The sequence below is a fragment of the Capricornis sumatraensis genome, chromosome 1, assembly GCF_032405125.1.
Source record: "Capricornis sumatraensis isolate serow.1 chromosome 1, serow.2, whole genome shotgun sequence".
NCBI lineage: Eukaryota > Metazoa > Chordata > Mammalia > Artiodactyla > Bovidae > Capricornis > Capricornis sumatraensis.
In genome coordinates this window covers 100,827,704-101,944,195 of record NC_091069.1, presented here as the reverse complement: position 1 = coordinate 101,944,195, position 1,116,492 = coordinate 100,827,704, and the positions used below count along the sequence as shown (strand labels likewise).

The window sequence follows — 1,116,492 nt, the reverse complement described above, 5'->3', positions numbered from 1 at the left end:
CTGCCACTGTGGGTGGGTGGACTTGTTACTGCTGTAGGGTGGTCAAGGTTCTGACTCTGCATTGGGTCACCTGTGCTATCACCCCGGCAAACAGAAAAAGGAAGCTTCTCTTACTACCAAGTGGCAGTGGACTTCCTGGCTCCCCACATGGCCTCTGCTGACAATGTGGGGTTGGGGACTTCCTTACTGCCTGCTGGATGCTGAAGCCTTAGTTCCCCACTCAGCCTTCTTTGATACAACACTGGTGGGATGGGGGCCTTGGGGGACAGGGTGGCAGGGGATGAGGCAAGGTGGGCTCCTTGTTGTAGTATGAGAAGGGTGGACATCTAGGCTCCTTATTCATTCAGCCTTTGCTGGCAGGAATGGGGCTAGATTTCTCCTTGGTATTTGCTAAGAGTGGGCAGTTCTTATCTAAGAGTAATCTGCCTTCCTAGACTGCCCATTTCCTAGTCCTTTGGCTAGGAGGCATGGCTTTTCTGACACCTTTTTAAATCTGCATCCCTTATTTCTGGTTGCCAGTTTTTCCAGTACTCTGCCTGGGATACCTGGAACACAAAGAAAAACCAGAAACTTCCTACCACGTCCTAACAGTCACTGTGAGCTGAGATCCCTAGCAAGTCTTCCTTCTGCTCACCTGTCAAAGTGTTTTTAGGTTTGCATCACACATAATATTCAGGGTTTTGGCTGTACTGAGTGGGAAGAGTAAGGAAAAGCCAAGTCTACTCCATTTTCCTAGAAGAGGAAGTTTCTTTTAACAGCCTTGTTGGCTCGGAAAAATGGTAAGGAATCTATCTGCAATGCAGGAGAACCAGGTTCAATCTCTGGGTCAGGAAGATCCCTTGCAGAAGGAAATGGCAACCCAGCCCAGTTTCCTGTCTGGAGAATTCCAAATACAGAGGGGCCTGGTGGGCCACAGTCCAGGGGGTTGCAAAGAGTTGGCCACGACTCAGTGACTAACTTTTCACTTCATTAATAGCTATTCCACAGGTCAGACACCAGGAGACCAGAAACAGTACTGAACTTGGGAGTTCACAGAACTGGAATCAAATTCTAGCTAAACTGGGAGTTCAGGGAAATCCGAGCTCTGTCGCTCATTAGCCAAAATATAATAATTCTTTAACCTCTTGGAACTTTAGCTTCCACATCTGTAAAATGGGAATGACACCACAGTCTTACAAGGTCAGGATGATGAAGTAAGATTATAACTTAAAAGCATCTGATCCGATACCTGGCACATAGTCTGTACTCACTCACTCTGAACCTGTGTGTTTTCAAGATGGTTAAGATAAAAATGGAATGATTTTAGACCCATACAATTTAAATGAGTACTGAATGAGAATTTATTCACTATCTTATTTTAATATAGGCCCCCATCCCAAATTAACTTAGGGACATATGCACAGAAACTAAGTGTAACCTGTAATTTCAGTGTAGAGATGAATTTGTCTTGATTTCTCACTTCTTGCTCTAGCTGGAGAATATTCTGATATTTTTCAGCTTCAGAAACTGGAGCCCCTAGACCAAAATCATGTTCTTTGGTGGTAACCTGGTGGAAAGAATGAGAATAATATTGAGACATTTAGGTTTAAAACAGCCATGTGATTTCCCACAACAATTAAAATTTTGAAAATTTAGTAACATTCAATTAAAAAAATGTTTTTAACCTTGTTCTACCAGGTAAAAGGACTTCATCGAGTTTTAGTTTCTTAAAACTTTATATTACAAAACTTTTTCCATGTGTTTCCTATATATGGAACTACAATCTTGAACACAATTTTAAAGAAAGACATACCCCACCTTATCTAAGGAAACAGGCTGCTGCTGCTAACTCACGTCAGTCGTGTTTGACTCTGTGCGACCCCATAGACGGCAGCCCACCAGACTCCCCCGTCCCTGGGATTCTCCAGGCAAGAACACTGGAGTGGGTTGCCATTTCCTTACAGTCAGCAGCAAATTATATGGTCAACTTCCAGGCCTATGATATTCAATACAGCAGCCACTAACTATCTATTCATTGCTGTTTGTTTTTGTGTATTAACAAAAAGAATTGCTACCCATATCACAAAGGGCTAACTTCCCTAATATATAAATAATTACTATAAATAAAAAAAAAGAAATACTCTAACATAAAACTGGCCAAGAATAAGGGGCTTCCCAGGTGGCTCAGTGGTAAAGAATCTACCTGCAATGCAGGAGACCCTGGTTCGATCCCTGTGTTGGGAAGATCCCCTGGAGGAAGAAATGGCATCCCACTCCAGTATTCTTACCTGGGAAATCCCATGGACAGAGGAGCCTGGCAGGCTACAGTTCATGGCGTCGAAAAGAGTTGGGCACGACTGAGCAAGCACCCATGCACCAGGATATTTCACAGAAATGACTTTTAAATACATTTCAAGATATTTAATCTCACCATTTAGAGGGATACAAATTAAGACAACACTGAAATACCATTTTTTAACCACCGCATTGGCAAAGATCATAAAGTTGGCTATATAACTTAGCATTCTTAAATATCACTAGTAGCAGTGTAAATAGATACAATATTTATGGAAACAACTGGGTAAAATCTAGCAACATTACAAATGCACATAGCTTCTGTACAAATAATTCCATTTCTAGGAATTTTTCTACATACATAAATATGTATGTAGAAGATCCCTCCAGGAGATCTTCCCAACACATGGGGAAAATAACAAGTGTTAAAGATTTTCCACTTTAGCATACTACACATGGGATTTCCCACGTGGCACTAGTGGTAAAGAATCCGCCTGCCAATACAGGAGACGTAAGAGATGTGGGTTCGATCCCTGGGTCAGAAAGATCCCCTGGAGGAGGGCATGGCAACCCACTCCAGTATTCTTGCCTGGAGAATCCCACGGGCAGAGAAGCCTGGCAGGCCACAGTCCATAGGGTCGCAGAGAGTCAGGCAGCCAGCACTGAAGCTTGGAACGCACGCATGCATACTACTCTTCACGTGCTTTTTTTCACTTGACTACGTATCTTAGAACCTGTATCATTTATGGAAATAATCTGTTCCATAAGGCTGCCATTATGTTCAGAGAGAATTTGCTACAAGCAAAGCAACACAGATGCTGTGCTCCAGAATCCAATTCTTGGGAAATTACAGGATCAGTATCCCCAGTCACTGACCTTGTGTCACACCCTCTGCAAACCAGTCTGTAGCAGTCTGATAAGTTTTTTCTTTTTCCCTTTCTCTAACCAAGACACAAATTTGCTTTTTCTGTTCTCCAGTCCAGCAGTTCCTGCCTGTCCTAGAACGTAAGCATTAGATTTCACACACCATTTCTAATTATGAATCATTTTAGGCCTTTCTGGGCTAGGCTGAAATCCTAACCACCATTTCTTACATAGAATTGTAAGAAATGTGTTTTCTGTTGAAAAACATATTCCTAGTTATAAACATGCAACTTAGTATAACAATCAAATGACTCCTCACTACTTTTCAAATTTTAGTAAACATGAATAATTTGGGAATCTTGTTAAAAATGCAGATTTTTTTTTCTTAATTGACAGTCGATCTGAAATATTGCATTTCAAGAAACTGCTCAGCGGGAATTCTCTGGTGATCCAGTGGTTAGGACTGCTTATTTCCAAGCAGGGGGCTGGGATTCAATCCCTGTTCAGGGAACTAAGATTCTGCAAGCCTAAGAGACGTAAGAGACCTGGGTTCTATCCCTAGGTTGGGAAGATCCCCTGGAGAAGAAAATGGCAACCCACTCCAGTATTCTTGCCTGGAAAATCCTATGGACAGAGGAGCCTGGCGGGCTACAGGCCATGGGGTCATGAGAGTCGGACACGACTTAGCAAGGAAACCGTACACACACTATTGATCCTATGAATAAGATAGATAACTAATAAGAAGCTATTCTATAGGAACCTACTGTATACCTACTGTAAAGCACAGGGAACTCTATTCAGTGACAAAGAGGAGATATATATACATTTGGCTGATTCACATCGCTGTACAGCAGAAACTAACAGAACACTGTAAAGCAAGTCTACTCCGATAAACACTAAAAAAAAGAGTGGCTGAGAACTCTTAGTCGCGCTAAGTGAGATTTAATTCCCTGACCAGGGATCGAACCTCTGCATTAGAAGCATTAAGTCTTAGCCACAGGACCGTCAGGGAAGCCCTCATATTATCTTCTGTTCATGAGCCCTGCCCTCACCCTTTTCTCCACCGAAGTAAAAGAAACTTTTAAGGCTTGAATTCCAAATTCACCAGGAGGTTTTCTCTGTCTTCTCTATCAAACAGTGATCACCTCTTCCTTGAGACATCCAAGATACTGGATAGGTCTTTATGGGTTAGGCTACATAAATTCAATTTATGTAGCTATGCATTTTCTGTGGTCTTCCTCACATAGTTATTAGTATATTTCTGTTCGTTTAGTTCAGTTGCTCATTCGTGTCCAACTCTTTGTGACCCCATGGACTGCAGCACGCCAGGCCTCCCTGTCCATCACCAACTCCTGAAGTTTACTCAAACTCATGTTCATTGAGTTGGTGATGCCATCCAACCACCTCATTCTCTGCCGTTCCCTTCTCCTCCTGTCTTCAATCTTTCCCAGCATCAGGGTCTTCTCTAGGGAGTCAGTTCTTCACATCACGTGGCCAAAGTATTGGAGTTTCAGCTTCAACATCAGTCCTTCCATGAATATTCAGGACTGATTTGCTTGAGGATGCACTAGTTGGATCTCCTTGCACTCCAAGGGACTCTCAAGAGTCTTCTCCAACACCATAGTTCAAAAGCATCAATTCTTCAGTGCTCAGCTTTCATTATAGTCCAACCCTCACATCCATACATGATTACTGGAAAAACCACAGCCTTGACTAGACTGACCTTTGTTGCCAAAGTAGTATCTCTGCTTTTTAATATGCTGTCTAGGTTGGTCATAACTTTTCTTCCAATGAGTAAGCGTCTTTTAATTTCATGGCTGCAGTCACCATCTGCAGTGATTTTGGAGCCAAAAAAATAAAGTCTGTCACTGTTTCCATTGTTTCTCCATCTATTTGCCATGAAGTGATGGGACTGGATGCCATGATCTTAATTTTCTGAATGCTGAGTTTTAAGCCAACTTTGTCACTCTCCTCTTTCACTTTCATCAAGAGGCTCTTTAGTTTTTCTTCACTTTCTGCCATAAGGGTGGTGTCATCTGCATATCTGAGATTATTATTTCTCCCAGCAATCCTGATCCCAGTTTGTGCTCCATCCAGCCCAGCATTTCTTATGATGCATATAAGTTAAATAAGCAAGGTGACAATATACAGCTTTGACATATTCCTTTTCCTATTTGGAACTAGTCTGTTGTTCCATGTCCAGTTCTAACTGTTGCTTCTTGACCTGCATATAGATTTCTCAGGAAGCAGGTAAGGTGGTCTAGTTATTCCCATCTCTTCCAGAATTTTCCACAGTTTATTGTGATCCACACAATCAAAGGCTTTGGCCTAGTCAATAAAACAGAAATAAATGTTTTTCTGTAACTCTCTTGCTTTTTCGATGATCTAGCGGATGTTGCCAATTTGATCTCTGGTTCCTCTGCCCTTTTCTAAAACCAGCTTGAACATCTGAAAGTTCATGGTTCAAATATTGTTGAAGCCTGGTTTGGAGAATTTTGAGCCATTATCTTATCTCTCCTTGCCATTCTTTGGAACTCCGCATTCAAATGGGTATATCTTTCCTTTTCTCCTTTGCTTTTCACTTCTCTTCTTTTCTCACCTATTTGTAAGGCCTCCTCAGACAGCCATTTTGCTTTTCTGCATTTCTTTTTCTTGGGGACAGTCTTGATCCCTGTCTTCTGTACAATGTCACAAACCTCCGTCCATAGTTCATCAGGCACTCTGTCTATCAGATCTAGTCCCTTAAATCTATTTCTCACTTCCACTGTGTAATCATAAGGGATTTGATTAGTATCTTAAGAGCAAGCAATATGCTAGAGCTCTCTGTATGCCCACAAAATCTGCACTGAGTTCTTTGGATAACAGGAAGGTGTCAATACAAATTTGTAGAGCTTGATAATGAAGCAGTGTACTAAAGCAGACAAAAGGGAACTTTCCCAGGGTGGAAGGGCAGAATTGGGAGTTGGGACTGACATATATACATAACTATGTACAAAATATCTATGCCGACTAAGGTCGGTCTAGTCAAGGCTATGGTTTTTCGTGTGGTCATGTATGGATGTGAGAGTTGGACTGTGAAGAAGGCTGAGCGCCAAAGAATTGATGCTTTTGAACTGTGGTGTTGGAGAAGACTCTTGAGAGTCCCTTGGACTGCAAGGAGATCCAACCAGTCCATTCTAAAGGAGATCAGCCCTGGGATTTCTTTGGAAGGACTGATGCTAAAGCTGAAACTCCAGTAATTTGGCCACCTCATGCGAAGAGTTGACTCATCGGAAAAGACTCTGATGCTGGGAGGGATTGGGGGCAGGAGGAGAAGGGGACAACAGAGGATGAGATGGCTGGATGGCATCACTGACTGGATGGACGTGAGTCTGAGTGAACTCCGGGAGATGGTGATGGACAGGGAGGCCTGGCATGCTGCGATTCACGGGGTCGCAAAGAGTCGGACACAACAGAGGGACTGAACTGAACTGATGTACAAAATATCAATAGATAACTAATGAGAACCAACTGTACAGCACAGGGAACTCTACTCAGTGCTCTGTGGTGGCCTAAATGGGAAGGAAATCTAAAAAAGAGGGGATATGTGTATACATGTGACTGATTCACTTTGCTGCACAGCAAGAAACACAACACTGTAAAGCAACTATACTCCAGTAAAAATTAATTTAAAAAAAGGAAGCTTCCCTCTTCTTTTGGTAAGATGGACAGTCAAGTTTACTGTCAGTCAGGTCTAGAAATTAAAAGTATAGAGACCGAGAGTTTACCTGACAATTGTGAGCCATCATATTACAGTTACTGCTTTCCCTGCACTAGCTTTGGAAGCAATAAAGAGGGAGAGAAATCAGTCTACCTGAAATGGCCATGCCTGGCCTGCCAGTTTTTCCACCTTGGGCCACCTGAATCTCTTCCACCTTCCCACGACCTCTGGATGGAACAGAGGTCAGAGAAGGCATGTAAGTAAAGTACAGAGTACTTTTCGAGCAGCAGTTGTCACCCAAGCTAGAATCACAATCCTTCTCACTGGGGAAGCAACACAGCATGGTCGTTAAAAGCATGCTCTGTAGCATCAGTCTGCTTCGGTTCATAATGTCAGTTTTGCCCCTTGTCAGCTGCATGACCATGGGCAAATTACTACTCTGGCCCCAGCTTCCTCATCTCTAAAATAGGGATGACACTGACTTCCCTGCTGGTTCAGAGGCTAACACTCTGTGTTCCCAATGCAGGGGGAGTGGGTTCAATCCCTGATGAGGGAACTAGATCCCACATGCCGCAACTAAGAGTTCACATGTTGCACCGGAAGATTCCGCACCCCGCAACCAAGACCCAGAGCAGCCAAATAAACAAATAAATATCTAAAGAATAAAAATAGCAATGATAACAGTACTTGCTTCACAGAGTTGTTGTGAGGATTTATTTTATGTAAAGCACTTAGAATAGGGCTTGGCAATAAATAATAACTACTAAATATTACTGTTATTTACAATTGTTATATAGACTGTTATTTACAATTACTATTATTAATAATTTCTCTCACCACTCAACTTATTTAATTGGCCATCATTTCCTACTGATCTCTTCACCAAAATCTCTCTCAAACACCTGCCTTCCATCATGACCATCACCGTTTCAGTTCATACGATCAGACTGTGACCTTTACTCACTTATCAAACAAATTTATAAACAGCCTTGTGGCTCAGCTGGTAAAGAATCCATCTGCAATGTGGGAGACCTGGGTTTGATCCCTGGGTTGGAAAGATTCCCTGGAGATGGGACAGGCTACTCACTCCAGTATTCTGGCCTGGAGAATTCGATGGACTGTATGGTCCATGGGGCTGCAAAAAGTTGGACACGACTGAGCGACTTTCACTTTCAGGAAACGATGAACTATATTAGATTTGGGGGCTAGACAGATGGAAAGCAAAAACTTAAAATTTCAACCCATAGTGAATCCAGAGAATCCAGAACAAATAAACTGGAAATGACAGTACAGCATAATTAGTATCATCTGAGAGAAATGCAAAGACATGTACACAAGGGAATGAAAAGTGAAAGTGAAGTTGTTCAGTTGTGTCTGACTGTTTTTGACCCCATGGACTATACAGTTCATAGAATTCTCCAGGCTAGAATACTAGAGTGGGTAGCCTTTCCCTTCTCCAGGGGATCTTCCCAACCCAGGGATCGAACCCAGGTCTCCTGCATTGCAGGTGGATTCTTTACCAACTGAGCTAACTGGGAAGCCTATGCAAGGCAATACAGGACTACAAAAAAAAGTGTTTCTGACTCCTGGTGGTTCAGACAGTAAAGAATCTGCCTGCAGTGGAGGAGACCCAGGTTCGATCCCTGGATGGTGATGATCCCGTGGAGAAGGAAATGGCTACTCACTCCAGTATTCTTCCCTGGAGAATTCAATGGACAGAGGAACGTGGGTTGCAGAATCGGACACGACTGAATGACTAACACTTTCACTTTTTCACTTCCCCCCCAAAAGACTCAGCACATATTTTCCACTTTCCCTCCAACTGTGAACGCATTCCTACCGAAGCTCTTAACACTGTTGGGTTTATTGGAAGTCCACCGTCATCCCAACTTCAGCATGTTAAACAGACCTTTTAATTTCCCCACCTGCACTCCTGCTCTCAACCCTGCCTCCACCATGTTCCTTCCTGGTCTTTCCTGTGTCAAATGGCACTGTCATTTGTGCAGCGACTGAGGTAAAAAACCGAGGAGTTGTCCTTGTTTCCTTTTTCCCTGAACCTCATCAAACCCATCAACAAGCCCTTTTGGATGTATCTCCAAAATATATCCTCAATCCATCCACTTCAGCACATTTTAATTATTGCCTTCTTATTGGTTCAAATCAGCATCATCTCCCACATGGATGACTGAAGTAGTCTCCTAAGCGATCTTTTTGCTTCTACTGTTGATCCCTGCGACATGTTTTCCAAACTAAAATCAAAACAATCACTTTAAAATAATGAGATCCTGTGCAAAAACACCCCAATGGCTCCCCACTGTAATCAGAATAAAACGCAAACTTTTTAAAGTCTGACTGATCTGGCCACTGCCTTCACATGCCAGAGGTAGAGCTCTACTCTCCTGTTCACCCACCAGCTTTATTGGTTTCCTCCTGTTCCTCTACCATGCCAATCTCTTTCCACTTCGGGGCCTCCTCCCTTGATTTCCCTCTGTGGAGAGCATTTTCTTCCCCAGCCCTTTGCATGAATGGCTACTTCTTACCCTCAGCTCTTCAGCTCAAATATTCAAAGGGCCTTTCCTGATTTTTTTTTACCTAAAGTACCCTCTCTCCTATCTCCCATTAGGTTATTCATACTTAACACGATTTGAAATTATATCATTTACGCCTTCATTCGTTTACTGTCTGTCACGCTCTACCAGAATGAAGCTCCAGGTATTCTAGGCACTTGTCTGGTCACTGCTACGTCCCTAATGTCTAGAGGAATGCCTAGCACAAAGTTGGCACTCAAAAAAAACCATTCCCAAATAATCAATTTTGACGATTCAAATAAAGTAGTTTCAACGGTAGGAGGACTAACAAATGAAGGAGCAGTAAAGAAAAAGAGATAGGAAATGTAGACTTCTTCTACAAAGCGTGACTGTGAGAGAAGAGGTAGAGAAAGGTTGAAGGGCCAACGCAAGGGGAGAAAAACTTGTTTCTTTATTTCCTGTATGTCAAGGACCCCTTTCAGGAATAAGCAAAGCCCTGGGTCCTAGGACTTCCCATGTGGCGTGAGTGGTAAAGAATCTGCCTGCCACTGAAGGAGACTTAAGAGATGCAGGTTTGAGCCCTGGATTGGGAAGATCCCCTGGAGAAGGGCATGGTAACCTACTTCAGTATTCTTGCCTGGAAAATCCCATGGACAGAGGACCCTGGCAGGCTATAGTCCATGCGGTCGCAGAGTTGGACATGACTGAAGCAACTCAGCATGCACCTGAGTCCTGATCTCAGGAAAATGCAAACACATAGAAAAGTTTACAAACTATTCCAGGGGGTTCAAGAATTCCCCAAAATTCTTGTACTCCAGGATAAGAATTCTTACAGTATAAACACAACGAAGACTCCTAAGATATGGGTTGTTGAAGAAAGGCCAGAGTTAATAAGAGGAAACCAGGTAAGGGGTGTGCACTGTCCTTTGAGACAAAACAGAAAAAAGCAAGGTCAAATGAAGATTTAAATAAGAAGGTGTAGAAATTTGAAGTTCCTGCCTGGCAGAGTTTTAATTTTTCAGTGTTACAGGAGTTAAGATCATGTGTTAAAAAGTATCATCAGGGGCTTTGCTGGCGACTCCGTAGTAAAGAATCCACCTGGCAATGCAGGAGACATGGGTTCAATCCCTGGTCTGGAAAGAGTCCCACGTGCCACGAAGCCGCTAAGCCTGTGCACCACCACTACTGAGCCTGTGCTCTAGAGCCCAGGAACCACAACTGCTGAGGCCATGTCTGCAACTACTGAAGCCAGTGCACCCTAGAGCCTGTGCTCCATACAAAGAGAAGCTGCTACAAAGAGAAGCCCTCACACAACTAAAGAGCAGCCCCTAATCGCAGCAACTAGAGGAAAGCCCACAAAGCAACAAAGACCCAGCACAGCCAAAAGTAAATTTAAAAATAAATAAAATTTTAAAATAAATAAATAAAATCAGTTGCATTTAAAATGTATTCATCAGCATTGAGCAAAATATCAGGCATATAACGTGTTCAACAAAAGCCTATTAAATATTTGATTGAATATTTAATTGAAATAATTGAATATTATTTGATTGAATAATTGAAAACACTGGAGTTATCCTATATGGGATTCTAAAGTCTGGTTCCACAAAAGGTCAACTCGCTTTCTTTGAAGAAAATTGTCTCCAAAAGTTTAGGCTGAAAGACACTTTGAGTTAAGAAAGAATAGCTTCACTAACAGAGAAGGACATAGAAAACCACATAAAATTTTATGAATAATTTTGAGATAGATTCTGTATAATAAAAATAAGTGAATAAATGTTTTAGGCATTCACTTCAAACGAAACAGTAAGGTCAGTTGATAACTTTTCTTAAAAAGAAATAATCTCTCCAGTCATTCCATCCAAGCCCAAGCTCCTCATTTCTCTCCAATCCAGACCTTACTGTAAAGAAATAACCTGCTTTTTTTAAGGAGCTTAAAACAGTGGCCTTAAGAGAAGTATCACTTATCATTTCCTCTTGCTGTCAAGAGGCTTTTCTGAACCAAAAGCATTTAATAATGTAACTTGATGTTAACAACAGAACTAAGACAAACAGAACCACCTTACTCTGTTTGCTCTTCAGTTGCTAAGTCATGTCTGACTCTGCGACCCATGCACTGTGACCAGCCAGGTGCCTCTGCCCATGGGATTTCCCAGGCCAGAATACTGGAGTGCATTACCATTTCCTTCTCCAGGGGACCTTTCCAACCCAGGGAGCAAACCCACATCTTCTGCATTGGCAGGCAGGTTCTTTACCACTGAGCCACCAGGGAAGCCCACCTTACTAACTAGCTCACTTCAAAAGATTATCATGGGTACATGTTTAGGAAAATTCACAGCAGTGCTGCTCGTATTTACCAAAAACTGTAGAAACTGTAGCGTTCACCAACAGCACAGTAGATAAACTGTGGTATACCCTTACAATGGAACAACAAGCAACAAACTAATTACAAGCGATAACTAGGATCAACCTTAAAAACAATGTTGAGTAATGAAGCTAAATACAACTTAGTACAATTCCATGTACGCAAAATTCAAAACGAGCCAAGCTAGAAAGTGCAACTTCATATACAATGACAGTGAAAATCTAAGGAAAAGCAAGAAGTGGCCACCACAGAAGTCATGACAGGGGCTCCATCTGGGGATGTGGAGGCATGCATGCTGGGAAAAGGGAATGAATAATAACACACCTGCACCAGGACTTCCCTGGTGGTCCAGTGACTAAGAGTGCACACTCCCAATGGAGGAGACGTGGGTTCCATCCCTGGTAGGGGAACTATATTGCATATGGTGCAACTAAAACCCGTCAAAGCCAAGTAAATAAATAATAAACAAACAAATCAATATTTTAATCAAAACACCTGCTCTAACCGCTTCTAACTGGAGTACTTTAAAAGCAAATTATCCTGAAACAAACTGAAAAAGAAAGAGACTGAGAATGTCTACCTCAGAGGAGTCACAAGCAGTGACTTTTTTCAGAAGGATGGAGGTGAGTCTGAGTGAACTCCGGGAGTTGGTGATGGACAGGGAGGCCTGGCGTGCTGTGATTCATGGGGTTGCAAAGAGTCGGACATGACTGAGCAACTGAACTGAACTGAAATAAGATTTATTTTGGAAGCTGCTATTAAATAATACTAAAGCATATATTGTTTAAAATAAGTATTTCATGAATGTACCTTCCTAGTTATTACCCACTAATTAAGACTAAATAGTTACTTGATCAATTCAAATAGGAACAAAAAATCAGTTTTATCCTGGAGGCAGATTTCAATAATGGACACTTTCCTTTCATAGTTATGTTGTTCTTCAGTTGCTCATTCGTGTCCCACTCTTTGAGACCCCATGAACAGTAGCACAACAGGCATCCCTGTCCTAAACTATAATACATTAGTTATGTCCTAAAGGGTACCTCATGCGAAGAGTTGACTCATTGGAAAAAACTCTGATGCTGGGAGGGATTGGGGGCAGGAGGAGAAGGGGACGACAGAGGATGAGATGGCTGGATGGCATCACCGACTCGATGGACATGAGTTTGGGTGGACTTTGGGAGTTGGTGATGGACAGTGAGGCCTGGCGTGCTGCAATTCACGGGGTCGCAAAGAGTCGGACACAACTGAGCGACTGAACTGAACCGAACCGAAACTGTAATAGATTCGTTATAACTATTAGTTCATAGTTACAATTAATCTGTTTTCTTATAATTTCAACTCTATTATTATTCTATTTATTTCCTTACGGGTTAAAGAAAAAAGTTTATTTGAAATTCTGAAAACCACTAGAGGAAATTTAAAACAACGAATATCCTGAGATATAATGACTTAGACTGGAAGAAGGAAAACAAACACAGAGATACTGTCATCTACGCAATGTTTTCTGAAATCGCTCTCCTTGACTTTACTTACAGAATAAAAAAAGTGTATTCCTTTGCGTGTTTGGGTATCATGTCCATGATCTCAGCAAAGCTATTCAGTTTAAATCTCAAACACTTTTTCAAAGGAAAGGCAGCTTACCCTGCCTTTCTTGTGTATAATTTCTACTGTAATTATACGAGATTTTTCGTGCAAATGCCTACGTAATCTCGGCCCTTTACTTCCCAAAGTCTATAAAGTGGCTCAGAAATGAGAAGCTGGGAAATCACGCAGACCCTGGTTGAACCCCCAAATCTCTGACTTCCAAATTCCTCAGCGCCACTCCAGAGCGCTTCTAAACAGAAGAGTCCCCCAACAACCAAGCCGAAAGCTGCGGCGGGAAGCGAAGCGGTCACCATAGGAACATAAACTCAACCCTAAGCTCCCGAGAAACGACAACACGCGCAAAGTTTGTTCCAGGAGAGTTTCCCTGGACCGCAACTCTGCCCGCTACAGCCCCTCACGGGGGCGCCAGCAGCCGAAATCCACCTCAGGGGTCGCCCACAGACCCTAATCCCCGCCATAGCCGCCTCCTGCAGCTGCCCTCTCAAAGGCCTGCTGACCCAGGAGATGCTTTACCCCAACCCGGCGCATCCCCGTGCTTCTACCTGGGGCGGTGGGTCCCTCCCCGGGCTTTTTGGCCCGCCGTCCTCCCCGGAGATCATCCCGGCGACTACCAGGACTCGGCCTCCTCCTGGGATCCAGAATCCCTCAAGGTCTCCATCCTCCGCCCCCTCCTCCCTTCCCGCCCCAAATCGACTTGGCCCCTCCCCGCGGGGGCGGTGGGAGGCGGGACCGGACAGGAAAGAGGCGGGACCGGGCAGGAGGGAGGCGGGACCCGGCGGGAAGGAGGCGGGGGCGGTTAGCACAGGCCGGCGTCGCCGTCGGCCCCGCCCTCACGCTCTGTACCTGAGGGGGCTCGTCCTCCACCTCCCCGGCGCCTTCACTCCGCTTCCGTCCCGCGCGCCCCAAGTCCCTGTGCGCACGCGTACCTGGCTCGACCTTCCCTCTCGCAGGGACTACAAGCCGTGCGCGCGCACACACGCACGTAGCGTCGCGTACGTCCGCCTGTCTGCCTTACAGGGCGCCCTGGAAAGGCTTCTTCCTGGTCCATCCGCGCCGCGCAGGCGCAAGCCCACGCAGCGCCTAGACGACCCTCCAGAGCATCCCGTCTCCTAGTAACCAGCCTCCACCCACTTTTCCAAGACTTTTTCCCTACTTCCTGCGGGTGACCGCCTTAACTGAGTAGAGTGCGCATGCGCAGAGCTCTTTTTTTCCTCTGGCTGTCTTCCCCTTAACTTTGGGATACCTGCTGCTTTACTGCCGCTTTTGTGTGCTATTTTCCCAGGGACCGGTCGCCATTCTGGACAGATCAGTGAATTCGTTACTCCGCAGAGTTACTTTTGGGCGCTGGGAGGGTGGTGCGGTCTCCAGCCACGGTGAGGGGCTGCTGTGCGGGGAGCCTCCTTTGATGAGGTTCTGCTGCTGCAGCCCCGCGAGACAGAGCCGGCCTGTTGGGGTGAGCGCCCGCAGCCTGCACAGTCTGGGGAGCCCTGACCGCCCTGTACCATCCAGTCTGAGTTGAAAATGGGAATGACAGGGAGAGAAAAGTGACAGTGCAGATTCCTGACCTGTATACCTTCTCCACAAGCCAGGCCTTCTCCAAGTCCCCCCAAAAAACTGATCACGGTTAACAAACAAACAAAAACCGAAAGGATACAGTATCTCACTTGATATTTAATACTGTATCGATTCTTTTCCTATTTAATACAGTTTAAACTTGTCTTCTCTCTATTAGGAGCTTTCAGTCTTGGAACACTCATTTAACTCAACCAGGTATAATATTATTTTTGGCCATCCAACTATGTTAATGTTGACCATAATAGCTAAAAGTGAAGAAAGGAGCTTTTTAGTGAAAAAGAATGAAAATTGCATTATTCTGCCAACTGGAAAAGAAATGTTTAGTCTTCTTAGCATTTCTTAATGTTTAACATCTTTGGTGGCAAAGAATATAATAATCTGATTTCGGTGCTGACCATCTGGTGATGTCCATATGTAGAGTGTTCTCTTGTGTTGTTGGAAGAGGGTGTTTGCTATAACCAGTGCATTCTCTTGGCAAAACTCTGTTAGCCTTTGCCCTGCTTCATTCCGTATTCCATGGCCAAATTTGCCTCCAGGTGTTTTTTGACTTCTACTTTTGCATTCCAGTCCCCTATAATGAAAAGGACATCTTTTTTGGGTGTTAGTTCTAAAAAGTCTTGTAGGTCTTCATAGAACCATTCAACTTCAGCTTCTTCAGCGTTACTGGTTGAGTCATAGGCTTGGATTACCATGATATTGAATGGTTTGCCTTGGAAACGAACAGAGATCATTCTGTCGTTTTTGAGATTGCATCCAAGTGCTGCATTTCAGGCTCTTCTGTCGACCATGATGACTACTCCATTTCTCCTGAGGGATTCCTGCCCACAGTAGTAGATATAATGGTCATCTGAGTTAAATTCACCCATTCCAGTCCATCTTAGTTCACTGATTCCTAGAATGTCGATGTTTCTTGCTGTCTCCTGTTTGACCACTTCCAGTTTGCCTTGATTCGTGGACCTAACATTCCAGGTTCCTATGCAATATTGCTCTTTACAGCTTCAGACCTGCTTCTATCACCAGTCCCATCCACAACTGGGTGTTGTTTTTGCTTTGGCTCCATCCCTTCATTCTTTCTGGAGTTATTTCTCCACTGATCTCCAGTAGCATATAGGGTACCTACCGACCTGGGGAGTTGCTCTTTCAGTATCCTATCATTTTGCCTTTTCATACTGTTCATGGGGTTCTCAAGGCAAGAATACTGAAGTGGTTTGCCATTCCCTTCTCCAGTGGACCACATTCTGTCAGACCTCTCCACCATGATCCGTCTGTCTTGGGTGGCCCCACACGGCATGGGTTAGTTTCATTGAGTTAGACAAGGCTGTGGTCTGTGTGATCAGATTGCCTAGTTTTCTGTGATTATGATTTCAGTGCGTCTGCCCTCTGATGCCCTCTCGCAACACCTACCATCTTACTTGGGTTTCTCTTACCTTGGTTGTGGGTAGCTCTATACAGTCAGCAAAAACAAGACTGGGAGCTGACTGTGGCTCAGATCATGAACTCCTTATTGCAAAATTTAGACAAATTGAAGAAAGTAGGGAAAACCACTAGACCATTCAGGTATGACCTAAATCAAATCCCTTATGATTATACAGTGGAAGTGAGAAATAGATTTAAGGGAATAGATCTGATAGACAGAGTGCCTGATAAACTATGGACGGAGGTTTGTGACACTGTACAGAAGACAGGGATCAAGACCATCCCCATGGAAAAGAAATGCAAAAAACCAAAATGGCTGTCTGGGGAGGCCTTACAAATAGCTGTGAAAAGAAGAGAAGCGAAAAACAAAGAAGAAAAGGAAAGATATAAGCATCTGAGTGCAGAGTTCCAAAGAATAGCAAGGAGAGATAAGAAAGCCTCAGCGATCAATGCAAAGAAATAGAGGAAAACAACAGAATGGGAAAGATGATATCTCTTCAAGAAAATTAGAGAACCCAGGGGAACATTTCATGCAAAGATGGGCTCAATAAAGGACAGAAATGGTATGGACCTAACAGAAGCAGAAGATAATAAGAGGTGGCAAGAATACACGGAAGAACTGTACAAAAAAGGTCTTCGTGACCAAGATAATCACGTTGGTATGATCACTCACCTAGCACCAGACATCCTGGAGTGTGAAGTCAAGTGGGCCTTAGAAAGCATCACTATGAACAAAGCTAGTGGAGGTGATGGCATTCCAGTGGAGCTATTTCAAATTCTAAAAGATGATGCCGTGAAAGTGCTGCACTCAATATGCCAGCAAATTTGGAAAACTCAGCAGTGGCCACAGTGCTGGAAAAGGTCAGTTTTCATTCCAATCCCAAAGAAAGGCAATGCCAAAGAATGCTCAAACTACCGCACAATTGCACTCATCTCACATGCTAGTAAAGTAATGCTCAAAATTCTCCAAGCCAGGCTTTAGCAATACGTGAACTTCCAGATGTTCAAGCTGGTTTTAGAAAAGGCAGAGGAACTAGAGATCAAATTGCCAACATCTGCTGGATCATCGAAAAAGCAAGACAGTTCCAGAAAAACATCTATTTCTGCTTTATTGACTATGCCAAAGCCTTTGACTGTGTGGATCACAATACACTGTGGAAAATTCTGAAAGAGATGGGAATACCAGACCACCTGACCTGCCTCTTGAGAAACCTGTATGCAGATCAGGAAGCAACAGTTAGAACTGGACATGGAACAGCAGACTGGTTCCAAATAGGAAAAGGAGTACGTCAAGGCTGTATATTGCCACCCTGCTTATTTAACTTATATGCAGAGGACATCATGAGAAATGCTGGGCTGGAAGAAGCACAAGCTGGAATCAGGATTGCCGGGAGAAATATCAATAACCTCAGATATGCAGATGACACCACCTTTATGCCAGAAAGTGAAGAGGAACTAAAGAGCCTCTTGATGAAAGTGAAAGAGGAGAGTGAAAAAGTTGGCCTAAAAAGCTCAGCATTCAGAAAATGAAGATCATGGCATCTGGTCCCATCACTTCATGGGAAATATATAGAGAAACAGTGGAAACAATGTCAGACTTTATCTTTTTGGGCTCCAAAATCGCTGCAGATGGTGATTGCAGCCATGAAATTAAAAGACACTTACTCCTTGGAAGGAAAGTTATGACCAAGCTAGATAGCATATTCAAAAGCAGAGACGTTACTTTGCCAACAAAGGTCTGTCTAGTCAAGGCTATGCTTTTTCCGGTAGTCATGTATGGATGTGAGAGTTGGACTGTGAAGAAGGCTGAGCGCCAAAGAATTGATGCTTTTCAACTGTGGTATTGGAGAAGACTCCTGAGAGTCCCTTGGACTGCAAGGAGGTTCAAGCAGTCCATTCTAAAGGAGATCAATCCTGGGTGTTCATTGGAAGGACTGATGCTGAAGCTGAAACTCCAATACTTTGGCCACCTCGTGCGAAGAGTTAACTCACTGGAAAAGACTCTGATGCTGGGAGGGATTGGGGGCAGGAGAAGGGGACAACAGAGGATGAGACAGCTGGATGGCATCACTGACTCGATGGACATGAGTTTGATTAAATTCCGGGAGTTACTGATGGACAGGAAGGCCTGGCATGCTGCGATTCACGGGGTCGCAAAGAGTCAGACACGATTGAGCGAATGAACTGAATGAATGTTTAACATATTCCACTTTTCTTATATAACCCAAGGGTTCTGAACTCTAATATTGGCTTTATCTCCCTGTCTTTTCCACAGATGAAATAGATAAACTAGGTTTTTATAGCTGTTCTCTGATGATCTTGATATAGTATTCGCCTGTGCATTTCAAATGTAATCTCATATTTGAAGAGACAAACTATTCTTGTTTTTGCCAAGTGAGTACTCATTTTTTTGCCCACAATGTATTATTGACAGACATAAATCAATTTTGTGTTAGAACAAATTTCATAAAAATGCATTTAATATGTGCCTTATGTTTTTCCCATCTCTGCTTTGATTTTTTATCATTATTTGTGCCAGTACATTTTCTCATTTTGTTGCATATCATAACTTTATAAGTATAGCTAGATACTAACAAATTAAATCATGTCCCAGTTGTTTTAGATAAAAGCAGAAGTCTCAGGAGATACATTTTCTGTGAAATATAATTGTACCTAACTGATAAAATAAGTTACTAGAAGCATGAGCTCTCAAAGACCATCCTAAAATGTTATTTTAGGGAAAACAAAGTATTCTCATTTCCTCTTAAGATACTAAGATTATTGTGAATAAAATGTTCTCATGATCTATCTAGCATTAAATTGAAAAAAATAGAGAAAAATGCACAAACTTCAAAACTTTCTGATGATGTTGAAGGCTTGTGGGTGAAGGTGATCATTATCACAGGAGATAGGAAGGTGCCTCCTCTAGGGAAAAAAGTTGAAGAGTTTGAGGATTTACATACGCTACCTTTGTTTTCCTTGTAGTCGCTAAGTCGTGTCCTACTCTTTGCGTCCTATGGACTGTGGCCCGCCAGGCTCCTCTGTCCGTGCGTTTTCCCATGCAGGAATACTGGAGTGGGTTGCCATTTCCTCCTCCAGGGGATCTTCCCATCCCAGGGATCAAACCCATGTCTTCTGTATTAGCAGGTGGATTCTTTACTGCTGAGCCATCAGGGAAATCCCTGTGGGATTGTTTCTACTAACCTATTTTTTCCTCCTAGTTATTATGAGTCACATTCTTCTGCTTCTTTTCATGCCTGGTAAGTTCATGGGGTCACAAGGAGTCAGACACAACTTAGCGACCAAACAACAACAAGTTTTTATTGAGCTTTCCAGGTGGCTCAGAGTGAAGAATCTGCCTGCCAGTGCAAGAGATGCAGGAGACAAGGGTTACATCCCTGGATCAGGAAGATCCCCTAGAAGAGGGCATGGCAACCCACTCCAATATTTGTGCCTGGAGAATCCCATGGACAGAGGAGACTGGCAGGCTACAGTCCACTGTCCAAAAATCAGACACAACTTAGCAACTGAGCACACACAAATTTTTCTTGGCTGCCAGATGTTGCAGATTTGACATTGTTGGTGCTGGAGGTTTTGGTTTTCCTCTAAATATGTGTAGGTTTTATTCTGAAATGCAGTGAGTTTACTTGAAAACAATTTAATCCTTTAGAACTGCCCTGTTGAAGATAGTAACCACTAGCTTCATGTGGCCATTTGAATTTATGTTATTAAAATGAAATAAAATTTTAAATTTAGTCCCTCATTTGTGCTTTGTACATTTCAAATTCCGATATCTAGCTTTCATTGGTGGTTCAGTAAAATTCTCACCTGCCAACATCCACAGTTGTCTACTGACTTGTGACTAGTGGCCACTATACTAGACAACACATAAAGGATATTTCTATCACTATAGAAAGCCTATTGGACAGACCTGCTCTAGAAGCTTAAGCTTTATTAGGTCCAAAGTGGTCTTTGCTGCTGCTAAGTCGCTTCAGTCGTGTTCGACTCTGTGCGACCCCATAGGCGGCAGCCACCAGCCTCCGCCGTCCCCGTGATTCTCCAGGCAAGAACACTGGAGTGGGTTGCCGTTTCCTTCTCCAATGCATGAAAGTGAAAAGTGAAAGTGAAGTTGCCCGGTCGTGTCTGAGTCTTAGCGTTCCCATGGACTGCAGCCTACCAGGCTCCTCTGTCCATGGAATTTTCCAGGCAAAAGTACTGGAGTGGGTTGCCATTGCCATCTCTGAAAGTGGTCTTTATTTAGGGCTAATTTGACTCCATTATTGAGGCAATACCTCAGTGGACCCCCCCTCCTTTTACAACCTTTTTAAGCTCTTTCCTTTACATTGCATGACCATCTCTCTTCAGTTGGGCATTCATAATAAAAAGTACTGTATCTTTCTTGGAGGCTTTTCTCATTTACTTTTTTGTATTATGGTAGAATACACATGACAAAATGTAGCATCTTGGCCATTCTTAGGTGTATAGTTCAGTGTATTAAATACATTCGTAATGCTGTGCTATCATCACCACCATTCATCTCCAGAACTCTCTTCATCTTGTAAAATTGAAACGCTATACCCCTTAAACAACTCCCCATGGCAACCACTATTCTACTTTCTGTTTCTTTGATTCGATATCTAGATACTTCACATAAGTGGAGTCAAACAGCGTTTGCCTTTTTGTGACCGAATTATTTCATCTAGAATAATCTGCTCAAGATTCATCATACTTTAGCATATTGCAGAATTTCTTCCTTTTTTAATGCTGAGTATCTTACCACACATATATATATATACACATACATATATATATATACTATATCTTGCTTACCCATGATCTATCAATGGACACTTGAGTTGCTTCCACTTTTTAGCTATTTTGAATAATGCTGTATTGAACATAGGTGTACAAATACTTCTTAAAGGCCCAGAAGTTGGTTTGCCAGATCATATGGTAATTCTGTTTTTAATTTTTTGAGGAACTGTCAAACTTTTCCACAGCAGCTGTACTAATTGTACATTCCTACCATTAGTGCATAAAGACTGAAATTTCTCCACATCCTCAACAACACTTGTTATTTTCTTTTTTTTTTTTAAATAGTAACCTAATAGGTATGAGGCAGTATCTAACTGGTAATTGTGATTTGCATTTCCCTAATTATTAGTGATGGTGAACATCTTTTCATGTTATCATTGGCCATTTTGGCCATTCATCTATCGTCTCTGGAGAAATGTCTATTTTAGTCCTTTGCTCAGCTTTGAGTTGGGTTATTTTGTTGTTGCTGAGTTTTAGTCCTCTATATAGTCTGGGTTTTAGTCTTTTATCATATATATGATTTGCAAATATTTTCTCCCATTGATTTGCCCTTCTACTCTCTTAAGTGTTTTATTAACACACAAAATTTGTAAATTTTCATAAGATCCATTGTTCAGCATCTTTAATTCTTTTTCAGCAGAGTGTTTTGCCTTCAGTAATAATTTCTTTAATCCAATAATAATAAATTAAAAGTTCTTTGTAACAAGAATGATAGGACTAAGTAGAGAAGTTCTGTAATTTTTCTGCCAGGAGATACAACAGAGCATCTGGTGAATTCCTTAAAAAAAAAAAAAAAGTCTCAGAGAACCTATAGAGCCTGCAAACCTCCCACAAAGAAAACGGAAACACTGAGGGACAGAAGGCGATTTTACTGTGTATTTTTGGCAGCGTCACCATGACATTCCATTACAACAAACATTGCCTGAAGTTAGTTGAAATTCCCATTGTATTCACTTGTTACAGTTTTTCCCTCAAGCAATCAAGGAAGAAATGTGTCCACTGATTTAAGAGGTGCCAGCAATCTTATTCAGCTGTCCCAATGGGGTTTTCCCTAAGTAAATCCGCTACTCAGGTTTCTGCTTTGCATACGGATTCAAAAGTGGGTGATCAATTAATGCAAAGGACAGAGAAAAGCAGATTGGAGCCCGTGACTCAGTTATTTCAAAACACCAAGAAAATAAGATTAGAAGACACAAATCAAGAAGCCTTTACAAGGAGCAAAGACACTGGCACAGGATATCTTTCAGAGAAAGCCTTGGGTCCAGTGATGTGTGTTAAAGAAAGTGATGGGATAGAAACGACAGATGTTGAATGAAGTTATTTTGTATGTTACTAAAGAACCCAAAAATGGCTTTTGACTAAGAAGGCCTGATGAATGAGAGCCTTACCTTATTAGGAAAACCTAACAAAATGAAGGAAGATGATCACTTATTTTTTACTGTTTAAGAATCAATGTAGATTGCAGCTTTTGATGATACATATTCAAAAAAAGTTGCTTTAGAGAAGAAACATTCCAAAATTCAAATTCAAGATTTCTCTCATATTACTCTCTATCCTTGTCAAAAATCAGAGGTTTTCTCTAAGGGTATTTAAATGTCACCAAAACATTTTAATTCTAGTGTATTTCTCTAACAAGTGATCAAAACTCAAAAAACAGTGCCCAGTTTAATATCAGTATTTCCCATTATTTCTGGTGTATTGCTTTTATATGTTGGATTTCCAGCTGGAGATTTTGCTTTAGAGTACTTTATCTTCCTGCATTTTTGCATTTCTGTTCTGTTAAAAATCACTGGTAGCTAAAGAGGCATTTCACATTTCACATCATCCTTTTAAACTTTTTTTTTAACCCACACAGAATTCATTTCAGAGTTCACAAAACAGTTTTTCTAAATGTAATAATTTATCTTGCAGATGTTACCATTTTATGCCACCAATATTTAATATAAGAAAACAGCCTAGGTGTTTAAAAAACTATATATATGTTTTTATATAAACATATATACATATATATGTATAATACTGCTGTTTCAAACTTTCATGCATTGGAGAAGGCAATGGCAACCCACTCAAGTACTCTTGCCTGGAAAATCCCATGGATGGAGGAGCCTGGTGGGCTACAGTCCATGGGGTCGCTAAGAGTCGGACTCGACTGAGCGACTTCACTTTCACTTTTCACTTTCATGCATTGGAGAAGGAAATGGCAACCCACTCCAGTGTTCTTGCCTAGAGAATCCCAGGGATGGCGGAGCCTGGTGGGCTGCCGTCTGTGGGGTCACACAGAGTCGGCCACAACTGAAGTGACTTAGCAGCAGCAGCAGTTGTTTCAAACTACTAGATGTTTCAGTAAGGATGACGAACATATATATATATGTTTATATATACATATACATAAATATTGGAGAAGGAAATGGCAATCCACTCCAGTACTACTGCCTGGAAAATCCCATGGACAGAGGAGCCTGGTAGGCTACAGTCCATGGGGTCGAAAAGAGTCGGACACGACTGAGCGACTTCACTTTCACTATACATAAATATGTTTATATATACATTTATTGTCCCAAATAATGTTAGCTGAAATTAAAAACCACTTGTGTCTGGACAGATAGTGACCTGTAAATATTTCTACTATGTATGTTTTAAACATTTTCCTATACTTTAATATTTAATGGTGATCTCTAATGTCCAGTTGAGTAATATCCTTAATATTGATAAAGCAAAAAGGCATACTAAAGAGGAAAAGTAATCTTTTAGGGGAAAAAATATTCTGTTAATCAGAGAAAAACTAAACAGATGTTTTTGTAGTTTAAAACCATTGAAAAGGATGTAAGCCAATAAGATGACACTCTTTATCATTTATAGAACATAATTCTTTGGGAGACACAAAAATACACAAATCATTTGTTCACCTAACCTGCCACTGTGCTTGGTACTTGGGATAGAATTGTGAATAAAACAGCAACTGCCTTCTTTGGTGGGATTCCCTGGTGACTCAGATGGTATTGAATCCATCTGCCAATGCAGGAATTGCAGGTTCGATCCCTGAGTCATGAACATCCCCTGGAGGAGGAAATGGCAACCTACTCCAGTATTCTTGCCTGAAGAATTCCATGGACAGAGGAGCCTGATGGGCTACAGTCCATAGGGTTGCAAAGAGTTGGACATGAATGAATGACTGAAACAATAATAACACCTTTGTAATGCTGTCTACCAGGAGAACATCAGACTAATTATATAAGATACAAATTGTGATGTGTCATGAAGAAAAAGTTAAACGGTCAAACTGACAGGAGACATAACATACACTTGATTTTTATTTTTTTAAACTTGATTTTTAACTGTGGGGGCTAGGAAAGATTCTCTGAACAGGTGACATTTACAGTTTTTGCAAGGACACGATTGTCCAAGTGAGATGATGGCCAAGGGGACAGAGTTTAGGTGAAGTTTGGCAGGACATCATGATGGTCTGAAAGTGGAGGAAAGAAAGGGTTTCTAGTTTTAAAAAAAATGGCTAGATGCTTGAAGGTTCTCTAGGAGAAAGAGTGAGCTGAGGAGCACGGGTTTTGGGCATACCAGTTTCCAAGGCAGGCAGTTCTATGTGTACGGAATGAAAAATACCAATTTGAAAGTTGTATACAGAGTGGTGTCTAAAGTTATGGGAATGAATGAGGTTGCTTAGGGTGAATGTAGAGTGTGAGATAAAGCAACTACAACATTCAGAAGCTGGCCAGTGCTGGGGGAGCTCGCAGAGGGGATGGAAGAGTTGACAGGCTGGTGGAAAACCAAGACAGGATAATATCAAGACTGCCCACCAGTCTTTAAGGTGGGGGCAGCCAACTGAAAGGGTAAATGCAGACTGAAAGTTCACTGGATCTAGCAACATGAATTGAGATCATGGGTTGAGAAGATCCCCTAGAGAAGGAAATGGTAACCTACTCCAGTATTCTTGCCTGGGAAATCCCAGGGACAGAGAAGCCTGGTGGGATAGTCTATAAGGTTCCAAAGAGTTGGACATGACTTAGCAACTAAACAACAACAATATAAGCAAAGGGCAACACAATTGTGTGGCTATCTTTAATGATAACTAGGAAGACTTCTACTGAGACTAACTTTGCACAGAATCCATTCTCACCTGCATAATCCAAGAAAGACTAATTACTCAGACTAACTTCAATCAAAAGGGTAACATAAATGAGGAGCCATTGTGTCTTTATTGTAGCTTTAAATGAAGCCCTGGTCGGGGTATCTGCACCACCTAACTGTGAATTCTGGATGATTCTCACTCCAAAATTCAAGTCTCAATGGTTTCTATTCGAAGGAGAGACTGATGATTTCTGTCCAAGACTGAAAAAGGACGACAAATTCTTTGGGCTCCTCTCATCAAGAGGAGGGGTCCATTACTCCACCTCTTAACTCTGGGTTGTCTTTGCTGGTGCTTTGGCCAACAGAATGTGGCCGACATACTACATCGAAGGCTATGCCTGAATGGAAGTGCACCAGCAGCCAGCAAGCACCAGCTGCCGAGGATGTGAATAAGACGTGTGAATAAGGGTGTGGAGCTCTCGGCTCAGCCAACCTGTGCCGAATGCTCACTGAAGCCACCCAAGCAAGCCTTGCCCATATAAATGTTCAGTTCAGTTCAGTTCAGTCGCTCAGTCCTGTCCTTGCAACCCCATGAATCGCAGCACGCCAGGCCTCCCTGTCCATCACCAACTCCCGGAGTTTACTCAAACTCATGTCCATCCAGTCGGTGATGCCATCCAGCCATCTCATCCTCTTGTCGTCCCCTTCTCCTCCTGCCCCTAATCCCTCCCAGCATCAGAGTCTTTTCCAATGAGTCAACTCTTCGCATGATAGAAATAATAAATCGTCGCGTTAAGCCACTGGCGTTTGAGGCAGTTTAATGCCGCTATAGTTACCTAGAACTTTACCTGCTGGGGGAATTCCCCATCTGCCTAAGCCCCACAAGGATGTTCTTGCCAACTGCATTGAGGGATATCCTGAATGGGGACGTTCATGGCCCTCGGTGTGTTTGTTTTCCGGCTCTCTCCTTCCTATCTGTTACCATCTCTGTATTGGGAATAGTAGCGTTTATTTCTTTAAATGCCATTTGTCTTTTAAAACGGATTTTAGTTTCGTCCCCTTCCAACTGGAGTTGCTTGCCTGCCCTGTGGACTATGAGACGCGCAAAGCTCAGCACAATGTTGGATAAATGTTCATTGAAGAGCATGCGACCCGACTACTCTGGGTACCTGGCCGGCCCCCTCCAGCCTGACTCGGCCCCGCGCCTACCTGCGTCCTGCTGACACCCCCTCCACCCCCTGGGCCGGCTCTGGGCTGTCCCGCGGGGAGCCTCCATCTGGCCTGGGGCTCTAGGACTTTCGATACTACTATAATGACTGCTATTATTAGAAAGGGAGTGGCGTCCCTGTTTCCGATGGGGTTTGCCGTCAAGGACGGGGCACGGCAGGATTCCGCCCCCCCACCGGAAATCCTCAGCCACGCCCCCTCCCGGCGCTTCCGGTGCTCAGCCCCACGCTGGCCTGGGCGGCTGGCAGAGCGGCCGCATGCGCGGCTGGCTGGTCTTCGGGTCGCGCGCGTACCTCGCACACGGTCCTGCGCGCGGCGTGGACGCGACCGGAAGTAGCAGGTGTGTGAAGCCGGAGGCGCGGCGGGTGCAGGATGGCAGCGTGGGCCCCGGGCACTGGCAGCGGTCGGGCACCTTCGATCCCGCGGTGCAGCAGGCACCACGGTGTCCGCTTAGAGTTTGGGAGGACCTGGCTCTACGGTTAGGACCGGTTCATCCTCAACACAGGAGTGTCCCAAGTTAGGCATGTTGGGTGCCAGCCCTTGGCGCGCCCTTCGAGAGCCAAAAAGCCGAAATCAGACAGGCACACGGCCGTCCGGAGACTCTGGGTAAGTTAAGTGCTAAGAGATGGGATCGTGTCAGCATAGCCACAGATTTCAGTGGAGCTGCAAGACTGGTAGTGGAACTCCATGGGGAGAGTCCCCAAGGCCCTCTTACTGTTGGAGGACTCTCTGTTTGCGTGGAATATGCTACTCCCTTCAACGTGGTAGAAAGCATCAGATGTGGAGACTCAGTTCAGGTATCCCTTCCTCTGTTAAACCTCTCCTAACCTTTCTAGATAGAGTGTACATTGGTTCCGCTTTCTGTAGTATCAAGGTATAGCAAGAGTGATGAAAATATGAAGACTCTACTATAGAACTTATTCCTCCAGGATGTAACTACAAAATAATTTGGCCTAGTTATGGATTTTAGTACCCCAGTCCATCCCAGGCCTTTAACCTAGAAGAAAATTATAACCATTCTAAGGAATGGAATTAAATGATTTCTTTACAATCATAGCTAGTCAGAATACTTCATTATTATAGCTAGTATTTTCACTCTTTTCATCAGCACTCCTAACAAATAATGTGTGGAGTGTCGAAACATAATAAAATTGTTCATAACCTTTCTACATAACCTTCTTACTCTGACCTCTCCTCTGACCTCAGAAGGATCCATCCTAATTTAATATTGATCAAAGTAAAACAGACTGCCAGTAAATCATGTATCTCACAGTCAAATAGAAATTACATTTCAAGTATTATAAGGACATAAATCTTTCTACACTGATGTTCATTGTTGATAACACAGAACTAGAAACAACCTAAACTTACAAACTAAGAGATTGGTTGAGTAAAAGGTGGTGGTATTTGACAATGAAATATTACACATTAAGACTGATGTAAAAGTTGGTTTAACACTGAATTAAATAACAGTTTGGTTGCACTTCTGGTGGGGAAGTGTGTGTGGATTTACACATGCACAGAAAAACGGAGAAGGCAATGGCACCCCACTCCAGTACTCTTGCCTGGAAAATCCCATGGATGGAGGAGCCTGGTGGGCTGCAGTCCATGGGGTCGCTAAGAGTTGGACACGACTGAGCGACTTCCCCTTCACTTTTCACTTTCATGCATTGGAGAAGGAAATGGCAACCCACTCCAGTGTTCTTGCCTGGAGAATCCCAGGGACAAGGGAACCTGGTGGGCTGCCGTCTATGGGGTCACACAGAGTCGGACACGACTGAAGTGACTTAGCAGCAGCAGCAGCAGCACAGAAAAAAATGGGTACACACCAACATGTTAGTTGTAGTTATCTCCCAGTGGTGGTATTATGGATTTTTTTTTTCTTGCCTGTCTGTATTTTCTCATTTTTCTCAATGAATGTGTATTACCTGTGAATTAAAAATAATGTTTTGGCTTTGAAGTATATTACATAATTATTTTCAGCTTTATTATTTGAATAATCTCTGCCCTTATTCCACTTCAGCTAAAACAGTTTGAGGTTTGTATGATTTATTTCCTTTGAGTACTCCGTTGGAGAAGTTTTATTAAAGACTAATGGTAAAGCCAAAAGGCAAGAAAAGGGACTAGACTGGATACTTAGATAAGTTTGGATCAAATAACCAAGAAGCGATAGCTACAAAATAGAATTTAATTTTCTTTTTCTCGATCATTAATTTGTCTTCCATTTTTGACAGCATGTTAATCCCATTCTTCATGAAGAATTGCTTCCAGTTACTTTGTAATTTCAAGGTCCCAGCAGCTGGCTTTAAAAACACAGTTAAAAGTGGACTCATTTTACAGTCAATTTCCAATGACGTTTACCACAATCTGGCTGTGGAAGACTGGATCCACGACCATATGAATTTAGAAGGTAAGCCAGTCCTTTTCTTGTGGAGGAATTCTCCCACTGTGGTAATTGGTCGGCATCAGAACCCTTGGCAGGAATGTAACCTGAATCTGATGAGAGAAGAAGGTGTGAAACTGGCTCGGAGGAGAAGTGGAGGAGGCACAGTCTACCATGATATGGGTAACATCAACTTGACTTTTTTTACAACCAAGAAAAAGTATGATAGGATGGAGAATCTAAAATTAGTTGTGAGAGCCCTGAAGGCTGTCCAGCCATACCTGGACGTGCAGGCTACTGAAAGATTTGACCTTTTACTTGACGGACAGTTTAAAATCTCAGGAACAGCTTCCAAGATTGGCCGCAATGCAGCTTATCACCATTGCACTTTGCTGTGCAGCACTGACGGGACCTTCTTATCATCTTTGCTGAAGAGCCCTTACCAAGGGATCAGGAGCAATGCCACTGCCAGCACACCTGCCTTAGTGAAAAACCTTATGGAAAAAGATCCCACTCTGACCTGTGAAGTAGTGATAAACGCTGTTGCCACAGAGTATGCTGCTTCTCATCAAATCGATAACCACATTCACCTAATAAACCCAACAGACGAGACAGTGTTTCCTGGAATAAACAGCAAAGCCAGAGAACTACAGACCTGGGAATGGATATATGGCAAAACTCCGAAGTTCAGTGTGGATACTTCCTTCACTGTGTTACATGAACAGTCACACTTGGAAATTAAAGTATTCATAGACGTCAAGAATGGGAGAATTGAAGTCTGTAATATTGAAGCACCTGATCATTGGTTGCCGCTGGAAATATGCGACCAGTTAAATGCAAGTCTTATTGGTAATAAGTTTTGCCCAATTGAAACGACAGTGCTAACAAGTATATTACATAGAACATATCCAGGGGATGATGAACTACACAGTAAATGGAATATTCTGTGTGAAAAAATTAAGGGAATAATGTGATTCCAGGTAAATTTCTTAATGACGGTTTTGATGAGAAAATTAAAATGTGACAGTGCATTGTTTTTTCAAATTTTATTCTTGGCTGTGAATGGGCTTTCTCTCGTTGCAACGCGTGGGCTTCTCATTGTTGCAGAGCTCAGGCTCTAGCCTCGAAGGCATCGGTAGTTGTGACTCACAGGCTGTAGAGCACAGGCTCAGTAGTTACAGCACACAGGCCTAGTCACCCTGGGGCGCGTGAAGTCTTCCCGGACCAAGGATCAACCCTGTGTCCCCTGCATTGGCAGGTGGATTCTTAACCTCTGGACCACCAGGGGAATCCCTGTCTGTCTTCATTGCTTTTAATACTGAGCTGGCTAAAGGGTTCATTCAGGATTTTCCATAAGATGTTAATGCAAAAACCGGAACAAACTTTTTGGCCAACCCTGTATTTCACTGCATTTGTATTTCAGCTTTCTTTTGTTACCATCTTGGGGTTGGATACCATATTGAACACTCTGACCTCACCGTTCTTTTTCTTTCCACTAGGGAATATAACCCTGGCTTCTTGATACTATAAATTTCTCCCTTTTAATTACATTTCCTTATCCTTTAATTCTCTCCCACTAAACCAAGCTTACTGCACTTTTCTAAGCCAATGACTTTTCTCCAGTCTTTTCTAAGCCAGTAACTTTTCTCCAGTCTCTTGCTTCATCTCCATTTCTTACCAGCATTCTCACATTTCTCTTGACCTATCGTAGCCACTTTTTTCTTTCAACAATTGATTTTCTACTCCTATAACTAGATGGTGGGCAATGCTAGAAGAAAATTCACAGAATCATGTGTCTTCTCAGGTGGCGCTAGTGGTAAGGAATCCGCCTACAATGCAGGAGATGAAAGAGACATGAGTTTGTCCCCTGGGTGGAGAACATCACCTGGAGTAGGAAATGGCAACCTGCTCCAGTATTCTTGTGTGGAAAATTCCATGGACAGAGGAGCCTCGCAGGCTACAGTCCTTGGGGTTGCAAAGAGTCAGACACAACTGAGCTCACGCACGCGCATGTTCACACACAGATTTGCCCAATTTCCTATTTATAGTTTTTCACTTGTTTTTGTTCTGTAGGTGTCAGATTCAACTCACCTCTCTTGACTGCCTCTCACATTCACCAGAGGCCTTACTCCTAAATGCTCCCACTCTTCATAAGCTGAGAATTCTGCTACTCTTAATCTGGTCACAAACCTTCATTTATAATTTGTGGGTAGAGGCTTTCAGAAATGAGCTCCTTCAGCTGCTTGTTTTCTACTTCAACTTTTCTCATTTCATTCAATCTCAGAAAAAGAAATACCTTCTCTTCCTTAAAGCTGAGCCCCCTACTTGTACTGTGGATTTTTCTTCTCCAGCTTTTTTTAAAAAAATACTTAAGCTACATATGGTGTTAGTTGCATCACTGAGATCTGTTGCAGAGCAGATTCTCTAATTGCGGCTCTGGGGCTTAGTTGCTCTATGCATGTGAGCTTTACTTCCCCGACCAGGAATTAAACCCATGTCCTCTGTATCTCAAGGCAGATTTTCTACCACTGGACTACCAGGGACATCTGTTTGTGTTTTGTACTATCAATTATTTATCTCCTTTATCTTGCATAAGTCTGTCTCAACTTTTACTGAATCATTAGTACTCTTGCCTGGGAAATCCTATGGGCGGAGGAGCCTGGTAGGCTTCAGTCCATGGGATCACTAAGAGTCAGACACGACTGAGCACACTTTTCAGTTTCATGCATTGGAGAAGGAAATGGCAACCCATTCCCCTGTTCTTGCCTGGAGAATCCCAGGGACAGGGGAACCTGGTGGGCTGCCCCGTATGGGGTCACACAGTCGGACACGACTGAAGCGACTTAGCAGCAGCAACAGCAGCCTTAGTGAACGGACATGTGAATGTCTCCCCCTTCTCAAAGACTGCTGCTCAAGGGTTTACTGTTTCTTTCCATTGCATGGTTGCCAAACTGCTTCAAAGAGTAGCACTCCTGCCAACTGTTTAATGTCTCTCTAGTTTATTCACATGGTGATTCCTACAGTAGTTCCTGTCTACCGAGTGCCTACTCTGCGCCAGGTACTTTGCTAGTTGTTGGATGTTCCTGGTAAAAGAGACATGGTCACCGACCTTCAGTTCATTTCCATTCAGTTTGGCCGCTCAGTCATGTCCAACTCTGTGACCCCATGAACCGTAGCACGCCAGGCCTCCCTGTCCAACACCAACTCCTGGAGCCCATCAAAACTCATGTCCATTGAGTTGGTGATGGCATCCAACCATCTCATCCTCTGTCGTCCCCTTCTCCTCCTGCCCTCAACCTTTCCCAGCATCAGGGTCTTTTCAAATGAGTCAGCTCTTTGCATCAGGTGGCCAAAGTACTGGAGTTTCAGCTTCAACATCAGACCTTCCAGAGAACACCCAGGACTGATCTCCTTTAGAATGGACTCCTTTAGAATGGACTGGTGGGATCTCCTTGCAGTCCAAAGAGGCAATGGCACCCCACTCCAGTACTCTTGCCTGGAAAATCTCATGGATGGAGGAGCCTGGTGGGCTGCAGTCCATGGGGTCGCGAAGAGTCAGACACGACTGAGTGACTTCACTTTCACTTTCATGCATTGGAGAAGGAAATGGCAACCCACTCCAGTGTTCTTGCCTTGAGAATCCCAGGGATCGGGGAGCCTAGTGGGCTGCCGTCTATGGGGTCACACAGTCGGACACGACTGAAGCGACTCAGCAGCAGCAGCAGCACAGACAGAACTTATTTCTTTGAAGACCTTATTTCCAAATATGGTTACATTCCAAGGTACCAGGGGTTGGGATTTAAACATGTGAATTTCTGAAGGTTATGTGTGTGCACAATCAACCCTTAACAGAGGGCTTTCAGGGTCCCCCCCAACCCCAGACTACTCTGCCCAACTCTGTTCCTATGACCTCTACCTGGCTTTGTCCCTCCACACTATTCACTCTTGATTTGAAATCTTCAAGCTTTTCCAGATGTGATGTTCAGAAGGGCACTCTCCAACACCAGGACTTCTCTTTCCCTCTACAGACTTTGGCTTAGCTTATTCTTCACGCTTCTGGTCTGCCCACTGCCTCCAGCAGTATCCCCTCTCCCAGCTGATCCCCATGGGACCTAGTCTGTCCCCAGCCAGTCAACTGGCATCTCGATGGATAGGCTTTCCCAGGACAATTGATGCTAAGCTGCAGAGCTTTACAGATGTTCCAGTCAAGGTTAAGTGAGCTGCAAAATGCATCTGGTATTACTAAAAGGCTTGATTTGCCTTTATAAGGAGTTAAGTAATAGAGGATAACTAAATTTAGGTAAATATCTGCTGCTGCTAAGTCACTTCAGTCGTGTCCGACTCTGTGCGATCCCATAGACAGCAGCCCACCAGGCTCCCCGTCCCTGGGATTCTCAAGGCAAGAACACTGGAGTGGGTTGCCATTTCCTTCTCCAATGTATGAAAGTGAAAAGTGAAAGGGAAGTTGCTCAGTCGTGTCCGACTCTTCGCGACCCTATGGACTGCAGCCTACCAGGCTCCTCCGTCCATGGGATTTTCCAGTAAAGAGTACTGGAGTGGGGTGCCATTGCCTTCAAAGACACATAATTGTAGGGACTTCCTGGGTGGCCCAGTGGCTAAGGTCTTGATTCATTCATCAACATCCAAATAAGAGAAAATCTGGGGAAATGTTTCAACCAACTATACTTGAAACACTAAGTACTCTGAGTAACCTATTGATAAAAGTATTCAGGATTGGTCACACAACTGAACAAGGAATCCATACATTAGTAGAAATATAAAAATTTATTGTTAAATTCATACATTATAGGAATGATCTGTCCAAAGTTTAAAAAAAAAACCAACATTCATTTAAAGTAGAAATATATATGTAAATTAGGCTACTATCTATCATATTTTTTTCGTGTGCTTATTATGAAAAATGTCCACTGTTGTTTCATGACATGGTCTTAAATCAAAATCACAATATCCAAGGGAAAAACGACTCTAAGAAGAGAAGAGAAGAGTTTTTTTTAACAAAAAGGATCAAAGCCATTTTGTTAAAGAATGCTACACAGTCACACATGAGACTATATCCTACCTGTGGTTTCTTAAAATAATCAAGTCCCCTTCCAATCTTAATTATCCATCCATTGTTGAACCTATTGAAATTAGTAATATAGTATTATACTCCAGACATTTAGGTCAGACAATGATCAAAGTTGTATGAAGTGTCAGCTAAATCTCCCCCTAACAAATAAAATCACTTCTTTCAGTGGCAAGAGTTGACCCAAACCTGAGTTTACCTATGGGCTGTGTCTACAATGAGACAAAGCAACCATTAGCTGATAAAAGATTTTAACAGTTCAATTAAACCTTCCTCATGAATTTCATCTTCCTGAGAAAGCTTCCCTGTTCTGCTAACAAGTGGCTTCCAAGCGTACTCAGGCAGACTGGTGATGTTTCAGGGACTCCCCTGCCTAGAGGTGGGGATCTACCAGGGCAGAGGAATCAGCATCCTGTCATGCCTACTAGAAAACTTAATAAACTATAAGAAGTAAAGCCAAATTAAATAAATACCACTATCACCCCAAAAGGAAATCATCCCAATGTCATAATACTGTATGTATAATTGGATATTAAAGTACTTTGCTCAGATGACACAGAACATGTAAATTTTATTCCTTAGAAAATAGGAAACTCACACAGAGGACACAATTAGCCAGATTTTTTTTCTTCAAAAGTGAAAAATACTAAAATTAAGCTTTATTTAAAATTTTAATACTTAAGTGGAATAGTATATGTAATTATATATAATTTGTGAGAAATAAAAAGTATTTTTCAACTGCATAAAAATTAAAGTGTTACTATATACTAACCTAATTTCTCGGTCATGTATTGAAGAAGAATATTCTAATTCCAAACACACGCCGTGATTCCTGAGCGACTGTTTTATTTCTTCCAGGCCACTACTCTGCTGCCGTTTCCCAGTGCCCTGTTAATAGGAAAAAGAAAACCCCAATTTTTTGACTCAGTTGTTAATATTTTAAATTATCCCTCAGCTATGCAGTGTGTGTGTTCAGTTGCACAGTTGTGCCACTGGCAGGTAGATTCTTCACCTCTGAGCCACCTAGGAAGCCCATGCAATGTATATCTTAGGTGAATTAAAATGTAAATATCCTACCCTAGTTTCACTGTCCATTACTGCAAAGAAGCAGCCAAAGAAGATGAAGTCATTTAAGAGCAACTGTTTTTATCAAAATAATCATTTTTTTTCCTAATGTGAACATAACCCAATTTGGTGCCATCTCCTAAGATGTATTCTAATGGTGCTGTTTATTCAGATGAGGCTTTCTTCTCAAATTGATCCTGGAAATATGAATTGTTTAGAATTATCCCTATTTAAATCAAAATCAAGACAGAGATGATAGAAACTATCAATACTGAAGACAGAGTGATTGACTCATAGATCATCCAAGAAACTAACTTGAACAACTATTTGAATAAGAGAGCTCAGCTAAGTGGCCAAATGCAAGGTACAACATACTAAAATCAACAGCATTTTCTCCAGTGTGTTTTGTGCCTATTCCCAGATGGCTCAGGAGTAAAGAATCCACCTGCCAATGCAGGAGATACAAGAGACGCGGGTTTGACCCCTGGGTCGGGAAGACCTGGAGGGGGAAATGGCAACCCACTCTCAGTATTCTTGCCTGGAGAATCCCATGGACAGAGGACTGTCCTACAGTCCTACAACTACATCCTACAACTGAGTAAAGTTCATGATGTTAAGAAACAGAAAATGCTTTCAGGTACCTACTTCATCCAGAGAGGTGAGAAGATGAATAGTTTTTACTTTACATGGTCTCTTAACCAGCATCTCACAAAATCGAAGGAAGTTATACAGCTGAAAGACATTAGGATAGGTTATTACTCATACATGTTAAACAATAACTATTTCATCCTATGTGAGTACATTTCACCTACCTGATGTGTGTGTCTAATATAAGGATCTTCTATCCAAACTTCTGTAACTGTTTCACTCAGGTATTCTTGAAAAAGGGACTCATAACTGAAACCTGTTGCATTCTCTTCTATTTTAATTTGCTTGTGATATTTTCCGGCTACAAAACAGAAGTTTCTGTGATAAAACCAGTGACTACTTGTTTTCTTTTTATACATACTATATTTAGAAACAGTGAAAAATCAGGAGCACATACAAGTTAATGTTTTTAAACTCATGCACTGAAAAAATAAAAAATAAATAAACTCATGCACTCAGCGAGCATTGTCAAATGCTTAATCTATACCAGACACATTGCAAGATGCTACACACACACAGGTAAATAAGGTTAACTATCCAATGAGTTTTGCCTTCATGGAAGCCAGGCAAGTGGGAAAGTCCAGAGATTTCTTGGAATAGGTTCTTGAGCTAAATCCTATAGAACCAGACAGTTTATTCAAGAGAGAACCATACTGTATATAAAGATATCTAATATTTTTATCACCATGAGTAGAATCATAAGCTATGATCCAGTGGGCAACTAGTCTTTTTCTTCAGATTTAAGTCTTTTTATGTCTTGCAATTTAATAGCTGAGGTATTACATATATGGTTTTCCCAACGGCTCAGCAGTAAAGAATCCACCTGCAATGCAGGAGACTTAGGTTTGATCCTTGCGTTGGGAAGATTCCCTAGAGAACTCCAGTATTCAACTCACTCCAGTATTCTTGCCTGAAAAATCCCATGGACAGAGGAGCCTGGTGGGCTACAGTCCAAAGGGTCACAAAGAGTCAGACATGAGTGAGTTACTAAGCACACATTAAATATATAAATGCAATATAATATGGAGTCTAGGAGTCTTAGAACTTGTAGAGTGTGTTAAGCAGAAACTTATAGTACTTCTTAATAATCCAAGCCAAAGACTAGAATGCCATAGGGTCAGCAGGGGAGTTCTATTGTTTTTGTTCATTCAAAATGAATAATTATTGAATAAGTTATCAAAGACCTTTAAGGTTTTTTTTTTTTTTTTAATATGATCCTTAACGGCAGTTCCTGATTTATACGGCGGTTGCACTTTTAAACTTTGTTTGAAAATCAGTGGTTTGGATTCTGTTCCTAATATTTCAAAACATAAAATGTTATAAACTGTGCATCAGTTTTCAAGTCAAGTCACATAGGTTAGTTTAAGCCAGTGTATTTAAGCCACAAAGTTGATGGTACTCTATTTCCTTCAGATTTCAGAGGGAAACTGCATTGCAGGTTTCAATTTGGGATGAAGTAAACAATTTTATTACTCCTCAACAAAGTAGCCAGCTAGCCAGGTTAATCAGGGTAGCCAGGATTTGCGATAGTACAGAATACCAGGAAGAGGTGTGCAGAGGGCAGGAGTAAACAGGAGCTGAGGGCTGGGGGACACTGATATTTTTTTTTTTTGAGGACAGCAGTTCCTTTGACTTAGAATGCAGCAGCTGTGAATGTCAGGTGGCAACGGCCGTGTGTGTCTATATGTCCGTAAACTGGATGCTCAAAAAGTAGTGAACTAACCATACCTCCCACATCTCTCATCACTGTGAGTCTCAGTCATGTCTGACTCTATGACCCCATGGACTACAGCCTACCAGGCTCCTCTGTCCATGGGATTTCCCAGGCAAGAATACTGGAGTGGGTTGTCATCTCCTCCTCCAGGGGATCTTCCCCACCTAGGGATCAAACCCATGTCTCCTGTATTGGTAGGCTGATTCTTTACCACTGCGCCACCTGGGGAGCCCCCAGAGAACCAGTTATAAATAGGGAACCATACCTTCTGCATCTCTGATCATTAAGAATACCTAACTCCTCAAACGTTCTGAATCAAGACAAAAATCTCAAAGAAGCCCTGGGCATTTCTTGAGCTACTTTAATATTTTGGTCATTTTATAAAGGGAGATACAAATGAGATATAGGCTTTACGTTCAGTATTGTTCTGCTTCATGGGGATCATGAATTCCTTAAAATGGCATGCAAAGTTCTGCAGTATGTAGAGCTGTCCTCAGATTCTCAGGAGGGTATCTGACTGCCACCTTCCCCTGAGCAGAAAACAAAACAACAGGGCAAAGGGCCTTCCCTTGTGGTCTAGTGGCTAAGACTCTGAGCTCCCAGAGCAGGGGTCTGGGTTTGACCCCTGGTTAGGGAACTAGATCCCATACACTGCAACTGAAAAAAAAAAAACAAAAAAAAGACCCTGTCCTTTTTTTAGTGATGCAACTAAGACCCAATGTAGCCAAATAAATAAATATTTTTTTAAAAGTTAAGAATTGGAAATGCAGAGGAGACCTGTAAGCTCCCAAGGGTAAACAGTCCAGACCACACAGAGCTCCAAAGGGCACAGCCAGAAACACTGGATGAAACACGCTTTGTCACAAGAGCTCAGGCACATACTCTCCAAAATAGCCTTCTTACCTTCTTTTTCTTGTTCCAAGCGTTTCTTTAAGTGTTCTGCTCTATCCATGTAGTCAGAAATTATTTTTCTGAGATTATGCTTCTTTGTTTCATCTGTGGTGCCTACAAATTAAAAAATAGACTCTCAAGATTCCAAACAGGCTTTCTCTTTGGTACAGGCAGTGTTTCCTAAGTTTTCCATGGATTTCCTGTCCTTTGGCATGGTTCACCTTCGTGCTAAAATACACAAATAATAGGCCCCAATTTAGCTTGATCCTGTACGACCTTCACCTTTGCACTGAGCATTGGAAGCCACTTTATTTTAGGAGTGGGGACTCTGACACTGTGACTGACAGATGGGGACACTCAATCCGGTGCGGAGACAAAGGTGGCTTATTACATGTCACTGACTATGAGCACTATTTTGTTCCAATTACCCACAAGTTTGAAATCTTAGCACAATCAAAAGATTGCAAACAGCTTTCTTCCACAAACCAGTCTCTATTCCAGACTTCCCCTTTACAGCTTACATTGACTCATTTTCCCAGCCATCCCCAAAATCAAAGGTATTTTTGAGTATACATTATCAATAAAAGCTTATTCCAAGTCCCACCTCCAACCAGTTAACAAATTACTTCTGGTCCCTTCCTTCCTCCTTTTTAACACTGCTTTCATTTTTTTACTTTAATTTCATTTTTAAACTCTGTTTTTAAAAACATTATATTTTGAATTAATTACATATTTATGGAAAAGCTAGGAACATGGCAGAGACCCCCTTCATCCAGATTCCCCTATATTAACATATTACACAACTAGAGTACAATTATCGGAGCAAGCATATGAACATTCATACAACACTATTAGCTCATCTACATACCTTACTGGTATTTCACTAATCATCCCACTTCACTGTCCTTTATTGTGCCCATCTTTGGGTGAAGTATTCCCTTGATATTTCCAATTTCCCTGAGATCTCCAGTCTTTCCCTTTTGTTGTTTTCTTCTAGTTTTATGTACTGCTCATTGAAGAAGGCCTTGTTGTCTCTCTGCGCTATTCTCTGGAACTCTGCGTCTAGTTGGATGTAAAATTGGAAATATCAAGAGAAGACTTCACCCAAAGACAGGCACAATAAAGTACAGAAACAGTAAAGACCTAGTAGACGCTGAAGATATCAAGACGTGGAAAGAATACACAGAAGAACTGTACAATAAAGGTCTTAATGAACCAGATTACTCTGATGATGTGGTCAGTCACCCAGAGCCAGACATTCTGGAGTTTGAAGTCAAGTGGGCTTTAGGACTCACTGCTGTTAATAGAGCTAGTGGATGTGATGGAATTCCAGTGCTCACTCACTTCAGCTGTGTACGACTCTGTGAGACTCCATGACTGCAGCCCGCCAGGCTCCTCTGTCTATGGGATTCTCCAGGCAAGAATACTGGAGTGGGTTGCCATTCCCTTCTCCAGGAGATCTTCCAGACCCAGGAATCAAACCTACATTTCTTACATTTCCTGCACTGGCAGGTGGCTTCTTTACCACTGGCACCACCTGGAATTACAGTAGAGCTATTCAAACAAAACCTCAAAGGATGAGGCCCTCAAGGTGTTGCAGTCAGTATCTCAGCAAATCTCGAAGACTCAGCAGTGGCCACAGGACTGGAAAAGGTCAATCCTCATCCCAATTCCCAAGAAGGGTAGTACTAAAGAATGAGCTAACAGTTGGATAACAGTTAGATAACTGCACTCATCTCCCATACTAGTAAGGTCATGCTTAAAATCTTGTATACTAGGCTTCAGCATTATGTGAACCAAGAAGTTCCAGATGTCCAAGCTGGGTCTAGAAAACGAAGAGGAACCAGAGATCAAATTGCCAACGTTTGCTGGATCTTAGAGAAAGCAAAGGAATTCCAGAAAAACATCTACCTCTGTTTCATCACCTATGCTAAAGCCTTTGACTGTGTGGATCATAACAAACTATGGAAAGCTCTTAAAGAGATGGGAATATGAGACCATCTCACCTGTCTCCTGAGAAACCTGTGTGCAGGTCAAGAAGCAACAGTTAGAAGCCTGTATGGAACAACTGATTGGTTCAAGACTGAGAAAGGAGTATGACAGGGCTGTCTGCTGTTACCCTGTTTGTTTAACCTATACACTGCTGAGCACATCAGGAGAAATGCTGGGTTGGATGAGCTACAAGCTGGAATCAAGATAGGCAGGAAAAACATCAACAACCTTAGATATGTGGATGATACCACTCTAATGGCAGAAAGCAAAGAGGAACTAGAGAGCCTCTTGATGAGGGTGAAGGAGGAGAGTAACTACTGAAAAAACTAAGATCATGGCATCTGGCCCCATTACTTCATGACAAATGGAAGGGCAAAAGGAAGTAGTGACAGATTTCCTCTTCTTGAGCTCTAAAATCACTGCATATGGTAACTGCAGTCATGAAGTCAAAAGACAACTGTTTTTTGACAGGAAAGCTATGACGAACCTATACAGTGTGCTGAAAAGCAGAGACATTACTTGGTTGACAAAGGTCTGTATAGTCAAGGCTATGGTCTTCCCAGTGGTCATGTATGGATGTGAGAGCTGGACTGTAAAGAAGACAGAACGCCAAAGAACTGATGCCTTTGAACTGTGGTGCTGGAGAAAACTCCTCAAAGTCCCCTGGACAGCAAGGAAATCAAATCAGTCAATCTTAAGGGAAATCAACCCTGAATATTCATTGGAAGGACTGATGCTGAAGCTCTAGTATGTTGGTCATCTGATGCAAACAGCCAATTCATTGGAAAAGTCCCTGATGCTAGGAAAGATTGAGAGGGCAGGAGGAAAAGAGGGCATCAGAGGATGAGATGGATGGATGGCATGACTGATGCAATGGACATTAACTTGGGCAAATTTTGGGAGATGGTGAGGAACAGGGAGGCCTGGCATGCTGCAGTCAATGGGGTTGCAGAGTCCGACATAACTGGGTGACTGAATATCAACAATTATCCCACTAAAGAAAGTTTTCTGGTCTAGGGTCCCACATAGCATTTAGGGGTTATGCCTCTTTAGTCTTCTCCAGTCTGTAATAGTTCCTTTAGTATGTTTCTGCCTTTTATGACCTTGACATTTAGGAAAAGTAAGCACTCACTTATTTTGTAGAATGTGTCTCATTTTGGGCTGCCCCTGTTTTCTGAGGATAAGATTGAGGTTATACACATTTTTAGCAAGAAAATCACAGAAGTGTTGTGCCCTTCTTGGTGGGTACATGAGGTCAATATGTCTTATTACTGGAGATGTCAACTTTGATGACTTGGTTAAGGTGGAGTTTACAGATTTCTCCACTAGAAAGTCACTAATTTCTATTTTGTATGAAAAGCTATCTTGTGGGTAAATATCCTGTCTCTCTTCACTCTTCATCCACTAATTTTAGGATCCACTGATGGGTTTTTTGTTTTTGTTTTTGTTTTTTTTGGCCATGGCATGCAGCATGTAGGATCTTAGCTGCCCGACCAGGGATTGAACTTGAGCCCCCTGCATTGGAAGGCGAAGTCTTAACCATTGGACTGCCAAGGAAGTCCCATTGATGGCCTTTCCCTGTAACAATTACTACTACTGCCGCTGCTGCTGCTAAGTTGCTTCAGTCGTGTCCGACTCTGTGCGACCTGAGATGGCAGCCCACCAGGCTCCCCCGTCCCTGGGATTCTCCAGGCAAGAGTACTGGAGTGGGTTGCCATTTCCTTCTCCAATGCATGAAAGTGAAAAGTGAAAATGAAGTCGCTGAGTCGTGTCCAACTCTCAGCAACCCCATGGACCGCAGCCCACGAAGCTCCTCCGTCCATGGGAGTCTCCAGACTAGAGTACTGGAGTGGGGTGCCATTGCCTTCTCCGAATTACTACTGCAGTATTTGCCAAATGGTGATTTTCTATTTCCATCATTTCTACTTAATGTATTAACTGGAATTCCAGTGTAAGGAAAAGCTGTCCCTTCTCGCTCATCTACTTATTTATTCTACTAATAATTTATATCAATATGGACTCACGGATATTTTACTTTATGGGTTGTAATTGAAAACTATCAATTTTTTAAATTTATTTCTTAATTGAAGGATAATTGCTTTACAGAATTTTGTTGTTTTCTGTCAAACCTCAACATGAATCAGCCATAGGTATACATATGTCCCCTCCCTTTTGAAACTCCCTCCCATCTCCCGCCCCATCCCTCCCCTCTAGATTGATAGAGAGCCCCTGTCTGAGTTTCCTGAGCCATACAGCAAATTTCCATTGGCTATCTATTTCATACATGGTAAGGTAAGTTGCCATGTTACTCTTTCCATAGATCTCACCCTCTACTCCCCTCTCCCCATGTCCGTAAGTCTATTCTGTTTCTCCACTGCTGCCCTGTGAATAAATTCTTCAGTGCCATTTTCCTAGATTCTGTATATATGCCTTAGAATATGATATTTCTCTTTCTCTTTCTGACTCACTTCACTCGGTATAATAGGTTCTAGGTTCATCCACCTCATCAGAACTTACTCAAATGTGTTCCTTTTTATGGTGTAATATAAAAATGTAGTAATATTCCATTGTGTATATGTACCACAGCTTCTTTATCCAATCATGTCGATGGACATCTAGGTTGCTTCCATGTTCTAGCTATTTTAAATAGTGCTGCAATGAACATTAGGGTACATGTGTCTTTTTCAATTTTGGTTTCCTCAGGGTATAAGCCTGCTAGTGGGATTGCTGGGTCATATAGTGGTTTTATTCCTAGTATTTTAAGGAATCTCCATACTGTCTTCCACACTGGCTGTATCAATTTACATTCCCACCAACAGTGCAAGAGCATTCCCTTTTCTCCACATGCTCTCCAGCATTTATTGTTTGTAGACTTTCCACTGGATCATGAAAAAAGCAAGAGAGTTCCAGAAAAACATCTATTTCTGCTTTATTGACTATGCCAAAGCCTTTGACTGTGTGGATCACAATAAACTGTGGAAAATTCTGAGAGAGATGGGAATACCAGACCACCTGACCTGCCTCTTGAGAAACCTGTATGCAGGTCAGAAAGCAACAGTTAGAACTGGACATGGAACAACAGACTGGTTCCAAATAGGAAAAGGAGTACATCAAGGCTGTATATTGTCACCCTGCTTATTTAACTTATATGCAGAATACATCATGAGAAACACTGGACTGGAAGAAACACAAGCTGGAGTCAAGATTGCCAGGAGAAATATCAATAACCTCAGATATGCAGATGACACCACCCTTATGGCAGAAAGTGAAGAGGAACTCAAAAGCCTCTTGATGAAAGTGAAAGAGGAGAGTAAAAAAGTTGGCTTAAAGCTCAACATTCAGAAAACGAAGATCATGGCATCCAGTCCCATCACTTCATAGGAAATAGATGGAGAAACAATGGAAACAGTGACAGACTTTATTTTTTTTGGCTCCAAAATCACTGCAGATGGTGACTGCAGCCATGAAATTAAAAGACGCTTACTCCTTGGAAGGAAAGTTATGATCAACCTAGATAGCATATTGAAAAGCAGAGACATTACTTTGCCGACTAAGGTCCAACTAGTCAAGGCTGTGGTTTTTCCAGTAGTCATGTATGGATGTGAGAGTTGGACTGTGAAGAAGGCTGAGTGCCGAAGAATTGATGCTTTTGAACTGTGGTGTTGGAGAAGACTCTTGAGAGTCCCTTGGACTGCTAGGAGACCCACCCAGTCCATTCTGAAGGAGATCAGCCCTGGGATTTCTTTGGAAGGAATGATGCTAAAGCTGATACTCCAGTACTTTGGCCACCTCATGCGAAGAGTTGACTCATTGGAAAAGACTCTGACGCTGGGAGGGATTGGGGGCAGGAGGAGAAGGGGACGACAGAGGATGAGATGGCTGGATGGCATCACTGACTGGACGGACGTGAGTCTGAGTGAACTCCTGGAGATGGTGATGGACAAGGAGGCCTGGCATGCTGCAATTCATGGGGTCGCAAAGAGTCAGACACGACTGAGCGACTGAACTGAACTGAACTGAACTGATTCTGACTGGTGTGAGGTGATATCTCATTGTAGTTTTGATTTGCATTTCCCTAACAATGAGTGGTGTTGAGCATCTTTTCATGAGCTTGTTAGCCATCTGTATGTCTTCTTTGGAGAAATGTCTGTTTAGGTCTTTTTCCCTCTTTTTTGATTGGGTTGTTTTTCTGGCATTGGTTTGTATGAGCTGCTTTTTTTGGAAATTAATCCTTTGTCAGTTGTTTCATTTGCTATTATTTTCTCCCATTCTGAGGGTTGTCTTTTCACCTTGCTTATAGTTTCCTTTGCTGTGCAAAAGCTTTTAAGTTTAATCAGGTCCTACTTATTTTTATTTCCACTACTCCAGGAGGTGAGTCATAGGGGATCTTGCTTTATGTCATCGAGTGTTCTACCTATGTTTTCCTCTAAGAGTTTTATAGTTTCTGGTCTTACATTTAGGTCTTTAATTCATTTTGAGTTTATCTTTGTGTATGGTGTTAGGAAGTGTTCTAATTTCATTCTTTTACCTATAGCTGTCGTTTTCCCAGCACCATTTGTTGAAGAGCCTGTCTTTGCCCCATTGTATATTCTTGCCTCCTTTGTCAAAAATAAGGTACCCACAAGTGCATGGGTTTATTTCTGGGCTTTTGATCTTGCTCCATTAGTCTGTATTTCTGTTTTTGTGCCAGTACCATACTGTCTTGATGATTCTAGCTTTGTAGTATAATCTGAAGTCAGGAAGGTTGATTCTCCCAGCTCCACTCTTCTTTCTCAAGACAACTTTGGCTGTTTGGGTTTTTTTGTGTTTCCATATGAATTGCGAAATTTTTTTGTTCTCGTTCTGTGAAAAATGCCATTGGTAATTTGATAGGGACTGCACTGAATCTGCAGATTGCATTTGGTAGTATAGTCATTTTCACAATCTTGATTTTTCTTACCCAGGAACATGGAATATTTCTCCATCTGTTTATGTAGTCTTTTGATTTCTTTCCTTAGTGTTTTATAATTTTCTGTGTACAGTTCTTTTGTCTCCTTAGGTAAGTTTATTCCTATTTAATTCTTTTTGTTGCAATGGTGAATGGGATTGATTCTTTAATTTCTCTTTCTGATTTTTCATTGTTAGTATATTAGTATGTAGAAATGCAAGTGATTTCTGTGTATTGATTTTGTATCCTGCATCTTTATTAAATTCACTGATTAGCTCTAGTAATTTTCTGAACTATCTTTAGGGATTTTTATGTACAGTATCATGTCATCTGCAAACAGTGAGAGCTTTACTTCTTCTTTTCCAATCTGGATTGCTTTTATTTCTTTTTCTTCTCTGATTAGTGTAACTATGTTAAATAATAGTGGTGAAAGTGGACACCCTTGTCTTGTTCCTGATCTTAGGGGGAATGCTTTCAGTTTTTTACCATTGAGAATAATGTTTACTATAGGCTTATCATATATGGCCTTTACTATGTTGAGGTAGGCTCCTTCCATGCCCATTTTTGAAGAGTTTTAATCATAAATGGGTGCTGAATTTTGTCAAAGGCTTTTTCTGCACCTATTGAGATTATCATATGCTTTTTATCTTTCAATTTGTTAATACGGTATACCACATTGATTGATTTGCGTATGTTGAAAAATCCTTGCATTCTTGGAATAAACCCAACTTGATGATGGTGTATGGACTATTTGATGTGTTGCTGAATTGTGTTTGCTAAAATTTTGTTGAAGCTTTTTGCATCTATGTTCATCAGTGATATTGGCCTGTAGTTTTCTTTTTGTGTGTTGTCTTCGTCTGGTTTTGGTGTCAGGATGAGAGTGGCCTTATAAAATGACTTTGGAACTGTTCCTTCCTCTGCAAGCATTTTTTGGAAGAGTTTTAGAAGGACAGGCATTAGCTCTTCTCTAAATGTTTGATAGGATTCTCCTGCGAAGTCATCTGGTCCCGGGCTTCTGGGAAACTATCATCATTTTCTTGCTGAAATATTCTCAGCATTGGCTTTGAGAGCTCCTTGTGCTGGCTCCCGTGTTCTTCTGACGCACCCCATTATTTTCTGACTGCTTCCTTACATTTTGGTGCAGAACGTTGTAGTTTTCTTGCTCCAGCCCCAAAATCAATCACTTCTCCCAGAGACTGTGGTTTGTTTTATTGAAGAATGGTATCAAGAGATCATATCCTGAGTGCTAAGTGTGCTCATTGTGGCTTGGGGAAAGTCTAGACTCTTTCTGTCAATACAGGCAGAAAGTCTATGGAGGTTTACCAATACATACATCTCTATTGCTGTATCTGTCCATCTGCATCAAATCCCACAAATTCATGCTAACTTTGATCCGACAGGGTTTATTCTAGCCTTCCTCCTTTCCTTACCTGTAACTTCTTTCATTATCCACAATATATTTACTAGCTTGTTCCTGTTTAGATCCCTGCATAGGGAAGATCCCTTGGGGAAGGAGATGGCTTCCCACTCCAGTATTCTTGCCTGGAGAATCCCATGGACAGAGGAGCCTGGTAGGCCACAGTTCATGGGGTTGCAAAGAGTCAGACATGACTGAGCAACTAATACTTTCACTTTCAAGTTCAGTATAGACATCAAGCAGTTTCAGAATTCTTAACCCATACTGTTGTGAGGAAAAAAAAAAAAAATTAACCAACTAAAATATAATGTTTGGGACTTCCTTGGTGGTCCAGAGGTTAAGATTACGCCTTCCAACGCAGTGGACTCGGGTTCAATCCCTGGTCAGGGAACTAAGATTCCACATGCCACAGGGCAACTAAGCCCATCTGCCTCAACTAGAGAACCCGTGCTGCAACGAAGACCCAGCACAATCAAAAAAGAATTAAAAAACAAAACCTGCTTTGCCACTTTTAGCTGTGTGACCTTCGCCAGTTATTCAACCTCTTTTTATCTTCTTGTCTAACACAGAAAGAGTAGCAGCACCCTAGAAAATTGTGGAGAGGACTAATTATGAAAAACTAATTGCAAAGAGTTGACATGACTTAGCATCCGAACAACAACAAATTATGATACTGGCATGCAGAAAATACTCAGTGTTGTCAGTATCATTATCATCTACTTAATTTCTTTATACACTGCCCTCTCGGCTTCCTTTAGAATTAGATTTTATCTAACACCTGTTTTCTTAACTCTACTGTTACTTTGCTACTGCCTATGCTGCTGCTGCTGTTGCTAAGTCGCTTTAAATATATGCTATTTCCCCTGTCCTCTTTCTTAATCATTATCCTCGATCACAGTTTGACCCATCCTTCAAACATGACTTTGTCTTCCAGGTTTCATCAGATAGCCATCTCCAAGTCCCACTGGAAACTCACTCCCACATCTAATCTATGAGCCAATGCCAGTAATTCAATGTCCACTCTGTCCTCTCCCTAATCAGTGGTGTCATTCAGGTCATGGTTCATTCAGGCCCTCATCTCCTCTCATCTTGACTCCTGCAGGAGTTCATTAATTGATCTGCTTGACTTCAGTCTCTTCAGGTTCATGTTTCTCCTACACTCTTGACCTGTTCACTCATTTATTCAAGAAATATTTACTGAGAACTTACCACATGCCAGGCATTATTCTAAGCACTGGAGACACAGCAGTTAATAAAGCAAAACAGGATTCCCCACTATCATTCAAATGGGAGGAAAGACAACAACAGAGATAAATTGGTAAAACACATATGTTAGACTGTGATAAAGTGCCATTAAATAAAGCAAGGAAGAAGGATAAGCGAGTCCTGGGATAGCGGTTGTAATTTCACATTGGGGGTCAGGGAATGGCTTCACAAATAAGGTGGTTATTTGTATAAATACCTGAAAGAGGAGAGAGAATAGGTCATGCAAATATTTGGGAGAAAAACATATGCCTAAGAGAGGCAACTTTAATTATGTCACTCCTTTGCAGAAACTTTAGTTTCTCCTTGTCAATGGAATGAGCTAAAATTTCCTGGCAGTCAAGGCCATCCACAGCATGCTCCAACCATCAGTCTATCTTTAAACTTCTCCTCTTCCTCTATAGGTATATGCTAAAGTGAACTGAACCACTCATTTAGTAAAACAGCACGGACAGAACTAGTACACTTTTAGCTGAGTTTCTGAAATTCTACTTACCCTTCCAAAACCCCTATTGAAAGCAACCCCCACCTTTCCATCCCCAAATGACCACTGGCTGTTTAAATCCTCATTGCATTTGTTTCCATGGCTCTTGGCACTTATTCCCTGCAGTACAGTTATTGCATTTATATCTTAACCTTCAAGATCATGTCACCATCTCTTTAACCACCACAGGATCAGAGGAGCACACAGGAGCAGAACTCCTGGGATTCTGCTGCTTCAGGGTCCAGCACTGTATGCCATGTCCCTTTCTGGGAGTCAGCATAGCAGAGTTGCTAAAGCCTTGGGTTCCAGTTGTGACTCTACCAATGGTAGCAGAACTGGAAAGTGAACTTTGCTTTTTATGCTGTTAAAATGAGGGTAACATCACCTCATACTTCACAGGGCAACCATAAGGACGAACTGGGATCATGCTTCTAATGTGCTCTGCACACTGCCTACCACTTAAGACTTACAAATGATATTACTCTTATTATCACCATCATCAAATGGTCCCTGCCCAAGGTAGGGTTTTAGAGTTCTAAGAAAAGCACTGTACACTGAAGAGCAGCCTCTGCTGTCTCAAAGCTTCTGAAACATATCAGAAATATGCAGGCAAAAAGGCATAGAGGGGAGATCTTGGGCCAGACGGGGAACCCAAGAGGATGGGGAGCAGGGGCTTGTTTTAAGTCAATTAATACATAATTACATGTTTATTACTTGCAAGGGATTGTGCTCGGTGTTAAGGTTATTTGGGTACTTCTAGGGGCTTCCCTGGTGGCTCAGAGGTTAAAGTATCTGCCTGCAATGTGGGAGACCCTGGTTTGATCCCTGGGTTGGGAAGATCCCCTGGAGAAGGAAATGGCAACCCACTCCAGTACTCTTGCCTGGAGAATCCCATGGAGGGAGGAGCCTGGTAGGCTACAGTTCACAGGGTCGCAAAGAGTTGGACACGACTGAGCTACTTCACAACACTGAATTGGTCATCTGATGCAAACAGCCAACTCATTGGAAAAGTCCCTGATGCTGGGAAAGATTGAGGGCAGAAGGAGAAGAGGGCATCAGAGGATGAGATGGCCGGATAGCATCAACTGATGGAATGGACATGAACTTCAGCAAACTTTGGGAGATGGTGAGGGACAGGGAGGCCTGGCATGCTGCAGTCCATGGGGTCACAAACAGTCGGACACAACTGGATGACTGAACGACTGAACAACAACAACAACACTGAATAACCATGTAACAGAGTCTTAACTCTCACAATCCTATACATTTCTCACACCAAATTTCAGTATATCCATTTCTAATGAAAAAACTTAAAGTGTAGTATAGTTGGGCTTCGCAGGTGGCGCTAGTGATAAAGAATTCACCTGCCAATGCAGGAGACATGGGAAACACTGACTCAATCCCTGGGTTAGGAAGACCCACTCCAGTATTCTTGCTTGAAAAATCCCATAGACAGAGGAGCCTGGCAGGGCACCGTCCATGGGGTCACAAAGAATCCCCACATGACTGAGCAACTAATACTTTTATAGTTGATTTACACTGTCGTGGTGGTTTCATGGGTACAGCAAAGTGAATCAGTTACACACACACATATATCCACTCTTTTTAAAATTCTTCTCCCATGTAAGTCAGTAGAGAGTACGGAGTAGAGGTCCCCGTGCTATACAGTAGGCCCTTATTAGTTTTTTTAACTTATAATGAAAATGTTTAATGAGAAAAATAAGGAAAAGGGTGTAACGAACACCCTTATTATTTATCACCTAGATTTAAAAATTGTTAGCATTTTGTCATATTTGCTTCAACGTTCAAATTCAGACATCATGACAATTCCTTCCCAAACATGTTAGTCTGCACCCCTAAAATTAAGAATAGAGTTTGAAAAATACCATACTACCTAACAAAGTTAATAATTTTATTGCTACTTGTTCCATATAAAATCTTCCTAAATTGATCCCCAAATATTTTATACAGTTCGTTCAAACCCAAGTCCCTTCAAGGCAACTACTACATCTGCTGCTGCTGCTGCTGCTGCTAAGTTGCTTCAGTCGTGTCCGACTCTGTGCGACCCCACAGACGGCAGCCCACCAGGCTCCCCGGTTCCTGGGATTCTCCAGGCAAGAATACTGGAGTGGGTTGCCATTTCCTTCTCCGACGCATGAAAGTGAAAAGTGAAAGGGAAGTCGCTCGGTCGTGTCCGACTCTTAGCGACCCCACAGACTGCAGCCTACCAGGCTCCTCCGTCCATGGGATTTTCCAGGCAAGAGTACTGGAGTGGGGTGCCATCGCCTTCTCCGAACTATTAAGTCTAGCTACCTCTTAAAATTTTAGAACAGTAACCTCTCTTTCATTGACGACATCATTCTAATAAAGATACAAAAGAAACCAGTCCACCTGTCCTGTAGAATACCCCATCTTCGGTATTTCACTGCTGTCTCGCGGCGAAAGGAATCGTTTTAACTCTTTCACTGCCACTCAGGCAAGACGGACGGCAACTCCATTTCCTCCAGTCTCTGCTCCCCGGCTCAGTGCTCACCTTTCAGAACCTGCAGGAGCATATCGATTCCCTCCTGGTAACACACCAGAGCCTGCGGGTTCCGGGACTCGGACTCCAGATCTAACGCCCGCTTTAACACCGTCAGTGCAGCTGTTCTCCTAGTTTCCTGCTGCAAGCCGGACCTCGCCATAATCTCGGAAATTAGTTGTTCCTGTTCCTTGGTGGGTGGGTCAGCGGCGCGCCAGCATGCGGTCACGTGAACATATGCCTCCGCGCTCTCTTTTTGTGGTGCCGGAGTGGGAGGGAGTCGTCTGGAACTAAAGTGCTGCACTGTGTATGCACTGTTACGGCCGAGTTTGAGTGTGGCACTCTGGGTCCTTCCTCGGCTCCTGTTCTCCTCGGTGGTTAACTTAAGGCTGAGAGACTTCTAGCAACTGCTGGTGAGTGGGGAATGAGTGGCTGAAGGTATTGCATTTTTGCTAGGAGCATGTATCTGTGAACCTTATGCGGATGAGGATTGATTTTGTCTATTCAGTTCTGGGTTTACGAGTCACAGTAAGCTGTATGGGCCTGCGTCCAGGGTTGGCCCTTGGTCTCCCGAAAAGCCGCTTACCGGCTGGATCCCGTCTCCCGGTTTGAGGGTTCCCGGGATGCGGCCTGAGGAGCCCCGCCTCCTGGAGCTCGAGGACTGAGCGTCCCCGGCCGGGCAGTCTGGCGGGAAAGGGTGTTTTAGCATTTTCTGTGCTTCTGTTTTACTCGTAACTTTGGCTTTCTGCTGGGGTCAGCCTAACGAATTGTTAATAGTGACACAAAATTGTATAATTTTAAAATTGCTGCATTTTAGAACGCAAACCCTCCGGAGTTGGCTTATTTTACCTTTTGGGATTTCCCTGAGGTCCCGTGGTTAAGACTCCGCGCTTGTGCTGGAGGAGGCGTGGGTTCTATCCCTGGTAGAGAAACTTAAGGTCCCGCTTGCTGTGGGATTCAGCCAAAAAAAAAAAAAAAAAAAAATTACCGTTTTACCGAAAGTCGTGATTTTGCAACCGTGTCTTGATCGCTACCTACTCAAAGCTACTTGTTTTGTATTTTCCCAAGAGGGCTGCCTAGTAGGCATTAGAGTTCAAAAAAGAGGCATTTCTTGCCCTCAGAGATGTCAGTTTGCTCAAAGGGAGGTTCTACGTTCTGTGTTCCTTCCCGACCCCCATTTACTATTAAATAGATGTCTTGCCTCTGGACTTCCCTGGTGGCTCAGATGGTAAAGTATCTGTCTACAATGCAGGAGACCCAGGTTCGGTCCCTGGGTTGGGAAGATCCCCTGGAGAAGGAAATGGCAATCCACTCCAGTACTATTGCCTGGAAAATCCCATGTACCTTGCCTCTTTAGAAAAGGAATTAGTTTTCTCTTTTTAAGAACAGTTACATGTACGGTCATTGTAAAAGAACAACAGCAGCAGACCTATCAGACAATATCAGGGGTGGAAGTTAGGGAAAATAGCTCTGGTAGCCTGCCCTTCTCTCCCCAGATATGCTAACGTCTCTCTGATAGGCTTCTAGAGTTTCACAGACAGCGCTCTCTCTTTTTAATGGGATGGAAGTGGGATCATACTCCTCAAGTGTGTGTGTGTGCTCAGGCTTGTCCAACTCTTTGTGACCCCATGGACTGTAGCTCAATAGCTGCTGTCCATTGGATTTTCCAGGCAAGAATACTGGAGTGAATTGCCATTTCCTACTGCTCCAAGGGATCTTCCTGACCCAGGGATCGCACCCACATCTCTTGCCTCTCCTGCATTGGCTGGCGGATTCTTTACCTCTGCACCACCTGGGAAGCCCTGCATTTATTTCCCTGGCCTTTTATCTGTCCAAGAGAAAGGTAGTTGTACAGTGAAAGACAGTATCATTGCTTCAAGGTCCAAGAGTTATGTGCCTAATTATTAAGAACAACTTTTACTTTATTAAAAGTTAATGACTTTTGACTGTCACACCTTCTGAAGTCTGGAAGTGAAACTTCATTCAGCGAAAATTGATTGAGTGGCTGCTACAAGGCTGTGCTGCTTAGGTAGATGCTTGCAATATATCTGTGAATAGACAGAGCAAATCAAAAACAAAATTTTAAAATCTTTGTCCTTGTGGAACTCACATGCTATTGGGTGGAAACAGACAGTAAATGACAAATCTAACAAGTAATTAAATTATGTTAGAAGATGTGAAGTGCTATGGAAAGAAAGTCAAATAGAGTAAAAGACATTGGGAGTGCTGACAATTGTCCTCTGGGTCAAAATGTTAAATAATGGAATCAGGGTAGACCTCATTGAGAAGATGAGATTGGAGCCAGAAATTGAAGGATGTGAGAGAATTAACTATTTGGATATCAGGGACATTCCAGGAGAGGGAATAGTCAGGGGAGTATGCCTGCCTGGCAGGGTACAGGGCTTTCTTGCAGCGGATGTGTATAGCAACTGAGCAAGAGAATAATTGGAGATGAAATCCTCAGGCTGGAAAGGTAAGGACTGGCCGCCACTCTAAAATGAAAAGGTGTTAAGTTAGAAGTTTTCAGTCTAGAAATAAATAAACTTTAATTTTGGAGTAATTTTAGATTTACAGAAAAGTTATGCAGATATTAATATTTCCTATATACCCTGCCCACACAAAATTTCCCTTTATTAGCATCATACGTTAATGTGGTGTATTTGTTATAATTGATAAGCCAATATGAATACATTGTTAACTAAAGGTCATACTTCATTCAGATTTTTTTAGTTTTTACCTGATGTCCTTTTGCTCTTTCAAAATTCCATCCAAAATACGACATTATGTTTAGTTGTCAAGTGTTCCTCTTGACTATGACAGTTTCTCAGACTTACCTTGGTTTTGATGACCGTGACAGTTTGAGGCAGTCAGGTATTTGAGGAAATACTGGTCAAGTATTGTGTACAATGTCCTTCAATTGGAGTCTGTCTGATATTTTTCTGTTAGAGTGATGAAAGGGGTTTTTGGAAGGAAGACCTAGAGGTGAAGTGCTGTTCTCATTCTCTCATTCCGTATGCTATTAGCTTGGCTTTTATCACAGTTGATGTTAATTCTGATCACTTTGAAGATGTAGCGTTGGTTAGATTTCTCTAGTGTAACATTATTCCCTCCTCCCCGCCCACCCCGACTTCTTTCCTGACTCTGGCAGAAAGTCTTTAAGCATACCCCATGCTTAAGTGTTGACAGCTTTTCTCCGCCTCTTTGAGAGGGGAGTATCTACATAAATTATTTGAAATTCTTCTGTAAGAGAGGTTTTTTTTTTTCCTTTCTCTCATTATTCATCTGTTTATATCAGTATGGATTCATGGTTAGTTTATGTTTTGGGTTATATACCAGTACTGTATTACTTACCTTGTTGCTCATATTATTTCAGCTGTAGCCACTGGGAGCTCTTTCAGTTGGGTTCTCGTCCCTTTGACATACCCCCGTCATTTTTGACTCTTTTGAGTAGTTCCTTTCTAGCACTACAAGATGCTCCAGACTTATCTTTATATATTCTTTATATATTCCTTGCTACAGCCATGTAATCAGCCTTTTCTCCAAGGAGTCCTGGCTCTTTATCAGAGAATGCTATTAGGAACCAAGATCTTAGCACTGGGTGTCCTCATCCCTATTGGGATGCCATTGTTTTTAGGTCCTCTCAGCTAAGAGGGCCAACCCATGTATGTATATGTATCTATATTTATTTCTATATCTATCACATCTTTATTTAGCTAAATATTAGTTCCACCACTAATCCTGTGTCATCAGATGACATAGATATTCTACCCTTCCTCTCTGGCTTGCATGTAACCACCTACTCTAACAATGAGAAACCTGGCTCTTTGGAAGGTTTTGAGCAGAGGTGTTGGTATTACCTGATTTCAGATTTAGTGAGATGATTGCTGCTGTGGGGAAAAGACCTTGGGGGAATTAGAATACAAGCAGGAAGGCAAATTAGGAGGCTTTGCTTGGAATCTAAATGATAAGAGAAAGATTTAACAAAGAGCGAAGCTAAATAAATTGGATTAGTACCTGACTTTGTGCTTAGGTACCTATCTTTGTTAGTACCTAAGAAAATGCTTAACTTTGGAGGAAGAAGTATGGTAGGGAAAATAATTTAGATTGTTTGATTGGAGGGCTGGCGGATTAAGCATCTCTTCTAAAGAAGCCTTGATACAAAGGATCTAAACAGCCAGCCAAGCAAACTGGATAATTTGAAGTAGCAAGTGCTATGCTGTATTGTAATGCTTGAAGTATAAAATCTGAATGACTGTTATGAAATTCTGATTTACTTCTGAATGCTCGGTGGAGTGGACCATGGATGTAACCCATTAATTAATTCAGACATGCATCAACAAACACTGGGTGCCTGCTGTCTATCAGATAGTATGCTAGATGCCACAGGTATAGAATATGAATAAAGCAAAATTTTTGCTTTGGGGGCACTAAGAATATAGTAGTTAGCTCTTCTAAAACTGATATAGAATTTTGAAATACTGGTTCAGTTGCTGATAATTTTTCTGAAGTCAGGCCCTTTTAGGGGGACATCTTGCATTGATTCCCCAACTTCATTGCTTTTTCCACACCACAGGAAAAACTGCAGAGCTTGAGTGAGCCAGAATCTGGTAGACACTGAAATACAGCACTTACCTTATTTTGGCATGTTAGGGTACTCTTATTATAGCTTTGTAATAACTTAATGATCTTATAATAGTATAAGTTACCATCTATTAAGGGCTACTTATGTGCCAAGTACTGTTTTAGATGTTTTTAGAATAATTCATTTGCAAGATAGGTGTTGTTTTCTTTCTGATCTTGGAGTGTGGGGGCAGGGAGGGAATTGAAACATATGAATTAAGTCACATATCCAAAATATATTAATGCATGTAGTTCATGAACTTAATCTTTCTACATTCCGTTTAAGTCAGTGTGTGTGTGTGTGTGTGTGTGTGTGTGTGTGTGTGTGTGTGTTAGTCAGTCACTCAGTCATGTCCGACTCTTTGTGACCCCATGGACTTTAGCTCACCAGGCTCCTCTGTCCATGGAATTCTCCAGGGAAGAATACTGGAGTGGGTAGCCATTTCCTTCCCCAGGGTATCTTCCCAGCCCAGGGGTCAAACCCAGGTCTCCTGTATTGCACGTAGATTCTTTGCCCTTTGAGCCACGAGGGAAGCCCTTAAGTCAGTATAGTAGGCTATAATTGTTCTGTGTCTAAATAAATGTGACTTTTACTTTATAAAAACAATGCATGTTCATTAAGAATAGTTTAAAATGCAAATAAGCAAAAAAGAGCATCCTACTGTTCTTAACAGAAGGGTATTAGGATTTAATGAAAATGTGATAGAAGAATTATGTTCCAGACCATAACTCTCTTAAAAGCTGGAGGCTCTTGGGTAAAATGACTGAACTCTCTGGGATTCATTTTCCATATAAATAAAGTAAGAAGGTCATCAGTTCCAATTAGGGGTTGGGATTTCTTCAGCCCTTTCCAGCTCTTTCTTTTATTGTGGTACTAGAGGAAAGCATTCTTCATCTGCCCTCCCTGTTGAAGATTCCCAGTGGTCACGTATGGATGTGAGAGTTGGACTGTGAAGAAAGCTGAGCACTGAAGAATTGATGCTTTTGAAGTGTGGTGTTGGAGAAGACTCTTGAGAGTCCCTTGGACTGCAAGGAGATCCAACCAGTCCATTCTGAAGGAGATCAGCCCTGGGATTTCTTTGGAAGGAAGGCTGCTAAAGCTGATACTCCAGTATTTTGGCCAACTCATGCGAAGAGTTGACCCATTGGAAAAGACTTTGATGCTGGGAGGGATTGGGGGCAGGAGGAAAAGGGGACGACAGAGGATGAGATGGCTGGATGGCATCACTGACTCGATGGACGTGAATCTGAGTGAACTCCGGGAGTTGGTGATGGGCAGGAAGGCCTGGCGTGCTGCGATTCATGGGGTTGCAAAGAGTCGGACACGACTGAGTGACTGAACTGAACTGAACCTCCACTGAAATAGCTCAACTGGAATTCCATCACCTCCACTAGCTTTGTTCGTAGTGATGCTTTCTAAGGTCCACTTGACTTCACATTCCAGGATGTCTGGCTCTAGGTGAGTGATCACACCATCATGATTATCTTGGTCATGAAGATCTCTTTTGTACAGTTCTTTGTATTCTTGCCATGGAAAATGTCAGTTTTCATTCCAATCCCAAAGAAAGGCAATGCCAAAGAATGCTCAAACTACCGCACAGTTGCACTCATCACACACGCTAGTAAAGTAATGCTCAAAATTCTCCAAGCCAGGCTTCAGCAATACGTGAACTGTGAACTTCCAGATGTTCAAGCTGGTTTTAGAAAAGGCAGAGGAACTAGAGATAAAATTGCCAACATCTGCTGGATCATTCAAAAAGCAAGAGAGTTCGAGAAAAACATCTATTTCTGCTTTATTGACTATGCCAAAGCCTTTGACTATGTGGATCACAATAAACTGTGGAAAATTCTGAAAGAGATGGGAATACCAGACCACCTGACCTGCCTCTTGAGAAATCTGTATGCAGGTCAGGAGGCAACAGTTAGAACTGGACATGGAACAACAGACTGGTTCCAAATAGGAAAAGGAGTACGTCAAGGCTGTATATTGCCACCCTGCTTATTTAACTTCTGTGCAGAGGACATCATGAGAAACGCTGGGCTGGAAGAAGCACAAGCTGGAATCAAGATTGCCGGGACAAATATCAATAACCTCAGATATGCAGATGACACCACTCTTATGGCAGAAAGTGAAGAAGAACTGAAAAGCCTCTTGATGAAAGTGAAAGTGGAGAGCGAAAAAGTTGGCTTAAAGCTCAACATTCAGAAAACTAAGATCATGGCATCTGGTCCCATCACTTCATGGGAAATAGATGGGGAAACAGTGTCAGACTTTTATTTTAGGGGGCTCCAAAATCACTGCAGATGGTGACTGCAGCCATGAAATTAAAAGACGCTTACTCCTTGGAAGAAAAGTTATGACCAACCTAGATAGCATGTTGAAAAGCAGAGACATTACTTTGCCAACAAAGGTCCGTCTAGTCAAGGCTATGGTTTTTCCAGTAGTCATGTATGGATGTGAGAGTTGGACTGTGAAGAAAGCTGAGCGCTGAAGAATTGATGGTTTTGAACTGTGGTGTTGGAGAAGACTCTGGAGAGTCCCTTGGACTGCAAGGAGATCCAACCAGTCCATTCTGAAGGAGATCAGCCCTGGGATTTCTTTGGAAGGAATGATGCTAAAGCTGAAACTCCAGTACTTTGGCCACCTCATGCGAAGAGTTGACCCATTATAAAAGACTCTGATGCTGGGAGGGATTAAGGGCAGGAGGAAAAGGGGACGACAGAGGATGAGATGGCTGGATGGCATCACTGACTCGATGGACGTGAGTCTGAGTGAACTCCAGGAGTTAGTGATGGACAGGGAGGCCTGACGTGCTGCGATTCATGGGATTGCAAAGAGTCGGACACAACTGAGTGACTGAACTGAACTGAACCTCCACTGCCCATTTTTGTTGTTGAAATCAACTTAGGGTTTAACTCTTTGGTGAAAATGGTACATGGTTAATGTATAATTACTGCTTATGGTTTTCTTGAACTCTGACTAAAACATTTATTATAACTTAATTCTTGTCTTTATTGTATTAAAACAACCAAGATTGTACTGTTAAACTTCATTCAGTTTTTCAATTTGCTCAGCTTTTTGTTACTACAGAAATGGTAGAGCTATCTGTTTCCAAAACATACGTGACCCACAGATCTATTTTTCACTTCTCATAGCCTCTAAGGAGAACACCCATCACATCCATGGCAGGGATTTTGCGCTCAATAGTTCAGAGGCCCCCAGGGAGACTACAAGTAAGTGTTTCTTTTCAGTAATTATCTTTTCCAGTTGTCTTGCTTTTCTATTCCTTAAGAACTTTTAATCTCTTTTCTAATTAAAACATACAGGCAAGTTACATTTTTAAGTTTCTTTATATATTTTTTCTTTTTTTTAATGTTGAGAGTTGATTTTATTTGGTTTATTTGCTGTTTTATTCCTAAAGAATTGAAATCACAAAAGACCTTTTCCTGGAGAACATGCTGGTAAAAAATGACTAGTGTTGATTCCCCTTTGTTCACCTTAATCTTTTTAGATTTTTTTCCCTTCAATTTTAAAAAGAGTCCATTTTCAATCTTAGAAAATTAGAAAAATGTAGAAAAGTAGAAAGAAAAGAAACAATTTCTCAGAGATCATTTATGTTTGTACTTCCGTGTGTTTTCTTCTAGTCTTTTAGAAATTGGAGTGGTGTAGCCTAGTCTACTCATGAGGGCCAGAGTCCAGGTAGGACCTGCAATTAGGTGATAATAATGTCAGGTGCTGAGAGTCTTACCTTAGCCTCAGATTACTCTTGAGTGGTCAGTATTATTTCCTGGTGGATCAGAGCCTGTGTCCATCACTTCCCCCCTCCCCCCACCCCCATTCCCTCCTGCTGCTTCTCCCAGTGCTCTCTGCTGTCCAGGGAAGGCATAGAGAGGAGGATTACCGCCTACCCAGAGGAGTTCCCTGGTATGAAGGATTGGCAGTGAATCCTTTTTCTTTTGCAGCCCGGGAGAAATACTACTGCAGGCTTGTAGAAAGAGAACAGGAGACAGGAACCCAGAGTTGATGGCACTGTTGGGACTAGAAAGAAAACTGGAAACTCACTTTGACTTTCTTTTACATTGTGTTGTTGAAGGGTAAATTACCGTATGTTGTCTTGATCGCATTGATGAACTATAACCTACAGGCCAGGTTCAGCCAACCATCTGTTTTTGAAAAAGTTTTATTAGAACATAGCCACAACGATTTGTTTACATATTGTTGATGGCTGCTTTGGTCCTGCGGCGACAGAGCTGAGACTTGGCTCTGGGAACCATGTAGCCCAGAGCTGGAAATATTTATTGTCTACTCCTTTACAGAAAATTATTGCCAATTGCTGGCTTAAATGTTTATATTAATATTTAATGTTAGTGGTAAGATAAGATGTATTCATTCAGCTAGGTGGTTGAGATAAATGTTTAATAATTACAGGTTAGGTAAGAATAGGGCTTCCCTGATGGCTCAGACAGTAAAGAATCTGCCTGCAATGCAGGAGACCCAGGTTCGATCCCTGCATTGGGAAGATCCCCTGGAGAAGGAAATGGCAACCCACTCCAATATTCTTGCCTGGAGAACTCCATGGACAGAGGAACCTGGCAAGCTAGAGTCCAGGGGGCTGCAAAGAGTCAGACAAGACTGAGCAATTAACACGAGAACAAAAAGAGTAGACTTTCATCACCTAAAAATAGTAGGTTCGGATTTCTGCACTAGATAGAGTGCTAAAAATCAAATGTTTTATGTCATATTTTAGACGGCAACAAAAGGTGTGGAACCTCTTGTTTGTACAGACTGGATTCGTCACAAATTTACGAGGTCAAGAATTCCAGATGAAGTAAGAACAAGGTTTTGTTTTCCTGTTACTGTTTTTGAAAAACATGTTGTGTTTTGAAAGGCACTGGGTTTTGCAATATTGGAAACTTTCACGTTAAATTATTTGTCGATATAGGTAGAAGGGTAGAGTTTTAAACATAGTGTGATTTAGGTAAATAATTATTAAAAATAAAATTGTGTTACTGGCCTTTTAAGTAGTGGATTTTTTATCATCTCAGAACCTGTTTATTCCTGATTATGGTTTTTTCCCTTAATATTTTGTGTTTTCATATCACCGTTGTCCTGAGAAAACAAACTGTCTTCCTCCTGCTCAGACTGTCCCTGTGGCTCTTGGTTTTCACTCTCTATCAACTGTTAATAATTTGGATCTTCTCTGCTAAACTTGTGTGTACCTATCATTCTTTCGAAAAACTCTGGCTAAGCCCTTAGTAGATTTTTGTTTTGTTTTCTCCAAATTTTCAGTGTTATGGTAAAATGCATAAGATATGAACTTTAGTATCTTAACTCTTTTTTTAAGTGTACACTTCAGTGATACTATAGGCTTCCCTGGTGGCTCAGGTGGTAAAGAATCTGCCTGCAATGCAGGAGACCCTGGTTCAGTCCCTGGGTGGGGAAGATCCCCCAGAGAAGGGAATGGCAACCCACTTTAGTATTCTTTCTTGGAGAGTTCCATGGACAGAGGAGCCTGGTGAGCTACAGTCTAGGAGGTCGGAAAGAATTGGACACAGCTGAACGACTAACACTTTCTCTCAGTGATATTAAGTACTTTCATATTATTGTGTGACCGTCACAACCATCCCTCTCCAGAACTCTTCATCTTACAAAATTGGAACAACTCTGTTCCCATTAGACAGTAACTCCTCATACCTTCTTTCCCCAGTCTCTGGCAACCACCATTCTCTACTGATTGTTTAAAAGCTAAAATAGTATTACCATCAATTATTTTGATACCTTTAACATGCTTGATGTTCTTTTATCAGAACTCTCTTTTTTTCCAAGTCATGGTCTGCAACTACATTGTCATATCTTTCCATGTTTCTTAGACTGTAAACTTCTGGAAGAAAAGGATAGATACAGATGTTAACATTTGTTTAAAATGTGGAAAGCAGTGATTTTGATCGCCAGCTGTAGTGAGTATGAAAACTTTCCAGCCTCATAGAAATGACTCTGAAGTGTACATCTATCTGTAGCCCGTTGCCCATCTTCCAGACTTATTCCTGTTTTCTCAAATAATTTCTAAACCTTGCTGCTTGGATAACCCATAGGTATTTCAAGTTATCCAAAATTGAACTCATTGTCTTAATTTCCCTCCAAATAACCAAACTAAAAGAACATGCTTGTATTAGTTGTATTACTAATACATCACTTGTATTAGTGATGGCAGTTGATCCTCTGTCTGATTTCACAGACTGAAAACCTTTGAGTCAATCTCAACCCCATCTGCTCCCTCACCTACCACAAATCCATCTATTTTACTGGCCAAAGTCCCCAGATCAGTCCTTTTCTGTTACAGCTGCTGTAATTCAGACCCTTAAACCATGTCCTTAAGTCCTTCCTGAGTTTTTTTGTATCAGTCTCCACCTCCAGTTCTTTTGAAAGAGTTTTCTTTCCGAACCTGTCTTTGAAATGTCATATTGTTTCAAACCTCCAATAGCTTTATATGCCTTCTGGAAATTTCTACAGACTCAGCATAGTTGAGCTTGGTTTAACTCCCCTTGCATTGCTTCTCATGTTTTTTTTCCTGCCTTATTCTCATGGAACCACTGACTTTTCCTGAATATTTCATACTCCTCACACCGTTTCTTCATGTCATCTCTCCTTTTCTTTGATGCGCCTACCCCATCCTCTTTCTGCCACCATTCTTCTCACCAACATTTCATCAAAAGCTCTAAAAAAATACCCTTCATCTCACCTGTTTGGAGACAGCCAGTGCGCACACCCTCCATGTACTTCTCTTTTACGTATTTTTAAAGATGTGCATCATGTTGGCTATAATGCTTCTCCGGCGGCTTTCATCATTTACAATGTAACCTGATCCCTCCGTGGAGAAGTTAATGATTGAATAATATTCTTGGTGATTAAAGTAACATCTTTTTTTGTCCTTCCTCAGTCTGTTTCCCCAGAGGTATGACTCTCGACCTAATGTTTTTGAGACCTTTCTACATTTAAGGGTGTGTGTGTGTGTATGTGTGTGTGTATACATGTATACACACACTTATATGGGTTCCCTGGTGGCTCAGTGGTAAAGAATCTGCCTGCAATTCAGAGAGCTGGGTTTGATCTCTGGGTTAGGAAGAACCCCTGCCCACTCCAGTATTCTTGCCTGGAGAATTCCATGGACAGAGGAGCCTGATAGGCTATAGTCCATGAGGTAGCAGAGAGTGAGACACGACTGAACGGCTAACACACACACATATGTATAGAATTGTTAGACTTATGTTTAGAATTTAAGGTCATATTCTTAGAATCAGTATTTATAGAATACATCATATGTACACACTCATCATGGTATCAGTTCAGTTCACTCGCTCAGCCATGTCCGACTCTGCGACCCATGAACTGCAGCACGCCAGATCTCCCTGTCCGTCACCAACTCCCGGAGTTCATGCAAACTCACGTCCCTCCAGTCGGTGATGGCATCCAGCCATCTCATCCTCAGTCGTTCCCCGTCTCCTCCTGCCCCCAATCCCTCCCAGCATCAGAGTCTTTTATAATGGGTCAACTCTTCACGTGAGGTGGCCAAAGTACTGGAGTTTCAGCTTTAGCATCATTCCTTCCAAAGAAATCCCAGGGCTGATCTCCTTCAAAATGGACTGGTTGGATCTCCTTGCAGTCCAAGGGACTCTCCAGAGTCTCCTCCAACACCACAGTTCAAAAGCATCAATTCTTCGGCACTCAGCTTTCTTCACAGTCCAACTCTCACATCCATACATGACTACTGGAAAAACCATAGCCTTGACTAGACGGACCTTTGTTGGCAAAATAATGTCTCTGCCTTTCAACATGCTATCTAGGTTGGTTATAACTTTTCTTCCAAGGAGTAAGCGTCTTTTAATTTCATGGCTGCAGTCACCATCTGCAGTGATTTTGGAGCCCCCTAAAATAAAAGTCTGACACTGTTTCCACTGTTTCCCCATCTATTTCCCATGAAGTGATGGGACCGGATGCCATGATCTTCGTTTTCTGAATGTTGAGCTTTAAGCCAACTTTTTCGCTCTCCACTTTCACTTTCATCAAGAGGCTTTTCAGTTCTTCTTCACTTTCTGCCATAAGGGTGTCATCTGCATATCTGAGGTTATTGATATTTCTCCTGGCAATCTTGATTCCAGCTTGTGCTTCTTCCAGCCCAGCGTTTCTCATGATGTCCTCTGAGTAGAAGTTAAATAAGCAGGGTGACAATATACAGCCTTGACATACTCCTTTTCCTATCTGGAACCAGTCTGTTGTTCCATGTCCAGTTCTAACTGTTGCCTCCTGACCTGCATACAGATTTCTCAAGAGGCAGGTCAGGTGGTCTGGTATTCCCATCTCTCTCAGAATTTTCCACAGTTTATTGTGATCCACACAGTCAAAGGCTTTGGCATAGTCAATAAAGCAGAAATAGATGTTTTACTGGCACTCTCTTGCTTTTTCCATGATCCAGCGGATGTTGGCAGTTTGATCTCTAGTTCCTCTGCCTTTTCTAAAACCAGCTTGAACATCTGGAAGTTCACGGTTCACGTATTGCTGAAGCCTGGCTTGGAGAATTTTGAGCATTACTTTACTAGCATGTGTGATGAGTGCAACTGTGCGGTAGTTTGAGCATTCTTTGGCATTGCCTTTCTTAGGGATTGGAATGAAAACTGACCTTTTCCAGTCCTGTGGCCACTGCTGAGTTTTCCCAATTTGCTGGCATATTGAGTACAGCACTTTCACAGCATCATCTTTCAGGATTTGAAATAGCTCCACTGGAATTCTTCACCTCCACTAGCTTTGTTCCTAGTGATGCTTTCTAAGGCCCACTTGACTTCACATTCCAGGAAGTCTGGCTCTAGGTGAGTGATCACACCATCGTGATTGTCTTGGTCATGAAGATCTTTTTTGTACAGTTCTTCTGTGTATTCTTGCCACCTCTTCTTAATATCTTCTGGTTCTGTTAGGTCCATACCATTTCTGTCCTTTATCGAGCCCATCTTTGCATGAAATGTTCCCTTGGTATCTCTAATTTTCTTGAAGAGATCTCTAGTCTTTCCCATTGTATTGTTTTCCTCTATTTCTTTGCATTGATCGCTGAGGAAGGCTTTCTTATCTCTTCTTGCTATTCTTTGGAACTCTGCTTTCAGATGCTTATATCTTTCCTTTTCTCCTTTGCTTTTGGCTTCTCTTCTTTTCACAGCTATTTGTAAGGCCTCCCCAGACAGCCATTTTGCTGGTTTTCATTTCTTTTCCATGAGGATGGTCTTGATCCCTGTCTCCTGTACAATGTCATGAACTTCCATCATGGTATAGATGAAGCAACACAGAATCCTACTACACATAGTGGTGTGGAAATTTGTTTTTTTGTGGTGTGGAAATTTGGTTGTTTTTGCTCAAGAGTATATTGTGACCATCCTTCAAAGTTAGTACCTACAAAAATGGTAAATGATAAGCCTTATTCATTTTAAAAGCAGCATTAAATCCAGTAGAATACAGTGGAATTTATTTGCATCACATCTGATTTAGTTATATTATTACTAGTTTTATTTAGAATGTAATAATTATGACTATGCAATAATCATAATTTTTTAGCTGTTCTCTTGAGGAATATGGATATGACCTTTAAATGTTTCTGTATTATGAATAGTGTTACACATATATCCTTATTTGGGAATGTAGCCCAGTACACACTTCTGTTTGATAATACTCACGTGTTACTGTAAGTTTACATTTATCCGCTCCTTGAATGGGGTAGGGGATGCGGTTCAAGGCCCATCCACTACAGTGCAGTGCCTTCTCCTGGCATTTGTCATCCGGTTCCTCCTGCTTTGTTCTTTATCAAAACAAAACGAAATCCCTGGCCGTGTGATGTTTTTCTTAGTGCATGAACTCCTTCGATTTCTTCTGAGTAGTTGGACTGGTAGAAATGTTCGATTTGAGGATGAGGATTGTAGAATGATTAGATATGAAATCATTATGTAGTTGTTTGAAGTTTGTTGTTTTTTTTAAGAGAAAAAAAGGTGGGGAGATACATTGAAGCTATGTTGAAAATTTATCACTTGTAGTTCTTCTTTCTAGGTTTTTCAGCCTTCACCTGAAGATCATGAAAAATACGGTGGGGATCCACAGCAGCCTCATAAACTGCATATTGTTACCAGAATAAAAAGTGCGAAAAGACGTCCATATTGGGAGAAAGATATAATAAAGATGCTTGGGTTACAAAAAGTATGTACCTATTTTAGTCATCTTTAGTGTTGTTTAAATTTGCTGTAAATTTTTCACCTTTAAAACTTTTAACCTACTTATTTAATATTTCTTTTGTTTAAACGTATTATTTCATGTAATATATTAGAAAGTTTGATTTAGATAGAAGGAGACTTCACCTTAACCTCTTCCTGACACGTGGGACCATCTGCACTGTTGAAATTGATCCCTAATGTTGTTTCCTTTGTTTGTAGGCACACACTCCTCAAGTTCACAAGAATATCCCTTCCGTGAATGCAAAGCTGAAAGTGGTTAAACATTTGATAAGGTTTGTTATTTGTTATTCTAGTAGTTTCTTAAAATATATTACCTGATATGACACTAACAGCATCCTCTCATGTCACAGAATCAAGCCCCTGAAGCTGCCCCAGGGTCTCCCAACAGAGGAGGACATGTCCAACACGTGCCTGAAAAGCACTGGCGAGCTGGTTGTGAGGTGGCTTCTGAACCCCACGGACCAGGAAGCGAAGAAGTGCTGACAGCAACAGCCCAGCAGCTTCAGAGTAAAAAGTGGAAGTCATTTCTATTTAAAGATGGTGAGAAAGTGTTCTCATTAAAATATTGAAAAAATTCTAATCCTTTTCACTGGCTAAACATGGTGTGATTCTTCCTTGGTGTAGACTTGGAGGTTTTAGTGCTATTCATTGCTTTAATTTACTCCCCACCCCACCCTCAGTAGTTTATCTCCCCTCCCCACCCCCACCCCCCAGTAGTGTAACTGGAAAATGGGTAAGAATAGCCATGTTTAAACACGTGGGTTCAGGTGACACGTTAGCAATCGTTAACTTTTTTAAAAACTGGTTTTCTCATTTGGATTCAGCACACTCTATGAGTGGTCCTTTAAAATTGTTTTTTTAATTTTAAATTGAAGGATAGTTGCTTTACAGTGTTGTGTTGGTTTCTGCCAAACATCAACATGAATCAACCATAGTTATATTTAAGTCCCCTCCCTCTTGAACCTCCCTCCCCATCCCATCCCTCTAGGTGGTTACAGAGCCTATAAGTGGCCCTTTGAGTGAAGAGTGTATTATGTGTTGGGGAAATCCAGAGCTGACCAGATGTGGTTCCTGCCCTAAAGGAGCTTAGTCTGCTCTGCTGGGGAACAGAGATTCAGCCAGAGGCGTTAGACACCGGGTATAGCTTGACGGATGGCTGTGTGCTGTTGTGTCTGTACGTACATATGTGGACTTGGCTTCATTCTATTCTTTAACACCCAGTAGTATCTATATTCTAGTTATAAATCTCATTTGGCTTAAACTTTATTGATATTCCTTTAACTCCTAGAAACCTCTGCCAACAATTGAGGTTTATTATTTAAAAGAAGTAAATGAGAAGGGAAAAATTCTTTAGGGAAAATTATTTTCTTTCGTTTCCTTTTCAGATACTTGTAGGGGTGGGGAGAATTTTAGGAGAGGTTCAGTACTGGGAGATCCTGTGGCAGCTGATAACTAAAGATGATGCTGAAGACTCGGAATTCTAGTTGCCCTTTATTTTCTTTTATTTGCCCTTTATTCTCCTAAAACCTGGCTCAGGCAGCAGTAACATTAGTATACTCGCTGCCCGTGGTCCTGTGTCTGTCCTGTCAAAATCTGGGCATCAAGCAGAAATGCTGCCTGAAGTGAAGCCAGATCCATGAATTAATAAGCTTCAAGGCAGTCACAGTTTCAGTTCTACAATTACTGAACATCGGTACGTATGTAGCCTGGAGAGGATATAAAGCGGAAGGATACTAACTTTGTTCCAGTTAGAACAAAGCTAACTGGAGAGATAGCTATTTGCCACAACAGAAGGTGTCCATGCTTTAGTTAGCTTGAGGCCGGTTGTGGATATGAAAGTTGCCCCTGCTGATGTTTTCCCATCTTTTACAGGGCTAATATTGTTTAACATGGGGAGAGGACCATTGGTTAATTTTTACCCAAAGAGTCTAACAAATTTTGGATAAGTCATTTTAACTTTAGCTGTGCCTGACTAAAGGAAAATATCTAAATCTTCATTTGGATGTTTAGAAATGAAATCGTCCAGAAGAGTAAAAGCCTGTCGGGAGAGGAGCACAGGCTAGAGCGTTTGTTTTCTGTTGTAATGTGACACAGTACCACAGTCTCAGCCGCTTAAAACCACATGTGCTCATTACCCCACTGTTTGTCTGGGTCAGGCATCTGGGCATGGCTTAGCTTGCTAGTCCACCTAGGGTCTGACAAGGTTACAAAAAAGGTATCAGCCAAAACTGGCCTCTTTTCAGAGCCTTGACAGAACAGATATCTGCTTCTAAGCTCTCCCAGGTTGTTGGCAGAATTCATTTCCTTGTGGCTATAAAACTGAAGGCAAGTTGCTTCTTTAAAAGCAGCATTAGAGTGAGAGACTCCAGCAAGATGGGTGCTACCTCTTAGGTAACCATGTAAATGCAGTCATCTGGATTCCATCTCCTTTGTTGCATTCCACTGGTTAGAAGCAAGTCACGGGTCCAGCCCACATTCAGGGAGGAGGGAAGTTCCACAAAGGCATGACCACCAGGGGCCGGGATCCTGGGGGCCTCCATGAAGTTGATATGCCAAGCCTGGTCAAGTCCATCCTCAGGCTGGACAAGGGGAATCCCGAGATTCATACTCCTTTGCCTCCCATCATTTCAAATCTTTTAGGGACTTCTTCTCTCCTGTCTTTGTGTCTCTGAGAATTGCTTTATATTTCAGAAGGTTTGTCTGGCCACTCCTTGGTGAAACCATTAGCCCTTTGGTCAGGCTCAGGGGAGATAAAGTTACCGAAGTACTATCTTTTTAAGAGCCTCTCCAGTTCCCAGGGTCTTCTCAATCTAAATGGTGCCTCTTTCAGTCCAAACACCTGTTTTCTTCATCTTTTCTTGTTAACAGTACTAACTGTTAATAGTATGCTTATCATTCTATCACAATTTCACCAAAGTTTGGAATTGCACTGGCCATTTTAGGAAGCTTTTGGCATGAGCAAGACTGTGTGTTTGGGAGGTACTTTAGAACAAAAAGTAAAGAAATCTCGATGAAGACATTATTTGTCTGGCATTGAAACATGTATAATATCATATAAGAAACGAATTGCCAGTCTAGGTTCAATGCAGGGTGCAGGATGCTTGGGGCTGGTGCACTGGGATGACCCGGAGGGATGGTGTTGGCGGGGGAGGAGGGAGGGGTGTTCGGGATTGGGAACATGTGTACACCCGTGGCAGATTCATGTTGATGTGTGGCAAAACCAATACAATATTGTAAAGTAAAAAAAAATAATAATAAATTAATAATAAAGAAAAAAAGACATTATTTGTCTTGTTTTTCTTTAAAAAATTTTTTTAAAGATTTTTTTAATGTAGGTGGTATTTTTCCCTTCTTATATTTTGAGGAGTATTAAGTATTGACTTTCGAGCACACAGCTTGATAAAAATATCAAGGGTCTAAATTACTATCTAAACCATCTGTCACCTTTTTTAAAGTATACATGTCACAATCTGTTTTATACATTTAAACTTTTCTCAACTTTAATATCTTAGGTAAATAATTAATTAAGACTGGGGGACTTCCTGGCAGTCCAGTGGTTAAGATTCCACACTTCCACTTCAGGGGGCACAGGGAGGTAAGCTCCCCCATGCCGTGCAGCCCAGCCAAAAAAAAAAAAAGACTGGAAGTCTGGACAGTTTCCAAATAAGAAACAGACACAAAACGGTAATCACTAAATAAAAATTTTACCCTTATTTCTTAGAATGGCAGTCTAGTGACAAATGATAAAATGCCTTTGGATAAGATTACTTATATTTCTTTTTCCCTCAAAAGTAGTAAGATGATAGGAAATGATTCGAGAAAAAAATAGCTAAACAATATTTCATTTTCTGTCCTCTAATTTTCTCCATTGTCTGGAGAAAAAATTATTGATCACTTTAGTTAACGATAACGCGGTTAATTATGCATGTGTGCCTGCTTAGTCAGTCAGTCGTGTCTGACTCTTTTGACCCAGCGAACTGTAGCCCACCAGGCTCCTCTGTCCAGGAGATTTCCCAGGCAAGAATACTGGAGTGGATTGCCATTTCCTCCTCCAGGGGATTTTCCCAAACCAGGGATGGAACCCAAGTCTCCTGCATTGGCAGGCATGTTCTTTACCACTGAGCTACCTGGGAAACCCAGAGGGAACATATCTCAACATAATAAGGGCCATATATGACAAACTCACAGTAAACATCATTCTCAATGGTGGAAAACCTGGAAGCATTTCCTCTTAAGATCAGGAACAAGACAAGGATGTCCACTCTCTCCACTATTATTCGACATAGTTTTGGAAGTCCTAGCCATGATAATCAAAGAAGAAAAAGGAATAAAAGAAATCCAAATTGGAAAAGAAGTATGCATAGAAAATCCTAAAGATTCCAGCAGAAAACTACTGGAGCTCATCAATAAATTTGGTAAAGTTGCAGGATACAGAATTACTACACAGAAATCTCTTGCAATCCTATACACTAAGACAAAAGATCAGAAAGAGAAATTAAGGAAACAATCCCATTCACCATCAGATCAAAAAGAAAAAAATTCCTAGGATTAAATGTACCTTCAGTTCAGCTCAGTCGCTCAGTCATGTCCAATTCTTTGTAACCCCATGAATCGCAGCACGCCAGGCCTCCCTGTCCATCACCAACTCCCGGAGTCCACCCAAACCCATGTCCATCGAGTTGGTGATGCCATCCAACCATCTCATCCTCTGTCGTCCCCTTCTCCTCCCACCTTCAATCTTTCCCAGCATCAGGATCTTTTCAAATGAGTCAGTTCTTCACATCAAAGTGGCAAAAGTATTGGAGTTTCAGCTTCAGCATCAGTCCTTCCAGTGAACACTCAGGACTGATCTCCTTTAGGATGGACTGGTTGGATCTCCTTGCAGTCCAAGGGATTCTCAAGAGTCTTCTCCAACACCACAGTTCAAAAACATCAGTTCTTTGGCACTCAGCTTTCTTTATAGTCCAACTCTCCCATCCATACATGACTACTGGAAAAAACCATAGCCTTGCCTAGACGGACCTTTGTTGGCAAAGTAATGTCTCTGCTTTTTAATATGCTGTCTAGGTTGGTCATAACTTTCCTTCCAAGGAGTAAGTGTCTTTTAATTTTATGGCTGCAATCACCATCTGCAGATTTTGGAGCCAAAAAAAAAAAAGTCTGCCTCTGTGTCCACTGTTTCTCCAACTATTTCCCATGAAGTGATGGGACCGGATGCCATGATTTTAGTTTTCTGAATGTTGAGCTTTAAGCCAACTTTTTCACTCTCCTCTTTCACTTTCATCAAGAGGCTCTTTAGTTCCTCTTTACTTTCTGCCATAAGGGTGGTGTCATCTGCAGATCTCAGGTTATTGATAGTTCTCCTGGCAATCTTGATTCCAGCTTATACTTCATCCAGCCCAGCATTTCTCATGATGTACTCTGCATATAAGTTAAATAAGCAGGGTGACAATATACAGCCTTGACATACTCCTTTTCCTATCTGGAACCAGTCTGTTGTGCCATGTCCAGTTCTAACTGTTGCTTCCTGACCTGCAAACAGGTTTCTCAAGAGGCAGGTCAGGTGGTCTGGTATTCCCATCTCTTTCAGAATTTTCCACAGTTCATTGTGATGCACACAGTCAAAGGCTTTGGCATAGTCAATAAAGCAGAAATAGATATTTTTCTGGAACTCTCTTGCTTTTTTGATCCTCTGCCTTTTCTAAATCCAGCTTGAACATCTGGAAGTTCACGGTTCACATATCATTGAAGCCTGGCTTGGAGAATTTTGAGCATTACTTTACTAGTGTGTGAGATGAGTGCAATTGTGCGGTAGTTTGAGCATTCTTTGGCATTGCCTTTCTTTGGGATTGGAATGAAAACTGACCTTTTCCAGTCCTGTGGTCACTGCTGAGTTTTCCAAATTTGCTGGCATATTGAGTGCAGCACTTTCACAGCATCATCTTTCAGGATTTGAAATAGCTCCACTGGAATTCCATCACCTCCACTAGCTTTGTTCATAGTCATGCTTCCTAAGGCCCACTTGACTTCACATTCCAGGATGTCTGGCTCTAGGTGAGTGATCACACCATCGTGATTATCTGGCTCGTGAAGATCTTTTTTGTACTGTTCTTTTGTGTATTCTTGCCACCTCTTCTTAATATCTTCTGCTTCTGTTAGGTCCATACCATTTCTGTCCTTTATGGAGCCCATCTTTGCATGAAATGTTCCCTTGGTATCTCTAATTTTCTTGAAGAGATCTCTAGTGTTTCCCATTCTATTGTTTTCCTCTATTTCTTTTCACTGATCACTGAGGATGGCTTTCTTATCTCTCCTTGCCATTCTTTGGAATTCTGCATTCAAATGGGTATATCTTTCCTTTTCTCCTTTGTTTTTCTCTTCTCTTTTTCACAGCTATTTGTAAGGCCTCCTCAGACAGCCATTTTGCTTTTTTGCATTTCTTTTTCTTGGGGATGGTCTTGATCCCTGTCTCCTGTACAATAAATCTACCTATGGGGACAAAATTACTTATAAAAAGTAATAAATTCGTATCAGCAAAAAATGAAAAATGAAGGGAATTGATCTTCCTAGGTTAGTTATATGTCTATTAAATACATTTCAGTGAATATATTTTTAATGTTAAAACATAGTCCTTGGACACAAAGACTGGTACCATAAAACTATCTTCTAGAAGTTTTCTCCATTGTTATGAAATTAAAAATTCTCTCCTTGCCCCCACTTCCTTTCTTTTCATTATGAATCTGAACAGGCACTAGGGAACAGCTTCAGTTAAATGGAAATCACCAGAGGCTCTTGGCTTATTTCAGTCTTTCTTTATCTCCAGTAGCCAAGATGTGTATCCGCCTTGAGTAAGAACCACAGCAGCAATAATAAAAGTATGAAAACTTCAGTTGATTTGGTTCCTGGGTCTCCATTAATCTTAATGGCTCCCCATGCTGTGCTATATAGACTTCCACTGACGGTAAACCCTTGGCATCTTTCAGGTAATCACCTAACCTGTGGTAAACGGGTGCTGTTCCTTCACACATCGCTGTCCAATATTGTCACTCTAAACCCAGCTACCTCCTTCCCTCTCCCACAAAGGGACAGCCCACAGTTGCTTGCCTCAGGGAACTAGCCATACCCTAAATTGACCTTTTAAAGACTCCCCGGAATAATTCTGATTTAATTGTGTGTGTAGATTATACATACTTAGTAAAATTAAAAATTACTAAGCAGGCTGGGTCATCAGACTCAAATTTGCCCTTGAAATATAAGCTTTCCTCAAAAGTTATATCCATTTGGATTTCCTTGGTCCAGAGATTAAGACTCTGCCAGACAATGCAAGGGATATGGATTGGATCCCTGGCCCAAGAAGATCCCACTTGCCACGGAGCAAGTAAGCCTGAGCACCCTAGAGCCCAAGCTCCACAAGAGAAGCCACCACAGTGAAAAACCTGAGCACCACAATGAAGAGCAGCCCGCCACTCACCACAACTAGAGAACGCCCAAGGGCAGCAACAGAGACCCAGTGCATCCGTAAATAAATATTTTTTTAATATTTAAAAAATTAGATCCATTCAATGCCCTCTCCCAGATCTGCCCAGTAACAAAACTATTTATACTGATGGGCTAGGTAGCTGATTTGGAGTTATTCCGTGACATTGAAATGCTTTAGAATTAAATGTGCTGATCATCACAGGAGCCCTACAAAACTGAGAAAGAATTAAAGAGCCTTGAAGTGATTTTCTATATGTAAGGAGGTGGACATAATAAAAAGTGAAACTTGGCAAGTATGTTTTGTGATATTACCCACAAAGTAAAAGTGAAAGTGAAGTTGCTCAGTCGTGTCTGACTCTTTGCAACCCCGTGGACTGTAGCCCACCAAGCTCCTCTGTCCATGGCATTCTCCAGGCAAGAATACTGGAGTGGGTTGCCATTTCCTTCTCCAGGGGATCTTCCCAACCCAGGGATTGAACCCAGGTCTCCTGCATTGCAGGCAGACGCTTTAACCTCTGAGCCACCAGGAAAGTCCATTACCCACAAAGCAGAGGAAAATCAGCAGCAACATTGGGCCAGCATTGGTAGGGTAATTTTAAAGATACCACTGAGAGTTTTTCCACTGCACGTCCTACCTGCCAGCAATGCAATTCTGACAAGACTAGACAGGATGTTCAAAGCCCCTTTGAACACCTTGATTTCCTCTCAACTGGTGGTGGTTGGGGGTGAGGCGGTGTATTTCTGATTGTATTTACATACTACAGGGCAAGCACAACTGTGGATATAAGGATAAATAAAACACCTGATTCTCTAAAGGACCCTGCTGGATTCTGGGATGTTTTCAGTGTGTTCATTGCTTGAGTTTTATAATCTGGGACTCTGGCTTTGTAAGACTTGTCACGAGACTCACTATCCTTTGGTTTCTGGTACTTGCCTGTGTTATGGTTGGTCATTGTTTTTATTGTTCAGCTGCTAAGTCATGTCCAACTTTTTGCAACCCCATGAACTGCAGCATGCCAGGCTTCCCTGTCCTTGACTATCTCCTGGAGTTTGTCCAAACTCATGCCCATTGAGTTGGTGATGCCATCTAACCATCTCATCCTCTGTCATCCCCTTCTCCTGCCTTCTATCTTTTCTCATTGTATCCTGTCCAAAATCTTAAATGCTGCTGTGCAGTCATTGTCACATCAGATGACTCAGCAACTCATCCTATGACAGAAGAGGGGGCATTAGCTCTGGTCCAATAAAGACTATGCCCTCTGGACATCTTCCTGGTCTCACCTGGCAAACTTTCCTGTTTTGTTTTTCTTTTTTTCCACACCCCACGGCACTCGGGATCTTAGTTCCCCAACCAGGGATGGAACCCATGCCCCCTCCAGTGGTCCTAACCACTGGACCCCCAGGGAATTCCCTGAATCAGCAAACTCTTAACAAGTGAAAAATCTGGCTGTCTTGGATTCATATTTGTGGTCTGATTTTGTCTTTGGCCAAGGAGGATCATTAGAGAAAAACGACTCTGACAGTCAGGAGGTGGCTTGGAACCATCACACCTTGGTGTGTCTAGGAGCTGGAGCGATTTCACAGATCACCAACATCAGATAAAGCCGCTGTGTGACTGATGATGGTTTAGTTGCTAAGTTGTGTTCAACTCTTGCAACCCATGGACTGTAGCCCACCAGGCTCCTCTGTCCATGGGCTTCTCCAGGCAAGGATACTGGAGTAGGTTGACATTTCCTTCTCCATCTGTGACTGACGGATCAAGACAAAAACACGCTCATTATGTAATCATGTCTGAGAATAGTTGAAAACACCAATATTGTTCAAGCCAGAAAAATGACTGAACATTTCCCTCTTCTGGGTAACGTGGGGGCTGCTGCTCCTTGTCACACAGCTTCAGCCTCACTTCTTCCCTCTCACCTTCTAGATGAGATTAATGAAGACACCAGTCATAGAGCCATCTCTTTTTCCTGACAGCGTCCAATCCTGAGCAATCCCTGCTTCTGTGAACACTCATCAAAATCATCTAATAAAAGCCCAAATCCTGTAAAGTCCTTCCCAAAGAACTGTTTCTGAGATGCAATAAAGGGAACTTACCAAGCTCCAGATATGTCTTTTGGTCTGCGGCAAGCCAGCACTCTCGATGTTTTTTTTTTTTTTTTTTTGCTGCGTCAGGTCTTAGTTGGGGCCCTTTGTTGTGTCATGAAGTTTCTTTCATTGCATTGCACAGGCTCAAGAGTTGCAGCGTGGGCTTAGTTGCCCCATGGCATGTGGGATCTTAGTTCCCTGACCAGTGGTTGAACCCAAGTCGCCTGCATTGCAAGGTGGATTCCACTGGACCACCAGGGAAGTCCCCTGATGCTAATTCTTGTTGCTCTCATGGTCTAAGCTGCTAGGATCTCTCCTGAAGATCATTCCACTCAGCCTCCACCTCTTTAGAGTATCTCTGTGCTCCTAGCTTCACCACAGGTAACCTAGTCTGCTGGTCCCCCTGCTTGGAGAACTTGCCAGAAAGAAACTCAAGTGGTCCAAGTCTTCCTTTTTCTTCTGTGCAGGGGGATCCATCACTTCCCTGCTTTCTGTATTCCGTTTCCCAGCATGGCTGGTGCAATTCCAGGCCCTCAGGATGGCTTGGCATGACATGTGAGGGGAATCTCCAGGGAAGAGAATATGAGGTCAAGCCATGGGGGTGAGGAACAGGGTGCAGGGAACAGGGTGGGAGTAACCATCAGGTGCCGCTGCCCCCACCAGGACACCCTGCCCCTGTTCCTCCCTGTCTAATGCTTGTGCCCTTTAATGCACATTCCCAAGGACATCCCTGATAAAGGCCACTGTCAACAACTGCATGTCATTAACTGGCTGTGAGGTGTCTTCATACATGTACATATATGGAACCTCCCAGAGCTGGCATTCTGCTGTTTGAGGAGCCTGGAGAAGATGCTGCTTCCACTGTCCCCACTTCAGTGTCCACAGCCTTCTTGCAGAGCCTCCCTGACACCAGCCTCCACCTTCTCAGTGGGCCCTACAAGGTCTCCCAGCCTCTGCTGGAGTGCCTTCCACAGGCCCATTTTCCCTCACTGCACCTGTCCAGGCTCCCCTCATTGTCTCCCTTCTCACTGATGGGTCCTGCCCCACCACACTTTCCCACCTCATCACTGGCTTTTGTTTGGCCCCTCCCTTCTCACTGGCATTTCCTGCTCCCACGGCTGGCCTCACCACTTTGCTCCAGAATGCCCTAGCCACTGTGTCCTCCTAATCATCACTCATCCTCATCACTCCACCTCATCCCCTCTGGCTTCCTTATCTTGGCCACCAAGGTCTTCTCTGCCATTAGTCCCACCTCTTTCCCACTAGAGCCCTTTGTGCCCCTGAACTACAGTCTTTTTGGACCATCCTCCAGCCCCCACCAGAGCACACTCAGATATACACTCTTGTTCCCCAACTAGACTCCCTCTTTGTCTCTGGGGGTCTCTTCTGTACCCCCATGTTCATAGCAGCATTATTTACAATAGCCAAGACATGGAAATAACCTAAGGGTCCATCAATGGCTGAATGGATAAACAATGTGGCTGCATAATGAGCATTGCATGCTAAATTACTGCAGTCGTGTCTGACTTTTTGTGATCCTTTGGACTGTAGCCCTCCAGGTTCCTCTGTCCATGGGATTCTCCAGGCAAGAATGCTGGAGTGGGTTGCCATGCCCTCCTCCAGGAGATCTTGACTCTGGGACTGAACCATTGTCTCTTAAGTCTCCAATTGGCAGGCCACTTCTTTACCACTGCACCGCCTGGGAAGCCCCATATTATTCAGCCATAGAAAGAAGGAAATCCTATCGTTTGCAACAATAGGAATGGACCTTGACAGCATTATGCTAAATGAAATAAGTCAGACAGAGAAAGACTTAATGGTGTATGATATCACTAATATGGGGACTCTTAAAAAAAAGAAACAACTCATAGGAAGAGAGATCAGGTTTGTGGTTACCATAGGCAAAGGTCCAAACTTCCAGTTATAAGCAAATAAATCCTGGGAGGTAATGTACCTTGTGATAACTTGTTAACACTGCTGTATGTTGTATTTGAAAGTTTGTAAAAGAGTAGATCCTAAGAGTTCTCTTCACAAGTTAAGTTTTTTTTTCTTTTTAATGTGTCATCATGAGATGATGGACATGAACTAAATTCATTGTGATCATCATTTCATAAAATGTGTAAATCACGTCATTGTGCTGTATACCTTAAACTTACACAGTATTATGTGTCAATTATGGGGGCTTCCCTGGTGGCTCAGTGATAAAGAATATGCCTGCTAATGCAGGAGACATGGATTCAAGGAAGATTCCCTGAGTCAGGAAGATTCCCTGGAGGAGGAAATGGCAACCCACTCCAGTATTCTTGCCTGGAGAATCCCATGGACAGGGGAGCCTGGCAGGCTGCAGTTTGCGGTCAAAAAGAGTCAAACACCACTGAGCGACTTTCACATACACAGTACATTCATTAGAGAATAAGATTAATTTGCCATCACTGATCAGTATTCAATGAGTAATACCGTTACTAATAGGGGTACTAATGTACGCTTTGCATACAAAGCTGCTATTGAAACACACTCTCAGGTGAACATTCACCCCTTTGCTCTTTGAGCAGCCTTCTCTCCTCTCAGATTGCATCTTCCATACTCTGAAGATACCCATGACTCTCACAACTTCCCCCTCCAACTCTCCTCTCACTGAGGGTACTAGACCTCAGGACTTTTCAGAAGTCTTCCCTGGTGATGATAGTTAAGGCCTCCACAGCTCTCCATAGTGTGGACACTCTCCCCAGATCCCCCTGAAAAGACCCCAAGGCCCAGAACCATCCATAGAGCCTCATGCTCTTCACCTGTCTTCAAAGAATGCCGAGTATATGAGACAACATGGTGATAGACCCTATCTCTTAGCACTGCTCTGTAAATAAGAGCATAGACAGATGCTAGAAAGATAGGTAACAGAAACAAAAACAACCCATGTACTGCACGTATAGGAAAGTCTTCGCAAGCACCACAATGTTGAGCAACTGTGAGGAAAACTGTGTTTTGTGCCCTCATAAACCCTACAACAATACCTTCAAAACTGTACTGCACTTAAGATGTATCTTTTTTCCCTAAGATACTCTTGTCAAAACATTCCAGAACCCAGGACAATCCTAAGATCCGTTCATTATATTTTTGCAAGAAAATGAAGCTAAAAATGTGCGTGCATAATCCAGTTTAACCTAATTAGTATGCTTTCTATAACTTTAATAAAGGATAGGAACACACATTGGAACAAAATTTTTATCTGATCATTTTATTTTAGATCCATGGGCACAAAGCTCAAAGGATACCTGAGCAGGGAACTCTTTTTCTTTAGAGAGGACTCCAAAAAACCTCCTCAAACCTGTAAGCGATAAGGAATTTTTGTTCTTTACCTGTGAAAAGGCTAATCCAGATTCTCTGGCTCCAGTTCCTTAAGTCAGAAATACCTTGACCGAGAGTTCACTTTGTAACCTGTCTTTATCTTAATTTTAGAATTCAGTATGGGAAAAAGGCAGGAAGTAGTGATGGAAGGCTGGGGAAGAGAGGCAGCAGGAGGGGACGCCAAGCCCATGGGAGAGCCTTAGGAAATGGAGAGGTTTGTGTAGACCTAAGAGTTCCGAAGGGGCAGACAGCCTGGGGAACAGGTGGAGGAGCACAGACCCTGCAGAGGGAGGACCATGAGCGTGAGCGACTGAGTGAAGGACATAGTGGGAGCGAGAATTAGGTAGGCTAGGAGAAGACACGGTTAGGAGCAGAGCCACACGGAGAATTAGGGAAGCCAAACCTGTTGATTTTCACAACATTGACTTGGGATGTGCAAACAGATAAGATGGGATGCTCACAGTCACGGCTCCATATGGTTTTGCTAGTTTCAAATTACAGTGAACAGCCTCCAGCAACTAATTTCATTCTTTAAAAAATGAGAAAAGCTGTTTTTCCTCAATGATAATTACACTCAAACTGGATTTGACAAAGCCAAGCACTGGAGTGGTGTTGCTACTCTTTGCTGCTGTTAAATCTGAGCTTGTCAATCAAATAGGAATTCAACCCCAGGCAACCAGCCAAAAAAGATAAACAAGTGAAGCAGAAATGAGAAGCAATTCACACCCAGATTCCGGTGGCTGCTGGTGTGCAGCCCTTCTCGGGATGCCAGAGCCTGCAGATTCGTGTAAAACAGTGGTCCCTAATCTTTTTGGCACCGGGGACCAGTTTCCTGGAAGAAAATGCTTCCACGGACTGGGGGTGGGGATGTGGTTTCAGGATGATTCGAGTGCATTGCATTTATTGTGCACTTTATTTCTATTATTACATCAGCTCCACTTCACCAGGCATTAGATCCTGGAGGCTGGGGACCCTGTTGTCAAGTGTTCAGGCTCTTTAACCTCAGAAGGCACAATGAGAAACCGTGCCTCCCCATCCCTTTCTGCCCTTCACATTTTTAAAGCTTCAGCCATGTTTTAACCTGTCATCTTCTTAAAGATAAACAGCATAGCTTTTCTGAGGAACGTATTGAGTGAACCCAAGCAATAGGAATGTCCACATGGCATAATTCCTTTCACACTTTAATCTGTGTTTTGTTCTTTGTGTTTTCTCCCCCTCATTGGCCAGGCCTTCCTTTGTGTTCCTCTGACTAAAGCCAGCCTCTGTTCCAGGTATTTGTGAGGTTTGTTTTGGGGTCGGGGAGATGGTCAGGATCTTAGTTCCCTGACCAGTGACTGAACACACAGGAGAAATAAGAGACACGAGTTCGATCCCTGGGTCGGGAAGATCCCCTGAAGGAGGGCATGGCAACCCACTCCAGTATTCTTGCCTGGAGAATCCATAGACAGAGGAACCTGGCGGGCTACAGTGCATAGGATAACAGAGTTGAACACGACTGAAGCAACAGCACACGCTAGAGGGAGGAAAGAGAGGTTTTCTGGAGAGTGCCCTATACACAAGCAAGGGCCTTCCTATGTCCCTAGACATTGCAGGATCCTCAGCTGATTTACAACTGCCAGGATCTGCATGTCGGCATCTACGGCCTCCTTCTCTTGGAAGTGCAGGTAAGTACGCCGCCTAGCTGCACGGCAGACCAGAAGAGCAAAGAATTAACGTGCTCTCCCCTCAACAGGCAGATACTCAGTCAATGGCTCTTAGAAGTTGATGCATAAATACCCCAGCTCCTTGGCCCTAGAGTGTAATATTAATAATTCTGCAGTGTGTGTTTTGTACAATTCCTTGATGTTTGCTTGGAGGACCAGACTCCAATGCCCACTGTGGTAGCCAGCTTGATGATATGTTTTATGAGTTGTCTTCCCTTCCCTGTATCCCTGAGCCACTTCACACCAGCATCCCCTGCACCGCTCAAATAAACCACCTGCACCTGAGGGTCAGAGTCAGGGTCTACTTCTATGGTAACCAAACTATGACACCTTAAATATGGGCTCTCGTCTACAACATCTGGTGTCTCAGTCATAAGTCATCATACTGTTTCTTGTTTTTTAATTATTTTGAAATGATCTCACCTGGGTGTACTTTATTGTTTCAGTGGTGACATTGAAGGAGTTTGCATTTAAATGGAGAACATGTTTGACAGAAGAAATCATTCTTGAGCAAAGTGAATGTCTAAAGAATGTCCTGGATTGCCTATATGCAGAGAAAGTAATCAAAATATTTAACAGCTGATACGGCATGGTCCTCATCTGATCATAGAAGATGCTGGCCTGTATACTGCAGGCTGTCACACTATGGGCTCTGCCCCAGTGAAACACAGGGGTCCCAGCTCTGCCTGGGTCACATCTTCAGGCAGGGTTGAGAGGTCATTGAGCAGAGAAGGATTTACCTGGCTTTCTCCAGGGGGGCTCAGATGTAGGCAGTTATGATTTTTTTTTTTTTTTTTTTTGGCTGTGCTGAGCCTTGGTTGCTGCTCGAGGGCTTTCTCTAGTCTCCGTGAGTGGGGCTACTCTTTGTTGCCATGCAAGGGGTTCTCATCACGGTGACTTCTCTCTCTGTGGAGCACAGGCTGTAAGGCACAAGGGCCCAGCAGTTGGAGCACACAGACTCAGTAGTCTCAGAGCAGGTGGAATCTTCCCAGACCAGGGATCGAACCCCTGTCCCCTATGTTGACAGGCAGATTCTTATGCACTGGACCAGGGAAGTCAGGTGGGTATGATTTTGATTCCTCCTCAGAAAAAGAAGTTATGCATAGAAACATTCATCAACTATCTCTGAAGGAAGCTAAAGGCCCAGCAAGGACCACATCGGCAGGGACTTTGAGAACTTTACAATCCAACATGTTACTGGTGTTTTTCTCCTAAGTACGGAAGTAAAAGCCGCACTCTACCTGAGGCTTCAGGAGGAATGTCTCTTCCCCATGGTAGGTGGTCTGGGCAAGACCAAAAGGCAAAGCAGCCAGCCCATGGGAATGTGTATGATCCAAGATAATCCATCAGACTCTCTCCCATGGGACGATAAAAGTGAAGCAGAATGGTGAAAGGATGGGAGAAAAAGGCACTGGAGTTCATTTATGCAGTGAGCGCACTAGTTGATTCATGCAGTAGGGTGCTACAAAGCATGGTCAGCTGGTTCCTGCTACCCAGAGTCCAGAGTTGCCTGGTTTTTCTTCTTGTCCTCGATCTTCTCATTGGCTCTGTGAGCCTTTTGACAGCCTTTCAGTAATTTCCTTTTATTGCTTAAAATTTCGAGGATTGGCTTTTACTTGCACCTAAAGAACCACAACAAAGTCAGGCCCAATATGCTTATCTTCAGCCACATTTTGTGGAGAATGGACCCCTTGAAAGAGCATGTGGCAGCAACTACTGACTAAAAAGGGAAGAAGAGAAGCCAGTCCCTGTATCTTCATCAAAGAAGAGGAAGAAGACATAGGAGGCAGGGGTGGGCCTGAGGGATGCAGTCCTTGAGGAGGATTAGCTTTGCCGAGATTGGCTCTCAGGTGCCCAGGGAGCTCAAATTCCACCCTGGGAATCTGACGGTTTCTCTACCGTCTCCCAGGCTGGCTTATGAGTCAGGCATCCCTCAAAAGCAAAGCTCCAGGGGCTTGAGCAGATGCTGGGAGGAGGTCCAAGGCTCAGGTCAGGCTCTCTTCTTTTTAGTAATTCTGGTAAGACAGGGAGTATGTGGGCATTAAGATCATGAACTAGGACTTCCTGGTGTTCCAGTGGTTAAGACTCTGTGCTTCTACTGCAGGGGGCACAGGTTCGATCCCTGGTCAGGGAACTAAGATCCCACATGCCGTGTGGTGTAGTCAGGAAAAGAAAAATCATGGGCTAAAATGAGGCCCTGCTGGAATAGGCAGACTTATTCCTAAGAATATGGTAAGAATACATAATTTACTGTGATATCCACTTTACTGCACAGTAATTATGCATTCATCTATATATATCTCACAGAAAACATAATGTGAACTGGAAGGATTTTCCTTTTTTTATGCTTATTTGCATGAAGAAGAGTAGGAAATGAATTTTTTGTCTTAAGTGCAACCATTCTTTGCCAGCATTGGGCACAACACAACCTTATCAAATCCTCAAAGAGGGGTCATATGAGCACCTACCAACCTGGCCCGCCCATGGAGCTTTGTCTAGAAGCCATGTTTCTTATAGAACTTAGCTCGGGCTAAAACATCATTTACATAGTCAGCCTGTATGTCTGCAGAGGTGGCAATGGCTTCAGTTCCTGACTTGAAGGCTGAGAGACCACCTGAAATGAAACCAGAGGTTCAGGTTGAAAAATTAACTTTCAGCAGAAGTAAGCTATGAGCAAATCTCCAAAAGCACAGTCCCAGATCTTCTTTCCCCCTTCCTCCCCTCCTCAGAGGATCTACTTCCTCAAGAGTCACTGAGAAAATTCCAGATTGCTTTCCTTCTGTCTCTCTTTTTCTAGAGGCTTTTGTTTTCTTGCTGCAAAAGTCAGATTTGCTTCTCATTTCTTTACCAATCTTCACTCTGAGAATACTTGTAACATTGTCTCAGTCGTTCAGTAACTCATTTATTCACTCACTCATCCATTCAGTAAATGTTTTTAAGCAACTACTGTGCACCAGGATGGGGGCCACACTGGCTTGCACACTGCACAGTGATGCACGAGACATACTCATTTCTTTGTGGGGGTATGTGCGCAGTGTGCACGTGCGTGTTATACCCTAGAAGGTTAATCTTCAGTAGTTCCTCATGTGTTTAACATAACCGTGCTCTGCTTGGATGTCTAGAGAAAAAGACCCCTGGTCCTGATCCCTGCCTCCTAGGACCTTGAAACAGAATATAGAAACTGTTTATTCAAAAATCAGGCTGTAAAGTATGGAAGGAGAGAGGTACTTGCATATGATGGGTCCGTAGGAGGTGTGGTTGAATGTAAAAGGAGAAGGAACCAGGAAACCTCAGAAAACAATCTGGTTGTTCTGGCCAGGATGACTGGGTATATTATGGTGCCTAGAAACTGTTTATTCAAAAATCAGGCTGTAAAGTGTGAAAGGAGAGAGGTACTTGCATATGATGGGTCCGTAGGAGGTGTGGTTGAATGTAAAAGAAGGAACCAGGGAACCTCAGAAAACAATTGTTTGTTCAGGCCAGGATGACTGGGCATATTATGGTGCCTTCCACAGAGACAGAAAATACGAAGAAAAAGCAAATGTATAATGGGAGGCTAGTGAGTTAATTCGCTTCCCCGTGGCTCAGCTGGTAAAGAACCCACCTGCCAATGCAGGAGATGCAAGAGATGTGGGATCCCTGGGTTGGGAAGATTCCCTGGAGAAGGAAATGGCAACCTTCTCCAGTATTCCTGCCTGGGAAAGCGCGTGGACAGAGGAGCCTGGTGGGCTACAGTCCGTGGGGTCGAAAAGAGTCAGGTACAACTGAGCGAGCAGGCAACGTGAGTTGATTCGGTCTGGGAGATGCTGAACCTGAGGTGGTCTGTGATCAGCTTAGAAGGCATCTTTCCCTGGACACATCATGGTACTTAAAGCCCTGCTGTCACTGAGGATGCTCACGGGGTGAACATTCATTCCAACAATTCAGAAAGTGGGCAACAGTTTCTTGCACCAGGGGAAAAAAACCCATCAGAGAAAGGCAAACATACTCTTTTAAACGATCACACTAGCTCTCAGGGCATCACTCAAGGACCAATGATTGGCTCAAGGACCAATGAGAAGTCTTCCCTGGTGGTTCAGTGGTTAGAAATCCCCTGCCAAGCCAGGGGACTTGGGTTTGATCCCTGGTCCTGGAAGATCCCACATGCCATGGGGGCAACTAAGCCTGTGAACCACCACTACCGAGCCTGTGCTCTGGAGCTCCCGAGCCGCAACTGCCGAGCCCACGTGCTGCAGCTGCTGAAGCCCGCATGCCTGGAGCCCGTGCCACCCTGCCTCCACAGTGAGAAGCCTCTGCACTGCAACTCGAGAGTAGCCTCCAGTTGCCACAACTGTAGAAAACCCTGCGTGCAGCAACAAAGACCCAGCGCAGCCATAAATAAGTAAATGCGTTTTAAAAAAGGAGAACCAAGGAGAGATGTAAAAGGAACCCCAACGTCTGGCAGAAGGGGAATGGAAGCAGAAAAGAAGACCACTCCAGGGAGCTCAGCGCTTCAGAGAGCGTTCAGGTCCTCCCAGGTCCAGGGCTGCCCTGGTGGGCATGGGCCCAGGAATACCCAGGGCACACCCGGCCTTCAGGGCTCCCTCACTCACCGCTCTTCTAAACAAAGCGCTACACATCTGGCCTACCTTTGAGGTGCTGAGCCACACTCCAGCTGGGGAATTTTTTCTGGATTGCCTTAATTCTGTCTGTGAGAATCCCAACAGCCTGCAAAAGGTGTTCTTTGCCATCCCAGGTACCAACAGGACGATGAATGTTTTTATCAAGCTAGAAAATTCAGATAAGAATGTCAGCATCTGAATGGAACAAGACAGGTTTCTGTTGTCCTGATTTCTATTCCTTATGTTCAAGGTCATGGGCACCGCCTTGCCCCTTTTCTCTGTTTCCACAGAATCAATTCTAAATGCCCTTTCTTTCATAGGAAAGAGAGTCTGAAAAACAAAGTAAGATTTGGGAGAACTGGGTGTGGCATAGTTTTAGTTAAGCACTCTAATATTAACAAATAAATAAAGGAAAAAGTTGTTTTAAAACAAATAATGAGCACCCAAAGTCTAGATATTTGCAGTCAAAAATATCTTTTTTCTAAGTGGGGAGGCTGGAAGTCTGGGTTTCTCAGACAATTCAAAATAAAGCCTGGTGGAATTCCCTGGTGGTCCAGTGGTTGGAATTTGGTGACTTTGCTTCCGGGGCCCAGGTTCAATCCCTAGTCAGGGAACAAAGATCCTACAAGCTGTGTGACACAGCCAAAAAATAATTGAATATGAATTTTAAAATAAATAAATAATAAAAGCCTGGAAGCAAATATTCTGAAAATTTGAGTCCCCTTCCTCCAAATTGCCTAATGAAAAATTTGGTTCAAGTAGGACTTTATTATAATGTTTTGATCTACATGGATGAAGTTTACTATTTCATGAACCTCAAGTGGATACTGGTAATAGTGCCCTTTTTTTTACATAAGATTTTCTCAATTTAAGTATATTGCATAGTATTCATTGCAAATTGTAGTTATAACACCTGTAAGATACTCTTTTTAAAACATATCAAATAACTGGTATATCTTGATGTGTTACAGAATTACCAGCAAAAGCCATGCAAATACCAGTATTTTAAAGCCTAGGATAAATGCAAATAGTTGCAAATAATCTATCAGGAAGGATGGAGTGGGGCTGATGAAAAGCTTCTGGTTGAGTACCTGCATCAGGCCAAATTTAAGTCCTGTGTGGTCCCAGCCATCCAGCAGGATAGTTCCACCGTGGCTTTCTCTAGAGATGATGGCTGCAATGAGAGCGGGGTCCACGCAGTGCCGCAGTCCAATTTCTTTGATCAGAATTTGGTAAGACTGTAAGGCCTTCAAATCCATCTCAGCAAACATCTCAGAACCACGGATGCCTGCGTCAATAGAAAATAAACAGTGTTCTCCACTTCATAACAGAACTCTTTTTCAGTTTAATAAGTAAGCCACAGCTCCTGACTGTAGCCCCTCAGGCTTGGGACAACCATTTTAGGACATTTTTGATCTCTCATTGCATAAACCCAGAAAGGTCCACAGCCCAGATGGATACCACTTCCACTTTCTTTATTGTTCTTCTGTTTTCAGCCACATTTGGTGCAAGAGGGGAGGTCTTGGACATGAAGTCAGCCAACCTAAGTTTGAGTCTGGTTCTGCTGCTACCTAGCCCTGGAACCTTGGGAAGTCCTTCCTCCTTGCTAAGTCTCAGTTGTCTGATCTGTAAATTGGGAAGGTAGGATTAGATTGACCTTGCAGTTGCTTCAAACTCTGACATGCTAATACTGAGACAACATGAAGAGTCTTCAGAACAGAAGACCAGGAGAGGACATACAGGGAGCCTTGCCCAAGATGCTAATGTTGTAACGTGAACCAAACCCAGCAACAGACGGAAAACAGAGCCAGAAACGGACGTTTTCCTATGTAGAAGTAAACACATCTTGGTCAGGTTTGGAAAGGATGAAGGGAAAACAGAAGAAGTTTGTTAGATGGGTCGGGATTCTGTTTTCCTCTAGTTTTTAATTTTGATAATGCAGCTATAAAAATGAACTTCTCAAAATTAAGCTACTTCCTAAGAAAGACTCTGAAAACAATGAAAGGAGGCCAGCTAGACGCTTGCATGGCCTTACACTCACCGCAGGCAATCATCCTGGTGTTATCACAGGGGACACCAGGGGTCTCCATGGTCATGATGTCACCGTAGCAGCCATGGTACAGGCGGAAGTGCAGACGAGGACTCATTGTGTGAGTGAAGGAGTGTGAGCCCCAGGAAGCGCCTGTAGGGCACAATGATAATTCGCCTGAAACCTTCGAGGAAATACTGCTCGAGTTGCTCTTATGAGTATTACTAAACCGATGGCAAAGCCCCAGGCTTAATCCTCCCAAACGCCTCTCCAAGACCCCAGAATGGCTCACTAGACAGAACAGAACAGAAGATTCCCTCTTCCCACTCTAGTCCAACCTTAAAAAAATTGAATACTACCCTTAATTCTAAACTTTGTTCAAAGTATTATGACAATCAGTTCTTATAGGTCTCAAAAACATTTGCGGCAATCTTCATCAGAATGAAAACTACTGGTAGAGTTTTAAGTAAAAACTTGGAGAAAATTTTTAAGACACCTCCGACACAAGTGCTTCTGGAAATGTAAACATCTGAATTCATAACAGCTTTTGTTTAGGAAGATAAGAAAGAAGAGTATCATTCGCTTAAAAAAGAAGGTTATCATTCACTTAAAATGGTAATTTGATATCATCTTTCTGTGAAGTTGAGTTTCTATCTAAGTCTAATTAAGAAAATTGGAAATAAAATTTAACTTACCATGAAATTTAAGTTAAATCTATTCTTATTTTTTATTTTGTTATTATGAAGTGAGTTTCTATTTACTGAAGGCGATAAGAAGCTTGTCTATAAGTTGAAAAGTCTCTTCTAGTAGTTGTTAGGATGCCTGCATTGTGCCTTAAGACCACAAATTTTTGTTGTAACAAATTATATTTGTTAAAACATTTGCTGTGAAAACCTGTGTTTCACTTAGTGTTGTGAATGGTGTTTTTAACTAGAGAGGTAGATTTTACCCTTTTCTCATAAATCAGTTCTGGTTAACTAGACAGTATAAATTCTAGAGACTTTCTTAGGATTAGGCACAAAGTCGATGGAACTCTTCCTTGCAAATGTTTAGTCGCTGAATCATGCCTGGCTCTTTTGTGATCCCATGGACTGTAGCCCACCAGGCTCCTCTGTCAATGGGATTTCCCCAGCAAGAATACGGGAGCAGACTGCCATTTCCTTTTCCAGGGGATCTTTCCAACCCAGGGATCAAACCCACGTCTCCTGCATTGGTAGGCAGATAGGTTAGGTAATATTTATCTTCAAAGGAAAGCAAAGCAACTCGAAAGATTGACTCTTCACAAGTATGTGATTTTTAAAAAGCAAAACTCATCAAAGCCAATAAAAAATGCAGACATAATCTTCTCTCTCCCATATACAAACAGGCAAAAAAAGAATTAAAAAATGAACCAAAAGGGCAGAGAGTGAAACCATCAAGTAAACTCGGGATGCTGAGAAAGCCTATCTAGATTATAGAAGCAGCATAAACCAGCAAAGCCCTTACATTTCTTTAAGCTGTGTGGATTCCCATGTGAGGCAGAGAACAGGAGCATCGCCTTGACTCCCCTCTTGGCCCTTGGTGTCTGATAGTGTTCGTGCCTACAGGGTGTGTGTGAAATACATATGAGTGAATGAATGGACGGAGTCCCACGACACAGATCACATGTAAAACTGAAGCATGGGTTGTAAAGTAATTGGCCTCCAATTAAAATAAATTAATTAATTTTAAAAACTGAAGCATGGGGTTTGAGAGTGAGGGTGCATACAGAAAACATACATCCAGAATCTGACCACTTCTCATCACATCTGCTACCACATAGCCAAACCAGCATCGTGGCTGGTCTGGTTTAATGTTCAGCCTCTTAACTGACCTCCCCACTCCACTCTTGAAGTCTATTTTGATCTTATGAATATTTCTATAATAAAATAAATTACATCAAATAGAGAAAAAGACATTCTAAAAAAATGAAAAGCAAAAACTCTATGCGTGCATGCTAAGTCATTTAAGTTATGTCCGACTCTTTGCAACGCTATGGACTATCGCCCGCCAGGGTCCTCTGTCCATGGGATTCTCCAGGCAAGAGCACTGGAGTGGACTGCCATGCCCTCCTCTGAGCATCTTCCCCACCCAGGGATGGAACCTGCATCTCTCGTCCCCTGCATCGGCAGGAGACTTCCACTGGCATATATCTCCCCAAATGCCTTTTTGGGTGCCTTTTAGGCACCATCATACTGACTGAAAGTGAACTCTTTCTGCTAAACTCCTCCCAGAAAAGAATTTTTTTCTATTCGCTCATAGAACTCTTATTTACTGTCTGGAATTGACAGTTTTCTCTTCCTATGTCTTGCCTCACAAAGCACTGTTCCGGAATTTCCCACTGATAACACCTCCACTTGCTTGGCAAGAAAACACTGTTAATTATAGAAATAAGCAGCTGATTCATGGCTGGGCCTGTCAGGAGAGCCCACCCCCAACCCCACGACATATAATCACTACCATTTCTGATTTATGACTGGGCTGGACGGGGCTAGATGTTTTTGTGGACACCTTGGAAACAGTGCTACATGTCAGTCAAGGACTTACCAATGAGGACAAAAAGGCCCCCAAACAGGGCAAAAGATAGCATGGTAGGCAGTGACGCGTATCTTACAGCACCTGTGCTGATTCAAAAGAGAAACTGGTTAATTTTAAAACTTGAAAGTTTCCCAAAGAAACTAGTTTTGATTTTCTTAAAAAAGTTTCTCTTCAATTCAGTGCCCTTTTTTGTGTCCAAGATATTATTCTCATAGACTCAGTTCATTGGATCAACTCATTTTAACCAGATTTCATACTGGCATGAGCCCATGAACATCTTTTTAAAATTTATTTTTAAATTGGGGTATAATTGCTTTACATTGTTGTTTTGGTTTCTTCTATACAGTGGCCTGAATCAACCATGTTGTTGCTGTTTAACCGCCAACTCTTGCAGCCCCATGGATTGTAGCCCCGCCAGGCTCCTCTGTCTGTGGCATTTCCTCTTCCAAGGGATCTTCCTGACTCAGGGATCTAACCTACTTCTCCTGCTTTGGTAGGCAGGTTCTTGACCTCTGAGCACCAAGGAAGCCCAAATCAGTCATCAGGTCAGTTCAATTCAGTCGGTCAGTCATGTCCAACTCTGTGACTCCGTGGACTGCAGCACACCAGGCCTCCCTGTCCATCAACAACTCCCAGAGCTTACTCAAACTCATGTCCATTGAGTCAGTGATGCCATCCAACCATCTCATCCTCTGTCATCCCCTTCTCTTCCCACCTTCAATCTCTCCCAGAATCAGAGTCTTTTCAAATGAGTCAGTTCTTTGCATCAGGTGGCCAAAGTACTGGAGTTTTAGCTTCAGCATCAGTCCTTCCAATGAATATTCAGGACTGATTCCTTTAGGATGGACTGGTTGGATCTCCATGCAGTCCAAGGGACTCTCAAGAGTCTTCTCCAACACCACAGTTCAAAAGCACCAATTCTTTGGTGCTCAGCTTTCTTTATAGTCCAACTCTCACATCCGTACATGACTATTGGAAAAACCACAGCCTTGACTAGATGGACCTTTGTTGGCAAAGTAATGTCTCTGCTTTTTAATATGCTGTCTAGGTTGGTCATAACTTTTCTTCCAAGGCTGCAGTCACCATCTGCATAGGTATACATATATTCCCTTCCCTCTTCAGCCTCCCTCCCACCCTCCTGTTCCACCCCTCTTGATCAGCACAGGAGTCTATGAACAACTACTCACATATGTTACCTACACACACACTCCCATCCATCTCCAAACAAGGGCACACCACAATTTTGTTCCTATTCTTGTACTAGTCTCCTGAGAAAGTCAAAAGAAACCACTTTTGATAAGAGGAACCTTTGAGATCATGACTCAGAAGAGGTTTGCTGTGCTCCATTTCTTCCTCCGTGGGCTCTATTCTTGGCTTCATTCAAAAAGCAGCTTATGCGTTTTACAAGCTATAACAAGGCTAGGACTCCAAACTGTTCTCCATACTGGCTACATTGGGAGATTAGGACTGACGTATATACACTGCCATGTGTAACACAGATAGCTAGTGGAAACCTGCTATAGAGCACAAGGAGCTCACTGGCGCTCTGTGACCTACAGGAGTGGGAGAGGGGTGGGGGTAGTTGGGGAGGGAGGCTTAACAGGGAGGGGATATATGTATACTTATAGCTGATATACTTCATTGTACAGCAGAAACTAACACAAGATTGTAAAGCAATTATACTCCAATTAAAAAACAAAAAACACAGTAAAGCTAGGACTAACCTGGTTTGGGACTTTGCAGAAAAAAAATCTCTTGTTTCTCTCTGAGAAGGTCTTCTGAACTCGGCGGCAACCTGTCAGGACTTTACACAGTGGTGACCTTGGTCCTGTAACAGGTTGGTTTAAGTTCGAAAATCCATTAGCAAATTTCCGTCTTCCTGGTTTCAATCCACTGCCTTCAGTGAAGCTCTTGTGCTGTAGAGGAGATTTTAAACACCAGCATGCGTACTTGCCTGCCTCTCTCACCTTCATCCTGTACCTCCAGTCTGGGAGGAGCTTTATATATGCTTTAAAGCCCTCTCTATAAACCACTGACCTCATTAGGCCTGGTTATAATGGTACTCGGGGCTTAGGTGGCCCTTTTAATAAAAGGATTTAAAAGTATATATTAACCACTATTAATCAATTAATCTAATGAACCCCCAAGTTGTACTGGAGGTATATATTTGGTGGACAGTTTCTGGGTTTCTAAAGTTGTGCTAGGCAAACACCTTCTGAGTGTGAGAACAAGAAACAGATAATTAGCCTTAAAAAGATAAATAAATAGGAAATGCTAGCAGCTGCCACTCTTGGATTGTTTACCTGAAATGCTAAGCCTCCTGCTCTTTGGTCTCCATCCCACGGTCACACGGTCCTTTTGGCTCTTCGCTCCGATTCTGCCTGACAAGCAGATCTAAGAGTGTCTGCCTGCTCCTGAGATGTCAGTGAAAAGCCGGGGACTAGAAACATGGGTACTGGTTTCCCAAACTTCTGAAGAAATGTGAAAACAAAATTTGGCCAGGGATGAACATTTCTTCGAGGATGGACTCTTTTCATACTGATTTGCAGGAAAAGATGGAGCCCATTGTGCAGTTCCAGAAACAGGAAGTGGAAGGGATGTTCTTTTTTTGCGTCTGTCTGCACTGGGTCTTTGTTGTGGCACTCAAGCCTCTGTTTGGTTTTGGTACAGGGGCTTAGTCGCCCCATAGTTTGTGGGATCTTAGTTCCCTGACCAGGGATGGAACTCACATCCCTTGCCTTGGAAGGCAGATTCTTAACCAATGGACCACCAGGGAAGTCCTGGGCAAAGTACTTCCCAGAGGGGAGGAGAGTCTGACATGGGTCTTGCCTCCAGTGTGAGAAGTTTCTAAGACTGTACACATTCTTTCATTCATCCCCCAGGTGAACAGAGGTGTGAGGGAGACTGGGCAGGAGACAGGGAAGACAGAGGCCCTGAGTCTAGCGTCTTCCAGGCTCCCTGGCAGTGAGCAACCACACCTCCTGGGAAAGCTGATCTCTGTTCAGCCCACTGCACTAGCTGCTGCCCGGATCCATCTCTGGTTTGTAGAATAGTCTGCCCTTCACATGGCCTCCAGCCTTGCATTCCAGGGAAGAAGGGTGGGGCTGTCCTGACTGATGATGCTCCTGCCTCAGCCATTAGGAAAATGACTCGTGCAGGCCCTGCTCCACCACTCCTGTCAACGTCACGGTCAGGGCCACTCTTTACAAAGTGGTTTGGCGTGGGTCCAGCTGCTCCCAGATGGCCCTCGGGAGACCGTGGCACCAGCTCATAGCCTTCCCAGTGCCAGGGCTTCTGTGGGGCTTACCAGCTAGGAGTGAGCAGAAAGATCAAGGAAGGGAGAAGAACAAGTAGAGAAGAGTTAAATTAGGTAAGAGATACTGGGTAGAGACGGAAGCTGTCTCTAGAGAATAAAAGAAATCATAAAACACAGAAAGGACTGTTGACTGTGGAGCTGAGTTTGTTCTTCTCCCTGTTTTCAGAGAAGGGGCCGCCAGTCCTTCCAGGTATGAAGGTCTTAATGTCCAAGCCCTCTGCAGTTTAAAAAATGGCTTTCAAACTCACATGGATTATGAAGCTTTGCCCAAGTTATGAGACTACAAATGAGCATTTATTTGACACCCATTGTCCATTAGGACTGAAGCGACTTAGCAGCAGCAGCAGCAGCAGTCCCTTAGGTTGCTGTGGACATTGTATCGTTTGATCCTCCCAACGACCTTGTGAGGTAGGTATTATCCTTTATTTTAGAGATGAGGAAAATGAGACTCAGAGAAGTTAAGCAACTTATCAAAGGTTACACATGTAGGACATGGCAAAGCTGGGATGTGAACCCAGGACTGTAAAACTCCAAAATCCACGTTCTTCTACTGCATCAGAGGTACTGGCTCCATGGTCCAATGATCCCAGGGAGTGATTTACCCTAACAGGCTCAAATCAACCAGTTTGCACACAAAGCATTATCTGTGGTCTGAGTAAATAGTTCCAGTCACAGATATTTACCAGTCATTCAGGTAGATGCTGTTCTACTTTTAAAATACAAATGAGTATGAGTCAACTGTATCCTCAGTGTCCGCTTGTCACTGTCTCTTTTCTGCATCAACAGCAACTGCAGCTAACATGCATTGAGCTTGTACAGCAAGCCTAGTAGAATGGTAGTAAGGGGTACAGCCTAGGCCTGAACCCAGATTGGTTGCACTCTAAAGCCTAACTCTTTAAAAAAAACAATTATTTTATTGAAGTATAGTTGATTTATACTGTCATGTTAATTCTGCCATATAGCAAAATGATTCTGTTATACATACATACATTCTTTTTCATATTCTTTTCCATTACAGTTTATCACAGGATACTGAATATAATCCCTTGTTCCATACAGTAGGACCTTGTTGTTTACCCATTTTACATATAATAGTTTGTATCTGTTAACCCCAAACTCCCTACTGCCTGCTTGGCAACCACAAGTTTGCTTTCTATGTCTGTGAAGTCTGTTTCTGTTTCACAGATAAATTTGTATCATTTATTTTATAATTTTTATTACTTTTGGCTACACAGCTTGTGGAATCTTAGTTCCCCAACCAGGGATTGGACCCACACCGTCAGAAGTGAAAGCTTGGAATCCTAACCACCAGGGAATTCCCTGCGTCATGTTTTAGATTCTATCCATCAGTGATGTATGATGATCTGTCTTTCTCCATCTGACTTTACTTAGTCTGACAATCTCTAGGCTCATCTGTGTTTCTGCACATGGCATCATTTCATTCTTTTCATGGCTGAGTAGTATTCCATTGTACGTATGTACCACATCTGCCTTTCCATTCATGTGTCAATGGACATTTAGGTTGTCTACACGTCATAGCTATTGTAAACAGTGCTACTATGCACACTGGGGTGCGTGTATCTTTTCAAATTAGTTTTCTCTGGCTCTATCCCCGGAAGTGGAATTGCTGGATCATATGGCAACTCTATTTTTAGTTTTTTGAGGAACCTCCATACTGTTTTCCATAGCAGCTGCACCAATTTACATTCCCTAAAACCTAATTTTTTTTAATTCATTCATTTATTTATTTTGGGTTGTGCTAGGTCTTCATTGCTGCATAGGCTGTCTCTAGTTGTGGCAAGTGGGGGCTACTCTCTGTTGTGGGGCACGGGCTTCTCGTTGCTGTGGTTTCTCTTGCTGCAGAGCACAGGCTTCAGGAACACAGGCTTCAGTAGTTGTGGCTCACGGGCTTAGCCGCTCTGCAGCACGTGAAATCTTCCAGACCGTGGATCAGACCCGTGTACTCGGCACTGACAGGCCGATCCTTATTCACTGTACCACCAGGGAAGTCCTAAAGCCTAATTCTTACCATTGCAATCTACTGACCCAATGGATGATTAAACCCAAGTGCTATCATATGAGGATCATAGTTGTTGTTCAGTCACTCAGTCGTGTCTGACTCTGTGACCCTGTGAACTGCAGCATGCCAGGCTTCCCTTTCCTCTGCTATCTCCAGGAATCTGCCTAAACTCATGTTCATTGAGTCAGTGATGCCATCCGGCTATCTCATCCTCTGTCGTCCCCTTCTCCTCCCTCAATCTTTCCCAGCATCAGGGTCTTTTTCAATGAGTCAGCTCTTCACATCAAGTAACCAAAGTATTGGAGCTTCTTAGTAATTTTTGGATGATCTTAGTAATTTTTGATATTTTGAAAGGAATTTACTGAATTTACTAAATGATTCTCCATCTCTTCCCAGGGATGCCAAAAATGGCTCTCCACGTGAGTTGTGTTCATGCTGCCAGAAGGGGCTTGCGGGGACCTTGTCACCTGCTATAACCTCCCTCAGTCCCCAGGCTTTCCAAAATAAAAATACACTCTACATGCATGCAAGGTCCTTGCGGTGCAAATGGAACTCTATGACCAGTCCCCTGACCTCATGGCTCTTCCAATCAGTTGTCTGCCTCTCAGACTTCACACGATAGCAATTCTCTGGTAGCCTCTGGCAGAAAGATCCCCAGCCTGGATGTCTAGAGACCCAGCTCCCAGTCTCTGATACTCCACTAACCAGCTGAGGGGAGCCAACAGGGGAGACTCTGCTTTCCCATTTGTAGAGTCAAAAAGTTGGATGAAGCCAGATGATCAATGAGATCTCCTCTGGCTCCCACCATCTTCTGGAGTTGGTGAGTCAAGTGAGTCTGGATCTAGGAGAGGGAATAAACATGGGAGGTTGAGGAGAAAGTAAGTTGTAATTTTGGAGTTCTTGCAGGAGAAGATAAGCACACATCCTTTTACTTTGCCATCTTGTGGGCCTTTGACTGTGTGGATCACAACAAACTGGAAATTTCTCAAAGAGATGGGAATACCAGACCACCTGAGACCTCCTGAGAAATCTGTATGCAGGTTAAGAAGCAACAGTTAGAACTGGACATGAAACAGCAGACTGCTTCCAAATAGGAAAAGGAGTACGTCAAGGCTGTATATTGTCACCCTGCTTATTTAACTTCTATGCAGAGTACATCATGTGAAATGCCAGACTGGATGAAGCACAAGCTGGAATCAAGATTGCCGGGAGAAATAGCAATAACCTCAGACATGCAAATAACACCACCTTTATGTCAGAAAGAGAAGAAGAACTAAAGAGCCTCTTGATGAAAGTGAAAGAAGAGAGTGAAAAAGCTGGCTTAACACTCAACATTCAGAAAACTAAGATCATGGCATCCAGTCCTATAACTTCATGACAAATAGATAGGGAAACAATGGAAACAGTGAGAGACTTTATTTTCTTGGGCTCCAAAATCACTGCAGATGGTGACTTCAGCCATGAAATTAAAAGACGCTTGCTCCTTGGAAGAAAAGTTATGACCAACCTAGATGGCATTTTAAAAAGCAGAGACATTATTTTGCCAACAAAGATCCGTCTAGTCAAGGCTATGGTTTTTCCAGTAGTCATGTATGGATGTGAGAGCTGGACTATCAAGAAAGCTGAGTGCCAAAGAATTGATGCTTTTGAACTGTGGTGTTGGAGAAGACTCTTGAGAGTCCCTTGGACTGCATGGAGATCCAACCAGTCCATCCTAAAGGAAATCAGTCCTGAATGTTCATTGGAAGGATGATGCTGAAGCTGAAACTCCAGTACTTTGGCCACCTCATGCGAAGAACTGACTCATTGGAAAAGACCCTGATGCTGGGAAAGATAGAAGGGGATGACAGAGGATGAGGTGGTTGGATGGCATCACCAACTCGATGGCCATGAGTTTGAGCAAGCTCGGGGAATGGGTGATGGACAGGGAAGCCTGGCGTGCTGCAGTCCATGGAGTCGCAGAGAGTCGGACACGACTGAGTGACTGAGCAAGTGAACTGAACTGAACTGAGGAGAAAGGTATGGAAACGTGGACTGCATTTCTGTTCTCATCAAAATAACAAGTGCCATGCAACTCATCCTGTCTAAGGTGGCTTTCAAAGTGAATTTTCTCTGATTTTCCTCTCTACCTTGCAGTTAGTCAATAGTAGAAGGTGTTGCAATGGTAAAGAATCTTCCTGCCAATGGAGGAGACAAGGGTTCAACCCCTGGGTCAGGAAGATCCCCTGGAGGAAGAAATGGCAACCCACTCCAGAATTCTTGCCTGGAAAATTCCATGGACAGAGGAGCCTGGTGGTCCACAGTGTCACAAAGAGTCAGACACGAACAAGCAACTGGGCACACACACACAAAGACCTTTATCATATATAAATCCAGAACTTAAATTTAAGACCCTGTTCATCAACCATTTTCATATGGACAAGGAAAATATAAAAAGAAGTGTCGTTTGCTGGCTTCCTTGTTAGTCTCAGCCATAATTATGGATTTCCCTGTCAGGCTGGGTGACTCAGAGCAGGTATGAGCACTGCTAATGAGGTTTTTAAACTGCATGTGTCGGGTGGCTCAAAATTTCCCAAATAATGTAAATAGCTGACAAATACAGTAAATTGAAAAATCAAGCTTCTCTTTTAAAAGATCATAATTGTCAGGAGACTTCAATCCAGGTTCTGGTCACTGTCTCTCACAGTGTGGGGCTCAGTGGAGGCCGCAGTCTGTCATAGTGCCTGTCACTGTGATGTCCGGGTCTGAGACAAGAGTCAGAGGCCTCGAGCAAGTCCATTGAATTTTCCAATTTTCTTTCCTGCTGCGTCTCTCCTTCCTGACCCCAGTTTCCTCCTTCTCCTTGGGCTAATCTGATAACGGAATTGTAGTCACGATGACAGCAAGTATATAGTCATAGCATTTTCAGGTATGATTTAATTTTTAACCAGGGCTCTTAATACCTAAATTTTGTTTTCTCAAAATGAAAAATGACCCAGTCTGAGGTGGGTCCCCCACCTCCAGGATCTAATGCCTGATGATCTGAGGGGTAGCTGATATAATAGTAATAGAAATAAAGTGTATAATAAACGTAATGCACTTGAATCATCCTGAAGTCCATCCATACCCCCCACCCCATCCTAGTCCTTGGGAAAAAATGTCTTCCATGAAACCCGTCCTTGGCGCCAAAGGTTGGGGACTGCAGTGCTAGGGGACACCAGAGCACAGAGGTGACATGCATCGTTGTAAAGGGGGTATTATTTTTATAGTAAAGCACATACATTTAAAAATCCACACCTTTATTGTGGAGAAAAAAGTGCAACCTTCATGAATGTTTAAGATGGAGCATCAGATTAAAATCTTTCTCTTTCTGCTCCTTCTTGTGACTCTGCTCAGACTCTCCCCCAGGGCGGCCTCTGTGTGCCTCTGCCATTGACAGACCTTCAAGGGAAAAGCTTAAGGAGTATGTCCTCCTAGTTAGGAGAAGGAGATGAATGATGCTGGGATGTGAAGCACTGTGTGTGTCCAGAAGTCAGTACTGGTGGGTGTTCCTTGAGGGAGTCCTCAAGTCACACCCGGGAAAGAAAGAGCCATGTCGCATCCTTGGGAGTTAAAGCAGGCCAGCATCGCACGCTGCCCTGGTTCCCTCTGCCTCTTCATCCCCACTCACCTCCCTCCCAGAGCCGGTCTGTAGTTATAGACACAGGTTTGATTCCACCGTGCTGCCATTTGTGAATGCCAGCCATGGTCCTCCATTCTTTGTTGTTTTTAATAATTGCATTTATTTGTTTATTTTTGGCCGTGCTGGGTCTTGTTGCCATATGGGCTTTCACTGGTTTCAGCGAGCGGGGGCTGCTCTTTGTTGTAGTGCGCGGGCTTTTCATTGCAGTGGCTTTTCTTGTTGTGGAGTGTGGGTTCTAGGGCAGGCTTCAGTAGTGGCAGCTCCCAGGCTCTGGAGCACAGGCTCCATAGTTGTGGCTCACTGGCTTAGTTGCTCCCTGGCATGTGGGGTCTTCCCAGCACAGGACTTGAACCCATGTCTCCTACATCGGCGGGTGGAGTTTTTATCCCTGAGCCACCAGGGAAGCCCCACAGTGCTCCATCCTTAAGAACAGCCAAGGTTGATTATCATGTGTCACTCCTTTAACCTCTATGGGCCTTAGTTGGCCTCATCTGTAAAATGGGCATGATAATGATGCCCTATAACTTTGTTTTGAAGATAAAAATAAATTATATATGTGAAAACATCTTGTAAACTGCAACGCTTCCCACAGATTCCAGTTATTATGATGGGGTTGTCCTCACATCCTGATGGGTTAGCTGGTTGTTGATTTATTCATTTGCTCGTTTATTTATCCATGAAGCTTCAGGAGCAATAGTGAAGAATTGGCTTATAGGACAGGAAGTAACAAATAAAGCCTTTTTTTCCTCCAGGAAGGAATTATGGCAGGACAAGCAAGGGCTATTGCTGGGACTCTGCAGCCTGCCTAGTGAGACGGGAGGAGAAGAGAAATAGCCAGGCCTCTACTACATGGCTTCAAAACCTATGGAATGAAGGGACTGCCGGAACACCCATGGCAAAGGCACTTTGGTAACAGAAGCTGGGGGGAAGGCAGAAGTGGAGCCTTTCGATCCCATTTTATTAAAAAGTTCAATTTAATCTCAAGATATTTTCATGCCTGGCTTGAGCTGCTGAATGTTTTTCTTGCTTGAGGTTTAATCCACTATATGCTGGGGCTTCCCAGTTAGCACTAGTGTTAAAGAACCCACCTGCTAATATAAGAAACATAAGGGACTCAGGTTCGATCCCTGGTTTGGGAAGATCCTCTGGAGGAGGACATGGTAACCCACTCCAGTATTCTTGCCTGGAGAATCCCACGGACAGAGGAGCCTGGCAGGCTCCATGGGGTCGCAAAGAGTCTGACACGACTGAAGCAACTGAGCAGGAATGCACCACGATATGGTAGGTAAACTGCCATATCCTTCTAAAGACACACTTACATGGCTTTCCGGGGTCAGATATGTGACCAACATTTCGGAAAGGAAGATATACAAATGGTCAAGAAGCTCATGAAGAAGGGGCTCAACATCACTGGACATCAGGAAATTATTACAAATTAAAACCACAATGAGAAAGCATTTCAGACTCTCTGAAAAGACTAAAATCAAGCCCTGGCTGTGTCCGATGTTGGTGACAACATAAAGCAAATAGAATTTCATACATTTGGACTGTAAAATGGTATCATTTCTTTGGAGAGTTGTGTAGCAGTTTTTAATGAAATTAAACACGCATCTGCTCCATGACCCAGCCATTTCATTCTGCAGTGTTGATTCAAGAGAAATGAAAACAAATGTCTCCCGAAGACTTGTACAAGAATGTTCATTGTAGTTTGATTTATAATAGACCAATACTCCAAACGTTCATCAACAGGGGAATGGATCAGCAGTTGCGGTATATGCAGATTTTCCTGGTGGTCCTGTGGTTGAGACCACTTGCTTTCACTGCGAGGGGCATGGGTTCCATCACTGGTTGGGGAACAAAGATCCCATATACCATGCAGTGTGACCAAAAGAAAAAAAGAAACCAAAGGGCTTCCCTGGTGGCTCAGTGATCAAGAATCTGCCTGCCAATGCAGGAGACACAAGTCTGACCCCTGATTGAGAAGATTCCACATGCCATTGAGCTTGTGCTCCGGAGACCAGAAGCTGCAACGACTGAGCCCGTGAACTGCAGCTGCTGAAGTCCGAGCACCCTGGAGCCCCTGCTCCACCACGAGAGAGGCCACCACATTAGGAAGCCCCTGCACTGCAACTAAAGTAGCCCCTGCTCTCCCAACCAGAGAAAACCCCGGGCAACAGCGAAGACCCAGTGCAACCAGAAACAAACAAGTAAATTATGAAAAAGGAAGAAAAGGAAAACCAACTGTGGTATAGCCGTATTATGGAATAATACTCAGATAAACACGCAAACAAGTGGAGGTAGAACTCCCACCCCTTGGCTGGGTCAGGTGCCCACATTCAACTTCATCTAGAAACAGATTTGTTTGAAAAGAAGCTTCCTTGTGGTTTAAAAAGGAGAAAGGAGAAGTCTGAATTTTTAAGATATGTGCCAGGATTGTTCACTCTGCCTGTGATGGAGACAAGAGCTGGGGTGGCATCTGGAGGAAGACTTGGGTGGGGCCGTTTTCTTAGGGCTGATGCTTCAAGTGACTCCGAATATTTACATACTGTAGAAGGTATTGAGGATGTTGGGAGTGGAAGCATTATGTCATCAAGTAATGTTAAAGGCATGAGTTTAAAAGCATAGAGACTGGCCTGGGGCAGGGATGGGAACCCCTGTTCCACTGCAACAGGAAGAAGAGAGGAAGAAGTCAGATAGCAATGCAGTTCAATTTATAGAATTTTATTTGTTATTAGCTAATTAATCAATATTTTGACGGTGCTGGGGCTTCAGTGCAGCGTGTGGGCTCTTCACTGTGGTGCGAGGGGGTTTCCCTTGTTTCAGTGCTTGGACTCAGTAAGTTGCCACACACTGGCTCTCTAGTGGCATTCAGGTTTTAGTTGTCCTGAAGCATGTGGGATCTTAGTTTCTCAACCAGGGACTGAACCCATGTCCCCTGCATTGGAAGGCAGATTCTTAACCACTGGACCACCAGGGAAGTCCCCAGTTTATAGAATTGATGGGAGAAAATGGAGAGAGCTCTCTAACGATTCCTAATCCCTCTGTGAAATAGGAGTTCAAGTCGTGTGCTGAGAGTGAAAAATATGTGGAATTAGAGGCCTAAGGAAATGGAGAAAATGTGGGAAAGTCAATCTGGAGACTCAGAACTGACAAGCGAGCCTAAAGGATTGTTGTTCTGCCTCTAAGTCACGTCCGACTCTTTACAGCCCGGTGGACTATAGTTCACCAGGTTCCTCTGTCCTCCACTCTATCTTGCAGAGTTCAAATTCATGTCTTTTAAGTCAGTGACGCTATCTAACCATTTCATCCTCCTCTGCCCCCTTCTTCTTTTGCCTTCAATCTTTCTCAGCAAATTAAAAATTAAATTGTGCCTGGAAATGATAGGACTTGAATCTTTCCCAGCCAAAAAGATTACTGGGCTCCAGACACAAATGAGCTGAGGTTGGAGCCCATCGATGTTCAGAGGCCCCAAAATGCTAGATTTGGGGCTTAGTAACCTCAACATGGACAGGGAGAAAGCAGAGAGCTTGCCTCTGTCCCACGTGACCCTCTCTCCCTGTCACTTCTGACTCCACCCACAGCTGCAGCTTATAGCAACACAAAAGATTCCACCTGCTTTGCCTGGCCCTTCTCTACTGCCATTCACTCCCTCTTCCTGCCTCCTGCAGTTTTCATTTCCAGGAGAACTGGAAACCCCTAGCATTTCCCCCTCAGTCACAGGAGCAAAATCAGGACAGAAGGACAATTTGGGGGTGGGCAGTGGATCAATGATAGGAACAGGTCAAGCATGCAGCGTCTTCACTGGCAGTGGGGGGCCTTCAAGCGTGGTGTGTGCAAAGGCCTCTGGTGACCTTTCATCAGGCCAGAGGCCCCTTGAGGTCCAGAGAGAGGAAGCACAGGTTAGGCCTCAGCTGGAGGCTTTTAATAATGTGTTCTTGTTTATCAAGAAGAAATATTCATGACATTGTTAAGCACTTTATGTAAGCAGGTTATTAAAGGGCGCTAATGAATATTACCAATTTTGTTTTAAGCAGGTGTATATATAGTTATAGAAAACAAGCAGAGTTACATCTTCAGCTGTACCAGATCTTATAAGGTCATGCTTCAAAGCAGCCATACTACAGTTACCCTCTGGGGGTGAGGGGAACATCTGCACAAATATTGTCTATTATCATACTTTAAATTGGGTGAGAAAAGTTTCATTTCCCCAATTGAGGTTGGTTGTCTTTTTCTCATTTTTAAAAATAGGATTCTTTATTACACTGTTGTCTGGGTCTGAGTCTTTTGTTAATCACATGAAAACTAAAGAAAAGAATCACTTCTCTGCAGAGATATATAAAAAAGGCAGAGACATCACTTTGCCGACAAAGGTCCGTGTAGTCAAAGCTATGGTTTTTCCGATAATCATATACGGGTGTGAGAGTTGGAGCTGAGCACCGAATAATTGATGTTTTCAAATTATGGTCCTGGAGAAGATTCTTGAGAGCCCCTTGGACTGCAAGGAGGTCAAACCAGTCCATCCTAAAGGCAGTCAACCCTGAATATTCATTGGAAGGACTGATGCTGAAACGCCAATAGTCTGGCCACCTGATTGGCCATTGGACTTATTGGAAAAGATCCTGATGCTGGGAAAGATTGAAGGCAGAAGGAGAAGGGTGATGCAGGGGATGATACGGTTAAATAGTATCACAGACTCAGTGGACATGAATCTGAGCCAACTCTGGGAAATAGCAGAGGACAGAGGAGCCTGGCGTGCTGCAGTCCATGGGGTCACAAAGAGTTGGCCACGACTGAAGTGATTTAGCATGCATGCACACACATGTGACATCCTTAATGTTTATTTGTCTTAGAATGGAAGTTTGTACCTTTTGACTGCCTTCATCCTGGCCCCCTTCCCCACTGCTCCCCCACCTATGGTAACCACAGATCTGGAAATCTCTCTTCTGAATTTATTTGTTTTTGAAGTATAACTAACCTACAACACTATGTTAGTTCCTGTTACACAATATAGTGATCCAATATTTTTATGCATTTCATACTGATCAATGCAATCATTCTAGTTGTGATATATCACCACACAAAGACAGTATATAGTTACTGACTATATTCCCCACACAGTACATTTCATACTCACAACTCATTTATTTTGCACCTGGAAGTTTGTACCTCTGACTCCACTTCATCTATTTCTTTTCACCCACTACCCCTTCCCGCTCTGGAACACATATCTGTTATCTGTTTCTATAACTCTATGGGCTTTACAAAATTTTTTATTAAGTTTTTTATTGGGGGCATAGTTGATTTACAATGTTGTGTTAGTATAACTGTTCTGTTGTGTTTTTCATTTGTTTATCTTTTTAGATTCCACATATAAGCAAAATAATGCAGTATTTGTCTTTCTATGTCTGATGTAATTCACTTAACATAATACCCTCTGGGCTTCCCAGGTGGTGCTAGCACTAGAGAATCCAGCTGCCAATGCAGGAGACATTAAGAGACACAGGTTCAATCCCTGGGTCAGGAAGATCCCCTGGAGGAAGGCATGGCAACCTACTCCAGTACACTTGCCTGGAGAATCTCAAGGACACAAAGAGGCTTACAAAGAGTTGGAATCAACTGAGGCAACTTAGCACAGCACAGCACATTATCCTCTCAGTTCAGTTGCTCAGTCGTGTCTGACTCTTTGTGACCCCATGGACTGCAGCACGCCAGGCTTCCTTGTCCATCACCAACTCCTGGAGCTTACTCAAACTCATGTCCATCAAGTCAGTGATGCCATCCAACCATCTCATCCTCATCGTCCCCTTCTCTTCCCACCTTCAATCTTTCCCAGAATCAGGGTCTTTTCCAAGGAGTCAGTTCTTCGTATCAGGTGGCCAAAGTATTGGAGTTTCAGCTTCAGCATCAGTCCTTCCACAGAACTCCCAGGACTGATCTTCTTTATGATGGACTAGTTGGATCTCCTTGCAGTCCAAGTGACTCTCCAGAGTCTTCTCCAACACGACAGTTCAAAGGCATCAATTCTTCAGTGCTCAGCTTTCCTTATAGGCCAACTCTCCAATCCATACATGACTACTGGAAAAACTATAGTTTTGACTAGATGGACCTTTGAAGGCAAAGTAATGTCTCTGCTTTTTAATATTCTGTCTAGATTGGTCATAACTTTCCTTCCAAGGAGCAAGTGTCTTTTAATTTCATGGCTGAAGTCACCATCTGCAGTGATTTTGGAGTCTAAGAAAATAAAATCTGTCACTGTTTCCATTGATTCCCCATCTATTTGCCATGAAGTGATGGGACCAGATGCCATGATCTTAGTTTTCTGAATGTTGAGGGTTTTTTTTTTTTTTATGTTGGGGTTTAAGCCAACATTTTCATTCTCTTCTTTCACTTTCAACAAGAGGCTCTTTAATTTTTCTTCTCTTTCTGCCATAAGGGTGGTGTCATCTGCATATCTGAGGTTATTGCTATTTCTCCCGGCAATCTTGATTCCAGCTTGTGCTTCTTCCAGCCCAGCGTCTCTCATGATGTCCTCTGCATAGAAGTTAAATAAGCAGGGTGACAGTAAACAGCCTTGATGTACTCCTTTTCCTATTTGGAACCAGTCTGTTGTTCCATGTCCAATTCTAACTATTGCTTCCTGACCTGCATACAGATTTCTTAAGAGGCAGGTTAGGTGGTCTGGTATTCCCATCTCTTTCAGAATGTTCCACAGTTTGTGATCCACACAGTCAAAGGCTTTGGCATAATCAATAAAACAGAAGTAGGTTTTTTTTACGGAACTCTCTTGCTTTTTCCATGATCCAGCCAATGTTGGCAATTTGATCTCTGGTTTCTTTGCCTTTTCTCAATCCAGCTTGAACAGCTGGAAGTTCATAGTTCACCTACTGTTGAAGCCTGGCTTGGAGAATTTTGAGCATTACTTTACTAGCGTGTGAGATGAGTGCAACTGTGCAGTAGTTTGAACATTCTTTGGCATTGCCTTTCTTTGGGATTGGAATGAAAACTGACATTTTCCAGTACTGTGGCCACTGCTTAGTTTTCCAAATTGGCTGGCATATGGAGTGCAGCACTTTCATAGCATCATCTTTTAGGATTTGAGATAGCTAAACTGGAATTCCATCACTTTCACTAGTTTTGTTCATAGTCATGCTTCCTAAGACCCACTTGACTTCACGTTCCAGGCTGTCTTGCTCTAGGTGAGTGATCACACCATCAGGGTTATCTGGGTCATGAAGATCTTTTTTGACTAGTTCTTCTGTGTATTCTTGCCACCTCTTCTTAGGTCCATCCCTATGGTCATAAGCGGCCCCAGGGAACGGGGTCGTCTCAGAAAATAAGAGTGGCCCTGGGAGAAATACGCCATACAGACAGAGTGTGGGCCATCTCAGGAGACAAGAGGCCCTGAAATGTGGGGTGGTTAGTTTTTACAGGTTGGGTAACTTCATAGGCTAACAAGTAAGGGGATTATTCCAACCATTTTGGAGAAGAGGCAGAGATTTCCAGAAATCGGGCCAATGCCCACTTTTTGTCCTTTTATTGTCAGCCTCAGAACTGTCATGTCACCTGTGAGTGTGTCGTTCTGCTGACGCAGTTCAGTGAGCGCATAATGAGGTTCAAAGTCTACCGGAAGTTGGTTTTCTGCCATCTCGGACCTCACTGGTCCTGATCAGATTATGTCACATTCTCAATGCCTCTTCCATTCTTTTAAAGATTGTGCCCTGCACTCTTCCCTCCTGTTTCAGAGTCTTGTTCTTTTCTTCTGGGGACACCCTACCCAATCTGCCTACACGAGCTACCCTGGTGTGATTTCAGGACTTTATTCACCCAACTAATTCTCATCTGGGCTTGCAACCAGTGTCTCCCAGTTCACCTCCCTAGTGCCAGGGAAATGGAAATCTTCAAAGCTGTTTCCTGAGGGCTTCTCCGTCTTCCTGTCCTGAGTGAGAACCCCTTCACTGGGTTCAGGCTTCAGCGTGGTCTTGAAAGGCAGAGGGTTGGGAGACAAGAAGGAGGTAGCCCTGCAGGAGTTCAAGGACACTAATGGTCACGAGTAGTTTCTGCATACCGCTTAGCACAGAACGTAAGCACTTGCACAATCACCCGGTGTCTGCCCTGCATCTGTGCCTTGTGAGCACGTGTGGCTGGCTGCTATTCTCAACTCAGTTGTGTGATTTAACAGTTCCTGAGGGCAGAACCTCTGATACAGTGCTTCATATATGCTGACAAAGTTGTTGTTTTAAAAAAATATTTTTGGTTGAAATGATGACAGTTGTTCTAGAATGACCCTCTGTAAAGTGTTGATAGATAGTTTCATAGTGTGCAACCATGAGACTAAATTTAGCAGTGTAGTGTGTTGTCAGTGTCCTTGAGGGCAGCTCCAACTGTGGAATCACTGCGTGTGTGTTCTAAGTTGCTTCAGTCGCGTCCAACTCTTCGTGACTCCATGGACTGTAGCACGCCAGGCTCCTCTGTCCATGGGATTCTCCAAGCAAGAATACTAGAGTGGGTTGCCAAGTTCTCCTCCAGGGGATCTTCCTGACCAAGGATAGAAGCTGCATCTCCTGTGGCTCCTACCTTGCAGGCAGATACTTTACTGCTGAGCCACAGGGAAAGCCTGAGACACTGTTTGGTGTACTAAACAAGGGGAGAGCTTAACTGAGTTGGGGGAAATTGGATGTAGAAGACTCTGTGGTCCAGCAGAGGAGAGGAAGAGGTGAACTTACATGTAAAAAAGACCTAGGATTAAGATAATGTTGCAAAGTTTAAAAGTGACCCTCCTGAAACTGAAACTGCACATCAGAGATTGGGTCTTGAACCCACTGTTTTTAGAGTTGCCCAAAAAAGTTCATTTGGGCTTTTCCACAAAATGTAAAGGAAAAATCCCCACAAACTTTTTGGCCTACCCAGTAATTGAGATCACACACCTGGTCTCAGGACTTAATGAAGTTCAGGTTCTTTATGTCTCATCACAGAAAGAATTCATTGAGAGATGAGGTGGTGCCAGGGTCCAGCCCCTGCAGGATCTAGGGGAACCTGAAGGAGAAATGGCATTGGAGATGAATGAATGAATGAATGAATGAGAGAGGAAAGAATAGAAGCTGATATTCCTTGGTTTACACAGAAAGCCAATAAAACCCCAAGACAAGGGACTTGTTCTGTTCACTGAGGCCGCAGGCGCCCTCCCGGTCTCCTGAGGGAGTGAAGATGCAGAGCGCCTTCCTGTTCAGGTCTTAGAAGCCCAGGCAGGAAAGTGAACGCAGAGAGCCTCTATGCTTCAAGGGATCAGCCTGAAAAAGAGAGTAAGAGAGAGAAAGAAGGAAAGAAAGACACGGGGGAACCAGTCTTTCGTGGAACCGGTCCTGGTCCGTCACTTTATTTTTCAGGGAAGCTTTTATACCTTAACTTGTACATAGAGAGAAATGAAAGATGCAAAGTCATACAGAGTCAGCCCAAACACTACATCTATTTTGTCTTTATCGAAACCAGGATTTTTTTCTGCATATCTTTCCCATAAACAATGTTGTGTACATTATCTTCTGGCCTTGGAGACCTGTGAACATTTTATGGCCCTCTTTTGATAAAGGCTGCTCAACCAGAAAACTTATTTTCCCTTGAAATGTTTTTTCTTTATATTTCTAATCTATGTCAGCCTCAGAAAGTATTAAACAGGGTTACATTTCTCACGGAGCAAAGGTGCAGTGAGTCACAAGAAAGAACCAATTAGCTCAAAGGTCTGATGTGGTTAATTTCAAGGCTACACTTGTTTTTCTTCCATTCCAACTATGTTAACTAATGCACTCCCAGGTGCACAGTGGATAAGAGATAGGGGAACTTGGCAGCAAGCATTGGCTCAACAGTGAAATCCTACACCAGCACTACTCTAGTAGTTTTTAACTCTTTGAAGGGCTCTATGTTTTAGGCTTCCTGTGCCTCTCACAGTTGGGAGGCTGTGAACAATCACATGCGTAGCTGCAAGAGTCTGGATAAACCTGTCAGACAAGCTAGAATGCCAACAGAGGGGGTTTGATTTTAAACACTCCTATCATGTCTAACAGACTTATTAGCTAGAGCCCTAAGTTGATTTTTTCCAGAAAAAGGTGGTCGGGGATAGCCCCCTGTTAATGTCAGAAGAGTTGGTGAAAGACATAAAATAGTAAGACAGACAGATTCTGGTTTTGGGGTAGATGCTCGAGCAGGTCCAGGGAGCCCCTCGAATCCTGATCCGCCTTTGCCTATCAGGTCTTCTCTGCATGACCTTTGTCGTGGATGGGATCTCCCGTGGTGGCTCCCAGCAAGGTGGTAGCTAACAAGTAGATTAATTTAGAGAAACACACATTCCATAAACAGAATGCAAACTGTATCAGAAAGGAAGAGCCACCCCAGTGCATGGGTTGTCTCAGGAAGGGAGAGAGGCCCTGGGAGAAACACCTCACAGACAGACTATGGGCCATCTCCGAAAGTGAGAGGCCCTGAAATAGGGGGTGATCAGCTTTTATGGGCTGTGTAATTTCACAAGGTAATGAGTGAGAGGAGTATAACAACTATTTTGAAGAAGAGGCAAAGATTTCTAGAAATTGGGCCACTGCCCACTTTTTGGCCCTTCACGGTGGACCTCCGAACTGTCATTGGTACCTGGGGGTATGTAATTTAGCTAATATATTTGAATGGGCATAAACTGAGACTCAGGGTCTTTGTTGTTCAGTCACTAAGTCATATATGACTCTTTGTGCCCCCATGAACTGCAGCATGCCAGGCTCCTCTGTCCTGCACTATCTCCCAGAGTTTGCTGAAATTCATGTCCATAAGTTAGTGATGCTATCTAACCATCTCATCCTCTGCTGCTCCCTTCTCCTTTTGCCTTCAATCTTTTCCAATATCAGGGTGTACCGGAAGTAAAATGTTCATACTCTTGGACCTAGTTGGTTCTAACTAGTTTTGGTTATATCCTCAATGACTTTTTTTTTTTTTAAAGATTGTGCCTTGCCACCTTCCCTACTGTTTCAAAGCTATTCCCCCCAGCAGATGGGTCTGGCCACCTTCTTACCCTTTTTCTCATTAAAAGTTTTCAATAAAAATTTGAAACTATGAATTTTTTCAAAGAAATCAGTGATAGGGTTGCCAGACACAATAACCAAATGTCCAGTTATATTTGAATTTCAGAGAGACAACAACTGTTGTTCAGTCACCAAGTCATGCCCAGTTCTTTGCAGCCTCATGGACTGCAGCACCTCAGGCCTTCCTGTCCCTCACCATCTCCTGGAGTTTGCCCAAGTTCATGTCCATTGAATCGGTGATGCCATTCAACCATCTCATCCTCTGTTGCCCTCTTCTCCTTTTGTCTTCAATCTTTCCCAGCATCAGGGTCTTTTCCAGTGAATCAGCTCTTCGCCTCAGGTGGCCAAAGCACTGGAGTTTCAGCTTCAGCATTAGTCCTTTCAGTGAGTATTAAGGGTTGATTTCCTTTAGGATTGACTGGTTTGATCTCCAAGGGACTCTCAAGACTCTTCTCCAGTACCACAGTTTGAAAGCATCAATTCTTTGGTGATTGGCTCTCTGCCTTCTTTGTGGTCCAATTCTCACATCCATACATGACTACTGGAAAGACCATAGCCTTGACTATATGGACCTTTCTGGGAAAAGTGATATCTTTGCTTTTTAGTACACTGTCTAGGTTGTGTTCCAAATATTGCGTGGGACTTGGACTAAAAAAAAATCATTTATCTGGAATTCAAATTTAACTGGAATCTAGTATTTTTATTTCCTAATCCAGCAATGCAGGCCAATGAGGTACTGGAAGCATTTCATGGAAATCCACAGTACAACTCATGCATATACACATGTATATGCATGTGTATATGCTCAGTCATGTGCAACTCTTTGCAACCCCATGGACCGTAGCCTGCCAGACTCCTCTGTCCATGAGAATTCCCAGGCAAGAATACTAGAGTGGATTGCCATTTCCTTCTTCAGGGGATCTTCCCAATCCAAGGACCAAACCCATGTCTCCTGTGTCTTGGCAGGTAGATTCTTTCCCACTGAGCCACCTGGGAAGCCCAATAAAAATACCTTTAAAGAGACACAGCCCTTTATTTACACACACATCAGACCACAAAATGCAGGTAATAATTCTTTAATGTGATTCACGTTATTTTGACGACATTCAGGCAAACTCAGATTCACAGTTATTGGCCTCATTGGCTACTTTTATTTATGTAACAACTGAGGCCGGCTGCATGATAGGGATCTTAACTTTGAGCTGAAGTTTTAGAAGCCTTGTCTCTTGAACTACTTGGCTTGTGCAAGGACATCATTGCAGAAGTCACAGCTCAGGTCCTGGCTGCTTCGGATGTAGCCAGCACCTCCCGTATAAGCACAGAGTCCACCTAGAATTTGTGACGTTGGTTAATGCTGACCCCACAGCCCCTCACGTGGCAGGGTGCTCAGCAGTTAACTCAGATTCTCTTTCTGAGTTGCTTTTCAGGAGGCAACTGAGTTTGGGGGAATCGGATGCAACATATTACATTGCATTCCTGTTAATTTCACTCTGGGAAACTGACCCATGGGGAACACGCACCTCTCAGGTACTGGTCAGGGGTCTAGGTTGGGAACCTCCTCTGGGTTTCTTTGATTCTTACAGTCTGGACTTCAGTCACTCGGGAAACCTGGGCCTCACTGAACCAGGATGTGGGGCATAAAGACCAGGGTCCTGCAAGAAGAGAGGCAGTGAGTCTCGGGGCTTCCTGGGATCAAGGCTACTTTTTCATTTCCCTTCTTCTTCTCTCCTCCTCCTTTGGCAGAACCATTGCCACCTTCAATCTCCCCAAGGGTAAATAGTAAAGCTACAAGTCGGGGCAAGGGTTTCAGGGGTAATGGTGACGGACGCAGCTGGAAATCAGAGGTGACACAGTGTAGGGACCAGTCTGATGCCCTCCTCCCATGCTGCAAACACAACCCCCCGCCCCCAGAAAAGGTTAGAAAGGGGCTTTTCTATCTGTACTCATAACTCTTCTTCCAGATACCTGAATGTCTGAAGCTATTTCTGACTTTTCTTAGACACCATGTGCATCCCGGGAGAAGGCAATGGCACCCCACTCCAGTACTCTTGCCTGGAAAATCCCATGGATGGAGGAGCCTGGTAGGCTGCAGTCCATGGGGTCGCTAAGAATCGGACACGACTGAGCGACTTCACTTTTCACTTTCATGCACTGGAGAAGGAAATGGCAACCCACTCCGGTGTTCTTGCCTGGAGAATCCCAGGGATGGGGGTAGCCTGGTGGGCTGCTGTCTATGGGGTCGCACAGAGTCGGACACAACTGAAGCGACTTAGCAGCAGCAGCAGCAGCATGTGCGTCTCACCATACGTGGGAGAAATGTCTGACTCTGGGGAGATGGCTAGTCCTTTCCCCAAGAATGAGATTTTAGAAAGAAGGCAGAACAGGGCAGGAGAAATGACGCTGGTGACAACATCACTAATGCTGTCCTCAGTCCCAGTTCTGCATTTTCCAGCTGCCAGGTGACTTTGCAGCAATGACTCTGTCCTTGCAAATCCACTTGCTAACTTGTACAGGATGGATGACTTGTCTTCCCCGACCCCCTCCAACCCCATCTGGGTGAGTCCCCAGATCTTTCTTCAAAAGAAGATAAAGTTTTTGAAAGTACCTTTAAATTGTCAAGTGTCACATACTTTGGGTAGCCTGTTTAAAGATCATTGAGGAATATGTTTTCCTGAAAGCTTAAATTATGACTGCAATACTTAAAGGTTTCTCAACAACTAAAACAATAATGTGAAATACAGAGGAAAAAGCCTCATTGTCATCTTTGTCATCTCAGTTCCCCCAGCACAGAGTTAATTTAACAGTGGAATTCAACACTTCCCTTAAAGGTTCTATCTGGTTGTAAGTGATACTGGCCAGAATTAGCACAAAAATAAAACCGATCTTCACAACTAAGAATTGTGTAGACAGGAGACAAGGGAAAGACAAATTCAGTATTTGTTGAGAATCCACCAAATACCAACTACTTTTTCACATTGTTTCATTGAATCTTCATAATGATTCTCTGAGATTGCATTTTGTCGATGAGGAAACTGAGATCCAGGGAGAGTAAGTGATTTATCCAAGGTCACATGGTTACAACAGAGCAAGAACTCAGTCTGTGATCTCTCTGATGCACCATCACCTTGTTGGAAATCCAGAATAGGGTATGGTTGAAGAAATTATGGCTCTAAGCAAGGCAGAAGTGCTGGTCCCATCTCTCAGGCCGAGCTGGGCTCTTCCAGCTCCGGGGAGCACCTTTCACTCTGTATCCTGTGAAACTGCTCCAGGGAAGCCATCAGCAACAATATATGTGAAGGACATAAAAAGAGGGGAGGGCTTCCCTGGTGATCTTGTTGTTCAGTCACTAAGTCATATCTTTGTGACCCCATGGAGCAGCACGCCAGGCTTTCCTCTCCTTCACCATGTCCCAGAGCTTGCTCAAACTCATGTCCATTGAGTCAGTGATATCATCCAACCATCTCATCCTCTGCTGCCCCCTTCTCCTTCTCTTCTCGGTCTTTCCCAGCATCAGTCTTTCCCAATGAGTTGGCTCTTCGAATTAGGTGGCCAAAGTATTGGAGCTCCAGCTTCAGCATCAGTCCTTCCAATGAGAGTGTGAGTTGCTTGTTCTTTGTGGTCCCATGGACTGTAGCCCACCAGGCTCCTCTGTCCATGGACTTCTCCAGGGAAGAGTACTGGAGCGTGTTGCCACTTCCTTCTCCAGGGAATCTTCCTGATCGAGGGATCGAACCCAGGTCTCTGCATTGCAGGCAGATTCTTTACTATCTGAGCTACAGGAAAGTCCCATTGAATATTCAGGGTTAATTTCCTTTACGAAAGACTGGTTTGATCTCTTTGCTATCCAAGGGACTCTTAAGAGTCTTCTCCAGAACCACAGTTTGAAAGCATCAATTCTTTGGCTCTCTGCATTCTTTATGGTCCAGCTCTCACATCCATCCATGACTACTGGAAAAACCGTAGCTTTGACTATACAGACCTTTGTCGGTAAAGTGATGCCTCTGCTTTTTAATATGCCATCTAGGTTTGTCATAGCTTTTCTTTCAGGGAGCAAGCATCTTTTAATTTCATGGCTACAGTCATCATCTGCATTGATTTTGCAGCCCAAGGGAATAAAGTCTTTCACTGTTTCCATTGTTTCCCCATCTATTTGCCATGAAGTGATTGGACCAGATACCATGATCTTAGTTTTTTGAATGTTGAGTTTTTTTTTGAACGTGGCATTCCCTGGTGATTCAGTGGCTAAGACTCCATGCTCTCAATGCAAGGAACCCAGATTCAATCCCTGGTCAGGGAACTAGATCCCACATGCTGCAACTAAGACCCAGGGCAGCCAAATAAATAAATATAATTTTCTTTAAAAATTAACAAATGTGAAGGAACCCCTTGGGTTGTAAGAAGTGACATATGAGATATCATGACTGATGGCAGGTTACCTGTACCACCCTGACCCCATCACCCACACCGTCCACGTTGGCCAGGACGTTGCTGCCATGAGACTGCCTGGACAAGACACCAGTGATCACAGCAGGGTCCAGGCAGTACTTCTGGCCAACAGTATGTATGATAGGTCGATATCTCAGGAGGGACGGCATGTCTATTTCAGCCAGTCTTTCAGAAGCACAAACTCCTACAGCAAGCATAGAAGGAAGGAGGAAGGTTCAGGAGATTTGTGCTGAAACAGGAACTCAAGAGGAGAGAGAAAATGCACTCCAGGGGCCTGGGCAGTGGTCCAGGACTGAAAAGTCCAAGTTTGGGTCTGAAATCCCTGATGGCCATTCCTAGACCTGAGATTGTAATTCTCTTCCTTTGAACTTGAGTCACTATGCCCAGAGAAGTGGCCTTTGTGCTCCTCAGCTGGGCTCTCAGGGGCTGCTCTGGCCAACCTGGGAAATTCCACAGGCACCATTGGCCCCTAAGCATCCCAGAGGGACCCAGGAAAACCAGCTCCCATACACACAGAATGTGGGAGAAAAGTTTTCCCAACCCTTCAAGGAGTCCTCAGAGAGTTTCCCTGACAGGTATGCTCACCCCTGCCCACCTTTCTACCCTAAAATGACACCCAGAAAGCATGTGAGTTTAAACTTTTAAGAAACAATGAGAAATAACAAAAAAAGAAGATCAATACTAGTTTACCTGGCTAGTCTATTTCACTGGTTTCGCAAGCACTCTCAGCCACCTTACAGTAGGTGCTATACTTCCAGTGGACACTCAGGAGAACTGAGTGACTTGCTGAAGCCCCAGAACCAAGACACTCAGACAAGCTCTGTGGACCCCACGTCTAGTACCCCCTTCACCACTCCACCAGGTGGGGCTGTGGGAGGCAGTGGGGACCTGAAGGATATGCCGGAAGGATCAAAACTGTGGGAAAGGACAGAGAGGCGAAGGGTGGCCTCCTGAGGGAAGCGTCAGAGCCCTGTGGAAGACACCTTTGCTGAAAGGAGTCACCTTCTGAGAGGAAGAGGGAGAAGAGGAGGAAGGCAGGGTGGACAGAAAGATGATGAATACCGCAGTAGCTCAGGCCTTGACGCCTTCCGATGCCACAAGACGCCCCAGGGGTGTGGAGGGTCCGGATGTCTCCACGGCAGCCCCAACTGCTGCTTTCTGATGAACCTACAAATGGAGGAAGTGCCAGTCTGAGACACTGAACTAGGAGTTCTAATCCTACTCTGTCCATTACGAAGTGATATTAAGACAAAAGTCAATGACAGCGGCAATCACGCAGCCATGGAAAGCATTCTGAAATTTATAGTATGGCGACTAAGTGATTACAGAAACTCGTGTCTCACCTCCTCTTCCATGGACTTGAGGAACAGTTGGAGTTACAAGCCTTGCACGCCTCTGGAGCTGAACAGTGCTGCTGGGTGGGCATCTTGGAATCAGAGTGGAGATCCTGCGCTCCCGTAAGCCAGTCTGCATCTTGTGTCTTAGGCGAGCTTCTCCTTCACACTCCTCACTCTGTAGTCTGGGGAGACACTTGTGCTTGCTCGGGAGAAACACACAGTGTGAAGCCTGATCTCCCTGAGAGCTCAACCCAGAGTTAAAGTGAAGGCACAGCTGGTAAACTGGACTCAGAGTTGGCTTCCCCTGCTCTAGGGCACACTTCTAGGTGGGAGCCTAAGACAGCAAAGAGGGGAGCATGCACTGTGAGGTCCAGGACCAGGTCTCTGCAGCAGGCTCCCTCTTCCCTCTTCTTCCCTTTCCCCTCTTGCCCTTCTGTCTCTCTCTCTAACTCCCATTCTAGTCACTGCAGGGGCGAGCATTCCCTAGAATTTATAGTTCACATCAGGAGGGCACACGAGCCAGCAACAGAGCGCAGGAGACTGCCCCTTGACAGAATCATCTCACTGCTCTCAGCTTGTAAGCACTTCCCACTAGATTACTCTTTTTTATTTATTTCATCTTTGACTAAATCGGATTGTCTTCAAATCTTCATGATATGCAGATTTTGGGAAGTATATCTGCTGCACATCATCATCTGTGTACTGTAGGTTTGTGTGCTAAGTCACTCAGTCATGTAGTCAGGCCTGTAGCCTGCCAGGCTCCTCTGTCCATGGGATTCTCCAGGCAAGAATACTGGGGTGGCTTGAAGATCTTCCTCCAGGGGATCTTCCCAACCCAGGGATTGAACCTGTGCCTCTTACGTCTCCTGCACTAGCTGTCGGGTTCTTTACCACTAGCACCACCTGGGAAACCCACTGTAGGTTTATGTAAATGCATTTTAAAGTTCTGTTTTCTTATTAAGAATTTCATGGGGCTGACATCTGAAAATACAGGTATTTTAGAATAAATGCTACTTTTGAAACTTTCAATGAGTAACCTAAGAGAAATGAGGAAATGAAGTGACTTGATGTTTTATGAGTGTACTAAAAATTAAACAAGCAACATTTTCTTGTTAATTTTTTAATCAGTGCACTCTTATCTTTATAATTGGTGACAAATACCCTGAACAGTAGTTGGTTGTGCTACTCATTATCCCTTGCCCTGTAGCCTCTTCCTAGTCACCTTATATGATACGCTCCCCGAAGTTCCTTTTGTTTCTCTTGTAACAGTCTTTATTTTGAAGTCTATTTTGTCTGATGTGATTATTGCTACTCCAGCTTTCTTTCGATTTTCATTTGTCTGGAATGCCTTTTTCCATCCTCTCAGTTTGTCTGTATGTTTTCCTAGATCTGAAGCGGATCACTTGTAGATAACATCTGTACGGATCTTGTGTTTGGATTCATTCACCCGGTCTGTGCCTTTTGGTTGGAGCATTTAATCTATTTATGTTAAAGGTAATTATCAATATGTAGGGCTTCTCTGGTCGCTCAGTGATAAAATAATCCGCCTGCAATGCAGGAGATGCTTGTCTGTGGGTTCGATCCTGGGTCAGGAAGATCCCCTGGAGAAGGAAATGGTGACTCACTCCAGTAGTCTTGCCTGGAGAATCCCAGGCTGCACCCGATGGGGTTGCAAGAGTTGGACACGACTTGCTGAACCACCACCACCACTGGGTTCTTGCTACCATTTTGTTAACTGTTTTGGATTTGTTTTTGTAGCTCCTTTCTGTTCCCTTCCTCTTTTGTCCCCTTCTACTGTGATTTTTCTGACTAACTTTAGTGTTATGTTTGGATTCCTTTTTCTTTTTTGTGTGTGTACCTACTGTAGATTTTTGGTTTGCAGTTACCATGAGATTTTGATATAGCAGTATATAAACAAGGTTGTTTTAAGCTGCTGTCTTCTAATTTCAGATGCATTTCCAGCATCCTGCATTTGTGCACTCCTTTTCTCACACTTGCTGGTTCTGATATCACATTTGTGTACAGATGATTTCCTACCTTTACTGTATGTTTGCCTTTACAGGTGGACTTTTCAATTTGTAATTTTTTTTTCTAGTTGTGGCCTTCTCTTCTCCACCTAGAGAAGTTCTTTTAGGATCAGTTGCAAAGTTGGTCTGATGGTGCCAAATTCTCTTGTCTGTAAAGCTTTTGGTTTCTTTGTTTGAGCTGAATGAGAGCCTTGCTGGGTAGAGTATTCTTGGTTGTAGTTTCTTCCCTTTCATCATTTTAAATGTATCATGCCTTTCTAGCCTGCAGAGTTTCTGCTGAGAAATCAGCTGATAATCTTATGCAAGTTCCCTTCTACATTATTTGTTACTATTCCCTTGTTGCTTTTAGTATTTTTTCTTTGTCTTTTATTTTTGTCAGTTTGATTACTATATGTCAGTAGCATATTCCTCCATAGATGCTGCTATTTCCGGACTTGGGTTACTGCTTATCTCTTTAAATATTTTCTCAGGTCCTTTCTCTTGCTCTGTCTTCTCTTTTTAGGACCCCAATAGTGTGAATGTTGGTGCATTAAATGTTTTCACAGAGATCTCTTAGGCAGTTCTCATTTCTTTTCATTCTTTTTTCTGTATTCTGTTCTGCAGCCATTCTGCCTTCCAGCTCACTTATCTGTTCTTCTGCCTCAGTTATTCTGCTATTGATTCCTTCTGGTGTATTTTTCATTTTGGCTGTTGTATTATTCATTTCTGTTCGCTCTTTATTTCTTCTTTGTCTTTATTAAACATTTCTTGTATCTTCTTGATCTGTGCCTCCATTGTTTTTCCAAGGTCTTGGGTCATCTTTCTTATCATTTCTGTGAATTCCTTTTCAGGTAGATTGCCTATTTCTACTCACTCCACTTCAGTTGTTCTTCTGGGGTTTTATCTTGTTCCTTCATCTGGAATATATTCCTCTGCTGTCTGGTTTTGTCTAACTTTCTGTGATTGCAGTTTCTGATTTGCAGGCTGCAGGAATATAGTTCTTGCTGTCTGCCCCCTGGTGGAGGAGGCTAAGAGGCTTGTGCAGGCTTCCTGGTGGGAGGGACTAGACCCTGCCCACTGGTGGGTGGAATTGGGTCTTGTCTTTCTGGTGGTAGACAGGGATGTGTCAGGGAGTATAGTTTGTCAGACAGCTGTGTGCTCAGGACAACTTTAAGCAGCCTGTCTGCTGATGGGTGGAGCTGTGTTCCCACTCTGTTGGTTGTTTGGCTTGAGACATCCCAGAATTCGAGCTGACCACCTGTTGGGTGGGGCCAGGTCCAAGAGGGCTCATGCCAAGGACTGCAGCCACCAGTGTCCTTGTCTTCACGGTGAGCCGCTCCCCCTACCTCCACAAGAGACCGTCAGATATTAGCAGGTGAGTCTGACCCCATCTCTGATGAAGTCACTGCATTTTACCCCGATTCTTGGTGTGCACGAGACCCTATGTACACCCTCCAAGAGTGGAGTTTCAGTTTCCCCCAGTCCTATGGAATTCCTGCAATCAAACCCCACTGACCTTCAAAGGCAAATTCACCGGGGGTTCCTCCTCCCATTGCCAGACTCCCAAGCTGGGGACCCTGACATGGGCTCAGAATTTTCATTCCGGGTGAGAGAACTTTGGTGGCGTGATTATTTTCCAGTTTGTGGGTCACCCACCTGGCATGTATGGGATTTGATTTTATCAGATTATGGTCCCCCCACCATCTCATTGTGGCTCCTTCTTCGTCTTTGGATGTAGGATATCTTTTTTGATAGGTCCTAGCATATTTTTGTTGATGCTTGTTCAGCAATTAGTTGAGATTTTGGTGTTTCCGTAAGAAGAGGTGAGCTCACATCCTTCTATTCCACCATCTTTCTCCTCTTCCCTACTTTGTTCTAGTCCCAAAATTCCTTGTAAAATTTAAAAAAATATATTTCTTGAATTGGTGGGTCAAGAAAGAAATGTAAAGCTGGCCCCATTTGAGAAATTCTTAAGACACTATGCTTCCTCTTTTTCTTTGTCAAAAAACATGACCTTTTCCTCTTTGCCCCAATTGCAAGGAACCTTAGGACCAAATCTGAAATTCAAGCATGGCAACAATGTCAGCCTCAGCGGTTAACTGAGTCACTTCTCCTTGACCCCCAAAATGCTAGTTTTCTATTGAACTACATTAGTTTTACAGTAGTAAATCACCTTAATCCTTCTGTAGAAATATATGGCCTATTAATAAATTCAGTAAGCACTTTTGGTGAAAGAATTTTTATAGAGGAACAATGAGCATTGTTCAATGGAATAGACTTAAAGTCTGGCTTCAAGCAATGCTGTTGTAAGCCCCCCCTCATTCTGGAGAACTCCCTGCTTTTCTGAGGCATCTGGGAAGAGATTGCGGATGGCTGTTACCAAACCCAGGATTTGTTGAACAGCTTGGGGAAAAAAACTGCAGGTTTTTTTTTTTCCACTGCAGTTTCAAGTATCAGAAATACCACTGTATTCCCATGCTTATCTTTCCCATCTCCAAGGTCATTTGGGAAAATGAAGCACACTCTCCTGTAAGGACAAGGAGGCCTAGAAGCAGCCACAGCACAGACATATCAGTGACTTGGCACCACAGATCCTGAAATGATTTTTAAATAGAAATTAGCTTGAAGATGTGAAAATATCAGTTGTCATCATAACACTATGTACTGTTTCTATGGAAAGGCGTGAAAAGAATGAAGTGTCCCTTCAGACCGTGTCCCTATGTCTGAATAAGAAAATTAATTATTGGAATCAGAATGAAATAAGTTGAACTGGGACATGTGCTCCATCTGTCCTTTTAATTAAAAGTGATGAGACTCCTGCTCAGCCCACAGAGACTCAACATACTGTCAAGCTACAGAATACTGATTCTTTCAAGAAACCAAGATACTCTGATTCTCAACATGGAGAAGCATGGTGACCAGACTACAGATCTTGAAAAGGAAATTTCTGATGTTTGTACCTCATCCTAGTAGTCTCCTTATTATCAAAATATAATTACCAAAAGGAGAATTTTATATTAGTATTTCACTTACTTGGGGTCTTTTTCCTTAGGTTAGAGGAAAGGTTACACTTTCCTCAGTGCCTTGCCATAGTCTTTGCTATAAGAAGGATCTGAGTGTTCATTGTAGCACTGTTTAGAATAACTAGGACATGGAAGCAACCTAGATGTGCATTGACAGATGGATGGATAAAGGTGTGGTACGTATACACAATGCAATCTTACTGAGCTATAAAAAGGGATGCATTTGAGTCAGTTCTGATGAGGTGGATGAACCTAGAGCCTATTACACAGAGTGAAGTCAGAAAGAGAAAAACAATATTTTATGTTAATGCACATATATGGAATCTAGAAAGACAGCACTGATGACCCTACTTTCAGGGCAGCAAAGGAGACACACACGTAAAGAACAGACTTTTGGAAACAGTGGGAGAAGGTGAGGGTGGAATGATTTGAGAGAATAGCATTGAAACATATGCATTACCATATGTAAAATAGACAGCCAGTGGGAATTTGCTGTATGATGCAGGGAACCCAAAGCCAGTGCTCTGTAACAACCTAGAGGGGTGGGATGGACAGGAAGGTGGGAGGGATGTTCAAGAAGGAAGAGCATATGTATACCTATGGCTGATTCATGTTGATGTATGGCAAAAACCATAATAATATTGTAAAGTAATTATCCTCTAATTAAAAAAGAAAAATAAAGAAGGAGTTGGAAGACATTCCCACTCCTCTAAGCCCCTAGCCTGGGCATCTCAGACCCTTTTGGTCACCTTGAGTCATGTTCCCTGTTCTCCATCTGCCTAGGCGAGAACAGACCTGGGCCAGAGCCTGGGAATACCAATAAACAGGCTACTTCTGCCAGCAAAGTTAAACCCCTATGAAGTCAGGTCATGGTCGGGGTCCAGGAGTGAACTCATAAGAGATCAGACAACTGGTCACCATCAAGCACTTGCTCTCAAGTTCATTCTCATCCCAACCATTTCTCTAATCATCTTCCTCATGTATAAAGAGCCCTGGTTCCCCTAGTAGTTACTAAATGAATACACAAATGCCACCCAGGACAACTTGCTGTTGACCCCAGGGAATGCCTGAAGAGCCAGCCACCTGCCCCAAAGCCTCCACCTTCACCTGCCCCAAAGCCTCCACCTCCAACCCCTCCCACTGCAGCTCCTCCCAGCATCTCCTTTGGTCAGCTGAGCTTGGCTACCATCATTTTGAATTATTACTATCATTACTAGTACAGCGTGAGTATAAATATGTGCTCAGCAATTTTGTAATGCTCTTTTAATCTTTTTTGTTTGAAAGTTAGTCTCTTGGGCGGTTCTTTCTAAACACCCAGGAAGAGAATATGTCCCAAGATGAAGAAGAGGTATTAAGAAAGTTATTTGAACAAACAAAAAGCCATGCTTTTCATTTTTCTCCCCTACAGTATCAAGATGGTCTATTTGATTTCCCTTAGATGAGCAGAAAATGTTGTGCTCAGTCCAAAACACCAGAAAGATACAGGAACTTGGAATCTTAGCTGTGTCTGCAGGCACTCTCAGATTCAGTCACCTAACAGGAATCAGTCACTGAGCCCCCAGTACTGAATGAAAGAGGACACTCTGGCCCAGGAAAAATAATAAAGAGCCATGTAGGTGCAGGAAAAGCTCATAGTTTCATGAAAGTGTATCTTTACAGAGGCTTCTCACTGGCTTTCTGGAAAGGACCCATCAGAAAAAAAGCACTGCTTGCATCCAATTGCTAAAGCCAGAGTATTTCACTGTTTTTACTGCTTTTCCAAGGAGCAAAAATACTTCTTCTTGGAAACCAAAGTAGAAGAACTTAGCTTTTATTGCAATATGAAAGCTTGTCTCATTTCCCAGCCATGGAACTAAATGTGTTGAGTACGCTCTTGAATGCAAAGAGACTATGTAAACACACATGCCAGTGACTTAGGAACACAGAGTCACTTTCTTCTTTTTTTATTCCAATTATATCAGGAAGGAGCAAGAAGTGACAATAAGATGTCAACACAGCATAATGAAGCAACCTAAACTCTGTGAGCCAACTTTCCAGGTGCCAAAAAGTAGTCTATGTTCAGAAGAGAGTGTTGAGGCGTCACTGGAGTGTATGTGAGGACTGTCCACAGGCCACCCAGGACTGATCTGGTCACACCCCGTGGCTTCCACCACTTGGAACTACTATCAAAGTGTCAGGTCATTTGTGATGCCAAGCATGGCAACCCTCTTCTCCCTTCCTGAAAGCAGAACAGTGACAGACAGCATGAGGTTGTCAAACTGGGGAGTGCCCTGGAAACTGACAACCTCAACAACCCCAGGGGTCCGCTGGGGTCCAGCCCCCGCAGGATCCAGGGGAACCTGAAGGAAAAACCGGCGTCAACGATTGATTTAGAGAGAGATAAGGAAAGAATGTTGTAGATAAGAAAATAGAGGAGAGAAAGAGGCTGATATTCCTTGGTTTACATAGAAAGCCAGTAAAACTTCCAGACAAGAAGTTTCCCTGTTCACGGAGGCCACTGGTGCCCTCCCGGTCTCCTGAGGGAGTGAAGACACAGAACGTCTTCCTGTTCAGGTCTTAGAAACCCGGGCAGATAAGTGAACGCAGGGAGCCTCTATGCTCCAAGGGATCAGCCTGAAAAAGAGAGTAAAAAAAAAGAAAAAAAGAAAAACACGGGGTGACCAAGCTTCTTCGAGCGAGGCCCATTTTTTTTTATTTTCAAAGGGACTTTTATACCTTTACTTGTACACAGAGGGAAATGAAAGATGCAAAGTCATACAGAGTCAGCCCAAACATTACATCTGTTTTGTCTTTATCAAAACCAGGATTTGTTCTGCAAACCTTTCCCATAGACAATGATGTGTACATTATCTTCTGGCCTTGGAGGCCTGTGGACATTTTATGACCGTCTTTTGATAAAGGCTGCTCAACCAGAAAACTTATTTTCCCTTGAAATGTTTTTTCTTTATATTTTTAATCTATGTCAGCCTCAGAAAGTATTAAACAAGTTACATTTCTCACAGAGCAAAGGTGCAGTGAGTTACAAGAAAGAACCGATTAGCTCAAAGGTCTGATGTGGTTAATTTCAAGGCTACACTTGTTTTTTTTACATTCCAACTATGTTAACTAATGCACTCCCAGGGGCACAGTGGATAAGAGATATGGGAACTTAGCAACAAGCATTGGCCCAACAATGAAATCCTACACCAGCGTTACTCTAATAACTTTTAACTCTTTAAAAGGCTCTATGTTTTAGGCTTTCCATGCCTCTCACAGTTGGGAGGCTGTGAATAATCACATGTGTAGCTGCAAGAGTCTGGATAAACCTGCCAAGCAAGCTAGAATGCTAACAGAGGGGGTTTGATTTGAAATATTCCTCTCACGTCCAGGAGACTTATTAGCTATAGCCCTAAGTTGATTTTCCCCAGAGAAAGGTGGTTGGGGTTAGCCCCCTGTTAATGTCAGAGGAGTTGGTGAAAGTCATGAAATAGTAAAACAGACAGATTCTGGTTTTGAGGTAGATGCTCGAGAAAGCCTAGGGAGCCCTTGAGTCCTGAAGCCTTGCTTAACAGTTCTCTTCCACATGACCTTGTCATGGGTGGGATCTCCCGTGGTGGCTCCCCGCAGGGGTCAGTTTAGGTCCTGGTGGCCTCCGCTCACCCTCCCTCCACTGAGCACTTTGTAATTCTTAAAGCAGGTTTAGATCTGTAAGGCATAGTAGACCATTTCCTCCTCAGTTAAACAATGTTTCTTGAAAAAGTGGAAATAAAGGCCTTTGTACTTCTCTCACCAGAGAGCCCCCATCTGTTTTCCGCCAATGTTCTCCCAGATTTTCCCCATAAATCTTAAACCACAGGCATCCCAGGTCTTTGGGGCCTTCCAACCTGCCTGGAAAAGGTGCCATGTTAACACTCTAAGGTCCTGGGAGATGGAGGTGGCCCTGCCCCATCGTGCCCCACCCCATTTGGTCCTGAAGGGATTGAGAACTTCTCTGTACACCCTCACCCTGGCTTTAATGCTGGCTCGGGTCTCTTGCTTGCCCCTGTGGACTAACAGGCCTTTCTACTGAGAGCAGCATCATGTCTTGCCATCTCCTCTCTTTCTCTCCCTCCTCGCACACTCCCTTGCATTTCCCACAGGCTGCTATGCACCAACAGGCCTTAAAACTAAGATAGCAGCAATGACAGTCACACATAGGGAATGTTTCTGCCATTAAGACCACGTTTTCTCGAGTCAAACATAAGCTGCCTTCTAAGCTCATTTTTTGCAGAGTTGCATTTTGGCATGCTCTGTGAAAATATGTATTTAGTGAATTTGGACTAGTAAGCAAGGAACCAACCTGGAAGGCTCAAGCTCTTCTTTTCACTCTCTGCAGGCAAATCCTTTCCTGGTCGATAGAAATCTAGGAGGGAGTTCTTTCTCTCCCTTTGGCCCTTGTGCCTGCTTTCCTCATTTTTCCTATCTGGGATTTCCAGAGTTGAGAACTCCATGAAGTTTCTCTCCCAGTGCTGAGGATTGTCCCAGGAATATCCCATTCTTTTTTTTTTTTTTTTCGCTACACCACATAGCATGCAGGATCTTAGTTCCCCAACCAGGGGTCAAATCCACTTCCCCTGCAGTGGAAGCATGAAGTCTTAACCACTGGACCACCAGGGAAGTCTTAAGGAATATCCTATTCTGAACAATAATCAAGTCCAATAGACTGTGGTCTCTCTTCCACCCAAGACTCTTGAAGCCTGTCCAGTCTTTGACTCTTGGACATTGCCAAGTTTATGCTGTTAGACTTGTTGGCCTTCAATCTTTCACAGCCTCCAGAGAAGACAGGAGTTTGTTATAGCAGCCTCACTTAAGGTGGGTGGGGTTACATCTGGAAAAATACAAACATCTCTGTCTTTTGGCTTTGAATCCACAAAAGAAGACATCCCATTTGGCCCATCACAGTTCCTGTTAAATGCACACATATTTCTGTTCTCCATTTTTTTCTCTTGCCCATGGTCCCTTCCCTAGTGGCTCCGCAGTAAGGAATCCGCCTGCCAATACAGGAGATGCAGGTTTGATCTCTGGAATGGAAAGATCCCCTGGAGTAGGAAATGGCACCCCACTCCAGTATTCTTGCCTGGGAGATCCCATGGACAGAAAATCCTGGTGGACTACAGTCATGGGGTTGCAAAAGAGTTGGACATAACTTAGCGACTAAACAACAACAAATCCAAAAGTAACTATTCATACATTTTTTAATTAAAAGAAGTCTAAACATGTGTAGGTATTATTATAAAAATCATTCTATCATCTATATAATCTTTTACAACTTGAGTTTTCCTTGCAAGTTTCTTGAGTTTTCTCTGACTCCAGTTTTTCTTATTTACTTAGCAGCAGACTCACAATCATTGTCAGTTTATCAGTTTTTCATACAAAATAGGCCTGAGCAGGGTTCCACCACTCACCTGTCTTCACTGAGCTCTTGTTCCTAGAGCCCATCAGCCCATCTCCCCTTATATAGAGTCCCTGGCCTGCTTCCTCTTTCAAAAAGTGTTGACTTTATCCTCTTGGGAAGAGAGTTATGGCTAAGTCTTACAAATTATAGTAATCATCAAAATAATTATAAAGACTTTGAACTTATACAGGGCCTTTTATTCAGGAATGTTCTGACATTTTGTAAACATTAGTCAATTAGATCCTGACCACACCTAAGAGGGCAGATCCTACTTCTATTCACTTTGACACTTTCAGGTCCTACATGAGTGGGTGCTCAGTATGTCTGACTCTTTTGTGACCCTATGGACTTTAGCCCACCAGACTCCTCTGTCCACGGAATTCTGCAGGCAAGAATACTGGAGTGGGCTGCCTTTCTTTCTCCGGGGGATCTTCCTAACCCAGGGATCAAGCCCATGCCTCCCATGTCTCCTGCATTACAGGAGGATGCTTTACTGCTGAGCTTTATCTATCAGGAAAGCCCCTTCAGATCCTACACTTGTTTTTATTTTCACCAATTTCTAGGAATGGGGTCAGGTAAGAGAAGGAAGTTAGGAAGGAAAGAAGGAAGAAGGAAGAAAGGGAGGGAGGAATTGAACTGAATTTGGAGTATTAGAAACTCTTATTTTTGGTTTGTATTTTAGGCAACAAGAGCCACGCCTTAGATTGAATGATGCTCTTTTGTACCCATTCGATACCTACAGTTTGTTCCTAAATGTCTACCCCAATAAATGCTACAAGACGGTTTATATGAAGTTTCAAGGAAAGACTCTTTGCCCCAGATTGCCCAAAAGACGAATTTTGTAATTAAAAGAGGGCGCCTCCTGCATCGCCATGCCCTATGTCCCATTTCTACTGAATGGCTTGATTGCCACCAAACAGCCCCACTGTTTGCTCTGCGCCTATGGACAGGCTCCTTCCTCTGGTGGAAACGCCCTTGGGGACCGGATCGGCGTCTCCTTAGTCTACAACCCCAGCACCTGACATCCTGCCCAGCACCTATGAGATGCTCGACCCATGGAATAAGGGCTTGCTCACTGGCTGACCTGCTGATAATCTATCTCCCCTGCATCCCCTGCCTTTTCCCAGCCCCCTGCTCTGCCGCAGCTGGAATGTTGGCTCCATGAGAGCAGTGAACTTGGCAGCTTCATTCACGGCTGCATCCTCAGATTCCAGATCAGAGTCTGGCACATTGTGTGTATTCAGTAAATACTTGCTGAATCAGTCAACGCAGAAAGAGTTCCTTCAGTCTCACCCAGTCTCCAACCCCACATCCTATCTTGGGTTCCATTTTGCCTGGAGGATATTTCAGCCTGAAAACAACTTGAGAGCAAAGCCTGGGTCTTTTTCCCTGTATTGTCTAAATGGCACCTGAGAGGTATTTGGCAGATGTTGCTGGAATGAATAAAAGGACCAATGGATATTTATGACTTGGGGAAGTCACTGATTCTGTATCTATGACCCAGACTTTGGAGACTGGGATTTCCTGGTTCTCTCCCCAGGGCAGAGATGGTGGGGCTACAAGAAGGCAGGGTTTTCTGAGCAAGCTTCCAGACCCAAAGAGTTCCTGATTTTCACATTTGTGGAGAGGGTGTGAGAATGCTGATCTCCTCTCTGTTGTTGGCAGAGTTGGGATGAAAGCAGGTAAATAGGGACTTCCCTAGTGATCCAGGGGTTAATACTTCACTTTCCAATGCAAGAAGTGCGATTTCAATCCTGATCTGGGAGCTGAGATCCCACATGCCTCATGGCCAAAAAAACCAAAACGTAAGACAGAAGCAATATTGTAATAAATTCAATAAAGACTTTAAAAATGGTCCACATCAAGAAAAAACGTTTTTTTAAAAAAAGGAGATAAACCACATACCCTATTATAAACCATATCCCTACCAAACCATGGAATCCTCTCTCTTTATTTTGTCTACAAAGTTCTAGCACACACCCATGACAACTCAAATTCATTAGAATGTGTGGAAATTTGGAAAAGCCCTGGGCTCATCTGTGAAGGCATCATGTCCCCAAGGCCCATCTAACCCAGTACTGAAGGCACATATCAGCGTCTTGGAAGGCTCTCCCCTGGTTGGCAGCCTGCATGTTGCCTGGCAACAGCTCCACATAAATGATGCCCACTAATGCCCTCAGGCTTTGTTCAGTCTTCAGCAAGTCTCTATGGACAAACTTCCTTTCAAAGGCCTGGCGGACACCCCATGGGGAAGCTGGGAGAAGTATTGAAAAAATAGCTTGTTGAACTTGCTTTTAAGTGAGAGTAAAGAGAAACAGCTCAAGATATTCCCTGCCACACTTCTGTAATTCTGACACCAATTTCAATGTGTTTTGTCCTATTCAAGTAGTTCTGTGACACCAGCTGAGTCTTACAATTTAACTCAATTCTGATACTATCTACCTGGAAATCAGATCCCACAGATTAAGCTCTCAGTCCTATAAGACTGCCCTCTGCTCCCACCTCCGACTTCAGAAGCCAGTTGTAAGTTCAGGTTGCACCTGGGCTTCTGCCATATTGCTGTAGATCAGAAGCGCCAATGAGCTCTCCATGGATTCCATTAATTTGCTAGAAGGGTATAGAACTCAAGAACTTTTTACTTACAAGATCATCCGTTTGTTATAAAAGGTGCATCTCAGGAACAGCCCAATGGGCAAGATGCCCTAGGGCAAGGGGTGGGGAAGGGATGGAGAGCGCCCCTTGTGCTGGGAACACTCTGAACTCCACATGCTCACCAGCCCAGAAGCTCTATGACTCCTCTCCTTCTGGGTTTTATGGAGGCTTCATTGTAGAGGCAGGATTGATTAAATCACTGGTTACTGGTGACTGAATTCAATCTTCAACCCCTCTCCCTTCGGTAGGATTGGAAGTTCCAGTCCTCTGATCACTTGATGGATTCCCTGGCAACCAGCCCCCATCCTTGGGGTCTTTCATTAAAATAACAAAAGACAACTTTATGGTTCTCATCACTGAGGAAATTCTAAAGGCTTTAGGGGCTCTGTGTCCAGAAGGGGACAAATGGAGGGGCGGAGCTTGGAACCCAGGTTTAGGCTAAGAGCCTAACCTGTTTTGCCTTCGATGCTGCTCCAGGTGGCATTCAATTCTTCTTCTTTTTAAATATTTATGCTTATTTATTTGGCTGCACTGTGTCCTCGATCTTCAATCCTCGCTGCAGCTTGCAAACTTAGATTTGGCATGCAGGATCTAGTTCCCTGACCTGAGTCTTAGCCACTGGACCACAAGAGAAGTCCCTTGGCAGCCCTTCTTTCCCTCCCCTGAGGCTGGTCCCAGACACACGCTTGGGGTGCAGTCTCACAGAATGTACCCCGTGGATCCTGGGTGTGACGTACTCACTCTGTGGGTAAGCTGAAGACGGCTTTCCTGTTTCCATATCCTGAAAGGATCTTTTTTGCTTTTCTAAGAACAAGGAAGAAACTGATCTGGTCTGATGTGCATCTGTAGAATCTTTTTATTCATTTGAAGAGATCCTACGGTCGTATAAACCTTATTATCGCTTTTTCATGTATGCATGCATGCCCAGTCGCTTCAGTCGTGTCCGACTCTTTGAGACCCCATGGACTGTAGCCTGTGAGGCTTCTCTGTCCGTGAGATCCTCCAGGCGAGAATACCTAAGGGGGTTGTCATGCCCTCCTCCAGGGGATCTTCCTGACCCAGGGACTGAACCTACATCTCCTGCGTCTCCTGAATTGCAGGCGGATTCTTTACCACTGAGCCACTGGGGAAGCCTGTTCTTTAATCAAAGATTAGTCAAAACCCCAGGAACAATAAAATCTATGCAACCTTTTCTTCATACATTGAACACAGAATTTATGGATGATTTTTTTCCTGTTTCTTTTCACAGTGTAGGATGCCATCCTCAGAAAGAAAGGTCTACGCTCTCATTTTAAAAGTCCATATCTTCCAGTTTTCAATGAAGTCAATGTGAAGGAAAGCTATGATTGAAATTTCAGTCTAAGAAAAATTTGACTACCAAAAACTGTCGGATGGGAAAAGGTATCATGTCTAAATATGCTGCTGGTTGCTGCAAGGAAAATTTGAAACCTAACTGCTTTTCTTGTCAGTGATTGCTGGCAGAAGAGAGATATTTTGATCAATCTTGCTCACAAGAAGCCTCCTGTCAGCTCTGGGGTTCAGAGAATTGTCTTGTTCTTAGTAGTCAAGCCCCAGTTCATTGAGAGGTTCTTCCATGCTTGTTTTTCTCTGGGGGAAAATCTTCTATTTTGCAAGACTACTTTTAAAATCTTTGGCTTGACACATCCCTAAATTATGAAGTCCTCTTGTGTGTTAAGAGCAATGATTTCTTACCAGTTTACATGGGAGGTGGGAGGGGGGTTCAGGATTGGGAACTCATGTACACCCGTGGCAGATTCATGTCAATGTATGGCAAAACCAATACAGTATTGTAAAGTAAAATAAAGTAAAAATAAAAATTAAAAAAAACCCCAGTTTACAAACATGTGAGTGTCTATATAAATTCAGACATGTAAACACATCTTTTATTGGCTTTACTCTTATACATAATAAAATATCCAAGAAAAATACTTCTCAATTGTCAAAAACTTCCATTACATGGACCAGAAAAATTATTTTGCCTGAAAGCATTAGGGAGATTGCCTATGAATGAAGGCTGGATCTTTAATTTGTTCTGATTACTTCTAGTTTATATAAAGAAAAAGAATAATTTGGCATTTGAATTATGAACCTGACATAGGCATTTTTGTGTATTTTATATTTATAGCCATATGATGCTTTTTCTCCAATAAGGGTGAAATAAAATATTGACCTTGTGTTAACAAAAAAAATACAAAAACAAGGCAAATAAAAAATGCCTAGTCTGATTATGCTGCTGCTGCTAAGTCGCTTCAGTCGTGTCCGACTCTGTGAGACCGCATAGACGGCAGCCCACCAGGCTCCCCGATCCTTGGGATTCTCCAGGCAAGAACACTGGAGTGGGTTGCCATTTCCTTCTCTAATGCATGAAAGTGAAAAGTGAAAGTGAAGTCACTCAGTCGTGTCTGACTCCTCGCGACCCCATGGACTGCAGCCTACCAGGCTCCTCTGTCCATAGGATTTTCCAGGCAAGAGTACTGGAGTGGGGTGCCATTGCCTTCTCCAGGGGATCTTCCCGACCCAGGGATCAAACTCAGGCTGACTATAGAGAAAAGCAATTCCAGGAAGCAAGTAACAATAATATCCCTTTCAAAGTATTTCTGTCCATCCATTAAATGAGTATTTACTTAGTACCTGCAAAATGCCAACCAGTGAATTTATGCCAGGAATAAAATATTTAATAAGACACAGCCTCTGCCCTCAAGAAGTTCACTGCCATTTATTTACTGATGATTTTCTGACCTCTGTTGGGCTAAGGGGCTAAACTGCTGGCTCCTTCTGGAGCCAACATCCAGCCTTTCATGTACAGGTCATAAAACTCCATAGAATTTATTAGCCAGCCTATAACACACTGATGAAGTAACTCTGAATTCTTTGTCCACAGGCATGAAAGTGTGAGACCAATAAAACTGTCGTATTCAGTAACCAATAAAGTTCCTGCGATTTAGTCACTAAGCAGACATATCATTATCCTTATTTTATGGTTGAGGAGACTAATATAATACTCAATAATGAAACAGTTTATTCAGATGACCACATTAGCATGGGGGCAGAGGTCGGGTAAGGTGGACTTGTTTGCCTTCAACCTTATATCCTATAACTCCACAGAGAGGATAGAGATCCTTTTTTAAATTTAATGGCATCTCTGAGAACTACTGTGATTTGGGAAACTGCATCAGTCAAGGCCACAGAAAGTTGCTTTTTATGTGGAGAACGCTGGCCCACTGTGGTTGTATAGCGGTGACATCCTCCAGTGATGGCTGCAATCCAGGGGTATGATGCGTCCCTAGCAATTCCGGGGAGGTTGTCTTTGATCAGGGAATGCCATTGATCAGGTCTGGGAATGGAGCTCTGTGTCCCATACCTCGGGGATTTGCATTCAGGAATGGAGGACATTAGATGCTCTGAGCATGGAGCTCCCAGGGGTTACTATCCAAAATCAGATCCTGAGGGGAAGCCTGGATCATGGAGTCACCAATGTCAAGTTCAGGGTGACCCTGGAAAATCTGAGATGGAGATTGATCTAGGTAGTAGGATATGTTGCCTTCAGAATATAGAGACCAGTCTCGGGAGCTCCTCATTTACAGCCAGTAATTCCAAACCATCTATGGCCTCTGTAATAGTGGCCAGTTGAGTAACCAGAGGGAATAAGAAAGTTCTTATGGTTTGTAGATATTCCCTTGAGAATAACTGCCTCATATCTGCATCAAAAGGAGTGTGCCAGAAGCTGGCTAGGGCTTCCCGTCCACTGGTTCTGAATTAACTTTAACTTGGGCTGAGACTCATCAGTTGGCTATTCTGTCTTGTGATTCCTTCAAATAATAATTAATTCTGGGATCCACTAGACTTGTGGACGTGAATGTGTAATTGTGTTGTTTAATTCTAAGATTTCTATTTGCTTTTTGTACCTTTAAAAGTTATTTTCTTTTGCTGAGACTGTCTACTTATCTGCTGAGACTTTTTTATTCCTTTGTTTCAAGCAAGCATGTTTGTTGAAGGATGTAGAAATCTTTGTCAGACACATCTAGCATCTCTGTCCTTTGGGTATGGGCATCTACTGACTCTCATTCATTTGGAGATCTCACTAGTTCTTGGTATGATGAGTGATTTTTAGTTAAATCTGGACATTTGAGGTATTATGTTATGAGACTCTGGATCTTATTTAAACCTATTTTAACCAGGGGGCTTCCCAAGTAGGCAGTGGTAAAGAATCTGCCTGTCAATGCAGGAGATGCAAGTTTGATCCCTGGGTCAGGAAGATCCCCTGGAGTAGGAAATGGCAACCCACTCCAGTATTCTTGCCTGGAAATATTCCATGGACAGAGGAGCCTGGTGAGCGAAATCCATGGTGTCACAAGGAGTCAGACACAACTGAGCTACTGAGCACACGTGTTAACAGCTCCCTCGGACACTGGCTCAACAGGGAAAGGGAAAGGGGCCGTGTCTTTACTGCCAGGTGGGGTTGGAAGTTCAGGATCCCCACTCAGTCTCCACTGACACCCTGTGAGGAGCAGATCCTTATTACTGTTGTGCAGGGGTTTGGGGGGGGCGTGGTTCCCAAGCAGGCCTCTGCTGACATCTCCCCAGCTGGGAAGAGGCCCTGCTGCGACTCTCACACTGGGTGGGGTGACCTCATTACCTCTGCATGGTAAAGCCCTGAGTTTTCATTAGACCCACAGGATCAACTCCACTGGAGAGAAGGTGCTCATTACTGTCAGCTGATGGCGGAAGTCTCCAGTGACACCATGGTGAGAACAGGACATTCATGAGCTCCGTTGGGGTTAAAGTCCCAGCTTCCTTCCTGACGCCACAACTTGAGGAGCAATTGAGCCCCTTGTTACAGCCTGGCCTGTGGGGAAGATCTAAGCTCCCTGTTCAGCCTGTGCTGCTAGGGATGGGGCTAGAGTTTGATCTCTGTTTTTGCCTGGAGTAGAGCAGTAATTGTCAGAAGTTGTCTGTTCTGCCAGGTTGCTCCTTTCTTGGTCCTCTGGTTAGACACAGCAGATTTTGTCGAGGTCTTTTGTGGGAGGGAAGGGAGTTTTTCTGGGATCATGGGTGTTTCCAGGTTGCTGGTTTCTTCCACAACTCTGGCACATATAGAGCAAAACCAAACAAAAAACAAAGCAAAAGAAAACAAACAAAACCCAGGGAACTCACTGCCATGTCATTCTTCAGGTCATGAGCCAGTCTGCCTTCTTGACCTTTCAGTTTTTTAATGGTTTTTTTTTTTTTGGTTGGTTGGTTTTGGTTTTGTGATTTTATTTTACTGAAGTATGGTGGTGCTAGTGGTAAAGAATCCACCTGCCAATGCAGGAGACATAAGAAATGTGGGTTCCATCCCTGGATCGGGAAGATTCCCTGGAGGAAGGCATGGCAACCTACTCCAGTATTCTTGCCTGGACAGGGGAGCCTGGTGGGCTATGGTTCAAGCGGTCAAAAAGAGTTGGACATGACTTAGCAGCTAAACAGCAGTAGTGTCACTTATACGGAGCAGTGGAAAGTCTTTGAGCAGGTAAGGTAACTTGTGCTGAGCAGGCAAGCTCTGATTGGTTGACCTGACCCTTCCTTTAATGGGAGAGCTGGAGGTAGAAAACAGCATGAACAACTCCATGCAAGGCTTAATCTGGTTCTTTTAACAGTGGTTTAGTAAAAATAGGTTGTCAGCAAGGTTAAATGGTATATAAAGATGGCATCACGGACTCGATGGACGTGAGTCTGAGTGAACTCCAGGAGATGGTGATGGACAGGGAGGCCTGCCGTGCTGCGACTCATGGGGTCGCAAAGAGTCGGACACAACTGAGCGACTGAACTGAACTGAACTGAACTGAAATAATATTAAGCATCTAGGACAGTACTAGATACATAGGTATGTTCTATTTCTTTACAGCAGTGGTTTTCAGTGGCTAATCATTACAGCCACATGGAGAGCTTTAAAAAACATCGAGATGCCCGTGCCATGTTCCAGGCCAATTACCTTGGAATCTCTTGGGGTTGGGCCCAGGCATGGGTACTGTTTGAAGCTCAAAGAAGACCATGTTTTAATCCCCAGAAACTGTGACTTGTTTTCTGGATGTATGTTACCAGAAGGGAATCAAGGCAGTGGGTGGAATTAAGGTTGCTAACTAAGCAACTGACCTTAAAATAGGTAGACTATTTTGGATTATCCACGTGGGTCCAGTGTATTTTCAGGGATCTTTGACTGTGGAAGTGGGAGGCGGAGGAGTCAGTGTCAGAGATGCTATCAGGCGTCAATCCTTATGAAGATGGAGTAAAGGGCCCCTAGCCAAGGAATGCGGAGAAGGCAATGGCACCCCACTCCAGTACTCTTGCCTGGAAAAATCCCATGGACGGAGGAGCCTGGTGGGCTGCAGTCCATGGGGTCACTAAGAGTCGGACACGACTGCGCGACTTCACTTTCACTTTTCACTTTCATGCATTGGAGAAGGAAATGGCAACCCACTCCAGTGTTCTTGCCTGGAGAATCCCAGGGACGGGGGGGCCTGGTGGGCTGCTGTCCATAGGGTTGCACAGAATCAGACACGACTGAAGCAACTTAGCAGCAGCAGCAGCAGCCAAGAAATGATGCAGGCTTTAGGTGGAAAAGACAAGAAAATGGATTCTCTATACTCTTGCCTGGAAAATCCCATGGACGGAGGAGCCTGGTAGGCTGCAGTCCATGGGGTCGCTAAGTCGGACATGACTGAGCAACTTCACTTTCACTTTTCACTTTCATGCATTGGAGAAGGAAATGGCAACCCACTCCAGTGTTCTTGCCTGGAGAATCCCAGGGATGGGGGAGCCTGGTGGGCTGCCGTCTATGGGGTTGCACAGAGTCGGACATGACTGAAGCATTTAGCAGCAGCAGCAGCAGCAGCATGGAGCATCCAGAAAGAAGCCAACCTTGCTGACCCTTAGGCTCGAGCCCAGTGAGTGCCTCAGACTTCTGACCTCCAGAACTGTCTCCGGTTTTTGGCCACTGTGTTGGCAGTAGTTTTTACGACAGCAACAAGAAACTGAGATGTTGAACCAAGGTTAAGAACCACTATAAAAAAAAAATAAATAAACCAAAACCCTCTCTGCTGACGAGTTTCTGTGGGTCTCAGCCATCATTTGTCAAAATCTTTTCTTGAAATCTTTTGAGGAATGTGGCTTTGCCTGAGAGGAAGTGAGTTGCTGTGGCTGTTTCACTGTTTCCAGTTCTTTTTTGTTTATTTCTAAATTTTAAAAATTGAGATAAAATTTACATATAACATGTAAGTTTAAGGTATATGCGTTGATTTGATACAACTACATATAGAAATTTGGTTACCCCCATAGTTTTATTTTTTATTATTTATTTTTAAAATATGTAAGTATATATTTATTTATTTGGCTGTGTCAGGTCTTGATTGTGGCAGGCAGGGTCCTCAGCTGGGGCATGGCAACTCTTAGTTGCAGCATGTGGGATTGAGTTCTCTGACCAGGGATCGAACCCCAGTCCCCTGAATTGGAAATTTGGAGTTTTAGCCACTGAACCCCCAGGGAAGTCCCACCACCATGGTTTTAGCTAATGTGTGTATCATTACATATGTTTTGCATTTCTTTTTTGTGATAAGAACAATTAAGATCTAGTCTCTTACCAATTTAGATGTAATACAGTATTGTTGACTGACTTCCCTGGTGGTGCAGATGGTAAAGTATCTGCCTACAATGCGGGGGACCTGGGCTCGATCCCTGGGTCAGGAAGATCCCCTGGAGAAGGAAATGGCAACCCACTCCAGTACTCTTGCCTGGAAAATCCCATGGACAGAGGAGCATGGTGGGCTACAGTCCATGGGGTAGCAAAGAGTCGGACACGACTGAGTGACTTCACTTTCACTTTCTACTGTTGACTATGATCAGTCTATCATTTACTGGATCACCAGAGCTTATTCATCTTCTAGTTGCAGGACTGTGCCCTTTAACAACATCTCCCAAATTCCCCCACCCACCAGCCCTTGGCAATCATCATTCTACTCTTTAAAAAAAAAAGTTTGGTGTTTTTATTTATCTGGCCATGGTGCGGCATGTGGGATCATAGCTGGCTAATGAGGAAGCAACCCTGAATTGGGAGTGTTAACCACTGGACCCCCAGGGAAGTCCTGAGTGGGCATTTTCAGATTGCAAATATGAAAGATATCACAGTTTAGCTCACTCAGCATAATGCCTTCAAGATCCATCCATGTTATTGAAATGACAGGATTTCCTTTTTTTTTAATTTAATTTTCTTAACACCAAAAACATTTAGTATTGGGGTACAGCCAATTAGCAATGTTGTGATAGTTTCAGGTGAACAGTGGAGGGACTCAGCCATAAATATACATGTGTCCATTCTCCCCTAAACCCCTCTCCCATCCAGGCTGGCACATAACATTGAGCAGAGTTCCTTGTGCTATACAATAGGTCTTTGTTGGTTATCCATTTTAAATATAGCAGTGTGTACATGATCTTCCCAAAGTCCTTAACTATCCCTTCCCCGCCAGCAATCATGAGTTCATTTTCTAAGTCTGTGAGTCTCTTTCTGTTTTGTAAGTTCATTTGTTGCCGGGGTCCAGCCCCGGTGGATCCAGGGAATTCGAAGGGTGGACGGCGTTGGCGTGGAAAGACTTGTTTATTTATTAATATAAGATTAGATTAAGAAACTATAGTGCAGTAAGAAGATTAAATGGAGGAAGAGGGCTGAATAGCTTGGTTTACGCGGAAGACCAATAAAATTCCAGACAAGGAATTTGCACCATCTACGTTGGGCCACCGGCGCCCGCTTGAATATCTAAGGGTGCCTCGCCTTAAGCTCCCTTTCGCGTGGGCCTTAACAGCCAGGGCAAATAAGTAGACCTGGCGAGCCTCCGCGCCCCAGATGGAAATTCAGCCTGAAATTAGTAAAGAGCAGAGGGAGGGAAAGGGAGAGAAAAAGAGAGAGAGAGAGACACGGGGGGAGCCAGATTCCCAAGAAACCAGGCCAAGAGACTAGTCCGAGAAACTGGTCCGAGAAGCTGGTCCCATCCTTTATTGTTCAGAAGGCCTTTTATACTTTTGATAAAACATGGAGATCAATGGGTAACACAAAGTTATGCAGCATTAGCAGTTCAGACTCTTTCTATACATCATTTTGTATACAAAAGGTCTCAGGTGATTTACATTATCTTCTGGCCAAGAGGCTTGTTAACACTTTTTGGCTCTCTTCCTTAATGAATGGTAATTTTGTTTCCCCTGAAGTGTTTTTCTTTAATCTGCATCTCCTTAAAAGCGCTAAAGTTACATCTCTATAGAACAAAGGCACAGTGGGTTATAACAAAGAAGGTACTTAACTCAAAGATCTAATGTTGCTAATACAAGGTCTACTACTTGTTTTTCTATATACCAACTATATCTAAAAACAAAGGATATGAAAATTTGGCAGCAAGCATTGACTCAACAAATGAAACTTTTAATCAGTCCTATTCTAAAGATTTTGACTCTTCGGAAGCCCCTACATTCCTAGGATATTTTAAGCTTCCTGTGCCTCCTGCGGTCAGGAGGCCTCAAACAATCACATGCGCAGCTGTACGAGTCCTGCAGGCAGGCTAGAAAGCCATTAGAGGGGTTTTTTGGATTGAAACACTCTTTCAAATGTAGAAGACTAAAGCCCTGAATTGACTTTTTCCAGAAAATGTCAGAAGAGTGGAAAAGCAGAGCACAAAAGCCGGCAGATTTTTGTTGGGGTACATGCTTAGGAATTTCCAGAGGGGCCCCTGAAGTCTGAGCACGCCTTGCGTATGTCAGCTTCCTTCCTCATGACCTTGTCATGGGCGGGATTCCTCACACTGGCTCCCGGCAATTTGTATCATTTCGTTTTCGATTCCACATATAAGGGATGTCATGATTCATATGGTATTTCTCCTTCTCTGACTTTACCCAGTATGACACTCTTTATGTCCATCCATGTTGCAGCAAATGGGCTTGTTTCATTCTTTTTAATGGCTGAGTAAAATTCCATTGTGTGTGTGTATATATAATATTATATATGTATGTACACCACATCTTCTTTATCCATTCCTCTGTCAATAGACATGTAGGTTGCTTCCAGGTCTTGGCTATTGTGAATAGTGCTGCAGTGAACATTGGGCTGCACGCGTTCTTTGGGGCCCTGTCTTTCTTTGGATACATGCCCAGGACTACAAGGTCGTATGGTAGTTCTAGTTCTAGTTTTTTAAGGAACCTCCACACTGTTCTCCATAGTGCCTGCCCCAATTTACATTCCCACCAACAGTGCAGGAGGGTTCCCTTCTCTCCACACCATCTCCAGCATTTGTTGTTTGTGGATTTTTTTGATGGTAATCATTCTGACTGGTATGAAGTGATATCTCATTGTAGTTTTGACCTGCATTTCTCTAATAACTAGTGATTTGAACATCTTTCCATGTGCCTATTGGTCATCTGTATGTCCTCTTTAGAGAAATGTCTGTTCAGGTCTTCTGCCCATTTTGAGTGGATTGTTTGTTTTGATGCTATTAAGTGTCATGAGCTATAAATTTTGGAGACTAATCCCTTATCAATGACATGATTTGCAAATATTTTCTCCCAATCTGTGGGTTCTTTTTGTTTTGCTTATTGTTTCCTTTGCTGTGCCAAAGCTTTTGAGTTTAAGTAGGTCCCATTTGTTTATTTTTGCTTTTATTTCCATTATTCTGGGAGATGGATTTAAAAAGATTTTTGCTGTGATTTATGTCAGAGAGTGTTCTGCCTAGGGATTTCCTTCTTTCTCCTGGCTGAATAATATTTCATTGTGTATATATGTATATATACATACATGCATGTATATACACACACATCTTCTTTATCCACTGACAGACAGGTTGTTTCCATATCCTGGTTATTGTGAATATTGCTGCAATAATCTTGAGAATGCAGATATGTTTTTGATATCCTGTTTTCATTTCCTTTGGATATACACCTAGAGGTGGGATGTCTGGTTCATATGGGTTTTTTTTTTTTTTTTTTTGACCATGCTGTGCAGCATGCAGAATCCTAATTCCCTGACCAGGGATCAAACCTGCACCTGTTGCATTGGAAACATAGAGTCTTAGCCACTGGACTGCCAGTGAAGTCCTCATATGTTCTGTGTAATTTTTTGAGGAAATTCCATACTGTTTTTCACTGTGGCTTCACCAATTTACATTCCTGCCAAGAGTCTAAGAAAATAAAAGTGTCAGTTGCTCAGTTTTGTCCGACTCTCTGCTATCCCATGGACTGTAACCCACCAGGCTCCTTTGTCCATGGGGATTCGCTGGGCAAGATTACTGGAGTGGCTTGCCATGCCCTTCTTCAGGGGATCTTTCTGACCCAGGGATCAAACCCAGGTCTCCTGCATTGCAGGCAGATTCTTTACCATCTGAGCCATCAGGGATGAACATCTTTTCATGTGCCTGTTGGCCACTCAGATGTCTTCTTTGGACATTTGGGGAAAAGTCTATTCAGCTCTTCTGTCCATTTTTCAAACTGGATTGTTTGTTTTCATGTTATTGAGTTATACGAGTTTATAAAATATATTTTGGACATTAACCTCTTATCTGATACATGGTTTGCAAATATTTTCTCCTATTCCATAGGTTGGTTTTGCATCTTGTTGGTGATTTCTTTTGCTGTGCAGAAGCTTTTTAGTTTGATATAGTCCCACTTGTTGATTTTTGGGTTTGTTGTTTGTGCTTTTGGTGTCCTAGCCAAAAAAATCCTTGCCAAGGCTAATGTTAAAGAGCTTCTTCCTTGTGTTTTCTTGGAGTTTTACAGTATTGGGTCTTATGTTTAAATCTTTAATCTACTTCAAGTTTATTTTGGTGAGTAGTGTAAGATAAGGATCCAATTTCATTTTTGTTTTGCATATGGTTATACAGTTTTCCAAACACTATTTATTGATTATCCTTTTCCCATTGAATGTTCTTGGTCCTCTTGTCAAATAGTTGACCATATATGCATGGGGTTTATTTCTGAGGGATTCCCTAATAGCTCAGTTTGTAAAGAATCTGCCTGCAATGCAGGAGGCTCTGGTTCAGTTCCTGGGTCAGAAAGATCTGCTGGAGAAGGGATAGGCTACCCACTCCACTACTCTTGGGCTTCCCTTGTGGCTCAGCTGGTAAAGAATCTGCCTGCAATGTGGGAGACCTGGGTTCGATCCCTGGGTTGGGAAAATCCCCTGGAGAAGGGAAAGGCTACCCACTCCAGTATTCTGGCCTGGAGAATTGCATGAATTGTAAAGTCCATGCGGTCTCAAACAGTCAGACACGACTGAGCGATTTTCACTTTCACTTTATTTCACTTTATTTCTGAGCTCCCTATTTAATTCCATTGGTCTATGTATCTAGCACCATGCTGATGTAATTATTAGTGGTTTGTAGTATAGTTGAAATAAGGAAGTGTGATGCTTCCAGTTTTCTTCTTTCTTGGGGTGCTTTGGCTATTCAGAGTCTTCCATGATTCCTTACAAATTTCAAGATTGTTTTTTCTATTTTTGTGAAATATGCCATTGGGAATTTTGATAGAATTGCATTAAATCTATAAATGACTTTGGATGGTATGGACCAAACACAAAATTAAATCAACTATAATAAATAAAATTTTGAAAGAGATCAGTTATGTTTCTATACACTAACAATGAAATATGTCCCAATTACAATAGTATAAAAAACAATACTTAGGAGTAAATTTAATCAAGGGAGTGAAAGATCAGGAAAATGAAAACCACAAGACTTTGAGAAAAGAAATTTAAGACAATGTAAACAGATGGAATTAATGTGTTCATGTATCACGTATCTCCTGTGTTCATGTATCAGAAGAATTAATATTGTTAAAGAGACCTAGTTTCTATCCCTGGGTTGGGAAGATCCCCTGGAGGAGGGCATGACAGCCCAATCCAGTATTCTTGCCTGGAAAATCCCTATGGACAGAGTAGCCTGGTGGGCTACAGTCCATGAGGTCCCAAAGAGTTGGACACGACTGAGTGACTAAGCACAGCATATAAGTGATATCATGTAATATTTGTCTGTTTCTTCCTGACGTATTTTACTTATTATGACAAACTCTGGATCCATCCATGTGGCTGCAAATGGCATTTCAGTCTTTATGGCTGAGTAATATTCCATTACACACATAAACCATACCACACACACACATATACTGTGTCTTCTCTATCCATTCATCTGTTGATGGACACTTAGGTTTCTTCCATGTCCTGGCTATTAGAAATAGTGCTGCTTTGAACACTGAGATGCAAGTAATTTTTCAAATGAAAGTTTTCATCTCTTCTGGATATATGCTCAGGAGTGGGATCTGGATCATGTGGTAACTATTATTAATCTTAGTTTTTTAAGGAGATTCCGTACTGTTGTCCATGGTGGTTAGACCATTTTACATACCTACCAATAGAGTGGGAAAGTTCTTTTTCCTCTAACATTTACTATTTGTAGACTTCATAATGATGGCCATTCAGACTGGTACGAGGTAATACTGTTATTTTGGTTTCCATTTCTATAATAATTAGAGATATTGATCATCTTTTCATGTGCCTATTGCCCATCTGTATGTCTTCTTTGGAAAAATGGCTATTTAGGTCTTCTGTCTATTTTTTGATTGAGTTGTTTGGTATTTTGATACTGAGTTGTATGAGACAGCATTTGTCTGAGACAGCATTTGTGTATTTTGGAAATCAAGCCCTTGTTGGTTGCACTGATTGCAAATTGTTACTCCCAGTTCTTAGGTTGTCTGTTCGTTTGTTTCCTTTGCTGTGCAAAACCTTCTAAATTTGATTAGGTCCCATTGGTTTATTTTTTCTTTTATTTCTTTTGCCTTGGGAGATTGACTTAAGAAAATATTGCTATGATTTACAAAACATTTCAGAGAATGTTTTACTTGTGTTCTCTTCTAGGAGTTTTATGGCATCATGTCTTCTATTTAAGCCATTTTTAGTTTATTTTTTGTGTATGATGTGAAGGAGTGTTCTAATTTCATTGATTTACATGCAGCTATCCAGCCTTCTTAACACCACTTGCTGAAGAGACTATCTTTTTTCCATTGTATATTCTTGTCTCCCTTATTGGAGATTAATTGACCATAGGTGTTTGAACTTATTTATGGGTTCTCTATTCTGTTCCATTGATGTATATGTCTATTCTTGTGGCAGTACCATGCTGTTTCGATTACTGTAGCTTTGTATTATTGTCTGAAGTCTGGAAGGGTTATACCTCCAGCTTTCATCTCTTTCCTCAAGATTGCTTTGACATTTTGGTCTTTTGTAGTTTCGTATAAATTTGGGACTATTTGATCTAGTCCTGTGAAATATCATGGGGAATTTGATAGGAATCACATTAAATCTGTAGATTGCTTTGGATAGTATGGCCATGTTAACTATATTAATTCTTCCACTTCAAGAGCATAGGATATCTTTTTATTTCTTAGGATCATCTTGATTTTCTTTATCAATGGAAACATAATTGATTTCTGTATGTTGATTTTTATATTCTACAATGTACTAAATTTATATAGTTTCAATAGTTTTTTTATTGACTCTTTAGGATTTTCTTTATAAGAGATCATGTGTGCATGCTCAGTCATATCTGATTCTTTGCAACCCCACAGACTGTAGCCCACCAGGCTCCTCTGTCCATGGGATTTACCAGGTAAGAATACTAGCGTGGGTTGCCATTTCTTGCATCTCCTGCATTGCAGGTGGATTCTTTACTGCTTGAGTCATTGGGGAAACCCACAAGAGATCATATTCTCTATGCTATGCTAGTGTGTTCATTTGCTTCAGTTGTGTCCAACTCTTTATGGCCCCATAGACTGTAGCCCACCAGGCTCCTTTGTCCATGGAATTTTCCAGGCAAGAATGTTGGATTGGGTTGTCTTTTCTTTCTCTGGGGGGATCTTTCCAACCCAGGGATTGAACTCGCATCTCTTATATCTCCTGCATTGGCAGGTGGATTCTTTACCACTAATGCCTCCTGGTAAGCCCCATATTATCTATGAAAGTGAAAGTGAAGTCGCTCAGTCGTGTCTGACTCTTTGTGACCCCATTGGACTGTAGTCTACCAGGCTCGTCCGTCCATGGGATTTTCCAAGCAAGAGTACTGGAGTGGGTTGCCACTTCCTTCTCCAAGAGATCTTCCCAACCCAGGGACTGAACCCTGGTCTCCTGGAATGTAGGCAGACACTTTACTGTCTGAACCACCAGGGAAGTCCTGGTATATATATTATCTATAAATAATGACAATTTTACTTCTTCCTTTCTGAATGAATGCCTTTCATTTCTCGCCTAATTGATCTAGCTAGGACTTCTAGTACTATGTTGAATAAGAGTGGTGAATGTGGGCACTTGTCTTGTTCCTAATGTTATAGGAAAAGCTTTCAGTCTTCCATCACTGATAATGATGTTAGTGGTGGGCTTGTCATATATGGCCTTTATGTTGAGGCACATTCCTTCTATACATCATTTGTTGAGCTTTTATCATATGATTTTTATCTTTCATTCTATTAAAGTGTTGTATCTCATTTATTGATTTACATATGTCAAACCAGCCTTGCATCCCAGGTATAAATTCCACTTGGTCACAGTGTATGATCCTTTTTATGTGTTATTGAATTAGATTTCTTAATACTTTGAGAACTTTCGAATCTATACCCATCAGGGATATTGGTCTGTAGTTCTTTCTTATAGTGTCCTTATCTGGCTTTGGTATCGGGGTAATTAATGCTAGCTCATAAAATGAGTTTGGAAGTGATTCCTCTTTGATTTTTTGTAAAAGTTTGAGAAGGACTGGCACTAATTATCCTTTATATGTTTGGTAGAATTTGCCAGTAAAGCTTTTTTCCCTCTGGCTGTTTTTAAGATTCTCTTTGATATACGACATTTTCATTCTATCTTAGAGAAGTGGTTAGGGGAGCACAAAGAAAAAATAATGAGGATAGATAATCAGACTTTCTTCACTCTGTTCTCTTTGCTCTCCACTAATTGTGCTATTTCTGAGTTCCAATCCTCTGGCTCACTTTTCCTGTCTTCCCTTAGGTCCACTTTGCTGGACATGGTTTATATTGCATTTTTCATTTTATTCATTGAATTCGTCACCTCCAGAATTTGTCTGGTACTTTTTTTTTTTTAATGATTTCTGTCTCTTTGTTAAATTTCTCATTTTTCATGTATTTTCCTGATTTCATTGAATTGTCTACGTTTTCTAGTAGCATACTGGATTTTCCTCAGAACTGCTGTTTCAAACTCTTTATCAGCCTGATCTCAAAATTCCATGTCATTGAGTTCAGTTATTGGAGGATTACTGTTTTCTTTTGGTGATGATATTTTTCATGTTCCTTGGAGTTTTGCAGCTTTTGCATTGAAGTAGTTGTTGTTCAGTGGCTAAGTCATGTCCGACTCTTTACAGTTCACAGCTTATGGTGAACAGTGAATGGTGCCGCCAGATTCGTGGTCTCCAAAGGAGAACATTTAACTCTGGGACCAAAGAGAGTCTCAGTCACTCAGAGCATTGTGTAGATTTAAAGTGAAAGTGACAGAAAAAGCTTCTGACACAGACATCAGAAAGGGGCAGGAGAGTACATGCCTCACTAGTTTAAGTGGGACTTTATATACTTCTCAACTAGCTGCTGAGAATAGATTAAAAAATACCTAAAGACTGTGAGAATTTTGCCCAGACCCATTCCTGTAACATACATCCTGGGACGACATCAGCACGAGATTAGCCAGAAGGAACGGGTTAACCCAGAGCTCAAAGGTGTGGAAGTTTTTACCCAGACCTTCTCCCATGACATACATCCGAAGCGCAAAAAAAGTAATGTCCTTGAACAAGAGATACTGTTGCCTACGAGGCCTGCTTGTCTAAAGCAAACGAATGTGAAAAGAAAGAATGTTTACCTCCTCCTTAAAGGGGCCTTAAGCTTGGACTCCTTATCAACCTGCCTAAGTTAACTTTCTCATGACCCCATGAACTGCAGCATGCCAGGCTCTTCTGTCCTCCACTATCTCCTGGTGTTTACTCAGATTCATGTCCATTGGGTATCTCACCCTCTGCCTTCCCCTTCACCTTTTGCCTTCAGTATTTTCCAGCGTCTTTTCCAATGAGTCAGCTCCTCTCCTCAAATCTTTACCAGTCACCTTCAGGTGGGATATACTGTTCATTGTCCTGTTACATATGGATTTTCTCTGACCCTGTATGGGTACACCTGCTCCACACTTTCTCCCTTTTGTGATGGAATTTTTAAGCTTTTATGCCTTCTCTGGTTCTTACAGAATGGACTTCCCTGGTGGCTCAGACGGTAAAGCGTCTGCCTACAGTGCGGGAGACCCAGGTTCAATTCCTGGGTCAGGAAGATCTCCTGGAGAAGGAAATGGCAACCCACTCCAGTATTGTTGCCTGGAGAATCCCATGGACGGAGAAGCCTGGTGGGCTACAGTCCACGGGGTCACAAAGAGCCGGACATGACTGAGTGACTTCATCTACACCTTCACCTGGTTCTTACAACTCATCAGGTTGACCTCTGGAAACCTTTCTTCATTTGCCAGAAGGTGGCACTACAGCACAAGATTGAGGTTTCTTGTCCACAGACTGGTCAGATTTTTCTGAAAATACTCTGGCCACTGCAGTCAGTAGCACACACAGTGTCCACTGCAGAGTAGGGGTCGGGAGGGGGAGAGATGTGGCTTTAGCACTCAGGGCTTTGGGGGTACCTGCAGGTCCAGTGGGGAGATCTTCTAGTGAGCTTCCCAGAGGCTCATGAGCAGACTTCTTGCCGGAATCCTGAGCACAGTCAGTGGGAACCATGTCCCTTTAATGCCCTTTGATACTCTTAAAATTTTTTTATTGGTGAATAGTTGATTTACAATGCTGTGTTAGTTTTGAGTGTACAGCAAAATGAATCAGTTCTACATATACATAGACCACTCATTTGAAGATTCTTTTCCCATATAGGTCATTACAGAGTATTGAGTAGAGTTCCCTGTGCTATATGTGCGTGCGTGCTAAGTTGCTTCAGTCGTGTCCAACTCTTTGTGACGATTTGGACTGTAGCCTGCCAAGTTTCTCTGTCCCTGGGATTCTCCAAGAAAGAATACAGGAGTAGGTTGCCATGCCCTCCTCCAGTGGATCTTCCTGACCCAGGCATCGAACCTGCATCTCTTATGTCTCCTGCATTGGCAGGTGGGTTCTTCACCACGAGCCCCACAGTAGGTCCTTATTAGTTATCTATTTCTGTCTAATATTCTTATCTCCCTCTTTTCTGATTTTCTCCATCTCTCAAGTCCTGGAGGCCCTGCCTCAGTACTCGAAGTGCTGCTGGAGAGAAATGGGTTTGTCCAGCAGTGTCCTGCATAGCCAGGACACCCAGGTACTCACGCACTGCTCTCCTTTCCCCAGGGAGAGAGGTTGTTGCTGGTTAGTTCAGCCCTGCAGGGCACTGCTTTGGGAGGGGCAGCACTGGAAAAATTCTTACCCCCTCCGATGCATCCAAATCCATACTTCTTTTCTTTTTTCCCTCCAGTAGTGTGTTGGACTCTCTGCTCTGGAAGGTTGGACATCCGTGGGTGTCTGCCCAGGTCAGCACTGGGCCCAGGTCAGCAGGTCTTACCTGACCGTGGCTGGGAGGGGTTGGGGCAGGTTCCCCAACTCTGTTGGCTCCACAGCCTGTACCAAGGTCTGCTTATTACCAGATGCATGGGCAGTGAGACTCCTCCTGGATCCCTTGGCTTTTGGTAGTGGATCCCGCAGCTCCCACTGAGGCACTTTTGTTTGTGGATGGATGGGTGATTGGCTGTTGTCGTTGTTTCAAAGGTTTTTTTTAAGGTTTATTTATTTGGCGGTGCTGGGTCTCTGTGGTTGCTCAGGCCACTCTGGCTGTGGTGCCTAGGCCTCTCATTGCACTGGCCCCTCTCATGGAGCACAGGCTCTGGGGCGTTCAGACGTCAGTGGCTGCAGCATGCGAACTCAGTAACTGCGGCTCTCAGGCTCTAGAGCACAGGCCCAGCAGGCACAGCACATGGGCTTAGCTGCTCCACGGTATGCAGGGTCTTCCCAGACTAGGGATTTGAACCTGTGTCCCCTGCACTGGCAGGTGAATCCTCTACCACTGAGCCACCAAGGAAACCCAGTTGTTGTTTTATAAAGGGACAAAAAGGAGGGACATCTGACACCACGGACTGCTGAGGTCATTTCCCATTTCCAGTTTTCACAATCAGGACTTCTCCCTTACAAGATTCAGCCTGCTTTAGTTTTATTTGTCTTTCTGAAGGGTCACACTCTTCTTTTTCCTGGGCAATTTGAAACACACAGTTAGAAAAACATAGTTGTAAATAATGGGTTTCTTTACAAGGATGGTAATGACTAGCACAAAATTATTTAAGTCAGATAGCTTAAAAATACATGAAACAAGAATTTATATCATATGTAAGAAAAAGGGCATGCCCCACATTACACTTAATGGAAGAAAGATTAGAAAAGTCTAAGAGAGTCTCATGAAGGGGGAATGTATTAACTTGTTTGCTTGGAGGGATCAGGAAAGAGGACACTGAGGAAGCCGGGCCACTCACAGAAGTGGTGCAAAGTGGAGAGGAAAGATCTTGGCAGTGATCTGAGGGAAGGGAAGTCTTCTAACAGACCTGCACTGTCCAAGAAACCCAGACAGCATGTGTCCTCTCCTACCTCACCAACCCCCTCTCCCCAAACCAATGCAAATCCCTTACTCTGTCAACTGTTTTCCCAATCACTTGAAACACGACACTTTAAAATTGGAAGTACTTTTCTCCATTGTATATTCTTGCCTCCTTTGTCAAAGATAAGGTGCGTGGATTTATCTCTGGGCTTTCTATTTTGTTCCATTGATGTATGTTTCTGTCTTTGTGCCAGTACCATACTGTCTTGATGACTGTAGATTTGTTGTATAGCCTGAAGCCAGACAGGTTGATTCCTCCAGTTCCATTCTTCTTTCTCAAGATTGTTTTGGCTATTTGAGTTTTTTTGTATTTCCATATAAATTGTGAAATTATTTATTCTAGTTCTGTGAAAAATACCATTGGTAGCTTGATAGGGATTGCATTGAATCTATAAAATGCTTTGGGTAGTATATTCATTTTCACTATATTGATTCTTCCAATCCATGAACATGGTATATTTCTCCATCTATTTGTGTCCTCTTTGATTGCCTTTATCAGTGTTTTATAGTTTTCTATATATAGGTCATTTGTTTCTTTAGGTAGATATATTTCTAAGTATTTTATTCTTTTTGTTGCGATGGTGAATGGAATTGTTTCCTTAATTTCTCTTTCTGTTTTCTCATTGTTAGTGTATAGGAACACTTTCTAACACCACACACAAAAATAAACTCAAAGTGGATTAAAGATTTAAATGTAAGACCAGAAACTATACAACTCCTAGAGGAAAACATAGGCAAAACACTCTCTGACATAAATCACAGCAGGATCCTCTATGACCCACCTGCCAGAATATTGGAAATAAAAGCAAAAATAAACAAATGGGACCTAATTAAACTTAAAAGCTTTTGCACAACGAAGGAAACTATAAGCAAGGTGAAAAGACAACCTTCAGAATGGGAGAAAATAATAGCAAATGAAGCAACTGACAAAGAATTAATCTCAAAAATATACAAGCAACTTCTGCAGCTCAATTCCAGAAAAATAAATGACCCAATCAAAAAATGGGGCAAAGAACTAAACAGACATTTCTCCAAAGAAGACATACAGATGGCTAACAAATACATGAAAAGATGCTCAACATCACTCATTATCAGAGAAATGCAAATCAAAACCACAATGAGGTACCATTTCACGCCAGTCAGAATGGCTGCTATCCAAAAGTCTACAAGCAATAAATGCTGGCGAGGGTGTGGAGAAAAGGGAACTCTCTTACACTGTTGGTGGAAATGCAAACTAGTACAGTCACTATGGAGAACAGTGTAGAGATTCCTTAAAAAACTGGAAATAGAACTGCCATATGACCCAGCAATCCCATTGCTGGGCATACACACCGAGGAAACCAGAATTGAAAGAGACACGTGTACCCCAATGTTCATCACAGCACTGTTTATAATAGCCAGGACATGGAAGCAACCTAGATGTCCATCAGCAGATGAATGGAAAAGAAAGCTGTGGTACATATACACAATGGAATATCACTCAGCCATTAAAAATAATACATTTGAATCAGTTCTAATGAGGTGGATGAAACTGGAGCCAATTACACAGAGTGAAGTAAGCCAGAAAGAAAAACACCAATACAGTATACTAATGCATATACATGGAATTTAGAAAGATGGTAACGATGACCTTATATGGGAGACAGCAAAAGAGACACAGATGTATAGAACAGTCTTTTGGACTCTGTGGGAGAAGGTGAGGGTGGGACGATTTGAGAGAATAGCACTGAAACATGTATATTATTATATGTGAAACAGATCACCAGTCCAGGTTCGATGCATGATATTGGCTGCTTGGGGCTGGTGCACTGGGATGACCCAGAGGGATAGGATGGGGAAGGAGGTGCGAGGGGGGTTCAGGATGGGGAACACATGTACACCCGTGGCTGATTCATGTCAATGTATGGCAAAACCACTATAGTATTGTAAAGTAATTAGCCTCTAATTAAAATAAATAAATTTAAATTTAAAAATAAAAAAAAAAGAAAATCGAGTGAGAGAAAAAAAATTAAAACACGAGACACATTCAACAAAATAATAATAAAATTGGAAATACTGGAGAGCTTTCTTTCTCAGTCTCAACTTTCTTAGTAGGAAAAGTAACAGTAATGCTTCTATCAACAATTAAAAACTTAAGATAATCTCTCAAGACTATTTCATAACGTATAATATGTGCTTTACTTTTTTATGAGCATACAAAACCTGGTACTTTTCTCAAGACAGTTTTTACATGGAGATCTCATTTAGAGATTTGGTTTCCTCTTCCTTAAAAATAATTTTTAAAATTTATTTATTTTTGGCTGTGCTGTGTCTTCATTGCTGCAAGTTTTTCTCTGGTTGTGGCAAGTGGGGGCTACTCTCTAGTTGTGGTGGGGGGCTGCTCATTGTGGTGGTTTCTCTTGTTGTGGAGCACAGACTCTAGGGTGTGCAGCCTTCAGTAGCTGTGGCACATGGGTTTGGTAGTTGCGGCTCCCAGGCTCTAGAGCAGAGGCTCCATAATTGTAGTGAGTTGTGCACAAGCTTAGTTGCTCTAAGGCATGTGGGATCTTCCTGGACCAGGGATCGAACACGTGTCTCCTGCATTGGCAGGTGTATTCTTTACCACTGAGCCACCAGGGAAGCCCTCCTCTTGTTTTATGAAAAAGAAAAAAGAACAAGGTTGTTGAGGTTTCTGGCCCAGAGCAGTCCACATTTTATTTCCTATAAAGGACTTCTCCTGTGCCATTAGTTTCACAAGATGAGAATTTGCAGGGGGTGTTAAAAAGAAAGGGGGGGGGTTCTCATTCACATTTGCCTGATTAGGAACCATTTTCATATGCAGCTTCTGTACAATAGAAGACTTTGCATTCATTAGAGAGACAGGTAGCTCTGTATGTATCACTACGTGACAATGTTCAAGCTATGTAGCTGAGTGTGTGTTTGGGGATGGGGGGAAGAAGAGTCCATGTTATAGGAGACTGTCCTGACCTCAGATTCTTATCACCGAGAACAGTGCAGTTTGCTTGCTAGTGACAACCTAGAGTAGCTTTTCTGTCCCTTCTCAGTTCAGTTCAGTCGCTCAGTCATGTCTGACTCTTTGCGACCCCATGAATTGCAGCACGCCAGGCCTCCCTGTCCATCACCAACTCCTGGAATTCACTCAGACTCATGTTCATCGAGTTGGTGATGCCATCCAGCCATCTCATCCTCTGTCATCCCCTTCTCCTCCTGCCCCCAATCCCTCCCAGCATCAGAGTCTTTTCCAATGAGGCAACACTTCGCATGAGTTGGCCAAAGTACTGGAGTTTCAACTTTAGCATCATTCCTTCCAAAGAACACCTAGGACTGATCTCCTTTAGAATGGACTGGTTGGATCTCCTTGCAGTTCAAGGGACTCTCAAAAGAGTCTTCTCCAACACCACAGTTCAAAATTATTCACATCCCTTACCTTTCCCTTCTGTCTCATTTGATTCCTATGTGTGAGTGGATGTGCTTGTTGCGCAGTTGTGTCCAACTCTTTGTGACCCCATGGACTGTAGCCCATCAGGCTCTTCTGTCCGCAGGGTTTTTCAGCCAAGAATACTGGAGTGGGTTGCCATTGCCTCCTCCAGGGGATTTTCCTGACCTAGGGATGAACCTATGTCTCCTTTGTCTCCTGCACTGCAGGCAGATTCTTTACTCACTGAACCATCAGGGAAGCCCCATTTCATTCCTAAATTCCCCAGTATTTGGCTCTGTCCGGATCACAATGGTGACAATACAAAACGGGGTTTTACACTTAGGAGTTCGATTGCTGAGTCATATGGTATTTCTGTTTAACTCTTTGAGGAACCCAGAAAGTGTTTTCCATGGCAGATACACTATTTTATGTTTCACTGTTGAGTTACAAGTGTTTCACTTTGTATCTATCCCAGCACCTGTTCTCTTTGAATTTTGATTAGTCATTTTAGTGGATAATGAAGTGGTATCTCATTGCAATTTTGATTTGCATTTCCTTGATGAGTTACGATGGTGAACATTTAATCTGCTTGTTGACTATTTGTATATCTTTTTTTGAGGAAATATCTATTCAAGTTCTTTGCCCATTTTTAGATGGTTTGCCTTGGCAAATTTACTTGGCTATGCCAGGTCTTTGTTGCTTCACATGGGATATTTAGTTATGACATGGGAACTCTTAGTTGCCGCATGTGGGATCTAGTTCCCTCACCAGGAATTGGATCTGAGTTCCCTGTATTGGGAGTGCAGAGTCTTAGCCACTGGACCACCAGGGACCTTCCTGCCTTTTTGTTGTTGAGTTGTAATTTAATGTGAATTTGAACCAGTCTTTCCATTTTTGGAAAAAAGGCCATTGGAATTTTCATGGGCATTGTATTGAACTTCTAGATTGCTTTTGATACTATTGCTATCTTAACAATATTGTGTAACTCATGAACCTGAGATATACTTGAATTTTTAAAATAAATATTAATTTACTTCAGTGATGTGTGGTTTTCAGTGTACAGGTACTTCATTTCCTTGGATAAATTTATTTCTGATATTTCATTCTTTGGGTGCTATTGTGTGTGTGTGTGTGTGCTTGCTCAGTTGTGTCCTATTCTTTGCAACCTCATGGACTGTAGCCTGCCAAGCTCCACTGTCCATGGAACTCTCCAGGCCAGAATACTGGAGTGGGTTGCCATCTCCTACTACGGGGGATTTTTCCGACCTGGGAATCAAATCGGTCTCTCATGCATCTTCTGCACTGGTGGATTCTTTACCACTGCGCCCCCTGGGAAGCCCCAGATGCTATTGTAAATGGCATTATTTTCTCAACTGTTTTACTGCTTGCTCCTTGCTAGTGTATTGTCAACACGAAACTGATCTTGTGTGTTCATTTTGCACACTGCATCTTTGGAGTGTGCAAACTGAAATTCATTCATTCTAGTAGTACGTTTTTTTCCCCTCTGTGTGTTCTTTGGGGTTTTCCACTTACAGGAGCATATCATCTGCAAGTAGAGGTAGACTGATTCTTCCTCTCCAGTTTGGAGGCCCTTCCTTTTTCTCACTAAATTGCTCTGGCAAGAACTTCCAGTACAGTGCTGAATACCAGTGATGAAAGTGGGCTTCCTTGTCTTGTTCCTGCTCTAAAGGAAGAAACTGTTACTGAATATGAAGATAGCTTTGTGGTTTTACACGAATCATAATGAGGAAGTTATCTTCTATTCCTAGTTTTCTGAGTGTTCTTATCCTGCAAGGATGTTAGATATTTTCAAAAGTTTTTTCTGCATCTGCGATGATGATTATGCGGGTTTTTCCTTGGTTCTATTACCTTAGTCTATTATATTGATTTTTCTTATTTTGAACCATCCTTGCATCCTGGAATAAATCCTATTTGGTCATAGTGTATAATCCTTTTGATATGTTGTCTGATTCCATGTTCTAGTATTTAATGAGGATTTTGCAATTATAAGTGATACTGTTCTTTAGGTACCTTTGTATGGCTTTCTGTTCTTTAGGTACCTTTGTATGGCTTTGGTATTAGGGTAATATGACCTCATAGAATACATAAGAAATTGCTTCCTCTTCTTTTTTTTGGAAGAGTTTGAAGGATTAGTGTTACTTATTTAGACATTTGGTGGAATTCACCAGTGAAGCCATACAGTTTGATTTCCTTTCCTGGGTGGCGGCTTCTTCTTTTTTAAAAACTAAATCAACCCCTTTATTCAGTATAGATCTTTCAGATTTTCTATTCCTTCTTGAGTCAGTTTTAGTAAGTTGTGCACTTTCTAAGAATTTGTCTATTTCTTCCAGGTTATCTAATTTAGTATACAGTTGTCCACAACATTCTTTTATAATCCTTTCTAATTCTGTAATGTCAATAGTAACATCCCAGTTTCATTTCTGATATTAGTTGTTTGCGTGTTTTCTCTTTCTCAATCTAACAGTTTGCCATATTGGCTAACCATCTCAAAGAACCAATCATCTATTATATTTTTAAAAAATTTCGATTTCATTTGTCTCTGCTTTAATCTTTATTAGTTTGTTCTGCTATATTTGGGTTTAGCTTGTCTGTCTTCCTTAAGATACAAAGCTAGCTTATTGAGATTTTTCCCTTTTAAAAAATATACATTTTTAAGAGCTGTTTTCAGTTCAGTTCGGTTGCTTAGTTGTGTCCAGCTCTTTGTGACCCCATGGACTGCAGAATACCAGGATTCCCTGTCGATCACCAACTCCCAGAGCTTGCTCAAACTCATGTCCATCTAGTTGGTGATGCCAACCAACCATCTCATCCTCTGTCATCGTCTCCTCCTCCTGGCTTCAATCTTTCTAAGCATCAGGGTCTTTTCCAATGATTTATTTCTTCACATCAGGTGGCCAAAGTATTGAAGCTTTAGCTTCAGCATCAATCCTTCCAATGAATATTTGGGACTGATTTCCTTTAGGATTGACTGGTTTGATCTTCTTGCCATCCAAGGGACTCTCGAGTCTTCTCCAGCACCACAGTTCAAAAGCATCATTCTTCGGCACTCAGCTTTCTTTATGGTTCAACTCTCACATCCATACATGACTACTAGAAAAACCATGGCTTTTGCTGTTTTAGGTTCACAGGAAAATTGAGTGCAAAGTGCAGAGATTTCTCATGTATTAAATGCTCCCACTCATGCATGGTCTCCCCCTTTCTCAACACTCCCAACCAGAGTGGCACACTTGTGGCAACTGATCACCTACCTACCCTGATGCATCATTATCACTCAAAGCCCTTAGTTTCCGGTTCATTCTTCTTGTTGCTGTTTTGGATGTGGACAAATGTCTAATGTAAACATGTATAATGACATGTATCTGCTATTACAGTATGATTCAGAGTACAGATGTCCCTGACCTGTGATGACTCAACTTAAAAGACTGTTTGACTTTATAATGGTGAGAATGCAAATAAGCATTCAGTAGGAACTGAACTTTGAATTCTGACCTTTTCCTGAGCTAGTGCCCTGTTGGACAGAACTCTGGCAATGCCAAGCAGCAGCAGGGAACCACAGCTCCAGTTAGCACATGATTACCAGGGTAAACAACTGACACAATTATAACCATCTGTACCTGGACAACCAGCCTGGGTTTTTTTCTCACTTTCAGTACAGTATTTAAACTACATGAGATAGTCAGCACTTTATACAATAGGCTTTGTGTTGCATGATTTTGCCCAACTGAAAACTAATGTGTGCCCTAAGCACGTTTAAGGTAGGCTAGGCTAACCTATGGTGCTTGGATAGGTTAGATGTATTAAATGCATTTTTAAGTTATGGTATCTTCAATTTATGGTGGGTTTATCAGGCTGTAACCCTGTCATGAAGTCCAGAAAGATCTGTAGTTTCACTGCCCTAAAAATCCTATGTGCTTCAGCTTTTCATACCTCACTTCACTTTAACCCCTGGCAACCACTCATCTTTTCACTGCCTCCAATATTTTTTAAGATTTATTTTTGGCTGCACTGGGTCTTCACTGCTGCGTGCAGGCCTTCTCTAGCTGCAGTGAGCAGAGGCTACTCTCTGTTGCAGTGCACAGACTCTAGGGTGTGTGGGCGTCAGTTGTTATAGCACACAAACTCAGTACTTGTTGCTTGCAGGCTCTAGAGCGCTGGCTCAGTACTTGCGGTGCATGGGCTGAGGTGCTCTGCTGTGTGTGGGATTGTCTTGGACCAGGGATTGAACCCGAGTCTCCTGGCAGGTGGATTCTTAACCATCGGACTAGCAGGGAAGTCCACTGCCTCCAATGTTAATGTTCCTAGAAATATCATGTAGTTGAAACCATACAGTATGCAACCTTTCAGATTGGTATCTTTCAGTTTGTACCATGCATTTAAGTTTCCTCCATGTCTTTTCAAGTCTTAATAGCTCATTTATGTTGAACACTGGATACTATTCCATTGTCTGAATGTACCACAGTTTATCATTTCATCTACTGAGACATCTTGGTTGCTACCAAGTTTAGCAATTATGAATAAAGCTGTTGTAGGCGTTCATGTATAGGTTTTTGTATAGAAATACATTTTCAACTTATTTAGGTAAATATCAGGACTGCAATTTCTGGATCATCTGGTAAGAGTGTTTTGTAAGTAAGAAACTGCCCAACTGTCCTCCAAGGTGGCTGTACCATTATTACCAGCAATGAATGAGAGTTCCTCTTGCTCTGCACCCATACCAGCATTTGGTGCTGTGGTTTGCCTTTCTGGTCATTCTAACAGGTGTGTAGTGGTATCTCATTGTTTTAATTTGCATTTCCCTAATGACATACAATGTGGGGCATATTTTCATGTGCTTCTTTATCTTCTGCATATCTTCTTGGGTGAAGTGTCTGTTCAGGTGTTTGGCCCATCCTTTGAGTTGTTTCCTTATGGGTTGTTGTCTTGTTAAGTTTTAAGTTCTTTTTATATTTCAGGAGTCTCTTATTATTATCTTTTGCAAATATTTCCTCTCAGTCTATGACCTGTCTGTCTTCCAATTTTCTTTATATTTGTTTTCACAGAGCACAATTTTTATTTAATAAAGTCCATCTTAGCCATTCTTTCATTCAGGGATTGTGCTTTTGGTGTTGCACCTAAAATGTCATCACCATACATACCCAAGATCATCTAGGTTTTCTCCTAGGTTCAGTTCAGTTCAGTAGCTCAGTCGTGCCCGACTCTTTGCGACCCCATGAATCACAGCACGCCAGGCCTCCTTGTCCATCACCAACTCCCAGAATTCACTCAGACTCACGTCCATCAAGTCAGTGATGCCATCCAGCCATCTCATCCTCTGTCGTCCCCTTCTCCTCCTGCCCCCAATCCCTCCCAGCAACAGAGTCTTTTCCAATGAGGCAACTCTTCGCATGAGGTGGCCAAAGTACTGGAGTTTCAGCTTTAGCATCAGTCCTTCCAAAGAAATCCCAGGGCTGATCTCCTTCAGAATGGACTGGTTGGATCTCCTTGCAGTCCAAGGGACTCTCAAGAGTCTTCTCCAACACCACAGTTCAAAAGCATCAATTCTTCGGCGCTCAACTTATCTGCTAGGAATTTTAGTTTTGTGACTTTACACTTAGTTCTAAAATCTATTTTGAGTTAATGTCTGTGAATGGCATAAAACTTGTCTGAATTCTTTTTTGGGAGAAGGGCATGTGAAGATCTAGCTGTTGTAGCACCATTATTGAAAGGTTATCTTCGCTTGCCTCTGCTTTTCTGTCAAAGACCAGCTGACTATACATACAATACGGGTTTGTATCTGGGCTCTCTATTCTATTCCACTGATTTGTCCATTCTTCTGCCAACACCACACTGTCATTGCTGTTGTTGATCAGTCACTAAGTCATGTCCAACTCTTTGTGACTCCATGGACTGCAGCATGCCAGGCTTCCCTGTCCTTTACTAACTCCTGGTGTTTGCTCAAACTCATGTCCAATGAGTCAGTGATGCCATCCAACCATCTCATCCTTTGTCACCCCCTTCTCCTCCTGCCCGCAATCTTCCCCTGCATTAGGGTCTTTTCCAATGAGTCAACTCTTTGCATCAGGCCAAAGTATTGGAGCTTCAGCTTCAGTCCTTCCAATGAACATTCAGGGTTGATTTCCTTTAGGATTGAGTTGTTTGATCTCCTTGCTATCCAAGTGACCCTCAAGAGTTTTCTCCAGCACCACAGTTTGAAAGCATCTATTCAGTGCTCAGCCTTCTTTATGGCCCAACTCTCATATCCATACACTGCTAATGGAAAACCCATAGCTTTCACTATATAAATCTTTCCCAGCAAAGTGATGTCTCTGCTTTTAATATTCTGTCTAGGTTTGTCATAACTTTTCTTCCAAGGAGTAAGCATCTTTTAATTTCATGGCTGCATTATCATGTCTTTTTGTGTGTGTGAAATCTGAAGAAAATATGTATTTTCATTAATACTGTATCACATTAATTTCCTATTTTTTTGCAACATATCTCTTTATATTCTCAGAATTGGATTAGAAGGGTCAAATATTAAATTCTTTTAAAAAATCATTAAGGTAATAAAATTTCTAGACTTTTAGCAGTAATACCAGATGCCAAAATACACAGAAGTATATCAAAGTTCTGAGTGAATATAAATTAGAAATCTAGCATTCTATTCATCCTAAGTCAAACAAGTGGAATCACAATGCCATAAATTTTTTACCTAGGCAAAAATTCTTACATTTTCTAAAATATATATTACACTATCAGTTCAGTTCAGTTGCTCAGTCGTGTTTAGCTCTTTGCAACTCCATGGATTGCAGCATGCCAGGCTTCCCTGTCCATGACCAATTCCCAGAGCTTGCTCAAACTCATGTCCATTAAGTCAGTGATGCCATCCAACCATCTCATCCACTGTCATCCTCTTCTCCTCCTGCCTTCAATCTTTCCCAGCATCAGGTCTTTTCCAATGAGTCAGCCCTTTGCATCAGGTGGCCAAAGTATTGGAGCTTCAGCATCAGTCCTTCCAATGAATATTCAGGATTGATTTCCTTTAGGATTGACTGGTTTGATCTCCTTGCAGTCCAAGGGATTCTCAAGTCTTCTCCAACACCATAGTTCAAAAGTACCAATTTTTCGGTGCTCAGTTTTCTTTGGGAGAAGGCAATGGCAACCCACTCCAGTACTCTTGCCTGGGAAATCCCATGGATGGAGGAGCCTGGTAGGCTACAGTCCATGGGGTCACTAAGAGTTGGACAGGACTGAGCGACTTTTCACTTTCACGCACTGGAGAAGGAAATGGCAACCCACTCCAGTATTCTTGCCTGGAGAACCCCAGGGAGGGGAGCCTGGTGGGCTGCCGCTTATGTGGTTGTAGAGTCGGACATGACTGCCGTGACTTAGCAGCAGCAGCAGCTTTCTTTATGGTCCAACGGTCACCACCACATGCCTACTGGAGAAACCATAGCTTTGACTATATGAACCTTTTGTTGGCAAAGTAACGTCTCTTTTAATATGCTGTCTAGGTTGGTCATGGGCTTCCCTTGTGGCTCAGCTGGTAGAGAATCTGCCTGCAATACAAGAGACCTGGGTTTGATCCCTGGGTTGGGAAGATTCCCCCAGAGAAGGGAAAGGATACCCACTCCAGTATTCTGGCTTGGAGAATTCCATGGACTGTATAGTCCATGGGGTCACAGAGTCAGACACGACTGAGCAACTTTCACTTTAGGTTTGTCATAGCTTTTCTTCCAAGGAGCAAGCGTCCTTTAATTTCATGGCTGCACTCACCATCTGCAGTGACTGTGGAGCCCAAGAAAATAACGTTTGTCATTGTTTCCACTGTTTCCTCATGTATTTGCCATATTACATTATACCTACTATATATATATATATATATATATATGTACAAAAAAGCTCTTCTACTACTTTTGATAAAGAACAAGAAAAAAAAGATGGAGAAATTGGAAAACATAAACTAAATGAAATGAGAACACTGAATATGAAATAGAAGTGAAACAAACTAGATAAGATTTACCAGAAGTATGTTGGAATTTTTTGAAAAATAGAAATGCCCAAGTATTGCTTTCTTTCCTCTAAAGTTCTAGATATGTTTCTAATTAGCACTCGCTCATGTTTAAAAAAGTGTTTTTTAAAAGGTATGATAAAAAGATATGATGATCTTCTATCGTTAAGTCTTAAAGTTGGCTAATGTCTTCCAACTTTGTTGTTCTCTTTCCATACTGTGTTGGCTGTTCTGAGCCTTTTTCTTTTTCATATAAACTTGAGAATTGTTTGTCAGTATCCATAAAATAAGTTTCAGGGATTTTGACTGGGATTGCATTGAATCTATGAGTTAAATTTATGAACCTATGAATCAAGTTGAATGTAATAATTAACTGACATCTTAAATACTGAATCACCCTATCCCTGAACATGGACTGTATCTCCATTTATTTATTCCTTAATATCTTTCATCTGTTTTGTTGTTTCCCCTCATTTAGTGCTAATGGTAGCATCTTTTAATTGTAAATTTCAGTTGTTCATTGTTGCTGGTATAGCAAGACAGTAGACTTTTGTATATTAACCTTGTATTCTACAACTTTGCTCTATCTTTCATTAGTTCCAGGAGGGTTGTTTGCTTGTTTTTGTAAATTCTGCTGGACTTTCTATTAATACATAATCATGTCATCTACAAGCTATCACAAGTTTACTTCTGTCTTTTCAATATTTTTTCTTTCCTTGTTGTACTAGCTAAGACTTCCACTATGATACTGAAAAGCAGAGGTGAGCTGGTAAAGACATTTTACCTTGTGTGTGATCTTAATGGGAAAACTTCAAACTTCTTCCATTATGTGTGATATTAGCTGTAGGTATATTAGTTTTAGGTTTTTATAGGTATTTTCAAAAAGTGAAGTTGAGTACATTCCCTTCTATTGTTTACTGAGTTTTTAATCATGAATAGTATCGGATTTTGTCAAATGCTTTTTCTACTGATAAGGTTAAAGTGAAGTCACGCATTTGTGTCCGACTCTTTGCAACCCCGTGGACTATGGCCCACTATGCTCCTCTGTCCATGGGATTTTCCAGGCAAGAGTACTGGAGTGGGTTGCCATTTCCTTCTCCAGAGGATCTTCCTGACCCAGGGATCAAACCCAGGTCTCCTGCATTGTAAGCAAAGTCTCCCGCTTTACTGTCTGAGCCACCAGGGAAGTCACTGATAAGGTTATGTGATTCTAATTTTTTAGACAGTGACTACGTTAATTGATTTTTCAAGTATTGAAACAGCTTTGCATACCTGGGATAAATCTCATTTGGTTGTGGTGCCTGGTTGTTTTTTATATACTGTTGGACTGATCTGCTAATATTTTAAGGATCTTTGCTTCTGTTCAAGACAGATGTCTTTGTTTTTGCCATTAGAGTAAAGCTGGTCTCATGAGTTAGGAACGAGACCTAACTCTTTCTGCTTCCATCTTTTGAAAGGGAATGTAGAGAATTTATAAAACCTCTTCATTAATTAATGTTCACTAGAATTCACCAGTGAACCCACATGGGTCTGGTGCTTTGTTTTAGAAAGTTAGTAGCTGTTGATTATATAAAAGAGGCCTATTCAGATTGTCTATTTCTTGTGTGAGTTTTAGTAGGATCATGGTTCAAGTACCACAGAGACTCACTATTCTTCCCAAGACTGAGTATTTTCTTGAATAAGTATTTTTGTTTGCTGTATGCTCTTATGACAATTTCCAGAGACTTTAATTTTTAGAAAAATATTTACCAGTTACGGTTGTTTCACTGATGGGTCTGTAGATCATGCTGCCATTCCCAAAGTGCTTCTTGATTTTTTAACGCACATCTTAAAATATAAGCAATCAGGACTCTTTAAATAAGGCAGTATGTTCACAACCTGAAAAAGCTTTCTGATGCCATCAGTTGATTCAACACCACCATGCAGCTTACAGAATAAATAAACAGTTCTTTAATCATTACTTAAATATATTCCAGAAGTGAAGAGTGTTTCTAATTCATTTACCAGTGCTATCTGTTACACCAGTAAATGTTACTTGACCTCTTTATAAAGTAAATAATGCTGCGTAAGAATTAGTCCTGGAATAGTGTGCTGAATTTCTATTTTCAATCCAGTAGATTAAAAACACAATTGTGAATGGTATAAAAACGTAAGAATCATTGTGATAAAACCAATCTCAAAAATAGAGAATCCAGACTCTCCTCAGATCATTTTAGAACTCAGAAGTTTTCCTCTACTTAAACACAAGCTCCACATAGAAAATATTAAGGATGTTTTTCACTATGATGCCACTGCATAAAACTCTAGAATGTGACCATCAGGAGATGAATATACTGAAATCAATAGAGTTTAGAAAACACATCTAATTGTGAAGTAAGGATAAATAAAAAGACAATTTACAAAGAATTATAACTAATTTCTAATCATCATCAGAGTCTGAATCATATTTCTTTCCTCGAATAGTTTTCTTTTCCAGCTTTGTAAAGTTTGTTCCAAATTTCTTTTGGCTCTGAAATGGTGGCTCCATTAAATTTCCACTAAAAAGAAACAAATATGAAAAACACTTAATTCTCTATGATTTAGTACAGCTGGTATATTAAACTACACAAAAATCTATCCTCACTGGAACACATGGAACAGGGTAAAATTTTCTTTATAATGCTAGTGTTGAGGAAGGGGTACCAAAAATTAATACTGATAGTTAATAGTTAATAATGAAAATTCACAGTTTTAAACCTTACTTTGTACTACTAAATGCTTCTGACTAGCATTTTATTTTCTTATCATTAATTACTGATTAGCATTTCATGGAATGTACCAACAAAATCTCTGATTGAAAACCATACAAGGAAATCAGTTATTGTCATGTTTTGGGTATGCTGAATCTGTATTAGACTCCTATCCCTGTGAAAATGACACAGGAAAATGACACTATTTTTGATAGCCTGTTACGACCAGTTTGATCCTATTTAACATCTTTTAATGTTTACATCACTATAGACAATAAACTCATGGAACTCATTATCATTAACCCTAAATTAGTATAGAATGCTTTTCATGATACCTGAAAAATAAGATCTTGGTTTTGAAATATCATTTGCCACCAAAGGGAATCATGGCTTCTTAGAGATAAAGTCAATTCCTATGGAGAATACAACACAGGTCCCCCTAAAAGATCTTACCTGCACCAGAAAGAAAGTGCTCAAAGGATTACGGGGACGTGTCAAGAACACACAAAAGCCAGAATGCAAGGCTCTCACAGGGCAAATGTGAGGCAATCTGAGCTTCAAAGTAAATAATAACAGTAATACTCCATAATATATCCCATTGAATAAAATAATCCATAGCCCATTCTAATACAAATAAATGAAAAAGTAAACGAATGTGGGGTCTGCAGAAGGTCTTCCTTAAATTACCAGTTAGCTTGGTAGACAACTGATGAGCCAGTGCTCAGATAAGACTGCCAGCAATGAGACAAACCACCCTATGTCTCCCGATACGGTACACTGAGAAAGAAGAACACATCACTTCCATATTACACCTGGGGAAAATATGCAAAACCCAAAATCTTACTGTGAAACATTAGGTGAACCCAAACTGGGAGACGCTCTATGAAATAACTAGTTGTACTGGTCAAAATTGTTAAACTATTGGAAAACGAGGGGAACACATTGCTGTAGGTTAAAGGAAACTATAAATGCACAGTAAGTACTCGGGACTCATTTCTTTAGTATGGAGGATATTATTGGGACAATGATGGACTTTGAATAAGGTCTGTAAACTATGTATTTTGTATTTTAATAATTTTTACTGTGGATGTGTAAGAATGTCCCTGTTCTTAGGAAATGCAAACAGAAATATTTAGGAGTAAAGGGACAATACAGCTACAATATTCAGTCAGATGGTTCTGAAAAAAGTTTATATATACCCCAAAACAGAATGATAAAGCAAATATAAAATATTGAAAATTGACAGATACGGGTGAATGATATATGAGAATTCTTTGCACTAGTTTCCAACTTATTTAAAATTGGAAATCACGATTTAATATTAACGTTTTACTTAAGAAGACAAAACCTGAACTTCAAAATCAATTTCTACAATATAGGAATGACTTATACTCATGTAGGAGAGATTCACAGAAAAAGGAGGAAGGAAAATAAAAAGATGAGGGAATTTTCTACTTATTGAAAGGTATTCTGACTGGAATAACTGGAAAATTTAACCTATTATTTTTGAAGATAAAAAACAGATACATAAGATGTGCTCTAATCTGCGAAATTAGATAAACTGTCTGGTGAAGTGAACAAAGAGATGAGTGGAAAATGGAAGCTGGATTTTAGATCATTTTCTACTGAGATTGTTCTTTATAGATAAGTAATTTAAGCTAAACAGAGAAATGAGATGTTATGTAGTTTACCAGAGTCGACAAGTGATACAGGAGTAACTACATTAAAAATCTAATGTTTGAAAATAAGTCATTATCAATTTGAGTAATCTGGGTTAAAGCAGGAAGGAGTCAATTCTTCTCGAGTGTCATCCTGGGTTTCCAGATGAATACTGAATTAGATTTCATAGGATCTGTTTGAAAACTTTTAGAGTTAGGTGGACTCTAAAACCCAAGATCAACTTTATTTGGAACTATGATTTTGCTGTAAGATCATACTAAGGTACACTTTAAGAGATAAGCTTTTCCTTTGTGGCAGTTTTTCTTCATCCCCAGGTTCAAGATAAAGCTTATGGAAATATTTATTTCCATAAAATATTACCATAAAAATGAATAATAATATATTTATTTTATGAAAATAAAGGACAGAAATGGTATGGACTTAACAGAAGCAGAAGATATTAATAAGAGGTGACAAAAATACACAAAAGAACTATACAAAAAAGATCTTCATGACCCAGATAATCATGACAGTGTGATCACTCACCTAGAGCCAGACATCCTGGAATGTGAAGTCAAGTGGGCCTCAGAAAGCATCACTAGGAACAAAGCTAGTGGAGATGATGGAATTCCAGTTGAGCTATTTCAAATTCTGAAAGATGATGCTGTGAAAGTGCTGCACTCAATATGCCAGCAAATTTGGAAAACTCAGCAGTGGCCACAGGACTGGAAAAGGTCAGTTTCCATTCCAATCCCAAAGAAAGGCAATGCCAAAGAATGCTGAAACTACCACACAATTGCACTCATCTCACACACTAGTAAAGTAATGCTCTAAATTCTCCAAGCCAGGCTTCAGCAATACGTGAACCGTGAACTTCCAGATGTTCAAGCTGGTTTTAGAAAACGCAGAGGAACCAGAGATCAAACTGCCAACATCCGCTGGACCATCAAAAAAGCAAGAGAGTTTCAGAAAAACATCTATTTCTGCTTTAGTGACTATGCCAAAGCCTTTAACTGTGTAGATCACAATAAACTGTAGAAAATTCTGAAAGAGATGGGAATACCAGACCACCTGACCTGCCTCTTGAGAAACCTATATGCAGGTCAAGAAGCAGCAGTTAGAACTGGACATGGAACAACAGACTGGTTCCAAACAGGAAAAGGAGAACGTCAAGGCTGTATACTGTCACCCTGCTTATTTAACTTATATGCAGAGTACATCATGAGAAACGCTGGTCTGGAGGAAGCACAAGCTGGAATCAAGATTGCCAGGAGAAATATCAATAACCTCAGATATGCAGATGACACCACCCTTATGGCAGAAAGTGAAGAGGAACTAAAAAGCCTCTTGATGAAAGTGAAAGAGGAGAGTGAAAAAGTTGGCTTAAAGCTCAACATTAAGAAAACGAAGATCACAGCATCCGGTCCCATCACTTCATGGGAAATAGATGGGGAAACAGTGGAAACAGTGTCAGACTTTATTTTGGGGGGCTCCAAAATGACTGCAGATGGTGACTACAGTCATTAAATTAAAAGATGCTTACTCCTTGGATGGAAGGTTATGACCAACCTAGATAGCATATTAAAAAGTGGAGACATTACTTTGCCAACAAAGGTCCATCTAGTCAAGGCTATGATTTTTCCATTGGTCATGTATGGATGTGAGAGTTGGACTGTGAAAAAACTGAGTGCTGAAAACTGATGCTTTCGAACTGTGGTGTTGGAGAAGACTCTTGAGAGTCCCTTGGACTGCAAGGAGATCCAACCAGTCCATTCTAAAGGAGATAAGCCCTGGGATTTCTTTGGAAGGAATGATGCTAAAGCTGAAACTCCAGTACTTTGGCCAACTCATGTGAAGAGTTGACTCATTGGAAAAGACTCTGATGCTGGGAGGGATTGGGGGCAGGAGAAGGGGACAACAGAGGATGAGATGGCTGGATGGCTTTATCGATGGACGTGAGTCTGAGTGAACTCCGGGAGTTGGTGATGGATAGGGAGATCTGGTGTGCTGTGCAAAGAGTTGGACACAACTGAGTGACTGAACTGAACTAAACTGAACATAAATATTACCTAAAAACTTCCAACTGAATATGGGAATTAAAATAAATTGCTGGTTTGCTGCAAGTTACCTGTAATTGAGAATATCAGAACACCCCAGCCTCCACTCTAAGGTCTCTGTGGTGAAGTCATCTGTATTTCCTAGGTCAGAAAATCCAACAACAAAATCCTGTGTTTTTCCATCTTTCACCAGTGCTAGTGTGGGAATGACTTTGATACGCAGTCTCTCACAAAGGAAAGGTGCTTTTTCCACATTCAGTTTCAAAAATTTGGTCTCAAGATGTTTCTTGGACAGTATCACCAAATGTCTGTCTAGTATTTTACACCTGTAAATAACAACACATAGAAAACCAAAAGCTAAAAATGACAATTTATCAAAATAAATATTAAGGCACACCTAAGTTTTTACTTTTCCTGAATCGCATAATCTGCCAGTCAACTTATGTATCTACCAGATAACCTCATTTCCATTTCATAGGGTAGGTACCTCTTTCTCTACCGCTTATGATACTGTAGTCCAGAAGGCTGGATCTGCCTTAATGATATACATAAAGAACAAAGTACTCAACATATGACTTAGGTGGCTCACAAAGCTGTCATGTTCATGGCTAAGAATAAAAAAATAGTCGTTTTCCTTATGCATGTTTCCTGGCATTTCATAAAAGAGACAAACCTGAACTTGACAGAGCTCAGAAGACACCGCTCAGAATTAGAAATGTACAGGTGGTGTTGTATTTGGAAGTCACTAAGAAAGACTGAGTATGTCACTGAGAAGGAACCTTTCCAACCGTACAAATTCTGTTAGTGTGAAGTCTATCAAGGTTAAAGCTACAAATATATGGTCATGATGGTTCTAAAGAAGTGCAAAATACCAGCAGTATTTTTATTGAGCCACCTGAAAAGGAAAAGTGGCATTTTCTTTAAATTACACTTTAAACTGGCCAACCCTTTGGTGTATCTGAGAGAGAACTATAAAAACCTCTGTGAGCAGTTGTTCTTACCCAGAGGTAATTAGTACAATCAACTTTTTAAAACATACAGATGAATCAAAAGTCTCTGGGACTTGAGCTGAGAAACATGCAAGGGACTCCTAAGCTCAGCGAAGTTTGATCACTACTCTGCTTTCGATAATTAATACACCAGCACCACAGGTGACTTTACTAGCAGGTTTCTGGGGTACTTCTTGGTAGTTGTGCCTGAGTTAAGTTCAGGTCCACTGAGTTTCTAATAACCCTGATGCCTCATCACCTCTGAGTGATTCTTTTCATATATCACTCATGCAGTGAAGCAATGGGATTTTATTAATAGTGAAAATTGTCAGGAGAGAATAAGTGGTTTCTGAATGAAGTGCCAAAGAAGTGACAGATCATTTGGAGAAATACATTCTCGAGGGTTTCTACAGAAATCAACTCCACGGTTTTATTGGAATAATATGGAATCTATTTTAAATAAGTATGTCCCATTGGCCAATTAATCCATTTTTAAAATTGAATTTTTAGTCCAATTTAAACCCAGAGGGAGCAGTCATGATGTAGTTAAAATAGCATTAAGCTGGGCTCAAATCTGCTTTTATCATTTAGCAACTGAGTGACATCAGGCAGGTCACTTAATTTCTCCAAGTCTTGGTGTCCACACACAAAAAAGCATGGGGATTATAAAGTACTTACCTCAAGGGGGACTGTGAATGTTCCAGGATCTTATACTTCCTGAAATGTCTAGCATTACCACATACTAAAAATTTTGGTATCTGTCTATATTTATATCAATTCATTCAACCTTGACTTTATTTTCTTTCGTTTGTATTCTATTAGTTAAATCCCAGCCACTAATAACCATGTTGTTGGGTGAAGAGGCAAAGACAAGGGCCAGGCAGACTATGGAGATGAGAGAAGAGGGCAGGGCTGGGGCCACAGTGAGCAAGGGAGACTCTGGGTTGAAGTGTGAGTTTCCGCAGGAGCTGCTCAGCATCAGCAAATTGCTTTCATACAATTCTAGGTCTGTTATCACATCATCTGATGTTGGCAACTATTCAAACTTTGCCGCTAGGGAGAAAAAACAGGCTTAAGCCATCTGGTTTAAGATATAACCTCTTCTGGGGCTATTTTTACTTTGAGGGATCAGCCTCCAAAGAGAGGTTGGCAGACCTGGGCTCGTCTAAGAGAAATCACTTTCTCCATCTTCCATCCAAACCTGAAGTCCCAACTCTGTTTCTGGGGAAAGGCCTTGTCAAGCCATCATCTCTCTGTGAATTGCCAGTTTAGAAGTGACTGAATTCGAACTTGGTGTTCAGGTGTTGGCCCCATTTCCAACACTGTGGCTGGATTGTAATAGTAGGGACAAAAGCGGAATTCTTGGAATTGATATTAAAAAAAAAAATTTAAGTGCTCATTGCTAAGATGTTTTTAAAATTAGCTAGCGGAAATATCATTCAGAAAATAGCCACTTCTATGAAAATACTGAAATCCAATAATTTATACTCTTTTATGTCACTGGTTTTTAAGTTAATCTTTGCTGACTGCTTAATTTTAATATACAGACTTCCAGTACAAAGGACAACTTAGGAATTAGTTCCTTTCACATTTTTCTTAACTTCTCTATTAAGTCAGGGTATCTATTCAACAATCTCTTCATATGTAAAAACAGTCACTGAGGGGAAACCAAGTTACCTGAATGTGGAGTCTCTGTAGAAATGGCAAACCACTTTTTTACTCTCCTTGACCTCTTGAAAAAAGTCTCTCTCACTAGGGATTTCTCTGTATTCCCCATGTCCTTTTGAAAGCCATTCCTAATTTGAAGAAAAGAGAAATATCACACATTTGAAATCTCTTTCAATGTCACTTTATATCTTATATCCAAATCACTATATTACAGTTGAGTTTATCTTAGAAATGAATTCCTTTTGGTGACGTACTTTCCTATGTTTCTAGTGTCAGTGCAGAAATAGTCTGTGGCCCAGGACTATCTCCACAGCATAGCTTGGAATTATCTGTCTTGGTAACTTGAAATGCGTTTTCTTAGAACTTTGAAAATAAAAATTAGGCTATAAAGATTGAGAATGTAAACATCTATTTAATTTCTTTGCACTTAAACTACTAAAATCAAAAGAATCTGATCCAAGTTACTACAAAGCTTTAAAAAAAAACAGCTGTGAGATAAAGCCAACTGGTGTTTGGGGAGGGGGCGGGTACTACAGCTCTGAAGCTGAGGGGCCCTGTGTACTTTTGGTGACCACCTCAGAGACAGCACTCTTCTAGCCTGGCCACCCACAGATAGCATCCAGTGAAGAAAAAGCTGTTTTCTCATGTGGTGTCCAGAAAAAGGGACCCACAAGTCCAGCTAATCCAATTCTCCAAATCACTACCTCGACCCTTATCATCCATGTTGGACAGGTATTTCAGGGCTTTCCCGTAGCAGGAAGCTGACTGCCTCAAGTGGAAACTTGTTTCCTTTCTCAAGACTTCTACTGTCTTTTAACCTTTTTCCCCTCTACTCCTTTGTCTTACTGCCTGTGTTGGTTGCTCAGTCGTGTCCGGCTCTTTGTGACCCACGGGCTGTATGCAGCCTGCCAGGCTCCTCTGTCCATGGAATTTTACAGGCAAGAATACTCGAGTGGCTTGCCATACCCTCCTCCAGGGGATCTTCCCAATCCAGGGACTGCACCTGGGTCTCCTACATTGTAGGCAGATTCTGCACCATGTGAGCCGTTAGGGAAGCCCTTCTCAAGACTTGGTTTTAGTAAAAAGGCGGACTGGACTTGCAGACAGGAGGACTCAAACCACCGCGCGAGCACTCATTAGGCTGCGAGTTCTCATAAGCTCTGAGCCTCACGTTCCTCATTTGTAATGTGGAGATCATAAGACAACTATCTCACTGAGCTACTGTGACAAGACAACATGAGAATAACAGGGTGGTGGGAAAACACAGGTGCCTGAAAAACATTAATACATGTATTCTCTAGTTCTCAGAGAAGTCTTCTCCCACTGACTGCAATATATCCTGAACTTTGGTCTGTGGATCCCAGCCTGGACCTCAGATGACAGAAGTTCTAATCTATCTTTCAGGGCAGCCCTTCAAATATCGCACGATTGCCCTGTTCCACAGTGAACATTTCTGCCTGCTTTTGACTTTCCCATATGAAATGACTTCTAGACACCCTCATCCTCTGAATGTACTAGAAAGGGGCAGAAGCCCAGACTGTATCACCAGTTTTGTTATCTGTTTCATGTTGGCTTATGCTGAGCTACAGGAGGCCCTGGTATTTTTACCTTACTTCTTTGGTAGAGCTTCCATAAAGAGTTTAAACTCTCACATGGAAAAAGTTTAAACTTCTTAATGACACACTTGCTTTGAGCACAGACAAATCATGATAGGCTTTCTCATAACTCTACCTGAAAGGGAACCTGCAGACCCCTATTTCTCCCACTGTTCTTCCTCATCCATACTCTCCTCAACTACACAAATCTGAGCTCAGAAAATTATCCTGGACCAGGTGTTTCTTGGACTTGACTATGAATTAACACTGATTGGGCTAACTCAGAATGTGTCTTTAAAAACTATCTTTCCAACCCCCAGGGAAAATTTTTAATGGCATTAGGTACTTTTGAGGTCAAACAACCCTAAAGACTGAGAACTTTAGGCACGTGTATATAGAAGTGGTTAGAAGCATACTGTGAGAGCAATTTCAGAAAGCAGTGCAGAGAGGTTACTTGTTTCTGCTGTTGAGCTTTCTTCAGAGCCTCGAGTCTCTTTTCTTTGAGGCGTTCTAATTCATCCTCATCCATCTGATCTAGTTTCTGAATTTCCGAATCCAAATGTTCTTCCACTAGTTTGGTGGTTTGAAGCAACTGATTCTCCAGGACTTTTGAAAACATGTCAACAGATGCGTTTGCTTCCATTCTTCTAAATGGCACGGTTCAGCCTTGATGCAGGAGAGAAGGTTTACAAAGTTGGAGAAAAATATAAGACAAGAAACTTCTCTCTTAGTTCCCAAAATGCTAGCAAATATACAATTTGGAGTTCACAAAGTGTTCTGCTGACAACCAACCATGTCATGTTAAGAATTTTTACTTAAATATTTTAAAATTTAATTTTCAACAGGTTATAGTCACTCTTGTGTGTTGTTGCTTCAGTTGTGTCTGACTGTAGCCTGCCAGGCTCCTCTGTCCATGGGATTCTCCAGGCAAGAATACTGCAGTGGGTTGCCACGTCCTCCCCTAGGGGATCTTCCCGACCCAGGGATCAAACCCTGTCTCTTACGTCTCCTGCACTGGCAGGTGGGTTCTGTACCACCGGGGAAGTCACACTAGTCAAAAATAATTTAGACCAAAGGTTAGAGTGCTTTTGACTTTGTTTACTATTCTAAAGCAAAGAAATCTTTAAGACCATCACCAGACCAGAAAGAAATGAGTAGTTGAAACTAAACCTAGTGTTGTATACTGACAGTATTCTTTACCAAAGGAAAAGAGAAGCAAAGCAGAAATGACTGCAAACATGATAAAGTTTAACTGTAGCAAGGTTTTACACATATGTGTACACACCAAATTTTGCTTTTAAGATAGAGCACATTTGAGCAAAAAAATTATTTTTCATCTCTGCCTAAATGATTTTAACTCTGAAGAGAGCTCATTACAACTTGTGTAAAGAACTCTGCCTGGTGTCCCTAAGCTCTAGTTTCCAATTCTGTTCTCTCAGTAACCAATAAAGTCTAAGAGGCCACAAAGATTGATACTAGTATTGATTTAGTGACACTCAGTGCTCATAACTTTGATGTCAAACAACACTCCAAATACTAAAAGCATATTGATTTTACCATCACTCCTCTATGTAAGATAGTTTAAAAACAGACTCTAATTCAGATCTCAATGACATAGTCTATTTATTTAAAATTTTTATTTTATATTGGCATATAGTTGATTTACAATGTTGTATTTCAGGTATACAGCAAAGTGATTAATTTATACATACTCAATTCCCTTTTTCAAATTCTTTTCCCATTTAAGTTACTACAGATTACTGAATAGAGTTCCTTGTGCTATACAGTGTCTTTGTTGGTTATCTATTTCAACTGCGTATTTTAAAATAAGTTATTTTCTACCAGCAACAGTTAGATGGTGATTTTATGTACTTCTGGGTTATTACCACAGAAATTTATAATTTGTCAAAGCAGGAGACTGTTGATCTCAACTAACTATGATATGTTTTCAACTACTACTGAAGCACTTTTAAATAATCTTAAATTTGTGAGCTCATTTGCCCAGCTTCTGACCCAGAGACTGGCCCACCAGACCCTCTATTAACTGTTGAACTGAATTGAAATAGTTTTCCTGCAAAATTCTCCTCTGATTCCTTTTTTTTTTTCCCCACATGAAAAGCAGTCTAAAAGCATCCTGGATTTTATCTTTGTATTCCTGGAGCTAGCAGTGTGGGGAACACTGCAGGTGCGCAAAAAATATTTGTCAATGGTTGAAGTAGCATGTGTCTAGCTATTGTTCAAATTATGGTTATGTTTTAAAAGTATTTTTGTGTTTTAAAAACCAAAATGTAAGTTCCTCACATGCGATAAACTTTTAAAGGACCTGCATTTCAAATACAGGAAATGAATTTCACACTCCCTACTTCTCAAGAAAAACTTAAGGCTATGACTCTCAGGATCAGGGCGGATGAGACAGAAAAGTAGTCTTTGTTAAACACAGACTTGCTTGTCAGACCTTGTTCTTTACAAGGGGCGTAGCGGATGCTTGTCCCTAGAGTTTTACACGCTGAGCTCAGAATTTAATTCTGGATAATTGGGAGGAGAAGCGATTAACAAGAGCTGTTCTAGGGGGCAGGTTGTGCTGGTCATCGCCTTCAGAAAGGGGGAAAGGAGATGGTGCAGAGATAACTTCATTCTCCAAACCAAAAGCTTCCGATTGTTTTTTCAGTTCAACTGAATGGTGGGGAGGGACGTGTCCTGAAGTTACCTAACCATTCCCGCGATTCCCCTGTATGCACCCGCCAAAACAACCAGGGGGCCTCACCGTTAACCGCACGCCAGCCGCTTCCCAAAAGTACCCTCGCCACGCCCCGCACCCCGGGAACAGACGAGGGCAGAGGCGAGGTGGCCCCAGCTTCAAAGCCTCCCCGGCGCATGCGCCAAAGCCTCCCCCGTGGCGGGGACTCCCGGGCCCGAGCCGCGCCCCTCCCTCGCCTAGGTAGGATGCGGAGCAGTCGGGCGTCCGTTAGCACCAGGATGTATGGCCGGTTTTTTCACGCCACTCTCTGCCTCACCTGAGCTCTCGGCGATACCTGAGGTATGAAGAACCAGCTTCTCCAGAAGAGCAATCCTCTCTGGCTCCAGCCTCCAAGCAGCGGCGGGTAGCTGCGAAGCGGCCGTCACTTCCGCCTCCTCATTGGCCGCGGATCTCACGCGATAGCCACTGCGACGTCCCAGGAAGTGGAGGTAGTGCGGGGGAGGGGGGAGGGGAGTGCGCGCGGCGAGCGCTTCTGCGCGTGCGCCCTTCTCCACCTTTCCTCTGCTCCGGCTCTCCGAACTCTTGGCGTTGGAACGAACCTTTCCCTCCCTCCGAGTGAACAGCCCAGAGGGCTGGGGAGCCGAAGTACGCCGGAGATTGTAGTTTCTTAAGTGTTTAGCCTGGAGTCGACGTTCTTAGGCTCTGACACATCAACAGTGTTACAGCAGAAAGGAAATAGCAATGACCCTGCTCTGGAGTGGCACTCCAATTTTGTTTCCATTCGGTTTATTGAAAAATTCCCCCCTTGAAAAAACAAAGTATAACTTACGTGTAAGTTTTTACATAGTTAATACATAGAGTCGTTGTCCAGATCCGGATATAAAACACTTTTACAACCCTAGTATGCTCCCTCGCGACTTCCCTGACATAAATTTTTAGTTTGTTCTCGGTTTGAATGTAAAGATCATGATCTATTTAGGAGAATTAATGGGTGTGTCCTTTTTTTTTATGGTTTATTTGTTTTGGTAATTCATGGACATGACTACGAGGCTCAATATTGTGGATTTCTGTCTCCCTTTGGAACACCCAGACGGCTCACCCGTGGTTCACTATGCTTCTTTATTGAACTTCACGCGGCTGAGTACAGAGGGACAGAGGTTAAAGGTGGAAGGGAAGCCCAAAGTCTGCTTTTGAACTGAGATCCAATTCCCCAACTCTGCGTCCCCCAGCAGGGACAGGGCCGACCGCGGAAATTTTCAACCTCATTGTCCACCTCCAGGTTCTAGAATCTTGAAACCCCGCGGACCTCGGAGCGCCGCGGACGCTTGCCGGAAGAGGGCGCTCGGGTTCCCGCCTGACGGACGGGTAACTAGAGACGCTCTACCCGCGGCGCAGCTCTCGATGAGCCGCGCCCTGCGTCCCCACGCCGAGGCGGCGGGGCGATGCGCTTGCGCACTCGCAGCTCACACCATATGTGCCCTGTCCCAGTGCGCGGGTCTGTGGAGAGCCGGGTGCGAGAGGCGGCAGCGCGAGGGGCACGGAGCCGAGCGGAGACCGAAGTCAGCCGAGGGACAGCGGGTCTGTGAGAGACCGGGTAGAGGGGCTGGGGCTGCGAGCGCCGCTGACACACGATGGGGAAGAAGCAGAAAAACAAGAGCGAAGACAGGTACTAGTGGCGGGGTCCTCACGGCGGCGGCCGGCGAGGCTCAGGGGGTCTCGCGGCTCCCGCGGGCGCGGGGCGGACCCGGGTCGAGGCTCGAGAGCGGCCCCGCGAGGCACAGGCCGGGACCCAGAGTGGGCAGCGCGGGCCCGAGACCCCAGTTCCGGGCGGGCGAGGAGGGCCTCGGCGGCGAGCGGGATCCCAGCGGAGACTCCGTCCCCTCGCCCGCCTCGGGAGAAGGTCTCTGGCTGAGGAGCCGGGAGTCGTTCTGGGGTTCGCGGTGCCGTGGGGCACGGCTCGGGCGGCCTCACGGAGCCGGGGGCCGCTTGGCCACCGTGGCACGGGCGGGTGGGAGTTGTTGTTGCGGCGCTGCTCTTGGCGGAGGTCTGGAAGAGTTCTTTTCTTTTGCCTGTGTGCCTATGAATTCTTGGAGAGAGAAGGGTTTGGAATGCGACGTGACTCCAGCCAGGTGTTCTCCCCCTCGGAGCCTCTCAGGCACGTTAGAGACAACGCGAGGAGCGTAGCAGGTTGCTCTGTCTTAACTTCAGTTAATTTGGTTCAGCTTTCAATTACTTACGGGCTGATTGTCCAGACTCCATGCTTCTCGCGTTCCTTCTTCCGGCCTTTTGGTCATTTCTTTACTCGCTAGCACCTCCCCTAAGAAAGGAGGAGATGAAACAAACCAACCAGGGTCGCTCTTTTCTAACCACTTAAAAAGGCTTTGGGGGCGAGGGAGCTTAAGGGTGTATGTAGAGTTGAGTACCCCGAGATGATTGTAACATTCCTGGGTGTCATATTCGGTGGAGTTCTTTACCCCTCTTCATGGAAAGGGCTTACTTCCTGGGAGTGAACAACATATGTTATTTTTCACCTTTGTAAACTACTCACCAAAGTTAGTTCAAATACTGGGCATAATAAGAGAAATTCGAAAAACAAAAACACCACCCTGTGATAGTTCATTTTGACTCAAAACGTATATTTGCTCTTGAAGTTTGAATACGATTACTAGTTGTGATTTGGAATCCTGGGTCGTATCCTGACCTGGCCCTCACCTAGCTGTTGAATGGAGTTAAAAAGACACCAAGTGTCTTGTATTTCAGTTAGAGGTCTATTGGAGGAAGTTGGTTGGTTTGAAGAGTAGCCAGATAAATAAGAAAGAGTAAGCAGAATTCTGGGGTGATCTAGTGGGGCAAAAATTTCTATGCTTTTGACAGGATGTTTTGGTGCCTGAGATACTTCTTTTTCCTCAGCCTTACACAAGAAATGGAGAGATGAGTGTAATAAAGCTTCCTGTACCAGTTACCCAGCTTCAGCCATTGTTGTCACGTGACTGGTCCTGTTTCATCTACCTGCTGGATATTTTAAAGCAACTCTGAAAATCGTTTCATGTGTAAATCCTTTAAGTGTATCTGAAAGGTGAATACCTGAGGGGGAAAAAAAAACACAGAAACACAGCCTAAAGCACAAACACAATGTCATTAAACCCAAGGAATACTATCAGTGGTTTCTTAAATACAGTCAGTTGTCAGTTTTCTAATTTCACTGATCCTTATTTTAAGAAATCTTTGTTTAACAATTGGTTTGTTTGGATCAGGATTACAGAACTCTGTTATTTAGATTAAAAAACATATGTATGTGTTATCTTACTTTTCAAGCTCTTTTACATTAGAAAAAAGCTATTGAGAAGAGAAATATTTATTCTTGTGTGTGTATTTTTTAGAGAAAAGTGTTACTGATTCATAACATTGTTTATGGATGACATAAAGTTTAAATTGCAAACACTGGAACCTGTTAAACGATTGGTTTGATAGGATAGAAAGAAGGCTATTGGATTTTTTTCCCCCTCACACTAAATCTGCAGCCTTTATTTTTTGGCTCATGTTGAAGGAAAAATGGTGGCAGTGTCAGTGAAAAACGCATTTTCTCATAAGCCAATACCAAGTTTCTTTGTTTTTTAATGCTTTGTGGATTCCTCCCACCTTCCCTTCCCTTTCCAGTTGTCTTAAGCCAGACATGTTTCTGCTCCGAAAGAACTGGGTGAGAAATGAGCACCTACTTATTAGCGATCAAGTTAAGGCATTGGGCCACTTTTCAGTTACTGGAAAGAACATAAAATATGTGACTATTTTAATCTTTATATTATTATTTTAAATTTTTAGCCACTCACTCAGTGTTCATTTGGAATTCGATTTTACTGTCTAATCTGAGGGCTTCCAGGTGGTAAAGAACCCACCTGCCAGTGCAGGAGACACAAGAGATGTGGGTTGGGTTGGGAAGATCCCCAGAAGAAGGAAATGGCAACCCACTCCAGTATTCTAGCCTGGAAAATTCCGTTGACAGAGGAGCCTGGTGGGCTACAGTCCATGTGGTCACAAAAGAGTTGGACATGACTGAGTGCAAACATGCGCTCACATACACACACACACACACACAACACACACACACACACACATCTAATCTGAGGGATCTTATTTGGATTACCTATGTTATGTTATATCAGTGACTGACCTTTAACATAGAGTTCCAGAATTTTGTTTTAGCTTATGAAATTTTGAGTGAGATTTTGATAGGTGTTAAGCAGGTTTCCTTTTTCAGTTGACTGGGGTAAGATTCAGTATTCACAGATCATACAGACAAAATACATGGCCAATATTTTCGTTTCTTCCTGGGCTTCCCTGGTGGCTCAGATGGTAAAGAATCTGCTTGCAATGCAGGAGGCCCACTTGATCCCTAGGTTGGGAAAATCCTCTGGAGAAGGGAATGGCAGCCCACTCCAGTATTCTTGCCTGGAGAATCCCATGGACAGAGGAGCCTGGCAGGCTGCAGTCCATGGGGTCACAAAGAATTGGACATGACTGAGTGACTGTGGTGTTGGAGAAGACTCTTGAGAGTCCCTTGGACTGCAAGGAGACCCAACCAGTCCATTCTGAAGGAAATCAGTCCTGGGATTTCTTTGGAAGGAATGATGCTAAAGCTGAAACTCCAGTACTTTGGCCACCTCATGCGAAGAGTTGACTCATTGGAAAAGACTGATGCTGGGAGGGATTGGGGGCAGGAGGAGAAGGGGACGACAGAGGATGAGATGGCTGGATGGCATCACTGACTCGATGGACGTGAGTCTGAGTGAACTCCTGGAGTTGGTGATGGACAGGGAGGCCTGGCGTGTTGCGATTCCTGGGGTCGCAAAGAGTCGGGCACGACTGAGCGACTGAACTGAACTGAGTGACTAACACAAAACACATGGAACCTTTCTGGCCATCAGTTTGTGTAATTGGGCCATACCTCACAGTACCTGGTGTGCTTTAGCAGTGCCCTACTGTTTCCATTTGCACAGCACGATGGATGTTCATTAGTATGTGCAGAGAAAAAATGATCCTGATTATCTAATTTTTCACAGTTAACCTCCAATTCATCATTTTAATCCTTTTTTTTAAATCCCCCAAGTGTGGTAGTTGTATTTTTCACATTGTAAGGAATGTGTTCTGTTGACTTATTTGGAAAGGTTAATACATTTCCATTCCATCACAAAGGCTGTAGAGGGAAGAAAGATCATTATTTCACTGATCTCACAGTCAGACATAAAGATGGGGATGTCATTCAGGAATTAGAGTTGTTTCAGGATTGAGTGGGCTTCCCTTGTGGCTCAGCTGGTAAAGAATCCGCCTGCAATGTGGGAGACCTGGGTTCGATACCTGGGTTGGGAAGATCCCCTGGAGAAGGGAAAGTCTACCCACCCACTCCAGTATTCTGGCTTGAAGAATTCCATGGACTGTGTAGTCCATGGGGTCGCAAAGACATGACCGAGTGACTTTCACTTCACTTCAGGATTGAGTGTGGTTCTGGGCCATCTTCAGCTCTGACTTTTCGCTGGTGGTGAGCTAGTTATTGTTGTTCAGTCACTAAGTCGTGTCCAGCTTTTTTCGACCCCATGAACTGAATGTGCCAGCCTTCCCTGTCCTCCACCATCGCCTGAAGTTTGTGTAAATTCACTTCCATTGAGTCAGTGATGCCATTCAACCATCTCATCCTCTGTTGCCCTATTCTCCTCCTGCCTTCAGTCTTTCCCAGCATCAGGGTCTTTTCCTGAGTGAGTTGGCTCTTCACACTAGAAAGCCAAAGTATTGGAGCTTCAGCATCAGTCCTTCCAATGAATATTCAGGGTTGATTTCCTTTAGGATTGACTGGTTTGATCTTCTTGCAGTTCAAGGGACTTTTCCAGCACCACTGTTCAAACGCATCAATTCTTTGACTGTCAGCCTTCTTTATAGTCCGACTCTCACATCCATACATGAGTACTGGAAAAACCATAGCTTTGACTGGAAGGACCTTTGTTGGCAAAGTGATGTCTCTGCTTTTTAATAGGCAGTCTAGGTTTGTCATAGTTTTTCTTCCAAAAGCAAGCGTCTTTTAATTTTGTGGCTGCAGTCATTGTCCACAGTGATTTTGGAACCCAAGAAAATAAAAGTCTGTCACTGTTTTCACTTTTCCCATATGTATTTCCATGAAGTGATGGGACTGGATGCCATGATCTTCGTGTTTTGAATGTTCACACTCCTCTCACCCTATCAAGAGGCTCTCTAGTTCCTCTTCATTTTCTGTAGGGCTATCATCTGCAAGTCTCAGGTTGTTGATATTTCGCCTGGCAATCTTGATTCCAGCTCGTGATTCATCCAGCCTGGCGTTTTGCATTATGTACTCTGCGTGCAAGTTAAATAAGCAGGTGAACTAGTACAGTCGCTCTTCGCTTTTAATGACATATAATGCTGCTGTCATTCCTGGCAAGATTCCTGCCTTTAGAGGAGTTCTGGCTGTCTCACAGACAACTGTCTGTGTTCTAGACTTTCGTCTTGGTTTCACACATTCACCTTACTCAGGTAAGATCATGGTCGCGGGTCCCTCCCCTGAGATAGGAACATGGTGATCTGCTTAAGGGACCTGTGTGAGCATAGCAGGTACTCCAGAGCTTCCCAGAGGAAGTAGTCCAGGTGGCAAATGTGTCAGGTAGTCCAGTTCAGCAAAGAAATTTAGTTCTCATTTGCTTAATTTTTGAATTAAGAATAAACTATTTGCGTACGTTAGATCAAAAAAGAAAAAAAGATGTATAATCTGACCATTCCCTTGGCTTACCTTGTTCCTGCGCTGATACTTCAGGTGATTGATACCTAAAAGTAGGGGAAGATGTCCTAGTTTGTCATAAATGGGTAAAAAAACAGATGATAAACTTGTGAGCTGCTAGTAACCTCTTCAGCCTTCTATACTGGTGATCTCTGAGGAGCTTATGTAGGTATTTTTGATATTGCTTACCAGCTAGTCGGACTTTACTTTCCTTCTAAATTTATTCCAGTCTGGCAGTTGGTCTATACGTTGGGCAAAGCTTTGTTTAACTGAGGACCAGAGTGCCTAGTTAAGTTAGAAAAGCAGTTCTCAAACTTTCTGGTCGTAGGACCTCTTTACACTCTTAAATTACTAGGGAACCCAAAAGGCTTTTCTTCATGTGGGTTATATTAGTCAATGTCTCTGTGTGTGTTAAGTCACTCAGTCATGTCCAACTCTTTGTGACCTTATGGACTGTAGCCTGCCAGGCCCCTCTGTCCATGGGATTTTCCAGTGGACAGGAATACTGGAGTAGGTTGTTATTTCCTCCTCCAGGGGATCTTCCCTACCTGGGGATCAAACCAGCATATCTTGCATTGGCAGGCAGATTCTTTACCACTGAGCCACCTGGGAAGCACATATTAATTGATACCACATTACAAATTAAAACTGAAAGATTCTTTAAATATATTGATTTAAAAATAAAAACAATAAGCATCACATATGAACATACATAACTGCTAAATAATCACTTTCAAAAATTAATGAAAGTAACGGTGTTAAATGGCTTGTAAACCTCTACAGTCTTGTTTAGTAGAAGATAACTTGATTCTTAACCTGCTTGTGCATTCAGTATGTAGCAAATCACACACCGTGTGGCCTCTGGAAAACACCTCATAGTTATGAGGAAATGAGAATGAAAAAGGCCTCCAAGTATTATGTGGAAAGTAGTTATGACCTCTTGATTTAGTTTAGATGCCCTGAATAAGTCTTGAGGGGAAACTATCTTGAGAACTGTTTATTTAGGGATTCCTAAACTTAAGAGCTAGACATTTGTGAGACATTCTCCAAGCTTTTTAACTTTCATTAATGTTTGTCCAACAGGTGCTTAGAATGCTTGAGTATCACTCAGAGGAAAACTTAAGATATATGTGGGCATGTTCATGCTCTTGAAGTTTACCCACTCATAATTTTATTCTTTTATGTAATAAGTGAGTTTATCAAGGTCTATTAAAAATCTCTTGGGACTGATTTTAATTAGGAATCCTATTAAGTTTTTAGATTATTTGGTACACTTTTATCTTTATGGTATTGAATCATTCCGTTCGAGAAATACATTGAGTGTCTGTTTAAGTTTTTAAGTGCCTAATATAGTGCTGAAATGTAGTGATAAACAAATTAGTAACGACATACTTCTCTGGTTAATTATCAGTAATATTTTATTATTTTCTTCATTTGCACCTTTAGGATATTTCTTGTTTGGTTTATTTCTAGGTATCTTGCAGTTTTGGTTGCTATTAGTATAGGAAAGCTTACTTTTGAGATGATCTGACCATCTTACTGAATTTTCTATTATTAAAAGTGGCTTTGTGAAGGATGAGGCCTTAGTTGCGATTCACTTCTTAGTTTGTGATAATATGTGATAGAGGGAAGAGCAGGGAGAAAACATTGACATAACAGCATTCGAATGTTTTAGTGACACACAAATGACTCCTTTCCCCTCCCTTTCTAACTCTTGTTGTTCAGTGGCTAGGTCGTGTCCTGCACTTCCCACCCCGTGGATCCCTCTGCTCTTCGCTGTCTGCCAGGGTCTGCTGGAATCCATGCCCGTTGGTCGCTGATGCTGTCCCGCCATCACAGCCTCTGCCTCACCCTTCTCTGGCCTTCAGTGTTTCCCAGCATCAGGGTCTTTTCCAGTGAGTTGGCTCTTTGCATCAGGTGGCCAGAGTATTGGAGCTTAAGCATCAGTCCTTCCAGTGATTCAGGGTCGATTTCCTTTGGGATTGATGGTTCGATTTCCCTGCAGTCAAAGCGACTTTCTAAAGTCTTCTCTAGCACCACAATTCTAAAGCATCAGTTTTTCTGTGTTCAGCCGCCTTTATGGTCCAACTCTCACATCCATATCTGACTCCTGGAAAAACTATAGCTTTGACTATATGGACCTTGTTAGCAAAGTGATGTCTCAGCTTTTTAATATGCTGTTTGGGTTTGTCATAGCTTTCCTTCCTTTTGTTAAATATGTACTGTTAAGAAATTTTAAATCAAGTAATTTGAACTGTTATTAAACAATATTGAAATAAACACAGTATAGTACTTGCCCTAGCAGTAATCACAGAATTTACATAATTTCAATAATGAGAACACTTAATGTAGAGGCAGTAAGTATGCTGTAACTAGTTTAAGAATCTAGAGAAAGGGAAAGGTACAAGGAGATAAGAACTACTCTATAACAAGTAGTGGGGGAAACAGATTTAGCACAATAATGTGCTTGAGGCTTACAGCCTCTCAGCTGATAAGCCAAATGGGACTCCAGAACCTGTGGTTAAGTGTGCCAGATTTCTTTCTTCCTTTAATTGAATAACTACCTGTCTCATAGCCTATTTACCATGAAAGCAATGACGATTTGACATTTCATTCCTTCCCATTTCAGACATGATATAGAAACTTTCACGTGTGTTCTTTCAGAGGAATCCCTGCTTTTCACCCAGCTAGCAGTTCTTTGTTTAGAATCATTGGTTTTCAGACCTCCCTTTGGTGATGGAAAGGTACTTTTATTGAGATACAAAATATTATTTGGTTTTTCTGTTTTTGAAACTTGTTTCATTCCATAAACTTCATATGAGCAGTCTCCAAAAACACAGTAAGTACTGTTTTAATGAAATTAAATTTGTTTTCATTAGGTTTTAGGTACCGAGCTCTGATGAAACCAGTAGATGTCGTTGATGATACCGTAGTAGTTGGAATTCAAGTCTAGAATCACATGCCCTCAGAATTCATTGTATGAATGTGCCACATTTGATTAACTCATCCATACATCAGTTAGAGGAGATAGGGGTTTTTTGGCTCTTTTGAATAATACTGTTACAAGTTTTAAGTATAAACTTATACCTTGTAAGTGTATAAGTTTTTGTGTGGGTATATGCCTAAGAGTGAAATTGCTTGGTCACTCTAGATTTAACTTTTTTAGAAACTGTTGAGTAGGTTAGCTTGTTTTCCAGGAACTGTCAAAGCTGCTGCTCCGTTTTATATTCCAACCAACAATATATTAGAGTTTCAGTTTCTCTGCATCTTTGTCAACACTTATTATCATCTGACTTTCTGATGATAGCCATTCTAGTTGGTGTGAAGTGGTATCTTATTGTGACTTTTGGTTTGCACTTCTTGATGACTTAAGGTGTTGAGTATCTTATGTTTATTAGACTTGTATTTGTATATCTTGTTTGGAGAACTATCTGTTCAGATCCTTTGCTCATTTTAAAATTGAGTTCTTTATTATTGAGGAATAAGAGTTCTTTTTATATTCTAGAAAAGCCACTTTATCACATATGGTTTGCAAATATTTTCTCTCATTCTGTGCATTATCCTTATTTTTCTCTCATAGGAAGTTGTTTCAGTCTCTTGGTGGTGGTGTTTGTAGCACAAAAGTTTCTAATTTTGATGAATTCTAATCTATTTGTTTTTTTTCTTTAGTTGCTTGTGCTTTTGGTGTCAGATCTAAGAGATTATCACCAAATCTAAGGTCATGAAATTTTAGATCTTTGCGCCTTCTGGGGTTAATTTTTTTTCTGTTGTCTGAAATCAGTGGTAAAGAATTTCAATGCAGGAGACCTGGGTTCAATCCCTGGATTGGGAAAATCCCCTGGAGGAGGAAATGACAACCCACTGCAGTATTCTTGCCTGGGAAATCCCATGGACAGAAGAGCCTGGTGGGCTACAGTCCATAGAGCTGCAAAGAGTTGAACATGACTGAAGCGACTTAACAGCAGCAACAGGGAACCAGGTTCATTCTTCGCATGTGGACATTCAGTTGTCACAGCCCTGTTTTTTTTTTTTAAAGATCATTCTCTAATTCCTTGTTCAAATCAGTTGACTGTGTATGTAGTGTTTTATTTCTGGACTCAGTTCTGTTTGATTGATCCATAGGTCTGTCCTTAGGGCAGTATCACACTGTTTTGATTACTACAGCTTTAGTTTTAAGTTTTGAATTTGGAGAGTGTGATTTCTCTTTGTTCCTTTTGGAGCTGGTTTTGGCTATTCTGGGTTCCTTGCATTTCTATACAGATTTTATGGTTAGATTCTCAATTACTGCCCTCCCCACCACCCCCCAACCCCCACCACCCCCCTTAGCCCCCTGCAAGAAAAAGAAAAGGCAGCTGGGATTTCTATTGAGATCGGATTTCTTCTGTAGATTGATTTTAGGAGTATTGCCAATGTTATTGGAGAAGGCAATGGCACCCCACTCCAGTACCCTTGGCTGGAAAATCCCATGGACGGAGGAGCCTGGTAGGCTGCAGTTGCTAAGAGTTGGACACAACTGAGTGACTTCACTTTCACTTTTCACTTTCATGCACTGGAGAGGGAAATGGCAGTCCACTCCAGTGTTCTTGCCTGGAGAATCCCAGGGACAGAGAAGCCTGGTAGGAGGCCGTCTATGGGGTTGCACAGAGTCAGACATGACTGAAGCGACTTAGCAGCAGCAGCAGCAGCAGCAGACAATCTTATGCCTTCAAATCCATGAACATGGAATGTATTTCCATTTATTTAAGTCTTCAGGTTTTTTCCAGTGATTTTTTTTTTAAGTTTTCAGTGTATAACAATTGCAACTCTTTTTTAAAAATTATTGAGACATTTAATTTTTTTGCTATCATAAATGGGATTATTTTTTATTTCATTTCCAGATTGTTTATTGCACAGTTTAAGTACAGTTGATTTTTCTATGTCGATCTCTTGTTCTTACTGAACTCCTGTATTATTAATAGTTTGAATGTTTCTTGTGTATGCGGATTTCCCTGGTGGCTCAGTGGTAAGGAATCCACCTGCCAATGCAGGAGACCCAGGTTTGATCCCTGGGTGGGGAAGATCTCCTGGAGAAGGGGATGACATTCCTTCCAGTATTCTTGTCTGGAAAATCCCATGGACCAAGGAGCCTGGCGGGCTATAGTCCAAAGAGTTGGACACTGCTGAGCAAGTAAATAATCATTGTGGATTCCTCTGTATTTTCTATGTACGTGGTCGTGTCGGCTACAAGTCCAGACAGTTTTCTCTTTGTTTTCCATTCTTTTCCTGTCTAAATGGTTTATAGTTCTCTGGCTAGATCCTGCTGTCCAGTGTTGGGTAGAATGGGAAGAATGGACATCCTTGTCTTGTTTCTGATCTTGGGGGGAGGGGAACGCTTTCAGTTTTTCCAATGAATGGCTGTTGGATTTTGTAAAATGATATTTCTTCATCTGTGAGATGATTATGTGATTTTGGTCTATTACCCTATTTATACATGATGGATTACATTAATCAGGTTTCATGTGTTGAACCAACTTGCAGTCCTGGGATAGTTGGTCATGGTGTGCAATCCTTTTTATATGTTTTAAAATTTGGTTGCTAGTGTTTTATTGAGAATTTATTTTTTTTTCTTTTTTTTACTTTTAACCTTTCTATGTACTTGTTTGAGTTCTTTGGATAAACTTCATAGAATTGAATTTTTATTAATACAATTTGATAATATCTCTGAGTTACTTATACTTTGCTTGTGATTATACATCCGTGTTAGTGGCTCGGTCATGTTCAACTCTTTGGAACCCCCTGCCAGGCTACTCTGTCCATGGAATGTTCCAGGCAAGAATACTGGAGTGGGTAGCCATTCCCTTCTCCAGGGGATCTTCCTGACCCAGAGATTGAAAATGGGTCTCCTGCATTGCAGGCAGATTTTGTACTATCTGAGCCACAAGGGAAGCCCGATTAATGATATATTTGATCTTATTTCAGCCATCCTGGTTTGTTTTTTGTTTGTGCCAGGTCTGCAGTTCTTTGTTCCTATTTTTACCCCCTTTTATCTTGGATTAGAATTTAAACATGCTGTTTCTATTTTTTTTTAAGTGATTTGACTTAAAATTTTGCCTTGCGTATGTATCGAAAGCCCTGTAAACCTGTGAAAAGGTAGATTGTTTCCACCTTTTGGCTGTTGAGGGTTTCCCTGGTAGCTCAGTTGGTAAAGAATCCACCTGCAATGCAGGAGAGCCCGGTTCAATTCCTAGATTGGGAAGAAAAGGGCTGCTCTGAACATTTGTATGTAGTTTTTTTTGAGTCCCGGTTTTCCGTTCTTTTGAGTGTGGTATACACCAGGGAGTGGAGTTGGTAGGTTGCTCAGTGCTTACCTTCTTGAGGAGCCACCACACTTTCCCACCGCAGCTGCATTGTGCTGCATCACCACCAGAATGCACAAGGGTTGTGACCTCATTTCGTTGCCAACAGTTGTGTTCCTTTTTTGTGATTAATAGCCATCCTAGCAGTTGTCAAGCGGTGTCCCGTTGTGGTGTAATTGGCATTTCTGTGGTTACTAATGGTGTGGAACATCTTTTATATATTCATTGGTCATTTGTATTGTTGTTGTTGTTGGTTAATCACTAAGTTGTGTCCAACTGTTTGCGACCCCATGAACTTTAGCTCGCTAGGCTCCTCTGTCCGTGGGATTTCTGAGGCAAGAATACTGGAGTGGGTTGCCATTTCCTTTTTCAGGGGATCTTCCTGACCCAGGGATCAAACCCAGGTCTCCTGCTTTGGCAGGTAGATTGTTTACTGCCAAGCCACCAGGGAAGCCCGGTCATTTGTATATCTTTGGACAAACGTCTGTGCAAGTCCTTTACTCATTTTTCTAAAAAAGATTTATTTGGCTGTCATTCCATCTTAGTTGTGCGGCGTGGGCATCTCCAGGATGAGGCATGTGGGCATAGTTGCCCCGGGGCATATGGGAATCTTAGTTCTCAGACTAGGACTCAAACCTGCATCCCCTGAATTGCAAGGTGGATTCCTAATCCCTGGATCATCAGGGAAGTCCCTACTCATTTTTAAACTGGCTTGTTTCTCTCAGGCTGTGAGTTCTTTCAGGATGCTTGATCTTTAACAGGTTTGTAAATACTTCTCCCATTGTGTGCATTGTCTTTTGACTGTCTTGATAGAGTGTCATTTTCACAAAAATTTTAAAATTTTTAATAAAATCTAGTTTTTGTTGCTTGTGCTTTGGGTATTCCTTGTGTATCAAGGAATCTGCTGCTGAGTCATGCCAGGTCATGAAGAACCTATACGTTGTTTCCTAGGAGTTTTGTTATTTCAGCACTAACATTTAGGTTACAACCCATTTTGAGTTACTTTTTCTGTGTAGTGTGAGGTGGGGCTCCAGCTTCATTCTTTAATGTGCAGGAATCTAGGCCCAGCACCGTTTGTGGAAGAGACTGACTCCTCCCCTGGTTACTGATTTTGATGTCACATCAGTTGACCATGGATAAATGGGTTTATTTCTGGACTAATGGTTTCATACTTTTGTTTTTATGTTTATCCTAATGACCAGTACCATATTGTTTTGGTTGCTGTAAGGTAAGGTAAATTTTCTTAAATCAAACATTTCAGTTGTATACAGAAGTAGAACAGTTTAATGAACACATCTGTCCACCACTCACATTCAAATATTATTGATTCACAGATTACCTTGTTTCCTCTACATTCTACTCATTCTCCCTGTCCCCATTATATTGAAATAACCCCAGATGTGTAAATATTTCAGTAGGTTATATAAGAAATTATATACTTATAAGAAAGAAAGCTTTACATCTTAAATATAATTTTTAAAGAATGGTATGTTTTCATTCATGTGAAAAATTCACATACAGAGAGTCCTTGTGTGTTAGATAAATGAAATATTGTGGTTTTCTCTCAGTGGGATTTTTAAACTTGTTTGAATCCGTTGTCTCAGAAAATTCAATTTCGAAGTTTTACAATGATCAAAGTATAGTAATTGTTACGGTAGTAGACAAGGTTTTTATTAAGCTGAAGTGATGAAACTGGTGAGGCTTGCCTGTGGTATGCAAATTGTGGTTGCCATTCCAGAATAGGGTTTTTTTCTTTAATATTGTGTCTGTTAGGAATACCTTACAGTCCCTGCTGGTTGCTGGTTGTAAAAGGTAGGGAGATGAATTGAGCATACAAAAAGACATTTTTTGTTCTCAGAGAAGCTTACATTGTAATATAGCAAATAGGCGTAATACAATGAGGAGATCTTGAGTTGCTTCGCTGTTGCTTGTACTCAGGTGCAGCCAAACCATTCTGATGGTGGTGGTGTTCGGCACGTGAGAAGTTCTGTCTCCTGAAAGTAGTTATCTGCATCGAAATTTTATTAGTATTTGACTTTGCCAGGTGAGAATAATCTTTTAACAGTGATTAAGAACTAGAGTTCTTTTACAAAGAGATTGAGTTTGCTATCTGTGAATGCTGAAAGTATTCAATTCAGTCAATTAATTTTGAACATGAGTTGTGTCCTTAAGGTGTTAATTGAGAATGTCGACTTAAATTATCAACATTGCTTTTATATATATATATGTATATATATATATATATTTACCTTCAAGCCCAAAACTAAGTATAAACTCTGATGCAGTTTGAAATTGTAAATACTGTTATCAAATAGAAACAAAGATAAGAATTTTTGACATTCAGATTTTGCAGCATCAGTGTGAAGAATGATACTTTTGTTTATTCTAAACCAGTGTGTCTCATGTTTTAATGTGCATGTGATTCACCTGTAGGTCTTGTTAAAATGGAGATTTTGATTCAGTAAGTCCTGAGTGAGACCTGAGATTTGGCATTTCCAAAAAGCTGATGCTAATGCTGCTTATCCTGGATTTGTTCTTTGAGTGGCAGGATCTGAATGACCATTTTATTGCGAATGTATTGCTTCCTATGATGGCAAAACTTCAAAACCTAAACTTGAGTTCAGCATGCCTATGCTAGTAAAGGCTCAATTTTTCTGATATCTTTATCAGTATGAAATAATGACTTTCAGCTTTGCTTTATAGCACTGTCTTGGGGAAAATGTTTAATTTCCACATTAAGTTTGCATCTGATCTTTTACATTAATGTGAAACAACTTAGTGGAGATTTGTAAACAAAAACCTTGGCTGATGTTTTGTGACAGTAAACTGTGATAAAGTGGCAATCCATATATTTCATGGAGGCTTCAATTAAACAAGTAAAGGTCACTAGGGAGAATTTTCAGATTTCTGAAATTATCCACAACCCTGCATTTCCCCTTCCTAACCCATCCCACCCAACCCTCCTTTGAGGGTACTCACTTCAGATTGAAAAAGCTGCCCTAAACTGATTTTATAGTTGGACACATTGGAATCCATAATAATGTGTGAACTTAGATATGTATATTTGGAAGGCTACAAGATGTTTCCTTGCTTTTGCTTTTGTATTCTTACTACTTCAGTTATGAGGCATTTAGGAAGTGGAAAATTAGGCTGCATTTTGTGAAAGGTGGCAAGATGCATTCTGGTTGCTTGCCTTGTGTGATGCAGTGTGGTTTCGTAGCCCTTTGAAGGGCATCAAGACTCAGTTCTTAAGGGAACTTTAAGGTTTGGAGGGGCTTTTCGTTTTCCTCTAAGACATGGTTCGGTACTTCTGACTTTATTAATGAGTTGTACCTGAGATGGAACTCCATTGAGGAAGTGGAGAGTGTTGGGTTCTGTGGTTGTGCAAGTGGCGAGAGCTAGTGAGGAGCAATGACTGCTGGACTTTTTCTTGTTTTATCTTTGTGTTTCCTGTTTGTATATGTAACTGTTGGAAAGGAGTGCTTGACAGGTGTTGAGATAAGAAGAGATGGAAGTTGGAGGAAAAGAAATGCTGAAAGGTGTCTTATGGAGAAGGCAGGACTAGATTTCCCTGTTTCCCTTATTGGTACTGGCACTGGTGAGATAGTTAGGAGTGAAGAAGGGAGTCCTTACGGTTTCTGTCTTGTTTGCTCTTGCCCTCAGTGCTTACAGATTATGAACTTTTTTTTTCTTTCCACCTGGGTTGGGGAGGGTCAGGTTGTGGGTAGGGAGAGGAGGCCTGGTGTGGTTTGGATTTTACCTTCTTCCATCACTCTACTTTCTACTTATAGGTCCTGGTATCCTATTAGGAACAGAAAGAAACACGTGAGTGCTTCGCTTATTATCGTATCCTAACAAGTCATTCCCATACTTAGTGATTTAAAACACTGAAAATAATCATCTCTCTTGGTTTTGAGGGTTGATGGGGCTCAAATGGGTCTTGATCGGAGGTCTCCATGTGGTTGGTAAATGATGACTGAGATGGAGTTATCGGACAGTCCCCTCACTGGCCATCACTCACTTCTGGTAGTTGATGGTAACTGTTGGTTGGACTGTCAGCCTGAACACCCATCCTTGACCTCTCTATGTGGTCTGGACATCCTCACTAGCTTGGCAGTGAATATCTCAAGAGCCAGGAAGTAGAAGGCCTGGGCTCAGAAATTATAGCATCATTTCTGCCATATTCAGTTGAGCAAACATATAATCTTGTATTAAAAGGGAGGAGCATAGACCGCCACCTCTTAGAATGTCAGAGAAATCATGGGTCAGGTTGTAAGACCTCCACAGAGGGTAAAATAAAGAGGTGCTGGAGAAAAGGGATTGTAGTAGGAGAGACTCCTTGGGAGCTGGGAGATACTGAATTGTGGACTGATTTGGGAAGGGATTGGATTTCCTGTGTTCTTATCTAATGCAGACAACTTTTTACTGGAACATGCCTGTCATTAATAAATGGAATTTGCCAAGTTCAAAATTGAGAGATTTGTACATAAGTTAATTTTACTTCTTCACAGGGAACTTTTTTGGTTGGGGTTATATTGTATGTAATTAAAAGGCTTTGGTGTATTGATCTCAAAGATAAGTGTCTCATTTTAAATTTTTATATGTATCTTTTGATTATTCCAAAAAGCCAAGCACCGAAGTTGATCACCTGCTTTTACATACACTTAATAAATGAACCGTGTTTTTAAAAGACTCCCTCACAGTAATATCATTTCGGTTACATATTACATTGTGTTAGTAGAGATTAAGGTACTATAAAAATATCATATGTTGATTCTTATTTTCATAACTTATAAAAATGAATAAAATGACATACTAGATATATATAATTTTAACTTCACTGTTTTCAGTAAATTGATAAATCCATTCTTTAACCTCTCAACTGCTTTTATAGTATCCCTAGAGATTTAAATTCTCCTCTTTGAGGTATGATTGACACAAAATATGCAAATTTCAAGTGTGGAGTCAGTAAGCTTTGGCACATTATGCAGTTTTGCTTCTTTCACCAGGGCTTCCCTGTGGCTCAGACAGTCAAGAATCTGCCTGCCGTGTGGGAGACCTGGGTTCAGTCCCAGGGTGGGGAAGATTCCCTGGATGATATTTTATATTTCCATTAGCTCTAGAAGTTTATGACCCTTTGTAGGCAATGCTTTCAGGCCAAAAACAACTAGCTTTTCTAGAAATTCGTGTAAATAGAATCATAGAGGATGTAGCCTTTATTGACTGGCTGGGTTTCTTTTAAAGTAATATTTTCAAGATTCATCTATGTTGGTGTGTATAATATGAATTCTTTATTTTTATTATTGAGTAGTATTCTATTTTGTGGGTGCCATGCCATGCCTAGTTGCTCAGTCGTGTCTGACTCTGGACCCCATGAACTCTAGCCCAGCAGGCTCCTTTGTTCATGGGAATTCTCCAGGCAAGAATACTTGAGTGGGTTTGCTATGCCCTCCTCAAGGGGATCTTCCCAACCCAGGGATTGAACCCAGGTCTCTCGAATAGTAGGCAGATTCTTTACCATCTGAGCCACCAGGGAAGGGTAGCTGGATATTTAGTTTTTATTCCAGCTTCTTGTGATTATGACTAAAGCTGCTATGGACATTTGAGGACAAGTCCTTGTGTGGACGTATGTTTTCATTTCTCTTAGGTAAATACCTAGGAGTGGGATTGCTGGGTCATATGGTAAGTGTGTATGTTTAACTTGAAGCTGCCAAATTCTTTTCCAAAGTGACTGTGCCATTTTTCATTCCCTCTAGGGGTGTGTTCCAGTTGCTCCACATCTTCTCTCAACACAGTATTATAAGTCCTTTTAATCATTCTGTGGTTAGACTTACATTTAGTTAATGGTACTGACCATCTTGTCATGTGTTTGTCATTGTTATATCTCATTTGGTTAAGTGTTGAAATCATTTGCCTATTTAAAAATTGTGTTCTTTAATGTTGAGCCGTAGAAATTTAATACTTATAGACAAATCTTCCATTAGATATATTATTGCATAATCTTTTTCTCAGTATAAGGTTTGCCTTCTTATTTAAACAGTGTTTAGTTTTGCTAGTTAAACTTTTAAGATTATTGTCGATTCACATGTGGTTGTAAGAATTAATAGATTCCTATATCTTTTAATCAGTTTCCTCTAATAACATCTTGCAAAACTGTACAGTATCACAACCTGAATATTGACACTGATACAGTTCACTGATCATATTCAAATTTGCCCAGTTTCACTTGTACTAGCACACGTGTGTATGCTTGTGTTTAGTGTTATACAGTATTATCACATTGGCAGATTTGTATATTCACTGCCATAGTCAAAATACAGAACATTACTGCAAGGATCCTTCATGTTTTTCATTTGTAACCATAATCATCTCCTTTCTGTGCACCTCCCCCTACTAACCCCTAGTAACAATGAATCTATTCTATACTTGAATAAAATCTTTTATTTTCAAAAATTCATGTAAGTGGAGTCATATATGTATATAACCTTTGGGAATTAGCTTCTTTCCAGTCAGTCTGATTTTCTTGAGATCCATCCAAGTTGTTGCATGTATCAGTGAGTGAAGTGAAAGTCGCTCAGTCATGTCCAGCTCTTTGCGACCCCATGGACTATACAGGCCATGGAATTCTCCAGGCTAGAATACTGGAGTGAGTAGCCCTCCCCTTCTCCAGGCATCTTCCCAACCCAGGGGTCAAACCCAGGTCTCCTGCGTTGCAGGCTGTTACAGGCTGATCTTTACCAGCTGAGCCACAGAGGAAGCTCACACGGGTCAGTGGTTCATTCCGTTTTGTTGCTGAATAGTATTTCATGGAATGGGGATGAACCATGGTTTATTGAGCCATTCACCCACTGAAGGACGTACAGGTTATTGCCAGTTTTTGCTTATGCAACAAACATTTGTCTACAAGTTTCTGCATGAGATATATATTTTCTGTTACTCTGGGATAGATGAGCATGAGTGCAGTAGCTGGATCATATGGTACATGCATTTTTAGTTTTACGGGAGAATGATAGACTGTTTTCCAGAGTGGCTGTACCAGTTTGCCTTTCCACCAGCAGTGTGTGAGTGATCCAGGTCCTCTGTGTCCTCAACCACCACGGTTATTATCACTGTTGTTTGGAGAGAGGACATTCTGATGGTGTGTAGTGATAGCACATCGTGGTTTTAGTTTCCATTTCCCAAACAGCTCATGATGTGAAACATCCTTTATTTGTCATCCGTAAATGTTCTAGTGAAATATCTTTTCAGGCCCTTTGTCCATTTTCTAATTGGATTGTTTGGATTTTTACTGATGTGTTTGGAAATTTCTTTGTATAGTTTAGATACTAATTCCCCTCTCTCCCCCCTGGCCCAGATATGTACTTTGCTAATACTTTCTTCTACTTTGTAGCTTGTTTTTTTACATTCCCTTCACATGGTCTCTTGCACAGAGATATTTTAAATTTTGATGAAGTCCAGTTTTTTTTTTTTTCTAAATTGTAATTTTAACTTCAAATCATAACTCCTTGCTTAGTGCAAAGAACTAATAAGTGAATTCAGTATTTTGGTGGTTGCAGTATACCAGATCAGCATAAAAAATTCAGTCACATTTTTGTGTATTAGGAATGAGTATGTGGAAACATATACTGTGTGGATAAACATATAAACACGTAAACATATACTGTGTGGATCACAACAAACTGTGGAAAATTCTTAAAGATGGAAATACTAGACCATTTTACCTGCCTCCTGAGAAATCTGTATGCAGGTCAAGAAGCAACAGTTAGAACTGAACATGGAACAACAGACTGGTTCCAGTTTGGGAAAGGAGTACATCAAGGCACTGTATATTATCACCCCGCTTATTTAACTTATATGCATAGTACATCATGAGAAATGCTGGACTGGATAAGCACAAGCTGCAATCAAGATTGCTGGGAGAAATATCAATAACCTCAGATATGCAGGTGACACCACCCTTATGGCAGAAAGTGAAGAGGAACTAAAAAGCCTCTTGTTGAAAGTGAAAGAGGAGAGTGAAAAAGTTGGCTTAAAACTCAACACTCAAAAAACTAAGATCTGGTCCCATCACTTCATGGGAAATAGATGGGGAAGCAGTGGAAACAGTGAGAGACTTTATTTCTGGGGCCTCTAAAATCACTGCAGATGGTGACTGCAGCCATGAAATTAAAAGACACTTGCTCCTTGGAAGAAAAGCTATGATCAACCTAGACAGCATATTCAAAAGCAGGGACATTACTTTGCCAACAACGGTCCATCTAGTCAAAGTTATGGTTTTTCCAGTAGTCAGGTATGGATGTGAGAGTTGGACTATAAAGAAGGCTGAGCGCCGAAGACTCGATGCTTTTGAACTGTGGTGTTGGAGAAGACTCTTGAGAGTCCCTTGGACTGCAAGGATATCCAACCAGTCAATCCTAAAGGAAATCGGTCCTGAATATTCATTGGAAGGACTGATGCTGAAGCTGAAACTCCAATACTTTGGCCACCTGATGCAAAGAACTGACTCACTGGAAAGACCCTGATGCTGGGAAAGATTGAAGGCAGGAGGAGAAGGGGACGACAGAGGATGAGATGGTTGGATGGTATCACTGATTCGATGGACATGAGTTTGAGCATGCTCTGGGAGTTGGTGATGGAAAAGGTCATCCTGGAGTGCTGCTGTCCATGGAGTCGTAAAAAGTCAGACACAACTGAGTGACTGAACTGAACTGATGTGGAAACAAATTAAAAATACCAGTTCAGATTACTTTAAAAATTAAATACATACTCTGACGGAAAAAATCAAAGAAGATTTAAATACATTGAGACATACTGTGTTCACAGATTGGAAACTCAACATAGTAAAGATGTCAGTTTTCTTTAAATTCATGTACAGTTAATGCAGTTGCTATTAAAATTATAGCAATAGTTATTTGGTAAACTTGCCCAATAATATTCTAAAATTTATTTTACAAGTCAAAGGAATTAAGAATAGAGAAAGCAATTCTGATAATGAAAGGAATCATTCCATTTCATTTCAAGATTTATAGCCACATTAATCATGAAAGTTCAGTAGTGTCAGAGAAGGACACATCGGTCAATAGAGCAGAATGGAGGACTTAGAAATAGCCCCATACGAGCACAGCTGAGTGGTTTCTGACAGAGGTGCAAAGGCAATTCCGTGTTGAATGGATAGTTGAAATGTTGCTGGAGCTGTTGGCTACCCAAAGGCAAAAGATCAATTAAACATTGAAATACCCAATGTTTGGAACACAACACAGTTAAAAATCTTCAGGACCTAGGAGCTGGTGAAAACTTCTTTTTCATGACATCAAAAGCATAAAGAACAGACTTGATAAATGGTACCTCATGAAAATTCAAAATTTTTGCTCTGGTTAAAAACCCTGTGAAGTGGATGGAAAGACAAGCTACAAATTGGAAGGAAGTATATATAAACAAACCATATGTAAAAGAGTTCTGAAAACTCAACATTAAAAGAAAACGATTCCAACTAGAAAATGGGTAAAAGAAATGGAGAGACATTTCACTGAATATATGTGAATGACAAATACATGAAAAAATGTTGAACTTCTCTAGCCTTCAAGGAATTGAAAAGGACTTTATCACCACACATCTATTAGAACAACTTAAAGGAACAGTAGACATAATACTAAATAATAGGCTGGAGTGTGGGAGAAAATGCATATCTCCATGGAGATACTGCAGATGTTGGTATATATATGGAGATACATCAATATTGTTGGTGTGAATATTAAATGGGAAACCAGAAAGTGGTTCAGCTGTTTCTTGAATTGCACATGCAATATTTTTAATAGCTTCATTTTTTAAAGGCCATTCAGTTATAACATTTTTTCTGTCTTGACAGAGGAGTGTGGCCTCTGAAAACACTGCATTGATTGAGTACCATGGAAAATTGCCTTTTATTTCTGGAAGTTTGCAATAAGTTTGGAATAAAGGATTAAGAGCTATAAGGGGAAATATTAGTAGGAATATTGTAGCTTTGATAAAGGAAAAAGTGGTCTGCAGAAAGATATACCTTTGAAAAAGCGTTCATTATCAGCATGACTGGATTTTAGATTTGACTCTTAGTTCATTAAAATGTTCAAGCTGTAGTGTGTACGGATAGGTAGAAAAGTAGGACTGAAATGTAGATGGTAGATAGAATATGATTTAAAGTTTCAAGTTAAATCACTGACACTATATATCACTTTCATGTCCTGTTGTAATATTGTTGACATTTTAGAACATTCCTTTGAATCAAGGGCAGGAGTTTCTGTACACATTGAAAGAATGCTTTGAAAACCACGGTAATCAAGACTGTTAAGCATTGCTATATCATTGATATATTTTGTAGTTGTATTTGGATTTCTCAAATAATTTTCAGAAACTTGATTACTGAATTTCCCATTTTCTAGGAAGTCCCTACAGTTTTCGTGTCAGATTTGGGCTTGAGCTCCTGGTGTATGAGTTTCTAGCAGGATGCCTTTTATAAACTATCATCTTGAAGCTTACTTTAATAGAGTTGTTAAGGAGGATTAAATGGCATAATAAATAGTGTGTCTGGTGATTGGTCAGCACAACGCCTGAGACACAGAAAGCACTAAGAAACTGTTAACTTCTCTTACTATCCAGAAGCAGCTTTTCAAACTCAGTGGCATGCAGATGTAGTTCCCTGTTTTGTTATTCTAGAGCTATTTGCTAATGAATATTGTGGCAGTATAGCCAACCATAGCTGTTTTGATTAGATGAGTATAGTTAGGTGAGGGCTGACAAGGTTTTGGAGGTGAGGTGCCAAGTTTCAGTATTAACCACCTTCACCTTCCCTTCGCACCCGGTCAAACTTCTGTTTTGTGAAATGTTGGCAGGGCTGCCTTTGGAGATAGTGCTGGTTGATCTCAAGCTGGGCCAGATGGCTGATGCTGGGCCAGGCTTTGGTTCCTTTTGGCTGATGAGACCTGAGATTTGGCCTTGATTCTTCCCTTCCCCTTTCTGTATACATTCAGTTAGTCACCAGTGTTGCTGATTGATCCCTTAGTATTTACCTGACTCATATGTCTTCATCTTGTCTGCCACTGCTGCAAGTCAGGAGTTTGTCATCCCAATTAACTGTAAAAGCTTCCTACCTTTTCTTGCTTCCTAACTAGTTGAGATTCTGCCCTGTCATTTATACCAGAGGCAGCTTTCTAAAATGCAAATTTGATTATGTCAGCAGGGTTAAGATCTTCAACTTCAGAATCAGAGCTTCCTGGGTTCAAATCCCATGTCTACCTTGTCTGATTCTGGACAAGTTCTCTGTGCTTCAATTTCTTCATTTATTAAAAAAAGAAAAACAGTTCAAATCTGACTTGCAGTTATCTGGGGAGATAGCTAAACGTACATTGCCTAGCTCTCATCCCAAATTCTGGTTCTCTATATCTTGAGTGGGATTAAGAAATCAATAGCCTGTAGAAAACCTTCTCAGTTGGTTCAGATACCCTTTTTTTGAGTCTTCCCAAGGCCCTGTGCATGTTATTACCTTTAGGTTTTTGTGCTCATTGTGTCTGATACATGGGCCTCCTTTGCCTGGTTCAGAAACTCGGGTCAGAGTTTCCCTGACCTGTGAAGTGTCTGACTTTCTCTTTCTTGATTTGGTGCTTTGGAAAGTTACCACCAGTACAGCAGTTCTGTGTTCTATAATCTCCCTCAACTACACTGTCTAAAATACAGGACAGAAGGGAACACATTCAGTTCTAATGTGTCACTTAAAGGGATTAAATTCCGTTATTTTGTGGCTTTTAGCATTTTGCAGTTCCTCTCTCTCTCTCTCCTTGAAGCTTCTTGAGTATAAATTCTGTGCCCTCAGTGTCTTGTTACCTAATCTTAAAATTTGTTGTTGTTGTTTAGTTGCTAATTGTACTTGACTCTTTGTGATCTCATGGACTGTAGCTCACCAGGCTCCTTCTTTCCATGGGATTTCCTAGGCAGGAATACTGGAGTGAGTTGTCATTTCCTTCTCCAGATCTTAATATTACATATTTCATATTAGGAATTGTTTTTGTTGAAGTGAAGCATCTTTGCAACCAGGTACCCACCAGTGGAGGCCATGTTGCATGAGGTCCTTGTTTTCTTATTGCATCACTATTTGAATTCATATACCTTTTCTACCTGTGTGTCTCAGAGTGACCTCCTTTGTTTTCTGTAGGTTTTAACGGAATTTAGTTTGTTTTGTTCTAAATAAAATAATATTGGTAGATGAGGATATAGGGGGATGGAACCAGAAACGAAACCAGGGATGTAAAAGATGGTGAGCAGGTTTGGTTCTGGATTTGGGGGCTGTTCTATGTGTTTTATTTACTCAGTCATTCCTAATTTATTTAGATTTGGATGTGTGGTCATGAGTTGCTGAAAGCAGTCACACTTTTTGCATCTTTGTTTCCCCTCGATGAAAGTTCCTTTCAACTCTAAAATTCATACTTTTCCAAGTAAAGCTGCAAAGATTTCCAAAGATTTAGGTTTTACTGATAATCAAGTAATAATATTCTTCTCTTTTAAGTTCTTTTCATTTTATAAGTAACTCCATTTAGATATTCACACAAACAAAAGAAACTTTGGTATCGGCAAAAGTGAATTTCCTGTTCTTCTTTAGGGTTACTTGAACACAAGCATGAATTTCCTTTTCTTGATTACCTAGATTTTCTCCCTGGAGCTCTTCATTGCAACTCTTTCTGGGTTTGAGTGTAACTCACACTTTATTGAAGTAGATGCAGAGAGTCTGAATAAATATAACCCAAGTGTTGTCATGAAAGAACTTGTCAAGTGATTTTTTTTTCAGTGGGCTGCCAATGCATGAAAAATGCTAAAATGAAAAGAAAAAAATTTTTTCTGTAAGTGTATGTGGTAGATTTATTATTTTGCTCTTGAGTAACACTTGGGTCTCCTTTGTTTGCATTTAAGTGCCAAGGATGACATTGATCTTGATGCCTTGGCTGCAGAAATAGAAGGAGCTGGTGCTGCCAAGGAGCAAGAACCTCAAAAGGCAAAGGGGAAAAAGAAAAAGGAGAAAAAAAGACAAGACTTTGAGTAAGTAGATTTTAAATATATTTGATTTTTCTCAGCTTTGGTGCTAGATTTACTTATTAAACTGATTCAGTATCTCAAACTGTATTTTAACCCATTTCCAGTGAAGATGATATCCTGAAGGAACTGGAAGAATTGTCTTGGGAAGCTCAAGGCATCAAAGGTGACAGAGACCCTGCTGCGGTAAAGGTGAAATACAGATCACTGTTACTTGTTCATGCTTCTTGGTAGCTCCATTTTTAGGTACTGCCTTTGGAAATTTTTGAGCAATGTATGTATGTTGGTTAGAAGTGTCTAGCTGATACCAAAGGGGGAAAACAGTTTTTAGGAAAGCAATAATAAATTTTGAAGTCTTTCACAGATATAAAGATACTTTATTTGGGAATCTAAAGCTGTTTCACTTTATATTGCCAGTTTATAAAATTGGTAATTTGGAAATACAGCATTTCACAACTCTACCTCCATTTTCCATATTATTTCCTTTCCATCCTTTGAAATTGGATAAGCCTCAGAGTAATGAGACAGGGGTAGATATTTTTTCTTTGAATTTTCCCTGTAGGTTTTTTATGCCATGTGAGGAAGGTAGTGAGGTGGACTAGTGATTAATGTCTGCTTCAGAGTGCCTGGGTTCTGAAACTTACAGTGACTGTGAGATGTGCTTGAGTCCTAGGCCAGCTGCTGGTACTTGGTCGAGTTTTATATTCTTGCAAAAGAACCATATTTTAAAATTCTTTTGATAGTTTTTTCCACGTGTACTTAATGAAGTACATGACTTTGAACAGCCTCAGTTATTAAAAGAAAGAAAATATAATGCTGTTAATATTTCTAACAGTGGACATGTTTTAGCCAACAGAAAATAATGAAGATGAACCCATCTCAAAACAAGATAAGAAAAAGAAAGGACAGAAAGGCAAAAAACAGAGTTTTGAAGATAATGATAGTGAAGAATTGGATGAAAAAGATTCAAAGTCAAAAAAGACTGCAAAACCCAAAGTGGAAATGTACTCTGGGAGTGATGATGATGATGATTTTAATAAAATATCCAAAAAAGTGAAGGGGAAAGCTCAGAAATCAAATAAGAAGCGTGATGCATCAGAAGAGGATGAGGATAACAGTAAAAGAATTAAAGAGCGTATGAGAGCACATTCTTCTGGTGAAAGTGGTGATGAATCAGATGAATTTTTGCAATCCAGGAAAGGACAGAAAAAAAATCAGAAAAACAAACCAGGTCCTACTGTTGAGAGCGGAAATGAAGATGACGACTCCTCCTTCAAAATTAAGACAGTGGCTCAAAAGAAGGCAGAAAAGAAAGAGCGTGAGAGAAAAAAACGGGATGAAGAAAAGGCAAAACTGCGGAAGCTGAAAGAAAAAGAAGAGCTGGAGTCTGGTAAAAAGGATCAGAGTAAACCAAAAGAATCTCAGAGGAAACCTGAGGAGGAAGCTCTGAAATGCAAAGTGACACTTGACTCTGGAGCAGCTCCTGCCTCTGAAGAGAAAGGAGAGGGTCCCGCAGGCGCAGAAGGTTGGTAATAATATTGACAGAAGGGCCAGAGGCTTGGATTCATAATTAGTTCCTTTGTTTATTTGCTGCGCTGGGTTTTCTTTGCTACGCACAGACTTTCTGTAGTTGCGACGAGCCGGGGATACTCCATTCTGGTGGCTTCTCTTGTTGCAGAGCACAGGGGGTCCTAGGAGCTTGGGCTCAGTGGTGGTGGAGCATGGGCTCAGTTGCCTTGCAGCATGTGGGATCTTCCTGGGCCAGGGATTGAACCCTGTCCCCTGCATTGGAAGAAGATTCTTAAACACTGGACCACTGGGGAAGTCTCCAGTTAATCTAAATTTTGATTGTTATGCTCCAAAGTCATTTTGTTATTTGTCCTTGGTTATAAAGGTACTGAGTTGTAAGATACTTTAAAAAAAAAATTAGTCTAAGTACTCGTTTTAAATTGATTTTTGTTGCTAAACATGTATGTAGCATAAAATCTTTCAAATGAATTGTACACAAACTAGGATTTTCGTGGAATTTCATTTTGGAAAACAATTTTTTGCTGCTGATGAATACTGGAAGTTGCTTAATGAAAAATATATTGTTCCTTTTGATAACTCAGTGTGAGATGATACCTGAATTCTCTCCTGTTATTAAAAACCTAATTCAGGTTTTTAAATGAAAATGAAATGGATAAGCAATATACTAAAATTAGTGAATATCTTTTAAGCAATAGTGAGCCATGTTTTTGTACCAGAACCAATTGACAAAAAAAAGCTATCTAGTTAAACTTCCCCCTCTTATTCAGAATGAAAACAAAGATCAAATGATTTACATAATTTTTCTTTTAGACTGGAAAGTTTTTAATGGGAAAATTGGCATAGCTTTTTAACCTCTCAAATTCTTATTGTCTGGACATCTTTGAGGAGAACCATCATGTATGTAACTTCAGAATCTTTAATTCTCCAGTATAATGCTAAAGAGTTCTTGGGACGTATTTGTATTTTTGTGTTTTATCCTAATATCTGTCCCCTTAAGGTAGGCTTCTTATCATCTCCACCTTACAGAAGCATTAGGTACAGTGTATCTTCTCCCTTCTGACAGCATCCTCCTGTCTTCTCGAATCCCTTAGGATAACTCAGAGTAACACCAACATCATAGGCGTCTAAGGAAGCCAGCTGGGTTGTTCTGAGATGCACTGGCTACTCCCAAGTGCTCAGGAGGCCTTGATGCCTAAAGACCTTAGTCTGCTGCTGGCCCATTGTAGTCCCTGGATTCTAGGGTTTGCTCACCCCTGTTGTAGGAAATACTTTTAAAAAAATACTCTGCCTCTTTTTTTGGTAGATGACAATGAAGGAGACAAAAAGAAAAAAGATAAGAAGAAAAAGAAAGGAGAAAAGGAAGAAAAGGAGAAAGAAAAGAAGAAAGGACCTAGCAAAGCCACAGTTAAGGCTATGCAGGAAGCTCTGGCTAAGCTTAAAGAAGAGGAGGAAAGACAGAAGAGAGAGGAGGAGGAACGGATAAAACGGCTGGAAGAGTTAGAAGCCAAGCGTAAAGAAGAGGTGTGTTTTTGTGAAGTTGCTGACATTGATATTGTTTTACTTAAATCCTCTTCTCATAACACATCTCTAGCTTTCTAATTGTAAAACTTTCTTAGTTGCGTGGTAGTTCAGTTCCATTATTGTTCAGATATAGACAATTAGATAAGTACAGAAAATCCTGCCTTATTTCCTCGGGTACGGACAGGAGTTGCTTTTGCATCATTACCACACATAGTCTACCCTCGTGTGATACTAATTCTACTCATTATGTACATTTAAAATACTTTCATTTGGAAGTTTCTAACATAATACTCTGCATGTATCTCAAGAGCTTTGTTAGAAATTTGGGGTGTTTGCTTTTAAATTTTGTAGTTTGTTAAGCTAATACAATTTTGTCTGCTATGTTTTCTTTTATAGGAAAGATTGGAACAAGAAAAAAGAGAAAGGAAAAAGCAAAAAGAAAAGGAAAGGAAAGAACGCTTGAAAAAAGAGGGGAAACTTTTAACTAAATCCCAGAGAGAAGCCAGAGCCAGAGCCGAAGCGACCCTTAAACTTCTACAAGCTCAGGGTAGGTGGTGTTTTTAATTAACCGAACAGTCCAGAGAGTTCTCTCAAGCAGTCATCTCTGTAGTGGTCAAAAGGAGAATTGAATTGAGACAGAAGGAGAATTTCTGTGAACAGGCTATGAAAAAGTCCAATAGTGTAAGTAGGTGAGATAATTTCATTATTTCAGGAGATGAACTCTGTACTGTGATAAATTTGCATGTAAATGATAGTATGTCTGTAAATGAAAATACAGAATAGTGAAATGAGTCCCCATGTATGCATCACTGAGTTTTAACACTTAACATTCTTGTTTTGGTCCCCTCCCACTCCACCACCACCATCCCAGAGTATTTTAAAGTGAATTCCAGAAGTCAGTATTATTCTACTCACAGTTTACTTTAATATGTGTCTTTAACAGAGAAGGAGATTTTCCTTTTTAACATAGTATAGTATGTATTATTATATTTTAAAAAATTCCTTAATTTCTTGATTTTATCCATGTGTGTTTTTTTTTCACTTGTCTCCAAAACATTGGTTATAATTGATTTGTTCAAATCAGGATCCAGATTAGATTCAAGTATTGCATTTGGTTGATGTGATTTGGTTGATTTGCTTGATACTACTTCCACCCCCTGTTTTTGGCATGGATTTATTTATTTGTTCAAGATACTGGATTTTTCTTTCTAGAATTTCCCCTGTTCTGAATTTGTCTAATTACGTCTGCTGGTGTTGGCTGATTTATTTCTCTACACCTTATACTTTTTTAGATCTAGCAGTTTGGCTGCTACTTAGCAGTGCTGTGTAGCACCCAGTGCCTCATGTGAGTAGGCATATCATCTGGTTGTCTTGCTTCTAATGATGTCAGGATTGATCAGTGAGTTTAACCTTTGGTAGCCTTGTCCATTACAGAAACATCTAATAATCTAAATTCCAATTGGTGATCATTGCCTGTATCCTGTATTACGAATTGCAGAATTGTGATAGGAAAACCAGGAAATATGCTTAATTCTTTCCCTTTCTTTACTGATTTACAAAATAATACTTTGTTGTCTCCACAACCTCCAAAGCTAACCAATGAGTTTAATTTTGTTTTGTATGTAGAACACTTCATCTTAATGGAATTTTATATAATTGATGTTTTCATCTCCTGAAGTTATTTACATTTTGGATGTTCTAATAGACGCTATTTTGGCTAGGAGGAGATCAGTCACGTTGGTCCCTATGACTTTTTTGTTTGACTGCAGTGTTCTTGGGCCCTTCCTTGCTTTCTGACACCACGAGGTAGCTCAGGCTCACCTTGTACATTTTCTTCTCTAGACCTTGAAATCAGCCGTTTACCCAAGGAAACTGGTTCCTTTTAGTTTAGATTTCATAATACGAACATTTCATTAATTGTGTCTTTGGCAGGTAAGATGATTTAAAATAGTGTCTTTGCTCCATTGAGAAGAATGTTTTGGGATTTCTCTTTATGTCCTGTCCCTGCATTCTACAGGTTTTATAGCAATTTTGGTGGTTATGCTATAATTAAAATAATAGCTATCATTTATTAATGTATTTAGTATATAACTGATGCTATTTTTGACATTATTTCTTCATAAAAGTCTACATTTCCATCATATAGATGAAAAAATGGAGACTCAGGAAACTTTAACAGCTTGCCTGAGGTCCTGGAGCTGAGATTTAACTTTTCTGTGGGACTTCCTCTGTGTTATGTTCAGGTGGAAGCAGTAAATTTAGAGAAATACAGGACTGAGATTTCAGAAAGTTTTATTTTTAACTAGGGATATAGCTTTTTAAAAAATGAAACTAAAGAACAGATTCGAGTACAACTAGCAAATCCAAATATTGGATTTGACCAATGGTAGTTTGATAGATCGGAAGCTCTCATGGAGAAGTTAGGATGGGGCCATACAGAGAGTAGTATGCTGGTCTCAGAAATGCTGTTTTATGGAGTAGTTTGACTTGCATTTTATAAGATGAAAATTAAAATTATGAACTTGGCATCAGTCTTTAGGACAGGCTTGGAAGAGGTGGTGTCTCTTGTGGCATCTCTAGCCTCAGCCTCCTTTATTCTTCATAATGTTGCCCAGTGTTTGCCCTCTTACAGGCTCCGTATTGTCTGTTAATTAAAAAAATCCAAACTTCCTAGCCGGGCATTAAAGGTCCTCCACAAGTCTGCTCATTGAGTCACTTCAAGGAAGAAGTACTACATGTTATGTCTGACCATATCTTTTGAAGCCACCTTGTTAGATAAATATTATTTACTATGTTCATTACCTAGAATAATATATATAACTTATTCATTGAGCTAAAAAGTGTGTTCTTAGTGTATCTGCAGATATTTTCAGATAATGACATGAATTGTGTAGCAGGTTACCTTTTTGGTCTTTCATAGCCTTTAGCCTGTAACTACTGAGCATATAGCAAGTACACATTCCTTAAAACACACAAACTACCAAAACCCAGATACATAACCTGGATAGTCCTGTATCAATTTAAAAATAGACTCATATCTATTTACATTTTAGCTCAGTTAAGAATTTCCAATAAAGGAAACTTTATGCCTCTATGATTTCACTTGGGGATTCTAACAAATATTTAGGGAAGAAATATTGCCAGTTATGAACATTATCTTCCAGAATCACCCAACTCATGAGGACAGCATTATCCTTATGTCATAATGAGACAAAGACATTACAAGAAAGATCAATATCCCTCATGGACAGAGATGCAGATTTCTCAACAGAGTATTAGCACTGTGATTCCAGCAATGCAGTTGTCCTCTGTGCAATCTAGGAGTCGGGGGCAGCTCTCCATGCAGTCACCAGTTTGAGGACATGTTAGTTGGCCTTCTGCATCCATGGTCTGTGTCCACATACTGAACCAGCAGTGGATCTTGTGGTACTGTAGTGTTTAGGGAAAAAAGTGAGTCCAAGTGTCCGTGTAGTTCAAACCTGTGTTATTCAAGGGCCAACTATATAAACATACTTACGTGCACATATTTATGTGTATATTTAGGGACGGTCTGTTATGACCAAGTCGATTTTATCCTGGTAGTGCAGAGGTGTTCAGTATTTTAAAATCAAGAAATAGTTCACCATATTAATAGACTAAAGAAAATCTATATGATCGTCTCTATACAGAAGAATCATTTCAAAAAATTCAGTATTCATATATAATAAGGATCCACAAACTGGGGATAGAAGAGAACTTCCTTCCCTGATATAAGATATTTACCAAAAAAAAATGCAATTATTACACTTACTTTCAAATGACTGAATACTAATAAACTCTAATATTGTGATTAAGGCAAGGGTATGCGCTCTCATCACAGTCATTCCACATTGGTCTGGAATGTCGCGATTCAGGCAGTTAGGCAAAAAATAAGGCCTGCAGATTGGAAAGAAATAAATTGTTTATTCACAGATGCCAGTTGTCTTTATAGAAAATTCCATGGAATCTATCCCCCACAAAATGCTATAGCTAGTAAGTGAGGTTAAGAAGATTATAGATAGGCCAGTATGCAAATATCAACTGTATTTCTATTTGCTAGCAGTTAGCCTCGGAGAAGGCAATGGCATCCCACTCCAGTATTCTTGCCTGGAAAATCCCATGGATGGAGGAGCCTGGTGGGCTGCAGTCCATGGGGTCACTGAGGGTCGGACACAACTGAGCAACTTCACTTTCACTTTTCACTTTCATGCATTGGAGAAGGAAATGGCAATCCAGTCCAGTGTTCTTGCCTGGAGAATCCCAGGGATCGGGGACCCTGGTGGGCTGCCGTCTATGGGGTCGTACAGAGTCGGACACGACTGAAGTGACTTAGCAGCAGTGGCAGCAGCAGCAATTAGTCTATAAATACTAACATATAAAATTAACAGTACTATTTATAGTGGTACCCCCATAAAAGAAAGTGAAATAGTTAGAATTCTAGTATTTGTGGAATCTGAATGCTGAAAACTGTAATTTACAAACGCTGATGAAAATAATCAAAGGCCTATGTAAATAGAGAGATGCTGCTTTTGTGGAGTCAAAGGTGTGATATTGTTAAGATACCAGTTCTCCCAAACTGATTCTAAAATGTATGTGAAAAGATAAAGGAATTAGAACAACGAAAGTATTTTTGAAAGAACCTTGGAAGACTCAATATCCAATTTCAAGACTGACTGTAAAAATACAACAATCACAGTGTGATACTGGTTACAGGGTAAACGAATAGGTCAGCAGAACAGTACAGTCTCTCTGGTCAGGTTTTCTTTGTGTCATCAGTTCAGTTCAGTCGCTCAGTAGTGTCCCGACTATTTGTGACCCCATGGATTGCAGGACGCCAGGCCTCACTGTCCATCACCAACTCCTGGAGTCTACTCAGAATTATGTCCATTGAGTTCGTGATGCCATCCAACCACCTCATCCTGTCATCCCCTCTCCCGCCTTCAATCTTTGCCAGCATCAGGATCTTTTCAAATGAGTCAGCTCTTTGTATCAGGTGGCCAAAGTATTGGGAGTTTCAGCTTCAACGTCAGTCCTTCCAGTGAATATTCAGGACTGATATCCTTTAGGATGGACTGTTTGGATCTCCTTGCAGTCCAAGGAACTCTCAAGAGTCTCCAGCACCACAGTTCAAAAGCATCAATTCTTCAGTGCTCAGTTTTCTTTATACTCCAACTCTCACATCCATACATGACTCTAGAAAAACCATAGCTTTGACTAGATGGGCTATTGTTGGCAAAGTAATGTCTCTGCTTTTTAATATGCTGTCTAGGTTGGTCATAACTTTTCTTCCAAGGAGCGGGCGTTTTTTAACTTCATGGCTGCAGTCACCATCTGCAGTGATTTTGGAGCCCCCGAAAATAAAGTCTCTCACTGTTTACCCTGTTTCCCCATCTATTTGCCATGAAATGGTGGGACCAGATGCCATGATCTTAGTTTTCTGAATGTTGAGCTTTAAGCCAACTTTTTCACTCTCCTCTCTCACTTTCATCAAGAGGCTTTTTAGTTCTTTGCTTCTGCCATAAGGATGGTGTCATCTGCATACCTGAGGTTATTGCTGTTTCTCCTGGCAAACTTGATTCCAGCTTATGCTTCTTCCAGCCCAGTGTTTCTCATGATGTCCTCAGCATATAAGTTAAATAAGCAGGGTGACAGTATACAGCCTTGATGTATTCCTTTTCCTATATGGAACCAGTCTGTTGTTCCATGTCCAGTTCTGACTGTTGCTTCCTGACCTGCATACAGGTTTCTCAAGAGATAGGTCACGTGGTCTGGTATTCCCATCTCTTTAAGAGTTTTCCAGAGTTTGTGGTGGTCCACACAGTCAAAGGCTTTAGTGTAATTAATAAAGCAGAAATAGATGGTTTTTTTGGAACTCTCGCTTTTTTGATGATCCAGTGGATGTTGGCAATTTGATCTCTGGTTCCTCTGCCTGGAACTGTGAACCTTTGTTCACGGTTCACATACTGTTGAAGCCTGGCTTGGAGAATTTTGAGCATTACTTTACTAGCATGTGAGATGAATGCAATTGTGTGAGAGTTTCAGCATTCTTTGGCATTGCCTTTCCTCGGGATTGAAATGAAAACTGCCCTTTTCCAGTCCTGTGGGCACTGCTGAGTTTTCCAAATTTGCTGGCATTTTGAGTGGTACTTTCACAGCACCATCTTTTAGGATTTGAGATAGCTCAACTGGAATTCCATCACCTCCACTAGCTTTGCTTGTAGTGATGCTTCCTAAGGCCCACTTGACTTCACATTCCCGGATGTCTGGCTCTAGATGAGTGATCATACATGATTATCTGGGTCGTGAAGATCTTGTTCGTATAGTTCTTCTGTGTATTCTTGCCATCTATTCTTAATATCGTCTGCTTCTTTTAGGTCTGTACCATTTTTGTCCTTCATTGTGCCCGTCTTTGCGTGATTTGTTCCCTTGATATCTAATTTTCCTGAAGAGATCTCTAGTCTTTCCCATTCTGTTGTTTTCCTCTATTTCTTTGCACTGATCACTGAGGAAGGCTTTCTTAATCTCTCCTTGCTATTCTTTGCAATTCTACATTCAAATGGATATATCTTTCCTTTTTTCCTTTGCTTTTCCCTTCTCTTCTTTTCACAGCTATTTGTAAGGCCTCCTCAGACAGTCATTTTGCTTTTTTTCATTTCTTTGTGTCATAGGAAAAGACAATTCAGTAGATGAAATATGGTGTTTGCTACAAGTGATAGTGGAATAATTAGACATTTATGTGCAAAAAATAAAACGAAAAACCTAGCCCTCAATCCCACTCATTATATAGAATTTAACTTGTAATGGATTGTAGATCTAAATGTGAAGAACTTTCAGAGGAAAACAGAGAAGCTCTTTATGAGTTTGTGCTAGGCAGGGAGTGCTTAGGTTCAACTTCATAAGCATAATCCATGAAAGGGAAAAAAATGGTAAAATTGAGGAAGTCCAGTTAACAAATTCTGCCGTTCAGAAGACACCATTGAGAGAATATCAAAGATAATACCTAAAAATCACACATCTGAAATGTGTGTGTGTATATAAAGATAACTCAGAATTCAACAAGAAAAACAATCCTATTTGAAAAGTGGCAAACGGTTGAAGAGACCCTTCACTGAGATACTGTAAGCACGTGGAAGGAATGCTCGGCACCATGGTGGTGGTTCAGTCGCTCAGTCGTGTCCGACCCGTGAGACCCCGTGGGCTGTAGCCTGCCAGGCTCCTCTGTGTATGGAATTCTCCAGGCAAGAGTACTGAGGTCAGTTGCCATTTTCTTCCGTGGGATCTTCCCGACCCAGGAATCCAACCCTGGTCTCCTGCATTGCAGGCAGATTCTTTCCTGACTGAGCTACGAGGGAAGCCATTAGGAAATTCAAATTAAGTCCACTGTGAGGTATCACTACATATTTATTAGAATATGTAAATTTTAAAAACCCAGCATTTTTCTTTACCAAATGCTGGCAAGAGCAGTTGAAACTCTCTTGTGCTACTGGTGAGAATGCAGAATTGTAAAGCCACTACAGTTGGCAGTTTCTTACAAATTTAAATACAGTTTACCTCTGAACAGCATGGATTTGAATTATGAGGGTTCTTTTCAATAATAAATACTATAGCACACGATTTGTGATTGGTTAAATCCAATAATTTGGAAACTATGCATATGGAGGGCTGACTATAGGTTATATGCAGATTTTCAGCTACATGGAGGTTTGGCAGCCCAGAACTACATGTTTTTCAAGGGTCAGCTGTGCGTATTTAATGTCCCATCCACTCCGCAATGTGTATCCCAGAGAAACGTTCACACAAAAATCTGCGTGCAAATGTTGAGAGCAGCTTTATTCATAATGTCAAAAACTAGAAATAACTCAGATGTCCTTTAGCTGTCTATTGAATAAACGGACTGTGGTCTGTCCATACACTGGACTACTGTTCACCGTAAGAAGAAACGAAGTATTGATACATATAGTAACGAGGATGATTCAGATCCATTATGATGATAGCCAGACTGTAAAGTTTTATTTCTGTGGCTTTTTGGAAAGAGAACATCTTAAGGGATGGAGAACAGATCAGTGGTTGCCAGGGACTTAAGAATGTGAACAGGGTTTAACCTCCCCGAGCAGCCCGGGGTGATGGAACTGTTAGGCATCTTCATTATGATGGTAATTGTGTAACTGCAAGCAATTGTCAAGAGTCAAAGAGCTAGACACCAAAATGATGGATTTTTAATGAATGTTTAAAATACCTTGTGTTGAAAAGAAGGTTTTCCATGAATGTTCTTTATATTTTAGGGTATGTATCTCTGAGGTGAATAAAATGTTACCTTCTTAAATAGTATATCTTAGGTGACAAGCAAGTAGTATAAACCCTGAAATTTTCCAATTTTATCCCTCAGGTGTTGAAGTGCCATCAAAAGACTCTTTGCCAAAGAAGAGGCCAATTTATGAAGATAAAAAGAAGAAAAAACCACCACAGCAGATGGAAAATAAAGGTTTGCATACAAAACCTGTGATTTAGAAACAGTTTTGGTTGCCTTTTCCCCTATAACCTTAAAAGCTGAAGTCTTTTAAAAAGAAGTCAAACCAGAATTGCATATTGAAACCAACTTCCGGTACCTTGTTTCATATTAATATCATTCTCCACTGATTCAAATGACAGGTTAATGGAAAAATACATCTGTTTGTAAAATCTGGGTGCTATGCTATGAATAACTGTTCTTGACTGAAAAAGCATGACTATCTTTTTTTTTTTTTTGCTGTTTCATTCTCAACCTTCTGTAATTTTGTATTCTAGTCTTGTCGGAAAGAAAAACTAGTTTCCTGTTTGTAAAAAACCATAGCTGGTATTAAATGTTTTGTAAACCTACTTAAGAATTTAGATTGTACTACTGGTGTTTATTCAGTAGTTAACGGAGTATCCTAACAGGAAATGCACTGGAAAGGATTGTTAAGTTGGTTTCTGTTTCTTTGATCAGTTTCTGAACCGGTGGAGTTAAGTGCTGCTGTAGAAGCTGTGGAGCAAGGAGTACCCGAAAAAGAAGAGACACCGCCTCCTGTTGAACCAGGCCAGTAGTGCTCATGTGTCTTCAATTGTCTTGGTCGTCACTAGTTTGGGGATACCAGATGTCTGGCAGAATGGCCTTCTAACTTTGTAGTTCTTTCTTTAAATTGTTTCATTTTCTCTGAAAAAATTGTAGAGGCGAGACTTGAATCACTTTTGTTCTTTACAGTAGTGTTGGAAGTGGTATTTGGATTTTCTCTAATGTTTTTATTTGTGGGTCAGAATTCTTAGGTGGTGCCAAAAAGACCTAAAGTTCTTTGTTTAAATCCTTTGGAAGCACTTTTGATTAGAGCTTTTATTAAGAATTATAAGAATTGACATTTTAAAATCTTTAGAGGTCAGCTTCTGTTTACTAAATTAGTAAGAGGATCCAGTTTACTCATTCTGTGTGTGTATTTTGAGATTGGAGAACATCTCTGGGTTGTTTTTTTTTTTCTTTAAACATTGTTCTAATTCGTGAAACTAGGTGTTGCTAGGAGAGCCAGAGGCTGGCTAAATTGTATGATAGGTAAAATCAGGAGAATCTCCGGTGTTTACAGATAGGAGTAGGAGTTGCTTTAGAGAATGTTAAGACTGACCCAGACTGAGGAGAGTTTGGGGGAGAATGGATTCATGTATATGTATGGCCGAGTTCTTTTGCTGTCCTCTTGAAACTGTCACAACATCATTAATTGGCTGTACCCCAATACAAAACAAATTTTTTTTTTTTCAAGATTGACCCACATTTGTGAATACTGGGTTGGCCAATAAATTCATTCAGGGTTTGTTTTAAGATGGTATAGAAAACCCCAAATGAACCTTTTGGCTAACCCAGTATTACTGATCCTTTTTTTCTTCCCCTCCTATACTCAATGTAAAAAGGATCGTTTTCCTCAGCCTGCCTCAGCTTAACCTGATGAGATCAAAGACATTCATGTTGATAGACTTAATGGGAACTCGCTACTTTAGGTGGTAATTTGTAGCAGTAGAAAGAGTTACTAATTTAGAAGGAGTTTAGGGTTCATGTTTCTGACCCATTTCCTCCTCCTCAGGAAAATGTATCCAGGCTTGTTGGCAAATAGTAATTATGACAGGGAAACAAATACCCCATGTTCCACCCTCATCTTCCTTTCATTTGAGAATGATTTTGCTTGATTAGATGTAAGTAAAAAGAGTCATTTTTGTTAATAAGGAGAGTTTATAGTCTTTGAATTCAAAATTAAACCTTTCTGGCCGTTTTTGGGTTGGAAGCACAACATGCTGTTCTTACTTTCAGCTGGAATAGAAGTGTAGATTTGTACCTCCAACTATGTAATTTAAGTAGTATTTGTAGTATTTGTATGTATTTGAAGAGGTTAAAGCTAAATAAACAATATATTCTTATGTATATAGTTTGAAGATCAAAAAGAAGATATATGTGAAATTCCATTTGTCCTCAAGAACTGAATGCCATCATGTACCCTTTTCAAGATCTAAAGGAATATTTCAATGAGTTGCTAATATTTTGGACATGACTTAGCGACTGAACAGCAATATTTTACCTCAGATATGAAATCTGGGTTAAGTGTAATATATTGTATGCAAAACATGAGGAAATTGTGAAGCATTTAGTGACAGTAAAGGATTTAACCTGCTAGATATGTTGAAAAATAGTTGCAAAGAATGAAATGATATACATACTTCTTTTTATAACTGAAGCATTTTTTAAATGTCAATATAGTTTTCTACATTTTTTTTTCTAAAAGCAATTTAAAATGTCTAGATCTAATTTTTATGTCCTTAATGAAAACTTTAATCCACAGAAGAGGAAGAAGAAACAGAGGATGCTGGGTTGGATGACTGGGAAGCTATGGCTAGTGATGAGGAGAGAGAAACAGGTGAGTAGCTCGTAAGCACGCACTGATAAGTCCATTGGCTATTGGTGATGTGTCTGTGTTTAAAGGAGTAGTCTCTTGATCATGAAAGCTGCACGAGCATTCCTGGAGATAGAGGACAGTCTGGCTCTTTCCATTGCCATGATCCCTGAATCCTCCTGTGGATCCTGATTTTATTGATAAATGGTTTTTCAGAAAGTGATTTGTAAGGTAGTTGCCTAGGATTTAGAATGCATTTTTTCCCAGAATGGTGATTTTTACAAATGAGAATAGGTTATTAAAGCTCTTTAACTTAGAATAAATACAAAGATAATACAAACAAGATAGTAGAGTTCCTCCTAATCACTATGAATAAAAGATGATTTTGCTAGTCATTTCTTCCTGGCGTCTTTTTTAGGGTTTTATTTGCTGGCTTTCTCCTAACTTTTTGAAGTGAATATTTGGCTCTTTGTTTTTTCAGTCTTTTTTTAAAATGATGTATTTTTCTCTAAGCCTGGCTTTAGCCAAATTCTCTAAGTTCTGATATATTGATATTTTAGAATTTCTATTTTGATATTTTAGCCTGTAATTTATTTAGAAGTTTATTTCTTAATTTATGAAAATGAGGACTTTACATATCTTTGTTATTTCATTGTGATCAGGAAAACACGTGTTTCTATCCTTTGAATTGTGTTGACTTAATTTACAACCCAACAAATGGTTGGTTATTTTACATATTTCATGTGACTGGAAAGAGTTTATATTCAGCATTTGTTGAGTGCTTTGCTATCTATATTTAGGTTGCTGATTATTTTGTTCAGCTTCTGAGTTTTTTTTTTTTTCTGGTGTACTTTTCTCTCTTTTGCTGAGAGTGGTATACTTAAATCTCCCATTGTTCTTATAGATTGTCTTTTTCTCTGAGAGTTATATTAATTTTTGCTCTATGTATTTTTGTGCTGTATTATTAAATGAATGTAATCTTACATCTTTCTGATGAATTGACCGTTTTATCTCTTATTTCTAGTAATGTCTTTTTCCTTAAAGTCCACTTTATCTGTTGTTAATATAGCTATACCAGCTTTAATTTACTTGATTTTTTTCTGTCTGTATTACACTTTCTATATCCTTACACAGCATATAGTTGAGGTTTTCAAATCTAGTTTGTCACTTAGCCCATTACATCTAGAATTTAATACAGTTATTGAAGTTTAGTGATTTTATATTTATCATCTTACTCTTATTTGTTCTATTTCTTTTTCTCTCCTTTCTAACTATCTTTTGGATTATTTGATTTTTTTTTAAATTCCATTTTATGCCCTTTCACGAGCTTGGATGTTTTGTACTTTTCTCCTTACTTTTGGTGGTTACTCTAGACAGTTTTAACGTTGACTTCTGAACTATCAATGTCTGTTACCTTCTTTCCAGGCAAGATAACAGAACATAGAATACATAAATTACATTTGAACAGTTCTCAGCTTATATATACCATTGTTCTCATTTACTTTAATTCTCTCTCTTAAACCCCAGAAGCTTTAAAACACACACATACAACAATGGGTATACATTGACATTTACTCACATTCTTAGCTTTTGTGGTGCTTCTTTGCTTCCTCAATCTGTTACCTTCTATTGGGGTCATTTCTTCCAGCCTGAAGAGTATCTTTTAGAATTCCCTTCAGTGTGAATCTGCTACAGAGACTGTCCATATTTGCTTTTCTGCAACAGCTTTATCTCATCTTCATTCTTTTTTAAAAAAATTTATTTAGTTGTGGCTGTGCTGGGTTTCCATTGCTAAGTGGGCTTTTCTCTAGTTACCGTAAGTAGGGGCTAACTCTCTAGTTGGTGGTACACAGGCTTCTCATCGTGGTGCCTTCTGTTGCAGAACATGGGCTCCAGGGCATGGGGGCTTTAGTACTTGGGGCTTCTGGTCTTTAGAGCACAGGCTTGATAGTTGTAGCACACAGGCTTGGTTGCTCTGCCGCATGTGAGATCTTCCTCAACCAGGGATCGAACTTATGTCTCCTGCTTTGGCAGGCAAATTCTTCATCACTGAGCCACCAGGGAATCCCTCATCTTCATTCTTGAAGGTGACATACTAAATGAGAAATTCTTTGTTGTAATTTGATTAATGCTTTGATGATCCTAGTCCCCGGTCTTGGCTTTTATTGTTTCTGTTTAAAAGTCAGGTATCACCCTGAAGTTTCCATATGTCTTTGTTTTCATCAGTTTTATTATGATACAACCCAGTTTGTTTTTATTTTCTCCTGAGTTGTTTGAAACTGTAGAAATAATTTGATGGCAAAGTTGGTGTTTTCTTACTCCAGAGAGAATTTATATGTACATCTACCAGGAGTCTGAGTGAACTAGCAATATAGAATCATCTTATTCCCCATTTGGAATTTAGAGAACCTGGAGGTGATCTGCCAGTAATGGGGAGATCCTGTTTATCCTGTTACTTCCACAGTTTTTCAGTATTTCACCCCACAGTAAGAGCACTACTCAGTGTCTGTCTACCTTGCCCCCCTGAAATCCTTGGTAGGCCTGAACTCCCAGTGCCTGGACCCTTGAGCATTGAGGGGCCTTTAAGAGCACTGCATAGCCTTTCAGCTGCTTCCTCCAGGGTCCGCAGATGACCCTGGTGGGGAGGAAGTACTGAACATTGTGCTCCCCTCCCTGGGTTCTGTCCTCTCTGGGACAGTGTATCCTGGCCAGTGATGTTTTCCTTTATTTATTAGCTTAAGTATGGTTAATGCATTAAGTTTTTACTGTTAAAAGGCAATCTTTACTGTAGTATGTAGACAAAACTTTGCATTTATGATGTATGAAAACATTAATTTTGAATTATATAGTAAAATGTTACTGCCTTATTTAGTACCCTTTCAATATTATTTTGCCTTTAAGGTCTCTGTCTTGATAGAAATCTCATTTTTATCTTTGGTTTATTTCAAAATGTCTTTTCCTAAAAGAAGAAAACACAGTGCATATAGAAGTAAAGGAAAACCCTGAAGAGGAGGAGGAGGAGGAAGAGGAGGAGGAGGAGGAGGAAGAAGAGAGTGAAGACGAAGAGGAGGAGGAAGGAGACAGTGAAGGCAGCGAAGGTGAAGAAGATGATGGAAAGGTGTCAGATGAGAAGGACGCTGGGAAGACATTGGATAAAAAGCCGAGCAAAGACGCGAGCTCAGAATCTGAGGATGACTCTGACGACGATCGAACTAAAGAAGAACGGGCTTATGACAAAGCAAAACGGAGGATTGAGGTATTCCATTTTTCCTCTTCTCTACTCCTTTCCTCCCCCTTCCTCTGTGATCATTAGAACTTTACAACAAAGGCTTCTATTGAGGAGCAATTTAAAAAACAGTCTTGGATTGGTATCTGTTCAGTTTTTGTGATGCTGAGACAGAATAGGTCCTTGACACTGGTCTAACCCAAGGACCTCACTGTTTGCGAAGATGGAATTGTGACTGCCTTATCAGTTTTTTCTTTTTTTAATCCAAATTTTAGTGTGCTCTTTGAGAGGTTTTTTTATAGGTTTACAGAGGTATTCTGAGCTTATGCGCTCTAATTGACTGTTTGCCTTATGTGTTCAGTCATTCTGACCCATGTGGTCCCTCTAGTTTAAATCAGGTGGGTTAATGAGGCTTCTGTTTGGTCAAGTTCACATACCCTGCCTCTTCCTGTTTTCCCTTCTTAATGCAGTAGACCTCTACTGCTACTTCTCCTAGACTTTAGGAGGTAGTTTTCTCTAGTTAAGTCAGCTTAGCATAAATAATGCACTAAAAACTAATTTGCTTTGAGGAGGCTAAACTGTTTTAAAACTAAAAATTGTTTTTAGCTTTCTTTAATTTTTTCATGTGCAATTCTAGCTTTCAGTTTGTGAATACCTCTGTGTCAGTATTTCCCTTTTCCTTCTGTAAAGTTTAGTTAGGAATACATTTTCCAAATTTCTAAAGGACTAAAAAGTCTGTTACTGTAAATTGGGGTTTCTTAGCCTCAGCAGTATTGATGTTTTTGGGCCTAAGAATTGTCTGCTGTGGGGGACTGTCCTCTTCATTTTAGGATGTTGAGCAGTATCTCTGATCACCCTCTAAATCCCCTCCCTTCTCCTGCTTGTGTCTCTGCTTTTTCCCACAGCACCTGCTTCAGCTAGACATTGTGTGCTGTGCTTGATGATTTATAGACAGAATGGGTATAATCAGAAAGTAAGGGTTCCCTATTATCTCATTCCCTAGTGAGATAGAAGAACTACCCTTGGCAGTGAATCTGGTTATGAACCTCATGATTTAAAAAAAAAATTTAATGAAAATTAAGTAATAAATTTAGTGGATGCATTTCTTCCCGCCCGCCCCCCCGCCATTTAACAATATGCAGTGGTCTTTAGCTCAACAATTTAAAAAAAGTCTTTTGGCTGCACTGGGTATTCGTTGCTGTGCTCGGGCTATCTCTAGTTGCAGTTCATGTGCTCATCAGTTGTAGCTCATGGGCTTAGTTGCTTTGTGCCATGTGGGATCATCCCGGACCTGGGACCTAACCTGTGTCTCCTGCACTGTATGGCAGATTCTTAACCACTAGACCAGCAGGGAAGTCCTAGCTCAACAATTTTTAAACAGCTTGGTTGAGATGTGATTTACATACTGTAAAATTGACCCATTTTAAGTTTACAATTCAGTGACATTTTGTAAATTTACAGAGTTGTGCAGCCACTCCCACAACTCAACTTTTAGAATATGTTCATCACCCCAGAAAGATCCTTGTGCCAATCTGCAGTCATTACCCATTCCTGCCCCCAAGCAACTGCTCATCTGTTTCCTGTCTCAGGAAAGCATCTTCTCCAGAAACTTCATCATAAATGCAGCTTTATATTTTGTGGTCTTTTGTGTCTGGCTTCTTTCACTTAAGCCTATTCATCTGTGTTGCTGTTCTGTCAGTACTATGTTGCTTTTAACTGAGAGTAGTGTTCTGTTATATATAGATATGCCACATTTATGTGTGTCCATTCACAGGTAAAGAACATTAGAATTGTTTCCACTTTTTGTCATTTGTATTTCTGTTACAAAACGGTCTCATATGAGTCTGTGCATGGAAATATATTTTTACTACTTTTGAATAAAAACAATTTTTAGGAGTGAATTTTTTTTAATCGTAGAAATTTAGCAGTGTCTAAGAGTGAGATACCAAGACCCAGTTGTAGATGTGACTGGTGATAGAAGCAACGTCTGATGCTGTAAAGAGCAATATTGCATAGGAACCTGGAATGTCAGGTCCATGAATCGAGGCAAATTGGAAGTGGTCAGATCGGAGATGGCAAGAGTGAATGTCAATATTCTAGGAATCAGCGAACTAAAATGGACTGGAAAGGGTGAATTTAACTCAGTTGACCATTATATCTACTATTGTGGACAGGAATCCCTTAGAAGAACTGGAATAGCCATCATGGTCAACAAAAGAGCCTGAAATGCAGTACTTGGATGCAATCTCAAAAATGACAGAATGATCTCTGTTCGTTTCCAAGGCAAACAATTCAGTATCACGATAATCCAAGCCTATGTCCCAACCAGTAACACTGAAGAAGCTGAATTTGAACAGTTCTATGAAGACCTACAAGACCTTCTAGAACTAACACCCCAAAAAGATGTCCTTTTCATTGTAGGGGACTGGAATGCAAAAGTAGGAAGTCAAGAAACACCTGGGGTAGCAGGCAAATTTGGCCTTGGAGTACAGAATAAAGGAGGGCAAAGGTTAATAGAGTTTTGCCAAGAGAATGCACTGGTCATAGCAAACACCCTCTTCCAACAACACAAGAAAAGACTCTACACATGGACATCACCAGATGGTCAACACTGATCAGATTGATTATATTCTTCGCAGCCAAAGATGGAGAAGCTCTATACAGTCAGCAAAAACAAGACTGGGAGCTGACTGTGGCTCAGATCATGAACTCCTTATTGCCCAATTCAGACTTAAATTGAAGAAAGTAGGGAAAACCACTAGACCATTCAGGTATGACCTAAATCAAATCCCTTATGATTATACAGTGGAAGTGAGAAACAGATTTAAGGGACTAGATCTGATAGAGTGCCTGATGAACTGTAGAATGAGGTTTGTGACATTGTACAGGAGACAGGGATCAAGACCATCCTCATGGAAAAGAAATGCAAAAAAGCAAAATGGCTGTCTGAGGAGGCCTTACAAATAGCTGTGAAAAGAAGAGAAGCAAAAAGCAAAGGAGAAAAGGAAAGATATAAACATCTGAATGCAGACTTCCAGAGAATAGCAAGGAGAGATAAGAAAGCCTTCCTCAGCGATCAATGCAAAGAAATAGAGGAAAACAACAGAATGGGAAAGACTAGAGATCTCTTGAAGAAAATCAGAGATACCAAGGTGCCGGGGTCCAGCCCTGGTGGATCCAGGGAATTCAAAGGGTGGACGATTGATTTAGAGAGAGAGAGAAGGAAAGAATGTTGTAGATAAGAAAATAGAGGAGAGAAGAAAAGAGGCTGATGTTCCTTTGTTTATACAGAAAATCAATAAAGTCTCAAGACCAGAGACTTGCACCGTCTACATAAGGCCACAGGTGCCCTCCCAGTCTCCCAAGGGAGTGAAGGCATAGGGCGCCTTCCTTTTCAGGTCTTAGAAACCCAGGCAAATAAGTAGACACGGCGGACCTCTGTATTCCAGATGGGAACTAGCCTGAAAGAGAGAGTAAGAGAGGAGAGAGTGATTGACACAGGGAGAGACCAAGCTGTTTTGGTGAGCGAGGCCCCAATAACTTTATTTTTTAAAAGGACTTTTATACCTTTCCCATGAATGATGTTGTGTACATTATCTTCTGGCCTTGGAGGCCTGTGAAACATTTTAAGACCCTCTTTTGATAAAGACTGCTCAACCAGAAAACTTATTTTCCCTTGAAATGTTTTTTCTTTATATTTCTAATCTATGTCAGCCTCAGAGTATCAAACAAAGTTACATTTTCCAGAAGCAAAGGTGCAGTAAGTTACAACAAAGAGAACCAATTAGCTCAAAAGTCTGATGTGGTCAGTTTCAAGGCTACACTTGTTTTTTCTTACATTCTAACTATGTTAAGGAATGTGCTCCCAGGTGCACAGTGGATAAGAGATATGGGAACTTAGCAACAAGCATTGGCTCAACAGTGAAATCCTACACCAGCACTACTCTAATAAGTTTGAACTCTTTGAAAGGCTTTATGTTTTTAGGCTTCCCGTGCCTCTCACAGTTGAGGGGCTGTAAACAATCACATGTGTAGTTGTAAAAGTCCAGGTAAGGCAAATTAGAGAGCCATCAGAGGGGTTTGAGCTGAAACACTCCTTAAGTTAACTTTTTCCAGAGAGTGTCAGAAGAGTGGAAAAGCACAGTACAATAAAATCAGGCTGGCTCCGGATTTTTGTGTATTTTTGTGGGGGGGGGGGGTGAGGGGTAGATGTTCAGGAAAACTCAGGGGGAACCCCTGAAGCCAGATCACGCTTTTGCGTTTTGTCAGGCTTCCTTCCTCATGACCTTTGCCATGGGCGGGATTCCTCACGCTGGCTCCCGGCACCAAGGGAACATTTCATGCAAAGATGGGCTCGATAAAGGACAGAAATGGTATGGACCTAACAGAAGCAGACGATATTAAGAAGAGGTGGCAAGAATACACAAAAGAACTGTACAGAAAAGAGCTTCATGACCCAGATAATCATGATGGTGTGTTCACTCACCTGGAGCCAGACATCCTGGAATGTGAAGTCAGGTGGGCTTTAGAAAGCATTACTGCGAACAAAGCTAGTGGAGGTGATGGAATTCCAGTTGAGCTCTTTCAAATCCTGAAAGATGATGCTGTGAAAGTGCTGCACTCAATATGCCAGCGAATTTGGAAAACTCAGCAGTGGCCGTAGGACTGGAAAAGGTCAGTTTTCATTCCAATCCCAAAGAAAGGCAATGTCAAAGAATGCTCAAACTACCGCACAATTGCACTCATTTCACACACTAGTAAAGTAATGCTCAAAATTCTCCAAGCCAGGCTTCAGCAATATGTGAACTGTGAACTTCCAGATGTTCAAGCTGGTTTTAGAAAAGGCAGAGGAACCAGAGATCAAATTGCCAACATCCGCTGGATCATCGAAAAAGCAAGAGAGTTCCAGAAAAACATCTATTTCTGCTTTATTAACTACACCAAAGCCTTTGACTTTGTGGATCACAATAAACTGGAAAATTCTGAAAGATGGGAATACCAGACCAGCTGACCTGCCTCTTGAGAAACCTATATGCAGGTCAGGAAGCAACAGTTAGAACCGGTCATGGAACAACAGACTGGTTCCAAATAGGAAAAGGAGTACATCAAGGCTGTATAGTGTCACCCTGCTTATTTAACTTATATGCAGAGTACATCATGAGAAATGCTGGGCTGGAAGAACCGCGGGCTGGAAGAACCGCAAGCTGGAATCAGGATTGCTGGGAGAAATATCAATTACCTCAGATTTGCAGATGACACCATCCTTATGGCAGAAAGTGAAGAGGAACTAAAGAGTCTCTTGATGAAAGTGAAAGAGGGGAGTGAAAAAATTGGCTTAAAGCTCAACATTCAGAAAACTAAGATCATGGCATCTGGTCCCATTACTTCATGGGAAATAGATGGGGAAACTGGAAAGAGTGTCAGACTTTATTTTTTTGGGCTCAGAAATCACTGCAGATGGTGATGGTAGCCATGAAATTAAAAGACGCTTACTCCTTGGAAGGAAGGTTATGACCAACCTAGATAGCACATTGAAAAGCAGAGATATTACTTTGGCAACAAAGGTCTGTCTAGTCAAGGCTATGGTGTTTCCAGTGGTCACCTATGGATGTGAGAGTTGGAGTGTGAAGAAAGCTGAGCGCCGAAGAATTGATGATTTTGAACTGTGGTGTTGGGGAAGACTCTTGAGAATCCCTTGGACTGCAAGGAGATCCAACCAGTCCATCCTAAAGGAGATCAGTCCAGAGTGTTCATTGGAAGGACTGATGCTGAAGCTGAAACTCTAGTACTTTGGCCACCTCATGCGAAGAGTTGACTCATTGGCAAAGACCCTGATGCTGGGAGGAATTGGGGGCAGGAGGAGAAGGGGAGTTTGAGTGAAATGCGGGAGTTGGTGTTGGACAGGGAGCCCTGGCGTGCTGCAATTCATGGGGTCGCAAAGAGTCGGACATGACTGAGCAACTGAATTGAACTGAAGAGTGAAATTGCTAACTCATGTAACTGCATTTTCAATGTGGCTCTACAATTAAAGATTTTAACCACTTGAGGGTTCTAGTTCCTCTACATCCTAATACTTGTCATTGCCTGCTTTCCCATTATAACCATTCTCGAGGAATGTGAAGCAGTGTGTCTAACTATGGTTTTAATTTGCATTTCCATGATGTTAAATCATTTCTTTGTATGCTGTTTGGCCGTTCCTATAGTCTTAATTGTTGAAGTATCTATTCAAACGTTTGTTCATTTTTAAATTTTGGAATTTGTCTTTTTATTATTGTGTCGTAAGAGTAGTTCTTTTCATTTTTAGCAGTTTCTTTTTGAAATGCATACTTTTAAAAGTTTGATAACATCTAATTTATTAAGTTTTTCTTTTACTAGAGCATAAATTATTCTTCTTGTGTTGTATTGAAATCTTTGTTGAAACCACGATCATGAATAGTTTGTTCTGTGATTTTCTTTTACAGATTTATACTTTTTGTTCCTTGTATCGTTATGATCTATTTTAAGTTAATTTTTATGTAGGGTGTAATGTAAGGATTTAGGTCATTTTTTAAATGATAACCAGCACCGTTGGTTTAAAAGACGACTCTTCCCCTCTTTGTGTTGCTTTCTCATCTTTGACAAATCAAATGGCCAGAATTGTGAGGGTTTGCTTTTGGACTTTCAGTTCTGTTTCATTCATCTGTACGTCTTTTCTTATGTCAGTACCACACTTTCTTGGTGACTGTAGTTTTCATCATAAGTTTTGAAGTTGGGTAATGTAAGTCTTCCAACATTGTTCCTCCTTTTTTAGATTGTTTCAATTTCCTAGGTCACTTGTTTTTCCATATAGTGTTTAGAATCAGCTTATTAGTTTTTGCAAAAGTCTTCTCACACTTTTGATAGGGACTGCATTGAATCTGTAGATCAGTTTTAGGGAGAATTAGGAAATGGCAATCCACTCCAGTACTATTGCCTGGAAAATCCCCTGGACAGAGAAGCGTGGTAGGCTATAGTCCATGGGGTCGCAAAGAGTCGGACATGACTGAGCGACTTCACTCACTCACTCACCATCTTATTAATACTGAATTTGCCCATCCATGGAAATAGCTGTCTTTGGCTGTGCTGGGTCTTCACTGCTGCACACACAGTTTCTCTAGTTGCAGCCAGCAGGGGCTGCTCTCTTGTTGCAGTGCACAGGCTTGTCCTTGCAGTGGCTTCTTCTCGTGGAGCAGGAGCTCTGGGCACATGGGCCCAGTAGTTGTGGCATGTGGGCTCTCGAGCCCCAGCTCAGTAGTTGTGGGGCATGGTCTTAGTTGCTGTACAATACGTGGAATCTTCCTGGACCAAGGATCGAACCCTTGTCCCCTGCATCGACTGGTGGATTCTTAATCACTAGACCACCAAGGAAAGTATGAGTCATAAATACTGTAAAGCTGTTGTGTACTGCTCTTTGCTAGTAAACAACTGCATCTCTCTTTTGGCATTCCAAAATGTTTTTTCATTACAGTTTGTATAGAAAGATTCAGTGTCTGATGCTAGAAATGAGAGCATTCTTACAAAAATGGTTTTTAGATGGAAAATAGTTTTGTAAGTGACACTACTTCAGACTTTTTGTGGAAGTCCTCCTTCATTTGCATGCCAGCTTTACTTGAAAGGCTATCATTTTGAAGAGGGACTGCTGCCTTGTGTTTTTGTTTGGTTCTCAGAAACTGACGTATTTAGAATTAAATGCTTCAGTAAACACATTGTGGTTCAAAAGGCTTTCTCTTGCTTAGATTTACCTTAGGAAGGTGAGAAGTGTCATCTGGGTGTCTTAGGCTGAAGCTTGCAGTAGCTGTGTACATTTGTACACTGGATACAGTTTTGAAATATTTTGCTTTAAAATTTTTAACAATTTGAAGTGAAATTTTTTTGAATGCTAGTGTATACTTCTTTTTATATAAACTTCCCCCCCACAGGGCTTCGCTGGTGGGTCAGCAGTAAAGAAGCCACCTGCACTGCAGGAGACATAGGTTCAATCTCTGGTTTGGGAAGATCCCCTGGAGAAGGAAATGGATATTCACTCCAGTATTCCTGCATGGGAAATCCCATGGACAGAGGAGCCTGGTGGGCTACAGTCCACGGGGTCATAAAGAGTTGGACATGACTTAGCAACTAGACAACAGAAAAACAACATAAGTTAGAAGTTTTACTATATAGTAAGTGTGAACAAAATATTCATTATACTCCATTAAATTAACCATGTACAAAAGAGTTCAGAAAGTTTGAGCAAATATTTTACATCATTCTAATCCATATTAGCAGTGCTGCTCTGAAATCTAAACAGGTGTCTCCTTGCTCAAAAGTTGTAAAGTTCACATTGTAAAATGCAGTTACATGTAGTTAAATCAGCAAACAGCTTGTATGCAGATTGTGGCATTCTCTTGCAAAGGCAAACTAATTTAAAGGAAAATGGTAGTGAAGGTTTGAAATATTTAATTTTGTGTGTGTGTTTTTTGTTGTTGTTGTTCCTAGAAACGGCGACTTGAACACAGTAAAAATGTAAATACAGAGAAGCTGAGAGCTCCTGTTATTTGTGTACTTGGACATGTGGATACAGGGAAGACAAAAATTCTGGATAAGGTAAGAGAATGTTGTGTGCATTGATATATAACTCTTTGAATAAGTGAATGATACCTTATGAAAAGCTAATAGAAACTATAGCACACATGGGCAGTTCTGTTTAAGTAAGCTGTTGTTTTCTTACTGCTTTTGCTTCTTTATGCATTTTGAAATTTGACTTGGAATCTGCTCTCTCATCCCAGCTCCGTCACACACATGTACAAGATGGTGAAGCAGGTGGTATCACGCAGCAAATTGGTGCCACCAATGTCCCTCTTGAAGCTATTAATGAACAAACTAAGATGATTAAAAATGTAAGTGCCCTGTATTTCGTGTGTCTTAATCTCTGACAAAAATTGTTATAAATTATTTTACATATAGAAAAAAGAACAGAATAGTATCAGAGACCCATACACTTACTGTTCATAAATAACAAACGCCACGTTGCCCTTCAGATTTCTCTTTTAAAGACATAAAGCATTAAATATTGTAGGAGCCTTCCTTCCCTCTTGCTCCAAGAGGCAGTTGGTTTTCTGTGTTAAAAGTATGCCATTTCCTTGTTTTAAAACTTTTTATCATGGATCCCCATGTTTAAACATTCTGTTTCCTCCCCAACTCTTTTGATTTTATTTTATCTCCTATTTCTCAACTTTGGAAATACTCAGTTTTTATTTATGTTAAATATAGCACGAGAGAAAATCACATAAGATTAATGTAAAGCTTAGTGAATCAAACACCGTTTGTGTTACTCGGCTTCTGGGTAGAACCTTGCCAGTTTCTTCAGAAGCCTTGTGTCCCTTTCAGTCTGAGTCTCCTCTTCCACCCAGGATTAGCTTTTAAAGTCATCTCTAAATGTTGATGTTCCGATCCCGTTATCTGATGACTTCTGCAGAGTCCTCATCTACTGTTTGGTCTCAGAGTGATGGGATGCAGGAGAAAGGCCTGATCCTTCACCTTTATGCACCAGCTTTTCAAACAAAGAGTGGTTTGGTTTTATATTATTATAAACTCATGGATTTCAGCCTATCTATACTGTGCTTTAATCCATTTCCATCTTTACTATGCCGAGATAGTTCCATCTTTGCAGGAGCTATTGGCTTCGGAGTATTTGACACTGTTCAGGTAGTCTTGCTTGTCTTCGGTGGCGTCCACGCGCTCTGATGTGACACGCAGCATATTGTCACAGGCTGGTGTCTCTTTTCAGCCTCAGCTCTGTGTTTAGAAAGGCTCTGTGAGTGTGTCACTCCAGTTTTTGTTTGTTGGAAGTTGTTTTATGAAGCTTGTTTTCTGGTAGATTCCTGAAGGAGTAATGGGAGTAATAGTCCTTGAGTTCTTTGAGCATTGAAGCATTACTTTGTGGCTTTCATCCTGGAAAATCAGTTGGCTGCATGTAAATCCTTGGTTTACTTTTTGTCTCCTAAAGTGTATTGACTGTTGTTCCAGTTTCTTCTAACATAAAGCTTCACCTTTCGAGTTTTAATACAAGCTGGCTTTCACCCTCTTACAAGCTATGTGGTCTTTTGCATCTTGGTATTGGTTGTCCTGGGTTAATTTTCTAGTTATATGGTGTTCCATTTTAGTATGTAGTTTAAAATCTTTATTTTAGGATAGTTTTCTTGAATTGCAGTTTTCTGAATTTGTAAGTTAAATTTGATTCTGGTGGTTTTTATTGTTTGTATTCCAGACAGTGAACTGAAAGTAATTATGGCAGATTTTTATTTAAGACCACCAGAATGCAATATTGAAATGTTTTGCATTTGAATCATTTTGACCTAGATCACTAGATAAGATTTTGGAAAATCGAATTTCAAGATTGACAAAAGTATAGATAAGCAAAGTGAAAGAAGTTCTGTGTGTGTATGCGTGAGAGAGATTTGTTGGCCAGTGCTACTGTTCAGGTTAAAAGAGGATGTCCATGTCTCAGTTCAGTTCAGTCACCTAGTCATGTCCGACTGTTTGAGACCCCATGGACTGTATGTATCACACCAGGCTTTGCTGTCCATCACCAACTCCTGGAGCTTGCTCAAACTCATGTCCATCAAGTTGGTGATATCATCCAACCATCTCATCCTCTGTTGTCTCCTTCTCCTCCTGCCTTTAATCTTTCTCAGCATCAGGGTCTTTTCTAATGAGACAGTTCTTCACATTAGGTAGCCAAAACATTGGAGCTTCAGCTTCAGCATCAGTCCTTCCAATGGATGGATACTCAGATGTAATGCTGTTTCCATTCGTTCATGGACGTTTGTCCAGAAAACCAAGTCTTTATAATCACATTTGAATAAAGCAGGTTATGAGCTTAATTCTTTAATATTTTAATATGTTAATTTTCTTTTAAAACATACTTTGGGGTATTTTTCAGAGTTTAGAATTGCTCTAAAATTTGACCAAATAAGTTTTCCAAACACTGAGAGCCTCTTCTGTGTCAGCTTTTTATAGATCCTCTGTCATTTGTCCCTTACGAGTAATCTGTTCTGTTTTAGACTACATCATAGTTAACTTAACAAGGGGAATTTTTCTCATTTCATTTTTTTTCTGCCGAACTCCTTTTAATATTAATGAAAATGTTAACTGTTGTGCTTTGCTGGTTGACTCACTATTTTAAAGCAGTTCATTTGGAAAAGGAAGTGCTGTTATTTCGAAGTTTTCCTGGCAGAATAATTGTCTTGTAAAGACACTTTTGTTGTTTTGGTTCTTTGTTAAGTCAGCTCTCCACTTTTCCTGCTTTCTCTAGTTTGATCGAGAGAACGTCCGGATTCCAGGAATGCTGATCATTGACACTCCGGGGCATGAGTCTTTCAGGTAAGAGGGATTTGTGTCTTGTCTGCAGGTACACTGCTTGAAACCGTAAGTCTCAGCGTTCAGTGAGTTAGGACTTCTGACTAGTCACTAATCTTTGTGTACCATTTTGATATCTGTGGTCCCTGTAACTACCAGCCCTCACCTGTGCCTCACTGACTTGTTAGTAGGACTTTATTTGGGGACTTGTTTTTTTTGTAGAGAGAAGTCTTTTCCACTTTGAAAGAGCAAATCCTAATACATGCCTGGTCTATCCCCTATGAAACTGTTACAGGTGGAGTTTTATTCTGTTGCCTCTTGACCATGTTCCTTAGTGCAAAAAACTTGGTCAGTAAAACTGGCAGAAATAATGGAGGAATTTCTTTAACTAAGTCATTGCAGCTGATGCCAGTTCACTGTCAGATACGCATTTGGCAAGTTAAGGGCTAATGCCACTTGAATTTAATGCATGTACTTCATTTTGTTCTTTTTGTGTAGGTTTTAGAAAGAAATGAAAAATTTAAGTTTCTTTGAGTAAAAGTATTTAATTTCAAGATTCCTATTTATGTGTCCTTTTCCAACAGTAATCTGAGAAACAGAGGAAGCTCTCTTTGTGACATTGCCATTTTAGTTGTTGATATTATGCATGGTTTGGAGCCCCAGACAATTGAATCTATCAACCTTTTGAAATCTAAAAAATGTCCCTTCATTGTTGCCCTCAATAAGGTAAGCTCCTCTTCTGAGAAATTAAGTCGTGAAAATGTGCTTATTTTTTTATGGTTAAGATAGCATAACTTTCATATAAGAAAATACACTCATGTTAAGTGTACAGTTCATTGTATGTGGACAGAATCACACATACATACAGCCACCATCATTTAGAATATAGACTTAATGTCCATATTCCCAGAATGTTCCCTCATGTTCTTTTTGGTTTTTTTTCCCCCTCATGTTCTTTTAAGTCAGTGTGCCCCTTCTACCCCCCTAAGTACCAGCCTTCTTTCTGCCATCATAGACTAGTTTTGTCTGTTTTATAGTTTCATATTAATGGAACTACACAGTGTGTGACCTCTTTATCCATGTTGCTACATAGGTCATAGATTGTTCTTTTTATTGTTCAGTAAGATTTCATTATCTGGCTAATGCGTCTTTCACCATACTTCATCCATGTATCTGTTGAAGGATTCTTGGATTGATTATAGTTTTAGGTTATTAACGAAGCAGCTATGAACATTTTTACACAAGTCTTTGTGTAGACATTTATTTTCGTTTACTTGTAGTAAATATTTAGGAATAGAATTGCTGGGTCATATGGTAGGAATATATTCAGCCTTATGAGAAAATGACACATTTTCCCAAAGAAATGGTACCATTTTACATTTTTTAACCAGCAATTAGGAAGAGTTCATTTCTGCACATTCTTGCCAACACTTAACCTCTGCCTGCTGCCACTAAAGTGTGCAGTGCAAAGTGTACCATTTCCATTTGCATTTTCATGATGACTAATGGGATCAAAAATCTTTTTGTATACTTACTTGATTTCTCGAGTATCTATTCAAAATCCTTTGCTCGTTTTTTATTGGATTGTTGTCTTACTCAGTTTTAAATCTTTATATTGTTGATAGAAGTCCTTTGTCAGTTGTGTGTGTTGCAGATATATTCTTAGAGTCAGACTTGGTTTTTCATTTTTTTAATGATATTTTTTGAAGAGAAGAAATTTGTAATTTTAGCAAAATTTATTTATGAGAAATTTTTTAATAATTTGTTGTTTGTATTCTGTACAAGTAACCTTTTCCCACCCCAAGTTCATGAAAATTTTTTTCCAGTGTTGCTAGATACTTAGCATTTAGATCTGTGATTCTAATTTTGCATGGTATAAAGTAGAATCCAAAGTTCACTTTTTTCAAAATGTATATCCACCTCAAAAACCCCTTGTGAGGTTATTCTTCCGCCATTGAATTACTTTGCAGTCTTTGTTAAAAATGACCATGTACATACGTTTGTTCTTAGTATTTCTCTTCTCTCCCACTGACCTGTGTCCAGCCTCAGGCCACTGCTTCCCTGTCTTGATTGTGGTTTCATAGTGATGTCGTGAAAGCAGATGGTGGTTAAGTTCTTCAACTTTTTATTTCTCAGATTTGTTTTGGTTATTTCATGGTCCTTGAATTTCCTTATAAAGTTTAAAATCAGTTTGTTATTTTCTGCAAAAAACCTTCTGGGATTTTAATTGAGGTTGTGTTTGTAGATAAATTCTGGGAGAATGGATATTTTAACAAAGTTGAGTCTTCCCGTCAGGGAGCATGGTGTCTGTCCCTACATTCACTTTCTCTTGACAGTGTGCTGTAGTTTTTAATTGTCCATGTGTTGGTCATATCTTACTAAATTTTTCCTAATGTTTCATGCTTTTGATGTAAATAGCTGTTCAGATTTTTCATGCTTTTGGTGTAATATTTCATGCTTTTGATGTAAATAGCTGTTAAAATTTTGGATTTCTAATCATCAATTTTAAATTAAAATACAATTGATTTTTATATATTGACCTTTATCCTGTGACCTTTTAAATTCTCTAGATTAGACCTAGGGGCTTCTTTTGTAGTTCATGTCAGATTTTCTGTAGTTTGCCAAAAAGTTCATTTAGGTTTTCCAGGTTTGGGAAAAACCCAAATGAACTTTTTGGTCAAATCAATACATGATGGTGTAGTCTGCTGATGAAAATTTTTATACTTTTCCCTTTATCTGTACCCTTTATAAATTTTTTCTCCTGTACGGCACTGACTGGATCTTGTAGAATAGTGCTAAATAACAGTGGTTCTCCGTCTCTTGATATGCTCATGTGGCTTTTCTCCTTTATTCAGTAACGGTGAGAATTCCTGTTGATGTGGGGACTAGGGGGCTTGACTTACTTCTTGTTATTAAAACTTTATTGTTTTTAGAGCACTTTTAGATTCACACATACAAAGCCTCCCCCATTATTGACATCCTGCAGGAAGAGGTACCTTTGTTACAACTGATGAGCCTCCATTGATGCATCATTATCACTCAGAATTCTTAGTTCCCTCTTGGTGGTGTTATACTCTCTGGGTTTGGACAGAGCTGGAGGAGACTGACCACTAAGCCTTCTTCACAGTCCCAGCTTCACGAGGTGACCTTGGAAAACTGAATTCTTTCCAAGTTCATCACTTTTTTAGGAGAGAGATGAAGATTCTCATTAAGCTCTGATCAGTACCAGTTGTAAGATGGAGTTGTTTCCTATTTTTTCTAAGTCATAAATCCTGTTAAATAGTAACAATAAGAATTTACTGAGTGCCTACTGCATACTTACCCCTTACCATATATTCTAACTGCTGTGTTAATTTTGGAGAAAGACTGTTTTGTGGGTTGCTCAGTTCAGTTTGAACCTATAATGGTTTCCATGTCTTTTACTATACAATGTGCACACCTGGTAGACCATTTCTTTCCACTTCATTTTGTTAAATTTTTTCCTTCTAGGAGTTTAACTGTGTTTAATCCAATTTCCTTAATTTATTAAGGTCATTTGAATGTTGCTTTGTTCAAATGCAGACAGATCCTCCCTTAGGAGTTTTCTCCCAGACAGTACAAGCCCATGCTTTTGACTTCTCACCAGAACGTGGTTTGGCCAGTGGTGGGCAAATCTGAATGAAGCAAGCACAGTGACCCTGCCACACTGTGGTCTTGTGTCCTGGAAATCTCTTATTTGCTCCTTACTCCTAGAACTTTCCTAGAAAAACTGACAATCTTAACAGGACCTCAGCCTGCTCTTCTCCTGTAGGCACCGCCTCAGTCAACTGACTGAGTTTTGCTGTTTCTGGAGAAGCAGCATCCTGAGAGCTGAGTTAGCAGCAGAGTGGGACAGTGGTTAAGGCCTTGGTGTCCTTGGGTTTGAATCCTGGGTTCCTATCCTGGCTTTGCCACTTCAGACTTACAAAAACGGGCCTTAATTAGCCTCTTTTTTGCCTGCAAAATAGAGCATTATTAAATTTTTGTAAGAATTAGTGGTGATAAAATATGTCAGGTCTTAAGACTAGTGTTTGATCAGAGTAAGGTTCAGATAGGTTCATTATTATCAAGTGGAAAAGCTGTGGCATAAATATTTTTATTCTTACTATAGATTTGCTTTTTCCTTATTTTAAAGTGTTAGTCGATTAGTTGTGTCCCACCTTTTCAACACCGTGGACTATAGCCCGCCAGGCTCCTCTGTCCATGGAATTTCTCAGGCAAGAATACTGGAATGGGTTGCCATTCCCTTCTCCAGGGGATCTTTCCAACCCAGGGAGCAAACTCCCGTCTCTTATATTGCAGGAGGTTTCTTCATTGAGCTATCAGGGAGGATTGAGGTAAAATTTATATACAGTGTGAAACTGAGTTGATAAATGTGTTCATAGATGCTTGTCTATTTTTTTCTAGTCACTAAGTTTTGTCCAACTCTTTGCGACCCCATGGACTGTAGCTCACCAGGCTCCTCTGTCCATGGGATTCTCCAGGCAAGAATACTGGAGTGGGTGGCCATTCCCTTCTCCAGGGATCTTCCCAACCCAGGGATTGAGCCCAGGTCTCCTGCATTGGTGTGTGGTTTCTTTACTGCTGAGCCACCAAGGAAGCCCACATCCTTGTTAAATAGCCCAAATTAAGCCATAAAACTTTCCATCACCTCAAAAGTACTAGCATGCTCCATTCTGTTCAATTCCCAGCCCCTTATAGCAATCACTGTTCCAAATTCTATGTCCATGGATTAGTTTTGCTTGTTCTTGAATTTTACGTAAGTCAAATTTGACAAAATACACTCTTTTGTGTCTGGCTTTTTACATTTAACATTATGCTTCTGTGAATTCATCCGTGTTTTTTGAGGGTGTGAGAAGTTTATTACTATTTTTTAAATAAGTCAATTTTTTAGAACAGTTTTACTTTCACAGCAAAATTGAGGGGAAAGTAGAGATTTGTGATACACTCCCTGCCCCCACACATGCATAGCTTTTCCCATAGTTGTTCCCATGATCAACATACCCCCCCCCCCACTAAGTGCTACCTTTGTTGTAACTGATGAACCTACACTGACACACTCAGAGTCCATGCTGCTGCTGCTGAGTCCTTCAGCCGTGTCCGACTCTGCACCCCCACAGATGGCAGCCCACCAGGGTCCCCCAATCCTGGGATTCTCCAGGCAGAAACACTGGAGTGGGTTGCCATTTCCTTCTCCAGTGCATGAAAGTGAAAAGTGAAAGTGAAGTCGCTCGGTTCGTGCCCAACTCTCAGCGACCCCATGGACTGCTGCCTACCAGCTCCCCCATCCATGGGATTTTCCAGGCAAGAGTACTGGAGTGGGGTGCCATTGCCTTCTCCATCAGAGTCCATAGTTTACCTTAAAATTTACTCTTGGTGTGGCACCTGCTCTGGGTTTGCACAGATGTGTCATGTATCCACCAGTATAGAATCACACATGGTTTTCACTGCCCTAAATATCCTCTGTGCTCCACCTGTTCATCCCTCTCCCTCCTACTCACTGTCAACCACTGATCTTCTTACTGTCTTCCTAGTTTTACCCTTTCCAGAGTAGTCATATAGTTGGAACTCTATAGAATGTATGTAGTCTTTTCAGATTGTCTTCTCTCCATTAGTAATGTGTTAAAAGTTTCTTCCATGTCTTTTTTCCGTGGCTTGATAGTTCTTTTCTTTTAGCACTGAGTGATACCCCATTGTCTAGATGACCCATAGTTTGTTTATACATTTACCCACCAAAGGACATCTCAGTTTTGATAATTGTGAATAAAGCTGCTGTAGACATTTTGTGTGCGTGTAAGTTTTCAACTCCTGGGTAAATAACAGTGGAGCATGATGGCTGGGCTGTTTGGTCATCGTGTTTAGTTTTTGTAGGAAGCTGCCTAACTGTCTTCCAGAGTATCTGTAGCATGTTGTATTTCCACCAGCAGTGAAGGAGAGTTCCCATTGCTCCTCATCCTCACCAGCATTTGGTGTTGTGTTTTGAAATTTGGCTGTTTTGATGGGTGTATGCTGGGCTTAGTCATGTCCAAGTCTTTGTGACCCCATGGACTGTAGCCCACTAGGCTCCTCTGTCTATGGGATTCTCCAGGCAAGAATACTGGAGTGGGTTGCCATGCCCTCCTCCAAGGGATCTTCCCAACCCAGGGATTGAAGCCAGGTCTCCTGTATTGCAGGCAGATTCATTAGCGTCTGAGCCACCAGGGAACCCCATGAATACTGGAGTGGGTTGCCATGCCCTTCTCCAGGGGACCTTCCTGACCCAGGAATCAAACTGGGTTCTCCTGCACTGCAGGCGGATTCTTTACAGCTGAGCCACCAGGGAAGCCCAATAGGTGTGTAGTAGTATCTTGTTTTGATTTGTATTTCACTGGTGACAGATAAGATGACATCTTTTCATGTACCTGTTTGCCATCTGTATATCTTTTTTGGTGAAGTGTTTGTTAAGCATTTTGGCCCATTTTAAACATAGGATTCTTTGTTTACTTACTGTTGAATTTTAAAAGTTGTTTGTATATTTTAGATATTGTTCCTTCATCCACATGTTACCTTGCCAAAATTCTCTTCTAGTCTGTGCTTTGTTATCTCACTCTCTTGCCTCTGTTTCACAGAACAAAAGTTTTTAATTTAATTAAGCCTAGTTTATCAGTCCTGTTTTTCATGGATGATGCCTTTGGTGTTGTATCTAGTCATCACCAAGGCCAAGGTCATCTGGGTTTTCTCCTGTTTAAAGAGTTTTAGAGTTAGGTGTTTTACATTTAGATGACCCCTTCTGAGTTAATTTTTTTGTGAAGGGTGTAAGATTTGTGTGTCTCTTAAGTGTTTTGCCTGTGGACATCCAGTTGGTCCAGCACCATTTGTTCTTTACCATTGCCTTTTAAAAACATTTAACCAACTTTTCATTACTGGAACAACACCCACTTGGTCATAGTATATTTTTTATGTTTTGCTGGATTTGATGAGCTTTTTTATTTGGGAAGATTTTTGTGTCTATCCATGAGTGATTTGGGTGTTTAGTTTTCTTTTAATATCTGTTGTCTGGTTTTCAGAATAATGACCTTATAAGATGAGAAGTATTTCCTCCTCTATTTTCTGAAAGGGTTTGTGTAGAAACATTATTCTTTAGGTATTTGATAGGATTCATTAGTAAAGCCACATCAGCATGGAGTTTAAGTAAGCTGAGTTAATTTATTTTTTTACTTTCCTTTTGTTAGTACAGAAATCTGTGTCTTTCAAAGAACCAGCTTTTGGTTTTATTGATACTCTGTACTGTTTGTCTCTTTTGTATTTCATTGATTTCAAGGGTAATTTTTATCTGTTTTTTTTCTTTCTACTTACATTTGTATTCATTGTTCTTTTTCTGGTTTCTTAAAATGGAAACTTTCAGATATTTTGTTTCTTTTCTAACACAAGCATTTAAAGGTATGCTTAGCACTGTTAAAAACATTGCTTAGACATACTGTGTTTTTATTATCACAGGTAAAAATATTTTCTAAATAGTTTTATTGATACAGAATTCTAGGTTAAAAAATTCTTTTTTCCTTCATTGTCTTCACTTTCTGACTTTTATCTCTACTCATTCTTTGTTCAACAGTATGTAATATGGGATTTTTTGGATTGCTTTTAAAAAGACTTTTTCTTTAAGAATTTTGTCAGTGAGATTATGTAATAGTTTTCTTTATATTTATCCTGCTTCAGTTTGATTTCCTTAGAAAGTTCTTGGTTATTATTTCTGCAGTTATTTTTCTGCTCTCTTTTCTTATTCTTCTTTAAGTATTTGATAGAATTCTAGAGCTTTTCTAGACCCTGAGTTACTTCTATTAATATTGTTTTATAGAAGTTACTGAAGGTTTCTTTTTCCCCATGGTTTTTTCCTACATGCCTCAGTTGGGGTAGTTTGTATTTGATTTATCTTATTTGCTGATCTTCAGCATTGTGTCATCTGCTTCAGTTCAATCAGTGATTTTTTTTTTTAGTTCAGATTTTATACATGTATATATACACTTTTTAGCTCTACGAGTTACATGCTTTTCCTTTAAAGTCATTTATATAAATTTATATATATAACAACTGTATATTTCTAACAACTGTTTTAAGGCCCTTGGATGCTAACTGGTGGGCTTCCCTGGTGGCTCAGAGGTGATGCTAATCATATTTCATCGTTGTCATTTCTGGGTCTGTTTCTACTGATTTTCCTTCTTGATAGCATTCAGTTTGGTCTGCTACTTTGTATTATCACCCTAGACTGAGCCAACATATTATGATTTTTTTGTTTTTACTATTAAATAATCTTCCTCTTTATACCCATTTATCACTCTTGAAAAGTGAAAGAAAATAGATTATTTAATTAAACAGATTCAACCCTAATTTGAGCAATAAAACAGTTAATGATGGGGTGTTCTCTGAGATAGGAAATAATTATTTTCTTCTCTATTTTTCATACGTCATTTTCCTGGTGATGGTACTTGGCTGTAATCAATCCTTTTTTCTACTTAACCGTTTTGGAATTCCAGCATATGTTAATGTTCCTAGGATATTTTGGAATAAATGGCAGCCTCTCATGAACTGGTTGGAAGCCAGTGGGCAGTGTGGGACTTCAGTTTCTAATTAAAAGGGGATGCAGCTGAGCATATGATCGGGACTTTGGGTTCTGTGAAACGTCTGAGTAGTGCACACTCTTCCACATGTGTGTGATACACATTTAGATTTCCTAGAGCTTTTACATTAACTTTAGTTATTAACTTGCTGAGCTTTGTGAGTGCTTTAGAGATGTTTCTTACATAAAAACATTTCTAGATTGATAGGTTGTATGATTGGAAAAAGAGCCCTGACTCTGACGTGGCCGCTACTCTGAAGAAGCAGAAGAAGAACACCAGAGATGAATTCGAGGAGCGGGCCAAGGCAATCATCGTGGAGTTTGCACAGCAGGTCAGAAAGCTTCCCTTCTTTACAAGAGGCCGCATCATGGGAGACTCTTTCTTTTGCCTTGTCCTTATTATTAAGCCAATACTTTGATTGGTGCTGGTTCTGCTTCCCTATGAGTGGCATTAAGAATTTTTCATTCTTTTCTCTTCTCCATTTTCCTTTTAAATTCTTTACTTCAAAGACCTCTCTTTGCAGTCTGAATTTTTAACACTTGAACAAATGTTAAACACCAAGCTGACTTGGAAGGGAACTGCTTTTCTGTACTGTGATCACTGCCTCCAGGGTACATGTGGTCTCGCTGCTGGTGAGGCGTTTTCCGAATGAAGAGCTGCTGTTCCTCCAGCCTCCAGCTAGTGGTTTCTGTTCTGGAGGCCTTCCTCCCCAGCTTGGCCTATACCAGTCACTTTGCTTTTTATGTCTCTAGGGGCTGAACGCAGCTTTGTTTTATGAGAATAAGGATCCCCGCACTTTTGTGTCCTTGGTACCTACCTCTGCACACACTGGCGATGGCATGGGAAGTCTGATCTGCCTTCTTGTTGAGTTGACTCAGACCATGTTGAGTAAGAGGCTTGCCCAGTGTGAGGAGCTGAGAGCCCAGGTGATGGAGGTAATGCCAGCTATTCAGTTTAATCCACCCTGCACCGCCCCCCCCCCCCCAGGGTTTTCAGGTGGGGCCATAGATTGCTCTCAATTCAATCAGTGTGGTTCATTGTAGCCTGTGTTTCACCCCCTTTGCAACAATGTGTCTTAGGTTAAGGCTCTCCCGGGAATGGGCACAACTATTGATGTAATACTGATCAACGGGCGTCTGAAGGAAGGAGACACGATTATTGTTCCAGGAGTAGAAGGCCCTATCGTCACGCAGATCCGAGGCCTCCTGTTACCTCCCCCTATGAAGGAGTTAAGGGTGAAGGTGAGTGAGCACTGTTGCACCCTGTTGAGAAGTTCTGCTGGGGTGGTTCCTCCCTTTGAGAGCCACCTGCTTTAATACAGACACGCACCCCTCACTGGTTTAATTCCAGGTGTCTTCATACAGAAAGGACCTTCTATTAGAGATTTGAGAAATTTCTTACTTACCAGCAGAGTTCCTCATAAAACTCAAAAGCACACTGTTTTGGCTCCACACAGCTGTCTAGTTACTAGCAGTAACGGTGTGTGTATTGTGGCATCTTCTGCTGTGACTCGTTTGTTTGCTCATTCTGTGGTATCTTGGGAGTCAAAGTTACTTAGCTTTAATGTTGAATTTATCAGTCTTTGATTTGTATTTATTGCTTTTTGCATGTACTTTAGAGAACTCTTCCTGTCCCAAAGTCATGACAGTATCATCTATCATCCTTGTCCCCTGCTAGCCACCTTTCTCGTAAATGTAGTAACAACTGTTTCGATCTCTGTAGAACCAGTATGAGAAGCATAAAGAGGTAGAAGCAGCTCAGGGGGTAAAGATTCTTGGAAAGGACCTGGAAAAAACATTGGCTGGTTTACCCCTCCTCGTGGCTTATAAAGAAGATGAAATCCCAGTTCTTAAAGTAAGTTCACTTATTTCTTCCTCCAGTGATGTTTTGCGTTGTGTCTTGTGTGAGGAGGGTACTGCTGGGAGTGAAGAATAAAACAGGCACCTTTGTCTTCGTGGAGACTTACCTGGGGCCCTGAACAAATGGTTGATGGTTTAGAATTACTTCTGTTTGTATAACCACAAATTGGCATAAATGATCATTTATATACATTAAAGTTAGAACGTTTTATTTAAAAAATGAACCAGGGACTTTCCTGGTGGTCCAGTGGTGAAGACTTTGCTGCAGGTTCAATCCCTGGTTGGGGGACTAAGGTCCCACATGCCTCATGGCCAAAAAACCAAACATAAACCAGAAACAGTGTTGTAGCAAATTCAGTACAGATTTAAAAAATGGTCCACATCCAAAAAAAAAAAAAGAACTAGAAGTTCTCCATTCGTGATTTGTTTCTTTAAGATACTTAGTTATATAGACTGGCTTCCCTGGTGGCTCAAATGGTAAAGAATCTACGTGCAATGCAAGAGACCTGGGTTCAATCCTTGGGTTGGGAAGATCCCCTAGAGAAGGGAATGACAACCGACTCCACTATTCTGGCCTAGAGAATTCCATCGACAGAGGAGCCTGGCAGGCTACAGTCCATGGGGTCGCAAAGATCGGACACGACTGAGCCGCTTTAACTCAGTCATACAGACAGAAAGAACGAATCTCGTACTGGATTCTAGAGGTCATTGTAAAGCCCGTCTGCCTGTCTTCAGGAGCAGGTGGCACACACGAGCCCAGCGGAGCTTCACAAAAGCAAACACTGAGACATGACTGTTTTTTCTCTTGCAAAGAGAATACACTCCTGTTGCCAGCATGGGGCGCCCATGTGCTGGGGCCACTGCTCTGGAGGCAGCACCCAGTCACTGCTCAGGGAGTCGGCCAGCGAGGGCAGGCTGCCCCTCTAGCCAGTCTTCAGGAGGCCGTGGACTTGTGTGTCTTTCATGGCAACGACAGGGTGGTTTTATTGACCTCTGATCAAAATCTCTCCACCTTGTAAGGAACAGTGATAAAGTAAAGGACTGTTGAGATGAGGTGGTTTGACCATCAAACCTGCTGGGCTTAGGACTCTTGTACCACATTACATCAGGACTTCTATCTCCCAGAAGATAATTTATTATATCATTCCTTTCATCCATCTGCTTTATATCTACTTTGCCAGGTGGCGCAGAGGCCTCACATGTTCCAACATTAGTCAGCCTAACTCAAGTGAGGTGGGCACAGCTCAGGTCTGCACCCACGCCTCTTCTTCCCTTCCTGCACAAGTTTACCATGCCTTGCCCGCACTCAGCCTTGGGTTCATATTTTCAGATGAACACGTAATCAAAAAGAGAAACAGTTTAATTCTAGGCTGCTGAGATAGTGGTGTATTTATAACCTTGTCAAATGTCATTTCTTTTCAAGGATGAGCTGATCCACGAGTTAAAGCAGACACTGAATGCTATCAAATTAGAAGAGAAAGGCGTCTATGTCCAGGCCTCGACCCTGGGATCTCTGGAAGCTCTCCTTGAATTTCTGAAGACATCAGAAGTGCCCGTAAGTCATGGGGCCGACTCCCCAGGACTCAGTGGGGGGTGCTGTCTAGGGGGCTGTCCTGTCACCTGGCACAGGAATCTGACCCAGGAAACCCCTTTTATAGTATGCAGGGATCAACATTGGGCCTGTCCACAAAAAAGATGTCATGAAGGCTTCGGTGATGCTGGAGCACGACCCTCAGTAAGTTATTTCTCCTCTGCGCTGAAGGCTTGCATGCTGCCTCTTTGATTGTAGGACTGTTAAGACATGGTCTGTATTTCATCCAATAATCCTTGATGTGTTTTAACCTTTCAGGTATGCAGTGATTTTGGCCTTCGATGTGAGAATTGAACGGGATGCCCAAGAAATGGCTGATAGTTTAGGAGTTAGAATTTTTAGTGCAGAAATTATTTATCATTTATTTGATGCCTTTACGAAATACAGACAAGACTACAAGAAACAGAAACAAGAAGAATTTAAGTAAGTTGGTAATTTTACCTACTTTGGACCCGTGGTAATTTTACCTACTTTGGATCCGTGCTAACACAGCTGGTGATGTGCAGACAGGTGTGTGTGTAACAAAAGCATGGCACTTGATGTCCCGCAGTGACGTGTTGCCACAGATCAGGCCCACCTGAGACGCAGTGTGCGAACCCACGCTCTCTGTAACGTTTCTGTTCAGCATTTTATTTTCCAGTCGGCAGACCTAGGTTGCATTAATGGGTTGGGGATGCATCTTGCTGAGAGTCCTCATCTGGGGTCACATGGACCAGTGTGAGTTGGGGAATTAGAAAGTGAAGGGCCCTGTATAAGGAGCCCCACCTCTTCCAGCAACACTCCAAGGGCGACCCTGGCAGGTCCCTTCTCTTGGAGCTTAGGGGTGGGATGAACAGAGAACACAGGAGAAGCTGGGAGACTCCAGGTAAAGCAGGGAAAGGCCTCAGGGAGGCGAGCTGAGCTTGACAGTGTGGCTGGGGAGGCAGCTGATCTGAGAATGGAGGGCACGGCCCACATGCCTGGGGTGAGGGTGGGAGGTGAGAAAAGCCCTGGTCAGGATGGTACGTGTTGCAAGAGGGCATCAGAGGGCAGACTGAAGCCATACTCACAGAAAACTAGTCAATCTAATCACACTAGGACCACAGCCTTGTCTAACTCAGTGAAACTAAGCCATGCCCGTGGGGCAACCCAAGATGGGCAGGTCATAGTGGAGAGGTCTGACAGAATGTGGTCCACTGGAGAAGGGAATGGCAAACCACTTCAGTATTCTTGCCTTGAGAACCCCATGAACAGTATGAAAAGGCAAAATGATAGGATACTGAAAGAGGGACTCCCTAGGTCAGTAGGTGCCCAGTATGCTACAGGAGATCAGTGGAGAAATAACTCTAGAAAGAATGAAGGGATGGAGCCAAAGAAAACAATACCCAGCTGTGGATGTGACTGGTGATAGAAGCAAGGTCTGATGCTGTAAAGAGCAGTATTGCATAGGAACCTGGAATGTCAGGTCCATGAATCAAGGCAAATTGGAAGTGGTCAAACAAGAGATGGCAAGAGTGAACGTCGACATTCTAGGAATCACCGAACTAAAATGGACTGGAATGGGTGAATTTAACTCAGATGACCATTATATCTACTACTGTGGGCAGGAATCCCTCAGAAGAAATGGAGTAGCCATCATGGTCAACAAAAGAGTCTGAAATGCAGTACTTGGGTGCAATCTCAAAAACGACAGAATGATCTCTGTTCGTCTCCAAGGCAAACCATTCAATATCACAGTAATCCAAGTCTGTGCCCCAACCAGTAACGCTGAAGAAGCTGAAGTTGAATGGTTCTATGAAGACCTACAAGACCTTCTAGAACTAACACCCCAAAAAGACATCCTTTTCATTACAGGGGACTGGAATGCAAAAGTAGGAAGTCAAGAAATACCTGAAGTAACAGGCAAATTTGGCCTTGGAATGCAGAATGAAGCAGGGCAAAGACTAAGAGTTTTGCCAAGAAAATGCATTGGTCATAGCAAACACCCTCTTCCAACAACACAAGAGAAGACTCGGCACATGGACATCACCAGATGGTCAACACCAAAATCAGATTGATTGATTATATTCTTTGCAGCCAAAGATGGAGAAGCTCTATACAGTCAGCAAAAACAAGACAGGGAGCTGACTGTGGCTCAGATCATGAACTCCTTGTTGCCAAATTCAGACTTAAATTGAAGAAAGTAGGGAAAATCGCTAGACCATTCAGGTATGACCTAAATCAAATCTCTTATATAGTGGAAGTGAGAAATAGATTTAAGGGCCTAGATCTGATGGATAGAGTGCCTGATGAACTATGGAATGAGGTTTGTGACATTGTACAGGAGACAGGGATCAAGACCATCCCCATGGAAAAGAAATGAAAAAAGAAAAATGGCTGTCTGGGGAGGTCTTACAAATAGCTGTGAAAAGAAGAGAAGCAAAAAGCAAAGGAGAAAAGGAAAGATATAAACATCTGAATGCTGAGTTCCAAAGAATAGCAAGAAGAGATAAGAAAGCCTTCTTAAGCGATCAATGCAAAGAAATAGAGGACAAGAAGAGAATGGGAAAGACTAGAGATCTCTTCAAGAAAATTAGAGATACCAAGGGAACATTTCATGCAAAGATGGGCTCGATAAAGGACAGGAATGGTCTGGACCTAACAGAAGCAGAAGCTATTAAGAGGTGGCAAGAATACACAGAAGAACTGTACAAAAAAGATCTTCACGACCCAGATAATCACAATGGTGTGATCACTCACCTGGAGCCAGACATCCTGGAATGTGAAATCAAATGGGCCTTAGAAAGCATCACTATGAACAAAGCTAGTGGAGGTGATGGAATTCCAGTGGAGCTATTTCAAATCCTGAAAGATCATGCTGTCAAAGTGCTGTACTCAGTATGCCAGCAAATTTGGAAAACTCAGCAGTGGCCATAGGACTGGAAAAGGTCAGTTTTCATTCCAATCCCTAAGAAAGTCAGTGCCAAAGAATGCTCAAACTACTGCACAATTGCACTCATTTCACATGCTACTAAAGTAATGGTCAAAATTCTCCAAGCCAGGCTTCAGCAATACGTGAACCATGAACTCCCTTATGTTCAAGCTGGTTTTAGAAAAGGCAGAGGAACCAGAGATCAAATTGCCAACATCCGCTGGATCATGGAAAAAGCAAGAGAGTTCCAGAAAAACATCGATTTCTGCTTTATTGACTATGCCAAAGCCTTTGTGTGGATCACAGTAAACTGTGGAAAATTCTGAAAGAGATGGGAATACCAGACCACCTGACCTGCCTCTTGAGAAATCTGTATGCCGGTCAGGAAGCAACAGTTAGAACTAGACATGGAACAACAGACTGGTTCCAGATAGGAAAAGGAATACGTCAAGGCTGTATATTGTCACCCTGCTTATTTAACTTATATGCAGAGTACATCATGAGAAACCCTGGGCTGGAAGAAACACAAGCTGGAATCAAGATTCCCAGGAGAAATATCAATAACCTCAGATATGCAAATGACACCACCCTTATGGCAGAAAGTGAAGAGGAACTCAAAAGCCTCTTGATGAAAGTGAAAGAGGAGAGTAAAAAAGTTGGCTTAAAGCTCAACATTCAGAAAACGAAGATCATGGCATCTGGTCCCATTACTTCATGGGAAATAGATGGGGAAACAGTGTCAGACTTTATTGTTTTGGGCTCCAAAATCACTGCAGATGGTGATTGCAGCCATGAAATTAAAAGACGCTTAGTCCTTGGAAGAAAAGTTATGACCAACCTAGATAGCATATTCAAAAGCAGAGACGTTAGTTTGCTGACTAAGGTCCGTCTAGTCAAGGCTGTGGTTTTTCCAGTGGTCATGTATGGATGTGAGAGCTGGACTCTGAAGAAAGCTGAGAGCCGAAGAATTGATGCTTTAGAACTGTTGTGTTGGAGAAGACTCTTGAGATTCCCTTGGACTGCAAGGAGATCCAACCAGTCCATTCTAAAGGAGATCAGCCCTGGGATTTCTTTGGAAGGAATGATGCTAAAGCTGAAACTCCAGTACTTTGGCCATCTCCTGCAATGAGTTGCCTCATTGGAAACGACTCTGATGCTGGGAGGGATTGGGGACAGGAGAAGGGGACGACAGAGGATGAGATGGCTGGATGGCATCACTGACTGGATGGACGTGAATCTGAGTGAACTCCGGGAGTCGGTGATGGACAGGGAGGCCTGGCGTGCTGCAGTTCATGGGGTCGCAAAGAGTCAGACACGACTGAGCGACTGAGCCGATGGGTGCTGAGGTGGAGGTACCGGTGACCTGGAGAGAATGCGGGAAGCACCTGGTAGGCCGTGGGCAGGGCTTTAGGGGTTGGCAGTAAGAGCCCTTCACCAGCCCCCCAGGTCCAGGCAGGATGTGGGTGGGGCTCTGGCCAGCAGGACCTGTGGGAGGGCCAGCCTCAGTCACCGGTGTTTGCTTTCTCATGCATCTTAAGGGATTCTGTAAGCTGAAAAATCCTTAGTTGTATTTTTTCCTTGCAGGCACATAGCAGTATTCCCCTGCAAGATAAAGATCCTCCCTCAGTTTATCTTCAATTCTCGGGATCCGATAGTGATGGGCGTGACTGTGGAAGCAGGGCAGGTGAAGCAGGGGACACCCATGTGCGTGCCCAGCAAAAATGTAAGTTCTGGGTGTACTTAGGAATGTCTTCTCTTAAAGCAGTTCTGGTAGTTCAGGAGTGAACAAAAACCTGGCAGAGCTTGTCCTTCCCTGTACTTGATTCCTTGGTGGCAGCTGCTTATCAGTGTGGATTCTCAGCGCCTGGTGTCAGTGCTTGAAGTCATGAAAGCTGCAGAATTATTGACCTTCACACCTCTGAGTCTGGGAGAAAATTCAGACTAGAATAATGAGCACTCATTCGTCTTTCCTCTGGATTAGCATCATGGCCAGGGAAAAGTAACATTGAGTAGAGTCCTGGGATGCAGAGTTCTCACTCACACATCACTGATAGTGCCCCACATTTTCAGTCATGTTGTTTGCTCATCCGGCCCAGGGCTCCGTCCAGGTATGTGGAGCCTGGTTATTAGCGCTTTGGTCTCGATCAGGAACAGCCCTCCATCCTTTCTGAAGAGTCCAGACCAGCAGTTTCACAGAGGGCTCCTCAGCCTGGCTTTGTCTGGTGGTTTCCATGTGTCTTCTTTGGGGACAGTTTGCCCCGTTCAACCACTCACTGTCCTCCCCTGGGCACTGGTTATACCTTCTCCCCCACCCTGGACTTCCCTTCAGGCATCTTGTACACAAGGGTTCGTCTCTCTTGGTACCCAGTTATCCGGGGTTTGGTCCGCGGGAGCCCATTCAGGCTGGGTCCTCGTGTCCTTGCTGCGTGGCACTTGGGGCCCTAAGGTGCCCCAGGAGGCCTGGCTCCCGTGTGGGTGGGGGCGCTGCCGTCCTCTGCGCACCGTGACTCCGCTGCCCCCTAGGGCTCATCACTCCTCCACCAGCTCCATGGGCTGAGTTGGACATTTCCTGGCAGCAGGCGTCCCTGGTGTGGCTTCAGCCAAACTAGATTCCATTTTCACTCGTCTTCTGGATAGGGGTCCAGGCAGCAGAGCGGTGCTGCGGCCCCTCACTCTGGCCCAGGGTGGGTAGCTCACAGCGCCCACCCCAGGTGGGCTCCCTGCCTCTCCACGCGCCCCCTTGTTTTCCATGCCGCTCACCCCAGGCTCATTTCTGACCCAGGGCTTCTGGGCCTGCTGTCCCTCCTCCTCCGGCAGCTGTCACGCAGAGGGCAGGGTAGAAACAACTCAGAGTGCCTCCGCTCACACTGCAGTTTCTGTTTACAGTTTGTTGACATTGGAATAGTAACGAGTATTGAAGTAAACCATAAACAAGTGGATGTTGCGAAAAAAGGACAAGAAGTCTGTGTCAAAATAGAACCCATCCCGGGTGAATCTCCCAAAATGTACGGACGCCATTTTGAAGCTACAGACATTCTTGTCAGTAAGGTAAGTCACTCACTCAGCAGTTAAGAGAGGGGGCTGTCAGCTCTTCTGATGACTTTACTCGGGAGCGGAGGGCTGATGTTTAGAACCCGAAGGGACTGGATTCTTCATTAAGGCTTGGCCTGGCTTCCACCTCCTCAGAGCACCCACTAAAACATCTAGGTTGGGCCCCCTCCCGACTCACCGAGCAGAGCGGGCCCTAGGCCTCTGCTTCCTAACACAGACAGGTGGGCGCTGCCTTGCTAAGTTCCACCTGAGTTGTCTTGGTGGTGACAGCACCTGGCACTCGTTTGTTGCATGGTTTTGTTTACTGTCTGTGCCTCGCGCCTTGCAGATCAGCCGGCAGTCCATCGATGCTCTCAAAGACTGGTTCAGAGACGAGATGCAGAAGAGTGACTGGCAGCTTATTGTGGAGCTGAAGAAAGTATTTGAAATCATCTAATTTTTCCACCCGGGGCAGGAATTGGAGTCAATGCAATATTATGTGGTAATATCACCAAGAAAAACAAGGAATGGACCTGTCTGAACACTGATTGACCTTAAGTATAGAAGGAAAAAACTAGGTGTATAAAATGTTTTCCATGAGAAACCAAGAAACTACACTGGTTTGACAGTGGTCAATACACGTCCCCACAGCTCCGACGTGCCTGTTCACTCGCCCATGCCCTCCCCTACTGGCTGCTGTTTTAAAGTTTGCCCTTCCTTCCCCAAATTTGGATTTTTATTACAGATCTAAAGCTCTTTCAATTTTATACTGATTAAATCAGTACTGCAGTATTTGATTAACCAAGCTTCTGCAGATTTTGTGATTCTTGGGACTTTTTTGAGGTAAGAAACACGTCTTTATTTATGCATATCCTTCCAGTGATTCTTCTCCCAGCGTTCTTCTGCGATATGCCCGTAGGAATTTTTTAAAATAGAAAATTCGGCTTTCTTGATCTTTCTTTATCTGCTTTGTGTGGAACCATGGTGTCGAGCATCGCCGGCTGCCCTTTACCGCTTGTGTGGTCGTGAGCGTCCACAGTTCTCAGCACCGTCCTCCAGCCCAATAAAGAACCCAGATGCGCCCACAGGCGCCGCTGGGCTTCCCTTCCTGTCAGCAGAGCTGCTCTCCGAGTCTCCTCCCAGCACAGCGCCTTCTCTCAAGGACAGGAAGGGTCTGATCACCCTGGGTCCCAGCACACGTTGACATCAGGGGTTTATACATCGGTCTGGGTCTGCTTGTCCTAGCAGGTTCTACGATGCACGCGTTTTCTGACGAGACAATCAGTAGGGTGTTGATTAACTGTCTGGACTTACATAACAGCTTCTTCATATTAGTAATTTGGTGGTAGCTTGTTCCCTAAGGTTTTCCTGAAGAATATGGGAAGTGGGTCCCTGAGAGAAGCATCAGACTAGTACCTGCCTACCTTCTATAGCACAGTGTTGAGTAAAGTCAGTGGGGGTGTTGGATAGCAGGTGTCCCCAAGTATTCACTGGCATAGAGTTATAAACTATATTTTTAAAGTCTTAGAGCATATAGCATAGACAAATACTTTTATATACATTTGAAAATCTGTACCATTCTTCATTATTACTAAAGTTTCTCAAGGGCCAGTAGAGGCAAAGACAAAACCTCTAAACCATCTGGGGGACATACTCTTCCCAGGAAAAAACTTAGTCGTCACTGTGTGTGTGTTCTGATTCAAAATATGTAAACTCCTCCACTTGGAAGAAGTAAAGAAGACTTTGTTAACATGGCCCTGTGTCGGTGCTTTGGGTTAGGAGTGAGTGCGTGCACGCTTTCTTTACCCTTGCTTGGTTGGCACAAGTAGAACACCAGTCAGGGCTCTCAGGAAAGTCAGAGCTTAGCACGGAGCCTGTAACCGTCCGGCTTGGAGGGTTTTCAGCCTCTTTAAGTAGAATAGTTCAGGATTTGCTTCCTAAAGGATTCACAAAAAGGAGCCTGTACAAAATATACATACAGTTCTTTATTAAACAACTGTAAACACTTCACTGTAAAAATCCATAAAACTTTATAAACAAACATTTTGTAAATAGAATCTATGCTACAGTAAAAGAACACAATTATTTACATGCAATACTGACAAATTTGGCACTTACTGAAAAGAAATGTACAAAACACTTTGCTTAAAAAGAAATTTAAAATTATAAAACTCAGAGCATTACTATCATGCACTTTGCAAATACCTCACAAGCACTTATGGCACAGCTAGTGGAGAGCGCCAGGCTCCCTGGTGATTCATCTTCACGTGACTTTTAATGTGCTTCCATACGTTTGCTGTAAAACCACCTGAACATTGTCGAGAATGAAGTCAAACGCCATATTCCAAACCGACTCCACCGACTGCTGCATCAGCCTGCAAGCGAGGAGAGGGGGTTAGCATGTAGTAAGGAAAGGTGAAGGGTCTGAACATCTTCAGTACAAACACTCAGAAAGGCACTTTTATGGTTTGACTTTAAGAGGAGGAACAATCTTGTTTTGACCCCTTTTGACTCCCCAGTCGATACTAGCTGGTATTCACAATGAAGGCCATCGCTCTGGCATAGGTAACTGAGGAGCACAGGTAACCTAAGTGATGCGCAGAACGCCCCCAGCCACCCTCCCCTGCCCCACAAGCTGTGCTGACAGACACACTTTTCCCTTTTGGTAAAAGGCACTGAATAGTTTACCTTTTCATGTATTTTATAACGAGGTCCAATTTTTCCAAATCCTTCTCTTCTATTAGATCAGTGCAGTATTTTACAACTTGCAGAATGTCTTCCTCCATCGGATCTAGAGTGGGGAGAGCGCGTGTGAGGGCCAGCTCATCCTTCTGAAGGGGAAGGCTGCGCTCTGTGGGGACACCTCACCCCAGGGGGCTGTAGTGAGCGAGGCTGCAGAGCCAAGCCCACAGTGCAGGGGCTGCTTTCTCAGACCTCGGAAACAAGCTCCTCCCTCTAGCTGAGTTCATGCTTTACACCCAGGCTGTCACACCTCTGCACCGACACCAGCGCCCCCGACCTGAGATGGTGGTGATCCACTCTCTGAGCAGGGTCTTCACGTCACTGAACTCCACGGCTCCAGCCAGGTTGGGCGCTGGGGGCCTGACACTTGTGGACACGTCAGGCTGCAACCCACAAAGGCCAGCAACACCTGAAGTGGAAGCAGAGAGTTCTCCCTGTTAAGGAAACAAATGATGACAAGTGCTGGATTTACATAACATCCGGTACAGGAGGATCTGATGAAGGAAGGGGTCAGAGTTTAAAAAGTGTAGAAGAGTTACCAGAGGTTTCTCTGACGTGGGACCTTCGTGTTTTAGAAACCCATCAATGAGCTTCTGGGGGCTTGTGCAGGCCCCTGGCAGGGTCTTCGCCGGGCTGTTCACCAGTGTGGTTTTCAGAGGGCTCTGACTCTTTCTTTGGGGGCTGAGAGGACTTTTTTTCTTGTTTCTTTTCTTGTCTTTCACCGCTGCTGGTTTTAGCTGCAGTAACGGGTTCTTTGGCACTAGAGGAAGATGGATGTAAGATCCTCAACATACATGCCGAGGGGGTGAGGGGGAGAGTGCACAGGCCCCCTTTCCTGCCATGTGCACGCCTGCACGCGGGCACCCGCTGGCCCCACAGCTGCTAGGGTTTGCTCAGCCGCACGGCCTCTGCATGTCTATCTGGGGGGCTCACAGGGGTCGATGGGAACTTCTGGCAGGGGAACCGCTTGCGACAGTTCAGCAGCACTGTTGCCCTGTTGTCATTTTAACGGCTGCTTCTTCCTTTTTTTTTTTTAGCTTTAATTTTTTTTATTAAAAAAAATTTTTTTAAGCTTCTTGTTAAAATGCCTTCCGACCAGAGACATGAATGTCTTTTGTTATCGAAACAGAACGTTACTGGCGAGAGGTATTTCAGTGTTCACTTATATAACAAACAAATCACTTATTGCAAAAATCCCCGGGTCAGTGATGTGTTAAATGTGGTGTTTGTGACGCATGTTGAGAAAACCTTCAGACTCTGTGCTTTGAAACTACATCCTTTGAAGGAGCAGGCTCAAAGGACAGCAGACTTGACAGACAATCAGATCTCTGGGTGGCGTCCTGTTCGGATGTAAGGAGTTCAGGCACGGATCCGCCTGGGACTCGGACAGCCTCCCCTCTGCCACGAGCTAGTCTGTCTGAGGTGACGGGCACTAACAGGACAGAGCTTGACCCGGGCCGTCACACACGACAACCACCCAACCACACGCTCCTTCCTCACAGCTCCACTGCTGGTCCGAGGCCTGCACAGCTTACCGGGGGCGCCGGCCAGCTGCTGGGGAGGGCTGTGTTCTCCCTGACGCTGTCTCTGATCGTAGGCTGCTCTCAGCTCCTTCTGAAGCTCCACAGGGAGAGCCGCAAACACCTCTGGGTCCACCTGGTGGACAGGAGCAAGTTCCAAGTCAAGCCTGGGCTGGCTCTATATATAGGCAGCTGGTTGATGTTTTTCACAAAGCATTTCAAATCATACTCTTCTGATCTGTATGAATTCTTAATAGATCCTCAGTGTCAAAGCTCATTAAATTCTCACAAGGTTTTAGGCTGAGAATAAGGAATACAACTTTGAATATGAATTGATGAACAAAAACCACCAGGGCAAGAAGCACTAGTGGAAAATGGGGAGCAAAATGCAAGAAAACAGGTGTGTGTGTGTGTAATTCGCCTGAAACCTCAAACTGTTGTCCTGGTGCTGAGGGGGGCCCAGGGAACAGCTGTAGGCACCCCCACACCACAGCCTCCCTCTTTGCCCTGGTGTCCTGGCTGCTGTCAGCTTCTGCCCCGCGGGTGATGTGGAGACAGGCCACCCTCCTCCCACGAGGGCTGAGGTCAGCTTTGGGAGGGGCAGAGGAGAAGAGAAGTGCTAGGAGCTGGACAGCCGAGGATACTTACCTGGGAAAACGCTGGAAGAGCTATTAAATTAATTCCCGTGTCGCTGGTAGGGTCCTGAGGTGCTGGTATTTGTAGCAGCACAGTCCCCACGGGTTGGGGCAGGATCCCTGCGCTGCAGCCGTTGACAGGCTCTCTCCTCCGGTCGCCCGGTGGCTCCGCCTGCTGCACAGCACATGCCTGCTCCACCTGCTCCCGTAGGTCGGGCGGGAGAGCCTCCAGGACGGAGCGATCGAGCTGCGAGGGCAGACAGATGTTTGGAGACCACATGTCTCCACCAGACACTGGGGGCAACAAAGCGAGCTACAGGGGCCCGGCTAGCAAGGCCACCCCCAGACAGACCAGCTTCTGCAATGGCTGGGGTTTTGCCCATTGACGCCCGGCTGGTCCAATGTGGATTCTCGAGATGACCAGTGCAGGCCCCTGGCTGGTTCCCAGGGCCAGCTCTGTTCACCTCCTCACTGGACCTCCTGCTCAGGGGCAGTCCTAGACCTTGTCCTGGAAGCAGCCAGAGCCCAAGGCACATACCCATTTCTGGGGTGGGTCCAGAGTCAGAGGTTTGCTTTTCAGACAGGAGACTGCCTGCCTCAGATCTATTTGTCTGAGAGCAGCAATCCAGAAAAAAGGGATTCTAGAAGCTTCACTCCAGCCTACACACCAGAACCCCCTGCCCACCGTGACATCAGGAACATGACTGCAGACACTGGGCAGGCCAGGCTGCCTTGCTGGGAGCCACCCCTCGGGGAACTCACCAGAAACCCGTGCCCTCCCCTGGCCCAGTCACACCCACCCCTTTCCCTTGCCTTACAGCCCCCACCGCTCAGGGGCACAGAAAAAGTGGATTTTCCCAACAGAGCTTCCAAACAGCAAACACAATAGCATACCACGGTTACAGCCCACATCAGCTGAGTGAATAGCTCGTGTTAGGAAAATCATTCATCCTACAGAGCGAGCTGCTTGCCAAGGCTGCAAGAAAAACCTCTGATGTAAGGGCTCTGGAGCAAAGCTGTGCTGTTGACCAGGTAAGTCACCACAACTACATCTGGTGGCTGCTGATGGCAATAGTTCAGGAACTGGCTTTCATCCATGCTGCACGACCTGCAAGAGCGGCAGGCCTCCACGGAAGCACTCTGGCCTCTCGGTCGCTTCCCACCAGAATGAACACCTGGATCCTCCGACAGGTAGCCCTTTTTCCCGTTCTTGGCTGTTATTGGTGAAGAAAAATCGCATTCCTGCTGTAGAGCTACTCTTGGGCTGACCTCATGCCTACAACCGTGAACACACACCTGGGAAGGTGATGGGACCTCTATGCTCAGGTTGAGTCTTGGCTTTAAGCTGACGGGAGAATGTAGCCCGTTCCATTTGCTGGCACACTCGGCTTTGCTGGTAGTGACAGGTGCGACACCCGGCGTCAGGTGTGGAGACAGAGAGGGCACAGTGCCAGATCGAGGGGCAGGTGGCATTTCCAGATCCACCGCAGCCAGAAATACTGGAAATACAGGAGATGTCATAAACAGTTCCTTCATGCAAAGAAGGCCTCGTTACTCATTCAGTGTAACTCAGAACGTCAGGCTGCTGCGAGCGTCCGGCAGAGCCCCCCCCCCGCCCCCCGCCGACCACGGAGCCTGGAACTGGAGCCCACGGCAGCACTGACCTCCTGCGGGCTCCTCTTCCGGGGGCTGCCTCGCCCTCTGGGCCTGCAGGAGTTCCAGGACGGACGGGGCCCCGCCCGTACCGTGGCTGGGCTGGGCTGCTGGGCGGCTGAGGCACGCAGGCGGGTTTGGATTTGCTGGAACCAACTGATTCACATGAATCCCAACCTGCAACCAGAGTGAAACAGGTTTCTATGAAGAAAGGTTCGGTGGAAAGTATTCAAACAGCCTTTTATATCATTTATTCCAAAACTACTTCTGCAGTAGCTGGTGAGCAGTTAATTTACCTCAACCTTCAGTATCTAATTCTACCCAATTTCTTCAAAATCAGAAACTCCAGAAAAGTAGAATACTGTGCCCATTGACGTTCTCATCAATTAAGCTTTTATTTATTTTTGGCTGCAGCTTGTGGGATCTTAGCTTCCCAACCAAGGACCGAACCCCAGCCCACAGCACTGAAAGTGCTGAGTCCTCCCAACTGGACTATCAGGAAATATCAATTAAGTTTTAAGACTTCAGCAAAATGTAACTAGGGGGCAGTCTACTTGCAGCCCTACCTCATCTCCATTTTGGGGGTGGGGTGGGGAGTGGGTGCGCTGCAGGGAAGCACAGGTAAGCAGGCCCACCCCGGGGAGCACTCTAAATCACTCCAGTGCTCAGGTGTGTGCGTGTGTCGGGGAGTCTTATCACCACTACGGACACTTCAATCCTTCCACAAAACCCACACCATGCCACTAACTACCCTTTACTCATACATGTGTGCACATACAACCTACAAAGGTTAATCTGTAAGAAAATTGAGATTTTTACATCTAGATGCCCTCTCACCATCTCTTCCACAGGTATCTTGACGTGCCTGGGGTAAAGTCTCCCTGCTAGGTCATGAGACCTCAGAGCAAATTTCTGACAAAAAAGGACCTCAGAGGTCAGAACATTTGCAGCCTCACAGTCCCCCTGGCCCTGCCCATTGCAGGGACCAGAGCAGGGATCCCTGACTGTTTAACAGAAAAATGCTTTGAAAATTCAAGACCATGAGTGGATGAAACCCTGCACCGCACCATGAGCGCCCTCAGATGAACCCAAAGTGTCACAGTTCAGGGTTTTCCCTAGTCACCCCTCACATGTCAGCTATCCTGAGCTCCAGCGCATGGAACATGTTCAGGGTTTTCCCTACTCACCCCTCGCATGTCAGCTATGCTGAGCTTCATCGCGTGAAACATGTTCAGCGTGGCCGTGCCAATGAGTTTCGCACTGTCTGTTGCCTGGTCAAGAGTCACAGTCCTGCAAGTGATAGAATCAACTTTTTTAAAGAACAAAAGCTACATTCCATATGTATTCCCTAGACTGTAAGCGGCACAGAACTGTTTACAAGGATTAAAGTTGGAAAGAGAGTTATCAAAAGCTTTAAGTAAGTGGGATCCTTAGAAAGGAAGGAGGGCCTCCCTTCAGTGCAGCTACTAATGTGAAGTCCACTATGCGGGCAACAAGGGGGAAAAGAAAATCAAGACCACTGGGACTTTCAGAGACCTGGTCAGCTAAAGAGACGCTGAAAAATGCCTCAGAAAATGTATTTTAATGTCTATTTAACATCAGCATCTCGTGCTGCTCCTCAGCCATGAGTGTGAGCATGATGACGCAGACTGCAGCAGAGCTTTTAGGCTGCACGGTGATCTGTGCTGAGTTACACTTCCTGCTCGCAAGAGAAAGATGACTCCTGGATTCTCCTGACACTGTTTTCAACACGTGAACACGCCCAACCTAACTGTCCTTTCCTCCCAGAGGGTCTTTTAAGTGGACACAGAATGTGTGGACAGCAAGAGTGGTGGCACCCTGTTTGAAACCCAGACTAGATTACACAGGTCTTACATCTAAAGACTCCTCAAGGAGGACCAGAGAATGTGCCAGCACTGATGGTGGTGGTTTAGTTGCTAAGTCGTGTGACTCTTGCAACCCCATAGCCCGCCAGGCTCCTCTGCCATGGGATTCTCCAGGCAATACTGGGATGGGTTACCATTTCCTTCTCCAGGGGATCTTCCCAACACAGGGACTGAACCCAGGTCTCCTGAATTGAAGGCAGATTCTTTACCAACTGAGCTTTAGGTGCCCCAAACTACATTTACTCTTGATTTTTTCCATACCATGAACATATCATGTTCTTATTTTGGAAAAGTCCCTATTTCTTTAAGGAAGCCCATTTGCAAAAAATTTCCACTGATAACCTAATGGTTATCTTAAGTGTGTTTCACACACATCAACAGAGAATAACTTAAAAGCAAGATTTGTAGTGGACCGTGGTGGTTTAAGCATGTTTACTTTCTTTCCAAAACAACACTAAAAAGGACTTGAAACTCTTTCCGAATGGTATAAACTCTTGAATACTGAAAGCAAATCAGTAAATGGTAAGTTAGCAAATGCCTGTTAAATGTGTAAAGCAAGGCACCAACTCTGAGATAAGCCAGTTTACAGTACAGAACCTCTAAAGGGCTCAGCGGTCAGAGGTGTCGGGTATGTGTGTGGGGGGGTGCCTCCTTCCCTGACAGCTTCCCAGAGACGGGGATGGTGACACAGAAGCTACAGACTGGGGGGCAGAGCAAGGAGGAGCAAGGCCCCTCTGCAGCACAGGACACCCTCCGCCCCCAGAACCCCTCCTGAGTACCCAGAACACCAGCTGCATGGCCCATCTTCTCGCCCACCCAGGGCTGCACATCTCATAGGAAGGATGGCAGATACTGCCCCACCTGGTGAGTGACCAAAGGCCACAGCCCCCCATCGGCTCTCCCTGGCCTGCATGTCCTACTAAGAGTCTGGAGGCGCCCACGTTTCAGCAGTTCACGTACAGTCAAAGCTATCAGGTAAATGCTTGAAGAAAATCTCACGACAGCAACCGAAACTGGCATAAAAGGAGCTTAGAGACCCAGACTGACACTGGGACTATGAAACCTTCAGGAGGCAAGAGAGAAACCCTCTCTGTGAAGGGACACTATAAATACTTAAGGGCCAAAGAGTAAATTTAGAAACTCAAAGTGCTAGTAGAAATGAACAATTTAGTTAATAGAGATGAAAGACTTAAAAAAATTCACTGACAAAATATCCAGCACAAAGACAAATTAAGACCACTCCAGAACACTTGTGATACAGAGCTGATTTCCTCTGAAGAGGCGATCAGAACAACAGGAACCCTGAGAAGATGATGGCAACGGAGCCTTTCTTTATCTGAGGAAGGACAATTGCTAAGTTACGTTTATACTTTAGGTCAGCAAACCAGTGAGTATGAGCAGAGATGGGTTTACACCCGTGAATTCTTGCTCATGCTCTGAGCAGATCAGGGACCCAGGGAAACAGATCCACACAGAAAAAGGCCATCTCACAACTCCAACTTTTCAGCAACTCTTAAAACGAACTCCAACTGGAGCAGCAGGCTGGGTGGCCCCAAGAGACAGGGCTCTAAGAAAAGATGTCAAAACCAGTTAACGGACCTGCAGATGTGCTGGAACACAGTCACACTGGAAGGGAGTTTGGGGGTAAACTGAGTGGTAAATTCACAAAACAGCAAAACCGGATGCTCAGTAACTCGAGGAGAAACGCAATCAAAAGGCAAGGAAAGGTTAGCCTAGTGGACAGCATGGGGTATGTAGATACACGCGCGTCCTAACAGGGGCACACTGGATGGACCGAACCAAAACCCACCAACTCTACTGGGGCAAACGAAACATGTGGACGAACAGCAACAGAGCAAAGCGGTAAACCAGCTGCTACTGCAGACTGTTGACATTTTGGAAAACTATGGGAAACCACGGAAGAACAACGGTGCTCGGAACCAGGGAGAGGGGAGGGGCAAGGGGCTAGAAGCTGTTATTTGACCTTTTCAATTAATCACTTTAAACAATACATATACAATTCAAAATAAAAACATATACAAAGGAACCCCAAGAAGGAAAACTGTTATGAGAAAAACTTCCCTAAGTGGTAATGAAGCCACAGATCTCAATCTCCACGCGGCTCTCTGACTTACGAAACTTGTCATTGCAATCGCAGTCTCCTAACACGTCTGTGAGTCACGTGACTGCAAGGGGCTCTGAAGTCACAAAGTGACCACACGCTGAGTTTACGCAGGCACACCGGACTCCCAACTACAGCGCTTCTGGGAGCTTGCACTCAGTCGCCTCTTTCAGATGACCTCTATTTTACACAACCTTTCATATAAACCTCATTCTTAGTTACCACTAATCACGTAAAAACAGGCCACAGGCCGGATGTGGGCCACAGGGAGTAGTTTATCACCCCCTAAGTTAGAGGAAATACAGGATCAGTGTTATAATATTTTAGAAGCTCTTACCCAAAGCTTCTCTTAGGCAGTTATAATACCCCCAAAATGTTAGGCTGAAATTAATGGCTTACAATTGATCAGCATCTTATATTTATAAAATGACACTACTCTCAGTTTAAAAAGTGTAATTATCATGCATTATCATGTCTTACACAAAGGTAAGGGCCAAGTGAAGCCCCTGGCCTACGTGTCCTACTAAGAATCCAGAGGCGCCCAGGTGTCAGCAGTTCACGTACAGTCAACAGCTATCAAGTAAATGCTCGAAGAAACGCATGTCTTACCCAAAGGTAAAGGGCATGGCGAAACGAGCACTTTACTGCCAGCGATGCAGGCAGCTTTCGAGCTGTCCTGTGTTCACTAAAGCAGTCTTGTCAGAGATAAACACCTGGAAACCCATGACGGTTCGGTCTCTGAGAGCCACCCCACAACAGCTGGGGGCCGGGGGGGCGGTGGTGGCGCAGGGCCCAGCAGCAACCGTGGGACTCGGGGTGAGGGCTTCAGGACACTGTTCTCTGCTTACATGTGTACGGTTTTCAAAATAAAACTTTTTAAGTTAAACAGGACAAAAATGAACAAATACCAGTAACAGCAAGCAGATAGGTGTATACAAAAACGCTGAACGAATATTATTGTTGAATTGGGGGGAGATAGAGTATAGTTAAAAAATCTCAATTTTTAATGTTGTGCTGGTGACTAGATTTTTTGGAATATCTGGATTTTTCAAAAAGGCTTAAATGAAGGCAGATTTTCTTACTGAGATTAGACAGACTCAGCTCCTAGGTACTGCTGAATGCACCAAATTCTAAGAAACTGTTGAGTAGACAGCAAGAAGAAACTACTACACTGTATTTTAATTTACCTGTCAGTCAACCAAAGCTTTACAATACAGTGTCCTGTAGAGTATAAATGGCACACAAAACTAGGTATTTTCATATTGGCCTTACATATGAGGCCAGATCTTATATCAGTCTTATATTAGTGGCCCTCACATTAAAAAAAATAGGGTTTCAAAGTGCTTTCTACCAATTTCCAGAGATTACCATAATTAATCTTTGCACAAGAAGGAAATCACACCTCCCTAAATGAAGTCAAGTCCTCACTGCAATCATTTTCTGAGTGACTGCACTGATGCTTCCCCACGGGACCTTCCCACCAAGCCCACAAGCACCTCCTTCCTGTCCCTGCACTGAAGGCACGGCCTGCAGACCCCAAGGACAGGACAGCCTGCCCTGTCAGGACACGCCGAGAGGCTGGGGCGACCTGGCCCAGCAGGGCCGCTCCACAGCCGGGGGCTGAGGCCTGGCTCTGCACGACACCTAGGAGCATCAGTGTCTGCAGCTCTTTGGGCACGCTTTTCCTTGTTTTGTTTTTTTTCCCATTTTCCATTCATTACAATTACCTGTAATGAAATATCAATATCTAATGTCCTTTTTATTAATAAGCTTACCTGGTGGTGACGTCACAGATGCCATGGCCTCCATATTTGGCCGTTTCTACAGGGGCCCCCGGCTTCCGCACCATGACTTTGAGAGTCAGGCGTTTACCCTTCATGCCCACAGCTTCAAGGCGCCGCTGAATTTCTTCTGAAAGATTCAGAAGAAAAGCTTCTGCTTCTTTTGGCTACAGAAAGACAAAAAATCCCATGTTATTTTCCTTCGTGCCTAATGGAGCTTCTCAAGTATAGTAACTTCCGATATTTAACATGTGACGATTCACTGCACTGTCTGCTCTGTTTAAGAACATATGTTCTGCCAGCTCTGGGACAGCAAGGGTTTTAAGGCTTCGCTTCAAGTGTCAACAGTCTGTGGTCTAGCTGGGGAGACAGGACTATGTGCAAATGTAAGAAACAGAAGCTAAAACCTGTGAGGAGATCAGTACCTGGGAAAACCTTATTCCATAGTTGATCTCAGCTGAAACAGACTTTCTTTCCTTCTCAGTGCGAACCGGTCTGTCGTCCAAGCCTCGGCAGAACCTGTAAAGCATCTGGCCGGTCTTGGGGCCAAATTCCTTCTGGAGTTTCGCCATGGTCAGGTACTGCAGGTCTCCGCACGTCCTGATCCCCAGAGACATCAGCTTGGACTCCATTGAACGCCCAACTCCTAGGAAAAGGACAGGTCCTTAATTCCACACATAGACTGTTAAAAGCAACGCAGCGACGCAAAGTAACTGCTCATGCACAGACAGCTAGTTTAAGAAACCTCCCTTAAAGTTCTCAAGTGACATCGCTGAAGCATCTCATACATTTAGAATTGTTTTAGTGCAAATCATACTAGTAAAGTTATTTCCAGACACTGCTTCTCAATTTGGACTCCACCTACAGGTGAGCCAGAACTTCTCAAATGGGTATTAGTCAGTTAGTTTTCCAAAAAAAGTGATTTTTATTTATTACTGAGTAATAAAGTTTCTATCTTAGTCACAAAATCAACTAAGTTACACATTGGCTTAAGCCGGTCTACAGCATGACTACATTCTAGGAGGCCCGGGAATGTGAGGGACTCTACCATGATTTCGGCGATGACCACACTTCTCAGTGGCTTCAGCCACGTCTTCTTTGAATGGGAACTAGAACCAGAAGTCATGACAGGCGCATGCCCACATGCTCTCATACCCAACAAGGTGGCACAAGTGATGTGGGATGATGCTTCCTGAGCCAAGTGGCAGTGAGCGGAGGACAGGCAGAAGTCTTCTACAAATGAGGCCTATCTCCCTAGAAAGGCAGTGAGTTCCTGCAGCCAGGCCGGCACCCAGCAGGTCCCCTCGTCACCGTCTGCAAGGTGGGGCCTCATCCGAAGGGTGCTGAACTCTTACGAACATGGTCTCCACATGACGAGGTCAGTGAGTCCCTCAGCGAGGCAGACTGAGGTTCTGGTCTCCTTCAGGGTCCTGGCCCACCCTCCACTACTTCTGGCTCCAGTTCTCTGAGTGGCCTCGTGGGACAAGCAGTCCGTCCAGGTTCTGCCAGGGGAACCTTATAGCCGTTATGCGGACACATGGTGAGGAGGGAGGTGGACAACCGTATAAAAGGTATACAGCCACGGAAGGGGGAGGAGGGACACGTTTAACTCAAGAAAACCTGCCCCTGATGGAGTCAGATGAGAGGCGCTAAGGGCGCTGCATCACGTCTGTGCCACCTTAAAGTTCAAGTCAGAAGAGAGGCCAAGCGCGAACGGCAGGGGCTCAGTCACCACGAGAGGAGGGACACCGCGCACAGAAAGATGAGGGTTTACGTGAGACCCAACTGAGTATCAGGGGAGGCTGCCGTCCCCTTCTCCAGGAGATCTTCCCGACCCAGGGATGGAACCCTCGTCTCCTGCACTCAGGAAGGCTCCTCAGTGATGAGACACCGGCAAGCGCTAAAGAGAGACTGACCGGGCAGCAGCAGACGGCGCGCACGCGCGTGCTGAGGCGCTCCCGTTGTGCCGCCCTCAGCTCCTCTGTCCACGGGACTCTCCAGGCAAGGACACTGGAGTTGCCAGGCCCTCCTCCAGGGGATCTTCCCCACCCAGGGATCGAACCTGCGTCTCTCATGTCTCCTGCATCGGCAGGCGGGTTCTTTACCACTAGTGCCACCTGGGAAATTACTACTGTTTAACAAGATAAACAGCTGCTTCCTTGTAAGAATTCTCAGGAACTTTTACTGCCTAGTCCCCTGTACATATGTGAAACCCGTTTCCAAAGGAACAGCTCGTATTTTAGATGAGTTACCAGCTCAGGGCAGGGATAACAACTGAAAATCTGACATTTTACATACTAACAAGTTCTCAAACCGGTCCAGTAATAAATTTAAGAACTTAAAGTGAGTAGTGTTACATGTAAAAATCTCATGGACAATCCTGGGTGGCCACAGCTGGCCACAGGCTGGTTCTGAAGGAGAGAGGAGCGGTGTGAGAAGGTGGTTTGCGGGAGAAAGTCCATCCTGGCTGTCCCGCTTCCCCCACATCTCATCTGTCTCAGGAAACTCAAGCTGTGCCCAAGGATTCAGCAGGACACATAACCACACACTTGCCCTTCAAAACGTCAAGTCCTTTCGACCATGAAGCAAGCAAAGGTGAAAGGTAAACTCTCTATTTCTGTGTTAAAAAAAAACCCCAAACCCAACAAATAAACCTTACAAAAATGATGCAGTCTGAAGATGGTGCTATGGATGGAAGTGCATCCAGAATCTCAAGATTCCGTTGCTGAAATCCTAATTCCCAGCATCTCAGAACACAACTAAGTGGAGAAAGGTCCCTCAGAAAGGTAACTACAGTAACAGCCCGTCATATACGCGGGCCCTACTCCAGCAACCCTGGTATGCCTGTAAGAAGCGATCAGGACCCAGATGCACAAAGAGAGAACACCACGTTGAGAAGACAGCCACCTACAAGCCCACAGGAGAGACCTCAGAAGAAATCCGACCTGCTGACAATTCAGTTGTAGACTTCTAGTCTCCAAGAGGGAGAAGGCGATGGCACCCCACTCCAGCACTCTTGCCTGGAAAATCCCATGGACGGAGGAGCCTGGTGGGCTGCAGTCCATGGGGTCGCTAAGGGGTGGACACGACTGAGCGACTTCACTTTCACTTTTCACTTTCATGCACTGGAGAAGGAAATGGCAACCCACTCCAGTATTCTTGCCTGGAGAATCCCAGGGACGGGGAGCCTGGTGGGCTGCCGTCTATGGGGTCGCACAGAGTCGGACATGACTGAAGTGACTTAGCAGCAGCAGCAGTCTCCAAGATCTTGAGGGAATAAATATCTGTTGTTTAAGTCATGCAATCTGTGGTATTTTCTTATGGCTGTTTTAGCAAACTAATAGACACAACCAGTATCATAATCTTGAACTCAGATTTCTCATGTACTTTAAATATACTGGTTCCTTCTTATAAAACTGCAATAAGATGTGTTATAAAACTGCTACTCTGTGTTGTCTAATAAGGTAGTTGGCTAGCATGATTTTTATAAGGTTACTCTTCAAATTTAACCTCAAACTGACTGACAAAATGTTGTATTTCACGTTTCTGATACTAACACATTCAGTCACTCAGTCATGTCCGACTCTTTGTGACCCCATGGACTGCAGCACGCCAGGCCTCCCTGCCCACCACCAACTCCTGGAGCTTACTCAAACTCATGTCCATCGAGTCAGTAATGCCATCCAACCATCTCATCCTCTGTCATCCTCTTCTCTTCCCACTTTCAATCTTTCCCAGCATCAGGTTCTCTTCTAGTCAGTTCTTCCCTTCAGGTGGCCAAAGTATTAGAGTTTCAGCTTCAGCATCAGTCCTTCCAGTGAATATTCAGGACTGATTTCCTTTAGGATAGACTGGTTAGATCTCCTTGCAGTCCAAGGGACTCTCAAGAGTCTTCTCCAACACCAGTTCAAAAGCATCAATTCTTTGGCACTCCGCTTTCTTTATAATGCAACTCTCACATCCATACATGACCACTGGAAAAACCATAGCCTTGACTACATGGACTGTTTAGGCAACGTAATGTCTGTTTTTTAATATGCTGTCTAGGTTGATCATGGCTTTTCTTCCATGGAGCGACTGTTTTTTAATTTCATGGCTGCAGTCACCACCTGTAGTGATTCTGGAGTCCAAAAACACAAGGTCTCTCACTGTTTCCCTATTTATTTGCCATGAAGAGATTGGACTGGATGCCATGATATTAGTTTTCTGAATGTTGAGTTTTAAGCCAACTTTTTCACTCTCCTCTTATACTTTCATCAAGAGGCTCTTCAGTTCTTCACTTTCTGCCATAAGGGTGGTGTCATCTGCATATCTGAGGTGATTGATATTTCTCCCAGCAATCTTGACTCCCGTCTGTGCTTCATTTAGCCTGGCGTTTCTCATGATGTACTCTGCGTGTAAGTTAAATAAGCAGAGTGACAATATGCAGCCTTGACATACTCCTTTCCCGATTTGGAACCAGTCTGTTGTTCCATGTCCAATTCTAACTGTTGCTTCTTGACCTGCATATAGGTTTCTCAAGAGGCAGGTCAGGTGGTCTGGTGTTTCCATCTCTTGAAAAATTTTCCATAGTTATGATCCACACAGTCAAAGGCTTTGGCATAGTCAATAAAGCAGAAGTAAACGTTTTTCTGGCACTCTCTTGCTTTCTCAATGATCCAGTGGATGTTGGCAATTTGATCTTTGGTTCCTCTGCCTTTTCTAAAACCAGCTTGAACATCTGGAAGCTCACAGTTCACGAACTATTGAAGCCTGGCTTGGAGAATTTTGAGCATTACTTTACTAGAGGGTGAGATGAGTGCAACTGTGCAGTAGTTTGAGCATTCCCTGACAATGTCTTTCCTTGGGATTGGAATAAAAACTGACCTTTTCCAGTCCTGTGGCCATTGCTGAGTTTTCCAAATTTGCTGGCATGTTGAGTGCAATACTTTCACATCATCTTTTATGATTTGAAATAGCTCAACTGGAATGCCATCACCTCCACTAGCTTTGTTCACAGTCATGCTTCCTAAGGCCCACTTGACTTTGCATTCCAGGATGTCTGGCTCTAGGTGAGTGATCACACCACTGTGATTATCTGGGTCGTGAAGATCTTTTTTGTATAGTTCTTGTGTGTATTCTTGCCACCTCTTCTTAGTATCTTCTGCTTCTGTTAGGTACATACCATTTCTGTCCTTTATCGAGCCCATCTTTGCAAGAAAAGTTCCCTTGGTATCTCTAGTTTTCTTGACGCGATCTCTAATCTTTCCCATTCTGTTGTTTTCCTCTATTTCTTTGCATTGATCGCTGAGGAAGGCTTTCTTATCTCTTCTTGCTATTCTTTGGAACTCTGCATTCAAATTGGTATATCTTCCCTTTTCTCCTTTGCCTTTCATGTCACTTCTTTTCTCAGCTATTTTTAAGGCCTCCTCAGACAACCATTTTGTCCTTTTGCATTTCTTTTTCTTGGGGATGGTCTTGATCCCTGCCTCCTGTACAATGTCATGAACCTCTATCCATAGTTCTTCAGGCACTCTGTCTATCAGATCTAATCCCTTGAATCTAATGTCACTTCCACTGTATAACTGTAAGAGATCTATCTGATGTAGCTCACACCTGAATGGTCTAGTGGTTTTCCCTAACTTTCTTCAATTTAAGTCTGAATTTGGCAATAAGGAGTTCATGATCTGAGCCACAGTCAGCTCCTGGTCTTTTTTTTGCTGACTGTATAGAGCTTCTCCACCTTTGGCTGCAAATAATATAATCAATCCGATTTCAGTGTTGACCATCTGGTGATGTCCACATGTAGAGCCTTCTCTTGTGTTGTTGGAAGAGGGTGTTTGCCATGACCAGTGCGTTGTCTATTTGACCAGACTCTATTTGCCTTTTCCCTGCTTTGTTTTATACTCCAAGGCCAAATTTGCCTGTCACTCCAGGTATTTCTTGACTTCTTACTTTTGCATTTCAGTTCCCTATAATGAAAAGGATGTCTTTTTGGGGTGTTAGTTCTATAAAGTCTGGTAGGTTTTCATAGAACCATTCAACTTCAGCTTCTTCAGCGTTACTGGTTGGGGCATAGACTTGGATTACTGTGATACTGAATGGTTTGCCTTAGAAATGAACAGAGATCATTCTGTCGTTTTTGAGACTGCATCCAAGTACTGCATTTCGGACTCTTCTGTTGACTATGATGGCTACTTCATTTCTTCTAAGGAATCCTTACCCATAGTAGTAGATATAATGGTTATCTAGGTTAAATTCACCCATTCCAGTCCATTTTAGTTCACTGATTCCTAAATGTTGATGTTCACTCTTGTCATCTCCTGTTTGACCACTTCCAATTTGCCTTGATTCATGGACCTAACATTCCAGGTTCCTATGCAATATTGCTCTTTACAGCATCGGACCTCACTTCTATCACCAGTTACATGCGCAGCTGGGTATTATTTTTGCTTTGGCTCCATCCCTTCATTCTTTTTGGAGTTATTTCTCCACTGATCTCCAGTAGCATACTGGGCACCTACCAACCTGGGGAGTTCATCTTTCAGTGTCCTATCTTTTTGCATTTTGACCTGTTTATGGGGTTCTCAGCCATGAAATTAAAAGATGCTTACTCCTTGGAAGAAAAGTTATGACCAACCTAGATAGCATATTCAAAAGCAGAGACATCACTTTGCCAATAAAGGTCTGTCTAGTCAAGGCTATGGTTTTTCCAGTGGTCATGTATGGATGTGAGAGTTGGACTGTGAAGAAAGCTGAGTGCTGAAGAATTGATGCTTTTGAACTGTGGTGTTGCAGAAGACTCTTGAGAGTCCCTTGGACTGCAAGGAGATCCAACCAGTCCATTCTGAAGGAGATCAGCCCTGGGTGTTCTTTGGAAGGAATGATGCTAAAGCTAAAACTCCAGTACTTTAGCCACCTCATGTGAAGAGTTGACTCACTGGAGGGATTGGGGGCAGGAGGAAAAGGGGACGACAGAGGATGAGATGGCTGGATGACATCACCGACTCAATGGACGTTGAGTCTGAGTGAACTCTGGGAGTTGGTGATGGACAGGGAGGCCTAGTGTGCTGCAATTCATGGGGTTGCAAAGAGTCGGACACGACTGAACAACTGAACTGAACTGATGGGGTTCTCAAGGCAAGAATACTGAAATCGTTTGCCATTCCCTTCTCCAGTGGACTATGTTTTGTCAGACCTCTCCACCACGACCCGTCCATCTTGGGTGGCCCGACAAGGCATGGCTTATAGTTTCATTAAGCACATTCTTAGATTTATTTACTAGGGAGTCAAGTGGCTTTAGAACTAACCCATCATAAAATGGTATTTGGGTCCTGTAATAACTTTGGCCTATAACAGATACTTCTTAGGCTTAAGAACATGGATTCAAAAATACCACTGAATCTACTTTTTGATAAACAAACTTTCACTAAAAATATACTGTCTTGAATGTTCCCACCACAAATACACAGGAATTTTGTGAAACTAACACAAGCTGTTTTACTAAAACCGGACGGATTATCTGAAATGGTATCATGGATTACTATAAGCTTCAGAGAAATTTCTTTTTAAAATTTATTTTTTAATTGAAGGATAACTGCTTTACAGAAAGAACTTTCTTAGAAAGAGGCATCACCATAGAAAGCATGTCTAAATATTTAATAAAAGTGAAGTGAATTCCCTAGACACAAAATTTACACCTGTTCAAGGGCCTCAAAGGGCAATGATTTTCCCATTATAGTTGGTTACATTTGATGATTTTTCCATAGAGAAAGAGCTCTACATGCTCGGTCAGCTAGCCACAAAAGAGTAAAATAACTAGCCGTGCTGCCTAGTAGGGGAGAAAGGTATGCCCTTCTAGACATTTTGCTCCTACCTGAGTTAACAGAACATAATAGTTCATTTTAGGTTTTCTTCTTCCTGATATGGTTCAAATATTTTCTTCTTTTAAAACTACTTGCTTACTAGACTCAGAAACATATCGCTAGCTTGGCAGGACAATTTTGTAAACAAGGGAATCAACTGTCAAAACTATCTTGGGCCTATATGTACACTAACTATTTCAGTTATGATTTATTTAAAGGATCAAAAGTCAGTTTCATCATGTTCTTTTAAATATGACTTCTTAGAATTCCTTGACCTTGGTACTTTAGAAATACTTAAATACTTCAAGTAAAACACATGAGCAGCAAAACTAAAATATTATATTAAGGTTCTGATAAATCAATTGCAGGGATATTTACTGTGGTGTTATAAATTTTGTTTACCATGGCACGCAATAAAGATTAAAACAATTAAATTATATTTTGGAAAAGAGATACATTATACATCTATACAAAGCACCAATGAATATTTACAACAAAGAAAAATTTAAAAAAAGCTCTATATTTACCTGGTAGGTTAGTAACTAGCTGACCTCTGATGAAATCGTCCACTTCTTCTGGTTTTAAGTGGTACTGGCCATCTGGTTTCGCTTTTCTAGTTGCCATTCTAGCCAGCAGAATATTAGAACCTATAAAAAATTTTTTTTAAAAAAGAAAGAAGTCATTTAAGAAATAGTCACAATTATTTTCAAAATTTCCTAACAAAGACATCTACAGATAGGTTATCTATCAAGTTTCTAAAAAGAATGAAAATAATCTGCAACTGTGGTAACTGAGTTGCTAAGTCATGTCTGACTCTTTTGCAACCCTATGGACTGCAGCCCTCCAGGCTCCTCTATCCATAGGAGTTTGCAGACAAGAACAGTGGAGTGGGTTGCCATTTCCTTCTCCAGGAGTATCTTCCCAACCCAGGAATCAAACCCACATCTCCTCTACATGCCTCCTGCATTCCAGGTGAATACTGTACCACTGATCCATCAGGGAAACTCAAATATTTAAAGTATGTATTTGTCTGTGCCCAGGTCTTAGATGCAGCATGAGGGACCTTTAGTTGTAGCACACGGGATAGGTTCCTGACCAGGGTCAGAACCCCGGCCTCCTGCTTTGGGAGCACAGGGTCTTGGCCGCTAGACCACCAGGAAGTGGTCATTTTAAGCATAATACAAAACTGGCAGAATTCTGTTCAGTATTACAGATTGTAACCACCATGTTTCCTGGACAGAGGCTTCCTTTTGTTCCCAAACATGGACATTTCAGCATCTCCCACTCAGGTAAAGGAGCAGAGAAAACAATCCTAATCAAAGACTAGAGGTTTATAGGCAGGCAGCCATCAGCAATCAGCTCATTTTACCAAACAATCTTTGTGTTTCTGGCCACACCGTGCAGCTTGCAGGATCTTAGTTCCCCAACCAGGGAGTGAACCGGGCCCATGGCAGTGAACGTTCAGAGTCCTAACCACTGGGCCGCAGGGAAGCCCCTCAATTTACCAACCAGTGGATCCACACCAGGGAGAAATAGGGCCAAAGAAATGCCACTGGACTGGGGGGAGCCCCCAAAACCAGATGTCTCACTATATGGTCAGAATACGGGCACAGAACTGCAGGTATGAGTGTCTTAGAAAAGAAGGCAGACAGACAGGGAGGTCCAAGGTGTGTGAGTGGACACAGACATCAACGCAGGGCAGAGAGAAGGCTACCGGGGCCAGAGAAGGCGTCAGATGGCTGAGAAACATCTCAGTGGGGGGTCAGATGAACTTCTATGTAAATAAAAAAATCTCTACAAACTACAGAAGACTTCTATAAAAGACATATTTTAGTTTCATGGGAAACTTATTTAAAAACAATGTGTTTTCCTAGGGTTAATGTAAAAACATTCATGAAGAGAAAAAGTACTGCAAAGTCACACCAAAATGATAAAAGTGGTGACTTGTGAAGAAAAAGAGGGCTGAGAAGTAGAAACATCATTTGGGACTTTTGTCTTAATTATGTGCTTGAACTGAAAAGAACATATTCATATCATCCCACTTGTAAGTTTAAAATAAATACAATTAAAAACAAAGAATTAACCCTGTGCCTGATAGCTGACTCCAGGAGGCAAGTCCTATCTGCAGGCCACACCCAGGAGCCCCAGGGCAGGCCTGCTGGAAATCGGAGGGATGCTGTTAACCTGCTTTGCATTGGGCGGGCCAAAAAGTCTCTTCAGGGTTTCCTGTTACATCTTATGGAAAAACCCAAACAAACTTTCTGGCCAACCCAGTATTTTCTGGGGCTCATGATGTTCTGACTTCTTAAAAGCCCCGCCTGATGGGGAGCACCTACCCTCCCAGGGCTGGCTCACTCCTGAAGATGGCAAGCCACTTCCGGTTCCTGGGAGCTCGCCTCACACACCCCGCCAGGAGCGCAGCCGCCTAACCACACTCACACAGCGCAGCAGAGGCGCCAGCCGAGGAGCCCCTTCCCTCCCACTCCCGCCTCCAGATCGAGACCTGGTGCTCGCTCAGGTCGCCCTGCGAGGGCCGCACAAGCAATCAAGGTCGTCAGTCAGCAGGGCACCGCGTGTGCTCAGAGAGGGGCAGGCAGGCAAGCCGAGGGCGACGTGGGGGACTCCGGAGCACAGCGCGCGAGAGCCCAGATGACAGGGGCGCACGTGTCAACACTGGTGACTTCCGCAGAGGCAGGAAGACGGGGCCGGCCGAGGGGCCCGGGGAGCTTCAGAGAGTAATCGAGTTCCTACAAGACTCGGCAACACGGAACTCCAAACCCAGCCCCACTGCACGGCTTTAAACACAGCCTCTGTTCACCTGAGAAAAATAAGTGTTGACAAATACTGAATTCAATTCTCCCCATTTTTGAGGGAAAAGAAATATTCCAACTTGTGTTGGACTATAACTCTAAAGATGTTACCAACCATTTACTAACACTTCCAACAGTTTGACCTCAGGCTTCGCCTGTGAGCCACACTAAGTACTGTCTCAGAAGTGGAGGCCTAAACATGAAAGTGATAAAAACAGCACCTAAAAGCTACTCCTAAAGTTAACTGGGGTTCAGTGCTCCGAGAGCGAGGCTCCGACTACACTGAGCAGAACGAGAGTCACCGGCTACTCACCGATCCCCACAGAGGCTGCACATTTAGTCTGGTCCTTAATTTCCATGCGGACAGCGTTCGCAAACTCGTCAGGCGTGAGTCTGGTCTCGGCGAGGATCTCGGTGATGTCTACCAGGGCTTCATCACAGCTGACGGCTTCGATGTTGTGTGTGTAGCTGCCAACACAGAGCAGAGGCGCCGAGGCGCAGCCATGCTTAACACATGCCCGGCCACACAGGCTTCCCACGGCCGCCTTCTCCAGCATTCCCTTAGGAGACTTCAGATGCTGAAAGTGTTAGCATTTTAACTGAACTGGCTCAAGTCACTTAACCTCTAACTGCAAAGTTCATCAGTATTTTTTTCCATATTAACTACCAAAAATACAACAGAAATGATCATTTCAATTTCTCTACACTGAGAACACCTCCATGAACCTTTGAATATCTGGAAAGTATTGAGTCAATTAGAGCTGTCACAACATTTAATTTTAAACATATTCGAACATGTTTTACCACAATCCCTGAGGAAGAGAAAAACCACACAAATCAAGCCGCTGATTGTCTCCTGGACACAAATGCCCAGAATAGAGCAGGACATGACGGCCAGCCAGCCACATGCCCGTCTGGAAGGACACCAGTGGCAGTCTCTTCAGATGGAAACCCTGCGGGCTGTGGTTTCGGCTGTTGCTGTTTTCGGTCAGGACCTACCTACACAGAGCACTGTTTCGGTTCACCAGAGGAAAGGAAGAGGGAGAGAAAAGTTGTTGTGTGGCTCTGATGTTCATTAAATACGTGGACCACAGGCCAGCAGAGGCCTCAGGACGAGCAACAGATCTTCAATAATCCACCTGGTGAAGTACCAGGGGGCCAGCCCTCACCTCTCACCACAACTCACTGCAGGTTGTGAATCAGACTAATTACTATCAACAACCATTTAAGAGATGAGTGGTCTGCCTTGGATTAACTCCAAGGAGCAAACTGTCAGAGCAGACGGTGTCCTGATACGAAAGCTGCCCTGAGGCGGGATGTCCAAAGGTGGCAGGAGAACAACAGGGAATCTCTGGCTCAAAGAACAGCCACAAGGCCACTGAAAACGTCTCCACCGACCCAAACTACATGACAGTGTCTGCGAAGTCCCCGCCCAGCGGTTCAGGCTGCGGGCCAGTCCGGCTCCGTAACCACAGGCGGCAGCACCAGCTCAGACCTGCCTCCAGCCCTCGCGGGCCGCTGCGCCCAACCACAGCCCTGGGAGGACCCAACAAGTGCAGGCTCCACCTGCTCACAGGGCGGCCCCATCTTTGGGGTCTTAGGACAGCTGTGTGAGAACTGGCTTCCCCCAGCCCTAAGTCCACACGCCGACAGCAGAGAGCTTCCCTGGCCCTCGGAGGTCCGCGCTCCGTTAAAGGCAGCCCCCTAAAGGCGGGGCCCGGCTCTGACTCCCCTCCCGCGGGAGTGGCGGCATCGGGTCATCGGCACGTGGCAGATGCTCCGCATCAGGAGGGGAAGCAGTGACGAGAGAGGTGAGCAGCCCCCTCAGAACAGCAGCACAGCCGAAGGGCTGACCGGCGTCCACCCGCACCTCGCCCGTGGCTGTGCCCGCCGCCCTCGGCGGAGCTCAGCAGCTGGGACCGTGACCTTATCTGGCCTTTTACAAAGAAAATATGCTACCTTTAGAGCATACAGGGCTTGCCATATACTTATTTAAAAGTTTGAGTTCTGAATTAACATTAAATATATGTATACTGTAAATATTCAAAAAACAAAATCTCTTTTTCTCAAGCCATCTAATCACCTATCTTGAGACTATGGCCGACCCTTGAACAACAGTGGTATGAACCCTGAGGGATGGCTCATACATGGATTTGTTTCAGTAGTGAATACGAGGAGTGCTACGGAGAAGCCGTGGGTACGGACGGCTGGCTGTGGGCTACACGCAATTCTGCACCTAGTGGAGGACAGCACCCCGCTACCACCAAGTCGTTCGAGGGCCAGCTGTATCACTAAACATTTTTATAAAAGCTAACATTTGGCACGCCTAATGATTTCAGAGGACAAAGGGTTCGAAAGAGTCTCTACTTGTGAACCTATAGTTCTAATTTTCAACAAAACTATAACTCACATTTAATAAAAGAGAATAGCCAGGTTAAAAACGCCCATCTTTCATCTGTCTGGCTCCATGAAGGGAAAACTGGAACCACTGAGCCAGCATCACGTGGCCAGAAGATCGGACCCCTAGCAGCACCGTTGAGCAGCTCAGGCCCAGCCACACAGAAGTGTCCCGTGGCCTGAGTCTCGCCCTGGAGGTGCTTCCGGAAGGAGGGGGCCGGATGCTAGGGGGCGGAAGAGTGGGCTTCCAACAGGCCTGAGGCAGCTGGTCCCTCCTCAGTATTAGGCATGAGCAGTCAAGGGACGGGAGAGTGAGCATGGGGCACACACCTGGCCAGCGTCTCGTACATCGTCCGTGCAACCTCTTTATACGCATGGAAGTCGTAAGGGACCGCCTGGAGACTGGGACAGAGCTGTTTGGCTTGCCCGAAAAACATTCCATTCCTAATGCCAACTTGTCTAGAGAGAGAACAGAATACAGAGGAGGTTAGACCTGGAATGTCTAAAAGCCAAATCAACTATCAAATATTGCTATCTCCCCAAGCCATCTACACATGAGTTTCGTTTAACTCCCCTCTCAGGAGAGGTAAAAACCAGGCAGTGAGAAAGCTTACAGGTTTGTTTCCCCACAAAGGAGAATCCCACAACTGTCAGATAAGTGTAAGTGACACAGCAGACATGCCCAAACGTGTTATTCAAAGACATCTCCTGGGCCTTGTACCTCTGACCCTCTGCAGACGCCAGAGCATCCCCTGGCAGCAATGTCACAACCAACACAGAGCAGGACCGTGCTATGGAGGTCTGCTGCCCCAGAAGAGGGCCTGGCTCAGCCACAGTTCATCCCCCAAAGACAGAGAGCCACACAGAACGGTGAGTGCTGCGCGACAGACAGACAGGATGCACTCGCCCTGTCACCACCCGGCTCCCCCACGCCCGGCTCCAAGCGCCTGCGTGGGTTCCACGCGGCTGAGATGCCAGCGGTGGTGGCCACGGCGGGACGTCACTCTGGAAGGAGCCAGGGGTCTGCAACTCTGAGAGGCCTGACTGAAAACGGAGCATCTCAAGTCTACGTGTCTCTGTGCCCCATATCGCCTTTGATATTCAGGGCATTCAGCACAAAACTAACTATGGGATCACACACAATGAGTGAAGCTCCATGTCACTACTCTGCAATGAATCAAGAAAAAAGTCTTACAGTAAAAACACAAGCAGACACCAAGAAGCAGTGCTTCCCGAGATTACATGCTTCCAGATAAACGCATCACATGGTTACTTCACGTTCCACTCAGTAAACACGCACTCACTCAGTACTCAGTACTTAGTACACAGGTGTCCCTATTTTTAAGAAACATGGTTTTCAATATGCAGAGGCCTCAGCTCCCTGACCATCCCAGACCACCAGTGAGCACCAAGGAGGAAAAGAATCCTCCACGCTACTGAGATAAAATGGTACATTTTTAAAATGTATATAAAACAGTAATGGATGATCAGACTGCAAAGCCCAGAGAAGATGAGAAACATCTAATAGGAGGGGAAAACGACAGGAAAGGAAGAGGTTGCTAACAAATCACAGTAAAGAAAACAATGCTCTCACTCATTTAACAAAAATCAATGTCTCAGGCGCCATGTGACGCATGGGCAGAAGACAGGGAACAAAGCAGACCCTGTGGCGTCCACCAGGATGACCCGCACAGGCGGGGGGACGGGCTCCAGCCCATGGGCCTCACTGTGAGGCAGGGGAGTGCCTGCATCACAGTCTACAAGGCCACAGAGAAGTACACAAATGGTTTAAAACATGACATGCAGGTTCAACATGTAAAAGCTAAACTTACCAATTAAAGGAATGTGTTACATAATTCCTGTGAGTACTATATTCTTATATTTACCATACTTTCATTTTCAAATTTTTGACCTTCACAAAAAATTTCACAGGCATATTACTTAGAAAAATATAATAAATCAACTTAACATACTCAGGTGTACCAATATCCCAGAAAGAAATGCTTGGGGATCACTAGACACTGTAAGGAAGTTACGACCAAAAAAGGAAAAACCTAAGAGGCCTCCCACAACTAAGAGAAGTGAAACACTCCTAGTCGGTGGTTGGGAAAGGAGGCTTGTTTCACATAAAACAAATGAAGCAGGACTTCCCTGACGGTCCAGTGGTTCGGATTCAGCGCTCTCACTGCCAAGGGCCTGGGTTCAACCCCTGGTTGGGTAACTAAGATCCCACAAGCCATGCAGCGTGGTCAGAAATAATAATAATAAACAGGTAAAGACAATTACAAAACAGTCTGCAGTGATTTCACTATGATGACATCTACGCCCATCAACTGACACGGCGAGCAGGGCCAGCCGGCAGGGCTGCGCAGGCGCTCGCGGCCGGCCTACAGGGAGAGCGGCGTACACCTTCCTCTCTGCGCTGCGCGCTCACACAAGCGTCCTTGGTGCCGCAGTAGACAATGTTAAAAACTCAACCATCAACTCACTGTCATTGCCAATTCAATATTCTGAAGGACAGCCACATCACAAATTCAGGATTGTAAAGAGTGAAAACTGAGGTTTAGAAATTATCTGCTTCTTAAAATCGATAATTGTAGGATATTCGCATATCATTACCTATCCATCCACATATCTGCCTTCTAACTCAGTTGTGGATAAAGCTATTACGAGTTCTCTATGGTGCTTTAGTCACTAAGTGGTGTCCAACTCTTGAGACCCCATGGACTACAGCCTGCCAGGTTCTCTACAGTAAATATAAGTAAAGATAACAGGCATGCAAATCCTGACTTGTGGGATTAGATTCTACCTTCCTATGGCTTCCATGGTCACTTTCCACACTTAGCTGACCCATCATTATTATAAAGTCCATGTCTACTGAAAACTCTCCAGTGCCTAAAACTGGGATGACCGTCCCTACAACCTAGTCTCCAGTCCAAGCCCAGAAACATTTCTCTGATGCAACTCTGAATATATTCATTAAAAAAAACTCACTGAAGGAAAATATAACTGTTAGATAACCTTAAAAAATAGGGTAGCCAAGAGACCCTCATTAGGGGTAGCCTAGAAAATGAAAAGTTACAATTAAAGGACCAAAACCCAACTGTTGTAGGTTTCATGTTTTTCTTTCCCCCCAACTTACACTCAAATTCATTTTCACCACTTTTCGCATCTCCTTAAAACAAACATTTGCCATCTAAGTGACACTTAAATGGCTTGCTGCACAGCATTTGGCCTTCATATATCATCACTCCAATTATTCTCAACATATTCAGCTTGACAATCGCCATCTGTGGTACAATACAAATGCCCTATCCAAACACCAACAGAGGCCTGGAGTCCAAAACCTCCAGGAGCTGGCAACACTCCTGACTCTGGGGTGACCTTGGCACTCACTCCCCAACCAGCATCCAGCAGGGGACGCAGGACACGGGCAGCACAGGAAGGCGGCTTTCACATCACCGACAGCCAAGCCCAGAGACTGGGCAAGCATTCCTCACAGCTTCGCTACACGACGCCCGGTCCCCAGAAGCATGCCGTCTGTCACCACCCCGAAACTCAGCAGGGGGAGGAGACTAGCCCACTGCACACAGCACAGAATCAGCTCTAAACTTCCTGCACCAATGAAAACACAGTAATATACAATGCATTCAGATCTAATTATCTTTTTCATTAAAGAAAGTTTCAATTCCTTGGTGACATTATCAACCAAAAAATAAAGAAGATTAAAACATAATTCTGTTACTGAGAAAAGCAAAGTCAGTCTGGGAGTAAAAGCTTGACGTGTCATAAAGGATTTGAATATAATCCTTTTTTCTTAAATATCCTTTTAATAAAATAATTGATTTTAAGCAAACTATTCTGGTTAGATGATGATGTATCAAGATCCTTTTTTGATCAGATGAGACTTGCTTGAGTAACTCCAACTTTAAATCAAGAAAACTGTTATATATATCAAGTCGTTGTTATATACTATTAATGTTACATGTCAATTATATCTCATTTTTTAAAAAGTATGAATGACAAAACCATTAAGACACTACCAAACAAAAAAAGGACTAAAAGCTGTATCCGCTGTGACTCCAGCCTGCTGCTGTAACTGGTGAATGCTTCCACACTGGCCAGTGACGTGCAAACAAACGCTCTGCTGCTGCTGTTCAGTCGCTCAGTCGTGTCCGACTTGTCGTGACCCCGGGAGCCATGACTCACAAGGCTCCCCCGCCCCTCGGCACCTCCTGGAGCTTGCCCAAGCTCGTGTCCCTTGAGTCGGTGACGCCACCCAGCCACCTCACCCTCTGCCACCCTTTTTCTGTCTTCAGCTTTCTCTCCCAGCCTGAGGGTCTTTTCCAATGATTCACCTGCTCCCATCAGGTGGCCAAAGTACTGGAGCTTCAGCTTCAGCATCAGTCCTTCCGAAGAGTATTTTGGATTGATTTTCTTTAAGACTGACTAGTTTGCTCTCTGTGCAGTCCAAGGGACTCTCAAGAGCCTTCTCCAGTTTGGAAGCATCGATTCTCTGGCGCTCAGCCTTCTTTATAGTCCAACTCTCACATCCATAAACATCTAGTGGGAAGTCCACAGCCTTAACTATGCGAGTCTTTGTCAGCAAAGTGATGGCTTTGCTTTTTAACACACAGTCTAAATGCTTGCTGTGTTATAAAGTGTCTGTGTTCACTTAACAAGGAAGAAAAAAATAATGAATGCTCTTTTAATTAATCACTTAATCATTACTCCATTTTTACAACCCGAATAATCGATTTCTAAAAACATCTTTCTAAACTATGAGGAACATGTGATATGTGCGTTTCCCCTGGAGCTGACACAGCTGGCTGTAATCGGGGTTCGCTGGCAGGCTGGCAGCACTGCAGCTTGAAGTGAGTGGGTGACCAGGCATGCCAGGGCGGAACTGCTGCGCTGTGACCTAACAGGCAATCAAGTTTTAGCATAACTTAAAAAAATACTGAGTACCAGGTTTAAATAACAAGGGATTTTTCCTGGCAGAAAGAAATAACAATCAGAGCAGATGACCCTAAGGCCCTCTTCCACCCAAAAATATATAATTCTTTAATCTTATGCTTCCAAAGACGACGACTGAAAAATGACAATGTTCAGCTTCTTTTGGTTTTCATCACAGAACCTACTGCTTCAGCAGAACACTAAAGTATTTATTTAAAGTTACCAAGCATTTTTGAAGGCAAAAAAAAAACAAGGAAACGGAAGGGATTAAGGTTAGAAAGACTTCTTTCCATATTTGTTGCATTTAAGTCACAGGCTTGACTAACCCATCTAAATCCACTTCAAAAGATTATATAAGAAATGAAGTAACTTAATTATTCATTAAGCATTACAACATCTTTAATGCCTACATACCTGGCTTCATAACTACAAGATGCGATTTCAGCCTTTGACAAAACAGAATCAATTCCATTTATCTGTGCAGAATCTTGACTCTCCCACGTTGACAGATCTGGTATTTCTGCTTCAAAAATAAAATTGAATGATATGTTAAAAACTGATTTTCCTTAACTTTCATTCAATAAGTTTGTTTACCATTCATTTCATATACAAACGTTCAATAAATTCCAAATAAACTGACATTTACCCCCTAATTATTTAACAAAAGAAAATCTAAAACTCTAAAATAAGCTTACTTCCAGTATATCCTTTACCAGCAATCAAGAACTTATCACAATACATACAGTTCTATCTTAAGAACAGTTTGAAGAGACATATACCAAAGGATAAATATAAACCATCCCTTTAGGTCTCTGGAGAAGCACAAGAATAATGAACCCCCTCCTACAGCCGCAAAAGGATGACACAGCTCTCCCAACTTCCAGCTTCACACAAGAACACCAAAGCACACAGTCCAGACAGCATACAATCTGAGCTATGATTTCTGATACAGCACGTCCTGTGATATGACCAGCAAGTGAGAAATGGATTAAAACACAACTTCAGTTACGTCTCTTGGGACACCACCAAATTCCCAAAAAGAATATGCTCTAAAAAAATCTATTCTCATAGTTGTACTCTTCTGAACAAAAAATACCATGAGTCAGTAAAATAAGACTGAGTGCTTGGGCTAATTCCAGACAAACACCGAGAGCACAATGTTAACAGCACATCACTAACAAGCTCAGGATCTCGTTTCTATTTATTTCAGAGACATAACATTCCATGAAAAACCAGCCAAGTGAAAAGCACTGCCAGGTAAACAAAGGTTTACAAACAACTCCTCCTGGTCTGACTTCAGTGATCAACACATTTCACCCAACTATGCAACACAGACAAGCAAGTCTGGGTTCCAGCACCCACATACATGAAGCATAAATGCAAATCAAAGTCTGAGGGCTGGCATATTCATGGGGTCAAATTCCACTTGCATCCAAATCAAAATCAGCACAGCACACAATCTGAGCCATGATTACCGATACAGCATGACTAACATATGCTATACTAGGGCAAATTAAAGACAGAATGCAGAGCAGTTGACCCAGTGTCCTGAAGGGGTTTAGAAGGCTAAACATCAGCTTTAATAGTCCATTATTCTAAGCTGAAGATCTGTAAGGATTTCAGGGTTGTTAGTATGACAGTTTAATAGTAGCTGCTGCTAACCCAAAAAAGAAGAGCTGAAGCCTGAACAGCCACAACCAGCTGCCTTTCAAAGCAGCACCCATGAGTTATGCCTTAAGAGCTGGGGAGTCAGGGGACTTCTATTCGAAGGGCTAATTAACCCACCTAAGGGAAAAGTGACGCTGCTGGTGAGAACACTGTCCGTGGTCCCTGCTCCCAGCAGCCTGCCTGGGGAGCCTTGCAAAATTCTCTGCTCTGGGTGGACTGACCCAGTCCACAGTGCAGCAGGGCATAATGCCTCCATGAGCGGAGTGAGCTGCTTCATGGGAGGTTCGGGAGAAATGCAGGGACACACTGGAGGGCAAAGGAGAAGGCTGCTCGTCAAATCCTGACAAACCAGATGGGCACATGGAGTATGTGCAGGGACAGCTGGAGAAATCAGAGGACCCACACCTGTGAAAAAGAAACCGCTGAGAATAAATCTATGCTAATACAATTTAAAACTTTGGTCGCTCTTTAGAATGAATGCTGAAGTTGCTGAAGGGATAGGGAACACCTGCCTTCTGGAATCTGGGAAGGAAGAATTTCCAAATTCGAGATGGTCAGCGAAAAGGCTCACTGCTGAGTATGGCTCAGGAGCAGCTGCAAAGCAGCCAGGGGTGGAGCGCCTTCACGCTGGTCTGATCAGACAGAGTCCCTGAATATAGCAAGTAAGAGACTGAGGTCCTATAAAAGGCTAATGATGCTGTTGGTTCTAATACCTTGCCTAGATGTATAAAATAAAACATTAGAACTGAATTTTTTCAAGTTATGGTACAGAAGGCAAAGATTCTAATTCCTAAACTGATCCTCAATGTTTTAAAATTTGGTGTCATATCTAATTATAGGACCCAGGGAAAGAAAGATCAAAGAACAACAAGGAAAGAGGAACAGAAGCACTGGAAAAACAAGTTCCAGGTGTGAGCTTAACTGCAACCAAACTGTAACAAAGGACATCTATTCACATTATATGCAGCAAATATTGTTAAGACACTAACAGGTCAAAAGTTTAGGACACACGTAAAAGTGAATGATGTCAAGTCAGAGAGAGTATAAAATGTAAAGTACCGTATTCTCTTTTTCTAGTGACAGGAAAATCTAGTTTTGACAGTTTTCAATGGCAAGTGCAACAACAATACTTCTAATATTTACCTTCTGGTTTACCACTCATACTTAAAGAGCCAGAGAGAATGTGAGCTATACAAGCTTATGAAAATCCAGCAGCTACACAGAGGAAGACAATTAAGTTATTACCAAGGTCAGAATTCTGCTTACAAACTGCTTATGGTCAGATCATTGGTGACAGGAGGAAAGACCTGAGAGGACCAGCTCTCCACTCTGAGGAAGGCTGCTTGCCAAGACCAAACCTCCGGACGTACACTGAGTAACAGGGGCAGACACAAGATTCTACCCACAGGAGCAGCTCTGAGCATCGGGGTACCAAGAGATGCTATGAGCAGTGTGCACAGATGTCTTCCCTGTTTTAAAGCTCATTCAGAATTTCTTGAGTGCCCAGCGTGATGAGTGCCGTGCATTCTCTTAAGCTACCTGTTTACCAGAATGTTAGATTTCATTTTTAATACCACACAGAAAAGACAAAAAGGAAAACCAACCTACCACAAAACCAAGCTACCAATACTTCAACTACCCATCTCATCAAATATCACAATACAACTAACTCTCAACAAGTTCAGAATGCCAACGTGAAATTCTACTCACTTCACACGAAACACTAGAATCTCAAAAACTCTCTTATTTAATGACCAGGAAAAGTTTCAGCAAATCTGGAGAATCCAAGTACACATGAAGCATCAGAACGTAGCTGTAATTATTCTCTTTTGTCTCCATGGCATGTAAACAGATGATCACAACCAGCAAGAAAAATTAATCCCAAGAAGGTCCTCCAAGACATCTACTGGCGTTCCTTTCACCTTAATTTCATCAAGGTCATTTCTAAAAGAAGCCCCAATTTTTGTAACTGAAAACTAAGAACCGGAAATAACTGGGACGTAATTTAACTACTTCCAGACTACTACATATCTAATCTCTATTTGCTGATTAACACTTTTCTGAAAAATTAATTTAAAAAAATTGTATTTGCAGACATCCATGAGAAAACTGACCAATGTCAAATAATTACTTAGTAATTACTAAGCAAACATTTCTCAGGGAAAACTGTGGGGTGGGGGAGGGAGGAGGAGGGGAGAGAAATGAAAATCTTAACAGTACTGTGATTAGTGTAATTTATTTAATTTTTGCTTATTAACAGCCAAAATTTAAAAGCCAAAGAGGCAAGAAAAGAGTTTCTCATATGAAACAGGTACCACAAAGATGTGGGGGGTGACTGCTGGCATTTATCTTCTCACTCCAGTAAACCAAACCCTGAGCTGCTCTTCAGTCCACTGATGCGTACACGTCTTCAGAAAACAAACTTCAGGCTCCTTACTGGGATCAGAGCCCAAAACAACAGGTAATTAGTTAACCTCTAGACCTTTCAAGTCTAGAGGTTCCTACAAAATGATGTCCATGATTTTCCTCCCCAAACTAAATCTATACAAAGCAAGCTAATCATGCCTTTTAAACATTCTTCACTCTCCTTCCCAGGACAATTCAACAAAGCCTAACTATAAAGCACTCATTTGTGTTATGTTCAGATTTTGCTTTCATATGTGAGACTGACACCCTTAAAACCCTTGAATGAAGAAGCTAATTGTTTCAACTCTGCTTTTATTTCTGTAACAACAGAACCAAAGCAAAATGCAGAAGTCTTCAACAGGTGCACGAGGACTTCACAGCCTGCTATCTGTACCTGCTTTGCCTCTCAGGATCTTATTCTGATAATACTGCCACTCCAACTGGGGGTTAGCGCCCGGACGCAGAGGGGCCCTGCCGGTGCCCCTGTTACTTGTAACAGCCACTGGTTTTCCTGTAAGAAGAGTACAGTTAGTTTTAAATCTAAGTACAGGAACGTTAACAACACTAAAAAACATGTAATGGAAAATTTTTCAAAAGACATAAAAAAATAGCTTTATTCAGGCATTAGTCCCTAATGGAGCCAGGAGCTTTAAAGTTTATCAACTGCTATGCAAAAGTCATCTAAGTATCTCTGTACCCCCCCAAAGTAAACTATTCATGACAATTTTGATGCATTTATTCAACTTAAAAGCAACACTATCATAGCTTCTCGTTGTCTCTCTGGTTTCTTAAAGTAGAAAACAGGCAACACAGAACCTCAGTTCAGAGTGGCAGGGTGAGGAGAGAAAGAAAAACTGTATCTAGGCTTTTCATAATTCTGATATCAAAAAAGTAAGGTAACATCTAATCTTTATTTTTACAGCAAGAAATAAACTAATCAAATATATATGCAGAGGAATCACAACCTGACCTACTACACAATCAAAAGTGAGTATATAAAGTCATGAAATTTTTGGTTTAGTTACAAAATCTTTCACACACCATCTCCTTGTATGCATATGTGTCAGAAGACAGCTCTAACTATAAACCATCAGCATGGATAATTCATGGGTTTTTTTTGCGTGTGTGTGTATAAAAATATATTTCACTAAATGCATTTGTAGTGAGGACAAAGAAAAAAATGCATCAAAAAGCCACTCATGGGCTAAAATCAACTCTTTACGATCTGAACACCCCTATCAGAGCTGAAGCAGCAACTACTTGTGATAAAAATAAAGCCCTATTATTATTCCCAGAAGCTTCTGTGCTTCCCTTAGAGGAAAAATACTCATTCTTGGAAGAAAAGGCTAATAGTTATCTCTTTCAGATCTAAACTTCTGAAAAATCCAGAATAAATATTTCCAAAAGTATTCACAGGTCACAAACACCTAAAATTTCCATTAAAACAAAGACTGCACAAAGGACAACATATTTTAACAATGTTCAATAATACAAAATTATTCTACAACCAAAAACTTAGAATGCCCCCAACAGAAGGATAGTTAAATGATTCATTCAAGAGAAAGTATAGTGACCCAAGTTGCAAAGACATATGCTGCCATAAAATTTCCATTTATTGACAAAAAATAATAAATATAGATAAAAACATAGAAAATGCCTAAAGCAGGTCCCTAATCTTAGATGATAGCTCCTTCAACTGAAGAGGAGTATTCTTCCCTAAAGGCCTGATCTCTACAGGGAGGAAAAATTTTTTTTCTAATTTCCTTCAATCTTTGTTAATTATGGAGTCCAGAAAAATTGGAAGCAGTAACTGATTTTGCCAAGGAAAATCAGAATAAACATTTCTTAAAGAGTATTTTGTGATCCCTTAGAATATATATTTGTAACAATATATCAATTTTCTTAATACATAAACAAGAATACAGACCTTTGAGATCTGGTCTATTTCGTATACCCACTGATACAAAGAAGCAATCCATATCAACATGCATTATACAGCTCTGATGTCTGGGTGAACTCAATACTGACATATTTCCTAGAAGGAAAAAAAGAACGTTCAAACCCCAAACTAATCAATACTTAAAAAAAATCAGGTCTAGTTAACTTTAGAAATTATATTCTCAAATGCTTACAAACAGAATGAAGTTTTAAAAAAATACAGATTCTATAATAGATTATTTATATCACCTCAAGAGAAATCAAAGTTCAGTTTCTTTGGCTCTAAAAATAATCCAGAGACACAATTTAAAATCAGCCATGGAGACATCATGTCTAGTCTACATTCTGACAAATCTCTCAATCTGTCTAAATGCTTATCTCAAAGTTATTTCTGTGTGCTGAATGGTATATAAAAATGTATAAAGGTGTGTTCAGACACTTAGTCCCAGGGAGCTAAGTAACATTAGAGGACCACTACTCCATGTGGTAACAACATTCCTTGACGGGATAGCCATAAACACTACTACTGTTGTCCAGTGCCTGGAAGTAGGGGTCAGGCATTGCTTTAAGAGGTTTACATGTATTAATTTAAATCTTCACAACAACACTATGAAAGAGGTAATAAGCTTATTATCCCCATTTTGCAGACTAATCACTTCAGTCACACAGCCAGTAGGAGGCTGAGCTGGTATTTAATCCCAGGGCGTCTGATTTCAGAGCCCACAGGCCACCACCCTTATAAAAAGCGATGATCTCACAAAGGAATTTTCCTCTGATAGATTTAAGAACAACAGTACTGAGGTTAGTCTTCCTAACAGGATTCTAAGAACTTACAGTTACTACCCAAAAGGTTGAGACAACTCTATTTACCGGACTGTGACTATGAGCACCTTTCCCTTGTTCCCACTAAGGGCATAGCGCTGGGTCCTGCTCCTACCACCTCCTGGACCATCACTCGTCAGCCAACAGGAGACAGACGGAGAGGGAACTCGCACGCTGCTTCCTGAGAATGGCGCAGCCAGGCTACACGCCACTACCTGACTCCAAAGCCATGGGCTTCCCTGCTGCTCTCCCTGTTACCTCAGAAATAACTTATAGATCTTAACTATAATCCTGCTGTATAAAACTATTATATAAACATAATGTAAACAACTCAAAATAATGGTTTTAAAGATTCAAGTCATATGGAAGGCATATACGAAATGCCCACTGAATGCTTTCATACAATATAAAAATCTCTCATCTTGGAAAATTCCCACTCATGGAAATGATTCATAATTACTCTTTGAAGCTTTCTAAATTAAATGACCTTTAGGTAACAAGACCAAGGCATGATATAAGGAAAATCTAATACCTATAACCATTATTTTGAACTATTTTATAAATAACAAAAAGCATTTGGAATAACTAAACACAGCGAAACATAACAAGAAATCCACATGTAGAGGCTCTACCAGTCTGGGAGATGTGAGCTTCTCTGTGCACCTGTTTCCACAGCTATAACCCGAAGGGTAATAGCAGCTCATCTTCAGGGAGGAACCATGTGAGCCACAAAAAGCAACGAAAGCCTCAAACTAGATACCAATTTATACTGACAGGCACACAAATACAGCCTGCTATTGTTGGGTTTGTTTTTGATGACAAGAGAAATACTGAAATACAAAATACAATTAGCCAATCTACTTATGTGAAAATACTTAACCTCACTAAAAGTGTACCACTATAATTACAATAGCTATTATGTCAAAGTTAACTTAATGACTTAAAAATCATTATGACGCAAGCTTTTAGAAATTAACAGTTACTCTTACCAAACCATTTTTACAGGAGATTAAGCACTGCATATAAACTATGCTATATTTTACAGTTCAAAATGTCAACTGATAAAGTCTACAGGAAGAATGAATGCTCAGAACCCCAACCTTGGGCCTACTCAAATTACTTAAAAGATTTTCAGTGAGCCACACTCAAAACTAGTTTTGTAAAAAAATACTTTAGTAAGAAAGCTTTTTATCATCTGTTCTACTTACTGTTACTTACATACCCCGATACTCCTCAAGACTTTCATGTTACAAGAGCTTAGCACTGACCACACCACCAGTGACAGATTAAGAACAAAACGGTAAGCACGACTGTTTCTTAAGAAAACGAGTGTAGTTGAGTATCTACCTGTGTCAGCTACAACAAGTGCGGACCTGCCTGCTTTCATTTTTTTTAACTTTTCCCTTCCTGGGAAGATACCACTACTCTGCCTCTGCAGCGCATTGACAAACTCAGTCAGTTCGCACTTCCACGTGGATATGTGGTGCAGTCTCGACCGGGAGTAGAAGTCCGAGATGAAGTTGCAGTCCGAGGGTCTGGGCGGCCCCGAGGGCCCCGCCCTGCTTGGGGAAGGTACTGACGAAGTGCTCTTTGTGCTTGAAGGCCCCTGAACGGTGGAGTGGTGAGCACCGTTGACTCGAGGGTTACTGTGCAAAGGCGGCGAGGGGAAGGGCTTAGTTCTGTGTGGATCCCGCAGAGCGTCCGCGCCGCAGGTGCTCTGCTGGGCCAGCTGCATGGCGCAGTCTCTGAAGGCGCCGCGGCTCCTCCCGGCCCCCGCGGCCTCCTCCCGGGCGGGCTCTGGGGACAGCCTGCTGGCGACACCGCTGCCGGGGGGCGCCAGGCAGTCCAAGCTCTTTAAGGCACCGTGAGAGCTGTGGGCGTGCCCATTACAAAGGGCACGGCCACCTCTGGGATGCGGAATTCCGTTCTGTTTTCTTCCTGGGAAGACAGGCTCCAGCCCCACAAAATCAAAGTCATTATCTGCAGCTTCTTCATTCCAGTTGTTCACTCCATTAACTCTGACTTCACTTTCCGTCTCAATTTTCTTAATTATGTGATTTCTAAAGCAGGAAAAGAAAAAATTTTTGTTTAAATGAATAGTGTCTGACTTTCAAGCTAAAACAATTTTTCATGTAAACTCTCTTACTGATATACACTTTAATATCTCCCCGCCGAAACCTGAAAGATTAAACCATGACTTGAATTACTGCTCTTCCAACAGAAGATAATTCTTTTCTAAACTGAAGGAGCAAGGTACTAGGAAAATTCTAGCACATTAACAGCCTTTCAGGTTTTGTTTCCTTTTTAAAAATTTCAGATACTCCCAAAGAGGAAATAGAATGGGATCTTCTTAGATTGAAGAAAAAAAACAAAAAACAATTTTCAATTATTTTCCCATTAAAAATTGTCATCTATTGATATAAGCTTTAAATACTCAGTCTGAGTCACAGTGCCTGGCATAAACTAGTAGTCAAGCATTTGCTCAATTAATACAACATGAATAATTCCTGTAAAAATGGGTAAGAAACCTCATGTGAATTCTTACTGCTATGTTTATTTTCAGTTTTTTATGTAAGGTACTGTTCAACACATTAAATCCAATACTGCTGCCCTCCTGAGGCTGGTTACTTTCCCTCAGGAAACAACCAACAGACTATATTCATTAATCCATTAATACGGTCAACTGGTGTACATAAAAAGTAAGAAAAGAAAAAGTCAAGGTGTAAGGTTAATTCAATGAAATTTATATCTAGAAAAATGAGGATGTTGGCCCTGTTGACAGGGAATTAGTGTTTCCTTTCTAAGAAATGGATTATTTAGATGCCAGGGTGGTAGGTCCAAGGCAGTCTGGACCCAGTGTCCTGATGACAGGTTTATAAAGGCAGGAACTATGACAAACGCTACACTAAATCCCATCATCCTCTAATGATTCCCGGTGACGCTCTGTAATAAAGAAAAAATTCATTCGTATTCAAAAGAATCATCTAGTAACAAAAACAAGAGTCTGAACTACAAAGCCGTAATTCACTCTACTTAGGAGAGCCCACAGCATTAGCCCAGTCACATACAGTCCAGGCTCCAGACGAGGGCACGCACTGCATCAAGGCACAGGTTAGACTACCACCCCGTCAACAGGCTTCATCTCAAGCTCCTCCTCCTAATACCAACTGGGTCTATTACTAATGACAGTCTGACTACACAGGAAAGCCACACATGAGCTGGATCCAAACATCACCTCCCATTTCTGGGCTGGCTCTGGCTGATCATCTTGTGGAATCTGACTGCCAACTCTGAGCAGGTCAAAGCCTCACAAGTGAGCACACCAAAGAGAGAAACAGAAAACCAACCAGAAACGATTAAGAGAGGAAGGGAAAAAACCCTAATGCGATGCAAGACAGAGAAAGTCTGGCCCGTAAGACAAAGAGCAAGGGAGCAAAAAGCGACATGAAAGAGCCTCAAAAAACTTTATAAAATGCACTGAACATGCCAGAAAATAAAGATCAAGAAACAAAAGTGCAATCAGAAAAGCCTTAGATCTAGTTTTCTGTTATAAATCCTAAGACTTTAAATGAGTACTAGCAACATATGCAATAGAAATGCACACACTGGGAATAAAACACTGCTCACGGCCCTCTTTCTGCCCTGCGGTGTTCCAGCCTAGGCGATCGGACACCTAAAGTGGCTGGACTGGAAATACACCATAAGTGGGTAATACATTCACTCGGCAACAACATAGATGGATCGGGAATTAAAATCTAATAGGCAAATTCTTCCTAAAATCGACACAGGGAAGAATTTCAAAACACACACACATAAATATTTTCCTTTATTAGTGGAGTAAGAAAAAAAAGATGAAGTTGTGCATTCAGAAAGTTTTCTGATATTGCCTGTACACATTGACGGTACTAAAAAAACAAAATTAGAAGTTTTAGGTAACATGAAAAACAACTTATGTAAGTGAATACAAGTTGAAGAACAAACGCCAACGAAACTACCAAAGGTAGTGACACTGGATCCCCCATGCAATTAAGACTCCTGGTCTTTTGGAAAAAACATATCCAACTCCCAAAGCAAGCAATTTAATAAATAAGGAGAAGACTCATGACAATGAATCATGACGATAAACCACTTGATATACAAGTTAAGGCAACATACCAATTAACTGTGGAGCCAATTTACCTAGGGTTACTGCAATTAAAGCTTAAAATCAAAATATTTTAAAAAAACAGACACATGGAATAAGGCCTAGATTCATTTCTAATTCTATAACCTTGAGGGTCATCAACTAAATTTTCACCAACATAAAATATTTATGTTTCTATATTGTTACTGACTTAGAATTTTTCAAAAATAACCTAGAAATGTTAACATTTCATCATCTATCTTTCTGTGTAACAGCACACAACAAACATACAGGTGGCGTAGTTTGAGAAGGTAATACTCTACAGCAAAGTACTCGTGTCAAAAATTATCACTGCCATGAAAATTCATGAAAAGTTTTACTTCTAGTAACTTAACAGCCATTGGTTTAACATGGAAATCTAATGTGAGTGGAAAAGTTTTGTTTACATTTTATTTATGAAACTGTCATGATAAAAATAATTTTTAGGTAAGACACCCACCCCTATACTTCAACAGGATTAATATAGATGAATAACCAAGTTTTATGTCTGTTTCTATCTTGAGTAGAGCAGGGGCCATGCGCACTGCTAAACCCCAGCTCTGCAGTCGCCCCAACCCAGACGCACTTACACCCTGTCGTTGAGCTGCTTGGTGATGTTGCTGGGACCGGGGAGGGGATCCTCAGGTTTGCACACAGGATTAAAGTTGAGACTTTTCTGTACAGAGGACTGCTTGCTGTACAGCTGATACGGAATGCAGGACAGGAGTCGTCCAGCTTTGATGCTAAAACAAAAAAGTCAGACCAATTTAAAAGTTTAATACTTGGGGTACACGAGCTTCACAAAAAATGAATGTTCTCAGTAACAGGAGTATTCCACCAACAACATGCCATTGCTCTTTCTAGTTTATTCGTTCCTCCTTTGTTTTAGTGGTCCTAATACAAATCAAATCCCTTATGATTATACAGTGGAAGCGAGAAATAGATTTAAGGGACTAGATCTGATAGAGTGCCTGATGAACTATGGAATGAGGTTTGTGACACTGTACAGGAGACAGGGATCAAGACCATCCCCATGGAAAAGAAATGCAAAAAAGCAAAATGGCTGTCTGGGGAGGCCTTACAAATAGTTGTGAAAAGAAGAGAGGCAAAAAGCAAAGGAGAAGAGGAAAGATATAAGCATCTGAATGCAGAGTTCCAAAGAATAGCAAGGAGAGATAAGAAAGCCTTCCTCACCGATCAATGCAAAGAAATAGAGGAAAACAACAGAATGGGAAACACTAGAGAACTCTTCAAGAAAATTAGAGATACCAAGGGAACATTTCATGCAAAGATGGGCTCAATAAAGGACAGAAATGGTATGGACCTAACAGAAGCAGAAGATACTAAGAAGAGGTGGCAAGAATACACAGAAGAACTGTACAAAAAAGATCTTCACGACCAAGATAATCACAATGGTGTGATCACTCACCTAGAGCCAGATATTCAGGAATGTGAAGTCAAGTGGGCCTTACAAAGCATCACTACAAACAAAGCTAGTGGATGTGATGGAATTCCAGTGGAGCTGTTTCAAATCCTGAAAGATCATGCTGTCAAAGTGCTGTACTCAATATGCCAGCAAATTTGGAAAACTCAGCAGTGGCCACAGGGCTGGAAAAGGTCAGTTTTCATTCCAATCCCAAAGAATGCTCAAACTACCGCACAATTGTACTCATTTCAAACGCTAGTAAAGTAATGCTCAAAATTCTCCAAGCCAGTCTTCAGCAATAAGTGAACCATGAACTTCCAGATGATCAAGCTGGTTTTACAAAAGGCAGAGCAACCAGAGATCAAATTGCCAACATCCGCTGGATCATGGAAAAAGTAAGAGAGTTCCAGAAAAACATCTATTTCTGCCTTATTAACTATGCCAAAGCCTTTGACTGTGTGGATCACAATAAACTGTGGAAAATTCTGAAAGAGATGGGAATACCAGACCACCTGACCTGCCTCTTGAGACATCTGTATGCAGGTCAGGAAGCAACAGTTAGAACTGCACATGGAACAACAGACTGGTTTCAAACAGGAAAAGGAGTACGTCAAGGCTGTATACTGTCACCCTGCTTATTTAACTTTTATGCAGAGTACATCATGAGAAACGCTGGACTGGAAGAAGCACAGGCTGGAATCAAGATTGCCGGGAGAAATATCAATAACCTCAGACATGCAGAAGACACCACCCTTATGATAGAAAAGTGATGAGGAACTAAAAAGCCTCTTGATGAAAGTGAAAGAGGAGAGTGAAAAGGCTGGCTTAAAGCTCCACATTCAGAAAACGAAGATCGTGGCATCTGGTCCCATCACTTCATGGGAAATAGATGGGGAAACAGTGGAAACAGTGTCAGACTTTATTTTTGGGGGCTCCAAAATCACTGTAGATGGTGACTGCAGCCATGAAATTAAAAGACGCTTACTCCTTGGAAGGAAAGTTATGACCAACCTAGACAGCATATTGAAAAGCAGAGACATTACTTTGCCAACAAAGGTCCAGCTAGTCAAGGCTATGGTTTTTCCAGTGGTCATGTATCGATGTGAGAGTTGGACTGTGAAGAAGGCTGAGCGCCAAAGAATTGATGCTTTTGAACTGTGATATTGGAAAAGACTCTTGAGAGTCCCTTGGACTGCAAGGAGAGCCAACCAGTCCATTCTAAAGGAGATCAGCCCTGGGTGTTCTTTGGAAGGAATGATGCTAAAGCTGACACTCCAGTACTTTGGCCACCTCATGCGAAGAGTTGACTCATTGGAAAAGACCGTGATGCTGGGAGGGATTGGGGGCAGGAGGAGAAGGGGACGACAGAGGATGAGATGGCTGGATGGCATCACCGACTCGATGGATGTTAAGCATGAGTGAATTCCGGGTGCTGGTGATGGACAGGGAGGCCTGGGGGTGCTGCGACTCATGGGGTCGCAAAGAGTCGGACATGACTGAGCGACTGAACTGAACACAATATAATTTTAATTAAACATGAAGAGACGTGTCTGAAATTTTAAAAACTAGTGGCCAATAATCTCACATTGAGGAGGGGAAAACTAGAGAATAGGATGAGAAAAGTTTAAATACAGAGCTGGACTAGTCAATATTTTAATCATCATGACTTTAATATTAACCACAATCTTTCCCCGAAATCGCTACAGATGGTGACTGCAGCCATGAAATTAAAAGATGCCTGCTCCTTGGAAGGAACGTTTTGACAAACCTAGACTGCATATTAAAAAACAGAGACATTACTTCACTGACAAAGTTTCATATAGTAAAAGCTATGGTTTTTCTAGTAGTCAGGTATGGATGTGAGAGATGAACCATAAAGAAGGCTGAATGCCAATGAACTGATGCTTTTGAGCTGTGGTGTTGCAGAAGACTCTTGAGAGTCTCTTGGACTACAAGATCAAACCAGTCAGCCCTAAAGGAAATCAATCCTGAATATTCATTAGAAGGACTGATGCTGACGCTCCAATACTTTGGCCACCTGATGAGAAGAGCCGACTCATTAGAAAAGACCCTGCTATCAGCTGGGAAAGAGTGATGGCAGGAGAAGGGGACAACAGAGAATGAGATGGCTGGATGGCATCACCAACTCAATGGACATGAGTTTGAGCAAACGCCAGGAGATGGTGGAGGGCAGGGAAGCCTGACATGATGCAGTCCATGGGGTCGCAAGGAGTCGAACACGACTAAGCAACTGAACAACAACAACTACAACAATCTTTCTCCAGTTCACACACAATCATCGAGGTTTTCTCAACCCATCTCACATGTCAAGTTTCCCCAGAATAACGGGACTGGATGAGGATCTCCCATTTCTAAGATTCACGTCAGGTCTATTACATGTGAAAGCCTGTAATACGAAGCACAAAAGAAAGAACCTCAACTTTGAGAGAAGTAATTTATACTACTTTATATGTATAAATGTGACAGAGACAAGGCCACTGGAAGACAGGAACTAAGCCAAGTTATTATATACACCTGTGTATCCGCTTCCAAACAGTCACTACCTACATACCAAACATCACTGGGGTGAATCAGGGGGCATGAGCAGTATAATGCCAGACAGCCCTGGCCCATTAACAGACAATCCCAAACACCTACTATAACTACGAACTAAAACCAAGTTCATTAAACTAATACTTGCTTTCTAATAAACTGAGTTACATATGGTTACTGTGTCTTTAAATATATCATTTTCAATTCAAAATTGAAACACTTGAAAGCATGTGTGGCTTTAAACCTAAACTACATATTAAGAAAGCCACCATTCAATTATTTAGGAAAAAACAAATAAAGAGTAAAATACTTTTCTTATTATCTGACAAATTCAAAAGTTTTGACGTTTTCCTCAAAGGGCACGCCACAAATCTTAAAAAAAAGTGTAAGAAATTACTGAACTGGCTTAAACAAACAAACCAATTCAAAATATTGAGTCAACAATTGTGACTACTGAAAAACATATGATGATATCCTAAAAATGGAAATGTATCATGTTACAAACTAAGTCCTTTTTGTAATTATATCAGTATATAATTCCCCCCAAAACACCTTCAACTTTAGGTAGCATTACTAAATATGCTGAAGTATTAAATTACGACAGTGGAAAACATTACTACTGACAACACACTTCAATTCTCATTTACCTAAATAAATTTACCATCAGGCTAAAGTTAGTTTTTTGGAGAAGGCAATGGCACCCTACTCCAGTACTCTTGCCTGGAAAATCCCATGGATGGAGGAGCCTGGTGGGTTGCAGTCCATGGGGTCACGAAGAGTCGGACACAACTGAGCGACTTCCCTTTCACTTTTCACTTTCATGCATTGGAGAAGGAAATGGCAACCCACTCCAGTGTTCTTGCCTGGAGAATCCCAGGGATGGGGGGAGCCTGGTGGGCTTCTGTCTATGGGGTCGCACAGAGTTGGACATGACTGAAGCGACTTAGCAGCAGCAGCAGCAAAGTTAGTTTTTATCAAGATGACAGACTCCATTCAAATAAGAGAATGAAAATCCTAAAACAGGACTATTTATTAATCTCCTTTATTCTTTATCAGACTAACTTTGCTTCCTTTAACCACCGGCCTCTGCTGCCTGGCCACAGATCTTTGTCTTCTTAGCATCTCCTATCCCACCTGCTCCCCCAGCCCCAGCAGCAGAGGGACTTGGCCCTACCCTGAGCGTCTGCCTGCTTCATCACACTCAGCACAGCTGGGACTAGGGGGTGAGCGGAGATTGAAACGGTGCCCGATGTGCCAAGGGCACACCAGAAGGAAGACCCAAGGGCAGCAAAGCCAGGACATGCTCCACTGTCGTGCTGGCTTCTCCCAGCCTCCTGACAGTTTGCTGGCTGACCAGACTCTGGAGGTGCTCTCTGTGGTCAACACTGATCGCACACGACCCCTGTGAAGACTGAGGCCACCTGGCGGAACCTAAGGCTTATGTAACTCAGCCCATGGAGACTGGTAAGAGAGCCAATTCTAATACTGCAGGTTTCGACATCCTCAGAGATGCCCAGCAAAAGCAACTAAAGCTCAGTACATCATCATCATGTTAGACAAGGGATTTTTAAAATTTCAAACCCAAACCACTATACACACATTGTACATTCCTAACTGTCATGACTTATCCATCTGTCCAACTACAGACATGGCAAAAGCATTATCTGAAGGCATGTTTCTCAAAGATCTTCTTTTAAGACACCTCTCAGGGATTAACTTGTAACATTTTCTAATTTCACTGCTTATCCTAAGCACAAAGGAACTGTATATTTTCTACTATTTTTAAGAAAAAAAAGCTGAATACCAAATATCAAAATTCAAATTTCAAGATCAAAAGGAGTTTCACTTTACCAAAAGATACTACTACATGAGTTCTTTAAACAGTGGAGTTCCTTCATACACTGAAAATACCCTGGTATATATGAAAGATGTATATATATATATATATATAATAAATATATTCTATTCAGTGTATCAGATGCATATTCAATGATGTGAAATATTTACTTACTTTGTCCTCTAGCCCCAATAAACTTGTCTCTAAAGTAGAACTTTGCTTCTAACAGTCCTCTAAATCATTTCCTATGCTGACACAATGAATTTACACTGACAGTTATAACCAGAATCTGGAAAATTTTGTAGAAATCGAGATATGAACTTCACTACGTTGATTTCTATTCCAAACTCTGTAGTATCACTGTAGCAATACCAACTTCTTTGAGTGAAGTGAGTGAAGCCGCTCAGTCGTGTCCGACTCTTTGCGACCCTGTGGACTGTAGCCTGCCAGGCTCCTCTGACCATGGGATTCTCCAGGTAAGAATACTGGAGTGGGCTGCCATTTCCTTCTCCAGGGGATCTTCCCAACCCAGGGCTCGAACCCGGGTCTCCCGCATTGCGGGCAGATGCTTTATCCTCTGAGCCACCAGGGAATCCCTTACTATCTTCTTTAGATGACAGCAATTTTGCTCATCAAATGTCGTATGGTTCCAGCCAACGTCCCAGTCATTCTCTATTAGAAAACCCCTGTCTAACACCGTATATTCACCTGCCCATCTAATTCAGGCATCTGTCTTCTTCCTCATTCAAAAGTGAATTTAAAGCAAGAAAGGAATGAATTATGTGCTGAGGAAAAACTGTTTTTGCCTTATATTCTACCACTAAACAAAAATTCTTCATTCATTCAACATTAAAATTCCCTTTGTCCCCACCACCCTGATCACCTAAGCTTTCCAACCACTCACCAAGATTGTACAAGCTCAGAAAAGGAAATAACAGGTAAGAACACATATATATAACTTGTTGTCCTTTATCCTACAGGGCCCAAACTGCTTTTTACTTTTCACTACAAATATAAACTATTCACAGTCATTCTTTAGCTCCTGAAAACCAGGAATATATTTTCTTATAAATATTATCTACAACGTGGGGGGGGGGGACTGAAATGTGTGTACTGAGTAGTTGGCCAAGTAAAAATAATCTGAGAAGAATTCTGCAGTGTTGTGAGAGAAAAAAGTAAATACTCAAGATAATTTAAAAAAAAAAAGATGCAAATATAGACCAGAAATGAGAATCATGCATATTTTCTATTAAGAATTGAGGCAAGACACAGAAACAAAGGGGAAAGTCACGAGATAAAATCGCAGCCAACTTATGCTCGATCTGAATAAGCACTCTAATAATTACGTAGAGCGTAATTAGAAACAGTTTTACTCCATATGAAGTGTGAGGCTTCACGGCACCGCAATTATGTGACAGACACGAGCATGCGCAACTCAGGAAGGAAGGGCGCACTGACTGGGAGCCAGCAGTCCCTCCCACGAGAAGACCCTGTGGGCTGGCGTGAACAGGAACCTCTCTCCTCGGGGCCCAGCCCGGGAGAACCAGGCTCTCTTGCCATGGGAGACTCAATGCAAAACGGACGACGAGAACAAAACAGACTTGGAGTAACACAGCCCCATGGTTTCTACTGTGCTCTGCCCTGAGGAGCCAGAGGGGTGACCAGAGCGGCTTCCTAACTACTTCACACTTCAAATTTCCACATCAAATTGTCTGCAGAAAGGGATTAACAAAAATGTGAAAATCACAAACTCATACTATACCATATACAACCGTAAGATTCACACGACAAAGCCTTCAGTAACGTAACTCAGAACTTGAACTAATGCACACAGGCTTCTCATGAAAGGACTCGCCTGCCTCTTGGAAGTCGTGACCTCGTAATCATGCCTGTATTAACTCGGGTTTAATGGCACCTTCACAGGCATCAGGGAATGTGAATCAAAGCAATCAACCCGCACACTTAGAAGAGTTAGTCACTTTTCAAACTGCTCAAACCAAAAACAGGAAAACCAATTATAGAAGAGAATACCATATATCATCCTTTAAATAGCTAATATAATGTTCAAATTTTTAAGTATAATAAACTCATTAAAGCACTGCAATGGAGAAGAGATGAACAAGACTGGGATTAGAGCATGGAAGCAAACAGCTCTGATTTCCCCTGCAGAAGCCCATGCTTATGATGGCACGGACACCAGGCATTTATGTCATGTATCAGGGCACAGCGCTGACTGATCCATTTCTAGAGAGATGAACGAGGCAGTTCTCCTGTAACAACTTAATTCAGTGCAACGAGCAGACCCAATGTCGAGTCAGAAGCCTGGACTCTGGATTCTGCCACTCAGGCAAATCAGCTACCCTTATCAGCCCTGCCTTCTCCTCCACCACATAAAGCAGATACATCACATAGTCATGACTCCAAAGTCACTTCAGTTATTTAAAAACAGATCATTAGGTCTAAAGGTGTATTTTATAACTTGTCACTGCCTCAGCTGCGATTATTACTGAATTACCCCTCTAGCTGCATTCAGCAAAAAAGAGCCAGTATAAAGAGCTGTCATGAAGACCACCATTTTCTAAACACGTTAACTTACACCCAGCCAGGGCCCTCCTCACCCCTCTTTCCTATCATCCACGATCTCCCTTATTCTCCCCAAAGCCAAACAGCCCCAGACCGCAATCCCAGCCCTAGCAAAATGAAAGGACTGTGTAAGTGCCCACACATGGCAGAACTCTGACATAATACTAACCTCTTATACGAAACTTCACAACTCCTTTTTAAGAAGACACGCCACTAAAAGCCATGTGGATAAGTCCTATATAACGAACAGTGACTGGGTCCTCGGAACACAGCACAAACATGTTCCAGGGATGAGTCTTCAACTTAATACACCAAGACTTAAATTAAAAAAACCCTTGTCTATATGAATAATTTGGCTTTCTGGAAGCCAAATGCACTTTTCCCCTAAAGGTACCTTTGACTCTCTGGAACTGATTTTTCTAATACTTGGTCATGTTTATAGAATAAAAATAAAATAGCAGAGCAGCAGCAGCTTCTTTCGTATTACGTCTCTACAAGACGCGAAGCACCGTGCCAGGCAGTCTGCGTGAATTATTTCTAGCTTTCACATAATCCTAACAGGTAGACAGTGATCTTCTTTTACAAACGAGGAGGAAGGTTCAGAATGGCTGCACCCCTGCTCCTGTTACAATCCAAGACGACAGGGACCCTGAGCAGCAGAGCTGGCACATGAACCCAGCTTTGTTTCCAGAGCCCAGGCACAGCCTTTCCACAACATGCTGCCTCTCACAAATCCATGCTGCTGTATCTGCGACACAGAAGGCCTGAACAAGTCTAAATCTACCGAATAAATTAATTTAAGGTGTCAGAATTAATGAAATTTAGGGTAAGAATAAAAGCTTTGGCGGCTGACCTAAGTAATTTCTAAGTTTGTGTCATTAACACTCCACTATACAATCTGACCATTCTCTCATATACTGATTACAATCCATTCATGCATAAATCATGATTTTAATACTTTCACTTTTAACTTTCACTCACTCATATAAATTATATGTGAATCACTTAAGTTCTAGCTCATCCTCAAATTTCAGATGATGTATTTTATGTTAGAAAGTTACAAAGAATGGCCACCACTGATTTACAACACACCAGTTCCAAACCAACAGCCAAAAAACTAGAACAACTGAGCAATAGGTATTAACAGTGCTGCAAGCTGCCCTCCTCGCCAAGAGCGTCAGGCCCACATCCTCCTCATCTCCCCCCAGCATGTACTACACTGTTAACATATGATACGAGCTTACTCAGTTCAGTTGCTTAGTCGTCTCCAACTTACTCACATATTGTTCATTATCTGTTTCCCCTAGTAGAATGGAAGCTCCCAGAAGCAGGGGAGGGGCTCTGCTTTGCTCGATGATGTATTCCCCAAGTACAAAGAGCACTGTCTACTGATAAGAGGTGCACAAACATTTGCTAAATGAGTAACAGGCTTAGTCAAGCCCTTCCATCCCTGCCTCTTACTGTCACTTGAGTCACCTTCCCAAGTTCTGGGAGCTGAGGGTGCAGGAACACGAGCATCAGACCACAGGCTCCGGAACTATGACGCAAGGCTAAGCAGTACAGCTGCTGCTGAGCTGCCACGTCGTGTCCGACTCTTTCGCGACCCCATGGACTGTAGCCCGTCAGGCTCCTCTGTCCATGGGGTTCCCCAGGAAAGAATACTAAAGTGGGCTGCCATTTTCTTCTCCAGGGGATCGACCTGACCCAGGGATAGAACCTGTGTCTCTTGCATTGGCAGGTGGGTTCTTTACCTCTGAGCCACCCAAGGAGCAGAGCAGTGTTGTTTAAGATACTGATTACTCTTCACCCTTAAGTTAAAAGGTACTGCAGGTTAGGTAAGGGTTTATAATACAAATAAGCATTCCAATTTCCAAAACCGCTTTAAAAATTAAACTTACCTTTCCACAATCCATTCTGGTCGAATTACTTTTTCTCCCTTTAACTCTTTGATTTTGGCATTAGGAAGATTTGTGGCAATGATGTGTGTTGTTTTGGATCTGGAATAATACACGTGATACTGGCCTCCATGCAACATCATTAGCTTCCTCAATTCCTCAGCAGATGGATCTGTAAAATTAATAATAAAACACGCTGAAAGTTTTACATATAAGAAAGTAGAAGTAGAGCACTAGCTGAACGATCCCTTCAACTGGATGATCTAACGAACACATCACTGGTTCACTTTCTCCTTGGCTGTGCTGTCAGCAAACAAAGCTGGGAGGAAAACCACAAAGTGATAGTGCTATTCTGCCTTAAGCAGCACAGCCGATTCTCCTGGCCGCTAATAGTCAACCAACACAGAAACACCTCAGCACAGCCGATCCTCCTGGCCACTAATAGCTGACCAACATAGAAACACCTCCTGCCGGCGTCCTTGGTGGCTCAGGGATAAAGAAGCCATCTGCCAACGCAGCAGACTTGGGTTCGCTCCCTGGTCTGGGAAGATCCCATATGTCATGGAGCAACTAAGCCCGTGCGCCACAACTACTCAGTCTACTGAGTCCCCCGGCTCTAGAGCCCGGGAGCCGCAACTACTGAAGCCCACTCCCCCTGGACTCCGTGCTCCACACAGGAGAAGTCTCCACAGTGAGAATGCCGTGCACCACAGCGAGAGAGCAGCCCCCATTCCCTGCAACTAGAGAAAAGCCCACGTACCAACAAAGACCAATGCAACCGAAATAAGTAAAATTACTTCTTAAAAACTCATCCACATAAAAAAAAAAATCTTAGAAAAGCAAAAAACAAAAACAGCTACTGACAAGCGAGGCCTCGAAGAGCAGACAGGCACCTCAAGTAATGGATCTGGTGCTGGCAGCAGTTCAGTGTTAGAAACGGCGAGGATCTCCCCACCGCTTAAAGCCACTGTGAGCAGACTTGCCGGAGGGCTGGTTAGACTTCACTCCTATGAAGCTATCTAAACTTGTACTTAAGAAAATATAAGAAAAGTTAAAATAATCTTATTTGGTTTCCTAATACGAACTTGCATCAAAGCCAAAACGTAAACCAAAATAAAAAAAAGAATTGCCAACCAAGAAGCACCGTTTTATCCCCAATTCTGTTTCAAATTATTTTATTCTTAATAAAACTCAGAAGAATATCTTCAATATGAATCAATGTGGTTTATGCTTTCCCATAAAAATGTCTGACTCACTAAAGTTATGTTATGATTGGCATTACTAGTATCACATTAAATTAATTAGTTTCAATAGCTCTGTATTTCTTTTCATTTTTATCCTAGGAAAAGGAAAGGAAAGTGAAAGTCACTCAGTCATGTCTGACTCTTTGCGACCGCATGGGTCCATGCAATTCTCCAGGCCAGAATGCTGGAGTGGGTAGCCTTTCCCTCCTCCAGGGGATCTTTCCAACGCAGGGATTGAACCCAGGTCTCCCACATCGCAGGTGCATTCTTTACCAGCTGAGCCGCAGGGAAAACTGCATCACACCTCACACAGCAACAGCTACTGGGGGGTGATATCCACCGGAAGCTTGTGTATCTTCTTGGCTATTCAAGCAACAGATTGTCTTTAAGCACAAATAATACAAATCCAAGCATTTAAATGAGTACTTTTATTAGAATAACTAACTCGGTGAGTCTGGGTCTTTAGAAGAAACATGCCCTTAACAGGAATTTTGGTAAGGGTTTTATCATGAACAACCTAACCTTACATCTAAAGTAACGAGAGAAAGAAGAACAAACAGAACTCAAAGTTAGTAGAAAGAAAGAAATCATAAAGACAAATAATACCAGAAATGAAAAAAGTTAAAATGGACACCAGGGAAAGACAGACTCCAAAAAGACTCCTGTGAGCAGCTATATATGAGAAGAAATGGACAAATTCTCAGACAGGAATAATCTCCCAAGACTGAGCCAGGAAGAAATAGAAAGCATGAACAGACCAATTACTAGTACTGAAATCGAATCAGTAATTTAAAACCCCCAATAAAGGTTTCTCTGGTGGTCCAGTGGCTAAGAAGCCACCTTGCAGTGCAGGGGACACTGGTTTGATCCTTGGTCTAGGAAGGTCCCACATGCCGAGGAGCAACTAAGCTGGTGTGCCACGATTACTGAGTCCAGGAGCTGCAACCGCTGAAGCCTGCACACCTAGAGCCTGTGCTCTGCTACAAGAGAGGCCGCTGCACCACAAGCAGAGAGCAGCCTCCACTTGCTGCACCTAGAGAAAGCCCACGCAGCAACGGCCAAGAAACAAAAAAAACCCAATAGGCAAAAGGCCAGGACCAGATGGCCTCACAGGTGAAGTCCACCAAACAATTACAAAACTTGGGTGTTTTGTTCTCTAGCCAAAACGCTCTGAAATGTATATACTACGGACCAGCTTAGGGAAGGAGGCAAATCTAATGAATGAATGAATGTGACTCCAGTTTACAGAAGTGAGGCAAGGAGCTGCTCACCACAGTGAGAGCACGAAGAGCAGCAGAGGAGCGGCAACGCGTGAAGGCCAGACTAGACATCAGGACAGTCCTGCCGACCAGAATCAGAGAACGCCAAGGTGGACATGCAGGCGAGCCACCCCACCAAGAGCAGAACAGGGGACGACCAAGGGGAAGCGGTTCACGGAGACCTTAAAAACAAGGGGCTGACAGCCAACTAAGAAATGGACGGGAAAAGTGGGCTCCTGGATGGCCGGTACAACAGGAAGCTGATGGTTGACACTGTAAATTAAAATTCTCAATCTCCTCTCCAACTCACAGAGAAAAACCATCCTGTCCCTTCCAGACACTGGACTCAGTGACAACAGGCACGGCAGGAGGAGAGGAGGGACGCAGAAGGGGAAAAATACAGGAGAGTAAATGAGACTCTGCTTCCTCAACAGTGAGAACTGGGCCCTCAGCTTTCCTGCAGGCAGCCAGATGCCAGCTGCTGGGCTTACACTTGACTCAAGGCCACACGCTCAGAACCTAACGCCCGGTCCTCCCACCCCCAGCCCCAAAGGGCCTCTGGACAATTACAGCTGAAGAGTCACCAGGGGAGGGTCCCTACAAGGTCCCCCTCTTCGAGGCTCACAGTTTACAAAGCCCCACATGTGTGATGAGCTGTTTAAACAGGACTACAACTTTTCATTTTAAACTTCATCTGACTTTAAAAAAAAACACATACTTTGATAAAAATTAAAATAAGACCATGGCAAGCAGAGACGAGATGGAAAGGAAGCGTGAGGAAGGAGTATCTAAGCAGAGGGTCTTACTTCTATCTTTTTTATATGCAAGATAAATAATTAAAAACAGAATTTAAAACAAGTCACTCCAATCCTTAAAAAAGGTACACGTAAAATGAGATAAAAAGTTTAAGATGCAGTCAACCTGTATATCCATTAACATAGATGGCGACTCCACTAAAAATTGATGAAGTTCCGTCCTTCTGGATAGCAGCATCTGATCGAAACTGTTGCTCCAATTTCTGGACCTTGGCGGCCATATACCCACCCTAGAATTCAAGAAAAGGTACACTAATCATAAAAGTTTTATTTCCTTCCCATCTCCCCATTTTAAAAAGGAAAAAACAAAAGCCCTTACTCTGTGATGTGATCAACATACAAAGATGACGTACAGCATAATTCAAGGTGATACAACAGGCAGGTCAAAGTTTTCCTGTTAACTCAATTTTTAATAATTCTGCCCATAACATTGTAAAGCAGTTACCCTCCAATTAAAGAAAAACCCTATCACATTCTTACAACAGTAAGTGCTATGTTAAAAGAGGGAAAAGGTAAGTCTGGAATAAGTGTAATATCACAGAATATTGCTCTTATCTACGAAAGTTATGCCAAAGTTTAAACCAATTAAAAATTTGACAAGTATATTTTAGACTGGCTTCCACTATCTTCTCTGTTCAAACCAGCAGTTACCCATACGTGTGGATAACAATACAATAAACAATTCTGTGGTTAAATTCTGGATCTAATCAATCTGATAGTAGTACTAAAGTTCATAACAACCACCTAAAAACAGAATGTAAAAACATTATTACGTCTGCTAAAGACTTTTAGAAATCTATGAATTCAGCTATACCTTTCCTGAACACTGAAATAATTAAGCAAAATCTATTAAGACTTATCAATCTTACTTTATTTATAAAGTCTTCAAAGTAAAACTGTAGATGTCTAGAAGTGGTATAGATTTTCCCCAAAATGGAAATGACTTTAATACTGTTTTTGATTATTCAAATATCACATGCCATTAAACATTTTTTTTTCTTTTCCCAGAAAAGAAGAAAATTTAAATTAGCTGTGCTCCATTCACTGCTAACATTATGGGATCTTACTTTCAAAGCTTATTTCTGTGCCTAAGAACACAAGAAGTTTTACACACACAGGATCACATGTAATATTCCTTTATACCACAAGACCATCCTGCCAGGTTAGCACACAGCTAAATGATGGGTACATACTCTTCTATGCTACAGAAGATAACTTACTTGACCAATCCCGTAACTGGATGTCTATGTTTTCCTGTTTTCTAGGATTATTAGCACATCTGTGATAAAATGATGATATAACAAATTCTGTGCACTAGAACATTTATTTCCTCAGGACAAAATTTCTCACAGTTTAAGCTTTCAATATACTGTGAATACACACAAAGAGTTGGTGTGTAAAGTGATTTACAATTTAGAAAAGACCTTAAACCACATCATAAACTAAAAGAAGAATGAAGAATACCTAGACAGTTCAACATAATTATTTTTATTCTTTTAAAACACACCCATTTTTCCCAGTCATCTTCAGCTCTCTTCCTCCATCCACCTCGTCTCATGGTGGAGCTTCTGTATTGGGGGGAAGAAAAAAGAAGTGCTTCAATTTCTTAACAAACTGTACTACTAATTGATACTATACTTCAATATCAAGAAAAATGAGAAAGTAAAATAAATTCAAATGTTCGATTCATTAAAGCTGAAAGTATAATACTGAGGAAATTTTTCCAAAGCATATCATTCTCCTACTTCACCCCAAACTCCTTGCAGATATATCAGGTTGAAATATCAGACTTTAATTACAACTAATTTTTATTTTTGGCCATGCCATGCACATGTGGGATCTTAGTTTCCTGATCAAGGAATGAGCTTGTATCTTCTGCATTGGAAGCACGGAGTCTTAACCACTGGACCACCAGGGAAATCCCTTCAATTTTAACAGGAAAAACTTTTATGCATTTCTGAGCATCAATCCTAACACCCACTTACATAAAGCATCACCAAATCCAACTAACATACTGTGCTTACTTGTTAACATTAATTAGTGTTGAAAGAACCTAAAATATTTCCCTCCATAAACTGTCCTAATATATGGCTTTTGAATTCTGCATTTAAAAAAAATTTATTATTTTATTTTTTGGCTACACCACACGGCATGCAGGATCTTAGTTCCCCAACCAGGAACTGAACCTGCACCCCTACAACGGGAATGCAGAGTCTCACCACTGGACCATCGGGGAACTCCCTCGATTTCTGTCTTTGCTATTGCATACTGCATACTTCAGAGTGCAGTCATACGACTAAGCACACACACATGAAAGAGTGCAGGCCCAGTGTAATTCATCTGCTATGCAAAAATCCTAAAAGAAGTCAATCAAAGCAGTGTAGTTAACGGACATGACACAGAAAGATTATCACTGGTAATAAATTAGTAAATCTGGCATTCTCCTGTAGGGAACACGTGACCAACTATACCATAAAGCCATCAAACTGGCTAATCTCAAGCGTCAACTGGCTTAGCAGTGATAAACATATAAATCAAAGCAGACATTACATGAAGCTCCTTGTAAAGTCAAATTCTTCTAATTCAAACAGCTACATCCTGGGTGGGACACGACTGCATTATCCTTCACAAAATTAATATGAGCTCCATTTTTTTCTTTTAGTAACTATATAGGTTAATACCAAATCGTTACCATATACCACTGGAGAAGTCTTATACATTATCCAAGTTAAACTGGTTCTGATTTGGTTTAGAGCAATCTTTTACCGAATAACATTTTAAAATAGCCACACTTTATCAACATATATCACCTGATGTTTTCCTTCAAATATTTCTTTCTTAGTATATATAGGATTTAGAATATCCACTTGCTACATTAACTGTGAATTCTTACTGCCTACTCTTAAAAGGGGCCTGAAAGACATGCAGAGATGGCCTCAGTGAACTCCAACAGGGAGACAAGGGGCAGGGGCTCTGAGGACAGGCGGCCACGTGGGAGCCCTGGCCAGGTGCTGTGGGTGCAGCAGGGGAGGGTGGCTGGCTGTCTCTGACAAGGAAGGGCGTGTGTTCGCCCTGAGTCCCAGGACAGCCATCAGTGCTACTTAATACTTCTTCTGGTCTCAACAGGCTCACTGTCCAGTCTGCTCCCCCAAGACCTCTCTCTGATCTTAGAGGAGTCTGGGAAATGTGACCACATGGTTCTTGACTCTGACTCCACACATCTGCTCTGACAAGTGAAGTGTGGGCGTTCTGGTCATTGTACATTAAGAATGAATACTAACAAAAATCATACCAAACCATTTATCTGCTAAATGAAGGTAAGTTTAAGAAAGTAACACATTTTAAAAGTTTAATTCAGCTGACCATTTAAGAGCCTCATTGTAAGAGGTCAATACGGAAATCCTTATTGATGGCTTAATGAGGGAGATCTCACTGACACAAAATTTCTTCAAAGAAAAGTTTTAAAGGTTCTCTCTCTTCCCAAATAAAGCCATCCCAGACCAAGTTTTGAAAACAAAAAGCAATGAAGGGCTGAAAAGGTAATTTCATCAAATTTCAAAAAGGTAATTTGACCCATGTACAGCAAACTCCTGTTGGCCCAGGAGTCAATAAAAACCAAGAAGAGGGAAAAGCAAACAAGAAACACACTTCATTTTACACATTCAAACCCTATTTTGGAAAAAATCCATGACAAACAGTAAACCTGGTTATTTGGACAGACTCTCCTGCTGAGGAAGAGGAAAACTAGACAAAACATTGTTTAAAAAGATAGCCTCAAGGCACAGGAGGCCAGGCAAATAGTGAAAAATTACTGGGCCAAGACTCGGCAGCTGATAGAGGAGTCGGGGGACCTTCCCCTTTGGCTGAGGATACACAGTGAGCGCTAAGGGAGTGACCGCTGGGGGTCAGGGTTGGCCTGGGACAAAGCTCTTCACATCTGGGTGGACGGCCCCAGGGTCAGAGTCAACTGGAGGCCTGGGGTGCTGCAATTCATGGGGTCGCAAAGAGTTGGACACGACTGAGAGACTGAACTGAACTGAACCAACAAGGACCTACTGTGTAGCACAGGGAACTCTGCTCAATGTTAAGTGGCAGCTGGATGGGAGGAGAGTTGGGGGAGAATGGAGACATGTGTATGAATGGCTGAGGGGAGTCCCTTTGCTGTGAAATGATACTGTTTCTGCTACCAATAAGGATCATGGAAAGAATCTCTGCCTCTGCTCAGAAGCCATATCAGGAAAGGCTCTTTCACAGTAGAGGACTGATCTGCTTCTTCAAACAGGATTTTCCCTAGAATGCGAACCTCAGCTTGACAGAGAGAGCAGCCCTCAGATGTAACACATCCTCTAGGTTCCGAGCAACCTTCTGAATTGCAGTACACTCTTTAACAACAAGCCATTCAGTCATCAAGCCAGACTTGTATATAAAAACTGCCTTCTAGTTTTCAGATGAAACTCTTGCAGACTGGGTTCCCAATCTAGTTCCATAGCACACAGTGGCCTTGAGGAAAGTGTTACACATTGCTGAGACTAGTGCACAACCTAGAATAACCAACTAACAATTAACGTAGAAGCTAATTTCTGGGTTTTAAAAACTTAGTTTAAAAAATGGATAAAGAATGAAGTTATGTATGCAAAAGTACCCTGATCTCTAACACTGAGGGGGTGTGTGCTTAGTCATGTCTGACTCTGTGACCGTATGGACTGTAGCCCCCCACGCTCCTCTGTCCATGGGGATTCTCCAGGCAAGAATAGTGGAGTGGGTTGCCATTTCTTCCTCCAGGGGACCTTCTGGACCCAAGGATCCAGACCCGGGTCTCCTGCATTCAGGCGGAGGATTCTTTACCACTGAGCCCTAGCTATTATTATACAAATCTACTGTACCCAGGCCACAGTGTGAAAATCAAATGAGACCACATATGTGGAAACCCCTTAAAGAGCATAAGATACAAACGTCTTTACTTCAGTTAAGCTATCCATGGTCTACACAGAGCACAGTAGACTTAGCGACACAAGACCTGAGCTCTAACCCCGCCCCTGCATCTCCTGCACTGCAGGAAGATTCTTTACCAAGAAAGACCAAATTCATCTATTAGACTTCAAGTAATGAAATCAGAAAGACAACCACATGGGAGGCAGCGTGCAGCCCCGCCCAGGGGGGTCTACATTGGCCAGCAGCTGCCAGATGAGGCAAGTGTGAGGCCAACAGGAGAGCAGCTCCAGGAGCCCAGGAGCCCTGGGTGCCCACGATGCAAGAGTTCCCAACTCTCTCATGCTCTTACCAGAGATACTCAAACCACTGTCAAGAGTGTCGGCACAGTCCTGCTTACCAGAACCATACTGAAATTACTGACACACTGTTTCACATCTGCTGGAGCACACTGTCATCAGTTCACTCAGGACTTCCAACGTGTGTCTCACAAGGCTAGTCAAGTTACCACTGCAAAGAACTTCATTCTCTCTTCTTTACCAGGATTATTGGTGGATTTCAGTATCTCCCCACAGAGTGATATTCATCACCAGGAGCAACTGTTTTCAAGCAAAACTGGTATTTATCTATTTGTTAAAGAATCATTTAGGTTCCAGATAGTTCAGCACACGCCAGCAAAATTCCTACTACGTATCTAGAAAATGTCCAAATACATATTCATTAGTGTTACTCTACTGGTTACATGTTTGTAACCCCCGAGTATATTGACTATTAAGTCATAAAACTGACCTTGAGTGGGTTTTATTCAGTCTCATTACTCTAGCCCCTGGTGGCTCATACGATAAAGAATCCTCCTGCAATGCAGGAGACCTGGGTTTGATCCCTAGGTTTGGAAGACCCCTGGAGAAGCACATGGCAACCTACTCCAGGACTCCCGCCTGGAGAATCCCATGGACAGAGGAACTTGGTGGGGTCGATGGGGTTGCAAAGACTCAGACACGACTGAGCAACTAAGCACGGCACACACATACATGGATGGGTTTATCTTATCTTCATTTAATAGTTTCCTAAGAAATAATTGATAAATGAACTAGAATATACAAATATACAAATGAATACACAATGGATGGATGAATATGCAAATTACGGCAGCATAATAATCCAGACTGTGGCAAATGCAGAGAGCAGCCTGTGGCCCCCCAGACCATCAGCAGGCAATGTCAAAATAAAGCGGGTTTCCCTGTGCCTCTCACCACGCCACTGTGCAATGCCTCTTCTTCTTCAGGCCTCTTTCTTTACCTTAGTTCGCTATCAATTTTCTGCTGACAATTAACAAGCTGCTTAATAAATGGCCTAAAGTACAACCACCCCAGGGACCTGTGTATTTAAAATGACTTCCCTGTGACCACTCAGAGGGGGAAAGCACATCTTACTGACACGTGGAGTTGGGATATTCAGACATCCGCATGCAAAGAATGGAGCTGGACCCTTACCTTACACTATATACAAAATTAATGGACAATGGATCAGACTTTAATGGAAGGCCTAAAACTATGAAGCTCTTGGGAGAAAACAGAAGAAAAGTTACATGATGCTGGATTTGGCAATGATTTCTTGGATATGACATCAAAGCACAGGTAACAAACGAAAAAATAAACTGGACTAAAGCAAAATTTTAAAATCTGCATCAAAAGGATAAATCAAATGAGTAAAAGGCAACTCACAGGATGCGAGAAAATAGTTTAAAGTCATCTATCTGCAGAGGGACTAGGAACCAGAGCATTCAAAGAACTGCTACAACTTCGCAAAAAACACGGTTAAAAAACGGGCAAAAAATTTAAACAGACATCTCTTTATAAAGAAAATATACAAATGGTCATTAAGCCCATGAAAATATATTTAACATCACTAACCATTAGAGAAATGCAAATTGAAACCACAATGAGAACCATCTCATACCCATTAGGATGGCTACTATCAAAAACACAGAAAGTGTTGACAAGCATGTTAAAAAACAGGAACACTTGTGCACCGTTGGTGGGAAATGGTACAAATGGTGTAAAATGGTGTAGCCATTATGAAAAATACTATGGTGGTTCCTCAAAAAATTAGATGCAGCACCGCCACATGATCCAATTCCACTTCTGGGTACAAAGCCAAAAGGATTGAGCTATTTGTACACCCATGTCCACAGCAGCATTATTCTCAAAACCCAAAAGAAAGAAAGCAACCCAAGAGTCCACTGACAGATGAATGGATAAACAAAGCACGATATACATAACGTGGAGCAGTATTCTGCCTTCATAACGAAGGTGGGCTTCCATGGGGGTCCACTGGTTTAGAATCGCCTTGTGAGGCAGGGGAACCAGTTTGATCCCTGGTCCAGGAAGATGCCATGTGCCTCGGGGCCACGACTACCCTAGAACCTGGGAGCCCCGAGTACTGAAGCCCGCACCCAGAGCCTGTGTCCACGAGAAGCCGCCACAATGAAAAAAGCCCTCACACAGCAACTGGAAGCCCCTGCTTGCCGCAACTGGAGCAAAGACCACGTATAACAACAAAAACCCAGCGCAGCTAAAAATAAAAATAAATATTTTTTTTAAAAGAAGGTAATTCCAACATATGCTGAAAACAGGTGAACCTCGAGGGTGTTATGCGAAGTGAAATGAGCCAGCACAAACAGACAAATACCATACGATTTATATAAGATATCCAGAGTGCTCAGACCCACAGACACAGAAAGCAGAACGGGGCGGAGGGGGAACAGGGGGCTACTGTTTACTGGGTAGTCTGAGTTATCCAAGGTGAGAACCACTCTGGGAAGACGGATGGTGGAAATGGTTACACAACAATGGGAAGGTGCTTAATGCTGCTGAACGAACGGCACACTTAAAAATGTTTAAGATGGTAAATTTCATATGTATTTTACTACAATTAAAACTTTTTAAAATTAAAAAAATTTTAATATAAATTTATTTTGGAGGCTAATTACTTTATAATATTGTATTGGTTTTGCCATACATCAACATGAATCCGCCACAGGTATACACGTGTTCCCCATCCTGAACCTGCCTCGTTCTTCCCTCCCCATCCCATCCCTCTGGGTCATCCCAGTGCACCAGCCCTGAGCATCCTGTATCATGCATCGAACCTGGACTGGCGATTCGTTTCACATATGATATTATACATGTTTCAATGCCATGCTCCCAAATCATCCCATCCTCGCCCTCTCCCACAGAGTCCAAGAGACTGTTCTATACATCTGTGTCTCTTTTGCTGTCTCGCATACAGGGTTAGCGTTACCATCTTTCTAAATTCCATATATATGTGTTAGTATACTGTATTGGTGTTTTTCTTTCTGGCTTACTTCACTCTGTATAATAGGCTCCAGTTTCATCCACCTCATTAGAACTGATTCAAATATATTCTTTAAAATAAATTTTTAAAAATAAGACCATAAAACTGGAACTACTCCGCAGGCAGTTGGGTTCTCAGGGACTGGGAAGTTGCAGCGAAGGGTAACAGAATGTCTGCTGAGAATACAAAGTTTGGGAAGTAGCTTTTCTCCTCTGGGAAATCTGTAGAGCATACCTGGGATTTTTTACCTCAGGAGGGCAGTGGGCAGAACTAATTGACTAGGGCCACGTAGATTTAAATTGAAGAAAGTAGGGAAAACCACTGGGCCATTAAGGTATGACCTAAATCAAATCCCTTACAATTATACAGCAAAAGTGCCAAAAAGATTCAAGGGATTAGATCTGATAGACAGAGTGCCTGAAGAACTATGGACAGAAGTTTGTAACACTGCACAGGAGGTGGTGATCAAAACCATCTCGAAGAAAAAGAAATGCAAAAAGGCAAAATAGTTGTCTGAGGAGGCCTTACAAATAGCTGAGACAAGAAGAGAAGTGAAAGGCAGAGAAGAAAAGGAAAGAGATACCCATCTGAATGCAGAGTTCCAAAGAATAGGAACAAGGAGAGATAAGAAAGCCTTCCTCAGTGATCAATGGTAAGAAACACAGGAAAACAACAGAATGGGAAAGACTAGAGATCTCTCCAAGAAAATGAGAGATACCAAGGGAACATTTCATGCAAAGATGGACACAATAAAGGACAGAAACGGTATGGACCCAACAGAAGCTGAAGATAATAAGAGGTGGCAAGAATACACAGAACTACACAAAAAAGATCTTAATGACCCAGACAACCACAACGGTGTGATCACTCACCTAGGGCCAGACATCCTGGAGTGCGAAGTCAAGTAGGCCTTAGGAAGCATCACATGAACAAAGCTAGTGGAGGTGATGGAATTCCAGCTGAGCTATTTCAAATCCTAAAAGATGATGCTGCGTAAATGCTGCATTCAATATGCTAGCAAAGTTGGAAAATTCAGCAGTGGCCACAGGACTGGAAAAGGTCAATTTTCATTCCAGTCCCAAAGAAGGGCAATGCCAAAGAATGTTCAAACTACTGCACCACTGCCCTCATTTCATATGCTAGTAAAGTAATGCTCGAAGCTCTCCAAACTAGGCTTTAACAGTATGTGAACCAAGTACTCCCAGATGTTCAAGCTGGATTTAGAAAAGTCAGAGGAAGCAGAGATCAAATTGCCAATATCCATTGGATCATAGAAAAAGCAACAAAATTCATAGAAAAAGCAACATAGGAAAACATCTACTTCTGCTTCACTGACTACACTAAAACCTTTGACTATGTGGATCACCTTAAAGAGATGGGAATACCAGACCACCTTACCTGCCTCCTGAGAAACCTGTATGCCTATCAAGAAGCAAGTTAGAACTGGACACAGAACAACAGACATGTTCAAAATTGGGAGAGGAATACGCCAAGGCTGTATATTGTCATCCTGCTATTTAATTTACGTGGAGAGTACATCATGAGAAATGCCAGACTGGATGAAGCACAAACTGGAATCAAGATTGCCGGGAGAAATATCAATAACCTCAGATATACAGATGCTGCTGCTGCTGCTACTGCTGCTAAGTCGCTTCAGTCGTGTCCGACTCTGTGCGACCCCATTGACGGAAGCCCACCAGGCTCCCCTGTCCCTGGGATTCTCCAGGCAAGAACACTGGAGTGGGCTGCCATTTCCTTCTCCAAAGCATGAAAGTGAAAAGTGAAAGGGAAGTCGCTCAGTCGTGTCCGACTCTTCGCGATCCCATGGACTGCAGCCTACCAGGCTCCTCCATCCATGGGATTTTCCAGGCAAGAGTACTGGAGTGGGGTGCCATTGCCTTCTCCACAGATATACAGATGACACCATCCTTATAGCAGAAAGCAAAGAGGGACTAAAGAGCCTGTTGATGAAGGTGAAAGAGCAGAGTGAAAAAGCTGGTCTAAAACTTGACATTCAAAAATCTAAGATCACGGCATCCAGTCCCATCACTTCATGGCAAACAGACGGGCAAACAATGAAACTAGTAACAGATTTTATCTTCTTGGGCTCCAAAATCACTGCAGATAGTGGTGATTGCAGCCATGAAATTAGCTTGCTCCTTGTAAGAAAAGCTATGACAAACCTAGACAGCATATTAAGCGGCAGAGACATCACTTTGATAAGAAAGGTCCATCTAGTCAAAGCTATTGTTTTTCCAGTAGTCATGTATGGATGTGAGAGTTGGACCATAAGGAAGGCTAAGTGCTGAAGAATTAGTGCTTTTGAACTGTGGTGCTGGAGAAAACCCTTGAGAGTCCGTTGGACTGCAAGGAGATCCAACCAGTCCATCCTAAAGGAGATCAGTCCTGGGTGTTCACTGGAAGGACTGATGCTGAAGCTGAAACCCCAACACTCTGGCCACCTGATGTGAAGAGTTGACTCATTAGAAAAGCCCCTGATGCTCAGAAAGATTGAAGGCAGGAGGAGAAAGGGACGACAGAGGATGAGATGGCTGGATGGCATCACTGACTCAATGGACATGAGTTTGAGCAAGCTCTGGGAGATAGTGAAGGACAGGGAATCCTGGTGTGCTGCAGTCCACGGGTCGCAAAGACTTGGACACAACTAAGCAACTGAACACCACCACCACCACCACCACCACCGAGCACTGTCCTCACAATACGAGAAGATGGGACAGTCACTACGAAGTTTAACTAGCAGCTCCAACGGGTTCTTACTTGGGAGAGTCCGACTCTGCGCGATCCCACAGATGGGAGCCCACCAGGATCCCCCATCCCTGGGACTCTCCAGGCAAGAACACTGGAGTGGGTTGCCATTTCCTTCTCCAATGCATGAAAGTGAAAAGTGAAAGGGAAGTCGCTCAGTCGTGTCCAACTTAGCGATCTCATGGACTGCAGTCCACCAGACTCCTCCCTCCATGGGATTTTCCAGGCAAGAGTACTGGAGTGGGTTGCCATTGCCTTCAGTATTCGTTAAATTTTTAACACTGAAATTTAAATGTTATGTTAAACAATGTTAAATGTTATGCTAAATTGTTATTTAAATTTAAATGTTAAAAATTTAAACATACCACTTTATCTTAGCACTGCATTTCCACAGTGTCTTACTTTTCCCAAGGAGGTCTATACATCTCCTATTTATCTCGACAATACATCTATGGAATAGGGAGGTCAAATACTGATTATTTCACACACAGGTGCCCTCTAGGTAAAAGGGATAAAATGTTTGATAAGGCTGCATGGCCGGTTTGTGGTGCAAAACCACACTCATCTTGTACAAACGTATGTCTCCCAATCTCCAATGGAGAAATGAACAATGCTATTAGCGTAACAAACTTCTGAAAACAACACTCCCACTGAACTGAACCAGCCTAACACGGTTCCGCAACACAAGATGCTTCGACTCTGGCGCCGTCCGGGTCAGAAACGGTAGCTGCCGGACACATGACAGAGGACTGCAGCGGGAAACGGGCCCCACGAACAGCCTGCGTGCAGACCCCACTGTGTGTCCGCAGCCACGAGAGGCAGAGGCCCAGGAAGCTGGTTCTCTGGCCTCAAGCCGCCAGCAGCTCCTGCATCTGTGGAGAGAGCCTGACAAACTCTAGTCTCTTACAGTTTTTAAAAATTATGATTCTATACATCTATCCATTTATGAAAAAGGCTTTTACGATCAAAGCACATGTATTATGCTACTCTGTTTATACGTCCAGGAAACAAAGGCTATGCAGAGATGTGGCTCTAACAGTAAGTAATGAACCCTGCTCAGAGAGAGGTCTGGCCTTTGCCCCTGGCTTGCCCTGCTGATAAATGTCTCCTTTTACCTGAGGGTTAACAACCACTTCAGGTAGTCTAACAATAAGATTTATGGTGGAGGCTTCAGGCCATGCACCACTAACCTTCTGAGGAGCTGGAGACAGAAGGTCAACCTCATCTATCTGACCAAACTCCAATAAAAACCCTGGCCACTAGGTGAGCTGCCCTGGTTGGCAATACTTCTTGGGTATTGTCAAGTGTCATTAACAGAAGTCACCCCCACCTCAGACTCCAGCGGTGCAGCCAAAGTTCCACGTGGAACTCCCCTGTGTGGCCCATGCCGCTGGCCGGCTTTCACCTGCATCTGTTCACTGCAATAAGTCACCACCACCACAACAGTTCCCAAGAGCTCTGAGTCCTTCCGGTGAGCTACTGCCCCTGAGGGTGGTTCTGGGGACCTCCAAACTCTGTTGCCAGAATGACAACAGTCTCTCAGTATTCATTCTTTCCTTTAGTAAAAGAACACCTCTTCCAACCCATCTTAGCAGTGAGCAGGCCTGCAAAGGGAGGCTCCATTTCCTCAGCTCCTTTGAATCAGGACTGGCCATGTGACTAAGCTCTGGCCAGTGAGATGAGAGCAGAGTAATGAATACAAAACTCTGTGCCGTTTGTTCCGAAAAGAAGTTGTTTACTCTTTTTTGGAATGCAGCTTTGAGGTGACTGAGCTTCAACAAACAGAACAAAGACAGGGGATGGCTAAGAAAACAGAAGGAACCTGGGCCCTCAATGACCTAAAACAAGCAGCCGCCCATCAGCTGTGCCCTGCCGCCATCACAGGGCAGAGAGCTGTTAATCCTCTGTCACCGCCCACATCACTGTGCTCTAATTCTCGGCCACACCCTCGCACCCCGGTCCCTTGCTACCCTGCACCCTAAGGAATGGACCTACATTTCATTGTTTGGGTATTAGGACTCAGAATCAAACTCTGGGAGTTGGTGATGGACAGAGAGGCCTGGCATGCTGCGATTCATGGGGTCGCAAAGAGTCGGACACGACTGAGCAACTGAACTGAACTGAACACAGAAATAAAGAGAGACAAGCAATAAGATAGAGAATTAAAATTTATGGATATACAGGTTTTGCCCCCTTTTTTCAAAAGTTTACTTTGCACCACCTTACTCTTATGAAAAACCTACATCGGTACATGCTTTTGCTAACCAAAAGAAACCCCAAGAGGATTTTCACTTTTACAAAAAAATGGGAAAGCAAAAGCAGCATTTGGCTCACTTTGCAGCAGCCTGTTACCAAGGGAGCGTGCACCCGCCCGGCTCCTTCTCCAGGGACCACGCTCAGTATCACGGCATCAAGCCCCCATTGTGGTGGACTGAGCCACTGGGTCTGTGAGCATCTCTACTTCATCTCAGTTTATATTTTGCACCCGTTGGCAAGATGATCCTACAGTAACTGTTGCTTTGCTTTTGGCCATTTCAGCTTAAGAAAGGTTTCACAGGAACACTCTACTCAGCCAGCAGGGAAAATCTGTATTCAAACTGAAAATGGGTAACAGATACTTGTAATGTCCTGTTTGAGGCTGATCTTGCTAAAAGCAAATTTTCTATCTCAAACCATTCAATATAACAAATTTCTCTCTTATCCTCTTGGTTAGTCACAACAATGAAAACGTATTTCTCTCCCCCCGCAAATGACTGATCTAACAAAATCAGTCATTTGAAAGCAAAGTGTTCTAAAAGAATCACTAATAATTTTCTTCCCTGTCATTACAGATTTCCATAGAAGGAAAAGGAAACGAAGACACAGCTGTAATAAAGTGCAAAGAACTGCCTCCTCTGGTTTTCAAGGGTGCAGCAACCCTCTCCTTGGTGAACTCCAACTGCTCACTCGAGTGTCTCCACCAGGAGGTCCCACCTGCTTCTCAAAGTCAGCATGTCCAAAAGCAGGGATCAAGCTGCAAAGGAAAAGAATGTTCTGGAGATGATATGATTAAAATCATATCATCAAAATAGAGTCAGCAAGGAGTGATTTCACTAAGGAGAAGCTCCAGTCTCACAGGAAAGCCAAACAGACACCTGGAGGAAGTTCAAGGTTGCAGGAAATCAAGGACTCCCAGGGCCACGGCAGAAGGCAGGGGCAGAACTCAGCCCGAGAACAAAGGGAGTCCCGCCAGAGAAGAGGGCGGGGCTGTGCCCATCAGAGAAGAGGGCGGCGCCCATGAGAGAAGAGGGCGGCCTGTACCCCCACCGGAGCTTCACCAGCAGCTCCTGGAGGGCATGTGGAAACACACGCTGGGCCCCAACTGCAAGCTCCTCACTTTGCAGGTAGGTCAGGAGTGGGGCCAGGCACCTGAATTTCTAAAAAGCTCCCGGGGAAAGGTGATGCTGCTGGTGTGAGGCACGGGATTTGAAAAGCACCAGCTTCGCCTACAGTGCACCTCGAGTGGTCACGGGACAGAGACGACTGCAGCCAAGTTTAGAGGTACTGAGACAGTACACCAAGGAGGAAGAATGCCGTGACGACGCGCACCAGCACAAAGAACTCACAACAGAGTAGATGCAGCTCAGCAAGAGGCGGTCTGGATTAGATTACGGGTAACAAGATCTTTCCTGTCCTTCGCCTTCCCCTCCCTCTCCCCCCAGATTCCAGGACTGAGCCAATAGTTTACTCCACGTCCACTCAATATCTACTGTAATTTGCAGTTTTCAAGATGAATAAAGTGTAAACCACAATTCAAAATTATCTTTTAGAGAAGAAAGATTTGCACAGACCTGCAATACTGGAGCCAACATTAGCAGCACCAACAGAAAGCAACGGACCCCCAGGAAGACAGCAGTAGGTAGCTCTCTTGCTGGGGACTAGATCCAAGATTTCACCGAAAAGGCGGATCTGAGCTGAGGGCAACAAGTAAGATTTTAACACGCAGAGGGGAATGAAAGAGCGATTTCAAGAAGAAGAAGAAGAAAAAAAAAAAGCTGTTCAAGGCAACATTCTGGGGCTGACACATGGACAGAGCCAGTGATAGATGAACTAACAAGGCAGGTAAGGGAATAAAACAGTGGGCCCTCAAAATCATTAGAAGTCTGAACCTTCCTTTGTGAAAGTGAGGGAAAGAAAAAAGTCGCTCAGTCGTGTCAAACTCTTTGTGACCGCATGAACTGTAGCCAGCCAGGCTCCTCTGTCCATGGGATTCTCCAGGCGAGAATGCTGGAGTGGGTTGCCATTCCCTTCTCCAGGGCATCTTCCTGACCCAGGGATCGAACCCTAGTGTCCTGCACTGGTAGGCAGGTTCTTTACTATCTGAACCACTGAACCTGTGAGTATCAATGATGGGGGTGGGGGGGCGGGTAATGGCTGCACACAAGGGCGAGGTGCTGGCTCCTGAGCCTCCTCCAGACCAAGAGCTCACGTTTGCCATCCACACAAAGCGTTACAGCTCCGCACTCACAAGGCGGACATGGCGACACACACTAGAAACAAGCCCTTCTGAGTGACCGCAATTCAAAAGTAAGGCAAACCCACTCTAGTCTAGATCTGCCATCAGCTCCATCTGCACAAACCTCTTCTCTCACAAATCCTTATGTTAACGCAACTGCAAGTGAAAACAGAGTGTTTTAGAAACAGCCACTGCGTTACTTTCTGGCCTCTTTTCTCTTGCTTTGTGACAAGAATTCCCTATGTTAAAAACAACCACAAACAACTCCACTACTTTCTAGGATGACAGGACATTTTATCAAGCTACTATGTTCATCGTAAGACACTAGAAGTCTTCCTCAAGACAGTTTATTTAGGTTCTATGCCTGCATTAACAGATTTTATTTCTGAGAAACCTTCCAGTGAGCTCCAAGAAGATATAATAACCTTTAAGGGACAATCAGAAACAAGATGTTCTATTGGGCATAAATAATATGCCAAAAAATTAACCTTCAACACTGTAAACCTAGCAACTTTAACTCAAGACCTAAAATTCAAAGTTCCAACCAAGTGGCTACAAGATTTTACAACTCTAACAATACCACCTCCCCTCAGTAACAAGAATCCCATGTCATAGATTTAGGTCTCTTTTCAGCTAACAATGGACTTCCCTGGTGGCTCAGATGGTAAAGCGTCTGCCTACAATGTGGGAGACCCGGGTTCAATCCCTGGGTCAGGAAGATCTCCTGGAGAAGGAAATGGTAACCCACTCCAGTATTCTTGCCCGGAAAATCCCATGGATGGAGGAGCCTGGAAGGCTACAGACCACGGGGTCACAAAGAGTTGGACACGACTGAGTGACTTCACTTTCACTTTCAGCTAACAATAGTAATAACCTAAGTTTAAAATTACAAATTCAAAAAGAAACCAAGAGTAAACTTTTTAGAGTCAAAATTACCGTGCTTTTAAAATACCAAAAGGCATGTAGTTTATAACCCTACCTACAACACAATTTGTATAAATAAAGTATTTATCTCAAATGAACTCAGGTTTCAAATGTCATTATTTCCGTAAGAGAAAATGCTATTTTTCAACAGAAGGCAATCTTTGTACATACATAAATATATTCAAATGCAGCCTACTCTAATTTTTAGTATACTGGAGATCTCCAAGTTACTACTGCAGAGCTGTATAGAGACTGAACTATAACAGCAGCGCATCTGTTCGCACTTCTTTAGCTACTGTTCCTTAAGAAAGAATCTGGCTGGCCTTTGTCCCAGGTTCCCAGGAGACTATAAACCCTGGAATTTCACAACTGACAGCAGTCTCTGTTACCCACAGTGGACCTCCAGGACCTCGTCTTTTATATAAACAGGTGACTCCCAGGTGGCCCCTTATTCCAAGCTGGGGAGGCCATGCTGGAAAGGCTAACCAAGTGATTAAGAGGCTTGGCCCTGAGCCACATCCCATCAGCCTGACCTCCTGGAAGAAGAGAGGTCTATAGATGAAATTCGACCTTGTGGTCCATGATTCAATCAATCGTGCCAATGTAATAAAAACCCAATAAAACCTCTGGACTCTGAGATGCAGGTAAGCTTCCCTGGTAATCACAAAAGGAAGGGGTAGGAGGATGAGCCCTGAGGACACGGGAACACTGGGTCTGGGACCCTCTCAGACCTCTCTCCACGTCTCTCTCCATTTGGCAGATCCTGGTTTGTATCCTTCATAATAAAATGTTAATTCTAAGTACAGCACCTTCCTGAGTGCTGAGTCATTTTAACAAATGATTAAATCTGAGGGGGCAATGGAACTCCCAAATATGGGGCCAGGTGGTCACAAGTGCAGCGGACCTGCAAGCCCCAAAGCCTGCAGCTGGCATCTGAAAAAAGGGAAATTGATGCCCTTAACCTGTGGCGCCAGGTTGGCTGCCCCAGCGCTGGGCTGTTAAGAGCCAAAACCACACGGTGCATATAAAACAGGACATACAGCCCTGCCCCTCATCTCAGGACTTAACAGAGGCTAAATGAGAAAAAGTCTAGTGAAAGCACTTTTTAAGGCCTGTGCTTAGTCGCTTAGTCGTGTCCGACTCTTTGTGACCCCTTGGACTGTAACCCACCAGGCTCCTCTGTTCATGGGGACTCTCCAGGATAGATTACTGGAGTGGGTTGCCGGGCTCCTCCAAGGGATCTTCCCAACCCAGGGATCAAACCCAGGTCTTCCGTCTTGAGCCACTAGGGAGCCCTTTTAAGGCTTAAAGCATTAAAAAAAGGGACTTTTTGGTTACGTGCTCAAAAATATTTAGGAAGAAATTATTAAAATATTTTTAAAGTTCACGATTGTTCAGCTTAAATTTATGAAAGGCTTAAAATATCAATAAATAGCCAGTAAGTCATATAAAAATAAAGTTTACTATAAGATAAAACTGAGAAATTCAATGAAAAGCATTTTAAATCTCAAGTGTAGAAACGATGGAGTTTCAGTTCAGTTTAGTCGTTCAGTCGTGTCCGACTCTTTGCGACCCCATGAATCGCAGCATGCCAGGCCTCCCTGTCCATCACCAACTCCCGCAGTTCACCCAAACTCACGTCCATCGAGTCAGTGATGCCATCCAGCCATCTCATCCACAGTCGTCCCCTTCTCCTCCTGCCCCCAATCCCTCCCAGCATCAGAGTCTCTTCCAATGAGTCAACTCTTCGCATGAGGTGGCCAAAGTATTAGAGTTTTAGCTTTAGCATCAGTCCTTCCAATGAACACCCAGGACTGATCTCCTTTAGGATGGACTGGTTGGATCTCCTTGCAGTCCAAGGGACTCTCAAGAGTCTTCTCCAACACCACAGTTTAAAAGCAGCAATTCTTCGGCGCTCAGCTTCCTTCACAGTCCAACTCTCACATCCATACATGACCACTGGAAAAACCATAACCTTGACTAGCTGGACCTTTGTTGGCAAAGTAATGTCTCTGCTTTTCAATACGCTATCTAGGTTGGTCATAACGTTCCTTCCAAGGAGTAAGCGTCTTTTAATTTCATGGTTGCAATCACCATCTGCAGTGATTTTGGAGCCCCAAAAAATAAAGTCTGACACTGTTTCCACTGTTTCCCCATCTATTTCCCAAGAAGTGTGATGGGACCAGATGCCATGATCTTAGTTCTCTGAATGTTGAGCTTTAAGCCAACTTTTTCATTCTCCTCTTTCACTTTCATCAAGAGGCTTTTGAGTTCCTCTTCACTTTCTGCCATAAGGGTGGTGTCATCTGCATATCTGAGGTTATTGATATTTCTCCTGGCAATCTTGATTCCAGCTTGTGCTTCTTCTAGCCCAGTGTTTCTCATGATGTACTCTGCATATAAATTAAATAAGCAGGGTGACAACATACAGCCTTGACGTACTCCTTTTCCTATTTGGAACCAGTCTGTTCTTCCATGATGGAGTTTAGAAAATGTGAAATTCAGCTATTATATTCTGATTAAACCTCCCAAGAGCTCATTTTAGCCTTGATTGAGGCTAAATAATTGAGAACAATAAGCAACATTTTGCCTACTCAGATACTGGGCTCAAGCAAAAACTATTTACATCATAACCAACTTTATGCCCATCTCTAACTAACCTTTTAATTTAAGGATAAGACCACACTGGTCTTTAAAAAGTTTCTCAAACCATCCCAGACGCATATGGCAGAGTATACCATTCAACTCTACCCTCTTGAACCTAAGATACTAAGCATACAGTGGTCTTTCTCTCAGTGATGAAGGGGGAAATTTAGAGTACCAGAGAGAAAATGCCTTTAGAGTTTAAATACACACACAAAAAAAATCCCAACAAAACCCTAGATTCTAGTTCTATTTCTCCTCTCAATCATCAAATAACTCTCTGGGTCTCATTTTTTCTCCAGGAAAATACAGGGCCATGGCCTACAGAACCATCAGGGTTCATTCTAGCACTGGTGTTCTCAATCTACTTAAGTGTTGACAAGTCAGCAATTTAGAATTTAGACACTCTTCAGATTTTAAAAATGCCACAAGGTGATGTCAAAAATCATTAAAGCTTACCATGGTGTAAAAACGTTCTACACCAATGTATCCCGCCTTACTAAAAACAAAAATAACAAAAGTCTGCACCCCAATCAACAGAAACACATGTATTTACCTGCCACCTGAAAATCTATTTTAGCCTTAAGCAATTTTAAAGCTAGTCACGTTTTCCTAAATCTGATGCTTCACATCTACAACATGCAAAGCCTTTTCAAACTAACTACAGAGCTGACCTACCGGGACACATATGATGCTTTGACTTATTTTTAATGAGTTAATAATTCTGCATATCGTCACCCTGTTAAAACGTTTCACACTTATAAAACACAGACATTGAAGTATAGTGCAGATGGTCCCTAACTTAGAATGCTCTCGTTTACAATTTTTCGACTTTATGGTGATGCCAACGTGACACACACTCAACAGAAGCCACACTTGCCCTTCTGACCTCTCCTGGAGCCACAGACATCAGTGGGATACTCTCTGGTGATGCAGGGTGGGGCTCCACCTTTCCCAATTGGCCACCCAGTCCTGAGGATGGACCACCGATACACTCACAACCCCTCTGTTTTTCACTTTCAGTATAGTACTGAGGCTTCCCAAGTGGCTCAATGGTAAAGAATCCACCTGCCAATGCAGGAGATGCAAGAGATACAGGTTTAATCCCTGGGTCAGTAAGATCCTCTGGAGGGAATGACTACCTGCTCCAGTATTCCTGCCTGGAGAATTCCAGGGACAGAGGAGCCTAGAGGTTGTAAAGTCCATACAGTGCATGGGGATGCAAAGAGACAGACATGACTGAGCACGCTATAAGCTCTACTTAAGAACCAAACACATTTTTCAGGTGTGGAACCCATCATGAAAGAAGGGAGAAATTAAACACACTAAAGATGGTGAAACATCTCCTCTTTCCCAACTACAAGACTTGTACTTCAACTGGATCTCAAGGATTTTCCTGTCTTCAGACTCCAGTAAGTCCTTTCATCACCACAATCACATCTCCAGCTGAACTTCAAAGGAAAAGATATAAAAGCCACTCCAGTGGACGACTGTTGAGATAATCACTCTTAGCATCTTCCACAGATCTAGGAATAAAGCTGACTTACACCTAAAGACCAAATACCTGTCACTGTTCTCAGGAATTTATTTTTTAAATCTGTTCTAGAGATCCACAAAATGTATTTATTTTAAAAGGGAGTTCCATAAATATAACTTTGGTAGCCAGAAAAATTCAGCAAAATAAAGATAAAACTGGATGAACTGCATTTTTATCTCATGCAAAAACACAAAAGTCCTAAGTGAATACTCAAAGCTAATTTCAAGTACTGGCGTTCAAAACTGTGAAACAGCCCATTCTAAGCACTTTATATGTATTAACTTCTTACCACAATCCTATAAAGTAGGTATTACTGTCCATCTTACAAGGAAGGCAAACTAAGGCACCAAAAGATATTCACTTGCCCAAAGCCACACAATCAGTAAATGGAGGACCCAGGCTGTCTGACTCCAGAACTAATGTTTACATCAACTATATATCATTCATTTAACATTCAGTTAACAGGTTTAACTGAGAGCCTACTGTATGCCAAGCACCATTCTAAGCATCGGGGACAGAGCCACGAACAAGTCAGACAAGGCCTCTGCCCTCCAATGGAGAAGAGGTCTTGGAACAAACAAGTCTTATGGGGGAAATGGATACATGAAGAGCGTTCAGTTCAGTTCAGTCGCTCAGTTATGTCTGACTCTTTGTGACTCCGTGAATCGCAGCACCCCAGGCCTTCCTGTCCATCACCAACTCCTGGAGTTCACTCAGACTCATGTCCATCGAGTCAGTGATGCCATCCAGCCATCTCATCCTCTGTCGTCCCCTTCTCCTCCTGCCCCAAATCCCTCCCAGCATCAGAGTCTTTTCCAATGAGTCAACTTTTCGCATGAGGTGGCCAAAGTATTGGAGTTTCAGCTTTAGCATCATTCCTTCCGAAGAAATCCCAGGGCTGATCTCCTTGCAGTCCAAGGGACTCTCAAGAGTCTTCTCCAACACCACAGTTCAAAAGCATCAATTCTTCGGCACTCAGCCTACTTCACAGTCCAACTCTCACATCCATACATGACCACAGGAAAACCCATAGCCTTGACTAGACGGATCTTACCTCGTAATACATGCCAGGAAGAGAAAACAAACAAAATAAATCGAAAGTGACAGAGACAGGGGCTGGCTTCATCTTAGGGGTAAGAGAAGGGATCATTCTGATGTGATGACATGTAAGCAGCAAACGGAAGACATCTGTCAAGGCAAGATCACCACCAGGAGGAAGGGGCAGGCCAACTTAAAGAACAGCAGGGATAACATCCCTAAGACAGGAACAGCGTGATTTGTTCAAGAAACGGCAAAAAGTTCTGATTCAATTCTAAGGGTGACAGGAAGCTTTTTGCAGGATTTTGATCAAGAAGAGTGAGGGTGTAATTTATGTTTTTAAAAAGACCACCACTCTGTTGCTTTGGGATCAGTCAGTAAGACTAAGAGAAACAGGGTCGGGGGGAAGGCACTGTCACAACTGAGATGCCTCAACTAGGACAAGGATCCATGTATTAATTATCAGTAGACACTAAAAGAACAGCATGCAAGCTAACTGTCCCTGAGAAAGACTCTAAAATATTCCTCCTTCCTCATCCCTCATTCCTGATTTGATTTTGAAAAAAAATCAGTTTTTTAAAATATCCATGTTAATGCTTTAGTGGGTACTGTTATAGGAGGAAAAAAGGTTAAAAAGTATTTCCTTCACTTACAAACATACTCTTATGATTTATCATATGCCACACAAACCCATACATTCTTGAGAAGCAGAAAGCTTTACTGCTCTTTAGTTCAGGGCTTGTTCATTTACTTGGAGACAAAAAGTGGTAGCTCTTGTGATGAGCTTTCTTCTCACACTCCGTCTCAGCACATCCCAGCTCATACTATTAACAGGTTGTGGACTGCAATAAAGTACACCAAAGGGAATAACATGGATTGAGGGAGCACCACAATGTACCAGGGACTCACCAGATGCCCTACATTCAAGAACTCATTTAATCCTCAGATACCCAAGGTACCAAGTGAAGTCTTCATTACACAAATGAGAGAAAAAAACATCAGAGAAATCAGTAACTTACATTGTCCACGATAACAACAGAGCCAGGATTTAAGCCTACATCTAACCCTGAAGTTCTTGTCTTTCTACTACAGCAGCTATCAAAGACAGGACTCTAAAATATGTATTACATGGACTCTTTCTGGCTTCTTATTACTGACTACCTTGTTGTTGGTGGGGCTGGGTTTCTTTTATGAAGAATCTGAGTTTTGAAGTTGGGAGTGCAGAAGATGAAGTGATCTTACATTTTCAAATACATTACTTTGAAAAAGTATTTTCTGCTTGAGATTCCAAAGAAATTAATCATAAAGATTCCCACCTTTAAAAAAAAAATCTTAAATATCAATCGTTTACCATGAAGTAGGAGTAATGTTCTCTGAAAGTCTGGTACAGATTCTGTCCTCAAAAGACCTACAGATAAAGACAGGATGCAAATAAAAAGAAAATCATCAATAATATCTGAGAAGTGGCAAACAGCCTAAGGAGTGAATGAAGAGCCTTCTAGATCAGGGAAGGGTTGCTGGAAAGAGAGGGACTCTAGGTGAGCTTTCCTGGAGAAAGGAATGGCAACCCACTTCAGTGTTCTTGCCTGGAGAATTCCATGGACAGAGGAGCCTGGCGGGCTACAGTCCATGGAGTCGCAAAGAGTCAGACAGGACTGAGCCAGTAACACCCACAGGTGAGCTTCCCAGAGTCTAGGAAGTAAAGCGAGGGGGAAAGACTCCAGCAGCTTCTGCTCCGGCTGAGACGAGCCTACATGCAAAAGCAGAGATGGAAGTTTGGAAAGCAGGTAGACGGTACCCAAGGTTACCTACGTTCCACACTAAAGAGGAAAAGGCTAATTCTCGCAGACTATAGTGGACAGGCTAAGCAGACAGAATTAATCAGAATTACATAAAGTCCTTACCAGGTAGTTTCAAGCTCTTTTATGGTACGTGCTAGTCTAGTTATTCTCATTTAAATGATACCATCTCTACGCTGGACGTGACCTGAAAAGATGCGGAAGGCAGAAATAGTAGACTCAACACCTGCAATCCTTTTTTTTTAATCACAGGAGGGTTGCGGGGGGGGTGGGGTGGGGAACGTCAACTAAGGAGTGATACACTAACGTTAATTCTTTCCCAACTGAGTTTCGGCAGTAAGAGCAAGGAAACATGTAGGGAAATGCCCCTCTCCGTCCACTCAAGTGCTGAATCATTTCACAAGGAGTGCAGTGGGCGAGGGACGCTTGTCAGGACAGTTGGGGACAGGTGCCCGCGTATTAAGGCAACAGATAAGTAACCAGGAAAAACAAGTGAGTAAAAACTGCCTTCGGAGAGTCCGACGCCGATTCCCGGGTCCGCGGGGCGGAGGGGAGACGCCACGGCGGGAGGCCGGGCGGAGCGTCCGGCGCGGGGCCCCGGCCGCCAGCCCGCGACGCTTGGAGCCCGGCCGCCCGCGCGCACGAATGAATGGCGCGGGGCTGAAGAGCCGGCGCGGCGCCGGCGCAGCAGCCGGGAGTTTGCGGCGCGGTCCGAGCGGGGCCGGAGCGGGGCGCGGCGGAGAGGGCCGCGGGCGCGGGTCGTCGGCGAGGCGCCTCCGCGGGCGGCCGAGCGCGGGCGGCGGCGCCGGGCCGGCCGCGCCATGGCGGAGGGGGAAGGGGAGGTCACGCGTTACATAACCCGGCAGCTGCCGCGCTTCGGGCGCCGCGGGCCGCCCAGGCCGCGAGACCAACGGCCGCGGGGCCCGGGCCGGCGCGCCCGCCCCCGCCCCGCCTCAGGCCGCCGCGCCGGGCGACGCGGGGCCGCTCCCACCCCGCCCCCACCCCCGCCGCCGGCCCGGGGTCGCTCACCTTCAGCCCTGTCCCAGACCACCATGCCCGGGCGCGGCCGCCTCCTCCGGCCTCGCGGGCCCCGGCGCCGCCGCACACGGTGCCCTCGCCGGGGGCGGGGAGGAGGGCCGGCGAAGGAGTCGCACCGCCGCGCCGCGGTCCACGCTCGCCCCACGCTCGCGGCGGCCGGCCTGCGCGCGCTCGGCGCCCGCTCCGCCCCTCCCCCCGGCGGGCGCGCGCGCCGCGGCTCCGCCCCGCCCCGCCCCGCCCCCTCCGGCGGCCGGCGCGCTCCCAGGCCCCGCCCCGCCCCGCCCCGCCCGCGGCTGCTTGCGCTCCGCCCGGCGCGGCGCCCGCGCCCGCATGGAGCCCTGCCCTGGGCCATGGCGAACCGCGGACGCCAAGCCCCTGCCCTCCCCGGCCGGCCCGCAGCGGGCCGCGCCTCCGTGGCACCTGACCATCTCGCTCGCGGGGGCGGAGAGGAGCGCGGCGCCGGTCCGCCTTCCGCATCGCGCCGCCAGCCTTGCACCCCGAGCCCGTCGCGCCTTCCGCTTGGGTCGCGGAGCCGTCCCGGCCTCCGGGAGGCCCCGCCCGGCTCTGCGCTCCCGGGTTTGGGAGGGCACAAGTACAGGGACTGACCATGCTGGAAACCCTGGAAGATCCGTAAAACACCGGGGTCCCCCGCCACTAGCCGTTGACTCACAGTGACATCTAGTGACGGAAGGGACATTCGCGAACTGACACTTTGCTGTGTCAGGGGGCGACCGGGAATCAGGGCCCACGGAGATTAGTGGGAACGAACGCTGCGCCGCCGAGGGTGAGCGTTGCCAGCTCCTTTGGGGGCTCGAACACTGGTCCCTGCGCGACCAGGCTCGCCCTGCATTGCACCTGGATATTTGTAAACCTGCGGCAGGTGGCCCATCCCACATGCAGCACTGGGGTTACACGTGAAAGCAATTTGATACTACTGTCCAAAAAATAATCATATATTATCTATGTCTAAATACAATTATAATTGAGGACCTTCTGGCAAAAGACAGGTTGTTGCATAAGGACCGTTTTCCCTGTCTTGGCAGTTTTGGTTTGCCAGGTCATCCCGTATCTCCATTACAATAGTCTTTGTTGTTGCAATGCACGAGCATGAAGCGAACCCCCCAGCAAAGGCTCAACACTGTCCATTTATTCCCTTACCTGAAAGACTTGAAGAGTTTGCAAGTGCTTAGGAAACAGTTAGTACTCTTTTCAAAACTGATTTTGCAGAGCAGAGACTTTTTTCTGGTGACTCAGCCCACTGGAGTGTGTTGCCATTGCCTTCTCCAGTATTCAACTGGTTTCTTTTTTCCAGTCCCTTCTTTTTTACTGCTTTATAGCTGAGGAGCCTGGTAGGCTGCGGTCCATGGGGTCGCGAAGAGTCGGACACTTCACTTTCACTTTTCACTTTCATGCACTGGAGAAGGAAATGGCAACCCACTCCAGTGTTCTTGCCTGGAGAATCCCAGGGACGGGGGAGCCTAGTGGGCTGCCGTCTATGGGGTTGCACAGAGTCGGACACGACTGAAGCGACTTAGCAGCAGCAGCAGCAGCAGCAGCAGACTTCTATAAATGCACTTCAACTTGAGTACTGAAAAATGTACTGAAAATGTTCTTCTGAGATGTCATAATTTAATACAAAAGGCATCGTTTCAACAGGACCACAAACAGGTACTGGCGGCAACATCAAGGTATCACCTGATTTTTTTTTTAATGTAAATCTATAAATGTCAGTATTCTATTAACATGAAATGGTAAAACTCGGTTTTCAAATTGAAGACTGACCTGTGAACTCTACAGGAAAAATACTCTTATATTTTCATTTTCTTTCCCACTCTCTCCTATCCAAGCCAAAGATTTTTTTTCCCCTCTATTTTCTCAAGAAAGAAACACAGACATTGAGATAACTGACCTCAGCAACACCTTTATAGAATATAGTTAAATGGTATTAGCTGCATTTTAGTGCAAACTGGTAGGCAGTCTCCAATAACAAGGTAGAAAAATCAGTGTGCTCTCTAGATGAAACAGGCTAAAAAGAGAGATAAAGAATAGATAAATGTATGTTTTATACCTACACATTTTGTATGCAGATATACACAAACCACAGAATCCTTTGGTACAATTTTGCCAAAGTTTTCTTTTGCCCATTCTAGAATATTCTGTTATGTTATAATATTCCAATAATATATTACACAGTGCCTAAAGACCCTTCTATTTCAATTTTATCCAGTCACCTACACTCATTCATTCATTTATTTACTTCCATTTATTCTCATGAGGACTAGCTTTCCCAGTCTAAGGAGAGCTGGCCTCACCTTTGGGTAAAAGTAGCTGAAAAGGCCACTCAGGACTCTCTTACAGAGGGGAGCCCTTTGGGGGCACTGCACCTTACTCCTCTTTTCTGAACTTTATTAAAAATCATTTTTTAAAAGTCTAATATTAATGCCATCTCAAGATCCTATGAAAGTGCAGACCCCTGACACCTGTAGGGACAGCCCTGGATAAGGACATGACCCTGCTATCTTTTAACCTCCATATCCAGCAGCAAACTCTTCTTGGAAACATCTAGTCTTCTCACATTCCTCTAGTTTTCTCACATGCCAACAACAGAAAATAAATACATGGAACCATTGAAAAACATACATCTGTACTCAAGTCCCTTGGGTGAAATACACACTGTAACTCATGTATTTGCTCTTAGGAAGGAGTGATCTTGCTAATTGTTATAAGGCAGTATATGCTTTTATGTTATAAGGCAATTTATGCCAAAAGACAAAATAATAAGAAGGAGCACAAGCCCACAGAAATTTTGAGAGGAAAATGGAACCAGAATTGGCTTACCAAGACTTAATTCTTCTAAACACAGAACCTGTTTTTACAGAGTAAAGACACACCATGGGCAGATACGTATAATATCAGCCCTTCTTAAGGGCAGAATTCCATCTGTAACTGGGCTTCCCAGGTGGCGCTAGGAGTAAAGAACCCATCTGCCAATGTAGGAGACTCAAGAGATATAAATTCAATCCCTGGGTCAGGAAGATCCCCTGGAGCAGGAAATAGCAATCCACTCCAATATTCTTGCCTGGAAAAGTCCATTGATAGAGGAGCCTGGTGGGCTAAAGTCCATGGGGTCACAGAGTCGGACACGACTTAGCACACACAGTGCCATCTGTAACTGACTGAATCCATCAGATTTGGAACTGTGGAAACAGCGGCCTGACTGTACCACATTGTGTTATATAAGGGGCTTGAGCCTCTGGGGATGTTGCTATCTGAGGGGTTCTGGAATAAATCCAATATACTTAAATAACATAGTTCACAAAATTCTAGATGATTCAATAATTACTTATGACGAGCATTCTGAATGCCAGTCATCGTTGTGTGAATAGTGAACATAACGCATGTCCTGCCCTTGAAAAGTTCCCAGTGTAGCAAGGGAAGCAAATAGACACCACATACCTGCTGTACAGGCTCAGAGCTGCTGCCAGAGAGTAGTCCATGAAGCACACAGGAAGGATGTCTGGGAGGTTTCCTAGAGAGAATGACATCCCAGAAGAACTGAGAGACAAGTGGGATACCACTGCCCATGGAGGGAGCAACATGTGTAAAGGCAGAGGAGGGAGGGAGAACAAAGAACATTCCAGAAACTGCCAAGTGTGAAGTACAGAGGGGCATGGGTGGGGGTGGGGGTGTGCTGAAAAAGGAGGCTGGAGAGGCAAGCAGGGGTCAGGGCAGGGTAGGGCCCCATACGACTGGGTTTTGACTCTATCCTAAAGGCTTTAAGGGATAGCGTGGCTTTAGAAAGTCACTTTGTTTGCTGCATGGAAAATAGGTTTGGGAGGCAGTCAGGAGGACTTGTAATAGCCTAGGTGTTCAGGTACAGGCTTAGAGGAGGCAGGGGGTTGCATCTGGCCTGGGTAGGGATTTTGCAAAGCAAGTATAATGAAGAAAAGGGCAAATGCAAATCAAAACTACAGTGAGGTACCACCTCACATGGGTCAGAATGGCCATCATAAAACATCTACAGACAGTACATTCTGGAGAGGGTGTGGAGAAAAGGGAACCCTCCTACACTGTTGGTGGGAATGTAAATTGGTGCAGCCACTATGGAGAACAGTATGGAGGTTCCTTAAAAAACTAAAAATAGAGCTATGATATGATGGAGCAATCCCATTCCTGGGCATATACCTGGAGAAAACCTTAATTTGAAAAGATACATGCACCCCAATATTCATGGCAGCACTATTTACGATAGCCAGGACATGGAAACAAAGGGATGGATAAAGAAATGTGGTACACATATACAGTGGAATATTACTCAGCCATGAAAAGAATGAAATAATGCCACTGCAGCACCATGGATGGACCTAGAGATTGTCACACTTCAGTTCAGTCCCTCAGTCATGTCCGACTCTTTGCGACCCCATGAATCGCAGCATGCCAGGCCTCCCTGTCCATCACCAACTCCTGGAGTTCACCCAAACTCATGTGCATTGAGTCAATGATGCCATCCAGGCATCTCATCCTCTGTCGTCCCCTTCTCCTCCTGCCCCCAGTCCCTCCCAGCATCAGAGTCTTTTCCAATGAGTCAACTCTTCGCATCGGCCTCAGCATCAGTCCTTCCAATGAACACCCAGGACCAACCAGTCCATCCTAAAGGAGACCAGTCCTGGGTGTTCATTGTCACACTTAAGTCAGAGAAAGATTAAAATCACATGTTATCGCTGGTATGTGGAGTTTAAAATGATACAATTCACAGACAGAAAACAAACTTATGGTTACCAAAGAAGAAAGGCAAGGGAGGGATAAATTAGGAGGCTGGAATTAACAGATACACATTACTATATATAAAATAGATAACCAACAAGGACCTACTGTATAGTACAGGAAGCTTTACTCAATATCTTGTAACAACCTATAATGGTTAACATATGATATTGCTTATATGTGGAATCTACAAAAAAAGATACAAATGAACTTATTTACATGACAGAAACAGACTCACAGACATAGAAAACAATCCTCTGGTTACCAAAGGGTAAAAGGTGGGGAAGGATGAATTAGGAATTTGGGACTAACAGATACACACCACTATATATAAAATAGACACATGAGAAAGTCCTACTGTGTGGAACAAGGAAAGATATTCAATATCCTATAGTAATCTTTAATAGAAAAGAAATTGAAAAAGAATATTGAGATATAACTGAATCACTTTGCTGTACATGTGAAATTAACACAACATTGTAAATCAACTGTACTTCAATTTAAAAAAAAATCTATTTATGGTCATTTTTTGTGAGATTTGGAAGAAATAATGTGTGCTCAAACCAGAAAGTCACATTGAATTATTTTTAAAATTAATGAATGATTATTTTTCTGGTTTGCTTAGGTCAGTTGTTCCTTCCTGATGTTTGTATCAGATGTTTCAGAGCCTGTGTTTTCTATCTGGGATCGATCAATAATCTGAGTGATAGATTTTCCTCCTGCTTTCTTCCTTTCCCTTTCTCTAAATCTCCTCGTGCACGAAGCAATGTATTTTATTTATGAATTGCCTGGGAATACTACCACTGGATATCAGCCAGGAAAAAAAAAAAAGCATGTAAAGAATCTGACTGCAATGCAGGAGCTGCAGGAGACGTGGGTTCAATCCCTGGGATGGGAAGGTCCCCTGAAGGATGAAATGGCAACCCACTCCAGTATTCTTGGCTAGAGAATCCCATGGACAAAGAAGCCTGGCAGGCTACAGTCCAGGGGGTCACAGAGAGTCAGACACAACTGAGCAACTGAACTGACAACATTTAAAACTACAAGGAGTGTTTCCTTAGACAATGTGTATGAGTGTTTGTGGGTCTTTGTGCATGTTTGAAATTGAGGGTGGGCCCTTATGAACATTTATTCTCAGGTTAGAGTTACAAAGAACCAAGCAAATATAATTGTACCCCACCTCCATTTATCCTGGGCCCCGGCTAGAGAGTTTGGAATCAGAACAGAGAAAGGGTATCCCCAGGTGACACACAGCCTCTGGGGAATTTCTGGGCTGGGTGCCAGGAAGCCTCTTGTGGATTCCCAGAGCAGATTCCCAGAGCAAAGCAGCTGCAGTGGACAAAACTCCTCCTGGGCTCCCTCTCAGGGCTTTTCCAGGCCTTGTCAGCCCCGGCTCTGTGATAGGCCTGTGTCCTTGAAGCTGATTTCTCTGTCAAGTGTGAGTTGACTCAAGTTGGTTTCAATAAACCTAGCAGCCAAGGTTACTAAGGGCTTCTCTGGTGGCTCAGACAGTAAAGAATCTGCCTGCAATGCAGGAGACCCAGGTTCGATCCCTGAGTTGGGAAGATCCCCAGAGAGGGAATGGCAATCCACTCCAGTATTCTTGCCTGGAGAATCCCATGGACAGAGGAGCCTGGTGGGCTGTAGTCCATGGGTCACAAAGAGTCAGATACAACTGAGAGACTAACACTTTCACTTTCAAGGATACTAAGATTAAAATCTGTGTTTCACTCATCTGAAAGGTTGATCAGATTGTCTTTGGAGAGTTAAAGCATTTCTCCCTATTAACATCACAAAGAACCAAGGTCAGGGCTTAGACCAACAGCTCTCAGCTCAACTTTCCTGGGGACCAGCAAATTCCCATGATTTTGGACTTTAGCAGAACTTGATCTCAGGGACTCGCTATGCGCCACCATAAGGAGAAAACAACATAAGCACACAGGCTAATTGATCAGCCCTCCACTTTCGCTAGAACAGTAAGCAAACCCAAGGGACATTCCAAACTGCCATGAGTCTTGGACTTAGTGGGAGAGGATGAGAAATGTACTCAATTAGCAAGAGAGGTGGGAAGATCACATTTTTGGAGGAAAAATAAGTGCACTTACCCAAAGTGACTGTCCTAAATGATGCCGTATATCTGGTTTTCAGACTGTCCTAGATAAGGTTTTCCTTAGGGTCTGTCTGTAACCGGAATCTATCACATTAGGAAAGCCCAAAGGGAAAATACAACTGAAGTTATGTACCATATCGGCAGAAAAGCTGAAAATAAAGCACAGAGACTTCCACTGCCCACTCTGTCAACAATGAGTCCAGGGACCTGCAGGGACCTTGAAGGATGGAGTCTGTGTCTGAACTTTATTGGATGATTTCCAATAAAGTGTTTGTAGGTGTTAAATACTGGAGGAAAAACGATTAATCCACAAGTTGTGAAAATGATGACTTAGGCCGATGCTATTCAAACATAGATGCCACTTTAAATGGAGACTTGGTTCTGTTATAGAAACATCACTGGACCAGGGGATAGGGACCAGGTGTCTGGTTCTGACACCAGCACCAATGAGCCACTTAATTTTGGACAAATAGTTCAGCTTCTCCAAACCTCAAATTCCTGGTTTGTTCAATGAGTGGACTGTGATAAATGATGTTTTCCCTCGTTCTAACACCCTGTGAAAACCCTAATATTTTAAAAAGTTTTATTTTATATTGGAGTATAGTTGATTGTGTTAGTTTCAGGTGTACAGCAAAGTGATTCAGTTATATATATACATATATCCATTTTTTTCAGGTTCTTTTCCTATATAGGTTAGTATAGCGTATTGAGCATAGTTCCCTATGCTGTACAGGAGGTCCTTGTTGGTTATCTATTTTAGATATTGTAGTGTGTATATGTCAATCCCAACTCCCAGTTTCTCCCTCCAGTCTTCCTCCTTTGGTAAATAAATTTAGAAAACATTCATTTTAAAGTTTTAAAAACTGAAAAAAGTGATTTGGAGTGATGGTTGTATTATGAAGTCCAAAATATTCAAAAGAATGCAATTCATTGAATATGATTTTTAAAAGCTAAAATGGTTAAGAAATATATTCAATTAAGGATACAAAGAACAACAGAGAGGCTTTTGCTTCTCTTTTTTTTTTTTAAGGACAAGAGGAAGTCAGAATAGAGATAAGAGGATTATAAAAGAAAAGCAGAATTCATCATTACATGAATTTAATCAGAGAAAGATTTTTTAAAAACTAAGAGGCTCAATATTGCAAGCGGCATTCATAATCATTGGCTTTTAAGCCACATATACGAGACATCAAATGTTTTTGCATGCGGGGAAGAGCGGCTCAGAGTACAAAAGAAATAACTTTTTAAAAAGACAGTTTCATGACTCACAGAGGAAGAGTGAAGAATAGCCAAAATCGCCAAAATCTGGGAACAACAGTTGATGTTCAGGAGGAGACTGAGCGAAAGGGCATTGGCAGAAGTGGTTATTAACAGGCGGAGTGCACTTCAGCCAGGCAAAGCGCCAAGCTCAGACAGTATTGTCTCAAAGGTGTCCAGCAAAGAAACAGAGACATAGATAAAAGTTGAAAACAAAATCCAACCAATGTGAAGATTCTAGAGTAGGAAGAAGCACAGTTACCTTGAAGGAAAAACAACAAAAAGACAACTGAAAGACAAAGTCACAACAGACAATAGTTTGCGTGCACGCATGTTAAGTCGCTTCAGTCGTGTCCGACTGTGCAGCTCTACGGACTGTAGCCCACCAGGCTCCTCTGTCCATGGGGATTCTCCAGGCAAGAATACTGGAGTGGGCTGCCATGCCCTCTTCTAGAAGATCTTCCTGACACAGGGATCAAACCCACTTCTCTTACGTCTCCTGCATTGGCAGGCGGGTTCTTTACCACTAGTGCCACCTGGGAAGCCCAGAGAATAGTTTAAGTGAAAGTGAAAGTGAAGTCGCTCAGTCATGTCCAACTCTTGCCACCCCATGAACTGTAGCCCACCAGGCTCCTCCGTCCATGGGATTCTCCAGGCAAGAATACTGGAGTGGGTTGCCATTTCCTTCTCCAGGGGATCTTCCCAACCCAGGAATCGAACCCGGGTCTCCTGCATTCCAGGCAGACCCTTTATCCTCTGAGCCACCAGGGAAGCCCCCAGACAATAGTTTAGGCAAATGCAAAATCTACTGTGGGAAAATGGCCAAGAAGAAAGCTATAGAGGGACTTCCCTGGTGGTCCAATGGCTGAGACTCCAAGCTCCCAATGCAGGCGTCATGGGTTCGGTTCCTGGTCAGGGAACTAAATCCCACATGCTGTAGCTAAAGATCTGGTATGCCCCAACTAAGAGTTCTCATGCTGCAACTGAAGATCCTACATGTTGCAACAAAGACCCAGAACAGGCAAACCAATGAACTAATTAAAAGAAAGCTATGGAAAAGCAACTTGAATTTTGAAAAGCACCATTTGGTCTCATTCTCAGACACGAGCTTAACCATCCATCACCAAACTTTGGGCATTTCTGGAGGTTACTTCTGTAATGATGAAGTAAAGCTGAGGGTTGGCTCTGTGCACAGTGATTTTTAGTAGGGAGTGTTTGAAATTCCTGCAGGGGAGATCATTGCAAATGCTGAGCCAGAGGCTAGCAAATTGCCCCCCTTATGAGCCAGGAAGAGGTGGGAATATGGCTCATCAGTGTCCTGGAGCTAGAACACCACTGCTCAGAGAGCCCAGATCCTCAGAAGGAAATGAGAAGGGCAGCAGGAAAGAAGAAATGGGCGAGGAAAGGGGCTCTAGGGGCGAGCAGCGTCTGTGCAGTTTTCCACTCTGCAGTGGAAGTCTTCTCTTGGCCTCTAGGTCACTGCCCTGCTTCCTCAGCAGCGTCACTCTGGGGCACTCTCTCCTTCACCCACCACTCTGCAATCAAACTTTGTGCCTTTCCTCAACTCTGCCTCTGGCTCTTCCGCCTTACCTGTCCCTCTGTCCAAAATACTCCTTCCAAGCTCCCTGTGTGACCAGCTCCTGCCTCCTCTTCAGGCCCCAGTTCATCCCTCACCTTGGCAGAGCGACCTTCCCAATGACCAGCCTGCCCAAGGTGTTGCCACCATGCTTTCTGTCCACTTTCCATCACATCCCCGGCTCTGTTGTCCATCTCCTTTCTTATTTTGTGCCCGAATGGTCTCCATCTCACTGCCCTCACTGGAGTATGAGCTCTCTGAGAAGAGAGATTTGGTTGTCTTCATCAGCACTGTGTCCTGCAGGCATTGGTTGCCTGGATAAAAGAATGATAATTGCTCAGTTCCCACCAACTTTTCTTCCAAGCGTCCCTTGTCTCTTTGTCTTTATTCCGACGACTGTAGTTTTAGCTCATTCCTTTCTTTTCAGGCTCACACAGTTGCTTCCTAAAAAAAATCACCCTGCCCTTTTCTCTGGCCCCTCCCACATGTTAGTTTCAGATGAATCTCCCCAAGATATCATCTTTGTTATGACTCCTCCTATGATGAATTTGTCAATACTTGCCAGGCAAAGACCACTGGGGACACACCTGTAGTTAGCAATCTAGTTAATTACTCACTGGGCTCTGGTGGCTCAGTGGTAAAGAATCTGTCTGTTGATGCAAGAAATGCGGGTTTGATCCCTGGGTTGGGAAGATCCCCTGGAAAAGGAAATGGTGACCCACTCCAATATTCTTGCCTAGGAAATTCCTTGGACAGAGGAGCCTGGCAGGCTACAGTATGTGGGATCATAAAGAGTCAGACACTATTTAGCAACTAAACAACTACAACAACAGTTATCACTAGCAATGGAGGACACACAGTATGTGTGTGTGTGTTGGGGGGACTCTCTCAGGCAGAGTGAGAGGAAGCATCTACTGTAAGATTTGTCTTTGGGTGGGTGATTTGGAAGCAGGTTTAAGGAAGTGGGGGTACACTCTAGATTGGATGTCAGAAAGCAGGGATAATTCTATGATTGCTTGTCTTAATAACTCTTACCTGTGGGGAGAGAAGATCAGAAGGAAGATAAAGTTGTAATTAGTTGAGATAGGAGCTATTTGGTAGTTTTGAGTGGCAGAGTGACCTTGGTTTTTCCATATTTAAGCAAAACTATGAAGTGACCTTGCTAGGTCTCATTTCATCCAGGTCTCAGAGTGACCTTGTCTGAGAATGGGAAGCTGTGAGATTGTTTCTTTCTACTAGGAGACTTACACACCTCGCTGTGACAGGCCAGTTTCACAGGCTGCTCTATTTTTTTTTCCTTTTTTTCTTTCTCATTCACTTTGGTCAAGGGCAGATGAAGTCAGGCCATGAGACATCAATCATGATATCCAGATTGCTACTGTTGCCAGGTTTTTGTTGATTATGATCAGAAAAGTGTCCTTTGAATATAGTCTGTGGTTAATCGAAGGTTAATCTTTCCTTCTTCTATTGTAGGAGGAGTTGTTGAAATTCTTATGTGACAGTGGCTTTGCAGAAGCTTTTAAGACTCTGGACAGGCTACATCAGCCAACTGCAACACAGACAATTATCAGAAGTAGAATACTGTTAGCCTTTGGCATTGGGTTGGGGCCAAGTCTAGAGGATGAGACCCAGGCAATGAAGGTGTATCCTGTAGTCCACCAGAGGTTCTTCAAGAAAGCCAGATGGATTTTTCTTCTAGCTTACTCAAAGCTGTTATATGTACACTTGTGTTTATACAGGTGCAACCAAAGTATTTGCTATGGCACAAACTTCCCCTTGGCTGGTTAAGAGGAAATCAAGGGCTACATGGCGGTCCATGACAACTCTAGATGCGAAATTAGACTGGCTTTTGGGATTCTGATATATATATATATATATATATATATATATATATATATATATATATATATATATCCTTCGAGCTGGAAAACATAAAGCTAAGATACAATACCTTGGGGGTTTTACTGCTATTAACTGACATGGTCCTGTCACTAAATCTCCAGGTCATAGACCTTGCAGGGACTGTTTGTTGTCGTTTAGTCGCTAAGTCATCTCCAACTCTTTAGTGACCCCAGGTTCCTGTGTCCATGGGATTCTCCAGGCAAGAATACTGGAGTGGGTTGCTATGCTCTCCTCCAAGGGATCTTCCTGACCCAGAGATCAAACCTTTGTCCCTGAGGTCTCCTGCTTAGACATTGCAGTTAATGATAATACTTTAGGCTATGGGAGTTAAGGGTTTCTGAGAGCTTTGCTAATTTTCTTTTAGAACTCCTCTAGTTCTATTTTTTGTTGTTGATTTTTTTTTTTTTGCGAGATTTCTGGATGATTAGTTTTACAGTAGAAGACAAAACTTTATGAAGTTATTTAATAAAAATACGAGTAAAATACATGTCCCTCTCGTTAGAGAAATAGGTGAAAACAAGTTGGGAACACAAAAGCAGGCAAATTTCTTTTTCCTTTTTAGTTCAGTTCAGTCACTCAGTCGAGTCCGACTCTGCGACCCCATGGACTGCAGCACGCCAGGCCTCCTTGTCCAACACCAACTCCTGGAGTTTACTCAGACTCATGTCCACTGAGTCAGTGAGGCCATCCAACCATCTCATCCTCTGTCGTCCCCTTCTCCTCCCACCTTCAATCTTTCCCAGCATCAGGGTTTTTTCAAATGAGTCAGTTCTTCACATCAGGTGGCCAAAGTATTGGAGTTTCAGCTTCAGCATCGGTCCTTCCAAAGATTTTCAGGACTGATTGCCCTTAGGATGGAATGCTTAGATCTCCTTGCTGTCCAAGGGACTCTCAAGAGTCTTCTCCAACACCACAGTTCAAAAGCTTCAATTCTTCAGCGCTCAGCTTTCTTTATAGTCCAACTCTCATATCCATTCATGACTACTGGAAAAAGCATAGCTTTGACTAGATGGACCTTTGTTGGGAAAGTAATGTCTTTGCTTTTTAATATGTTCTCTAGGTTGGTCATAACTTTTCTTCCAAGGAGCAAGTGTTTTTTAATTTCATGGCTGCAGTCACCACCTGCAGTGATTTTGGAGCCCAATATAATAAAGTCATCACTGTTTCCCCATCTATTTGCCATGAAGTAATGGGACCTGATGCTCTGATCTTAGTGTTCTGAATGTTGAGTTTTAAGCCAACTCTCACTTTCAACAAGAGGCTCTTTAGTTCTTCACTTTCTGCCATAAGGGTGGTGTCATTTGCATATCTGAGGTTACCGATATTTCTCCCGGGAATCTTGATTCCAGCTTGTGTTTCTTCCAGTCCAGCATTTCTCATGATGTATTCTGCATATAAGTTAAGTAAGTAGGGTGACAATATACAGCCTTGATGTACTCCTTTTCCTATTTGGAACCAGTCGGCTGTTCCATGTCCAGTTCTAACTGGGGCTTCTTGACCTGCATACAGATTTCTCAAGAGGCAGGTCAGGTGGTCTGGTATTCCCATCTCTTTCAGAATTTTCCACAGTTTGTGGTGATCCACACAGTCAAAGGCTTTGGTGTAGTTAATAAAGCAGAAGTAGATGTTTTTCTGGCACTCTCTTGCTTTTTCAATGGTCCAACAGATGTTGGCAATCTGATTTCTGGTTCCTCTGCCTTTTCTAAATCCAGCCTGAACATCTGGAAGTTCACGGATCACATATTGTTGAAACCTGGCTTGGAGAATTTTGAGCATTACTTTACTAGCATGTGAGATGAGTGCAATTGTGTGGTAGTTTGAGCATTCTTTGACATTGCCTTTCTTTGGATGAAAGGCAGAAATGAAAACTGACCTTTTCCAGTCCTGTGGCCACTGCTGAGTTTTCCAAATTCGCTGGCATATTGAGTGCAGCACTTTCACAGCATCATCTTTCAGGATTTGAAGCAGCTCAACTGGAATTCCATCACCTCCACATCATAGTGATGCTTCCTAAAGCCCTCTTGACTTTGCATTCCAGGATGTCTAGCTTTAGGTGAGTATCACACCATTGTGATTATCTGGGTCGTGAAGATCTCTTTTGTATAGTTCTGTGCATTCTTGCCACCTCTTCTTAATGTCATCTGCTTCTGTTAGGTCCATACCATTTCTGTCCTTTATTGTGCCCGTGTTTGCATGAAATGTTCTCTTGGTATCTCTAATTTTCTTGATGAGATCTCTAGTCTTTCCCATTCTATTGTTTTCCTCTATTTCTTTGCATTGATCACTGAGGAAGGCTTTCTTATCTCTCTTTGCTATTCTTTGGAACTCTGCATTCAAATGGCTATATCTTTCCTTTTCTCCTTTGCCTTTCGCTTCTCTTATTTTCTCAGCTATTTGTAAGGCCTCTTCAGACAGCTCTTTTGCCTTTTTGCACTTCTTTCTCTTGGGGATGGTCTTGATCCCTGCCTCCTACACAATGTCACAAACCTCTGTCCATAGTTCTACAGGCACTCTGTCTGTCAGATCTTATCCCTTGAATCTATTTGTGACTTCCACTTTATAATTATTAGGAATTGATTTAGGTCCTACCTGAATGGTCTAGTGGTTTTCCCTACTTTCTTCAATTTAAGTCTGAATTTGGCAATAAGGAATTCATGATCTGAGCCACAGTCAGCTCCCAGTCTTGTTTTTGCTGACTGTATAGAGCTTCTCTGAGAGGAGCAACCCCACATCCAAGGAGCGGCGGCTGCACGGGCACGGGAGGGCTGAGAGGAGCTATTCCACATTCAAGGTCAGGAGGGGCGACCTCATCCAAGGTAAGGAGCAGTGGCTATGCTTTGCTGGAGCAGACGTGACGAGATACCCCACATCCAAGATAAGAGAAACCCAAGTGAGACGGTAGGTGTTGTGAGAGGGCATCAGAGGGCTGACAAACTGAAACCATAATCACAGAAAACTAGTCTATCTAATCACACGGACCACAACCTGGTCTAACTCAATGAAACTAAGCCATGCTGTGTGGGGCCACCCAAGACGGACGGGTCATGGTGGAGAGGTCTGACAGAAGGGAATGGCAAACCACTTCAGTATTCTTGCGTTGAGAACCCCATGAACAGTATGAAAAGGCAAATTAGGATACTGAAAGAGGAACTCCCCAGGTCGGTAGGTGCCCAATATGCTACGGGAGATCAGTGGAGAAATAAATCCAGAAAGAATGAAGGAATGGAGCCAAAGCAAAAACAATACCCAGTTGTGGATGTGACTGGTGATAGAAGCAAGGTCTGATGCTGTAAAGAGCAATATTGCATAGGAACCTGGAATGTCAGGTCCATGAATCAAGGCAAATTGGAAGTGGTCAAACAGGAGATGGCAAGAGTGAACATCCACATTCTAGGAATCAGTGAACTAAAATGGACTGGAATGGGTGAATTTAATTCAGATGACCATTATATCTACTACTGTGTGCAGGAATCCCTTAGAAGAAATGGAGTAGCCATCATAGTCAACAAGAGTCCAAAATGCAGTACTTGGATGCAATCTCAAAAATGATAGAATGATCTCTGTTTGTTTCCAAGGCAAACCATTCAATATCACGGTGATCTAAGTCTATGCCCCAACCAGTAATGCTGAAGAAGCTGAAGTTGAACAGTTCTATGAAGATCTATAAGACCTTTTAGAACTAATACCCCAAACAGATGTCCTTTTCATTATAGGCGACTGGAATGCAAAAGTAGGAAGTCAAGAAATACCTAGAGTAACAGGCAAATTTGGCCTTGGAGTACAGAATGAAGCAGGGCAAAGGTTAATAGAGTTTTGCCAAGAGAATGCACTGATCATAGCAAACACCCTCTTCCAGCAACACAAGAGAAGACTCTACACATGGACATCATCAGATGGTCAACACCAAAATCAGATTGATTATATTCTTTGCAGCCAAAGTTGGAGAAGCTCTACACAGTCAGCAAAAACAAGACAGGGAGCTGACTGTGGCTCAGATCATGAACTCCTTGTTGCCAAATTCAGACTTAAATTGAAGAAAGTAGGGAAAACCACTAGACCATTCAGGTAGGACCTAAATTAAATCCCTTATGACTATACAGTGGAAGTGAGAAATAGATTTAAGGGACTAGATCTGATAGACAGAGTGCCTGATGAACTATGGATGGAGGTTCGTGACACTGTACAGGAGACAGGGATCAAGACCATTCCCATGGAAAAGCAAAATGGCTGTCTGAGGAGGCCTTACAAATAGTTATGAAAAGAAGAGAAGTGAAAAGCAAAGGAGAAAAGGAAAGATATAGCCATTTGAATGCAGAGTTCCAAAGAATAGCAAGGAGAGATAAGAAAGCCTTCCTCAGTGATCAATGCAAACGAATAGAGGAAAAGAACAGAATGGGAAAGACTAGAGATCTCTTCAAGAACATTAGAGATACCAAGGAAACATTTCATGCAAAGATGGGCTCGACAAAGGACAGAAATGGTATGGACCTAACAGAAGCAGAAGATATTAAGAAAAGGTGGCAAGAATACACAGAAGAACTGTACAAAAAAGATCTTCATGACCCAGATAATCAAAATGGTGTGATCACTCACCTAGAGCCAGACATCCTGGAATGTGAAGTCAAGTGGGCCTTAGAAAGCATCACTAGGAACAAAGCTAGTGGAGGTGATGGAATTCCAGTGGAGCTATTTCAAATCCTGAAAGATGCTGCTGTGAAAGTGCTGCACTCAATATCCCAGCGAATTTGGAAAACTCAGCAGTGGCCACAGGACTGGAAAAGGTCAGTTTTCATTCCAATCCCAAAGAACGACAATGCCAAAGAATGCTCAAACTACTGCACAATTGCACTCATCTCACATGCTCATAAAGTAATTTTCAAAATTTTCCAAGCCAGGCTTCAGCAATATGTGAACCATGAACTTCCAGATGTTCAAGCTGGTTTCAGAAAAGGCAGAGGAACCAGAGATCAAATTGCCAACATCCGATGGATCATTGAAAAAGCAAGAGAGTTCCAAAAAATCATCTATTCCTGTTTTATTGACTATGCCAAAGCCTTTGACTGTGTGGATCACCACAAACTGTGGAAAATTCTGAAAGAGATGGGAATACCAGACCACCTGACCTGCCTCTTGAGAAATCTGTATGCAGGTCACGAAGCCCCAGTTAGAACTGGACGTGGAACAACAGACTGGTTCCAAATAGGAAAAGGAGAACGTCAAGGCTGTATATTGTCACCCTGCTTATTTAACTTATATGCAGAGTACATCATGAGAAACGCCGGGCTGGAAGAAACACAAGCTGGAATCAAGATTCCCGGGAGAAATATCAGTAACCTCAGATATGCAGATGACACCACCCTTATGGCAGAAAGTGAAGAGGAACTAAAAAGCCTCTTGATGAAAGTGAAAGAGGAGAGTGAAAATGTTGGCTTAAAGCTCAACATTCAGAAAACGAAGATCATGGCATCTGGTCCCATCACTTCATGGGAAATAGATGGGGAAACAGTGGAAACAGTGTCAGAATTTATTTTTTTGGGCTCCAAAATCAGTGCAGATGGTGACTGCAGCCATGAAATTTAAAGACGCTTACCCCTGGTAGGAACTTTATGACCAACCTAGTTAGCATATTCAAAAGCAGAGATATTACTTTGCCAACAAAGGTCCGTCTAGTCAAGGCTATGGTTTTTCCAGTAGTCATGTATGGATGTGAGAGTTGGACTGTGAAGGAAGCTGAGCACTGAAGAACTGATGCTTTGAACTGTGGTGCTGGAGAAGACTCTTGCGAGATCTTGGACTGCAATGAGATCCAACCAGTCCATCCTAAAGGAGACCAGTCCTGGGTGTTCATTGGAAGGACTGATGGTGAGGCTAAAACTCCAGTACTTTGGCCACCTCATGTGAAGAGTTGACTCATTGGAAAAGACCTTGATGCTGGGAGGGATTGGGGGCAGGAGGAAAAGGGGACGACAGAGGATGAGATGGCTGGATGGCATCACTGACTTGATGCACTTCAGTTTGCATAAACTCCAGGAGTTGGTGATGGACAGGGAGGGCTGGTGTGCTGTGATTCATGGCGTTGCAAAGAGTCGGACATGACTGAGTGACTGAACTGAACTGATAGAGCTTCTCCATCCTTGGCTGCGAAGAATATAATCAATCTGATTTCAGTGTCAACCATCTGAGTGGAGTCTTCTCTTGTGTTGTTGGAAGAGGGTGTTTGCTGACCAGTGCGTTTTCTTGGCAAAACTCTATTAGCCTTTGCCCTGCTTCATTCTGTACTCCAAGGCCAAATTTGCCTGTTACTCTAGGTATTTCTTGACTTCCTACTTTTGCATTCCAGTCGCCTATAATGAAAAGGACATCTGTTTGGGGTATTAGTTCTAAAAGGTCTTGTAGGTCTTCATAGAACCGTTCAACTTCAGTTTCTTCAGCAATACTGGTTGGGGCATAGACTTGGATCACTGTGATATTGAATGGTTTGCCTTGGAAATGAACACAGATCATTCTGTCATTTTTGAGAGTGCATCCAAGTAGTGCCTGTTACCGGAGAAGGCAATGGCAACCCACTCCAGTACTCTTGCCTGGCAAACCCAATTGATGGAGGAGCCTGGTGGGCTGTAGTCCAGGGAGTCGTTAAGAGTTGGACACGACTGAGCAACTTCACGTTCACTTTTCCCTTTCATGCACTGGAGAAGGAAATGGCAACCCACTCCAGTGTTCTTGCCTGGAGAATCCCAGGGACAGGGGAGCCTGGTGGGCTGCCGTCTCTGGGGTCGCACAGAGTTGGACACGACTGAAGCGACTTAGCAGCAGCAGCATGCCTGTTTGGACCTTTTTCGTCTATGACGGCTACTCCATTTCTTCTAAGGGATTCTTGTCCACAGTAGTAGATGTATTGGTCATCTGAGTTAAATTCACCCATTCCAGTCCATTTTAGTTCGCTGATTAATAAAATGTTTTTTCTTTACTTATCTTCTTTTCTTTCTCTTCTCTCTTTCCTCCCTTCCTTCTTCTCTTTCTCTCCTTCTTTTTCTCTGCCTCGCCCTACCATGGTTAGAGCAGCAGCTCTCAGAGAAGAAGCATCAATCTTTTCTGAGAACAAACAGGCAGTAACCAGAATATATTCATAACCCAGGCAGGAGGCTTTGACAGGAAGTCCATAAGGAGAGTTTAAGGATTCCTGAAATTTGGTTCCTATCCACATCTGGTCTCCAGAGTTTTTCCAGGATTGTGTCACTAGCTGGTGGGATGTATTTTGGAAACATCCTCATTATACCTATAAAATTACCCCACTAATGTTAGTCTTACACCCCTGCCAATTGATTTTTGCTATTATGTATAATACCATAGGCCTTCCCTGGTGGCTCAGCAGTAAAGAACTTGCCTGCCAAAGAAGGAGATATGGGTTCAATCTTTGGGTTGGGAAGATCTCCTGGAGAAGGAAATGGTATCCCCCTCCAGTATTCTTGTCTGGGAAACCCCTTGGACAAAGGAGCCTGGTGGGCTACAGTCCATGGGGTTGCAAAGAGCTGGACATGGCTTAGTGACTAAACAACAACATGATGTAATAAAACCTTTTTGCTAAACTTCATGAAAATTTTCTTTGGCACAACCAGAGAGGGTGCCAATTTTTTTTTTTTTTTTGATCATCCTGAGAGTCCCAAGTATTATCTAATTAGTTAGCATCCTAATTTTTTCCACTTACACTTTCTGAATCAGGGGCTGGTCTCTCATAGCCTAATCACCTTTTTGAATTCCTCCAACACCTGTGTTTCCTGTGTGAGCACATGAGCAATTCTCTTGGATAATGCTGCCCTTTTTCTGAGCATAGTGGTCAGCTAGAGCACTACCGGAAGATTCAAAGTCTTTGCATTTTGAGTGACCTTCCTCTTTTATTATAGCTATTTTCTTCAGTGAAAGCAGGGCATTAAAAGTTCTTTAATTTGTTGCCTAGTTTTTATATGGGATCCTGCCGATGTAAGAAAGTCTTTCTGAAATATTCTGAAGTCATAGACTAGTCTTAAACATATGTCCATTATCAGCATAACTATTTGCTCTTTTATTCTTTTCCAGCTGGTAGAGCCAGGTAAGGGCAATTATATCTGAGCTGATTTGATCAGGGGAGTCGCTTCTCTTCCAAAGGTGAATTTGGGTTTGTGGTAACATAACCTGCTTGACAATTTCAGGTTTCTGTTTTTAAATAAGAGCCACCCACCAATAAAATCAGCTTAGGGTTATCCAGAGAATCTGTAATAAACTGATAGGAGACATAGAAAATAATAAAGTTCATAAATAATCATAAAGTTCTTCTTAGGCAAAGGAAGGGGAGCGGTTGGGTTTCCTGTGTTGTAGCAATAGATAGTAATGTTGAAAGAAAAAGAGTAATGTTTCATTGGATGTGAGGCAACGAGTTGAGAAACACTGGCTACTTTCCATATGTCAAGGAGCCTATTCACGGAGAGCCATTAAGTTTAGTGGACTCCCTACAACTAGGCCAGCTGAGGCTTCCAAAGCTGCGATGCTGCTGCTTAGTTCTTGTGTGTGCATATGTGTGCCTAGTTGCTCAGTCGTGTCTGACTCTTGGCGACCCCATGGACTGTAGCCAGCCAGGCTTCTCTGTCCATGGGATTCTCCAGGGAAGAATGCTGGAGTGGGCAGCCATTCCCTTCTCCAGGGGATCTTCCCAACCCAGGGATCAACCTGGGTCTCCTGCATTGCAGGTGGATTCTTTACTGTCTGAGCCACCAGGAAAGCCCACTTAGTTCTTAGATGAGGTAACTATGTCTTAGCGGCCAGGTCTAAATGATGATTGAAATAAGCTATGGGCCTCTAATGACTCCCAGGTAATCGAGTCAACATTTATGGTTTATGACAACTAGGCAACCCAGGTTTGGGGCTGTTGCAGACCTGTTCTTAGGTTTCAGAAAGTTTGTCCATCTTCCAAGTATATGTTCAAGGTCTGAAGATTTAGTTCTGAAAAGGACAAGCTTGGCACGCAGTGTCTGCAAGATACAGTCTTCCCTGTTTGTTGTTCAGTCCCTAAGTCGTGTCTGACTCTTTGTGATCCCATAGACTGCAGCATGCCCAGCTCCTCTGTCCTTAGCTATCTCCTGGAGTTTGCTCAGATTCATGTGCATGGAACCTGTGATGCCATCCAACCAGCTCATCCTCTGTGCCCCCTTCTCTTTTTGCCTTCAATCTTTCACAGCATCAGGGTCATCCTAGGAGTCCTCAAAGTTGTATTTTAAAAAGTTGGTCTTGGAAAATTCTGAATAGTTTGTCATTTTCAGCGTAGTGAGAGAGTTATCTTCTTGTGATATTGTCTGCCATAAATAATGGACTTGTTGTTGCAAAACTGAATTTCTTTGAAGGATGTAAGTCTCTTCTGGACTAAGGTCTTTAACAAATACACAAAAATCAATCTTAAAATTTTGCTCATTTTTTGAATGTAGTAAAAGATATCTACATATTAGATTAGAAGAGAATCACAAGGAAATCTCAGATCTTTAGGGTCTCAGTTAATCTAAGAGAAAAAAGAGGAGAGCTTCAGCAAATTTCTGAGACAAAATACTTCAGGTGTATTGTTTATTTTCCCATGAGAAAGAAAATAAATATTGACTGTCTGGACCTAATAGGATGCTAAAGAATGAACATAAGTCCATCAGACTGAAGTGGGTGGTTTCGAGTAGTGGTGAAGACAAAATGGAATTGCGGTTAAAGACTACCGGGAAAAGAGGAATCACCATTTTATTTACGGTGGCACAGTCTTGCATAAATCGATATCTTTGCCCATGAGGCTTCTTACCAGGCAATCCTGGAGTTTTATAAAAGCTGATGCAAGGAATAATGAATCCCCGATTTATAAAATCTTCTGTACTGGGTCTTAATCCTTCCTTAGCTTCAGGCTTTATAGAGTATTGAACAAGAACAGGGAAGGGTTTAGAAGAGTCCATTTCTATTTTGATGGGTTTGGTCTTCAGAATTCTTTAGTAAGTCTGTTGGCCCAGAGAAAATTAGGGCTCACATAATTGCTCAAACTGTGTGTGATTCAGCTGGATTTTTAGGTATAGCAAAGGTGCCATCTAAATTGCACTATTAAAGGATTATGCATGGGAGAGACTTTGGGTGTTTCCAGCATAGTCTGAGGAACATTTGAATGGGTAGTTTCATTTACATAAAACATCCTTGCCAATAAAACTTACTGGTGCGGTGTCAAAAAGAAGAAAAGCATGCTGACTAGTGAAGGGTCAAGAGTTACAGTCACAGGCTGGGTAATGGGAAGAGTTTGAGCACTGTTTGAAATTCCTAAATGGTTTAATGATAGACATTGTGGTAGAATTTACATTAACAGAGTAGCACACATATCTATCAAAAAGATTTGCTTTTGTTTTTTATTGTTAAAGATAATTCTCCTGGTTGATTTAGAGGAATCATTAGAAATTGGGAACTACAATAGCCCTCAGAGTCCCTTCATTATTCCTGTTTGGAATAACAAGGGGGCAGTGGAGTTCTGTTTCATTTTGTTCTTTTTTTTTTCTTGACCATGCTTTGATGCTGGGAGGGATTGGGGGCAGGAGGAGCAGGGGACGACAGAGGATGAGACGGCTGGATGGCATCACTGACTCAATGGACGCGACTCTGAGTGAACTCCGGGAGTTGGTGATGGACAGGGAGGCCTGGCGTGCTGTGATTCATGGGGTCGCAAAGAGTCAGACATGACTGAGCGACTGAACTGAACTGAACTGAGGCATATGGAAATCTCAGTTCCCCAACCAGGGATTGAATCCCAGGCCCCCTGCTTTGGAAGCACTGACTGGACCACCAGCGAAGTCTCAATTCTGTTTCATTTTAGTTCAGATGGGGTAGATATTTTTTTCAGGGCTCCCCTCTCGCCCTCTACTCCTTTATTTTACAGTATTGGCAAGTAGTCTTTGTCAAGAGAAAGTTTTTATTGTCTCTTGAGGGAGAGCAGGGTAGATTTAATTGCTTTAATCAGAACGTTATGTGCTTTGTTTGCTTACTGGTGTATTTTTCTTTTGGGTACCTAGAGCCTTTTCAAAATGTTCAGCCAAATGTTGAAGTTTATGGAAAGGGGTGATCTGCAAATCAACTTTTTTTATGAACCAAATCTGCAATTTCTGCCTTTAAATTGCCAACAAAGAAAGGTGGACAGGGCATTAGAAATGATATCAGGAGCTGAACCAGGATATTGTCTAAGTATGCTGATTAGTCTGCTGATGAAGACCCTTTGGACTCGTTCTTTTGCTATTTGCAAGATGGAATCAAGGTCCACGGTTTTTTGTTTTGTTTCTTTTGTTTTTGTTTTAATAAGTAGGTCTTGTGTTACAGTTTCCAAAAGGTTCTTATCCATTTGCTGTACTTTAAGATGTCCTGACTAAGTAAAATGTATCTCATTATTTTTATTAAAGTTTTTTTTCTAATAAAAGTATAGATCCTTATGCACTTATAAGAAGTCATACAGAGAGATCCCTTGTATCCTTTATTTTTTTTTCTTTTTTTTCCTTGTATCCTTTATCTAGTTTCCCAAAATATCTTGTAAACTGATGTACAATTTTACAAGGATACTGACGATTCACCAACTTGTTCAGATAGCCCCAGTATTACTTGTAAACATTTGAGTGGACATGTGTACAATTTTATACTTGGTTAGGTTGATGTACTCACCACCAACAGTCAAGATATAGAACAGTTCCACATTGCAACAGCCCCTCCTATTGTCCCTTAAACACCACATCTACCTCCCTCAAGCTCCTACATCCTTGGAAACCAATAATCTCTTTTTAAAATTGTGTTTTAGATGTTATAGAAATGTTATATAAATGGAATCATGCAAGCTTTTGAGATGTTTTTTTTTCCATTTAGCACAGGCCTCTGGAGATTCAGTTGTAGCAGTTATCCATAATTCATTCACTTTTAATGGCTGAATAGTATTCCATTTTCCTCATTCACCCCCTGAAGGACACCTGTGTTGGGCTTGTCCCAGTTTTTTGGCTACTACAAAGAAAGCTGGTATGAGCATTCATGGACAGGTTTTTGTATAAACACAAGATTTCATTTATGTTGAATAAACATAAGATGCATACTAATTGCATGTTTAGTTTTATAATAAACTGCCAGTTTCCAGAGTGACTATACCATTTTACATCACCACAAACAACTCACTTTGTCCACATCCTTGCCCACATATGATGCTGTCTTTATTTAGGTACTTCTGGGTTGGGTACAATTTTGGCCATTCTGACAGGTATGTAGAAGTATATCATTGTGATTTTAATTTGCATTTCTTTGATGGCTAATGATAAAGTTTTCATGTTCTTATTTGCTATGTATTTGCCTTCAGTGAAATATTTGTGTTTCTTGCCCATTGTTTGATTGGATTTTTTTAACTGTTAAGTTTCAGGATCTTTATATATTATAAATACTAATCCACTGTCAGATGTGTCATTTGCAAATATTTTGCTCCCAGTTTGTAGCCTGTCTTTTTCATCCTTTTATCAGAGTCCTTCACAGAGAAAAACTTTTAAATTTTGATGAGGTCCAATTTTTCAGTTTTTCCCTTTATGGACTGTGTTTTTGGTGTCAAATACAACAACTCTTTACAAAGGTCTAGATCCCAAAGATTTTCTCCAATGTCAGATGCAGAAAGATTTCTAGTTTTTCATTTTACATTTAAGTCCATAATTTATTTTGAGTTAATTTTTGTATAAAGAGTAAGGTTTAGGTTGAGGGTTATTTTCTTTATTTTGCCTGTGGATATCCAATTACTCCAATACTGTTGGTTGAAAAGGCCATCCTTCCTCTATTGAATTGCTAAAACTCAGTTGAGTGTATTTGTATGGGAATATTTCTGCATTCTCAATTTTAATCCATTGTTCTATATGTATTTCCCTTGTTAGTACCACACTGTGTTATTTACTCTAGCTGTAAATTAAGCCTTCATGTTAGGCTGATTTCTCCCACTGCATTTTTCTTTGTCAAGATTATTTTAGCTATTCTATAGTCTTACCTTGGTGGCACTAGTGGTAATAACCTGTCTGCCAACGCAGAAGACATAAGAGATATGGGTTTAATCCCTGGGTTGGGAATATCCCCTGGAGGAAAGTGTGGCAACCCACTCCAGTATTCTTGCCTGGAGAATCCCATGGACAGAGAAGACTGGCAGGCTACAGTCTATGGGATCGCAAGAGTCAGACAAAACTGAAGTTTTCTGAGGAATTTCCAGACTATTTTCCCTAGTGACTGCACCAATTTACATTCCCACCAACAGTGTAGGAGGGTTCCCTTTTCTCTGCACCTTCTCTAGCAGGACATTGCATAAAAAAAAAAAAAATTAGAATATACATTCTTTTCAAGTGCACAGGGAACATTCTCTAGGATTGACCACATACTAGGGCACAAAACTAACCTTAACAAATTTAAGAGTACAGAAATTATTTCAAGCATCTTCCCTGACCACAATAGCATGAAACTAGTCAGTCCATGGGGTCGCTAGGAGTCAGACAGGACTGAGCGACTTCACTTTCACGCATTGGAGAAGGAACTGGCAACACACCCCAGTGTTCTTGCCTGGAGAATCCCAGGGATGGGGGAGCCTGATGGGCTGCCGTCTATGGGGTCACACAGAGTTGGACACGACTGAAGTGACTTAGCAGCAGCAGCAGATATCAACCACAGGAAAAGAAATGAGAAAAAAAAAAACCACAAACAACGACATGAAGATTAAACAAGATGCTGGGAAGTCAATGAGTCAACAAAAAGGAAATTTAAAACATATCTTGAGACAAATGACAATGAAAAAAAAACTATAAAAAAATCGATGAGATATAGCAAAGGACACTCTTAGAGAGAAGTTCATAGTGATACAGGCCTTCCTAAAAAAACCCAGAAAAATCTCAAATAAACAACCCAACATACCACTTAAAAGAATTAGAAAAAGAATAAACAAAATCTAAAGTCCACAGAAGGAAGGAAATACTTAAAATAGAGATTAAAAAAATGATAGAAAAAGTCAATAAAACCAAGATCTGGTTCTTTGAAAGGGTAAACAAAATTGACAAACCTCTGGCCAAGCTCACCAAGAAGAAAAGAGAGTGAACTCAAATAAAATAAGAAATCTCAACTGATACCACAGAAATGTAAAAAAACATAAAAGAATACTGTGAACAATTATATGCCAACCAATTGGAAACCTAGAAGAAATAGACAAATTTCTAGAAACACACAGCCCACCAAAATTGAATCAAGAAGAAACAGATAATTTGAACAGACTGAATACTAAAAATGACATAGACTCTATAGTAATCATAATAATAAACCCTTACAAACAAGAGTCCAGGACCAGATGGCTTCACAGGAAAATTCTACCAAATATCAAAGAAGTTATATTGATCATTCTTAAACTTTTCTAAAAAGATTGAAGACGAAGAAACACTCCCCAAGAAAAGTCACATAGTCATGTCCAACTCTTTAGAACCCCATGGACTGTAGCCCACCAGACTCCCCTGTCCATGGGATTCTCCAGGCAAGAATACTGGAGTAGGGTGCCATGCCCTTCTCCAGGGGATCTCTCCAACCCAGGGATCGAACCCAAGTCTCCCACATCGCAGGCGGATTCTTTACCATCTGAGCCACCAGGGAAGCCCTCTATGAAGCCACCATCACTCTGATACCAAAACCAAAGAGAGCACTAAAAAAGAAAGTTATAGGCCAATATCTTTGATGAATACAGATGCAAAACTTGTCAACAGAACACTTGCAAACTGAATCCAACAACACATAAAAAAGACCACACACCAGGACCACTGGGATTCATCCCAACTTCATAAGTATGGTTCAACATATGCAAATCAATCAACGTGATACACAAAATAAACAAAAGACAAAAACCACATGATCATTTCCATAGATGCAGAAGAAGCATTTGACAAAATTCAACATCCATTCATGGTTAAAAAAACCCTCACATATATAATTTTTCTAGAAATTTTCCACATTTAAAAAGTAAAAAGCAGCTGAAATTAGTTTCAATAATAGTCTAACCTAAGGTATCAAAATATTATTTCAACATATGAGCAATAAAACTTTGTGAATTGGATAGTGTGGTTTTTTTTTTTTTTTTAATGCTAAACCTTCAAAATCTTGAGGGTATTTTTTACTTACACACATCTCAGTCCAGGCTAACCTCATTTCAAATCTTCAGTACCACCCCTTCGCTCCTGCTTTTTTGCTTGACAAGTTTTTCCTTTGAGACAATGAACACAGAATAGCTTTGAATGCTTGAATTCTAAGGACCAGGAGGTGATAAGTTAGAAACTGGGGAAACAACTGGCAAATATCTCAGAAAGTATTATTCCAGGAAGAAAAGGAAGTCTTCCATTCATCTGAGAACCTTGGCTAATTTTCCGTATACTCTCAGATTTTTAAGATTTGTTCATCCATGGTGACTTTCCCTCCCAAATACAGGGCTTAGCTTCCCTGGTGGCTCAGATGATAAATAATCTGCCTGTAATACAGGAGACCCACATTTGATCCCTAGGTTGGGAAGATCCCCTGGAGAAGGGAATGGCAACCCATTCCAGTACTCTTGCCTGAAGAACCCCATGGACAGAGGAACCTGGGGGGCTACAGTCCACAGAGTCGCTAAGAGTTGGACACACCTGAGTGACTAACACACATTTTTTTTACATTATATTTTCAAAGGAAGATGACCCCCAGCTCTAGGGAAGCCAGGAGATTAAGAGCTAGTTTTCTGCTCAGAAATGCATCAGCTCAGCCTCCTGCGCAGTTCCTCCTTTAGGATCTAATGGGCAGGGAAGGGGAACTACATTTGCAGCCTTCAAAGGGATGTCTAACCCTTCAATGACAGAGCCAGCAGAGGACCAGAACAGCTCAGAATGGAATGAGTGAACTGAATGGTCAGAGGGCAAAGGGTGAATCAGGGGTCAGGGCGACCTCAACACCATCAGCAAGGAGGGACATCCAAGAAGGGCCAGTGTTTGAACAAGGACCATCTGGGATAAGCAGTAATCATTGGAAAGAGGGTAAAGTACTTTGCCTGAGATTAAAAAAAAAGATAATAGCCCAGCAACTGATGTATGTGCTAAGGGCCTCCCTTTATTGATATACATATATATGGTTTTTATGAGGGACCAGCATTTACTTTTATGGCTGAGTTAATGGACTTCTAGAAATAAAAATTGAATGCAGAAAGCAACATTTACTACTCCTGTAACATTAGAAAAATCTCCAGCAGCCTTTCTCCTTTCTGTCCTTCCTTCTCCCCCTTCCCTGCTTCCCTTCATCTCCCCCTGCATCCCTCTCTCCTCTCACGCTCATTTACTCAGCATCAAGCCAGGTACTGCGGACAAGGAGAGGAAAGACAGGATCCCACCCGAACCAAGCAGACTAGCTCACATTCTGAGGCCAAAAAAGTCTGCACCACGTAGTACACGAAGGGGCTGCATGGAGCTCTGAGCAAGGTGATTCCAGGGTCCGAAGCTGGCCCCTTTCTCGGATGTCAGGAGGCAGAGAAGTAAATGAAGGTTGTATCTAGGTGGGGGAGGGGGGTGGTCTGGATGATGCCTGTCTGAGGTTTGAAGGCTAATAAGGGATTGGCTGAGTGAATTTGGAGAAAGAACATCTAGGAAGTGGGAGGAGCTGTACAAAGGCATGGAGGTGCTGGGTTGGGACTTGAGTCCAAAGACCTCAAGTGGGCTCAGCATGACTGGAGCCCTCAATGGGGACACGTGAGAGGGCTGAGGTAAGACAGGCCAAGGCCAGATCACTGAGGGTCTTTATATATCAAAGATGCTGGATTATCTTCCAAAGCAGTGGTTCTCAATGTGTGGAGATTTTTTTCCCCTCAAGAGACTGCTGGTAACGTCTGGAGACAATGTACATGGTCACCACTTGGAGAGGGGTGCAACTGGTATCATTTAGTGGGTAAAGGTCAAGGATATCACTAAACATCCCATAATTCACCAGACAGCTCCCCAGGGCTGACTCCTCACTTTGCAAGGTCCAAACGAGAAGATGACTTTTGATCTAACACGCACTGGTCAGGGGTCCCTTTGACCATGGTATACAAATACTCAACTAGTTGTGCCTTTGTTTGCTTCCCCTGTGGCCTTCCCTGGTGGATCAGACAGTAAAGAATCTGCCTGCAATGCAGGAGACCTGGCTTCATTCCCTAGGGAATGGCACCCCACTCCAGTATTCTTGCCTGGAGAATCCCATGGACAGAGGAGCCTGGTGGGCTACAGTCATGGCGTCATGAAGAGTCAGACACAACTGAGATACTTTTACTTTCTTTGCTTTCCCATTTAAAATGTTTGGAGTGAATACATTCTGTTGGAAAGTCTTACTTTTGGTGGGGGGGCAGCAGGCTCGTTCCATGAATTAACAAACTCATCAGAGTAAGAAAGAAATATTATTTTTCTAGACAGTAAGTATGTGGACTGGAATGGGTGAATTTAACTCAGATGACCATTACATCTACTACTGTGGACAACAATCCCTTAGAAGAAAAGGAGTAGCTGTCATGGTCAACAAGAGTCCAACAGGCAGTACTTGGATGCAATCAAAAAATGACAGAATGATCTCTGTTGGTTTCCAAGGCAAACCATTCAATATCACAGTAATCCAAGTCTATGCCCCGACCAGTAATGCTGAAGAAGCTGAAGTTGAACAGTTCTATGAAGACCTATGAGATCTTCTAGAACTAACAACCAAAAAAGGTGTCCTTTTCATTATAGGGGACTGGGATGCAAAAGTAGGAAGTCAAGAAATACCTGGAGTAACAGGCAAATTTGGCCTTGGAATACAGAATGAAGCAGGGCAAAGGTTAACAGGGTTTTGCCAAGAGAATGCACTGGTCATAGCAAACACCCTCTTCCAGCAACACAAGAGAAGACTCTACACATGGACATCACCAGATGGTCGACACCGAAATCAGATTGATTATATTCTTCGCAGCCAAAGATGGAGAAGCTCTATACAGTCAGCAAAAACAAGATTGGGAGCTGACCGTGGCTCAGATCATGAACTCCTTATTGCCAAATTCAGACTTAAATTGAAGAAAGTAGGGAAAACCACTAGAACATTTTTGTATCAGTTCAGTTCAGTTAAGTCGCTCAGTCGTGTCCGACTCTTTGCGACTCCATGAATTGCAGCACGCCAGGCCTCCCTGTCTATCACCAACTCCTGGAGCTCACTCAAACTCATGTCTGTTGAGTCGGTGATGCCATCCAGCCATCTCATCCTCTGTCGTCCCCTTCTCCTCCTGCCCCCAATCCCTCCCAGCATCAGAGTCTTTTCCAATGAGTCAACTCTTCGCATGAGATGGCCAAAGTACTGGAGTTTCAGCTTCAGCATCAGTCCTTCCAAAGAAATCCCAGGGCTGATCTCCTTCAGAATGGACTGGTTGGATCTCCTTGCAGTCTAAGGGACTCTCAAGAGTCTTCTCCAACACCACAGTTCAAAAGCATCAATTCTTCGGCGCTCAGCCTTCTTCACAGTCCAACTCTCACATCCATACATGACTACTGGAAAAACCATAGCCTTGACTAGATGGTCCTTTGTTGGCAAAGTAATGTCCCTGCTTTTGAATATGCTATCTAGGTTGGTCATAACTTTCCTTCCAAGGAGTAAGTGTCTTTTAATTTCATGGCTGCAGTTACCATCTGCAGTGATTTTGGAACCCAAAAAATAAAGTCTGGCACTGTTTCCACTGTTTCCCCATCTATTTCCCATGAAGTGATGGGACCAGATGCCATGATCTTCATTTTCTGAATGTTGAGCTTTAAGCCAACTTTTTCACTCTCCTCTTTCACTTTCATGAAGAGGCTTTTTAGTTCCTCTTCACTTTCTGCCATAAGGGTGGTGTCATCTGCATATCTGAGGTTACTGATATTTCTCCCAGCAATCTTGATTCCAGCTTGTGCTTCTTCCAGCTGAGTGTTTCTCATGATGTACTCTGCATGTAAGTTAAATAAGCAGGGTGACAATATACAGCCTTGATGTTCTCCTTTTCCTATTTGGAACCAGTCTGTTGTTCCATGTCCAGTTCTAACTGTTGCTTCCTGACCTGCATATAGGTTTCTCAAGAGGCAAGTCAGGTGGTCTGGTATTCCCATATCTTCCAGAATTTTCCACAGTTTATTGTGATCCACACAGTCAAAGGCTTTGCCATAGTCAATTAAGCAGAAATAGATGTTTTTCTGGAACTCTCTTGCTTTTTTGATGATCCAGCAGATGACCTAAATCAAATCCCTAATGATTACAAAGTGGAAGTGACAAATATATTCAAGGGATAAGATCTGATAGACAGAGTGCCTGAAGAACTATGGACAGAGGTTTGTGACATTGTATAGGAGGCAGGGATCAAGACCAAGAGAAAGAAATGCAAAAAGGAAAAATGGCTGTCTGAGGAGGCCTTACAAATAGCTGTGAAAAGAAGAGAAGCAAAAGCAAAGGAGAAAAGGCAAGGGATACCTGTTTGAATGCAGAGTTCCAAAGAATAGCAAGGAGAGACAAGAAAGCCTTCCTCAGGGATCAATGCAAAAAAATAAAGGAAAACAATAGAATGTGAAAGACTAGAGATCTTATCAAGAAAATTAGAGATACCAAGGGAACATTTCATGCAAAGATGGGCTCGACAATGGACAGAAATGGTATGGACCTAACAGAAGCAGACGATATTAAGAAGAGGTGGCAAGAATACATAGAAGGACTGTACAAAAAAGAGCTTCATGACCCAAAGAATCACAATGGTGTGATCACTCACCTAGAGCCAGACATCCTGGCATGTGAAGTCAAGTGGGCTTTAGGAAGCATTACTATGAACAAAGTTAGTGGAGATGATGGAATTCTAGTTGAGCTATTTCAAATCCTGCAAAATGATGCTGTGAAAGTGCTGCACTCAATATGCCAGCGAATTTGGAAAACTCAGCAGTGTCCACAGGACTGGCTAAGGTCAGTTTTCATTCCAATCCCAAAGAAAGGCAATGCCAAAGAATGCTCAAACTACCGCACAATTACACTCATCTCACACGCTAGTAAAGTAATGCTCAAAATTCTCCAAGCCAGGCTTCAACAATATGTGAACCGTGAACTTCCAGATGTATAAGCTGGATTCAGAAAAGGCAGAGGAACCAGAAATCAGATTGCCAACATCTGTTGGACCATTGAAAAAGCATGAGAGCTCCAGAAAAACATCTACTTCTGCTTTATTGACTACGCCAAAGTCTTTGACTGTATGGATCACAATACACTGTGGAAAATTCTGAAAGAGATGGGAATACCAGTGCACCTGACCTGCTTCTTGAGAAACCTGTATGCAGGTCAGGAAGGAACAGTTAGAACTGGACATGGAACAACAGACTGGTTCCAAATAGGAAAAGGAGTGCCTCAAGGCTGTATATTGTCACCCTGCTTATTTAACTTATATGCAGAATACATCATGAGAAACGCTGGGTTGGAAGAAGCACAAGCTGGAATCAAGATTGCCAGGAGAAATATCAGTAACCTCAGATATGCAGATGACACCACCCTTATGGCAGAAAGTGAGAAAGAACTAAAGAGCCTCCTGATGAAAGTGAAAGAGGAGAATGAAAAAGTTGGCTTAAAGCTCAACATTCAGAAAATGAAGATCATGGCATCTGGTCCCATCACTTCATGGAAAATAGATGGGGAAACAATGGAAACAGTGGAAAACTTTATTTTTTGGGGCCCCAAAATCAGTGCAGATGGTGACTGCAGCCATGAAATTAAAAGATGCTTGCTCCTTGAAGGAAAGTTATGACCAACCTAGACAGCATATTAAAAAGCAGAGACATCACTTTGCCAACAAAGGTCCGTCTAGTCAAGGTTATGGTTTTTCCAGTGGTCATGTATGGATGTGAGAGTTGGAGTGTGAAGAAAGCTGAGCACTGAAGAATTGATGCTTTTGAACTGTGGTGTTGGAGAAGACTCTTGAGAGTCCCTTGGACAGCAACAAGAGCCAACCAGTCCATCCTAAAGGAAATCAGTCCTGAATATTCATGGAAGGACTGATGCTGAAGCTGAAACTCTAATACTTTGGCCACCTGATGGGAAGAACTGACTCATTTGAAAGATCCTGATGCTGGGAAAGATTGAAGGTGGGAGGAGAAGGGGATGATAATGGATGAGATGGCTGGATGGCATCACTGATTCAATGGACATGAGTTTGAGTAAACTCTGGGAGTTGGTGATGGACAGGGAGGCCTGGCGTGCTGCAGTCCATCGGGTTGCAAAGAGTCAGACACAACTGAGTGACTGAACTGAACTGAACTAAAGTATGTGGAGGGTAGGCATTATCTACAAATTCATTCATTCACTCACTCAACAATGAAGGCCAGGCTCTCTGCACACTTTGCAGACATCTGCACAGTTCACCATTGCCCTTTATGTTGGTTGTGAAGATCAGGATGGTCCACAGAACTTCCCAAAATCTGGGAAGGTCCGGGGTCACCATTCCTCATGCAAAACCCACATCTGTGAGTTTTGTTCCCGGAATCCACTTCCCATTCAGGGTCCTCCCTGCATCATAACTTACACACGCTCTTGGTTACAGACGTCACCTCTTCTACTTCCCAGTCGTTCACCTCAGATGTGGAATTTTTCAGTTTACAGAAATGATTTAGAGATTTTTCAGAGCCAACCTGTATATTTTCAGAATGAGTCTCTCATGGAAAGATAGACATAAAGTGTTAGTCCCGTGGGCAAGGATGGACGGGCATAGATTCAGACCTTCCTCTCTGTCAGACTATCAGGGTGGTATCACTGATGGGAGGGACTTCCTTGGAAGTGGGGAAGTTTTGTTTTGACTTCTGACAGACACTCATCTGAGCATAGCCTGTGGCCTACCCCCCCCCCCCCAAATCTTAATGGATCCATATGACTTATAAGAAGGTAGACAGATAGACAGATACACAGCATTTATCCAGCCATGTATGCCTTTTCTTCCCACCTTTCCCCTCCCTCTAGGAATCAGGTGTATGACAGTCAGCAGGTCTCCTCTCTGAGCCTGTGTAGGAGGGAAAGAGGCTGGGACCATAAAGAGGAGGAAATGGGAAAAGAATTGATGAAAATCTCCAGTAGCTCTTAAGCTTCCCTGGTGGCTCAGTTGGAAAGGTTCCATTCCTGGGTCGGGAAGATCCCCTGGAGTTAGAAAATGGCAACCCACTCCGGTGTTCTTGCCTGGAGAATCCCATGGACAGAGGAGCCTGGTGGGCTACAGTCCATGGGGTCGCAAAGAGTTGGACATGACTGAGCAACTAACATTTTCACTTTCCAGCACCTCAGTTTGAGGTTGGGTTACGTGGCTACAGAAGGGAAATGAGAGCAAACAGAGCCTGTAACTGCCTTCCTTTATGCTTTGTCTTTGCGTCTGGGAGCCATGTGGAAGCAACGTGAGCAGAGGGGAGGAGAGTGGCTGTGAGCACTGCCCTTTTGTTGTGTGACCTGGACAGGTTGATGGCTCTGGTTTCAGACAGGGTACGGAGACCTTAGCACCATGTCCCATGTGTCAGGAGGGTCAGTCAATGGCAGGCATGTACACATAGATGTATCACACAAAATGCCAACAAGGGAGCAGAGGGATCATTTATCCAACTGGTCAACCTCCCAGTTGTGGCGGCCATGGCCCAGAGAAGTTAACGCACTTTTTGAGGGTCACAGGCAGTAGGATCCCTGGAGCCAGCCTCTGGGCCTCGGATTACTTGGCTGGAATTCTTAATGCCAATCACACCCTGGGAGTGAATGAAGAAAAACCTGTGTTCTGTCTTGCACGTGTTCTTCAGCATCTGTATCGGCTGTTGCTGAACTTAGCGTTTGAAGCTATCATTTTCATACAAAAGCAAAACGGAATAAAAGAACAACCCATTCACCATGATTTACAAATCGAAGACACCGAATAATACTACCTTGCATTTCCAGAGAGCTTTTTTATCTACAGAGCTCTTCCTAGACAATAAGTAATGAATTCTCCAACTCCCCTTAGGAATAGAGACACACATCCCCACATGCACCAGCAACTTAATTTACATGAAACGAAGGAAAAGACATTCCGAAGCCATGTTCCGCTAAATCATAATTACAAGCCTGAGCCCAAGATAAACATGTTGAACTCTCCCAGGAAGGCAGCGATGCTTACCCACAGGGGATATCCTCTTAGACTCTGCCCTGCCCGTGAGGAGAGGACAGTTTAGGAGGTCCACATAAAGCTGGCCTCCCTAGGGTCACGGTCTCCTTGTAAAGGCAAACAACCTCGGGCAAATGGCCTGCTGGGGGCATGTGCTGGTGCAGTGGTCGGGTTTGACTTTGGGCCTTCCTCCTCCACTGGGCAGCCCCCTCTCCTCTGCTGGGCGTCTGGCCCTCCCTAGCACCCCCGCCTCTTCATCGTCTCCTAGTGTGGAAAGGTGTCACGGTGAGTCAGGGACTTCCTGTGAGACACTTCATGGGAAAACAGGCATTTTACAAAGAAGACCCTGGAAGTGGATGCCCAGGAGCTGTCAGTCATCAAGGGAGGTAGAGTTGCCTTCCCAGCGCTCCATGAATCACACTATCTGGCTGTCACCTGCCTCCACCTCCCCAAGGAGAGGGGCCTGTGTCCAGGCTCAGGTGTCCACCTGTGCGTTCAACCCGCTGGACCTTTTCCACAGTCTAGCCTTACTTACCTTGCTTACTTACTTGCTTTGAGATGACACCAGCCTCCACAGAGATGTCCCCAAGTCCTGTGTTAGAAATGTCCAGGCTAAATGACTCCTGTAGGGGTGCAGTGGCTGAGTGCAAACTGCTGCCCTCTAGGTCAGCGGGCTCTGTTAGAGTCATTCCGGTGGAAAGCATGGAATCCCTTTACTTGTCTCTACCCCTCGTCCTCTCCCTCCCCATGGCTGAGGCCATGAGGCATCCAACTGAAGGCCACCCACTTCACTCTCTGAGCTGCCCTGAGTCAGGGGCCGTATCTCACTGTCCAGGCAGCTCACGGGCAAGTTCCCCTGGTGCTGGTCCAGCTCTCCCATCCCGGCACTATACCTGATCTCTACTATTTTTCCTGGGATGGGTCCCTGGTTTACACTCAGGGTAGAAGGTGCTGTGTTGACCAGCAGTGGATTAGAACTGCCTGGTTTCTGGGTGTGGCTCTCTGAAGGCCAGGGTAGAAATGGTCTCCACATGGTCTGTGATGGAGAAGACATCTCTGCTCTGCCTCCAGGGAGCATTTTTAAGGCCAAATTAGGGGTAGGAAACAAAAAGCACCCCATACTAGACTGATGTATGTGGCAGAAGCAACAAAGGCCAGAAACAGCCAGTAGGGAGGAGGGACCTGCCAGGGGTCCTGCAGGATGTGCTGATAAGAGATGTGGAGAAGCAGCCGCAGGACTGAATGGCAAAGAGGTTCCTCAGGGGAGGCCTGAGCAGTGACTGAGCCACAAAGGCCAGGGTAACCAGAGCTGGCTTGCCAAGGAGGTGGCTGCTGGTGGGGCTGCAGCCTCCGTGAGCTCCTAGCAACATGGAGTCTAGATGTCCAAGGCAATCTCAGAAAGTGAGGTAGATGGAAGAGGGAAGAATGCAGACCACCACCATGCAGAACCACTGGTAAGGAAGCCTGAGGTGCATCAAGCCTGTATGGAATGCTCCTGTATGAAATGATCACAGTATGGAAATGCTCCTGCCACTGGGAAACACTCAGGCTTGGTTTTATTAAAGGAGAGAAAGGATCAAGATGGCCAGAGAGATATAATCATCATCACCACCACCACCACCGTCACCACCACCATCATAATCACCACCATCACCACCACCACCACCATGACCACCGCTACCATCACCACCACCATCATCATTATCACTACCACCACCATAATCACCACCACCACCATCACCACCACCACCATCATCATCAAAATCATCATTATCATAATCATCTTCAAAATCATTATCATAATCATCTTCAAAATCATCACCACCACCACCACCACGACCACCGCTACCATCACCACCACCACCATCATTATCACCATCACCACCATTACCACCACTGCCACCATCACCACTGCCATCATCCCCACCACCACCATCATCATTATCACCACCACCACCACCATCATCAAAATCATCAGTCATAATCATCTTCATCATCACCACCATCATCACCATCACCACCACCACCATGACCACCGCTACCATCACCACTACCATCATCATTTTCACCATCACCACCATCATCACCACCATCATCACTGCCACCATCACCAATGCCATCATCCTCACCACCACTGCCATCATCATCACCGCCATCATCACTGCCACCACCATCATCACCATCACCACCATGACCACCACTACCATCACCACCGCCACCACCACCACCACCACCACCACCACCACCGTCACCACCATGACCACAGCTACCCTCACCATCACCATCATCATCACCACCACCACCATCATCACCACCGCCATCATCACTGCCACCACCATCATCACCATCACCACCATGACCACCACTACCATCACCACCGCCACCATCACCACCACCACCACCGTCACCACCATGACCACAGCTACCCTCGCCATCACCATCATCATCACCACCACCACCACCATCACCGCCACCACCACCACCACCACCACCACCACCACCGTCACCACCATGACCACAGCTACCCTCGCCATCACCATCATCACCACCACCACCACCATCATCACCACCGCCATCATCACCACCACCACCATCACTGCCACCATCACCACCACCACCACCATCAAAATCATTATCACAATCATCTTCATCATCACCACCATCATCACCATCACCACCACCATCACCATCACAGTCATCACCATCATCATCACCACCACCATCATCCACAAACTGCACTAAAAAACTAGAAGCAGTGCCTTAAAAGTTCCTGGAACTATGAAGCATCTCAGGATGAAAGGATCCTCATGAAGAGGAAACCACAGTTCTGAGGTTGTGCAGAACTAAAAAGATAGAGGGCTGCTCTAGGATGTGATGAGCTTGGAGATCAAGAACATTGGGAGGATCCAGGGAGGACCGTCACTTTGTTCACCATAGAGGAGCTGCCACCTCTCCACCCTGAAGGTTGAGAAGCTGGCAGTAGAGGTCTCAGTCCCCCAGTATGGAGCACTGGGTTCAGACAGTCATGATGGGGAGGCCAAGTGAGGCCCTGGCAACACCCAGGTGGGACGGGACGCTCCCTAGATGCAGTGAATAGGAATTGGCAGAGAGGCTGAAAACCAGATGTGAAGTGGAGCAGGCAGCCAATGACCCCTGAACGTTTGAAAAAGCCATGAAAGAGAGGTTACAGCCCCAACAAATGGAAAAGTTTACACCCAAAGAGCAGAGTTAATAGAGCGAACAGAACAAGAATTTGGCACATATATAATTAGAATCCTCAGAGAGAAATAAAATGATATTGCACCCATAAAAAGGAATGTTTTAGAGATCTTGGAAATGAAAAATTTGATGATTGAAATAAAATTCTCAGTAAATGGGCAGAAGCACTGAAGCTGATAAGAGAGTAAGTTGAAAGGCTGAGTGTAGGAATGCTCTCTGAATAGCAAAAATGGACAAGGCTACAGAAAGGATAAACACCGGTTAAGAGAATGGGAGGACAAACCCCACAGCGGCCAACATTCATTTAGCCGGTCTTCAGCAGATGAGAACAGAGAACATGGAGGGGAGAGGTCACTCAGGCAGGAACGGAAGGCAGGGTCCCAGACGGAGGACAGGTATGGGTCCTGGAGGCAGCTGAGCAGAATCAAGGTCAAACAGAAGGAAAGACTCTTATCAGCAATTTCACAGTGACATTTCTGAGCTCAAGCACAAAGAGAAAACCCTGAAGGCTTCTGGGAGTAGGAGGGGGAGGGTAGAGAAGGGAGCGACTACATAACTACAAAAATAACACTGGATACGAGGAGAAACTGGGGAAATAGCTTCAAACTTCTGAGGAAAATCCTTGGGAATCATTATTCCACAAGTGTAACAACAACACAAGTGTGAGGACCCAAAATGAGATGTTTTTCAGACATGCAAGGATTCAAATATTTGACATCTCAGACCTGATCTGAAAGAAGAATTAACTCAAGGACTATGATACAAGAAGCCACAAAACAAGGACTTCCCCGGCAGTCCAGTTGTTAAGACTCCGAGTTGCAAATACAGGTGGGGGTGGGGGTTCAATCCCCGGTCAGGGAACTAGGATCTCACATGCTGGAAAAAAAAAAAACAAAACTACAAAACAAATGGGGAGTCAGTACCTTAAACATAGAGCTATAATTCACATACCACAAGATTTATCCTTTTAAGGTATGATTCAGGAGACTTTAGTGTTTCCACAATGCCATTCAACTGTCCCCAGTGTCTAAGCCCAGGACACTCAGCGCCCAGATAGAAACTCTGTGCCCGTCAGTGGTCTTGCCCCGGGTCTTCATCCTAATTTAACAGGACATTGAAATAGGGTTCCTTTTCTCTCTTTTCTGAGGAGTCCTTCAGACAGTAGGAAAAAGGAAGATAAATATAACTTGATCCATCCAACAACAGACAGAAGAGAGAAACTACAGAAAACTGTGGCAAATGAACTCACAGTGAGATGGCAGGTAAACTGAAGCAGGTCAGTAAGTCACAACCAATCTGACTCTGTTAAATTCATCTATTAAAAATGTGGAGGTGCTCACAGTGGGTAAACCCTACATTCAACCATATGCTGTTGTAACCATAGGTGAGGGACAAACCTAAAGCAAAACCACACAGGATAATAAGAGATCCTGGGATGGAAAAAGATACCTGCAAATTATCATAAATGATGCATTTCCATATATAATATATGGTGCTGTAGAAATGTAACATGGGGCAAAAGAGAATTTGAAGCAGAAGCTTAAGAAGACCATGAAGGATATTTCATGTAGATAAAAGGAATACACTGTCAAGATCTATCAGCCATGGGTGTTTAAACATCTAAAATATAGATTCAAAATCTGTTCTGTTCTATGTCCCCATATACTAGCCATGAAGCAAAACCCACACCCTCAATGATCACAGGAGAATCTGTTAGACTCGAGAGATCAGGAAAAGTGACCAGAAAGACATAAAACATGTATGATGCAAAAGTCCCAGAGAGGCACGGGGGTCAGGCCTGCCTGTCAAGCACTGGGAAGTCGGTGACCTCGGGCAGCCAGCCCAGGTGGTATCTTTGGAGTGGACAGCACGGCCAAGGTGCCAGGCCCACACTGGCTGCTGGGGTGTCTGAGCAGAGAGCACTGGGGCAGAAAGGGGCTGCAGGACTCTGGAGGCACGGAATTTCTGGAACAACTTTATACTTCTACTGTACCCTCAGAAACACTATTACATATATCAAATGCTCCAGCTTGGAGCAGGATACCCAAATGCCAGCCCAAGAACCCCAATATGGGCTGCATCTCTTGGAGAACGGGGACTGAGAGTGAGCGGGGTGTGGCTGGCTCAAGAGCGCATTCTGCACTTTCCTGCTGTTCCTTCAGCCAGGAGACTAAGGCGCACATTGTTTGTTTTTAAACTGGGCAAGATGTTGCCTGATTGAAACAAGTGCATTTGCAGGAAATTTAATTCATAACTGATGGTTAAATAAGAGGCCACTTTTAGCCCATAACAACTTACAAGAGAAGAACAAAGTTGGAGGACTCAGGGTTTCCAATTTTAAAAATTACTACAAAGTTACAGTAATTGAGACAGTGAAGTGCTGCCATAGGAAAGACACAGAGGAATTAGAGACCAGAAATAAACCTTCTAGTGCGTGGTCACTTGATTTCAGACAAGGATGGCAAGACAATTTAATGAGGGTGAGAACAGTCTTTTAAACAAAGAGTACCAAGACAATTGGATATCCACATGCAAAAGAAAGAAGCTGGATCCCTTTCTCATGCTATATACAAAAACCACCCAAAAGTGGGTCCTATATCTAAATTTTAGAGCTAAAATTTTAAAATTACTTGAGGAAAATATGAGTAAATCTTGATAACCTTGGGTTAGGCAAACCCTTCTTATATATGCTATGATGAAAAAGCACAAGAGACAAATTTCAAATAGATAGCTTGTACCTCATCAAAATTAAACACTTCTGTACCCAAAAGGATATTACAAGAAAGTGAAAAAATGACCACAGAATGAAAATATTTGCAGATCTTACATCTGATCAGGGACTCATATCCAGAACACAAAAGAGATCCTTATCAACTCAACAAGGCAAAAGACAAATAACCTGTTAAAAGTGGCTAACTTAATAGGTGTTTCTCCAAGGAAGATTTTAAAACGGCCAATAAGCACCTCAGTATCAGTCACTGGATTCTCCTTGGTAGCTCAGACGAATCTGCCTGAAATGCAGGTGACCTGGGTTCCATCCTTGGGTTGGGAAGAGTCGCTGCAGAAGGGAACAGCTGCCCACTCCAGTATTCTTGCCTGGTGAATCCCCATGGACAGAGGAGCCTGGCGGGTTACAGTCCATGGGGTTGCAAAGAGTCGGGTAGGACTGAGCGACTAATTCTTTGACACACATACATCAGTAGTCATTACGGAAATGCAAGTGAAACCCACAATCTAACACTTGGTAGAACAGTCATTACGAAAAGGGACGGTAACGTGTGTTGAGGGTGTCGAGAAGCTGGAACTCACATATACTGCTGGTGGGAACCTATAACAATGCTGCTTCTGTGGAGAATGGTTCAAAAGTTCCTTAAAAAGTCAGACACAAAAAAGAAAAGGGAAACAGAAATGTAGGCTTACGTTAGCTGTAGTATGGACCATTTTCAATGTCCATCTGCTGTTTGTGTCCGAACTAAGTCACATAACAGCTAATAAACAAAGCTCGGATATATAAACAAACAATAAACGACAATCAAAAACTCTCTTAGCAAGGTGATTCCAGGCTCTGTCACAGGTTGCTTTATTTTTCACTTCAAACTAACACTGAACTTCTTCTGCCAAAAGCATTATTAGATCAGTGCCCCTTTCTTTAAAATGCTTTTATCCATTCTTCCAGTTCAGAGGCCTTCAGACTTTTGTAGAGGAAAAGACAGCCTGTGACAAGAGGATGACATTTAACACAAAATCCTGTAACACAAGAGAAAGGACATTTTACTCGGAAGAGGTTCTAGGAAGAGACAGTAGGATGTTTGTGAGACAGAGTGATGTGGATTTCAAGGTTTAATGAGATATTAAAAAAAGTACTTTTCACTGATGCATCAGTTTTTACTGTCAAATATAAAAGTGCTTAGTCTCACAAATCCTTAATGCTCATTCTGTTACAGTACAGAAAGACGCTTCCCCGTTCCAGAACTGTGCCTCACGCGTTTCATGCGACTTACAGACACAGCAAAACCTCCATACAGTTAAATAAATGGCCAGTGATGCCATCATCCTTGCTTGTACTCGTCGATTTAAACTCGGACCAAACATAAAATCCTCCCAGACAAATCCTTAATATTAGTTGTTCTCTACTCCTTCCTAATATCTTGCCCAAATAATTCATGATTTGAATGTGTACTTCTGTTTATTTGCAATATGATAAAATACAGCTGCGGGGGAGCAACTTTTTTTTTTTTTTTTTAATACAAGAGGGAGATAATTTGCACTTCTGTAAGCAGATCCGAGCAACCAGCAAAGGAGAGAAACTTTACCCTCCCTCCAGGACTGTAGGCGTCTTTGAAGCAGCTGGGAGATGAGACCCCTCTGGAAGAGGAAGAGCTCTTGGTAACTTAGGGAGGGTCCACTGGAATTTCCTTGGAAAAAATGTTCACGAATTTCAACAAAACCTGGAAGAAGAGTTCCTTGCTAAAGCCATCATTCTTTGTTAATTTCTTGGGTTAAGATTTTTTTAAAAAAATCACATTATTAAAGATGTAGCTGAAAGCACTCCTAAATTTCATCAGGAGTAGGGCGTGTCATGGTGATTCTTAACAGACCATTATGACTACTTGGATTAAAATAGTGATGATCAACACAGATCCTATGCTTTTTACCCTTATCAAATGCTCTCACAAGAAGTCTCAAATGAATATCACATAACAAAAATGAACTTAAGCTCTTTTAATAGTGAACAGCTAGACAAAAATGAAAATGGTATTGGATGTTAATAAATATAGTTTATAATCAATGCTACAATATGTATATTTTTACAGCATAAATTACTGTATAGAACTATCTGACTTAAAATCCTCTTCAATTGTTGAAATAATCCTAAGACCAATTCCTGTAAGAGGAGATGAAGGCCCTTTATTTTGGTTTGATGGCTGCTTCAGCTGCATGCCTGGCGATGTCTCACGGGGGATGAGCAGGTTTCTAAATGGCTGGCAGCTTTCCCAAGACCAAGATGCAGAATTTGAAAAGGTGTTTAGCGTGACACATGGGGCCTCTGATATCCCCACACTGAAATCTTGAATTAGAATTGCCAGCTCCATGAATAGACATCCAAGATGACACAGCAAAAGGAAAATGGTGGGATTAAAATTCCTGCTCTGGCTGAGGCAAACTGTGTGAGAGTGACTTTGAACTTGATTTCACAGAACCGTGGCGGTAGCCCGCTGTCGCGCTGTAGTAGGCGTGTCTGTTCCTTCACATCCTGCCTGAGATGAAATCTGAGTGTCTAGCTGGCGAATCTCCACCTCCTCATGCTAATATTAATCTGAATACCTGATGAGTTCACCCAGGTGTTGTGCTGCTATGAAAAGGGTACTGGTATTATTTGGGCTTAAATCAGGCTGGAATTTTCATGACTGTTAGTTGTTACTCTTTCGTCCTAGGGAAAGACTAGGAAAGGGGTTTCCAGTGAGTATGACAAGAAGGGGCCCTTCTGAATGAGCGTTTCATGATTGTTTCGGCTAAGCTCAAAGCACTGATGGTGGGGCACAAGGACGCCCCCATGTCTAAATAATAGAAATATTAGGTAGAAGCTGAAAACCTCAACTGAACATTATTGCTTGACCTCGGTGATGACAGTCAGGTCAGTGGTCAGATTTCCGGGCTCTGTCTTGCTGCCTGGAGGGAGAACGGTCATTCTCACAAAGTCACTGAGTTCTCGGTTGGCTTTCCCTCTCCAGGGAGCCTGAGTAAGGGTTAGCCTACAATTAAGCAGTAACATTGAGGCAATTATCTAGCCCACTAGAGGGAAAACCCCCCCTTTCCTCAGGAGGGGTCTCTGCTTTCCTGAAGCTTGTGACATACCCGTGTGACAAGTCCCCTTTCTCAGGGACAAACCTCCCAGAGCAGCTGTCCTCCACCCCACCAGCCCCCCAAAACAAAAACAGTCACCACCAGAGGGGCAAGATTCTCATGAAGAGAACTGGCATCAAAGGAAAGCCAGGAGAGAATGGGTAGTGAGAAGACAGTGCCGTGGGCCATCTGGCCAGACCAGGATGTTCAGAGCCTGGTGGTCCAGAGGCAGGCTGTGTTCTCACTGAAGAGGCACCCAAGGGGAGCAGCACCCCATGTCCCTCCTTCCCCTGTTTCTTAAGGCCAGGACTGGACGAGGAAAGGAATGGTGGGATTATACCACCACCTGCAGGGGACCTGGCAAGGACAGACCCCTCCACCCCTGCCCCCTCACTGGTCTATTAGAGCCCTGCCTACTAGCAGGTTGGACTCAAAAGTGGTAACAGCAATAGCTCGGGGGTCCCATGGAGACCCCACTGTCATCCTCTTGGTTCCAGAGAACTGGGTCGGAGCTGGGACCTTGCTCATCACACACCTTTGCATCACGGTACGTAGAAGAGACTGGGCTGCCTCTGTTGTCACAGTGATGCTTAACTCCAGCTGCCGGCGACAACTGGGGTCTCCAGCCGCTGCTCTAACCTGGTGGTCCGCAATTGGATCTTTGGCGCGGCAGCTAATTGGGTTACATTTCACACAGAGGAAATGGACTCGTGGAGAGGGGCTTTATCCAAGAACTGGGGGCAGCAAGCAAAGGAGGAGTGTCTAGGCAGCCTGATTTACCCCTGACCCTTCAAACCTCAACGTCATCAAGTTCTCATATTGAATCTGTTTGCTTAAAGTTCCCACTGTCTCTAGTGACTGTTCTTCTAAACAGTTCAGATACAGAATCTGACTGATTAGAAGGAAAAAAAAAGAACCCAAAGGAATGAAAAAAAATCAAGCCAGTTCACAGAGAAGGAAATTTTGGGTTGAGTTGGCAGCCCTGGGGACCTCAGGGGATTCATAATCAGTTTGCAAATTACTCAAAGGAAAGTGTTAATACTGGTTTTTTTGCCCTACAAATAGATCCCAGAGATAGCTGGTAAGGCTAAGGAAGTGCCTATCACTAAAGATGAGTGTGTTACATGCTTAGGATTTTTGACACCTGAACTATGAGGTCATACTTCAGCTTTGGTGATCATTCACGCTGCAGATGAAGGTAACAGAGGAGACTCAAAGAATGTTCTTTAAAAAGCCACATACATTTGGCTACTGTGGATAGACTCTGCCCAGTCAAGTAACGCACATTCCTCAGTGGTAAGTATTTTCTTTGCTCATTTGGGCATCTAGAAATAAGAAGATCAATACTGGAGGAAAAAAAAATCAGTCCTGTTTTATGAAAAACTGAAAAAGCATTGGAAACCAATACAGAAGTAAGATAATTGGGATTATTTTTTATAAACAAAGAGCACTCTTGGATAATTCAAAACATTGGCATTATCTTACACCATAGCTGGATATAAGCATTTTCTGATGAGCTTTTCCTATGTTAGAAATGAGTCTGCGATCTGGCTTTTCAGGTCTCAACATTATTTCTTGATGCTTAAAGACAAACGCTGATCCTCGTGTTGACTGGCAATTAATTAGTACCTTGAATTCATCCCTCAGAGCAATGTGTTCACAATTGGCCATAAGAGGTGGCTTTTCAAAGTAATGTAGAGGGATTTAATCCCTTGATCCCCATTACTACGAGTAAGAGTTGTGAGCCTATATCCCCTTTCAACTGACCCCAAATTCACCCCCTGCTGCCTCAGAGCACCAATTAAATAATAAAACCCAAACCAAACCATGGTCAGATGTATTTCATTTGAGAACAGAGTTTTATAATTTCCCTTATGCCAAGCAAACAAACCCATCTGATGATATATACAGAAGGATTCGGTTTGAACAAAGAGAACACGCATCTCAAAAGTCTGAACATTTCTTGTGCTATTTGTCAGGAAGTTTGTAATGTCAAAACACTGTGTTCTTCTGGGAATGGGAAGACAAGGAAATAAACTCTGGCTCCAGATTGCTGGAAATGCAGTTTACGTTGTTGGGTTGTTTTTTTCCTTTCATTAAAAAAAAAAGATCTTTTAAGACTCCAGTTGATTCAGTGAAATGTCAGTTGTTCAGTTATGTCCGACTCTGTGACCCCATGGATTGTAGCCCATCAGGCTCCTCTGTCCATGGGATTTTCCAGGCAAGAATACTGGAGTGGGTTGCCATTTCCTTCTCCAGGGGATCTTCCCAACCCAGGAGTCAAACCTGGTTCCCTGCATTGCAGGTAGATTCTTTACCGTCTGGGCCACCACTTCTTAAAAATAGGATTCTGGTGGGAATAGACTTCAGCTGAATAGTAGGCTAAACTGCATGAGGGGAAGATAGCTCTTGAAAGATTATTGGATATTTCTTAGCCCAAACCACCTCTGAAAGAGTGCCAAGTTCAGTGGTCTCTGGAGCAAGCAAAGCCAAGGACCCCATTCTGGTCGTCTTTGAGATGAGGTGGTCTTCATGGTGACCGGAGCTAGGGTTCTCGTGTTGTATTTGAATATAAAGATACAGGCTGGACAAAATGAAGCAACGGTTTTACTTCTGTTCCTGTTTCTACTTCTTCTTAGTTTAATTTGAGGAGGAAAGGAATGAAAAGGGGAAGAAAGAAGAGTAAAAAAATATGAGAGTAATAAAAAACGCTCTCACATGGAGGAGATATATATCATGGAAAGCCACTGGTCTAATATCTCTATCTTCAGTAGTTCAAAATTCTCTCATTTTACTCAAGAAAATATTGCTGACATTACTCCACCACGTTGGTTAGAGTTGGAAAAACCTGGTAGACACAAGTGAGGGAATTAACTTCTGTCATTATGGAATGTTGAGTAAAACAGTGTCCTGGGGCTGCTGGCTGGACAGGCATCAGTGTAGCTATCAAAATAACCCCCTTAAGCTCCCTATTCAGCATTTTCTGGGACAGTGTGGGTGTGTTCTCACACACATGTGTGTAAATATGCTGGGAAATGGGAAAGACAAGTAGCAAACTATACTTCCAATAATGAAAACATTACTTTTTTCCCCCATGAAAAAATCAGACTTGGTAATGATAATCTGTTGGAAGCATCATTTAAAAAATTTTATGAAACTACAAGGTCCATTCTAAAGAGATTATGAACTAGGGACCAGAATGCTTATTTGAATATATTTTGAGTCTGAAGTTTCCTTGTAAAAATATTCACAGAAATTGGTGGACATTTTTTCATATTTTTACGTACAACTCGATGGCTCTCATTTACAACATAAATCATTTAATGTAACATTTGCAACCTTAGAAAGGCAGACATAGTTAATCCAAGTCAGTTTATAAATTCCAATTTCACATGGATTAAAAACTGCAGATAAATTAAGTCACAATAATATCCTGTACATGCATTAAGGCTGGTGACTGCTAAAGTGTCTTGGGTATCTACAAACAGGAAATCACACACAGATTACTGGGTTTGGAGAGTGTCTACATCATTAAAAAAAATCTTGCTTTTTTTTTTTTTTTGGTGATACAGATTTCAACAGTAACTCTGGAAAACTGTGAAAAATGTTATTTAAAAATATATATGTATATACTACTGCACAGTTTCAAAGATGTGGTTCATAAATAAGGTTGGCTGCACTGATTAATTTGATAACAATTACTGCACTTCCGAGGTGATTTAAACACGCAGTGACTTATACTCAACATTAGGCACTGGTCATATCCTTCAAGCATACTACAGTTTTATGGTAGCTGTACTGTACATATATATTTTTAAATGTATGTATTTATACAAACTGTGTATATTATGTATGGGATGTCAGAAATGTACACATCACTGTTATGTAATACACACATCTTTGTTGTAGATAAGAGGGTACATTTTAGTGCAGAAAAGCTCACTGCGTTGATTCTACATGTTCAATCCAATACACAGTTTGTCAACTTTTCAGATTTTTTTTTCCAGTACATTTCTCTTTAGATAGTGGGTCCGACTTTCCATTTGCAATTTGAAAGTTTCCAGAAATAACGTTTTAACAGAACCTCTCTTCCCAAACACAATTCTGCATGTGAGTCTGATCTGTGTCGAATGGTAACAAATCCCACATTTTAATCATGAATATATTTGGGTTCCTCTCTTTCAAAGATATTTCTAACAATTGTGATCCAGGTCCATTCAGGTCATGGAGGGATAAGGCCAGTTGAACTTGTACTGAACTTCTGAAGAAATAATGTCTTCAAATAGAAGGGAATGATGATAGACATTCCACATTTAAATGGGAGACTCTCCCAAAGGATATACAGGGAAGGGTGAGCAGTGCTGTCTCTGGGGGGTGGGACAGCGTACTTCCTACTTCACACTTGTCTGCATTGTTTGAATTTTCACCATGAGTGTCTATTAGTTTCATAACCAGAAAACACAAGAGAGCTATTTGTACTTTGAACAAAACTAAAGAAAAGGAATCAGCAATGATCAGAAGATGCTTCCTTACCAAAAGCACTGATGCCAAGGCAAGGGACAACCACTGCCCCAGCATGCTCCACCAATGCAATGCGACTGTGAGAGCAACGGCACGCTGTGACTGCCCCCAGTCCACTGGTTTCACGTTTTGTTGGAAATGACTGCAGCTCACGGCGTCCTGATGTAGGGCTGCTGGCACAACCAGCTGGAGGCAGCCTGTGCCTTGACTTGTGAGCACACTATGTGGATACCACCATGTGGCCTGGGGCTTAAAGGTGAATAGATCAGAAAGGCACCCCAGGGATGCGCAAGGGACAGTGGGGGGCCATCCTTTTATGTGAAAGTCTGAACATTTCATCAGAATTCAGCAACAGCGAGTAGAACTAAGCCTCAGTCCTCCAAAAAATAAATAAAAATTTCTTAAGTTAGATCCCAATGGGAAGGGGAGATCTAGTAATAATTAGTGAAAGGAATGTCAGAAGCACCTCGGTTGGATAAATGTGAAAAAAGAAGTATTGTTAATATTTCCAGCTGCTTAAAGGCCAACACCAAATGCAAATTTCACAAAGCCTTCACTCGTTCATTGAAATGAATTTCAAATCACCAAAGCTGTTCAATCACTTGCACAGTTTTGAATCAGTGCTTAGAGCTAGGGAATTACAGCAATCTGATTTCCCACCCACAGATCAGGCTGACGAAAATGTTAATATTACAACCAAACCAGTGAGACCATTAGCATCTGATATACATGTTTTACGTTACCATCATGTTGAAAAATGGATTATTCCATGTACCCCATCACTTATCTTTCTCAGGCTGTCTTAGGGTAATTTTGTCAAGTGAGAGGCATCAAGGTCATTATTTTTGTTTTTAAAGCATGGCAAGGTATATCCTCCTTTCCAGGAGTTTTTCTTTTTTTCTTTTTCTTTTTTTTTTTTACCAATATCTTTGTATTCAAATATATTTAACAAGAACACTAAATCTAGGATATGACAAGAGACAATAAAAGAAATAAATTTCAGCCGATAAAAGAAATTTCAGACAAACATTGTAAACAAAATGTTGAAAAAACTAAAATGTAAACTTAATTAAAAAAAAGCAAAACAAAGAATCGGGGGAAGACATACGCGTACTGGATGCACGGGGGCTTAAGCATGGTGTTCGGGTCACTGCCACCCCAGACAAACTGCAATCGCTATAGGGATCCCCTGCTCTGTGGTGAGCAACCTGCTTATCAGACCCTGAAATACATCCCCCAGGTCAAAAATGCATTCAAGGTCCGCACGGCACTTTCTCCAAAGACAGGGAGGATTAGACAGAATCACGGCAGCAAACAGTTCTCGGCCTGACAAAGCAACAGACACAGATTCCGATGGAAGGGACACCCTAGACAATGTCCTCATTTGGCCAAGAACATGGGAAAGAAAGCTCTCAGAGAAAGAAAAGGCTTGTTGAAAAGTATCGGCTGACAAACCCACGGGGCTCCACAGCCCCTGGGGTCACAGTGGCGAGAGGAAGAAACACACGTGCCGGCTGGGCTCTTGGCAGGTGCAGAGGGTTGTTTCTCACCGAGCCCGGGGACACAGCTGCTGCTGCTTTCTTCTGGGTGAGTTTTCAAAGACATGGAGGTTTGTTTTTTTTTCCCACCAAATCTCAGGGTCAGGGTCATGGTCGTACTATTTTGGGGGGCAGGGCAGGGAAGGCCCATGGGAGTCGATTCATTCGCGTCTAACACGTTCAGTTGATAGTAGAGTTAGATGGAGAATTGGATGGAGGAGGGGAGGGACTAGACAAAAGGCAGGGTATTTGGTAACATGCAATCTAGTAAACGTCCAGCACAAAAATAACTGACTTATTTTCATTATTCAAATACCCATTAATACAGACAATAAAAAAATAATGGGAGAAAAGTATATTAATACTGAAAGTAATCAACAGTATAAGAACTGGGTTCATCTTAACTGGCAGTCAAGCTTTTGGTGTGCTATATTGCACCTGGTTCACTAACCCATGAGATTTTGGTTGAATATTCTAAGAAGTCACGGTTTAGCTTGAACTAGAAAGTGTGTGTGTGTGTGTGTGTGTGTGTGTGTGTGAGTGTGTGTTTTCTCTGATCAGAAACGTCAGATCACTTTGTCTAACCCGGGATTCTGGAAACTAGACAAAGACGTGTTCTAGAGAACTGTTGTGTCCTACACACCTCCACAGGCAGCTTATTCCACACCCACACACACAAACACACATGCCCTGGGAGAAAAGACTGCTGTTCGATGCTGAAAAATATTCACCGCCTTTCGAGAAATGCTGTGGCCGGGAACGTGGGGAGCACAGTGTCCAGAAACGCTGGGCGATCCGTGGAGACGCGCGCACGCCGCAGCCAGGGGGCAGGCGTCTAGGCCAGGTGGGCGCTGTTTCGCAGCCAGTGCAGGCCCTGCTGGGAGTACTGCACCAGGTGCTCCATGCTGCTGTGCAGGGTGACCGGCCCCATGAGCAGGTCCAGGTCGTTGAAGAATTCTGGTGAAACAGAGAGGGTCGTCAGGGGGATACATGCTCAGCTCCCGGTCCCATCACATGACGTGAGCCCCCCAGCAGAGAGCTCACCTACGTCCAGAGAAGCCCTAGACTGGCGACTTCTAATTCAAACCAATGACATCTATTCAGCCAGAAAGCAAGGAAAACTGACTTCCCCGGGCGGCATTCTCCTTTGCGCAGTGACACCTGTTACCCTGAACTTGGCCTGAACTTGGCCTGAAGCTCTGTCAGCCTTTCCACTGTACTCAACTGCGTTAGGTGCTGAGCCCCTGGGGCAGTCTGAGGCTCCTGGAGGCAGATCAGGGATGGGTGTTTGTTTTTCTCTTTTGGCTTTTGGAACAATCAGCTTGTATACACTGTCTTTTATTTTTATTATATTGGAGAAGAGTTAATTTCCAACGTTGTGTTAGTTTCAGGTGTACAGCATAGGTTCAGTCATATGTTAAATATGAGTCAGCTTCTTTTCCCTTATAGGTTATTGCAAAATGCTGAGTAGAGTTCCCTGTGCTCAGTGTAGGTCCTTGTTCACAGATGGGTTCTGAGGCATCTCTACTGAGGTTGCCAGCCAGTCTGTGAACCTTCTCTGGGTTTGTCCTTGCTTTCAACATGTATCACTGCCAAGGCGCTATGCTAGGGGCCCAAGGGTGGAGTCAGAGAGGGCACCAAGATGAAGAATGCATAGGCTCTGCCATCTCAGAGACTGCAGTTTAGCGGCTGACAGAGACAAATCAATTCACGTGGCTGCCACGCTGCACCGACCAGGGCCGCTGAAGAGCACTCTCTGGAAGCAAGAATCTGGGGAAAGTGTCTGTCGCTCAGTCGTGTCTGACTCACGCGACCCCAGGGACTGCAGCCTGCCAGGCTCCTCTGTCCATGGGATTCTCCAGGCAAGAATACTGGGGTGAGTTGCCATTCCCTTCTCCAGGGGATCTTCCTGACCCAGGGATTGAACCCTGGTCTTCTGCACTGCAGGCAGATTCTTTACTGTCTGAGCCACCTGGGAGGAGGTTTTGAAAGGTGCTCCTGGATGTGCTGAATGAGGTCCGCTAGGGAGGCTCAGAGAAGAGCCAGGGTCCAGGTGGCAGGGAGGACAGCATGGCAGGAAGCCAGGAGCAGAGCCGGGGAGGAGGGGCAGGTTGGGGGAAGCCAGGTGGACTTCAGACTGGAAGCGTGGCTCTGCTGAGGGACAGGTGGCAGCTGGTGACACCATCTGGAGCCTGGCCTGCTCAGGTTCTCCCAAACCGGCCATAGAAACCTTTGTGCATTTGTCCCTGCTCTTTTATTCACCTGGGACACCCACCCCGACTCCATCTCAGCTACTCGACTATCTGCTTTTCAAAATCCTGTTCTGTGCCAGCGCCTCTAGGGGGCCTGTCCTGCTGGTCTTGGCGCCTGGCACTGACCTCCTTGGCTTCCCCTCTGGGTTTTCTGGGTACACCATCCCTGAGCTGCTGTCATGTCCCATCTGGTTACACGATCAGTTTCATGTACTCAGGGCCCAGCTGCCTATCTGTGCCACTGGTTCTCATCTCATCATGAACTCCTCCGTCTTAGCCTCAGAAGCACGTTACCATGGGAACAAAACTCTCACTCAGTACTGGAGAAAGAGCAGGAACTTGGTAGGGAGAACATTAATAACATATATACCAGTCAGGGCTTCCCTGGTGGCTCAGACAATAAAGAATCTGCCTGCAAAGCAGGAGCCTTGGGTTCGATGCCTGGGTCAGGAAGAACCGCTGGAGGAGGAAATGGCTACCTATTCCAGTATTCTTGCCTGGAGAATCCTGTGGACAGAGGAGCCTGGCACACTATAGTCCATGGGGTGGAAAGAGTTAGACATGACTAAGCGACTATCACTTCATTTTCTTTCATAACAATGCATGTCTTAAAAGAATCTATACCTGTTGATCTCAGCATTCTATTTCTACAACTTCCTCCTATCAGAAGATAATCAGAAATATGAACAATGATTTAGTTGCTAAGTTCTGTCCGATTCTTTTGTGACCCCAGGGACTGCAGCCCACCAGACTCCTCTGTCCTCGGAATTTCCAGGCAAGAATACTGGAGTGAGTTGCCATTTCCTTCTCCAGGGGATCTTTCTGACCCAGGGATCGAACCCAGGTCTCTTTCATGGCAAGTGGGTTCTTTACCACTGTGCCACCAGGGAAGCCGGTGATAAGATTACTGATAATTAAAAATTTTTTTCTCTATTTTCTGTACTTTGCAAATTTAGCCATAGTTACATACATACCAGTTTAAACATGCTTTTATGAGTAAAAACAAACATTATTTAAAAGAAATAGAGCTACTGTATAGCTCAGGGGACTCTACTAGGCTCTCTGGTGACCTAAATGGGAAGGAAACCAGATAAACAGGGATATATATATCCACACAGCAGAAACTAACACAACATTGTAAAGCAACTATACTCCAATAAAAATTAATTAAAAAGAAAGAAATACAACTTACCCATAAAAACCTTTTTTTTTTTTCAGTTGTAACCAGCTATCATTTGAATAGGCAATAACATTCATGTGTGTGTGTGTGAAGTCACTTCAGTCGTGCCCAACTCTTTGAGACCGTATGGACTGCAGCCCACCAGGCTCCTCTGTCCAGGGATTCTCCAGGCAAAAACACTGGAGTGGGTTGCCATGCCCTCCTCCAGGGGAGCTTTCTGACCCAGGGATGGAGCCTGTGTCTCTTGTGCCTCCTGCATTGGCAGGCGGGTTCTTTCCACTAGCGCCACCTGGGAAGCCCAGGAACATTCATACTCGTCAGCTAATTCATTCATGCGGCATTTCAGATCCCCAGCTATGTTCTAGGCACTGTGCAGGTCTTAGGGTTACAAAGTTGAATAAAATGTCATCCCTACCTTCAAGGACCTCACTGTCTAAAGGAAAAACATACGTGTGCCCATCTATATAACCTGTATCTATATCATTGGTTCCTGTATCATCTCTAGCCCCGTCTCTATCTCTATCTTTCCCGCAGGAACGATCAAGATAGGCAGAGGCACTGGAAGTGCTGAGTAGGGGGAGAAGTACAGCTTCTATTTGGGTGCATGATGCAGTCTCGCCCAGCGACGCCCAAGGATCAGGCTGTCTCCCCAAGCTGTGGCTGACCCACGCACAGCTCCCCCAAGGTGCAGGCACCTCTGTTTTCCTTGGCTAGGTTGTCCGCCATCTCCCAGTAGTCGTAGCTGTGGAGGATGCTGTTGGTGATGCTCACGTGGTTGGCCGCCATCTGGTGGATGCGCTGCGGGATGCTGACGATGGTTGATGGGGACAGGGCGTTGCTGTTGGACAGGCTCCCCTGAGAGCCCACGGAGCCGGTGGGGGATGGGTTGGGAGACATGGGGGATGGGGTCCCAGTACTCCTGGAAGGGGAGAGCATGGAAAAACAAGAGTGGAGAGGTTAGTACCTGGTGAGGCAGGGCGGCCCCTCAGGGCACTGTAAACAGTACGCGTTGCCCAGCTTCGTGTGTGTGTGTGTGTGTGTGTGTGTGTGTGTGTGTGTGTCTTTGGGGTGGGAGGACTCAGCTGTGTCCAATTCTTTGTGACCCCATGGACTGTAGCCCATCAGGCTCCTCTGTCCACGGGATTTTCCAGGCAAGGATATTGGAGTGGGTTGCCATTTCCTCCTCCATGGGATCTTCCCGACCCAGAGCTCCAACCCGTCTCTTGCATATCCTGCATTGGCAGGCAGGTTATTTACCACTGAGCCATGGGAAAGCATTTGCTCAGCTTCATGCAACATCTCATTTATCACCTTCACTTTGCAAAAATGAACTTACTTTCCACTGGCCCCCCATGGAGATGGGGCTTGGGAAGCTTTAGATGAATTCTGCAAGAAAACAAAAATGTTGACAGTGAGTACCATCTGCTTGAGTTTAAACAGCCCACAATAACATGTTCTTAGTTGACCACTGAGAGAAGCAATGGCAGACTCTGTAGATAAAATGCAGGGTCACAGAAACTGGATCTGGGAAGTCATAGTTACTAGGCTATTGGCTTCCTCTCTGCAGGACAGTAAGGTGGCAGGCAACCCCCCTCCCACACATACACTGAGAACATCTTATATTTAAATGTAGGGCATATTTGCAGAACTGTTGACATAACATTTAATGCCTGAAAATATATGAGACCATCAACTGTTACTGTTTTAACTTAGGAAGCTTTAAAGTATTTCTCTTAAAGGACGTTGCTCTTGAACATGTCTAAAAGAATAGATTAAATGTATTTCCTTAACAGAGACTGAATTCAAAAATTCTGATTTATTTAAATATCCTGATTTAGGATTTGTTGCCTGAGCCAGTTGTTTGCATCAGGCATTTAAAAGACACTTTGCCTGCGGCAAGGGAAGTTTCTAAATGTACAGAGAGATTTCCTCCCTGAGAGTCCAGTGAAGCTTTCTTGGACACAAATCTGTGAGATTGTTTAGGAAAAAAATGGTCTTTATAATACGGATGTCAATGTTCCCTTCCAGAAACAAGAAAATATAATAGCCTCAGCTTGGTTCCCCAGAGACAAAATGCTTCTTTTGGTTAAAAAGAATTTTATGAAGTGGTGACTGAGTTTTAGTTTTTAGTGGAGGTGTTATCAAAATGGTAAGAAATGGCCTTACACATGGGAATTGTGCAACATTGCCTTCAGGCCTCTTTCACTACAACTGAGGTCCCGTGACTGTAAAAAACACAGGTAGGGGCAAAGTCCTGTTTTTCAGAGCCAGTTGTACTGATGAAACTTATTTTTTATGAACCAACTGTTTCCTGGTGGCTCAGAAGGTAAAGAATCTGCCTGCAATAATGGAGACCTGGGTTCGATCCCTGGGTTGGGAAGATCCCCTGGAGAAGGCAATGGCTATCCACTGCAGTATTCTTGCCTGGAAAATTCCATGGACAGAGGAGCCTGGAGGGCTACAGTCTAAGCCATCACAGAGTCAGACATGACTGAGCAACTAACACCAATCATTGTTTCCTAAAGTTTTCATAATCTCTGAACTTAAGTAGTATTGAAGTAGCTTTGATTTAGGGTATCTACCAGGAACTTCTGGAGGGGGAGTTCTGATTCTGAAGTTATGATCTTTGTTCATTCTGTACAGTTTCACGGACAATCCACATACATTAAGAACTTGGATCTCTTGAAAGTTCTGTGTCTTAGAGTTCAGATTCCTTCTTTATACAAGTGCTTTGCTTTACTATAATAACTCTTAAGTAATAGCTCTTCAGTCAGTTCAGTTCAGTCACTCAGTTGTGTCTAACACGTTGCAACCCCATGGACTGCAGCACACCAGGCTTCCCTGTCCATCACTTTGAGCCTGCTTAAACTCATGTCCATTGAGTCAGTGACGCCATCCAACCATCTCATCCTCTATCGTCCCCTTCTCCTCCTGCCCTCAATCTTTCCCAGCATCAGGGTCTTTTCCAGTGAGTCAGTTCTTCACATCAGGTGGCCAAAGTACTGAAGTTTCAGCTTCAGCATCAGTCATTCCAATGAACACCCAGGACTGATTTCCTTTAGGATGGACTGGTTGGATCTCCTTGCAGTCCAAGGGATTCTCAACAGTCTTCTCCAACACCACAGTTCAAAAGCATCAATTCTTCCATGCTCAGCTTCTTTATAGTCCAAGTCTCACATCCATACATGACCACTGGAAAAACCATAGCTTTGACTAGATGGACCTTTGTTGGTAAAGTAACGTCTCTTCTTTTTAATATGGTCTAGGTTGGTCATAGCTTTTCTTCCAAGGAGCAAGTGTCTTTTAATTTCATGGCTGCAGCCACTATCTGCAGTGATTTTGGAGCCCAAAATAGCTCTTAGATTCTAAATTTTTGAAAACGACTTAAACTTAGGCACCCAAAGTAAAGAGAGACTCTTAAGTGTCAGTACTTGTCATTATAACCCACGACTGTCAGTGGACTAAGACAGTTACCTTTTTGGCTTAGCACCTGGATACTCTACATGCACGGCCCGGCTATCTGATGGACATGGACCTCCAACACAGCCGGGTCACCAGAAATCATCTCCAAGAAGTGGAGGTTGGGGATTAAAGATCTAAAATGATGACTCTGGGGACTTCCCTGGTGGTACAGTGGACAAGAATCTTCCTGCCAGTGCGGGGGGGGGGGGGGGGCGACACGGTCTGGGAAGATTCCTGCCCCGGGCGTGGAGCAACGAAAAACCTGTGCACGGCAATTTCTGAGCCCACGAGCCGCAACTACTGACGCCTAGGCGCCTAGACACTGTGCTTTGCAACAAGAGAAGCCACCGCAGTGAGAAGCCTGGGCACCTCAAGGAAGAGTAGCCCCCGCTCGCTGCAACTAGAGGAAAATCCACTCAGGAACGAAGACCTAGTGCAGCCAAAAACAAATGTAAAATGATGGCTGTGTATCTGATAAAGAGTTGGTGGAGGCAGAGATGGTATAATTTCTTGTTTCTACAGTCAAATGGACAGCAAAGAGGCCAGAAGTCTCAAATAAATTATGTCAGGTACACTTCACAGCAGAACATCAGGGGTTTTTTTTTGTCTCCCGTCCTCTTTCTTCATTCTCCCAATGAAAATGATTTCATTCCATAAAAAAGCGCAGTTTCCAATTCTATCCTTTTATGTGCACAGTGCTATTCCAGTGCCTCTGGGTTCTACCAAGCCATTTCTTATCATTTAAAATAACACCTTTATTAAAAATTAAATTAGTGACTGGAGATAGCAAAGAGGAGTTACTTCTAAGGAGCTACTTCTAAGAGGAAGAAACTCTGCATGAACACGAGGAATTTATGTTAGCTATAAAGATGGACCTCCTAGGATGCTGGGATGGGTAACAGGATCTTCTTTCTCTAGGGGCACTAGAGGGGATAAATTAGATGGGTTCTCAGGCTATTCTCTAAGCCCTGAATGCCATGAGTAGGTCGTAAATGGGGGTTAGTGCAGATACCAGACGGCTCCTGTGTTAGCCCCAAATCAGTGGACTCTGCATTGAACATGTCCTTGACAGGGAGACAGCTGGGTACAACATTCTGCCCGTTAGCCAGACAGTACCTTGAAATAGTCGATAAGTGCTTTTGAATACTTGACAGCGTGATCCCTTTTGAGTCGAAACATCCTCCAGTACAGGAGAGCCAGGCATCGGTAACTGCAGCAGGGAGAGACAAATGAGCGGCCCCCGTACCAACAATCTTGTTCCAATGCACTCAATGTTCCTAGCATGATCATATATATATTAAACATTTCTATACATAGGTATCTGACCTTCCTATTGGTTCGATATGATTCAAAATTTTGGTAACTCCATCAAAAACATCCCTTCATATAAATAATATGTATAAACAACATATATATTAAACAATATAAGTATAAATATGAATCAATAAACTGTGTATATATAAATAAAGAATATAAGTACAAATGAATAGCTTTATTGCTTCTCCGTTGGGACTAAGCAGCTGGCATTGCCTTCTTCCACCACGAGAGGGCAGTCGCTCTCCACTAGAGAAGTGAGAAGCTCTAGCTCAGCGCGCTCTCTGCTTTCTGGGTGAACTTCAGGGCAGAACTACCTTACTCTAATTTTCCTCGGACATCTTGAACTTCTGGCCGTGGGTCGTGGCTTTGTTGAAAGCACAGCCCTTCTACCTGTTTTTGTCACCTTCACTTTTAAGCTAGTTTACTGAGGGAGAGTGGATACATGTATATGTATGGCTGAGTCCCTTTACTGTCCATCTAAAACTATCACATCACTCACTGTTAATTGGCTATACTCCAATATAAAATAAAAAGTAAAAAAACCCTACTTTACTGGACTATAATTAGTTCATATAAAGTAACAGATATGAATGTGTTTTATAAATAATTAAAAATTATGCTGGGAGCAGTTATTATTTTATTTTATAGTTTATATCTTTGTTATTTACATAGCAGTAATCCCTCTTATATAATACGAACTAATCATAGTTAATTTATTAATCCTAGCATGAAAGTTAAAGTTTGAAAAGAGCATAGGAAGCATTTCCCGAGCCATATCAACTACTTCTTGGTGCTTTTCACTCGTAATTATTGGCTAACTCAGATATGGTATTGACAGAGTAGAATACCAACCTAGAAAATACAACTTAATGGTCTCAAATTTAATTTTTTTATTTAAATTTTAAAATTTATTTTTATTTTAATACAATTTTTAAAGGTTACTTTCTATTTACAGTTATTACAGAATATTGGCTGCACTCATTCCCTGCATTGTATTAATACAACATATCCCTGAGTAATAGCACGTCAAACTCTACATGAAGTGGTGATGGAAAACTATCAGAGACCCTCTCTTTTGTGTCACTATTGTTATTATTACTATTACTATTTTGAGATTCAGTTCTACGACTTGCAAATCAGGGTCTAGGGTGGAGTATGAACCGTCAGAGATAGAGACATTTTGGTTCCTTATCACAGCAGGCGCTAACAGTGAAGTGCCCTGAGGAAATGTCATGGGGAAAATTATTGTTATTATAATCACATAATCATTACCATTTCTGTTATTATAGAAAAAAACCTGTTACATGTTGATTAACATTTATAAAGTCTTTGACTATCAAAGCGGAAGGAATGGCTCCTCAGTTTAACGTGTTGAGAACCTGAACACGCTGTTTTGACTCAGCCCTACTAATCCCACACGCAAAGAGACAGATGAATCATTCTGATTGCATCCAAAATGTTAAATATGAGAGATTACATCGGGCACAGTTCCCATTCAAATGATTAAAATACAAACTTACCTGATTTTAGAACACACAGACACACACACACAGACACACACAGACACACAGACACACAGACACACACACACACACACACACACACAGAGGAAAGCGAGTCCTTGTGTCGCGGACCTGCTCACTTTTAGTCATGAATTCACCTCATGCGTAGGGCAGCAGGGTGCAGGCTCTCCATGACTACCTCGAGAAATGCCTTCAGTTTGGTGTGTTAGAAGCATTGTGAACACATCACGCATTTTGGCACCAGGTTACCAGCTTCGCCAGCGCAGAGGCTGGGGAGGCTCTTCTAAGCTGATATGATGCGCTTACCATAATGCAGCCAGCTGTTTATCCTCTGGTGTGGCATTGGGGCCTGAGTGGGTTTTCAGTCTCATGGCATACCTTAAAAGAGAAAAAAAAGGAAAGGAAAACAAAGAAATAAAGCTTTCTTACTAACCCATGGACCATCTTCGGGGATGGCAGTTCTGTTAGCTCTTCATGGTGCTTGCTGATTTTATTGTTACGTAGTCCACTGACGCACATCCGACTCTGTGACCCTGTGAACTTCAGCCCACCAGGCTCCTCTGTCCGTGTGACTTCCCGGGCAAGAATGCTGCAGTGGGTTGCTGTTTCCTTCTCCAGGGGATCTTCCTGACCCAGGGACTGAAGCCCTGTCTCCTGCATTGGAGCCACGCGGAAGGCCTGACAGTTCTTTCTTGAAAGCCAGCTGAGGTTGCCCCATTTCCCCTAACCATGACATTACTGTCATGACTAGAACAAAATGACTTTGATGACCATCTAGCTACTTTCTGCTTTATAACATTACAAGTCCAAATTCTACAGATGGTCAAGAGTGTTATCCATTCAAGCATTACCCACATATATGGTGATGCATCCATTTTTACAAATTCTGATCTATGGCTGTGTGGCTGAGAAGATGTTGGTAAAGTTCAACCCTTTCAGACCAATCTCCAGAAAAATGTTTACTCTTTGTCTTCAGATGAATACGTGGGTTTACCTTTTTTTTTTTTTTTTTGATTGTTACAAAACTCTTATTTTGACAGCAGTATAACTGTCCTGGATGCATGACTAGCAGATTTTATGAACTTTACTCAATCTCACTTTTTCTCTGAACCAGCTGTCTATGGTCATTCCTTTCTCCAATAATACACCAGGTTATTTGCAGATCCTTGGAGAGACCTGAGGCAGGCTGGGGAATGGTCAGGGAGTCCTGGGTTCAAATCCCAGGTTAGTCACTTGTTAGTCATGGGAGCTTACACAAATTAACATCTTTAAGCCTCCTTTCCCTTCTTTATAAAGTAAGATGAGTACTTTACTGCTGATCGCATAGCATCGCTGTAGAGATTAAGTGAAACAGTATCTGTAAAGCTCTCAGCATAGTGGGCTGGCTTGTTGCAAGTTGCTCAAGAAATGGAACTGTTATTACATTGTCTCCAACACACGTAGATTGGTAGTGCTTTTAAAAAGTTTATTTTTGATAGGTAAGAAATGGATGTATTCAGAGTCACAGAAAAGCACACTCCACAGACAGTGTGGGCCATCGCAGAGGGCGAGTGTGTAAAAATCTATTTATTTTTAATTAGAAGATGATTGCTTGACAATATTGGTTTGGTTTCTGCCATACATCAGCGTGAATCACCCATAGGTATACTAACGTTCCCTCCCTCTTGAACCTCCCTCCTTTTTCGAGTGTATCCCCTTTGTTTAGTTTTCATAGGGTTATTTCTCACAGTTTATTGGTATCAACATTTTCTACTCTGCATGAAGAGCGGAAACCTTACTTCCATGTTTATGCCGTTAAATAACATTGCCTTGAGCATCAGACAGGCTTCCCTGGTAGCTCAGGTGGTAAAGAATCTTCCTACAATGTGGGAGACCTGCTGGGTTTGACCCCTGGGTCAGGAAGATCCCCTGGAGAAGGGAATGGCAACCCACTCCAGCATTTTTGCCTGGGAAATCCGTGGACAGTGGATCCTGGTGGGCTACAGTCCACGGGGTCGCAAAGAGTTGGACACGACTGAGCAAGTAACAGTGTGCATTGATCATCAGATGGCGGTATATTTTTTGTTTCAATCACTGAGCACTCTGGTTTATATAGCTCACGAGGAGGGTGGTTTATCGCACGTGCCCACAGTTCTTCGCTTCTGTTGCTTTTCCTTTCCTCCTATTGGTCCAAGATTCCTTCTTCTGCCGCTTCCTTTCTGTTTGAGAAACTTCCCTTAGCCAGCCTTCAAAGGTAGGTCTGTTAGATACAAGCTTTTCATCTTCCTTAGTCTGAGAATATTTTTATTTCCTCTTTATGCCTGAAGAACGAGGCCTCCCTGAATCTACGTGCATGGTTAGCCAGGTTTCCCTCCTTCAGCGCTGGAGACACGGCATGCCACTTCCGGCTTCCGTGGTGCTGGGCCGCACGCCGCTGCGCCGGAACCGGCGTCCCCCGTGGGTGCTGTGCCACTCCTCTCTCATTGCTTTCAGGACTTTCTGCTTGTTTTCTGTTTTCAGAGACGTAGTTTTGATGGTGTAGTGACATGCAGTGCTCTGGCTTTGGGCTGTTTGGAGTTTTCTCTGCTTCCGGAACCCGTAGGGTTATGTCTTTTGCCAAATTTGGCAAGTTTCAGTCATTACTTCTTTAAAAAAAATACAGTTCTATTTATTTGCTGATTTTGGCTCTTGCTGCGTGGGCTTTTCTCGAGCTGTGGTGAGCGGGGGCTACTCTCGAGCTGGAGTGGGAGGGCTTCTCCCGCTGCAGCTCCTGGGCTCAGTTTCTCTGGAGCACGTGGCATCTTCCTGCACCAGGGACTGAAGCCATGTCTCCTGCACGGGCAGGGGGATTCTTCGCCACGGAAGCCCTAGCCATTACTTCTTTCACGTATCTTTCAGCTCCATTCTCTCCTTCGGGGACCCCAAGGACGACCTGGAGGGTCTATTGTCATTGTGCTTGAAGCTCTCCACTTCTTTTTCAGTCTGGTTTCTTGGTTGCTTAGGTTGGGGGTAGGTTCTATTTCTTGGTCTCAAGTTCACTGATTCTATTCTCCGACATGGCTTCTCTGCTACTGTGCCCCCTCCAGTGAGGTTTATATTTCCGTTACATTTCTCAGTTCCATAATTTCCATTTGGTTCTTTTCCAAAATAACGTCTTCTTCTTTGTTGAGACTTCAATTTTTTTTGTTTGTTTGTTTCAAGAGAATTTGTAATTGCTTGTTGAAGCATTTTTCTGATAGTTGCTTTAAAATCCTTGTCAGATAATTCTAACACCTGGTTCGTCCTGGTTACTGGTGCCAACCAGTTGTCCTTTCTCATCTTGGCTGTGATTTTCTTGTTTCTTGGTATGACGAGTGAATTTCTACTGTATGTTAGACATTCTGCCTATCATGTTAGAAGACCCTGGGTCCTGTTTAAATATTTTCTTTTAAAAGCAAGTCATCCTGTTTAGGTTTAGCAGGCAAGTCCTAGCCTCCTTCTGTGGGATGTGGTTCCAATTACAATTTAATTTTCAGAGCCTTTGTGCTATAATTTTTTCCTAAAATTTTGGCATGTGGGATCTTTGTTTCCTGAAAAGGGACTGAACCCATGTCCCGCTGAAATGAAAGCATGGAGTCTTAACCACTGGACCTCCAAGGAAGTCTACATGGTGGAATTTTTGATTTGAGGAGGTGGGGTTCCACGTGCCAGTGTGCCCCAGGCACTTTCTCCTTGGTGGAGAGAGGAATTCTCTCACATCCTTAGCTGGGCACCTGAGGCAGGACCCCACCTCCCCAAAGAAAGTGCTCTTGGCTCCCCAGAGTCTCTCAGTGGGGGAAGGGAGTCTCAGACCTGGTGGGCAACATGCAGTTTCAGGCAGTAAATTAATGTTATCTTCCAACTCAGATAAGAAGAGCTCTTATTTTGGTTTTCAGAGCAGCTTAAGGGACTCTACTCAATCATCTAAAAAATGGACTGTATTTTCCACCCATGCAAAGTCCCATCCCTGGTGCAGAGTGGGTGTGCATGTCAGCACCTCCAGTGGTATCTGATGGAAACAGGCAATTACTGCTGCTTGGGTTTGTTTGTTTGTTCTTAAAGTGTGAATGCCTTAAGCAGACGGTGTACACTCCAGGTCACCACAGGCCCTGTGCCCCGCTGATCTGCACTGTTGACTGAGTACATACCATGTTGTAGGAGCTCCCCCAGGGGCTATGAGGACATTAACGAACAGATCCGCAACCCCCCCACACCCCTGTGCTCAAGGCACTTGCATCCTAGGACACCTTACAGCCCTGTGCCTGTCTGCTTCCTCCCACTTTCTCCCCTGCCTGCCTGTGGGCATCCACGTCTGTGCCTTATTCAGAGGATGAACCATGAGAAACTAAGATCATGGACGTGAGTTTAAGCAAACTCCTGGAGATGGTGAAGGGCGAGGGAGCCTGGCATGGTGCAGTCCATGGGGTTGCAAACAGTCGGACAAAACATAGCAACTGAACAGCAACAAGATCTCTTAAAGTAATTTTAAGTTTTTCTCTTTTACTATGGCAATTTCTTTTCTTCACAGTCCAAAATACTGTACCAAATAAGAAGACAGTATGAAGGAATCACCAGCGCATTGGTGTAGTAGAAATATTTTAATAAGAAAAAGGGCTGGACAGCGTTGACTTCCGAAACATTCTTGAAAAGTGCGTTTTGCAGATGATGTGTTCTTGATGTTGGGATGACAATTTCAAAGGCCGTCATCCTTTCCTGAATCCCGAAGAAGAGTGATGGAAAACACCGTTGACTTGGGTCAATGCATACCAAGAAGATTAAATTTAGGATAATTAGAAATCTTCCAGGGCTTCCCTGGAGGTCCAGTGGTTAAGAATCTGCTTGTCAATGAAGGGGACATGGGTTCCAGCCCTGGTCTGGGAGGAGCCCACATGTAGCAGAGCAACTAAGGCCGTGCTCTGAGATAAGAGGAGCCACGGTGAGGAGAGGCCCCACACCCCATAACGAAGAGCAGGCCCTGCTTTCCACAGCGAGAGAAAGCCCGTGCCCAGCGACGAATACCCAGCCCAGCCACGAGGAAATGAGAAACTGTCCATCTGGAATAGTGAGGCATGGTGAGACACAGTTACTCTCAGGTGGTCTAGAATCCCAGAACTAGAAAAATCTCTTGAAGTTAATTTTGGGAAGGGTTATTTCATATAGTGCATATTAGATGCTATTCCAAGCAGCTGAGCCAGCTACAGACATAAAACATGACACGGGCTCTCTCAGAACGATTAATGGGTGACATTCCCTTAATGGTTCATTAGCAGCATGAAGGATGTGCCTTTCCACGCAACCACCGTGGAAGGTAGGCGTCTCCCGCCTGTGGCCCTGCTGTGCCCCTGGCACAAAGCCTGAGTCTGTTTGCACCGTGGCCCGAACTCAGGCTGGGGGATGGTGCTCAGGTCCAAGCCTTAGACCAGAGCAAGGCCAGTACCTTTTCAGACAGAGCATCATAGGATGGGTTTCCTTTCCTAAAATCCCCTTGCGCCTTCTTTCCTGTTATTAAATACTCATGAATCATTTATTGATTGGAGTTAGAATTTGGATTATACAAGTCTAAATAATATTGAATCAGATAATAATAATAAAACCACAGCACAGAGGTGAAAAGAGTTCAAATTCTGCCACTTCCCAGCAGGTGAAGTCGGCAACTCATGTCTCCATCAGACAAAGCTTCCTTCCTGCTAGTGGGGTTGGAGGAGCCGCCCTCCCAACCCTCACTCACACAGAGATCAAAGGGGGCAGGTGATGCCAAAACACATTGCAAGCTCGTCCATCTTATTTGGGGGATGAACACTGGCTCTTGGTAGCTGACAGTGTGATCTTTTTTTGTCTCCCAAGAATAAATATAATAGATATTTATTTATAGCACAGATAGTTCTACATTGTACATTTCCGGTTTGAAAGTGAAAGCATTCATCATTCCATTGTGTCCAACTCTTTGCGACCCCATGGACGGGAGCTTGCCAGGCTCCTCTGTCCGTGGGATTCTCCAGGCAAGAATACTGCAGTGGGTTGCCATTCCCTTCTCCAGAGGTCCTTCTCGATCCAGGGGTCAAAACTGCATTTCCTGCATTGCAGGCAGGTTCTTTACTGTTGAGCCACCAGGGAAGCCCACATTTCAGGTTTAACCAACTTCATAAAGATACTTGAGGGCAGCCACATCCACAGGTTTAGACGCATGACTGTTTCATGATGAATTCTCCTCTCTTTTCTTTCCCGAATACCCTCTTTCAGGGCACGGTTCAAGGTAGAATTTATCCTCCTCATATTTTGTCCACTGCTCTAGAGGCAAGACCTGTTTCCTCATGCTCAGGTGCAGCGCTCTCTTAATATGTACCCCCCCGTCATTACAAAAGCTCTCAGGAAGCCTCCTTGTGGCTTCTCTTACATTGTCACTCTCATATACCGCATCTGCTCACAGTAAGCCCAGTGTACGGAATCCGACAGCATCGGAAACCATTTTCGAATACCCTCCAGTCGCCTGCTTGCTGTTGCAGTGGCAGGCCTGCTCACTGTTTCGACCCAGATGGTGTGATTGTTTCTGTGTTCATGGTACTTATACACACATATTCTTCCCTCCAGCTGCCTGCCCCACCCGCTTGCAAGGAAATGCAGTGCTTACCTGATGAGCTCAACTGTCTCTGAATACATGGTGTAAGGAGACTTGGACTCCATGGGGCCCTGTTCCATAGCATTTCCACACTCGATGAATGACAAGGCTGCTTCTGCGTAGTTCAGAGCCTTCCCAAACTTTTCCACCTGATCAAGAGAGTGAACACAGTGCCTTCCTCAAGAAGAGTTTTTCAAACAGCGTTGTCACAAAATCTATAGACTTTATTTGAGAAACTCGACTTTAAAGTTCCAAATGCTTGCGAATGGAACCCAGAAAAAAATAGAAATAAGGTAATTCCTTCTCTAGTTATTTTCACAGATCCCTGCTGGTTTAGGGCAAGTGCGTGAATGGTTAAACAGAGTTACGCCAAATCCATATCACAATCAGAATTGCACAGAACTTCATAGCTGCTCTAATTTCTCTTGTTCTCTTTCTTAACTCCTAATGGTCAAATCAGCTTCACTCCTTGGTCCTTGCTGTTGTGCTAAATATTGATATATGTGTGTACTCTGACTCTATGCGAGAGTTTTCACATTTTTATGGTATACTCCCACTTGGACAATTTAAGGCCTTGGTTATTATCTTTTACACTGTTTGTGACACCTATTAGGATGGTCAAAAAGTGCACTTGGGTTTTTCTGTAACATCGAACAACAACAACAACAAAACAAACAACCCAAAGCAAACTTTGTGGCCACACCAATACATCTCCACACCTCTGCGTAGTCATGTAGTTTTCAGTTGTTTCATGAATAGGACCTCGCCCCAAGGGAGAGGAAAGACAGGGAGGGGAGGCACAGCCCAAGGAACGGCATCAATGCTCATTGGATACAATGCTGAGCATCAGCAGAACTGATTTGGGAGCATTTGTTGCTGTTGTTTAGTTGCTAAGTCCTGTCCAACTCTTTTGTGACCCCATGGACTACAGTCCTCCAGGCTCCTCCGTCCATGGGATTCTCCAGGCAAGGATACTAGAGTGGGTAGCCAATCCCTTCTCCAGGGGATCTTCCTGACCCAGGAGCTGAACCTGTGTCTCCTGTGTTCTTTACCATTTGAGCCACAGGGGAAGCCTTTGTGGGGGACTGTAGACCCTCTAAACTTACGTTAATCTTTCCCTATATCAGCTTTACATTCTTAAGTTCTCATAAATCTAAATGTACACGTCAGATTCGTGTTTCTGTACATTCTCACTCTTGATGGATAGCACATTCTAAATTGGGATTGGATAATCTCCCAGGTTTTCAAACATTCATTCATGAAACAAAACAGAATTACAGAGAGTCTTAACTACTGATCTAAGTCTTGCCTCTAAAAAAAAAACAAAAAACCCTCTCATTATTCATGACACCTTAGGAAATGGAAATGTAAGGTGAAACTCTCCTGTGTTAGCAAATCAAACATTTAAACAGCTTTAACCCTAAGAGGAGTATTTCTTGGCAGTGCTTTTAGATTAAGGAAGTCATTTCTTTCAACAAGTATTTCCTGAAGTACCCGATTCTGTGTGATTTGCACTTGACACACAAAAGCTCCTTCTAGGAACATGTATTTAGAGAGAAAAAAAATGTGCACTCATGAGATAGCTCAAAGTGGAAAGGAGTCCATGATTAACTAGTGGAATGCAAAGGAGTCCAATGCCAAAGGGAGGGCAGGAAGGAGCAAGTGACAGGGCTACAGGGAGGCCGAGTGGCCTCCAGGAGGAGACCTGAAGGGACTCAGAAGGTGACCCAGGAAGGGAAAGTATGGTCTGGTGGAATCTGGGGAGGACATTGAAGGTGTGAGTATGCACAACAGTGAGAGTGTGTGTCTATGAGATACGACAGTGAGAGTGTGTGTCTATGAGATACTGTCAGTGTGCCCTCTGCAGGTGCAAAGCCCACTGGCTGGCACAAGGCAGGTGTGCTTAGAGGCGGCAGGGGGCCAGTGTGGTTGTAGCACAGTGTCACTGGGAAAGGCCAGGCTGGGCAAGGTGACACGGAATGAAGAATCCTGGTAAACCTTGGATGATTCAGGCAGGAAGCCTCCTGCTTTAAAATTCAGTGTGACCATGCACTGGCTTCTACTGGCAACCAGGCCTCCCCATCACGGAGGTCCCCAAACTTTTTGGCACCAGGGACCAGTTTTGTGGAAGGCAATCTTTCCAGACTGGAGTCGGGGCATGGTTTGGGGATGATTTTCATAAGGAGTGCACAACCTAGATCCCCTGAACTTGCAGTTCACAGTAGGGTTCACACTCCTAAGAGAATAGAATGTTGCTGCTGACCTGCAGGAGGCAGAGCTCAGGCAGTAAAGTGAGCGATGGGGAGCAGCTGAAATACAGATGAAGCTTTGCTTGCCCACCACTCACCTCCTGCTATGCAGTCTGGTTCCTAACGAATCAAAGACCCGTAGTGGTCTGTGGCACAGGGGTTGGGGACCCGTGCTCTATCAGACTGTGGGATTGTGAGGATAAGAACTCTACCTCCTACTTCCCTTCTGTATTTTCTGATACGCTGTGATTATTTCCCCTGTATACCAGTGGACCCAGGCAGTGAGCTTCATGCTAATAAATGCTTGGCGGGCAACCTCAGTAGCATTGGGGAGGGTGAGGTTACAGTTTATGCATCTGCAACCCTGGAAGAATAATACTCTGAAGGTCATTTGAGAGTCCGTTGGACTGCAAGGAGATCCAACCAGTCCATCCTAAAGGAGATCAGTCCTGAGCGTTCACTGGAAGGACTGATGTTGAAGCTGAAACTCCAATACTTTGGCCACTTCATGCGAAGAACTGACTCATTGGAAGAGACCCTGATGCTGGGCAAGATTGAGGGCAGGAGGAGAAGGGGATGACAGAGGATGAGATGGCTGGATGGCATCACCAACTCAATGGACATGAGTTTGGGTAAACTCTAGGAGGTGGTGATGGACAGGGAGGCCTGGCGTGTTGCAGTCCATCGGGTCACAGAGTTGGACGCGACTGAGCGACTGAACTGAACTGAAGGTCATTTGAGATACCTTACTCATCTCTAGTGCCCTGATTTCAGTTATGAATGCTGGAGGAGAGCAGAACTGAAATGACCAGGGAAGAAGGGGTCCTTTAGGATGAGATTTTCAGATGGGACAACCATATGTCTCTTACAGAAAAAAATCAGAAGTTTTCTATCTCTTGCCTGAAGGCATTAAACTTTCCCAAATAAGAAAACTTACTCTTTGAAAACATCAAATCATAGTAACTTTACGGTCTTGTGTGTGTGTAATAGTTTCTTGGTTGTCCAGTTTCAGAGGAAGTATTTACTTTGGCAGGTACACATGAAGAACAAAAGTCTTTTTGAAAAGGGATTTGATCCTGGGACCAAGCCAAGGATTGGCCAGGCTAACAAGGGAGAAAAATGCAAACCTTTTTTTTTTTTAAGGAAAAACAAAACAAAACAAAAAACTACCACCCACTGATTCCATTGCCTCTGGTTCCCATTCAAACTTTAGGCCTAAATTGAAATATTTGTTTATCCAGGGCTTCCTCCAAGTCAGACATTATTAGTTGAGGTCATAATTTATTGGGCCATGAGCACTGGATTATATAAACAATTCTGCATTTAACAGACCCAGCCATCCTTGTAATAGATTTTATAATTACTCTGGCTATGCTGCCCTAGCAATGAAGCTGCGGTACAAACGTAATTTGGAGGAACAGATCTGGAGAGAAAAGGTCTTACCATCGCATCTGCTTTATGCTTCATTCGCTTAGCTTCTTGCATAAAATAATCTGCACTGCGTGGCCTACAAGGAGAGAGTGACACGAAACATCATTACTGTGCAAGTGTAAGATCTTTACCAAATATTCTTTCCTTTGCTCAAACTTGAACCACAATTTCAAGACTCTGCTTAAGATGGAATCAAGTATATATTTTTTTGCATTTCCAAACTACTGCCTATATGTAAAAGACCACCACTATATTGCTCTTAAGTTAGCAATTCAAAAGATGCTCAATATATGTAGATAAATATATACATTTGCAGTGATTTTTTAACATGGATCCCCAATGCCTAATTTGTAAGTCAGATTTTTTTATCTCATGGCTAAGAAAATGCAAAATCTTATTTCACATGACATTTACATAAAACAATCCACTTTTGATATAAAGATGGCAAAGATATAATAATTGTATAGATGTGCATAGGTGTGTGTATTTGTCTAGCCTTATAAAAATCGGTGTTGTTTGTTTGCATAACTGGTACCTAAAGTTGTATGTGTCTCTATAATTATTTTAAAGCTTTGCAGTGAGAAATGAAAAGAGGTGATACTGGAATGGTTACATTCCAGTTGTAATGAAACTAATTGCAAAATGATGTCTACCTTGTCACAATGCAAACACGGCTTGTATTCTCTTGAGTTCTGATTAGCTGGCTGGTAAACATTTAACTCCAGGCCTGGGCATTATTAAAGCAATAACCCGACTCTGCTGCAAGATGAAGGTAATTCATCCAGAGACGAATCTGAGACTGTGAAATGACCCCAAGTTACACTAAACCACTCATCAGACAGCACCTTAAAGTACTTCATCAGGTGGATTTTAAAAAATCTACATAGTTTAAGTACCATCAGTATAAACTTTTTGTGTATTATGGGTCTTTATGTAATCAATAAACTTGACCTATTCATGAATACTCAACATAGGGCACCACGCCCTGAATGAGAGATAAGATGTTAGTAGTGATATTAATCATACACTGTGTAGTCTATTTAACATACTTACTTTGAACTGCCTTCTTTCAGATTCTAACGGGTCTTTTTCCATACTACAATATTAGGTAGCCAGAGCATCCTTTTATTCTAAGGGGTCAAAATGCTTAAAAAAAATCACACAGATCGTGTCAATGACATTACCATCCAAAGCTGTGATCCTCATTTGAATGGTTTAATCAATCAAACAAAGGGACAAACCAGGATCAAAGCAAATACTTAATCTTGGGTCACAAATCACAGAAGCAAGAGAAAGACCTTGGTTTTCTGTCTCTTCTTGCCCATAAAATATCATCAGCCCTTGTGGTAACACGCTGGGAATATTTAACTTTCCCAACAAGGAAATAGGAATGTGGCTGCAGGGCCCCCCTTATGTGTATGATGAAACTCCTGTCTCTGGGTCATGATCCCTTCATGTTTTCCCTGCCACACAGGCCTGAGCCCTTCCTTTCATCCTGACGGATCTGCACTGGTAGGTGAAGGCTGTGGGTTCCTTCAAAGGAGGGCCCAGCTTCGACCACCTCTTCTTTCTCCAATTTATTTCCTCTGTGTTTATTCCATTTGAATGACGTTTTGGTTGCTTTTCATGGTGGTTTATTCTTCTTTGTCCACAGATTGAACACATATTGGCTATCTGTTGGGTCTTTGATGCCAACTCTGGCAATTTACATTATTTTTGTTCTTGTTTTTTTAATAGACTGTCAAGTTTTCTGAGCAGTTTTAGGCTCAGAGCAAAATGAAGTGGAAAATACAGAGTCCCCATAAACCACTTGGTACACGTGCACAGCCTGCCTTACAACTAAACCCCCTCAATTGAGCAGCCCATTTGTTACAATTGATAAACCTAAACTGAGTGACCTCCTTGATGGTCCAGTGGCTAAGACTCAAAGCTCCCACTGCAGGGGGCCCCGGTTTGGTCCCTGGTTGGTGAACTAGATTCCCACATGCCATAACCAAGAGTTTTCATGCTCCACGAAAAGATCCCACATGCCGGCACAGCCAGATTAAAAACCCTAAACTAACATGTCATTATCACCTGAAGTCTGTAGTTGACATTTGGATGCACTCTTGGTGGGGCACATTCTATGGGTTTTGAAAACTGTAGGATGCCACACAGCCACCATAATAGCGCCATACAGAGTAGGCTCACATCTTAAAATCCTCTGCAATATTTTTTGTCTTTTTGCTGAATGCCCCAGAACAGAAGACCAGATCTACCGCTAGCTAGAAGCCAGGTCTGACTCCTGAGTTCAGATGGGGTCCTGCAGCCTACCTGTTCAGGAAAGGAGCTGCCGTACCTCCATCCATTTCCTCCCTGCTGCTATCACATGCTATGAACGCTTCCTTGTCACTATCCCCTTCTTTCCTCAAGGACCACATCCACCCAGGTCCAGGCTTTCATCACCTCTCCCGGCCTCGAGTTTCACTCCTGTCCCATCTCTCCTGAGCTTTAACTCTTGAGCAACGTTTGTAAAACATGGCTTTCGTTATATATCACCACCCTACTCATAGATCTAAAATCAAACTCCAGAGCCTCTGAAACTGAATCTCAGTCCTGGTCCTTAGTAAGCTTGCCTGACCCTCTTCACTGCATTACTTACTCACCAAGTCCCTCAACCACAGTGGGTGGTGTCCTCACTGGCTGGTCAACATTTCAGCGCTGTTTTAGAAGCCCTGCTCATCCCTCCTCTCCTCCCTAGAACACCCTCCTCTCTGCTCCTTCATGAAATGCTTACAGTGAGCCAGATGTTGCTCGTCTCTCAAATTCTCAGGCCCTAAGGCCTTTTTGCTGGGAAAGATTGAAGGCAGGAGGAGAAGGCAGCAACAGGATGAGATGGTTGGATGGCATGACTGACTCAACGGACATGAGTGTGAGCACACTCTGGGAGACGGTGAAGGACAGGGAGGCCTGGCGTGCTGCAGTCCATGGGGTCACAAAGAGTTGGACATGACTTAGTGACTGAACAACAACAAAAATCCTTCTTGGTAATTCTGGTTCATGCTCAGCTATGTCTTTCCTGATTTCAGATACCGCTTCTTGTTCGCACTTCGCTTCCAGGCATTTAATTACCTTCTGAGCTGTCCCGGGCTGCAGTCATTGCATGTGTGCAAATTGGCAGCTGGAATATTTTCAGCGTGGGCTCTGCTGTAGACCTCTTTGATCTTTCCACCTTGTTGTTGTAGGTACATGGTAGAAGAGAAATGAGTCCCCCGTGCATTCACATTTCGAGTTTAGAAGAGAAAGAGTGTGTTGGCTTCTGATGGGGTGCAGCCTCGAAGCCAACGAGCCAGAGAACATCTCCATGGCAACCTGATATTCTCTGCATCATTATCTGTCCCACACTCAAATAGAGGAGTTTGGTCATTTTTCTCTTGCCCTCTTTTTTTGTAGACCTTGTCACTGACAGATCATCATTTTTTCAAACGCATTTTGTTTTCATGAAAGAATTCTGGTAATAAGCCAAGGCATCTTCGTTTTTACTAGCCTTTTAAGTTATCCCCAGGGCAGCAGTGGCCTCGAATTCCCCATATGGATGCCGCCATCAGTGCTGTTTTTATCTGTAGTGTGTAAATGTATTCTTTAAACCTGAGATGGAGTCTGAGTCACAGACTCTCACAATAGTGTATGTGGATAAGTAACACATCCATTTTCTGACTGTATCACCGGAGTGACAACATTGACCTGAGATGCTGAAGAAATGTACTATCAGGGCCTATCTAGGCGCACATGAGAATTCTCATCTTTGCATCTTACTGCACTGACTCACTGAAGACTGCCTGCCGATTGGCCCTTTTTCTTCCTCTCAGGTGATTTCTAGAGTGTTGGTTCCAGGTCAGATCATTATAAAGGCAACTGGATGATGGGACGTCACCCAGATTGCCCGGCAACGCCATAGACACGTGCTGTCAGGAAGGCGTCACTCTGGTGGTGACCTTCAAGTCAGCAGGAAGATAAAACGGTTGTCACCATTGTGGCAGCTACAGAATATAAGACTGCAGAGGCCCTAAAACGAAACCCAGTTATCTCAGCGTTCAAACCGAGTTTTCCTCGAGTCTTCTTTTCTCTTTTTTTTTTAATGTGGAAAACCTAGAGTTTGGCTTTTTATTGTGATAACAACATTCTTCACATTGTTTCTCAGGGTAATGGTATGTGATGTTAATCTGTGAGAAAGCCTAAGAAAAGTACAGTTAAACATCACGCATGTGACTGACCACATCTCCAGGGCTCTTCAGAACCCGGGCTTGGAGCATCTGAAAACCTAGGCTGAGCCACACGTATCTCTGTTATAAGAGCTCTTGGCACCAAAAGTAATGTGACCACAGGATCCAGACAGCAACGTCCTCCTCTCCTCCCAGCGGCCCCACCAGCACACACGTGGCCTTAGTTCTAAGCAGCAGTAGGTCTGAGCCACCCTCTCGTTTCTGCTGGCCTGGGAGTATCACAGCGCCCTGACGCTTTGTTCTCCTGCGTGACTGACATGGAACCAAATGCTCTCCCACGGACAGGCTGGCAGGCAGCTTTCTGGGACTCCTACCTCTGTGAAACGCCCGTACCCACCCCCCTCCAACCCGGCAGAGCCAGCCTGTTTTGTGAAAACTGGCAGAGACGGAGAGCCTGACGTGTCTGAACAAACAGGTTCCCTGGCACCGCACAAGTCGAGATAATTTTCTTAGGGAGTTGGAATCCAAATCAGACAACGAGGCAACTGCACACCCAATGAATTCATCATCTGAGAGCCTGTCAGCCTGTCATCTGATAAGTCCTGCAGGTGTTACCATGGCCCAAGCTGTGAGGTTCTTTCTTCCCTAAGAAGAATGCGTATGAAGTGGAGGAACTGTTTTCCATGAATGCTGTGGCTGAGGGCACTTCATAGCCAGGGGCCCCGGTGCTGCCGTTGGCTTTATGAGCGCTTCCAGAAAGAAGTGAGAAGGCTGCTTACAGCTTCCCTAGTGATTCAGACAGTAAAGAATCTGCCTGCAATGCAGGAGACATGGGTTCGATCCCTGGGTCAGGAAGATCCTCTGGAGAAGGGAATGGCAACCCACTCCAGTATCCTTGCCTGGAGAATTTCATGGACAGAAGAACTTGGTGGGCTATAGTCCATGGGGTGGCAAAAAGTCGGACATGACCGAGCAACTAAGCACATTAGCTTTTAAGTACAAGGATTCAAATGCAGCTTTTGTTTCTATGCTCTTGATGTTGGCTGGGACCCCTAAATCCCTGGCTTCTCAGAAACATGAGCGATGACTCGTCGTGTCTCCTACAGGTCGCAGGCTCTCCCAGGAGGCTCCTCTCCTGGCCACACTTAGAAAATAACACGTGCTTTCTGGGACACGCAGGCTAAACGTGGCCGGCTGTTGTCACCCTATCATAAGCAACTTCCTGTTTAAGTGGAAACTCATCAATTTGATTGCTGTTCTTCTCCAGGTGTTACAGGTAAGATAAAATCATTTTACAAAGCCCTTCAAAGGATCAGAGGGCTCAGATTTCAATCAGAATGATCTGAAAGGCCTTGTCCACCATTCTTGCCCTCCCAACCTCTGGCCAAATCCTTTTGTTCCTTCTCTCTCTCTGTTTTGACTAAAAACAAACAAAAAAACCTTGGCTGAGAGGGACTTCATAAGGGAAAAAATTCCATATGAAGAAAGAAAGGCACAGGAATGGTATTATCAGAAAGGGTGGGGTCCAGCTTTGAAGCGATGGGAAGCGGGGGGGGGGGCCGCTCGGGAGGGGAATGGTCACAGCCAGCCCACCACAGGAGTGCCTTGCCTTGATCTAATATCACCTACATAAGGATTTCAGTTGGGGTCCTTTGAATAAATCACCTGACCTTTCACTTACGGGAGTCTTCCATCATCTATAAAATTAAAATCCTTTCAGCTATAAGAATGCTAAGTATCATGACATCATAAGTGCCAATTTCATCTTCCTGACCTGCCAGCCACATGGCACAGGCCGCGGCTTCAGCATCGCGTGGCAAGGGAGTCTTTTCTTGGCGTCTGGAGGTTTCAGTAGCTGGGCTCCTGTAATCGATGCCATGGGGACAGATGGGGCGTTTGGAGGTTTGGCTGAATGTGATGATCGTGACTGACTCTTCCTTGTGAAATGTGGGCAACAGTCGGCACATCCTTCTGGAAGCGGCAGGCACGTTGGCACCTGGGGTTCTCTGGCTCCCTGGCACAGCAATATGGCATGGGGGAACGGAGGCCAAGCGCTTCACCATCAGCTGTGCTCAGACGTCTGCACCGAGGCCTTCATGACACAGCTGTTCCCTAGATTTTCCACCGCCAATAACTCTCCCGTCACTAGTGATGACACCAAGCGATTTCTAGCTCATGGCTTTGCACTAATAAGATCGGTTTCTAGGCTTTGGGTTGAATGAAGTGCTGTCACTCATGGACATAAATTCCTAACAGATTTTTGAAACAAAAGTTTGGTAATCACACCAGTGTCACCTTAAAACCAGAGCTGCCCATTAAAATGAATGAAATAATGCCATTTGCAGCAACATGGATGGCCCTAGACATTGTCATACGGAGTGAAGATAGTCAGACAGAGAAGGAGGAATATCGGATGCCATCCCTTACATGTGGAATCTAAAAAGAAGTGCTACAAACGCACTTACTTATAAAACAGAGACTCATGGACTTACAGAATGGACTTACGGTTGCCAAAGGGAAGGCTGTGGGGAGGGATGATTAGGGAGCTTGGGATCCATATGTATACACTGCTATATTTAAAATGTCGTGTGGGTGCCTAGTTGCTCAGTCCTGTCTGACTCTTTTGGGCTTCCCAGGTGGCACTAGTGGTAAAGAACCCGCCTGCCAATGCAGGAGACAAAAGAGACCTGGGTTTGATCCCTGGGTTGGGAAGATGCCCTGGAGGAGGGCCTGGCAACCCACTCCAGTATTCTTGTCTGGAGAATCCCATGGACAGAGGCGCCTGGTGGGCTGCAGTCCATGGGGCCGCAAAGAGTCGGACATGACTGAAGAGACAGCACGCACGCACACGTCTGACTCTCTGCAACCACATGAACTGGAGCCCACCAGGCTCCTCTGTCCATGCGATTTTCCAGGCAAGGATACTGGAGTGGGCTGACATCTCCCTCTCCAGGGGATCTTCCCAGCCTAGGGACCACACCCTCATCTCATGTGTCTTCTGCACTGCAGGTACGTCCTTTACCCACTGAGCCACTGGAGAAGCCCCATCATATTTAAAACGGATAACCAGCAAGGATTATAGCACAGGGGATTCTGCTCAGGGTTATGTGGCAGCCTGGATGGGAGGGGAGTTTGGGGGAGAATGGACACAGGTCTATGGATGGCTGCCTCCCTTTGCTATTCACCTGAAGCTATTACAACATTGTGAATCAGCTATTCCCTAATACAAAATAAGAAGCTTAAAAAAAAAAAACCAACCCTGCTGAGGAGTGAAAGTGGCACACGGCTAAACGGCTAAACGTCAGGGGAGGAGGAGGTGCAGTCATTACTGCCTCCCATCTGAGCCTGCAGGATAGGCTGATCTGGATCACATTTTAAAAATAAGTTATTCTGGTCAGTTCTATCTCCATTCTGAAGGCACCACCTGGTACCTGCTGAATTGGTAAGTAACCTAGGAAAAGGGGCTGGAAGCCTATGAATTTAAATTGACTTGCCTGTAGTAATTCCTTACATTCACGGGAAAAATAAAAAGAAAAAAAAGATGCAGGCACTACCCCTTGCCCCCGCCAGACAGGCTTCCCTGGTGGCTCAGATGGTGAAGAATCTGCCTGCAGTGCAGAAGACCTGGGTTTGATCCCTGGGTTGGGAAGATCCCCTGGAGGAGGGCATGGCGACCCACTCCAGTATTTTTGCCTGGAGAATTCCATGGACAGAGAAGCCTGGCAGGCTACAGTCCATGGGGTTGCAAGAGACGAACGTGACTAAGCAACTAACATTTTCACCCCCGCTCCCCCAGAATGTGATTCCACTTAGGGTGACTCAACAGTTGTTACTGGAGTGCCTGCTGAATTCTGGCTGTTGTCTGAAATGCACGTGTATTCAACCATTAACGAGTATTTATAATACAAAAGGATGAGTTTACTATTTTTTTTTTTTTAAAGCTACAGGATGTAGCTCTGAAAGTGAAATGGCACGATGGCAACTGTTACTTTTGGGAATGCAGTAACTGGATTTCTAGCAGCTCTAAATCATTTTGGTGCCAATTCTCTAGTTCTTTCTTTCCTTCGGGTGGTCTCTCTTTGTTCATGTCACTGCCTGTTGACACCTCCAGTGAGGAGAAGTCAAGGAAAGTGACAGGAGCCAGGTCATGGTCCTTGAAACCGGTGCAGAGTGGAGAGAAAGCAGGAGGCTGAAAATCGCAGAGGAGCTTCCTAGAGAGGCCGCCCATGTACCGCCATCTTCCCTGAATTAATAACTGAAGGAATGAAGCAGACACCCCCACTCCCGCTCCTGGACCTCAGCACATACCAGCTCAACACTTCACACACTTTTAGGGGACTTCCTAGCCCAGTGATCTCTTAAGACCCATATTTTTATTGTTCCGAGGAACAGACAGTGCCTGCTGTTGCTTTTCAAGCCTGAAGAATTTCCCCGCGATTTTCTCAGTTCAGTGGTTGAGTGGCTGTTTGAGCCGCGTGTTTCTTTTATTGTCACGGATTTCAAATCAATTGGGACACATGGCAATTGGAAGATGTCTCTCTCTCCGTATGATGGATATGTAAGAGGGCTTTTAAAAAATTCTATCTATATCCATAAAAGGAGAAACAGTTTTTTTGTAGCTGTCAGCCAGAAAAATCACAGTTTGCTAATGGGAAGAATGCATGATAACAGCCTCTTGGTTTGATACAGATAGGGACAAAATTATATTAGCCACCGTCTCAGCAGATTGAGAGACATTTCCTCTTGTAAACAGTCCAAGGAGCTGCAGGTCCAAGTAGGACCATTTAGCTGTTGCTGTTTTAGACTTAGTTTTCTGGTCTATGCTTTGGAAAATGCCTTACATGTTAATTTCCCATATGTGTGTGTTTAAACACCACGCCCTTGATATGTTTGATGCTCTGGGTACCTTACTGTTGAATGTGTGTGTATGCTCACTTTGTTAGACTATGACAAAGTCTTAGTCTTTCTCTTCTTTTTTTGTTCCCTATCATCAGATCTTTCATCATATCTGCAGTATTCTTTAATTTATTTTTCGTTGAACATAGCTGATTTACAATGTTAATTTCTGCTGCCCAGCAAAGCGACTCAGTTATGCACATACGTATATTCTTCTTTGTACTCCTTTCCACTATGGTTTATCCCAGGATAGAGAATATGCTATACAGAAAGATCTTGCTGTTTATCCATCCTATATACACTAGTTTGCGTCTCCTAACCCCAAATTCCTAGTCTATCCCTCCTCCTCAGCAAGCTTCTTGAGATGAATAGGGGAGGTTTGGGACCCAAAACCTCAGCAAGCTTGGTTTGAATGATGTACAGAGGCACATTTCCATTCTTATAAAGACTAGACCTATAAGACAAGTATAATCGTTTTTCATTCCTTTAGGAACTGAGTTTCAAGCTAAAGGATACAGAGGCTGAACCATCTGTATAGTAACTACTTTATCTTCAATTTGTTTCTTAATATTAGGGAGAGCATCCTTAATTAAGATGAAAATCAAAAGATTCTTACATCTTCCAAATGTAAATTTCCATACTGTCATTAAGCACAATTCCAACTGCCTGTTTTTATTAACGGTTAAAGCTCCCTTTGAACAATTTACACCCCCAAACACTAATTATATATGGAGTTGACTGTCGGATTGGATTACACGCCCTTCACCCTGGGGATTAATTACCACTTCTCTGGCTGCCCAGGGCAGTGAGATGAGGGAAAGGGGAGCTGGTGAGGGTCAGGGGAGAATGTGTGTGGGGTTGAGTGCAGGTGCGATCACAGGAAGAAGAGAAAAACACACGTCCTCCTGGGCCACCCTTACACTTTACTAAACTCAGTCATCTGGGAGTGTGTCCACGAAGGAACAAAGACTCTGGATTTGGCTCTCAGTCCTCGAAGTCTATCTCCTTGTTAGCTTAATGAGGTCCACGCAGGGCCTGAGGAAGACAACTTAGTATTCCTGTTTCTTGGACATGAAGAAACAGACCTTGTCTACACTCTTGGTAAAGACAGGATGGGAGAGAAGGCTGGGAGGAAGATGAGGGTGGAAGAGACAGCTTCCGCCTCTCCAGGTGGTCACTCTGAGAAGAGGCCATCTCACTGGGTCTCAGGGGACCCGCCAGGAGACCAGTGTCATGACTCACTTTTTCTGATTAGGAAGCAGGGACTCAAAGACATTTAGCACCATTTTGGTTTCCGACTGTGGGTGGGGCGCGTGGTTTACAGTCTGTCCCCTCCGCTGGACGGTCAGCAGTCAGAGGGCAGGGGGGTCTCTCACTGTTGTCTGTTGGTCCCCGCTGGGGATTTAAGGGCGTGCCTCCCACAGATACACAATTGTGTGCTTGCTGAACAGCAGAAGTTGAAAATGGGATTCAAGCCAAACTCTTGAAACCATATCTCCTGCCCTCGAGGCTTGTCCTTGACACATATTTTTTCCCTAAGAGCCTAAATAATTTTCTCATGTGTCATTTTCAGCATCTCCCGAGCATTCCAGGATGCTATATTTATTCATGTTCTTCTTTTGTTTCTCCTCCTAAGTTGATGCTGGGAATGAAATACTTGGGTTTTGGCACTATGATGGGGGGATGGATGACAGGATATTTTTCCTGTATAAGAATTATTTACACTTTTATAAAGACTATAGCACTTTAGAGAACAGAAAGCTTTCAGGAGTGAATCACTATTTTTCTTTGCCTGTTACAGTTTACAAAGACAGAAATGCCTCTTTCTGGTAGCATACAGCCCCAAATGCAGGTGCTCAGAAATATAAGACTCCTTGATGCCATTTGCCTTAGATTTCTGGCATCCTGGATACAACTGTGATAGCACTGGCTGTCCCATTCATTCAAACCACTCCCCACCAAGGGCTCGGGGGTGCACTCAGCAATTTCCTTTGAGAGGGTGACATTTAACTGACTGGGTCACATGACAGAAATGGCCACACTAGGGTTTATATGTGTCTAATCTGTAGACACATATAAACCATCTCCCCGGTCCCACTTATCTGGCCTTCCCCATATCGACAAGACCCCACACTTACATATCATCAAAGATGAGTTTCTGCCTCTTGCAGTCCCGGTGGCCGTTGGAGCCTGGAGACCAGGGCTCGGTCTGTGGCCGTGACTTGTGGAGGATGTTTTCAGAATTGGTGTGAGCTGCTTTCTGGACAACAAACAAACACAGCCGCCTTTGAGAAACTGGCCCTCTGGCTGAAGGAGTAACCAGTTAGAATTGCTGGGGTTCTAGGTTAGACGTGATAGTGCTTTTTGTTTCGATTAAGAAAGAGAAACGCGTGCATTTCAGGTCTCAAGCTGGAAGCTTTCATGTGTGTGGTCAGATGCCATCCGCATGGCAACACTACCAGGGAGGCCTTAGTCTTGCTCTCGCGCATCCAGATCCTGAACCTGCCGAAGCACGGACGGCTACTGCGGGTGCAGGCTGGGAGCTTAGGACTCAGGCTCCTACTCTTCCCGGTTGCTAGGCCCATGGTTCTCCAAACTGACTGCATCAGAGTCACCATTAACACACAGACAGCTGAGTGCCACCACCAGCATCTCCGTCCCAGTAGGTCTGGGGGAGGGCCTGAGAACATGCATTCTGCACAAGTTTCAGAGTGCTGGTCTAGGACCGGAGCTCTCAGAACCACTGAGCTGTGTTTATCCTTCACGAGAGGTTCAGGTCATAGACTGACTGGTTCTCATCAGCTGTCTGTGACGAACAGGAAGAGCCGAGGGGTATCGCAAGAAATTATTTAAGATGTGTTTTAAAAAGGAACACTCTCTATCTGGGGAAAAATTTAAACATCCTTTTTTTTTTCCTCCCCCTGGAGATACAGATATATAAAGAGCAGCTACTGTGTGTGCTGATCATTTGGATCATAAAACACCCTGTCTTTGGTTAGGAGATTCAAATGGATTCTTCTGAAGTAATTAAAGTGGAGTGGATACCAGTGCTTCTTTAAATACGGGCTGATTTTATGTGCAGATCAAGCCTCTTTGTTATGAAAGGCTCTAGGACTCTGGGCATTTCCTTTTTGGCACACAGAGTAGTAAATTACGGATGTATGTGAACCCTGGTCTAAGTGGCTCTCCTCAGCTCGACTGTAAGCTTCCTGCAGGCAGAGACCGAATCTGTTAGGTTAGCAATGCACCTCAATTGCTTAGCAGAGTGCCTAGGACACAATAAGTAGTTCCTTGATAAACACCTGTTCAGTGAAAGAGGGTCGAAATAAAGTCTATAATTGGTTAAAGATTCTCTGCACATCATAGTTGCTTGTGATAGAAGGCTCTAGAGGCAAAGAGAAGTTGTGCTTGGTTTAAAATCTGAATTGCTTGCTTTTTATTTCCGATTTTCCTAATATGACCTTCTCAGATTCTTGTATCCTAGAACTAAAGAGAACTGCTCTCAAATGAGGGTGCCTAAGAGGCTTAGTTTCCTGATGGTTCAGTAAGACTGTGGCTCTTGTTGAACCTTAACAACTTTTTTTTGCCTCTTTGAGTCACTGGATAAAGCATGAAATGCTGCCTCTCCTGTTTGTTTGCAGAGTCCTATTGCCAAGTCTCATTTCTCCTTGCCTCATAAAGCCCTGCTGGATTTGAGAAGCACAATGGGGAGAGTTTGAAATTAAATAAAGTACTTCGAGGATGCACAGTTCAGGGATGCCCACTCTTAGAGTATCCGTAAAGAGGGACTCACATGCAGTATGAGTGTCCACAGGGGTGGAGCCGGGTCCATGTGGGCCCATGGGGAACGTGGGGCTATTTCTTTTCAGAATGGAAAATGAGGTCCTCCAAAGAGGTTCCTAAGCAGAAGAGGCTTAAAATACCGCCTCTTTTTCTTCTGCCACAGCCTGTGCAAGATGCAAAGGGCAGCTCTTGCTGGGTCTTCCCAGAGCAGCACTCAGGGCTGCCTTGAGGGGCCTTGAGCTGGAGTTTAGACTGAGCTGGGTTACAGGCAGAGTAAGGGCTGTGCTCGGTTTCATTTCTGTTTCAACTGGGACAGGAGGGCATCAACCTACCGTGAGGTCCGCGGCATGGCTCTGCAGCTGGCTCTCCGCCTTATGCTTTTTGTTGGAGGAGGTGGAAGTGAACAGGCCGTTGCTGTTGGATTTGCTGGAGGAAGTTAAGTCCTCGCCGGAGAATTTGTGTTTAGATGCGTCAGAGAGGGGTGAGATGGGCGACCGGAGCATTTTTTCATTTTTATTTATTGGTATTGCCAAGCTGAGAAAGGAAGTCACAGTAATGGAATGTCACACACTCAGCACAGGGGAAGAAAAATGTTTTATATATGACCCAAACCTCCCATTTAAAACCTGCTGGTAGGAAGATGTTTACTGGGAATTCTTGTGCCAGGAAACAATTTTATGGCATTAGGACCGTAACAAACAACAAGCACATTTTCTTCATTGTTTCTTTACTTATTCTCCCAGAATTAAGAGTAATTCTGGAGCGAAACGACTAAGAATACTACTCTCACTTCCCAAGTTTTTCATCCAAGGATCTCAAAATACACAGCAAACCACTTACTGTTTTCCTAACAAGTGCAAGCAGCAGGTAATGGGAAACTCAATTAAATGATACATGAGATCTCTACTTCCAAAAGGACTTTAGCTAACACCTGCTGCTGCTGCTGCTGCTGCTGCAAGCCACTTCAGTCGTGTCTGACTCTGTGCGACCCCGTAGACGGCTGCCCACCAGGCTTCCTTGTCCCTGGGATTCTCCAGGGAAGAATAGTGGAGTGGGTTGCCATTTCATTCTCCAATGCATGAAAGTGAAAAGTGAAAGTGAAGTAGCTCAGTCGTGTCCTACTTTTGACGACCCCATGGACTGCAGCCTACCAGGCTCCTCTGCTGTGGGATTTTCCAGGCAAGAGTACTGGAGTGGGTTGCCATTGCCTTCTCCCTAATTATCACACAGAGAATAACACAATCACAGAACAATCAAGCATGAAGCTACCTTCCAACTGTTAGGCAACCAGGCATTGATAAGAATACAAAGAACTGAAACAGTCATTAGAAATGACATTTTCTGATTTCTAGTTCCTTATTTTACCTTCAAAACTATTGTCTATGCCTGAATATACATCCCAGTGGACCGTCACAGAAGGGAGTCACTTATATCTGGGTCTTTACAATGTATGTAATGTGGATAGGGCTCTCTCTATGACTTCACGAGGAAACAAAAAGAGTAGGAAGACACATTAGCCCAAAATGAACTCAATCATTGCTAACTTGGGATGATTCTCCACCTGGTGGAGTCAGGCAATGTAAGGTTAATTCATTGGACAAAGAGTTAGTCATTTTTCCTCCATTTATGACTTCTTAATTGCATGTGTTGGCTATCACTGCAAACAAGCCATTAAAGTCACTTCTTATTTTTTAAGCAATATCCTTAGTTGGTGGTCACAGTGCAGAAATTACAAATGTAGGCCTCTAGAACAAATGAGAAACCAAGATGCTTAATGCTACGCAAACACATTTGTGTAGGGAGAGAATTTCTGATGACAGCTTTCTGGTTTAAAAAGCACTGTGCATCCAACGACTTAGAAGTGAGAAGCTGTGTTCTAGAAAACTGCCTTGGGCGAATCAGAAGTAGCTCAGCCAGTGAGGATGAAACACTGAAGCTGAAGATGGATGTTAATTGTCTGAATGTAATGGTTTCTCGACACATGAGTAAAGAAACCCTATTTCGAAGTCCCTATTATTTTACATACAGTACTCAGGTGGTGCTACAGTGGTAAAGAACCCACTTGCCAATGCTGGAGACACAAGAGACGCTGGTTTGATCCCTAGCTTGGGAAGATCCCCTTGAGGATAAAACGGCAACCCACTCCAGTATTACTGCCTGGAGATTTCCGTGGACAGAGGGGACTGGTGGGCTACAGTCCATAGGGTTGCAAAGAGTTGGACCCGACTGAATTGATTTAGCACGCATGCACTCAGTTCAGTCCAGTCGCTCAGCTGTGTCCGACTATTTGCAACCCCATGGACTGCAGCAAGTCAGGCTTCCCTGTCTACCACCAACTCCCAGAGCTTGCTCAGACTCATGTCCACTGAGTCAGTGATGCCATCCAACCATATCATTCTCTGTTGTCCCCTTGTCCTCCTGCCTTCAATCTTTCCCAGCATCAGGGTCTTTTCCAGTGAGTCAGTTCTTTACATCAGGTGGCCAAAGTATTGGAGCTTCAGCTTCAGTATCAGTCCTTCCAATGAATATTCAGGACTGATTTCCTTTAGGATTGACTGGTTTGATTTCCTTGCAGTCCAAGGGACTCTCAAGAGTCTTCTCCAACACCACAGTTCAAAAGTACCAATTCTTCGGTGCTTAGCTTTCTTTACGGTCCAACTCTCACATCTATACATGACTACTGAAAAAACCACAGCTTTGGCTATATGGACCTTTGCTGGCAAAGTAATTTCTCTGCTTTTTAATATGCCATTTAGGTTGGTTATACTTTTCTTCCAAGGAGCAAATGTCTTTTAATTTCATGGCTGCAGTCACCATCTGCAGTGATTTTGGAGCCCAGGAAAATAAAATCTGTCACTGTTTCCATTGTTAAACCATCTATTTGCCATGAAGTGATGGGACTGGATGCCATGCTCTTAGTTTCTTGAATGTTGAGTTTTAAGGCATGTACTACATGATTTTATTTTATTTTTTAAAAGACTTTTTGATGTGGACCATTTTAAAAGTCTTTATTGAAGTCATTACAGTATTGCTTCTGTTTTATGTGGTTTTTTTTCCTGCCACAAAGCATGTGGGGTCTTAGCTCCCCAACCAGGGAAGGAACCCGCACCCCCTGCATTGGGAAAGTGAAGTCTTAACTACTGGACTACCAGGGTTTTAAACATGATTTTAAACACTTGTAGGAAAGGAAATTATTACACTAAATATTGTCAAGCACATACAATCTTTTCTTCTTCATCATAAGTGTATCTATTGAAATTGACCAAAGTAATTTTGAAACATTCTTGGGATCATGTCTTTGGGACATGCGATTACCATATATATAGAATTGTCTTATTACACTGGTACAGCTTGACAGAGGTAACCACAATTTCAGAAATACACAGACCACTTTTCCTAGAAAAATTCAAAGCTCTTTCATAGCGGCATTGAGTCCCTACTTAACATAAGTGAAACTATCAGAGCCAGCAGTCTCTGCCAAGCAAAGGGTCTGGACCAGGAGTCCCTAACCTTTTTGGCATCGGGCCAGTTTCATGGAAGACTATTTTTTCATGGGCCAGGACCCAGAGCGGAAATGGTTTGGGGATGATTCAAGTGCATTACATTTAACTGTGCACTTTATTTCTATTATTATTACATCAACTCCATCTCAGATCTTCAGGCATTCAACCCTGAAGATTGAGGACCTCTGCTTTTATCCTGGGGTCCCTGAACTTGCATGGAAAAGAAATTACATCTTCATTTTCATTAACCTCTCACTGAAACGGAACATTTCCTTTAATGATGAATGAAGGCAGGAAACCAGAGGAGTGGTTAGCAGGTGTATTGCTTGCAATATCTGTGACTGCGTCACCAGTGGAAATCACAGATATTTTCATGTCATATCGGTTGCTGCAGACATCTTCAAATATTATTTAGACTCATCACTACCAGCAATTATAGCAGTTACTAGAGCCAGCAGACAGGTTATTCAATCACACATTTAAAAGACACTTTGGAGCCGCATTTTCTCCTTTCACATGTCCCCAGTGTTTTGGGACACCATCTGCTGGGCACAGAGGACTGCGGGTTTGGCCAGCTTGTCTTTGCTGCTCCTCCTCACTCAGACCTTCCAGAGCCCTAGTCCTCCTTTCCCAAGGTGATTCTAACACTGCAGCCGCCTGTGCTCGGGTGCCCGGGCTCTCTAATTTCCTCTCCGGGTTTTAGTACTGCTCTACATCTTCTCCTAACCTTTCAGTTTACATTTTTATGTGTTGCACTGAAACATTAATCTCCCCTTAAAAATTCTATGTACACAGTCGGGGAGAGTGAAGAGTGTCTGAGCAGAGGGAAAGTGGTTTCTGAGCTGTGCTGTTTCTAAATGGAAAGAGCTTCTGTGACTGATGATGAGCTCCTCGCTTGTAATAAATATCAGGGGCCCTGCTTTGCCAGGAAGCCGTTTGTCATGGAGGGGAGTCAGCGCCATGCAGGTCCCCCTGGAACCCCTTTGAGGAGGGGCTGTTTCCCCTTGGAGACCCCGATCTTGTCTATCACCACAAATTCAGTCCATAGCCAGGATCTTTAGGTGTGTTTTATGACGAGTCTGCTTATTACATCTGTGTGATAAGCTTAGTGTTCTCATGACTCTTAATTCAGTTTTTTGGGTCTCCCAGGTGGCGCTAGTGGTAAAGAACCTGCCAACCAACTCAGGAGACGTAAGAGACCTAGGTTCGATCCCTGAGTTGGGAAGATCCCCTGGAGGAGGGCATGACAATTCACTCCAGTATTCTTGCCTAGAAAATCCCATGGACAGAGGAGCCTGGTGGGCTACAGTCCATGGGGTCACACAGAGTCGGATACTGCTGAAGTGACTTAGCACACAGGTGGAATTCGGTTTTTAAATTTTCAGAGTGGAGGGTGTGCTTTTGAAAGGATAGAATGTGCTATAGCTGGTAACTGGTCTTCTGTTACAAAGACGCACTGCTGGTGCACCCGGAACTGTGACAAGCAGCCCACGCCCAGGGTCCTGGTGAACCGTCTGTGTGCACTTAGTCACTCAGTCGTGTCTGACTCTTTGCGATCCCATGGACTGTAGCCCACCAGGCTCCTCTGTCCATGGGATTCTCCAGGCAAGAATAGTGGAGCAGGTTTCCATGCCCTCCTCCAGGGGATCTTCCCAGTTCAGGGATCAAACCCAGGTCTCCCTCACTGCAGGCGGATTTTATACTGTCTGAGTTACTAGGGAAGCTCAAGAATACTGGAGTGGGTATTAGCTATCCCTTCTCCAGGGGATCTTCCCAACCCAGGAATTGAACCAGGGTCTCCTGCAAGGCAGGAGGATTCTTTACCAGCTGAGCTACCAGGGAAGCCCTGTGTTAAACCAAGGGAATCAGGTCTGCAAGAGACAGTCTGGGACCCTGGGATCCTCTGCTTAAGCGCTTGCACCTGGACACATGTCTCCTATAGCAACAAAATACAAAGCAATCCTAAAGGACTCAGGGCTTCCCTGGTGGCTCAGACGGTAAAGGCATTGCAGAACCAGGGTTCGATCCCTGGGTTGGGAAGATCCTCTGGAGGAGGGCATGGCAACACATTTTAGTATTCTTGCCTGGAGAATCTCCATGGTCAGAGATCTTGGTGGGCTACAGTCCATGGGGTCGCAAAGAGTTGGACTCGACTAAGCAACTAAGCACAGCCTAAGGGACTAAAAACAACTGTGAAAGTGTGCAGTTGGAGCAAATTATGAACAAGATACAAAAAGACCAAAAACCCAACTGCCAATTTTGAGGAACTGGGAGCAAAAGTGCACACAAGACCAACAAAGGGCATGGGCAGGCCAAGTCCCCCTCCACCAGACCCCTGGACCCACAACTTCCTCCCTCACATTTAAGCAATCGGCTTGCCCCCATCAGAGAGTGAGCAAGAGAAACTGTTACTTTTTCCTCACTCCTTCAAGCTGCAGCCTGAGCCCCAGCAAAGCCTTGGCTGAATTTCTCCTCTGGCCTCTTATCAATTTCTATTGATTAAGGAGTCCAAGAACCCTGGTCTGGACACCCAGAGCAGAGAAATCGTTAAAAATAAATCTACTCTCCCCCTGCAAACACGTGCCTCTCAGACCCAGGCATGCCTCCACCAACCCTTGCCTTTGCAGGAGCGCACGTACCTGTTGATGTTCATGCTGCAGTGATTTGCGGACAAAGTACTGCTGGCAGGGGCGGTCAGTCGCGAGGCGCTCTCCCTCTCTCCCGGGGCCTTCTTGGTCTCCCTGTAGTCGTCTTCGTTGTCGCACTGCATGGAAAGAAGCGAAAACCAATCAGCTTCGGACTTCGACGGATCACAGTGAGCTCCCATCCCACCAGCGCAAGGGCTTCTTTGGACAAGGTCCTGAGCACCAACAGGATGGCAGCACTCTCGGCCCCGGCCTCGGTTCCCCGTCAGCTCCTCCTCGAACAAGGATGAAATCTGTCGTTTTGACTACTGACAGCTTACGAAAAGGTGTGACACCGGGATCAAACTGCAGGAGGGAATATTTTAAATGATGCAAACTGCTCAACCAATGGGCTGGATTCTACCCTCCAAAGAAGATCTGCTCTGGAGTCTCACTGGAGTTCAGCATCCCTTTCTTTGGCATTTCTTGGTACCCAAACAAGGTATAGCAAGCCATCTGTCCTGGGCTTAATGCTGTAGGAGCAGTGACAAGCTCAGGCTTTTCTTCTGAAATTCATGGCCTTGAAGGATCTTTTTATAAAACAGCAGTTCGACTGGATTGTTTCCACAGTTGTATTTAACTTTAGACGTGTAACAGGTGTGATGCAGGCCTCCCAGGTGGCACTAGTGGTAAAGAACCCGCCTGCCAATGCAGGAGACACAGGAGACTCAGGTTCGATCCCTGGGTTGGGGAGATCGCCTGGAGGAAGGCCTGGCAACCCACTCCAGGATTCTTGCCTGGAGAATCCCATGGACAGAGGAGCCTGGCGGGCTACAGTCCACAGGGTCGCAAAGAGATGCGACTGAAGCAACTTAGCACAGCACACACGCAGGGGTAATGCACGTGCACTCAACCAACTTCTATTTTTGCTGAGATTGCAGCAACACAGCAGAGAGACATTCAGGATTCTCAGCGGTGTTTCCAGGAGACAGGCACTGGTACTGAAGATAGAAAGACTGTGACCTTCTCTTTCTAGCTGGGATGTCACACAGCCTCTGGAGGAAGGACCACAGATGCTCACGTTGAAACTATGCCCCATGGAGGGTCCGAGCCAAACCTCTGAACCCCCTAGTTTTGGCCCCCAGGCCTCTGGCAGGGCTAGACTCTGCACCCTGGGCAGCCAGGTCTGCGATGTCCCACCTCCTGCACCCAAAACTAGTGGTTTCACACCCCAGATGATGAGTAAAGAGCGCTGTGCAAATGTTCTTCCCCTTCTTTATGCATGTTCACCTATGTTTCAGTAGATTTCATGAGGAGAGCTGAGTGTCAGGCTTAGTATAAATGAAGTTTCATAAGTTAAACTTAAAAAGTCCATGAATAGTAAAATTACTTAAATACAGATTATGAATTATACACGTCTCTGTTTTTGCACATCTCTACTGACATATGCCTGTATAGCTATATGTATTTCCAATCTCTATATGTTTATCAATTTCTATCTCTGAAACACCTCTCTCTTTATATCAGCCTGTCCATTTATCCATCAGTCTCCAGATGATGGATTGATTTACTCGTTAATCAATTAATCACCTGGGAGTTGATGGATAAATGCATCTGACAAGTAATGAGGAGGGCAGGATATGCAGAGGAAAACAGAAGGAAAAGAGGGGCAGGTATGTAGCGAGCTGACCCGTATTCCTAAATTATATCATTTTAACCTAACAACATCCCTGTAAAGATGTCACCAGTTTACAGATGAAGAAACTGAAGTACACAGAAGGGAAGGTCACCTGATTAAGGTCACCTAGGAGGTCAGAGCTGAGTGCATGATTTGTGGGCTTCAGTGCAAAATGAAAAGGCTAGGCCCCATGTTCAAAAAGCTGGAGAAGATGCTTGATGTCAGCCGTGGTGATGATTTTCTTGAATTTAACACCAAAAGCAAAAGTAAGAATAAACAAGTGGGACTATGTTAAACAAAAAAGCTTCTGCAAAACAAAGTGTAAGTCGCTCAGTCACATCTGACTCTTTGTGACCCCGTGGACTATAAAGTCCATGGAATTCTCCAGGCCAGAATACTGGAGTGGGTAGCCATTCCCTTCTCCAGAGAATATTCTCAACTCAGGGATTGAACCCAAGTCTTCAGCACTGCAGGTAGATTCTTTACCAGCTGAGCCACCAGGGAAGCCTGCACAGCAAAGGAAACCATCAGTAAAATGAAAAGGCAATCTACTGAATGTAAAAAAATATTTTCAAATAATATATCCGAGAAGGGGTTAATATTCAAAACACATAAAGAACACTTGCAATTCAGCAACAAAGAAACAAACAAAAAAATCTGATTGAAAAACAGGCGGAGGATTTGATTAAATATTTTTTCTAAAGAAGACATACAGATGGTCAACAGGCACATGAAAAGATGCTCAGCATCACTAACCATCAGGGAAATGCAAATCAAAACCACAATGAGATATCACCTCACACCTCTTAGAATGGCTGTCATAAAAAGACTAGAAATAGTACACGTGTGAGGATGTAGAGAAAAAGGAACCCTAGTGCACTGTTGGTGCAGCCGCCAAACAGTATGGAGGTTGCTCAAAAAATTAAAATCCAGCGATCTCACTTCTGGGTATTAATCCAAAGAAAACTGAAACACTGATTTCAAAAGACCCCCACGTTCACTGCAGCATTATTTACAATGGCCAAGACAAGGAAACAGCGTAAATGGCTGTGGATGGATAAGGAAATTGTGGCATAGGTATGTATACAACGGAAGAAGGGAGTCTTGCCATTTGCAACTACACGGATGGGCCTGGAGGGTGCTATGCGAAGTGAAATGAGTGGGATGTGTGTGTGCCAGTCACTCGGTCTCGTCCGATTCTTTGTGATGACAAAGATGACAAAGACCTTAGGATCTCACTTAAATGTAGAATCTGAAAACCAAAACCAAACCACTCTGGGGTGGAGAGAGGGGTATAAAATGAAGGGGTGAAGGAAATTAAAAAAGTACAAATCTCCAGTTATAAAATGAGTAAGTCACGTGGATGTAGGGCAACACTAATAAACAGCATGGTGAATATAGCTAAAAATACCCTGGCACACATTTGAAAGTAGCTAGGAGATCTTGACAGTTCTCACCAGAAGAAGAGATTTGTAATTATGTATAGTGATGATGTTAGCTGGACTGATTGTGGTCATCATTTTGCAACACATGTAAACCAATACTGAATCATTATATTGTATAACTGAAAATAATATAATGTTATGTCAATTATACCTCAAAAAAAAAAGCGGTTAAAGAGTAACATTATAAAGTGCTAAAGTCAGGAGCATTTTCCTGTCTTGAAACTGGTCTCTTAACCTGTCAGAGAAGTGTGTTTACTTGCTGCTTTACACTGTGCTCCTGGAAGCACGGGGATGCTTGGCACGTGCTGACTCTCCCAAACGCCAGGAGTACTGGCCTGAGACAGGGCATGCGCACGCAGCACAGCAAACGTCTTCTGCCACCTGCCAGCTGTGGGTCACGGGGTGAGGAAGTGCAGTCAGGCACCACCCCTTCCCTAAGGCCAACTGGCAGTCTCTCCTGGGGGACCCCGCAGTACCTGGATTGAGGGCGTGGAGGTGCTGATCCTGACCCCAACCCTCACTATGCCGGTGCCTTGGCCGGTGGATGGGGATGCAGAGAGGGGAGGCTGCTCCCGGCCAGGAATGCAAAGGGGCCACGGGGCAGGCAGAACCCATCCTGGGGAAATGTAGGGGGTGGGACCAAGCATGCTCTGTTGTCCCATCACCTTCACTTACAAAAGACAGATTCAAAGAGAAAAGGAGGACTTCCAAGATGGCAGCCACAGGCATTAAATTCCGAGCATGGAGTCTTCTGAGCGGGGGCCGTGAGGCGAAAGGACTACACAAATCTCCAGCTGGTTTATTACTGGGAGACCCTATAGCCAGAGACCTGACTTCATTCCCAGCTCTGTCCTTTCTCACCTACATGACCCTAGGGCAAGTCACTTTAGGCTCTGGGAGCCTCAGTTTCCTCATCTGTAAAAGGGGTATGACAAGAACATTTGCCTCAAAAGTTGTAAGGATTTTATAAATGATTGGGGCTTCCCTGGTGGCTCAGAGGTTAAAGCGTCTGACTGCAATGCGGGAGACCTGGGTTCGATCCCTGGGTCGGGAAGATCCTTGGAGAAGGAAATGGCAACCCACTCCAGTATTCTTGCCTGGAGAACCCCCATGGACAGAGGAGCCTAGTGGGTCAGACACGACTGAGCAACTTCACTTCACTTCAGCATCCCTCGTGGGGACATATACATGTGTTAACAGTTGTGAATGGTTTTGTCCCAAATCTGGGGCCGTCCATGAGGACTATAATCTTTCGTTTGTCGCCCACTGTGTTTTTCGCTGTGGTCCTAGTTACTTTTGAAGATGTAGTAACAGGAGGGGGTAAGATTCTCAGAACTGGTTTTAAATTATGATTAAGTGATTCCTGTGCTCAAAAATTCTTCAAAAACATCTGAATGGCCAAGTGTGTGGGCCTACTTCTGGATCCGCATCCAGCTCTCCCTGCACTTAAGTCCCGGCCCGCCTCACTCTGTTCAATCCCCCTCTGTCCAGCTGGCTTCCCAGCTTTGGCAGCGAATCCTCTGATTACTCAAAAGTCCCTGCTTAGGGCCCTGTTCCCAGCTCCTCTCCACCACAAAGTCCTTCTGCTCAATACCATGGGGAGCACCAGCCTATGGCTCCCATGCCACAGGCTGGTGGGTCCTGTTGCCCACGATCCCCACTGGTCACTTCCATATTCACGCCTCACCCTAGTCACAGCCTTACTCAACTCTATGAGGCAGCTAACTTCTGAAGTCAAGGAATGACCCCACCTTTTCCAGCAAAGAATGGGGTTCACCTGTGTTTAGTTTCCTCACTGGTCCAGCCTCTAGCTCATTCCCTGAAGACACTCAGTGAAGATTTCCCAATTGCCTACTTCCACATGCAGTGGGACAGGCCTTAAGTATCTATCACATGGGAATGATAGCTAGTCTTCCCACAGTGGGCAGTTCTAAGGATGTTGAGTTAATATGTGTCAAGTACTTACACTGGGCTTCCCTGGTGGCTTAGATGGTAAAGAATCTGCCTGCAATGCAGGAGACACGGGTTGGATCCCAGATTGGGAAGATGCCCTGGAGAAGGGCATGGCAACTCACTCCAGTATTCTTGCCTGGAGAATCCCACGGACAGAGGAGCCTGGCAGCCCACAGTCCATAGCGTTGCAGAATGTCACACTTAGCGACTCAGGAGGCTCCTATGCACTTATGTAAGGTGCTCTATGAACGTTTGCTGAAGAAGGACACATGAATTCCTGCTCCTGGAACCTTCCAGACCAGTGGACCTGCCCACAAGTTCGGGGAGGGCCCTCCCTCCCACTGCGCCTTCAGCCCCTCGGGTTTCCAGGCCTACCTTGCGTTTCCTCTTGGATTTTGGCAAGGTCTTTTCCACCGGCGCCTCGGATGCATGGGTCGTCGGGGGCGCGCTCTCAGAGTCCTTGGCCGCGGGAGCACTCAAGACCCCCGGCTCCTGGGGCAGGTGTTCCGGAATCCTGGACAGAAGTGTCAGGTCGATTTTGACCCAGAGTGACCGAACCTCGTCACTGTCTTTCAACGGGGAGAGAAGCTCGTTGCGGCCGAAGGGGACCAGTGTGTAGAACTGCTCCTCCAGCTCCTTGGCAATGTCGCTGGTGGTCCTGGCGTTGATGGAGCCCACGGGAGCGCGGGGGCCGCCGCCGCTGATGCTGGTGGGGGCCTCCTTCAGCCTCGGGTCGTTCCCGGAGGCGGCGGCGGCGGCGGCGGCCGCAGCGGCCACGGCCTTGGACAGAGGGTAGTCCTCCTGCTCCGACTCCAGGTCCGAGTCCGAGGAGGAGGAGGAAGAGGACGACTCCGTCTCGATGAACTCCTTGGATTTGGGGACGATCCGGCTCAGCCCCCGCGTGCGGCGCTTCTCGCAGGTCACGGCCGAGCGCAGCTCCTTGCGGTGGTTGGTCCTGCTGTTGCCGCAAGGCCTGGGCTTGGGCGGCTCCGCGGGAGCCCCCGCGCCCGCCCCCGGCGCCTCGGCAGCTACGGGCTCCTCGGGCCGGTGGCCGCCGTCGCCGGCCGAGGTCCTCTCGGTGCGCCGGGTGGGCTTCTTGCCCGCGGACCTCCGGGCAGGCGCGGGCGCGCTCTCGGCGGGCGCGCCAGGCACCGCGGGCGGCGGGGCGGCAGCGGCGGCCACGGCCACGGCCACGGCCGCGGGCGGGGACTTCTGCTTCACCCCTTTGCTCCCCGGGGCCTTGCTCGCGGTCCTCGGCCTCTGCTCCTCCTTGCAGGCGCCCTTGAGGTCCTTGTCTCTCAGGCCGGGCGGGCAGACGTCGGGGAGCTTCCCGCAGTCCTGCGTGTCCTCCTTCACTGGGGTGTAGTACTGACTGCTCTCCGGCCCGTGGTGGCTTTCATTTTGGATCAGGACAGGGGGCTTGTGGTGATTCACTTTGTTTAGCCATTTATCCAGCTGCCACTTGTTAGAGGACGCTGGTTCCGCCTAAAAGCAGAAAACCGGCAAAAAACAAAACATCGCTTAGGACAGACTCACTTAGATGCGCCTGGCTGTTTTTCTCTTGACTTGTTGCTCTAGGCGTGTGAGCAGAAACCTGATGGGCTGGAAACTCAAGGAACGTGGAAGCAGGCGGTGTGTGTAGCCTCAACAGGCACACAGGGTGGCCAGCCACAGGGCTTCCCAGGTGGCCCAAAGCATAAAGAACCTACCTGCCGGTGCAGGAGACCCGGGTTTGATCCCTGGGTTGGAAGATCCCCTGGAGAACGGAATGGTTACCCACTCCAGTATTCTTGCCTGGAGAACTCCATGGACAGAGGAGCCTGGCAGGCTACAGTCCATGGGGTCATAAAGAGACAGACATGACTGAGCGACTGACACTTTCCTGGACCCCCACACTGAAATGCCAGTGCAGCAGTTTGAGAAATGAGAGGACACACTATTCCTCATTAGGACCCATTTCCAGCACTTTTGAGTGTTATACAGTGTATATTTTTTGTGTTTATACAGACATGCATAAACTTGAGAGCCCATGAAAGTTAACTGGGGTGTAGTTCGGAGACCTTGAGTGTTGAAGCGCACATTTTTTTTGGTGAGACTTGTAATTTGGGGAGAAAATAAAACGGGGCCGAGTGGACCCTGCTGGACTTGGTTCGTCCATCCTCAACCCGCTTCCATCACACTTTGCCCGAAATGTTTCAGATGAGGAGGTGACAATGAACACCTCTCCTGTAAACAGTTTTGCTAAATTAGAGCAAACCCTGGGCATTCCAGGTGTTAAACTCTGACCCATGGATTGGCTCTGGGGGAGAGGGGAGGCCAGCGAATGCCCTGTAACAGAATGTCAAAGGTCGTGTAGACACATTTTGGGGAAAGAATAGTTTGCACAGTTCGCACTTACCTCTCTGGGGATCTATGTCTTATCGAAAGGCTAAGAACTGCTTCTCTTACAGGGAGTAAATGTTGTTGATTTTTAATAAAAGTCCATTTATCCAGCCTCTCTGATTACTAGTAGAAAAGAGGTAAATTGAGAAGTGCAGAACTTTGTTGTTGCTATTTAGTTGCAAAGTCATGTTTGACTTTTTGGCAACCCCATGGTTCTCTGCCCATTGGATTTCCCAGGCAAGAATACCACAGTGGGTTGCCATGTCCATCTCCAGGGGATTTTCCTGACCCAGGGATTGAACCCACGTCCCCTGTATTGCAGGTGGATTCCTGACCGCTGAGCTACCATAGACCTTTAGCTAGAATGTTTTTAGTTTGTGAGATGGGGGACAATTTTGGCGTGATTAAGGTGATGTATGTTTCCTTCCCTACGTCCTCCACTCTATAAATTCATGGCTTCTGATGACTGGATGAGGTGGGGGTGGGGTGGAGTGGTGGAACTAGATACCGCCCAGAATAAAGAAGAATGGCTTAGCTTTGCATTTCATATTGGTTTGTTAAAGCCTCGAGCAAGTCAGGCTCCCTTGCAGGAGAAAAACACTGTTCTTTAAGATCATAATTTCTGAATGCTTGCTTTCAGGTGTTAAGATTTGGTTTTCAACAAAGAGGTTGGTCTTTAGAGCAGAACTTGGGGCACCGCCTTGTGCAGAAAGGGTCCTGCGGCAGGGTGGCGAGGCGTGAGGAGGGCAGGCGGTGCTCTAGACCCAGGGGTCCTGGCTGAGTCTGGGGCACAGCTCAGGGAGACGGGAAGCTTTAGTGGGCCAGCAGGGCCTGGGACCACAGAGTGTGGACAGTGAGCACTGCGGCAGCGGCAGGGACTGTGGACAGTCTACTGGCTCCCTCCAAACAGACGAGACCAGCTACAGTTCAGGGGACCGCAGCACAGGGTGTTGAGGGACTGGGAGCGACAAGTGACCGTAAGCAGAAGATGACCCTGCAGCGCATCAGTGATCGCTCCAGTGATGAAATCCTCCCTCTGCTATGAAGGCGCCCTCCGGGAAATCTTCATGGGAGTCTCCTTGTGAGGCATCTCACACGGGGATCCCAGGCCCTGCTCCTGGGGCCACGAGGATGGGGGAAGCATCCCCATGGGATACAAGTGTGGAAGGGCCTCTCTCATGACCCTGATAGGGAGTCTGGACTCTGACTTGATGTTCTGCTTCGTTTGTTTTCATGCCACCCATAGGGCCGGGACTCCTGAATAAGAGGCAGAAAAACAAAATGGTAAAATCTTTTTTGTGCCTCTGAGTTTTATTTTGTAAATTCTGACCTCGCTTTAATGTGGCACCTCCAGAGACAGGGAACAACGGAGCCTGCAGAGCCCACCTGACCTGGTCCATCCTGCGACAGTGAAGTGACCGAGGAAGCAGGGTGGCAGGACATAGAATGGCTTATTTGCCGAAGGGGAGCTCTCATCTGCTCTGAGGTGAGCTGAGTGTGACTAAAGGCTACTTTAATTAAAAAAAATTTATTTACTTGTCCATTTTGGCTGCACCAGGTCTTAGCTGCAGCATTCGGGAGCTTCGATTTTTGTTGCGGCACGTGGGATCTTCAGCTGGGGCATTCAAATGCTCAGTTGCGGCACGCGGGATCTAGTTCCATGACCAGGGATTGAACCCGGGCTCCCTGCATTGGGAGCTTGGAGTCTTAGCCACTGGACCGCCAGGGAAGTCCCCTGAAGGCTAACTGGTGGCAAACACGTTTATGGCTTTGAGGCTGTCTCCTCCCCAGCCCCGTTTCTCTCTGACCCCTGGCTGGGTCAATGTCTTCTGTGCCTCAGCTTCCCCAGATAGACGGAGGCCCAGTAATGTGAGTGGATGCTGAAGGCGCCTTGCAGAAGGGGACACACACTGGACCGGGTGGACACATTTATGGCAGCATCCGCCACTTGCTGTTGCCCCCACACCCCCCCCCCCCCTCCACCCCCGCCCCAGTCATCCTCGTCCCCGCCGTCCTGAGCCTTCCACACCTCACATCTCTTACATGTGAGGACATAGATGCCTGCCTGGAGCCAAAACACAGCGGCTCACAGGGAGACTCCCACTAAAACTCCCAGAGGAAGTCTTCACAGCGAGGGGAGGATTTAATCAATGGAGTAAGGGCCCGCTGCCCCATGTGCCGCAGAGTCGTTTTTTCTGCTCTTCACAGCCAAAGAAATCAGGACCATTTTCAGTACATTGCTAAATCACGTTCCCTTTCTCAAGGATCTGCAATGACCTCCTCTTGCCTCTCGAACAAAATCCACACTCCTCAGGCAGCCGTCATCTTACAGGCATCTTTCATTGCTGGAACACCCACAGTGTGCTCCCACATCACATGTATCATCTAGTTTAACCCATAGATAAGAGATACTATCACCCTTAGTTTTTAGATGAGGCTCAGAGAAGTTAAGTAACATGTCCAAAGCTGCAGAGCTACCAGGCACCAGCAAGACTAAACCCACGCTTGTCACAGTTGAGAGTCAGATTCCCTTCCCTGTTGTGTTGCCTAAGCTCCCATTACTCTCTGGGGAAGCCTCATGAAAAGGGGACCTTGCTTCACTTGAGAAATGTTAGGTCTTCAAATGATAGAATTTGATGTGACTTTTGGAGAAGATACCACTAACTCTCCAGATAATACCTGTTGCCCTCCATTATCCTTAATGGCATCATCTTTTGATATCCACGTCTGTTTCATGTATATGAATCTTGTGTTTTCAACAAAGCCAAACACTGCTTTCCGCCAGAGGCCAGGTTTCTGCTTCTTTGTATCCCTCGCAGGACCCGTAACAGGTTAAAGCGGCAGCTTGCTCTGACCCTGTTGCTACTAACGACTCACAATGAGCTGTTGCTCCCTGCTTGTCACTTACTCCTCAGAAAAACCTCACAGATTAGACAGTGTGAGATTATCTGCCATTTGGGGGATAAAACTGTGGCCAAGCAAGCTTAAACAGCCAAGAATTAGGTGGCAGGGGAGGAGGGCAGACTTGGGGCTTGGAGCTCCTTGCCTGGCAGGCTGCTGCCTCTGGTTTACTGTCTGAGACATCCACTGGGGTTCTGCCCAGCGCTTTTGCTTGTTTGCTGGCTTGCAGTGTGTATTTCCAGCCAGGACTCTCCTCTCTGATCAATCTTCCCTCTGATTCATGCACAAGCCCTCCAGGGCATACTCTAGTCTCTATTTCATCTACAACCTCAGGGCACCCACTGCCACATACCCCATAGATGCCTAATTAAGGAGAAGCTTGTTGAATCCATGAATAACTTGTATTTTTGAAGATTTTCAAGAATGATCTAGGGCAGCATTTTCCAAAATGTGCTTTTAGCCCATGAAGAAAGCGTACCATGGTTGGATATATTTGGGAAACACCACAATGGAGAACACTGTTTACATGAGTGATGTTGAGGGCTGAGTGATGCCCTGCAGTTGAGAAATGGGTGAAACCTACTTTATCCTGGCTCTTCTCAAAATCCTGTGACCAGCGACTGCCCTGGTGGCCCAGTGGATAAGACTCTGTGCTCCCAATGCAGGGGGACTAGGTTTGATCCCTGGTCAGAGAACTAGGTCCTACATGCTACAACTAAGAGCTCCCATGCCACAGCTAAAGATCCCATGTGCCTCAACTATGACCCCGTGCAGTCAAATAAAACTAAAGTCCTGCAACCAGACTCTTTCTTGTTCACATAGCAAGCTGTCCCTTTACTTGGAACACTGGTCTAAGGAGCTCTGTGTGCAGCTGTATATGTGCTAATGGAGGGCCAAAACGCACCCCCCACCCCTTCCTGCTCCCTGGTCAAGCTCTGGCATGAAAGGATGTCCCAGACCAAGAAAGAAGAAAGAACTCAATGAAAAAAATGAGTCTGATGACAAGCAACCAAACTTCAGGCCACAGAGAGGGGATCTGCAGCAATGGAAACGCTGAATCCAGTGTCTCTTCCATGCCCACTTGCAGACTAGGGGTTATATTCCATGGTGATGCGTATGAAAGGCAGTGGTTTTCTACAACCAGGGCCAGAAACACAGCTTGGATGAGACGAAGGCGAGCCAAGCAGGTGCCCAGTGCTGGCACGCTGCGGGGCAGGGTGGGGCGATGCAGGTGTCTTGGGACATCATGAGGATCTCCTGCTCTCATATCAGGACATTTCTGGAAGGGGAAAGGAGGGCCAGGTATGTTTTGCTGCAAAGCAGCACGAACAGGTCTTTGCAATGGAATGGGAGGGGTGTGGCTATAAAGAGCTGGGTGGTCCTGTGGGTGACAGGGAAACGGGTCTCACTGCTCTCTGTCAGGGGACCTGGGCCAGCTCAGCGCAGAGGACAGCAGGGCTGCCATAGAGTCGGCCCTTAATGCTTCTTTCCCCTCTTTTCAATGTTCATTCTGCAAAATCATTGTAATTCTTTTTTTTTTTAATAAAATTTTTGGCCATGCCACATGGCTTGTGGGATCTTAGTTCCCTAATGAGACACCAAACCCATAATGTCCTTGGCAGTGAAAGCATGGAGTCCTAACCACTGGACCACCGGGGAGTTCCCTCCCTGTATTTCTGAAGGGTGTGTGTCTGTAGTCGTCTTGGGAAAAAAATGTTAAAAAAAAAAAAAGCCAAAAATCCCTTACTTTTATTCCAAGGAATACATTTCTTTCCAGCAGAGAGAAGTCACATGTTCTGTGGCTACACCTGTCACTTCTGCACTCCCTCTGCAAGGAGAAGCCAGAAGTTGAAACCTACCCGTGGCCTCAGGCAACTTAAACTCTAAGGCCTGTGTTAGCAGATTCCCCTCCTCCTCCTCCTCCTCCTCGGCTGGGGGCTCTGGTTGCTGCTGGAAGAAATGACAAGTGCTTCCTTTCATCACCAAGGAGTTCAGGTCTTCGTAATTATTTCAGTGACATTTAGAGGGAGTCTGCTCAAAGCCCTTTATAACCGTGCTTCTCTGAGGCTGGTTTCAGCCTCATCTAGAAACTCCAGGAGTCACATTTCAACATGCAAATAATATTCAACATTCCTGAATTTAACCTTCAAAGTCACGAAGAGCCCGGGATGGGGGCTCTCATTCACAGACCCTAAGGCTTTTAATCCACCGCCACTATCCCCCTTGGCCCTTGCAATGTCCCTGGAACACAGTTCTTTCTACTATATATTCTGGGGTTTTTCAACAAATTAGATCACAAAGCTGGCTCTGAAGAAGCTTGGTTAATGCCTCTGTTTTGTTTTAATTTTTTTTTTTTGCTTGTTTGTTTCAAATTATTCTCATTAGAATATCAAGTCTGTGAAGACAGGAATCTTCTTTGTCAGCTCATTGCTGTCTCCCAGGGCCAAGCGTATCTGTGGCAGAGACTCAATATTTGTTGAAAAACCATAAGTAAGTGAATAAACATGAATGAATGAAATGATGGAGAAGGAATCATTTAGCTTCTGGGGAAAGTCAGGGTTATATCAACATACAGCTTTTACAGGTTAATATTGCTAAGGGCCTTTCCCTTACTTATACAGGGAGATAGAGATAGACAGATAGACAGATCAAGAGAGATAGAGGGGGAGAGAGACACAGGCACACAAACTGGAAATGTGAGGCTGGTTGGCCTTTAAAGGTGCTCGCCTCTCAGCACCAAGGTTTGGACATGTGGGTTTGGTTCATTTTAGAGCTTATTTAGAAATTTGGGCCCCAGAGTGGTACAGAGGATTGCAGGTAAAAAAAAAATCCTATGATCCTCAGTAACGTGAAATGTCTATACACTTAAGAAGAAGCCTTTTTATTCCTTCTTTAGAAATCAAAGTCTACCCTTACCAATCCAGAAACTGGATAAGTGTGTTCTCAGTCCTCTCTCAAGGATCCATGCTCTGAATTACTATTTAATTTCCCCCTTTAATGTAGAAATAGCAATGGGTTTCATCGGGACCATATCATGTTTTTATATGAGGCACCTAAATCTTCCACATAGATATTCATCATAACTATAAAAGCTTTCATTATTATTTTCAGGTTCATGCTAATTTTTCTCTATTTTCACAAAGAAAACACAGTTAAAAAGGTTTTATTTATACTTATAGCCCGTGTTCTTCTAATCTGTGACAAACTGCAAAAAGGTAAGATTCTAGCCATGTCTAATCCACAAAACTCCTTTCTCCATGATTTACAGGAGCTCACACTTCAGGTTGGAGCTGCCCTATCTGCTTATTGCCTTGCTGACCCCAATCCTCAGGTTATTTCCAGTCAGCGATGTTTACAGCACATTTGGAAAGTTCTGGAAGTCAAGACAGAGATTTTTGGACTGTAAGAGATGAAGTTTTTAGATCTCAAAGGAAGCTCTGTAGCTAGGAGCACTTTGAGGAGGAGGTTGGGGGGAATGAGCCCAAATCAATCCTGGCAGGCTGACTGGGAGTGGTGGCCTGTATGGGTCACGGCAGCTTGCAGGCCACGGAGACTGGGGGAGTGGGAGGTGTGAGAACCACACTGGGAGGAGGACCGACTGTGCTCCCCGGGGTAGAAGGAGGCAGGGGAGGCCCCTGGAGGCCCGCAGGTACTCACCTCGGGACTGGAGTAGTGGGGAGGCTTGCTGCCCTCGCTCTCGCTGGAACTGCTCTCTGTCTCCGAGTCGGACCCCGAGCTGCTCTCCGAGTCACTGGAGGAACTGCTCCCGCTGCTGCTGCTGCCGCTGCTGCTGCCCTTGCTCGAGGGAGCGGAGGCCCTGCAGTCGGCCGGCTGGAGTCCGGCACTGCCCACCCGCGAGGAAAGAGAGGGAAGGGAAGCCGAGTGAGCAAACACGGAAGCGCCGCTGAGCGGGCTGGCGGGCACCGGAGGCGCACAGCCCGCACATCTGCCAGCCGTCACCTGGACGGAGCTGGCAGAGCCACCGGCAAGGTCACAGCAGCCTCCTGGTTAAGACAACGGAGGCACAGAAATAAAACTGGGAGCGAAGGCTGGAGCCCCCTGGCCGTCGGGCACCGGCTGGCGTGACTGCTCTGTGTGACCATTTCAGAAAAGGAGGTGACGTCGCTGCAGGAGGACTGTCCCTGTTTCGCTGCTGTTTCTGGGAATGGCTTTTCAAATGCATCCCCGATTCCAATCATTGACCATAAAAGCCAGGAAATCCAAAATGCTTGAAATATTTTGCAAAGAACGAAAAGGTCTGTTTGCTTTATTTTAGGAAGTGGGCTGTGAGGAAGGGCACAGTGTCCTGCTCTGTGCTTGCACGGCCTTCTGGAAGGTTCCAGACACAGAGGGACGGACCAAGTTGTCTGGCTTCCTACCTCTCCCCACCAGTAGCATCCAGTGCCGTCGTCTTTACAGGAGCTGGGCTGCTGTCTAAACAGTACTTTTCCTTTGAGCCTTTTATTAGAGAACTGGAGATCCCTCACTCACACAGTTTTTATTTATTCTGACTTTAAAATTCAACTCCAGTTCACTGGCATACAGCAATACCATTTCAAATTATACTCGATGTTCATATCCACGCTGAAATCTGCCAGGAAGGTCTATACTCAAATTAGAAACTCAAAGAGAACAGCAAACATGGATCCTCCTCATGGCAATTAATTAACCACAAAAATGCAAATAACACACATCCGCCCAAACAGTGAGCCATAAAGTTCTGGTACTCACAAAATAGCCAACATCTTCAGTGTCCGTTATTAATTGCATTGAAACACACCTGACTCTGTCCTTTTCGAGGTCAAACACTAAACCCAGAAAATGCAGTGACTACTTCTTAAATGTTGAGTCAGCACATATTGGCTTGCTTCTTCCTCTTGTGACCATCAAATCAACAGGACTGCATGCAAGTGAGCTTGTCAGAGATTATGGTCTCAAGCGCAAAAGCAGCCAGGGCAAGGTAAAGGACCCTTCTCACCCGCCCCTTAGATCTTTGACAAATGCTTTGCCAGGGGACAGATTTCCTATAAATCCTCAGTGTAGGGGCCGGGGGGAGGGGGCTAAAATGCACTGGGATCTTGCTTTTCAGAAGAAGGATAAGACAAGAAATGATCTTGCCGGATGGACCTACAAATCAAAGCACTGCTTTGAATTGGAGGTTTAAGGAAAAGTGGAGTTTGAACATAATCTTCCCCAGTGGTTTTTGTTTCTTCTGCCAGTGTCACGGTCTGTACCCAAACAGTCCGACAAAATTCTTCACCATCAGGCAGCATCTGCAGCTCGACACCTTGCCTGAACTAAAATGATTCCTTTCCCAGCCTGCGGTTTGTTCTGGTGTTGAGTGAGGACTCCTGGATCTTTAGACAGAGGCTGGGAAGGGGCGGTTAGTGATCAAAGGGTTATAATATTTCTTTCTTCCCTTATGAACTAAAATCCATTTTTCCTAGGGGCCGAGTCAAATTGACCACTATCAATGGAATCATAAAGAAAAGGCTGTTAGATCCTGAACTGAACATGAACGTTTGGGATCCATGTTAACGGTTTGTCAGCAGGTCCCCAAAACACTGGGGAAAAACTGCAAAAAACCAAAAACCTTCCCAAACCCAACCAACACAAACCCAAACCTAAAAACTCCCCAAAGCCAGAGAACACACGTTGGAGGAAAGAGATCTGTCTGCCTGCCACACTCTGGAATGACATCTGCTGAAGTCCAGGAAATTGAGAGAAATAAAGAACATTTTGATTGGTTTTATATGATGGTCAAAGGCTTTGATCACCAAGCGGTACATTCTCTGGCTTTCATCCCCACAACAAAGGACGCATGAGGCTGGCGCTGGGTGTACCTGGTTGCTGTGTCTGCAGCAGAGGCAGCAACGTGTGTGCAGTTCCCTGGGGCCTGCACCACAAGCTGACTGTCTTTTGAAGAGTGGCCCTTTAATTTCTGGGAAAATGTCCATTAAACAGTTACTGTGCCGCCTTTCTTTTATGACCGCTGTCCTGTCGTAATGAGACCCACTAGCCCAGGGAGACGGAGTCTCTGATCTGAATCAGATTGGCAGAAAAGCCTTAAGAGTTTTATGTTTTCCTTCCTTATATTAGGAAATTCACTTAAAATGACAGCTTTGCTGGCATAACTATTATTTGCTTTTGAAACAGTTGGGAGAGCCAAGAATTTTAGGTTTTCTTCCTGCCTTGCTTTGAAGGGCTGTGAGGCTCTTGTTGCCTCTGGGGTCAGGACTGAATACATCCGTGTTTCCATGGTCTGGGTAGAGACTGTGTGGCTTTTGATATGACGATCCATATCAAGGATGGAGGCAGGCCTGTCTGCAAGGGCTCTGGAGGCTTCGGTTTTTGGATTAAGGTAACTGCCCTGACCTCCATAAAACCTGCTCCATTAAATAGCCTTCTTGGGGGTCACTGGGGAACGCTGGTCATTTCGGACTCAGTGTAGTGACCATCTTTGCCACGAGTGGAAGCCGCTGTGGCAGAATAAAGAAGCCAGGGATGGTCATCACAGCAGATGAGAACAGAGAGAAGGATGGTGGTGGTTTAGTTGCCAAGCCATGTTTAACTCTTGTGACCCCATGGACTGTAGCCTGCTAGGCTCTTCTGTCCTTGGGATTCTCCAGGCAAGAATACTGGAGTGCGTTGCCATTTCCTTCTCCAGGGGATCTTTCGGATCCAGGAATCAAACCCGGGTCCCCTGCATTGCAGGCAGATGCAAGAGAAGGATGGGCTCGCTTAAACCAGAGAAGCTCTTTGAGGTAGTGGAATTAAGATGATGGAAAAAGACATATTGAGCATACCCTCCTACAAGAAGATTTCAGGCTTTATATATTTAAAACTGCAAACTGCGAGTTTTAGTGTGCTGACTAGTTGTCATGTTTCCATACCAAAGACATTAACAATTTTTTTCAACTTAAGTTAAAAAGTAACTTTTTCCTGAAATGATACCATGGATCGAACTGTCATGATGACACAGCATTGAGCAATTTTTAGGAGAGTTCTTGGACCCTATGCCATTTCCGGATCATGGTGTCCTTGAAAATATGTGGACATGAAGATATTACTGAGATCATGGAATAAAAGCCTTTGTGTCAACGAACTTCGCACAGTGCCTGGGACATAATAGGTGATCACATGTGATTAGTTTTTTGGGCTCCAAAATCACTGCAGATGGTGATTGCAGCCATGAAATTAAAAGACGCTTACTCCTTGGAAGGAAAGTTATGACCAACCTAGATAGCACATTAAAAAGCAGAGACATTACTTTGCCAACAAAGGTCCATCTAGTCACGGCTATGGTTTTCCCAGTGGTCATGTATGGATGTGAGAGTTGGACTGTGAAGAAAGCTGAGCACCGAAGAATTGATGCTTTTGAACTGCGGTGTTGGAGAAGACTCTTGAGAGTCCCTTGGACTGCAAGCAGATCCAACCAGGCCATCTAAAGGAGACCAGTCCTGGGTGTTCATTGGAAGGACTGATGCTGAAGCTGAAACTCCAATACTTTGGCCACCTCATTGGAAGAGTTGACTCATTGGAAAAGACCCTGATGTTGCAAGGGATTGGGGGCAGGAGGAGAAGGGGACGACAGAGGATGAGATGGCTGGATGGCATCACCGACTTGATGGACATGAGTTTGGGTAAACTCTGGGAGTTGGTGATGGACAGGAGGGCTGGTGTGCTGCAATTCATGGGGTCACAAAGAGTCGGACATGACTGCGCGACTGAACTGAACTGATCTGTGATTACTGAATGAAAAAATCAATAGAAAAAATAAGGATTTAACCTTTCAAAACGGTTACAAACTCATTGGAAAATACCCTGATACTGGGAAAGACTGAGGCAAAGGAGAAGGGGGTGAAGGATGAGATGGTTGGATAGGATCACCAACTCAATGGACATGAATCTGATCGAACTCTGGGAGATAGGGAGGGACAGAAGAGCCTGGCATGCTGTAGTCCATGGGGTCACAAAGAGTCAGACATGACTTAGCAACCAAACAAGAAAAACAATCTTTCTTCTCTATTTTAAAAAAACAACACCACCAAAAACAAGTAAGGGGATTTCAGTCCCTCCTGTACTTTTCCAGTGTTAATACCTCTCCTTGAAAAGAATGTCTTTAAACGTACTCAAAATTTCATGTGCTATGTAATGTAAGCCCAGTTCTCCCCTGGATGGTTTATTTCCTTTTGGTATTTTTATTTCAACAAATGTTTTGCCTGTTTTGTGAAGTGGCCAAGACCAAATACCCATTTGGGAGTGTCTTAGCTTCACTCTAAACAAATTGCTTGCCTTGCCCCTTCCATTGGCTGCAGCGACTGAAATCTGGCCTGGGCTGAGTCTGAGCACCAATGGTCAGAGAAGAGACCTAGACCCCAGATGCCTAGATCTCACAGCACAGGCCCTCCTGCCAAGTGTATTGTGGGACCTGGATAAATACCCAAAGTCCTTCATGAGCTGTGAACTAACAAGGAACGTGGAGGCTGGCTCTGTGCCTGGCGGGCACTGTGTGGGTAACTGTGATGCCCAGCGTGCTGTTGAGATGGATTGAAGGATAATAGTTTAGGAGAGGTCCCGCTCCTTCTCACTCAGCACTCTGTATGAACTAACACAGGCTTGCTCTCTAAACCATGATCACTGCCCTGGCGTCGGTCCTCTTTCCTGATGCTGTCTCTGTGGACACCAACTGATCTAAAACTATAGCCACACTGTTGTTTGGTTGCTCGGTTGTACCTGACTCTTTTGCGACACCATGGACTGTAGCCTGCCCAGCACCTCTGTCCCTGGGATTTCCGAGGCAAGAATACTGGAGTGCGTTGTCATTTCCTTCTCCAGGGGAATCTTCCTGACCCAGGGATGGAACCCGATTCTCCTTCATTGGCAGGTGGACTCTTTACCGCTGAGCCACCAGGGAGGCTCCAATAACCACATTAGGAGATGTGACCATGGAAAAGCTGGCACAAGGAGGTTTGCTGTTGCTGGAATTATCCCTCCAAATATAAAACTGGCAGGACTGTTGGTCTTGGACTAAAAGTTTTTGTTAGCTCTGATGCTGGGAAAGATTGAAGGCAGGAGGAGAAGGGGATGACAGAGGATGAGGTGGTTGGATGGCATCACCAACTTGATGGACATGAGTTTGAGCAAGCTCTGGGAGCTGGTGAAGGGCAGGGAAACCTGGCGTGCTGCAGTCCATGGGGTCGCAAAGAGTCAGACACGACTGAACGACCGAACACCACCACCAAAACTCTGTAATACCTCTAGGAACAAGTCTTGTATTAAACATGGCTTTTGAAGCTCTTCATGGTCTGGCCTTGATTACATTTCTGGCAGTTCCTCCATGGGTCCACCCCCAAACCTTAGCTGTAATAAATCTCATCACTTTGACAACCTGGGTACATTTGCATATGTTATTTTCTGTGTCAGAAAGCCCCTTTCTCCCTTTCTTCCTCTGGTTACCTCGCACTCACTCTCCAGGAATGAGTTGCAACATCTCAAAGTTCCAGGTTGCCAGCTTCTCCAGCTAGTCCAGGCTATATGAGGAAATCCCACGGACAGAGGAGCCTGGTGGCCCACCGTCCATGGGGTCACAAAGAGTTGGACAGGACTGAGCATGCGCGCAGGCACACACATGCAGGGAGCCCACGGCCGTGTCTTTCCTCAGGCCCAGAGTTCTTGGCTGGTACGTCTTCTCTCCATCTTTCAGTCTTATGATTTTTTAATACATACTACCTGAAGATTTTAGCTGTGCTCTACAAGGGGAATAGAGAGAAGTATATCTGCATCTTATTCCCGAATAGGAACCGCTCAATATTTGTCAAGTGGAAGCCAAGACATGGACACAACCTAAATGCCCACTAACAAAGGAGCGGATAAAGACGTATACGCACGCAATGGGATGCTGCTCAGCCATAAGAAGAATGAAATAATGCCATGTGCTGCAGCCTGGATGGACCCAGAGATCGTCATACTGAGCGGAGCAAGTCAGACAAAGACAGACAAATATCATATGACATTGCCTATATGTAGAATCCCAAAAAAAGTACCTGTGAACTTATTTACGATGACAAACAGAGTCACAACTGTCGAGAACAAAGGCGGAAGTTCCCTCCTATGGTTACCAAGGAGGAATAAATTGGGAGATGGGGACTGACATATCCACACTACTACAAACAAAAGAGATCACTAATAAGGACCTACTGTGCAGTACAAGGCACTCTACTCAATACTCCGGGAAAACATGGGCAAAGAATCTAAGAAAAGAGTGGATATACGTGGATGTATAACTGATTCACTTTACTGTACACCGGAAACTGACTCAGCGTTGTACATCAACTATACTCGAATAAAAATTAAAAACAGTATTTATCAAGTCAGAAGGAACCCTCCCTCAGTACTTCCAAACTCCAGCACTGTTTGACTGTGTTAAAAGCCGATGTAGGAGACCACCGGGCAGGTCTCCTCTATAGTCACTGCCCATTCTGTCACCCAGGCAAAGTAGGCATTCCTTAGTGTAGTCAAAAGACATTTACTGTGGAAATTAAGCTCTGATTTTAAAACTCTGCGTACTAAAGCTAGAAAGAACACCTACATGGATAGTCTTGTGAGAAAAATGACTTGAACTGGGATTGTAGAAATGTTAAGGATAAAAAGGAGGGCGTGTCTTTAAATTTATGTTCAGAGTAAATGGCATGGGGTAAAGGATGATCCTGTGTGACCTTTGTTGAGAATTCACTTGGTGCCAGGTGCTGCAGAGCTATAGCGTGTGTGTGCGTGTGCGTGTGCGTGTGCGTGTGCGTGTAGTACGTGTGCGGTTTGCGGAGGAGGGAGCGGATAGGCACTTAGCCAGGCAGAGAGCCTGCCACAGAGGAGTTGGTTTCTTTCAGCTTCTCCAGGGAAAGAAGTGAACCATCAGAAACCGGGCATGCATGCGTGCCTGCCTCATTGCTCAGTCACGTCTAACTATTTGCAACTCCACGGACTACAGCCCACCAAGCTCCTCAGTCCGTGGAATTCTCCAGGCAAGAATACTGGAGTGAGTTACTGTGCCCTCCTCCAGGGGATCTTTCTAACCCAGGGATCAAACCTACATCGCCTGTGTCTCCTGCATTGCAGGCGGATTCTTTACCCGGTGAGCCATCAGAGCCGTATAGAATCATAAAGTACGTGAAGTCAGCTATAGAAAAAACTAACACAAGTCTTGATACCACTTGTTGACAATGCAAAAACTGCATATTTTTCACTAATATACAAAATCAAACAAAGGAAAGTTCTATAAATAAATCAGAATGGAGCATGCAGACCCCAGGGGAGGACAACAGCCATAACCCCTAACAGGAACTCAGGTCTTAAGACCTGAGACCCTGGGGTTTTCTGTTACTTTATGCCTCTGTCTCTTTCTTAGAGGGTGCGCAATATCCTGTCTCTTTCTAGGTAGGGACAACAAAGTTCCTAATAAGGGACAGAGCTGAGATTCTATTTCCAGAAAGCTATCCCATGAAAACAATCAGGGATGTGTAAAACCTGTATCTACAAGGATATATGCTCTTATGTTATTTGCAATGGGCTTCCCTACTGGCTCAAATGGTAAAGAATATGTCTGTAATGCAAGAGACCTAGGTTCAATCCCTGGGCCGGCAAGATCCCCTGGAGAAGGAAATGGCAACCCACTCCAGTATTCTTGCCTGGAGAATTCCATGGACAGAGGAGCCTGTCAGGCTACAATCCATAGGAAAGGATTGGTAAACAACCAAAATGCCCATAAACGGGAGACCAGTTAAATAAATAACTATACATTCTTATGAGGGAAGGTAGTACTATGCAGTTATTATAAACATATTAGGGCAGAATATTTACTGCCATGAAAAATTCTCACTCTGCATTTGTGAGGCAATGGGCTTTTCAGTATGTCTGTCTTCTGAGGGCAGAGAAATGGACCAGGAATACCTACGTGCTAATCCCGCTTCTTCCCCTGGAAGAGAGAATAGGGTTTTACTGACTCAGGGTTTTGAAGCTTAAGAATCAGAGGGTCCCACTTGTCTATAAACAGGTTCTGACATGCGAGTATTAAGAACACAGATTGTGTAAGTCTTTTTGACGGGGTTTGTGAGACCCAAGTGCAGAAGCACTGAGATGTAAGTACTTTGCTACAACCTCCAAGGGCAGCTGGGGTGCACTTGTGCTAGCTATGGGGCAGCGCTTTCTCTGCTGTGTTGCTGAACTCTTTGTCAAATTAGTGAAGGCCGTCATCTAACCTCACGTGATATATGTGCCTGGTCTTTCCTGGACAATCTGCTGGCTACAAAGTAGCATGACCGGAAGTACATAAAATATTACACATACAGAGCAAAACACTGGAAGGATACATATTCAAATATTAACTGTGGATATTTTCAGAAGGTGGAATGATGAGGATAACTATTTTTCAAACATTCCTATTTTTCCCAGTTCTTCATTTTTTCACCAATATAACATGCTTCCTTTTAAATGTCCATTACATTGTGGAACATTATTCTACTACTATATTATTGAATTTAGCTTGCTAGTATTTTAGTTAGGATTTGGGGAGGACCTATATTTATAGGTGAACTTGACATATATCTACATTTATCCATTTCATGTTTTGTGTTCCCTGGTAAAAAACCCGCCTGCAATGCGGGAGACCTGGGTTTGATCCCTGGGTTAGAAGATCCCTTGGAGGAGGGCATGGCAACTCAAGTATTCTTTCCTGGAGAATCTCCATGGACAGAGGAGCCTGGAAGGCTACAGTCCATGGGGTCGCAGAGTCAGACACAACTGAGTGACTAAGCACAGCACAGAGCATTTCATATTTTGGGAACAATTTTTGGCAGATTTTGCAACATGGTGGTTTTAGCTTAAAAGAATATATTGGATGTCGTTTCACCTTTTATAGTCTCCTATCTATAGTAAAGCTTATATAGTATGAGAATTATTTGTTCCTTGAAATTTTAGAACTTATCACTTGAAACATACCACTCTTGTAATAACAAAAGTCTAAAAGTCTAAAAGGGGGTGCAGGCAGGTCTGTAAATATCACTGGGAAGTCGAGAAATATCTGCACCTCTTGTTTGAGTAACAGACAGGATTTAAGCTGGGAGACCTGGTGAGTTAGGGTCTTAGAGGACACTGGGCTCGCACCCTTGTGGAATGCTTCTCCAAAAGCCTGTTGGCTGGGCTAGACCATCTCTGAACCTTACAGCCAAGCAAAACCAGCCTGCAGCTGCATTATCGTGCAGCCCTTGGCAGCGTTTAAGAGACTTGCCCAGAAACTGCTGCCTTCTGGTGATGCAAACTTGCTTCCCTTTGAGTCAGGTGGGTGGTCCTGCCAGTGAAGCTGAGTTGAAAAACCTTTCTTGGCTCAGAGAGCATTTCAAAGCCAGGAACTCAACATCCTTCTCTTCACAATTGGGACTGGAGCTGCAATGCAGCAACAGCTCACTTTATGGGAAGCCAGAAAGACCCCCAAGCACAATGCCTCCCCTGGCAGAGCTACTATCTGGATAAAAGTCCCATTTACATGTTATTAATTTTATTATTAATGTGAGTATATTATATTAATAAAATTAACATAATTTTATTACTATCTGGATAAAAGTCAGATACACAATGTGAAAATATTTTCCCCTCTGTGTGGGTACTCTTTTCCCTTTCTTGATGATGTCGCTTGCAGCAAAACACTTTTAATTTGGATGTAGTTGATTAGCCTATTTTTTATCTTTACTTGACTATTTTTAATAATAGATGCTTCAATGTATATGGTTTATTAAAATTTTTCAAAGCATTTTCTTTTCAGATCCCTCCTCTGAGCCACACGATAATCCTACATAATAAGAGAATCATCACATCCACTTCACAGCACAGGTGCACGCTTGGTGGAGAAAGAAGGCTGCACCACAGATCCATCCCAGGCTCCTCAGGCTAACTTGTACTCTCTGAGTTCCCAGACTTTCTCAGTGACTGGGTTAAATTATCAGCCTTTCTGGCCTCAGGCACATTGGGCACATCTAGAGAATTTTTACCATGTGAGGCAGAATACAGTGTAAACTTTAGAACTGGACAGACCCAGACAGACATCTGACCTCCTCTGCTTGCTCGCTGTGTGACCTTGGGGAAGTTGCTGACCCTCTCTGAGCCTCTCAGCTGCCTCCCTGGATTAAGGGGGTAATAACAGTGTCGGCCTCATGGGGTTGCTAGGTGGACTAGATGAGAACATGCTTATAATGTTCTTAGCACAGTGCCAAGTATATAGTAAGTGCCCAATACCTAAGGTTAACAGTAGTCTCCTTTAATTTTTAATAACTCTCATACTTCTTCCAACATGGCAGCCCAAACAGATAGGAATTCCTCCAGTTTACTGGCATTCTTAGCTCATATTACCCATCTCTGGTCACTTCACGGGATTGTCAGATGTGTGATCAGGAAGGAACCTGGGAGATTAGCTACTCTGTCTCTCCAGAAAAAAGACTGTCGAAGGTGACACAGCAAATGAGCTTTCCAACACTACTTCTTAGAGGTCTCCTATTTCCATAGACTTTGCTGTTTTAGTGCAGAGCTCCAGACAGCTGGGACCTTGAACAAGGTCAAAGGCAGGTCCCAAGGGAGGCTGGTGGGGCCCAGAGAGACTGGCAGCGCCCAGCTGGAATCAAGAATGTCTCCTGAAAACCCTCCTCCTACCCTCATCTCTGTCTGAATACATCAATCCCATTTCTCTCCTGTGTTTAAAGCAAATAAACCAAGCTTCTTCATGTCAGCATGACGTGGTGTTTAATTTGCATCTCACCAAGGAATACAAGACTTAAGAATGACAAGCACAAGCGATTTTTATGGAAACCAAATGACAGTATGTGAACCCAGACTTGTGGCCGTGCCCACTCAAGCTGTGATCTCGTGAGCCGTTGTCAACCAGGCTGGATTTGCTCCCCGGATGAGGACTCTCAGGGCAAACGTGTCAAGTATTATTCAGGTGTTTCTGCAGGAAGCGCTCTTCAGAAGGGCCTTTTGAAAGGCTGTGTAACAGAGCAGAGCTGACGGACCGTGTCTGGTGACAGGGAACATGGGCAGCAGTTAAAATAAGCAGAAACCCAGCAAGGAAGGACATGCGGGCCTCACAGTAAGAAGCCCCCAGAGAGGGGAGTTTCCAGGACCGGCAAACTCAGCGACTCCGGGGCCCCAGCAGGGACCCAGTTTCTTTCCATGTCCTCTCACTGCCATCCTTGACTTGTCTGCAGGCTGATGCTCCTCACTGCTCTCAGATGGCTGCGACAGTTATCACACAGAGCTGCCCACGTCCAGGAAAAGGGATGGTCCTATCTTATTTCCCTCATTGCACAGACTACCCCTCATGTCAAGCTGGCTTGAACTGCATCATGTGACCAGGGCTAAACTAGTTCCACAGTAAGAGTGATAAGACCACAAATATTGGGTTGGACCAATCAACAGACATTTCTTAGGGTTGGCGCCTAACCAACTTCCCCTGAAGAACCTGCAGCTCAGTGTAAGATGAACTGAATAGAGGGTTCTCTTTGTAAGGAAGTGAAGACCATCATCCAGAATGCCTGCACTATCTATGTGATCCTAACTTCCCAAATCCTTGCCACATCTCCATCAAGGTGAGCTTGGTGAATCAGTCCAGCTGAGGTTCAGCCTGGAAACCTGCAATCCTGGGTCATAGTCATTCCCTGGAGGTCTCCACCTCCCCATCAATTAAGACATGGGCTTGGATCAGATGATTTCTAAAGTTCCTCTCACTACTAATATTCTCTGATAAATATATAATTAATCAAAAATCCAATGATCCTCATTTTAGCTACTTATCCTGAGAAATGCCTAATAGAATTCTAATGAGATGACAGGCTCCTTTCTGGGCTTCCTAGGTGTCGTTAATGGTAAAGAAGCCACTTGCCAATGCAAGAGATGAAAGAGATGCAGGTTGGATCCCTGGGTGGGAAAGATCCCCTGGAGTAGGAAATGGCAACCCACTCCAGTATTCTTGCCTGGAAAATTCCATGGGCAGAGGAGCATGGCTGGCTACAGTCCATGGACCCACAGTCAGAGATGACTGAGCAACTGAGCACACACATGTTCATTTCTATGGAATTCTTTTTCTTTCCCTCATTCAGGATGATGTGCCATGGGAGGTGTGAACAAGGGCCCCCACAGCCACGATGACTTATTACAGGTAGTTAGTCCTGAGTGGACTCTAATATGCTGTCCCTGTGTTTTCTTCCTGAACGTGCATGGAGGTGTCTATATAACGGTCGAGCACATGTGAAACAAACACCTACCTCTACAAGCCCAGGTGATCACAGGCACTCTCTTGACAACTATGTACTGAGCCTCTGTTACGTTAGATGCTGTGCTGGGGACTAGAGATTTCTTAGCTTGCTGTGTGTCGACTTCCAAGATGAGCTGAAGGCATCACCTGCCTAAATCCAGCCACATCCAGAGCTGGACTTCCTTTTGTCTTAGGTCAGTAGGGTTCCTCTGCCATGTAGAATTTGCCAGGCTCCTTCCTCGCACTGTGGGTCTGCACCCACACCTGTCTGGCATTGTTCTGAGCATGGTGGGGGAGAAATGCACCATGCAAATCCACACCCTCTGATTTGGAGGGTCCAGAACAAGGTTCCAAACAAGACAGTGTATGTCAAGTGTTGAACTGTGTAATAAAATCCTTAGAGCTGACAGTTGAGGGGCCAGGGGAATAGGGGGGACCAGGGGAATAGGGAGGGCCAGAGTTATCCAGTGCGGGGGGAGGGGGGGTCCACAGAGAAGTGGGAGCTAGGCTGAGTGCTGAACACAAGGTGCGATTTATCTTCTAGAGTAGAGATGGGGCAAGCCTTGGGCAAGGGGGTCGAAGAATGGGTGCGAAGCCAAGGCCGGACAGACCCATCAGGGCGGGTATGCAGGGTGAAGTGAAACAGGCTCAGACCGGAGGCGGTACTATTTATCCTTCCTCCTAGTCTCCAGAGTCTGGTATCAAGTAGCCCTTTAATTAATTACTTAATTTACTTTGGTCCCAGGGGCCCGCGCCTGTGATCCTGCGTCTTTCTTGATAATTGGGACCAGTGAGCAGGTTCCTGCGAACGCAGGAGCAGGGGCCCTGTGGCCTGCGCATGCGCAGTTCGCTCGCGCGCGCCTTTCCTCAGGTATCTGGGTTCTCTAGCACCACGTGGACAAGATGCGCTCCTCCCCTCAAGCCTAGTTCTGCAGATCCCCGCACTCTAGCCCTTCTTTTTGGGCACAAGAATGATGAACAGAGCTGGAAAAACAGACAGGGACTGACGGATTTCCTGGACTGCGTGAGATGAAATTCTATAAGCAAGTGTTCTATGTCATTTAAAACAGCAAGGCTATTCTGAGTGGGATGTTCTTGAGAAAAACGCTGGACCAGGGCTCTCCAGCCTCACTCCGGTGCAGCCGCAGCTGGAGGAGGGGGCATATCAATAGGGAGGCAGGCTCCTCTCCAACCACCTTTACAGTGTGGCCCTACAGAAACACTCTTCAGAGGCTGTGTCCACAAGAGAACACTGAGGGAGACCTCATGGCAGAAAGCAACCCCCACGGACAGAGGCAGAGAATGAGAGAAACCCAGCTAGGGGCAACACCACAATGACATTCCAGTCGAGGAAAGACATGTACGCATTGGTATATCTAAAACGGATAACCAAAAAGGACCCACTATAGAACGGGACCCCGTATAGCACGGGGAGCTCTGCTCAATATTCTGTAATGAACTAAGTGAGAAAAGCATCTGAAAAAGAATAGATACATGTATATGTATAACTGCATTACTAACTGTTCATCGGAAACTAACACAACGGTGTTAATCAACTATGCTCTGACACAAAATACAAATTAAAAGAAAATACAATTTTAAAATAGCCAAAACCAACAAAGATGTTCAGGCCATGCCTTTGTCTCTTTAAGCTTAGCTTAACAATGAAAGGCACTTTCACTGCCACGTTGATCAAAGAGGGAGGACAGTGGAGAGGGGTAGGTAAGAAAAGGAAAGGGGAATGAAATAAATGAGAATGTGGGAAATATATTATAACTTTATTTGTTTTATCATTCCCGAGCATGGCTTCCCAGACAGTGCAGTGGTAAAGAACCCCCCTGCCAACGCGGGAAACATGGGTTTGATCCCTGGGTTGGGAAGATGCCCTGGAGGAGGGCATGGCAACCCACTCCTGCATTTTTGCCTGGAGAATCCCATGGACAGAGGAGCCTGGTGGGCTACAGTCTGTGGGGTCACAAAAGAATTGGACACAAGTGAACGACTGAGCATGCATGCACGCATGCACAGTGCCAAGTAAGTCCTGTGACTCTCCAGCGCCATCCTGGGGGAGAAACTGAGCAGTCCCTCTCCCTGGATGTGCAGCCCGCTGACAGGAAGAGCATCCCCAAACATCGCACCACAGGCCAATCAAACTTTCTCGTCCCTGCCCGATGAGATGATTTGTTCTGGGAGGGCCTGAATTGGCCTGTGCATCAGCCATGGACGAGCCAGGCCTGCAGGGCCGCAGCGTGTCCTTTCCCCGGACACCAGGATGAAGGCCGGAAGTGCAGTCCGGGCCCCAGCTCAGCTCTGGTGAAAGGCAGAGAGCCTGTCGCTTGTCCAGGGGAACGGCTCCTGCCAGCAGGGAGCTCCCGCTTCAGACCCGTGTGTCCCCTTGATCAGACCCACTCTGCCTCAAAGGCTGTTTCACTTTCCTTTTCCCAGTGAAGGAAAAAGGAGCAAGGGGGATCACAGGAGGCAGGAGGGAGGTCTGATGTTAGGGCACAGCTGGCAGTGCGCACCTTGGGCGAGTCCAAGGAGCAGAGTGCATTTGGAACCTCAGAGTGTCACCTGAAAGAACACTCCCCATGAGGATCTTAAGTTAAAAGATGGGACTTGCCTTATGCTCCATAAGGCCAGTGACCTGGCGTCCCTAGGCCCTGGAGCCAGGACTGTCACTTAATTTGAAGGGGCTCACTGCAAAACGAGTAAGTGAGCCTCTGATTCAGGAGGCAGGGAAATTAGTGTCATTACACCACTAAGATACAGCGCCCCTCTTTTCTTCTGTGGCCTTTCAATGGGCCACAGCATTTTTTCTTTGCTATTTCACACCATGCTCTCTGAGCCCTGGGGCACTTGTGGGGTGAATATAAGCCCAGGCAGTCAAAGATATGGTTTATCCAGTGGTCATGTATGGATGTGAGAGTTGGACTGTGAAGAAGGCTGAGTGCCGAAGAATTGATGCTTTTGAACTGTGGTGTTGGAGAAGACTCTTGAGAGTCCCTTGGACTGCAAGGAGATCCAACCAGTCCATTTTGAAGGAGATCAACCCTGGGATTTCTTTGGAAGGAATGATGCTAAAGCTGAAACTCTAGTACTTTGGCCACCTCATGCGAAGAGTTGACTCATTGGAAAAAACTTTGATGTTGGGAGGGATTGGGGGCAGGAGGAGAAAGGGACGACAGAGGATGAGATGGCTGGATGGCATCACTGACTCAATGGACATGAATCTGGGTGAACTCCGGGAGTTGGTGATGGACAGGGAGGCCTGGCGTGCTGCAATTCATGGGGTCACAAAGACTTGGGCACGACTGAGCGACTGAACTGAACTGAACTGGAGGTCTCATCAGGTGGTGCCCTGGCTTGGGGGTTGTGACATTGAGCCAGGCACCTCCCCTCCCCATACGCTCACAACCCCAACCAACACGGGCAGGGGGTGACCTCTAAAGTATTGTGGCCTTTGCACCAGGACACATGAGGCACTGGCGTCAGGTTGGGGGAGAGGCTTGACCCTGAACAGCTGCCCATTGGACAGACCCCAGTCCTGCCAGCTCGGGGTGGAAAGGGCTTTGCAGTGCCCCAGGTGTGCTGCCCTCCCGACCCAGCTGTGTCCATGCCCTGCTAGGGGGTACGAGATGGCACCAGGAACTGCAGAGTGGAGAGGGGAGCCCTAGGTGGGACCAAGGGAGGCAGACTCTGAGAGCCCATCACAGGGAGGTGGTCTACCCAGAGCCAAGGGCTCCAAGCCCCTGCTGCATGCCCCATGGTCCCACTGGACTTTGCTTACAAAACACAGATGCAAGGAACAAACTCTTAAGAATTTTAGGAGGACAACTGCAGAGCATTAAACCAAGCGTGGGCAGTCTGAGCATGGGGCTGTATGACACTGCACGGTCAGTGGCCCATGAAGCTGGTCCTGCTTAGAATGCAGGTTTCCTCCACCTCTGTCCTCCTCTGAAACACAGTGCTCAATGCACAGGCTGTCTTCCAGGCTCCTGTTGGCGGGTAGGGGCAGATCCTGCCTGTAATTTACTGGTAACTGATCTGCTCGAATGCCCTTACTTAGCTTACTGCTGTAAAGGTGCAAGAAAATTCTGCAGACTATTTCCAGGTAACCAAGGTGGTGACAGCTTTGGAAGCTCAGAGGAGGCTCCGCAGAGAAAGGATTTTAAATAAGTTGGACTCCCATGTAACTAAAATAATCTCGAATTAAAATTGCCACTTCAGTAATTGCTTTTATATTATAATATTTACTACCATTGCCGTGTGTAACTTATCTCATTAATTACCTCTGGAAGAAAGTTAGGCAATGAATAATTAATGAGATGTGATAACCGAGGGAGTAATAGGGCTCAAGACACAGAGCTCGGAAGTGCCATCTGCACGTGGTCCCATTAATGAGAACCTCACAGCCCGAAGGCCACATGCTGGCAGGGCATGCTGTGCCCATCCCCCGTAGCTCTTACAGGTCAGCACAGAAATCTCTGTGGCTTCCTCCCAGACGTGGAAACAGGTCAGGAATTCTCCTCAGTGGCAGCAAGAGAAAGCTTCTGCTTTACTGAAAACAGACAGGCCTTGGCACAGATAACTCAGCAAAAGCAGAAATGGCACCAAAGGGTCAGCAGAGTGCTGAGGCAGCGGTCCGTGCCTCCTGTAAAGGGGAGCCTGATGTTTTCCATCAGGACATGGATGGTGGGCAGGGGATGCGGAGGGAGGGGTAGGAGTGCAGTCAGGTCCCTTTGATCTGCAAATGGTACCCACCTCCCCCCAACGTGGATTTCCAAATAGGCCAACACTTGTTCCAAGGATGACACTCTCTGCAGGCACAAAGACACACAATCGTCTGGAAAATCAAACAGAATCCTTGTGCACTGTCCTACTGGGAGTGAGGTGCTTATTCTATTGTCTGAAAAAAGAGAAAATTAGTTTTCAAAAAAGCACTCTTGGAGAGTGAGACAGAATTGTGATTTAAGCTGCACGGATAGTTTGTATACACATGGCCCTCCAAGATCTGGACATTTTCTGATGTAATTTCCCATGATGATCAGATAGTTTCACAGATTACTTTTTAAATAGACTTTCGATCAAGATATGTTGTCTGTAGCGTTCCCAGATAAAATACAGGGCACCCTCTGAAATTTGAATTTCAGATAAACAATGGATAATATGCAATATTAGGGATATGCTTATCCCAAAGTTATTCCTGTATCTTTATTTGCTAAATCTGGCAGCCTAAGGTTTGTGATCTTTCTAATCCATCCATTGTAGAAAACGTGTGGTGCCAAGCATGGAGGAAACACTCCTGGGATGTTTGTGAATGAAATGTATAGTCTGGCATGTCTGGCAAACAGCATCACCATTAAGTAACATGTAGGGACTTCCTGCTCGAAGTTGTGCACAGTGTCTTCTGGGTTATTTGACAGGATCCGAGATGGAATAACATGTGAGAAGATTAACTACAGTTAATCACAGATGGGGAAGTCTGAGGATCTGGGAGTTCATATTTCAGGTTGCCTACACTGTATTTTAAGATCAATGTAATACAACAGACATTTTCATGGAAGCATACTATCAGTGAAAAAAAATGTTGCCGTATCAGTAAACAAAGGGACATTAGAGCTGTTTCAACCACCCAGAGAGTGCCCCACAAGGAGACTCAGGATGAGAAAATGCAGGATACTGGCTCCAGTTTGCTGAGGTGCACATCAAAGGAATGATTTCAATGAGCCCCTGACTCTTGTATTTTGCCAAGAATACAAAAGTGCTAAGATCTTTAACTTGAGATATCTGGTTTTCTTTAGTTAAAACAGTAATCTCGTGAAGTTCTGACTACCTGGTCTTTGTTGCAAACATTCCTATATATCCTGGCTCCTCCCTTCGCCCTCTGGAGCAGTCCCTCAGGGCTATCTGAGATGCTTTGTCCCGGGCTTAAGTCCTCAGTTTTGTCTACCGAATAAAACATAATTCTCAACTTTTAGCTTGGGCGTTGGTTTTCAGTTGACCATAGTTTCAGTAGACCATAGTCACAAAATAAAAGGATGATACCATCTGTGTCTATTTCAAACTCATAAAATTCAGGGTTAAAATGTTGCCTTTTAAAGCTTTTGAATGAGCTGAAAGGGATGAAAGTAAGCCTTATGTAACCACTTTCCCAGTGAAACAAAATTTGTTTACATCTCCACAACTGCAACACTGCCAGCTAATGTAGAAACCTAATGTGGCCATAGTTAGAGATGAGAATTTCTATAAAATGTATTGAACTGGTTTCCAGAGCAGGTGTAGAGAGTGTCCACACCAAAGGGCCTTTAGCACCTCCTGAGTGGCAGAGCTCCACCTGCCCTTAGCTGTGTGCTGCCGCAGTTGCACAGCAGACAGTGGAAAATGTTATTTTGTGCAACACAACAGGCTTGGGGATAATGTTGGAGTTAATAAGTACCTGCCCTCCTTGGGGTGTTTCACAGAAACAAAGTGGGATCTTTACAGCTAGAGGTGACTTTCCAAGCTTGTGCTCACTGTTGTTTCCACTTTTAATCTCATTCCACAGGCAAGGTAGAAAAGTGCCTCGGAAAGGAATTCTACTCCTGCAGCCCTTATTGGATCTTCCTACTGCCCTGGAGGGGCTTCCCTGTTGGCTCAGACAATAAAGAATCTGCCTGGCATGCAGGAGACCGGGGTTCAGTTCCTGGGTTGGGAAGATTCCCTGGAGAAGGGAATGGCTATTCACTCTAATATTCTTGCTTGGAAGAATTCCATGGACAGAGGAGCCTGGTGGGCTACAGTTCATGGGGGGTCGCAAAGAGTCGGACATGACTGAGTGACTAACACCGTCCTGGATGCAGCTTACCCTTTTTAGAACATGTAGGGAGGATGGAGAGGGAGGTGAGGTCTTCAGCACACATCAAGTTTCATTTCAGATTCCTCTTAGGGAGCTGCTCATGGGGCCAAGTGACCCAGCCCCTCAGAAACTCTACCCTTATGAGGGGTGAACTCATTAAGACCTGAGTTTCCTGGAGAAGCCTGCCTTGACTAGGGTTCTAGCATTAAGACTGCCAACAGGGACTTCCCTGGTGGTCTGGTGGTAAAGACTCCACATTCCCAATGCAGGGGACTTGGGTTGGATCCTTGGTCCGGGAACTAGATCCCGCATGCCAAAACTAAAGATCCTGCACGCTGTAATGAAGGTTCCACTTGCCACAACTGAGGCCCGGTACGGCCAAATTAAAAAACAAAAACGAAAACTTCCAACAGGTGATCTTCCTCAGAAAGCTAACGCCGGAGCTACCATGAGGATGCACTGCACGAAGCCTGAAAGGAGAAGGTTAACGAGGAACACGCTAAATAGTAACTGAAGTCACAGCACGGTGACAGCAAATGGAAAATAAGCTACAGTGACCACCCACTGCTGGTGGTCAAACACCTGTCACGGAACCAGAGAGATTTCAGACACCATCGTCATACCTCCCTCCAGAAGTTTATCAGCTAATGAGGAGATGAGGCCAGTGGAGGATGGTGGCCTGGGGAGAATCAGTGGGGCACTCTCACACAGGAGCGACACAGCAGAGGGACCCAGACCTTGAAGGAGCACCGGTCCTGGGCTCCCCTCATGGGAGGGCCGACTTTTTAGGGGACCCAGGGTTTCTTCTTTAAATTTTAATTTGCCTGCTTCTTGGAAGAAAAGTTATGACCAACCTAGACAGCATATTGAAAAGCAGAGACATCACTTTGCCAACAAAGGTCCACATAGTCAAAGCTATGGTTTTTCCAGTAGTCATGAATAGATGTGTGAGTTACACTAGAAAGAAGGCAGAATGCCGAAGAATTGATGCTTTCGAACTGTGGTGCTGGAGAAGACTCTTGAGAGTCCCTTGGACTGCAAGGAGATCCAAATAGTTAATCCTAAAGGAAATCAACCCTGAATATTCCTTGGAAAGACTGATGATGAAGCTAAAGCTCTAACACTTTGGTCACTTGATTGGAAGAGCTATCATTGGGAAGGACCCTGATGCTGGGAAAGGTTGATGGCAGGTGGAGAAGGGGGCGGCAGAGGATGAGGTGGTTGGATGGCACCACTGACTCAATGGGCATGAGTTTCAGCAATCTCCAGGAGATGGTGGAAGACAGGGAAGCCTGGTGTGCTGCAGTTCATGGGGTCACAAGGAGGAGGACATGACTGAGTGGGCAACAACCACAGCAGCATTGCATCAGGGACGGTAGAGCGGAAATGGAGGAGGGCATTTCAGAAGGAAGCAGTCACAGCTAAGTCTGGAGGACAGGGGAGGCCTGCGGGGTGATGTAGGCCTTGGAGGAGGGCTCAGTCCAGGGGCGAAGGCTCCTGGGGGTGGCCTGGTTGTCTGAGCCTCTTCCTTGGCCCCCTGATTAGCATTCTAGAAACTGCAGGGAGCCTTCTTTCCCAAAGAACTGCAGCCTCGAGTCAATGAAAGGATGAAGTTAGATTTCCCCTCACTGGTGGCCGATTCTCATGTGAACTGCTGCCTGTCACCACCCATTCCAAACAAATGTCCTTTCAACTCTTCCCCATCTGCCTTCATAACCAGAGCTCTTATTCCATAGTTGGAAATGAATGGTTTATGTCAAAAATGTTTCCTAACACTGACACATATTCAGAATTAGTTATAATTAGTGTGGCTATATAGTTTATGGTTTAAACCAGGATAATTTGCTTTAAAAAAAAATTGGTAAAATATACATAAAAATAAAATTCACCATCCTAGTCATTTTAAAATGTACAGTTCAGTGGCAGTAAGTATATATGTATTGCCTTCCATCTACTAAACTCTTTTCATCTTACAAAACTGAACCTCCATTCCTGTTAAACACTAACTTCCCATCTCCCCCTCTTGCATCCCCTGGCAACCACCATTCTGCTTTCTGTATGGATTTGACCACTCTAGATACTTCATACGAGTGGAATGACAGAGGTTTTTTTTTTTTTTTTGGAACTTGTTTCACTTAGCATAGTGTCCTCAAAGTACATAATATCCTCAAGGGACACATTAGAATTTCTTATTCTTTTTTTTGAAACTTTTTGGCCACGCCATGCAATATGTGGGATCCTAGATCCTGGACCAGGGATTGAACCCACACCCCCTGCATTGGAAGCAAGGAGTCTTAACCACTGGACTGCCAGGAAAGTCCAGAATTTCCTTCTTTTTAAAGGCTGATTAATATCCCATTGTGTTATGCAGAGACCACATCCTGTTCATCCATTCATCCATCTATGGATATCTGAGTTGGACATAGCAGTTGGATATATCTGATCTGGATATATCATAGAAGATATCTATAGATATCTTCTGCAGCTTGGCTATCATGAAGAATGCTGCTATGAACATGGGTCTGCAAATACCTCTTGGAGGTCCTGCTTTTGATTCTTTGGGATACATATCCAAAAGTGGAATTGCTGGATCATGTGGTAATTCTTTTTTCATTTTTTGAGTTGTCATTTTTCTTTTTCTATAATGGCTGTGCCATTTTACATTCCCACCAACAGTGTACACGTGTTCCAATTTCTCCACATCCTTGACAACACTTGCTGTTTTGTTTTTTTCATAGTAGAGTAGTGGTAACTCATTGTGGTTTAAACTGGGACTCTTGCACCAGTAAGGGAAACACAGCTCTTCATTACCCTGGGGTGCATGGTGACTGCAGCTATATTCAGCCTGGGGAATGACACAGGAAGTGCTGCTCCGGTGACCTCAGATCTGGGGACAGGGAAGCCAGGGTGCAGCACTCTGCAGAAGAGCACATGCCAGTCTTCAGAGGGGGCCCTGTTCCTCCCTGTCATCTATCTGCTGGCATTCCCAACTTGCATAGGTAGAGGACAATTTTGCAGATTACTGCCAGGTAACCAAGATGGTGACAGTTTTACAAGCTGAAAAAGGCTCTGTACAGACAGGATTTTAAATAAGGTGGTGCCCCTGAGCACTGTTATTGATTGCATAGTAAACATAAAGAAAATTTAGGCTTGTCGAAACATTCTGGTTAGAAGAGTGGGCATTTGGACCTGGCTGGGCTGATAAAAAAGGGCAATGAAGTTAACTGCTATGTTATACTCAGACAGCTAGTTAGCTATGTGCTTCAAATAATCCACATCTCTTAACTAGATTTATGTATATCCCTGGTCATTTCACTATAGATTAGAGCATTTTATATGATAATTTTTGTTTGTGACAAGTCTCCATTTATGTGTAAAGATTTATTATGTAGGCCAATATTGATTATGAGTAAAGCTTTAGAGATCCTAATAAACTATAGATGCATCGAACAGAGAACAAATTAGTGGTTACCAGAGGGGGCAGGGAAGGTGGAATGCAGGGGCAGGCAGAATTTATAAAAAGGGTTATTGTGGGATCACATGAAATCATATGTGTAAAGCTTTTGAAAACTGTAGAGCACTACAGAATTGAAAAAACTTTCAATAAAAACTAAAATAATAAAGGCAGATGTAATTACTGAGAAATTAAACAGATGAGTCAGTTCTTAATATTGATAAGACTCTTTGCTTTAACAACAACAACAAAAAATATAGATCCATAGATTGGTATCCGATGTGAAGAACCAACTCACTGGAAAAGACCCTGATGCTGGGAAAATTTGAGAGCAGGAGGAGAACGGGACAACAGAGGATGACACGGTTGGATGGCATCACGGACTAAATGGACATGAGTTTGAGCAAGCTCCGGAAGTTGGTGATGGTCAGGGAAGCCTGGCGTGCTGCAGTCCATGGGGTCTCAGAGTCAGACACAACTGAGCAACTGAACTGAACTGATAGACTGCTACAGGAAACCACCTCATGGGAAAGCTGGATTTACTGAACACAGAAATGGCTCAGGATTAGGTGGCAACATGGTGATCTTGGTGATCCAGGATATTCATGGGAAGAGAGGTTATATCAGAGATTTACAAAGACTGTGTTCTTTATCCTGAGTATCGAATATTCCAGGTTTCCCATATCTAGTCTACTAAGTGCCTCAAGTAAAGAAATAAAATTGCCAATCATACAATTTTAATCTTTCCTAAGGAGATGCAAGAGACGTGGGTTCAATGCCTGGGCTAGGAAGATCCCCTGGAGGGGGAAATGGCAACCCATTCCAGTATTCTTGCCTGAGAATTCCATGGACAGAAGTCTAGAGGGCTATCATCCACAGGGTCGCAAAGAGTTGAACATGACTGAGCGACTGAGCATGCACCCACAGCTTACGTATTATTTTAGAACTTTAACCAAATCTGCACAAATGAAAACATTCTCAAGGCTTTACAGGGGATAGTATTCAGATTCTATTCCAAGTACAGAAAAGGAGGAAAGTACTATTAAGGCATTTTTCAGCCGACACCATCCTATTAAGAGACCTGAGTTCTATGAGGAAAGATTCTAGTTGTGACATAGCCAGTGGTGCTTCGCGACATCACAGCTAAGTCTTAACCACTGGACTTCCAGGGAAATCCCCCCAATAGTATTTTAGTAACAGATTATAACCATTACTGTAATAACTTGATGACTTTAGTAACTGGAACCACTCAAACTTTTCCAGAAAAGCAACTGGATATCAACAGCATCTCTGTATTGGCTTTGGATATATTTAGTTTATGATATACATTTAAAATCGTTATATTTGATGCCATGTTTGCTGTAAACCACTTGAAGTAATTCTGTCTCTATTTCAGGTGATGGACAGGGAAGCCTGGCATGCTACAGTCCATGGGGGCGCAAACAGTCAGACACGACTAAGTGACTGAAATGAACTGATTCAACAAAAAAGGAGAAAAGGGAACAATATAAGGGCAGGTTCACATTTTAAAGACTCACGCGAGGGCACAGAGTTGCTGTCAGGATGTGAGCAAAATTTTGCCTGTATTTTGAAATGTTAGTGAATAGCTAATATTTCTCCAGCCAGGTGGAAGGGAAAAAAATCTTCAAGAAATATAAGCCTTAGGCAATCAGGCTGGCTTGGCTCTCCTTTACTCATCATATAACTCCGTCAAAGCACGACCACAGCGCTTTTCAAGTTTTCCATCATCTTCTATTTTAAGTGCAGAACACAGCAGGAGGTCTGAAATCCCTAGAAGTGCTTGCCTGGAGAAAACGGAAGTGGATTGAGGTCTGTCCTACCACGCAAGCCCCCAGCGGGATCCTTCGTGGCCGTGTGTTCATTCCCGTCTTACGTTCAAATGTGGAGTGGACAGAGACGAAGCGTGACTAAACCTGCCTCTGCTCTGACACGCGGGCAGGGGCAAGGGCAGCCTGTGGCCCTGCACGAGGCACTCAGGCCTGTGCCAGGACCGTGAGGCCAGGGGTTTTGTCCTTTTGGGGATTCTGTAGGCAGAGCAAGGATGAGGCCCTTTGCCACCAATGAGGTCTGCCAGGCCCTCCCCGCCCTAGGCTATGCTGCCTTCCCAAAACTTGGGCTCCACCCTCCTTGGGCACCTGACTCCACCCTCCAGTCCTGTTTCCCCATGTGGAAAGTGGGGACAGTGATACCTATCCCAGGGGACAGTCGGGGGGATGAAATGGGGTGACAACATCAGGTCCCAGCAGAGGACTTGGTGTGGCAGCCACGAGGCTCCCAGAGGCCTGGGGGTGGCCTGAAGACCACGAGCCTTTCTCATTCAGCGTTCTGCGCATCCTCCAACAACAGCAAAGGCCCATCTGGCCGTCTTTTTAGAATTCCACTGAATAGCTCAGTGGCTGGGCAATGACACAAAGCAAACAGGGCCTCCTTCACCTAGTCCTGCAGAAACTAATAAACACCCCAATTCTCTGTGCCTGCGCAGCGTGCGTGGCCGAAAGGGCCTCTACACACCCCATCTGCCTTCCCTCCCCCGGACCAGGATTCACCTGGTTCAACAGGGGTCTGTTGCTGTGCAGTCGCTCAGTCGTGTCTGACTCTCTGCGACCCCATGGACTGCAGCACGCCAGGCTTCCCTGTCCTTCACCGTCTCCCGGAGCTTGCTCAAACTCATGTCCATTGAGTCAGTGATGCCATCCAACCATCTCATCCTGTCACCCCCTTCTCCTCCTGCCCTTAATCTTTTTCAGCATCACAGCCTTTTCCAATGAGTTGGCTCTTTGCATCAGGTGGCCAAAGTATTGGAGCTTCAGTTTAGCATTAGTCCTTCCAATGAATATTTAGGGTTGATTTCCTTTAGGATGAACGGGGATTATATCTTCATTTTAAGAAGAGGAACCGTGGCCTAAAGAGGCTTGCTGGCTCCCTGATGGTGAACAGGGCAAATGGGGCCACTGCGAGGCCAACTGGGGCCTCTGGACTTCAGGTCTGGGCTAGGCTTCTCGAGTCTCCGTCCAGTTAGCAGCAGGGAGCCAGCAAGCCGGTGGACCTGGTCTGCAAGAACGAAAAAAGGGCCACAGCCTTTCCCTTCCCGAGTAGTTGGTTTGGTATCAACATTTAACCCAACTGAATGTACTTAATGAATGAGCATGGACATTCCAAATGCTGCCTGCCAGGATGGGAGGAGCCGTGGATACAGGGCAGCATGGAAAGGGAAACTCAAGGCCAGAGAGCGCTCCAGGGAGGGGGAGGAAAGGCTCAGGAACCCGCGCAGAGTTTGGCAGCAGGTTAGATGGTTGTCCTCGAATAACAGGGATGCAGATGGCCAGGCTCTGATGCCAGCTGAGGAGAGCAGAGCTGGGCACCATGTTCTGCTGGCCAACAGGAGGACCCGGTATGACAGCTGGCCGGCCAGCACCTGGCCTGGGAGCCAGCACGGGAAAGGCCAACCTGCTCCCCTCCAGGGGGGCACGTTAACCTTTCAACACCAGCAGGGGAGCTCATCGGGCCCCCAAACACAGTCAGCAGAGCCAGCAGGCCAGCCTGCCAATGCTGGCCCAAGGCTGCCTTTGGAGGACGTCGGAGGCAGGAGTCAGAGGAGGCGAGTGGCAGAGAGGGGCCGAGAGTGGTGGAGGGACAGGCCCGGTGCCCAGAGTTAGCAGCTGGCTGGGCAGCTTGCTCCAGCTGGCTCAGCATCCTAGGAGTGAACAGTGAACTGCCTGGGTGGGGCTGCCTGGCTGTGGGTGGGGGAAGCAAGGAGAGGAGGGGATGGGAGGTGCTGGCCTGAAAGGCTCTGGGAGCAGAGAATGAAGACTCCAGGCCTTTGGCTAGTTTTCTCCACTAAGAGGAGATTAAAAAGAAAACAAAACAAAAGAACAATTGTGGTGTCACAATTTAAATAAGCTTTCATCAAAAGAAGCTAAGTAGTTTGGTTTTAAATAAAACAAAACCCCACCAATCTACTAGTTTTAAAACTACCCACCCACTGCAAATGTTTCTCCAGCTGGACTCCCATTTATTAAGGGCACAGACACAAGTGAATGAGTTATAAAGACACGGTGGCCTCGGTGCACTAAGAAATATACATGGGAGATTTTGCTGGTGGTCCAGTGGCTAAGGGCTTCCCAGGTGGCTCTGTAAAGAATCTGCCTGCCAATGCAAGAGACGTAGGTTCGATCCTTGGATTAGGAAGATCCTCTGGAGGAGGGCATGGCAACCCGCTCCAGTATTCTTGCCTGGGAAATCCTATGGACAGAGGAACCTGGTGGGCTACAGTCCTTGGGGTCGCAAAGAGTCAGACAAGGCTGAGCACGCACAAGCAAGAGTAGTGATTTAAGAATCCGCCCACCACTTCAGGGAGCTCAATCCCTGGTCCGGGAGGATTCCACATGCCTGGGGGCAACTGAGCCCGTGTGCCATAATTGCTGACCGCGAGAGCCTGGAGCCTGAACGCTCCCAACTCCTGAGCTGGCGCGCTGCAGCCACTGTACCCTGTGCGCCCAGAGCCTGTGCGCAACTAGAGAAGCCCGTGCTCATTGCAACTAGAGAGGAGGCCCAGCTCACTGCAACTAGAGAAGAGCCCCAGCTCACTGCATCTAGAGAGGAGCCCCAGCTCACTGCAACTAGAGAGGAGCCCCAGCTCACTGCAACTAGAGAGGAGCCCCAGCTCACTGCAACTAGAGAAGAGCCCCAGCTCACTGCAACTAGAGAGGAGGCCCAGCTCACTGCAACTAGAGAGGAGGCTCAGCTCACTGCAGCTAGAGAGGAGCCCCAGCTCACTGCAACTAGAGAGGAGGCCCAGCTCACTGCAACTAGAGAAAGCCCCAGCTCACTGCAACTAGAGAAAGCCCCGGTGCAGCAGTGTAGGAGCCCGTGTGCCACAGGGAAGACCTAGCACAGCCATAAATAATAAATACGCAGATTAAATTGTTCTAAAAGTTCACTTAAAAAACTTCCTGTTACCAGAGGCCCCTCCGGATGCATCCTCCTGGCTCAGACCTCAGGCGGTGGGTCTGCAGGAATCCGCAGGCACCCCCCAAGTCACTAAACCATCTTAATGAGTAATTAGTGGTTTCAAACAGCTTGTTATTTATTTACTCGAAAGACCGTTAACAGCTTCTTTCAGGCTGCTCTGTTCTGTTGCGTAAAATACATGTTTGGGGCCTTTAAAAATATGCCTTATTTACCTGGTAGGACTCATTGTCTTCTCTGGAGCTGTTACATTTTATGATGGAAATTAGCACTGGGGGGCTTTTTAAAAGCTGGTTTTCAGACTCGATAGCCTGCGTTTGCTTATGACACTGATGCAGACAGCTGTGCTGACGGTCACCGAGGGCAGTCAGAGAGACTGCCGCTGAGACGGCGGCTGAGAAGCGGCAGCAAGGCAAGTGCGTCCATGTCGGTGAGTGTCCACGGGCACCACTGACCCCGGGGGAGAAGAGGCCCCACAAAGAGGCTCAGTGAGCGTTTTCTCTCTTTCCATGGCCCCCAAACAGATCTCTACCAGGATCCCCCAGGTTACCTGAGAGTCACTGCTTTTGAAATAAGGATGATTTACTTTAAAAATAATAAAATGAATCAAATTATTTAGAAATCGACTGGAAAAGGTGTCAGGAAATGACCCAGGGTGACTTTTCTAGGTGAGTGAAGTAGGATATTGACATAGGAGAGACAGGTGGCAGGCTCCTCAGGGGCCGGGGTGAACTCACCCAGGGACCCACAGTTTGGCTTTTTTTTTAAAATGGGAGAATAGGCTAGATTAGAACCTATTACAAAGTTGGGAGGAAATAAGCAATAGTAAGGGATAGTTCTTGGGCTTTGTTGATATTTATTTTTCTATACTGTCAAGGTAAAAACATGCTCCACACTGTGATTTGTTCATGGTTCCATAAATTAAATCCACTCTGTCATATTTTCCTGTCTTCCTGTTCAAGCTTCTCGGCATGACTTAGAGAATATCTCGTGGTACTCTGATTAGTGGGCTTTCTTAGTGATGCAATAGGGTAATTACTATCTTATGGATAGACTAACAAAGCATTTTTTCTATTTATCACCTCATTTAATCTGACCGTAAACCTAACAAGGAGGGTATAATTACCACCCTGTTTATGCAACTGAGAAAGTTCAGACTCAGATGAATAAACACTTTTCCCAAATTCCAGCCCAAGTTCAAGGATTCAAAATCCGATGCTTGCTTCATGACGTCTTACAAAAGAAGAGAGGAGATTAGGGAAAGCCGGGCCAGATACACGGTATTTTTCCTCCTCCTTATGTGTAGCATAATTTGAACTCACGGCCTTTCATGTTTGAAAGGCATTAAGTTATTATTGAGCAGCCGTTCTTTTTTTCTCTAAATAACTTTATTTCTTTATATTTATTTTTGGCTGTGCTGGGCCTTTGTTGCTGCGAGGGCTTTCTCTAGTTGTGGCAAGTAGGGGCTGCTCTCTAGGTGCCGTGCACAGGCTTCGCATTGCAGTGGCCTCTCTTGCGGAGTACAAGCTCTAGCTCTCTTTATAACTTGGTGGGGTGGGAGGATGTTACTGAAGCTGCAAAGAGCATCAGCTGTAGCATCAGCTGGAGTCAGATAGGCCACACTGCGGCTTTTCAGCCACTAGACTGTGGGTCAGTGACACATCTCTGGAAACCCAGGTTCCCTAGGATTTCAGAGAGGATATGTGGAAAAGGCCCTAATGTTGAATTCCTCCTTCTTGGCTGAGTGGGCTATCGTGAGGAATAACGACAAGTGATGCATGTGAGATGCTTGGTGGTGTACTTACACGTGACTGCTGTACTAACAAGGCCCAGGACCATACAAGCACACGCCCACATTCAATACACGCAGCAGATCTGCATGTGTCTAAGTTTCCTCTGAAAGTGAAAGTGTTAGTCACTCAGCAGTGTCCAATTCTTTGGGACCCCATGGACTGACTGCAGCCTGGCAGACTCCTCTGTTCATAGAATTCTCCAGGACAGAATGCTGGAGTGGGTAGCCATTCCCTTCTCCAGGGGAATCTTCCTGACCCAGGAATCGAACCCAGGTCTCCTGCACTGTGGGCGGATTGTGTACTGTCTGAGCCACCAACTTTCCTCTACCACCCTGTAAACTCCCAGAGAGTGGGATACATGGGGTTTTTTGTGTCTTGCGTAGAGACTGGCTTGACACCTTACTCACTGTGCGGTCTCTATCCTGCAAATGTGCGTTGAATGAAGAAAGGAAAATAGAAATGAATAATTGGTAGAGATTGTATGGGAGGGCATTGTACGATGTGCCCATAGTGGGAAGCCTGGCAATGAGGAGAGGGGAGGAAGAGACAGGGAGCAGCCAGAGGTCATGTCTAGGTATTAGCAGAACTATGGCATCCTACAGTTCTCTCTGGTCACTGATTTCTAATTTAACTCCACTCTAATTGAATTGCTCTGGATGGTTTCAATTTTTTGAAGGTTTTTTTCCCAAGACTTTCTTCCTACTTTTGGATTGTTTAAAAAAAAAATCACTCCATTTCCCTGTCCCGGGTGGCAGTTGATAGTGCATCTCAATTCTACAGCATCTTTTAGGCGTGGACTCCTCAGTAATGAGCCCCTGACCGTTAAGCTCTGCTTCCGGCGGTGGTCTGCTGCCATGGTGAACAGGCATCATTTCAGCAAGCTATTTTCTATTTTAAGCCCAGAGTTGCCATTTGTTGCTGTCATTAAGTCACTAAGTCGTGTCCGACTCTCTGCAACCCCGTGGACTGTAGCTTTCCAGTCCTTCACTGTCTCCTGGAGTTTGCTCAGATTCATGTCCATTGAGTCGGTGATGCTATCTAACCATCTCATAGCGTATCAGACACCTTCTGACCTGGGGGTCTCATTTTCCAGTGTTGCCTTTTCATACTGTCCATGGGGTTCTCCAGCTAAGAATACTGGAGTAGGTTGCTATTTCCCTCTCCAGTGGACCACGTTTTGTCCGAACTCTTTATTATGACCCGTCCATGTTGGGTAGCCCTGCACAGCATAGCTCATGGTTTCATTGAGTTAGGCACCATCCTTTGCCACAACAATGCTGTGATCCATGAAAGGGGAAGAGTTGCCATTGCTTAACCACAAAACACGGGACCTAATTCACTCATTCATTTGTTCATCATTTTCTTCATTCATCAGATGACTTCTGTGTCTCCTAATTGCCAGGAACTGTGCTAGGTGCTAGGGATAAAAAAAAAGCTAGGCCAGAAATGTAAGGATTATTATAATTATTAGTAGAGACAAAGGATCTACCAATGCTATTCTCTACTAAACAAAGTGCAGATAGAGTAAGCTATTAACATTTGTTAGACTATAAAACATGGCATGAACCGCCAGCCCCTGACCCCATCCAAGCCTGCCTGCTTCCTTGCTGCGTGATGGGGATGAGAGAATTCTACTCCTCATGAATCAGAGAACCTGGAGTACAGTCTCAGCTCTACCACTTGCTGTCTTGTGACCTTGCGTGACTCCATCGCCTGTCTCAGGTTCAGTTTTCTTACCTGTAAAATGGGTCCCTTCTATCTCATGGGGCTGCTGTGGGATCATAAAATTAGACAGTCAATGAGATGGGCTTTCTAAATTCTAGAGCTCTTTAAAGACGTTTTGCATGGTATCCCAAAGTGACTTTATCATAAGAAGCTGTTGCGTTGGAGAGACTGGGGACCACTGTGTGGCTCGAGGGCGAGGCTGATACTTCCCCTCCTGCTACTTTGTCATTTTACAAGTTGGAAATCTGAAACTTTCTCACAAGCCTCTCCGGCTCCCTGTTTGGACCCTTTGAGAAGAGCCCAATCGTCACCAGTGCCTGGCAACTGTGACTTTCTTCTCCAGATTTCAGGGACAGTGTGTAAAATGAGACCCGGAAAGTCACCCTGCGGTTCTGGTGGCCACGCCCAGTACACTCCCCTCTGCCTGACCAAGGTTGGTGCACTTGGCGACGGGTCAGGAAGGTGAGGCTGAATGCAAAGTGCACACCCTCGCGCCCCCGGCTGTTAGCACCTGCCCTCCCCTGCCCCGTGGCACCATGTCCAGCCTTGCTTCCAGACGTGATCACACTCAAACAGAGGTGAGCCCTTCATTCTAGATGAGTCCTCACTTACTTAATTTCATTATATTCTCCCTAATGGAAAGAGGAGAGTTGATGGGTGAGATTTATTTGAGGAAGGGCAAGACTGAGGCGAGCAGATGCACGAGGCTAATGGGGGCTTTCTCTTCACAAAGTCAGCACCTCTGGACTCTGGACCGGGAGGCGCCGAGCGCAGGTGACAGGCTGCTTCTCCCCATGGCCCGCCGGCACCAGCCCAGGGCCCGCTGTGCACACAAGGTACTTCAGTAGAGCCTCATGGTACCAGTGAATAAATCAACGGCAGTTGTTTAGATTCCAGTATAAATGGATCTTGGACCTGAGATACTGCCAGATGGGCAGACCAGGTTACAGTCTGGTGATGCATCTCCAAGGCTGTAAAAATGGAGCCATTTCTGGAGTCGCAGGCTGACATTTCAGAAGATGATTACATGCGCAATTTAACCATACGGCCATTCATGTCCTCCTAGCCCCACGGCCTTAACAACTGTTTTCATGTTGGCTTTCTTGCTTGTTCCTTTTTTTTTCTTCCCAAAGTTAAGCACAATCTTTCCCCTGCCCCCAACCGCCCAGCTTCTCATCTTTCTAGCTGAATGTGATTTATTCATATGAAATTATGCTCCATTTTTATAAAACCCAAGTTACTGCAAATGAAGCTGGAGGTTTCACAGAAAATATTAATTCCTGATCTACAGCTATAAAGCATCCTGGCTCACTCTGCAGCGGCTCTGTTGCTCCGAGACGGATGGAAGCGGTCCAAGGGGATGATTAACTTCTCAGCCCTGCCAGCTGCCTAGTACCCCTCTTGCCCTGGATTTCCAGATTGACCCCCAGCTTCTCTGCCAACGTGCAGTTGCTCAGCTTGATAAATAAGACAAATCCTTTTTCTGATCACAGTTATCTACGATTCACTAGTTAGGAAGGGAAGCTAATAGTATTCAGAGGCACTTTCCATACCGCACACACACCCTGTTTTCTCCTGATAGCATTCTGCATATTCTCCACGCTACCAGTGACACGGCACCTAAGACGTGCCTTTAGAAATGACCCACTGGCCAATTAATCCCAATTCTTCTCTGCCTCTTTTCGAGAGGCACATTATAAGAAGTGGGCAAGTAAGAAGGAGCATGTCTCTTTGCAAAGGGTGGTTTTCTTGTCATTGACTGGTTTATCTTGTTGAGAACTTTGCCACCTCTTCCTGGTCTTTGCTTTTCCGTTATTTGGGGGCACTGGCAGGCCTCTGTGGTAAGCCAGCTGCTTCTCAACAGCATAAAACTGACAGATGAAAAATTCTGTAGCCATCAGGAGAAAAGAACAAAACCCACCTACCCCATCTTCACTCACCCTTCCCATCACTGCAGGTGGCACGGATGAATTGGGCCAAAGCCTGTTTGGACTTGGAGTGCTTGGGGTATTTTCGTTGAGCCATAAATTAAGCCCATAGCTCAAGCAAAACCAAAGAAGGTGACAGGTTTTTCTTGGATTTTTTTTAATTTTAGTAATGGCAATATTACAGTTGTTTTTTTTTTTTAAATATATTTTTGGCCACACAGTGTGTCATTTAGGTTCCTAGTTCCCTGACCAGGGATCAAACCTGCTCCCTGTTGCACTGGAAGTTCAGAGTCCTAACCACTGGACCACCAGGGAGGCCCTGGCAAGATCAGAGATTTAATTGATCAACGTGTATTTATTGGCTTTCCCGGTGACTCTGCAGTAAAGAATCCACCTGCAATGCAGAAACTGCAGCCGAAACAGGTTCTATCCCTGGGTTAGGAAGATTTCCTGGAGGAGGGCATGGCAATCCACTCAAGTATTCTTGCCTGGAGACTTCCATGGACAGAGGAGCCTGGTGGGCTACAGTCCATAGGGTTGCAAAAAGTCGGACACGAATGAAGTGACTTAGCACGCATGCCCATGTACTGATTACGGAGAACTCGCTGAACTTTAAAGCATTACGGTCTCAACTGTCAGATGTTGGGTTTCTGCTAAAATGTCCCTGGAAACCAGGAAGCTGGAACAACGAAAAGACAGACAAGACCGAACTTCAGAAAACATCCGGATGTCCTCCACACTCTGACATTCCATGTGGATGAGATTTCTACCTGACCTTAGAAAGGAAAGAGCAAAGCCTGTCCTGTGAAGGGAGACTTTCTTACGGGGAAGCAGAGGACAACTGGCTTCCTACAGTGTAGCCTCACACCCCTCCAACAACCCACAGCAAGTAAGTTACATTTCATCAGCAGGCTGTTCATCTCGAGGCAAAACGACCCTGCTCCTGGATCAGATGTCCTGTGTTCACCAGCTAAATGGGATGGACATGGGATCACAAAGGGGCAAGTGAGCCAGACACCTCAGGGTCACTTGGTGGTGAGACACCAACCAGCCCGGGCTCTCAGTGCAACTCCTAATCCCAGCATTCAGGGAGCAGCCGCAAAGGCCCCAAAGTGCTTCTTCTAGAACAGAAACACAAGTGCCTAATCACTATGGAATTTATATCAAGAGGTGATAACAGGCTGAAAAAAAAATTTTAGGAAACCAGAATAGTTTGTGTGAATGGATGCAGAAATGATTACCACCAGGCCGTAGGGAGTCTGAGGTGTGGGGGTTAGACCTCTGCTTTGGGAAGGTCACACGTTGTGGGGGGATTTTTACTCAATTCCATTCCCACCCTGAGGCAGTTCCTGCAACAAAAGAATTCTGGGCAAGTCATACAGCGGTTGGACCCAGAGTCACATTTCTCATTTTCTAGAAAAGGCTGGTTTACTCCACAGAATACGCAGCGTGACAGAAAATGGTATCTGTCATGTGATAAGCTAGCATTCTCTAATTTAAGAAGCTGGAAAACACGAGTCCAGTTAATTCAGTAGGTCTTACAAGTCCTTATTTTGAAGAAGGGTTTTTTAACTGTATCTCCCAACAATGACAGATATTTCTCACTCATGGAAATACTCGTGTGGCCCTGAATTAAGAGAAAACATAGAACAGGAGGTGACGTCAACTCATTGCTTTGAAAGGCACTGGGTTCCTCGCACTTTGAGCAGGAAAACTGCTAGATGCAGAAGGAGGTGCTCAGTTACATTTGAAGACAGAGAAATTTGTAAGATGAGCAGTGAGAATGGGAACCTCTGTTTCCGGGCAATGGACTTTTTTCCATACAGTTTCTGCACTTAGTGGTTATATAACAACAAGGGCTAAGATCCTAACTTACGAGCCAATGATTTGGCTTCAGGGTAAGTTTTTGAGAAGATCAGAAAATGTCAAAGGTAATAGTGCTGCTCATCATGAAAGTCCGTGCCCATCTTCTACCCAGGACAGAGTCATGTGTCTTTGGGGGAGAAGCCTTAGAATACACCAGTCCTAGTTTCTGATGACTTGTCTTTGTATCCACAGCCATATCTTCAAAGGGAGTCCATATTTTTAAAAAATAGTCCTTGATTCATTCTACCAAAGGCCATAAAGAGATTCTGTGTCTCTATAGTCGTTTTATTGAAATGTAATTGATATACCATAAAGTTCACCCATTTAAAGCTTGCAATTTAGTTGTTTTTATTATATTTACTGGGTTGTGAAATCATCACCACAATCTAACTTCACATAATTTTTATCATCCCATAAAGAAACCTTGTCACCACTGGCAATGGCATAACATTGTAAACTGTGGGCTTTCTCTTGCTTCTCAATGTGTTTTGTTGAAGGACTCACTTAAGAAGAAGAGTCAAAGAGAAAAAAGAAACACGTTGAGAAAAGGAATTAATGTGTTAGATTTTAAATGTGTTTTGATCCAGTCCCTCTCCTCCTCCTCCCAACAGACTCAGAGGTGGTACTGCTGCTGCTGCTGCTGCTGCTGAGTCGCTTCAGTCGTGTCCGACTCTGTGCGACCCCATAGACGGCAGCCCACCAGGCTCCCCCGTCCCTGGGATTCTCCAGGCAAGAACACTGGAGTGGGTTGCCATTTCCTTCTCCACAGAGGTGGTACAGTTACCAGCTTTTGCGAAAGTCACAGAAGCAACCCCAGAAGATGACGTGGCAGCCACTTTGAGAGCACACAGGCTGGTGTGGGGAAGGCTTTTCAGCTGAAATCACAACGCTACAGCTCAGCCTGCCACCACCGAGAAAATGCTTTTCATCTATGTGCATGGATAATTCACCTCAGGGACAGATTTTTCCTTGGAGAGGCACTGAACTGAGCTGGTTTACACAGGCAATTACTGCTCATTCCACAGAAAAAAAGAACTGGGAAGGAAAGGAGTGGGGGTGATGGTAGCTAGCCAATGCCAAGGTGTCTGCTAGCTTGCTGAGTGGGACGTCTCCTCCAGGTCTTTCTAACTTTGTAAGAACATCACTTGTGGAAGGAAAGAAAACAAGGCTTCGTCTTTACCACCTGGTAGTCTTTAAAATACACACAAACACACACCCCTTGGCAAGTGAGAAATAAAAAAACCAACCCAAACCAGTAAATGGTCAAGTCTACTCTAGGAAGTAACTTATTATATATCCCCACTCAACTATCTTTATACAGCCTTATAGGCAGAGCAAGATGTGAAATACAGCTTGAGTATGTTTACTGATTAGGTTTCCATATCTCGTTCAATCACACAAGTCAGAAAAGACAAGCCAGAGTGAGAAGGAAAAAGTCAGGCACACAGGACTGGGAACTGGGTTCTGCGCATTAAGTATTTCGAGAGAGAATCTCATCAGAAGCCAGACAGCTCTTGGGGAAGTGTTTGAAGAGAACACCCCAGAATAAATGAAGTACTTATTGTTGAAAAATGAGCTCAGATCTCAACCAATCCCAAAGTTCAGAATTTACTGCACCATTCAGGACGTTCCTTCCAAGTTTCTTGTCTCCCGTTTCATCACACAACGAGGGATTCTCCGTACTTTCTATGAAATACAGCACGGCGAGTTTTGCAGTAATAAACTCCACACATGCATGACGAATCGAAGCATGCAAAATGTTTAACATCCCAGTTCACAGATACTTTAGGGACAAAATCCGATTATGAATTATATGCCACAATAAATAGGGCTCAATGTTTCATAAAGCAATTTATAGTTCATAAAAATGACAAAACGTACCTGTCAGACAGAGTGTGGAGGGCTGTTCTCTGGGCTGCCTGCTGGAAGAAAGGGCAGAGATGTTTGTTTAATATTCTGGCTTTTAAATTATGTGCTCAATCAATACTTAAAAAAAAAAACGACCCTGTGTCACCCACATTTTTTGCCAGGTAGTCAAATATGAAACTACTAGTAACATAGTAGAGAACCCTTTTGTATTATTAGGAATATTAGAAAATGAACATTTCTGAAGTTAACGGAAGTCCCTCACCGGGCACACCTGCCACCAGGGGGCGGCCTTGAGGAGGTTGGACATGGCACCAGTCAGATCTATTTCATTTTTACTTCCTGAAATCATTTTTCAACACTATTTTATTCTAGTTTCCTGTAAGAAAAGGATCTGTTTTGGTTCCTTTGCAGTTATGTTCCCAACAAAGGTATAATTTTACTCCAAGTTTTCAGATTTATTGATAAAGTCACAACTGGATATTGGGACATTGACTGGCTTTGAGATGATATTAGGTGATTATTGATATGTTTTAGACACAGTTAACATACTTTCTAAAGAGTCTTTTAGAGATTCACATTGAAATATCTATGAATGCAATTACATGATGTTGGAATTTAAAAGAATATACCCGGATGGGAGAGAGAGCACATAAATGAAATGAGACAGCCTTGGGTGGATGGCTCTTGAAGCTAGGTGATGAGCACATTGGGGGAATATTACAGTATTCTGGGAAATTTTGTGTTTTAAAATTTCCATGATAAAAAAAGAAAAAAGAAAATAAGGAGGCCTCCACTGCTCCTTCAGATTCTCCCACTTTCCCACTCACTTTCCCTTTCCTGTTCTTTTTTTTTCTTTGCCCACTTGCCTTCCCCTGAATCTGCGAAAGGCAGAGAGCACACTCTCTTCTCTGATGAGAAGTCACACGAGGAGGGGATCGAAGTGTGGCCTCGAAGATCAAGGCCTCCTCAGGGTCCACACAGGAGACAAGGAGAGTATATGGTCCGTCTTCACTCTTGACCCAACAGGTGTCAAAGTTTACTGTTTATCAGAGACAATAATGTCTCCCGTGCTCTTCTTCTTCACAGGAAGCAGACAAAATAGAATCTTCAGATTAGGAAAAAGGACACATCAGTACCATTATCCCTATTACAGAAACGAAAGATACCCTCGGTGATAGTAGCATGTCCTTGGATCAGGCAGTCAGACCAACACTTCCTGAATTCCTACTACACAGAAGATGACTGCCCTGGGCGCTACGGGGCACAAAGGCAAAAGCAGAAAAAGTGGCCACCGTCCTGGACAAGCTGCGTCTCCAGGGAGTTAGAATGGAGGTCCAGGGATGACTTGCAGACATTGATGAGATAACATGGAAATAGAACAGTGAAGGTTGTTGCCTGGCAGAAGCCAGTCCAATACTGTAAAGTAATTATTCTCCACTTTAAAGTATTTTTTTTTAAAAAGGTGAAGGTAGGACAGAGCTAAGAAGGGGCGGACACGAGGGATGACTAACGGCTGGCGCATCTTTAGTCACGCAGTCGTGTCCGACTCTTTGTGACCCACCGACTGTAGCCCACCAGGACTCTCTGCTAAGAACACTATTTCCTTCTCCAGGGGATCTTCCTGGCCCAGGGATTGAACCTGGGCCTTGTGCACTGCAGGCAGATTCTTTACCGTCTGAGCCACCAGGGTTCTACAGTGTGTGGAGCTGTCAACAGGTGCTCCGGGAATATCTGCAGAGTGAACGCCAACAAAGACGTCACTTAGGGGGTCCTTCCCACGGAACTGTGGCCCGGGGGGAGCGGGCACTGCTGGTCCTGGGCTAGATGGCAGAGAAAGGGCCTGTTGGAGCCCCCAGCAGTGCTTCTCACCTGGGCTCCCCTCGCCCCAGTGCCAAGAGTGTCTGGGTTTGAGGTGGGCGTGTTTCTGTGTGTCGCACTCACGCGGGGCTCACTACTGCCGTTTAGTGCCTGCCCCGAGGGTGCGAACGACTTTTAAAAGTCAGGGGCATCCCTGGTAGAATCAGAAACTCTCCCCTTAAAATGACAAGGGTGTCTCCGTGGAGACACTGCGGCAAAGTAGGAATGAAAGGCAGGTTTGAAAGCAAGAACCCAGGGAACATGAGCTCCGGGGCTGAGCACCAGGAACGGAAAATGATATGAGGAACTTGGATAAGTCTACAAGTGACACAGCCGCAGTGAGTTAGACAAAAACGTAGCATCTGTTGAACTGGGAATGGAGAGTCTCATGCCCTGGGACAGGCTCTGCCTGTCATTTATATTATGGACCTGTATTCCGGTCCTCAACCCAGACCTTGGTTTCCAAATGGCCCTTTCCCTCCCGCTATGGACGCTGAGGGAGCCGGTCGAGGTCCAGGTCCTGGGGACAATCCGAGGGGCAGCTGCCGCTTCCTCCCTTCCTGGATTCCAGGTAGTGAAAGCCCGAGTGTCCTGGCATTCTAAGGTCACGCCATCCATTCAAGACAGGGAGCAAGGATGTGCGCTGTGCTTTCTCTTCATGGGGACATGTGAGGGAGTGGAATGAGGCAGGGGAAGAGGCGAGAGGCTGGTGGGAGGTCTGGAGTGCAGGCTCCCCCGGGACACCTCAGAGGAGGCACATCCTTCTCTCTCCTCTCTCTGCTTCCTCTGTGAGGGCCGCCCCAGGGGCACATTCACAGGACACCCCGCCGGTGCCGGGCAGCCACTGCTGTTCCCTGGTCCCCTCCTAAGGGGGTCTCTCCTCACTCAGCAAGATGGCCTTCAGGTTGGAAGGTATCCCTGAAAAGAACTTCAGTCTCTACTCCTGTTTGGCTAAGTATACAAAAAAGCATCTGGGACTCCCCAGAGGAAAGACGGCATATATTATTAGCACAGTCTCTCCACATCGTCTCAGTAGGAGGCATTGGAGACGCATCTGAATTTTCCCCCAGCCCTGGATGTCAATTTTTTAAAAATGTCTATTGATTCCTTTCTCTCCTGCCTGCAAATACTTCCCACTGGCTTTTGTGATTTAAGGAAAACAGCGCTGGTTGATGTGCAGTCTACAGAAGACGACTTAAGCAGCAAAAGCAAAGCAAAACAAACCCTCAACAGAAAACTCAGATGCCCATCACTAGAATACCTATGAGTGGATGCTTCCCAGGCGGCAGTACCTGCTGAGAATAACTCCATAGGACTGATGTGGGCGAGGCCCCTAATGCAAGCTGAGCTGAAGCTGGGAGCTGCAGACAGACATGACCCTGGGACCAACAGGTCCTTCCAGGCTTAGACATCCTGCACCTAACCCAGTCACTCTGCAGTCCGTCCACACAACTGCCTGCACTGCTATTTTTAATGCCTACTTTTGATTGTGCGATTTAATTTGTAGTTACTCTCCATCATTAAAAACTTAACAGAAGATGGCTCATCATCCATCAAGAAAGGAGATGAGAATATATTAAATGTTTTAAATAACTTCTTGAGAAAAAAAACCTTATGGCATTAAAACTCTATGTTATATGCCAGAGCAAAGACCACCAACTTCATTTTTTTTTACTGCCTTAAACTTTGGCAGTTGTATACTATTATATGTCACTGTTGGAAAATAAGAAAATAAATACACATTGGAATTAAACAGCAGAGAAAAATTACTTAGGTGGCTCATGATTGAAGGCTGAAAAACTACTCATAGTAAACTAGATGAATTGCCCACTTTCCTTTTCTTAAGACTTGTACATTACAGCAACCGTATTTCTCTCTTCCTAAATCATCATCTTCTCTTGTAACTTTCTTTTTATTCAGCTCTCAGCAGAATAGATTGAGAGGGTTAAGAGCATGCATCATTGATCTTTCCTGAGTTCATTACTCATTCATGAATGACTCTGAAGGGTAAGTCTATGAGTCAAAACAAGTTTTCTGCCAGAAATAATCATTTTCCAGGTTCTCTTCAAGAGATGACATCTTTTCTCTGTCTTTACTATAGGAAGCTGGTGCTTGGGAGCCTAATCAGTAGACTCACAGGTTTCAATGCACACTAGATGAGTTACCAGTCACAATCTGTTATCGACGGGAAGTTAAAGAGGAAATTAACTGCTCTTACTGTAACTGGGTCGAGTGGTGAACAAGTTCACGGGTACTGGAGTGGGGAGAAAAGACTGGAATTCAGAGAGTTCTCAGCATGATCCAGTTTCTTTCTTACTGACAGAAACAGAACCAACATGTGAGTAGAACCGTAAAGCAATCGGATGTACCTGTTATGTGCAGGTGCTGGGCTTGGCTTGGGTGACAGTCAAAATAGGCAAAGCTTTCTCAGCACTGTACTTGGAATCTCCAGGTGAGCCAGACGCAAACGGTTAGACACACAGAAGCATTCTAGATGGCGAGGGCTATGACCAAAGGGGACAGGAGCTGTGAACCCGAATGTGAAGGGTCCTTGTTTGGGATGAATGTACAGGGAAGGCTCTCTAAGGAGGGGTAAGAGTATTGAATAAGAAAAGTATGAATGCAGAAGAGGACGGGACAACTCTTTAGTAGCAGAGGCCCGAGGCAGGCCTGGATCCCTGCTTAGTTGAAGAGCTACAGGAAGGTTGCTGTCAGGCACGTTAGTGAGCGGTGGGAACAGTGGCAGGTTGTGGAGGTCAGGTTAAGGATTTTGGACATTATCCACAGCAATATGAAGTCACTGAAAGGTTTACATGAGGGGAAGCTGAGAGGAGGATGTATGGCACCTGCCTGTACATTCTTTGCAACTTTTGGTGAATCTATAATTTAAAGAAAAAAAGAGTAAGGAGAAAGGCAATATGACTTACACTTTTCAAATACCCCTCTGTCTTTTGTGTGGCAAATGGATTGGGACGGGAAGGGACAAAGTTGAAGGTCACTTGCAGTGATCTAGGTAAGGGAAGTGCGTGAGAGCAGTGGAGATGGAGAGAGTTCATGGCACATTTTGGAGGTAGGCTTGAGGGAACTAGTGACCGACTGAATGTTGGGGGGGGTGGCGTCAGGAATGAGTCCCAGGTTCCTGGCGTGAGCACGTGGCATGGATGGAGAACCACTGACTTGGACAGGCAAGATGGGGCAGAAGCAGGACAAAGGCAGAGTTTAGGTCTGGGTGTGTAAAAAACTCTAATTCGAAAAGATACACGCAGCCCAGTGTTCACGGCAGCACTGTTCACAATAGTCAAGACATGGAAACAGCCTAAATGTCCATTAACGGATGAATGGATAAAGAAGAAATGGTACGCGTACATGACAGAATATTATTCAGCCATCAAAAAGAATGGAACTTGGCCATTGGCAGTAACATGGATGGACTTGAAAGTCACTATGCTTAGTGAAGTTATGTCAGAGAGAGAAAGACAAATATTGTATGCTGTCACTTACACATGGGCTCTAAAAAATTCAAGAAACTAGTGAATAACAGAAAGGAAAAATACTCAGATATAGAGAACAAACTAGTGGTTACCAGTGGGAGGGAGGTGGGGGAGGTATAAATGACTGGGTATAAGATAGGCTCAAGGAGGTACTGTACCACATGGGGAACAGAGCCAGTATTTGGCAGTAACTGCAAATGGAAAGTAACTTTTAAAACTGCATTTAAAAAATGCTAAGATCTCCCCACTGCCCCTCCAAAAGTTTGGGTGTGCAAAGTTCCAGTTGCTTATGGGATGTCAAGAGGAGATGCTGAGTAGACAATTGGATTTGTGAGACAAAACTGTTAAATGCCAGTTAAGAACACAACATCAATATGTTTTCGGCAAGTGACAATCACAAGGAGACAGACAGTTTGATCTTCTGGATCTGCATTTTGGTATTGGTCTAAGAGAAGCAGATATAGACTCCAGCTGGGGAGGACACACTTCCGTCTCTGCACTTCACGTGGGCATGACCTCCACCTGCTACACAGCATCAGGTTTATGACCAGGACAGCCAAGGAGGTGTCACCGCAGCAGTAATCACAATCCCATCACGTCATTGTGTGAGGCTTGTTTCCACATTTAATTACTCGAATAAACACGACCGCAGCTAATCTTAGTTCATCTGCGTTTGGCTGTTATTGAAGCAGGCTATGAAATTTACATGGACGCTCACCTCTTTCTAGGAATTCTGGCTGGTAAGGGCTTAGTATTTTCTTGCCATCCTTCTTCAAGTTGAAACTTGCATTTATTAACTTATTTCCCTGTTTAATTTCCTTCTACCTCTATTAGCACATTTTATGTTTCATTAACTTAATTTTTATGCTGTTGTTTTTCATTTTGGTCCTAGTTGATGACTGTCTTTAACTTTATGTTGCGAGTTTCCATTTTGGTTTTTTCCAATCCGTTTAGCAATATTTGCAAGACAAAGGAAAGAGTCTCTTTTCTTTTCAAGTAATAATAAGTACTTTACATTTTTAGAATTCTAGAAATGCTGTCTAGGAAGCATTTTGCTCAGTGGACTTTGACCTTATCCTGTACCCTACAGGGGTCAGGCAGGGTCAGGCGTGACACTATGATTTAGCATCCAAATAAGAACAGTTTTGAGAGTGAAATGGGATGCTAACCAGATGAGTATCAGGGACAAGAGGAGAAAATCCTGCTTTCTTGGGGCACAACATACGGTCACTTGAATAAAGATGACTCTACATATATAAACATGATCAGAATGAGCAGCATAGAATTTCAGGAGCTAAGGAACTTGCCAAAAAAACAAAAGCAAACACCTCAATCTGGTCATTTCTGGACAAACCACCCCAACTCTTGGTGTCTCTTTAAATCAAGTCGGTGCTTCTCCTGCTCTTCCTCCAGCTTGTGCTCTGTTTAGAGTCTGCCTACAACCTGAGGTCCTTTTTATGAAGACTGCCTTGACCACTCAGGCTCCTGTTGACCCTCCAACTATCAGAGCTCCTGGTCAGAACATGGCTTAGCGCTGGGTTCTATTCTTTCCTGGGGAACTTGCCATCTGCTTCACAGGAATTTTAGTCTTCGCTAAAACTCAAGTCCCCTGAAGATCACTAAAGGCAGAGATCTCAGCTCATCCTCACTCCACTGGAGAGAGCCTCCCGCGGATGGACAGCGCCTGCAGCGGGATTCGAGATCGGATGTGAGTAGTAACTTCTAGTGATAACAAACGCTACTATGTGCCACGGCTCCAATGTCAGAGCTTTGCTGAAGTACACTTTTTCCTCTTAGCTGTATAGTCTTTCTCTATTTTACTATCTTGAAATCTAGGATACACTTTTCTTTAGAGAAATTTTGACTGGTTGTTTTAACTGCATAGCTTTGATTTGCATATGTCTACCAGGGATTACTTTGCCAACAAAGGTCCGTCTAGTCAAGGCTATGGTTTTCCCAGTGGTCATGTATGGATGTGAGAGTTGGACTGTGAAGAAAGCTGAGCACTGAAGAACTGATGCTTCTGAACTGTGATGTTGGAGAAGACTCTTGAGAGTCCCTTGGACTGCAAGGAGATTCAACCAGTCCATCCTAAAGGAGATCAGTCCTAGGTGTTCATTGGGAGGACTTATGCTAAAGCTGAAACTCCAATACTTAGGTCACCTCATGCAAAGAGTTGACTCATTGGAAAAGACCCTGATGCTGGGAGGGATTGGGGGCAGGGGGAGAAGGGGACGAAAGAGGATGAGATGGCTGGATGGTATCACCTATTCAATGGACATGAGCTTGAGTAAACTCCGGGAGTTGGTGATGGACAGGGAGGCCTGGCATGTTGTAATTCGTGGGGTTGCAAAGAGTCGGACACTACTGAGCGACTAAACTGAACTGAACTGAACCAGGGATTTGATAAAGATAGCAACTGACACTTATTGGTACTTGTTATATCCTATGGGAAGTGCTGATTAGAGATGATGATACCAGATGGTTTGCTGGATAACATTATCTTAAAATTTGGATTCTGTTACCGACACACTGATCTGGGGGCCTGTTTAAGGTTGGTGGCCATCCTAACTTGGCAATTCAAACCTTCTGAGAGGGATTAAGAGGCACTCTTGTCTTCACTGAGCATTTCCAGGACATTTTGCTCTAGAGACAACTCTAGGAACAATGGTGACATTTGCCATGCGGCCCCTTCTGCACCCAGGAGGGGTTTGCCATCACAAGAGAAGAGTTGGGGGCAGCTGCTAAGGGTTAGGAGAAAGAAGGGAAGGTGTGGGGATAGTGTGAGCACATGCCCCAGGGGCTGTCCTCCAACCACAGTGACTGATGTCAGATTCCTCCCAGGAGGCGAGGGCCCCAGGGAGGACCTGGACGATACAGGCACCTAGAGTGATGGGCCATACAGACCACCATGAGGGCAACACTACGGGTCAGAGAGTCCTGGTGGATTCCTGGGGGAGGTCTACGTGGTAGAGCGGGTGGTATATGGTGCTAAGAGGTCAGTCTGCAGTGGGTGGGTGATGGCAGGAAGACCCACAGCCATGCATTAGGTTATTAGTGTGGCAAGGGTGGGGGTGGGGGGCGGCAGAAGCAAGCTGGGTGACACTCAGCTCCTTGCCAGGTCTTGGGGAGCAACTTGTGCTTCAAGAGCTGTGGCATCACTGTCCTCGGGCAAGTAGCCACTTCTACCTGGGCTTCTAGGAACTCACTCTATAAAGGACCAGACTGAGGGAGGCTAGAAACCAGCTCCTTAAGGACAGGAAGTGGGTACCAGGTACACAACTGAACAACTCTTGGTACAGTACAAGGTCTATGAATAGCACAGGGCACACAGATACTTGACACATATAATATCCCTAGGTGACCAAGACAGGATGGTGCCTCTGTCAAAGCCCTGACGGAGGATGCATTAACTTTCTCTCATTCATTCATTCACTCAATTTGACTTCATTGCTAAAAAGATTTGTGTCAGCAGAGGATGAGAACTCAAAATCAGCAACAGATTTAAAAGTCTCTCACAGATTTTAAAGTTTATTCAAGCTTTTGTTAGTATAATTACAAACCAAAGAGGGTTTTTTTTTTCCTTAATTTTAAAAGAATGAGAAAGTCAGTCTTCTGTGTTGAAACAGGCATTTATTACCCTCCAATTGCCAGTCACTCTTTTAGGTAAGTTGTTGCTGTTGTTTCGTCTGTTAAGCCATGTCCAACTCTTTTGTGACCCCATGGACTGCAGCTGGCCAGGTAAGAAGATGTGAAAAATCTTTGCTGAACTATTATTTTGTTAAAAATCAAAACAGCATGCTCTGTGTACCTGCTTTCTTACAAGAAATTCATTTTGGGGTCTCCCTGCTGGCTCAGTAGTTCAGAATCTGCCTGCCAATGCAGGAAGCATGGGTTCCATCCCTGGACCCCGGAAGATCCCACATGTATGTGCATGTGTGTACACGCTCAGTCAGTCATGTCCAATTCTTTGCGGCCCAATGGACTGCAGCCTGCCAGGCTGCTCTGTCCATGAGATTTCTGAGGCAAGAATACTGGAATGGGTTGCCATTTCCTTCCCTGGGAATCTTTTCCACCCAGGGATAGAACCCAAGTCTCTTACGTCTCCTGCAGTGGCAGGTGGGTTCTTTACCAGTAGCACCACCAGGGAAGATCCCACGTGCCATGGAGCCACTGGGACCGTGTGCCACAACCACTGAGCCTGAGTTCTAGAGCCTAGGAACGGCAACTAATGAGCCCATGTGCAGCAACTCTGAGGCTTGCAAGCCCTAGAGCCCGTGTTGTGCGACAAGAGAAACCACTGCAATAAGAAGCCTGCACACTGCAAATACAGAGCGGCCCCCACTCGGCTCAACTGGAAAAAAGCCTGCCTGCAGCAACAAGGACCCTGCACAGCCAAATAATAGCTTAATTAAATCTAAAAAATCTTGCAAATTGACCTTGGAATGAATTAGAATGCTGTAAGAAAATGTATAAATGAGCAACATAAAGAAAGTCTGTTCCTCCCCCTTCTTCTTAAAAAAAAAAAACTCATTATTTTTCCTTGTGGCATTTTTCAGTAAAAGCTTCTATCAAGGTCCTAAATAAGAGATTGCTTTACTCTATGTGACTGCCCATCTCTGGACAGGTGGAAAACCAGCGGCCTCTCTCTCTGCCTCTCTCTCTGTTGCCCTCTCTCTGCCTCTCTCCCCTAAATCGCCAGCTCACTATTCTCACCTCCTCCTCTGATTTTAGATCTATTCTTCTATCATTAGCCGCTTGCCTTTACTTAGATAAATCAATTTTCTGGCTCCTTCCTGTACGCCTCTCCTTTTATTATCTAAATAAGCCTAAAAAATTCCAGCAATTTAGATGCAAACTTGGAGACTGGGGGAGAGGGGTCAGCTCCGAGAGCATAGGAGTCCTGCACACTTACCCCAGGCCTCACTCTGCGCCTTGCTTCCACTGGACTATTACTCTTTAAAACAAAGAGATCAAGCCCTGAGCCTTTGGAGTAGGAGCACTGACTCCAAGACCCTAGACTACCAGAGAGCTAACCCTAGGGAGCATCAAATAGTGAGAACTCACACAAAGGAAACCACTCGAGTACAAAACCCGGTATCACCCAACCACCAGTATCACCCTGTGAAGGATGCTTCATATGAATGACAAATAAAACAAAAATACAAACCTAATTATCAGCAGACGTTGAATGAGACACCACCTCACTCAGCCTTGCCCATCAGAGGAAAAACAAGCCAACAAGAACAAACTCAGCACAAACCTCCCCCTACACAAAGCTTACACAAACCACTGGACCAAGCTTAGGAGGGCAGAAACCAAAAGGAAGACAGAATTCAACCTTGAAGCCTGGGAAAAGGAGACCTCAAACACAATATGTTTAAAAAAATAATGAAAAGGCAGAGAAATACTATACAAATGAAGGAACAAACTGGAAACACACAAGTCCAAATAAATGAAGAGGAAATAGGCAAACTCCCCAAAAAGGAATTCAGAATAATGATAGCAAAGATGACCCAAAGCCTTAACAATAGAAAGGAGAAAATGCAAGAATCAATTAACAAAGACCTAGAAGAATTAAAGAATAAACACACAGAGACATACAACACAATTACTGAAATTAAAAATACTCTGGAAAGAGTCAATAGCAGAATATCTGACGCAGAAGCACGAATCAGTGAGCTGGAAGATAAAATGGTGGAAACAACTTCTGAAGAGCAGAACAGCCTCTGGAACAGTATCAAATGCACCAACATTCGAATTACAGGGGTCCCAGAAGAAGAGAAAAAGAAAGGGTATGAGAAAATTTTTGAAGAGATTATAGTTGAAAATTTCCCCAACATGGAAAAGGAAATAGTCAGTCAAGTGCAAGAGGCACAACGAGTCCCATACAGGATAAACCCAAGGAGAAACATGCCAAGACACATACTAATCAAACTAATAAAGACTAAACACAAAGAAAGAATATTAAAAGCAGCAAGGGAAAAGCAACAAGTAACATACAAGGGAAACCCCATACGCTTAACAGCTGATCTTTCAGCAGAAACTCTGCAGGCAAGAAGGGAATGGCAGGATATATTTAAAGTACTGAAAGGGAAAAAATCTACAACCAAGATGACTGTACTTAGCAAGGATCTCATTCAAAAAAAATTTTTTTTTAATTTTTATTTTTACTTTATTTCACTTTACAATACTGTATTGGTTTTGCCATACATTGACATGAATCCACCACGGGTGTACATGAGTTCCCAAACATGAACCCCCCTCCCCCCTCCCACCCCATATTCAGACAAGCAAAAGTTAAGAGAATTCAGTACCATCAAACCAGCTTTACAACAAATGTTAAAAGGACTTATATAGTCAAGAAATACAAGAGAAGAAAAAGATCTATAAAATCAACCCCAAACAATTAAGAAAATGGCAATAGGAACATATATATCAATAATTACTTTAAATGTAAATAGATTAAATGCTTCATCCAAAAGACACAGACTGGCTGAATGAATACAAAAACAAGACCCATACATATATGCTGTCTACAAAAAACCCACTTCAGACCTAAAGACACATATAGACAGAAAATGAGAGGATGGAAAAATATATTTCAAGCAAATGGGAAGCAAAAGAAAGCTGGAGTAGCAATCCTCATATCAGACAAAATAGACCTTAAAATAAAGAATATTACAAGAGATAAGGAAGGACACTATATAATGATCAAGGGATCAATCCAAGAGGAAGACGGAGCAATTGTAAATATCTATGCTCCCATCATAGAAGCACCTCAATACATGAGACAAACACTAATAGACATAAAAGGAGAAATTGACAGTAACACAATAACTGTAGGAGACTTTAACACCCTACTCACACCAATGGACAGATCATTAAAACAAAATTAATAAGGCAACACAAGTCTTAAATGATACATTAGATGAGATGGATTTCATTGATATCTTCAGGACAGTCCATTCAAACGCAGAAGAATACACCTTCTTCTCAAGTGCACATGGAACATTCTCCAGGATAGACCATTCTCCAGGATAGACCACATCTTGGGTCACAAATCAAACCTCAGTAAATTTAAGAAAACTGAAATTGTATCAAGCATCTTCTCTGACCACAGTGCCATAAGACTTAGATATCAATTTCAAGAAAAAAACCAGAAGAAACACAAACACATGGAGATTAAATAATACATTTCTAAACAACCAGTAGGTTATTGAAGAAATCAAAAGGGAAATTAAAAATTTCTAGAAACAAATGACAATGAAAACACAACAACTCAAAACCCATGGAATGCAGCAAGAGCAGTTCTAAGAGGGAAGTTTATAGCAATACAATCCTACCTCAAGAAACAAGAAAAACACAGAATAGACAACCTAACTTTACACCTAAAACACCTGGAAAAAGAACAAAAACCTCCCAAAATTAGCAGAAGGAAAGAACTCATAAAGATCTGAGCAGAAATAAATGAAAAAGAAATGAGAGAAACAACGGTAAAGATTAGTAAAACTAAGAGCTAGCTCTTGGAGAAGATAAACAAAAGTCACAAACCTTTAGCCAGACTCATCAAGAAAAAAAGAGAGAAGAATCTAATCAACAAAATTAGAAATGAAAAAGGAGAGGTTACAACAGACAGTGCAGAAATACAAAGGATTATAAGAGACTATTATGAACCCCCTTCCCACCTCCCTCCCCATAACATCTCTGTGGGTCAGTTTGGGAACGCATGTAATAATTAAAGATTTTAAAATGAAAAAAATAAAAAACTAATAAAAAAAAGTTAAAAAAAAAAAAGAGAGAGACTATTATGAACAACTATATGGCAATAAAATGGATGATCTGGAAGAAATGGACAGATTCCTAGAAAAGTTCAATCTTCCAAGACTGAACCAGGAAGAAATAGGAATTATGAACAACCCAATTACAAGCACTGAAACTGAAGCTGTGATTTAAAAATTTCCAAAAAAAAACAAAAGCCTGGGACCAGATGGCTTCACAGTAGAATTCTATCAAACATTTAGAGAAGAGCGAATGCCTATACTTCTATAACTTAAAAAAAATCTCAGAGGAAGGAACACTTCCAAACTCATTTTACGAGTTCACCACCACCCTGATACCAAAACCAACACAACACCGAAAAAAGAAAACTACAGGCCAATATCACTGATGAACATAGATGCAAAAATCTTCAACAAAATTTTAGCAATCAGAATTCAGCAACACATTAAAAAGCTTGTACAACATGACTGAGTTTGGTTTATTCCAGGGATGCAAGGATTCTTCAATACATGCAAATCAATCAATGTGATATATATTAGTGGAGCGAAGTTGTGAAGTTGCTCAGTCGTGTCCGACTCTTTGCGACCCCGTGGAATGCAGTCTACCAGGCTCCTCTGTCCATGGGATTTTCCAGGCAATAATCCTGGAGTGGGTTGCCATTTCCTTCTCCAGGGGATCTTCCCAACCCAGGGCTTGAACCCGGGTCTCCCGCATTGTAGACAGACACTTTACCATCTGAGCCAATAATCTAAACAGATGCAGAAAAAGCCTTTGACAAAATACAGCACCCATTTATGATTAAAACTTTTCAAAAAATGGGCATAGAAGGAACCTACTCAATATAGTAAAGGCCATATATGATAAACTGACAGCAAACATTATTCTCAACGGTGAAAAACTGACAGCCTTCCCCCTAAGATCAGGAACAAGACAAGGGTGTCCACTTTCACCACTATTATTCAACAAAGTTCTGGAAGTCCTAGCTATAGCAAACAGAGAAGAAAAAGAAATAAAAGGAATCCAGATCAGAAAAGAAGTAAAGCTCTCACTGTTTGCAGATGACATGATACTGTACATAGAAAACCCTGAAGATAGAATCAGAAAATTACTAGAGCTAATCAGTGAATTTAGCAAAGTTGCAGGACACAAAATCAATACGTTGAAATTGCTTGCATTTCTATATACTAACAATGAAAAACCAGAAAGAGAAATTAAGGAATCAATCCCATTCACCATTGCAACAAAAAGAATTAAATATCTAGGAATAAACTTACCTAAGGAGACAAAAGAACTGCACACAGAAAATTGTAGACTATGCCAAAGCCTTTGACTGTGTGGATCATAATAAACTGTGGAAAATTCTGAAAGAGATGGGAATACCAGACCACCTGACCTGCCTCTGGAGAAACCTATATGCAGGTCAGGAAGCAACAGTTAGAACTGGACATGGAACAACAGACTGGGTCCAAATAGGAAAAGGAGTACGTCAAGGCTGTATACTGTCACCCTGCTTATTTAACTTACATGCAGAGTACATCATGAGAAACGCTGGGCTGGAAGAAGCACAAGCTGGAATCAAGATTCCCGGGAGAAATATCAATAACCTCAGATATGCAGATGACACCACCCTTATGGCAGAAAGTGAAGGGGAACTAAAGAGCCTCTTGATGCAAGTGAAAGAGGAGGGTGAAAAGGTTGGCTTAAAGCTCAACATTCAGAAAACGAAGATCATGGCATCTGGTCCCATCACTTCATGGGAAACAGATGGGGAAACAGTGGAAACAGTGGCAGACTTTATTTTGGGTGGCTCCAAAATCACTGCAGATGGTGATTGCAGCCATGAAATTAAAAGACGCTTACTCCTTGGAAGGAAAGTTATGACCCACCTAGATAGCATATTTAAAAGCAGAGACATTACTTTGCCGACTAAGGTCCAACTAGTCAAGGCTATGGTTTTTCCAGTGGTCATGTATGCATGTGAGAGTTGGACTGTGAAGAAAGCTGAGCGTCAAAGAATTGATGCTTTTGAACTGTGGTGTTGGAGAAGAGTCTTGAGAGTTCCTTGGACTGCAAGGAGATCTAACCAGTCCATTCTTAAGGAGATCAGTTCCTGGGTGTTCTTTGGAAGGAATGATCCTAAAGCTGAAACTCCAGTACTTTGGCCATCTCATGCGAAGAGTTGACTCATTGGAAAAGACTCTGATGGTGGGAGGGATTGGGGGCAGGAGGAGAGAAGGGGACGACAGAGGATGAGATGGCTGGATGGCATCACCGACTCGATGGACGTGAGTTTGAGTGAGCTCCGGGAGTTCGTGATGGACAGGGAGGCCTGGTGTGCTGTGATTCATGGGGTCGCAAAAAGTCGGACACGACTGAGCGACTGAACTGAACTGAACTGAACTGAACTGAACTGAAGTGAGGTTGCTTCTGTGTCCTGGCTACTACAAATAGTGCTGCTCTGAACAGTAGGGTGCATGTGTCTTTTTCAATTAGTGTTAAATATTTTTCAGATATATGCCTAGGAGTGGAATTGTTGGAGCATATGGTTAATTCTATTTTTAGTTTTTAAAGGACTCTCCTTACTGTTGTCCACAGTTGCTGTACTAGTTTGCTGCTGCTAAGTGGCTTCAGTCGTGTCCAACTCTGTGCGACCCCATAGACGGCAGCCCACCAGGCTGCCCCGTCCCTGGGATTCTCCAGGCAAGAACACTGGAGTGGGTTGCCATTTCCTTCTCCAGTTCATGAAAGTGAAAAGTGAAAGTGAAGTCGCTCAGTTGTGTCCGACTCTTAGCGACCCCATGGACTGCAGCCCACCACACTCCTCTGTCCGTGGGATTTTCCAGGCAAGAGTACTGGAGTGGGGCGCCATTGCCTTCTCCAGATATATGCCTAGGAGTGGGATTGTTGGATCATATGGTTATTTCTGTTTTTAGTTTTTAAAGGACTCTCCTTACTGATCTTCACAGTTGCTGCACTAGTTTACATTCCCATTAATAGTGTAGGAGGGTTCCCTTTTCTATACACCCTCTCCAGCATTATCTGCAGACTGTTTGATGATGGCCATTCTGACTGGTGTGAGGCAATACCTCACTGTAGTTTTTGATTTGCATTTCTCTAATAATTAGCAATGCTGAGCATTTATTCATGTGTCTGTTGGCCATCTGTATGCCTTCTTTGAAGACGTGTTTATTTAGGTCTGCCCATTTTTTTTTTTAGGTTCTTTGTTTAAAAAATATTTTTTTAAAATCTACTTTAGCTGACATTAAGATACTGAAGCAGAGGTTCGCTAAAGTTGGCTTGCTTGTGGTCACAGAGCCAGAGAGTAAGACAACTGGACACGCACAGTGCCAGAGAGCACCCTGGCCCTGCCTTTGCTGACCTGTGGACTGTTCGGGCCAGAGACTGAAGGGAAGGGGCTCAGATGCAAGAAACTCCCCAGGGAAGCCTTTTTTTTTTTTCAATCTCCAGGGCTCACTGTGACAGGACTGCATATGTAAAGTGCCCACCCAGGTCAGGTCTGGTGCTGTTGGTCGAAGGTGAAAGAGCCAAGCTCAGTGGTCAGTTCTCAGGTCAGTGAGAGCGGCAGAAGCGTTTAGATTCTGGGACAATGTTGGCAAGGCAATAGCACCTTCCACATGAGTGAGTCTGTGTGTGTGCGTGCACGTTTGTCAACTTCAAAGTGAATGCAAATAAGATCAACAACTATTGATGGCTGAGCTGCCCTCGGACCCTCTCTGAGCAGTGCGTGAATTGCAGTTTCTGGTTCTTGGGAGTGGGAGGCTAAATTGGGAGTGTGCAGGGTGATGCAGTCCAGACCTTGCAGGTTCTACGTGGCTGCCTGGCTTTCTGGCCTGCTCTTCAGGGCTTCGGTCAATCATAACTCCTCGAATCTTCGCACAGGGCAATTTCAGCACAGGCCAGACCTTGAGCGCAGCCAGGATGACGACGGCCCATTAATAACCCTCATCTTTGGCAGAGCGGGCAGACACTGGGATTGCTCACTCCCTGCTTTGGCGGGTTTGCCACATGCCTCTTGGCGCTTTTAACAGAGTCCTTATGGTACCTTCATTCTATGCTTTGGTGGAGCCCCATTCACTTCCCCTTGCTGCCGTACGTGATTCGTTACTATGAATGCAACCCAGACCCAGGGGTGGGAGAGACATGTTACTTTGTTCTTGTCGGAAGACAAGATGAAAGGAACATACATATTTTGATAGTTTTGTTAAAAATGCAACCTGTGCTTGAAGAACCAAAATCTAAGTCTGGCTTTTTGTTTCACAGCACATCCTGTTGAATTAGACAAAGTAGAAGGCCATGGCACCCCACTCCAGTACTCTTGCCTGGAAAGTCCCTTGGATGGAGGAGCCTGGTAGGCTGCAGTCCATGGGGTTGCGAAGAGTCGGACACGACTGAGCAACTTCCCTTTCACTTTTGACTTTCATCCATTGGAGAAGGAAATGGCAACCCACTCCAGTGTTCTTGCCTGGAGAATCCCAGGGACGGGGGAGCCTGGTGGGCTGCCGTCTATGGGGTCGCACAGAGTCGGACACGACTGAAGTGACTTAGCAGCAGCAGCAATATTTGAATGTAAAAATGGGTTTGTCAAGGTTAGGAAAGAGCCTCATAATTTCACTTTGCAAGCCAATTAGATAACATAAGAGAAGCTGAAGTACTTCTGATTGTTTTACTATTGGCATTAGGATTTTCATCTCTCAACTGACCACTGCCTGATGGTTTATACTTGAAAGTCTTTTCACACATAACATGTGTGCTGCTGCTGCTGCTAAGTCACTTCAGTCGTGTTCGACTCTATGTGACCCCATAGATGGCAGTCCACCAGGCTCCCCCGTCCCTGGGATTCTCCAGGCCAGAACACTGGAGTGGGTTGCCATTTCCTTCTCCAATGCATGAAAGTGAAAAGTGAAAGTAAAGTCGCTTAGTCATGTCTGACTCTCAGCAACCCCATGGACTGCAGCCCACCAGGCTCCTCCACCCATGGGATTTTCCAGGCAAGAGTATTGGAGTGGGGTGCCATTGCTTTCTCCACATAACATGTGTAATCACGTCTTTTTCCTTCAACTGCCTTGGACTTTTTTAAGAATGAAGTCCAGTTAGAGACAAACTTGTTTGCAAAGCAGAAACAGAGATACAGATGTAGAGAACAAACTTTTGGATACCAAAGGGGAAGCGAAGGTGGGATGAATTGGGATACTGAGATTCACATATACATGTATACACTATTGAGACTATGTGTAAAATAGATAGGGCTTCCCAGGTGGCGCTAGTGGTAAAGAATCAGCCTGCCAATGCAGGACACATAAGAGATTCAGGTTCGATCCCTGGGATGGGAAGATTCCCCTGGAGGAGGAAATGGCAACCCATTCCAGTATTCTTGCCTGAAAAATCCAATGGATAGAGGAGCCTGGCAAGCTACAGTCTGTGGGGTTGCAAAGAGTCAGACACGACTGAGTGTCTGAACACCATAAAATAGATAACTGATGAGAACTTACTAGAACAGAGAACTCCACTCAGTGCTCTACGGTGACCTAAATGGGGAGGAAATCTAAAAATGAGTGGATATATATGTATCAGGGATTCACTCTGTTGTACAGCAGAAATGAATACAACATGGTAAAGCAATAATGCTCCAATAAAAATTGATTTAAAAAAGGAACAAAGTCCAGGTAGAAAGGAGAGGTACCCAGAGACGTCCCCAGAGACAGATTCCGGCAGCCTCATACTCTAGCGCTTTTCTATGAGAAGAGGACCGTGTCTGATGACATTTCAGAAACTGTCTGGTCTGCTGCTTCTTTTTTTTTTTTTTCTCCTTGGCCAGGCTCTGTGGAATGCGGCATCTTAGTTCCCTGGTCAGGGATAGAAACTGTGACCCCCGCTGGGGAAGCATAGAGTCTTAACCACTGGACCACCTGGTAAGTCCTTGATCTGTTCCTTAAAGATCGTCTTGTTTTACTCAGCACAATCTTTCAGCTACAGATCTGCCCAGGATGGAACTGCAAGTGCCCAGGGGCACTGAATTCCCATGAATGATTTTGTTCCCCATATTACAGAAACAAGAGCCTAAGATAGGTCTCCTGAGGAACGCTGTGCTTCTGAGATAACCGGCCCCACTTGGAGAAGACTTGGAAAAACACAAACACGAATAAAACTTTCCAAGTGCATACCTGGACCAGAAACGTGAATGACTGTAGGGAGAGCCTCTCCCACGTGAAGGCCCTCAAGGCTGGGTATGAGTGATAGCACAGACTCCAGGCAGCACCCACTCTTGAAGGGCTGAACCTCTGCAAATGCTACTGAAGGGAAAACCCCATAAAAGTCACAGGACAAAGCTCTCTTATCAGAGTCCTTCGGAGGCAGATTTCCACTTCCTCTGCCAACCTGTGCACGGCTAGCAGCTTCATTTGAGAAGAGCATGCCTATCTTCTGCTGTTTTCTGAATGGAGTCTCTTTTGGTGGTTCTGATATCCATTAAAAGAGCCTGGCTTAGTTTCCAAAATGTAGCTTCCTCTGAGTTCTTCAGCTTAACAAAGCCATGAGTCTCCATTTTTGTGTTAACTGTGTGTTTGCCCAAATTTAATGGATCACCTTTTAATTTCTACATAATTTTGCTCATTTTCCAGATACCCACTGAGGATCCTCAGACTGAAATTAGTCACATCCCATGGTCCAAGCTGAGTGGACACAACTAAGCTTCCATCAATCTCAGGTACCCAGAGGAGATTTGAGAAAAAAGAGTTAGAAGACAAGGTTGTGGGCCTTGGTATATCTGAGCTCCATGACATTTAGGTTGGCTGACTGTTTCAGTTTTGGAAATGCCTGTTGATTAACATAAAAAAGATTTAACTACATTCTTGTGTATCCCCATCTATGCTTATGCTTCTCACAAATTATGTTTATAAAGACTGGCATCATGTAAACCATCAAGGACCTACTATAAAGCACAGGGGATTTTGCTTGATGTTATGTGACAGCCTCGATGGGAGGGGGGTTTTGGGGAGAATGGACATATGTATATGTATGGCTGAGTCCCTTCACTGTTTACTTGAAACTGTCACAACATTGTTTGTTAATTGGCTATACTCTGATATAAAACAAAAAGTTAAAAAAAAGAGTGGTATCATGTAATAAAACTGGCCATCTTAAAATAATTTTGCATTTGCTTCTGGTGATAGTAACATTTTTATGTATAAAATATTACCTAACTAAACTTTAGGGCCATTAAACAAAGAAACAGACAAAAACCTCCTGGTGAACACTGGTGTTTCACTGACTGTGACTGAAGTTTGAATTATGATTACTTCATATGACAAAGATCTGATCATTTTCAAAGACAGTTGCTGTTCTGTTTCCATATTAACAAGAGACCAGTCAGTATAATTAAACTGGATAGGGAGCTTAGGTACAACGCTAATGAAAGATAGGACAACACTAAAAATAAAAACAAACATAAATGACTCCTTTTTTTCTATTTTTGCTATTAGCTTTAATATGTGTAATATATTACATACATTCCCTGGTGGCTCAGACGGTAAAGAATTTGCTTGCAATACGGGGGACCTGGGTTTGATCCCTGGGTTGGGAAGATGCCGTGGAGAAGGGAACAGCTAACCACTCCAGTATTCTGGCCTGGAGAATTCCATGGACGGAGGAACCTGGCAGACGACAGTCCATGGGCTCGCAAAGAGTCAGACATGACTGAGTGACTCTCATTTAATATATGTAATGCATACTTTTTTTGTACAGTCATTGAGAACAGGGCATTTCCCAGCATTTAAAAAGTATTTTGGATTTTTGAGGCTAAATGATCGTAATGAAGATTACAAATGTGTAATTCATCAAGACTGACAGGCCAGCATCTTGCACGATATCTGACATTTAGTAGGCATTCAAGATTGTTCTGAGAATGACTTTTATGGAAAAATGTTTTAGTTCTTGTTGGCTACAAATCCCATCTATGATAGAGGTCATTTCTAATGTAGCAGAAACTTGATTTTGGAGCCTCAGCCCTCAAACCTGGTCCTGATTACTGCTTCAACTCCTGTTTATATAATTCTACACAATTTTGGCAGGAATCAAGAGCACATACCAGGGTGTTGGCTTTTATGAATCTCCTGAGATGTGAATGTCAAGTTGACTGGATGAACTCTGGCCACAAATCCCAGACAAGCACAATGACTCTATTTATTCAGACTTGGCCGCCTGAATGCAGATTGACTCTGCGGGTAATAAATTTTCACAGGCAAAGAACTTCAGCATCCACCAAGCTGATCCCGAGAAGAAAAATGCACTCAGGGACATGGAGCTGGGCTGCAAAAACCTCCTGTATTTTTACTTCACATCTGCATGTCATTCAGCTGATTCATCTGGTGACTGATGGGCATGCCCTGCTGATGGTTTCAGAGGTTCTGAAAAGCTCTGCTTTCTGTTACGCAATTGTCATATTAAAAAGGAACAAGGGAGAAAATGAACAGCGGCCATTACAATTGGCAATCTGCTTTTAATATTACACCCAGAGCTGATGTTACTTACCCAGCAACCTCTACAGTAAAGAGCAGAAAATTGAGATGGGAATGTTCTGCACGCTTCTTCATAAGAAACCAACATTAACAAAAAGCAGTTAGAACTGCAATTCGGCACTCAGAGCAGCCTCACCTATAATCCCGACACCTTGATGAGCGAAGCTTTAGAATTTTTCTCAGACAACTAGATTCTTTTTGAGAGAGATTATTAGCACTCTATGCATTAAGAAGAAGCAAAGAACTGGCTCTTTAACTTGCAGATTTGTGTTAACTATGTGGACATCTATTAAATTAATTGTGTGCTCTCCAAATATTGATTGGGGATTAAAAGGTAACTTTTCTTCATTGTGAGAAGCAAATGATGCCAGTAGGAAAATTTCCCTCTGCAGATTATATCCCATGATCACTGCCTGTAAAATTAAAACTGTCAGTTTAAGTGGATAAACCATGCTCATTTAAAGAGAAAAATGCAGTTATATAATTAAAATGAAAAGACTGCCTAATATGTGTGGATAATGTAATTACTGGAAGCTGCAGGCACACACACAGCCATTCAATTTGGATCCCTGCGCCTTACTTCCCTGAGTTAATGTATTTGTCGTCTCTGAAACGCTGTCTGCAGTTGACACCATCTCAGCTGCTCCTTGTTGAATGTTTTAATCATGTGGCCTTGTCCTTACACCTTAGCTATAATAATTTCAACCAAGTACTTGCTGTGTCCAACCACCCAAGCTCGCCCTCCTCACTTGACAGGCAGAACTCATTTCTTAAACTTGCCTTTTATTTGTTTACTTTTATTTTATTTTTGGCTTCAGTGAGTGGCATGCCAGATCTTAGTTCCCCAACCAGGGATTGAACCTGTGCCCCCTGCAGTGGAAGCATGGAGTTTTAACCACTGGATTTCCAGCGAAGTCCCAGAACTCATTTTTTCACTGAATGGGAAGATATGCAATATAATTCATCTCTCCCTTTTGGATCCACCAAAAAATTCCTTTAGTACTTTCAGGAAGCACTTTGTCTTAAATCTTGTAACTCCATCACTTTCTTCCAAAGAAATACTGGTGTCCAGAAATGTTAAAACCAAGGGTCACAGGCAAGGAGGTGCCACACATATTTTGTGTCCTTCCTTAATTTACCCAAACAAGAACTCTGACTCTCAAATCATCTGTCATATTTCTAGTCAAAGGTATAAAAATTATAAGAATAAACATGAGACTGAACATCCATTTTCCTTAAACCTCCAAATTCATTAAACCTGGTCACAATTCCAGTTCTAGAGATTACAGTCAGAATTCTACCATGAGTGAAAGGGGAGGCTGTGAAGAAATCCATTCTCTTGGTTTTGGAGACTTCTCAAAGTTATAACCTCAGTATGCCCTGGCATGAAGCTGCAGGCTTCCCAGGTGGCTCAGACAGTAAAGCATCTGCCCCCAGGGCAGGAGACCTGGGTTCAGTCCTTGGGTTGGGAAGATCCCCTGGAGAAAGGCATGACAACCCACCCCAGTATTCTTGCCTGGAGAATTCCATGGACAGAGGAGCTCAGCAGGCTACTGTCCATGGGGCCACAAGGAGTTGAACACAACTGAGCATAAAGCAGTTGTTGACATTTCTACAGAGACTGGAGAAATGTTTTTCTCCTAAATAGGTAGGTGAATTGTGTATTCATCTACAACTTTTGACCTTGGGTCTGTGTTTTTCGTCTTCTTTGTCAACACTTTTGATCTTCTTTTAAGACTAATTTGAAAAATCGCAGTGTTTAATAAAAGAAATAGACTGAAAGTCATCTTTGATACTGAACAATAGACAGCAGGAAGTACTCTTAATTCAACTTAACATTACGCATCATTCACATGTCCGTTCAGCAAGTACACAGCACCTCTGCTGTGCCAAATACAGTCCCTTCCCCTCAGGAAACTTCCAATCTGGTTGGCAGAGATATTTTATAAAAATAAATATAACGCATAACTGAAATTATAATGAGACCTAAGAAGAAAGGTTAGGTTATCAGGAAAAGGACCAACAAGGGGCCCAAGTTAGATTCCTGAAGGCTCCCTGGTGAAGTGGAATTTATGCTGCACCTCCAAGATGAGTAGGTATTAGCAGGGCAAAAAATGAGGGAGGGGAGGCCTATGGAGGCCCTAAGCCACCTGAGCTCAGCTTCCTGGAGGAGCTGAAAAAAGACCCATGGAGTGGAAATACCATGACCCATCTCAATGTGAAGCGAAGCGGAAGCCCTGAGTGAAGCCAGCCTGTGGAGGGTGCGGTCAGCTACCCTATGGGCTTTGGATTGTACCCCAAGCGGAATAGGAGCCCATTTAAGATTTTAAATTTAGGAATGACTGGATCTGATGTTGATGATCTGACTTGATCTTTTTAAAAAGATCCCTGTGTATTATAGAGGGGTAAGAAGAGAGATACGCTGGTTCCTACTGAACTGGTTTAGACCAGCCAGGATGGAAAGAGGTGAGATGGATGGACTAACAGCTGTGAATTTATAGGACTTGGAGATAAAACTAACATTGGAGTGCAGAACGGGGGCGTCATCAAGGATGAGTCCGATGTTTCCAGACTTGAACAACTGGGTGTCTGGCAGTTCTAGGTTCGAAATGGAAACAATCACAAGGGGAACATATTTGTGTGTGGGTAGGGAGAGGGGTGGCAAAAACCAGAACTCCAGTTTAGCACAAACTGGATCTGAAATGCCTGTGAGACATCCAAGTGGAAAAATCAAGCAGGCCTGTGGTTCAGAAGAGAGCTCTGAGCTGAGGATATAACTTTAGAAATTGTGAGCATATAAAAACTGAAGGTTGTGGGAATTGATGAGATCACCCTGAGAGAGAGAGACAGACAGAGGAAGTGGGGAAGATAAATCAGGAATAAATGATGAAAGACTCCAACATTCAAGTCTGGCTGGAGGAGGAGCAGTCAGCAAAGGAGTCTGAGAAGAGGACAGGCAAGAAACAAGGAGCATCTGACGCTCGAAACCTCCAGGAAAGTGGGATAAGCAACAGCTTTCAATGCTGTAAGTCTTCTGAAAAGAGACTTCAGAAGGAAAACGCCTGAAAAGAGCCCAGCCCACGTGGCTCTGCAGACCCACTGCAGACACTGTGACCCAGTGAGTAGTTCTGGTAGAGAGGAGGGGCAGAAAAGAGTTCAAGGAGTGAGTCCCCAAGTAACTGAGAGGAAACTCTTGAGAAGAGGAAGGCAGTGTCCTCCTGTGATAGGGAGAAGGGAGAAGATAAGTGAAGGAAAAGGTAGTTGTGTCCATCTGGTTACAGGAAGATGACGCTTTTGCTAGACGCCAGTCAGCATGGTATGCAGCAGGGAAGTAAAGGTGAATGAGGCACAGAATAAGATTCAGGTCATTCACTCAAGAAGTCAGGAAGATGGACAACTAAATCTCATATTATCAGTTCTGTGATGGAGGTAGTTACAGGATCCTAAGGGAGAAAACTTAAAAATCCCATCACCAGTGAACTGTTATGCGTATATAATGTAATACCTAGAACAGGCACTAAAAAAGCTATATGAAGAGGCACACTCAAAACTACTGTACATAAACAGAAATGGAATTCCACAAAATGTTCAAGGAACCTATAGGGATCCAGGAAAAAGAAAACAGAAAAACGAAAAAATAAAGAGAACAAACAGAAGACAAAAACTAAAATGATAGATTAAGTCCTAACATAATTAATTATCATTAATGTAACATTATGTTACATTAATTTATATTGATTAGTTACCTTAATTTTCAACCAATATTACATTAAATGTAAATGGTCCAAATACATTTAATTAAAAGACAGAAATTGCAAAGAGGATAAAAGATAGACAACCATATGTTGTCTGTAAGAAACCAATTTCAAAGATAACAATATAGGTAGGTTGTAAGTAAAAGAATGGGAAAAGTTATATCATGCAAACATCAATTAAAAGAAACCAACAGCTGCCACACTGACATCAAGTAAAGTAGACGTCAGTACAAAGAAAGTTAGGAGAGCTAGAGTGGAACACCGGAGAAGGCAATGGCACCCCACTCCAGCATTCTTGCCTGGAAAATCCCATGGACAGAAGAGCCTGGTGGGCTACAGTTCATGGGTTCACGAAGAGTCAGACACGACTGAGCAACTTCACTTTTACTTTTCACCTTCATGCATTGGAGAAGGAAATGGCAACCCACTCCAGTGTTCTTGCCTGGAGAATCCCAGGGATGGGTGAGCCTGGTGGGCTGCCGTCTATGGGGTCGCACAGAGCTGGACACGACTGAAGCGACTTAGCAGCAGCAGCAACAGCAGCAGCAGAGTGGACGATGTGTACCAAGTTAGTTGTGTCCAACTCTTTGCAACCCTCTGGCTGTAGCCTGCCAGGCTCCTCTGTCCTTGGGATTCTTCAGGTAAGAATACTAGAGTGGGCTTGCCATGCCCTCCTCCAGGGGATCCTCCTGACCCAGGGATCGAACCTAGGTCTCTTATGTCTCCTGCATTGGCAGGCAGGTTCTTTACCACTAGTGCCACCTGGGAAGCCCAGAGTGGCACATACATAATGATAAAAGGTCAATCCACCAAGAAGACGTAGCAATCCCAAATGTGTGCACAAAGTAACAGCAGTAAAACATGTGAAGCAAAAACACTGATGGAATAGAAAGGAGAAATAGACAAATCCACAGTTGCAGCTGGAGGCTTCAACACTCCTCTCCCAACAACTGATGGAGCAACTAGACAGAAAGTCAGCAAGGATATAGAATAACGCAAGGACGACATCAACCAACAGGTTCTAACTGACATTTATGGAACACTCCACCCAACATCAGCAGAATATACATTCTTTCAAGTGCCCATAAAACATATACCAATGTAGACCATATCTTGGGTCATAAAAAGTACTCAATATACTTATAAAAACTGAAATCATACAGGATGTATTCTTAGACCACAATAGAACCAAACTAGAAATCAATACAAGGAAGATCACAGGAAATCTCCAAACACTTGGAAATAAAACAACACACTTCTAAAAGCATCAAAGAGGATGTCTCTCTGAACTCAATCACAGTGAAAGTACAAACATAGAGAAATTTATGAGATGTATCGCTGAGAGTGAGATGCATAGCGCTGAATGATTATTCTTAAAACAGGACAATCGCAAATCAATAATCTAGCCTCCCTCAAGAAAGCAGAGAAAGAAGAGCAAAATAATCCAAAGCAAGTGCAAGGAGGGAGATCATAAAGGCAAGAAATCAATGAAATCGAAAGCAGAAAAACTGACAGAGAATATCAGTGAAACAAAAAGCTAGCTCTTTGGGAAGAACAATGAAATTGATACAGCTCTAGTAAGACTGACAAAGAAAAAAATAAAGATCAGTGTTAAGAATGAAACAGGGGCATGGATAAAGACGTTGTGGTACATGTATACAAAGGAATATTACTCAGCCATAAAAAGAACACATTCGAGTCAGTCCTAATGAGGTGGATGAACCTAGAGCCTGCTATACAGAGTGAAGTAAGTCAGAAAAAGAAAAACAAATATGGTATGCTAATGCATTTGTAGGGGCCTCCCTGAGAGCTCAGTTGGTAAAGAATCCACCTGCAATGCAGGAGGCCCCAGTTCAATCCCTGGGTCGGGAAGATCCTCTGAAGAAGGCATAGGCTACCCCCTCCAGTATTCTTGGGCTTCCCTTGTGGCTCAGATGGTAAAGAATCCACCAGCAATGTAGGAGACCTGGGTTTGATCCCTGGGTTGGGAAGATCCCCTGGAGAAGGGAAAGGCTACCCACTCCAGTATTCTGGCCTAGAGAATTCCATGGACAGTCCATGGGGTCGCAAAGAGTTGGACGGACACAACTGAGTGACTTTCACTTTCATGGAATCTAGAAAGACGGTACTGATGAACCTATGTGCAGGACAGCAACGGAGATGCAGACACAGAAAACAAACTTGTGGACACAGTGGAGGGAAGAAAGGGTGGGATGAATCGAGAGAGCAGCATGGAAACACATACATGACCATATGTAAAATACATAGCCAGTAGGAATGTGCTGAACGGTGCAAGAAGCTCAAATCAGGTGCTCTGTGACAACCTAGAGGGGTGGGATGGGGTGGGAGGTGAGTGAGGTCGGGGGGGGGGACATGCGTATGCCTATGGCTGATTCATACATGACAGAGACTAATGCAATATTGTAAAGCAGTTATTCTCCAATTAAAAATAAACAAATTAAAATTTTTTAAAAGACTTTTAAAAAAAGAATGAAGCAGGGGCTATCACTATAGATTCAGACTTCAAATGGACAATGAAGTAATACAACTCTGCTGCTGCTGCTAAGTCGCTTCAGTCATGTCTGACTCTGTGCGACCCCATAGATGGCAGCCCACCAGGTTCCCCCGTCCCTGGGACTCTCCAGGCAAGAACACTGGAGTGGGTTGCCATTTCCTTCTCCAATGCATGAAAGTGAAAAGTGAAAGTGAAGTCGCTCAGTCGTGTCTGACTCTTGGCGACTCCATGGACTGCAGCCCGCCAGGCTCCTCCATCCATGGGACCCTCCAGGCAAGAGTGCTGGAGTGGGGTGCCACTGCCTTCTCTGAATACAACTCTACACACATAAATATGACAATTTAAATGACATCGTGGACGCTACTTCCCTAGCAGTCCAGTGGTTAAGACTTCACCTTCCAACCCAAGGGATGTAGGTTCAATCCCTAGTTGGGGAACTAAGATCCCACATAACTTGGGGTCAAAATCCAAAAGATAAAACAGAAACACTGTGTAAAATAGATGACCAGGGTGAATTTGATGCGTGAAGAAGGGCACCCAAACCCGGTGCTCTGAGACAACCCAGAGGGATGGGGGGAGGGAGGCAGAGGCGGGGGACACATGTATACACAGGCTCCCCGATTCATGTTGCTGTATGGCAAAAACCACCACAGTATTGTAAAGTAATTATCCTCCAATTCAAATAAATACATTAATTTTTAAAAAATGGTCCATGTCAAAAAATCTTAAAAAAAAATGACACAATGGATTAATTACTTGAAAAGCACATACCACCATAACCTACCCAATGTGAAATGATCTGAGTAGCCCTTTAACTATCAAGAAAATAGTTTCTAAAAGTTTCAAAAAGTCTCCAAGCCCACATGGTTTCCCTGGAGAATTCTGACAAACATTTAAAGAAGAATTAACATTAATCTTATACAATTGCTTCAAGCAAAAGAAGAGCAGAAAACACTTAGCAATTCATGTTATAAGCCAGCATTACCCTTATGTCAAAACCAGACACAGACAATACAGAAAAAGAAACCTTTGGACCAGTATTTCTCATGAATATAAAAAGACAAGCACATGAGGAAATGTAGAGCAAAAGGAATTCTCTAACACTGCTGGGGGCAGAGTCAGAAGGTACAACCATTTTGGGAAAATCTACTCAAACTGAACATCCTACAGCATTTTTACTCTTGGGGACAGACCCACAAGAATGTTCCCACGTGCTCCCCAAAGACTTGTACAAGAACGTTAGTAACAACACTATCCCAATAGCCCTAAATGCCCTTGTGCCTGTCGGTAGTAGGTTGGGTAAGCAAATGATAGCATATGCACACGATGGATTAGGATCCAGCAATGGAAATGAGGGAACTTCACTTACATGCAATATCATGCGTGAGTCTTACAAACAAAATGCCGAGTGACTGAAGCCAGACACAACAGCATGCAGTCAGAATCCTACTGATGTCAACGTGAAAGACAAAGACAGTTATGATATGGTGTTAGAAAGCAGTAGTTACTCTGGAAAGAGATGGGGGAGACCCGAGAGACTGGTCATGTGTGTATCTTGATTTGGGTGCTGGTTACATGGGTGTGGTTTACAGATACTCATCGAGTCATACTCTGAGGTTACGTGTAACTTTTATTGTGCGTGAGTGCTAAGCCACTTCACTTGTGGCCGGCTCTTTGTGACCCCATGACCTTTGCCCGCCAGGCTCCTCTGTCCATGGAATTCTCCAGGCAAGAATACTGGAGTGTGTTGTCATGCCCTCCAGGGGATCTTTCTGACTCAGAGATCAAACCCACATCTCTTAAGTCTCATGGACTGGCAGGCAGGTTCTTTACCACTAGCGCCACCTGGGAAGTCCAACTTTTCATCTGGTCTATTCAACTGTGGTGGTTTAGTTGCTAAGTTGTGTCCAACTCTTGCAACCCTATGGACTGTAGCCTGCTGGGCTCCTCTGTCCGTGGGATTCTCCAGGCAGTTGATGTAAAAAGAAGGGAAAAGCCTGTTGGATGTGGTGATATGAAGATTACAGGTGAGCACAAGCTGTGAGGAGGTGGCGGGCTGCAGGGATCTCATGTAAATTCCAGTTCTAATGAGCAGCTCTGGAGCACAGAGCAGTTCGGGGACTGGGGCAAGGCTGCAGAGCTACCGGGGAGCAGAGCAGGGAGCTGAAGCCAGGGCTGCCGAGCCCACGCTCACTCAGTAAACTGGCCTGTCTCTGATTTTGAGGCTGTGAGGGTAAAGGAACATTAGACAGGAATATGCAAATACATCTGAGTCTGAGGCTACTTTCTGGAAAACACACAGGCGGAGCAACTCTATGCTCTTGCGGAAGTCCCTTGATCACAGCAGCTACACAGGCTGGTGACCAACCGTCACAAGGACGACCTGGTGTCATGTAAGAGAAGGCCAAGGGTTTCAGGGCACTGCATTTACCAGGGCAGGGAAAAGTCCTTGAAAGATTTGGGGCTAAGGGACAGACTCTGATCATGTCTGAAAAACTCATTTATGTAAGATGCTTAATTATCTCTCCATACCAGAGAAAGGCAATTGTGTATATGTGCTGTGTGTGTGCAGAGCCTCCACTCTCTTGGGGGCACAACCATATTTTGGTCTTGAAGAGAAAACAAAATTCTGTATCATCAGTCTTTATTTATCTACTTCCCTTTTTTTCTTTCGAAAAACTTTATTATTCATTTATTTGGCTGTGCCAGGTTTTAGTTGCTGGTTTAGGATCTTCAGCTGCTGCCTGCGGGATCAGATTTGGGTCCCCTGATTGGAAGTGTGGAGTCTTGGTCACTGAACCACCAGGCAAGTGCCATTAGTCTTTTTTTTAAAGCATGAGAATTATAATTTTGTGATTATATAAAGGCCAAGCTACACAGCCAAACACACACATAAAGGATAACACATATTCAGTGTTAGGACAATCATTAAACTGCCATATACAAAACCACTGTCTGGAGTCTTAATTACAAGGGAGGATTAGGGTATGAAAACCGTTCATTCTTTCATTGCAAATGACAGGAAGATGTACAAATGCAGGGGCCAAAAGCAAGAAGAAAGACCTGACCAGTATATTCACAGAACAGTATTTCCCATGGCTACAGGGTGGGAAGGAGTAGCTAATAGAGCAAGATGGGTAAACTGAAAGTTTCCACTGCCTTAGACTATTTGTCTGGTCCATCCTTGAATTTTTTAACTGTGTTTTCAGTAGAAATATTTTCTGGCAATAGTCCAGGAAATTCTTTCCAAATTAACACTTGCTGAATGAAATAGTCTGTAAACCACTTTTCCAATATGAAGGGTACACAATCTACACGTTTGCCGTACATTCCACACTAAGTACACTGCAGAATGTACTTAATCTGAACGTCCACTGGGTAAAGAGACACAAGAGATGAGATCCTTTGCTTATAGATACAAAGATGATGACCAACATGACCGACTCATTCCCTAGTTCTGCCAAGATCATCTGGCCTGCTGGGTGCACCCAGAAACAGATGGGTCCACCTCTAAACAACCAAAAGCCTGAGTGGTCCTCCTTGCTCAAAACTCCTTCGCTTGGGCCTTTCTTTGCTGGCCCATCTAGTTTCAAATGGCAGTGAGCTCTGTCCTGTACTCAGTCTGTTCTTCGATGCCTCACCTTCTCTTATGGGGTGGGAGGCTCTTCTGTGACCCCACAGCTCAGGTACTCTTCCTGGATATTTCCTTTGACTTTGATCTCCCCTTGGTACACTCTCTCGGTACCTTATTTGCGTTTGGATGTCTAGACGGCTGCGTGACCTGAGTGGCATTCCCTGATACCTCTGCATAAAATCCACTATTCCAAGATCAACTGAACAGTGCACGTGTCTCATATCACATGTAAAAATGACACAGAAAACCTCTCTGAATTGTCTTTATACCGATCACATTTATCCCAACTTGACACAATACAAAATAGGTGATGAGGAAAAGGAAACAGATGCGGAGGAAAATCTGCCTTTCAAGTTTTCAAACTTGCTTTAAAATACAAACATTTCCTGAAATGCAGAAGTGAAAGTGATGAATGTTAAATGGGTATTTTTTCATCTTAACTGACTGATCAGAAGAGTATTTATAAACCCCTGACTGATGTCTGGAGCTGATAAATCAACACCAGAGGAGAAGGTTTCAAGCACATTTATCACTTAAGACAAACAGGCTATTCTGAGTGTGATTATTTTTTATTCATCACTTTAGCTTACCTCTGCATTCGCTCCTGCTCAGTGTTAATAGTATCTGTGGAAGACTTCTCAATATTTAATGCTATAGCATGCTTACTGCATGCTGATGAGGTGAAACTCACACGTTTGATCTCCAGAAAGCCAGTAACCTTTCCAAAAAAAGTTTCTATCTCACACTGAAGCCTGATCCCAGGCGGCTTCCATGTAAATAGCTGCTGTTGGCTTCAATGCCATGAAGATACAGAATTACAGCTTTAAGCGAAATTAAAGGCCAAGATATTTATATTTGAACAGGCTGGCTGAACGGCACAGAATCCTGTCATCAGCCGAGAACACCCAGCAGCCAAGGGTATTGCAATCTAGCATCCATACGGCTCAACACCCAGGACCGTCTACTGGGTCAGCATTACCATGTCACAAAGAACTGCAACATGAAAGAAAATCTTACCTGTTCATTTTCCTCTTCATCGCTGCTTAGCTTAAGGTCATCTTCTAGCATTCTGAAAGAGGGAACACAAAGGTACAGATACTTAGCAAATTCAAGAGACTTCAGCACCAAAATACGTGTGTTAGAGCAACGCTTCAGTAAGGAGTGCAGTTTTTGTTGTTCAGTCACTGAGTTGTCTCTGACTCTTTGCAACTCTATGGGCTGGAGATCAAACCAGTCAATGCTAAAGGAAATCAACCCTGAATATTCATTGGAAGGACTGATGTTAAAGATGAAACTCCAAAACTTTGGCCACCTGATGTGAAGAGCTAACTCATTGGAAAAGACCCTGTTGCTAGGAAGGATTGAGAGGAGAAGGGAGCGATAAAGGATGAGATGGTTGGATATCATCATCAACTCGATGGACGTGAGCTTGAGCAAACTCTAGGAGATAGTGAAGGACAGGGAATGAGTGCATTAGATTTCCTTATTGAAAAAATGTTTCCTTTTGAGCCCTTTTCCTCCAATGCCACATTATGAAAATGAACCCTCAGGACAGCCATAGGACACGACAGGATGCTTCAAGAATATGAAATTTTAAATAAACAGAATCAAACGGGTGCTTTTCCTTGTGAAATTTTAATTCCATAATTTTTTGGTCATTGTTTCCCATGTGGCAGGGGCTTGACCGTATCTCTATTATTATTGGCAGGAAACAGAGGAGGAGAATGGGCAGAACCTTGCCAAGAGCTAGAAAATAGTAAACTTGAGTTCTCGGCGCAGCTGTTTGGTGTTCCCCATCAAAGACCTGGAGAAAAACCACTGTCTGACCATCCTCCTGGATGGGGAAAAATCAAGTAGCAGGAAACTTTCTGAAACATCTTGTCCCTCAGGTGGCGTCATGACAGACCCAGTGGGAAAGCATATTTTTGGGCCCATGAAAGTTAAATCCATGCTTTCAAACTATGGTGCTGGAGAAGACTCTTGAGAGTGCCTCGGACTGCAAGAAGATCAAACTAGTCAACTGTAAAGGAAATCAACCCTGGATATTCATTGGAAGGACTGATGCTGAAGCTGAAGCTCCAATAATTTGGCCACCTGATGCGAAGAGCTGACTCATTGGAAACGACCTTGATGCTGGGTAAGATTGAGAGCAGGAGGAGAAGGGGATGACAGAGGATGAGATGGTTGGATGGCATCATTGACTCAATGGACGTGAGTTTGAGCAAACTCTGGGAGACAGTGAAGGACAGGAAAGCCTGGTGCACTGCAGTCCACACAGTCACAAAGAGTCGGACACATCTTAGTGACTGAACAACAAAAACTTAAAAGTCAAAAATTAAAAAGAAATCTGAAAAAGAATAGATACATGTACATGTATAACTGAATCACTTTGCTGTACACCTGAAACTAACACAATATTGTAAATCAACTATACTCAAATATAAAATAAAAATACAGGACGATGATAGATATATAAACAATTAAATTTTAAAAAGAAACAAAATTCAAATGTTATTATTTCTGATGATGACGAAACTGTATTCTCATCAGCACTGCTGATTTATTTCTTTATAGAATAATTATTTTCACAGGACGTCATTCAAAAGAAATCTCACTAAGAAGCACATCTACACACAGATGAGTGCAAAACTGCTCTGCCTGAAGCAAGGGGAAGAGTCCATTTGGGGACGGACACCGGGGCTCCAGGGGTCAGTCTGGAGGCACTGAGGGCCTGTGCTCGAAAGGCCTCACTGTCCTCTCTGAAGTTACCTTCACAGTCCAAAGCCTGGGACTCCCCTGGTGGTCCAGGGGCTAAGGCTCTGTGCCCCCCATGCGGAGGGGAACTGGATCCACGAGACACAACTAAGGGTTCAGACGCTGCAGCTAAAATCCAGCGCAGCCAAATAAATAGCTTATTAAAAGTCCAAAGCCTGACCCCTAAAATGTGTTGTTTCCTTTAAAAGTTAATTATAGGCCTATTGTTGATAAATTCTTCTGATTATTTAAAGATTTCTTTTTTGATAGAAACCATTTTAAAAGTCTTTATTGAATCTGTTACAATATTGCTTTTGTTTCACGCTTTGGTGTTTTTTTTTTTTTTTTTGGCCAGAGGCATGTGGCAGCTTAGCTCCCTGACCAGGAATTGAACCTCCACCCTCTTGCCTTGGAAGGCAGAGTCTTAACCACTAGAAATGGAAGTCCCTTGTGAATAGTTTTAGTAATTTCAGTGACTTTTGGGATAAGCTTGGGGTAAAGGTCTGCCAGGGCAGGGTGTGGGCTCAGTTCTGCCCCAAACAGCCCCTCACCAGCCCCATTTCCCTTTTTGTGAAGTGAAGGGTTATAAAGCTGGGCATCTGCAAGGTCCAGTCCTGTTTTAGAGTCTTTGAGTCCACAAAATATATTTGCCCCTCATTTCCTAAAGTAGAAAAACTCTTGCATTTGTTCTAAAGAGCACGACTGTGAAATTTCCAAGCAATTTTCCTGTACCATTTAAGCCGTAACCATCAGGGTACCAAATCCCCCCTGCAGCTGCAGCCATTCTACCAGTAGCAAGTGGTACCCTTCTTTATTACTTAAGCCAGAAGCAAACAAGCCAAGCGCCAGCAAAGACTGCACAGTTGCACTTAACTGCCTTTACATCCGTGTGGCTTATCACTCATTTCCCCCAACCTCATGAATTCGTACGTGGGCTTCACAGAGAAGAGACACCATTAGGATTTATTAGAGCATTGCTGGGAAAGAACCTAGGAGGGCACTGTGTGTCCTTTGTCCCGGGACCCTAGTGACCAGCAGGGTGGTGGCACCGAGTACAATACCCGTTGGTTGCCTGGGCACCTATCACAAGATGACTTTCCTACCTAAAGGCATAATTCCTTTCTGATGAAAAGGACAGCTTCTGTTCCCCTACTGCCTGTCTTGGGGTCATGTGTCAACTGAAATTTTGTTTTAATCTCGAGGACTGCTCTGTAAGCATTGGATGTTCAAAGTGTGGGTGGGAAGGTGGAGGGAAGGACAACATCATGGTTAAGAAGCCCTTGTTAGATGGAAGTTATGTCAAGGGTGACTGAGGAGTTCATCTCTGTGTGGACAACACTGTGTACAGATTTGAAGACCACTGTCAACCAGAGGAAGACACCCTGATATGCCCCAGAGCCAGGGTTTATAGCTTGATTGCACACCAGTCTTCTGTGACCTGGTCCCTGGGAGCTGTGCAGAGAAGAGTATGTGGCCGTTTGCCTCTGAGGATCCAATTAAAGTCCAGAATGTCTTGAAATCGGAGGAACTGGCAGTGGGAACACCGAGTTCGACAGCTTATTCACGTTGCACAGCACCCCGGGAAGCTGGCTGCCAGCAGCACCCGGACCGCAGTTATGAAGACAGTCACCACCACCCGGAGCTCAGATGCCAACAGGCACATGCGGAGGCGACTCAGGCTCAAAGCCCCCCGAGAACACGCCCGGCCCTTCTGCTTTGTTCTGGCCACAGCAGAGTCCCTCTGACTCAACTTCCAAAGCACAGTGCATGTCCCTTTCAATGCTGGGAACGTCAACGTGGCTTCTTAGAGAGCCTGAGGAGGACCTGAAGAGTATCTGAGGTTACAGAGGGAAAGAGAAAAGCTGGGACCACTTAAGACCCTCAGAACTGTCCCCACTGGGTGCAGACTGTGGCTGGAGGCCACCCTACACCCACATCCACATGCACCATCAGAGCAGTCCCACCCACTGACAACATATTTATCATCTATTTTCTAAAGGAAATAGATGAGCTTAAGTAAGTTAAACAACAATAAATAACAACAAAAGCTTTAAACCAAGAGTGAAAGAAAACGCAGGCTAAGTGTTGGTGAGGACTCAGGGCAGGGGTTGAAGGCCAACTCCAACACTCTGAAGCACTGAGCTTGGTGACTGGGGCGGAAGAGGAGGGCTTGTGCTACAGCACCACTGGCTTGCAGGGCACGCCTGCATCTCTAAACCCCTCCAGCTGGGCCCCCCCAGGCTCCCCCCTTCCAGGTCCCTCGGCCCCTCCCCTATACATCCCTGCGGTGCCCTCCTAGGTATCCCAGCCCCTGTCCAACAGTAGCAGCTCCCAAGGTGGCAGGCCTGCTGAGCACTTTCTAGACGTGAGCTCATTCAATCCCACAGCATCTCCTTGAGGTGGATGCTGCCGGGGCAGCGGTCCTCAGGGGTCAGACCATGGGCTCTGAAGTCAGACCACCCTGGGAGGAATCCTGGCTTTGCATTCAGCAGGTCCTTTCTCAGTGGGTTTCCTGAGAAATCATTACAGAATCCTTGGAAAGTGCTTAGTGCAGAAGCTGGTCCAGAACCAACATTCAACACACGTTCATTTTTCATGAATATTCCTCTTTTACCTCTGAGGATAAAGCCTTGGAGCTTTTAGGAAACTTGCATGTGTCAACAATTTGGGACAGAAGATGTTTCTGTAATAATGCCTTAAAAGTAAGCCATTTGCTCTATTTTCAGGCCATCCTGAGAAGAAAAGATGACATTTTCTGGAGACTGTGGAGGGGGAACATATTTCAGGATATAATTGCTGCCATGGTTGATGGATCTGATGTGACTTTATGTCTACAGAGGGCAAAAAGCACAGCCATCAGTCCGAGTGCACAGGAGATGTGTCCTGGAGCCTGGGGTTGGTCACATGACACAGAGTCCCTTAGCAGGGCTCACAGTCTGATGAAAATAGGGATGCTGAGATAAAACAGTTGGTAAAACTCTGCGAATGAAGGCCAGAGAGCAGAGGTGCAGCCAGAGGTGCAGCGAAACCTGGCCTTCACGTCCTGAGTGCCCGAGGAACGGTCCCACTCTGTCTGGACCACTTCTGGCCAGCACCTGGTGGTGACTTCACGGTGGAGTCTGGTCGGACAGCTGAGAACCAGGACTCTGACAGGACTGAGGCGGGACTTCATTTTAAACACGCATCTAGGTGATTCAGATTCTATTCATTTCTCACTGGCACAACGTGTAAACAGTTTCTTAACATTACTGTCCCAGGAAGGTTACAACATGCCCCCTGAGCAGCTGGTGTGTGTGCACGCTCAGTTGTGTCTGACTCTTTAGCGATCCCATGGACTATAGCGCACCAGGCTCCTCTGCCCATGGGATTTCCCGGGCAAGAATACTGGAGTGTTTTTCCTACTCTAGGGGATTTTCTCCACCCTGCGATTGAATCTGTGTCTCCTGCACTGTTTTATTGCTATACCACCTGTGCAAAGGGTCCACTGGGAGCTGTGCAGAGAAAAGGGTGTGTGGTCGTTTGCCTCTCAGTTCTGAGGGGGAACCCAGTACAAACACTTCTCTTCACAGTTTGCCAAGTCCCACCTCGGGTGGACCACTCTGTTTCTGGAAGTGAAGGATGAATGAAAACACTGCCTCACCACTGACAGCAGGATTACCATCCAAACTCCCAATCACTTACTCATTCCATCTTCTGCATTCTTTCATGGTGGGCACCTGTCTTTGGAAAGCATTCTGTCTTCCAGGGCTGGTTCTTCTCACACATTACATTCAAACCAGTACCAGCATTTTTAAGGGCCTTAACATTTTGAAGGTCTGACGTAACTAATTCTCATGGAACTCAATTGCCTCATCTGAAGGTAAGGCTCTCAGAAAAGTGAGGATTTCAATACAACCCTTGCAATTTGGACAGAGGAGCCTGGCGGGTCACAGTCTAGAGGGTTGCAGAGTCAGACATGACTGAAGTAACTTAGTATGAAGCATGCACTTGCAACTTTAATATTTGAAGACGGTAGCTCTGGCTCAGTGGGAAAGAATCTGCCAGGCAGACCCCTTGGTGGGGAAGATCCCCTGGAGGAGGAAATGGCAACCCACTCCAGTATTCTTGCCTGGGAAATCCCATGGACAGGGGAGACTGGCGGGCTACAGTTTGTGGGGTTGTAAAGATTTGTACACGACTGAGCTCTCACACACACACGACTTTATGTTGTGGCTGCTGCTTATATTTTTGATGTCCACAATTCCTCAGGAAGCAGAAATAGTAGCCTACCCTTCACAGATGGCCAGCTGCTCCTAGGGCTCATCTTTTTACACAGGTATTGCAAACAGCCACATTAACTACCTTCAAATATGACGGCAGTCATTTCACACAGCAGTGGTTTTTAATTAATAGTATTTCCCTGGAATTGCTTGTCATTTGGGGCCTTTATCAGATCTGAATCCTGTAGTCCTTTAACGTTCATTTCATGTTCTTAATGGCTTCTTAAAAATCAGATTTTTAATTGGGCTGTTTGGTTTGCATATTTGTTTCTATAGCTGGTGCTTCTACGATCTCCACCTGTTTGAGATTTAAAGCCAAAGACAAATGCTTATGACTCCCTATTAAACATATTCATATATGCAAATATCTGTTCTAACAATGTGGCATGTTTAACCTACCTGTCACGCAAGTTCATCCCTCTGAAGGAATTCCCCGAGCCTTCCTCTCTGCTGCTTGGAACACAGGAGGGGAACTTATAAATCTCATCTCCTTGTTTCTGAAGTCCACTGCTCTGTCAAGGTTAGCGCCACCATCTGCCTGGGCTTATTTTCACTAACAGGTGACACCCTTCCTCTCTGCGTTTGTTCAGAAGAATTCAGCTTGTGCTCTTCCCCAGCTAACTGAGAACCCAGGTGGCCTAGGGCAGGCTCAGCCAGAGTTGGGGATGTAGTGTATCCAGGTGACAAGCGAGGGAACGTAGCCTGGAAGCCAATGCAGAGATCAGGAACAAGACAAAGGTGGTCTATACAGACGGCTTGAGACGCCTCCAACTTTGAGCCTCTCCTACCGGGTGTCACATTGACACCTTTCGAAGCAGTGCTGGTTCATGGGAAGATGGCATCTGCTCACACAAGTCTTTCTGGATCCGCTCTTGCCAGGATTGGTTCCAGCTGTTCATGAAATCGCAAACTGTCTTCTGAACTCTTTCATCCATGTTCACTCCGGGGTGAAAGAGTCCTGTAGCTTTTCTGTGTGTGGCCTCAGTTTTTCTTAAGGACATTAAGTTCCAATGGTCCTTTTCTTCTACTGAGTCTACCTGCCGTTTTGATACAGGCCTGTCTTCCCTAGGGGACAGCATCTCCTAGCATTTCCTACCACTTAAGACCCTCACAAAAGCCAGCCCCATTAGGAATCCTGCAGACCCTGGTGAGAAAATCAAGCAGATAGTCTCACGCGTGTGTGTGCTTAGCCGTTCAGTCGTGTCCGACTCTTTGCAGTCCACAGACTGTAACCCGTCAGGTCCTTGGTCCATCGGATTCACCAGGCAAGAGTATGGAGCGGGTTGCCATACCCTTCTCCAGGGGATCTTCCTGTCCCAGGGACTGAACCCAGATATCCTGCATTGCAGGCAGATTCTTTACCATCTGAGCTCCAGGGAAGCCTGGGTAGTCTAAAATCTAGTATCAATACATTAATATAGAATAAGCGGAAATCAAAGGAAGGTGAAAATCAACACTAATAAAAGGACACAGCCTGTGGCCCTGGAGTGTGGGTGGTGGGATGGGGTTGGCCAGCACTGAGTCTGAGTTCTGTCCCTAACCAGCTCTGTGAACTTGGGCAAATCATTCACTCATTCTGGACATGGTTTCCTCAGCTCTAAAATTAAGCTGGGATAAAATGAACTCTACAAACTCTTGTGGCTCTAAATTCTGACTCTCTGCCTCTACCAACAGGTGGAAAGTCCAGTTAGACTGTTGGGAGTTTAGAGAGTTCCCTGGATCTGAGTTGACATGACTCATTTAAAAGTAAAACTGCCAGGTTGATTAAAGGGTCCAAGTTCCACAGTGGAGCCAGGAGCCTGGAGTGAAGTCCAGTTATTTCTTTGAATGCCTACTTCCTCACATGTCAGGTGAAACATTTCACATGGTTTTTCTTAAATTTACATAAAAATGAACACGGCAGTGCTTTTAGATGGTAGAGTGCTACAGAGTGTTTGACTATTTCTAGAAACATCTCAGATATGCAGATGACACCACCCTAATGGCAGAAAGCAAAGAGGAACTAAAAGCCTTTTGATGAAGGTGAAAAAGGAGAGTGAAAAAGTTGGCTTAAAATTCAACATTCAAAAAACTAAGATCATGGCATCCAGTCTCATTGCTTCATGACAAGTAGATGGGGAAAAAATGGAGACAGTGACAGATTTTATTTTCTTGGGCTACAAAATCACTGTGGATGGTGACTGCAGCCACAAAATTAAAAGACGCTTACTCCTTGGGAGAAAAGCTCTGACATACCTAGACAGCGTATTAAAAATCAGAGACATCACTTTGCTGACATAGGTCTGTATAGTCAAAGCTATGGTTTTTCCAATAGTACGTTCAGATGTGAGAGTTGGATCATAAAGAAGGCTTAGCTCCAAAGAATTGACGCTTTCAAATTGCGGTGCTGGAGAAGACTCTTGAGAGTCCTTTGGACAGCAAGGAGATCAAACCAGACAATCATAAAGGAAATGAACCCTAAATATTCACTGGAAGGATTGATGTTATAGCTGAAGCTCCAATATTTTAGCCACCTGATGCCAATATTTTGGGATCACCCTTTCCTCATTGGAAAAGCCCCTGATGCTGGGAAAGACTGAGGGCAGGAAGAGAAGGGGGCAGCAGAGGATGAGATGGTTGGATGCCATCATTGACTCAATGGACATGAGTTGGAGGAAATTCTGGGAGATGGTGAAGGACAGGAAAGCCTGGTGTGCTTCAGTCCACGGGGTCGCAAAGAGTCAGACACAACTTATCAACTGAACAACAATAAGAAACAGGTCTTGTGTGATACGGTGTGAAGGACGGAGCCTTGCCGGCAAGCACCACCTGCACTGAGTCTACAGTAACCGAGCACCTTCCCAGGAACAAAGGCTCTTGTGCGAGGTGGTCATGAGAACTGGACCGGGAGGCAGAGGCAGCGCCCCACCTGGCTCGAGACCAGGGAAGTGTTCCTTCTTCTGTTACAAACTAACCCGTTGTCTCTAGATATTTTCTAGATTCTTCCTTATTATAGTGGAATGTGATCCCAAACACACATCTATCGGCTTTGGGGCAGTTACAAAAAACTAGACTCATATTTTTCTTTTCTCCTAAGAGCATCTACAAATAAAATCAGACAGCACATACGCTTAATGATGAGCCGAGCAGCTCAGCAATTTGCCGAGAACCCCCAACAAGCCTTCGCCAAGTGCTCTGGGCTCTGTTTCGCGCAGCACTGGAAGCATATGTCCTCTTAAACACTCTGTGTCTGCAGGAGCCTTCATTCTTTCTAAGGAACAATGTGTCCCCAAGCTCCACTGCAAAGGCACATTTAGAAAAGCACGTAGTCACAGGACATTCTTCCACGTAACTGAAACAAGGAGCTGGCGGCCAAGTATACTGAGCAGTTCCTCACCAGATCAGTCTTCCAGGGCAGTAAGGACCCCGAGGTGCTGTGGCAGAATGTTTACAGAGGAAAGCGAACTTGGCAGGCCCGCTGCTCTGACCTCCAGCGCCTAGGGCAGCAGGAAGCTCCCTGAACAGGAGGCTTGGGACTCAAAGCTGGGCCAGCGATTCTTAGACAGCTGAGGGCTTGTTAACACACAGGAGGCTGGGCCCGCCTCCAAGTGTGGGAATGCCCCCCCATATTTGCATTTATAAGTCCCCGGGTGATGCAGAGGCTGCTGGCCAGAGGCCACACTTTCAGAAGCACTGGGCTAGGCCGTAACCTCCTGCCCACAAAGGTTTATTACATCCCGAGTCAGCCACCGAGAGCAGAGAGCCTGTGGGATGGTCCCTCGAGTCTCCTCTGAGGACTTACTGGGGCCTGTGGTCTGGGTCAGGGGGCCTGCAGCCCTGACACTCAGACACACCCCAGTGTTTCCTCCCCAGATCTCTCCCAGCTTGACCTGGGCCAAAGGGTGGGATGATACCACCCTTATGGCAGAAAGTGAAGAGGAACCAAAAAGCCTCTTGATGAAAGTGAAAGAGGAGAGTGAAAAAGTTGGCTTAAAGCTCAACATTCAGAAAACTAAGATCATGGCATCTGGTCCCATCACTTCATGGGAAATAGATGGGGAAACAGTGGAAACAGTGTCAGACTTTATTTTTGGGGGGCTCCAAAATCACTGCAGATGGTGATTGCAGCCATGAAATTAAAAGACGCTTACTCCTTGAAAGGAAAGTTATGACCAACCTAGATAGCATATTCAAAAGCAGAGACATTACTTTGCCAACAAAGGTCCGTCTAGTCAAGGCTATGGTTTTTCCAGTGGTCATGTATGGATGTTAGAGTTGGACTACGAAGAAAGCTGAGTGCCGAAGAATTGATGCTCTTGAACTGTAGTGTTGGAGAAGACTCTTGAGAGTCCCTTGGACTGCAAGGAGATCCAACCAGTCCATTCTAAAGGAGATCAGTTCCTGGGTGTTCTTTGTAAGGATTGATGCTAAAGATGAAACTCCAATACTTTGGCCATCTCATGCGAAGAGTTGACTCATTGGAAAAGACTCTGATGCTGGGAGGGATTTGGGGCAGGAGGAGAAGGGGACGACAGAGGATGAGATGGATGGATGGCATCACCGACTCGATGGACAAGAGTTTGGGTAAACTCCGGGAGTTGGTGAAGGACAGGGAGGCCTGCTGCTGCTGCTAAGTCACTTCAGTCGTGTCCGATTGTGTGTGACCCCATAGACGGCAGCCCACCAGGCTCCCCTGTCCCTGGGATTCCGCAGGCAAGAACACTGGAGTGGGTTGCCATTTCCTTCTCCAATGCATGAAAGTGAAGTCGCTCAGTTGTGTCCAACCCTCAGCGACCTGGCGTGCTGCAATTCATGGGGTAGCAAAGAGTTGGACACGACTGAGCGACTGAACTGAACTGAAAGGGTGAGATCCCAGAGAGAACCAGGGAGAACTCCTCTCACTCACTCCCACATCTGCTAAGGGAAAGAGCTCATTCACCCGGCCAGCTGAGCCTGACTCACTGGATACAAGCTCCCAAGGCTCGCACCTGCCCTCAGAATGTGGCAGTAGCCGGGCCTGGAGACCAGCGACCCAGTGAGCCCCTGAGCAGAGCACTGGAGGAGGAGGGCTGTGCTGGCTTCAGGCTCCTGCAGGGGTCAGATGGAGTCGAGGAAGGTGACCCTCAGGCATGGTGGGCCAGGGGATGGAGGGAGATTATATCCTGCACTCCCATGGTGTTCTTTTTGAAAAGTGACACACACACACGGTTCAAAACTCCCACTAAAGATAAACTATCCAGGGGAATGTCTCCCTCCTTCCCGTCCCTACCTACTTACTTCCCAGTCTTGCCCCCGAAGTCACCACTGTCTGCAGTTCCTTATGTATGACTTCAGAGTTTATGCATTAACCAGCAAATATGAATGCAGCACCGTGGGCCCCTTGGAGTTGTGCTCAGTCGTGTTCGACTCTTTGCCATCCCGTGGACTGTAGCCCACCAGGCTCCTCTGTCCATGGGATTTTCCAGGCAGGAATACTGGAGTGGGTTGCCATTTCCTCCTCCAGAGGATCTTCCTGACCCAGGGATCGAACCTGCGTCTCCTGTATCTCCTACATTGGCAGGCAGATTTTTTTTTTACAACTTGAGCCACCTAGGATGTCCCAGTTCAAGCCTAACAGGTCATTAAAATGTTCTAATAGCCATGTGAAAAAAAGTAAAAACAGGTAAAATTAATTTTACAACATCTTCAACATATATAAATCACCATTATCATTTCAATGGGATAACATACACATTTTCAGGGCTCAACAGTCACGTCTGGCCAGTGGCTGCCAGACTGCGCAAGACAGGCTCAGAGCTTCTGCAGACGGTGAGGACTGTTTGTATCTCGAGGAAGTTTCACGTCCCTGCCCCCCCAACCTTCAGCCCCTCTTTGCCTCTTTTAGGGGTCACTCTTCTCTACATTTCCTTCCCCACGGGGTACACTGGACAAGCCTGTGAAGGTAAAGACCCTGATAACTCAAGAGCGTGGAGGAGTTGAGCAGGAGAAAGGCAAGGCTCTGGTCAGAACAGATATAAATGTGTCCCCCTGTTGACAATTCCTGGTGGGGACAGAGACTCCAAAGGCCAGTTAAATATGTCAGTGACCCACCTTGCTCCCAATTCTGAGGACACTATCTGCTCGGGACCTGACACACCACAGTGTCTTATAGAAGAGCTGTGCGGAGAAACCAGTGCACAGCTGCAGGCGGTTCACAGAAGGATGTGCATTCAGGAGCCACAGCCTTGGAAAATGGAGCAGGGGCAGCTTGGCAAATACGCTGTGTAAAATGCTGACCACTTGGCAAAGGAAGTCTGTCTACTCACTTCTCTCACTGATCATGTCCCCGCTTCTCTTAGATGTAGTATGGACCCATCTTACCAAAGTTATTTGAAATATCCCAGTTTTTTTTTTTTTTAGTTACCTATTTTTAAAAGTGTGCTGGCTGTTCTTTTTATTTGGAATTGCAGTTCTAGTGAGGGGATCTGGGCAGCTGTGCCCAGTTTCCTTGAACAGTTCAGGCCTCTTTCCACCCAAAAAGCTGTAAGCACAACACGCAGTTGGGATGATTGTGAAAACAAGAAAATGCTCCCTCTTTTCCCTTCAGGGCACTGTAGATTATAAAGTAGCTTTCTCAGAACTATCAGACTCGAAAATTGCTTCCTCCTGAAAGAATAAGAGGGAAAGAGGGCTGGCTGGACTCGATCATCTCTATGAAAAACAAGTCGGACTTCAGAAAGAGTACTTTAATAGGGAAGGCTTGCTCCTCAAAGCTGGTTTTAAAATTCCCATCTTTGTCTGTTACAAGGACTTTTAGAAAATCAGCTTCTGAACTAATGTTTTTGGTATTAGAGGATTCTAATACCTCTAATTCTAATTAGAAGTTTCTAAGGCGTGATGAATTCAAGTTCTGCAGACCTGGGAGAGAGGTCAGGAGACCTTGACTGGGAACTTGGAGTTTCCTATGCTGCCCAGACTTGACCATGGGCATTTCTTTACATGAACCTCTTAGAAGGGGATTGTGTACCTACCCCGAGGGGAATGAGAAATGAGATCTGCACCGATTGGGCTCCAGTCGGTGATGCCAAATGTTGATGGTCAGTAAACTGGAAACCTGGTTGGCTATTTCTGTTTCCTAACTAGTGGCTTGCTTATTTCATTCATAACTTTTGACAGGAAGGACGTATTGAATCTGGAAGGGTCATACATAGGGCGGGCAGGTTAAGATGCGTTCTTTTGTTCACAATACTAGTTTTTGCATTGTTGCGGCGATTGCTATTGACAAGCTGACTGCGGAGACAGCCTCTAATTAACAGATTTATTTGAATAGATACCCTGTGACGGTTAGGAAACAGAGTCGAGCATAATGTCCTAATAAGTGAAGGCAGGCATGCTGAACTACACTCACATCACATGTTCCCTGAGTATGGCCTAACACAGTGGTTTCTAGACTTTATTACACAATGGAATCACTTGGGATCTTTAAAAAAATATCAATGCCAGGCTCCCGCTCCACCCCCACATTCTGACGTAATAGATCTGGGATGTGATCTGGGCATCCAGAATTTTAAAAGCTCCCAGGATGATTCTCATTTATAGCCAAACATAGGAACCACCGTATAACACAGCAAACTGGATGGTCTGCAGAGGGGAATATCCTGAATAGCTCGGGTCCTTGGAAAAAGTCCCAAACTCTGAGTTTTAGTCTGTCTGCTAATAAAAAGGCATGAAAGTCAAGACACAAATGAGACGATAAAAGTGAAAGCACACTGGAAACTCGAAAGCCTCCTAGGGGTTTCTTATTCATGAGGTCAGCATCACCTGGGTGTTGAAACACTGACTCATGGGCCTCTTTCCCAGAGATGCTAATTTAATTGGTCCTAGACTGGGCACCAGCGTCAGTGTTTTGTCCCACCGCACAGTATATGGCATCTCAGGTCTCTGACCAAGGATTGAAACTGCACCCCTGCATTGGAAGCATGCTCTTAAGCCCTGGACTGCCAGGGAAGTCCCAATACTGATATTTTTGGCAAGCATCCCAGATGAATGTAGTGTTCAGCCAGGGTTGAAAACCAATGCCTAATTCCAAACAAATGCTCACCTTTTCATTAAAGCCATCTTGAATCTCCACATCTTATCTGACTTTGTACAGAACTAGAGCTCTGTATTAAGACCATGTATCAACTCAACTGCCTTCACCTTTCCCCCAACTTCCATTTGAATATGAACGTTTCCAGGGAGGTGGGCACTTCCTGAATGCCTAAGGTAAGGCACAACTCACCCTTGCTAATGAGTTAATGGATTAGAATTCTTAGTGGTTGTTTTCAGCAACCATGGGAAATTCTAGGGCATCTGAGATCATCTTCTGGCTTGTTCTTCAGCCTCTGGGATGAAATGGAGATGCTTCCATAGGTTATCCTGTCTTTCAAGGTCTCTGAAGAAATCCCCCAACTTTCTTCAAGACAGTACAGCACCGTTGTTGCTCTTGTTCAGTTAAGTCACGTCTGACTCTCTGTGAGCCCATGGACTGCAGCACACCAGGCTTCCCTCTCCTCCACCATCTCCTGGAGTTTGCTCAAACTCATGTCCATTGAGTTGACAATGCCATCCAGCCATCTCATCCTCTGCCTGCCTGTAGGGTTTTGAGTTAGATGTCACAAGTGAGAGGTGCCTGCATAGGATCTGAAAGGTGGAAGGGTAACAGAAGGTTTGCACTAGGGCAGTGGAAGCAGGCATATAAGCACCAGCAGGTGGTAGATGTGAGGCTCTTTGAGAGGCTTCCAGGATCCTTCTGGGAATAACACCTGCAGACGCCAAGACATCTGAGATGACTGTCGGCAGTTTTCATCCATGGTTTTCCAGAACTGATCACTGATTTCCAGCTGGCCCTTGACCTAGCTTACCTAACCCTCCTGATGGACTTGGAGGTCACTCATGTCTTGTGTTAAGTGTCTTCCTATTTGAAACACCTCAAGTGGCTTCTCTTTTCCAGATCAAATTCTAACTGGTATGTATAGTAATTAAGAGCTTGAACCCTGCAGGCAGAAAGCCTGATTGATGGATCCATATGCCTGTTTTGCTACATACGCGCTGTGCATCCTCGTGCAAAGAACTGAGTTGCTCTCTCAGTTTCCTCATCTTTAAAATGGACAAACAATGGACTTCCCTGGTGGCCCAGGTGTTAAAACTCTGTGCTTCCCATTGCAGGGGGCATGGGTTCAATCCCTGGGTCCCTGGTCCAGAAAGTTGTGCATGCCATGCCGGTGTGCCCTCCAAAAAGGTACTAGACTGAGTAGTCTGTAGACACAGCGAAGGGGTGGAGCTGCAATGTGTCTCCATGCTAGCTACAGGCACAAATCAAAGGCTTGTCATTATCTGTGCAAAGTAATGAAATTCTGGCCAAATAGTCATCTTAAGTCCTCACAAAGCATTCATGCTCTTGACCAGCAAGAGAAGAACTTTTTCCAGATAACAGAGGTCTGCATATGCAGGCATAAGCCGTTAAGGGTGTAGGGGACACGCTTGTTTCTTGGTCCTGCTTCGTCACGCGGACTTATGTGACATTTGCGTGATGCTCTTTCTTAGAGATGCTCCGTGCACGGCTCTCTGGCCTCTTGAGGGCCTCTTTACCTTCGAACCTCTTTCATGGATCCACCTCTTCTGGCCACTCCTCAGAAGCTGATGCAATCCTAGAATCCTGCCCCAACTCTCCGATCTTCTGCACCCTCTCATCTCTTCATCTGCTCCCAAGGATGACCACTGTGACCTTATCCTCCACTGTGATATGCCCCAAACCAGATCCACTATCTCCTCACCTAAAATCCAGCATTCACTGCTGAATCCCATGTCTGCCTGCTCATCTGTACACAGGGTTTGGCTTCCCCTCTCTCCTCCTTACAGCTTCTTCAGCTTTCTCTTGAACCCATTTCTGTCTCCACCCCTTCTCACACTCCAGGTCTCTCTGTAATCACTTACTCCCTCCCTCCTGTCATTCCTCTAGATTCTATTTCCCATCTTGCTTCAGTCCATCTCAAATCTACATTGTTCCTGCTGCTTCTAAAGTACACAGACCTCCTCATGGCCTGGCCGCAGCTCACGGCAGTTGCTCCCCTGTACTCACTTTGCACTGACCTTGACTGTGGCTTCGAGGACCAGGCCCTCAGAAAGCTGAGGCTGAGCAGATACCTTCCAGCCCTGTCAGGCCCCCTCACCACCCTTTTTCCCTCCCCATCGGACCATCTGAATCAGAATTCCCTCCCTCCCACGTGCACGGGACTCCCTGTTCCAGGGAAATCACAGGCTGCCTGGTTCCCAAGGCTGGTCTCCAACCCAGGACGCTCCCCATCACAGCTCTGTCCCCTCAGCTGAGTGTGAGTTTCAGGAAATCTTAGAGTTTCAGGGGTACTCTGAGAGCTCTATGAGGGATCTTGCAATATATCTGTGCCCAAATTATCTTCATGAAAGATGCAGACACCGTCACGAAACTCCACCTAAGATACATGTAGAGGCCGAACTTCTGCAGCCTGTGGTCCAGGGCAGGGTTTTATTTTGGAGCATCTGGTGACACAGTGCCCTTTTGTCCTTTCTCCCTACACCCCTGCCCTGGACTATTTCTCTGCTTCCTCTGACCTGCCTTCCCCAAAGACATTTACCTCAGGCCACTGTCAGGGGACTGAGGCCGTGAATGAACTTGTGCACTAGAGAAATCCTCTGCAAAGGGACTTGAGAGGCATTGGTCACAGTGGAGACTAGTGGTTGATAAACTGCGTGGTCACTGGTAGCCCAACCCTTTTAGCAGGGGAGAGCCTGTGCTGGAGGGCAGGGCCCTCAAACGTCTCCTCAGCCACCTTAGCCCCCCAGAGGGAAGCAGGCTGTGACAGTGCATGCAGACAGCCTTGCAGGGTCAGGAGAAAACTGGACTTAAGGGAAAGCTCCCTAGGACGAGGGCTGTTAGATAAAAGGTAGAAATTCATTCTGAGGGAGGTTGTGTTTCAGGAGGATGTTTACTTAGTGATTAGGAACCAGGGGTGGCTCAGAGGGTGAAGATCCCACCTTCAATGCAGGAGATGCATGTTTGATCCCTGGGTCAGGAAGACCCCCTGGAGGAGGAAATGGCAACCCACTCCAGTATTCTTGCCTGGTGAATCTCCATGGGCAGAGGAGCCTGGTGGGCTATAGTCCATGGGGTCACAAAGAGTTGGACATGACTGAGCAACTAACACTTTCTCACTTTCAGGAACCAGGGAAAGGCTAAGTTCATTCAATTAACTTAGTGTTTAACATGGGGTTAATGTTATCTAGAATTCAGAAGCCTTTAAGGACTTTTCAGCAGAGCCTTCTTCCCTTCTCTTTGGGAACTTCTGGAAACAGTGACTGGTCATCAGTCCCCAAGGCTTGGCTGAGCTGGCTGGAGTGCAAGGTCAGAACAGCTCTGCTGAAACCTAGGGAGGGTGTGGCCATCGGTGCAGGGCCCACAACCTACCTCTCTGGGCCGAGGCTGCCTCTTGCAAATCTCAAGCACTGTTAACTCTTTCCCCTGCAGAACTGAGTCCCAAGGCACGAAAATTCCCCAGCTGTTAAATCCAATGGTGGCCTCTGCAGAGGTCTCCCATCAGCCCAGAGGGCCCCTCTGGTCAGGGGACAGGACAGTGAATTCTGTTGATCCCTTGGTCTTGATCCCTTCTTCAGCAGCACTGTTCCTTATTCTTGCTCTTATGTGTCATCAGCCACAGCAGATCTTACCCCACTGATCTGGCGACTCAGATGCTAAGGCTTATCAGTTTGTGGTGGTCAGAGGTGGGGACTGTGCCTGGGAGGTGCAGGGAGCATAAGGAGGATGGGCTGATGAAGGTCCCGGAGGAGTTTTCGAGGAGAGGGGAGGAGGAGCAGCAAGTCATATCCTACAATCTCTGGGTGCTGCGTCCTCACTCGCAGCCTGCCCCTTCCTCTGTCGTTTGAACTGTACACACCTTTGGGGGTCCAGCTCAGATATGCTCCTCTAGGAAGCCACCAGACTGTCCACCTGCTCTGGTCTCCCATCTTTGAGCACCAGCATGGACCCCTGTCCTGGCTGGGCACTAGGGGTTCCTGCCTCCTTGGCTCTGAAGGGCCAAGATGATGTATGTAACTCCTCGCATCCTGTGGACCAGTCAGGTGGCCAGTACCAGGTGAAACGCGGTGCAAGGGGGCTCCACGTCAAAGCTTTCTGAGGCTGGAGCTGCTGCAGCTTTGTGGGGGCTCTGAGCCCATCCGGATACAGCCCTCTCTCAGGGCCCCTGACACCTTGTACAGAAATGCTCTCTCTCCATTTCACCCCATAGCCCTGCAGGGCCAGCGTCATTTGAGCAGGGGCTGAGAATGTCATATTCCCGTGGTCCCTGTCATTCCAGGGCTGAGCATGGGGCCCCTGACAGAGCAGGAACTTAACTGAAGAGATTCTCAACCGAACCAAATGACCAGAAATAGACCACTGAGGTTACAGGGGAATAGCTGGGCAGTAGAACAGGAGAAAAGGGCTACCACGATGTCACGATGAGAATTCCGTTCTAACTGCAACTCAAGTCTCTTAATTGATAGGAACGTTGCCATTTCTCCAGATGGGTACCTCTAAATGTGATTGTGCGAGAAAATTTTATTTTTCTCTGTGTATATTTCAGTCATATTCTTGGAAAGAAACCTTCTTCCTGCTCTTAGATAGCGCAAAAACCAGATGTGCTCAAATCTAATTTTCATATTGAAAGAGTTTACATACCATTAGGATTTCTTACCTGAGATCATCATTTACAGTAATTCTAAGCTTTTTCTATTAAGGAAAAATACTTAACGCTTTTCCTGTCTTTTAGAAGCCAGGGTGATTTCCACCAAAGAAAAATGAAAGCATTAGTGGATATTACAGAAATGGCATTGCCTCCTAGATCCTGCAGTTTGTAAGTCCTATGTTTATTGCTGGTTCCTTGACAAGTGGGAAATGACTTTTTAAAAACTTATGACACCAAGTAAATACTTCCTTCTAGCTGTCCCTTATTACTCAAAAATAAAGTCATTAATTTTTTTTTTTTTAAAGAATGAACACGAAAGCCAGTAATTTTTGGTGCCTTATTTACATTTAGGTTGGTAATAAGTAAAGCACTCACAATACCTCTTTCTTTTCCCATCATTATTTCTAATGTTACGGTATCTTACATACATAAACCCCAGCCTTTTCACTGTGTAAACATGTGCTTTTCAGAACTCTGCAGGCGAGGACTTCCCTGGTAGTACAGTGGATAAGAATCCTCCTGCCAGTGCAGGAGACAGGGTTCTACCCCTGATATGAGAAGACTCCACGAGCCTCAGAGCAGCCAGCCCGTGAGCCACACTACTGAGCCCACACTCTAGGGCCTGGGAGTGGCAACTACTGTGCCCAAGTACTGAACTACCAAGCCCAATTACCAAACTACTGCACCCAAGTACCAAACTACCAAGCCCAAGTACCACAGCTACTGAAGCCTAGAGCCTCTGCCCTGCAAGAAGAGGGGCCGCTGCGATGAGAAACCTGCACCATCTCAACAAAAGCAGCCCCAGCTCTCTACAACCAGAGACAGCAACTAGGTTCCAGCATAACCAAAATCAGACAAACAAACCAACCCTCCAGTCAAGAAACTGGAGATGGGTGCTTTAAACACTCAAAGGATTTTGTGGGCTCAAGGTCAAATTCTGAAGGATGACCCATTTGGCTGTTCTTACCCCACTGATCTGGTGGCTCAGACGCTAAAGAGTCTGCCTTTAATGTGGGACATCCGGGTTGAATTCTTGGGTTGGGAAGTCCCCCTGGAGAAGGGGATGGCTAGAATCCCATGGACAGAAGAGCTTCTTTCTCACCCCACTGATCAGGCGGCAGGTGTAAACACAGGGTGCTTATGGTCAGAGTGGGCCCTGGGTGGTCAGTCTCACTGGCAGCCCAAAGGAGGCTTGGGCCTGGTGTGTAAGGGATGCGATTTCTGGCTCTCCTTCCTAGCGCTCTTTACCAGCTTGGTGATCTGGTGGCCATACTGGCTGTCCATTTCCAGCTCTATAAATGGTAACACAAACACTCTCTCAGAATGGCATATTTGAAAGAAAATACGGTGAACAAAGGCTTTTGTATTCCCAGGAATGAAACATTATCAAAAGTTTATCACTTGTTATGAGAATTACTGCAGCTTCTGATCTAGGGGATTTGTCTTCTAAATACTTACACATAACTGCCCGCCCCACAATTCCCCACAAGAGGGCATCTCCCTTCATGAGCCAGCACCCTGGGTCATTCTTGCTGCTCGCAATGTATTTTCAGCCTCCCCTGATCCACTCTGCCATTTCACATGGTTGGGTCCACCTTTCCTTCACAAATTTGGGGTACTATTTTGATTTTCAGCCTAACTTAAGATACATTAGAGAAAGAGGCTAAAGGTTGTCAACATTGTTTAAAGAAGTAATAAGAACAGTCGCATTTCTGGATCAGTTGTGAGCAGGCCTCCACACCTCCTCAATGACCTTCGAATGTTCAACTCATCTACTTAAAAGAAAGCTTTGAATCCCTCAAGTTATGTATGATATGAATAGGAAGTGGCTGACACCTATACAGAAAACAGTGCTGGGTCTGGAGTTAATTTTTGACTTTTAACGTTGTCACTTACTTACTAGCTCTATGGCCCCGAGTAATTTAACCTTTTCAGGTCTCCATTTCTGAATATACATTGAGAATAAATAATACATATCCCTTCAACTTTAAAGGGTTGAGTAAGATAACGTAGATGAAAGTATTCTGTAGATTTTAAATCATAGAATAAATGAGGGTTTATATCAGTGTAGGCTCAGAGCCTCATAGAGAGTAGGATCTCAATAAATGGAAACTGAATTGCAGGGCATGAAAGAGTCACCACTAATTCCTCTGGCAACTTGACGAGTAATCCAGGGGTGAGGGAGGGTGGGAAATCCCGTTGGCAGATTATACTTGGGTTTAGCATGCTCCAATCTGCTTTCTTAACTGACACCAGGATGGAAGTAATGAACTTCAACATCTGGTTATATGGCTCTAAGGAATCAGTTCAAATGACCAAACACAGGGAATTCATTTAATTCTCGATGGCATGGGCCCCCTGGAAAGGCAGGCAATAGGCCTGGCCTCAGTAAGTATCTGGAGAAGGCAGACGTCCAGCTGAGGGACTGGGGAACTGCACCCCTTTCCTTCCCTCTCCTGTCCCCTCACCGCCATCCTGCACCTGCCTGCCTGCCTCCTCCCCAAGCCCGGGACCTGGGAGCCCAGGCTGGGTGCTTCTGGCCTCTTCCTTCTCTTATTCTGCTTGTACCTGTGGCTGGTTTCATTCACTTAGGCACTTACTTCTACTGTTCACTGTGGTTCCTGGAGCTTTACCTGTCTGCTTTGAGGTCAGAGATGGTATTTCAAGGGTCTTTTGAGTCCCCCACCCCTGTCTGAGGACCAAGTCTGCAGCAGGTGATAGCTGATGAGGAGCCCGGACACCTGTGAAGGTGCTGGGCTCTGGTCCTGCAGGCTGCGGGCATCCGCCAAAGGACTGGAAGCAGGACAAGGACCTGCTTAGCCCCGTCTTTCAGAAAGACGGTCTTTAGGGCGGACTTGATGGGAGACTGGGAGAGAGCGAAGCCAGATTTTCAGGGAGGGAAAAACAGGTCCACAATCCTTATCTGAAACCCTCAGGTCTGGATGTGTTTTGGGTTCAGAACATCTTTGTATTTTAGGAAAGCAAACCAATGCCTACACCGCACAGCCTATACCATCCCAGGCAGGGTCTGGGTGCTCTGATGACTAGACAGTCACAGCGAGTGGGATAAAAGCTGCACATCACTTTCAATCGGTTCTGCCAGAGGAAGTTTTTAAAACCTCAGGTGTTCAGAGCTTTTAAAGTTAATGGATTGAGAGAGAGACTGTGGGCTGGTATTTAAAGGAAAGCCTTCTAAGAAGGATGGGGCTTGCTGAGCAAAGACTCTTGTGTTTTGCTGAGTGCCTGGAGTGGAGTAAGTGCAGGTCAGGGAGAAGAACCGCTCAGCCCCATAGAAGGCAGGGCGTCTGGACTGTGGGCAGAGACGGGCAGAGGGCAAAGAGAGGGGCCGGCAGGCTGGTGCGGGATGGATGCTGAAGCTACCCCAGGAAGCCAGGCAGAAGAAGCTGGTGGGGCAGACAAGGGCTCTTAAGAAGAGAAATGCCTCAGTTTGAAATCATCTGCGTTGTTTTCTCTAAGTCCCCTCCCCGTCCACCCTCACATACCTGATGACTGCCTACAATAGGACCGTCTAACAGAAGGATCAAGTGGCCACCTAGGTGATTTTAAAATTTCTAGTAATAGTGCTAAAAAAATAAAAACAAATGGCGTAATTTTAATAATATATTTTATTTGACCCAATACATTCTAAATCGTGTCATGTAATCAATAAAAGGGTTTCCCTGGTGGCTTAGATGGTCAAGAATCTGCCTGCAATGCGGGAGACCTGGGTTCAGTCTCTGGGTTGCGAAGATCCCTTGGAGAAGTAAATAGCTACCCACTCCAGTATTTTTGCCTGGAGAATTCCGTGGACAGAGGACCCTGGCAGGCTACAGTCCATGGGGTCACAAAGAGTTGGACACGACTGAGGGACTAACACTAACAATCAAGAAAAAATTACTGAGACCTTTCACTTTTTTTTTGTACCAAGTATTTGGAATTTGGAGTGTATTTTACACTAACAACCTTCTCAGTCCAGACTCTCCACAACCCAACAGCCAGCTGTGCCTGGCGGCTCCTGGACTGGGCAGTGCAGCCCTACATTCCCCAGGGGCCTCAGGGTTGGGCGGCGGCGGCGGGGAGAGTGGAGGGCAGGCCCTACTCCCAGCTCTGTGCTGGGTGAGTCTCCCTGGTGGGGCTCCCACAGACTCAATGCTTCTAGCCCTGGACAATCTGACTCCAGTAATTCATCAGCTTCCCAACAACCAGGGGATTTAGGCCAGGTGCCCCATCTATGAGCACAAACATGTTCTTCTCTAGTTAGATCTTTTGAGAAAGGCTGGAAGTGAGCCCTGAAACCGCAAGGGAAAATCTGGAGTACGAGTTTCTCCATAAAAACTCTGATTTTACATACGTGCCCGTGGCTTCAAGGCATGGAGCAGGTGGGATTATCCCTGCCCCCACTCTTTTCATTACAAATGAACATGTTTAGTTTCGACAACCGTAATAAAGAGATTTCTCACACTAACAACACATCCCTACATTTTCACTTGATTTTATTGGTCAGAGATTGGATTTCATTTGTAATGATTAATCCTGAGACTCTGTGAGCACTTATACACACTTGAATGCCATAAAAATAAGGGACCTGATGAAGAAGCCGAAATAAAATATATGCAAAAATAAACATCACAGGGTCATTTTTCTCTGGCTAAAGAATTCTCCAGAATCTCTGAAAAGATGACTTATGTGTGTGGGGACAGCCCAAACCATGCCAACAAGGCACTTAGTAAACATGAGTCATCCAGAACTTGGCCCCGCTGTGGAGGCACCCACTCCTCATAGCCTGGTGCCCCCCGCCCCCACCCCAGCAGTTAGCCATCCAAGCCTACTGAAACAAAACTGATTGTTTTTGTAGTGAGGGGTGAGGATAAAATTCTCAAATGAATTGCCTGAGAAGTCAATTTGACATATGATCAACTAAAATCTTGGCTTCTCAGAAGAACTATAAAAAATTTCATTAACATCACACCAATCTCCAGTGTGCTCCTACCAGCATCCCGTCATTTAACAGCATCAAGTCTCAGGTGGGTTATGCACAAGAAGCTAAAATGACTGCATCTCAGCCAAATAGCAAGCAACTGTAAGCCAAGTTTATCATGCGCTGCTGTCATTTACACTTTAAGTTGCATTCCATAGAGAAGGTATTATGCATTTCATAATCCTGGGGAATGCCAGCAACACGCACAGCTATATCTGTCCCACTTTGTTTTCTACGAAAGAAAGAGAATCAAGCTTGCTTGTTACTGTTCTACACTGTTCTCCCTTTATGCACCACACACGTGGTCTCTGGAAGCCCAGAGCTTGAACTAACGAAAGGTCTGCACATGGTATGACACAGCGTGTAATTTCTATGTTCTGGAGGGATTACTGATGGCCACAGAGAGGGAGGCAGCCAGCCTCTCTGCTCTCTTTGCCTTTTTCTTCCACCATCTATTTCTTCTGAGATCCCTGCCCTGCCAGGGAGATTTGAAGGTGTTAGGTCTCTCAACTCAATTTTTCTTCCCACCTCCAGGAAATAAAGCCCACCTGGCTCTATCGAAGTAGAGACTGGAAGAAGGGGGGGAAAGCAGGTGAGGGGTACGTTTCACAAGAGTTCAGGTCCGGTTCCTGCAGATCTGCGAATTCTCAGTGCCACGTGGGGTCCTGCCACACATGCAGCTGAGCAGACCTGTCTGTGGCATGAGATGGCCTTCTGCCCATCCCTGACCTGCGTGTGGGGTGTGTGTGTGTGTGCATGTGCGCGTGTGTGTGTGTGTTTGGAATTGTGGACAGTCTACCTTGAAATAGACTCTCCAACTCAAAGACCAACTGTTAAGAGCCCAGAGTTTTTACAGAGAAAGAAAATATGGAAATTTCAGGTCTACAAGGAAAATGTGGTAAGAAAGAGCAATGAATAAGAGGATGACTTATGCTTCCAGACATACCTTCTACTGTAAAGGCTACTTTTGTTTTAAACAAGCAAGGCATTCTGTTCTGAAAGAAAGGTCCTTGGGGTGAATATGAGAAAAAATTGGTCCTAGTAAGGATCCAAGTCCTGATAACTGTTTTCAGGGTTTGGCAGCTCTGCCACATGTTCAGAGCTGATGACTGGCACATGTGAGGATCTGAATTCTCCTCCTGGCTCTGATGTTAACTATTTAGCCATAACCTTTCTTGTGGCTTCTTTACACTGTGAATAAAGAACCCAATTCCCAATCTTCTTTATAGGTTGTTGTTGAAGAAGATGTGATAAAGTGCTTTGAAAGTCATTATTTTATTAACATAAATGCAGTAGTAAACAAATTCCTGACTATGAATTTGCATGCCATCAATATATCTACTGCCTGTGTGACAAGGTCTCATCTCTAACATTCTATGTATGTTTTTTTTTCCTCTAAAACTTCTTTGTATATTCCCAGCCTGTTCAAAATAGAATTCTAAGTGGGTAGCATCTGTAGGACTGGGCAATGCTATGTTGTTTCTGGACCTAACCCAAAGTTCCAAGAACCAGACCATCTCTAAACTTCTTCCCAGTTTGAAAACTCATCTAATCTAAGCAACAACAATCTCTAGCCAGGAACCTCTCCTCTTTGCCTTTGGACTATTATTTTAGCAGCTTATTATTATTATTATTTTTTTTAAAGCTCATTTCCCCATCCCATAGCTACGTGTCTCCTGACACCACTAATGATGGAGTGCTGGGTCCAACCTGGGCATCTCGTCCCTGCTGACTGTCCAAGAGTCAGCCTGTGACTCACGCCTTGGGCTATCCAGCACTGGGGTGCTGGGTGGCTGTCACCATGATGTTTACAGGATTTGGAAATTCCACCTCAAGCTCTGCTCCAAGGGTGTTGATCCTGGCTAGCTGCTTTCATGAAAAAAAATCCAAGCACCCTGGCTCACTTGGGGAATCTGGCATTCTTGAGCTTTTGATACTGAGACAGTGGAAAACTTTATCAGTATCCATGCTGCCAGTAATTTTTATCCATTTGAGCACTTAATCTTTTACACATTTACCCAGCAATTTCCAAAGCTTGCTACAGATCAGAGTTAGCACTCTTCTGCTAGAAGAGAATACCTCATGGTTCTGATAGACATGTTAGTAGACAACGTGTGAGAACGTTTTAGACATTTAGGCATCAGCATTTTATAATGTCCATCATAGAGCCCTTTGTACATGTTTTGTTGGAATTACACTTAGCATTTCATTTTCTTTGAAGCATCTGTAAATAGTACTGTGTATTTTAATTTGGTTTCTACTTGTTGTCAGCATATAGAAACTTAACTGATTTTTGCGTGTTGATCTTCTATCCTGTAATATTATAGAGCTTGTTCGTTAGTTCTATTTGATAGGTTCTTTGGGATTTTCTATATAGACAAGCATGTTGTCTTCAAATAGACACAGTTTTCCCTCTTCTTTGGCAATATATGTCTAATACTTATTTTTCTTGCCATATTTCAGTGGCTAGAGTTTCCAGTATGACACTGAATCAGAGTGGTGACAGTGAGCATCCTTATCTTGCTTTCAATCTTAGAGGGACAGCATCCACTCTTTCACTATTAAGTAGGATGTTAGCTGTGGTTTGCAAATGTTCTTTGCAAGGCTGAGGAAGTTCCCCTAGAGTACTGAGAATTTTTATAATGCACGAGTGTTAAATTTCGTCAAATGTTTTTTCTACATGAAGTGACATGATCATGTGGTTTTTCTTCTTTAGCCTGTTGCTATAGTTGATTACACTGGTTGGTTTTTGAATACTGAATCAGCCTTGCATACTTGGAATAAATCCCACCTGGTCATGAGCATGGTCTTTTTATACAATGTAAGATTTAAGTTAACATTTTCTTAAACCTTTTTTTAAATGTTTAGTTCATGGGAGATATTGGTCTGTCGGAGAAGGCAATGGCAACCCACCCCAGTACTCTTGCCTGGAAAATCCCATGGGCGGAGGAGCCTGGTAGGCTGCAGTCCATGGGATAGCTAGGAGTCGGACATGACTGAGTGACTTCACTTTCACTTTTCACTTTCATGCATTGGAGAAGGAAACGGCAACCCACTCCAGTGTTCTTGCCTGGAGAATCCCAAGGACGGGGGAGCCTGGTGGGCTGCCATCTATGGGGTCGCAGAGAGTCGGACACGACTGAAGTGACTTAGCAGCAGCATTTTCATTTTTGTTTTGTCTTTGCCTGGCTTTGGCATCAGGGAAATGGACTCATGTGATTTGGGAAGTCATCCCTCCTTTTTCTTTTTCTGGGAGAATATATAAAATTAATGTTAACTCTTCTTTAAATATATGGTAACATTTTGCAGTGTAACCATCAGAGCCTGGAGATTTTTTTTTTTTCAGGGGGGAAGCAAATTTTAAACAACAAATTTCTTCAATAGTTACAGGGCTCTTCTGTTCAATCCCTGGGTTGGGAAGATCCCCTGGAGAAGGGAAAGGCTACCCACTCCAGTATTCTGGCCTAGAGAATTCCATGGTTTATGTCCAAGGGGTTGCAAAGTTTGGACATGACTGAATGACTTTCACTTCACTTCATTCTGGTTGAGTATTTCAACTTGGCTGAGTTTTGATAATCTGTTGTTTCTAAGAATTGGTCCATTTCACATAAATCATCAGATTTATGTGTGTAGAGTGTTCATAGGATTATCTTATCCTTTTGACATCTGTAGGGTCTATAGTGATACTCCCAATTCACTCTTGATATTGGTTATTTGCATTTTCTCTCTTCTCTTCAATCATGCTAGAATTTTTAAAATTTATTCAAAGAACCAGCTTTTGGCTTATTTTCTGTATTGTTTTCCTGTTTTCGATTTCATTGATTTCTGCTCTTAGCTGCATTATTTCCATTCTTCTCCTTGCCTTGGCTTTTTGAGTTTCTCAAAGTAGGATTTAGATAATCGATTTCAGATCTTTACTCCACTCTAACATAAGCATTTAGTGAAGTGAAAGTGAAACTTGCTCAGTTATGTCCAATTTTTTTGCGACCCCATGGACTATACAGTCCATGCAGTTCTCCAGGGCAGAATACTGGAGTGGGCAGCCTTCCCCTTCTCTAGGGGATCTTCCCAACCCAGGGATCAGATCCAGGTCTTCTGCCCTGGAGGAGGATTCTTCACCAGCTGAACCACAAGGGAAGTCCATTCAATGCTGTAAATTTACATATTGGTGTTGTTTTAGCTGTATCCTACAAATTGTGATATGCTGTCTTTTTTTGGTGTATGTTGTAATTTTTCTTTCTATCTATATTATAAATTTCCTTTGAAATTTCCTTTTTGACCTATGGGTTATTTAGAAGTGTGCTGTTTAATTTCCAAGTGTTTGGAAATTTTCCTGTTGTCTTTCCATGACTGACTTTTAGTTTGACTGTTATGGTGAGAGAACACACTATGATTTCAATTCTTTTAAACTTGTTAAGGATTTTTTCTATGTACCAGAATAAGGCTTATCTTCATGGATGTTCCATGGGAGACTGTGTGTCCTTCTGTTGCTGGGTGAAATGTTCTATCAATATCGATTAGATCCTGTTGTTTGATGGTTTGGTTCAGCTCATCTGTATCCTGTCTAGTAGTCTATTAATTGCTTAAAGGAGGGTTAAATCCTTAACTATAATTGTGGATTTGTCTATCTATCTTTTCAATTCTATCAATTTTTGCTTCATGTATCTTGAAGTGCTGTCATTTCTCCATACACATTTCTAGTTGGTGTATCTTCTTAGTGGGTTGACCCTTTTTTCTTTGTGTAATTTCCCTATTTGTCCCTAGTAATTTTATTTGCTATAAAATCTACTTTTTAATATTAATATAGCCACTCTTGATTTTTTAAATTAATTTTTACATGATGTATTTTCTGATATTTTTACTTTCAATCTACCTACGTCATTAAGTTTGATGTTAGTTTCTTGTGGACAGTAAATAGGTGGGTCATTAAAAAAATCAACTCTACCAATCTCTACTATTTAGTTTCTGTATTTAGGCCACTCACATCTAATGCGATTACTGATAATGTTACGGCACAATTCTGCCATATTGTCCATTGTACACCGTTTTTTCCTTTTGCTTCCTATTCTTTTTTTCCTCTTCATATGGCTTACTAGTACATTTCTCAGATCATTTTGATTTGTTCATAATGTTTTTTTAATATGGTACTTTGTATAGTTTCCTTAGGGATTGCTTTAGGTAGTGCCATACACACAGATAACTTATCAGTCTACCGGTATCCACTTTGAAGTATAGAAATTTTACCTCCATTTTAAGTCCCTTTATCCTACAGTTTACCCTGGGACCAGCATACAGCTTTAGCAGTCTGGGTCCAAAATACGAGGCCCTGTCATTCCTGAACTTGAGGTGTGATCTTGAGGTCTCAAGCCATTCCTGTACCAATAACATCTGTATAGGCACTGGGCTTGCAGTTTAAAGAAACATAAGAATATAACCATCCACTATAGCTCAGATCTCAGATGTATGATAAAAGCTCTAGGCAGATGGTCAGAATCAGTATATAGTATCATACCTGTGGCTATAACTGGGTAAAATAAAGTACTGGTCTCAGAAGTTGTGGACCCCACCATGAACAGCCACTCCACTTTTAGGATCTGTTTTTATGCTAAGTCGCTTCAGTTGTTTCCGACTCTGTGAGACGCCATGGACTGCCACCTTAAAACCAACAAGCGACTAAGCATGTTTCTTGCCCTTTATTGCTTTTCGAGCCCCTAAATCATCCAGTTAGTAGAACAAAGTACACAGTTCCAGACCATGGAATGTATTATGTTCCCAGGTCAGTGTGCTAACCCCTGGCTAAGTCACATTTTGGCATGATCAGAAATGTACTTTAGATAAATTAATCATATAGTTGGAATGAACAAACTGGTAGCAGGAAGATCAGGCTTCTGTAGAGGGCTGGGAACGAAGCAGGGAAGGCCTGAACAAAGGTATGGCTACAGAGACGTAAAGGAATAGAATTATTATACTCAGGAGAAGCTACGGGGTTAGAACGTGAAAGGATACAGCAAGTGACTGGGTTCTGGAGCTAAGGAAGGAGATAGAGCCCGTGGTTTTGATTCTGGGTGGCAGCACTAATGAAAGAGAAAGATCTGGGGGTGGGGTGGAATGGAGAGGAATGTGAGGTTCTGAACACATAAGAGTTTGAGGTCTTGGTGACTGGCTGGAAAGACTGGTTAGGAGCTCGAGGAAGACATGAGAGTTAGGGATCTTGATTTGGGAGGCTCCTGGACAGACGTGAGAGTAAAAGATGTGGGAATGGATGACATCACCATTAGGAGGCTGCTGAGAAAAAGAAACAGATCAAAGATTGAACGTTGGTAAGAACAGCAACAACAACAAAACAAATCGAGCGAGTGCAGCTGGACAGCAAAGAGTAGACGGTTCAAAGCAGGCACGAGCTACAGGTCATAGACTGCAAAGACGTCAGGAAAGTTAGGGGCTGGGAAAGGGCCACTGGTCCGGCCCAGGACAAAGAGGTCATGCTGGCACACAAGTCCAGATGCCAGAAACCAGACGCAGAGGACAGGAAGTCAGAAAGGAGGGCCCACGGGAGGTCCAAGGATGGGAGAGAAAGCACAAGCATGAGAGCCCGGCAGTCACAACGCTTGATGGGTGTGGCTATTTGGTCTGGTTTGGGAAAATACCAGAATGTTGCAGGCTGGGAGAAAGAGTACCTAAGGAAAGGATGAACTGGCCTGTGGAAGGACAGAGGGAGGAGACCAGGTCAGGGAATTGGAAGGAAAATGGGTCAGGAGGAAGCAGAGAGGCGCAAAGCTAGGGGGAAATTTCAGGTGGAGACAAAGCAAGTACAGGACACTGCCCCAAAGCCTCTGAACGCATGATCACTTTTCTTTTTAACCTACAATGCTTCCCTTGTTGAAATTTGTGTGATTCCGTTGGGGCCTAGGGGATTCCCAAATCTGACTAATCAGCAACATTAATTGGGAAACTTAAAAAATACAGATTCCTAGGCCCAAACCCAGCCCCAATGAATAACAATTTCTGGTGGAGGGGGCCTAGGAATCTGCACTGTAAAGCCTCCTCAGTGATTCCTATGGTGATCTGGGTTTGAGACCTCCAAGGATGTTTTAAACCAAAGACGTGTATCAGAATGACAGGGGTAGGCGCTAAGTCCTCAGAGCACAGCTACTAACATTTCCAAAAGCTCCCCAGGAGATCTGGTGTGCACCCTGGTTAAGAATCACAGTGAGGAGATGGGACTGAAAAAGCAACCTGGTCAGGAAGGATACTGACGTCACCATACAGACTATTTCTCTGTTGCTGACATCACCTGACAATTTCCTCTGGACATTTTTCCTATCAAAACAGCGCCTACTCCCAGCCTGGCTGCTGCAGGTGGACCGATGTGATTCCTTGCCACTTGTCAGCGCATTTCCAAGGCAGCCAGGCCGGTGGGGAGGTCAGCTCTGCCCGTTGGGGAGAGACTGGCTTTGGAACTGTTTTTGCAGCTTCTTTAAGGGAAAGCATATAGAATAACATTGCTCTTTCTCTGAACTAACCACACACTGAACCTTATGAAAGAAACAGTAAGATGCAGAACAGAGACAAGGTGGGAGAAAAAGCCACATTTCACTAGTTCAAGAGAAAATCTGATCAAGTAGATTCAGAATTAATTTGGTCTGAAAATTCCCTGCTCTCTTCTGTTGATTTTTTTTTAAAGCAGCAGCAACAATACAAAAGCTACAAAAATGAGAGCCTGACACATACTTGTCTGGCTTTGACAGAGGCTGCAAGCCCAGCCCTTTTTATACCTCCCAGAGAAACATTTTCTTTTATCCAAAATGGTGGTGTGATCCAGTCCCTGCTCCAACAGCCCCAATGCCTCATCTGTTGGAGTCTTTTAAGTTTACGGCACAGACGGAAGCTGTCAGTTTCTCTCTCTTTTTATAGGATATTCACATTTGCATTCTCAACAGACAGTACACGCCTCAAAGGCCATATTCCCCCCAACATAATAATCCTACGCTTGAAATATGAACAAGATAATAGCAGCATGAAAATATTCTTACCCCGATGAAGGCTGGCTCCAGCTGTGGCTTAGTAAGTCAAAAACTAGTAAACTTGCTTGTAATAACATCCTAAAAATTCCAAAGGTTATTTTCCCTCATCCACAGTTAAAAAGCCATCTCCTACAGAACAGTGTCATGCCTGTGACGTGTCCAGGATTAAGGCAAGAGAGTTCTTGGTTATAGTAATTTGTCTGGTTAGAGATTAAAGAAAAAAAAAAAAACAAACTTGACTTGAGCTGTCAGTTAATATTTTTCACTTAACAACAACAACAAAAAAGCCATTTTCATGCTTCACAGCAGAACTGTGAGATTTTTAAACAGGTAAATTCTCCTCCGTGTCTGGCATCTGATAATTTTTTTGCATGTCAGCGTAAGCAAGCAAGCAAAACACGACCGATGAAGTTTCAAATGCGTCTTAGTTACATAAACGGAAGTTAGCTTTCTTTGATATAGAATTACTGAAGCATCTCACTGAAAAAGCAAAATCCTCCTTGCAATTAATAAAGAATTGGGGTATTCTAACCAAGCTGAAAACTAAGAACCTTCAAATTCCAAGTGTTTCCATTCCTGGATGAGCTTTGGTATTCACATGTTAATAGGATGCCTGCTTTTTTTTTTTTTTTCCTTCTTCTTTTGGCCAATGTTCAGGCCAAAGAGTCTGTGAAACAGACTTTTTCCATCTTATGACCTGCTTTAGAATTTCTTTCTTGCAAAATGTTAGTTATTTTGCTTGGCAGATTGCCTGAACTCATTCTTATTTTCTCTCTCTCCTACTACTTTACCTCTCTCCCGTCTCTCTTCTCTCCCATCTTTCCCCTCTTTTTCTTCTATTCTTTGATAAATTATATATTTAAATTAGAGTTCACTTGGACCTACAGTCTATGTGTGACTTGGCAGGGTTGCTAGAGTTAGCAAATAAAAATACATAATCCCCAGCGAAATCTGAATTTCAGGTAAAAAAATATGCCCCCCACCCGGCTTTTTTTTTTAAGTGTAAATATGTCTCAAATGGTGCTTTCCTGATAGCTCAGCTGGTAGAAAATCCGCCTGCATTGCTGGAGACCCTGGTTCGATTCCTGGGTCGGGAAGGTACTCTGGAGAAAGGATAGGCTATCGACTCCAGTATTCTTGGGCTTTCCTGGTGGCTCAGATGGTAAAGAATCTGCTGCAATGCAGGAGACCTGGGTTCAGTCTCTAGGTTGGGAGGATCTGCTGGAGAAGGGAATGGCAATCCACTGCAGTATTCTTGCCTGGAGAATCCCCATGGACAGAGGAGCCTGGTGGGCTACAGTCCATGGGGTCACAAAGAGTTGGACACAACTGAGCGACTAAGTACGTGGTACACATGTCTCAAATACTGCATGAGACATACTTACACTCATAAACTATCCCTTATTCAGCTGATACTCAAAGGGAACTGGGTGTCTTGTATTTTATCTGGCAATCCTAGTTTCGAGGTTAAACAGAGGGAGGTGAAACAACAAAGACTTCCATTGACAACTCCTGGCAGAAGAGGCATTTCCACTTCTGTCCTTCTGAATGTCTCTGATCTAGGGACAGCATTCTCCATGGCATTGCTTCAGTTTATTTTTGATCAATCCAGCTTGAATAAAAGATCCACAGAGGGTACTACATCCTGATACTGAAGGAGTCCACTCAGTTCCAGGGCTGACCCACTATCACCTGAATCCAGAACCTGTGCAACTGGTCCCTCAGGCAACATGCGATCTTAGTCCAAGCAACAGACACGATAGAAATACTTGAGTTTTAATGGCTCACTTTTCTTCCAAATTTGATCCTTGAATTTAATGCTTTCAAAGGCACTGAATTCTGCTGTTCTGACTCTAAGGCTGTACAGCATGATTGGTAATGGTATGATTAAAAAAAGAAGAAGAAGAATTCACACGCACTTCAAAATATAATGAAATGGTCACCTCTTGGACATTCTCAAGGGAAGATAAAAATAATGATATGCTACAGACATTTAAAGATAAGATAAACACCTTAATTATGCTAATTCTTAATTCAAGTGTATTCTCCAACATCTAAGTACTCCCAGGGGTATAACACAATTTAGAAGTGCTGTTCTGCAGTTTACAGACACAGTCATATTTAGTATCTGGAAATAATCTGCAGTCTAATAGCAGAAATGAAGGCTGTAGCGAAGTGCAGTTGAAAGCATGGGCTCAGGCGGCAAAATGAGTTGAAATCCCAGCTCTGTCACACAATAGCTGTGTGGCTCTGGGCAAATTACTTACCCTCTCAGTGCATCATTTCCCTTAGCTGTAAATGGGGATAACCATCCCAGAGAGCTGTGAGAATAATATGAGTAAAATCTTAGAACAGTGCCTAGCACATAGTAAATGCTCAGTAAATTGAAGGGATGAAAGTCATACGACCCAGCCAAAACTGTCCGCAGGAAAACAAAACTCACAAAATTAAGAGACTACCTCCATTTTCACAAGTGACTCATGAGAAAAAAAGATTTTTTGTTTTTGTTTTTGTGGTCGGATGGGTAACATCTATTTTTTCAAAATTAAAAATAAAGATATTTTATGTATTTACGCATTAAAAATCCTCTGTTTTTAGAGTAATCTGCTTCTGAAAGTAGCATCACCCTGTTTCAAGAAGTAAGGCTGTAGGGTCACCAGTTCTACCCAACTACTGGTTGTTTTTCTTGTCTCACCCTGCTTATTCATTCTCCTTACTTGCCAAAACTCCGAAAGCAAATGAATAATACTCTCTCCCCCATCCCTACAATCCAATTAATCTCACTCAATCCTCTCAATTTAGTGTTAAACAGACTTTCAAATGAAACAGTCCCCGGTCGCCGGGTTTCCCGCCATCTGGTGACGCAGAGCTTCATTTGTTTGTGTTTGGAAGCAGCTGCTGAGCCCGGCAGCGCTTAGGTCTACAGTGCAGCCCACGTTTCTGCAGTCTGAGGCGGTGTCAAAGAAAGGGTGCTTTCAAGTCCAGCGCTTGGAGGGGAATTTCCTTGCTGGGACACGCTACCTATGTGAGCTCTCCGAGCCTGGGTTCTTTATCTATAAAAAGGGAGATTCTAATGCTGTCGATGTTTTCGAGGAGCTATGAGGATTCAAAGAACTGACTCACCTACAGGGTGATCCTGTGTTCAGTTTATGCCAGCTGTCCCTGCATCACTGTTATATATTGTACAACCCTCCGAGTTTAGAAAGCATTAGCACACAGTCTGGTCTACAGTTAGAATTCAGTATTTGTAACCTCTTCGTCATGATACATATAACCCCACGGTACTATTTGAAAGAAATGCTTTACATCCCACAGATCCATCATTTTTAAAGCAGGAATGACCTTCTTCACACAGAAGGATGAGTGCATATGTGTGAATGTTTTGTCACCTGTCCATTATTCCTACAGTCCCTGTCCCTTCCTGTGTGTGTGTGTGTGTGTCTGTGTATGCATGCTCAGTTGTACCTGACTCTTTACGACCCTATGGACTGTAGCCTGCCAGGCTCCTCTGTCCATGGGATTTTCCAGGCAAGAATACTGGAGTGGGTTGCCATTTCCTCCTCCAGGAGATCTTCCCAACCCAGGGACTGAACCTGTGTCTCTTGCATCTCCCACGCCGACAAGTGGATTCTTTACCACTAGCGCCACCTGGGAAGACTGTTCAGTCATTTAAGAAGCTCAAAGTGGAGATGGAATTCTCTGTGGCAGAAACTTGAGGCTTAAATACTTCACATGCTTCAGGGGGATCACGTGAACACTGCTTTACCAAGACACACTCTGCCAACAGCAGAAGGCCCTTTGAGGTGAGCAGGTGGGCCAGGGCTGGGGAACTGTCCTTTGATTTCTGCCAGCTTCTTGGACTGTCAGATGAATTCCAGACTCCAGCCCCTGCTACTTCCAAGACCTCCATCACTGTGCAGAAATACCACCTTGACTCATGGCCTGTAACCAGGCTTCCTCCTGACTCTTCCCGCAAGCCTCCTCCCGGGCTCTGTGGGCTACAGCTCTCTAAACTTTATGGTGGGAAAGCAGAGGATCAGGGCTTTTAGGGAGATGCCAGCCTTTTGCTCAGAAACAAGATTTCTTCCTTCCTATCCTACTTCATGAGCTCTCTGCAGCAGACCTAAAGCAGTGCCTCCAACAGGGATGTCAGGTCTGTCACTGCCAGCTTGGGAGGTCTCACTCGCTGAGACCTTGCCTTTCCCGTCTGTAATATGAGATGCAGTAACGTCACCGGACTGTGGTGAGACAGAAATCAGACAACGTGTCTGGCAGAGTGCTTGGCACAAAGTAGACATTGAATGCATGGGGAGTATGCATTTTGGTACCAGGCTGCCTGAGAAGAGACCAGCATTAGAGAGAGGCATGGGAGTGCAAAGAGAATCTGTGATCTGGGGGTGGGAGGGATGGGGGAAACTCAGTTTGTAAATATACAAGCTCTGCATTTTACAGATTTACATTTAATTAAAATCCACAGAAAAGAAAGAGCAAATCAAGCTAATAGTATTTCTGAAAGAAGATATACGAAATACACAGCGGATGCATTCAAACCAGCCTCTCTGTTACCCTGCATTCATTCATTTACTCACACTAATAATCTTTTACTGAGTAAGTATTATGCTCTAAATGCTGGGCCAGGCTTCAAGACAAGAATGTGAAGCAGCTTTATGAAAGAAAACATTTGGATGAAGCATAATCAGTCTGTTAATGTCAGGCAATATTTATTGATTACATACTGCCATCAATACATATGGTAATATTTATTGATTTACCGCAGTCTCCCTTGGCCAGAGTGACTCAGAAAAATATTGCCATCTGCTACAACCACACTGAATACAGAGGAGCTCCAGTTTACTAATGAATGTCTCTTTGGACTGAAAGAGCTCATTGCAAAGGTGCCAAGCTCACTTCCACAGACTGTCCACCTTAATCATCAAGTGAGAGAAGTGGTTGCTTCTCTGGCTGAGTCAGAGGTTGGTGCAAAATAACCCTTCCTGTACAGCAGTCACTCCAAATACATGTTCCTGAATGGGTCCTGGAATTTTCCGAGTTGTCACTCCCTTGAGTCAAAGCTTTCTTTGGCTCTAATATAATGCCTTGGGTTCTCTGAGGGGAGTCCTGCAGGGCTCCCTATAAACTAGCCTGTCGGGCAGGGTGGGCCAGAGAGAGGCCGCACAGCAGACAGACTCCTTGGAGGCAGATCTTTAGACAAGCCCTGGTTTCCTCGCCTGTAAAAAGGGAAGGAAGAACTTCCTCTCCAGGCTGTGAGGAGGCTGGAAGAGGCCATCCTCATCAGTGACCAAGCCTGGGCCACAAACGTGGCAGGGCCCCTGCACGTCATTTCCTTTTCTTCCCTCACTTCCTTGGCACAAGTTATTAATAATATCTCGTTTGTTGGTCAGTAACCTTTACTATGTTTCGTGAACCTGGGTTGACAAAAATGAATTTGTGTGGTTTGTCTTGCACTAAAAAAAAAAAAAAAAAAATACTAAGAATAGAAAACATCAGTGTCATGGCGGGTAATGTTTTGTGACACTTTCGTTTGAAACATACACTCTCACAGGATGTGCTGTATGGCTGACTGAGTAGGTTATATTCGAAAATTTGAGATGTGTGTGTACTCCAAAGAATGAAAGCAGGAGGGGATATTTGTATACTCATGTTCATAGCAGTGTAATTCACAACAGCTAAAAGGGTAGGTGTACTTTAAATGATTATTGATGGATAACTGGATAAATAAAATGTCTATACACATGATGGAATATTATTCATGTGTTTTAAAGGGAAAGAAAATGCCTTTTTAAAGAGGAAGGAAATTCTGACACATAGTATAACATGGATGAACCTTGAAGACATTACGCAAAGTGAAATAAGTCAGACATGAAAGGACAAATACTGTCTGATTCCACTTCTATGAGGTCCCTAGAGTAGTCAAAATTATAGAGACAGCAAGTGGAGTAGTGGTTTCTATGGGTTAGAGGGAAGAGGAAACAGAGAGACATTGGCTATGACAATTTATTAATTTGGTATTAATGAGAACAGAATTTCAGCTTGGGAAGATGAAGACCTCTGGGAATACTTGGTGGTGATGGTAGCCACAGAAATGTGAATGTACTAAATGCTTCTGGATTGTACACTTCAAGATGCTTAAAGTGGTAAATTTTATGTTATGTGTATTTTATCACAATTAAATTACAAACCCTTTATATAATAAAAAAATTAAAAAAGCTTGAGATACCCTGACCTAGCTGACACCTTGAGAGATATGCTTGGATGGAATCCAGGTATAGAGAAAACAGAAAACATGAGTCCAGGGGCACCAAACAGGAGATGCGATTGGACTTCCTAGTTTGGTCAAAGAATTTTCTTTTATGATCTCTGGGACGATGGGCCTTTCCGTCTGGTGTATGGATATGGAAGTTAAGGTTCGCAGCCTTGTTCTGGAATGGCATAAGTTCCAATCTACATTTCTGGATTCATTTAGTATTTTAACCTGAGAGTACAATTAACACAAAGTGAAAGTGTTAGTCACTCAGTCATGTCTGAGTCTTTGCCACCCCGTGGAGCCCACCAGGCTCCTCTGTCCATGCAATTCTCCAGGCAAGAATACTGGAGTGGGGAGCCAGTCCCTTCTCTTCCCGACATTCTCTGGGGTCACAGATTTGGGCAAGACCGAATGACTGACAACCAGCACAGAGCGACATCTAATTTCCGCCTCAGGTGAAACAACTTCCTGCCCCCTCCTCCCTTTCAGCAACGTTGCCCATTCCCGGTTGGACCAGTTGGTTCCTGAAGGCTGGGTCAAAGTCTTCCCTCCATATCCACTGGACACACCACACCTCTCGAAGGCCTTCAATCTCATTGCATCTACGTAAGGAGGGAGTCCGAGGAGCCCGAAAGAGCCTTCCACGGTTATTTTTTATTCTGTGCCTAAGAATTGGAGAAACGGGATCTGGCCACTTTTCTCTAGACAAAGGGCCTACACTAGATTTCTCATTTTCCTAGCAGACAGGATCCTGGCAAATGACTTAAACAGATACGGAAAGGCAGTCTCTCGGGAAGGTACCTCACGGGCTAAAAGAACAGTCACAGTTCATCATTTTAGACACCGATTGCTATGGCCAAAATAAATATCAGGAAGGTTTCAGATTTCTCTAAAAAGAAAATAACCTCTTTTGGTAACAGTTCTCAAATCGACTTTGATCTCTCAAATTCCAAAACCTATTATATGATTAGTTTCTATAATCTTATTATTAAAAGCACATGCATAAGTGAGAGATTTCTTTATATGTTTAGCACATAACTGTTCCTTTGTATATTTTCCCTCCATATTTAACATTTTCTAAGGTAATTCTACAATGGGCATAAGATATGTTTAATAAATAACTATGGGCTGTGTCCCCTCTCCCAAACTTATATGTTGAAATCCTAACCCTTAATGTAATGGTATTAGGAGGCAGGCCTTTGGGAGGTATGAGGTCATGAAGGTAGCATCGGCACGAATGGGATTAATGCCTCCTTACAAGAAGAGACACAGCAGAATTTGCTTCCTGTGTCTCCATTCTTTGCAGTGTGAAGACACGGCAAGAAGATAGCCGCCTGCAAGCCAGGAAGTTTTTGGTTTTGGCACTGAGCCGGCCGGCAACTTGATCCTAGATTTGCTAGCCTCCAAAGCTATGAGAAATAACTTTCTGCTGTTTATATGCCACTGAGTCTATGGTAGTTTATTATACAGTGGCCTGAATTGATGGAGTTGATATAAACTCATTGATATAACATGGATCACCTTTCACCTTTATAAATGACTCACAGGCACACATCAGACACCTGGAAAGGAGCTTTGGACATCATTTAGACCCACTTTGTTCCACTAGTCAGTGATATCCAAGTCTTCCAAGATGTTTAAGGTCAGCAGCGGTGGAGGTGAATTCTCCAGCCACCTCTGGGGACAGGTAAAGCCATGAACTGCTGGCCTCTGGTCCTACAGTCTGCAGGCCGGGAGAAGAGCACTTCCGGCTGACATCTCTGGAGAAAAACTGACCACTCAGCCTTTTTCTTCACAGCCCCAGCTTCTCTAGACTTTGTAAACTTCCTGCTGCTGTCCAGTCACTAAGTCATATCAAACATTTCACAACGCCATGGACTGCTTTCCTGTCCTTCGCTATCTCCCAGAAATTTAACAGTGATACATCTAACCATCTCATCCTCTGTCACCCTGCTTCTTCTTTTGCCTTCAATCTTTCCCAGCACCAGGGTCTTTTCCAGTGAGTCTTTGCATCAGGTGGCCAAAGTAGTAGACATTCAGCATCAGTCCTTCCAGTGGATATTCAGGGTTGATTTCCTTTAGGATTGACTGGTTTCATCTTGCTGTCCAAGGGACTCTCAAGAGTCTTTGTAAACTTAACCGTTTCTAATGGTGTTATCTTTTTAAAAGGAGAGATGAAAATTCTCATTAAGCTCTGATCTGTACCAACTGCAGAGACAGGGTTGCTTTCCCTCTTCCTCTCTTTTCACTTTCTCTCTATGTCACATATTATTACTGTTAAATAGTAATAATAAGAATTTACTGAGTGCCTACTAGGTTCTCCTGGGTTCTCTTACCCTACTGCTCTCCACCCAGGTGCCCTTTCCCAATAAAATCTCTTGCTTTGTCAGCACATGTGTCTCCTCGGACAATTCATTTCCGAGTGTTAGACAAGAGCCCAGTTTCGGGCCCTGGAAGGGGTCCCTCTTCCTCCAACAAATGGCGACTCTGGCGGAGACTCTTCTTCACTGAGACTGACATCCTGACCACTCGGGGTACTCAGGGGCCAGCTTGCCTGCCAATGGACCAGACCCAGAGGCCGCAACTGGGACCCTTTTGTCCCTGGTCTCCTCCTGACGCGGACAACTGGCCAGAGTGCCCCGACCAGTAAGGAACAAGAGACTTTATTGACCTCTCTCCTCTTCCCTCTCTCTTTCCTCTCCTTAACTTTCTTTCCTTCCCTGTTTTTCTAGTCCCCCGGTCCTGGATGCAGGAATCTGGTTGAAGGGCCCTCAGCCTGAGCTGAGGATTGGAGACTGATCACCTCCTCTTGGCAGAGAACTCGAATTCTGCTTCTGGTCTGGGCTGATTTCTGGTAGGGCCGAGTTCCAGTCCTCCCTTCTCTGGAGGCCCAGTGAAAAGTCCCATAACGCCTGGGTATCTGTAGGTGGCAGGAGACGTCTGTAAGGCCACCCCTTTCGCCCCCCTCTCCCGCCTCCTTCCCCTTCTTCTTTCAACCTGGCTTCCTTTCCTCCCTTGAAATCTTCGATGTTAGTACTTGGATCTGAAGTTCTGTGTCTCTATAGGAAGTTTTCTGAGAGACTCTATTCTTGTATTTAAGGGCTTCCCTGGTGGTGCAGAGGTTAAAGCATCTGCCTGCAATGTGGGAGACCTGGGTTCGATCCCTGGGTCGGGAAGATCCCCTGGAGAAGGAAATGGCAACCCACTCCAGTATTCTTGCCTGGAGAATCCCATGGACAGAGGAGCTTGTGGGCTACAGTCCACGGGTCGCAAAGAGTTGGACACGACTGAGCGACTTCAGTTTCTACTAGGTAATGGGCCCTTACCATATATTCCAACTACTGTATTAACTTTGGAGAAAGAAGGTTTTGTGGGTTGCTCTAGTTCAGTCTGAGCTCATAATAGTTTCCCAGTCTTTTATTGTACAATGTGCACGCCGGGCAGACCATTTCCTTCCACTACATTTTGTTATTTCTTTTTGTAAAAATTTAACTGTTTGTGTTTAATCCAGTTTCCTTAATTTATGAAGGTCATTTTGAATCCTCATTTATTCTTTAAAGTTATCGCTATTTTGTTCAAATGCCGACGGGTGCTGCCTTAGGAGTTTTCTACAAGCCTATGCTTTCCACCTCAGACTTGAGCATTGGTTGGCCAGTGGTGGGCAAATCTGGATTAAGCAAGCACAGTGACCCTGCCAAATTGCAGTCTTCCCTGTGTCTGGGAGATCTCCATGTGCTCCTTATTCCTAGAACTTTTCTAGTAAAGATGTTAAATCTAAAAGGATTTCAGTCTGCCTTAGTCACTTGCTCTAAAAGGTCATCACCATAGTCAAGGTCATGGAGGTGTTTTTTTTTTTTTTCTTTTCTTTTGGCTGTGCCATGCAGCGTGCGGGATCTTAGTTCCCTGACCAGGGATCAAACCCGTGTCCTCTGCACTGGGAGCATGGTGGAGTCTTAACCACTGGACCGTCAGGGAAGTCCCCATGTAGGTTTTCTTCTGTGCGATCTTCCAGGAGTTTTACGGTGCTGTGTTTTACACTTAGGTCTGCGATCCACTGTGGGTTAATTTTAGTGAGGAGTGTAAGGCTGTGTCTGGATTCAGTTTTTGAATATGTGGATATACAGTGTTCCACCACCATTTGTTGAAAAGACCATCTGTGTCCATCGGATTGTCTTTAATTGCTTTTCTGAGACCGGCTGACTATATTTAGGTGGGTCTGTTTCTGGGCTCTCTATTGTGTTCCATCATTACTTAGCTACTTTTTTGCTAAGTACTGTAGCTTTATAGTAAGCCTTGAAGCTGGGTAGTTTGGGCCCTCCAACTTTGTTCTTCTTTCTTCTTCTTTCTTCTTGTATTGGCTATTCGACGTCTTTGCCTTTTCCCTTACAGACTTTAGAATCAGTTTGTTGATATCCACAAAATAACTTGCTGGAATTTTGATTCAGATTGCACTGGATCTAAAGATGATGTTGGGGAATTTGTTAATTTTTTATTAGAAGTATTCCATTATGTTTCCAGTACATTGGAAAGTGTTCCAGTATTCCAATATGCCAGAATTGTTTATCCATTTACCAGCTGATGTATATTGGGGTTGTTTCCAGTTTCTGACTATCAAGAGTAAAACCACTATTAAAATCCTTGTACTAATCTTTTAATGACATATGTTTTTCATTTTTCCCATGTTAATAGTTTCAAATGGAACTGTGTACCTAATTGCTGGGGAATGCAATAAATGTGTGTATAAGAAACAGTTTTTTAAAATGGTTATGTGAGTTTTACACTCACAACAGCAATACACTAGCGTTTCAGTTGCTTCATAACCCATGATTGTTTGGTGGTGTTGGTCTTTTCAGTTTTAATCATTCTAGTGGGTATATAGTAGTATTTCATTGAGGCTTTAATTTGCATTTCCCTGAAGAGGAATATTATCAGTAAAATGAATGTTTTCAATTCCTTATTGGCCACTTATATATCTTCTTTTGTTTTGTTCAAGGCTTTGCCCATTTAAAAATATCTGTGTTTTCATCATTTTGTTATTGAATTGTCAGAATTCCTTATATATTCTGGACACAAAGTATTTGTCAGGTATATGTACTGTAAATATATTCTCCCAGTTTGGGTCTCGTCTTGTCATTTCAATGACCATAGATTTAGAATTTTGATGAAGTCCAATTCATCAGGGCTTTCTTTTCTCTGGTTTTGTGGTTTCTGTAAGAAATCATTGCAGGTTATAAAGAAATTGTCCTATGCTTTCTTTTAGAAGCTTTGCAGTTTTGGCTTTGTTGAGGTCTGTGATCCATCTCCATTGTGTCTGGCGTGAGATTCATATGTTTCCCCAGCAGCTGCTCAAGCACCATTTGTTGAAGACTTGGCTTTCTCCACTCAACAGCTTAATGTCTTTATCAAAAATCAGGTGACCATATATTTGTGGGTCTATTTCCAGACTCTATTTTATCTGTCTTAGGTCAGTGCCACACTATCTTAATTACTTTAGTTTTACAGTAAGCCTTGAAATCAGGTACTGTATGGCCTCCAAATTTGCTCTTCTTCAACACTTTTTTGGCTACCAAGGTCCCTTGCTTGTCTATAAAAATTTGCAAGGCAACTTGTCATTTTCTATCAGTGTCCTACTGCCCTTTGATTAACATTACGTCATAGTTGTATAAGAACTGACATATTAACATTCAATTAGCCTTCCAATTTCGGAGAAGGCAATGGCACCCCATTCCAGTACTCTTGCCTGGAAAATCCCATGGACGGAGGAGCCTGGTGGGCTGCAGTCCATGGGTTGCGAAGAGTCGGACACGACTGAGCGATTTCACTTTCACTTTTCACTTTCATGCATTGGAGAAGGAAATGGCAACCCACTCCAGTGTTTTTGCCTGGAGAATCCCAAGGACGGGGGAGCCTGGTGGGCTGCCGTCTATGGGGTCGCACAGAGTCAGACACAACTGAAGCAACTTAGCAGCAGCAGCAGCCGCCTTCCAATTTATGAACTTCTCTCCATCTAAGTATAAAATTTCTCTCCTCAAGGTTTAATGTCTTTTGCTAAATTTATTCAGCATTTTATGTCATTGTAAACAGGGTGGCTTTTATTTCATTTTGCAACTGTTCACTGTTTATTGCTATTAGAAACACAGTTGAGCTTTGTAAACTGACCCTGCTGAATTCATTTACTGGTTCTAGCAGCATGTGTGCTAAGTTGCTTCTGTCATGTCCAACTCTTTGGACTCTGTAGACGGTAGCCCACAGGCTCCTCTGTCCATGGGATTCTCCGGGCAAGAATACTGGAGTGGGTTGCCGCGCTCTCCTCCAGGAGATCTTCCTGACCTAGGGATTGAACCTGTGCCTTTTATGTCTCCTGCATTGGCAGGGGGGTTCCTTACCACTAGCACCACCTGGAAAGCCCTAGTAGTTGTTTATTAAATTTCTTAGGATTTTCTCTATAAGCAATCATTCATAAAGATTTTTCCAAAAGATTTTTCAATCTTTATGTCTATTATTTCCTTTTCTTGCCTTATTGCACTGATTAGAACTTCAGAGAAGGGGATGACAGAGGATGAGATGGTTGGACGGCATCACCGACACAATGGACATGGGTTTGGGTGGACTCCGGGAGTTGGTGATGAACAGGGAGGCCTGGCGTGCTGCGGTTCATGGGGTTGCAAAGAGTCGGACACAACTGAGCGACTGAACTGAAGTGAACTGAGAACTTCCAGTGCAATGCTAAATAGAGGAGATAATGCAGACATTAATGCTATGTTCTTGATCTCAGGAGGAAAGTGTTTGGTATTTCGCCATTAAATATGGTGTTAGCAGGAGGTGTGGGGGCAGATTCCCTTTGTCAGATAAAGTAAGATCTCTTCTTGTCCTAGTTTGCTGAGTTTTAAAAGTCATAGATGGGTGCTGAATCATGTCAAATGCCTTTCCTTCATTGATTTAGAGGATCATATGGTTTTCTCCATTATTTTATTAATATGGTAGATTATATTGATTATGTTTTCTAATGTTAAGTCAACTATCCATTCCTGTGATAAACCCTATTTGGTTATAATGAATCATATCCTCGTGTATCATTGGATCATATATACTAATGGTTTGTTAAGACGTTTAAGTTTTTAATGTTTATAAGAAATATTGGGTGATAACTTTCTTATTGGTGATAACTTTCTTTCTTACAATCCTATGTCATATTTTGGTATCAAGGTTACACTACTTTATAACAATAAATTCAGTAGTTTTTTTTCCTTTCCTATTTTCTGAAGGAGTTTGTGTAAGACTAGTAGATCATTTTTGGTGTTTCATTGGTAGAAATATTTCTTACTTAAGTTTTGATGGAATTTGCCAGTGAAACCATCTGGCTCTGGAGGAATTTTCTTTGTGGAAAAGTTTTGAATACAAATTCAAATTCTTTAATAGTAATAGGGTCATTCAGATATTCTATTTTTTTCTCATGGCAGTTATGATAAATTACATTTTCTGAGGAAACTATTTCATCTAAGCTGTCAAATTAATTAGCAGAAATTAATTCATAATATCCAGTTATTACTGTTTAAATTTCTGTAGGACATGCAGTTATGACGACTTTTTCTTTGCTGACGTTGGTAATTTATATTTTTCCTCTTTTCTTCCTTGATTAGTTCCGTCAGTGTTTTGCTAATTTTACTAAATTTTTAAAAGAAACAAATTTTGGCTTTCTTAATTTTTTTCTATTGTCTTACAATTTCTACTCCTATTGTTATATGTATTTCTTCCTAATTATTTCGGTTTAATTTATTCTTCCTTTTCTAGCTTCTTAAAGTGGAAGCATAAATTACAGTTGTTCACCTTTGTTCTCTTCTCATCTAGCCATGTAAAGTTATATATTTGTTTCTGTTGTGCATATCGTTTTAGTGAATCCAATAAAAGCTCATAAATTGTACATGCATTTTCATTCAGTTAAAATTATTTTCTAATTTCCTTTTTGATTATTCTATTTAGGAATGCGATTTAACTTTTAAATATTAGAGGTTTCCTGGAATTCCATTGCTATTGACTTATAATGGAATCATGCTGTGATCATAGAACATATTCTTTAAGATTTCAATCCTACAGAATTTATTGATATGCCTTTTACTGTGCACAATAAGGTCTATCTTGGTGAGCGAATCATGTGTGCTTGATTACATTATATCTTACACTTTTTGGGTAGCGTTTTATAAATTTCAGTTAGGACAAAGTGGTTGTTGATGTTCAAATCTTCTATGTGCTTCCTAATATTTTGCTTGATTTTTTTTAATTGATTACTGAAGAAAGGGATTTAAAAGATTTCTATTGTTGTTCTCTCAGCTTTTGTTTCACATATTTTGATGATCTATTAGCAAACACACACATATTATGACTGTTATGGTTTCTTCATTAACTAACCTTTTTAGAATGAGAAAATGTTCTTTTTACCTCTCCTAATACTTTCCATCTAGACCTCTATTTGGTAGTTTAATAGTATCACCCTAGCTTTCTTATACTTACTATTTACACAGTCTACCTTTCCCTCTTTTGGCTTCAACCTGCTGTTTTTTGTATTTAAACTGTATATCTTAAAGACAGTAGGCAGTCTTTTCAGTCTAACCTATTTTGGTATTCTATTTTAATGCCTCCAATGGCATTTATGCTCTTTTGGATATTTTTAGTGTTTTGCTAGGTATTTCACCATGCATCCTTAACTTACTGCCAGCCTACCTGCATTTAATATTATTATATATAACTTCACATAAAATGTAAGAATCTTGTAGTCATGCAATTCCACTTACCCTCTCTTATCCTTTGAGCTATTTTATCATATAGTTTATATTTGCATACATCATAAATTCCATAAAACAGTATCTTATTTTTAGCATTAAATAATCTTTTATATTTACACATATATTTTTCATGTCCTGTAAATACTTCCTTCATGTAGGTTTGAACGTCCACCTGATATTACTACCCTTCAGTCTGACAAATTTCCTTTATCATTTATTGTAGTGCAAGCCTCCTGGAGACAAATTCTCTCAGATTATATAACATCAAAAATAACTTTATTTCACTTTATTTTGAAGGATATTTTAGCTAGATTTATAATTCTAACTTGACACTTATCTTCTTTTTTTTTTTTTTTTTTGTCTTTCAGCACTTTAATGATGTCTTTGCTTGTATTCCAGCCTCTGTACTCTGTGGTAGGAATCTTTTGGTTAACTGCATCACTGATACCTTAAACATAATATGTTATTTTTCTCTACCAATGTTTAAGATTTTCAAGATCTCTTTAATTTAGGTTTCAGCAATTTTACTATAATCTTTTAAGGTGTGGTTTTACTTTTCTTTATCCTGTTTAGGATTTGTTGGGAGAAGGAAAATGGCAACCCACTCCAATGTTCTTGCCTAGAGAATCCCGTGGACAGAGGAGCCTGGTAGGTTGCTGTCCATAGGGTCGCAGAGTCAGACATGACTGAAGTGACTTAGCATGCATACATGCACTGGAGAAGGAAATGGCAACCCACTCCAGTGTTCTTGCCTGGAGAAGCCCAGGGACAGAGGAGCCTGGTGGGCTGCCGTCTATGGGGTCGCACAGAGTGGGACACGACGGAAGCGACTTAGCAACAGCAGCACGATTTGCTGAGCTTCATGTAAGTTCATGTTTTCAGCCAGTTTAGGAAGGTTTCAGCTATTAGTTCTTCAAATGTTGTTTCTGATCTACTTCTCTGTCCTCTCCTCTGGGACCCCAATTACATGTATATTATATTGCTTGACACTGTCCTATAATTCACTGAGGTTCTGCTCATTGTTTTTAATCTTCATTCTCATTGTTCTTCATATTAGATAATGCTTACTGATCTGAAGTTTATTCCCCCGTTATCTCATCATTTCCATTTTTCACTTAAGATTATCCAATGACATTTTCATTTTAAACATGTTGCTTTTCAGTTGCAGAATTTTTATTTGGTTTGTCTGAATCATTTTCATTTCCCTGCTGAGAGTCCTCTTCTTTTGCTTACTATGACCATGTTTTTGTTTATGTTCTTGAACATATTTTATTTTATTTTTTTACATTTTTTTATTTTATTTTTTTAATTTTTATTTTTACTTTATTTTACTTTACAATACTGTATTCATTTTGCCATACATTGACATGAATCCACCACGGGTGTACATGCGTTCCCAAACATGAACCCCCCTCCCACCTCCCTCCCCATAACATCTCTCTGGGTCATCCCCGTGCACCAGCCCCAAGCATCCTGTATCCTGCATTGGACATAGACTGGCAATTCGTTTCTTACATGATAGTATACATGTTTCAATGCTATTCTCCCAAATCATCCCACCCTCTCCCTCTCCCTCTGATTCCAAAAGTCCGCTCTACACATCTGTGTCTCTTTTGCTGTCTCGCATACAGGGTCATCATTGCCGTCTTTCTAAATTCCATATATATGTGTTAGTATACTGTTTTGGTGTTTTTCTTTCTGGCTTACTTCACTCTGTATAATCGGCTCCAGTTTCATCCATCTCATCAGAACTGATTCAAATGTATTCTTTTTAATGGCTGAGTAATACTCCATTGTGTATATGTACCACCGCTTTCTTATCCATTCATCTGCTGATGGACATCTTGAACATATTTTAACATCTACTTTAAAGTTATTGTCTGAAAATCCCAACATTTAGGTTACTTTTTTTCTTGATTATGGATAACAATTTCCTATTCCTACACATATTCTTTAATTTTGGGTTAGGCAATAAATATTTTGCATGGTATGTTATAGAGGCTTTAGATTCTGTTTTATACCTTTAGAGTATTAATATTTTTGTTCTTTCAGACAAATCACTAGCTGAACTTGTGAATACTTAGGATTACATTTTGTTATGATCTACTTTGGTTTTGCTCTTAAGTTTTAGGGTGAATCTTTATTCTTAAAGGCAAGGCCTTTCTGAGGTTTCAGGCAAAAACCCAAGTATTTGTAATGATTTACATTAGATTCCCTATAACTTGGGTGAGATTCAAATTCCATACTCTATAGGCAGTCGTAGGCAGTAGATGTTGACATCTCTGCTCAGCTTTTCAGTGGTTCAGTTATTGTTTTCCACTGGGCCCATTGGCCTTTCCCCATACATATGCAGTTTAGAAGTCATTCAAGCATGACAGGGAATTTAAATATAGAAGTGGAACTCTCTTCTGTATGGCTGCCTTCTCTCTGGAATTTCCTCCCTTAAATCCCAGCCACCCTGGCAGCCTTGAACTCCATCTTCAGACACTTCAAGATTATATGATTATGGCCTTGCATCGCAGTTGTTCTTTGTGGAATGTGGAGTGCCCTCAGAGGAGAAGCTGCCTAACTGTAGATCTCATGCATTCCAGTTTCTTTCTTTCAAGGGTCAAACTGCCAACGTTTTCTGCCTTTTCTCGATCAGACTCTAGTGTCTTCAAATTCTAAGTTTTGTTTTTATAAGAATATTTCATCTGGAGTTTTCAATAGTTATCAGCAGGAGAGTTAATCCAACATAAGCTTCTCTATCACTGAGAACACTGGCATTCTATCACAAAAATTTTAATTTGTGTGTGTGCTAAGAATAAACTGTAAAAAGATCTAAAAAAACTCTCATCTTTATGAATACTCAGAAAACCATTCAATAACATATCCTGAAGGGATCCTCAGGTGTTATCCAGGCTACTCTGTCCTATAAGGCAGCCCCTATGCAGTGACGTATCATGTGTTATGATTAACCTCCTGCTCTTACTTGTTTCAGGAGGTAATGTTTACTGAAGTAACGTTAATTACCAATGTTTCAGTAATGACTCCATACAAGTATATACTGCAAAATGATCATCACAGTAACTCTAGTTGACATCTATTACCACACATAGATACATTTTTGTGTGTGTGTGATGAGAGCTTTTAAGATTTACTCTTAGCAACTTGCATATATTTAATACAGGATTATTAACTATAGTCACCATGATTTACATTACATTCCCAGGGCTTTTAAATTTTATAGCTAGAAGTTTGTATGTTTTGACCACCTTCACCCATTTTGTCCACTGCTCGCCCCCAGTCTCTGGAGGCTACTAATCTGTTCTTCGTATCTATGAGCACTCTCTCTTTTTTAAAGATTCTACATCAAGTGAGGTTATATGGTATTCGTCTTTCTGTTGGACTTATTTCACCTAGCATGATGCCCTCAAGGTCCGTCTGTATTGTCACAAGTAGCAGGATATCCCTCTGTTTAAAGCTGAATAATATTCCATTGTGTACATAGACCACATTTTCTTTATCCATTCATCTGTCAGTGAACACTTAGGTTGCTTCCATGTCTTGGCCATCACAAAAATGCTAATCTCCAGCTAGGTTGGTAAAGAATCTGCCTGCAATGCAGGAGACCTCGCTTCGATTCCTGGGTCAGGAAGATCCCCTGGAGAAGCAAACGGCAACCCACTCCAGTATGCTTGCCTGGAGAATCCCATGGACAGAGGAGTCTGGCGGTGTACATACAGTCCATGGGGTTATAAGAGTCAGATATGACTTCGCAACTAAACCGCCTCACTTTTAAAAGAGGCCAGTGAGGAAAGATGCTTCCTTGGAAAATGAGCTGTACGGAGACTCAATTTTATACTACAATTTAAATCCATAAAATGCCTTTAAATAACTCACAGTTCATGGAACTCTACAGACAAAGGAATGTAGAGGCATCTTGGAAGTTGACATTTTCCCACCAAACCACAAATGCGGAACATGCATCTTTCCCAGTGCCTGTGTGCGTGTTAGTGACAGTTTCCTCTGCTCTGCTTCACCCCTTCAGTTCCCACGGAGTTCATAATTTTGGTCTGCTTTATCAGGTTATCTCGGGCTTCCCTGGTGGCTCAGATGGTAAAGAATCTCCCTGTAATGCAGGAGACCTGGGTTCAATCCCTGGGTGGGGAAGATCCCCTGGAGGAGGGGATGGCAACTCACTCTAGTATTCTTACCTAGAAAATTCCATGAACAGAGGAGCCTGGTGGGTGTCACATAGGGTCAGACATGACTAAAGTGACTTAGCAGATACCCATCAGGTCTTCTCAGCTTGCTCCACCTTCTGGCATCCGTACAGTCTGATTCTGCTGAACTGGCTTCTGAATCATTATGATTATCCTGACCCTTAATGTTGAGTATCCTCTCAAAATCCACATGTTGAAGTCCTAACTTCTAGTACTCCAGAAGGTGATTTTATGTGGATACAGGGTCTTCACCAGGGTAATGATGTTAAAATGAAATCATTAGGGTGGGCCAAAATCCAACATAACTAGTATTTTTATAAAAAGGGGAAATATGGGCACAGAGACATGCATAGGAGGAAGATGATGTGAAGAAACTCAGAGAGATGTTTATTCACAGAACAATGAACAAGACCTAGAAAAAGATCCTTCCTTCATAGTAGAAACAAACCCTAATGATAATATTGGGTTTCTAGCTTCCAGAACTTAGATAATAAATTTCTCTTGTTCACGGGACCCAGTTTGTGCTACGTTGTTACAGAGGCCCTAGCAAACTAATATGCTTACCATTTAACAAATAAATAAATTCCCATTTTTCTACTTGGTTTGACTTACGACTTTGTTTTGTCTCCTAAGATCCACTCACCCCCTCATCATGGTAAATGGCCCAAAAAGCAAAATATCCTAAGATTTGTGTTCTAGTTTTATCACTCAAATTGAATGACTTTTCTGATCCTTAGATTCCTTATATGAAAAATAAGGGTACTATCCCTGCCCTACTTATCTGTCTGTATAGATAAAGCTCAGATAGGGTATCACATAGAGACGGTAAATCTCTGCCCAAGTCTAAGGCAGCCTGAGTTCCTGCTCTTTATTTGTAATAAGCTATTCCTCTTGCCTAATCATAACAGAACCACTGCTAGAGGGCTCTATGAGAAGATCAAGCTCAGAAGTCTCCACTTTTAACACAGGACCAACCTCAGACTTTATTTCTGCTATTTCTAGTTCAAGAGGCAGGATGTGAGCAGATGAATAAGGAACTGCTTTGTCCAGGAATGTGGGGTCACGCTTCAAGCTTTCACTATTCACAAATCTCTGGAGGGTTTAAAAGTAATTTCTCAGACAACATATTGATTTTGTTAAGGTAATGAGTTATAGAAACTAAGACTTTTCAGAAATGTATAAGGGAAGGAGAGCTTTAGTGGCACATGAAACTGCATTAACAAAATTTGAGTCTATTGAACGTGATTTTTCTTTTTCGGTTGTTCTGTGAGGTTTGTGGGATCTTAGTTGCCCAACCAGGAGCTGAACCTGGGCTCTGGGCAGTGAAAGTATGGAGTCTTAACCACTGGACAGCCAGGGAATTCCCACTGTATGTGATTTTAAATTTGAAAAAATTAAACGTAGGATGCTAGCTGCTTTCTAACATATTTTGTATGTATCTTTGTCTGCTTTTAAAATGATTTTGTTGAAAAATGGTTGACTCTATAATAATTAACACTTTTATAAAATTAATTATAAAAATAAAATTACTCTCAAATAGTTTACATTTTAGTTGCATAACTTTTTACCTAGTCTCAAACGCTGCTCAAAAGAACCAAATTTTCAAAAGTGACTCTACCCTTTTCAGTTCTCTAGAATGCCTCCAGATGGCATTAAAACCCTTTTCTTATTTTATATAGTAAAAAATTTAAAAATTAGTACTATTTTAATAATTAAAAACCAGACACATTCATTATATCATTAGAAATCATGATAACAGAACCACTTATAATTTTTAGGATATCTTATATCTTAGGATATAACTTTAGGATATATCTTAAGAAAAACCAGCAAATAGTCAGAATCTTTATGAAATAAATAGTCATCCTATGCAAGCCAAAGACTCTTCCTAGACTGAGAAACACATCTTGGACAAATACACTCAATAATGTTCTATCACAAGCTGTCATTTCTAATGGCTAGAAAGCACTTTAAATGCTTAGTAAGAAGAGCACTGGTCCAAATACAGATATATTCACAAAACTGTCTTATAATAAGAAATCACATTTAACTCCTCAGAAATGATAAAAAATAATGATTTTTAAGAAAAAGAAAAACTTGTTACTAATTCCTATTCAGCCAAAATAATTTGTTAGCTCATGAGTTATGTAAACTTTGGCACATAAATTTGGCATCAAATTAATCATCCAAACATTTTTTCGATTGCTTGAGTATTGAGAGGAGAAAGACGAAATGTGGAATGTGTTTTAAAAGAGCCCTTTCTTATCTCTTTACAACTGCGTTTGTTAACTCAAAAACATGAATAATCCTTCCTGGTCCAGGGATGTCTATAACTGTACATTTCACATAATTCAGAGGTGAGGTTGCAAAGGGCAGGCTTTAAAATGACACAGGTACTTCCCAGGTGTGTAGGACAGACGATCTCCCAGTATGTGAGAAACATTCTCCAATTATTTATGACAGTGATAGACGTTGCTGAACAAGTTCCAAAAGCTCTCCTCCCTCCCTCCGCCCCATAATACCATCAAATCTCATTACATCTATCTGTACATTATAAAGAGGAGCCTTGTGTTTTCAAGATTGCTCTTACTGGGCTAAAGCATTAGAAAGACCTCAAAATGCAACTGTATCCAAAAGCATGTAAGCAGGCATTATCATGAGAAAGAGAACCACAGACTTCCTTCCATTATTATTATTACTATAACAAGATATTTGCGCTATTTTGTATTATAAGCTTATTAAAGAACTCGGGATAGAAACAGGAAAGAGACTTACGATGTATTCGATGTGCCATTGTCTGGACTCTCTGGCTCGGCATCACCTTTCTCTTAAAAAAAGAAGCAGAAAAAAAAATACCAACATGTGAGTGTTACAGCCTTTAAGATTTAAGAGAGATTCAATATTAACAATCATTCAAAATGTGCAGCAGGAGGCTTTTAAAACATCTTTTTATTCTCCAAGAACTGGCTTTACAAAATAGTTTCTTCTCTGTAATACAATTGCCTGGGCATGGATCTATGAATAGGTACGAAGGAGCTGTTTGCAAACAACCAGAGGCTCAGAGTGGAGACCCTGGCAAGAGATAAATATCTTACAGATGGAACCTGTTTTCTTCCCCTTCATTTTACAGAAAATTTAAGGAAATAAACCCCATTAGCATTCTAGATGCAAGGCACTTTGACACTTTCTGCCATGTGTATGCTCAGTCACTTCAATTGTGTCCAACTCTTCGTGACCCTATGGCTCCTCTGTCCATGGGATTCTCCAGACAAGAACACTGGAGTGGGTTGCCATGCCCTCCTCTGGGGGATCTTCCTAAACCAGGGATTAAACCTCAGTCTCTTATGTCTCCTGCACAGGCAGGTGGGTTCTGTACCACCAGTGCCACGCGGGATGGTGGTGCCTAGCTTGGGTTTAGCCCTGCTGCTGCTGCTGCTAAGTCGCTTCAGTGGTGTCCGACTGTGCGACCCTATAGACGGCCTCCTACCAGGCTTCTCTGTCCCTGGGATTCTCCAGGCAAGAACACTGGAGTGGGTTGCCATTTCCTTCTCCAATGCATGAAAGTGAAAAGTGAAAGTGAAGTCACTCAGTCGTGTCCGACTCTTAGCGACCTCATGGACTGCAGCCTACCAGGCTCCTCCGTCCACGGGATTTTCCAGGCAAGAGTACTGGAGTGGGGTGCCATTGCCTTCTCCAGTGTTTAGCCCTAACACAAACTAAACCAGGTGGGCAGCATCAGAGCTTGGACAAGAGGATTGTACACAATACTGAGGCTGCACCCCAGCTTACAAGATCCCTAAGAATGACACTCCACAGAGAGCCCTGGCAGCAGATTCTGGGGTCACCCTGTTAGCACAGAATAAGATGCAAATCAGAAATCCTTCCTGACCACCTGAGAGGCTAGTTAAGCAACGTTTCTGCCGTATGTGGTCAAGGATTGGATGGGTCCATTTTTTGGAGTTTTAAAGGGCAAATTCCTCTCACAGTAGATATAATTCTTAGATCCTCAACCACTGATGGTTTGAAACTATACATCCTCATATTATAGGGTGCTTCTTTTTATTTCCTTGAGGCTAGGAGATCGAAGAAGGGCCACCTGGGAGGTGGCTCAGTGGTAAAGAATCCACTTGCTAAGCAGGAGACATGGATTCGATACCGGGGTTAAGAAGATCCCCTGGAGCAGAAAATGGCAACCCACTCCAGTATTCTTGCCTGGTAAATTTCACGGACAGAGGAACCTGGTGGGCTACAGTCCATGGGGTCAGAGTTGGACACAACTGAGTGACTAAGCAGCAACAGAGGAGACAGGAGGGTCGTGACTGCCACGTGAGCTAGCTCTGGTTATGCCAGCTATGCACTGCTAATAGCTTAACAAACCCCAGAGAAGACTATGAGTTGCAAGGGATGGGACTGAAATGGCAACTTGCTTCATTTTGCTATTTCAAGTCAGGCCTGGAGACCTCGTAGAATCCCTCAGTCTATCATTAAGGGTCTCAGGTTTATGCTCTGTACCAAACCCCTTTTAGACACGTAGGCTCAGGAATGACCTCCTAAATCACATGATGAACACATTGCAAAGATGCTGTCCAAGCTTCTTTTTTCCTTATAGGAAATGAAACAGTTGTGAGAGAAAGAAGACCATTCTATATGGCCCACACACCTATCTCAGACGTGACTGTGCTAATGAGTGCCCACATAGTGCTTGGAGCGCCCATGAAGGGCAGCCGCCTTGTAAAAAAGTCACAACACCTGTTTTAACTGCCTCAGCAGCAAACACTGATCAGACAGAGCCCCTAAACATAGGAAATCATGGTGAAGTAAAAGTAGAGACAGCAAATTAATAGACTTTTAAGCTCATATTTCCATATCATATTTTGTCTTCCAGGCCAGACCTGTTGTGAACTCATTGAGAGACAGGCAAGACCTTGTCAGCTACTTTAATGCTAGACAATAACCTAATTTAGTAGTTTCCAGAATTATTTTCCAATAAGTAACCACAATTCCTGCCAGAATCCCCAAATACAGAGTTACCTAAGACAGGTAAAGACAACTGGCTGCTGCTGTGGTTCAGGTGTGTCCGACTCTTTGTGACCCCCATAGACTGCAGCCCACCAGACTCCTCTGTCCTTATCAAGATTGCTCAGTGAAACATCAACAACCTCAGATATGCAGATGATACCAGTTTAATGACAGAAAGTGAAGAGGAACCGAAGAGCCTCTGGATGAGGGTAAAAGAGGAGAGTGAAAAAACTGGCTTAAAACCCAACGTGAGAAAGACAACTAGATGGAGGTTTGATTTTTCTTAAACACAGTGACTTTTCCCCCTTTCATTTGGAGAAACTGGTTATGTTTCCTGGTCTGCAGCCACCAGAAGTCACCCCATATCTCATCATCATCAGGAATGTAAACAGCAGGCAACCGTAAACATTTCTGAACAACTTATGTCAAAAAAAAAAATCAATACGCATTACGAAGACATTATTTGGATGCTTGAATAAATATGTTTTACCTTGATCAGCAATGCTGCCAGATAACCCGCAGGCTGGGGGACAGAGGCCTTACTGCACCTGGGGTCTGGGGGCTGCGGGGAGGGCTGGATCAGTGCAGGCGCAAAGCTGCAGCTGATTACCTCTGCTCTTAGCAGCACTTATGTTGTGGCAACGGGGAAAACAGAACAGATTCTGGCAAACAGGAAGGATGCAACAGGGCCAAATGAGGCATTTGTGAACAGTCTGGGAGTGAATGCTCTCAGCTGATCATGAATTAACCTTTCTGGGGGAAAAGTGAGCTCAGGATAAGGTCAGGAATTAAAACTATGTCTGTTCATCAGAAAGAACTAAACGCAAAATTCTCCCCAAATATCTGGAAATTTTAGGTGATGCAATTTCTGAAGTTAACTTGAAATGTCTGAGTGTACAAGCCAGGAAGAATCATAGGCTCTTTATCAGGACCCAAGGGAAAAATGATGAATGTAAGCCAGAAAAAGTGCTCAGGAAGAGACTTTCCAGTTGGGTGCTCAGGAGATGTTTCCTTGCTACCACCAAACAGGACTATTGGGGGTCGTTCTGACTATTTCAGCTGATTTCACAATAGATTCCACATTGCTGTCCTTTGGAAGGGATCTGAATTGATCTTTTGAGGAAATATAATTACAGATAGGAAGAGAGAAAAAATGAGCCATAGAAAGAAAAATTATATATACACACACACGTATGTACTCACACATGTAAATAGATATGTACATGTATATCTATATTATTTGTGTTTTTTCTTTTTAAATTTCTTTTTAACTTTTTGTTTTATGTTGGAGTATAGTTGATTAACAACGTTGTGTCAGTTTCAGGTGTATAGCAAAGTGATTCAATTATACAGATACATGTATCTGAAGCTGAAACTCTGGCCACCTGATGAGAAGAGCTGACTCATTGGAAAAGACCCGGATGCTGGGAAAGATTGAGGGCAGGAAGAGAAGCGAGTGACAGAGGATGAGATGCTTGGATAGTATCACCAACTCAACAGACATGAATTTGAGCAAACTCTGGGAGACACTGAAGGACAGGGAAGCCTGGCATAATGCAGTCCATGGTATGGCAAAGAGTCGAGCATGACTTAGCGAGTGAAAAACAGCCTTCTTTTCCAGATTCTTTTCCTGTTTAGGTTGTTACCTAATGTTGAGTACAGGGTTCCCTGTGCTGTACAGCAGGCTCTTGCTGGTTATCCGTTTTAAATGTAGCAATGTGTCCATGTTCATCTCATGTGTTCTTTCAGCTTGACGCTCTGTATTTGTCTCCCTGAGCCTTCCACAGGACCAAGCACATATACACACTCAGTATATGTCTGCTGTCTGATGACCTTTCATTACCGCAGAATCCCACGCGATAGTGGGAAAGAGGAGAATGGCGTATGTGCACATTCCACTGAGAAGGATACCGACTTTGACGTATGAAAGTTTTGAGGCTCCAATAGGCCACTTAAAAAGGTCCAGTAGCTACATGTTTAATCCAATAAATGTACCAAGGGCTTATATAGTGTGTACTCTGTCTGGAAAGATAGATAATGTCTAATTTAACTGAAAATGACTGCACTACTGGAGTACTACTGCACTCTACATAAGTGGTACTATGAAAAGGAAATCAAAGTAGACCTGGGCTGCATTCTGCTGGGAAGGAAACTGATGCTATACTACAGCATTTCTTTATAGTAAAAGTAATCTGTGCTCATGGTAACAACCATTATGCGAAATAATACACTTATTTTTAGAGAAGTCAACTTCAGAGACTACATAATAATTTCTAATATGAAAAATGAGAGAAGGTATTTAATATACTTATATGACCACTTCCCTTCTTACAATTGTTGCCAGTTCTTTAACTATCTTTCATGTCTATGCTGTGCTTAGTCACTCAGTCGTGTCCGACTTTTTGTGACCCCATGGACTGTAGCTCCCCAGGCTCCTATGTCCATGGGGATTCTCCAGGCAAGAATACTGGAGTGGATTGCCATGACCTCCTCCAGGGGATCTTCTCAACCCAGGGATCAAACCCAGGTCTCCTGTACTGCTTTACCATCTGAGCCACCAGGGAAGCCCTTTTAATGTCTAGTGGGTATTTTAACTTTAAACAAATTAAATCCTCTATTTTTTGATTAATCAACTTCTGACAGTACCTTTTCTTTTATACTATGTAAAGTGAAGAAGCCCCCCCATTTATTCTTCCTTCCTGCTCCCCCCTCCATCACATCCTACTCTGCACAGCTATACCTTTCTTCTTGCATAGTCGAGATTTAAAATATTTATACTCTGTTCAGTAATTACTGAGCCATCTTATTAATATTAATCTGATGAATAATTTAATTTTGGGAAGTGCCTATAGGCCAATGAGAAAAATTATATATGAATAATGGAATTTATAATATTGTAGCAATATAAATATTAATCTCTAAGAAACAGTAGAAAGACTGGACCTGTGCAGAGGGACTGTCACTAAACTTGGTTCCCAGCATTTACTTCAAATGGATTTTCATTCTTACATCTCACTGTGGCATAGATTAATTTGTCTCAGACAAAGGCTATGTTTTTTCTAAAAAGAAGTTCAATAGAGCATGCATGTAATGTGTGTAAAAATGTGTGTGTGTATATATATATATATATAGGCTTCCCAGGTGGTGCTAGTGGTAAAGAACAAACCTGCCAATGCAGGAGACACAAGAGACTGATCCCTGAGCTGGGAAGATCCCCTGGAGGAGGGCATGGCAACCCACTCCAGTATTCCTGCCTGGGAAATCCCATGGACAGAGGAGCCTGGTGGGCTACAGTCCATAGAAACACACATTTTTTAAGAAGTAAATTAGGTTAATTGTGAAAACACCTTGCAAGCCAAGAAATGGGACACTGACAATAAATAACCCAGAATCCTCTTAGGCCTGCGTCCTATTGAGTTCCAGTTAGCGAGTAATGGAATCTTGTGTTAATCTTCCAACTTTTCTTGATAGTTTTGGTTGTCCTGTATTTATTTGTAAACAAAATAGTCTTCAGTTTTTCCTGATTTTAAATTTCCCATGAATGGACTTGTACTGTATGCATTCTTCTGGAACTTACTTCCGTCACTCAATAGTATGATTTTTAGATTCGGCCAACATGACGCACCTAGCTTCGGTTCATTCATCCTACTGCTGTGCAGCATCCCCTTATTTAGTTCAGTTCAGTCGCTCAGTCGTGTCCGACTCTTTGCGACCCCATGGACTGCAGCATGCCAGGCTTCCCTGTCCATCACCAACTCCTGGAGCTTGCTCAAACTCATGTCCATCGAGTTGGTGACGCCATCCAACCATCTGATCCTCTGTCATCCCCTTCTCCTCCTGCCTTCAATCTTTCCCAGCATCAGGGTCTTTTCCAGTGAGTCAGTTCTTCACATCAGGTGGCCAACGTATTGGAGTTTCAACTTCAGCACTAGTCCTTCCAATGAATATTTGGGACATCCTTTAGGATGTACTGGTTGGATCTCCTTGCAGTCCAAGGGACCCTCAAGAGTCTTCTCCAATACCACAGTTCAAAAGCATCAATAAAAACCTGCTATTTTCCTTTATTTGACACTTTCTTTTGGTGTTTTATTTAAGAAATACACCAGAAAGATGTTCTCTATACCCTTTTGAAAGTGTATAATTTTACTTGTCCCATTTAGGTCTTTTGCAAATACCTGGAATAGTTTCTGTATGTGATGTGAGGTAGGAGTTAACTTCCTTTTTCTCCCTGTAGATTACCAGTTATTTGGGCACGATCTATTAAGAAGCCCGTTCTTTCTCCACTGATCTGCACTGTTAGCTCTGACATGAATCTGGTTTTCATACATCTGTGGGTCTGTTTCCCCTATACTGTTTCACTGCCCAATTTGTCTATTATTATCTTCATTACTTAGTTTTGGTGTTGTTTAGTTGCCAAGTCGTGTCCTACTCTTTGCAAGCCCATGGACTGCAGCACGCCAGGCCTCCCTGTCCCTTACCATCTTATTACTTAGCCAAAATAGTCACTCATTCATTCATAATATTGGTAACACAAGCCTTCAGCCTCGCTCTTCTTCAAGAGTATGAGCTATGTATTTTTGCCTCTCTGTAATATCAAATAAATGTGAGAATCAACCTTGTCAGTTTCCACAGACAGAAAAATGAAGTTATAATTTCATTGTCTGCTGGTTCCCACAGCTGCTGTCAAAAGCCAACCGGAAGTTTAACTGTTGCTTCCTTATTAAATGGTATTTTAAGAATTTTTTCTTTATTTATGTGGTTTGCAGTTTAACTATTATGTGTCTAGTGTGGACTTGTTTTTCTTTATCCTGCTTAATATTCATTGGATTTCTTGAATCTGCAAGGTAGGGTCTTTCAATTGTGGAAAAATCTCAGCCGTCATCTCCTTGAACATTCCCTCTCTCACCTTATCTTTCTCTGGAATTCTAGTTAAATGTATGTTAAACCTTCTTGCTTTATATCCCAGGTTTTTAAACATCCTTTCTCGACTGCAGTCTAGGTAATTTCTTAAGTTCAGTTTCCTGATTCATTACTTTGTCTTCACCTATATCTAAACTACAGTTAAACCTAACCAAAGAAATTTTAATTTCTGTAGAGGTTCTGATTAGTAGACTTTCAAATACTTTTGCTACCATATTTTCAATTCTCTCATTTTTGAAAATTAACATTTACTTTATGTTCTGAGCTTGGTAATTCCAGTATCTGAAGTCCTTGGAGGTCTCTTTAATTCTTGGCTGTCTGTTGTTTTTCTTTGCTTTTGTTCAAGGTCTCTTGTTTTATTGCATGTAAATATTTTGATAATCAGTGCTCATTTCCCTAGGGATTCTCATTCTATTATTATTTGTTCTTCTCTAGTTTCTTTGTGTGGTATATTCTAAATAGCCAGATTTGATCTTTCTGTAATGACGAATCTTCATGTGCTTTAATTTCCTTTCATTTTTTTTATTGCTTTTGCTTTAAATTAGGAAAAAAATGTTTTCGACCTTATATTCTGGACTTCAGCTATTATCCATCATTTCTATTAAGTTTAAAAATTTTGTCAACTCTATCTTTGATTCTCAAGTACTCATTTGATCTATAACTGCTTCTTTTTCATACCAATCTGTTCTTTTTATTTGATGCAAATAATTTCAATTGCTTCTGAAGACTGCAGTCACATTTGAAAATGTTTTCTTCTGTTTCTTGAATTAAGTAGATTTCCTCTGGGTCAGTGTTTTTCTTTGTTGCTCATGGTTATGTATTCACCTCTTTGAATGTGAATTCAAACTGGTTAAAAAGCTACTGGTGTGGATTTTCTGTATTAGTATATTGATCTATCTTGCTAACATGTTTCCCTTGTAGGGAAGAGGCTGATTTACAGCTTTTTCTAAGTGGACAGAGTATGTTAATTAGAGTTCAGGAGAGAAAAACTCTCAAGACAAGCTGGGAGTCCTGACTGTCCTCTGAACCCCCAGCAAAAATAGGACGTAGTTTAGTCTGGGTGTACAGCATTTTGGTTTATTTCCCTCTTGAGAAAAACTGATTTTTCTTCCACCAACCTTAGATGTTGGAGAGGAGTCTTGAGAGTCCCTTGGACTGCAAGGAGATCAAACCAGTCAATCCTAAAGGAAATCAGTCCCGAATATTCATTGGAAGAACTGATGCTGAAGCTGAAACTCCAATACTTTGGCCACCTGATGTGAAGAACTGACTCATTTGAAAAGACCCTGATGCTGGGAAAGATTGAAGGCGGGAGGAGAAGGGGACGGCAGAGGATGAGATGGTTGGATGGCGTCAGCTACGTGATGGACATGAGTTTGAGCAAGCTCCAGGAGTTGGTGATGGACAGGGAAGCCTGGAGTGCTGCAGTTCATGGGGTCGCAAAGAGTCAGACACGACTGAGCGACTGAACTGAACTGAACTGAACCATAGATGTATGTTTTCAAGGTTTGGTATTATCTCAGAATCTACTCTGCTTCTCTCTTAGGTGCATGTATGTGCCTGTGCTTAGTCACTCAGTTGTGACCAACTTTTTGTGACCCTACGAACTCTAGCCTGCCAGACGACTCTGTCCATGGGATTCTCCAGGCAAGAATACTGGGGTGGATTGCCATGCCCTCCTCCAGGGAATCTTCCCAACCCAGGGATCGAACCTAGGTCTCCTGCATTGCAGGCGGATTCTTTACTGTCTGCGCAGGCAGATTCTTTATTGTCTGAGCCACCAGGGAAGCCCAAGAATCCCTTCTGCGGGGGATCTTCCTGACCCAGGAATTGAACCAGAGGCTCTTGCATTGCAGGCAGATTCTTTACCAGCTGAGCTACCAAGAAAGTCCCTCTCTCTTAGGTACCAGCTCCCAGCTAGAAGTTCTAGATAACTGTTAATTTTCTTGGCAAATGTTACTATTTATTTTTTTTTTGTACGTTGGTTTCTGGGGGAGGAAAACCACACTGAAAGCTCCATATGAAAACCTGCCAAGATGGGAGTGGAGGCATAAAGGCTGGAAGAACAGCCATGTTCCCATCACTGTCTACAGTCCACACCTCTTCTCTGTTGGGGTTGAGAGGGAATTGAGCCTCTCCTGGAGTGAGCTCTGAAGGACATTCCCACCACCACTATGGCTTGTTTCTGTTTGTTTCATTATTTTCTTTTTTCTGAGCCATCACCTTCCCTGCCCAGGATTATCTAACAGCACAGTCCCATCCACTCTCCATTTTCCAGAAACTCGGCTGAATTTCTGGTTTGCTAATGAAATTCTTTCCTGTTTTCAGGGCTATTATGGATTTCTTTCCTTCACTGCCGCTTTTGGTTATTTTAATGCAGATTCAGAAGGAGGGAAAGAAGTGCTTATGCTCAGTCTGACACAAGAATGGGACATTCTCACACCTTTAAGAAACTATAAACATGCATCACCTATTTTAATGTTTAAGTTTCTCAACACTTAATAAGCTGCCATTTTATAATATTAAATTAATTGGTAATCAGCAGTCAAGGCTATGGTTTTTCCTGTGGTCATGTATGGATGTGAGAGTTGGACTGTGAAGAAGGCTGAGTACCGAAGAATTGATGCTTTTGAACTGTGGTGTTGGAGAAGACTCTTGAGAGTCCCTTGGACTGCAAGGAGAACCAACCAGTCCATTCTGAAGGAGATCAGCCCTGGGATTTCTTTGGAAGGAATGATGCTAAAGCTGAAACTCCAGTACTTTGGCCACCTCATGCGAAGAGTTGACTCATTGAAAAAGACTCTGATGCTGGGAGGGATTGGGGGCAGGAGGAGAAGGGGACGACCCAGGATGAGATGGCTGGATGGCATCACGGACTCGATGGACGTGAGTCTGAGTGAACTCCGGGAACTGATGATGGACAGGGAGGCCTGGCGTGCTGCAATTCATGGGGTCGCAAAGAGCTGGACACGACTGAGCGACTGCACTGAACTGAACTGAAGCTTGCTAAAGTAGCTCTCTTTTAAAAGATTTGGATTAAAAAATAATTTTCTGTTTAATTTATACACTCTTTTCTCTTAGTATCTACATAACATAGTTTTCTAATTTCAAAAATAAAAAAGCACTGACCTAGAGCGGGGAAGATCAGTCCATCAAGATACACTTTGTTTCTCTGAAATTCAGTGTTTTCCTCTTTTCTACATACTTAGTGGAGTCATGATTCCCCAAACTGTAATTATTCCAAACTAAATGCAAGAAACAGCACAGGAGACGCTGGTAGGACCCGCTCTGTAAAGTTTCCAGGGTGCTATAATCGACAGAGGACACTCGGATTTTTATTTTTTTCCATTAGGATTTCTTACAGGATTTTGAATATAGTTCCCTGTGCTATCCAGTAGGATCTTGCTGTTTGTCTATTTTATATACATAATTGTATCTGCTCACCCCAACTTCTAATTTGTTCCCCCACTTTCCCCTTTGGTAACCGTAAGTTTGCTTTCTGTCTCTGTAACTGTGGCTCTGTTTTGTAAATGCGTTCATTTGTGTCACAGTTTATATCTACCCATGAGTGATATCATGGTCTCTCTCCTCTGCCTGACTCATGCCACTCAGCATGACAGTCTCTAGGTTCGCCCACGTTGCTGCAAATGGCATTTCATTCTGCTAGGTAGTCAGAAGAGGGAAAAGGAATCCAGAACAGCGGTGGCTAAAAGGCGAGGAAGAGAGAAGCCCGCGAAAATAGAACAAAGGAAGATCCAAGGACCGGAGTGAGGACCTCGGGTAGAACAATCAATACTCCTGGCTGGCCCAGTTTACACAGGACAGGCCCAGGAAAAAAACAAACAACAAAAAAACACGTATAAAAAGAGGAGCCAAAGCCAGCTCTCTCTCTCTCTCACGCGCGCTGAGGCGCTCTTCTCTTCGTGTCTTTGGATCGACGCGCCCTGATGCCTTGAAGATGGATTTTCCTGCTATCTTCTAAATAAAAGAGAGCTGTAACACTGATTTGTCTAAGAGCTATAACACGGTCCGTTCGAGACCTGAGAGCTATAACACGGTCTATCCAAAAGCCGAAAGCTGTTACACGCCAAGGGGGCTTTAATGTCCATCACTCCAAATCTTTGTTGTGATGAGACAAAAACCGAGGAGCATACACTCGCCTGACAATTATTTTTTTTTCTTTTTGCTGCATAGCATTCCATTTTGGGTGTGTGTGTATGCACACACTTGTATACACAAACATACCACATCACTGATTAAATAATAATATTATCTTTTGTTTTTAATGGGAGAAGCTTTATTTGGAAAAAAAAAAGAAAAAAACCCTTACCCCTAGAAAAGAGAAAGTCAATGACAAATATCCTTAAATGATGAATTGCCAGAATGTGGTTTATGCCATATCATGTAGGTGCCACTCACAATTCCAAAGAAGGTAGGCATGCTTACATTATCTCAATGGTAGAATCAGAAAGAAAATGTCATGCCGTGCCAAAAAAAATAGGCCAGATGCAAACAAGAATCTTGGACAGGAATTTAATCTCACACGGAAGGGATGGAAGCAACTTTTTTGGGGTCAAGGTTATGGGACGGAAAGCCTATTGTCTTTGGGACAGAGATCCCTGAATTTAAATCCTGTCACCTTTTTTAAGCCATGTGACCATGGTCTAGGTATTAACTGCAGAATCTCATTTTCATCCTGTGCAGAATGGGGCTGCAATGCCTACTTCATACAGCTACTGTGAGGATTAAATGAAAGAGCAGACATGAAGAAGAGCCTGAACACAGAAGGGACTGAACAGCTATTTCCTTTGTTCTTCTTTATGTCAAAGACTCCAAGCTGAGAGGAAGTACATTTATTCTATTATATCTATTATCTCCTCCCTTTACCCTGAGCTGTTTAAGTTGAAATGGAAAGAAATGGTGAGGAAAGCAAAGGCCATTCTTCTGTATGCTCTCGTCTTTGGCATATGATGCCGATGCCTGCACACCTCATGAACTTAACCATGCATCTCCTGATTCCTTTCCTTACTATTATACTTATTAATTTCTATAGATTTCAAGTCCCTTGGAATTTCACCTCTTCCCTGGTGCTTGCGCTCACAGCACATTCCAACAAAGGGGGGGATAATTAATGAGACTGCCTATGCACTATTACGCCATCATCCCCCTCCCCTGACTTTCCTCTAGCTGTGCACTAAAAGTCTAGGGCTTTCTAATGCATTTGTCCCGATGTCTTTTCTCCATAATCTTTCTGCCCTCACAGATGCTCAGTGGGTGAGCCCCAGACACATCTACTGGCTCAGAGTGATTTTCACGTTCAAACACAGCCTTGAAATTTGCAAGCAATGCTCTTTAGCCAACTGGCTGGTCAAGAGACGAACAAAGCCCAGTCTCTGTGGGTGTGATTACATGACATGGATGGGGTGGCTTATGCATTTTTAATGCTCAAGAAAATATTAATACCAATTAGCACTGCTGAAGAAGAGAATTAAAACAATACTTCATGGAATGATATTCTCTGATGATGAAGCCCCAGTGTTTTATTATACACTGGGTTCAACAACGAAATTCCTTCTAGGACACTTTAGTCTTTTTCTCCCCAGAAGAGGGCATGGTTTCTTCATGGATTCTAAGAACATTTATCATGAGATATTCTGATTGTTCTCTTTGCCCACCTATTTTCTTTTAATTTAGGTAACTCATTAGTTGCCTTTAAAAATATTTTCCCCTCATACACACCAGAGGCCAACTGTAAGAAAGGATGGTATTACTTCCTCCTAGGGCTACTTTGAAATTCACCATTTTATACTGTGGCCCCAAGTAAAAAGTGTTAGTTGCTCAGTCGTTTCCAACTCTTTGCGACCCCATGGACTGTAGCCCACCAGGCTCCTCTGTCCATGGAATTCTGCAGGCAAGAATACTTGAGTAGGTTGCCAATCCCTTCTCCAAGGGATCTTCCTGACCCAGGGATCGAACCTGGGTCTCTTGTATCGCAGGCAGCTTCTTTACCATCTGAGCCACCAGGGAAGTGATATTTTGTCCCTATTTCCCTTGAATAAAGATAGAACATTCAAGGTCACGATGTACCTTATCCATGTGGGCAGCACTTTAACAAATGGCCCTCATATTCCCCACTTGATTTTGTCTTAGTGAAGTTCTTTTAAACCTATTATATATTGCATGCATCCCCACTCTTCACCCACTTCCACCCCTACATATGAAGCTACAGAAAGAAGCATTTCTTACTTGGATTATTGTGTCCAGAGGAGGCAAGCTGAGAGTCCTAAAATAAAACAAGAATTATCAATTAATTTTCTTATTTTTTTCATTAGACTTTGTTCTTCATTTCACTAACATTTTAATATTGATTATGTATTGAAACAATACTATTTTGTTTATATGAGATTATAAAAATTACATGATAAAATTATGTTCACACCTTTATTCTTACAGTTTCAATGTGGCTACTATGAAATTAAAAATTTTATGTGTTTATATTATATATCTGCAGGACAGCACTGCTTTTAAGGAATAACAGAATGACTGGATATCTAATGGAAAAAAATAACCCTGACCTTTATATGAATTAATCTTAAAATCACTCTAATTAAATCATAGATCCAAGCATAAATACCCAAACTATAAGAGGTCTAGAAAAGTAATCTTTTTATTTTGACTTTCAAAATGAGATATATTATCGGTCGTTCAGAACCTAATCACTGATCATAATCTCTACCAGCTACCATAAGTAGAAACATTTTCGCGTTCCTTAAGCAGTTCTGGTATACAGCTCACAATCACTTCTATGTTGTATTGTGGACTTCTTGTTTTGCTCACTGAAGTGAAATTCCTATAACATAAAATTTACCACTTTAACCTGAACAGTTCAGTGGCATTTCGTACAGTCCCCATGTACTAAACCACCACCTCTAATTGCAAAATATTTCTACCATTCCGAAGTCAAATTCCTTACCCATTCATCATCTTCCCTATTTCCTCATCTCCTCAGTACTTGGTAACCACCAGTCTACATCCTGTCTTTATGGCTTCTTCTATTCTGGGTATTTCATATTAATAGAATGGTACAATATGTCACCTTTTTTGTCTGGCTTCTTTCATTTAGCATAATGTTTCAGAGGTTCACCCATGCCATAGCGTATGTCAATGTGTCATTCCTTTTTATGGCTGAATAATACTCTATTATACATGTATACACACACACACACACACACACACACACACACACACACCAATCTGTTTATCCATTCATCTGTTACTGGACGCGTGGGCTGCTCCCACCTTTTGACAGTTGTGAGTAGTGCTGCTACAAACACATATGCACGTGTACTTTTTGAACCCTTCTTCAATCCTGTGAGTATACATCTAGGAGTGGAGTTGCAGGGTCATATGCTAATTTTACATTAAACTTTCTGAACAACCACCAGACTTTTCCACAGTGGCTGAAACGTTTTGAGTTTCTACCAGCAATGTATGAGAGTTTCAATTTCTCCACATCCTCACCAAAGCTTGCTATTTTCTTTTAATCAAAAAAAATTTATTATAGGCATTTAAGTGGGTATGTAGCAGTTTCTCATTGTGGTTTTGACTTGCATTTCCCTAATGACTATGATGCCGAACATCTTTTCATATGTTTTTTGGCCATTTGTATACCTCTTTGGATAAATGTGTATTCAAATACTTTGTCCATTTTCTTGTTTTCAATAGTATCAAAATTATCTTTATTTTTTCATTGAAGTATAGTTGATTTACAATATTGTATTAGTTTCTGGTGCACAGCAAAATGATTCAGTTATATACACACATACACATATGCACATATTCTTTTTTATATTACATTGTCCATTTTTCAATCGGGTTGTTTGCCTTTTTGTTGCGTAGTCAAAAGAGTACTTCATATATTCTGGATACCAGACTTTTATTACATGAGTGATCTGCAAATATTTCCTCTTATTCTGTCAGTTGTCTTTTCACTTTATTGATAATGTCCTTTAACACACACAAGGTTTTAATTTTTAGTTTGACTTTCAAAATGAGATATATTATCGGTCATTCAGAACCTAATCACTGATCATAATCCAATAAGTCCAATTTATCTATTTTTTTCTTTTGTTACCCGTGCTTTGGGGGTCATATCTGAGACTTCACCATTAAATCCAAGGTTGGAAATACTAGTCTCTGTGTCTTCTGTGAAGTTCATGGCTCTAGTTCTTATATTTGGGATCTCTGTCTTACTGACTGTTAACCTAACGCTTCACTCCCACCCTTTCTGTGGATGAGCAGCCATCCCACCAGGGACACTCCACTGAGCGACTGCTGCCACTCTCGCGGCGGTGGACAGGAGATCATCATGGCTTTCCACACGCCTGGGATGGCAGAAAGCCAGGACTGCGCAGTATTCGAGTTCAGTCACTGATCAGGTAAACAGTGATTGAGCCTGATTTTATCTCCACTAAAGTGAAATGCTAAATTCTGTTTGGGAATTCACATCCTCTTTCCTTTGGCTCTTTCCTGTGGCTCAGTGGTAAAGAATCTGCTTGCCAATGCAGGAAACTCAGGTTCAATCCCTGGGTTGGGAAGATTCCCTGGGGGAGGAAATGGCAACCCACTCCGGTACTCTTGCTTGGGAAATCCCATGGACAGAGGAGCCTGGTGGGCTACAGTTCATGGGGTAGCAAAGAGTCAGACACGACTGAAAGACTGAGTACCTTCCTTGCAAAATTCCTATTTAATATGAATAAAGAGAGTTATAAAACAATGTATTGAGATGGTAGGAATGTAAAAAACCCATAAAGTCCAGTGAAACTCATTTACAATTTCAGTGTATGGGACAAAAATCCAGTGAAATGAAGTCAACTTCTATTTTATGGCTTTTTAAATTATTTTAAAAAGCAGTGAATATTTTATTTATTCTTTATTATTTTAATTTTACTCAGATTGGTGGGTAAGGGTTGGGTAAGAAATTTGGCTTTCCACTCTAGTAAGCAGACTAAGTCATACACAGATGTCTTTAATGTTAATGTTGGTAGAAATGAGCTGTTTATCTGAAGAAAAATAAGCTTAACTCTCAACCCAAGCTTCAGCTTTTGGAAACAGTGTATTAAAGATAAAATATGGTTCCTGAGATGATGGGCTAAAATCTAATCCTCAGAAATGATTTTGGCCAATTTGCATGGTTGCTGTTACAAAGAGGACATCCATAGTTAACTTCCCCAAACGGACTGGGATATTTCTCACTCCTTCTAACCAATGTAGAGTTTACGTCTGAACATGAATTAGAGTGAGCTCTTATACATGAAACACACTTTGAGTCTCATGTAGTTGAGTCCCTTGAGCCATCTGCAGATTTTGGTATTTCGGAGATGTCTTGTACCAGAGCAGTGAAGACTCATTTACCGTCAGATGAAGAAGAATGGTAACGGAGATAGTTTTCAACATTATGACCATTCTTGGGGAAAAAAATTTTGGTACAAATTTTTGTGACATTGTTTGCTGTTGTTATTGGGACATAGATCATTTTACAGCTTGACGCACTGCAGACATCTTGAAACCCAGATGATGACTACTGACCACAGGCTCTTGAGACCTGAAAATGAGCTATCATTCAGAGAACCTGAATGATAATTACACATTGCAAGACCATGTGTTTCATAAGCAGTAAATTTCAAAATTTAATGAACACATCTGTGTCATTAATGATGATAATTTCTGTTTTGGATGGCGGAGTGAAAAGGGACAGAAAATGGTTAAAGTCATTGGTTTAAAAAAAAAAATCACCATCAAAGTCTGCTCTCTGGAGGGAAAGAGACTTTGGAGAGACGCAATAAAGACTGCCCCTAATGCGTCATCCCACGTCTCTAGCTGACATCCTCTGGATGGTGCACTGACCACAAATGGAGCCCACGTGCCTGGACTGGCCCACTCTGTGGGTACAGATGATGCCCCAGTATCCTTCTTAACTGATCTGGAGAGTGCATCACTTGTCTGCTGGTGGAAGGTGTAATGAGGCTCCACCCAAGTTTGAGTGCATTCTTATTAGCTCTCTGCTGCCAACGACAGGGCCCATGGTTGCTACCTCTTGAAGCAGTACTGCCCTGCCCAGCCGGCTGCAAGACTGGCGGGCGGAGGCGGGGGAGGAGGGCACAGACCATGCAGATCCCTTATCCCTCACTGAGCCAGAGCCTGGCTGGGCTCAGAGGGAAACAAGCTCCAGACGCTGAAGTCCTTTCCATTTTCGTGTCTCCTGCTGCCCAAGTCAGACACTCAGATGCTCTTACAGCTATAGCTTCTGTCTCAAAGGCTTTTTCTCTCTCTGTGAACACCATCCCTGGGTAGCTGCCTGGAGAGTGGCTGGCCCCATCTGGGCACTGTCATTTCAGCCTCCTCTGGGAACATTCCACCAGACCTGCAAGGCTCCCTGTTGGGTCCTCAGGGGTTACAGAAGTGAGTGTACAAAGCCCCTGCCTTCCCCGCCTGGCAGCCCAGGGAGTCAGCAGAGGAGATGATGTGTATATAAGTTCTGATAACCCAGGGCGGAGAGGCATGTCACGACTGCTGTGCAGGAGCGCTTTGAGCCTTTGGAACCTGTCCTCATTCTTGGATGCATGTCCCGCCATCTTCTGTGTTCTGCCTGGAAACTTCATTCTCCCCTCAAGGCTCAGAACAAAGAAGCTCAAGGGTATCCATTCTTTGAAATACTCCTGCATCTCAGAAGGACTTATTTGGTTTATGTTTTCACTGCTGCTGCTAAGTCGCTTCAGTCTTGTCCAACTCTGTACAATGTCAAACTTCCATTATAAGAATTGTCTTTTGACTATGACTCCTGTTTTAAAAATAAACCTTTATCAAAGTATAAATGATATAATATAAACTGTACATATTTAAGGTATTCAGTTAGATAATAAATATATAATAAAAGAATGTTACTATTGTCTTGACCCAAGGATGGCTCCATCTTATTAAATAGCATTTCCTATTTAAACAACAGCAGTTTCCTAAAGGAAATCAACCCTAAATTTTCACTGGAAGGGCTGAAGCTCCAATACTTTGTCCACCTGATGCAAAGAGCTGATTCACTGGAAAAGACTAAGGGAAGGAGGAGAAGGGGGTGACCGAGGACGAGATGATGGGATGGCATCACCAACTCAATGGACATGAGTTTGAGCAACTTCCGGGAGATGGTGAAGGACAGGGAAGCCTGGTGTGCTGCAGTCCATGGGGTCACAGAAAGTCGGACATGACTGAGCGACTGAACAGCAGTGAAAGTAACATTAAAGAAAACTCAGGAAAATAGGAAAGTGTAAGGAAGAGTTGTGGGTGTTCCTGTAGCAGGACATTTCTGAGGTTACTCTAGGGCTCTTAGTTTTCCACATTCATTCATGACGCATGTATCACTCTGACGACAGTGTGCACAAACGGGAGAACCACCTCTGGTTACTTAGAATATCTACAGCTGGAAACTTAGGCTTTTCTATCTTTAAATCCCGAATTCCCAACACCTAAACTATTGTTGGGTACACAGAAATCCCAGAACTTCTTTAAAAGCAGTAATGAGTTGGGAAGTAAAGTTTGTACAAATCATTTTGCTGAAGACAGAAATAAACTGAGCAATCTAGTGGCTGAGAAAACCATTCAAGGAAGCATTATAATAAATACTATATTTCATCAAAGGTAGTTCACTTCAGTTGCTCAGTCGTGTCTGACTCTTTGCAACCCCGTGAATCGCAGCATGCCAGGCCTCCCTGTCCATCACCAACTCCTGGAGTTCACTCAAACTCAAGTCCATCAAGTCAGTAATGCCATCCAGCCATCTCATCCTCTGTCGTCCCCTTCTCCTCCTGTCTCCAATCCCTCCCAGCATCAGGGTCTTTTCAATGAGTCAACTCTTCACATGAGGTGGCCAAAGCTGGAGTTTCAGCTTTAGCATCAGTCCTTCCAATGAACACCCAGGACTGATCTCCTTTAGGATGGACTGGTTGGATCTCCTTGCAGTACAATGGACTCTCAAGAGTCTTCCCCAACACCAGTTCAAAAGCATCAATTCTTTGACGCTCAGCTTTCTTCACAGTCCAAATCTCACATCCATACATGACCACTGGAAAAACCATAACCTTGGCTAGACAGACCTTAGTTGGCAAAGTAATGTCTCTGCTTTTGAATATGCTATCTAGGTTGCTCATAACTTCCCTTCCCAGGAGTAAGTGTCTTTTAATTTCATGGCTGCAGTCACCATCTGCAGTGATTTTGGAGCCCCAAAATAAAGTCTGACACTGTTTCCACTGTTTCCCCATCTATTTCCCATGAAGTGATGGGACCAGATGCCAAACTGTGTAAGGCTGCATTACCTCATGCATTACTATTCAAGACAATTGCTGCCAATTAATTGTAAAATGCCATCAATGTAAAACAGATCCTGATACTAGGATCTTAAAATGTTAAAAAAAAAAAGGCACCTTAGACCAATAAAATATAGTGGCTCTTAAGCTATGTTGCTGATGGAAAAGAGCCCTTACCATGTGAAGACACTACTGGAAAGTGGTTTTTTGTCTTTATTCCTGTCCTGAAAATAGGTTTCTCTGTACCATTTTTCTAGGTTTCATATTATATTCGTGTTTTTTTTCTGATTTACTTTACTCTGTATGATGGTCTCTAAGTCCATCCACATCTCTCCCAATGATTCCATTTCATTCTTTTATGGCTAAATATATATTCCATTGCATATGTGCACCACATCTTCTTTATCCGTCCATCTTTTGTTAGCCATTAAGGCTGTTTCTGCGTCCTGGCTATTGTAAATAGTGCTGCAGTGAACAGTGGGGTACATGTGTCGTTTTGAATTATGGTTTTCTCTGAGTACATGCTCAGCAGTGGGAATAACAGCAGAAACTAACACAACATTGTGAAGCAATTATACTCCAATTCTTTAAAAAATGGCTTTTTGGAACCATCTGAAGAGTGCTGTAAGTCATACATCCTCTTGCTTGTCTGTCAATCCATCATAGGAATTATAAAGACAAGAAATGGAAATACAGCTTCTTTGCTTTTCAGACCCCCACATAAAGCTAGTTACTATAGGAAAAAGAACACTTGCTGTGGTTTGGCTTTCCTTCTTTCCCACCAATCACGTTCTTTTCTATGAAGCTCAGAACAACTAAAATAATGCAAATTAAAATCAGTTTAACTGTTTACTTTGAGGCAATGAAGTAAAAGTGAAGTTTTAGCCTAAACATTTTGTGGTCATTTCTAAAGCATGCCAAGGAACCCAAAGAGAGATATAGATCATAAACTTTTCAACTTCAAAGTGCTTTCCTTCATGCTTGCTGGCTTTCATTCTCCTTGTACTGCATAGAGAGAAAGGCAATAGGGCTCTCATTTCTCTAATCATGCTAGAACTCTTCTGCCTAATGCTTTAGAAACTTATCAGCAAGAACAGTTTCAAACCAGATCTGATCCCATCAGTTTCAGCATTCATTGCCATGTGAAATGTTTGCAAAGTGCCATTAGATTTGCACAGATGCCTTCTGGGGATGAAAAAAGTTCTACTTTTAGTTCCCGGTTTGTGTTTCAAAACTTACGAGACTGCTCTGGAAATCAAGGGAAAAAGACAAAGCAGATTCTTTTTTTTTTTTTTTTTTTCTTGGTTGAAATACCTGCTAATTGCATGCATTCTTTACCAAATTCAATTACTTTTGAGATTTGAAGAATAAGGCAGACACGTCTGGTAGTGTTTGTCCAGGGAACTGTGACTCGAAGTTAAATCTTCAGAGAACAGAAAAAAACATCCAAGTTCAGTATCTATTGGCATTATTATATGTTATGTCCTTCAATACCCGGACAAATTGGGGAAATTCTCGGAAGTATGTAGCTAATTAATTTAGCGCTACTGGTAATTCAGAAAGCACATTTAAATCGACTTTCCTTTGAGGTCAAATTGCTCCTTTAATCTCAATAAGGGCTTAATTTCATTATTTATTAGTCATTTTGGAGATTTTGCCCTGCAAGTTCCATAAACAATTCTAGCTCCTACACACTAGCAATCTTGATAATCCCAAACATTAATAATCTAATTAATGAACTGCAAGCCTCCAGCTGTCAGAATACTAATTAGTGGAGATACAGGTTAAAAGAGAACTAGTAAGGTCTTTGCAGTAAGCAGGACAAGGGCTCCTCCAAAGACGTCTGCATCTTAATTCCCAGGCCCTGTGAGTACGCTACTTCACATGGCAAAAGGGACTTTGCAGAAATGATTAAGTATTTTGAGACGGGAGATCATCCTACTCTCCAGGAGGGCCCAACATCATCACAAAGGGAAGGGAGGTGGCAGGAGAGTCAGGGAAGATGTGACAAGGAGGTTAGAGGTCAGAATGACGCGAGCCATGAGCTAAGTAACAGGGGCAGCCTCTTGGAGCCGAGAAAGACAAGACAGCAAATTCTCCCTTAAAACATTCAGAAGAAACAAAGCTCTGCCAACACCTGGATTTCAGCTCTGTGACTCCGACTTCCAGTGTTGTGAGATAATAAATTTGCGTTGTCTTAAGTCACTAAGTTTATGGCGATTTGTTATAGTAGAAATGACACTAATGCAGTCTTATTTCATTGGGACAAGATAAATCACCAATACTCATTGTGAAATGTTTGAAAGAAAGGCATTATTAAAATCACGCAATGTTCCTACACGTTACTTATTTATTTAATTTTGGGGCTGTGCTGGGTCTCTATCGCTACGCACGGGCTTTCTCTAGTTGCAGCGATAACGGCTCCTCTCCAGTTGCGGTGAGCAGGCTTCCTGCTCTGGCTTCTCTTGCTGCGGAGCATGGACTCTAGGGCGTGCGGGCTTCTGTAGTTGTGGCACATGGGCAAGGGAGCTTTGGCCCACGGGCTTAGCTGCTCTGAAGCGTGTGGCACCTTCCCCAACCTGGGATGTGTGTCCCCTGCCTTGGCAGGTGGATTCTTAACCACTGGACCATCAGGGAAGTCCAATGTTCCTACACTTTGTAAAGTCACCTATTCTTTCTTGAGAAAAAAACAAAAGATCTAGAGCTGAAATAGCTCCCCACAAATTCTATAGTAATCCTGGAGAAGACAGGATTTTTTTCCTATTTAAACTTCAAGGTCTGTGCCCTCTATGATGCAATGGTGGGGAGAAACATTTAGATTCTAGACATATTTTGAAGGTAGGGTAGATATGATCTAATGATGGGTTGGATGCATGTCATGAGGGAAAGAGAAGAATCAAGGATGGTGTTGAAGAGCGTCCCCCCAGAAGCTCGTGTCTACTCACAACCTGTGAATTTGACCTTATGTGGATATAGAGTCTCTGCAGGTAAACTCAAGTTCAGATGGTTGCTGAGGGTGGGCCCTAAATCTCGCGACTGCCATCCTTGGAAGAGGACGGAGACTTGGGGAGATGGCCCCACAAGTGCAGAGACAGACATCAGAGTGATGTGCCCACAAGCCAAGGGGTGTGACCTGCCGTCAGCATTCCCCGGGAGCTGGAAGAGGCAAGGAAAGATTCCTCCCTCAAGCCTTCAGTGGGAGCAGGAACCTGCTGACACTTTGATTTCAGACTTCTAGCCTCCAGAACTGTGAGAAAAACACATTTTTTTCCTATTTTAAGCCACATGGTATGTGTACTTCGTTATTGCTGTTGTTAAGTCACTAAGTCGTGTTCTACACTCTGTGACCCCATGGATCGCAGCATGCCAGGCTCGTCTGTCCTCCCGGAGTTTGCTTGAACTCATGTCCATCAACTCAGTGATGCCATTCAACCATCTCATCCTCTGTCGTCCCCTTCTCCTCCCACCTTCAATCTTTCTCAGCATCAGGGTCTTTTCCAGTGAGTCAGCTCTATGCATCAGGTGGCCAAAGTATTGGAGTTTCAGCTTCAGCATCAGTCCTTCCAATGAATACTCAGGACCGATTTCCTTTAGGATTAACTGGTTTGATCTCCTTGCAGTCCAACGGACTCTCAAGAGTCCTTTTCAACACCACAATTTGAAAGCATCAATTCTTTAGCACTCAGCTTTCTTTATGGTCCAACTCCCACATCTGTACATGACTACTGGGAAAACCATAGCTTTTATAGGTACCTTAGAAAAGAAACAGAGATGGCTCCAAGACTTTGGCCTGTGCCAACTGCAAAAATGAGGAGACCACTTACTGCAAAACACAGGATAGAAGGTTAGTGGGAAGACTAAAGGCTCAGTTTTTGATACGTCAAGCTTGAGATGTTTGTTAGATCCCCAAGTGGGGATGTTGAGTAAGTAAACAGAAACACAAGTATGGAGCTTGGGGGATGGAGAAGGGGATTGAGATACAGATTTAGATGTTAGCCAGCTGAGCATACAGGGTATTTAAAACAAAAGACCAAGACAAGAGCGCTAGGAGAGCGAACCAGGAGAAAGGAGGGAAGATGAAGGACCAAAGGGAAGTACAGAGTGACAATCAGAGACTCTGGATCCAGACTGGACTGCAAACCTGAGAGAAGATGCACCCCAGCAACACAGTCAGCACATCGTAGCAAGCAGAAGATTGGAAACACGAGAAACCTCGACGAATTAAGAGACTGACAAGTCACTGTGAAGGCATAATGCTAAAAAATAGTTACAAAAATGATTGCTTGAAATACTGCCCACTTTCTGCTACTGTTAAGAAAAAAAAAAAATCTCTATATACTCACTTGGAAAGACTTCTAAATATACCTTATTAGGAGAAATAAAAATCAACTTTTAGGACAGAGTTTACCATTGTGATAATTGTAATGAACAATTATTTCGATAATTTACTTTAGAAAGTTGTGATTTAACATTTAGCAATGACATTTGCGCATTGTGTGTATCTGGAAAAAAATCAATTCTTAGAAAAAAGTACCATTTAGGACTCTTAAAAAAAACTGCATATGCACAAATGTGTATATAACACACAAGAAAAAGAACTGAAATGGTATACACCAAACTCTTGATGGTAATCTCTGGGTAGGAAAATAAAATCTGGACAAGAGTATGACAGACTTCATCTTTTGCTTCTTCTATTTGTATAATTACATCTTTATAATGAGTGTATAACTATGTGTTGGTTGTATGATTAAAAACCTAAAACTGATTACACTCATGTAAGACTGAAATACATTTTGTGACGTTTTGTGTTTGCTAGTTCTCAGAAAATCTTTTTTATTAAGTCCTAGAAAATATTTTCAGCTTTATAAAAGATAACTAAGAAATTATATACTTCATGTCCTTAATTCTAAGACACTGATTTTAAGATACATCATTAATCTAATAACAGCTTTTCAGAAAGAAAAACAAGGCATACAATTACACTGAATGCATGAAATGACTATAAGATGCATTTCAACGTCACAAATGTTTCTAGATAAAATAATAATTACAATATTCATCACGTTTTGTAGGAAGTAGGAAAGTGGAGGTAAGTGTAAAAGGACTGTAAGCTTGATATTATCCCTTGGATGAATAGACCCACACTTGCAAATTGTTGAAAATCAGATCCATGTGCCCCGGCCAGGAATATTTACAGGGAAAGACAATAAGGGAAAACCCACTGTCCACTGGAAATCTTGTGCGAGTAAAGTACACTCATCCTGAGTGATGCAGGATCTCACCTTATTTGGAAATGGAAATTTGCTTGGTTCCACTTTGCCAGGTGGTTGAATAGCAGCAAGCGGTGGAGGCCAGGTCATCTCCTAAACGGAGGGAGGAAAAAACAATGCTGTATACATTTGAAGCATTTGAAGTAGCACATAACACAGTTTCATACGCCAGTCTTAGGAAGGCATGGAAGAGATAAGGAATGAACAGAGACAAATAATAAACGAAAGGAACTTTTTAAAAAAAGATCTGAAACCCACTTTTATGATTTCTTTTCTTCATCTACCAATTCCTGGTTCCATGGCTATCTCCATCAATGCTTTCCACCTTAGAAAGATCTACTAGGCTATCCCATTTTCATTTCATTTAAGCTCCTAAGTAAAGGGATGACCCAGTGGTAAAAGTTCCACGGAAAATACCACACAAAGGGGGCTGCTTCCTACAAAGTTCACAGGGTGTTTCTGAAGGAATGCACACAGCATGGGGATCATTATTTAGAGGGGCTATTTATTTTATTATGAGCAGTATAAGTTTCCAGTAAGTCCCAAACATCATTTTGGTCTTCACAGAAATGTCATTCATGGAGAAATGAAAAAACAAAGAATACAACTTTAGCTCAACATGTAATAATACTTTATCTGCTTTTTGACATACACTCTCACTAAACTGTGAGAGAGAGAGAGTGCAAGGTGGCAGGGGGACGGTATTTGTTTCATTCATATCTGGTATTTTTCTCCAGTTCCATCTCCTGGAAAATATTTGCATTCACTAAATGATTGTAGAATTAAACTGAATCCATTTCTGATTACCAAGAATCTGACTTGGAATTTACAAATCAGTTCAGAACCCTATTTCTTGATTCCTTCCACTTCCAAACCTAAGTGACAAGCACTGAGGCAAGAGGTGATTTATTTTGAGAAATAAACTCAACATTGAGAAAACTAAGATCATGGCAGCCGGTCCCATCACTCCATGGCAAATAGATGGGGAAACAATGGAAATAGTGGCTGACTTTATTTTTCTGGGCTCCAAAATCACTGCAGATTGTGACTGCAGCCATGAAATTAAAAGACACTTGCTCACTGGAATAAAGGCTATGACCAACCTAGACAGCATATTAAAAAGCAGAGACATTACTTTGCCAACAAAGGTCCATCTAGTGAAAGCTATGGTTTTTCCAGTAGTCATGTGTGGATGTGAGAGTTGGACCATAAAGAAAGCTGAGTGCCGAAGAATTGATGCTTTTGAGCTGTGGTGTTGGAGAACACTCTTGAGAGTCCCTTGGACTGCAAGGAGATCCAACCAGTCCATCCTAAAGGAAATCGGTCCTGAATATTCATTGGAAGGACTGATGCTGAAGCTGCAACTCCGATGCTGTGGAAACCTGATGGGAAGAACTGACTCACTGAAAAAGACCCTGATGCTGGGAAAGATTGAAGGTGGGAGGAGAAGGGACGACAGAGGATGAGATGGTTGGATGGCATCACCGACTCGATGGACATGAGTCTGAGTTAGCTCCAGGAGTTGGTGATGAACGGGGAAGCCTGGTGTGCTGCAGTCCATGGGGTCACAAAGAGTCAGACATGACTGAGTGACTGAACTGAACTGATTTTGAGAAAAGCAAGAAATTCTCTGTTTACGTGAAGACATTTTCTGGAAGTCCACCCTGGAAGGACTTACGGGGGACCAACCTTGTGCACTTAAGGTGTCCCTTCTCTATCCTGCTGTTACCAAGGTTTCTCTAATGAAGAGCAAAAGAAGATCCAATGTCCCCTTATTACCGTCTCTCCTCTGCTCCCCAAGCACCTGCCTATTCTATCGTGTATCAAACCATGTTATCTCTTTTAAAGAGGCTGCAAAGCAACACTGCTGAATTTGTGTCCAGGGACAGAGTCAGTTCAGTGCATTTCTTAATTAGCATTCTTGCAACATATCCTTGCAACGTCTCTACCTTTCCACTCACCTGAACTACCATTCTAATCACACCTTCATTATTTTTAACCTGAAGGACGTTAATGCTTTCTGATGGTTCTCTTTCTACTTTTATTATTAATCGTTCCCACACATCTCTGCTGAATTAATTTTCCTAAAGTGAAGATCCAAAGGAAGAGCTTCCCTGGCTCCACCATCTTCATATACCATCACATACACAGCCATAAGGGCTTCCCAGGTGGAACCTTTGGTAAAGAACCCACCAGGAGACACAAGTGACTCAGGTGCAATACCTGGATTGGGAGGATTCCCTGGAGGAGGAAATGGCACCCCATTCCAGTATTCTGAGCTAGGGAATCCCATGGACAGAGGAACCTGGCAGGCTGCAGTCCATGGAGTTGCAGAGTGAGACAGTAATAAAGGCTGATGGTGCCACTGGTTGTGCTTTATGGTTTTCAGAGTACTAGTTCCATTCAAGTTTACACTCAACACTTAATGTAATTATTAGCATCTCCATGTTACAGGTGAGGAAGTCAAAGTTCAAAAAGATTAATTGCTTTGCTCAAGTTCAAAAATGCCACCGCTGAAATGCGCACATCTATCCCCTTAGTACAAACCCAGTATTTATTTTTCACTTTACTGCGTTTATTAAGACATCATCTAGCATTCAAACCTTCTACAAAAAGATTCTGATTTTCAGCCTTGTGTCTTTTTGTTAAACCACGCACCCTAAAGATAGGACAAACTACTGTTTCTGCTTTTACTTACAACATTCTCTTCGTGTGTGAATGCCCCAGCGCCACATGCTTTTTGGACTTCTAGCCATTCATGAAGGCTCGTCTTAAACATCACCTCTGTCTTGAGGCCTTTGCTGACTCCCCTTCTATTCCAATATGATAAGAGAGCGCCCTTCTCATCCTCCTCCAAGGCACTTTTCCCCTGTCTCTTTTTCATAGTAACTGTTACGTTCCTTTTCGTGGTGTAGTTTTGTGAGTAAACACCTCAGTCTGCATTCAATCACTTTTCCCTCTTCTGATACCCTTCTCCCAATGTGGAATAAAAATCACGCTTAGGAAACCTAATGTCTTTCAAGAACAGAACTCTGAAGAAGGACTGAACATTTCTTTCAATAGGGATACTGTCTACTCATCTTTGTGTGGACTAAATAAAGCACCTCGCTCAAAATTACCTTGTTGAATTGAAAGGAGCACCTATATGTCAATGCAAAATTGCTTGCTAACATTAATTATAGCTAAATATTTCCATGTGATTTTTCCATCTAACGAGTACCACTAAATTTACGAAGGAATAGTAAAGATAGTAAGTCCATCCGACTCTTTGCCACCCCATGGACTGTAGCCCGCCAGGCTCCTCTGTCCATGGGATTCTCCAGGGAAGAATACTGGAGTGGGTTGCCATTCCCTTCTCCAGGGTATCTTTCCAACCCAGGGACAGAACCCAGGTCTCCTGCCTTGTAGACAGATTCTTTACTATCTGAGCCAAAAGAGAAGTCCCAAACAGTTTATTAGAATTTCCCCAAACACTTACATATACTTGTTTTTAATTAATGTGCAATGACTTTCTAAGACCGATTCATTAAAGTTCTCTATTAGGGTTTCATGTTTTTTTTTTTTTTAAATTATTTATTTATTATTTATTTATTTATTTTTTAATTTTAAAATCTTTAATTCTTACATGTGTTCCCAAACATGAACCCCCCTCCCACCTCCCTCCCCATAACATCTCTCTGGGTTTGTGAAAATTAAGTGCAAACAGACTATTTTTATTTCCTCTTCTGTCACTTACTAGCTCAGTGAGCTTAGGTAAGTCACATCTTCAGCCAGTTGTAGTGATTTCAAACCATCAGCTTTGGAAGCAACCAGATCTCAGCTTGTGGCATCTTTGAAACACAGGGAATAGAGATGCTAACTATCTCATGGCTTACTCATGAGGATTGAATGAGATTTTACAGATATAATATGTGTATATATATAATCCCTAACTCTATATGTGTGTGTATATACACATATATGAGCATGGTTCCCTAATGATTAATCATTCAATAAAAAGCAGATCTGATGCTGATTAGTACCAAGCTCCTGAGTTTCAGAATTCTCTCTGAAATGAGAGGTAGAATTTCTCTCTGTTTTAGATGTCAGAAATCTGAGATGACAGAATATCTGGGAAAGTGTTTTTATAAAAGAATGAAGTATTGTGCAAATGTAATCCATAATTAAGTTAGCAATGATTAATAGGAACTACATAGTGCTAAAACAGAAACTTATTTAAAGAGATTATTATGATTCCTGAGTATGATCTGTACTTTATACTGGAGAAAAACTCCTTAAGCTTTCTCATCAGAATAGATCTCTGACATAGTAGTAACAGCCAGTGAAGAAAGATGTGACTTTAAAAAAGTGTTTCATTGGTACCTTATTTCTGGGAGTGATTTAGATGTAAGCAGAGGTAAATTTTTTCATAACTGCTAAACCCTCGCTTAGTTTGCCTCAGATTATTTTCTCTACAAGGAAAGGATGCTGTGTCCCATTGCCAGACCATGGACCCCACGCCATTGCATTCAGCACTCACCTCTGCCCTGCTCAGACCTCCTAACCTCAACCAGCCCTCATCACTGCTTTGCTCTTCTTCCCATCCTCACCCCCACTCAGCTGTTCCTTACCCACTTCCTGAGCCACAGATAAAGAGAGGAAGAGAAATACAAAGCTTGAAGCCAATTACTCCAAACTCTAGGTAGGTACTTTCTGATAAACTTTTCTGCTAGGGCTTGCATCTGTCTACCTTCTTTCCTTTCTGATTTTCTTGTCACTCAGGAATGACATCATACCCTGTTCCCCAGCAGCTGGGAGGTCCTCAGTTAAGAGCCTATGCTTCTTAGCCAACTGATGGGATTAAAACTCTAAAAAAAATGATACAAATGAATTTATTTACAAAACAGAAGTAGACTCACTGACATAGAAAGCACACTTGTGGTTACCAAAGGGGAGGGATACATTAGGAGTCTGAGATGAGCAGATATTCACTACTATAAATAAAGTGGATAAACAGTAGAGAACGACTGCATAGCACAGGGAGCTATATTCAATGTCTTGTAATAATCTAGCACGGAGAAGAGTCTGAGAAATTATTGCATATGTGTATATATAACTGAATCATTTTGTGGTACACCTGAAACACAACATTGTAAATCAAATATAGGTCAAAAAAATTTTTTTTGAAGTCAATCTGCTTTACTTTTTAAATGTTTTAATGTTTACAATGTTGTCTTTGTTTCCGCTGTACAACAATGCAAATCAGCCATAATTATACATATATCCCCTCCCTCTTGGACCCTCCTCCCCACCTCTCCCCTATCCCAGAGTGACAGGGGAGTCATCACAGAGTGCCAGTCTGGACCCCAGGTGTCATACAGTGACTTCTCATCAGCTATTTCTTCGTATTTTACACATGATAGTGTAATATGTTGATGCCACTTTCTCCATTCGTCCTGTTCTCTCCTTCCCCTACAGTGTCCACAAGCCCCTTCTCCATGTCTGTGCCTCCATTCCTTCTTTGCAGATAGGTTCATCAACACCACTTTTCTAGATTCCATAGATATGTGTTAATATCCCAACGTTCACTGCAGCACTGTTTACAGTAGCCAGGATGTGGAAGCAACCTGAATGTTCATCAACAGATGAACGGATAAAGAAGATATGGTGTATATACACAGTGGAATATTACTCAGCCATAAAAAGAACGAATTTGAGCCAGTTCTAGTGAGGTGGATGAACCTAGAGCCTGTGATATAAGAAGTAAGTTGGAAACAGAAAAGCAAAAGAAATTTTAAGTATATATATAAAAAAACAATCAATGTATCTGTGTTCCCACAGCCTGAACAGTCCCATCTCCCAAGGAAAGATGTCTAGTTATGCAAGGGATATATATCAGAGTATCTTATTTCCTAGACAGACTTTACATGCCAAGTCTCTATATAGCAAATATACTCAATTCTGTCCTAAATGAATGAACAGATAAGGTTAAATAATAGGAGTATAGAAGATTGTCTTTCATGAACTGTCCAGCCCTTTCTCTCTCCTCCACATACCAGTCTTCAGAAGCCAGGGGTCACATAGGCCAGTCTCCATGTTCCTGCCTTGTTAGACAGCAAGACTGACCATGGGTCCCAGGATTCTTCAGCGTCAAGGTGAGAAGATGCTCATACACTCATTTTGCACCCCTGCCCCCCGCCCCCCGTCATGTAGCTTCCACTTGCACTGAGATCACCTGTATCAGCCCATCTCAGGACAAACGGCGGGAGACTTAAAGCGGCCATTCAACAAGTAGCACAGCTCTTTATTATCAAAAGAGGGAAGAAACAAAAATTTGCATGTTACGCTGAGGTCTAATAATCTTAGTTCAAAACATGCAGTTAGGAAAGATCTGCAAAGTGTACTGAGCTTGCAAAAAGATGAAACTAGAAAAAATGTAAACTGAATCTTATTCCCACTAGATGCACCAAATAGAAAAACGACTTTCCCTGGTCTCTGTCCCTGGGTACTGCTTCCCTCTTGGCCACAGCCACAGCGGTGTTTTATCTAAAACTGACCATGCCACGCGGCTTCGGCGACCTTGCTCCACACACTCAGGATGCCCCACCACAGGATGCTATCAAGGTACACCGCAGAGTTACTCTCTGTTACCTTCCTACGTTGTCCCCTCTAAGGCTGATGGACTTCCTTCCTGTCCTGTCCGAGCTTTTCTTGCCCTGAGTTCTTTCGATTTTCATTTCATGTTATTCCAACTTTACTTACTGCTTCATTCTCTCTCACTCCCACCTCTTTGAATCAGGTCACTGACCAGTGCGGTCCTCAGCAAGGGATGCCCAGCCCTCTCTCTCTCACCCATGATTTGTGTCGCTTCTTTATGGTTTACAGGCTACCTGGGGCTGTGAGTTTTCCTGTTATGGGTTATCACTGTCAGACTGTAAACGTTTTATTCCCTACCAGATGATAACCTCTTGGGGGAAGGGATCATGTCTGGTAACTCCTTCAATATCTACATAATGGGTAAAATAATAGGAATCCATTTAACCTCTCTGAGATTCTTTTCTGCCTTCTTTGTTGTTGTAAAATAACAATAATAAATTATACTTGTCCTACCAAACACATATGACTGCTGCCAGGATTGCTGTTCAATTGCTAAGTCGTGTCTGACTCTTTGCGAACCCAAGGACTGCAGCATGCCAGGTTTCCCCGTCCTTTACCATCTCCTGGAGTTTGCTCAAATTCATGTCTGTTGAGTTGAAGATGCCATCAAACCATCTCATCCTCTGTCAACCCTTACTCCTCCTGCCTTCAATTTTTCCCAGCATCAGGGTTTTTCCCAATGAGTCGGCTCTTCGCAACAGGTGGCCAAAGTACTGGAGTTTCAGCTTCAGCATCAGTCCTTCCAATGAATATTCAGGGTTGATTTCCCTTAGGATTGACTAGTTGGATCTCCTTGCTGTTCAGGGGACTCTCAAAAGTCTTCTCCAGCACCATAGTTCAAAAGCATCAATTCTTCGGCCCTCAGCCTTCTTAATGGTCCAACTCTCACATCCAAACATGGATGAGAGAGATTAAATCACATTAAATTAAATTACTTCTTTCTCTCTCTCAGCAGTGTCTCCATGTTTGCTCCCACCAGAGGGTCCGCCTCCACAGGCCTGGCCAGTGACCACAGTGAACTCCAGAATGCTTTGTGCTCAGCAATTGACTCTTTTTTTTTTTTTAAATTTTAAAATCTTTAATTCTTACATGCATACAAAATAAAACACTGGGTTAATCCCGTCAAATGCAAAACGCCAGAGTCGATTTTTATCTGTGGCAGGGGCTGCTGCAGATCAGAGCATGATTTTATTTTCAGTTTCCATATCAGAATCATCACTCAGCAGTTGTTTCACACATATTATTCATGTTATTGCACTCTTATCAGTTAAGTGCCACCAGCAGTGGAACCTGGTAATTTTGATTACACTTGCATATGCTTTTATTGCTGGAAGCCAACAGGAGCACTGTATCTGGTGAAAGGGAGGCATTACAGCTGGCCTGTGCGCAGGAGACAGGGCACGAGACTGGAGTGAGATAAAGCAGGAAAACCATGCTCCTTCCTGGACAGAACCAGAAAGAGCTTTCTAGTTGACAACGCATCCCTGGACTGTAAACACAGACTCTAGGTCAGACTTGAAGCCTGGGCAGGCCTGAGCTTAGAACAAGGAGGTCACTGTCAAAATCACTAATTTGGGCTTCCCTGGTGGCTCAGACAGTAAAGAATCTGCTTGCAATGCAGGAGACCTGGGTTCGATCCCTGGGTTGGGAAGAACCCCTGGAGAAGGGAATGGCTACCCACTCCAGTATTCCTGCCTAACTGAAGAATTCCACGGAGAGAGGAGCCTGGCAGGCTAGAGTGCATGGGATTGCAAAGAGTCAGACATGACTGAGCGACTAACACAACAACAACTCGACAGATCTACAAAAAAGCCAAAAAACCTTCATTCTGTTCCTACAGTAGAGAGACCTATAGTTTGAAAAATAATAGGAAGTACAGTGTGTTCATAACAACTGATGGAAAGCTTTTGGAAAAGCAGTAGCTGCTGAAAAATAAAAATACTTTTCTTATTAAGATTTTTTACACCTATTTTTCTTTTTTAAAAAATGTATTTATTGAAGTATAGTTGATTTACAATGCTAATTTCTGCTGTACTGCAAAGTGATTCATATATATATATATATATATATATATATATATATATATATACACACACACACACATATATATGCATTCTTTTTCATATTCTTTTCCATTAGGGTTTATCACAGGATATTGGATTTAGTTTCCTGTGCTATACAGTGGGAACTTGTTGTTTATCTATTATATATATGTATATATTCTATATATTTATGGATAGTAGTTTGCATCTGCTAATCCCAAACTCCCAGTCCACCCCTCCTCTACCCTTCTCTCCCCCTGGCGACCACAAGTCTGTACTCTAGATCTGTCAGTTTGTAAAAACCTATTTTTCTTAGTACAACTCAGGCTGCTAAAATTAAAAATGTGCAAATAACCAATGGAAATCTATAAAAATAGGGTTACCAAAATCATAATGAAATCTTGTTCTTTTAAACTGAAAACCCAGGCATATGTCCAATATAAACTAAAACTGGCCTGAGAAGGGGATTCCCAGTTGCTGTATGTGTATTATCTGGTCTCACACACCCTCCCCTACCAGGGGGTGGGTGGGAGACGCTCTGACTGGAACACTGACTAATTCACTGCAATGCCAGAGCTTCTAAACTTGTTGCTGTCCTCTGTTCTCAATGAAGTTAATCACCAGTGGATGCAACAGAAGGTACACCATGTAGGTAAAGATTAATGGAATCAATTCGAGAAGCAGCTTTTAATTCAGGTTTCACAGACTGGAGAACATGTGCATGAGAGGACAATATAATCCCATGGGCTTTCGGCAGGAAGGCAGGCATTGGGCGCTGACATCAGAAGGAAACCTTCCCAATTGGAAATTCCAAGGGTGCCTAAGACCTGAGCCACACACTCACTTCTGTAAATCGACCATATGACTTCCAGGTCTCACAAAGCTAAGCCCATGTGGTGTATGGCCTTTCCTTATTGCCTTCACACTGCAAAAAGAGTCTTATTTGCTGTAAGGAAATCAGTCCCATTTGCTGGAGACTCGGACCCCTCATCTCTCTGATTTCAGCTGTCCTTGAAAACTCTGGACTCCTTGTGGAAAGGATAAGCGCCTTGACTGAAGTTTATATAACTAACTGTCACTCTTGAAAAAATTATCTCATGCTGGAAAGTGAAAGTGTTAGTTGCTCAGTTGTGTCCAACTCTTTGTAACCCCATGGGCTGTAGCCTGCCAGGCTCTTCCAACCATGGAATTCTCCAGGCAAGAATACTGAAGTGGTTGCCATTCCCTTCTCCAGGGGCTCTTCTTGATCCAGGGATTGAACCTGGGTCTTCTGCATTGCAGGCAGATTCTTTACCATCTGAGCCACCAGGCATATAACTACCACTCTTGAAAAAATTATCTCATGCTAGATCCCTGCATTTTGGACTTTTCTGAATATTTCTTGTTCTAGCTGCAGTTTTGTTGTTTTCTTGTTTTATTTTGGAACAGGAAGAGGGACATGATCTGTCTTATTCCCGTCCCTTTCTGTTAAGTGCATTCCCCATTCTCTCTGTGTATTATCTGGGACCTTCCAGAACAATAAAAACGAGACACTTCTAAGGTTCACTTTAAACGAAATCTATTCACTTAAGATGAATATATTTCAAGCTTACTGTCATTCCCATTCTTTGGTTTGGGGATAGCATCTAGGACCTAAGAGTGTGTTAAAATGTTCCAAGTAGTGAAATCTACGTCAGGTTCTCAGAATGTAAAGGCGATGGTTTGATGTTCAGTGCACACCTGCAGGAACTTCATGGTTCTTGTTAAACCTGGGTGACAGTTTCACCCCTGAATTCCTGCTGGCAACACGCAAGTAAGTACCTGCTAGCTTCCTGCATTCTTAAAAACCCTGTGCTCCCAAAGAGACGCACTCACAAGTTTAATCATAAATTTAAAAGATGCTTTCAAGGAGAGACTGAAGCATGTGAGGAGCATTAAGAGGATTTCCCACATTTGGAATCTTGGGCTGGTATTTTCCTGTATCCTTTCTGAGAATAAATCATATTAAATCTAGGTTTAGAAGAAGAGAGCCAAATTTCCGACTAGCTCATGAGAAAGGTCGTGTTATTAATGATGCCACTGTTATCCTACTTCTGATCTCCATTATACCTCTTAGTGGAGATGCAGACACTCAGAAATTAGCCCTGTGAAGGACATATAAATTATAATTAATCTCTGAAATAACTGTGGTTTGTACTAATCAAACTTCTCTTTCCTAGTGGCTCAGTGGTAAAGAATCCACCTGCAGTGAAAGAGACGTGGGTTCGTTCCCTGGGTCAGGAAGATCCCCTGCAAAAGGAAATGGCAACCCGCTCCAGTATTCTTGCCTGAAAAATTCCATAGACAGAGGAGCTTGGCAGGCTACAGTCCACAGGGTCACAGAAGAGTTGGACGTGACTGAGCGACTAAACAGCAACAAGGGAAAAGATGAGGAGGGTGGTGGAGGTTAGGAGGAGAGGAGGGTCATAATTACGTTCTTGGCCATGTTTTTCACTTTATATGTTCCGAACCACTTTCCACAGACAGATAATTGTGAAACGTGCTTTTGATGAAGCCCGTGTCTCAGTCATAGAGGAACAGAATGGTGGAACAGAACAGGCTCCGAGTTGGCATTTAATATTTGCCACGGGGTCGCTAAGAGTCGGCACGACTGAGCGGCTTCACTTCCACGTTTCATGTTCATGCTTTGGAGAAGGCAATGGCACCCCACTCCAGTACTCTTGCCTGGAAAAATCCCGTGGACGGAGGAGCCTAGTGGGCTACAGTCCATGGGGTCGCTAAGAGTCGCACACGACTGAGCGACTTCACTTTCACTTTTCACTTTCATGCACTGGAGAAGGAAATGGCACCCCACTCCAGTGTTCTTGCCTGGAGAATCCCAGGGACGGGGGAGCCTGGTGGGCTGACGTCTATGGGGTCGCACAGGGTCGGACACGACTGAAGCGACTTGGCAGCAGCAGCAGCAACCTCGCCTGATACTTGCCCTGCCATGGACCAGCAGGATGACACTGAGCAACTTTCCTGTTTTGATTATTGGTGTCCTCATCCACAAATGGGTGTTAATAACCTTCTCTCACAGGATTACTGAAAGGATTAGCAATAGACACACAAAGTACCTAGCGCAGGATCTGGCCCAAAGTCGCTGCTCCCTGGAAGGTAATCATTGATGTGTTGCTAACTTTAGGATGCGTGTTCCAGCTTTTGGCATAGACTTTGTGAAGGGATGGGATGAACACAGGGGAAAACATTTATGAGTTGTTTTTTTTTAAATCTATCTCACTTTGTTAATTACTTAATATTTAACTGGTTAATTATTCATAGTCAAATAGAAGGCATAATGAACATGTGCTTATTAAATAATAATTTGCTTCTCTAACTCCCTTTGCCACTAAAGCACCACGCACATGGGGGATGGGGGGGTAGGCTATGTCAGTGACTGGTATTTTTCCTAAATGGGCCAATTATGAGTAACCAGGATGTGTCCTGTTTCCAAAAGTTGATTTTGAGTTCCAAAGAGCTCAGATGCTTTGCCCTTGTGCCTACAGATTCCTCCCAGGACAGCAGGGAGGGCTGTCCAGCTGGCATGCCGGCCTGAGAGCTCATCTCAGACGGGCCGGAGGATGCAGCAGGAAAGGGGTCTTACAGGAGGAAAGCTTCTGTGGGATGGGCGGCAGGGCTTAGCATCCAGGCAGGGCACATGCAAAGCGGGCCAGCCTGGACAGGAGCAGACCCTGAAAGGCACTGCGGTTAAGATAAAAAGTCTCTGGTGTGGCAGGATTTCTGGTTCACCAGAGGGAAAGCAAGTCTCACTGCTTCACTGCTGTGAACCTGACCCTGTTGAAGGCATGCGTCTTTCTCTCCTTCAGGCCCTTTCCCAGCTAACTTCCTACCAGACACCAGGCTCCTGTCTATGAACTTCACTCAAATATCTCTTCTCAGGTTGAAAGGTGATTTATAAATCACTGGTTGGCATTGCCCAAGTCCAGCCAGATGTTCCTGGACTTAAGTATGAGAAAAGCAAGATGACTTCATCGGAGACAATGTCTACTGCAGTGCTCCATATACGGACAGTCAAATCCAGAGACTGGGAGAAAGCTGCTTAGCTCCAGAGAAACTTTTATTTTTTTTACCATGAGGTTAAAATATCCTTAAAAAAAGGAGAAGCAAAAGATTAAAATGTTTTCCTTCAGAAGTTCACAGGTCTTCAAGAAGAGGAGAAGTTGGGGTCAAAAGAAAAATCGGAGAACAGTTACCCTTATTAGAAGAAAGAAACAACAAAAAAGGCTGAGTTTAGTATAGACTAAGACGCTTACCCTTTGGGGAAAAATACTCTGTGAAAACAGAGAAATAAAGATAAAAGAGGAAGACACCAAATTAATGATGTCCAAAAAAGATAAGATTCAGAACTCAGTTGTTAAATGTGTCTTTACATGAGGAACGGAAGAAAAGAACTTTAGGAGGAAATTAGAAAGCAAAGATGATCTTGCAGCAGTCTCTCAGGAGGGGGAGAAAGTGAGAAGGAAGGTTCGGAATATACAGGGCAAATGGATAATTTACAAATTTCAGACAGATGTTTCTCTTCTTTGATCCTCGCTGACAACACACAGCTCCATGTCAGGAGAAGGGGTCTCCAATCACGCGGAGGAGTTTATGACTCAGTAAAGCCAGTCGGGTCAGGGTCTCCTAGTGCGCCCAGATGTGCACTCCCCCAGACACATATTTCAGTTTCCACTACATGCCAGGTGCTACTTCAGGTCCTGGGAATACAATGTAACAGACATGGCCCCACCGGCTCTTAGGAAACATGAGCATCCCTGGGAGAGCCAAGTAATGAACAACGAGCAAGAAATTTAACTACAACAGGCCCATACTCCTCATGGTTGCTGAGTTTTGTTTTCTGATAGGGCCACCCCAGCCACCAAAGCTCATCCTGCTTTAATGGGTGCTGGTTGAGAAGCCATAGTCCTCAAACTTGCTACATTGATCTGATGTGTCTAATTAAAGAAAAGCATGAGAGGGGACTGGGTTGCAGTTATCAGACATGTGAGGGGCGGCCTTGTGGGAAAAACATTTTGTGTGTCCTATGGAGACAAGAAGCACCATTAGAATTAAAGCTATAGGAAAGAGGCTTTTTTTGTTTTTTGTTTTTTGTTTTAATGAACTCTCTAATGAATCTGTCTCTGGTGCTAAATATTCCACAGGTGCTTTTTGTTAATAAGCCCTGCTTTAGGAGCGGGAAATAAAGCTGAAAATAAAGTCAACGTCCTCATGGAGGTCACCTTCTGGCCAAAATGAGACAACACTTTGCAACACCATGTAATAAAACATAGTGTAACTTAGCATAAAGTAATATGATATAGCATAATAATGAAACACAAAAACTACTCAATAATAGCTGGCCATCTTAAAATGGCGAGCTGCTTATCTTGGAAGTTTCAGGACCATATAGAGTGAGAGCTCTCTGGGAATTCAAAGTCTGGAGCATCTGCTCTGTTCTGACTTTGGTGGGACCACAGCGGGGTTTGGGGCAACCCCTGCCCCCTCCATTTGTCTCTGATTCTGGACTCAATGAATTCTGGACTATCCATGTGATCCCTGAAAGGCTGGGGATACATGATTCCTTTTTAATTTTTGATTTAACTGAGAAGTTTCCTCACTACATCTTTTGGATTCCATAAATAGTACATGATTTTTGTTAAAAAGTTAAACACTGCAAAAATACAAAATGCAGGAAAATGAAAGCCAGCCAGAATCCTAAGATGTAGAGATAATGCCCACAGTAAACAGTTTTAAGCCCTAGCTACTTATCCAGTTCTTATATACATATACTAACATGGGGATTATATGTATACTTCTAATAAGGTCACACTGTCTAGTAACTTAATCTTTTTCATTTTTCATTTCTTCTTTCCCCAAAGAACATATAAACTTGCCATCTTTTTAAAGGCTGCATAGACCATTGCATTGCCTGGAAGTACTATAGTTTATTTAATCAAATGATGTAGAGTTAAATTGTGGCGAGTTTTCATTGCTACAACCATGCTTTAGCAAAAATCCTTGTATATTGATTTTTTTCATGGTTCTATATTTCTTAAATAGGATTAATTCCTGGTATAGATTTTCTAAGTCAAATGGCATAAATATTTAAAATTTTCATATATTGTCAAATTGTTCTCCAAAAAACGGCCTATTAATTTACATTTCTCCAACAGTATTCTGTTCCTGTTCCTTTACTAATATTCTTTTTAAAAATAAGATTTGAAGTGGCTTCTGACCAAGATGATGACAGAGGGGGCTCCTGAATTTCTGTTCTCTCACAGACTCACTGAACATACACAACACACGGAAGTAAAACCCTCTGAGGGAAATTCAGAAACCAGACGAGTGACTCCTACACATCAGACAACAGAGAAAATGCCGGTATCAAAATAGGTGAGAAAGGCTGAGACACACTGCTGCCATGAAGCCTACCCCTAGCACGGCACCATACACTTGGAGGGAACTCCCTAACTTCCAGCTTGTCCTTGAGGAGTAAACCGTCTGGACCACAGACCACACACCCAGCACTCCAGTTTTTAAGCATGCGACCTGAATGACAGGCCCTCCCAATCACCCAGCTCTGATAATCAGTGGGGCTTGCGTTCATGAGTCCCATGGGACTATAGGAAACAGGACCACAGAGGCAGTTGTTAAGAAGCATGGCAACACTCCCATGGCTATGTACCTGGCTCAGGCAGGGGAGAAGTGAAAACACCCCGCTTCACGTTCTTCCTGGAAGGGGTTCAACCGCACACTTTACCAGTTGTTGCCAGGGAGTCCAGCTTCTGATCAGTCTGCGTCTAGGTACTACAAATCTCCCCTTTGGGACACTGACAGGTGTCTCTCTCTGAGAGAGGTGATTCTTTTATCTAGTATGCAGAAACCAACAGAATGTATCATAAGATGAAGAAACAAAGAGATATATTCCAAACAAAAGAACAAGATAAACTTCCAAAACCAATATTAATGAAATAGAAAAAAAAGACGCAATAGAGAGTTCAATAGATAGTTTCAGATAATCACGATGGTGTGATCACTCATCTAGAGCCAGACATCCTGGAATGTGAAGTCAAGTGGGCCTTAGGGAGCATTACTACAAACAAAGCTAATGGAGGTAATGGAATTCCAGTGGAGCTACTTCAAATCCTAAAAGATGATGCTGTGAAAGTGCTGCACTCAATATGCCAGCAAATTTGGAAAACTCAGCAGTGGCCACAGGACTGGAAAAGGTCAGTTTTCATTCCAATCCCAAAGAAAGACAATGCCAAAGAATGTTCAAACTATCTCATAATTCCACATATCTCACACGCTAACAGAGTAATGCTCAAAATTCTCCAAGCCAGGTTTCAGCAATATGTGAACCATGAACTTCCAGGTGTTCAAGCTGGTTTTAGAAAAGGCAAAGGAACCAGAGATCAAACTGCCAACATCTGCTAGATCATCGAAAAAGCAAAAGAGTTCCAGAAAAACATCTGCTTTATTCACTATGCCAAAGCCTTTGACTGTGTGGATCACAATAAACTGTGGAAAATTCTGAAAGAGATGGGAATACCAGACCACTTGACCTGCCTCTTGAGAAATCTGTATGCAGGTCAGGAAGCAACAGTTAGAACTAGACATGGCACAACAGACTGGTTTTAAATAGGAAAAGGAATACGTCAAGGCTGTATATTGTCACCCTGCTTATTTAACTTAAATGCAGAGTACATCATGAGAAATGCTGGCCTGGAAGAAGCACAAGCTGGAATCAAGATTGTTGGGAGAAATATCAATAACCTCCGATATGCATATGACACCACCCTTATGGCAGAAAGAGAAGAATTAAAGAGTCTCTTGACAAAAGCGAAAGAGGAGAGTAAAAAAGTTGGCTTAAAGTTCAACAATCAGAAAACTAAGACCATGGCATCCAGTCCTATTCAGTTCAGTTCAGTTCAGTCACTCAGGTGTGTCTGACTCTTTGTGACCCCCATGAATTGCTGGATGCCAGGCCTCCCTGTCCATCACCAACTCCTGGAGTCCACTCAAACTCACATCCATCGAGGCAGTGATGCCATCCAGCCATCTCATCCTCTGTCGTCCCCTTCTCCTCCTGCCCCCAATCCCTCCCAGCATCAGAGTCTTTTCCAATGAGTCAACTCTTCATATGAGGTGGCCAAAGTACTGGAGTTTCAGCTTTAGCATCAGTCGTTCCAATGAACACCCAGGACTGATCTCTGGTCTCCTTTAGAATGAACTGGTTGGATCTCCTTGCAGTCCAAGGGACTCTCAAGAGTCTTCTCCAACACCACACTTCAAAAGCATCAATTCTTCAGCGCTCAGCCTTCTTCACAGTCCACCTCTCACTTCCATACATGACCACTGGAAAAACCATAGCCTTGACTAGATGGAACTTTGTTGACAAAGTGATGTCTCTGCTTTTGAATATGCTATCTAGGTTGGTCATAACTTTCTTTCCAAGGAGTAAGCGTCTTTTAATTTCATGGCTGCAGTCACCATCTGCAGTGATCTTGGAGCCCCCAGAAATAAAGTCTGACACTGTTTCCACTGTTTCCCCATCTATTTCCCATGAAGTGATGGGACCAGATGCCATGATCTTCGTTTTCTGAATATTGAGCTTTAAGCCAACTTTTTCCCTCTCCTCTTTCACTTTCATCAAGAGGCTTTTTAGTTCCTCTTCACTTTCTGCCATAAGGGTGGTATCATGCATATCAGAGGTTATTGATATTTCTCCCAGCAATCTTGATTCCAGCTTGTGTTTCTTCCAGTCCAGTGTTTCTCATGATTTACTCTGCATATAAGTTAAATAAGCAAGGTGACAATATAAAGCCTTGACATACTCCTTTTCCTATTTGGAACCAGCCTGTTGTTCCATGTCCAGTTCTAACTGTTGCTTCCTGACCTGCCTACAGGTTTCTCAAGAGGCAGGTCAAGTGGTCTGGTATTCCCATCTCTTTCAGAATTTTCCACAGTTTATTGTGATCCACACAGTCAAAGGCTTTGGCATAGTCAATAAAGCAGAAATATATGTTTTTCTGGAACTCTCTTGCTTTTTTGATGATCTAGCAGATGTTGGCAATTTGATCTGTGGTTCCTCTGCCTTTTCTAAAACCAGTCCCATTACTTCATGACAAATAGTTTGAAGAAGAGAAACAGTGGAAACAGTGGCAGACTTTTTGGGCTCCAAAATCACTGCAGATGGTGACTGCAGCCGTGAAAATAAAAGACGCTTACTGCTTGGAAGAAAAGTTATGACCAACCTAGACAGCATATTAAAAAGCAGAGACATTACTTTGCCAACAAAGGTCTGTCTATAAAGAAACCTGAGCGCTGAAGAATTGATGCTTTTGAACTGTGGTGTTGGAGAAGACTCTTGAGAGTCCCTTGGCCTGCAAGGAGATCCAACCAGTCCATTCTAAAGGAGATCAGTCCTGTGTGTTCATTGGTAGGACTGATGTTGAAGCTGGAACTCCAATACTTTGGCCACCTCATGCGAAGAGCTGACTCATTGGAAAAGACCCTGATGCTGGGAAAGCTTGAGGGCGGGAGAAGAAGGGGATGACAGAAGATGAGATGGTTGGATGGCATCGCCGACTCAATGGACATTGGTTTGAGTGGACTCCAGGAGTTGGTGGTGGACAGGGAGGCCTGGCATGCTGCATTCCATGGGGTCACAAAGAGTTGGACATGACTGAGTGACTGAACTGAAATGAGATAGGTCAGAATAACAGTCATAAAGATGCACACCAAGGTGAGGGGATCAATGTGTGAACACAGTGAAAAAGGTGAGGAGATCAATGCGTGAACAAAGGGAAAATCACAACAAAGAGAAAATATTAAGAAGTATGAAAGAGAACTCACAAGCCTGAAGAACATAATAAATACAGTAACACGGACTGCAGCCTACCGGGCTCCTCTGTCCAAGAGGTTCTCAAGGTAAGAACACTGGAGTGGGTTGCCATTCCTTTCTCCAGGGGACCTTCCCAATGCAGGGACTGAACCTGAGTCTCCTGCATTGCAGGCATTCTTTACCATCTGAGCCACCATGGAAGTCCGAAAACGTTCAACAGAGAGATTCAAAAGCAGACTAGATGAAGCGGAAGAGAGGGTCAGTGAACCAGAAGATCGGCCCGTGGAGTTCATCCAGTAAGAGGAGGAAAAAAGAAAAGACTGAGAACGAGTGAAGAGAGCTTAAGACGCTTAGGGGACACGGTCAAACAGAACAGCATAAGCATGTGGGGATCCCGAGAGGAGAAGAGAGAGAGAAAGAGGCAGAAAGCTTTTCAGAGAACCTGGGGAAAGAAACAGACATTCGGATCTAGGAATCTCCGAAAGCACCAAAGGAGATGAATTTAAAGAGACTCATACCGAGATCTGAGATGTATTACAATTAAATTGTCAAAAGTTGAAGACAGGGAGAGAATCTTAAAAGAAGTAAGAGAAATGCAACTTGTTTATGCACAAGGGAACCCCTCTAGGACTATGAGCAGATTTTTCAGCAGAAAACTTGCAGGCTAGAAGGTAGTGTGGGATTATGCCCAAGAACACAATACTCAGCAAAGCTGCCCTTCAGAATTGAAAGAAATACAAGAAGTTTTCCAGTTAAACAAAAGCTGAAGGAGTTTATTACCATTAGACCAGCCTTACTATAAACGTTAAATGGACTTCAATGAGCTGAATTCAAATTAGTAACAAAAAATACATGAACGTGTAAAAGTCACTGGTAAGGGTAAATGTATAAATTTGTAATACTCTAATATTATAATGATGGTGAGTATTTACAAGGGAGGTGATAAATCACTTATAACTCTAATATACAGGTAAAAATAAATTATTTACAATAACTATAATTATAATAATTTGTTAATGAATATACAATATAAAAAGATTTAAATTGTGGCATCAGATACAAAATGTGGGAAAGGGAGTGTAAAAATAAGCAAGCAGGACATCAGCCTAAAACACCTCTGCACAGCAAAGGAAGCATCAACAAAATGAAAAGGTAACCATGGAATTGGAGCTCTGCAAACCACACATCTGATGAAGGGATAGCATCCAAAACAGACAAGGAACTTATACAACTCAATAGTAAAAAGCCAAACAACCCAATTAAAAAATGGGCAATGGACCTGAAGACATTTTTTCCAGAGATGACACACAAATGGCCAACAGGTACATGGAAAGGTACTCAATATCACTAAAGGGTAAGGGAAATGCAAATCAAAACCACATACACCTCGGAACTCGCCCCGGTGGTCCAGTGGTTACGAATCTGCCTTCCAATGCAGGAGACGTGGGCAGGGAGCTAAGGTCAACAAGTACCCATCAGGTTAATTCCCAGCTTAAAACAATTGCCTTTCATTGAGAAGAGCCCCACCCACAGAGGTGGACCTGAAGTAATGACGTGCAAGGTCCTTGCAACTTAACCCTGACCTCTGGCCACCTCCTAGGGGTGGACAACTGACCTATGCTGGATTGAGATTTGAAACTTAAAGAGAGAGACTGGAGCTGGCTGAAGCTGGTACCTGAATGGCAGTGTCCACGTACTCCAGTTGCTGAGGCCTCCATAGTCCGCTACCCATGAAGACCACAGCTGCCATTAGGTTGCGGAGGCAGGGGTGGGGAAGGGGTTCCCATTGTCTCAAGGCCTGGGACCGGCTAGCTGGCGGCTGTGATGAGGGCTCTGGAGCCCTGCAGGACACGGCCCTCAGCCTGTCCCCAGCCCACAGCTGGGCCCTGAGGTTGGAGGGCCCGTAGGGTCCCAGGGAGCAGGCTGCCATCCACCTCCCACAGCACCCTCTGTCACGAGGCTGACCACGAGGCTGACCATTGGCAGAGAGGGACCTCTAACTGCCGCACTCAGTCTCGCAATAACTGTCCTGTGCTAACAACTGTGCTCTGACCTGCCCCTATTCCAGAACTGCGATCCAATCCAGCAATCCCACTTCTGGGTATATATCCAAAAGAAACGAATCATCATCCCAAAGAGATATGGGCACTCCAAGTTCACTGGAGCATTATCCATAACAGCAAAGGTACGCAAAGAACCAACGTGTCCACTGGCAGATAATGGAGAAGCAAACTGTGATATATGTGAACGTTATTTAGCCTTAAAAAGGAGTGCCACTTTCAACAAATGGGTTGACCTTGAGGACACTATGCTAAGTGGAATAGGTCAGACAGTCAAGACAGATACTGTGTGGCATCACTTTATGTGGAGAAAGAAAGTAGAATGGTGACTGCCTGGGACTGAGGGGTGGGGTAAACAGGGAGAGATTGGTAAAAGGATGCAAGTGAAAGTCATCCAGTTGTGTCCAACTCTTTGGGATCCCATGGACTATACAGTCCATGGAATTCTCCAAGCCAGAATCCTGGAGTTGGTAGGCTTTCCCTTCTCTAGCAGATCTTCCCAACCCAGGAATCGAACGGGGGTCTCCTACATTGCAGGTGGATTCTTTACCAACTGAGTTATCAGGGAAGCCCTCTTATGAGGACCTAAATATAGCTGATAATAAAATACTTACAGTTGTAATGATTATACTGTACTGTATGATTGAAATTTGACAGAGGAGCCTGGCAGGCTACAATCCATGGGGTCACAAAGAGTCAGACACAACTTAGTGACTAAACCACAACCATAACTGAAACTTACTGAGCAGAATTTAAGTGTGCTTACCAAAATAAGGAAGATAAATATGTGAGGCAATGGATGTGCTAATTATCTTGATGGTGGGAATCCTTTCACAATGTATATCATATCATCATGTATACTTTAAATGTATTGCAATTTTATTTCATTATACACAATTCATTATACTTCAATTAAAAATATTTTTTAACTCATTGCCAATTTCATAGGAGAAATGAACTGTTGCTTTTAATTGCATCTCTATTAGGATAGCATATTTATTAGATGCATTTTTTTCCTATTTCTAGAACACCTGTTTATATTTTTGCTCACTCTTATATGAGAATATATATTTTTATTATTGTTTAAACAGTGCTTTGGTTATCTGGGAAATTAGCTCTCTGTCTCACCTCTTAGGTTGTCCCACAAATATATTTACCATATCACATCTCTGTGGGTAGAATTCCTGAAATAAATATGAACAAGAAAACTGGAAGGAAAAGCAACTTTTGAGAAGAAAAGGTGAGCCATAAAATTTTATCTTTGAAGAGTATTCCATATAGTCATTAAAGTATATGGCAGGCAAGTTTTATTATATAGCAGCAAACTTTTCTAAATGTTGAAACCTGATTGCTAAAAGTATGTTGTTGTTTAATTGCTAAGTCATGTCGGACTCTTTGCAACCCCATGGACTGTAGCCCACTAGGCTCCTCTGTCCAACAGATTCTCCAAGCAAGAATACTGGAGTGGGTTGCCATTTCCTTCTCCAGGGATCTTCCTGATCCAGGGATTGAACTGGTGTCTCCTTCATGGCAGGCAGAGTCTTTACCAGTTCCCCGTTAAAAATATGTGTTGCACTAAAAGCTTAAATAGGGCAGGACATCAATATTCCAGTTGAACCATCCAGGGTATAAGAGTGTGTGTGTATGTGTGTGAATGTTTCCATATAATGGGTATGAGGGATCTTATTGGGTTGATGCAATCTTCTAAAACTATATTATGATGATGGTTGCTCAAATCTATAAATTTACTATGTATCATTGAATTGCATACTTGAAATGGGTTAGTTTTCTGATATGCAAATTATGCCTCAATACAGCTGTAAAAAAAGAAGACCTAGAGATTGCTCAACTGTGTGTGCAGATGGTGAGTGGCAGAGGGGTTCTGAGACAATGAATACCCTCTAGACTCAGGGAAGGAGTAGCAAGTTTTTGATGAAGGGTCCAGAGCCTCCTCAGCATGGCCCTGAGGACCCCAGCTAAATGTTCTCATCATTCTTTGACAAACTGAAGGGATACTGAAGGACACAGAAGCTCTGGTTTCACATTCCAGCTGAGCCCCAGAATGACCATTGGCTTTGGGCAGATAACTTCTCCAGGTCAAGACCTCTCATTTGAAAAGCAGTAACATGACTCCCTGCGGTGGCCTCTGTCCCCGGATTCCAGGGTTCCCTGTGGCCCTGGGACCCGACTCACCACCTCCTCATTCCAAGTCCAGGGCTATTCCCACTTCCTTCTGCACAGTTATTCTCCCTTTGGGGGGCCTGAAAGAGTGGGGAAGGCATATTTTCAAATGCCAGGTGCCTCTGGGCCTAACAGCACATGTCCTGATGCCTCTCCCAGGAGCGTCTCCCTGGGGTTCAGGCAAGCCGGGTTCCCACCGCTCCCACATGCAGGAGGCTCATGCACTCACCCCCCCCGAGGCTGCCCGGACGTCTGCCCTCTGCCGGCATGGCTCTGTCCACACCCTACCCTTTCATCACATACTAGTTCATGACCCTAGTGGTTCAGGAACATCTCACAGCCTCCTTTAACTTCCCCTTTCTCTGAGAGTCTAGAGCACTAACAGTTTATAACTCAGGCGACACTGATTGAGACCACAGGTAAGCTCTCTGAAGGCAGAGAGCCCTCTTTGTTCACGACTCCATCCCCAGGGTCTATCTCAGTACAGTGCCCACGCTGGGTACTCAGATGACGGTTGCTCAACAAGTGAGGTGTGATGCTGTCCTGAAGCTGTTATGACCTTGCTAGATCAACACTCATTCATATTGTTTGTTGTCACTGTTCGGCAGGTGGGTCTTTCTTGCCACCAGGGCTGGGGCAGCTCAAGATCGTTCTGAAATTCGTCTTTGGGAACTAATGCCTCTACATCATGGGCCTCTGAATTCCTGGGGGATGAAGGGTTGGGCATAACAGCATTAACAGTGGATTTGAATTCAGAGAGAGTCAGAAGTGGTTCAGAGTCAAGCTTCAAGAAAGTGAATGAGTAAGCTAAGGAGAGCCGTTCTGGGTCGTAACCCAACTCAGAGCTCATCCACTTCGTTCTCAAGAAGAAAGTAGTTCTAGGAATGCTTGCGAGATGACATCATTAGAACGAGTTATTTAGTGTCTCAAAATGACTTTTTGAGGGACAATGAATAATCCCTTTGAATGCATTAAAAATACTCCAGATGTGAGTATTCCTTTTAAAAACAAACCTAGCAACTAAACACACAGTAGGAGTGAATTTGACACCCACTGATCTCATCTTATTTACAGTTGTGGCAGAACACTAGTTTGGTTCTGAGCAAATATGAACTTTGAAATAAATTTGATGCTGAACAAAAACCCAGCATCTCCAGTAGAACAATAAAATAATGGAACAGTAGGAGACACAGAAAAATACATAATGACCTCTCAGAAGGAAGGAAAGCGTGCAGAACTTGCAAATTATGATTCTCAGAGGGGTTTCAAATAACACCGGGCAAAAAAAGAACACTCTAGTTGTTTCTGGAGTTCCTTATAATTGTGTCTTTTTGGCACCTAATAAAGAATCGGCAGCAGAGTAGGGATTATTCTAGACAAATTTCAAAAACTTAAAGCAAAAGTTTAAAAAAATAGTAAGAAGAATAGAGGTCAGTCTGTTTACCTAGCACAGACAGATGGCTGTATTTATGTAGTTAGAGGAGTAAGAAAGAGAGACTTCCAAAGTTCCATGAAGCGCATTTGCCAAGAAAATGCTTCAGGTTGGCAGAAGGTAGAAACCCAGTATTGGGTAAATATTTAGCAACACTGACGGATTTTTAACACTAATATCTCTTGTGCAGCAGAACGTGCTTTATGGTCTGAAATCGCTCTCTCCATTCTGTTTTGCCAGTGATGATACAAATCAAAACACAGTCACCTGTCGAGGATGAATCCTGCACCTGTGAAACAGTACTTCAAACACGCCAGCTTCCCAATTACAATGCAGAGGACCTGGCAGCATGCGCGCTCCCTGCTCCTGCAGTGGGCTCCTTGCTCTCACACAGAAGGGCTGTCGGTGCCACCATGAACAAACCACGGAAATTCCCCTTTATTACTGCTGTCTGCACAACCGATGTTCTGTCTGGGCTTCGTGGCAGATTCTGGTCCAAACCCGAGAGGGCTCCGCTCTGAGGCGTCCTCAGTGGCTCTGACTCTGGTAGAGACCAGACTTCTGGGAACACCATGAGAGCAGCCTCCAGCCTGGCTTCAGGGCGAGGGAGGGACCCTGCGCTGTGCCTGTCAGTGGGGCACAGAGAACAGGGACCATGGAAGGGAGCTCACAGGGCAGCTGGGGAGACAGGAATCCGCGAGAAAACAGCCCTTCAGGCACGGGTTGCAGTTGCTGTTGCTTAGTCACTAAGTTGTCATGTCCAGCTCTTTGCAACCCAGTGGACTACTGTCCCGCCAGGCTCCTTTGCCCAAGGGGTTTCCCAGGCAAGAATACCGGAGCTGGTTACCATTTCCTTCTCCGAGGATCTTCCCCACTCAGGGACTGAACCCGGGTCTCCTGCATTGGCAGGTGGAGTCTTTACCACTGAGCCACCTGGGAAGCCCTCAGACATGGGCAGCAGATTCCAAATTCAGGGCCAGGCAGTGATGCGGGGCTCGCCATACGCTGGCATGGCCAGGGCTGCGTGAATCTACTGTCCAGAATTTATAACAGAAGGTGAGAGTTGGGTGACCCCAGGAACAGGCTGGTGGGATAGTCTGAGCTGGGTCAAGGGGATGAGTAGGGAGCAGAGGAGGGTACTGGGCAAGGTCTGCAAGGGAATTTGAATGTGACCTCGAGGCATGGAGGGTAGGGGCTGGCAGTGGCTGGGCACTGAGGGTCTAAACGTGGAAGGTCACACATACCTGGTGCTGCTTTAGAGTGACTTGGCAACAGTGGGCCAGACAATCTGGATGAGGGGACAGTGGAAAAGAAGGTGAGCTTTTAAAGTGATGAGAAAGACAATTACAGGAAGGAGGAAACGGCAGGCTCTAGGAAAAATCAGGTATTTCGGCATCAGAGTAAGGAACTGCTTTTAGAGGACAGAGTCTGCAGGGCCAGCTTCTGATCTCAGAACAGGTCTCTTTGGAGGTGGTTGGAGCACCAAAGTGTCCCAGGCCCAGAAGGATGACTTGGGGGCAGCCATGCTCCACCTCAACTCCTGGACCACTTCCGTGCCCTGCCCTGTCCAGCCGAGGCACCCTCAGGACACAGGGAACCTCCTTCACTCTTCTGGATTCTGCTTCACTACAGCAGAGAGAAGCGGACCTGGTCAGCGTGCCCTCAAGTTAAACAAACAAAAACTGTGGATCGACCCACCTGATTTATCCAACTCAACACAGAGTCTTCATACAGTCTTTGCTCAGCTTCTGACTATACAGAAGACCTCAAAACCACTGTCCTTCCCCTCAGGAGAATCACCATTAGAAGTGAAGATGTGGGACTTCTATGGTGATCCGGTGGCTAAGACTCTGAGCTCCCAAAGCTGGGGACCTGGGTTCAATCCCTGGTCGGGTAACTAGATCCCACATGCTGCAACTAAGACCCAGAACAGCCAAAAAAAAAAAAAAAGGTGGAGGCACAATGCACGCATGCTCAGTCATGTCCTCTCTTTGCGACCCTATGGACTGCAGCCTGCCAGGGTACTCTGTCCATGGGGTTTTTCCAGGCAAGAACACTGGAGTGCGTTGCCATTTCCTCCTCCAGGGGATCTTCCTGACCAGGAGATCGAACCTGCACATCTTGTGTCTCCTGCATTGCAGGCAGATTCTTTACCACTGAGCCATTGTACAAGCCCATGATGAACACATATTAATTAGTGAGCATCACAGAATGGCATGTAATTCACATTTTTAGAATGGCAACACTATGCATTTTAGATCACAAGGGTTAGACGAGTTGAGAGGCATTTAGAATCAATGACCAAATAATTTCAAAAAAGCATAAGAGCCTGAAATGAGCAGAGCAGCCTTGCTTTAAAGGACTCTTGCTCTTCCTTACTGAGGATAAGACTTTAAGACAGAACGAACCTTGGGCTTTGAGAAAGAGGGAAAATACTGGAATGGATGTATGAAAATTAAACAATGACCAGCGTAATCACTGAGTCACCTTTAACTGGAAATTTCACATTTAAAATCTCAGTTCAAGTGTGAGACTAGCCGATTCAGTTCCTTGGGCTATTGCTGATCAGAGCATGGACAACTAATACGTTTTCAAAGGTGTTCAGTACAGAACACTCGCTCAGCTCTCCTTCTGCACGGCTCTTGCAGTCCTTAGAATAGTGCGAGGTAAGCACTACTGACCCATTTTACAGATGAGGAAACTGAGGACTTGCAAAGTTAAAGAACCTGCCCAAGGTCACACAGCCAGTAGGTGAAGGAGCCACATCTCCACCTGCCTCTGAGCCACCCTGTCTCTGTGCTCACCTCCGTGGAGAAGGGGCTGCTTGGTTCCCACCCAGAGGCACTGGCTGCCAGAAGCACTCCCACTGCCCTCAACAGGCACCTTCTGCTACTGACCAAGCCCTGGACACAGCAGTAGGGCAAAGCAAGGCTCTCTGAGGTTCCCTGAGAAATGCTTCCAGAGCGGATGCAGGCCCTGAGCTGCTGCTCACTCTCTGAAACACGGGTAGTTTGACACCGCAGGGGAAATCTGGTTTGCACTAGTATACTTTTATAGGCATAACTAGTTGCTGAGAACTGGGTATTTCCAGATAGACTGTTTGTTGGGGTGGCGGGTGTGATGGTAAAGGGGGAGTCCTGGCCATAAAGTAATCTTTGGCCCAGAGCAATGGGTCTATGCTTTTCTTAAAAACAAACACACACACCAACAATAATAAACAAACAAAAAGCATACCATTCAGGCTTTCAAGTCAGTTGTGGCGTAGGCGATTGGTTTTAAACAAGCATCTACGGAGAGCCTCCTGCGTCCATGCAGAGTTCTTACACAGGTCCTCTCGCTGACCTGCTTCCTTCCCAGGTGTGTCTGAGGAAACTGCACCAGGCATCTGCAGTGCTTTCTGCACAGAGGAGGCCTCTATTCCTCCAAAAGCCTTGTCCTGGTCCTACCTGACCCCAGCCCCATCCCTCGCAGGCCTTAAACCAGCTGACGGCAGATGGTGGCTGGAATGAGCCCAAGGGCCAACTGTGCACAGCAGTGGGCCCCAGACCGTGGGTGTTGGTGGGCAGACCACGTGGGGTCCCTGGCTTGAACTCCGAGCCTTAGGGATGTTCGGCCAGGGAAGACACCGTTCTGGCGGCCAGGGCCTCTGCTTCCTGTGCCGGTTTAAGCATCCCACTGCCTGGCCTTCTCTGCTTCTCTCGCAGATTTACGTACATAGCTCCTCATTACGACTCTCTCAAACCTCCTCATTATAACTCATCAGGATGCTAGCTCGACAACTCCAGCACCTGGCAGGCTCTCTACTCTGTTCCTGTCCTTTCTGAGAACATGAAACTGCCCTGGAGAGCTGGTCTCTGCCAGGCTACCTCCCTGGAGGCAGAAGTCAGCTCCCCTCAGTAGCTCCCCAGGCTGCCCAGAGGAGAGGCCCAGCGCTCCCACAGCAGGCCCCCGGGGTTACTCTACAAAACCCAAATCTGGGAGAATTAGTTCCAGCACTGCTGGTTCAAACAGGAAGCTGGTATGTCACTGTGACCTGGTCCCTACAGGCTTGTGGAATAAGGACAGGTTGGCTTGTCCCAGGCTTGAGGGTTTCTGCAACCCGTGTGCCTGCCCTGTGTCCTTGGGCAGAGTGGCCTGGTGCTCCCGTGGCTTGGAGCTCACTTCCCCTTCCCTGGCTTCTGGCCTCCTCTTCTAGTTCCTCCTGCAGGTTTAAGAGGCCTGCACCTCACACAGCACTGGCACTGAGCTTGAATAAAAGGATGGAGCATGGATCTAAGGAAGGGGTGAAGCCGTGGGTGTCTCAGACAGACAGTGACTGGGATGGGAGGTGGAGGAAACAGGTGGCTAGGAGCAGATCAGGAAGCAGGAGAAGTATTGGGCACACATACACATTCCAGCACGGTTCCCGGACATGTGTGCCAAGTCACTTCAGTCGTGTCCAGCTCTTTGTGGCCTGATTGACTGCAGCCCGCCAAGCTCCTCCATCCACGGAATTCTCCAGTCAAGAATACTGGAGTGGGTAGCCATCTCCTTCTCCAGGGGGTCTTCCCAAGATAGGGATCAAACCCGTATCTCCTATGTCTCCTGCACTGGCAGGCGGGTCCTTTACCACCAGCGCCACCTGGAAGCCCCGTGGCTCTCCTACTCTTAACCAGCTCGGGCAGGATCAAAGTCAGTCTCCTCTGCTCCCACATCCATTTCCCTTTCATGTGAGCATCACTGGGATCCACATGGAAGCCCCTCTGTCTAGGTATCTATGCATCCATCTGTCCAGTGTTTTATGAGGGCATCTCTGTGTATACTGTACATGCGTGTGCTGACCACCCCCCCCCACCACCACACATATGAACATGGAAAGAAGGAGCTCAGGAAAGTCATCTAGTGGACCCTCCACAAAAATTTCAATATAAGGACACCTTTTGGAAGTCAGAATTTGGTAGACTTGTAGTTTTTAGGGTATAGTGACCGTGAAATGACTAAAAAAGTTATCCTAAATTCAGTATCACCTATAAATGAACACACCACATTTAATAATCAGGAAACAATGGCATTTTAAAAAGAGTATAGCCCCTCCTCGGGCTTCCCAGGTGGCTCTCTGGGTAAAGAATCCACCTGACAATGCAAGAGAAGTGAGAGACTCGGGTTGGATCCCTGGGTCGGGAAGATCCCCTGGAGAAGAGCACGGCAGAACCACTTCAGTGTTCTTGCCTGGAGAATCCCACGGACAGAGAAGCCTGGCGGGCTATAAGTCCATGGGGTTGCACAGAGTCAGACACGACGGAAGCAACAGCAGAGCACACACAGTCTCTCCTTGGGGATCATCATAAATGTAATGATGAGAAAAAGGGAGGAGAAAAATTCTCACTGGACTCCCACTGATGGGAAGGTGAGATGAATTATAGACCCTACTGGTGGATCTTCAGATATTCAACTATGATGATATTAAGATTTTCAGTTATTTTCACTTCTAATGGCCAGAAAAACATGTTGATTCATGGTTCCCAGAAATGGAGATAGGCTTTGGAGAAGGAAGAAGATAACGGGGCTTTCACACTACACTGACTACATGTGTTAGGGTGATAGGCATGTATCACAGAACTTCACTATATTTTCTATATGGAAGCTCTTTTTGTTAGTATTCTTATTTTTTAATCTAAACTTTCTACTTTCACAATTAAAAAAAAATCTTTTCCTTTTAAAGATTTTTTTTCCTGTGAACCATTTTTAAGTCTTTATTTATTTATTTAAGTCTTTATTTGATTTGTTACAATATTGCTTCTGTTTTACGTTTTGGTTTTTTGGCCTCGAGACATGTGGGACCTACCAGGGATCAAATCCATATCCCTTGCATTGGAAGGCAAAGTCTTAACCATTAGGCTGCCAGGGAAGTCCCTTACCTTCATGATTAAAGAAAAAAAATAGTAGGAAAGGGAAGACATTTGAGTTTGTGTGTGTGTGTGTGTGGATGAGTGTGTATGTGCTAAGGAGATGCCTCTCATGGAGAACCTGGCCACTTTCCAATAAAGCACATACTACAGGTGTATTTTTCTGGCACCTCAGAGCCTAAAATCACCATTGCATTATTTTTACTAGGAACTACAAAATCACTTTCTAAAAACTGACATAAAATTCACATTCTATAAAATGCACCATCTTAGCCATTTTAACACGCACAGTTGAGTGGTTTATTAGTTATTCACAATGCTGTACAATTGCCATCCATTTCTAATTCTAAACCATTTCCACCATACTCAAAAGAAACCTTGTACCTTCCAATCCCAGGCTCCTCCCACCCTCTGGCAACCACTGTCTACTTTCTGTCGCTATGGACTTACCTATTCTGGACATTTCACAAAAATGGAATCATATAGTGTTTGGCCTTTTGTGTCTTGCTTCTTTCACTTAGCATAATGTTTCCAGGGTTCATCCATGTTGCAATCTACGTCAGTACTTCATCCTTATTTTGGGCCAAAAAAGACTTCATTGTACCGTAATTTGTTTCTCTACTCATCAGTTGATAAACATTGGGGGTGGTTTCAACTTTTTGGCTATTTCGGATAATGCTGCTACAAACATTCATGTAAAAGTTTTTGTGTGAACATGTGTTCTTAATTTTCTTGGATATATACTTCAGAGGGGAACTGCTGGGTCACTGGTCACTTTATGTTTAATTTTTTGAGAAATTGCCAACAGTTCTCCACAGCCCCTGCACCATTTTACACTCCCATAGCAACATATGAGGTTTCTGATTTCTAAACATTGTTGCCAATACTTCTTTTATTTTTTGTTACCCTCATGGGGTATGACAGAGAAGGCAATGGCACTCTACTCCAGTGTTGTTGCCTAGAAAATCCCATGGACGGAGGAGCCTGGTAGGCTGCAGTCCATGGGGTTGCTAAGAGTTGTGCATGACTGAAGAGACACAGCAGCAGCAGCAGCAGCAGCAACAGTTCTTTACAATTCTGGATAACAGATCCTTTTTAAACATGCTGCTGCTGCTGCTGCTGCTAAGTCGCTTCAGTCGTGTCCGACTCTGCAACCCCAGAGACGGCAGCCCACCAGGCTCCCCCGTCCCTGAGATTCTCCAGGCAAGAACACTGGAGTGGGTTGCCATTTCCTTCTCCAATGCATGAAGGTGAAAAGTGAAAGTGAAGTCGCTCAGTCGTGTCCGACTCTTAGCGACCCCATGGACTGCAGCCTACCAGGCTCCTCCGTCCATGGGATTTTCGAGGCAAGAGTACTGGAGTGGGGTGCCATTGCCTTCTCCGTTTTTAGACATATAATTTGCAAATACTTTCTTCCATTCTGTGAGTTGTCTTCTCAATTTCTTCATAGTGTCCTTTAAGGTACAAAATGTTCAGATTTTGATAAGAGCTAACGTAGTTATACTTCATGGGAAATAGATGGGAAAACAGTGGAAAGTGTCAGACTTTATTTTTGGGGGCTCCAAAATCACTGCAGATGGTGACTGCAGCCATGAAATTAAAAGACACTTACTCCTTGGAAGGAAAGTTATGACCAACCTAGATAGCATATTCAAAAGCAGAGACATTACTTTGCCGACTAAGGTCCGTCTAGTCAAGGCTGTGGTTTTTCCAGTAGTCATGTATGGACGTGAAAGTTGGACTGTGAAGAAAGCTGAGTGCCGAAGAATCGCTGCTTTTGAACTGTGGTGTTGGAGAAGACTCTTGGGAGTCTGTTGTATTGCAAGGAGATCCAACCAGTCCATTCTAAAGGAGACCAGTCCTGGGTGTTCTTTGGAAGAACTGATGCTGAAGCTTGAACTCCAATACTTTGGCCACCTCATGAGAAGAGTTGACTCATTGGAAAAGACTCTGATGCTGGGAGGGATTGGGGGCAGGAGGAGAAGGGGACGACAGAGGACGAGATGGCTGGATGGCATCACTGCCTCAATGGACGTGAGTCTGAGTGAACTCCGGGTGTTGGTGATGGACAGGGAGGCCTGGCGTGCTGCAATTCATGGGGTCGCAAAGAGTCGGACACGACTGAGTGACTGAACTGAACTGAATGTAGCTATTTTTCCTTTTGTTTCTTGGGCTTTTCATGTAATAGTTAATAAGTAACTGTCTAATCAGAGGTCACAAAGATTTGGGCTTATATTTTCTTCTAAGATTTTTATAATTTTAGCTCTGTAATGTAGATCTTCAATCCATCTGGAGTTAATTTTTACTTAAAAAATGATTTACTTTTGGCTGCACTGGGTCTTCACGGCTGTACTCAGGCTTTCTCTAGCTGCAGCAAGCAGGGCTGTTTCTCTTGCTGCGGTGTGCAGGCTTCTGAGTGTGGTGGTGTCCCTTGTTGTGGAGCATGGGCTCAGGAGTTGTGGCCCATGGGTTTAGCTGCCCTGTGGTGTATGGAATCTTCCTGGATCAGGGATTGAACCTGTGTCCCCTGAATTGGCAGGTGGATTCTGGAGCATCAGGGAAGTCTGAATTAATGTTTATATATGGTGTGAGGTAGCTGACTTCAGTCTTTTACATGAGGTTGTTCAGTTGTCCCAGTGCCATTTACTGAACGAGCTCTTCTTCTCTCATTGAATGGACCTGGCATCCTCGTCAAAGACCAACTGACCATAAACTCATGGGTTTAGTTTTGAACTCTCAGTTCTATTCCATTGATCTATATGTCTATCCTAATCTCATCACCACAACATCTTGATTAAGTATGACTATTTTGCAGTAAGCGTTGAAATCATCAAGTGTGAGCCTTTCAACTTTGTTCAATGTTTTCTTTAGGCTTTGGAGGTCTCTTGATTTCCATATGAATTTTAAGATCGGCTTGTCCATTTTTGTAAAAAGGGCAGTTGGAATTTTGACGGGGATTGCACTGAAATCTGTGAGTCAGTTTGGGGGGGGCACTGCCATCTTAATATTATTCTTCCAGTCCATGAACACAGGATATCTTTACATTTATTTAGGCCTTGACCTTCTTTCAACACTGCCTTCTAGTTTTCCATGGACAAGTACTGCATTTCCTTGGTTAATTTTACTCCTAGTTTTATTCTTTTCATGCCATTGCAAACGGACTTCTTTTCCTGGCACTTCCAGATTGTCCATTACTAGTATAGAGAAATATTTATTTTTGTATATTGATCTTATATCCTGTAACACGGCTACTTGTTTATTAATTATAATAGTTTTGTGTACATATATGGGGGCTCTTTAGGACTTTCCATATAGAAGATGATGTTACCAGTAAATGGAGATGGTTTTACCTATTCCTTTCCAATCTGCATGCCTTTTATTTTCTTTCCTAATTGCCTTAGATAGTACTTCCAACACCATGTTGAATGAAGCAGTGACTGCGGACATTCCGGTACAGTTCCTGATCTGAGCAGAAAGTTTTCAGTCTTGCACTATTAAATATGATACTAGTTGTAGGTTTTCCATGGATACTCTTCCTGGTTGAAGAAGTTCACCTCTATTTCTAGCTTGTTGAGAGTTTTTAATCGTGAAAGGGTGTTAGATTTTTGTCAAAAGCTTTACTTTTTAATTTATTAGATGATAATAGGTTTTTAAAGATCATTTATTCTATAGTTATTATATTACTTGATTTTCATTTGTTGAATTGATTTTGAATTCTTGGGACAAATTCCTAAACAACAATTTAAAAACAGCAGGAATATGATCATTATGCTTATAGTATCATATACCAGTGTGGTAATTCACATTTTCATGGGATTTTCACAAACAGAAAATCCTGGGAAAGTGACCACACAGTTATTATTTTTAATCTTCATTTTACAAGTGAAGAAACTGAAGCTTAGAGACTTGTCTAGAAGACCATGCTGGCATATGATACAGACATTAAACAAACTTGTTCAAATGAATGAATGAATGCATGAAAGAGAAAAAGAAAAAGCAAGGAAATGGGGTGAAGAAATATATCAAAAGGGTATTTGCATTTCTTAGCAACTTAATCAAGTCTAGCAGAATACAGAGAGGGATTTGAACTTAACAAAATCCAAACATATGTAACATATATTTTATAATTCTCTTTCCTGTAAGCTGGAAATACAATGCATTTTCTTTGATGTGAGGAGACAGAAATGCTGAGAGGGATAGTGGGGGCCAACATGTCATTTAAGCTCATGGAGAACTTTATTACTTTGGAGACTTCATTCCAAATAATCAAACACACACACACAAACACACACACACACACACCAAAAACTACTGCTTCAGAAACCTAAAAGGAAAGTTTTTTTCCTTTCTCTTCTTTAAATTATTCTGGCCAATGTTTTGATTTTCCATTTCCCTTTAGGCACAAAGACAGTTGTCTTTAGAATTTAAGGTCTTCACATTGTAATAACTGTAAACAGAGTACACTTGAAAGGCTTAATGTACACGTTACCAAAAGCCCTGTATCCCAAACATCTGTAAATGCTAGTGAACATTATAAAATAAAGACACAGAATTCCAGGTTTATGACACTATTTTTTCAAGACACTAATTCTGAGAGAAAGAGGGAGGAAGGGAGGGAGAGATGAAGGAATACAACCTAAGAGATTGAGGTAAGCATTAGAATTTTAAAAGGCAATACAATGTCTCCACTGAACGCTCACAGGACATCCTGCCGTAGGCCTGCCACTGACCCTGCAAGGTTTTCTGAGGTGATCTATTTGAAGCTGCTCCTGAAACTTTTCATTTATTTATTTTTTATGAGTAGCATATTTTAATTCATTCCCTTCAGTTCATTAAACCGAGTGGATTAAAAGACATATAAACAGAGAAAATCTTAATAATATGATGTAGATAGCATATCTAATTAACATGCACTGAGCCCTAAAATTTTTAACATTTATTTATTTTAATTGGAGACTAATTACTTTACAATATTGTAGTGGTTTTGCCATACATTGACATGAATCCGCCACGGGTGTAGGTATGTTCTCCATCTCGAACCCCCCTCCCACCTCCCTCCCCATCCCATCCCTCAGGGTCGTCCCAGTGCACCAGCCCTGAGCACCCTGTCTCATGCATCGAACCTGGACTGGTGATCTGTTTCACATATGATAATATACATGTTTCAATGCTGTTCTCTCAAATCGTCCTACCCTCGCCTTCTCCCGCAGAGTCCAAAAGTCTGTTCTTTACATCTGTGTCTCTTTTGCTGTCTCATATATAGGGTCATCATTACCATCTTTCTAAATTCCATATATATGTGTTAGTATACTGTATTCGTGTTTTTCTTTCTGACTTACTTCACTCTGGGTAATAGGCTCCAGTTTCATCCAGCTCATTAGAACTGATTCAAATGTGTTCTTTTTAATAGCTAAGTAATATTCCATAGAAGATACCCTTCATCCCTGTTCCAGCGGCTGCGCTTTGCTGGAGCAGCCGTGAAGAGATACCTCATGCCCAAGGTAAGAGAAACCCAAGTAAGATGGTAGGTGTTGCAAGAGGGCATCAGAGGGCAGATGCTGGGGGGCAGATGCTGGGAGCCAGCACGGGCCATCCCACCGATGACAAGGTCATGTGGAAGAGATCTGATAAGCAAGGCTTCAGGACTCAACAGACCCCCTGGACCTGCCCAAGCATCTACCCCAAAAACCAGAATCTGTCTGTCTTACTATTTTATATCTTTCACCAACTCTTCTGACATTAACAGGGGGCTATCCCCGACCACCTTTCTCTGGAAAAATCAACTTAGGGCTCTAGCTAATAAGTCTCCTGGACATGATAGGAGTATTTCAATTCAAACCCCTCTGATGGCTTTCTAGCTTGCTTGGCAGGTTTATCCAGACTCTTGCAGCTACGCATATGATTGTTCACAGCCTCCCAACTCTGAGAGGCATGGGAAGCCTAAAACATAGAGCCTTTCAAAGAGTTAAAAGCTATTAGAATAGTGCTGGTGTAGGATTTCACTGTTGAGCCAATGCTTGCTGCCAAGTTCCCATATCTCTTATCCACTGTGCACCTGGGAGTGCATTAGTTAACATAGTTGGAATGTAAGAAAAACAAGTGTAGCCTTGAAATTAACCACATCAGACCTTTGAGCTAATTGTTTCTTTCTTGTAACTCACTGCACCTTTGCTCCATGAGAAATGTAACTTTGGCATTTTCTGAGGCTGACATAGATTAGAAATATAAAGATAAAACACTTTGAGGGAAAGTAAGTTTTCTGGTTGAGCAGCCTTTATCAAAAGAGGGCCATAAAATGTTCACAGGCCTCCAAGGCCAGAAGATAATGGACACAACATTGTTTATGGGAAAGGTATGCAGAAAAAATCCTGGCTTCGATAAGGGCAAAACTGCTGGAGTGTTTGGGCTGACTCTGTATGACCTTGCATCTTTCATTTCCCTCTAGGTACAAGTCAAGGCATAAAAGTCCCTTTTGAAAATAAAGTTATGGGCCTTGCTCACCGAAGAAGCTTGGTCTCCCCATGTTTTTCTTTCTTTCTCTCTTTCTTTCTTTCTCTCTCTTACTCTCTTACGGGAAGGCGCTCTGCATCTTCACTCCCCCGGGAGACCAGGAGGGTGCCTGTGGCCTCTGTAAACAGAGCAAGTCCCTTGTCTCGGGGCTTTATTAGCTTTCTGTGTAAACCAAGGAATGTCAGCTTCTATTCTTTCCTCTCTCATTCATTCATTCATCAATGCCATTTCTCCTGAGGGTTCCCATGGATCCTGTGGGGGCTGGAACCTAGCAGGCAGATACACTGAAACCATACTCACAGAAAACTAGTCAATCTATTCACACTAGAACCAGAGCCTTGTCTGTCTCAATTAAACTAAGCCATGCCCGCAGGGCAACCCAAGATGGGCAGGTCATGGTGGAGAGGTCTGATAGAATGTGGTCCACTGGAGAAGGGAATGGCAAACCACTTCAGTATTCTTGCCTTGAGAACCCCATGAACAATATGAAAAGGCAAAATGATAGGATACTGAAAGAGGAACTACCTAGGTCAGTAGATGTCCAACACGCTACTGGAGATCAGTGGAGAAGTAACTCTAGAAAGAATGAAGGGATGGAGCCAAAGCAAAAACAATACCCAGTTGTGGATGTGACTGGTGATAGAAGCAAGGTCCAATGCTGTAAAGAGCAATATTGCATAGGAACCTGGAATGTCAGGTCCATGAATCAAGGCAAATTGGAAGTGGTCAAACAAGAGATGGTAAGAGTGAACATCCACATTCTAGGAATCAGTGAACTAAAATGGACTGGAATGGGTGGATTTAACTCAGATGACCGTTATATCTACTACTGTGGGCAGGAATCCCTCAGAAGAAGTGGAGTAGCCATCATGGTCAACAAAAGAGTCTGAAATGCAGTACTTGGATGCAATCTCAAAAATGACAGAAGGATCTCTGTTTCCAAGGCAAACCATTCAATATCACAGTAATCCAAGTCTATGCCCCAACCAGTAATGCTGAAGAAGCTGAAGTTGAACGGTTCTATGAAGACCTACAAGACCTCTTAGAACTAACACCCTAAAAAGATATCCTTTTCATTATAGGGGACTGGAATGCAAAAGTAGGAAGTCAAGAAACACCTGGAGTAACAGGCAAATTTGGCCTTGGAACGCAGAATGAAGCAGGGCAAAGACTAATAGAGTTTTGCCAAGAAAATGCACTGGTCATAGCAAACACCCTCTTCCAACAACACAAGAGAAGACTCGGCACATGGACATCACCAGATGGTCAACACCAAAATCAGATTGATTATATTCTTTGCAGCCAAAAATGGAGAAGCTCTATACAGTCAACAAAAACAAGACCAGGAGCTGACTGTAGCTCAGATCATGAACTCCTTATTACCAAATTCAGACTTAAATTGAAGAAAGTAGGGAAAACCGCTAGACCACTCAGGTATGACCTAAATCAAATCCCTTATGATTATACAGTGGAAGTGAGAAATAGATTTAAGGCCCTAGATCTGACAGATAGAGTGCCTGATGAACTATGGAATGAGGTTCGTGACATTGTACAGGAGACAGGGATCAAGATCATCCCCATGGAAAAGAAATGCAAAAAAGCAAAATGGCTGTCTGGGGAGGCCTTACAAATAGCTGTGAAAGGAAGAGAGGCGAAAAACAAAGGAGAAAAGGAAAGATATAAGCATCTGAATGCAGAGTTCCAAAGAAGAGCAAGAAGAGATAAGAGAGCCTTCTTCAGCGATCAGTGCAAAGAAATAGAGGAAAAGAACAGAATGGGAAAGACTAGAGATCTCTTCAAGAAAATTAGAGATACCAAGGGAACATTTCATGCAAAGATGGGCTTGATAAAGGACAGAAATGGTATGGACCTAACAGAAGCAGAAGATATCAAGAAGAGGTGGCAAGAATACACAGAAGAAATGTACAAAAAGATCTTCATGACCAAGATAATCACGATGGTGTGATCACTCATTTAGAGCCAGACATCCTGGAATGTGAAGTCAAATGGGCCTTAGAAAGCATCACTACAAACAAAGCTAGTGGAGGTGATGGAATTCCAGTTGAGCTGTTTCAGATCCTGAAAGATGATGCTGTGAAAGTGCTGCACTCAATATGCCAGCAAATTTGGAAAACTCAGCAGTGGCCACAGGACTGGAAAAGGTCAGTTTTCATTCCAATCCCAAAGAAAGGCAATGCCAAAGAATGCTCAAATTACCGAACAATTGCAGTCATCTCACATGCTAGTAAAGTAATGCTCAAAATTCTCCAAGCCAGGCTTCAGCAATACATGAACCGTGAACTTCCTGATGTTCAAGGTGCTGGTTTTAGAAAAGGCAGAGGAACCAGAGATCAAATTGTCAACATCTGCTGGATCATCGAAAAAGCAAGAGAGTTCCAGAAAAACATCTATTTCTGCTTTATTGACTATGCCAAAGCCTTGACTGTGTGGATCACAATAAACTATGGAAAATTCTGAAAGAGATGGGAATACCAGACCACCTGATCTGTCTCTTGAGAAATCTGTATGCAGGTCAGGAAGCAACAATTAGAACTGGACATGGAACAACAGACTGGTTCCAAATAGAAAAAGGAGTATGTCAAGGCTATATATTGTCACCCTGCTTATTTAACTTATATGCAGAGTACATCATGAGATACGTTGGACTGGAAGAAACACAAGCTGGAATCAAGACTGCCAGGAGAAATAGCAATAACATCAGATATGCAGTTGACACCACCCTTATGGCAGAAAGTGAAGAGGAACTAAAAAGCCTCTTGATGAAAGTGAAAGAGGAGAGTGAAAAAGTTGGCTTAAATACTCAACATTCAGAAAACGAAGATCATGGCATCTGGTCCCATCACTCCATGGAAATAGATGGGGAAACAGTGGAAACAGTGTCAGACTTTATTTTTTTGTGTTCCAAAACCACTGCAGATGGTGACTGCAGCCATGAAATTAAAAGGCACTTACTCCTTGGAAGAAAAGTTATGACCAACCTAGATAGCATATTCAAAAGCAGAGACATTAGTTTGCTGAGTAAGGTCCGTCTAGTCAAGGCTATGGTTTTTCCTGTGGTCATGTCTGGATGTGAGAGTTGGACTGTGAAGAAGGCCGAGTGCCGAAGAATCGATGCTTTTGAACTGTGTTGTTGAAGAAGACTCTTTAGAGTCCCTTGGACTGCAAGGAGATCCAACCAGTCCATTCTGAAAGAAATCAGCCCTGGGATTTCTTTGGAAGGAATGATGCTAAAGCTGAAACTCCAGTACTTTGGCCACCTCATGCAAAGAGTTGACTCATTGGAAAAGACTCTGATGCTGGGGGGGATTGGGGGCAGGAGGAGAAGGGGACGACAGAGGATGAGATGGCTGGATGGCATCACTGACTCGATGGACGTGAGTCTGAGTGAACTCCGGGAGTTGGTGATGGACAGGGAGGCCTGGTGTGCTGTGATTCATGGGGTCGCAAAGAATCAGACATGACTGAGCAACTGAACTGACTAATATTCCATAGTGTATATGTACCACAGCTTTCTTATCCATTCGTCTGCTGATGGACATCTAGGTTGCTTCCATGTCCTGGCTATTATAATCAGTGCTGCAATGAACATTGGGGTCACGTGTCTCTTTCAATTCTGGTTTCCTCGGTGTGTATGCCCAGCAGTGGGATTGCTGGGTCATAAGGCAGTTCTATTCCCAGTTTTTTAAGGAAACTCCACACTGTTCTCCATAGTGGCTGTACTAGTTTGCATTCCCACCAACAGTGAAGAGGGTTCCCTTTTCTCCACACCCTTTCCAGCATTTATTGCTTGTAGACTTTTGGATCGCAGCCATTCTGACTGGCGTGAGATGGTACCTCATTGTGGTTTTGATTTGCATTTGTCTGATAATGAATGATGTTGAGCATCTTTTCATGTGTTTGTTAGCCATCTGTATGTCTTCTTTGGAGAAATGTCTGTTCAGTTCTTTGGCCCATTGTTTGATTGGGTCATTTATTTTTCTGGAATTGAGCTGCATGAGCTGCTTGTATATTTTTGAGATTAATTCTTTGTCAGTTGCTTCATTTGCTATTATTTTCTCCCATTGTGATGGCTTTCTTTTCACCTTGCTTATTGTTTCCTTCGTTGTGCAAAAGCTTTTAAGTTTAATTAGGTCCCATTTGTTTACTTTTGCTTTTATTTCCATTACTCTGAGAGGTGGGTCATAGAGGATCCTGCTGTGATTTATGTCGGAGAGTGTTTTGCCTATGTTCTCCTCTAGGAGTTTTACAGTTTCTGGTCTTACATTTAGATCTTTAATCCATTTTGAGTTTATTTTTGTTTATGGTGTTAGAAAGTGCTCTAGTTTCATTCTTTTACAAGTGGTTGACCAGTTTTCCCAGCACCACTTGTTAAAGAGATTGTCTTTTCTCTATTGTATATTCTTGCCTCCGTTGTCAAAGATTCCTGAAACTTTTTAAACCTTGACCTGCAGTGATTGTTCTCAGAAGCTCCAACTTCAAATGCATTCGCTCTGGGCTTTACTTTTGGTGTCAGCATCCAAAGACTGATCAGGCCACGCCCCACGTTTGTTTAAATGGATGGTTAGGTTTGGGGACAAATACTCCTGCTCCAATGTGCACCCACGCGTGCGTGCGCACATACACACACCACCACCACCACCACACACACACACACACACACCACCACACACACACACACACACACACACACGACCACCACCACCCACCCACACACACCCCACCACCACCACCACTACCACACACACACACATCACCACCACACACACACACACCCACCACCACCACTACCACACACACACACCACCACCACACACATACACACACACACACACCACCACCACCACCACATACATACACACACCACCACAACAACCACACACACACACCACCACCACACACACACACACCACCACACACACACACACACCACCACCACCACCACCACCACACACATACACACACCACCACCACACACATACACACACCACCACCACACACACACACACACACACACACACACACCCCCACCACCACCACCACACACACACCCACACCCACACACACCCACACACACACACCACCACCACGCACACCCATTAACGGCAAAATCAGAGACAAGGCTTCTGAAGGTAAAATTAGTGCTTCAAAGTCCCATAAAAGACTCAAAATATTTTAAACTCATGACATTTAGGTATCCAGAAGTGAAAAAGACATAAATGCTTATTCTGGCCCACCAGTGTATAGAGGGTCCATTTTCTTAAGTTTGAATATTTGCCACAGAAATAATTTTCAGCATCCAAATGTTTGTTCTGCTTTGCTGTTTTTAGGCAAGTGCCTCGAGTTGCAGAGAGTTACGTGGCGGGCAGAGATGGTGAATGGCTGCCTAGAACTTGGGGCCCAACCTGGCTTTCTTTTCTCTAGGTACTTCTCTTGCAGAAGACAGTGATGGCTAAAATCATCCCTCACAGGAGGAAAATGGACAATGAGCAGAGATTTCCATGAGAAAACTTCACTATCTACCCAACTTCAAAATAGACAGAAAGCTTTGGCTCTATCTCCAAGTTTTTCACAGCTGCCATTTGTTGCCAGTTCCACCTCGTAAACCACCTCCTCGTAATACCCTCCTTCAAACTTTCAGGATGGACGTTCCCTCCATGCTTGGCCCCAAGCGTGGGAATCCTGACACACTGGTGCCTCTAAGCTGGACTCTGGGTGCTCTGAGGGGGCTGGTGTATTCTCTGTGCCCAGGGCTGCCAGGGGAAGGTGTAAGTGTCAACTCTGCAATTTCATGCCAGTAGCCAAGCTGCCCTGCATCGTGAGAGAAGCCACACACCCTCAGAAGGTGTCACTCAGGCCTCTGCTTCCCAGGCCACTCAGTACCTACTCAGCAAAGATGCCATGTGACAGCAAATATTAGACGACCTGAGAGGGTTCCTGTCAACCCCACACTGTCCTAAGGATGGAGTCCAGCTTGGTCGCTGAAAAAATGTGTGTTCTTTTTGAAACCAAAACATTATCTGTCATAAAGCATTTAGCCTGGCTGTCTTTCTAGAATCTAGGCATACTCTATGATATGGAAGGCTGTCATTAGCAGGAACTTTCCTCCAGAAAAGAAAAAAGATGGTTGAGAGATCTCCCTGATGATTTAACACCAGCCACTTTTCTAAGGTATTCTGTTTTTGCTTCAGTTGCACCAGATAGGGAGCCCCCATGGCGAGGGAAAGTGACTGGGGAGGGTCTAATGTGTCTGATTAGGGGACCCACTCTGTACTAAGCTCAGAGACTGTACTCTGTCAGCCAGACATCACTCATTGCAAGAACCCAGGGCAGCTGCATTCACTCGGATCTACTTTCTGGGTGCACCCGGGCATCCCCTATAGCACCAAAGAAAACACTCGAGGAAACCTCCTCGTATGCCTGGCTGAGAAGCAAGGACTTACCTCACCAGCTGCTCTGGCCTGAATGATTAGCGAGGGATTTATTTAAGCCCTCAGCCCCTTAGGGAACTGGATTCAGTCCAGAGAATCTGGAGGCAGTATGTGTGGATCAGAACCAGGCCTGCACAGCTCGCGTTTCCAGGACCCTGTCCTCTCCAACACCTCCCTGACTGGAAGCAAGACTTCACTGGGGAGCTGCCCCTGGTCTGCAGTTTGGGACCATGTGTGTGTGTATGTGATAGGGTGTGTGTGTGTGTGTGTGTGTGTGTGTGAGTGTATGTGTGTGTGTGATGAGGTGTGTGGTGTGTGTGCGATGAGGTGTGTGTGTATGTGTGTGGTGTATGTGATGGTCTGTATGTGTGTGTGTAATGGTGTGTGTGTGAGATGGTGTGTGTGTGTGTGTGTGTGTGATGGGGTGTGTGATAGGGTGTGATGGTGTGTCAGATGGTGTGTATGTGTGTATGTGTGAGATGGTGTGTATGTGTGTGATGGTGTGTGTGTGAAGGTGTGTGTGTGTGACGGTGTGCGTGTGTGTGTGAAGGTGTGTGTGTGTGACGGTGTGTGTGTGTGTGTGAAGGTGTGTGTGTGTGACGGTGTGTGTGTGATGGTGTGTATGTGTGATGGTGTGTGTGTGTGATGGTGTGTATGGGTGACTCTGTGTGTGTGTGTGTGAAGGTGTATATGGGTGACGGTGTGTGTGTGTGTGATGGTGTGTATGGGTGATGGTGTGTGTGTGTGTGTGAAGGTGTGTATGGGTGACGGTGTGTGTGTGTGTGTGATGGTGTGTATGGGTGACGGTGTGTGTGTGTGTGTGATGGTGTGTATGGGTGACGGTGTGTGTGTGTGTGATGGTGTGTATGGGTGACGGTGTGTGTGTGTGTGTGAGATGGTGTTTGTGTGTGACGTGTGTGTGTGTGTGATGGTGTGTATGGGTGACAGTGTGTGTGTGTGATGGTGTGTATGGGTGACGATGTGTGTGTGTGTGTGTGTGGGTGGGTGACGGTGTGTGTGTGTGTGTGATGGTGTGTGTGTGTGTGTATCAGTGCAGTAATACCCTGTCCAGCCTCAGCAGGCTCCGAGTCTGACAGATGCAGGACTCATAGCAAGAAACATATCACAGAACAAGGATGACAGACAGGCCTGGAGCTTCCATCTCTGCAGGCGCTGGGAACAGACTTGGAGCAAAGAATAGATAGAAGGCAAAGGCACTGGCCGACAGAGCTGCACACACCAGGTGATTCTATTCCTGCACATGACATATGGGGCTTCCCTGGTGGCTCAGATGGTAGAGAATCTGTTTGTAATGCAGGAGGGCCAGGTTCAATCCCTGGGTCGGGAAGATCCCCTAGAAAAGGAACAGCTACCCATTCTCCAGTATTCTTGCCTGGAGAATTCCATGGACAGAGGAGCCTGGTGGGCTGCAGTTCTTAGGTCACAAAGAGTCGGACACGCCTGAGTGACTAACACTTCCACACTTTTCACATGACAGCGGAGCACGATATTAGGACAGGAGAAAGCTCTGTGCAGCACTAAGATACTGCTTCACAACTTTAGAATCTTAGGTTGTTAGCATGTGGCAAGCAAACTCTACGTGGCATTAGACATGGCAGCAATTTTCTTCTATTGAATAAAATGAGCTTCAATCCTCTTAGATGCTTTTTATTTTGGGATCTGAAGTAAGAATACATCCATGTAATTGTACTGCCCTCAAATTCAGTCCATACTGTTTCAATTACCTTTAGAGGCTGTTTCCATCATGAGTACATGCTAAGTTATTAGAGTATAAAAATTCATAATGGTCCCATCAGACGGCTGTATTAGGTTTCTTCTTTGCAAATGTGCTCTCTGTACTCTTTGCATATCTCCTCAATCCTTAACCTTAGCTCTGAAATTGTTGAGGGAATCCTAACCACAGTCTCATAACCTGTCTGTGTCTTGTTTGGTGTGTATGCACGGAGGTAATACAAGGACCCTCTGAGGTTTTCTCAGTTTTATCCTCATGTACAGCTTTGCTTGTGTCCTGACGGCCAAGAGGTTGGAAGAGGCAGGATGAGTCAGAGAGGCTCCAGGTCAGTGTCAACTGGTTTGTCTGTTTGTAACTCAATGCAGGAGACCTGGGTTTGACCCCTGGGTCAGGAAGACCCTCTGGAGAAGGGAATGGCTACCCACTCCAGTATTCTTGAACTGGAGAAGCACATGGACAGAGGAGCCTGGCGGGCTACATGGGGTTGGAAAGACCGGACTCGAATGAGCAACTAACAGACGCACACAATCGAAGGCTCGCTAAGCCACCCCAAGCCCTAACCTAGGCGGATCTGTATAATAGGAAGAGAGACAAGCAGAGGGTAGAGGATTACAGCAAGACTCTATGACTTAAGAAATTATGTATCACTGGGACTTCCCCGCTAGTCCGGTGGTAAAGAATCCACTTTTCAATGCAGGGGTTTGGGTTCGATGTCTGATCCGGGAACTAAGATCCCACATGCCCGGGGGCAACGTGAGAGCCCTCTCGCCACAGTTACTGAGCCTGTGTGCTCCGGAGCTTGCGCACCACAAGAACAGAAGCCTGTGCGTTGCAACTAAGATCCAGTGTACCCCCAAAAAAGAAATTATATGTCACTACCTTAGTGCCCACTCGAGTTAAACAGCCATTTCTAAATCTAAAATAATAGCACAGAGGCAGATTCTATCTGCATGTAAAAGGGTAGTGCTAGTTATTCAAAAGCAGAGACATTACTTTGCCGACTAAGGTCCGTCTAGTCAAGGCTATGGTTTTTCCCGTGGTCATGGATGGATGTGAGAGTTGGACTGTGAAGAAAGCTGAGCGCCGAAGAACTGATGTTTTTGAACTGTGGTGTTGGAGAAGACTCTTGAGAGTCCCTTAGACTGCAAGGAGATCCAACCAGTCCATTCTGAATGAGATCAGCCCTGGGATTTCTTTGGAAGGAATGATGCTAAAGCTGAAAGAAACTCCAGTACTTTGGCCACCTCATGCAAAGAGTTGACTCATTGGAAAAGACCCTGATGCTGGGAGGGATTGGGGCAGGAGGATAAGGGGATGAGATGGCTGGATGGCATCACCAACTCGATGGACGTGAGTCTGAGTGAACTCCGGGAGTTGGTGATGGACAGGGAGGCTTGGCATGCTGCGATTCATGGGGTCGCAAAGAGTCATACACAACTGAGCGACTGAACTGAACTGAGTTCGAAAATTATATCCAAATCTCTAACAATTACCTGGAAAGGTTACAACTGCTAAAGAAAGGATGACTGACTAGCTTAGAAAGAATAAAACTTCACTGTTGTCTTATTCCTTTCCTCTCTTTATAATGGAATCTTGTACTTTCTCTAAGGGCAGTAAAAGGGGATATCTCCTTTCACTTCAGGCTTCTGGGAGACAGTTAAGCTAAAAGTTCTTAAACATATTGCAGATGAAAGGTCCATCTGCTGTATCTTATTCTGTGACAGACAAGAGTTTAGAACTCTTCAGAAAACTTCGAACTATTTCCATATTACTCAAGAAATTCTGAGAGTTGGAGTCAGTGCAAACATTTCAGTTCTTTAAGAAGTTATAGTCTTTTTGCTCCATCCCACGGATATTAACCAAGTTCCTGCATTTGAATCTCAATTGGATTTCATTGAGTGACATGAGACACTCAGCCAGTACAATGCCTGATATGTTTTGCATAAGAACCAAAGGAAGGGAAGAGTCTGGGCTTTGTAATGTTACCCCAGGTAGGTCTGAATCTTAGCTCTGCTGCGTGTGCTCTGTGTCCTGTGGAGCCTCTGAGGTCCAGTTTCCTCATCTGTAAATGGGGACTGATGACCATACTCAACTCAAGGGGCTGATGAGAGGCTCAGATAAGACAGAAGCACTAAAGCTACCATCAGCACATGTGTCCTTGTGTCCTTAAATCTCCGTTGTGGCCAATGAAATTTTGTGTTGTTTTCAGGGTAGATGCTTTCTTTTCTTCAATTAAAATTTTTTAAATTAAAATATGGTTAATTTACAAGGTTGTTAGTTTCAGGTGTAGAGCAAAGTGATTCAATTGTACATATATGTGTGTCTGTATGTATATATATATGTTTTAGATTCTTTTCCATCACAGGTCAAGAGTCACAAAGAATTGGACACAACTGAGAAACTGAACAAAAACAACTATATAGGTTATTATAAGATATTGAATATAGTGCCTTGTGCTATCCAGTAGGTTCTTGTTGGTTATCTATTTTATATATAATAGTATGCATCTGTTCGGAGAAGGCAATGGTAACCCACTCCAGTACTCTTGCCTGGAAAATCCCATGGACGGAGGAGCCTGGTGGGCTGCAGTCCATGGGGTCGCAAAGAGCCAGACACAACTGAGCGATTTCACTTTCACTTTTCACTTTCATGCAATGGAGAAGGAAATGGCAACCCACTCCAGTGTTCTTGCCTGGAGAATCCCAGCGACGGGGGAGCCTGGTGGGCTGCAGTCCATGGGGTCGCAAAGAGCCGGACACAACTGAGCGACTTCACTTTCACTTTTCACTTTCATGCAATGGAGAAGGAAATGGCAACCCACTCCAGTGTTCTTGCCTGGAGAATCCCAGGGACGGGGGTGCCTGGTGGGCTGCCATCTACGGGGTCGCACAGAGTTGGACACGATTGAAGCGACACTTAGCAGCAGCAGCAGCAGCAGCAGTATGCATCTGTTAGTCCCAAACTCCTAATTTATCCCTCCTCTGTCTTTCCCCTTTGGTAACCATAAGTTTGTTTTCCATGTGAGTCTATTTGTGTTTTGTAAATAAGTTCATTTGTAGTCATTTTTTAGATTCTAAATATAAGCAATATCATATCCTCTTTGTCTTTCTGTGTCTGACTTATTTCACTTAGTGTGATAATCTCTAGGTCCATCCATTATGATGTAAATGGAATCATTTCATTCTTGTCTATAGCAGCAACCATGGCTCAGATGGTAAAGAATCTGCCTGCAATGTGGGAGACCTGGGCTCAATCCCTGGGTTGGGATGATCCCCTGGAGAAGGGAATGGCAACCCACTCCAGTATTCTTGCCTGGAGAATCCTATGGACAGAGGAGCCTGGCGGGCTATAGTCAATAGGGTCACAAAGAGTCAAGTAATATTTCATTGTATATATGCGCTGCATCTTCTTTATCCATTGAAATTATCGTTAAGGATAAAAACAATATATCATATAATAATAATACTCATAAAGTGAAGGATATAGTATCGGACAGTCAGATTAAAAAATGTTTCATCTTCAAAATCACAAATGTTTTTTAAAAAATTTTAAGCTTCCCCACACTCGGTTTCTTGGTCCTCTGGGATAAAAACACGAGTGTAACTCTGCACTGTGATCAAGAATCAGACAGGTAAGTCACTCATGCTGCCTAGAAATTGGGGGTGCTGGAGCCAGCAAATAGAGCAGATACTGGAAAGCATCTGTGGTTTTTATGCCACAGTGCCATAAAGGAAGATAATAAAAATATAAACGCTAACTCCAAATTAATCCTTTTATGCCAACTTGCTGTAAAATATTTACAGGATTCAGGCTGGCTTTCGTGAGAGATTTAATGTGTCGGTGGAACTCTGTCCTTTCTGGTGCTTTTAGCTCCAGTGGCTGGATTCCCACCATACCATCTGTTCCTGACACTTGGTCTCATTAGCACGACTATTTTTATTGATACGCACAGCAATGCATCTCATACCATCTTAGCTAAGCATTATTTATTGTATCTATATATACAACAATATTAACACAGTCAAGCACCAGGATCGGCCCTTGAGGGCATCATTAAAATCAGCCAGTGTTCAGCGAGAGATTTAATGATGGATTTAATGGTATTAAATGGGAAAAAATGCCCTTGGCCTTTACATTCTCATTTAAAAACATATAAAAGAGCAGTAATTCAGGCAGTTATACTTCTCTCAAAGATTTTGCTCTAAATCACAGATGGCCATGGGAGGCCATGCGGCGGCTGGCTCACACCCACGCACTCTGACTGGAGCCAGAAGTGCCTCGTTGGGTCATAATTAGCAAACTGCCTGCAAACTCAACTCTTTAAATCAGAGACCAGCGAGTGCCAGGCTAAAGCACAGAGGGTGGAAAATGAGCAAAAACGACCTTCTCGGTATTCTCGGGAAGCTTCCTTCCCTGGATACCTGCAACCCCTTCATTTCACACTCACGCCGTGCAAAGTGGTGTGTTTTGCTTTGTAAGAAAGCCTCATGGTTTGGCTCTTTGCTTAAGGACTTCGAGGAAGTATGCTTCCCGGGACCAGTTCCTGTCCACCCCTCTCCCCAGACAAGTTACATGTTTATATTTCAGAATCACATCACTGGACCAAACTCATTATCATTTCCATAGGATTGAGTACCCTGGAGAGCTCTCATCAGGGGCTGCTAGTCTGAAATATTTCTGATTCAAGACCATTTGTCTGGGTTTCAAATTTGGATGGAAATGGTTTTGGTAGAGGAGAAAAAAGAAATCCTGAATGTTACTCAGAGGACTGACTTTGCATTGCTGGGTTCTGAACCTGCTCTGTGACCAGGGGCTAGACATCCTCTGCGTCTGTTCTGTAAGACCCTGTTATCTGTAAGATGCCTCCTAGACCTGATATGATAGAAAACATAGAAAACAACTCTTATAAAACAATTAGTTAACACTTGTGAAATGCTTTGTATAAAGCTTAATATTTTGTTTCTTACTAAAACACTCAGTTTTAGTAAGAAATTGCTGGGACTTCCCTGGTGGTTCAGGGCTAAGACTGTGCTCCCAATACAGGGGGCCTGGTTTCAATCCCTAGTCAGGGAACTAGATGCCACATGCTACAACAAAGATCAAAGATCCTGCGTGCTGCAACTAAGACCTGGAAAGCCAAATAAACAAATAAATAATAAATATTTTTAAAGAAATTGTTGATGAGGGGCTTTCCCAGTGGCTGAGACAGTAAAGAATCTGCCTGTAAGGAGGGAGACCCAGGTTCCATCCCTGGGTCAGGAAGATCCCCTGGAGGAGGAAACGGCAATGCACTCCAGTATTCTTGCCTGGAAAATCCCATGGAGAGAGGAGCCTGGTGGGCTACAGTCCATGGGGCCATGAAGATTCAGACAGGACTGAGTGACTAACACTTCCACTTTCAAGTAATAAGTATTGCTTTGTTTTCTAGAGACCCTAGCAACCCTGGAAAGTGTGTCCAGAATGACAATCTGGTCGCCCTCTCTTGGAACTTCCATCAGGCCTCTCTGATACCAGCTGGGACTAACAAGCAGTGGCTGGCAGCTGCATTGTTCTTGCCTCTGGAATCAGGAAAGACTCATTTTGGAAATCCTGCAAATCAGCACTGAGAATGGGTCCTGGGGGAGAAGCCAGCGAGGAAACAGCCCAAGGACTCCGGCTGCCTCAATGGGAAAGTTGCAGCGCTGGGTCCTGCCCACACGTTTTACAGTCTTGTCAGGAAAAACATCAGTGGCAGAAGCCCAAGCTCTGCAAATTAAAATACAGCTACAAGAGGAGCTCCTTTGCATTTTAAAGCCAATTACAGAATCATTCAACTAATTTCAACAATGAAAGGAATGTAGATCCCGTCAAAATTACACACACACACATGGACCCTGGTGATGATACCTAAAATTAGATTCTTGGGGGCAGCTCCTGCAAAAATAAATGCAAAGCGATTGCTCATCAGAAAATACATACTTTCCCATGCAAAACTCCCTCGCCTGTGATAAATTCCTCCAACAAAATGACTACTCAAGCATTTTCAACCTGCTTTGAAAAATACTGCAAGCTAATGTTTCTTGTCCAGAAATGTGTATACAGCATGGAAAAGAGAAGAAATGTGACAGCAACATCAGAGTCTTGAACTGTGTGAAAGCCAATACATAAAAGAAATGTCACCAGAACTGGTTGAAATTGACTAAGAACCAGGTAAACATGGTAACCATGGTGTCCAACAGTTGCAAAACAAAACCTCTAAAAACCTATTAATAAGCATATTACCATCTTTTCTTCTCCATCTAGACACAATGGGCTTAACGCTTTGGAATTTTTGAATAAAATGCACTAAATAGAATCTTCTATGAATGAACGAGACAGCAAAGATGGGCTTCTCCCTGGTAAAGAAACTCTAAGAAATACTCATCTGAGGATAAAATGTTTCCTTTAGGGAGCACTGTTTGCTTTTAGAATTTTAATTATCAACCTCCACTCTGTCACTGCCAAATTCTATAGCAGTTTTCAACCTGGGAACAAGGTCTGCAGGCATGTTTTGGTTGTCACCACTGAGGGGGTGCTACTGGCCTGCAGGGGGCGCTGCTGAACATCCTATGATGCAATGGGCCTTCAGAACAGTCCTCTGGCCCCAAATGTCAGCAGTGCCGGGGCTGACAAACAGACAACCCAGAGATTCCCTAGGTATTTACCCAACATAAATGGAAACACAGGTTCACAAATCAAGAGCCACGAATGAATGGACACAAATGAATAGCCAGATGAACAGATGCATAGGGTGAGGTCCAGAAGACCCTGAGGAGGAGTTTGGGGTGAGCCACCCTCCCAGCACGTGGACAAGTTCTTGTTCGCCAACCTGGAAGATCCCTGAACCCCATCCTTCTGGGGTTTTCTGGAAGCTTCATTTTGTAGCCACGATTGATTGAATCATTGGTCACTGGTGATTAATGCAACTTTTAACCTCAGGACCCTCCCCGGTGGCCAGGATGTAGGGCTGGAAATTCCAAGCTTTTAATGACACGGTTGGCTCAGTGTTTAAGAATCTGCCTGCCATGTAGGAGACATGGGTTCTATCCCTGGGTCAGGAAGATCCCCTGGAAAAGGAAACAGGACCCACTCCAGTATTCTTGCCTGGAGAATCCCATGGACAGAGGAGCCTGGTGGGCTACAGCCCGTGGGGTCACAAAAGAGTTGGAAACAACTGAGTGACTAAACAACAATATAATGACAGTAACTTTCTGTCTGCTCGTTCTATCAAATAACAAGAAAAAAGTTTTGAAACTTACAACTAAAATTGTGAATTTGTCAATTTCTCCAAGCAATTCCACCAGCTCTTTTATTAAATATATACATATTTGAGGTTATTATGCACCTTTGATAACTTATTATGCAAACTTTATCATTTTAAAACACATCACTACATTCCCGGCAATATTATTTGTTCTGAATTCTACTTTGACTGATATTAATATAGACCCTCAGTCTTTCCCTAGATTAATATTTGAGTATATTTTTCATCCTTTCAGTCTGCCTATCTCTGTTTTTATATTTCAGGAGTGGCCATGGGACTGGAAAAGATCAATTTGCATTCCAATCCCAAAGAAAGGCAATGCCAAAGAGTGCTCAAACTACCGCACAATTGCACTCATCTCACACGCTAGTCCATGGGATTTTCCAGGCAAGAGTGCCGAAGCAGCAGCAGCAGCAGCAGCACGTGCTAGTAATACTCAGTTCTCCATGCCAGGCTTCAGCAACACGTGAACCATGAACTTCCAGGTGCTCAAGCTAGTTTTAGAAAAGGCAGAGGAACCAGAGATCAAATTGCCAACATCTGCTGGATCATCGAAAAGGCAAAAGAGTTCCAGAAAAACATCTATTTCTGCTTTATTGACTATGCCAAAGCCTTTAACTGTGTAAGAGTAAGAGTAAGTTGCTCAGTCGTGTCCGACTCTTTGCGACCCCATGGACTGTAGCCCACCAGGCTCCTCAGTCCATGGAATTTTCCAGGCAAGATTACTGGAGTGGGTTGCCATTTCCTTCGCCTCTTGAGAAACCTGTATGCAGGTCAGGAAGCAACAGTTAGAACTGGACATGGAACAACAGGCTGGTTCCAAAGAGGAAAAGGAGTACATTAAGGCTGCATATCGTCACCCTGCTTAATTAACTTATATGCAGAGTACATCATGAGAAACACTGGGCTGGATGAAGCAAAAGCTGGAATCAAGATTGCTGGGAGAAATATCAATAACCTCAGATACGCAGATGACACCACTCTTACGGCGGAAAGTGAAGAAGAACTAAAGAGCCTCTTGATGAAACTGAAAGAGGAGAGTGAAAAAGTTGGCTTACAGCTCAACATTGAGAAAACTAAGATCATGGCAAATAAATGGAGAAACAGTGGAAACAGTGGCAGACTTTAGTTTTTGGGCTCCAAAATCACTGCAGATGATGACTGCAGCCATGAAATTAAAAGACACTTACTCCTTGGAAGGAAAGTTATGACCAACCTAGACAGCATATTAAAAAGTAGAGACATTACTTTGCCAACAAAGGTCCATCTAGTTAAGGCTATGATTTTTCCAGTAGTCATGTATGGATGTGAGAGTTGGACTGTGAAGAAAGCTGAGTGCCGAAGAATTGCTGCTTTCGAACTGTGGTGTTGGAGAAGACTCTTGAGAGTTCCTTGGACTACAAGGAGATCCAACCAGTCCATACTAAAGGAAATCATTCCTGAATATTCATTGGAAGGACTGATGCTGAAGCTGAAACTCCAATACTTTGGTCACCTGATGTGAAGAGCTGACTCATTTGAAAAGATCTTGATGCTGGGAAAGGTTGAAGGTGGAAGGAGAAGGGGATGACGGAGGATGAGATGGTTGGATGGCATCACCGAGTCAATGGACATGAGTTTGAGTAACCTCCAGGAGTTGATGATGGACATGGAGGCCTGGCATGCTTCAGTCCATGGGGTCGCAAAGAGTTGGACATGACTGAGCGACTGAACTGAACTAAACTGATACTTTTCAACCTTTCACTTTGCCTATCTCTATCTTTATATTTGAAGTATGTAGATGGAATATAGTTGATATAGCTTCTACTAGATCCATTTAAAAAATCTTGGCCTTTTCATTTAACATAATTATGAATTACATTAATTTAATGTTACACGTACATTATCTTGGACTTTTAAGTTTATCTTGGTAGCTGCTTACTATGTGCCCTGTCTTTTCTTGGTTTCTTTGCTTCTCTTTTCCTGCTTTTGTATTAATTGTGGCTTAGCTGGTAAAGAATCTGCCTGCAATGCTGGAAACCCGGGTTCAGTTCTTGGGTTGGGAAGATCCCCTGGAGAAGGGCTAGGTTACCCACTCCAGTATTCTGGCCTGGAGAATTCCACGGACTGTATAGTCCATGGGGTTGCAAAGAGTTGGACACGACTGAGCAACTTTCACTTTCACTTTGTATTAATCAAATATTTCTTTTATTTTTCCTCCTTATTCACTTATTTGTGATATTTCTGTTTACCTTTAAATTGTTGCTTTTCAGTTTATGATGTGTATTTTTATTATGGCCTGTTGTAAAGTAACATATCACTCTATTTCCAATGTAAGAACTTCATAATAACACCCTTTATTTCCCTGTTCAGTCCTTTGTATAATTGTTGCCATTCATTCTACTTTGACACAGACACTCGAATAAATTTCTATCTTTGGTTTTAGATTACCAGTTATTGTTAACATAGTATTAAATTAGGAAAAAATATTTTCTATTGAATAATATATTTAACATTCCTAGAGTTCTTCACTCTTCTACATAGCTTCAAATTTCCCTCTGCTACTATTTTTCTTAAGCCTGAAGACATTTCTTTAAAGTTTTTTTAGTCCAATATGTTGGCAATGTCTTGCCTTTCGTTTCTTTGAAAAATTCTACTTTCCTGCATTTTTGAAAGATATTTTCACTGGATATTTATTTCTAGGTTGATTTCTTTTTCTTTCAACCCACTTTGAAAATGTTATTCCATTGTGGTGTTGTTAGTATTATTTCTGACAGTAAGACTGTAGCTATGTTTTGATATTTGTTCCCCTGTATATAGCGTTCCTTATCCTTCTCTGTCCGTGTAAGACTTTTCTGTTACTCATTTTTAGCATTTTGATATGATCTACTTTGATTGTTATGTTCTTTGTATTTATCCTACTCAGGATTTGTCGAACTTTCTGTATCTGCAGGTTTATACTTTTCATCAAATATAAAAGATGGTAAGCCATTATTACTTCAAAACATTTTTTTCTTCATCTTTCTCTCTTCTCTCCTTCTGGAATTACCCAGTAAACCTACAACAGCCACCTAGATATTGTGACACTGAGTCTCTGCTCTTTTTCTTTTGTAATCCTTACGCTTTATTTTGGACAGTTTCTATGGTGATATCTTCAGTTTCATTGATTTTTATTTTCTGAAGCATCAGATTAATGGTAAGTCTATTTGGTGAGTTTTAAAATCCAAATAGTATACTTTCAGCTCTAGAAGTTCCACTGTTATGTCATTAATGTGTTTCTTTGTTGTGTTATATCAACTCTTTATATCATCATCAACTTTTATATCACTGATTTCTTTCTTTATTGTGTTAGTCTTTTCCTTTAAATCTTCAAGATCATTTACATTAGCTGTTGGAAAGCCTTTGTCTGATAATTCCATAACATTTTCATTTCTCAGGATGTTTCTATTGACCAATTTTCCATTTGTTAAAGGTCACGTTTTGCTTCTTTTTCTGTCTAAACAATTGGAATCAATACTTAACATCATAAATGTTACACTGATAACTGTTTTAACCTTTTTTTCTTCAAAGATTGGTGAGATGTGTTACTAGTGAATAAGGTGTATCCTTCCAAGGATTAATTTTAAAGTTTTTAGCATGTGTCCAAAGTAACCTTTACGCTGGGGATATTTTGTCTTATTACTAAGGTATGGCTTTTCTGGTGTCTCCACTTAATGGTGGTCTTTTGATTTTTCTTTTAAAGAGATTTCTCCATTATGGTTTGTGAGAATTCAAATACACCTCTGCCTTATATAAGCTCTGGGAATTGTTTAGTTTATAGCTCCATGGAAATCTTTATTTTCATGGCCTGTGGAGTTTCACATTACATATGCAAGGATTAGTATTCAGTCAAAGACTCAAGGGATTTCCTATGCAGATTTCTGAACCTCTTTCTTTTAATGCCTCTACTTTTGCATTCTGCCTTGCAAATTCCCGTTCCCTGGGCCTCTCCAAACGTTGTTCTCTCCTCTCTACTTGGCAAGACTTCTAGATTCTGCTTGAAGCTACTACCTCTCTGGACTGCAGTCTGGAAAGCACTTCTGAGTATAAATTTGAAGTGGTTTCGGTAGTCACCTAATTTATTTTTCCTTCTGATAGAATCACAAGTCTGTATGGACTGTGTTCTAATAAAAATAGTTATTTCATGTATTTTGTGCAGTGTTCCAGTTGTTTATGGCAAAAGGGCAAATTTTACGCTGTTTATTACTTCATCAGTGGAACCAGAGTAATCATTCAAAAATACAAGCCTGATGATGGCATATCTATATAACTTATTGTCTACACTGAGATATTTTGGTAGTGCTAAAATACTAACCAAAAGGGGGTTTTGTGACAACAGGCATAAAGGCAGATGGTCACAGGAAAACTATAACCCTCTGCCATTGGTATGCATCATGGCTTAGCTTCTGAGCTCTTATTGCCTTTACCCAACCTCCTTTTCCAACAACATTTATTCTTTACACTTTACTAACTTGATAATGCTCTTTCTTTTGCTTTTGACACCTCTCTTCTCCTGTTCATCTAGTAAATTATTCTTCTGCCCTTCAGGTGGTTGAAACACTATCTTCCTCTATGTCTCCATAGGACTTTGTACCTTATTTGGCAGGTACCTCATGGCATTGCATTAATTTGTTTACATTTTTCCTCCTCTCATGAGCTAGACTTTTGAGGAAGTACAAAATCAAGAAATATATCTTTGAAAAATTAATCTAGAAGCAATATTTGTGAAATATTGCATAAAGGAAAAGTGATATGGGTAGGTCAGGAGATAGTTCAATATCTACAGTCTGAAGTTAAAGGGCTTCTGTTGTGGTTTAGCTGGTAAAGAACCTGCCAGCAATACGGAAGACCCAGGTTCTATCCCGGGATCCTGAAGAATTCCAGAAGAAGGGAAACCCACTCCAGTATTCTTGCCTGGAGAACTCCACGGACAGAGGGGCCTGGAGGGCTACAGTTCATGGGTTCACAAAGAGTTGGACAAGACTAAGCAACTAACACGACTGAGCGACTTCACTTTCACTTTTCACTTTCACGCATTGGAGAAGGAAATGGCAACCCACTCCAGGGTTCTTGCCTGGAGAATCCCAGGGACGGGGGAGCCTGGTGGGCTGCCGTCTATGGGGTCACACAGAGTCGGACATGACGGAAGCGACTTAGCAGCAGCAGCAAGCAACTAACACTTTCACTTTTTGAAGTTAAAGAAACTCAAAGGCCTCTTAGCACCAAATCATCTTATTAATCTTAGACTCTGAGCAACAGTCAAAATCTGTTTAGAAAATCAGGATTTTAAAACCTGAAAATCTCAGTATAGAGGTTCTTCATAGTTGATGATCTAAGTAAACCTGCCAAAATTTGACAAGTTTCAATGTTGGGAAAACACCATTAATTTCCCCACTGTACTATACTTAATATTCTACTATAGCACCCACTGCAACTGACATATATAAACCATCACGCTCACAATCTCATTGTTTGATGCAAAGTGAAAGTTGCTCAGTCGTGTCTGATTCTTTGCGACTACATGGACTGTGGAATTCTCCAGGCCAGCCGTTCCCTTCTCCAGGGGACCTTCCCAACCCAGGGATCGAACCCAGGTCTTTGATCCTGGGGTTGGTACAAGACTACAGGTAAATATGGTGTCATGAATTGATTTTTAAGACTCTTGACATTAGACAACCAACAACACTGATTCTTAGGAGATGGAAAAGAAGTAAGGTAAAGCTGTGCATTATGCCAGGTTCCTGTACCGAGAGTTTCCAGACTGTGCAATTGAGAGGATAATTAGAGTTATCACTGGTCCAGTTAGAGCCCAGTGACCATCCTGAGCTGAGACTCTGGGAAGACAAGTCGACTAGAGGTTGTAGGACGGGGTGCCAGGGAGGAGACTGCTACATACAGAGAACCCTGAGACCTGAGGAAGGTCCCCTTAAGTACTCAGAGTCCTGAGTAACACAAGAGTGAGGAGACAACTTGAGGCTGGAAAAAGAATCATCCAAGATGAGCAGAGAGCAAACACCAGGGGTTCACATAAAGCCAGAAACAGTCACTGTTCTCACTAGCTAGAGTGGAAAACCTCGTCATGAATAGAGCATTGGATTTCGCATGCAAAAGAATCTTGTCTCAGCTCTGGGAACAGTCAGCCTTAGACTAAATGCTGCTCTGTTCTCACCTTTAAAGTTGCAAAACGAGACCCCAAGTGATCAAGTTGTTTCCAAGGAACTTGACTGCACCCTAGAACAAAAGCTCAAGAAGATGCACAGAAATACAAAAAGGCAGCCTTCTCACTGTCTAATATCCAACTAAAGATTACTAGATCTACAAGGAAGCAAGACAGTGCAACCCACCATGGGGAGAAGAGAGACCAAAAGCAATGCAGAACTGACAGGTATTAAAATTAACAGCTAAAGATATGAAATAGTATTATAACTGTAATCTATACGTCCCCAAAGTAGAGACACAGAATATATACAGAAGACCCAAATCAAACTACACAAAAATGAAACTCAGACCAGAAAAAGTGGTAAAAAAAAAAAGTAAAAATAGTATCAATAAACTATAGGATCACTTCACCGATGTCTTAATGTACATGAAATCGGAGTCCCTAAAGAATAAAGGGCTGAAAGGAAAAAAAAAAAAAAAGAATAAAGGGCTGAAAGGGATAGAAAACATGCTTAAAGAAATATAGAAAGAAAAAATTCAAATTTGATGAAAATTATAAACTCACACATTCAGGAAACTCAATGAACACAAGAATCACAAAGAAAGCTATATGAGGACACAGTGTAATCAAGTTGCTCAAAATCAGTGATAAAGAGAAAACATTAAAGCAGCCGGAGTGAAATGAAATGCAGATTTTTGTCGGATTACAGAAGATTTTTGTTGTTGTTGTTGGAAACAATGCAAGTGAGAAGACAGTAGGGCAACATCTTCAATACATGGAAAGTAAATAGATACCAACTCAGTAACAATAACCAGCAAAAATACCTGTGAAAAACTACGGTAAAATCAAGACATTTTCAGACATATTGAAACTGAAAGAATTCATAATCGGCAGACCGGCACTTCAGGAAACGTTACAGGAACTCCTATAGTTGGAAATATGGACACGCACTAAGGACTAAAGAGAACTGGAAATGGTTGACTTCAGAGGTCAAGATAGAAAAATATATTTTATTATTTACATGTGTTTCAAATATAATTGTTTCAACAAAAATAATAATTAGTGTGGAGTCTATAACACATGCCAGCAAGCCACATAACAACAATAGCATAAAGGTGACCAGGAAGGGAATGCATCGTGCTGCAAAGTTCTTAAACGGGATACGCTTGCTAAGTTGCTTCAGTTGTGTCTGACTCTTTACCATCCTATGGATCACAGCCCACTGGGTTCTGTGTCCTTGGCATTCTCTAGGCAAGAATACTAGAGTGGGTTGCCATGTGCTCCTCCAGGGGATGTTCCCAACCCACGTCTCTTACACCTCCTGCACTGGCAGGCAGGTTCTCTACCACAAGCGCCATTTGGGAAGCCCCTATACAGAATATGAGTAGCTACCCTTGTAGCTCAGTTGGTAAAGAATCTGCCTGCAGTGCAGGAGACCTGGATTTGATCCCTGGGTTGGGAAGATCCCCTGGAGAAGGAAATGGCAACCCACTCCAGCATTCTTGCTTGGAAAATCCCATGGACAGAGGAGCCTGGTAGGCTGCAGTCCACGGGGTCACAAAGAGTCGGGCACGACTGAGTGTCTAACCTTAACCTTGATACAGTACATGAAGTGGTATAATATCTCTCGGAAGGAGACTGTGACAAGCTGAAGATACAAACCCTAAAGCAATCATTAAAATGACAGAGTTATAGTTAGTAAGACAACAAATAAAATGGAATAATGAAAGAATAAAGAAGGCAGAAAAAGAGGGAGGCAAAACAAATAAAAGTTTGAATGAAGAGAAAATAGCAAGACAACAGATTCAATCCTATGCATATCTAAGCACATTAAGTGTAACAGTCTCAAATCTCAGCTGAGAGACAGAAATGGTGAGACTGCATAAAAAGGTATGACCTGTTACAGGCTGTTTATAAGAAACACACTTTAGGGACTTCCCCGGTGGGCCAGTGGCCAAGACTCTGTGCTGCCAGTGCAGGGGGCCCACGTTCAATCCCTGGACAAGCAACTAGATCCCACATGCTGCCATTAAGACCCAGCAGAACCAAATAAATAAAAAATTTAAAAAGAACCACACTTTAAACATAAAAAACAAATAGATTAAAACAAAATGACAGAAATACACATTACATGCTGCTGCTGCTAAGTCACTTCAGTCGTGTCCGACTCTGTGCGACCCCATAGACGGCAGCCTGCCAGGCTCCCCCATCCCTGGGATTATCCAAGCAAGAACACTGGAGTGGGTTGCCATTTCCTTCTCCAATGCATGAAAGTGAAAAGTGAAAGTGAAGTCGCTCAGTCGTGTCTGACTCTTAGCAACCCCATGGACTGCAGTCTACCAGGCTCCTCCGTCCATGGGATTTTCCAGGCAAGAGTACTGGAGTGGGGTGCCATTGCCTTCTGTGATATTACATGCTAACGTTAGTCAAAGAGAGCTAGAGAGGTCATATTTACATCAAAGTATATCTCAGTGCAGCTAGGGAAAAGATGGTTATATCATAATGTTTAAGGAATTCATTCATCAATAGGACATTACAATCTAAATAAATGCATACCTAATAGCAAAGGTTCAAATGTATGAAGGAAAAATGGATACAATGACATGAAGAAACAGACAAACCTCTAATTATAACTATATTTCAATATCCCTCCCTTCGTAACTGACAGAATAGGAAGAAAATCAGTCAGGATGCAGAAAATCCAGTGGAATCTACAAAATACTAGTAGAATCAACAAGTTAGTTTCACAGTGTTGCAAGATATAAGATCAGTAAACGAAGATCAATTTTATACCTATATGCTAGCAACTAATAAACCAAAATCAAAAAAAAAAAGAAATGTCCCTTTACAATAGCAAAATACTAGGGACAATTCTGGAGAAGGCAATGGCACCCCACTCCGGTACTCTTGCCTGGCAAATCCCAAGGACGGAGGAGCCTGGTGGGCTGCAGTCCATGGGGTCGCTTAACAGTCAGACACGACTGAGCGACTTCCCTTTCACTTTTCACTTTCATGCGTTGGAGAAGGAAATGGCAACCCACTCCAGTGTTCTTGCCTGGAGAATCCCAGGGATGGGGGAGCCTGGTGGGCTGCTGTCTATGGGGTCACACAGAGTCGGACCTGACTGAAGTGACTTAGCAGCAGCAGCAGCAGCAGGGACAATTCTGATAAAAGATACTCAAGTCCTGTACATGAAAACTGTAAAACACTGCAGAGAGAAATTAAAACAGATTTAAATAAATGGAGATATATACTGTAATCATGGTTTGAAAGAATCAGTATTGTTAAGATGTCAGTTCTCTCCAAACTGATCTGCAGATTCAATACAATCCCGATAAACATCCTAGCAGGCAATTTTTTGGGGGGTACAAATTGACAAGCTGATTCTGATATTCACAAGGAAATGCAAAGGTGTTAAAATAACAAAACAGCTTTGAAAACCAAGAACAAAGTTGGAGAACTAACAGTATGTGATAGGAAATCTCATTATAAAGCTACAGTGAACAAGCGGGTGTGATATTGGTGTAAAGACAGAGACAGGAACAAAATACAGAATCCAGAAACAGACATAAATGGACAAACTGATTCTTAGCAAAAGTACAAGGATAGTATTTTCAACAACTGGTGCTGGAACAACTGGATATCCATGTGCAAAAACTGAACTTCTATCCATTATTTTAAAGTATGTAAAACCTAAAATGGCAAAAATTTTCAAAGAAAACATAGGGAAAAAATTCTTGTGACCTTGCATTAGGGAAATGTTTTGCAACTATGACATCTAAAACATGATACCTAAAAAACTGATAAACTGAACTTCATCCAAATTAATTTTTTTAAATGTCATCTTCAAAAGACATTGTTAAAGAGAAAGTAAAGATGAACCCTGTACTGACAGAAAATATCTGCAAAGTATGTATCTGCAAAGTATGAAAAAAAGTGAAAGTGAAAGTGAAGTCGCTCAGCCGTGTCTGACTCTTTGCGACCCCATGGACTGTAGTCTACCAGGCTTCTCCGTCCGTGGGATTTTCCAGGCAATAATACTGGAGTGGGTTACCGTTTCCTCCTCCAGGGGATCTTCCCGACCCAGGGATCGAACCCAGGTCTTCCGCATTGGAGGCAGACACTTTAACCTCTGAGCCACCTGATCTCTGCAAAGTATATATACATATAAATACTTTTATGTATATAAAAACTTTCAAAAACCAATAATAAGGAAAAAATCAATGCAATAGAGAAGTGCAAAAGTTTTAAACAGTTTGGCAAAGGAGATATGAAAAGATGCTTGCTCCTTGGAAGAAAAGCTATGACAAACCTAGGCAGCATATTAAAAAGCAGAGACATTACTTTGCCAACAAAGCCCATATAGTGAAAGCTATGGTTTTTCCAGTAGCCATGTATGGATGTCAGAGTTGGACTATAAAGAAAGCTGAGCATGGAAGAATTGATGCTTTTGAGCTGTGGTGCTGGAGAAGACTCTTGAGAGTCCCTAGGACTGTAAGGAGATCAAACCAGTCAGTCCTAAAGGAAATCAGTCCTGAATATTCATTGGAAGGGCTGAGTGACTGGACAACAGAAGACGATATATATAGATGAATAATAAGTGCCTGAGAAGATGCTCAATATAATGAGTCATTAAGGCAACCTAAATTAAAACCATGGGATACCATTACAAACATCAGAATGTTTAGATTTAGAAAGACCAAGTGTTCGCAAGGCTGTGGGGGAGCTGAAACACTCACATCCTGCAATTGGGAATGAAAAATAGGGTAAGTGCTTTGGTGGACAGTTGGGGAGGTTTCCTAAGATGCCAGATATACTTCTACCAGTTGATCCAAACACTCTACTCCTGGATATTTACTCCAGAGGGGAAAAAAAAGCATAATTCTACTAAAAGACATTTTGTGTGTTATAAACATGTGCACACATGTTTATAACAGATTCATTTGTAACAGCCAAGAAATAGAAACAACTCAAATGTCCTTTAAAAGTCAATGAATAAACAAATACAGTAAATCTGTACATTGGAATTCTGCTCAACAATAAAAAGAGAATGAATTATTGATACAAGCAAAAAGATAGATGAATCTCAAAATAATTATGTACAGTGAATGAAGCCAAACAAGAAAGAACACATACTGTATGATTTTATGCAGATAAAACTATAAAAAGAACACAAACTCATAAGGAAAGATACTTAATACTGTATTCTAACACATATATACGGAATCTAGAAAAATGGTCCTGAAGAATTTACTTATAGGGCAACAGTGGAGAAACAGACATAGAGAATAAACTTACAGCCATGGGGAGAGGAGGGGAGAGGGTGAGATATATGGAAAGAGTAACATGGAAACAAACAAACAAAAAAACTAGTGAAAATACAAAAACCTGGCTTTTCTATTAAAAAAAAAAACTCACAAAAGTCTGGTAATACTGAATTGATATCTTTATCAGGTGTCTGTGAGCTGGAGCTGAGTAGCACCTGACTTTTTAATAAGGATGGGTCAGGAGAGCTTTCCCTGGTTTAAACAGTTATGTTACCTACCAGGTCCTGTAAGCATTTGCATAATCAAAATCTCTGAAAGAGCTTGAAATCTGATCTAGGAATGGAAGTAGTAGCAATAAAATTAATATGAAATAAGAAACTCTTTTCAGACCCTGGGATACTTCCTTTTACCTAATAGGTTTATGGTGCATGTGTGTAAAGTCACGTCAGTCGTGTCCAACTTCTCTGCAACCCTATGGACTGCAGCCTGCCAGGCTCCTCTGTCCATGGAATTTCCCAGGCAAGAATACTGGAGTGGGTCACCATGCCCTCCTCCAGGGGATCTTCCCAACCCAGGAACTGAACCCATGTCTCTTATGTCCCTGCATTGGCGGTGGGTTCCTTACCACTAGCATGCCCTAGGAATCCAAAGAGGTTGATACTACATTATTATTTCTTTTTAGTCAGGTTATCAGAAATTTTAGATGTAAATATAAACAAAACAGTATACTTTCTAATTCACTAGAAATTGCATCTATGCCTTTAATTGTAATATTTCTATAAATTCTGTTTGGAGGAGGAAAAGAATAACACGTGACTCATAAATGAAACATTTAGCCGATGGTATTTTGAAAAATAAATAAATAGAACACAAACTCGTCTATAATGACGGCAGTCAGTGGTGGCCTGGGGATAGATGGGACAGGCAGAGACAGGTAAGAGGAGTGAATGAAACACGGCCTGAGAAAAATCTGGGGAGTGGTGGATATGCTCATTATCCTGATTGTGGTGATACTTCTACATGAAAATTTATGAAGCTGTCGTTCTAAACACGTGCAGATTATCATATGTCAATTACACCTCAGTAAAGAAATGCAAAAATAATATTTCCTATTTCTCTTCAATTCTATGCAATTTAGACTTCACACATGCCATCCTTGCTATATGCTCCAAGCAATTATCTCTTTCATCAAAACAAGTCCAATAGTTTTTGAGAAAAATTTCAGAAAATCTTCAAGTATGTTAACTTCAGTTATTTCCTGTCATTTTATAAGTTCACTTTCTCCTTTAACCTTTTTCTAAATGTGCTGAAAGGTATTTTCTCATGTTTTCATTAACCTGGTCTTCGGTGTCATAGACTCTGGTGATTGTGGATATTTCAGGTCAAGAAAATGAAGCCAATGGCATTGTTGATTGGAAGCCTAAGTAAGGCAGAGTGGCTGGGTCAGAGTGGCTGACCCAGCAGGACACTCCTGTGTTGCACATATAGCAAGATCCTGCTGCTGCACGCAGAACCTGGGCTTCTTTTCTTCAGAGCGCTGCATGAAGGCGGCTGTTCTGTTGAAAAGTCTTCACCAACTTCACTTAACACCTCGTTGTAGGACCTCTCATCTTCCACAACCCGCCGTGTGCTCCAGTTCTTCAATTTATGCATGTCCCCTGATCATAAAAGCAGTGCTCTCTATATTATTTCAAGTCATTAATTAGCCAAGTTCCCTTATTTTCTGTAAGTCAATCCTTTTGCGGCTCTTCCCTTAACTACCTCCCCTCAGAACTATTTCCTTTGTTAAATACATGCTTATACAAGTTTCTGAATGTGTCTTATGTATCAATTATATAATTACATAATTACAGTAATCGGATTTAACGGCATAATTAGAATGTGTAATTACATAATTAAAACATGTAATTACCAAGTTAAAAAAATAATATGGAAATTATTTTTTTTAATGAATAATACATGTATGAGTAGGCAGCTCTCAGAGTTCACTACTTAAGCGTTCTAAAAATCATTTCAGCTGCAAACAAACCTAGAACCCAGTAAGCAGTTATTTCACTTGACGGGTCGAATATTTTCAAAAAATTTAATAGATTTTGATTTTATTAAAATAGTAAAAACCTTTAAGAGTTCATACTTCGGATGCAGGAGAAAGACAAAAAAAAAAAGGCAGTTCTCACGGTCTGAACATATTATTCACCTGTTCCCCTAGACAAACTGAAAGTTTCCTTAATGTAATTAACTGCAAATAGTAAGTAGTGATGACTGAGAACGAAAGTCGTGACCCAGCTGGTATTCTGGTGAGTCCAGGAGACAGTACTTCTGATTCTACCCCAAAATTCTATGCTTGGTCTCAAAGGTACAATGCTCATCTTAAAAATTAATGTTGACTATACATGGGCTTCACAATAAAAACAAAATCCACCTCTATTCATTTAATTTCAACTTGAACAAAATTTTTTTTAAATCTAGAAGTTTATTTTATGAGTGGTATGATGATGGTTCAGTTATGCTAGGTTGGAGAGGCAGAGGGGGATCAGATGAGTTCTTCAGATTCACGCTCTTCAGACAGACATATAGCCAATAAATAAAACACAGAGAGGATATGGGCAGTAATAGCTTTAAAAGACTTTTTAAAAATCTAATAAGGTCATAATTTGGTGCCTAAGGAAATAATCTTCATCATCTAAACCAGCAATCAATTGCTGATTTTTCTGATCCAAATCAACACAGCAGTTGATTACTTTCTTCACAGGAAAAATCCCTAAGTCCTCTTCAGGCCCATAACACTTTGTACATGCTTAATAATACAGCACTTAATCCCATTATCTCATAATTATGTTTACGTCTGCCACTTCTTCAGAATATGAGTTCTAGGAGAGCAATGGCTCAGCGCAGGAAAGATTTCTCCCACATGTTGAATGCCTGCAGGAGTCTTCTACACACAGATACATACATAGGCACACACACAACGAAGGACTATTTGCCTGTCCTTTTCATGGGGACACAGAACGAATCCGTCTCTTGACAACACATGTCACCAGCACATCTTTCAAAACCCAATGGTTTCATTTGCAAATACTCCTAAAGATCATTCTCAGATGAAAACTTGTTCTTGGACAGAAAAGGAAACACAAACATGAAATAAAAGAGTATGTTGCACAGAGACGGCAAGAAAAAATTAGCAGAATAGTTACAGTAAACCACGGTCTAAAGCTTGATATTTTGCATCACATGACACAGAGGATCATTATATTAATAAGTGGGTGTCTGTCGGATCTGATCTGTCTGGTCTTCAGAGTTGCCCCGTTTCAGCAGACAGCTCCATCACTCCTCATCTTCTGAACTCATCTGCAGCAGTTTAATGTTCCGTTCATTAGTTAATTATTTGCATCAACATTTCTTGGGCTTCTGTTCACTCTGTGTGAAGCAGTGTGCTGGCATGAAAGATGCAACACAGAGCAGGAAGTAACAGCCCCTGCCCTCATGGAGCTCATGCTCTAGGAACAGGACAGACACAGAAGCAAGAGACAGTGCACACGCTCAGTCTGTGCTCAGAGAGCGCCCAGACCCAGGGAGTGTGGAGAACAGCATGCCATGACAAATTCCGCACACTGCCTGAGGGCTCAAGCTCCTGGGACCCTGACCATTTCAGAGTTGTTGCAGATAATCCAGGTTGAACTTCATACACCAGAGCAATTGGCTTAGAATGACTCCAACATCCCAGAACCTGGAGCTGGAAGATTCATTAGTCTCAGGAACCCCATTCCCTCTAAACACACCCATCCCCAACTCATTCACCCTCACTCCAGGGTAAAAACTGGCAAGCATTGTTCTCAGTCTGTTTTTGTCAGCAAACAAATTAGTAGGTTGGGGTCCAACATGTCTGTGCATGCGTGCATGCTAAGTCACTTCCGTCATGTCCAACTCTTTGCGACCCCATGGACTGTAGCCCACCAGGCTCCTCTGTCAATAGGATTCTCCAGGCAAGAATACTGGAGTGGGTTGCCATTTCCTTCTCCAGGGGATCTTCCTGACTCAGGGATCGAACCCGCATCTCTTATGTCAGACAGACCCATTTCCCCAAACATGTCATGAAATGCAGTGTCCTTTGTCCCACAAGTAGCTGTCTAGCCATACCTCCTGGAAGTCTCCTGAATCAAATGCCCTATTCAGCAGAAAATAGTTTGTAATGTAATGCATGCATGCTGTTGCTTCAGTCATATTCGACTCTTTGCAACCCTATGGAGCCACTAGGCTCCTCTGTCCATAGGATTCTCCAGGCAAGAATACTAGAGTGGGTTGCCATGCCCTCCTCCATGCCAGGCCCCTTGCAATGTAATATATGGTCCTAAACTGAGGAGTTAATGATTCTGCCTAGCAGCAAAGAAGAAACTTGCAAAAATCATGGAAGCGTGCAAGTTCACACTTATTCACATAAATACAGCTGAGGCTTATTGGGAAGGTTTGGGTTTTGTTTGCTTGCTTCTTTTGAGGAAATAGGTTCCTCCTTAGCTACTTGGGACCAAGTAGTAGCCATCCCAGAGCATCCTCCACAGCTGGACGTCAGTCACAGCCAACCAAGAGAGAGGTGCCCGGTGACTCTGAAGACAAATCCTGCTTTGAATTCCAGCCTCACCACCTACTAGCTGAGCGATTCTGGGTAGATCACCTAATCTCACTGAGCCTATTTTCTGCTTCTATTAAAGCAGGATGAGCTCAGTCTGGCTCTTGGTGACCCCATGGACTGTAGCCCGCCAGGCTCCCCTGTCCATGGAATTCTCCAGGCAAGAATACTGGAGTGGGTTGCCATGCCCTCCTGCAGGGGATCTGGCCCACCCAGGGACTGAACCCAGGTCTCCCACATTGCAGGTGGATTCTTTATTGTCTGAGCCACCAGGGCAGCCTACAAGGAGGATGAAAGGAGACAGTACATGCAAAGCTCCAGCTCGGTGCACACATGGCCCCCTCCCCACCTGTCGGAGCAGCGGCCACAGTTAGGAGTGAGGGTCCCAGCTGGCCGCCAAGAGTTCAGCACCTCAGAAGCCACCTTTTCTTCTCCATTAGCCCTGCTGTTATTCTCCCTTTCTGCCCTGCCTTCACTCTCATCTCCAAGGTCAGATCTTGGAACCTCAGAGGTTTTCCACCTTCCAGAAGCTTCCTTCATCTTCCAAAGAAAAAAATTTAAAAACTCATCATGAAACACCAATGCTTCATGTTAATTTCATCATGGCTTCCCTTTAAAAACCCCACATGAGACCACTTCTTGCCTGGTTCTCTCACCTTTTGTAGGTGAACGTCTGTGTTTTAATTCATTGCCTTTTCTATCTATTGAGTTCTCCTGCCCAGGCAGTGAACCTGTGAGCTTAAAATGGAAACAGAGAACCTCCTCCCTTTTCTGCAGCTGCCGCTTCACTAGAAGTCATTAAGTAGAGCCAGTGTTTTAACACACTAACAAAAACACATGATTGTTTAACAGAGTATATTATGGAAAATGGCAGTGTTAATAGTCTCTGTGGAGTTCTAGTTGGGGAAAAGTACATTATAGCCTTGCCAAGGCAGGGGGCTGTTTTTGTACGTGAAAATAAGTTACCGACATTGTATATCATTTTTATATCTTGTTGCTAGGCAACATCTAAGAATGTGGTTATTGCAAATGTGTCTGCTTTCTTGTTTAAAAAAAAAATCCACTTCTTAATTCTGTTAAATTAGCCCCGTTATTGATTCTGTGGTCTTTCCTGAGTATATTGATTGAGGTTCATCCATTAGCTTGGGGGGAGGAGGGGGAGGACAAGGCAGGCTTGCGTCTGTAACTAGAACGCAGACATTAATACTAATCATTAGTTCTCTTGTTTGTCACTCTTTGTTTTCATACACAGACAGGTAGAGTTCCGGCACCCAGAGATGCGGTCTTCAAAGGATGAGAGGAAGATGGGGACAGAGTCTGCCAGTGAATGAAATAAGTAATTACACGTATTTTTCTAGCATGAGCTTCCTATCACCGATGGTCCTGAGGCCCCAGAATCTTTCTTTATTTTCTTTCTCTTGAAGTTTGACTCTTGTTTCAGCCTCTGTTTAGTTGTTCTTCTTTCCTGCTGATGTGCCACATTACAGCCATGTCCCCTGTCACTTAAGAGAATGAGGGAGGGGTACTCAGAGGCGGTGCAGAGGGTAAGGAAAGGTGACTGGTCATTTCCCATGAAAGAGAATTCTCCCGGCCTCTCTCTCAGCCACTCTTCCTGGACCCCTGCTAATGGGAGGTGTCTTCTCTTCACCCTGTTGGTGAGGGAGGGACTCTGACCCTACAGTGATGGGGATGCAGAGTGGGGTCCTCCCGAGGCTAGGCAGAGGCGATGGGCAGCAGCTTATCGGTCCCATTTATCCTCAGCCTGGGGAGAGGCTCTCAGCGTGTAGAGTGAACCAGCAGGGGCTGTGGGAGGCAGGCAAGAGGACAGGGTGACTCTACAGGGGGGGGACCTTGGCTTGTTCTACTAATTCCACAGGCTGGCCGGGAACTAGACTCCTTACTTGGGGATGAGCAGGAACAGCACCTGGTCCCTTGATAAGGAGGGCTGTTTGGATAGGAGACCTTAGCCACGAGGATGGAATAGGTGGGGGCTTGTGGTAGGATCATGTGAAGCCCTCCTGGTTTCATCAGATCTCAAGGCAGCACATAGTACTGAATCTCAATCTTAGTTAGTCCATCCAAGAAACAGATGATTAGACTGGCTTTTCTGACTTCAGGGCAAAAAAAAAAAAAGAAAATCCAGGACCGAGGAGTCAAATTTACAGTTGTGGCTGACCAGGAAGACCTTTCTATCAGCTGAGAGACCACAAAACTAAAGAGTCTCTTTGGGGACATCACAGCTCCCCACCCAAGGAAGAACAGAAACTTTCAGCTCAGTTCAGTTCAGTCGCTCAGTCGTGTCCAACTCTGTGACCCCATGAATTGCAGCACGCCAGGCCTCCCTGTCCATCACCAACTCCCAGAGTTCACTCAAACTCACGTCCATCGAGTCTGTGATGCCATCCAGCCATCTCACCCTCCGTCGCCCCCTTCTCCTCCTGCCCCCAATCCCTCCCAGCATCACAGTCTTTTCCAATGAGTCAACTCTTCACATGAGGTGGCCAAAGTACTGGAGTTTCAGCTTTAGCATCCGTCCTTCCAAAGAAAACCCAGGGCTGATCTCCTTCAGAATGGACTGGTTGGATCTCCTTGCAGTCCAAGGGATTCTCAAGAGTCTTCTCCAACACCACACTTCAAAAGCATCAATTCTTCAGTGCTCAGCTTTCTTCACAGTCCAACTCTCACATCCATACATGACCACTGGGAAAACCATAGCCTTGACTAGACGGACCTTTGTTGGCAAAGTAATGTCTCTGCTTTTCAATGTGCTATCTAGGTTGGTCATAACGTTCCTACCAAGGAGTAAGCGTCTTTTAATTTCATGGCTGCAGTCACCATCTGCAGTGATTTTGGAGCCCCCAAAAATAAAGTCTGACACTGTTTCCACTGTTTCCCCATCTATTTGCCATGAAGTGATGGGACCAGATGCCATGATCTTAATTTTCTGAATGTTGAGCTTTAAGCCAACTTTTTCACTCTCCTCTTTTACTTTCATCAAGAGAAACTTTAGCAGGGATTAAAGTTTAGCAGGGATTGCTGCCTTCTTGCATGGGAAATTCCATGGACAGAGAAGCCTATGGGGTCGCAAAGAGTTGGACATGACTGAGCGACCTCGCTTTCCTTTCCTTTCCTGCTTTAGGTTCATGGGCCGTCCTTCTAAGGGGGATTCTGTGAACTTATAGGAAAGAACACATGCCAAGCCATTTCCTCTCACCTGTTTTGTGTTCTCTCCCTTCCACCAGGATCCTAATTCCTTCTGTGACTGTTGAGGGTGCAAGAAATAGCCCTGAAGGTACCAGTCGCCCCACCCAAACAAAGCAAGGAATGTTTGGGGGTTAGGCTAAGATTTAGGCCTCAGCTGAGCTTTGAGCCCTTAAACATGGCTTTGATAAATTCTTTATCAAATTTGTCAAAAAGGGATCATGACCCCTAAATTCTTTGAGGTCGTGATTGAGTCCACGATCGGCGAGACATCGAGGTTTCCATGGACTACTACATTCCATCAGTATGTCTCCCAGATTCATCTATATCTTTCAGAAATGATGGAAAACTACAAAAATAAAGAAACCCACTTGAATGTATTGTGCCATGGATTGTAAGAGAAACCCATGTAAGGATTCAGCATTCAAAATGGACCGCTTGTTGCTATTTGCAAGATAGTACGCTGGACCCCAGACTCCCCAGATGGTGCTAGAAGTAAAGAACTCACTTGCCAGTGTGGGAGACATGGATGTCTTTGGGGGAATGGATCTATCTGATTCACAGTGCTGGCTTCAGTACGTGTGCTGAGACAGAATAAATGCTCAGGGACTATGTATAAAATGAACTTTTAGGCACTCATGAATTTCAGAGCTCCCCTAATAGGCCAGTGATTTTTCACTCATGAGCCTCTGGAATTTGACTCAATACTCTATCTCTCTATCTATCCATATGAAGCCCAGGATGAGAAAAAGGTCTGTTATCCCTGGAGCAAATCTGGAGTGGAATGAGTTGTTTACTGGGAAGGGCAGTGACTGTAGCTGAGGACCACTCCAAGGCAGCTAGGCATCCTTCAGTTGCTATGCAACCCTAGGCATTTCCCCTCATCTTACCTGGGCTTTCTCACCTACCCTGGTTTCTTGTCTAGAAAATAATTACACTTACACTGTCATGTTATGGAATACCCACAGGGCACAAAGCAATAAACTTATGGCTTATTTAAGCCAGAAAATAAAGCTAAAGCAAAGGACAGGATTAGTCCAAATACCTGGGCTCAAGTAGGAGCATTAGACTCTTACTGCCTCCAGGCAATCGTGGTCATATGCAGTCTTGGCTTTGGGGCATTTAAGAGCAGTACTTGAAAAAAATCTCATTTCCTACGAGATTTTTGTCAAAATCTGTGCGTGGGCTTGCGTTGGTTTTCACTATTTATTTTATTGCTGCTGTAACAAACCACTTCAAAATTAGTGGAATGCAAGTGATTCCACTCCAGATTCGCTCCAGGAATAACAGACCTTTTTGCTTATCTTGGGCTTTATATGGATAGATAGAGAGAGAGATAGAGTACTGAGTCAAACTCCAGAGGATCATGAGTGAAAAATCACTGGCCTATTAGGGAAGCTCTGAAAGTCATGAGTGCCTAAAGTTCATTTTATACACAGTCCCTGATTAGTGAGTGTGCATTTACTATCTTACAGGTCAGAAACTCGGAGGCCCAGAACTGGCTAGAATCAAGACAGTGGTAGGGTTGTATTCTGTTTTGGATGCCCTAGATTCGGACACAACTGAGCGACTGAACTGAACTGAACTGAACCTAGTGGAGAATCTGTTCCCCGCCCCTCCCAGTTTCTAGAGGCTGCCTGCATTTCTTGGCTCATGGCTCCTTCTTCGATCTTCAAAGCCAGTAAAGGCTTTTTCACACCCCCATCTCTCCGGTTCTCTCTCTTCAGCCTCTCTGTTCCACTTATAAGGGCAGCTGTAATTACGCGGCACCTACCCAGATAGTCTAGGATCTTTCCCCATCCCAACATCAGCTGCCTAGCAACCTAATTTCTTTGTTCCCTTAACTCCCCTTTGCCACATAAAACAGTCCCATATTCTGGGGATTAGGAATGTAATTCTAATTACATTAGGCATGACTCTGTCCCCCACAGTGTCTGTATATGATTCATTATCTGTCTATCAAGAGCAATGATGAGGACTTCCCTGGTGGTTAAGAATCTGCTTGCCAGTGCAGGGACAAAGGTTTGATTCCTGGTCTGAGAAGATCCCACACACCACGGAGCAACTAAGCCCAAGCACCGCGACTACTGAGCGCAGGTACTAGAGCCCACGCTCTGCACCAGGAGAAGCCACCGCAACGAGAAGCCTGCACTACGCAACTGGAGGAAGTCCATGTGCCACAATGAAGACCCATGCAAGGAAAAGTAAAATACTTACATACATTACAAACATTTTTTTTAAGACTAATTAATGATGGGTTATGAATTCTGTGGGTACAGCCCAGCAACCTGGTCAAGAATTTTTATCACCTTGAGAACTTTATATTCTAAGGAGCATAATGTATAAAATATTAATTACCATCAGAAAAAACCCTAGCATTCATAACATGATTTATAGTTGCTAAAATACTTGGACATATATATTTCTTATTAAATCCTCATCACGACTTTGTAGGACATGTAAGGAAAGTATTATTATCTCTAATTCACAGGTGAGTAAGCTGGGGCATGGAGGAATTTCTTTTCTCTTATGACAGTCACAACAACAGCAGATTTCAACTTGTGTGTGCAAGTGTGCTGTGTTGCTTCAGTCGTGTCCAACTCTTTACGACTCCATGGACTGTGGCCTGCCAGGCTCCTCTGCCCATGGGATTCTCCAGGCATGAATACTGCGGTGGGTTGCCATGCCCTCCTCCAGGGGATCTTCCTGACCCAGGGATCAAAACCATGTGGGTGCTTTACCACTAGTGCCACCTGAGAAGCCCTGATTCAAACCTAGATGCAAAACCTACTCATACTGCAAAACTCTGACAGGCTATGTCATGTCAACATCTACCGCCCGGAGAAGCGGGAAGAGATCCTGTTTCTACGGTAGGAAAGGAAGCCCAGCTGTGGGGCCGTTCAGAAACTTTGTAAGGAACACACAGTACGCCTACGCCTCTCGCAGAGCCGACATTCTCCCGCCATCACCCCAGAACCTATCCCTGGTCCTCACTGGAGACAGTGACGTGATGACAGAGCGAGAGGATAGGAAGGGCTACGTAGACAGCCAGCATCACCACAGGGCTGAGGGGCAGCAGAGCAATTTGTGCACTTCACACCCAGAGCTGAAGGGGGGCTGCGTGCTTTAATGTTCTGTGTGTTAATAAAAGCAGCAGCTGTGAATGGCTGCAGCCTGCCATGCCCGCTGGCCACGAGGTACCTGAACACATGTAAGGGGAGGGGAGGAGTTCTGTTAAAATCGGGTATTCCTGCTTGCCACTCTGGGTTCTTTTATTCTCCAAAAAGGTACTTTTTTTTTTTTTTTTCTCATGTAGAATCCAAGGTCGGAAACCTGTTTGCTCTAATGATCTCACAGATGGGTTCTGATGTCTTAACTTAAAAAATAAAGGGACTGATTCTCATGCTCCACCAAAGAGATGGACATCCATGAAGTGTGGCCACCCCATAGACCATCTATAGTGACTGCGTTTTGGTCACCATCGGCCACTCTCTCCATCTGGAGGCCACCCACAGAGGCCGTGAGAAATGAAATCTTTTCCAGGGATCTTTGAAGAAAGCCCTGCAGGTGAAAAACTAACAGAAGCTGAAAAGTCATGCTTGCCTGCCGGTGGAGCCCAGCAAAGTCTCAGGGAGCACCCTGGGTGTCCCGTTGTGGCATCCTCTGGAGGTAAGACCTGCTGGGTCCCAGAATGCTCACTGGTCACCACCTTAAGACGTGGCTCTGATGGTTAAACTGGTAGAGGATGAGAAAAATGAGAATCACTGGTAAAGGAAAACACACAAATTCAAAGGCATAAAGGAAGCCCAGAGTGACTCCCTTTCTTAATTGCCTAATACAATCCCCACTAGATGCATAAATTACAGTTCCTATTAACAGCTCTATGAATAATAATCAGTTTACTTTCTGACTTGTACCTAAATATACTTTTCTATATGATTTCATCTTTTATTCAGCTGTTTAAAAGCAGAACATCTAATTACAGTTCCTATTAGTCAACATCATTTTTTTCCTCTTCTTTGCCATGGAGCATGTGTGATGACTGATTTTCTAAAAATAGAATTCCTTAGCATATGGAACAAATCATGTTATTATTAATGCATCCCCAAATGACTCTGCATTTCAGTTCCCTTAATTATTTAGTCATTGCTGATTATGTCTTTTTACAATTCATTATCACATTTTTCGCAACAGGAACATTTTATTCATTAAGTGTCAAAATGAACGGTTTGACCTCATAAAAAAGACACAGTTTTAAAAGTCTGTGCTTCTTTTCTTTAATGTTTTCACACTATATGATAACACGGCACTAAACGGAAAGTTTTTCAAGGACACTGTAATACACACCTAATCGGTTTGCGGTGACAGCTGTTGTTGGCTGACCTTGGGGTAAGCGAGGAGGTGGGTTATGGAGCTGCCCTTGGCACATCTCTAAAGATCAATCCAGAATAAACAAGGAGTTTGGGACTAACATGTACACACAACTCTCTATAAAACATAACCCACAAGAACTTACTATACAAGGAACTCTATTCAATGTTTTGTACAACTTATTTGGGAGAACAGTCTGAAAGAGAATACATGTATATGGATAACTGAATCACTTTGCTGATACACCTGAAACTCACATAACATTGTAAATCATTTATACTCCAATATAAAATAAAAGTTAAAAAAGAACCCTAATTCAGTCACACTGGGATGTGCTCATTTTAAACAAACATACTATCTGTGCAAGAAGATTGTTGTACTAGTTTTAATCACAAAGCTAAAACCAGCTTTTAAAAAATAGCTCTTCAAGTAGTACTGGGAAACTCTGGATAAGAAACATTTACTAAAATGAGAACTGACTCTTCATAAAAATTAATTGTGCCCTTTGGTTGATCCTCCGGAAGTTATAGAGCCAGATTCTGACCTGGACTCTTTAATAAGGCCTGGGCACTAGGGCCCTCATGCAGATGTTGGCTCATGATTTCGGGGAGGTCCATGTACCTCGTCTGAGTCCAAATTGATTGTAAAAAAATTTTTTAAAAAGCAAAGGGAAAATTGGAAAGGATTAAGAAGGCTGAGAATGAGACACGCTTATTGTTATCTGGCTAAAGCCTTGTCTCTGAGATGTGAGATTTTCTTACAATCATGCTTCATTTGTAACCTAGATGGTAGATACTACCATAATGTAGGGGTTTCCCTGGTGGCTCAGATGGTAAAGAATCTGCCTGCAATGTGGGAGACTGGGGTTTGATCCCTGAGTCAGGAAGATCCCCTGGAGGAGGGCCAACCCAGGGATCGAACCTGGGTCTCCTGCATTGCAAGCAGACGCTTTACTGTCTGAGCCACCAGGGAAACAGAGGGCATGGCTACTCACTCCCGAATTCTTGCCTGGAGAATTCCGTGGACAGAGGAGCCTGGTGGGTCACAATCCATGGGGTCACAAAGAGTCAGACACGACTGAGCGACTAACAAAATGGTAAACTTTTTTATTAGGTATACTTTCTATTTTCGCATGTACCTCCTGATCATGCTAAAACTGAGTCCTACTGAACAGGACGTGACAATGGAACTTGTTTTTGTCTTTGTCTTTTGATTTAGAACAAGCAACAGATGCCATATTGTCAAAGGGAGGTGAACCTAGTCAGGGCAGAGCTCGAATCAAGTGACAATCCTTCATACATGGTCTAAGAAAATCAACTCATTTCCTTTCTCACCTCTTCTTTTAAGGGTCCATGTAGAAGCTGGAGATTTTCTTTTCTTTTTGATACCCCTTTAAAAGATTCTTTCTTTCCTTCCTTCTTTTCATATTTTGGCCGTGCTGGGTCTTTGTTGCTGCATGTCGGCTTTCTGTAGTTTCAGAGAATAGGGGCTCCTTTTTATTGCAGTGTGTGGGTTTCTCACTGGTGGTCTCTCTTGCTGCAGAGCACAGCCTCTAGGTGAATGCGCTTCAGTAGATGCGGTGCACAGGCTTAGTTACCCCGTGGTATGTGGGATCTTCCTGGACCAGAAATCGAACCCATGTTCCCCGCACTGGAAGGAGGATTCTTAACCACTAGACCACCAGCGAAGTCTGAAGTTGGGGATTTTCTGAACCTACCTCTTTGAAGACTCCCACTACTTTAACTGTTCTTCCAAGCCCGAGTCGATTTCTGTGTTTCGCACTGCTCGCCTCAGTCTTAACGTGGGAAGGATTTATATTTAAGTAGGAGGGTTCTATGTCATTTGCCAATAAGACAGCTGCTCCAAGCAATCTACCAAGTTTATTTCGATGTGAAAATACCGCTATAAGTTAGAAGCTATGCATAATTTTTAATCCTTTGTGAGCTCTCAGAAGGAGTCTTTGGAAACACAGTAGACTAGAACATATATTATGGAAACTACTTTGCCTGGGTAATCTGATTCATAATTAGGCATAATTGGTATAACCATATACTTGTAAAAGCAACGAAAGGGGCATAAATCGACACAAATGAAGGTAGTTTTATCATAACTAAGAAGGCAAAGAAATTTAAATGAGCACTTTAACTGTACTTAAAGAGATAAAAAAAAAAAACCATCAACCACCTACAAACAATGTTCCACCAGGGGGTGTCGTCTGCATTTACTTGCTTTCTGGCTGCTTTGCAAGTGTATGCACCTGAACAGTTGTTTTAAAAAACGGTAGTTTTGTAAAGTGATTTATAATGTCCCACTGGCTTTCATATTTATTCCGAGGAAGTATTGTCTTTCTATTGTATTGTTTGTCAATCAAACTCAAAGCGATTCCAATGCTTTTGTTTTCTAGTAATACTACCTTGTAAAAAAAAAACTGTAAGCAGACACCTAGACTCTAGATATCTAGGGGAATTTGCTATTAATCCCACATTAATCCTTTCCTGTAGGCAGGAGCCCTTTAGCAAAGCAAAGATTTCCTAGCAATAAAGATAATCCCGTCAATACTCTACAACTGGGTTTTACAGATGGATATTTCCTTAAGTGAACCTCATCTCTAATGAATTTGAAACTACTTGATTATCCTAATGAGAATAATAGCAGCTAACAGTCATCAGTTTAAAAATAAACTGTTTATTTCGATCACAGCTTTGCTTTGGTTTACCTCCAGAACTGTGTGTGATGAATGAAAACATTTGGTTAGACATGTTGACTCACGAAGATGTGTGTATCCACAAATTTATCTGGCAATAGACGTTACAACCACATCACATAATGAGTGAGAACAATGCCTTTCTTCTTTGCGAAATGCACACTGTATTGAAATCTCTATTGACTGGCTGTCACCGGGCTGGTCAGTGGCAGAGCTGTTTGTTGAACAGAGTGTCTGATGCAAGAGCTCCAGCTGGGGTGAAAACTCACACCCGGGCAGGCAGGGGTGCGGGCTGTGGTCTCTTGGGGCCTCTGACTCTCCATCTTTATCCATCCCTCTCCTGGAGAGGAGGACCATGTTGATTGCTGGAGCTCTTACGAAGAGTAATATGGGCAGGTGGTGTCAGTAACAGAGCTTTATGGAGGGAGGCAAAACACAGGCTGATGCAAAAGGACCCTGTGCTTCAAGACGCACTACTCAGTAACTGGGTGATACAGAAATACATGCTAGAGACCAACTTGTAAGGAACTGTCAAAGGTACTCTTTGAAAAAATTTACTTATTTATTTACTTATGGCTGCGCTGTGTCTTCATTCCTAAGGGAGGGCTTTCTCTAGTTGCAGTGAGCAGGGGCCACTCTCTAGTTGTGTGCGGGCTCCTCATTGCGGTGGCTTCTCTTGTGGAGCACAGGGCTCTAGGGTGCACGGGTTTCAGCAGTCGTGGTGCATGGACTTAGTTGCGCCGTGGCACACGGGATCTTCCTGGACCAGCGATCATATCTGTGTTCCCTACATTGGCAGATGGATTCTCAACCGCTGTACCACCAGGGAAGTCCCTCAAAAGTACTCCTGTGCATCCCTTGTGCCACATGTCAGGTATCAATCCTCAGCCAAACTGCTGGAAGCCCTGTACAGCTTCTTCCCACTGAAGCAACAGTGGCAGCCACGAGCATCCTTTTATAGCATCGAGGCCAGGAGAGAGAGGTGATGCAAACACAAGAGTCCAGATGCATCCCCACAAGGAGAGCTTGCCTCGTCCTGTGTATTGAAAATCACTCTATCTGGTTTCTGAACTTAGGCTCTGGAGTCTGGAGTTTAAGCCCTAACCATGCGTATTATTTACTATGCGTTCCCCTCCCCTTATCTCAGTTTCCTGCTCTGGAAGATGAGGATGGCTTCATCCAGGGTTAGAGTGAGGATTGAAGGAGAAAGCACATAGCAAGAGCGCAGAAAGCCGTGGATGCATGACACGCCCTGCCACCAACATTGCTTCTGTTGCTTAAGTTCACACAGTCTGCTCTGGCCCACAGCGTCTATTCAGATCCCTGCACCTTCAAGAAAAGGAGGCTGTCATGCACTGTTGCTGATGGGCTCTTTATCATTTTTGGTAATAAAAGGTACAGCACACGTCCTGCAAGTTTTTACTTCCTGAGTTTTCCCAGTACCACTAAGACCTTGGGGTGGGGTGGGGGGTGGGTGGGAGGTTGGGTGGGCAGAAGGAATGCATTTAAAAAATGCTCCACCCAAAGTTATTGCTAATCTGATCTCCAAAACATGTGTTCTAATACATCAAATATTTTGCCCACTGCTTTTCCTTTCCATTTCCCCCCATGTGCACGTGCTTGGCTTTTGATGTGGCACACACTTTAAAAACACATTATTAAGCAGACAAGTCGGTCACCCCTGGAGCTGACACTCTGTCCCCTGCTTATTCTTAACAAGTCTCCTTTTGTGCTGAAGTAATTAATCATTTCAGCTTTCTAAGGGTTGCTGATGGTCTTTTGAGATGACTCCAGTTACCAAGGCCCCTCTACCCCCATCACTGTCTACACTGTTCTGAACATGTCAGGAATCTGCTCCTGGGTCTGTATTCACGTCACAGTGGGCTCCTCATTTCATACAACAATAACCACCAACGTCCGAAAGAACTTAGTGTTCACTTGCCTTTTTCCAGAGTCTGGGCTTGGGGTGTGGGTGGAGGTGTGAGTGAGAGACTTTGGTGGAAAAAACAAGGAAATAGAAAGGGAAAAGGAATGATCAGCTCTGATTTTGCAGCCCAGAGGGGAGGTTTTAATCTCAGGGTCCTGGAGGGAATCTCTCGGGACACCACCTTCTTCATGCATTGTGGCTGAATTTTCTTTCTCCCTTTTCTCTCTTTCTCTCTGGTTTATTTGGCAGCTGAGTTTTCAAACAGCTTTCCTGTTTGAAGCTGAATCTTTGACTCACCAGGGTCAGAGAATGTCATTTGGTTTCCAGGGTAGGTTGCGGGGGAGTTGGTCATTTTTAAGATGCTGTATCAACAATTTTAGCTAAATTTAGGTTCTATTTTTAAAAGCCTACCCTTCCCTGTCCTCCACCCAGGTAGCCACTGTTAAACTGAATTCAAAAAACAGGTTTAAAAATGACCAAAAATACTATGAGATCACAAGTTACTGCCAGAGAAAGGAAGACAAAAGTGATTCATAAATTAAATATGCAGATATAAATAAACCAATAATGTTAATTAATATAGATTCCCAGGGTGCTTTTTAGAAAATATGTACTTTATAAACAGAGACAAATCTATATTTGAGATCATTAAAAAGATATTTATGAGTAACTGAAGAATACAGTTTTAAATTAGCACATAATGTATCAATAATAATGCTGATCTAAGATTTTTTAATCAGGTTCCAGAAGCCTAATCAATGTTCATAGAAAAATACCTTTAAAAAAAAAAAAAGGAGTAGAATATAAAACGTTTAGTATTTTAAATTCCACAGAACCACAGAACTCTTGTTATTTAGGATGACAATAAAATAAGGCATTAAAATGAAAACACTGTTGTGAAAAAGCTGTATTAACAGACATGGGTAATAATAAACTACCCATGAGTTACACTCCTGTAACTTTTTAGGAAATTCAGGGGAGAAAGACATCCATTTGGATAAACAGATACACCTTTTTAGTGGGAGGCAAAAGAAGAGGAAAGTCTAAAAAATAAAATGGATCATCTCGTGTCAGAATACCCTGGTGGCTCAGTGGTAAAGAATTCTTCTGCCAGCGCAGGAGAGGAGGATTCGATCCCTGGATCGGAAAGATCCCCTGTAGCAGGAAATGGCAACCCACTCCAGTCTACTTGCCTGGGAAATCCATGGACAGAGGCGCCTGTAGGGCTACAGGCCATGGAGTTGCAAGAGTCAGACACAACTGAGCGACTAAAAACAGCAACAGTGTCAGGATACGACAATTATTTTCCAACCCAATACAACTCAATCCCCCTTATTTACGGGGGAAACATTCTAATACCCTAGTGGGTGACTTAAACCACAAATAGCAGTAAACCCTGCATACAATGTGTTTTTTCCTATATATGTTAATACATAAGTATGGTAAAATCTGGGCTTCCCTGGTGGCTCAGATGGTAAAGAATCTGCCTGCAATGCAGGAGACCCAGGTTTGATCCCTGGGTTGGGAAGATCCCCTGGAGAAGGGAATGGCAACCCACTCTAGTATTCTTGCCTGGAGGATTCCATGGACAGAGGAGCCTGGTGGCTACAGTCTGTGGGGTTGCAAACAGCTCAACATGACTGAACGACTCACACACACACACACACACACACACACGGGATAAATTTTATTTATAAATTAGGCACAGTCAGAGAATATCCAAACTGCCAGTATCTACTCTTGGACTTTTGGGCCATTATTAAGAAAAATTAGAACCACTTGAATAGAAGTGCCAAGACATCAAGAAGACTACAAGGTCACTAACGGGTGGGCTGCACTGAACCCCCACTGGGTTCACATCCCAGGTGGGATGGAGTGAGATGGTGCAAGACTTCATCACGCTGTTCAGGACAGCATGTGATTTAAAATCTACTAATTGGTTATTCCTGGAATTTTCTGTTTAATCGTTTCAGACCTCAGTTGACCACGGGTAACTGAAACTGTGGATAAAAGAGGACTACTGTACCTGGAGAGACAGAAAGGGGTGTCCTTTTCCTAACTTTTCAACAGAACTAAAAGTGTTAGGAAGCAGGCTGAGCACAGTGAATCTCCAGAATTTCTTGGCTAAACGTGGGCCCAGGAATGGAGCCACATACAAATGCGAAAACGCCTTGTGTGCAAAAACCAGTTAATTTGGAGCCTAAAGAATGCTGAGACTGGATTTCCTATTCTGACATTGCGGCTGTGTGTGTGGACAGCTTTCAAAATCAGAACAAAACAACGTGTAGATAAATATGGGCGCATGTTCTAAAAGTCAGGAAAAATGTCCTGAGTCTCAATCCCTATGTGTTTAAAATACGTACATCTCACTGCCTCCAACAATTATTAAAAAAAACAAGAACTGCACAACTATAAATCAAATATGTCAGAATTTACAAGACAACATACACATGAAATGGCAAAAAATAATCAGGTTTCTGTGGGGTTTTTTAAATGTTATAATGTCTACATGGGCTTCCCAAGTGGCACAGTGGTAGAGAATCTGCATGCCAAGCAGGGGACTCAGGTTCAACCCCTGAGTTGGGAAGATCCCCTGGAGGAGGAAACGGCAACCTGTTACAGTATTCTTGCCTGAAAAATCTTATGGACAGAGGAACCTGGTGGGTTACAGTCCATGGGGTCACAAAGAATAGGATACGACTGAGCACAGACAGCAGTGTCTAAATAATCATGAGTGTAAGAACTATAGGCAATTATCTCTTATTTAAAAGACGGATGGACTTGGATGGACTTGAAAACACTATGTACGTGAAAGAAGCCAGCCACAAAAGACCACATACTGTGTGATTCCATTTCTACGCAATGTCCAGAATAAGCAAATTTATAGAGACAGAAGGTGGGTCAATGGTTGCCTAGGGCTGGAGCGGATGGGGAAGGAAGAGAGGTGATGGCTGAGAGGTGGGGGTTATTTTTTTGGGGGTAATGAAATGTCCTGAAGTTAACTGTGGTGAAGGACACACAATTATATGAATGTACTAAAAGCCCTTGGATTGTAAAAGTTCAATGGCTATGTGAATTATTCTCAAAAATTTGTTTAAAAAACAAACAATATGATTAATATCTAGATAGATGTTCTAATCTTCCAGGCCTGTATCTTGTCAATCCTCGAATGATCATTTTCGATCTCAGAAATTAGTCAAAACTTTCCTGTGAGTACGTAATAGTAATGTGCAGCCCATCAGTGTAATATCATAACTCTCCATGTGAAAAAAATAAAGAACACTGTGTGTGATTTTCACGATAGTAAGTACAGTCTTAAAATGTACTTCTTGAGTTGATAACTTTGGGTAGATGTGCTTTAATTGTTCCAAGAGTGGCTTTAGACGGAGCATATTAGTCATGGAAATAGCTTTGACTTCCCTCTCCCGATTCCATGATCAACACTGTAATTGAATTATCCCTGCAAATTTAACACCTTGATTTCTTCAACTTGTGGATTCATCAGATATCAAAACAGAAAACTCAGTCTCACGGAAGATAATCAGACTGCAGTTAGCGGATACTACACGAAAGGTCTGAGCTCTTCTGGTGTGGACATCAGTGGTATGTCCTTTCCACTTCCAACCCTCAGGAGTTATTAAGTGAATTCTCATTGCTCTTGAATATGTCCCAATTGCAGTATGTGTCCTCATGCTCCCAGGTAACCCAACAATCTTGACTGTCCTTGGAGAGCCTATGTTTCAGGTTATGCTTCAAGCTTATGCTTCAACAAAGCAATTCAGTCTTTTTGGGAAGGACAACAGGGTAGAGAGCAAAAACAGACATTGAGCAAAAGGTCAAAGTCATTCATTCATTCATTATTCCTTATCTATTTATTCAGCATTAATTAAATATCCATTACGTGCTAGTTGCTTGCTAGCCCCTGGAGATAACGGTCACTGCCTAATGGGTCTTAAGAAAGACCATTATGAGTCCATACAATAAGTGCTGTGATAAAAATAAAGGGTCCCTGAGGAATATAGAACAGGAGCATGTGTTCAGACTCTGGCAATCAGGAAGGCTTCCTGGAGGGAGTGGCATCTTAAGTGAGGCTTAGAGAAAAAGAAAGAAACACTTGGATGTTTGGGGTCAGGGGTAGACAGAGTAAGAGTGAAGCCTGGAGGGGAAGGAGAGGGCTGTGGTGTTGCTTGTACAGAAGTCGTGTACAAAGTGGGAGGTGGGCAGAGGAGAGAGGCTAGACTGAACACCACGGCAGCTGGAGCAAGTGTGGCTCTGTAGACCACATCCAGGAACCCGACCATGTCCCGAGCCTGGGGAAGCCACTAACGTGTTTCCAGCAAACATTCTTTAGAAAGCTGACTCTGCCTGCACTGGGGAGAGCTAGGGGGAGGCAGGAGACTGGAGGCCAGAAAGGGGGTCTCTGGAGTGACCAAGGTGGGAAAGGATGGTGACTGAAGGATGGTGATGGTGACGGAAGAAATGGACCCATTAGGAGGAGATTCAGGAGAAAGCCAGCAGAGGAAAAGCCAGGCGCAGCAAGAGGAGACCTCAGGGCAGAGGCCTCATGACACATCTGGTGGGGCAATCTGGGGGCATGGGACAGGTGAGCATGAAAATCAGGGAACAGAGCCTGATAAATACACCTGATACCCATCTCAGCACAGAACATGAACCGAGGAAGCCAGCCCGTGAGAAGGAGAGAGAGCCGGGGTAGGAGACCTACACCTAAGGGGCAGTTACAGGGAGAGACGTCCATGGAGGAGACTGGGAGGGAACGGCCGCCAGGATGGGAGTAAACCCCGGGGGACGTGGCGTGAGAGATGGCATGCTGAGGCGGGAGTGCTGGTCAGTGGCACTGCACGCCCACCAAGGGCTCACAACACTGCAACGGTAAATCTCATTCATGGAAAGAGATAAATCAGGATTTGCGCAGGCTCCACATTCAAGTGCTTATCTTTATGAGGATGAAGACTCACTGAAACATAAAGAAGCAAAGCACTCGGAGAAGTTGTGAAAACAGGAGTGGACACACGACAGTGTGATCCAAGGGACCCCGCGGCTGGCTCTGTCGCACCTTCTACATTCTGGTGTCGCTGGGGCTGAACCATGCACGCCGCCTTTCAAAGGAACGCATCTCTATTTGTTTTCTCACCCACATTCTCTCTCTGTAACCCACTTGTCTTGTAAGCGCGGGCTGAGCTCCTCCTGTGAGTCTGGCAAGCGTTCTAAAGCACTGAGTAAATCTACTTCTTTTTGAGTCACATTCAATCTTATTATCTCTCTGGCTTTGTGGATGTACCTTGCAAGGCTAGAGCAACAGAAAACTTTAAAAATCAGGTATATTTAACACCCTGGTCCTCTCATGTAGTGCTGAAGTTCTCCCAGCATCCTGACGCGAAATGAGGAAGCTGTGTCCTTGACCTTGTTGGGAACCCCACCATCATGCAGTCTGGCTACTGACTCGCAGACCTGGCCCAACCTGGGCACAGCAGGAGGCACCAGCGCCCGAGCTTCCCTGACAGCCTGTAGCATCCAGCTGTTGTTACTATTTGTGGGCTTGCTCCTCTCCTCCAGGTGGCCCCTTCACAGCAAGATACTGACAAACATGGGAGCAAAGATATTGACTATGTCGAGACTGTGAGGGTAGAGAGTGTATTCCCACATACCGCCGGGCCGGCTAACATCCCCTCGTGCTTCTACACTCCTGGTTCTGTAAGCCCCTGTGACGTCTAACCACGCACGTGGACACGTAAACACAGAAAGGCAAAGTCACTCACTCCGGACTGGAGCTTCCAGACCTCCGAGGTCCCTCTGGCCATTGCCCTGAAGCCTCTGGGCTCAGAACAGATTCTGAATGACAAAATCCTCACCCTGCTTCTGTTAGAAACTAAACAGCTTTGGCATCTGCACTAAGCCTACAGAGTGTAGCCCATGGCCCTGAAACTAGCAGCAGGCTGCTGGATACCCCTGCATAGGCACCAGGACCCTCAGGCAGAGAGACACGGAGCCGCTTAAGTAGGACTTCTGGTTTCAGCCAAAAGGACTAATGACATCTAGCAAAACTGCACCTTCAGATGTAAACTAAGACGTTTTACATGATGTCTGTGTGTCTGTCCACCCAGGGTGTCATTGTTCAGTCTCTCAGTTGTGTCTGACTCTTCGTGCCCCATGAATTACCGAATGCCAGGCTTCCCTGTCCCTCACTATCTCCCGGAGGTTGTTCAAATTCATGTTCATTGAGTTGGTGATGCCATCCAACCATCTCCTCCTCTGTTGCCTCCTCCTCCTGCCCTCAATCTTTTCTAGCATCAGGGTCTTTTCATCCAGGTGGCCAAATGAAAAAAAAAAGAAAAATCAAAACAAGACACTGCCAAGTGAAACTCATATATCTTGGATAAGGCACGCAGTTTGCTTGGTGAGTTTCTCCAGACCTCCATCACTGCTACTTTTGCTTTGATTCTATGTTACTATACCAAGTAATGGGATATGTAAATAGGGCTCCTCTGCACTTATGCCCAACCTGATTTTGCCATTTGTGGGCTTCATTTAGTCATGAATAAAATCCTTACTACTTGAAACAAATGAAATAATTTACAAAGGAAACAACATGAGGCAGAAAATGCCTGTCTGCTTGGAAACAGGGCAGATCTGACCTCGGTCCAGTTCTGCAAATGACCCAAACAGATTGCTTAAAACAAGAGTCTCTTTGTTTTCTATTTTCTCCAAGAGGGGTCAATGTATTTTTGTGGCACAGTGGTAAAGAATCGGCCCGCCAATGCAGGAGATGCAAGAGATAGGTTTTATCCTTGGGTCAGGAACATACCCTGGAAGAGGAAATGGCAACCCACTCCAGTATTCTTGCCTGGGAAATCCCACAGATGGAGGAGCCTGGCGGGCTACCGTCCATGGGGTCTCAAAGAGTTGGACACGGCTGAGGGCGCGCGCGCGCGCACACACACACACACACACACACACATATTTTCATTTGGATTAAGGAGCTTGTGGACACTTGAGCATCAGGTTTCTCTTGGCACACCACTCAGGGCCTGGTCATGTAGAGGTGGCATGATGATGTATGTGGTATGTGATGGTAACCTCAACTCTCTCCTCTTTCACAGACCTCCCAGAAACACAACTGGAAATCTTCTTTAGGAGGCTCCTCAGTTGCTAGGAAACCAAGGAAGCTGAGTTCCCTCTATTTGCTGGACACCTGGCCACTCACAGTGTTAGGAAATTGGTATGGGTCTCCAGAATTTAGACAAGTCCCAGGTACCCACTTCATACAGGAGAAAGGCAATTCTACGTACATATCCACCATGAATATTTCGCAGGAAATTGGAATTAAATTAGTGACTAAAGATGAAAGCCAAGAAGACAATCTGCTCAGATGGTGCCCTGAAACTGTCTGTAAATCCATCCTTTATATCTAAACCAGATCTCAACACGGGCCTCTTATTACACCCTACATTATGAGGGTGGCTCTCAATAACCACCATCTAGAGCTGTCGAGCGTCAAATCTGTGCATTCTAGTTTCAGCCCCACATGACCCCATTACATTGTAAATGGATTTCATTTGCTGAACAAATGTTAATGCCATTCTACGTGAATGGATAATGCTAGGAAAAGCACCTAAGTATTACAGCACTGGAGTCCTGAAGGATGAAATACAGTGTAACTTAGAAAACTGTCTGTTAACAAACATATGTCAAGCCAGGAGGGCTCCCAGACCTTGGAGCTCATCTCCACAGAACTCCGTTATAATCTGCCCCTTGGTTAAATGAATTTTGCCATAATACATAGATTTACTAGGTCCCAAGAATGAAATTCTCTGAGGGAGGATAAAAAATAATTGTGCTTGAGAACATAATGTAATATTCAAATGACTTGAAAACAGTCACCTCAGCAAAAATAAGAGAGGGGAGAGGAAAACGAAATTTAAAGGTGAGATTGCTAATGTTGGCCATAAAACCTCCATGAGTTCAAGTGCACGCACACGTGATCAGGTACTTTCGGATCACAAACGCGTGGGAGCGGGAAACCTCCCTTATATGGCAAAATGCCTGAGTGGTTTCATGAATGAGCCGGGAGGTGCGTCTTGCCTTAATAAGACAGCACCGCAGGTGGGGGGCCATGCTGGTCCCAGACAGAGCTGGTCAGAAACCCCAGCTCTACTGCATGGCAGCTGTGTGCCCCTGCTCGCTGTTTAACCTCCCCTTGCCTCAGTTTCTTCCTCTGTAAAATGCGGATGAGAATAGTTCCCAACTACACAGCAGGCAGCTGTGATGGCCCAATGAGAAAACATAGGCAAGAGCCTTAGAAGAGTGTCTCAGACATAGTGAAAGAAAGAAAGTGAAGCTGCTCAGTCGTGTCTGACTCTCTACGACCCCATGGACTGGAGCCTACCGGGCTCCTCTGTCCATGGTATTTTCCAGGCAAGAGTACTGGAGAGGGTTGCTATTTCCTTCTCCAATAAATGTCATCCTGTCCTTGTTGGTGGTCCGTATAGAATCTGGGCTTCCTAGGTGGTGCTAGTGGTAAAGAATCCACCTGTCAACACAAGAGACGCAAGAGATGCAGGTTCGATCCTGGGTTGGGAAGATCCCCTGGAGGAGAGCATGGCAACCCACTCCAGTGTTCTTGCCTGGAGAATCCCAGGGACAGAGAAGCCTGCTGGGCGACAGCCCATGGGCTCACAAAAGAGTAGGACATGACCGAGCAAGTGAACACACACTCACGTAGAATTTAGTGGAAATGAAGAGCATGAATGGAAACCATGGCCTCTCCTCATGAGTGGTTTCTAAACTCAGGGCCCCCCAACCACCACCAGTTTGCTCCAGTCTGGACTCTGCCCCCTCTCCTCCACAGAAACAGCATTCCAGGCACGTCCCCAGCAGTCCAGTGGTTGACTCCAAGCTTCCAATGCAGGGGCACAGGTTCAGTTCCTGGTCGGGGAACTAAGATCCAGCAGGCGGCATGGTGTGACCAAAAAGTAAATAAATAAAAATAAATTTAAAAAGAAAAAAGAAACAGTACTCCATAAGGTCACCCATGACCTTTCTTTCCAATCCTTTGGGTGGTCTTCCAGCCTCCTCTCTCTTCTCCTCTGGGAAATTCTGAGCCCAGTTGAATGGAAATTCTCTTGGCTTCGACTCTGTGACTTTTCAGTCAAGATTTTTCCTCAGGTTCTCTGCTGACTCTCTCTCACATGGATTTGCCAGCGGCTCTTCCCTTGCCCGGCCTTGAAATGGTGGACTTTAGGCTCTCATTGCTTCTCAGCCAGTAGTCCCTCTCCGGGCAAATGGACCCGTTTCTGCAGTTCTACAACCAATGCGGTAATCCATCCAAAATGTTGGCCTGCCTTTCAGACCTCTGTTCTGAGCTTACGCACATTCTCCACGTCTACCTGAGTATCACAAGGCACCTCAAACTCAGGATCTGAAAATGATCGTGTGATGGACTCCCTCCTCTTACCCAGCACTTAAACGGGGCAGGACCCTACGGTCCTTGCCCACACCCATCCCACCCACCCCCCATGTCCTCTGCTTGCCTTTTGCTGTGGAAAACTTTAGTCAGAGAATAAGCTTAATCAGAGAAATGAGAAGTGCAGAGACAGAACAAAGGAGACCAACTAATAATAACGTAGTCATTAAGCACAGTCAAGGACCTTTAGCTCCTTTTCAAGGGCTACAGATAATATTCTGAGCCACAGCCTGTGAGCTGTCTTACAGATTCTGAAACCCCAGGTAGAAGAAGGTAACTACAGGATGATCAGACTGTACCCATGACGTTCCATTAGCTGGCACAGTTCTGAGAACTGGCCTCAGAGAAATGGGAACAAATCAATCGTAGAAGTGAAGATTGCTGCTGCTGCTGCTAAGTCGCTTCAGTTGTGTCCAACTCTGTGCGACCCCATAGACAGCAGCCCACCAGGCTTCCCTGTCCCTGGGATTCTCCAGGCAAGAACACTGGAGTGGGTTGCCACTTCCTTCTCCAATGCGTGAAAGTGAAAAGTGAAAGTGAAGTCGCTCAGTCGTGTCTGACTCTAGCAACCCCACAGACTGCAGCCCACCGGAGTCCTCCATCCATAGGATTTTCCAGGCAAAAGTACTGGAGTGGGGTGCCATTGCCTTCTCCAGAAGTGAATATTAACTATACCTAAAACAACCAAGATGATACGGTCAGACCCCCAATGACCAATTTAAAGATGACTGTCAGAGCTGACTGTGCTGTGTTTCTGCATGTACCCCCCCGACTTCTGTCCATAAAATCTCTTGCCTTTGTACAGATGGCAGCCTTCCTCCGCCAGTTGCCAACATCTAAAATAAAGGAAGCTTTCCTCTTCACCAGCCTGGCCTGTTTATTGGCTTTCAGTAACCACTCTTTTGGTAACAGTATCAGCCTCTCCCTCCATCTTCACAGGTCTCTACCCAGCCTCCCCCTCCTCCCGTCCCTCCTCCCCATGACAGCCCCAGTGTGCTCACATCCCTCCCAGCTCCGACCCTTCACTGGCTCCCTGCTGCTTAGCGGTTCCTGAGTGTGGCTGAGAAGGCACCGAGTGACTGGCCTCTCCTGCTGGGCTTCTCCCATCTGCCCTCCGGCTGCATGGGCCTCCTCTTTCCTTCCCAGGTCTCTGACAAGCCGAGCTCTTCGCCCCTTCTGATGGGAAGCCCCACCATTTTCTTCAGGTTGCTTTCCTGTTCATCCTCCAGCTCTCAGTTCACAGGTTGCTTCCTCAGAGACACTATTCTTGATCACAAATTAGGTAATAAATGCTAGAGAAAATGTTCAGGAAACCAGAGTATTTATCACAAATAGCAGGACAGGTTTATTTATGAGATTTAAAAAATAATGTAGTATCTATCTCTTCCAGCACACTGTTGGTCCAAAAGGGCCAGGGTCACATCTGTCTAAAACTTACCACTGAGGCCTGGTACCTCCCATATGGAAAGGGCATGCTGCTGCTGCTACTGCTAAATCGCTTCAGTCATGTCCGACTCTGTGCGACCCCTTAGACGGGAGCCCACCAGGGTCCCCCGTCCCTGGGATTCTCCAGGCAAGAGTACTGGAGTGGGTTGTCGTTGCCTTCTCCGAAAGGGCATGCTTGTTCAATGACTATCTCAATTTCAATTATTTTAAGGCATTTTTCATGACCCTCCTCTTCCTCCACAACAAGAGAAGCCACTGCTTTTCAGAATGAGATGCCTGCAAATAATTACCTCTGGCGATCTTGATGACATCAGGTTTGCCTGAGTTGATCCCAAGGGGAGAGAACCTGGTAAGGAAAACTGGGCTCCACAAAGACAGTCCACAGTAACCCAGCATTAAAAAGGCCAATACGCCTCTTTTTTTAGGGGGAAGCATATAGCACGTGGGATCTGAGTTCCCCGACCAGGGATGGGACCCATACCCCCTGCTTTGGAAGCCTGGAGTCTTAACCACTGGACCACCAGGAAAGTCCCAGCTATGCGTCTTGTCCATGATTTATAGGGAAGGGAATCCACTTGTGAGCCGTCACACTGATGCTCACCGTTCTCCTTTAGAGTATTCTTCCACTCACTCATTTATTCATTCATCCCACAAGATCATGAATTCTAAAGTCTAGACACTGGGGCCATCATGTGGGAAGGACACTGATATAAGACGGACACACAACCAACCCAGCAGGCTGTACCTGCGAAGGAGCCCCGTGCGTGTGTCTGCAGGGGAGGAGATGCTTAGAAGAGGCCAAAAGATCCTGGGGATTCCTGCTGTGAGAGGCAGGCGGTAGCCAGGAAAACACTCCAGTCAAAACTGGGAATGCCCACGTGCTCCTCTAGGAGCTCCCGAAGCACCAAGGGCCGCTACTGACACCTTAGGCTGCCAGGTGAGGGACAGGAAAATGCTCCCATGACGGCGCCAGCACCGCCAGCACCTCCCAGGCTGCACGCTCTCCTTGCTGGCTGTTCCTCGCGGCCTTGCAGTGAAGGCAGCGTCCCCCACCCTTGACCCTGCACATGTGCATAAATCAATTATCTCCTGGGTCCAGGCTTTCCCTCTTGTTCCACACCTGATCTGAGGTGGGCGGGGGAGGCACCCGTGGCATGATGGGTTAGGGGTCAGTATTGCAGGGAGGCAGGAGTGAGGCGAGGCTGGGAACTTCAAACCAGCTCTCTTAAGAAAAAAACAAATGATGGTTTAAACACTTGACTGCAGCATCCAGTTTTAAGTGATTTTCGCATTATCTAACACATATCCTTCTGGTACAAGAACTACTCAAGCTCTTTATGAACGCCAAGCCTTGCCTCGAGTGCAGAACGGAAAGGTCAAATGACAGAGCTCTTCCGTATCCTCAGAAAAGACAAGAAAAGATCAGAAGGGGCAGGACTTTTAACACAGTGAAACCAAAAAGAGGACCGGTATGTTGTGGTCTTCTCATTTTTCAGACAGACGCCAAAACCAATTGAAGGAGGATGGCTTAAACACTGAATATTGGGACCCAAAACGTGAAAGTATGTTGAAAGAGAAAAAGAGGCCAAGTACATTAGCATTTTACACTATTTGCATTTAGCCTGAAACAAGGCCCAGGAAAGAGAATTTAGATATAAAGTACAATATGTATTCTATTCAGCATATACTTAAATGCCAGGAATGAAGCTGCCACACATTTCTGACAACTGTTTTCTCTATAAACCTCTGCCACAAAACCAAAAATCATTACAAATTCAACAAACCAAGCTTCAATTAATTATTTTCATCAATTCCACAGTGAAGAGATTTGTGAAATAATGCTTTCCAGGAAGAATAAAAATATTCTACCTCCGAAAATGATTTGACAGTCAATGTAACATTTTAAACCAAATAACTGTATTATTGTAGCTCACAAGCAATTCAACAAAAAGTATGTAAGGTGTCCAAACATTAAAAATATATTAAAATAAAGTTGTTTTTTCTTTATAGGGAATTGCCACACCATCTGGTCTGATTTATCCTGGTGTTTTGCCCAGTGTAATATCAGCTTTCTGAGAGCCATAAATTATTAGGTTATTCCAATGAAAAATATGAGTGAAGAAAAAATATAGGTTGAAGAGGACATCCTGATTATAAGTCTGAATACTCAGGAGAACACTAACACGGCAGAAGAGCCCAGCCTAAGTGAATCTGTGTGTGAAACTACTTCACAGGTGTGCATGTGAGATGATGATGATGAAAAGGACAGGCTTAGAGAGAGGACCAGGCAAAATAATAACGTGCGTAACAATATAGAAATAAATCTTCAGCACTGAGCATTACCTCTTTGTCAGAGTGCTTCTGATTCTAATTAAGTTTGGGAAAAAAATAACCAGGCAACCCCTGCCTGACTGGGAAGCATGAACTATTAAAAGATGCTTTTAAATAGTAGGGAGATGAATGGGGGCACCCGAACACGAACACGGCCGTATTTTTCATCTCAACTCTGTTGCTCTATCTTCCAGCTGATCCCCTTCATACAGCGTCACCTCAGCCTGTGCAAAGGGGCCAGATGGAGGTGTACCTCCTAGGCTTCTAAAGGAAGCATGGTTTTGTAAAGTCTTATTTAGGAAACTTGGGTGATTACCCTCTGAAAGGGTAAAGATCGAACAACACGCGAACAATGGGCTCACTCTGACACTCTAGCCACACACCTCCTTCTGTTTAAAGCCTACATCAACCAACTGGTAAACTTTTTAAAAGAATATCCTTACCCGAATGATTTCTTCAACACAGCTGTTGGTTTCTCCAGATCGACTCTCCTGCAAGCAAAGGGTAAAAAACATTAAGCCTGATAGAACAGTCTTATCGTTACAATGAAAAGATGGCACGTAAGCCTCCAAACTGAACAGAGTTCGGACAGGGTACCATGCCTCACAGGGGACTTATAAGCTCCTTTCCTTAATGGGATCTCACCCATCATGGCTGATACCATCCCCTTCCCCAACTGCTGCACCACAGACAGGGTGGCCAGAGCTTCGCACACGCCCCAGAGTTGCAGCATTGGACCCTCCAGCCATGTCAACTCTCAGCAGGGCAGGCTCCTTAGGAGCAGAGCACACAACTGGCAGGAGTGAGCTCCATGCACCTGGGGCTCCATCAAAGTGCGGAAGGAAAGGTGGCCTCTACTGCAAAGGTACATCTAGTCCACCCACTGGATACATGCACGGGCCCTGCCAAATACCAAGCACAATGCTGGTAGCTGTATCACCCCCGGAGCCTAGATTTACAGGGTAATGGGCTGAAACCTGAAAGACCAAAAGAAGACACATCCTCCGAGGACATGCTGGGTTATGTCACCCACACTTCCCTGCGCTGAAGGCGTGGCACAGGCTCCAAGGAATGGGGATGTCAGGCCACAGCCAACTCTGGGGACCATTGTAAGTTTCAGAGATGCTGTGTGGTTACTGCTGGTGACATCCTCCCAGGGCATAGGAGGTGGTTTTGTGGGACGTGAAAGCAGCGTTATGCTATGTGGTTACTGCTGGTGACATACTCCCAGAGCAGAGGAGGTGGTTTTGTGGGATGTGAAAGCAGCGTCTGCAGTAGAAGTGCCAGCCATGATCTCAGCAAGACACTTCTCCAGCCTTTGATTCAATGACATTGACCAGCACTCGGCGTGACCTCCAGAATGAAGCTTTCTTCACGATGTCTTTCCCAAGCCCACCCTGTTCTCTCTTTCCTCCTCATGGTCCTCTCTCCCCGATGAATGCTGGCTTGCATATTGCTGGTTTTCCTCGTTTGTGCCAAGTCATCCTTCAGAGGGCAGGTCAACCATGACTTCCTCAGAGTAGCATCCCTGGCCCTGGAATATTCAGCCACACAGCGTTTACTTCTTCTCCAGGGCACTCATCAGGATGGTAGTTCACACAGCGTTTACTTCTTCAGTGTGCTCACCATGATGGTAATTCATGGACAGACTCTGGAAAGACCTCTCCTCCCTCCAGGACGCATACCCCACCCACCTGGGGGCTCTGTGTCCTTCAGCACGTGCTTCACACAGCCTTGAGCATGTGCAGTGAACGGGTGTCTGTCAGGGAGGCACGAATGATTCTACTTCCTGCCATTCCCAGGAAGGGGAACGCTCATCACAACCCACTCGAGGACTTTCCAATATTACAAAGGCTCTACCAGAAAGTGCACCTGCAAATCTCGGACCTCCCTGCGTGCCCCCCACTTTCTTTTCCTGGTGGTGGAGTACTTTATCAGAAATATTCCACACTTCACACTAGGTAAGGAGCATGGGCGAATGAAAGTAGGTGAGGCTTGAAAAGGTCCTATACATGATTGAGATTTTTCCTACCCAGATAGAGAAGATTTGTCCAAGGCTCCCAACTGAGGCGCAGGAGGTTTACATGACTTGCCCTCAGGCCACAGAACAGCAGGGCCTGGACCAGGAAACAGGACTCCTAATCCTCAGTTGTGTACATTTTCTCTTCCAGAAGCTTTCCCCAATCCCAAAGGCTGTGCTGGAAATATATCCATTCCCAAACCTGAGCTCACTTGTTTGTCAAAGATATTTCATCAGCATGGTTTCTAGGAGTTTTCTATAGCTTGCACACTTTTTTTTTTTTAATTGTGGTAAGGTAAAATACACATAAAATAAATGACTTTAACCATTTAAAGTATATATGGCCTTTAACCATTTTAAGTATATAAGGCCTTTACTGGCCTTAAATGCATTCATAATGTCATGTCTAATTCTAGAACATTTCTGTCACCCTGAATGGAGGCCCCATGCCCCTTAAGCAGGAACTCTTCATTCCCCCCTCTCCCCAGCCCCTGATAACCACTAATCTTTTTACTTTCTCTCACTATGGATTTTTTATTCTAGATATTTCATATAAATGAATTCTACATTATGTGACCTTTTGTGTCTGGCTGGTGTGTTTCACTTAGAATAATGTTTTCAAGGTTCACGTTGTAGCTTATGACAGTACTTCATTCCTTTTTGTGGCTAAATAATATTCCATTATATTTGAATATTATCACATTTAATTTATCTACTCATCAGCTGATGGAAATTTTGGTTTTTCCACTTTGACTATTGTGATAGCACTTCTATAAACATCTATGTACAAGTTTTTGATTGAATGCCTGTTTTCACTTCTTTTGGGTAACAGACATAGGGAGTCGAATTGGTGGGTCATATGGCCATTCTATGCTCAGCTTTCTGAGGAGCTGCCACAGTGTTTTCCAAATAATGCTATAACATTTTGCATTCCTACCAGCAACGTATGGAGGTCCTAATTTTTCCACATCTTCACCAAACACTTGTCACTTTCTGGTTTTGTTTTGTTTTGGATAATAGCCATTCTACTGGGTTGAAATGGTAACTTATTGATGTTTTAACATGTATTTTCCTAAGGATTAAAGATGTTGAGCGTGTTTTCATGTGGACATTGGCCATTTGTGTATCTTTGGAGAAATGGCTTTTTCCCAGTTTTTCCTTGGGTTGATTTTTTATTGTTTGGTTGTAGAGTTCTTGATATATTTTAGATAAAGACCCTTATCAGATGTAAGATTTGCATATATTTTCACCCATTCTGTGGGTTGTATTTCTTCATAATATTCATGGATGCACAAAATTTTTAATTTTGATGAAGTCCAATTTACCTATTTTTTTCTTTTTTTATTGCTTCTCTGTTGAGGTTATTTCTAAGAAACTATAGCCAAGTCCAAGGTTATGAAGATTTACCCATGTGTTCTTCCAAGAGTTTTACAGTTTTAGTTTTTATATTTAGGACTTTAATCCAATAGTTCGAGAACTTTTAGGTGACATTTATTTCCTTACAAATTATTTGCTACGTTTTAGTTAAAATAGGAACACTATTTTAGTTAAGATAGGAACACTATCTTTGTATAAATGGTTCCCTTCTAATCTCATCATTAGAAGATCAATAACAAAATGTGTAAAGCACAACTACTGTTGGTAACAGTGCATTACCATAATCTGCATGTCTGTCCCTGTAAAAAGCAGTGTTGAGTATCAAGGTGAGATTAGAAGACCCAATGCTTTCACTAACATCTCATTCCTCTTTCCTATATTCATCCCTTCTTCTGTTTCCCCAAAAGTTCTATTTTGGCAAAACACATTGACTACACCCCACAGCTTCCATTTCCAGTGCCCTATCCCAGGACTGCTCGGGAAATGTCACCATCCTGATACTTCAGTTAAATTAGATCAGAGAGTTCTTTTTGAAACTGGCTCAAACCCTATGTTCTTTCCAGGGCAGCCAGAGGCAACCATTACAAAGGCCTCAGTGGTCCTTTGAACAATGATGTCTTTTGGAGTTCAGGTGAGAATGAATGGATGAGTTGGAAAACGTACCTTTGGACCCATCAACCATTCCTCTTATCCCACTTCCAAATTCCAACCCTAAATTCTCAATGTATTTGTTATTTTCCACCTTAAAAACAAACAGCCAAGGAAAACGTGACTTCACACTCTCCTGGTGGACTCACCCAGGCACACAACTTATTACAAAAACTCTTTATATGTTTGGTTCCTTAAAGTTAAGCTTACCCTGAATACCACACTTCAATTTCATTTGAAGTGATTTATGTCAATAAGAAGGCAACAGCACCCCACTCCAGTACTCTTGCCTGGCAAATCCCATGGATGGAGGAGCCTGGTGGGCTGCAGTCCATGGGGTCACTAAGAGTCAGACATGACTGAGCGATTCACTTTCACTTTTCACTGTCATGCATTGGAGAAGGCAATGGCAACCCACTCCAGTCTTCTTGCCTGGAGAATCCCAGGGATGGGGGAGCCTGGTGGGCTGCCGTCTATGGGGTTGCACAGAGTTGGACACGACTGAAGCGACTTAGCAGCTTAGCAGCAGGTTCCTCTTAGTATCTCACCTCATGATCCTATAAATTTCTACTACCCTTCTCTGAAAATAGAACACTCAGAGAGGGAAACAGTGTAGAAGCCTTGTTAAACACTTCCCTTGTCAATGCAGATGAAGGACGTAGGATTATTACATTCAGTCATCTCAATGGGAACTCCAGCTGTGAGCTCTTAGGGTCTGGCCAGACATCAGGTCCTTCCATTCTGGGAGGGCCCCTCACCCAGCTGAGAAGGTGCCAGGAATGAGGCCAGGACAAAGGCCTTCCAACAACAGTCTCAGGGAGTCCTACCTTTAAATTACAGGGCTGGAGGGGCTTTGGCGAGGAACACTTTGGGCTTTTTCTGGAACATCTCTGACTCTGGGGGTTCCAACATCAGGTTTGAATTTCTCAGATCCTATGTGGATTGGAGTGGATCCATGAGGCACAATATTGTAGACAGTTAGAAACGGAAGGAACCTTAGTGCTCATTTTACCCAACTGGATGACTTCACAGACGAAGAAACTGTGACCCACAGAAGTAGAGAGTCTTGTCCAAAATCATTTTTGGCAGCAAGGGACAGTCAAGGTAGAACCTACACACATCTGTTCAACACCAGTTTAGTGAATTTTACTACCTCATGCAATCTGTCCAAGCTCAACTGGCTCAACTTGAGGTCACTGTCATGCTTACTGTATAGAAATGAAAGAATCTGGACAGTATTCAGGTAAATTTCCTCCTTTCTTCCCACACTGCAAATTATCCAGTACTTAGTCACTCTGGATCTTACTCATTAACCTCAAATATCACATGGATAAACCAAAAGTGGAAGAGACAGGAGAGGAAGTGGAGAAAAAGAGTTAATACAACCATTTATTTCTTCTGTGACATTAACACATCAGAGATGAGGATTTGTGCCCTCCGAAACTGGAGAACAGAATTCTACTTCGTCTTTTCCATATCTACAAAGGTTGGGGTGGGTATGTAGGGTTGGAATGGGGTAGGCATGGGGGTTAGGGAGACTAGGGGGCCTTTTACCTGCTTCCTTTCTCAAAGTCTTTCTCAAATACGGTTTCAGCTGCAGTTGTACACTTTGATTATATTTGCATTTTTAAAACTTTCAGTGTTTATGAACAAGATTAAAACATGCATGTAATTACATCTCCAAATTTTTGTTTATATTTTTCACAATAAAGTCATTGCTTTCCTTGGAAAGGTACCCACTGAGAAGGAGGGCTGCACAATGAAAATTTGAATTACTCGGTATTTTGTGAGGGTTTGGAGCTGTTGCTTCACGCTGGGTCACTGAGCTGTTGCTCCCTATTTACTCTGACTCTGATGAACCCACGCCATTTTCCTATCATTACATTTTGAAATCTGTCATAACAGCCTCACCTCATCGAACCTCCAACTAAACTTCAATTAAAAGCGAGCAACCCCAGCTGATTCTTCTTCTTGACAGTGTTGTCGATCACGTTCCTTTTTCACAGAACTGCTTTCCTCAAATCTTTACCGCTTGAAAATACCCACCATACACTGTCAGCACAATGTGAGAACGGAGCTGTGGGTAAGGAGAGCTTCAGCAATATCTAGGAGCATCCTATTTCTGAGAGCCTAAGCCCCTAATTACCATGCCAGGCACACAGCCCTGGAAGAAGCAAGCCGTGCTTAAGGAGAAAAGGCTCGAGCCAATCAGTGGGAAATGGCATTTCACTACGGAGGAGATGAAGCTGTAGGCATCCTATTTTCAAAAATAGTTTAACTCTTCATCAGACACATTGAAGGAGGAACTTTCATTCTAAAATAACACTGTTTTAAAGTCACAGAACCTCCGTCTGCAAGCACTCGAAAGGTCCTCAAACATCCAGGAACTGTTTGTCACATGCAGAGTCTTAAAAACTTCTACAAAAGTATTCTTAAATGTCTTACTATTTTTTTCAGAGCAGCATTTTGCATATATTTTATTTTGTTAATGTTTTTTTAATTGTGGTAAAAGTCACATAATATAAAACCTATTATTTTAACCATGTTTAACTGTACAGTTCAGTGGCACTGAGTACATTCAGTTACACAACTCTCACCACCATACACCTCCTGAATTTTTCACCTTCCTAAACTGTAACTCTGTCTCCATTAAACACCAACTTCCCTTGGCATCTAACAATGTACCTTCTGACTATGAATTTGACTATTGTAGACAGCTTGTAGAAGACTAATCAAACTTGATTCAGAGGGAAACTGAGATACAAAGAGAGGAGGTGTCCCGTCAATGCCACCAAAGCAGTGACCGAGGACCTGAGCTCGGATTCAGGGGTGTTCAGGTTCACACATCCATGTGAAGCCCCATCCTCTGGCTGTATCCCTGGCCAGTCTCATCCGAGGGCAGAGCCACCTGAGGCCAGGAGTCAGCCAGCCAGTGCTCTCCTCAGCGGGGTTTACATCACACCTAGCGCCTCCCCTTTCAGGCTACCCTCTGCTCCCAGTCATCCCCGGGGCAGGCTGGCCTCATCCCTCCTGCGTGTCCCTCCTGGTTTCCCGGATGTGCTCAGCGGGCCTGTTCACCTCTTTTTCTGCTGCTCACATCCCCCTCTTTCTCTCAGAACCACTGTCACCACCATCACTGAGACATTGACACATCGAGGGGAAGAAAAACACAGAACAATAAAAAGAGAAAGCTGTATCTCAAGAGTGCAAACAAAATGGCAGCAGATGGTAGCAGTATTATTTTCAACTAAAGGACAACTCATAAGAAAAACACTGAATTGGAGAGAATGAGGGAAAAACAGAGCATCAAAAGAAGGCGTGTCAAGAAAAAGAAGAAAGAGAATCAAAGTCAGGCATGCCAAGAAAAAGAAAATAGAGTTCTCATGGTTGGATGTCTCTAATCCACTTCTGTTTTTCCTGATAGACAAAGGATACCAAAAAGAAGACCCCAACGATATAAGGGGGATAGAGAATTTGAGAATAAAATTAAATAAGCCTAAACTGAGGGACATAGAGAACCTAGACAGTTATGAGGAAACCCAATGCTTCAAGTGTACGTGAGATGGCTAGTGAGGTGGTCAACGGTGAGCTACAAAAGAGCATCAGAAAATTCCCAAAGGCAGTTGATCTATAGTCCAGACTCTATAGTCACAAGTTATCAAAATAATTAAGCTACGAATTAAAACATTAGACATAAAAATCTCCTAGAATTCTTGGAATAAAACAAACACCACATAACTATAAATAAATCTTCACATTTATAGGAAAATAAAATTACAATATGGCAAAGCAAAATAATGGGATATTATTAGAGCTAAATTCATACACTAAAAGCTTTCATTCTTTTTTTTAAAATAAAATGTATGTACTAAGCAATCAATTAAAAATTTAAAATCAAGGAGACATACAAAAAGAAAATAACAAATAGAGAAAACCAATGAAATATTTATAAAATAAAAGTAATAATGTATAAAGCAAAAATATAATTTATTAAAACAAAAACACATTACTCAAAACAATAACAGAAAGTCACTTAAAAATCTGTTCAATAAAAAAAGTCCAAATAAACATAATGTTAGAAGAAGGAGATAAAATATATGGAAGGGCTTGTAATCATAAGAAAGCATCAATGTTAACATGAATATAGAAAATAATACTAATAAAGTTTGATGAAGTTGGTAACTTTCTGGGGAAAAAAGCTGATATAAGAAATAAACAAAAATGAGATTAGGCCTATAAATCTGAGAATGCAGATTAAATTAAAAATTATCTTCAAATAAGGCTTTAAGCCAAATAGTTTTAAAGTGAAGGACTTTAAACTTTCAAGGAAGAGCTAATTTCCACATGTTTATTCTTCCAAAGTAGAAAGTGATGGAAAGCTATGTGATTTATTTTATTAAATTAGTATAAAAACCTCACATAAGAAAATAAATCCTCCTCAGAAAATCTGTGTAAAATCCTTAAGGGATTATTTGTAAATGTGATTCATAAAATATTTTAAGAATTAGTGGAAACTTAATGGGCTCTGCCCCGGGAATGCAAAAATAATACAATCCTGGGGCCCCTTTAAAGTAAAGTATCACTAGGGAAAACACGTAAAACTGTGGTCGTCTCAGGTTTTTTTTCGGACCTCAGAAGAGTTTTTGATCATATATGTAGAAAACTCCAAAAGTGTCCACTGTTACTGTTATTTTAAAGGGAGGTTTAAAAGTGGTTGGCTATTAACAGTCAAAGCTCAATAGCTCTTCTGTGCAGCAGCAATAAACACTTAAAAAATATGAAAAAATCCCACCCACACTATCAAGAAAAATAAATGAGGAATAACCTTAACAAGACATGTTGAAGATCTGTAAGAAAAATCTTCAGAATTCTACTGAAAGATGAAATGCCTGAAAGAGACCGCTCTTAGCTTCTCTAACTCTATCATATAATACAAAGCTAAATAAACATATTAATTAGGACAAACCACAAAGTGTATTATCTAAAGAAAAAAAAAAAAGGAGGTGAATGTCATGTAACAGAAAACCAGTTTTTAAAGTGTGCAATTTAGTGGCCTTTTATATATTCACAGTGTGTGAGTCACAGTCATCCCCATTTAGTTTCAAACGTTTCCATCATCCCAAAGTGAAACACTGTACCCATGAAGCAGTTTCTTCTCACTCCCCTTCATGCTAACTTTTTACTATGATTTAGTATAGTAATAAATACCATACTGAATTGAAAAGAACAAAATGAGAAAAATGCTGATGAGTGTCGTTTACTTGTATCAGTAGATTTTACGGTGGATATGTCATCTCTCATTTATGTGTTTATGACCAGTTTCTGGCAGAGTTCTTGGCACAACAGAGTAAGCACGTGAAGATGTCTGTTGAATGAATAATAAATGGCCAATGTACAAAAAAAAATGAAAGACTATTAAAAAATTAAAGTCTTACACTTTAGTATGATTGGTCATCTATATTGCAATGTCTTCACCTTAATGAAAAAAAAAAAGCCAGAATTACCTTAAAGACAAACTCTTAAAATATCAACATTTATATACTTTATTAAAATTAAGCATATACCCATTGATAGAGAAATCATTAACAAGTCATTTGGCTTCCCTAATCTCCCCATTTGTATCTGTACATCAGGGACCAAGTATTAGCAATGTTGTTAAAGAGTTAATAATCGATTTTTGCAGTCAGATTCCTAGCCATAGGACAAGACCTTCCAATCATGTTGCTATTTTTATAATGAGAATTAGTGATCTCAATGAGAGCTTGTAGTTAAAAATGCATTTGGTTTTCAGGAAGTTAAGTGGTCTGTCGGTGCACTGACCTTGTCAAATGTCTACCGACGGCACAAAGAGATTAAAACCAGAGACGGTGGTTTTACATCCTGATCATTAATTGATATTGAGTGCTTTTCCAGGGGGTCATGTCTCAGTACAGAGCCCCGTGCTGTACACCGGGGCCACCCTCCACACTGTCACGTCATAAGTGGGCACAGGATTCACAGACAGGAATAAAGCACATGCAAGTCCGCCTGTAGCCTGAAACTGACAAGACCACTTCAAGACTGTTCTTTTCTCTGTGTTTTCTTATCTACAACTGTGTGGTCATTACTTTTAGTGAGAGGAAGACCACACAGGCTCTGGTAAGAGTGACAAGGCTGAAGGTATTTAACCCTCCCACGTCAGGCATTCTTCAGTGAGACTTCTAAATGTACCATTTCCTTTTTGAACTGCTGAATAACATGGGTTTGAACCATCTACCGGCCTATTTTTTCCAATAAATATAGTAACTGTGTTTTCATTTTACATATCTTTAAGTGAACTAAAGGTAGGGAAAAGTGTGTGTTTGGAGAGAGATCACAAGATGAGGAATTCAAAGAACCCAGAGCCGAGTCCTGATTCTATCCACACTGTTTCCTGTCCTTGGGTGACTCATTCATCAGTTCATTTGTTTCAGAGGCAGAGATAGCAGTAAGTGAATTCTGGATTGTTCAAGGGTCAATTGTAATCTAATAACACATGTTATTTGTAGGTAGCAGAAGGCTCACTAATAGGGCAGTCCTATAATCTATCCTTTTTCTCCCCTTAAATAATGGAATGAAATGTACAAGAAAAAACATTTGATTACTGTGTATAGTGAGAACATGGTTTTCGTTTCTAATCATGAAATTCTGAACACAGAAACCTATAAGATGGAGACAGTAATCCAGAGGGCCTGAAGAAATTAACCGATTAAGGAGACTTAGGGCTGCTCTGATTTGTGTCTCGTGGTAAGACGGGAAATCAATTCTCTTTTAGCCCTGAACTGAAATGACTATTGGAAATGGTAAAAGTGGGGCTAAGTATTTGGCAAAATTCTATGTGACACAGTCTATTAATTTTACCCAAGCATTTTGCTAAGAGAAATAGAGATTCACAAATAACTCTTAACTCATTACAGACCAGGGGATTTTTGCAGAAATGTTAACACCCATGGCTGGCAATTTGTATTTTGGCCAGTCAAAAATTAATTCTGTTAATTCACTAGTGGTTTGCCAGTTATCACATTCAATAGTTACACCTGCTGCTGCTGCTGCTGCTAAGTCGCTTCAGTCGTGTCCGACTGTGCGACCCGGTAGACAGCAGCCCACCAGGCTTCCCCGTTCCTGGGATTCTCCAGGCAAGAACACTGGAGTGGGTTGCCATTTCCTTCTCTAATGCATGAAAGTGAAAAGTGAAAGTGAAGTTGCTCAGTTGTGTCCGACTCTAGCAACCCCATGGACTGCAGCCTACCAGGCTCCTCCGTTCATGGGATTTTCCAGGCAAGAGTACTGGAGTGGGGTGCCATGGCCTTCTCTGAGTTACACCTGACACACCTGTAAAGTCTCCAGCACGGTGAGTTTCATTTTGACTTTTCATATCAGAATCAATCACTAAGGCTTTTTGTCTTTTTGGTCTAATACTTAATGTCATCTGAATCAGAACTATATTCTGAAGAACAATCATCTTCTGAGACACTAGTACATATGTTGCTTGGACAGCCAGACAAAATATCTGCATAAATTCACTGAAAAATTCTTCTTCACTCAAAATGTTGCAATGCGTCATCTTTGAAAATTTTACGGTAATAAACTTGCATTTATAATACACACAAGGTTGGAACAAAAATCTAATGGAGCAAAATGTAAATGATAACAACAATCGTAAGTCGTATAATGAACCTTTCATTCATTTTAAGCTTTAACAATTTTGCAAGGTGTTGTTAATTGTATCACTCTTTAAGAATGGATTGATAGTCTCTGGTCAATAATGTGTAATATATTAAAGTCCCTCATGAGTTTTTCTCTTCATTATCATTTCACTTTTCCAAAAAGGTTTTATGTTATCTGGCCCTCAGGACAGGGTTCATCCTGCGTGTGCACTTAACATAAACTCTTTCTATGTATGCCCTTGGAGGAGACATGCTATAGATATGTGCTGAATTAAGATATCCAGTTGAAATCAGCTGGGATAGGGGAGAAGATTTACCTGCCAGGTGGAAGCAGGTAACCTTGGAGAACATGACTAAGAGATCAGTATGCATTTTGATTGGCTGGTGAGAATTTTCTAATACTAGGAAGTTTTCTATTAAATTCTATTCTGTAAATCTATCTACAATGCCACGCTGCTGCTGTTTAGGCACTAAGTCGTGTCTGACTCTTTGTGACCCCATGGACAGTAGCTTACCAGGCTCCTCTGTCCATGGGATTCTCCTGGCAAGAATACTGGAGTGGGTTGCCATTCCCTTCTCCAGAGGATCTTCCCGACCCAGGGATCGAACCCATATCTCCTGCTTGGCAGGCAGATTCTTTACCACTGAGCCACCTGGGAGGCACCCTACAATGCTATACTTAAAGATTTTTTTCTTTTTTTCATTTATGCAATATTTAACAGCATTTTCATTCTTTCTGTTAAGCCACGCTTTAAAAAAATATATTATATTTTAATTTTATTATTTATTTATTTGGCTGTGCTGGGTCTGAGTTGTGCCACATGGGACCTAGTTCCCTGGCCAGGGATGGAGCCCTGCATTGGGAGCGTGGAGTCTTAGCCACTGGACCACCAGGAAAGTCCCAGCACTTTCATTCTTGAGTCTGCTGATGTAGTTTTACTGTTCATCTTGGAACATATTTGCAGACTATCGCAACCTAACAGTCACAGTAGGTTTTATCTTTTCCCTTCCACTGCCATAAAATGCTCAGTTACTTCAAAACCTGTGTGTGTCACAGGGTAAGGCAGAGTGAGTCCACTGGCCTGTGGAACCAGCGGTGCCTGGGGCTGAACCTGGATATGAGTCCAAACATTTTCCCTTTCCTCTACCAGGGCAGGTCTCAGAAGGCCCCTGGCAGTGCCTGATGACCACTGGACTTCCATGTGAAGTATGACCAGACAAAGCCATCTTCTGGCGACCCTCGCTGGGCTACTCAGAAAGACAGGAGGCACATCAGCTCCTGTGCCCCTACAATGCGGGGAGGAGAGCCGGGCTGTCCGCCATCCCTAGTCCAAGGCCTCTGCGGAGCCCAGTGAGGGCACAAACTCTCCATCTTCATTCCCTCACCAGGTCACAAAACCCCCTGGAGTTATAAGCTGAAAGGAGAAAAACAGGGCTTCCCTGGCAGCTTAGTGGTAAAGAATCTGCCTGCCAACTCAGGAGACACGGGTTTGATTCCTGATCTGGGAAGATCCCACATGCCGCGGAGCAAGTAAGCCCGTGAGCCACAGCTACTGAGCCCATGCTCTAGAGCCTGTCCTCTGCAGCGAGAGAAACCACTGCAGCGAGAAGCCAGGGCACTGCCACCGGAGAGGAGCCCCCGCCTGCCATCGCAAGAGAAAAGCCCGCCCAGCACCCAGCAATGAAGACCCTGCATAGCCACAAATGAGCAAATAGAGTGATGAGAAAAAAACAAAAGGAGAAAAAAGATGTACAAAGCAAAAAGTCTGATAATAAGTAAATGCCCCATTTCAACGATACTGTGACTATTATGGCAAGATGCTACCTGGACAGAATGCAGACAGCCCCTCTTCACACTGCTGCCTGGCACCGTATGTTAGGTCTCCCAAGTACAAGAAAGAATTGGAGAGAAAACCATTTGCTGAGGTCCCCTGTTGGTGGCACAGACTTTGACTTTTTTTGGCTTCTCTTGTTAGGACGTTACCATATTTGATCAGAAGGCAGATTTCTGCATCTAGAATCTTTCCAAAGAAGAAAATTTTAACTGTGTTTATTGAAAAAAATAAAATAAAAGGGCTGAAATCTAAAGAAAACACACCCATGATTATATTGGAACAATTTAATGATAAAGAACATTTTGTGATAAATACCAAGAGCAGTCAAATGAAGTCAGAAAGTGTAAATGAAAATTAGTCAAGGCTGTTTTCTAACTAACACTATGGCTTTAAAGGTTCACAGAAAAAAAAAAAATCACTAAGTGATCTATTAACCCTCCTCTCTAACATAATACCAATGAATAACGATGTTTGAATATTGACTTGATTTCTAATACTGGGAAAGTAAATGATTTTTGAGTCTTTTAAAATTAATTCTTACTGGAGTTGAGTTGCTTTACAATGTTGTGTCAGTTTCTGCTGTAGAGCAAAATGAAATAGGCATCCATTTACATATATCCCCTCCCTTTTAGGACCAAAATGAGGCCACATGTATGAGGCATTTGGAGAGTGCCTTCCACCAGACAGCCGATCAGTAAACAGGCCCAGTGATTTTATCTTAAGAGTTAGAGAATATTTGAGTACTTAGAAAATAAAGCAATGAACACTAGGGACCAGCATGAGGACCACAAAGACCAGATGATGTTCTCGCTCCAGTTTCCTCTGGTCTTTTCTTTTTTGAGGCTGTGCTGCACAGCAGCATTTGCAATCTTAGTTCCCCCACCAGGGACTGAACCCACACCCCCTGCAGTGGAAAGGCAGAGTCTTAACCACCTGACCACCAGGGAAGTCCTTCCTCTGGTCTTAAACATGATGTATCTAGATTTCTTTGAGGTATCTGTCAAGGACTTACAAGATCTCCCAGTAGGTGAGCTGGAAATGTACGAATTGGTTGTTAACATGGTCAGGTGAACTAGTACACAAGGAGTAAGTATTGTTCAAAAATTAGTTATTGAGTTTACTACGTGGCCAGCGTGTTCTAGATGCCAGGGACTCGGTAACTGAATATAACAGGCAAAAATTCCTGCCCTTGTCGTGTCTAGATTCTAACGAAAAGGAATAGTAAAAAGATCTCGCACACAGAAACTAAAGATCCCGTGTGCCACAGCTAAGACCTGGCATAGCCAAATAAATGTACAAAATAAATATTAAAAAAAAACTAAGCTAAAAATGGCACACAGATAAATCACATGGTACCCTAGAAGGTCAAATGTTAAGGGGAAAAACATGCAGAGCAAGGGGTCTGGGGACGTGGGCTAGGACATTGCACGCGGCTCATCTCACGGGCCACTGTCTCTGCAACCAACAGAGAATCTAAGGCCTGGGCTGGAAGAGCTCCCTCCCCACCGCCTTCCCTGTCCCTACACCTGCAGCATTTTTCCCTTCCACTGTGAGAACCTCGTCACTCTTAGTAATACTTGTGTTTAGGGTTTCTCTTTGTTGCTGAGCTGAAAGCTCCAGGTGTCTAGAAAAGAATGATAAGACTGAAGGAGGTCTGAGCCTTTGAGGAAGAGTTGAAGGGAGTGGAGGACAGGAGTGGAATGGGCCACAGCAGACACATAATATATTTCAAGGCCACTGCTATGGAAAAGGGTTGAAAGGGATTCTGGGTCACTCCAGACGGTGGAGTTTGACCAATGGGGTCAAGTACCGGAGTCAACTTAGAGTCCTGAAAGTTCTTTAACAAAGAATATTCAAGCGGAATGATTAATTACATGTTCAACCAGAAATTCAGTGACTCTCGGAGTGGAAGTTAGTCCCTAAGAGTCGGACCTGACTGAGCGACTAACACACACACACACACACACACACACACACACACACACACACTGAGTGGAAGTTAGTTATTAAGTCACACCTCTAAGGGTGAGATTCTTGCTAAATTTAAGACTATAATTTTGGTCACTACCAACCAATTTTCAATCAATAAAATGTTGCATGACAAATTTTCTTCCACTTTAAAAATTTTTTATTCAACTATAGTTGAGTTATTATGTTGTGTTCATTTCTGCTGTAGAGCAAAGTGATTCATATGTATATATATACATACACATATATAATTATCTTTAATATTCTTTTCTATTATGGTTTATCACAAGATATTGAATATAGTTCTCTGTGCTATACAGTAGGATTATGCTGTGTTTTTTTCCTTTTATTATGCACAGTAAATTTCATTTTTATTGTTTTTTTAATTAATTTATTTTAATTGGAGGCTAATTACTTTACAATATTATGGTGGTTTTTGCCATATATTGACATGAATCAGCCACAGGTGTACAGTTTAGTTACAGTACTATAAGTCTGTATGAGTTATTTGTGAAGAAAACCCATAAAGAAAAAAAAAAGAATATTTTAAAAGCACTAATCTGTAAATATGAAATAAGAAATATTACAGAACCCAATAAATTAAGTGGATTAATTGGGTGAAGATTCGAGAGATTTTAATGAACAATTAATCAATAAAAGTGTTCAACATGAAAATCTGTTACAACCCTGTTGACATTATTTAACTTCAAGCACTTGAGTTCTGTGTGCTTATAATTAGCAAGCTATAAAAGATGCCATCCATAGGAACATAATGAAAAAAACTGTTTATAATGATAATTAGTACTCATTTTACAGAGAGGCAGGTCACATGACTACAGGCTGCAGCAAACAGAGGGATAAACTCATTACTGAGGAAAATGCTTCACTTAGGCAGGAACCCTACAACGCAAAGCATTGCCTTAGAAAATACATTATAAATAAAGCTTCCTGCTAAGACAGGTGAGATTTTCCAAAGTGAGAGAGGAAGTTCAGCGAATCCATACATTAATACCTTCACTGGATGTAATGAACTCTACCATGTTGGTAAAGACTCAACTGTAGAAGCTGACTTTCATCTTCTCTTTTTGGTTCCTCAAATCTCACCTGCATAAATGTTCCACAGAATATATTCTGGGTATTGTGAAAGCCAAGGGAAAAAATTTTTTTAAGATTTTTTTGATGTGGACAATTTTTAAAGTCTTTATTGAATTTGTTACAATATAGCTTCTGTATTATGTTTGGGTTTTTTGGCCATGAGACATGTGGGATCTTAGATCCCTGTCCAGGGACTGAATCCCAACCACCTGCATTGGAAGGCGAAATCTGAACCACAGGGAAACCCCTTTAATTTTTATTTTATATTAGAATATAGTTGATTTACTTTTGATGCTGTGTTACAGCAAAGTGATCCAGTTATACGTATACATATATCCATTCTTTTTCAAATTTTTTTCCCATTTAGGTTTTTTTCTGCACTTGGGCTGTGGAGCCGACCTCGGACAGAACTTAATCTCCTCCTCTGAGCACCGTGGGGGGCTTCCAGGGGCAAAATCTAGGCTCAGAAGCAGGAAGCACAAACGCACAGTACAAAGACGCTCACATTTGTCATTCTGGCTTTAGAAAAATCAACATGTTCATTCAGCAGAGATGAAGCTCTGGTTCCTTTTCACAGAAACTCTCACATCTATAGAGACCTACTCGGTGAAGCCCAAAACACTTCCCAGACACATGGTGAAGTATTCAAAGTGCCTCCTCACCTCTCACTGTACCTCTGAGCTGATAAAATCTATTAATCTTCTGACAAAGAACCTGGCAACACTTGGCAATAATTAGAGACCACGGTCCTCTTCTAGACACAGCACAGGGTCACCGGCAATATTCAGTGGTTCCTCCATTTGTTCTACATGGACAGCTCAGTTTGTATGAATCTTAGAAAGATTCCTAGCCTGAAGTCAGGGAGACATTCAGTGCAGGTCACGGGCTGGGCAAAGCCAGATACACATGGACAGTAAGCCAGTCGTCAGACAGGGCAGCCCCTCAACAGACCTTATTTAAAAAGAAAAATCAGGACTTCTCTGGCGGCCCAGAGGTTAAGAATATGCCTGCCAATGCAGGGAACACAGGTTCGACCCCTGGTCTGGGAAGATTCCACATGCTGCAGGGCAGCTAGCCACAGCCACTGAGCCCTTGCTGCAGCTCCTGGAGCCTGCCTGCTCTAGAGCCCATGCTCCAAAGAGAAGCCACTGCAATGAGAAGCCTGCAAACAGCTAGAGAGCAGACCCCACTCGCTGAAATTAGGGAAAGCCCATGCACAGCAAGGAAGACCCAGCACAACCAGCAAGAGAGGCAACTAATTAATAGTTTTTTTAAAAAAGAGAAAAATCTAAGGACCTCAATAGAGACATGGGGGTGGGGGGTGGCAGTGTACTTTTCATCATCACATGCCTTTGAAAGGAAAGGCCTTGGGGCAGCTCTTTCCAGTGTCCTATGTCTTTTCAGTATGAGAAGCAGGAAGATGCCTCGATGCCGGCACTGATCCCATTGTGCCCCCCAAGTAAACAAACTCTCTGCGGGCTCCCCTGGCGGTCCATGGGTTAAGAATCTGTGCTGTCAGTGCAGGGGCCCAGGTCCCATCCAGGTGGGGGGACTAGGTCCCACATGCTGTAACTAAGACCTGGAGCAGCCAAATAACATTTTCTGAAAAGTCTCCTGAGGGACTCTTTATATACATACGTTTTTATTTTTTAAAAATCATATATTATTTTTTTAAAACATAAAAAACAAGAGAGATGATGAAGATATCACTTTTGGACAAACCCTTTTGCAAACAGACTTGAGTAAATTAAAAGCTAAAAAGACAAGAAAAGCAATTATGTTCAGGGACAGTATCTAGAAGGTCCCTTATCAATGACTTCACTCATACATTTGGTCATAGGTGATCAATGGGGACCAAGGAAACAGACAGGGTCCTGAGTCTCATGGAGCTTATTCCATCCTCTGGCAAAACAGGGCAATAAACCAAGAGGACAATTTCGGATAGCGATGAGAATAGTCAACAGAGTGACATGAAAGGGTGATGTCTAACCATTAAGATTCCTCCCAGCACGGATACTACTGCATTTTCACTCATCATAAAGGTATAATGAGGACTTTTAGTCCTTTGGGTGAAAGGGGCAGTTTGAGATGAGAGTGTGTACTAATAACAGTAGGTATAAAATCCCAAAATACAATCACATAAAACTGAAAAGAAACAGCAATACACGGTCCCAATTTCTACCACATCCCCAGCACTCTAGGAAAGAACCTATTTACAGTTTCATTGCAGCCACACTGAAAAGGTAGAAAGAGAATCACAGGTTTGTGATAAGAAATTCTGCAAATAACACGGCAGGATTACGGAATGCAAATGTACATGCCACCACGCCATCTGTTCAATGTGATGACAACACTGGGAAAAGGCCCTGAAAGAAATGATGTTTGAAATCATTAAAAAAATAACATTTCAAGTTTAAAATACTCAGGAATCTTAAAACCAGCATCAACACATTCAGCAACCATATGGCTCTACAGCAGGTTACAAAAAAAAAATCACCCTGCTTGCATTTTCTACTTCAACCCAATGGTTTCTAAAACAGGTTCCTTTTTTTCTGTTGAATTCCTTGGTGTTTACAGCTTCTTGAATTATACCTAGAATCATAATATCCATTTCACTCTTCTGATGGAGTAGATAATATAGTGAGGAAGGTTAAAGTCAACTGTTCTAGATAAAGGAACATGGAGGTGACTACGTATAACTTAGTGAACACATCTTTTTTTAAGTCTATTAGTCTCTCCATATTGATCTCGCAGTCTCAGAAATAATAGCCAGCTTCACTCAGTGTCTTAAGTTGCCAAGCACTGCGCTTTACACTCATCATCTATTCCAATCATCACGGTTTTACCAAGTGGACACCACTATTATCACAGTTTGTAAAAGAGGAACTTCCTCAGTGTCACAAGACTAGCACGTGGCAGGACCACAGTCCAAACCCAACTTCGCAGGCCAGGAACACATTCTCAACTACTATTCCATGCCATATATCAGTATTCAGATATTTCTGTGGACCAAACTGAGTCGACTTTTCACGCTTAAGAAATGAGCAATATATGTTTAAGTATATTAGTTGCACAGTTGTGTCCGACTCTTTGTGACCCCATTGACTGTAGCCCACCAAGCTTCTCTACCCATGGAATTCTCCAGGCAAGAACACTGAAGTGGGTAGCCATTCCCTTCTCCAAGCGATCTTCCTGACCCAGGGACCAAACCTGGGCCTCCTGCATTGCAGTCAGATTCTTTACTGTCTGAGCCATCAGGGAAACCCAACGTATGTTTAGGGTCAAGCTAGACAAACTTTCTTGTCTCATCAATAAGAGATGCTTAGAGAAGTGCCTTAAACTTTCAACAATAGAAGGAATGTTCTACAGTAGTCTACAGGAAAATTGTTCCAGAGGCAGAAGCCAGAAGGACAGTCACAGAGTTGGAAAAACCAGGACCAAACAGAGGACAATAAGTGACTGTTGTCGGTGTAGTTTTTGAGAAAGGAATTAGAAGATTAACATCAGCAAAACCTATCCCATCTCCTGCAATAAATCAGAGACCTAAATTTCCAACCTAACTTTTAAAATGACATCTACACTGGGATTTTCCCTGGAGGTTCAGTGGCTAAGACTTCAAGTTCCAAAGTAGGGGGTTGTGGGTTTGATCTCTGCTCAGGGAGCTAAGCTCTCACATGCCTCATGGCCAGACAACTAAAACAGAAAACAGAAGCAATATTGTAAACAATTCAATAAAGACTTTAAAAATGGTTCACATAAAAATATGTATTTTTAAATGACATCTACAAAGCCATTATTTCCATTGTCAGTAACAGATGACACACCCTACTCTATAACCCAAAGCACTCACCACTAGGGAAGCGACTTTATCTCAATCAGAGAGACAGAGTGCAAATTAGCATAAGCTTTCCAGCATCCGCCTGAGGATACCTACGCCTGGGGCACCTAACACAGTGGTGGCCAGCACTGCAGAGACGTGTGTCCCTCAAACTGAGCAAAGGATTCGTGATAAACAGTTTAACTTGTGGGACAGAAAAGCAGCCTGAAGTTCACTGGCTGTATTTCAGTTCCAACCAATTCCAATGCTTGGTAAAAATTACGAAATTTATAAAGGCCTAGAGAATTAAAAATTTACAGCAGAAATCCTTGGGGTTTCAAAGGAATTAAAAAGGAGTCTCATTCAACTTAACAGTTTCATATAATAGCTTAGGGATATAGTGGGAACCCAATTCTTGATGATTGGATAGCACTTTTAATTCACACGTAAAAATCAGAATATAAATGGCTCATTCTATGGCACTTCACTTTCTTTGCTTTACAGATACTGTGATTTTTTACAAATTGACGGTCCATGTCAGCCCTGAGTTGAGCAAACCCATGAACATCATTTTTTTCCAACACCATTTGCTCACTTCATGTGTCTGTGTCATGTTTTGATAATTCTCAAAATATTTCAAACTTTTTCACAATTATTATATTTGTTATATTAAGCTGTGATCAGTGATCTTTGATGTTACTATTGCAAAAATATTACAACTCGCTGAAGCCTCAGATGATGGCTTTTTTTTTTTTTTTAGCAAGAAAGTATTTTTAAACTAAGGCATAAAACTGCTTGTTTGCTTTTAGGAATAATGCTATTACAAACTTAATAGACTACAGGATAGTGTAAATATATCTTTTATATGCATTGATAAACCAAAAAAAAAAAAATCACATGACTTGCTTTCTTAATTGAACCTGCAATCTCTCTGAGATAAGTCTCTATTACCTCAAAAGGCTGGGGTCTGGAGAGTATATTTTAAATGCTAAAGTTACTTTTGTATCTAGAAGACTTTAAAAAAATAACAAAATATATTTAAAGAACTTGATGAATAGTTTAGGAGGAGCTCAAAGGAAGTCCCAGGGACGGGGGAACCTGGTAGGCTGCCGTCTATGGGGTCGCACAGAGTCGGACACGACTGAAGCGATTTAGCAGCAGCAGCAAAGGAAGTCAGACAGTAGGAACATCTCTTAAACATTTAAGTTCTCTGGAAATGAAGTTGCAACTGTAACCTCACAAATGCAAAAACCGTACAAGGCTAGATGTGAGGCACTCAGTGACTTCAACAATCCGCAAAGGCGCCCTGCCCTTTAGCTGTGTCTACAAATCAGCCCATGGCCAGGGGCATTCATGTTGCACAGAAAGCTTCGTGGCCTCATAAAACACTGTCCCAAACCTTTCACTTCACACTCACCTCTTTTGCTTTCGTCTAATGCTTTTATTTCCTGACTTCTTAGCAATCTTGACTGTGTTTAGCAACTCTCTAAATCTCGTGTAGCCAAACAGTAATAACATAAAGAGAACCAGAACTACTTTGGGCACAAGGAAATATGACAAGTTTGTAACTACAACTGTTTATCAGAGAAAAAAATCCATACACCCAATTCACATAAACATATATACATTAGTTCTAGCTTACAGCCTCCTATCACTTTTGCCTCTTGTATTGAAATTCTGCGAGAAATTAATGAGCTCTGTTTTTATTGAGTCTGCCTCTTTAAATTCTTTAGTCTTTTCCTAGAAAGAATCAGAGACTAGCTAACAGGACTCTAATTTTTATCTTTACTTACTATTAAATTACTTGGAGAGGGACCTATGTACATAGATTTCAAGACTGTCCGCATGAATGTTTATTTTCTCAAGGGGAAAACTGTGAAACTAATCATCTTTGATTCTAAATAAATGAGTAATCATAACTGGTGACTATGTTTGGGAGCGCGTTTGCAAACTGTTCCTATAATTGTGTCACTCATTTACAAGCACAATTGATCAAATCAGTACATAATACTGCATCCTACTTACTTGCATTAATTGTGATCAACTGTCACAGTTTGTTAATAAGACTGAGTAATTTTTAATCCTAAAATAACTATGCTGATTATCAAACGATTCTGTATTATTTAGTTTTTCTTTATAACAGTTAGAAATTGTTTAATATAATCACTGCATTCTTGGATTTTTGAACCACAGGGCCTTTTTATTTTACTGTGCTTGCTTTACTTCCAAGAATTTAGAGATTTTTCCAAGCCATTCTGTCAACAGCTCATTAGCAAACTAAACTAGGGTGAATACATGTTGTGATTTTTAAGCATAAAAAAACATTAAGATATAGAAACGTAACATTAGAACGCGTGTGTCCAGTCATCCCAGTTGTGTCTGACTCTGTGCGACCCCATGGATTCTGGGATCCCCCCTGGGATTCTCTAGGCAAGAATACTGGAGTGGGTTGCCATGCCCTCCTCCAGGGGATCTTCCTGACCCAGGGGTGGATAGCGTCTCCTGCGTCTCCTGCATTGGCAGGCAGATTCTTTACCACTGAGCCTCCTGGGAAGCTGCGATTATATGGCACATCTCTCTGTGCTTTCCCCTCAATTTTCCTTACAGGAAAATTTTACACTTTTAAATGTTTACACTTTAAACATCCCTGAAAAGACAAAGTCAATAAAAAGTTTTTAAAAATTTAAAAATGTGAGGTTTCATCCTTTATGAATATGTCTGTGTTAAATTATATTCTGAAATAATCTCCAGAATAAAATATTGTAGCTCTGCATTTCCCACATCCCAATTACAGTGCTAAATTGAGATAGGGTTGCTTTCCTATATTGCCATTATCTTACACTTGCCTACAGTAAAGCTGATGTCTATGGCACCCTACTCCAGTGCTCTTGCCAGAGAAGGAAATGGCAACCCGCTCCAGTGTTCTTGCCTGGAGAATCCCGGGGACGGTGGAGCCTGACGGGCTGCCGTCTACGGGGTCGCATAGAGTCGGACAAAACTGAAGTGACTTGGCAGCAGCAGCAGTCTTTGAAGATTCTCCTGGGAGTTTTCCTGACCACACTGTTCTTCAGAAGAATTGTTAGAGTTAATCTGCAAACATCTCACTCTGCACCCTGTTTTCTAGAATCATATCATTTTTAGTATGGACTTTTGGGGGGCAATGAGGGGAGGAGCATGGTCAGAAACCATCCACAGCACAATCACCTAGAACTTTTGTTAAAATTACCAATTACTGGGCCAGTTCCAGACTTACTGAATCAGAATCTCTGGGGTAGGATCCAGGAATTTACATTTTTAACAAGTTCCCTGGGAAATTCTCGTATTACAACCAAGTTTGTAAAATACTTGAATACTTAGGAATATGGTAACTAACTAGATCCCAAGCTAATACTGAGGCTAACCCTAGCAGAGTCACATGATTATCCATCATCACCCAGAAATATACCGGCTTATTCTTTGTTTTCCATATGATCGTTTTCTACCTACTTCAAAACATTGCTTTTTCTTCCTTCCCCGTCTCCACTTTCAATCACATGAAAGCTCAGTTTTCTTTCTCTGTTTTTTGTTGTTTGTTTTAGTAATCTTGGTACAGAGTATTTTTAAAGGCCTTCTGATAATCGAAATGAATTTTTCAATGGCTTATCTCTATTAACAAATTTCTATCTTCTCTCAAAACTGTGGCTTTTGGGTTAGTCAAGATATTCCCCATGGAAACCACATCCCTACCCCTCAACGTGTTGCCTGGCATTTTGCACTCAGCGACTCTCTCCTTTAACGGTGTTCACTGGCTGGCCTCTTCCGGAAATGACTCATAAACATTAATTCATTGAATTCCTGATGGAGACAACTCAACCGGTCACCAGGTTTTCAGCAATTTGCCAGTTAAATGATGGGTTTTGGTCAATAGCTCCAAAATCAATGCTGCTGTTGATTCGTTTCATTTGTGGTTCCGCATCTCTCTGATTCAAAAGACAATCTGAGACATACAGATGGTCAACAGGCGCAAGAATGATTCTCAACATCACTGATTATTAGGGAAACGCAAATCGAAACTGCAATGAGGTATCGTCTCACATCGGTCATAAAGGCCATCGTCAAAATGAGTCACTTTGCTGTACAGCAGAAAAACATCACTGTAAATAAACCATACTTCAATAACATTAAAAAAAAGACAATTTGATCTTTTCCAAGAGCCAATACAGATTTTATTTAGTTTATTACTATGCAGGTGGTATAGAAAAGAGGCCAAGAGCAGTGCCTGGACTGCACGGTAGTCACACTGTGTGCCTTAGTTTCCATCTCTGTATCAATGACCATGCCACGGCAGGACTTCCCCGGTGGTCCAGCGGTTAAGACTGTGCTCCCAAAGCAGGAGGCCTGGGTTCAATCCCTGGTCAGAGAACTCGATCCCACATGCCACAGTGAAGACTCAGTGGTGTCAAACAAATTTTTTTTAACTTCTAAAAAATGATCATGGCAATACCATGTTGCAGAGGTCAGTGTATTACACTGAAAAGTGACTGCAAAGGGCCTGGCTCCAAAGCCAAGATGTGAGGTCATCATTATTACTTTGAAATCCTCCAGTGTATTCTTGGCACTGTTATAAATCTTAGGCTACTGGGTCCTTAGCCCACTCCTCGTTCTCTTTTCTTAAATGTTTTACTTCCAAATATATCATACAGGACCTCCCTGGGGGTCCAGTCATTAAGAATCTATCTGCCAATGCAGGGGACAAGAGTTTGATCCCTGGTCCAGGAAGATCCCTGGAGAAGGAAATGGCAACCCACTCCTGTATTCTTGCCTGGAGAATCCCATGGACAGAGGAGCCTGCCGGGCTACAGTCCATGTGGTCGCAAAGAGTCAGACACAACTGAAGTGACTCAGCATGCATGCCGGGAAGACCCCACATGCCGCGGGGCAATGAAGCCGGCGCACCGGAACTACTGAGCCTGAGCTCTAGAGGCTATGTGCTGTAACTGCTGAGGCCCACGCACCTAGAGGCCACGCTCTGCAGCGAGAGAAGCCACTGCAATGAGAAGCCCGTGCACCGCAACTAGAGAAAGCCAGACCAAGGGCAGTCATAAACAAACATCTATCTACCTATAAATACATACAAAAATGTGCTCATAACGCATACACATGCTTTAAAGAGTAACAGGGAGACACCTATTTGTATATCCAAACAGCTTCAGATACAGAATTAAAATGCATTTTCAGGTCCACTGTACTCGTCACCTCATCACCCACCCTTCCCCATCCCAGATGGTGTGTTTGTCATTCCCTTGCTTTTCTTTATAGAGTTTTACTACCTGTCTGTTTAATACAGTTTTTAAGAAAACTTTGCAAGTTGCTCATAAATCCTTTTATGACCTATTTTCTTGTCAACACTTCCCATCTGCCGCCTTTTTATTAAGCTCTCCTGTTCTCTTAAAGTGAGGACTGTCACAGACTCTGAAAGCTGTTTTGTTCCTCACAATGGTCCACTTCTTTCTTCCCTGCCTAGCTTTTGAAGGCTTCCTCTATCCCCTATCCTCCCCAAGACTCCCTCATTTAATGTTTCAATGTCTAGCCATGTTTATGGATCGTTACTCTGGCCCTGGGTACCACAGTCCTGTGGTCCTGACACTGGCCTAAAGTACCCAGGCAGGGAACGTCCACTGTCTCGAATCATCCCTTACGCTCTTTCCCCTGTGTAACAGCGGAGTACGAGACAATATTTTACAAGCATAAAAGGGATCTTTGAGACGTTTCTGGTGTGTCAGAGTGCCAAAGGCGAAGGCCTCATGAAAGGAAACGAACTAAATGAGATTGTGATAAAACGTGCTCAGGTTTCTGGTCTAAATTAAATTTCTGTGCTGGATACCAAAGGTTTCCTCTTTGTGTCCTTCTTTTAAGTAGTTCTGATGGCAATTAAAAAGAGCCCTGTGGTCACTACACTGTGCTCTATTCTAACCACTTCTATCATCTAACGATGCTAGTTTGGCCAATGAATATTACCAGGATTTTTTTTATTAAAATGAATAGTTTTAAATGGAAACACTCAATAAAAAATCTCAACAGATTTTTTTTTTTTTTCTGCAAAGGAAATGGAACCACGGAATTCAAAATGAATCCGTCTACCTTGCTCAATAAAGACTGCTGTTCATTTACCGCGGTCATTGATTTTTTGCAGGTAATAACAGAGGTTGAGAAGTAAGCTTTTAAAAACGTGGATGTTTTTGTCTTTCAAAAAGGAGCTTTTGTTCCTTTCTGAGAGGCAAAAAAGGGTAAAATTGCCTAGTTCAGACAAAAAAAAAGTTAAAAATGTATCTTGTGTTAAAAGGATAACTATATCAGAGTAAAAGTAACACTTTTGTGCTATGAAGATGACTATTTCAGTGTAAAGACACTATTTTCTCATGGGCTATGAAGTTAGCTGATGACTGATTTAAACTATATAAACATCAGAGTCAGACTGTTCTATTTATTTTGTCTCCACTTAAAAAAAAATTTCAGGAAAGAATTCACACAACCCTAATCCTAATCCTTTAGCCTCCAAATAAAGTATCTTAAATAAATATAAGTATGATTTAGAGACACTGGAAAATATCTGAGTTCCTCCACTGATTTACGTTTCTTACATGCCATGTTAAAGAGACCACTTATAAAAATCAACCAGTAATATACATATTATGCTTTTATCCAATGATACAAAAATATGATTTAGCGGAGACTAATTCATCCACACAGTAGACCCATTCTTGACAAGGTGACCCAGAGGTTTTGGGGCTGAGTGTGGCCAGGGTGTGTGAGTTAGTCAACAGCATCCTAACTGAACAGCTCTGGGCCAGAGGGGCACGGAAGCACTGCAGGAAAACTAACAGGCAGGTTCATGATCAATTTCCACCTGAAATCCACATGCCACAAAGACGTGGCTTCTTTCCAAGGGCGGAGCAAACACTCCACATTGGAAATGACAGAGAAGGGGATAAAAGAGAGTCACTGATGAAGAACTTCCAAGCCATGAGGGTGCCAGGAAGATGCAGTAGAAACCACCTCTCTCTCTGGCACTTCAGTTCCTCCGAATCACCTTCCCAAGGGAACCTGAGGAAGTCAGTTGTTGCCGGGGTGCCTCAGAGAGAATTCACTACTATTGTAACATCTGACTAGTCTGCTGATGCTGCTAAGTGGCTTCAGTCGTGTCCGACTCTGTGTGACCCCACAGACGGCAGCCCACCAGGCTCCCCCGTCCCTGGGATTCTCCAGGCAAGAACACTGGAGTGGGTTGCCATTTCCTTCTCCAATGCATGAAAGTGAAAAGCGAAAGTGAAGTCGCTCAGTCGTGCCCGACTCTTAGCAACCCCATGGACTGCAGCCTACCAGGCTCCTCCGTCCATGGGATTTTCCAGGCAAGAGTACTAGAGTGGGTTGCCACTGCCTTCTCCTCTGACTAGTCTAGCTACTTCCCAATCTCACCCACTGTGGTCTGGCAGAATTAGTTTATGTAGCTTTTCTTTGATTTATGATACAAAGAATCTGATGATGGCTGCATAACCCAGACAGAAAACAGACAGGGGATAAGATCAAAGTCTCTACTCTGGGTCTGTCACTTTTATCCAAGGTGTGTGATACCATTTGGGGATGGATTTTACGGTCCTGACAAGTTCATCTGCTCATAAAAATCCACACATCTTTAAAAGTCCACCTAACCTTTCCATGATCATGAGGGATGGAGTAAAGCAGAGTTCCACGACAGTTTCTATTTTGTTTCATCTATTTCATACATTTTTTCAGCATAAACACAGATCCGGAGACTGGTATAACTATGAATCCAGTCCTTTGAAAGAAGTTCTCAGTAGGCTACGAATGTCAGGAGAATCCTACATCAGCCATTCGATCAGCCACGTGACCAGCTATCCAAAGGCTGCTCACTTTGCAGACACCACGACCACTCTGCTGGTAGTGCCCCTCCTGTAGGCAGGGAGAAGCCTGAGTCTCCACGCTGGCCAATGCCAGGGAGGGCTGCAAGCAACCCGGGGTTCGTCAGGGAAGGTGAACTGGGGAGCTTTGCCTGAATTTGGCTCCACAACCGACTACATTCACTGAGCACGAACCTGAACATGACTCAGGACTGACACATTCTTCAGGAGCATGACAGACAGCATTCAGCACCATCAACGCCCTGCAGAACCCAGAATCAAACAAAAGGCCCAAGAGTTATGCCTTCTGTGCAGCTGGATACTCAGAGGTGACAGGGAGGTCACATGTTGCTTCTCAGGCATTTTAATCAGCGTCCTGTAGGAACCTTCTTCAGCATTAAACAGAAGAGATGCTGAGAGTCAATTTGACAACACTGCTGAGAACACGGGGGCACTGATGACCTCAGGCTCCAGTTGCATGAGCTGCTGAACGGTAGTCAACACGAGCCGTGGGTAGGTGAGTGCTGGAAGGACAAGTGGCAGAACTGATTGCTGCGGGCCAGCCACCAGGTGCCGGCGGAGACAGCAACAGGGACCGTCCCAGCTAGTGGAATGGGGAGTGCTTTTCTGGGTTGACTCTTTGGAAGCCTTTGAGGAAAAAAAGAGACACACACACAGCTGGGCAGGCAGCTTTGACCCATGAGCAATGAACTATGGAAACAAAGAGTGATTAAAGAGTAAACCAAAGAATTATTTATATGAGCACAGAAGGTCCTGGCTGTCACATTGCTTATTTTAGCCACACATACTCCATATGTTTGATGCCAGAATTAGATTCAGAAAGAGCTCATTAAGCTGGATGGGCCATTCTAACAGAATGGAATTTAATAGAGACAAATGAATATTATATTTAGGGCCAAAGATACAACTCCAGGAACATACGAGCTGGAGCTTAAGCAGCCTCCTGTGTGTACAACTTAGGAGTTACTGGTGGGAGTCGACAGTGAAGCAAAGTTGACTAATAAATTATTTTTTTTCCAGGAAAAAGGACAACCTTGCTCTGGCCAAATAGAGTGCCCTGTGCTACGTTCCAGAAGCCATTCATTAGAAAGGCGCCCAGAGAAGAGGAACGTATGATGTCACTGAAAAAGTCAAGGATATTATATATCCCTCACATTTCTGAAGGGGAAATTAAAGCCAATGATGGGTGCACAGTTCATTCACTCAACTAGTATTTGTTGAACTCTTACTACGTGTCAGGCATTGTGCTCGGCAGTGGAACTGCAAGATAAGGTACATCTCCCCAACATTCAGATCTTCCCAGAAATTGGCTACAATATACAATGACTATAGGGTCTGTGAAGATATTAAAGCCAAGCCTGAGAGCTACTTTTCCATCTTTGACTGGAAATGGAATAGGTGAATTGTAAACTCCTAACTCAGAGTATTTTATGACCACCTACCAGTTACATTATTTATTTCTCTTTATTAGTTCTTCCACATTCTATGGGAGAGGCTAACTAGTTCAATGTGGCTTTTGGTAGAAAGCAACAGAAACCAACTCTAGTGAACTTAATTTGAAATGGCATTTATTAAAGAGAACATTGGGTTTCTTATAGACCCCGCACGAGACCTGGGAAGCTAGGCTTGACGACCTTAAAAACACAAGGCGCACAGCGTGCATGGCTGGGGCCTGGGGAAGACGCCTCTCTGTAATTGATGGGCCCCATCCCTATCAGCAGGCACTCGGTGGCGGGCACTGGTGGCGGGCACTGGGTGGCGGGCACTGGTGGCAGGCACTGGGTGGCGGGCACTGGGTGGCGGGCACTGGGTGGCGGGCGCTGGGTGGTGGGCACTGGGTGGCGGGCGCCGGGTGGTGGGCACTGGGTGGCGGGCACTGGAAAGTGCTACAAGGAAACAGCAGCCTGGAAACCAGAGGACACTGTCACCACCGTAGGCATCCTTGCTGGATGGACTCCACGCATTCCCTACATCCTTGGACCACAAGGCTCCCACTGAGTATCTGGAGGGGGATGAATCAAGCTGGCAGAGCCTGTATCATGAGCTTAAACCCCAGTTTCAAAGGAGGCTGGAGAATCAAGCATCCAGCATTTTCAGTTTCAGCAGGTGGGTCTGCCTCATAAGGCAGGGGATTCTATTAGGATGATCAGATGCTGAGTTCTCCCAAAACTAATAAAGATGTAAAAACACTCAATGGAAGTTATAGCAATTCTTCCCCCAATAATATATTAATGAAACCCAGTAACTGAAAGAGAATGCCAAAAGGTGAGAAAATGAAAGCTGGTCAAGTAGCTTCTCTGCTATGAGAGGGAGTGTTTGCTTCCCAGGTGGCACTAGTGGAAAAGAACTCGCCAGCCCATGCAGGAGACAGAAGAGGCATGGGTTTGATCCCGGGGTCGGGAAGATCCCCTGGAGGAGGGCATGGCAGCCCACTCCTGCATTCTTGCCTGGAGAATCTCATGGATAGAGGAGACTGGCATGGGGTCGCCAAGAGTCGGACGCAACTGCAGCGACTTAGGACATACACATTTGCTCCTCTAAATCCCAATTTTATGGAAGAACTCTGATAGTCATGGCCACTCCTAAACACGGGTGACATTGTAAACCGTCGTAGTAGGTCCGAAAGGAACTGATAAGAGGAGAAAAACCAAAGAGAAAGCAGGGAGTTCCAGGCTGCGGCTCAGGCACTAAAGAATCTGCCTGCAATGCAGGAGACCTGAGTTTCATTCCTGGGTGGGGAAGATCCCCTGGAGAAGGGAATGGCCACCCACTCCAGTATTCTTGCCTGAAGAATTCATTATTCAAGAGTCATCTCAAATCTATTACGGCAGATGAGGTTGAAGTCAGCCTACTGGAAAACTCATCACTGCAACAAGATGAAAACAACCTACCGGGATCACGGGACTGGGAGCAAGCTCCAGCAGCCAGGGAACCCGTCATATAGTGTCCCCGGGGCCTGTGTTTCCGAAAAGATGGCTGGCAGCCCCCGTTTGCCAAAGGGCCTCTGGAGAAGGTCATTTGATAATTTCCGTAGATAAGACAGAGGGCTTCCCTGGTGGCTCAGATGGTAAAGAATCTGCCTGCAATGCAGGAGACCCAGGTTGGATCCCTGGGTTGGGAAGATCCCCGGGAGAAGGGCATGGCAACCCACTCCAGTATTCCTGCCTGGAGAATCCCATGGACAGAGGAGCCTGGTGGGCTACAGTCCGTGGGGTCCCAAGAGTTGGACACGACTGAGCACGTGACACTTCACACTAGATAAGGCAGTACTGCAGATGGCTTCCACCTCATGCTCAGCATGTTCTTTGGTAACACTTTGCTCTTTCCACCCAAGCTCCCCCTCCACTCCCCAGGAGTGAGGACACAGAGAAGGGGCTCACCATTTCTTCCATCAATTTCCCTGCGGTCTCCACAGGACAGTGCTGGGTGCGGGGCACCGCAACCTCACGTACAACACGGGGAAGCACCCGCTGGGGCACCCAGCGGTGACACCTCTGAATGCCAAACTCCCCCCAGGAAGTGTGAGTGTGCTAATCACACTGCTGGGGCAGGTGGGCACACGGAGAAAGAGACTAGCCCTCCTCACAGCTGTCAAGCTGGGCCCTTCTCATTAACACCCACATTTCGCTTTCTTTCTCTTTTACATTTCTTTTTCTTTTTTTTTTTTTTTTTAGGTCTTTTGCCTGCAGCTCGTGTACTTGAAGCATGTCACTGAAAAACGCACAGATGGGATCTACCAGCACATGAGAAGGCTCTCACAGCTTCTGAAAGCATGCTTGATTTCGTTCCTTAGGAAGAAAACGAAATCCTGTTTCTAATGTCTCCCACACTCTCCCTGCTTCAGAGACAGACTATCAAAAAAGCCAACATTCCAAGCAGTCCTAAGCAATAGGGCAATAATTAAAATCGAGTCCTTGTGATTTTTTTTTTTTTTAATCTTAAAGCAGCTAATTGTATCTGCTAATCTTGTCTGCATAGTTCACAGAGAGGGCACAGCGCCGGAAACAGACTCAACATTAGCTGGAACTGAGTGAAATTCAATGTTAGGCTGGAAGGGAAGACAGGACAGGCAGGGGATAGGGGGTGGAGATCTGACAGGTGGTGTCCTGAGGGGATATGTGTCCTGAAGCAGGAAGGTCTGGAAGGAGGGGCCTTCTATCTCGTTAGGAGAGTTCTGGAGAGAGGAGGCTGGGAGTTTTAGTTCAGAAGCAGGAAGGGGATGCGCACTGCAGAAGAGTTCTGAGAACCATGAGTCTGTCTGGGATGACCCTGCGACTTGAGCATTTTAATAAGTAGCATCTCGGATCCTCTGAACAACATCAAAGAAGCAGAGAGGATAAAGTTACTATTCCCTGGCTGGATGCTGTGTTCTCTTTGTAGGAAGCTGTCTCTTTATAGAAAGAAGAAAGGGGGCTATGCCAAGATCCAACAGTCCGATCTTGAATACAAGTTCCTAGTTCTGGACTTAGAGGTGGCCCCGGCCACTTCCACCTGGCCCCAACCAGCTCACGGGTCTCAGCGAACTGTTTCCCAACAAAGGGCCCCCTTCCCTGTGGGAGTTGGTACAGAGAGAGCTGTAGTCAATACATTTAACACATGCCCAGAATTTGGAAAGGATGAGATCAGCAATCTTCCCAGAAAATACCCAACAGAATTTATTTGGCTGATAAAATTATAGGACTTCTTCGGTCTCAGCAAAGGCATTCCATAAAAAGAAGGCACTGGCTCAATAAACATTTACTCAGCACCCACTATGCCCAAGTGCCAGGTGCAGGCCTGCAGGGTGGGCGCGGGCAGATGGGAGGGAATTAAATGTGACTGGGATAGGCTTTCCACTGCAGAGAACCCACAACTGAAAATATCACTAATACAACCCTGGAAATGACAACATCTGTCCCCAGGAAGTGCTGGGACTGACTTTACTGAATAAGAAGAAATGCTGAACAAGGAGCACAGTAAGTCTTCTACATATGAACCTCCAAGTTGCAAACCTGCAAAGATGCGAACGTGTGTTCCATCAGCGTCAGGCGTGAGTGAAACTGCACCTCTCCCTCCGTCCCCTGCTGCTGGTGATCCTTCAGCTCTTCCATCTCCCACCTCCCCTCCCTCCTCCAGTCAGCGACTCTTTTTGCCTGTTCAGTCAATGCCAGCCCCTGGATGCCACTATGACACTATACTACTGTGCTTTCCAACGTACTATACTGTAAGAGTCAAAATGTTTTATTTATTTATTTTTTTAAATGTATTATTTGTGTGAAAAGTATCATAAACCCATTACAGTACAGTACGACATAGCTGATTGTGTTAGCTGGGTACCTGGGCTAACATTTTGGACCTACGAACAAACTGGAGTTAACGAACGCACTCTCAAAAAGGAACTCGTTCGTATATGGGGGACTTACCGTATTCAGCTGTATCCATTATCTCCAGCCCAGCAGGTCCACCATCGTGTGTCCTTTTAGAGGACTTCAGAGTAACACAGCTCACCCCGTGTTACCTGGTAGGCATCCCAGTGTACACAGTGATGTGCCAGCCAGCCAGAGAAGCCGTGGGCAACGACAGAACCTTGTCACAGCGGATCACTTCGATGGGAGGATTCAGGGGCAGAAAGTCATATATGATTAAAAAATCTGATGTCACTAGTGGAGGAACTCAAAATTCTGCTCTTCTTTGTGAGTTAATTTCACATTATTCCTAAACATTCAGAAAGAGCAAGAACGTGTCCGTTCAGTGAGGCGCTGGCTAGATAACGGGGAACCTGTATTAGGGAATTCACCAGGCCCAGGTAACCCAGGCATAGAGGAGCCAGTGGAGGGGATGCTGGCTGGGGCCAAACTCTGGTGATGCCTCGGCACATCTGCAAGGACCCTGTTAGAAAGTTTTCAGAAAATGAACAGACTGTGAACTTGGTGGTCCCGCAGGTGTGCCTGATTTCAAAGCTACTTCTTATGCCTAACAGAGCTGAGAAACCTCCAGGCCTCTCCCCAGCCTCAGCCTTTGGACCCCGTCTTGGCCACCCTCTGCTTCCAGTTGGCATCTTGTCACTGAGCAGCCTTGAGATCCCAGACCCAACTGGCTCACCTCCCCAGCGATCTGCATTCACCTCCCATACCTCCTCTCTCTGAACCTAGACTTCCGCCCTGATGGCGTGGGCCCAAGGGGTGTGGGCACTTCCCTAGTTGGCAGAGGAGAGTGGGAGGACGTACCTGCCACCCTCCCCACCACACACACACAGAGTTGGCCTCGGTGAGGGGATGGCACCCTGACATCCCAGCCGTGATGCTTCTGCTCACACAGGTCCCTACCCCCCATCCCTGTGACTTCCTGGAGAACCACTTCCTAGATTATGACAACGAGGAGGAAGGTGACCCCTTGATCATCCTCCACAGAGGGCAGGCTACCATGTGGGCTGGGCCAGGACCTCGGAGAAAGACTGGCACTCTGGGACTAGGAGCCTCCTGGAGGGAGGTTTTAACCACCCTGGAAGCCTTCTCCCCTAAGTGGAGGGAAGAGCAGAAACAATGCAGCTTTTTGCAGGAAAAAAAAGAGTCAATTAGCAACTGTAAGAAGCATTATGTGCAAAATTATCAATTACAGAAAGAAACCACTCTGTCTCTCCAATTGGTTAAATTCCATGAAAGGTAATTAAAAATGTGACCCCTGGATGTTGATGGCCTCAGTCTGAATGCTGACTTTGTCATTTGAGAGTTACATAACCACTTTGTATCTGTTTCTTTACCTGTAAAACCTAAGACCACCTGCCTCACAGAGAATGTCTCAGTTCAGTTCAATTCAGTCGCTCAGTCGTGTCCAGCTCTTTGCGACCCCATGAATCGCAGCACGCCAGGCCTCCCTGTCCATCACCAACTCCTGAAGTTCACTCAAACTCATGCCCATTGAGTCAGTGACGCCATCCAACCATCTCATACTCTGTCACCCTTTCTCCTCCTGCCCTCAATCTTTCCTAGCATTAGGGTCTTTTCCAATGAGTCAATTATTTGCATCAGGTGGCCAAAGTATTGGAGTTTCAGCTTCAGCATCAGTCCTTCCAATATTAAGGACTGATTTCCTTTAAGATGGACTGGTTGGATCTCCTTGCAAAATGCCTGGCACATAGTAGCCACTCACTCTGGTGGCTCAGTGTAAAGAACCTGCCTGCCAATGCAGGAGATACAAGAGGTGTGGGTTCAATTCCTGGATCAGGAAGATCCCCTGGAGTAGGAAATGGCACCAGATTCTAGTATTCTTGCCTGGAAAATCCCATGGGCAGAGGAGCCTGGTGGGCTACAGTCCACGGGCTCACAAAAAAGTTGGACATGACTGAGCGACTGAGTACGCACTCTCAGTAAATATTAGCTACTAAGTGTTTATTTACATCACAACACTATGCTCTGTTCTATTTCACTTCTTGATGAATTCACTCTGACCCACCGTAAAACATTAAAAACTTGGATAAATTGAACAAAATCCTTAATGATACAGAAAGGCTCACAAAACCTGCTTATTTTGCAGATGCTTCTTCAAGGTTGACTTCCACACAACAATTAATTGAAGGCAACGTTGCAAAGATTTTTATTATCACAGCAACAATGTTTTGAGAAATGATAAAGGTTAGTTGTAAGGTGAATTCTGGAATCATAGCAATGACGTTTTCAAACGCCATTGCATTAAAAGCCACTGGTTTATCTGGCACTCTGAAAAATCTCCTACACGTGCATAATATGCATGCGTGAATGTGGAACGGGATGCACTGATAATTTGGAAAATATTGGTTGGTTGAATTAAACAGATCTTCCATCTGCTAACACATTTCATTATAGAACATCAAGAAATCACATTTATTTACATCGCCACCAGTCTCATCAAAAAAGATGTTAAGTGTGTAATTTAATGTCGCTATCAAGCTCCTAAGTGGCAGATACAAGTTTTTTCTAAAATTGTAATTTTTACTTGCAAACTCAAACTTTATCATTAGCAACAAACATTGTCAATTGTTTTCCTGGAAGTGACAGTTTCACTTCATTCATTTTCAAGAAGCTGTCTGCCAAACATTCAAGTTACAGAACCACTGGGTGTCTCTCAGGCATTCTTTAAAGTAAAGTCGCGTTCCATTTTCCTTTTGTGCCATGAAGTGGTTTTTCTCAACCTATAACCCTACGGGGGAGACAGAAATGCCTTACACATACTCCTCACTTAGCAAGTATTAGAAAGACATGCATTCAGCTGGGAAATCTAATAAAATAAATAATTTTACTTTTTCATCAAGGACATTCTTAAGTGAAATTGGCAGGTTTTTTTTTTTTTTTTTTAAACTGTAAGTCCATGGCTGTGAATGCAGTTATTTACCGTAAGAAGCCGGCAGCAACTGTGACCGTCAACACAATGGAAAATAACAACAATAGCTGTTATCTCAACATTACTATGAAGAGAGTTTTGGCCTTGGGGACCCACCATAAGGGTCTTGGTGCCCTCAAAGATTATGTGGTAAGAACTTTACCTCTCTCTGCCTCAGTTTTCCTATTTGTAGAATGGAGATAATACACAGGACATATCCCACAGGGTTGCTGTGAGAACCACATGGAATAAACCATGTAAAGAACAAAGCTGGCTGATGGTAGGTGCCATGTAAGGATAGGGTGAAAGGAGAGTAGGGACCAACTGAGAGCCCTGGCCCATTTAGGCATGATCAAAATAACCACCTCAGTGATTTAACAAAAAGAAGAATATTCATCAGCCATTTCCGCTGAAAGAGTTGTTGGTTGAGTATTTCTCTGAGATTGTGATATTAGATCATGATCCGGGGGATATCAGTATCATGCATAAAAATGCCAAGCCAATGATGTGTTCCTTCCATTGTTTTGACCTATTTTTTCAGTTCAGTTCAGTTCAGTTGCTCAGTCGTGTCCGACTCTTTGCAACCCCATGAACCACAGCACGCCAGGCCTCCCTGTCCATCACCAACTCCCGGAGTCCACCCAAACCCATATCCATTGAGTCGGTGATGCCATCCAACCATCTCATCCTCTGTCATCTCCTCCTCTTCCTGCCCTCAATCTTTCCCAGCATCAGGGGCTTTTCCAGTGAGTCAGTTCTTCACATCAGGTGGCCAAAGTATTGGAGGTTCAGCTTCAACATCAGTCCTTCCAAAGAACACCCAGGACTGATCTCCTTTAAGATGGACTGGTTGGATCTCCTTGCAGTCCAAGGGACTCTTAAGAGTCTTCTCCAACACCACAGTTCAAAAGCATCAATTCTTAAGTACTCAGCTTTCTTTATAGTCCAATTCTCACATCCATACATGACTACTGGAAAAACCATAGCCTTGACTAGATGGACCTTTGTTGGCAAAGTAATGTCTCTGCTTTTCAATATGCTGTCTAGGTTGGTCATAACTTTCCTTTCAAAGAGTAAGTGTCTTTTAATTTCATGGCTGCAGTCACCATCTGCAGTGATTTTGGAGCCCAGAAAATAAAGTCAGCCACTGTTTCCCCATCTATTTGCCATGAAGTGATGGGACTGGATGCCATGATCTTAGTTTTCTGAATGTTGATTTTTAAGCCAACTTTTTCACTCTCCTCTTTCACTTTCATCAACACGTCAGGGACTCCTTCAAAGGCCCTAGTGATGAGATCTAAAAAACTCTAATTGCTGTCCTCCCCTGTGTGGCCTGAGCACCTCGCTAGGAGTTTGCCGGCCAACTCCTCAAAGCACTGGGGAAAAAGCTGACACTTATGGACGTAAGTGTGAGTAAACTCTGAGAGATAGTGAAGGACAGGGAAGTCTGGTGTGCTGCAGTCCATGGGGTCTCAAGGAATCACACAGCACTGAGCAACTGAACACCAGCAATATACACGACAGCCCATTCTCCATGCTCTGATCTTTAGAGGTATAACACTTTTGATTCATACAGAGATAAAAAGTTGCAGAATGGAGAATAACATTTGTCTTATTGGAGGTTTATAAGAACATTGCAGCCAGACCTATGTGGACAGCTCCAAGAAAAAAAGTGATTCAGGCAACAAGAAGTTTGCAGCAACCAGCCATACCTCCTGCCCTTTCAGGATAAAAGAAGCCTGAATTCTAACTCAGGTAAGATGGTTCTTTGGGACACTGGTCCACCATCTTGGTCTGCTGGATTTCAGAATTAAGTTGGTGTTCTTTGGAACTCATCTCTCCATTTATTGGCCTATCTCATGGTGAACAGATCCAGCCTAGACTTGGTGACAATTTTATGATAAGTATACTTTAGTAGAAATAAAGTGGACAAATTTCTGTTCTGTCAGTAAACAGTGACATATTTCTCTCCATTGTCATATTCTCTGAGGCTAGCCTATGAAAACTGATACAGTCTAAAAATAATCAATAATAAGTGTAAGTTTAAGAACATGTAAGACATTTCAATCAATTAATTTGAAAAACTATCACTAAATTCTTGATTTGGCAATGGGACATCTCTCAAGTGAAAGACAGGTGATTCCTGAAACCTGACGACGGGTTTTGTTTTTGCGCTCTTATTTTAATATACCACTTTTCAGCAGTAATCCCACACCTTGACTCTTTTAAGTCTATGGAAAATCTTGCAAGTATCTGAATTAAACATGGGCAGAGGAAGGAGAAAGCTAAACAACTTGCAGTCTACAAAATCAGATCACTCTGGAGAAGATACCAGGTTTTCTTTGTTTGCATAAAGTCTGCACTCAGGGCAGCCCATGAATCTTGGGTAGAGGCAATGAAGTAATAACTCATAGGGCTGAAAGAAAAAAAATCCCAGAGCTGGTCATGGTGAGAGAAACACAGTGTGTGCAGTTCTAAAACTGTTTTCCAGATTGTATTCTTTAACAAAGATACCTATTATTCATGCTTTTGAAAAAAAGTCAGTCACTTCCCTAGGCAGTCCATAACGAGTTCTGCAGATTCATGGAATTCCTTTCTTGAAATCGTTTCCTTTACCTGAATTTTTATGTTTATACTATCTGTCTCCAAGCTATTTAAACTCAGCTTGTGAACAGGGACCACGTTTATATCTTCTGAGCCATGCTCATCAACCTCTTAGCAGCTCCATAAATGTCTAGATAACAACAATATTAATAATATTAATGAAGCATTACATACTGCAGAGTGGGTATCAGTTTTTCTTCCATTTCCTGTGGGTGAAGAGAGCCACCTCTGTAAAATTTCTCTATTATTACCTCATGGTAGGAAAACAGTCAGAGGTTCTCTGCAAAGGCAATTCTGAACTTTTGGAAAGCTCAGAGTTGACTGGGAATAAACAACTGGTGGTTATTTTACAAAAAGCAGCAAAGGAAATGGGTTATTATTTCATATGTGGCCAGATTCACAAGCAATCCGGTCTTGCCAGTGTGTCCGAGCCCACAGTTGTATTTCTCTCCTAACTGTGAAAACACTGACCTTAAGCTTTCTTAGAGTCTTTAATGTCCTTTTTGATTATTATTAGTGTCCATGGGAGTAGATACCACAGCTACCCCCTTGAGGTATAAGCTAACATCAATCATCACTGTAACTTTTATTTTAAAAATTAAAGCAGTTAAGGACCAAAGAGAAATAGTCTTCCTTATTGCTATCATTTAAAAATGTCAATGACAGTGGTATGATGGTTCCATGTTCATTCAATTGCTAATGAATCCAGATCCATAACTCAAAGCTGGATTCTCTGCAAAACATGGGTTCGAGGTATCAACAGCCAAGATCACTGGATAAAAGAGATTTAAAATTTGTATCAGGATTTTACTTTTCAAGAATTCATCGTTCAGCTTTTGTTGCTGGTTGTTTTATTTCTAGCCTACTGGGAAAGGTAAGACCATCTGAGGTAGGCAGACGTTTGAGCCTAGATGCAGGCATGAGAGGACGAAGAAATCCTTGCACATCCTATGAAGGCAGATGGGCCCGCAATGCACGCTGCTGCGCTCTGGGTCATGCACCCCCAGAGGGCCCCGGGGGGGGGCTGCAGAGCCATCTCCTGGGACGCGGCTAGCTTGGAGGTTCTGACTCACTGTATCAGGGTTGTTTTTCCTCTTGGGAAAGATCAGACACTTGCCCTTTATAAAAAACCTCCAAGATGAGTCACAAGGAAAATGAGTTGGCATTCTGGGGTGATATGTGGCAATCAAGGCTTGAAGAGAGGCCGCACACCGGCAGATGGATGCTGTGACCGTGTCCCAGGCAGCGAGGGAGGGCTGGCGAGCACGCTGTGCGTGCACAATCCCCAGCTCCAGGGTTCCTGGCGTGGACCTCATCATGCTTCTAGGACTCCCACTCAATTTCCAAAGGGTGCTACCCACCCTGGAGACAAACCTGGTCCACGGAGGAGATGGAAGATCCACAGCCAGGGGAACAGATGGCTTGGGGAGAAGCAATCTGGAATGATAGTGAGGTGTGGGAGTCGACATGGAGGCTGGGAGAGCGGAGAAGGGGCCTTGGTATGTAGACAGATGACAGTGTCGTTGGGGAGGAGCAGTTGGGGGAGGCGAGGGAAATGGAAGTGATGTATTTATGCAGAAGGGTTGCAGGATAATTAGGAAAATTCCCCTTCTGTCGACTCAGCCAGTCCTGTGTAGTTCAGACTAAGTGAGCACTGGCCTCCTGGAGGAAGCAAAGGTTACAGGCTCTTCCAGTAGACTTTCTATTTCAGATGGAAACAAATCCAAACTGAGCTGATTTGTGTACAGCTGCGAGCAGTACAAACATGGCTGTGTGGAATTCTTTATGGAGTAGAGGCCTTTGTACTCCATACTTCACTGAAGTTAATAAGTAGGTGTCAAACTTTGAATTAAAATTCCCAGAAGAGGACACAGCACAAAGGACAATAAAAATGATTTTTAAATAATCATAGGGATAAATAGCATCCACTTCTGACAAATGTAAGTGCTGGCATAAAATGTTATTAGGCTACAGAGATCGTCTTTTGTTCAGGAAGTCTGTTTTATTCTCCAGCCATGTCATTCATCATCCTAATGACCCCTCAAAATGTAAATTAAATAGCAAAGATGGATTCACTCGAAAAGCATCTTTGTGCTTGGTGTTAAACCATTTTTCTACTTTTATTCTTATATATCAGTTCATTTTTTCGCTGGGGAAAAAAAGCCCTCAATCCTTGAACACTTTATAGGGTAAGTTCATGTAATTCATATTTTCAAGTAAACAGTTCATTCATTCTCCAGTACTCTGGAAATTTGCGATTTAAAAAAACCCACCAAAAACCCCGAAATCACATTTTAGAATGCTGTGCCCTGTGAATTATGTCTGATTCAGAAAAATCTTAGAAACCTGTGTATGCATTTGCTTTGTTTTATTCAGAAGCGATCTGGTCTGGGGAAGCCCTCAATAGGAAAGGATTAGTGAAAATTTCAAACAGCCTGAGTTTACTGAACCGAATGCATTAATGGCTAGGCAAACACCATTTCAACCATTAATGATAAAAGAATAAGGTCATGAGCCAAATTAGTTGCAATTTCTTGTTCTGTATTGATAAGAACGTTCCCCATTCCTATGATGAATAGAGAAATCAGGGTTTTGTACTTGACCTGAATTTATGCATGAGCACACACACCACAGGAGTGACGGAGCAGCCCTGCTCGGGAGGCATCCAGGAAAAATACGCTGGAGAGGAATACAGCAGCAAATCGCGCCTCATTTTGGCATGATTGGTCCTCATTTGCCTCTCTCTGTCTCTCTTTCTCTCTCCCTCCCCAGCTACTCTCCTAGCCCCCTCCCCAGGCTAGCCTCTCTTTCTGCAACTTATAAATCATTCTTTGGCCATTCCTGCTTATGGGAGAGCTCAGCTAACCCATGTGTCTCTCTAGCTCTCAGCTCTGTGTGTGTGAGTGAATGTATATAAAATGAAGTTACAAATAATTGCACTGCTGAGGTTTACCTGATGTCCAGTGGACACCCATTAATCTGTGCTAGGGGGTTTCTACAGCCCCAATCTGCAGAATAAATTATCATTAACCAAGCTAGGTACGCCCTATTTTATGAGGTCAGAATTGTTGAAGAGAGAGCCCAGAGGGGTGGCTTGAAACCATCCAGCTGGGAAAGAAGCAAGCTGGTAGGTAGCATCACAATGAAATCTAGGCTCTTGCAAGGGCTAGGGACCAACTGCTGGTCTGGCTTGAGGGACATCCCCAAAGCCTGTGTGGTTTGTGAGGATTGCTGCATTTTAGAAGCTCTCATATTTAGCAGCAGTTCCTAGGGAGGGTCCCCCTCTGGTTGAGTGTCACCTTTTTCTGAAGGGTTGGCTGATGAAAGAGCACATTATGACAAACAGGGGTTCACAGTAAGATCCACATATTCCACCCAACATCCCGTGGGTTATTGTTAATGGTGAATTTTCTTTACAACATGACAGCCGAATTCAACGCAAGACTCAAGACTGTCAGCATGACAGCTGGCCACATAAAGAGACTCTGTTGTCTGAACTCAAGCAACGGCCGTTTCACTTCTGCCCATCAGAGTCCTAAAAATGCACATTTTGATGGGCCTATGGATTGGTATACGATCTAAGAGCAGCACTAACGAGTGAGGAGGACACTAATGCCACGTGTCTACAGGGTCTTGACAAGTCCCGGCGGGAAAGAATGAAGAAGACGGGGAAGGGATGTAGTCCGAGCGACAAAGTAGGCGCTACTCCCGACAAAGAAAACCAGGCATGGCTCTACACAGACATTTAACTCTAAGAAAGTACTATACATCGAGAGATATATTTTTAAGATTTATTTTTAATGGGAGGATAATTGCTTTACAATGTTGTGTTGGTTTCTGATGTACATCAACAAGAATCAGCCGTAGGTGGGATTTAATCCTCAATCCTCAACTAGAGTCTGGTTAGATAACTGGTTAGGATTCAATAAATTAATTTATTTTTGACCCCAGGCAGGAAAAACAATGTCCAGTCCAGGAACAGGGAGATTCCCTACTGTGGAGCATGTGCCTTTTAAACTTTGCAATCTGATAATAACATAAATTCACACCAATATGGTATACCTTCTTATACACACAGAATGTGCACACACAAAACCCTTCAAGAATAAAAGAAATAAGCTCCTCCCCTAAATGTTTTGGAGCAAATTCCCAGTGAAGAAGGATCTCACAGTTTGAATGCATAGACTTTTAACCAGATCTAAAATTCCTGCAAATAGGCCCCTTTATAAATGACTGACAGTCTCACTAGGAACTCCACAAAATAAAATCCATGCTTCATTAGTCCTCCAGCTGAACTCAGAATCCTCTGGCTCAGAATAAATCTCAGCCTTTAAAAATAAATTCTCCTCTGAATTAACATCTCAGAATCATTAATCTTTGGAGTGACCCTTCCATTTCGTTTGGAAGAGAACTACCGCATTTCACAAAAGGTCTTTTTTTTCTTTTGGCAGACCATGATTTCATGGCGAGAAGGAAAATAGCATGGCTTTTTTCTTCTTATCACTTCCCCATTCTCACCCTCAAGGTGGCTGCTTTTTCCTTCTCAACCAAAACACCCTAAATCTAAAATTAAGGGGCCGCTATAGACTGAACCAGGAAGGGACTAAAATTTAAGGTTTAGGTCTGTAGAAAAATAAAAATAGACCAAAGGGAATGATTATACATTTCACGGAGAAGGAAGGTCTGTGATTAATTAAAGTTTAGTAAATTCACAAGGGCTGGGATTTTATTCTTCATCGCGGGGATCTGGTTTGTCAAGAAGACACAACTCCGCTTGATTTTTCCACAATATGGAACATGGAACATGAGTTATGTTAATATAATTCACAAGTCAGACGAAGAGATGAGGTCTGCGTGCAGCCAGGAGAGACGCTGCTCCCTTTCACCCAATGTGTCAGATATCAGAGGAACAGAAATCAAGTGTTAAACACATGTGGAGAGCTTGGTCTACAAGGCAATTCTTACTGTAATTCCTCCTGAAGAAGAGATCCACTCTGGAAAGTAAATAATTGTTCCTTTGTATGCTGGTGTACTAATCTAGATTTTCAAAGCTGGATGTTTACCAAAGGCAGAGTACGCCATGCTGTCGGCCAGCTTTCAGCATGAAGCCCACACAAGTCAGGTCTCAGAGGAGAGCCTTTCTGGTGTAAGGACTGCTGGGTTCACTGTACTTCCTTCTCGTATCATCCCCCGTCTTATCATTGGGCTTCCCCTGTGACTCAGCTGGTAAAGAATCCGCCTGCAATGTGGGAGACCTGGATTCGATCCACGAGTTGGGAACATTCCCTGGAGAAGGGAAAGGCTACCCACTCCAGTATTCTGGCCTTGAAAATTCCATGGACTGTGTAGTCCATGGGGTCGCAAAGAGTTGGACACGACTGAGTGACTTTCACTCACATCTTCCTTCAACCTCAGTTCTTCCCTCTTTCAAGGATATTCCGTGGAACCATCTGTGTCTTTCCGTATTTTGGGATTCTTCAGCCAGAATTAGTCCCCGGTGGCTCAGAGGGTAAAACATCTGCCTGCAATGCAGGAGACCCAGGTTCAATCCCTGGGTCTGGAAGATCCTCTGGAGAAGGAAATGGCAACCTACTCCAGTATTCTTGCCTGGAGAATCCCATGGATGGAGGAGTCTGGTAGGCTACAGTCCACGGGGTCACAAAGAGTCAGACCTGACTGAGCAACTTCACTTCACTTCACTTCAGCCAGAAATGACTCCCTACAAGTTTGTCTGTCACCCACCCCTTCCAAACAACTCTATCTCCTACTATTAGGTTGTGGTGGTGGTGGTTTAGCCACTAAGTCTTGTCCAAGTCTGTGATGCCATGGACTGTAGCCCACCAGGCTCCTCTGTCCATGGGTTTTCCCAGGCAAGAATGCTGGAGTGGGTTGCCACTCCCTTCTCTGGGTGATCTTCCCAACTGAAGCATTGAACCCAGGTCTCCAGCTTTGCAGGTGGATTCTTTACCAACTGAGCCACCAGGGAAGCCCTATCTTCCTTTATTTTTTAAAATTTAAAGATCATATTTATTTGGAAGAAACAAAATACCCCACAACCCAAAGGATAAGACTTTACATATCAGGACATCTCCCAGGTATTAGGTCTACAGATTACAAATCATTTTCATAGGAGATATTTTTGTACAAATGTTACATGTATTGAGGAGGAGGTCATAAACTTTGTTTTAACATGGTGGCAGGAAGAGGAACAGGGGGAAAACAGCTTTTTTGTATACATCTACTTGGAAAGAGTAAACAAGAAGAGAGTAAACCCTACCACTTCATCATCTATAGCAAATGGTTTAAGAAAAACACCCTCTCAACCTTGGGTATCTCTAAAAGCCACTTGCTAGCTACTAGACACTCCAAGCCAGTCATTTAAAGCCATTTCACTTGGTATATCTTTTATGTCCACTGGGTAAATGATTCATTATGCTCACTGCTGCAGCACTCATGAGGCAACACTCCTGCACGAAACACAGCATTCACCACTCGGCTCTCCATGCTTACCACCTCTAAACGGCTCTCCATCACCGAGAGGATAAATCTACAGCCTGTAGAGCCACCAGCTGCCCCAGCCTAAGCTTTCCTGTCTGGTTCATTTGGGCATTTCCTTCTGAACAGTCTAATAGCAGAAATCAGGACTGGTACTGAAATGCATGTAGCTTACCTATCACATGAGGAGCTTCCCTGGTGGCTCAGCTGATGAAGAACACCCGTGGCAGTGCAGACGATGCCAGTGACTTGAGTTCAATTCCTTCCCCCCTGGGTGGGGAAGAGCCCCTGGAGAAGGAAATGTCAAAGCACTCCAGTATGCTTGCCTGGAAAATTCCAGGGACAGAGGAACCTGGTGGGTTACAGTCCAACTTGGATTTGAGGGAAAAATGAGTCTGAGAGAGATACTCTCAGTTCTAAATTTGTGTTTGTGCCCAGTAGTTGCCCATTTCAGGGATGAGGGTACTGGGGCTTTGAAGCCCTGAAAACTCCATCTTTGGCTTATTATAGGTTTCAGAGGCAGTGAAAGGGATGGAGCCCTTTGGGTCCTTGTCAGTGATCACAGAGTGGTTATGTATGGAACCCTCTGGGTGCTTGTCAGTGATCACTGAGTCGTTAGGGATGGAGCCCTCTGGGTGCTTGTCAGTGATCACTGAGTCGTTAGGGATGGAGCCCTTTGGGTGCTTGTCAGTGATCACTGAGTCGTTAGGGATGGAGCCCTTTGGGTCCTTGTCAGTGATCACTGAATCGTTAGGGATGGAGCCCTTTGGGTACTTGTCAGTGATCACTGAGTCGTTAGGGATGGAGCCCTTTGGGTGCTTGTCAGTGATCACTGAATCATTAGGGATGGAGCCCTTTGGGTGCTTGTCAGTGATCACTGAGTCGTTAGGGATGGAGCCCTTTGGGTGCTTGTCAGTGATCACTGAGTTGTTAGGGATGGAGCCCTTTGGGTGCTTGTCAGTGATCACTGAGTTGTTAGGGATGGAGCCCCTTGGGTCCTTGTCAGTGATCACTGAGTTGTTAGGGATGGAGTCCTTTGGGGTGCTTGTCCCTGGTCACGGAGTTGTTCATGGTGGATCTGCCCTTCACTGCATCTTACTCCTGGATGAGAGCGAAATTTGACCACTCACTTGGGCCATTTGAACAAGGTCGTTTGGAGGGCAGATCTCACCTCTGGGCAGATCATACTGACAGGACTGGCCTTGGAAGCTATCACATGATGGAATGTCTCTGTATACCCTCTCCTGTTACATTACAGGCTATGGAGCTTACCTGTTATCAGCTAATTTTATTTCCTCCCCTACTGTGTGGAGATGGGCCAAGAACTACTAAAACAGGAGACATGTAGACAAGTGAAAGTTTATGGATCCAGTTGACTTTTGGTGATGAATCTGGGTGACGAGGAACTAGGTCTGAACCAGGTGTGCAATTCTTTTTTAAGTCCTCAAAATACATTAAAAAAAAAAAAAAGAAAGAAAACCTCCTTTCAAATGCCTCTTATTCACCCTCTGCCTGATATCCAACCCTGTTCATATTTATTCAGTTCCAGTGTGCCTTTCAGATTTATGATCTTGTTCCTACTTCAGAAAGGTTTACATGACCCTAAGCTGGGTGCTCAGCCTCATGCTTGCTGGATCTTGTCATTACTTTCCACCCACACATTCACAAACTGGGAGAACACTCATCTGACCCCCCGGCCAGGTCTTGCTGGAGAACCCTTTCTTCAGATTGGCTGCAGCCTACCCTGACACATGGATGTCCCAAGATTCCCACAGCTAAATTAAAATTAGTACACTAGAGTCATTAAAGAAAAATGTTTTTTTCTGGAACAAAGGAGGGACATGCAAAGGTCAGATGGCCTCCTTAACAGGAGATGGACATGTTCCCATGATGTCAGGCCTGCGGGCAGAGCTAAGAGCACATACAGTCCCCTGCTGTCTCCCCTCCCTGCCAGGAAAATTCAGAGCATGCAAGTCTGTCATCAGGACAACCTTCGATTGCTTTTGGACTAGTTTAACTTCAAGTCCATTGGATTAAGGCCCTTTAAAAAGGGTCTGTATTCCATGCTCCATGGAAGAAATTTTATTAGCCAAATTGAAAAAAAACTGAATGACAATAAGGCAGACATATATTACATCAAACTGAAGGCTGCGGAAGAAATTCCATTATAATATTTGATTTGTAGATTTCTTAACCGGAAAAAGAACAACAGTATTCATGAAGAAATTTTACTGTATTAATTTGGGCTATTCTCTTAAAGTCTTTCTTTTTAAAAAAGACTTAAATTTATTTTTAATTAACGATAATTGCTTTACAATATAGCATTAGTATCTGGCAAATGTAGGAAAAAATATTTAAAATATGTTGACTTCAACTGTAAGAAATAGTACCTTTCTTTGAATTACATTTTCAGTGAGTCCTAACTTGTAAAATACAAGTCCTCTCTCAACTTCCCATAATGAGATAGCTGCTCAGTCACCTACCCAAACCCGTAGCACTAGCTGGTATTTGTAATGCTCTCGAATCACCCCCAAACCATCCCCCGACCCCAGTCTGCGGAAAAACTGTCTTCAACGAAACAAGTCCCTGGTGCCAAGAAGGTTGGGGCCTTCTTTTCCAGATCTCCTGCTATGAGGGGAGGAGACTGGCTTCAGCCTGGTTTGTCCACCTCCAAACAGGAACATTACTAAATATCCATGACCACATCGGATTCTAAGGGCTCCTTCTCTGCACTTACTGTTTGTAACCAAAGTCAGCAAGCGTTGCACTAATAATTTCACAGACACTGCGATAGTCAAAACTATGCATGGAATGTTTTAGTAATGAACCTAGTATGAATACTTTCGATAAGGCCAAAGCAAGAGAAGAAAAAGTATATCCCCAATAGCATATTGGGATGGGAACTCAAAAAATAAAATATAGTGAAATGTCACTGCAATCTGAGAACAAACAAGAGCATAGGTAATGGGGGGATTGGGACAAATTAAATAAATCTTGTCTCTAAAACAGACATTGATGACACTATATGAAATTTCAAGTGAATAAAAACTGTCAATTAAACAGAAGCTTTAGCATATGTATAATGTTTGAACTTTGCCATTTTGAAATAGCATTTTATTTTCTGTATTATATTTCAAAATGACATCCAGGATTTCAGTTACAAGAGAAGGAATGTTTATTTAAATTGAATGTTATAATTACTCCAATGCTTGCAGATCATTTTCTTAGCTCTTCCTTTATTGTTTCCTACGTTGTCAGTTTTTAAAAACTGTGCTAGTGTGGATTTTGAAAAGTTACTACACTACGACCTTTGTTCTTAAGTATTTCAGATGGACATTCAACCCAACATAACTTTAAGACATCTTTCTCTTTTGTGTATTGTCATCCATCACTTGTAACTTCTGAAAAGACTAAAGCATGTATGTCCATACTGTATCTTTTTGAAGTGGCAGCTGTCTTTGTCAAAGCATTGCATCTTTTCAAGGAAATGTCAGCAATGTTATTGTTGGGCCTCCCTTTGCCCAAGAGGCCAATGAGGGCTGAACCACGAAGCCAACAAGACAGTTAAATCAATAGCAGTCACCGCACCATTGTTCACCCAGCAGAATCTTCGTTTACAATGAGGTTTTTACATCATTAAAGCAAGACACAGGACTGCCGATCTCCACTGGTTTCAAGTGCTAGATGAAAGAATTAATTTGACTGTCATAAAAAATATGATGTAACTGTGTGCCTCACACCTTTAAAAATTCATGTTTAGGTTTACAACCTAGAAGGACAGATGTATTGCCTAGAATTAAAAACCCTGATTTACCAATTCTTTCTTTTTCTCACAGTCTACATAGACTTCAAACAGATCTAATCTTATATAGAGAAAAGCAAAAGGTTTCAATATAATTCCTTGAAGATGTTATGAATAATATATTTGAAATACATTTATGTTGACACATCATAACACATGCTCTATCATGACAGACTTCTTTGAAAGGAATGAAAACATCCCATAACACCCAAGCACACCTGCTCGGGGGCAGATGTGGGTTTCGGGAGCCCCTGGAGGAGATTGCTTAAAAAAGAATGCAAAGTAAGGAACACAAAATTAAGTACAGGGTCTTGTAAGAGGACAACGCAATCCAAAAGCCCTGAAATTTAAGCCTGATTAACCGAATGGTAAATTTACCCCTGCCTCAACCATTGAAAAGCACATGTACCCTTCTGTTGTCCACTGACAGGTTCTGAATGAACTGGGCTTTTAGCTTGGTCTTGCTCTCACAGCGGCCTCCCCAGACCTCCCCTGGATCTTCTGTCTTAGGGCTGGGAGAGAAGGCATGGGTATGTGGGTTCAGTCCACAGCGTTCTGTGAACATCCTGAAAAACTGCCGATGGCCACTCCCACCCAGAGAGACAGCGGCCAGGGAATACTTTCTAAATTTTGCACAATTTAGGGGGCTGGACAGGCTTGCCAACAGGTATAAGCTTATAGCTTTCTGAACTAGCTTTACATATGTGCATGTTTTGTTTCTAATCACTTATTTTTAGTATTAATCAGAAAAGCAACAAAGAAATGCAGTAAAGAACATCATCTATTGGAATCAGAAAAATAAATGTACAGTTACAGAAAAAATCTCACTGTTTGGTCTACATTACGATGTCCAGCATGATTTTAAGTGGTCATGATACTAAGAGATTGAAAACACAGGATTACTGCACTCTTTCAACTGGTCTTCTGTACCGTATACTATGATTAACGGGTCGAATCCAGCCCACCACCGGTTTGTACAAATAAAGTTTTACTGGAACCCAAGCGTACGCACTCATTTACGCATTGGCCATCGCTGCTTTCATGCTGCTTTACCATGGCAGACTTGAATGCCTGCAGCAAAGACCAGATGGTCCCCAAAGCCTTAAATCTTTATTACCTGGCCCTTTATAGAAAAAAGCTTGCTAAAGTCTGTTCTGTTCTATTCCACTTTTATTTGCAGAATTACCTGTAGAAAATTAGAGGCTGACATTCACACTTACTGATTTTTTTAAAAAAAAACTTTTAATTTTGTATTGGGGTAAAACTGATTAATAATGTTGTGATAGTTTCAGGTGAACAGGGAAGAGACTCCGCCATACATACACGTATGTATATCCACATTTTCTCCCAAACTCCCCTCCCATTGAGCAGAGTCCCCTGAACTATACAAGAGGTCCTTGTTGTTGGTTATCCATCTTAAATACAGCAGTGTGCGTATGTCCATCCCAAACTCCCTAACGATTTCTCCCCCGAGCCTTCCCCCAGGCAACCATAAGTTCATTCTCTAAATCTGTGTGTCTCTTTCTGTTTTGTAAGTAAGTTTATTTGCAGCAACATGGATGGACCTGGAGACTGTCATACTGAGTGAAGTAAGTCAGCGAAGGAGAAATATCGTATGACATCCCTTATGTGTAGAATCTAGAAAGAAATGATACAAATCACACTTACTCATTTTAATACTGTGATGATCTTAATTCTGTGATCTAGACTTCCATGATCTAGGTTTTCTGAGGTCATTTTTCCGTTCTCCTCTCTCTTTGGAATTTCCTTTCAACACTGTCTGCCTAAAGGAAATGGTTCCTACCTTCTCCCTGAGGCGGCTGCTCTAAAAGTTATGTCTGGGTAATGAGCACATTCTAAATTACTTGCCTCTTTCTTATTTTTCGAAGGATCTGGGGTAACTACCAACGTTTCATCACACCTCAGATCTCACTGCAGTGTCTGATACCTGTATGCAGTGTATGATCTCACAGTTGTAAAGAAGGTGAGAATATTCAAACACAGGACAAATTTCTAATGGAGTTTCTGGAATATCTGTGAAGGAGTTGGCAAGTTCTGGGAGTTGATTGTTCTGAGACTCTGACCACATTCTCCTTTTGCTATCTGGGCAATTTAACACAAATTTAGGGTGCAATACATTAGCCTAGACAAATTAAAACTAGGATACTATTATCAAAGTAAACACACCCTCAAATATAAATTGCTTCAGAATATGCAAAAGGAAATTCTATATTATTTGATGTTACTTATGTAAGTCTCTTTGGAGAGACTCCTGGACCCACAGATCCTCATAGAATATTATTTGGGCATCACGATAAGGAGACAGCAGAGCCCAAGTGCCGCCACCCATCCTCTGTTAGTTTAGCCAGCATCTGTCACCCTCCCTTCCCACCCAACCCTTTCTGAAGCCCGTGTGTCCCTTCCATCTGAGATGGGCTGGGACTGGGGACCTGGGACCTTCTGCCGCAGTGCCTGCACCTGGACAAACATTTCTCCAAGCAACGAAACACAAAGAAATGTGAAGGGACTAAAAATAAATCCACGCCTGTACAGTTGGGCAAATTATAAATAACAAGAAGCAAAAGATCACAAACCCAACTGCCACTTGTGAGATATCAGAGCAAAAGCAGGGACCTGTGCATGACCCCTGCACCCGGCACCACCAAGGGGGTGGGTAGACCACCCAAGCCACCTCTCTGGCCTGATCCCTCACCCCATATAAGAGACCAGCTTTCTCTCCCCTCCTCAGAGAGCAAGCAAGGAAATCTGTTCCTTGGTTTCACTCCTGACGGCTGCAGCATGAGTCTCAATAAAGACTTGTCTGAATTTCTTCTCTAGCCTCTTATCAATTACTATTGGCCAAGGAGTCTAAGAACTCGGATCAGTAACATATCCAGGTCAACATTCTGAGCACGGAAGAGACTCTCGTGAGATCAGCAACATGGAGAGTCACTGCAGGATTTCCCCCCTTATCTGTTGTGGGCATCAGCATTCCACACTGTGACCCCTCCTCCTCAAACAGCTCAGAGGGACTTATGGGGGAAGATGGGAGTGACGCCCCGTCCCAGACAAGAAAGAGGACATGGTCACCTAGGACATGGTCACCCTGAGGCTGGCAGGGACCGCTCTGTGACCCGTGAAGAAGAGAAAAGCCATTCTTACCATCTGGACAGACATCATAGAGGGAATCAGCTTTGGCCCTCCCCAACTCAGTGTTGTTGTTGTTTTTTTTTTAATCCAAATAAACCATTTTGTTCACCAGGGCTGGGCCTGTCTGCTTCCTGGTGCTGGTTCAGCTTTCTTTTCACAGTGAAGATGATCAGAGCCTCCTCAACACCTCCCACAACAGGAATAATTTCTCTTAAGGATGTATCTGAAGCACTTCAGAGTATGTGACACAGAGCAAGCATTTAATAAATGCTAGTGATGTGCTAACTTTGAAAGTCCCTTTTTAGACAGTGCTATTGACGGAAAATTTGTCTTCTCCCAAGCCCTAAACCCTGATGTGACAGTATTTGGAATTTGGAGGTGGGGCCTTTTGTAGGTAATCAGGGTTGGAAGAGGTTGTGATATGGGAGTCCTCCTCACAGGATTAGTGCTCTTTTAACACATAATGACTGGAAACAGATTTGTATGTCTTTTGTTACCCAAACATTACTGATCAGACATATGAATATGTTTTTAGAGAGTGATACAATTAACATTCGGTTCAGTTCAGTTCAGTCGATCAGTCATGTCCAATTCTTTGTGACCCTCATGGACTGCAGCACGCCAGGCCTCCCTGTCCATCACCAACTCCTGGAGCTTACTGAAACTCATGTCCATTGAGTCGGTGATGCCATCCAACCATCTCATCCTCTGTCGTCCCCTTCTCCTCCTGCCCTTAATCTTTCCCAGCATCAGGGTTTTTTGAAATGAGTCAATTCTTCGCATCAGGTGGCCAAAGTATTAGAGTGTCAGCTTCAGCATCACTCCTTCCAATGAACACTCAAGGACTGGTCTCCTTTAAGATGGACTGGTTAGATCTCTTTGCAGTCCAAGGGATTTTCAAGAGTCTTCTCCAACACCACACTTCAAAAGCATCAATTCTTCGGTGCTCAGCTCTCTTTACAGTCCAACTCTCACATTCATATATGACTACTGGAAAAACCATAGCCTTGACTAGACGGACCTTTGTTGGCAAGGTAATGTCTCTGCTTTTTAATATGCTGTCTAGGTTGGTCATAACTTTCCTTCCAAGGAGTAAGTGTCTTTTAATTTCATGGCTGCAGTCACCATCTGCAGTGATTTTGGTGCCCCCCAAAATAAAGTCAGCCACTGTTTCCACTGTTCTCCCATCTATTTGCCATGAAGTGATGGGACCGGATGCCATGATCTTAGTTTTCTGAATGTTGAGCTTTAAGCCAACTTTTTCACTCTCCTCTCTCACTTTCATCAAGAGGCTCTTTAGTTCTTGTTTGCTTTCTGCCATAAGGGTGGTGTCATCTGCACAATTAACATTACTGTGTGAAGTTGTTAGAGCTTAAAATTGATCAGGTTCACTATACAACTTATTGTCATTGCTATGACTCACCTTTTGGTCCATTAGGTTTTTGTGCTAACCTTGTGTATATTATAAACACAAAATTTTCCAAACATGATGCAACATGAAATTTTGAGTGAAGAAGAGCTTTTCAGTGAACTTTGTGCAAATACTTTATCTGCCTATCCAAGTGACACACACATTAGTGTCTCAGAAGATGACAGTTCTTCAGGATACAGTTCTGATTTAGGTGATGTGGATATCAGACCAAGAAGAAGACAGAAATCATTAATGGCTGATTCTGATACATAAAGTCAAAATGAGAATCATGGTGCTGGAGAATGCGCCTTTGCTTCTGCAGAAGAGTGGACTGAAGGCAATATTTCACAAAAATGAGAAGACTTTATAGGTGTGTCAGGAGTAACTACTGAATGTAATAACCCACAGAGTGTTAATTAAATAAAGAATTAATTTTAATATTATAAAATTTAATATTAATTAATTAATACAGGAATTGATGTTTTTGAACTGTGGTGTTGGAGAAGACTCTTGAGTGTCCCTTGGACTGCAAAGAGATCCAACCAGCCCATCCTAAAGGAGATCAGTCCTTGAGTGTTCATTGGAAGGACTGATGCTGCAGTGGAAACTCCTATACTTTGGCCACCTGATGCGAAGAACTGACTCATTTGAAAAGACCCTGATGCTGGGAAAGATTGAAGGTGGGAGGAGAAGGGGATGACAGAGGATGAGATGGCTGGATGGCATCACTGACTCAATGGACATGAATCTGAATAAACTCTGGGAGCTGGCGATGGACAGGGAGGCCTGGTGTGTTGCAGTCGATGGGGTCACAGACTTGGACACGACTGAGTGACTGAACTGAACTGAACTGAGAATTAATTTTTGGCTGGCTAAAAGAAAAATCGCCAGCCCCAGGTGCTGGTTTTTGTAGAAGTCTTCCAATCAGTAATGAGTTAAGAAGAGACACCACAGAGCTTCCACATGAGGAATCTCCCAACCACATGAGGACACAGTGAGAAAGGGGCCATCTACAAGCCAGGAGGAGGGTCCTCACCAAAACCCAACCGTGCAAACATCTTGATCTATGCCTTCCGGCTTCCAGAAATTCAAGGATATAAATGTCTGTGGTTTAAGCCACCATTCTATGGCATTTTGTCACAGCAGCCTGAACAGGTGAACAGAGATAGCTTTATGGGCTGAGGAAGAGCATCAATTAACATTATTGCATAAACTGAGACAGATAAACTAGACAGAGAGATTCAGAAATTACTAATTACCTTTTATCATCATCTCCAGCTTTTGACTTGAACTTTTTATCTATTAACATTTAAAGGATTCAAAACTAAGAATCTAGATTCAGACTACTGGAATTTATATCCTGTTCTGGAACTTTCTCATTTGTAAGGCTTTCCTCTCTAAACCACAGAGGGATCTTATCTACGGAACAGAACTTATAATGGGGTTAAATGAGAAGTTCCATATAAAGTGCTTAGAAAGGTCATGACCTGCCCATACACTGAAACACCATGCAGCTGTGTAACGTGATAAGGAAGCTTCTAGAGAGAGAGATGTCCAAACAAACTGGTGAGTGAAAAGAAAAGATAAAGAAGGAAGACCAAAAATACATTGATATGTGTCTTTAGTGAAAAAGAAATAGAGAGAGGGAGGGGAAATGGGGGAGAAGGACAAATAAGGAAAATATTTATTCCTATGTGATTGCATTGGCTCAATGAAAACTTTAGATGAATCCACAAGATAATAAATACAGCAATCAGAGTGTTAGGGGGAGATGGAGTGGGACAAAAAAGGAGAGATGAGGATGAAGGCGGAAGTGGAATTTTATTGTATACGTTCTTAGAAAGTGAAAGTGAAAGTCACTCAGTCATGTCCAACTCTTTGCGACCCCATGGACAATACAGTCCATAGAATTCTCCAGGACAGAATACTGGAGTGGGTAGCCTTTCCCTCCTCCAGGGGATCTTCCCAACCTAGGGGTCGAAGCCAGGTCTCCCACATTGTAGGTGGATTCTTCACCAGCTGAGCCACAAGGGAAGCCCTTTAATATTATTTAAACTTGAAAAATTAAGAATGAAGGAAAGAAACAACATAAAAAAGAAAGAAGGACTTTATCTGGCATTTAGTATTTAGATTGTTTGACACTTTTTCTGATGACTGTCTGGAAAATATTTTTAAAACCTTAATTACATAATACATAAGCACACGCTTTTAAAAAATTTCACAAAGCACAAAAGTACACTATTGATAATCGGTTATTTTGGAAGAGAGATACAGACTGGCAAAAAGCAAAAGGGATGAACACTAAAATCTCGGTACTTTGTGCCTCCCAGGTGGCGCTAGCGGTAAAGAACCCACCTGCCAATGCAGAAGACACAGGTTCGGCCTCTGATGCAGGAAGATCCCACGTGCTGCAGAGCACCTAAGCCCTTGCCCAACTACTGAGCCTGTGCTCTGGAGCCCAGAAGCATCAACTACTGAAGCCCACGCACCCTAGATCCTGTGCTCTGCGACAAGAGAGGCCGCCGCAAAGAGAAGCCTGCACACGGCAACAAACAGTAGTCTACCCCCAACCCCTGCTTGCCACAACCAGAGAGAAGCCTGTGTGGCAATGAAGACCCAGCCCGGCCGAAAATCTATAAATAAGTAAACAAAATTCTAAAAATAAATAAATAAAAAGAAAAGTAGGATCAAGCTATACACTTGTTTTGCAACTGCATTTCATTTAACTTTTTTAAAGTTCTTTCGTCAACTACAGATTGATACACAGATCTTCTACATTCCGCATATGGAGATCTGCATCATTTCTGCATCACGGACTTATGATAACCCACAATATTTTTATGCCCCAATTTAACATCTTCCCTATTGGAAGGCATTTGGGTTGTTGACAGTTTTTCTCTATTACTAGTTCTTTGTGCACATGTGTGGATATTTCTGCCGGAAATGTGCTCAGGAATGAAACTCCCAGCCTAAAGGGCTCATGTTCTCAAATACTGGCAGATACTGCCAAACTGCACTCTGAAAAGACAATGCCAGTTTACAATCTCACCAACAGAGCACTTCCCTATGTTTGAGAAGAAAACTGATATAAAGATCGATTTTAAAAATTTAAATGTTGCCTTTGAAGCTGAACTGTATTTCAATAACACAGGGTAGGGACATGCCTTTGATTTAAAAAAAGATGATATGTTGAAATTCAGACAAGCTAAAGCAGAAGATGCTGAAGACGCTGAAGTTCAACGGTTCTATGAAGACCTACAAGACCTTCTAGAACTAACACCCAAAAAAGACATCCTTTTCATTGTAGGGGACTGGAATGCAAAAGTAGGAAGTCAAGAGATACCTGGTGTAACAGGCAAATTTGGCCTTGGAGTACAGAATGAAGCAGGGCAAAGGCTAAAAGAGTTTTGCCAAGAGAATGCACTGGTCATAGCAAACACTCTCTTCCAACAACACAAGAGAAAACTCTACACATGGACATCACCAGATGGTCGACCCTGAAATTGGACTGATTGTAGGAGAGGTTTTATACAGTGAGCAAAAACAAGACTGGGAGCTGACTGTATCTCAGATCATGAACTCCTTAATGCCAAATTCTGACTTAAATTGAAGAAAGTAGGGAAAACCACTAGACCATTCAGGTATGATCTAATTGAAATCCCTTATGATTATACAGTGGAAGTGACAAATAGGTTCAAGGGATTAGCTCTAATAGAGTACCTGAAGAACTATGAACAGAGGTTTGTGACATTATATAGGAGGCGGTGTTCAAGACCATCCTCGAGAAAAAGAAATGCAAAAAGGCAAAATGGTTGTCTGACAAGCCCTTACAAATAGCTGAGGAAAGAAGAGAACGTAAAGGCAAAGGAGAAAAGGAAAGATATACCCATCTGAATGCAGAGTTCCAAAGAATAGCAAGGAGAAATAAGAAAGCCTTCCTCAGTGATCAATGCAAAGAAATAGAGAAAAACAATAGAATGGGAAAGACTAGAGATCTCCTCAAGAAAATTAGAGATACCAAGGGAACATTTCATGCAAAGATGGGCACAATAAAGGACAGAAATAGTATGGACCTAAGAAGATATTAGGAAGAGGTGGCAGGAATACACAGAAGAATTATACAAAAAGGTTTTCACAACCCAGATAATCATGATGGTGTGATCACTCACCTAGAGCCAGACATCCTGGAATGCAAGTGGGCCTTAGGAAGCATCACTATGAACAAAGCTAGTGGAGGTGATGGAATTCCAGTTGAGCTATTTCAAATCCTGAAAGATGATGCTGTGAAAGTGCTGCACACAATATGCTAGCGAATTTGGAAAACTCAGCAGTGACCACAGGACTGAAAAAGGGCAGTTTTCACTCCAATCCAAAAGAAAGGCAATGCAAAGAATGTTCAGACTATTGAAAAACTGCACTCATCTCACATGCTAGTAAAGTAATGCTCAAAATTCTCCAAGCCAGGCTTCAATAATACATGAACCATGAACTTCCAGATGGTCAAGCTGAATTTAGAAAAGGCAGAGGAAACAGAGATAAAATTGCCAACATCTGTTGGATCATCAAAAAAGCAAGAGAGTTTCAGAAAAACATCTATTTCTGCTTTATTGACTATACCAAAGCCTTTGACCGTATGGATCAACACAAACTGTGGAAAATTCTTCAAGAGATGGAAATACCAGACCACCTGACCTGCCTCCTAAGAAATCTGTATGCAGGTCAGGAAGCAACAGTTAGAACTGGACATGGCACAACAGACTGGTTCCAAATAGGAAAAGGAGTACGTCAAGGCTGTATATTGCCACCCTGCTTATTTAACTTATATGCAGAGTACATCATGAGAAACGCTGGGCTGGATGAAGCACAAGCTGGAATCAAGACTGCTGGGAGAAATATCAATAACCTCAGATATGCAGTTGACACCACCCTTATGGCAGAAAGCAAAGAAGAACTGAAGAGCCTCCTCAGGAAAGTGAAAGAAGGAGTGAAAAAGTTGGCTTAAAACTCAACATTCAGACAACTAAGATGATGGCATCTGGTCCCATCACTTCATGGCAAATAGATGGGGAAACAATGGAAACAGTGACAGACTTTTTTTTGGGAGGCTCCAAATCACTGCAGATGGTGACTGTAGCCATGAAATTAAAAGACGCTTGCTCCTTGGAAGAAAAGCTACGACCAAACTAAACAGCATATTCAAAAGCAGAGACATTACTTTACCAACAAATATCCATCTAGTCAAGGCTATGGTTTTTCCAGTAGTCATGTATGAATGTGAGAGTTGGAGAATAAAGAAACCTGAGCACCAAAGCATAGATGCTTTTGAACTGTGGTGTTGGAGAAAACTCTTGAGAGTTCCTTGGACTGCAAGGAGATCCAACCAGTCCATCCTAAAGGAAACCAGTTCTGAATATTCATTGGAAGGAGTGATGCTGAAGCTGACACTCTAATACTTTGGCCACCTGATGTGAAGAACTGAATCATTGGAAAAGACCCTGATGCTGGGAAAGATTGAAGGTAGGAGGAGAAGGGGATGACAGAGGATCAGATGGTCGGATGGCATCACTGACTCAATGGACATGAGTTTGAGGAAACTCCAGGAGTTGGTGATGGACAGGGAGGCCTGGCGTGCTGCAGTCCATGGGGTCTCAAAGAATTGAACACGACTGAGTGACTGAACTGAACTGAAAGCAGAAGATTTTCTTGTGGAATAAGGATCATAGCCTTCTCTTATAAATGCATCTCTTCACATCTCTTCAACTCTTGAAATCAGTTTTATAGAGGCCCCAGATCTCACAGCAGAGAGGACCCTCACCTGCGGTCAAGCTTGACCTCTTACACGGATGTAGAACCTGCTCGCCATGGCCCATTCCAGCAAAGCCATGGGCTGTTTGCTCTGTCTGTGCTGATGAACCAGAAAGAGCAGTGCTTCAGATACTTGGTGTAAGTTATTTAAAGTAATAAAGCATATTAGTAGCTGCTTGTATACTGTAACCCACTCCAGTATTCTTGCCTGGAGAATCCCGCTGACAGAGGTGCCTGGCATGGCCTGGGATGGCAAAGAGTTGGACTCATCGAGTGACTAACACACACATACTGTAAAAGGGCCAACTCTTTTCTTCATTTTCTTGTTTCTCCACCTCTTACCTCTTCCTCGGCATTTTTTTTTTTTTAAACTAAATCTCTATTGAGAAGTCATATGGCCACAGAAAACAAGAAAACTATTCACCTTAGGTTTCTCGAGTAAACAGGTAGGAAGACCCAAGGTGGCTATATGATAAATACAACACGTATGGCTCAGATGGCGAAGAATCTGCCTGCAATGTGGGAGACCTGGGTTCGATCCTTGGGTTGGGAAGATCCCCTGGAGGAGGGGCATGGCAACCTGCTCCAGTGTTCTTGCCTGGAGAATCCCATGGACAGAGGAGCCTGGGGGGCTACGGTCTATGGGGTCACATTAATTGGACACAGCTGAGCAACTAAGCACACACATACATATGATTTTATAAATTTAGATGAAACTGTGATTATCAGTTCAGGGAACTCCCCATCAATACCATCTAAGTGCTCACCTATTACCTCCAAATCTCAGAAACAGGAAAGCCCATTCTGACCTACTTTCTGCCGTAGCCACCTTCCCACAACCCACTCCTGTGACTTTCGCAGGCGCGTCTGGTTCTAGAAGAATTTTCCAGGGTCAGTACTTGATACTTTCTGCACAGAACTTGACCCAAGAATCTGTCAGAAGTTTCCATCTGAAGCGAAGCAGAGTTAAGTCAAGGTGCTTTAAATTGGCTAGTCAAGGTGTTTGATCTTTTCCCAGGCAAAACTACATTCTTATTCAATAGCTCTCGACCCAAGGGGTTAATGAACTCTTTTTCAAGTGGAGCAAAACCTTTAAATCTTAAAGAAATGATTTACTGTTCCTTGGCTTTTTAAAAAAATATTTTTTTCATTATTTTTTCAAATGCACTGTGGAGGGTTATTCAAAAATGGAAAATGGTTGGTCACTTTATCTGCCAAAACTAAATGAGGCAGATATTGATTATACAGTCAACAGAAAGGTGAATTCAACTCATTACCATAGGTATGATCACCATTTTAGGACAACAAAGACCAACATTTAAACTGCATTTCAGAAGTTTTCTTTCAGCAACAGAGAAAAGAGAAATTGGACTGTAAACATATATACTTTATTTTATTTTTTTTCAGTTGCACAGTCGTGTCTGAGTCTTTGTTGGCCCTGTGGACGGCAGTGTGCCAGGCTCCCTTGTCCTTCACTGTCACCTGAAGTTTGCTCAAATCCATGTCCATTGGAGTTGGTGATGCTCTCTAACCGTCTCATTCTCTGCCACTCCTTCTCCTGTCCCCTTCAGTCTTTCCCAGCATCAGGCTCTTTTCCAATGAGTCGCCTCCTCACATCAAGTGACCAAAGTATTGGAGCTTCAGCATCAGTCCTTAATGAATATTCAGGGTTGATTTCCGAATAGTTATGTGCAATTGATTTATTTTGTCATAAAAAGCAAACTCTCCTGCCCAATCCACACCCCCTTCTCTAGCAAGACATTCAACAGATTCTTAGGAGAAACTCAGGAATGAGAGTCTCACTGTCTACACCCAGCTGCCTCCTCAGAGCCCAGTTTCTTGCCCTTCGTGAATCCTCTCCTGACGATTTTGGTGCATATTCCTAACTTCTTTCAACCTCTGGAATGTGGACTGTCCACACCATTTTTTGTCTTTTTTCATTGACTTTGTTATATCACCACTTTATAGTCTTACACCACCTATACCTATCTATATAGAGGTGGCAAATGCCAGTAAATACTGAATTGAAATATTTAGTTGAAAAAAATGATATAGATACAGCTGATGAATATGATTCAAGAGTCCCTGAACAGCGAAGCAGAGTAATGATCTGCCAATTTGATAAAAACATGTTAATTGTGAAATGATAACAAAGTCTCTGATGAAGAAATGAAGCCTCCCAAGAAAATGAAGCCTCTCAAATGATTAATTTTTGGAATATCCTGGAAAACTCATCTGATAAGCTGGGTCAACAAGACTGAAGACTTTTCTATTTTCAACCCTCTCTGCAATTCCTGCTGAGGACATTATAAAGTTACACACAGAACCCAGACAAAAGTGGCTTCTCTTCTCTCTTGTTAACTAAGAAACAAGTTTGCAAAGAAAACTTTGTGCTCTCATCCCCTTTGCTTTTCTTTCCATTTTCTTGACATGTAACATTTCCCCATAAAATTTGAAGTGATGACTACATACATGTATTGAGCGTCTACACTGTATCCAGCAGGGTGCTCAATGCTTCAACTGAATCATTTCACCCTCATATGAGGACACCGAGGGCAGCTCAAGGCCGGCATTCTGCATCTCCCTTGGATTCCAAAGTCCTGGCTCTTAATACTGACCACAGCACTCCATGACCCCACACAGGACAAGCTGTCATCTCCAACTTCAAGAGCAAGCTCACGATCTCAAAGAGCACATCCTTAAACAACTGCGTCCCGGACACCTTCCTGTTCACTGTCTCCTCTTCTCCCGCGGGACACCTCCCTCAATCCTGCCTTTGCTTCTGCCAACACTTTCAATCCCCAAATGTTGCCTCCAGCCTGCAGCTCTGTTCCCTCAAGAAGCTTCTTCCACGTCTGCTCTGCCCACCTCCTACCCCCAGACAAAGCTTTAATAATATATTTTTGGAATATTAAAAGCAGGGAAAATGTGTTAATGACTGCTACACGCGACAGCATGATGACTCACACATCTGACGTCAGCTTAAGAAGCAAGATAAAAAGAGAACACAGTCTGTATTTCCAAATTAGACAAATAATTAACGGTGACCTTTGAGGAGGGCATGAAGGCCATGTCCAGCTTATAGGTTCTGTTCTGTTTTTAGATCTGGGTGCTGATTACATGGGTTTACTTAGTAAAATTTTAGCAAACTGTACACTCATGATTTACGCATTTTTTCCGAATTTGCTGTACTTATTTAAAATGTGTAAAATCATAGTTTTACTTTTAGGAAATTGATATGACTTCATTACATTTTGAATACTAGAATACAGTGCGCCAATTTTCCAAGTTCTCTCCCCTAATGTAAACTGGTACAACCACTAAGGAGAACAGTTGGGAGGTTCCTTAAAAACTAAAAATAGAACTACCATATACTCCAGCAATCCCAATCCCAGTTATATAACCAAAGAAAACGATAATTCAAAAAGATAGATGTTCATAGCAGCATTATTTACAATAGCCAAGACATGGAAGGAACCTAAGTGCCCATCAACAGAGGAATAGATAAAGATGTGATGCGTGTACACACTCACCCAAACCCAACACAATGGAATATTACCTAGCGATTACAAAGAATGAAATAATGGCATTTGCAGCAACATGGACGGTTCTAGAGATTATCACACTAAGTCTGAGGAAGACAGACAAATGTCATATAATATCACATATATACGGAATCTAAAAAATGATACAAATGGACATATTTACAAAACAGAAACACTCACAGACTTCAAAAACAAACTTATAGTTACCAAAGTGGAAAGGTGGAAGGGAGGGATAAGTTGGGTGTTTGGGATTAACATATATGCACTACCAAATATAAAATAATCAACAAGGACAGGGAACTCAGTATTCTGTAATAACCTGTGGGGGGAAAGAATCTGAAAAAGAACTGACGTATGTATATGCAGAACTGATTTCTTTGCTGTACACCTGGAACTATCACAACATTGTAAATCAGCTACATTCCAATGTAGAATAAATATTAAATTTAAAAAAGCTTCTTTCCCCAATCTTAATAAAAAACAACATGTGCGGTGGAAAAAAAGTAATGCATTTTCATCTCAGCTTAAAATTCTATGATGGGCCCCACTGCCTCCAGGCCTGAAATCCAAGGCCCCGCTGATGGCCCCCTCTTGTTGGTCAAGTTCATGTCCCATGGCTGCCCCTGCTCCCTCAGGACTGCTTGTCTCCCCTCTGGTCCCAGCATCCCAGCCTCCTTCCTGCTTTCTGGTCTCAGCTCCTTGTCTTCTCTCTACATCTCTGCTTAGGCTAACCTCACCCCTTCAAATCCAAGAACAGTTCAAACACCATTTCCTCTAGAGCCCATCTTGCAGGACTCAGCGCGATGTTGTGTTTAATAAATCCTGTGGCTTCAGAATGTCTGGCTTTGGTCACACACACAAAAATGCAGTATATTGAAAACAAAAAAGCCCACTTATATATATATATATATATAAAAAAAGCCTTCTTCATGGCTTCTTGTCTTTCACCCCACATTCACTAATATACACAAGTTCTTTCAACTCCTGTAATCTTAGCAAATTGAAACTGCAGTTTTCTGAAACAAAGGTCACTTGCTCAGCCACAGATAAATAAAAATTCACAAGCATCTTCAGGAAAATCAATACAGGTACTAAAAAATCCAAGTTGATAATAAATTTTAGTTCCCCTTGCACATTGCTCATGAATGTCACTATTTACTGGAACTGCTGTAATATCAAATATTTCAGAAGGTTATTGATTTTGCCACTGAAGTGTGACTAAAGGGATAAATAAACTGTTCCTGGGGTCAATCGATCCATTTATCTTCACTGGTATTTTATAAAAAGTCAAAGTAGCATAAACTTTGATAAATAAATGTTATCATGAAAGAAATATCGCTGACATAAGGACTGGAAGGAAGAAAGAACAGACAATTCTGATTTCTGAAAGACACAAAACTGGTTTAAAATTTTCGCAAACACAGGGTCAAGAAAAATAGGACCTAAAAATAAAGTTCTCATGAAATAGACATGCAAATCAACAAAGGGTTTGTTTTCTTCTTTCTTCTTCTTCTTCTTTTTTTTTTTTTGCTTTTTTATTCTGCTAATCGGAAAGTAACTGCTAGAGTCTCTAAGGTAGAGAAATGTCTTTGAATAGTTTTAAGGTATGTTTGGAAATGGCAGTCTATTTAGATTAAAAAACATCAGACTGGGTACACTCTGAAGTGGCTTTGGAAGGCTTTGCTGTTAAATCAGGCTGTACCAATAATCACTTACCTGCACCACAATGCTCCCATAAAGATTTCAATGCAACCACAGCCTGGTGGCTGTAAGAGGACATTAAGGCTTCCAAAGCGAAAGTGTAGTGAAAGTGTTAGTCACTAAGTCCTGTCTGACTCTTTGCAACCCTATGTAGCCCAACCAGGATCCTCTGTCCATGGGGATTCTCTAGGTAAGAATACTGGCATGGGTAGCCATTCCCTCCTCCAGGGTATATTCCTGACCCAGGGAATGAACCCAGGTCTCCTGCATTGCAGGTGGATTCTTTACCATCTGAGCCACCCAGACATTAAGGCTTCCAAGGAATTTTGACTCAAGTCCAGGAAAAATGGGAACCCCACAAAGTGGCTATAACATACCATGAGAACTTAAACTGGCAAGATACTACTGCAGTTGTGTGAAGACAGTATCACCATCATGTGATGGAACAAGCTGCTGATGATCAAAGTACAAAAGCTGATACCGTCATTTCAGTCCAGTCACGACTTCGGTCAAACCCCATCCCCCAGGGAGATGCGCAGCTCTTGGAACACAGAGACTGATTATGAACTTGGTTTCAGTGTCCTCCGAAAAGGCCCTCCCAACTTAACCTTCCAATCCAAATTTCTCAGATTTGAGCCTGCTCTGCTTCTCTTCTTATTAGTACCGAGACCCCTTCAAGAATGCCTGATTTTTTTCCTTTCCTTCACAGACCGTGGCGGTCTTCAAAGACTCCTGCCTAGAAAGAGGCTTTTCAGGGTCCTGTTAGAGAAAAGCCCATTCAGCATTGGGCGAGGTAGCTAAAAACAGGGTCTCTCCCCTGGGGGGCTGGTGTGATGCCCAACAGCACACAAGTGGGCTCTGCATACAATGCTATTTACTGATGGCAAGTGTCTCGATGGTCAGACCAGGCCTGGGATTCCCTGAGGGAGACAGGATGTTGGCAATGTGGTTCTAACAGCTGCGCAAGCCACCCCAGGCAAGGACAGAGTGGTAGCCATGGGTACAGTCAAAGGGGGGAAAGGCCCTCAACCAGAGGCTGTCCGGAGGCCTGGATGCTCTCCATGAAATAGGCCTGGCACATTCTCATGACGGCAGGTCACTAGAAAGAGTCCATGGAGTGTACAGCGCTGCTCAGTTTCCATCTCCCAAACAGATGAAAGTATAGGATCAGTGCCAGACTTGCAGAAATGCACATCCCTGTCCAACAGCAGCATTCCTCCTGGTCATTTGAAGGAACAGGATATGTGTGTGCATGTCTGTGCACCTGTGCAAGCATGTTTGGGTTTATACGCACACATGCCATCCAGCTATAAGGAAAATATTCTTTAGTGGCAGATTTCTTCTCTCTTCCCCTCCTTCCCAAGTCCCTCTGAGGCATCCTGGACATGTCTTCCCAATGCATTACAGCAAGACCCCGACATATGAACCTTCAAAGATGCAAATGTACATTTGCATGTCCAACCACGTAAGTTAGCTCACAAGTTCACATCTGGCGTACACTATCACGTGCCTGGAGAAGGCACTGGCACCCCACTCCAGTACTCTTGCCTGGAAAATCCCATGGGCGGAGGAGCCTGGGAGGCTGCAGTCCATGAGGTCGCTAAGAGTCGGACACGACTGAGTGACTTCACTTTCACTTTCCGCTTTCATGCATTGGAGAAGGCAATGGCAACGCACTCCAGTGTTCTTGCCTGGAGAGTCCCAGGGACGGGGGAGCCTGGTGGGCTGCCGTCTATGGGGTCGCACAGAGTTGGACACGACTGAAACGACTTAGCAGCAGCAGCATCAGGTGCCTGCGTCCTCCACAAGCCGTCGTGCTTCTGTTACTTTACTGTACAGTACAGTGTAGAGGACAGCAGCATAGTGTCTCTATTTCAAGCCCAGGATGTCCAGAAGCAAGCACAAAATCAGGAGCGATGTAGCTGGTACTGCTAAGAAGTCCCAAGTGATAACAATGGAAACAAAAGTGAAAATAACAGAAAGAGTGGAAGGAAGAAAAAACATGCTTTTTATGGATTATTTGTGTGAAAAGTATTATAAACCTATTACAATACACTACTACACAGCTGATTGCGTTAGCTGGGTATGTAGGCTAACTTTGTTGGACTTATGAACCGACTGAACTTAGAAAGGTACTCTCATAATAGAACTTATTCGTATGTTGGGGACTTACTGTAGAAGAAAAAGAAGACTTCACTGTCAAATCAGTGAGATCTTCCCTTCCTCTACCAGGGTGCCATCTACTCATGCATTATATAGCACAGCTGGAGAAAATCTGAATGTAGCCCGGCAGACTGGGCCCCGTCCTTGGGCTTGGCCATGCAACCTGTGTTTCTCCATCCACGCTTCTCCCAGTCTCCGACAAGTTCTGCCAAACTTCGTGGGCTCTGTGGCCAATGGGGCTCTCCACTTAGTCCATCTTGGTCCCCTGCCTTCATCTGCTTTTCTTCGTGTATTTAGTTCCTCAAGGGATGACACCACCACCCTTCTGACTGCTCAAGCTGGAGCCCCGGAAGTCAGCCTCAACTTCTGTCCTCATTTCACCCACAACCGATGCATTACAAACTCTTCCTGAGGCCTCTGTCCTCTGCACGCTCCTCTCCATTTCTGCAGCATTTAGTCTGTTCCTGCTTCCAGTCTTTTTAGTCTGGCTGTGGCAGCTGCCTCCCAACACATCTTCTGGGATCCCGTCCCACTCCAGCGGCTTCTCCTACTGCAGCTGTAGTGATCTTTCTAAAGCAGCACCAGAGCCGAGTCACTGGGAAAGACCCTGATGCTGGGAAAGACTGAGGGGAGGGGGATCAGGGGGCTGCAGAAGAAGCGATGGCTGGATGGCATCACCGACTCAATGCACATGAGTCTGAGATAGTGAAGGAGATAGTAATGGACAGGGAAGCCTGGCAGGCTGCAGCCCATGAAGCCACAGAGTCGGACACGACTGAGTGACTGAACCGCATCACCTCTCTCCCCTGCCTGAGACACTTTGATGGCTGTGCCCCTAGAAGCGAAGGCCGACTGCTGATGCCAGCTGGGAGGGCATTTCATGATCTAGCATACATACACCTGCTCAATTTCTCCCGCAGTTCCTCCTTCCGGCCTCGCTCAGCCTCACCTACACGTCTAGGCTTTGCAAATCTGTTTCCCCCATCCCTCTGGATCACCTACTTCTCTGCTTGGATGTAATTTTCTCCTCACACCGCAAAGGGAGGCCCCTTCTGGGTGTTCCCACAAAACTCTGTGTGTGGTGGCCATTAATATTGCTCGTGAAATTAAGATTTTACACATATATGGAACTGTATTTGCACATGACTGTTTAAACTGTAAGCTCATGCACTAAAAAAGTATAAACTTTAATACACAGTATAAGTAATTTATAGTCCTATAAATTTTTAAAATCTGGAAGTCACATGCTGTAATTAATACTGACTTGTTCTACATATACAATGAAGGAAATATTTCTCTTTCTACAGTCAGAGAAATCAAACATTTATTTAAAATCAGTAAGCAATAAATTCTAATTCCCATTGGGGGACTTTTCTGAATAATGGTTAAGTACGCACATATGCAGCATACTATGTGTCTGAGCATAGTTAGCTGAATTCTGTTGACTCAGCTCAACAACGCAGGTGTAGCTCATTTTACATGATGGGCATCCTTTGACAACTGTGTGCAAACTGAACTTCTGTGAATCAAAGTTTATTTTAAATGTTCCAATGAGCAAATTCTATGTAATTCCATGTTCAAAAGGAAGAATCATGTCCTAATTTAACTTTCTTGAATAATCCAGACTTTTATAATTGGATCTACTTATAGCAATATTATAAAGCAATTAAATTGATTATCATCACAGAATAAAACACGAAGAAAAAACCCAGGGATATAAGATATGTAGCTACCTATTACCAACATCCTACATAATACCAACACTGGGATGATTAAGCTGTCTTACAAGCCTCTCATGCATAATGAAGGAAGAAATACAGGAAAGTTTAGTATTTATATCCTTCTGAATCCCATTTGATCTACTAATTTCAATTTTTTTTTAAACTCCCAATTTACAACTACCAAGAACACACACAGCATTCTAGAATGGAGGCATTTTTCCCAAAGGCACAAAAATTAGATTCTTAGAAGAATTATCTCAATTTTTAAGTAAATAAACATGAAATAGCTTCTTAGGCATACCAACATACATACACATGTAATTGTATCATTACACTCTGTTTCAACAATTGTAAGATGCTGTCAACTGTGAAATGTGTCACAATGCTGTGTGCTGTTGAGAAAGAAGAACTCCTGTCAACCACGTTATGATTCATAATAGATTGTAAGACACACTCTAATTTCAAAGATGTTAAAATGTGAGAAAATGTGCATTTTGAAATCACTGATATATAGGAATAGACTCCTTTCTGCTGCTTCTCCAGCATTTTGGAGGACTGCTTGGCAAATAGTAAACACTCTATAAATATTTCCTGAGTGAAGGAAAAAATAATAATATTTAAAACATAGCAAAATAATATCTTGCATATAGGAAAATTATATAAATTATGGACACTGATCAAAGATTTTAAAGAATAACAGTTGTTTTATATACCAATTGTCTCTCCTTTTAATTGCAGCTCAGTAAATTAAAATATAATTATGCTGCTGCTGCTAAGTCGCTTCAGTCGTGTCCGACTCTGTGTGACCCCATAGACGGCAGCCCACCAGGCTCCACCGTCCCTGGGATTCTCTAGGCAAGAACACTGGAGTGGGTTGCCATTTCCTTCTCCAATGCATGAAAGTGAAAAGTGAAAGTGAAGTCGCTCAGTCGTGTCCGACTCTTCGCGATCCCATGGACTGTAGCCCACCAGGCTCCTCCGTCCATGCGATCTTCCAGGCAAGAGTACTGGAGTGGGGTGCCATTGCCTTCTCCGAAATAACTCTTATAAATGTCCATTAAATAGATGACAATCAGGTTTAAGACATGCAAAAAAAATCATCTATAAATTTTATGAGATTCTTATTTTAACATTTTTAAATGATCACCCTGCTATGCCAATTTGATAATAGTTTGCAATAGACTGTCCTTTTGAATTTTACTTTGAGCCCATTACTTATTTCAGACTTATCTCAAAGGTCTGAGTTATCTTAATGTAACCAAATACCCCTTAGATTTTATCTTAAATCCTGTCAATATGAATGGGAAAGTGCCCTATTTCACACCTGCTGACAACTTGCTGATGCTGCCAATTATAAACCTCCTAAGTGTATTTCATGAACAGTTCTTCCTTAGTATATTTCTTTTCTGTTAGCTAACATTCTTTTGAGATACTACCAACAGGGAGCACTTTTATAAATGAAAAGAGTTCAAAAACTTCTCATTTTTTGCTTAATTGGCTAAGTGTTAGTTCATCCCTTTACACATCTTCTTTATGGATTTTAGCCTTCATCTGAAAACTTCCTTTTTCTTCTTGGTTGTTTTGCCTCCTTGGGCTCACAGGTATGAAAATGGGAACTGGTAATGTCATCTTTAATAGTTTTGCCATCTGATGGTCCACTGGGAATGGAAGCTCTGGCTTACCCAAGCCTTGATCTTCATGTAAAAATGCCAGGTCCACTGGGTCTGAAATAACTCTGTACTCAATACACAATGCAAAACAGGGTCTGGACTCTGGAGAATGACTAACCAAGGTCATCGTGTTCTGTCTTCACAACAAAATGCACATCTCCTATTAAACGGCAAATCCTTCACTTCTAAAGGTTGAATAGGACAGTATTTATAAAAGAATTCCACTTGGTAAAATTTAGAGTACAGGAAAAAAGTCCTATCCAAAAATACACTCTGGCTTGGGGCTCTTTTTGTTTGATTTTGAATTAACTTATTTTACACTTTTTCTCTCTCAATATTTTGGAAGACAAACACTGGTAGATACAGACGTCTCAGGCCCTGAAATCTCAAATACTTCCCCATGCTCCTTTAGCTGCCTTGTAAAGTTTTCCGTTACAAGAGGGCTTTCGTTTTTATTGATATATTTTTGGTGCAAGCAATACTGGTAGCAATGTTTCCCTATCTTTTTCATTGTTTTGTTTCTTCAACAGTCAGCTTTGCCTTGGCCTTGTTCCCTAGGCTCCTTTACAGGGGGGGAAAGAAGGCTCCAAATGACTGTGGCCAGTTCTGTAAGACTGTTTGGATCACTCACATAATGCGTCTAGTCCTTTTCCCTAGGTGTCTTTTAGGGTTTAGAATTACAGCCCTTCCCACACCCCCAGAGCCGGCCTTCCTGCCTGTAGCCTTATTGGTGGGCTGCTCCATAATGATGCCCAGACAGCTGGTGCCCCACGGGCCTGCCTTCCCTTCCCTCCACTCTCCTCTTTGCTGGGGCTGCCTCTGGCTTCTTCCCTTTCCCTCCATGCCCTCTGGGCTGCCACTCTCCTGCCTTTGCTCCTCCCACTCTACCACTCTGGTCTCCACGCTGGGGAAGTCCATAAACCGTGCTTCCCCATGGCCAGCTTTCAAGAGGTGGAACTGTGCTGCCTACAACTGCGCAGGGCATCTGACGATGGTGTGCCATCTGGGAGGCTCTCCTGTTTCCTCTCCCAGCTGGCAGCCACATCTTCAAGGAACTGCCCTGAAGATGCTTGTTCAAGCTTCTGCCAGCCTTACTCTGCTACCTTGGAAAAGGTTTCCACTGAAACGTACAGCACTCTTAATAACTAACCCTCCACATTAAGGACAAAGTCAGTCCTCAGCGTACCTGCCTGGCATTCTTGGGCAAAATGCTTCTTGCCTGCTCCCCCTCCTCGGAAATTAGTCCGTCACTTTTTCTTCTGTCACCATCTCTGACACTGGTTACTGTGCCAAGGAGGAACGGCCCCAGTGCATTGTTCCCTTTCTCCTGGGTATTTATTCCCAGCTTCAGACCCACAAGGAGAGGAGCGTCATGCGCTCCACAACATGGATACAAACAGCTATATAAGTCCTTTGTTGCCATTTTATATTTCAAAAACTATAACAGATATTCATGAGTTTAATTTAACTGTCTACTTAGAACCAGCCATGCTTGTTAAGGGCTGCAATAAACCAACAGAAAAATTAAGCACTCCACTTCCTCACATCCTAAGTAATAGATTATTTGAAGAGGTCCACATTACACATTCAGTTGGTACTCATACCAGCAGCATAGATCCTAATGATTCCATTTGGTATTCCTACAGACGTTATCATGTATCACGCCTTCTGCTGCCATTGCAGAATCAGGCCCATTCACTGTTGGTTTTTTTCTTTTTTTCCAGTTCCTTGTGTTTGATAAATAAGCTGATAGTCTTTGTGGTGCACAATAAAAGAACATTAAAACCAGACACACTAATGTGTGTCTGGAGACATAAGAAGGAATAAACTGTTTAAAGTCCCAACACCAAAACACTCCAGCTTCTTGCCTACTGCTCCACCCAGCTGATTGTTAGGCATTCTTATATTTCCAGATGTGATTCCAAACAATGTGAAAATAAAACTCTCTAACTTTACTCGGAAGCCTTTAACTGTGTTCTTTCATCATGCCAGATATTCAGGTGATTGACTTAAGAACCCCACAAGCTCCATGTCATAGACAAGGAAACTAGAACAAAGATAGTTTAGGAGGGCCTTCCCTGGTGGTTCAGTGGCTAAGAGTCTGCAGGGGATGAGGGCTCCAGCCCTGGTTGGGGAACTAAGACCCCACATGTCAGACAGCAACTAAGACTGCTCACTGCAGTTAAGACACAATGCAGCCAAATAAATAAATAGACATTTTTTTAAAAAGAAAGAGTTTAGCAAATGCACTTGGTAGGCAGAGAACAAAGAAGTGCTGGACCTGGGCTTTAGACATACACCCTGTGACATCCAAGTAGGTGCTTGAAGACCTACTTGTCAGCCTCATACATAATCCTACCCTTGTCTTTCTGGGGTTGTCAGATGTATGCATCAGCTTGGCTAGGCTAGAGGCCCTGGTTTCTCAATCAAACACTCACCTAGGTGTAAAGGTATTCTGTACAATGCTGTTAACATCCACAATCAGGTGGCTTTATGCAGAGGACATCATTATTATGGATAATATAGAATTATCCCTGAATATTCATTGGCAGGACTGATGCTGAAGCTGAAGCTCCAATACCTTGGCCACCTGATGTGAAGAGCCGATTCATTGGAAAAGACCCTAATGCTGGGGATGATTGAAGGCAGGAGGAGAAGGGGGCAACAGAGAACGAGATGGTTGGATGGAATCACTGATTCAATGGACGTGAGTTTGAGCAAACTCCAGGAGACAGAGGACAGGAAAGCCTGGCGTGCTGCAGTCCACAGGGTCAAGAAGAGTCAGACACAACTGAGCGACTGAACAACAACAATCTAATACATATATATTATATTATGCATATAATATATATATCTTCTGTTTCTGAGCCTCTTCCGGAACGCTGACTGCTTCGCACATGAACTCTACCAATACTGTCACATGCCAACACTGCATGTTACTCTCCCGTGACAACGTTCAGCAAGTCATACACTACCCGCCAGGCAAGTATTTGATGCACTATACTCCTGAAAAGCAACCTACCCCAATTCCTTAGTGACAAGTGATTTAATTCTGTTTTTCGTTTTGTAATTCGGGGCCCCTTTCTCCTTAATGGAGGTGTATCCTACAAGAACATCCTACTCATGTACTTGGAGTCACTCATATATTTATTATGTCATTGACTAAAAGATGTCAGAATTATGTCAAATCTGTGTAAGCTGCCTAAAACTAGCTCAATTCTGTTGCACTGTGTACAATTTTACCATTTTACATAATTAACGAGTTCATGCAAAACTCAGTCATTCTATGCGTAAGATTAAAGTGAAGTATTCCTAGTATTACCAAAATATTATTCCTTAGACACTAGTTTAGAAAAGCCTATTCTTCTCTTCAGGTTAAATAACCACATTCCCTGAAAGCTCCACAGTGAATCATGCATGCAGTCTGGCAATTACTTTACTTGCTTGCCTGTGGAGCTTTTGCTATCCATTCTTTCTCATCCTAAGTAGCTAGCATTTGATTCTTTCTTCTGATAAGAGATTCTGAATTGCTGAGGAATGCTGCTTTTATTTGGAGGAGGAAATGGCAACCCACTCCAATGTTCCTGCCTGGAAAATCCCACGGACAGAGGAGCCTGGCGGGCTACAGTTCATGGCGTCACAGAGTCAGACATAACTGAGTATACATGCACACTACTCTTAACATGAAACAAATATTTACCACATGAATAGAAACCAAGGTCAGGTAGGCAGACAGATAAGCTGTAAGCATCACATGGTCAAAAGTCCAGTCCTCATTCATTTGATTCAAGATGGAGAGTGAAGAACCAAGTCCCTCTCTGCTAAGAAGAAGAATGAACAGGTGAATGATAGCATCGAAAGGTCTTGGATTCACTATGTTCATCCTTTCGCTACTGCAGTTCCCCCATTCATTATTAAGGGAAATGGAAGAAAATGGGCAAGTACAGGTCACATGAATAGAAACAAAGGCCAAGCAGGCAGAGAGATAAGCCGTACGCACCACGTGGCCATAAATCCAGTCTTCATTCATTATAATTTTGAATCTGTGCCGCCCATTCTACCTCTTGCCTACTGATCTAAAACCAGTAAGAAGTCATCTACGTGTCACTGAAGTTGACTTTCAACCTTCACTCAATGTCACTGATGGAAAAATGTTTAAAAATGATTTCTTCATATACAACAGTGATAGGTTCAATCTGAGATGAACTCCCAAATTGAAAACGTACTGATTTAGATTAAAAAGAACACAACCACAATGCTATGCTCTGCCACAGAGACTACTCACTAAATATTAATAGTATTAAAATGACTATTCAGGAGAAAAACACTCTTAATACTTGATTTGGGAATAAACACACTTCTGTTCAGGCAATGACAGAAAACTATCCTCTCATTATTTATTCACTAACTATTGTTAGTTAACAATTTTATTGTTCATTTATTTTCAATCCCAGGACTATTTTTTAAAACTATACTGATTAATAATTTAAAATACTGTATTATGTAGTAGCATTTGGATATTATATTAAAGCATTAAAGAAAGCTCTAGAGATAAAATAGCAACGTACTCATCCTCTACCACCCCCGTGCTATATTTTAGTATTTTGATCACGGTATGCGCAAAGGGATGCACTGAAAACACCTAGACGAAAATTTTATAGTTATGGCAAGGGTATTATAAACAACCTTGTCATCCGTATCACTGTCTATGAGAATACAAAGGAATAAAGTCTCTTGGATCACGATGAGGAAGGACTCTGCTTCTCCTAAGTAACTGAGTTTTTATTTAAGGACAACATGAATCTTTTGTTTTCTTGGGGGGGCCACATTCCACGGTATGTGGGACCTTAGTTCCCTGACCAGGGATCAGACCTGTACCCCCTGGACCATCAGGGAAGTCCCAAGGACAACATGACTCTTGAAGTCTTTCAAATTTCCCTATTCACTTTAACTGTTAGGAATCTCAGCATCAATTTACAGGCTACTTTTACTTACCAATAGTTGTATGAATTTTGGTAAGCTACCTCATGTCCTTTTCAGAATAAGAGAACCATGAGGAGCAGTGTGGTTTGGCAGGCGAAGTTAAATATCATCATTTCAGGACCTCTGGGTGGCTTTGCTCTTTGGCTGGAGCAAATCACTTAATTAAAACCAACATCATGTATTTCTCCAAATTCAGAATTAGGGATGCTATAATTCCTTTCTCCTTATCCAAGGCTACTCTGATGACTGGTGAACTTTAACTGAAAAATCTTCAAAGAATGCTTGCACATAAATGGTAAGGAAAGTATTTTTTAAAAAAGCGTTTGATTTGTGTGCACAGTATAATAACCCAGCGCAGTGTCTGAGTCAGAGCTGTGGGCTCTGGGCTTCCTGGAGTGGAGCGTATTAGTCCATTCATCCTGCCAGCTGTCTGATGCTTTGTCTTGACGGCGGACTGGTCCATGCTGCAGGAGGTGCGGCCTCACGCCCGGGTCCAGGCGGTTTTGTGTGTGGTTATCACATCCCAATCTCTTTCGACCACTGATCTATTATTTCTATGTGTTCCTTTTCATAAGACTGAGAATGGACCAAGATTTAGTACAAAAACGATTTTTTTTAATAAGAAAAAGAATACTCCCAAAACTCAGTAGGAAATGGAATTTACAGACTAGCCCCCTCAATAGATCTAACTGGTTTTGTTGAATATTCACAACCATTTCAAGATTTGCACTTTTTATGTTCTCTTAGATCAGCAGGGCAAAGGGTGTGAGTATTACAGCTAAGCAAGTTCTGACCCATGTGACATGGCAAGATCCAAGTAGGAAGGTCAAGGAGTCCTGGGGGTTTTCTGTGTCCCAAGATTCATATTGAAATTTACTGATTAACACTTTAAATTGAATATAAAAACAGATTCTAAGTGATGTGTCATGTATTACTGCAAAATGTTTCTTTTTTTTTGACCTTTTTTCTTTTTTAATTTAAATTTATTTATTTTAATTGGAGGCTAATTACTTTATAATATTGTATTGGTTTAAGAGACACAGATGTATAGAACAGTCTTTTGGACTCTGTGGGAGAGGGAGAGGGTGGGATGACTTGGGAGAATGGCACTGAAACATATATAATATCATATAAGAAACGAATCGCCAGTCCAGGTTCGATGCAGGATATAGGATGCGTGGGGCTGGTGCACTGGGATGACCTGGAGGGATGGTATGGGGAGGGAGGTGGCAGGATTGCAAAACGTTTCTTCAAGAAATAAGCTGCTTTACCCGGTAGCAGCTGCCATTATCCCCCTGCATGGATGCTGAGTGGTACCCAAAGGGGGTCAGCTGAGTCACGGTAGCCCAGGGGCTGGAAGTGGAGACCAGTATACCTGTGGCAATGTGGCACCACCCAGACAAAACCCAACACCCAGGCTAGGCGGTGAAGGACCCCCCGCTGTGAGCGCTGGGAGGTGAGATTCCAAGAAGCCCCGGGTATCTGAAAGCAATTTAACATTTAAAAAGCTCTGAATGGTAAAGGTTAACCTCTCCATTGATTCACCAGTACTGTCTTGTTGAGATGCTAGACTTTACAAGCGCAAGGGACTGAGCCCCAGTGAAAGAGAGGGACAGAATTCATCTGCAGCAAGGACTGGAGCCTCAGACACAATATTCCATGGCACACGGAAGGAGGAGTTCAGAGATAACAGGACAACAGATTGCTCTTCAGCACCAAGGAGAGCAAGGCTACATTCATATCACTGAGGAACAGTGAGCCTGGTTTCTCCGAGTCATTGGCCTATAAAAGGACTGCTCTATTTATTAATGTAAGAATCTAGCATTATGAGAAGCCTAGGGCAAAAACCTACTGTGTCCCATGGGAAAATGTTTGCCCAGGAAGCAAACAATCAATAGTTGTATATTATATTTAGCCAAAGTTTTATGCGTGATGACAAAGAAGGTCCATAAATGTCACTTGGTAATCTGCACGGGCAAAAATTATCAGCCAAAAGTCACACATGGGGTGTGCGTGCTTCCAAATACCACATAACTGATTACAACATGTCTTCATATTTATAACTATGCTGTATGTGCCTATTAAGACCCAATAAATTACTTCTCTGCACCACTGATTATAAAGATCTTTCTTCATTAAGGTAACTTCCAATCATACAGAGCTTTCAAAAGGTCGTATTTTTAACGTGAATAAATGTAGTTGTATTTTTCACCAAATGATCCCTTCAAAATCAGAAATCACCAGGGTATGGAAGAGACACAGGGCTACATATTTAATCAGGAAACCGTAAATATAATGAAGGGCAAAATCTCACAGGGTCGTACACGCCCAAATGATAACACAGGGAAACAAATTCTCAGCTTATTGTTTCTGTATTAGAGACTGATTTTGGCTCCGCCAAAATCACACATTCCACAAGCAAAATAAATTATTCCCGTTATTTTAAGCCACTACGTTTCGAGGTGTTTTGCCATGCAGCAACAGCTCACACAAAGACTCCCTATCAGAAGAGCACAAAGACGCTTGTGATGGGCTGTTCTCTTTGTAGAGGCAAATACTAAGTGGCACCAAAACAGAGACGAGAAAGCACAACCTTTATCTGAGCTTAACACCTCCGTCCCCACCAACCCCATACCCTATCATCACCTGGCCTCTCCAGCCCTCACTATGATCTCACAAATACTGGAGCAAAACCAGTTCCACCTCACTCCTTCCGCTCAGAGAGGAGGAGAAAGAAGACAAGTTGGAACTAAAGTGACACGAAGAGTGTCTTATCTAGCTGTACCTACCACTGTGCCTAAGGCGGTAGGAACTTTTGTTAAGTAACTATATTAAATATTGAACTCCAGGTAGTATTTTTTTCTCACATGTGTATGTATTATCAGAGGTGAATTTTTGAGTGTGTATGTTTGTGTACATTCTAATATTGAACAAATAAGTAAATAGATTGTGGATAATAAGAACAAGGTTTCTCTCTGTTGGAAAAGGCAGTTATGAATACAGAAAGAGAATATTAGAATGATCCCTGTGAAACTGTATTGGAATTAGAGGTATCAGTATGAACCCTACTTTTTGTTGGATAAAAAGGAAGACAAATAAGATATATGGAGGTATGATAGATATTAAATAGATACTTATAGTAGTTACAGATGGATTGATGTATATATGTATTTTATATGTATATTTAATATACTATATAAGATAGATAGATAGGTCATGTAGTAGCTTTGTCCAATGAAAGGGCCTAGTACCAATGAGCACACACACAGTGGTTGCTAAAAACCATTTCTACGATAAATGAAACCAGGGTTCCCTGAAGATGGCTGATTCTAGGTCTGGGGTTGTAAACCATTGACTACAATAAAAATTCATGAATTCATATTGGTTAAGTAAATCAAGTAGAAGGTAAGCTCTTCCTTACAGGGGAATGCTGACTAATAAATGTAAAGCTAACTATGTAATTAGAAAACCACCATCTTGCAAGCATCACTATAATCACTGATTCAGGCAAAAATCATCAATGAATGTTAACACCACTGAGTGAGAGTTGGATGATAAATAAGGTGTTGGCATAGCTCAAAGATTCTTACTGACCGTACTCATTAGTAATGTCAGTGGAGAAACCGACAGGCCCCACCTTAGTCAAGTGATGGCATTCACAGCACCAGCAGCAGGAAAAGTCGGCATCATGGGCCTCCGGACATAACGCTCTGAGAGGGGTCAGCGCCCTTCCAGTGCCCAAAATGCAGAACCTGAATCTGCTCAGTTGTGCCCAACTCTGAGACCCCATGGACTGTCGCCTGCCAGGTTCTTCTATCCATGGGATTTCCCAGGCAAGGACACTGGAGTGGGTTGCCATTTCCTTCTCCAGGGGGTCTTCCCGACCCAGGGATCTAACCCCAGTCTCCCGTGTCTCCAGCATTGGCAGGCAGATTTTTTAACACTGTGTTAGCTGGGAAGCCCCAGAAAACATTAAACAGACCGAAACTAAGAAAGAGACTATAAAACTATGGCCTCAAGGCCTCAAAATATGTCAAGGTCACAAAAGACAGGAAAAAAAAAAAAAAAAAAGCCCAAGGAACTGATACCTATTAAAGGAGCCTAAAGGGAGATGTTAACAGTGATCTTAAGGTGGATCCTGGGCCAGAAAAAGAGAGAGGAATCATTAGTACAATATGAGAAACTAAAGTAAGGGCTGGAGAATACAACGTTGTAGTAATATTAAACCCCTGATTTGTGTCACTGTACTGTGGTTATATAAGAGAGCGCTCTTGCTTTGGGGGGAAATATACTGGAGGGACTTAGGAACAAAGAAGCGTCATGTCTGTAACTTATTCTCACATGGTTCCAAAAAAGTATACGTGCATATGCTAATATATTTTACATTATATACACATAAAGGAAGCAAAGTCAGGAGAAGCAAAAGAAAGAAGGAGGTGGGGGAGGAAAGGGAGGAGAGGAGAGAAAAAGAGAAAAATAAAGCAATGTGGTTAATATTTGGGGAATCTGAGTGAAAGGTGTAAGGGAAGGCTTTGATTCTTCCTGCAATTTTCAAGGATGAAATTATTTCAAAGTAAGTGTCTTACAATTATACAGACATGGAACGATGAAAAATATTCACTATTAAAATGCTACATATTAACTTCTAACAATAGTTAAAATGAAAAAATACAGAACAGCATGGACCGACGGGATAGATGCTGAAACCATGTCAAGTGAAAAAGGCAAGTGAGACAATGTCACAGACAGTTCAGTATCATCTGCAAATTTAAAACAAATATGGGAAATATGACTGTAAGATATTTTGTGAAATTCTTAGTATTTTTTTAACATGAAGATCCCACATTTTCATTTCTGACTGGGGCGTAAATTATGTGCCCCATAAATTATTGTAATATTTTATTTCTTTCATAACAACCAAAATGAATTAGTTATTTCTGGATAGTATATATCCAGGTGTTCACTATATTATTCTATGTACTTTTCAGTATTTCAATATTTTTTTCTGTTTAAAAAGGATCTTTCCTTAAGTTCATCTTAAGATGTTAATATAGCTTTAGCCTGTGGTGATAAAACCAGAAAAAAGGAGCAAAAACAACCCAACAGTCAACATTTCAAAGTCTTTTTTTAAAGCTTGTTATATTTATTTTTCTATCATTTTCATTTAAGGAAAAATAATGTCACCTATATAAAAACATAATTTCATGATAAACCCCTTGATTTTCTCTTCCGACCAAATTGATCTCCCTTCTTTCCTGTAAATCGAAGGCAATGGCACCCCACTCCAGTACTCTTGCCTGGAAAATCCCATGGATGGAGGAGCCTGGAAGGCTGCAGTCCACGGAGTTGCTGAGGGTCAGACATGACTGAGCGACTTCACTCTCACTTTTCACTTTCATGCACTGGAGAAGGAAATGACAACCCACTCCAGTGTTGTTGCCTGGAGAATCCCAGGGACGGGGGAGCCTGGTGGGCTGCCGTCTATGGGGTCGCACAGAGTCGGACACGACTGAAGCGACTCAGCAGCAGCAGCAGCATGATAGTGCATCATCAATTCTAATACCAGGAAAGGAAGAAAGAAAAAACCCAGTTTTCTTCTTTCAGTGAAGTTTTCAAAAGGGAAAAAGTAATTTACTGTTCCTTCAACCAAGCAGTTCTCTCCTATTATTTGAAAATATATTCTGGTTGCAGGAACATACAGATTCCTGTTCTTATTTTTCGTACTGGCTTGCCCTTTGCATTGCTGGGTATCTTTGATGATGAGCATGATAATTCACAAGTCATAGAGGAAAGTTTTCAGAGTATCATGAGACAATGAGGAAAAAGCAATCAAAGTTGGAAATACCCTGGGAATATCTTGGGCCATTTAAAACAATTTAAATTAGACCACTACTTCATTGCAGTTGATGTTCTTATAAATCTACCAACAAACATCTCCACTGACCAGTTCCTAGTTCTTTAGACTCTCTGTGCATCAGAAACACTAAGTCCCCACACACCATGCTCCACTCCTGCCTTCCACAAAGATGGTGCCACAATTAGAAAAGCATCAGTGCTTGCAATATTAAGTGCGCCAATCTTTAATTCATTAACAACTGTGGGTTGTTGCATTCATTCATTCTGACAACAAATATTTACGAGATGAGATGAACAGACATAACCCAAATAAGCAGTAAACAAAAGGCATAGGAAGTGCTAGCCTCAAGGTTACCTTACAGAAGTCATGTGCCAGTGGAACATGAAGAATAAGCACAAGCATCACCTGAAACCAAACCCTAGTAGAAGAAGCCTCTGCGGGCCGACTTTATATACACTGCAGTCTCGTTTCCAAGGATTTTATGAAAAATGACAGCAGTGACAAAATTCAGTACACAAGTTTCATATGAAGACTAAACTTGAGTGTCAGCCCCTTCTTTGTCATCCAAAGCTGCTTTTACACAAAACTCCTATATCCTTCTATAGCCCCATAAAAAAGTTACTTTTCATCAGGGGCATGAAAAGGCCTGGCTATCACGCTTTGAAAAGCAGGAATTTTTATTAATCCTAATCATTATCTTTATTGCTTTATGGTATACCTTAGGTAACTGTTTGATTTTTATTAACATTGACAATAATCATTAATTCTTAGTGGTAGTCTGGAATCATTTCCCTCCACAGTTAATGGTCTTCCCCATAAATGACATGCATGAAAAACATCTGGGGCACCTCATACTTTTATGGAGGATCCATGAACATAAAACTATTAATGTTTATCTTTTAAGTGTAATTATCATATTTCTCACATAAATGCTTATGGTTGAACACATCAATTAAAACTAGATTCATAATTTTCATGTTTCAAATGAATTTAATTGTGTGAAGAAAATCTATTGTATGCCCTCTTGTATATGTCTTTCAGGAGGCATTACTTCGCCAATTCTAGAAAAGGTTGTGGAATATGAGATGATTCCTTCTGTGAACAAATCCAATCCTATGGGCAGCTGCCATCAGTTGGCGTACATGCACCACCATAGGTAAAACAGATAGCTAGTGGGGAGCTGCTGTAAAGCAGGGAGCTCAGCTCAGTGCTCTGTGATGACCTAGCAGGGTAAGATGGGGTGGGGTGGGGTAGGAGGGAGAGAAATTATGTATACTTATGGCTGATTCATGTTGGTGTACAACAGAAACTAATACAACATTATAAAGCAACTATCATACAATTAAAAATAAATTTTAAAAGACTGGAGCAGCCATGCTTGTTCAGATTATTTTAGGCCTAAGAGATGAACTTTGTTCATGTTTAGAAAACTAAGTTCAACTTACCTACAATATTTTTAATTTAAAAAAATCCCTATTAAAATTTTTTTCATACTAATTAATCTTTTTTCTTATTAATAAGTAATACTAAGGATAATGGTAAAAGTAACACCGTTTCCCAAATGACACCTGAAGTGAGTAGGAAATAACAAATATAAGAGGAAATTAATGACACAGAAAACTGAGAAACAGCAAAAGAATCGGCAAAGCTGGAAGTCAGTTCTTTAAGAAGATTGATAAAATTGATAACCACAGAGCAATACTGATCACGATGAAAAGAAGACAGAGAAAACAGCAGTTATCAATATTAAGAAGAAAACAGTGACCATCATTACAAATTGCACAAAAATGAAGCGCACAAATAGGGGGTAGCATAAACAACTTTATATCAATAAATCTGACAACCTGGATGAAACAGACAAATTCACTTAAAGATACAACTTACCAAAACTGACACGAAAAGAAATCAAAATGTAAGTAATGTTGTACTTGTTAAAGACATTGAATTCATAATTAAACAACTTCTCTGAAGAAAACTCTACAACTAAATGTCTCCACAGTTAAATTCTTCCAAAAACTAATGAAAGAACTAAAGCCAGTCACACACTTTTAGAAAATAAGGAAGAGTATTTCCCGGCTCATCGGATGAAGTCATTTTAATCTTGGTACCCAAATCAAAGACAGGGAAAGAACATTATAGGTCAAAATTCCTCCAGAATATCGATATAGAAAAATCTTTAAAACAAATATCAAATCACTTGGAAATATATAAAGAAAGATAATACACTATAACCGGTAGAATCTACTCCACAGATTAAAGGCTGGAAATCAATTAATGCTGTTCACTGTATTAACAGATGAAAGGGGGACATTCAAATGATCATTTCAGTAGATGCAGACAAAGCATTTGACACATCCATTTATGGCTGAATACATAACCCATTTGTGTTATATCACGCATTTATGTGAAAAACTTTTCAGCATGCTAGGAAGAAAAGAGAACTTCCTCAGCCTCTGTGTGTACAAAATATTGATAAGACTTTGGTCTGAACTGTATTTGTGATGTTTAGCAGAATTCTGATTATCAATTTCTAGAAATAAGATTTCAATAATGAAAAACATATGGAATAGCTGGAAAGAAATGGGCTTTGGGCTTCAGAATCAGCAAGTATTTTATTTCACATTCTATCCAAAGTTCACAGTTATAAGTTCTATAAATTTAGGAGAAGATTCAGAGTTTTGCAAAAGGACCAATTAAAGATGACTAGGATCTTCTGAATTCTGGCTGAGTGGAGAGTGAGGCCCAACAAATTCATTAAAAAGAGACAAAGCACCGAGCAACAACAGCAGTTCAATGGTGTAAAGCACACCTATGATGCTGCCTGCAATAAGAATTCATAATTTTGCTTTGGGAAAAACATACTCTCCAAATAGAAAATTTCTGCCTCCTTGGTTTCTAAGATCTACATAGCTTTAAAACAAAAAGGAAAAAAATGCTCTGACCTACACCAGTATGCATGTACTGTACTAAACATTAAGGGTGTTTGTTGACTCTCTATATTCATAACATGGAGTGCATTTTTAATGTTGCAGTTCTTACCCTGATAATTAAACCAAGGTCAAGAATAAAATTGTGTATAAAGGTTCAGAAAAATTCCACTTTAAGATGGCTCTCTGCCTTCTGACTGGAGAATGGAGAGAATGAGAGTAGGTAGCTAAGTTCAGGTCTCTGGAGAGGACTGCCCGTGAGGACTGTCAAAGCAGGAGCATCATTCACGCATCCAACTCAAGCCACTCCTCCTAGCTTGTCGTAATACCCTTCCCCCCAACCCTTAAGTGTCCCAGCCTGTCCTTCCTCCAGCAAACACAACTGAACAAACTTTTGTGCCCTACATCAGACTGAGGACCGAGGGAATTTTAGGTGTTTCGGAAAGAACACACACAGAGACCAGTCAGCAAGGCACAATCTGCTCCCTCTTCAGCGAACGCAAACCTCACACGGCTGTCAAGGTCCCACTTGCAGATCGCTTCCTGTGAGCTGCTTTTCTGGAGCCCCCAAAGGCTCTGACCTTCTTCCTCCCGTCACTGCCCGCACCCCGTCACGGCTCGCCTGTGATCCTGTGGTGAGCTGCGGTGGACCTCCAGGGTGCGTGTGGGATTCGCTCTGGGTCTGTCTACATGGAAGTCTTCCCCCGGGCTCAGCACAGCACCCTGCAGGCAGCCACTGCTCACTCAAGGAGAGCTGCTCCCCGGCCTTTCCATTTCAGTCAGAAACTCGAGAGAGGACTATGGTTATCAGCAAATCAAGGGAGCCAAAGTCCCGCTCCCCGTCCTTCTACCCATCACATTACATGTAAATCCAAACTTCACTTTACCTGGCTTATTGCTGTAAACTCAGCATTGATCTGGCAAAAACAGCAGCATTGCGAGGACACTGGATCACATGCTATGCTTCAGATTAGAAACTATTAAGATGACACATTAAAACCCAAATGCCATTTCATCAACTTAATTTTCCCCTGTCACACACTTCAAAAGGGAATTTCTATTTTAGAACCACAGCATCAAATGCAAATGACTACGGTTTTTAATACTATTATTGTTATTATTATAACCATCAACATTATTATTACAACAGATTTTTTTTTTCCTTTTGCTCCTACTGATTCGTTAAAATTAACTTCAGTTTTGGCATGGATGATCAGCGTCCGTTTTTTCAAGCTCAACACAAATACTCTCCTACAAATTATCCCCAGTGGCTCAGTGATTAAGAATCTGCCTGCAATGGCGGAGCTGCAGGTTCAGTCCCTAGGTCAGGAAGATCCCTGGGAGGAGGGCATGGAAACCCACTTCATTATTCTTGCCTGGAGAATCCCATGGACAGAGGAGCCTGGTGGGCTACAGTTCCATTGTGTCACAGTTGGACATGACAGAAGAAACTTAGCAAGCACACACGCACGCATGCTTATTATTATTGATGAACGCAAGCACATCCAAGGAATAAATCCGATTGCCACCGAGCAGATACTGGAATTTACATCTATTGCTTTTGATCTCCATGAGGTCAAGGACCACACATGAATGTCACATTTGTGTTCTTAGCAGACAGCAGAGCGCCTGGCACATAGTAGGCACCCAATCAAAGTTTGTGGATGGATGCCCTTCAGTTAGTCTTGGGCAGATGAAAAGATGACTCAAGAATTTAAAAAGGAACGTGCTGAGATCTCAGTCTTCCACAACATCTGAACTTCCTTGCTGGGCTTCCCTGGGGTGTGTGCCTTTGCTGAGCCTGTCCTGGTGGATAGAACAGTTCAGAGGTCAAGTGCAAGTGGAAGGGTACACACAGAACACGGCTGCAGACCTTTGCACCACTCAGCACACAAAAAGACGAGCAGTAAATGTTTGTTCAGTTAGAAGTGGACATGGAACAACAGACTGGTTCCAAATAGGAAAAGGAGTATGTTAAGGCTGTATATTGTCACCCTGCTTATTTAACTTATATGCAGGGTACATCATGAGAAACGCTGGGTTGGAGGAAGCATAAGCTGGAATCAAGATTGCTGGGAGAAATATCAATAACCTCAGATATGCAGATGACACCACCCTTATGGTAGAAAGTGAAGAAGAACTAAAGGGTCTCTTGATGAAAGTGAAAGAGGAGAGTGAAAAATCTGGCTTAAAAATCAGCATTCAGAAAACTAAGATCATGGCATCCGGTCCCATCACTTCATGGCAGATAGATGGGGAAACAGTGGGAACAGTGGCTGACTTTATTTTTCTGGGCTCCAAAATCACTGCAGATGGTGACTGCAGCCATGAAATTAAAAGACGTTTACTCCTTGGAAGGAAAGTTATGGCCAACCTAGACAGCATATTAAAAAGCAGAGACATTACTTTGCCAATACAGGTCCATCTAGTCAAGGCTATGGTTGTTCCAGTAGTCATGTATGGATGTGAGAGTTGGACTATAAAGAGAGCTGAATGCTGAAGAACTGATGCTTTTGAACTGTGGTGTTGGAGAAGACTCTTGAGAGTCCCTTGGACTGCAAGGAGATCCAACCAGTCGATCCTAAAGGAGACCAGTCCTTGAGTGTTCATTGGAAGAACTGATGCTGAAGCTGAAACTCCAATACTTTGGCCACCTGATGTGAAGAGCTGACTCATTGGAAAAGACCCTGATGCCGGGCAAGATTGAGGGCAGGAGGAGAAGGGGACGACAGAGGATGAGATGTTTGGATGGCATCATCGACTCGATGGACACGGGTTTGGGTGGACTCCGGGAGTTGGTGATGGACAGGGAGGCCTGGCGTGCTGTGGTTCATGGGGTTGCAAAGAGTTGGACACAACTGAATGACTGAACTGAACTGAACTGAAATGTTTGTTCAGTTCAACAGTGCATATTGTTCTGAGACCCACTAGCTGAGCTTTCATTCCTGGGAAGCTGTTTATTACCAGGGAATCAACCAAGGTCGTAACTATGGATCAGGAACTGATAACATCACTGGGTAAGCTGATATCCCTTTCATGGTACAGACAAGTGTGCTGTCTTTGCAGACATTTTAATTAATATCTGCAAAGGAAAATGAAGTCATGATTCACACATTTCAGTAACATTTATTGAGTCCCAATTCAGCTGCGTGAGGAGTTGAGTGTACAAAAATTAATAATTCACAATCCTTCGCCTGCATGGGGCCATGTCTCTGCTATGAGCATGCATGCCCAGAGTGTCTGGAGTGGGGCAGGACCTGCTGGTCCACATGCAGGTCTAGGTTCTTTATGTTTCTCATTTCCCCACACTGAGTTGGGTTCTACTGTTTACAGACATGTTTTTTATAAAATAAAGCCCCGCAACCCAAAGCACCTACTTCCTGCAGTGTTAATTTATGCATACATGGTGTACACACAGAGGTGGAGGACCAGGTTAGAACAGGCATAAACTGTTCTTTCTGGGCTTCCCAGGAGGCTCAGTGGTAAAGAATCCACCAAAGCAGGAGACACAGGAAACGCAGGTTTGATCCCTGAGTTGGGAAGATCTCCTGGAAAAGGAAATGGCAATCCATTCCAGTATTCTTGCCTGGAAAATCCCATGGACAGAGGAGCCTGGTGGGGTATAGTCCATGGGGTCGCAAAGAGTCGGACGTGACAGCTTGCGTGCACATAGTGCACTCACAAACTGTAGGGGAGGTTGAGGGCATTTCAAGGGCAGTCTTCACCTCGTACATGGACTTTGAGGCTAACCCCTCCACCAGATGTGCAAAGCGCTTTGAACACACAGGACCTGGATGAAGGGGTAAGCCTGATGCCATGCAGGCTTGCAGAGGATGTTATATACGACCTGTCCCTTTATTATCCAACAACTTGTTTCCAACATATCATACACTGAACAATGCTTCTATTGATCTCCTGCTAGAAACCTGATTTCTTTCCTCTACTTATATTAACAGATTAAATACTTTTTCAAATAAAATCAAATCTCTGAAGTCAAACCAATCAGGATGATGCTCATATGTGTAAACCTCCAAAACCTCAAGACAAAGGCATTCTAGTGGATATGCCCCGCGTGCATGCTCGGTCCTTCAGTCATGTCCAACTCTTTGTGACCCCATGGACTGTAGCCCACCAGGCTCCTCTGTCCATGGGATTTTCCAGGCATGGACTGCCATTTCCTCCTCCAGGTGGATGTGCTGATCCAGGTCAGTTTCTACCCAGTTTCCCTCTGGCTCCTATGGGCTCCATGCTCAGGGTATGAGTGACATACAAGGCTGTCCTGGACTCTCTTGAGCTTGGTAGACATCTGCTTCCTTGAAGAAAGGGGTTGAAACCTACACCTTTCATCTTCCTACTTTTCATCATGTCCCTGCTTCTGAAGACAGATACTGACTTAGGGGCAACAGCTAGAAGGAGTTGAATAATTAAATAATTTTCACCAGAAGGAGATGAATAATTAAACAATTTTCCAAAGGATACCAAGTTAGAAGCCTCTGAGTTGGATGAAGCTGGAAGCAATCCAGCCTCGGAGCCTGCCCAGGAATCTAAACCTTTCAAATAGGAAATGTCCTGCTCAGAGAACCATGCATGTACACAGAGATGCCACAGAGAGCATAGGAGGCTATTTCATGCTTAGGGTCCATCAGGCTATTGCAGGACAGACGTTCTAATGGGAGAAAGGAAATGAAAGCTTCCGCCTACGTAACTTCATGAAAACCTCAAAATGACAGTAAACTAGCACCATGTCCATCTTTTTAGTATGCACAACATGAAACCTAGGATCCTTCCTCAAGCACAAGTTTCCTAAAGTTCTTTGTCCACACAGATATTTGCAAGTGATACTTACAGGTCATTTTCACACAGAATGTACTCATCTAATTTTATTTAAAAACCTATAATAAACTAGACTTTGTCTGCCAGTATCCAGAGGAACTTGAAAGTCTCTGATAGATAAAATAGCCTTGCTTTAAAAGTTCAGTGATTGTATCTGCATAAACTAAATGAGGTGTTTTTTTTTTTTCAAAAATCATCACTCTTTAGATAAATAAGGAAAGTCCAATGTGTTCTTCAATAGGAAACACAGAAAGAAGACAGAAAATGAGACAATTTCTCTGGCAGGATTTGGTGATTTGCTGGGTAATAAACTAATAACTCTACTGTGGCTTGTGATGATCCAACCTATGTTCCTAACTACAACAAACCCAGACAGCATATTAAAAAGCAGAGACATCAGTTTGCTGACAGAAGTCCGAATAGTTAAAGGTACGGTTTTTCCAGTAGTCATGTATGGATGTCAGAGTTGGACTGTAAAGAAAGCTGAGCACCGAAGAATTGATGCTTTTGAACTGTGGTGTTGGAGATGACTCTTGAGAGTCCCTTGGACTGTAAGGAGATCCAACCAGTCCATCCTAAAGGAAATTGGTACTGAGTATTCATTGGAAGGACTGATGCTGAAGCTGAAACTCCAATACTTTGGCCACCTGATGTGAAGAGCTAACTCATTAGAAAAGACCCTGATGCTGGGAAAGGTTGAAGGTGGGAGGAGAAGGGGACGACAGAGGATGAGATGATAGGATGGCTTCACCGACTCAATGGACACAAGTTTGAGCAAGCTTGGGAATTGGTGACGGACAGGGAAGCCTGGCGTGCTACAGTCCACGGGGTTGCAAAGAGTCAGACATGACTGAGCGACTGAGCTAACCTGAAGACATTTTGAGCTATGATTTAAGAAATAGCATGGGTAAATGGAAGTAAAAAATCTGCTTAGTAAGAGAAAATTCATAACCGATTATGTCACATAATTGAAATTAAGTCCATGGATCAACTCAATTCAAGAAGAAATCATTGTATCATTAAGTCTGACTGCTACCTCCTTTCAAATAACTTTACACTAACTTAGGTTGACCTCACTTATATTTTAAAAAACCGATCAGTTTCTTGTTCCTGGGACTTACGCTAATCATCTGAAAAACCACTTTACTTAAAGTGTAGCTTCTTATAGAAAAATGTCCTCTTAGAACAAAGCATTTTCTGATATCACATGGCTTTGTCTTCACTTTACTTAGATTCAAGTTCATAGTGCAACGAAATAAAAAGCAATTGAAAACTTTTAAAATAAATATGTTTGGATATAATATTTTACAATCAAAATAGCTTTCAAATAGCATTTCTAAACAACTGAAGAGGCTGGAATGCCAACAAAGATCTGAGAATGAGCATCACTTTAAAATATAGTTTGACATGTTCAGTGAAGGGGAACCAGAGGCAGATGCACTATTATACATTTAGAATTTTAATTTTTTTTTGAATGAGCATATAACTTCTTTATATGTTTCAAATTCAGGAAAAGCTGAAAATCCTGGGATATTAACATAGATAAACTACTTTCAGGATTCCACAATGACTGCCACAGACCTGCACACCAGCATCTCTGTAAACTTAAGGGAAATGTTGACTCTGAGCTAAGAGAGTGTTTGATGTCCAGGTGAAGTCGATAGGATGAGCTCAGTTTACCCAAACCCTGTGCCCTCCCACTGGGAAAGGATAAAAGGACGGTTCCTATCCGAAGAATGAAACAAAATGATTCTCTTCCCAAGGATTGCAATCTGTTAATAAGAAAGACAAGCAGAGCTGAACAAACAGCTGGTTCCCATGAAGGGCCGTGCAGCACACCCAGTAATGCGCGGTCAAAGTTCAAGGTCAGCTGCATTGTCAGCTGCGTCTTCAACATGGCTGCTGCAGGCTGCTCCCACACTAGTCAGAGTCCAGCCTGAGCCCTGACCCCAGCCACGGATACCATGTGGTTAACTGAACGTGCCACGAGCTGGTTATTTTCTCGTTTTGATTGGAGTACAGTTGCTTTACAAGGTTGTGCTAGTTTCTGCTGCACAGTGAAGTGGATCAGCCACACATACACATATACCCCCTTCTCTTCTAGACTCTATTCCCACATAGGTCGTTACAGAGCACTCAGAGAATCCCCTGTGCTATCAAGTCAGCTCTTACTAGTTATCTTTTATATATAGTAGAGCTTGTTTTAAGAAGGCAGAAGAAAATTCTCCAGCTTGTGCGCTAGGCCCCTCCCCCTCCCTCCATCCATCCCTTCCTCTTTCGTTCCCCCTCCTTCCCTCCGTCTCTCCCTCTTTCTCTCTTTCACTTAACTCCTACATTTCTGTACTCTGGGACCAACAAGGCTTCTGATGAAAGGTGATCTGTGACTGGGGTTCCAAAGTGTTGATTAATGCCTGTACCTGCTATGCAGATCCATGGGGGAAGGGGAAGACCAGCCTAAGGGCTTTCATGTCTCTTTAAAGTGCCAGCATTTGATGGGCAAAGTTTCCCACTGGGACCTTAGAAGTTAGCTTCAAAATGCAAGCTCAAATGTATGTAATTTCCAGTCTACATTCTCAAGGACAAGCCCCATGTCTAGAAGGCTTTCATGAGACCTGAGAGGTGCATGCTTATAACTGTCCTCACAGCACATCTGGGTATGATTTAGTAACCTGCCTAAGCTTTTGCATACTCAAGTTCCAACTCAAGTTTAAGATCTGGAATTGAAATTCATATAAAAGAGCATTTAAAGTTACTGAATGAGTCTGCCTTTTTTTTTTTTTAATTTCACAATTTTGGCAATGGTTCACAGTTTCAAGACACTGAATAAGTATGGATTATCATGAACCCAGGATCAGCCTGCTTTATAAAAAAAATCAACAAAATTAGAAAATAAACACAATGGTGTCCTCCCACCTCATTACCTTTGGTTGGTTGAGGCCTTGAGTGCATGATGGGTCAGGTGCTAAGAACCTCCATTCACTGAAGAGTAGTTGTTTTTGTTGTTGCTTACTTGCTCAGTTGTGTCTGACTCTTTATGACTCTACAAACCATAGTTCACCTGGCTCCTCCGTCCATGGGATTCTCCAGGCAAAATACTGGAGTGGACTGCCATTTCCTCCTCCAGGGGATCTTCCCGACCCAGGGATCAAAGCTGGGCTCCTACATCTCCTCCACTGGCAGGCAGATTCCTTTTCACTGAGACACCAGGGAAGCACATTCACTGAATAGTTGTTGAGCTCAAACCACCTGCTGGGATATCAAGCAAGGCAGTCTGCATGCTCTGTCCACGAAGAGCTCTCAGTGTGGCCACCAAAGAAAGCCACAAGGTACCGCCCCTTTGAAGAGAGAGTAAGGTACTGGTTTCATGACTAAGAAGAGACTGGATCTTTCTGGCTACCAACCCAGGAGGACCCCAGCTATGAGGACTGGTTGAGATGCTGGAAGACCTCCCATGGATTCTTTGCTTTTCTTTTTCATTTCACTGAGTGCTTCATTAAAGCCACAGTTATTTACGTACACTGTTTAGAGATCACTGTGATACTTTTGTTGTTGTTTGATTTATAGAAACACACTCTAAGTAATTTGCATCATGAGGTTTGCTATGTACCCACTTCAGTCCACGGGAAACAAGATGCTCAACAGCACAGTCTTTGTGACTATAAATTAGGCACATTTATCTTCCTTAATTTAGTACTACAATCAGTGCATAGAGGATACAGCTGACTCTGCTCATTTTTCTCTTTGAGAAAGTGCATTTCAGAAGATAGTTCTCCTCATTCCAGATTTTATGCTGATTAAGAAAAGAAAAAAACACACCAAGATTTGGTAACAGAGCACTCTCTAGTTTTATGGGGGCAAGTAGCAAGCACTGCCAAGAGAATGTTGCACTGCAGAGGCAGCCTCTGTATTTACGGCCTTTCCCACGCTACACACACCAGAGCACTGCCTGCAGACTGTGCAAGGGGCCTGTCGGACGGTGCCGTCTTTCCTTGCTCAGGGACAGTACTATACATGGGACACCATGCCACCTTATAAACAGTCTGCCCAGCTAAACTGTAAGGACTAGGAGGGGAGGGTATGTGTGTCGCTCGGTCATGTCCAACTCTTTGCGACCCCATGGACTGTAGCCTGCCAGGCTCCTATGCCCATGGGAGTCTCCAGGCAAGAATACTGGAGTGGGTTGCCATTTCCTTCTCCAAGGAGGGTAGGGACTGCACCTCAAATTCATCCTTGTGTAGCACATACAAAACACCCATCAATGTCAGCTCCCCACTCTCAGGATCAGAGAAGGCAACTTCAAGAGTTTAAAGGGCTACACAGAAGGGTGGCAGGGGAAACAGCCTCCACGTTACCCTCTGGACTTCTGAGTTAATCAAGTTTTCCAATTAACTTTTCCATTGTGCTACACAGATCGTCTTGTTCTATTCATGATCATAACATACAGTTTCAATAATGTGGTTTTTTTTTTATTATTGATGTTAAATATGCTCCTAGGAGTTGCACTGCAATGAAGTAATTTCATAGAAAGGCAAACCAGATTTGCTTGTCAGATAATAAATATATATGTTCATAATTAGAACAGATTTATATTTCCAGCGAGGAGCATAATGGAAAGAAGACAGCGGTATGGAAATTTTGTGCCTTGCAACAGCGGTGATGTATTTCGCCTGAGATCGCTTTCAGACAGACACAATATTCTGAAAATTAAAGGTGTGGGGAGGAGTTGAAGAAAGTTCTTTTGAGGACCCATCAAGAAAGCAATGATCTTAAACCAGAGGTGGTGGTATTTAGGGTAAGCATTTGAAAGAGTCTTAAACATGAGCCTTGTTTGTAGAGCAGATAACTAATGGTGGCTGGAGGTGTTAGGAATAAGCTAGTCCTGGGAGCGAGAGAGGCTTTAATACGTGTGTCGACCTGGCTGAGCATCCTGAACTTCCTTGGGTCTGAGACCTCCACAAAATGTTCAGCAGGCACTGCAGGCTTGGGGAGGGAGCCCCAGCGTCTCTAGGGAGCCAATCACTCCTCTGGAATGGTTCAGAATGACAGCACAAGGAGCTGAAAGAGGCTTACGTATACGACACAGCAGACTGAGGACCAGATGCCCTGCTTGAAGTCTCCCCATCGAACCTGGGCTTCTGGTTCCCGATGCTTCTCCCAACACATCATTGGAGGGGACAGTGATGTCTAGATCAAGCCTGTGGTTCTCTTTTAGTCCCGTGGGTTGACCTTTGACACTGATCTATCAACTGCACATTTTCAGGTCTAGAAGGTGAATACATTTATGTGAGTTTTCATGAAGTGCTGAATGTCAAAAATGGTTCTGAGAAGGCTCCTCTGTGACCCAGCACACCAGGAGCTCCAAAGGCAATTCCCGAAAGCAACAGAGGGGTCTACAGGACTTAGAGGGGCTGCACGTGTATCTATAAGGGCCCGCTGACAGGGAGCAGAGGATCAGGGCAGGTCAAGTCAGAGGAGGAAAGTCCTGACCAACCTCCACCCCAGGACGGGGCAGGGATGCAGGGGGCTTAGCCTCACAATGAGGGCAGCGCTAGTCCAGGGACAACAAGAGAATAGATCCCGCGACTTTCTAGAGGCCTTGTGTTAACAGTAGATGTTTGCATACAGATGGTTACCTTGTTAGAGCTTACCTCTTCTTCCCGACCCAGAGGAGAAGAGGCCTGCACTCCAGCGCTCAGAAGGGGCCCGATGGGAAGAAGCACTTTCAGCCCCAGGCAGGGGGGGCCTCTGCCTCTTACTGCCTAAGGGAGAGGGCCCAGCGCCTGGCTCCAAGTCCTTCTGGTACATTCCTTTTGCTCTCCCATCAGACAGGAAGCTTTGCCAGGCCTCTTAGGGAAAGCTGTGGCTTCCAGCATCACCCAAAGCTGCTGGAATTGGAGTGCTTAATTCCGGGGAGAAGAGAGACAGATGGAAGACCACCTTCTCGCATCCTCTCTGTGAGCTGAGCTTTCCACCTACATCTGCTGCTTATGTCTTATTTCCCAAATGGCTCTGAATCCAGGATAGGAAGAGACTTTATACCCTGCCTAAAACCTGACACCTTAATGTCTGGAAAAGGGAGGTCACCCAATGCTGAGCATTGGCACAGGGAAGGCAAGGGCCACCTCCAGCACGGGTGGCATTCTTTGCTCCAGAGCCATGGAGACACCTCAGAACGCCCCTCAACCAGGTGTTTGCAGCAGCATCACTGCCACTGAACCGCCTTTGCAACATGAACTACAAGCTGTTTGTTATTCCTGTTCCTGCATACTGGACATGGGTTGTGTTTTCTAGAAAAACTCTTTCTTACCGTACTTAGCCAGATGGCTTCTCTCTCTCACCCGTTTATTCGTTCACTGTACAAATATTTAATAAGCAGTTTATAACCAAGTGGGAGAGAAAGCAGCAGATATTTTCCTTAATGAACTTCTTTAAAAGTATTAAGTACTGAGCATAGTATAGCACCATGAGCCCGACTGAGAAGACATATTCTCAGTACACTCATGGCTACAAAAAAAACTCAAACATTCTCTGAGAATTGCAGGCCATCCCCCATGAATGAGGGTGGTGACTGTATGTTCCATCTGATGGCGGAGAACTCTGAGGGATCCTAGCACCACCGTGGGCATTCCTAGGACCCTACAAATAGCCCCATACTGGAAGGCATACAGTCTGTTCCCAAACTCCATCACCACTCTATCCTGAATACACTTAGGATTTGAATACACTTTAGGTTTTTCCTTTCCACTGAAGGTTATTAGAGAGTGAGATATACGAGTGCTCAACAACATGGAGGAAGGAATTGGGAACATTTGCTTGAAACAATCCAACTTCGAACACTCTTCCCAGTAAATAATACAGTTTCCTCATCCTTAATCAGCAGAAATGAAAGGAAGGAGATGGGATATAAGACTATGAGTTCAAACAAAAACAAAAGCAGAAATAACTCCAAAATCAGGAAAGGAAAACACACATACTCACTGGCTGATCTTGGAGCATAGATAGATAGATAGACAGATAGGTAAATTGACAGGTCAATCAGTAGATAGATGAAAGTCCAGGGAGAGAGCTAGAGAGAAAGAATTTTCCAAGATACTTGGAAAAGTAAGCACAATCCAACACTCTTGTGTTTTTCTTCCTTTCCTTCCCCCCCTTCTCATTCTTTCTATTGCTCAGAGATCACAGCCTTTCGGGAAAGGGAGTTGAGTATCAGCTGGGTGTTAATTAGAGGACTTGAGTTTGCTGGAACAGAAGGATTAGCGCGAGCCAGCCACACGATGCTCGGCTAATCCCTCACCTGAGGCACCGGAGCCACCAGGGCCTGGTGGGGCTGTGTGGGCAGGACTTCCCAGGAAATCAGAGGATCATTTCCTGACAGCTCCATCTGCTGAGTGCCAGCACCTGGCCTGCTTTGATGATGGGTTTTACCCTAATCAGACCACCCAGGAACTGAAGGGACAAGGAAGCCAGCTGAGCTTCTGAGAGATGTCCATGCTGCTACCAGGAGGATTACAGAATCAAGGCATTCTTGTTATCTGTCAAATCCTTGTACATTCCTACACAGGCGGGAGGAAATGCCATTTGGGCTTGTGCCTGTGAAGTCTGCAGCCTTGTGACGTCATGTTCTAATTTTTTTAGAACACCAAGGAGAAGTTCCACCACATGAACGGCACCAAGTCCAACCTCAACTTCTGAAGTCTCAGGGAAAGGAAAGGGAATTAGAGGGCATCCATTCTGTCTGCAGATGCCAGCTCATGGGGAGAAATCACTGGACTTACGAAGTATGAACACACTAGTCAGAAAGGCAAATGCTCCTAAGGGACTAATGACCTTCATCAAGAAAGAGTTTCTTCCTTCAATAATTATTGGCACGTCCTGGTCAGAATGGCTGCTATCAAAATGTCTACAAACAATAAATGCTGGAAAGGGTGTGGAGAAAAGGGAACCCTCTTACACTGTTGGTGGGAATGCAAACTAGTACAGCCACTATGGAGAACAGTGTGGAGATTCCTTAAAAAACTGGACCTAGAACTGCCTTATGACCCAGCAATCCCACTGCTGGGCATACACACCGAGGAAGCCAGAATTGAAAGAGACACCTGTACCCCAATGTTCATCACAGCACTGTTTACAATAGCCAGGACATGGAAGCAACCTAGATGTCCATCAGCAGACGAATGGATAAGAAAGCTGTGGTACATATACACAATGGAGTATTACTCAGCCATTAAAAAGAACACATTTGAATCAGTTCTAATGAGGTGAATGAAACTGGAGCCTATTATACAGAGTGAAGTAGGTCATACAGAAAAACCCCAATACAGTAATATTAACACATATATATGGAATTTAGAAAGATGGTAATGATGACCCTGTATACAAGACAGCAAAAGAGACACAGATGTAAAGAACAGACTTTTGGACTCTGTGGGAGAGGGCGAGGGTGGGATGATTAGAGAGAAAAGCGCTGAAACATGTATATTACCATATGTGAAATAGATCACCAGTGCAAGCTCGATGCACGAAACGGGGCACTCAAAGCTGGTGCACTGGGACAACCCAGAGGGATGGAATGGGGAGAGAGGTGTGAGGGGGGTTCGGGATGGGGGACACATGCACACCCGTGGCTGATTCATGTCCATGCGTGGCAAAAATCACCACAATATTGTAATTAGCCTCCAATTAAAAAAGCAAATTAATTTAAAAAAAATAACTATTGGCGTGTATTTTCTGCCCTCAGTCCAGACATGAGCTCGAGCTGGATCTGTGTGTGGTGTCATCCACAATCAAAGTCAATGCAGGACATCCCAGTCTAAGTGGACCCTCAGACTCTCAGGTATGGGCCAAGGACATCTATGATTATTTAATGGGCCCCAAACCCAAAAAGTAACATTCTAAAATGGTTATTTACATTCAGGAAGGAAAGAGGAGGAAAGTACAGTGTATTTCACGGTGCTCGGACATAAGAACCGTGGGGTGCTGGTCTGACAGGCAGGGAGACAAAGGAAGAAAGCAATTCACACAGATACACAGGAGCATAAAAAGAGACGAATGTATAAAGCACATGTAATTAAAGTGAAATGAAGGTTCTTAGCAGAAAAGATTCGAGAACAGTAATAGCCTTTATTGGTGTGTGCGCTCAGTCCTGTCCAACTCTTTTGCGACCCCATGGACTGCAGCTCGCCAGGCTCCTCTGTCCATGGGACTCCCCAGGCAAGACTACTGGAGTGGGTTGCCATGCTCTCCCCCAGGGGATCTGACCGACTCAGGGATCGAACCTGTTTCTCTTGTTTCCTGCATTGGCAGGCACGTTCTTACCACTAGCACCACTTGGGAAGTGCCATATATACTTTTAATATAGACTATACTCTCTCTATATGTATACATATGTATGTATGCTGCTGCTGCTGCTAAATCGCTTCAGTTGTATCCGACTCTGTGCGACCCCATAGACGGCAGCCCACCAGGCTCTGCCGTCCCTGGGATTCTCTAGGCAAGAACACTGGAGTAGGTTGCCATTTCCTTCTCCAGTGCATGAAAGTGAAAAGTGAAAGTGAAGTCGCTCAGTCGTGTCCAACTCTTCGCGACCCCATGGACTACAGTCTACCAGGCTCCTCCATCCATGGGATTCTCCAGGCAAGAGTACTGGAGTGGGGTGCCATCGCCTTCTCCATATATAAGTATATGTGTGTATAAATGTACACACACAAACACGGATGCAGAGAACCCTATTGGCTCTGTTTCTCTGAAGAACCCTAATACAAATGTTAGCCTTTTATTATTACTTTACGGCTAAGAAAGATGAGACATGCAAGGGGTCAATATTACATGCAAGATTCCATCTTGATTGACTGTTTCCACAAGGACCATCCTGTTTGATCTTGGATCCCAGAGAACTCGGGCAGAATGTCAAGAGGATGATCTACTTAAAACACACACTTGGTTGTTTCCTTCCCATCACAAAACAAATATAAATGTTTAGTTTAGCTTAAATGTAAATGTTTCAGATGCACTTAAGTAACATTTAACATTCTGATCACAAAGGTCTTTACACTTAGCTCATCTACTCACATAAACACAATGACGAAGTTCTTTGATTTAGAAAAGGGCTTCTCTTTTACTTTGTTGGTCCTCCTTTTCACTTGGTTAAAGAACCTAAGCCCCTTTCTGACACAATAGCTTCCTTCTGTTTAGATCAACACTGTACCGAAGGAGCATTTAAATATTTGCAACAAATTGGAACGAATTACCCAGAAACATCCAACTACGTGCAGCTTTGAAAAGGCTGTGATATATTAAGGTAGAAACTAACAACTTTCTTTCATATTTCTTAACTCCAGACAGGGACAAATATAGCTATTTGTTAAAGCTAAGCTTCTGGAAACATTTGATATTCTATCTACTTCTGTATTAATGAAACACTTGAAATAGAAGAAGTTAAATTTACATTTCTTTCATAATCTGTTTATGGCATTAATAAGAATAACTTTGCTAGTGTGTCAATTTTCTCTTGAGGTAAATTTAAGTTGTTAAGAGTACATAAAAGCTTTATATTTAAGTCTTGTTCTAAACGATGACTACATTGTTCTGATGGGGCCTGCAGTATTGAGATGACAGTCAGATGTGTTCCAGTGTATTGAACTAAAAGCTAATTTAGGGAAAAAAATATCCCTTCTTTCACAAACACTGAGATCTTAGATTTCTCATTAGAGTTCACCTCCAAAAACATATACATCTGACATGGCAGATGACTCCAGCTATATTATTTTTTTACATTTCTTCCAGTTTTATTGAAAAATACTCGACATCACTGTAAAAATTTACAGTGTATAGCATGAAGGCTTGATTTACATCTACCATAAAATAAACCACAATAGGTTTAGTGAACATTCATCTCTCACATGGATACAGTAAAGAGGAAAGAAAAGGCCTCCTGTGATGAGAACTCCCAGGTGGCTCAGTGGTAAAGAATCTACCTGGAACGCAGGAGATGTGGGTTCAGTTCTTGAGTCAGGAAGATCCCCTGGAGAAGGGAATGGCTTCCCATCCTCGCATTCTTGCCTGGAGAATCCCATGGACAGAGGAGCCTGGCGGGCTACAGTCCATGGGGTCACAAAGAGTCAGACACGACTGAAGCGACTTCACGCACACGTGATGAGAACTCTTAGAATCTTCTAAACAACCTTCCATCATGTGGCAACTCATGCTACTATGTAATCTTAAATCAGGAGACCCTGACACTCCAGAGCTTCTGTCTATGTTTGCAAGAGAGTGCTCATGGGGTACGTGCATGCTATTCCATTTAATCTGTTACATGGACTTTCCTCTGTGATTATACATTTTTTTTTATCAGTTAAGTAATTAGAAAAATATCCCTCTTAAGTAGATAGAATTTTCGAGTTTTTCAAAATTATCTTCCAGATAACTTGTTTTCGGAAACCAAAACTAGAACTAGAACCAGGAGGCAATTCCACTTTATTTTGTTTTCCGTCTGTCGAATCCTCACCTTTGTTTCCTGACCACCACCTCCTCACTCCCTTTCTTCATGCTCCAGACTACTGCTGCTGCTGCTGCTGCTAAGTCGCTTCAGTCGTGTCCGACTCTGTGCGACCCCACAGACGGCAGCCCACCAGGCTCTGCCGTCCCTGGGATTCTCCAGGCAAGAACACTGGAGTGGGTTGCCATTTCCTTCTCCAATGCATGAAAGTGAAAAGGGAAACTGAAGTCGCTCAGTCGTGTCCAACTCTTCGCAACCCCATGGGCTGCAGCCTACCAGGCTCCTCCGTCCATGCGATTTTCCAGGCAAGAGTCCTGATTACTAGGACTAGTCCAGATTACTAGGTCCATATTAAAGGGAATCAGAAAAGGTCTGCAGAGGCTGAAGACCCATCAGTGGAGAATGAGTATTTCCGGAATATTGCTTTGAAGCCCTGAATAGGGAAATGAGCTTCTACTTCTGTGGAGACCAAATCAGGAGAGTCAAGCCCCCTCTCTCCAAGGAGGGTCCCAGTGACACCCAGTCATCAGGGTATGGACGGTGCATGGGAGTTCCTCTGGCAGTCAGAGCAAGAGAAACTGGCTCGGCGCTGCTCTAGATTCACAGGAACTGCCAAAAATTCCCCCAAAATTCCTTAGAAGATTCAGCAGCCATTCCTGCTACAAGAAGCTTTGCCTAAAAGATTTCTGTAGGGAGAAGTCTTTCAGGCAGTCTAATAAGTTACCATCCCATTGTCATGTTATGCTTACTAGAGCTGCCTTGCATGCCATGTGCAGTAAACCTTTCAATTTTATATAATCGCAATTACATGTAGTGGCAGAGATGGCTAACTACATATTACCATCCATTTTCCCCTTCCTCTTTACTAACTGCACCCAAGTTTTGTTGGATGAGGCAATGTACTCACTTGATACGTCATATTTCCCAATTTCTGCAGTGACTACTCATGTGATTCAATCTCTTTCAATGAGATACAACAAGTTATCTGTTGGGGCATCTGAGGAAGTTCCTTAAGTAGAGAGTTACTCAGCTGGTAGCCCTTCTGTCCATTCCCCTCCTTCCTAGCAGGGAGAGCAACATGATGGCTGGAACTGCAGTAACTACCTTGTGACAATGAAGTAACTTTGAGGAAAGAAGTTACACAATAAGAATCTGCCTGCAGTGCAGGAAACCCAGGGTTCAATCCCTGGGTCAGGAAGATCTTCCAGAGAAGGGAATGGCAATCTACTCAAGTATTCTTGCCTAGAGAATCCCATGGACAGAGGAGGAGCCTGGCAGGCCACAGTCCATGGAGTTGCAAAGAGTCGGACAGGACTGAGTGACTGACAGGACTACTACTAAGGATGGTAACAAAAAGAATGAGCCTGAGGCAATGGTGACGTCATGGCTAAACAGCCTGTTGAGCTCAATCAACTGGTCAATCTTTTAAAAGACACACATGGCTTATCTTTCAGGTACCTTGGTCACCTCTTTCTCTAGTCAATTATTCAGCACTTACCGAGTGTGCCAAGGGCTGAAGATACAAGCATGGGTGAGATGTAGTTATAATAGTCTACTGGGCGAAACATTCAGGTAAGCAGCAGCATACATTTTATATTACACTAAGATGCTCACCATCATCAGGCATTTAAAAGATGCTTTTAGATAACGTATATGTGAAATCTAGAAAAATGGTATAGATGATCTTATTTGCAAAGCAGAAATAGAGACACAGACATAGAGAACAAATGTATGGACACCACGTGGGGAAAGGGGTGAGGGCTGAATGAACTGGGAGGTTGGAACTGACATACCCACACTAGTGACAATGTACATAAAACAGATAGCTAATGAGAACCCACCATACACAGCTCAGGGAACTCTACTGAACGCTCCGAGGTGACTTAAATGGAAAGTAAATCCAATATACATACACATATGGCCGATTCACTTTGTTGCACAGCAGAAACGAACCCAACATTGCAAAGCAACTATATTCCAACAAAAATTAATTTTAAAAAGTAAAAATGAATAATAAAAGATGTCTATTAAGTACTTGCTAAGTGCTAGGTGCTCTCCTAGCAACATATGACAATGAGTTTATATTCCAGATGGCAAGGGGAAGAGCGAGAGAGGAAACAAAATTAATAAAGAAGAAAATTAATGAACAAGGCAGCTTCAGAAAATATGGGTGCTGTGATAGAGGGACTGCTGGGGGGCTATATTAGATACATTCGAGAAAAAGCCTCTCTATAAAGATAATATTGGAACTGAGACTCTGAACAAAGAGGGAAAAGAGCCCTCTGAAGAGCTAGGGAAGGAATCTTCCTGGCAAAGGCAGAGCAGATGCAAAGGTCCTGGGGTAGGTATACAGTCAGCACGTTAGAGGGTGGTACTGATAACTCACACAGAAGCCCTTAGCTCTGACTAGGGGAAGGGAGAAATCAAGGAAATTTTCCAAGTTGGCCTTGGCTACAACCATGCCCTCCTTCTCTCTGGAGCAGAGGAGCAGACTGGATCCCCTCTCCACCCATGCCCACCACACACATAGCTCAGTGACACCACCATCTGTGTCTCACTCCCAACAGATTTTACCTCCCTGAGAAACAGTCATGTGAGATTCAGAGAAAAAAAATCAGAAGAAACCCATCCTTCTCCTTCCCTGTTGGAGGACATTACTGGCAGCATCAATGCATCCACAGTGGCTGTCGTGAATACGACCCAGCCTGTTCCCAGATTAACGGCTGTGCAAACGTTCACTAAAACCCCATCCCTGTTCGAAGTCTGCCAGGGACCTCTGACTGAAACAGTCGACTATATCTTCCCTGAGCATATGCCAAGCTGTCATGGAAGAGAAACTGCCCCTAGGACCTCAAAGCTGCAGAGAGCACACAGCAAGTGAAACACACAACTCAGCCCCTTCCTCCAAAGCCCAGGGGAGGACCCAGGGATGCTCTGCAGTCCTGAGGACCCTGAAGTGGCTCCACCACAAATACTAAGAAGAGGGTGACAGCCCATTATTTGAACCCTGGGGAATGTAGAAACACGCTAGTCCACTGGCTAGAAGATTCACAGGTGATGTATTCGGTTTTCACTGGATGATGATATTGTTACATGGACAATAATTCTTTGATCTTTAAAAAAAATGTGTCACTGTCTTCTTCTCAAACCCCAAAGATCTTTCCTCTGGAAAAAAAAATGATAGTTTATTGAGTGAAAGGGTTTTTCCTTATTTTAGTGAAGATCCTTTCTCCCTTTTCATAGATTTACTGCCCTCCATAACTGTCAAATTATTACCTGGTGATCTATTTCTAATGAACTCAATTTGGTTAAAAAAAGAAGCCCAGTGTGGAATAACAGTTTCTCAGCAGCTTCCTATTACCCCCCTGCTGACTGTTCATGGTCTCTTGTGTAATAATGTAGCTGAGGGCGATCTTTGCGGAGTCTTCTGGTGCTTCCCTTCTTGTATGTTTCTCTCAGATTGGTACTTTATTTAAAACTGGGACCAGTAGGTCATCCTTCCCACCGAAGTCTCTATTTGCAACTTTTGCTTGGATGTTCATCAACATAAGACTGAATGTTGGCTTTCAACCTAACCCACTTTTGCCTTCTATGAGTTCTCTGTATTTAAAATAAGTCTACTTGTATTAACTTTTTGTTCTAATGGCCACAGCTGGCCTTGGGGTTGATTATCTTGGGTTAGTGCCGGGGTCCAGCCCCGGTGGATCCAGGGTGATTCGAAGGAGGGGACCGAGTCGGCGTTGTGGAATAGCATCCATGCTCCAGATGGGAATTCAGCCAGAGAAACAGGAGCAAGAAAGAAGTGACATGGGGGAATCAGTCTTTCTGGAAACTGATCCGATTTCTTTATTTTCGGGTTTGCTTATATACCTTTTGTTACACATAGGGATGAATACAGAGTCACGCAGGGGTCAGCAGTCCTGACCTTTATCAAAATCAGGTGCTTCACATAAATGTAGAAAAAAAGGTCTTAGGAATATTACATCATCTTCTGGCCATGAGACCCGCTGACATTTTATGATCCTTTCTTTCTGATAACCAAAAAACTTATTTCTTCCAAGGGTGTTTTTTCTTAAACCAGGCACCACCCTCCAAATAAAGTTGCATTCCTATAGGGTGAGGGTGTAGTGAGTTACAATCAAGAAAGGAATTTATTTAACCCAAGGTTAACATGATTAATCTTAAAGGTTAATACTTATTTCTCCTATATGCTTAAAGGTTAATGCTTATTTCTCCTATATGTTAGTTATATTCGTTATAAGGGCAGGGAACACAGAGATTTAGCAGCAAACATCAGCCCAACAAATGAAAATCCTTTCACCAATGCTCCCCTTAAGATCTATTTAGTCTTAAGATAGTGATAAAGTTACATTTTTACATAGCAAGGACACAGTGATTTATAACAAAGTACAGTGATCTATTACAAAAGAGAAAATTCATTAACTCAAAAAGTCTAGTATTGCTAACCTTAAAAACTACTATATTTCCTTTTCTGTAGTCCAAATATATTGATTAATATATTCCCAGGTGCCTAAGGATATGGAGGCCTGGCGGCAATCATTGACTCAACGAGAAGAAAAGGCCCTATGCTAATTAAGACTCTCAAAATACTCCAAAACTCTCTGAGCTGTTTATGGTTGAGCGGTAGTAAACAATCATGTGGCAGGAGTATGGATAATCCTGTCACACAAGCTAGTCTGTCAGTAGAGAGGTTTGACCTGAGACATCCTTGTTCCACCCAGAGCAGGGAATTAGCAGCAATTATTGACACAACAAATGAAAAACCCTTCACCAATATAATTCCTAACCAACACACTATACTCATAATTTCCAACTCCCCAAAAGAATTTGCCTTTAGTAAGTCTGAAACATCTCGTGCCTCTCAGGCTGGGAGGCTGTAAACAATCACATGTGGCCGGACGAACCTATACAGGTGGGCTAGATAACCTTCAGAGGAATCTGTAAGCTGAAACACTCTTGTCACGCCCAGGAATTTTTATTGCCTTGGAGCTGCACGTTTACTCCTTCTCCGAGAGAAACGGTTATGGGGGAGAGCCCCCCGTAAAGTCAGAGGTGTAGGTGAGAGCATAAAACAGACTCTGGTTTGGGGGTTAGATGCTCGGGAACAGGGGGTTTCCTGAGGCTTGATCACGCCTTTGCGTATGCCAAGCCTCCTTCCTCATGACCTTCGCCATGGGCGGAGTTCCTCACGGTGGCCCTGGGTAGGTTAGAGTTGATTACATTCTTTGCATGTTATCACAAGGGCCTCCCAGATGGCGCTAGTTGTAAAGAATCTGCCTGCCAATGCAGGAGACGTAAGAGACCTGGGTTCGATCCCTGGGTTGGGAAGATCCCCTGGAGGAGGACCCGGCAACCCACTCTAGTATTCTTGCCTGGAGAATCCCATGGACAAAGGAGCCTGACGGGCTACAGTCCACAGGGTTACAAAGAGTCAGACACGACTGAAGTGACTTAGCACACAGGTTGTCACAATGTGAATATTTCTCACTAAAAACTAAAGCTACTTAAATGTACTAGCGACTGCCCTATCGGTAATAACATCCATACTCAGGAATGTCTTAATAAGTAAAGTAGAGTTGATCAGACAAAAACTCAAGGCAAAGCAGACTCACGGATGGTGGAGAATCTGAATTCCTGCTTCTTCGGAAATCTAGAGTTCTTGGGGAAAGATTCCCAGCCACATCAAATTACACCACGTGACAGGCGCTCTGACCTAAAGAGAACAACAAGAAGCAGCCCTTCTCTCCCTGCAGGTTGAGAAGCTGACATCCTACGGAAGAGTCGACGTGCTCTCCTACTTCTTGCTCTTTGGTTTTTCAGCACTTAACGTGCTATGAGCCATGCTTGGCCCTGGCTGTTCAAAGAAGGATAAGACGAGGCAGCGGGTGCCAGAGCGCCCAGGGAGCTTCCCTCTCCCCAGGGTGACACAGGGTCAGTAACCCATGGGATCCGAGTCCAGAAAGAGATCTCTTTTTCAAGATGAAATATAATAATCGTGGTTTAAAATATACATTATTTTACATTCAATTAAGAAAAGAAATGGACCTCTCTCGGGTATTTTTTTAAAACAGACTTTTAGAGAAACAGTGCTAAGGAGTTTGGATGAATCTGTGATGTATGCTCTTTAACGTGATTCTGCCATTCAAGCGTGCCACAGGAAACTGCGCTAAAATTCCACACCACTGCACTCACGCCAGAGGGACAAAGGCAAGACCTCACCCTCCTCCCGAGCTGACCTCGTCCTCAGAGACGAGTGAACACACAGAGATAACTCTGAATACAGGACAATGAGGGCTGGTGCAGAGACAGGGACCATGCGCAGAGGAACCAGCAAGCAAAGAATGGCCTTTAGCTGGTTCTTGGGAGACAAACATGATTTCTAAGACCTGGTATCCTTTTACTGAGAAATAGTATGGCATTTCTACTCCTTCAAAGTAACAGTGTCTCTTTCAGAAACCACCAGGATCACGTTAATACGTGGATGCAGAAGACACAATTGCATAATTCTCTGCTTGTCTATTGAGCAAAACAAGCAGCAAGAAAACAATTCTTTGACCGGATAAAACTCCTAGGCTCGTGGAACTCTGAGGAAACCATCTACATCTTCCTTGTAGACTGGTGGCAACCATGACTCCCTCTCCAGAGACAGGTGAAGAGCAGAGATCAGAAGCCCCATCAAGGCTTCTTGGTTCCCATTACACCTTCTCACCTGTGAAGTCAGACCACTCACCCAGGCATCCCAGTGAGGGGATGGAGTCCAGCCCTTCCTGCTCTCCATGAAGGCTACTGGGGATGGTTTCTGTTTTCCGCTTGTTTCACTTCTGTCCCGTGCTGTCTAGCCAGGGACAATGAGGACCTCACCATCAGCCTTATCCACACCGGGGAAACTATCTGTGATCCAGATTATGCAAACACTGATTCCTTCAATTGGCTTCTTGCTGACTCTAAAGCCTAGACCACAGGCATATTACACCTGGCTCAGCTCTAAATGCTGGGAAAAATAATCGCTAGAGAAGTCATGTTCTCCGAAAGTAAGCCCTGCACTTGGAAGATGCTTGGGGTTGGAATGCAAAGGCTGAAGACAGAAATCTTAGCACCCACTCAAGCACTTCTCAAGAAGAGTGTGAGGGATGTGACAGAGGGCTCTGCCCCACGTCAGCACAGGCCCGGAGAGCATTCAAAATACACAGCCTGGAGATAAACTGTTACATACATGATGCATAAACAAGGGCCACTGTATAGCACAGGTAAAACTCTATTCAGTACCCTGTGATAAACCATATGGAAAAGAGTTATGAAAAAGAATATATATACATGTGTGTGTATAACTGAACTGTTTTACTGTATAGCAGAAATTAATACAACATTGTAAATCAACTATAGTTCAACAAAAGTGCAAGTGTTAGTCAATCAGTTGTGTCTGACTCTTTGCAACCCCATGGACTATAGCCCGCCAGGCTCCTCTGTCCATAGGATTTCCCAGGCAAGAATACTGGAGAGCCATTTCCTTCTCCAGGGGATCTTTCCAACTCAGGGATTGAACCCAGGTCTCCCACATTGCAGGCAGATTCTTTACCACCTGAGCCACCAAGGAAGTCTTTATTTTCAATAAAAGTAAACAAAAAAAATGTATTGAATGATTACTATAAATAACTACATATGTGCAAAGCCAGTTACTGAATTTTGGACAGATAGAAATTCTTCAGTTATCTACTTCAATGATTTTCTAAACGCTTCACATGTGTCCCCTTGAAGCCTTCTCATAAGCTCTGAGAGACACCCACAACCCCTGCCTCGCAGACTCATTTCCATCCTGCAGTATGGAAGAGGGAAGGATCATGAAATCAAAATACGGTGATGGTCCAGAGGAAGGCTCTGACCTCCTCCTAGGGGATCAGGAGACACCAGCATCTCCAGAATTTCTCCATCACTCGCCTCAAATTCAGACACGATGTTTCCCTTGCATACTAACAGTTACCAAGAATAGAGGGAAGCCAGTTAAGGTGGGCCACCCTACTTAGAAATCAATTATAGATGAATAAAAACTAGGTCAAAGTTTACATTTATTTTTTGATACTTGGGTAAAATGGTTTGTTAAGAAAATAATACTAAGAATGGGCATGCGGGAGGGTCATTTATAACCTACTTAGGAGGCTAGACTATCTCAGGCAGCTTTAATCCCTAATTATATACAAATGAGTAACTAATCGCCAACCTTTAAGCCATGACTGTGCCTTTTCATTTGTGCATTACCCAGCAGGCCTTGCCTGTGTCTGAGATAAAAGCATCCTTTTGAAGACGTGTCACTTGTGGGTTTCTATTTGGCAACATTTTGTTGCCCGCATGCCAGTGAATGTGTTATTTGACCTATTCAGTCATTAGGTAAATATTTATTCCACACCTATTATGTGCAAAGCCCTGTATGAAATACTGTGTGTGTGTGTGTGCGTGTGCATGTGCGTGTGTGTGTGCATACGCTAGTCACTCAGTTGGGTCTGACTCTCTGCAACCCTATGGATTGTAGCCCACCAGGCTCCTCTGTCCATGGGATTTCCCAGGCAAGAATACTTTCTTCCTTCTCCAGGGGATCTTCCCAACCCAGGGATCAAACCCAAGTCTCCTGCATTGCAGGCAGATTCTTTACCATCTGAGCCACCGGGAAGCCCATGAAGTACTGTAATAGATTGGAAAAATAAACAAACATCCAAACAAGTTCATGGAATAGAAAATGAAAAAAGAGGTATGTATCGATGAACTGCCTGAAACTTTCACAGGAAGTGGAAGTGGCATCTGACCAGGAAGATCACGACCGGGGGTCATTAGGACCAGCTGGAGGGTGGGGTGTGGGTGGAGACTGTAAATCAGCTAGGAGAGGCGGGAAGCATGCCTGGGGTGCATGGGGAATACTGAGACATCAGTTTTTTCAGTCTTGGAGTCAACCAAAAGACTAGTGGAGGATAAACCTTGGAAGAGAGCTCGGGGAGTCAGAACAGAGCATCCTTCAGCCACAGTCAAGCATCTAGACTGAGGCTCTGGACTCCTTTACAATAGGGAGATCACGACACTCAATGCAAGAGCAATAAAGTCAGATTACTTTTCCAGTTCTCTGCAACACAAGGTGCTCTCACTTGGGCTGACTGGCCTCCTTCCCCCATGCTGGTCTGCATGGTACAGATTCCTAGTCTGGGGCCCTCGGAGCTCTCTGTGCTCTGCCTTGAAGAAGGCCTGGCAGTTTCCTGCCTGCAGTGTTCAAATCCTGTATTGAAGGAGGAAACAGACAGAACAGGCTCCATCTGGAGAGCAGGACTCCATCTTGGGCGGGACTGTGGACACTGAGCTCTATGCCCAGTATCTATGGAAACGACACACAGACTGGAAAACCAGCCCACCCCCCCACCCCCCGCCACACCCATGGAGGAGCCCCAGGTCTCCTACCTAGACTCTCCATCACCTAAAAGAATACCCTAATTATCTGTGTAACTGAATAGAATCATACATTCTATTATGCTTACTGGGGTATGACCACAGGCCTATTGATAATTGTCCACTGTTAATTACCTAGGCTTAAGGCACACGAATTAGGGTTTAAGGCATATGAATCATGGGTTAACTTTGATTGTATCTTTCTTTTCCTTTGTTCAGACTAGTTTCAGGGAATTTGGAGAGGTGGGTTTGGGCAAGTACACTTAAGGTATATAACGTTTTCACAAAAACTGGTCGGGGTCCTTGGCTAGGAGGAGACTCCGCCTTGGGCCTGCTGGTGTAATAGACTGCACTCCGCTGTCTGCATTGTCCTCCTGAGTGAGTTTGTTTCTTGGAACACGTGGCTACAACAATATCACTCATTCCTTTGAGAATCTCCTGGTCTCAGAGACTCTTCGAAATTAAATCCTGCCAAAGCCCCCACAGTGCCTGGCTGCATCTACCTGCTGAGCCTTTGCTGGGCTTTGCATGCACGCATTTTTCTTGCAATTCCATTCACTTCTGTTCCACACGGAACAGAAAAACTCAAAGGAAAAGGAAGACGAGTGAAAATCGTGGAGAACAAGGGCCTTGTTAAAGAGCACATCTCTCTCCCATAAATGAGCTTCTCCTGTTGTCCCCAGAGGAGCCCTCTGCCTAATCCTGAGGAAGAATTTAAGTCCTAAGACACAGCCCAGGAAATCTAAGGCAGAGCCATCATCCTCTATTCCAAACCAACAGTTCCTCCTGGAAGACATCTGAGATTGAAAAACGCTGGCACAAACAGAAAACAAAAAGCAAACAAAACACACAAAAAAAATAGACATGGGAAAAAAAAACACAAAACCTCAAAAATGAGTCTTCCCTGCCATTAACTCATGACGCCATCTAATCCTCAACTAGAGAGAGATGAATTGGGGTGGGGGTGGGGGAACAGGTGGGAAACCTCTGGATGTGTCCTAAATTTACATTCTCCACATAAAATTTTAGTTGGAAGAAAAGGAAAGTCCCTTTCAAGGTGACCTTGAGCAAGTTACCCCAGTTTCGGATTTCTCATCTATAAATTGGGAAAATAATAGTACCAACCCGATGGGGCTGTCAAGAATTTAGTGAACTAGTTCATGTCAAAGTACTTAACACACCCACTTTGGATACCTTATTCCTGCTAACATTCATGTATCAACACCGTTTTCTTTATTGAACTGTTTCCATTACAAGTAAAGTATCTTTCCTATTAGTTTCTATAACGATAGGAGAAAAGATAAACTTTGGGGGAAGTGTATAAATGCCACTTGGTGTTGAATGTCCTAAAACACTCACAGGCTTCTAGGTATGTCTTTTAAAGCCCTTAAAATAACATGTCAGTGACAAGAAATAGAATAAAATGTCTTTTTACACAATAACCATGAGGTGATATTTTTTACTCTTTCCAAGTACTAAAAAAAAAAAAACCTCTCTTTTATATTTTCCCTAGCCATTATAGAGAAACTTTTACCATCAAATCTCTAATATTAGCAGTTTCTTTTTATAAGAGACAAGGCATTACTAACAGAGTGATTTTATAGCTAAACCTTAATTACATGTTCAACTGTGTCAAGTAAGTTTGGACAAAGAACTTCATTGTGAAACTCAGTGTAACCTAACAGTAAGATTAAGTGAATTCTCTTTCCGTTCTTTCTGTTCTCAACTATTTCTACATTTGTGGTTAGATTCCTCGGGTTTTGTTTCCACTTTGTAATCCATCCAAAACTAAGAGAGGAGACAAGTTAAAGGGAAGTGGGTGTGTGGGGAAATATGTGATCTCAATATTCTCTTTGGTAAAAGAGATATAAAGTCACAGTATTCTGGATTCCAATGCCTGGCGTATCAGAGACAATTAACTGTTTCTTCTTTGAATGATCACAAGAAATCATTAGTCCTAGTAATAATGAAAATAATATGGCTGAACAAAAACGGAGTGGGTTTTGCTTTGGGGCGGGCCTTGAGTGCATTGCCGTATCTATGAAATCATTTTCTTTTACAAAATTAAGATTAAAAGAATAGACTTAACCATTTTAAACTCATAGACGGAGAATGTATGCAACAAACTGAGAAAGAACATTTATTAATTTATAGTTCAGCACTTTACTATTCTAATTTAATATTCACTCTGTCATGAGTAAAGAATGAATCAAGTCATAATTACTCTTCAAAATAATCTTTCTGACAAAAACTGAATGTCCATCCTTGAGAACATCTTTCTGAGTTTCAATCCATAAAGAGGATTCCTTTGGAAAAATTATTTAGAGTGTCTGTGATTCTTCCAAGGATTTCTCTTTTCAAAATACCTACCAGGCCATCATCCTGGCTGGTTGATTTTTTTTCTCTAATTACTAACTTGTTTAACTGCCAAATGCTCATTTGCCAATGGCACACTGCCTATGACTCAAGTAGTTCTTCATCACTCTCACTGATATGATGAAATTAAGATGTGCGTGTCCTATTTCCAAGTGTTGTGTTAGCCACTCAGTTGTGTCCGACTCTTTGGGACCCCACGGACTGTAGCCTGCCAGACTCCTCTGCCCATGGAATTCTCCAGGAAAGAATACAGGAGTGGGTAGCCTTTCCCTTGTCCAGACCCATTTCCAAACTGATGTGTATTTGCAATTTACTGTCAGATGTTTACAATCACTTAGTGACAAATAGGATGGGCAGACATAGGTCAGAAAAAAGACATCTGAATTGGAATTAATATTACAAATGGTGAGTTCACTTGTAAATATTGTCATTTGCAAATCTGGAGTGATTGAGTTCTCTAAGAATTAAAAATTAGATACTAACTTGCCTTGTTTAGAGACAAGAGGTACCAGTAGAGTTCTTCCATTTCAGAAAGTCCTGGGCTTTCTAAGCCTGAAACCCTTACTTGCTTCCCTCTGTCCCACTGCCCCCATCCTGAAGATGCTCCCCTTGACCTTCCCTCCAAAGTTCTGCTTTTCCTCCTTCCCTGATTATCCAATCCTGCATATTACTATTTCTAAGCTTTATTAGGAAAATAGCTATCTAACACATTGGGCTGGCCAAAAAGTTTGTCATTACGGAAAACCCCAATCAACTTTTTGGCCAACCCAATAAAAGCCTTATCTGACCATATCATTTGTTATTAGAAATGGGGCAAAGACAGGAGTCCTCTCCTTCAACACACTGCCCTTTACCAGGGCCCTTCTGTTTCTTCCAGACCCTAGTGGTTGGGAATGTGGGTGCTGAGAACAGACAACTGGGTGCAGATCCTGGCTCTCTAACTTACTGTGTGACCTAGGGTGAACTGCTTAACCTCTCTGGGCCTCAGTTTCCTTACCTGTAAAATGTGGGTAGTAATGGTGCTCAACTCAATAGACTCAGGAAGAGGATGAGGTGAGATAATGTGGGAAACAGGCCGACACAGTGCCTGGCACCCAGCAAGCACCAAGTAAGAGCTGGTCATTACTGGGAACGCCAAGCACCGTCCAGGCTAATTAACAAGAGGCATCAGGATCCATGCCTGAGCCCTGAAATCTGAAAAGGGGTCTGTGTGGTGGGAACTTCAAAAGGAAGCCTCACATTCATGGCTGTGTAATTTGGGACCAGGTAAGAAAGATGATGCTGTGAAAGTGCTTCACTCGATATGCCAGCAAATTTGGAAAACTCAGCAGTGGCCACAGGACTGGAAAAGGTCAGTTTGCATTCCAATCCCAAAGAAAGGCAATGCCAAAGAATGCTCAAACTACCGCACAACTGCACTCATCTCACACGTTAGTAAAGTAATGCTCAAAAGTCTCCAAGCCAGGCTTCAACAGTACATGAACCATGAACTTCCAGATGTTCAAGCTGGTTTTAGAAAAGGCAGAGGAACCAGAGATCAAATTGCCAACATCTGCTGGATCATCGAAAAAGCAAGAGAGTTCCAGAAAAACATCAACTTCTGCTTTATTGACTATGCCAAAGCCTTTGACTGGGCAGATCACAACAAACTGTGGAAAATTCTGAAAGAGATGGGAATACCAGACCACCTGACCTGCCTCTTGAGAAACCTGTATGCAGGTCAGGAAGCAATAGTTAGAACTGGACATGGAACAACAGACTGGTTCCAAACAGGAAAAGGAGTACGTCAAGGCTGTATATTGCCACCCTGCTTGTTTAACTTATATTCAGAGTACATCATGAGAAATGCTGGGCTGGATGAAGCCCAAGCTGGAATCAAGATTGCTGGGAGAAATATCAATAACCTCAGATATGCAGATGACACCACCCTTATGGCAGAAAGAGAAGAACTAGAGAGTCTCTTGATAAAAGTGAAAGAGGAGAGTGAAAAAGTTGGCTTAAAACTCAACATTCTGAAAACTAAGATCATGGCATCTGGTCCCATCACTTCATGCCAAATAGATGGGAAAACAATGGAAACAGTTACAGACTATATTTTGGGGGGGTGGCTCCAGATGGTGACTGCAGCCATGAAATTAAAAGATGCTTGCTCCTTGAAAGAAAAGTTATGACCAACCTAGACAGTATATTGAAAAGCAGACATTACTTTGCCAACAAAGGTGCATCTAGTCAAAGCTGTGGTTTTTCCAGGAGTCATGTATGCATGTGAGAGTTGGACCACAAAGAAAGCTGAGCACTGAAGAATTGATACTTTTGAACTGTGGTGTTGGAGAAGACTCTTAGTCCCTCAGACTGCAAGGAGATCCAACCAGTCCATCCTAAAGGAAATCAGTCCTGAATATTCATTGGAAGGACTGATGCTGAAGCTGAAACTCCAGTAGTTTGGCAACCTGATGTGACGAACTGACTCATTTGAAAAGACCCTGATGTTGGGAAAGATTGAAGGCAGGAGGAGAAGGGGACGACAGAGGATGATATGGTTGGATGGCATCACTGACTCAATGGGCTTGAGTCTGAGTAAACTCCAGGAGTTGGTGATGGACACGGAGGCCTAGCGTGCTGCAGCCCATGGTGTTGCAAAGAATCGGACACAACTGAGCAACTGAACTGAACTGAACTGAGTAAGGACAGATATTCAACACCGCCTGTGCATCCTGGCAGTTGTGTGACTCTAGATTGACTATCTAATTTATCGTTAGGCTTTCCTTCATTATAAAACATGAACATAATACTCCCCAACACATGATGATTTTGGGGGAATTTTTTTGATATGCAAAATGCATTTGAGAGAGGATCAGAAACAGACTCACACAGCTACTCACAACTGTTCATTTCCCTTTCCTTCTTTAGAACAATGCCCCTCTATTGAATTTGCAAATATCTAGACGAGGATGTGCCATGTAAATAAAAAGTGCATTGTGGTCAATTTTAAATCGTTCTGGGTCCAAACTATAAGCCTATGAAGATGGAGGATCAGGAATAGCTGTAACTACTCAAAGTCACCAAAATCTATTATTTCATCCTGTACAGAAGTGGCTGAGAAATGAACTGAGAAAGTCATTTTATAGCATCCTTTCTGGGGCTGTGTTTTATGTAGCAGCGGTGTGGTGCAGGGGAGTGGGGTGGATGCCAGTTGTTAAAAGCAGTCAGGAAATGGTGAAAATGAGAGACAAGGTGATGGATGGTTCTACAAACACAGTGAGCGGACAGCGCGGGAGAGAGGGCGACAGAGCACTCTGCAAAGGACCTAACTGAGGAGCTGGCTTCCCTCCACAGCCCCTGTTCCCATGATCCTCCACTACCCCTGAAAACGGTCCACAGCTGGAAACAGGCAGCTCTCCCCCATACAACCACGTGAGCCATTACGCAGATGTAACAGATGATGAGTGGATATGAAACTGTGTCTGTGGGTCTGACTGTGTGGCCAAGGTCATGGATTAACTTAGGGGCTTCATGGCTTAACTTACCTTGTATACTAATTGCAGGGTCTTATTGTGAATGTGGAGAAGGCAATGGCAACCCGCTCCAGTACTCTTGCCTGGAAAATCCCATGGATGGAGGAGCCTGGTAGGCTGCAGTCCATGGGGTCGCGAAGAGTCAGACATGACTGAGCAACTTCACTTTCACTTTTCACTTTCATGCATTGGAGAAGGAAATGGCAGCCCACTCCAGTGTTCCTGCCTGGAGAATCTCAGGGATGGCGGAGCCTGGTGGGCTGCCGTCTATGGGGTTGCACAGAGTCGGACACGACTGAAGCGACTTAGCAGCATTGTGAATGTGTGTGAACAGATGAGATAGATCTTTACCTCTGTGGCACACAAACCAAAATCCCAAATGTCCTTCTGATACAGGATCAGTGACGTCTTTTCATATACATTTAGCATTATATAAACGCAGGGAAATTAAAAATTTTAAATACAAAAAAAAATAATACCCTGCTTAAATAACAATTTGCCACTCTGACAATTATACCCAGAAGGTATTTTTTTTTCCCCAACCCTCATTCACCTTGTAGGATTTTTCCAACTTGTAAGTGTAGCAAAGATCAATTTCAAACATTTTCTAGTAAATGGTGATATGTCTATCTGTCTCTGTATAGATATGTGCATGTGCGCTCAGTCGTGTCTGACTCTTTGAGACCCCACGAGCTGTAGCCCACCATGCTCCTCTGTCCATGGGATTTCCCAGGCAAGAATACTGGGGTGGGTTTTCATTTCCTTCTCCAGGGAATCTTCCCAACCCAGACATCGAGCCTGAGACTCCTGCATCTCCTGCACTGGCAGGTGGATTCTTTGCCACTGAGCCACCTGGGAATCCTCTCTATATAGATATATACCTATATAGATATATACCTATTGAAACTTTGTGGACGCTAACAAGGCAATAGTGCACGAAATACTGTAAAGAACTACAGTGCTTAGAAATGCTTCATTTATCACCAAGGTGATGTAATAAAGTAAAAATGATAAAATATAATTAAACATTATTTACAGAAACTATCAAAAAATAATTGACTTGTACAAACCCAGAACTCATATGAAAAAAAAGAAATTGATGGATAATAAAATATACTGTATTCTGTCCTCTAGACATAATTACTTCAGGATAGCAATTACAGTTATAGGAAGTTGTTAAATTTCTTTTGCGACACTTTATTACTGTGAACTCAAGATCCTTTGATGGAGACTTGCCTCCAAAAAATTCTTATGATGGTGGGATATCTTAATAGGAACTCAAAGATATGTGTTATAAACAAGTAGAAATGAATTTTGACACAGTCATGACTCAGCTGTACTTGTCATATTTCTGTGCCCAAGAGACAGACTTTTGCTCCAATTAGAAATGTCCGATGCTCTGAAAGCCAAGCCTGAGCACAGTTTAATATTAAGACAAAATTAAATTTTAATGCAAAAATAATATTCTGCAGAAAGACTGGCAGAAGAATATATTTTTACTAATGATGATCATGTCAATGTTTTTTTCCACATTTCTTTATCATTTAAGGAAGTAGGACAATGTTCCATAAAACCATTCCAGTGCCCCTGTAGGAAGCATTCAGTTTTTAAAAGGGTATAAAAATCCCACCTTTTGGTCTTTTTTACAGCATATTCAGAGTCTAGAGAATTCTTTGTATACACAGGCACATGTGAACATAAACTCCTCTACACTACTGCAAAGGATGGGGGGAGAGGCTAAGATTTCAAATGTTTTTATACAGATTTTGTAACCACTCAAAAGTGAAGATGGTTTTAGTAAAAAAAATAGTCACAGCAAATTTGAAAATTGTATATGTACATCAAACAGCTATCAGGAATCCAACTGTATTTAATTTCTCATCCTCTTATACTTTCCTTGTCCACAAAAGATGCTTTTTAAAAATATATGTAGTTTCAGTGCAAAATACACAAGTGAAGGTGATACAATGGGACGCTAAAGGAAGCATGGACTAATGTGCGTCCACTGAAAGCACAGCTGAGTGTGAGACCAGCGGCAGGGCAGGAAGACGGCGGCAGCAAGTGCCAAGGCCCTCCCACACGGATGTGAGAAGAAGCCTGAACCACGGGAGTGAGTGTTCCCTGAAGCAGAACTGAAACGGAATCACGACAGACGCGAACGTCTGCCGGAAGCCACGCAACCAGGGGCTGTTTGTTACTGCACCAGAGCTTGGCTTAAACTGACTAACATGAAGCCTGCATCTGGTTTTTATTGGCGAGTTGTGCTTTGAGGACCTGTTTTTACTCTACCACAAAAGTCATCCCTCTCCTGCAAGGCCTTGTTTTTACATAAAAATAAATGGAAACGATTTGGTGACATTCCTTACAGATGCCTAGTTTCGACCCTTCAGTATTATGCTGTGAAAGAAATTTCACGAGCACTTTGTCCATCATCCATTCCTTTTCATGACAGAACATCTCAGCATTGCTGAACGACAGGCAACAGATTATCCCCGGAGTGTGGCGACAGACAAGCCTTTCCTGAGAGAGGAACAGAAAGTGGAATAGGAAATAAGAAACTCCCTGGCATTATATGACGATCCATTACCGTTGCCTCCGACTGAGGGGGAAATGGAAGCTTCATGCCCTAAGAATCACAGCGTAAAAGTAGGTTTAAGCTGTATAAAGCAAAATATTATAAGTACCCAAAGTTACAATTTATAGCAAGTTCAGCAGAAAGGATGGACCCATGGTGCTCAACAAACTCCAAGCCCCGTGCTGGAGCCCTGGTATGAAGGGACAACACGCTTCTCCTTGCCCATGGGATCTGAACAGGGGTCTCCAATGCAAAAACCACACAGGCCCCTCACATTCACAGACCGTGTGTGTGTGTCCGTCTCTACACAGCCAGGTAGAAACCTGCTACATACCTTACTTAATTAAAGGTTGACCCTAAGAATTGGGGAGGGCATTCCAGAGTTATTTTTCCAATGTGTCACTCCTTTACAGGGAAGGGAGTCATGCTAGGCACCTCAGAGTTGCCAGCAGAAAGAGATTAAAATCAAAGGAAAACAACCCCATGTGATAGTTCCTTAAATTTATCTCTGCAGCTGGTCACATCAGAACATTCACTTATGTTTGTGTGTGGGATGTGGAAGAAGGGAGAGGAGAAGATGGGAGTGAACCAGTACATCTCTTTACGGAGCGAGAAAGATATAGCCTGGGGTCACAGAAAGACCAGCTTCCTGGTTGTCGGCCCCAACCAGGTGTTCACAAGCCAGCACTGTCTCCAAGGGTGGTGTGAAGGCTCTACAGGACCGACTGGATCCTCCAGGTTAGAGAGACCTTTCAGATGGGGCACATGCAATGAGCAAAACAGAACCAAACTCTTAAGATCCCTGGAAGATAAGCACATGTTCGATCTTTTTCAGCAAAAAGCCACTCAGTGTGTGGAAACAAAGGGTTGTGATGCTGTTGATGTATCCTCAGCATCTAAAGCAAGAGAGGCAGGTGGGCTTTTCAAGACGGAACAGCCACAAGACCTGGCATGGCCTAGCCACAGGCCCAGCAGCATGGCTCACGGCTACCTGGCCCGCAAAGAGTTTCGGGTTGACTTGTGCGTGTGCCAAGTCGCTTCCCTCGTGTCTAACTCTTTATGACCCCAGGGACTGTAGCCTGCCAGGCTCCTCTGTCCATGGGATTCTCCACGCAAGAATACTGAAGCAGGCTGTCATGCTCTCCTCCAGGGGATCTTCCCAGCCCGGGGATTGAACCAATGTCTCCTGAGGCTCCTGCACTGCAGCTAGATTCTTTACCATTGAGTCACCGGGGAAGCCCTGGTTGACTTGACTCGCCCACAATAATTAAAGCAAAATGCCCCTCGTGTCCCTAGGTGGGTAGTTTTCCACCTAGAGCAAGGAAATTGGTCGTCAGGTTGTCCTCGGCCCCAGTAAGAGCACTGTTTTCAGTTCTAGATACACTGTTAGGACAAGATGCAAACATGAGCAAACAGAAAGACAAAGGCTTTAGAGATCAACCTTAAGAACTGAAGCTGGAGAGCCTGGGATACTGGTGGAACAGAGAGACTATCCTCCAAATATTTGAAGGTTTGCTATCTGATGCAATTCAGTAAAGCTGCACTAAGGAACCTCCATGTGGATGATCCCAGGAGTAACACTGACTGTCAAAACAGTCCCTGTCCTTGCAGAGCTTGCAACTGAGTGCAGGCTGGGAGGTTAGAAATCACTAGTAAGGACACAGGCAAGTGTGAGGAAGTCCCCCGGGCCCTGGGGAGGTCATATTTCACTAGAGCACTTTGTGGAGGGATGATGAAGTGGAGAGCCAGACTCTCTGAGTATAAGGTAAGACATAGGACATTATCAGGAATAGGACAGAGAGGTTGGTGTGGAAAATAAAATGTATGAGGGTGGAGGGAAGAGTCTGGTTTTGTCTGGAAAATACAGAAAAATGGGGATAGTAGTGGAAGACTGATGTGTAAGCATGTATTTCCCAGGCATATTTATGTTCAAAGAGAATTTTTATCACATTATTAAGATATTCTTATTTGAGTGTTAGGAAAACAGAGAATAAATATCCTTCCCTCACAACCCCCTGGTTCCAGGTAATACTTTTTGGTTCAACACATAAACATTCAACAATGGACTACTGATTTGAACAGGAGAAAGAAATTATGTTTTTTAAAATAGTGTAACAGGATAAATACAAATGAGATTATTGGCATTTTTCCTCCTAAAATCAGTCATAGATTTCTTTTTCCCTTTCTGTTTGTCAACACAGCCCACTCATGTTAAACACAGCCTTACAATATGGGACCCCCTTTTAAATCCCTAAATTCCATACCAATCTCCTCTAGACACAAATGGAGTTCACACCCCTCCCTCCCACACCCATCACTTCCAAGTCCCATCACAAGACCATAGATGTTTCCAACAGTGACTTAGACAAAACAGACATGGCCAGGGGCTCTTGTGCTCTCTGTCATATTAGAACAATCCCTGGTACATGGTCTGTGACCAACAGTTGGTTGTCAAATAAAGCGAACAGATCTTTAACTTATGTAGAATAACCCAAAATAAAAATATATGTTTAACTGTTTCTTTGCTCCTTAAAATTGCCTGTGATACCAACAGGGTATCCAACACAATCCTGATTTTGCCCTAAATGAGATGTGAATGTGCAGACTTTAAAAGGGAAATCCCTTCTTTGCTTGATGGACTACCAGACTGATCATCGCCCCGCACCCCAGTACCCACCTTTAAATATTTAACTGTATCTAAACAACAATTGCCTGGAAAAATCCCATGGACAGAGGAGCCTGGTAGGCTGCAGTCCATGGGGTCACTGAGGGTCGGACACGACTGAGCGACTTCACTTTCACTTTTTACTCTCATGCATTGGAGAAGGAAATGGCAACCCACTCCAGTGTGCTTGCCAGGAGAATCCCAGGGACAGAGGAGCCTAGTGGGCTGCCGTCTATGGGGTCGCACAGAGTCAGACACGACTGAAGCGACTTAGCAGCAGCAGCAGTAGCAGCAGCAAACAACAACAATAATAGTGCAGGTTTCTCTACTGTGATTTTTAGACTCAACTAAAAAATGTGGGGGGCTTCCCAGGTGGTGCTAGTGGTAAAAGAAACCACCTGCCAAAGCAGGAGACACAAGAGACCTGGGTTTGATCCCTGGGTCAGGAAGGTCTCCTGGAGGAGGGCATGGCAACCCACTCCAGTATTCTTGCCTGGAGAATCCCATGGACAGAGGAGCCTGGCGGGCTACAGTCCACAGGGTTGCAAAGAGTCGGATTCGACTGAGCGACTGAGCATGCACACACAGAAAATGCTGACCTCGTATGTCCTCACGCTTACATAACTATTAGAAGGAAACTAGTCATTCTGATGTTTTATCTAACATTACTACCTATGATTATTTTTTATGTTTACTGAAAAAACTGCTAGCACCAGATGGACTAACTCAGATAATCTGCTGGGATGTTGTATTATACAAACAGTATGCTAAATGCTACCAACCTTAATAATAACCCCTCCAATACTTTTCCTCCTATCACCTGCTGAGCTTCAGGCTGTAAATCTTTGATTAAAAAAAAATCAATATGCCATCTATGTTGAATTATTTTTCATCTCTTCCTCCCTCCTCTCTCCCCTCCTTCGTGCCTACACGCTACCTAGCACAGAAAGCCTGCAAACTGGACCAGGAGCATCCGCGGAAGGGACAGTAGCAGGTTCCGAGCGGAGTGGGTAACAACCACAGCACACAGCAGAGGGGTGGGCCTCCAGGCCCCCCGCTGAGCACTCTGACAGGCTAAGTCAGGATCTGGTCTCCACCTTCTGCCAGCCCCCGCTTGGGCATGCTGGGCTGTTTGCGCTCAGCTGCATGGACACAGCTGCCCAACCAGTGACCCGCTTTCACACAGCCCTGTGCTCCCAGCTTTCCGCACTGTCACATGTCCATCCATACCAGAGGGCTTGCTACCTGTTTTCTCAAAACTGGAAATCCCACTGACTCAGCCACACACTTCTTTCACTTTTCAGTCACTGCCTTCGGGGTTTTAGTCACCACATGCAGGCATTCATTATGAAAGCCATTCTCCCAAAGTTTTCCTCATCACCTGTCTCCCACTGATCTCTCCCTGCCCTGGTTCCCACTCTCCCACTATACGGTAAAGCAGGGACCAGCTGACTTGTGGCGGGGAGGCGGGAGTATCTTGTTTTAAGATGTGACTTTCTAGCTCTTGTTTTCATATGACCAGTTAGAAGCCTCTTTAATCTTAAGATCATATCCTATGGGCACTGTGACCACTGAAAACCGCGGTTATGAATTGCAGAGATCAGACTCAGAGATACATTGATCTTTCCTCCCTTGGAGTCCCCAGGGTTTCCTGTCTATATCATTCACTTGGCAGTTAATCACGTCTTGCTTTGAGACACATGTGGTTTCCCTTTTGCCATTTGCCATTTTCTTTAGCTCTTTGTTCCCAACTGGCCAGTCTGTTTGACACACAGAGGTTATGTGGATTAAACATCTCTGCATTTTTCATAGGCTATGCAAACTGGGTCTCAAACATATGTGTGGAATGACCTGTGTGCCTCAGTTCTGAACAGGGATGGTGTCAACTCATTTCTCCCTGTTTCTGCTAAGCACAGCAACAAACCCTGGAAATAACACAAAGAACAGCTGAAGGAAAAGTCTAAAAGGTGTCAAGGGTAAGGTGAATTGGCCCGGGATCCTAGGTCCTAAGGTACACAGAGTGACAGCATCTTAGAACTGCCTCATCCAACACAAGACGATGTCTCAGACCTGGCATCCCCTGGCCCGCGACCTGCAGGAACAGAAGGCAGCCATGAGACTCAGTCCTTTTGCAAACTGAATGAGTCTTAACCTACCCAGTGATGCTAGGGGTAAAGAATCCTGCACTGGCAGGAGACATAAGAGACACAGGTTCAATCCCTGGGTCAGGGAGATCCCCTGGTGGAGGGCATGGCAATCCACTCCAGTACTCTTGCTTGGAGACTCTCGTGGACAGAAGAGTCTGGCGGGCTACCGTCCATAGGGTCATAAAGAGTTGGACACAACTGAAGTGACTTAGCACACTTAATCTACAATAGCAGATGAGGCAGAGCCGGTAAGGGGGATGGATCACATGCTGCACCCACAAACTAGTGTCAAGAAGTGTTTTGAGTGAGGCTGAGACTGCCAGGCCTGAGACTGCCCTCCTCACCCAGACACACCACGAAAGGGGGCTCTGCCACAGCGAGCAGGTGACTTCACAGCTTAAACACCCCACTTTCAGCAACAGTTGTTGTTAGTTAGCCATTCAGTCATGTCTGACTCTGCGACCCTATGGATTGTAGCCTGTCAAGCTCCTCTGTCCATGGGATTTCCCAGACAAGAACACTAGAGTGTGTTGCCACAGAACTGCTAAACAGAACATTAAGAAGAATGTGGAAGAAATGAACAGCACAGATCTCACTGACGTATATAGAAAACTCCGCTCAATGATAACAGAACTCACATTTTTTTTTAAAGTTCCTATGGAATGGTCAAAAAGGCAGGGCATTTCCTGTGTCACAAAACAAACTTCAACCAACTTAAGAGAACTGAAATCATACGCAGACCATAAGGAAACCATACTAGAAATCAGTAACAAAAGACAGTAACCTCTAAACCCCTGGAAGTCACACAACATACTTCTCAAAAACTCATGGATCAAAGAGGAAATCCTAAAGCAAATAAAGAATCCACAGACCTGAATATGAAAATATAACATATTCAACATTCAGGACAGGCAGTTACGGCAGTACTGAGAGGGAAATTGATAGTGCTAGAATACTTGCATTAGAGAAAAGGAAAGATATCAAGTCTTAGAGACAAAGAAAAAAAAAATCTCAATAAAATACTAGCAAATCAAATCTAGCAGTGTATAAAAAGGAGTAAGCACCATGACCAAGCAGGATTTATTTCTGGAATGTAAAGACAACTTGAAGGAAATCTGTGGTGATGGAATTGCTCTGATGTTGACTGTACTGATGTCAATATCCTGACTATGATATTCTATCATAGGGTTGCAAGATGTTACCACCTGGAGGAAACAGGTGAAGGGCACCTAGGGTCTTTCTGTATTATTTCCATAAACTGCCTGTGAATCTACAATGATCTCAAAACAAAATGTGTAATTAAAGCATCTGAAGTGACTTAGCAGCAGCAGCAGCAGCAGTGGGTGCTGAATGTAATGCAACTCAATCATTCATCTCTAAGAGATCTCCATTATTACGGAAGACTGAGTGGCATGGTGGTTGGTGCTTAGGGGTTAAAGAAACTTCAGTTTTATGAATGACACAAAGTGAATGCAAGATGAAATATAAAAATACATTTAAAAAAACTACTATGAATGCTAGACCTAGAAGACAAGGGTAGAACCAGATTGAAGCTACCTAACTAAAGAAATGCCATGTGACTCAGAAGTACAGCTGAGGTGACTGACCATCCCAGTCCTTTCCAGGGAAGAAGCCTTAGTCAAATCTATCACTAAGATCCTATTAGTAAGGCATTCACACCATCAGGATGGAAGCCCAGAATTGTCCTTACTGGACTTCAAATATTCCAGTCCTATTCTCTTTCTAGGGTGCACGGCAGATAAATCAAAATATTTAGAAATCCACAGTAATCCTGTACCTGGTGACAGCTAGCTGAAAGCTATTGTTGCATACATGTCTATCTTTTGCTTTTTTCCCTCGAAGCCAGCCACATCTCAAACCTATATTCTTCCCCAAATTTGTAATTTTTTTCCCACTTTAGTGAATAAACTGACATTATACTTCACACATCTTGATAGTTTAATTTATGTGAGCACAGTTTTAAGAGTCTGGATGCAAAATCAGTGTTCTGAACCTATGGACTGTGGCAAATGTGCCACCGAAAGGCACTACCACAAATGACCTCTTAAGAACTGGGCTGACTTTCACAGCCAATGTCATTTCCTCTGTTTGTCTTGGGGGCTCTGATCTTTCTGAACCCACTAGTCATTCTCGCCTACAAGATCTTTTTTGCAGTAGTTTGAGAATTCTTTGACATTGCCTTTCTTTGGAATTGGAATGAAAACTGACCTTTACTAGTCCTGTGGCCACTGCTGAGTTTTCCAAATTTGCTGGCATATTGCGTGCAGCACTTTCACAGCATCAACTTATAGGATTTGAAACAGCTCAACCGGAATTCCATCATCTCCACTAGCTTTATTCGTAGCGATGCTTCCTAAGGCCCACTTGACTTCGTATTCCAGGATGTCTGGCTCTAGATGAGTGATCACACCATCATGAATATCTAGGTTGTGAAGAACTACTGCACAATTACACTCATCTCACGTGCTAGCCAAGTGATGCTCAAAATTCTCTAAGCCAGGCTTCAACAGTACATGAACCATGAACTTCCAGATGTTCAAGCTGGATTTAGAAAAGGCAGAGGAACCAGAGATCAAATTGCCAACATCTGCTGGATCATGGAAAAACAAGACAGTTCCAGAAAAACATCAACTTCTGCTTTATTGACTATGCCAAAGCCTTTGACTGTGTGGATCACAACAAACTGTGGAAAATTCTTCAAGAGATGGGCATACCAGACCACCTGACCTGCCTCTTGAGAAATCTGTACGCAGGTCAAAAAGCAACAGTTAGAACTGGACATGGAACAACAGACCAGTTTTAAATCGGCAAAGGAGTACATCAAGGCTGTATATTGTCACCCTGCTTATTTAACTTATATGCAGAGTACATCATGAGAAATGCTGGGCTGGAGGAAGCACAAGCTGGAATCAAGAATGCTGAGAGAAATATCAATAACCTCAGATATGCAGATGACACCAGCTTTATGGCAGAAAGTGAAGAAGAACTGAAGAACCTCTCAATGAAAGTGAAAGAGGAGAGTGAAAAAGTTGGCTTAAAACTCAACATTCCAAAAACTAAGATCATGGCATCTGGTCCCATCACTTCATGGCAAACAGATGGGGAAACAGTGACAGACTTTTTGCGGGGGGGCTCCAAAATCACTGCAGATGGTGATTGCAGCCATGAAATTAAAAGACGCTTCCTCCTTGGAAGAAAAGTTATGACCAACCTAGACATCTTATTAAAGAGCAGAGACACTTTGCCAACAAAGGTCCATCTAGTTAAGGCTATGGCTTTTCCAGTGGTCATGAATGGATGTGAGAGTTGGACTGTAAAGAAAGCTCAGTGCCGAAGAATTGATGCTTTTGAACTGTGGTGTTGGAGAAGACTCTTGAGAGTCCCCTTGGACTGTAAGGAGATCCAACCAGTCCATCCTAAAGGAAATCAGTCCTGAATATTCATTGGAAGGACTGATGCTGAAGCTGAAACTCCAATACTTTGGCCACCTGATGTGACGAACTGACTCATTTGCAAAGGCTCTGATGTTGGAAAAGACTGAAGGTGGGAGGAGAAGGGGACGACAGAGGATGAGATGGTTGGATGGCATCACCGACTCAATGGACATGAGTTTGAATAAACTCTGGGAGTTGGTGATGGACAGGGAGGTCTGGTGTGCTGCAGTCCATGAGGTTGCAAAGAGTCGGACACGACTGAGTGACTGAACTGAACTGAACTGAGTCATTCTTCAGTCAACAAAACCAAATTGAATATGGTGCTTTGTTCTCTGACTGTACTAACACAATTGTCACATGACAAATAGGAATATACATGAGAGTTTTACTACTGCTTTGACTACCAAGTGAAATAATTTGGTTTTGCTTATTTTAAAGCACTATGAAAATTCAAGATTTAAAAATATAATATTATAATAGAGGCAATGAAATTAATTTCTCCCAATTCTAGGCTTGAAGACTCTTATTAATTAGCTCCATTAAGCTTATGATTTGGAAGATTAGACTAAGACCTTTACAAACACTTCATCTTTCTCCAGTAGGACCTCCCCCCAACTTGGTCTCCCTTATGTGAGCCCTGGGCTCATGTAAACTGGTAGGAGAAAGCCATTTTAGATGAGCTTACTCGGTTTGAATTGAACTGTGGCGTTGGAGAAGACTCTTGAGAATCCCTTGGACTGCAAGGAGATCCAACCAGTCAGTCCTAAAGGAAATCAACCTTGAGCATTCATTGGAAGGACTGATGCAGAAGCTGAAGCTCCAATACTTCGGCCACCTCATGTGAAGAGCTGACTCACTGGAAAAGACCCTGATGCTGGGAAAGATTGAGGGAAAGAGGAGAAGGGACAACAGAGGATGAGATGGTTGGATGGCATCACTGATGCAATAGACATGAGTCTGAGCAAAACTCTGGGAGACAGTGAAAGACAGGGAAGACTGGCATGCTCTAGTTCATGAGGTTGCAAAGATCCGGACAAGACTTAGCAACTGAGTAACAACTGGGTTACATTTGAAGACAAAGTAAAACATATGTGGCTATAATGGCCAGAGACTAAACTTAATACGGATGAAATACTACCTAACAGATCACCTATTATTAATGGTTTTAAAAAAATGACCAAGGGAACCTGGACTCAGAAACGATGACCTCAAAAGAAAATGTACGACAAAGGAATAATCAGTAAAACTCAATAGAGACTTTTTAAAAAATCATTGATAAATCATTACCATGTTATTTATGAGGAAAACCATTGATCCTGATTTAAATAATTTCATTAAGCTAAATATAAAAATGAGAAAAATTGGAAACAGATTAACAGTGCTCTATGGAAAATTGATTATGGGAAGGAATTAAATTGGCTTAATGATGTTCCCTCAGGAACTTCATGAAAATTAATTCATGCTGGGCCAATTCTGATTAAAATGTTATGCTCATAAATTGGAGTCAAAACATCCTATGCTCTGATGACATCATTCTGCAGCTTGAATGCTTTGCTGCCTTAGATGCTGCTAGGCCACCTTCTCCTGATTTCCCCCCACCCCTGCTTTCTCTTTCCCAGGCCTTCACTTCCATTTATTTTTCCCCACATCTCAGCTCTTATACACAGGTCTTCCCCTGGACTCAGTGCTAAACCCACGTCTGTAAATCTCTCTCCCTCCCTCCCCTACTCTTCTCAGTCTCCTTCCCTTTCTTCCTCCCTTCCTCCCCCGGTAAAGTTCAAGACTTCAAACTCCATGTCTCGCCACGCTTTCTCCTGAGTGCCAGCTATGAGTTTCCAATGCCTGCAAGAGTCTTTTCATATAGATGTTCCACTAATGCATGACATTCAAACCATTCCAAACTGGACCTAGTATCCTTCTCCACAACCTACTGGACACAGGGATGTGCTGGGGCGGGCTCCAAACACCTCATGTTCCGATTGGCACCCTTCTTCTCAACTCCACATGTAGTGAGTGACACCATCCTGGTAGGCAGAAATCAGCTTTGGTGAAAGTGTCTACGATGTGAAAATTGGCAAATGGCCCCTCTCCGGATCATTCCGCCACATTCCACTCAGTGCCACTGCCTAACGCAAGCCATCATTGGTGTGGATCTGGGCTACTGCAGTTGTTTCAATCGCAACTGGTCCCTGTGACGTCCATCACTGATCATACAATCTGTCCTTCTCACAGCCACAGGATTCTACCCCTTATAACAGAGTTTCGCACCTTCAATTCTGCTTCCATATCTCACTATTTTGAAAGGAATTAAGTCCAAAACACAGTAGATTATCTTGTGTTCCCGGAATAAGATAAGTACCTAAACATGTACATCTGTGAATTTCTCTTGTATTCCCTTAACTTCAAACATTCTTACCCTCATCACCCTCATCTCAAGGGCCATTCAGCTGAGAAACCCCCATCCTGATTCCCCCTCAGGAAGAAATAACCCTTCCTTCCTTTGTGCCTACATAACCTTTGTTTGATCACAATTTCTTCTTCTCTCCTAAGCTTCAATGTTTTGTGCATGAAACTTGGCAAGCCACTGACGTCACTTCCACCTTTTTTAAAACCTCCTTTTGCTCTGAACTGATGGAGATTCCATGTTCCTTTCAACCGTGGATTTCCTTCATTTTGCTTTCCTAACCCAATTTAATTATTCCTCAAACCATAAGTATTTACAGAGTTAAGAATGCCTGGTCTGTCTCTCACAATCATGCAAGATGAAAGGACATTTAACCCCAGGCTGGGTGTTCCAAGTGCCTGCAATTAAGTGAATCTCTCTTCCTCCTGTTGGTTGACTCTGTGATTAAAAAAGAAAATGATTTCATTAGAGATAATTTAGTTGACATTTCTGCTTTGGTTCAACTTGAAGTTGCAACGGCTTCCGCTGCCCTGGCATGATTTGGCATGCAGTGACATCAAGAAACAAGGAATGGGAATGCCCTCAATGTATTTGAGTCATGGGTGAAACACGGAGTGAGCAGAAAGAGACAGGGGCCCAGAGGAGGTTTGGTTTGTCATAAACACCCATGGGGAGCCACTCTAGCTTCTGGCTGGCTGGAGAGGTTGTACGGTTTCCCATTATCCTTCCTTTTTCAGCTTTACTTCCCTTTACCTCTTCATTCCCCATGTCTCAGGCAGCTGAAGCAGCATCCTCTCAATTATGTACCAGAATTCAGTATTGTGCAATCACAAAAGAAGACATTCACAGTGGTAGGGTCAAAAGTTGTTTTTCAGTTGCTCAGTCGTGTCCAACTCTTTACTCCCCCCTGGACTGCAGCACGCCAGGCCTCCCTGTCCATCACCAGCTCCCAAAGTTTGCTCAAACTCATGTTCATTGAGTCAGTGATGCCATCCAATCATCTCATCTTCTGTCACCTGCTTCTCCTCTGCCCTCAATCTTTCCCAGCATCAGGGTCTTTTCCAATGAGTCAGCTCTTCACATCAGAGCTTCAGCTTCAGCATCAGTCCTTCCAGTGAATATTCAGGACTGATTTCCTTTAGGATTGACTGGTTTGATCTCCTTGCTGTCCAAGGGACTCTTAAGAGTCTTCTCCAACACCACATTTCAAAGGCATCAATTTTTTGGCACTCCGTCTTTTTTTTTGATCCAGCTCTCACATCTGCACTTGACTACTGGAAAAACCATAGCTTTGACTGTATCGACCTTTGTAGGCAGAGTATGAGATAAAAATGAAGAAAGGGAGGTGACACAGGCTCTGGACTCAGACGGAGTAAACGTGCTGTCATTCTGAGACCCATGGAAGGAAGGAAGCTTGGCCACAGTTTTTGGATTTCTGCTCTCCCCTCTGCTGGGGTAGAAGGATGAGGAGCTTACACCCCACAGCCACATAGGTGAGAAGATGCTCTCCTCAGGTGGGCATGCAACATCTCCCTTCCAGACTCCCCAGGGATGTCAGACCTGGGTCACTCCACTCGCTTTAACACCCTCCGGCGACACTAACACTTATTTTGTCTTTTGGTGACTGGTGATCCCAGTCTACCTTGAATAAAATGTACTAATCAGTAGAAAGACCCATGTTTGGATAATGCTACTTTCTCTGGGGGAGAAAAGTGAAAGAGAAAGGTGTTAGTTACTCTGTCATGTCTGACTCTTTGTGACCCCATGGACTATAGCCTGGTGGAATTCTCCAGGCAAGAATACTGGAGTGGGTTGCCATCTCCAGAGGCTCTTCCTGACCCAGGGACTGAACCCAGGCCTCCTGCATTGCAGGCAGATTCTTTACTGTCTGAGCCATCAGGGAAACCTTTTACGGGGGAAGGGCCAACTTAAACTCTCTTATGTAAGAGGAAAGATAACTTTTTATTAATAGAAACTTATAAACCTGAAAATCATTCTTAAAAATTAATAGATCTCTACCAAATAAAATGATACTAGTATTTCTAAGCCTGAATATCCATTTGCTGTCATCTTTTACATCTGGGACCTTTGAAGTTTTATACAGAATAGTCACAATAGCACTATGCATTTATGTAATGTTCTTCTCTCAAGAAATAACATTCTGCCAAGGAATAACATTGTCCACCTCAGCCTCAACTTTTGTCCTGCTCTTTGAACTGAGAAAAACACAATATCACCTACTAGCCTACAAACGGTGCCTCTTCTCTGGGAGAGGCAAAAACATTTTCAATAAGTCCTAGAAAGGGAAGAAATGGCAAAAGGCACAGACCTGAAAAGATGTCCCCATAGTTTTTCGTTGGGGTACTCACTCTTTTTAAAATTTTTACTGGAGTATAGATGCTCTACAATGCTGTGCTAGTTTCCACTGTACAGCAAAATGCATCAGCCATCCATATACATGTGTCTCCTCCCTTTTGGACTTCCTTTCCATTCAAGTCGCCACAGTGCATTAAGCAGAGTTCCCGGTGCCACACACATTAGTTATTCTATATAGAGTATCAACAATATACAGGCGTCAATCCGTATCTCCCAATTCCTCCCCCTTTTCCCCTTCCCCCTTTGGTATCCATATATTGGCTCTCTATATTGGTGTCTCTGTTTCTCTTTTGCAAATAAGATCATCTATACCATTTTTATAGATCTGATAGATATATGCATTAATATATGATATTTTCTCTTTCTGTCTTACTTCACTCTGTATGACAGTCTCTACCTATATCTGCAAATGGCACTGTCTCATTCCTTCCTATGGCTAATATTCCATTGTATATATGCACCACATTTCTTTATCCATTCATCTTCGGATGGACATTTAGGTTGCTTCCACGTCCTGGCCGTTGTACACATCAGGGCACTTACTCTTAAATGACAACACACTGAAGTCACCTTCCTGATGTCCTGAAGAAAGAAGGGTCCCACCTTCTCTTGAGTAACCCTCCACCTGTGACCCAGGGAGCATCCTTCGTCATCCTGAACCTCTCCTCCACCAACACCTCCTTCCCTCCCCTTCCAACAACCACAGCTCTTCTACAGCCTGAAAAAGCCACTGACTGATCCTCTTGCTTTCCTGGAAACCTCGTTCTCTCTCTCCATCCTTCCATCCTTCTTCATTACTAAACATGACTTAGAATCAAAATCTCTATTTCATCATCACGCATCCACTCACTTTGAAATCTTTCCCCACCTGGCTTAGGTTCTACCAAACTGTTTTCCTATTTTTATTGCTTTCACAAAAGTCAACAAGGACTTTCTTTTGCCACAGAAATAAACTTTCTTCCTAACCTCTCAAGGCATGTACAATGGGGACGCCTGCTTTCCCCCTTGCCCTCCTGACACACTGCCCTTCCCTCAGCTCCAGGACACTCCATGTCCTTCTTCTCATGCTGTTCTCTGCTGCGGTCTTCAGCTGTGCACTAATGATGCCAGGTTCCCAGGGCTGAGTTCTGAGCCCCTGACAACTCCTCTTTCTCTCAATCTCCTTCCCAAAGAGACTCAGTTACTTGTTCCATTCACTGAATTCTCATTGCTAAGACTGCTCTCTCAAGCACCTACCTTACCTCTCTAAATGCCTCAGAATTCCACTTAGATTTTCTGCCATCAACTCAAATTCAGCATATCCAATGAGAAACTGTAACATGTTGGGACAGATCCCAGAGAACCGAGGCTGCCTGTCTCCACTTCTATGACCCATGTGCCTAGCATGGATTAAGCTTTCTGAATATCTACGTCTACAACACGAGAGTCAAAATATCTTTCCTGCCTGGTCCAGAGGGTTGTTGTGATGGTCAAATGGTTTTTACACCTACTGAATGCTGTAAATGCCTAAGGCAGAGTCTTGTCAATTCTCCTGCCTCCCCTATTGCTCTAAGGAGCCCTTCCTCAGTCTCAGAACCAGCGCCTTCTCTTCCATGTTCTCCCTTCTCGGCACCTCCAGATGCATCCTCAAGTCCTGCAACTCCCCTTCGAGGCATCCATCCTTCTCATTCTTTCAGTCCAGACCTTTATCCCCCAGTACTGGGTTGACCCAATAGTTCATGCTGTAAGACGGCACGGAAAAACCCAAACTTTCTGGTTAACCCAATACTTGCTTTCTGCAACAGTTTCCTAATTCAGACATTTCCCCCTTTTTCTCTTCTCTATCCATTCTGCTACCTACTCACCCCCACAACAACCTTCGTAAGTTTTAACTCCCACAACATCTCTTCCCATTTCCTAAACTGATAATGGTCCCCACTCTGCCCAGGAAAATATCCAAACTCTCCTGGCTGACTTTCAATCCCTCTGGAACATAACCTTTTCTCTCCAATCAAAAGGATCTCCAACAAATCCAAAACCAGAACCCATGACTCCTAAATGTAAACGCCATGTCTCCCCTCAAGGCTGAAAGCTCCGTGAAAATATACCTACATTAAAAAAACATGTCTTCAATTTATTTTGTGTAACCCACACTACGTAGTCCACAGCGCATGTGGTGTTGGATCCAACTTGCACTGAAAACGCTAAGCAGGGTAATATGATCACGAAATCATACGAAAATGAAAGCCACTTCAGTTTCAATAATAACATCATCCAGCCCCACATTGGGGAGCCAGGCCCAGGGCCAAACCAAAAAATGAGCAACAAAAGTCAGTGTATTAGTTGGAGGTTTTAGCACAGTAAGACTGATCTAGAAACATATCCTGAGGCCCAGTTAACAAAACTTTTATGGTGGGAGAAAAAAAAAAAAAAACATGGATGATTCCCAGTGTCTAAATCATGAGCAGGAAACTAAAAGAATCTGACAGTGTAAAGACAGAAGAAGCCTCGATCCCTGAACAGGTGAAACGAGTGAGATCCGCTTCAAGCCAGTGTCCTTTCCAGGGGCACAGAAATCTTCCTGTTTAGGGCCAGATGATCCATCTGCCAGAGGACCGTGGTTCTAATAAATCCACTGGGCGCTAAGAGCATGGATTCCTGGTACCGGGCATCAATCAGAATAGATCCCCCAACTCCACAGGGAAGGCCGATGATGGTCCAGCGCAGAGGCCACAGGAGTGTGGCAGGCTCAGGAGCCACGGGCTGGCTTTCCAGTCACCCTCTGTTCCCAGAGACCACGAGGAGGCCACCTGATCTGTTCAGTGGGAAGATCTGGACAGGCGCACGTCCAAGAGAAGGCTTACCTCTAGAGCGGCTATAGGTGGTGAATTCTGGAGTCAGGGAAGCCTCAGGCAGTGTCCTTTCTTATTAGCTCATGGAAATCACGTCAGGGAGGGGGTCAATGACAAACAGTGGCACTATGCAGAGTTTCATGGAATATTCTGGTTAATTTTCAAGATGGATGATATTTTCATTAACTCGACAACTAGTTACGGACCCTTTATTGGATGCTAGGCACTGGTGGGGGTGTCCATGATACATCAGTAAACAAAACAGACATGGTACTTAATATACTGAAAAGGCAGGCAATGAACCAGAAAGTGACAAAGGGAACTGCAGACAGGGCTAAGTGAAATGCAGAATTCTTAACAGGCTGGAAAGGATGCAGAATCCATGTAGGTGGTCAGGGACCTGAGGGAGGCAATCAGTGGAGGCCATGGGACAAGGATGCGTCTCCAACGCCTTCTCACCACCTTCCCCTGGCTCCTGGAGTTGGAAGCCACCTCTCAGCCAGAGCTCTGTCTCTACTCCTGCCTGGGACAAATAGTACATTGCCCCTTTACTCCTTTGTGAAGCCCGGCACCATCATAACAAAGCAATGCCTCCATACCTACACGTGGCTAAGGACGTACAGACACGTGAGCTCTTTTCTGGTTATTTCATTTCATGGAAAAGCATGCTTTTGGACATACTTGACCTGATCAGAAATGGACCTTAAAACAACACATGACCCCTTTCATTTTTTTTCCTGGAGATCTTGTATGATTTCTGAACACTTCCATTTCCATGACGCTCAGTGGCTCTGTATGAAGTGTTCACTGTGGACACATTTGTTGTTCTCAGCATTCGTGGGTCACACTCACCTCTCACTGACCGGTGCATGATGCAGCCAAAGGGCAGGCCAGCTGCTCACTAGAAAAACACCTGTTTGCTAGGAGTTGACATGAGAAGGGAAAACAGGCCCTCAGGTCTTGTGTCCTTTGCAACGGCTTTACACCCGGTGAAAAACGGGGGCCAACAAGGTTGCTCTCCTGGCCTTACTTTCTCATTTCTGCATCAACTCAGAATACTTCATGAATAATTTTTATCCATCACTTCAGACTAGCACTTAGGATGGAAGGGTTTGTTTCTCTTATTCGAATTTATGCACAGAGGAGGAAAAGATCACTTGACATGGACCCATGTTTCTCCTCAGTTTGACACCCTAAGCCTATGCCGCAGGGAATTAGACCCAGATTAGAATTTTGGGTCCATGGAACTCGTTCTCACTGTTTGGAAGTGGGTATATAACACTGTGGGCTTTTCAGGGGGCTCAGTGGTACAAGAGTCCGCCCGCCAATGCAGGAGACGCAGGACACCGTGGTTTCGGTCCCTGGGTCAGGAAGATCCCCTAGAGAAGGAAATGGCAACCCACTCTAGTGTTCTTGCCTGGAGAATCCCACGGACAGAGGAGGCTGGTGGGCTACAGTCCATGGGGTGGCAAGAGTTGGACACGACCGAGCACGCACGCACTCAGTATAGCACTGAACTGCCTCAGCCCAGCAGCCTCTCATTCTTAATGGTCTCTCTGATCCAGGTGCTTAATGGGAAATGACTGGCACAGGTCTTCTATTTCCACTTTGCATCTGCAGCTATTGTTTTAATTAGTTTGTGCAGGCTGGCCCTTTGTTGTGGCCTGCCCTGGGGCCTGGGGGCCTGCAGAGGGGTCTTCTGTTGGAATGTGGGTCTTAATGAGCCATTTCAGAAAGACAGCCTTCTGCCGAGCTGGGAGCCAGAGCGCCACCCGAGATGCCCCCAGGAGAGGATGGCTCATGAATTTCTAAGGTTGCCTTTCTCATTTGCATTTAAACATAACTCCCGAAGAAGAGCAATTTCACCAGTGATTTTCTGGGCTGGGACGCGAGGGAGTTTAGAGGTTGAATATGTACAAATTATGTTAATACACCAGAGGTAAATGGAAGTCAAGAGCGTTGTCATGTAAAACATATACCTGTTATCTAAATGCCTATTTTCTACCAAAGGTTGCCCCCCCACCCCGCCCCCACCTTTAGGTGAAGTGTGATGGAAAGGTTTCAAAGCAAGTGAACCTTTAAAATTCCTATTTGATTAAAACCATCTGAAGAGTCCTCCCATTCCTGTAACCCGGGCTTCAGAAACCTTAACAAGAGGAAGATTAGTTGGTGCCTGGTGACTCCGTACAATGCCTCGAAACCAATCTAACTTAACACCTGTGTGTACATCAATAAGTGTACTCCAGCTCAAAAGTGAGCACGGTGCTGAGCGATTCTGACGCTGACTGCATGACAGTCACAAACTCTGTACCCAAACACTGGCAGATAAGAAGCTAAGTGCAGTGATGGAAGGCGCCTGGATACAAGCAGGCATCATCACAGCCCTGACCCACAGATAGACAGCCTGCTCGCCTTCACCACCGGGGCGCTCTGGCATTCATCTGATACCGCCTCAGCCAGGTCTGACCACCTTTTGTCTCTCCGACTAGTGAAAAAGGGTAACATTCTGTCAATGACGCCCCTGCGACAGTGAAGGGTCTCTTGTTGAGCATGAAGTAATTCAGAAGCTGACACTGGTGATCACCTGCAGGGCTGAAAGGTTATGGAGCGGGATCTGTTTGAGCCCTTTCTCCCCATCCACCCGTTGGGTGCCGATGGAGACCATGGACACCTCACTTTCCAAGCTGTGACACGAAACTCGTATGAAGCCATCCCAGGGCCAGCAATGATGCAGGCCTGTGATGATATGGTGGCACGGAGGAGTCCCGTCACCAGGCTGTAATTCAAGGTCATTATTAATGTGCTTCCTGAAATACACAGGTTCAACCACTAAGAGGCTGTTACAAAGACTGTCCACTTTGTTTGGAACTTAAAATAACCAAAAGAACCTGTGGTATGTGAGCCAACCATGAAGCCTGCCAACCTGGAGCGCTTCTTTAACCTGGGACTGGTATTCGCCTGCCCTTACTTTTCGGTCAACTTGATTTTCAGTCTCGCCGAGCTCTGTGGGTCTCTTATCTTGACAGCAGTTAGGCTAGGGAGCACGATGTGGAGTTTGAAGCCAGAATCCACTCAGACTCACTGAATTACTCATTTTAGCCCCAATGAATTGGGGAAGAATTGGGTCTTCTCCAGTATCACACAAAGGAGGAAAAAACCCTCAGCAATCTATCTAAATTATCCAAGTGTCTGAACAATTTTACTTGGGAAGACACTGATGCTAGGGAAAACTGAGGGCAAGAGAAGGGGGCGACAGAGGATGAGATGGTTGTATGGCATCACTGACTCAATAGACCTAGGTGTGAGGAAACTCAGGGAGACAGTGATGGACAGAGCAGTCTGGCGTGCTGCAATTCATAAGGACGCAAAGAGTCAGATATGACTTAGCAACGGAACAACAACAACAAGATATTCCTAGAAGTGAAAGTGCTTGTCGCTCAGTCGTGTATGACTCTAGGACTCCATGGACTGCAGCATGCCAGCTTCCTCTGTCCATGGAATTCTCTAGGCAAAAACACTGGAGTGGGTAGCCATTTCTTTCTCCAGGGGATCTTTCCGACCCAAGGATCAAACCCAGGTTTCTTGCATTGCAAGCAGATTCTTTACTGTCTGAGCCACCAGGGAAGCCCAAGATATACCTAGACAGTATACTAAAGAGCAAAGACATCACTTTGCCACCAAAGTCTGTATAAGGAAAGGTATGGTTTTTCCAGTCATCATGTATGGACGTGTATGTGGACCACAAAGGAGGCTGAGTGTCAAAGAACTGATGTTTTTGAACTGTGGTGCTAGAGAAGACTCTTGAGAGTCCCTTGACGCAGGGAGATCAAACCAATCAATCCTAAAGGAAATCGATTCTGAATACTCATTGAAAGGACTGATGCTGAAGCTGAAGCTTCAACACTTTGGCCATCTGATGCGAAGAGCTGACACATTGGAAAAGACTCTGATGCTGGGAAAGATTGAAGGCAAAAGAAGAGGGAAGCAGAGGAGGAGATGGTTAGATAGCATCACCAATTCAGTGGACATGAACTTGAGCAAACTCCGGGAGATGGTGAAGAACATGGAAGTCTGGTGTGCTGCAGTCCACGGGGTCTCAAAGAGTTGGTCACAACGTAGGGACTGAACAATGACACAACAAAAGATACACCTGCTTCTAAAATATGAGTCACAATGGCAGGGAAGTCTTCTGACTTCAAATCAATGGATGCCAACATGGACCACGGAAATATATTTGCAAACTCATTATCTGTAAACCAAGACACTGACTTTGGCATTTTGCTAATTAGTGAGAATAAAATGGAGAAACTGTTTAGGAAATCTGGATTCTCATACACCCTGCATCCTTAAAGCACACTCCTGGGCTAGGAGTGAGAGGCACATGAGTTTCCATTTTATTACAAGACCTTTGGAACCCAGCTGGCTAAGCTAGGATAAGTGACACACGTGATTTGATGAGCGCTTGTGGCCACCGCCCTTCCTGCCAGTATCTCGTCAGCTTTCCTTCCCATCTTTTTTTTTTTGCCAAGCCACCCTAGATTATAAAAGTGATACATCAAAGAAGAGCTCACTAAATTGTGGAAAAGCACAGCCAGGGAGATGGAGAGCTAAAATATAGAAAATGAAGCTAAGAAACAGATTCTGAAAGCAGTATTCTACTGGTAAGAAGGACCAAGAAGGTGACAGATGGACCCAGGTCCATACAACCAGCCCAGGGCTGAGGCAGGATATTTTACTATCCTGGTGACCACCCAGGGTTTTTGCACACAGTTCACTGTACTGTAAGAGGAGGTTAATAAGAACTCTTCTTCAAAATCAAATTCTATTATTAGATACGGATTTCTGGTGGGAATACTTTAGAAATTAGAAAGGATTTTCAATTTAAATTAAATATCTAATTATGCCTCCAAGAATTCATACCTCAATAGGAATCTGTTTTACTTCAACCTTTTATAAAAAAAAAAAAATTGCTTTTCTCTTTCTGCTCATAAATTAAGAGTTCTGTGCAAAATGATTCATTTTCATCTCTGATTAAAATGCAGCCTATTAAAATAGGTTTGGGGATTAGAATCTGAGGTCCAGGGATTCAACGAAATTGCAGGGACTAGTTCCTAGATGTACACACACGTATTTAGGAAAATGTTCCTAGCATTTATCAGATTTTCAAATGGATCTAGGACTTTCCCCAAAGATGAATAACTTCTGTTCCAGAGAGGGCTGAGGTTTTGGCAAAAGTAAGGAATCCGCACTCCGGAATCTTGTTTCTCTCAATAGCTTCTAAATCTCTTTGATTCGCGCAATTGCTTTTAAATTCACAAAGGAAATCCGTAAGACCTACAAAGAAAAGTCAACTCCAGCTCTCACTGGAAGGGAAACGGGCAGGAACTGATGAATTCTGCAGTGATGAAAATTTAATATACAACTTTTTACTTCATTTCAGGTAGCCTGAATTTCAGATTGGATAGTGTCGGCAGAGAAACCATGTCCTTCCCTTTTTTACCCCCTTATCTCCTAGTCTTTTTACCTTACAAAAGAAAGGCTTATATTTACTTGACTTGAATTTTCCTAGCGAGCTTTTTTCTTCTGAATTCAAGTGACTGGAACTGAAATTATTCCACCTGGGGAGAAGAGAAAGCTGAAACCCAATTTAATATTGGTTTTCAAATACATGAAGGAGGATGATGGCCCAAGGAAATGGTCTTTGCACTAAACTCTGAAGAATCTGAGTTTTGCTCTGAAGTTAAATTTCCTGACGTAAAGAGTTCATAACATTAAACTGAGAGACTTAGGACTGTTTTCGGAGACTTTCTGAATAGGAGTCTTTAAAAGTTTGGGATAGCTTGGATGTGGTCTTGTCTGACGTCAGGAGGGTGAATTTTGCCCCCTTCAGTACGTTCCTGGCCTGTAAATGTAAGGATACGGCTGGTGTGTCGGAAGTTCACACACTCACCCTGGATGTCCAGAGTCACCTCTGTAACCTGGGCTGGACAGCCGCCAACCAATAAATCCCACACACCAGCCATCTTTCAGCCACTATTGCCCACTTGGGGCCTGCTTCTGTCTGAGGCTAGGGAGAGGGTATCCAATAGAGGGGAGAGTGCTGTTCCCCAGTTTTACCCCCAATCTCCAACAAAGCTTCGGAGAACCTAAGTTTTCAAGGAAAACAGAAGTATTGCGTTGCCCAAAAAGTTTGTTTGGGTTTTTCTGTAAGATCGTACAGGAAACCAGAATGAACTTTTTGACCAATCCAAAAGATCTCAGGTGTGATAGTAGAAACTTGCATCAACGTCAGTTTTGTTTAAATCCATATTTAATTTTTCAGCACATCTTTTTTCTTCTATTGGCAAAAAGCAGAGCCTGGCTCTGCTACTGAAACGCCATCTCTCTGACTGGGCTGGTCTCTGCCTCCCTATTTGCTGGACAATACTGTCCCCACTTAGAAGGGAGGAGATGTCTGCTGTCTTAGACCTTCAGATTGGCCTCAAAAGTCTTTATGTGAATCCCAAAGTGGACACCAAGGAGATACAAGGGTCTGGAAACTCTGATCCCTCCAGCTCTGATCAGCCCATCCTCACAGGCTCAGAGACCCTGAGTTGTTCAGGGAGCCTGGAAGACATCTGGTCAACTTCTGTCTACAATACTTGCCCCTCAGTCAAGGCTCCCAAAGTGGTTCACCCAGCTTCAGCCAGGATCCCCCCAGAAGGAGGAATCACTACTCTCAAAGAAACCATCCAAAAGTTTGCCTGCTCTAAACAAGGGAGAGAGCTGGGCTGAAATCTGCCTCTTTCTCTTGTCCACACGTGTCCCTTCACATGAGTCTGTGCAATGTCACTCAAAGGTCTAAATGCAGGACTCTCACCGGGGCAATAAAGTCCAGGACAGCTGCAGTATACGTGCCTTCAGGTACAGGGTTTCAGGGCTGCTTTGTTTTTATATTTTGTATGTTTTTTATTTGCTTCAGATGTAGTTGAACTGTCACTTGCCAGCACCCTGGATTTTTTCTTATCCCCCTGCAAGGAGACCTCAAGTCAGCTAACATGAGAAACTGGGAACAGAGACCCCTTATCCTGCTGTCTTACTGAGGGGGTCTCCTTTTCAAAATAAAAGTCCGAAGGTTATTGCATGAGCCTGGACAGACCCCACTCTCAGCTTCCCATGGTTGCGATCACAGAATCTCAGGCTCAGGAGCAGAATTCCTATGAGGTTAGTGCCATCTCTTCTTTTCGGAAACAAAATAACTTGCAAAACATGTCTGAGGATCCCTTACAAGTGAAGAATCTTCACAGAACTCCGATCCACAGGAAAAATCTCAACATGGTACATTGTAGCTGCCTGGTACAGAGCTGAAAACCCAGCAGAAACCAAGCGTGGCTCAGCAGTTCAGTATGGAAAACATATTTAGAAAGTGCTCACAGTATGGTTTTATTAACATTAGTAACATGGCAATATTAATGTGGTACTATGACTACATCAACACTGCGTGCATCCTAAGTCACTGCAGTCATGTCCTGACACTCTGCGACCCCATGGACTGCAGCCCGCCAGGCTCCTCTGTCCACGGGATTCTCCAGACAAGAATACTGGAGTGGGCTGCCATTTCCTCTCCAGGGATCTTCCCGACTCAGGGATTGAACCCATGTCTCATATCTCTTGCACTGGCAGGTGGGTTCTTGACCACTAGTGCCATTTGGGAAACCCACCTCAGCATTGCTTATCGATGAATAAAAATGTCAAAGTATCGACGAGAATAATATGAACGGAAAGTCACTGGCTTTTCCCCAACACCCGGCCCGAGCAGCCAACACGGCAGATGAAAATCATCATCCAGAGGACGGGGGCATCCTCCTTCTCCTCCTGGAGGAGGACACAGCCCACGAGCATGCGTGACACAGCCGGGAAGAGACAAAGGGCTGACGGGACCAAGGGTGGGCATGTAAGGCCTGGGAAAGGGTCCTCTAACTGGGAGAGACCAATTCAAGGAGGGAGGGAAGATACTTTAAGCCTCTCCAAAATCTGAAAAAAGCAGGGAATATCTAACTAACAAGCACATCTGTCTGCCTCCCTCCTGCTCTCAAAGATAAAGACAAAGGCTTGGGCTAAGTTATTTCCGAGTGACCCCAAGGCTCTCCAGGGCCTCGCACACACTAGGTGTTTCTCACACATGGATACCGAATGGACTGCATTTTCTCAAGGCCAGAGTCCCAGCTTGAGAACTAGCTCGTTTCAGTAAGAGGCGCCGTGTAAGAGGAGTCTCTGTAGAAAAGAAGTAGGCTGGCTGGTCACAAGCTCAGAACAGCTGTGGGGCTGAGGCTGCGTAAGAACAAATCAGGGAGGAGTCTCCTAAGCCATGAAAAGCCACTGTTCAGAGTCCAACGGAGAAAAAAAAAGCTCAGGGTATTTTTAGGTTTTTCTATTCTTTATTTATAAAAATAAATGACTTCTTAGTTCTGCTATCTCTATATTAAATGTTTTCTTTCCTGCTGCAGATTCACTATTTGAACTGAGCATCACTAACAATTTGAATTCTGTCGAGCCAAGCAATGCAGATGACGCAAACGCTGTTCTGAGTATCGTATTGTGCTGCCTACATTTCTCACCAGCTTCCAACTACACTTCTTACCATAATCAGGTGCCCTTAATTAAGTCTGTTTCTACCCAATTTTTTTAATAATGTAAAAATTCCCAACTATCTCGTTGGTCTATGGCCCCGTTATGGCTACAGCACACTAGTCAACCCCAGGGACTGCTTGACTTAAGTTAATCGAGGATTGTGAGTTTCACGTTCATCGTCATGGTGTTGCTTATGGAAATACATATTATGCGGTTTGCCTTCCCCTGCTGTTCCGCAATCTCGTTTCAGCCTCGAGGGCTGCCGGGCACACTTGGCCCTTGTGCCAGGACAGAAGACACAAGAAAAGCCCAAAGAGACACAAGGTCATTGTTCTCACTCTTCCGACTGCCGCTCTAATGACCCTCTGGCACAAACCTGCATGAGGTGGCAGTTAGAGACGGGGCACATCTGAGAGACACCTGGACCAGAAAGAGGGAAACGAAGAAAGGCGACGATTTATCTCTCCCAAGAGGTGGCAATTTTTAGATTTCAAAGGAATAACAGACAGACACGCTAAGAACTGGACTTGTGACAACCGCTTTTCTTTTCCTGACTCCATTAATGCCAGGTTTGTTGACCTGAACCATGAGACCATGTATTTTCTTCTTATTTAATACTCCCTGAGCAGCAATTACCTGGATCAATTTTCTTTTATCCAGATTGATTCTATAAAAAATATCTTCTGGTCATGGCATTTTATTTACCAAAATATGTTTTGGCATAACCCATTTTTATAGTCAGTCTAAGAGAACTTAAAGTAAGAGAGTTATCGTTAAATTACAGGAGTGGTTTTTAATTATAAAAGTAATTTACATTCATTGTGAGAACAAAGTAAAAAAGAGTAAAAATATTAAATAATGTCACAGACCAAAATGATCTCTAGTAACAGTATTTATAAAATTGAGATCATCCGCTGCATGCTGTTTTACACACTTATTTTTCAGTTAACATATTATAAAATTTTCTCATGATGTAAGTGCTCTTCAAAACTGTCTTTTATTGTCACATAGGGCAAAGGAATTTTTTCCAATTCCTTGATTCATTAAATGAAACTATGACACACATTTCTGTAGATATCTTAAATTTCTTTACTCATGCTCAAAATTGCTCTGTAGAAAATTAACAATTTAAACCTCTAAAAGGATATGACAAGAATGTCTGCCTCCCAATCCTTCACAGTCTTTAATTTTTTGCCAGTGTGATGGGGGACAAGCTACAATACTGATAATTTCATTTGTGTTTTTCCATATTGTTTCTTAGACAGTGTGACACTGTCTTTTGTGAATGGGCTGCCCAGGACCTTTGCTCATTTTTCTTTTACAGCACTGGGTCTTTTCCTGTGTGTGTGTGCTTAGTTGCTCAGTGGTGTCCCACTCTTTGCAACCCCACGGACTGTAGCCCCACCAGGCTCCTTTATCCATGATATTCTCCAGGCAAGAATACTGGAGTGGGTTGCCACGCCTTCCTCCAGGGGATCTTCCCAACCCAGGATCGAATCCAGGTCTCCCGCATTGCAGATGTATTCTTTACCATCTGAGCAAGCAGGAAAGCCCGTGGGTCTTTCCCTAATTCACACTTAACAGTCCTTTATGTTTTAAAGATATTCACAGGCTAAAAAATTGCCCCAGTTTGTCATTTGCGTTTAAATCTGAGATCATGTTTTAAAAAATCAAATGAATAGAAATCTTTATCTCTGTCATTCCCCAGGGGAGTTTCAAGGCATCATTGGAAATGATTCCATTTATAATAATCAGATACAGGTGATGTTCTGAACTTGTCCATTGGCTGCTAACCACATAAAACAGAAAAGCACTTAAAACCTTTTGAAAAAAAAGAGAGCCTTGACAACCGTCGGAAGACATAAAGTGCCAATTGCTTCCATTGCTCTTTTGCCATTCATGATATCAGGACCCAGCAGTATCCAAAGACCCCATCCCTACAGAAGGCTCTTTCTAAGCACGGGAGCCATATGCCAGCAGGCAAAGGCTGTCCAGGCCAGTTGGCATCCTTTGGAATGCTGGCTGGAGTCTGAAGGCACCCAAGGAACATAAACTAAAAAGAATAAAGCACCCCAGTTTGAGCAACCACACTCACTGAACCACCTGAAATTCCTGAGTCTCATTCTGACATATTAACTACAGGAAATATTCCTCAGGACTCTGATGTGTAGACCCAGGACACTATATTTGCTAGAAATGTGTAGAAAACATTCAATGCAGAGCATTTAATTCAAAATACAACTGAAAACGAGGCAATCAAGAAAAGAACCAAGATTAAAACTAATAGAGAAAAAAATCAGGACAGAAAAAAAAAAAAAAAAAACACTTCCGAATTATAAATAGTCAGAGAAAGACCATATGATACCACTTATATGTGGAATCTTAAAAAATGATACAAATGAACTAACGAAACAGAAACAGACTCACAGACTTAGAAAATGAACTTATGGGTGAGGGCAGAGAGGGACAGCCAGGGAGTTTGGGATGGACATGTACCCACTGCTATATTTTAAATGGATAACCAACAAGGACCTACTGTACAGCCTGGGGAACTCTGCTCAATGTTATGTAACAATCTAAGTGGGAAAAAATTTTTTGAAAAGGAACAGACACATGTATAACTGATTTACTTTGCCATACACCTGAAACTAATACAACACTGTTAATCAACTATACTCCAACATAAAATAGAAAGGTAAAAAAAAATAAAGTGTATGATAGAACTAAAAACATACTTCATAATTAAAGACAGGGGAGGATTTAACAGTGGAGGAAACAGAACATTCGGGGCTTTAGGAGTTAGGTTCCCTCTTCTACAATTACTCAGTGAATTACCACATACAAGTAATCTCCCTGACGGACAGGACATTATCATAGTATGTAAGCACTCATTCACACATAGGATTTTGTCTTAATAAAGACAAAAATCTCAGGCCCTTAAAGAACTATTCATGTGCTTGTGGCTGATTAGAATTCAACCATAAGAGACTAGAAATGAACGAGAGGAGATCTAAGTTCTGCTTCATCAGATGAGCCTGGCACAGGTGGGAGATTAACTTGCAGCGTTTCTTGAACAGGAAGTCAAGCCATCTGTCCCCATCCATCCCAGTGGCGGATGATGTACATCTTGAATTGAGCCTGCTCTTCCCTTGGCCTGTTCCCTCCACTCTGCTGTGAGTGGTTTATAACTTTTCAGTCCTTGATATAAAGGATACCCCCACAGTTCTGCATCACCTGCGTCTTCCTTCATCTGCGTGTGCCTGCTCAGCCACTCAGTCAGGTCCGACTCTTCGTGACCCTACAGACGGTAGCCCACCAGGCTCCTCTGTCTGTAGGATTCTCCAGGCAAGCATACTGGAGTGGGTTGCCAGCCCTCCTTCAGGGGATCTTTCCAGCCCAGGGATCAAACCCACGTCTTCTGTGTCTCCTGCATTGGAGGCAGATTCTTTACCCCTATCCAAGATGATACAATTCATTTTTTTGTGGCTCACTCATGAATTATTTTTAAAGTCTTTGTTGTTATTAATATTACTAGTATATGTGTGTTTGGTCATTAATTGTATCTGACTCTTGCCACCCCATGGACTGTAGCCTGCCAGGCTCCTCTGTCCATAGGCTGTTCAGTTTAGTTCAGCTCAGTCGCTCAGTCGCATCCGACTCTTTGAGACCCTGTGAACCACAGTATGCCAGGCCTCCCTGTCCGACCTAAATCAAATCCCTTATGACTATACAGTGGAAGTGAGAAATAGATTTAAAGGACCAGATCTGATAGACAGAGTGTCTGATGAACTTTGGACAGAGGTTCGTGACATTGTACAGGAGATAGGGAGCAAGACCATCCCCATGGAAAAGAAATGCGAAAAAGCAAAATGGCTGTCTGAGGACGCCTTACAAATAGCTGTGAAAAGAAGAGAAGTGAAAAGCAAAGGAGAAAAGGAAAGATATACCCATTTGAATGCAGAGTTCCAAAGAACAGCAAGGAGAGATAAGAAAGCCTTCCTCAGCAATCAATGCAAAGAAATAGAGGAAAACAACAGAATGGGAAAGACTAGAGATCTCTTCAAGAAAAGTAGAAATACCAAGGGAACATTTCATGCAAAGATGGGCTCGATAAAGGACAGAAATGGTATGGACCTAACAGAAGCAGAAGATATTAAGAAGAGGTGGCAAGAATACACAGAAGAACTGTACCAAAAAAAAAAAAAAGATCCATAGACTGAAATAATATCAAATAGTTGACAAAATCAAGTGTTTTGACCTTCAAGAGTCTGGCATGGTTGGCCACCTGAGGGGAGAAACCGCAGAGAACCAGCACTGGAATCTTATCTGATTGACCTCAGAAGGGCCAGAAGTCAGAAACATAATTATCTGGACAATTTGGGTGAGAAAAACTCACTTTTCCCTGAATTCTTTGTTTAAAGAGGCTTTAATGGACTGAATTACTCAGATAATTGTTCTGCATTGGTTTGCCTGTAATTAAAATCAGGAAGGGAATAACACTGCCAGGCAAGCAGTGTGGTCTGGTTTAGAGTACTGAGGACTCACTTCAAAGGTTAATGCAACGGTTATACTGCACAGCTCCAGAAAGCGCCAGCTGAGCAGAAAAATTCATTCAAACAACATTAGTTTTAATTTCATAAGAAATCTACTTCACAAAGCTTATATATAAAACCATGGCTTTCAAGCATGAGAAAGAAAAGCGCTTTCCTTTTTTTTTTTTTTTAACATAAAATAATCCAAATTATAAAAGTGATTTCCTCGCAGTTTGTCAAGACTTAGCTCGGTTTTTTTCACTTTAATAATCTTTCATTTTTTCAACTATATCATGGATTATGAAAAAAAAAGTGAGTATTATTCCCTTAGTCGTGTCTGACTCTGTGACTCCATGAACTGTAGCCTGCTAGGCCCCTCTGTCCACAGAATTCTCTAGGCAAGAATATTGGAGTGGGTTGCTATCCCCTTCTCCAGGCGATCTTCCCAAACCCAGGGATCGAATCCGGGTCTCCTGCATTGCAGGCAGATTCTTTACCATCCGAGCCACCAGGGAAGCCCCATAATCGATTATAAGTTGCCACTATTTTTTAAAATGTCAGGCTTCATGTGTTGAGGTGATTATGCCAAGAGCTGAAACACTATGGATAGTGAACAAGGCACACTGCATCAAAGGCTCACATACAGGGATCCATCCTTCCAACGACACGATTCACTGATTTTTGTATACGAAGGGGATGTACGAAGCTTTTAAATTTGGCCCCAGGTAGAAAATTTTCATAATGTAAGATCTTCACTCAGCTTCCATATCCTGTTTTGTCCAAACACTATGTCAGTACACTATGAAATACCTAGAAATATTAAACACTGGCCCCTTCTGTGAAGGCCTAGGCTGAGAATTAAGATTGCTTAGAAATAACCCAAAAGATTGTCTAAATGCGTTTTTGCTTTGTTTTGGTAACTTACAAGATCAGCAATATGCTATAGTCCGATGGATGTAAAAATAGCTGACTAGAGGGACTTCCCTGGCGGCCCAGCAGTTAAGAATCCTCCTGCCATGGAAGGGAACTCGGGTTCAATCCCTGATCCAGGAACTGAGGTCCCACATGCCTCGGGACAACTAAGCCCAAACGCCACAACTACTGAGCTTGCTTGCTCTAGAGCCCAAGCACCATAAATACGGAAGCCTGGGCAGCTCAACTAGATAGTAGCCCCTGTTCACCAAAACTAGAGGAAGGGTGCCTGCAGCAATGAAGAGCCGGGGCACTGTGATGAAGAGCCGGGGCACTGTGATGAAGAGCCGGGGCACTGTGATGAAGACTCAGCAGAAACAAAAATAAACTTTTTAAACTGAAATAAAATTCCTGAAGTGCAAATATGAACCACTGTTTAAAAAACATAAGTGACTTAAAATGGAAAAAAGTATGTGAGTAAATCTACAAGCCCCAAACCTAAACGGTATCTTAATACCACTGCTCTAGTTCTGGGCCATCCAGCCCTACCCCCCACTCAGCCCATCAGGAGGACCCAGTTAATTCAGGAGAGCGGCTTGCTGCCTGAGATTCTTGCCAGAACACTTAACAGGCCCCTCATTTGTCGGGGGGTTTTATAGGTCTCTGGTGCTGAGCAGAGGTAAGGACAGCTTGCAGGGCAGGAGGAAGACAGATAAAACCACCCCGCTGTGCAGACTCAGCCCATTTGCACTGGCTCTCATACAGAAAACAAATTGCAACCTCTCACAAAGGGGCTCTTTTCTGCACTAGCAACCCTGAAAAATGCAGGCAAAAAAAAAAAAAAAAAGTGAGTAAATCAGGCAACTTCACATCAGGAGGAAAAAAAAAATGGCTACCACTCCAACAGCTGCTCTCATAATTAAGAACAGATTTCATCACTAAACTCTTGCTGGTTTTGTCTGCAGCAAAACAAATACACAGATGTGAGGCATTCCATAATGGAAATTTTGTACTGGGTAACCAAACTGAATTCACCTTTGCTGCTTTAAAATCTTCTCTTAAAATATAATCCAAAGAGAAAAGCATACGCCAATGTTCAAACCCTAAGTACAACTATATTTCTGTCATCATCTTGCAACTAAATTTATTTTGGCATCCTCCCAAACTCACTTTCTTTTTACATATTCAGAACTGCAATGGGCTGCCATGGACATGACCTCTCTCAAATAATGAAAGTGTGCCACCAGCTTCTTTTACTCATAAAATTGGCTCAATTTATGGCTGCCTCATTTATCCACCTTTTAAAAGAATGCATGGGACATGCAGTAAAAGGGATAGCATTTGACCTTTTCAAAGGTAAATTGGTGTGCCGTTAAGTCAGAGAAATAAAATTAATGAAATGATAAAATTATAATAAAAACGGGTAGGTGAGGGCAAATTAGTGGAATGCCACTCTGCTGCAATGAGAAATCTGCGGCTCACATAGTATGTGTGATTCTCACAAACAAAATGCTGAACAAAAGTAGCCAATAATATAAAGTACAAAAATGAGCAAAAATGATTTAAAGTCAAGATACTAGTCAACCATGGGTGGATGGGGCAGGTGCTGGAAGGGGGTTATCAGGGGGTTTCTAAGGGTCTAGTAATGCTCTCTTAATCTCGGTGGTGGTTACACAGATGTGTTCAATTTGTAAAACTTCAAGCTGAATACTTAGGATTGCTTGTCCATAAATAAGGGTACCTCCACAAGAAGCAAAAAAGAAATTAAATTTAAAAAACACTCAAGGCATGCCCTAAATTTCCAGATTCTCAATCACCTGCTCACCAGTTTGAGCCAGAACCTTTTTACATGACCCAATCCACCCAGTGATCACAAACTTCCTGACGCTATTACAACAGTGTCTTGATTAACAATCTTCATCAAGTCTTAAGTTATACTTTTTGAGTGATTAAATTTGTTAGAGCAGTTCTCCTGGGTTCCCTTACCCTACTGCTCTCCACCCGGGTGCCCTTTCCCAATAAAATCTCTTGCTTTGTCAGCACATATGTCTCCTCGGAAAATTCATTTCCGAGTGTTAGACAAGAGCCCAGTTTCGGGCCCTGGAAGGGGTTCCTCTTCCTGCAACAAATTGGGTGTATGTTTTAGCTTCAATATCCTAGGACAGCTTATTTAATAAGTTAAACTGATTACCACCCACCAAAAGTGTGATGTTAAATAACCTTCTGTTGTGCATTTCACTATGACATCTATAATTCAAAGCAAAGGAGTTCTAAACATGTCATTTTCAGTAAAATGTGGTTCTAGGAGCATTTTGTTAAAGGACATGTTATCACACTATTTTGCCCAAGGAACAATAATCCTTATAGAAAGCCACCAATGTCAATAAGCTAAGGAAAATGTAAGATAATGCCTATCCAAGTTGACACAGTACTTTGCAAGAGTCCAAATACTTTGATTTAAAACACTACAACCACCAAAATACCCAACGTGTACTTTAGTGACATTTGATTAGTAGATTGAAGAGTGGTGGAGTTTTCCTTTGGAACTGCAATTTCCAAAGGAAATTGGAAGCTGACATCAATGCTGTAAATAAGCTTTAAGACAGGAGAAGACCTGGATAAGCTTCCTAAGCGAGCTGTGGTGTTGCTCACGAGGGTGGTGTTTTGCACACTCTCTCCTCCCAGTTAGGTCTTTGATGAACAAAAAGGCTGATCGTTACAAACATAATCACACACGCTTTACTTTAAGTGGCTTCCCAGCTGCACTTCTCAAATGGTGACCATCAATACATGAACCAGGGGTCAAAGGCATAAAGAAGCTTCCTTGACACTGAGAGGAGGGGCTCTCTGACCCCTCTCATTATGTTTGTTCACCTATTTCAACATTGTTGCCAAGGCTGAATTCTCTTCTGATAGCTTGATCCTACCCAGTCATTCATGTCAAACCATGAAACCTAAAGAAAGGGATACAGGACACTTCATCTGTAATCTCTGGTGAATCACTCTGGGGTCCACAGGATAAGGGAAACCTAAGAGAACTTGTACCCGGCACAATAAAGCTCTCCACAAGCTGGTGTCTGTTGCAGTGAACTGAAACAGCTCAGAGTCTGCTTTTGCCTTCATGGGCAACGATCCCACAGACAGACATATCTTCAAGCTACTGTTAGCTTAGATGCAGCCACAGACCCTTCCATGTGCATGTGGTTCTGAGACAGAGCTGCAAACCCAGAACAGGGCAGGGTTCATCTCACTCATTCTCAGCTTTAGCTAGGGTCAGAGATGTGACTTGGACTTTGGATATACCAGACTATGAGCATTGACTTGTTTCAGAGAATTCTTCCGTAGCCAGAATTTAAGGAAACTAGATCTGTATCCCAATGAAATTATAGATTTTAAATGTGGACACTTCCCTACCAACTATTTGCTACCTCAAACAAAGGTTTAGTTTAATCCTGCACTACCACAGCTTTTGAAAATGTATTCTCTAGTGTTTAAAAAGTTAATGTCTGGCCAGAATTCTGACAAGATGTAGGATATAAAGTGTGCTATTTTCTCAATCTCCAGCCTGGGATAATGTTTGCGTATAAAACTGAGTATTTTGTTGGGGGTGGGGGGGATGCTATGTGATCTTTTATAAAGATCTTATTTTAAAGCTTTAAAGAATTTTTAGTGTTAAATTTAACACTTTAACTGAACATTACTTTGTAAAGGACCTGCATGGTAAGCAGTGTACTTAGTGCCCAGGATATAAAGATGAATAAGACAGGGTGCCAGCCTGACTGGGAGCTCACAGGTCGTAGCTCACTGGAAAAGCCAGCTATGTGAATCTATGAACGGAAGGATGGATAAAAAAGAGAGAGATGAGTGCCCTGAAGGAATAGAGAAAGCAGCTCATTCTGTGAGCAGAGGTTTCACAGAGATGATACAGAGGTTTAGTGACAGAAGCCCAGTGGGGCAGCGGTGAGCGCAAGCAGCAGGTCTCTGATAGGGAGCAGAAACCTGTGTGTGTGTTCGGTTGCTCAGTCATGTCCAAGTCTTTGCAACCTTATGGACTATATCCCGCTAGGCTCCTCTGCCCGTGGCATTCTCCAGGCAAGAATACTGGAGTATCCCAATGAAATTATAGTTTTCAAATGTGGACACTTCCCTACCAACTATTTGCTACCTCAAACAAAGGTTTAGTTTAATCCTGCACTACCTACAGCTTTTGAAAATGTATTCTCTAGTGTTTAAAAGCTTAATGTTTGGCTGTTTCCTACTCCGGGGTATCTTCCAGACTCAGGGATCAAGCCCCCATCTTTTATGTCTCCTGTGCTGGAGGGCAGGTTCTTTAGGAGCAATTCACTATAAAACATGGAGGCAGGAGCGTGCATGGTGTGTTGTTCTGAGTGGCTAGGAAAGAGAGGACCCCAGGCTCCTGGGGTGAAAGCCAGAGCAGGAGATGAGGGAAGACGCTGAGGTTCTAGACTTTTATCTTCTAGGTTAGTATTTTCTAACATGTTTCTCAGAATGCTAATTCCATGAGTTGCTGTGAAAACAAAAAACAAAACAAAACCAAACAACAACCAAAGCCACTGTTGTAATCAAGTGAGCTTAGAAAATGCTGCTCATAAGAGTCTCCTTTCAGAGATTCATAACATAACATTTGGTATAAGAGAAATATGAAAGTATAAACCCATGTAACTCAAACATCATTTTCATGGAGCTACCGATAACCTTCCAAACTAATGTTCTGCAGAATATACTTGGGGGATGCTGAAAGCTGCTCTAGGAAACCAGGTAAGAAAAGGAGCTGCTGGAGCAAGAAGGTAACATGATCAGACTAGTGTTTTCCTTTATATTTCCTCTGCATTACAAAAAACTTTTTAGTTATATATGCCTGGTACTGAGTGGATGGTGAACTACATTTGGAAGAGATTAATGGCAAAGAGCCAAGAGGTGATGAAACCCAAGGATGAGGGATTCCACTCAAGAGACTTTCTAAGATAAAATTAAAAGGAATTAACAATGAAGTAGACGTCGTGTGTGTGTGTGCACTCGTGTGTGTGTGCACTCGTGTGTGTGCACTCGTGCTTGCTCAGTCATGTCCAACTCTGTGTGATCTTGTGGGCTGTAGCCTGCCAGGCTGCTCTGTCTGGAATTCTCCAGGCAAGAATACTGGCGTGTGTAGTTATTCCTTTATCCAGGGGATCTTCCCAACCCAGAGTTCGAACCCAGATCTCCTGCACTGCAGGCAGATTCTTTACCATCTGAGCCACCAGGGAAGCACAACTGCATTTCATTGTAACATCATGCAATTAGCCTGGCTTATTGGGAAGGTGATGAAGAAAGGCAGTATCCTTTATCGACAATGGTCTTCCATCCCACACAGTCAATCAACAAACAGCCCCCAAATACCTAACATGAGTGAGACACAGTCGTCCTTAGTCACTTAGCAGACACCAGGAAAAGGAGGCGGAAACAGCACAATCATAACTGATCTCCAGGAAGATTCCAGGAGCCACCACTTACTGCATATAATGGCTGTAACTGACTGGCATGAAGTTCTTCAGCATTTAAGTACAGAATACTTTAACACCTGTGTGAGATATATCAAAATTTCAAGTGAAAGTGAAATCCCTCAGTCGTGTCCGACTCTTTGCGACCCCATGGGCTGTAGCCTATCAGGCTCCTCCATCCATGGGATTTTCCAGGCAAGAGTGCTGGAGTGGAGCGCCATTTCCTTCTCCAAGGGAGCTTCCCGACCCAGGAATCGAACCTGGGTCTCCTGTATTGCAGGCAGATGCTTTACTGTCTGAGCCACCACAAAATGAGGGGGATAAAAACCCTCAAGAGTTATGAGATATTGCTGCACTGCAATGGGAATGCATTTAGTGGAACTGAACTGTACATTTAAAAATGGTTAAGATGGTAAATTTTATGCTATGTGCTTTTTTACCACAATTTTTTAAAAATTTAAAGGAATTATGAAATTAAATTATCTTAAATTTATCCATGAAATACCTGTTCTGTATCACACAGATATACTTCTCCCCTGTTCGCCTGCAAGGATTTTAAGGTGGGGAATAAAGAGGAGAAACTGGATCTTTAGAAGGACTAATTAGATAACGCTCTTCAGGGTTTGTTAAAGAGAAGCTGACCTGATGAATACTCAAAAGCTAGAAAAGCTAGTAGTCAAATAGGAAGTGGCACTAAGATTTGGATGACTATTTGAGATTTTTCGAAAGAGCAGTCAACAAGATATGGTATAAAATAAAGAACCCAAGATGATCCCAAGAGTCCCAGTAAGACCAAGGCAATTCAAGTTGTGAATTGTGTGTGACCACAATTCAAGTTGTGGTCAACTCGAATTTAAACCACTGAAATGAAAACATCCAGAAAACATTTTGGTTAAAGGAAACTACAGCTTGGATGCTGTTTAACCATCAAGGCCCAAAGATACCATCCAGAGACACATGCCAGAAACTCAAACCAGGAACTCAGAGGAACCCCAACTCACCACAACCTTCCCATAACCAGCTGAGCCATCACTTTTTGTCCCAGGGATGCCACTCTACTCACCTATCCCTACGCAGTCTTCACTTGAAGTTTGCCTGGGGAGGAGAGAGATTAACAGAGAGAAGAAACGGCAGTTTCACTTTCAATTTGAAGGAACTGAAGGGACTTCTGGAGGGTGGAAGAATCTCTTCTAAAACTTTGCTGAGCTCTAGGAAGCAGAAACTACCTGAGAAAAATTAAACCTTTTCCAGAGTTTATGCCTTTAGGCAATCTGACCATTGATCTTCCTTCTGTTTGGATCCTATTTCTGCAGGCAACTTGGAAACTCTCTTCTGATCGAACAAAAGGTCATCCAGCATTTCCAGATCCATTTCTGTGATGTTGCATTCACTGAAACAGCAGATTAACTTAATCTTGGCTGTTCAATATTCATAAGGCCTACAATCTCTCCTCTCCATTCCAACACATGGGCAGGGGTGGGGTGGGGGAGAGAGTCAGAAAGTCATTATATTTGAGTGGAAGAATCTTAACCACAGGGTGGGGTATTGAAAAAAAGAAAAAAGGAAAACTCAAGTTTTTAATTAAAACCTTCACAGCCTTATCCAAAATGTTTCAGCCTTTGCAGATTAAATAGAAATTTTCCACTTAAAAGAAGTGTAGTCAATTTCTAGCGGGTGGGGAAAACCAGTACCTGGAAAAGCAAAATGTATTTTCTTTCCCACTGGAATGGATACATTTAGACAATCTTACCTATCTCTATCTCTTAAATTTAAGCTCAAATATTTATTTTCCATTTTAAAAGCAGGCATATTTTAATTTATAATCTAAGGTTATTGTGGTCTACTAAATATATCTACTAAATATTTTATTTCTTAATCTGTACAATACAGCTCAGGAAAAAAAATGCAGTCATAAAACCTGTTGGTATAAAGATAAGCAGTTTATTTAATATCTAATTAAATGTGGTCACCAGAGAAATCACAGCTTATGAAACTTTATCAGAAAAAGATTAATCCATTTCAGGCTTAACCCAAATGTCAGAAGAGAACTCATGAATTTAGATAGGAATCCACATATTAGGCAAAGAAATTTTCATATTGAGTAGAAAGAACCTATATTACCGGCTATATTTATACTTACTTCAATCAATTTGTATACTTTGTAACTATCACTGATGTCAGGGGCAATTATCATATATAATAATGTAATAGGGAGCCTCTCTCTATTTGTCAAAAATGTCTACAATGTCCTTAAACATTTTATGAATTCATAGATCCCATTCATCCAGAAATTCAGAAAATTACATAGACTGTGTCATCCTAATTCAAAAACAACAATTCAGCAAAAATGTTGGACTCAAACACTGGAGAAGTGAGAAAGGAGAGAATGATTTCTTCCTTTGAAGGGCTCATGGAAACCATGAGAGCTAAACCTTTAAACAAGCAACCACTGATATGAAGTAGTCACTACTACACAGCAAGGATGGCTTGCTTTCCCCCAGTATCTATTCATGTCTTCTTCCAGAATATAAAATTTTTCTCAGGGCACAAGATGACCCAGCATAAGGACTGGACAATTTTCTCAGCCTTCTTTGAATCTCAGAAAGCTGGGTGACTAACTCAGGCCAATGGATTATGAAAGAAAGTGGTTTGCACTCCTTCCAAGTTGAAACTCTAAAGGGCAGGATACGCTCCCCCCACCTTTCCTCTTCCATCTTCCCAGTCTGGAAAGGAACACAGAGCATCTTGGATCACATGCATGAGCCTAACAGTCCTACTGATCACAGAACAACAGGGTAACGGGGGCTGAGTCCATCCATGATTGGATACCACAAAGCAGACCCAGCACACCATCTCAAATTTAAAATGAAAGAGAAATTAACTTTCGTCTTGTTTTTAAGCTGCTGTTTTTGGAACCTATTATAACAATGTGCTCTAACTTAATTATAATAGAGATTCTTCTTTTCCTGAGGATTATGTTACTGGTAAAATGCCCATTAAAACGAAGAACCAAAATTTAATAGTGTGAGTAAAGGAGAGTATGATTTATAACTTTTTCATGAAAAATAAAACCCTGAACTATGGCAATAAATTAATCTTATAATTAGTAAAATAGAAATGAGAAGTAGAATTTTATAAATTCTTGGAAAAAAATGACAAGTAATCACAGGGAGGGGCATAACCTCTTTTTTTTTCCCACTAAGGTATACAATCATGTGATACAACTAATGACAAAAAATCAGATACTGTACGAAACAGAATGGAAACTGTTTCTGAATCACTGACACAGAGAAAAGGATTAAGAAAAATAACAGTGAATTCAGGTGAAAAAATACAGATCAAAGCAATTAGAAAGAAATTAGTATTAATAGAACTGCAAAAAAGACCAATCTGACTCAACATAAGGATAATTCAATTAAAAGGCAAATCAAAACCAATATGTGCAAACACTTAATATGAAAGAAATTCCCTGAACTAGAAAAATGAACTAATCTTAAAAGACTGAAAGAACACCCCATGTTTCAGGAAATGCTCAGGACTGAAACATTCTCATTAAGCTACAGAATTTTAAAGAAGTAATTCTTCAGGTATTTAAGCAGAAAGAACAAAACATCAACAAGAAATAACAGATGGGCATATCAGAGGCACATATGACAGAACTCAAGGGTGGTTGTGTGCTTGATGAATCTAAAGAAATATAAAGAGAGGGAAGGAAAAAAATGTTATCTGGAGTGAAGTTCATCTTATATTTTTCTTTTTCCAGATGGTGGGATCTGAGCTGGTTTTAAAATTTCATTGTTCTCCACTGTTTACATTGTTTAAATGAACATCTACCCTGTTGATAAAAACAATGCGTGATGAGACAGAAAAGTATCGGGAATAAGATGGAGGGACTTCCCTGGGCGTCCAGTGGTTAAGACTCTGTGATTCCAACGCAGGGGGTACAGGTTCAATTTCTGGTCGGGGAACTAAGATCCCACATGCCACAAGGTAGAGTGGCAAAAAAAAAAAAAGAGAGAGAGAGAGAATAAGATGGAAAGCAATGTGCCAATATGTCAACAATGTTCAATTCTAGGCAGTGACTTTCTAACTTCCAAGTATTACTGTTATATTTTTTAAGAGGAATTAGCCTGGGGAAAAAAGAGAATTTGGCAGGCAGACTAGGAAAGGACAGCACTCCAAGCATAAACAGAGAAAAGAGTGAAAGAAAATGACATGCTTAGGACCAGCAAGAACTCTAGTTAAGCAGATGGAGATAAAGCCTGGGTCAGATTATAGGCTATGCTTGAACTTCATTCTAGTCTTTATTTCTGTCACTAAATCACAGAATACTATTCAAACCAATTAGAGTAGGTGGAGAATCTCAGGGATGGCAGAGCCTGGTGGGCTGCTGTCTATGGGGTCGCACAGAGTCGGACACGACTGAAATGACTTAGCAGCAGCGGCAGTCTCTGTTCACCAGTGCAGAAATGCAATGCCCAGACCTCAGGAACAAAATAGTTCAGTACTAGATCAAATAGAATCCTCATCATTAATGCAAAGATAAACAAGAAGGGAACCCTGATCTCAACATATTTGTGAGATCAGATGGACAAGATACTTGTGAGATCAGATATTTGTGATACTTACAAGCTATTTGTGAGGTCAGATGAACACAAACAGAAGTAAATAAGAGAAGTAAATAATAACACACAGTAATACAGCACCATGGATGGCATTACTGACTCAGTTTGAACAAACTCCAGGAGATGCTGAAGGACAGGGAAGGACAGGGAAGTCACAAAGTCAGACACGACTTAGTGAATGAACAGAGCAACGACAAAACATCACACGTGGACATGATAGGAATTTGGAAGAAAAGAAGTTCCTGGACGCTTGAAGCAGACTGTCAAAGCGGTGGGGCTTAGGAGTAGGTCTTGAAAACAGGATGGAGTATTTTAAGTCTTCCCAGTTTTACACGAAATTGTATCAGAGGACCCCTACCTACAGCTGTATCACATTTCTATTTTATCTTTTTTCTTGCTGAAATTATAGTGAAAAGATAGACTAATTAATCAGTTATAATGGACTTTGACTATTTGAAAAAATAAGTAAGCAAAGCTTCACCTTACAGCAAAATAAGTTCCTGATATATAACTTCTCATCTGGTTCTTCTATGGGTTTCATGTTAGATTTAACTCTTCAATATATCTATGGCAATAGCCTTGTAAACCATAATTACAAAGAAAGACATCACAGGAAGGATACAAAATTTAATTTTACTAAGCAAAGTTAATCGAAAGACTAAAAACTGCTTACAATACATTTAGGAAAGGTCAATTTTAAAGAACCCAGAGTTGAGAAGATCCCCTGGAGAAGGGAAAGGCTACCCACTCCAGTATTCTGGCCTGGAGAATTCCAAGAAATGTATAGTCCATGGGGTGGCAAAGAGTTGGGACATGACTGAGTGACTTTCACTTTCATTTTCTCAGTAAGAAAACATACAAATACTTCAACAGAAAAATGAGTAAAGGACATGAACAGAAGATTCACAAAAGATTATATATGAGAAACTCTTGTTCATTTTGGAATCATAAACTAGTTGTCTAAGAATTTTTTCTTGGGAAATATTATATCAACACACAATTTATTTATTAGGATGCTCATTGCAGAATAATTTACAATAACTAAAAAAACCCTGAAAACAGCTTCAGTGCCCAGGAAAAGTATTATATAAATAAACTGTGGTACCTCCACAGGACAAAACCACTGAAGAAGTCTCCCAACCAAATGAGATGCAAAAAAAACAGGCATCAAATGCTGTCAAAGACTATTCAATGACATAGTACAGTGTTGACGGTATGTTAGAAAAATGAATGGAATAATGACCAAATCTAACAGCCTCATCCCAATTCCAGACAGGAGGAAGTACAGGAAAAGCCCAGAAGGATCCATACCAAATGCAAATTGTGATTTTTTCCAGATTGTGGGATTACAAGGGATTTTTTTTTCCTCCTTTGTTTTCTTAATGTCATCCAAGTTTTTACAGTGAAGATATGCTATTTGTAAAATCTTTGCTGATCTTTACAGTAAAACTTCTGGAAAGAGTTATCTATATGCAATGTCTCTAATTCCTCTGCTTGATTCTCTCTTCAAACCAAACAGGCTTTGGCCCCAAAACCTTTCTTCCATGTTACTAAATCCAGTATCAGCAGAACTGACCCTGGTGATCATTCTCTTCCCATCTTGACACCCTCCCTCCTTGTGGCTTTTGGACAGCGCATGGCTGTCTTCCTACCTACTGACTCCTTCTTGTCTCATTTACAGCTGCCTTCTACCCATCAACCCCTTGCCCCCGGACTGCACCAGCACTCAGCTCTTTTCTTCAGCCACGCTCACCCTCCGGGAGACCATCCAGCCTCAAGGCATTCGATACCACATGTTTGTGAAAAACTCCCAAATCTCCATCTGTGGCCCAGATGCAGATTTTCTTCTCTACTAAACTCCAGAATTGTCACTCCAATCTGTGTGCCTACTTATTACCTCCACGCAGATGTCTAGTAGACATCTCACACTCAATAAACCCATGAACTCCTGCTCTTCCCCTCAAACCCTGCTTCCCATATAGCCTTCCCCATCTCAGTCAGCTCAGTGCAGTCGCTCAGTCGTGTCCGACTCTTTGCGACCCCATGAATCGCAGCACGCCAGGTCTCCCTTTCCATCACCAACTCCCAGAGTTCACTCAGACTCACATCCATCGAGTCAGTGATGCCATCCAGCCATCTCATCCTCTGTCATCCCCTTCTCCTCCTGCCCCCAATCCCTCCCAACATCAGAGTCTTTTCCAATGAGTCAACTCTTCGCACGAGGTGGCCAAAGTACTGGAGTTTCAGCTTTAGTATCATTCCCTCCAAAGAACACCCAGGACCAATCTCCTTTAGAATGGACTGGTTGGATCTCCTTGCAGTCCAAGGGACTCTCAAGAGTCTTCTCTACCACCACACTTCAAAAGCATCAATTCTTCAGCACTCAGCTTTCTTGACAGTCCAACTCTCACATCCATACATGACCACTGGAAAAACCATAGCCTTGACTAGACGGACCTTTGTTGGCAAAGTAATGTCTCTGCTTTTGAATATGCTATCTAGGTTGGTCATAACTTTCCTTCCAAGGAGTAAGCGTCTTTTAATATCATGGCTTCAATCACCATCTGCAGTGATTTTGGAGCCCAAAAAATTAAAAAGTCTGACACTGTTTCCACTGTTTCCCCATCTATTTCCCATCTCAGTTGACAGCTACTTCCTTTCAGCTGCTCAGGTCAAAATCTGACCTCTGTTCCTCTCCATCTGTCATCCAAGCCATTAGAAAACCTTCCCACTCTCCTTCAATGTGGATCGAGTCCAACCTCATCATGTTTGCCACCACCTTGAACTAACTGCTATCACTGCTCCCCTGGATCAAGGCAGCAATCTGCCGGCAGAGTTTCTATTCCTGCCTGGGTACAGTCTGCTCTTGACACGACAGCAAGATTATCTTTGGACCACCTAAGTCAGATCCTTGTAACACCTAAGTCAGATCCCGACATCTGTGCTCAAAATCCACCAATGGCTCCCCATTCTCACTCACTGTCCTCACTGTGGCTGAGAGGGCTCAGATGGTGGGCTTCCCCTCCAGTCTTCTTCCTCCCCTTGCACTTGGGGGAAGCGTAGACCTTGCTGCTATTCCAGGGTGAGGGTCTCTATCCTACCCTACCTGACACTCTCTCAAGCCGTCTTCCTGGCAGACTCCCTCACTTTCTTCTTGCTGGAATGTCCCTCGCTCAGTGAGGACTGCCCTAACCGCCCTTTCTAACGCTGCAACCCGGTCCCTACCCCACATCACATGCACCCCCGCCCCTTCCTCTGCTCTGCTTTTTTCTTTTTCCGTAATACTTACCACCACTTACAAAAGGTTAAAAAGGAGTGAGTAAAACAGGCTATGATGAAGCAAAGACAGCTACTCTGAAAACTCACACTTAAATGGACTTCATGTCTATCAGGAAAGGGTGGCATGATCCTGCAAGGAGTAGTGTCCAGAGGGACGTGGTGAGGATTTAACCTACAGGAGTTAATAGTTAAAAAAAAAAAAAAAAGAAAAGAAACAAAAACAGAACCGAAATAGACCACCACCGAAACTCTGGGAAGCAAATCTAAAGCCAAGAAGCCCAAGTGACAGGTTGATTTGCAGGTCCACATAGGAAGGGCGAGAGTATCCAAAGATAGGGCAGCCTCCCTGGAGGCTGTGAGCTGCCTCTAGGCTGTGGAGTCGGAACACAGACGGGAGGAACCTGTACAGGGCTGTCAAGGGAGGAGCCGAATACACCACAGAGGTTTGGAGAAGACCTTCCATCACCAAGGCTCTCTGTGAGATTTTCAAGACTTCTGAGAATTAAAGGGAGAGGGGAGGGCCTGATACATTGCTGAATGTGTACACCTTTCTATTTTTCACTATTTATCCTCCTGGTCACACACTTAAATGGGTCAACCCTTTACTGTGTTGACCAAGGGCTGCACAGACCTGAACACTATATAACCAGCAATATTACCGAAGGATGTATCTGGAAGATGACAAATAAACCTGGATGTGGATTATGTTTGTGTAAATTATGAAACGGTGGATTACCATGAGTAACTGGAATAGGATTGTGACAGAAACACAGAATGACATCCAGAGGAAAAGGGCCGCGGGACATTCTGGGAATCTGTGCTCACTGGCAGGGGCCTCTAAGAACCCCTGTATCCTAGGCTCTTTCCAGTACATGAACACTTGATTCTCATGGCAGAAAGTGTGAAGGTGTGGGCACTGCCCTGCACCCCCAGCACCCTCATTGCCCTGCTTGTTCCCACGCACGTCTCACATCACGTGGCTGGAGACACGAAGAATCACAAACACAGCCCACCCCATGCCCTGCCCCCCAACCAGGACTTCTGCTCATGGAAATCAGACAAAGGAGAACAGGCAGAAAGAGGCCAAGCCCATACACAGCACCCCTGGCAGAGGCCCGGCCTGCTTCGGCTTTGTTTCCAAGGCCTGCATATAGCTCCGTGGTTTATTTCACTTGGGCTGTGTTTACATACATCAGTAAATATGGTTCCCATTGCCCTTCGGCACAGCAGCTATAAATTACTTGTTGGAAGCATCAGCCTCCTTTCTTCCCATAAAAGGCTCGGCAGAAATGACTGGGGCCCCAAAGAGAGGAGGTCAGTGGTTGGAAGGGAGTGACTTCCTTCACCCACGTTCTTCCATTAATCAACTGATTCAACAAATATCTAACTGAGCCAGGCACTGTCAGGGGTGCTTCCATAAACAAAGCAGTCAAAACAAAACAGAAATCCTTGCCCTCACAAGGCACTCCAAGTCTAGTGAGCTTCATCCACCTCGTCTCAATTTCCAGATTCTGAGCTCTCAAACCATCTAGAGGTGAGCCCGTCAGAAAAGACATGTGAAGCAGCCAGACGTACTATGAACAACTATAATAATAACTATAGCCGGTTTTGTTAGTGGGGATATTTTGAGTGTTTACCAGGTGCCCACCCCTGTTCTAAGCACTTACATCACTAACTTATCAAGCAGTCATAAAAATGCTATCAATGCGCACAGTTGCATTCAACTGTGATCCTCACAGTTTTAAATTTTAGATGGAAATACGGTCTTGGCAAAGGTCACTGAGTTAAAATGAGGCCATCTGGGCGGGCTCTAAGCCAAAGTGACTGATGGCCTTGTCAAAAGAAGAAAATGGGACAGGCACAGGTAAAGCGAGGAAAGACACCCTGAGAACACAGGAAGAGACTGGTCTGCAAGTCAAGGGAAATAGGCCTGGAGCAACACCTGCTTCCCAAGCGTCCAAGGAAACCAACTCTGTCGACACCTTGATTTCCGGCTTCCAGCCTCCAGAACTGTGAGACAATACATTTCTGCTGATCTAAGCTAACCAACTTGTGAAAGTGTCTGCTAGTCCTGAAGCCTGACCTGAGTCAGAACAGAAAACCACCATGTCCTGGGGTGGCCGGCAGGCCACTGATCCCCTGCGCAGCCCTGGATGGAGTATGTAAACAGCAGGATCCTCCATGCGTGCATCCTACAGAGGTATCACTAATGCAGCTTCCTCACGTGGGTGAGTGATGCTGCCGCTCAGCTCAATTAAACACGCTGTTTAATACTCTGTGCCTGAAAAGAGATCTGTTTCAATGAGTCATTCTAAATATGTGCTCCCTGAACATTTTAATGTCTCTTCTCAGCCCCAGTCTTGTTGATTTTGTATTTCATGGAACTGGAAGTAAAATTCAAGAATGATGTGGTCCACGGCAGATAATAATAGCTCAGAAAAACCGAACACATAGACGGAGAAATTCCATGCCAGACTCAGCAATAAACTCTCAGGACAGGGCTAAGTGTTAAATAAGGGAGACTCGTGTCACTCAGGCTTTGCTTTATTAATCCAGGATAATCTCAGTCTTCACAACTGCAGTGACTTTTAACAAATAAACACAAAAGAAATTGCAGGATTTCATTTTTCTTTCTCCTCTCACCTCTTGTCACGGGCCCACTACACCTCCAACTCACACACAAGCAGAACCACTTTCAATAAAACCCTCATTTCTATACTTTGCTAGCTTTTGTTGTTTCAGGGTCATTTTAAATGAGAATAATGTAGCCAGTAATTTTTGAATGCTTACCATGATACCACCGTGCTAAGCACATTACAGACTGTATCTCATCTACCCTCTGGTAACTCTGTCGAGCAGATATGATCATTCTCTCCACTCCACAAGAATGGAAACGGAGGGGAAGTTAAAGCCCTGGCTCCTGGTGACATGGCTAACAAGTGTCAGAACCAAGATGAAAACCTGGTCCTTGTGGGTGTCCAGAGACCTGGTCATCTCACTGAGCCCCGTGCCAGCCCAGTGTGTCCAAAGGCCTGCACGTGATTTCTGCCCAAGAGAGGATGAAACACATAAGAAGAGGCTTTCCTCCCTGGACTGTGCAGGGTGGGGGAGATGCGGGACCACACAGCATCTTTTCAAGTGACTCCCAACTCCCAGGCTTCAGGCTGTCAGTCCCAGGTCTGGAGAAACACCCCCAAGGTTGCCATTTAAGGGAAAAGAGACCCATCGTCTGTCCAGATGACATCTGGGACAGGAAGCTTTATGGGGAAAATAAAGCGGCGTGCCACCCACCTCTACCTGTGTCCTGCCTGCAATGCCTCCATCACTGGGAGCAGCTTCCCACCTCATGGCTGGAAAACTCCATAATATGAATCTAGAGAAGCCAGAGGGGAAGGGGGAATGGGAAAAGATACCTGTACCTTCTCCCAACAGGTCACATTTTAATATGCTTTCTCCACCACTTTCAATATTAGATTAGATCAACTGAAGTCATTTTAAAGTGACTGAGTGCTTTACCTTTCAGGGTAACGTAAGAATACCAAAACAGGCTGGCTGAACATAAGAGTACCGAAAAGTACAGAAACATTTCCACTTGCCAGCCTTTGCTGTGACCTTCAGGACGACCCACCTGCAAGATGGAAAACAAGCACTTTCGTCCCACCATATCTGAGATCAGATTTGTGAGTCTTCACTTCTGAGTCTAAGCGGTACCAGTTCTCTGAGACTTCCCGAGAGAAAGGCGGATGGAAGAAGCACAGAGTGTATCCATCGATGCCGTTGCTAAGCCACGCTGTGGGAGGATGGAGGCTGTCGTGATAGGCAGGATGAGGCCAAAACAGAGTGGGACCACAGGCTGGCCACACACCCTCTTTCCATCAGGGAGCAATCAGAGAGCATCCTTTGATTTGAAAACATTAAGCAGCTCAAATGTAATTAAGAAATTTAGCCTGGTATGAATATGTAATGTACACACTGCTTTGCAGACGCCTTCTTCCTCCGACAGGCTGGTGCCGACTTTCATTTGGAAGAAATCCATTTCCATACAAAGGTAACCGAGAGTGACAGGATATAGAAGCCTACCTCATTTATCTTCTGTGAACTTTAAAGAAAAAAATCAGTTAATTGCTTTTCTAGGAAGCTGTTTTATGAAATCACAGTGCTTTATCTTTCTGCCCTTATTTGTGGTATAAATGGTGATTTTAAAATGCCCGTCATGAAAATGCTATGATTAATCAATACTTCTTGAGCGATTTACTGACTTCTTTTAAAAACAGAAATCTGATCAACCAAAAACGGTCAGTGTGTTCTTGTAGATGAATTATCAACCACTAAGAAAACTCCAAACATACAGTCTACTAAATGATACTTAAATATAGGTGTCTCTTTCCCTGGGGAGGGGCAGTAGTCATGGGTTTCCTGACTTTGCAAACGCGTTCTTTTCCCAGCCACTCAAGCTCTCTGCAAGAGCAGTGTAAGTTACTGCCACTTTTTAAATTAATAGCAAACAGAAACTAAAATATGAATGTTTTAGAATGCCACCGCTGAAACTGTAGCATGCCAAACAAACTGATCTCATAGACTAAGGCTCATATTTTGGCTCCACTGCACTACATCCTAGGCTTTTTCATAGCACTGCCCAATTTTTGTTTTGCCTACAGCACCTAGGATAAAAATACGTATTTTTTAATTCTACCAACTCATATGAAGCACATATGAAGCATATAATACAAAGCACACTAATATGAAGACTGATATGAAGCCCGCTTTTCCAATCTGAAATTCACCTCTTATTTCAAATAACAGTGTCTTATTAGCCCATGAGCCGAAGACAGGCACTGTGAAACTAATGAAGCATAAGCTTCAGGGGCTCTGGAGCCAAGGTTCCTCCCAAGGTCCCAAGAGGAGCCCCAACAATGTGTTTTTGTAAATATTTCAAATGTAAAATATTTTCCTGTTCTTTTTTTTCCTAAACAGGACCCCTAAGACAGTATAAATGTAGGTCTCACAATCTATATTTGCCCCCTCTAGGTTAACAGGGAATTACATGTTACATGTTAAGGGCAAAATACTAATTGTGTATGTGTGTGCATGAGACAAAAAATAATTCACTTCCACCAGAAGAGTCAGTGTGCCCTACCTTAGAGCACTCCAATACGCCTGCTTCAGCCATTCCTCAAGGCTCCTGGCTCCTGCCTCAGAGGAGTCACCCTTCCAAGTGGCACCCCAGGGAGGGCTCACTTAATGAGGGGTAGCATCAGGAGTGAAAGTCTTGGCTATAACAACAAAAATATGTTTTTCATTAAACACAAAACTGAGCTGGGAACAGCCAGCCAAGAGGCAGGTGTATCAGTGAAGGAAATCCCTTGAGGTCTCTCACTTCCACATCAAACTGCACTGAAATTTCTTTACACTAATTACCTATTATTGAAGATGAAAGAATGGTAACAAATAATTCGCCACGGCAGCAGATAGGGTGCACATGTTGGAAAGAATGAAGAATTTACCAAGTGTAAAATCAGACAAGAGAGATTCTCAAATTCTCAATTTTTAAAAACAACAAAGAACTTTTTCTACTCTAAGGATTACGAAAGTAAGGGAATTTTCCTAGGGCTAGAAGCCCAATTTTAAATTTAGTTTGGACTATAACTGAGAGAAACGGCAAATTAAAAGTGAAGCGCTGGAGTCTCTTTAATTTCTTGGAGGCAGAGATCGTGTTTTAAATTTTTTTTTTAATCTTTCACACCACATTCCACCTAGCTATTGATTTGCTTTTCTTATGAGGATCGGCCCTTCTCAGTACCATATGTATAATTATATTTTCACTTCCCTGGTTTTCATGTCATTTTTACCCAACGCTTCTTTTGAGTCTCCAAATTCTTCACAGTGTCTTAAGTCTTGCTCTACAGCTAACATCTTGAAAAAGTGTAGTCAAGTAACACAAGGTCCCTTCAGGTCATCTCCTGTGTCAATTTTCCTAAGAAACATATGCTCTATCTCAGTGAAAATAACATCAGTACTACTGAAAGGACATTTCCATAGAGCTGGTATCTGTGCAAAAAAATACAAAGGCATTAACATTTATTAAATGGCTTGCCACTCTGTTTTATTCCTTCCAAAAAATAAAAGCAAATATACCTTCAAATCCAACTAGTTGATAAAATTCTTCAGTTTCTATTATGACTGTGCCTTTATAGAAATGTCTTATAAATATTGAATGATATGTCTACAAAGGGTATTTTTTAAACTCTTGAGGGTACTGTAAAGAAACAAACCAACCAACAAACTCTTTGAGCTTGAAGGACAGGAAGTGGAACATTCACTTATAGGAAACACCCTGCTGCCCATGGGAAAGAGTCACGTTATTATAATAGCAGACGGACCGAACACACGAGAGTCACATGATCCAAATTACCATGGTGTCCCTAATATGCAAAATTACCATAGTGTCCCTAATATGCAAAATGACCATATCGTCCCTAATATGCAAAGCTTTTTGCTAAAATAAAGACTGCATATACTCTCCCCCACCAAACAAACAAAAAACCCCATCAATTTTAACTTTGTTCTACAAACAACATTACCTCTTTTCCTCAATGCATGATTGACCTCTTTGAAATATACCTTGGAGAAAGTTCAATGTCATTCCATGTGGGGGGAATGAAACATTTCTCGTATAAAAAGTTCTCATTTCTCTCAGTCTGCATCTCTGTCTCAAGCATTTCCCTCTTTCTGTGATTGCCAACACTTGCACAGGGTGTCATCCTCAATCTGGAGTCTGAGACAGGCATCACGGAAGCGTCCACGTGAGCAAGGACATACCCAAAAGCCCGGCGAGAACTGGAGAGTTGTCCACATAAGGCTGTCCTGGTTGTCAGAAACAGACTTTCCACCAGAGCTTTACCAAGCTCACTAGGTTCCAAAGTAAATAAATTGGTACCCAATAAGTTTTAAGTTCATTTGGTGCATAAAAAAAAATCATCGTAACAAGGAATCACTGGGAATTAAAATTATGAAGGGATTCCTGGTGATTATGGTCACCTCTGTTCAAAAATAAGTCAGGCTTCATTGGCTGGTACAGACCATTTATTTGATGAGGATAAGCAAAATCAAAGAGCTGGATGAATTCAATTTTGTCAGCAGGTATCTAGGTACGTTTCCTACAAACGTTTAGAAGCATAAATGCTTACAGAAGTTACATTTTGCTTCCATTAATTCCTAATAAACACTTTTTGGGATCCATCATAAATGAATAATCGAAAGAAGTCTTTGGTATGCATGTCACTTAATTTCCTCATGAGAACCTGTGCAAACATCTCAGAGTAATAGATGTGTCTTCTTTAAGGGGAAATACATTGATCTCTCAGTAGGTACCTGGTGCTTTCTGAGATAAGAAATCAGAAATGCATAAAAGAGCTGATAGTATCTCAGTCTTGTCAGACCCACGATGAAAAATGTCAAATCATCTATTTCATATGGTTACTAGATCAAGTTAAGATACAAAGAATATTCTGGCCATCACTGTTGTTCCATCTTTTGAAAAGAATATGTCAAAAAATAAAAAATAAAACTCCATGAAGAGTTCCTAAGTATAATGTTCTGGAGCTTACACTATATTTTAGTAAGTATGCCATATCACAGCAAAATAAACAAAAAAAATGTACAGTCATATTTCTTCATGTGATCTTGGCAACTGTCATCTATTTGGAATAGAATACGAGATGCGATTTTCTCAAACAGAACCTCATCTTCCACCCAGAGTTACTGTTCAAGTGACTAGCTGCAGCCTCTTTGCTAACTCTGTGATTGGGATTTACTTGTTTTAAAGTCTAGTATTCCATATATTCATCCTAAATTTTTTGTAATGCAATGGAAAAAGCATTTTAGAGTAAACTCAACATGCAAACCAGAAGATCCTGAACTAAAAGATTTCACTCTCTTCATATAACCAGCATCATTTTCATAGGACAAGGAGAATTCTCTCTTAACATCAATGAATCCAGATCTCAGATATTATAATATGGATAGGACACCTGAAACTTCTGAATCATCACCATGTTCAATACTGAATCACTTAACAATTATTTTAGAAGACACGATGAGGCCTACCTTGTGAAGCTTTTCCTGGAACATTTCAAAACTGTCAAAAATGTTGAATTTCTGAACTCTTTTACGTACAAATTAACCTCTTTACATACTAAAAGCTTTGACATACTTTTTGCCAGTGTACAAAATCTCTGACAATACTGCTTTGTTACGCACACACACACACACACACAAATCCCTTGAACTATATTACTTCAAGGTATTCCTTCCTGAACGAGCAGACACACCACAGCTGCATATGCTGGTACTTAAAAATATTCTTATTATAATCAATTTGAGATTTTAAGAGTCATTATGGCTGCATAAACCCTTCTGTATTGATGGCTACAAATTCCACCATGTGACCTTAGTCACACATCGAAATAAACAAACAGGGAGTGAAACTCAGAACTGTCAGATCATCACTCGGAACAACTCAGATGCAGGTACGTGGTGTGGAGAAAAGACTCACCTCTCCTTGTTTGGGGATGCTGAACTTGGAGAGCTTGGCCTTGGCTCTGGCTGACTCTGACTTGGTGGCCGGGACTCCCCTGTACAAGCAGTGCACGCCAGTCTCTGCAGACGACTTTAGCTTTGGAGACTCATCGGGCGCCTGATCTTGGCCATCCATGGGCCGCACATAGGCGGTAGGCTTCTGCTGGACAAGGCTGGGTTTCGAAGCCAGGGAGGGAGGAAAGTTCTGCACGCAGTGGCCACTGCCGCTGTGCTTGGCTCCCATAGCAGGGGGCCTGTCCTGGGTCTGAAGACCCACCTCGACGTTGCACACCTGTTTGGTCCGCGGCTGCTGTCTGCCAACGCCATCGCCAAGCAAGGTCCTGAGAGTGCCCTGTTGTGCTGAGTTGGAAGAAGAAGAAGAGGAAGATGAGGAGGAGGGGCTTGACACACTGGGGCTGGGGTTTTTACTATGATTTTCTGGGTGAGCAGATCTGTTCAGATCAAGCGTTCTGTGTCCGTGCTTACTTGCTCTCTGTTGGCCATCGGACGGTGGGTGCCCAGCCTTCTGCCAGCCCATGGTGCCCCGCTTACTCTGCTGCCCGGGGACGGCTGCTGGGGCAGAGGATGTGGTGCTGCAGACGGATGCAGGCTGAGTCTGGGCTCTTGAATCTGCCACAAAATGTTCATCAATCTTGGTCACGGGAGCCTGAGGAACCCCGGGTTTGGGAACACCCACAAGATGACTCTGGTTTGATCGATCCGTGAGAAAGTCTTTCATTTCATCGTAATTGCCTAAAGTGTTCTGGAGCCGGTTGGAGAGCTCATCCCCCTTGTTAGTCTAGAGAGAGAACACAACACCCACACTTCTGTTAGAGATCACGGAAACACAGGGACGATGGAAGGAGAGGCACCCTTATCACTGAAAGAGACAGACCCGCCACGTTCAGAATGAGAGCAGGAAGATGTGATCAGACTCAGTGTTTCTGAAGACATCTGTCTACTCTCAGCATCTCACCAGAGCTGGACCACTGCTACCGGCCTCAGCACGCACGAGTGAAGCGTCTCTCCTTGGTCTTGTGCGGCAGCCAAGGAGACCAGGAAATTTACTATCGCCACGTCACCAAATGGTCTGGACTAAGGCTTTCCTTAGGAGTGGATTTCCTTTTCCTTTCTTTTTTTTATTCCACTGTAAGTTTTCCTTGAAAGTCCAGATTTGGCTCAAATTGTTTGGCTTCCAATGTCTACATAAAGAATTATTCTCATCAGAAACCCAGAGGGACAGACAGAAGAAGCCAGAGAGTACAGCGCCGTGTCCAGCACCCCGCCAGTGGTCCTGGGGCAGCAGGCTAAGGGGGCACCATGGCACTCAATCTGCCCTAAGCCCCCGGCCTGAACTATGCTCACTTCCAAGCAGCCTGAGAAATGAGTGAAATCTGGGAAGAGAATTTCATTTTGGAAGCGAGGTTATATTTCTGGCCTTCAGCAGGAATAAGAAACAATCCAACAGCTCTTTTCTCACGAACCACATCAAGTACCCTGCTCCTAGGATAAGCTACGTGTGACAAAGACAGAAACCAACCTCTTTTTAGTGTTTGTTTCCTAACAGTTTAGAAAACATAACAAACAGCCCTGACTTTGCAAATCAGTGCAGAGACGAAATCAATTATGGATAAAAACCACAGCACGCAGACATCCACCTTCAATAAAAGTTGTATTTCACTGACGGACCAGCCAGCAAAGACATGTGAAAGAGACACCAAAATTTGTGTGGGGGGGACCCCATATTTAGGGGTTGAGCTGTCTCAAGTTGTGTTGGCCAGCTCCTGTAGTCAAAACTGCCATCCCATGGGGTTAAGCAAGAGGAAAGAGGGGCTGAAGAAGAACACGTGAAAACCATCTACCTTGTAGGGTTCACTAAACAGCGAGTAACTCGAATTAAACGCGCCATCGTCCTGCTGAGTTTCCTGGTTTCTTCTTTCCCGTTCTTTCCTCCGTAACACGTTTCTATCTGGTTCGTAGACACTGCATAAGGGAAAAAGGAAAGAGGATAACCATACACACAAACAAATTAAAGACAGTCACCTGAGTGCAGAGGGCTGGTTGTCGGGGAAATGGTGATGGTGAAGGGGAGCAGGGACCAGATGAAGGCCAGTCTAATCAAGCAGTGCAGCAAGGGTGTTTTAGAATTCCGTTCTTCAGGAGGGAAAGAAATCTTCAGGACAAGTTGCAACCAGTACTAGGCCTCTCTCCTAATACGTGAAAGAGGGAGTACCTACACAACTTTGACAGGAGAAGACTGAAAATAACCTTAAAGCAGATGGTAATTACAGCAACGTGTAAATAGAAATTATGAGTGTATTTCCTCTTATGACATAGCCCCAGAATGTTATATGGGAATGTGTCTGCTCTTTTCTTTCTCCCCCGCCTTTTTTTTTTGCACGGCTGTGTTTCTGTAGTGATTCTTTCATTAACTAGATCCCCAAAGAGCTGTTAAAACGCCATGCTGCAGTGGTTTTCACGGTTATGAGCCTTCTTCTGATCTCTGCTAATCAGTCAAGTCGTCAAACCCCTCCCGAATCCATCCTTCCTTCTGATATATTTGACACGATCACTCTTCCTCACCATGAAAAATGTGCAAAGAGGAAGGGATGCAGGCAACGACAGAGAGGACGGAAATTGAATCATGGTGTGTCATCAAGGAGCTCGGGCTTTTTGTGCAAGAAAATTAATATCTATTCCCTCAAGATGTAATTACGAAGTGACCAGAAACCTGATAACTAGAAGGACTAAGGAAAAAAAAATAGTGTTCCTTCCTCTTAGTAAGGGGAAAATAAAGGGGCTAATTCAACTAATAATAAGGAAGTGACTCATTAAGTGATGGAAGGAAATAGACTTGTTTTTTCAGCTCAGTAGACAGAAAAATCTGGCCCCCGTGTAGACAACAGAACTACCTATTGTAAGGCACTGCCATGCCCTCCAAACGAGCGCTGTGTCCATTTCCAGCAGGCAGTTTAGGTGACCTTGTCGTCATTTTGCTCAGACCTCCCTCTCAGTCTAGGAGACAGAGGCTGGAGTTGGGAGCCAGGACGGCCACCTCCTGACCATGATCCTGCCATAAACCAGTGATGTGATGACGAAAAAGCCATGCCATCGCTCTCTCTGGAGCCCTCATTATAAAACCGTACCCTCATGGTACTGTCACAAGGTTTGAACGTGAAGGAAATCTCCAAAGAGGGCTTTGTAATAGCTTCGGGTGCCCAAAATCCAATGTACTGCCATCAAATGTTGTTATAATGAGAGGATTCGAGGGTTCAAAGAAACTTAAAAAAATAAGTGAGGTTTGGGGTATTTTTTTAGCTAAATTGCTATCTTGAGTAAAAGAGCATATGCATGTCATGTTGCTGTAAAGGATGCAAATAAAACGATCATAAAATAAATATTGCTTATCCTCCCAGCTCTGCCCGTGAGACCAGGATGTATTTTAAATTCACTGTCAAAGGGGTGATGTTCAATGTGCTTCTGGCAAGACTTCAAGAGCACCTAAGGCATTTCATTTAAATTTCAGATCAGGGAAGGTTAAAATACCCAGAACATGTAGCCTATTAGCATTTTAATTCATCCTTAGTACATTACCCAAAGTTATTCGGTTTGGGAGTCCAAGAAGTGACCTTCGCGTAAGGGAGGCTGGAACCCTAGTCTTTCCCACCGTGAGGCTCACCACTCCAACCCTATCGTTCCTGGGAACTCCCCAGGGTGGCTTTGGGGACAGTGAGTGGCATAAGAGAGGCACGAGATGGGAATGACACTGATTCACAGAACCAGGAGAGAGAACGATTGTCCTGCCCAGAGTGCAGACACCTGGGCCTGACTTTTGTGAACATACCGTGGAATTCTGCTGGAGGCTGCTCTGGGAACAACAGCTCATGCTATGGATGGGCACGAGGTGGGCTGGAGCCAAGAGAGGCACTGCAGCTTTACACTGAACTGGCTCATTTCCGGACCAGCACTCAGAAACACAGCCTGCATCACATGCACACACCCACGGGTGAAGCACCTACTGTGTACCCCCCATGCACAGAGATCTCCACAGACATGCTTGCTGTCTTCAGCCAACTCAGGCTAACCAAACACACAAGACTGGGGGGATGCATGAAGTGGACTGATGTAACACAGAGCAGGCAGGTGGTCATTCAGGATGATTCCCTGGGCTTCTGAGAAGCCCCCATACCCAGTATGATACCTCCTGCATCTGCTGGCTGACGACTGAAACTCCACAACTAGAGAGTCATTCCTCTGGTTTAGGATGTCTTCACCCCTGTAAGAAATGCAGACACCACAAGGAGGGAAAACACTTTACACCTGATCAGCCCTCGGTGCCTAAGTGTGCATGCGTTTGTTAGCTTTTCCCCAGAGGCCAGGGGGAAAGGACACACGACATCACGGTCCAAGGGGAGTCCAAACAGGACTTGTGATGCAATGAGGTCAGGAACAGTGTAGAGTACAGCAATGAAGATACAGAAGTTACATTTCAAGGGACTTGCCTGGCAGTCCAATGGTTAAGAATCCGCCTTGCAAGGCAGGGGACTCGGATTTGATCCCTGGTTGGTGAACTAAGGTCCCACATGCCACAGAGCAAGTAAGTCCATGTACCACAACCAGAGGGTCCACACGCCGCCAGGAAAGGTCCCATGCGGTACAATGACGATCCCATGTGCTGCAACTAAGACCCAACGCAGCCAGATAAATAAGTTTTTTTTTTTTTAATTTCTAGAAGGGGGATTTGATGTTTGGCTAGCATAAAAAATGCTGGAGAGGGTGTGGAGAAAAGGGAACCCTCTTACACCATTGGTGGGAATACAAACTAGTATAGCCACTCTGGAGAACAGTGTGGAGATTCCTTAAAAAACTGGAAATAGAACTGGCATATAACCCAGCAATCCCACTGCTGGGCATACACACCAAGGAAACCAGAACTGAAAGAGACACGTGTACCCAATGTTCATCACAGCACTGTTTACAATAGCCAGGACATGGAAGCAACCTAGATGTCCATCAGCAGATGAACGGATAAGAAAGCTGTGGTATATATACACAAGAGAGTATTACTCGGCCATTAAAAAGAATACATTTGAATCAGTTCTAATGAAGTGGATGAAACTGGAGCCTATTATAGAGAGTGAAGTAAGCCAGAAAGAAAAACACCAATACAGTATACTAACACATATATATGGAATTTAGAAAGATGGTAAGGATAACCCTGTATGTGAGACAGCAAAAGAGACACAGATGTATAGAACAGACTTTTGGACTCTGTGGGAGAGGGAGAGGGTGGGATGTTTTGGGAGAATGGCATTGAAACATGTATATTGTGTGTGAAACAGATTGCCAGTCCAGGTTTGATGCATGATATTGGATGCTCAGGGCTGGTACATTGGGATGACCCAGAGGGATGGGATGGGGAGGGAGGTGGGAGGGGGGTTCAGGATGGGGAACACATGTACACCCGTGGCTGATTCATGTCAATGTATGGCAAAACCACAACAGTATTATAAAGTAATTAGGCTCCAAAAAATTAATTAATTAATTTAAAAAAATTCCTAGAAGGGGGATTTGATATTTGGCTAGCATTAAAAAAAAAAAAAGACACTTAAAAAAAATTTAACCCTACCTATTCTGCAGTGTGACTTGGACATTTAAGAAAAAGGCATTAAAGGGACTTCTCTAGTGGTCCAGCGGCTAAGATTCTGCACTCCCAATGTAGTCAGCCCAGGTTCAAGCCCTGGTCAGGGAACTAGATCTTGCATGCCACAGTGAAGAGTCTGCATGCCGAAACTAAAGATGCAGCAAAATCAATTATTTTTTTAAAAAAATAAAAAGGCATTAGGATACAAGCCACATTGATGAAGCAGGTATCCGACTGGCTGCATTTCTGGGGTCAAGGATCACTCCCGAATATGGAGAAGAGGGAGGTAAGCCGCTGCACTCCTCCTTAGGCAGCCCCGCCTTGTTCCCAAACACCGTGAAGCGTAAAGATAACCAAATATACTCGCAGATGCAGGCTGCCACTGGCTCACGTTCTCTAACGAGGTCCCGCAGGCATACCCAGCCTCTGGCTTTCTTACAAGGAGGACTGAATACCCTCAGGACCTCCTCCACATACGCCACTAACACAAATGCACTGGCTACCTTTCGTGGGACACCATGACGTACCCTCCACGCCATCAGATGAAACCAGAATGACGCAAGATGACACCTCCCCCTCCCCGAGAGGCGGGCGATGGAAGCTTCACAAGGGAGGCAATCCTTGTTGGCTGCCTTCCCTCGGGTTTCTCTTCTCCACCTGGGGAGGGAAGCACTGCTTTCACTGGTCATTCAGCATCTCCTCCCAGGAACCCACCTCCTCCTCATCCTGAACTGGAACCACAACACACTCGTCACCGACAGAGAGCGGAAGTCACGGGAACGGAAAGTCTGGAGTCGGCAGCCCTCCCCTCTCCCTAAGCGTCTGAACTTTTCTCTCTTCTACTGACACTCAGTGTGCTGACTCACAGACAGCACCTTCCCAACGGTGAGTCTACTATTCCTCTAACCACGAGTCTGGGAAGGTTCTCGCAACCCCGGAGAGCACATTTCTCTTGATGTCACACCATTAAAATTCAGCCCTCTTCCCCACTCTGCCATCCAACAACACTAGGGTCAGGCCATTTACTTTTCAAGCAAGGGAACCTTCCTCTCACGTACCAAAAGTCAGGTCAGCTTCCCTGGGGATAGTCACAGAGAATTTCGATTCTTGGTGTGTCAGTATAGAAACTCAGTAAGAAGAGCCTCATGGTATGTGTTACGTCTCTTTGTTACCAGCAGATAGTAAAATCCTCTATCATCTGTAAGGTGGTTTCTTATTTCTCTGACATTTACAAGAATTGTACTCCTCAAATGTATGTCACCAAATGTATTTATTTATTTTGCATGAAAGTAAAGGCAGTCAACTGCTATGATACTTTTTACTACTTATTACAAATGTATATCATTCCCACAAAATGAAGCTTTTTAATCTTCTTCTAAAAGACTTACTTATTAAAAAAGACAGTCAATGAAAAATGCTATTAAAAACATATCTGATAATTTCCCATATATTTGTTTTTAATCTATAAATCGAAGGATTTTGTGGGGCTCTGGTCAAAGCCAATTGCGCTGCTTAAGGAGGAAAAGATGCCCCAATATGACATTATCAGTTCCAAAATTAATGTATTCTCGATTACGTGGTGACAGCATGGAACTAAGAGGCAGTAATACCTTTGAGCCTCAGGCTTCTACCTTCCGCTGAGCTCAAAGCATTTCACATATATATCCTTTCATCCTTACAGTGTCCCTTGGAGAAAGACAGGGATGGAAGATATTCCTAGGTTCACTTTTTTAAAGATGGAGGAACTCAGGATAAGAGTTTGAATGTCTAAACAGTGTCATGAAGAAGACACCATGTGGAAGAACCTATGCCCATAGTACTTTCTTCATGTCCATCCAGGGAAGGGGACCTACCTAAGAACCAAGAAGTGGTCACATTTCCCACATCCCAGCATCTGCAAGCCCAGGGTCAAGCAGTTGTGAACATAAGCAGCCGCAAAGTAAAGCAGGGCAAGCGAAACAAAGGGAAGCTATTTCCTCCTTCAGACAGTAGTTAAAGGACCCCTTCTGGGCAGAGAATATTGACATCCTGTGATTGGGGCACTTGAGAAGGAGCCAGGATCGCTTCCTGCAAGAGATCTCCTGAGCTGGGTCTTAAAGCAGCAGATGGAAGAGAGGGAAGGGAAGAGGAAGGACCAGGAAGTAGAAGACCCACAAATAATGAGAAAGTGACCTTTGACAGTATTTGGAGGAGGTGACATTTGCCTTCACCACACCATCTTTAACCAGATGGAATTCCACATTCAAAGTTTTGTTTACTTGCTTTGTTCCATTGCTAAAGCCACCTCACCCGAAATAAGTTTATTTGATCTCTTCCTGAAACCGGGCCTGGTTGGGAGTGAATAAGTGAAGCGTGGGTGCAGGGGAGAATGAATGGGCACCCAGACTCACTAGCCCTTTCTTTACACTTTGCATCAGGGCCTCCCTTGACCAGCTGGACCACAGAGGAGACAGTCTTATCTGTCCAAGGATGTGGACAGTCCTGGAATATGGGGCTAACCAGCCGCCAGGGGGTGGGCTGGAGGCACAGGGTCAACAGGAAGAAGAGGCACCAAGCAAAGGGGGAAGGATGTTCCGCAGACACGCTCCTGCTCTTCAGAGCAGCAACATCAGCAACTGTGTGTAATTAAGGAAATGAAATCAAGCTCCAAAATTATAACAATTGCTTTAAATTTAATGAGTCTAATTAACAGCTCTTGTTATTTATAAAACAAATACTAAAATATCAGTAATCCTTCCTTAAATCAGAGAAAAGCAAGGTTGTTGAAGTTTACTTGCAAAATCCTTTCTTAGTCTGCAGTCAGAGCTGGTGGCTGCTGCGGCTTCTGTTAAGTCGCTTCAGTCGTGTCTGACTCTGTGCGACCCCATAGACTGCAGCCCACCAGGCTCCGCCGTCCCCGGGATTCTCCAGGCAAGAACACTGGAGTGGGTTGCCATTTCCTTCTCCAATGCATGAAAGTGAAAAGTGAAAGTGAAGTCACTCAGTTGTGTCCAACTCTTCGCGACCCCACGGACTGCAGCCTACCAGGCTCCTCCGTCCATGGGATTTTCCAGGCAAGAGTACTGGAGTGGGTCGCCATTGCCTTCTCCGAGAGCTGGTGGACTGAAGGGCAGAAAGGTGGTCAGGGAATGGGTAAGTGATAGAGGCAAGTCTGGCAGAAAAGATGTGGCTGGAGACAGAGAAGGGTAAGGAAGCAAGGATCCTCCCAAAAGGGGTACAGGAAGGCCCTGAGTTGTTGTAGCTGCTGTGGTGTTGGTGGTGTTGATGGTGACTCTGACAGTTGTGACTGTAATGGTGATGATTGTGATGATGGTGACTGTGATGGTGATGATGGTGATGGTGGTGATAGTGGTGATGGTGATGATGATGGTGGTGGTGATGGTATGGATGGTGATTGATGGTGACAGTGGTGATAGTAGTGATGGTGATGATTGTGATGGTGGTGATGGTATGGATGGTGATTGATGGTGATGATGGTGACGGTGGTGATAGTGGTGACGGTGGTGATAGTGGTGATGGTGGTGATGGTATGGATGGTGATTGATGGTGATGATGGTGACGGTGGTGATAGTGGTGACGGTGGTGATAGTGGTGATGGTATGGATGGTGATTGATGGTGATGATGGTGACGGTGGTGATAGTGGTGACGGTGGTGATAGTGGTGATGGTGGTGATGGTATGGATGGTGATTGATGGTGATGATGGTGACGGTGGTGATAGTGGTGACGGTGGTGATGGTGTTGATGGTATGGATGGTGATTGATGGTGATGGTGGTGATAGTGGTGATGGTATGGATGGTGATTGATGGTGATGATGGTGATAGTGGTGATGGTGATGATGATGGTGGTGGTGATGGTATGGATGGTGATTGATCACGATGATGGTGATGGTGGTGATAGTGGTGATGGTGGTGATGGTATGGATGGTGATTGATCACGATGATGGTGATGGTGGTGATAGTGGTGATGGTGGTGATGGTATGGATGGTGATTGATGGTGATGATGGTGACGGTGGTGATAGTGGTGACGGTGGTGATAGTGGTGATGGTGGTGATGGTATGGATGGTGATTGATGGTGATGATGGTGATAGTGGTGACGGTGGTGATAGTGGTGATGGTGGTGATGGTATGGATGGTGATTGATGGTGATGATGGTGACGGTGGTGATAGTGGTGATAGTGGTGATGGTATGGATGGTGATTGATGGTGATGATGGTGACGGTGGTGATAGTGGTGACGGTGGTGATAGTGGTGATGGTGGTGATGGTATGGATGGTGATTGATGGTGATGATGGTGATAGTGGTGATGGTGATGATGATGGTGGTGGTGATGGTATGGATGGTGATTGATCACGATGATGGTGATGGTGGTGATAGTGGTGATGGTGGTGATGGTATGGATGGTGATTGATGGTGATGATGGTGACGGTGGTGATAGTGGTGACGGTGGTGATAGTGGTGATGGTGGTGATGGTATGGATGGTGATTGATGGTGATGATGGTGATAGTGGTGACGGTGGTGATAGTGGTGATGGTGGTGATGGTATGGATGGTGATTGATGGTGATGATGGTGACGGTGGTGATAGTGGTGACGGTGGTGATAGTGGTGATGGTATGGATGGTGATTGATGGTGATGATGGTGACGGTGGTGATAGTGGTAACGGTGGTGATGGTGGTGATGGTATGGATGGTGATTGATGGTGATGGTGGTGATAGTGGTGATGGTATGGATGGTGATTGATGGTGATGATGGTGACAGTGGTGATAGTGGTGACGGTGGTGATAGTGGTGATGGTGGTGATGGTATGGATGGTGATTGATGGTGACGGTGGTGATAGTGGTGACGGTGGTGATAGTGGTGATGGTGGTGATGGTATGGATGGTGATTGATGGTGACGGTGGTGATAGTGGTGACGGTGGTGATAGTGGTGATGGTGGTGATGGTATGGATGGTGATTGATGGTGACGGTGGTGATAGTGGTGACGGTGGTGATAGTGGTGATGGTGGTGATGGTATGGATGGTGATTGATGGTGATGATGGTGATAGTGGTGATGGTGATGATGATGGTGGTGGTGATGGTATGGATGGTGATTGATCACGATGATGGTGACGGTGGTGATAGTGGTGATGGTGATGATGATGATGGTGGTGATGGTATGGATGGTGATGATGGTGATGATGGTGACGGTGGTGATAGTGGTGATGGTGATGATGATGGTGGTGATGGTATGGATGGTGATGATGGTGATGATGGTGATGGTGGTGATAGTGGTGATGGTGGTGATGGTATGGATGGTGATTGATGGTGGTGATGGTGACGGTGGTGATAGTGGTGACGGTGGTGATAGTGGTGATGGTGGTGATGGTGTGGATGGTGATGATGGTGATGATGGTGACAGTGGTGATAGTGGTGATGGTGATGACGATGGTGGTGATGGTATGGATGGTGATGATGGTGACGGTGGTGATAGTGGTGATGGTGATGATTGTGATGGTGGTGATGGTATGGATGGTGATTAATCATGATGATGGTGATGGTGGTGATAGTGGTGATGGTGATGATGATGGTGGTGATGGTATGGATGGTGATTGATGGTGATGATGGTGATGATGATGGTGGTGATGGTATGGATGGTGATAATGGTGATGGTGGTGATAGTGGTGATGGTGACGATGATGATGGTGGTGATGGTATGGTGATTAATCATGATGGTGATGGTGGTGATAGTGGTGATGGTGATTGAGCGTGATAATAGTGATGGTGGTGGTGATAGTGATGATGGTGACTATGATGGTAACGGTGGTGACAGAGACTATGATGGTGATGACTGTGATGCTGACGAATGTGGTGGTAGTGATGGTGGTGATTCTGATGGTGATGATCATGATGGTGGTGATGGTGGTGAAGGTGACTGATGGGGATGGTGATGGGGATGGCAATGATAGTGGTGACTGCAAGGTGATGGTGGAGATAGCGGTGACTATAATGGCAGTAACTGTGATGGTGATGATGGTGGTGACTGATGGTGATGACTGTGATGGTGGCAGTAGGCGGGGGTGGTGATTAAAGACCTGCTGGGGAATGAGGACTGGCCAACAGTGCATACTATGAACGCTTAACCCTGAAGCACACTCCTATGACCCTGCTCACTAATACTGGGCTTTTCACTTTGAGTCACTGAATCCCAGTTCCTATGCCTGTTCACCCTGTTTTCCCCCTACAATTCGATGCCTGGTTCACCATGAGCTCTGTAACTACAAGCATCAACCCCACGATTATTTCCACCATGGACATTTTGAAAAGGTGAGCCCAACCTTACCTGTGTGTCTCTGACCACAAAGGCTGTCTCAACCTTAATTCAATCTTGGAACTCTGAGAAAATTTACAGATCTCTGCCTTAGGGCTGCCAGCCTGTTCTATGAGAAGGGGAAGAGAATTGGAGCTAGTCTGTGCCATAATCTCTTCTGCACCACAGCTTTTGTGAAACTAGAAAATTTAAGGGAATCAGAAACTAACAGACACCCACAGAAAAATTCAGCCAGTAAATATTTCAACAAAAACTAGCCTTTTGGGATGACCCGTACCATCATCTCAGACCCATTAGGCCCAGATTAAATTTTGCTAATACCAATTTCCCTTTATTACTCTACGCAGCCACTGTAGGAAGGACTTCACATGCATTATTTCATTTCATAGTCTTTAGAACCCCAAGAGAATTCTCCATCCACCCACGAAGAAACGAGAGGCTCAATACCCATAGCCAGCAAGCGACAATGCCTGGGTCTGAAGCCAGGCAGTCTGGCACCAGAGACTGACTTCTTGACTCAGCTTGCGTGGCTCCCCAGGGAACTTACTCACTGACAGACTTTGACAAATGGTGCCCCCATCTTTTGTTAGTAAATGTCAGGCAGAAGGGTGTTCATTTTCAGATCGTGACAATTTCAGTTCATTCTTCCAAGATCTGTTAAGCCCCCCTTGGTGGATATGCATGAATCATAAGAATTCTTCTAAAGCCTATAAAATAGAACTGGGATAAGCAATTCAAATGAGTCAGCACTAGCAATTAACTAATACTCTAGCTGATGAATTCTGTACAGCGAGCTCCTTGAGAATTACAGAATACCACAGTGAGTGTGTTTTATAATAGGGCCAGCAGGGCCAGGTCACTTCTGCAGGATGGGCCTGGACACTGACTGTTTCCCAACTACTTACTGAATCCTGACTCCATTTCTTTCTTTCTCTTTTTTTTTTTTGGTGGAAATGACGACTGCTCCAAATCTTTCTCGTAAACACGCTCCAGTGAGCGTTCAGAGAGATGGCAGATAAATGACAGCTTTGCATAGCCAAGGGTTAAACGCTTTTCCCAAGGGATGCTCAGTCTTGGTGCCACGAGAGCGAGTGTCAGGTTCTAATGGAATTGTTCCATGATAAACCACCGGGCTGGATGACAAGCAGCTTTCAAAGAGGCTCTCCGTATAGTATCCACACCCCAAGTTAATTTGAGTTTCTTAACAGGACCTCTTTGCTTTATAATATAAAAGTGCCTTGGGATGAAGCAATTACACTGATTTACCATCTTCTCCTTGGTAGACTATAAAGACATGGCAGAGCCTTGCAAAAGCCGTAACTTAACCAAATGAGGCCCACCTGCAAAGCCCCTACTATGCCATTTCAAAGAGTCCACTGCAGCCCGAGGCACAGAGCCGGCATCCATCACAGCTGCCCATGGTGAGCAGGATGCCTACTCCTAGGGCTTCTCATGTTCGAGCCCATAAATTACTCTTCCTTCACCAAATGCTCAGTTAAATTTCATTTTCACTTTACAGCATCAGTTGCTAAACTTCAGCTCCGAGGGATTTTTAAAGCCATTCCCAGGGAGGGTTCTATCTTGCAGCCTCTTGTAACCAGGATGCTCTCCCAAACAACCCCTGTGTGACCACTCAAGCTCATGGGCCAGGGTGCCCACGTGGCAGGGCAGAAGAGTGACTGGAGTGCCTCATCTAACTTCCTGATGTTTTTCAACAGATCAGGCGCCCGGACAAGGAAAGCTCTGGGACCTCAAACATCAACCATTAAGGAATGGATCACATTCTTCCTAAACACAGCTCTTCACCTCTGCTTCTGCCCAGAAACAGGACTCAGATAAGCACCGACCTGCTGACATGGACCCTAAAGGAGGAAATGGCAACCTGCTCCAGTATTCTTGCCTAGAAAATCCCATGGACAGAGGAGCCTGGCCAGCTAAAGTCAGGGAGTCACAAAGAGTCAGACTCGACTGAGCATGCATGAATGCTGACACGAATATTCTCAGGATGAGGAACGGTCAACATGGGCTACTGCAGTGTGAGGCTCAGAACTAACCCTGGGCTAGGGTGACGACATACAGAGCTCCCACTGTGCACACGTGGAGTTAAAGGAAAACGGGGGCTGATGTATGTGCATGGCCATATGTAAAACAAACAGCTCGTGAGAAGCTGCTGTATAACAGGGAGCTCAGCTCAGTGCTCTGCGATGACCTAGAGGGGCAGGATGGGGGGTAGGGTGGAGACAAGAAGAAGGGGATATGTGTATATTTATAGCCTTGGAGTACGGAACGGAATGAACCAGGGCAAAGGCTAATAGCGTTTGGCCAAGACAACGCACTGGTCATACCAAACACCCTCTTCCAACAACACAAGAGAAGACTCTACACATGGACATCATCAGATGGTCAACACCAAAATCTGACTGATAATATTCTTTGCAGCCAAAGATGGAGAAGCTCTATACAGTCAGCAAAAACAAGACCAGGAGCTGACTGTGGCTCAGATCATGAACTCCTTATTGCCAAATTCAGACTTAAATTGAAGAAAACAGGGAAAACCACTAGACCATTCAGGTATGACCTAAATCAAATCCCTTATGATTATACAGTAGAAGTGAGAAATAGATTTAAGGGACTAGATCTGATAGACAAGAGTACCTGATGAACTATGGGCGGAGGTTCCTGACACTGTACAGGAGACAGGGATCAAGACCATCCCCATGGAAAAGAAATGCAAAAAAGCAAAATGGCTGTCTGAGGAGGCCTAACAAATAGCTGTGAAAAGAAGAGAAGTGAAAAGCAAAGGAGAAAAGGAAAGATATAAGCATCTGAATGCAGAGTTCCAAAGAATAGCAAGAAGAGATAAGAAAGCCTTCCTCAGTGATCAATGCAAAGAAATCGAGGAAAACAACAGAATGGGAAAGACTAGAGATCTCTTCAAGAAAATTAGAGATACCAAGGGAACATTTCATGCAAAGATGGGCTCGATAAAGGACAGAAATGGTATGGACCTAACAGAAGCAGAAGACATTAAGAAGAGGTGGCAAGAATACACAGAAGAGCTGTACAAAAAAGATCTTCATGACCCAGATAATCACGATGGTGTGATCAATCACCTAGAGTCAGACATCCTAGAATGTGAAGTCAAATGGGCCTTAGAAAGCATCACTACGAACAAAGCTAGTGGAGGGGATGGAATTCCAGTGGAGCTATTTCAGATCCTGAAAGATGATGCTATTAAAGTGCTACACTCAACATGCCAGCAAATTTGGAAAACTCAGCAGTGGCCGCAGGACTGGAAAAGGTCAGTTTTCATTTCAATCCCAAAGAAAGGCAATGCCAAAGAATGCTCAAACTACTGCACAATTGCACTCGTCTCACATGCTAGTAAAGTAATGCTCAAAATTCTCCAAGCCAGGCTTCAGCAATACGTGAGTCATGAACTTCCAGATATTCAAGCTGGTTTTAGAAAAGGCAGAGGAACCAGAGATCAAATTGCCAACATCCTCTGGATCATCGAAAAAGCAAGAGAGTTCCAGAAAAACATCTATTTCTGCTTTATTGACTATGCCAAAGCCTTTGACTGTGTGGATCACAACAAACTGTGGAAAATTCTCAAAGAGATGGCAATACCAGACCACCTGACCTGCCTCTTGAGAAATCTGTATGCAGGTCAGGAAGCAACAGTTAGAACTGGACATGGAACAACAGATTGGTTCCAAATAGGAAAAGGAGTATGTCAAGGCTATATATTATCTCCCTGTTTATTGAACTTATATGCAGAATACATCATGAGAAACACTGGGCTGGAAGAAGCACAAGCTGGAATCAAGATTGCTGGGAGAAATATCAATAACCTCAGATAGGCAGATGACACCACCCTTATGGCAGAAAGTGAAGAGGAACTAAAGAGCCTCTTGATGAAAGTGAAAGAGGAGAGTGAAAAAGTTGGCTTAAAGCTCAATATTCAGAAAATGAAGATCATGGCATCCTGTCCCATCACTTCACGGGAAATAGATGGGGAAACAGTGGAAACGGTGTCAGACTTTATTTTGGGGGGCTCCAAAATCACTGCAGATGGTGACTGCAGCCATGAAATTAAAAGATGCTTACTCCTTGGAAGGAAAGTTATGAGCAACCTAGATAGCATATTCAAAAGCAGAGACATTACTTTGTCAACAAAAGTCCGTCTAGTCAAGGCTATGGTTTTTCCAGTGGTCATGTATGGATGTGAGAGTTGGACTGTGAAGAAAGCTGAGTGTCGAAGAATTGATGCTTTTGAAGTGTGGTGATAGAGAAGACTCTTGAGAGTCCCTTGGACTGCAAGGAGATTCAACCAGTCCATTCTAAAGGAGATCAGTCCTGAGTGTTCACTGGAAGGACTGATACTGAAGCTGAAAGTACAATACTTTGGCCACCTCATGCAAAGAGCTGACTCATTGGAAAAGACTCTGATGCTGGGAGGGATTAGGGGCAGGAGGAGAAGGGGACGACAGAGGATGAGATGGCTGGATGGCATCACTGACTTGATCGACATGAGTTTGGGTAAACTCTGGGAGTTGATGATGGACAGGGAGGCCTAGCGTGCTGCAGTTCATGGGGTCACAAAGAGTTGGACATGACTGAGCAACTGAACTGAACTGAACTGAACTGATAGCTGATTCACTTCGATGTGCAACATTATAAAGCACCTATACCCAAATTAAAAACAAAATTTGACCTGTACACATTCCACAATTTGAACAAAGAGAATGAAACATCCATTCAGTTCCTGGATCCTGAAATATGTTTAAGGATACAGAATATAATAATGAGAAGCATAATAATATCAATATTGGGCAACTGTTGTGCTCAAGAATTTCTAAAGAAAGTTGTATTTGTTATCTTCTTTATCCCTCTCAATAAACCTGTTATGTATCCTCTGTTTATGCAAAGCACAACATCATTTTGAATATATATATATAATGAAATAAAATCTGTGTGCCATATATAGGTTCTAATGCTCATTTTACAAATACCCTTCTTCAATGAAAAGGGCTTAGGAAATTTAAACATTACTCTTAGTAGTAACCATTACTATTAAATTCTAAGTTCTGTACAAGTTCTGGATATTAAAGACAATTTAATTTTTAAAAATAATAAATTCTTATTCAAAAAATGCTCAGCTAATATGGTATACAGAGTGCCAGCTAGTCCGTGGCCCCACCTTGACACAGAGACTCCTGCGGATGTTTCTCCATCTTGCTGGGGTGAAAATTCTGTAGTCAATTATGCATGATGTAGAGGAAGATATGGAGAATTATGAATTATTTGAACTCTACGGCTCTATAATTCATTCTGTGCAAGTGACACTAAAGATGATTGATTCTAAATATCCATATAACACAGTGTCAGAAAATCAAGGGGTCTTCCCATGACTGATGCATCGCTCACACATTTCCCCAGTTCAACCAGACATGCCATTGATCATAAAACTGTTTTATTTGATCCCTAGAACATTAAGAATATTATATATTATGAGGCTGCCTACACATGATGATAATTATCCCAGTTCTTTGAGAAATGTTTCAAAGAGGACACTCGCTAAGTCTGTTCTGACAACATGCTTGCTTCATGTTCTCTTAAAACGTCACCTCTTGTTTCCTCTACTTCCCCAGCCCTTGTTGGTTGTTGTTTAGTCACTATCCTGTCCACCTCTTTTGTGACCACATGGACTGTAGCCCACCAGGCTCCTTCTGTCCACAGGATTCTCCAGGCAAGAATACTGGAGTGGGTTGCCATTTCCTTCTCCAGGGGATCTTCTCGACCCAGGGATCGAACCTGCATCTCCTGCTTTGGCAGGCAAATTCTTTACCACTGAGCCACCTGGGAAGCCCCTTCCCCAGCCTTTACTCTTTTTTTTAATGTTTCCCACATACACCCATATACAGAGTAAGCCCAATGTCTTAGGCAATGTAAGTAGCTCTGATATTAGGGTAAGTTTATTAATGTCCACACCTCTCAGAATAAGCTGACAAGGCCTGGCTCACAGGAGGCACTCAGTGACCATTTGTTCCATGAACAGAGGAACAGATGGATGGATGAATCACTGACTTTCTTTTTCACTAATCCCACCTTCAGCGAAGCCAGGCAGGAGAAGCAACACTGGAAGCGGATTTGCCTGTTCTCAGGACAGTAAAGCACATGCTCCGATAAGCAAAGCCCTTTCGGGTACATTCTGAAAGCAGCAGCTTCGAGGAGTTGCTGAAGCTAGGCTTTAACAAATCATTGTTTTCAAAGATTTGCACAAAGAGACATGGAAGTGTCATGATGTCCTTTTGCAATGGAAAGTCTACATCCATTTATGGAACATACTGTATAATAACAGGTCAGTGGAAAACAAACTGGAAAATTACTGAACTCGAAGCCTTCTTCAGTAAGAAAATGAATGAGAGTCAGCTTGGAATTACACCAAAAAGACACAGCAAAGCCTCCCACTTGACAAGACCTTAACTTCCAAGGATTGTCCTCTAGAATCAAAGGCATTACCGCTGGGCCGAGAGTGAGAAGACTCAGAGGTGATCCAGCCACAGGCCAGCTGTGAACTATTCCATCCTGCAGGCTCAACATGTAAACCAAACCAATCCATACACTGATCAGTAAGAAGCACACAAGGTGCTTGAAAATGTTAATGTGTTCTGCCAAGGTGAAGTATCATGAATAGCTGGATGGAAGGTGATTAAAATACCTACCATGCAGGAAGAAATATGACCCCTTATCCATCCCAGGTAGATGGCCTGAGAAGGCATCACTAAGTGCTGACTTTGACCCAAGAATATCCTAGCTAGGAATATACAATTTGTATTTAGGATATCACTGCAAAACAAATTATGAATTAAGTTACAAATAAAATTTAAGCCAATTAAATATCATTTCAAGAAGACTGGCTGACAAATTACAATACTTCATCCAATGCAAGAGTATGTAGCCATTGGATGGCATGAATCTAATTGTACAGATGTGGAAAATATCCAAGATACATACACTGAAAAGAATAAGTTGTAGATGGGAAATAATATAATCTCTTTTACATAAAATAACCTGTGTGTTTATGCACATATGAAAATGTTTAAATATTTATCTCTGAGATGAATGATGGAATGGTGGGGAGAGAAAGGAATTTATATTCTTCTGTCTTCTTTGAATATTTTATAACCACATATTACTTTTGCAATAAAGAGTATTGTTTTAAAAATATTAACAGTGTCTTTTTTACCTTTTTATTTGATATTGGAGCACAGCTGATTCGCAGTCTTGTGTAGTCCCAGGTGTACGGCATGTCCATGCAGCCGTTCTCCCCCAGCCTCCCAGCCCATCCAGCCTGCCACATAATACTGAGCAGAGTTCCCTGTGCCATACAGCAGGTTCTTGTTGTCACCCATTTTAAATATAGCAGTGTGTAGTATGGGCCTCCTGGGTGGCTCAGTGATAAAGAATTCACCTATCAATGCAGGAGACACAAGACCACCAACTCCAGCATTCTTGCCTGGGAAATCCCGTGGACAGGGGAGACTGGCGGGCTATAGTTCATGGGGTCGCAAAAGAGTCAGACATGACTGAGCACACACGCATGCAGTGGATCCCTTTCGGAACTATCTATAAACATGCAACATGTAAAATTAAGGCTGTGCTGTGCTTAGTCACTCAGTCATGTCTGACTCTTTGTGACCCCATGGACGGCAGCTCACCAGGCTCCTCTGTCCATGGGGACTCTCTAGGCAAAAATACTGGAGTGGGTTGCCATACCCTCCTCCAGAGGATGTTCCCAACCCAGGGATGAAACCCAAGTCTCCCCACACTGCAGGCAGATTCTTTACCATCTGAGCCACAAGCGAAGCCCACGAATACTGGAGTGAACAGCCAATCCCTTCTCCAGCGGATCTCCCCAACCCAGGAATCGAACTGGGGTCTCCTGCATTGCAGGTGGATTCTTTACCAGCTGAGCTACCAGGGAAGCCAAAATTAAGGCAGTGATTAGTAAATTTGGATTTACTAATCGGATTTCATGCTGCCCTCTACCAGGACCCTGGCTCTCCCCTCCAGGCCAGGCCAATCTTCTCCTCTACTCCTTCTCTCCTACTGACCACCCTCCCCAAGGATGAACTAAACCAATCTCTCCACCTATCTCACCTACTGATTTCAATCCAACCAAATTCTACATCAAGCAAGAACATTTTGAATTTCCCAGTATTTGCCCTATAATTATACATGCAAAAAAAGAAAGTAAGAAAGAAAGCCACCATATTCGTCTTGAGAGCATCTAACTTCTCACCACACCTACTCCAGTATCATTTGGGCCTTAGACAAATAACATGCATGATTCCCATGGATAATTCAGAAGACAGCAGGTCATTTGACAGCAGCTCTGGGAACTTCTCTTTCAGAACTCAACTTGTCTGCTTCCTCCAAGAGACACAGAATCCCAAGATTATGAACCCTAGGTGCAGAGGCATCTTGGACATTGCATTTATAATGGGATATTTTACATCAGAAAGGGGTGGCTGAACTGCCAAGGCCCTTCAGTAACTCTGAACCCTACTCTCCTGGCTACAAATTAACTGTCCATTCCCTACAAATCTTTCCTGCCTTCTAATTTCTCTAGGACTCTTTTCCAGTTTTTACGTGAAACTGACTCATCTTTAATCTCATCAAACTTTGTTTGCTGTTTGAGAAATACTACTTACGATATTTCTTTTCAAGTTTAATTTTAGATTAAAAAAATAATTTTTCTTCAGATTATGTTATGCATTTCCTTTGTTTCAAATATTTATGTTTCAAGTAGTTGTCTCTGACTAGTATTTACAAGTCTTATAGAGCAACAAAAGTATCATCAATAAATGCAAAATCACCATAATGTTAAATTAGACATATCACATTTTCTTCATCATTAAAGGCTATGACTAATGGTATTTCTATTAGTATCTCTAAAAATAACTAGTAAGCCTGCAAATCCAATGTGCCATTTCCTAACCATGTCAATTATTTACCAGTATATTAAATTCACAAAAGAAATAATAATAAATATGTAAAAATTGCACATCTCCACTAATAATTTAAGAAATGCAAACTATATCAAAGTGAAATCATTTTTATCTGTCCAACTGAAAAAGATTTTTTGAAAACAAGGTAATATAATATTCCATCCCAGTAAGTGCTGGGTGACTGGGGCATCTCCCGTGGGGCTGGAGGGAGGATAGACCAGAACAAAATTCCTGAAAACAGCTGTGCATTTTGTAGTACATATTTGGAAACTTTAAAGAGAATTGTTCACCTTGCTAATCTCCTTCTAGGAATCTGGCCAAAGAAAACGGTCAGAAATGCAAAGATCCATGCAGATGAAACTTTTATCAGACTATTGTATATAAGGGGGCTTCTCTCATAGCTCAACTGGTAAAGAATCCGCCTGCAGTGCAGGAGACCTGGGTTTGATCCCTGGGTCGGGAAGATCCCCTGGAGAAGGGAAAGGCTAAGGTACACGCCAATATTCTGGCCCAGAGAATTCCATGGACTGTATAGTCCTTGGGGTTGCAAAGAGTCAGATGTGACTGAGTGACCTTCACTTTCACTTTCATTGTATATAAGAGGGGAAACTAGAAGCAACCCTGTGTGTAATGACTAGAAAATAATGAGACCATTTGTATGTTGTAGCCACTCTACTCATGTGTTCAATAATATTTAATGACAGAGGAAATGCCCACAATGTAATATTAAATTAAAAAACAGGATAAGAATTATATAAGCAATGTGATTAAAATTCCATTAAAATTATCCATAGACATATGGGTGTATGTATGTATGCATATACATGAATATATACATAAAGAATCTAAGCGAATACCAAGATGTTAACATTGGTTATTTCTTAGTAACAGAAAAAAATAACATTTTATTTTTCCTTTGCTTTTACTCAGTATGTTTGATGCTGTGTATTAAACATTTATTATTCTTCATACATATTAGGATAGGTACTCTCAAAAAAAACACAGAAAATATGAGGTTACCCAAAATATTCTTTCACATTTTTCTGTACGATGTCATGGAAAAGCTTGAATGAATTTTTGGCCAAACCAATAGCAAGTGTTGGCAAGGATATGCAAAGGCTGGAACCATGTACACTCTGCTGGTGGGAATATACCAATAAAGTACAATTGTCATGTAGAAGAGCATGGCACTTCCTCAAAAGATTAAAACTAGAATTATAGTATGATCAAACAGTCCTACTTCTGGCCATATACCTGTAAGACTTGAAAGATGGTCTCAAAGAGATCCGTGTTCACAGCAGCACCATTCACAACGCCTGTGAGGTGGGACCAGCCCGAGTGATGAGTGACTGGGCAAACCACCTGTAGCCTGTTCATGCAACGGAATGTTACTCAGCTGTAACAGGAAGGAAATTCTGACGTGCGCTACAATGTCATGGGCTGAACTGCGTCCCCGCCCCCTGCCAATTCCTATACTGAAGCCTTAACCCCTAGAGCCTCAGAATGTTAGAGATAGGGTCTTTAAAGAGGTGGTTAAGTCAACATGAGGCCATTAGGGTGGGTCTTAGTTCAATCTGACTGAGATCTTACGCGAAGAGGAAATGAGGACACATAAAGGAGAAATCAGGAAGGGCTGTACAAAGTCCTCATGAGAGCTCGTCCTCTGCAAGCCAAGGACAGAGGCCTCAGAAGAAACCAAAACTGCAGACACTGACCTTGGACTTCCAGCCTCCAGGACTGCAAGAAAAAAATATTCCTGTTGTTTAAGCCCCCAAGAGCAAAAAATAAACCTTCATTATTAAAAAAAAAATTCTACGGTCCTAAAAATTCTATGGCCTTGGTGTATAAGGAAGAGTTAGAAGATGCGAAACTAACTGGATTTATTTTAAACATCTGAGCTATGACAAGCTTGCACCTACATACTCACACACACAAATGTGGGCTACATGAATCGTCAAATCTGTATGAAACATCTGAGTTACTTGCAACTCTCTAAAATTAACTCAAATCATTTACCAGATGGCAAATTCTGGAAATAAATTTAAAATATGCAAAAAAATACTATCTGACTTTTATATGAAACACAGAATACCTAATTATAACTTTGTATTTCAATTTTGAAAAGAATTTTTATTTCTAATATCAGTTCGGAATGATAATCAATTCTGATTTGCAAAATGGTCTATGTTTTATAAGCAAATAAGTATTTCCCACTTGCAATTTTTATTGGACAATAAAGACCATATGGCTAAGAATTCATCTGAATAAATAAAAAAGATACAAATTTTTATAATACAATGTGCCTCTAAAACTTTTTAAGAACCTCTGCAACAGCATTTTGTGTGTCTCCAATTAAGATTTACTACATAATAAAATTATGTAGTAATAATACACAACCTTTTCTAAAGTCATATGATTCTTCAATATTTACCCGTGCTACACCACAGCATATAAATCATGTAAGGGAATTCTCACGATACACATTATTTAGGGCACAGAATCATTTTGATTTAATTCTCAATAAGTGAAGCAGTAACTTGTTACTTGAGACTGGCAAATCAATATCAAATGCTTGTTCTAAGATTGCTTATCACTCTAGTCATGCAAGTAGCTTGAAAAACTGAAGTATTCTCATTGACAAAGGGATTGCTCTATTTGTTTTCTAAAAGCTTTCCCATATGACACTATACTTAGTTTTACAACCAAGAAAAAAATCAATTTCTTTCTTTAACCTGTCAATCAGAAAACACATACAGAAACAATGATTTTATTAGAACACACAAAAGTACACTGAATAATAATGTAAGATGCAACAGAAATATAAAACAACATTACATAGAAAATACACACATATAAAATAGAACTAACATACACATAAAACAGAATGAACATACATATGAATAGAGACTTAAATGCAAAAAAAAATTAAATATGGAAATTAAAACTAAGATGACAAAAATCAGTTGGACTTACTCTTATCTTTGGTTTTCAAATGTACCCATCTCTTTTTCAGTTCAGAATTCAAAATAATAAATAAAATCATTAGAACAACTACCTTTTCCCATTACCATGAAAGTCAACTGGAACCTAATTTTTCTTTTTGTTTCTATGTATGAACACTAAACTTCCTAGGGGGTGATAATGCTGGCACATTCATATCAGAGCATCAGTAAAAAATTTCTTTAAAACAGAGTCTAAGTGACTCTAAATTACACTTCATACAATAAAGAACCAAGAAATACAGATGTCTGTCTGGCTTTTGATCTAGTACCTATAAAGACTCCTAAAAAGTTATATATAGGCAACTACCTTAGGTAGATAGCAACATAACACACTGATCTAATTATTACCCACATTCCCCCATTTCATCAAGGTCACTCAAGCTCACCATATGTGAGGTAGTGTATGTCACCCATACACATTGCCTCATATAATTTTTTATTTTAACGGATTATTGTTTTGTTCAGTCGCAAGGTTATGTCCAACTCTTTGCAATCCCATGCACCCAAGCTTCCCCGTCTTTCACTATTTCCCAGAGTTTCTCAAACTCATGTCCATTGAGTCAGTGATTCCATCCAACCATCTCATCTTCTGCTGTCCCCTTCTTCTCCTGCCCTCAATCTTTCCCAGCATCAGGGTCTTTTCCAATGAGTCGGTTCTTTGCACCAGGTGGCCAAAGTACTGGAGTTTCAGTTTCAGCATCAGTCCTTCCAATGAATATTCAGGGTTGATATCCCTTAGGATTGGCTGGTTTGATCTCCCTGCAGTCCAAGGGACTTTCGAGAGTCTTCTCCAGCATCACAGTTCAAAAGCATCAATTCTTCAGCACTCAGCCTTCTTTATGGCCCAACTCTCACATCCATACCTGACTACTGGAAAAACCATAGTTTTGACTAGATGGACAGCTGTTGGAAAAGTGATGTCTCTGCTTTTTAATACACTGTCTAGATTTGTCATAGCTTTCCTTCCAAGGAGTAAGGTGTTCTAATTTCATGGATGTAGTCACCATCTGCAGTGATTTTGGAGCCCAAGAAAATAAAATCTGTCACTGTTTCCACGTTTTCCTCTTCCATATTTTAATGGATGGTTATTGCCAAGCACCACAGGTTGGCTCTTAAAAGCTAAGTCTGACCCAGGAAAAGGGTCATTTCTTGTTCCAGTGTCCATTCCCTGGGAGGGGCTCACCCTGTGCCCTACCCGGGCATCCTCACGGTCACCAACAAGGCACTGCTCCGTGGCATCTCACGCTTAGCAATACATGACTGAGGGCCATTTAAACTTTCGTCTTTGGGAACCCATGGAACCACACACTGTAACAAAGTAGAACCTGCTTGAGAACGGCTCACACCAAGAACCACCCTTGTGCGTGCATGTGTGTGAAGTCACTTCAGTCATGTCCAGTTCTTTGCAACCTACAGACTGTAGCCCAATGGGCTCCTCTGTCCATGGGCTTCTCCATGGACAGAGTGGGTTGCCATGCCCTCCTCCAGGGAATCTGTCAAATCAAGGATGCTTATGATGTCTATTTCACCCAAGGATCAGCACCTACATCAGGCTATGCTTAAGAAATCCTCACTGAATTAGTCAACCTTCTGTCCAGGAATGCTGCCAGTGTGCTGGGCACCTCCAAGTGTGAATGAATCACATTTAGTTGAAGCAGTAACCAGACACCCCAACTATGAATAACAATGACTGCAGCAGAGGATGATGGCTCTTCAGTAGACCATCAAGTCCTGACAAATGAGGAGAACCAAGCACTTTTTGACCAGTCTTGGCCACAAAGCTTATGGGTCCACGAACCAGAAAATAAACTGTAGTGGGAAGACTCCAGCTTGGAACCACAGGATCCGGGTTTTAGCCCCAGGGTTACCTTTTCTTTTTCTCAAGCACTTGAAGACCAAGACTTCCCTTTTTGAATGAAATAAATGCTATCTGCAGCAACATGGATGGATCTAGAGATTATTGTACTAAGTGAAGTGAATCAGAAAAAGACAAATATCATATGATGTCATCTACACGTGGAATCTAAAATACAACGCAGGTGAGCTTATCTACAAAGCAGAAGCAGAGTCACAGAGAGAGAACATAGACTTGTGGTTGCCGAGACAGGTAGGGCTGAGGGAGGGAGGGATTGGGATTAGCAGATGCAAACTATTATATATAGGATGGAGAAATAAGGTTCTACTGTATAGCACATGGAACTACATTCAATATCCCAGATAAACAATGATGGAAAAGAATATAAACAAGAATGTGTATATGTGTGTGTGTGTGTGTGTGTGTGTGTGTGCATATGTATGGGTTTCCCTAGTGGCTCAGATGGTAAAGCATCTGCCTGCAATGAGGGAGACCCAGGTTCATTCCCTGGTTTGGGAAGATCCCTGGAGAAGGGAATGGCAACCCACCCCAGTATTCTTGCCTGGAGAATTCCAGAGGAGCCTGGCAGGCTACAGGCAATGGGATCGCAAAGAGGTGGACTTGACTGAAGTGACCTGGCATGCATGCCTGTGCACACACACCCACACACACACCCACACACACACACATAATTAAATCGCTTTGCTCTACAGCAGAAATTAACAGTGTTATAAATCAATTAAACTTGAATAAAATAAATTGTGTATGTAAAGAATTTCCTTTCATTTATGTATTCTCCTTATCTAACAGTGCTCAGCATATGACTGGCCCCCAGTGAGTGTTTGTTCAATGAAAGAGCAAGAGAACACATCTTCTTTGTGTTACCTTAAGCCCCTCATGTTTCCAAAGTTTTAAAAACAAGGACATCTCAACACCTGTAGGACTTTACATCAGATTGTTGTGAGAACAGGTGAACTAGTACAACAAAAATTGTCTATTAACCCTAAAGGTAAGATAAACAAAGGTGACAGAGTTTAGAAAGGTAAGTTCGAAGGAAAGATGTGGTGGCCGTCAGGAGGGTACTTCAAGGAACAATTATGAATAAAAATAAAATAACCTCCAAAAGCCCAGATTTCTCCTCTGTCCCTAAACCACTTAATCCACCTCTTGGCTTCAAAGATGTTCAATCTACCAAGAAAACCCATTGATAAGGTTCCAACCAAACCTGTAAGTGCGTGCCAGGCTCTGAAAAACTAAAGTGTTGCAGAAAATTTTTCAAACTCTCTGCTGACAAGCCTCTCCGCTCATGAATTTCCCACTTAACATAGATGGCACCACTGTCATGATGCCTTAGGTTCAAAGTGTCTTCCATTTATCTACACATTCAATTCCTTTTATTTAATGGCTCCAGGATTGACCCACACAATACCTAAGGTCATTATCCTATCAACTTTTTAAAAACTAAATTCATATCATTACAAATGCTTGAAGAAAAAAATGCTTCTTCAATAATCCCCCTTTTGGGTTTTGGAATCATAGGTAAAGTATTTTGGGGAAAAAAATTTAGCTTACCTCATAACATATTCAAAAATAAATCCCAATAAGTTAAAGAATAATTTTTAATGAAACTATAAACCAAGAAGAAGATAAAAGTAAATGTATAAGTGATCTTGGAGGGCGCTAGGATTCTTAATCACTAAAGCAATAAGAGGAAAAAAAACTTGCTATATTTGACTATGTAAAAATTATACATTTATATACATTATAAAATCTCCAGCTAAAATATTAAGAGAAAAAATTTATTATTACAGTATTATTACAGTATTATTACATTTGGGGTTGACAAAAAAGTTCATTGAACTTTTTCCAAAAGATGTTATAGAAAAATCTTAACAAACTTTTTGGCCAACTCAATATATAAAGAGTTGTTAGAAATAAAGAAAATGGTTTAAAAATAACAGATAAAGTGAATCAGGACATAAACAGCAAGTCCAAAAATAAAAAATTGAGAGAAAGAGAAAAAACTGAACATGTTAATAATGCATATAACCAGTAATTTTTAAAAAGGGAAAAAGAAAGAAAATCACCTTCCATACCAAACAGACAAAGAACTAAAAGTATCATCTTCAACACAGACAACGGTACAGGGCAGCAGGAGGTCTCACTCACTCCTGCTGGTAGCTAAACAGGTCAAGTCTTTCCAAAGGGAAAGTTGGCAATATATCAAAAAGTGTATCAAAGCTCACAATTTCCAAGCAGGAAATCCATTTTTAAGAATTTTTGCTAAAGGAATTACCAGTGATGTTTGCAATGTCTTCTGTACAGGAATGCTCACCATAGCTCATGTTAATGTAACAGCTAAAATATTATGAGGAAAAGAATCTAAAGGTCTAATAGAAAAGGGCTAAGTAAGTTACAGTGCCTTCATGTAACTGAGCATTATGAATCTGTTTTCAAGGAAAATATCATGATAATGATAAATTCTTACAATACTAGTGAAAATGCAAGATTCATAATTATATAGGTTAGGATCCAAATATGGGGGGAAGGGGCCAAGAGGAATACACCTTGTGTACACTTGGCTCCATGAGAAAAGCATGAATGGTACTCCCACTTGAACCTGGAGTGACTTGGTGCTTTTTGTTTGGTTTTTAAGCGTGTGGTTTGGGTTTCTGTTGACTCTGAAATGGCATGGATAGAAAGAAAGACTTTCAAAATCAGTATTTCAAATTATAAAACTCTTGGCTTTATTTCTTCTTACCTAAAAAAAAAAAAAAATTCCCATCAAGCCATTAAACAAAGAGAAAAAAAAAACGAAAGGAGGAAAAGGCAAGGACAATACAAGAGTCATTCCTCTGCAATGAAGAGTCTAACACAGAAGCCTCTCCAGCCCCCGTGTGGTTCTCCAGAGGACACAGGACACACAGAGGGACCCATGAACACTTTAGCTGAGCAAGTGGACCTATAGATGTCTGCGTTCCCACCACGCTAAGGGTACTGGGTGGTCTCAGCAGATCTGAGCCCAACAGACCGCCTGGCCCCTTATCTCATCCTCTCCAGGATTCCAACCTTCCACAAGTCGACTTAAATTGTCCTCAAATTTAAAAACTACAACAACAACAACTGGTGATATCAATAAGCCCCCAGAACGATGAGCAAGTGTGTACATATCAAAAGGAAAAGGGCTGCAGAGAGCAAAAAAATGTTTCGCAGAGAAGAGTAAACTATCCCAACCATTTTGTGAGCTAGTAATACAAAGAGAGCTTTGATTTTATTTCTCATATATTTCATAAAAGTTGGAGAGAGAGCGTGAAATACATCACAGGGCTTGCAGTTTGGGGGGAAGAGGCTGGGCACCAGTCCAAATCGTCCCATGATTGTACCCCTGACACATAAAGACCACAATGGAACAAAGCATTCAAGTGCTGGAAACTGTATCTATGGGTCATGGGACTAAGCAACATGTTTTATTTTCTTCTTTATACTTCTTCTACCTTTAACTTTTCCTGAAATTCGTCTTACTCTTATAATGAGAAAAGACTTTTATAACTGTGCTTAAAATGTTAATTAGCTAAATGAAATGCCACCTTCAGTATGTCAGCTTCCTGCTCAAAAATCTACCACAGCTTCCTAGGGATTAGTAGCTATCCAATCAAACTTACTCTCTTTCCAATATTTTCTATCAGATGTGATGATGTCCAGAATCGTTAGCATGACAGAAGAATTCTCCCTAGCCATACCCACTGACCTACCTGCCTCCTCGCCCCTAACCAAGTTACTCTGCTCTATGCACTCATATTCTTGAAAGACCAGGTTGCTCCCCACACATTGGGCTCCTTAAGGTAGCACACATCTTGCTGCTAAGTCGCTTCAGTCGTGTCCGACTCTGTGTGACCCCAGAGACGGCAGCCCACCAGGCTCCCCCGTCCCTGGGATTCTCCAGGCAAGAACACTGGAGTGGATTGCCATTTCCTTCTCCAGTGCATGAAAGTGAAAAGGGAAAGTGAAGTCGCTCAGTCATGGTCAACTCTTAGCGACCCATGGACTTGGCCCACCAGGCTCCTCTGTCCATGGGGCTTCCCAGGCAAGAGTGCTGGAGTGGGTTGCCATTGCCTTCTCCAGGGGAGCTTCCTGACCCGGGGATTGAACATGCGTCTCCTATGCTGGCAGGTGGATTCTTTACTACTGAGCCACCAGGGAAGCCCAGTTATAGCTAACAGCCTTCCCTGATGGCTTAGCCGGTAAAGAATCGTCCTGCAATGTGGGAGACCTGGGTTCAATCCCTGGGCTGGGATGATGCCCTGGAGGAGGGCATGGCAACCCCCTCCAGTATTCTTGCCTGGAGAATCCCCATGGGCAGAGGGCCTGGCGGGCTACAGTCCATGGGGTTGCAAGGAGTCAGACACGACTGAGCGACTAAGCACAGCCCAGCACAGCGCAGCCTCTACATTAGCCTGTGATCCCTCTACAGAAAGAAAACACGACAAGTTACTTGGAATTCCATTGCTCCTGAGTCGCTGACACTCCACACACAGAGTTCCATCCCCGTGACTAGAGTTTCTTTGCTCCAAGAGTCTAACCCAGCTGAGATGCAATCATCTGACTAACCCAGCTTGAATGCAGCGCTGAGCTTTTTCAAAGGGTCTGAATGCTCCTGGAGACCTCCCTCCTGTCACCAAGGGGCAGAGGAAAAACAAGGGAACGGACCCGTTTTCTCGCCATTAGTGGCAGGAGAAAATGTCCTGGTTTTACAGCCTACCAGTCCCATCAGATGCCCACCGTGAACCCCCAATGTGAACACATGATAGGGTGGTGACAAAAACTGGCGTCAGCTTCTCCTGGTCTGTCGCCAGTGTCCAGAGCTGGGGCACCTGCTCCCTTCACCTAATGCTTACAGGCCTGCCTTTTCTTTCGAGCATTTTCTCACGGACCATCACAAGTGAAAGGGATGTTTGAAAACACAGGGCTTTTTAGGAAAGTGTTGTTTTGTCAGACCGGGTGGGAAGTCAGACTGGACAATGATGGGAAGACCCCACTGAGGGAACAGAGTCCCCACTTAGCTAAACTCCTGAAGGAAAACCAGGATGTGAAACTAAGGGATGAAAACCCCCATCAACTGGGGGATGTACCTTTGACAAGAGCCAAGCAGACCTGTGTTCTGAGTCTGCCGCATCCTGTGGCACGGTTACCAACCTTGCTATTTTCCCCCTTTAATTAGGATTGTTAAAGTAAAAAGAAATGGGAGAGCAGTTGTCAGTAAAAAAAAAAAAAGAAAGAAAAGAAATACTGACATATAAAAAAATTATAACTGTCTCTTTTTGCTGTTGAGTCACTGAGTCATGCCAGATTCTTTGTGACCACATAGACTACAGCACCCCAGGCCTTTGTTATGCCCTGGAGCTTGCTCAAACTCATGACCATTGAGTAAGTGATGTCATCCAACCATTTCATTCTCCGTCGCTCCCTTCTCCTCCTGCCCTTAATCTTTCCCAGCATCAGGGTCTTTTCCAATGAGTTGGCTCTTCACAACAGGTGGCCAAAATATTAGAGCTTCAGCTTCAGCATTAGTCCTTGCAACGAGTATTCAAGGGTTGATATCCTTTAGGATTGACTGGTTTGATCTCCTTGCTGTCCAAGGGACTCTCAAGAGTCTTCTCTAACACCAGAATTAGAAAGCATCAATTCTTCAGCACCCGGCCTTCTTTATGGTCCAACTCTCACATCTATACATGGCTACTGGAAAAACCATAGCTTTGACTAGACAGACTGAACATAAGCAAGAACTAAACCTTACCAAATTCTAGTCTATGAATTCTAAAAAAAGATACAATTCAATAGTCTCAATACACGTAGCTCTTCATCCTGAAGAGGACTGCCTCCTCCTTGATCACATCACCTTCCTATGAAACCAGTGCAAAAAGAATCTTGAAATACTCTAGATAAATTTTTACTATTCCATACCCTTTCTTAACCAGAAAAAAAGTTACACTTACCAACTCTGTAATTTAGTGATTTCTTATCGAAAACTGGAAGGTGGCATGGAAAAGAAGCACAGAGTTTAAGGGCTGCACTTCTGGGGGTGGGGTGGGGTGGGGGACCCAGCTCTACTCTTGCCGGACATCCACCTCTGAGAAGCAATCAACTTCTTTACCCACAAAGCGAGACAATAGGGCTGATATCCCACACCCTCTTTGTATTTTTGGAAAGACAAAATAAGACATTGCTCCTCTACTATAAAAGAGTAATTCAAGCAAGAAAGCAGTATATTAGTAGCAGCATCAAAGAAAAACTGATGCTGATAACATAACATTAAAATCTGTAGCAGAGTTGAATTTATCTCCACTACTCTTAAATTTTATTAGTGAGCTCCTTGAAAAGGCATCAACTTTAAGAATTTGAAAGCACATCTGAATTAAGTTTGAATGTGTCAGGAGTGTTGATGTGATGGATGCTCCACATGGTGGTGAGGGTCTGGAGGATCACTTAGGACCTCTCAAGCTTTCTCTTACTCCCAAGAGGTGAGGAGTGTATCGTTTCAACACCAGCTCATCAGGACAAAGGCCCCATCACCCCAGTGCATCAACTCTGCCAAGTCCTCCTCCAGGTGACAGCTTCCTTCTTCATCACCTGGAAAGTTGAGCCAATCCAGGTCCCTGAGTTTTCAAACATGTCAACACTGAGCTAAAACTATTTGCAAATGCATCACCTCAAGACAAGGAAAGTCACGTGGGACTGATGGTTCCACCAATACCATGTCTGCGGAGAAGTTCAAGTAAGAGTCTCCTAAGCCTCTGGTGGAACTCCTCCAGTTTCAGCAGAGCAGCCAACAGGTCCACAGACGAGCTATGAAATGGGCCTCATTGCACAGGCGTGGCTTCAACTGTACCTTGACTTCAGGGAGCAGAGTGTTTTCGAAACACACCTTGGTAAGACCCTCACTTGTAAGGCCAGGCAGTGTCAATGCTTGCAAGACAGTGTGAAAGTGAAAGTGTTAGTCACTCAGTTGTGTCCGATTCTTTGTGATCCTATGGACTGCAGCCCACCAGGCTCCTCTGCATTTGGGTTTCCCAGGGAACAGCACTAGAGTGGGTTGCCATTCCCTTCTTCAGGGGATATTCCCGACCCAGGAATCAAAACTGGGTCTCCTGCACTGCAGGCGGATTCTTTACCAACTGAGCCACCAGGGAACAGTGTAACACTAGGCAAAATATTCTGTTAACAATAAGAGAAGTATCATGATTTTAATCATGGAGTGCCAAGTCAACTCATCTTCAACGTGTTGTGTTCAGATGACAGGCAGGCAGCTGATGCTAGAGTTAGGCTTGTCCAATTAATCAAATAACCTTCATGCCACTTACCCTTGGAATTGGCATTAGGAAAGCCCCTGTGTGCCCCCAAATCATATAATTCCATGGCTTCCTGTTCATTAAGTCCAGGTTGGGCTAGGCTGGTATGTCATATTTTGACATGTAGCCACAAGGGATATACAATCACAATTAAGAGGAGACCTTAGCTAAAATTGACATGCCCCGCTCGAATGAACAATTTATGCCTGCACAGGGGTAAAACCACATATAGCTTCTCCAAGTGATGAATATTAAACTGTCAGAAGCACAAAGAGATATAATTCATTTATTAAGTTTGCATAAGATGTTTCTTTTTACTTCGAACTAAACATAGAGAAGAGGTATTTGAATCATGGCAAGTACACAGGATGTTATTAATTGCACACAGACTGTCAATACTAAGACCATCATATTTATTGAATAAACCTGCAGTGTTCACATAAAATCCTTTTCCTCTCACATTTAGCCCTCCCCTGGTTTCCCTCTGCATTTAGAATAAATGCCAAACTCCTCATCATCACTTGCAAAGCTCCAGCTTGCATCCTCTTTCTGAGCCATCTCATGCCCCCCCCCAACCCCCACCCCACTCCACAACCTCTCCAAGCCCCTGGCAGAGCCCCACCCTGACTCGTGCTACCGCTGGCAGGCTGGCCCTCTTTGTTTGCTTTTGTCCTGTGATGAGTGAGGAGAGTAGCCCTCGTCTTGCTTCTTCCCTTGCTTGGAAAGCTTTTGCCCCTAGACCTCTGTGTGGCTAACTTCTCAGTGTGTGTTAGTTGCTCAGTCGTGTCCAACTCTTTGCAACCCCACAGACCGTAGCCCACCAGGCCCCTCTGCCCATGGGATTCTCCAGGCAAGAACACTGGAGTGGGTTGCCATTTCCTTCTCCAAAAGGAACTATAGAAAGAAAGAAAGTGAAGTTGCTCAGTCGTGTCCGACTCTTTGCAACCTCATGGACTGTATGTAGCCTACCAGGCTCCTCCATCCATGGAATTTTCCAGGCAAGAGTACTGGAGTGGGTTGCCACTTCCTTCTCCAGATCTCAGGTCAAATGTCACCTCACCGGGGGGGAGCTCCTCCTGCCCCCCAATGAGGGATGCCTCCACCTGCATCATTTTCACATCTCCTAGCACCCAGTTCGTTTTCTCTGGAGTATAAACTATACGTCAGGCTGAAATTTGCCATCCGCCGCTTATCTGGCCCATTGAGATGGAAGCTCAGATTGGAAAGCTGTTTCCTCTCTGTGGAGTTTCTAGAACATTGCTTGGCACACAGTAGGTCCAGAATAGCTCTAGGTCACATAAATAAATGCTGTGCTAGAAGATGGACAAAGCAAGTTACAGACAGGATGATCCACACCACTGAAGATATCAAATGACTGAGAATTGAATGGACTAAGAACAGCCAAAAAAACATTAAAAACGAAATGTAGCAGCTTCATACCCAACTGAGATTAAGCCATCAAAGTGAGCTGAATGTATTCAATACAAACAAATGATTTAATATCAATAAAATAAGGACGATCACACATAAATCCGAGCGGCCCAGGCTGGGAAGGTGTTCTGAGTGAGGTTTGATAAGGAAGAACTTGGTGAACGTTCTAACATGGTGTTACAGACTGAATATTTGTGTCTCCCCCAGATTCATGCTTTGAAGTACAAAATCTCCTTTGACATTATGGTATTTGGAGGTGGGGGCCTTTGGAAGGTAATCAGGTTTAGATGGGCTGTCCTGGTGGCTCAGATGGTAAAGAATCAGCTTGCAATGCAGGAGACCCAGGTCCAATCCCTGGGTGGGGAAGCTTCCCTGGAGAAGGAAATGGCAACCCATTCTAGTATTCTTGCCCGGAAAATCCCATGGACAGAGGAGACTGGTGGGTTATAGTCCATGGGGTTGCAAAGAGTTGGACACAACTTGGTGACTAAACCACCACCACCAACACCAGGGTTAGAAAAGGTCATGAAGGTGGCGTCCCCTGATGGGATGAGTGTCCTAATCTGAAGAGGAAGAGACACCAACATATCTCTCTCTCTCCTCACCACAACCCCTACACCACCAATGTGAGGACACAGCCAGAAGGCAGCTGTCTGCAAGCGAGGAAGAGGGCCCTCACCAGAAACCCAATCAGCTGACACCTTGATCTTGGACTTCCAGCCTCAAGAACTTTGGGTAATAAATGTCTGTTGTTTAAGTCCCAAGACTCTGTATTTGTCATAACAGCCTGAGCTCACACACATGGTATGTCTGATGTGGTATCCATTGCCTGGAACATCAGAATTGCTCAATAAATATCATTGAATTGTGAAATATTTAAACTAAGAAAACTCTGGAAGGTTACTATCGCTTTCTCAGTGAGTCGTTTTAAAGACCACTTTACAGAGAAGTGTCTCTATAATCTCTAGTGATCTTTCCAGCATAAATACGGGACATGTGGATATTAAAATTAGGCAGAAGAAAATTATCTACACATGCAGGGATGACAAAACCCGAAATAATTTTTTTCAAGTAGGGAGGACTTATTTTCTTTAGCCTCACAAATTTCAAAGAGGCTCTGCACATACAAACAGACTCTAGCTTTTCCTCGTTCCTCATGCCCAGAAACTGGAACCTTCAGATGCCAGGAACGGGTTCAATATCTAACCCATGCGACAAGCATGCAGGAGAAACTCTCAAGCAACCATGAGAACTTCTGTGGAGCTGCCAAAAGGCCAGATGCTTCTCTCTAAAGGCTACAGATTTGGCTTGGGAAAGAACCTCCAGCCTCAGCCTCCAACAAGTAGGCAGGTGGAATGAGGCGGTGTGCCGTGCATGTTCCTGGCCCCTCCGCCAGCATCTCCTCTGACAGCGGCCCTGTGTCATCACCAGCCTTGGCGGCCCATGAGGACATGTGGCTCTCCTGTGCAGGAGGGCAGGGCTGGGAGGATCTGGTCGGAGGCTGTGCAAAATGAATCCTGTACACTTACGTATGGAGAATGTGACATTAAGGGCTTCCCACGTGGTGCCGGTTGTAAAGAATCCACTGCCAATGCAGGGGACACAGAGACACAGGTTTGATCCCTGGGTCGGGAAGATCCCCTGGAGAAGGGCGTGGCAACTCACTCCAGTATTCTCACCTGGAGAATCCCCATGAACAGAGGAGCCTGGCAGGCTACTGTTCACAGAGTCAAAAAGAGTCGGACACAACTGAAGCGATTTTGCACACACCCACTGTGATATTTAAAAAGACGTAAAATTGCTTCACTGCACCTGAGATTTTTATTTTCAGAGAAACTGAATACAGATGAAGGGAAAAATATAGCTACATGCAAAAAAAGGTTTCATGATCAAGAATATCAGAAAATAAAACTTTTTTTAACCAATATGCGCAACAGAGAGCAGTTATTTTTACTACTGCCATCTACTAAACCATCAACTGTGTGATCTTTTGCCTTAAATCTGAGCTTTGAAAAGATTCTCCTCGTGTGCATTCATTGTCACACTTGCAAAACTGGCATGAAGATCTGGCTCGAAATAATGACTCCAGAGGTGTTTTGTAGCTGTTATTGAGGGGTTTTGTGATTTTTTTTTAAAGAAAGCCTAGACTTCTTTTTCTACATCTGTAGCCCTGATGGAACTCATCTGAGCTTAAATTTGCTGCCAAAATTATTTTCCAATATCTGTAACACTGGTGGGCCTCCAGAGAGCATGTGTGCCCTGGGCTTTCATAATTAGGCAGCTCACACCTGAGCATCTCGCCTCTGGTAATGAGATCTCGTGGCACAGCTTCCTTCCCATCTGGCCATGGGGCCAGATGAACCCAGCGTGCCCGTGACCATGAGCAGTGTAGCAGTGCCCTCCCTCTCCACCTTGAAATACCCAGGCTCTCCTCCGCTCGGTCAGGCCTGGAGGGCATCTTCCTCTTCTCTCTCCACACCTAGAAGAATCCCTTGTCATGGAAGACACTTCATAAACATTCATTTCCTGGCAGTAACAATATCTATATATCCATAGACAATGACACATTTCCAGTGAAAATAGCTCTTACTGTTTTCATTTGCCTCTGTCCTCTAAGACACAAATATCGGGGATGGTACAAAGAAAAATCTCTAGATGAAAATACTGAATTTATGCAAGATTGCCCCTTCTCTCGCCTCTTTTATGTCTGTCTAAATCAGTTACAGAGTGCAATGATTCTCAATGTTGTGTTTTTTTTTTCAATTTTACTTTATTTTACTTTACAATACTGTATTGGTTTTGCCATACATCAACATGAATCCTCAATGATGTTTTTCAAGATTTTTTTTTCATTCTCAACACACCACAGCAGTTCCCTGTCCTGAATGGACACAGTAGCCAACTGCTAAGAGAGCCAATTCCCTACCACAATAAACAGAAACACAGAGTATCTCACGTTCCCTTCTGTGGGTTGGCCCGCTGTTTGCTGGCTCACTGGCTGATGGATGTTTGACATGACATTCGATTTTGGTTGACTCTTGAGATTTTAGTTTGGGGAAGTTAACATGTTTCTATTCCTTCAAAAATAATCCATAAATGTGCCAAAGAGGAAACAAAAAACATTCCGTCCATTCAGAGGCCCGTGGACTCTCTCTGTTTTACTACTGGCTCACTGTCCAGGAGTTCCAACCACATTAAGCCACAAAGCAGATCTGAAAGCACTGATAGGAAAAGTCTGCTAGGAACAGAACAGGATGACCACCTTTTCTGGGAGAAAGAGCCACGGCCGAGACTCTCAAGCACCTCCCTAGTATAGCCAGCCATCGTCCTACAACTCAGGGCTGGAAGAGCTCAGGTCTGAAAGGAAGCAGGAGAAACCAGCCAGCGCAATGGGTGGTGGGCAGAGCATAAGGGGAGGTGGTGGTAGTTTCTTTAATCAAGAACTGTTTTCTTTAATCAAGTGGGCAGTGGTAGCCAGAGAAGATGTGAATTCCCCTTAGCAAAGCCGCAACTTATGAGCTAGTTGTTGTTCAGTTGCTCAGCTGTGTCTGTCTCTTTGCGACCTCATGGACTGCGGCACGCCAGGCATCCCTGTTCACCATCTCCAGGAGCTTGCTTAAACTCATCTCCATTAAGTCAGTTATGCCATCCAACCATCTCCTCCTCTGTCATCCCCTTCTTCTCCTGCCGTCAGTCTTTCCCAGCATTAGGGTCTTTTCTAATGAGTCAGTTCTTCACATCAGGTGGCCAAAGTATTGGAGTTTCAGCTTCAGCATCAGTCCTTCCAATGAATATTCAGGACTCATTTCCTTTAGGATTGACTGATTTGATCTCCTTGCAGTCCAAGGAACTCTTAAGAGTGTTCTCCAACACCACAATTCAAAAGCATGAATTCTTCGCCACTCAGCTTTCTTTATAGTCCAACTCTCACATCCATACATGACTACTGGAAAAACCATAGCTTTGACTATACAGACCTTCGTTGGCTAAGTAATGTCTTTGCTTTTTAATACGCTGCCTAGGTTTGTCATAACTTTCCTTCCAAGGAGTAAGCGTCTTTTAATTTCATGGCTGCAGTCACCATCTGCAGTGATTTTTGAGTCCAAGAAAATAAAGTCTGTCACTGTTTCCATTGTTTCCACATCTATTTAACATGAATTGATGGGACAGGATGCCATGATCTTTGTTATTTGAATCTTGAGTTTTAAGCCAGCTTTTTCACTCTCCTCTTTCACTTTCATCAAGAGGCTCCTCAGTTCTTTTTTGCTTTCTGCCATAAGGGTGGTGTCATCTGCACATCTGAGATTATTGATATTTCTCCCTGCAATCTTGATTCCAGCTTGTGCTTCATCCAGCCCGGCATTTCATATAATATACTGTACATATAAGTTAAATAAGCAGGGTGACAATATACAGCCTTGGTATACTCCTTTCCCAATTTGGAAACAGTCCATTGTTCCATGTCTGGTTCTAACTGTTGCTTCTTGACCTGCATAGAGGTTTCTCAGGAGGCAGGTAAGGCGGTCTGGTATTCCCATCTCTTGTAAGAGTTTTCCACAGCTTGTTGTGATCCACATAAAGGGTTTAGTGTAGCCCGTGGAGCAGAAGTCGATGCTTCTCTGGAGCTCGCTTGCCTTTTCTGTGGCCCGGCGGGTGTTGGCAGTCTGAGCCGGACAATGGCTGGATGGCACCATCCCCACCCATCAGCAGCTGCCATGTTCTCGCCAGGGCTCGTTTTGCCCCTAAGACGCCCAGAGAACAACCCAGCAACTGCTAACTCACTTACAAAGGCAGAGATCATTATTGAGTGCTCACTATACATCAGGTTTTCTGCTAAGCACTGCCTGAAAACTTCCCTTCAAGGGCTGTGGTTGTCAGTCACTTGGTTGTGTCCAACTTTTTGTGACCCCGGAGTGTGGCACGCCAGGCTTCTCTATCTTTCACTATCTCCTGGAATTTGCTCAAACTCAAGTCCATTGAGTCAGTGATGCCATCCGTCCATCTCACCTTCTGTTGCCCCCTTCTCCTCCTGCCCTCAATCTTTCCCAGCATCAGGGTCTTTTCCAATGAGTCAGCTCTTCACATCAGGTGGCCAAAGTATTGGAGCTTCACCGTCAGTGCCTCCAGCAAATATTCAGGATTGATTTCCTTTAGGATTGACTGGTTTGATCTCCTTGCAGGCCAAGGGATTCTCAAGAGTCTTCTCCAACACCACAGTTCAAAAGCATCAATTTTTCAGTGCTCAGCCTTCTTTATGGTCCAACTCTCACATCCGTACATGACTGACTACATAAACACACTACCTTGAACAGTACTGATATTTATTATTCTAGGCGGATGTGTGTACACACACACACACACACACACACACACACACACACACACGTGATTTCTAAACTACCCTACAATCCTATGTTGGTGTGTTAATCACAATTCAAGGGACCTCCCTGGCAGTCCAGTGTTAAGACTCTGTGCATTCAATGCAGGTACCCGGTTGGGTAACTAAGATCCCACACGATGTGTGGCATGGCCAAATTAAAAAGAAAATAAATAAATAAAAACAATTCAATCCACAGTACACATACTTGACAATTTCTTCTTAAATTCAGAGTGATTAAAATCTTGAGTTAAAAACAAAAATCAACTGTGAGATCGAAGCCGATGTTTATCATGGCCATAACACTTAAGTTCTTCATTCAATCAGTGTACTGATGAAACTCTCTGTAAGGAGTAAAACATCATGTCCTTGGTGACATATTAAGCTGCAAAGCTGTTTCCTCTGTTCTCTGGGTTCTCACTTATATTAACGAGTGTCATAAAAGAAAACCTTTAAGATAATATTTATTTGCAGAAACAAGCATTAACTTGGAGCACTCAGAGGCACATATGTGCCTGAAGGGGAAACACTCGAGGGAATCCTGCTATTTCATCACGTCGTGGATATTATTACCCCTGTACCTGCCCATCTCCACACTCGGCCCACTCTCGGTATTTCATGTCTATCTCTGCCCTGACCAGGCCCTGCCAGGGGCACACCTGCACGTTACCCTCAGTAATGACACCAGTAAATAACACATTTTACTCTTTGTCAGAACTGTCTAAGATTAAATAAATGTGACATATTTTAAGAAGGAGTGTGTCTCTGTTGTTTACAATTTAGCAAAGATAAAGCCACAACAAACACTGTAAGCCATAAATCAAGACATCTACCGTCGTACTGCTCTTATTCATCTCCGGGTTGAACAAATGTTAATTATAGGGAATTTCAAAATGAGACTTGTTAATGTCATTTTTAATTTAGCATGTTACAGTGTAAATGTTTTCCATTGTGTTAATTTACACCTGTTATCACCAGCTTCATTATTAGGTTTATAGCAGAGCAGTTCTTTGTGACTCTGGAATTTGCTTAAAATGGCAGAAACAATTACTAATTAGAAGGGCATGTTTACTTTAATTATATTTATTTCCTAGTCTAGTTTTATATGTAATGTACTATGGAAGTGTATGATTTAATTAGTGAAACCCATTTATCACATGTAATTTCTCAAATGAGAACTGCTTAAAAAACACAACAGATTCATTCAGAGGATGATAAATTCCTTGGATGATACGCCTGCAGAGTGACCTGTCTACAGAAATCTTTTGCTCGTGAACTCAAGGTATTTTCCCACTTCTGTTCCAAATATTGTAATAATTACCAGTAACAACACTTCAACGCTCACATTTTTAACGCCAAATTTTAAATGGGTGTCCAACAGTTAGGAATTTATAAGCTCAAAATTTTAAAACCTGTATTCAAAATTAAGATAGGCTTCTATTTATTGATATGCACACTGACAAATTTCATTTAAAACTCTAGGAATACAAAAAGCAAATTCCTTTTGTTTTTAATAAAAAGGACATGGCTTTTTTTTTTCCCTTGAGTCATTTCTCTGGCACCCAAAGTATAACTGACTTTTCCCCTCCAGATACTGGGGCATAACTTACTACCAATGGAATTATTAATTCAGGAAAAGACTATCAGTAGATGTTAAATTCCCAGGAAAGATGGCTGGAGAACAGGACACTTGGTCTCAAATGACCGCCCCAAAGGCTCTTAGTCACAGAAGGAAGTGCCTTTAGAGCAGAGAAGTCTGGTGGGCGCCTGAAACATGGGACCAAGACGCAACCCCACAGGTGCGGCTTGTCCTGGCGCGCTTCCCCAGCCCGACCTCCAGCACAGCTGACCTGATGTGCCTCCTAAGGACCACGTGGGAAGCAGCTCTTGCTCAGGTGGCCTTCTTAACTCTTACAACAGGAAATGAACAGATACGGACTGCAGGACACTCCACACGAACTAGACTGGGCTTTTCCAAATGGTCGACGCCACAAAAGACTCTGAAAAAGCCAAGGGAGTGTTCTAGATTTAAAAGAGACTAACGAGGTGTGACAACTAAATACAATATGAATATGTGACGCTTGACTGGGTCCTGGATTAAAAACAACACCAGCTCTATGGAAAATTATTGAGATAACTAGAGCCTGGGCACTAGAATATGGGCTGGGCACTATATCATCATATCAAGGTTACTCTTTCCTGGGGTTTTAATAGTAACCGATTGTGTAAGAGAATCACCTAATTCTTCAGAGACATACCTGAAGTGGTTCAGGATGAACTGTCATATATGCAACCTTCTTGGAAATATTTAAAAAATGACTAAGACCACATGCTTCCAATGCATGGGGCCCAGGTTCAATCCCTGGTTGGGGAACTAGATCCCACATGGTGCAACCAGGACTGGGTACAGCCAAACAAATAACAAATTTTTTTTTTTAATTTAATGTATTAAAAACAAAGTTAAAGCCAGGAAGGAAATGTAGCAAAATGGCAAGTGAATGGGGTTAGGCTCATCACAACATCTTCCTACTTTTCTATAAACTTGAAGTCACAGGTTGGGGAAGTGTAACTATTCCAATGGGCTGGGTGGGAGACCGAAGAAGAAACACTCTTTCTACAACTTCTCACATGCAGACTTTCAAGAAATACTGTATTCCTCTGTGCGCAACCTTTTCAGCATGATGATTAAACCCATTAAAATGGCAGTTACCCTTAGAAATGGCTTCACAGTCGTGCTTCCACATATGCACAGGCAAAATTCCCATAAAGTACATTCTAATCACCTGACATTTTCAGACCCCAGAAAGAATTCATTCTACAGAGCAGCCAAGACATTTCCCACAAAGAAACACTCTTTCATAAATCCCACAGCCCAAAGAGAGAGCCAGTTCTCCATTTGATTCTGTTATTAAAAATCCAAATATACTGGTTTTTTCCAGTAGTTATGTATGGATGGGAGAGTTGAGCTATAAAGAAGCCTGAGTGCCAAAGAACTGACGCTTCTGAATTATGGCGCTGGAGAAGACTCTTGAGAGCAAGAGTCCTTTGGACAGCAAGGAGATCAAACCAGTCAATCCTAAAGGAAATTAACCATGAATATTCATTGGAAGGACTGATGCTTAGGCGGAAGCCCCAATATTTTGGCCACCTGATGTGAAGGGCCAACTCACTGGAGAAGATCCTGATGCTGGGAAAGACTGAAGGCTGGAGGAGAAGGGGACAACATGCTTGGATGGTTGGACGGCATCGCTGACTCAATGGACATCAGTTTGAGCAAACTCCAGGAGATGGTGAAGGACAGGGAAGCCTGGTATGCTGCACTCCATTGGGTTGCAAAGAGTCAGACACAACTTAGTAACAATAACAACAATTCTTAACAAATAAAAGTAGGCATTTGTATGTGGAGATTTCACCCAACTAAGAGAAACCCCTCAGAACACTAAAAGGCAGAGTATAGACCATTCATCTCTAAGTAGAGCCCGCTGAGTATTTCCCTTCTGCTTCTGGACCACTCCCGCTCACCCCCATACAGCAGGCAATGCTGACTGTCTCTTCTGGAGGATGCTCACTGCTCTTGGATTGATGGGGCTTAATAGCCAGCAGAATCTGCTATCATAGGACCCACAAAAAGATCCATCATTCCACAGCCCATCTCCAGTCCTCCCTGTTCAGAAAGAGGAGCACACGCGTTCCCTCTTACTCCTTGCATGTGTGTCCTCGGTCGCTCAGTTATGATTTCGGGACTCCATGGACTATGCAGCCTACCAGGCTTCTCTGTCCATGGATGAGGGAGGTCATAAGATGTTTCAGGAAAGAGCAGGAAAATCCAGGCAGAGCCCATATGATGCCTCTGAGGCAGGTGCAGAAGGCTGCTAGTGAAGAGCTAGTGAGGTCGCCGACTCCTGGGTAAACCTGCAGCTGGGCAGCCTATAACAATGGCCTCCAAACCCACTGCATGTGCACATCCCCAAATTGACACGTTTCTGGGGTCTTCCACCTCCAGAAAAGGAAAGAACTGGGATGAGGCAATGCTTGTACGGGAGACAAGAGTCCAGTAATGACCTGTCTGGGCAGCAGCATCTCCCCACCCCCTCTCTACCAGGCTGTTAAAAAGTGAAAAACTAACCTGACTCCTGATCTATTGTTTATATAGAGTCAAAGTCAAAACCCAGGGTGCTGGACAGGCACAGACTGCATGTGTGTTCACGTCCAAGTTCGCACGGGTACTACATACCCTGTGCTGTGTGCTTCAGGAAGTAACAGCCCCTTAAGGAGAGGCTGCTGAAGCAGGTAAGTTTCAGTCAAATGTAACCTTCACCTTAGAAACCAGGAACTGGAGTAATTAGATTACCATCTTTCCAACACTGTGGGAGAGATGTGATCAATTGGAGCCAAGATCAGTTACATTATTTGGTTTACCTAAGTAATGGACCCTTAAATGCAATCAATACTTCTCCAGGCTGTGAGGCTTCAAGACCTGAGATGCATTCAACAGAAATGCTCTTGCATTTTCAAAGAGCCTTAGGATGTTCAGTCACGTGGGATGGGGACTGCAGAGACTGGGGGGAGAGAAGGAAAAGGTCATTTAAACGTAGGGTCTGCCTCTCTTTCCCTCATTTGTGTGCTCTTTTCATGTCTGTTTGTATGGATAGACATGTGAGCTATATGAATTACATTAGATATAATTACATCACATCTTTTACTGAAGATCCTAATCTTGGGAAGAGCAGCCAGGCCCCTCAGTTTCTTTTGAAAGTTTCAGCACTGAACCTTCTTTACAGGATCAAGAATAAAATTAAGATCGCTACTGTCATTCAAAGAAATTCACAAACTTTAGTAAACTGTGAGGTTATGGAGAAAGTGGCAGAGGCAGCCTCACATCTTCCATCTCGCCCCACCTCCCCTCCACGAATGGATCGAGGGACGGGCAGGGTGGGTCTCACGCCCAGTTTGTGCGGGGACCACCCAGTGCTGCTGTCCTGCCTTCCAGGACGACGCTTGCTTGGCCTGGATCTGTAACGTCCGTGTGTGTGTGTCTGTGTGTTAGTCGCTCAGTCGTGTTCAACTCTTCATGACCCCATGAGCTGCAGCTCGCCAGGCTCCTCTGTCCATGGGATTTCCCAGGCGAGAACACTCGAGTGGGCTGCCATTTCCTTCTCCGTCAGCCAGCATGGACTTTCACATGTTGCTGTTTGCCAACAACTGAGAGCTAACTCTGAATAACTGTATGAATGGTCCTAAAGTCAAATGGACCCCACGCCAGCAGAGTGAAAGCACACCAGCGCACTCCATTACAGACATAGGTAGGCTTTCGGCTCACACATCTTTCCTCCAAAATGAACAAAATGCACCTGGAGCTCTGTCTTCTCATCTGTGCAATGGGGGTAATTAGGAGCCTGCACATCTTGTCTGGGACTAGGAAAAATAACAGGGCATCTAGAAGCATCTTAGACACAAGGTAAGTGCTTAGCCTGTTGTGACAGTGTCAGGAGCAGCACCCTATAGGAAGTTTTCCTTTGAGGGTCTCGCATCTTTCTGGCCACATCATCTGCTGATTCAACAAGAGAAGCCCACGTGCCAAGAACACTCAGGGAAAGCCCCCCAGTGGAGCTTCTGATGGGGGCCTTGAACTCACCTAATCCTGCACGCCCTCATGGATTCTGCCCGAAGAGCCCTCTTCCTCATCCTCTTGACAGTATTAAAGGATTAACTAGCACTTGGGACTCCTTAAAGAGGCCTGAAGGGTGTTTATGCATGAAATCCAAGTACCTAAGCCCATAGCTGTCCCTGGGGTGCCCACTGACCGCCTCCGTGTATCGTGGATGCGCCAGCCCCTTAAATCAAGCATTGAGCTTTCCAGGGGCTGCGGGCTCTGACCTGGTGAAGGTTTCTCACTCCAAGGCATTACTGCTTCCATTTCCTTTAAAAACATCAGTCTAACCCGGAGGATTGCAGAGGGCCCTTGTGGTCACTAGCACTAGGGAAAGAGAATTCTTTCTGCCTGGGGCCCTGAGGCTGGGACATGGGCTTTTTCCTGCCTTCAAACCTGAACTGAAACAGGGACCCTGCCTGGGTCCTGAACCTGCAGGCCTTCGGACTGGAGCGTATAGCGTCGGCCCTCTTGCTCAGCAGGCTTAGACTCAAAATTATTTGCTCCTCTGAGTCTCCGGTTTGCTGACTGACCCTGCAGAGTTTGGGACTTGCTGGCCTATTTATAGTCACATAAGCCAATCCCTTACAATAAACCTCTCTGTATAAACACACACAGCCTGGTTCTGTTTCTCTGCAGAACCCTGACTAATACAATCACCAAGGGCCTCTACAATTCTAACCTACGCCTCATGGTCATCCGATCTCTGCTTGCACACCTCCCAGGGAGGAGGCCACCTTGCCTCCCACGGCAGCTCATCCTGTTTTAAGGAGGGTGATATGTGGGAAGTAGCACCTCTGGATGTGAATCCAAAGCTGCAGCAGCCTCGCTCTCAGCACAAGGAGCTTGGAGCTCACAGGTGTGACATGAGCTGAGTGGAGTACACACAGGGAAACTTTTACCCTTGTTTTCCATTCTAACTGCACTAACACAGGCTGAGACTGCCTTGGTGGGTACTGTCAGCTTTGCTTCCTTTCGGTTTTCCTGGCTATAAATATCATAATGTTGGTAATACTGAGTCTGCAGGGAACCCTCAGCCCATTTTCACTTGCATCATGGTGAAGTGAAACCACCCCCCCATCCCGCCAATATCCTGTTCTGCCAAGGACCCTGAGAGCAGAAGTGAGGGACTTCACGTTTGCTACAATAACCAACATCCTTTTGTTACCTTCGGGGCACAAATGGTGGAATCATGATCTTGTCATCTAGAGAGGCAGCTCTTCCGCTCCCCTTCCTGCCATCCAGAGACTGGATTACACGCCATTGCCTCCAGCAGGAAACAGGAGACAGCTTCCGGCCCCCCAGCACTCTCTCTCCCCTCCACCTCTCCCAACCAGAGGCCACCAGCCCTGACGGCACATTACAGCCAACTGGGAGCCTGCAACGTGAACGCCAGGCCCACGCTCAGGGATTCCTATCCAGCTGCGAGTGGAGGGGTGCAGGTGTTAGTAAGAACTTAGGTGATTCTAATGTGCAGCTGATCTGAAGCCAGGCCTCTGTCTAGGCCAGGGGTCAGCAAATCTTTTTCTGTAAACAGCCAGACAGCAAACATCTTACGCGCTGTGTGGGCCATCTAGTCCCCAAGGCAGCTGCTCAGCTCTGCTCCTACAGCACAAAAGTGGCTGCAGACAACACAGAAATGAGTGCCTTGACCGTGTTCCAATAAAACTTTATTTACAAAAGCAAGCAGTGCACTGTAGTTGGCCCACAGACTGCAGCATGTCAATTAATTCATTCCTCATCCAGTTTTAAAAGGGTTGTTGTACCAAATACAAACTCATTGAACTGTGTTATTATCCAGCTCACATTTTTCTGCCTTGCCATGCCACCAGGGACGCTCAGATGGCTTGATGAGATCAATATTTACTGTCCATCTGACATTCCCTTCCTGTATCGAACTAATAATCCCATGCAAACAGGAATAAACTTGTTCTTTGAGGATCCTTTCTGTTTCCCAGTAATCACTGCTGCCTTTTTAGATGTACACAAACGTCTGTTCAAGACTGCGTCTCGAATTTCATCATAAACTGACTTAAGCGCATCCATCTATAGATTCTAAACTATGCTTTTCCGCCACTGAAAACCAGGACATGTTCACTGAAATCATTTACGATCTCCAGGCATGGCTCTTTCCCTTGATTCACAAAATAATATCTACAGTGGCTCCACAATGCTATCTGTAGGTTTTCTTGGTGCCCAGGAGACCTACATTCTGTATAGCAGCTCTCACTCTCTCTCTCCTATCTTGGGCTTTAATTTCTCCCAACCATGTTTATTCTACCCTTTCCCCATTTCAAGATCATTTTTCCTAATAAACATGATAAAGTCAAAGTCGGAGTCAAGCAGCTCTGCTCTCCCTGTGACATCTGTTTGCACTGTACCATCTGTTCTAAATAAGGCTCTGCGTTCTTCCTCTTCGCTCCAAATACAATTGCTCTAAAATCTCCATCCAGGTGGCTGTGCATTCTGGGCTGCCTGGGGTAGTCAGGTATCTGTCTTTGGCCCTGAGGTAAATAAATGGTAATAGAGCCTCTTTACTCCAAAACATTTTCAGTCTGAACAGCTGGTTCTGTACAGAAAGTGGAGGATATGGAGGCAGACAGTATTTCATAGACTTGGTGGCTTCCTGGGTCTTTCACCCACTCAAGAAGAAGAGGAAAGTGTTCCTGCTGAAGTCTCTGACCAAGCTGGGTTCACCTCCTGGATGTGCTATTTACTAGCTGTGTGACCTCAGCGTAAGTCATTCATTCCCAGCTTTCGACTTGATGGAATCTTTGTACCTATTAAACTCATGCATGCCTGACTACTGCACTTAGCACAGCACACAGGTCACGGAGTAAATGCTCAGTGTGACCTACCATTACTATGAGTATCATTATCAAAGATACTCACCCCCCTCAACTCCACCTCCCCACAGTCTTGTAAAGTCTCTCCCACCTTGCTGGAGAAGTCTTTTGTCTTCCCTGGAAAGCGGGGCTCCTCAGAGGAGGTTTCTCCCCTAGCAAAGAAACAACTTGCATTAATAACCTACATAACTCATGAGCTGCTCTGGCAGGAATGCAAACACATATTCCACGAACCCCTGAGCATCTCGATTCCCTGGAATCGAGATAAACAACCCTCCTGCATGGTTCCCCTGAGAACAGCAACCCCCCCACACACACTGAAACTCGGGAGATTTCAACTCCCAAAGAGCCAGAGTAAATCATACCAGCTAGAAAACACAATGACTACATTAACTTCCTGAGAAAAAAGACTGACCAAAGCATATTCAAATAAGAGCATTAGAAAAAAGGACCACACAGGAAAAAATGAGTGATAGCTGGGGTTTCAGCACCAAATATAAAAATAGCAACCCTTTACTGAGCGACTACCATGTGCCAAGAAATGACATGCTAGGCATTTCATAAACGGTATTTCATGCATCCCTCTCAACAATTCTTCTGGGGAGTGAGGCTCAGAGGACTCGATGGGTGCATAATTAGTAAATGGCAGGAACAGAGTTCACCCCAGGTCTCCTACACCCAAAGTTCAGGCGCCTTCAGATACACCATGTTATTTTTTTTTATAAAGACAATCCAAACCTGGTTTTAGACACTTAAAAAGCAAAAAAAAAAAAAAAAAAAAAAGCAGTTTATGGCGTTTATGGGGTCACAAAGAGTTGGACATGACTTACTGACTGAAAAACAACAACAAAAAAAGCAAAAAGCCTTCATGATAAAAGAGCAAAATAATATTTACTTGCATTTTAGAGAATTCTATAAACCTTGTTGATTAAGTGGATAGATGACTTTTAGTTAGCAATTTGGATGATGAAAGTCAGATACCCAAGGTGCTTTTTACACCAGACATATAAAATATACACAAGGCCAGTAGCTTGAAGCAGGTCATTACAATGAATTATTTACATCCAGCAAACTCAACAGAGGTCTCATTTTGACCCTTTCTGTGTACCAGAGAGAAAGTGAGTAAATACCATGAAGTGGCCCAGAATTTAGAAGATGGGGTCCTATTAATAATGGACTGAATGTTATATGGAAACTCTAATCCCCAATGGGATAGAGTTGGATGTGGGCCTTTAGGGAGATAATAAGGATTAGCTGAAGTCATGAGGGTGGGGCTCCTATGATGGAATTAGTGCCCTTATCAAAAGAGGAAAGGACCAGAGCCCTCTCTCTCTCCACCAACTGAGGATTCAGCAAGAAGACATGCATCCACCAACCAGCAAGAAACATCAGCTGGCACTTGATCTTGGGCTTTCCAGCCTTCAGAATAGTGAGGGATAAATGTCTGTTTGAGCCACTCACTCTGTAGTAATTTTGTTAGAGCGGCCTGAACCGACTAAAATAGGTTCCTATCCTAGTCCACATACTGGCTACATGTATGAACTGGTATTAGATGTTTGGTGTCCATGAGCTTGAGCTTTCAGCAGTTAAATTTCCCTTTGAAAGCATGTCTTCTTTCAACAAATGATGCTAGAACAACTAGATATCCACAAGCAAGGGAATGAAATGGGACCCTGTGTTGGGGAGCCCTAGGGCCACCATCATGCTTAGATATTTGCTGAAAGGACAGGGACTCAGCAGAGTTGTAACAGGATGTATCACAGCCATGCAGTAAGGATGCAAAGCTGGATCCCAGAGGAAAAGATACATGGGAATCGAGGAATCCACACAAAGTCTTCCCTTTCTCTCCTTTCTCTCCTTCCGGTTTACACTGATCACACTTTCCCCCCAGCAACAAAAATGCAACAACACAGGTGCAAGGTTTCTGCCCAGGAAAGCTCATTAGAGACTCGGCACCCCAGGTTTTTACCAGAAGTTGGTCATGTAATTCAAACCAAAACGACAGATACCCCCTCCCAGAAGGAGAGCAAGAGGTCTCCTCCTCACTCCAAAATTAACTCAAAATCAACCACAGACCTAAATGTAAGAGCTAAAACTATTTTTAAAACTACTTTAGAAGATAGAGGAGTTCACCTTCATGACCTTGATTAGCAAAGCTTTCTTAGATATGACAGTAAAAGTACGAGTAACAAAAACCAAAGTAGATTTAATCAACATCATAACAAGAGCTGGTGAGGATATGGAGGAATTAGCACCCTCAATACACTGTAGGCGGGGTATACAGTGATGCAGCCACTTTGGAAAATAGTCTGCCAGGTCCTCAACCGTTAACCTCAGAGTTAAACATCTCAACCAGCAAGTCCCCTCCTAGGTATATACCCAAGGACACTGAGAACACCTACACAAAAGCCTGCACACAAATGCTTGAAGCAACATTTCTGTAACAGCCAAAAAGCGTGAACAATGTGGTCTGTACATTCAACCGAACACTGTTCAGCAATAAAAAGGAATTACATGCGCTACAATGTGGATAGACCTTAAAAATGTTGTGCTGAGCAAAACAAATCAGACAGAAAAGGCCACGTATTATATAATTCCATTTATATGAAACGGAAATCTCTAGAGAACAGAAGTAGCAGGTTCATGGTTTTTCCAGGAGTGGGCTTAGTGGGGAGCTGGTCAGGGGAGACAGCTACAGGGTTTCTTCCGGGGGTCATGAAAATGGTCCAAAATCAACAGCAGGGAGGACTGCCCAGGGTGAAAAGACTGTGCGGGTGAGTTGTATGGTAAGTGAGTTATGTCTAAACAAAGTTATTTTTCTTAAAGTGTATATCTGTACTATACCAAGGTAAGTTAACAGAAGGACAGTGATAAAACGGAAGCTAATTTTGACCCAGAGGCCACATCAATGCTCCCATCCATCTGAAGAGTCAACCAAGAAGCCAGATGTCAGAACTGGAAGAAGGCGGTCCAGGGCCTGGCCCTGATTCCTTGCAAGGGCCTCTGAAGAGGACAATGAAAGTTTTTTGGGCATGAAACATGGCCGTTTCTACAGGACACCTTTTATAACCCCAACCATACGATGTGCTTCCTTAAAATCATAAATAACATTCTGCATGACCACAGTCACAAAACACCCATATTCACCCGATCTATTCATCAATAATTAAAGAGCACTCAGAGGGTCCAGGAGATAAAGTGATGATGTCAGGATAGAAATCGGACAGAAGGGGACACTGAGGCACAGCAGTGTTAACGGGCCTGAGGTCACACAACTGCAAGGAAGGAAACTGGGCTTTAAACCCAGTCGCTTTGGCTCCAAAGGCTCTGCCCTTAATGGTGCTAACTGCCATCCACTTAACGGTGCGACCTTTCAGCCACAATTTCCTGTCCCTTCTAGAAGCTGGTCAAAGGTTTTGTTGAAATACAGACAAACCACACATTGAACATCTCTCGGAGCTATTAGGAAAACTATTTTGATAGCTATTTTTATTTACATATATTTATTTTAAAATGTTTGATTGAAACAGCCTTTTTGTTTTACGACAGTTTTAGATGTAAAGCAAAGCTGCACAGACAGTACAGAGTCGTCCGTAGTCTCCATCACCCAGTTTGCCCTCCTGCTCACATCTTACATGACTGGAACCCACCCAGGTTTACTGTACTTCCTTTTAATTTCACAATTTCTCCCCCGTCGTCCTTTCCCAACCACATTACAGTTTGTAGTTTCACCTCCTCCAGCCCGTGAGTTTCTCAGACTGTCCTCGTTTCTGATGACCTTGACTGTTTCGAGGTGTACCAGTCAGGCATTTTGTAGGACGTCCCTCAGTTAGGGTCTTACTGATGCCTTTTTCATCCCTGGACTGAGATTCCAGGAGAGGACCCCAGGGGTGAAGGGCTCGTCTTGTCATGTCTCATCAAGGACATGTGCTCACACGTGACTCACCACTGCTGACACCAACCCTGACCACCTGGCTGAGAAGGCATTCTCCAGGTTCCTCCATCACAGACACACTCCCCCCGCAGCCCCCACCACCAACAGCTCTTTGGAATAAGTCACAAAAAGCAGCCCACACTCCACGGGTGGAGAGTCAAACTCCACTTCCTTGGTGGCTGTAGCTATATAAACATAACTGTATTTCTAAATGGGTTTAATCTGTCCTGCCACTGAAAACACAAAACATGCCAAATGAGTGTGTCCTGCCTTGCCCTGTCTGTAGTGACCCTGTCAGGGTGCTGAGGGCTCACTTTGTTCTTCCTGTGTCTCAGTATCAGTGAGTAATAGGTACTTTCTGCAAGGTAATAAAAAAAAAGTGAACCGAAGAGCTTGCAGAGAAAAGCCGGAAATCTGTTTCATTCTAGAGGATGTGTAACAAACAGGAGGTGAGAGGAAGGAGAAAAGTTATCCTGTGAGACAGGGGGTAACACAATTTGTATATGTTCATATGGGCTTCTTATCTGGGAAATCCCATGGACAGAGGACCCTGGTGGGCTACAGTCCTTGGGGTCGCAGAGTCAGATACAACTGAGTGACTAACACTTAGACTTTTCATAGTCTTTTAAAAGATATTTTTTAATGTGGACCATTTAAAAAGTCTTTTTTGAATTTGTTACAATATTTTTTCTGTTATCAGTTCAGTTCAGTCGCTCAGTCGTGTCCGACTCTTTGTGACCCCATGAACCTCAGCATGTCAGGCCTCCCTGTCCATCACCAACTCCCGGAGTCCACCCAAATCCATGTCCATTGAGTCAGTGATACCATCCAACCATCTCATCCTCTGTCGTCCCCTTCTCCTTCTGCCCCCAATCCCTCCCAACATCAGGGTCTTTTCAAATGAGTCAGTTCTTCACATCAGGTGGCCAAAGTATTGGAGTTTCAGCTTCAGCATCAGTCCTTCCAATGAACACCCAAGACTGATCTCCTTTATGGACTGGTTGCATCTCCTTGCAGTCCAAGGGACTCTCAAGAGTCTTCTCCAACACCACAGTTCAAAAGCATCAATTCTTCGGTGCTCAACTTTCTTTATAGTCCAACTCTCACATCCATATTTCTGTTATCAGTTTTGGTTTTTTGGCTGAAAGGCATGTGGGATCTTAGACCCCTGAGCAGGGATCAAACACGTACCTCCTGCATTGAAAGGTGAAGTCTTAACCACTGGACTGCCAAGGAAGTCTCGTACGGACAGTTATGGACAGTTGGAAGTCCTGTATGGAGAGCTTCCAACGAGCTCTCCAGTCACAACAGGTATAAACATAGTTCCAAAGTGAGGTGTCAGGCTTCTCAAAGGAACTTTTCAAGGTTAGTGTATCACAACTATTTCATGACTGTTTATACCTTCTGCCCACTCTAAATTAAAACAAAATAAAAGGAGGTCAAGAGGGAATTTCTATTTCTTTGAGAAAAAAAGCTGTGCTGTGGTTATCCCTACCAATGCCGCTGGGGTTGGGCTGGGGCAGTAAGTGGGTGGAGTGCCCACTCTCACCTGAGCCTCATGAGAGAAGCTCCAAGAAGAAAAGTACTGCCCTCCACATGGCTGCCCTAGAGCTGAAGGCCGCCCAGTGAGCGGGATGGGAAGCAGACCCCCGCCCGGAGGCCGGGGCGGACACAGCTGCTCGGGCAGCACCTGCACCCTGGTCCCCGCTCCCAGGTGGAACAAAGGGGCCTGGACCTGGGGAGCCACACGCAGAACGTATGGTGGGGATGCTGCCCGGAGGTCCTGGGGCTTCTTCCAGGGGATGAGGTGACCCCAACAGGGTCTAGATGGAGCAGACCTCCGTAAAATCACCATCTGTGAGGGCACTTGGGAGCAGCTGAAGGAAAAGGCTGCCCCGGCCAGGGGGGCAATTCAGACAGACAAGGAGGTGAAATACAAATGAAACACTAACAGATACGGAGGATACGATGAGAGCGTCTAAAATAAGTCTCAACACAGTCCTTGAAGAAAAGAATAGAAAAGATGGGGGAAAGGGGATACGTATTCAAGGAAATAATAACCGAGACTTTTCCAGAGGTGATAAGACATGAATCCACAGATATACTAGTTGGGGTAAATAAAAAGAAATCCAACTTAGACTCATTGTAGTAAAATTGAAAAGAGATAAAGATATAACACAGCAGCTTAGCCCAGAAAACACAGAGCCAGCTTTAAACCAGACTGGGCAGGTAAGAAATCTTCTCTATTTCTCACAATTAAATTACCTTTCTTTCCTCAACTCCTTTTCTTTCTCAACACAAACCCAATGAGAAAGGGCAGTGAGAATGCAGGGGATGAAGAAAAAGGCACCAAACACACCTCCCCCTCCATTATCAGGGTGGATGCCCACAAGCATGCCTCAGGCAGGAAAAGTCTTACCTTTGGATGAATGAAGTCTCTCCAATTTTTACTAACGTACTAATTCTTTGATGCTTTCGAACTGTGGTTCTGGAGAAGACTCTTGAGAGTCCCTTAGACAGCAAGATCAAACAAGTCAATCCCAAAGGAAATCAACCCTGAATATTCACTGGAAGGACTGATGCTAAAACTGAAGCTCCAATACTTTGGCCACCTGGTGCAAAGAGCCGACTCATTGGAAAAAAACATGATGCTCGGAAAGACTGAGGCCAAGAGGAAAAGAGATGATAGAGGATGAGATGGTTGGATGGCCTCGCCATTTCAATGGACATGAACTTGGGCAAACTCCGGGGGATGGCGAGGAACAGGGAGGCCTGGCGTGCTGCAGTCCATGGGGTTGCAGAGTCAGACACGACTTGGAGGCTGAACAACAATACACTTGATCGTTTATTCCGACTGCTACTAACTTGAGACAGTGTGTTTTCTACTTAACCCAAATGTCCACTGTAAAAACAGACTCATGAGCGATCCCTCTTCAATGCAAGTGTTAAATTCTTGTGACTTCTATAGTGCAATCCGCAGAACAAATCAAGACTATCTCTCGCCACTTGTTTTCCCAGGAATGGAAACCACAGTTGGATTGATACATGTGGCCTGTGTAAACACAGAAATAATCACTATGCAGCAATAATTTCCCACTCACCTCCACTCCTATTTTTAATAAGCAAAACATTAACCTGCCAACTTGTTGAGAAAAGCATCTATTCTTTTATGAATACTATACATGCCTTTTGAGATGCTCTTCTTATACATCAGCTGACCAGAAAAGAGGATGAGATAATGAATAATTCCCAGGGGAAGGGAAAAAAAAATCCCCTCTTCAGCTGGTTTAAGTCTTGCCAATAATGTGCACACAGCATTTCGCATTTACCATAAAGCTCTTCAATTAGTTCATAGACAAGTTAACCTCCTCACTCCCAGAAAATATAATTCACACACACTTTATACCGTGTGGCATTCTGCTGGCTATTATCCATCATTTACAAGTGTTATTTGTCTATAAAAATGACACTAAATTTTTGAAAAATGACACTGCTCTGCCTGCTTCTAGCAATGTTTTAAAAAATGGTACCCCTGCAAAAGGCTTTAAGTTGGATAAGAAGCAATTAGTCAAAGAAGCAATAAATATTTTTTAAAAGGATATAAATGATTGCTTGTCCAGATAGCCAAATGTCTAAAGGCTGATGCACAATAAAATAAGGGTTAATGTAAAAGAGTCCACTTGATTATTTATGGTTAATAAAGTTAATCAAATTCAGTGCTTCTTACTCATGCACGCATTTAAACAGAAACACAAGTCTGATATGCATATTTATGGAAAGCAGCCCAAAAGATCATTATCTCTAAAAGAAATCCAGCAAAGAAAGAGATGCCTAAAATGTTGTTTCCCCTCACAACATAAACTGTTTTGCTTCGAACACAAACATTTATTTTAATTAAAATGATTAAGCCAAATAATATTTTCCACAACTGACAACCATGACTAAAACATGAGTTCCAGGATTAAATATTAAAATAATTTTTGGAGACATAGAAACACTCCGTCAGAGCCCTTCCATTTTCCTTTTTCCGGTATCTCATCCACCTATCCTTGAGTATTTTTGTCCCTCCACTCAAAAATCTAGTCTCCAAAGACATATTAGGATCTTTTTAAAACAAAATTAGATAAGCATAAGCTCATCAATCAGCAATTTCTAAATGCGTTATCTTCAAGCAGTTGGGTCTTTTATGTCACTTATCTGCTTAAAATGAAGTGTAAAAGAGTTCCCAAGAAAAGAAGACAGAAAATTAACTTCATTTCATAATAAGTTCTCCAATCATGTCAGCAGACAGCTGACATTATTACTGCTCACACTTATAAATCAGTGGTTATATACACTGGTTAAGCAAGGAAAGAAATGAAGAAGGCAATTATATAGTGGTGAAATTCCCATGCAGCACATTTGCAGTCAATATTGCTAAACAGGGGTTTACTTGTACTTAAAAAATCTCCAGACATTTTGGGGGTTAGTCGTTTTTTAGGGGAAGAAAGTAGGAAATCAATGCATTTGTCTTACAAGAAAAAAAAGCAGCAAGAAATCAACAAATTATCATTATAACTCAGTGCATTGTTTATTTTGAAAGTGAATTCTAAAACTTCCACATATCATAAAATGACAAAACAGTGCTGAATTAAACTGAGAGTAGAACATTTGGGGGGAATGGGTGACATACAGATACATACAGACATTTAGTGGCAAATGAGCCACTGGCAAACAGACAGAGGAAAGAGCCCAGCTGGAGTTTCCTCACTCTCTTCTGTCCTGGGTCACATGCATAAGGGCCACAATGCCATTCCTAATCTCAGTTTCCATTTCTTGGATGCTTTATTAACTCTTCTTTTAATGCACAGCTGAATATTCTAACCGACACACTGTAGACACACGGTTTCTAGATGCTGATTAGACTGTAATGTGTTTGTAATGGTCTGTAGTAGAAGGTTCTGGCAGACCCAGTGAGGGCTCCTTAATTTCTCCCCTTACGACGTGTTAGTCACTCAGTCATGTCTGACTCTTTGTGACCCCATGGACTGTAACCTGTCAGAATCCTCTGTTCATGGGATTCTCCAGGCAATTCTCCTGGAGTGGGTTGCCATTCTCTTCTCCAGAGGATGTTCCCGACCCAGGGACTGAACCTGGGTCTCCTGCACTGCAGGCAGGTTCCTTACCATCTGAGCCACCAGGGAAGCCTTCTCCACTTACGACCACATGTTAATCTGTGATGGCCTAAGTACTGCATCAGAGCAAGCAGTGCACCTCCCTGCAAGAGGAGAAGCATCCTCTCTTCCATCTTCTTAAAATTACTTGAAAGAAATCAGAGATCTTTTCTATACACTCCAAATGAGGACCAAATAATGTTTATCATGTCTGAGGCACCATTTGATTTTCAAAGCATTTGCTAGAGATCTATTCATTAACTCCCACAGAAAGCCAGAGAAAATACTGTCTGATACGGAAGATGGGAGACAAATCTATGGAAAACTTGACCACAGTCTGAGAGCGTCAACAAATAGAACCTATAGAAGATAACTTACTTGTATCTTCCACTCCAGGGTCACCTACGATCTGAAGGCAATAATGCTCTTGACAATGGGCAGCTGCAGTGACTTGTATCTTCAGCTAAACTCTCCTACCCATAATTCTTTCCCTCTCAACCAGGAAACACGAAGATCTGCTCATACTTTCACTTAGTTAAAAGTGGTGTTGCTTAAAAAACCAGATGAATAATCCTAAATCCCCAGGGAGATGTAAAAAGTTGACTTCTTGGAGTCCAGTCTACAGCCAAGGAAAGAGCTGGGTGATCTGCAGGGGAAACAGTCTCTTGTCTGTTTCCTTCCTGAGAACAAATGGAGCCAGCACAGACCCAAGAGTGCATGTGTGTGCAAACACACACCCTTCTCCAAGCTCATCTGAGCTCAATTAAGAGAGCTGTTTCTGAGTGATCTGTTCCCCACAAGGTCAGAATTTCCTGGTAAATATTTCTGACAACTCCACCCTGTTTAAGAGCAACAGCAAAATAAGAAAACAGCCCACTAGAAAAGGAGTCTGAATTCCATGGAGAAGCCAACAGTAGTGTTAAGAAGAATGGCAACTAAATAGTCACAACATTTATGGCCTTTATGTAATTCATACATCAAGACTCTGGCTAGGCAACATTTTTAGCATCCCTCCTCACAAGGTAGGGCAAAGGATGCTTATTAACCCTATTTCACAAAAGAACTTTGGCCCAGAGAATGAAAAGACTTGTCTGGACTCTAAATGGGTGACAAGGTAGAAAGACATGAATTCAGGTCTCCCAACTCCTGGCTAACTAAATGATGGACAGCTCAGAAGAGTTATAGAAAAGTCAACACAAAGTGTCAGCTGTTATTTACACTGCCTATGATAAATGTTTCTGCCGGAGGGCAGGGGGGAACTTCAAACAAGATGGGAAAGAGTTTAAACACAAAGGGCCAAAGGGTTTAATATAGGAGAAAAATCTGTTTGCTTTTCCTCCAGGGGAGGAGCTGGTCAGGAACAGCCTGTTCTCCTAGCAAAGGTTGGCCCAGCACAGACAGGGCCACCAGACCCCAGGCCACGTGGACCTGAGATGCACGCTGCTTCGGCACAGCTAGCTTCTCTCTTAATGCTCCAAGTTCTGCTCTTTTAAATCCTGCCTGTCTTTGACCTGGAATGTCAGTGATCTCTTCTGACAAGCCAGACTCAGATTTCTGTTATAAACCATGACCAAGTGTCCAAATTCTGATATGGAGCAAAGGGAGAAAGGAGGAAACGAAAATTAACTGTGGGTCTGCAGAAGGTAAGTGATGATCCTGTCCTGGAAGGAACAGACACACCGTACCCTGCCCACTGAGCTGGGAGGTTTCTGTGGTTGAGATCTTGGTTGTTTATGGGGGTTGTACGGGATTTCCTTTGTGGGGGGCTCACAGTTAGCCCAGAGTAGGAAAGCCTCAACAGGAAGAAGCTGGGTTGCTTGGAACAGCATAAAGGCTGTCACGCCATTGAAGGACTACGCATGCGCAGAGCAGAGCTTACTAACAATCAAGAAGGGATCAACCACGGCGAAGCCCGACTAGAGACTGGAGGCTCATCTGCCTCCCACAAAAGCTCAGACGCCCTCAGTTAAAGATGTTGGGAGGAGACTTTCACATGGAGAAAGATGTCAGACACAATGAAAGCAAGGACTCCTTCAAATGCTAAGATTTGATTGTTGTTCTTTAGTTGCTGAGTCATGTCCGACTTTTTCCGACTCCATGGACTGTAAGCCCGCCAGACTTCTCTGTCCATGGGATTTCCCAGGCAAGAATACTGGGGTGGGTGGCCATTCCCTTCTCCAGGGGATCTTCCCAACCCAGGGGTCGAACCCACATCTCCTGCATTGGCAGGCAGATTCTTTACCACTGAACCACCTCGGAAGCCCTCGAGGATTCGATGATGGTTTCTAAATGACTCTGCTCAGGCCCTCACAATGGTCACTTGCAATAGATGAGCACTGGGGTCACGGACTGAGTCCCAAGGTCGGCACTATTATCTCATAACTGTCTTCCAGCCAAGTGTGGCCTCCAAATTGTGGTGTTTAGTAAAACCAACTGCAGAACCAACTCAACCATAAAGATATTTCTATCTATTCTCTACAACTTCTAAATCCTACTCTCCAGAAGTGGATCCAGGAATCTCAGTTGTTAAAAAGCCTTCCAATTTGCAGAACCAGGGATAGACTTTTTAGCCGACATCTTTATTTGTGAAATAGGATGTTAGCTTTTGCCTAAATGAGTCATGAAGATATGTAAACAAGATGACAAAACACTTAGCATAGCCTGTATCTAGTAAACACCCAGTCCCTTAAAAAATGTGTTCTCTGGAGTGCAAGATCAAGCTCATAAGCATTCATTGACTAAAAATGAGGATGCCGTGACTTTTCATAGAGTGAATGTTCAGCCATCTCCTATGTTCTTAACCTATTTTCCTGTCCTTCAGGCATGAAACTTGGATGAAATTGGATGCAACAGTATTTCAAATCAGTCAAAAAAAATGCCTTAGACATGCAAACATTTGTTGTTGTTCAGTCACTAAGTCGTGTCCAACTTTTTGTGACCCCGTAGGCTGCAGCACGCCAGGCTCCCCTGTCCTTCATTATCTCCTAGAGTTTGCTCAGACTCCTGTCCATTGAGTCAATGATGCCTTTCCAGCACCTCATCCTCTGTTGCCCTCGTCTCTTTCCCTCAATCTTTCCAGCATCGCAGTCTTTTCCACTGAGTTGGCTGTTGGCATCAGGTGGTCAACTACTGGAAAAACCACAGCTTTGACTATACAGACCCTGTTGCCAAAGTGATGTCACTGCTTTTTAATACACTCTCTAAGCTTGTCATAGCTTTTCTATTGTGAACATTATCCTAAGTTAATTTAACATAAAGATGCATGGAAAAGTTTAATAGAGTACTACATACAGCCTTTGAATTTTTGCTCTTTTATAACAATTAGAAGCTTAAGCTATAAATTCTGTACAACGTTGAAAACTCATATTTATTTCTACATACTCAGGTGAAAGATAAAAGACCCATTTCTCTTCTTCCTTTTATCAGGCAGTCACATTCACTCGTTTAAAATCCTGCAAGGCACTGAGGTGGAAGAATTATCCTGTTCTGACGTTTCTATTGCCACAAACGGCTCCCATTCTTTAATTGTAAAGTTGCTTCTAGACACTAGGGTGAGCGTTAAAATACCCCCAGACAGAAAGGAAGAAAGGAGGTAATTGGAGCAATTTATATCGAGTGAAAAGACATCTCCTGGGTCTCTGCATCTCTCATTGCAAGTTATTAGACTGTTTCTGTTTGGGTGGTTTTATACAAAAAAAGTGGTAAAGCGTGGTTCTCAGCACACCTAAAGGTTACACTCCAAGCAGCTGATCTGTACGTGAGAACAAGGAGCTGTCAAATACTTTGCCTTCCAGCAGATTAAAACCGGCTGACTAACAGATGCGAAGCTGTCGTTGCTGAATTGCTGTGAATCGAAATCTGAGCATTTTCGGAAGATACATCACTTTTTAGAGCAGTTGTCTGATGCCTCGGGTCCATTATCCTGTTCATGACTGAGATAGAACCCCTGTCTTTCATTTATGCTCATCCTCTGGCTCCCCTGAAGGACGACACAGGGTTCGGCATTATTCTCCAGCTGTGTGCTTGAAAAGTGATATGCTGGCTTCTAATCACTGGTGATATTTTCACCTTGTTCACACATGATCATTTTAGAAACACACTGTCTTCATTTCTGACTGGCCCTACACGGCCATGGCCCTGAAAGACTCTGTGCTCACCTCTGTCACACAGGAAGCCTCTGACTCAGTGCAGATGCTCAGGCAAGCTTTGCTGAATGAAGCAACTATCCTTAACACCTAAAGATCTATGCCCTCCAGATGGTTTTTGGCAAAGTCTTCATATTGCAAACCGCCATCTCTAGTGAATGTGTCTCATTGTTCTTAACTTTAATAAATGAAATTTTTCTTAAAATAGAACATATTGTTTCTGGCTTTCTGTTTTAAAGTTATTGATAGAAATGAACATTTTGAGAGTACACAATAGAATAAAATTATAGTTATATTCTTGTCCAGCAGAGTGTAGGTACTCAAATATTGTTCAAAAAGACTCTATTTTAGAAGTTACAGCACAGAAACACTGGATTTGAAATATACTGCAATTTAACAATGTAAATGTATTCTTTTTGATTGTGGTCTAATAGCATATGACCTTTTCTAAAAAGAAGCAGAATGTGTGTAAAAGCTTAATGCTGGAACTGTCATCACATAAAACAGAGAATGTTTCTAAAAACAAAAATGACTGACAGGAGAAAAGTCTGAGATATCTTTCAACGAAAATATAAAAATTATAGGAGGGGTTCAAAGCTCCAAACTTTGGGTTTTCATGTAAAGAGTGTACCAAACATGAATTGTGAGATGTACGCTAGACTGTCTATAAATAAGATGACTCCATGAGGCCACACTATACAAATATGGACTTCAGTTTGAAGTAACAGTCCCAGGGCAATGGGGAACACACATTTATTGATTCTCGAAACACATTTGGCGGGAGGGAGTGCAATTCTGTAAGGCTCCTCATCTGAAGAAAGCAAGCTCCAAGCTTTGGATCCAACCTAAACAGGATCAGTGAGAGGGCTCCATGTCGGGGTCTTCCCTCAAAGGGGCTGGCAACGTGCAGATGTTAGAAGGCTTCGGGCAGAACAGTCCATGAACACCCAGTGACGCAGTAAACAGGCTGGGCCTTTATCTAAGCACCACGATTGTGATGTGCTTTTCCTTTTCCTCTGCAAATCAGCTGCCTGTTTCCTCGGGAGATATTCTGCCCATCTCAGAGCCCCGGGGAGTACAGACCCCAGGCACCCCCTGCATGGCAGAGGGTAGGTAGGTAGATCTGTAGGTAGCACAGTCTGCAAATCCAGCTTGCTCAACTGAACACCACTGCTCGTGTATTTTTATGCCTTCTGATGCCTGTAACTAAAGATAGACCCTAGGAGAGGTGCTAAAAACTGGAGCTTTCGAGTCTACGAGATGGGATGGCCAAAAAGTCACTTCAATTTTCACCACAGAATGAGACATTTTGGATTCCCTGTGTCCTTGTGCTCAGGATGTCCTCCAAGTGACCCCTTGGCCTTCAAGGGAACGTGCTGTGGACCCACGGGGAGCAGGAGCCAGGGAGGGGGAGTCCTGAGCTGGCTGGGGTGCTGCTGGCTGGGCCACACTGGGAGGGGGCCCTCCTACTGATACAGGCTGCATTCCCAGGAAGGCGCCCACCGTGGACCAGGAGGGAAGGTGTCAGCAACAAACTGAAAAGCCTCCAAAGTCACCCCGGGTGCTCACCTTTGGTTTTCTTAAGTGTGGGAGTAATGCCTTGAATGCTAAGAATCCACCATATCCCAAATATTGACTTCTTGGTTTTTATTACAATAAAATATGCTTGGCCCACTTCATAGGTTTTCTGCACCCAGAAAATTCCATCTGAAACATGCTCCCCAAATAACTATCGTGGCTGTCTCTTATTTGTATTTTCTTTATCTCTGACATTTTGTCACTGTTTTCTTTTTTCCTGCCATCACTCTTACTTTAACAGAGCCCTTTTGTTCCTGATCTCTGCTCCCATATTAAATGACTTGGCTAATGAATTTACAGATTTAAACACGAATATGGTTTTGCTGGGCTTCAGTGAAATGTCAATGACAACATCCAGCACTTTAAAGTCTGAACAATGAAGACAGATTCCCTAATCTCAGTCTTGGAGAAACTTCCTCTGCTGCAATCTGTGTTCCCCAAAATTTATCCACTGAAGGCCTAACCCTGAGGTGCTCAGAATGTGACCTTATTTGGAAATAGGGTCTGTGCAGATATAATCAGTCAAGATGCCACGCCAGAGCAGAGTGGGCCCCTAATACATTATGACTGATGTCCTTACGACAGGGAGACATTTGAACACAAACCTACACACAAAGGGTCAGCATGAAAGTGGAGATCAAGGTGACCACAAGCCAAGAACATGAAGTGTTGCCAGCAAACCAGGAGAACCTAGGAGAGAGGCATGAACAGATTGTCCCTCCCAGCCCTAAGAAGCCCTGCCTACACCTTCATCTTGGAGTACCAGCCTCCAAAAACATGAGGCAGTGAATTTCTGTCGTTAAAGCCTTCCGGTCTGCAGCACTTGCTCACAGTAGCCCTAGCCACGCGCTGTTTCTGTTCCCCAAGAAGCTCAACTCAACACAACACAACACAACAGTCAGTCAAACTCGAAACAACATGGAGCTCAACACAACACAAAACAGAGTCAGTCAAACTCAGTACAACACGGAGCCAGATACACAAGACACTAACCTTTCCTCAAGTAAAGGCAAGTTCATGTATCACGGTCACAAGTTAAAAATTAAAGTATTGCTTTTGCCATCTACAATTCAAAGGCTGCTATCAAGAGCTTGCAGAAGGCTGCTTCATGGAAATCAGGGGGGTTTTGTTTTGTCTGGGGGTGTTTTTCCCCCACTTCAAGAACTAGAGAATAAAGGCCCAGGAGAGTCCCTGCTGACATGGTTTATCCTGATTACACTAATTCTGCCCCCGCAGAATGAAGCAGGATTTTGGAAACAGCCACTGCCACTCAGAGGCACACTGAAGCCCACCTCTAAGCCCTGGTAGAGAAGAAGGTAAGAAGAGGCAACATGATGCCTGAATAGATTTTCAAAATTCTAATTAAAATGTTCAAAAGGACCATTATAGGATCTTAACTCCTGCCAGTAAATAGAGCACTTAATTACATGACAATGAGCTATAAATATAACCCCTCTCGAAAGGAAACTGGGGGCAGAGTTCTCTGGGCTCTAGGGAGTATCCTTTGCTTTTACGAGAATGACCTGTGCTAACGTCTTGTGTTTCTCAGTGGGGGATGAGATGACTTCAGAGAAGACCACACAGAAGCTAGCCTTGGATGAAGTTCAATGTCAATGATCCCAGGTAAAATGTGGCAAAAACCCCTAGCTCCCCAGACCACCTCTTCCAAAACCCTCCTAGGAAACACGATGATCCAACCTTCACTAAGGAAACAAGTCCTCAAGCACAACAACAAAATCTGGGGCCACAGTTTTGCCCCTCCAGTGAAGGGGGCACTTCTTATACTAGAGCTCTGAAAACTAAAAGGAAGAAGCATATGACATCAGTCATAATGCATTAGAGGCCCACAGTCAAGAGGATCGTCTGGGCTGTTTGCGTCTCTGACTCTCCGTCAGGACACTCTGTCAGGATGCTGTGCTGAAAGTACCCTTCCATGGAGCACAACGAAAGCAGAGCTTGGAGGACTAGCAGCTACACCTCCTAGAAACTGTCAGACCAGAATAATTCTATTTCTAGATGTGGCAACAACAGTAGCAAAAAAAAAAAACAAAAAACCACAAAGCAAAAAGGAAAAGAAAATTAAGGAAACAACTAAAGAAATTTCCATATAATTAGGGAAAATCTCAGACTTGGGTATTTTATAAACGATTCAAGCTTTCACTCTTCCTTACAGGTTCCAGCCAAATCCCCAGTGTGCACTGTCTGCTGATGTTTCGTATGATGGTGAACACAGAAGACCGTGTTCTAGTTGTCTCGCTGGCTTCTCTTCTGTAAGAGGTTTCAGGGCTTGAAGGCACTGCACTATCAGAACATCTTGGGACCTGGATTATGGAGCCCTGGTACCTCCTGGCTAACTGGACACACCCATAACCACACAGCCCGGAATCTTTGTGCTCATCCACCACTCACAGGGGGTGTTAATCTGGTTTGCAGGCCAGCTGGCAGGCCGCCACCAAAGCAAATTAGAAAATCAGACTGGACTAGAGAAACAAAATTCTCCTGGCCCAAGGGAGTTTCTTCTGATGCCATGGGTGCAAAGTGGCTGCCGTTTATGGGGAAAAAGTTGTGTCTTCAGGGTCACTGAAGTTTGGTCCTTCACAATCTGTATCGTCCCCCATCAATTATATCTCTAACTGCAAACCAAGATAAGTTCTTATCTACCGCAGTAACAATTAAAATGTCACCCCGAGACAAAGAAGATTCCGCACAGCTTCTGCTGCAGCAAACGATCAAGGTGTCAGTGTCACCTCCACACTAAATTCAGGAATCTGTTTCCCACAGAGGATTCAATACTTTCCCAGTGCTTAAAGGAAAAAAAAAAAAAAAAAAAAAGCCTCATCACCAGAAAGTAAATCCATGTGACCTCAACATCAAGTGCAAGAGTGGTCACTGCAGCTGAACTCCCAGAGAAGCAGAAACCCCATATCTCACACCTAACTTCCTAGTTGACAAGCCTCAAAGTACTTGTGGTTCTGGCCCCGGGAACCTGTTTGCCTTTTCCTGTGCACAACTGAGTTAGTGTACATCCTAGACACTCCTTCCAGAGGCTTTGCCTTTGACTCTGAGTTGCTAAAATCGTCTCCTGACAGTGTCATTCTTTCCCCATTTTTTCCCGTTTTTCCTTTTAACAAACTTCCTGTTGCAGCCCAAGAGACTGGAACAGTGCAGGTGTAGCTCCTGCAAGAATGCTGAAGATGATTTAATCTGCTAGCAATACCTCCTCCACGGGAGGGAAGCCTGGTCTCCTGGGCCAGGGCAAGGCCAGCAACACCAGGGTGTGTGGGAGGCAAGAAAACGGCTCCCAGAGATGGGGGTGCTCCAAGGGACCTGGGAATATGTTAGAGCAGGAGGGAAAGAGGCTTTGCAGGGGGTCTGAGGCAGGGATCTCAAGCTGGAGATATTTTCCTGGGTGATCTCAGTTTGTGTGTCAGTCACTCAGTTGTGTCTGACTCTTTGTGAACCCACAGACTGTAGCCCACCTGGCTCCTCTGTCCATGGAATTCTCCAGGCGAGAATACTGGAGTGGGTTGCCATTCCCTTCTCCAGAGGAACTTTTCAACTCAGGGATCGAACCCTGGTCTCCTGCATCACAGATTCTTTACCATTTGAGCTACAGGGATGATCTCAGTGGACCCAATCTAATCACAAAGGTTCTTAGAAGCGGGAGGCAGGAGGGTTGGAGAACCAGGGGTTTTGGGGGTGGCTGCTGGCTGTGAAGATAGAGGAAGACACCAGGAGTCAAGCGTTGCAGAGAGACTCCAGCAGCTAGACAAAGGCAACAGATTCTCCTGACAGCCTCTAGAAGGAACACAGTTCTGTGGACACCTTGATTTTAGCCCAGGGAAGCCTGTTTCAGTCTTTGGATCTTCAGAACTGCAAATAAATGTGTGCAATTTCAACCCACTGAGTTTGAGAAAATTTGCTCCAGCCACACCACCGAATCTAATCCAGCATGTTACCCCTCTCCCTCTTGATCTAATATGACCTGGGAGTTTGGGGAAGCAAGTAGGTAGAAAATTCATAGCAGGTCCCCAAACTGTTCTCAGCTACCTCCACTCCCCATGATGAGCTGTTCCATTAACAGAAGCTAACCAGGCATCACTTCCTTTCCTTGAAGACTACTCAGCATTGCAGAATTCTTAAGGCTGGACACACAATCTGATCATTTAAGCCAAACCTACAATTTTATCAAGAGGGAAATTATTTTCCTTTTACCAAGAGGAAAATAAGAATGCAGAGAGTGTCGAGGAATGCCCAGGGACATCCAGTCAACTGGTAACTTCTGCTGATATCTTAACCCAGTTTTCCAAATTTCCTATTTCCTGCTTGTATCATCAACAACCGGGTCCCTTGGAAACACAGACTTTCTTCCCTAAGTTATTCCGTTGGCAAACTTCTCCAAACTAACTATTTCAGTTAGTAAAATGTGCATATTTTGCATATTCCCACAGACAACTCAGAGACCTACAATGCACGTCACAGCATCAGGCACAAGCTAGGAAAGAGGGCGCTAGCCTGGTTGCGATCTTGAAGCCAGGCGCCTTCAGCTTCTGCTGATACATAAACGATATAATAACTCAACGCAGAAGTCTGTCAAGCTGTGGGTTCTACAGATGCCATCCAAAACTCTTATATGCGGAATCCAAAACAGGACACAAATGAACGTCTCTATGAAACAGAAACAGACTCACGGACACAGAACAGACTTGTGGCTGCCAAGCCAGAGAGGGAAGGATGATGGATTGGGAGTTTGGGATTAGCAGATGGAAACTATTATGTTTAGAATGAATGGACAACAAGGTCCCCACCTGCAGAGCACAAGGAGCTCTACTCAACGTGACAGTGATAAACTATAACAGAAAAGAATACACACACACACACACGCACGTATATATAATGGAATCACTTTGCTGTACAACAGAAATTAACACAACATTGTAAATCAACTATGTTGTTGTTCAGTCGTTATGTTGTGCCCGATTCTTTGTGAGCCCATGGACTGCACCATGCCAGGTTTCCCTGTCCTTTACCATCTCCCAGAGTTTGCTTAAACTCATGTCCATTGAGTCGAAGATGCTATCCAACCGCCTCATCCTCTGCCACCCCCTTTTCCTCCTGCCCTCAATCTTTCCCAACTTCAATAAAATAAAATTTTAAAATACTAAAGAGTTTTTAGCACCTCACATTTGCAGCTTTTTACAAGGCTTGCTTTTATTATTTTGAACCAAAATAATCTGTTTAGAGCTGGAAGAGACTTAGAGACTATTTGTTCACCTTTCACTGAGTCAGAGAATTCTCGTGACAGGAGTATGTACACATGACGTGGTCCTGACTCAAAAGTGCAAACTAAACAATGTCTCAGGGGGCCTTCTCCCAGCTGTAGCACTGAGTCTTGTTTTTAATCAGTGCATAAATGATGACACAGAGCACAGGCTCATTGTGCTGCAGGCTGAAGTGGGTTAAGTGGACTTGCAAACATCTCCCAGTGAAAGGATTAAAAACTCAAATTAAGAATAATATTACGTCAAATGGAGTTAACTGTTATACACAAGGAGCACACTTAATCTCCTGGGCATATTTATGGAGAAAATCATAATTCAAAAAGATACATGTACCCCAAAGTCCACTGCAGCACTATTTACAATAGCTGAGACATGGAAGCAACCTAAATGTCCATTGACAGGAATGGTTAAAAAAGGTGATACATATTTGTGTGTGTATGTACTATACACACACACACACACACACACACACAGTGGAATATTACTCAACCATAAAAAAGGATGAAATAATGACATTTGCAGCAACATGGATGAACATAGAGACCATCACACTAAATGAAGTCAGAGAAAGACAAATATGGTATCACTCATATGTGGAATCTCATTTTTCAAATGATATAAATGAACTTATTTACAAATCAGAAACAGATTCACAGACTTCAGAGACAAAATGATGGTTACAAAAGGGAAAACATGGTGGGAGGCAGGATGAATTAGGAGCTTGGGATCAACATACACTGCTATATATAAAAACAGATATTCAACGCGAACCTACTGCATAGCACAGGGAACTCTACTCAATACTCTGTAATAACCCATATGGGAAAAGAGCCTGAAAAGGAAGGAACATCTGTATAACTGAATCAATGTACTGAACACTTGAAACTAACACAACATTGTAAATCCACTAATACTCCGCAAATTTTTTTCAAAAGGTCAACTAAAAACTAGCCCACGTTTCTCAACTCCGTCGTCAACGCCATGGCAGACCTGCCGGCCACGCTGCCCTTCTTGTCTGTGCCCCTTGTTTTATAATGGGTGCCCCACCAGAACACGGGGAATTCTACAGGCATGAGCAATTCCTGCTCAGGCCTCAGAGATGGGCAGACCCTCCGGAACACAAGAGTTTATAATATGAATTGTACTTCCTTCCAGCCCTTCAGCAGAACTCAAAGGCCCTAGCTTCATAAACACTTGCAGATATAATCCAAACATTTCCTCCGGGCCTAGTTCCTGTACCAGTGTTTGCTCCTTGGTTTGAAGTTTATTCTCAGTTGGGACTAAAGTCAGTCTGATGGATGCCAATGTCGTGCCTGAGTGCTGGGTGAACAGGCTGCTGTCAGACTTGCCGTAGGAAAAGATTAGGGAGTCAGTCTCCCTGAAGCTGGTCGTTTCCTGTGTTTCTAGCCATGAAGACAGAACATCCAGGTGCTTCTTCTCCTTGCTCTTAACTACCCATGCGTGTAGGTCAACATTACTTACGTAGTATATAAACCACTCTGCCCTCCCCCCAGTCCTCCAGCACAGCTGCCTGACCAAGAATAAGAACTATAATAAAAAAAAAAAAGTTTGAAGGCTGCTAGATCCTTTAACAGAGAGAGAACCTGTGTTGCTTTAAAGTTGGAATGATGCTATGTCCAGTGTCGAAACTGGGCTTCAACCTCAACTATGTCTTGCTTTCCTTATCTGCCAGCTGGGGTAGGTTACTGTGAAGACTGGAGAGAGTGTGGATGAGATGCCCTTAGTGATGAGTAGCTCTTGTTACTATTATGTATTGCTACCGGCAAAATATTTCCTGCAAGTTTATCACAAGTTTGTTTAGCTCTGTCAAAGAATATCGGGTTGGCCAAAAAGTTCATTCATGTAAGCTGTTATGGCAAAACCCAAACAAATGTTTTGGCCAATCCAATATATTACTTCTAATTAAAACATGACTAGAGTTCATTTTGAGGGCTTTATTTTCCTTTACATTATTATGCAGGGCCTGAGCTTTAAAAAGCTCTGTGGAGATGGGTCAACCCTCTTGTACATCACTGTTCCAAAACCCAGAGACAAGAAGCAAAAGTAAAGCCAACCATCTCAGATCATAAAGAAGGGGATGGAGGAAGGAGCCAGGAAGGAGAAGAAAGAAGGTTCTATCACCAAAAAAAAAAAAGAGGTAAAACTCGGGGAGAAAAAAGCATAGGCATGCACCAAGTACTAACAGGCTTGTCGCAGAATTCTCCCTGAAGGGAAAATTCTGTATTGTTTGGGCTACATGGTACAATGTCAGTGGCTTCTCAGCCAAATCTCTACTTCAGGGCTGAAGAACACTGTCTTCTTCTGGGGAAAAAGGGAAGCAAAGCTCTCTGCCTGTCACAGAGAACTCTACTCAGCCACCACTCACCAGCGGCAACATTTAGGTATGAAGTTAATGCCTCCGTGTCCCGCTGCACCAGCTGTCAGAGGGAGGGTACGAGTGCCCTCCCAGCAGAGCCAACTGGCCTGTGACAGCGCTTGGGTGAAGCCGCAGCCTATCAGCCTGGCTCACCTACCTTTGTCTCCAGGAAACCACAGAGGGTTCCAGGGTGCTGCCAGAGGACCTGCTCAGTGAGCTCTGCACGTCTCCAAAGAGAAGGCCTTTGAATGGGTGTAGAAACCCAGGAGGACGGTCAAGGCAAGGCTGGGAACCCAGGCGGGGCCTTTCCTGGGCCAGGAGTAGAGGTAGGCGGGGAAGTGCCCAGAACTTTGCAGTCGGCATTAAGGGCTGTGTTGTGTTCGTTGCTCAGCCATGTCTGACTCTTCGCAATCCCATGGACTATAGTCCACTAGGCTCCTCTGTCCATGGAATTCCCCAGGCAAGAATACTCCAGGCGTGGGTAGCCATTCCCTTCCTCAGGGGCTCTTCCAGAGCCGGGGATCGAACCCAGCTCTCCTGCATTGCACAGATATTCGTCACTATCTGACCCACCATGGAAGCCAATGAGGATAAAGGAGGTGGCTAAAAAGCCAGGTGACAGGAGAGACCTGGGGGCCACGTGGAAGCCTCGAAAAGTGGGGCCCCAAAACCCACAAGACTGCCTAGACAGAAGTCAGAGAGCAGCACGGAGAAGACCTCCAGCTCCTGGGTGTCCCACTGCAGGAGGGGCCAAGCCCACCATCCACAAGCACAATGAGGAAAAAAGCCCTCAGGAGGCAGGGTGGTTATGGTGAAATGGATGAAAAGATCTTAATACAGAGACCTGTTTTCTGTCTAACCATGAAGTGGCTTCCAAATTTCAGGAAGTGGATTTGTAAGAGCTATTCTCTCCCCTTCATTTAGATATGAAGACAAGGAAGAAAGTTCTGGAAGCCACATGGAACAGAGCTGGAAAAGCATGAAACCCCCACCTGCTTACCTGGTGAGCCCCTCCAACCCAACCCCAGACAGGTTCTGCTTCATCTCCACACTCCCCTCTGCCTCCCCCCCCTCTCCTCGGCCTGCACTCTCCTCCACTAGCCTGGCCCAGGAGCTGTGTGCTCTAGAATCTCAAAGGAACGGAAAGCAGGGGGCCCCTGAACAGGATGCGGCCCCAGCAACTGACTCACACTCACCTCTGTTCCTTCAGGTGCACTGAATCTTTTCGGGGAAAAGAGTTACGATTTACTGAGTGCTAAGTGCAAGACTCTGTCCTGGGTTAACTGTCAGAATTCATTCATTTAATTCACCTAAGATGGGACAGTAATAGCATGCCCACTTTATAGATACGGAAATTAAAAATCAGATGCTAACCATGGGCATGCTGCTGCTGCTGCTAAGTCGCTTCAGTCATGTCCAACTCTGTGCGACCCCATAGACGGCAGCCTGCCAGGCTCCCCCATCCCTGGGATTCTCCAAGCAAAACACTGGAGTGGGTTGCCATTTCCTTCTCCAATGCATGAAAGTGAAAAGTGAAAGTGAAGTCGCTCAGTCATGTCTGACTCTTAGCGACCCCATGGACTGCAGCCCACCAGGCTCCTCCATCCATGGGATTTTCCAGGCAAGAGTACTGGAGTGGGGTGCCACTGCCTTCTCCATGGGCAGAGCCAGAAGAAAAGCCCACATTTGGTCTCTTGTGAACCAAATGTGCTCCCATAATGGTCAACAGGCAGCCTCTGTATAGAAATTATGTCTACTGGAGGTAAAAATGAGATGGAACCACACAGAAAGCTCTTGTGTATAGGCTGTTTTATTACTATTATTATTACTTTAAAGAAAAGTTCCTATTGACATTTCTCTCCTTCATTCAGTTAATTTTAATATCTGGTTCCCTGAAAAGCCCTTTAAGAAAGTTTAGCCTAAGTATAAAGGCTCTAATGTTTTCTTAACTTTGCTTTTTCATTATGAGTCTTTCTCATCAAAAATGGTTCAGGTTGTCCTAAAATTAAACACAATGTCAGGAAAAATTAAGATATGTTGAAATATGAAATGAATGAATGAACAGACACACTTCAGAAGAGACAAGAGGGCAGCATCGTCCTAGATGCTTAAATTGTCTAATTCTAGCAGAACCGTGACGGCCACTGACTAAAGCACAATGACCAGACCACCCCATGCTGCTTTCTGGATTCTACATATAGACCATGTCCAAATTCCCCAAGTCTAACCCCGGCTTCATCACACATACTTGGCAAAAGAATGTCATCCTGATGAAGCCCTCCATGGCTAACTCCATGCCCCCAACATAAACTTGTCTTCCCCAACTGCCAGGGGAGAAATGGATCGCTTCTGTACTCTTGGTGTCCAGCCAGACTATATTAAAAAGTCCTTGATCTTGCCACAGCCAATAAAAAGGGCCTCACCGATCAGTTATGAGAAAGCTGTCGTGTGACAAATTTGAATACTACATCGTGGAGGTAAAAATATCTAGGGCTGCATGACCACTCTCAAAGTGACACGGGAAGCTATTTGGTCATGACTTTACCATTGAGTGAGTGACCTTCAGGATTAACTCAGGCTCCAGTTAACACTTGAAAAGCCCTTAGGAAACAGGGTGATATGCAGTCTTATAAAATGGCTCTATAAATGCATTTGAATCCCTGAGTCCTTATACACAATACTGGTCTCCTTAATTTCCTTTTAGTCACAGAACACCTGCGTTTTTCTTTTACGCGTTAGGCCTACACTATGAAAATGTCTACATAATCAACTTTTGCAATTAAGGCAAATCGAAGGCAGCAGACTCCCGTTGTGTCCTTAGGAAATGACAGGTGAAGCGAGCCCTGCGTAGGCTCTGAGTCCTTACTGGCTGACTCTCCATGGCCCACGCTATCCATCTGCCCCAGCTGTGTAACTCCAAGCCTCCTGTTTGTTCAGACAGTTCAGAAGAGCCTCAGCCGTGCCTTCAGGATGCAATCATTTTCACCCAGCAAGACAGCTTGGCCAAGCCTCCCTCTGAGCTCGCCCTCTTTCCTCTGCATCTGGAAACACTAACAGAGGCATACAGCTACCTCTCTTGAGTGCCAGCTCAGCTTCTGCTCAGGCTGGAAAACGGCTGCTGCCAGGGCCATGTCCACCCTCGTGGAAAGTGCAGTCACAGATGCCTCTGGGAGTCTGCTGAAAGCTGGAGGCTCTCTTCTCAGGAAAAAAGGAAAAAAAAAAAAAAGCACATGTTGGCGGGGGGTGGGGGGTTCCCTAACCTCCACGTTTCAAGGCTAAGAGAGGAAGACTGGGGTGAGGACAAGCAGAGAGAAAGAGATGACGGTAGGAGAGACAGAGAAAGAGAGCGAAATGGTGGCAGGGAGTCAGAGCAAGTGACAGACACTGAAGAACGTGCTGCAGAGAGAACGGACTGTCTCCTCTCTTTGCCTGGGAGACAAGTGTCTGGGTTCTGGCTGAGGTTCTAGCTTCCCAGTGACCTTGAGTGAGCTCTTGGAATAAGCCCCAGACTCTTCCGGTGTACAAGGAGGGGCATTAACTAGATAACCTCACAACAGTTTATACCTATGAACTCATTTAACCCAGACAGCGATCCTTTGTGGCGGGTATATTTTTTTTCAAGGATTCACAACTGACAAAATAGTCATCCATGGCCAGTGAGTAGCAGTGGCCCCGGGGGGTGGGAGTGGGGCGGACTCAGACCACCTGATTCAGAGCAATGCTCTCCAACATCAGTAGGTGGTTCCTGCCTTCCACCAACTCACACGCCAGGGGAATAGTTTCAATACTATATATATATATACATATATATGTTCAATATTTTGACAGTGAAATGAACATAGCTATAAACAATATGTAAATATACCGTGGACAGATTTTTTTTTTTAACAAAAAAGGGAATCGGTGTCTCACTACGCATACTGGTTAGACACATTAATTTATTATGAAAGATTTGTATCGATAAAATATCATGTATCTTTAGTAACATTTAAAATGTCGTCAAGATAACTCACTTTCTTGAGGACATAAAATTATTTTCAACAAAGGATAGTTTTTTATAAATGCTCATGTTTTCACTGCTTGTCCATAGCACACTTCTTTATGCACGTTTATTAACATAGTGCATATCAATTACTTTATGACCAATAGATACAGCAACTAACACACAAAATTATCAGTGTTACTCTAAAACCAATTTGGGGAAGGCACGGAAGACACAAGTGGCCCTCGGTATCCACAGGTTCCGCAGAAGCAGCATTCAACCAACCGGGGATCCTTGGATATGGAACTTGCGGACGTGGAGGCCGACCTGCTATGCCATTTTGTAGAAGGGATTTGAGCATCGGTGGATTTTGGCATCCTCAGGGGTCCTGGAATCAATCTCCCATAGATACCAAATGACACCTGTGTTAACCATGACACTAATGATAAACTTGAAAAAAATTATGCTTAGTCAAATACAATGAATTCAGGTTCTCAGAATTACTTGTAATGCAATCAAATACTTTCTTAAAACCTTACACACACACACAAGTCAAAGTGACATCAGAATGTCTTGAGCCTGTCATAGCTCTTTGTCAGAGCAAAGGTATGAACTCCCCTTCAGCCCCTTTCTATACAAGAGGCTGGTCTGATGCAAACATCTTTCTCATCACCTTAGCCATGCCAGTTCCCAACTCTTCCCTAACAGCTTGCCTATCCCTTGACCATAAACATGCAAGCTCTCCATCAGGGCCTTTGGCCTTTCACTGAGATTTCTATACCTTAAACTCCAAAACCACTCCCAGCTGGACCATTTCCATTCCCAAATCCATGCAGCAAACTGGCTATGCCAGAATCGCCTGAGATTGTGGGTTTTTCATAAGCCAGTACAAATCCCTGGTCCCCCACCCTAGAGACTTTGAATGTCTAGGTGATTCTGGGAAGCAGCTAGATTTAAGAACTCCTGGACTGCACCGTGGATATTAACACTGTGTTATGGGCACGGTGTTCTTCACTGTACAATGAGGAAACCGGGCTGCAGAGATGACCCCAAGTCTCCGTCCACACGGACCTAACAGTCTAGGAGTCTAGCTTCTAGAGCTACTTCATGGACACTGGTTTCTCTCCAACCAGACTTCATGGTTTTCAGAGTAGAGACCACATGACCTCTTCTGAGTGTTTTGTGCACAGTTCAATAAACGTAATCATGAGCTCCTATGACAATGCCCTGCCGATTGAGGAGACAGATGCTGCTCTGGCCAGATAAACCTTGTGCAGAGTCTGATCCACAAGTTACATCAGGCATCAGAAGAACCTCCCACAGACAATTCAAGATACTGGCACTGGACTTACTGCCATCCACAAACTACAGAAATCACTCTTTCAAATACCAGAAAACCAAGAAAGCTTAAGTTTTGACTTTCTGTCTATTTGTTAAGGAAACCACAGAAGACTCTTACAGATTCCATCTCTGGTTTGTGAGAATTATGAGCCATATTGCTGGTACTGTCGAAAGTGTTCACATATCTAAGAGAAAGTAATGGTGAGAAAAACAAGATCATAGTTCTTTTTACTGCAATGTCAAGAGGAAAATGCAGGTAACAATTCAAGTCCAGCAAATATATCAAACGGGCTTTGCATCTATTACCAAGCTTATACTATTGAAAGGGGACTTTACTAGCTGGCCTTTAGGAGTTTTCCATTGTGTGGCTATGGAATCTTCTTAAGAAGAAAAGTATCTTTGTTGGAAAGCAAAGATTTACAGAAGCAGAAAAAGACAAATGTCCTCACATTTATAGAGCTTTAATCCCAGGTGGCTCAGTGGTAAAGAATCTATCTGCCAATGAAGGGAACACAGGTTCAACCACTGGATCAGGAAGACCACTTGGCAACCCACTCTGGGATTACTGCGTGGAGAATCCCACAGACAGAGGAGACTGGCAGGCTACATACAGGCCATCGTGTCCTAGAGAGACGGCCACAACTCAGCAACTAAACAACAACAACATGCAAACGACAATAGTTTTCAGGTTGTTTTCACATGTTATTTCATTTCAGCCTCTCACAACAGCCCTTGGAACAGGCAAGGTGTACATTATCTGCATTTTTACAAATGAAAAAACAAAACAGAGAGGTTATGAAACTTCTCCATGGTGGAGCTAGAACCAGACACCCAGGGTTCACACTCTCTTACTGACTCGCTATACCAGGAATCCCGCAGAGGAAGATGTGTGATGTCTGGCCAGGTCAGTGGGGGGTTGGCTTGTTTCCTTCATTTTATTTTAAATTTGAAGGTACTGAAACAAGGTGTCCAAGCATTCAACTGGCCGCAGGCCCCATTGCATCTAATTATGTAACTGTTTCAGACAATTCTCCCTGGGGCTTCCCAGGTGGTGCTAGTGGCAAAGAACCCACCTGCCAACGCAGGATGCATAAGAGATGCGGGTTTGATCCCTGGATCAGGAAGGTCCCCTGGAGGAGGGCATGGCAACCCACTCCAGTATATTCTTGCCTGGAGAATACTGTGGACAAAGGAGCCTGGCTGGCTATAGTCCACAGGGTCACAAAAAGTCTGACAGAACTAATGCAACTTAGCACGTGCAGACAATTACTGCATCTTCCTGGTCCCTGAAGGTATCTGAGTTTGTGGACCCACTGCTAAGTAATTACACTTACATACCTAAGTAAATATAAACAATTCTATCTTAACATCACATAATATCTTAAGAGCACATTCACATCATATGTTTCACTTGCTTCTCGTATTCCTATTTCCTGACTAGAAAACTAAGCTCAGTGGGGGAGGGAGAGACTGGAGAAAGAAGTATCAACATATACACACTATCAGGTATGAGACGGATAGCTGGTGAGAAGCTGCTGCGTAGCACAGCGAGCCCAGTCTTGTGTTTTGATGACCTGAAAGGATGGGATGGGAGGAAGTGAGGGAGGCTGGGGAGGATGGGGATGGCTGATATGCATTGTTGTATGGCAGAAATCACCTAGGTAGCATGTTGAAAAGCAGAGACATTACTTTGCCGACTAAGGTCCGTCTAGTCAAGGCTATGATTTTTCCAGTGGTCATGTATGGATGTGAGAATTGGACTGTGAAGAAAGCTGAGCGCCGAAGAATTGATGCTTTTGAACTGTGGTGTTGGAGAAGACTCTTGAGAGTCCCTTGGACTGCAAGGAGATCCAACCAGTCCATTCTGAAGGAAATCAGCCCTGGGATTTCTTTGGAAGGAATGATACTAAAGCTGAAGCTCCAGTACTTTGGCCACCTCATGCGAAGAGTTGACTCACTGGAAAAGACTCTGATGCTGGGAGGAATTGGGGGCAGGAGGAGAAGGGGACGACCAAGGACGAGATGGCTGGATGGCATCACGGACGTGAGTCTGAGTGAACTCCGGGAGTTGGTGATGGACAGGGAGGCCTGGCGTGCTGCAATTCATGGGGTCGCAAAGAGTCGGACCTGACTGAGCGACTGAACTGAACTGAACTGATGGCAGAAATCAACACAACATTGTAAAAAATATTTTAACTCAAAAAAAACCCAAAATAAAAACAAAGGAATTCAGACCAAAAACAAACAAACAAACAAAAACCTGAGTGACTTTCACGAGGTCAGGACCTAAACTCTGAATGTATCAGGCAAGAAATAATATGGTGTGGGAATTTCTTAAGCAAGTTTCAAGGTAAAGCTCTTTAGCTAACCATCATATAAAAGTTTCTGAATGTGAGTACTCAGGTAGGCATATGTTAAAATTTGATTATCACTCAAAGGACAGTCATTAAGAGCATGAGCAGAAATGAAACTTCCATATTTCCATTAAGGAGTCATGTACCAACATTTTTCTCCCCAAGTGTTCATGAGCTTGTAATAATAAAAAAGAAGCTGACAAATGTCTGTATTTTTAAATAATTCAACAAAATTACTAGCAAAAGGAGTCCAGCAAGGTACAAAAGAATTATACATCATGACAGTGTGAGATATTCTGGGAATGCGAGGTTGGTTCAACATACAAAAATTAGTCAATGTAATAAATCACATTTACACAATAAAGGACAAAATTCACATGATCAGATCAATAGATGCAGAAAAAGCCTTTGACAAAATGAAACACTTTCATGATAATAACATTCAACAAACTAGGAGCAGAAAGAAACTTCCTCAACCTGATAAAAAGGACATCTATGAAAACCCACAGACACCATCGTACTGAAAGTTTTCCCCCTAAGATCAGGAACAAGTCTAGAATATCCATTCTCACCACTGATATTCAACTTTGTACTGGGGGGTTCCAACAGATCAATCAAACAAGAAATAAAAGACATCCAGAATGAAAAGGAAAAAGCAAAACTATCTCTATTTGCAAATGAGCTGATCTTGCATATTTAAAATTCAAAGGAATACATAGATACATGCACACATACACACCACTCCCCGACTCTCAAGACTAATGAACACATTCGGCAAAGTTGCAGGGTAAAGATCAATACACAAAAAATACAGTACAAATGATTAGTCATCCATACTTTCATCAATATATAATTACTGGCAACTAAAAAGGTTGCTCTTTTATTTCCATTCATCTCCATCGGAGATGTAGGCATATCAAACTCAGAATTTATATTAGATGTTTCAACTATCTGCTATTTAAGAGATATGTTTCTTGGAATACACACAGTTCTAGAAAATGTGAAAGGAAAAATCTTTTGCTTATATAGCCAAGAAGGTTAAGTGATGAGAATTAGAAAAGATTTTGAAGCAACAAAGATCTTCTGCTAGGCCCATTAAAGAACACTAATTTGCTCATGTTTTAATTCTCTAATGGGTCTTTCCCAAAGTACTATATAGCAGTTGCAATTGGTTCAAAATATTGCATCTTGATGCTCACACAAACTGAAAGTAATGACTACATTTTCACTTATAAAGTTTATATTTTTACTTTGGCCCAGTCTCCTGGAGATTTTAAGCACGTCACAATATTGGTGTGGACTCTCTTTCTTCAATTTCATTAGAATTAATGTAGAAGAGCATCTTATTCCAATAATAGTGAACATGTTTCTTAAGTAACATAACCCCCAAATACATAGCAAGTTGTCCTATGTTTCAGAAAAGCATTATATTAGCTCTTTTCTAAAGATCTGAATATGGACCCTGCCTATTCTAAAACGTGTAAGGAATAAAGTGGGCTGGGGTATGACTATGCTCTGAGAAATCCTATGAAGATCCAGGAAATTCCCTTCATATCCTCTACTCTAGGACCCCAATAAACACACACTCATTAATTCACATCAATGGTTATTTATCATTCCCCATGTACTTGTAGGTTCACACATCTTCTTTTGTTACTTCAATTTTTTTCAAACATCAAAACTAGGTTCAAGCTATATGTAAAGCTTCAGTTAAAGAAGGCATTAATGAGACTTTTTCTGTAAAGCAGATAATTTATTGCCTGATTCCCTTCCAAGGTATACGGATTTTGCTCCTCATTCACAACTTGATTATAATTAGTGGCAAGCAATGTCAAGTTATTAATTTACAAATCAGGACATAATAATTGAATAACAGTATTCTTTTCTACATGGTGGAGGCAAATTATTTAGAGATGAAAGTTTAAATAAACACATATTTTAAAAAACAATTTCCCTAATATTATAAGTCTGTAACACAGAAGCTTTGGAACTTTGGATGAAAACATCTCACTTGGGTTTATCATCTGTCCCTTTTTTCCAAAGTGAAAATTCAAAAGAGATGATAAATGCCAGTAAAAAGAAAACCACAGGCCAAAAGGCAGAAATTTTCTATAATATAAAAGAATATGTACCAGACAGTTCTATAAACTCTTCTTTGAATCTTGCTGTTTTCTTTAATCTAAAAACACTGATTAACTATATACACATATATATGTGTGTGTGTGTATATATATACATATAAACATTTATACATACATACATGATGCTGCTGCTTAGTTGCTCAGTCATGTCTGACTCTGTGCAACCCTACGCACTGCAGCCCACCAGGCTCCTCTGTCCATGGGATTCTCCAGGCAAGAGTGCTGGAGTGGGTTGCCATACTCCCCTCCAGGGGATCTTCCCAACCCAGGGATCGAACCTGGGTCTCCTGCATTGTGGGCAAATTCTTTACCACTGAGCCACCAGGGAAGTCTACATACATATACATATGCATATGCATATACATATACATATACATATATATATATGACTTCCTCAATGCAGTGGTGAAGAACCTGCCTGCCAATGCAGGAAGTGTAAGAGATGCAGGCTCTATCTCTAGGTCTGGAAGATCCTCTGGAGAAGGCAATGGCAACCCACTCCAGTAGTCTTGCCTAGAAAATTCCATGGACAGAGGAGCCTGGCAGGCTACAGTCCATGGGGTTGCAAAGAGTCAGACATGACTGAGCATGCACGTATGCATATATATGCACACACACACACACAGCTACACACTGATTAGTTACATAGTAGACTATTCCACTTTCCACTTTTTCATCACCCTCCCTTTAAGAGAACATGGATCCCTGCTGACTGGCATGTGGCCTGCAGTACTGCTTTGGAAAAGAAGGATACTTTCCCTTCCAACTGAGGTCAGGCTTGACGTTTCCACTTACTAAGCCAATGGCATGGGAGCCTCATGACAGACTCCACATCCAGCTAAGATCTCTGTCCCCTCTATCGAGAGGATGGCATATTTCAGAAGAGTGCACTCTGTCAGGCTGCGCCTGGGAATGAAAGAGACACTAGTGCACACCTGACCTTCACCTGGCATGTAGCACGGACAAGAACAACAATTTGCAACCAGAAGCCAGGGATCTGGGGGGTGTTTGTTACCAGAGCATTGCCTGACAAAAGCTGGTGGATACAAATTGCAGCCCTAACATTTAACCTGCTTCACCAGTGCAACTCACCTGTAGGGACACAAACCTAAGAGATGTCATGAACAGCTCCTAGGGGAGGTTGATTTCCCATTTCAGTAGGAAAGAAATACTTCATGACTCATCTCCAGGTTTGCCAGGACCCAGCAATATGATGTAAAGCTCTCCCATGTTCTACATCAGTGATTAACGCAGAGATGAAAGAAGGAAATCCAGAGAATAGAAAGCAGGGAAATCTGGAGTCATAGAAATGAGGACTACATGACTTGGGTCACTGTACCAAGACCACAAGGAACAGTCATCCCACTGGAGAATCTGGGGTCATTCTATGACTGAAGACTGGTGAGCAAGCATATGGATATGGACTGAAGTAGAGACATGAGGTCAAGGTATAGCTATCCATCTGAAATAATGATCACAGTCTGTACTGACAGAAAAGAATACAAATATTGCCATTTGGGCTATCCATAGTCATTGCTCCTAAGTCCACCTCAACTGAACAATAATATAATTGCTTCACCAGTTTTGAAGTTCCGGTTTTAATTGTTCTCTATCTTAACTAAAACACATATAATAAATTTTTAAAACAGGTAGTTCTTAGCACTCACAATGCACAGGGCTCATCATGTTTAATATTAGCACTGAGGAGCCAGAAGGAATCCTTGCCCTCAAGAGAAGAAAGTATTAGACCATCTTCTAAGACTGTGTTCTGCAGTCATCAGATAAACTCGAGCACAGACCTTTGGGGCGGTGAAGTTATCACCTCAAAATTAAGATACAAACGGACTCACATAAATGCTTCTAAGTATCTTTTCAGCCACAGAATGGATACAATCATTGAAAACAACTGCTAATCAAAACATTAAGTAAAAAGAAAAAAAAATTAAGCAAAAACTAAGACAGCGAAAAAAGCATGAATAATAAAGTTACCACTTCTTGAGGACCTACTGTGTGCTGGGCTATATTATCTTATTTAATCTGCATAGCAAATCAGTTGCATAGGCATTATTGCCTATTTTATACATGAGGAAACTGAGGTGAGGAAACAGGGAATTTAGGTTACTAGCCCAAGGTAGTACACCTTGTAAATGGCTTAGTCAGAACCCACCACATGCTGGCTCCAAACCTCTGCCCTTCCCGTTATCAAACGGCAGTGTTCTGGAATTTTATCAGCCAAGCAGATTTTTTTCCTTAAAATGTAAACTGTCTTGTTCAAGGATTTTTAAAGGAGGCATTCAAAGTTATTTTTGTCACCTGTTTCAACATGTCACAATTCCTTATGCCAAGAATCTATCAACTTTACTTCACCCAAATATCTTGTGACACAAATTAAGCCTATTTACTCTTTCCATGTCATCAAGGTAACACTTTTCATAGAAGCAGTAACAGAGCTTGAAGAGACTGTCTTTATGTAGAAACTGAGAAGAAACTCCGCATGAAAAAGAATCACTTACACAGTTTCAAATTACTTTCATAAGGTAGTTTTACTAACCTGTCTACCGTATCATTATTTTTATTAATAAAATTACATTTAGGTGTTGGGGTAGATTGGACCAGCTGGGGTGAACAGTTGTGACCATTTTCTTCATCCATAAAACTTGTCAAATTAGTGGTTTTATGAGGATACAAAGTTTTTATATGTTTGAAATGCTGACAAAAAGAGCAGTACCTAAAATGACAATGAATTCCAGACAATCCTAGCATAGGAAAGCCTGCTTGATTAGAATTACGTTTATCTGAAATATACAATAATTGGGCACAGTATATTATTCATCCTGAATTAAAAAGCTGAAAGTAACTCTCAAGATGTTTCTCCATGTATACCTTATTGTACCTGTTGGAGACCACATGTATATGCATACACATATAAATTACAGATAATGTCAGAAGGGACCTCAGAACCCATATCCTCTAAGCCTGTCATTCAGAGATACTGAGATAACTTCTGATAGGACGATGGCCACAAGGAAGGGCCTTGGAGCCAGACCACCTGGGCTAAACCCCCAGCTCGGCCTGCACTATCTGTGGCGCTTTGGGCAAGGTACTGTTTCCCTCTCTATAAAATTGGGAATAACAGAACTGGCCTCACAGGTTAGGAAGATTAATTGAGCTACCGAACATGTGAAGGGCTCACTGTACTTCCTTATGAAGAAAAACTAAGAAACCCCGAGGCCAAATGGGCTGATTATGTTCCAGGGCACCTGACTTTGTCAGTCTTGTCTGGTTGAAAACATTTTTAATAATCTGTGTTCAACAGTTCACCATGAGAAAAGTCCACTAATTTTTCCTGGCAATGTAGCCTCATCCAATTCCTTCTGAGTCAAAAAACCACCTCAGCCTCCTCACATTAGGTGACTCCTCTAAAGCAGCTGCCCACTGGGGCAAGCAAGGAGAGGGAGGGATGGACTGTGGGAATAGATGCAAAGTAGTATATATAGGATGGGTAAACCACAAGGCGTCTCAGATGGTAAAGAATCTGTCTGCCTGCAACGCAGGAGACCCGGGTTCAGTCCCTCGGTCAGGAAGATCCCCTGGAGAAGGAAATAGCAACCCACTCCAGTCTTCCTGCCTGGAGAATCCCATGGACAGGGGAGCCTGGCGGGCTACTGTCCATGGGGTTGCAAAGAGTCAGACACAACTGAGCGACTAACAGTTTCAGTTTCAAACCACAAGGTCCTGTTGTACAGCACTGGGAACTATATTCAACATTGTATGCCAAACCATAATGGAAAAGAATAAGAACACAAATATATACACATGTATAACTGAATCACGTCCAAGGAGCGGTGGCTGCGTGGGCGCAGGAGGGCTGAGAGGAGCTATTCCATGTTCAAGGTCAGGAGGGGTGGCAGTGAGGAGATAACCCTTGTCCAAGGTAAGAAGCAGCAGCTGCGCTTTGCTGGAGCAGCAGTGAAGAGACACCCCACATCCAAGGTAAGAGAAACCCAAGTAAGATGGTAGGTGTTGCGAGAGGGCATCAAAGGGCAGACACACTGAAACCATAATCACAGAAAACTAGTCATTCTGATCACACGGACCACAGCCTTGTCTAACTCAGTGAAACTAAGCCATGCCCTGTGGGGCCACCCAAGATGGGCGGGTCATGATGGAGAGGTCTGACAGAATGTGGTCCACTGGAGAAGGGAATGGCAAACCACGTCAGTACTCTTGCCTTGAGAACCCCATGAACAGTATGAAAAGGCAAAAAGATAGGATACTGAAAGAGGAACTCCCCAGGTCAGTAGGTGCCCCATATGCTACTGGAGGTCAGTGGAGAACTAACTCCAGAAAGAATGAAGGGATGGAGCCAAAGCAAAAACAATACCCAGTTGTGGATGTGACTGGTGATAGAAGCAAGGTCCAGTGCTGTAAAGAGCAGTATTGCATAGGAACCTGGAATGCCAGGTCCATGAAACAAGGCAAATTGGAAGTGGTCAAACAGGAGACGGCAAGAGTGAATGTTGACATTCTAGGAATCAGCGAACTAAAATGGACTGAAATGGGTGATTTTAACTCAGATGACCATTATATCTACTATTACGGGCAGGAATCCCTTAGAAGAAATGGAGTAGCCATCATGGTCAACAAGAGTCCAAACTGCAGTACTTGGATGCAATCTCAAAAAAACGACAGAATGATCTCTGTTCGTTTCCAAGGGAAACCATTCAATATCACAGTAAACCAAGTCTATGTCCCAACCAGTAACACTGAAGAAGCTGACGTTGAACGGTTTAATGAAGACCTACAAGACCTTTTAGAACTAACACTCAAAAAAGATGTCCTTTTCTTTATAGGGGACTGGAATGCAAAAGTAGGAAGTCAAGAAACATCTGGAGTAACAGGCAAATTTGGCCTTGGAATGTGGAATGAAGCACGGCAAAGGCTAATTGAGTTCTGCCAAGAGAACACACTGGTCATAGCAAACACCCTCTTCCAACAACACAAGAGAAGACTCTACACATGGACATCACCAGATGGTCAACACTAAAATCAGATTGATTATATTCTTTGCATCCAAAGATGGAGAAGCTCTATACAGTCAGCAAAAACAAGACCGGGAGCTGACTGTGGCTCAGATCATGAACTCCTTATTGCCAAATTCAGACTTAAATTGAAGAAAGTAGGGAAAACCACTAGACCATTCAGGTATGACCTAAATCAAATCCCTTATGATCATACAGTGGAAGTGAGAAATAGATTTAAGGGCCTAGATCTGATAGATAGAGTGCCTGATGAACTACGGAATGAGGTTCATGACATTGTACAGGAGACAGGGATCAAGACCATCCCCATGGAAAAGAAATGCAAAAAAGCAAAACGGCTGTCTGGGGAGGCCTTACAAATAGCTGTGAAAAGAAGAGAAGTGAAAAGCAATGGAGAAAAGGAAAGATATAAGCATCTGAATGCAGAGTTCCAAAGAATAGCAAGGAGAGATGAGAAAGCCTTCTTCAGCAATCAATGCAAAGAAATCGAGGAAAACAACAGAATGGGAAAGACTAGAGATCTCTTCAAGAAAACTAGAGATACCAAGGGAACTTTTCTTGCAAAGATGGGCTTGATAGAGGACAGACATGGTACGGACCTAACAGAAGCAGAAGACATTAAGAAGAGTTGGCAAGAATACACAGAAGAACTATACAAAAAAGATCTTCACGACCCAGATAATCACGATGGTGTGATCACTCATCTAGAGCCAGACATCCTCGAGTGCAAAGTCAAATGGGCCTTAGAAAGCATCACTACAGACAAAGCTAGTGGAGGGGATGGAATTCCAGTGGAGCTATTTCAAATCCTGAAAGATGATGCTGTGAAAATGCTGCACTCAATACGCCAGCAAATTTGGAAAACTCAGCAGTGGCCACAGGACTGGAAAAGGTCAGTTTTCATTCCAATCCCAAAGAAAGGCAACGTCAAAGAATGCTCAAACTACCACACAATCGCACTCACCTCACACGCTAGTAAAGTAATGCTCAAAATTCTCCAAGCCAGGCTTCAGCAATACGTGAACCGTGAGCTTCTAGATGTTCAAGCTGGTTTTAGAAAAGGCAGAGGGACCAGAGATCAAATTGCCAACATCCACTGGATCATCGAAAAAACAAGAGTTCCAGAAAAACATCTACTTCTACATTATTGACTATGCCAAAGCCTTTGACTGTGTGGATCACAATAAACTATGGAAAATTCTGAAAGAGATGGGAATACCAGACCACCTGACCTGCCTCTTGAGAAACCTGTATGCAGGTTAGGAAGCAACAGTTAGAACTGGACATGGAACAACAGACTGGTTCCAAATAGGAAAAGGAGTACATCAAGGCTGTATATTGTTACCCTGCTTATTTAACTTATATGCAGAGTTCATCATGAGAAATGCTGGGCTGGAAGAAGCACAAGCTGGAATCAAGATTGCCGGGAGAAATATCATTAACCTCAGATATGCAGATGACACCACCCTTATGGCAGAAAGTGAAGAGGAACTAAAAAGCCTCTTGATGAAAGTGAAAGAGGAGAGTGAAAAAGTTGGCTTAAAGCTCAACATTCAGAAAACGAAGATCATGGCATCTGGTCCCATCACTTCATGGAAATAGATGGGGAAACAGTGGAAACAGTATCAGACTTTATTTTGGGGGCTCCAAAATCACTGCAGATGGTGACTGCAGCCATGAAATTAAAAGACGCTTACTCCTTGGAAGGAAAGTTATGACCAACCTAGATAGCATATTCAAAAGCAGAGACATTACTTTGCCAACAAAGGTCCATCTAGTCAAGGCTATGGTTTTTCCAGTGGTCATGAATGGATGTGAGAGTTGGACTGTGAAGGAAGCTGAGCATCGAAGAATTGATGCTTTTGAAGTGTGGTGTTGGAGAAGACTCTTGAGAGTCCCTTGGACTGCAAGGAGATCCAACCAGTCCATTCTTGAGAAAATCAGTCCTGGGTGTTCTTTGGAAGGAATGATGCTAAAGCTTATTGATGGCCACCTCATGTGAAGGGTTGACTCATTGGAAAAGACTCTGATGCTGGGAGGGATTGGGGGCAAGAGGAGAAGGGGACGACAGAGGATGAGATGCCTGGATGACATCACCGACTCGATGGACATGAGTTTGAGTGAACTGCAGGAGTTGGTGATGGACAGAGAGGCCTGGCATGCTGCAATTCATGGTGTTGCAAAGGGTCAGACATGACTGAGCTGCACTGAACTGATAACTGAATCACTCTGCTGCACAGCAGAAATTAACACAGCATTGTAAATCAACTATAGTTCCGTAAAATAAAGCAACCAACTATGAATCCCACTCTCTCCTGACTTCCATTTCTCTGATGGTTTCTTTAACCACCTGCCCAGACTGCCTTCCAACCCACTGCTCCTCTGGGTCCTCAGCCAACGTATTCTCACCTCCCTCTTCCTAGGTAATCCTGTCCAATTACATGACTGTCACTAGCACCTATATAATGATAACTCCCAAATATTTATTTTGTCCTTGCCTTCTTTCAAAAGGTCACTACCACATAGCAAACAGTGCAACTCTACCTGGACGGTCCACAGGGATTTCAAATGGAACACTTTAAGATCCAAACACTCCATCCGCCCCACTCAGCTTGCTCCTCCCTATGCTCCTACCTCAGCACACAAGCCAAACATCCTAAAGGCATCTTCGCCGCCCTCCCTGCCCCAGTCTCCCTTATTCCCCCAACAAGTCAATCAGCAAAATTTCCAGTGTAATTCCCTACAGATTCTCTCGTCCTCCTCTTCCCTCTATCCTTCCTGCCTGACCTGATCCTCCAGACATGGCCCATCACGGCCCCCAGACTCACCCATGCCAAATGCCTTCTAGAAATAATAATAAAATCTAAGTGGGACCATTTTCCTCCCCTGGTCACACAGCAGTCCCCGGCCTACCGGACAATGTCTAAGCTCACTGAAATGCCATGTGGGGCCCTCTGCACCCCAACCTCCCCTCCTGCTGCTCCCTACCTGGAACGCTTCAGACCCACAACCCAGTTGCACTTGTCACAGTGACTCACAACACACTGCCCTGCACCTCTCTACCTTACTTACATTACTGCACCTGCAGCCCTCTTCTCCTAGCCTACCTCCAATTCATCCTTCAAAACTCAAACTGAATGTCACTTTCCCCAGGAACTCTTCCCTAAAACTCCATAATGGAGAGGGTAGTCTTTAATGTACTCCACTGGGTTCCCTATTAAAACAGGTACAAACACTACTGAGATTATTTGAAATAATCTGTTTGAAGCTTAAGTACACAAACACCACGGGCTAAAAATGTGGTGCTTATTTCTGTGTCTGGCTTAATAATCTCAATCCAGAAACCTATAAATCTAGAGAAAGAGGGATGAAGAGCAGCTTAGGCATACATATTGTGTTAGATTATTGTATATACTATTTCAGGATGTTAAAACATTACTTTTATCTTGCTGAGGGATAACAGTAAAGAAAAGAATAGAAATCAATTTATGTAACTAATTATCTACCCAAATAGTAGAAATGAAATTACCATACTTTCTTTTTCTACTATAAATATTTAATTTCCATATTCAGAACTTGTTAACTCAGCCTTGAAGTTTTCATTCAACTTGCGGGGTAGGAGGGGAGAGGCAGGGACTAAAGTGGTATGTAAAATTCACTGCTTTCCCATAAGATACTTTTCTCAGATACTCTGCTTGTACTAAAAGATTAAAGTCTACTTACTGAAAAACAAACACACACTCTAAAGGAAAGTCACCTAAAAGATTTAGTTCTCAGAAGAAGCCATACCATATTCTGGGAAAGGATCTACCTTTGATGAAAACACACACACACACACACACACACACACACACGAGTCTACACACACACACACACACACACACACGAGTCCAGCTGAGCCGCCCACTCTGGCACATGGAGGTGATTCTGAGAAGGACTCAGCAGCCACTGCAGAAAACATCTGCCCCGAGTGCCAATATTATGACCAGCAGATGATCAGGGTGCTTGGGGATAGCATGGATGTTCCCTCCTCACCCCACCATGAGCCCAGACAATGGGAGCCAGGCAAAGGCTTCATGCTGAACTTCCACAGCCAGCCAGCCACACAACTAGTAACTGTTCAATTTTCCACCAAAGAGAGAAAACTGTTAACATACGGAGGTTGTTGAAGAGGTATGGTTTCCCCATCACTGCTGATGCTACAGCCTGCTTACATACTTGGCTCAGAGGGTCTCTAAAGTTACACCCTCCCATCCAAGGAATCCTCATCTCCACTGCTGCTGTGGACCACAAGAGGGGCTAAGTGGCACATTTCAGAAAGTGGATGGACCAACCCATTCTGGATCCTGAGCCTCTATTTCAGTGAACTGCAGAGACAGGCCAGCCTATCTCATCAGTCAAGCCCCAATTCGGAATCACATAGCCAAAGTTCAGAATTTAGCTGACCACTATCAATTGCTTTTTTTATTCCAAAGGAACAGTTGGGTGTTTCTTCTTGCTGTTATTGTTTGTTGCTCAGTCAGTAAGTCATTTCGGACTCTTTGCGACCCCATGGACTGCAGCATGCCAGGCTTCCCTGTCCTCCACTATCTCCAGGAGTTCTCAAACTCATGCCCATTGAGTCGGTAATGCCATCCAAGCATCTCATCTTCTTTTGCCCCCTTATCCTGCCTTCAATCTCTCCCAGCATCAGCATCTTTTCTAATGAGTCGGCTCTTCAGGTGGCCAAAGTATTAGAGCTTCAGCTTCAGCATCAGCCCTTCCAATGAGTGTTCAGGATTGATTTCCTTAGGATTGACTGCTTTGATCTCCTTGCAGTCCAAGGGACTCTCAAGGGTCTTCTCTGGCACCAAAATTTGAAAGTATCAATTCTTCTTGCTCAGCCTTCATTATCATTCAACTCTCATATCCGTACATGACTACTGGAAAAACTGTAGCTTTGAGTATACAGACCTTTGTCGCCAAAGTAATGTCTCTGCTTTTTAATATGCTGCCTAGGTTTGTCATAGCTTTTCTTCCAAGGGGCAAGCATCTTTTAATTTTGTGGCTGCAGTCACCATTCACAGTGATTTTGGAGCCCAAGAAAATAAAATCTGTCACTGTTTCCACTGAGGACCCAACACAGCAAACCACTGACTCTGAGAGCCTCCCCTCCTTGACTGGGGAAGCTGTGCAAATCACCTGGCTATTCCGTTATCTGTATCTTTATTGATAGTCATTAAATAATGTTTTCTCCAAAGTGAGAGAAAATACATTAATTTGATGATAACAGTATAAATCTAAGCAATAACCAAACCCCTGCTTCCTTCTGCTGGGTCTGATCTGTCTCCATGCCTGGGGGCAGCTGTTTCCTTCTCACTTATTCCCTATCGGAAGAAGTTACACAGAATCTCATGTCGCCTACTACAGGAAATGGTTAAATGCAATTGGATAACAATGGATTATGAGGTAGAAGGCAATATTCCAGCCACTAAAAGCACAAACGCAAAGTGCTGTCCCAAACAACAGGCTAAAAGCAACGGGGAGCACTTCCTCTGAGGGGGTCACATGCGTCTCAGGCTGCACAATTTAAACTAGTCACTATCATTCCTGAAAAGTCAGCTCTGTCTTCCAAATCTGAAATAGTCACGATTGCTAAAGCCCAATCTGGCTTGCTCCTATCAGCTACAGTCCTCCATGCCTATCTCAGAGAACGAAAATCTGTGTGTGTGTATGTGTTTGCATGCACACACACCCTCATTAAGAAGATAAAGTAAATAAATTTCCCGCCAAGCTCACAGTACACTCAAAGTCAACTGTGCTGTATTTACTCACATAATCAGTCTCATCTGCACTTATTTTTCTAATGAAACAGGACTGGAAATTAAACATGGCTAAACAGCAGGTAAGTCTGACTGCCTAATGGACTCGGGCACTCTGCTGAGTGAGGGACGGTCCCCCCAGAGGCTCTGAGCCCACCATGGGTTCCACCTGGAGCTGAGCTGTGATTTCTTTTAGGACACTGGGAAAGGTGCAGTTTGCAGCTATGGCCACAGGGTAGTGCAGTAATTCTGCAAATAGTTACCCCCTCCCCCATCACTGCCACCTCCCTGCACCAGCCCACCCCTAGTTTCTTCCTAAAGAGAATGGGATCATTTGGTCTGAGTCCTGGGCACCTACAGGAATGTTTGTGAGATTCCTGAGAAACACAGAGTATTTGTAAAATTCTAAATCCAGTCACTCTAAGCACTGTCTCCTAATACAGAAGGACTGTCTCTGAAGGGTTGACGGCTATAAAAAGTGATTAGCCTATTTATTATAAACTTTGTTTACTTAGGTTTTTATGTTTATCTCCCACTATATCCCCACTAGGATACAATTAACCACCCTCTCACTCATCAAAATTGTATTAGGAAGACTCACAAAAATAAAATAAATGCCGCATCAAAATGTAACCTCCCAGCACTGTGGAATTGTAATGTTATTATGCAGAGCCTTCTCAAAACAAAAAGAAGATGATGCAAAATTTTTAAAGAGTTTCTTTTCAAAGGAATGTTTATTTTTTTACTTCTTGCTACTCAAGGTTTGGTCTAAGGCCCAGCAGTTCTATCTGGGAGCTGATTAAAACTGCAGACTCATAACCCTATCAGGGAAACCTGGTGTGCTGCAGCGGGGTCCCAAAGCATCAGACACGACTGAGTGACTGAACAACAGCGACAACCCTGCCCTGCACCTATTAAATCAGAATCTATATTTTATCGAGATGCAAGGTATCTAGATGCAGGTACCCCTGAGAGGCGCTGGCCTGAGTGATAGGTAACTATATGGACCTTTGTACTGCAGAACTATTTTCTAAGCCCTAAGTCTTTTCTTCCTCAAGATACATTTTATAGAAAAATAAATATATCTTGAAATCCTAAAACAAAAGTAGACAGATTATTTCCCCAGAACTGCTGATGGTTGACTAGAATAAAGCCTTTTTCCATCTAAATGGCCAGGTAACTAATTATCATTTCAATGAACGCTGACAGAAAATTTGGTCTGTCACTTCATACCTCAGGTAAACAGTGCAGGTATGACAAGAAAAATTTACCTAAGACTAACAGACTCCCATGACAACCTCCAGAGGATTTTCAGACATTATTTCCTGTCCATAAAAACAGGAAAAATAAAATGATTTCAGTTCAAGTTAAGCACATAGCTGTAAACTGAGTTGCTATGTTAGTGTGGTCACCAAATTACAGCCACTGTTGTTTACCTCGGCTAACAACGAGCCTCCTGGGAAGAAATTAATTCGAAGAAGCCTGAGTACCCTCCACGCCCTTCTCCACATGCGAGTGGAGGAACTGCAAAATACACAAGTGAGCACAATGAATGACTATGGCTCTCCTTGATTGCTGCTTGCATGTGATAGGAATGATCACAGAATTGTGAGGCTGGAAGGACTCAGAGATAACTTCCTGCCGCCAGTCCACTTACTCTGGAAACGCGTTCTACCAAGTCCCTGGAAGGGGGTCTCAGCCTCCTAGGGACAGGTCATCGATACTCTCTGAGACAGCCTTGTCACTCACGCCCACGGACCTCAATGACATCCTCGGACAACCCAGTGTAATACCTGGGAACACTCAGAGCCCCTATCATATCCCCAGGTATTTCACGTCCCCAGGTATTTCGTTTCCATAGACTAAAACCCATTAAGCTCCTCGGATGGTGTGGTACCCTCTCATCCTGGTATAACTGTGTTATTCTGTTTTTACTGAAACTAAATTATGATTAGCCTGACATAATTTAATGAGACCCACAGAGCCAAATGAAGTCATTTGATGTAATGGGTGGTAATTCAATACATTCTCAGCGAAACATCAAAGATTATGTAATGGTTAATATATCTACACGTTACTAGTACAGCTGTAAGTAAGGACATATTTGTCTGTTCAACCGTGATGTACAACTAAGAAAAACTCCTGACCTCTACTCAGAAAGGTCCCTGGGTCCTGCTGCCAGGGACAGGACCCTGCACCAGATGGATGACCTGACCCAACATGACCTTTCTGTATCCTTCCCTGTTTATGATAAAGAGACATTTTGAAGGAAGTAAAGGGTATAAAAGAACTGCGTGTAGCTTTCACGAAGCAATTGACACTTTCATTACTTAACATCACAACCTTACGAGGTAGGCCGGTATAAGAGCCGTCATTTTATAAGTGATTAAACAAGACTGAGAATAGGAAATGAGAAAGATCCTGAGCTGCCCAGGGCCAAACAGAAAGCAAGGTTGGAGCCAGCTGAATTCAGAAACCTCAATTAAATTCCCAAACAAAAGAGAAAAGACAACACTAAAGTTTTATGGGTTCCACTTTGAAACAAATCAAGGAAACATTATGTTATCATTAAATGATATTAAAATCATCTTTTATGGCCCTGATTCTGCCATCAAAGCTTTATCCCCCCCTCCAAAAAAAAAAAAAAATCCTGCATTTCATTTTTAGGGAATTTTTTCTTAATTTGACTGTTATTTTAACCAAAATTATGCCAAAGGGCCTCGTTCAAGTTGCTAAATTTAAAGTGCCATTGATTAGATCCATTCTGGTTCACAAGGACATTCTCCCGAAATAGACTTTTAGCATTTTATAACCCTCCTACATTTTCACAGAAGAGAATCTGGAACACAGGAAGGAATCATTTCCTCGCACACAAGACTCATTTTCAGCGTCATCAAAAGGCACTTGGTTAAAACCCTTGGTTAAAGCTCGTCTGCACATCCAGCGCGCATCCTCCCCATCATCCTGACACCCAGTTTGAGAAATTGGGTCCTCAGCTTCAGCGCCTTGAATTAATCAGTCTCCCCCACCACCCCACCCTGGCTTCCTCCAAGATACACCACTCACGGAACCACAAAGGGACGCAGCCCTCAGCTTCCGCGCTCAGCTCTGCTCTGATTCCCACCTCTCACTGGCCACTAGCCCCTCCAAAGGCGCAGCCCTCGTGCCCTGGCCCTGGCAGCCGCTCTGCTGTAAACTTTCTCTTGCCTGCACCTGGGGAGGCCCTTTTCCACGCTCTGTGCATGCGTGCTCTGGGCCAATGATGGGCCCCGCAGGCAACCATCCTCCACCTTCGGCCAATGAGAAGGAGCGCAGCCAACAGGACTGCTCTGGACCAATGGGCTCCAGCACGCCTGGGGTTCAGGCCACGCCCAGTGGAGGTGCTGGGTACCAGTTTCGCCTCTCCTTCTGATAAACTGCTGCCAACTTTACAGAAGGAGTGGGGATAGGCCTGAAAATGTTTGCTTTGTTGGAGCTAGAGGAAGGGGCTGAGGGTCAATATCAGTAATGAGGGGCTGCTTTCTGACCCCTCATGGGGGGAGCCTCAGGAGGCCTGGAAAAAGGTGACTGATTTTTAAGACAACCAAATAGGCCCGCCGGCGCTCCTGGGAAGATATGGAGACTACGCGATTAGTGGCTCCTCTGCTTGGCTCCCCGTCCCCCTACAGGGGTGCAGTCCAGCCCCAGCTGAGTTATTAATAGTCAATAACTTCATCCAACAAGCTCCACGCTTTATTCCCTCCTTATTTCTAGTCACAACCTTCCCTCCATATGGACTTTCCTCCCTTTCACCTTCTCCTTCTGAAAGTCCACTTCTCCAGGATGCCTTTCAAGGCCCCTCTGCCCTAAAGGTCTCTTCCCCTACCCTTGTTGTGGTTGCTCGGCGGCTTAGTTGTGTCCGACTCTTTTGTGACCCCCATGGATTGTCGCCCCCAGGCTCCTCTGTCCTTGGGATTTCCCAGGCAAGAATACTGGAGTGGGCTGTCATTTCCTTCTCAACCCAGGGGATCTTGTTGACCCAGGGATAGAACTCAAGTCTCTGCTTTGGCAGGCGAGCTCTTGACGCTGGAGCCACGAAGGAAACCTGCCTCCCCCGCAACAGGGCAGCCTCAGCTTCTTCCTATAGCAAATACTGATCGGAATGGCTTATTCTCCTTCAAGTTCCCTACAAATCCACTGTCCTTTGAATTACTACAGTAGGTTTGTTGTTGTTGTTTTTCCTCCTAAACTACAGGTTTCAACCCATGGATAAGAAATTTTTTAAAAACAGAATATAAAATACCAAAGTACATCTCCCATAATGCGGGCAAGTGTTATTTGTGACACTTGTTTCAGTTCTGAGTCTGTGGGCACACAAATGATGTGGTAGGTTGCAGTGTTAAACATACTTGCTACGGTGAGTCATGGCAGAAAACCTGTGAAAGCAACCGCTCTCTGACACCTAACCTAGAGGCTGCCTAATGCTCTGTGAATGCTCACTGAGCAAACCGATGAGCATGATATGATCCACTCATTACAACTTCAAAGGTTCCACTTGGAAAGAATATAAAGTAGAATGCCTATTGGAACCCAAAGAAATGGATTCTGGGCCATGTGAAGCTTTGGGGCGGAGGAGTAGGAGAGAGGGATCTGAATATTTACTATTTTATTCCAACAGACTTTCTCCCTAGTAACTAACATGTGTCTATATTTAGCGGAGATTAGATACAATTTTGACTTAAGTTCAGTGTGGAAAGCTTATCTCGGTCACTGAAAGCACGTCATGATTACAGAGTTCTGAATCTTTGAAATACTTGGTATAGGTAATTCCACCATGACTCATAAAAGGATCTTTCAGAGACACCATGAAAGCCTTTGTTCCAGTTCTTTCTTTGGCCCAAGATGCCGCTATGTCCTCTCAATACCCCACCCCCACCGTCTGTAAAAATCCCATTCATCTTTCAAGGCTTAGTTCAAAGGCCACCTTTTCCACGGAAGCCTTTTTTTTAAACTCGATTTCTCCTCTTTCCCTCCTCCACCACCCACCCACTCTGGTCCCAAATATGGTCTTTTTCACTTCGGAATCACCAGTGTTGAAGCCTTCCTTTTATATGTGTGTACTTGTCTCATCTCCACTAGACAATAACACGCACAACTCACGGTTTACTCTTCTCTGCATTCCCTGTGGTAACCAGCACAAGCTCTTGTCTTTAAGAGATGATCAATACAATGTGTTAAGTGAATAAATGAAAGCAACTGTTACGCCATTCAAAGGGATGGTCTTTATTTTAAAGGCCCTGAGGAATGGCGTACATGCCCAGCAGCTGATGAAAAGCTCGTGGAGAACTGGAAGAAGAGGGGACGGAGGGGACAGAGGTGGAATTTGAGAAGGGGCTCGGCTCCTCTACGCATCTGCCCCTGTAAACTTACTGAATCCCCAGCTCTTCAGGGACTCAGCTCTAAGAACGAAGCTAGGGAACTGGGCACAGGATGCATGCCTTCACCTGCTCCAAACTCCACTCCTGATTCAAACCAGAAATGGGAAGTAGAAGTGGGAATAAGGGCAGCCCTTCTCAACTTTAAGGTATGGCTGAAAAGAAAAACTGAAACTGCTATCTGGATGATTCAGGTTCAAAATCTCTGCTCCCCCCCAACCTTGAAAAAAAAGAATGGGGGTTTCTGGAGGGGAGGGGAGGAGGGGAAAGGGTGTGCAAGGAAGCAGAGGAGATTAAATTCAACAGTACTGGGCTCTTTAGTTCATATAGTCTCTGCAGTCATTTGGGGATGCTTTCAGTGACCACTAGACTAAGCCAGCTCAGGTTCAAGGGCACAGTCACAACGAATAAACTCAAATTTGTTTTATTGGAAAATGATGTCCAGCAGTGAAAACACTGTTAAAATCCCATTCTCTTTTGCCGTAGTACCTTCTCCGCCCCCACCCTCCCCCCTAAAGAACAGTGTTTTCCTAAAGGGGATTAAAGAAAGAAAGTTTTAGTGGACTCTATTTTAAATTTATACACATTTTATAAGCTAATTCAAATAGGGCAGCAGATATAACTTCCTAAATCATGGTATTTTGTTTTCAAATCTTTAATTTTATATTAATATAATTTAGGGCTCTGACCTTCTCTTTCTTTAATATTTATATCAGAATCTTCATCAAGATTCTGTTTTGTAACAAATTCCAGACCTGCCCTCATAAAATGGGAATACATCTGCATTCCCATAAATGGGAATACTTTAGAAAATACACTGGATTTAAAATCAGAAAAGTTGAGCTTTGAAATTAATGCTTGGTTCAAACATGGCTCCTCCACTTCTAGATGTGTGACCTTGAGCAGGTCAGCTAATCTTCCCAGCCCTCAATTTCCCAATCTGTAAACTGGGAATAAAAACAGTTCTTCGTTGTTGCCTAAGGTTGTCGTGAAAATTAAATGAGCTAAGACATGTAATGTACTTAGAAAAGAGTTTAAAGATGCTAAGTGTGTGCACTGTACTTAGAGCATGTCTGGCTAAGTTTCTGGTAAATGTTGGTTTAAAAATTCTGCTGTCATTTGTTTAATAGTCTCAGTAAAGTCATTCTACAGTTCAAGTCCTCTATTTCCTTATCTGTAGAATGGGACTACCACCACTTACCACTTCTGGGATTGTTATGAGATTCAAGTAAGGAAACAATGGATATGAAAATGTTCTGACCCACAGAAAGTAATCAAATGTTAGTTATTTGGGGTCACCTATAAGCTTAAAAGTAAACCATAAACTTAAAAACAGAAAAACGTAAAAGTCAACCATAAAACTGAGTTAGAAAATAGCATCCATTCCATGTTAGAAATGTATACTTAAGGAGTTTGGTTTCGCTTTAACTGATCAGAAATATATAAGCTCTTAGAAGATGTAACTTCTGCGTCTGCAAACTAGAAATGCTCCCTCAGTCAAGCCAAACTGTTCTACTATGTTTTAATCAAGAAAGCCTGCACAGTTTCATAAGCCAAAGAGAAACTGATGGATTAATTAAGATCTGACTGCATGTACACCAACTTTAAAAAAAACCCACTTATTTTTTAATTCTTTTAAATAATAAAAGTACTGTAGCTAATGTAAATTTCAAGTCAATTCAACAGACATTTTTTGTGTAACTGTGCTCCCCGTAACTCAGCCAGAAACTAAAGATGCAGAGGAAAAGAGAGCTTAGGCATGTGCTGGAAAAGTCACAGATTATGACTGATAATTTCAAAATATCCCTTGTAAGAGTCATAAGGGGGCTTCAGTTTTGAGTCAGCAAGCAGACAAGAAGCCTACAAACCTACCAAAACAAAAAGTTCTTTCCTTTGACTGAAAAACTGCCTTTTAAAAGCAAAAGTCATTTTTAAAGCAGTTTCTATCTCCAAACCTACTGAATTTGTGCCAGAAACCAACATTTCAAAGTGTAAACCTGTAAAGTAATAAGTATCTATAAATGAAAGACTGAAATAACCCCAGAAGCAACAACACAGTAATTAGCGACTTTTATAGAGTAATAACATGTTTCATATTCTTTTTACACTGACTCTTTGAAGTTTCCAGTGTAATATATAAAACTTTTATTACATTAGGGTCCATCCTCGTGTATTTTATAGGTGTCAGCACTATGCAGAGCAAGCTGCACTTACTCATCCTCGTATCTTTTATAAGAAACTGTTTGGCAATGCACTAGCTTTGTGTCCAGTTTAGTTAGTTACACCTGGTTTTAGACAGAGTAGTCCCTGGAAGCATGAAACAAGGGAAACATACACATATCCACAAATCATCTATATGGTCTATAAATCAAACAGCAGTTTCGCTGTAAAACTGCACACTGCATATTCATGTGCACACCACTTGCAGTTTTAGACACATGTGAACTCTTTACTGAATTAAGGAAGAAAAGGGATGGGGGGAACCAAACCTCAGCTCTACAATAAGCGATTTCCAGAGGCAGAACAGAATGCAGTTAATATGCTTGTTCCACAGATGTTCATTCCGTAAATATTAAACATAACACAAGTTCCTCCAGGAATATGCAGGCAGTAATTTTACCACCTGAATAGGGCTGGTTGGAAACATTTAGGAGATGGGGGGAGGCGGTGGATAAGAGGGATGTGGAAGCAGCCAATGGGATTTTTAACACACCCGAAACTAGAATTAAACTGTTTCCAGCGGCGCTTTACCTACAGCAGCTCCGCAATGTGAGGAGCCCGAGCCACAGAACCCCGAGGGCTACCGCCAGGCCGCCCGCTCCCCAAGCTGCGAGCCGTGAGCGCGGAATAAAGGGACACACGGGGCGCCAGTGGGCTGGAGCGGGGACAGGAGGAGTGTGGCCAGGCGAGGTGTGAAGAAAGAGCCCAAAGGGATTGCGAACCTCGAGGAAATGAGTCTCCCAAGGCCAGGGCCTCCGGAATTCCCGCACGGAGAAGCACTCGCCCCACTGCCCTCGGGTTCACTTTCTATCTCGGGTGGGAGTGGGTGGGAGAGATAGAACGGCTGCGGCCGCCAGGACCCGGCGCAGACAGGCGGGAGGCTGGAGCATCCTCTAAGGGCGCTTGGCAGCAGCCTCAACTCCAGGGGGTCGCTGATGTGAACGACGGGGTGCGCAAATGGAGGGAAGGGAGGTGAGAGGTGCGCGGGCGGGGTGGGGGAACCGAGGGGTGGATCCCCGGCACTAGTGACACGTTCTAGAAATCGGTGTATTATCAAGGCTGCGCTCTGCCCCTGGCTCCCCAGATCACCGGCCCCCGGGCGGGGGGCCGACAGCACCGTGGGGAGGAGACGGGAACGGGGGCCGAGAAGACAAGCGGGCGGCCCGGCCTCCCCCTGGGGGAGACGGGAAGGAGCCGGCGCGGCGGGCGCCCCGGACCCTCCCCGCCCCCACGGTGGCTGGTCGCCCGAACCCCCGACCCAGGTGAGGGCGCGCGGGCCGCCACAGTCTCCCCTCGCCGCTCGCGCCCGCCCAAGCGGCGGGCACGGGGACTCACCACAGCGACTCGAGGTCCCATTCCTGCAGCAGGGCTAAGTCGAAGCTGTCCATGGTGGGAGGTGTCAGGGCCGCCGCCGCCGTCGCCGCCGCCGCCGAGGATCGGGACGCCCGCGCGCTGCAACGAAAGGCGCCGCTCAAGGTGCATCCCGGCCGCGCCGGAGGGGCCGCCGCCCGCCCGCCGCCCGCCCCCGGCTCGGGGCTCCCGGCGCCCCCCTCCCGCCTCGGGGCCGGCCGGGCGGCTGGCGGCGGCCAGCGCACTCACCCGCTCGCCGGCTCGCGCAGGCACACACCGCAGAGAGCGGCGCGATCGCCGCCGCCGCCGCCACCGCCTCCTCCTCCCCTCCACCCCGCCCGCCCCGCGCCCGCCCCTCCTCCCGCCCTCGCGGCGGCCCGGCCCGGCCCGGCCCGCTGCAGCCGCCGCCGCTCCGAGCCCGCCCGCCCGCCTTTCTCCTCCGGGAGGCGCGTGTGCGCGGGCGAGGCCGAGACGCGCGCGCGCCGTGAGCCCCGCGCCGCGCCCGCCCCGCGCGCCCCTGCGCTCCCCGCGCGGCTCCCCCGGGTCCCGACCGCTAGCAGGCCGCGCCGCCCGGCCCGCCCCGACCCCCGCGTACCGCTCCGCGCCGCGACCCCGGCCTCCCGGGGGCGCCCGGCGCGATCCGGCCAGCCGGGCCGAGGGGCGGGCGGCGGCGCGGAGGGTCGGAGACGCAGAGCTAGTCCTGGGCTGCCGCATCTTCTGCCCCGGCCCCGCCCGGCCTCCCCCCTACCCGCGGGTGCACACACTTCTTGGGGAGGATCCGGTCTTCGCCTGACCCGGCCGGGCGCCCCCCGCCGCGGGCCGGGCGATGGGGCGGCTGCCGACCTGAGTGGGTGCTGGGAGATGCCCTGGCGGCTCCAGGCGCGGAGCGAGTTGGCGGTGCAGCCTGCAGTAGCGCCGTAAACAAACCGCTTAAAATATCTGGAGCCAATAAGTTACGTTAAATCAAGGGGGTCGGGGATGAAACCTCTTCTGAGCGGACCTGCAGTTTGGGGAAGGTACCCCCATCCCCAGTGCTCCAGCTGGCCTGACCCTGGAAACCCATCTCCTTCCTCTTTCTTTCAGGGAAGGGGGACAGGCCTCTGGGGGTTGACTGCAAACTTCCAGCCCTATCTTCTGTGTGACAGAAGGATGACGGTGTCACGGTGGCTCCTGAAAAACCAAGTCCTTCTTATTATCACTACTTCCTGGAGTTTAGAGGTCACTTCCCCCTCCCTTGCTTTGGTGTAAGGGCTGAGAAGCCGGAGTCTCATCAGCGCCCTAGCCCTGTTTGTTTCTTGATAGCTGGCCCAAACCCAGAACCTCACTTTTGCCTCCTGACTCTCCCGTCCTCTCGGCCACAGCGCTGGGAGCCTGGCCCAAGCTCCCAAAGACTTCCTGGAGAGAGCAGCGCTGGGCAGGGTAATACCCATCCCTTGCACCCAACCCCCCAAGGCCCTGCCGTAGGGAGCCTTCTGGCACGCTCCCCTTCTGTTCATTCTAGACAGGAGGAACCACTGCCTGAGGCTGCCAGAAATCTAGACCCCTGGGTAGCACGAAGTCACAGGATCCCTCCATCTGGAGGCAAGCCTAAGGAATTATACCCTCCTCACCTCCCTGACCTCTGAATGAGGATTAACAAACTAAGTCTGGAGCACACGCAGGAGAAGAAAGGACCAAGGAGAATTCTTTCCTGTTTGGGGTTGGATTACCAAAAACGCTCAACCCCCTGCTGCCTTCCCCCAGCTCTAATGTCCTTCCTCCATTAGCATCCATAACTAATGTGCAGAGGTAAAACAGTAAAGGAAGGCAGAGTCTGACAGAAAGGAGTTTCCCTCAACACGGTTTGAGGGAAAAGAATTGTTATTTTACAAGCTGGTAACTCCCAGCCCCTAAAGGCCTCCCTCATTAGTTGAAGGTAGTGACAAGGCTGGGGGGAACAAAGCTCTTCCCAGGACCCAGTCCAGGGTGTATTTGGAGGGACTGGGAGGGAGGGGGGAATCTGTCTTCTCAACGTCTCCTTAGCATAAGCCTTGTTGCAAATGTTTGCTCTGGCAAAAGTGAGATGGCTGAAGCATCCAGACAGTGTTCCCAGGAACAAAGGCTGCGGGGCGGACGGAGGGGCGGGGGTTATTGTGGAGGGTGGAGGAGAGCTCAAGAAAACAGCTCCGCTCTGGAACAACGGCAAGCTCCACTCCCCAGCAAGAGGAGCGTCCTGTTCCTGGGCTAAGGGCTGCCGGCTGCCTGCCGGGAAGCTTCTCCAGAAAGACCTCCCACCCTTCTCAGGGATCTGACTTCCCTTCCCTTCCCACACGTCTGTTTATACAATGGAGGAAGGCTGAAGAACAAACAGAACCATGTTTACTGGGACTCCCATCCTGGGCCTGAGCTCAGGATACAAAATTGCCCTCACCATGGAGGCTGAGGATAAATAGACCGCCCTGGAAGAGGCAAAGGAGAAAGCCTTAGGGTTACGGAGCTGGCGGAGTGGTTCCCTCATAAAAGACCTCGCGCCCCGCCACCCCCCGCCCCACCAAAAAAGCCACGGAGGAATGGATAGATAGATTTCTATTTGAATTTAAACACGGAGTCTCGTGCTGACGCATGGGTAAATTTGAGCCTAAAGCAATTTCACCGTGGGTAGTAGGCATTGTTTGTCTTCAGGACTAGGGGCCTCTAACACAGGGGAAGTTACATGAACACTTTTATTTCCAGTTTTTGTGTATAGTCTCCAGTGGGACAATAAGGCCTTTTGAAAAAACTCAAATAATATTGTATCAGGAGATGCCAGCTTTGCTAAGTTGTCATAGAAAGAAATTTATATCATCCACAGGTAAAATGTAGAACAGTTAATGAGAGCTTGTATAGGGTGATCTTATTATTATTATTTATCAGGTTTATTAAGCTGTTCTTACTATCCTCCAGCCAGTGGTATGTTTTGGTACACATACCAAAGCAAGCACTTATGTCAAAATGTTAAATCCTTAATAAAAAGCACCAAAAAGTGTGTGTGGGGTAGGGGGGAGGGGGGGAGGGTGGTGCTTGGACACTCTGGGATTCAAATGCCAGAACTAAAAGGGAGGATTTTTTTTTTTTTTGTAAAGGAATAAGAGATAACCTAAGTTACAAATAAAAATAAAACTGGCATTTCCTATGAAGCTGATATAGTTTCTGTGCATAGTAAAGGCAGTCAGGCTGGAGGAACTTCGCTCCCTCTGGAGATAAATGAGGCACCACTACCGAAAGCTCAACAAAGGTGCCCAGCTTCAGAGAGCAGCTGGGGGAGGCAGCTACATGAGAGGGGCTGCTGGCATCCTAAGCCAGGTTTGTTTGTTTAGGCCACATCTCTGAAGGAAAAGGACTCAGAAATGAATCCTACTCAGTGTGGGGCAGGCATTCAAGGGCACTCAGCTAGGGCCTCACTCACATTCTGCCAGCCTGGAACTGGAAACCTCAACAGACCCAGAAGCAAGTCTGTGGTATCCGACTGAGATCACCTTTTGGATACGGATTGAGAGAAGAGAGCCCTTACATGGCTTTATTAATTCGGGCCTTTTTCTGAAGACCTGGCTGCAGCTCAGAGGTCTTTTGTGACCAGGTGGGAATTTTCCGTTTACGATCCCACCATTCCTCTGGAAGGATATGCCTGGCCAAAAGTCAGCGGTGCAGGTGGTCCTGCCGGAAGGTGACGGGAGCCCTGCCCCACCTCCGCCAGCACTGTGTTCACCACAGCCCCCCTCCTGTTTCGGCCAGACGGCGGATGGCACCAGCGCTCAGTCTGTCTCCTTCCTGAGGCTTCTTGGATGTTTGTATTTGTCTGCAGGGATGGCAGAATCAGCCCTCTAGGCTTTCTGCTTGCAAATGACATGCTAATATGTCAAGCCCCCTGGACAGCCCCAGTTTTAATCCACCTGGGAGCTCAAGAGTCCCCAGGGCTTTCCTCTCCTCTGCTCTCTTAGAGTGGCTCTAGCCTGGGATCTGAGGGGCCTTTCTTTTTCTATCTTTTCCATCATTCACCAGGTCCTGAGCAGATGGTGTGGCTGTGCTGGCTGTCATCACTCCTCCTGTGTTTCCATGGAAACCTGGGGCATAGGGACCATCTCTGCCTTGGGCTCTCTGGCAGTATCCTCTGGCCCCTCCCCCTTGCCTGCCCACGTCCTGAAGAGTTTGAGAACCTTCTGCCAGGGTCATTTCTGAGATCATCTAAGGACATACTCCCCAGGAATGGTTAAGAACTGGCTGGAAAAGGGATGGGAGGAGAGGGGAGGCCAGTTTCCCAGTTGTGTGGCTGAGGCCAGTTTGCAATGGGGGCATATTCAGACTATCTGTCCCTTTAGCTGGATTCCATTATGGCTGATTATTGCCCAGATGTCAAAAGAGATGCGCCTAAGCTTGTCTCTGCTCATCAAGCAGCAGATATGTAATGAGTGTAACAATGTTACTGATAGTTTACCTTTAAGGGACATTCTGCCCCCTCCCTGAGCAGCCTTCTGGATTTTTTTTTTTTTTAACAAACCATGTTTTCCCTAAGGAATGCACCTTCCTCAAAGTTTCCAACATCCTCCTGCCTACATAATTCACTTATATAGCTACTAAGACATTAATTAGATTCAGAAGTCTGTGGAAACAGCAGAGCTGGGCAGGTCAGAGGCCAGGCAGGGCAGAGAAAAGAGTGGGGAAAATGACCCTTGGGAGAAAGGAGGGAAGCAGAGGGAAATTTTTCATGCCATTCAAGTACAAACAAGATAATTTCAAAATGTGGACAACTACTATAACATTGTTTAGAGAATTAAAGTAGTATCCAGTTAAAGATTACTTTTATTAAAAAAAATTTTGATTTGGCATAAGAATTCTATGGATATATGTCTTTGGTGTTGTTCAGTTGCAAAGTTGTATCCAACTCTTTGCAACTCCATGGACTGCAGAACTCCAGGCTTCCCTGTCCTTCATTCTCCTGGAGTTTGCTCAAAATCATGTCTATTGAGTCAGTGATGCCCTCCAACCATCTCATCCTCTTTGGTATTAGTTGCTTCTTATACATCTGCTACAAAAGACTATTGTGTCTGAAGCTCACCACAGTTTTTTTTTTTTTAAAGAAACAAAGCATGTGTACTGAAAATGAAAATGCAGACAGAAAAAGCGTAGGCAATTCAAAAAGTGGATCAGAAAAGTAATTCCTATCATAGATCATGTATTTCACACCATGCTGACCTACTTGGGGGATAATCCCATTATTTGTGATACAAGAAGATCCCTTGGTACTGCTAACAAGAACCAACCATCCTGACTTAAAATTTAATATTCCCATTGGCTCTCTGTTGTGCTTCTTTGAGATGTGCACTGACCATCGTGTAAGACTCAAGGACTCTAAACCTCTGAGAATGTGTGCATGCAACTCTTTGCAACACTATAGACTGTAGCCCACCAGGCTTCTCTGTCCATGGGATTCCCCAAGCAAGAACACTGGAGTGGGCTGTGATGCTCTCCTCCAGGGGATCTTTCTGACCCAGGGATTGAACCTGCATCTCTTGCATCTGCTGTATTAGCTGGTGGGTCCTTTACTACTAGCGCTACCCGGGAATATGGCCAACATTTCTATATTATGATATACTGGGTTCTATCAATTCTGTGTATTCCTCCTAAAACCACATGAGGTATGTTACCATTGTTTTTGTTTTACAGATGAGTAAAAAAGAACAGCTACGTGTCACAAACCGAAGAACAACAGATTGGATCTAGTGATCAAGGCTGGGTTGGACATTTTTGTCTCGGACAGCTCTAAAATGTTGGAGTTCTATCTTCAGCTGTCCTCCTGAGCACTGCCAGACAGGAATCTCAGGAGGACAGCAGGGGAGCCATAAATCTTTTCCTGTTTAAATGGAGGACCTCCTCCTTGGTTTAAACAAATCTCAAGGTGTTGGCCTGTTCCCAACAGGAGCACCTGCTGTTTAGTTAGGTGTTGACAGACAGCAAGAGTTGCGTCCAGGAGGAGGAGATGCCGCTTAGGTCTGAGGGGAAACGTGGTAAGGAAGTCATGACATGACTGCATGGCAGGCTCTTTCCTCCGTGGCACCAGACAGCATTCAGGTGTAGAGCTACTGATCCCCACAGAGCCTCAGAGGACACTGAGGTCACAAGTGGGCCAGTTCTGGCTCATGTCCTAGAGACAGAGAAATTTCAAATATACGTCTTGATAGTTAAACATTGATGGGCCAAGGACAGCAATATAAGATCCTCCCAAAGTCTATCAGGTAACAGCATCTCCAGACCTCAAAGTTCATAGCAGAAGTGCTCTCATCTGGAAATAGAAGACACAGAGAGAGCAGGGTACCTCACTGGGAGCTTGGGACAAACACATGACGTCGGTCACTACTAGTTGCCTACCCAATATCTATCTGCCCCCTTTTTTACTAAGAAAACCTAACTTTGGGGATGTGATGAGCCCAGGTGAAATAATTATATTTTCTAGTCTCTATCACAGCAAGAACTGGGCATGGATATATATGGAATTTAGAAAGATGGTAATGATAACCCTGTATGCGAGACAGCAAAAGAGACACAGATGTATAGAACAGTCTTTTGGACTCTGTGGGAAAGGGCGAGGGTAGGATGATTTGGGAGAATGGCATTGAAACATGTATAATATCATATATGAAACGAATCGCCAGTCCAGGTTCGATGCATGATACAGGATGCTTGGGGCTGGTGCACTGGGATGACCCAGAGGGATGGTACGGGGAGGGAGGTGGGAGGGGGGTTCAGGATGGGGAACACGTGTACACCCGTGGCAGATTCATGTTGATGTATGGCAGAACCAATACAATATTGTAAAGTAATTAGCCTCCAATTAAAATAAATAAATCTATATTAAAAAATAAATAAAAGCTATTAAAAGGGAAAAAAAGAACTGGGCATGGAACACAGCTCAAGCCAATGAGACATAAGCCTAAGTTGGCTGGAATTCCTTTTTTTTAATATAAATTTATTTATTTTAATTGGAGGCTAATTACTTTACAATAAGTCAGCTGGAATTTCTTGGCAAGTTTCCCTTTCCTGGAGTAGGCAGACTTTTATCCTCTGGGTCACTTCTTTCTTCGTTCTTCCAGAATGCAACTGAAGGCCTGAGATAGAGGAGCTACCTTGGACCCTGCAGGCAAAACCCACAAACTAAAGTTGGCAGACCTGAAGTTAAAAGGAGGCAATGCCCTTGTTGGTTTCTTCACATAATTGTGCCATCCTTGAACCACCACCTAGCTCAAGACTTTCGGGGACAAAATAAGACTCTGTTTGGCTGAGCCACTATAATCATGTTTTGACTGTTACACCTAACTCATAAAGAAGTCATGTTCCCTCCAGTGTGCTCTTCACAGGGCTGCTTATGGTAACGTCTATGAGATGTCCCAGAGGATGTGCCCCATGGGCCTCCCAGGTGGCTCAGTGGTAAAGAATCCACCTGCCAATACAGGAGACTGGGGTTTGGTCCCTGGGTCGGGAAGATCCCCTGTAGAAGGAAATGGCAACCCACTTCATTATTCTCACCAAGAAAGTCCCATGGACAGAGGGGCCTTGTGGGATACAGTCCATGGGGTCGCAAAGAGTCAGACACGACCGAGCGCACACACACACACTTGCCCCAAAGGCAAAGCCTATATTTTCTCTCTTAAATACATTCTTGCCTTCTGGGTTCACTCCAGTTGTAATAAGATCAATTAACAAGAAACCCATGTGGCCTCAATTGTCTGAAGACTGATTAATCCAGCTCCAGCATTTTTTTAGTATTCCATATTAGTAATTGTTTCTTTATTTCCATGTTATTTATTAACCTGGTTGAGTGACTGTTACATCCCTCACAGGGATGCTGGAAGACCTCATTTCTGGAAAATAGTGTAGGAACAGTAAGAGTCAGCCTTTCTCGTGTCCTTGCCACATATTCAAAAAATATGCATGTTTTAGGCTCTGCCATTGTTTCTCCCAATAAACTAATTACCACTGTATGAAGCTGATTTACTTCAGAAGGAGTTCAGAAAAACAACTAATTAAGAAGAGGATTTTGAAATATAAACTGTATTACAAGGTTAGAACTCTATAATCAAATTGTAGAAGCTTGGAAGTCAGAAGGAACCATGGAGGCTCTCTCGCTAACCTCCAACCCCAGGCAGGAACCACTCTCTGTTAGCCCTGGTATGTTCAGCCCACTCAAGGAGATTTCTAATGATGGGTAGTGCACTCTCTCAAAAGGCTTCCTATTCTGTTTTTAATGGAGCTTAGCTCCGCCTGAACAACATTCTTCTTTATATTTATGAATCCCAAATTGATCTCCCTGCAACTTCCTAGCATCTCAGCAGCTTACAGTAAGCACTCAGTTACAGCTCAGCTCCACCGAACCTCTCTTGGTCCTCAATACCTGGAATTACTTGCAAGCTCAAGTAGTTTTCCTTGGCACCTTTGGCAGAGAGAGCTCCTTGTTGGGTTGGGAATCCCTTACAATGAAGCGGAGCCAGTCTATTAGGAGGAGGAAGTAGACAGGGGCAAAAGAAACTCCATCTTCCTCCACCTGGTCGTTGGTTTCTTGGAAGAAGGGAGCTTTCAAAAGGCAGGCAGAGCCACGAGCAAGAAAACGGCCACTACAAGAGAGGGAGGCAGGAACCTTCCCAAAAGGAAGCTACATCCCCACGGGTTTTTAAGGAGGAAGCTGCACAATGAGAAGTAGAACACGGGGGCCAAAGACCCTGGGAGAAGGGTGGGAGCGAGGCCAGGGAGGAGGCCTCAGGCCAGACCCACTCTCCCGTCAAGACAGCAGCTCTTTCAAGAGCTAGTTCCCAGTGTTTTTCCAAAGTTCCAACTCTCCTGTGACGCATATTATAATTCCATATACTTGGCACAGATAGTTACATTTTTATGAATTTAACATTACTTTCTGTCACTCTCTAGACAACAATATGAAGTTTATTACAGCATAAAGGGAAATTCATCCTTTTGGGCCCAAGGGAGTGGCAGCCCAGATCCCCACACTGTCATCTCTGTCATCCTTCTCTGAAGGATGCGACCTCAAGTCAAGGATGGGGTTACTTAACCAAGCCCAGGTCTCGGGCTCAGGACCAAAGACAATACTCTCAATGAGCACATAAACCATTTCAGATATATATATATATATATATATATATATATATTTACCAAACAAACATTATTGAGCATCTAGTACATGCCAAGCAGTGCATTAAGAAATAAGGAGAGAGACTTCCCTGGTGGTCTAAAGGCTAAAACTCCATATTTCCAATGCAAGGGGCCCAGGTTCGATCCTCGGTCAGGGAACTAGATCCCACATGCTGCAACTAAAAATCCTGCATTGCCACAACTAAGACCTCCTGCAACCAAATAAATAAATGTCCTTCTGCTCAGTCATGTCTGACTCTTTGTGGTCCCATGGACTGTAGCCCGCCAGGCTCATCTGTCCATGGGATTTTTTTCAGGCAAGTGTATTCAAGTGGGTTGCCATTTCCTTCTCCAGGGGATCTTCCCAACCCAGGGATCGAACCCATGTCTCTTGCCTCTCCTGCATTGACAGGTGGATTCTTTACCACTAGTGCCACCTGGGAATACCAAATAAATAAACAAGTAGCTTAAAAAAAAAAAAAAGGAGCAATTATATTATATGATTAGTGGTATGTCTAGGGAAGTGCAACTACTCAGGGAGATCTTCTAGAAAAAATGACTGACTCATATTCTAAGTCAAGAACTGACTCATCCAGAATAAGGTGTATGGCAGAGGATGGAAGAGATCTGTGTGCCATGCTGAATCACCTGCTATGACACAGGTATGTCTTCAAAGCTATTGGAGCAGGAGCAAAGGGGGTGACGAGTCCTGTCTGAGGCTCTCGTAATGCAGAAGCTAACATGTGGGTTGGGTCTAAAGGAATGAGAGTCAAAGTGTAGCTGGAAGTGATGGAAAAGCGTTCCAGGCAGAAGGGAAAGCACAGGATGGAGCACAAAGGCAAGATGCATGTCACGTCCTGGTGACAGAGGAGGTTCTGTGTCATCAAAGTGTTGCTTTGGGGAGGAGGGCTGGAGCAGTCTGTGGGTCATGTTCAGGGTGAGAGCAAAAGCAGAAGAAAAAGGCGCCAAGGCCAGGGCAGGAGATTAGGGCCAGGTGGTGAAGCGCTGTGTTCGGCTGTTGTGAAAACACTATAAGTGGGCAGGAAATGAACATCAGAGATTCAGTAAAGCAGCGCGCATACACCCAGCTGCTAAACCCAGGGGGATAACTGAGAATCGAAAAGAGGAAATGGTTTCTGAGAAACCAGAGAAAGTATTGCACAGAGCACTCAGCCCAAAGGCTTTTTTTTTTTGCTATAAAATCGAGCAAGCCCTTCCTGCGGCACAGGGTTGACCGCATCATCTGCAGGGCCCAGAGCAAACTGAAAATGTGGAGCCTCTTGTTCATAAATGATGAAGAATTTCACAATGATGAGAGAGGAGTATTAACCCAAGTGCAGGACCCTTCTAAGTGTGGGGCCTTGTGTCACTGCCGAGGTCACAGCCCAGGGTTGCTGAGGTATTGGTGCTAAAGGGCACCTTGTCACTAATAGGGTGAGTGCCGGGAAGCCTGCATCACAAGGCTGGTTGGGCAGCACGTGGGGAGCACAGCCCTGCGTTCACACAGTCTGCAGCACAGTACTGAAAACATTCAGTGGAAGATAATCCAAGCCACGCACAGCAATGTGTGATGGGGAAATCTTAAATGAAAAGTAGTCTCAGGACGTTTCTAGTGGTCCAGGGGTTAAGACTCTCAGTTACCACTGCAGAGGGCATGGGTTTAATCCCTGGTCGGATCCTACATGCTGCACAGTGCAGCCAAAAAAAGTACTTTCAATTTGTAACAGTGAGTCCTCACAAAGGCTTCTGCTGGCTAGGCAAGTGACGATAGAGCTCTTAGGGAAACTGAGGGAAGGTGGAAATTGTTCTCCAAAAGAAAATAGTAATAATAGGAGTACAGGAAGAAATGAAGAGCTTGGCTAGAGGTGGAAGGAACGCAGCTTCCTGCATAAGGGAGTAGAATTTGGGGCAAAGACAGAAAATCTAAATGGGATTTCAGAATTTTTTATGATATAATATACCCAGCAAGTTTTACATAAAAAACTGCAATGCTCATGCAAGCTTAGGAAGAAAGAAGTGAGTGTGTGTGTGTTGAGGGAGATGATTTTTAAACCCAGTTGCAGATTAGACTCACCAGGGAGAGTTTGAAGAGCCTCTGAATCAAGGGAAGCCGTCACACAAGTGGCCAAGAGGTATCTCTTCCGGCCCTGGTTCAGGCCTTCTTCTGTGGTAACCCTGTCATTCCCACTGACCTATTTGTCTCTCTTTGGGCCAGTTTCACACTTTTAATGACTATAGCTTTATAATCAACTTTGATGGTTCCTAGAGACAGCTACCCTCACCTTGTTCTTCCTTAAGACATTCTCCTGTTCCTAGTTCTTTGTTTTCCATCATTGCTTTAGAATCAACTTTTCAAATTACACACACACTCACACAAAAATCCTCATCATTTTTACAGAAAATGCTTTGAATATATAGATGTTTGGAGAACTAATACATCAATAGTGCTGTCTTCTGATGCCTGAACATGCTATGTTACTCTGATTATTTAGATTTCCCTGTACTTAGATCAGTAATGTTTCATATTCATGTTCATAGAGATCTTGCATGTCATGTGTTAGATTTTTTCCTTTGATTAAACTAACCTATTTACTCTAATAATTTGTCTGTAGCTTTATTTTTATTTCCTATGTACACGATAATTCAGCAACATCATCATGTGATTTAGGGATGGCTTTTTCCCAACCACTGCAATCCTTACACCTTTCTTTCCTTTCTTAATTTACCAGCTAGAATTTTAACTACAATGTTGAGTAGAAACAGTAATGGTGGGCATCCTTGTCTTATTCCTGATTTCAAACTAGGGTTTTTTAGTAGATCCTGTATCAGATTAGGGAATTTTCCATTTATTCCTTTATTCCTACTTTGTTAACCTTATAGCTATTAATTTTTGTTGTTTGTTGAAATCATGAGTTGTAGCTGAAATTTATAAATGTTTTCTATGGCCTGTTGATTGTATTATCTGACATTTTTTTTCTATCGATGGTTAATGTAGTGAATAACATTGATTAATTTTCAAAAGTCAAACCAGCCTTGTATTCGTGGAGTAAATAAAACTTAGTGGTAATACGTTACTTGCTATAGATTCAATGTGCTAGTTTTTGTGGGGGAGGGGAATTTCTGCACCAATGGGCATGCATAAGTGAGTAAAATTTTCCTGTTTTGAAGTGAGCTCATTAGCTTTTGCTAAGAAAGCCCTTGGAAATGAACTGGGGACATGTACCTCTTTTTCTTTTTATTCTCTGGGAAAGATGGTGTAATCTTGGAATGATGTCTTAAGAATTTAGTGGCATTCACCAGTAAAGTCATCTGGGCTTAGACATTTCTCTGAAGGAAAAACTTTAATTATGGATTTGATTTTTAACAGTTTTAAGTCTACTTTCTGTCAATTTTGGTAAGTTGCTTGCTTCTAAAAGATATCATGGAAATCATGGAAAATTTCAAATTGAGTGGCATAGTCATGATGTTTACTTATTTGTTGGCTTTTTAGTAGCTGTAGGGTCTGTAGTTATTCCCTTTTCATTCCTTACATTCCATATTTGTGGTTTCTCTCTCTCTCTCTCTTTTTAAGTCAACATCACCAGCACTCAATTTTATTATTTTCACAGAACGGCCTTTTGTCTGTTTTGATTCCTCTCTTTTCTACCTCTTTGATTTCTGCTCTCATCTTCATCATTTCCTTCATTCTAATTTATTTTATTTTGATTTGCTGTTTTCTTCTGAATTTCTTGAGCTGGATGCTTGGCTCTGATAGTTGATCTTCCTTCTCTTCTAATATATGTATTTAGCGCTACATGTTCTCATGTAAGCACAACTTTAGCTGCATTCTATAAGCTTTGATGTATAGAACTGGCATTACCATTTAGCGCAAAGTATTTTCTAATTTCCATTGTGATTCTTTCTTTAACATGCTAGTCACTTAGAAGCATATTTCTTTGCTTCCAAACATGTGGGATTATCTAGTTAACCTTTAGCAGTTGACTTGTGGTTCAACTGCACTATGATTGCAGAAGATACTCTAGAATTTTGATCTTATGAAAAATTTTGAGACTTACTCTCCGGTTTTACATATGATCAATTTTGTAAATACTTTCTATGTGCTAGAAAAACATGTGTATTCTGCTACTGTTGGTACAGTATTCTCTCTCTAATAATATGGGCTTTCCTGGTGACTCAGTGGCAAAGGATAATGAAGCTGTTTGCCAGTGAAGGAGATGCAGGTTTGATCCCTGGGCTGGGAAGGTCCCCTGGATAAGGAAATGTCAATCCACTCCATTTAATATCCAAGTATTCTTTTCTGGGAAATCCCATGGACAAAGGAGCCTGGTGGGGCTACAGTCCATGGGGTCACAAAGAGTCAGACATGACTTAGCAACTAAACAACACCATATATATGTGTATATATATATATATATATATGCATATTTATGTAATATCATGTTTTCTAATATTATTGTTCAAAGCTCTTTGTCTTTATTGATATTTTTCTGCCATTATATCTAAGAGACATGTTAACATTTCCCACTATAATTAAGAATTTGTTTCTTCATGTAATTCAAGTTCTGCTTTATATATTTTGAGGCTATGTTTATTAAATGCATAAATATTTAGGATAGTTATATCATCCTAGTTAATACATCTTATTAAAGGGATGATGTGTCCCTCTTAATCTCTAATGATGATTTTTGCCTGAGAAGACAGGAAAATACTGCTAAGACTAGTATACTATATATATGCTAAGAGCATACCACCAATATTTTCTTCTAGGAGTTCTGTAGTTTCAGGTCTTACATTCAAGTCTTTAATCCATTGTCAGTTGATTTTTGTGTATGGTGTAGGGTAGTAGTCTAGAATCTTCTTTCTGAATGTGGCTTTGCAGTTTTCCCAAGCATCATTTATTGAAGGGACTATCTCCATCATATATTCTTTGCTTCTTTGTCATAAATCAATTGTCCATATATGTGGGGATTTATTTCTAGGCTTTCATTTCTATTCTATTTTTCTGCTAATACCATGCTGTTTCGATTATCAAGGCTTTGTAATATAGTTTGGAATCAGGGAGCATGACTATCTCTAGTTTTATTTTTTTCTCAGGGTTGTTTCAGCTGTTCAGGGTCTTCTGTGGTTCCCTATAAATTATAGAGGTTTTATTTTTTCTGTAAAAAAAAAGTCCTTGGAATTTTTATAGAGATTACACAATCAAAGTGTAATTAGTCTGTATATTAGTTTAGGTAATATGGACATTTCAATAATGTTAATTCTTCTAATCCATGAGCACAATGTATCTTTCCATTTATTGTGTCTTCTTCAATTTCTTTCAACAATGTCTTATAGTTTTCAGTGTACAAGACTTTCAACTCTTTGGTTAAATTTATTCCTAGATATTTTTTTGTTTTGGTTGTGATTCTAAGTGGAATTATTTTCTTGATTTCTGTGTGTTGATTTTGTACCTGCAACTTTTCTATATTTGTCTATTTCTAATGGTTTTTTGGTAGAGTCTTCAGGGTTTTCTATATATAAGATCATGCCATCTGCAAATGGAGGTAGTTTTACTTCTTTCCTTCTGATTTATATATCTCATGGCTTCCTCTCACTTAATTGCTATGGCTAGGACTTCCAGTTGGACAAAAAAGAGTGAGCAATCTTGTCATATTCCTGATCTTAGAGGAAAATCTTTCAGCAGATGGACCCCTTAAAAGAAAGACTGGGAAATGGGTGACTTTCCCTGCTCCATCTGTGCTGAGTCCTTGGGTGGTAAGCCACAGTGAGTGCTTATGTGTCCATTAATAACCTCAGTAACCTCTTCATTTGCCATATCCATATGAGTCCCATGGACACAAGATCCACTGGTTTTCAGAGGTAGGTGTTTGGGGGACCTATCCTTTGGTGAGAGTCTGAAAAGTTGGGGTCCTAAATTTAGGGTTCAAACCCTTTGCTTCTTAGTGATAAACCAGGACTATGGAGTTACCACCAGACTGTACAATGCTATGCCAGGGGTGGGGTTTATGGAAAGAGTGCATCTCAAAATTTCCTCACATTTCAATGTGGATATTTTCTCATTTGCTGATATGCAGAAGTCTTTCAGATAGCCTCCAAATTTCTTTCAGAGGTAATCGCTCTGTGTATATCTGTACATTTGGTGCAGAAGAGTAGCCTCCTATACCACCATCTTGATCAACCTTTCTATTTACCTTTATTATTAAAGGATATTTTGCTAGGTTTACAATTCTAGATTGACAGTTTTTTCCCCATCAACTTAAAGATATTATATCACTGCCTCTGGCTCTGTCTTGTCTGTTTAAAAGTCAGCTGTCAATATTACTTTATTCCTTTAAAGGTAAAGCCTCTTTTTCCTCTAACTGCCTCTGAGATTTTCTTTTTTGGTTTTTCTCTCAGCAGTTTTACTATGATGTATATAGAACGTGAGTTCTTTTTTCTTTATCCTCCTTGAGTTGCTTAAGACATATCATCTGAGTTTGATATCTTTTAAGCAGTTTTGGTTCATTTTTAGCCTTTATCTCGATAGCTTTTAGTTACTGATTTTGACTCATTCTCTCTTTGCTTTTCTTCTGAGACTCCAATTTCATGCATGTTAGAATTTCTCACTGTCGTCTCTTTTACCGTCTTTCAAAATTTTAGTTTTTTGCCTTTTAAATCTCCTTTCTGAATATTTTTTTCTAATGTATTTTCCAGTTAACTTTTTCTTCAGTTGTGTGTAATCTGCCTTTTAAGACATTTACTGAGTTCTTGATTGAAATATCATATTTTTTGATTCTAGAGTTTCCATTTGATTCATTTTCATAGTTTCTCATCTTCTGTTAAAATTCTCCATCTTACCTGCTTTCAACTTACACATCATAGTTATCTTAAAGTTTGTATCTAATGATGTCTTTATCTGAAGCCCCTATAAGTGTACTTCTACTGTCTATTTTTTTCTGCTGACAAGTCATTTGTATTCTCATACCTCCTTCTCTAAAGTTTTTTTTCATATGATGGACATTGTATTTGCAAAATAATTTTCAGAAGTAGTTTGAGGCCTACAGTGATATTATTTTTCTTCAGAGAAGAACCTTTCTGCCAGGTTCTTAGGCTCATTAGCAATTTAGGATTACCTTTATATAATTTCACATGCTGGGGGATTTCTCATTAGCAATTTAGGATTCAATTCAGTTCAGTTCAGTCGCTCAGTCATCTCTGACTCTTTGCGACCCCATGAATTGCAGCACGCCAGGCCTCCCTGGCCATCACCAACTCCCAAAGTTCACTCAGACTCAATGTCCATCGAGTCGGTGATGCCATCCAGCCATCTCATCCTCTGTCGTCCCCTTCCCCTCCTGCCCCCAATCCCTCCCAGCATCAGAGTCTTTTCCAATGAGTCAACTCTTCACATGAGGTGGACAAAGTACTGGAGTTTCAGCTTTAGCATCATTCCCTCCAAAGAAATCCCAGGGCTGATCTCCTTCAGAATGGACTGGTTGGATCTCCTTGCAGTCCAAGGGACTCTCAAGAGTCTTCTCCAACACCACAGTTCAAAAGCGTCAATTCTTCAGCACTCAGCCTTCTTCACAGTCCAACTCTCATATCCATACATGACCAAAGGAAAAACCATAGCCTTGACTAGACGGACCTTAGTTGGCCAAGTAATGTCTCTCCTTTTGAATATGCTATCTAGGTTGGTCATAACTTTTCTTCCAAGGAGTAAGCGTCTTTTAATTTCATGGCTGCAGTCACCATCTGCAGTGATTTCACATGCTGGGGAATTTTAAATGATAAAAAAGCACCTTTAGGGGCATATAGTTCCCATCTTGGGGGGATACACTCCTCAAGATTGCAATCCTAATAATGGGTGTTCATTTTGCTTACTTTTATTCTTTATGGACTTTTGTCAACACCTGAGCCCTAGAGGTGGAGAAGGCAATGGCACCCCATTCCAGTACTCTTGCCTGGAGAATCCCATGGACGGAGGAGCCTGGTGGGCTGTGGTCCATGGGGTCATTAAAAGTCGGACACTGAGCAATTTCACTTTCACTTTTCACTTTCATGCATTGGAGAAGGAAATGGCAACCCACTCCAGTATTCTTGCCTGGAGAATCCCAGGGAGAGAGGAGCCTGCTGGGCTGCCGTCTGTGGGGTTGCACAGAGTCGGACACGACTGACGTGACTTAGCAGCAGCAGCAGAGCCCTAGGGGGCTGCCAACAGCTTGTGTTATCCTCTTATCACTACCTTCAAAGCTGACCCTCAGACGAAATGTAGTCCCAGACACCAAACACACTTCCCTTAATTTCTGTTTCATTCTGGAGCATGGCTCTGCAATCCTTCACTTAACTTTTAGATCTCTGATGCCTTTATATTCTAATTATTCAAAAAGTTCCTCCGTCAGATGCGCATGTGCTATGAAAAACAAAGCTATTCTTGGATTTGGGTGATTTGCTCTGAAAATGACCTTCACAGGATGGCTGTGAACTATCCTTTGTATTATTAATAGTTAAGAGCACAGGATTTGGTTCCAGCAAATCTGGTTCAAATCTTTGTTTTGTTTCTGTTAGCAGTGAGATTTACAGGAACTTAATTAAACTTTCTGATTCTCACTTCTCTCATGGGTAAAATGTGAATGATGATTACAGCTCCTTTGCTGACAAATAAATAGAACAATATTGTAAAGATATAATACACAGTTGGCATCTAGTGTAAGGACTGATCAAATGGCAACTATTCTTATTCAATATGAATTATTTAAATATTTAATAACATGAGTCAAACATAACTATTTTAGATTTAAGATGGTTATGATTATGGGAATTTTTTTTTCTGGTATTGTATTTCAGAAAGAAACTCTTAGGTCATGTCTCTGGGGTCCTGGAAATACTTGCTTTGTAATTTTTTCATACTCAAATCTCAGCAGTGTTTATGCTGTCGAACTCAGGAAAACCCAGTGGAATACTTCTTTGCATTGTGGGGTCAATTACAAGCTCCAATTAAAGCAAATCTGGCTTTGCCTACATGTAATGTTCAAAAGTATACCTCCACGCAGAGATGTATGAGATTTCTGCTTATGTGTCTAAGTTTCTACAACTGCTCCAATTGTTTTTATGCCTCTACCAGTTAGTTCCCTCTTCACCCACAGGTAAGGCCAAAGGTACATTAGCAAAAAGTCCCTATGATTACCCTCTGGGGCCCTGTTGTTCTAGCCCTACTTTTAAACCACTTGGCCTTGTTTTATATGTCTAGAGATTATCTACTCTTCTGGAGACTATTCCTTGCCAGTTCTGCCTGTTGGGCACTTGAAAGCAGGTTCATTTAAACATCAATAACTAGGAGTCCTCATTGACCTCATGCTGCTTAATTCCTAACCTAGTCTTGACCCCAGAACAAAATCTTGCGAAAAGTCAATAAAAGTAGCAAACAGTGTTATGTTATCCTTGGCAGACTTTGCAAAACAATGATAGGGTTTAACAATAGTTCATCACAGGCTTAATAGTTGCTAACAAGTATTGAATGTTTAAATGCACATATGCACTCACTGGATGCACAGAATAACCAAATGAGGTAGGCATTGTCATTATCCCTGTTTTACAGGGGAGGAGCTATGGTAAGGAGATCCAACCAGTCCATCCTAGAGGAAATCAGTCCTGAGTATTCACTGGAAGGACTGATGCTGAAGCTGAAATTCCAATACTTTGGCCACCTGGTGCGAAGAACTGACTCACTGGAAAAGACCCTGATGCTGGGAAAGATTGAAGGCAGGAGGAGAATGAGACGACAGAGGATGAGATGGCTGGATGGCATCACTGACTCAATGGACATGAGTCTGAATAAACTCTGGGAGTTGGCCTGGCGTACTGCAGTCCATGGGGTCACAAAGAGTCGGACATGACTGAGCAACTGAACTGAACTGAACTATGGTTTCCCGGGGCAGAGTATTTAGCCTGAGGCTACAGACCATCAGCCGGGCTCCTATCAGCAACTCCTGGAGTCTATGTGCTGTCCCTGCAGAATCTTAGACTGAAAAACTGAGACTCAGTGTATCACAGAGGAAGCAGCTGTGAAGTTTTGAAGGAATGACCAGAGAATTAATAGATCTATAGTTATTCTGCAGAATTGCTCTGTTAGAATGGGGTAGAATATGCCTTTTTTGGGTAGGCAATAGAATAAACCTTTAGTTTTCAAGTATATGTGGAACATTTCATAATTTGACTATGTGCTTCACCAATGAAATTTCTAGCAGTGAGAAATGAGGCAAAAATCATAATGATATTAGAATGTTTTTATACTGAATGATAACATAAATGGCATGTATCAAAACAAGAGGGATATAGCAATACTTAAGGGAAATGTTTGTGTGCTCAGTCATGTCTGACTGTTTGCAACCCCTGGACTGTAGCCTGCCAGGTTCCCTTGTCTATGGGATTTGTGTACCCTTAAATACATTAGTAAAAATAAAGTCTCATAATTTATTTTTAATTGCAGCATAGCTCATTTATACAGTGTTGTGTTAGTTTCAGGTATACAGCAAAGTGGTTCAGTTATACATACATACATATATATGTATGTATAATATATATAATACATGTGTGTATACATATATTCTTTTTCAGATTCTTTTCCCTTATAGGTTATTACAAAATACTGCGTATAGTTCCCTGTTCTATACACTAGGGCAGTGTTGGTGGACTGCGCTTTTTAAGACTGTCCTGATGAGAACAGAGACTAAGGATCTAATTCAAACAATTAGGTGAGCAAATATCCAAATCAGTCCATCAGAACAGGGTGAGAGGATTCTGAAAGCAAAGGAGAGCATCTGGCCGTGTAAGTGGTCGTGTTCGATAAATAATCCATTAGAGGAGGCATTAGCAGATGCTGAGAAGAAGGTTCTTAGAGAAACTTCCAATGGGCTTAGTGAGAGAGAAGGCTCCTGAAAGTACAGTTGACCCTTGAGCAACACAGGTTTGAATCAGTGTGTCCACTCAAATGTAGACCTCATTCCGCAGTGGATACTGCAGTGGTACAGGGTGGGTTGTCAGTTGAATCCGTAGAAGTGTGGATGTGGAGCACCAGCGCTAAGGTAAACATGGATTTTCCACGCCATGGAGGTTGGTACCCCTAATCTTTGTATTGTCTGGGGGTCAACTGTTTAAGCCTGTGAAAAATTAACGTGCTAGTCACTGGTTTACGTGTTTCCATAAGATCTCTGACTAAAACTATTTAGTGGGTAACCAGGTTACAGCACTTACGCTCACTAAGGATTCTAACAGCCCAACCCAAGGCCCTCCACACAAGTCTTTGTACTTGAGGATCTTTTATTGAGGTGACATGGAATTATAGTAAGAATAAAATTGCTTAGTGGTCCTGCTGCCCTGACTACTAGTTTTGTTTTATCCCTGTGAATACTTCTCCAACCAGAAGCCTGAAGCCTGGAGGGTGAGGACCCCACCAACCCAAATAGTTCTCTACTATCCCCACTTACCTGAGAGGAGGAAATCAACTTCCCCCTTAGCTCTTTTGTTTTTTAAGTCATGCCTTGCAGTTTGCAAGGATCTTAATTCTTAATTCATGGAACCCACGTTCCCTGCAGTGGTAGTACAGAATCTTAACCACTGGACCCCAGGGAATTCCTATTCCCTTTAACTTCTTGAGACAAATTAAAATGTAGCTTCAGAAGATCATCATAAGATTGAAGGGTGCTTCCCTTCACCCCAGGCTTGCAACCTAATAAGATGAGTCAAAGTATGGATAGAAATAGATTTGGGGACTGCTAATATTATGGATGGGAGAGATGGACTGTGAAGAAGGCTGAGCACCAAAGAATTGACGCTTTTGAACTGTGGTGTTGGAGAAGACTCTTGAGAGTCCCTTGGACTGAAAGGAGAACCAACCAATTCATTCTGAAGGACATCAACCCTGGGATTTCTTTGGAAGGAATGATGCTAAAGCTGAAGCTCCAGTACTTTGTCCATCTCATGTGAAGAGTTGACTCATTGGAAAAGACTCTGATGCTGGGAGGGATTGGGGGCAGGAGGAGAAAGGGACGACCCAGGATGAGATGGCTGGATGGCATCACTGACTCGATAGACGCGAGTCTGAGTGAACTCCGGGAGTTGGTGATGGACAGGGAGGCCTGGCTTGCTGTGATTCATGGGGTCGCAAAGAGTCGGACACAACTGAGCGACTGAACTGAACTGAAATCAACTGAACTGAATATTAAAGTGCTGGTGTGAAGGTGAAATGATCTGTGGCACCTGTTCCAAAGATGGTCGAGATGAGGGGAGGGTGATCATACAGGCTATAGCAGTGGCTTCCCAATTGAAGATAAAAAAATAAAAAAAAAGAAGTTCACATACGTTTGCTCTGTATCCCACTAGTCATTAATCCCAAATAAGGCTTGGACAACTGTATGTTGAAAGAATGCTGGTTCTGTGGACACATTTATTTAGAAAGTGCCAGAGCTGGTCAAGGCTTTGAGCCAGATCTTAAAGGATGGATTAGGTCAGCGGAAAAGGGGTTCGTTCAAATCAGCGGAAAGCCAAGGGGTGAGGATGACTCTGAAATTCCCACTCAGACAAATGACGGGGAGTGCTGCCAAGGTAACGGATGCAGGAGGAGATGTCAGTCAAAGTCAGGACAAATATGCTATCTGGCCACGCACGGGAAATCCCTCTTCAAGACACTGGTGGACCTTAATCAGAGTTACTGTCTCAATCTGCCTTTTCTCCGTATCTACACAATTGCAATCTTCCTATAACTTTTTATGGGTACGTTTGCGACTATCCTAGAGCTTCAGTCTCTATATATTTTCAATATGTTATTGACTATAATGGGATGTCATCTACTGAGGGCTGAGATGATCAATCCTGAGAGAACGCTCCACGAGCAGGAACTTTATTTCAAATGCTTTACTGTCAGCTTTAGATAATAGGCAGGCTGCAAGCTTTCTTTTTCATGGGGCTTCCCAGGTGACTCAGTAATAAAGAATATCTGCCACTGCAGGAGATACAAGAGACATAGGTTCAATCCCTGGGTCGGGGCGTCACTATTTTGCCAGGAAGATCTCATGGACAGAGGAGCCTAGCAGACTACAATCCATGGGACTGCAAAGAGTAGGACTGAGCAACTGAGCACACATAATCTTTCTTTTTCACATCTCACAAACACCTAATGAGTTTGTGGATTCATATTTTGTACATGAGGAAATTAAGGCATTAACCTACAGCATCTTCAAGGACGTAAGGAACGGTTGCAAAACTAAGCGGTAGTTATAGCCGAAATGCAAAGAACAAAAATGAACACAGAGCGAGGCTACCCAACCCAAAATAAAGACAATGTGACTCAGTAATGAAAAGCTACATCGCCATACACGTGGACTAAAACTGAGCAACTGAGAACATGCCTCTGAAGAGCAAAGGAAAGCAAAATGGCTCTTTAATAAATTAAATCAATTTCTCTCAAATAACATGTTTTCTAAATTGAGCATTTCCCCAAATGTGCTTTTCCCAATGCCTATTACCAATGAAAGGCTCTGAGAAGAGCAGCTGCAAAGGAAAACTAACTTCACTTAACCCAAAGCTGATCAAACTTATTTGACTTGGGAATGCATTTTTCATGGAACATCTATTATCAAATCCCTAAAAGGTGTGGGAATGTTGAATAAAGAAACCAATTCGTGTGGTACAACCACTGTGGAGAACAACACGGTAAACGAAAAATAGAGTTGCCATATAAGCCATCAATCCCACTCTTGGGCATATATCCAGACAAAACTATCATTCAAAAAGATAGATACATGTATGCCTAAGATCATAGCAGCGCTATTCACAATAGCCAAGACACGAAGACAACCTAAATGACTATTCTCCATGAGCGAATAAAGAAAATGTGGTATCTACATTCAATGAAATATGACTTAGTCATTAAAAAAATGAAATAATGCCATTTGCAACAACCCAGATGGACCTAGAGATGATGTACTAACTGAAATAAGCCAGACAGAGAAAGACAAATGCCGTATGATAGTACCCGTATGTGGGTGGAATCTAAAACACGACCAGATGAACCCATCTATGAAACGGAAACAGACTCGCAGATATAGAGAGCAGGCTTGTGGCTGCCAAGGCGGGGCGGTGGGAGAGAAGGACTGGGAAGTTTGGGATTAGCAGATGGAAACTATTACATGCAGAATGAATAAACAGCTAGGCCCTACTTTGTAGCACAGGGAACTATACTCAATATCCTATGATAAACCGTAATGGAAAAGAATATGAAAAAGAAAATATGCATGTATAACTGAATCCCTTTGTTGTAGAGCAGAAATTAACACAGCATTATAAATCAACTATACTGCAATAATTTTTTTTTTTAAAGCACAGGACAACATATGTTGTAATTGTCTTCACTCAACATGAGAATCTCTGATGCTTAACAGGAGGATTTATCCATTATAAAAAGAAACCAATCCATGGTTTAACGTCATGGTGTCTGGTGTAGCAAGGTGACCCACACATGCTTATTTTTTAATTTTCAGAGTAGATTTTTAATAACAAAGTCATTATTTGTCATCAAGTTTTTAAGTAGATTTTTTTAACAAGTGAAGTAGCAGTGATCTTCAGAATCAGGACAAAACCTTAGAATTAGGAAGAATGTGGCTTTCTTTAACATCCACTAAAAATAATTTAAGAAATTTCTACCGTCTCATGACCTGCCCAACCCAGGAATAAATTATTCCCTCTAGTTCCTCAGCTCATAGTTCCTCTGAAACTTAATTCTGCTTAGATGCTTTCTGAGTGTGAGTGAAATTTAACTATCTCATTTTCTTTAATAGCAGAGTACAGATTAATTGCTTAAGAGGAAAAGATGGCTGTTACATGAGTGGAAAGGTACTGAGTCCTTGGTGCTCAAGATATGGCCATCAAGGTGGAAGCTTTAACTGTAGAGCCTGTGAAAGTGTATATTTACAGAAAAGACAGAGCTTTTATTCATATGACATGATTTTTTTCATTTATGTCAAAATTTATTTGGTTTTGTGGAATGAGAATAAAAGTGTTAATCCGGCAAACAGCAGTTCAAATTTTGGCTTCCTCACTTACTAGCTATTTAACCACAGGCAGGTCTCTGAGCTTCAGTTTCTTCTTTGTAAAATGGCATTAATAGCTCAGCAAACTAGAATAAAGTCTTTGTCATTTTAGCATTTTGAAATCTTCAGGATGATTGCGGCTCACCATCTCGCTCCCCTCAAGCAAAGGTTCCCAGCAGATACGCACCCCAATCCCACTCACAGTTCTCAAGGAGAGAGATCCAGTCAGAAAACGGATCCGCTGACAATAAACTAATGAGAGACACAGTCTTTCCTTCTCCCTGAAATGGAAACGCAAAACCAAGTGTCACTGTGACATGAAAAACAAAGGGCAAAAGAAACACAAACTGACCCAGAAGAAACAGAAAGACAATTAGGGAACAGAAGAGAGCACTAAAAACCCTCTGCTGCTGCTGCTGCTGCTGCTGCTGCTGCTGCGTCGCTTCAGTCGTGTCCGACTCTGTGCGACTCCACAGACGGCAGCCCACTAGGCTCCCCTGTCCCTGGGATTCTCCCGGCAAGAACACTGGAGTGGGTTGCCATTTCTTTCTCCAATGCATGAAAGTGAAAGGTGAAAGTGAAGTCGCTCAGTCATGTCTGACTCTTAGCGACCCCATGGACTGCAGCCCACCAAGCTCCTCCGTCCATGGAATTTTCCAGGCGGGAGAACTGGACACAAATGTAGAATGCAAACACGGATGCCGAGGAAGGGAGGGAGGGAGGGATCGGCGGGTGGGAGGCACCATACACACACTATGCTGTGCTGCGCTGTACCAAGTTGCTCCAGTCGAGTCCGACTCTTTGCAACCCTGTGGAATGTAGCCCGCCAGGCTCCTCTGTCCATGGGACTCTCCAGGCAAGAATACTGGAGTGGGTTGCCATGCCCTCCTCCAAGGGATCTTCCTGACGGAGGGATCACACCCGCGGCTCCTGCATTACAGGCAGATTCTTTACCACTGAGCCACCGGGGAAGCCGCCGTATATATACTACTATGCATAAAGTGGGTAACTAATGAGAAGTGACCATACGGCACAGGGAACTCTATTATGCTCTGCGGTGACCTAAATGGGTCACCAAAACAGAAAGAAATCCAAAACAGAGGGGATATGTGTATTTGTACTTTGCTGGATAGCAGAAACTAACATAATATTATAAAGGAACCATATTCCAATTTTTTTAAAAAGTCTCTAATTAATATGCCAAGACAATTTTGGAGAAAATATAATATCCTTAAAATGAGAACAAAATGCTAAGAAAAGAAATGATTAGAGAATAAAAGACAGTATTTGCAGATTAAAAAAATGACTGGTTAAAAAAAAAACTTTTTAATTAAAGCAAAACTAGAAAATAAACCCAAATACTCTACTCTCTTAAAGTATAAGGAGAAAAAGACAAGGAAATTTAAAACTAGGAGAAAGAAAATTAGTGTAGAAGATTTCACATACAGGGTTCAGTTCAGTTCAGTTCAGTCGCTCAGTCGTGTCCGACTCTTTGCAACCCCATGAATCGCAGCACGCCAGGCCTCCCTGTCCATCATCAACTCCCAGAGTTCACTCAGACTCACGTCCATCGAGTCAGTGATGCCATCCAGCCATCTCATCCTGGGTCGTCCCCTTCTCTTCCTGCCCCCAGTCCCTCCCAGCATCAGAGTCTTTTCCAATGAGTCAACTCTTCACATGAGGTGGCCAAAGTACTGGAGTTTCAGCTTCAGCATCATTCCTTCCAAAGAAATCCCAGGGCTGATCTCATTCAGAATGGACTGGTTGGATCTCCTTGCAGTCCAAGGGACTCTCAAGAGTCTTCTCCAACACTACACTTCAAAAACATCAATTCTTCGGTGCTCAGCCTTCTTCACAGTCCAACTCTCACATCCATACATGACCACAGGAAAAACCATAGCCTTGACTAGATGGACCTTAGTCGGCAAAGTAACATCTCTGCTTTTGAATATACTATCTAGGTTGGTCATAACTTTCCTTCCAAGGAGTAAGTGTCTTTTAATTTCATGGCTGCAGTCACCATCTGCAGTGATTTGGGAGCCCCAAAAAATAAAGTCTGACACTGTTTCCACTGTTTCCCCATCTATTTCCCATGAAGTGATGGGACCAGATGCCATGATCTTCGTTTTCTGAATGTTGAGCTTTAAGCCAACTTTTTCATTTTCCTCTTTCACTTTCATCAAGAGGCTTTTTAGCTTCTCTTCACTTTCTGCCATAAGGGTGGTGTCGTCTGCATATCTGAGGTTATTGATATTTCTCCCAGCAACCTTGATTCCAGCTTGTGCTTCTTCCAGTCCAGAGTTTCTCATGATGTACTCTGCATATAAGTTAAATAAGCAGGGTGACAATATACAGCTTTGACGTACTCCTTTGCCTATTTGGAAGGTACTCCTTTGCCTGGAACCAGTCTGTTGTTCCATGTCCAGTTCTAACTGTTGCTTCCTAACCTGCATACAGATTTCTCAAGAGGCAGGTTAGGTGGTCTGGTATTCCCATCTCTTTCAGAATTTTCCACACTTTATTGTGATCCACACAGTCAAAGGCTTTGGCATAGTCAATAAAGCAGAAATAGATGTTTTTCTGGAACTCTCTTGCTTTTTCGATGATCCAGCAGATGTTGGCAATTTGATCTCTGGTTCCTCTGCCTTTTCTAAAACCAGCTTGAACATCAGGGAGTTCACAGTTTACAGGGTTAGAGATGAAAAAATAATTTTTTAATAGTTGAAAAAAAATGGTCGAAGTTTAAGGATAAAATTCCTCAGAATTAAAAGAGGTTTCTGAATGCCCAGAACAACTAAAGAAAAGAGAGCCATACCTAGACACGCCTCTGATGTGTACCTAGACTGTTCTCTGATGAGTACTAAGAATATAAAGAAAACTTGGTCTAAAGGGTTCTATGCCCAGACAGGCATCAGTCAAGCATGAAGGCAAAACAATATTTTCAGACAAAAACATATCAGAAAGTTTATGTCCTATATATCTTTTCCTTTAAAAAGTATTTGGAGATATATCTAGAAAAACAAAGGGTAGAATAAGAAGGATATTTGGGGTCTAGGAGTCTGTGGTTCCCACCCCGAGTCCTGACAGCAGTGGAAGAAGTTTGCAACATGACAGTTGCGTAGCAAGCGTAGCGGAAGGAGCAGGAGGGTGGTGGGGAGATCAGGGGTGGAGGTCTCCAGGAGAAAACGGGGACTGCAAAGAAAAGCCAGACTCGGGGAAAATTAATCACAAGGGCAAATAATGCAAGAAAACCAACCGCCACCAGGGATCAGTGGTAAGATGAGGAGTGTGTAATTCAGCTGAACACGTGATAAACCCATAATTCACACATGAAGCAAACTAAAGCGTGGCCATATGGGAGGATATAAACAAAAAAAGGAGATTCGTGACCCTTGATTCTGGGAACATCATCTCTTCACTGGCCTGTGGGTTAGGATGTTAAACTTATTGAATGACTTGATCAGTGGACGGAGAGCCATGGAGACTTGGCTGCGACTACAGGACCAAAGTGTGCAGTCAATGTTTATCCCCAAAAGCGGAACATGGAAGCTGAAGAAAGTGTAGGGGCACCTTCATCTTCTAAAGCGAGGAACAGGAGAGATAATACTAACAAAAGTTGAAAGAAAGTGAAAGTGTTAGTTGCTCAGTCATGTCCAACTTTTTGGAACCCCGTGGACTGTAGCCCTCCAGGCTCCTCTGTCCATGAAATTCTCCAGGCAAGGATACTGGAATGGGTAGCTATTCCCTTCTCCAGGGGATTTTCCCTACTCAGGGATCGAACCGGGGTCTCTTGCATTGCAGGCAGATTCTTCTCTATCTGAATCACCAGAGGAGCCCATCAAAGATTGATGGATTAAGAAATGCAGAATTAGTATAATACTGAAAAATACAAATATAAACTCAGGAAGAACAAAGATAATAATATGTCAAACACTCTGAAAAAAAATATATGTGTGCATGTGTGTGTGTGCGTGTGTGTATAACCAAATCACTTTGCTGTGTACCTGAAACTCACAAAACATTGTAAATCAACTCTACAATTAAAAAAAGTAGTTCTCTGTGATGACCTAGGGTGTGGGATGGTGGTAGGGATTTTATATGACAACCAGTGACGATAAGCTCAGCTGTTGGACCAAGAAGAAGCCCCAAAGCACTTCCCAAAGCCAAATTTGCACCAAAAAGAGATCACGGTCACTGTTTGGTGGTGTGCTGCTGGTCTGATCTACTACAGCTTCCTGCATCCTGGCAAAACCACTACATCTGAGAAGTATGCTTAGCAAATCGATGAGATGCTCCAAAAACTGCAATGCCTGCAGCCGCCACTGATCAACAGAAAGGACCCAATTCTTCTGCATGACAGTGTCAGACCACATGTCCCACAACCAAGGCTTCAAACGTGGAATGAATTGAGCTATGAAGTTTTGCCTCATCTGCTATATTCACCTGACCTCTCATCACCCAGCTAAGCCTTCTTCAAGCATCTCAACAACTTTATGGAGGGCAAATGCTTCCATGATGAGCAGGAGGCAGAAAATGCTTTCTAAGAATTCATCTAATCCCAAAGCACGATTTTACACTACAGGAATCAGCAAACCTATTTCTCATTGGCAAAAACGTGTTATTTTAATGGTTTCTATTTTGATTCTTAAAGATGTGTTTTAGCCTAGCTATAACGATCTAAAATTCACAGTCTGAAACTGCAATTACTTTTGCACCAACCTAATCACTGTAACAGTACACAGAAGAATAGAGATGGCCATGGGTCGTGGTGGTTTCCTTGGGGACGTGACCAGTAAGAGGAACCTGAGGAAGATCCAGCCGGGTGAGGGAAGAGAGCTCCGGGCTGGGGAACACATGTGCGATTTCAGGCAGAGGAAAGACCTGGTGGCTGGGGTAGATTGGCGTGCTGTAAGGAAGCTCCATGTGAGCCTAGGAAAGGGGAAGAGCCAAGTCTAACAGGGCTTTGTCGGCCATATTTTAGGATGCTAAGGATGCCATGTAAGCACTGTGACTTGTCTGTCATCAATATCACGCTTGAGGCTGGGAACTCCTGGCGGTGGGCATGTGCCTGAGACAAGAGCTTCCATGCAGGCTTCCTGACCTCTCGGGAGGGGACCCAGCTTGTGGGTTTGCTTTTCAGGGTCTAATAACTGAGCTAGCAAAGAAGGAAACATTCTCAGATAACAGAGTGGAATGTGTGTGTGTGCTCCATTGCTCAGTCATGTCTATTTGCCACCCCATGGACTGGAGCCCACCAGGCTCCTCTGTCCAAGGGATTCTTCAGGCAAGAGTACTGCAGTGGGTGGCCATTCCCTCCTCCAGGGGATTTTCCCAACCCAGGGATCGAACCTTCCTCTCCTGAGGCTCCTGCAATGCAGGCAGATTCTTTATCGTTGAGCCACCAGGGAAGCCCCTGAGAAGAATCCACTTATTCCACACACTGTGTGCTAACCTGCAGACCCCTAATGAGAGGAGCTGAGAACGCTGAGGGAAATGGCTGGATGTCCCCATCACCAGGGTGCTAGTCCTCGTCAGGATGCTGGGAGCCTGTTTCAGCAGGAAGCAAAGGAACATGCTCAGGGCCACTGAGGCAATGATCAACAGCAAAGCGCTCCATTCAAGAAGCTGGAAGCACGTTTACGGGGCTCTCTGGAGCCTGGGGCTGGGCCAGATGCCAGCAAGCACTGCACAGATATGAGCCCTACCCCAGGAAGTGCCTGTTCTTGGAAGACAGAAATAGATGTGGGTGAACACAGATCCAGATTCTCACAGAGCACAAATGCTGCCCAGGGATTAGGCTCGGCACTCCGGGAAGCTGAAAGAACTCTTCCTATCCACTGGGGTCCTCGTTAGTGCATCGAAGCAGTAATTTAGTCAATGACAAGGGTTCACGGGGCTTTCTAAGGCACTTAACTTACTCCCAGGATGTTGGTGGCACATCAGGGGAATCCAGCTCACTAAGCTTTAACACTTGTCATAATTATTTCTCCTTCCATAATACTATTTTCCCCCTGAGAAATGCAAAATTATTACATAAGTAATGTAGAAATATAAGTCTGTGAGTTTTTTTCTTAATAAAATGTAGTCAGATACCCCAGGGAATTTTTGTAACAAAAGCCTCACAAATCAATTATATTTTCTCATTTCGGGTTCTGATAATTGAATATTTTATTTTGATATTTATTCAATTTCCTTCCAAATGAAAAGGTGGAGTTCTGTTGACACACTGAGAAGGGAGGGTATTATTAATTAAGGTTGTTTAAAGTCGAAGATGAAAACAGTGCTGGTGCATATAAATGCGCTTCAGTGAGCCGTCAGGGAGGTTGCAAGGACCTTGGTGGTGATCCTGCTTAGAGGGACGGTACTGCTATGTTCCTGTCCTTGGTAGGAGGTAACTCTGCATTCACAGTTCATCAAGTCAGAGGAAAAAGTACCTGATGCGCCCAGCCGGGTATAGTGATGGGTAAGGAACACCAGGTTCAGAAAGGTTGAGGACGCTTGGTCAGGACCACATAGCTGCTTGGTGGCAGAGCCAGAACCAGATGGGGTCTTTGATTCCTGGTGGCACTTCTTTCTACTTATTTTCTTATTTTTATCTATTTGGCTGTTCCAGGTCTTAGTTGCAGCATGCAGGATGATCTTAGTTGCTGTATGCAGCATCTTTAGCTGAGGCATGTGGGATCTAGTTCCCTAACCAAGGATCAAACCCAAGCCCCTGCATTGGGAGCGTGGAGTCTTAATGGCTGGACCACCAGGGATGTCCCCCCAGTGGGCACTTCTAACTGACACCTGACCCCAGAATCTACTTGGCCTGACCCCTGAATGTCAATCATTGCTCTCCATCCCTGCTACTGCACAAATGTTCTGAACGTCTGCATAAACAAGGCCTGACAGAAGCAGCCCAAGGAGGGTGGTCCCTGCTCCCAGCTTGATGCTGGTGAGTTACGCAGGGGCATGGAGATTTGCAGGATGGGGTGCAGCTGAGGGAGGGGCCGGCATCAATCAGCAAATGATCATGGAGCTGGTAGATATTTGACCCTCTCTTGCTAGCTCCCTTCCTCAGTTGGGGACACCTTTATAATAGGTGTGAACAATACCCCTCCTAGTTTCCTCTCACTCATTCTCTCTGTCTCGCTCCCTCTCTCCACCCCCCTTCCTTTGCCCATTCTCATGGGAACAACTATCCAGAGGCTTCTGGTATTTTTAGTGGTTGGTTAAGGATGACCAGAGTGACCCACTCATGAAAGGTTAATTTCAGAGTTCAAGCAATGAGTTTTCCAGAGCCTGCCTCTTCCAACTGGTGCCACTGGAGATAGGTAAACGATACTTATTGTTATTGGACCCAAAGGATACTTTGAGTACAGAGAACTCTGATCTGTCTGCCTAAATCAACCTCATATTCTTTTCTTTATTCCCTGTGATGCCAGAAGGCAAAATGGGAAACAAGGGCCAAATTAACAAACAGACCAATTTTGCTTTGAAAAGAAAGATTTTCAAGTCATTGAAACTCTTTGGAAAGAAAGAAATGGCAGTATTCAGGGGCTATGAGCTTTCTGTTGTCAGAGACAGTTAGAGAAAGGACAGTTCCTTATCAAAATGTGCTGGCAGAGGAGAGTATGGTTAGAATCTGTGACCTTTAAGGTCTCAAGGCTCACATATCTAATTTGTTTATCCTTCCTATGGACACATTTCTGGAGTTTGGTCAGAGGTCAGGGGTCAACAGTCAGGCACCTCCAGTCCATCTCTCGCCTTGGCTAACCCAGGCTGCTCATGCACTCGGTCCAGCCAGGAATATGCCAGCTGCAGCACTGGAGAGGACAGCTGGGAAGACCACACGCTAAGGGGTCAGAGCTCCCTGATTTCAGCTACACCATCGCCGTGCACGAACTCAGCAGCATCAACCACTTAACCAAACCAAAGGATTCATTTCAATGAGAGTCTAAAACAAGAATCCCTAATGATTCCCCCCACTTAGAGTCACAGGAAAATGTGGCAGGGATGTCATCATATCATTTGGATGTGTACCCACTTGCCAGTTACTCTGGGTTGATGCTTCCTGATGTAAACATAAACTGAACATAAAATCCAAATCATACATTTGACACTTTATCCAAGACCAAAAAAGACTGGTTATTTTGGCAAAAACATCAGCCTCATAGTTTTCCTGGCAAATGTGCTATTACTAAGTGGATATATATACATACATACATATATATATATAGATGTACATATATATATATATATATATATATATATATATGTAACAGTTGACATTATGAGCAAGTAATGGTCAGGCCACTGCAATGGGCAATTTACTCTCCAGGAAAGCAACAGGGCTGGTGCTAGATGCACGCTTTTTTCCAGGCTACTCAGAGTCATTTAGAAAATTACTATTATTATTCACAAAATGCTCCACCAATGTGAGGAATTAACCCTCTTCCCCAACATGTCTCAATTACTTGTTCTTCAAGTAATAAGCATGTTAAAGCAGAGGTGAGTTCAGAGTCTAAATAGTAAAAAAAAAAAAAAAAAAAAAAGTTGCTTTTTACTGAGTGCTTGGTATGTCCCAGGCACTCTGCATGTGTGAATAGGGACTAAAATCCAGCCTCATTGAGTCCTCACAGCAACCCAGATGTGTTATGATCCTTATTTTAAATGAAGAGTAAGCTGAGGCTCAGAAATGAAAGTCACTTGCCGGTCAGAACAGCCATCAAAAAGTCTACAAACAATAAATGCTGGAGCGAGTGGGGGGAAACAGGAGCCGTCCTGGACTGCTGGTGGGACCACAGTGGAGGGCAATGTGGAGGTTCCTCAAAAACTGAACCTAGAACTACGGCACCATCCAGCAGCCCCACCCCAGGCATATATCCAGACAGAACTGTGATTTGAAAAGACACCGGACCTCTGTGCTCATAGCAGCACTGTTCCCAACAGCCAAGACATGGAGGCAACCTACATGTCCGTCAGCAGAGGAGTCGATAAAGAGGACGTGGTACACGGACACAATGGAATATTCAGTTCAGTTCAGTCGCTCAGTCGTGTCCAACTCTTTGCGACCCCATGAATCGCAGCACGCCAGGCCTCCCTATCCATCACCAACTCCCGGAGTTCACTCAGACTCACGTCCATCGAGTCCGTGATGCCATCCAGCCATCTCATCCTGGGTCGTCCCCTTCTCCTCCTGCCCCCAATCCCTCCCAGCATCAGAGTCTTTTCCAATGAGTCAACTCTTCGCATGAGGTGGCCAAAGTACTGGAGTTTCAGCTTTAGCATCATTCCTTCCAAAGAAATCCCAGGGCTGATCTCCTTGCAGTCCAAGGGACTCTCAAGAGTCTTCTCCTACACCACAGTTCAAAAGCATTAATTCTTTGGCACTCAGCTTTCTTCACAGTCCAACTCTCACATCCATACATGACCACTGGAAAAAACATAGCCTTGACGAGATGGACCTTTGTTGGCAAAGTAATGTCTCTGCTTTTGAATATGCTATCTAGGTTGGTCATAACCCTCCTTCCAAGGAGTAAGCGTCTTTTAATTTCATGGATGCAGTCACCACCTGCAGTGAAAATAAAGTCTGACACTGTTTCCACTGTTTCCCCATCTATTTCCATGAAGTGATGGGACCAGATACCATGATCTTCATTTTCTGAATGTTGAGCTTTAAACCAACTTTTTCACTCTCCTCTTTCACTTTCATCAAGAGGCTTTTTAGCTCCTCTTCACTTTCTGCCATAAGGGTGGTGTCATCTGCATATCTGAGGTTATTGATATTTCTCCCAGCAATCTTGATTCTAGCTTGTGCTTCTTCCAGCCCAGCGTTTCTCATGATATACTCTGCATACAAGTTAAATAAGCAGGGTGACAATATACAGCCTTGATGTACTCCTTTTCCTATTTGGAACCAATCTGTTGTTCCATGTCCAGTTCTAACTGTTGCTTCCTGACCGGCATATAGGTTTCTCAAGAGGCAGGTCAGGTGGTCTGGTATTGCCATCTCTTTCAGAATTTTCCACAGTTTATTGTGATCCACACAGTCAAAGGCTTTGGCATAGTCAATACAGCAGAAATAGATGTTTTTCTGGAACTCTCTTGCTTTTTCGATGATCCCGCAGATGTTGGCAATTTGATCTCTGGTCCCTCTGCCTTTTCTAAAACCAGCTTGAACATCTGGAAGTTCACAGTTCACATATTGCTGAAGCCTGGCTTGGAGAATTTTGATCATTACTTTACTAGTGTGTGAGATGAGTGCAATTGTGTGGTAGTTTGAGCATTTTTTGGCATTGCCTTTCTTTGGGATTGGAATGAAAACTGACCTTTTCCAGTCCTGTGGCCACTGCTGAGTTTTCCAAATTTGCTGGCATATTGAGTGTAGCACTTTCATGGCATCATCTTTTAGGGTTTGAAATAGCTCCACTGGAATTCCATCCCCTCCACTAGCTTTGTTCGTAGTGATGCTTTCTAAGGCCCACTTGACTTCACATTCCAAGATGTCTGGCTCCAGGTGAGTGACCATACCATTGTGATTATCTTGGTCGTAAAGATCTTTTTTGTATAGTTCTTCTGTGTATTCTTGCCACCTCTTCTTACTCAGCCATTAAAAGAGGGAAATAACGCCATTTTCAGCATCTTAGATGAACCTAGAGGTTATCATACTAAGTGAAGTAAGTCAGACAAAGACAAATATCACATGATATCACTTGGGTGGAATCTAATTTTTAAGAATGATACAAATGAGATTATTTACAAAACAGAAACAAACTTACAGATACTGAAAACAAACTTATGGTTATCAAAGGGGAAATGTGCGTGGAAGGAATAGATCAGGAGCTTTGTATGAACATATCAAATCAGTTCAGTTCAGTTGCCCAGTCGTGTCCGACTCTTTGCAACCCCATGAATCGCAGCACACCAGTATGAACATATATATACACTACTATATACAAGAGAGATAACCAACAAGGACCTACTGTATAGCACAGGGAACTATACTCAATACTCTGATAAGCTATGTTAGAAAAGAATCTTAGAAAGAATGAGTATATGTATTATTGAATCACTTTGCTCTACACCTAAGACTAACACACATTATAAATCAACTATACACTCATAAAATTATTTTTTAAGAAAGGAACATAATTCGCCCACGGTCAAACAGCAAAGTGCTTGATGGGTGATCATTAACATCCCTTTCACTGGGAGGCAGAGCTGGGAGGGGTCTCATGTTCATCAAAGCCTTTACTCTTGGCTTCTCTGTGGCTCTCTCATGACTTGTGCCGTCCATGAGAAGGAAGCGGGTCACTGGCAGGAATCCTTGTGCTAAGGGAGCCATACTGCGTATGTTACACTTTCAGGAGCTCCCTATCGTTTAAGAGCATGTAGCACCCAAAACAAATGATTAATATGTAGTCTCCCAACTTGAATAGGTGCGCAAAAAAGATTCTAGAAGTTCACCGATACATTCTGTGTTCATGGAAGCCATGGTTAGATTCTCAGTTGCAGATATCATCATTTCTAAAGCTGACATGCGCAAGGCTGCCGTGCAGGCAACGCTCCATACCAGCTCTCCATTCCCCGGCACCAGAGATTTATGCCACACCAAACACTCCCCTCACCCAGGCCTGGCTGGTGTTCATGTGTAAGAGACACCTGTTCCTAAGGGTGCGGCCCCGCGGACACAGGGTTTGGTGAGACACTGGGTACACTGTGAGACCTGAAGAAAAGATGTCTGTTCCTTCAGGCAAATGGGGTCGGCTGGATCTTAGTCCCTCTTCACACACTCAGCAGTGTGCCCTGTTCAGGAGGCTGCCTACCTACACAGATGTTCCAACAGCACATGGTGTGTCCACTGCCCCAGAAACACAAGTCCTGCATATCACAAGTTCCAAATAGTGGTTTCCAGGAACTCCAGGTTTTCTGGAGTTCTTTTAGGAGGCTTGTAAACAAAATCATTGATGCAGTTTAGGGCAGTGAGGCTGCTGGGCTATCTTGTAGCTTCCTGGAGCAGATGTGGCCTCAAAGAACAACCCAGCTTAGGCACCATCAGGACCACAGAAGTGTCCATGGAGGGGACAGAAGGGTGTTTGCCAGTCCAAAACACTAAGTGCTCACTTTTTATTGCTAAACCAAGATTGTTGAGCATCTCCTAAAGTACAAAAACATAATTTCAGGCCAGACAACAAAAAGGTTGAATAATAAACTCATAGGGCCTACCAGTAGCTTGGTGGTAAATAATCGGCCTACAAAGTAGGAGATGTGGATTTGATCCCTGCGACAGGAAGATCCCATGGAGGAGGGTGTGGTAACCCACTCCAATATTCTTGCCTGGAGAATTCCATGGACAGAGGAGCCTGCCGGGCTACAGTCCATGGGGTCACAATGAGTCAGACATGACTGAGTGATTGAGCACATACTCACGCGTACGGTAGACTCATAAAATGAATGGCCAGAAATTCCACACCAACGTTTCCAACCCAGAGTTTCTCAGACTCCAGATGGTAAAACGTGCTACTTAATAATCAAAAAGATGGACTCAAGAACCCAGTCCCCCAGCATCCCTGTTCCTTTAGGAAGAGGGAGGCCTACTACTTCTGTGACACTCGGGCCCCACGGTCACCGAACGGAGGAGCCGTTCCCTCGGTGTGTCCCTGGGTGTTCCCTCTGCCCTTGAACCACTCAGATGAGTATGATTTTCAGGTTACTGTTATTGATATGATGTAAGGGTAGTTTTCCTGGGCAAGGCTGTCTCTTTAAATAGATTTCTCAAGAATTAAACGTCTCCTGCAGCACCTTCTCTTTATTATGTTTATGAGTCAGTGAGGGTGAAGTGGTGCACCCCAGGGAAATAGTGAATGAATGGATGGATGGATAAAATAATGAATAAACGTTTGAAAGCCCCATCTGTATGTCTTGTGTGGTAACAGAGACATAATAATATTAAAAGCTAATGGTTATCTCAGGGTGTATGCCCAGTAGTAAGATTGCTGGGTCATAAGGTAGTTCTATCTTTAGGTTTTTAAGGAACCTCCATACTGTTATCCATATATATTCCCACCAACACTTCAAGACGGAAAACCATAATTCAAAACCATAATTCACAAAGACACATGCACCCCAATGTTCATCACAGCACTATTTTCAATAGCCATGACGTGGAGCAGCCTAAACGCCCATCACCAGATGAATGAATAAAGAAGATATGGTACGTACATACAATGGAGTATTACTCAGCCATAAAGAGGAACAAAATTAGGTCACCTGCAGTGATGTAGCTGGACCTAGAGTTGTCACAGAGAGCGAAGAAAGTCAGAAAGGGGAAAACAAATATTGTATATTAACATATATATATGGAATCTGGGAAAGTGGTATAGACGAATCTATTTGCAGGGCAGGAATAGAGACACAGACACGGAGCGTGGACCTAGGGACACAGGGGAAAGGGAGGTGGGACAAAGCGGGAGAGCAGCACTGACGTGTACACAGGACCACGTGTGAAACAGAAGCTGGTGGGGAGCTGCTGTCCTGCACAGGGAGCTCAGCCTGCTGCTCTGTGCTGACCCGGAGGGGTGGTTTGGGGGAGGCTCTCGTGGGAGGGGATATAGGCCCATTACACATCTTCACGTTGTTATACACCTGAAACTAACACAACATTGCGAAGCGATTATACTCCAATTTAAAAAATAAATTAAAAAATTTTAAAGCCCCATCTAAAAGTTATGCGTGGCATTAGGAGATAGGAATATTAAAAGCTAGTGCTACTAAGCACCATCATATGCCTAACAGTTTTCTAAGAAAGGTATGTATATTTGCTCACCGAATCCACCTGGTTTCCCCTTTTACAGAACTGAGTAACTCGCCTGCCAACCACACAGCTGGTGAGACTTTTCTTCTGAAAAGCTTACTAGGCTTTTGTATTTTTTTCTTTTCTGAATTTATTTGGCAGAGCTCTTTATATATTCGAAACAGTACTTGCTCATTATATACTGAAGTATTTTTCGAAGTTTGCTGCTCATCTTTTCACTGTGTGTTTTTGACAGAGCCAAATCTCTATTTTTATTTATACTTCATTTACTCAGTATCAGGCTTACAAAAACCTTTCTCACCACAAGATTATTTTATCTTCACCTGAATTTTTCTCTGGTAATCTTCAAGCTTTATTATACGACATTAAAATATTTCTAGAACATAGTTTGGTTTAATGTATTAGGTATGCCTACCTAGACAGCATATTAAAAAGCAGAGACATTACTTTGCCAAAAAAGGTCCATCCAGTCAAAGGTATGGTTTTTCCGGTAGTCATGTATGGATTTAAGAGTTGGACTACAAAGAAAGCTGAGTGCCAAAGAATTGATGCTTTTGAACTGTAGTGTTGGAGAAGACTCTCGAGAGTCCCTTGAACTGCAAGGAGATCCAACCAGTCCATCCAAAAGGAAATCAGTCGGGAATATTCATTGGAAGGACTGATGTTGAAGCTGAAACTCCAATACTTTGGCCACCTGATGGGAAGAACTGACTCATTGGAAAAGACCCTGATGCTGGGAAAGACTGAAGGCAGGAGGAGAAGGGGACGACAGAAGATGAGATGGTTGGATGGCATCACTGACTCAATGGACACGAGTTTGGGTAAGCTCTGGGAGTTAGTGATGGACAGGGAAGCCTGACGTGCTGCATTCCATGAGGTTGCAAAGAGTCGGACACGACTGAGCAACTGGACTGAACTGAAGCATCTAATTTTATTCTCTTCCCCACCACTCCAACAGTTAGGACAGTGTCCCAGTATCATTCAATGAAAAGCTACTTGTTGAACCATTCATTTACTCAATGAATATTTATCTGGAACCTACCATGAACAGACATTTTTCTAGGTCCTGGTGATAGATTACATTCTAATGGGAAGAGGCTGATAATGACACCTAAACATGCAACGCATTAGATGATGTGAAACACGACAGACCAAGAGGGGCTGGAATGGCTTTCTTGGTCAAGGGTGGTCAAGGAAGGGCTCTCTGAAATGGAAACATCTGGGTGGAGACCTGAAGGAGGTAAGAGATGGCCCAGGCACCCAGGCAGGGAGTGCCAGGCAGAGGAGACCACAAACACTGGACCAGCAGGTGGGGTTACATTTGGTGTATTCAAATCGTGGCAAAGAGGCCACTCAAACAGAAGCTGTACCACTAGTTAGGGAAAAGGAGGCCAGGAGTCAGAGGGGTGGCAGGAGTCAGGCTGTGTAGGACCTGACAGGTCATGGTAAACACTTTGAATTTTGGTGCTGGCTGAGTTGAGCGGATTGCATTTCCAAATATGACCTCAGCAACATCCTCTGCACTCTTCTGCATGGCCACGTTGCCCTGCCCCTGTCAGGAAGGGCTGTCTCTCAACCTCTGAATCTGGGCTGGTTTGCTAAGTGCTTTGGCCAACAAAATATGGCAGAAGGATGTTGTCCCAGCTCCTGTCTTGTGTGGCAGCTTCTTCTTCCTGACTCTTAGAGATCATCACAAAGGGAAAAGTGCACGAACCTCAGGACTGGTAGTCTGTTCAAACCACATGGAGAGCCCTGGAAGGGGAGAGGTCACCAGGTGCCTGGATACGAGTGAAGAAGCCACCTTGGAGGGGGCCCTCCAGCCCAGCCCACACTAAAGTGCCCCCATTCGTGAACCACAGGATCTTGAGCAGAACGGAAAGGTTGTTTCAAGCCACCATGTTTTTTTTTTGAGGGGGTGCTTGATTATGTAGCTTGAAACAGGGAGGTAAGGATGCCATGGGAGGGTTTTGAGCAATCATCTAATTTGACTTCAGTTTTACAAGAATTCCTCTGTCTCTGTGCTGAGGACAGAAGAAGGGAGCGTGTTTGTGGAACAGGTGAGGGACCCAAGAAGTTGAGTGCTAAGAAGGGATTCAATCTAGATATATTTCAAAGGACACATGGATGGGATCTTCTGATGGATTAGATGTGGGTTGTGATAGAAAGAAATGAAGGATGGCTTCAGAGGGCAGGCCGGACCCTGGAAGAATGAAGGGGGCTTCTGCTGATGTGCAAGGAAATGACAGGAGGACCACTGCTGGGGCTAGGGAGTCAGGAATTCTGTTTTAGACAAACGACGACTGTGAGGCTGGACACACATTCAAGTGGAGATGCTGAGTGGAGATGGAGAGTGAGGCATCCCATCAGAAAAGAGGTCAGGGCTGGGAGAAGTCATTTCGGACGTCGCTGGTGTTTCAACGGTGTTACTGGACCAGATCACGTGCGGAGTGAATGCAGACACAGCAGAGATGCTTGAGGTCTGAGCCCTGAGCACTCCAACATCTCACACACATGAAAGAGTTGGAAGAGGAATCTAACAGGAGAACAGTGAGATAGGATAAAGAGGAAGAGAAGGCTGTTCTGGAGGTAGAAGAAGGTATTTCAAGAAGAAACTAGGGACTTCCCTGGTGGTCTGTGGCTCAGATGGTAAAGCATCTGCCTGCAATGCAGGAGACCTGAGTTCAATCCCTGGATGGGGAAGATCCCCTGGGAAAAGGAATGGCTACCCACTCCAGTATTCTTGCCTGGAAAAGTCCATGGAGGAGGAGCCTGGCTGGCTACAGTCCATGGGGTCGCAAAGAGTCAGACATGACTGAGCAACTAACACTATATCTGATGGCCCAGTGGTTAAAAATCCACCTTGCAATTCAGGGGACATGAGTTCAATCCCTGGTTGGGGAACTAAGATCCCACATCCCGTGGAGCAACTAAGCCTGCGTGCTGCAACTATAATGCCTGTTGGCTCTAAAACCCACCACAAAGACCCAGCACACCAAAAAAAAAAAAAAGGTGGGGGGGAGAAATTACTGTGTCAAAGCTGCTGAAGATCAAGCCAAATGAAGACTGACCACTGATTCCCAAAATGACTGTTCTCACTCTTGCTATTACTGATTCCAAAAGGTGCTTTTATCACCCGGTACATTTGCATGTGTGTGAGAGCCTGTGTACGTACTTTCTCTTCTCTCTCACCGATCTGTTTACCCATCTGGAACTATGTGACCACTGAAACTTGCATAGCTGACAAGACAAGCCCCGTGCCTGCCCCTACCTTTTCTTCAAAAATATCATTGCTATTCTTTAGAATTTTAGATTGGAATTTTACCAAGTTCCTCCCCCCACCAATGCACTGGAAATTCTTTTACATACTTTTTTGCATACAAATTAGGTTGGTAAAAGTTCATATTGCTTATCTAGTCTCCATATACTCTGTGTTTCCAATTATATGTTTTATGTCCCTAAGTAGATGGGTTTTTCGGTGGGGGATAAAGGTCTCATGTATTTTAAGTTCTTTTCTATATATTTATACTGCAGTGACTTTTGTGAATTAAATCCCTTCTTACTGGCTATCTTTTGTCTTAAGAAACCTATCCATTTTTGTATAAAGAATTCTCTTATCAGTTCTAATGATTTTACAGGTGATGCAGATAGATTTCAACCCTTTTGCTATTGTCACGGGCAAGACAGCTTAGGAATCACAGAGCCAGTGGATAAGACTGTCCGACCTTCTGCTGATAAAATTACTCTTAGTTGGGAGAATGGGACGTAATGTGTCAGGATTTCAAAGTGTTTCCCAAAGAACTCCATGATCCCCAGGTGCTCTGAGAATGACTGTAGCCATACATCCCAAACTGTCCCGGAGAGCCCCAATTTCCAATATTTTTTCCTTTTGTTAATCCATGAGTCAGACCATATGTCCTTTGATCTTTGCTTCAAAAAATATTGCCACAGTATTTAGAAACAGGGACAGCCCAGACAAAGTTAGAACATATGGGATGTTTTTCCTCTGAACCCCTCACTTTCCTCTTAGAATTCTTCCTGGTGCTGTGTGTTCGGTGTGTGCATGTGCACGCCCACAAGCGCACACACACTGACACACACACACACAGTGGCATCCTGGAAGAAAAAGATTCCATTCAAATAATACTACATGTGCTGCCTCTGTGCAGCCTGGACTCAGGGTAGCCCTAAAGGCAGCTGGGGGGAGGTTTCAGAGCTGGGGAGCCTGGGTTTGAGCCCCACATCTAACTGTGTGCACTTGGTGGACAGGTCGCTTAACCTCTTGGAATTTCCATTCTCCGTATGTATAAGGCGTGTGTAATATTTAACGTTGTGGGGCTGTTGCGGGGACTCAGAAAATGACTCTTTGTGCTCAATACAGGTAGGAGCTAGGGAGATATGCCTATTCCTTTGATTTACAAGGAGGTTCCATTTATTGCTCAAATCCTTGAGGAAATTCTCTCGTCTCCTCTATTCCCCGATGTAGAAACAAAGTGACCAGAATAAATGAGGATGCAGGACGCAGTGGGCTCAGTTTCCTGAATCTCCCTGGTGTGCACTTGTCTGCACAAGCAAACCACCAAAGGCTCTCTCTCCCAGTGACAACCGGCCAGCTTCCATTCAGAGACTGTTGTGCAAGAACCACTTGTCACTTTTCGCTGTCACCGTTCAACCACTCACCCCTTCCTATTGTGTCTCCAGTCTTCCTCCCGGAGGCCTCCTTGTGCATAGCTTGAAGTCAAATGAATGGAACTGACCTTTCCCTGGGGACAGACATGTGACTGGCACACAGCTCATCGCCCTCCCCTTCCTGGGACCCTATATTTTATATACGTGGTGTGCCAACATGGGAACCGTTGAGGTCTTGTCTGCCACAGTGATGGCTACACTACATGGCCCAGCCCGTGCCCACATTTCCATTGCCATGGTTCTTACTGGTATCTTACTGGTTCTGGCTGCCTGGCTTTCAGATCTCCTTACTTGCTGTTCTTTAAGCCTGGTCAGCCTCCAAAATTGTTTCAAAAGATGGCTTTTTTGGAATGAATAAAGAAGCTGTGGTACATACATACAACGGAATATTCAGTTCAGTTCAGTTCCGTCGCTCAGTCGTGTCTGACTCTTTGCGACCCCGTGAACCGCAGCAGGGTGCGGGTACAGGAGGGCCTAGAGGAGCCACTCCATGTTCGAGGTCAGGAGGGGTGGTAGTGAGGAGATACCCCTCATCCAAGGTAAGGAGCAGTGGCTGTGCTTTGCTGGAGCAGCCGTGAAGAGATACCCCACGTCCAGTGGAATATTACTCAGCCATAAAAAGGAACGAATCTGAGTAGTTGAACTGAGGTAGACAAACCTAGAGCCTGTTATACAGAGTGAAAGAAGTCAGAAAGAGAACAACAAATATCATCTGTTAACACACACATACGGAATCTAGAAAAATGGTACTGATGAGCCTATTTGCCAGGCAGGAGTAGACACACAGAGGAAGGACTTGTGGACACAATGGGGGAAGGAGAAGGTGGGACGAATTGAGAAAATAGCATTGAAATATATAGATTACCATGGGTAAAACAGATACCTAGTGGGAAGTTGCTGTATAACAGGGAGCTTAGCTTGGTGCTCTGTAACGACGGAGAAGGGTAAGATAGGGGGAGGGGGGACGGAGGCTCAGAGACAGGGGATAAATGTATACATATGACTGATTGTACATATACTGTTGTACAGCAGAAACCAACACAACATTGTAAAGCAATTATCCTCCAATTAAAAAACAAACAAACAAACAAAGATGGTCTTTTTGTTCGGCACAACTCAATGCGGTTTCTTTCCCTTGCAACAAGAGCGCTGTCTGATGCAGCCAGACTCCCCAAGAAAAAGAAGAAAAGGAGGCTCAGTTCACTCCGAGTTCTCTCTTACTGTGGTCAACATCCAGGACTTGGGAGAAAGGTGAATTTCTAAAACACATCACTAACGGGACAGGACCACTGAGCTGAAGTTAGGCATCACCATGTTGGAGAGGATCTGAGAGTAAGAATGCCTTTTTATCATCAGAGGAGGATGGAGGGAAGAGGGGTAGCAAACAGCAAGTTGATAGAACCACCAACACAAACTCCTGTATGATTTTAGGAGAACTTGAGACAATTTCTTTGGGGGAGATGGGGGAAAGAAAATGCTCGATTGGCCCTTTCTCGCTTACTATCCATCATCTCAGTGTTGCTCGTCGGCCCTGAGAAAGCCGCCACAGAGTGTTTGACTAGTTATCTGATTGTCATCCTCCTTAACGTGCTTCATGGTCTGCCGGCGGATGGTAGTTTAAGCAGAATCTAATTGGTAACATATTGTCGATTGAATTAAGTGCCATATGATAGAGATTTAAATCCTGGTAATTTTTCCAGAAAGAAAAAAAATAACCTGTCAGCGGGCTATAGCAGAGGAACCGCCATAAATCAAATTGTCATGTTTATTAGTTATTGCAGGAGCCTGGTTGTCTTGTGTTCATTATAATCCCCCATTTTTAGCACCGATAAAAACTATAAAGAGAAATATTTGTGCAAGGTGCTTTTTAATAGGTCTATGTTTGCACACAAATACCTGCTTGTATTTTAATCATGAGAAAAATGAGGCTATTTCACTTTAAAAGGAATTCTGACTGTTAGCTAAATGAAGGATAATGTGTTTCATCTTTTATGAAGCTACGTTTTAAAACATTGGTTTTCAACTCACTAATAATCAAGAAAAGCAAATAAAACCAATGGAGTAATGCCATTTGCTTATCAGGTTTGCAAAAATTAAAAGAACTGATTAAAATGATGGCGCTAAAGGATTTGGTGAACAATCACTGCAGTTTGATTTGGAATATTTAAAAATGGAAATAAATTAATTTTCCATATATGAGTCTAGTTTAATGAATTAAGGAATGTCAGTACCGGAGAGTGCAAAGTAGCCATTTGAAAGAATCAGTTAAATCATACTTAATGATGTATTATGAAGAATCTACATCACTTGTATTTTCTTTTTCACATCACTGAGTGTTGCTTTCAACCTTTCTTCTTACGTGAATCAGAAATATAATAGCTATAGAGTTACGAGATGATTCAGCCATCTGACCCTTGGCGATATATCAGGAAAAGATGAAAACTCTGGTTTGAAAAGATGCATGCCCCCCAGTATTCATAGCAGCACTATTTACAATAGACAAGACCAGGAAACAATGTAAGTATCCATCGCCAGATGAGTGGATGAAGGACATGTAGTACCTACATACACGGAATACTACTCAGCCACAAAAAGAGTAAGATAATGTCATTTGCTACAACATGGATGGATCCAGAAGTTATTATACTAAATGAAGTAAGTCAGACCAAGACAAACATCATGATATCACGTAGATGTGGAATCTACAGAAATGATACAAATAAACTCATTCCAAAACAGAATTAGACTCACAGACATAGAAAACAATTTATCACTACCAAAGGGGAAAGGAGGGAAGGTCAATTAGGAGTTTGGGATTAACAGATACATACTACTATATATAAAATAGATAAACAAGGACATGTGAGTGAAGTCGCTCAGTCGTGTCCGACTCTTTGCGACCCCATGGACTGTAGCCTACCAGGCTCCTCCCTCCATGGGATTCTCCAGGCAAGAGTACTGGAGTGGGTTGCCATTTCCTTCTCCAGGGGATCTTCCCGACCCAGGGATCGAATCCAGGTCTCCAGCATTCCAGGCAGATGCTTTAACCTCTGAGCCACCAGGGAAGCCCAACTGTATAGCATGTTCAAATTAATAACAGAAAAGAGTCTGAAAAAGTGTATATACATACAATGCATATGTATGTATGGAAAGAGAGAGATAAATATGTAACTGAATTTTTCTGCTGTATACTTGAAACATTGTAGATCAATTGCACTTTACATAGTATTTACATATGTAGCATTTTACAATTTAATAGCATTTTATATATGCTATTAGCATTTTACATATGTAGCTTGGCTGAAATCTCATAAAACCCTACAAACTAAGTAGAGCAGGTTATTTTAGCCCCTTTACAAATAAAGATACCAAAGTGTGGAAGAAAAAACTGACTTACTGAAGTAGTCCCACGGCTGTCAAAGTCAAAAGGCTGGGTGTAAGCCTAGGGGTTCTTCCCCTGAACCACAGAGCAGAACAGAGGGTTTGGAAATTAGACACCAGCATCCAGCTCCCGCCACAGCTTTAACTCTCAGTGTGATTTGAATCTGGTTCTTAATTTCCTGGGACTCAGCTTCCTCACCCATCACGTTCCTTTACCACTTAGCTCACACTGTGGAGGCGACACAGGGAGCTAGGAGCAGTCTGCATGCTTAGAGCAGCTCTCAGCTTCCTGCTTCAATAGGCACCATCACACAAGGGATCTGAGCAACGATATGAGCAAAGGTGTGTAACACGGGAGCACAAGCTTTCCACATGAGAGGCACTAAACATAGGCCATTTACCATCACTTGGATGTCACAGTTACATCTGTCTGCCTTTGGCTGCTGTGCACATGGACATAGAGCATGTGTAAGAGCTCCAGAGCTCGTGGAACCAAATTCGCTGAATTCAAGTGCTTGTTCCTCTCACCAGGGGGACTTGTGGAGGGCTGCCCCTGCCCCTTCCCCATCTGCTCACGACACCCTGCAGGTAAAGGACTGCGTGTTGGTGTCATTGCTCTGACTTCTTATGTGTCTCCCTAAACACCCAACCACACAGCCCCCTTTCCCACTACCGATCTTTTCCTCCTACCATTTCCCTTCACATCTGAAAGCTTAACTGCACAAAATGTGACGACAGCAATAACGATAACGCCGGCCACTAACACTTAGGAGGCCCTTTCAGTGCATCACTCTCCTAAGCGCTTCATATGTCTTAGTTCTTCTAATCTTATTTAGATGGAGACTATTATTGTAGAGACTACTACTGAACCCAATTTACAGATGCTGGAACCCCAGATACAGGTGTAGAGACTTGCCCAAAGCCAAAAGAAGTGTTAGAGTTGGGATTAGAACCCAGAAGTCTAGCCAGTGATCAATTAATATATTTGCCATTCCCAAATGCAAAATAAATAAAAATATGCATGACATAATTGAACAGAAAGTTTGGGTAATGCCCACAGCAAGGGAACAGCAGTACAGAAACAAAAACCAAAACCCTAGAATACCGAGTCTTTGTGTTACTATTACTCTAAAAACCTCACTGTCATGAGATGGGAAAACTTAAAAGCCCTACGTAAGGGAGGGCACTCTTCTTCAATTTTGCACCCACAGCCCGATGCTGTGGGCAGACAGCATAATTTTCTTAACTGAGGGTTCAGTGTGTACACTCAAGACTCAAAGAATGAGCAGGCTACTATCTGTTTGTTGATGTGGGTGTGAGTTAACATCTAGCCTTTAGCTAATTCTTGCTGCAATATCAGGCCCCAGACTACTTGAGCCGTTCCCATCCCCTGGGATTTTCACCCCTTTGAATAAAAGGGACTATAAAATACATATCCAAACATGATTTCACTTTTATATTTGTAAGACCTGAATAGCAAGGAGTTGACATCTTAAGGAAGAAAATCCTTTATCACACCATAAACTCTCTAGTTTCAAAAGCATGGTCGCTATTGCTATTTTGTATCATGTGTGAGTCTTTCTGTGTCACACACGTATGCCCGTCTATAAACACAATGCTGTGTGTACATGTGCATGACGGGTGCACTCACATGCACACATGTATGCGATTCCATTATCGCTTAGCTCACACTGCAGAGGTGGCACGGGGAGCTAGAAGCAGAGTCTGGACACAGACTCCATTCTGCACGCTTAGACCAGCGCTTAGCTGTGATGACGTGCTGTGCAAGAAATACACATAGTGCTGTCAGCCTCTGCCCATGAGGCGGCCGGAGCCGTATCTTCAGGACTGTTGGTGGCCTCAGGGTGAGCCCTGCACACTTGATCCCTCCTGGGCCCAGGGCTCTGAGACCGCTTAGCCAATGGCCTACATGGGGATCAAACACACTCTTCCTGATGCCCACAGGCCCAGCCAGCATCTCAAAGGTGGGTGCACGCACTCACACCCAGGTGTGCGTTCTCTACAAGCCCCCCCCCCCCCGCCATGTGAATTCTGTGACCTCTCTGGACTACATTCCACATCTGCTTCCCCAGGCGGTGCGGCCACTGAGGCTGGGTTCTGTCTATGGTGCAGACTGCGAGTCCCCACCACTGCGCCCTGAGGAGCTTGGGCCAGGCTCCTCTGAATCACCCCCTGAAGGCTGCGATGGGAGAGTCACTATTTTCCATCCAAGGTGGCCCAGAGAGTCAGACCTCTCTGGCTTGATCTTACCTCTCAACACACACGCTCTTTGTTTTTTTCTCCCAAATTAAGTTGTTCAACGTCTTCCTTCTGAGGCTGAGGGTGCAGCTCTCTTCTCCCTGGCAAGCTTTCTGAATGGCACTTTCTGTATAAACAGGAAGAGTGCATGTGGTCACCACTGAAGTGTGCAGGTGTTGATAGAGGATGTGAAAGTGTGGAGGCGAGTGACTAAACCAGCCAATGGCGTTTCCCCACCAGGCATGCAGCCAGCCTCCTCTCACCCACAGCAGAGCAAGGTCAACCAGAAGGCTGGAACCAGCAGCCCGGGCCCCCTTCTGGGGGGCCACTTGACACAGAGCAGAAGAACATGGTCAGGGAGGCCAAGGGAGAAGTTCTCAGTTGCTCTGCTCCTCTCCCTAACTCTAAATAAACCCTTTCAAAGAATCCCAGGAACAGCTTTGAATCCCTTAAATATAATATATTCTTGTCATCAGGTATGCTGACTTAGATGGGCTACTTAACTGAAACTCTGCTGGTTTTCCTAAACTTCCTGGGCATCAAAGAGATCACGCCAAAAGCTGTATCCTGCCTGTGGACTGTAGTAAGCCTTCTAGAACTTTCTAGGGCCCAGATGCACTGGCAGAGGAGAAAGAACACTGGATGAGGAATCAGACACCCCGAGGCTGTGTGCTTGGAGGGTCTGTGCCCCCTCGCCTCTCTCCCTGCCCCCGCCCCATCTCTGAACTCACTTTCACTAATGTCACCAGCAAGCTTAGACAATGGCACTCTTTCAGTTCCTGTCCTTGTTTCTTCCCCAGGAGTGTCGACACTTGTGACCACTTCTTTACTTCTGGAACTTTCCCTTTGCCCCATGACTCCCAACTCCTGGCTGTGGTTGATAATTTCTGTCACTGTCAGGCTTCCGTTCCTCTGCCACCTCCTTAAATTCTGTCCTTCCCGGGCTCCATCCTCAGTGCAGTGGTTCGCATTCTCCTGAGCGGCCTCTTCTGCAATCTAGACACTGCTTTCCAAAGCCCACATCCACCTATTCCCATCTCTGCTGCTCCCCCAGGGCATCTCCCAGGCATCGGATTTAACCATTTGAATGAATTCCTGGTCTGTAACCCGCACCTGCCTCACTTTCCATGTGGCTTGTGAAACCCTTCCTGTCATCTTCCCAACTTGCTCCTTGATTTCTCTGCTGAGTTTGCCTCCGTCTGGTCTGACCTTGGCTAATACGGCTTTTTCAGGCTAGACTCTCAGTTTCCTTATACAAACAGGGCCATCCATCCATATCCTCAGGATGGATGAGCTTCTGGACACACCTAGACACTGCCCTACTCACCCCCATGCCCATCCCAGTATTGGCCACACCAGTTCAGTTCAGTAACTCAGTCATGTCTGACTCTTTGTGACCCAGTGGAATGCAGCACGCCAGGCTTCCCTGTCCATCACCAACTTCCGGAGCTTGCTCAAACTCATGTCCATCAAGTCGGTGATGCCATCCAACCATCTCATCCTCTGTCATCCCCTTCTCCTGCCCTCAATCTTTCCCACCATCAGGGTCTTTTCAAATGAGTCAGTTCTTTGCATCAGGTGGCCAAAGTATGGGAGCTTCAGCTTCAGCATTAGTCCTTCCAGTGAATATTCAGGATTGACTTCCTTTAGGATGGACTGGTTGGATCTCCTTGCTGTCCAAGGGACTCTCAAGAGTCTTTCCCAACACCACAGTTCAAAAACATCAGTTCTTCTATGCTCAGCTTTTTTTACAGTCCAACTCTCACATCCATACATGTCTACTGGAAAAACCTTAGCTTTAACTAGATGGACCTTTGTTGGCAAAGTAATGTCTCTGCTTTTTAATATGCTGTCTAGGTTGGTCACAGTTCTTCTCCCTAGGAGCAAATGTCTTTTGATTTCATGGCTGCAGTCACCATCAGGAGTGATTTTGGAGCTCAAAAAAAAAAAAAAAAGTCTGTCACTGTTTCCATTGTTTCTCCATCTATTTGCCATGAAGTGATGGGACCAGATGCCATGATTTTAGTTTTTTGAATGTTGAGTTTTAAGTCAGCTTTTCCACTCTCCTCTTTCACTTTCATCAAGAGGCTCTTTAGTTCTTCTTCACTTTCTGCCATAAGGGTGATGTCATCTGTGTACCTGAGGTTATTGATATTTCTCCCAGCAATCTTGATTCCAGCTTGTGCTTCATCCAGCCTGCTGTTTCACATGATGTACTCTGCATAGAAGTTAAATAAGCAGGGTGACAATATATAGCCTTAATGTACTCCTTTCCCAATTTTGAATCATTTGAATGTAGAGTTCCAAAGAATAGCAAGGAGAGGTAAGAAAGACCTCCTCAGTGATCAATGCAAAGAAATAGAGGAAAACAACAGAATGGGAAAGACTAGAGATCTCTTCAGAAAATTAGGAACACCAAGGGAACATTTCATGCAAAGATGGGCACAATAAAAGACAGAAATTGTATGGACCTAACAGAAGCAGAAGATATTAAAAAGCAGTGGCAAGAATACATAGAAGAACTGTACAAAAAAGATCTTCATGACCCAGATAATTAGAATGGTGTGATCACTCACCTAGAGACAGACATCCTGGAGTGCAAAGTCAAGTGGGCCTTAGGAGGCATCACTGCAAACAAAGCTAGTGGAGGTAATGGAATTCCAGTTGAGCTATTTCAAATCCTGAAAGGTGATGCTGTGAAAATGTTGCCTCAATATGCCAGCAAATCTGGAAAACTCAGCAGTGGCCACAGGACTGGAAAAGTCAGTTTTCATTCTAATCCCAAAGAAAGGCAATGCCAAAGAATGTTCAAACTACTGCACAGTTGTACTCGTCTCACACACTAGTAACGCAATGCTCAAAATTCTCCAAGCCAGGCTTCAGCAATATGTGAACCATGAACTTCCAGATGTTAAAGCTGGATTTAGAAAAGGCAGAGGAACCAGAGATGAAATTGCCACATCCATTGGATCATCAAAAAAGCAAGAGAGTTCCAGAAAAACATCTACTTCTGCTTTATTGAATACACTAAAGCCTTTGTCTGTGTGGATCATGACAAACTGGAAAATTCTTCAAGAGATGGGAATACCAGACCTCCTGATCTGCCTCCTGAGAAACTTCTATGCAGGTCAAGAACCAACAATTAGAACAGGACATGGAACAACAGACTGGTTCCAAATTGGGGAACCAGTTCCATACCAAGTCCCCAGCAAAGGGAAAACTTCTTTTTTCTTATATCTAAGCCAGAAATGGGCTGCCCTTCTGCCTTCTCTTTTCCACAGACTGTCCATCAATCTCCAGTTATCAAGATTTCTCAACTCTATCCCCTAAACCACACCTCAAATTCTCTCTCTTTTCTTTCCCACAGCCACGCTCTTCCTCCAGACCTCGATATCACAGTGGCACGTGCACCCCAGGTGGGGAAGCAATCCACTGAGGAAGGAGAAGGCTGGAATACCTACTCACGCTTACTTGTTTGTTTGGTTTTATGAGCTGAAGACTCATAAACATTTACCATTTGTGTTACAGCATAACGTTTACCGTTAACTATTTGAACGGGTCCCACCCAGTGGCACTGAGCAGGCGCAATACTGTGCAACCACCACCACCATCTGACCCAAGACTCATATTGATTTTTACAGCATCCTTTTAGTGTCTGCTTCCTGTGGGTGTTTTAATGTACACGATGCGTGAATACCATCAGGCTATGATCACTTGTGAATAATCACACATCTACTGGAATATGTTGTGGAGATTTATTTACTGGAAAATGTTGCGTGATCAGACATGTGGACATGTCCAGTCCTGGCTGCCTGGACTCCTATCCTAGGGAACAGGCTCCAGAGTATTTTCCCAACTGCCTCCACACTTCCTTCGTCAGAGACAACAAAAATGGTGACGTTATGCTTCCTTGCCCCACTCCCACTCTCCACACCTTTCAATGGCTTCCCGTCACCTCCAGGAAAATCCCTGTGTCCCATCACTGAGCAGGCAAGGCACTTGATGCGACAGGCTGTGCCCTTTCCAGCCCTGTCTCTGCCACTCCCGTGACCCACTTCCCCCTTCACTCCCCAAGACCATCACCCCACAGGTGGTTTGCTAAACACCCAGGCCACGCTAGGCCACCCTGGCTTCTCCCACGCCATGCCCTCTTCGGGAGAATGCCTTCATGCCCATCTGCTCTCTGGCAAGTCCCCACGAATGCTAGAAGCCCTTCCTCATTACTCCTTTCTGAAGGAGAATCCTTTGTACCTGAGAGCCACCACCTAGTACTTGCCTCCGTGTTTGACGGCATTTATTATGGGCGATATGGTAGTTAAGGGAAGGGGATCTGATCTGACGTCAGCAAGCCCTGGGGTTGAATTCCACCTCTGCCACTTACTGGCTGTGGTATGTTGGGTGTGTAACTTAATTTTAGCTTCCTCATCCACACAACACCCACATCACAGAGCTATGGTATAAACTTGACAACATCGTGCCTGAACAGGATGTAACAGTTATTCGGGTCTATGGGGTCGCAGAGTTGGACATGACTGAAGCGACTTAGCAGCAGCAGCAGCAGTGGAGATTATTGTTATGGCTATTTTGTTTACCTTATTATTCAGAAAACTCCTTATAAAATGCATCAATTTCATGGCAAGGAGAGCTACTCCTGATAAGGCAGAATGCCTTCATTAAAACAGAAAAAAAAAGATAATTCTTTAGTGTACACTTGTAACAGGAGGTCAGAGAATGCATTTTCTGCCAGGGGCTGAGGGTGGGCCTGGGGGAACATCCCCAGCTTCAGATCTCCGCCACTGCCCGCCCCACTCACCTCCCACCACTCACCCAGCAATAACCCACCACCAGCAGGTTGCTGAACACTCTGGGCCGCATCCTGTCACCGTGCTTTTGTATGAATGAGTTCCTTGCTGTGCCCACCCTGGCAGGGGAACTCAGGGGAGCCTGCCTGCCCCTCTCAGCCAGGACCCTTGTGTTCCCCACACAGAAATCCCTGTTCTGGGACTAGGATGTGAGCAGCAACAAATCCTAACTACTATATATGACACAGCCCAACAAGCACCGACTGTGTGGCACTGTGTGTATTCAGTGTCTTGTAATAAACTATAATGGAAAAGAATATGAAAAAGAATATATATTTATATAAACTGAATCACTTTGCTGTATACATCATAAATTAATTACAAATAAAAACAATAATAAAAATTCAATAACTAAATAATAACAATTAGTATTTTTTGAACAGCAGGAAAAAGAAGGCTATGGAGGCAGGGCTTGTCACAGATATCTTCATTTACATTCATTTCCATCCTGTGGTAAAGTATCTGGCATGATGTTTCTGTTTAGTTTTTTTTTTTTAAACTTTTACTTTATATTGGAGTTATCAGTTCAGTTCAGTGGCTCAGTTGTGTCTGGCTCTTTGCAACCCCATGGACTGCAGCACATCAGGCTTCCCTGTCCATCACCAACTCCCGGAGCTTGCCCAAACTCATGTCCATCGGGTCGGCGATGCCATTCAACAATCTCGTCCTCTGTCATCCCCTTCTCCTCCTGCCTTCAATCTTTCCCAGCATCAAAGTCTTTTCCAATGAGTTGGTTCTTCGCGTCAGGTGGTCAAAGTGTCAGAGCGTCAGCTTCAGCATCAGTCCTTCCAATGAATATTAAGGACTGATTTCTTTTAGGATTGACTTTTAGCATCCCCTGGCAGTCCAAAGGACTCTCAAGAGTCTTCTCCAACACCACAGTTCAAAAGCAGCAATTCTTCTTCAACTTTCTTTATTGTCTAACTCTCACATCCATACGTAACTATTGGATAAACCATAGCTTTGACTAGATGGACATTTGTTGGCAAAGTAATGTCTCTGCTTTTTAATATGCTGTCTAGGTTGGTCATAAATTTTCTTCCATGGGGCAAGCATCTTTTAATTTCATAGCTGCAATGAGCATCTGCAGTGATTTGGGAGCCCCCAAAAATAAAGTCTGACACTGTTTCTATTGTTTCCCTATCTATCTGCCATGGAGTGATGGGACTGGATGCCATGATCTTAGTTTTTGAGTGTTGAGTTTTAAGCCAGCTTTTTCACTCTTCTCTTTCACTTTCATCAAGAGGCTTTTTAGTTCCTCTTCACTTTCTGCCATAAGGGTGGTGTCATCTGCATATCTGAGGTTATTGATATTTCTCCCGGCAATCTTGATTCCAGCTTGTGCTTCTTCCAGTCCAGAGTTTCTCATTATGTACTCTGCATATAAGTTAAATAAGCAGGGTGACAATACACAGCCTTGACGTACTCCTTTTCCTATTTGGAACCAGTCTGTTGTTCCATGCCCAGTTCTAACTGTTGCTTCCTGACCTGCATACAGGTTTCTCAAGAGGCAGGTCAGGTGGTCTGGTATTGCCATCTCTTTCAGAATTTTCCACAGTTTATTGTGATCCACACAGTCAAAGGCTTTGGCATAGTCAATAAAGCAGAAATAGATGTTTTTCTGGAACTCTCTTGCTTTTTCGATGATCCAGCAGATGTTGGCAATTTGATCTCTGGTTCTTCTGCCTTTTCTAAAACCAGCTTTAACATCTGGAAGTTCCGGTTCATATACTGTTGAAGCCTCGCTTGGAGAATTTTGAGCAATACTTTGCTATTGTGTGAGACAAGTGCAATTGTGCAATAGTTTGAGCATTGTTTGGCATTGCCTTTCTTTGGGATTAGAATGAAAACTGACTTTTCAGTCCTGTGGCCACTGCTGAGTTTTCCAGATTTGCTGGCATATTGAGCGCAGCACTGTCACAGCATCATTTTTTAGGATTTGAAATAGCTCAGCTGGAATCCCATCACCTCCACTAGCTTTGTTCACAGTGATGCTTCCTAAGGCCCACTTGACTCTGCACTCCAGGATGTCTGGCTCTAGGTGAATGATGACACCATCATGATTATCTGGGTCATGAAGATCTTTTTTGTATAGTTTTTCTATGTATTCTTGCCACCTCTTCGTAATATCTTCTGCTTCTGTTAGGTCCATACCGTTTCTGTCCTTTATTGTGCCCATCTTTGCGTGAAATGTTCCCTTGGTGTCTCTAATTTTCTTGAAGAGATCTCTAGTCTTTTCAGTTCTGTTGTTTTCCTCGATTTCTTTGCATTGATCACTGAGGAAGGCTTTCTTATCTCTTCTTGATATTCTTTGGAACTCTGCATTCAGATGGGTATATCTTTCCTTTTCTCCTTTGCCTTTTGCTACTCTTCTTTTCTCAGCTATTTATAAGGCCTCCTCAGACAACCATTTTGCCTTTTTGCATTTCTGTTTCTTGGGGATGGTCTTGATCACTGCCTTCTGTACAATGTCACAAACCTCCATCCATAGTTCTTCAGGCACTCTATCAGATCTAATCCCTTGAATCTATTTCTCACTTCCTCTATATAATCATAAGGGATTTGATTTAGGTCATACATGAATGGTCTAGTGGTTTTCCCTACTTTCTTCAATTTAAGTCTGAATTGGGCAATAAGGAGTTCATGATCTGAGCCACAGTCAGCTCCCAGTCTTGTTTTTGCTGACCGTCTAGAGCTTCTCCATTTTCAGCTGCAAAGAATATAATCAGTCTGATTTTGGCACTGACCATCTGGGGCTGTCCACGTGTAGCGTCATCTCTTGTGTTGTTGGAGTATAGCTGATTAGCCAAGTTGCACTGGGGTCAATGTGATTCAGTTATACATATTCATTAGTGTTTAGTTGCTAAGTCATGTCTGAGTTTTTGCGACCCCATGGACTGTGGTCCACCAGGCTCCTCTGTTCATGGGATTTCCCAGGCAAAATTACTGGAGTGGGTTGCCATTTCCTTCTCCAGGGGATCTTCCCAGGTCAGGGATCGAACCTGTGTCTTCTGTATCTCATGTATTGGCAGGCTGTTCTTTATCACTGAGCCACCTGGGAAGCCCCATTTATATATATACATGTATCCATTCTTTATCAGATTCTTGGGATTGACATGTATACACTGCTCTATTTAAAACAGATAACCAACAAGGACTCACTCTATAGCACATGTAGCTCTGCTCAATATTATGTAACAACCTAAATGGGGAAAGAATTTCAATTTCGAAAACCTATTCCTTACCTTCTCAACCAATATGCATTGTTCACCTTGCATGTACCTTGCCCAGCCCAAACTGGCATGATGTGTAGGAAAAGTACTTCCTCTGTCACAATACCCAGCACACTTCTTTACAATTGGTGGTTGTTGAAGAAGTCCATGAGGTTATTACACTGCAGTTGTGTGAAACCAATTGTGGGCCCAAGTCCAGTTGTGTGTTAGCCTTGCCACGCTGCGTAACCTGGAGCAAAGTATCATATCTCGGAGCTGCACCTCCCTTGTCTGTAAAATGGGAAGCACAAGACACATCTTCCCGTAGGAGCAGGGTTGTGACCAAAGCAGGTTGTAAACTGCAAAGCCCATTGTGAAAGTGATGCGGCCACGTGTGTTTGGAGCTGGAAGCAGGAAAGGAGGACGCAGGAAGGAATATGACAGAAGAGAAGGGGAAAATGCTCTGCACCCAGCAGGACATCAGCTGGATGTCTGACTCCAAGCATGCTGCCTCTCTAGCGGGAGAAAGTCGGGGCTTTGCCTCTGTCCCAGGAAGGGCTGTAATTGAGCCAATTCCCTGTGTATTTGGCAAAGTTCTCGGCCCTCCCTGGAGGGAAGTAATGCATCTTACAACCTCATGCCTCGCAATAGGGAACAGAGTACAGGAAACACAGCTGGTCTTGTCTGCCGGACCAGGAGACAAGCCCCAAAGGGGCTGCATGGGAGAACCTCTCCATGGGCCTGGGGTGGGGAGATGTGTCTGGGAATCCTGCAGCTCTTTGCTGGGCAAACAGAACAGTACAGATGGTGAATGGGTGAGTATGGGCTGGTTAGTGCTGACTGAGTCTGTGTCATCGTTCCCAACCACAGCGGGTGTGGGCAGCCTCGCCTGCCTGGTGCCAGTCTAGGTATGGAGACCGGGTACTAAGGGAGGGGCCCAGAGGATCCTTACTCTGGAAGACTGTGCACAATCATGAAGGCACATCTCAGAAAGTGCCCATCTCCACACCACCCTGAGTGCCCTAGCGAGGCCTCCTGCACACAGCAGGTGCTATGAAATTAGGTTGACCAAATAAAAGGATCTAATCTAACTGATATCTCTTTGTGTATGTTTATATTTATTGTGGGATTTCCCAGGTAGCACAAGTGGTAAAGAACCTGCCTGCTAATGAGACTCAGGTTTGATTCCTAGGTCAGGAAGATCCCCTGGAGGAGGGCATGGCAACCCACTCCAGTATTCTTGCCTGGAGAATCCCATGGACAAAGGAGCCTGGTGGGCTACAGTCCACGGGGTCACAAAGAGTCAGACACGACTGAAGCAACTTAGCATGCATGCATATCTACTGTGTGTCCTGTGTGATAATTAAAAATAACTGACATTTTTTGCATTCGTGCTCACAGTGCCCCAAGAAGCACTCTGAATGTATTCATTTACTTAATCCTCCAAAAGCCCTGTGAAATAGATACGATTCTTAACCTCATTTCACCAATGTGGAAAATAAAGTACAGAAGTGTAAGAAACTGTCCAAGGTCACACAAATAATCAATGATAGATATAGAGTTCAAACACAGGTATTACTGCTTCAGGGCACATAGTTTCCACACACACACACACATACACACACACACACACATGCATGCACACACTTTATTCACATACTTTTGTACATATGTGTAAAATCAAGTCTACATACTGTATTCATATGTAAATCTATATGCATAATGTTTATCCGCGGCATGACTGTCCCACATGAAATTTTCATTAGATTTCTCAGCCTTCCTGAGCAACCCCAAATGTACACATGTATATAAAATCATTTTACTGGTAGTAGTAAATTTCAGTAGCGCCTATGTCAAACTGAGGGAGAAGAGGGATGAGGCCAAGTTGGCTAGGGGAACAACTTATCTGTATTAGAACCAAAGGTTTCTAGATTGAACAACAGAAGGAAACAATCCAAAGGCAGAAGGAACAAGCCTCACACACGGGTTTAGAAAGTGATGGCAAACGGGCAGCGAGCGCATCAGGGGAGGGAGGCAAAGCATCCCATCACACGGAAGAAAAATTGCTGTGGAGCCACTCAGTAATTCATGACCGGAACATGAAGCAGGCGCTGCGGCAGGGATAAAATAAGAAACAAATAGGGTAGACAGGGATGGAACATAATTACAGAGCCACTCAATCGGCTGGCACCGTTTACCGGAGAATAAGTTGCCTCCATGAGAATTTGCATACAAATGAGATGCTGAAAGCACAGGAACAGGACAGTGATAAGACCTCATACGTGTTATTAAAGCATGTCAGTAGGGGAAAAAATCATTCAATTGATACTGTGTAGGTTTAACGACATAACATGACCAAAATAAAATTTAAATGGTATCCTTGGCTTCAAAACAGGTATGTGGCTTTCAATTCAGAATGCTAACAGATATTTTGTGTGTCTATCTCATTCATTTTCTTTTTTCTCTTTTAAACATTTTTTATTTTTAAAATTTGAAGCATAGCTGATTTCCCATGTTGTGTTAGTTTCAAGTGTGCAGCACGGTGATTCAGTTATACAGATGTATATGTACATATTTACGTACACGGGCTTCCCTGGCGGCTCAGATTGTAAGGAGCCTTCCTGCAGTGCGGGAGACCTGGGTTTGATTCCTGCGTTGGGAAGATCTCCTAGAGAAGGAAATGGCAACCCACTCCAGTATCCTTGCCTGGAAAATTCCATGGACAGAGGAGCCTGGCGGGGGCTACAGTCCATGGGGTCACAAAGAATCGGACATGACTTAGCGACTTCATTTTTTGCTTTCACTTTCACTTTCTGTATGTATATTCATGGCCTCATGTATTTGAAGTGTTATTTTAGGAACAAATATTTAAAAATAAATATTGAAGTATCGGTTCTCCCACTGGTTAAATGTAATCATTCCTTTAATTTTTAACTTTCATGAACACTTCTGTATTCTCTTGTTCTATGCTGCATCTAATTCCTAACTAAGACTTTTAAAGAATCATTTCTGCCAATCTTACATTGCTAATGTTGACATAATCTTCCTATATAGGTAAGACAATAATGTTGTTGAACGTCTCTCAGTCGTGTCCAACTCTTTGTGACCCCATGACTATACAGTCCATGGAATTCTCCAGGCCAGAATGCTAGAATGAGTAGCCTTTCCCTTCTTCAGGGGATCTTCTCAACCCAGGGATCGAACCCAGGTCTCCTGCATTGCAGGTGGATTATTAACCAGCCGAGCCACCAGGAAAGCCCAAGAATACTGGAATGGGTAACCTATCCCTTCTCCAGTGGATCTTCCCGACCCAGGAATCAAACCAGGGTCTCTTGCATTGCAGGCAGATTCTTTACCACCTGAGCTACCCGGGAAGTCCTGAAACTGAATCACTGTACTGAACACCTGAAATGAACACAACATTGTAAATCAACTATACTACAATAAAAAATCATATTTTAAAAAAAAGGCACACCTGCCACAAAGCATCCACGTCACACACACAGCAGAGATGTAGACGCAAGGCCTGGCCTGGTCCCTGCTCATCCTCCTTAACTCCCAGCCAGGTGCTTGCTATGTGAGTTGCTCCTTGGGCCCCCTACCTGGACTTACCTGTCCCAGGACAGGCAGTGAAGACCTTTCTGCAGGTGGCTGCTGAATCAGATGTTCAGGTGGCAGACACTTCCTGCCCATGCTCAGTGGACTGGGGTACAGCAGACAAAGATAGATGTCGCTTATCATATTCTCTCTCTGGTCTCAGGGACTGCAGGCCATGTGGTCACACACAGTCTGCTTAAGCAGTTCTCTGAGAAGTACCAGGAAAAGCTGCTCAAGTCTTGAGGGGGACCAATCTGAAGTTTTCGGCATCCCTAAGCTCCTTACATGACATCCTGAGCTCCTTAAGGGCTCAGAGGTCCTCCAGCCCGGGAGTGCTTGTTGGTTGGTTGGGAAACTCTGTTCTAAGGTACAGAAGCTAAGAGAGGGTTATTATTTCCATACCCTGTAGGCCCTTGGCTGATACCTGTATTACTGCACCCCTGCATTTGGGGGTTTTAGTTACCAATTTGATTGTCCTAAAAATTTGCCTTTTCTCTATTTGATACTATGTTTCAGGGCACATTAATGTTCCTGCTTGTTTTAATTTTGTTAGTAATTATGCTTTATACCCGGAGAAGGCAATGGCACCCCACTCCAGTACTCTTGCCTGGAAAATCCCATGGATGGAGGAGCCTGGTAGGCTGCAGTCCATGGAGTCGCTAGGGTCAGACACGACTGAGCAACTTCACTTTCACTTTTCACTCTCATGCATTGGAGAAGGAAATGGCAACCCACTCCAGTGTTCTTGCCTGGAGAATTCCAGGGACGGGGGAGCCTGGTGGGCTGCCGTCTCTGGGGTTGCACAGAGTCAGACACGACTGAAGCGACTTAGCAGCAGCAGCAGCATGCTTTATACCAATTTATGAAATTATTCCATTTCTCATTATAATTACAATTGTACACTGAATTTGACTTTGTATGAATATAATTACTGCCCCCCCACCTCGTTTATGTTTTGCATATTCCTGAGAGTCTTTATTTATTCTTTTATATTTCTTTGTCATTTTGATTTACATATTAGGAGCCTAGAGGCTTAGTTAGAGTTTATGTTTCAGCTGGTATTTGCCCTCTAGAAAAGGAGTTTTCTCCTATTTATTTTTATTGTCTTAATTCAATTGCCTTTTCTTCTGTTATTTTTCAGGGTTCTTCTTTTTTATATTTCTATGTAAATTATGTATTCCTCTTTGAAAGGTAGAGATCCTGTTATAATTCCATTGTTTTTTATTCTCTAAACCTTGTCATTTTGAAACTGGTAAAAACATAAGCAATATTTACTGTTTTAATTTTAGTAAACTGATATAACGTCTCACAGAACAGCCTATTAAATAGAGCTACTAATGGCACAATAATTTCAGTAATTCTAGTGGGAGCTGGTGGTAACTGAGTGTGTACCATGTACTAGAAACCTGGGTTATGGGCTTCAAAGATGGGATACAGGGATGGAGTTCCCAAGGTTGAGTGCCTGGCCAAGGCCAAGGGCTAGCAGAGTTGAAACTGGATGCTGAATCCAGGCTGTGTGATCCCAGAGGCTAACCCCAAATCCAAAGGGATGCCCTCAGACACCACCTAAGGGACAGACAGTCCTTTCTCCCCGAGTGGCCTCTGCAGTTCCTCCAAGGATGCTCAGAAGGGTCTCTTAGCCAAAGATCACTGGGGAAAAAGGATCATTGGGATTCACTTTGAGTGAATCCATTTCATGTGGAGAACAAAACTTGATACTCAATAGAGAAACAAGAAGTCTGATTGCAACTCAATCTTTAAAAATCAAGTGAAGAATTAAGAAAGTAAGTTTATCTTACATTTATGAAAGTGTTGGTTATCGCTGTAATTACATGCTCATTCTTAAAGGCAAACAAGAGTGTCTTAAACTGAATATTTCTTTGGTTGGCTTTTGGGTGCAATATTTCTGGAAAAAGAGTTGGATGGCACCCAAGGACATCCTTCACTTCACATGGTTTTATGACAAAAGCATGAAGCAAGTGTCTCTTGTATTTAAATTAAAAAAGAAGCAGTAACAGCAAAGGATTTATATATTTGCCTAATGTCTCTCTTAATCCTTGACATTAAAAATCACTCTCTCTTGAAATGCCTAAGTGTGGATTTTCTCTTCAATTTTTAACTAGCAGAATTCTGCTGAACTGAATTAGATAATAGTTTTACATGTGATTCAAAGAGCTCTCCAACACCTCTTTTATCCGCTTCATGAAATCCCACCCTCTCTAGCAAAATGGATGGACTTGCATTGCCTGTTCACTGCATTGCACTGTCCTGTTCTGCTTAACGTCTGACCAGTGAGGAAGGACACGCTGTACCAGTCTTGGTCCCTGCAGGAAACAGATGGCCTCCTCACTCAGATGGTATAATGGAGGAGAGTTTAATACAGAAAACTTTTAAATTGTTGTTGTCTAGGGGAAACCAGTAGAGGATGCTGCAGGATATCTGGGTTAGCAATGTCAGGAAGCCGTTACCAGTCACCCTCATTCCTCACACCACCTCCTGTGACCCAAGGTGCATAGCTGGTGCTGCAGGGCAGGGATGCTTTGCAGGAGCTGTTGTTTAGATAGAAGGACACAAGCCATTTGCAGTGACCCAGCTGAGAGGGAGTGTAATTACCCTGACATCACTCTTGTACTATCTTCTGTTCTCCTACCAGTGACAGCCATTGGCCAAACCCAATGGAATCCAAAGAACAAGGGAGGGACTTCCCTGGCAGTTCAGTTCCTGGCTAGTGCAGGGAAGGTTCAATCCCTGGTCTGAGAGGATTCCACATCCCACAGGGCAACTAAGCCTGCACTCTAGAGCCTGTGATCCACAAGAGAAGCCACCACAATGAGAAGCCTGTGTACCATAACTAGAAAGTAGCCACCACTCGCTGCAACTAGAGAAAGCCAACTCGCAGCAAGAAAGACCCAGCACACACAAAAATAAACAACAAAAAATTAATAAACGTACAAGTTAAAAAAAGCAAGGAAGCCCACTGGCTATATTTATAAAGTTCAGACTCTCAGATCACAGTGTGGGAAAGGAGAAACTGAATGTGAAAGTGAAAGTCGCTCAGTTGTGTCTGACTCATTGAGACCCCATGGACTATAGCCTACCAGGCTCCTCTGTCTATGGAATTCTCCAGGCAAGAATACTGGAGTGGGTTGCCATTCCCTTCTCCAGGGGATCATCCCAACCCAGGGATCAAAGCCAAGTCTCCTGCATGGCAGGTGGATTCTTTACCATAGGAGGCCAAAAAAATATATCTATCATCCTGACATATTTTGCTCCTCCACAGACTGTAGCCCACCATGGGCTACAGAAACGATCACAAATATTTTCTGGCATTTTGAGGCCAAGAGGCCATATCTAAGTTTTCAAGCCTTAACTTAATCACCAGTTTCACAATCTCACTTGATTTATAAGGTTTAATAAGCAAATGGAAGCTTTAGAAAGGAATTAAGAGGGAAATCACTCCATATTGTATCATACTTTGAATGACTTAAGAAAAATTGGAAATGCACAGTTACTCTCGGCTCCTTTTTGAACACATTCAGATCTGAAGTGAATGTCATCTAGAATAATCATTAAAATCTATTTGCTTCTATACATTCAGAATAATTGCCCTGCTTTTGAACATGCTGATGGTTAACAGAGGGCAAATAAAGGCAGAAGGAACAGAATACCTCATCTTGATAAAAAGCTTTGTCCAGGCTACACTTGCAGACACAAGCACTTGTTTCTAGCTGGTGAGTCATTTACTTACTTCCAAAACGTAGCTTCCCTCTATCTACCCAACTAGGAGACAGACCATTCACTAGCGTAGAAGATTCCTTTCAATTTAACACTACTTCCACAAACATTCTGCAAGGCTGACCAGGCCTCATGGTCCACACCTTCATGAGTCCTCAGTGTTTCTTCTCTGGAGGCTTGTTATCTCCTCTGGCTACTGTCTGGGAGCCAGGACCTAGAGCATCTGCGTGAGTTTAAGCCATGTCTTAGGTACAGTCCCCCTTAAATAGGTTCTTGAGACAAGGATTCTAGTGGAAATCGCTTCTTTGGGAGATGAAGAAAACATCAGTAGGGTAGTTGGGTAGAGAGAGACAGGAAAGGGAAGGCATCCAAAAGAAGGCATTATCAAGCCACTGTGGCCAACTGGAATTTAACCTTCTGGGAAAATGAAATAGGAACCCACGTAGAACATACAACTCAGGAGCTAGGGACTGGAGTATTTACATAACAACTTCTATCTGTCATTGGTTGAAAGTTGCTTGCTGGAAGGACTAGTTGGCTGAGACCTTCAGTCTGCTACAGATGAAAGCAAAACAAGGTTTGAAAGCTAGAGAAAACCCTCAGGCATGGAAGTACAGGCCTTGGTATGTGGCTGTCAGACTGGCATATTCTAAGGTGTAGTTGCGGCCAGGGGATTGGGTAACCAACAGCTGCTGCTATACCACGGCTCTCTCCCATCACTTTCTAACACCACCAGTTCTGGGGAATTATGTTCTCGTCTTGAAGCAGGGAGACCTCTACTCTCCCCACCCTGTTTCTCTCAAGAGTTTTGTTGAGTCTTCAGACTTAGAGAACAAATTTATGGTTGCCAGTGGGGGGAAGGATGAGGGGAAGGGATAGTTAGGGAGTTTGGGATGTACATGTGCACACCGCTGTACTTAAAATGGATGACCAACAAGGTCCTACACTGTAGCACAGGGAACTCTGCTCAGTGGTATGTGGTAGCCTGGATGGGAGGAGATTTTGTGGGGAAGGAATACATGTATGTGTCTGGCTGAGTCCCTTTGCTGTTTACCTGAAACTATGATAACATTGTTAATTGGCTATACCCCAATACAAAAAAGGGGGGGTGCTCCCCAGGTGGCTCAGTGGTAAAGAATCTGCCTGCAAATGCAGGAGACGCAGGGGATGTGGGTTTGATGACTGGGTTGGTAAGATCCCCTGGGGAAGAAAATGGCAACCCAATCCAGTATTCTTGCCTGGAAAATTTCATGTGCAGAGGAGGTCTGTGGGGTCATAAAGAGTGGGATACGAATGAATGACTGAGAACAGCACAAAATGAAAGGCTTTTTTTTTTAAAATTTTGTTGAATGTTGCCATTCTCTAAGTTATTCTGAAGTCCTAGGCTTTCAGAACACCAAAGTCAGCAAGTGACATGCTCCTGACTCTCTAGTCTATCCTATTTCCACATGAGACAATGGACATAGAATGAACTCTCTGTAGAAATGGATAAAATTAAATGGAGGGAAAACTGGGAAGTTTAACATCTCAAAATTTTACTCTTCCATAGACCCCACCACTGTTATTTCATTAGATATTTCATCATCCCATGCACAACAGAAAATATTACCATGAGAACACTCACGAACACTAGTACTAGTAAGTTTGAATAACTAGAGTCAAATAAAAAATAATATATAATCTTTGGCATCTACATGCTTATAAGTCAAACTTTTTTTTTTAAATTAAATGCCTAGAGAGTAGTTTTCTTTAGGCTATGATGATTCCATCATTTGTAGCAGACAAATGCTTCAGCTGAAGACAAGTAGACAAGTAAATACACAATAAATTTGTTTGAGGGTACGGGAGAGATGCTGGGACAAATGCCAGCACTTGAGGGGCCAAAGCTCTCAAGAAAAAGGAAACCCATTGAAAAGTCAACTATTTTCATTTCTCTTAGGACATTTGTGGATTCCTGACACAGAGAGAAGGCTGAACGGGGCAGAAGAATGTTATAAAGAATCAGATAAGCCAGAAGAGCTTTTGCTAATCTCAATCTCACAGGGATGCAAAGGCAAAACAGGAGTTTGGGGTTGCTGAGGCAGCACAAACTTGAAGGCTCAGTACACAAAAGGAAGAGAAACTCAGGAAAGTGAGTCTGACACCCCATAGCAGTTTTCCCCTTGAAGCACTTCCTGATTCTTAATTTCTATGATAAAAAAAAACACTCAGAAACTTCTAAAAATATAGCTGGAAAGTACTGCAGATATTTTAGCGCTCTTGTATACCTGGGGAGATAAAAATTGTGAGTCCAGCACCCTTAAAGCTCTAGTAAACACCCACACTTTCATCTGAGAGTCTGGAGTACACACTAAATGTAGTTCGATCAGAGACAGTCTTACAAAGTCTGTAACATAGGATAACATTAATCCTCTCTGAAGGAAGAAAATAAAACACACTCAGTCGCCTCAATTTTCATACATATGACACTTAATTAAAGATATCAAGTATATAGAAAACAAGGTCAAGGGAAAAATAAGCAATAAAAATAGATGCAAAGGTGATCAAAATATTTAATTAGTGTACACCATTCACATATATATTAGACAGACTTCCCTGGTGGCTCAGACAGTAAAAGCATCTGCCTACAATAGGGAAGACCTGGGTTTGATCCCTGGGTAGGGAAGATCCCCTGGAGAAGGCAACCCACTTCAGTACTCTTGCCTGGAAAATCCCATGGACAAGGAGACTGATAGGCTATAACCCATGGGGTCATAAAGAGTCAGACATGACTGAGTGACTTCACTTTACTATTCACGTATAGGATTAATGAGTTTTTAAGACTAGATGATACAATGAAGAATTTCAATAGAAAACTCTAATATATTAAAGGGAAATTCTAGAAGTTAAAAATATAACTGAAATTTTAGGCAGAAGACTCTGACATAAATAGCCTCAATGTTTTCTGGATCTGTCTCCTAAAGTAAAGGAAATAAAAGCAAAAATAAACAAATTGGACCTTCTTATACTAAAAAGTTTTTGTATAGCAAAATAAATCATAAACAAAATGACAAGAAAACCTACTGAATGGGAGAAAATATTTGCAAATGATATGACCAATAAGAGATTAATATCCAACATATATAAACAGCTATTACAACTCAACACCATAAAACCAAACAATTTGATTAAAAAATGGGCATAAAAGAATTGAACAGACATTTTTCCAGGAAATGCAGATGGCCAACAGGAACATGAAAAGATGTTCAGCATCACTAATCATCAGGGAAATGCAAATCAAAACCACAACAAGATATCACATCACATGTGTCACAATGGCTATCATCAAAAAGAACACAAATAACAAAATGGTGAGGATGTGGAGAAAAGGGAGCCTGCCTACACTGTTAGTGGGATTGTAATTGGTACAGCTACTATGGAAAACTGTATGGAGGTTTTCAAAAAACTAAAAGTAGAGCTACTATATGACCCATCAATTCCACACCTGGGTATTTATTTAAAAAAAAAAACAACCAATAATCCAAAAGATATGTGCATCCACATGTTCATAGCAACATTATTTACAGTTGCCAAGACACACAAGCAACCTAAATGTTTGTCAACAGATGAATGGATAAAGAAGATATATATACTCCACTTGAGTACTTCAATTTAAAGGCACAGCTTGTCAAAAAAAAAAATGGGATTTAAAACAATCAAAACCCAAGTACATGCTGCTTATAAGAATCTAATTGAAACATTAAGACAAAAAGAGGTTAAAAGTAAAAGAATGGAAAAAAAAATAACCATGCTAACACTAGTCAAAAGAAAGTTTTTATCTCAACAGATGCAGAGAACGCCGTTGACGAAATTCAACATCCATTTATGATAAAAACCCTCCAGAAAGCAGGAATAGAAGGAACAAAACTCAACATAATAAAAGCTATATATGACAAACCCACAGCAAACACTATCCTCAATGGTGAAAAATTGAAACCATTTCCACTAAAGTCAGGAACAAGACAAGGGTTCCCACTCTCACCACTACTATTCAACATAGATTTGGTAATTTTGGCCACAGCAATAAGAGCAGAAAAAGAAATAAAAGGAATCCAGATTGGAAAAGAAGAAGTAAAACTCTCACTGTTTGCAGATGACATGACCTCTACATAGAAAACGCTAACGACTCCACCAGAAAATTACTAGAGCTAATTAATGAATATAGTAAAGTTGCAGGATATAAAATCAACACACAGAAATCCCTTGCAAAAAAAAAAAAAGAAATCCCTTGCATTCCTATACACTAACAATGAGAAAACAGAAAGAGAAATTAAGGAAACAATTCCAGTCACCATTGCAATAAAAAGAATAAAATACTTAGGAATATATCTACCTAAAGAAACAAAAGAACTATATATAGAAAACTATAAAATGCTGGTGAAAGAAATAAAAAAGGACACAAATAGATGGAGAAATATACCGTGTTCATGGATTGGAAGAATCAATATAGTGAAAATGAGTATACTACCCAAAGCAATCTATAGATTCAAAGCAATCCCTATCAAGCTACCAATGGTATTTTTCACAGAACTAGATCAAATAATTTCACAATTTGTATGGAAATACAAAAAAACCTCGAATAGCCAAAGCAATCTTGAGAAAGAAGAATGGAACTGGAGGAATCAACCTGCTTCAGGCTATACTACAAAGCCACAGTTATCAAGGGAGTATGGTACCGGCACAAAGACAGAAATATAGATCAATGGAACAAAATAGAAGGCCCAGAGATAAACCTATGCACCTATGGTCACCTTATCTTTGACAAAGGAGGCAAGAATATACAATGGAGAAAAGATAATCTCTTTAACAAGTGGTGCTGGGAAAACTGGTCAACGACTTGTAAAAAAATGAAACTAAAACACTTTCTAACACCATACACAAAAATAAACTCAAAATGGATTAAAGATCTAAATTTAAGACCAGAAACTATAAAACTCCTAGAGGAAGACATAGACAAAACACTCTCCGACATAAATCACAGTAGGATCTTCTATGACACACCTCCCAGAATATTGGAAATAAAAGCAAAAATAAACAAATGGGATCTAACTAAAATTAAAAGCTTTTGCACAGTGAAGGAAACTATAAGCAAGGTGAAAAGACAGTCTTCAGAATGGGAGAAAACAATAGCAAATGAAGCAACTGACAAAGAATTAATCTCAAAAATATACAAGCAACTCCTGCAGCTCAATTCCAGAAAAATAAACAACCCAATCAAAAAGTGGGCCAAAGAACTAAACAGACATTTCTCCAAAGAAGACATACATATGGCTAACAAACACATGAAAAGATGCTCAACATCACTCATTATTAGAGAAATGCAAATCAAAACCACAGTGAGGTACCATTTCATGCCAGTCAGAATGGCTGCGATCCAAAAGTCTACAAGCAATAAATGCTAGAGAGGGTGTGGAGAAAAGGGAACCCTCTTACACTGTTGGTGGGAATGCAAGCTAGTACAACCACTATGGGGAACAGTGTAGTGATTCCTTAAAAAACTGGAAATAGAACTGCCTTCTGACCCAGCAATCCCACTGCTGGGCATACACACCGAGGAAACCAGAATTGAAAGAGACACGTGTACTCCAATGTTCATCACAGCACTGTTTATAATAGCCAGGACATGGAAGCAACCTAGATGTCCATCAGCAGATGAATGGAAAAGAAAGCTGTGGTACATATACACAATGGAATATTACTCAGCCATTAAAAAATACATTTGAATCAGTTCTAATGAGGTGGATGAAACTGGAGCCTATTATGCAGAGTGAAGTAAGCCAGAAAGAAAAACACCAATACAGTATACTAATGCATATATATGGAATTTAGAAAGATGGTAATGATAACCCTGTATGTGAGACAGCAAAAGAGACACAGATGTGTATAACAGTCTTTTGGACTCTGTGGGAGAGGGAGAGGGCAGGATGGTTTGAGTGAATGGCATTGAAACATGTATATTATCATATGTGAAACAGATCTCCAGCCCAGGTTCGATGCATGATACAGGGTGCTCAGGGCTGGTGCACTGGGATGATCCAGAGGGATGGGGTGGGGAGGGAGGTGGGAAGGGGGTTCAGGATGGGGGAACACATGTATACCCATGGTGGATTCATGTCAATGTATGGCAAAACCAATACAATATTGTAAAGTAATTAGCCTCCAAAAAATAAATAAGCAAATAAATTTTTAAAAAAATCAGGTAGAGTCAATTTCAGAGCAAAAATATCACCAAGGACCCAGAGGGTCAATGATAATGGTATCTTATAATGATGAACAGATCAATTCATCAAAGGAACATACAATACTAATATTTGTGTTTCTAAAATATAAAGTAAAAAATTTTTAAACTGCAAGGAGAAACAGGGGAAATCCACAGTTATGGTAGATGTCACCACCCATCTATCCACAATGGAGAAAACAAGTACACAGAGAATCAGAGTTAATACAGAAGATTTGAACAGCCCTATCAATGTAACTGAACCAATTTACATCAAAGAACACTCCACCCAACAACAGCAGAGCACATTAGTTTTTCAAGGGCACGTGGAATGTTTGTCAAGATAGGCCATGTTACAGACCGTGAAACCATTCTCAGTAATTTATAAAGGGATGATGTCATCTAAAGTATGCTCTTTAGAATGGGATTAAATCAGAAATAAATAATAAAAATCCCTAGGAAGCCCTCAAATATTTGGGAATTAGAGGGAAGCCTGGGGTGCTGCAGTCCATGGGGTCACAAAGAGTCAGACATGACTGAGTGACTGAAATGAAATGAACTGAAGAGACTTCCAAATAGGCTATGGATCTCAGGGAAAAAACACCAAGTAAGAAAGTATTTTCCATTGCATGAAAATGAAAACACAGCCTATCAAAAATCTTCAAGATGCAGCTAAAGCTATGTTTAAAAGGATATTTAAAACACCTATAATAGAAAAGAAAGAAATTTTCAAACCAAAGACTACCTTAAGAAGTGAAAATAAGAGGAGCCAATGAAACTTGAAGTAATCAGAAGAAAGGAAATGATGAAGGTCAAAGCAGAAATTTATGTAATAGAAAAACAAAAGGGAAATATTAATAAAACAAAACTAGCTTTTTTGAGAACCATAAAGCTGATAAACCTCTAGTTAAATAGCTTCACTATGACTTTCACTAAACATTTCTTCCAGGTTGTTATTAGTCAAATGAATTGTGGTATGCCCATACAACGGAGCACTGGTCAGCTTTTTAAAAAATGAAAATATGACACCATATGGATGAGTCTCTAAATAACTATGCTGAGTAAAAGATGACAGACAATAAAGAGAAGAGGCCATGGTATTTACTTCTATAAAATCTGAGAAAATGCATGGAGAAGGAAACGGCAACCCCCTCCAGTGTACTTGCCTGGGAAATCCCATGGACAGAGGAGCCTGGCAGGCTCCAGTCCATGGGGTCACAAAGAGTTGGACCTGACTTAGCAGCTAAATGACAACAATGAGGCAAGTGAGGGTGCCATAGGGCCGAGACCACAGAAGATACCAGATACATGATGAGTGACCAGGCTCGTCCCTCTGGGGCGCTGACACTGTGCTCTCACTGAAGAGCTCTTTCTTTAACTGCCACAAGTTCCAGATATTCAGGCTCCATGGGTCAGTAAAATGTTCCCTTCCCTCCACATCAAAATAGTAAATCTAATGATTTTGAAGGTTGGCCCCCAAAAAAGACATTAATAAGGCAATTTACCATCAATTATCAAAAGAAATTGAGAAAATGCAAATAATCTACTATGGCAAAAGCAGATCAGTAGTTGCTAGGGGGTAGGGATGGGAAGGGTCAGAAGGGAGATAGAACGAAGGAGTTCAATAAATCTTTTGGAAATAATTCTACCTCTGGTGAGGCTTCCCAGGTGGCAGTAGTGGTAAAGAACCCACCTGCCAATGCAGGAGACGTAAGAGATGCAGGTTCAGTCCCTGGGTCGGGAAGATCCCCTGCAGGAGGAAATGGCAACCCACTCCAGTGTTCTTGCCTGGAATTCTTGTCCAGTATTCTCCCATGGACAGAGGAGCCTGGACGGCTGCAGTCCACAGGGTCTTAAAGCATAGGACACGACCGAGCGACTAAGCACACACACACACACACACATCGTCTCTGCTGCATATTCTCGTTTTGTTTTTTACAACCCTTGACAAAAGCAAAAACCATTCTTAGCTGGTGGGCCATACAAGGGCAAGCTGGGGTGGGCTGTCATCTGCTAGTCCTTGATCCAAACCACTAGCAAGGGACATGTTACTCCATACGCAATAACCTGAACACATTGCCTGAACCCAACTTTGCATGAGAGAACCCATTCATAAAAGTGTATATACTTATGATTCGAGACAAAACTGCTGCTTATAAACGTCTTGATGATGGTTACCTTTAGGAGTAATACTAATGATGAAAGCAGACACTTTTGTATAGACACTTTTAAATAGTGCTTCTGAGGGGCCAGTAATAATATTGCTTCTTGATCTGGGTAGTGGCTACACATGATTCATTTGCAGAAACTTCCTTGAATTACATACTTATGATCTGTATCATTTTCCATATGTGTGTTGTACTTCCAAAATAATTTTATGAAAATACTACAGGGACTTCCCTGGTGGTCTGCTGGTTAAGAATCCACCTTCCAATGCAGGGGATGCAGGTTCAATCCCTGGTCAGGGAAGTAAGATCCCACATGCCATGGGGCACCTAAGCCCAAGCACCGCAACTAGAAAAGCCCACATGCTTCAACAAAGACCAATGCAGCCAAAATTAATATTGTTAAGTTAAAAAATACTACAAAATCATAGAAGTCCATTTTTTTGCCCCACAAAACTTATTTTCTTCTCATTGCCATTTTGTATCAGTTTCTTTTTAGCTGTCTTAATTAGTAAGAAGCATAGCCCACCTAAGTTTCCACTTCATCTAAAAAGCTTGCCGATGGCCCAGAAGACTGTTTTGTGACTCGGGGTCACTGTAATGCTACTAAATAAGAGTACCCCAAACATTGACTTTCCATGTCATGAGTGAGGTGGGAGGGAGAGAGAGAAAATGAGATAGAGTCAGAGAGAACAGCATAGCCCTTCGAGGGAAGTCATCTCAAGTACAGAAGTACAATAGTTTCATCATCTGGCCTGTGGTCATTCTCCCTGATCATAACACATTTCAGTAGAAGAGAATTAAGAACACAGTTTAGCCCAAATCAAAAAGCCTCACTGAACATGTTTTTCTCATTTGTGCTTTATCCTAAACATTTGTAAAGATTTAGCAGTACACCCCTGCAAGCCTTTTTAATCCACATTCCAGTACGAGAGTTTTCACAAAAGCTTCTCAAAGACCTTTTTATTTCCAAGCTTCAACAGAGCCAAGTTACTTCATTCTCTCAGGTGGCTTGGGGAGACCGTGAGACCATGACCCACAAACAGGACAGATAAGAAGGTGACTAATGCAAGTAGGGAGTTCTCATACCTGCCCCGGTATCACCAGGATGGGGCTAGGAGGGCAAGCCCCGGGGTCCAGACATAAGCAGAAATACAAGAATGGGCAGAGTGGTCTTCCACTGCTGGGAGGTGTTGCTGTGTCTCAGGTCTGGGTTGAAAAAATGATATGTACTGACCTGGCTTTCAATTTGTAGTTGAGCTGATATGCAGTAAAGTTGGGTTTCTTAAGGGGGAAATGAGGCTTTAAGAGAAGAAAGGAAATGACTGTGGAGTATTAAATGGAAGCACAGCATCTGGGAGCTTGTGACCCCAAGAAGGGCAGGAAAGTGTTTAAAACTGTGAGCGCAGACAGAAGTGTCAGCATCAGAAGTGTGTGGGTAGGTACGGATAGGAAGAAGATAAAAATATTGGTTGAAAATGGAGAAAGAGAAACAGAGTAAAACAGATACGTGAAAGGGTAGAAAGAAGATGAAAGGATGACCAGGAAATGTGCCAGGGCTGGTACCTCTTGATGCCTGCCAATCAACAAGAGGCGAGGGCAAGTCAGATGCTGATGACCCTTCAACCGAGCCTCCCAAGGAAAGAATCAGCCCTCCTGGACCAAATGACCCGAGCTCCCCCTCCCCACCCCCTGCCCTACCCTTTACTACACTATGCCTGTACCTGGAAGAATTTGGGAATTAAGGGAAGAGCAAAGACTAAAGCATGTGATTATAAATGATGCGGGCTCAGATGGCTGCTTTTGATAGTTCTAAGGAGTCTGTGTGGGAAAAGACAAAACCGAAAGAAAACCCACAGCACTCAAAGGTCAGAAGATCTTTATGGAAGATCTTTAGGAAAGTGTTCCTTATTCTTACAGCTGTAGGGCAGGCATAGATGTGGAACAAGCTTAGAATCTGGTTATAGCATCGGTAGCATTGCTGCATCAGCTTAGCACCCAACCGTTCCCCCTCAGGGCCTCTGTCACCCCTTTCTCCTCCTGCCCTCAATCTTTCTGAGCATCAGAGTCTTTTCCAATGAGTCAGTTCTTCACATGAGGTGGCCACACTAGTACATTGCTGTACTAGGACACTGTAAAGAACAAGATGTGCCCGAGAAGTAGGATGCAGACATCTGGGCAGACAGGAAGAGGCTGAGAGTTTTGAACTAGCCAAATTCCCCTTAATCTTTTAGTAGTGGAAAGAAGACCTCACATTCTCCCAAAAACCTTTCCCTGAAGCTTTTCAATAACCGTGGCTGGGCAAGTGTATCACAAGACCCTCGGCCATCAGCCCTCATCACCTCTATATGCTAAATAGAGCTCCATCCCCATGTACCCCTGATAAATTTATAAGACCTGCTCTGGAAGGTAATAACCTGTTAGGCTAAGAGAGAAAGACAACAAGCTAAGAGAGATTCAGAGCTTTGCTAAATTGTTTGCTGAGTATTGTTGGCAGTTACTCCACGTGGAAAGCATATATGGAAGTGAATTCTGAGGATGTAAAATAAAGCCAAGGAGGAAGAAATACACAATCAGGTCAAATCAATTAATATAATATACTCACTCAGGATTTTGGATTTAAAGTGCTGACTTTGGCACCTGAAAGTGACAGTAATTATTTGCTGGGATTCACTGAAGCCTGGACTCAAATCCTGGTCTATAGTCAATGAGGTTGAACACTCCTGGTAATGCTTTGCAAAATCGGGTGAGTTTATAAAAACAGCTTCCTGGGTAGCACCTCCAGAGATTTTGATTAACTAAGTCTGGGTTAGAATCTGAAAATCTGCATTTCTAAGAAGCTCCTAGGTGATACCTATGCTCTAGGCAGATTTGGGGTAGCACTCAAACGATACCTGAAGAGGCAAGTGTCTGAAGATGAAGGATGATGGGAGTGATGGGATGGATCTGGTAAGTACAACCTGTTCAGATGTCCCCCGACTTTGAGCCATGGGAAGCCCATCCTTCCCCTCAAGCTGTAAGAGGTGAATCAGTGTAAAGGGCCTGTGATCCTTGAAAAGCTCTGAGGTGGCTGTCTTCTGAAGGCTGGGGATATTGGTGTGGCCATTTGTTGGTCTTTTTTATTTCACTAACTGAACTGTGTTGTTTCACTTCTTTTAAAAATAATTATTTGGGCTGTGTCAGGTCTTAGTTGCGGCATGCAGGATCTTTTGTTGCGTGTGGGGGCTTCGCAGTTGTGGTGCACAGGCTCAGCTGTTGTGATGTGTGGGCTTAGTCGCCCTGCAGCATGTGGGACCTTAGATCCATGACCAGGAATTGAACTCACATCCCCTACATTGGAAAGCAGATTTTTAATCACTGGACCATCAAGGAAGTCCCCGTTTATTGGATTTTCTGATCTCAATGGGAACTTGACTTTGTTGGCCTGGAAAGACCAGGGTTGCTCACAAGTCTGAGAAGCCTGGCTGTCCATGCTGGCTGCTGGCGAGGAGACTGGCTGGGGCTGCTGACCAATGTGCCTGCACATGGGCTCTCTGTGAGACCTGGGCTTTTGACAGCCTGAGGGTTGTCTTCCAAGAGGAAGGAGGGAAGAAACAAATGCCCCCAGCCCTTTCAGCACCCAGGCCCAGGATACACTGTGGCACTGCTACCATGTTATTTTCTTGGTCCCTCGATCTAGTTTCAAGGAGAGAAGAAATGAACTCTACCGCTTGATGGGAGAGAGCAACAGACTTTGCTGCCATGCGTAATCCACTACAGACACCAAGAGACAACACGCTCTGAACTGGCCTCCGTGAACAAGGCATTATCTGATGTATCAGATCATAAAAAGGGACATTTGTAATAACATTCCCTTGTCAAGTGCAAAACGGCAAATATAAAACTGAGTCAGTGCGGGTCTGGAAGGCATGAATACACTGCCCTAGCCAATGGATCATATTCATATGCTTCCTGCTCCTATTTCCCTCTTCTCCCTTGACCCATGGCTTCCTGAGGCATTCCTTAGGATCAGTAAAATGGGGATGCTAGGAAAGCAAGAAGTAGATGCGGTTACCACTACAGTCCTTTTTGAAGTGGCCCAGAAATGCAATGGTGGAGTAAATCCTCCCAGGGGCAAAACTTCAGATAACACATCTGGTTGACCACTTCGTGTGGAGACAGACATGGCCTTAAAAGTGATTCTACACTTATTTAAGTGAAGGGGTATTGGTTTGGCCAGTAGGTGAAAGATGTTGAAAAACACAGGATTGAAAAGTTAGTGACAAGGAGGTCTGGGGGAGAGCTGAAGACTCTCTCAGAAGACATCTATGCCCTGGTGGGCACCTGCCAAAGGAGGCGCTGCAATTTCAGTTATTTGTTGAATAAATTATCTGACCAGCATGTACATACAAGTTTTGATATTTGAAATAATATTTTATATAATTACTATTCATAATGTGATCATGAAGAAAACCATACACAATTACCTTTTAGAAGTGTTTTCTTTTTTTCCTTCCTAAAGACCCATCTTTAAATCTGTGTGGAGATGGTAGAAATATTCTGCCATGCTCTATGGGATGAGCTGGAGACCACAGCTCACTATGAATTACGTGTACATATATGCATGTGTGTGAGTGTGTGTGTGTGTGTATTGTGTAGCTATGTATGTGTGTGATATGTGCGCATTTGTGTATGTCCATGTATGTGTTTGTGTGTGTGTGCATGCACACCTGATGTGTATGTGTATCTGTGTATATCTGGATGCATGCATGTATGTGCATTCATGTATATGTGCCTATATCCAAGTGTGCATATACCCACGTGTACTTATGTGTGTGTCCATGTGTATTTATCTGTGTATATGGGTGTGAGGTAAATGTGTATATGGTGTATGTGTGTATTTGCATGTATTTTGTATGCAGTGTATGTGTATACATGGTGTATGTACATCCATGTTTATACACATGTATATGTGCGTATATGCATGTGTATATGGGAATATGTGCAGTGTATATAGCTGTGTGTGTGTGTTCGTGTGTATATACATGTGTATGTGGGGGGGGGTGTGTGTGTTAGGGGGCAGCTAGAATCCTAGAGCAGAGACAGAAGCCTGCAGGTCTAAAATGTTTTAACTATATGTTGAGGAGAGAGCTTGGGCCAAGTGGCTCTTAGGAAGCTAACTGACGTCCTTCTCTGAGCAGTAGAAAGCAGAGACAGCCATAGGAAACGGAAATGTTCCAGACCAGTGCAGGGTGAAGAAGAAGAAAAATCACACGTGAGGGCTGCTCAAAGAATACAATGTTTAGTGACTCAGGAATTACAACAGTTAAGTGATGGCATGAAGGCTTAATGTACACTTAGGAGTTATATTCAACTGTTGGCAGTAATTCAGGGCTCATGAAAAGAGAGATAATAATAATAATGAGGATGACAGCTGAGACTATTAAGCACTTACTGGGTGCTAGAACTGTTCTAAGCCTCTTGCGTATTAAAAGAGTTCTGCAACCAACTCCACCTTGGTGGGGTGTGCATGTGACGGGGCTTCCCTGCTACTACCACCAAGCAAGCAACTGTCTAATCACTCGCTGGGGATTGTTTAACTCGACTTAACCCTGACACAGTTTACCCAGAGATGGCCTCAGGTCCCACAGCTTAGGTCCCAGGCCCACAAGACCGCCCCTGACTACTTCAGGGGCCAATTCGAGGCACTGGCCATCACTGTGCTTCTGACCAACTGGCTATAAGTCAGAGGTTGGTGTTGGTTAATTTGCTAGAGCAGCTCACAGCACTCAGAGAGCCATTTTACGTACTACATCACTGCTTATTGGGCTTTCCTTGTAGCTCAGCTGGTAAAGAATCCACCTGCAATGCAAGAGACCTAGGTTCGATCCCTGAGTTGGGAAGATTCCTTGGAGAAGGGAAAGGCTACCCAGTCCAGTATTCTGGCCTGAAGAATCCATGGACTGTATAGCCCGTGGGGTCACAAAGAGTCAGACATGACTGAGCAACTTTCACTTTCACTGTTTATAAATGATGTGACTCAGGAACAGCCAAATGAAAAAGATGCATTGAACAAGGGATGGGGAAGGGGTGCAGAGCCTCCATGCCCTCTCTGGATCCATTCCCCCCACATCTGCACATACTCACCAATCCAGAAGCTCTCAGAACCCATCCTTGTGTTTTTTATGGAGGCTTCATTACACAGGCAGGATTGATTTAACTCACTGGCGATTGGTGACTACACCAAACCTCCACCCTTTCTCCCCTCCCCAGAGGTCAGGAGGTGGGACTGAAAGTTCCAATCCTCCAATCACAGGGCTGGCTCCCCTGGTAACCAATTCCATCCTTAGGTTCAGGCCAACTTATACCTCATTAACGTAACAAAAGACACCTTTATTGCACACATCACAAAAAAAAATCCCAAAGGTTTTAGGATCTCTGGGTCAGGAAAGCACAACAACCAAATATGTATTTCTTTTAAATCACAATATCACACATGTGTTAGCTCTTTGAATTCAGATAACAACCCACTGAGATATGCTCTATCATCTCCACTTTATAGACAAAGTCATCAAGGGACAGAGGGAAGGGGTGACAACTTGCCCAAGTTTGTAGAGCCTGGAGGTAGTGGCGCCAGGATTCAGGTCCCAGTACCCTGACTCAGAGAAGGCGATGGCGCCCCACTCCAGTACTCTTGCCTGGAAAATCCCATGGATGGAGGAGCCTGGTGGGCTACAGTCCTTGGTGTCGCAAAGAGTCGGACACGACTGAGCAACTTCACTTTCACTTTTCACTTTCATGCATTGGAGAAGGAAATGGCAACCCACTCCAGTGTTCTTGCCTGGAGAATCCCAGGCACAGGGGTGCCTGGTGGGCTGCCATCTATAGGGTCGCACAGAGTCGGACACGACTGAAGCCACTTAGCAGCAGCAGCAGCCTGATTCCAGACTCACTGGGGTCCACAGCTAAACAGGTTCAGAGGTGGTTTTCTTAATATTTTTATGTCTGTAGATAAAGATAGGGGAATGAATCACCCATTAGATTTTTGCTATCCAGTTCTGAAAAATGTAATAGTTTCTCTTATACTATCCTAAACCAGCTACTCTGATATTAACTAGAAGTAGGGTGACCAGCCACCCCAGTTTGACCAGGAGCTAACCAGGATGGTTGGTCATCCTAAAAACCATGCTATTTAAAAGAAACATATTTATTTCTGTGTACTTCCACCATTTTATTTTAATAAAGTCACCAGGATAACTTTCACATGTTGTCTCTGGCATCCATGAATAACTATTAATAACTTATTAATAGGTAGGTAGGCCTTCACGTGGTTTTTCATTGAGTAGTGACTTTCTTCCCAACATCCTGAGATGGTCTTGCTTTGTTGTTGAGTGGAGGGGAGGGGGCAGAAGGCTCCCCAGCCCACTGAGTGGGAATCAGGCACCGCTAGGTTGAGGGAGAGCTCCCCTATAGGAGGGACAGGACTCCAGGGATGGTGGAAATCTCCCAGGAGGTCCAGTCTCTCTGATCTGCAGCGTCACTCTCCCAGTGCAGACCTGGGAGAGCACAGATCAGTCAAGATGCCCACGCATACCACTTGCATCCATAAGATGGGGCACACTGGGCCACCCGTTCATTCTGCAAAAGATCTGAAACTCAGTGTTGGGTGCACGGCCGGCCAATGCCTTTGATGTCTTTGTAGTAACTGGTTGATTGTCAGCGTTTCTCCCACCTCTTCACCTTGCGGCCTCAGAGGGTCATTCCCACTGGGCCTTTAGCCCTCTTTGTCCCTTGGCCCCCTGCCATCCGCTGGAATCTTTTCCTTGAGCAACTGGGGAAACACATTTACCTCAGTCTCTCTGGTGAGATCTGACCGCCTCAGCTCAATGCACTGTCTCATTTTCTGTAAGTTCAATATCCCAGCGGGGAGAAAAACCCCCGCCTGCCCTGCTCTGTTTTTATCAGACCAGTCAAAGTAATGCGACAAGTGCTGGAGGGCCTTCGTTTCCTGAGCCTCCCTTCATACCTGCTAATGATCAGCCCTATCTGGGCTGAGGCATGTAGACTGGCAAAAATAAATCCTAATGGGTGATCATTTCAAATGGCATCAACAAAGTCACTCAGGCAGAAAGCGGTTTGGTTGCACGGATAGTCTGTGACCAAGATGCTTTTGAACTCAATTTTTGCTTAAAAGTGAGCGACAAACAATCGAGAAATGAATAACATGGGATCTGGGATCATTTGTGTAAAATTTCATTTGTATCAAAAGAAACCTGTGTACCAGAACCAAAACTCTGGTCATTGTGGCTGACAACATCCTCCCGAGTGGTGATCACTAAAATGGAACTCTGCATAATTTCCTGACATTCACGCGTCTCTTCTGCATGAGAAATCAGTTCTGAAATCCAAACAGTTTCTCAGGAAAAAAATATTTGAAATATGAAAGGAGATTTCATTTTCTCCCAATCTCTAGAGATAAAGCGGAACACTTCAAGAGGGACACAGTTCAATCATTTAAACCTCCAGTCTTAATCTAGCATCACACTGTAATCATACAGTTCTTCCTGAGGGTAAACAAAAGCCTGCTTTAAGGCCCTAGCTTATAATTATTTTACCATTAGAAGCATAACCATATTTCAAAACCCTGGTGTTTACTGTTCTGATCTATTTGTTTCACTCCCAATGATCAGCTGGTTCCCAGTTAGAGAGATGAGCCTGGAAGGAAATGAAGGTCTTTCTAAGAATTAATAAAAGACCATCTCTTCCGCAAGTGTTGTTTATGTTTGTCATCGTTTGCTGGAAGACACTCTAGGAAATGGGAAGGAGATTATTACACAAGAACACATCTTGTAGGGAGAAATAAAGCTGGGCCTGTCGATTCTGTGTCCTATCCCAGAAATTGAGTGACGCAGTTCCAAGATGCTCAGTGATGTTCTTTTATTTTGCTTTGGAGCGAGAGGGAGAAAGTGAGCAGCTTGGTCCTGGGAAGCCAGCAGTATTGTGCTGGGCCCTGGCATGGCGCTAGGGACAACTGCTTAAGAGCCCACAAGTAACTTATTGTTAAACATACGATGAAATATGGTATCACTTATATGCGGAATCTTAAAAAAAGGTACAAATGGACTTATCTACAAAAGAGAAACAGAGTTACAGATGTAGAAGCCAAACTTCTGGCTTCCAGGGATAGAGACACTGGGAGATTGGGACTGACATACACATATTCCTATATATAAAATAGATAACGGATAAGGACCTATTGTATAGCACAGGGAACTCTATTCAATACTCTGTAATGCCCTATATGGGAAAAGAATCTGAAAACAGTGAATATGCGTATATGCATAACTTTTTCACTTTGTTGTATACCTGAAACTAACACAACATTGTAAATCAACGATACCTCCAATGAAACATTTTTTAAATACAATGAAAAAAGAGTCCTGACTTTGCCTGGCCAATTCTCCAGTCTAAAAAAAAGGAGATTGTTTTCTTTCTGTTGCTTCGCTTAAGGACCCAAGAGATTATGCAAGAATCCCCGAAGACCCCAGTGTATTTAAGGAGTCCAGGTTTATGGAGTGTAAAAAGGATACATTCTAGCGCATTAATTTCTGGGCTTATTTATTCCCTGCTCACTCCTTTCTCATGGACCCTTTATAGCTCTGCTCTGAGTGACATGAGGATGCCATGGAGCCCAGGGGTGGAAGTGAATAGACTGGCCTTTCAGTGTCTCAGTCTTCCTTCAGTTTCTCAAACAAGCCCCGCCTCCCCAGCTAGCTTCCATGCATTCTGTCTGCCCAGAGCCTTGTGCCCAGACCTGGCTTCTTCCAACCACAGCCTCCTAGCTCCAGGCTACTTCCCATAACAGCCCCACTCTGCCCTGACCTGTGTGCCTTGCCAGCTGGACTCTCTTCCCCCATCAAGTTTTCACGGTGATGTTCATTCCACCCACAAACCAAGAATATTGCCTTATTGGCTAACATGTTAGGAAAGTACAAGCCTAGAACCATTTTCAACCCCAATACGAGGCAGCAGTGGTACCAACATACCCTCTGGCTCTCCCTCCTGACTCTGGGCAAAATATCAATCAGTGTTGATTACTGTATGCTGATGCTCAAGTCTTTCTCAGCACAGCCCTCTGAACAGCTACGAGCTACTGCTGTGGGTTAGCAAGCAAGATCTCTCAGCAAACAAATATTTGTTGAAGCCTGTCGTAGCCCACGTACCTCTCCCAGGCCCTGGGGACACAGTAGAAAACATGGCAAATGACATGCCCTCATAGAAGCCAGATAACTAGATACATACTTTAACATCAGAAAGGGAAAATAATGTATTGAAGGAAAAGTAAAGCAGAGGAGATGGAGTTTCCTGGGGTGGGGTGGGGAAGGGGGTTACTCTGCTAACAGTGGTCAGCTCTATCAGAAGAAGACATTTGAGTGGAAGGGAGGGAGTTGAGCCTGCAAATTCATGTGGGGAAAAGTCTTCCAGGCAAGGCGAATAGCAAGTGCAAAAGCCCTGGGGTGGGAGCTCCACTCACCATCCCATGCTTAGCTCTGTATTTTATTCAGTGTAGGCTTGTTTTGTTTATTCAAATAAGCAAAACAAGATCTGAGCAGCCTAAAACAACAGTGATGTAATTCTTGCCGGGTTAGTTGGGCAGCACGTCTCCAGAGGGAAACCCAGGAAGAAAGGACCTTCCATTAAGGCACAGTCCCTTCAACCCAAGGCCTGGGAGGGCAACCTGGAAGGGCAGAGCATGCAGAGGATCCCACTGGGATGCTCCAGGAGCCAGGTCTGAGGGCACACACCTAATTTCCGGCCATGTTTCCAGGATCAGCCACCCAGCCCTACTTATTTGCCAGGGACACTGGGAAATGCAGCCTAGGAGGAGGAAAAGGGACCCATATGGGGTGAGTGTTGGGGTGGGAAGGGGTGTACAGGCACCGTCTCTGCTCCATCAAAATGCTGCCTCATTTTGATTCTATTTCCACGGATGCAGAGAAGTAATAAGAGACCTCAGAGGTTTCACTGAAGTATCTCATTTCACAGATGAGGCAAGAGAAGCAAAGTGACTTGCCTGGTGCAGAGTCTAAACTAAGAACCCTGCTCTCCAGATTCTTCCCATCCTTCCTTCCTTCTTCCCTCCCTCCTTCCTTTCCTTCTTCTCTTTGGGTTATTTTATTTACTTAGGCATAACTTATATACAGTAAAAGTCACCACTTTCTAAATATGTCATTTGATGAGTTTCAGCTACAATCATATAATCATAGTCCTTACATACAGAATATTTTCATCACACCAAGAAGTTTCCTCTGGCCCCTTTGCATTCAGTTTCTTCTCCTATCTTCTTGACCTCTCAGAATCACTTTTTAAAAAAAGATTCCTGGTCCAGTACTCCCAATTCTACCCAAGCAATATTTTTACTTGACCAAGAAGCTACACATTCACTGAGGTCAACAATTAGGCCTCTAATCCCAGCTCCTAGAACAGGATTGGACAGGAAGCAAATCCTAATAATTGATCAGAGGTGAAGTTGGTACAACTTTTCCTCTTCAAATGTGAATCTGTCAAGTGAGCCTTTTTCATATGGAGGGAGGAGGTAAAGGAAAACATATGGCTGCATTTCACACATCTAGGCTGTCTGTGACCACGAGATCTGCCGTTGTTTCACCTACCAATGAAAAGGAAAATGCTGTCAATTAATTCTGGCTAAATGCTCTCCTATCGCTTAAAGATATTCATTTATACTCATTAACAGAGTTTATACAGGTTTAATAAGATATAGATTTTCATTGTGGTAAATATACAAAACATAAAAGTTACCATTTGAACCTTTTTTTTTTTTTACTTTACAATATTATATTGGTTTTGCCATACATCAACATGAATCCACCACAGGTATACACATGTTCCCCATCCTGAACCCCCCTCCCTCCTTCCTCCCCGTACCATCCCTCTGGGTCATCCCAGTGCACCAGCCCCAAGAATCCAGTGTCATGCATCAAACCTGGGCTGGCGACTTGTTTCATATATGATATTATACATGTTTCAATGCCATTCTCCCAAATCATCCCACCCTCTCCCTCTCCCAGAGAGTCCAAAAGCCTGTTCTATACATCTGTGTCTCTTTTGCTGTCTCGCATACAGGGTTATCGTTACCGTCTTTCTAAATTCCATACATATGCGTTAGTGTACTGTATTGGTGTTTTTCTTTCTGGCTTACTTCACTCTGTATAATCGGCTCCAGTTTCATCCACCTCATTAGAACTGATTCAGATGAATTCTTTCTGATGGCTGAATCATACTCCATTGTGTATATGTCCCACTGAACCGTTTTTCAGTGTACAGTTCGACAGCACCAAGTGCATTCGTGCTGTTGTGCAACCATCACCACCATCCATCTCCAGAATGCTTCATCTTTCCAACCTGAGCCTCTGCACCCACCAAACAGTAACTCTCCACTTCTCCCCTTACCACGGTCCCTACTATTCACCTGTCTGTCTCTATGAGTCTGACCACTCTTGGACCTCATATAAGCGAATTCATATAATGTTTGTCCTTTTGTGATTTATTTCACTTAACAATGTCATCAAAATTCATCCAAATTATAGAATGTATCAGAATTTCATAAATGCTCAAAGCCAAATAGTAGTCCATTGTACGTACAGACCACATTTTGTTTATCCATTTATCTGTGGAAGGACCTTTTGGTTGCTTCCATCTTTCAGCTATTGTGCATAATGACGCTCTGCATTGGGCTTCCCAGGAGGCACTAGTGGTAAAGAACCCGCCTGCCAATGCAGGAGACATAAGAAACACATGTTCAACACCTGGGTCAGGAAAAACCCCTTGGAGGAGGGCACGGCAGCCCACTCCACTATTTTTGCCTGGAGAATCCCATGGACAAGGGAGCCTGGCGGGCTACAGTCCATGGGGTTGCACAGAGTTGGACATGACTGAAGCGACTTAGCACACATGCACGATGCTCTGAACATGAAAGCATAATTATCTGTTCAAGTCCCGGTCTTCAGTCCTTTGGGATCTGTACCCAGAAGTGGAGTCACTGGATCATACGGTGATTCTATGCTTGATTTTTTAAGAAACTGCCATCCTGCAGTGGCCACACCATTTTACATTCCCATCAGTCGTGATGAATCTGGATTGCAATGTCTCCACATCCTCATCAATATCTTTTATTTTCTGATTTTCTTTTTATAATAGCCATTCCAATTAGACATAGATTTCTATCGCATATCACTCCTGTGCATTCATAAGAAGGAAAACATAAGTGAAATGAACAGTTCCAGATACCCCTAAAACTTCATATTTAGTCTGACTTTCCAGAGTCACCATATGACTCAGAGAGGAAGTTTTCCCGCCCATGTCACGCTGTGATATGGGACCATCAAGCTCGTTGGTGATGCGGCATTTTTTAAAAAGGCTCTAGAAACAAGCGCTAGTGGGCTTCACAGGTGGCGCTAGGGGTAAAGAACCCGCCTGTCAATGAAGGAGATGTAAGAGACCTGAGTTCGATCCCTGGGTTGGAAAGATCCCCTGGAGGAGGGCATGGAAACCCACTCCAATATCCTGGCCTAGAGAATCGCATGGACAGAGGAGCCCGGCAGTTTCTCTGGGGTTGAAGAGTCAGACACGACTAAAGCGACTTAGCACAAGGACAGCTGGTGCTGGGTCCCTCAGCTCTTGTCGCTTTCTGTAGAGTCAGCCTACTTGTGACTCTTGCTTTGAGAATGTTGCCCAATAGCCTGGTTTACCACCTCCTCCCCCCACACCACCATGTCCTGCCACCACTCTGTACAGTGCTGCACTGTGACCTCAGGATTTTCTCCCAGGTCAATGACCTCCATTCTGCACGTTTTGATATTGGTGTTTCCAATGTCAATGCCTACTTGGGCAATGACAATAATGTTACAGCCTTGACAAAGAATGTCAGATGTCACTGATTACAAGACATATTTTAATTCCAGAAAGGTTAAAATAAAAAAAAAAATTTTTTTTAATTATGTGTATGGTAGCCAGAACATGGAAGCAACCTAGATGTCCATTGACAGATGAATGGACAAAGAAGTTGTGGTACATATATACAATGGAATATTACTCAACCATAGGAAGAAACAAATTTGAGTCAGTTGAACTGAGATGCATGAACCTAAAGCCTGTTATACAGAGGGGAATAAGTTAGAAAGAGAAAAACAAATATCATATATTAATACATATATGTGGAATCTAGAAAAATGGTACTGGTGAACCTATTTTCAGGGCAGGAATAGTTACACAGGCGTAGAGAACAGAATGGTGGACACAGCGGGGTAAGGAGAGGGTGGACAAATTGAGAGAGTAGCATAGAAATATACACATCACCACGTGTAAAACAGATAGCTAATGGGAAGTTGCTATGTACACGGGGAGCCCAGCCTGGCACTCTGCAATGATCTAGGGGAGTAAGATGGAAGAGGGCAGTGGGAGGAAGGTTCAAGAGGGAGGGGATATATATAACTTATGGCTGATTCACATTGTTGTATGACAGAAATCAATACAATATTGTAAAGCAACTATCCTCCAATTAAAAATAAAAATTAAAAACTTACATGTACTGTTGAATGATGAGATTTATTGATAAAGTGTGATGGATTTTGCACGTGGATCACTTGATATGAAGAGTCTGTGGTAATCCAGTTCCCTCCCTGGAAATTACCATTTAACAACTCAGGTGGGTTGGGATACACAGTTAGGTATGGCAAGGGATACACAGCACACACATCCAATGAGACCAGAGCCCGTTTCAACCTGATCCTCAAGGCACAACTAATTGTGCTGCCCTCACAGCTAGAGGAGGCCCAGAGGAGCCACACCGGCAGCCTCGGGATGCATGAGCCTTCTGTTAAGATGCCTGCCGATCCTGTTACTCCAGGAGAGGGAGTGCTTCTGGTCTTTAACTGGAAAAAAAAAAAAAAGACACCTCTATGGAAGAAAGCCTGAGGGTCTCTTTCTGCCATGAGGGGGCAGAATGGACACTTGTTGGTTTAGTCACTAACTCATCTCTGACTCTTTGTGACCCCACGGACTGTGGCCCGCTTTTCCACTAAAAGGATTTGGTTGCGTTCTCTTGAAAAGTGAAATGAAAGTGAAAGTTGCTCAAGTCATGTCTGACTCTTTGTGACCCCATGGACTGTCCATGGAATTCTCCAGGCCAGAATACTGGAGAGGGTAGCCTTTCCCTTCTCCAGGGGATCCTCCTGACCCAGGAATCAAACCAGGGTCTCCTGCACTGTAGGTGGATTCTTTACCAACTGAGCTAGTGGGAAGCCCTCCTTTTATGTGTGATATAATTCTGCCAAGTCTTGGCGTAACGCTTTTGGGAAAAGTTAACTCTTTAATTCATCCCTGAAGGCTGTTCTGATTTTCCTTATGGTTGGCAGGATCATGAAAAAGTGTGTACCCCATCTGGAACTTACAGGTCTGAATTACTTCTGAGAAGTGAGAAGGGAATCGATGGTAATGTAGAAACACCCAAAACAATCATGGAAACAGAGAGAAAGTTCCCAGGAGAGGGCAATTTAGAAACTTCATTAGACTTAAAATTAATTTATCTTCATCATTTACTTAAATTTTTATAGTTAGAAAATATAATAAATATAGGTCGGCAGAAGTGCATAAAAAGCATAAATTTGCAATAAATGTAATTATAAAGTTGCTTAAGTCAATAATAATTAGAAACTAGATAGCCCCCTAGGGCTTCCCTGGTAGCTCAGACAGTAAGGAAACTGCCTGTAATGTAGAAGACCTGGGTTCAATCCCTGGGTTGGGAAGATACCCTCAAGAAGGGAATGACAACCCACTCCAGTATTCTTGCCTGGAGAATCTTTTGGACAGAGGAGCCTGGTGGGCTACAGACCATGGGGTCGCAAAGAGTTGCACAGGCCTGAGGGACTAACACACGCCCAGCCCCCTAAAAACCCAGCCCTGGGCTCCCCTCCCCATTGCACACTGCTCGCCTTGCTGTGAACTTCTCAGCCAGAGACTCTAGGCTCCAGGCAGTGCTGCTTCACGGGTGCCAGCTGTGTGGCATCACGAAGCCCTACACTCCAACCAGTCCTGGGCTTGGGCTTTAATGCTCTGCTCTCACCATCTTTAAATTCTTAGTAACTCTTTGAACTTGTGGTTTTATAAGTGAAGTCAATGGAGTATGCACATGAGCACGTGTGCACAGGAGATATATGTACCCTTTATATTTTAGTACTTTTCCCCTCCTTTTTTGGGACAAAAGATCCTACCAATTCATGGTGTGCTGGTCTCATGAATTACATTGCTGGTTGTAGATAAAGGAATGCTAAATGCAGAAGGAAGAAAGAGAGAAAGGAAGGGAGGGAGGGAAGGAAGAAGGGAAGGAAGGAAGAGAAGGAGGGAGGGAGGTGGGAAGGGAGGAAGAAAGAAGAAAAATGTTAACAGGCAATTTTTGGCAAGAAACCTATAGGTGCTCCAGCTGTTCTAGATGTAATAGAAAGGATATAGCACTCAGCAACTGACTTCATTCCCTGAACAGACAGTGAGGGCCAACCATATGAAAAGCATTGCAGCAGATTAACGAAACAGCATTCCTACCCTCAGGGGATCACAAGTTTCCCGGGCAAGATGAAATATACATGTTCCTTCCTGGCTCCAGACATTTATCTTCACTGCAGCCAGAGCGATCCTTCTAAAACACAGACCTGAATATGACACTTCTGTCCTTAAAACTCTTCATTGACTTCCCAGCACCCTCGGAATAAAGGTCCAACTCCCTGACTTGGTGATTTACCAATAAAATTCATAAAGGGCCAACAGTAAGAAGACAGACTACCTTCCATAATGAGAAGTCCTAGGAAGAGAGGCCTTGGACCTGGGCAATTCATCTGGCCGATGATCTCACTGTAAAAGTGGGGTCTCTTCATCTGGCTGTTCTGGCCTTTCAACAAATTGATTTGTTCTCTGGAGTCGGTTTATCTTCTAATCCCCAAATGGCAGGTTATATCCACAGGGGTGGGGAAAATGGAGTGATGTGTTTGATTCTTTGGGACCCTTTTAATGAGCATGGAAAGCTTTGTGGAAAACACTCCTCCCCAACTTTCTCCTTGGAAAATACTGAATTCTTGCCAAAGCTACCCTTGCCCCTGAAAAGGGAATGGGATGACCATGATCGGCTTAGACCTTGGTCTGGGGAAGAGTGGTCCGCCTCTCAACCACATTCTGCCTAGCAGCTAAACAACATAGAGATTCCAGGAGCAAAGAAGGATGGCTAGTGGCAAAGCAGTCATTAGTGCCCACCACCTCAGGCTTATAGGACCCTCCACCATCTTGTCCTGCCCACCCAGCCTCATCTGTTGCAATGTCTCTCGCCCATTCTCTTCTTCAGCTGCACTAAATTTCCCCACCTGCCAGGCTCTGTTCTTGTTTTGGGTATCTGCTCATGCGATTCTTTTACCAGGAACCCTTTTTCCACTGAAGCACCTCCTACTCCCAGACTTCAGCGTGAATACACATATACATACATACACGCACACAAACACAATTTACTTGGTGGATTCTGGCTCATTCTTTTGAGTAGTAGTTTATCCAATGCGGGAGACCCGGGTTTGATCCCTGGGTCGGGAAGATCCCCTGGAGAAGGAAATGGCAACCCACTCCAGTATTCTTGCCTGGAGAATCCCATAGACTGAGGAGCCTGGTGGGCTGCAGTCCACGGGGTCACAAAGAGTTGGACATGACTGAGTGACTTTACTTACTTACTTACTTACTTATCCAGTATCTAAGCAGGATAAACTGCTTAGAACTGCTTAGGGAAACAGGCAGTATCTGATCTACTGATACATTTTGTGTTTCCCTTCTTCTTTTTATATTTTTGCATTAGTTCTGGACATTTAAAAATAAAAATCCAGCTTATTGATTTCTCTTGAAAATTGAGAACACTGGCCCCACATGGCTTCGGGACTCCATTCATTTAAACCAACCACTCCAGTTCATTCAGTCTCTATATGGCTAGATTAACTCTTTTTTCTAGCCTGCTTGGCCCTGTAGACATTTGAGGTTGGCAAGTGGCTTCCCTGGTGGCTCAGTGGTAAAGAACCTGTCTGCCAATGCAAGAGGCACAAAAATCACAGGCTCGATTCCTGGGCTGCAGAGATCTCTTGAAGAAGGAAATGGCAGCCCACTCCAGTATTCTTGACTAGGAAATCCCATGGACAGAGCAGACTGGTGGACCACAGTCCATGGAGTCACAAGACTCAGACACGACTGAGCAACTGAGCGCACACACACACACACACGCACACATGCACACACACACACACAACCTTGGTTTAGACTTCCCCTGCCTGCCCGCTCCCAATCTGGTTTGGGATGTTTACCAGGCCCCCTTCCCTGTCCTTGTCAAAGCATTTCCACATGCTATTGCACCCAGCCGTTTTCTCGTCAGCTCCCCCAACACTGCTTCAGATAGGAGCTTCCTTAAAGGCCATAAGTGTGTCTGTCGTGCTCATGGTTCTGGCTTCATCACCTGGCCCAAGGCCTGGCAAGGAGCAGGTGCTTAATGAAAGTGAAACGTAAACAATATGATGTTTGTCTCAGGAGAGCATTCAGACGCTACTTGTTTACCCTGCAATTACATGTTAATTCAAGCAGCATCAACTAACTGCCCATTTTAGGTCTGCTAGTATGCTCAGTGCTAGGAATGGGAGGTAACGGAGTCATCCCTGAACCCCAATGAGCTTGCAGTCTTAAACAGGGAGACTGAGAGATACGTGAAGGTTACACTGGAGATGGTAAATGGTATCAGAGAAGAATGTGGAGGGGCCCTGAAGAGTGTAGTTGACTATCTTTAGTGGTAAAGAAAATTCAGCTGATCAGGGAAGGGAGGAGATGCAGAAATCAGAAAGGAGCAGTCAAGAAACAATAATACAGCCTTGGGACAGGGTCTTGGTTCCCCCTCAAGGAATATACATGACAAAGCCTTTGAGTTCTTCTGTAGGTACCCAGGTGGAGGATGCTAACTTCAGGCTGAGCACTAGATTCCTGGAGCACTGCCCTGTTACCTCACCGTTAACCAATCAGAAGAAACTCTGAACATGCTGGAAGATAATGAATGGCAGAGAAGCCCCAGCCAGGCAGTGGGCGCTGGAGTGGCAGCTGCATCATGGTGGAGAGGCAGCTGCGTGGTGCTGGAGTGAATTTGAGGAGATACCCCACATCCAAGGGCAAAGGAAAACCCCAACAAAATGGTTCAGTTCAGTTCAGTCAGTTCAGTCGCTCAGTCCTGTCCGACTCTTTGCAACCCCATGAACTGCAGCACGCCAGGCCTCCCTGTCCATCACCAACTCCTGGAGTTCACTCAAACTCATGTCCATCGAGTCGGTGATGCCATCCAGCCATCTCATCCTCTGTCGTCCCCTTCTCCTCCTGCCCCCAATCCCTCCCAGCATCAGAGCCTTTTCCAGTGAGTCAACTCTTCGCATGAGGTGTCCAAAGTACTGGAGTTTCAGCTTTAGCATCAGTCCGTCCAATGAACCCCCAGGACTGATCTCTTTAGGATGGACTGGTTGGATCTCCTTGCAGTACAAGGGACTCTCAAGAGTCTTCTCCAACACCACAGTTCAAAAGCATCAATTCTTTGGCACTCAGCTTTCTTCACAGTCCATACATGACCACTGGAAAAACCACAGCCTTGACTAGATGGACCTTCTTTGGCAAGGTAATATCTCTGCTTTTCAATATGCTGTCTAGGTTGTTCATAACTTTTCTTCCAAGGAGTAAGCGTCTTTTAATTTCATGGCTGCAATCACCATCTGAAGTGATTTTGGAGCCCAAAAAATAAAGTCTGACACTGCTTCCACTGTTTCCCCATCTATTTCCCATGAAGTGATGGGACCAGATGCCATGATCTTCGTTTTCTGAATGTTGAGCTTTAAGCCAACTTTTTCACTCTCCTCTTTCACTTTCATCAAGAGGCTTTTGAGTTCCTCTTCACTTTCTGCCATAAGGGTGGTGTCATCTGCCTATCTGAGGTTATTGATATTTCTCCTGGCAATCTTGATTCTAGCTCACACTTCCTCCAGCCCAGCATTTCTCATGATGTACTCTGCATATAAATTAAATGAGCAGGGTGACAATATACAGCCTTGACATACTCCTTTTTCTATTTGGAACCAGTCTGTTGTTCCATGTCCAGTTCTAACTGTTGCTTCCTGACCTGCATATAGGTTTCTCAAGAGGCAGGTCAAGTGCTCTGGTATTCCCATCTCTTTCAGCATCTTCCACAGTTTATTGTGATCCACACAGTCAAAGGCTTTGTCATAGTCAATAAAGCAGAAATAGACATTTTTCTGGAACTCTCTTGCTTTTTCAATGATCCAGCAGATGTTGGCAATTTGATCTCTGGTTCCTCTGCCTTTTCTAAAACCAGCTTGAACATCTGGAAGTTCACGGTTCACATACAAGATGGTAGGAGGGGCGAAATCACATTTAGAATCAAACCCCGTAACCACCAGAGATGCTCAGAGGGCTCAAACAAAACTTGTGTGCACGAGGACCCAGAGACTGAGCCAGAACGGTGTTAGGGTGTCTCCTGCGGAGGTACGGGTCAGCAGTGGACTGCCACAGGGTAGGGGCTCTGGGTGCAGCCGTCCTGGGTATGGCATAAGCCCTCTCGGAGCAAATCACCATTAACCCCACCATAGAGCCGCCAGAACTTACACAGGACTGGGGAAACAGACTCTAGGAAGGCACGAACAATATCTGTGCACACCAAGACCCAGGAGAAAGGAGCAGTGACCCCACAAGAGACTAACCCAGACTTGCCAGTGAGTGTCCGGGAGTCCCCAATGGAGGCATGGGTCAGTGGTGGCCTGCTGCAGGGTTGGAGGCAGTGAGTACAGCAGTGTATGCCTGGGACCTTCTGAAGGAGGTCACCATTATCTGCATTACTTCCACCATAGTTTGGCCTCAGGCCAAACAACAGGGAGGGAACAGCCCCACCAATCAATAGAAAATTAGATTAAAGATTTATTGAGCATGGCCCCACCCATCAGGACAAGACTCAGTTTCCCCCTCAGTCAGTCTCTCCCATCAGGAAGCTTCCATAAGCTTCTTATCTTTCTCCATCAGAGGGCAAACAGAATGAAAACCACAATCAGAAAACTAACCAATCTGATCACATGGACCACAGCCTTGTCTAACTCAATGAAACCAGGAGCCATGCCATGTAGGGCCACCCAAGACAGATGGGTCATGGTGGAGAGTTCTGAAAAAATGTGTCCACTGGAGAAGGGAATGGCAAACCACTTCAGTATTCTTGCCTTGAGAACCCCATGAACAGTATGAAAAGGCAAAAAGATAGGACACTGAAAGATGAATTCCCTAGGTCAGTAGGTGTCCAATATGTTCCTGGAGATCAGTGGAGAAATAACTCCAGAAAGAATAAAAAGACAGAGCCAAAGCAAAAACAACACCCAGTTGTGGATGTGACTGGTGATGGAAGCAAGGTCTGATGCTGTAAAGAGCAATATTGCATAGGAACCTGGAACGTTAGGTCCATGAATCAAGGCAAATTGGAAGTGGTCAAACAGGAGATGGCAAGAGTGAACATCCACATTCTAGGAATCAGCAAACTAAAATGGACTGGAATGAGTGAATTTAATTCAGATGACCATTACATCTACTACTGTGGGCAAGAATCCCTTAGAAGAAATGGAGTAACCATCATAGTCAACAAGAGTCCAAAATGCAGTACTTGGATGCAATCTCAAAAACGACAGAGTGATCTCTGTTCATTTCCAAGGCAAACCATTCAATATCACAGTAATCCAAGTCTATGCCCCAACCAGTAATGCTGAAAAGCTGAAGTTGAATGGTTCTATGAAGACCTACAAGACTTTTTAGAACTAACACCCAAAAAAGATGTCCTTTTCATTATAGGGGACTGGAATGCAAAAGTAGGAAGGCAAGAAATAGCAGAAGTAACAGGCAAATTTGGCCTTGGAGTACAGAATGAAGCAGGGCATGGGTAACAGAGTTTTGCCAAGAGAACACACTGGTCATAGCAAACACCCTCTTCCAACAACACAAGAAAAGACTCTACACATGGACATCACCAGATGGTCAATACTGAAATCAGATTGATTATATTCCTTGCAGCCAAAGATGGAGAAGCTCTATACAGTCAGCAAAAACGACTGGGAGCTGACTGTGGCTCAGATCATGAACTCCTTATTGCCAAATTCAGACTTAAATTGAAGAAAGTAGGGAAAACCACTAGACCATTCAGGTATGACCTAACTCATATCTCTTATGATTGTACAGTGGAAGTGAGAAATAGATTCAACGGATTAGATCTGATAGACAGAGTGCCTGAAGAACTATGGATGGAGGTTCCTACAGGAGGCAGGGTTCAAGACCATCCCCAAGAAAAAGAAATGCAAAAATGCAAAATGATTGTCTGAGGAGGCCTTACAAATAACTGTGAAAAGAAGAGAAGTGAAAGGCAAAGGAGAAAAGGAAAGATGTACCCATTTGACTGCAGAGTCCCAAAGAATAGCAAGGAGAGATAACAAAGCCTTCTTCAGTGATCAATGCAAAGAAATCGATGAAAACAATAGAATGGGAAAGACTAGAGATCTCTTCAAGAAAATTAGAGATACCAAGGGAACATTTCATGCAAAGATGGGCACAATAAAAGACAGAAATGGTATGGACCTAACAGAAGCAGAAAATATTAAGAAGAGGTGGCAAGGATACACAAAAGAATCTTTTTTGTATAATTATCTGACCCAGATAATTAGAATGGTGTGATCACTCACCTAGAGCCAGACATCCTGGAATATGTAGTTAAGTGAGCCTTAGAAAGCATCACTTGGAGAAGGCAATGGCACCCCACTCCAGTACTCTTGCCTGGAAATCCCATGGACGGAGGAGCCTGGTGGGCTGCAGTCCATGGGGTTGCTGAGGGTTGGACACGACTCAGCGAATTCACTTTCACTTTTCACTTTCATGCATTGGAGAAGGAAATGGCAACCCACTCCAGTGTTCTTGCCTGGAGAATCCCAGGGACAGAGGAGCCTGGTGGGCTGCTGTCTATGGGGTCACACAGAGTCGGACATGACTGACGCGACTTAGCAGCACCAGCAGCAGAAAGCGTCACTATGAACAAGCTAGTAGAGGTGATGGAATTCCAGTTGAGCTGTTTCAAATTCTAAAAGATGATGCTGTGAAAGTGCTGCATTCGATATACCAGCAAATCTGGAAAACTCAGCAGTGGCCACAGGACTGGAAAAGGTCAGTTTTCATTCTAATCCCAAAGAAAGGCAAGGCCAAAGAATGCTCAAACCACCACACAATTGCACTGATCTCACACGCTAGCAAAGTAATGCTCAAAATTCTACAAGTTCAGTTTCAACAGTATGTGAACCCTGAACTTCCAGATGTTCAAGCTGGGTTTAGAAAAGGCAGAGGAACCAGAGATCAAATTGCCAACATCCGTTGGATCATAGAAAAAGCAAGAGAGTTCCAGAAAGAAAAAAAAAAAACTACTTCTGCTTCATTGACTACACTAAAGCCTTTGACTGCATGGATCACAACAAACTATGGAAAATTCTTCAAGAGATGGGAATACCAGACCACCTGACCTGCCTCCTGAGAAACCTCTATGCAGATCAAGAAGTACCAGTTAGAACTGGAATGGTTCCAAATCAGGAAAGGAGTACATCAAGGCTGTATATTGTCACCCTGCTTATTTAACTTATATGCAGAGTACATCGTGTGAAATGGCAGGCTGGATGAAGCACAAGCTGGAATCAAGATTGCTGGTTAGAAATATCAATAATCTCAGATATGCAGATGATACAATCCTTATGACAGAAAGTGAAGACGAACTAAAGAACCTCTTGATGAAAGCGAAAGAAGAGAGTGAAAAATCTGGCTTAAAAATCAACATTCAGAAAACTAAGATCATGGTATCTGGTCCCATCACTTCATGGCAAATCGATGGGGAAAGAAACAATGGAAACAGTGGCTGGCTTTATTTTTGGGGGCTCCAAAATCACTGCAGATGCTAACTGCAGCCATGAAATTAAAAGAGGTTTGCTCCTTGGAAGAAAAGTTATGACAACCTAGACAGCATATTAAAAAGCAGAGACATTATTTTGTCAACAAACGTCTGTCTAGTCAAAACTATGGTTTTTCCAGTAGTCATATATGGATGTGAGAGTTGGACTATAAAGAAAGCTGAGCATGGAAGAACTGATGCTTTTGAACTGGTGTTGGAGAAGACTCTTGAGAGTCCCTTGAACAGCAAGGAGATCCAGCTAGTCCATCCTAAAGGAAATCAATCCTGAATATTCTTTGGAAGGACTGATGCTGAAGCTGAACTCCAATACTTTGGCCAGCTGATGTGAAGAACTGACCCGTTTGAAAAGCCCCTAATGCTGGGAAAGATTGAAGGTGGAAGGAGAAGGGGACGACAGAGGATGAGATGGTTGGATGGCATCACGGACTCAATGGACATGAGTTTGAGTAGGCTCCAGGAGTTGGTGATGGACAGGGAGGCCTGGAATGCTGCAGTCCATGGGGTCGCAAAGATTCGGACATGACTGAGCGACTGAACTGAGCTGAATAAATGACTCCCCCCCCCCCCCCAATTATTTCCCCTTTAAAAATTTTCATGATTGAGCAGAATCTTCAGAGTTGATTTTGGGACATGAGTCTTCCTTCTCCCCAGGTTGCTAGCCTCGTGAATAAAGCAACCTTTCCATTCCTAACAGTCAATCCTAAAGGAAATCAACACTGAATAGTCATTGGAAGGATTTATGCTATAGCTGAAGCTCCAATACTTTGGCTACCTTATACAAAGAGCCAACTCACTGGAAAAGACCCTGATGCTGGGACAGATTGAAGGTGAAAGCAGAAGAGGGTGGCAAAAGGCTAAGATGATGAGCTGGCATCACCAACTCCATGGCCTTGAATCTGAGCAAATTCCAGGAGATAGTGAAGGACAGGGGAGCCTGGTGTGCTGTAGCCCATGTGTCATAAAGAGTCGGACATGACTTAGTAAGTGGACAACAACAACAACCACCATTCCTACCAACACTGGTCTCTAGAGTTTTGACTTTTGAGCAGCAAGCAGCCAAACCTGAGTCTGGTAACACTGTTGCTGCGACGCTGGAAGCCACTGCCCTGCTGGGACTGAGGGGCAAGAAGAAGAGACAGTACAGAGGAGCGAAGGAGAGCCAGAGCTCTGGGGGCTGATCAAGAGGGGAGATCTGGCCCCAAGGTAAGCAGAAAGAGTCTCCAGAGAAAGGGAGCCAGGCACCGCTTTCTTGACATAGCAAAGCCATTTTGGTCTAAGCCATTTTGTGGTCTAACTCTGGCCACAATACTTGTCCTTACAAGTCTCAGTAATCAATGGTCTTAAGGAAAGTGAGACAAGGCAGGAACAAAGTGAAAGCAGTCAAGATACAAGAGTTCAGTGAAAAAACTGAGTCCAATTCCTCCTCAAGGAATATACATAACAATCTGGCAGTCTCTGAGTTCTGCAGGAATTAAGCCCCCCACTCCCAGATGGAGGATGGAAGGATGATGGTGACCCTCTTGACTTCAGTCAACTGAAGCTTGGACTCTGTCGACCTTTGCCCTAACTCTATGTGAAACTGTCCGCTGCTCAAGCCCCTTCGTGAATATGCATGTACCTTAGTTTAAAGCTTTCCCAGTTTTGCCGTTCGAGGAGACACTTCTTTGAGAAAGGTCTCTGAGGTTCTCCTTACTTGTTGCAGGTAACAAATCTTTCCTTCTCCCTATCTTTGGCTTGGTTGTGTCTACTGACTCAACACCCACCAAGAGGCAAATACAGTTTTCAGAAAATACCAATGTATGGAGTAAGGAAGAACTACCCAACCTCTCTCTCTTCCCTCCTGCCAGCCTCTCCCATTGGCTGAATCTCACCGGGAATTGAGAGGACAGGGTGCCAGGTGACACGTTCTGCACAGGTCAGCCTCCTGGGGTACAGAACAGGGCAGAGGAAGGAAGAAGGGAGCAAAGGACCTGGGTTGGGGGGCAGGGGTGACGAGACAGAAAATACCTGATATAGAGACTTTCCAAGACGAGCTCCCCCAGGAGCTCATGAAGTCAGGAGGGAAAACACTGTTTTCGTGATATTTGGTTTCATTTATTTTAGTTTTGTTTTATTCTTGTTCTTGGTCTCTTTGGTTTATTTGTTAATTATTCTTATATGTATGGATGTTTTCACCTTATTTGCAGTTTTTATCACATGGAAATGAGTTTGCTGAGTCAGCTACCATTTGTAAACTCCAGTGACACGTTCATTCACTAAGGCAGAAGTTCTCCATTTAAACAGTTGGCCTTGAAAATAAAAATCTAAACAAAAGGACTCAAGAATTTGGGGGTTTGGTTTTGTTTCTTCAATTACCGAGTACATCAGCTGGAGCTCAGGCATTGGCAATGGCGCTTTCAGTGCTATGGGGAAGGTTGGAAACTACTTCTGTGATCAGTCTAGATTTCCCTGCGGCTCTGAAATAAATGACAGTAAGTCCTCATCTCAAGTTTTAATTCCTTTGAGATCTCTTTGCTCCTTCTCTTGGCTCAAATAAAAGAAGGAACATTTATGAAAGATTTGGTTTCTCCATCTATTTCTGCCCTTAAGGGAATAAAAATGGTGGTGGATTGTGCAAGTTGAAAATGAAATCTTTGGAGCAGATTATTCCTTGTGATCCAGTTAGGAATTTCTCAAAGTCTGTGTCTACACTACATGGACCAAAATTTCTGGCTGAAAAATGAGACCAAAACAAAGCCGTGCGTTTCCTTACATTGCCTCCCTAAGGAAAACCCAGGGGCTAGGCACTGTGTAGGCTCCCAGCAACGGCTCCACAGAAGAAACACCTGCCGACCACGTGGAGGGGGCTGAGGGCGGTGCTACTTACAGCTTAAAGCTCACAGAGAAGATGAAAGGCAGTTAAAGATCTGGAAGACTGCAAAAGTCCTTTCTGAAAGGCTTTAATGGAAGTTTATACTAAAGTGCTTTGACCTGGCAAGCTGATTAATTTCTGACCCTCCGTTGGTTTGTGCTGTCAATACTAGGCATTCTTATGGAAAAGTACTCTATACATTACAAACTTAAATTTTATGCAGATTTTTTAAAATTTCCGTTTCATAAGGAGATTTTGAAAATCATTCCAACAGGATGTCTACATCCCAACGGTTAGATGGGCAGAAGGGGAGTTGGGGGACCTGTGTCCGGGACCTTTTAACCCCTGGCAAACAGCTGAGCCTCTTGTGGCTTAATTTCTCTGTGAGTAAAGAGAGCTGAACACCTCTGCCTCATTGCCCCATTGAAGGCCGACCAGGAACAAATGAGAACTTGTTCTGGTGCTTGAAGAAGCACAGAGCCTCATAGGAAAGCACAGTACCATGTTCTCGCCTTTCTGGCTGCTTGCCAAGACTCGGGGCTACAGTCGGGTTTGGTCCCTGGTGGGGAGAGAGGGAAGAGGAGCTCAGTCTTCACAGGCAGTACATTCACTGCGATGACTGCAACAGGTTTGGGCTCAGTGGGTGTCAGAGGAGGTGGGTTTGGGGCACACTCCCAAGACAGTGAGATCTGTGTGTCCCAGGTCTAAGATGCTCTGAATACTTCACCCACTAAAGGGGGCATGTGGTAAGGAGGGGGGGGGTCCCTGGGACTACAGGAACCTCTGCTGTGATGCTCTGCTTCCAATCGAGGGGTGTTGCCTGATGTCAGAAGGTGTGGGTGGGGCTCTCAAACCACAGCTACCTGGAAGGTGTGGTCAAGGGAATGTGGGCCTGCTGGGCTTTTAGCTTGCCATCTTCCCTTCCCCCAAAACACATGCAAAGTCCCTCTAGAGTCCTGCCGCAACTGTGCCCCCCACTGTGTGCCCTTTGGGGACGTCTACCTCTGCAGTCAGGAGCACTGCCCTTCCTTGCTCACCTGTCCCCTGGGGCCAGGGACACTGCGTCCTTTGTGAGACTCTAGGTTTCATGACCTTGACCTCCGTTTTTAGTGAAATCAATTTAGTCACCGCTGATTGTCAGGGCTGGAGCTCCTCTTTCCCTCTACATGAGTCTGGCCATACCCCTTGGGTAAGGTGAGGGCTTGCCACCTAACTGTGACTCACAGAAACCATTGAAATCTGTAAATAGAGAGACTTGGAGCCTTACAGTGACCCTAGGGTAACAAATTTTCTCTTTCTTCATTTTTCAGTTCAGTAGAGTCACCTCCCCTCCCTTCCCATTTGGGCCTTCATTAGATGCCCCAGGGGCCAAGTTCAAAGTCAGCCCCTTTCATCTCTGCTGACTGGACATCAAAAACGGTGTTCCCAGGCCTCAGTGGGCACTCTGTTACCATCCATTCTGCTTCTGGGAAAGTTGAGGGAAAGCCCTTCCCTTCCCATACTACCTGCAACCCAGCAGGCCCCTGTGGGGCTAATGGGCCCAGAAGCCATTCAAAAAGTTGCTAAGCAGGGAGGGGAAGGGATGCAGAGACAAGGGAGGAACAACCGAGAAACAACAGCGCAGCCTTGGGGCAGGGTCCTGGTTCCCCCTCGATGGTGCACATAACAATATCTTTAAACTCTTCTGCAGAACTGAAACCCCCACCAAATGGAAGATGTTCCAGAGAGAAGCTCCTCAGGAGACCACCTGAGGCCAGATTAAAGGAGTGCAGGCCCCAACACACCCCATCCTTATCAGCAAGCCTGCCCTTGAGCCATTGCTATGAAACTCCTCTTCAAATCCCCCAGAGTCAGGACACACAATTTTGAGAGGCTCAGGCCCACTGTGTCCCCCTTTGCTGGCAAAGCAACAAGGCTATTCTCTTATACTTCACCCATAACTCTGTCTCCAAGATTCAATTTGGCCCAGGTGCAGAGGCTGAGTTTTTAGTACTGCCGTGACACTCAGGGTCCAGGAAATCTCTCCTCCACTTGGGGAGTCTCAATACACAGCATTGGACAAATATGCTGTCCTTTAAACTTATCCTGTAGATTTAACTTCAGACCAAGACAAATATGGAGTTTGGAGCTCAAATGTATTAAAGGGATTTATGCATGACTAAAAATAGAGAGAAATTCATTACATTCTTTTCTTGTAAGAAGCTGGATTCACTTTGCCAAATGTGTCTCAGAAAGTGCATCTTTTTTTTCCTGTCAATAGTTACATCTGCTGCTGTTCCCAGCAGGGCAGATTGTCCATTAAATAATCACAGTATAAGGGAATCCTCTATGAAATACAATTTTAACTCAGGAGGACATAGGTATGCCATGCTTTAAAGGATAGAGATGCTCTTCAAAGTGATTTTTCGGTAAAGCAACTAAGAAATACCAGAAATGCACCAGAAGGGAAATGAAAAATGTGGCTCAGACTCCAGACAGGAGGCGGGGGTGGCAGCGAGTAGTGGGGGAGGGGCGCAGCCTCAGCCTGGCGGGGAAGGAGGGCTGCTCTGTCACGGGTAAGGTCTGTAGCTCCAGGAAGCCAGAGACCCTGGCTGCCCAAAGGGCCACTGCAAGTAGCGCCAGCAGCTCTGGCTCCCCTCTCCCACTCCCTTCTGGTCTGCTTTGCACCATGATCAGGCCAAGGCAGAGACAGCCAGGGATGGGGCCGTGCCTTGGAGAGGACCCTGGAGCCAATAGGAAAAGAGCTTTCACTTCGTGGACAATTTACAGCGGCTTCTGAAGCACAGTGGCTTCTGTAATGCAAGGTACAGTTGGTACAGCTCTGAGGAAGGCATTTTATGTCCTAGAGATGTTCTGTGCCTGTCAGAGATGCTGCCTTTTAGGCAGACAAACTACTGATCTAACTCAGATGTCCTCTGAGGCCTCGCTAACCCTGGGTTGAGGGAACCTTGGCTTCTTAAGCCCTCAGGGGCCTTCTGATGACTCCTGAGCACCCCCAGATTCACTCTCAGTCTGCACCTTACTTCCCACACCCTGTCTCCCATATTCTGTCCTGATGGGGGTGAGACACAGACTCCTCTTGGATCCCTTGTAGGAATCCTCTTACACAAAAGCATCATAAGCCACCCCGCCTAAATGTTGAGGTTGGGGTGCATTTGGGGGTTCTTATCATGCACCTGCCTGCTCACAACATCAAAACCTCCCCCACAGGGTCTTCCTTGGGGGTGATGAAGATGCTTTGGAGCTTGATGGAGGTGATGCTTGCACACCACTGTGTATGTGCTAAACGCCACTGTAAAGTGGACCACCTACTGTTCTGTGAATTTCACCTTAGCAAAAAACAGACACCACCTGCAGCAACATGGATGGACCTAGAGATGACCATACTAAGCGAAGCAAGTCAGAGAAGACACGTGCATGATATCGCTTATACGTGGAGTCTAAAATATGACCCAAACGAACTTATTTACAAATCAGAAACAGACTCACAGACATAGAGAATTGACTTATGGCTACCAGAGTGGAGCGATGGGGAGAGATAAATTAGGAGCTTGGGATTTATAAGTACACACTACAGTATGAAAAGTAGATAATCAACAAGGGCATACTATGCAGTACAAGGAGCTACACACGGTGTCTTATAACAGCTTATAAAGGGGGATCTGAGAAAGAACGGATGGATGGAGCTGAGTCATCTCGCTGTACCCTTGGAACATTGTAAATCAACCATGCTTCAGTGAAAAACAAATGAAGGAAAAAACAAACAAAAACCCCAAACCCCCACTCCAGCGTCTCCCTCACTCGGAGCCCAGCTGTTCCTCTTCCCTCACCTCCCCTCTCTCGGGCCAGGCCAGCCTTCCCTGCCCACCATGGTGCCCACACTTGCCCTTACAAGTGACTCCAGGGCATCGCTTTCCAGGGCCTGGCCTGGGCCCATCTACCCTCCAAAAAGTCAGTAAGCTGAAAAGAGTGACATTGCTCTCTGTTCCGCTGACTTAAGTGAGGGGTTGTGAGGAGTCAGTGGGCATAAAGGAAGGTTTGCTTTTTAATGACCAGTAGCATCATGAGAAACGCTGGGCTGGAAGAAGCACACGCTGGAATCAAGATTGCCGGGAGAAATATCAATCACCTCAGATATGCAGATGACACCACCCTTATGGCAGAAAGTGAAGAAGAACTAAAAAGCCTCATGATGAAAGTGAAAGAGGAGAGTGGAAAAGTTGGCTTAAAGCTCAACATTCAGAAAACCAAGATCGTGGCATCTGGTCCCATCACTTCATGGGAAATAGATGGGAAAACAGTGGAAACAGTGTCAGGCTTTATTTTTCTGGGCTCCAAAATCACTGCAGATGGTGATTACAGCCATGAAATTAAAAGACACTTACTCCTTGGAAGGAGGGTTATGACCAACCTAGACAGCATATTAAAAAGCAGAGACATTACCTTGCCAACAAAGGTCCATCTAGTCAAGGCTATGGTTTTTCCAGTGGTCATGTATGGATGTGAGAGTTGGACTGTGAAGAAAGCTGAGTGGACTGTGAAGAAAGCTGAGCGCCGAAGAATTGATGCTTTTGAACTGTGGTGTTAGAGAAGACTCCTGAAAGTCCCAGGGACTGCAAGGAGATCGAACCAGTCCATTCTAAAGGAGATCAGTCCTGGGTGTTCATTGGAAGGACTGATGCTAAAGCTGAAACTCCAGTACTTTGGCCACCTCATGCGAAGAGTTGACTCACTGGAAAAGGCTCTGATGCTGGGAGGGGCTGGGGGCAGGAGGAGAAGGGGACGACAGAGGATGAGATGGCTGGATGGCATCACCGACTCGATGGACATGAGTTTGAGTGAACTCCAGGAGTTGGTGATGGACAGGGAGGCCTGGCGTGCTGCAATTCATGGGGTCGCAAAGAATCGGACACAACTGAGCAACTGAACTGAACTGAGCATCTGTGATCAGAGAAGGCAATGGCACGCCACTCCAGTACTCTTGCCTGGAAAATCCCATGGATGGAGGAGCCTGGTGGGCTGCAGTCCGTAGGGTCGCTAAGAGTCGGACACAACTGAGGGATTTCACTTTCACTTTTCACTTCCATGCATTGGAGAAGGAAATGGCAACCCACTCAGGTGTTCTTGCCTGGAGAATCCCAGGGACGGGGGAGCCTGGTGGGGTGCTGTCTATGGGGTCACACACAACTGAAGCAACTTAGCAGCAGCAGCATCTGTGACATTCCGCCCCTCACATAACTGGTCCCCCTGAGTAGATACCCAACTCTCCCAGCCCTACAGAACTCCTCAGGAGCTCAGAGAGTAGAGACAAATTATCCACAGCGAGTGGTCAGACACTGAACAGCAGCCGCTTCTGCTATTTCCTTGCTCCTTGACCTTGAGGGGCCCTCCAGCTTCTGTGCACTTTGGTCCCTTCACTGCTACAAGGGGGTCACAGCAGTGAAACAGGAGAGAAGGGGGCAGGGCACAATCTATGAAAGAATGACATGGCCTGAGGACAGGACATAAACTCATTAGGACCAAATACATCCAATATGGCAGACAAGTCTACTTCACGAAACCTTGAGCCTCAGTACAGCTCATCGTAACACATCAGCAAGCTAAATGACACACCCACAGGCGCCATGACAGTTCCAATGCCAGCCATAAAGGTCAAAAAGTGGCTGATGGCCCAATTCCTAGAAATGTCCCCTTTCCCCAAAATAGCTGGAATACTTCTCTTCTACTCATTAAGCCTATGAAATTACCCAGCCCTATCAAAAACTGCTGGCCCCACACTGTGGGACTACTCTAACCTTCTGAGACGGCCCAGACTATAGACTCTCTGTCTATAGAGTACGGTGGTTTAGTCGCTAAGTCTGTCCAACTCTTGTGACCCCATAGACTGTAGCCTGCCAGGCTCCTCTGTTCATGGGATTCTCCACACAAGGATACTGGAGTGGGTTGCCATTTTCTCCAGGGGATCTTCCTGACCCAGGGATCAAACCTGGGTCTCCTGCATTGCAGGCAGACTCTACTGACTGAGCTTCAAGGGAAGCTGTAGCTTAGAGTATGAAAGTGAAAGTGAGAGTGTAAGTTGCTCAGTTATATATGACTCTTTGCAACCCCATGGGTAGAATTCTCCAGGCCAGAATACTGGAGTGGGTAGCCTTTCCCTTCTCCAGCAGATCTTCCCAACCCAGGAATGGAATCGGGGTCTCCTGCATTGCAGGCAGATTCTTTACCTACTGAGCTATAAGGGAAGCCTGTGTTTCTTTCTAAATATATCCACTTCTTACCTTTCACTTTTTCTCTCACTGAATTCTTTCTCTGTTGAGACTAAGAACCTGAGCTTCATTAAGTCCTGAGGCCAGATATATGATCTCAGTTAAAAGGCTGTGGGTTTAAGCCCCAGTGAGAAGTGCGTGGTTTCAGCAGGACTTACTTCATCTGGTTGTGGGAAGTGCTAGGTCATGAGAAGTCACCAGCCTGTGGTAGTGATAGTGACAGGTAATGTTAGAGTCTGTGGTTCCTGGCACCTCAGAGCATGGCCAGCAGAAGGACTTGCCTGTGTGGAGTTTTGGCTTGGCATTGCTGTATTCCAACTATCTCCACTTTCATTCTTCACCTTCCCAGAAAACCTGTCCATATGGACTCAGAAATTCTGGGGTCCCTGGGACTGCAAAGATGCCTGGAAAGTGGGTGCTTAGGCATAAGTGTGTCACATTTTAACTGGAACTTGTTAAATTGCTTTTATTTGTATTAATTACAGTTTACAAAACACCCTTACAATAATTTTCTCACTTGTTTTCACAACCACCATACAAAGCAGATTTTCCCCTATCTTTAGAGATGAGAAAGCTGAGATTCAAAGAGGTTAGGGGACTTGCCGAACGTCACAAAGCAAAGGGTAGCAAAGAGAAAACCAGGAGTTCCAGCGGAAGCCCTGTCCACAAAGCCAAGGTCTTCCTCAGCTGAGTGCTCCCACGCGGCCAGCAAGGGGTTGACAGCTGGTGGGCAGAATGAAAGAAAGTCACACAGGTCAGGCCTACCCCAGCAGAGCTTCCAGTCTACATGGGGACAACTGAAGCTCTACAGTCCCTGGTCCATAGGGTGGCCAAAACTCTAGGACATTGTAGAAAGTATTCTTTTTATTTTCTTAAAGGACATATTGTGATGATGAACTGTGCCTCTGGCGAGCATGCTTGTGGATGCAGTGAGGAAAGCTTTGTGGCTGGTTCTCAGCTTGAGGAGGGAGGTGGCCCAGTTGAGGGGACCCTTGGTCCAAGGCAAAGTCAGGGGACACCTGTCACTGGGCAAAGCTGTCCAGGTTCACCTAGACATGACTCAGTTTTTTAACTCGTTAAAAGGGGATCATCAGAGTACCGGCCTCATAGGGTTATTCCACAAATAAAATGAGACAGTCTATGTACAATATTTCAGGGCTTCCCTGGTAGCTCAAACAGTAAAGAATCTGCTTGCAAATCAGGAGACCTGGAGATGGGAATGGCAACCCACTCCAGTACTCTTGCCTGGAGAAACCCATGGACAGAGGATCTTGGTGGGCTACAGTCCATGAGGTCACAAGAGAGTCGGACACAACGGAGCAACTAACAGTTTGACTCGCTTTCATGTAAGTTATTTAGCATGTGTCCAAAATTATCAATATATCCATTCAAGCAAGCTCTGTGCCACTGTGACTATCATTAGCATTAAGCAAATTCAACATTAGCTGATGCCACATGCTTTGTACAATGACTGGGTCATACGGATTAGCTGCAATTAACCACTCCAAGTTGGATATCCTTTATTCCTCATAGATTATACATAGACTTGAAATCCAGGGAGCACTAAAAACATCACCACGATGAACGGCAGAGAGAAAATTTATAGTCTGAGAGTTTTTTACAACCTCAGTCACAAAAGAGGTTTTGGAGAGAATGCTCAATCATAAAGATATTTTTTATACCTACTATTTCACTTAAATGTCAGATTAGAGAGTAGACTTTAATTAAAGGTTTTAATAAGTATGCTTGATCTCTATTTCATATGTGTGTTTGGGAAGTTCTGTAAAGTCTACTAAAATACAGTAAAATAGGTTAAGAAAGTGGAATGATATGTCCTTTTAAAAAATTTTTTTGAAGAATATATAAGAAATGGCAATTTCCTACTCTTATTATTTTGTTCATTTTCAAAAAACAAGAACTTAAAAAGATATTCAAGAGAAGATTTTCTCAAATACTGAAGGTAAACTATTTTCACATTGTGATGGCAACTTGGGTCACTCATCATTTTTAATAAACTGGTTAATGACTAAGAGTGAACAAAATAGGGAAGTGAGTAATCAGGTGGAATTTATGTTATTTTAAAGCTGGAATAAAAGTCTATGGGATGGAAAAAAAAGCCTTTGGGGGCTTGGCCAAGTTCTTCAGTCAGGAGGCTGAGCAGAATGGCTGCTCTCAGGAATCAGCGTCCGGGCACACAGACAGAGCCTATTAAAAATTAACAAAATAGTTTGGATGACTATTTTAAGCACTGTGAATTGGCAAATGGTAAGTACCTAGCTGAACAGATGACGGGTTTAGATTCTTAATAGCCAATTGTGAAGGAAATGGACCAGGACAGGCTTTCAGACACAGGAGTGGCCCGTGACACAAAGACTGAGCTGGGGGTACATGGCAACGTGTGATCAGCGACTCCCCGGGGAGCAAATGGGAAAAGCCCAATCTAATGTCCCCTCAGTTGCTGAGAATTTTCTATCAAACTAAGGGTAAATCTGGAACTGGGGGTGGAAATGTTGGTCACATGCCTCGCAGTGGGCCTTAGGAACGGGGACACCCAGTAACAGGCAGAGGCTGACTATTACAGGCATTATGCAATGTTTTAGTAATCTGTGTGTGTGTGTGTGTGTGTGTGTGTGTGTGTGTGTGTTTCTAATGTTCTGACACCTTGGGGCCTGGATAAACCTAGAGAGAATGGCCCCTCGAGGGCTGTCAATTTCTGGGCCTTTGAGCTTGTCTCTCATATGCAAACCAACCCATCCAACCCCCTCCTCTATCAGGCCCTTATATTCAGAGTCACTACCCCCCTGCCCTAATCACCTCAGGACCAGATACCAGACAACTACCACAGCCCCTAAGTTCCAGAGCCCACTGAAATTATTCAAACTAGCCAACCCTAAATTTGCTTCCTCTGCTTGGCCCGTTCCTCCCATACCTGAATAATAATAAAACAGCCACACCAAGTATTCCTAGCTTCAAAGAAGCCCCACCAAAATGTCATGTACCCAGAAAAGGCCAGGCTGAGGAAGTGAGTCTGAGCTTAGAATGCAGGGCCCCTGTGCCTGCGTGGGTAACCTGGACTTTATCCTGCAGGCATCAGAGAACCTCTGCCACCTCCTGAGCCAAGGGCAACTCTCCTGGAAGATGGATCTGGCCTGGGCTGCAGTACGTGTGATGGAGGCAGGGAGGCTCGTGAGGAGGCTGGAGTAGCTGCGTAGGCAAGAGGGCTGGGCCCAGGGCCCTTGGAGAGAGAATGAAAAGTGCACTGTAGATCACAAAGGGCAAGATTTGCCAACCAGCGAAATGCGGTGAGCAGGAGAAGAGAATGACCAGAGCTTCCAAATGCCAGCCTCTCCAAAGACGGGGGCAGGAATAGGAGTGAGGTAAAGAGGAGAAGTTTGGAAGGAAGCGGGTAACTGGCTTCTTCATTTCCTCTTTCAAACGAGGATGCTAGTGACCATCATGTTTACCTTCATCCCACAAGCATTGACTGGCCTAGCACCTCCCAGGCCCTGTCCTAGGTGCTGAGGAGAAAGCAGGGAATGAACAAACCCAAACCAGCCACCTGCACAGAGCTTATATCCCAGTGGGGATATAACATACTGCCGGGACTTCCCTGGTGGGCCTGTGGTTAAGAATCCACCTTGCAATGCAATGGACGTGGGTTCAGTTCCCAATGAGGGCACCAAGATTCCCACATGCCGTGGAGCAACTAAACCCGAGCACTGCAACTGCTGAAGCCCATGCACCACTAGAGTCTGTCTGTTGCAGCAAAAGATCCCGCATGCCCCAACCAAGTCCTGACACAGCCAATGAATTAAATAGATAGATAAATATTTTTAAGGAGCATCATAAGCCAGGAGCTGCAGGCCAGACTCAGCTGCATGCCCTTCTCCAGTGACTTGCTGTTCATTTCATCCTTGAAAACACGTTCGCATCTGCCTCATCAACCTCATTCTCGCTGACATGAAGATAGCATCAGGGCTTTTAGCGGACAAGCCAGAGTCAGTTACACTAACTTAGAAATCCATATTTATTTATTTTCCCCTTCAGTGTATCCAATAAGTGCTAATAAAAAGAGATGAAGGAGTCACGTGGGTACTCCTTCACACTCCAGATGAGCGTGAGTGAATCTCCCAGCCTGGGGAGGGCAATTCCTCAGTTGTTGCCCGATTCTGTTCCTCCCTGGAGGCGGGAAAGTCCTCTCCACTGGCCAGGCCCTCCTTCCTTCCCAGGGTGCAACAGTCACCATTGCTCTTATCTGACTTCTACCTGCAGAATGATCATTTTATATCGGATTCCAGCACCAAGCCTGGGAGCCACAGATCAACAGCAAAACATACAGATTAGATACAGAGAGAGAGACGCACCAGGTGGGCAAAGCCATGCAGTGTCCCAACAGCAGGATGAGCACTTTTCCACCTGTTTGTCTCACCTCTGCCCTCTGACATCTCCCCTGGCTGTGGGTAAGAGCTGCTGTCTTTCCTTCAGCCTTAGGTAGCTCAGGCTGCATTAAGTAGCAGCTTCAACCACAGACAATTGTGCCTCACAGTTCTGGAGACTGGGGCCCAAAATAAAGATGCTGGCCAGTTGCTTACCTGTCGAGGCCTCTCTTCCTGGCTTGCCGACAGCTGCCTTCTCACCATGTCCTCACGTGGTAGAGAGGAGATCATCTTTCTCCTTTCTTTCCTTACAAGGGCACCAAGCCCATCACGAAGTCTCCATCCTCACAACCTAATTCCCTACCGCAGGCCCCATCTCCAAATACTATCACATGGGGGTTAGGGTTCCAATGTCTGAATTTAGGGGGGAACCCAATTGTTCAATCCATAGTACCTTCCTCGGCCCAAAGGCCATGAATAAGCCCTTCAGGTTCTCTCATCATGGATAAATTTGTGTAGACATTTTTTTTTTAAGCCAAGCAGAAGGTAAAAGGTTTTACTACTTAATAACACCAATTTTATCATCACTTAGCCCAACTTCCTTCTGACAATTTTATCATCACTTACAATAACTTCCATTAGGGTAATAAGGCATTAAGTAGATGTTGATTGCAAATAATCTGCTTACATTCACTAATTATATGGAGACTGATTTTTTTCCTCCTGTTTCAAATGTAATTTTAAAACATCAATACTTCCTAAAAACAAGACTTATCAAAGTGAGGAGACACTTTGGCCTCAGAGATAGAAAATGAGATTTTTATATATTTGGCAAGTGCCCGATTACAGGATGAAGATAAATGAAGGCTTCATCTTCAGCAATAATGTAAATGACTCACTATAGCTGATTTGCTCTCACCTTCTCTCCCTTGGGGTCAAATTAATATGTTTACTCCCAACAAGCCATTTTATACAGCAGAAAATATTGATGCCTTGCTGCCATCTCACGGGGTGGGGAAGGGGGCAATCCAGCATGTGGTCCTTATAGAGATTAAGTATAAATTGCCAGGCTCTGAATTTTACGAGACTTCATAGCTGTGAAGTGCTAGTTTAAGTGAGGTATAGAGGGGCTCTGGCTACATTATATTTTTATTTAAGGCTGCTATAAAGTTTTGTAAGGCTGTCCATTACAACCCTGGCTTTCAGGTGGCTATCATAAGTCAATGGGAATAATGATACTACTATTACTATGACTACTGGCAAATTGCTATTTGAATACTGGCAAGAACATAGATTATAATTATTTGTTCTCAATCTGATAAAATAACCTTTGGTTATTTTCAAGTTTAATAGATCAATAATGCCCAGACCTGGGTTGTCAGAGACGTCCTTTAGGGGTCTTCTGCAATCAGAAATGATTTCCTTTCATCAACGAACATTTTCTAACCTCTTTTTCAGTAATATATTCAGATCTCTTTAACTTGGTGGGAATAAAAAATAATCCAGATTTCAGTTAAAAAAATAATGACGATGATAGTTGGCACTATATAATGTTTTTAACTATTTAAATACAATTTTCTTCTCTCATTCTCTCTTTAGAAGATCCTGAGCATTAGTTGAACACATCTTATGTGTTACATTTTATGGGTTGGGCAGGTATTTCCCTGTTTTATAGATAAGAAACCAAGGCTTAGAGAAATCAAATGACTTGCTCCAGGCCATATGAGTGACTTTCCATAGTGAGAACAGAAGGACTTCGGTATCCTGATCAATAGCGTTTCAGCTACAGAATGTGAGATGCTTATGACGGGAAATGCACACACACTCTTTTTAATGTACTTTTATCACAGTCTCCAGAGAGGGAGTCATACATGAGCACGTGGCTTTTACTGTTAGCCTTGGCCAGTTTGGGCTGATGCCAAGGGCCTGGCCTGTCACATGTGGTCTGTTCTGTGCACATCACCACAGATCCACGTGAAGAGGTTTGAGACAGCTAGCCGTCCTGCCCCGGTGCGTGTGGCCTGGGGCGCGTGAGAAGCAGCTGCAGGGACACCAGCGGCATCCCCCCTCTGCTGGGTGGCTCTGCCCGACATGGGCCATTCAGACCAGTCACCCTGGTTTCCACCCCTACCAGCAAAAGCAATTAAAGGTGGGCATAGGTTCTGTCTCCCAGGAGGTTTCCAAAGAGCAAGTAAAACATTTAGCATAATTGAAATTCTCAAGTCCACTAACAGTTGAACTTGTGTCTACCAACTGCAAACTGCTACCCCAGGATGTACTGATTCGCACTGACACGCTGCTACTATGCTTGATATTTGGGGATTGGGTGGGTGGGGGGAGATGGTCAAGAAAGTTTAGATCAAAAGGACTATAGCATTGCATAGTGCAGGAAACAATATTCAATAGACTATGATAAGCCACAATGGAAAATAATATGAGAAAGAATATCTACGTGTATAACTGAATCATTTTGCTATATGGCAGAAATTAACATACATTATAAATCAATGATATTTCAATAAAATAAACTTAAAACAAACAGATATATATAAAACAAACTTATGGTTACCAAAGGGGATAGTGGGGTACAGGGGGAGATAAATTAGGAGTTTGGGATTAACATATACACACTACTATGCATAAAATAAATAAACAACAAATACCTACCATATAGCACAGGAAACTATATCAGATACCTTAGAATAACCTATAATGGAAAAGAATCTGAAAAAGAATATATATGTGTGTGTTTGCATATTTATATACATATGTATATATCTGAATCACTTTTCTGTATATCTGAAACTAACACGACATTGCAAATTAAATATACTTCAATGTAAAGAGGCTCCCCAGGTGGCTCAGTGGTAAACAACCCACCTGCCATTGCAGGAGATGCACACTAGATCCCTGGGTCGGGAAGATCCCCTGGAGAAGGGCCTGGCGACCCACTCTAATATTCTTGCCTGGGAAATTTCATGGACAGAGGAGCCTTGACGGCGATAGTCCATCCAGTTGCAAAGAGCTCCATCCAGTTGCAAAGAGCTGCACAAGACTGAGTGCACACACGTACACACACACAATTTAAACAATGGTTCCAAAAGAAGACGATCCCAGCTGAAAAAGGTCAAGAAACTCCTCGACACAAGATTCTTCCTCACTTGCTGTCTCTCCCCTCTGTCTACACAGTGCACAATGACAGCCAGGGGTCCAAGGGCAGCTCCAGAGAGAAAGCGAGGCTTGTTCACATATTGCCAGGGATACACACTCCCAACCTGAACTGTCAGGTGACCCCCACCATAACATCCTCCTCCTTTAAACTACAACTGGTATTTCTTAGGGTATAGAAAGAACTGCTTGGCTTCCTTAGGCGCAAAATCATCACAGCGAGTATTTTTTCCTTCCCACAGGTGGTCTCCTCAAGTTTAAAGGTTGTGGTGACGCATTCGCCATCACCCCATCGTTGTGTTTACAGAACATCCTTTGCAAGGGTTCAAGTGAATAGATGATGTAGGCCCTGCAGGCCCAACGTTGACAATTTACTAGAACATAGGTCTAATTAATCCAAATTCTGATACAATTAGGCCCAAATGTTCAATTTTCCACGTGTTCCTCTTAATTAAAAATGAAATGAAAAAGAAACCATCAAAATTATATAAATAAAAGCAGATGGAATGCAGTATGGGAAGCTCTTCTATGATAACATTCCCTTTAATAAAATCCATTGGTTAATTTGGTTGATAAAAGCAATGTTAAAATTAAATAAGAATGAACATACACTGGGTAAATATTTGTGGTTTCCAGCCTGTGCTACCATGATAAAGGTAATTTAGCTTAAAAGCAGTCATCATCTTTCTTCATAACTGATAAAGCATTACTAATTGTGTGTGTTAATATGATACAATATGGAACTGAATCGAGATTTTTATCTTAATAACATCTCCACTAAATTAATGACGGAGTTGGATGACAGCAAAGATAAGTCTGTTTATCTCCTAGTAGGACATAAAAAAAACTGTGAAGAGATGGTCCAGTGAGTATGTTCTCTATACTATTTTAGCTGCTAGTTGTATTATATTTATCGTCACTATTGTAAACAACACTTTCTGGAGGGATAATCTAGATAATGTTTTATGGAGAAAAGTAATACTTTAATTATGATATACGAGATACCAGTCTTTTCCTTTTCATGTTTGATAGGATATTTCTATAAACAAGATGCTGGGTGGAAAATGATTCGACTTGGCTGCAAGGAAATAAGCATTCTGCAGAGCTATTTCACCGCCCCTGAGCCTCTACAAGCACTCGATGGGCAGACAGGGATTGTCACACAGAGAACTCCCTGCTTCGTGGGAGTGAACGATTATGATTTAACTGCAAGAATGCTCATACCATGGTTCCCATTCATCCCTTCCTCCAGCCCCTGACCTGTCTGTCAGTGTGTGGCTGGGGTGTGCACGGCCCGTGGCCGCTCTCAGCTGTGTCCCTGCCAGGCTGGAGGCACAGAACTCCCTTGGGGCACTGTCCAGCTGGAGGCCCAAGGCCTGAGAAACCCAGCTCCTTTCTGGGGGCCTGGGGGTACTCACCTGATGCATCCACTGCCACAGCCCTGGCTGCCCTGAAGGACCCGGAGAGGTTTTGAATGTCAGTTGTTTAGTCTGTGAATGTGTTTGTCTTTACAAGCACACAATGCAAACTGCTGTGAATTTCCTGTGAGCACGAGGCCCCCCGCCCCTCCCAGCCACACATCTCTATGTGGCCTGGTGCCCTGTCATCTCGCCTCTGGGGGCAGACAGCCCAGCCCCCAACACACGGGCAGGCCTATCTCCTCACTGCCGACTTCCAGCACGTGCATCACACAGCCGGGTCTGATACAACACAGCATGAGTGTAAACAGCCAGAGTTGTTATCAAGTACTGGCTGGGGATGAAAGCAGTCCAAGAATAAATACAAACCTTCCCCCAAATATGCTGTCCACAAAATCAGCCTGCAGGAGCGGATGCCAGCCCTATTTTTATATCGACCTGATGGAATTCTTAATACTCAGCAAAAAAGAAAGTCAGAGTTTAACATGAAGCAGGGGATATAATAAATAATGAGCAGCACTAACAGCTTAGCATCATAAGGAAGCAGATGGGAAACTTCTCTCCCGAGATCACTGCTTCCAAAATTAGAGAAAGGGCTTCTGCATGTGTTCAGGGTGGAGAGTTCAAGCCTGAATTTCAATGAGGTGGGAATACTTTTTAGTAGAGATATAAGACTTTCCTGTCTCCCTCTTAGAAAACACAGAAAGGATAGCATTCATCTGCTTTACCCAGGGCTCAAAGGCAAAACCTCAGGCTCTTCCAGAATGTTGGATTCAGTTAAACCAGGGAAGATGCTGCTGGGGCTTTGCTGCCTACAGAAGTGTTACAATGCCATCGTCTGTCCAGGAAAAGAAAGGACCACCCATCCACATGCTGAAGGTTCTCAGAATACCAGAGCATCAGGAATACAGGAATCCTTTCCATGAGAAGAGCATGACCAGCCATGGTTTGTTAACGGGCTAAAAGGCCAGTGACCCTTTCTCAGGGACCCTGAAGGCCTGGTCTTCTGAACCTACAGCTGCGGCAGGGTGGACACAGTGCCAGCGAAAGAGTGAGGGTGAAGCTGGACCGTGCCACCTGGCTGTCTCCGCTCTGCATTGCCTGGGGACAGCACGGATGCTTAAGTCTCTCTTTACTCCCTTTCCAGGAAAGAAGGTTTGTCACAGATGGACACGCCAAAGCACACGTAATCTTGGGGGAGCTCGTATGCCACCAATCCCAGGCCCTCTGGCTCTCCGGAGACCCCCTTCTCCAGCTGCCACCTTCAGGAAGTTACTTGACTGTATCACAGCCTCCTGAGAGGCAGGTGTGTGCCTGTGGCCTTCTGCTCACTGGTCAGGAAACCCCGGGTGGGCTCCCTGGGTGGAACTGAGGTTCCCTTCTGCCTCAATTCCAGCCGTAATGAGGTCCTTCTTAACTTTGGCTTCACAGCTGATTCAAAGCACATCTGCTGGTACCGTCATCATCTCACCAACAAGCCTTTCGTACTAGAATGGCTCTCAGAAGTTGGCGAGAGCAAAATTTGCATAAACAGATGATCCAAAATACTCTGATTGGGGTTGGGGGCCACCCAGAGCAGTCTGTATGGCTTCCCCGCGAGACTGGAGTCTGGCCTATCACCAGGAATCCCGATCCCGGCAAAACTCCAACAGACTCTAGGCTGAAATCTTGAGTCTAAAACTCATGACCTGAGGACACTGCAGATTGGGAGGTGTTCCAGTTTCACCACAATGGTTCTGATGAACTTTACCACCCATGACACAAATGAACGCAAACGGATGGTCAAGCCAAACCCAGGTTCAAAATGTCAGAAAATAGGAGATAAGGTAACTTTCCTCAATTTCAGGAACGGATAGGAAATGATGAAGTCAAAAGCATGTTTTTCAAAACCATAGCAGCTTCTCTCTTCAAAACCAAGAAAAAAACCTTCTGTGTCCAGTAGTTAAGACTCTCTGTTTCCACTGCAGGGGGCAGGGGTTCTATCCCTGGCCTGGGAACTAAGATCCCACATGCTGTGTGGAGCAGCAAAATGAATTTAAAAAGAAAGAGGTCATCGGTCCTGCCCAGTCTCAAGGGGAGAGGATCATACGAGAACACTAAGAACACTAAGAGGTGGGGTTTATGGGGGACACCCTATGTGTCTTCCTACCATAACACAGTTACCAAAATGAGGAAATTTAACATTGATGCTGTCCTTCTCAGGGGACCAGACCCTGATGTCAGTTCGTCCGTCATTGATGATATGAACTCTGATCATTTGGTGAAGACAGCATCTAGGTTTTTCATCTGTCGTAAATTTACCAATTTCCCCTTTGTAATTATTGAGTCAAAACCTGTTCATCAAATCTTCACCCAATAATTTTAGCAAAATTAATGATCTTTGCCTGATTCAGCTGGTACCAGGATCGCTGCAAATTTTGGAGGCTTTGTCAATTTCATCCTTCCATTTTCCTTCTATTAGTTGGCATTCTGCATCCTCTCTCCCTGCACGTATGTGGGTATCTAAGTAGGTTTGCATGTGGGTTTGTATGTCAGTGTGGACTCATGGATTCTTATTATTTTACTGTCCTTATTTATTCTGATGTTCAAATTGTCCCAAGCTTGGTCAGAGGGAACACTTGCACGCTGGCTCCTATCTTCTGAGTTCTTTTAACATTTCCCCATCATTCTGGGTATGCTTCTTACTTTCTGGCATAACAGTGATCCGGGTCCACCTTGTACTCTCCGGGCACAGCCCTGGAATCAGATCATTTTTCTTGGGAGTGCTGGTTCTTTGTATTGGAGAATGGCATGTAGAAACCAAGATCAGTGTGTGTGACAGGCTTTCAAATAAATATATGGACGGTAAACATGGAGAGTTCACTGCAGAGGGTGGAACAGTGGACACCAGAAGTGCTGTCAGCTTAGAGGCCAGGAGTCCCGCCATAAACAGCCTGTCTCTTGCCCTAAAGTGTTTCGAACCCTTAATGGGTCCTCTACCTGGTTGATTGATTTATCTACCCATTGACCATATTTATTGTTCGATAATAGAGCTGAAGTTACTTCTGTTGTTGTGTTCAGTCGCTAAGTTGTGTCCGACTCTTCTAACCCCACGAACTGCAGCATGCCAGGCTTTCCTGTCCTTTGTTATCTCCAGGAGTTTGCTCAGATTCAAGTCCATTAAGTCAACGATGTTATCTAGCCATCTCATTCTCTGTCACCCCCTTCTCCTGCATTCTTCAGGGTCTTCTCCCAGGATTCAGCTCTTTGCATCAGGTGGCCAAAGTATTGGAGCTTCAGCTTCAGCATCAGTCCTTCCAATGAATACTCAGAGTTAATTTCCTTTAGGATGGACTGGTTTGATCTCCTTGCTGTTCAAGGGACTCTCAAGAATCTTCTCCAACACCACAATTTGAAAGCATCTTTTCTTCAGCGCTCAGCCTTCTTTATGGTCCAACTCTCACAATAGTACATGACTACTGGAAAAACCATACCTTTGACCATATGGACTTTTATTGGCAAAGTGATGTCTCTGCTTTTTAATACACTGTCTAGGTTCGTCATAGCTTTCCTTCCAAGGAGCAAGCATCTAATTTCACGGCTTTATTAGATGTATTTTCCTGGACCTTTGCAATAGGTAAAATCCAGTGAGTGAGCAGTTTGGAGGTCATCTGGGCCACCCCTCCATTCAGTTAACAAGGCCTCTTGGACCTCAGGGGTCTTCCTAGGTGCCTCAGTGGTAAAGAATCTGTCTGCCAAGCAAGAGATGCAGGAGACACAGGAGACTCAGGTTTAATCCCTTGGTCAGGAAGATCCTCTGAGGGAGGGACTGGAAACCCACTCCAGTACTCTTGCCTGTAAAATCCCATGGACAGAGGAACCTGGCAGGCTACAGCCCACGGGGTCACAAAGAGTCAGACACAAGTGAGCAACTGGGCACACACACGTGACTCACTTGGACCTCACCAAGGGAAATGCCATCTCCAAGTCACACGGGTACACGGCCAGCAGCAGAGCCGGGCCTGGACACCAGTCCTCCTGGCTCCAAGCCTGCATGCCACACACCTCTCATGAGAACCACCTATGATGAGGCACCACAAAGAATCATCTCCTTTGAACAGAGAAGGTTTGCTCAAGCCTCTCCGCTTACTGTCCCAGCATGGCCTGGCCTGGGAGCCATGCTTCCTGCGCAGCCCACACTGGCAACCACTGTCTGGATCAATCAAGGTCATAGGCTTCAGCAACGTATGTTTAGGGGAGTCACACCCCACGCCAGGCACTGCAAGTTCTGAGCACACACACCACTGGCTTTCTTGACCATCGAGACCACCTGCAGGGCTCTAAGGAGGCTGGTGACTCGGGGAGGGACACGGCCCCCCACCTCTGTTCTGAGGTCCTCAGTGTCTACTGCATGGCAAGAGTATGCTGTGTTACTCCTTATTCATTAAAAGTAATACATACAGACAATTTTCTAAAACTCTAGATGAAACTGTAGCTGCAGGGTACTCAGACCTTCTTCCAGGCCCCATATCTTGCATATTTCCTATCATCAACACAAACACCTTACAAGGAAGCTATAATTAGCTCCCATTTTTCTTTGGAAACACCTGGGGCAGAAGAGGTCAGCCTCATCTAAGGTCACACAAAGCGAGTGGAGGTAAGAGGGCTGGGGGCTGGCCCCCTCACCCACAGACTCTGAAGCAGGACTTCCCCCGGGACAGAGGCATTCGAAGGGGGTCAGAGGCCAAAAGGCTGACGTGCATGGCTGGGTAGCCTGTGCACCCAGGAGGGGCACCCCCTGGGCCTTTGCCCGACTCCCTTCACCAGCCTGTCTCCCCAAGCCCCAGCCCTGGGCGGGCTCCTCCAGCTTCAGGCTGCCCTCTCTCTAGCCGGAGCATCTGCACTGGCTTCCTCCCTCCCTAAAGGACTTGGTTCCAGTTCTCAGCTTTTAAGTCCCTAAAAATCTTCTGGTAGGGCCAGCCCATAAATGTCCCAGCTTGGCTGGAGACAGCAGTAAGCCACACCGAGGTTCCCTCTCACGACTTGGAGCTTTGCCTGGACCGCTCTCTAAGGGAGGGCGGCAGTGTGGAGACGGGCTTTGTCTGGTGCAGAAAGAGTCCCGGGAAACACTCCTGGGATAGGACCTGAGATGGAAATAAAACCTATTGCTCAAGACTCTGCTCAGGGAGCTTTGCCTGAAACACCTTGAACAAACAATAATTTCCGTGAGACCAATACTCAAATGGAAAGGTGCTCATGACTCCAGACAGTGCAGGCATCAGGGTTTCCAAGAGCAGCTGAGTCGAGATCTTTTGGAGTTAGATCTGGATTCCGGTGCCAGTTCTATGGGTCACCAGCTATGGGACCTTGGGCACATCCCCTTAACCAGAACAGAGACTAAACATGCCATCCCCTCCCAGGGGCCTGTCTGGCCTAGTTAATGAAGCCTAAGATTTGTGTGTAGTTGTAGTTTTGTGTCACTTGTTTGGGAGGAGGTGCTCTCAAAGTGTAGCAGGGAAGAACCTCTATTCTTAGTCACTAAGGGGATGCGGCCCATAAACTGAAATTGTATATAAGGGCCCATGTCTGGGAACCCTGCCTCCCAGGTAATGATCATTAAGCTAAAAACATTTCTGTTTAGCTCGCAGGAGACATACTGACCAGACTGTGTGAATGAATACAGGAAGGAAGAAATGAACATATCCCTTCTGGAGACTGACCTGAACCAGAAAATAGTAGTTAACTTCATTTCCTCCCCTTTTAATACAAAAGAAGCCTGAATTCTAACCCAGGCAAGATGGCTCTCTGGGACACAAGTTCACCATCTTCTCGGTCTGCCAGCTCTCTCCGGAATAAAGCCACTAGCCCTTGTCCCAACAACTCGTCTCTTGATTTATTGGCCTCGCTGTGTGGTGAGCGGGGCGAGCTTAGACTGTAACAGAACTGCGTACACTCCAAAGCCTTGACTCTGCTGCTGTTACTATGGGCCATTCATGTGTTCGGAGGGACAATCCTTACTCCCTAAGGTGTAGGTGCTATGGGAGAAGCGATAGCATTCAGAGCTCAGGGCCCAAGCGCAGCCCCAGGAATCTGTGGACTGAGAGCATCATTGTCCATGAGGCCTCGGCTCTGACTCCTCCGCTTCTCCCCACCTGCCCGCGCTGTACTGTGCTAAGTCGCTTCAGTCATATCCGACTCATTGAAACCTCATGGACTGTAGCCTGCCAGGATCCTCTGTCCATGAGATTCTCCAGGCAAGAGCACTGGACTGGGTTGCCATTTCCTCCTGCAGGGGATCTTCCCAACCCAGGGATCAAACTCGCATCTCTTAAGTCTTCTGCATGACTCAGGAGGGTCCTTTACCACCAGCCCTACCTGCCTGGGTCTCTTGAAATCATGTATGTGAAAGCACCTGGAACAAAAAAGCGCTATTCAAATGTCCAAGGTGAGCATGCCCTGCCTTTTTCAGACCTTGCTCCCTGGCACAGAGGATCCCCAATGAGTACACGCTGGGGTCACAGGAGGGATCTGGGGAAATACAGATGTCTGGAGTCCACCCCAAGCCAATTAAATCAGAGACCCTGGGAGCAGGGCTCAGGCATGGGCTCTTGGTTTTGGTCCCTCGGCTGCTGCCGCTGTGTATCCAAGGTTGGGAACCACCATCTCAGAAAGCCTTCCTGTGCCTCCCAGACCTTGTGTTTCTGGAACATTGATCGGAATACTTCTCTTCATCATTCATTTGTGCTTAGCGTTCGCTTCCTTGTACTGTCACTTGTCATTTTGTTTCTGCCTCCCAGGGTAGGTGGTGAGTATCTTCACACCTTCCCCATCTTCCCCTTGTCCCCTTACCACACCACCTCCCCTCAGCGCTCGGCATTTAAATATACCTCCAGTTGTGAGCAGGAGGATGGAGCTGGCTGTCTGCTGTGCACCCAGGAACAGCTAATCTACTGGAAGATAGGAGAATAGCCACCACATGTGTCACTTTATGTGCCAGGAGCTTCCATGCTAGGAGCCCCATAAGATGTTAAGACTGGAGAAGGCGCTGATCAGTCCCAGTGTATAGGCAAGAGAGGTAAGGCTCACAAAGGTGCAGTGGTTTGCCCGAGGTCACAGGGCTCCCCAGTGCTGGAGCTGGTCTGTGGCTCTGAAGCACATGCTCTTCTCTGAGCAGGCTGCCCCAACTATGGTCTCACTGATGCAAGGGTGGATCAGAGAGAAAGTGTTTGGGTCCAAGACTGGGTGCCAGCTCAAGCAGAGATCAAGAGGACCGTAAAACCGAGACTCCAATTTCACTGCACATGTTCCTGATATGACTAATACTTGTTTTGTGCGGCCAGGCTGAGAACCAAATGACTAACACAGCTATAAAATCTGGGTGCTTTCCTGAGTTCCCGCAGAAATAAATTAATAATAAGGTAACCTATAAATATTTAATTGTCGATTCGAGGTTTTTCCTTTTTTGGATGGGAATCAACATCCTTTGATAATTGCATCTGAAAGTTGCAAATAATCTCTGACCCTCACGCTTCTTGGTGAAACCTATGTAAATGATCTCTTCAAAAAAAAATCTATTTGGAGTAAAAGACCTGGTGGGAAAGACGAAGAGCGAAACCATTCTAACCTGGAGGTCATTTCACCACAAGGGTGTGAGGACAGGGCTGGAAGCAGGCAGGCAGTGGGTGCATAAGTGAAAGGCTTACTCTGTCCAGGCTGCTCCCTATTCTCCTCCTTTATGCCTAGGGAAAAAAAAAAAGGTGAAAGTTGTTAGTCACTTAGTCGTATCTGACTTTTTGCCACACCATGAACTGTAGCCCACCAGGCTCCTCTGTCCATGGGATTTCCCAGACAAGAATACTGGAGTGGGTAGCCAATCTCTTCTCTAGGGGGTCTTCCCCAACAAGGGATTGAACCCAGGTCTCCTGCCTTGGCAGGTGGATTCTTAACCACCTGAGCCACCAGGGAAGCCCTATGCCCAGAAAAGCATCCACCAGATCCCACACTGGTCTCAGATGACTCAGAATTCCCTGCCCTGTTGTATGGTTGCTGGAGCCAAAAGCAAGAGGCCCACCCGCTAAGGCAGTTGTTCCTCCTCAGTGGTTAGAAGTCTGATCCTGGAGCTATTTCTAAACGCAGTCCAGAAAGTCTGGTTCTATGGGTTCAGGTGGGGCCAAGGGAGAGCTCAGGAATCTGTCACCTTAGGGGACATCTAAGACTCATGAAGGCTGTGAGATGCAAGCTTAAGATCACAGACTCAGGATGCCTCAAAGGTCATTCAGTTCAACCTCCCCTTTTTGTCTTATCCCCCATCCCATCAGGGGTCCCCTGTACTCCTCTCTGGGCTTCCGGGATCAACACCCGTGGAAAGGAAGGGAGGGGAGGGAGGCAGGATGGGGCCAGGTGAGAAGCCTGGCTGCAATGCAGACTCAGTGAAGGCCCACTCAGCTCCACAAGGGGAGTTCTGCTGCAGGAAGGGCCATTCAAGGGGTCCCAAGCCAAGTGAGTGGAAAGATCTGTGCCTTTGTACCTCTGCACGGAGCAGTTATTCCTGAAGAGGGCTGACAGCCAAGGGACATCTCCAGCAGCACTGCAGCATCTGGGGGAGGGAGTGCTGGTCCCCCAACGCCCACAGCGGTTCTCTCTACTAGTAATTCTCCTCCTCCTCCAGGACTTCCACAACTCAGTACTGTAACCTCCTGCGCATGCTGGGTGAATACTCAGCTGAGGAACTCGATAGCTTGTGAACATATTCTTTCTCTGAAGGCATACAGACATGCTTTAGCGGTTCTCCCATATAACGGGCAGGCAGGTGGCGCTAGTGGTAAAGAACCCGCCTGCAAATGTGGGTTGGATCCCTCGGTCTGGAATCCCCTGGAGGAGGGCATGGCAACCCACTCCAGTATTCTTGCCTGGAGAATCCCACGGACAGAGGATCCTGGCAGGCTACAGTCGATGAAGTCGCAAGGAGTCAGATACACCTGAGCAACTTGGCATGCACGCATAACCTTCATACAGAGGGAACGTCAAAATGTGCCAGATGGCCAGATGCTGTCCTGCGGGCCCTTCTGAGGACACTGTTGTGGTCATCATTCATTGCAAACATCTCTATACCCCAGATCCTCTGCTTAGAAAATTTTCACAAATTAAAAAAATTAAAAAATTAAAAAAAAAAAAACAAATAAAAAGAAAATTTTCACAAATTTAACCCTCAAATAAACCCATGAAGCAGGACCTACAAAATCATTGTTCTCATTTTACTGATGAAGGAATTTTGAGACGTTTAGAGCAATTAAATACATTGCCTGATATCCTGTGCAGTTGGTGGGTGAGCCTGAATGAGAACTCAGGTCCCCTGGCACGCTGCTCACCAGTGTTAAAAATATTCCCTTTGAAAGCTGGGTCCCAGGCCCCATCTGGAAAGCTGGGTCCCAGGCCCCATCCACGAAGGGGAACCAACAGGGAAGCACGCACTCCTCCTGATGTCACATGCGTGAGACCTCCTCTGGAAGCCAGGATGTCAGGTGCCCTCTTGGACTCAGAGCCCCCGCTGTGATTGTTCACATGGCCTCAGCCAAGGTCTTGGCTGCTCTTCCTGTGACCTGTGACCTCCTCACACCCCAGGCTTTCCTAAGCAGAAGAGGGTCTTCAGGGAATTCCCTAGATAAAGGGGAATGACATCACGTGGCTAAAATCTCTTTATATGACTGTTCTTTTCCACTCCTTGGCAGTCTGACTGTTTTAAGGTGTATGTTTAAAAAACATTCAGACATTTCAATAAAAATATAACATACACACACACACTCCTTTCTTTCCCAGACAGGTTTTTCTCTAACTTGAATGTTTTCGTAGAAGCAGCTGGGAAACCCTGAAATCACAGAAAAACTAATTAGCAGGCATGGTGGGGGGCGGACATCATTCAGCATCTCATCAGCAGATTCCTAGCTAGGGTGTCCTCATCGTCAGCATCCTACCTCGGGTGTCCTCATCATCAGAGTCTCCTACTTATGGTGTTCTCATCATCGGCGTCCTCATCGTCAGAGTCCTGCCTAGGGTATGCTCTTCCTCACAGTCCTACTTAGGATGTCCTCATCGTCAGAGTCTCCTATCTAGGGGGTCCTCACCATCAAGTCCTACCTAGGGTGGAGGATCCCAGGCTTCACCTCGAGGCTCCGAGGTACAGAGGTGCAGTTACCTTGCTGAACAAACACAGTGCTGGGCCATCCCTCAGCGGCACCCCAAACTCAACACACACCTATCTAGGCTCCATGGGGGCCTGCTCCCAGCCCCAAGAGGCCCCCCACCAGCCAGAGGGAGAGGATGCCTGTGACCAAGGCCTCCTGACATGGGAGTGCGGTTCATGTTTGCTCCATAAGTCCTGGAAGGCCCCTGTTTTATGAAAGCGCCCCACCTTGGCTGGGGGCAGGGAGAGACTGTGGGTGCTTCTTGAAACATGTCCCAAGGCTACTGCTTCCCAGGAGCAGGGAGACCTGGGGCTGCACGCTCTTTCCTCCTCTCTCTCTCCCATCCTACACCCCTGTGTCCCTCCCCCTGCAACAGATGCAGCCACTTGTCAGCCACCAAACCCCTGTGTGATAGAAACACACACAACTCTGATTCTCACAGCTGCAATATCAACCGAGAGCCCTTAGGTAGGCACTGACCTACATAGAGTTTAATATGGAAATATAAGAATGTTTATCTTCAAAAAAAATCCCTGACCCACTTTCAGGCCACCAACACAGGTACTCCCGGGTAAGGCAGATTCCTGTTGACTCCTACCCACACGAATGCTAATATCATTAGCATTTGTCCTGGGGTTTAGAGTAACTCAATCAAAGCCCCCTTCCCCCTCCCCAGCAAGGGCCAATTCTGAAAAGAGCCTTAATTTATTTGTCAGAACACACAGATGCCGCTTTGAGAGCCTGAATTAAAACAGTGAATTCTCAAACACAGGCTCACGGCCTAGCAATTCTATGCATCCTTCACAGGATGGGGCATTTGGGGGAAGAAATGGAGCTGAAGTATTGTAGTGATGAATTTATGAAAGAGTGCTTGTCGTTTTTCTTCCCTTCACTTTTCACTTGCTCTAAGAAACTCCTTTAAAATTATTTTAAAATAATTATTGTGTTGCATTAAATGGTACTAGCTGAGATTTAAATTCTCTGGGGGAAAAAACAGAATTGGCTCCATCCACATTAGCCTAGTTAAAAGAAAACATGATTTGGAACTCATAGACCCAGGCTGAAATTCTGGCTCTAGCATCTAATAACAGCATGACCTGGGGTGGTCCTTACCTTTATTTTCTATTTGCTTCTTTTGGAAAATGGGAACCACATTTACACTTACTTCATGAGTTATTTATTTACTATAAAGACCAAGTAAGATCGTGCATGTATTTTATCAGCTATAAAACTTTTCCTAGGATAAAGCATCTTCCTTCATTTTACATTCAGTAGTAGGAGGGGTACGGAGAAGGCAATGGCACCCCACTCCAGTACTCTTGCCTGGAAAGTCCCATGGATGGAGGAGCCTGGTGGGCTGCAGTCCATGGGGTCACTAAGAGTCAGACTCGACTGAGCGACTTCACTTTCACTTTTCACTTTCATGCATTGGAGAAGGAAATGGCAACCCACTCCAGTGTTCTTGCCTGGAGAATCCCAGGGGCGGGGGAGCCTGGTGGGCTGCCGTCTGTGGGGTCGCACAGAGTCAGACACGACTGAAGCAACTTAGCAGCAGCAGCAGGGGGTAAGGACTTTCCAGGTAGTGCAGTGGTAAAGAATCTGCCTGCCTAGGGGAGAATGGATGCACGTATATGCATGGCTGAGTCCCTTTGCTGTTCACCTGAAACTATCACAACATTGTTAATTGGCCATTCTCCAATACAGAATAAAGAATTTAAAAGAAAAAAAACAAACACCACCACCAACAAAAAAGAATCCACCTGCCAATGCAGGAGATACAAGAGATGCGGGTTTTATCTCTGGGTCAGGTAGATCCCCTGGAGGAGGAAATGACAACCCTCTCCAGTATTCTTGCCTGGAAAATTCCATGGACAAAGGAGCCTGGTGGGTTACAGTCCATGGGGTCCCAAAGAGCTGGACACGACTGAGAGACTGAGCAGTCAGGGGTAAAGGGGTAAAGTCAACACGGAGAATCAGGAAAAGTTCTTTTCTAAACCGTGATTGGCTTCCCAGTTTATCCTCGGGTCCTCTGAAGTACTCAATCTCTGTGTTTATCTCCACATGTGCACAAAATTAATTATAATTCATTCATACTAAAGTGTAAACATCTCTTGCAGGAACCAAGACTTTAATCGGCATTGCAATGCTCTCTGAGTGAGGAACTGAGGGTCTATTAATAATTTGGGGGTAGGAAGGCATGTTGGATTTCCCCAATTCCACTAATAGGGAATCCCGCTTGTCATTGGAAATATTCGTTTTGAGGAAATCACAAGCTGCCTGCTTGTGGATACTTCAGGACATCACTGTGAGTGGCAGGGATGTGATCTGAAATGAGCCGTTTTCAACAAGAACCCAGGGTAACTGTTACCAATCTCTTAATCAGCACCACCACACACTTGTCACAAATAACCACCTTCCTGGGACCCCTTGCACCTGTGGTCCTGACCCAGGCTCCTCACCCTAATATTAACACCCAGACACCAAGAATATAAGAGGCTCTTCTTTTAGATGCTATTATAGACGGAATTGTTTTCTGATTGTTCATTGCAAGTATATAGAAATAACTGCTTTTTACATATTGATCTTTCATTTGCAATCTTGGTGAACTCATTCATTGGCTTTCATGGGTCTTTGCGTGGATTCCTTAGAGCGGGGGTGCCCAACCTCTGGAATCTAATGCCTGATGATCTGAGGTGGAGCTGATGTAATAATAACAGAAATAAAGGGCACAATAAATCTAACATGATTGAATCGTATGGAAACCATCTCCCTTCCCCTGCCTGTGGAAAAATTGTCTTCCACAAAACCAGTCCATGGTGTCAAAAGGGGCAGGGACCACTGCTAGGGTTTCCTATATGCACGATCATGTCATCTGCAAATAGATATGTTTTATTTCTTCCTTTGCAACCTGATGCCTCTTATTTCTTTCTCTTGCCTAATTGCACTGGTTAGAACCTCCAGGACAATACTGAATAGGAGTGCTGAATATGACAGCTTGGTCTTGTTCCAGTCTTAGGGTGAGAACATTCAGTCTTACTTCTAAGTATGGCGTTCGCTGAGGGCTGCTCATGGTTGCCCTTTACCTTGTTGAGGAATTTTCCTTCTAATTCTGGTTTGCTGAATATTTTTACAACAGATGTTTTGAATTTTGTCAAATGTATTCCTTACCTCTATTGACATTATCATGTGGGTTTTGCCCTTTATTCTATTAATGTGGTGTATTATGCTGATCAACTTTTGGGTGATAAATCAACCTTGCATTTCTAGGATGAGATCCACTTGGTCCTGGTGTATAATCCTTTTTATATGTTCCTGGATCTGATTTAGTATTTTGTTGAGGATTTTTACATCTGCACTGATAAGACATATTGGTCTGTAGTTTTCTTTTCTTGTGATGGCTTTGATTCCAGGATTAAGGTTGTACAGGCCTCATATGATGAATGGACAGTGTTCCCTTCTTTCCTGCTTTTTGAAAAAGTTTGTAATTCTTCAAACGTTTGGTAGAATTCACCAGTGAAGCCATTTGGGATGGGACTTTCCTCAGTGTTTTTACATTATTATTTTAATCTCTTTGCTTGTTACAGGTCTATTCAGATTTTCTTTTTTATTTTCTTAACTAGTTCTTAAAGGACTCAAGTCACCCTAAAGTGAACAGGCTCAGAGATGCTACTGAGTTGATGCTTGCAACTGAGTCCTTTTCCTTCATCCAAGCAAGGAGACTGTGGCTGCAATATCTAGAAACTTGAGCCAGTTTAATTTCCTGAAATATTTGGTCCAAAATATGGGCTTGTGAATGAGCAAAAGTATGCTGGAACTAAATCCCCATCATTTTGCAGTCCAACACAAAATGCAGCAGGTGTTCACTGAGATGCCCATAGCTCTTCTCTAAAGCTGGAGAAGTCTGGCTGATATTACATGACTTCTTAGAGGTGGTCAGTTCCCAGGAAATGCATTAAAAAAAAACACACATTCTTTGTTTTCTCTTCCACTTGGATAGCTCAAAGCCCTCTGAAGAGTTATTATCAACAACCATCTCCCCCACCACAGAGGACCAGAGTCCTTCAGAGTTGCCAGTATGGACTCAGTTTCTTGTGATTCCTTTTCTAATTCAGCCTGGCTACAAGGAAGTGAGCTTCCCGGACTTCATTTCTAGGTGTATCTGAGAGTCACTTTCATTGTTATCATTTTTGTTGTTACCAATGTTTCATTGTCTCTATCATTACCTAGAAATGGAATTATGTGCAAAACTAATATCCGTGGAGAGCTTGTAAGACTCAAGTAATCCAACCACATTCTTACAGTCATTCTTGGACCATAGTTTTTGGCTTCCTTCCTGCATGGAAGGCTCTTATTTTTCACTTGTTCTCTAAGTTTACTCCTGAGAGGGAAACTTGTCAAACTGCTCCCATTAATTAGGCTCCCTTTGTATCTAAGTTCACGGAGTCTGCAAAAGTAGGATGAGAACCCCACAAAAGCAGTAAGTGGCTATTGGGACGTCCACCCTGAGCCAAGCCACCATCTCCTCTTGTCTGGGTGATTCTAGGACCTCCTGCTGCTCTCCCTGCTTCTTCCCACAGACCATGGTCTACCCTCACCCCAGGGGCAAAGTGCCCTTGTTAAAACATAGTCAGAGCATGGCACTTCTCTGCTAGGATTAGTCCAGTCGCTCCCAATCTCATTCAGGAGATGAGCCAGTCTCTACTGTGGCCTGCATATCTCTGCTCTCATATCTCTGCTCTGCACTCTCCCGGGCTCTCCACCTGCTTCTGCCTTGTGGACTCCTTAAACATGCCTGTGTATCTTCTGTTCCTTCTGCCTGGAACAATCTTCCCTTAGAGAGGCACAGGTTCACCCTTTTACCATCTCTAGGTATTTACCCAAACATCACATTCAAAGTGAGGATACTCTGCAGACTTGTGGTTGCCAAGGGGGAGTGGGGTGGGGGAGGGATGGATTGGAAGTTTGGGGTCAGCAGACACAAACTGCTATATATGGAATGGATAAACAACAAGGTCCTATCGTAGAGCACAAGGAACTCTATTCAATACCCTATGATAAACCACAATGGAAAAAAATTTTAGAAGAATGTATACACATTTATAACTGAATCACTTTGCTGTACAGCAAAAATAAACACAACACTGTAAGTCAACTATGCTTCAGTTTAAAACAAAATGAGTTTGTTCCTGACCACTCTAAAATTTCATCTCCATCCCTACCCCTAAAACCTCTATCTTCCTTACATTTTATGCATCAATTCTGTTATTGTCTTTCTCTCTGCAAGACTGTGAGGTAGAAGTTTCCTATTTGTTCACTGAAGGGATCGGGGTGGAGGAAGGACACCTTTTACACGGCTTAACATCCCATCGCTCAAGCAGGTACCGGTCGTCCCTAAAGAGCTGGTTGACCCTGTAACAGAGTTTCCTGTGGATCCATTTAACTGGCTGAGTGAAGCCAGGGCCACTATGCTGACTAGGCAACTTATGGGAAACCTTTTTCTCCTTCTTTTCCCAAGTAGAAAAATAAAATTCAATGCCCAGAGAATTATTACCTTTCCTTTTAAAAAGATTAGTTCACTTTGTTTTCTTTAACCAAAGATATATAAAAACATATATGCATATAAACATATACTTATATCGGACACGACCGAGCAACTAAGCACTTCACATACGTAATATATATATCATGTGCTGTTAGGATTTCAACACATGAAATTCGGGGGGACACAAGCATCAGTGTGTGCACATGCTAAGTCGCCTCAGTCGTGCCTGACTCTGCAATCCCATGGACTGTAGCCCACCAGGCTCCTCTGTCCATGGAATTTCCCAGGCAAGAATACTGGAGTAGGTTGCCATTTCCTTCTCATGGGGATCTTCCCAACACAGGGATCAAACCTGTGTCCCTTTAAGACTCCTGCATTGGCAGGCAGGTTATTTACCACTAGTGCCACCTGGGAGGCTCATAAGCACCAAGTAGTGAAAGTCGCTCAGTGATGTCTGACTCTTTGCCACCCCCTGGACTATACAGTCAATGGAATTCTCCAGGCCAGACTACTGGAGTCGGTAGCCTTTCCCTTCTCCAAGGGATCTTAACAACCCAGGTATCCTGCATTGCAGGCGGATTCTTTACCGGCTGAGCCACAAGGGAAGCCCAAGAATACAGAAGTGGGTAGCCTATCCCTTCTCCAGCAGATCTTTCCAATCCAGGAATCAAACCAGGGTCTCCTGCATTGCAGGTGGATTCTTTACCAACTGGGCTATCAGGGAAGCCCAGGTAAATTCCAAAAACACTTTTAAAAATTACAGATATATAAACATATATATGTACCTGTAGATAGACACACATATATACATAACATATATATTACATGCTGGTAGGATTTCAATATACGAATTCTGGGGGAATACAACTGTCAGTAGTTATAGTAGATGCTAGAAACACTTTTTACCTCAGATATACAAACGCATATATGCAGTATACACACATTTTATGCAATTAGGATTTCAACATATGCATTTTTGGCGAGGGGGACACAAGCATCAGTAGCTATGGCAGCTTCTAGAAACACGTGTTTTTATATCACAGATATAATAAGCACACATGTATATGTAACACACACGTTATGTGCTAGGCGGGTGGGAGGGCCAGTGGCCGGAAGCGGAAGCGTGTGTCGCGCACGCCGTGCCTCCGCGCAGGGTCTGAGGCGGGACGTCTCCCGCAGGGGCCGCTGCACGGTGTTTTTCATGTCCACAAGCTCTGGGCGACGGTGGCGAAGCAGCAGCTAATCTCTCGGGGAGAAGGTTCTTCCGACTGTGGTCTGAGGGCCATGGTCCCTTCCGCGGTCTGGCAGCTCTTTGAGGATCCGAATGGAGAATGGGACAGAAACGTGTTCCTTGTGGGAGAGTGGTCTCAGCTCCCGTCGCGGAAGGGACAGCCTGCGTAGCGAGCCGGAAGACAGAGCAAAAGCCGGGGGAAATGGAGTTGATCCTGCAGACCGTTCAGCGTCTCATGACACCTTGCTGGAGGAGGGTGGGGTGATCCAGAGGGCGTGCGCTCAGCTGTTCCCCGAGCTGGACAGCGGGCGGGGAGGCTCCTCGCCTTGCCCTGGCCTTGCCGTGTACACCCGCCGCTCCTTCCCACCGTGGGAGCCACGGACAGAGCTCTGAGAGAGCAGGGTGCTGGTGAGACCCTTTGGGTGGCGTAGGTGACTGGCCTCCACAAAAGCCTGTCTGTAGACGTGAGATTCTGGTGAGCAGCAGTGGAGATCTGCTTGCCAGGACGAGCAAGTAGCATGTAGAAAAATATATATACATGATTATAATAAAAGCTGATATTCATTGTAAAAATAAAGAAAAATAGAAAGATCAGGTATTTCCTGATCTTCAATCTTTTTTATTTTTTTAATGTGGACCATTTTTAAAGTCTGTATTGAATTTGTTACAATATTGCTTCTTTTATTTTTGTTTCTTTGGCTCCAAGGCATGTGGCATCTTAGTTCTCCAACCAGGGATCACACGTGCACCCCCTGCATGGGAAGGGGGAAGTCCCTCCTGATCTCCATTCTGTCCACTCCACTGAGCGCTCCAGTCAAGGTCTCTGCTGACGTCCTCCCACCCATCCTAGCTCTCAGTTCCCAGCTCTCACCTTATTCATCGTCTTCCTTGAAACTCTTCCTTTACTTGGTTTCGAGGTCACCATCGTCTCTCCTCTCCCCTCCACCTCAAGGCGCCTCCTCAGACTCTATGGCTAGTTCCTCTTCATCCATCCAACCTGGAGTGCCCAGAGCTCGGTTCTCAGATCTCTGCTTCTTTCTCTCCACATCCACTCCCTAGGAGATATCACTACTTCTAATTGCTCAGGACCATGGAGAAGGCAGTGGCCACCCACTCCAGTACTCTTCCCTGGAAAATCCCATGGATAGAGGAGCCTGGTAGGCTGCAGTCCATGGGGTCCCGAACAGTCAGACATGACTGAGCGACTTCACTTTTGCTTTTTGCTTTCAGGCATTGGAGAAGGAAATGGCAGCCCACTCCAGTGTTCTTGCCTGGAGAATCCCAGGGATGGTGGAGCCCAATGGGCTGCCGTCTGTGAGGTCACACAGAGTCAGACACAACTGAAGCGACTTAGCAGCAGTAGCAGCAGAATGGAATTCACACTTCCAGCCCAGGTCTCTCCCAGAAAAGGCAGATTCATAGCCAACTGCCCACTTGACATCTTTCCACAAATTAAGCATCATGTCAAGTTCACTACGTCCCAACAGAGCCTTGGAGCAAACAGGAGGCTTTTCCATTCTAAATGAGTGGTACTTTAAACCAAATGACCTTTGAGTCATTCCCGGCTTCCTCGTCTCCCATGCACAGTCAATCCACCACCCAATTCTTCAGACTGTGTCTAAAATTCCAACCTTTTTTTTTTTTTCTACCATCTACACCATAACTTTACCAGAATATTTCAGGGCCCCAACTGACTCCCCCTGGTTCCTTTTCCTCCCCTTTACAATCTAGTCTCTATACAGTAACTTTTGTTACCGTTGTTCAGTTGCTCAGTCATGTCCAACTCTGCAACCCCATGGACTGCAGCACACCAGGCTTCCCTGTCCTTCGCCATCTCTTGGAGAATGTTCAGACTCACATCTATTGAGTCAGCGGTGCCATCCAACCATCTCATCCTCTGTCGTCCCCTTCTCCTCCTGTCCTCCACCTTTTCCAGCATCAGAGTCTTTTCCAATGAGTCAGTTCTTTACACCAGGTGGCCAAAGTATTGGAGCTTCAGCTTCAGCATCAGTCCTTCGAACAAATATTCAGGGTTGATTTCCTTTAGGATTGACTGGTTTGATCTCTTTGCTATCCAAGGGACTCTCAAGAGTCTTCTCCAGCACCACAGTTAGAAAGCATCAATTCTTTGGCACTTAGCCTTCTTGAAGGTCCAACTCTCACATCTGTACATAACTACTAAAAAAAACATAATTTTGACTATATGTACCTTCGTCAGCAAAGTGATGTCTCTGCTTTTTAATATGCTGTCTAGGTTTGTCACAGCTTTTCTTCCAAGAGGGCCTTTAAAAAATATGTAAGCCAGTATCATCCCTATCACTCCACTTATATGCCCAAGTCTTTCCATCTCACTTACAGTATCATCTTGTTACTAGCAACCTCTATAACCTCACAGCCCCTCATTTCCTCCTAACTCACTGCACACCAGCCACGCTGGCCTCCTGTCCTTTCTCTAATACATGCTTCAGGGCCTTTGCACTTGCTCTAAACTCTGTCCAGAATACTTTCTGCCAGATATCTGCCTGGCTTGCTTCCTACTTCTTCCTGGCCTGCCGGGAGCCAGCGTGAGGAACTCCACCCATGGCAAAGGTCATGAGGAAGGAGGCTTCGGCATACGCAAAGGTGGGATCGAGCCTCAGGAAACTCCCTGTTCCCGAGCATCTACCCCCAAAACCAGAGTCTGCCTACTTTGCTGCTTTATGCTCTCACCTACACCTCTGACTTTATGGGGGGCTGTCCCCCACCTCTCATGGAGAAGGAGTTAACCTACAGCTCTAGTTAATAAAAATTCCTGGGCGTGACAAGGGTGTCTCAGGTCAAACCTCTCTGCTGGCAGACTAGCTTGTGTGACAGGATTATCCACACTCTTGCTACTAGGTACATGATTGTTTACAACCTCTCAACCATAAACAGCACAGAGAGTTTGGAGTATTTTGAAAGTCCTAGTTAGCATTGGGTTTTTCTAAAGATAAAAATTATATTGGTGAAGGGTTTTTCATTTGTTGAGCCAATATTTGCTGCTAAATCTCCATATTCCCTGCCCTTATAATGAACATAACTAACATATAGGAGAAATAAGTATTAGCTTTTAAGATTAATCATGTTAACCTTAGGCTAAGTGAATTCCTTTCTTAATTGTAACCCACTACACCCTCACCCTATAGGAATGCAACTTTATCTGGTACCTTCGGAGGGTGGTGCCTGGTTTAAGAAAAATCACCCCTGGAAAATAAGTTTTTTGGTTGACTGACCATTATCAGAAGGAAAGGATCATAAAATGTAAGCAGGCCTCATGGCCAGAAGATGATGTAAAACCCCTAAGACCTTTTTGTATACATTTATATGAAGTACCTGATTTTGATAAAGGTCAGGACTGCTGACCCCCATGTGACTTTAAAATTTCCATTTGTCTCTATGTGTAACAAAAAGTATATAAGCAAACCTGAAAATAAAGAAAACGGATCAGTTTCTGGAAAGACTGATTCCCCCGTGTCTTTCTTTCTTGTTTTCTGTTTTTCTGGCTGAATTCCCATCTGGAGTGTGGGTGCTCGCCAAGCCTGCTAATTTTGCCCTGGCTTTTAAGTTCCATGTGAGAGGGAGCCCAAGGTGGGGGCACCCTCCGATATTCAAGTGGGCACTGGTGGCCTACATAGGTGGTGCAAGCTTCTTGTCTCAAAGCTTTATTGGTATCCCATGCAAACCAAGTTATTCAGCCTCTTTTTCTCCACTAATTTTCCTACTACAATATTTTTTTCTAATCTCCCTCTATATCTTTAATTAAGCAATTAATTCCTAGGACGCTGACTCCGTCCCCGCTTTGAATTACCCTGGATCCACTGGGGCTGGACCCCGGCACTGGCCTTTTGCGGTTAGACCTCTGAACACTCTCTGTCAAACAGCATAGACTCCACTGGTCCACCCCTCTCTTCCCCTCACCCTTCCTAGCACTTCAGCCCTGCTGACATATAATACACTTATTGCTTAGAGCTTGTCTCCTCTACCTACATGCATGCATGCTAAGTTGCTCCAGTCATGTCCTGCTCTTTTTGACCCAGTGGACTGTAGCCCGCCAGGCTCCACTGTCCATGGGGATTCTCCAGGTAAGAATACTGGAGTGGGCTGCAATTTCCTCCTCCAGGGGATCTTCCCCACCCAGGGATCAAACCTGCGTCTCATATGTCTCCCACATTGGTAGGCAGGTTTTTACCACTGGTGCCACCTGGGAAGTTCCTTCTACATACAGGGGAAAACAAACCCCTTTGTAAGCAAATCCCTTTGACTGGTTCACTGCTATACAAACAGTAAGTGACATATAGAACACATTTTTGCATCTTCTCTGTAGTAAAAGAATTAATTTATAATAGTAGATTTCAGAAACAACATGCATCCAATAGCAGAAAAATGATTAAGTCAATTAATTTCACTTCTCAATGGAATTTTATGTAATCAATAAAATCAATGGAATTGCTCATAGATATTACTCAAAGGACACAAACGATTTTCAAAAAGGACTTCAAATTGTTAACAGACACACAGGGGGAAAGTATTACCCACCTCACAACCAAGAAAAAGCAATTTAAAACATTGATGGGATACCATTTTTCTGTTATTAAATTAGCACATGTTTCTCTTTAAAAGTACATCACTGGGTTCTGGAAAGGCTTTTCAATGGTGAACTCTATTCTAGGGGATATAAATTTATACACCTTTGGAAAAAAACTTTTGGACAAAAATGCATCATATTACATCAAGATGTTCATTCTTTTTCATCTGGTAATTCTGCTGGGAATATCACATAAGACCATAATAAATACCATGGATATATATTTATATTTCCATGGTATTTTCTATATATATATGTTTATATTATGGTGTGTGTGCATGCTCAATCACTAAGTAAGTCATGTCTGACTCTTTGTGACCCCATGGACTGTAGCCCACCAGGCTCCTCTATCCATGGGATTTCCCAGGCAAGAATACTGGAGTGGATTGCCATTTCCTCTCCAGTGGATCTTCCCAACCCAGGGATCGAACCTGTGTCTCCTGAGTCTTCTGCATTGCCATGTGGATTCTTTACCACTGACCCATCCGGGAAGCATATGTTGGTGTGTGTGTATATATATTTACTTACACACACACATATATATATCAGATAATCTACATGTCTCATGGTTAAGAAAATGATGTATCTACCCCACTGAACATTTCAAAGCCACTAAAATGATGTTCATTAATGGTTTTATTGACTCGGAGAAATGTTTATAACATAACATGATAGTAATTAAAAAAAAAATCAGCACCAGGTTATCTATATAAAGAGTGCAGAATGTCCACAGAGTGCCTTTAGGAACCTGGAGAAAGTTGACTTCTTTGCAGAATTACTGACTTGACATTTTCTATTTGTATTTCCAAAGTCTTAATTAAACTTCTCTTCAGTTATGCTTCGGCTGGGCTCTTTTTAGTTACAAATAAACAATAAAAATTTCACTCTGCCTTCCCTAGTGCTAACCTCCATTAGTACTACACATAATTATTCAGGTTTATCATGATAGAAGTTTTGTGCTTAAATTTTAACCATAAAGAATTGTTAGCATTTTAGTAAGTCATAATATTTCACATCTATTAATGTATAATATATTGGTTGGCCAGAAAGCTCATTTGGGTTTTTCCACGGGATGTTAACCCATACAAACTTTCTGCCCATCCCAACAGAAACTGATTTTCTTTTTTAACCACATCTATTTTTCTCATCAAAACAAACAATAACAGGGAAATGATACCTATAGGAAAACCCTCACAAGTTCTCTCTTTTCGGAAAAGACTCATCAATCGCCACGGTGTGTGGAGCGTTGGAATCAGTTGTACTTGGAAAAGGAGAACTGACCAAGAAGGACTCTATCTAGTGGTCTCATCACCTGCTCCTCGGAACCCAGGAGGAGAGGAGGGGACAGCAGAATTGCCAGTCAGCCACGTGGAATTCACCAAATAAAATTTAAACCTATTCTCTGTTGCACACCTGGGTGCCTGCACAGGCAGACCTGGCCTACGGCTGATCCAAAGGAGAGAATGGGGACTTTCCTGGTTGTCCAGCAGCTAAGACTCTGCGCTCCCAATACAAGGGGCCCAGATTCAATCCCTGGTCAGGGAACTAGATCCCACAGGCTGCATCTAAGAGTTTGCACACTGCAATAAAGACCCAGAATAGACAAGTTAATAAATTTATCTTTTAGTGTTAAAAAAAAAAGAAGTGAATGCCTTTCTAAGCTGAAACTTTTGAAATAGCTATAGACTCAGAATAATGCAGACACACCTTCACCCAGTGCCCCCAGCCATAACATTTTGCAATACTATAGTACAACCCCACAACCAGGATATCAAACGAGGTTGATACAAGCCACCGATCTTATTCAGACCACCCCAGTTTTACTTGCACTCGTGTGTGGATAAGTGTTGAGTCCTACACAATTTCATCACAAGGGCAGTTTCATTCTTTCAACACAGCAGTCAAGATAGAGAGCGGCTCTCTCACTACCAGGACCCCTCTGTTGACCTTTTACAGACACCCACATCCTTCCTCTGACTCTGGTCTATTCCTAACCTCTAGCAACAACTAATCTGTTTTCCATTTCTACGTTTTTTCATGTCAAAAAAAATTATGTAAATGGAATTATACAGTGTGTAAGCTTTGGGGATTTTTTTTTTCACTCAGCATAATTCCTTCTAGACTCATCCAAGGGATTCTTCCAAGTAGCTAACTGTGTCAATTCGGGTTCCTATTTATTGCTGACTAGAACAAAGCTAGTGGAGGAGATGGAATTCCAGTTGAGCTATTTCAAATCCTGGAAGATGATGCTATGAAAGTGCTGCGCTCAATATGCCAGCAAATTTGGAAAACTCAGCAGTGACCACAGGACTGGAAAAGGTCAGTTTTCATTCCAATTCCAAAGAAAGGCAATGTCAAAGAATGCTCAAACTACCACACAATCGCACTCATCTCACACGCTAGTAAAGTAATGCTCAAAATTCTCCAAGCCAGGCTTCAGCAATATGTGAACTTCCACATGTTCAAGCTGGTTTTAGAAAAAGCAGAGGAACCAGAGATCAAATTGGCAACATCCGCTAGATCATCAGAAAGCAAGAGAGTTCCAGAAAAACATCTATTTCTGCTTTGTTGACTATGCCAAAACCTTTGACTGTGTGGATCACAATAAACTGTGGAAAATTCTGAAAGAGATGGCAATACCAGACCACCTGACCTGCCTCTTGAGAAACCTATATGCAGGTCAGGAAGCAACAGTTAGAACTGGACATGGAACAACAGACTGGTTCCAAATAGGAAAAACAGTACGTCAAGGCTGTATATGGTCACCCTGCTTATTTAACTTTTATGCAGAGTATATCATGAGAAATGCTAGGCTGGAAGAAGCACAAGCTGGAATCAAGATTGCTGGGAGAAATATCAATAACCTCAGATATGCAAATAACACCACCCTTATGGCAGAAAGTGAGGAGGAACTAAAAAGCCTCTTGATGAAAGTGAAAGAGGAGAGTGAAAAAGTTGGCTTAAAGCTCAACATTCAGAAAACTAAGATCATGGCATCTGGTCCCATCACTTCATGGGAAATGGGGAAACAGTGGAAACGGTGTCAGACTTTATTTTGGGGGGCTCCAAAATCACTGCAGATGGTGATTGTAGCCATGAAATTAAAAGACACTTACTCCTTGGAAGGAGGGTTATGACCAACCTAGATAGCATATTCAAAAGCAGAGACATTACCTTGCCAACAAAGGTCCATCTAGTCAAGGCTGTGGGTTTTCCAGTGGTCATGTATGGATGTGAAAGTTGAACTGTGAAGAAAGCTGAGTGCCAAAGAATTGATGCTTTTGAAGTGTGGTGTTGGAGAAGACTCTTGAGAGTCCCTTGGAGACTCTCAAGGAGATCCAACCAGTCCATTCTAAAGGAGATCGGTCCTGGGTGTTCATTGGAAGGAATGATGCTGAAGCTGAAACTCCAGTACTTTGGCCACCTCATGCAAAGAGCTGACTCATTGGAAAAGACTCTGATGCTGGGAGGGACCAGGGGCAGGAGGAGAAGGGGACGACAGAGGATGAGATGGCTGGATGGCATCACCGACTCGATGGACGTGAGTTTGAGTAGGCTCTGGGAGTTGGTGATGGACAGGGAGGCCTAGCGTGCTGCAATTCATGGGGTTGCAAAGAGTCGGACATGACTGAGCGACTGACCTGATCTGAACTGAGTATACCATGGCTTGGGTGCACCACATTTTGTTTAACCATTGAAGGCTTTTAGAGTGTTTCCAGTTCTTGGCTATTACAAATAAAGTTTCTACACACATCCATGTAGTTTTTTTCTATGAACTTAAGTTTTCATTTCTCTGGGATAAATGCCCAAGTGCACAATGGTAAAGAATCCGCCTGCCAATGCAGGAGATGCAAGAGACACAAGTTCGATCCCTTGGTCGGAAAGATCTCCTGGAGGAGGAAATGGCAACCCGGTATCCTTGCCTGGACAATCCCATGGACAGCGGAGCCTGGCGGGCTACAGTCCACGGGGTCATAGGGAGTCAGACACAACTGAGCGACTGAGCACAGATGATAATTCCATGTAGTGTTATAAGAAACTGCCAAACCATGTTCCAGAATGGCTGGACTATTTCACATTCTCACACTAGCAATGTGTGAGTGATCCAGTTTCTCCACATTCATAGCAGCATTGGGTAGTGGCATTATGTCTAATTTTAGCTATTCTGATCAGTTTATAATCATTTTCATTTGCATTTTCCTGAAAGTCAATGATGTTAAACATCTTTTCATGTGGGGCTTTTTTTTTTTTTTTTTTGCCATTTATCGACCTTTTGGGGAAATGTCTGTTCATGTTTTTTTACCCATTTTATGATTAAACTGTTGTTGTTGTATTACTACTGGGGTTTGTTGTTGTTTTTTTTAAAGAGTAGGTTTTCAGAGCAGTTTCAGCTTCACAGCAAATTTGAGCAGAAAGTACGTGTACCCATATACGCACAGCTTCCCCTACTATCAACACTCCCCACCTGAAAGTGAAAGTGTTAGTCGCTCAGTCGTGTCCAACTCTTTGTAACCCCATGGACTGTAGCCCACTAGGCTTCTCTGTCCCTGAATTCTCCAGGCAAGAATACTGGAGTGGGCTGCCATTTCCTTCTCTGGGGGATCTTCCCAACCCAGGGATCGAACCCGCATCTCCATCTGAGCCACTATAAGGCTCTACATGCACCCTCGACCTGAGTGGTGCATTATTACAACCCATGAATACACGCTAGCACATCATCAGCCAATGTTCAGGGTTTATTTCAGGGTTCACGCTCTGGGTTGTACATTTTATGGGTTTGGGCAAATGCATAATGACATGCATCCGCCACTGTAGTTTCATACAAAATAACGTCACTGCCCTAAAAATTCTCTGTGCTCCACTTTTTCATCATTCCCGCTTCCTTAACCCCTGGCAACCACTGATCTCTTTTACTGTCTGCAGCTTCACCTTTTCCAGTATGTCATGCAATTGGAATCATACATGCAGCCTTTTCAGACTGACTTCTTTCACTTAGTAATAGGCAATAAGGATCTTCCATGTCTTTCTATGACTTGATAGCCCACTTCTTTCTAGCACTGAATAATGTCGCATTGTCTGGCTATATCAGAATTCATTTATCCATTCACCTATTGAAGTACATCTTGGTTGCTGCCAAGCTTGGGTGATTATGAATAAATCTGCTATAAACATCCATGTGCTGATTTTTGTAAGGACGCAAGTTTCCAGTTCACTTGGATGAGTCCCAAGGAGCAAAACTGCTGGAATATAGAGTAAGTTTGGTTTTTCAAAACTGTCTTCCATGTTGGCCATACCATTTGCATTCCCACCAACACTGAAAAAATTCTGTCATTCCACTTTTTCACCAGCATCTGCTGTTGACAATGATTTGAATTTTGGCCACTTCAGTAAGTGTGTAGTTGCATCTCATTGTTTTAATTTGCAAATCCTGAATGACATACAGTGGGGAGTATCTCTTAATGTGCATCTGTGCTATCTGCGTATGTTCTTTGGTGAGATGTCTGTTCAGGTCTTTGCCCAACTTTTATTCAGGTTGTTTGCTTTCCTATCACTGAGTTTTAAGAGTTACTTGTGTATTTTAACTAACAGTCCTTTCTCAGATGTGACTTTTACAAGAATACTTTGTCTGGCCCTAGGCCTCAAATATTTTTGCTTTAATGTAAGAGGCAACTGAAGAGAGCTCTGAAAAATAGAAAGAGGAAAACAGAGAGATTGCGAAGTCGAAGAACAACATGGCAACTTGTCTGTGTTTTTCTTTTTCAGCCCCCGACCCATAGGATGAAAGTGACACAGCCTTCTTATTTCGCAGCTCCCAATTCTGCAACAGAAAATGACCACGGTAACATTCCTCCCCGGGACAGAGCAGGAATCCTGCCCCCCAAATGCCAGAAGGGATAGACCAGGAACCCTGCCTACAAAACAAGGCAAGGAAAAGTGCTCTCCTTTCCTTCTGGCTTGAGACCCTCCTCCATCTAGAGACACCAGGGAGCCAGAAAGTCCCGGCAAGGGGGCTCTTCCATAGGAAGTTCTGAGTCAAGGAAGCATCTCTGTCTCCTGATAAAGACTCCAACCCAGAGACACCAGATGCCGGGCAGCATCAGCAAGAGCGAATCTGCCACAATATGCACCCATCCCAGGAAGTGCTCTCTGCCCCCAAAGGCAGGGAGGAGCCTGCCCAGGAATCACTCCTCATTTCCAGGACCTGCAGTGTCCTTTCCCTCATTTACAGGCACCAGCTGAGAAATTCCTTCTACCCTCTATGGCAGCACAAGGAACAACCAGCAGAAACCTCAGCACCAGATAAATCAAACAAATCAACATAGCACCAGGAAGGCTGTGAAATTTAATTGTTTTTGCAACCTTAACTCAAGAAATTAGTCTGGATGCTAAACCTAAAAAGTCACCTAATATTATAGCTAAAATGTCCAGCTGCGGTTTAGTCACTAAGTCGTGTCCAACTCTTGCGACCCCATGGACAGTAGCCTGCCATGTTCCTCTGTCCATGGGATTCTCCAGGCAAGAATGCTGGAGTGGGCTGCCATTTCCCTCTCCACTAAAATGTCCAGGATACAATTTTTTTTAAAAAAATAACCAGTCATACCAAGAACCAGAAAAACCACAACTCAAGTGCAAAAAGACAATCCACTGAGGGCAATACTAAGAGGAATCAGACATGTGGGGTTATTTGACAAGCATTGTAAAGCAGTCATTATAGAAATGTTTCAACAATCAATTACAATTCTGTTGACACAAATGAAAAAATTTAAATCTCAGCAAGAAACAGAAGCTATTAAAAAAAAAAAAAAGAACCAGTGGGGGACTTACCTGGTGGTCTAGTGGGTAAGACTGCACTCCTAATGCAAGGGGCCCAAGTTTGGCCCCTGGTCATGGAACTAGATCCCACATGCCACAATTAAGACTCAGCACCGCCAAAATAAATAAATAAGAATCAGTGGGAAATTTAAGAACTGAAAAACCCAATAACTGGAATTTTAAAGGACTACTGCTAAGTCACTTCAGTCGTGTCTGACTCTATGTGACCCCATAGATGGCAGCTCACTAGGCTCCCCCGTCCCTGGGATTCTCCAGGCAAGAACACTGGAGTGGGTTGCCGTTTCCTTCTCCAGTGCGTGAAAGTGAAAGTGAAGTTGCTCAGTCATGTCTGACTCTTAGCGACCCCATGGACTGCAGCCCACCAGGCTCCTCTGTCCATTGTCCAGGCAAGAGTACTGGAGTGGGGTGCCATTGCCTTCTCTGTTTTAAGTACTGGATAGGGTCAATAGTAGAGTGGAGATGTGAGATGATCGAATTTGTAAACGAGAAAATAGTAATAGATTTTACACAGTCTGAACAGGAGAAAGAAAAGAAACTGAAATAAAACAAAAGAAAACAAACAAAAAAAAGAATTTCAAGGATCTGTGTGGCGATAATAGAAGGTCCAACATTTGTCACATGAAAGTTTCAGAGGAGAAAGAAAGAGACTATGGCTGAAAGAGGATTCAAAGAAATAATGACTGAAAACTTCTCAAATGTGGCAAAGGACACCAGCCTACAAATTCAAGAAGCTGAGTGAATCCCAAACATGATAAATCCAAAGAAACCCATCCCAAGACACATCACAATTAAACTTCTGCAAAAAAAAAATAAAAGAACAAAATCTTGGAAGCAGCCAGAGGAAAACGACACATTACCAAGAGAAGGACCACGAATTGCGTGAGAGCAGGTTTCTCATCACCTGAAAACCACGGATACCAGAAGGCAGTGGATTATTTTTTAAGAACTGAAGGAAAAGGACTGCTAATGCACATTTTCTATATTTGGCAAAACTATCCTTCAGGACAAAGAGGAAAATAAAAATACTGTCAGCAGCAAACACAAAATTTACAGTTAGCAGACCTACCATTAATGAATGGCTAAAACACCTTCCACACAGAGAAAAGTAATAATGAAAGAAAGAATTTTGGAATACCAGGAAGGAAGAAAATAACAATGGAAAGAGAACATGTATGGATATATACAATAGGCTATCCTTTTACTCCTAGGTTTCATAAATCATATTTCACCATGGAAACAAAAATAACATCATCTGACACTTGTAGGGAAGATGAAGGCGCTTCAGTGGAGGTAAGAGTTCCAAGCCCCACTTGAAGTGGTAAAATGCTAGTAACAGTAGATTGTCACAAGTCACACTGCGTTTTGTAACAGAGTAATCACTAAGAAGCCTTTTCAAAAGGATACACTCAAGAACACTATAAGCAAAGAAAAATGTAATTCTGAAATTTGTGCGAAGTATCTCTAGACAGACAAGGGAAACGAGACAAGTGAGAACAGAGGAAAGAAACAAGGGACAGCATGACAGACTTAGTCCTAACATATCAACATTTACATGTAAATAGTCTAAATATATTTCAAAGCTTTGGGGAGGAAACCATCAGCAAAATAAAAAAAAAAAAAACACCCTACTGAATGGGAGAAAATACTTGTACATGATGTGATCAACAGGGGGTTAATATCCAAAGTATATAAATAGCTTATATCTCAATATAAAAAAAATTTAATGGGCAGAAGAGCTGAACAGTCTTTTTTCCAAATATGACATCCAGATGGCCAATAGGCATGTGAAAAGATACTCAACAGTGCTAATCATCAGAGAAATGGAAACCAAAACCACAGTGAGATATCACTTCACACCTGTCAGAATGGCTGTTATCAAAAAGTCTACAAATAACAAATGTTGGTGAGGATACAGAGAAAAGGGAACCCTTGTATACCATCAATATGAATGGAAATTGGGGTAGCCACGATGGAAAATAGTATTAAGGTTCCACAAAAGATTAAGAATTGAACTATATATGATCAGGCAATTCCATCCCTGTTATACATCTGACGAAAATGAAAACACTAATTTGAAAAGATGCATGGACCCCAGTGTTTGTAGCAGCACTACTTATTTTACGATAGCCAAGACATGGAAGCAACCTGAGTGTCCATCAACAGATGAATGGATAAAGAAATGTGTTACACACACACACACACCCCCTCATGGAAAAGAACTGAATTCTGACATTTGCAACGCCATGGGTGGACCTAGTGCAGTGTATTATGCTGAGTGAAACAAGTCAGAAAGACAGCTACTGTACGTCATCATCTGTACGTGAAATCTACCTACCTACCTAGCACTTGTATGTGAAATGAGACCTACCATATTCTGGGCCATAAAACAAATCTCAAAAGATGTAAAAGCACTGGAAAAATGCAGATCATGTTCTGTGTCATAATGGAATCAATTAGATTAGACCTCAATAAGATAAAGAACACAGGAAAAACTTCCAAACACTTGGAAATTAAACAATATACTTCTAAAACCAGTCTGGCTTCCCTGGTGGTCCAAGGGTTAAGAATCCGCCTGGCAGTGCAAGGGACACCCGTTTGATCCCTGGTGTGGGACAATCCCATATGCTGCAGGGCAGCTAAGCCCAGGAGCTATGGAGCCTGTGCACCAGAGTCCCTGCTCCGCAACAAGAGAAGCCACTGCGGTGAGAAGCCCGTGCTCCTCGCTAGAGAGCAGCCCCGCTCACTGTAACCAGAGAAAGCCCACACACAGCAACAAAGACCCAGCACAGGCAAAGAGAAAGAAATCAGCAAATCCTTATTTTAAAAATCTATTGGTCAGAAATGGAGTTTCAAAGGGAAATTTTAAATGTACACAGAACTGCATGGAAATGCTCACCAGTTATTAACAGTTTGAAAGGTTTATAAAAGAAAGAATTTCGCTTTCTTTTAAGTCCCTCATCAGGCTCTTTCCTCCCCTGGCTGAGTTATTCCAGTTTATCTAACCATACCATTTTCTGACTCCTCAATGAATTTTCAGTCCTTTGCAATACAATCTCTCCTCACCGATCACAGCCCTCTCCAAGTTTCCATTCATACTATATAGTCCACAATATTCTTCTGCAGGTAGGAAAATGTAAGGGAAGGAATTTTTCCTCTCATAGATGCTGTCACAGAGCAAATGTGTTCAAAAGTGTTAATAAAGTCTTGATTTTAGGAATGGCTCCTAAAGAGAGCTGGAAAGGCTCTAATGGGGTATAAAATCGGGCAATTAAATCCTGAAAGAATGCCTGAAAACCTCTAATGAGCTTTGCATGTTTCCTCTTTTTTTTAAAAGTGGGGTTGAACGAGTTACGTTATTCACACTTGGAAGTGTGAAGCTTAGCAAAAGCAGGCTTAATGACGTTTTGGTCAAGTGCTATGAGAGCAACGTGGTACTCAAACACTAATCTTCAGAAATTATAAAGAAATATACGCAGTACTCCAAATGGAAGCATTTTTCTTCTTTTGAAAAAATCAGATATAAGTACAGAGTAGACACAGTTTTGCCTTCCATCAGGCAGGGACCCTGGCGAGGGTGGTGACAAGTTAATTTCAGGAGTATGTGTCTGAGAGGAGAAACACAGCACTTGCTTTATGGCAAGTTTCCCTTGGGGGCAGAGGTCCAGGCTGGCTTTGGGGGTGGTCTGAGGGCCACCTGGACAAGCCAGGTCTCTGGCTAGCTCTGGAACGGGCTCTTTTCCAGGCCTCATTAGGCAAGGTTAAATTGAAGCCAGGGAGTGGGGGGTAGGTGGGGGTGGGGTTGAGAGACAGGTCAAACCACCTGAGGAATCTGGACAGTATACACTGGAGCCCTTCAGATTCAGGACAGCACCAGACTCATCCACACTCATCATGGGTAAGACTTGTTGGAATTGGGTGGGTATCGAATGAGGATAAGACCTGATCTTTGCCCTCAAGGATTTTACAATCTCCACGGCCATGCCTTTGTTCCTGAAAGTTGGCTTTCAGTGGGACACCACACTCTGAAAGCTGGTCAAAAAGGCTGCCTGATTGGCTGGAGAAAAGCCACCTTCCTATGAAACACAACCACCGTCGGACGCTCGCATTCCCTTTGCCATCATTCTGTTCTATCAAGGCAGCAGGAAAGTATCTCGGTGACGAGGTCTGATGACAGTGCACCAACTCCTGGCTGGGCTAATGGAAGCCTGTGCTGGTGAGTGCGTGCTGCGTGCTAGGTCGCTTCGGTCACGTCCAACTCTGTGCAACCCTATGGACAGTAGGCCCGCCAGGCTCCTCTGTCCATGGGATTTCCCAGGCAAGAACACTGGAGTGGGTTGCTGTGCCCTCCTCCAGTGGATCTTCCTGATGCAGGGATTGAACCTGCATCTCATATCTCCCACACTGGCAGGCAGGTTCTTTACCACTAGTACCACCTGGGAAGCCCGTGGGCTGGTACCTCTGATCTAAAAGTCACAATCTCTGCTCTGAACTTAGGGCATAAATTTGAAGCTGGTTTGTAGGCTCTGCTGAGGCTACCACTAAAATTCACGGGCATTTCCCAATTATGTAAATGTGAAGGGATGAGAAAAGAGTCAAGGAGCAGACTGGCCAGAAGGAGGAAACAGCCCAAGCCTGGGAAACCACTGGCTCAACTCTTTCCAGGAAATAATCAAAACATGCACACTAAACTACCATGACCTATTGTTCCAGTGATCAGATTGCTGAAGCCCAAAATGGGCCACTAGAATCAGCGTGGTGAGGGCGTAAGAAATAAACGGATGCTGGGGTCCACGGCTGATGACAGTATAAATCAGTACACTTCCTGTTGTTTCTGTTCAGTCACTCTTTGCGACCCCATGGACTGCAGCATGCCAGGCTTCCCTGTCCTTCACTATCTCCCAGAGCTTGCTCCAACTCATGTCCATTGAGTCAGTGATGCCGTCTACCCATCTCATCTTCTGCAACCCCCTTCTCCTCCTGCCTTCAATCTTTCCCAGCATATCAGGGTCTTTTCCAATGAGTTGGCTCATTTGTATCAGGTGGCCAAAGTATTGGAGCTTCCGCCTCATCATTGGCCCTTCCAATGAATATTTAGGATTGATTTCCTTTAGAATCGACTAGTTTGATCTCCTTGTGGTCCAAGGGACTCTCAAGAGCCTTCTCTAACACTGCAGTTCAAAAGCATCAGTTGTTTGGTGCTCAGCCGTCTTTATGGTCCAACTCTCACATCCACACATGCCTACTGGAAAAACCATAGTTTTGACTAGACAGACCTTCATTGGCAAAGTAATGTCTCTGCTTTTTAATATGCTGTCTAAGTTTGCCATAGCTTGTCTTCCAAGGAGCAAGCTTTTAAAAACATATACACTTTAAAAAATAGATGTATTTACTTATTTGACTGCACTGGGTCTTGGTCCTGGCATGCAGGAGCTTTAGTTGTAGCATGCAGGATCTAGTTTTCTGACCAGGGATTGAACCCAGGCTCCCTGCCTTGGAAGCACAGAGTCTCAGCCACTGGACCACCAGGGAGGTTGCAGTACACATTTTTGACCTGTGGTATCTACTGAAATGTTTCAGGGTCATACCTCTTGACCTGGCATTTCTAGTTAAACCTCCAGAACCATTCTATGAGTGCTCTGAGACTCAGGAATGTTCCTTGTGGCTTTGCTTAACAACTTGAAAGTATTAAAAACATACAAGTAACTCAAGTGAACTCTAAAGAAGATTAAATAAATGTTGGCAGCTTCACACAGTAGAATGCTGTACATGTCTTAAGAGTGAATTAGCCCCCTTTATACTGATGTGGAAAGTGAAAAATGCAAGCTCAGAGCAGCTTGGCTCATATGAGTCCACATCCAAAATAATCAATGGCAACAGTAATAGAGTTAATATCAGTGTGAAAAAAAAGAAGGCAGAGCATTAATTACCAATTTTTGGCAGCCTGTCTCTAGAAGGGAAATAATGCACATTCCTGGAAACCTTGGAATTTTAAGTGAACCTGGAATCATTTAATCAGCAGTAAAGAAAACAGCAAGGTCCTGCTGTATAGCACAGGTAACTCTATTCAATATTCTGTGATAAACTATAATGCAAAAGAATATGAAAAAGAATATATATATATATGTACAATTGAGTCACTTTGTTGTACAGCAGAAATTAACACAACATTGTAAATCAGCTACACGTCAATAAATTTTTTGAAAAAAAGATAGGACAGTGCTGCAGTATAGTTCTGAAACACATCTCAAGCCAGTGAATATTAGCAGGAGTTATTCGTGATGGTCTTATGAAGTGATACTTCACAGAGGACACAGATCTCCAGCATGAATAAGCAAGGGGAGGTCCAGCCAAAAGCGTGTCGCAGGTTCACGTAGACTCCATATCACATCAAAGATCGCAACTGGGGGACTTCCCTGGTGGTCCAGGGGTTAAGGATCCTCCTGCCAACGCAGGGGACACAGGCTCTATCCCTGGTCTGCGAGGATCCCAAATGCCATGGGGCAAATAAGCCCATTGACACAACTACTGAAGCCTGACCTCCAGAGACCATGCTCCACAGGAGAAGCCACTGAGAGAGAAGCCAGCACACCCCGACAAAGAGCAACTAGAGAAAGCCTGGGCGCAGCAGCAAAGACCCAGTGCAGCCAAAACAAATAAGAGCTTTTAAAAAGGGCAGTTGGAAGCATATACACTACTATATGTAAAGCAGATAGCCAATGGAAATTTTCTGTATGACTCAGGGATCTCAAATGGGGACGCTGTGACAACCTAGCGGAGAGAAATGGGGTGGGAGGTGGGAGGGAGGTTTAAGAGGTGGGGGACATCTGTATACCTATGGCTGATTCATGTTGACGTATGGCAGAAACCAAAGCAATATTGTAAAGCAACTATCCTTCAATTAAAAATAAATTTTTTAAAAAGAGTGTGGTTGGTTGTGGGTTTTGAGTGAGCAGTTTTTAAATCTCCTGAAGCCTCAGTTGGGTGAGAAGTCCTTTTTAAGGTCTGCTTAAGAAGGGCTCGGCGGGAGAGTACGGAAGTGCAAGTAAGTAATTTCTGCTGGCCGTGGCACATGTGCTGATACCAGGGCAGTGTGAGCTGGCTGACCACCACCGATCTCGCTAAACACAGACCCTTCCAGAGTAACCTCAGTGGGCTTTCCCACTCCAATACTTTCTCTCTTTCATCCGAAGCCTCTGCTTTCCCAAGTTACTCAACTGAAGAAAATCAGAAATACAGAGACAGACAGAGAGAAATGCATTAGGAAGAAGAAAATGTGAGTGGTGATGGGGACTCTCAGGAGGGAGGGCCATTGCAGATGAGTTACTGGAGTGCAAATCACACTCACAAACGTGTGCAAAACCAACCAGGACCTCAAGAGGCAGTGACACACCCCCAGTCCCAGAGCCTGCCTTCCGGCCACCCCCAGGGAGCCTGCTCCACAACGTGGCCATTGATTCAGCCCAGGTGCGTGTAGCTCCCGGCCAGCCCCATTTCCCCTTCCTACCCACAGCCTCCCCACTGCTCAGGAAGCTGTGAGGTCCCCGCTGCGCATGCAGAACTCAGGAGCCCAGGGAGTAAAGAGAGCGGGTGGGTGGGGGACAGTGCCAGGCTGATTCTCACCCTGAGAGCAGCTCTTGTGGCAAAGACAAGCCATTAAGTGAACTCGGGACAGTCTTGTAGGGCTTATGCCTTCACTGCCAGCCAGGATTGGGCCAGGGAGAAAGATGAAGCCACCAACAATACTCGAGCCATTGCAATGCATTCTGTGGGCTCCTTGGGCCAGCCTAAGCTCCCCACGTGGCTCAGAGGCAAAGAACCTGCCTGCCAGTGCAGGAGATGCAGAAGCCTCAAGTTCGGTCCTTGGGTCAGAAAGATCCCCTGGAGGAGGAAATGGTAACCCACTCCAGTATTCTTGCCTGGAGAGTCCCATGGACAGAGGAGCCTGGTGGGCCACAGTCCATGGGGTCGCAAAGAGTCAGACACAGCTGACACAGCACACACACCCCGATCAGAACTTGGCAGTAATGATTTGCAGTGCACAGGTGGAGGGCCATGGTGTTAGAGAGTTAACTGAAGTCTGAGCATGATTGAAATCTCTCCTGGGCATGACCGCAGTCAGGTGAGATTCCTGAAAACCAAGAAATCTCCAGGATGCAATGAAACAAGTCTCTAAGGATGTTTTAGTCACCCACGGGGACAGGCTTGAGAAGACTTCAGACCAGGAAAAAACACACCTCTGTGGTTTAAGACACCTAGCTTGTGGACTTTGTGCTGCTTGCCTTTGAAAACAGATACAACAGCTCATTTTCGACATCCTGCTAACAGGAACTTAGACTGTCTACAACAGTTCCCAGTGTAAGGCTACACAACAAAATACAGCAAAGCCGGAATTACATGCTTTTAGCCTAAACTAGGGCTTCTCCAGTGCTCAGCTAGAAAAGAACCTGCCTGCCAACGCAGGAAATGCAAGAGACAAGGTTTGATTCCTGGGTTGGAAAGATCCCCTGGAGAAGGAAATGGCAATCCACTCCAGTGTTCTTGCCTGGAGAATCCCATGGACAGAGGAGCTTGGCGGGCTAAAGTTCATGGGGTCACAAAGTTGGACACAACAGCATACACGCACCCTAAAATAGGATCATGGGCTTTCCGTGAGACTTCCCTCACATCTCAGGAAACTGTCCAAGAACCATCTACATATCAAGGGCAGTGCCACCTGCAAGGGATATGTGTGTCTTAACTGACATATTGTAAATATACACAAAAAAGCAGAGAGCTGATACCCTAAGAATAAAGTCCTAAATATTAGATGAGAATTAGATTAAGTGCATGTTGATTCCATTTAACCCACTTAACTGTGTTTTAGTCCTCCATATAATTGTTGACTGGAAATCTATGCATGTGAAAAAGCATCTAGGTTTTCACTTACTATCCTTACATGTTTATAACACACAGAAGAAAAACATCCACACAATATGGGCTCCAAAGCAAATGGAATCAAACCAAGATGTTCTTTGTTTGAGGGATGTTTTCTGAATTAGGGCCATGAAAACATGCATGATTTTGTGGCAATTTCACAAAATAGGATTTACCTTGATGACTTTGTAAACCCTTGCACTGTAATTTCATCTACAGACATTTCTGATTTTTCTGTCATCTGATATGCATTTTGCTGGCTGAAGACATAAACATGAATTCCATTTGGGATTGTTTGTTTCCTCATCACTGGTAACTGTCACAGCACCCCCCGCAGACCGTCAGGACATGAGCTCACAGAAGTGGAGCTGGGGTTCAGTTTGCCTCGGGCAGCAGGAGCATGGCGCAGCACCACGCTGCACGGGCCCTGCATACTTCATTCATTCATTCATTCATTCATTCAGCAAGCACACCCTTCCCCTGCTACCGCGCGCAGCATCCCGTATGAGGAGGAGCCCTCCAGGAAGAAACCCATCCTAGAAGGAAAGTTGTTGTTGTTGTTTAGTCACTCAGTCGTGTCTGACTCTTTCGTGACCCCATGGACTGTAGCCCACCAGGCTCCTCTGTGCCTGGGGGTTCCCAAGCAAGAATCCTGGAGTGGGCTGCCATTGCCTTCTGCAGGGGATCTTTCTGACCCAGGGATGGAACTCGCGCCTTCAAGCCCAAAAGGAAAGTAGCATAGAACTATGTTTTCTATCTACATTAACACAGTCTATACACATGTCTATGCACCACCTTGTTTAAAATTATTTTTGGCAAACCCCACAGGCCAGTTTTCTGTTTGTTCTCTGAGGGCCCCGGAAGGTCTGCGCTGGCACCAGCAGGACAGAATCAGGTCTTGTGGGCTCCTTCCTAAGCATCCTAGCCGGACAGGGAGGAGAGGGTAATCCAGAATGTCGTTTCTAGTTTACTGCTTTTGACTAAAATAACAACATTCACTCTGACATAATGACTGCGCCAATTAGGCTTAAGCAAAGAAAAACCTCTGATGGAATAAATTTAGCTGTGGGAATGGAAACCTCTCTAGCAGCCCCTGCAGTAATTTTTCTGCATCCTCCCAGGGGTTGGTGACAGGCATGGTGCAGGCTGGACATCCACAGGGAGGCTAAGCTTCCGAGTCGGGGGTGGGGGCTTCTCCTTGTGACCAGCTGCTTGCTAGGCATTGCACCGTCTCTCCTGCCTTGCACCCCCAGCATAACCTAGTCAGGGCAGGGGTGCTGATGAAACAGGGAGAGCTGGACAGCAGGAAGGGCCTAAACAATACTTGGGCTAAAGTTTCCAGAATCCTGCCTTGAGTGGAAGCCTCCAATGGCAGGGTCCCAATCCATCTGACTGCACATAGAGCAAATAAATACCAAATGAAAGAATGGTTGGATCCAATTTCAAGGGCATTCAAATAAAAACCACTCTTATAACAGCCCACGTCCTTTCTCTGGGTGATGGTGTACAGAGGGACTCCTCCCACACAACCCCCTTTGTGTACAGGAAACTCAAGTCGGGTGTAGGACTGTGGTCACACTTTCTTGGGGTCCTGAATGACAAATCAAGAGACTAGGAGCGTTTAGACTTTAAAAACAAACAAAATAAAATGGAGGTTCCAATAGAAAGTCATTTTGAGTAATCGTTCAAAAGTACAAATGTCTCTCTGCCACGGCCAACACAAACAAGTGTTTACTCTGTTTCTCTTTTTACGTGAAACTGTCAGCCAAGTTGAAAAACCCTTCTCATCCCTGGCTGCCGCCTACGGGGACACCTGATGCTGTGCATCTGTGCAGACGCTCACTCGGCAAGGCCGAAGCCCCACCCGAGGAGGCTGCTAGGATCTTGGGTTCTCACAAAGACAGGGAGACATGAGAAGCTGATTACTATTCAGATCAGCAGCCAGGCCTGGCTGTCTGGAACTGACATCGGCAGGTAAATAAGAGGCATTCACTGCAGATGGAGCACGTTGTCACCTCCCACCGTGGAAAGGGGAGATGCCTGCGCCCACGGCATTCGTGGTCCCCACGTGGGTAAGTCTCCAGCTCCTCAAACGCAGGGGTCACGCTTTGTGCACAATTACACATGCTTTGTGTAATTTATTGTTTCATGTCACTTAGCACCCACTCCATCCTCAGCATCCTTAGTCAGCAAGTACCTGGACTACTAGGCGTAGTAGCATCAGGCGGGGATGGGTCACAGCCTGGGGGCTGATTCTTGGCCCCTTTACTCACCTCCTGGGTTGTGGAGTCTCTGCATATGACACTGTCCACTTGCCAATTACGACCTTTACCAAACAACAGCAGCAAAGCCACTGGCTCTGTGGCTTACGTGTGTGCGTGTGCGCTTAGTCACTCAGGTCGTCTCTGACTCTTCATGACCCTATGGACTGTAGCCCACCAGACTCCTCCATCCATGGCTTATAAGGATGAACGAAATGACCTCATAAGAATAGCTAACTTGTATTGACCTTTTCTCTGCATCTGAGACAGTGCTTCATATTCATTATCTTACAATAACCCTGCAAGGCTGTTAGTACACTCCTTTTCCAGCTAAGGAAGCTGTGCACAGAGAGGTCAAGTAACTTGCCCCAAGTCACACAGCCAGCACAGTGAGGTAGCTCAGATGCCTTTCTGCTCTGTTTCTGACTCCAAGCCCATGCCTGCTCCTCCACACAGCCTGGGGGGTAGACACAGCTCCCCTCTCCCTACTCCCCTCCCTCGAGAGGGCTATAACACCATCCTTCGAGTTGTGGAAGGCAGTTTCTCAATCACACACAAATTTGATTTGCCTTAAGTATCAACCTCACTTTATCTAAAAGCCCATCTTAACGTGACCTTGCAAGGAGCTGAAAGGGGCTGTGGTGACTCAGGGGTTCAGGGCCTCTCCTGGGAATGACTGCGGTAAGACTACACCCCGCCTTATAAATCTTGTCCAGGAAAAGAAAAGAAGCCAGATTGCAGGCATAGAATTACTCCAGCTGCCGGGACCCCCGGCTCCCAGACTCCGGGAGATCAGAGGGGAGCCAGGCCCATCAGATGCCTGGCCCGGAGGGCCGTGTTTGAAGCGAAGACTCTCAGGTTTCCAAGGAGGGAAGGGTCGCTGGGGCTGAAGGATGAATCCGTGCTGTGTGGCTCCTCAGATAAGTTGAGGGCGGCAGACAGGATAACGAGCCAGACTCCTCTTGAGCTCAGATAAGATTGAGGCCCCTGTCTCCAACCATGTTATTAATACTCGGCTTGCTCTGCTGCCTGCCCAGGCAGAAAGGAGAGAGAGCTATTCTTTCCCTGCAGAGTCAGAACAGGCAGGGACTTCCCCAACAAGGGGGACCTCAAGGTTACAGACCAAGGAGGGTGGTTACTGACGGGGCCAGGTCAGCCTCGTCTGGTCCCATCCCTGCATCTCGGGAATTCGGCTCCATCCCAGAAGTGAGGCTGTAGCCATGACCTCCCTCTACCTTGCAATGTAACCACATTTACTAAGACATGGATATGGTACAAAGGCTCCCCAGGTGGCGCTAGTGGTAAAGAGCCTTCCCGCCAATTCAGGAGACATAAGAGACTTGGGTTCGATCCCTGGATCGGGACAATCCCCTGGAGGAGGAAAGATCCCCTGACTACCCACTCCAGTATTCTTGCCTAGAGAATCCCCATGGACAGAGGAGCCTGGCAGGCTACAGTCCATGGAGTCACAAAGAGCTGGACGTGACTGAAGTGACAGCACGCACGCATGGATATGATACAACAGAGACTATGTTTTCACAAATCTGTTTGTGAGATTAGCATTGTGCCAGAGATGGTGGAATATGCATCAACATCTATGACAGCCTCCTCTGGGCATTTCAGGTAAATCTTGACCTGTGAGAATGTCGTGGGGCTAGACTTGCAGGACCAGGTGACTCTCAAAGCTTCTTCTCCATTACAGTGAGATGTGAGCAAAACATTTTTTTTTTAATGGAAGCTTATCTCTGGGGTCCCCGTGTCCTGAACTTTCACCCTAGGAAACACGTGTTTCCATCTGCGTGCACCACCACTGCGCACGTCCCCCAAACCCCTCCGTGTTGGTCCCCCCTGCCAGGCAGCCACCCAGACCCTGGGGCCCTTGCGAGCCCTTGGGTCAGCGCCTGCAGCTGGCTTCCTCATGTGTGCTTCTGAGAAGATGATCAGTATAAGGCATGTGGCTTCCCCTACCCCAGGCTCCCACCGTGGTCCATCTCTCTTCCAGCATCCTGTAAACCAGGGGTCCCCAACCTCCAGGGTCTGAAGCCTGATGATCGGAGGTGGAACTGATGTAATAATAACAGAAATGAAATGCTCTTGACTCATGCCAAAACCATCACCTTCTGGTTTAAGGAAAAACTGTCTTCCACGAAACCGGTCCCTGGTGCCAAAACGGTTGGGAACCACTGCAGTAAACATTGACATACAGAGCATGAGTCAGTTCCACTAGAGATCCTCTCTCCCACACCCATGTTCTCTCTAACCTCTTCCTCTTCCTTCTTCTCTTGAAATTCATCGGAGTGTCCTCAGGAAACACCCGACCCACCTCCTAACCCTCTTTCCATTTGGGAGCCAAACGAGAACCAGAATCAGGGGCGGGTGGTGCCCAAGTGGTGCTAAGGATCTGGGTCCACCCGGAAGAGACGTGCCCGCCTTTGCCGTGGAGGCAGGTGCAATGAGACTCCCAGAAGCGCTGGCTCATCTCCAGGAGCCCCTAACTGCTCATTCTGTTTCTCCAAGGAAACCTGCTTTCCTCAAGCACTAGCATTCAAGATGAACTTCACAAACATGATTTCTGGCAATGTGATTTGTTTTTCTGTCGTCTTCTGTAGACAGCCTTGACGGTATGGCTATATTTCCTTGAGCATTGCATCCGGATGCAGCTCAGGTTGTCCGTGGACTGGTCTTGGTCTGCAGGGTACCTAAGCTCCTTTTCATACAGCGTGCTCTTGATGGAGAAGTGTGATCTGAGTGCCAACCACCCACCCTGCACCTGGGAGGGGGTCGCCTTTGGTGAATCACCTCAGCTCCCATCTGCCTCATCTCTTGTTCCAGCCTGTGTCTTGGGGACCAGCTTCACATGGGTGTGAACAGCCAGCTTCTTGCCTGGCCACACCTGCTTTGGGTCTTCTCTCTGATGTGAGGATGCCCGTGGAAAATGTCTCACCCACACATCACCTGAAAGTGCAAAGTTAATGCCTGTGAGGGTGAGAGGGGAGGCCATGTTTCCCCCTGCAATGCTCAGGGAGAGGGTTCTGAATCTTATTCCAGAAGGTTCTTTAGAGCCCCAAGAAACAACATCCAGTGACTCTTTGCATCACCCAGCTGGATCCCACATCTCTCCCCTGCCTGCTGCCTCACGCCTGCTTCCTGGGACCACCCAGTTTATTTATTTAGCCCCAAATAAACCAGTCATATCAGACCTTGTCTCAGGATGTATTCTGCTGGGAAACCAGGAAGAGACTTCTCCTCCATGCCCCCAGCTGCACACATGGGCTAGCTGGGGAACCAGGCAGGAAGGCAGCTTCTCAGCACATCTGTAAGCATGCACGCTCAGTCTCTCAGCCGTGTCCCACTCTTTCTCGACCCCATGGACTATAGCCCACCAGGGTCCTCTGTCCATGGGATTTCCCAGGCAAGAATACTGGAGTGGGTCACCATTTCCTTTTCCAGGGGATCTTCCCGACCCAGGAACTGAACCCATGTCTCCTGCATGGGAAGGTGGATTCTTTACAGCTGAGCCACCTGAGAAGTCCCTTAAGTGTGACTGTGGCTCATTTTCATCATTCTGGGCACCGAAACCAGAAACTTATTTGTGACAAGCCCCAGAAGAGCTTCCATGAACACAGGATTGCATAAAGCAAAGGAAGAGTGGGTTCTTGCTCTGGAATGAGACATAAGGCAATTTTTTATATACTTAACTTGAGCATAGACACATACAACAATCTCTGGGTAATATAAATAGATTCTGACATCACGTTTCAACTGTCTGCACTGCCAAAAGTAAGAACATTTTTAATGGCACGTGGAGAGGAACCGGTCTCTGCTCTAAGCTGAGCCAGATCCCTTGGCTTCAGCATTTTCTCCTCTCTGGATTTTGCTTGTTCGGCAAAGTTTGCGCTGGGACATCATTTCATTTGGGACACCAGGTTCAGGGTGAACCTCAGCAGTTTTATGGGAGGGACTGCAGAGAAGATTTGGTTCCGCCCAAGACTCTGCTATGTATCTCCCTCCATGTGGAGCACCCTGTCCTGGCGATCGGACGGCCTGCACAGCCTGGGCCCCTGGCTCTCATGGTCTCTGATCCCTCACCCCTCACCTGAACTGTGGCCAAGACTCCAGATTCATCCTCTGCCTCTTTGGAGGGAAGAGTGTCTTCCTGACCAGGGTCTGAGCTAGGAGGAACCCCCAGCGAGCAGGGGTCGACCTGTCCTCTCTCACACTGTGCTCAAATCACCTTCCCTCCCCTCCACAGTGTGGACTCGGCATCTCAGTACTTCCTGCCCGAGGCCCTGTGAGCAACAGGGAGATGGAGGCAGCCCTCCTGGTGGCATGTGGGTCCCTGGGCACCAGGTGAAGTGAGCTGATGAAAAGAACATGAGGCGGGATAAAAGGGAATGGGAAAGGCGCGGGGGGTCGCGGGAGGACGGACCTTCAGCCAGCCAGTCATTGCTCTCTGGCTCCGTAGACAGCCTCGTGCAGGTGCTCGAACAAGGGAGGGGAGGGGAGAGGAAAGCGGAGACGGGCGGAACTGAACCTCTTATAAATGGTCTAGTTCCCCCGGCTAGCAAGTATGTAAGATGTGAACTGTTTCACCTGAGTAAGATAAAAACCCCACTGGGGACGCAGCCTGCAGGAGGCAGGATGCTTTCTTACCCCTCTTCACCGCCCCCTACACTTCTAGAAAGCTCAACCTCGGAGTTTCCTAATTGCGGGCGGTGGGGTCACCTGGCTCTTTCCAAGGTAGAAGCAGGACATTGGCTTTAGAGCGCCACCTGGAGGCCGAAGGGGCTCAGTACTCAGAGGGGCTCGGGTTCACTTATCCGCTCTAGGGAGACCAGGGGCGCCTCAACCTCACCAGCCCTCCACCCCCACCCCACCCCCAGGACAGGCTCAGGCACAGCCAGGGCCCTTTAACACAATCCGGACTCAGGGAAAGGCTGGCAACCCCAGACCTCTCAGAGCTTCCTCTGGATTTTTTGGATTCTGTTTTTTCTTCCCATTTAGTCCCACCAAATGCATTCCAACCTTACAGACTCTCACAGCTCAAGGCAGAGTTGCTTATTTTTATGAACTGAGTCAACACAGAAAAGTGGAAAATGCACACTTCTTAACCCAGATGCTATGGCTTCCCTTGATTCTTTTAAGGAGGTCGTTGGGAAAAATATCAGCAACCTCAGATATGCAGATGATACCACACAGACCAAGCGACTTAGCATGCGCGCACACAAAGACTAGCTGAGTTCCTGTCTTTTGCACATGTTCCTATGGTGCTCTGAAACGTACACAGAGGTTGTTCACATTTCCACCTTTGTTTACTATCCCTCTTCCCCACAGGCTGTAAATTCCCTGAAGGCACAGCCCTGTCTCATTCACTGCTGTTCCCAGGCACTTGCACACTACACTATCTGCGTTGGTTTTCAGGGCCAGAAATGAACAGAATTGGTATCAGGTTTTCAGCTGATCACAGGAAGGGACACAGAGCTTCCAGGGGGTTGAAACCAATTTAGGGTGTATCTTCATGTGGCTCCCTCACTCCCGCCTCAGCTTTTTCTGATCATGCCCCTCCTTGGGCTCTTCATAGTGGTCAGAACGGCCATCATCAAAGGACCACAAATAACAAATGTTGGTGGGGATGTGGAGAAAGGGGAACCCTCGTACATCGTTGGTGTGAATGGAAATGGTACAGCCACTATGGAAACAGTTCCTCAAAAAACTAGAAATAGAATTACCATATGACCCACAATTCCACTTCTGGGTATATACCTGGAAAAAATGAAAACACTGACTTGAAAAAATACATGCACTCCAGTGTTCATAGCAGCACTGTATACAGTTGCCAAGATATGGAAGCAACCTGAGTGTCTCCCAACAACTGAATAAATAAAGAAGATGTGGCAGACACACACACGTATATATACGTATATATATAGCAGTGAAGAATCTGCCTGCAATGCAGCACACCGAGGATGGATCCCTGGGTCGAGAAGATCTGCTAGAGGAGGGCATGGCAGCCTGTTCCAGAGAATCCCATGGACTGAGGAACCTGGAGGGTTGTAGTCCATAGGGTCGCACAGAATCGGACACAGCTGAAGCAGTATACACACACACACACACACTAACACACACACACACAATGTAATACTACTCAGCCATAAGAAAAGACAAACTTTTGTTATTTGCAGCAACATGGATGGACTTGGAGGACATTATGCGAAGTAAAATAAAAGCCAGGTGGAGAAAGACAAACACTGTGTAATATCGCTTATACGGGGAATCTAAAAAGTACCACAAACTAGCAAACGTAACAAAGAGGAAGCAGACTCACAGAGACAGAAAACAAACTAGAAGTTACCAGGGAGGAGAAGTACCAGGGCAATACAGGAGTCGAGGATAAAGAGGTACAAATTGCTGGGCATGAAATAAGCTGTACGGGTGAACCACGCAGCACAGGGAATACAGCCAGTCTTTCATACTCTACAGAGCACGACCTTTAAAAGCGGTGAATCTCTACTGTATACCTGCAACTTGCATGATGTTTCTGTACAGCAATTATACTTCAATACATTTTAAATAAAAAGAAAGAAAGAAAGGCCTTTGAGTTTTAGGAGGCTGCCAGTCATGTGGGTTGACTCTGGAATACTGGGAGGATTCAGAGCCTTGGGACGGGGCCGGTCTTAGGGGCGAATCTAGAGCGAGGAGAAACCTAGTTTTCCAGGCAGAGTATGGCCATTGATGGGGGGACGCAGCTAAGAGATGAGCGGCCACCCAGCCCAGTTAGGAGGCTCGTGGGCGCCTCAGGTATGCTGACAGCTGAGTGGGGCGTGGGAGCAGGGAACGCAGAGAGGACCCCCTGCAAACACTGACTCTTAGGGCAGTCGGTCCGCAAATGGCAAGACCTCAGCCACCAGCTGGTGGGGCAGGTGGTTCCTCACCCCTGCCTAGGGCTCCGCACCACACAGCAGCCCCTCCACATCACACATGATTCACCAGATAAGACATGCATTCATGTGATATTTTCTTTGCAGTCACTTGCAGCTACTGTTTATACCAACATTTACTGAAGCTGCAGCATTTTAGCAGGATTTATGCCAGGCATTGCTAACATTCTCTCTGTTGCCCCCTGGAGGTCAGTCCTCCCCTCGAAGCCCAGAGACCGTGGAAGGGGAGGACTTGACTCTCTCGAGGTGACAAGGAGGGCTCAGTACTAAGCCAGGGCACCTGAGCCTAAGGCACTAACGTGCCTGGCTTCTTGAGGAGAAGAGAGCTCTAACTTGGTTTAAAGTGTGTTTGTGTGTGCTGTGTATGTGTGTGTATACATGAGAGTGTGTGAGCATGTGAGACCTCTGTGTGTGTGTAGATTGTGAGTGTCTGAGACCAGGTATATATGTGTGATTGTTAGTGGTGTGCTGTGTGCGTGTACATGAGTGTGTGCAAGCGTGTGAGAGACGAGTGTGTGCAAGTGTGTGAAACCAGGTGTATGTGTCTGCTCTATGTATACATGAGTGTGTGAGCATGTGAGAGCCGTGTGTGTGTAGACTATATGAGACCAGGTGTATGTGTGTGATTGTGAGTGTATATGTGAGTGAATTGTGTGAATGTGTATGTAAACCTGAGATTATGTATAAGAGTGTGTGAGGCTGGTACGTGAACATGAGTGTGTGTGTAAGTGTGTGAGCTCGGGGCAGTCAGCCAGGGCCCAAGCACAGCCCTCCAAGGGGCTTCTCACAGCTCCTTGGACTTGCCAGCCCAGCACACCCACACCATGCCCAGGACGGAGCTGAGTGCTGCGCCCAGGGGCTCCAAGCCTGGCTCAGTGCCAAGCCTCGCCTCGCCTCACGCCTCCTCCAGAGAACCCGGGCGCAGCACCGAACAGTCAAATATTTTCCTTTTCTGTCATCGCTAACGATAGCTCCGTAAGCTCCCAGATCACTGCCTTCGCTCATTGCCATAATTAGCAATTTTCTGATATCATATAAGCACTGGTTAATTATTTCCTAGGAGACAAAGCAAAGTCGTGGGACGCTGCTGTGCAGTGGATACATCCTGCTCCCGAGAGAAGCCCGGGCGCTTATGTATTAATTACACCGCAGGGCGGGCCCCAGAAGGGCACGGTGACCCCAGGCGGGGCACGGGGAGAGGGGGGTGGGTCCCAGCCCCACTGTTCACGGATGCATCAGGCAGGTCCACAACATTCCTGGCCAGGGTCCCAGTAGGATGAGAGGACATTTGTCCCCCTCCCCAAGCCTCCTGTGCGTCCAGCATCATCCCCTCCCGCCGTGTTCCAGCCCAGCTCGCCCATCGTCACCCTCACCCTTCACCCTCCTGCTCTGTGTCTGCTTCTTCCCCCGGGGACCAGGGGAGCTGTAATCCCCTCCCGAGGGCAGGGCCTCCAGCAGCGGTCTGGACACGGGCCCCCTGTCTCCCCAGGGCCCCTGAGAGTTCTGGGGCACGTGGTCACCCAGGACACACCGCAGACCCTCTAAGCAGGTGGCTGGGTGAAAAGAAGGAAAACCACCTACGAGGCTATTTTTGTCCGGGGTAATTCTAGAGACTGGAGCGCACACTGGGTTTCCCTCCCTGCCTTACTCAAATAACAACCCCAGTGGTGTCTTCTTTTTGCGAGCGAGAAAGTCCCTTCTGGGCGGGAAGTCTGGGCTTCTCTGTTCCCAGAACCCAGCAGGGGCCACAGGTGTGTCCTCCAGGTACCTCCAGACAGACGGGATGCTTTCATCTCTCCCTGGCTCCCCCTGCCCCCACTCCCCTTTGCATGGGGCTCTGAGAGGCTCTCTTGTCAGCCACATCCTGTTTGGTCGGGATGCCTCCACCTGAGCCCTGCCAGCCAGACCCCCTGGAGCCCCGTCTGGGGTGTCGGGGCTGTGCTGGGCTGCTTCCACGTGGCCCGTGTCCTGAAGGCCCAGGCATCTGGCTGCTCCCTGACGGTCTGGCCACATGACCCGGTTTGGGGGGACAGCCCCGGCTGACACCTCCTGTCCGGGATGAATGGTTAAGAACTCCACGGAGTGTCACGGTTTGGAACACAATGACGGTCCCCCTACCTGGTAAAGGGGACTTCCCAGAGGGAAAGAATCCGCATGCCAATGCAGGAGACGCAGTTTCGATCCCTGGGTCAGGAAGATCCCCTGGACAAGGAAATGGCAACCTACTCCAGTTTTCCTACCTGTAGAATTCCGTGGACAGGAGCCTGGCGGCTTACAGTCCACGGGGTTGCAAAGAGTCGGACATGACTTAGCAACTGAACAACAGCAACCTGGTGAGGAAGCTTCGAGCCCCAGCAGCATCTCCTTGGCCCCTAAAGTCTGGCCAGCCTGCAGCACCTCCACCTCTGCTGGAGAGGGGCTGGAAGTCCTTCTGGAAGCCTGAGACGAACCGCTGTGGGCTGAGGAGAGCAGCCCCTGAGGCAGAGACCTGTAAGGCCATTGCTTCATGCCCAGCATCTGTTCAAACCTAGTTCAACCCTTCCCATGACACGGGAGTCCTGGAGCCCTGCTTCATGTCTCCAGCTGAGGTGTCCTCTCTCTGAGCCTGCAAATCCAGCCTGAGCTCCTTTCACCTCCATTGGCTCTGAGGGGCAATGTGACATCAGGCAGGTCACCTCCGTGCACTAAGCTTCCCTTCACCCACCTGTAAAATTAGAGGGTTAACTGTGCATGTCCCGCAGGCTTCACTGCAGATGGCGACTGCAGCCAGGAAATTAAAAGATGCTTGCTCCTTGGAAGGAAAGCTATGACAAACCTAGACAGCATATTAAATAGCAGAGACATCATTTTGCTGACAAAGGTCTATATAGTCAAAGCTATGGTTGTTCTAGTAGTCATGTATGGATGGTGAGAGTTGGATGATACAGAGGGCTGAGTGCCAAAGAATTGATGCTTTTGAACTGTGGTGTTGGAGAAGACCCTTGAGAGTCCCTTGAACAGCAAGGAGATCAAAACCAGTCTGTCCTAAAGGAAATCAACCCTGAATATTCATTGGAAGGACTGATGCTGAAGCCAAAGCTCCAATAATTTGGTCACCTGATGTGGAAGGCTGACTCATTAGAAAAGACCTTGATGGTGGAAAAGATTGAGGGCAGGAAGAGAAGGGAGCAACAGAGGATGAGATGGTTGGATGACATCACCAACTCGATGGACATGAGTCTGAGCAAATTCTGAGAGACAGTGAAGGATAGGGAAGCCTGGTGCGCTATATAGTCCATGAGGTCACAAAGAGTCAGACACGACTTAGTGACTGAACAACAAGTACTCCCTTCCTTTCTAGACTATAAGCACCTTTTCTTTAAAAGGCAAAACCCAGAGTTACGTGTCGAGTAGAGACTGCATGCCAGTGTTTCACAGCTGCGTCACCGATGCCTGGGTGTCATTAACCCATTTCACAGGTAGGGAAGAGGAGGTTCAGAGAGGTTAGCTTACTGGCCCAGGTCACTCAGGGATGGTTTTGGACACAGGCCCTTCCTCTAGCTTGTCACACAATCCCATCTCCCTCCACAAAAACCTCACAATGACAAACAAACCTTTCTTCTGAAATCTACTGCAGGTTAACCATGAAAGGGAAAGGAAATGAAAGTGTTAGTTGCTCAGTCGTGTCTGACTGTTTGTGGCCCCACGGACTATAGCCCACCAGGCTCCTCTGTCCATGGGATTCTCCAGGCAAAAAGACTGGAGTGGGTTGCCATTCCCTTCTCCAGGGGATCTTCCTGACCCAGGGATCAAACCTGGGTCTCCTGCATTGCGGGCAAGACTTACTGTCTGAGCTACAACGGAAGCCCACGGTTAGCCATGAAGGTGTACAATGGATGACATTTAAAATCAGCTGTGCTCTTCAAGAAAGATCGAATGGATTCCAGGCATCAACTGAAGAGAACAATCATTTACACAAGCCAAGAAACTTAAGAGCTTCAGCCAAAATCAATAGGTCACTGCTCCCTATCTTCTGCCCTTGAGAACATGTGCTGTTGAGTCTGCTCGTGACCGTGACTTCTGGATAGAAGAAAAGATGTTCCAACAAGGTTTGCTATTTGCAAAAAGGGCCAGGGGATGTTGTTTCCAGGTACAAGGATTTGTGTCCAGAGAGGAAGTCTTGCCAGTCTATCCTCGACTTTGCCACTTCCCCTCTGGGCCTCAGAGTTCTCCTCTGTGCAACGGGCCTGGAGGAGCTCTGCTTCAGGATCCCTAGGGCCCCCCCTCAGGGACCCCTGAGTCACACATCTTAGATGCTCAAGGTCTCTTCTGCTGTCTAGAAGGTTTGCATGAGCAAGTAGTAGTGTAGACTGATTGGTCCCTCCCCAAAGACAAGTCCACGTCGTAATCCCCAGACCCTGTGAATGTGACCTTATTTAGAAAAAGGGGAGTTTCCCTGGTGGTCCAGTGGTTAAGACTCCGAGATCCCAAAGCAGGGGACCCATGTTCGATCCCTGCTGGGGGAACTAGATCCCACAGGCTGCAACTAAGAGCTGGCATCTTGAAGCTAAGATCTGGCACAGCCAAATTAAAAGATAGAAAAGGGTCTTTGTGGATAAATTACTTTCAGGATTTTAAGATGAGACCATCCTGGATTACCAAAAGGGGTCCTAAATCCAATGTGGAGTGTCTTTTAAGAGACACATGGAGGAGAAGGCTACGTGAAGACTGAGGCAGGGGCCTGGCTGATTTGGCCATGGATCAAGAAGCACCATCAAACCCCACCCAAAGCCAGAGGAGGCAGGGAAGACAGTCTCTCCCACGACCTCCAGGCCAACCCAGTCCCACGACACCTTGATTCTGGATTTCCAGTTTCCAGAATTGTGAGGGACTAAGTTCCCGTGGTTTCAGGCTGTCCATTTTGGGGTAACTTGTTATGGAAGCCGTTCAGAAAGTGGATACCAAGAGTCTGCTGTGAACACAACCTGAGGGCATGTGTGTTCACTCTTCAAATATTGGTACAAGTCGCTTCATGGGTAAAGGTTTCTGGAAGGGACGGCTGGGTGGAATCACCGACCGAAATCAAGGTAAGCCACTGCCTGTTAGAAAACCTGCAGATGACCTCCAGTAAAAGGCACAGGGGCTGAACAAGTCCCTCCAGCCACTGGGTTAGTCCCCACCTTCCCCGAACACCCCCACCGCCCGCCGTCACCGGGGAGCCGGCCCTGGGCTCACCTCGGACGGCTGAGTGGTCTCTCTCCTGCTTTCCCTGCTGGTCTGCGGAAAGGCCTGCCTGCCAGCCCTCCTCCTTCTCAGCCCAGCTCCTGCCCAGCACAGCAGGCCCTGCCGACCACTCTGCCCAGGCCTTCGGGGACTTTCTTACAGCAAGAGCACAGGTCCTCAGCAGCCCCACTTTGCCCCATTCCCTGGCACAGCTGGCCCTCCTTCCTTTCTGAAACGCCCCAGATCCTGATGACATGACCCTCCCCGACTCTCAGCTGACCTGTCTTCAACCACCTTCCCAGTTTCCTTCTCCTCTGCTCCCAGCATGGTCTTCTCAGGCCTGCCCAGCCTCAGACTCACCTGGGGCAGGTGAGGGATTACTTTATGTCACCCTGCCTGGGCCATGGGGTGTCCAAACATTTAGTCAAAATTCCATAGTTATATACACGTGTATATGCAATATGTGTATATATATGCACAATATATGAATATAGTGAATATATGAATAATATATATAGTATTCAACTTCCCTCATAGCTCAGATGGTAAAGAATCTGCCAGTAATGCAGGAGACCTGGGTTCGATCCCTGGGTCAGGAAGATCCTCTGGAGAAGGGCATGGCAACCTACTCCAGTATTCTTGCTTGAAGAATCCCATGGTCAGAGGAGCCTAGTGGGCTACAACATGGGGTTGCAACATAGGGTTGCAAAGGGTTGGACATGACTGAGCAACTAACACTTTCACTTCATATAGATATATGTCTATGTACACATATATGCATATGTACATATAATGTTGTGTGTGCGCTTGGTCACTCAGTCATGTTCGACTCATGGAGTGTAGCCCACCAGGTTCCTCCATCCATGGGATTCTCCAGGCAGGAATACAGGGGTGGGTTGCCATTTCCTTCCCCAGGGGATCTTCCCAATCCAGGGATTGAACCCACGTCTCCTGCATTTCAGGTGGATTCTCTACCACTGAGCCACTGGGGAAGGCCATCTATATAAAACCAGAACCATGACGTCAGCAGTTGGCAGGATTCTCGAGCGCTGCCTCAGCCCTAATGGACCCACATGTTTGGAGGTGCCCAGGAGTCTGCAGGCAGCTCAGCAGCTTCTTGTTCTCCTGTGAAGGGACACAGCTGAGCTTCGTGGCCAGCAGGGAGTCTTGGGGCTCAGGAGCCCCTCTTTCTCTCAGTCAGCAGGGCTGTAAGTCCCCTGTTGTCCCCTCTTCCTTCACTCAAAGAGGCCAGGATGGGGGCCCCAGGAAAGCAGTTAGACTAGACGTGGCAGGGCAGCCTGGGCCTGGGGTCTGCAGGATTGGCCTCCATTCAAGCCACTGGGGCCTCCCAATGGAAGTCAAGAGATGGCCCATCTCTGACACTCTCAGCAGCTTTCAGGAGGATTGCCTTCTCACTGTTGACTAGACTCTGCCTTCCAGGAACACTCAGCCAAGTGGTAACACGGCCGAAAGAAAAAGACCCTTCTTTGTAGGCTCTTAGAATCTGGTTGATTGAAGCCAAATGCTGCCACCACCAGCAACCCCGCCCCCAGCTGATTTCACATGCCCACAGGTGAGGCCACCACCCACAGGATGATGACATCCACACCTGGGTCAACAGGCCAGGCTCCCCACTAATGTCTGGGGCTGAATTTCTTTCTTTTTAACTTATTTTATTGAAGTACTGTTGGCTTACAATATTGTGTGGAGTTTCTAGTGTACAGCAAAGTGATCCAGTTATATATATATGTATGTTCTTGTTCATATTCTTTTCCATTATGGTTTATCGCAGGATATTGAATATAGTCCCCTGCACTGCACAGTAAACCTTGTTGTTTGTCCATCCTATTAGTAAGAGCTTATATCTGCTGATTCCAGGTTCCCAATCCATCCTTCCCCACCCCACCCCGTCTTGGCAACCACAAGAGGTTGCCTCCTAGAATTCTCCACCTGGATGCTCAGCCCGCATTCCACTCAGCATATCCTAACCCACTTTATCAGCTCCCTTCCCACACTCTTCTCCAAGTCTGTACCTTGCTTTGGTTAATGGTAGCACCAGTCACCCAACTGTTCCTGTTACCAATTCCACTGACATATTTTCTTCCCTTCCTCTCTTATCTCCCACAGCTGGTTGGTTACAGGATCTTGTCTGAGTCTCCCCTCCTCTCTCTGACCCTGCAACAGCCAGTCTTGGCTCAGTCCCCGTCACTTTCTGTCTGGATTCCCTATAAAAAAGGAGAGCTCTTTAAGAGGTTGTAGGTAGAGATCTGGGCTTCCCCAGTAGTTCAGGGGTAAAAGAATCTGCCTCCAAGGCAGGAGAGGCAGGAGATGCAGGTTTGATCCCTGGCTTGGGAAGACCCCCTGGAGGAGGGCACAGCAATCCACTCTAGTATTCCTGCCTGGAGAATCTTACGGACAGAGGAGCCTAGTAGGCTATGGTCCATAGGATCGCAAAGAGTCACACACTGCTGAAGAGACTTAGCACGCGTGCACAGGTCGAGTTCTAGCATCAGACTAATCTAGGCTCAAATCCCAGCTCTGCCATTTACTGTGTGACTTTAGGTGGGTCAGTCAACTGCTCTAAGCCAGACAATTTCCTTATGTGGAAAATTCCTATTTCATAGGGTTCTGATGAGGATTAAATAGGACATGTTCAGCCTAGACCCTAGCACAGTGAGTCCATTCAAGGAACACCTGCACTAAACGCCATCAGTTCTCCTGGGTAGACGAGGCCTTCCGCAGCCTGGATGTGGCCCTTCGCACTCCACTGGAGCCCCCATGCTTTTCTCTCTGCTTTTCTCTCTGCTTGGAGCACCCACTCCGGTGTCCATCCAGTTAACGCAGATGTGTCCTTCACAAACGAGCTTGGGTGTCACTTCTTTATGACAACATGTCAGGAGCTTGAAATTGACTGGGCTGGGAGTGTTTACACAAAGGAAATTGGCAAACACTGCAAACCAGGGGGTGATTTATTATTTGCATAATTGTCTAGACTTGAGAAAATACCGACAAACGCGTTAATAATGCAGACTAAATGTAAAAGGGGGCTGTGCCTGTAACGATTACACTGCAAATAGCTCGAAACCTGAGCAAATATTCTTCCAGTGTTTGCAAACGGTTATCTAATTCAGCAGAGAAGTTGCCTACATCACTGACAAATGAGTGACATACATCTTTGTTGGTTCACTTTGCCTTATAAACAATAGTGAGGTTTTATTCATTTAGAATGATATGAGTGAGTTCTCTGCCAAATCAGATTGTATTATGCACTTATCTGTAGCCTGATTTTGTGACACTGTTGTCGGTGATAAGATGATAAAGACTAATAGTAGATTTTGCAAGAAATAGTGAGTCACTCAGAGAAGGCAATGGCAACCCACTCCAGTATTGCTGCCAGGGATGGGGGAGCCTGGTGGGCTGCCGTCTATGGGGTCACACAGAGTTGGACACGACTGTAGCGACTTAGCAGCAGCAGTGAGTCACTGAAGTTACAGGTATAAGCTGAAAAACAAAGTTGCTTAAAATCTATGTCATTTCTAAATGTAAATAGCAAGATCACAAACAGAAAACTTCGTAAATCTTCAATTGGTCTCATGCATTTCACTCACAATGTAGAATTATTTTCCAGTTTCTAGTCCCCCAAATGCCAAATGACATGGGACTTCCCTGGTGGCTAAGACTGCTCTCTCCCAGTGCCAGGGGCCCAGGTTCGATCCCTGGTCAGGGAACAAGATCCCACATGCTGCAACCAAATATTACGCATGCCACAAGGAAGCAATGAAAATCAAAGATCCTGAGTGCCAGAACTAACACCCGGAAAGGTCAAGTAAATAAATACTTAAAAAAAAAAGAAAAATATTTTTAAAATATCAAATGACAGAGAAATTGGCTAAGCTGTTTAAGTGCAAGCAAGATGAAGAGAGACAGAAAGTAACAAGAACAGAAATCACGTAACACATCGAAACCCCTCCATTTAGCACATCATCGTTGAGATTTGACCACAGGGTGGCCAAAGGTACAAGAGTTCCAGAAAAACATTCCTAGAAGTCTGTGTGGATCCCTAGCTATATAGGTTCTGCAGTAAAGAGTACTGTGTATTTTATAATTTCTTTTAGATTGTGTGCTGGGGATCCTTTATGTCAGTAAAATACTCACATGGGTGAGAACTCCTTGCGGCTGTGTGCAGCTGCCAGACTTTGCACTCGGTGGTACGCATTCCTGGGATGCCTTTTACAACTTCTTACACAGGGGGAAAACACAAATGCAATAAGTTAGACACAAAGTGCATTGAACTTGAGTATAGTCCTCAATGCATTGGCCTGGCCAAACAGTTTGTTCGGGGTTTTCCATACGCTGTTATGGGGAAATCCGAACAAACTTTTTGGCCAACCCAATATATCTATTCATACAATGGAATACTACCAGCAACAGAAAGGGCAGGACGTCCCGGGCAGAGAAAGACACTAATGTGGCACAGAGATGCAGTGAGTGGGAGAACGGGCACAGAGGCATGCGTCCTGTGTAATCAAGAAACTCACCACCTCTTCCCTGAAGAATGTAACACTCTTGCCCGGGTCCTGGGTTCCAGCTGATTTGCAGCTGACTGCAGGGTTGCCATGAAGTGACAATGCCCGGACGTCTGTGGTGGCAGAGGGTCCATGGCAAAGCAACCAGTGGAGTCCGCCGGGTGGGAACTCAGGCCTCACTCACCTGCCCGCAGAGGCCTCTTGGGTGAGGATTAGCCGCCTGGACCCTCGGGGGAGAAGTCCAGCTGGGACGGCCAGGATGTAGCCTCCACTCCTGCCGTCCGTCCACGTCTCGGAGGGAGAGTCCCCAGACAGGGTAGGGAGAGGGCACAAAACGGCCCGGAAAATGACTACCGGACACTCTCACGTCCCTCTTCTCCACGTTTGACCCAGACAGGAGGGCAGAGAACCATGGGGGCAACTTGGGCAGTGTGGTTCCGTGGCTGAACCCCCGTCTGTCCTTCCCAAGTCTGGGCAGGTCCTCAGAGGGAAGGGCCCACCTGGCAGGAGAGCTGAGCATGCAGAGCCCTTGCTCCCCAGAATGTGGGTCTTGGGGAGCAGCGGGCAGGTGTCCCACGCGGTCAGATCTCGCCTTTCGCCAGGAAGAGACAGGAGGTCACATACGGCTACCACCCAGGGGCTCAACTGCCTCGGGCCCCTAGTGGGAAAGAGCTGCTCTTCCATGTAGGTGCTCGATCCCTAGGGTCTACTGAAGCCCACAGCCCAGCACCGACCCTGAGGCCAGTTCCTTCCCCAGAAGGAAGCAGCGTGTGCTTGGAAACTGAACAGCACAGACAAAGATGGAGAAGCCAAGGAGCACCCACCAAGAGCCAAGCCTTTGGTGAGCCCGCCCGCCCCGGCCACCCGGCCGCCCGCCCCGCCTGCTCCCATCACTCTGCTGGGAGCAGGCTCCTGCCTTTGGCTCATGGGCACCGAGACACAGTAGAAACACTCCCCTTAGCATCTACCCTTCCACCCTAGGAGGCCACCATTCTGCTTGTGCTTTTGAACCCAAGAGAATTTGCTCCCCTGGGGAAAATGGCCACGTGTCATCAGAGCTAAATGGTACATCCATATGTCCTATTAAAAAATAAAACCATGCCAGTCAGAATGGCTGCGATCCAAAAGTCTACAAGCAATAAATGCTGGAGAGGGTGTGGAGAAAAGGGAACACTCTTACACTGTTGGTGGGAATGCAAACTAGTACAGCCACTATGGAGAACAGTGTGGAGATTCCTTAAAAAACTGGAAATAGAACTGCCTTATGATCCAGCAATCCCAGTGCTGAGCATACACACCAAGGAAACCAGAATTGAAAGAGACACATGTACCCCAATGTTCAACACAGCACTGTTTATAATAGCCAGGACATGGAAGCAACCTAGATGTCCATCAGCAGATGAATAGATAAGAAAGCTGTGGTACATATACACAATGGAGTATTACTCAGCCATCAAAAACAATACATTTGAATCAGTTCTGATGAGATGGATGAAACTGGAGCCGATTATACAGAGTGAAGTAAGCCAGAAAGAAAAACACCAATACAGTATACTAACACATATATATGGAATTTAGAAAGATGGTAACGATAACCCTGTATGCGAGACAGCAAAAGAGACACAGATGTATAGAACAGTCTTTGGACTCTGTGGGAGAGGGCGAGGGTGGGATGATTTCGGAGAATGGCACTGAAACATGTATAATATCATATATGAAACGAATTGCCAGTCCAGGTTTTATGCATGATACTGGAGGCTCGAGGGTGGGTGCACTGGGACGACCCAGAGGGATGGTATGGGGAGGGAGGAGGGAGGGGGGGTTCAGGATGGGGAACATGTGTATACCTGTGGTGGATTCATGTTGATGTATGGCAAAACCAATAAAATATTGTAAAGTAATTAACCTCCAATTAAAATAAATAAACATATTTTAAAAAATCAGGGCTTCCCTGGTGGCTCAGCAGTAGAGAATCCGCCTGCTAATGCGGGAGACACGGGTTCGATCCCTGGCCCAGGAAGATCCCACATGCCGTGGAGCTACTAAGCCGGGGGACCACGCCTACTGAGCATGCATGCCCTAGAGCCCGTGCTCCACAACCCAGGGAATAGCCCCCACTCGCCACAACTAGAGAAAGCTGGTGCAGAGCAACAGAGACCCAGCACAGCCAATAAATAAAGAGATAATTTACAACAACAACAAAACCAAGCAAACAAAACATCTCCAAGTGGTAAGGAGCTCTAAGCAGCCACCAACTTGACTGAGACTCATTCCACCAAGGGGTCAAGGCTTTGGGGTTTGTGGATTCCGAAGCTACTTTACACATCTGGCTATTGAGCCCATGAAGGATGTCATGTCGCAGGGGAGATGGGTGTTGAGTTTAAAATCCATACTGGATTTTAAGTGAAGTAACTCATTCTTAGTTTTATATGGATGATATATTGAATTAACAAACCAAGTTAAATAAACTAGATTGTTAGCATTTATTTTGCCTGCTTCTTTCCATTTGTTATGAGTATGCCCACAGATTAACCATGACTTGTACTATGGCTGATATTCTATTCCAGTTTTAAGGGAACATTTCCCCACATATTCCAAGGGAATCGGGTTTTTAAAAATAACCAGAATAGTAAGAAACCAAACGAAACACTTTAGTTCAATGACCTGGACATTCTAAGGGCTTCTCACCAAGGATGGTCGGGGTGTGGGGGGGGTGGGGGTGGGCCCTGGTGTGGGCCGCTAGGGATGCAGAGAATTTAAAAACAATGACAAAACCTAACCAGAGATCAGTCTGCCGTTTATTATTGCTACTATGTTGCTCCCGCAGTGACAGACGGTTCCCAGAGTGCCAAACCCCTCCCCAGGCGCACAAGGGGATTTACCTTTGGGACACTCGCTTCTGCTGCCCGCTGCCCCCCGGGTAAGCCCCCGCCACGTGGCACACAGCCTGCCCTCTGCTTTGGTCAACAGCGACAAGGATCAGTATCCAGCCTGGGCCCTTTCGGGGCCCACAGGCCGACTTCCTCTCTGCCTTGCCCTGACGCTCACTGGTCAGGCACTCTTGTCCCGCTCCCAGGCCTGTACCTCTTTCCACCAGCCCGCAGGGGTTGGGGAAGAGCAAACGCCCTTCTCAGGGGTGAGGGTCCACTGCACGGGGACCCCTGGGCTCACAAATGCTTCTGTTGCCCCCCTGAGCTGGGTGCTACACCGAATGCCCTGGAGCTACCAAAAGCATAGACTTTACAAAGCTTTCTTCTAGTAGCCAGGATTCTCCGGAGCAACAGAACCAACAGGATGTATATACATATAGAGAGAAAGAAAGAGGCTTATTAGAAAGAATTGGCTCAGACTTCCCTGGGTATCGAGTGCTTGAGGGCTTCCCAGGTAATGCTAGTGGTAAAGAAGCTGCCTGGCAATCCAGAAAACATAAAAGACACGGGTTCAGTCCCTGGGTCTGGAAGATGCCCTGAAGAGGGGCATGACAACCCACTCCAGTATTCTTGTCTGGAGAATCCCCGGACAGAGGAGCCTGGCCAGCTACAGTCCACGGGGTCACAAAGAGCCAGACACAGCTGAAGCAACTTAGTGCGCACGCACGTAGTGCTTTAAGAATCCACCTGTCAATACAGGTTCGATCCCCGGTCTGGCAAGATCCCACAAACCATGGAGCAACTAAACCCACGCACCACAACTACGGAGGCCACGTGCTGCAGCTACTGAAGCCTTTGAGCCCCTGAACCCATGTCTAGCAGCAAGAAAAGCCGCCACTCGCTGCAACTGGAGAAAGACCACACGCAGCAACAGAGACCCAGCACAGCCAAAGATAAATAAATAAACAACTTTTAAAATTACAAAATACAGAATTGGCTTACGTGCTAGAGGCTGTCAAGCCCCAAATTTGCAGACCCACTGTCCTAGGTCAGGTCCAAAGACTGGAAGCTACATAGAACCAAGAGGAGCTCATGTTCCAGCTTGAAGACTTCAGGTGAGAGGTAGTCTCTTTCACTGGGGGTGGGGGTCGTCTTTTGTTCTACTCAGGCCTGCAGCTGATTGGAGGGGGCCCGCCTCACATGACTGAGGGCCCCCTGCTCTACTCACCATCTATCAATCAAACGTTAATCTTGTCCAAAAACACCATCACAGACTCATTCAGAATAATAGGCCTGGCGTCATGGCCCAGCCAGGTTGACATGTAAAATGAACCCACATAGCTCCTGAGTGCTGGAGAAGACTCTTGAGAGACCCTTGGACTGCAAGGAGATCAAACCCGTCAATCTTAAAGGAAATCAGTTCTGAATATTCATTGGAAGGACTGATGCTGAGGCTGAAGCTCCAACACTTTGGCCACCTGATGCAAATAACTGACTCATTGGAAAAGACCCTGATGCTGGGGAAGATTGAAGGCAGGAGGAGAAGGGGATGCCAGAGGACACGATGATTGGATGGCATCACTGACTCAATGAACATGAGTTTGAGCAAGCTCCAGGAGTTGGTGGTGGACAGGGAGGCCTGGTGTGCTGCAGTTCATGATCATGCAGATTTGGACATGACTGAGTGACTGAGCAACAACCGAGCTCCTTACAGGTGAGCAGCAGGGCAGAGATGAGAAAAGGAAGAGGCGGCTGTACAGGCGCAAACGCGGAGCTGCACCACCCCTGTTGCACAACCTCTCTGGGCTGGTGCCCCCTCCATAGACCACACCCACCAGTGGAGAAGCTCCCGCAGCATGCCCAGGGC

At 43.5% G+C, this 1,116,492-nt stretch overlaps 11 protein-coding genes across 18 annotated transcripts; 5 read left to right on the top strand and 6 right to left on the bottom strand.

The window, feature by feature from the left end:
* The first annotated feature begins 22,184 nt into the window (after positions 1 to 22,184).
* Positions 22,185 to 22,460, top strand: C1H2orf15 (chromosome 1 C2orf15 homolog). Its single transcript, XM_068990564.1, has one exon. The coding sequence runs from the start codon at positions 22,185 to 22,187 to the stop codon at positions 22,458 to 22,460; it is 276 nt and encodes a 91-aa protein (XP_068846665.1).
* Positions 22,461 to 26,704: 4,244 nt separating this feature from the next.
* LIPT1 (lipoyltransferase 1) lies at positions 26,705 to 29,819 on the top strand. Of its 2 annotated transcripts, none has more exons than XM_068979432.1 (2): positions 26,705 to 26,792; positions 28,687 to 29,819. In XM_068979432.1, exons 1-2 carry the CDS (start codon positions 26,710 to 26,712, stop codon positions 29,807 to 29,809), a joined length of 1,206 nt encoding a protein of 401 aa, XP_068835533.1. In that variant the 5' UTR covers positions 26,705 to 26,709; the 3' UTR covers positions 29,810 to 29,819. The 2 variants fall into 2 exon arrangements, with proteins under 2 accessions (XP_068835533.1, XP_068835525.1); XM_068979424.1 differs by having other exon boundaries at positions 26,711 to 27,058.
* A 3,850-nt stretch (positions 29,820 to 33,669) lies between these two features.
* Positions 33,670 to 51,006, bottom strand: MITD1 (microtubule interacting and trafficking domain containing 1). Of its 3 annotated transcripts, XM_068979249.1 has the most exons (7): positions 50,856 to 51,006; positions 38,252 to 38,353; positions 35,799 to 35,935; positions 35,632 to 35,718; positions 34,694 to 34,809; positions 33,916 to 33,976; positions 33,670 to 33,821 (listed from the first exon to the last, which is right to left on the bottom strand). In XM_068979249.1, exons 1-7 carry the CDS (start codon positions 51,004 to 51,006, stop codon positions 33,726 to 33,728), a joined length of 750 nt encoding a protein of 249 aa, XP_068835350.1. In that variant the 3' UTR covers positions 33,670 to 33,725. The 3 variants fall into 3 exon arrangements, with proteins under 3 accessions (XP_068835350.1, XP_068835349.1, XP_068835351.1); XM_068979248.1 differs by having other exon boundaries at positions 33,670 to 33,976; XM_068979250.1 differs by lacking the exon at positions 35,632 to 35,718.
* A 134-nt stretch (positions 51,007 to 51,140) lies between these two features.
* On the top strand, positions 51,141 to 66,253 carry MRPL30 (mitochondrial ribosomal protein L30). The gene is made up of 6 exons (XM_068984055.1): positions 51,141 to 51,256; positions 58,620 to 58,697; positions 60,212 to 60,292; positions 65,545 to 65,691; positions 65,925 to 65,998; positions 66,077 to 66,253. Exons 2-6 carry the CDS (start codon positions 58,647 to 58,649, stop codon positions 66,207 to 66,209), a joined length of 486 nt encoding a protein of 161 aa, XP_068840156.1. The 5' UTR covers positions 51,141 to 51,256; positions 58,620 to 58,646; the 3' UTR covers positions 66,210 to 66,253.
* A 16,577-nt stretch (positions 66,254 to 82,830) lies between these two features.
* Positions 82,831 to 89,573, bottom strand: LYG2 (lysozyme g2). The gene is made up of 5 exons (XM_068985934.1): positions 89,531 to 89,573; positions 86,978 to 87,118; positions 86,028 to 86,224; positions 84,964 to 85,102; positions 82,831 to 82,949 (listed from the first exon to the last, which is right to left on the bottom strand). The coding sequence occupies exons 1-5, from the start codon at positions 89,571 to 89,573 to the stop codon at positions 82,831 to 82,833; spliced, it is 639 nt and encodes a 212-aa protein (XP_068842035.1).
* Positions 89,574 to 110,803: 21,230 nt separating this feature from the next.
* Positions 110,804 to 119,931, bottom strand: LYG1 (lysozyme g1). Its single transcript, XM_068988748.1, is given in 6 exon segments — positions 110,804 to 110,901; positions 111,093 to 111,247; positions 112,120 to 112,124; positions 114,045 to 114,202; positions 115,081 to 115,185; positions 119,883 to 119,931. Coding segments are annotated over 6 exon segments (570 nt in total).
* A 41,714-nt stretch (positions 119,932 to 161,645) lies between these two features.
* On the bottom strand, positions 161,646 to 173,413 carry TXNDC9 (thioredoxin domain containing 9). The gene is made up of 5 exons (XM_068981219.1): positions 173,303 to 173,413; positions 170,743 to 170,954; positions 168,703 to 168,821; positions 166,108 to 166,362; positions 161,646 to 162,128 (listed from the first exon to the last, which is right to left on the bottom strand). Exons 2-5 carry the CDS (start codon positions 170,929 to 170,931, stop codon positions 162,011 to 162,013), a joined length of 681 nt encoding a protein of 226 aa, XP_068837320.1. The 5' UTR covers positions 170,932 to 170,954; positions 173,303 to 173,413; the 3' UTR covers positions 161,646 to 162,010.
* Positions 173,414 to 174,475: 1,062 nt separating this feature from the next.
* Positions 174,476 to 247,313, top strand: EIF5B (eukaryotic translation initiation factor 5B). 3 transcript variants are annotated; one of them, XM_068983928.1, is made up of 24 exons: positions 174,476 to 174,652; positions 199,030 to 199,155; positions 199,257 to 199,341; positions 199,999 to 200,674; positions 201,983 to 202,200; positions 202,597 to 202,747; positions 210,605 to 210,700; positions 211,184 to 211,273; positions 213,051 to 213,125; positions 216,071 to 216,357; positions 224,821 to 224,928; positions 225,111 to 225,221; positions 227,639 to 227,706; positions 228,267 to 228,408; positions 236,494 to 236,625; positions 237,047 to 237,229; positions 237,374 to 237,535; positions 238,017 to 238,148; positions 239,577 to 239,708; positions 239,812 to 239,888; positions 240,003 to 240,167; positions 244,219 to 244,357; positions 245,521 to 245,682; positions 246,014 to 247,313. In XM_068983928.1, the coding sequence occupies exons 1-24, from the start codon at positions 174,618 to 174,620 to the stop codon at positions 246,119 to 246,121; spliced, it is 3,660 nt and encodes a 1,219-aa protein (XP_068840029.1). In that variant the 5' UTR covers positions 174,476 to 174,617; the 3' UTR covers positions 246,122 to 247,313. The 3 variants fall into 3 exon arrangements, with proteins under 3 accessions (XP_068840029.1, XP_068840023.1, XP_068840037.1); XM_068983922.1 differs by having other exon boundaries at positions 216,068 to 216,357; XM_068983936.1 differs by lacking the exons at positions 174,476 to 174,652; positions 199,030 to 199,155 and having other exon boundaries at positions 199,290 to 199,341; positions 200,006 to 200,674; positions 216,068 to 216,357.
* Positions 247,314 to 247,681: 368 nt separating this feature from the next.
* REV1 (REV1 DNA directed polymerase) lies at positions 247,682 to 302,176 on the bottom strand. Of its 3 annotated transcripts, none has more exons than XM_068963674.1 (22): positions 302,126 to 302,176; positions 300,725 to 300,848; positions 297,304 to 297,472; positions 287,597 to 287,749; positions 284,192 to 284,904; positions 282,012 to 282,119; positions 280,479 to 280,595; positions 276,425 to 276,533; positions 271,385 to 271,513; positions 268,971 to 269,125; positions 266,375 to 266,494; positions 258,429 to 258,649; positions 257,998 to 258,170; positions 253,402 to 253,504; positions 252,226 to 252,391; positions 251,858 to 252,060; positions 250,575 to 250,808; positions 249,942 to 250,062; positions 248,946 to 249,166; positions 248,684 to 248,840; positions 248,353 to 248,455; positions 247,682 to 248,039 (listed from the first exon to the last, which is right to left on the bottom strand). In XM_068963674.1, exons 1-22 carry the CDS (start codon positions 302,174 to 302,176, stop codon positions 247,928 to 247,930), a joined length of 3,762 nt encoding a protein of 1,253 aa, XP_068819775.1. In that variant the 3' UTR covers positions 247,682 to 247,927. The 3 variants fall into 3 exon arrangements, with proteins under 3 accessions (XP_068819775.1, XP_068819784.1, XP_068819793.1); XM_068963683.1 differs by having other exon boundaries at positions 276,425 to 276,530; XM_068963692.1 differs by lacking the exons at positions 247,682 to 248,039; positions 302,126 to 302,176 and having other exon boundaries at positions 248,356 to 248,455; positions 248,684 to 248,815; positions 300,725 to 300,809.
* Positions 302,177 to 361,963: 59,787 nt separating this feature from the next.
* LOC138075510 (uncharacterized) lies at positions 361,964 to 362,677 on the top strand. Its single transcript, XM_068967351.1, has one exon. It carries the CDS (start codon positions 361,964 to 361,966, stop codon positions 362,675 to 362,677), a length of 714 nt encoding a protein of 237 aa, XP_068823452.1.
* A 13,215-nt stretch (positions 362,678 to 375,892) lies between these two features.
* Positions 375,893 to 941,265, bottom strand: AFF3 (ALF transcription elongation factor 3). Its single transcript, XM_068973380.1, has 22 exons — positions 941,201 to 941,265; positions 842,483 to 842,603; positions 841,107 to 841,419; positions 840,598 to 840,980; positions 670,384 to 670,431; positions 576,328 to 576,408; positions 564,939 to 564,975; positions 551,529 to 551,580; positions 497,790 to 497,841; positions 465,217 to 465,257; positions 428,109 to 428,295; positions 419,544 to 420,653; positions 414,108 to 414,232; positions 408,298 to 408,499; positions 406,321 to 406,442; positions 395,097 to 395,160; positions 391,417 to 391,553; positions 385,098 to 385,169; positions 383,068 to 383,161; positions 379,826 to 379,875; positions 379,185 to 379,408; positions 375,893 to 376,014 (listed from the first exon to the last, which is right to left on the bottom strand). The coding sequence occupies exons 1-22, from the start codon at positions 941,251 to 941,253 to the stop codon at positions 375,893 to 375,895; spliced, it is 3,690 nt and encodes a 1,229-aa protein (XP_068829481.1). The 5' UTR covers positions 941,254 to 941,265.
* Between the last annotated feature and the right edge of the window lie 175,227 nt (positions 941,266 to 1,116,492).

Bases quoted from the DNA above. Each gene is read 5' to 3' on its own strand.
- LYG2 (XM_068985934.1), bottom strand. From the start codon at position 89,573: ATGCTATCTTTTGCCCTGTTTGGGGGCCTTTTTGTCCTCATTG. The intron at 85,103-86,027 runs GTACTCAACCAG...TGAATTTTCTAG, and splicing joins TTAAATTTGGCCTGATGCAG to CTTGATAAAAACATTCATCG. The intron at 82,950-84,963 runs GTAGGCCAGATG...GTTTCATTTCAG, and splicing joins TGTGGCTCAGCACCTCAAAG to GTGGTCTCTCAGCCTTCAAG.
- C1H2orf15 (XM_068990564.1), top strand. From the start codon at position 22,185: ATGGGGTTTTCCCTAAGTAAATCCGCTACTCAGGTTTCTGCTTTGCAT.
- TXNDC9 (XM_068981219.1), bottom strand. From the start codon at position 170,931: ATGGAAGCAAACGCATCTGTTGACATGTTTTCAAAAGTCCTGGAGAAT. The intron at 166,363-168,702 runs GTAACTTGGTTT...TGTTATTTACAG, and splicing joins TACAGAGACTCCACATTCAG to GTGTAAAATACTAGACAGAC. The intron at 162,129-166,107 runs GTAACTTGCAGC...GTTTCTTTTTAG, and splicing joins TCTGATATTCTCAATTACAG to TGGAAATTTAATGGAGCCAC.
- LOC138075510 (XM_068967351.1), top strand. From the start codon at position 361,964: ATGACCACCGCTACCATCACCACTACCATCATCATTTTCACCATCACC.
- EIF5B (XM_068983922.1), top strand. From the start codon at position 174,618: ATGGGGAAGAAGCAGAAAAACAAGAGCGAAGACAG. The intron at 199,156-199,256 runs GTAAGTAGATTT...ACCCATTTCCAG, and splicing joins AAAAAAAGACAAGACTTTGA to TGAAGATGATATCCTGAAGG. The intron at 202,201-202,596 runs GTGTGTTTTTGT...TTTCTTTTATAG, and splicing joins AAGCCAAGCGTAAAGAAGAG to GAAAGATTGGAACAAGAAAA.
- LIPT1 (XM_068979432.1), top strand. From the start codon at position 26,710: ATGCGCGGCTGGCTGGTCTTCGGGTCGCGCGCGTACCTCGCACACGGT. The intron at 26,793-28,686 runs GTGTGTGAAGCC...CATTTTTGACAG, and splicing joins GACGCGACCGGAAGTAGCAG to CATGTTAATCCCATTCTTCA.
- AFF3 (XM_068973380.1), bottom strand. From the start codon at position 941,253: ATGGACAGCTTCGACTTAGCCCTGCTGCAGGAATGGGACCTCGAGTCG. The intron at 576,409-670,383 runs GTAAGGATATTC...CCCTCCGTTTAG, and splicing joins GTGTTGAAGAAATCATTCGG to GAGATGACCTGGCCTCCACC. The intron at 564,976-576,327 runs GTGAGATCCTGC...GTTTTATTTTAG, and splicing joins AATTTCCATTTCCAAATAAG to GACTCTCAGCTTGCCTCCTC.
- MITD1 (XM_068979248.1), bottom strand. From the start codon at position 51,006: ATGGCGAGGTCCGGCTTGCAGCAGGAAACTAGGAGAACAGCTGCACTG. The intron at 38,354-50,855 runs GTGAGCACTGAG...TTTAATTTGTAG, and splicing joins GCTCCTGCAGGTTCTGAAAG to GCACCACAGATGAAACAAAG. The intron at 35,719-35,798 runs GTAGGTGAAATG...AATGTCTTTCAG, and splicing joins ATATTAGACACACACATCAG to CTGTATAACTTCCTTCGATT.
- MRPL30 (XM_068984055.1), top strand. From the start codon at position 58,647: ATGGCAGGGATTTTGCGCTCAATAGTTCAGAGGCCCCCAGGGAGACTA. The intron at 58,698-60,211 runs GTAAGTGTTTCT...GTCATATTTTAG, and splicing joins GGCCCCCAGGGAGACTACAA to ACGGCAACAAAAGGTGTGGA. The intron at 65,692-65,924 runs GTATGTACCTAT...CTTTGTTTGTAG, and splicing joins AGATGCTTGGGTTACAAAAA to GCACACACTCCTCAAGTTCA.
- REV1 (XM_068963674.1), bottom strand. From the start codon at position 302,176: ATGAGACGAGGTGGATGGAGGAAGAGAGCTGAAGATGACTGGGAAAAA. The intron at 300,849-302,125 runs GTGTGTTTTAAA...CTTGAATTCTAG, and splicing joins AAGATGACTGGGAAAAATGG to GGTGGGTATATGGCCGCCAA. The intron at 252,061-252,225 runs GTCAGTGCTGCC...CTGTATTTCCAG, and splicing joins GGAAGAGGAGCCCGCAGGAG to TATTTCTGGCTGCGGTGGAT.